The following is a 1,153,433-nucleotide window of genomic DNA, read 5'->3' as shown; positions in this document are numbered from 1 at the left end:
ACTATGACTGTCCCTGGGGTGTTTATTTTAAAATAAACAATCAGCTATTTAATATGAAGAATGCTATAAAGTGGTATGTTCATAATATTATAAAAGGGTTTATAATCAATTAACAATATTTATTAGTATACCTAGTCTGCCTTACTCTCTCTGAAGGAGATATACATGAGGGAAGAAATACATAAGTAGGAGTAATTGTGATTTTTTTTAATTGATAGGAGGGGAGACAAAGAGACAGACTCCCACATGAGTCCCAACTTGGATCTACCTGGCAAGCTGCCTACTAGCAATGCTCTGCCCATCTAAGACTGTTACTCAGCAACTGAGCTATTTTTAGCACCTGCGGCAAAAACTCCTCAGCCATCCTCAGCTCCCCGGGTCAACTTGCTCAAACCAATCAAGCCAGGGCTGTAGGAAGGAAAGAAAGAGAAAAAGCAAAGAAGAGAGGGGAGGGGGGAGAGCAGATGGTCACTTCTCTTGTGTGTCCTGACTGGGAATCAAACTTAGAACATCCACATGCCAAGCCAATGCTCTACCACTGAGCCAACTGGCCAGGGAAATTATGTTTTTTGATTTTAAGGATCTTACAATGTATGACCACTTGTGGTGGGTATCCTTTTCTATTGCAGGTATAAATTTTCTCAAAGAAGGCTCAGTATCTAAACCATGTCATATCATATTAGGTTTTCAAACTAGTATGGTAGGATTTGAAAAATACATATTTTATCCAAAAAAATAAATGAATATTGAGAGTTTGTCTTTACTTTGAAATCAACACAGAAAAAAACAACACTGTATTTATTGAAATACTGGGGATGGGGAGAAGTTAAAGAGATCATTGAAATTATATGTAGGGTAGCATTTGGAGGATGTAGTGCTTGAGTAAGAAAATGGAGGGTGAGAAAGAAAAGATCTACTATACTGGGAGATGTAGTAGAGGTCCAAGCCTCATATCTTCAAATTAAAACAGCCAACTCCTACTGAAGAAGTCAAGAACAAAGAAAATCTTTCTGTTTCGTCACATTCATGGCAATTTTTAATATCATTCCACATGATTTCAAGCTTTAAAGTTACTTTATGATTGAGTTATTTAAAATAAATTTTGTTTTGAGGACTAATAGGAATTTGCAATATAACCATCATCTAGATAACCATTGTAGAGAGAAAGAGTCTTTGCAGGAGAATCACAGGGCCTGGAAAATGTTTGATTTTATTTCCTGATAGAAAGTTAAAGATTTTGGCCTGACCAAGCAGTGGTGTAGTGGATAGAGCATCGGATTGGGATGCAGAGGACCCAGTTTCCAAACCCCAAGGTTGCCGGCTTGAGCACAGGCTTATCTGGCTTGAGCGTGGGCTCACTAGCTTGAGTGCAGGATCACTGATTTGAGCATGGGATCATAGACATGACCCCATGGTTGCTGGCTTGAGTCCAAAGTCACTAACTTGAGCAAGGGGTCACTGGCTCAGCTAGAGCCCCGCTCCAACCCTGGTCAAGGCACATATGAGAAAGCAATCAATGAACAACTAAGGAGCTTCAATGAAGAATTGATGCTTCTCATTTCTCTCCCTTCTTGTCTGTCTGTCCCTCTCACTGGCTCTGTCACCAAAAAAAAAAAAAAAGAAAAAGGAAATTTTGGCATTAAATGACGTTACTATTTAAAATACAGAATAGTTATGTTAAACCAAAAGGATGGGGTGGTGTTTTCAAATGCCCAGCCTGGTTCTTTTGCTGAAGAATCATTTTTGTTAAAAAAAAAACAAAAACCACTGTAGCTTTTTTATTAATACAAAAAGTAGGTCAAATAAGAGTTTGGCTGATAGTTACTATAACTGTGCAATTCAACAAGATATACACATGAATTCTAAATATTTACCTATTTCTTTCATCTTCATTTTCAGAAATCAAAGGCATTCAAGTTATAGTTTAGATCCAGATATATTTCAATGTGATTATTATAAGTTATTTTGCATGAGCTATAAATCTGAGTATAAAAGAAACATTTGATAAACCCCAGTAAAGAAAAGATTAGTGATGAGAGGTGAACATTTAGTGTTTTTTTTTTTTTTTTTTATCAAAGCTGTTAAAATCCTACACTGGATGACTGGATTGACATCTTTGAAAAAAATGACAGTGTAGACACATCTGTGCTTATTCAGTGCTGGGAAAGAAATTAGTCAAGGGGAATAAAATGCTAATATATGTAATTCTACCTTTATATAAATGCTAAACATAGTGCATATTTGGAAAATTCTATGGAACAATAGTAGATATTAATATCAAAGGTATAATTTAAATGGTATTTTGCCAAATATTGTTAACGATACGCTATATTTTAGCAGATTTTTGATTAATGCTATTATGGTATTACTCTGCCAATAAAACAATTACTTTCCTTAAAAACTGTCATTAAACTTTTGGAAAACTAAAGAAATAACTAATTTGGAAAATTTTCATATAGATATGTTTTCTAGCATTTTGTCCTTAATGCACACTGGTGGCCCCATGTTGGAGCAAATGACTCTTTATAATTTCTCTACAGTTGCATGTCTTAAAAATAAACCATGGGAAACACATTCTTTTTAAATTGGGTAAATGAAAAAAATTTTTTTTGAATCTGAAAATCCATGTGTAAGTTCACAATATCAAATTTGAATGGGAAATTTAGGACAAGAATTATCATTCTCTATGGTGGAATTCGTAGAAACCTTACCCTTCTTAAAAAACAGGGAAACAAGTTACAATTAAAAACATATGAAGCCTGGCCAGGTGGTGGTGCAGTGGAGAGAGTGTCAGCCTGGGATGCTGAGGACCTAGGTTCAAAACCCCAAGGTCTGTGGCTTGAATGTGGACTCACCAGCTTGAGCGCGTGGTCATTGGCTTGAGTGTGGGATCATAGACATGATCTCTAGCTTGAGGCCAAAGATTGCTGGCTTGAAGCCCAAGGTCACTACTTGAACCCAAAGTTGCTGGCTTAAGCAAGAATTCACTGGCTCTGCTGGAGCTCCCAGGTCAAGGCACATATGAGAAAGCAATCACTGAACAACTAAGGTGCCACAACTATGAGTTGATGCTTCTCATCTGTCTCCCTTCCTGTCTGCCTGTCTGTCTCTCTCTGTTCCACAAAAAAAAAAAAAGTATGAATATTTTAGTTGAAGCAGTAATTAATGAAATATTGGTCCAACAGTAGGCAAGTACTAAGTTTAGAACTCATCAACTCAACAGACTGCGTGGTTGAGGAAGCATGGGGTTGGGGGTGAGGGGTATCAGCTCTGTGTTTGTTTTCCCATTCACTGGATGAGAATGATGGCGGTACTTACATCATATGGTGTTATCAGAGATGAATGAGTCAGTAATGATGAAGCACTTACAGAGTGTCTCACACATAGTGAACTTCATACCTACACGTGTTCGTGAAACACAAAGATCCAGAGATCAGAGAATTAAAAACAGGATGGAAATCATCTCAGCATGCCCAGAGACCATGGTACCGCAAAGCACAGGCTCAACAATACATGATGGATGATGAGATGCCAATATGCAATCTTCTCTCAATATTAATAGCCAGATAAGCCTCCTAATTACGCCCAGCTAATTAAACTGGGGAGAGAAAATAGGAAAGAAAAGTGATGAAACAAAGTGAGTTGTAAGGATTAAATTGCCCAAGACTGATCCGGTAGCCTGGTCTCCCAGCGGAGAGAGTCGGCCTCCTGCAGAGCAGAACATTTCAGGAAATGAGACCGGCTCCGTGGAAAGCAGATCCGGCCCAGTGCTGACTGCAGTCCTTCCGGGGAGAGCGCTGAGGTAGCAGAACATGGCTGGGAGCCACGTCCTACAACCACCACTGCATGCCCTAGCCCCCCATCACCTGGAGAGAGGGTGAGGGCTCCAACGGAGGGCCAGAGGCCAAGGTTTCCCATGTCATACCCCGGACTGTGCTGACTGGGGAGGAGCTTGTGCTTCCCAATCAAGCAGATGAAAAGCTTCAAACTCATGAGCCAGCGGTCTCTTCCAAAACAGTGACACTCCGTCTTGCTAAATTCCCGGGTGTTATCTCAGGAGGCCACAGGCCATGAAGGAAGCATGTACCAGCAACAGCTCTTGCGTCTGTGGGTGTCCGCTCATGCGTTTGCTGTCTGATAATTCCCTTCTGTTTGCTTGACCAAGGTTTGAAGACCAACCAACGCTTACTCCACTGGCTTCCTTCACAGTTTCAGAAGCATTGATGAACTGTGTGGGGTTTAAGGCATCTCACTGTCTGGCAGAGCGGAGGGAGCAACACTGGCGACTACCCAACTCCATACTGTACCGCAGTACGGAAGATCACTCCCACGAAGGTAGCCTTAGCCACACTGACCAGAACATCACAGCAGTTTTAATTCCCATAATTAATTAATGGAAAAGAAGAAAGGAGCCTGACCAGTGGTGGCCCAGTGGATAGAGCATCAAGCTAGGACGCTGAGGTCCCAGGTTCAAAAACCCCAAGGTCACTCACTGGCTTGAGCGAGGGTTCATCAGCTTGAGCATGGGGTCACTGGCTTGAGCAGGGGATCATAGGATCCCATGGTAGCTGGCAGGAGTCCAAAAGTCACTGGCTTCAGTCCAAGATCTCTGGCTTGAGCAAGGGGTCACTGGCTTGACTGGCGCTCCCTGGTCAAGGCATGTTTGAGAAAGCAATCAATGAACAACTAAGGCACTGCAACTATGAGTTGATACTTCTTATCTCTCTCTCTCTTCCTGTTTCTTTCTCCTTCCTGTCTCTCTCTCTCTCTCTCAAAAAGAGAAAAAAGAAGAAGATAGCACAGAAGGGAGGAAGGGGGGAAGGAAAGAGGGAGGAGGCAGAGAGGAAGACAAGCTACTGATTTCCTGTGCGTAAGGGAGACTCCATTTAGGCAGGATTAGTGATGAAATTATATCCATGGTACACTTCCATCTTTCCTCTTTTATGTACGTTATGATAGAAGAGCAAGAAATTGCCATGCAAAAGGGCAATAAAACAACTTCAACTTGAGAATAAAATCGTGACCATCCACTCTCTAGCAGTTTATTCCTAGCCACTCATCTATTCATTCAACAGATACTTTTCTGAACACTTAAAAAATGTCCTGAGCGGTCAAATAGGTAGTGGTTAACAAAATTAAAGTCCCTGCCTTATATAAGGTTTAGCCTAGTGAGGACAGAAAAAATAATGCTTTTACTTATTTTTATCTTTATATATGTATACGCATGTGTCTCTACACATATCAACTGCGTAGCATCACACCAGACGACAGTAAGAGCTGAGCAGAAAACGAAAGCTGGATAAAGGGTAGAGCATGTCATGATATTTCAGTGTCAGATCCAGATCCTCTCAGGCGAGGAGTCTCCTCTGAAACTGTGAATTTTGACAAAGATTGGTAGAAAGAGAAGGAACTTCCGGTAATCATCTGATTTTTTTTTTTTTTTTTTTTTTTTTTTTACAGAGGCAGAGATAGACAGGGACAGACAGACAGGAACGGAGAGAGATGAGAAGCATCAATCATCCGTTTCTCGTTGCGCGTTGCGACTTCTTAGTTGTTCATTGATTGCTTTCTCACATGTGCCTTGACCGCGGGCCTTCAGCAGACCGAGTGACCCCTTGCTGGAGCCAGCGACCTTGTGTCTAAGCTGGTGAGCTCTTTGCTCAAGCCAGATGAGCCCGCGCTCAAGCTGGCGACTTTGGGGTCTCGAACCTGGGTCCTTCCGCATCCCAGTCCGACGCTCTATCCACTGCGCCACCACCTGGTCAGGCAATCATCTGATATCTTAGGGAGCAGTCCCTTAGGAAGGGGTAACAGGGGCAAGGTCTCTAAGAATAGAGTGTGAAAGTTACACTAAATTAAAAATAAGAAAACAGAGTGGAGGCAGGGAAGGTGGCTGGAGGGGCGGGTTAGCCAGGAGCAAGGTAATGTGAGAGCCGGTGTGCCAGGCTGCCGACATGTTCATAAATATTTAGAGATGAAATGTAAGGGGGTGACATTGATCAATAAGTACCTAGGCTTCAGGTGAACATCTCTATAGCATTTGAACTGTTGGCCGTGTTGAGTGCCTATCAGCCAAAATCAAATCATATTCTGTCACCGAATATTTGTCCTTCTTTACTCTCCTCCCCCCCACCAACCTCTCCCTGGTAACCGCTTCCCTTTTACCTGTGTCCCTGGGTCTCAGTTTTATATCCCACCTAGGTGGGATATATATTTGTCTGCGGACAGTTTTTCATTCTGAGTGAGAAGGGCACCACTGGAGGGTTTTAAGCACGGGGTTGATGTGACTGTAATCTTACTGGGATGTTTTTTTAAAGGATCATTCCATAGAAAACGCCTGAAAAAGACTGTTGAAATAGTCTGAGTAATGACGGCCTGAGCCACAAGGGGGAGCACTTTATGAGCAGCAGTTAATTCTGATGATGTCTTGAACGTACAGCTAACAGGACTTGCCACTCATTAATAGGATGGTGCTAAAACATTTGCAAACACTGCAAGAGTTTAGGGTTCCACTGTGCTGTGCTTCTATAAATGCGGGTGCAAATTAAACTATTAATATGACGATACAAACAGAGGCTTATTATTTATTTTTTAATAAGATATTACATATCAGATCAACTATCTGTGTGACAAGGGTGTTTAGTCCAAGTTTCAGAAATTCTCTAAAATGTCAATACTGTGAAATGCAAAAGGAAATACCAATACGCAATGCATTCCTTCCTACTCAGCATGTTATAATGTTTGTTCAAAGAAAGAAATGTATAAACACAATATATTTAAAAAAAAAAAACAATGCCGTAAGTAAAAAGCAAATAAATGAAACAACGCCCTGGGAAAAATTGGATTTCTATTGCCCTCACTCTTTTGGTGATAAATCAGTAAACCATTTTCAAGGTGAGATTATGAATTAGCAACAACTTTAGTAAAACCTTGTGAAGTGTAGGTTTTTACAGTGAATGTTTATGCCACGAAAGCTGACAGAGAAGTCTCTCCTAGCCTTCGATCATAGACAGACTGCTCCAGTAGACGGGTCGGATTTATGACTCTCCAGAAAACACCTGGCAGGTGCAGAACAGGGAGAAGGAGCGGAGACTCCCTTCCTCTGCAGGAAGGCTGAGCTGAAGACGGTCTGGTCTGTCGATTTATAGACTGGGAACCAAACACTGCACTCCATCGAGCAGGATATGTTCGGAAAATGAGCCAATAATTAAACGCTAATGTTCACACACAAATATTACTTTCTATACGACCAGCCTAGAAGTGGCACAATTTAGTGAGGTCCTGTTCACTGTATCAAGGCAACAAATATTATTTTGAGTGTTATCTACATAAGGTTGTAGAGGTAAGATAAGATTTCTGCGCAGGGGGAGCAAATAAGTCTTTATAATACAACATAAAAAATGCCACTGTGGTTGCGGTCATTGAAACTGTTCACATATTTTATATCTATTAGTCCTCACCTTGTAGCCACACTATAAGGGTTATACTTCCCCATTCCCTTTTAAATTAGCAGAGGCCGGCCCTGGCCAGTTGGCTCAGTGGTAGAGCATCAGCCCAGCATGTGGATGTCCCAGGTTCAATTCCTGGTCAGGGTACACAGAAGAAGTGACCACCTACTTCTCTACCCTTCCACCTTCTCTCTCTCTTTAATTCTGTCTCTTTAATTCCCCCTTCTATAGCCATGGCTCAATGGATTCGGGTACATTAGTCTGGGTGCTGTCTGTGGTGGAGACAGTGCTCAGGCACTAAAAATAGTGTAGTTGTGAGCATGGCCCCAGACAGGGGTTGCCAGGTGGATTCCAGTCGGGGCACATGCAGGTATCTATCTCCCCTCTTTTCATTTGGAAAAAAGAAAAATATAATTAACAGAGGCCATATGAGTAGCTTCAGTTAACAAAATAAAGTGGAAGTGATTTTGGCTATGTCTAATTAGAAGTTCTAGGAGCCAGGCGATGACCTGTCATGCCTCTTTCTTTCTGGCACTGTGATTGTAAGGGCACAGGTACAGCTGTCCTCTCTGTCACCTGGGTTCCTCTATACCTATTACGAGCAGAGGCCTCTTGCCAACCTCCACTGGCAAAGTGTTTATGACTCTTGTCTTAAGAACTAACACAGAAATAGAAACGGTGCTCAAGAAATCAGAACACAGTCGTTAATCAGATCCAGATTTTAAGGAAAAGATCCTAGAGTATAAGAACTCTGAGCTGAACTTTAACAAGTGAGTAGCAGGAAGGTTAGCAGAGGATGGTGGCCTTATGTTGGTCACACAGAAGAGAGAGAGAGAATGATATGCTCAGGGAACTACAGGGCTCATCATAACTGGAAAGTTAGCTCAATAGATGGTCATTAAATAATTCTAGAAAGATATGAGAGAATCAATTCATAATGGTCCTTTTTTTTTTTTTTCTGCAGAGACAGAGAGAGAGTCATAGACAGGGACAGACAGACAGGAACAGAGAGATGAGAAGCATCAATCATTAGTTTTTCGTTGAGCATTGCAACACCTTAGTTGTTCATTGATTGCTATCTCATATGTGCCTTGACCACGGGCCTTCAGCAGACCGAATAACCCCTTGCTTGAGCCAGCTACCTTGGGCTCAAGCCAGTGAGCTTTTTGCTCAAACCAGATGAGCCTGCGCTCAAGCTGGTGACCTCGGGGTCTCGAACCTGGGTCTTCCGCATCCCAGTCTGACGCTCTATCCACTGCGCCACCGCCTGGTCAGGCTGGTCCTTTTTTTTGACAGGCTTATTTTTAGTTATTTATTTTTCCACAGGCAATTCACATTTTTATGAACTACTTAGAGAATGCAAACAATACAATAAACACTACGTAACTGCCAACCAGCTTAAAAATTTAAAATATACTTAAAGTCCCATGTAGAAAATTCTTTATTCACCTCTTTCTCCCTCATCACTACAGGGAGCAATTATCCCAAATTTTGCAATGTAACTATGTAACTCTAAACACTATATTATATTATTTTTTGCCTCTTTTTAGATCCTGTGCAATGATATTATGTGCATATATTTTTAATTTCTGGTATTGCTTTATTTTTTTGGAAAGTAGTCTCTATTCTATAAATGCAAGACATTTATTGAAAATGTATATGTCCTTTAAATTACTTACCATTTTTTTATTGTTACAAAAACGTCATGCTGAACACTTCGTAACTGTCTCCTTGTAGATATACGCAAGAGTGTGCATATATACACTGGAGTGTGAAATTACTGGGTCTAAGTATTAATATAGGTAAGCCTTCCAAGTATATGTGAATCTTCACATCAGCTAGATGTTGCTAAACGAAGAGAGGCACTCAGGCTCATCCCAGAAGTTGGTGGAGACTCTTAAACGACACTGAAGCAAGGCATCATCATAATCAGATTCTGTTTTGAGAAACCTCTAGCAGCAATATGCAAACTTGTTTGGAGTAAGCAAAATCTTAGAAAGAACTGAACTAAGGCAGTGCCGCAATGAGACTGTCCACAGGAGAAAGAACGAGACTGTCCACAGGAGAAGGAACGAGACTGTCCACGGGAGAAGGACCAGCAGACACGGTGTAACTAAGGTGAGGGGAGAGAGATGGTGAATGTAGTTTATACGTTTATCAGTAGGCCTGGCCTCCTTCTCTGCCACTATCTCTGAGTTTCTTCATAAACTTAGGTACATTGGTGATCATTTCTCTTTCTTTACATATTTAGTTGAAGGCAGAGAACTACTGTGCACTGCAAACCACTCAAGTATAAAACATTTTTTAATTCCTTTATGAGAGCGTAGTACAACTTCAAGAGTTACTTTGAGTTGTATCGACTAAGTTTAAATCTCAGTGCCATCTCTTATGCGTAAATCTCTCTTTGCTTCTATTTCTTTTTTTCTGTAAAATATCAATAATAACAATACCAACCTCACTGGGTTCTCATGACTATTAGTAGAGATAATACATATAGCTCATTTAGAGAACATGAGTGGCTTATAGAAGTTACTGTTAAGTGTCTATTATTATTATTATTAATTATTTCAATTCCCAAATCAACTGGGAAATAGATGACACCATCCGCTGCTGAAGAAGCTGAGACGCAGAGAGTCTGATAACTTAGCTGGAAGCTCAGCTAGAAATCAGTGGATGGAGGGTTTGAAAACGATGCTCCTCCCTGTGCGCACGACCCATAATTCTGCCCCTACTTTTCAGGTTTCCCTCCTTTCCTTTCTTTTACTGTCAGAACGAAGTAGATTAAGGTCATAAGACAACTAATTTTTAATTTTTAAAAAAATATTTTAGAGAGAAAGGAAGGAAGGGAAGGAGGGAGAGAGAGAGAATCATCAATTTGTTGTTCTAGTCATTTATGCATTCATTGGTTAATTCTTACATATGCCCTGACTGGGTATCGAACCCACAACCTTGGCGTATCAAGCTGATGCTCTAACCAACTGAGCTGCCTGGCCACGGCAGTACTACTAATTTTTAAATTCATCAAAGCACTGCTCTCCTCTTCCCACCACTAATACTCTATAGTCCAGTTAATTATTTCAACTTCTTCCAGCTATAATCTATATTTTTCTACTTTTAAAGAAGGCAATTTAGATGTTATAAGCTTTTTATTTTTTCCAAATTAAGATTATAAAGTTCTGAGAACAGAGTCTAGGTGTGCACAAGCTCTCAGATTTTATCCCTTCCCCTGCCAGATAAAGAGAAAACGAGTTAGTACCTCTCAGTGTGCACGGAGAGGGGGTAGAGGAGACAGAGGACACACTCTGATCTCGATTCAGTCTTTATAGAGTTCCAATCGCATATGAAAAGATATAATATTCTTAGTTAACAAATGAGTTATGGATAAAGACGCATATTGTTAGCTCCTCTAGAAAGATAGTGAAGTTAATTGGGCCAGTGATTCAGATGAATAGATAAAAAATAGGGGTTAACTGAATACCATTACAGATGGGCATAAAGCAAAGATGTATTTCCATACATTCATGAGTTAGTTCTAGCTAATGTTACTTTAGGGAATCTCCTATAATCTTGTTTGCAACTGTTTACTTTGAAAACGTAATCATTAGCGTTGGAGCAACACATGGTGTGTGACTTCATTGGTGCAACTTTCAGGTTCAAGTAAAGAGATATCTTAATATTACCTTACTTTGGTGGCGATACTTGTCAATATCTGGAGACATTTTGGGTTGTCAAACTTTAGGTGAGTGCTACACATCCTACAATGCACAGGATACCTCTTCCAGCAAAGAATTATCAATGTCAAAATTTTAATAATACTGAGATTGAAAAAACCTATTTTGTATTAATATTTATGGCAGGTTGGAGTTCCATAGAGCCCTCACCTTTGATTGTGAAAGTGTTTATAATGTATAGGATTCCTTAGGTTTTCCATGTCAGTCCGGTCTCAATGCAGAAAGCATTAAATGAAAAGAGTTGTGGAAGCTGTCAAAATGCTGTTTAAAATAATAGTCATAAACAGGGCTATGAATGCTCAGTTACAATTATAACATCGATCAATACTGCATTGCTCATAATGATATAATAAATGGTCACATAGTTAATTATTTAACTAGAGCTTCAACATTGAAAATACAGTTTGGGAAGCAATTAATCTAAACTGGATTAGCATTTGGACAGGATTGTGACCAAAAAAAAAAGTAGAAAGAAGTCAACATCTTTGACGTAGAAATCTAACTGCTCCCAGCCCAGTTAGGCTCTCCAATAACTTATCTCAATATCCCGCATTCTTTATCTTCCTCACTTCTATTATTGTCATCAATATTACAAAGAGCATTGAGAGTTCAGACAAAACAAAACAAAACCTAATTTTCTCTGACCCGGCAGCGGAAATTGATTTTACTTATATTTCCAAAGTAATATTTTTCATGGCTCCTTATTAAAGAGCATAATGCCTGGATCAAAATATGTCGACATCATCTACATCTGTGGACTACAACTCATTTACACCCTACCATTTCTCACCATCACATTTGCATTTGGTCTGTCCTCCCTCCAACACATTCTCCTCCACATTCCTAATTTCCATAAATATAAACACAAAGCTCCAAGCGTGTTAGTCATATATATATTTAAACCATGAATTTTACTCCCCTGACCGCAGAATAAAGTGCTTAGTGGGTCACACAGAACTATTTGCTTTCTGGCACCAACCTAACTCTCCAATGTCATCTCCAATGAATTTTCGTTCCTATCTTCTCTGTTTTAACTATCCTCAAGAGTTGCAACGTACTTGAACAAGCCAGTTTATTGTTTATTAATTTATTTTTTAACACCCAGCTGAAATAGCATCTCTGATCTGAATCTCACCTTTACTTTCTTAGAAGAAGATTAGTCCTTCTCTTCTTTATGCTCCCAAAGTTCTGTGTAATAACATGTACTATGTATTGGTGTGTAATAACATGTACTGTATATTGGTGTGTAATAACATGTACTATGTATTGTGTAATAACATGTACTATGTATTGGTGTGTAATAACATGTACTATATATTGGTGTGTAATAACGTGTACTATGTATTGGTGTGTAATAACATGTACTATATATTGGTGTGTAATAACATGTACTATGTATTGTATAATAACATGTACTATGTGTTGGTGTGTAATAACATGTACTATGTATTGTGTAATAACATGTACTATGTATTGGTGTGTAATAACATGTACTATGTACTATGTATCAGAAACAATGGTTCTAACTACTGCTTTGTTTCTATTTCAGCTCTGTTAATCACTGTGATCTCCCCAAACATCACAACCACATCTCAGTCTCCTTTATACCCAGGCACTTAGTCATTTTGGTCATTATAATCAGTCTTCTAACAAAATTTCTGAATAATTTAAACACACCATATCCATTTATTTTATCTCTGTTCCCTTACTAACTTTCTCCCAAACATTTAACATTTGAAGAAAAAAAAAACCTGATTGTCAGCCTGTTTGTCTTTGTAGCAGTGGTGTGGTCATCAAAAGAATAGAGAGGAAGAAGACCCAAGGATTCAGATAACACAGGCCAGTTTACTGGCTGACCGGTGACTGGCTCACCGGGTGGATACCTTACGATAGAAATAATGTCCGATCTAAAAGTTGTCATTTTAATTTACGGAGCAGACTGTCACCTTATCCCTTTCTTTTCTTCTTAGCATATGTTGTACAGTAATTTTGACATATTAACATATTGCTTTTGATGAATCAGCAGCTCACTATAGGAGGAATTGTAAATGATTTTGAATGTGAGATAGTTCTTATTATTCCATAAGTGTTTTAGAAAGTATTAACATTAAATCAATGTTGATAGGAAGGGTATCTGCATTTTAGCCATTTAATATATTCAGAATACTAACTAGAAGTGGCGTAACATAAGCCATCGTTATTGAATAAATATTTTAACAACATACATTAAAAATTTTAAGGGACTGGCATACACTATGCATAAAACATGGTGCTGATTAGTCGTCTTAGACTGTTTCCTTTTTAAGAAGCCATTAATATTGTGATGACCTTAGGTATACTGTAATAGACTTTAGAGAGACTCATCCATTAAGCCATTCTAAATTTAACTAAGATAGAGTAAACTCCATAATTATAGATGCTTCTTCTCACACCAACATGGACTGAAGAGAACTTTTAGGGGGGGGGGTCCCCTGTAAAATAGATGGGGACCTGAAGGGGATGCTAAATAATATCCTTGAGTCCTTTCTCATCTCTTCTGCTTTACCACTCTATCATCTGCTCAGTATCTATGGTCATACCCTTTTCTTTTTCTCTTTTTTTCCCCTTCTTTTCCAAGTTAGAGGAGGGGAGATAGAGAGACAGACTCCCACCTGCACCCTGAACTGGGATCCACCTGGGAACCCCTGCCTAGGGCCATGTTCACAACCGAGCTATTTTTAGCACTTGTGGTGGAGCCTCCATGGAGCCATCCTTGGCACCCAAGGCCAATGTGCTCGATCAATCAAGCCATGGCTGTGGAAGAAAGAGAAAGAGAGAAAAGGGAAGGGGAAGGATAGAGGAAATGGTCACCTCTCTTATGTGTCCTAACCAGGAATCGAACCTGGGACTTCCACACGCTGGGTCAATGCTCTACCACTGAACAAACCAGTGAGGAACTAACCCTTTTTGAATTTTTTCCTTTGCCATGTCCTGGTCTAACTAAACAGGATGATCTCTCCCCCCCCCATGCTATTCAAGTCAACCTGATATAAATTCAGAATTCCAGCTCTCTCAAACCTCAGCAAATTACAAAACCTCATTAAACCCCTGTTCCCTCAACTACAACATGGAGATTCAACCGAAACTACTCTGAAAAAATTGCTGTCAGTATTGCAGTAACCATTGAACAAATAAATGGTTATCTTTTCTCTTTTTTGTTTTCTTTTTTTTTTTGTCCTCTACATCAAACCTCTAAGAAATTTTGTTTACAAACCAAACACAATTTTATGGTTGGATTCTCTCCCATGATATAACATGGATATAAACATTTTTTGTCCATTTGTACATAAGCTACAAATTGTTTAAGCAATAGGCTGCTCTATAGAGGTGCACTGTCTAATACGTTACCTCTGGGTACACTTTAGGTGACTGAGCACATGTGTATGATGTGTATCATACACATCAGGACACAACTGCGTTCTGCTTATTATGGTTGTTGTTAAATGTTTTAAGTATCTTTATGTTCCTTTGATTCTAGACCAGTTTCTCTTTCTTTCTTCTGTTTATATACTGACAAGCTGGGGGAGGGGATCTTAAAGAATGCTCTCCACTCTAGAATTGGATGCTTTCTTCCTTGTGGTAGCACTCACACCTGATCTTTGCTTTACTGTCCTCTGTGTGTCCTGAATGCAGAGAGTTAAACCCAAAGCATTTATTCTTTTTCTTTAGTCTGAATAGGCAACTGTTTACTCACACTCCATGACATCGGAGGTGTGCAATGTTTTATTGTCTCACTTTTCCTGATATAAAACTCAGCACAGTGTTTGGGTTTGGAGGGCCTAATCCCCTCCTTGTAAATTCCTGAATCACCTCTATATATTTTTCCTTTTATCATCTGGATCAATCAGGATTTAGTCTAAAATCTGAGCCATTCTTCTGTGAGACTAAAAGTTTATTATGGAAATTTGACACACACAAAAGAGGGAGGGACTGAAAGGCAAAATTCTGGAAAAGAAGTGTCAGGACCAAAAACATAGTCAGTAGCTAATCAGTCTGACACTGTATAACAAGGACATCAAAGAAGCCAAGTGGGCCCTGGCCGGTTAGCTCAGCGGTAGAGCGTCGGCCTGGCGTGCAGGGGGCCGGGGTTCAATTCCCGGCCAGGGCACATAGGAGAAGCGCCCATTTGCTTCTCCACCCCCCCCCCTTCCTCTCTGTCTCTCTCTTCCCCTCCCACAGTGGAGGCTCCATTGGAGCAAAGATGGCCCGGGCGCTGGGGATGGCTCCTTGGCCTCTGCCCCAGGCGCTAGAGTGGCTCTGGTCATGGCAGAGCGACGCCCCGGAGGGGCAGAGCATCGCCCCTGGTGGGCGTGCCGGGTGGATCCCGGTCGGGCGCATGCGGGAGGCTGTCTGACTGTCTCTCCCCGTTTCCAGCTTCAGAAAAATACAAAAAAAAAAAAAAGAAGAAGCCAAGTGTGGGCAGCCTATGACGTTGGGTAATACAGGGTCTTCAGAAGAGGTAGGTAGACTCTCTGGGAAAACACGTTTCTCTGTAGCATTCACACCTACGACCTGCAGCCCAACAGCTTTTGGTGAGCCTGGGGCCACTGTCGATTACCAGGCCAGCACTTAGGAAAATGGATATATAACAGAGGAGAATGAGAACACACCGGTGTGCAGTTGACATCTTGCAGCTGTCTGTTACCATGTCTGATCACAAGAACTCATTGAACTGTATAGTTTTTGCTTAACATTGAATAATAAATATTGAGCCAATTTATTTTTTATTAAATTATAATGCAGGCCCATACAAAGAAGGGAATTCTAGGACGTATAATTCTTGGCCTTAGCCATGTTGACACAACACAGCCTAGCACACCATCAATTAATGGTATGCAATTAAGGGCTGTAAAACTGATTTTCTAATTCTAGAATTCTACATTCTAATTCTATACTTCCTTGTGCATGCATTACCTAGAATCTCTTTTTAATAAGAAAATATTTCTCATTCACTGGACCTACTTGGTAACCCAGAAACATCAGAGAAGTAGAATAAATGCTAATCCTGTCAATTATAAATTTTCAGGGTCATGAGCTGTTGTCCTAGAAACTTTCAGTGGTTTCTGATGAGCGATGCTTCTTCTCTCTTTCATTTTATCCCCCTCCACCATTCCTTATCAGGAGAGCTGCTATGTTGATCTCCTGTCTTTCTTATATTTCCTTTTTCAGTCAATTGCAATCTTTGCTATAATGTTCAGGTGATGCCATATTTGTCCAGCACTTCTTCTTTGTCATTTTGTACTTAATCTGCGACTTGCGCTTCCTGCTTGTTTTCCTCAAATTTGTCTCCCCAGTTCTCCTCTCTGCATGTAGTTACCTCCTGTGGGGCTGATTTTGGCTGGCTTGCAGTACCATTTCTTCCTAACTTCCTTTTACCTTTTTTTTTTTTTGTATTTTTGTATTTTTCCGAAGTGGGAAAAGGGGAGGCAGTCAGACAGACTCCCGCATGCGCCCGACCGGGATCCACCCGGCACGCCCACCAGGGGGCGATGCTCTGCCCATCCGGTGCTTCGCTCTGCTGCAACCAGAGCCATTCTAGCACCTGAGGCAGAGGCCACAGAACCATCCTCAGCGCCCACGCAAACTTTTGCTCCAGTGGAGCCTTGGCTGCAGGAGGGGAAAAGAGAGACAGAGAGGAAGGAGAGGGGGAGGGGTGGAGAAGCAGATGGGTGCTTCTCCTGTGTGCCCTGGCCAGGAATCGAACCCAGTACTCCTGCACACCAGGCTGATGCTCTACCACTGAGCCAACCTGCCAGGGCCTTACTTCCTTTTATCTTGAACACTACCACTACATAGCTGCTGGTATTATGCAGAATGTTGCTTGGTGGCTGTCTTGGCCAAATGCATTTATGTCTGAGATTTCTAGCAATTTTTTTTTAATCTAATTGTGTTGAAAAATATCACTCATGTTTTTTTTTCTAATATTTTATTTGTCCTACCTGTTTTATGAGACTATTTTATTAAAAAACTATGTAACCATTGTGCTCTTCCTCTAGGAATTTTCCGTAACATCTTTGAAGAGCATCAACCATTAGGACTTTATTAAGTTTATAAGAAACCTATGCCCTTGAAGCTTTCACCTAAGGTTTCAGCCTTGATTCTCTACTTCTAAATCTTTAAGAAAATAAGTTTAATTTTTGCATAAGACATGTCTTTAAAAACCCAACCGAAATAATTACCATATCCCTACTGACTCTCTTTTCCAGTTTGGACATTCTTTCCTTTCCTTTAAACATTCTTTACATATTCAACAAAAGGGTTGTGAACTAATCTGCATGTCCAAATTAGAGATTTGCAATAACAAGGCTGACATGAAAAATGTATTATTCATTGAAAACTTTAATTACCACTGGAAGAAATGGAAATAAATGAACTAATGGTTATGCCCAGAAACATCCAAATAAACCAACTTAGAAAAAGGATGAAGGAGAGAATGGACAATACAATAAAACTGAGAGCTTAAGTGAGTACTCTGAGCAAAAAAAAAAACACTAATTTTCATTTAGGGTAAATATAATGATGAATGTTTTACATTCATTCATTTGGCAGTTAACAAGAAAGGTACCCTCCTAAACATCATAGGCATCAATCTGAGTACTGATTTAATTAACAAGGAAAATAATCTAAATCTGGTAGAGCTCTTCCCGTGTTCTTGGGAGCTTAGTCTATGTTTCTCAAAAGGGAAAAATGAAAATAGAAAGAACAAGATAATATTTTGAAAGCTTGAAAAGATATAATCAGTGATAAGAAATTTCTTTATGAAGATTGTTGATCAGCACTGTCGGGAACTAGCCAAGATAGATAAAGAAAAACTTACAACAAAGAATTCAGCAGAAATGGTAAGAATAGAAAAATATAGTCAGCATCAACATGATACTATTAGAGAAAGGATTGTTGAGTGGTTATCAGAGGGATGGCAGTATATCAATCAGTTCTGTGATCCTGCAAATTGCCAAGGCTGCTGAAGAAATTCATGATTCTTAGATCCCATCATTTTATTTGTAGAATTGAACACTATATTATAAATATAGTACTGGCATCCATGACCATTTATAGTTCCAGGCAAGCATTTTGATTTCCTCTCCATGGGTCTCTAGTTTTTCCTAACCCTCTTCACCTGAATGAACATAATAACGGTACTCAATACTGCAGGGGCAATCTGATGAGTGTCTGGTTAAATGGGACTTAAATCAAACGTTACTGATGAGCTGGTGAGTTCTTTGGGTGAATTTTGTTTTATTTCTTTTTCTTCAAGTTACTTCACTCTCTCCATGCCATGACACCATCGGTACTTCAAGGTATGAAAAAGAAAAGGCAGTTGTTCTATGGAGAGGCCCTGACTTAGGAACATAGAACAGGGACAGAGTTCAGGGCCCTGAGGCAAAAGCCACAGTGGCGTCACAAATGAAAAGTACTGAATACAGTACCATGCTGAACAAGGCACACAACAGGGATAGAATTAGCAATTCTGATTAATCAACAGGTGGGGTAGATATCTCAAAAGTGAGCTACTTCCCTCGCCCTTTTATATGCTCCTAAGAAGTTTCCCTTCCTGACTTTCTCATTCTCATCTATGCTTCGATTTGTGTGTATCAATAAATACCTGTATGGACTAGGGTCTGGACCATTCCATGAAACTCGTATAGGGGTCTGTGAGGCGGTCTCCCTAGGTCCCTCGGTGCCCTCCATCTGGTCTTCGAGTAGTCATCGTCTCTGCGACAGTTCTACATAAATTTTCAAATCTTGTCTATGGAACTGTGTGGCTCTGATTTTAAATAATACATGAGAAGCATTTTGGTAACTGATAATACATAGTATTTATAGATAAAATGTGGCCATTCCTACTCCTTAGATTTTTAGTGATAATTCTTGGCATTGTAGTTATTCTAAGATGAAATTTTGTTTTATAAAGTTTGATGGTACTATTGCTATTTGTTTGAGTAATAAAAAGATAATTGATTTAAAATTATTCAATGGGATTTTATTTAGTTATCCTCTTTAATTTTAAAATAATCATATTTTACACCTCTAAAATTTAGACATATTGAAAAAATTACATGTATGTATTTATATATAAATGGGTAATTAGTGAATTTACACAAAAGGCATTAAAGATAAGCAAAAGCCGATCCTCTTTTACTTACATAGTCAACATTCATTTATATTGAGAACAATGACATTTTATGTAAATTCAATACTCTAGTATCACTGGTCATCACTCATCACTTATGACAATGGTCATCATCAATATTACCTCTTTTAATCAGGATTTTACAAACTATGATCAACCAAAAATTATGTCTTGATGAGTATCAGTATCCTTCTCTATTCTACCCCCTATCATAAAGAGAAGTGGATTATAAATCTCAGGCAGTATAAGAGCTTTGGATGATTCAAAGATTTAAAAATGAAGAGATTAAATTTTAAAAATCAGCAATAATAATGAGAAAATACATTAAATATCAATAATTTCATGGCAGGTGAATACTGGGGAAGCAAAACCACCTTTTGTAATGAGCTCCTATACTTTTTTGCTCATTTCTTAAGTATGAAATATGTATTGATTGCTATAGAGATAAATATCAAACCCTATTAAATGAGTAGTTAAATATTGACAAATCTCAAGTGGAGACCAATACTCACTGCAGGGGACAGTAGTGATTGATCTTCACTGGGAATAGGGTTTATGTTTACTGGTATTATTTTCATCAAAATCACTGCAAGTCTCTCCTTGAACATTTTTAAGTTTTATAAAGTAAAACCTCATTTTATCCAGATTTATTTGTTTGGGAGACCAGAATCCAATTAAGTTTTTTTTTTTTTATTCTAGCCAAAACAAACAAATAAATATACAAATATTTAGATGTCATTATATAAATTATATTAAGTATGACTAAGTCTAAATGTCCTAGGCATTTAAGGCATCTCATTTTTATATATAATTGGTAAAGGTTTTAATCTCTTATGGAAATTTTGGTCTTCACAATTCATCATTTGAAAAATTTGGATAAGTAGATAAATAGAAGGGTACATACAAATTATTTGGCAATGCCCCTATTGTTGCTAGAGCAGCTCTCCTAAATCAAGCATGTTATTATTTCTGTAGCAAGAAGTCTGAATACTGACATTAAGCAAAATAAAGGATAACAAAATAAAGTTTTATTTTAGTTCAAAAAGGTTTGTGGCAAAATCAATTCTTGCTTAACTTAAGGGGGAAAAACGTCTTTATAGGGTACTAAATTTTTTAAATCTATTTAAAAAGTTAGTATAAAACTTTTGAATTATTAGTAGTTATATTATGTTCTAAAAATAGTAGGGGAGAAGAATACTTTGTGTTGGTCCTGGCCAGTTGGCTCAGTGGTAGAGCATCAGCCCAGTGTGTGGACATCCTGGGTTCGATTCTCAGCCATCTGCTTCTCCACCCTTCCCCCTAGCTCTTCTCTCTCTCTCTCTCTCTCTTCCCTTCCCATAGCAATGGCTCCACTGATTCAAACACATCGGCCCCCAGTGCTGAGTATGGCTCTGTGGCCTCTGCCTCAGGTACTAAAAATAGCCTAGGCAACAGAGCAACTTCCCCAGTTGGGCAGAGCATCCCTTAGTAGGGGAATTGCCAGGTGGATCCTGGCTGGTTCCCATGGGGGCGTCTGTCTATCTCCCCTACTCTGACTTGGAAAAGAAAAAGAAAAAAATAGTTTGTTGTTTTTCCTCATCCAATTAAATGTATATTTTCCATGGCGTCTTGTTAACATTATCTTACCTGCTAATTTATATCCCACAAAGGATCATTTATCAGGTGCTGCTCCTAAAGAGACCTTCAACGTAGAAAGCAGAAAAGGGAGTTCTCACTAAAAACACAGAAAACATAACCACGGTTGGCTCTCATGGCACCTCCTGTGTCCCCTGGGACTCATCACTTCTTTCTGATACCCATGACATCTACATCCTTGCTACTTCAAGTGTTGTCTGGAGACCATCAGCATTTGCTGCAACTGAGATCTTGTAAGAAACACAGAATCTCAGTTCCCCTTCTAGTTCAATGCACCAGTATCTACATTTTTATAGATTACAGAGACTTTAATAATATTTAGGCTAATCAGTAGTGATCTACCAAGTCATGGAGAAAGTCTCAAATGCTTCTAAACAGCCTCGCACCATTCTTTCTAAATTGTCATTCACTCACTTAATGTTTATACTTTAGGGAATCTTTCACTCAAATGATAAAATTTTCCCTGGATTAGAATAAAGCCTTACATCCTTAGCACCCATTTAAGATTAGGGGTGCATCTTCTGGGATATAGAGCTATATCTAGAGAGTGAACGCAGAGGGAGTGGTCTACATGGTCCATGACTTGGTTTGGGAGGAAAATTATAGGGAGTCGAACTACGTGGCTTTTTCTAAGAAAGTGCAGAGGAGTGCAGCAAATTGGTGGGTCTTGTCCTTAGGAGAATAGAATTGGCTAGAAGAAATCTGTGCATGTAAAGCTACTATCTCAGAAAAACCTCTGGATCTGAGATTCTTGATAATATAAGGTTTTTTTGTTTTGTTTTGTTTTGTTTTGTTTTGGTTTTGGTTTTGGTTTTGGTTTTTGTTTTTTGTTACAGAGAGAGACAGAGAAAGGGACAGGTAGGGACAGACAGGTAGGAAAAGAGAGAGATGAGAAGCATTAATTCTTCGTTGCAGCACCTTAGTTGTTCATTGATTGCTTTCTCATCTGTGCCTTGACGGGGGGTGGGGGGGGCTACAGCAGAGCAAATGACCCCGTGCTCAAACCAGCGACCCTGAGGTCAAGCTGGTGAGCCTTGCTCAAACCAGATGAGCCTGCGCTCAAGCTGGCGACCTCGGGGTTTCGAACCTGGGTCTTTCGTGTCCCAGTCCGATGCTCTATCCACTGCACCACCGCCTGGTCAGGCTACAAAGTTGTTTATTTTTTTAAATATTTCAATTGAATTTCTTGGAGTGGCATTGATTAGTAAAATTATATAGGTTTCAGGTGTACAATTGTATCATACATCATCTGTATATTATATTGTGTGCTCTTACCACCAAGTCAAGTCTCCCTCTGTCAACATTTCTCCCCCCTTCACCCTCTTATACCTTCTCCCACCCCCTTTCCTTCTTGTAATCGCCATGCTGTTGTCTGTGTCTCTGAGGTTTATTTTTGGTTTAATCCCTTCACCTTTTCACCAGCCCCCCAACTCCTATCCTCTCTGACAGCTGTCAGTCTGTTTACTGTCTCTATCAGTCTGTTTCTATTTTGTTTGTGAGTTAATTTTGTTCATTAGATTCCACATGTAAGTGAAATCATATGGTGCTTGTCTTTCCCTGTCTTGAAAACACTATAATTTTCTCTGGTTTGTTATTTTCACTGCTATTTCATGGGTTTATTCCCCACCTTCCCTCTCCTTCAGAAAACTCTGGGCTTGACTTCAGAAGTAATCAAGAAAGGAGGAGCTAAGGATACCACAGTTTGCTTCAGAGCCAGTGTTTGAAGAAACAGAATCACAAAAAACCATAGACTGAGAGGTAAACAATTAGAGTTCCTGCTGCCTGTAGCAAAAGAGAAAACAGACCTGATATAAATAGCCAGAAGGCTTAAAGATACAGGAGCTAATAATGTGTGAGTCCCTGAGGCATAACTTTGTCGCTAAGAAATTTTTAAATATTATTTTTTTGTAGCAGATGGTTGGTTAGATTGCTTGAAAGCCTAAATATATGTTGTTTACCAATTGCTTCAAGTGGAACGAGTAAGCAGGTAATGATGCAGCAATGTTGGGACGGAAAAGCAGCATAACTTAGCTACTCTATGATCAATTGAAGAGAAAATAAATGAAAGAGGTTCAGAGCCATGTTATAGTGACTTTTATCTCTTACAATCAGGATGAACTACAAAAACTTCTGACAATTTGGGGATTCAACTCACCTGAATCCTGATAAATTACAAATAAGGTGTCAAAGGTTTACACAATTTTTGGACTTAAAAGCCGACGTGAAACTAATAATTGTTGCTTTTAACAACAAAAAGCATTTTCATTGATAAATAAGTTTATGTTAAAGATGAGAAAAAGTCTGACATTTTTCTGCCGCTTCTGGAACATACAGGAATCATAGAAGCATCGACATTTGTTTCTGCACAGAAAGCCTGCAGAAGTCTCCTGCCTGACCTGTGGTGGCACAGTGGGTCAAGTGTCAACCTGGAAGGCTGGGGTCGCTGGTTCAAAACCCCAGGCTTGCCCGCTCAAGGCACACATGAGAAGCAAGTACTACAAGTTGATACTTCTTGCTCTTCCTCCTCCCTTCTCTCTCTCCTCTCTCTATAAATCAATAAGTAAAATCTTAAAAAAAAAAAAAAAAAGTCTCCCTAAAGCAAAAGAAAAAAAATGTTTAAGTGGTTTTTTTTTCACAGCTATAAAGCAATATAACTGATTATTGCAATTTACAATTAGTTGTCTTATTAGAGATTTGCTAATATAATAATGCTTTTAAAGAATTTAGTTTAACTTAATAACTTTGCATGTTTAAAAAGTATATAGAAATACTGGCAAGCCTTGTTATCAGAGAATGTTTTAATCATCTTATCTAAAGTTGATAAATGTTTTCAATCTTATCATGTTCCAGTTTGGATGAATATAACTACATCTTCCATGTGTCCCTGTCCACGAGAGGCTCTGTGCGCAATTTCACTGTAAAATACCGATGGGGAAGTTTGAAGCAGCTGAAAACTGCCTGGAAACATTGGTTCATCATTCATGTTCTCAAAGATGGACTTTCATTCACTTTAATGGATTTTTTTACTGAATTTCTACTGTCCCCAACACTGAGCTGTCTGTTTGGGTATCAGATGAGGGACCTCAAAGAAGTTCTCAGTTGAAAGCATTTGTGAGGTAGGGACAGGAAGAAGGGAGCTAACACTATCATCACAGCTGGCCATGGATAAATACCTGGCCACCGGAACTATTACCAGTAATAACAGTAGTGTGCCGCAGACAGCCAAGACTGCTAGGAATAATCACAACCAACTTTTGAAAGTTGAGCTAAATAGACATCATGCTCACTATTTTATACATTAGAACAGGGGTCCCCAAACTTTTTACACAGGGGGCCAGTTCACTGTCCCTCAGACCGTTGAAGGGCCAGATTATAAAAAAAAAATATGAACAAATCCCTATGCACACTGCACATATCTTAAAGTAAAAAAACAAAATGGGAACAAATACAATATTTAAAATAAAGAACAAGCCCTGACCGGTTGGCTCAGTGGTAGAGCGTCGGCCTGGCATGCAAAAGTCCCAGGTTCGATTCCCGGCCAGGGCACACAGGAGAAGCACCCATCTGCTTCTCCACCCCTCCCCCCTCCTTCCTCTCTGTCTCTCTCTTCCCCTCCCTCAGCCAAGGCTCCATTGGAGCAAAGATGGCCCAGGCTCTGGGGATGGCTCCTTGGCCTCTGCCCCAGGCGCTAGAGTGGCTCTGGGCCCAGCAGAGCGACGCCCTGGAGGGGCAGAGCATAGACGCCCTGGAGGGGCAGAGCATAGCCCCCTGGTGGGCAGAGCTTCGCCCTGGTGGGCGTGCCGGGTGGATCCCGGTCAGGCGCATGCGGGAGTCTGTCTGACTGTCTCTCCCCATTTCCAGCTTCAGAAAAATACAAAAAAAAAAAAAAAAGAATACTAAACAGTAAAATGTTCAAAACCAAACTTTTTACCTCTGAAGGAAAGGAGACGATAGTGAGACCCGAACCGTTGTAGGAACAAATCTCCTTTCAATATGCGTGTTGTTATATTGTTGATCCTCTTAGAATCTGGTCTATTTCTACATAACTTAGAAATAGAAATAACTTTTGAAAAACTACAAAATGCAGAAGTAAAATGAAGCAAATGAGCTCATTATAAATCAAGCTGATGTTGTCACTATAATAAGGAATAATTTCAAGTGACTAAAACAATGTAATTTGACTATATATTTCTAATGAGGTGTATCCCAAATGGCATATGATCAGAACAAAAATAAATGTAAAATATATTAAAACTTTTCAGTCATACTGTTGGCAGCGGTGTTATTCTTATTCTGAGACAATAGCCCAGATCTTGTGGGATAAAGAAAATGTGATTCTTTTAGCGCCTTTTAAGAACTGACTTTTGCCCTGGCTGGGCAGTTCAGCTGGTTGGAGCATTGTCCCAATAAGCCAAGGTTGCAAGTTTGATCCCCAGTTCTGGGTGTGTATCGGAGGCAACCAGAAAATGAACTAGGTGGGGTGGCAGGTCAATGTCTCTCTCTTTCTCTCTCTGCTTTCCTTTCTCTCTAAATATCAATAAACAAAGGTTAAAAAAAACCTGACTTTTGACACAGAAGAAAGAAAATACAGATGCAGATGGAAGAAGTTAAGTGATTACTCTGAAACCTAGAATTTGACTTGGAAGTATCAATATGAACTCATAAAGCACTACCTGAAAATAAAACGTGTATCTCCTAGCTCCGTCCATTGAGAAATCTTCTAAACAATGATGACCCAGTGGCAATAAATAACCACAGTACCCAGATTCTGTCTCCAGCTATTATCTGCCACTAGAAGGAACTAGGGCACCTTGCAAACGTGTAATTTTAGGTATAAAATAGGAAATGTACAAGATGAACATGGAACATCCTGTCATATAGATGACAAGCAGGGAACATTTCGAGTACTATTTTGGTCGAGTTAAATGGATTCAGAACTAACCAGAAGAAGCTCCCACTGGCTCAAGTTAGGACATTTAAATTGAAATCAGTGATTACTGCAGTGGATTTAAGCTTATAAACTGTGCTTAAATCCTTAAATTAGTAATAACATAAGTAAAAAACACCTAATTGGTTTATCACTGGAGGATTCAAGGAAAACAACTTATTTTGAAGTTCAGTAAATAAATGTAAAAATTGTCAAATATTTACCCTGATTCCCTATAGAAAATAAACTCAGGAATCCAAACTGTTGAACTGGGGAGATTGTCCTTAGAGAACTATTTCAACTAAGAGATGAGGAAGGTATGATCGTATTGGACAAACACTGTTTTTCAGGCTTCTAATAAAAAGGAGGAGCAGAGCAGTGGCCACCAATGGCTGCCTCCAAGGGCCAGGCATCATGTCCCTCCTGATAAAAATATTCTTACTCTTCCAAACAAAATAAAATAAAAATCAAATCGGAATGTGGTCAAACTTCGAGACCTAGCTACCAATTCCCAGGGAACATAGAGAACAAACGAAACCATTAATTGACACCACAGGGAAGCACTCAGTACGAGCCAATTTTGTCAACAAATTAACTGAAGAGCAGACAAGACATGGAGAAAACCTGTAAATGAAAATATAATCAAGAGACATCCCAACCAATCATAATCAACGAATCTTTCAAATCATGTTTTGAGTAAGAAGAATGGTCACGTGGAAGTGCAGGTGTGGTGGACGACATGTTCTTCCACGCGTGTGCATGTGAGCGTGTGGATAACAATTTGGAAAATTTTGATGCTGACTGGCTATTTGATGATGTTAAGAAGTTCTTGTGGTTTTGTTAGCCACAGCAACTATTACATTGTGTCAACACAATGTATATGTATTCCGTATCCATAAATACAGAAATATTTATGGATAAAGTGACATAATATCTGGAATTGCCTTAAATATCTTGGGTCAGAAATAGATGGAGATAAATATAAAAAAGATGGACCATGAATAAAAAATGAGTGATAAGTATAAGGGGCATTCAGCATAATAGTCCCTGAAGTTTCATATATATTTTTTAAAGTCTCCACAATAAAAAGTTAAAAATACATGCAGTTTCATTCTAAGTGCGGCTGTGTTTATTTATTTTTTATTTAATTTTATTTATTTATTTATTTTTTTAGAGAGGAGAGAGAGAGGGAGAGAGAGAGGAGAGAGAGACAGAGAGAGAGAAGGGGGGAGGAGCTGGAAGCATCAACTCCCATATGTGCCTTGACCAGGCAAGCCCAGGGTTTCGAACCGGCGACCTCAGCATTTCCAGGTCGACGCTTTATCCACTGCGCCACCACAGGTCAGGCAGCTGTGTTTAGATTATAAGTGGCTCTTATAGGAGGTGTATCTGACAGTATAGTCAAACACTTCTCTGTCAGATATCTTGCAAAGTTATAATGTATGTTTCTTGAGTTTCTTTTTATTTGCACAGACATTTGCAAATGAGAGCTGTCATTTGAAATGAGAGCTGTCACAACCATCCTTCAATTTAATTTTATGCACAGTGTCTTCCCGGCTCTATGATTATAGGACTATCAGATATGTTTTGTCTTATGTGGTCAGAGAACAATCCAGCCTAGATTTCAAGCGGTAGTCAATGTGGGTGACCATGACTTCAAATTAGAATGATATTCTGTTTTTCCATCATTAAAATATAATAATAATAGAATCACACCAATGTGAAAGTTTCATCCAAGTTATTTACGAGTCAGCCACGCTTTTCCTCTGTTAAGAAACTTGCAGCTGATTCTTTAGGATAAAGCTGTGAGTTACTAATAAGAACTAAATGAGTCAGCCCCATAAAAAATGTACTCTATCAGATTATCTGATAAACTCAAGACTCAAATGTGTCTTTGCTTACAGGAATTAAAGATGAGAGAGTTTGACATTTATTACTGGAATGATTGATTCTTGTGTGGGGATCTAAAAACACCATCTTTGCTCTGCTCTATTGATTCAGAAACCTAGAGAGCTTCTGATATGTTTGGCTTTTAATCCAACATTTAAATACATAAAAAGCTACATGTAAAGAGATAGAACCATTGTGGAAAATGAATTTCATATCAGGGAGTAGTCCTTTGTTGGTTCAGTATTTTTAATGTAGCCTGCTTTTAAGGGAAACTGAAAAGTATCTCCTACACCTTTTTAAATCATGCTGAGATTTTTTTTTTGCGTAACTAAATATATTAGAAATTTTCTTCTTTTTTGTGAGAGTGGGAGGTTGCCCTTATAACTTTTTCTTTTTAAATTATATTTATTGGGGAGACATTGGTTAATAAGATCATATAGGTTTCAAGTGTATACGTCTATGATGCATGATCTGTACCCAAAATTCTCCCTTCTTCCATATTCATACACCCAAATTTTTATGGCATTCATACAAAATCCGGAGTAAAGCAACTTACCAAAGCACTGTTGCTTGGCTAAATAGAAAGAGTAAGTTCAGATTTTAGGATGCAATGTTTCCTTACCAATTTTACCAAATTCCTATCCCAATCTCAATAATGATAATTAAAAATATGACACCCTTTTTCATAATTTAAAAAGAAATCCAAGTTTTACCTTGACCGTTCATTTCATTCATTTAGTGCTAACCTGTTTACATTTCTCCTATAGTTTTCATTATATTAACATTATATTAATTTAATTATATTACATGATACTATATTAATATTACTGGGATATATACAAAAATGAAGACAATGTATTTCTATCAATATATAATAAGAGTCAAATAGAGTGATCTACATCTATAAATTGAGGAATGTAAACTTGACTTTCAAAATATAAGTGAAGCTTATAACATCCGTGAGTTTAAAGTTGAAAATAGAAGGGAAAAAATCCTGCTATGACTGTCACCTTCAAAGTAATCACAAGTATGTGCATGTGTGGTTGCATGTGACTTGTATACATCTGACCTTACAGAGGTAATCCTGTAAAGTACCAAATGATAACTGCTCCCATTCTAGGAGTCCTATAAATTAGTTAAAACTAACAAAATTATTAATTCTGAATTGAGCAAATAAAGAGGCTGAAAAAAAGAAAGCCCATGAGGATTCATTTTGTCCTTTGCCACAGTCTTTCAAAATTGTCACCCGTAAGTTTTCAATGAAAGAATCTCACAAACGACACTCAAATCTGCAGAAAGAGAGATTTCAGTTTCAGCTAATAGCTATGCCACTCACTGACTGACAGGGAGCATATATCATTGATCCTGACCCATTACCACTCCCTGCGTCTCTGTCCCTTTCCATATCACTTCACCGTCCCTCCTCCTGAAGGCAGAGAACACACCCCTGCCCGTCAGTGTCTGATCAATATGGCGGGAGCAGAGGTGAGTGGGCCAGCATGGGTCCAAGCCTTAAAAGTCAGTGCAGTTTCAAACTCATTCCTCTTTTACTTCTGACGTTATCATCATAAGAACATGTCTTGAGTAATCCGTAGTGCCAAATGAATGAGAGACACGAAGCTCACATGAATTTGTCCTTGGCTTGGGGTCAGATTCAAGCAAATTCCACCATTTCAGTAAAACTACTGCCAAGCTGCAGCCACATGAGTGAAAATAATAATAATCATTATTATTATTACTGACTTTTGTTTTGTTTTGGATTTTTTGTTATGCAGCATTACCGTGGCAAATGTTGACTAAACCAGATATCGGTTACCGAACTAAGATACTGATTTAAGAAAAACTTGTAACATGTAACAGAGGTTGGGGCTAGCGCAGGAGAGGGTAGAATATGGGTATCTAATGCTAGAAGATATTAGTTATGTGTCTCAGTTTCCTGGATGGTAAAATTTGAAAAAGAAAATATAACTAATGTATAAAGACAATATAAACATTTCATTGCATAACATATGTCAACTGCTTAACTTGTGCTTGATACCTACTAATTATATTCAAATTTTTGTTATAGATATTTTAATAAAAATTATATTAAAAGCAATAGTTTACAATGTGCTAGTGAGAGTTGTGAAGTGTTCCAGGAATGACTTTGGATTTGCTAGAAGTCATGAAACAAAATAGTATAAGAGAATAAACAGAGTCGAGATCATCAACCTAACTTATTACATCAACTTACTGCCCAAATCTTCTCCCAATTCATTAATTTTCCTATGGCAAGGATACCAGAGGTTGTTTTTAGCTAGCACCTATTAAACATTTATCATGTGCCAGTAAATGCGCTGAGTTAAATATTTACCCCACAGCAAACCCATCAGGTAGCTACAATACATTATTTTTATTTTCCCCAGTTGATAGATGAGGAAACCAAGACAGAGCAAGCAAGATGACGTTCTTAACCACTCCTAGTTAAGTGAAAGGACTAAGATCCAAACCCAGGATCATCTGAATACACAGTCCCTGCTCTCGCCTGTTGTGTTCTGCTTACGCTTTCTGGAGAACAGAGGTTTTTAAACCCGGCTGCACATGGTAATCCACTGGGGCGCTTTAAAAATATACCCAGGCCCTGGCCTCATCTGCATAGATTCTTACTTCATCAGTCTGCATTGAGGCCAGAGAGTTGCAAAATATGCCCTGTGGTCCTACGTCATCGTTAAGATTGAAAACCCACAGCACCTCCAATGGAAAGAGACAGTACTGCATCATGGGCAAGACCCTACCTGCTGCATGCGGGCTGCACAGATTTGAATCCCAGCTCTGCTACACTGATGCTCTGTTCCTCACTTGTCTCATCTGTGAAATGGGGATTGTGATGGTAAGACCTCATAAGACTCTGATGGGGAGTGAAAGACTTAACATTTGAAAGTGCTTGGAAGAGTATCTGGATATAGTAACTGCTGCCCTGATGATAATTAACTAAAGAGAACAGAACTGGAAACAGAAATAGCTGTTGATTCAAATAGACAACTCTTGCTGTTGCTTGGTGACACTGAGGAGTCACTTCTATTTTTTTTTTTTTTAACAGAGACAGAGAGAGTCAGAGAGAGGGATACATAGGGACAAACAGACAGGAACAAAGAGAGATGAGAAGCATCAATCATCAGTTTTTCATTGCGACACCTTAGTTGTTCATTGATTGTTTTCTCATATGTGCCTTGACCGTGGGCCTTCAGCAGATCGAGTAACCCTTTGCTCAAGCCAGTGACCTTGGGTCCAAGCTGGTGAGCTTTGCTCAAAACAGATGAGCCCGTGCTCAAGCTGGTGACCTCATGGTCTCCAACCTGGGTCCTCCGCATCCCAGTCCGACACTTTATCCACTGCGCCACCTCCTGGTCAGGGGAGGAGTCACTTCTTTATGCCACTGATTTTCAACTGATGTGCCACAAGATTTTAAAACAGACAGTACCTGACTATTTAGTCAGGGGCACCAACCTCTTTTCCCTTAAATTGTCAAATTAAAAAAATGACAATAGCCAACACAACAATAGTCTTCAGGTGTGAATGCCTTGTCTTAAACCATAAATACATAGGTCATATAATAGAGTTGCTTCTTATTGGACATATCACATAATAAGTTTGCATCTGATTGGCTAATTCTTTTTTTTTTTTTTTTTTGTATTTTGTATTATTTTTTTTTTTCTGAAGCTGGAAACGGGGAGAGACAGTCAGACAGACTCACGCATGCGCCCGACCGGGATCCACCTGGCACGCCCACCAGGGGGCGACGCTCTGCCCACCAGAGGGCGATGCTCTGCCCCTCTGGGGCATCGCTCTGTTGCGACCAGAGCCACTCTAGCACCTGGGGCAGAGGAGAAGGAGCCATCCCCAGCGCCCGGGCCATCTTTGCTCCAATGGAGCCTCGCTGTGGGAAGGGAAGAGAGAGACAGAGAGGAAGGAGAGGGGAAGAGGTGGAGAAGCAGATGGGCGCTTCTCCTGTGTGCCCTGGCCGGGAATTGAACCCAGGACTCCTGCACGCGAGGCCGACGCTCTACCACTGAGCCAACCGGCCAGGGCCGATTGGCTAATTCTTGATACCAGAAATCCTTACATCCTAAGCATAGGCACATTATTATTTTAAAAAGTCACTTTGGAGCAAAAAGGGCAAGTTATTACTATTGTTATTTCTTTTGTAAATCAATCAAAATCATAACTTTTTTTGTTAGATCAGCAAAAAAAATGGTTGTTTTTTGTTTTGTTTTGTTTTGTTTATTTTGTTTGGTTTTGTTTTTCTTGGTGTGCTGCCGAATTTTAGTAATTAGTGTATGTGCCACAAGGTGAAAAAGGCTGAAAATCGCCGCTCTATGCCATTCGCTTCTCACCTAAAATGTGAGAATAATTGAGACTCTCTTTTCTCTCGACTGCTTTCTCCCCCTTTCCTGTCAATTGTATTTCATTTAAATTTAATTATTTTTAGAATAAAAATATTTAACCATGATAATATATATACCGTGTTCCATATTTGAAATACATTGGAAAATTTGAATACTGATCTTTGAAGGCTAAAGAGAAAAATCCTAAAAGTTTTAACACCTGGAGTCATTTCTAAGCAGCTACTGTAGCTCCACCATTCAAAACCATAGTTGGGGTTCAGGTCAAACTCTTTCTTTTCAGGTTAGGTAACTCAAAATTTACATGTTAAATACAGGATAGCCATGTTGAGGGGGTGTAGAATTTAGGATTTTTTGAATTTTAATCAACTCTTTTAGATAATAGCAACAGATTGTTGCTGAAATACAATAATTCAGTTCTTCAAGGAAGGTTTTTATTGAGTCATATTTTTTTTTTCTTATGAAAGAAAATACAGGATCTAATATTATTCAGGTCTGGGCAACCTCCCAGCAAAAGTTGCTGAGACAGGAAGATCTGTGATGGCTTTCATATTTGTGGAGGTGACATAATTTCAATTTGGAAGTATCTGAAAATATCGGGAGGGGCAAGTTAGTTCCAGGTCCAACTTGAAAGACTAAAAACTTCCTGACGCCATGTTCCATGCTTTCTCTGCCAAATCTATTTGGATTGGTCCAACTCAGACAAAGGTAATCTGAACCTGTGTTTTGCTATATGTGTTTCAAGAGGCATTATTTTCACAGGCTTTGTTTTGTTATGGGCCAATTTTCTATACCACATTTTCAGGTTTTATAACTATTTGTTCAGATTTTGTTTTCCTCATGAGACACAGTTGTCTCTTCTGGAGGTTGATGTCTGTGTCTTCCAGAATATAAACCCATGCAGATGTCGGTCTCTGTGCTCCATGGAGAGAAAACACTTTTATTTTCTCCAGAAAGCTAAATTATTGATATGCAAAGCCGGCAGGTTGCTGAGAAAGGGATGGGTAAAAAGTGTCATGAAGAAGTCAAGGAAAAGAAAGGCTACTAAAGCTTAGCTGTTTTACCACCCATTCTTTCTGAAGGATTTGGGTTTTTCCAACCAAGATTCATATGCAAGGCAGGCGTCTGGGATAAATATCACCACATGCCAGGGAAGAAACAAGCCTTCTGAGATAAATATTACCATATTCCTGGGAAGGCTGGGGCTGGCAGGCTAAGCCCTGCGTGGAGTTAGGTGGTTGTGGAGAATAATGATTTCAGAGTACTGCTTCGAGAAGGGAGCAGACGCAGACACTGGGCCCTCTCTTTCTGCAGCTGTCTAAATGCCCCGGGGGATGACTGCTTGAGTGACTATACAGAAATGTGATGCTGAAGAACATTCTGGAATGAACCACTCTTTACAGACCCAAGGTGACAGACCCCAGGAAGATGTCACCCTATCTCTACCCCTTGAGGAACTACAGTAGTGAGACAGATCACCCAAGGGCAGTGGGAACGAGGACGGGATCTGGTTCAACCAGGTAATGGGTGGCTCCCCACGTTTGTGATCTAGTGGGGGCTGACAGGATGAGCAGCAACAATGCTTTGGTGGGCAGGTTTTAGCTAGGACACCAGGGCTTGTACTAGAGGCAGTAAGGGCTGAGCTCCAACCATTTTTGAAGCAGTCAGGACATAGTAACAGCAGCAGGGCTAGTCAGAGCCTCATCTTCCAGGAACTGCCGTTTAGGATGCAAGGTTTCCCAACATGCATTGCAGCAAATACAAAAGAAGAGGTTTTTTTATTTGGTTTGAATGATTGATTGATTGTTTTTCAGGCTGCCCTGGTGTCCCTGTTGATACTGGGTTTCTTACTTTATCAGGAACAGCATCAGCATTGAAGGAATCTGTAGAAAACCTACCAGAAGATTAAAGTCAGCGAGTCCATGTATATCAAAGAATATATGTTTTCCAGATTTACCAGCAGGATAGCCAAGTAACACAGATAAGACTCAACAGAGGCATTGATTCTAAATGTTACAGCAAAGGGACCAGGCCTCAAGGGGGTCTGCCTAGGGCCAGCCTGTAGTGTGTGGATTCTTGACTTTGTGCAGAAGAGATTTCAGAACAGGAGTCCTGATGATTTTGAAAGTATCTTTATTTAAGCTGGGAACAGTGAAACAAGGAAGGGATTAAGATAGAAGAAGCAACAGGAAAAAGTCTTGGTGGGGCTGTTTTATCTCACTGGGAAGTCAGAGAAAAGGGGGGCTTGAAAACGGGTTCAGGGGGTGAGCCTGGGATGAGCTGCCGCCTCCCACTGCTCCCCTGGTTGCAAGACTCGTGGGGACCCTTAGAGTTTAGGAGATACACACCCATGGGGGAAGATAAGAAGGAAGGGAAAAGCATGGGTGTGCTTCTGGCAGGGCTTTTAAAACCTGGGAGTTTAGGGGTAGTCTTAGGGGAGGATCTCAACAGAAGACTCAACAGCTTTGTGCTGATGCACCAAAATGAGAGCGATTCTCTTAACTTCCTCTGTCCTTGCATGTGGTTGACACAAATGGCACTCATTGGATTTCTGCTGTTTATCTCCCTGAGCAGGGTGATTTAAGCTATTGACTCTCTGGTTGGGGAGGAGAAGTATAAATCATCTACCCTGAGGTGTCCTTGGTTACAGGAATTTTGCAGTTTACTAGATGGCTATAAACTGCTTGGTCATTTGAGTCTCTGTCTCAGTTTTCCTACTCCACCTACCAGCTTGTCTCACCCACACAGTAACGGCTCTGGAGAGGCAATAGAAGTTGGCTAGTTTACACAGGAAAATCTTTGACTTTGTTTGCTAGACTATACTTAGCTCCAATGACCCTCTCAGCCTGTGAACTGGACCAACACTCACAACATTGCAGGGCCACGCAGGACCCACTGACCGGGCCCAGTTGGCACCTCCACCCTAACGCTTGTTCCCCTTTCCCTGCCCCGTCAAAGCCTTAAGTGTATTGTCACAGGTTCCGTTATCTCCCCCAATGGTCCACTTGGACCTACATGCACTTCTGCCATCTTTTGATTCCCTACTTCTTTCTGATTCCCCTGAAAGATGATTGTCAAAGTCCATCTTTAATAAATATACCCAAAATAACTAGGTCATTGGAGGTAAATGTCACTTCATAACAAAATATAGATATTACATTTGTTAGTTCTATTTGTGGGTGAAATCTTCTCTAATTGTCCCAGAGAACTTAAGCAACATTTGCATAATTTTCTCTTTAATTCTCTGCTTGTATGTTCTGAAATTTACAGCATGATATCATACTTTAATGCATATTTATTTCATATTAGACTAGAAGTTCTTTAGGACTGGGAACTATGCCCCTCCTCATTTTAGCACTGATGCATTTAACACAGTGACAGATCTCCTGTGAGCTTTAATAAATAGCCATTGAATAAAAGCACATTATCTCAGGTTGGTGGATACTTTCAATCAACAATAATGAGTAGCAGGACTCTGAATATTGGTATGGGACCTCAGTTGCTATTTGACTGGCACATAAATAATGTGAGCGGTGCAGAGGAGATAACTGATAGTTCAGAAGGCTAGTCAATAAAATTTGTCTATCAGCCCTCTAATTCTACCACTACTTTAAATTCAATGATCCCCTAGATTACATAAGACTTGATTTGGAATAGACACAATTTTGAGGGGATGAAAAACTGGTAAAATTGAGGGAAGCCTCCTTAGGAAAAACAAAATGAATTGCAATGCAAGTATGGTGCAGGGACTTGAAAAAGCCCTGGGTATGTGAGGGGATTCATGGTAATTACGCCCTCTCTGCAGTGACTAAAATCACCTTTACAGAACAGGACGCAATACCTGTCCTCAAGTTTACATAGTTTGAATATAAGAAACAGTCGTATATAGAATTTAGGAGCATTTTTCTTTTTCTAGGGTAAGGAGGGATACAACTATTAAAAACACTACCTGTTATTTTTGTTCAAAATCCCTAGGTAAAGATCTACTAAAAAAATTATTTTCCCCTCAAAACCCAAACCAAAATACAGCCTGGTTTTAATTTATAAACTTGCCTGTTTCCTACTAATAAAGAATGAGGACTTCATGACACATCAAGTGTGTTCTTCGCTTTAGAAGCCAGGAAATGACATAAGTGATGGATTCAACTGCTGTAACTCTTCACGGCCTTGGTTTTCCAAATTCCTTCTCCTTCCTCCATTTTGATTACTTGCGCTTTTATCATTTTATTTTTTTTTAAGTTTTTCAATCTCACTGCTTTTATGTTTATGTATAAGTTACCTCAGATAACCTTGTATAAATAAACAAGTAAGGTCTGAATCATTCACCTAGGAACCTAGTAGTAGATCAAAAAGAATAGAGATGGTAAAGTTTGGAATCTTTGGAGAAAGTAAATTAGAACACTGTTCAATTTTCACACCTCCATTCTCCATCTCTAATCACTCAGCAAAAATCAGAAATACCTTTACTCTCCCTCTTGTAGTGGAGAGACCTGGGGTCAGTGTGAGAGGCAGGTGGTGAGGTGCGCCTTCTCGCTGCAATTCTTTGGAAGGTCAAGGCCAGCCACAAAATGTTAACTTTAACTGGAGATGTAGAAAAACTGAAATTCAGCATACAGAAAGCCAAGAGTCCAGCTGGGTTAGGTGAGGTTGGGAAGGTCACTTAGGCAGAGTCCCAAAGTCCCAAGACACAGGACAAATCAGAAACAGATGAGTGAGACCAAAGATGCCGGAGTAGGGAACCGGAAACAGAGAGAACAGGCATGGAGGAGAACAGGCAAGAGGAGGGACGGGCTGTAATCAATGACTGACTCAATTTTCCCTGTCTGTCCTGTGATGAACGGGCTGATTGGTTTTATTTAAAGAAGTCATGTAAGAAAAGATTTAGGTGACCAAGTCCAAGTCCACATGGTTTTCAGAGGACACCATAGTGTTATTCCTAAGAGAAGTCAATTCTGATATCTGTGATTGGAAAAGGCTTTCAGAAATGAGTTATCTTTTTAGGTTGTCTGACCAGCACTATGATCTCTAACACCATCTACTTCAGGAGGGTTCCCTGATGAATCCAACTGAACTTCCGGTGCCCCTCCGGAAGTTTCTGGGTTTCTTGCACACCAATGAAATTCTACATTTCCAATGATTTCACATCTACCCTGCTGCCATAATTATTTTTTAAGTATCTTGACAACGAAGACTGTGTCTGACAGCTATTGTAGTTTCTAATTGTTAGATAAAAATAATCTACACTCTCGACATTCCGTTTGTTTTACTTTTGAGGGTGTATTAGAAAAACACACTGGCATTTATTCTTACTCATTACACACATGAACTCTGAGACAGAGCGTTCACATCAGTCAGCATCTCCTCCCTTTCTTTGAAGATAAAAAGTCTGAGGCAGAGAGAAAGGTATTCAATTGTAATCACAGAGCCATAAATAGATCTAAGACAAGAACCCCAGTTATTTTATTCCACGTTGAAAGTTCTTTCTTTTATGACGCAGGAGTTTTAATCAGGTAGTTTTGACTGGAATACCTTAAAGTTCTGACCTTAGCCACCGTGAACAGCCAAAAGCTAGGGTGTGGTGGCATCACCCAGTATCTGTTCATTCAATTTATCAGTCAAAATCGGTTGAGCAGACTCTGTGTGGCAAGCAGAGAACTAGTTACTGAGAACTGGGGTTGAGCCCTGACCAGATAGCTCAGTTTTGAGCATCGTTCTCTACAGCAGAGAGGTTGCTGGTTTGATTCCTGGTCAAGGCACACACAGGAACAGATTGATGTTCTTGTCTCTCTCTCTCGCCCCTCCTCTCTTTCCAAAATCAATACATCAAAAACAAAAACAAAAAATACAAAACTGGGTTGAATACTAATTAGGTGGCAAGTCTGATATTAGAGTGTATTTCAGTGCCTTTAAATAATAACTGAAAGAGTCACCTCGAGCCCTGGCCGGTTGGCTCAGCGGTAGAGCATCGGCCTGGCGTGCGGGGGACCCGGGTTCGATTCCCGGCCAGGGCACATAGGAGAAGCGCCCATTTGCTTCTCCACCCCCCCCCCTTCCTCTCTGTCTCTCTCTTCCCCTCCCGCAGCCAAGGTTCCATTGGAGCAAAGATGGCCCGGGCACTGGGGATGGCTCCTTGGCCTCTGCCCCAGGCGCTAGAGTGGCTCTGGTCATGGCAGAGCGATGCCCCGGAGGGGCAGAGCATCGCCCCCTGGTGGGCAGAGCGTCGCCCCTGGTGGGCGTGCTGGGTGGATTCCGGTCGGGCGCATGCGGGAGTCTGTCTGACTGTCTCTCCCCATTTCCAGCTTCAAAAAAATACAAAAAAAAAAAAAAAAAAAAAAAGTCACCTCGAAAAGTCCAACCCTAGCATGCAGGATTCTACGTAAAAGCATAGCATATGGTGCGGTTCAGATGTCAAAGTCATAGTGATAACTCAGCACCAAGTGAACAAGGCTTGCATGTGCTTGGCCAGGTCTGGAATCACCCTGTTCCAGCAACAGGCAACAGAGAGTTGGCTCAGGGGCCGCAGGCATCTCCCCAGCATCCCTGTGGCTGCTGTCAGCCTACCAATCTGTCTATTTCTGCAGCCGCCCCTGCCGGCTCTGGCTCTAAGTGTTCATAGCTCTTACTTTTGGAGTGTGCTTAGTAACAAGGTAGAATTGAGGGAAAACCGAAAATTGGGTGGAGCAGATCTGAAGAATAAATAGCACATCTGACATTAATCAGCAAACTGTGCATAAAACACTGAAGAGGGTGGATGGTTTTCTTTTCTCTGCTGCAAGGGAGATTCCGTGCTTCAACGACAAGACTGTGGGCTGCGGAATATGGGAGGTTTGGGTCTACATACCCTGACTGTTATTTACTCTATGGCCTTGGGTCAAATTTTTGAAAGTTTTGATCTTCAATGTCCTCATTTGAGTAAATGAGAATAATTACACTTTCTCTCTAAGGCTGTATTAAAGATTAAATAAATGTGGATGTGAATGATGTATAATTAAGTGGAGGGGGAAAAAAGGCAAGTTGCTGATGAGTAAGTATAACAGTCTCCCATTTTGTTCTAGGTTAGAATATAAGGACACAGAGACAGAGATTAATGGGGTATGCTCTATCCGAAAGACATGAGAAAAAGCCTGGAAGAATCTAGTCTGCAGAGGGATGAGGTGGGGTGGAAGGGACCATGTGCAGAGTTTTATGCTTCACATATTGTAAGTATTTCAAATAGTGGCAAGATTGTGAGGGATTCTTACTTTGTGTGTGTGCTTGTATGGCTTATATAAAGACAAGTAAGAGATATGACACGGAAAGTATACATTAAGGTCCTGGGTCACCTATGAAATATATTTTTCATAGATATATTTCTTTTCCTTTAAGGATATTTAAATGCCAACATTCACATCCGTGGTTATTAGCATCTTCTAAAAGAGATGGCATAAAATCGCTGAATATCCGGGAAGTTGGTGGGGTAGAGGGTTTGAGGAAGCAGAACATACCCTTAGGAAGGAGAATGGAGTAGTCAGGGCTGTTTAAAATAATCAGGTGAATGGTTCACTTCGCTCCTGGCTGTGTACTGCGGAAGCCCATTGTGGTCCCAGAAAACCTCAAGAGCAAAACAGAAAGAGAGAATTATTTGGAATCAAAAGAGTTGTGTTCTAGCTTTGGCTGGAAAATTCACAAGTCACTGAAGCATGCATTCTAGTATTTCTAATCTACACAGTTGATTTGATAAAAGATAAGCTCCCTCTAAATGAGAAGTTAAAAATCTTTGTAATGAGGTGTTACAGTAAACATAAAATCAAATTAATATAAAATGGGAAAAGAAAACTAAGAGTGAGTTAGGTATAAGCAGTTACGCCCTTTTAGATAACTCTATCCGATTCAACTGCATGTGTGAATTAATGTGATTAACTATATTTTACGTAATAGAACACTATGTAAGGCCCGATTACCAAGGTGTAATGGATTTACTCTCTTTTCTGATAACCCTTGTCAACCTGATCAAGCTCCTGTGTGACTTAATGTTTAAAGTGTGATAATGTAACCCTATGATGTGATGAGTGGCCAAACCGGATAAAAGCAGCTAAGGTGACAATCAAGGCAGTTGCCTGAGACCCCAATGTAGACCTCACATTGCCCCCCGAGACCCCTTGGCAATGCTGCAAAGCACTCTGCCTCTCCAAGCAAGTTCGTTTGGGGCCCCACCAAAGCGAGGACCTAGACTTCGCTGGCAGCTCAACTGTGAGTGAATTCAAGTCTACGTTATTTAGCTTGCTATGATGTCTTTGCTTATTCAATTGATGCCTAATTACTTTCATTTTACGTTGGGAATTACCCAACAAACCCAGCTATAACTTAATTATAACCAGCTAAATAGTTTATCACGACATGAAGTCAAATAAGATGGTAATTTTGAAAGGGTTTCACCGATTGATTAATTCATTTACTTATTTATTTATTCAAAGTTGTTTAAGAATCTATTCAGGAGTGCCAAAGTAGCAGAGTTGAATGTGCAGCGGCTGGAAGAAGCCAACTTAAAATATGTTATAGTAAAAGTCACAGGTATTCCAGAGCCTCAGAGAGAATCCCCACCAGGAGAAATCCACTTCTGCTTTGCAAACTACAATATAAAGCATTTGATAAAACCTAGAGGTTGTTTACGATTTCTAATTGAGCCGAACTTGGCTTGTCTGTCTCCCAAAGAAAGGTCAAGCTATGAATTACCAACCGTACGTGTTTTACATTCAGTAAAGAAAAAGGAGAAATTTCGATGTTCATCCTGCAGATTTTCAACTGCTCTTTATTAGCAGTTCCACAGACACACGCTTTCCTCCCCTCTCGCTCCACTAACAGGCTTCTGTCCTCTTCCCGTCTTCACTCCTTTCTCTGACACATCCTTGTTCCTTCTAACTTGACCTATAATCATTTTCCAATTACTGGCGTGACTTGATATTTTTAAACAATAACTCTCTGGAAATCAAACATCTGCCAGCCATGCCAGCTCCACATAATTGGGATGATTACTTAACTGCTAGGGTTTTGCTACCACTTAGAATGGATTTACCACGCTGGGCATAAGCTGGGGCTTCCCTGTTAACACATCGCTTTCTGTTGGGCAAGGTCTGAGGCCAAACACATGATGGTGGCTGGCATTGTTAGTATACTTTTCTGTCTAGCCCTTGATCAGACTCACAGATTTTTAGACAGGCTCAAGAATCTTTCCCATTTCAAAACAGCAGCACTTGTAAAAGAAAAAAAATCGGAATCTTCCAAAAGAGTGTCCCAAGGCAGAGTTAGTTAATACTCCTTCAAGACACCTTGGAGAGTGAACTCCGGGCCCCTGATCTGAGAAGCTGCCCACCCGCTGGCTTCTAATTGCCCGATCTATCGTACTACTCCCTTGTAATTTAACAGGTTTTTTTAATCTGGAGAGAAGTTTCCCATCTCATTAATCACATCTGACAAAGCAAAGGGGAAGCCAACCTCTCCTCTAAGACACAGGCAGTAAAAACCCATTTCAGGTGGTTGGTTTTTTATGTAAACAATTTTTCTCTTCCTCTTTGAAATTTACAGCTGAAAATGACTTTCCAGATTTAAACATCTGGAGCTCAATGGGCATTGCTGTATGACTTTCCAGTAGCTTCTGCCAGAATCTTTTTTTTCCCTTCGAGCATGTGACTAAATTATCATTTTTTATGCACATGTGGAATAATTTGGAATGGATTTTAGACACTCAATTTCCAAGAAGTTGCTAAATTATTAGCATCATTATTTATAAAGAGCTCCATTGTTTGAATATAAAGTCATTAAGAAATAGGTATGTTTTTGTATCCCTAACATTTCTGGTTAAGTGATAAAATATAATTTAAAAACGTTTTTCTACCTCAGTCTTATGTTAAATGGGGAATGAGACTGACATAATCCTGTCCTGCTCTTCTCTTTACTTATTGAGGAAATGCCACCGTCAGGTACATAATTATTTAAGCCAAAATTCTGGACGTTTACAGCGACTTCTCATACTCCCTCCCTCTTCTCTCTACATCCAATCCTCGGCATCCTCAGGACAAGTCCATTTGCACAGCCTATTCTGAAAGCAACCACTCTGCCCCTCTCTACTACCAACCAAATTGTCCAGATCACCATGACCTCTCAGTGGAAGTGTTACCAGAGCCTCTGTTCCCTTGTCTCCCTCAAATTCATTCTCCAAAGCTGTTCAGCGAACCCTAGAACCTCAGTATGGTAAAGACTGACTCTGAATCAGCTGCAGCGTTACCCGGGAGCTTGTGCGAAATGCAGGGTCTCAGCCCCACCTCGGACCTCCTGGACCAGCATCTGCATTGCGGAAGGTCCCCAGGGGACTCATGTGCTCTCTAAGTTTGAGAAGCACTGATCTACAACATAAAACAGTTTTGCTGCCTTTTGAATTAAAAGTCTTCATAATCATAGTTTATGTAGAATAAACCCAATGAAGCCCAAACTCTTTAATATGCCTCATGACTCTTCATGTGTCCTGACCTTGGCTATACCCTTTGTTTCCAGTCTCCGCTATACCTATTAAGGTCCATTCCTCATCTTTGATTAGAAAAGAAATCTGCTGGACACCCCTACATGTCACTTGAACTATTTTTCTTTAACATCACTGTATTGTGTGAGTCAGGCTTCGGACTCTAACTCCTCAGCCTGTTGAAATTCCTCTCTCTTTTTAGCACCAGTTTTACAGATAGAGGGAGAACTGAGATAAGTTTCTTTTGGGAAGAGCTCACTTGGACACTTTATATAAAAACTAACAATGGAGCAAAGGCTTGCCTATAGAATTCCTTATCTTAAGTATTCTTGTTGACTAGAAGGGAAGAAAAGAAATCAATGGTTTATCTAAGCGAGGTGTTATTGACCAAGACAATGTTTCAGCATCCAGATCCTTCCCCCTGGTGAATAAAGTACTGTGAACACACCAGGGAAGTCTCTTAGGATAATGGCATTACATCACCACAGATGCTCTTGTAGGCTGCTTCCAGAAACAAATGGGTAATCAATTAAACAACCCTTTAATTTGTGAATGCGGTGCCAGGTCAGAGAGGAGAGAGTCAACAATTGACTAATAATTACTTTCATGGGCAAGTGCTAGAGGTTTCTTAGACTTGAAGCTCAGGATAGAAAGTAAGTACTTACATGTTCATTCTAACATCGACCACAGAATTACATTAGACGATGGTCTCCACTGCTCCACCAGTCTTCTGGCACAGAGAGCACGGCGTGAAGGAAACAGGGTTTAGAATGGGACAAAAAAAAAAATGTCTTGCATCTAAGCACCAATTCTGGGGAATTTTAAAAGTGTAAATTTAGACCACTGTCTCTGATGTTTTGTTTCTTTATTTGTATATAAGATGGAAAGGGGCAATCATTTCCCTGTGTATAAGGGGGTCGCAGGAGAGAGAATGAAAAAATGTGTGTCGGGCATGGAATAAGAACCAAAAACTCATTACTATTCTTTTTGTTAGGACTAAAGAAAATGAATTCAAATGAAGTGAGAACTATGGATAATTAATTGACAGAAAGGCAGTTTGTAATATATAAAAATAACCATTTGATTATGAATATCATTAAAATGTGGCTGTGCAAAATTTTGCTGTGTTTGCTATTTTCCTAGTAAAGGGGCAAAATCTTATTTTACCTAAATGGGTCAGAGGTCTCCCAGGGTTTATAAGGACTGAGTTAAAGATTAGCTATTATTGGCCCTGGCCGGTTGGCTCAGTGGTAGAGCATCGGCCTGGCACATGGATATTCCAGGTTCAATTCCTGGTCAGGGCACACAGGAAAAGCGACCATCTGTTTCTCCACTCTCCCCCTCTCCCTTCTGTCTATCTTTCTCTTCCTCTCCTGCAGCCATGGCTCCATTGGAGGGAGTTGGCCCGGGCACTGAGGACGGCTCCATGGCCTCCTCTTTGGGTGCTAGAATGGCTCCTATCGCAATGGAGCAATGGCTCAGATGGGCAAAGCATCGCTCCCTGGTGGGCATGCCGGGTGGATCTCAGTCGGGCATATGCGGAAGTCTGTCTGACTGCCTCCCCGCATCTCACTTAAGAAAAATGCAAAAATAAGAAAAGATTAGCCATTATTATTATATTGTTACCATTTCTCAACATTTTGATGCATTGCATGAGAGCATGTCTCATTAGACCCATCAAAACCCCACTTGCCACATTCTATGAATGCATTTTCCATCATCATTTCAAAGCACATGACCCATATTTTTCCTTTGTCTTTTTCTACTCTTTTTCCTTACTAATCATTAATCTACCCTCCTTCAAGTTTATAAAAATCACTCAAGGATGGCTATTTGCAACATTTTTGTGATTATTTCTTTTAGATATTAAAAAAAAATTTTAATGTGACATTCTTAAGAACTTTAAAAAAATTGATTTGAGAGAGAAAGAGAGAAGAGAGGAAAATATGGACTCCCAATTTCCTAGACTCTGTTATATGACACCACTGTGCCACCTGTTACCCCATTTCTGTAATTCCATATCCCCAGCTCTACTGAGAGCAACCACTCCCTGGGCCAGATTCGTCCAGCCTCTGCAGGCTCATGTCCTAATCTCTGATTTTTGTATTGATCTTTAAGATCACTTAAATATTCTCCACAAAACACAGTGGGAGTTGCCTGACCTGTGGTGGCGCAGTGGATAAAGCATCGACCTGGAAATGCTGAGGTCGCCTGTTCGAAACCCTGGGCTTGCCTGGTCAAGGCACATATGGGAGTTGATGCTTCCAGCTCCTCCTCCCTTCTCTCTCTCTGTTTCTCTCTCCTCTCTCTCCCTCTCTCTCTCTCTTTCTCTCTCTCTCCCTCTCTCTCTCCTCTCTAAAAATGAATAAATAAAATAAAAAAAAACTAAAAAAAACAACAACACAGTGGGAGTTACCCACTGGTCAAAGCTGAAAAAAATTATGATATAACTATTTTATAGATAATCTATTCATTGCATTTTACATAATAGGAACTAAATACTCCCTTCAAAATATTTACACAGATGAGCACATTAGAACTAGCAAAAACAAATCAAAAGAGCTTCTTCGTATTTTTCCCACTCTTTATTTTTCTTGCCTCCTGGTCTAGAGACAACAGTTAGCCGAAGGGAGAGGGGTGGAATAGAAGGAGAGGTGCATTGCGGACTCAGAGAACAGGCGAATCCGTTTTGTAGGCTAAAAACTGGCCAGACTAATGCTACTAAACGACTAACACTTTAACTACCAGTCAGTTTGACTCTATCTGCTATTTCAGAGATTATACATTTTACATTTAGCAAGCGCATAATTCTTTAGTTGTTCAGGCCAAAGAGTTTTGCTTTCAAACAATATCTTGGCAATAGACATAGTGTTAACTGTTACAGAACAACAGGCATTCCTAGCTGAGATTTCCTGAGATTATTCCACGAGAAACAAATTCCATAGAGTATGAATGCAATTTACAGAAAATCCAGGGTTACCCCACGACAAATCAGTAAGGGAATCATCCAAATGCTGTTGACAATGATTGCTGTTTATAAGCATAGCACATCACACGATATGTGCTACAGTAACCATCACTGCACATGTCTCTCTGTAGAGAGCGTTCTCCTTTAAGGCAGACACCAAGTTTATTTATCCCACTCCTATCTGCTTTTAACATGGTACTTAGCACACAATGGCTACTCAGTAAGCAATTGTGGACTACACAAATGATTCAAGGAACATGTTATACATGAGCGGATAGATGTAATGTCCTCTCAACAATTGCAAACGAAATGCACGTCCCTAGAACCAATACCCGGTACAAGCTCTGTCTCCTTCCCATATCAGCTCTGGGACATAGTGCATTTTTTCAACTTCATACCTGAGACGATAGTACTAACACATGGGATTGCTCTAAGAATTACATGAAACATTATATATATAGAAAATGTGTCTGGCACAGAGTGAATATACAATCATTTCTATTCAATGACATTAATAGTAAAAAATTAAATTAGTATCAAAATGTTACTTAGAAAGATATGATAAGAATCACATAGTGTTGTCCACCTTGATTATTTTTTTTTAAACAGCTCTAACTACATTCATTTAAAAGCTGCTCTGTGTAAGCGAAGATGTTCAAATGTTAGATGAGCTATAAAGCAAACTATTAAGGGTCTATAATACGGTACTTTGTCAAAATGCTTAATCTCAGCAATATTTATGGTAAGTAATATTAACAGATTCCTCCACGGAAGAATTTGCTGCTGACTTAGTAATGTTCAGTATTACTCACGGTGTTAAAAAGAACTATACTTAGACATGAGAAGTTTATTACACAACATGGTGGGAAGAACTTTGAAATGGAAAATTTAGGTTGGCTTCTGCAAGGTGTCTTTTTTTCTAACCCTTAGAATGTATAGAACATTTCCCACATGTGGTCTAGAATGAGGTCAGAGATTTGAAAGGAGTGCTTTGCACCCGAAAAGAAGCAGCTCTGGCTTAAGTCATTATATAAGTGCTCATCATTCCGCAGTGATCCGTTCAGTCCTCCTGTCATCAACTAAAATATGAGAAGAGTCAGCCTCCTGAGATCCCCCTTACAATTTAGGGCATCTATTTTCATGGTTCTTCTGGTAGCTATGAAAGGCACTTTAAAAGGTTTTCAACAAGTCAGCGCGACAAACAGAATTTGCGTTTAAAGGGATATTATAAAGAATGGTATGATGTCTGGCTTACCAGGGGCAGTGAGAAGTGGTTGAAGAATATGACACGAATGCCTTACGTGACTACAGAGCTCGTTTGCAAGATGTTGCCTTCTTTTATCCCTGGGAATTAAATTGGCCTGTGTACATGTGTCAAAGCTGGCATTTCTCAGTGCGCGTTTGCAGGAAAATTGAAACCAAATGCTGTGCAATCTTTCAGCTCACCTGGCTATCCGAGGAATCACAAAAATCTTTGAAGTAACCAATATAAAATCAGACAGACCTGAGTTTGCATCCTGGCTCTAACATTGTGTAGATGTGCAACCTGGGGCCTGCTACTTAACCACTTGTTAGCTCAGTTTCCCCATCAGTTCCAAAAGACTTGATTGTGAAGAGAACATAGGTGGGGTGTGGATTCCTCCGTGAGAATGCTGGTGTCCGAATCCCAGCTGCTCTACAAACTAACTGTGTAGCTATGCATACGCAAATTATCTGTGCTGCTGCGTAGTCACCTGTCATAATGGTTGGACAGGGCTGCCCTAACCGAATATCATGGGGTGTCTGGCGTAACCAACAGAAATTGACGTTCCCAGTTCTGGAGGTCGGAGAGCGAGCTCGCGGTATCCTCAGGTTTGGTATCTTCTGAAGCCTCTCTCCTTGGCATGGAGCTGGTCTCGCCCTCCCTGTGTCCTCACATGGGCCTTTCTCCGTGTGACTCTACCTCTGGTGTCTCTCTGTGTGTTCAAATTCCACCCTTTTACAAGGACATCGGGCAGATTGAATTAGGGTCCACCCAAAGGGCTGCATTTTAATTTCATCAACCCTTCAAAGGTCTTATCTCCAAATTCAGTCACATTCTAAGGTATTGGGGTTGAGGGTTTGAACATATACATGTTGGGTAGGTCACAGTTTGGCTCGTGACACTTGTAGACTGAGAAAAATATAGGCTGTACCTTACAGAGAGAAATAAATGAGTTGACATATCAATGGCTTAAAACCATGCCGATCACTTAATATGTACTCAACATATATTGGTCATTATTGTTAGTCTAGTTCACTTTGGACAAATAACCTAACCTTCTGTCTTGTTAAAATAGAGATAATAATAGTACCTGCTTATAACATGTTTGTATGGACTGAATATTATGAATGTAGAGAGCTTAGATCAGTGGCTGGTGTTTCTTAGGCTCTCAATGAAGGTTGGTCACTATTAGTATTATTGTTGTTGTTTTAAATTATTGTTTCATGTGCTAGATATTTGTACTTGTCATTTCACATTATTTCTAAAAACTACTTTTTTCCATATTATGCAAAACAAACCATCAGTGGTTAGTGCAAAGATTTTGTGCCTGAAATGTTGGATAGTCAGAAATGCTTTGAGGACCCAGCCAGCAGTGTGCGAGCTGCTTTGTACGCATTGAGTGAGTTGGGGTATAGTAGACTGGTGACTGATACAGGAAGAACAATGGTTTTGGTGAACTTGAATAACTCACACAATGAATTCTGGACTTTACAGATACAGATGATAAATTCATCTTTGTAATGGTGGCAACAGGAACATCTCTTTAAGAAGATTTAAGGACATTGCTTAGAGGACATTATTAACTCAAAATGCTCAACTTTTCACATAATCAGGATTGAGTTATTATTGTGGCTGCCTCTCTATTATTGGCTTTGTCCAAACTCCATAAATAGTGAAAGGGACCTCTCATCCTCGAGCAGTTTCAAAACCAAGGGCAGTAACAGCTCCCTATGGAGTTTTAGAAGACCAATTCTCCTTCCATCAGTGATGGAGTCCAATAATGAAAGTATAATGTTGCCTTTTTTTTTTTTTTACGGCATAAAGCCTATATTGCCACTCCAAACTAGCTGCAGAGCAACCTTTGGTATATTCTTGGTAGAAGGGGGAAAAGACTTGTTTATCTATTCAGTTTGGGCAGAAATAAAATTTTAGAATCCTTCCAAGATCTGATTCTCTTCTAGTTTGGAATTTTTCTTTAAGTTTGCACAAAACTCATAGGTGTGTTCCAATCATTATCTCTGCCTATAACATTTACCAAATTATCTCATCTTTACAAGTCTTAAAAAGAAAAGACTAAAGAATCTTATTCTCTCTATATAATCATTAAGAATAATATTTTTCATGAAGAAAAAAATTGATGAAAGTCCTACATACCCATATTTTTAAGAAAGCCCTACAATGTCTACTATACTGTGAAGAATTTGGCATAAGGAAAAATTATTACAGATCCAAAATTATTTAAATTTGCATCAAAAAATACTGGGGTCACATAGGCAAGCTCTGCAATAAGCAGGGTTTGACCATAAGAAAGCTAGACGCTTCCCTGCCAGTCCTCTCTCTGAGAGCCATATCTCTCACCCTGTTGTCACTGTACCTATATGATACGGACAGCATTCAAGTCACTCTACTGGGGGCTGGACTAGCACCTTCATAAATCTCTATTAAAATATGTACACAATACCTATTGCAGTTAAGGTAAAGATGTCCTTTATCACTGTTAATGGGAATTTCGTTTTATTACTTAATATGTTTATAATTGAGAATAATGCTAAATGTTGGCAAAGGATAAATAATTTTGATAGAGGAAAAATAATGGGAAAAATAAAATCTGGAGCCTGTTCTGTGTATACAGCAGAGTGGCAGGGGACAGAGACACCTGCTGGAGGAAGGGTCAGTGTGGGACTCACCTGGGAAAGAGAAAGAAGGCTCACAGGTACATGTGGGTAGCAAATAAACACTGTGTGCTTGGAAAATGTGTCTGGGCCTGTTTTGAGACCTCATAAGATAGCATATTAGGTATTTTCACAACATAGAATTTCAGCTTAGGACTCTGATGGGCTCCCAACTTAATAAGATACTAACACTGTTGTTCGAATATATGGTATCATCATGTTTACAAGGTAATATTCATTCCATTTAAGCAATTTATTTTCCCTGGATGTTTGGGCTTTCCAAGATGATATAATAAGAAAATAAACAGCTCAAATGGCTTTTCCTTCACACTTTTATCAGTTTAGAGAAACCAGATAAAATAAATGAAGAGCTATAGCATTTATAAAGGGTCTCACAAGGGGCTAAATATTACGTTAGGTACTTCATGTATATTATCTCATTACATCTTACACCGCTCCTTCAAGGTAAGTATAATTGTCTCCATCTTATAGATGAGAAAGTGGAAACTTGGAGATGTTAAGTAACTTGCTTGACGAAAGCCACATAGCTCAGAGGGTAAAAATAAAGACTCAAATCACAGACTGTCTCATTTCATGAACCTGCCCTTTATACGATGCTGTGTTTGAGGAATCATGAAATCATAGGGTTCTACGAAGTCATTGAGTTTTAATCCCTTTCTCTGACCAATTTTCTTAAACACTGGTAACTGTCAAATGACCCAGACTATATCCTTTTCACTCAAACAAATAATAAAACTGAACAAGTGGGTCCCACCCATACCATCACCTCCATCATTGAAAGTTTCAGAGCATGGCACTGCCAAAGCTTGGTCTCACTAATATGTTGCCTATGGTGACTCTACAAGAACATGAGGAAAACAGCTGGGCTGGCTTTCAGACTATTACAGAAAATCATCTCCACAGCCTCTCCCATCGGGCACAGATGCTTGGAAGAGGAACTGCCATCTATACTAGGTCAGACCGACTTGGCAGCCATGGAAACCCAAATTTGGCCATTACCCATTGTGCTCAGAGATGGAGAAAGCCATCAGAAGAGTTTCCTGTCTTGTGCCTAAAAATTCAAATAGCTTCCTATTCTGACTACTGTGTTACACAGACCTGGACTGGATCTAATTGCATAGCTCTTATGAAAACTTGTAATTCTTAAAATAGGGTCTGAGGATTGTATAAGCGATCGTATCACGGAAGTCTTCCTCAAAGTTTGATGTGGACAGGAATCACCTGGGTGTGATGATGAATTACAGATTATGACTCAGTAATCCTGGGCTTGATCCTGAGATTCGGATGTTTTTTAAGATTTTATTTATTGATTTGAGAGAGAGAGAAAGGAGGAGAAAGTATGAGAAGCATCAACTCATTTTCTTCCTGTTTGTGTCTTGACCAAGAAAGCCCAGGATTTCAAACCAGTGACCTCAGTGTTCCAGGTCAATGTTTTATTCACTGCACCACCACAAGTCAGGTGAGATTCTGCATTTCCAACAAGATCCAACGTAATGCCACCAAGGTTGCTGGCCCAGGGTTCTCATTTTGAGTATGAAAATCTAATATTATTATAAACACTTTGCTGTGATTTGTTGCTATAAAATATATTGTAAAGATCTTAAACAAAGCTAACACAGTTAACACCAATTTTAAAAAATAAAATAGCTTTTCCTGAAATTATCTTGAAAATACTCTTGCTCCTTCCTCAGCCACCTGGGTTTTGGTTCTTATGACCTAATTTAACTTCTTTGTATTTATTCACAGGCTCCTAAGGTTGAAACTTGTATTCATCGTGTGTCGCTATTCTTTTTTTTAATGAACCATCCACCTGACACATCATATCAATCCCAAGTTCACCTGACCCCAGTCTCTAATGGCTGCTGACAGACTTTCTCTGGAGAGGAACACATTCAGAAACGCACTTCCTTTATTTTTCCGATCCATAAAAAAGATCTCTCGCCCCGTTTCTCCATGAACAACAGAAGAGTTAACAGAGAACCAGCTGTGTCAAACAGTTCCAAGAATTTTGCATGAAGCCATTGAAAACGATGGACATCTGTCATAAGCAGAGTGAGCGTGGAAGTAGGTTGCTGAGCTTTTATTACAAAGTGTCCTGGACATGAAAGTGAGTCGTGTCAGTAATACCTGTCCATTTCTTCCATTAGACAATAAGCCACTTGAAAGGAGAAACTGCATCGACTTCATCTTAACATCCAGCACAGAGTCTGACAGGCAGGAGAACAGAGGTACTCAGTTTGCTTTTTCCTTTTTTTTTTTTTGAATGACTGAAAGACATAAATGACAACCTTGGCTTCAGTTTTCACTCAAAGTTCCCACTTACAGAAGGAGAGATGTTAGTTAATCTGCACAAGCGCAGTAGAGCTCTTACGTAGTGTATGTAAAGTAATAACCATTATACTACTTGAAACATTGGAAGCACCATGTAAATAGAAGCAAATTTTATTATATCTGTTATTAACTACATTACTAATGTTTCTCAAAAGATGGAAGGCTGGATATTAAAAATAGATACATTTTTTTTTAAGTTCAGCGACGACCTCCCTTGGTTGTCAAAATCCCATACATACTGCTTGCTATTTGAAATTCAATGATTAAAAATGATTATGTTTAATGTAAGCTTTTGCCTTATTAAACTTTTTTTTCTTTAAAGAAAAGCGCCTCGTTAGGTTTTACCAATAGCATGACCACATGTTCTAGTCTCCTGGTTAATGTCCCTGCAACCTCTTGTAGTGTCCCTATTAGTTACTGTCCCCATTTAATATCCAAAGGTTCCTCATGTGCATGACACATAGGCATCCTACTTATTAGACAGGTTCACAACTTGGTGTGAAAGATTTACTCGTGTCGTTTGCCTGAGTAGGCAAGCTCTGAACAGAGAGGCGGAAGCAGGGAAGAAAAGAATATACTGATGGGTTGAACATGACAAGGTAGCGAGTGGGAGGTTTGTATAACCCCTCCCCCCAAAATGGAGGGAATAGAAGAATAACAAAGGGAAAATGATTTTAGTGAGGGAGGTCTGGAATCAGTGAATACTCACATGGCCTTTGTTAATTCCTGGCTAAGAGACATTTGTTATTAAGTGTCTAGGGTGGAAGGTAGCTGTTTACCTGAGGTGGTTAAGGGGGTATTTATTTAGAAAGGTTGGGAAATCAATACGTCTCTGAGGTTTGCCATCAGAGTCATTCAATTACTAATACAGATAATTGCAGCATTAATCTGCTTCTGCAATTTGGAGAAGAGACTAAACACAGAATGATTGATTTTAAAGAAAAATAAAGTCAAAGGGATATGGCATTTATTCCATTTGTAAATAGAGCTCTAGAGTCAAAACCCAGAGCCAATTTCTTCCAAGGAAGGGTAATGAAATAACACAATCTGCACACTTATCTCTTTGACGATACTCCAGCTCCTAAAAGGAACGGAAGGCAGAAAATGCTACATCGTCACAATTCTTTCACTTTAATAGCGGGGACAAGACAAGCTGGAAATCAGAGTTTTTGCTGGCCTTGGCTGGTGGTGTCCAGATTTTGTACAGAAGCCTGGTAGCCAGCCCCATTTGTGTTACAATGGGCCACAGGGTATGTCACAAGAATTGATCAATGTTTCTGCCCTATGAGAACACTTTTCCTCTCATTTTTTTCAGTTTAATATTCATCACTGAATATTCTGTTTTGTCAAAGACTGGTTATTACAAAACTAGAATTAGATCATTCAAGACCACCAGCCTCTGGCAAATATCTGATTTAGAATTTAGACGCCTTGCCAAAAGTTACACATCAGATCATCTATGCTTATCTCTTCAGAGACTTTCTCTATCCAAACGTGTCACTGGCTCTTTAAGTCCAACTGCTGATTGTGACACTAGGCATGTGTTAAGATGCTCCCAGGAAATGATGATTCCTGATGGTGGACTTAACCAAAGGCCCCTCCCTTCAGGAGAAATCATCCGGAACACAGTAGAATATCCTTAGAATCAGAATGCCTCACTCCTAAGCTGTCCAGTTCTCAAAAGCAAGTCTATGAGAGCCCGGTGCGTGTGCCTGCACATGATACTTTAAAATTATAGAAAGATCTTATCTATATTTTTAAAAGAAAACTCTTAAAACAACCATAGCAGTATTGTCATATATGCTAACTTTTTTTTTAAAAAAAATTAAATCTATTAGGGTGATTCATTTAATTCATGGGGAATGTTTTAGTATATATAATGTGATAGGAATTCTGAAAACAACAATCAGATTACAATTATTATAGAAATGAATGGAAAAAAATCAAAAATGAAGAAAGATGCTCATTACAAGAAAAAGACTAAAAATTTGTCAATAGTTTTTTATCTATCAGTAACATTTCAATATATCTCAAAAAAAGAAAACTAATTGAAATAAATTTAGGTTTACAGAAGAGTTGTAAAGATAATATTTTGCATTATTAACCTTCATATAGCTTTCAAAATCTTTATGTCATACAAAACCATGTTACTTCTTGACACTAAGAAGTATTTGCTACTGGCACAATACTAATATATAAACAAAATATTTTCTTTGGATTTGTACTAGTTTTTGCACTAATGGTCTTTTTCTGTTCAGGATCTGATCTAGAATACTATATTACATTAGGTCATCATGTCTTCTCAGTCTGTGACAGTTTCTATCTTTCCTTGTCTTTCATGACCTTAAACATTTTCAGGGTACTGGTCAGTTATTTTGTAAAGTGACCCTCACTTTCAATTTGTTTAATGCTTTCTCAGTACTATACCTGCTGTATTGCTTTGGGGGAAGTGTATCACGGGGGTGAAGTGCCCATTTATCATACCATATTGGGAAATCTGCTATGAACATTACTAATAATGCTGAAATTGAGCACTTGGTTAAAGTGGTGTCAGTGAAGTTTCTCCACCGAAAAGTTAATAACTTTTATCCTTCCTATATTCCGTTTGTAACAAGTGAGTCACAAAGTACAGTTAATGCCTCAAAAAATGTTTTTTTGGCCTGACCAGGCAGTGGCACAGTGGATAGAGCATCAGACTGGGATGCAGAGGACCCAGGTTCGGAACCCCGAGGTCGCCAACTTGAATGCAGGCTCATCTGGTTTGAGCAAAAAGCTCACCAACTTGGATCCAAGGTCTCTGGCTCGAGCAAGGGGTTACTCAGACTGCTGTAGCCCCACGGTCAAGGCACATATGAGAAAGCAATCATTGAACAACTAAAGTGCCACAACTAAAAACTGATGATTGATGTTTCTCATCTCTCTCTGTTCCTGTCTGTCTGTCCCTATCTATCCCTCTCTCTGACTCTCTCTCTGTCTCTGTAAAAATAAAGTGTTTTTTGAACAAAAGACAGAGATCCCACCTTGAGTATTTTGTGGTCACTGATAATGCATGTCACAAGCTATGGGATAAAATAGAACTGACAGGAATCCCATTTCAAAGAAAAGTTAAGCAAATTTAATTTCTTTGACCCAGTCCCCAATGGAAAAGCATCTGGGTCATAGAAAAATGGGGAGATCTAGAAACAAAAATTTAATGGTAGTTTTCTACGAGCGTGTAAGACATTGGATCACGAGCAGCTCTGGTTTGCCATGACATCTTCTGTATTGAACAAAAAATCTGTGGGACAACCCAAGAGCACGATGCACCCACTGCAGCAACAGGAGCTGCCTTCCAAGGCCATTCCCTGACCACCGAGGGGCAGAAGAACACAGTGCGTGCACAGTAACGGGAAGATGTCTGCTCGCCAGGATCGTGATGGGATCTAAAGGGCCGTATGGAAAGGAAAGAGAAGGAGCCTATAGGGTTCATTCTGGGGAGGCCAAGGACTGAGAGCAAGAGGTTAATGACTTTGGGGGTGCCGTAGGATCTGCAGACCTCTCTTAACAGAAACCATCTAGATGCTTCCAGCAGTACTGTGAAGAAAGGTGTGAGGTGAACGGCAGTAGCTGAAGTTCTATGCCAATTAGAGGAAAGAAACTCTAAATAAATCAATTATCCAGTGAATGTGAAAAAATTTTATTTGAAATATATGTATATATAGCATTGTATATTTAGTAAAAATCAAGCTAATTATTCTGCCACACCTCATGTATTTTTAGCTTAGAAGATATTGACCTTCGAAGTAGGCATGTACGCATACACTCAAGAAACTTAGATTTTTTTTTCCCTGCAGTGAGTTTGTTTGCTGGAAGAATGCTAAAGCTCAAACACTGTTTTCACAGCAGCAGCTGAGTCTCGCAAGATGACAACGGGAAGTAATTCATTTGGAGACACATTTACTTAGACTAATCTTACTTTTCACTCAGTAAGTGCAATTGCTCTCCAGGTTTCAGAGGAATAATGTGGAAGACCCTGGCTAGCAGCTTTGGGTCTTCGTACAAGATGTGACATTAATGTCTTCAGTTACAACCCAAGGAGAGTAGAGGAGTCTTTCTATTGTATCAATAGCAATATTGCACTTAAACCATGGTTTTAAAATTTGGGTTTATCTAGAAACAGAAAGGGATAGTTCTGTGTCCTTCACAATTATATACTCTATATATTCACTACTGCTCATGACTAAATTACTTCTCTAAAACAAATATTTAGGTCAAGCTATGTGGCAGTCTATTCTCAGATGGCTCACCCAATCAACAGCACACACACACACACACACACACACACACACACACACACACACTCACTGCTTGATAACATTTAAAATGCACAGCCAAGTCAGATAAAAGAAAGACCAACACTCCCAGTGCTTGAAATAAAAAATAAAATCAGAATGGTAGGCAAGGCTGATAAAATAGGAATCTATGAATTGTGAAGAGAGTCTAAGGATCTCACTGTAAAAACAAGTTAAAAAACTAGAACTAACCTTTAAGCCCCAAAATACTACCTACCCATATGATCTAAAAAAAAAAAAATCATCCAATATTCCAGCAAAGAAACGTTACAAAAGCTTTTACTTTTTCTGGGATTTGGGTGGGAAAATATCTATAAACACCATAAGCATTCATATATGTAGGTACAGAATTTTAATTATAATACCTACAGTATAAGAATCACAAAATAAGAAATAAACAAAATCTGATAGAGCCATTGGAATTCCTAGGATCCCTAAGAGAAGCCACACAAAAAGCACTCTTTCTAAATGTGTGACAATTCAGGATATGTAGAAATTGCACTGTATATAAAACCCAAGGGGAGCATGTCCACGCATCATAATTACAGACCAGAAATAAGCTATCACAAGAAAGAGTGGACAGAAGAACTGAAAATAGCTAAATAATCTGAAAGTGACTATTACATAAGTATGTTGAAAATGTTGAAAAGTATAACGTATAGAAACCAAATCAAAAGAATAGGATACAACTGGCCTGGTTGTTTAACTCAGTGAAGTGTTGGACACGCATAAAGGTTGCTGTTTTGATTCCTGGTCAGGGCACATACAGGAACAGCTCATTGTTCCTGACTCTTTCTCTCTCTCTCTCTCTGTCCCCTTCCTCTCTCACTAAAATCAATAAATCTGGTGTGAATGAATTAAAATGAGATCTAACATCAGATTCTCAAAAATTTTTTTTAAAAAATGGGATACATACAATAAAATAAGATTTATTATATTTAACATAGATACACAATGAATTTCTAAATGTAAAAAATAATCATTTAAATAAAAGAAAGTTCATAGGCAGATAGATGAAACAGAGCTGATGCTCTAACTAGTAAAGTAGAAGATTAAAATGGCCTCACCAGGCAGTGGCGCGGTGGATAAAGCGGCAGCCCGGGATTCAGAAGACCCAGCTTTGAAACCCTGAGGTCACCGGCTGGAGTGCAGGCTCACTGGCTTGAGCACGTGGTCACTGGCTTGAGTGTGGGATCATAGACGTGACCTCATGGCCGCTGGCTTGAGCCCAAAAGTCGGTGGCTTGAAGCCCAAGGTCGCTGGCTTGAGTAAGGGGTCACTGACTCGACTGGAGCCCCCCAGTCAAGGCACATATGAGAAAGCAATCACTGAACAACTAAGGTGCCGCAACTACAAGCTGATGTTTCTTATCTCTCTCTGTTCCTGTCTGTCTGTCCCTATCTCTCTCTCTCTCTATCTCCCTCTGTCTCTCTTGCAAAAAAAAAAAAAAGAAGAAGAAGAAGATTAAAATAAAGAAATTAGGAGACTATAGAACAAAAAAATATGAAAACATGAAAAAGAGGTGAAGAAATCTGGAAGGAAGCGAATGATCCAACCTAATCTGAATTGAGCTTGATGAGAAAAAAAGGAGACAGTATTTTTTTGACAGAAGGAGTTGCTGTTTAAAGAGACACTGTCTGTGAAATTTCATTAACTCAAAAAAACAAGAGTTCTTGGATGAAAGAAAGACACCAATTTATAAGTAATTAAGATAAATCTAAACTCACACCTGGAAACTTTGTGTAATAATTGCATAATTCAACAGATAAAGAAAGCTTAATTAATTAGGAAAGTAAAAGGCAAAAGTATTTTTTAAACATGCTATATTAAAAAAGTAGCAAAATCTTACAAACTATCTGATCAAAACAAGTGATTAAGATTAAGAATGTCTGCTTTTAGTTTTAGAACAAAATAAAATTAAGTATTCCAATGACTCTTCCTTGATGAAAAAGATGTCTCCACTAAGGTAACACATTAGAGTCATTGCGTGAACTGTTCTCAGAATGTTAGTCCTAATTGCCTGAGTTGCCTCAGGACAAGGTGTTCAAAGGCCAATGAGGCAGGACTCCTCTCCCAAGCCCAGTTCAATTTAAGCGGGTATGTAGTAATCAGTCTTACCTATTGAGTTGCCCTGTAATTTTTCTTAGGAGAAAGGTCTATGTAGTTTTAGAAACAAAAGCCTGAATATTAATGTGGTATGTTGTTTCTTCAGGTAAAGGTTTTCTCCTCTCTTTAATTCTCAGTCTTCCTAGACAGCTCTGTGCTGGATTGATAAGAATAGAATATTACCAAGGATAACAGTGGAAACAGCTCCCAAGATTGACAATTTTTTTATTGATTGCTTACAACAGCTACAGAATATAAATTTTGTTTGGACAAATGGATTAGAAAAATGTGGTTCAGATTGCTTAGGTATCTTATACAATTCTCCCATCTGGTAAGAGCCAGAACCAGAATACAATATACCCAAGCACTGGGATGAGATACATTAGAGTGTGTGTATATTATGGCATTTGGCCTTTTAGAAACATTTTTTACTTTACAAAATTCCATTATTCACAAAAATACTCTTTCTAGACCATGAATATACCTGTTAGGTCAACTCTTCCTTCTCAATAAGTGATGATAACTTTCCAATCAATTATCTTATTGTGTTCTCTAATAAAAATTAGCTGACATATCTTTTAGCTATTTAGATTTATTATGGGTCTTTCCTTATATATTTTAAAGATTTTACTTATTGATTTTAAATAGAAGAGAGAGAGAGAAGCAGGGGGAGCAGGAAGCATCAACTCGTAGTTGATTTTTGTATGTGCCTTGACCGGGCAAGCCCAGGGCTTCGAACTGGCGAACTCAGCATTCCAGGTCTACACTTTATTCACTCTGTCACCACAGGTCAGGCTTCTTTCCTTATATTTAAGTGAAGAGCCTGTTATATACTGAAATGGTCTGGAGTCATAATAACCATGCCCTTTTTATCAGCATTATAGTCTGAAGGACTTGTAAAAGAATTTCCTTGAGATAGAATTCCAAGAAGAGTCCATATGCTACTGCTAAGGACTGGAAGCAGATTGGTTAATCAATCAATCAATCAAACAATCAACCAGTCATGGAGATTTTATGCAGGGGGTTATATCATAAACACCTCCCCTGGAGTATCATTATCATATACCGAATGCTAGCACTGTACAACACTCTTTTGGACACTTATTATATATATAATCACATTTAATATTATAGCAATTTGATATGTTATTAATTACAATAGCTACTTTTTTTCTCTACTTGTGCCACTTATAGACTTCATTGAAATGTTCCTGACTTTCCCTCTATCTCAAGGACTCATTCTCCCCAATGAACGGCTCTTTCCTCTGGATTCTAAAAGCACCATGCACGTGCCCCTGGCACTTGTTGAGGCACTTGTTAGACTGTAATGTACTCGATTGGGCAGTGTATATCGTCTGTCTTGTCCTTGTCCATATAATCACTCAAGGACACTATCACATTTGGTAGATGACACTGCTAGCACTAAGGGGACAAGAGGAAAGGCAATAGTCAATGTAACGTTTATTTGTTGTACTTATACAATGTTACTATGGGCACTTCATGCTCTCTTCTTTAATTCTGAGAAAATAAGTAAAAATAACTGCATTTTACTGATGAGAATGCTAAGTTCCAAGATATAAAACCACTTGTCCCACGTCCCTTACATATGCTATGTTTGAATTCATGTCTGACTGGTTCCTAAATACTTTCTCTCTCCACATTTTCTAGAACTTAATAAACATTTTTTAATGAGTTAAATTTTGATTCTCAAAGTTGTTGTGACTTTAAGTCCAGTGTGTCCTTTATTACATTCAGTCTCTTGGTAGATGTGTATTGATTATTTATAGTACCAGAACAGGATGTATTAAGCAACATTTGCTGCCTAAAGAGGTCCACTGAAATACAGGTTATTGGGCTAGACATCTTATTTGGTAGCTGTGGCAGCTTCAGTAATGATTCCAATTGATTTTGTAAATTATTCCAGATTCCCTAACTTTCTCTCACAAGCTCTGGCCAACAGTTGTGAATGGAAGTAATATATATCACTAGTGTGTCAAAGAATAGGAAAGTAATTTTAAAATTTTCATGTACGACCACCTTCTCTGCTTCAGCAGTCAGAACATCTGCCCTGGTGAAGTATCCATCTGCCGGGCCCCTGAGTGACTATATGGAGCAAATACTGAGCCAATATATATAGTAAGTTGGACACTTAGCGTGAATCAGAAATATACTTTATGTGTGAAGTCACTGATGTCTGGGGTAAATTTGTTACCACAACACAACTTAGACTATCATGGCTAAGACAGTAGCACTTGCAAAATAACTTGACTCCTTTCTAAAAGCAATGTATCGCCAAAGTATTACTATGTATGTATGTATGTATGTATGTATGTATATAAATATTATACACCTTTTCTCAAAGAATAGGAGATGACAGTCATCTACCTTTCTGCCTGTTTTGTGCAATGAGTCTTGGCTGTAACAGATCTTATTTTTCTTTCAGACATTCTAAAATAAAAGACCAAGTCAACTCATAGTGTTATTCATAATACGGATTAGAGAGGAGGACTATTATAGTTTTAAACCTGAAGCAAATTTGTACCAGGTTAGAAACTGTGGAAATCAGAACCTAAATTTTGACTACTGATTTCTTTAAGTAATAGGTATCTGGATCTCTCCATTATTTACATATCAAATATATATTTCAATAACCTTGGTAATATTGGAGAGTATTTCTATGTCCTGTGACACATTTGTGTTTTATTAGTTCAGTTCAATTCAATAAATATTAACTGAACTCCAACTCTATATTAGGAATATCACTATGGATAACATGATAATTTAATGATATTCTAAGAGTTATAATCTAGAAGGACAGTACGACACATTAAGAAATAATTTCAAAATATAATGATACATTTCACTATGCTAGGAAAGATTAGTAGGAATTGTAAAATCAGTCAAAGAAAAAAGGAAATTTAAATAAAGAGGCTAGCATAAGTTATAGCAGAAAGATTCAATGTAATATTCTGTTCTGGACTCTAAAGAATTCATTATCATTGGATTATAGCATGCAGGTATGAACTATCAGGAGACAGGGTTATAAAGGTCTTTTATTATTTTGTAATCATATGGAGCCACTAATTTATGTATTAGCTAGATTCTTGTGGTAATATGGAAGAAACTTTGGAAGGCATATTTATTAAGAAAAGAATCTGGAGAGAGAAAAATACATTACAAAACACTAACCAATGTGCATCGATTTATTTATACCACACTAAGGTTTCATGATTTATTGAAACCATGTGTTATTTTCAGAACAGATCCACTGGGTAGATATTATAATAATAATCAACCCAAATTATCTCAATTACTTTATAATACTTAATAATCTATAATGTGTTTTTCTATACATATGTGAGCATTTGATGAGCCAAAATTGACGAGGGAGTGAGACCATGTCAATATATGAAAAATGAAATAGCAACATCCTGTGAATCTGATCACTGTCAAAACCAAGCTGAATAATTCAGTCTTCTACCACAGTGCTTTCCTAGTCCTTTTTTAGGCTTGAATTATTAATCCTCGTCTGTTTTTCTAGCTAGATACCACCATATGGATACAAATACCAACATATAAAAATATTTCCTCAATAAATAACTCACAGAAAACAATACATTTCACAATGCAATCTTTAAAATAAAGCTTAGTGACTACTCTCCAGCCAAACTATATAAAACTGTATGAAAGGTTTACAGGAAGCAGAATGCAAATCCACTGAGTAATGTGCTCTTTATCTTTTAAAAAGAATTTAGAAAAAATATTGGGTTTATAAAGATAGCTCCCAAGTGCCAGGGACGTTGAGGTTTAAATGGGAATTGTGATGGATAGGATGGATGAGTTAAGACAACTAAGCACCCAGCCCGCTGCTTTTCACTGTGGTAGACACTGATGGGTTGTCCTCCAAACTCATTCCCCTTCTTCCTTGATATACACTGGATAACATCTGCCAGCTTCTCATGCAGTTTTGTGCCAACACGATGGTGGAGTTAATGTCTATCATTTTTGTTCTCGGTCCATTAAAAAGTAAATTAAAATCAAAAGCATCACACGGAGTTATTCATACTCTCATACCCCTTATCTTCTCAATAAATTGATGCAGGAGAAGTCACTGAAGCCCCTGGTGATATCAGAACCACCGTACAGAAGGAGGCAGTGTCAACTGTTAAATGCCCCGTGGATTGGACATAATCAAGAAATGAACTTCAGTTGGATTGAATTACTAATACCTGGGGAATTGTTTGTCAAATAGTTAGTGTCCTATGCCCTAAATTGTAGAGTCAGCACAACAAGAGTAGATGAATGAATCCATCTGTTTCTCAAGACTGTGTGTGTATTCATATACAGTTATCTACTTGTATATATTATTTATATGTATTCATATATATTGTTTGATATATACATATATATGCATATATATGTATACATAAAACAGCTCAAGAGGACTAATGTATAAATCAAACATCAATTAATAATGTATTGAGAGAACCCACAATAAATTATTCATTTATATGAAGACAAGAATGTTCTTGTATGATTACTGTGTTTTCTCCTTGAAAATAGACATATGTGGGAAGGTAAATTGTATTCAGACGTCTCTGTGGAGAATATGGATGAAGAAGGAGAGAAAAGTGAAAGCATTGCAGTAAAGGAGCAGGAAGACAGATAACCAGTGGTTTCAGGCTGTTAGGGAAGCATGATTACTGAGAGCATGCCAGAAAGATTTAGAGAAGGGGACTCTTGTTTCGAAATAAATTGTAATTAATCATATTTTGCTAAGCAACAATAGTAAAGACAGCCGAAATGTTGAACTATCAAAGTAGAGTAAGGAACACATAATCTTAAATTTGCAAAACCTTGTCAGCATGTGCGGTCTACACAAGGTAGTGAGGGCAAGAAGGCAAGGAACGAGCTGGGTATAAATGCTACAACTAAAGTCTCAGCATCATGTGTGTCACACCAAGATAGGTAGGAGTGTTCTTTACTTCAATTTTGTTATTTTTATGACTCTGTTGTGACTTTTGAAATGTCATAAAATTAATAAAGCTATGCTTAAGTTTATTTACATAGATAATTTTTACTTTTTTTCTCAGTTTTTTCATGTTTATAACAATAATAAGACTTTTTTTTTCACTAGGAGGTGAATATGACACATGTCCTTCTACCACTATGTCTCCCTGCACTGGTTTTGTTAGGATTGTCTGATGTTTAAAAGTTATTAAAAAGCAAAGCATTTTCAACAGGGAGGTAAAGAAGTAAACAGATTAGAGAAATCAGTTCTATCTAAAACAGTCAGAACTTGGTGATTGAGTGTATGTAGTCGATCGAGGAGAAAAGAGATTCAAGACTATGTCCAGAATGTTGATTTGTGTGTCTTGATGCTTAGAGGTTTTATTTATTGACTTAGCGATCAGAGGAAGAAGAAGAATTTGGTGAGGTAGCAGGTTTCACTTTTGGACACAATGACTTTCCATTGATTGTGAAATATCTTGGTGAAGGTGTCAAGAAAACAATTTGAAATGGATATAAAACTGAGAGCAGGAGAGTTTGAGCTAAAAATACGCATTTATAAGCCATAAAAATGTCAAATGGTAAATGTAGCAATGGGAGTGGATTTTATCGCCTATGAAAGATGTAGGGTCATTTTATAAAGTGACAAGTAAAAATACCAGCATCTGACACAATGGAAGACCAACCAGAGATTCACAAAGATTAAAAACTCAGAGAATACTAAGTGTTGGTAAGACTGCAGAACAATAGGTCAACAGGAACTCATATAATGCTGGTAGAAGAAAAAATTGGTATGACTAATGTAGAAAGTAATCTGGAATTCTTTTGTAAAGTTGAAAGTATATACCTAAATAAATCTTTATACATGTGTATCAGGTGACATGTATAGAAACATTTATAGCAGCATTGTTTATGAAAGAAAAATAAAAGGGGGGAAATAAAGGTCTTATCCACAAGAAAATTAATAATATATAGAATTTCAGTTAACACAAAAGAGTGAAAATTATTACAGTTTCAACTTGAATGAATCTCAAATTACAGAGTGTGGCAAAAGTAGGTTTGCAGTTGTGAATACATGAACAGTTTATTCTTGTATTATTATTTATTAATTATTCTGTTATTTTCCATATGAACAATTGTAAACCTACTTTTGCTCCACCCTGTATCTAGAATGGGGAAAAAAGACAGAGAAAAATACATATAGTATCTTGCCATCAATATAAAATTAGAGCATGATGCACAGATATATAGAAAAATTATAATTTAATTAAGGGTAATAATCACAAAATCAGATCTCCCTGGTAGGAAAGAGAAATATACTATACAAATGAAAAGCATATTCTTTCATGTGGATAAAACACTTAAAAGGAAAATTAAAAAAAATAAAACAGTTGTACCAATTTATATTCATACCAGTAGTGAATGAATGTTCTTTTTCCTCCATAACATCTTCAACACTTGTTATTATCTGTTTTGTTGATAATAGCAATTCTAACAGGTGTGAGGTGGTATCTCATTATAATTTAGACTTGCATTCCCCTAATAGCTAGTAAAGTTGGGCATCTTTTTTCTATATCTATGGCCATTTGTATGTCTTTTTGGGAAAAGTTTCTTAAAAAATCAAGAATTGGGTTACCAGGTGACCCAGCAACCACTCCTCTAGCTATCTACCCAGAAAAATTTAAAACATTTATTCACAAATATATATGCCTCCTTATGTTCACTGCAGCATTATTTACAGTGGCCAAAACATGGACACAACCAAAGTGTCCTTCAGTAGATGATTGATTATGAAAGATGCGGTACATATAGACAATGTAATGCTACTTAGTCATAAGAACAGATGAAATACTGCCATTTGGGACAACATAGATGCATCTCAAGAATATATACTAAATGAAATAAGTCAGAAAAATTCAAAAACCATATGATTTCACTCATATGTGGAATATAAAACTGAAACAGTAAATGAACAAACAAAACATACAGACATTCATGGACATAGACAATAGTATGGTGCTTACCAGAGGGACTGGTGGATGAGGGAGTTAATAAAGGGTTAAGGGGGTCAAATATATGGTGACAAAAGATTTGACTTTGGTTGATGGGCACATAATTTAATAGATAAGTTATCACAGAATTGTACACTTGAAACTTATATAATTTTATTAAGTGACGTCACCCCAATAAATTTAATTAAAAATTGATGTCAAGAAAATGAACAAGACCAAGAATCTAAAGTTGCCTCTTTGTGAAATGAAATTTTCAATTCAAAAACAATGAAGTGAGAAGATGAGTTAGAGCCTCCAAAAGCAACAGCAAAAGCACTTCCAGAGAAATAAGACCAAAGCTGGAGAACACTATTAGGGGAAGCAATGTTCAAAGAATGGCAATATTTTGAGATGAAGGAGTAGTTAATTGTCAAAAGCTGGTAAGAAAAATAAATGAGAAATCTATTCAGTGTCGAAGAGGCAATTGGCAATATTAACTAGAGCGAATTCAGAGGAGTGAGGGGATTGCAAGCCAGAATGGGTTTCTTTTAAGAATGAATGGGAGGTGAGGAAGTGGAAACAGGAGAGTCAAAGATCGATGTTGATATTGGTGGAATTAGGGAAGGATATATGTTTAAAACCTGAGCACCTGGAATCGCCTAAATCCTTATGAAAAGGCACATACAGAATGGGGAGGAGACACTTGAATACAGGTGAGTGCAGTGCATGGGATGGAGGAGGTGACAGGGTGACAGGCTCTAACTCAGGATTTTCTAAGAGCCCAGTTCACTGAGCAGTGGTTGAAAAACACTGAGATTATGTGTGAGACGGGTTAACTTCTGGTCTTGAAAGATAAGCCTATATTATCCTCACTTTTCAACTGAGAAGAGATCTGATAGCTAAAAATAAAGCAAAAATACTTAAAAACTTAAAAAAAGAAACCAAAAAAGCCAGGATTTGAGAGGGCTAAGATGGGCATTGACTGATTCCCAGTGTAAGGGACAGAGGTCAAGCAAAACTCAGCAGCAAAGGGCTTGCAGCCACCTCCCTGAGTTGAGGATGCAGAAGTGAGAGTTCAGACTTGCTAAGCCAAGATCCTGGAGTGAAGAGAAGTACCCAACATCTTCCATTTGAGGCATCTGACCAAGTATACCTACCCCACGCATGTTTGGGACAAGACCAAGCAGACAGAATTGGCTAAGTAGCTGAAGAGCAAAGATGTAATTTTCCAATTCTTGTCATAGGACACAAAGTTGGAGATCCAGGACAAACAGGGGTAGGAGAAACTTGATAATAACCCACATGGGCTTTCATTAGAAACATAGGGGTTCAAAACAGGCAAACCTTAGGAGTAAAAGCAAACCATCTGCCACACTTTATCCCCACAACATCTGCTTTCCAGATATTTTTTAAAGTTTTCTTTATAGAAAATGAAGTTGTTCTCAAGAGACATTGCTGGTAATCCAGAGAGTGATGGAAGAAATGTGTGCTATATAGTATCCACAAATAAATTGCTTCTAGAATATAAAATGATCTGTGTAACAACAAGCAAATGTTGAACAACCTCACAGTAAAATAGACTAGATATTTGAATACAAAAGAAGGATACAAATAGTCAATAAACATAAGTATTCAACCTCCCTAGGAAAAAGAGAATTACAAATTAAAATCACAATGAGATACCATTTCACATACATCAGAATGACTAAAATTAAGAGAACAATAAATAGCAGGTATTGGTAATGACGTGGACGAATGACACTATCTTGCAATTATGAAAGGAGTATAAATTTGCAGTTTTTTTGGAAAATCATTTTTTATTCTTGAATAAACTCCTACTATACTCATAGATATAATACTTTCATTATTCAATATCTACTTATCATAAAAACACATTTTTTGTGCATATAAATGAATAAAAAGTACTCAAAGGAGCACTGTTTATAATATCACCAAATTAGAAATAATATGCATAGCCCTCCACAGTATCATGTATATAAATTGTGTTATATTCATGTAACTAAAATGCTATAGAGCAATGCAAATGAACAGAGTGCATGGATTTTACAAACACCAGTAACAGAAGCCAGACACAGAAGAATGGTGCAGGATTTCATTTACATAAAACTTTAAAAACACACAGAACTGTATATTTAGAGATCCATGATTATGTGGTAAAACCAAACTAATGCAAGAAAATGATGATGATCTAGAGAAAAGGAAGGATCTAGTGATATAAAGGGTATGAGGGAGGTTTCTGGGTCCTAGAAGCCTTCTGTTTCTTAACCTACATGGTTGTAGACTTTGTGATAAATCACTGAACTGCACCAGTTAATGTGTGTAGATGATTTTTTCTGTAAATATGCTACATGTAAAAAGTAGTTAAGTTAATACAAATTTTAAAATAATAAAATTAGTTTATATGTGTTGGAATTACCTTATGAGTTACACAATCTATACACAGGCATACATTTTTCCTTTCACTAAGGTTATTAGTTTGAGGAAGCTTATGATCACCTACTAAACCCGTCATAATAATTTTTATGAGATAATCAAAGGGAAAGAACAGTCTAAGATGTAGGAATACAATGTTGTTCTTGGACCTTAAAACAGGTATGACCGAGGAGTATAAATTCTGACCAAGGCGTCACTGACGGTCCTTACTCCAGTTCTGCCGTGTTGGCTGTGTGGACCATTATGAAGTCAAAGCAAGCAACCTCTTTTATTTTTTCTCCACCTGTCCCATCAGCTTGTAGCATATATATAACTCACTCTGGGGAGGAATCAAAGAGTATACGATTTTTAACAATCCTTAAATATGTGGTAGCCATAGAGATAACAGCTGCATAAATCAGTGATGATTATAAGAATACTTTACAAAGGGATTACTGAAACCTACTCTGGGAGTTAAAAAGACATAAGCATACCCATTTAAAGAGGCAAACAGTAAGCTATGACATCACATGGCACAGGCTATAGTTCTTTCCAGCAGGCACTTGAAAAGAATTTTTTATTTGACTATCTCTGAGGGTGGCAGCAAAAAATTTGGTATTTCATGGTTTCTGAAATGAATACAAACCACCTTTTATTAACTGATCTACACTGACAATTATTTTATCTTACACTATAGGCCTCCCAAAATTTCCCCAAAAAAGATATATGAGGAAAGTTATAATAAAATATACACATAATATAAAACAAAGGTAAAAGGGAGTAACTATTCAGAAGACAGAAGAAAAAGTTTTCAGAGATCTGAAATAATAATTGCAATTAAATCTTCAATGCCCCATTGCCCTGCCTTGTGTTAATACTTTGCATGAACATTTGTTTCCAAAAGCTTTCATGTGATTGCTAACCACAGTGTCAAAACCCTTTGTCACCATGTATGTGAGAAGCTGGCTTACGTAAGTCAGAGGGCAAGGCTCAATGGGTCAGGCAGTAAGAACTGGCTCATATTCCAAGTTATGGCCCCTGATTAGTTCTGGATGACTTTTGTAATTCTGAGCAAATTAACATCTTCCTGACCTTCAGTATTCTCTGGTCAGATGTGGTTTTGTGGCAGCATAAACACCTAAATTCTTATCATCCTTAATAATCTATGAATTGATGAGTATGTATCAAGGATGAGCACACGTTTTTGTCAAGTTCCAGGGAGGCGATATTTTAGATCCACGTATCACAAAGACTCTGTGGCAACAACTCAACCTTGATGTTATAGAGTGAACGAAGCCATAGATAATACCTCAGCAAATAGGCTGTTCTCCAGAAACATGATATTGACAAAAACCGGCTAGAGGCTGGATTTGGCCCTTGGACATTAGTTAGCCAATTCCTGATGTATATTAACATATGGTAAGTATTGGGTCAAAATTGGATAGAGACGTAAACTTGAATAAAATGGCAACTGAAAATGAACTTGCAAACCATGATAAACTGAAGGCTTGTAAAGAACTGAAGTTTGCTTTACTTGCTCATTTATGCCAAAATAATCTATCAATCTGCTTGCTGATGGGATGATTTTAGCATTTATTTTGTTTTGCTGGGTTGAGATTCCAGCAGGGTATAGACAAGAGATGGCATAGAGAAACTGGCAGTGTGGTCTCTGTCTCGCTCCATACCTTCAGTGAGACACGATGCCTACCTCTAAGTATCCAGAGTTAAGTGGAAGTTGAATAATCACTTCTAACATAAGATCAAGGCACGAACAGGCTTCTCAAATAAGTTTTCTTCAAAAGCAAGTTCTGTTATGAGCGTTTAAAATGAATTATGGAAAGGGCTGGGGTAGTTCAATTTAAAAACAATATGTCATTTGGGGTTTCAGTTTCTTGTCTTTTCCATGCTAATTTCTTTCTGCCTTTTGCACATGGACTGTCGAAGAATTTTTATGACTAAGTGGTTTTGAAGTACTCTGTGGGACTTTTCCACACTGGGAACCTAGCAGAAGTGCCTGATGTTTCTGTCTAGAGTTTATCATTTGTCAGATATCAGAAGTAAATATAGAAAAAACAGAAATCCATATTTAATAGGCATAACTGGACACTGATCTATAATATTACTTCCTTTGAAATCCATTATTGAACTATAATTTTATCTATGTGTTTTTTTTGGTTATTCAAACAAACCACTGAAAAAAATGGTTCTAGGTAACAATTAGTCATCTTTGTTCAGTAGATTAGATCTAAGCATTAAAAGGCAAATGAGTAAGTGTAACAAAACTCAGTAAAGGTATTTCAAAGAGTAAATAAGACGTAAACTCTCATTAATACTCCTGTGGCATTTATCCAAGCTGCCTTATAACTTATAAACCAAATTCTGATTAAAGAGTGTATTACAGGTTTATATACCTAAGAACAATTTGATTACAAACCATTTTTTTTTAATTAGCAGATTTTCATATCTACCACCCATTGGCCATTGAAAACCCTTTCCCCAAATGTAAGATGATGATGTTGTAAGTATTATTTCTCTCAGGTAATGCAGCCCTACTTTAAAGATTCAAGATGTTTAGTCTTTATAGCATTTTGTAAGAAGGCCCATTAGTCTAGGTTCTTCTCTGCAGTACTCACTTATTCTATCGTACATAATTTATACTGTTGTTAAGTATTTATTGACTGATATTCCTTCTTGCTATTGAAGATTTATAGCACCAACACTCAGGAGTTCAGCATTTTTAGAGTAATAGTAAAAAATAAAGTTAATGCACCAGAAAATTTTAGAAGAAATATACATCACTCTGCACAATCAGTGTTTGGGGGATCCTGCTCTTAGGAAGTCCTGTCTTATAAAATTCTCTTTGAAGACTGTTTCATACACAAGCTCATTCCCAGAAGTTACCTTTTTGATATAAGATGAGACATTTTACATGTTAGTCATCTTTGCTCTCCTTTGATGATCTAGAGATTTGTATTTCCTTGTAGCTACTTTAATCCAAAGTATGTAATTATTCGCTCCTCAGTTGTGGCCCACAGGGTCTACAATTAACCTCCCCAAATAGCCTGCTGGAGTCCTTTTTTCAAAGGAATTTTGAAACAGGTGTAAAAGAAGTGTGCTTCAAAGCTGACCATTAAAACAGTGGTCACCATAAGCCAACTGTACATTGTATGATTTAGATAGATAATGAGAAGTTGACAAAATTTTAGGTGAGAGGCAGGGAGATAGTGAGGCAGATTCACCCTCATGCACTTCAACTGAGATCCACCCCAAAATCCCATCTTGGGCCGATGCTAAAGAATTGACCTATTTTTATCACCTAAGGCTGCTGCGCTCCAACTGAGCTATCCTCAGCATCTGAGGCAATTGTTGAACCAATCTAGCAACTGGCTGTGGGAGGGGAAGAGGGAGAGAGGAGGGAGAAGGAGGAGGGGAGAAGCAGATGGTCACTTCTCCTGTGTGCCTTGACTGGGAATGGAACCTGGAATGTCCATATGCCAGACTGACACTCTATCCACTGAGCCACCAGCGAAGGCCAGCAAAATATTGTAAGATGGAGTAGTTAGCACATTTGTCCAACCGGTGCTACTGTTTCAAATCAATACATGAATTAGTGACATGTAGATCAAATTAGGTCATATATTCAGCCAATGATGAATGCAAAAACCAAGGACATGGGTCATCCAAAGAAATGTAATGATTTCAATGATTATAGTAGTAATTATAAAAATAATGGTAATAGTAATAGTAATAGTAATAACTCTTACCATTTATTTCGGTTATTATGTGTCAGTCACCATACTAAATCTTTATTCATCAAATTTTATTGCATTCTTATTATAACCATGTGAAACAATCCAATATTATTAATCTTTTTTTATAAGTAGAAAAAATAGAGACTCAAGGAGAGTAAAAATATTTCCCAAGCTCACAGAGGTAGTAAACTGTAGAGATGGAGTTTGTCTCGGGACTTTTGTGTTACAAATTCTGTACTCCTTTTCCCAAGTTTTATTGTTTTTGAGATATAATTAATAAGTAAAAGTGTATACATTTAAAGTGCATGGAATGATTTGACATACACATATTGTCAAACTATTACCATGATTAAATTAATTAGCATCCATCACCTCACACAGTTACCATTTTGACTGTGTGTATATATGTGTGTGTGTAGTGAAAATTTCTATGACCTACTACTCTCTTACTAAATTTCAACCATACAGTACAATATTATTCCTTATAATCACTATGCTGTATATTTGATCTCCATAGCTTATCCAACTTATGACTGAAGGTGTGTCCCTTTTAACCAACACCTCCCTACTGCTAGCACCTGGCAACTGCAACTCTACTCTCCATTTCTATAAGTTTGACAAGTTTTTCTTAGATTTCACATATAAGTAAGATTATATAGTATTTGAAAACATTATGCTAAGTGAAATAAGCCAGAGATAAAGGAAAATGCTGTATTTTTAATTGAATTTATTGGGGTGACACTGACTAATTAAACTATATAGGTTTCAAGTCTGCTATTTATTTATTTTTTTTATTTAGGAAGGAGCAGGGGAGGCAGACTCCAGCATGTACTCTGACCAGGATCCGCCCAACAAGCCCAGTATGGGGCAATGCTCTGCCCATCTGGGACATTGCTCCATTGCTTGGCATACAAGCTATTTTTAGCACATGAGGCAGAGGCCATAGAGCCATCCTCAGTTCCCTGGGGCCAACTTGCTCAAATCAATTGAACCATAGCTGTGAGAGGGAGAGAGAGAGAAAGAAGGAGGAGTGGGTTCTGAAGCAGATGGTTGTTTCTCCTGTGTGCTCTGACTGGGAATTGAACCCAGGACATCCACACACCAAGTGATGCTCTAACACTGAGCCAACCAGCCAATGCCTCAAGTCTGCTATTTTTCATACATCATCTGTATATGCAGCCCTATGTTAATAGCAGCATTATTTGCAATAATACAGATTTGGAAGCAGCGCAAGTATCCATCAGTAGATGAGTGAAGAAAACAAGGTGTGGTTCATTTACACAATGAACTACTACTCAGCCATAAAAAAGGGGGGGACTTTACCCTTGTGACAGCCTGGATAGACTTAGAGAGTATGATGCTAAATTTTATATTCATTGCTAAGATTATGAACTAAAAATGAACAAAATGTCAAATTATAAAACTTTAGACTTTACAAGCTAGAAGCGTGACAAGATGCTAGTTTATGTATCGCAGTACTTCTGATTCAGGGCCTGGATTCTTTGTGCACTTTCTATGGGCACCCACTTTTATTCTTCAAAAGGTTCCAGCTTTGGCAATATACTACGTGGTCAGTCTAGCTAAATACATCCTTTGAGAGCATTTTGTGTCAGGTATCGATTTTACAAATAAAATTCAGCCTAAAAGGGAGGATAATTCCTTTGTGATCTCACAGGTTGTTTATTGGCAGCAAGCTCTGCAAACTCTGTCCACTCCACTTTCCAAAAATACTGCAAAAATTCAATTCAGCAACTCAGTGGATATTTGATAGCAACCTACATCAGACATGCCCGTGTGCCAGCCATTGAGAAGAACACAGAGAGGCAGACAAATTTTCCATGGCCTTTTGATAAGTGAGGATATTCCTGGGGAACCAAGATCTGTGTCCAAGACAACACGTGGAGAATCACCTCAGAGACGGATAACTGGGTGTCCAAGATGAAACAAGATGGTAAGCTAGAGATCATGTTACCAATCATAAGGCGAGCACGGCACTGGATTGGCATTAAATTAAGACAATGAAAGTTAAAATCCAATAGAGTTCTCGGGCATGAGGACTAGATCTAATCTTTGTAACCCCTGCATTGTCAGGCATTTAATCAATCCATTTCTCACTACCTCTGAAAATATTTGACCATATGCCAATCAAGAAAAAAGTATTGTCCCCTAATGACTTTTAAAATAGTTGTATGGATGTTCTTTCTCTACTAATTAGTAAACTCTTTGTGACTAATGACCACAGTCATTTCTACTTTTGGACCCATTAAGTTACTTACTGTGTGTGTGCACGCGCGCATGCACATGGTATAAAGCAGGAACCTAATTTGAAGAAGTGAAACATTTCCTGGAATGCTTCCCAGTGCTAGGATACCACTAGAGTATCATAATCCAGGAAGATACTGATGTCCAAATATGCTAATATCTAAGTCTAGGATATACAGATTGGCTTTTGTTCAATATTTCTGTGATTATTTTAATAGGATTATACCTGAACCATACCCAGCAATGCATAGCACAGTATTAAATAAGAAAAAACATGAAAACAGTCTGTCTAGGGGCAGTCTGGCAAGGAAATAAACTGATGGCAACTGAGTCAGGCTGATCATGGTTTGAATATCAAACTAACGCTCATCTCTCGCCACTTTCTTTCTCTGACATTAGGCAAATGAGGTAATTCTGTAAGCCTTGCTCATAGCATTCAGAGTTTTAAATGTAGATCTTAATGAGACATCTCTATAGGGCTGATGTGAAGACTGAATGAGGAAACAAAAGCCATCCGTTTTAGTCATTTCCAGCACATGAAAAAAATACATGGTGGTATTTTTTTAAAGGCCAGTCAGCCAGACCAGGGGCAAAGCTTTCTGAGGATGCAAAGTCAGGGTCTTACAGTAAAATAAACTAAAAAGTCAGCTGGGTACCTAGTAATTTGCTCGACAGCACCTCCATGTCCGGCAGTGGTAAGCAAGAAGGGAAAAAGCAGGCTTGAAGTTCATACTGAAATCTAGTGTCAGAGAGGAAAAAGGTGTATGATGAAGAAAAGCTTCGGAAAAAATAACAAAAGAAGATCGGTTAGCTTTGGGGTGCAGGGAGCACAAACAACACTCATTTGGGGCAGATTATGAAACCTTTATTATAATATATGGCCAGCGCTGCACAGAGCCTCAACATATCCCCAAATAATCACGAAGAGAAAAGGCTGCACTAACACATGCCATTGAAATCCTGGCCCAGGGTGTTCTGTGCATGTCCTTGCCTGTACGCTAGGGGAGAGGAGAGGTGTCCCGTTGACCTACTCTTTTCCAGCAGGGCCAAAAGCTAACAGCCTTTCGGTACAGCATGGGGAACCAGAGGGCAGAGCCGGAGTGAGTTTGAGGAGCAAGGACAATATGCATGTGTCTTCAGTCTATAGAGCTAATTGTGGAGTGACAGCTTCCCAGAAAGTGAAATAAAGGAGCTACAAATGAGCAAGCCAATGTGAGGGGTCCTGGAGAAATGGCACATTTGGCATGCTGACTTCCATTATGAAATTTATAAATTCCTCAGGCGAATCCGAATGGGCAAGCTCATTCTATTTATAGGAACAGGGATAAATCACTTTTAAGCTGCCTGCATGTCTGTTGTCTCATCTGTATCAGAGAAATAATATTAATGGCCTTGCCTACCCACACTGGACCTCAGAGATAATGGATTTGAAAGTGATTTCAATTGAAACCAAGGAAAAATTGATTTAGTGGTCTTCAAAGTGAGGTGAGAGTGATCCTGCAAACATTTTAAAGAAAAAATTGAAATATATACACATATATCTATATACAGACTTGGGCAAACGTAGGTTCACAGTTGTTCATATGGGAAATAATAAAATAATTAATAAATAATAATACAAGAATAAACTGTTTTGCAAACTCACAAACTGTAAACCTATGTTTGCTTAACCTGTATACTTCATTCTTTAGCATGTACAACATTTAAAAATACTCCTAATGTAATATTTTAATAGCATGTATATGTAATTTAGAAATATGTACATATATATGTTAGAGAGAACTGTTCAAAAAATTAATAATAACAGCCTAGAGATAGGCATGGCACATCTCTTTTTTGCATGGGGTTCTTCATTTACTGTGGTTCTTTATGAAAAAATTCTGATTAAAAAATATAAGAACACTATGTCTTCAGAAGTCTTTGAGACCACTGCCAAGGGTGTTATCCAATCCCAACACCAATCTGCCACCACAGTCACAAATACATTGATGAAATTAGAATGCTATATGTTATTTTACAAAGACTTAAAGATGTTTTACTGGGTCAGCACTATGCAGTTCTAAGAAAAGCGCCACATGCACTCTGGTGGTATACCTCAAACTGCCACCCAATGCACTCTGCCTTACAACCTGCGTGGTACCCATGATAAATTCTCTCCATGAGGCATCAGCTTACTCAGGCGGGTTCCATTCCTTCAATTTTATCAGCATTCTGCACCCACCTCTTATTGCCTTCTGTTTCTGCCCACACTCGCCCAGCTCTGCTTCTTCTCCGTCACTGACAGGAGCACAGTTGTAGACCTAGTCATGTGTTTCCACTGTTTCTTTCCTTTTTCCCCAATCTGTACTATATGTACACAATTATTCCTTCTCTCTCTCACTCTCTTTCTTTCTCTCTCTCTCTCTTTAACTTTGAGCTTCCTCTTATTCTACTTGTTATCAATACACTTTTTTTTTTTTAATTTAAATGAGAGGGAAGATAGAGAAAAACTCCCACATGTGCCCAAAACTAGGATTTACCCAGTGATCCCTATCTGGAGCTGATGCTCGCAACCAAGCTATTTTTAGCACCTGAGGCAGAGGCTCCAATTGAGCCGAGAGAGAGAGAGAGAGAGAGAGAGAGAGAGAGGGAAAGAATAGGAAGGGGAAGAGAGGAGAAGCAGATGGTCACTTCTCCTGTGTGCTCTGACCAGAAATTGAACCCAGGATTCCACATGCTAAGTCGATGCTCTACCATTGAGCCAACCTGCCAGGGCTACCAGTACACTTTAAGTGTTATTTATATGTGTCCATGATTCAGAGGACACGATTAACATTTAGTGGTTCCCAGTGATGCCCCCAGAGTCATATCACCTCTTAGCGGAGAAAGCAGTGATCCATGTCCAGGACAGTCTCAAAGAGTGCTGAAAAAAAAGTCAACTACAGAAGTACCATTGAAAAAGGAGAAAATTTAGACTCCCTCACTTCTGCTTGACCAGTGCTCCATTAACAGGCAGAGTGAAAAGGAACCGCTGGTGTGGATACACAGCAAAATCTGAAATTCCAAGCCTGTGGGGCTACATGCTGTGGCCTGGCTGTGACTGTGACTGACAGATCCTTGCTGGGACAGCAGTGCAGTCACCTCCCTTTCAAATGAAGACTATCCCCTGGGACTTCCTGTCAGCCCTGGCACTGTGACACTGCTGGCTGCCAGAGTGTGGGTCTGCTCAAGCAGCCAGGCCCCTCCTGAGTTAGGGGCACCGTGTACAGATTTTTGGGGTGAGGGGTGAAGGTGAGATCTTGCTCTAAATTAAGAGGGGCAGGGTCGTTCCCAGCTGCCCTTCCTCCCGAGTGGAAAAACATCATCCATTTCATTGAACCGATACCTTCCTGCGTTGGCTCTGACCAACCTAGAGATAGGCATGGCACATCTCTTTTTTGCATGGGGCTCTTCATTTACTGTGGTTCTTCATGAAAAAATTCTGATTAAAAAATATAAGAACACTAAAGATTATATTTCAATTTTAGTTTCAAAATAAGTGAATCCTTACAGCATTTCCATCAAGCATGTAGTATTAGGTTTACTGCTACTAAAAGTTTACTGAATAGTAGGTAAAAAGGAACACAGAGCTAATGAATTGCATAAACCCACACGCATACACACAACAAACACTGAATCATTGGAAGGATAAGTTGTTAGAAACAAACACAATTGTAAAATTTTCATTACTTATATTCTACCACTAAGTTCACACATAAAAGATATTGGAAGTGTTTGAATGGAGAAAAACACAAGTTGAGGATTTTCATGTGAAAGTAGCCATTGGCTGTCAAGAAATACTGTTAAGTTATGGTTACAGTAAAAAAAAAAAATAGGAGACGGGAACTGATTAATTAGTATAAGTTCATTCCAGTTAAATAGGCACTATAGTCTCAAGTCTTTTGTGATAATGTTTTTTATCTACTACACATAAGCTGTTCATGTAAGACTATTCCTAAATATCATAATCTTCTGATCAATTCATTAAAAGTATGCATTTTATTTTAGGATTTGGGCAAGAACCATTTTTAGACTACTGTGCATTTCACTCTATAAGCAAACTTGTTTTTAGAGTTATTAAATACGTTAAAAATTGTTGTGACAAAAATATACTGAACCCAAGTAATTTAAACTTGACTTTTCTGGCTTCTTAAAAGTTGTTTCAAGGTTTATAAATCAGAACAATCAATAATTGACATAAGCCATTCTATAAAAGTTTGATTCTGGTTTTTTTTGGTAATGCAGCAATTGCTGGGGGAGACAGAAAGCACACCACACAAGTAGCAAAGGAATCATTCAGCGATGCTGTCAGGTTGAGCATAAAATTTGTAAATCCTCTTGCCATTGGAGCTAAATTTGGAAAATGAAATTCTCTAGCTTTTTCTTCGCATGCGCTGATTTGGAAATAAAACACAGAATGCAGGCAATGTTGATAAGTGAGTCTCTGCTAGTTACTTTTTCTGATTTCATTATAAAATACTACTTATGAAAAATATAGAAAACACACTACAGAAAATGTGTCATCTGTCATCTGAGTTACTCTTCAGAGTGTTTGTTTCGAGCCCCGTTTTAAATGCTTCAAGTGTATTAACTCATTTAAAAAGACAATTAGTCTTCTGAGATAATCCCTTACTGTACAAAGTTGAGGAGACTGAGGAAAAGTAACATCATGTACCTTAGTTAATTAAGTTAAATATAGCATAAGACACAGATATCACATGCTGACCTACTTAGATTTCACTCTCTGTAGCACTGTTTGGTTTTCTACCATTCCAATCTCCAGATGGATGCCATGAATATGTCAACTTGCTGGTAATCTGAATCTGCATTTGCTAATTAAGAATTGTAATTGGGCCCTGGCCGGTTTGCTCAGTGGATAGAGCATCCACCCGATGTGTGGAAGTCCCAGGTTCAATTCCCAGTCAGGACACACAGGAGAAGCAGCCATCTGCTTTTCCACCCCTCCTCCTTCTCTCTCTCTCTCACTCTCTCTCTGTCTCATCTCCTCCCGCAGCCATGGCTCAATTGGTTTGAAAGAGTTGGCCTGGGGTTAAGAATGGTTTCCTGTTCTCTGCCTCAGGCACTAAAAAATTTGGCTTGGTTGCTGAGCAACAGAGCAACAGCAGCATCGCCCCCTAGTGGGCTTGCATAGTGGATCCCAGTCAGGGCACAAGAGGGAATCTGTCTCTCTGCCTCCCGTCCTCTCACTAAAAAATAAAAATACACAAAATAAAAAAGAATTATAATTTACTGTTACAATCCTTCTTAACATTATTTTATTAGCATTTTCAAAGTTATTACATGATCTTTGTAAAAATTTAAATGATTAGATTAATCTCAAATGATTGAATAAGCGAGTAAGTTTAACTGCCATAATCAGCAAAGAGTTGTTGTTGAATTATCACAATTTAAAAATAATGTTGCTACAATAAACATTTTTTGGCATAAAGATTTTTTTTTCATTGCAGTTTATTTCTTCAGGAAAGATTTCTGGACTGCAGATTGCCAGATCAAAGTATTAATACTGGTTTGAATCACATACAGCCAAAATATTTATTTCAAAGGCGCTATCTTAATTTACATTTTATATTATGTTGACATTGTCTTTAGTTATTATTTTTCAAGGAAAACATATTTTAAACTCTCCCGCAGAATCTCTTTAATGATTATTGGAGGTAACATTGATATAATAATATTTTTCTCCAACGAGTAGAGATAGCTAAGCCATCTAAATGAATATCTTTTGGAATTATTACCATACCTGAGTGATCCACACCATGTTAAATAATAGCCTTATAGCTCAAATGTCTTACCCTGAATTCTTCAAATATTCTTATTCCAAACTCTTCTACCATGCCTTTACTTAATGCAGAGTTATTTCAAAACATAAAACAGTATACACACTACTATTTAACAATCTTAACACTGTTGATCAACTGCTTTAAAAGCAAGTCTGAGTAGTCTTTACAGACCTGTGCTACTTTTTATATGGTCCAGTTGGGTTTTTTGGAACACTGTATAACACATACATTATTAACTCATTAATATTTTTCTAGTACTTGTTTATTAAACCAAAGCTAGTATTTGACAAAATAAATAAAATTGGTGAAACCCCAAAGACAGACTGATTGGAAAAACAAGAAAGAGTACAAGCTATCAATTGCAGGAATAAGGGAGGTGACATGATGGCAGATTTTACACACACTAAAAGGATAATAAGGGATTATTATGCTTTTACGGAGAACTTTAGGCAAATAATATGGACACTAACCTATTGCAATATTTTTCCACTTGTCTGGATATTTGTGTGTTCATATGTGTGTATTTATCAAAATAAAGGAGACTTGTTAAGATTTAAAGCAATGGAGAAAACCATGTAAAGACATAAAAAGGCAAATAAACAGCAAAAATAATTTGGGGGAGAAAATATTTGCAATATAATGACAATCTAAGGAGCGTTAGTCCTAGTATATAAATAGCTCTTGGAATGGATACAAAATAATGAACATTCCAATTAGGAAAAAAAAATTCAAAGGAGAAGTAAAAAATGTCCAATAAAAATGCATGTGTATATATATACACAAATAGAAATAATATTCAAGGTGACTGTTAAGTATATAAAGTATTAAGACATTAGATAGAAATGAATTAGACATTCAGCAGTCACCTTCTTCCAACAGTTCTTAAGGGAGATATAGGGTGCAGGTTAACATACTCCTGTATACGGGAGTCATTAGTTTAGTGGGTCATATTTAGAAGGGATCCTGTGTCCGCCAGCACGTGTCAGAATCTTCAAGAAAGTATTTAGACGTTTGACAGAGAATTCCTCTTCTAACAAAGAAGTAGGAAATTGTTTTTGTTACAGCATAACTTCATGAAATATTTGTCATCAAAGTGACTAGTAATAAAGGGTGGGTTAAATTGCATTAGACATATGATAAATTAATTGGCAAATATTAGAAATAATTCTATATAATATGTAATAAAAAAATTCTCAATGTATATGATTAATTTAAAAATAAAATACAGGCTCTCACTGGTTGACTCAGTGGTAGAACGTCGTCCTGGCATGTGGAAGTCCCGGGTTGGATTCCCGGTCAGGGCACACAGGGGAATCAACCATCTGCTTCTCCTCTCCTCTCTCTTTCTCTATTTCTCTCTCTCCCATCCCTTCCTGCAGCCATGGCTCAAATGGTTATAGCAATTTGGCCCTGGGCACTGAGAATGGCTCCCTGGCCTCACCTCAGGCTCTGAAATAGCTCAGTTGCTGAGAAAGGGAGCAGCGGCCCCAGAAGGGGAGAGCATCCTCCTATAGAGCAGGGGTCTCAAACTCAACTCAGCATGTGGGCCGCAGAGCAAGATCACAGCTGTTCGGCGGGCCGCACTAGGTCTACAAAAGGCAACTGTTACGCAACACTTTTCTCACTGCAGTTGAAAACAAAAAAAATCAGTACAACAAGCACAATCGTACATGCAGTTTACTCAGTGTCACAAAACGACCAGAAACTGTAGTTCGCATCACAACTGCTGTTAACTAAGCTAATATCTAGCTAGGATGCTAGAGAAATGAAAAATACAAGTAGGCCCCTAGGCTTACTTAATTTTATCCAAAATATTTTGAACTTCGTGGATTAGTCTGTGGGCCACACAAAATTGTTCGGGGGGGCCGCATGCGGCCCACGGGCCACGAGTTTGAGACCCCTCCTATAGAGGGATTGTCAGGTGAATCCTGGTCTGGGCAAATGCGGGAGTCTGTCTCTGCCTCCCTGCCTCTCACTTAATAATAAATAAATAAATAAATAAATAAATAAATAAAATATAGAAGCATATATCATATAATCTCAGGTTTTTGAAAAACGATTTGAAAAACAATAGAAAAGTTAAAAATAATGCTTATTTCTAGCTAATGTTTTAGGTGAGTTTCATGCAATTGTGCAGAGTTTCTTTATTATGCAAGTTTAAATAATAAACATTTATTAATCTTACGAACATTACAGAAACAATAGCAGCTATTTTCTTAATAAAAATATTTGCTTAGCATTCTTCTTGCTTGCTTATTCATTGTTTACTGGTTGGGCGATAGCAGATGATGTGTTTTTAATTTAATGTAATAAAATGTACATGCCGTGGGGCATTTCATTTTATGATTTTTCACCCATGGGGCCATTATTTCCTTGTTAAGTGTCTTCTCTTAGAAAGAGCAGTCAGCAAATACCCTGAGAAACGCCTTCCCTAAGTAAACAGAAGGAGAGCATGGGAAGTAGCTACTGGGCAGAAAGGCTCATTTAGGGAATTCTGCCCTCAGGTCTCTAGGTTCTCATTCAAAGATGTGGTGCAACACTTTTACAATTGGAATCCAAATAGAATAAACAACATTCTGTCTCCCCAAAGGAAACAGCACCACTTCTGTCACTGTCAAGGTGTGTATGGCATAGGAAAGGAGGAATTCGAAGAAGAATCTGTGATTGCTGCCTCTGACTGCTAGACTGTTGGCCAGGCTGATGAGCAACTCGGCCACAGCAGGCCAGCCAGTGGGACTCTCTGGACCTCAGTTTTCTCATCTGAAAACACATGAATACACTGGTTCTTTTTATTAATATTGTTGTTGTTATTATGTGAGAGGTGGGGAGGCAGAGAGACAGACTACTGCATGTGTCCCAACTGGGATCCACCAGGCAAGCCCCCTACAGGGGGAATCTCTGCCCATCTGGAGCCACTGTTTTGTTGCTTGGCAACTGAGCTACTTCAGTGCCTGAAGCAAGTGAGCCATCCTCAGCGTGCCTGGGGCCAACTTGTTCAAACCATTCGAGCCATGGCTCTGAGAGACAATGAAAAAGAGAGAGAGGATGAAAAAGAGAGAGCGAGAGAGATGAAGAAGGGGAGGAAGAGGGGTTGAGAAGCAGATGGTCACTTCTTCTGTGTGCCCTGACTGGGAATTGAACCCAGCACTTCCACATGCCGAGCCAACAGTCTACTACTAAGCCAACCTGCCAGGACTCACACTGGTTCTTCATTTGCAGAATTTTGTGAAGATTAAAATTAAAAAGGTAAAAGCACTGGGCTTTCTATTACATTTTATAGTGGTAGGTCTCACACTATAGCATTTTTCAGAAAGCCTGAAACAACGTAAAGCTATATGTTGTTTTTGACAACGCAGAGTAAGCTCTGGTGGTTCAGCTACCTACTACATCATATATGTACATCTGTGAGACTATTTTCCCCTTGTGCCTATGGAGAGACAGTCTTGTGACTTTAAAGCCATTTGTACATGGTGTTAACATAAGACTATGATTTTACTTTACAGTTCAATATATCTCCTGGGAGTCTTCTCAATTAGCCATTATGTTAGTAGTTTAGATGAGGCATTTCTTAAATACGTTTGCTAAACAAATTTTAGAGTGGCACATAATGGCATTGCCCCAGGCAAGGCCTTTGATTGATGTTTCCATTGCACTGACTTTCTCTTATTTAACTAAATAACTTTCTGTGTATATGGTGTTAGTTTTGTGATGAAAAATTAAATTTTAAAAATATGGTGACAAACCTGTCAGGAAAAATAAAATATACATACATACATGCATACATATATATACAAACACACACATATACATATATACATATGTACATAATACATATATATATGTGTGTTCATATGTGTGTGTATATATATATATACACAGTGTGCCCGTAAAGTCATGGTGCACTTTTGACTGGTCACAGGAAAGCAACAAAAGAAGATAGAAATGTGAAATCTGCACCAAATAAAAGGAAAACTCTCCCAGTTTCATACCTACTCAGTGCAGTTCGATGTGGGTTCACACACAGATTTTTTAGGGCTCCTTAGGTAGCTATCCCGTATAGCCTCTACAGACTCGTCACTGACTGATGGCTACCAGAACGGGGTTTCTCCACCAAACTGCCGGTTTCCTTCAACTGCTTATCCCACCAAGTAATGTAATTCCTATGTGGTGGCGCTTCGTTATAAATGCGCCGATATTCACGTTGCACTTTGGTCATGGATTCGAATTTAGCGAGCCACAGAACACACTGAACTTTCCTCTGTACCGTCCACATCTCGACTGGCATGGCCGTGGGCTGCTCCGCTGTATACATGGTGTTACGTCATCATCTGCACATGTGCACATGCTGCCACATCATCCTACAGAAACTGGGAGGGTTTCCTTTTATTTAGTGAAGATTTCACATTTCTATCGTCTTTTGTTACTTTCCTGTGACCGGTCAAAAGTGCACCATGACTTTACAGACACACTGTATATATACTTGTACATATTTAATCTGGTTTGATTCTCAGGATCATGATGCACTCTGAACACTTGAAGGAATAGACTTGGTGCAGCATCTCAACAGAACATACATTAGTGCTTCCACGTCCCATCTCTTGTCCGGAGTGGTCGGCACGGGCTGCAAAAGGGTAAAATGACTGGTTGACCATAAGCCATGAAATGCATTTCTCTTTGTGACGTTCATGAGGGTGAGTTTGTTGAATACGGTCATCTTGAAATGCTCATGCTGCCTTGCTTGCAGGGAGAATGCGCTTCAGAATGACAGCCAAGGAGGTTATGAAATTTGATAGGGAGAGTCGCACATCAGTGGTCTCCCCGGAAATGGAAAGTGAAATGTGTTTATATGTTATTGGGTGCAGAGTCATGAAGGGCAGACACCTGGATCCAAACATTCTTTAAGGATAACTTTCAGGTGTCCACTTATTTATTCAGTCCTTGGAAATGATTAGCACCTGCTAAATGCCAAATATAATATAGGGCTTTCACAGTGAGATAAAATAAAGAATTAATGATCCTTTCAAAGAGATTATTGTCTTTATTCACTTATACTTGTGCCTAATGACCCCAAATGTTTTAGGAGGTGGAATTCTGCTTACCCTAAATACAATTTTACCTGCTTAGGTGGACAGGAGGAAGACTAACAGTGAGCAGGCTAAAAGGAATATAAGAAGCACTTTCCTACAATTCTTCCACTAAGAATGTATACTAGATAGATAGATGATAGGTATTTGTATTAGTAAAGTTTTTTTCTACTCTTCATCAGCCAGCGGAGACTGAGCCTGTCTATATACAAAAAGATGCCTCAAGGAATAGTTTTTATAATCTAGGATGAAGATCCTGTTGCCAAGGAATTCCCTCAGACTCCTGGTGCTCCCCTTTCTGGTCTGAAGGACATCTGTTTCAGACCGAGCACACAAATCACAACTCTGTTAGGGAGGCTTTCAGAGTCACTAACATTGAAAACAAAAACGGTAAATAAATATGTGAGCAAGGCTACCTCTTCTTTCGAAAGAGAGGTGGTCATTTATTCTGCCTTAGAGGCATGAGTTGGGACCTCTATTTTGTGATACATAGGTTCAGCATGGGAAGGAAATGTTAACCCTTTGAGTAGGATGCACATTCATGTACATCTTTGTGCCTCCTGACCATCCAGAGTACAATCGAACATGTGCGTCTTTAAACTTTGAGCTGGAGAATTGCATGAGATAACAAAAATTTTTATTTTAAAAATGTGTAAGGCAACATTTAAAAAAGGCAAATGTACGTTCTTCTTGTTTCCATAAATTGGCTATCAAATAAACACGATTTTAAGTTAATTAAACTGTAGCTGGAACTAAATTCATTTTTTGGAAAAAAAAAAAGAAAAGAAAAACCTCACTCCCGGGGGTCAGCAGGCATGAGAAAAGCTCACTATTCAAAGGGTTAAAAAACAAGCCAATCCTATTATACCTTGCAAACCTAGAATTGCTTATTTTTTTGCTTTGTTTTATTTTTTTTTATTTTTACTTTTTCCCTTTTTTTTCAAGATTTTTATGGTAAAAACAGGAGACTCTGTTATGGATTCAGATACTAAGGGATGGAAAATAATGAACACAAGAAAAGAATCAAAAACTATCAAGGCTGCTGGCTTATACTCATACCACCTATAGAGAATCCACCCCAGTCCCTTGTAATTTTTCAAAGTATTGCATCATTTTAAGAGTCACGGTGTCTTGTAGTAGAAGAGGGTAACAGGTGGATGGATAAATGGTGACAGAAGGAGACTTGACTTTTGGTAGTGAATAAACAATACAGTATTCAGATGGTGTGTCATAGATTGTACACTTGAAATCTATATAATTGTATTAACCAATGTCACCTCAATAAATGAAATAAAAATATATTTAAAAAGAGTCACAGTGTTTCTAAATTTTAACTTCCATTGTGGTTTTGATGTGGGTAAAAGCAATTACTAAATCACATGCTTTTCTTTTTCCCATTCCTCACAATTTTAACAGCTAATATGAAATGCCAAACCACCACTAATTGAAAATTGATTTTTGGAATCAATTAAACAGCCAATCTAGTTCAGAAGAAGACATGGAGAAGTTTCATCAACTGCCTCTGTCCCTAGTGAAAGTCTGTTAAATTTCTCTAGCCAGTGCCTAAGTTATAATTCTCAGCTCTCTTGTAATCCAAAGAACAATTTGCAAATTTAGCTATAAAACATGGAGAAATAACTTTACTAGGCAGATTTTCATTCCAGAGTTACCCACACACAAAAAAAATTAATTACACTTTTGAAAGAATAATGCAAGTAAAATTAATTATAGCCAAAGAAAGTATTTAAGTATCTTATCCTTTCCATTCTGAACCCAATGAATTTTATGATTCATAGGTGTAAGACTCAATGTTCCGCATAACACTCCTAAAGCATGAGCTTTACCATTCCAATTTAACAGATGTGAAAAATTAGGAAAATAATGTGACTAGGGCTCACATCAAGAAAGGTTCGCCTCCTTCTGATACACCAGACTTCCAACTACAATATTTATCCTTTGTTGAGAATTACTGTTTCCATACTCTGTACTAAGTGTTTTATGTACATTATCTCATTGAATGTTCACATAAAGTCTGTGGTGTAGTTACAATTACTTCCCATTATTTTCTAGGTGATAAACCCGAAGCTTAGAGAAGGAAATTAATGTCCACAAGGTCGCATAGCTAGTGAAGGGTAGAGCAAGATCTTCTCCAGCCTCTGACTCTGCATCCATCCTTCTCATCCACTAGGCTGTGCCATTGCCACTGTTTTATCTGTGCTTGAAAATCAAGTTCATATAGATTGTTATTAATAATAGAATGGGCACGTGAACACTGAGAGGCAATAAAGGAGGCAAAGTAAATGACAGTATGTGAATACCACAGTTCATTCAGCCTTGAGAAAGATGTACAAAACTACAATCAGGCCCTGGCCAGTTGGCTCAGTGGTAGAGCATTGGCCTGGTGTGTGGAAGTCTGGGTTTGATTCCCTGGCCAAGGCACACTGGAGAAGTACCCATCTGCTTCTCCATCCTTCCTCCTCTCCTTTCTCTCTATCTCTCCCCTCCCTTCCCATAGCCAAGGCTCCATGGGAGAAAAGTTGGCCCAGGTGATGAGGATGGCTCTATGGCCTCCGCCTCAGGCATTTGAATGACTCTGGTTGCAAAGGAGCAACGCCCCAGATGTGAGTTCTGGGGCTCCTCTCTGTCTGTTAGAATGGAGGCCCATGTGGCTAAAGGGGTTGGCAGCACAAGGTTCTGAGTTTTCCAATGAGCTCTATTCTGCTTCTTCATGTTGTTTATGTGGGAGAAGTCATAGACAGAGGGCTGTGTAGGGAAGAGAGAAATTAGAACAGATCTTGCCTACTCACCTACTACCAGAACAAAAAAGAGATTCCCCTTTTGATCCAGCCTTATTAAGTATGTCAATGTAAGAAGAGCTCTTCCTATAAAAGCATCTTATATTTAATAATTTTATATGCACACATATATACAGACATATATGTTTATACACATTATTATATATACACTTGAATGTATATATGCATTATTATGTATGCATGTTATTTATATATATATCACATATTATATATTATATTATATTATATTATATTATATTATATTATATTATATTATATTATATTATATTATATTATATATATAATCTGTAATGCCAAACTTTTACATAAAAACACACAATAAATGAATAATGAGGATATATCCTGAATATTCAAGATCGCTCAATATGGGACCGAAGTTTCTGCTGCTCTCTCGAGTTGTGCTAATATAGAATTACAACATCCACTAACTGCAAAGTAGAAGGAAGAGAATTTATGAATGTACACATTGCCGCCAGATATGAAAGAAGGAAGGGGGGAGGAAAGGGAAGGACCCCTTGAAAAACAGCTCCCTGGGACATAGAAGTGACTCTGTTTCCAGGAAGATGCCTAGGTTGCAAGTACCTTCATTTCTAAAGATGTCTCCATGGCCTGGCTAGAGGATCACGTCATGTAAGCATACCCAATTGTTTAGAAATCTATTGAGCACAATCTATTCATGTGACTTCTGTTGGTCAAATAAGTTTGTAAAACATGATTTTTATGTTTGCTCGCTTATAGTTTGCATTGGGGGCTGGGCAGTGCCAGGTATATGTGGTCTGTGAAATTGCAAATTACCTTCCTGCTTGGGAAGGGTCATTGTTTTGCTGTTTGCAGAGGAGAAATGGAGAGAATGCAGAGTGCTGAAGAGGAAGCCATGTTGGCAGGAAAAGAGAAGGTGTGCAGATGGGGAACCAGAGCTGAGGGGCTTTGCTAGCTTTTCTAAGACTGGTGGGGCCTTTGATTCTAGGAGAAACTGGAAAAGATTCTTCTGGTTATAGAACCAGAGAATGCATAGTGGCTTTGGGAACCCTGTGTGTTTGCTCATCGGCTGGTGTGAGACTTTAATAAAGGAATGGCCCACCATATTTTGGCACCACTGTTTCTTTGCCATCTGCCCGAATCCAATGGGAACCTGCATGTCTATGGCCATGACAGCTGCGACTACTCACTCTACAACATCTTTTGTCAAGGTTTCTGACATACAACAGTAGCATGAGCTTACTTGTCTTTTGAAAGTGTCCATCTCTCTGGTGCTTCATCAGATGCAGTAGAGACAGGGACAATCTCATTTCCTAGAAGACTTTAATGTAAGGTAGGAAAGAAATGCCTGATATCCACTTATTCAAAAGTGACAGGGGTCAAATCTTCCTTCTCTCATCCTCACTCTCAAGATCCTGCCAATTTCTATTCAACTGAAACTGCCCATTCTTTTTACCCCATAATCCTGTGCTTACAAGAAAGTGGCATTCTTGAGTGCTTTGATCATTGTAAGGCCAGGAGCCACCACCAGCGTGCTCATGCACATGCAGGTTCTCATTGGATTTGGACAGATGGTAAAGAAACAGTGGAGCCAAAAAAATGGTGGGCCATTCCTTTGGTAGTCTTGCATTGGCAGACGAATAACACACAAGCTCCCAAAGCCACTGATGCATTCTCCGGTTCCACAACCAGGAGAATGTTCTCTGGTTCCTCCTAGAATCAAAGGCCACCAGTCTCAGTAGGGCTCCCAAAGCCCCTCAGCTCTGGTTCCCCATCTGCACACCTTCTCTTTCCCTGCCAACGTGGCTTCTTCTTCAGCACTCTGGATTCCCTCTGCTCTCAGCCTGCAAACATGGCTTCTTTTGCCCTCTCCTTCTGCTCTCTCTTTTCAAAACTTTCTGGCTCGAAAAACTTATCCTCCAGCAAACATTAGCAAACGAATGGCTCTTCCCAAGCAGGAAGGTAATTTGCAATTTCACAGACCACATATACCTGGCACTGCCCAGCCCCCCAATGCAAACTATAAATATAAGTGAGCAAACATAAAAATCATATTTTAAAAACTTAGTTGACCAACAATCACGGTCTTTGGAAAGTTAAATCCAAACACCAGCCCTGCCAACGATTCTACTTTGAGATATAAGGCCAGCCACATCATTGAGCCTCACTTTCCCAGACCGTGAAATGGACATAATCATCCCTGTTCCAAGGTTATTGTTAATGCATAAAATAGCATGGAGTGCAGGGTCCGGAACATAAGAAAAACCTCAGCCAATGTTATTTCCTCCTACTTTGCTCTAATTTTACGTGCTTTTGTGAAAGATTACACGTTTGTCAGTGCCTGTGGTGCTGTATTCCAACTGATTTGGTCATTGTAGATTTTCAAATTATACTCAAACCATTTCTCCCACTGTATTTCGGATCAGATAGAATACTTGGTGTTCTGGGATCAAAGGTGGGTGGGCTGTGTGGCGACAGACTTGAGGTTTCCCTCAAGTTGATCCGAACTTTAGAAGACAAGCTTCTTCCTGCCCTGAAGCCCCTGACCTTCCTTTGTTTTCAGGGCACTTCCTTTAGAAACTTCTAATTGCAGATCCCTTCTCTTCCCCTTGGAGATGTAAATCTTTTCAGAAAGTTGCTTGCCAGTTTTACAACCCAGGAAGGTCTTTCTCAAGGACCCGGGAACCATTTCTTTAAAATGTAATTATCAAGGAAGCTAGTGGCCCTGTCTCCCAGCTTCTGTGAGAGAGTCAGAGCCTAACTTACTCCCAGCTGCAAAACTACCTTCCGTCATGAAGATGTGAGAAAAATGAGAAATTTACTTTTCCTTGGAGTAAAGCTAATTAGCAAACACAGATGGTCTATGATCCCCTATGGAGCTAGGTATTAGGACTTGGTCTGTGTGCTCTCCCGATTTGTTAGCAATAGCATTAAAATGAAATAAACTATTGTCTACTGATTTTGCCTGGGATGAGTTTTTCTTTAACAATGGATACATAGTTTTTTTTTGCACCTTTGATGTTAGTTATGAAGGAATATGCTCCGATAATGATTTATTCATATCTGTGACTATAAACATAATATTGACGGAAGAGTACAAGGTGTACATAATCAATAACCATGCCATTGATTTAATGTATCAACATGTTGATAAATGAATCGAGAAATGTTAAATAAATGCAGAGATTTTGGAAATAGTAGCAGTCTTCTCATCATAAATCAACCTTCTTCCTTTCATTCTCCCTCTTTGTCAATCTCTCCTTTTATTCTCTTTCCAAGTGCTGGTTTTCAAAGTCATGTGTTGTTGGTCAAATAAATTTGTAAAGTATTTTTATGTTCCCTTGTGTAAAGCTAGAAGCCACAGACACTATCAAAGCAGCCCGGTCCATGCAGGTTCGCATTGGATTCGGACAGTCGGTAAAGAAACAACGGAGCCAATAACTGATGGGCTTTCATCTTTAATTCTAGCTTGCACCCGGCGGGCAAGTAAAAAATACACACTGGGCTCCAAAACCCACTCACATTCAGTGCTCACAAAGCTACTGACTTATCCGAGTTTCCTAGAATCAAAGGTTTCTAGCTCACAAGACTTATTCACCTCTGTTCCCCATCTCCTTCCTTCTCCCTGAACAAACTCTGTATAAACTGGCTTCTCACTCAACACTCCGCCATCTTGGCTACTTCTCCTGGCCTACTCCACGTGGCCTCCTTCTGCTCTCTGCTGTGATCTCTCTGCTCTCTCATGCTAATCATCCCAGGAACAAAGAGAGCAAACTCTCGTTCTGCCCCCATTTTATATTGTAGCTTCAAAACCTTTAATCCAATATACAAAACAGGGAAGTCTCTAATACAAAGTCACTTCTCTAAGGCATGATTGGATTGTACCGCCACATCAAAAAGGGTGGGAAAGGCTTAATCCCAAAACCAAGCCCCAGGCTACAAGGATTCTCAACACACATTAATATCACCTGGGCAATGGCCTCCACGTGGGCAGCGTCATCTTTAACAAAGTGAGCATAATACATTTTATCTGCCCAACACCTTGCTTATAGTTTGCATTGGGGGCTGGGCAGTGCCAGGTATATGTGGTTTTTGAAATTGTAAATTACCTTCCTGCTTGGGAGGGGTCATTGTTTTGCTAATGTTTGCTGGAGGAGAGGTTTTCACACCAGAGAGTTTTGAAAGAGAGAAGGAGAAGAGGCAGAAAGAAGCCATGTTTGCAGAGTCAGAGAGGAGAGAATGCAGACTGCTGAAGAAGAAGCTAGTTTTGTGCAGAGAGCAGGAGGAGGAGGAGAAGCCATGTTGGCAAAGAAAGAGAAGGTGCGCAGATGGGAAACTAGAACTGAGGGTGTTTGCGAGCTCCACTGAGACTTGGTGGGGCCTTTGATTCTAGGAGGAACTGGAGAAGATTCTCCTGGTTGTGGAACCGGAGCATGTGTCAGTGGCTTTGGGAACCTTGAGTGAGAAGGAAGTGTTTTCCCGGCCTGTTTGCTCGTCGGCCGGTGCGAGACTGTAATAAAGGAATGACCCACCATTCTTTGGCTTCACTGTTTCTTTACTGTCTTCCCGAATCCAATGAGAACCTGCATGGGCATGGCCATGACCGTGGCAGCCACAGGCCTTACACATGTGAAAGGTATTTTAACATAAACAAACAGGTATAGCACAACGACAAACAAGTCAAGTGAGACATATATTTCCAAGCAGATATGAGGAACATACTATTGAATATGCAGCTCACTCCATGCTCAGCAGCTGAAGCAGGATCTGTGCTATTGTTTCTGAACGTGGTGTAAAATTTCTTTCCTCTTCCTGTAACTTGTTTCCCATGGAAGTGCTGAGCTCCGCCCAGGAGAGGCCTTCGGTCCTGCTGACTGCGCATGGCGACCGCCAGCCACCTCTGACATGTCTGTGTGCCCAGGCGCCTTCAGCTCTCATACTGTCACAAAGAACCACCCTCCACACTGTCCTCCCTGGGAAGCCACGTATTAATAATTAGTGAGTTACACCTGCTCTATCTGTCACATCAGATTCATTATTTTCCTAACAGGAATCTGTCAACAGACTGTGCAGGAATCACAGTCTTTTTTATTTATTTATTATTATTTTTTTTTTTTTACGGTGACTCTCAGTGAAATCCTTTGCTAAGCAGGCTAGGCTCTATCTAAGATCTGTGTGATGCTGTTGCTTTTTTTAAAAAAAAAAATTTTTTTTTAAAGGAGATAGAAATCAATGCCTGTTTGTTCAATAACAGGGAGAAGAGAAGAGAACACGTTTGCAAACAGCAGGTGAGACTTTCAATTTGAAAAGCAATCAGAGTATCAATTGTCTGCCTTCAAGGGCAGAGCTCAGAGCCATCTACCAATGGAGGGGAGGAGATCGGAATGCCGCTCTTTTTATTTGGAGATTTATGCATTTACAGAGACAGTCCTGACACTCCTACTTATGTTCTGATTCTGTGCTTATTTGGTGAGGCTAGCTTTGATTCTTAGCAGTCCGCCTGGACTTGTTACTTGCCTCTTGATAGATCTAATTGCATTTCAAACATACTTTAAAATAAAGAAAAACAACTTTAAACCTATGGCATATATTGGCATTTAAAAAGGCTCTGAAATTCAACAGACATTTTATGGGGGTCCCTACTCTTTCCAGGGGCTGTACCAGGCATTATGGATGCAGGGGGTTTGCTCATAAGGAATGTCAACGGTGTATTTTTAGAAGGTGAACTTGAATGTGAATTAAGTCCAGAAAAATAGAATACTATACATAGCATCAGAGATTCCATACTTCCCAGTATATTAAAATGCAAGCTTATCTGCTGTTAAAAACAAGAAAACAGTCTCCAAATAGAGTTATATCACCAAACTGAGATGTAACTTCTTTACAGTTCGCGCTCTCCCAAAAATGAAATCTTACACCAATCGATCAGGAATTGCCCGACCAGCACTAGGTAGGCTGTCTGCCTGACAGACCTCCTAATAAAAAGTGACCGTACTGTAAACACCCTGTTTATTTGTGCCTAATGTAACTTCCTCATCCTCACTTCCTTCTGCCTGTCATTCTATACAACTCCTCAGAGCTTTTTACTACCTGCTAGATTGGATGCGGCCTGATTCGTATGCACTCTTGAAATGTTCACTAGGCCTCAGTTTGTCTTTTAAAAGCTCTGGTGTCAGAAGAGGAAACAAAAGGACCCCAAGGAACACTGCAGCAGCTGCATAGGGTCCCCGCCGAGCCCTGGAACTCTCTGCATTCTCGCTGCCTCTGAAGGTCACAGGGAAGACCCCCTGGGACCCCAGCCACACAGCTTCTGCGTTTTGAGATTTCACACTTTATTTGAGCCTATGTTTCTCCCTTAGATCGAATCTAAAAAACTGGCAGAACTCAAACTGGGCCTGACTTAGAAACCAAGCTGGATATAGGATCGGACTGGGTCAGACATAGAAACCAGGATGGGTCGATGGTCAAACAGGGGCTGAATTAGAATCTGAACCTGTTCTGGTGTCGAACTGCACCTGATTTAGAAACTGGACCAGTTCCAGCGTCAGATCAGATCTGACTTAGAAACCAGACTGAATCAGGGATGAAACAGGGTCTGACTTAGCAATTGAACTGAATCTGGGGTTAGACTGGGTCCAACTGAGACATTGGACCAGATCCGGGGTCATTAGATTTATTTGGCATGCTGAAATAGGTAGGAAGCATTATCAAATAAGAGACAATAAACCACTTAGGTTAGTTTGTGTCGGTGCATGCTATTAATATGTGTTCTAGTAATTGTAGGAAATTCCTAAAAATTTGATGTCCTGGTACAATATCATCAGTCATAATTCTAGTTATCTTAAAATATTGCAGGCCGTAGGGGGAAAAAAATCAAATTTTCTTGTCAATTTCAATATAATAAACTTTCCTCAGATCTTTAACCATGACACTTTTAAATCTTTTGTCATTTATGGGCAATTATTGTTTTATTTGCAAAAGTAAGATTTATGGAAAGGACCTTCCTAAGAACTTTGGACCATTGATACTACTGCCGATTTACAAGACGTCAAAACTTGAGTGCACATTTCATAACTGAAGAGGTTCGATCTGACATCTGGTCCTGTGCAAATGCATGGAACCCTTAAAATCAAATGGACTAGGACAAGAAATAGCTGACACTGAGGTAGACCGCTTCTTCCCAGTACACAGAGTCAAGAACAGTTCTTTTTATTCCCCCTTCTCCATCTCCATCTGACCAACCACCAAGCAATGATTTGCCTAAAAGAGAACGTAAAAAAAAAAAAAAAAGAAAGAAAGAAAGAAAGAAAGAAAGAAAGAAAGAAAAGGAAAAGAGAATGATCAACTTAATAAATATTAACCTGACATCATGATCTGTGAATGCCACACAGAGATTTAGCAAAACTACTAAGAACTTCAGAGTGGCCTTTATGCCCTCTTTATGTATTTATTTGTTTATTTACTTACTTACTTATTTTGCTATTTTAATCACAGCTCTCATTTAGGGTAAGAAGATGATCAAAACGAGAAAATTGTTAAAAACGTGACCACAGGCCCAACATGGAGTTTCTTATGCTAAGCTCTGAATCACCTGTAAGGCCGGTGGATAATGGGAAAGCTCAGACCCGCGAACTTTGGCTAGGACCACCCACAAACAAGCGCACCAAAAGAAACTTCCCAGGAGCCCGTGGGAAAAAAGCGACCGTCTGCCAGCCAGTGAGATTTCACCACGTCATATTAGCTCGACCACCCTAGGGACCCTTTAAATATCCCTCACACGGGTCCCTCCTTGCGACTTCCCTGGCCTCCATCTTTCCTCGGGGCCAGGGAACCTCATCGGGCGGGATGCGGGATGCGCTGTACTAAATAAAGCCTTTGCTATTCCACACTTTGTGGCTCCGGCCCCCTTCCTTCCTTCTCGGTGGGGAAAAATACCTTACATCACCAACCTGAGACTCAATTATACTAGTTTGAGTTCACCTAGAAATGACATCTTAAACCAGAGACTCAGGAAATCCCTGATCAGCAAGAGTCAGGTCATCTGCCTGACAGACCCGCTGCCATCCCTCAGGAAAAGAAACCTTGCCACAAGCAACCCCTATTTTTGCCTAGTTTAACTTCCTTGTTTCCACTCTCCCCTGCCTATAAAAGTCCTTCATTCTGGACAGCTTCTCAGAAGTCTTCTCTTTCTGCGAGGTTGGACGCTGCCCAGTTCAGCTTATGTTTTGTTTGAATAAACTCTTAACATTTTTAATTTGCCTCAATCTGTTAATATTGTTAAATGAATGTCTAGGAAAGCAAAGACCATCTCAACTGTGTTTCTCACAGGATTCATTTATCACTGGGGACACGCATCGTAAGCAGCGTGGAAGCCAGCAGTTAACTTGGGAAGTAGCTGGGCGAGGGGCTGCTGTGTTTTTGCAAGAACTACAGAACGCATCTGGCTGGGCTCAGGATAAAATGTGTGAATTGGACATTGATTTCCTTCCTGCCACAATGCGAGAACATTATTTTCAACTCTGCTTGCCAAAGGCAGCCTCTGGTTTCTTCTGTGAAGGAGAGGCAACCTTCCGGTTTCAAACCAGAAATTCTGACAGCGATGCCCATTGTTCCTGCCTATTGAACAGCGCTCTACCGCAGCATATCTGCGTGTGCGTGTCCAATAAACATTTATTACTGGCATTTATTCTGAAAACCACTCCCTTACTTCTTATTCGTACTTTCAGTTCTATACAGAGGGCGAGCACCTTTCTAGTATGAATGGGACATAAATAGTCTGTTTGCCATGTAAACAGAACGCAAAGGCACGCACGCTTCCTCTTAGAGAGACGGTGACGGAAACTAAACACCAAGAGCGCAGAAGGGAAGCTCAGATTTCAGGTCTTTGAGAGCTCCCATCTTGTATCTGTAGGGAAGTCCAACAGGAAACAGAAGGCGTGGTAGAATGGAGGTCACCAAAAAGCAGTCAATCAAAGCATTATTGATACAGATGTGGGCAGAGTTAGGAAAAAGCGACAGGAGTTGGGGCTAGCCATAGGGAGGAGAAAGGGGAGGAGAAAAGGAAGGATGGGGAATTACCACATGCAGACCCGAGGGGCCAGACGGAAGGATTACTAGGGCGTCTGACAGGAGTGGGGTTTCAGAAAAAAGACCCAACTAACATCTACCAGGGACAAAACAGGGGAGTTTAGGTCCTATCCTCACTCTCCTGCTTCCCTGGAGATTCTGTGGCTGCCTTCCACTGGCTGAAACTGATGTGGAGGCAGAGATAAGGGAGCCCATTGGTGCTGTCCGGGCAGATGAGCCCTCCGGGACCAGAGCAGGGTGGAGGAGATTGGTCTAGGGGAGGGGGGAGGAGTTAATAGAAAATGTGCAAAACAGTCTACCCCTTTGACCTTGAGCATCCACTCATATTTTTTGTTGAGATGAAGGTCCCTAAAGTCTCAAAACTTACTGTCATCACAAAATGGTGTCAATTCATACTTACAACTGAAACCAAAAACGTTTTTCATCATTAGCGCCTTTTAAAAAATTGAACAGGGTGGCCCTGGCCAGTTTGCTTAGTGAATAGAGCATCGGCCTGTCATGTGTACATCCTGGGTTCAATCCCCAGTCAGGGCACATAGGAGAAATGACCATCTGCTTCTCTCCCTCTCCTTCTTCTCCTTCACTCTCTCTTTCTTTCTCACAGCCAGTAGCTTGATAGATCTGAGCATTGGCCCTAGGCACTGAGGATAGCTTGGTTAATTTGAGCATTGGCTGGCCCAGACAGGGGTTGCTAGGAGGATCCTAGTCACGGTGCATGTGGGAGTCTATTTCTCTATCTCCCTTTTTCTCATTAAAAAAAAAAAAAAAGAATGAACATGGAAACAAAAGCATTCACCTAGAATATAACTAATAGTCTCTACTACCCTATCTGTCCCGTATGGGTTGCCATGGCTTACTTTGATAATACAGCTTCCTTCCCCAGTTATACTCATTTCATGTCTTCTCCTAACTCTCGGACAGCATCCCTGCTAAATGGGCTGATTACCTAGTGAGTTCTTTACCAAACTTTCAGTACTGATGTCTTAGTCTGTTCGGGCTGTTTAAACAAAAAATAGACTGAGTAGCTTATAAATAACAGAAATGTATTTCTCACAGTTCTGGAGTCTGGGAAGTCCAAGATTAAGGTGTTGACAGATTCTGTGTCTGCTGAAAACCCACTTCCTGGTTCACAGAGGGTGCCTTTCTGCTGTGTCCTCACATGGTGGGGGGACAAAGAACCTCTCTGCTATCTCTTTTATAAAGGCGTTAATACCATTCATGAGTGTTCTGCACTCTTGGCTTAATTATCTCCTCTTAATAACCCTATTCCAAATGCCATCATGTTGAGAATTAGGCTTCAACCTATGAATTGCAAGTCATAGCAAGTTTGGAGTCTAGGACCTTGGTTCTAGGAATCTAGATTACTCTACATTTCCACTAAAACAAGGGAGTAGGAGACAATTCAATGTTTGCCTAAGGTTTCAGACATCATCTTTGCTCTCATTTTATGATGGTAACCTAAAGTCTCCTAGGTAAATGAGTCACCTAATTCTAACATCTCTGTTGTTTAAAGAGCCCCAAATGGCTAGAAAACAGCCCAAAGGCCAGTTCTCAGTTCCTAATTTAGCAGAACTATGTGGTGAAGTGTAAGCATTTTTATCTGGAAACTAAGGTTTCTAACCCACCTAGACCAACTTTGTTGGGATAGAAAGCAACTTTGTTGGTTTATAGATATAGTGGTGATTGTGTGACTATCACCTACATCTGATGATTCCTAGACTAACATTCCAGTGTAAATGTTACCATATGATAACCAATGATTGGAAACCCACATCCCATCCCGTAGGCTAGCACTCAACCTTGTAGAGGATTGCCTCTGTGGTAGGACCCCAACTGATCGCTGAGCAGACCATTTTACTATTCTATGAAGCCAGTCCTTTTTGGATAATGAGGCATATGGAAATATCAGTGATTTTTATGTGCATGAATCTTTTGCTCCACTTCCTTTGCCATATAATGAGTGCCCTGGTGGTCAGCAATATTTTACTTCCATGAATAATGCATTCTGCGAATCCACAAATGATGATGTCGGCAGAACTGCTGTGAGCAGAGAAGGCAAATCTGTGCCTAGAGAGTCGGGGTCTGTCCCAATGAGGACAAATCACTGTCCTCCCCAAAATGAAAAGAGCAGTTCCAGTCTAGGGCTCAGCTTAGCCTTTTGCTTGTCATATGTTTAATGATGACTTCATCAAATCAGTCAGTAAATAGAGTGATTTTTTTTTCCATATCTTATTTTCCTTTGCCTTCCTTTGTCTTATTATTTCTTACTTTGGTGCTTTCTTTCTTTTCTCTTTTTTCACTTCTGTATTTATAAAATTATTTTGAAATGAGCATACATCATGTGTCTAGTGAAAATCACTAACATGACCAATATGCTTGTGAAATAGCTAAAACAACAATACACAAGCAACCATAGCTTCAACTAATCAGAATAAGAAACCAAAAGTTAAGAGACCATATTGACCTAGATGACACTTTTTCCTTTCATTTTCCCCCAGAAAAGTTCATCTCACCATGAGTTTTAACATAGTACAATCAAAAGGAACATGGACTTTTATTTTTAAATATATGGTCAGAATTTTCTTCAATGGCAGTTAAGTCCTTGGCAGTTCCCAGACAGGATTTAGCTAACACCTTAAAGATAATATCAGGCATTTTTCAAACCAGAAGGATGATATTTAGCAAGCTGAATTACTGAATTATTTTTAGTAACCTAATGCTTAAAAGAGTTATTGGATTTTTCCATGGTATTGAATTACTCTTCAGTAGGAAGTTAAGATAGAAGAAATTGATTCTCCATGTATACAAACATTGTGCTTGATATAGCTAATTGCTCATTGAGGCAAACTAAAGGTAACTCTCTTTTATGCTTCCCAAAAATCTATTTCTATTCATATGACACATATGTACATATATATAATTATATAAAATCATTTTAATCACCACACTACTGTTATGGGTTAAATTGGATTCCCCAAATATTCATATGTAGAAGTCCTAACTTTTAGTGACTTTATTTGAAAATAGGGCCATTCAGATCTAATTAGTTAAGATGACATCATAATAGAGTACACCTCTACTCCAATATGGGTGGGGGAGTGTGGGCCCTTAATCTAACATGACTGGTATCCTAATAAAAATAATGAATTTGTTTATTTTAAATTTTTATTTTTCTTTAAGATTTTATTTTATGATTTTTTTATAAAGAGAAGAGAGAGAGAAAAAGGGAGTAGGGAAGCAGAAAGCATCAACTTATAGTCATTGCTTTTCATATGGGCCTTGACCGGGTAAGCCTGGGGTTTCAAACCGGCGACTTCAGCATTCCAGGTTGATGCTCTATCCACTGCGCCACCACAGGTCAGGAATAAGGAAAAATTTAGACATGCACACACAGACAGAAAAACAGCTTGTAAAGATTAAAATTATACTATCACAGCAAAGGAGAGAGGCCCGAAACACATCTTGCCCTAGTGCCATCAAAGAAAACATGGTCCTGCTTACTTTTTGATCTCAGACTTCTAGACTCTAGAACCGTGAGGCAGAAAATTTCCATTGTGTAAGCTACACAGTTTGTGGCACTTTGTTACGGCAGCCCTAGCACACTCATTCAAGTATGAGAAGAGGCTGGCAATGATAAGCCAATACTTTGTGATAGCTATGCAATTGTACTACTATTACTCATGAGAAAATCACTTAAGGAAAAAGAATGTGAAGGAACAAAAATTTAAGCTAGTAAACTACCAATTTCCCTAAGAAGAGTCATAAAAAGGGTATTTTTACAGCCTTGTCAAGGTTTCCATTATAAAGTGAGCCCCCAAGGACTGATGACCATGGGAAAGAATGCCATGGAGAAGTCAGCAGGTAGAGTATGTCGGTAACCAAAATGCTACATTAAACTGCCAACCAGTAACCACAGTAAATCAGGTCCAAGACGTGGCCCTAACAAATAATATATACAACTCATATAAGAAATTCAAATAGTTAAACTTTAAAAATGTTTACCTCTGCATGTCTTACTGGAGTTCCCAAGAAATTATTTGTTTCTGTTGTTGGCCGTGGTGGGTCAGGGGGACTCTAATTCTGCATGGTTATCAAAATGATAATCAGTTTCCAAATAACATAAACCCACAAAGATTTCCATTGAACTTCATAAGTTATAGCAATAAAAACTAACATGAAAAGATAAACTCAATGGTGTTTCCAAATAACTACTATTTCCACATGTAAGTGATGTGACAAAATTAAAAATTAAAAAAGACAACATACATTTGAGAGAAAACAGTGCTTAGGGGTAAAGTTTTTTTGTCCCGTGATTTATGAACCTCCAGCATATTGTTTTGTATCTCTAAGAGTATTTGTATGTTAGCCTGACTAATGGTGGCACAGTGGATAGAGCATTTACCCAGAACACTGTTGTCCCCAGTTCAAACCCAGGGGTTGCCAGCTTGAGCATGGGGTCGCCAATTTGAATGCAAGGTTGCTGGCTTGAGCATGGGATCATCAAAATTATTCCAAAGTAGCTGAGCTGGCTTGAGCCCAAAGGTCACTGGCTTGAAACCAAGGTCACTGGCTTGAACCCAAGGTAGCTGGCTTGAGCAAGGGGCCACTGGCTTAGTTTAAGGTTCTCATCAAAGCAAAAATAAGAAGCAATTAATGAACAACTAAAGTAAAGCAACTATGAGTTGATGTTTCTTATCTCTCTTCTTCCTCTTTCTTCCTTCCCCTCTCCCTCTCTCTCACTCACTTTCTCTCTCAAAAGTCTATAGAAAAAAAGAGTAGTTGTATTTTATTTTGAAAATTAGGATTTCATTCATATTGTTATAGATAGTGTGAATATTATTCATGAATTAATGCCAATTATTAGAGATCAATACAGACTGTTTTTGGTGAATTACTCTTGGCATTGCGACTCTTCCCAACATTGAAGGACATTTCCAGAGAAAACTGCATAGACTGACTATTATTCCTGGCAGGAACAGAATGGTAAATCAAATGGGTTAATTGAAGAGAGCCTGGAGCAGGAATGATCGACAAAGGATAGCAGCATCACTGGAATGGGAGAATCAAGAAAAAGAACGATATTACCAGATCCATGAGAGGGCTGTGCCATGGGAGAGGGCCAGCCCAACAAGAGCTCTTGCTGAAAAAGAGAAACGTAACCACTGCTGAAGCCACAGGCCCTCCATCGTGGTCGTGGGAGCAGGGTGAATAAGCATCTTGACCTACTTCTCCTCTGCTCTCTGTCATTTGTTGATTTCTCTAGATCTCAAGAAAGACCTTGGGAGAGGGAACCCAAGGAGATTGGCCTCTAAAGGCACAGAACTGGCAAAACAGAGTGGACAGTGACTATCGGGAGCCCAACTGGTTACTCTCCTTAGTAAAAGGATGTGGTTGTAAATACTCCTCACTATAGGGTTTAGAGTATCATACGTCTAAGAGCCCCCCGGGAGAAATTTCCTGCAAGTCTCATTTCCAGAAATAACTCTGCTTATCTTGCATTTCTCCTTATCTAACAGTCACTGTGAATTAGTTATCTAATTATATTTCTTCTGCGCTTTGGTGTATAGGAAACTTAAAGCTAAATGGATGTCTTCTGTCTAACGTAATATGCAGGTCTGAGGGCATCAAAGAGCTTACAAGACTTGTCCTCGGTTTTGTTTTTCATGATCTAATCTTCAGTTTTCTCATAATTTGTCACTTGTTTAGATGTGTTGTGTATATCATGTAAAAAAAAAAGATAAGATAAATTTTTCATCAAAATGAAAAGGTCTGCACTTCTAAGGCCCATTTGGAAAATGAAAAGGCAAGCCAGAGACTTGGAGAAAAAAGTTACAATTCATATACCTAGGACAGAGTATATATTCAGGGTATGTGAAGACTTCATACACATCAATATTAAAGACAAACATCAAGAAAATAATTTAATAGGTACTTCACAAAAGAATATATGGGAAAGGCCAAATTCATATGAAATAAGATACACTGTTTATTAGTTATCAGTGAAATGCAAAGCAAAACCCTAGTGAGATATATCAAACCCACAAGAATGGTTGAAAAAAAAAAACATCTGACAATACCAAATAGTATTAGAGAAATAAGAGCAACTCACTCTCATTCACCGTTGCTAAGAGTGTAAAGTATTATACGCCTTTGAAATACTGTTGGACTGTTTTATTTTTCTTAGCATTACACATACACCTATACTGTGACTCAGCAATGCTATTCTCATGCACTTAGGCAGAAAAGATAATAATATATGTCCCCATAAAGATTTGTATTAGGAAAGTCGTAAGAAATTTATACAGCATAAAAAAAGCCTGGAAAAAACTGGAATGTTCATCACAGGGGAATTAATAAACACATTGCAGTACAATGTGATATAATAGAAATGACAGAAACAAATCATTAAAACATACAGCAGCATGAAGACATTTCAAATAGAGCACTGCCCTGGCCGGAGAGCTCAGCTGGTTAGAACATCATCGTGATGTTCAAAGGTTGTAGGTTTGATCCCCGGTCAGGGCATATACAGGAACAGATCAATGTTCCTGTCTCTCTCTCTCTCTCTCTCTCTCCCTCCCCCTTCTCTGTCTAAAATCAACAAGTAGATTTAAAAATATGTATAATGCTGCATCACGAAGTGTCTTAACATAAAATAGTGCAGGTTGTCTAATGGCATTTGTGAGAAATTTTAGAATAAGCAAGGCAGACCCATGATGGTAGACTCAGATCAGCCTGGGGGACGTGGGGGTGTGTGCTGAATAAGGAGCACAGGTGAAGTTTCTGCTACTATGGAACAATTGTCCTGATTGAGGCGATGGTTAGAGGGGGATGCCCAGGGTGGGCAAAAGCAGGGTTACAGTTGTTCATATGGGAAATATATGATAATTAGTAAACATAATAACAGAATAAACTCTGTTTCACATAATCACAACTCTCAACCTACTTTTGCCACGCCATGCATATTAATAAAAGATCAGTGAACTCTGTGCCTAAGGTTTGCACTTGTTATGTGTAAATCCAATAACACATACCTGGTTTCTTCGGCTTTTAATTTCTGTGTCAGATGTGCCAGCCAGATGTCGTTCTGTCAGCACCTCCTGACCCCGTCCCATCCACACCGACCTGCTCAGTTCCCCCACTCGGTTCACCTTCACGCTTTCTAACTAAAAGAATCACCTTGTGTGTTGTAATTCAATTGTTCAGAGAGAGAATCAATAGATCATATTCAGTGTCTTGAATAAATTCCTCTATTTAGATATCAGGGGGAAAAAAAGTATTGGGAATAAAATAGAGGAAAAAAAAGATAAAAAGACATGGAAATAACCTTTCATAAGGCTATTTACAGCTAAATATTTCAGCAAAATGCCAAGATCCTCAAATCTCTGCACTAAAGCAAACTTTAAGAAATTAAAGACTTAAATGTTAGACTCGAAACCATAAAAAAATCCCAGGCGGTCAAGTCCTTTTCATTTATTTCAACATTTTGGAGTTCTCACTCAAAAAGACGCTGAAGGATAGCAATAAAACAAAGATAAAATAAGATTCCCTCTCATCAAATAATTGTTTAATAGGGATTGAAAGACTCCAGAGATAAGTATTTCAAAGACAGTTTTAAACATATTAAAATGTTAACTAGAGCAGGTTACAAAGTCATAATCATTAGAACAGTCCTTGCATGAAGTATAGTGTCTGAGATTATTGTTCAGGAGGAATTTGTAAAATCAAGTGTTAAAGAGTACATATGATACCACTTCAAGGCAATTTAAGAAAAAAAAATGTGGGTAAACACTGAGCCTCTTACTCCTATTTGAGTCCTTCAGTACAGTGGTTTGTCCCCAATCTGGTGACTGTGATCTATGAGATCAATGCAAAGCAACAACAAATTAATTATCTTGAGGATTTTTTAGGGAGTCAGGGAGGAAGGGAGTTTTAAATTAATCAAGTAGATCCTGGAAAGAGGAATTCAATATTCTAGGTAACTTTGTAGTCCTATGGGAATTTATGTGGTTTTCCTCTGGTGGACTTTGATTTGTTACTTGGTTTGTGGAGAGCAAAGAGAAACATACACAAAACCTACAGAAAAGGGTAGCTGTTAAGAGGCTTGGAATCCTGGCTCTGTCACTTACCAATTCTGATCAAGTCATTTAGTTTCCTACTTTGATTTAGCTTCTCATCCGAAAATAGGAATCATTGCAGTGCCTACGTCATAGGGTGTTTCTGAGAACGTTGTGTGTTCTTCATATAAACCACATAGAAATTCCTCAGGGCATTAAGCACTCAATAAATGTTTATTATTACCATAAGAGTTTCAAAGCCCTCTATTTTTACTGCCTGGCACTTGGTGACAACTCAATACGCATTACTTATATTAATGTATTTTAATTGCATTTTAATAATGATTATTATTATTATTCTAACCCCCACACTGTCTATGATGCCCGGATACAATAAATTTGTATCCAATAAATTAGCAAAAACACATATCCAAAAAGGAATTGAAATTGCCAAATGGCTTGAGTGTTTTGTTTTTTTTTAAACAAACCAACACATTTCAAAATAAGCTCTGGGTATATAATTAAAGTTTCTGCAAATGACATAGAAAGAAAAGTGAAATAAAAACAAAGACATTCTGTGTGGCACTGGTATAGTAAAAATGGGGGTACCTTCTCATGCAAAATGGTCTAAACTGATCAGGAGGAATAGGGGAACAGAGTCTTTTCTTAAAGCAAAATTAATAGTCTGGTGGAAAAAGGGCTAGAGCTCATTTTCCTTATTTATGCAATTTTTGTTTATTTGTTTTAGAAGTCAAGTTTACTAAGGTGACATTGGCCCATAGGATCACGTAGGTGGCAGGTGAACATCTTCCTGGCACATGATGCTGTGTGCCCATCACCCAAAGACAAACTGATTCTCGACCTTACACGGACAGACACTTAGGCCCAGAACAGACAGCACAATACTGAAGGAGCACAGAGGTGGAGGACTGAGTCTACCCAATGTCAAGTCCTACCATAAAGCTACAATTATCAGGAAATGGGATATCGGTGAAAGAGGAAACAAATAGATCAATGGAACAGAATGCAGAGCCCAGAAATAGACACATCATAAATATAGTCAATTGATCTTTGACAAAGGAGCAAATGCCAAGGAGCCTCTTTTCATAATTGGTGCTAGAACATCCGGAGATCCACATGCAAAAAAAAAATAAGAAGAAGAAGAAGAAGAAGAATAAATTTAGTTATCGACCTCACATTCTTCACAAAAATTTAACTCAAAATGCATCATATACCTAGATGTAAAATATAAAACCATAAAACTCCTAGATGGTAACATAGGAAAAAAATATAGATGATCTTAGATATGGCAATGACTTTTTAGGTTCAACCTCAAAGGCATAACCCATGACATGAAAGAAAGAATTGAGAAGTTGGATTTCATTAAAATGGAAAATTTCTTCTCTGTAAAAGTTACTGTCGAGATAATGAAAAGGCAAATCACACACTGGGAGAACGTATTTGCAAAAGATACGTCTGATAAAAGACTGTATGTGTGTTCCAAGACACACAAAGCCATCTTAAAATTCAACCATAAGAAAACAAACAACCAGTTTAAAAAAAATGTGCCAAAGACCTTAACAGAGACCTTACAAGAAAAAGAAATAAGATATCCAAGAAGCATATGAAAAGATGTTTCACATTATTATCATCAGGTAAATGTGAATTAAAACAATAATGAGATACCACCACACTACTATGAGAATGGCCAAATCTCTGTCTGTACCTGATAACATCAAAAACTGGAAAGGACGTAAAGCAACAGAAAATTTTGTTCATTGCTGGTGGGAATGCAAAATGGTATCGTCACTTCAGAAGATGGTTTGTTGGTTTCTTACAACTAAACATACTCACTGTATGATCAGAAATCCAGAGATCACATTCCTTGTTATTTGCCCAAAGGAGTTGAAATCTTATATCCACACAAAAACCTGCATACTGATATAAATAGCAGCTTTATTCATAATCGCCAACTTTGGAAGCAACCAAGATATATTCCAAGAGGTGAATGTGGTACATTCAGATGATACAATATATTATTCAGTGATAAAATCATAGCCATGTAGTAATATTATGGAGGAAACTTAAATGCATATTAGTAAGTGAAAGAAAGAAATCTGAAAATGCTACAGAGTATACAAGTCCAAGTAGATGACATTCTGGAAAAGACAAATGTATAAAATTTTAAAAATCAGTAATTGCCAGGTGTTATGGGGAAAAGAGGGAGGAGTAGGTGTAAGTGTCAATGATTCTGAGGGCATGAACCCCCTCTAGGTGATACTGCAATGATGACCACATGTCATTATACTTTGGTCCAAATCCACAGCATGGACAACGTGGACAGGGGACCGTATGTAAACTCTCGGCTCTGAGTGATAATTTTGTGTCATTGTAGGTTGATCAGTTGTAACAAAGGCACCGCTCGGATGGAGGATGTGGATGACAGGGGAAGCTATGCACGTGTAGAGGTAGCAGTGATACGGGACACCTCTGTACTCTGTGCTTTATCTTGCTACGAACCTAAATTCTCTTGCAAATAGTCATTTAAAAAAAAAAAAGTAAGTAAGGTGAAGAGATCAAGAGAAACTTATTGTGATATTTGTATTATTCTGTACAAGTGGGCGGGAAGTCACTTTCCGCCTGATAAGAGAGGAACAGGCAGAGGTAAATGAGTCAAAGCTCATTAAAGAAGTAATTGCTGCTGGGGCTGTGCCCTAGGTAAGGAGGTAACTGTCTTGCAGGCTAAAAATGTCCGAGCTTAATAAAAATCAAGTTGTACAACTGAAAGGTAAGCAGAACAATAAAACGCCAAACGTATTTAAATGTACTCTGTTTATTAGAAAAATAAATTGTATTCTGGAGTTCAATAAAAATCTCATTAAGGTTGATTCTGGCTGGACGTCACTGCTGTTGCAAGTATTGGGTACTTATTAATTGTTCTCTAGGGTCCAGCCATCTCTTTATAGCCAGGGAGAGCTGAGGCCCTAAGTTTCCTAGAGTATAGTAATTGGATCTAGTTTTTAAAATGTCTGAAAATGTCCAAAATGCTAATGATAATTGCTCCTTTAGTCATGATCACACTGTACAGACTAATTAAAACATGGGGTCCCTTCACTTTGGGGTAGAATTATACCTTCCACTGTGGGAAAACTGGCTATCTCAGATATTGATGTTCTATGTTGTTGCTTAATAAAAAGGAAAAATCAATTAAGGATTCCCTGAACAATGCAGTTTGGCAGTTCAGATTTTTCTAACAATGAGATCTATTTATGAGTGAGGATAACAAATGGAAGATGAGAGAGACTATCTCAAACATTTTCTGAAAGCTTCTTATGCGAGTTCTCTGAAAACCCAGCTTCTCCCGGCTCCTTGCCAAATCTGCTTCTTCTCGCGCCATGCAGACTTTGTCTTGTACTGTATACACAAGTGAAACTTCAGTAAAGGACGATTAAATAGTGGGTAATTTTGATTAAGCAAATGTTATCAAAACAATAACTCCATTGTACAAGTAGACTTTTAGTTCTAAATTATTTGGACTGTTTTGATTGACTCATTTCAGTTCTCCAACAGTGTGCTGTCTGTAGGTCATGCCTGCTAGTACGATAAAGTTTATAAGAGCTAAAAAGACAGACTAGCAAACTAAAAGTTACCAAGCACAGTAATTGCTGGTCACTTCGTAACAAGTCGTTTAGAAGTTTTCACTGATTTTCTTTTAGCTATAACCCAGATAAAGTTCTTTTGTAGTCGCCCTCTCTACTTCCTCCAGAAACCGGGCACACTCACCATAAAAAAGGAACAAGGACAATCACAAAACAAAACAAAAACCCCATCATCGCACCACCAACAAAAATAAAATGAAAACCCTATCCTTAGCAAAAAACTTAAATTTATCAAAAAAAAGGGGGGTTGAAAGAAAACAAAATAAAACAATTATGTTATACCATGGACAACTAATTCTTACAGAAACAATTTCATAAAGTCCACAGTCCTTTCACAAACATCATGTTCTTGTTTGTTTCTTTGCAGTTGGTAGAGACCTTTTTTAATCTGACCTTGACATTCTCGCTGCTCTAAGAGGCATATCTGTCTGCCATGTTACTTCATCTGGCCTGTGACTCTTAATCATAATGTTCATTAACTGACAATTAAGATGATGAACGTTGATTCATCCTCTGTTACTTCATCAAGCTCACCATCCAGCCCACTGAGGTTTATTGTTCAGCATCTTGATATAGACCTAGAAAACTCCTGGTCTCCGACTTCAAGCCGAGCTCAGTAAGTCTCTCGCACACTTCCTTGTTCTAGCTGTTCTTTGACTGAGCCAGGAGACCTGATGATGTTCTTCTGTTTTTGCAACAAAATATCAACAACTGCTCATTGCAATCTTTTTTTTAAATTGAATTTATTGGGGTGACACTGGTTAATAAAATTATATAGGTTTCAGGTGCATAATTTTATAACACATCATCTGTATATTATATTGCGTGTTCACCATGCCAAGTCACGTGTTCTTCCATCACCACTTACTCCTCCTTCACCCCCTGCTACCTCCCCCACTCACTTTCCCTCTGGTAGTCATCATTTTGTTGTGTGTCTATGAGGGTGTCTTCCCTTAATCCCATCACCTTTTTACCCAGCCCCTCTCCCCTTCCCCTCTGACAGCTGTCAGTCTGTTCTCTGCCTCTGGGAGTCTGTTTCTATTTTGCTGATTTGTTTTGTTCATGAGATTCCACATATAAGTGAAATTATATGGTACTTGTCTTCCTCTGACTGGCTTATTTCACTTAGCACAATACTCTCTAGGTCCTCCATGCTGTCACAAAAGGTAAGGTTTCCTTCTTTTTTATGGCCAAGTATTATATACCATCGTGAAAATGTACCACATTTTCTCTTTAATTTGCAATAACTCCACCAAAAGGGAGGTGTTTTTCCCACTTCCTTTCATTTTCAACAGAGGACAACTTCCGTTTTGTTTAACGGCAGTCCTTTGCTGTGGGTTTCCTCAGTGACTCTGTGTCAAGGAAGAAAAGGCATTCGGAGCGTGCGTCACCTCAAAACTTACAGTTCAGTTTGAGGCTCAAAATATAATTTTTTACAGCAAGCACTAAATTGGAAAAACTCAACTCTGCCGTTGACAAAGTAAAGAATTCCAGATAATCCCCAATGAGAAGGAAACTGGGCCAGCCAGTGAGAAGTTAAGAAAATCACTACCTTTATCCTCTGGTTGCAAAAATCTCTTTTGTAGAAGTCTGTTACTAAAAGGAAGGGCTGATGTGGACTCCTTCATGATTCAGCTTTCTTACCGTGTAGTTATGAAAGTTTTCTTTTTTATTTAATATTTATGAAGTATGACTAATAAAGCTATGGCTATAGAGAAAATAAATGAAAACAGGATATCCCGGTCTTGGCTAGAAGAATCACCCACAAGGAAGTGGAGCATGAAATCCCATAGCTTTCTGTTTGTTTGTTTGCTTGCTTGCTTGTTTGTCTGTTTTAAAAGTTTAACTTTTTCCCTTGGTATTAAGATATAATTCACATACAACATTGTAAGTTGAAAGTGCATACTGTGATGATCTGATACACATCTGTCTTAAATAACGTTTACCATAATGAGGTTAGTTCACACTTTCTTTGCTTCACACAATTACCATTTGATGGTTGTTGTTGTTGTTACCCTAAGAACATTAAAGCTGTCCTCTCATACGAAATTTTCCATGGCTTTTTTTTTTAACAAAAGGGGAAAACACAAGGGCAAGGTCATTTTCAGGTTCTAGGATAAGATGGAACTCTCTCTATAGGCAGAACAATGGAAAAGGATACTCAAAGCCATTGGGAAACATGAATTCTACCAGGAATGCGAAGAAGAGGAGTAAAAAGAGAAAAGGGTAATGCAAAGGAGTGAAGACACAGGGGAAAGAGTGAGGATTTAATTCAGTCCACCCCAAATAGTGGATCTTGTCGGCCTCTTTAATGTTTTTCTCTGTGAAATAATAGAAGATCAGAGCCAAGCATATTATCTTTGGAATAAATGAGACTCACAGCTTCTCAAGTTTCACTAGAAAAAAATTCAGTTTCAATTTATTTTATATACTTAAAAAAATAGATTTGGTGGAACACTACAAGTTTTAGCAATTGCTTAATAAGTTCCCTAGCCTATTTCAAATTCAATATACAGTATTTCTAGAAAGTATCAAGTATGATAATTATACTGGTCATATATTCCCCTTTAATGTTTGCAATAACCAAAGAAAAATTAATGCGAAAGAAGAAATATAGACAATAATACTTTTCTCCTCAAGACATATCTCTCTAAGAGAGAGATTCTAGGAGTAAGCTATATATTACTGTACCCATTTAAAATGATATAAAAATCAAAACTAGTAGGCAGCGAATAGAGATCTGTGCCACACAGACTGCTCTGCAGAAATAAATAGCTCTTCACAATGGGGACATTCTCATTTAAGCAAAATAATTCCAAGTTATTACTTTTTTTTCTTTATTTGAAACAGCAATGTTGTCATGACCTTCATTCACACTGAGACTTTGGAAATATTTTCATTTATATCTTCTCTCCATGGGGATAAATGATTCAAACCTTGAAATCTCAGTTCTTATATGAAAAATATAAATACTTCAAACACTTACATTTGTAGCAACAAATGTTCCAATATGAATACAAAACAGCCTTCATTACAAACACAGCAAAACATAACTTGAACTCAGAATACAAGAATCCCTCTACACATGCGGCTCACTGCCGGTTCTCAGAAATAGTTTACCTATTCTTTAATAGCACTATGATTATATATATATTAATTATTGTGTTGTGCCTGACTTGAGGTTTTTATAGCTGTTTACAACCAACAGTAAGCAAGAGTTGATCCAGCTATAACTTTTAATATACTTATCATAAACATTAATGAAAATACTTTTAAAACCATCAAATTTTTACATTTATACTTATAGTTTACAAACATTTCTTGAATAACTATTATTTGCCAAACACTTTCCTAGACCCAGGAGAGAGAAAGATAAACTAAAGCTGTTATTCTCTGCCTTAAAAAAAACAACAACTCTCCTTTAAATAAGGAAAACCAACATGTAAAAACATTTTAATTTAAAACAAGTCTGCCATGAGAGCATGCTGTTAGGACTATAATATGTGCGTGTGCACATAATGTAAGTGCATTGTCTTAATTTGGGTTGACCCAAAAGCAGACACTAAGTAGGAATTTCGTTTTAAGAAATTTTTTCAGGATGCAATCACAAGAAATCTTCTGCAGGATTGGCTTGCGTGGAAACTATTATACCATTGCTGGCTTCTGTGATAGGACTAAAAGCGGTGGTTCTCAAGCTTCAGGGTAGCTCAGAATTGCCTGAAGGGTTTACTATAGCACAGATGGCTGGTTCCCCTACCTAGAGCTTCTCATTCAGTCAATCTAGGATTGAATTCAAGGTCTGGCATTTGTTTTTATTTTTTTTTCTTTGGATATCCTTTTTACTTTTTTATTATTTAAAAAAAATTTGGGCCCTGGCTGGTTGGCTCAGTGGTAGAATGAGGCCTGGCATGTGGATGTCTTGAGTTTGATTACCAGTCAGGTCACACAGGAGAAGCAGCCCTCTGTTTCTCCAACCCTCCTCCTCCCCTCTTTCTTTCTTCTCCCTCCCATAGCCATGGCTCAGTTGGCTTGAATGAGTTGGCCCCCAGGTGCTGAGGATGGTTCAAGGGCCTCAGGCCTCTGGTGCTAAAAATAGCTCAGTTACTAAGCAATGGAGCAATGTCCCAGATGGGCAGAGCATCACCCGTAGGGGGCTTGCCAGTGTATCCTGGTCAGGGCATATGTGGGAGTTTATCTCTCTGCCTCCCCTGCTGTCAATTAATTAAAAAATATTTTTGTTGAATTTATTGGGGTGACATGGGCTAATAAAATTATACAGGTTTCAGGTGTACATTTCTATAATACATCATCTGTATATTGCATTGTGGGTTCACCACCCCAAGTCAAGTCTCCCTCTATCATCATCCATCCCCCTCGACCCTCCTGCACCATGTGGATTTTCATAAATTCTTATTTGATGCTGAGACTGGGGTGGGGGGTTCAATACTGCAATTTAAGAATCGTTGACCTAGTAGGAGTGAGCAGGGCGCAATAGCATAAGCCACGGGCAAACGTATCCCAGTATTTTTGATGGCCTTACTCTCACCCAAACATCCCCATTTTTTCATGCTTCCAAACATTTATTTCATCAACAATTGATCTTGTGTCAGTTTTAGTCATGCAGGAATCTGGAAAGCCCTCGCCTTCTCTCATGTACTAGTTATTAACCATGTGACTAAATCCAGGTGGTTTACTAGAAAATATTTGACAGAAACACCACACTCATTTTATTTTAGTGTTTTTTTTTCTGGGGTACCGCCAGCTATAAACTAGATGTTCACCTTTGATTTGAAAGGAGCAAGATGCAAAGGTTACATTTCTTGCACGAAAATATCTTCTTGGATAATTCATGTGAAATAGCTTTCAGCTGCTTATCCACACCAGGACGTGTGAAAGAGTGAAAGTGTGCACGTGTATTAATGATGTGCATGTATAGCAGGGATAACTATTTTGTGCTTATAAATATTTGATAAAATTCTTCCAAGCATGAAATCAGAATTTCCTTAGCACCAAGCAAAGTGTTTCTGTGAGGTTCATGGAGCTGGAATAAAAACATAATTCTCATAAAAACAGTTTGGCAAAATAACTACATCTCTACTTCAGTGCATGTGCATAAAGGATGTTTTGTGGAGAAATCGTTATACCCTGGTTCTTGCCTGTGTCTATACCACAGGTAAAAGGGTGGAAAAGGGAGCCATTTTTGGAGAAACATTTTTAAAGTGAAATGAATGTACTCATGTGGGGAGATAGTGAGAGAGAAATGTATTTACCGACAAGATGCTATTTATTTCCACAGAACACACATGCAATTTTCTATGCTAAGTGCACATTTAAATCCATAGAAAAAGGACACTGAGCGGAATAATGCAAACTGACCGAAAGAGGTGAACTTTCCGACTGCATCTACACTTTTTGTTATTGAATTTATTGGGGTGACACTGGTTCACAAAACCATACAGGTTTCAAGTGCACAACTCAACACAACATCATCTGCCCACCACACCATTCACCTGTGCATATGCTCTTGAACCTTTAAAGGCGCCAGAATTAGAAAAGCTAAATAGATAATCCGTTACTTCTAATATACAACTTTAGATTGTAAGGATCTGAGATAATTATGCTAAAGTGTCTTCACTGAAAAATTATCTCAATAAAATGCCTATAGGAACAACATCTGATAAAATATATTTGAACAAGAATGACCTGAGTCAACAAATCAAGGTATTGTCCCTTTAATGTCTATAGACTACGAAATTAAAAATCACGTAATTTTTTTTCATCTTATTAGAGACATTTAAATATGGCATTCCAATCTAAGTATCTAGCCTGAAATAAATAATTAAATCTTTCTTCAGGTCAACACATACATATTAAACAAAACTTTCCTCCCAGCCCCAGCCAGTTGGCTCAGTGGTAGAGCATCGGCCCCACATGTGGAAGTCGGGGGTTTGATAGCTGGCCAGGGCACACAGGAGAAGCACTCATCTGCTTCTCCACCTTTCCCCCTTTCCTTTATCTTTATCTTTCTCTTCCCTTCCTGCAGCCAAGGCTCCATTGGAGCAAAGTTGGCACGAGCGCTGAGGATGACTCCATGGCTTCTGCCTCAGGCACTAAGAAGAGCTCAGTTGCTAAGCAACAGAGCAACATCCCAGATGAGCAGAGCATCAACCCCTAGTGAGCTTGCCAGGTGGAACCCCATTGGGCGCATGCGGGAGTATGTCTTTCTGCCTCCCCACTTCTCACTTTAGAAAAGTACAAAGAAAAAGAAAAGAAAACTTTCCTCCCCACATGTGTCTTACTATAAAATCTATTCCTTGCTTACATGACTGAATCTCTTTCTTGTGGCTGAGGCTCTGGGTATTCGGTGCTCTAATATCCAACCATTTGATGTATTCCAATTCAGCACCATGCTTTAAATTCAGTGTTCTTTAAGAGAAGCTATTGTGATTTTTCATTCCTTTTCTAGTGTCCCTGGGATTCAACTCAAGCTGGGTTTTTAAAACCTGGCTATATCGCCTGATCAGGCAGTGGCGCAGTGGATAGAGTATAGGACTGGGATGCAGAGGAGCCAGGTTCGAGACCCCGAGGTCGCCAGCTTGAGTGCAGGCTCATCTGGTTTGAGCAAAGCTTACCAGCTTGGACCCAAGGTCACTGGCTCGAGCAAGGGGTTACTCGGTCTGCTGAAGGCCCGCGGTCAAGGCACATATGAGAAAGCAATCAATGAACAACTAAGGTGTCACAATGTGCAACAAAAAACTAATAATTGATGCTTCTCATCTCTTTGTTCCTGTCTGTCTGTCCCTGTCTACCCCTCTCTCTGACTCTCTCTGTCTCTGTAAAAAAAAAAAAAAAATTGAATAAAAAACAAAACCTGGGTATATCAAGAAGTCCACTGATCCATCGTTGAATATTGAGAACTTACAGTCAGAAAAGAAGATGCAGTGGGGAAGAGGCAACACCTGTGAATCAACACAGATTCATTCAACAATCACCCTTCAACTCCTTGCTCTGTCTCATGGGCTAGAAATTGCCTGCAGGATGAATATTATATTAAGATATCACCACTCCTAGGTTGTTGTAATCAACCTAAGCAGTGCTTGAGCCTGAACTATGTGGGTCATGGTTTCAATCCAATTGTATGTTTATTCTCTTACTCAAATGTCCCATATTGGACATATGTCTGCACTCAGCCTCCATGCTACTGTGAATAGCAACTTCACAGCAGAACTAACAGATTTCCAAAACAGGCCTCTAAAAGAACAGAGTAATTGGTTATTGTTTTGTTTCCCAGACAAGTGAATCGCTTGTTAACACTTAAGAAAGGGTAAAATTTATTCTGACAGAAACTTGCCTATAAAGGGTGGGACAAAAGTAGGTTTACAGTTATTCATATAGAAAATAACAATTAATAAATAATAATACAAGAATGAATTCTGTGTTTTGCATATTCACAACTGTACCCCTCCTTTTGCCCCATCATGTATTAGTAGAATCCTTGGTAATCTAAAACTGAAAACTAATTAAAAGTATGGTATTACTGTGAGCATGTTCATTGGTTATGATATTTATGATTGATTTCACATAATTTGTACATAATCTATCATATGCATTCCTAGAAGAGAAAAATGGAAAGAGCTAATAGTGGCTATATCTTGTTCTAATTTCACATCTACCAAACATATTCCAAACTTAATTTCAATACATAAATATGCAATTAAGTGTTTGTGTTCTTTGATGAGGATCTATAGTCTAATGATTTTTTTTTAGTGAGAGAGAGAGAGAGAGAGAGAGAAAGAGAGGGATAAACAGGGTCAGACAGAAAAGAAAGGAGAGGCATGAGAGGCATCAACTTGTAGTTGTGGCACCTTAGTTCTTCATTGATTGCTTTCTTATATATGCCTTGACCAGAGGGCCTCAGCCAAGCCAGTGACCCCTTGCTCAAGCCAGCAAGCTTCAGCTCAAGCCAGCAACCTTGAGCTTCAAGCTAGTGACCTTTGGGTTTAAACCAGTGACCATGGGGTCATGTCTATTATCCCATTCTCAAGCCAGTGTCCGTGTACTCAAGCTGGTGAACCCACGCTCAAGCCGGAAATCTTGAGGTTTCAAAACAGGGTCCTCAACATCCCAGGCTGACACTCTATCCATTATGCCACCACCTGGTCAGGCAAAGTGCAGATTCTTTAGCCCTGGCCAGATAGCTCGGTTGGTTGGAGCATCATCCAGAAGCACAGAGGTTGTGGGTTCCATCCCCAGTCAGGACACATACAGGAACAGCTTGTTGTTCCTGTCTCTCTTTCCCTTCCATTCTTTAAAAAAAATTAAAATAGAAAAATAAATAAATAATATATTTAAAAATGCAGGTTCTGCTGCAGGGATCCTTGGGTTGAGTTTGAGATTCTCTGTTTTTAACACACTTCCAGTTGATGCATTTTGGATTAATTCCATAGCAAGGGGTAGGGACTCTTATCCTTAGCAACATTGACATTGTGGTCCTGATGGGGGTTGTCCCGTGCATTGTAGAATGATTAGTAGCATCCCTGGCACACTTCCTGACACATAACAGAAATCAGGTAAATATCTGTCTTTTTCTTCTCACCATATTTTCTGCTTTGATTTGGTAGTAGTGGTCAAGAAGGTTAGACTGATAGTCACCTCCAGGAGTGCCAAGTATCACCTAGAACAGGAGTCAGCAAACCACCACTCACAGGCCAAATTGCACCTATCTCCTCATTTAGTAAATAAAGTTTTATTGAAACACATCCACAGCCATTAGTTTACCAATTTCCTATGGATGCCTTTGCACTGACACAGCAGAATTGAGGAGTCCCGGCAGAAACTCTGCAGCCCACACACTTAAAAAGTTTTCCCACACGGTCCTTGACCGAAATAGTGTGCCACACCCTGATTTTCATCCATGAAAGTTCTGCACCTTTAGCTCTTTGAAGCTACAGAAGCAATTTCATAGCAGTCCTCTGGGTATAACGGCAAAGATGTTAATGCAAGAACATTTCCTTTGGGTTGGTCCCAAAGACAGTGGCTGAGTCCTTTCCATTTTCAACTCAGGTTTCATGCAACTTGTTTAGCAGTGGAAAGAATGCCAAAGCCCAGGTGCCAGAGAGCCCTGGCTAGGTTTTCTTTTTCAAAAGTCTTTATCCACGCAAGGAGAATGTACATGCCTAATTATAACTGATAAGAAGCAGTCACAGGAGCAAAACATCCCTCCCTTGGCTGCCAACTTGACGTAACCTGCTATGTTTGCGCTGATGACTGCTAATTTGCATTTGTGCCAGGTCTTGTAGGAGTCAAACTGTTCTTAAAAACAAACTCAGAGTGTTTTGAGTAGAAAGCACATAGGCAGCGGTTTTTCAGAATAGAGATGAGAAACACATTGTTTATGAAGAAGTTTTATGGAAATTGTATGGGTAGCTTGTGCTCAGTTGCCGCCTGTAGAAGGAATATGACTGTGTCGCTTCAAGTACAAGTTTATTTTGGCGTGACTGATCATCACAGGTGATCTCTGTTATAACTGCCTCACACCCCTTTACATTTACCTTGAGACCGTATCGTGCCTTAAAATAGGCTAGGTTAGTGTTTCTCGATCTCAGCAGTATTGGGACCTGATAATTCTTTGTTGGGGCCAGTATTGTGCACTGTGGGATGCTTCTCAGTATTCTTGCCTTTCCTTACCACATGGCGGTATGAATGCTGTCCCTCTCCCCTGTTGTGCACCATCAAAACTATCTCTAGATATTGCCAAATATGCTCTGGGGGTCATAATCCTTCCTTGTTGAGAATTACTGCGCTATATCATGCCACAGGAAGAAATAGCTCTACAAATTTAGTGGCTTAATATTCAAAATGTTTAGTTCTTAGTCACATAAATTCCACTGGGCAGCTTCCTAGGACAACTGGACGCTACGTGGTGGCTCAGTATTTTGCTTCTTTGATCTGATGATGTTTTTAATCAATATGCACTAGATCATCATGGAACGTAAAGGCAGGATGCAGAACTGAGTATAAGTTCTTAAATATTGATATTTAGGTCTAGAAGTAGCATATTCTACTTCCACTTGCATATCATTGATCAGAGCAATTCGTGTGGCCATTTTGACCTTCAAGAGTATAAGATATCCCTTCAAGGTTAGTGGGTGTCCTTTTTTTCTGTAAGCACAATTATTATCTATCAATCTCTGCCTTCTTCAGGGGACTTTTACAGCCACTGGGAGCCACAGTAGTGTCAAGGGTTGAGAGGCAGGATGGTATTTTACTTGAGAGTGTGGATTCGGGAACCAGAGTACTTGGACTGAACCTCAGATCTACAGCTGAGATCTTTGACCAGGTAGGTCGCCTCATTGTGCTGAGTTGCCTCATCTATAAAACAAGGGCTAATAAAAGTGTCTGGCTCAGAGGGAGCTTGTAAAAAATGGAACGTGTTAGCATTTGTAAGCCCCTTAGAAAAATGCCTGGAACATAATAAGCACTTTGTAAATATGTTTAAATAAAGAGATTAAATAATATACGTTTTTTATTTAAAAAAAAAGTATTGAGAGGGTGAAAAAAGATCCACAAAGCAGTGTGTTCAGACAACAGCACGGTGCTTACTACAGAGGATAGGGGGCGGAGCATAGAGAGAGTAAAGGGGGTCAAATAGGTAGAGACAGGAGACTGGACTTTGGGTGGTGAGCAGACAACACAGTATATAGGTGACATACTACAGAATTGTACACTTGACACTTGTGTAATGTTATCAACCAATGTCATCTCAATAAATTTAATTTTAAAATGTGGTGTGTATTTAGAGGAACTTATCAACTCTCAACTATGATACCTTCACGTCTATATATTAGAAACATATTGTAAAAACAAAAAATGTCCAGAAAGGCATGTTTTCTAATATAACTTGGAGCTGCTTACCAAATTCAGGAAAAGAAATCAATAAGGGTTACAAAATATTTTAAAAGTCCAAGCCAGGTAAAATGAGAACAATATACTTGCTCTCTATTCATCAAAGCCCCATTGAACTATTAAATGTTGACTATCGATGAAGGTGTGTCTTCTCTTGCTTGTCCTAACTTTATTAGAACCTTTCCCTTAAAAAATTATTCAATATCATTTTAAATACCCACCTAATTTAAACTATCATGAAAGTACTAAGTGCCTAATTGTCCAGTCTGCAGTAGCATTTATTCAGAATTACCTTTCAGCCAAACTCATTAATGTTCTATACCATTCAAAGGGAGCACCACCCTCAGCACAACTACCATTTACCACAGGCTGAGGGTGCCAGACCAGTATCTAAAGAAAAATAACTGAGATAGATACAGAGAATAGACAGCTGTCAGAGGAGAAAGGTTTTTTGGGAAAAGGTGAAGAATTAAGCAGAAAAGAAAAAAGCTCAGACACAGACAACAGGGTGGTGCTTACTGGAGGGAAAGGGTGGTGGGGGTTAGCATGCGAGGGTAAAGGGGGTACATGGTGATGAAAGGAGATTTGACTTGGGGGGACCACACAGTACAGTGTACAGATGATGTACTATGAAATGATACACCCAAAACCTATGTCATTTTATTAACCAATGTCACCCCAATATACTTTATTCAAAAAAATAACTGTGTTACAACAAACTTTTCTCTTGTGGAAGTTGTGTTTTCTTTAGAAAGCGCTTAAGGAATTATCTCCACCCTAATTGCATAAAAATAAATGCCCTTCTGTATCCATCGTATTTGTGACTTGATTTCCCGAATTTGCCAGATCTTCCTGCTTTACCTCTACCAGCCCATTCAACACACTTGGACATTGGCTTCCATCTTGTTTGTTATTTTGTCTCTATGTCAACCTGGTCGGCAGAGTTCTGCTTGAGTCTTTCTGAACTTGACATCTTCTTGCCACCTGCCTCTTAGATTGTTGTAATCACACAAAGCTTCAGGTGACCATATTCCCTATTACCACTCCAACTTCAAAGTGCCATTTTAATGCTAACATTGGTCTACTTGAGATTAGAAGAGTGAATTCCAAAAGAGAAAACAATTCATCTCATCAGATCATGTTTTTCAAAGTGTGTATCAAGGAATACTTGTTTTAGAACAATGTGATAAAGTTGTTCAAAATGTATGTTCCTAAGATTCAGCCCCTACCGGGTGAATCAGAACTTCTGTGATGAGGCTGAAAATCTTTATTATTAACAAACCCTCCAGATGATTCCTACATAGCCAACTTCCTTTAAGAATTTATAATAGGATTCTATTTTATATCTAAAATTCATTTGTAGAATATGGAAAAGTAAGCAAAATCAGTTGATTGAAGTATTTCTCATCATACATGGGAAAACATTATTATATTACCTTTGCAAAATTACATACCTATGTCTTTAAAATAATTAGTCAAAGTTTAGATCAAAATTTGACCTGCTCAATCAATTCAGTAGGTTGAAAACCATCAACGGAATATACTTAGAGAAAAGAATAACAATAACGTGTCTGTGGTTGTGTGCATGGATTTTTTAGTATATTTCCCCCTTCCCTGTGGCTTTCCCTTCACAAAAATTTCAGAAACATTTCTAAATAATAGATTACAGGCTCTTGGAAAGCAAAAGCAGCGCTTCCTTCCGTGTCTAAAATATCCTAGTGTGATGAAATGTCTTGAATTCTCTTTAAACATTAATGGTGATAAGCAAACTCTTCTAAACAGTCCGACTCCAGACCATTGTTACCAGAATTTCCTCTGGAGATAATCGCATACAATCTCTTTATACATTACTATAATTGACAAGGAATAAGACAGTCCTAATGTCAAACTTTGTATTTTATGTTGTGACTGATTCACTTCTCTTTTAATGGTTAAGGCTCCTGGTTTTGGTATAGTTATACATATTATCAACACAAAACTTTAGAATAGGAATAATCAATATTTTGAAAATCAGCTTAACCACGTAAATTTGTAAAAAGATATCAGGTTATAACCTTTCCCTAAATCACAGCTTTTTCCACAATCAATCTTCCATTATGTCAGCCTAATAATCACAACCCATAAGTAGTGACAACATTATTACACATAGAAAAATGAGACTAAATGAGACCTTTTCTCACAATTTGAACACATCTATCCTTGAACATCCTACTTTGATTTTATCTTTTACAAGTTCTGTCCCCTGTGGAATATAGTATCAGTCCATTGCTCTCAAAAACCCTGAGAAATGGAGATACCACTACCATCTTGACACCAAGGATTTCCCATAGACGATCACAGATATTTAATCAATATCCAGTATTAAGAGATGAAATGTATCCTAAAAATACATTAATCATATATCTCCAATAGGAAGAACTAAAGAATCAGACTTTCATGCGAGAAAATATGTAAATATTTCTAGGCACAATTAAATGTAGGTCTTATCAATGCATGAGAAAATATAGGGAATCAGAGATTTCTTTTTTGCTCCAAGAATCTTGATCTGAGTATTTCCTTAATAAATAGTGCTGGATTACTCCAACTCCCACCAAAGTTACTACTTTGTACAGCTACTAAAACATGCCATCAAGATTTATAACAGTGACGGTACATAATAAGAGCTCAATAAATGTTAGTTGGCTAGCACTATATTATTGTTATTATTGCCAAAGACTCTAACCTTTCCAAATAAAGAGAATCATGGCAATTTTGAAATGGAATTAACTTCAGACATATACCTTATAATCTGAGGATATAACAAAATTTACTCAATTTCTAATTATGCCATTTAAACACACATGCATGCGTGTGCACACGCACACATGCATGCACATAGCCTCATCCTTCCTAACCCATTTGCACGTGAACGTCCATTGATGTGTCCTGGTCAGTCACACCAAGCTTTTTGCTTTTTCATGTTTCTATACTATTTTTGGTATATTTTTCTATTACTGGAAAATTCTATTTTCTCTCATCTGTTTGTTGAATGTGACTTGTCATTTGCTACTCAAGGTGCACCATTTGGAAGCTTGTCCTCACTTAAGCAGGATGAATTAGATGTCCTTCCCCAGTAATCCTTTAGGGCCTGTACTCAGCCCTACACAGCATTTATCACATTATGTGGAAAGGCCCAGCAGCCTCCTCTCTGTGTGACTAGATCACCGGTTTTACAAAGGCGGGAATGAAGGCCGTTGTGTTGAAGTCTCCACCGCTTGTTAGCATAATGCTGCCCAATTAATCAAAACTCAGTGAATGCTTACCCAGTGAGAGAACATAAAAGTCTTAGATTCTTAGGGAAGGGAGATGGGGAGGGAGAGGGATGTTATAATGACACTGCTGAATTTGCAAAGGCAGTGTCCTGGACTTCTCCCCGGGGCGATTCAGACAGCCTGATCAATGTTTCCCGGGCTTGTGAAAGGACCCAGTCTCACACTTTGCGCCTGGCGGATCACGGCTCTTGCCTCTTGCGCCCCACATAAATTTGCAATCTACTTCTCTTTCCACACTTTCTTTTCTGTTTAAATAGTATGATAGCACCTAAAACCGTTAGAGCTGTCAGCTGTCCCTTTGTTTAACAATAATTATCAGAATAATTCAGATTAACTAACACCATACGATTCGTGTGTTAACCGTGCATTTCTGAATTTCTTTTTTCCTGTGGAATACCAGCTACAATGTTATCAGTATTACAGCTAAGGAAAAGAGTGTGGGATATGATGATCAAATATATGTATTTGAATAAGATTGATTTAAACACAGTTAAACATGCTACATTAGTACAGGTTCTTTGAAGTTACTGCTACGCAGCTGTGCCTTGTGAATGGACAAGAAAGTAAGAATGTAAATGGTAAACAGGGTTTTCCAAGTCGATTGAACCATGAATTTTTTGTTGTTGTCGTTAATTTGCTTTTCCCCAAGAGAGAACTCGGTTCTGGGGAAATGTGTGAGAACACACTAGATTAGTACTCTCTGGTATGAATAAGTGAGTAAGAAAGTAGAGAACCCAGTTCAACCAAACAAGCTCGATTCTAACAAAATATAACCTAACTGAAGCAATTCTATAACTACTGATGAAATTATAATAAGTTCTTTTATTTCATAAAATTTAAAATGTGCCATTGGGCAAGAGAAAGAAAGAAATATTTTACCGTGAAAGACTCAAATTGGTGCTTTATCTCCAATTTTTTGCTCTTTAGTTAATCCAGTTTGGCTTAAGTTATTCACTTGTTATGCTTTATTATTGAGGTTTTATGTTTGCTTGTTTATTTTTAATTTCCACAAAGAAAAGACATTGTAAACTAGCAGTTTATGTCTGGACTTTTTCCTCTCATTTTGTACTCTTCATAGAGGTTGAATCTCAGTTCTATTTATTTCTAATTTTATGGTATAGGCAACATATATATAAATCCTTTCTGAACATCAGTCTTGTTTTGGTGTTTAAGTGAATCAAGATATTACCAGGTTGAACAGGTTTTGGTAGGGGGATAACCCACGGCATGATATGATGAGGTAGCAATGTATCTAGTCAGGGCCTTGAATATTTTAGGCACTTCATAGTGACTTAACCCATCGGTGAGCCAGTCAATGACCCCCACTCAATAATGTGCAACTATAGCTCTTCCCAGAATCTTGTTTCCCCTTTCCCACCAGTTTTCAATCTCATTTGCATTAGGATGGACCCAGGGAGATACTGCTAACTCCAAATGTGTCTTCCTCCTTTAATGATCAGAATCCCTCTTAGTTATGGTTCAACAAGCATCGACTCTCACTTTCATCTTTCTTTTACGCCCTCATTTCTAATAATTACTTTTTCACCAAATACATTTGATGGGCAAACTCAATTCTATAACTTGGCTTTTTATAAGTTTTAAGTTTTACCATTTCTATAAACTTTGTATCCTGAGTATTTTCAAAATAAAAATGAAGATAAACCTGTATTTTAAAGAAAATCTCTCTTACCTTAAGTTCCTGTGTACTGTACTTTAGTTTTGTGAGTTTTTTTTTTTTTTTTCAGAGACAGAGAGAGTCAGGGAGAGGGATAGATAGGAACAGACAGACAGGAATGAAGAGAGATGAAGCATTAATCATCAGTTTTTCATTGCAACACCTTAGTTGTTCATTGATTGCTTTCTCATATGTGCCTTGACTGTGGGGCTACAGCAGACCGAGTAACCCCTTGCTCAAGCCAGCGACCTTGGATCCAAGCTGGTGAGCTTTGCTCAAACCAGATGAGCCCATGCTCAAGCTGGCAACCTCGAGGTCTCAAACCTGGGTCCTCCGCATCCCAGTCCAACGCTCTATCCACTGCGCCACCGCCTGGTCAGGCAAGTTCCTGTGTACTATACTTTAAATAGAAGAGAGCTAAATGTAACCATTGTTTACATGGCTGAGTGGTGTCTTCCACAAAGAGAAAGGATGCTGTAAGTGGTCAGGTAATAGCTATTTTTCTGAACACACTTTGCTATTGTGCAAGATATTTTGCATACAACACATTATTTGAATCCATCCAATTGCACTATGTAATTGGTGGCATCATCCCATTTATCAATAAAGATGCCCCATATATCTGAGGGTCCAAAGAATTTGCCAATATCACCCAGCTATTGAATGGCAGACCTGGCACCTAAACTCAGGACCATCTGACTCAGAATTCACTCTCATCGACACTCTACCATACTGCATCAAGAGGTCAACCGGAGCCACAATTTAGCCTTGTATGACTCTAACTGCATTTGATTCATTTGATTAGAAGAAACAGTTGAAATGTTTATGAAACAGTCATATTCAAGTTCAAATACACAGTCAAGAGGAGAAAGAATCAGGTAAATTGAGGCAAAATGATAAATTGCAGAAAAGAAAATAAGATAAATCTATTGAGAATCACAAAAGGACAAGTGAACTAGAATTCCCCAGAGAACACACTCAGGTGACTGGTTGGTTTTACTGAAAATGTTTCATTTCAACCCTCTGTATTTTCACATACTTGGAATGTGTAATATTCAATTCCTTGATCATTCTGTAAACCATACTACATCACGTACAGATTTTAAATTTATGCATCTTCTGTACAGTTGAATCAAGTTTTTAATACTTTGGCTTTAGTATAATTGTTTGAGTGGGCATATTAAAATATAGACTTATCAAAGATGATCACTTCATAGGCTGGTTAATATCTAAAATTCAATTTTACATCATATGGAATTTGGACAATATTTCAATTTAGAAAAGAATTCCTCAGCTTTCTCTGTTTGAATGACTAAACTGACTACCTGAGTTTTAAAATACTATTGCAGATTATTGTGTGAGGGGTTGTCTCAGGCACAATGAAAAATAAAGTAAGTGGTCCTTTATAAAATAAATCACAGCAACTTTCTTGCTATCAGCAAAAGAAACACTTAGGATAGCAGCTGGAAGAAATTTAGAATTGTAGGGAATTCATATGGCCTTGACTGTTACATAATACATTCTGAACTGTATTTCCATGGAAACAAGGTGAAGAGATAACAGGGAATTTGATGGAGTTGACAACAAGGATGGTAAAACAGGAAGCTTTCCTGTATGTCCTGCCTGAAGCCTGTAACAGGAGCCATCTGAGGCCAAAAGTCTAGTCTCACATACAACAAATCACAAACCTTTACATCTTGTACTGTCCCTACTACAAGAACTCATCAATACAACATTCACCAAGTTTTATGTCCCCCTGGACCAGAATTATTGCGAAAAATGCAAGCCTCTTTTGTTACCTCTTATATCCTAAACGTTCCCAATTCTCATCCCCATGCTACTTATATTGCTTGTATTAAACAAAACTTCCCCTCTCTAAGTTCTTCCATTGTGATCTTTGTAACCCATGATCATTACCTCCTTTGTATGCTCATCCTCTTCTTTGATGTTTCCTTTTACCTTCTTGAAGACACCCTTTTTATCCCATGAGGTTAAGTTGAAGTTTTTTTCTTATACCCCAAAAATAGTTTCTTTGAATAAGAAGCAGGTCTGAATAATGTGCACTTTCAGCCAAAATGTTGAAAATGTATGAGGTTGTGTTTGCCATAGAATGCGGACTCCACAGGGGCACAAGGGAAATATCTTGAAGAGAAGGGAACCTTACAAGCTCAGGTGAGAAGGAAGAAGCATAAAGCAATGTGAAAATTGTGAGGAAAAAATGGAGTTGGATGTGTAAAAAACGGTACAGTGTGGGACATGAAGAAGGAATAGAACCAGATGAACTGTGGAAAATAATTGGTCAGTTTGACCAATTAATAAGAATGATAAGATAGGCCCTGGCCGATCAGCCCAGTGGTACAGCATTGGCCCAGTGTGTGGATATCCCAGGTTTGACTCCCAGTCAGGGCACACAGGAGAAGCACTTATCTGCTTCTTTATCTCTCCCCTTCTTGCTTCTCTCTCTCTCTTGCCCTCCTATAGCCATGGCTCAATTAGAGTGAGTTGGCCCCAGGAACTGAGGATGGCTCCATGTCCTCTGCCTCAGGTGCTAAGAAAGGCTTAGTTGCTAAGCAAGGAAGCAATGCCCCAGATGGGCAGAGCACTGCCCAGGAGTGGATTTGCCAGGTGGATTCCTGAATCCTGGTTGGTGTGCATGTGAGAGTCTATCTCTCTGCTTCCCCTCCTCTCATTGAATTAAAAATAAAAAGTGATAAAATAATAAATAAATTTAATTCATAATATTAAAAAGATAATGATAAAACAGTAAAAATTACTCTTCAAAATCTTTGATGCCTGGCATGAATTAAAATATATTGTCTCTTTAAGTGTGTTTCTTACATTTCATTCTTATGGGATTTTGTTTTTATTCCTGACTCATTTTATCTCAGTATAATAACTGTCCTCATTTGACATATAGTCATCTTCAATTTTCAAATTATGTCTGCAGCACTAATTGCACTGTCTGAAATCAAACTGGTCGAAAATAAGCATTTCCAACTATCAGTACATATATCTGTAAAAGCTCTTATGAACCACAAGGGAAGTGTACAAGGATTTACTGGTTTTGACAATCAATTCATACACTTTCAAATTATTTGCTTTTATATCTTAAATCATTTTAGCTTGCAATGACTACTTTTTAGCTATGTTAATTTATTAAATCGTATAGTCATATTATATTTCAAATGCTTTGATAAAACTACTTTACACAAAAACCACAGATAAATTAAGAGAGAGATACCCCATTTTACAGATAAGAAGACCTGGTATCACAAAGACATGCTTTGACTTCAAATTAATCAGTGAATATATAACAACTGAGATAACAATCCTAGTGAAACTGTGTTTTGATAAAATTCAACAAGTTCATTCTAAATATATATATTCTTTGGAAGAAGGACAAGGAGAGATATAGATTATTAGGCATTAATAATTCAAAAAAAAGTAAATTAATAATAAAAAGGTCTCAGTATCTAAATAGATAAGAGCCTAATGAGAAATGAAAGAGAAAAGCAAATAAGATTAGTGGAAGCCTGCACAGATATGGGAATGAGTGCTTGATTATTCATACAGTTTTGATATATGATAAAAAATACAAAAACTTTCCAAGAAAGATTATGACTACATTGACAGTTAATATTTCTGTGTGACAAAGAACACTATAAATGGACACTCTGCTAGTAAAACTTGTAACAGGTGATTTGCAAATAAAACACAGAAGGGAACGCAAATCAGAAATGATACAGTAGAAAGAAACTGATTATACATGGAAATAGAGAATGTCTATAAAAGGAAAGAATGTTGAAATTTTAAGGAAGGAGTGAAAACACACCCAATGCTTTTCTTAGTCAGGAAAATGCAAACTAAGATAGCATTCTATCCTTTTATATTGACGGTACTGTTAAAAATGAATACATTTGATCACAAGAATTAGCCATGACAAGTGGAAATTGAGACTAGTATATAAATTGCTAATGGGGATATGAATTGGTACCACCACTTTGAAGAACAATTGGGCAATCTCTACAAACAGAATACATGCATATTCTAAGCTCAAGTAATCCGATTTCTTTCTGTTTTCCCTAGAGATGTTTGAGTGTGTGTCCAGGGATCTTTATTACAGTTCTGTTTCAAGCAAAGATGCTACAACTCTCTCAGCAAGGGAGTGGATAAACATACTATGATTTATTTATACTAGAGCACTTCTTTGCATTTAAAAAGTGTTAGCTATATGTAAAAAAAAAACCCAAATTTAGAAATATAAGTCTAGTGAAAAAGCAAATGGCACAATGACAATAATAGTATAATATTATTTCTATAAAGTTTTAAAATACACCTCAAGTGTACTATGTATGTGTACCCATATATGTGATAAAAGCACCAATATATACACTATATGATGATGTTTACTAGGAAGAACAGTAGTTATCTTCTGGAGAAAGACCAGGATACGATTGACAGAATATGAATTTGGCTTTACCTACAAAACATTGTTCCTTTAAATAAAATATATTTATATGATTTATAGATTAATTGTGTAAAATGACAGCTATTATCAGTGATGGGTAAATATGTATGTTACAGTATTTAAATGTGTGTCAATGGTTTGATAACAGAAAACGTGGCAGTAAGAACTCTGAAATTATAGTAAATGTACACCCCTCACCAAGCTAGGGCAGGCCTGACATAGCTAAATAAAAGAGTAAGTGCAATTAGTCCTTAAACATTTCTCCACACACCCGTATGGAAGAGAGATCAGGGAAGACAGTAAAATCGCATTGGTTAAAAGTCTCCACAGGAAATTTTGAAGGTGTATCTCATTCACTTTGAGCCATGCATTTATAAAGTTAGTATGATAATTAAATGAACTAATAACCGGCAAAGAACTTAAAACAATGCCTGTTATAGTAAACACTCAGTAAATGTTAGTTATTAGTATTATAACACAAGAGAGACTGCAGTAGTGCCCAGCTTTCAAAATTACTAAGAATAAGTCAAGAACAAAAGGCTGCAAAGAACTGAGGTTAGGACACCACTCAGGTGTAAGCATTCCATACATCCAAATCATTAGGTCTGCAAATCTCAGGCAAAGAACTTGGATGAACAAGCCCATGCCTTTATTATCTTGTAAATAACTGAAAGGCATAGGCACAAAGGCATTGGCATCAGCCAGATTCAGAACCAGCAGAATAGTGAATTTGACTTTTACAGTTACTGTGCGTGCATATTTCTTTCTGCCCTAGCAAAGTGCAAATATTGATCGCCTTAAAAAATAGAAAAAAAGTACTAACGCTGAAGCTGATCATGTCAGGGTTCAAAACAGGGAAGGTCTTTCTTTACTAGGAAGGTAATATTGAAAAAAAATTTAATCCATGCTTCAGAAAATTTATCTTATAATATATAATGCCACGACCAACTTCTCAGGACAGTTGTAAGGTTTTTAGTAGTATAAATATAAAGCCACAATCCCAGAGCCTGGCACTGATGTAGGTAATGTTAGTTCCCTGGGTTCAAATAGAATCGGCCTTCACAATATTTAGTGTCCCGTTGTTTAACATTTCTCATTATCACAACTCAGTCACTTCTGTAAGAATCACTTATCAATCACAGTCAACTTAAAATATATCCTTATAAATCAGTAGCTACAAACTTCCATGAGACTGTCTAGTAACTCTGCATGTATTATTAAACATTTATTATTACTAGGACCACCTTTTCTCATTCAAATCACTCAACACACACATACACACACATATACACACACAAGCAATTAAATTAACTGGGAGTTTTAAGAAAATGTAAGTTCATTGATGTAAGTACAGTCTATTCAAGCCTCCTAAAACCTGAGTGATCTCACTGAAGCAACCCCTAATTATTTATTTTCCTTACTGTGCATGGCAGCAAAGAGAGCCAATGCCCTCACTGTTACTCTCTCTTACTATCCCTTCCTAGACTTCCTGTCTGCGTTTTTTTTTTTCTTTTTTTTTTTTTTTTTGTATTTTTTCGAAGCTGGAAACGGGGAGAGACAGTCAGACAGACTCCCGCATGCGCCCGACCGGGATCCACCCGGCACGCCCACCAGGGGCGAAGCTCTGCCCACCAGGGGGCGATGCTCTGCCCCTCCGGGACATCGCTCTGTTGCGACCAGAGCCACTCCAGCGCCTGGGGCAGAGGCCAAGCAGCCATCCCCAGCGCCCGGGCCATCTTTGCTCCAATGGAGCCTCGCTGCGGGAGGGGAAGAGAGAGACAGAGAGGAAGGAGAGGGGGAGGGGTGGAGAAGCAGATGGGCGCTTCTCCTGTGTGCCCTGGCCGGGAATCGAACCCGGGACCCCTTGCACGCCAGGCCGACGCTCTACCACTGAGCCAACCGGCCAGGGCCTGTCTGCGTTTCTTTACTAGAAGCCAGTGAGGAATAGACAGGAGGACCTGTGCTAGTGATTTATGGCAACTTATGGTAAAATGTCATTGCTTCTCAATAGGCCATTAATTGAGAAAATGAGTATCTAGTCACCTAATGCAGTCATTTCTAAAGGAACAAAAAAAAAAAAAATGTAATAATGGCTGCGTAAGGGGAATGATCAGGATCTCACCTGGATGGTGAAGTAGGAGACCTCAGCCTTTGACCCCTGCTGACAAGATCAACAATTAGGTAACCCTCCACACAAAAACCTGCACAGTGGATAATTAGACAAAATCTCACACATGGTAAAATGTTGTTAAAAAAAAAACCGAATAGGGATGATAAATATCGACAAGGATGTGGAGAAAAGGGAGACCCTTGTGCACTGTTGGTGGGAATGTAAATTGGTACAGCCGCTAGATAAAACTATATAAAGCTTCCTCCAAAAAAAAAAAATGAAAGAGAACTAGCATATGACCCAGCAATCCCACTTTTGATCCTGTATCCAAAGAAAACAAAATTTCTGACTTAAAGAGGTATCTGCTCTCCCATGTTCATTGTAACATTGTTCACAATAGCCACACCATGGAAACAACATACCCTATTTTTTGCTCCATAAGATGCACTTTTTTTCCCCCGAAAGTGAAGGGAAATAAAAAAAGAATGATTATGCCTGACCAGGCTGTGGTGCAGTGAGTGGATGGAGCATTGACCTGGGATGCTGAGGCCCCAGGTTCAAAACTCCAAGGTTAGCGGCTTGAGTGCAGACTCACCAGCTTGAGGCCAAGGTCACTGGTTTGAGCAAGAGGTCACTGGCTCAGCTGGAGCCCCCCACCCACATCAAGGCACATAGGCAAAAGCAATCAATGAATTCAATGAACAACTAAGGTGAGGAAACTATGAATTGATGCTTCTCATCTCCCCCTTCCTGTCCGTCTGACTCTGACTCTGTGTGTTTCTCTCTCTCTCTCTCTCTCTCTCTCTCTCTCTCTCTTGCTTAAAAAAAGTTTTGAAGACTGGTAACTCAAGTGTTCTTGAGACTTGTGAATCGTTGCTTTTGTTCTAGGTGAGTCCCTGATTGAGAGCTCTTGGTGTCAGACCATTCCCTGAACCCTGATTATCTTTCTCCCCAATTCTCCTACCTTTGCAATGACTGTGCTCACTTTGTGAATGGCATGTGACTGTTAGCACTTTGGGACAAAAACCCAGACTCATTCCACGCCACCTGAGATCACAAATCTCTCGTAGACATCTCTGGCCTATAAAAGACAAACATTTTTAAAATACTTAAAATACTTTGATCAATTATTTTACCTGCTCAAGAGGTAGGGCCTGAAACTGGTCATGACATGGCGAGAGGCTGAGTGTGCAGAAGGACCCAGTTCAGCACTTCTCTGACCTGCAAGTATCGGGTCCCTCCCCACAGGTCATTTAGATGCTTTCTGGTCATTGTTTGTTTCTGATTGTGTTGCAAATCCAGAAAAAGTTCTTATCACTGAAGAGTACCCAAACATGTAATATGAAATGCAGAACCCCTGGTGATTGTACATACATCAATTCAGCCCAACCCCAAATTACTCTGTTCTCACTTTGATTGGTACCCAGAAAAATCAAATGTCCATATACAGGGTGTAGCAAAAGTAGATTGACAATTGTGAGTATGCAAAAAAGTTTATTCATGTATTATTATATATTAATTATTATATTGTTTCCATACCAACAACTGTAAGCCTACATAGGCCCCACCCTGTGTAAGTGACTTTTTATCATTGATAAGCTTAGCTAAGTACTGTAGGAAAAGTCCATGCCTCTTCTTCCATTTGGTCTATTTAATCCCAGCATTCTTCCCCTCTCCACTCTATCGTCTCTTATTCACAGAAGTCTTTCCTCAGCACTGTAACTAGGTCAAATTTACCTTTATTAGGCATTCATAGAAAAAAAAATTTTTAACAGAAGTGGCCCTAATTAGAATTGTACTTTCCTAATGAGTTATGTAATTATTCCACAATTTTTATCTCCCAGTAGACTCTAAGCGCCTTGAAGTCAGGAACCAGCCGAGGTCCTCACCCTGGAACGTACCGAATGAACACGGAGTGAATGGATGACCTTGTTACAGAGAACATAACTTGTACAGGAAGAAGAATCTGTAAGCAATTATAAAATGATGTGATTAAGTATGGTTAGGATTATTACACGTTTCTGTGGGAGCAGAGTAGCAGGAGAGACAAATTCTTCCTAGCATGAAAAAGAGATATTATTAACAGAGCAGGTATCCAAGGGAGGTGAGACTGGAACTGGTCACAACCTGGGACAGAAAGATCTCTGGAAGAAGGAGGGAGAAAAGTGTGCTTTAGGAGAAAATCAAGAAGGCAGTAGCTCTACACACTAATATCCAAGTTAAGTTTCATTAAGCACATTTTTTATATTTTGTACATAAAATGTGCATATGTTTGTGTGTGCTCATATATTTATGATATATATGTTATTGAGCCCAAAGAAATTTTGATTCATTTGCAATTTGTAATTGACATTAGAACTGTGATAATCACCTTTGAAGTGACTGCCATCCATTGTTGACCGATCCCATTAGCTAGAACTTCATTTTGGCGTTGAAATGAACAGATCAGCTGTACATTAATGATCATTGTTTCACTGTGGAAAAATTATGGGAAAAGACACTAAAAAATGGGCCTATTTGATGTCTACCTTTGTTCATAACTGTTGAGCATCTTTAAAAGTTATTTTCAATATGATTCAATAATTGGGTAAGGCCATTAGAGTATTTGGTGCAAATAAACAAAAAATAAATAAATAAGACCTTTTGGTATAATATTACCCTGTGTTTAATTTTCAAATTCACTAATGAAGCAAGAAAAAAAAACACTTATGTGTGTGCAATTCTTTCTTTAAGAGACTAATGTTCAGTCCTGGCGATCTTGAGTAGTTTTCTGACCAGAGTCAGAAACCCTGACGCTCAGTCATCTCGTTGCCTTGGTGACTGGTATTACAAGTATCAGCATGGACAGTTGACAAAGGAGTATGTCCTTGGGCAGAGAGTACAGAACTAATATGATTGCCTTGTCTGGGATCTGAACTAAAGACTGGGAGAGAAGAGATGGGTATAGGAAAAGGAAGGAGACCATGCTCTGTTGAACTCAGACTCTGTGTCTGGCACAAAGCACATTCTCTAATATAGCCTGCAGACCCTCCCACCTCTGCATGGTACAAGTTCATAGCTGAGGCCTATGACCATGGATGGTTCAGTGGTTTGACCATACAACCCATTATATTTTTTTTATCAAGGCATCCAAAATGCACCTGCAATATAAATAAAATCAGCAAATTTGTTATGAAAAACAGCTTAAGACTTAGTTTCTCCTTTCTACCCAATTGTTACTCTTTTTTAAAAAAATTTATTTATTCATTTGAGAGAGGAGAGGGAGGGAGGAAGAGAGAGAGAGAGAGAGAGAGAGAGAGAGAGAGAGGAGACACAAAGGGGGAGGAGCAGGAAGCATCAACTTCCATGTATGCCTTGACAGGGTAAGTCCAGGATTTTGAACCAGAGACCTCAGCTTTCCAGGTCAACGCTTTATCCACTGCACCACCACAGGTCAGACCCAACTGTTACTCTTATGAAAATTTTAGGGTTGGTCCTGCCTTGGCAAGGGAGAAAATGTTAGACATTTAAAGCAACATGCTAGAAAGTAGCAGAGCTGAGATTCAGACCCAGTATTTGCTCCAAAGACCATATCTTTGTCCATTGACTTGGGGATGTTGACCTTATCACCAGCTCATTTTACCACCCAAGTGTGATAATCATTTATCCTTTTGCTCACACAGACATTTGTCTAAGCCTGGAGGATTTGTTTGGACAACTAAGGGTGATTCCGTGGGTTCAAAAACTAGTATTACTAGCATGACATTTTAAAATATAGAACAAGACTGCTTATAGGAAACATTCCTTTTTACAGATTTATGATTCCTGCTGTGTCATGCAATTAAAAGTTCTAGAAAAGCATTCTCAGCATGTCAAATTCTTGAGGCTGATTTATAGGATTATAACTTTTCCCCTTTGTGATTCAATTAACGTATTTTACATTGGGCTATTACAGGGTTTATACTCTGATCATAATTTGAATGCTGAACTATTAGATTAGCATGTGACCTGATTATAAATAAACTAAATTTCTTATTTGCAAGAGGTCATAATTAAAGCTGTAGTCAAAATGGCATAGGAAGCAGTTAAGTAAAGACCTATATGATAGACTTTGATGATAAAGTAGGCAATACCAATAGATGATTGATTGCTGGGATCTATTAAAAAGTTAAATATAAAAATGGAAACCTGTGCATACATGCTTTGGATATTTATACAGTGTTCAATATTTTCAACTTTATTGAGGTATACTTAATTTACAAATTTTTTTCAAAAGATTTCTTGTATCTATTACAACCCCACAGCCAATGGATTGAATTATCGACCAGGTCTGTGATATGAGGGGAAAAAAAGCATTCTCTTTTATAAGGACTCGGAGATAAAGACCAAGAAAATGCTGGCTTCACATTTCCCGAGATCTGAGTCCAATCCAGCATCATTGGGAAAGTTCTATTTATTGTGTGCTCCACTAAAATCCCCCTTAAAGGTAACCATTTTTTTTCCCTGCAAATAGTCAGACAATAGTTTCAGGCACGTCAAAATAGAAAAAAAGGGAAGAGAACCAGGAACGTTACCATCTGAGCTTGGCTGGTGGTTATTTCAGGAAGAAATATGCTTTCTTTTGCCATGATTTTTAGTTTTATTTTTTTTATTTGATGGTGAGGAGAGTTAAACCTAAATTGAATGATGTCGACTGGGCATTAAAAAATAGCACCTACTCTTCAGGAGAGGAAGAGGGAGAAGGCAGTCAAGCATGAAGATCAAATAAATCTCTAAATGATGCAATAAAAGAATGATAACTTAGAGATGATGTGTTTGCCCTGGCCCATAGAGGTGTCAAACTTCCACCTGTGGAGATGAATAAGCATCTGCTTAATAGAGAAATATAATTTTGAAAGAACAGTGGCCCATACCACTTACAAAAGCAACAAATGAATGATCTGCAGAAAACATAAATTTGGCGCCCCTCTGTCTTCGAGGATGCTATTCAGCTGGGTGCGTTTCCATCAGGAGAGAGGATGGCCCCATTCCCGGCCTCATTTTCCCTCCCCTGGGCTAATATAATCATCCCCTAAATGATATTTCTGACTCCTTCTCTTATTACCTTCTCCAATCTTCTTCTTCTTTCTTTATTTTTTTACCAGCATAATCTTTCTAATACCCAAATCTTAAGCCATTTCCACTCTTGAAAACGCTTCATCAATTCATCTTTATCTATGAAATAAAATCCAGATGGATTACCACGGCGTAGAATGCTCTGTCGTCTGGGCCTCCATTAGCTCTCAGCCTCTACAGGCACCACCCCCTGCCTCATCAACTGCGCTCCAACCACACTAAGTTAGTTCTGATTCTCTTTTTTGGCCCATGCTGCTTTTCACCTCCATACCTTTCTTCATGAAGTCCCCTCAGTCTAATATAACCTTAAATATTTCTCAGGCATGGTCTCAGCTTGGCTTCTTGGATTCCCCATCCTGTTATTTGTAACTGATCCTTTACATTTTTTCTGGACTTCTTGAATCAGAAAACCTATACAACTTACTCGAATTCATTGGTTTACACACATATTGGTTCATTTCCCTATGTTGGGCTAGAATTCCATGAAGGTGGTATTATATCTTATTTACTTTGGATATCTAATAACTATCAAAGTTATAGGTGTACCGCGCAACTTTAAAAGCTTTAACTGGTAAAAGCTGTGCGCAATATTTGTTAACATACTTAGTTGAATCTAGCGAAGGGTGGGGAGTTGAAAACCTTCTGTACAGATTTAATTTTGCCCTGTAGCTAAGGAAACTTCATACTTACTTGAAATTTTTAATAACAATAATATTCATTCAATCCTCTGCTTCTAGTGAACAAAGCTACAGAGAGATGATAGGTGTGTGTGTGGGGAGGTGTTTTATATACTATAAAAGTGCTTATTCTGTCAATATTGGAAAGGTTACAGTGGTTAAGATTATACGACACAGTCATTAAAATGAATAGACTAGTTCTGTAGATAACACCATGGACAGAGCCAAAAACAAAATGTTGAATAAGAAATCAAGTTCCAGAGTTATAATAATATTATATAAAACATATATATATATATACACACACATATGATATGCATCTGTATCCATATATGTGTATATATAATGCATATGTGTATGTAGATGCATTATTTCCATTTACTCATTCTTTTAATGATTACAGACAATCCTATGCGTGCTAGGGAGAGAGACATAAACTAGACCAAATCGCTCCCATACTAATCTAATGGAAGACTATACAGAAGTAAACACATTTATTATTTAATTTCTCAAATTTATTTCAAAAACATTTAGTAGGCATCCAAGTATATACCAGGCTCTAAGTCCTGGGAACACATCCATAAGCAAAACAGACAAATAATACTTTTGAATGCTAAAGAGAATAAATAAAAAAAGTGAGCCAAATACATACACACACATACAATATCACTCTCTGATATATGGAAATAATTTTCAAAGTTGAGGAATAGAGAATGAAAATGCGGAATGAAAGAGAACATAGACATATGGCCCAAAAAGTACTCTAAAGCTGGACTGAGCCGGAAGTGTCTGAGGACAGAAAGAAGTTCACGTAGAAATGTCCAGAGTGAGAGTGAGAACATTCTGATATGAGACTGGAGGAGACAAGAGAGAGAAGCCAGATTAGCTAGGGACTTGGGAGCTTTAATAAGAGACTTGTATTTTAAGTTTAATGAAAAAAAAAACCATTAAGTAGTTTATAAGCAAGAAACTGGCATAACATAATTACGATTTAAAAAATAACAAACACAAAAAGCAACTCACACCGGAACAGGCGGTGGCACAGTGGGTAAAGCATGGGACTGTGATGTGGAGAGCCCAGGTTTGAAGCCCCAAGGTCACTGGCTTGAGTGCAGGCTTATCCAGCTTGAGTGGAGGCTCACCAGCTTGAGTGCAGGGTCGCTGGCTTGAGTGTGGGATTATAGACATGACCCTATGGTCACTGGCTTGAAGCCCAAGGTTTCTGGCTTGACCAAGGGGTCACTCACTCTTCTGTAGCCCCCTGGTCAAGGCACATATAAGAAAGCAATCAATAAACAACTAAGGTGACTAAGGAGCTGCTACAAAGAATTGATGCTTCTCTCTCCCTTCCTACCTGTTTGTCCCTATCTATCCCTCTCTCTATCTCTGTCACAAACAAAAAAAAAACCTCACTATTCGAGAATAGATCCTAAAGAGACAAGAGTGACAGCAGGACCAGTTAGAAGACTTGCAAATCCAGATGAGAGGTGACATTGGCTTGGGCTAGGAAGGTAACAGTAAAGATGACAACATTCTAGAGATACATTGGAGGAGAAATTCTACTTGCTAAAGGCCATGACCCTGATCCAAAGTCCTAGGGATTACCTTCTCTATTTCCTTTATTGGACTTGCTATGGATTTCATATTTTACTTTAGGGTACTGAAGACATTTCAAACATCATTGAGATATATGTGCAGAGTTAAAAAGCCATTTAGACTGCAACTGCAAACACCTAGAACAGTGTCTCTTGTTTTGAATCCTTAAAATTGACAGGTCAAATATATGGTGACAGAAGATTTGACTTTGGGTAGTCAACACACAATTCAATGTACAGATGATGTATCATAGAATCGTACACTTAAAATCTATGTAATTTTATTAACCAAAGTCACCCCAATAGGTTTAATTTAAAACGTTGACAGATGGGATCTGGATTACATATGTCTTATTAATGAACATATAGAAATATAAAAAAAATAAGGGAATTGATATCTATATCAACTCTATGTAACTTTTTTTTAGGTGAGAGGAAGGGAGATAGTATAGAGAAATTCCCATATGTGCCCTGACTGGGATTCACCCAACATTCCCACCAGGGGATGATGCTCAAGTACCAAGCTATTCATAGCACCTGAGGCAGATGCACTACAATGGAGCTATCCTCAGCACCTGGGGCCATGCTCAAACCAGTCAAGCCATTGGCTGTCAAAGGGAAGAGGGAGAGAAGGGGGAGAGGGTGGGGTGAGAAGCAGATGTCACTTCTCCTGTGTTCCCTTACTGGGAATCGAGCCCAGGACAACCGTATGCTGGGATGATGCTCTATCCACTGAGCCACTGGCCAAGGCCCATCTCACTCTTTTTAAAAAAAGAATCTGCCTGAAAATACATCACCTGTTGAGGCATCAATCTGGTCCTCTTTTCTCACCTTCCCCACCTTCCTATTCATGAGAGACACTCTTCATTATTCAAAGGCATACCCCTCACTCATCCTAAAGCTTACTATCATTCATTACTTGGGGGACACTAGAAAAAAAAAGAAACAATTTCAAGTATTACTATCTGGAAAATATTTTTTTTAATCAAGACACCAGGAACCTGTAGATGGTTTCCTTGAACTGATGTCATTCACATCCAAGGGCCGCATCATAAACAGGAGCTTGGTATTTTCTGAATTTATGTAAAGGGAGAAACAATTAACAGCAATGACTGCTTCTATTTAACAACCTCAAGTTTTCCCATCACAAGGTCAATAGTGACTCTTTTCCAGGGGAGTGTATTGTGACATAAAAACAGAGAAAGTGTTGGTAAGAAATATTAAAGCTTGCTTAATTCACCTGGAACCATCAAACTCTATTCCCTAACATCCTTCTTTGCCTTCTTCTCTTCCCTTCCCTTCTACTATGATTGTTCTTCTTCCTCTATCCCCCTTTCTGTCTTTTATTTTCCTCTTCCCCTCTTTCTTTCTCTTCTCTTCTCGCCCTCAGATTTAGAATTCTGAAGTGACATGCATTACCTACTAACGTATTAGTTTGAAGGATACTGATAGTGGGTAGCAGTTTTGATAATGAGGTTAAACAAGGGTAAATATATAGGACCCCTTAGGCAGCAACAGAAGGATTACTCAACTAGTAGAATGATGCCAGCCCATAGGTAAAACCTGTAAGAAGCAAATAAGTGTCTCTTTATGTGGACATTTTTCTCATATATTGGATAATCTAAAAATACATTTTCAAACTTTTGATGAAAATATATTTAATGCACTTGGTCATATAGAAACAGTTTATCAAAAAAATTATTGGAAAGTGCTTTGAAATTAATGACTTTGCAAATAACTTAATTTTTTCTGACTATACTGGGTTGAAGTAAGATGTCTCTAGGTGAAGGAGTTAAAGGTATAATCAATAGTCATTTTACTGTTTTGAGTTTTTCATATTTCTCTTAAAATTCAGCAAATGAGTTATTGTAATGACTGAGTTTTTAAAAATATCCTTTTCTAAGCAGTGGGGTTTCTAAGTCTTTGCTGTTAACAAAATGAAAAACATAATTGAGTTGCCTAATGATGTATAATTTAGAACAATTTTTGAGAGCATACCACTATTTGGTCTTTTTGTGTTTTGAGCTTATATTTCAGAAGGGTTTTTAAAAATTGACTAGTATTACAATAAGAAAATTCTTTCCGTTCTGATCTATGTGTCCATATGAATAATGTTTCTCTGTACAAGCATTTTATAAAACACACACAAAGGGAATAGAATTAATGTTGAGTCTGATCTCTGTTTTGGATTAGTGCTTGTTTTTTCTTTCAAAATACACCTAGATTCAATAGGAAAAAATGGCTTATTTATTTTATTTAGAGATTAATTTCTAATAAAATTATATATGTTTAATAATTTATCAAAGGCCATAATGTTTGTCAGTTTGTTCAATTGTTAATTATAATTGTTCTGATGGCTCAGTTAGAATCAATTGTTTGATGCTTAGACTTATAAACAAAGAAAATTTTGAAAAATTTACTGGCCTTGGATGGTGGCTCAGTGGATAGTGTCAGCCTGGTGTATGGACGTCCCGAGTTCAATTTCCAGTCAGGGCACACATAAGAAGGGCCATCTGCTTGTTCCCCCTCTCTTTCCCCCTTCTCTCCTTCTACCCCTCCCATAGCCAGTGGCTGAGGATAGCTCAGTTTGTCTATGCACATCAGCTTCAGGTGCTATAAGTAGCTAGGTACTTGAACATTGGCCCCAGATGGGGGTTGTCAGGTAGATACAAGCCAGGGCACATACAGGAGTCTGTCTCACTATCTTCCCTCCTCTCATTTAAAAAAAAATTAAAATATTCTTCTAGCAGAAAAGCATGAAAATGTAATAAATTAAACCATTCAGGAATAAAATAGAAGCAAATACAAATATAAATTTCAGGAGGATAAGAAAAGTAAAATGATGGCTGCCAAAGGAAAACCTTTTCATGAATTTTTATAAATTTTGGAGAGTGTGTATCAAGTTACTATGATATTTTGATACCATGGGCTATATTTTTTTAAAAAAAATCACATAACACATTTTTTTTGAAATGTCAATATTTATAATACACTAGAAATCATATCTTTTGTAAATATTTAAACTCATGATAAAATTATTTGCATTTATCAGGTTATGAGCAAAAAGAAATATATCTATATCTTTCTCTCTATACACATACACACAGACACACACACAGAAACAGAGAGAGGGATAGAGAGCCATTGGTCTCTGCTACTTCCAAAATCTAAACTTCTATGTAGGTACTCAACTCTCTTTTTAGTTAAAAAGAGTACAAGTTATAATACCTCTTAAAGGATATATTCTTCACTTTTGAATATGTATATAACATTTTTAAGAACACTGGATTTGTAGGAAATTCCATGAGGTAATTTTTTTTAAGGATATATATTTTAATTATATACATATATCTTTCCAAGACATGGAGGATATCTGCTACCTTTTGCTCTCTAGTTCATAACATAATATTTTTAATATAGCTGAGAGAAGGCCTATGTGAGTATGATAATATAGTCAGGGTCCCTACTGTCTAGATTGTGATGGAAAACAAAGATAATTAATAAATCCCTGAGTCATACATAAATAGTACCCTGTTGTTTTGCCTGGGTGAAAATTAACTCCAAAATTTAGGGGAAAATATATTTGCCAGAATAATATTTCCATATTAAGTTCTAGGAACTCTATTAATTTGCTCCATTAGGATGTTTATATATGGAACACTCATTTCAGTTGAAGTCACCACCTGATTAATTTTTCCACAATCCTATTATTCTGAAGAACTGTCCATCACATGCACTAGAATAGCTCAAGAAATAAATGAGGATATATTTGAAACTGTCACCTCTGTAACATTTAAATCTTCTAAGATGTACGTATATGCACATAAGTACCTAAATGTGCATATACACACACATGTTATCATGGGGCTATGTATAATCAGATTGCTTCAAATATTTTAAAATTAAGACCTTGCAGCAGACACATGCCCTTGGCCCTCTCTGTGTTCACCTGCATCTGTGGCCACTTTCCAACTCAAATACACATCTCTTCACTTCTAGTACCTGGGGTTTTCTCTAGCTCTCCAGGGGTTCACCAGACCAAATCATAGCAGCCTTAAAAATATTGAACTGAAAGCTGACCCCAAAGGCAACCATCGACCATTGTTGGTGAGTAAATACCCTACTTCCTTAGCTCCTGCTAGAACAATTCTGAAATGTGTTCTACCCGGTTCCTTAGCAGTCCCCCAGTGGGATGGAGCCTATCATGGTCATCTGCTCATTGCAAAACTCTTTCTTGTGTTCTCTTTCTTACTCAAACTAAGAATGGAAGTTGACTGTCATTCAAGACACAAAAGCAAATACAAATCTCTATAAAATTTACTGTGAAATGCTTGTTTTTAGTACGCTGAACCTTGACATGACAATGATCACAGCTGGTATCAATCACCGATTAAACTTTGTGTGAGGTTTTATCACATTGGCACATTAATCTGGAGAAGTGCCCATCCCTTCACATCCTTCGTTTCTTCCCTATGGTCAACTGAGCAGTCACTGATCTGTTGGCTTGCTCAACATGGGGGCCTAGGACCTTCTTGACCTGGGTCAGGAAGAGTCTGTAGTAAGGTTTACTGAAGGTGGCTCTGGTCCCTTAGGCTATAATTCTGTAATAGAGCTTTTTGGTGGAAGATGAGAGACAGGAGGCACAAAAGTCCTGATATGACAGAATTCCTCCCTGACATGATGAGGATACATTCAATATACTTAAGGGATATTGACAACTTTTCCTAGGAATCCCTCTGTTTGTCTGTTACCCAAACAGGACACATTGCACTTTGCATATTTATACTTTGGCAAGGTTCTGTCTAGTAAGGTCAAGTTAGTAAATCTTGAGTTTCCATAGAGTTAAATTCAACGTTTGTTGAGTGCCTGCACTGTGCATGGACACGTTCCCAAGCTACCACATTGAATTTGAATATGAACCAATTGATAGAAACACCACTATCCCATTATATGGATGAAGTTCCCAACATAGAAAAGTAAAGTTGCCCTAAGCCAACAATAGCAGTATCAGGAATTGAATGGAAACCCGGGGCTTTTCCTCACACCTCATGATCCCATAGATTTGAAGATGTGTAATCTTGGTGAAAAATCAATAGCCAACATAGTTGTTACATTTCTCCCAATATGGGCTCTTATAAAATAAAATTGTTTCTCTTCTTAATTATTCCCTTTATCTTCTGATGAAGATAATAACTCCTAAAATGGCATCTCACACAAAGCTTCTGCAGTAAAACAAATGATGCAATTTATTCTCTTGTGCTCTTAATGTAGAGCATAGTAGCATTGTATTTACAAATGTAAAACCTCTAATTTGGGATATCATAGATATAAAGAAACGCAGTCACAGACCCCAGCTGATGATTAGTCACAGAAAATGAGTGCTATTCAACCATAAGACATGAATATCAATTCCTAAAACACAATACAGATCTTCACCTAAATCACTGCAAACTTGTTCTTTCCCCTCCCTCTCTGCCTCCCAAATAGACTCAGGAGTTTGAAAAGAGATGAACTGTGTCCAAGTAGCCTAATCTACTAAGATTCATAATACATGCTAAATGATAGCCACATCAAAACTAAACATCCTGTTGGTAAAGAAAAGTGTAATGTGCTCTGTAGAATTTCATGACAACGGAACGCCTAACACAATGATACGTTATCCAGAAGGGCGCTGTATTTACGTTTGCGCAGCTATGCAGAATTTTGTAGAACTTGGATTTGATGTTTACTTTCCCATATTGTTTAGTTTGAAATATGCAAGGTCTCTGAGTCCCTTGGGTAAAATCCAATCTTGGAAGATCCTTTTCTTTACAGTTTCATTAATGTCAGAGTGGTGACTTAAAGCTTCCTGGAAATCTATTTTTAAAGTTCTCAATTCTTCTTTGCTTTACAGAAGCAGGTAGCAGATTGCTGCAGGATACCCAAATTAGAGGAGCTTTCTGGCTACTGGAAGAGCAAGAGACTCTTGCTAGCTTGTCTGGTTAACCCTTTCCCTCCACTAAAAATTAACAGACTGGAGGTAATTAAGGGAACTGGTTAATGAGTATAATTTTGTCAATAAATTAAGAAATTGCCAATTATCAGGCACATTTCTATCTGTGTTGCTGCATCCTTTTATGTTAGGATATTTCATTTGGCAAGTGGAAGAGCTAATCCACATTATGTATCTTTGTGGAAAGGGATTTGCTACCAAAAAGTATTGGTTCCAGATGGCTAAGCATTTTTGATACGTCCTTGAAGGCTCATACCCGTTGCTGTATTAAAAGAACACATTGGTTATTAGCATCTGAATTTTCAATAGATGGCTAAAGTAGGTTTGTGAGTGAGAAAGCCTAGTGATTCAAGAAGCATCATTTAAAATGTCAAAAAAATTTCTAGCACCAATAGGATATTTAGTTAACTCCAAATTTGCTGGACAAGCCAAAACCTTATGGATTCACAAACCTGATCTTAAGGTCGATTTCCAAAGTATCTCATCTCAGTTGAAATTTACAGGACCTTTCTAGGAACTTTAGTTTTATAAAAACAGTAACACAGTACAATAGAGAAAATCTTTGGTTCTACAATAGGCATGACCTGGGTCTTAGTTTTACCTCTTCATTTGTTAATGATGGGACCTAAACAGGATTTAATTTCCTTATCTATGAAATAGTGATCATTAAAGTGCCCTATTCATAGGGTGGTGGTGAGAATAAAATAAAATAATGGACATAACAGGCTTACCACACAGTCAACTCTCAATCTTCAATTCTGTTTTTGTTTGTTATTGTTATATATATATATATATTATCTCAATGGGAGGACAATGGAAGGGAGAATGCGAGAGCAAGGACCATGAGAACTGACTCCTTCCTAAGACTGCAAAAAATCCACATCTATGCAAATAAAAGGCATCACCTAGTATCGGGAAATATGCTAATATCTTTGTAGTAAAATAAAAAAACTAAAATAAAAGCAATTTGAGGGTGGGGTGCTAACTCAAACATAAAATGACTGAATGATATAAGTGAAATACCCAACTATTTACTTATGAGGTGGTATTTACCAATTGACCTACGTATCTGTGTTCTTATATATTAAATGGACTGAGCATGTCATATATGTTCATTTTAAACGTTGCTTACTTTCCATTTCATATTCATGTTCAGAGCCAGTGCCATTGACACCACTAGTGTTATTACTCTTGGAGTCAATAAAAGGGTTCCAGAGCACATATTCTTGAATGTTATATAGTTTTAGATAGCGCCATGTTTTAACCCACCTGTAGGGCTATCATGGAAAAAAATTTATCCCGAGCCATAAGAATGCATTTACATTTTATTAGGGCTTTTAGGTTTTCATTTGTCTAACAGGTTTATGTTTATAATCTCCATAATATAACCATTAGCTAAATTTCTTTCAAAGCAATCTGTTTTTAAAGTCTGTTTTAAAGTATTGAGTGAAGCATTTTCAGATAACTAGTTTAGTCCTGGAAGACAATAGAAGGCTTCTCCAAGTAGGTAGTTATAAATTGAGCAGCTAAATTGATGTAGATGCTTGTTGGAGGATAGTGGCCACAATGCCTGATGTGTCTTAATGACAGGAATACCAGCCAAGGTCTACTGCAGTAATTGAGGAGTGGAGTGTTGACATAAATGAACTAGGAACTGCGTGGAAAAGTCAAATCAAGTAGTCACATCCAAGAGCGATGCACATGGCTATCACCCAAGAGAAAGAAAATGCAGTGCCCAATTGAATGGAAGCAATAAAGAAGAGGTCAGAACAGGTACTCAAATCTTATTTATGAAATGAATGAGGAAAGGATCAAAAATAAGCGTAGGGTTTCAAGCCAGAAATTATACAGTTGGCAGACGGCAGTTGTTCAGTGTTCAAGAACTAGAAAATTGAGTGGGGCACTGGAAATATTGAACAAGGGAAGAAATGTGATGGATGGAGACTTAGATAGAGGAATCTCTAATATATCAAGACAGGTGCAAAAATGTGTAGTGCAACTGAGACTAAAAGGTGTCCATGCACTGAATGCTCCTTGTATTCTTGGTGCTTATGTTACACATAGGAAACAACAGTGGAATAGTGAGTGAAAGAAGCCCTGGACTTGAAGTCAAGAAGAACTGAATTCTCATCTCAGATTCATTACTTATTAGCTGTGTGATTTTCGGCAAGTTATTTAATCTCTCAGCAAGCGTGTTTTTCCTAAATTGTGAAAAACATCATTCTCACTGAGTGTGAGAATTAAATAAGATAACCTACACAGTCCATAGCAAACTGTCTGTCACATAGTAGGTACTCAGTTATTGTCTTTTTTAAGTTTAGACAATAAAGAAACTGACTATCTAGCTTTCCCCTGAAGTTCACGTGTGAAACTGCCAACCCAAGTTTACCTAACGGAAGTGACCCAGGAAAAGGGAAGCATCAAAGACAGGAGAATCATCAGTCTAACCAGAAAAGCCTCTATGAGTTTTGCCAGCAATTGTCATATGGCACCTAACATTATGATACCGTCATATTATCTCTACTACTTCCCTTTGCCTGGTTAACAATAAATCTTCCTTGCCTGTTAAGTGGGTACATGATTTATATTTGCTCAATACTAGACTTTCCTCAAGATTTTTATTTGTTTGTTTTTATAATTTTTATTGATAGATTTTAGAAAAAGAGAGGAATGTGGACAGGGAGGGAAGGAAAGTAGGGGAGAGAGAAAGAGAGAAATCAACTTGTTGGTTCACTTATCTATTCATTCATTGGTTGTTTATTTTTAAAAATTTTTATTAAACTTATTGGGGTGACATTGGTTAATAAAATTACACACAGTGCAATTTACAGATGATGCATTGGGTGTTTCTTGTATGTTCCCTGACAGGGGATTGAACCCACAACCTTGATATACCGGGATGATGCTCTAACCAACTGAGCTACTCAGCCAGGAAAGATTTTTGAAATGGAGTTAAATGAAAAGGCTCATTGCTGAACTGGAAACTGTAAGCCACGAGAGAAACAAAGTTTCTTTCCAAGATAAATTCAAAAGGTGTATTGCACCAAATGCCACATTAAAATGGATTAAAATAATACATGAACAAGTTTAAAACAAAATTTTCCATACCTTGACATTGATACTTACTTAACTGATCAAAAGTATAAAGCAGCATCCATTTGTCTTCAGGGAGCTCAGTTATAACAGATCCCAGCGTTTTCTCCTTTTTGAATCACCACTTAAATTTAAGCATCTTGCTTCCAAGATAGATGGTTCACCAAATTTCGATATTTAAAGATTAACATCCAGAGGGGGCAGCTTGGCGTGGGCAAGTATTATAATAAAAAAGTTTCTTATGTGTAAGGATACATTACCTTGGAGTATGCATGGCATTTGAGAAGCCTTGGAGATTTAAAAAGGAAAATGGGAAAGTTTGGCTGTATCTTGGTCACAGCACTTGCTGTGTGACACAGAGGCCATTAGCACAGGTAGCTCTAAATTGCTTTGGGTCAAGTCTAAGCCAAAAGAGGATGATAGTGTCCTACAAGACCTGACACCGTAGTCCAGGCTCATGTCTGTGTTCTCATCACTGGGCAGGCTCCTTGTGTTCTCATCACTGGGAAGGCTCCTTGCGTTCTCATCACTGGGCAGGCTCCTCGTGTTCTTATCACTGGGCAGGCTCCTTGTGTTCTCATCCCTGGGCAGGCTCCTTGTGTTCTCATCACTGGGGAGGCTCCTTGTGTTCTCATCACTGAGAAGGCTCCTTGTGTTCTCATCACTGGGCAGGCTCCTTGTGTTTTCATCACTGGGCAGGCTCCTCGTGTTTTCATCACTGGGCAGGCTCCTCGTGTTCTCATCACTGGGAAGGCTCCTCATGTTCTCATCACTGGGCAGGCTCCTTGTGTTCTCATCACTGAGAAGGCTCCTTGTGTTCTCATCACTGGGCAGGCTCCTCGTGTTCTTATCGCTGGGCAGGCTCCTCGTGTTTTCATCACTGGGCAGGCTCCTCGTGTTCTCATCACTGGGCAGGCTCCTTCGGCAAACCAGGCAGTGCACTAGCACCGGGAACTAGGTCCGGAGGGCCTGGTTTGCATATGATTAGTCCAGAAATAACCTTAAGGAGCAGAGCCACTCCATGAAAGATCTGCGTGTGCCTAAGCTGGCACTCCAGTGGCTCCACCTGGGAGGGTAGGGGAGAGAGAGGGCCTGGTGGGCACAGACCCAAACGTAACTCCTTGGAGGCCGCTCTCAGTGAGGAAAATGAAGGTAGAAAAGCTGGTCTTTGGGTCTCAGAACTTCCCCAGGATTCATCAGTGGCAACAGAGTGGGTTCCTGGCACACAGTCCGAGCCTCCTGGGGTGCCTGCTAAAGTCCAATTTATGGGGCCCCATCTTGGCCTGGGAACCTGCATTCCAACAAGTTCTGCAGGTAGGTCTCAGGCACCTAAAATTTTAGAACTCGTGTTCTATCATTTTAAGTGGAGGAAATAACTCTAGAGGTAATTGGCACGATGCATACAAGATCTCTTCTGGCTTCTTCAGAAAAGAGGCAGCGTGCGCTCTCATGAGACCCGCACTCAGACACAGGCTCTAAGAAGCACTTGCCCGTTACCCTTCATTACCTCTCACCAGTCCCCTCCCCCTCTGGGAACCAACAGGCTGTCGTCTGTGTCTATGAGGTTTGTTTGTCTGTCTTATTTGTTCATTTGTTGCTTTCAGTTTCATATCCCACATACGAGTGAAATCATACAGTTCTTCATATTTGCTGACCGTTTTATTTAGCATGATGTCCTCAGGATCCAGCCATGTTGTTGCAAATGGCAGTATTTTATCATTTTCTACAGCTGCGTTATATATAGTTATGTATATGTACATATATACACACACACACACACACACACACACACACATATAATGACAGAAGACTTGACTTTGGGTGGTGAACACACAATGCAATATATAGATGGTGCATTATAGAACTGTACACCTGAAACCCGTATAACTGTATTACCCAATGTCACCCCCATACATTTAATAATTTTTTTAAAAAATCAATAAAAAGCAAAAAAAAAATATTTCCTTGAGCATTGTGTTCTCCATAGAGGCACGAACCATCTGGGAAGTCTGAATTCTTGCTTTATTCCATGAAATAAAAGAGAAAAAAAAATTATTGTTCCTCATTCTGCCCCAACAGTAAAAGGCAACTCAGCCTTCTTTCTTACCTCTGCAGCTGAGTGGAAACAGAAAACCGTAACTTTCTCAGGATAGCCCGGCCTCTCGTCATTTATTTATGCCCAAGAGGCATTCATATATACTGGTCAACAGATGACCTTGGACTTTATCTGTTTACTCCCAGCAATCAAAGCCCTGCTTGTTCAGCACCTTTCTACTCTCTGTTTCCACTCAGACAGGCAGGAGGCTCTCCTTTACCTGCCATGTAGTATAGTCGCCGGGCTGAGTGACAAACACTTCGGTTCCTTATGCTTCCCATTCTGACAAGCTTTCATAAGTCCCCCCTGCTTTACACCTTTGCTAAAAGGGAATATATGTTGACACATCACATTTTGGTTTTTTTTGGACATCTCTCTAGCAGCTGTCAGGATGAACTTGTATTTTCTGCTTGTTGTACACATTATGTTATATAGCCCAGTGGAGTCCTTGCTTTCTGGGTATAATGCAATTCCCACACCTATTGTTTGCCTATTTCTTCTACATATGAGTAATCTGGTTACTGAAAGTGCCTCTACATTTATTTTAATGCAAGTTTAACTTGAAGACACTCAATGACTCCTTTACTGTTTAAAGAGATACACAATAAAGTAAGAATCAACCAGTTAAAGATTCCACGCTGTTTCTGGTCTTTGTATGTATGCTAACCAGTTCTTCATTTTGTCACTGTGTTATCTGAGCGGAACGTGCTTGCACTTGTATGACAGTGGACATACAGCCTCCTGTTGATTCAGATTTCCTACCAAGACACATAACTAAGGAACCTGGAATCATTTATACTTTGTTTAGTGTCAGAAGATGCCTGAAATGACACTAGATAGTTAATAGGGATTAATAAGCCTCTAAATATTAATCTAGAATTAATTTTGGCTACTACAGGCTAGGGATTAAAACTAGATTGCTTAAAAATATTGATAAAAATTTAAGTTTATTATTTAAATTAAAGATTGTTTGTGTGGAAAGGAGGAAAAGTGAGAGTTGGGAAAATAGGGAGGTGAGGGAAAAAAACACTGGGAAGAAGGGAAAAGGAGGAAAAGAAAGGGCCGAGTGTAATGGAAAGAATTCACTTTGGGTAGACATGAATGAGCATCAGACTAAATCCTGGCTGACCTACCACTTGTATACACTGACTGAGCACATCAATAGCATTGGTGAGCATTTTACCCGTGAGAGTCCTAGTTTCCTTATTCTTTTTTTTTTTTTTTTTTTTTTAAATTTTTCTGAAGCTGGAAATGGGGAGAGACAGTCAGACAGACTCCCGCATGCGCCCTACCGGGATCCACCCGGCACGCCCACCAGGGGGCGACGCTCTGCCCACCAGGGGGCAATGCTCTGCCCCTCCGGGGCCTCACTCTGCTGCGACCAGAGCCACTCCAGCGCCTGGGGCAGAGGCCAAGGAGCCATCCCCAGCGCCCGAGCCATCTTTGCTCCAATGGAGCCTTGGCTGCGTGAGGGGTAGAGAGAGACAGAGAGGAAGGAGGGGGTGGGGGTGGAGAAGCAAATGGGCGCTTCTCCTATGTGCCCTGGCTGGGAATCGAACCCGGGTCCCCCGCACGCCAGGCCAACGCTCTACCACTGAGCCAACCGGCCAGGGCCCCTAGTTTCCTTATTCTTAAAATAGAGGGGATAATTCCTATCAGACCAATCAAAGTTGCTGGTGACGGAAAACAAAAACTGACACCTTTGGCTAAGTTCTACCAGAGGTTAATATATTGGTGAGATATTAGAAAACTTCTATAAGCCTTAGGAGATGGGCAAAAAATGAGCAGGCACCACAAGAAGCCACACGCAGCCACGGTCCCACCACAGCAAGACTTCTGAGAGTGGTGGATGGGATGCTATTGCCGATTCTCTCTCACAGGCACTGAAAACAGTCCTTTTAGTAACATCGAGGTTCAAGTGTGTAGGGAGGTGGACAAACCCATGAACCATGGCTATGGCCTTCGCTTCCAAGGAGAGAAAGAAAGGTCTGATACCCCAACTCCTAGAGTTTGATAGTGACAGAGAACCCTGCCTCTCTTCTGTTTCTGTAATCTCCCAGATGAAGAAGAGTGTCCAGAGGACTCATATGACAAATTTCCATCCCACCATATTACAGATTATTAGCAAGAGTATACTATTGAAAGCAATGCATTGGGGAAAAGGACCCAATACCTGGCATCCTCTGCATTGTCCTTTCTCCTCTTCCCCCAGTCACATCTTCACAAATAGAATACACACTGCTCTTTGTACGTTAACGATGAGAAGACTGAGATAAACGCAGAGTTTTTGACCCAGGTCACATGGTGAATTGATGACAGAGTTAGGCAAGCGCTCAAGCTTGCCTATGTGGAGAACATATGGCAAGGAGAGAGTTAAAGCATCAAGGACCCTAGGGAAGAAACAGCCTTCTTTCCTAGTTGATTCAGATTCGGATGGAATTCTTTCATTGCAATGCCCAGTGTTGACTCAGTTGAGCCCCAGCTTTCTTGTAATGCATAGTGTAGTGGGACAGCAGGAAGCGAGGGTTAATATTCAGACATCTGTCCCTGACTGCTGTGTGAGACAGTTCCGGTTTAGAGACGTGCTTCTAAATCCCCCACTGTTATCCAGTTCCTTGATTCCCTCAGGTGTTTGGAGTTAGTGGATAAATCTCACTTCAACATATGATTATTGAAGAATATTTTATTATTTACTGGTATTTAAAAGGTCCAGATAGCTTAAAGGCAAAATATGGAGTCAAGGAGAAGGGAGAATTGCTTATTAACAGTTATTGATTTCTTATCAGTGCTTTATTGTACCTATAAATGGTGCATTGTACCCTTTGCAATTTAGTGTAATGTTACCCTAAATACATATATAAATATTAAATTATTGTGCCTATTTTAACCATACCAGGAGCCGTATATTAGAGTATTAAGGCATGCATTTAACCATATTTCTTCTCTGGTGAAAACTGAGATGTATTACCCAATTTTTTTCATACTAGTTATCACTGATAAATGGCCAGCATTTCTCTGTATAGTATCTCTTCACTTCCACTCTTTGCCCCGAGGTTACGTCTCTCTGTCCTAGATGCCCCTCCTGCTTGTCTTGTTTTCTGCCAGGCTCCGGGGCTTCCCCATCAGGTCCCTCCAAGGTTACTGCTGATGTGCCAGGACGGTCAGCCTTCTCGGGTGACCTACTGTTCCTAGGGTCACTGTTTTCTCTCACTAGATGCCACTGTTCCCCGTGGCCTCTCAAAGATAATAGCCATCCAGCTGTCTCAGTGCCAAAAGCACGCAATGCAACATACAGATGATGTGTTGTAGAATCGTGTACTTGAAACCTTTATAATTTTATTAACCAGTGTCATGCCAATAAATTTGATAATTTCAAAAAAAAAGTAAAGAAAAATAGCACATTGGAAAAAAAATAATCATTGCTTCCTTTAGTTTAGTTTTGTTCTAAGGAGCCCAGATATATGTGCCTTCTGCCATAGTGTTTCAAAAATTCTAGCTAAATATGTCCTCCATTTTTTTGTAACTGTCTCTCCCTTAAAGAACTTGAGTCTAGTGACCTCAGTACAATGAGTGTACAACAGAGGACCCCAAGTTGTTCTACTCTAATTTCTACTTCTTCCTACAGTCTTTCTTACTGTCCTTTTCCTAATTGAATCTTTGGTGCCTCAGGCAAACGCAGACATGGAGAGCCAATGGAATTCCAGTGATAAACATGGCTTACACTCACACCAGAACTCTCGTATACCATATCCCGTAGTCCAGTACACGAGCATCTAATGCACCTGTTTCATCATAAGAATGCTTAGGTTATTTGTTTCCATGACTTTCCATTCCAGCTCTGGGTGAAGAAGCATTGAGAAGGGGCCCTTGAAGCAATGCTGTCCACTAGAACTTTTTGCAATGATGAAGGAAATGTTTTTCATCTCTGCAGTTAAAATAGCCACCAGCTATGTGTTATTATTGAGCACTTGGTACATGGCCCAAATGACTGAGACACTCCCATTTTAATTCTGCTTATTTTAATAGCATTAAAGTATTTAAATAACTATACGTTGTGTGAGTAGTGCCTACCATATTGGAAAAGACAGCTAAAGGAAAAATTAAGAGCAGAAAATTCTTATTCTCAGTTCCATTAGTTGTAGGTTGTAACTTTTGAAAATATGTCTCTATTGAAGCATAAGAAGAATAAACAACAACCCCTTTAATTTAGGTAAGATGTTAATAGCAAATTACAAATAAAAATAGGAAAGAAAAGAGTAAACAATAAGATTGCCAGGAAGACTGTCAACAACCCATAATTCAAACCATACAACGTCGATAAAACCAAAGTAGCGACTATTTGCATTTAATATCACAGTGCAAAGCATGAAACAATTAAAAGAAACTGTTTTGAGAAATAAAATAATTTGGTCTGGAAGTTAATGGGTAGAAATAATTGCCTTGGCTGGGAGGCATCTATCTAATTTCCTGATTTTAATGTCTTAAATACAAGGCATGCAAGCACTAAAGCCAATTTTAAATAAACCCAGATTTTTTTTTTTCCTTTGAGTATCTGGCATATTTAGGACAGGGAGAAGGAAAAGAACGTGGTAAGCAAAGGTGACATGGATCACCCGGTGACAAGAAGACAAAGCCGGAGCACAATTAGGAACTATATAATCATAAAAAGAACCACTGCTTATCCTCTTGCAGTGAATTGCCAATTATTCCTTAAGATACCTGATTTCTTGGGATTATGCTAAACTTAAAGCTCCAGGTCACAGCACTTTGAAATCTTGAGAGAGCTACAAGCAATTTAAAAATCGAAAACAGAGTCTGTGGCATGAGCCTGGGACATGAGATTTCCTTCTGGTGACCAGCGAAGAGCTATGTTAATTTCTCTTTTGACGAATTCTGTCGTTGTCACCTTAACGGCTCTGCAACATATGAGGATTCAATGCTTTTGTGCCTGAAGCTCATTACGTCTTTACTAATTTTGAAGTGGCAGGGAGTTAGAGACGCTCTGCGTTGTCAAGTGTGGTGTGGAAAAGGTGTGGGCAGCGGGAACGGAGAAAGGGACAGATCCATCAAGACGGGTGGCTCTGCTTGCCTGTCACAGCTCTTGTTGACTTTGTCTCATTGCTTTTGGATCCCAAGGGACAATGAGAGCACAAAGGTCAGAGATAGACAAATACCATATGATCTCACTTATAGGTGGAATTTAATGAACAAAATAAGCTGATGAACAAAACAGAAACACAGGCATGGACCCACGGTACAGACTGACAGCTGTCAGAGGATGGGGGTTGGGGAGCTGGATAAAAGCAGGTGAGGGGCCCTGGCCGGTTGGCTCAGCGGTAGAGCGTGCGGGGGACCTGGGTTTGATTCCCGGCCAGGGCACATAGGAGAAGCACCCATTTGCTTCTCCACCCTCCCCCCCTCCTTCCTCTCTGTCTCTCTCTTCCCCTCCTGCAGCGAGGCTCCATTGGAGCAAAGATGGCCCGGGCGCTGGGGATGGCTTCTTGGCCTCTGCCCTAGGCGCTGGAGTGGCTCTGGTCGCGGCAGAGCGACGCCCCGGAGGGGCAGAGCATCACCCCCTGGTGGGGCAGAGCGTCGCCCCTGGTGGGCGTGCCGGGTGGATCCCGGTCGGGCACATGCGGGAGTCTGTCTGACTGTCTCTCCCATTTCCAGCTTCAGAAAAATACAAAAAAAAAAAAAAAAAAAGCAGGTGAGGGGAGTAGCCAAAAGACATATAGACAGGACACATAGACAAGGACAACAGTGTGGTGAGGGCCAGAGGGGAAGGCGGTGGAGGCCAGGCGAAGGCAGGCAGGGCGGCGGAAACTGGGAAAGAAAGCGATGTTGCTAGGGAAAGGGGGCACGCGATGCGGAAGGCAGATGGGGATTTGTGGAGTTGTGCACTTGACACCCATATGATCGGGTGAACCAATGTCATCCCGATAAATACAGTAAAGTAAAAAATAATTAATCAATTTAAAGAAAACAGTCACAGGGATGCAAAGTACAGCTTACGGACTACAGTCAATAACATCGTAATAATTATGGCTGGTGCCAGATGAGCACTAGACTTTTTGAGGGCATCACTTTGTAAGTTGTATAACTGTCTAGTCACTATGTTGTACAACTGAGATGAATATACTGTGGTATATCCACTATAAATTAAAAAATTAACAGAATAGGCCCTGGCCGGTTGGCTCAGTGGTAGAGCGTCGGCCTAGCGTGCGGAGGACCCGGGTTCAATTCCCGGCCAGGGCACATAGGAGAAGCGCCCATTTGCTTCTCCACCCCTCCGCCACGCTTTCCTCTCTGTCTCTCTCTTCCCCTCCCGCAGCCAAGGCTCCATTGGAGCAAAGATGGCCCAGGCGCTGGGCATGGCTCTGTGGCCTCTGCCTCAGGCGCTAGAGTGGCTCTGGTCGCAACATGGTGACGCCCAGGATGGGCAGAGCATCGCCCCCTGGTGGGCAAAGCGTCGCCCCTGGTGGGCGTGCCAGGTGGATCCTGGTCGGGCACATGTGGGAGTCTGTCTGACTGTCTCTCCCTGTTTCCAGCTTCAGAAAAATGAAAAAGAAAAAAAAAAAATTAACAGAATAAAAATATTTTAAAAGGTGGGAGGAATCCAATTCACAGGCCACACAGAGGTCTTCAGAGGGCAATTTATGAGAGACAGAAATGGGAAGGAAGTGCCTGACCTGTGGTGGCACAGTGGATAAAGCTTCAACCTGGAATGCTGAGGTTGTGGGTTCGAAACCCCTGGCTTACCCTGTCAAGGCACAAAGGAGAAGCAACTACTATAAGTTGATGCTTCCTGCTCCTTCCCACCTTCTCTCTCTTGCTCTCTCTCTCTCTCTCTCTCCTTACTATAACTAAATAAATAAATGGAAATGGGAAGGAAGCAAATACTTTAATCCTTGAAGAATAATGATAACCGATCCTATCTCTGCATACTGTGCTTCTGTTTAAAATTGAATGAAAATTTACAACAGTCACATGATGTACAAAAGCCTATGCAGCATGGTGGTGTGAAAACAGTTGCTTCAGAGCCGGGTAGACATGGAATTAGTTACTAGGGCAATCATTATTTCTGAGAAATCCTTACAGATTTAAATTATTTTAGCCTTTCGACTCTGCCATAAAGCAGGAACAAAATTTACCTTTCTTTAAGGCTTATTATGCATGCTAAGAGCATTAAAAGCATACCACTGACCCAGAGCAGGCAGTGAACCAAGGTAGCAGGATTTTGTTTGTTTATCTGTGCCCGGGCCTCTGTGCTCAAGCCCTAAGGAGAGCAAGGGGTTTGAGATAAAGACGTCATTCGTTTTTGTAGGTGGAGCAGTTGCCCCTAAGTCCTGCCCCTTTGCCTTCCCTGATGAATCACACCACAACACTGACTATCTGAAGGAGAGCCGAAGGTCTAATTTACCGCTCCCTTCTTCAGCCGAGAAGCTGGGACCAGCCCTGCGCAGCCGGCCCAGACTGGCTTTCCCCTGACCCCTTCAGCCCAATGCAGCCAAAAGTGGAAAGCAAAGCAGAAGGCATGGCTGGCCCTGAAAACAGTTACTCACATCTCCCCAAACAAAAAGTATTCAAAGGACATCTGCAAATTGTCATACAGACCCTCAATGCTTCCCACGAAGGTATCCTGCCGACTACGCCAAATGTAAGGCCAGGAGCCGCCATCGTGGCCATTCACATGCAGGTTCGCATAGGATTCGGACAGTCGGTAAAGAAACCATGGAGCCAAAAACTGGTGGGCCATAACCCTTAATCCTACCTTGCACCCGGCGGGCAAGTAAAAATACACACTGGGCTCCAAAACCCAGTCACACTCAGTGCTCACAAAGCCACTGACTTATCCAAGTTTCCTAGAATCAAAGGTTTCTAGCTCACCAGCCTTCTTCTCCTCAGTTCCCCATCTGCTTCCTTATCCCAGATACAAACTCTACACAAACCGGCATCTCACTCAGCACTCCGCCATCTTGGCTGCTTCTCCTGGCCTCCTCCACGTGGCCTCCTTTAGCTGCTGGCTCTCCTCTCTCCGCTCTCTCATGCTAACCTCAGGAACCAAGAGCCAAACTCCCGCTCCGTTCCCATTTTATAGTGTAGAAATCCAAACCCTTAATCCAATATACATAATAGGGAAGTCTCTTAATACAAAGTCACTTCTCTGAGGCATGATAGGATTGTACCACCTTACACCAAAAAGGGTAGGAAAGGCTTAATCCCAAAACCAAGCCCCAGGCTACAAGGATTCTGCCTGCCTTTAGCCCACCCCAACACACATTAATATCACCTGGGCAACGGCCTCTTTAACAAAGTGAGCATAATACATTTTATCTGCCCAACAGTCCCCATTGCATTCCTGGAGTGAAAACGACCTCTCTGTCTCCTCAAGAAAAGAAAATATGCGTCTCACTCTGTGCCAAGGTTCTGTGTGCTAGCAGCCCTACGTTCCTGACACCTTCCTTCCGCCACCGTGCTGCCCACGTGTCCGTGGGCGTGGCCGCCTCCGTGTTAGCAGTGAGAGCGATGACTAGACTATCACCAGCACCGACTGTGAGTGATTACAGGGGACTGGGATGGGTAACTTACATACTTGCAAAGCTCTCTAATATGTGGAATGTTCGTTTTATGACCATTTTACAGAGAGTAAAGCTGCAGCTCAAATCTCAGTGCAAAGGTCACGCCTAGGTCCTGATTACACCATCCTTTCTAGCCTTCCCCATCATTATTTTGGCTTCAGGAAACCAGATTTCATACTTGACGAGGTTGGAGTGAACAGTGCGGAAAGGGTACAGGTTCCACAGGAGCAAGATGCGGAGGTTATTATGAGACAGCGGAAAGCAGAAACGACTAAAAAGCTCTTCCCTGTCAATGCGGTCTTGAAAATGTCTCTTTCTTTGTTCTGAGTTCCTCTATCCTCGCCTATAAATACAGTTAACAATCTCTGCCCTGCATAGCATAGAAGTTTGTTGAAAGGATCTAGTAAGATGTTTTATGTGAAAACTCTCTGAAAACCATACAGCCTTGTGCAATATTGATGTTATGAAAATTAGACGTTATTAAATTTTACTGTCCCTGGGGGCCATGGGGCAGACTCTCCTCAGATCATTCACAGATCCATATGCAATAGAAGGGTCCTTTTTTTTTTTTCTCGTTCTATTTTCACTCATAAAAACTTTACTTTGGCCATGAACTTGGAGGCTATTATAAAAAGATCGCGGGCTGTGCAGTTTGAGAAACTTGAATTTGTATGCCAGCGCCGACAGTTCCTTGTGCTTCCCAGCTCTAATTATTTACATAAGCTACGTCTCATTTCCCATAGTTCTATAATGAGGCTCACACTACTCCCTCTTTCATAGACTTTCTGTGAGGATTAATGAGATAGCCAAGCAGAACACCTTGTTTTGTATTCTGAATACAACAGAGGCACTGGCTGGAGAGTCTTTTTCCAGCCTTAGTTACGTGACCCCAGAAGACAGTGCAAGAGCCGGAGGACTGCTCCAGCGTATTACAGATGTACCTTTCATTCTTTAAACTCCTGATTGCCATGCGGAAACCCATGCGGTGCTAATTGCACCAGCTACATGTGGGGGGTTTTATTAAAAACATGCCTGGGTCTTACTTGGGGATTCTGCTACTCTAAATCTAGGGTAGAGCACAGGAACATGGATTTTTAACAGGTGTCCAAAGCAATTCTTACCGGGTATCAGGCTTCAAAACCCTGGTTTTCAATGGTTAAAGACTGGTAATCTTTTTACACTGAAATGTTTGTAATTCTTAATAGATCTCATGCTGATTACACTTCAGAGAATAACAGGAGTGTGTCACTGTGTGGTTTATAAATCAATGAAGGCTTTTTGTTCCATTTCTTTAAGAAAAGACATTGGAATTTTGATGGGAATTGCATTAAATTTGTATATTGCTTTGGGTAATATGGCCATTTTAACTATATTTATTCTTCTTATCCACAAACAAGGAATATTTTTCCATTTCATTGTGTCTTTTTCAATTTCCTTTAATAATGCTTTGTAGGCCTGACCTATGGTGGCACAGTGGATAAAGCGTCGACCTGGAAATGCTGAGGTCACCGGTTCAAAACCCTGGGCTTGCCTGGTCAAGGCACATATGGGAATTGATGCTTCCAGCTCCTCCCCCCTTCTCTCTCTCTGTCTCTCCTCTCTCTCTCCCTCTCTGTCTCTCACTCTCCTCTCTAAAATGAGTAAATAAAAAATAAAAAAATTAAAAAAAATAATAATGCTTTGTAGTTTTCAGTATATAGGTCCTTTATAGTCTTTGTTATGTTTATTCTTAGGTATTTTATTTTTTGTTGTTGTTGCTACTGTAAAAAGGATTATTTTGGGGGTTCCTTTTATGAGGTTTCATTGTTAGTATATAAGAAAGCAATACTGAGACTCAGGGACATGAACAAGAGTGTGGTGGTTACCAGGGGTGGGGAGGGGAAGGGAGGGGGTGGAGAGAGAGGAGGGGCACAAAGAAAACCAGATAAAAGGTGATGGAAGACTATATGACTTTGGGTGATGGGTATGCAACATAATCAAATGTCAAAATAACCTGGAGATGTTTTCTCTGAACCTATGTACCCTGATTGATTAATGTCACCTCATTATAATTAAAAATAAAATAAAATAAAAATGAAAACTTGGGCTTTAAAAAGAGCAAGCAATAGACTTCTGTATATTAATTTTGTATATTGCGACCTTACTGTATCGGTTTATTGTTTCTAATAGCTTTTCTGTGGAGACTTTGGGGTTTTCTATATACAGGATCATGTCATCTGCAAAAAGTGAAACCTTTGTTGCTTCTTTCCCAATATGAATGCCTTTCATTTCTTTCTCTTGTCTGATTGCTCTGGCTAATCAAAACTACAATGAAATACCACCTCACACTTGATAGATTAGCTATTATCAACAAGACAGGTAATAACAACTGCTAGAGAGGCTGTGGAGAAAAAGGAACTCTCATTCACTGTTGGTGGGAATGTAAATTAGTACAACCATTATGAAAGAAAGTATGGTGGTTGCTCAAAAAATTAAGAATAGAATTACCATAGGACCCAGCAATCCCTCTACTGGGTATATACCCTCAAAACTTGAAAACATGGGTACATAAAGACACATGTACACCCATGTTCATCGCAGCATTGTTTACGGTGGCCAAGACATGGAGACAGCTGAAATGCCCTTCAATAGAGGATTGGATAAAGAAGATGTGGTACATGTATATAATAGAATACTACTCGGCCAAAGGAAATGATGACATAATATCATTTACGACAACATGGATGGACCTTGATAATATTATACTGAGTGAAATAAGTAAATCAGAAAAAGCTAAGAACTGTATGATTTCATACCTAGGTGGGACACAAAATTGACATTCATGGACATCAATTAAAGTGCAGTGGTTACAAGGGGGAAGGGAAAGGTGGAGAGGGAGGGTGGTGGGAAAGGGGAGGGGCTTGAAGAGAAACAAAATATAGGGTGACAGAAGATAATTTGACTTTGGGTGATGGGTATACAGCGTAATCGACTGTCCAAATGATGTGGAGATGTTTTCTCTAAATCTATGTACTCTGGTTGAGCAATATCACCCTGTTAAATTTAATTGTATAAATAAACAATAAATTTTAAAAAATCAATGAAGGAATATTTTGAACCTATTATGCAAATGCTAAGCTTTTAGAATCAGTGTGTGAGTCGACATGAGACTCACCTTGCTCCTTGAGGTCTAGGAGTCCTCTTCAGTCAATAACCCCCCTTCCATCTATTTGGTCTCATTGTGAAGCCAAAATTCCTTTAGACACAGTAGGGTCTTGTTACTGCTATCACCAACTCCTCACTTTTATGTGTGAGGTGAAGGTTGCTATGGAGACCATGACTGTTTTTGGTTGATTGACAGTTGCCACTTGCATAGCATCTTTGCTTTTGTGAGTTAAAACAATGAAAAATAGCATAAAGCAGTACTAAAGTTATCCATGTCTTGAAATGAAATGTCTCAGGCTGACATACTTAGCCGTTGAAGAGGAGACTCACTTCAATTCCCCTTTTCTTTGTCTTACCTGCATACCTTGTCTCCACTTTCTCTTTGCTGAATATCAGCATCGAATCAAAGACACGGGTCTGTATCTCTTCCACTGACATATTCCCCATGTGGTGCTTCTTACTACTCTCATATCCTTGAGGTTCTAAAAGATGGGCCTGGCAGGAGAATTTTCTCAGTGTGATCTTGTGTTCACCAAAATCTTTTTTTTTTTAAGTCAACAGAGAAACTTCCTCCTTTCCCTGGTTCTCAGGAAATTGGTAGGATGACAAAGCAAATATTAATTTCCTAGGGTTGTCATAACAAGCTTCCAGAAACAGGTGGCTTACAACCACAGAAATGTATTCCTTCACAGGATTGGAAGTCAGACTGCCAATTTTTATATGTTGATTCAGGCCCTGGCCAGTTGGTTCAGGCGTGTGAATGCCCGGCATGTGAATTTCCTGGGTTTGATTCCCAGTCAGGGTACACAGGAGAGGCAACCATCTACTTCTCCATCCTTTCTGCTCCCCCTTCTTTCTCTCACTCTCTTTTCCCCTCCCACAGCCATGGCTCAATTGGTTCAAGTGTATTTGCCCGGATGCTGAGGATGGCTCCATGGAGCCTTCATCTCAGGGGCTAAAAATAGCTCTGTTGTGAGCGTGACCCCAGATGGGCAGAGCATCAGCCTCTGACGGGAATGCTGGGGAGATCCCGGTCAGAGTGCATGCAGGAGTCTGTTTCTCTATCTCCCCTCCTCTCACCTGGAAAAGGAAAAAAAATAAAAAGGAAAGAAAGAAAAGAAAAATATATGTTGATCCAGAAAAGCTGCTAAGCTATGTTGTTAGCTGTTAATGTGTATACCTTTATTTTGGAGTTTTTATAAAGAAAATAATATTATCTGTACATAATGGCATTTTCATCTCTTTCAATCCTTATAGTTTTTATGTCTTTCCTTGTTTTTTGTTTTTGTTTTTTCCATTGGTTAGGACTTGCAATACAGTATTAAATATTAGGGGTGGAAGCAACCATCCTTGTCTTCCTCTTGACTTTAACCAGACTGTGCAGAGTGTCACAATTAGGTAGATATTTACTACTAGAGTTTTGCAGAAGTAGTGTTTCAAGTCACATGTCTTATTTAAGGTGATATTTGTTGCTCTAACCGCAGTCTCGATGCTACCGTGCAGCACAATCTGAGGTTTCCTTATATTTCACAGGAAGTATTGTTGACAGCAAGGACAAGGCTCTGTCTCCTGGCAGAGTTGTTTGGGACCTAAGTCAGTGAAGAATTTGCCACTTTTAATCTTCAGTTTGCAAGGTCACTCTGGGCAGTGACATCTAGCTGACAGGTGAAGGAAGAGAGCAAGTCATGAGTGAAAGGGTTTTCTAGATTGGACCTGGAAATGGTGTATATTTGACAGAACTCAGACACGTGGCCACATCTGAGCAATGGAGGCAGGGAAATACCATCAAACTGGATTCCCATGAAAAAGAGAAAATAGCAGAGTTCAGTCGAAACATGTCAAATCCATGTAAACAGATATAAAAGCCATCTAGTTCTTTTTGTTTGTTTCAGATAAGAGCAGTCATTTAAAAGAATGAATACAACATTATCTGGACTAGAAGCCCCAAACTTTTAAAAACTACTGTTGGTGGGAATGCAGAGTGGCGCAGCCATTGTGGAAGGCAGTATGGAGTTAGCTCAAAAAATTAAAAATGGAACTGCCTTATGACCCAGCAATTCTATTTCTGGGAATGTCTCTGAAGAAACCTGAAACACTCATTCAAAGGAATACACCACTGTGTTTACTGCAGCAGTATTTACAATAGCCAGGACATGAAGCAGCCTAAGAGTCCATCATTAGATAGGTGGGTTAAAAAAAGCGGAGGTACATTTACACAATGGAATACTACTCAGGTATAAAGAAGAAGAAGAAGAAGGCAATCTTACCTTTTGCAACAGAATCGATAGACCTAAAGAATATTATGCTAAGTGAAATAAGCCAGGCAGAGAAAAACAAGTACCATGTGATTTCTGTTGTAAACAAATGAACTAACTAACAAAACGAACTAATAAACAAAATGAACTAACAAACAAAATAGAGACAGACTCGCAGATACAGAGAACAGGCTGACAGCTGTCAGACAAGTAGGTGTTGGTGGGCTGGCTGAAAAGGGTGAGGGGATTAGGCAACGAAAAATACAGACACAGCCCACAGCGTAGGGATAGCAGGAGGGAACGAGGGTGGGGGAAGCGGAGGAGGGTAAAGAACAGGTGTGGATGGAGGGAGACTGACTTGGGGTGGGGAACACGCCACCAGGTGGTGAACAGTATCCAGATGAGGTACTGTAGAACTGTGTACCTGAAACTTGTATAATTTTATTAACCATTGTCACCCCAATAAATTCAATAAATATTGTAATTAAATTCAACATAATTTTGAAACCCAATATTTTGTATAACTGGACGCAAAAGTGCCTTGATTGACCTAAAAGCCAGAGGCTGAGTACAGCTCAGGCAGTCCTGTGGTCGCCCCTCAAGCACTTCTGAGGAGGTCTCAGGCTCCACCGAAGTAATGTTGGAAACATACCCTCGATCACATTCCGCTGAGATGGCCCCTCCACATTCCTGCCCGAGTGCTGTTTCTGAACTATAAATTATGCAGCACACCACTCTTTTTTAAACTTGGCGGACTTCTGAGCCCTTCAGGAATAATTTCAGAATTCTCAGCACAGGTTTCAAAGTCTCTTCTAGGCTGACCCTCTTCCAGCTTCGCAGTCATAAGCCCCTTCCATGAGCCTACCTGCGCCCCTTGACCCTGTCCGTCCTCACGGAAGTATTTGTGATTCTTGGAGCACGGAATAATCGTGTTTCTGTTACTTCAGTTGTTTTCTCTCTGCCTAGAAAACCATTCTCCACTTGCTCTACCCAAAGAACTTTTTCCAACTGGGAAAATGTTAAATTAAAAATAAAAACTTGCGTATGTTTATTCTCTGTTTCTGAAATAGATTTTGTGTTAGTTGCACAATAGTGCCGATTCTACATTTATAAATATTATTTCCATGTTATAGATTGTATAAATTCAAAATTCTTTTGTGTTCTGTAAATATGTATTACTAAATGATTTATTATTTATAAGCAGTCACAGCTGAAGGGTGCTATTATTGCTAAAATAAAGATAGCGTTTATTAGGTGGAGTCTGTTTTTGCCACTACTAGTTTTGTAAAACTAAGAAAGTCATATAACATCTTAAGGGTATTGCTTTAATTACTAATTGTGTAATAATATGGTGCTTGCTGAGGATAAGGATATCTATTTCTCCCTTCTCATATTTCCACTGAGGGAAGGAAATTTGATATTTACTATCAATGAGGGTAAATCACTGGAAAAGCACTTACAACCATTCCCTGCCTCCTGTGTATTTTTCCTTAGAAAGGAAAGTCTAATCTGATTACAAAATGTGGAGATGTAAATGAGCCTACCTACTTCCGTCTCCTTCTCTCTTCAGAATCATCATTTCTCCAGGAGCATACATTCTAGTCTGCCATCTGCTGTGTTGTAAACACAATGGCGAAGGCATTGCTACTTTGGGGGGAGTCTTCTCTGGGTCTTCCAGGAGCAAGGAGAAGTTTGCTTAAATAGAAGGGAAGCATGAGCTACTTCTTTTGGCTTCAAATGTAAAGTTATATTATCCAGTAATCTTCATCAATAATAAAAATGGTATTTTGGTTTCTATCTGCTCTAGTCCTGTGTGCTGTCAACTGATTCTGAACTTGGGCAGAGCAAAGTAATACTGTTGATTAATTCTCCCAAATAGTGCAGATTACATGGAAAGATGTAGTTAAGGTGCCTAGCACCAGGGAGGGTACATATTACGTGCTCAATTAATGCTAGCTTTCTATTGGATCTAATTGAGCCACACTCACTACGTATTTTATCAACAGCAGAATGCACGTCAGACATAATGGAGATCAGTGGACACATTATATTTATTTTAGCAATAATAACACCCTTTCAAGAAGGCATTGATTCCATTTTATGATGACAACCTGTATTTGGCACCAGACAGATTCCAGGAGCTTGATGTCATGTGGACAACATATTAGGACAGTAGACTCACGGGGTTATTGTATGTGAACAATGTGACCTCACGGAAGACAAACAATGCACAAGTCTCCACCTTTAAGATAAGGATGTAATAAGTACAGTTTCTTTCTACCTGAAATGCCTATCTCAGTATTTCTGCATCGGGACCTGCTTTTTTACAGTTGCCTTTGCATTTTCTTACCTCTTCATCTTTTTCTTCCATTTTCATTTTTTCCTGTTGTCCCAAACATGACCATATTTCGATCATTCAATACTATGAACATCGAGTGCCACTGGCACTTATCACATTGAAGCAGCCTTTCCTATAATCACCATCAGGAGCCGTAAACTCATAAAAGGTGTCAAAATGATGGATGACTCTCGGCAGTGACCTTTGATGTTCCAACATACTGGGCTGTGTGGAGACGGAAAATGAGGATTCACACGTAAAGCCATTTGGAACAAGCGTGATGTAGAGTCTTTCTGACCAAACACTGAAAAGCCTTTCTGTACAAAAAACAACCTCAATACACATCTATGTAAAAAGAAAGTGAGGATAAAACAGGTCATTTCTAAGTAAATACCATTTGGATGGTCCTTGATAGAAAAGGAGGCATTAGCCTCTGAGGCCAGGGTAATACAGAGCGGGAAAAGAAAGATGTAAATGAGCTGAGCCTCGTCCTTGGCATGTACTTTGTAAAAGGCACGATGCTTAGCCTGGACTCATCACACTCACCTTAGAACATCTATTAACCACACCCCCTTTTCTTTTTGATACACGGTGATGCTGAAGCACAGAAAAATTAAGCAACTTTCCCAAGGTCACTATTGTTTCTGGCAAATTAATAGCAGAAACAGAACTTAAAACCAAAGTATCTCCTTCCCAAGCTTGTTATGCAGATTGAATTTGTTAACGTTTGTAAAGACCTAAGACACTATCCAGAATATAGTCCGTGTTCGAGGTATAATTATTATCACTGTTCTATCATTGTCTGCAACATCTGATGGCGAATGTCTCAAATATAGAGATTTATTACCATGATGCTTAGCAAATATTTTAGGAGTATCTACCCTGTGCCAAAAAATTGGTATCTAAGACGAGTTCCCTCCCCTCATGAAGTTTACAATACAATAGGCAATGTGAATATTATACAAGAAATGAAACAATTCTTAATTACAAATTTGGATCAAATTTGGCTCAGGTCTTTATTATCATGCAGATAAACTCATGTTAACATTGATGCTATATAAAACTCTTACAGAGGACTCTAAGCCCCTGACAAAGACCGCCCCCCCCCCCATCTCTTTCTAATATCCCTGGGAATTTCTAAGGGATATTCATTAATATTCTTGAACAATAAGAATTTGCTTATTGCTGCTCCTTTCCTACCAGGTTTCCATTACTTCTCTACACATCCACTAGACATTATCTAAACCACCATGTTCCATCACCCAATTCATGGGATACACTCAGTCTCCCTGGCGCCTCTACAGCTGCACACCATTTTGTGACTAGAATAGCAGGATATTACTCTGGTCCTTACTGAGCCAGAAATGAATCTCTGTTCTCTTCAGATTTTGGGAACATGCATCTTTCTTCACTGACCCAGCCAGATCCCACAGATGTCTCCTCCTTCACATGTCCTTATTTATCTGTTATTCTGAAACTCTTGGTCCTTGGATGTCCAGCACCCACACATTGCCTAAGCCTGAGCTTGGTAAGCTTCACAGTAAATAGGTGGTGGGAAAACGTTGTGTGTTTAGGGGAAAAGTAGAAAATGAGAACAGAGACATGTTGGGAACAGCTACGGCTGTTCTTCAAATTCTTATAAAAGTCCAGTTGCAGTAGAGCAAAAGGTTGGTTGCCTATGGCTCTCTTGGAGACTTGCACAGTAAAAAGATTGGTCTGCACCATAAAAATGGAAATGTGAAGCTTCTTTATGGGTATATAACCCCTAAAGCTGTTGGAGTACCTGAGAGGTTGTGACCTGCAGTTGGAATTATGGTTGCCATCAACCTGTGAATAGGAGGCCAGGCACGAGTAAGACTACACAGCTGAAATGATTCGGAATTGACTTTTAGAAGATTGATTCAAAGGGAGGAAGTAGAATGCTAATTTTGAAAACTAAATATTTTTTTAAAAGATGAAGAAGTACCCAATATCAACATGGCTGGGTCATCTCGAAAATGATATCATGATGATCTTAATCACGTGGTGCTTAATGTTTTTTAACTCTAATAGTAGCACATCATTATAATCAACTTACCTTGAGCTTGAATCAGTGGGGAAGGGGGAGACTAAAACTAATGCTAAATTCTAAGCTATACATCAAGTTCCTTTCCCTGTCCTGCAAAGAGTATAGTGTGAAATGTAGAACTGCAAACCTCTCGGGTTACTTTATTAGCATAGTACTCATCTTCCAGTAGCTAACATTTTCTATTTTGTATTATATTTACTTCATCAGTCCTGTTTAACTATAAGCCACAGAGTTTGGTACAGAGGAGGGGAAAAAAAACAACAACAAGCCGCTCTGGGAGCTGGGAGCTGTACCACATGTATAAACTTGTACAAGTTAGTTATTCAGTTTGCTCATTGTTGACTAAGAAACATTATTATACCCCCTGAAAGTGCTGTGAGAGTTAAATGAACAAGTAATATACGTAAACATAAACATCATCCTTGGCTTGCAATAGGTAGTTTTCCAAATGTCTGTCCCCTTTATCTCATCCTCGTTCCATAGAGGGAAATATATGTATCTGATTCACGTTTATAGCTATCATCAACACCAGCCTTACGACTTGGAAGTGACTGCCACCCCATAATAGTTACAGATTCGAAAAAAAAGGAAAAAGAAGCAAACTACTTTCTAAAATCGAGCAAGGTTAAAGGCAGTGTTATTTTGAGAATTTGCTGAGATTAGAGGTGAGTTTAGAAGTCATAAAAGTTGAGTCGTTTTATAATTTTACATGAGAGCATTCTTTTTGAACTGCAGAGAAACGAGTGCACAACTTGTTAAAAAATTAAATGTTTCAAAGTTTTATATTTGGTAGTAATCCATTTCCATTGGTTTAATGGGGGGAAAAATCAGCAAAAGATAGCATTTTTTCCAATATTCTCTGAATTAGTTATGGTAATTTTTATCATAGAAAAATATATTTAACATTTGAATAATTTAAGTGGCCCAAACTATGCACCTGTAAAGCTCAAAGCAGCATAGTTTTCTGGAAATACAAAATTTATATCCACATAGAATGTTGGTCAATTATATAGAAGAAACAATCATTCAAGTCAACTTCCAATAGACACAGTTCAAATGTAACATTATCTGGAGACTTACTATAAGATATGAATTATTCAGTAGCAGCTATATGCATATTTTAAATTTTTTTGTAAGGGTCTTTACTGGCATTTTAAATGAATTTTAGTAATTTACAATTTTACTAACTGCAAGATAGCATATAACTTAAAATATTAAAAATGTGAGTACATGTGCTTCTAGTTTGCTTATTACTAGGAAGGCCATTGCATCCTAATACTACTTATTTCTATTAACAATACCAGTGTATAGTAACGGTAAATAGTCAAAATAATTGATTAGACTTCTATGTGAGTCGAGGGGGGGGGGGGGAGACAGGGAACTAGCCGTTGGCTCATTCTCTATACTTTTAGAGAAATATAGACTCCGGTTTCTTGTTTTGTACTGTAGAGACAGTTACAGGATGAGGACTGTGTACTGGTAATAGTCTCCAGATGGAAAGGCTGAGTGTTTAACAAAAGGGATAGAAAGTTTACAATGAGACTCATCTCCTGGTTCTATGCCCACTCTCTTCTGAGAACTCTTGAAATACCTGATTCCCATGGTCTTGTGCCTGACGGGCGTCCTCCTGCTTAGGCTCTGATACTTGAGAGCAGAGAAGCACGTTGAAAGGCACATTGTTCTCTCTCCTCTCCCTGACCAAGTCTATTCCATGTCATACTTACATTACCTAACTTTTAGCTGGCTCTATGGAAGAAACCTTTCTCTGGGATCACACAGTCAAGGGAGACAAAAGATAACCCTGCTTTTTCTCTGAGAGACACAGGACTCAGGGACCAATCACTGAATGAGAATCACTCAAAGGTTAAAAACTGGCTCACAGCATACAGGTCATTGAGAATGCCAGGAAATTGCCCCTTGATTTTGGCTACAGAAGCATCCTGATGAAAAAATAGAACAGACCTTTGAAAGGCAGACCTCCATTTTGCTAAATTTTTGTGGGCCTTTCAAGAGGGGGGGAAAAAAAAAAGAAGAAAGCAAAAAGAAAAACCCTTCAAGGCAGAGAATGGAACTGAAAAGAAGGTGAAAGGACATCCCCAATGAGTAGCCACCTGTTACAGTGAATCTCGTTTAGGATGTAGTGATTGGAACGGAAGTTGCTGTCTTACATGTTGGAGGGGAAGCTGGTGTAAGCGTGAGGACTTCCCAGTATAAGCACAGCTTTCTACGGGCTTTTGCACAGATCATTTTCAGCAAAGACTGCATCAATAAAGAGTAGCTTGTTAAAGCTAAATATTGAGTTTGGAGTTGTTAGGGTTATATTAGAGAAAAATAATTATAGAGAGTCTATTGTATCTGAAAATGAGGCAGTTATGTCAGTCATCGGTTTTGAGCTTGGAAAACAGGCAGCATTTAGCAGTAATCACTATACTCTGGAAAGCGTTCTGCATAAATCAAGAGGCTTATATTTCTGAAATCTTCCCGAACAGACATCCATACACACGGACAGCTAATATGCAAAGATTGACAGTTGTTGGGCCCTGCCTATGCACCAACCCTCGTTCTGAGTGTTCATGGAATAAACCATTTCAATCTCAATACAGTCCTCAGAAATAAGTTGTTATGAACTTCATCTAGTGAATGGTGGAAGCAGGAGTTTTATCTAGATGGGCTTGCTCTGGAATATACATAGACATAAATAAAAAGAATCTGTCATCTATCTATCTAGAAATACATGCAAACGCACATGCAACTGCAGACTGAATTCTCCAGAAGCAGATAGCGAAGGAGTCTTGGGTTCTAGATGATTATTATCAATAGGAATCAATAGCTGTAAGGTCTAGAAGGGGAAGTAGGATGGAGTAGAGGAAAAAGAATTGTGTCATGCCCAACAAGGCCTCATCCAGCTTGGCCACTTGGCCAGGAACTCTAGAGCATACTAATGTCCCACATCTGGCCAAGATGACGAGGACTACATACTGTCACCTTGCTCAGTCACTGGCTATGGGCTATTTCTGGAAGAGCATGACTTTAGGTGGGGTAGATCTCCACAGCTGAGGTAGATTTTAAAGATCCTAAAGGAATTGACTTCTGGAGGCTGTCTGTTGACTATACTCCCCATCACTGGGCAAAAAGTTCTTCCTTGTAGAGGGATCTTAGACACGTATCTGTATGAATACAACTCCTCCTTCGCACACACACCTACACACCTACTGCGAGTGCTTATGTATACACAGTGTGATATATTTCTATTTATAAACACATCAAACATTTGGTAGCTATATATATAATTTTAAGATAATCAGTAAAAAATAGAGAGAGAGATAATGCATTGGTAACTTTTTACAGTCTTACAAAGTTCTGGAACAAAGAAGATCTTTTGCCAAAGTTGCTTTATCTAAAAGCAGTGTGTGAAGACTAGGATTTGTCTACGAGAGGCCTTTTCAGCTCAGGTCAGCAACACAAGAATACTCTGGTTCAGATAAGCTAGTGATTTGTGCAAAAGCCTATTGCTGTTCCCTTTCTTTAAGCTGCTAAAAGCAAAGCAGGACAAAACATAGTGAGATATAAAATTCAGAGCCAGAAAGTGATGAAAGTTTGGAAAGATGAATGAACCATGACTTTCTCAACTATCCCACACACCGGAAAGTAAAGTATTAATCTCTCCTATCTTAAATGCTGTTCATTGTGAAGCAAACTTTGTTAGTTAGAAGTCAGAGTCCATTTGCTATTTCATTTCTGTTTATTGTTTAATTTGCCTGAAGACAGAGGCAAACACAAAAGGGTTTCATCTGAAGGCTTGGGGAGAAGGCTTGTTGGAACACCAAAGCCAATTGCCAAAGCTAGATACCTTTAATGTGGGGTATAGATTAAAAAAAAAAAAAAAAGGCCATCAAGATATCAAGATTTTGACTGTGTACTACTAGCTCAAAGGGTTCTCATTAAACAATTTGAATTTGACAGAAGACTATTGAAGCTTTGAGTGATTATTATTGTGAAAGAAATTCCAGGACTTTGCAGCTGCCCAAGACAATTTCTAAACTATATAACCATGACATCAAAAAGTGGTGAAGCCAAGTGAAGGTTAACCTTCCTATACTTCCTCTCAATTGTGATGATGTCTAATAAGAAATATGGAAGCTCATTCTAGCATGTGGTAACCTTGACTGTCAAACTGGATGATCAAGGAACTCACTCAAATGGTAAGCCAGAATAAGTAGACCAACAATCACTGTGCTTGATTTGCTTCTATTTTCTACATGGGAGTACTCGGGTATGTTAAAGAAAGTTAAATTTGTGATTTGGTTGAAGAATATGGTGATTCACGTTTGGATCTGATCAAACGAAGTTTACCCTGGATCCAGAGATTCTAAATATGGAACTAGAGGCAAAACTGTATATGACTGAATTATCCACATTATGGAAGATAAAGAGTACATTGGTTAAATTTCAATATATGAAGTGGAGGTATTTTGGAAATTATATGAATGGGATGAGAATGTCTAGATTTTTATAGCCAAAGGGTAGACTATCACGGAGATGTTCTATTTATTTCCTTTGAAGTAATAATCCTTTAAGGAACTCTATCCATTCTAGATAATTTTCTTAGGATAGTCAGTTGTGGTAGTCATCCCCTGGGGCCTCATGGTACATGATCCAAGCCTGATCAATATTAATATCCTATTTTCCTGATAATAATAATTGAGTTAAATTATAGAGAAATTAATCAAGTGGGGCCATGAGGACAGAATGAGGCACAGCATAAGTATAACCAAGAGATAGATAGTATGATGGTGCCTAATCCATGATTTTAAATACTTTACTCCTAAATGTTGTGATCTTACAGCCCATATACCACTAGACTTGCTGGTCATTTTTACGATTGTTCTATTGTTCCATTAGCTAGTTATAGTTGGGTTCCTTTCATTTGTAATTGAAAGACCACTAGCTAATATAGAGATATACATATCTACAGTTACATAAACATACAGTCAGCACATTCACATTCTAATATAGAACAGCGGAGGATGTACTTTACAGTCAGACTCCCCTGCGTTCTAATGCCGACTCTGTTCATAACAAAGTTCTTGCAACTTAGGAGGTAATTGATACATGTTACCTTGTATTACTAATGTTGTTGTCATTTGATTCCCATATATTTTATATACATGCTGAAATGTGCACCCATTTGTTGATTAATATTTACTTAATTAATTTTCAAAGAATATTAAAATCATTCCTCTTTTCAAAATGTGTCAGCATTTAAAGTCCCCGAACTTGGCATTGTAGGACTCCAAGTTTTAAGACTTTCCATTTCCTCACCACTCAAAAAGTCTAAGTCACTGTGATAAATGAGTTAAGTGGCTGCCACTTTCCTAGGGTACAATAAGTGGATGATTGCAGAGTAACTCACAGGAACAAATATCCATATTTCCACTGACAGCTTTGGGGATGTTTTACAACTGGACAGAATGAAGTTTTGTTTTTAAATCATATTTGATAATAAATAGTCTTCTGGGCTTAGATCCAAAAGTCTAGAAATCTAAACTTTAGCTCTGGCAAGCCCAGGCCGTATTACAGAATGGCTCTTAAACGTCACTCTGTCATTTATAAACTGGGTATAATCTCTGCATTGCAGATTGTTTCAAACCATTAAAATAAAAAATGAAATAGAAGTGATTTGTAGGATGTAAAAATGTTAAATAAATGCAAAGCATTGGGGATTATTGAAAACGCCCGATACAGTTTTAAAGCTAAAATGCAGTTTCAGGTCTTCCTTGTGTTTTGATCACTTTTAAATGTCAAATTGCAATTTTACTGCCTTTGTTTTCTTCTAGGATTTCTATGGTTTTATAACGTACATTTAAGTCTTTTATCTGTTCTGAATTTCTTCTTCTGTATGATGATTGGATGACAGACAGAAGGTAAAGGGATTGAGTAATATATATATATATATTTAGAAAGGGGGGGATGGGGACAGAAAGGGACTTTGCTTGGGGCAATGGGCACACGATGCAGTATGCAAATGATGTTTATTGAGTCGCACACCTGAAACCTGTACCTCAATAAATTCAATAAATAAAAGAATTCCTAAAAAAGCTTAAAAATAAAACATCGAATTGACCTGCTTCCTTGTCTTGAACCCACTTCCGCCTTTCCCTTCTTTATTCCAGCTGAGATGTCATTCTCTCCCCGCCCCCCATGACGACATGCGCAACAAGCTGGCTGAGAAGCTGAAGTTGAAGTAAGACAGGGTGCCAACCCCACCTGAGCTCCATGGTACCCCACCTGCATGTCACTATACGAGACAAGATGACGACAGCAACAGTAGCATGGTCACTTTTTGTTTTCAGCTTCCCTTGAGCCAGAGGTGACTGGTTGACTCAGTTTTGACTAAGGTGACGTAAGAGGATATTTAGTTAGAAATTATTGGAATTTATTCCTTCTGTGATAAAATGAAAGGACTTGAGAAAAGTATGTAAGGAAGTCTCTTTTCCTGTCCTCCTTGTTTTTCTCCTTTTTGGAATACTACCCATTAATAATGTTTGGGTTGAAGCTGCCAGTTAGTTATTGTGAGGAAAGACATGAAAATTACAGCAACGGTACAGTGTCCTATCAGCATGGAGCTTCTGAACCAATCTCCTGAAACTAGCTACCTTCTCACTTCTTGCTTGTGATGTAAGTCTGAGGTGGTATTAATAGATGTGTATATCACTGATGTCACTGTGTGTGGGGTGTTATGTTTCCTACAGCCAAATATATCCCAGAAGTATTCCTCCAGAAGTTTCCCAAAGTGAGAAAAGCTGATAAAACTAGAATCTAATATGTGAAAGAGATCAAGTGTCAGAGAGACTAGCTTCAAGTGCCAAAACTAGACAAAAGTGAGTGGGAAATAACCTGGCGTGGAATACTAACTAGGACAAGATGAAAACTTGACTAAATGTTGATGGGAACAAGGGAGAAAGCCTTGTAAAAACCACTGGGAATATTACTGACTATCAAGTTCTTGCATTTATGGGTCAATGCTTAAAATGACAAATTTGGAGTGAACAGCCTCCCACCAAATTGGCCAGTTCTTTGGGGAAGAAATTTAAATAGACATGTACCTAGATTTTTTAATACACAGTACCTAGCATATATTATATAGCAATTAAAACAAAGTATGAGTGAATTTCATTCATTTACCTGCAAGGAACACTGAATTAAAAATTTTTTTTAATTTAATCTATTGTGGTGACATTAGTTAATGAAATTATATAGGTTCAGGTGTACCATTCCATCACACATCATCTGTATATTGTACTGTGTGTTCACCACCCCAAGTCAGGTCTCCCTCCATCACCATTCGTCACCTGCACCCTTTATGTTCCTCTACCTCCTCCTACTTTCTTTTCTCTCTGGTGATCATCATACTGCATGTGTGTCTGTGAGGGGTTTTTGTTGTTGTTGTTTTACTGGGTCCCTTTACGTTTTTCATCCAGCACCCAACCCCCTTCCCTTCAGACAGCTGTCAGTCTCTTCCCTGTATCTTTGAGTCTGTTTCCATTTTGTTTGCAGGCTTACTTTGTTCATTAGATTTCACATATGAGTGAGATCCTACGGTCTTGTCTTTCTCTGCCTGGCTTACTTCACTGAGCATAATGCTCTCCAGCTCCATCTACACTGTCACAAAAGGTAAGATATCCTTCTTTTTTCAGACTGGGTATAATTCCATTGTGTAAATGTCCCAAGGCTTTTTTATCCCCTCATCGACTAATTGATTTAACTGGAGTATGGGCTTCTACTGAGGGGATACCTAATAAAGTTTGCAACAAGAGTTGGAGGAAAATGTAGATATAAATGAAAAGTTAAGAATAAATAACTAACATGCTAAGGCAGAATTTCTCAAACTTTAGTGTGCCTTAGAACCCTCTGGAAGGCTTGCTAAAGCAGAGTGCTAGACTCCACACTCAGAGTTTCCAGTTTGGATTGGTGAGGGGATAAAGAATTTGCATTTCAAAAAAAAACTACTTAGGCCCTGGCTTGTTGGCTCAGTGGTAGAGTGTCAGCCCAGTAGGTGGGTGTCTTGGGTTCGATTCTCAGGGCACACAGGAGAAGTGACAATCTACTTCTCCCTCTCCCCCTTCTCTCTCCCTCTTTCTTCCCCTCCTTCAGTCATGGCTCAATAAATTCGAGCACATCGGCCCTGGGTGCTTAGGATGGCTCTCTGGAGCCTCTGCCTTAGGTGCTAAGAATAGCTTGGTTGTGAGCATGGCCCCAGATGGGCAGAGCATCAGCCTCAGACAGGGGTTGCCAGGTGCATCCCAATCAGCAAGCATGCAGAAGTCTATCTCTCTATCTCACCTCTTCTCAGTTGGAAAATAAGGGGGAAAAAAAACTGCTTAGTTCAGGGGTCCCCAAACTACGGCCTGTGGGCTGCATGCGGCCCCCTGAGGCCATTTATCTGGCCCCCACCGCACTTCCAGAAGGGGCACCTCTTTCATTGGTGGTCAGTTTGAGGAGCATAGTTCCCATTGAAATACTGGTCAGTTTGTTGATTTAAATTTACTTGTTCTTTATTTTAAATATTGTATTTGTTCTCATTTTGTTTTTTTTACTTTAAAATAAGATATGTGCAGTGTGCATAGGGATTTGTTCATAGTTTTTTTTATAGTCTGGCCCTCCAACGGTCTGAGGGACAGTGAACTGGCCCCCTGTGTAAAAAGTTTGGGGACCCCTGGCTTAGTTGATGATGTTGATGATGGCCTGAGAACCACACTTGGAGAACCATTGCTTAAAAGCAGTACAAAGCAGTAGACATGAATTAACCAATGAGTAGTCAAGTTACCATGTGCCGCAGATTGGGCTCCACATGGCCTGGGGACTTCATTGATTCTGGAAACAATGAAACAATATTATTGGAAGCCAAAATGCTGCCCAGGGTATGAGGTAGAGTTCATTGGTAGCCAGTCTCTAACTAGAAGTGTACAGTGCATGTAAGAAAGCTGATATGTGCCCAGGAAAGCTCTCCCTTAAGATAATGTATGTGCTCTTGAAACAAAGAAACTTTGACACTGTAGAGGAGATTTATGTTTAATCTTTCGTTTTTTGTGACAATCCATCAAAAGGCCATCATACGGCGATACCCTGAGCTACGATTTTCATCACTTTTCCAAGCATCTCTTTCCTTCCTCCTCAGGTTGCAAGTCAGCTTCGAAGGGCTGTATTGGAATGGTTTCCGCATCTACCATCGAACCAGTTGGAGGCACTAACCTCCTTCTGCTTTTGTCATTTACTGTTGTAGCTCACTAGTATTACCTCCCCTCTACCCTCCATGAGAATATTCCTGCTGGCCTTCCGTGTTACCGAGGCTTGGTTAGAAACCTTCTATCTGACAGTGACCTATAAACTCTACAGGTTAGGGTGAAAAGATGACTAGGATCAGCACTTCTCCCTGAGTGCTCATGGCCAACTCCTGCCCACTGATACCCTCTCGTCTACAACGACTCTTCTGACCCTGCACAGAGCTCATCTAAACTAAGAAAGGAATGAAGTATCTAATCGTGTCCCCTTCTGTCAAAGTGCCTCACTGTTTACCTTTTGCTGGTGGGTATCCCTTTCCCCTTCTCCAGATTGACATCTAGAAATTGGTTGGTGAAATTGTAAGAAAGTGCGGTCCTTTCTTTAGTTATGAATGTGGATCGTAACAAGAAAAAGATTTTTAGTATGAATATGTTGTCTCTGAATATTTATTAATGTGACAGAAATCTATCAAGCAAAGACTCTATTTAAACATAATTAAAGGTGACCGCTTATTGTGGGCTATCCATACAATTTCAGATTCATTTATCAGAGGTAATTGTCAATGGATAATCATGCATGTTATGAACTAACTGAGAAAAAGTTGATCTGCTGGAATCCTTCGTCATTAACACTAACCTCAAATGACTCAATTTTTTCCAATTAGTTAAGGCAGCAGTTTTCAACCGGTGTGCTGCAAAAATTTTTGAAACATGCAATACCTGACTTTTTAGTCAGGGGCACTGACCTCTTTTCCCTTAGATTGTCAAATAAAGTAAATGACAACAGCCAGCACAATAAGAGCCATCTGGTGTGAATGATTCAGAATAATATCTAGTCTTTTTGTCATATCAGCAAAAAACACATTTTTTTTTTTTTTGGAGTGCCGCAGAATTTTAGTAATTTGTTTATCTGTGCCATGAAACAAGAAAAGGTTGAAAATTGCTGAGTTAAGGTGACAGAGAAGTGCTCTTCTCCTTAATTTTGTTATGGTAATTTATATATATATATTTAAATTATTATTTTATTTATTTCTAGCATGTCACACCAACAAAATGCTTGGAGCATTCTCAGAAAGTTATTTGTGATGTATCTTTAGGGAAATGGTTAAAATGTAGCACTCTCTTCATTATTATATAGCACAGGGTCATGTATTAGATGATATTTGGGTTGACTGACTCTTCGAAGCATGTTTTGGATAATGTCAGAGTTAACTGAACCTTTAAGGTATCCTCCTCATTACCCCATCATTGTGCCTGAACAAAGCCAGGGAGGAAAGGACCTGTGATTACCCCTTACATGATGTCCTATGTCTAATAAAGTGGGGCTAATAAGAGAGAACAATGACTCCTCAGACAATACCTGTTATGCTCCCAGAGTAGCTAATACATGAAGTGGTGTTTCTATTAGTCAGGGTACTTTCAGCTACTGGTAGTAGAAACCTAATCAACTTTGCTTAAACAATACAAGGTTTGATTAGTTTGTAGAGAAGACTGCATGGAGAGAGAGAGAGAGGACATCTTCAATCCAAAAAGCATCTGACCAACATCTTATACTTCATTAACAATATCAATGTTATAAGGCATTAAATTAATGCCTTTAAAGTTCTGAGGGAACTTATTATCAGCTTAAAATATTAAAGCATCCCATATTACCAATGTTCTTAGTACCCTTCATACAAAACCATGGGAGAAACATTTCTTTGATTTGTTTACACCCCACTACAAAGTATTTATACTGTTCTTGGGCATTGGGTCATATAACTGATGGGTTTCCTACTTGGTTTGTGTGCTAAGAAGTGCTAAATGATTTTATGAGCATTTCAGAATTGCAAAAGAGATGCTAGTAAATACTTGTTTGTCCTTATTTTCTCCAAAGTGATTTTGCAATTTCACCATTTTCTACTGCTTTGACTCTTCTCCAGTTTGCATTCTGTTCCATGATAACTATTTGTGTCCACAGCCACAAATCCATTCTTGAATAAAAAATGGACTTGTTCAAGTACTTTGATAATAAAAAAGGCATAAAGTAGTGCTTATAAAAAATAGTTAATAAATAGCATATTTTAGTACTGTATTTAACATCCTTATTAGTATAATGAGATCTTACTCCCTATAATATTTTTCTTTTCTCTCTTTTTTTTTTTAGGTGAGATGAGGACAGATAGTGAGGCAGACTCCCGCATGCGCCCTGAACAGGGGCCACTGGGCTTATCAGGGGCCGATGCTTGAATACCAAGCTGCTTTTAGTGCCTGAGCTGTCCTCAGCACCGAGTGATATGCTTGAACCAATTGAGCCACTGGCTGTAACAGGGGTAAGAGGAAGAGAAGGGGGAAAAGCAGGGGAGGAGAAGCAGATGGTCGCTTCTCCTGTGTGCCTTGACCGGAAATCAAATCTAGGACATCCATACACCAGGCTGATGCTCTATTCATTGAGTCAACAGCCAAGGCCACTTTCTATAAAATTTAAAATCACATAGTAACTGTGTACATGAGGATTAGACTCTAAATTAGCATGTGAAAATTTGAGTGTAATCAAAATTTATTAGTAAAAACTCCTAAGAAAGTTTGCCAACAAAGTCCCTATCTAGCATTAAAGAACTATATTGTATGAAAAATATGGCTTTTAATCTTGGGCTCATGTTAGTTCAAGAGACGCTTGCATCACAACTTCCTATAGAAACTGAAACTTATGGAAGAAGTATCTGACTCTCTGCTCTCATCTCAAGAGGATTTGAGGGAATATATAATACACACACATATCACTAAAGTGTACATTCCATGAAGGGAAGGATTTTGTTTTTATTTTAATCATTGATGTCTTCCACAATGCCTGTCACTTAGTGGGAATTCAAATGTCTATAAATCCATGAGTGCAGCTTTCCAGTATATACATAAAATTATGCAATACAGAGCTTAATAAATTATTTTCCAATCCTACTGCATAAAGAGAATTGAATAGCCTGATTTAAAATGTGTGCTTTAATGGTTTAAACATGTTCTGAACAAAAAGAGGAAAACTGGAATACATTAACCTGACTATATTAAAAGGGGCTCTCTTTCATCTAGTTCTAACTCCCTAATATACAGTCAGAGAAATCACCTAAATGATCTCATCCTTGTGGAGTTAGCCTTGCACTTTCAACAAATTTATAAAAAAAAAAAGAAGAAGAATCTTCATGACCTTGAGGTAGACAAAGAGTTCTTAGATATAAAACCAAAAACTTGACTGGAAAAGAAAAATACATATGATAAATGGGACTGAGAGAAAATATTTGCAAATCATTCATCCAGAAAAAGACATATCAAAAATATAAAAGAACTCTTGCCTGACCTGATCAGGTGGTGGCACAGTGAATAGAGCATTGGACTGGGAAGCAGAGGACACAGGTTTGAAATACCGAGGCCACCAGCTTGAGTGCGGGCTCATCTGGTTTGAGCAAGGTTCACCAACTTGAGCCCAAGGTCGCTGACTCAAGCAAGGGGTCACTCTGTCTGCTGTATCCCCCTGGTCAAGGCACATATAAGAAAGCAATCAATGAACAACTAAGGTGGGGCAGTGAAGAATTGATGTTTCTCATCTTTCTCCCTTCCTGTCTGTCTGTCCTTATCTGTTCCTCTCCCTGTCTCTTTCTGTCCCTATCACACACACACAAAACACACACACACACAAACAAAACAAAACAACAAATATATATATATATATATATATATATATATATATATATATATATATATGAACTCTCAAAATACAACCCAAAGAAAACAAAATTAAAAATAAATGGGCTGACACAATACTGAAGAAGAATAAAGTTGAAAGACTAACTCTATGTGATATCAAGGTATATTAAAAATTTACAGTAGTAAAGACAGTATGGGTATTAGTGAAAAAGAAAAGACAAACAGAGCAATGAAACAAGATGGAGAACCCAGAAATAGACCCACATAAATTGAATTAACTAGTCATTTATAAAAAGGAGCAAAGGCAATACAGTGAAGCAAAGGTAGTCTCTTCAACAAATGGTGCTGGAAAAAATCAAATATCCACATACAAAGAAATGAAAAGAAACAGACCTTACACACTTTGTAAAAATGAACTCAGATGGATCATAGACCTAAATGTAAACTACAAAATGATAAAAATCCAAGAAGACAACATAGAGAAAAGCTAGATGGCCTTTGTTGCGGCAATGACTTTTTATCCACAACACCAAAGCCATGATCCATCAAAGAAATAATTAATAAAACAACCTCATTAAAATTAAAAAGTTCTGTTCTGCGAAAGACAATATCAAGAGAATTAGAAGACAAGCCAGTCTGGAAGAAAATTTTTTTCAGAAGACACGTCTGTTAAAGGATTGTTATCCAAAATATACAGAGACCTACATATAAAAACTCAGTAAGAAAACAAAAATTGAATTTAAAAAGGGGTCAAAAACCTTAACAGATACCTCATGAAAGATGATATACAGGTGGCAAAGAAGAACATGAAAAGATACCCCATACCATATGTCACCAGGTAATTACAAATTAAAACAATAATAAGATACCATTGCATTCCTGTGAGAATAGCCAAGATCCAGAACACTGACAACATCAAATGCTTGAGAGGATGTGGAGCAACAGGAACTCTTCATTCATTGCTCGTTGGAACGCAAAATGCTACGCTCGCTTCGGAAAACAGCTTGGAGCTTTCTTTTGGCAAAAATCAAGCTGTCCTTCAATTAGTAACTGGGTAAATAAACTGTGGTACATGCATACAATGAAATATTACTCATCTCTAAAAAGAAATGAGCTATCAAACTATGCAAAGTCATATAGGAACCTTAAATGTGTATTAGTAAGTGAAAGAGGCCAATCTCCAAACTCTGAAAATGGTTTGATTTCAATGATATGAAGTTCTGGACAAGGCAAAATATGTATAAATAAAGAAAAGATCAGGGGTTAGGGGTGTTGGATGGGAAAATAAATGAATTTGGCAAAGCATAGAGGATTTTTAGGGCAGTGAAAATATTTCATGATATTAATAGGATGGATATATTTAATTATACTTTTGTAAAAAAATTAAAAACATAGCGTATATAACACCAAGAGTTAAGTTTAAAGGGTAGACTTTGGGGTAATTATGATATGTCAATGAAGGTTCATCCTGGCTGTGATGTTTATAATGGGAGAGACTATGCATTTCAGGGAGGTGGGGAGGGGAAGGCTTATGGGGAGTATTTGTACCTTCCTCTTGATTCTGTTCTAATCCTAAAACTACTCTTAAATAATCTTTTTAAAATATGGGCAAGAGCCTGACCAGGCAGTGGCGCAGTGGATAGAGCGTTGGACTGGGATGCGGAGGACCCAGGTTCAAAACCCCGAGGTCGCCAGCTTGAGTGCAGGCTCATCTAGTTTGAACAAGGCTCACCAGCTTGAGTCCAAGGTTGCTGGCTTGAGCAAGGGGTCACCTGGTCTGCTGTAGCCCCCTGGTCAAAGCACATACGAGAAAGCACTCAATGAACAACTAAAGTGCCGCAATGAAAAATTGATGCTTCTCATCTTTCTCCCTTCCTGTCTGTCTGTCCCTACCTGTTTGTCTCTCTGTCTCTCTGTGTATCTGTCACACACACGCACACACACACACACACACACACACACACAATAATAAAATAAAATATGAGCAAGAGGTTTGGCCACACACTTGAGGAAAGAAGCCATTAGGAAAATCTAAATTAAATCAAAACGAGATACAATGACAAACCTATAAAAATGATAAAAACCAAACAAGACAAAACAAAACTAACAAAACAAGGTGCTAGCAATGGTGCAGACACATATTATTGGTGATAAAACAAAATGGTACAGACACTTTTTGATGTTTGTTCTTAGTTCCAATGTGCTTGTGTGTGGGGTGGGTGGGGTTCTGACACCAACAAGCAAGTCTCTGACATCATCTGGGTGTCCTACACTTTAACTCAATTTTGATACTCTCTACCTGGAGATAGGTTCAGATCCCACAGGTTAAAAGGTCAGTCCTCCAAGACTGCCCTGCCTCCCCCGATTCAGGTAGCAGTCATAAATACAGGTTATCAGCTGTTCTTCTGATCAACTGGTTATAGATCAGAGAGTCCAACAGGTCCTCTCCTTGGGCTTCAATTACTTTGCTAGGTTAGCTCACAGAACTCAGAAAAACATTTTACTTACTAGATCTCCAGTTTACTATACAAAGACATAACCCCGCTTGACCAGGCAGTGGCACAGTGCATGGAGCATCAGACTGAGTCACGGAGGACCCAGGTTTAAAACCCCGAGGTTGCCGGCTTGAGTGCGGGCTCATGCAGCTTGAGCACAGGATAACCAGCTTGAGCGCGGTGTCACTGGCTTGAGCGTAGGATCATAGACCTGACCCCATGGTCACTGGCTTAAGATCAAATGTCACTCGCTTGAAGCCTAAGGTTGCTGGCTTGAGCCCAAGGTTGCTGACTTGAGCAAGGGATCACTTGGTCTGTTGTAGCCTATTCCCCCCCCCACCCCCACCCCGGGTCAAGGCACATATGAGAAAGCAATCAATGAACAACTAAAGATCTGCAATGAAGAATTGATGCTTCTCATCTCTCTCCCTTTCTGTCTGTCTATTCCTATCTGTCCCTCTCTCTGGCTCTCTGTCTGTGTCAAAAAAAAAAAAAAAAAAAGACCTAACCCAGGCAAAGATGCACGGGGCACGTTGTGGGGAAAGGGCACGGAGTGGCCGTGCACCTGCCTGTGTGCTCCTCTCCCAACACCTCAGTCTGGTCACCAGCCCGGGAGCTCTCCAAACCCTTTCCTCGTGGGTTTTCTTCTTCTCTTCGTTTTAATTTTCCACCCCATAGAGGCTCCATGACAGAGGTATGATTAGTTAAATGACCGCTGTTAGTGACTGACCTCAATCTCAGCCCCTCTGGGAGTGGAACCGGAAATCCCAGTTCTCCAGGCACAAGGTCGGCTCCACTGGCGAGCAGCCCCTGCCTCTAGCCGCTTTCTAAAAAGCCCTCTCTTTAACACCAACAGACACATTTACTGCTCTAACCAAGGACAAGGCAAATACGTATTTTTTATTATAAATCGTAATATCACAGCCCGTTCTGTCAGTTTACTTACAGACATGCACGTATCATAGGATCTAGCGATTGTATTCCTAGGTATTTATCAAATTGATGTTCACAAAGAAACTTAAATGAACTTCAAAATAGAAGCTAATCTCAAAAAGCCACATAGAGTACGAGTCCGTTTATGACACTCTGGAAAAGCAAAAAAAAATACAGTGTCAAGAGAGCAGACCAGCAGTGGTTAGGGGCTAGAGGCGGAAGAAGGCTGTGACCACGCAGTGGCAGCACGAGGGAGTAGTTAGGGGTGACAAAGGGCTCTGTGTTATGAGTGTCCCGCTGGATACACAGGTCTATAGACATGTTGAAATTCACAGCACAATAGACAAACAATAAGGTAAATTTCACTAATGTAGGATTTAAACAAATATGTTATATGAGCATCTTTGGGAAGCAGGCCTTCTCTTAGAGTTAAAACCTAAAAGAAAGTTTCCTCCATAAATTTGCATAAAAGGGAACAACATGCAAATACATTCTTCTGTCTCAAAGTTCACCAACCCAGGCATATAATGCAATCAAATTTATGTTAATGAACTTTGGTAGCTCCGGGTCTTCTGCTTCTATTGGAATTTCAGTCCCTGCAGATACGGAATTGTTTTCTCAAGTATTTCTAATCCTCCATCTTTTCATTTAGAAAGTTATTCTGGAGGGTGCTCAGATTTGACACGAGCTATATCAAGGCTCTGTCATGGGCTGCTGATGCTGTTCCAGTCAGTTTTCTGCTATCAAGGTAGCTGGATTATAGCAAACTTGATCAACAAGTGTCACCCTGAAACAATGAGGTTTTCATTGACTTCTTCCTTCCTTCAGGGGCTTCTTACCCTTCTGCAGTCTGGTGATCCCTTCCGCCCCTCAACTATAATTCCACCAGATAAGATCGCTTATGGGCAAACACCAATTCTGATTAGCGATCTCTTTCTTTTTCTTTCCTAAAGGGCTTCTCAGGCACAATGTACATCAGCGAATATAAATCATCGCTTTAAATGAAGGATGTCAGCTAATTCCACTACATACATAATAATAAATTGTATAGTGCTGCTTTTAATAACTTCCTGCAAACTGAGACTATACCTAACACTAAGACACAATTCAGAGCATTTGATCCAAACAGATAACTCTGATCACAGAGTTCCAAAAGGTACGATGAGCTTCAGGATATTGAGAAGAATGGATGAATGGTATATCTTTTTTTTTTTTTTTTTGCATTTTTCTGAAGCTGGAAACAGGGAGAGACAGTCAGACAGACTCCCGCATGCGCCCGACCGGGATCCACCCGGCACGCCCACCAGGGGCGACGCTCTGCCCACCAGGGGGCGATGCTCTGCCCACCAGGGGGCGATGCTCTGCCCATCCTGGGCGTCGCCATGTTGCGACCAGAGCCACTCTAGCGCCTGAGGCAGAGGCCACAGAGCCATCCCCAGTGCCCGGGCCATCTTTGCTCCAGTGGAGCCTTGGCTGCAGGAGGGGAAGAGAGAGACAGAGAGGAAGGCGCCGCAGAGGGGTGGAGAAGCAAATGGGCGCTTCTCCTATGTGCCCTGGCCGGGAATCGAACCCGGGTCCTCTGCACGCTAGGCCGACGCTCTACCGCTGAGCCAACCGGCCAGGGCGGTATATCTTTTAGGCTATTCTCCCGAACTACTTTCACCAGATTTGCAGTGAGGGTTGGGCGGCAGCAGTGGGGAACTAGGAATCAAATGTTCTGACAAGGATCTGGAGTGTAGGTGGACTGTCGAGCCAACTCCAGAAGCAGCCGTGTGCTCTGAGACATAAGCCAGCACCAAACTGTAGCCACCCTATCTCTGAGATGAATAAAAAAAGATGTGAAGGGCAGACTCGTGATTCTACTTAGAAATTAATCACTGAGCCTGGAAAGTTATATCGGAAGTAGCAAAAATTTCCAGAGAATCTTAGAGGTTAGTACAGCATAATGATTAAGAAATTAGGCTGTGGATTCAGTCAGACCTGAGTTGGAATTCAGTCCCAGATGCTTGTTAGCTAAATTAATGTGTTGTCTAGAATAGATTACATCGGCAATGGGTTAATTGCTTGATGTCTCACTTTCCCTCTGTATAAAGTGGCAATAATAATAGTAATTACTGCCTAGGTTGGTGAAGATTCACTTGAGACATGCACATAAAGTGTTTAGCATAACACATTAAGTAAAATAAATGCTAAATAAACATGAGCAAATACCAGCAGCATTCAACAAAAACACACATTCTGAGTTTTATGATCAAATTCATTTAAAAAGTATCGGGGTAAATGTTGGAAACCATGGGAGTTCAAAAAGACCAGAGTAACAGGCTTTATTGAAAGGAAGAAAGGAACCCTGCCAGGCACTTCTCCGGGGAGAAGGCACCGGTTACAGATTAGGGGCAAATTTTATAGGGTTTGGGAGAGCCTGAGGGAGTACTGAGTCTAAAGTTCTGGTATGTTCCCTTTTATGGTTTTAGGATTTCAGCTTTCTGGAATGCTCCTTCTTGGGTGGTTGATCAGCTTTTTGGAACTTTTCTGCCTCAGGGGCGATTATCTAGTAAGTAAGGGTGAGGTCAAGCAGCCAGGTGGGACAACAAAAGGGAAATTGGAAGTTCTGGTAAATTCATATATCTATCAGTAAATGAATTTAAGCAGGCTTCAAAAATATTTTTCTACTCTCTAAAAAACTAATTGCCATTATAAATTCACAAGAGGGTGTAACATTTCTCAAAATAATTTAAGCATAAGAAGCCCTATTTCTCAGAGCATCCCAGAAGAACTACTGTGTTATAAAACCTTCTTAGATACTGTTGGGCAGATAAAATGTATTATGCTCACTTTTTTAAAGAGGCCATTGCCCAGGTGATATTAATGTGTGTTGAGAATCCTTGTAGCCTGGGGCTTGGTTTTGGGATTAAGCCTTTCCTACCCATTTTGATGTGGGGTGGTACAATCCAATCATGCCTCAGAGAAGTGACTGTATTAGAGACTCTCCTATTTTTTATATTGGATTAAGGGTTTGGATTTCTACACTATAAAATAGGGACGGAGCGGGACCTTGTGCTTGGTTCCTGGGATGATTAGCATGAGAGAGTAGAGCCAGCAGTGGAAGGAGGCCACGTGGAGGAGGCCAGGAGAAGCAGCTAAGATGGCAGAGTGCTGAGTGAGATGCCAGTTTGTGTAGAGTTTGTATCTGGGACAAGGAAGGAGATGGGGAACTGAGGAGAATAAGGCTGGTGAGCTAGAAACCTTTGATTCTAGGAAACTCAGATAAATCAGTAGCTTTGTGAGCACTGAATGTGAGTGGGTTTTGGAGCCCAGTGTGTATTTTTACTTGCCCACCGGGTGCAAGCTAGGATTAAAGACTATGGCCCACCAGTTTGTGGCTCCATTGTTTCTTTACCGACTGTCCGAATCCAATGCGAACCTGCACGGGCCAGAAGGCTGCTGTGATGGTGGCCCTGGCCTTGGCTCCTGGCTTTACAGATACTTACTATATTTTATGCTCTAGGGCAGTGGTCTCCAACCTTTTTTGGGCCATGGACCGGTTTAATGTCAGAAAATATTTTCACGGACTGGCCTTTAGGGTGAGATGGATAAATATATCATGTGACCGAGACAAGCGTCAAAAGTGAGTCTTAGACAAATGTAACAGCGGGAATCTGGTCATTTTTAAAAAATAAAACATTGTTCAGACTTAAATATAAATAAAACAGAAATAATGTAAGTTATTTATTCTTTCTCTGAGGACTGGTACCAAATGGCCCACGGACCAGTACCAGTCCATGGCCCGGGGCCCGGGGGATGGGGACCACTGCTCTAGGGTGTGTCACAGATATTTTTTTCTTTACAGAGAGAGAGTCAGAGAGAGGGATAGACAGGGACAGACGGAAACAGAGAGAGATGAGAAGCATCAATCATTAGTTTTTCATTGTGTGTTGCAACACTGTAAAGCCAGCAGGCAGGGCCGGGGCCACTAACACAGCAGCCCGGCCCATGCAGGTTCGCATTTGATTCGGACAGTCGGTAAAGAAACCATGGAGCCAAAAACTGGTGGGCCATAGCCTTTAATCCTACCTTGCACCCGGCGGGCAAGTAAAAACATACACTGGGCTCCAAAACCCAGTCACACTCAGTGCTCACAAAGCCACTGACTTATCCAAGTTTCCTAGAATCAAAGGTTTCTAGCTCACCAGCCTTCTTCTCCTCAGTTCCCCATCTCCTGCCTTATCCCAGATACAAACTCTGTACAAACTGGCATCTCACTCAGCACTCCACCATCTTGGCTGCTTTTCCTGGCCTCCTCCACGTGGCCTCCTCCTGCTGCTGGCTCTACTCTCTCCTCTGCTGAAAATCTCAGGAACCAAGCGTCAAGTCCCGTTCTGCCCCCATTTTATAGTGTAGCTTCACAACCTTTAATCCAATATACATAACAGGGAAGTCTCTAATACAAAGTCACTTCTCTGAGGCATGATTGGATTGTACCACCCCACATCAAGACGGGTGGGAGAGGCTTAATCCCAAAACCAAGCCCCAGGCTACAATGATCCTGTCTGCCTCCAACACACATTAATATCACCTGGGCGATGGCATCTTTAACAAAGTGAGCATAATACATTTTATCTGCCCAACAAACACCTTAGTTGTTCATTGATTGCTTTTTTCTCATATGTGCCTTGACTGCAGGCTTTCAGTAGACTGAGTAATCCCTTGCTCAAGCCAGCGACCTTGGGTCTAAGCTGGTGAGCTTTTGATCAAACTAGATGAGCCTGCGCTCAAGCTGGTAACTTTGGGGTCTCGAACCTGGGTCCTCTGCATCTCAGTCTGACGTTCTATCCACTGCACCATCGCATGGTCAGGCTATCACAGATTTTTATGATCATCATTTTGATTTAGTTCTTTTATTGATATAGTTATTTTATGCAAAGAATATTTGTATGGCCAGCAGCTGCCATCGTGGCCATTCACATGCAGGTTCGCATTGGATTCGAACAGTCGGTAATGAAACAACGGAGGCAAGAACTGGTGGGCAATCACCTTTAATCCTAGCTTGTACCTGGTGGGCAAGTAAGAACACACACTGGGCTCTAAAACCCACTCATTCAGTGCTCACAAAGCTACTGACTTATCTGAGTTTCCTAGAATCAAAGGTTTCTAACTCACCAGACTTATTCACCTCTGTTCGCCATCTCCTTCCTTCTCCCTGCACAAACTCTGCACAAACTGGCTTCTCTTTCAGCACTCCACCATCTTGGCTGCTTCTCCTGGCCTCCTCTACATGGCCTTTTTCTGCTCTTGTGTCTAATGCTAATCTCAGGAACCGAGAGAGAGCAAGCTCCCAGTCAGCCCCACTTTATAGTGTAGAAACCAAAACCTTTAATCCAATATACAAACAAGGAAGTCTCTGCTACAAAGTCACTTATCTGAGGCATAATGAGAGTGCACCACCCCACATCAAAAAGGGTGGGAAAAGCTTAGTCCTAAAACTAAGCCCTAGGCTACAAGGATCCTACCTGCCCACAGCCCACCCCCAACACACATTAATATAATCACACCCAGTCCAAGCAAGAAGGGTAACTAATATCACCTGGGTGATGGGGTTCCACGTGGGCAGCACCATCTTTAACAAAGTGAGCATAATATATTTTATCTGCCCAACAATATTTTAATATAAAGTATTGACATATGTATATCGAATTGACTTTTTTCTTAATAACCAGATAATGTGCCAAGCTCATATCCCTGACCTTGAACCATTACAATGTCCACTTTCTACTCTATTCATTCCCATGCCATTTTAGAATTTTTATGAGACTGTGTTAATTTTACAAACCAGAAAATGTGTTGTCTATTTTTGATTGAATTATGTGATCTTGCTCATTTATCCTAAAGCCACCATTTTAAAGTTAATTTATCACATTGTATTTTATTGAAACAACTGAGAACAAAATTTAATTGAGAATTGACTATACAGATGACAGTTGGGTTCAAGGGTTCTTCATATGGACAAAAATTTTCTCTCCCCTCTCTACTTTAGGGCTTCATATAGATTCAAACAAAATTACCACAATTATCAAACTTATATAAAGCAGGTTAATTTGTCTTCTCTATTTCCAAAGAGAAAGCAAAATAAATTCTATTAGCATTCTGAAATTATTATTGGACAGTAAATATGTATGACCATCATAATGTTCATTAAGTAATTAGTGAACGTGAGAGGCAAATCACTCAGGATATCAGAGAATTGTTTTAAAAAATGCAAACACTCTGCTTAAAATGATGGAAGAGCTCTTCTAAATTAAGCTGATGTAGTACATATGCCTTTTTTCTTATACATAATTTGACTGGGTGGTGCCTAACGACTAAATCCTCCCTAACACTATCTCTGACCAAACCTCCTCCCTGACCCCCAACCTCAATTCTCTGAGACTCTTCATGGTGATCCTAAGCCTCACTACTCCTACCCCTAACCACCTGAGCCCACCCTTATCTTCAAGACTCTGCCATTGCCAGGAGGACCATTCAGCCACTGGATAGGGTTCAGGGATTGATGAAGATATCACCCTCATTTCCTAGTTTCTGACGCACCACATTTTCCTGTTGTTTTCTATATTTTTCTGATAACTACTTTTCAGATTTTTTTTCCAGCTCATCCCCCTTGACCTAATTTTCAATTGTTGGATTGTTTCTTTTCTTTCTTTCTTTCTTCCTTTCTTTCTTTCTTTCTTTCTTTCTTTCTTTCTTTCTTTTTTAAAAGGTCAGTTTAGGGTTCTAGATTTAAGGACACAGTGTGCACAAGGCATAAGAGAAGCAAGGAGAAGTTCATACTGCCACTGCCTACATGTAATCTAAGAGAAATCTAAGTGATGTGTGTATTCCTCACTCAAAAAAGAACAACGCACCTTCTCCAATTTATACTCTAATAGTCACATAATTTATGTGGCATTTTCCATGGAGTCTTGCTCATAGGCATCTATGTTTATAGATTTATTTATTTTAAGCCATTCTAGGAACACCAGGTAAATCCCCTTAAAAGCATGAGATAACGACTCTTCATTTAGTAAATACTACTGATATGCTTGCCAGGAAGTCTGTCATTAGCATATCTACAATGAGATTTGATCAGGTTACCTTACTTTTCTGAGGTGTTTCCAGGAAAGGGAAAGATGGCATGCCTGCTGCTAATCTTTCTGCTTATCTACTCAGTTCTGCTGTGATGCTTCAGCTGCCCATGCCTCAGTTTCCTCTTCTGCAAACTAGAGGTAATAATAATAGTTTCCCCAAGGGGCTGGTTGTGATGATGAAAAGATTAGTACATGGGAGGTTTTAGAAGAATGCCTGCATTGGATAAACGCCCTGTAGTAGATTTCTTGTATCTCTATTCTAAATCTCTCCTCTTGGGTTCAGTCCCACACATTCAGCAGCCTGCTCGACAACCTCACTTGGGTATTTCTTATGGGTTTCAAACTCAGATACAAAACTGAGTTCCTAATTTCTTTCCTCATCCTTCAAACCCACCACAGATTCTGCCTTTGAAACACTATTAGGTCCATTAGAGAGTAATGCAGCCAATTCATACACTAGCTCTTGAAAGAAACTTCACAATCCTCCAAATGCCTTCTTTTCCCATCTACCCTGATAACCAATTTCTATAGATGGCTACAGCTCAAATATGTCCACTTCTCTGATTTCTTTGCCAGCACCCAATTCAGGCTCTCTTCATCTACGACCTGGATGATTTTAAAAAGCCTTCTGTTGGGCAGATAAAATATATTATGCTCACTTTGTTAAAGATGACGCTGCCCATGAAGAGGCCATCGCCCAGGTGATATTAATGTGTGTTGGGGGCAGGCGGTAGGCAGGCAGGATCCTTGTAGCCTGGGGCTTGGTTTTGGGACTAAGCCTTTCCCACCCTTTTTGATGTGGGGCGGTACAATCCAATCATGCCTCAGAGAAGTGACTTTGTATCAGAGACTTCCCTATTTTGTATATTGGATTAAAGGTTTTGAATCTACACTATAAAATGGGGGCAGAATGAGAGCTTGCTCTCTTGGTTCCTGAGATTAGCATGAGAGAGCAGAGAGAGTAGAGCCAGCAGCGGAAGGAGGTCACGTGGAGGAGGCCAGGAAAAGCAGCCAAGATGGCGGAGTGCTGAGTGAGATGCCAGTTTGTGTAGAGTTTGTATCTGGGATAAGGAAGGAGATGGGGAACTGAGGAGAATAAGGCTGGTGAGCTAGAAACCTTTGATTCTAGGAAACTCGGATAAGTCAGTGGCTTTGTGAGCACTGAATGTGAGTGGGTTTTGGAGCCCAGTGTGTGTTTTTACTTGCCCGCTGGGTGCAAGCTAGGATTAAAGACTATGGCCCACCAGTTTGTGGCTCCGTTGTTTCTTTACCGACTGTCCGAATCCAATGCGAACCTGCATGGCCCTGGCCCTGGCTTCTGGCTTTACACCTTCTAATTGGCCTTTCTAAATTCATTAATATGCTCTTCCCTTTCCAACTTGAAAGTACCAATCCAATCATCTAACCTAAAGTGGTCAATGATTACCCATCACTTTTATTATGGAGACCAAATTCTCAGTGTAGACTCACTTCCCTGCAGCATCTAGACCTGCCTCCCTCCTGAGACTCATCTGTTTCCTGCTCCTTCCTGGCCTCAATGTTTTATTTCAATTCATTGAATGATCTATTTTTCTTCATGTCTCACTGTTCTCACACATTCCATTCCATATTTGGAATGCTCACTCCAATCCTTGACCCAGTTAAGTCCTCGTCATTCTTAGGAGCTCAGCATGAATATTGCTTCTTTAATAATGACCACGACACCCAGGAGAAACCAGGCATTCCTATTACGAACCTATAATTTCTCCTCATAGCCTGCATCACAATGAAAATTAAATAATTATGGAATTCTTAATAGCTGTGTTTTTCCATTAGAAGGTAAACTCTGTAGAGGAAAAGGCTGTGTTTGTCTTATTAAGAACTGTGTTCCATGCGTCTATTTCAGTTGTTGGCTCTTAGCAAGCTAGTGTCTTTTTTTTCTCCCCTTTATGAGGCCCCAAATAAAATGGCTTACTTTTAATCATAGTAAAATTGTGTGTGGTGAGCCACATCAAGGTGACTGCACCACAATGTCTTGACTCTAAATGTTTTTTATCAGAGAAATGTCACAATATTACATATAGAAAACATACAATAGTTACACAATCCAAACTCCTGGCAAAAAATTTATACAAGTTATATATACCTATATATCTATATATATCTATATATCTATATCTATCTATATATATATATAATAGAATTCAGCTGCCCCCAGAGATTATTTATATTTTAGAATGGTTTGTTTGAGCCAGTTTCTAAGTTGTATTAAAAAGGATGTTATCTATTATTGCTACTTGTAAATTAAGACAATAAAATTATTATTAGCTCAGAGGATAACACTTATTTTTCTGTTGGAGAATCAGTAGGCCTTGAATCTTGATCTAACAAATATGACTTCATGTCACTAGCATAAACAATTTTTTAGAAGAGGAAATGGGAAAAGAAACAGTGCCTTATATCACCTCGATATTCAATCTGCCCATCAAAAACTGTCCTGACCCTCATGGTTTTAGTAAGGTTTATATTCTGTACAACTCTTTGCCCAGGAGCTCATTTTGAGGTTAGACTGCTTATTTAATCATCCTTTGCCGACCAGAGTCAAAGGCCGAGTGAAATTCAACAAAGAAACCAATATAAACTAGCAACAATCTCACTTTTTCCTAAGAGTTTTTTTTTTCTTCCAATGCGGTACTAACAGTAATCAATACTGATCTATCAATCTGTTTAAATTCTGCCTCTTCCTCAGAAGTGTGCTGTCCTAAGAAACTTACTAAAGTAGCAATTTTTTTGGAAATGGCAACCAGAATAAAATGTAAAAGGTATGTTCAGAGAACTGCTGAATCTGTTATTTAGGAGAAATAGATGCTTCTTTCAAAAATAGCATCGTCTTAGTCTCTTCAAAAGTATTTTATCAGTAAAAATAACTTAATTGGTAATAGTTAGGCTCTTTAATCTGAACAGACACTGAACCATCTGGGTGACCAAATAATCTTCACTTAAAATTTTTTTAAAGTTCATATTTATAATTCAATTGTGTTGTTACTAATCAGACCATATAATAAAGAAGGTTGGGAACCAATTGAGTTCTGGCCACCTTTCCTTGACTATAAAACTGAAACACATACCCTTCCCGCTTTCCACAATTCACTGGAAACCAAGAGGCATATTTAGTATTTCATTCATCCTCTCTTTACAGCAAAGCAAATCCACAAATTCCACAGTTTGGGTTATCCTGCATAGTGGTTCTCTGATTTCCTTACAGAACTGCTTCTGAGTTATTCCAGATGAGTTTCTGATAAGAAAACAGACCAACTCAACAAAACAAAACAAAAACGTGTGTATTTGTTAGAAATGAGAAATGGCTGGACATAGTTAATTTACTATGTGCACAAAGCATATAATCTTCTATTGGACAAACTGTCTGTAAACTGAGGATATTCTGGGTTTCTTTTCTTGAGTAGATGAAGCTATTTTGTGGCAAGTGAAGAGACGTCTTGTCAGTAATCTCCACTTACAAACCCAAGTGGGCTCATTTTTCAGAGTCCTTGAATAGCATTTTCAGTGTTCTTGAACCAAGAATTTATCTATTTTTCAAAGCCTTCAATGTCATCCCCAGATTCACTATTTTTTTTTTAGCTTCTCCAAGAAGTTTGCAGTTTCCTCTCCTTCCAAAGTGATTTCCCCAGCTGGCCACTTTGCAAAGAAGAATTTTACCTGCCACTGTGAATTAAATTCAAGGAGGACAGTGAAATATACAACCAATTATTTATCAGACTGAAATAGCCCTGAATTGGCTAACTCAGTTCTCCAAAGAGCCCACATTCCACATGAATCCCAATGTCTGTGGGTATAAAACCAAAATGATCGATTAAATTCTCCATCAATTTTGCATATGTAGACAATCTTATGTTCTTATCTTCTGAGGGTAGGACTTTTCTTTTGTTTTCTTTTGTAACTAACTTGTATACTTCTTTATGAATAAAATACTTTTGAGGAAAAAAAAACCCATGAGTTTTGGAAGGTAGGGTTACTATTTTAAGGTATTCAAACTGTCATTTTCTGATATTGAATAGCCTCAGAAGATGACAACCAGTTCTTTTCACTAATTTTCTCTCAGTGTCAAAATTTAAAAAGATGTTGGTCTGTAGTCTATGAATGAATTTACTAATTTTATTGTTGAAAATGATAGCTAAAGATCTTTCAGAAATCAGTATTGGCTAGCATAGGTATAATCTAATTGTATGTTTTTTTTTATGTATTTATATAAATCACACAAAAAACGAAGGCCCCAAAATGTTACAATATACTAACCCCACATCTTTGGATCTAACTAGAATGAATAAATAAATCTCTCCGACTGCAGTATTGAGAGCTAAAAGGAAAGAGTAAAAGTTGCAAGAATGTAAGGCACTATGTATGAACACCCATCACTGTGGGTTTCTGCATGTGATGCAGGCGTCCCCAAACTACAGCCTGTGGGCCGCATGCGGCTCCCTGAGGCCACTTATCCGCCCCCCCCCCCCCCCGCACTTCCGAAAGGGGCGCCTCTTTCATTGGTGGTCAGTGAGAGAAGCACTGTATATGGCGGCCCTCCAACGGTCTGAGGGACAGTGAACTGGCCCCCTGTGTAAAAAGTTTGGGGACCCCTGTTAATTATAACTCATTCAAGCCATAACAGAATGCCTATTAGCAGGACAATTTTCTGAAACCTATGACTTCAGGGAGTCATGGAATAAATTCTCTTCTAAACCATGAAGAAGTGAATACTACTGTGGAAACACAAATGGGCTGAAGTTGCTGCCTCTTATATTATGGAAAGATTAACAACACTCTTAGTAAGATGAGGATAAGTTGGCACGACTTTGAGGATTTAACTTAGGCAACATGAGTAAGTCCTGTGTAATAGAATCCAACTGAGTACATGGTGAAGCGCACTTTGATAGTCTTCTAAAAATCCCTAGAGAGTCAAATTCTCTCCCAGGAAGTCCAAAAGTAGTGGATGACTTCAGTCTAATGCTCTTGCTGCTCCTCTGGACCAGTGTCTTACCTTCCACCTTATTTCCTACCTTAAAACTAAAATCGTGAAAGTTTAGACCAGGGAGAGCTCAAGAGCATTGTCTATTCTAAATATCTAAATCTCCCATCATTGTTTTCTCCAGTGCTGAATCTGAGAACACCAAGTTTTATTGACTTTTTCACAGCTTTTTTGATGTAGAAGAGTTATTACTTATTAGACCTTATGGCAAAACTATGGGCTCCATGATTGTAGGGTCTTTGTCTTATTCCAGGTCTGAATTCATAGAACTCATCACAACACCATACACATTGTAGACAGTTTTTTTAAAAAGTATGAACAAAATCTATTAATAATAACTTCGGTTACTTAAACAGCTTATATTTCTTTAACCAGTCATTCTTGAAATGTGGTCCTGGACCAGTAGCATCAGTAACACGTTGGAATGTCTTAGAAATGTCTATTCTTAGGCCTGTTTTAGCCCTCCAGAGCTGCCATAACAAAATACCATAGACTGGTTGGCTTAAAGAACATAATTTTATTTCCTCACAGTTCCAGAGGCTAGAAAGCCCAACATCAAGATGCTAGCCAATTCAGTTTCTGGGAAGAGCTTCCTTACTGGCTTGCTAACAGCTCTCTACTGGCTGTGTCCTTGGAAGGAAGAGAGAATAAGCGCTGGTGTCTATTTCTTTCATTATTAAGTCACCAAACCAGTTGGGTTGGGGCCCCATCCTTATAAACTCATTGAATCTTTACTATCTTCTCACAGGCCCTAGCACCAAATACAGTCACGTGGGGGTTATAGTTTCAACATATGAATTTCAAGGAGACACAAACATTTAGTTCATAATAGACCTCAAAACAAATGTTGTAAACCAGAAACTCTGGGTTTACTAAGCCCTCCAGTGATCGGAATGCACACTAAAACCTGAATGTGTTAAGGGAGTGGTGTTGACCCCAGTTATCCATTAGAACTACCTAAGGAATTTCTAAAACATGCTGGTACCTGAGGTTCACCCTACAAGAGTAAATTTAAAATGTTTGTGGGTTGATCTTGGGCACTGATATTTTTTAAAGCTTCAAGATAATTCTTACTTGTAGGAAATGCAGAAAACCACCATGCTTATCCCAAACTCTGTATGTGCATAAACATTTATATTTATATAGGAAGTATTATAATAAATATATAATAAACTATCATTTGGGGGGAGATCTATCTATATCTATCTACATATATCCCTCAATAATTAAGATATTAAAGTTGGGCAGATTAGAGGTCAAATTTTTTTCTGTTCTTGCTTTTGCTTTTCCATGTCACTTAATGTAGGTGAAGTGACTTCTCTGAGACTTTTTTCTTGTGTAGGCTGCTATGGAGTTTAAATAAGGTTACACGCATAAATTGCCTTTCAGAATGCTTGGTATATAATAGACAACAAAGAATTTTCATTTTCTTGCCTCTTTTCCCTGAAGGTATTCATACCTACAGTTAAGTAATTGTGTAAGTTGTTTTATCTAGATTTCTTACAGCTGATTCACAAAAGTAAAACTTGGAATACAGAATCAATATTTTTAATAGCATTTCTAATCATATTGTTTCATAAACTTCTGTCCTAAGGACTGATTCTTTTTTGTGTGTGTTATTTTACAGACTATTATTTTACAATTGTCTGAGGAGCAATGGAATAGTTAAGAACTAAAATAACATTGAACTCTACCTTGTTCATTTACTATTTCAGTTGTGAGCATTCCCATTATCATCTGTTATTTATTAGCAAGGAATTGTAAAAAGGCTTGACCTCCCTCCTTTACCAGAATAGTGTATTTAAATAAGTGCTGAAATTTGGAATGAGATGCTTCTCCCTTATATTTTACCAACAGTCTCTTGACTTCCTCAAGAGCTTACGTGCTCTGAAAGAAATAATTTTTACTCATGTGGATGTGCAGTACAGGTTGTCCTCAAGAATTTGTCATAAAAATAATTTTGCAGAAGAAAAAAAAACACTAGGAAAGACTATTTCCCATTATAAAGGTATAACAACCAGGGCTATAGATGAGAAAGTGATTTATATAAATGAAAGAACATACCTAGACCACAGAGAAAAATTCCTCTGGGGTGATTATCATGAGCTTGATTATGTCTGCCTGCTATTTCAGAGGAAATCAAAAACCCAACTGACCTTCCCTAACCCTCAGCAATATTTTAAGTAAATACCAGGAAGATCTACATCATATACTTTGAAAAAAAATAAAAGTATGGTCAACACATTGCAAATATCTCATTTTGATCACTGTTAGATTTAAGAAGATGTTGCAGTGGAAAGAAATTTAGACTGGGAATATAGAGACTTAGTTTTATTATTGTAAATAAATAATGAACACTAAAACTAAGTTTCTGTGTCTTGATAAAGTCATCTATAAAGTGAGAAAACTTTACTACATGACCTCAAACAACAGTTTCAAGCTCTAATGTTGCGGAATACAATAAGACTCATCAAAGCTTTGCTCATTTCCACAACTGTTAGTTTGCTTTGGAAATTCTTAACTCATTGATCATCATTCTGATATTTAAAAATGTGCCCAAGCTTACCTTCAAAGACATTCCTAGACCGCATATATGGCTTGAGAGTTATGAAAACATTCCAATGACAACAAGGTTATTTAAGTTAAAAGAAGCATGTGTTTGGATATTAACCAGGACATTCAAAAGGAAATGAGAGTAATGGTCCAGTGACTTGAATTCATCAGGTTCTGCCTGAGAAAGGATTTATTTATGCATCTTATGTGAAAGATGGGAGGAGAAATCAACCTCCTTTTTCCCTACTCTTCCTGAATGCCTAGCAAAATGCCACTGTTTAATGGTTAATGAATTCTTACAAGTAGATGGCAGAAGCCAAAATATTTATATAATTAGCAAGGCCAATATAGAAGGAAACCCAGGAGGGTCAGCAGACTATGTGGTACCACTTAGAAGGAACCAGAAGACTCAAATCTATCAAACCTACAGGGTTTGAATGCTGCTGTAGAATATTTCTCTTGAGATACTGGGAACATGGGGGTTCCTTATGGCCAGTTTCTTTTTTCTTTTCTTTTCTTTTTTTTTTCACTTAAAAATTAAGGGAAAAGTGCATTTGTTAGCTGCAAAAATTAAAAGAAGGGAATGATGTCTGTATATCACAAAGAGTTAGTAAATTGCAAAGACGTTTTGTCCAAGATAAAATCGAACTCATCTTCGCAGTTTTGCACCCAATTGAACTGAGAAGAGAATTTGAGGAAGAAGGCAGATTGCTCACAGAATTTCAATATTATCCTTAACAAATCTATAGTCATGCTTCTGTGTTAAGAACCCCTGAGGATTCCATGAGGAATATCCGAGCACTGGAAAATACTTGTCATTCCTATTCCAGGCCATATTCAGAGAGTGGAGTGAGTCAGAAAGAGAAACCTGTGTTGGGGAAGAGGATTGACTAATGTACAATGATGCAGACACTAATTATGTATGCCTGGGTTAATGAGGCTAAACAAAGATCACTTTGAAAAGATGTGGTATATTACTGAAAAATTAGCTAAACTACTTGAAATGCAATTAGCAGATATTTTGCCCCCATGACTAGATTTATTTCATTTTCTAAAACTTTTTGGGGTTTTTTGGAATAAGGTTAATATTTATAGAAGCATTAGTATATTAAAAATAGCATTGGAGACTTTTTATGCATTATTAATGACTTTTACCTTTTTTTTTTCAATTTCTTACTTATCTTTGTAACAGGCTAATGTAAATAATGACCCAGAAAGTTCAAAACACACTTATCATTTTTGCACCCACAAAATGAAATTAATGTTGTTTATAATGATTAAATGTTTGAAGCTTTATAATTTGTAAGCGATCTTTCACCATCTTCTGAATGTACCTAGGATATTTATTTTCCTCAAAAGAAGTACATAGGTACTATAAATAGTCTCTTTATCTTGACTGTGGTAATAGTTACACATTTCTATTTGTCAAAAATCATTGAACTGTATACTTAAGAAGTGGTTTTATAATGTGTGTATATTTTATCTTCATAAACATGACTTTTTTAAATGCCCAGAACTTTTAAAAAATGTATATAGTAAAAGAAAAGTGGCCCTGGTTGGTTGGCTCAGTGGTAGAGCATCAGCTGGGCATGTGAATGTTCCAGGTCCAATCCCCAGTCAGGGCACACAGGAGCAGCAACCATCTCCTTCTCCCCCTCCCCCTTCTCTCTCTCCTGCAGCCATGGCTCAATTGGTTCTAGCGATTTGGCCCCAGGTGCTGAGGATGGCTACGTGTAGCCTCCACCTCAGGCACTAAAAATACCTTGGTTGTGAGCATGGCTCCAAATGGGCAGAGCATTGGCCACAGATGGGGGTTGCCAGGTAGATCCCAGTCAGGGCACATGCGGGAGTCTCTCTATCTCCCTTTCTCTCACTTGGGATGAAGGAAAAAAAAGAGAAAAGGTAATGTCTGTAGAAGTTAACTAAATTGTTTCATAAATGAGTTTTAAACCCTGGCTGGTTGGGTCAGTGAATAAAACATCGGCCCAGCACACAGACACCCTGGGTTCGATTCCTAGTCAGAGCACATGTGAGAAGCTCCCATCTGCTTCTCCTCCTCTCCCTCTTCTCCTTCTCTCTCTCATCTCTTGCAGCCAGTGACTTGGTTGATTCAAATGTTGGCTCCATTCGGGGGTTGCCGGGTGGATCTGGGTACAGCCGGGAGTCTGTCTCATGACCTCCCCTCCTCTCACTTAAAAAAAAATCAGTTTTGAATAACTTATAGACATTCATGATGCAAAGTTCAAATGATGCAAAGGATATGTGATGAAATCTCTACTATAGCTTTTTTCTACCCACCCTATTTCTTTCCTGAGGACAACTACCCTTCTGGTCTCATGAATATATTCTTAGAGAAAATATCCTTTATATACACAACAAAAATATATAAATACTTCATACAGATACACAATAGGAGCACATTTCATACCTTGATTTTTTGTAGTTAACATATTTTGTACAGAATATATTCCATATAGAGCTGGCTCACTCTTTTTCATTGCAATTCCATTTAGACAATATACTATAAAAACATCTTCATCCATTCCCTTTTAGATCATCATTTAATATTGTTTCAGTCTACTGTTAATCTCTTTGGTAACTATAACAAAATGAATATACTTACAGATATGTGTAAATATGTAGAATAAAGTCTCAGGAGTAAAATGTTAGGTCAATGAGTATGGGTATTTTTAATTTTAATAGCTAGTACAAGTTTCCTTAATAAGCCTTATACTCCTATCTGCAATTTTGATCACTTGTTTATCTATATTCTTGCCAATAATAGAATGTCATCAAACTTTTTTCCCCACTAATTTGATAGGTAAAAATGGCATAGTATTCTGGTCATAATTTGTATTTCTCACAACATGAGTAAGAACAAGCAAATTTTCATATTTTTCAAAACTGAGTTTCTGGATGGTAATTAAATAAGAGGTTATTTTATAGTAATTCATTAAGCTGTACATTTATTCCTTAATCATTCATTTTTGTTTTTTCCTTTTTATTGAATTATGGGAGTGATACTGATTAACAAAATTATACAACTTTCAGGTGTCCAATTCTATAACACACCACTGAACCCTGTCTCGTTTGTTTCCTGTTAGTGTTTTTAACAATTTCATTTCCTAGCCTCACTTTCCTCTTAGCTTCTAGGTGAAATTTAGATTTGGCCAGACAAGTGCACTTGCACATGATTGCTTGAAGACAGAAATTAGTTAGAGGTCATATTTCTTTTATTTCTGCTGCTTCTGCTTTTTTATGTTACCAAATGTGGTTATGAAGGCAGTGGAATTTTCATAATAAATGATGATCTAAAAAGGAATGGATAAAGATGTTTTTATAGTATACTGTCAAGATGGAATAGCTATAAAGAAGAATGAGATGTAACCAGCCACATGCTTCAGATGCAGGAAACCAAGTCCCTGCTTGGCTGATGCCTCTTGTAGATGCAACGTAGCCCTGCAGCAAAGAAGGCTGGTGTCGCTGATCCCTTGATGATATGTTTTACACTTTTGTCTACTGAACACTGACTAATAGCGCATCCCTATCAATCTTAGGCTGATGTCTTTCCTATTTAAAAAAAAAAAAAGTTATGCATGAGGTGAGTTACCCCTGGACAAACTATCTCCCAAGGATCTTGTGTTAAAGAAACAAGATTTCAGGCTCTGAGGGATTTTCTCAAGTTCTGATTGAAGCCCCTTGAGGCACAGGGTTGTATATTATGTGTGTTATCTAGTTAGGTCTATTTCTCCCTAGCTGACAAAAAGCAATGCGTCTCCTTTGCCTTGCCTCACTGACAGACTGCTTCCTGCTGATATGGCATGCCTTCACGTTTCCTCCCGCAGTACCTCCTCCCTGCTATTCTTCGTTAGCCGTTGCAATCCGAAAGCAGTTCCACAGCCAGCTTATATGACTTAAATCTATTGTTACAAAGATGGGATTGCTCATGCTGACTCTTGGGATAGCTCAATTATGTCAGAGAGCTGTGCAAGGCTAGTTGGGGACCACAGCTGCATGAGAACCAGCAGCACTTACCTCTGCCATCTTATTGACCCCCATTTTATGAACTCTCAATAGTGTAAAGTGTTTGGCTCATAAGCACCTCAAAAAATAGAACTGCGTTTGTTTTATAAGAGTAGTTTGGATTAGAAAAGTGATTCCAGATATATTTATTTTTAGCAACAGAATTTGTCAAATATGACTATCACAAAACAGGAAGGGGATTAGTACTGCTGTGAACATTTCTTTAGTCTTTGTGTTTATTTTGTCAAATTGAACCTATTTTTTTACTTTTCATCAATGTTTCTTAGAGTTTAAAACACACAAAAATTCAGTGATAAAAATCATTGACTTATTGTCCCTCTTTGTTCCTTTGTCCCTTTTTAAATCCATCATTAGTTTCCAAACACCAGTTTAACTGCATAGAAATCCCTTATTAAAATTATAATCCCTGCTTGACCAGGCAGTGGCACAGTGGATAGATCATTGGACTGGGACGTGGAGATCCCAGGTTTGAAACCCCAAGGTCTCCGGCTTGAGCATGCGCTCATTCGGCTTCAGCACAGGCTCACCAGCTTGAGTGCGTAGTCACTGGCTTGAGTGTGGGATCATAGATGTGACCCCATGGTCACTGGTTTGAACACAAATGTTGCTGGCTTGAAGCCCAAGGTCGCTGGCTTGAGCCCAAGGTCGTTGGCTTGAGCAAAGGGTCACTTGCTCTGTTGTGGTCCCTCAGTAAAGGCACATATGAGAAATCAATCAATGAACAGCTAAGGTGCCACAACGAAGAATTGATGCTTCTCATTTCTTTCCCTTCCTGTCTGTCTGTCCTCCTCTCTGACTCTGTCTCTGTCTCTGTAAAAAAAAAAAAAAAAAAAAAAAAAAATATATATATATATATATATATATATATATATATATATTATATATTATATATATAATTCCTGAGTTTTATCCCAGAATGCATGAATAAGAATCTCCAGGAATGTGGCCCCAACAAGATATTTTAAAGATATTTTAGTAAGCTACTCAGGTGATTCTGATACCCAGCCAATCTGAGAACTGCCCTAGAATATGAAATAGAAAATCACCAAAAAATTCAAAGTCTGAGTTAAGAGTTTTTAAATTAATTTTATTTTTACACTATCAATAAGGCATAACAGCTAAACTTGAAGGTCAATAGCAATTGTGTGTCTCCAGACTCTCTACACATGACTATAATTAATAAGCTTACACTGGGGTTAATCTCTTTGGTAGTATATACTGTATGAGCAATTCAGCCCAACAAATTTAATTTTATCTGTTTTTAAAAGCATAAGCATTCAGGACATTGGCTAACATCTGCTTTTAGCAGAGTGACAAAATGAGAGGACTGAGTGTATCAAAAAAGATAAACTTGTTATTCATAAAGAAATGCAACATTTACTCATGAAACAAATGAAAAGAAATTATTCTGAGGAGAAGAGAAACTGGAAATGTCTACCATGAATTCAAGCATTTGGCAATTATTTTGACAGCATACAGAAGAGAAAACACAAAAATTTGCATTTGTCAGAGACTTTAAAAAAACATATTTGTTTGTTTTGTGATACACACTGTTTGCGCTCTGAAATCACAGAGAATATATCACTGGAAAGAGAGGACCCAGTGAGAGGGTTTGGGATCACATCAAGTAAACTAGCATTTGTGGTTGTTATGCACTGACATCTTTGTTGGCTGTTTTCTATACGTTATTTCACCCAACCCTTGCAAGAACTCTGTGTGTTAAGTATCATCTCTATTCTACAGATGAGGAAATGGAGAATTTGTGACATTAAGTTAACCAAAGACACACTGCCAGAAACTAGCAAAGGGTCACACTTGGAGTCCGTCTAAGTCAGGGGTCCCCAAACTACGGCCCGCGGGCCACATGCGGCCCCCTGAGGCCATTTATCCGGCCCCTGCCGCACTTCCGGAAGGGGCACCTCTTTCATTGGTGGTCAGTGAGAGGAGCATAGTTCCCATTGAAATACTGGTCAGTTTGTTGATTGAAATTTACTTGTTCTTTATTTTAAATATTGTATTTGTTCCCGGTTTTTTTTGTGTGTTTTTTTTTTTTTACTTTAAAATAAGATATGTGCAGTGTGCATAGGGATTTGTTCATAGGTTTTTTTTATAGTCCGGTCCTCCAACAGTCTGAGGGACAATGAACTGGCCCCCTGTGTAAAATGTTTGGGGACCCCTGGTCTAAGTATTTCAGTGCTTTTCCTGCTACTCCTAAATTGCCTATTTTGTGACATGTTTTGACCTCTCTTAGACTTTCCCCTCTTCTGCAATTTGGCCTTCATTTATTTTTCTGTCATCTCTAATCTCCTTATTCCTTCTTGGATACATCTTTTCATAAATGCTCATCCCCACTTCACCTCATTTCCAACCACCAAAAACACGCCACCCCTTTGGGGTCCTAACGTGATCTAAGTAGCACGTGAGGGTAGATGCCAGGCTGGTTAGCAGACTTTTAAGAAAATAGACCAGCTTTATGATGCCTGCTGAAATCATGAAAACAGGGAATGCGATGCTTATAGTCAGTTCAGAGAAGTAAACATACACACACTTTACATAAAGGTTAAGAGGTTAAGAGCCTCTTTCTCATTCCACAACAGAATCCAGGTTTATGTCTGCTTGTCTTCTAATTGTTGTGAAAACGAAACACCACAATGAAAATAGGATCTTTTCAGAAGAGAGAGGAAAAATGAGATTACAGATGAAAACATGGGTCTCCCGATGGAAAGCCTTGTCTTGGAGGGCCACACTCAGTGATCTCATTTAGTTGTTGTTTTTTTCTTACAAACTATTCATATTTTGTATGACAAAAAGCACAGGTGCATTAACACTGGGGGGAGGAAGAAGCCTTACCTAGATGCATTATTGAAATATAAGGCTCCACATGTTGGCCTCTCCATTGTCCAACAACCACGAAGAGAACATCAGCTCAGGGCTGACATTCACCCAGAAAATAAATCACAGACACATTAGGATTGTGTGCAACTAGCTTCTGGTCTGAGTGGTTGGTTGGTATAGGGGAGCTATATGGTTATTAAATATTTTGATTATAAACCCATAAGAATCCAAAGTTACCTAACCAAATGAAAAAAAGTAAGCAGGATAATAATACATTTCTTCATTAGTTCATCAACAAACAAAAATGCGATAGATATTAAGGTCAAAATGAGTATGAGATAGACACTGTAAAAATCTTTTTCTGTGCTGCTTATTGCAATTACATCTGTGTATCATTTTTTTAAGCTCGTTAACAATGCCAAGGAGAAATACGAAGCTGACTTTTAGATACAACACAATGAAAATCCGAAGTCTGTGATCTTGACAAGCAATATTTTAGATCTGTTTCCTCAAAGTAATGTTAGCCTTATTTTAATATCTGTATTATAAACTTATCTTATTTATTTTTTCTTATTTTATTAAGTGAGAAGCAGGGAGGCAGAGAGACAAACTCCCACATGTACCCTGACCAGGATCCACCCAGCAAGCCCGTTATGGGGAGATGCTCTGCCCATCTGGGGCTATTGTTCCATTGCTCAGCAACTGAGCTATTTTAGCACCCGAGGCAAGCCATGGAGCCATCCTAAGCACCTGGGAACAATTAGGCCATGGCTGCGAGAGAGGAAGAGAGAGAAAGAGAGACAGAAGGGAGAAGGGGAGGGTTGGAGAAGCAGATGGTCGTTTCTCCTGTGTACCCTGATCAGGAATCAACCATAGGACATTCATACACTGGGCCAATGCTCTACCACTGAGCCAACCAGCCAGGGCATAAACTTCTTATAAAGGCTGAATAAAATAAACCAGTATCCAGCTCATAGAGGCAAGAGCTATTGCCCTTCTTTAACTACACTTTGAGAAGATAAAAGGCATTAGAGGCTCATGCCCATCTCTATTTACAACAAAACCACATTGGACTTCTTGATTATGTTGTCCATAATCCAAAGAAACAGAGTACTCAATGGCAGTCAAATAAATAGCCCACTCCCTTCTCCACAAGGAAGCGAAGCACTAATCTGAACTTTCTTTTTTCCTTTGGTAATTAGAGGCCAAGAGTCAATAATTAAATCACACACGTCAGAAATAATCCATTGTTTACTTTTACCTTTTATGTGCCATTTGAAAGATGGAAACAGGCATTTTATACATTATCAAAGTGGTACCACATACTTGCTCACATTACTGATTTAAGAAACAGGAATTTCTGAAAGGAAATCAATTTCACACGTGCAGCCCTGCTAAATCTTGCCACACAACAACTAATCCTGGACTAGACATTTTGCAGATCGCCTGCTATGTCATTAATTTATGTCACACTGGATGCAGACATGTGACACCTGCATTTAGCACCAACCCCCCCCTCCCAGTAAGATTTTATTCAAGATGCAGTCCAAGAGCAAGAGTAATTTATGGAAATGTTCGAATACTTACAAGACTTATTTCCTAGAGATGCGATAGGAGGCTCTAAGCCCGTTAGTACCACAGAGATGTTAGAGTTGAGTCCCTTTCCACTACGTTGTTTCTGTTACCACCATAGAAATGACTCTACTGTTCCCACTGCATCCTGCAGTTGCTGTATCCATCCCCAACGAAACACTATCTTCATCGGCATCCTTATCACTCTCACTACTGTTTGTATTAGCATTACCATCTCCGCTGCCTAGCTCAATCACTTCCCTTTTCTCTTCTTCTTTTGGAATTCCTTTTTCTCTCACCTGCTGGACAAAATTAAATCATAACAATGGCACCCATCTCTTACAACCTCATGAATAGCTTCCTTAATTTCTGAATCCCAGAGTAGATTTTATTCACCATCCTCTCAAGCAACTTAGTGTATCTCTACCTAAGAAAAGATTTCACGATGGAGTTATTAGCATGGTGCACTATTATTTAAGAGTGGTCCAGGTTTTCATCCACTTTAAGTTTCAGCTGATGACCTACTTTAGCGTAAGGTTGGCAGAGGGAAGGAAAAGGCTTTTGCAACAATCAGGTTCTCCCTGGTTAGTAATCCGGGTGGTTCTTCTCTATTCTTTTACAGCTAATTAATGCATTGGGGGGAAAGTTTTATCTGTCATCCTCTACACAGAGAGATTATCCATGGCTGAAGTTTCAAGGAAAATATGAAAGTTCTCACCATCTGTGAAATGATTGGGTGAAATTGTAATAGATGTTCATGGTTCTTCCCTTGATTATATAGTCCTCTATTATAGCCATAAGGAACTATGTATTTCCAACTATTATGCATCCAAATATACTTTTCACTCACTGAATGGACTTCTCCTTTTAAGATATTTCCAACAATGTGATAACTTCAGGAATCCTATATTAGGATTTTAGCATGAGGAGGAGGTAGCTCCCAACAAAAGCCTAATGATTCTGTTGGAGTTTGGAGTGTCTTCATTTCTTCTCACTTCCAGTTTCTATCTAATGAAGACAGTATATAACAATAAACAAGGGGACTAAAGAAAGCTTTAGAAAACTGGTAAACCTGGGTTAGAGAGCATAGCTTGGATGTGCAGTCTCATTGTTGGCCTCCGTATGGTTGTGTTGAAGACAAAGATGCCCAGAACAAAGGGGTCATTTCAGTCACAGGTGGAAAAGAGCAGGACATGGCCACACTTAATCCCGTTTCTCTCATTTCAAAGACACCTTGTTGAGGGGGCCTGGCCTATGGGATTGGGACATCCTGTGTCTTTCATAGCGATTCTTGAGAGAAAACAATGTCACTAATCAAGAATATGGCTTAGCCTTACCAGGCAGTGGCACAGTGGCTAGAATGTCGAACTGGGATGCGGAGGACCCAGGTTCAAGACCCCAAGGTCGCCAGCTTGAGTGCGGGCTCATCTGGTTTGAGCAAAGCTCACCAGCTTGGACCCAAGGTTGCTGGCTCAAGCAAGGGGTTACTCAGTCTGCTGAAGGCCCACGGTCAAGGCACATATGAGAAATTAATCAATGAACAACTAAGGTGTTGCAATGAAAAACTAATGATTGATGCTTCTCATCTCTCTCTGTTCCTGTCTGTTTGTCCCTATCTATCCCTCTCTCTGACTCTCTCTCTGTCTCTGTAAAAAAAAAAAAAAAAAGAATATTGCTTAATTTGGACCTGGACAGTTGGCTTCGTGGATAGAGCATCGGCCTGCATACGGATGTCCTGGGTTCAATTCTCGGTCAGTGCACACAGGAGAAACGACCATCTGCTTCTCTCCACTCCACCCCTTCTCTCCTGCTTTTTATCCCACCACCAGTGGATTGATAGGTTTGAGTGACAGCCACAGGCACTGAGGATAGCTCGAGTGGTTCAAGCATCAGCTCCAGATAAGGTTGCCAGGTAGATCCCAGTCAGGGCACATGTGGGAGTCAGTCTTACTATCTCCCCTCCTCCCAACTAAAAAAAAAAGAAAAGAAATATGGCTTAATTAGATAGCAGAGAAAATAAGCTACAAGTTAGCACTCACTCTTAAAAAACATATACCCTTTGAGATAAGACCAGTACCCAATAGAATTCCTTGAGGGAATGTCTCTTTTTTGCAACATCTCCTTCCATGAATATGGAGAACAAAAGCACGCCCCACAGAAATCAAGGGCATACATTCCCTGTTAGCTCTTCACACTGTCCTGTGAGAAGACAGTAAAAATTGAGATGATGTTTACTATCTGTGAGTGACCTATCCTTCAAGGAAGGATTTTATTTATTTATTTATTTATTTATTTATTTATTTATGACAGAGACAGAGAGAGGGACAGATAAGGACAGACAGACAGGAAGGGAGAGAGATGAGAAGCATCAATTCTTTGTTGTGGCACCTTAGTAGTTCATTGATTGCTTTCTCATATGTGCCTTGACTGGGGGGCTACAGCAGACCGAGTGACCCCTTGCTCGAGCCAGCGACCTTGGGTCCAAGCTGGTGGGCTGTCCTCAAACCAGATGAGCCCGCACTCAAGCCAGCAACCTCAGGGTTTTTTGTACTTGGGTCCTCTGCATCTCAGTACGATGCTCTATCCACTGCACCACCATCTGGTCAGGCTCTTTTTTTTCCTTTCCTTCTTTTTTTTTTTTTTTTTTTTTTTTTACTCTTATTTAAATCAGGTTCTCTGGTACTTAATATGATCGGAAAACAAAACCTATCTTACTCTGGTTCTCTAAATTTCACCAATGCAAATATTCTAAGTAGATATTATTTCAATATAGTTAAAACCCTGGGAACTAGAGCCTGCTCTTCCTTCCTTAGCAGTATATGGTCCTCTTTTTTTTTTTTTTTTAATTTTTTTTCTGCTGCAACGTGTTTATTATGTGCCAAAAAAACTACACCACAGCTTACTCCACACATCTGTAGGAGAGTGCAGGCTTGCCCGCATATACTATAATGAGGTAGAGACTTCACACACAGCATCACAAAACCCACAGAGTAGCTGGGATATGCAACAATGCAAGGTCAGCTCAGCGGGGGTGAGGGATGACACTGGTTCTTTGGCACACAGCTTCCGAAGAGGGGTCTGGTCCTCTTTTATAACTAACAGGCATTCTGTGTATCCTCAAACTCTTTGAATCTTTACTCCTTTTCCCTCATGGAGAGAGTTTTTTTACTCCTCTATCTTTACTATATGGCTCCCTAGATTATCACAGAAGGAAGAATGAAAACTGTATATGTGAGAGGGTCTTATGGGGCAGACCTGAGCTTGGCACTTCTCACCTTATATTTTATTACCAAAGCTCGGTCACGTGGTTGTACAGAAGGCTCGGGAATGTAGCCTAGCTGAGTGTCAAGAAAAGAAGAACATGGGTATTCTTAGCGATATTCTGTCTCTGTTACAAGATGTCAAAAGCAGAGAGATAAGTCACAACTGACTTAGAAGACAGAAGGAATTAGATCCTAAGCCTGCCAGGAGGAAAGGAGAAGAATACACAGAGAAAAAACTAAAGTGAGATGAGCTGCAAAACTTCAGAAAGACTCCGAAAGTAGGAGCATTAAGAACCTCTGAAACACACATGAGGCAGGGCTGGAAAGAGAAGATTGCAGAAGATTTGCATTCATACAAATTAGACCCTCCAGATCCGGTAATCCATTCCACCTTCCCAGAAAAATAACAGTTTATTTTATGGAGATATTGTGCTTCTGAGAATAGGAAAGAGGTACCATGTGGAAAATAAGTTAATTGAAAGTCCATGTACATAATACTGTGGACTACCGAAGTCCCTTTGTTTTTATTAAGTTCAAAAACCACCAGCAACTAGGATTATACCATGCTTACCTCCAGGTAGCTAATATGAATATTACCCTTTGAGCACAAGCCCAAAATAAATGCCTAGTGATATTCAATTATGGGAATATTTTCTAATAAAAATGCTCATCCCTTGTTTAATAATTCTCTAGAGAAGACTTGTCCACATGACCAGTGTCCTCAACACTGTGTCCTTATTCTAAATTTCCTATCATCTGTCACATGATTTTTTCTGAAGCATGCAGCATCAGCCAAGGATCAACATACACTACAAAAGAAAATCCCATAATGTGAAAGAACAGATCAAAACTAACAGAACAAATGACTTGGGAAGAAAGACAAAACAGAGAAATAAAACCCCATTTTTAAAACACTCCATAATAGTCTAAAAAGAGATAAAATTGAGCCTACATTAAAAAGAACTCAATGTCCTCAGAGAGATAAAATATAGTATACATATAAAAAGGAACACTCAGACAATAGATAGGACTTTTAGAAAATTAAAACATTAATAACAAAAATAATATAATGATCGACATGGAGAAAGGACAGGTACAAAGCAAGCTGTCAGTAGCAAGTGCTAAGCATCGCTTCTTCACCCTGCTTTTAATGTCAAGCTTACATATCCAATCCACAGGCTTCTGTCTTGACTAAGTTACTGAAACATTTATTAGAGAATTAGATCATGGACCCAAGTGAGGCAACTAAAATTGGATTCTATTTCCTGCCCCTCTCTCAATTATTCATGTTAAGTAAATATCTATCTCCTTCCCTATATTGAATCTTCACATGCACATGTGTTGCAACGTGGTATAGTCCAAAGAACATGGGCTCAACATTTTAAAGTAAGAGGATGTGTTTTGTGATCTGACTTTTTGACCGGGCAAGCTTTGTCAATAACTTAAAGTCTTTAAACATCAGTTCTTCATCTTGAAGATGAGAAGAGGTGTCTCCAAGTCCAGTCAGAAAACCAAGGCCCAAAGGCCATGATTGGCCTGTTCTGTAAATGCTGTTTAACTGAACACAGCCATGTCCATTCTTCTATACTGCATTGCAGAGATGAACAGTTAAGTAAGTGATCTTATGGGGTTATTATGATAATTAAACCAGTTAAAATATTTACTATATTCACCTTTAGAGAAAGTTTGTCAACTCCTACTCTAAACCATTAGGGTTAGATAACCAAGTCCACTATGTTCTCCTTAAATTGCTTTCAAAACTGACTAGGAAGTACACAGAATCTTCTTTTCTCCCTTCCCCACTTTGCAATGTTTATTATAAACATCATGTTTTTCCCCATTCTGGAAGCTGATTGTTTATAAAGAAAAGACTTTAACAGCATGGCAACCATAGTTAATAATACTGAAATGCATGTTTGAAAGTTGCTAATAGAGATCTTAAAAGTTCTCATCACAAGAAAAAAAAATTATAACAGTATATGGGGACAGATGTTAATTAGATTTATTGTGATCATTTCACAACATAGACAACTATCGAATTATTACACTAGGAACTAATGTTAGATATCAATTATACCTCAATAAATTTTTTTTATCTTGAAAAGAATAAGAGAGCTGATAGTGGTGACTATTTCATACAGTGACTAGCATAAAATAAGAGACTCAACAATACAAGGGTTGCTATTTTTCTTTCTCCCTGAGAAGAATGTGTGAAATTCTGGGTCATAGTCCATTGAAAAGGAAACCCAGTGTCATCTCTATTACAACAAATAGTACTTGAAGGGAAACATTTGTTGAAAGAAAACATTGCTGTCATTTAACCAGTTTCTTGTCGTTAGAAAAAGTAAACAGGCTCAACTGAATATTTTACCAATTGAGGGGCTCCTTCTGTTGTCACTGTCTACATGTGATCTAAATTCATTAGTAGTGAAATAAATTCAGTCCCTCTTCCTTTTTGATTTTATGGTTCAAAATGCTAATAATGGCATAAAAGCCTCGATGATGTTTCAGAGAAGGTAAGAGATGATTCGATTTCCAAGGGCAAGTCCATGGTTGTCTCTATGCGTGTGTTAACTTCTCATGCAGTGTATCTCCCTGTTCTATACAGTGAGGACAAGACGAATTATACTCCTTTTATTTGCGAATAATATTGAATTAGTAATTATTATCTTTATGAATTCCATGTCTAACAAATAAAGCTCATTTGACCCTTCTCAGGGACAGAAGTATAGTCAGCCAGTGAACAAAATTGTTTTCCTGCTTTCATTGAGTTCTGTATTCATAGCATTTTGCCTTCTACACTTTTGTACAAATTGCTAGAATTTTGAAGAAAGCCAAAATGCAATTTTCTTACCATTTCTAAGGTGTGTTTGAGAAACTCGTTACAGAAGACTGGAAGGTCATGGACCCAAGCCCCACACATCACATGGGAAGAAGGCCCTGGTTACTCTAGACATCACTGGTCTTCCACACTCAATGATTACCTACTATCCAAGTTAAAAAAAGTGATTCTCTCTCTGTAGCTAAATATCCAGTCAGAAATCACACCTGGAAGGCAGGAACTGAGGTTTTTAGCCCAAACACAGAAATAACAGACAGATATGTGCTGACTCACCTTCTCCTCCCAACTGCCAAGGACTGGTCTGTCAGTGACCTGAGAGAGGGAGGGGATCTTAGACCTCAGCTTAAACATGACCACCACCCCAACTGTAAATAATAGGTCCAGCTGGCAAGAGGAAACATCCCACTTTAATTAGATTCTTTGCAGCTGAATGTCACTAGTGTGACATCGTTCAATGAATCACAATCATCTTGGGTTTTTGTTATTTTCCCATATCCTGGTGTGTGGGTTAAGCTTCTATAACATGTTTGATGGACAGGGAGCATGGATGGGGAAGGAAAATCAATCAGAGAAGTTCTTTTTTCTTTCTTCTTTTCTAAGTGAAAGGAAGGGAGATAGAGAGACAGCCTCCCACACGCACCTCAACTGGGATTCCCCCTGGCCCCCACCATCTAGGGCTGATGCTTTGCCCATCTGGGGCCATACTGACAACCAAGCTATTTTTAGCACCTGAGGCAGAAGTTCCACAAAGTCATCCTCAGGACCTGTGGCCAATGTACTCACATCAATAAAACTATGGCTGTGGGAGGGGAAGAGAGAGAGAGAAGAAGAGAAGGGAGGAGGGGTGGAGAAGCAGATGGTCATTTCTCCTGTGTGCCTTGACTGGGAATCAAACCCGGGACATCCACACTCTGGGTTGATGCTCTTCCACTGAGCCAACTGGCCAGGACCAACCAGAGAGGTTCTTTGCCAGTTCTACCATTGAGTTTAGGAACTTGATATATTCATCCTGAGATCCAGTTTCCTCTGTATGAAGTCATAAAACTAGACTTCACTCTACCCACGCTTCAGCAGAAAGTTGTGAACATGATTTTCTTCATCTCTATATTGGGGAATAGGTTCTTTGTTGAGAAGCATTTAAATTATTTAAGTTCCTGAAACTAGAATAGAATATCAATGATAAAATACTTTTTCAGGATGATTAGATTCTTTTTAAAACTTCTTTAGGCATTCATTCATTTAGTTGATGTGTATTTGTTGACATCTATACAGCTGACACTAAGGCAGGGCCTGGGTTTACGAATCCAGTTGATTGACATCTATACACCTGACACTAAGGCAGGGCCTGGGTTTACTACGAATCCAGTTGATTGTATGCTGCTTTCATGGAGCTCATCATTCGATTGGGAAGAGAGAAAGTAAACAGCAATTAAAGTTTCACACGTGCTATGACATGAGAGTTTAGGATGTCATGGCAGAACCTAGTTTGGAGAAAAAGGGTCTATAGCACAATGACGAAAAAAGAGAAGAAATTTTTAAAATTGTATGATTTAGCTATAAGTACTTATAGATAACTTTCATAAGAAAATTTCAATGGAGTAATATATGCTAAAACAATTTGAATTGTTTCATAAATGATTTAAAAGTGAGGAAATGGAAACAAAAATAAAGACAAATCTTTTAAGAGAGTCAGGTCTAAATGGAGAAAAAAGAAATGGTATGCTAGCTAAAGTGGAAAAAGAAAATATTTGAGCTTATCTCTTAAAAATACTTTTGAGGATGGAGAACAATAAAATGATTAAAAGTTTTCCAGTACTACACAAGGTGGTATTACATAGTGAATGTTCATGTTAGAGAATAGAAATGTGCAAAAAGAATTATTTGTAAATGTCATCTACAATTCTATCAATTAGATGTAAATAGTAGCAACATTTTGGTGTCTAAACTTGAAGATTTTAATACATATGTACATAAGTAAACACACATATTCATATGTGTAATTAATTTTTATTAATATGAGTTCATTTCATATATAGTGTTTTGTAAAATTTTTTAAATGAAAAATGTATTCTGCAAATCATTCCAGGCCAATAAATGTACCTGTTATTCTTAAATATTACATAATTATTTCTAATAGAGGTGTCACAACCTATCATTCTTCTATCATTAAACAAATAGGATACTTTCAATTGTTCAAAAATGTAAGCAATACAGCTATGGCATGCACAGTTGTGACTATTTCACTGAGATTATTATACACTTGTCCAATTATTTCTTCAGGATAAATTCCTACAAGTAGGTTAGTTCTTGCCCTAAAATTTTACACTGAGTTTGGACACTTACTCTAAGGTTGCCACAGGGATACATACTGGGAAAATCAATAACGAAGTGGCTAACCCCAGGACCGGACTGATTTAGAGCCAACCATGCCTGGGTAGGATAATGGAGCCCCAATGAACGCTGACTAGAAAACTACTTGGGCACTTGGGAGGTTACAGAAGTCCTAACCAATAGAGCTGCCATGACAGAGGGGAAACAGTTAAATAGCTAATTAAACAAGGTGCCGCAGAGAGAAGACCACAGGGGGAGAGATTAGAGAATCAAGCTAGCATTGACATTTGTGAAATGAACCTGCACAGTCTCCTGTGTGAGAAGGTTGATTTGACTGGGTTGTAGTTAAAAATTGTTTCTGAATTGGAAGACTCATTTATTGGCTACTGTTTATCAGGTTATATTTTAGGATTGCTGGCTTGGGAAATAGCTAAGCAATTGGCCAAACTGGTTAAGCTGACATCAAGAGGGGGAAAAGTCAAAACAAAACAGAGGGCTCTGAACTACCAGCAGTCTATTGATTATGGGTTTGCCTTTCCCTCCAAAGAACGTCATAACCAGCAGAGATGTTGTCTAGCAGTCATCATAGAATGCCGAAAGTGAGAGTGAAATTTATTCAGAACAACAATAAATGGGGAGGGAAAAGTTATTTTTATGTTTAATAGTATTCATTTATTAAATTTGTTATAACAATTAAAATATGTCAAAAATTGGCACTGGAGAGGTAGCTCAGTTGGTTAGAGTGTCATCCCAAGAGGCCAAGTTTGTGGGTTTGATCCCTGGTTGGGGTACGTATAAGATTCAACCAATGAATGCATAAATAAGCGGAACAGCATATCAGAGTGTTTCTCTCTCCCTTCCTCTCTCTCTAAAATTCATAAATAAATAAAATTTTAAAATATGTAAAGGATAAAGATGTATTGATGTCTTCCGAATGCATTTCTGAAGCACATTAATTCAGAATAGATGCAGAGGTAGCAATGTGCAATGTATTCTACAGCCAGTTTTCCAGAAGTCAGCATTCAGAGAATATATTAACAACACACAGAATGTCTAAATGGCTGTAAAATCTCAGAGAGTATAATCATTTATACACATAAATTATCACTCAATATGATACTGCCTTGTTTTTGTTTATAATCATTACCAAAATTTTACCTATGAAAACTGTACCCTTATGACATAGATTTTTATTTTAAATATGTAAACCTGAGATATGGTCAGAAAGTTTTGACTTCACAGTCTGAGGATTTTTCTCTGTATTTGGCAAATCCAAGCAAGTCAATATTTTGTACTCGTGGAATTTTTTTTAATTTACATTTATTTAATTTTTCCCACTATCAACACGGAAGACAAATACTAACATAGTATGATTACTTGGGTTTTTGTAAAAACCTAAGGATGATCTTTATTTTATTATCATCATCATGTAAATACTAGGAAGGACCCTAAATTGAGTTCCTTAACATTTTATTTGTTTAATAACTTGGCAAAGGTCATAGAAATGGTGTAACAATAGATTTAGTTTTATGTTTCTTATTATATAGCTGAGTCTTTTTTTCTATGACATCCTACAGTCACCTTCCAATTTTTTCCAGATCTTTTCAACAGATAATTAAAATTAGTTCTCATTAAATGGGGTTTCTTCCTTTTTTATTAAATATATTTTAGAAGGTAAGCCCTAGTAACTTCTCTTTCTTTTCTTTTTTTTTTCTTCTTTTGCCAAGTGAGAGAAGGGGAGATAGTGAGAGAGACTCCTGTATGCACCCCAACCAGGATCCACTCAGCAACCCATGTCTGGGGCCAATGCTCTGTCCATCTGGGGCCATGTTCACAACCACGCTATTTTTAGCACCTGAGGCAGAGGCTCCATGAAGCCATCCTCAGCATCCAGTACTAATGTACTTGAACCAACCAGGGGTCCCCAAACTTTTTACACAGGGGGCCAGTTCACTGTCCCTCAGACCATTGGAGGGCTCCCACATACAGTGCTCCTCTCACTGACCACCAATGAGAGAGTTGCCCCTTCTGGAAGTGTGGCGGGGGCTGGATAAATGGCCTTAGGGGGCCAAATTGCGGCCCGCGGGCTGTAGTTTGGGGACACCTGAATGGCTGTAGGAGAGGAAGAGGAAGAGAGAGAAAGGGAGGGGGAGGAGTGGAAAAGCAGATGGGTGCTTCTCCTGTGTGCCCTGACCAGGAATTGTACTCAGAACCTCCACATGCCGGGCTAATGCTTTACTATTGTACTAACTGGCCAGGTCATAATTAGTCAATACTCTTTTTTTTTTTTTTTTTTTTACTTTTTAAATATTTTTGACAGGTTTATTACAAATGAAATATGTACAAATTTAGCTTTTAAATTTATAATGAATTTGATACATGCATAATTGGTGCTTCTTTTTTTTAATACCACTTCAATTTTTTTTCAGTAATAACACTTAATATGAGGTCTGTCATCTGACTACGTTTTTAAGTATAAAATAAATTATTGTTTACTGTAAGTAAAATGGTGTACAGCAAATCCCTAGAGTTAATTCATCTTTTTTTAACTGAAACTTTATGCCTGTTGGTCATTAGCTCTCCATATTCCCCTAAGCCTGCCCTTGACAACCACCATTCTACTCATTCATCCTAGAAATTTGAGTATTCCAGATACCTCATGTCAAAGCCCACCTGCTCTGCAAGAGATGGTTTAGGTGGTGAGACGACCAAGGAGAAGAAAGCACGAGGAGCCTAAGGTAGATGAAACATGCCACGATGCTCTCTTTATGCTGTATTTCAAGCAGGGCGAACCCAGCAGTGCTGGTGTGGTAGGTATCATGCTTATGGACTATAGTGTTATGGAGCCAACATTACACAGTCAGGTGATGTCAGTTGCTGAGTCAGCAAGTCCAGAAAAGACGTGGGAGCCAGTGCTGAGTTCAGCAGCCCAGAAATGCAAGGGAGTTGAACTGTCTCTGCAGTCTATATGTTTAACCAAGGCTAACATAATGGGTCTTTCTGTCAGGCCCCGACACCTCATATAAATGGAAACATATATAGTATTTGTACTTCTGAAATTGGCTTATTCTATTTTACTTAGTATAGTGTCCTCAAGGTTCATCCGTTTTGTTGCATATTACAGAATTGGTTCTTTTTAAAGGCTAAATAGTATTCAATTGTATAGCTATACCACATTTTTTATCCATCTGTCACTTCGATTATCTCCACACCTTGACTATTGTGAACCGAGCAGCAATAAACATAGAAATAATATCTATTTCAGACCCCAATTTCTATTTTTTTTAGGTAAATACACAAAAATGAGATTATCAAATCATATGATAGTGCTGTTTTTAAAGTTTTGAGAAACTGTTTCTCATAGCAGTTGTACGATTCTGAATTCCCACCAAGAGTAGCCAGTGTTCAATTTCTCCTTATACCTGCCAACACTTGGTCTTTTCATTTCTCCCTTTGATAATAGTCATACTGAAACATGTGAGGTGATATCTTATTGTGTTTTTGATTTGAATTTCTCTAATAGTTAGTAATGTTTTGCATTTTTTCAAATATTTGTTTGCCATGGGTGTTTCTTCTTTAGAGAAATGTCGATTCAGATCCTTAGCCCATATTTTAATGGCTTTATTAGCTTTTTTTTACTACTGAGTTGTACAAGTTCCTATGTATTTTGGAGATTAACATCTTGTCAAATACATGGTTTGCAAATATTTTCTCCCATTTAGAATGGTTTTCTTACACTGTATTGATTGTTTCCTTTGTTTTGGAAAAACTTTTAGTTCCATGTGGAATCATTTGTTTATTCTTGTGATTTTCATTGGTACTTTTGGTATCATATCCATGAAATCATTGCCAACTCTAGCATCATAAAGTTTTCCCCCAATGTTTTCTTCTAATAGTTTCATGGTTTCAGGTCTTACATTTAAGTTTTTAATTCATTTTGTGTTAATTTTTGTATATGGTGTAAGATAGGGATCCAATTTCATTATTTTGCATGTGTCTATCCATTCACGTCCACTGTGTATTTCTTGGCACACTTGGTAAAGATCAGTTGACCATGTATGTGTGGATTTATTTCTGTGTTCTCTATTCTGTTCAACTGATCTATATGTCTGTCTTTAAGCCAATTTGTACTGTTTGGATTACTTTTGCTTTATAACATATTTTGATACCAAGAAATAACAATGCCTTCTGCTCTGTTTTTCTCTCTAAGAACAATAGCTCCATCCCTGGACAGTTGACTCAGTAGATAGAGTATCAGCCCGGCATATGGATGCCTTGGGTTCAATTTCTGGTCAGGGCACACAGGAGAAGCAACCATTTGCTTCCCTCCCACCCCACCCTCTCCCCCTTTTCTCCTTCTTATCCTCCCAAAGCCAGGGGCTTAGTTCAAACATTGGCCCCAGGCACTGAGATAGCCCTGTGGGTCTGAGTGTGTCAGCCACAGACACTAAATATAGCTCAGTTAATTCAAGCATTAGCCCCAGACGGGGGTTGCTTAGTGGATCCCAGTTGGAGAACATGCAGAGTCTGTCTCATTATCTCCCCTCCACTCACTTAAAAAAAAACCCACAATAACTCTTTGTGGTCTTTTGTGGTACCATGTGAATTGTAGAATTCTTTTCTATTCCTATAAATTTGTTTTTAAACGTCACCAGAATTTTGGTAGAGATAGCACTGAAACTGCAGATCACTTTGAGTAGAACAGATATTTAACAATATAAAATCTTCTAATTTGTGAACATAGGATATTATTTATTTGTTTGTCTTTTATTTTCATCATCAGGGTTTTGTAGTTTCCAGGATACAAATCTTCACCTTATATCTGCCTGGGGCAGAATATCCAGTGAGAAGGTGTCCCAAATCTCTCTTCTAGCTTTGGAGTGCCTGGTTTTATAGTCCCCTTGCGGGCACAAGCCTTTCCCTTAATTCCTGAGTTCTCACAAAGGGAATGTATATGTGAGTTATCGCAGAGTTGGTGTGCTTGTAGGCGGAAGGGGGGGGGGGGTTCGGGACTTCTTATTCCCACCATTTTGCTGAGGTGACTCCCTTTGAAATTTTAATTTACAATCTATAAATAAGTTTGGGAATTGCCATTAATTATACACTTATCTTTAAAAGTCACAATGCAAGCTTGTTTATTAAAAGATCTGCAAAGTCCTGCAATAACCAAGTCTACTAGGTGGTACTAGGCATTGTACTAGGTATTTTATAAATGTTTAATCTTAACTCCTTGCATAGTTTACATTATCTGTACTGTGCAGGGAAAAAAATATACAGGTAAAGCAATTTTCTAATTCACCTAAATAATAAACTTAAAGATACTGTGAATCATGTGTCTAACAGCAATGCTCGTGTTTTTTCCACAATGTACTCTCATACAAAAATTAAAGAATTCATAGTTTGATATGGATAATTATTTAAATAATTCTATGAACAATTCAAGTCATGTAATAAAACCAGACTTTATTTTCTAAGAATTAAGAAGTGACCCCCAAACTAGGATATGTGACTTGACTCTGTATACCTAGAGTGCATAGTGCCTGTGGCTTTATTAGCCTCTGTCATTCTTTTTTGCAATTAATTTATCTGTAAACTCATGAGTCTCCAGAATTAGATTAAGGTCAGGAGCCTCTTAAGGTCTAGGATGGTGTCTGGTTCATCAATGCACTCTACTTGCCAAATAATGAAGAGTCGGCGTTGAGTATGTCTTCAATAGTCATTGACTGAAGATGCGAATACTCAACTAAGTTAACCCTGAGAGCTGATATAGGAGGTCCCTCAGCTCTCACCCATAGCAGCACTGAAATAAAACTCAATACAGCACCCACAAACATGTACCTAGGTCTTCGGTTACTGACTGTTCCACTGGGGAGGTGGAGAGGATTTGTACAGAAAGCAAACACAATTCAAATCAGCATTACTCATTCTTGTTCTCTGCAAATTACTGCTGATGGTGCTTCCAAAATTGTCCCTCTAACTGTGACATTTCACTACCTTGCTGGCTCTGGCAGCCACTTCCTTACAATCCTATAAAATATAGCCTTATCTATAAAATATTCATACAGAGAAAGAAAACCTACACACACACCACACACACACACACACACACACACACACACACACACACACACCTGACTATATAAATATAAACTACAACTGAAGGAATAATTTTTACTGGTGTAGATTTTTTTATTATTCACTGGTTTCCAACTAACAAAATGAAATGAGAAAACTTCCTTTCTAATTTCAAGATTTTTTTTTAACTTTTTTCCCAAATTTTGAACACATCCTTTTTGCAACATATCATCTTTCTTTAAAAATATGGAACAGTTCATGAATTTGCATGTCATCCTTGCGCAGGGGCTGTGCTAATCTTCTCTGTATTGGTCCAATTTTAGTGCATGTGCTGCCGAAACAAGCATGCAACATACGAATGATCCTACAGAGGTTTTTTCATGTAATTGAAAATATTCTGTTTAAAAAAAAATTGTTTCTTTAAACCACAAATGAAAACTGTGTTCTTGAGACTATTTATCTCAGTTTGAATTAAAATGCATTTATTGCTATCTGTGACAATAAATATTTCAAGTTACTATTTCCCTTGCTCTGTATTCTACGGGAATGAACAGCATACATTTTCTATCAAGTAGTTGAGATATACACCATTTTGGACAATTTAACCCACCACATTTATAGAGCTATAAAGGGACGGCAGTGCATTTGAATATCCCATACTAGTACTTAAAGGGAATAAAAAAATGTAAACAGTAAGAAGATATTGCTTATTTTAAAAGTATTCTCTGGTCCTATGTCAGCACATTATGGCTTATAAAATGTGCTACTATTTTCAAGTTAGGGGATATACAGTATGAAAAATTATATTAATCATTAAAATAGGCCCATCATATTTCTTATAATCTTTATACTTTAGTCATCATGTTGGTATCCATAGACAGATTCTTTTAAAACCTCTGAGGTAAACTCTGTCTCATATCAGAGTATCTTTTGTTAACTTGCATTATTGGAGAAAAGGGCCCTGTGGCTTTTACAATCATATACCCAAGTCATTTTAGGCTCAATGATTTTATGATCATTGTCACCATTTTTTCCAATGGTTTATCTTCAACTACCAAAGCACTAATGGAATCGAAAAAGTGGAACATTTCTCTATTATGTTTCTTGCTACTGTTTAAGCAATCGTCTTCTTTAAAGCTATGAGAAATGTGATGAGAAAACCTCTTTGGGGTATATATTTACAGATCTGTCTATTTTATCTAATGACCACAAATCCATCTTCATTTTATATGCTCTAGGCCTGTAATTTTACCATAGTAACTAGACTTGATTTTCTATAACACTATATGTTTTATAGCTAAGGATCAATTTAATTCAATAAATATTTTAGTGATTTTTTTTTGCCACATATTTTCTTAAATTCAAGGAACAAAGAGACTTAAGTGATGGATAAAATGGTACAGCCAATTTCAAAGAGTTTGACGGTTCCTCAAAAAATTTTTAACCTTTTTTTTAACAGCACAACCTTATTATGCATCAATTTTACTCTTATCTATATACACGAAAGAACTAAAAATATCAGTCCAAAATAAATATGTACAAAAATGTGTACATAGTATATTCACCATTTCTAATAGCCAAAAATTGAAAAGAACTCAAATGTCCACCAGTGGATAAGTGCATAGACGAAATGTGCTATAGCCATCCAATGGGATATTGTTTACAATAAAAAGAAATGAAGCCTGACCAGGTGGTAGCAGAATGGATAGAGAATTGATCTGGGAGGCTGAGGGCCTGGATTTGAAGCCCCGAGGTCGCTGGCTTGAGCGCAGGCTCACCAGCTTGAGTGTGCAGTTGCTGGCTTGAGCATGAGATCATAGACATAACCCCATGGTGGCTGGCTTGAGTCCAAAGGTCGCTGGATTGAGCAAGGAGTCACTGGCCAGCTGGAGCCCTCCAGGTCAAAGCACATATGAGAAGTAATCAATGAACATCTAAAATGCCATAACTACAGGTTGATGCTTCTCATCTCCCTTCCTGTTTGTCTGTCCTGTCTTCTCCACACTCTCTTTCTTGCTATAAAAAAAAAAAAAAGTAATGATACAACATGGATGAATATTGAAAACATTATTTTAAAGTAAAGAAAGCAAGAAAGCAACACAAAGACAAAATATGATGATTCCTTTTATGTAAAATGTTCAGAATAGGTAAATTTTACAGAAAGAACTTAGACTAGTGATTGCCTAGGGCAGGGGGTGGAATTAAATTGAGGAGCAACTGCCCATGAGTACGGGTTTCTTTTTAGAGCAGTGAAAGTGTTCTAAACTTAGACTGTGGTGATTGTAAAACAAGTCAATAAATACACTAAAAATCACTGTTTTGTTCATTTTAAATGAGGGAATTTACAATCTTTGAGTACATCTCAATAAAGCTGATTAAAAAATCAAAAATGACTAAACTAGAGATTTGTTCATATAACATAATGTGATGTCTAGAATTTAAGTCAAAATACTTGAAGGGAGATGTAATTGATTAAGATTAGCCATGAGTTAATAATTGTTGAAGCTGGTTGAGAGTATCTGGGTGTTCATCATTTTATTTTGTCTATGGTCAACATTTTTAATAAAACCAATTTTAAACATAATTTTCCCAACCAGCATTTGAAGATCATGCCCATGTTCTTATAAAAATTGATTGTACACTAAGAGTGATCCTTATATCCTGGGAAATACCTACTTATTGGGTCAAATTAACAATTGGCAGAGATTAACCATATTTGATGTATTAAATGAAAGTCCTAGAGAAATAAAATGAGATGCTGTATCCCCTTGATAGCAGAACAGCTGTGGCCTCTGGAAATGAGTCACTCTCTTATTAAGAAGGAAGCATTGATGATTTGACCCTGGGTGGTAGACACACAATATTGTATACAGATCATGTACTTTAGAATGGTGTACTGGAAACCTAGGTAATTTTATTAACCAAGGTTACCCCAGTAATTTAATTTTTAATGTTTATTTTATTGATTTTAGAGAGAGAGGAAGGAAGAGAGAGAGACAGGAATGTGAATCTGCTCCTGTGTGTGCTCTGACCGGGGATCGAACCAGCAACCTCTGCACTTTGGGACAATGCTTCTAACCAACTGAGCTATCCAGCCGGGACACTCTAATAAATTTCATTTAAAAAAACAGAGAGGGACATTGAGACTTTCAATTTCAACTTTCGATCTATATTCTTTCCTATATATATAAAAAAAAGAGTGAATCTTTGTAACAAGTTGTAAAAAAGAAGAAGAAGAAATCTATTTTGTTCCTCCCTAAAGAATTCCTCCAATTTCCTCTGGAAGAAAACACACTTCTGAGGAGGGAACTTGAGCTCCAACTTTTTTTTTTTTTTTTTAAGTTCAGATAAAAGCAGGGAAGTCTTCCTTTTGTCACTTATGGTTTGCCAGCCTTGTTTGCCTGCAGAGAGCCAAGCCCAGAGCGGGCAAGCGTGGGCAGGCCAGGGATGGTACGTGCGTGGATCCGCGCTGCTACTCCCTCATGAAGTCTCGGGGCCGGCAAGGACAACTCATCTCAGAACTCCTCACTACTTGCCTCAGACGCCCTCTCAACCAAGTGACCGAGAGAAAAGAGCACAAGTCAGAATTTATGTCTGACTTATTTACTTCGCAGGTTTTGTATTGATGCTGATGTTAAGGATAAAGTTAAGAGAAGGTTAAGATTTACCTTCAGCATGAAAGTAAACATTAATCCTAGAGCAAAAGCTGTAGGCTTAGCACTTGTATTAGGGTTGTTTTCTTTTGTGTGTTTGTTTGCTTGCTTGATTCCTTTTTCTGTTATTAATTTTAATTTAATGTGTTGCTGTAGTAATATGATGTTATAGTAATTAAATATACAGAAATATAAAAATATGGAAGATACATAAAAGTAATTAAGATATAATGTTAAAATTAATTAAGGAAATTAAATAAAGTTATGCCGTCCGGATAGGAATTAATATAGTGTGTGCAGATGTGATAGACAGACTCTGACTTTGGAGCAGGGCCCAGTTAGTGTGTGTGTGAAGTTATACATAGATAAGAAGTGGCTTGGTGTCATAACTCTGTAAGTTAACATAAATAAGAGCATCTGAAAAAGTGGTTTGATGTAACATTTCAGTAGACTAACATAAAAGGGGTTCTCTGCAAGGAACTCCCAAAAAGGTAGTTTGAGGTGATAATCCTGTAAATTGACACCTGTTAGAAGGTGTTGGCCAGAAAAGGTACTAAAGCTGAGGGGCCCCCTGCTGCAGTAGTCGCCCAGACTCCAATGTGAACGTGGACTGTCTCCACGCCGCTCTGAACTCTGACCAAAGACAGCCGAGAGGAGCACGCTGACGGGGAACCCAGGCTCGCCAAAAGGATTTGTGAGTAACAAATTGCCTGTGTGATTCTTGCAACTAACTCTGTGTGTCAGTCTCGTGCTTTTCCTCCGGAGGCAGTTAGTGTTGGCACTGGTTAGTAGCATCCTCATAGCCGCCTCAAGATTAGTCTGGAAGAGGCTGCCAGCCCTGCCGATAAGCAGGAGTGTCCCACTGCACGGGGAAGTCGAATCAGGGACGCCTGATCGGCGTAGAGCTTGGGCTCTACTGGGACATGGACTCAAGTGTCCCACACAATATAACATCCTCACCCCCCAACCATGTGCCCCCGTATTAAGGTTTTAGCTAAGATTAGTAGTAGACTTAGGGTTCATTTTAGATAGCATAATTACAATTTTGTTGTAAAGTAATGTCTTAGGACTTCTTTTTTTAAATTTTTCTGAAGTGAGAAGCAAGGAGGCAGACAGACATATGCTCACGTGCACCCGACTGGGATCTGCCTGGCATTCCCACTAGGGGGCGATGCTCTGTCCATCTGAGGATTGCTTTGTTGCAACCGGAGCCATTCTAGCATCTGAGGCACCATTCTAGCATCTGAGGCAGAGGCCATGGAGCCATTCTCAGCATCTGGGGCCAACTTTGCTCCAATGGAGCCTTGGCTACGGGAAGGGAAGAGAGAGATAGAGAGAAAGGAAAGGGGGGAAGAGTGGAGAAGCAGATGGGCATTTCTCCTGTGTGCCTTGGCCAGTAATAGAACCCCGGACTTCCACATGCTGAGCCAATGCTCTACCGCTGAGCCAACCAGTGAGAGCCAGAACTTTTTTTTTTTAAGATTTTATTTATTCATTATAGGGAGGGGGGAGAGAGAGAGAGAGAGAGAGAGAGAGAGAGAGAGAGAAGGGGGGAGGAGCAGAAAGCATCAACTCCCATATGTGCCCTGACCAGGCAAGCCCAGGGTTTTGAACCAGCAACCTCAGCGTTTCCAGGTTGACACTTTATCCACTGCGCCACCACAGATCAGGCCAGAGCCAGAACTTTTTGCTTTGTATTAGAAATGATAAAGTTATAATGGAAAGTTTTTTACTATAATAGATAAAAACCTTTTTTTAAATTAAGTACTGCATTTATTTATTCAATAGTAGAAAAAAGAGCTAGCACATTTTTCTTCTTAGCCAATACTTATTATTTGTTTTATCTTCATTTTCAACATACTCTATTACAAACAGACTTACTTTATATATTTTTTCAATTAAATTTACTTTTAATACTATCTTGCATTGGTCTCAGGTGTACACAGAGGGGCCCCCTTGATATTTCTAGTCCCCACCCAGCACACAGACATAGTTTTTACCAACTACTTACTGTATTTACTATGCTGTACTTACAGCTCCATGACCATTTTGTAACAACCCATTTGTACTTCTTAACCCTTCTTCTCTTTCACCCTGACCCCAATCCTCCCCTCTGACAACCACTGGTCCACTCTTTGGATCTATGAAATTCCTTTTTATTTATTTTTTCTTCTTTTTCCAAGTGAGATGAAGGAAGATAGAGAGACAGACTCCCACATGCCCCCTGACCGGGATCCACCCAGAGACCCACTCTGGGCCAGATGCTCTGCCCATCTGGGTCCATGCTCACACCCAAGCTATTTTTAGCACCTGAGGTGGAGGTTCCACAGAGCCATCCTCAGCACCTGTGGCTGGTACGTTTGAACCAATCATGTCATGAGTGAAGGAGGGGAAGAGAGAGAGAGAGATGGGGTAGGGGTGGAGAAGCAGGTGGTCATTTCTCCTGTGTGCCCTGATGGGAATTGAACCCAGGATATCCACCAGCTTGGTGATGCTCTACCACTGAGCCAATTGGACAGAGCCTCTATGAGACTGTTTCAATTTTGTTTATTCTTTTTGTTCTTTAGAATCCACATGTAAATACAATAATATAGTATTTGTCTTTCTCTGACTTATTTCACTTAGTCTAATACCCTCTAGATCCATCCATGACTATCTGGGACATATTGCAAAACCTTCCAAAGCTCACACACATATTTCTTCCTTACTGCTTATCTTGAGCATGTATTTTGAAAGAATAATAATGAAAGGGATTTTAGAAATTCTTATACAATACCAATAACTGAGCTTTTAAGTTAGTTTTATTTTGTAGAGTATCCTATATGACTCACGTATGTTATGAGTTACTTTTAATATTTTCTTAATAACATTTGTGAGGCTACTTAACAAAGTCATTGCAAAATGTTTTCTGTATCTTTTCATCATCATTTCAAAAAATAAAACAAAAATCCAAATCAAGGCGATCAAAAGGCAGTAATGAAAAGTCAGACAAAGAGAACTGATTTGTGTATAGAGTGAAATAACAATAAGCCAAACAATGAACATATTCTTCATTAGAATACATGAGTTCGTTTCCACCGCAATGTAAAATTCACATCCTACAAACGTGACAGCTACACATCACATATGCCTGGCTGCTCGATTCCCCCAATCTTATCCAATTTATCATTCTTGTTTCAAAATAGGATGCAAGAAGTGCTTTATAGGTATTAGGAGCCATGCCAAACAGGATGAAATTTTAAATCCCTTTAAGAAATTGCTCATTTTAAACTGTAAAAACAAGAAACGGTCCCTGATTGACACAATGCCATGAAGTGCGGCTACCTCGCTTGTTTGCTAACTAGCTCTCTACCTCTTTTCCTCTGTTTCCCAAAAGGATTTAAATCAAGGCAAATAAATTTAATTAATTAAAAACAATACAAAAATTTTTTTAAAGGAGAGAGTAGAAAAATAAGGGTGAACTATGGCTGTCAAGATCAGAAGAATAAATCCAGTAAAGAATACATGTCATTGTGGGGTTTTGTTTTTTTTTTTGGACTTTATTCATTTTTTTTAGAGAGAGAGAGAGAGAGAGAGAGAGAGAGAAGGGAGGAGAAGGAAGCATCAACTCCCATATGTGCCTTGACCAGGCAAGCCCAGGGTTTCGAACCTGCGACCTCAGCATTCCAGGTCGGCGTTTTATCCACTGCGCCACCACAGGTCAGTCATTGCATTTTCTACATTTACCTAGGAAGAGCTTCACATTCATCTCAGGCTTCCATAATTACAAACAGAAAGAGAAAACAAGATGCTATGAGATTTGAAAAGTTACTAAATGAATCGATTAATCCATGAACAAACATTTAAAAGCTTTCTCATCTTGAAGCACTCTTTGCTTATACATGCTCCCAAACATGAAAAGATAAAATGGCACTATCATGTTATCTATAGAGCCCTTCAAAACACTCTCAGTCTCAAGGGCAAAGTTACAGTGTATTCATGCAGATTGCTTCAAGTAAGGTAAGGAGCTATGGCATAATACATCTATTTCTAGTCCTGCAAGCCTTCAAGATCATCTAAAATAGCATCGTTTCATCGGGGGCCAGGCTTCATGTCAAATAGTGTGTAAAATCTAATAACACTCAGCAGCTGATAGAGGCAATGCATGGGGAAAGTGAAGGCTACCTAAGTAGTCTGCCAGAGATGTGGATAGGTGACTGAACATTTCTGAAGTTCTGTCCAGACGATGTAACCACGGACAGGGAGAAAGGGAAGGAGCCACAATCAGGATGCCTTTGTGGCAAGCGCACTTTTCATTTCCCTTCGTATTTCCCCTGCATGTTTGTATACTTATTTTTTGGTTGGCATTTAATAGTCCCAGTGGAGACGGTCAATGGGAAAGAACACTTGCTGGGAGCCACAGAATCTGAGTTCTTGTTTCTGCTTTGCCTCCAACTAGTCTTTCTCTTCAACAGCTTGTTTCTCCCATCTTCCAATGAGAAGGTTTTGCTCTTTAACTTCATGCTCCAGATCTGTCTTCCAGTAATTATATGACTCGAAGCAAATTGCTTAACTTCTCCCATCCTTTAAGTTTTGTTTTTTAATCTGGAAATGGGTCCCAACCCTAAATCATACAGAACTTTGGTGAGGATTGAACAAACTCATGTAACTGGAAAGCTCACCAGAATACTAAACACAGAGTGTATGCTCAGTAAATGTTATGGTTTTTCTCTTTCCTATTGCCTTCTCCCCCTTTAAATTTTCCTCGAGCTCTAAACTGTGTTTATATTAAGAAACAATAGATGAACGCCAATGCCCCACCAGCATGGAACACACAAATGGGACCGCACTCATTTTAGCGTCCAGGTTAAATTATACCATGGCTCCATGAGACCGTCTATAGAAATTCTCTTTTTCCTTCCTTCGGCCGCCCTGGTCTGAAAGGTAAGTCCAGGAACCCCAGGGAGCGAAGCTGGTCCTGGTTCTTCAAACAAGAAAAGAAAGAGGAAAAAAGGAAAGGAAGATTTGATGCAGCAAATTCACCAAATCCTGTGTTCTTTGTTGCACAGGTATAACTGTAGCAGGGCAGCTGATACAGTGCTAGTTAGACGGGGCTGCTCAGGCCTGCCTTACTTTCTCTGGCCTGGCAAGAATCCCTTGATATGTGCTTCCATGTGTGTATGAGTGACAGTGGGGGGTGGGGTGGGGGAGAAAGGAAGTCCCTCCTCCCTAGTGCTGTGCTAAATAGTGTCCACTCTATACTACTCTATGTCTAGTCCTGGTGACCCCATCGTACTATTTTCAGTGTGCCTCCTTTATAAGTCTGCATTCACAGAGATATGCAAAGCCATTTTACTAAGATATGGGCTGGAGAAAAATCTGGCAATATGAATACACTGTTCCTGCAACTTCTCTTTCTCTAAGACAAGTGGTCACAGCTCTTCCTCACTGTTTGCTGGTGGGGGTGGGGGGTCTGGATCTCACGCACATGCCCCTGAGATGGAGCCCCATGCCCACTACCCAGACTAGCAGCAGTACAGGTGGTGGGGGGGGGTCTGGATCTCACGCACATGCCCCTGAGATTGGAGCCCCGCGCCCACTACCCAGACTAGCAGCAGTACAGGGTGAGGGGGGGGTCTGGATCTCACGCACATGCCCCTGAGATTGGAGCCCCACGCCCACTACCCAGACTAGCAGCAGTACAGGGTGGGGGTGGGGTGAGGGGCACAGTGCAAACTCCTTCCCACTCTTCTCCATATGCTGGTAACAACCCTCCCACACTCGCCTGGTCCTGGAGGCCAATCTTTCTCAGGTCTGTAGAGTCTACCTTAGCACAAACATGAGTGGGGCAATCCCCGTGTCTTGCCCTATGGTTCTCAAAAGATAATGACAAAACTTTAGTCTTACTTCGGTCTCTCCTCAAAGAGCTGGGCTATTAATTGTATCATTTCCTTCAACACGTAGGAAGAAATCTCACTATAGTCAAGCGGCTAACTCTCTCTTGATGGTCATAATAACCTGGATCAAAAGGGGACTCATTTCATATCCAAAGACACAATCCAAACAAACCTCTGTTTCTTGCATTCTCATCCCTCTGAATGCCTCCGGCCCCTCTGACTGTCAGATTCTACTTCAATGTTCCCATTTCAGCAATCCCCTTGGAAAAGGGGAACTCTTTCGGCTCTAATGAGTGTACCGAAATTGTTTTTCTGAGAATGATTAAGGCAGTCAGACTTTATATGGGTCGTGATAATTGCTCCCCACACTGCCTTAGCAAGGAACAGAGCTGGTGGGAACAGCAACTACCGCAATGTTATGTAAGGACTCATTAGTCTCTTGCTCCTCTGCTTGCTGGTTCCCAAGGCAGCGATGGGCTACGATGTGCACCTGTGAGGGAACCTTGATGCCATTTAAGGAGGTGCCACAAGACAGGCTGCAGTAAAGGAATAAGACATAGAAGTGGAGAGATGGAAAGAAAGGTAAAGCGAGAGTCATCATAGGATGCAGGTCTAGGTCCAAAGAAGTAGCTTCCAGTGCCCAAAACGACCGCCCCCTTCAAGGAGAAGACAAACTGTCAGCTGATGTATGCCCCTAAATCATTTCATTGTTACTACAAAATTCTCTCTACCACATCATCCCCAGCCCCTGGTCAGCAGTTGTTGTTTATTCTTCTTCCTTTAAAGATAGATAAGATGGAAAGTTTGGAAAGGGAAGCCTTTTTTTCTGAGATTTGGAAACAATGGGTTAGAGGCATCTACTCCAGCCAAGTGGGCTCACATAATGAAAATGGAGCACAAGGCTCTGTGATACGGTGTCATAGACTCATCAACAACAGGGAGAGGTGGCTCAGATGCTGGAGAATTACAAAGTCAAAGCACGAACATCTTCCAAGGAAAGAGAAGGAACTTAAATCCTGAGTTTTGTTGAAAGATTGGAACCACCATGGAGACTTAGGTTTAGAAGTTGGCCAAAGCAACACCTTAGTCTCTCACCTGCATTATTTAAAACACCAGTCAAACTTTAGAGTCAAATGAAGCATGATTTGGTGGGGAGGGGAGATATTTCCTGAGTATTCAGTGTGTGTTAGGCACTTTTGAACAGATTATCCAATCGACATACACAATAACCTTTTGAAATAACGTATGAGTCTCAGCATCCAATGAGAGATGAGGAACTGGAGGCTGGGAGGTTTGAGGAACTTGCACAAGATCCCAGAAGCATGAGCGAAGGTAAATCTGAAACCCTGTGCTGACTCCAGAGCCCAGGCCGCTCACGCCACACTTGCTGCCGCCCCCTGAACAGACCAGGCTTTAAGCAGGCAGAGCTTGCTTCCAACGGCGGCTTTTGACCTAGAGCTCACATCACCTGTGCTACTAATTTGGCACCTAGAACTCAAAGTGTGTATCCCGACTTGTTCTCCTAGGTGTCTGTCTTGTTTCCCATGGGGTGTCAGCTCAAGAATGGTTAAGTTCAGTGTCCACTTCTACCACTAAGCAACCATATGCTTTTCAGCTTGGTAAGGCTTAGTTTACTAATCTCTACAATGGAGAATAACAGCACCTACCTCCTGGGTGTTAATGAGTTAATATCACAAAGAACTAGTACAGTATTTGGTAAAGATTTAACTGGACATAAATTTAGCCAGCGAACAATTTTCACCTTAATCTTCAATCCCCAAGTAGCATGTGGAATTTAAAAGCTGCAAGTAATCATAATGTTTATAGGACTATTTCAGACAAGACTGCCCTTATTACTAAAAGTTTAATTTTCAAATCTAAATAAATGGTGATAATCATAATTCTCACCTTGTACATTTAATCATAAGGATTGTAGCAGTTAATGTCTCTGAAGAAAGCAATGCTGAGCAGGAAACTTGTATCTGGTTATAGCTCAAAATGATTTTGCTTGTACTTTCCTGTGATTTTTTTTAAAAAACTATTTTATACTTTATAAGGCACTCTGTTTGTTTTGGTTTATTCCCATAGTACCTTGCGATGCATCCATTTTACCACCTATCATGTAAGGCAATTATTTGTTTATGTCCGTCTGCCTCCTGAAACACAGTTCCTCCAGGGTAGAGGCTCTGCCGTATTTATCTTTGACTTACTGGTGTTTAGTATGGTGATGGCATATGGTAGGAATGAGGAATAAACAAGTAAAAAATGTATGAAGGTTTGTCAAACTTAGAGAAAGAAAGAGTCAGAGAAAGAGGGATTAGAAAGGGAAAGAGAGGAGTAATGAAAGAAGGAAGGAAAAAAGGAAGGAAGGAGGAAGGAAAGGAGGGAGGAAGAAAGGGAGGAAGGAAAGAAGTAAAGGAAAGAGGGAGGGAGGAAAGGAGTAGAGGAAGAGAGGGACAGAAGAGTGGGGAAAAGGGAGGGAGGGAGGAAAGAAGGAAAAATGGAAGATGGTTGTCTTTGATTTGTCTCTGTCCCCGACACAATGTTTATCTAAGGCTACTTACCTTTGCAGTGAATAAAGAAAAGATGAGGAAGTTAAAAGCAAAAGTGAAGTCTTGGATTTTTTTCCAATGGACTCAATTTGTGGTTACACAAAAATAGTTCTGAATTTAGATATCAGGAGGCACCAACCTACTGAATCGTGCCTGTTTTAATATATAATGAAATGTGTAAAGAAGAGAATATAGCTCATTCACAAACATTTATTGAGCACCTACTATGTTTTCACACATCCACACAGGCATACAGAAAAAACACCTGTCTTCTTCCTACCTTCAAGGGACCCACAAACTAAAATAGTTGCAGAAGTAAATAAATGATACCCAAGGACATATACAACGCTGAAAACTGCATGAGGTTTAAAGTTACCAAAGGAAGCTGTGTTAGATCGATGTTTCTCTCTCACCCTCCCTTCCTCTCTCTGTAAAAATATTATTAAAGAGAAAAAGATCCTGCATCTGTCTTCTCTTTCAAAACATTAACCCTGAAATTCATTCATCAAATCTCTTCATAAATTTCTCCCCTATGAAACGCAGCAATCCAAATTATCTGTTTGTTTCCTCAATCAAATGTATATGCACTCATACATCATCCAGCTGCTTCAAGTCCGGCTTACTGTCATTGCGGGGCTGAGGGTTTCTAGGTGGACTAGATTCTCTACTGAATAATATGCCACACCCTACTTGTTTTTTTATTCTTATTTTAATTTATTGTGTTTACATAGATTCTAGTGTCCCCCCGAATACATCCTCCCCTCCCCCTTGTTCCCCAGTTCATCCCCTCTTGTCCCCGTAACGCCCTCCCTCATTCCCTCCAGGATTTGCTTTTCTGCTCTCATCCTACTTGTTTTAACAACTTCCTTTAGGTGTTTTCTTCATGGTGAAGGATCTCAACTATTGCTAATCCTTAAAATTTCAGAATGTCCCAATGAAAAGTTTTTGGTCTTTTTGACCAATCACAATGACAGAAATATTGAAATGTGCTGATCTTCTATGCAGCAGAATAGCTCTCTGGAGGTAGTTAAATTAAAAAGTGAATATACTAACTGCGGGTCATTTTTGTAATAGGCACTGTGTAAGGCTATTCACCCATCTTAAGTGATTTACTTTTAGATCTAATCATCTCAGTTTCAGTTCTGATAAAAAAAATAGTGGTTAAGAAAAAGGTAAAATAATTCACTGAATTTCCATAGTAAGTGGTGATGGTGTGGATTTCTGGCCATGAAACCTGGGCTTTCTCTTCTACCAGTGCCTCATGAAAATGCTTCCTAGTTGGTCTGTTTCCATTAACCATAGTCTCTGGGCTGTTGGGTGGTGACTTTGACCAACTTTGAGCTTAACACCTCGCTCCAAGTGTGCATGTTGGAGAACTGGCAGAGAAAGGGCAGGCAACCCTCAGGGACAGTGCATCTGGAGGCACTATCCTCCTTGTGACATCAGGCTGCAATGCCTCAGGAATAAATAAATCTATAGGACGCATTCTTGCAGTCTACAATCACAATGCATGAAGATGGTTACTCAATGAAAAAATTGGTACAAAAATTTGCACTTTGTAGTACCCACATAAAAAGCACCCAAAGGAAATATGTTCCTCTCTTTGTTCTTCTTTGTGTATCAGTGATGGAGAGGAAGGGAGCAAAGATAGGACCCAAAGACAGAGAGGGCATTATGAGCATTCTTTATGTTCACTCTGTTAGTTCTATAATGGATGCAGGTGCCAATATAAAATTTTCATTTTATTCTCTTTCCCCACCTTGGTGCATTCTGAATACTAGTTGGTGTTTCCCAGTTAAGACTGTGATCAATGCTCTGACTCCCTGGTCTACTAACACATAGGATCTGTTTTGGAGAAACATAATAACCTCTGTAAATTCAAGAGCTTTACAGAAAAGTAGATGTTAATATAATGAGTACAATAATTCTGGAGGAGAAAAAATAAACTTGTATCTTCCAATTTAGAGTCATTTGGCACCTCTGGGTCTTTTCTGGAAAAGGTCGTCTAAATGAGACAATAAGAGGAAACCAATTTACAACTTGAAATAAGCAGAGTTCATGTTTTCATGTTGCTAAAAGGCAAGGTTAGACGAATACCGTACAGTTATAAAATTTTTATCAAGAAGTTGCAGTACCTTTAATAATTCACTATTTTCCCTTCTTGCAAAAATTCTTCTATATGCTTTTAAAATGTTTTTTTTTTTTTATTATCCTGGAAGAATTGGTTTTGGAGAGAAATCTTTCTCTAACAACATGGTGACAAATCTATTATCAAGGAGTCAGGACTACTATAAACTAATGCTAACTAATTCTATTTTTCCTCTTTGTACCTCTTTCTGTGGATTGCATTAACAAAGGCTTCCTCCTTCCTGCCTCCATCAACTTAATAGCATATTAAGAGAAATACAAAATTGCATATTCAAATCACCTGAGAGGTTTAAAGAAATGATAATGCGTCTGATGATGTTTCTTATGAAGACCTAATACTAACAGGCATCTGTGTCGCTTCACTAAATAGAGAATTCTCTCCAGCACCTTACGAAATGAAATTCTGTAGATTGCTAAATATATAATATAATCCACCAAGGATATGAAGATCGACCTCAGAAAGCATTTCATTTTAGAACGGTGAAAGTCACATGCTGTCCCATTGATTGGGCTCAGCCAGTTGCCCCAACTTCTGCATGCAACTCAATGGTCAGATGTGAATATGGTTGTCTGACCATTCTTGGCTAGAGAAGCCACTGGTTCTCTGTTAGATCAAATTTAATTGCACAACGCATCTACCTAGCTGTCATCCCCGTCTCGGGGCATCTTGTCAGATTATTCTCAGAGGCATTCGCTAGTGACTGAGTTCGTCGGTGTCAAAAAACAAAGATAAGACTCATAGTAGGGAGGAACAAAAGCTCAACAACTTATTAAATTAAAAAGATGTAAATAAAGCAGAAAGCTTGAATCTATAATAAAATGAGCTGGCCCGAGCTTCACATGCCCAAATTAACCAAATGTGTGTTTTGAAAATGTGGAGGAGGATTCCAGCCTCCGTGCCGTGGTTTGATCATTTCCAAGTTATGGATTTTAAAATTTAATTAACCCGGGAATAAGACAAAATAACTACAGAAACGGTTTCTGCAGCTTCCTCATTTGGTGATTCCCATAATTAGAAAATAAATGTTTATGAAAAACAAACATTTTTCTCCTCAGATGCTTTATGTGTCAAATACATTCTGAGTGTTATTTTTATAGGAATAAAATGTTTTTCATTTTCATTGAAAAACCATTAAGAACCAAGTGCTTCCAATTTTCCTATAAGAGCCTGGGCTCGTCAAAAGACATCATGTACAGGGGGGAGGTCTGACCCGCCCCCTCCACACAGAATGTCCAGCACGTCGAGGAAAATTCACGCCAAGGGACTGATGGAGAGGCGGGAAGTCACTTGACAGTTGTCCAAAGGGAACTTGTTTGTTTCAAATTGATGAGATTTTGATCTCAAGATAGAAACAAAAGTCCACTTTTGTTTTGTCCCTTCCTATCCTCCAGTTGGCCCTACACCCCTTAGCTTCTCGGTGAGGGGAGTGAGGGGACCGTGGGGACCAGGGGGCCTCTGCGTCGCAGCGCGGGAGTGAAGGCCTCTTTGAACACGCTTCTTTCGGGATCCTTCTCTCCCCCTTGACCCTGATCACGTTGGCCGAGGAATCGGAGGTATCAGAAATCAAGGCGCAAGCTGGGAAAATGCGTATGTGCTAGAAAGAGGGCTGGAAACGGAGAAGTAGATAACTTGATATTAAAACAAAATGTTTTAGGGCCTATATTCCTGCTGCTACATTTGGTAGATAGAGCCCTCTCTCTCTCTTTCTTTCTCCATATATATAAATATATATGTATGTGTGTGTGTATGTGTATATACATATATGTAATTTATAAAGAAAGCTATTATATGTAGTATATATACAGAGAGGTTTGGTTTACCAGTTAAAATTTTGTTTACTCATCTGTAAAATGAGGTTAATATCATATTAGAAGCTAACTCATAAGTTCTTGTGAAATATGAAATGAGATAAAATATTTAAGCCCGTATAGGCTTTTTAGCCTTTAGTAGATGCCCAACACATATTTCTTTTAGGGAGCCTCCAATTCTGCTACCAGCTGAAGCTTCTGTGCAGCAGTTCATTCATCCATTCATGCACGCATGCATCATTCAGAATCGAATATCTGCTGTGGGAAGACAAGCTGTGAACCAGACAAATACGTATGGTCTTAGTGTTCTTGGGTCCTCTAATGTGGTGATAACAAAGTACAGCTGATAAGTATCTGGCACACAGTATGTACTCGGTACCTAATTATATACCCAGAAAGGAGGTGTTACAAGAGTTTATAAAAAGATGTGAAGCTAGTGGCTCGGATAAGCATGGGAAGGTAGCAGAAATGGAGCAAAGCCAGTGGTAGCACTCAAGTCAACTAAACAATGTCAGATTAAAAACAGAGAGTCAAGGTGCTAGGTGATCAATCTGTTTAGAACAAGATCCTGGCCAGCCACTGAGGGACACCTGTCAGTGTCGGGGATGCCCTTGCCTGAAGGACTGGTGAGAATCTGCAGAGGTCCCAAAGAACTATAACGTGGCTGAGAGTCAGGACGCAAGGTTAGAGCCCTGATTTCCATGACGAACCAGAAAGCAGTGCACAATGCTCTTCTAAAAAGCTGGCTCCTCCCAGGGTTTTGTTTGTTTGTTTTTTTAACGGAGACCTTCTGGACAGGAGGGTGATCAAAGTGAATCCCAGGTCGGGCCAGATCCACATGCCTATGACTAAAGGGCGAGGGAATGAAGAAGAGAAGGTGCTCAGAGGCGCAACGAGCCTGTCTGGGTTCCGATCCTGACTCTGTCACTTACTCCGGGCATGCCCCAGTCTTCTCTATAAAATCCGGATGACGGGACCTGCTTCCTAGGTTATCACAGGACCGGACAAGCGGACGATTGAGAGTATAGCCTGGCACGTGTCAAGAGCAGAGTGAGTCAGTGTTGGATATTATTAATATTTTGACCCATCAGCTGATCTGGATTTGCTCTGCCTGAATTAGAATGAGCTTATGAGCTTAATGGAGCTGAGCTTGAAGGTGGACAATTATCTAGCCCTGAGGAGGGAGAGTCAAGCGACAGAGCTGAAAAGGAGTAGGAACAAAGAACCCAAGTTTAAGAGCTAAAAGAAGGGGTCAAAGTATGTTGCTTTCTATGTCTAGGCATTGTTTTTATTTGGGGAAGAAGGTAATAAGGGGTCAATCAGAGATAAGTCAGTGGTGTGGAGACTAGAAATAAGGAATAGATGATGAAGGGAAGTGGTCAGATGGTTGTTGCATTCTTTTGCATGAAAAATGAAATGACTTTGCATCTCTTGCAGAAATTGGTTATATTGCATCATGTTCCAAATTTCAAAACACTTTCCATCACCTTGCATTTTTGCCGACTAGAAAGCTCAACATCTCAAGCTCATTTTTAAAAGTACAGTTTTAATTCATTGTGAGAATGCAAAGGTGGTACATGTCAAGGGGGAAAATTAGAAGAGGAAAAATGATTTTAGAATAAGTTGCACAATTTTTACTGGAAAGAGGAAAATGAAAGGCTTTGATGAGCTATTCCCTGTCTAGAAAGAGAAACCCAAATTTTCTCTCCTTTTCCCAGAAGAGCGTTTTCCAGCTTGAAAATACTCGAAAATTTAGCATTTGATCTGTGGCTGGCATTGCAGCACTAAATAATGGTTATTATGGCTTGGCAGTGTTAATTAAAATGACAACATTTTCTACAAATCTCAGCAAGAAAGTTTTATATCTACCTTTTAGCTGCAGTTCGTCTTTTGCTTAAGATTCAGAGATAATATCTGGGTGGCATTAAGCTGGATCCATCAACACTCTTGTCATATTAGATGGCTCTGGGGGCTGGTAATGGGCCCCTGAGCCATCCACCTCAGGGTCACGAGTTCAGATGCGGCTCAGACTAAGAGTGAATGAGAATCATTCTCCCAGTGCTATGAAGAACTTTCTCTGGGATAAACCTGCAGTGTCTGGCCAAATGCTGGGAGAAAGGGAATCTAATGACAGTGCAGTACTGTATTAATTAGCTCTATTTTAAAACAATAATAACAGCCCTGGCCGGTTGGCTCAGCGGTAGAGCGTCGGCCTAGCGTGCGGAGGACTCGGGTTCGATTCCCGGCCAGGGCACACAGGAGAAGCGCCCATTTGCTTCTCCACCCCTCCGCCGCACTTTCCCTCTCTGTCTCTCTCTTCCCCTCCCGCAGCCAAGGCTCCATTGGAGCAAAGATGGCCTGGGCGCTGGGGATGGCTCTGTGGCCTCTGCCCCAGGCGCTAGAGTGGCTCTGGTCGCAACATGGCGACGCCCAGGATGGGCAGAGCATCGCCCCTGGTGGGCGTGCCGGGTGGATCCCGGTCGGGTGCATGCGGGAGTCTGTCTGACTGTCTCTCCCTGTTTCCAGCTTCAGAAAAATGAAAAGAAAAAAAAAAAACTAAAATAAAATAAAATAAAAAAACAATAATAACAGTTCTTTGCAAGTGATAACAAAGGACATACATACCCTTTTTTTTTTATTAAAGTAATGAAACCTAATCTCTTGACAGTTTTCAGGTTAGCATAAGGCAGAAAACCTGAGAGAAAAGAGGCACTGACCTTATTCTTAGAAAGCTACTTTATCTCCTCCCCTGCTTCAGACAATGCAGGAAATGACACACTGAAATAGGCTCAAGCAGTATTGGGTAAGAATCATTATTCCCCACCTGACCTGGAAAATCGTCTTGGATGGGATCACGGTGGAAAGAAATAAGTTATACCCTATACAACTACTGCAGGTCTTGGACATTTGCCTCACTCTGCTCATCTACAAAATGGGAATAATAATAATGGTACCAGCATTTGGCTCACTATGAGTATTAAATAAAATAATGCCTGCAAAATCCTAGCTTGGCTCAATAAATGACGATGAGAAGGAGGAGGAGAGAAGGAGGGGGTATTGGAGGAGGAGGGGAAGTAGGGGGAGAGGGGGAAGAGGGGGAAAAGGAGGACAACTGAGTGTATTTGAACTACTAGATTGGTTCATACATGTGTAGTAGAAAAATTAGCCAGACTAACTATATGGTTGGGGCAGATGTAGAACATTAGGCACTAAACAATTATGGATATTTTATAGGAAAGTATTTGACTCACAACTTGACCAACAGTCACTTGCAACCACACACTTCTGAATTTTCCAGTGAACAAGCTTCCTTGTCAGCAAACACACTTCGCTGTCCATTACATATGCACGCACAGGGCACAGGGTATGGCACAAACTTTGGAGTTCCGAGGTCAGCACATTAAAGGAAAGCAACACCAGGTTCGATTCCCAGCCAGGACACACAGGAGAGGTGCCCAACTGCTTCTCCACCCCTCCCCCTCTCCTTCCTCTCTGTCTCTCTCTTCCCCTCCCGCAGCCAAGGCTCCATTGGAGCAAAGTTGGCCCGGGTGCTGGGGATGGCTCTGTGGCCTCTGCCTCAGGCGCTAGAATGGCTCTGATTGCAGCAGAGCGACGCCCCAAGATGGGCAGAGCATCGCCCCCTGGTGGGCATGCCGGGTGGATCCCGGTAGGGCGCATGCGGGAATCTGTCTGACTGCCTCCCTGTTTCCAGCTTCGGAAAAATGCAAAAAATAAAAATAAAAAAAATACAGAAAAGAAAAAGTCAAACTTGAATTCCACTGTGCCACTAGTTCCAACCATTCGGAGGTACAATTATCTAATACTTAAGGATATGAATAGAGTTGTTAGTGAGTATTTACTATAAACCAGTGCAAATATGCTACATTATAAGATACCTTCCCTTTAAAACGCTGTCCTGTAAACCGCAAATGCAGTAGTCCACATTTCCACATTTAGAGATCAAAGAAGGGATCATGAAGGAATGAAGATAAGAAAATCAGTTATAATGAAAGTAGACTTTGGCATTTAGCATTCAGGGATAGTAATCAAAGACCTGAACTTTCTCCCAGTTGATTTCTCTAGAGTCTTAGACACAGCTCTCCCAGGAGCGGACGCTGAATCAAGGGTCCCAGAGCAGGTGTTCTGTGAAAGCCAATGAGCCTAGGAGAAGGCAATGAGAGCAGGGGGAGGGGCCAGGTGAAAAGGGAAGAGGCCAAGTCAGGGTGCGGTTTCGGAAGAAGTCTCAAACTCTGCCTATACCTACAGGGAGCTCCAGAGGAGCCTTGTCCAACAGAATTTTGTATGATGACAAAAATGTTCTACATCAGCACTTGTATGAGCCTTTGAAATGAGGCTAGTGCAATTGAGGAAGTGAATTTTTCATTCTTTCTAAAATTAATTTAAATAGCTGCAAGTGTTGGAAAGGTTTGTGTCTAGAGTATACATTACACCTCAGAGTTTTTTTATACGGCCTCAAGTTAAAGGAACTGATCTCTTGTGTGTCTGTACTAGTCAGTCATTGGCTATCACCCGGCATATAACACTAAGTCACTCCAGTTGTCCCTTTGGTAGGTGTTTCAAGTGTCCAAGGGCAATCTTCAGGGTGAAGCAATTAGCCACAAAACATGCAGAAACTGAAGGACGGTCACATAAGATTGAGAAAATGCACTCAAAGAGATCTGGGTAAGACAGTAGCAGAGTCTGCTTTACCTGGTGATCATTAAAATTCACCCTCTCGGCCAATTTAGCACCTCTGAATTCAATTGCTGATGACAGGATTCTCCCAAATGACTTAATTTTGGGCCACTGCCTCTTTAACAGACCTCTGGCTCTACAAATATAGTCCCACACTAACAAAGTTACTCTGCCAATTGAGTCCACTGATAACATTAAATGTTCATTAAATGGTGACAATAAATGTTCTGCCCAGATAATATCTAGGCCCTGACAATCAACCAGGATCTCAAGAGCGTACCTTGAGAAAAATGATCTAACTCTGCTAGGTAAAGTCACCTGCCTAACTTGAACTTCCTTTGAGAATTTATAGAGCCTTAGCCAATACAGACAATTTTCATTTCAGAAATCTGGGACATAACTATCAGTTCCGAAGTGTTATCTGGCATGGTGGAGGTGGGTATGCAGTTTGGTGCCCTTCTTCAGGACAGCACTATGTGATTCTGTTTCCTGGAGCAAAAAGCTGACTATGCTCATCATTAGACTCAAAGCCTATACTTGGTTGGTTGTGCTTTTCTTTTTCAAGAATTTTAGGGGGGAAAAACAATGAAAGTTTGAGTTCATAGCAAAATCCATGGCCATAATTGTGATACTAGCAAGAATCATGCTGGTAAAAAAAGCTCAAGTAAGCTCTAGTTACAAGAGGAAGGAAGGAAGGAAGGAAGGAAGGAAGGAAGGAAGGAAGGAAGGAAGGAAGGAAGGAAGGAAGGAAGGAAGGAAGGAAGGAAGGAAGGAAGGAAAGGAAGGATGGAAGGAAGGAAGAAACTAAACATTTAGAAGTTAAACTATTAATATTAAGCTACCAGTATTTGGAATGTGGCTCATTTGTTTTCTTAAGTCATCATTTTGTTGTGAACGTAGGTATTCGGAACTGATGCCAACTGTGCTTCTCTAGGCCTCAGAGGACAGGTTATCATGATGTGTCCAAACAAAATCTTACCCTGGGGGCTGGTGCCCACGTTGCCTTACTTATTGTTAGTCTTTACATCTCATCTGAAACATTCGTTTTAGAGAAAAAGAAATAAAAAGAAAACATTAAGTCCAACTTGGAAAAGAATCCAAACTCTTAAAACTTTTTACGTTGTGCTCACTCCCAAGCCTAAGCTCCCAATCAAGGACTCATAACCTAATGGTCTTTTGTCATCTGGCCTTTAGCTTCCTCCTCTGGAAAAGGAGAATGGATGTATGATCTCTTCCTCCGAGAAATTTCCATGTTATTTTGCACCGAACTGGGAGTCAAAGACCTCAATAATAGGCCTAACTCCATGCTCCTGTAGGATATACCTTAGGTGAGAACCCAGGTGGTCTACCTCCCTGCCCACTGCTCTCCCCACTGTATTACTCTGCAGAACACAAGAAGGGGTCAGTGCAGAGAGGACCAGGGAAATGAGCGTAGACTTCCACCTGCTCTGGATTTGTGATCAGAGAGATCTGGTTTCCAGGCCCAGTTCTTCTTTATACAAATCATGCGAATTAGGTTCCCTTCTATTTCAAGACAAAAAAAATTTAAATGCCATAAAGGCCATTCATTGGCTGATGCAACTGTAAAGCGTTGAGATAATTCCAATTTCAGACATAGCTGGATTTAGCAGCTCAAACAATGTCACCAGAACCTGGAAGCTCACCATTGTGAGGCCCTAACCTTTCTTTGTTTGGAGATTTACTTCTAAGTTCTCTATGGAGGCACCTTGTAGCTCCAGGCGCACTTCCCCATAAATAGACGTTCAGCAGAAAAGGCATTCTAATTCTGTTGGCCTCCACACAGATCCTGAGACTGTCCCACTGTGGGCCTGAACTAATCTGTACCCGGCAAAAGGCAACCTCTGATTGGCTGGGCCTAATTACAGGCTTTATTGCTAAAAGGAAATATAATTAATCAGTATAGGCCAGCAAGTAGTGACAAGTACTGTAGAATGTTTACAAGATTAGGCAAACTCTTTTTTAATCTGAAGAATAAGGATATTAATATTTCTCTCTAGAACATTAAGAGAGCAAACAAAATGATATTTATTAAGGGCCTCATATTCTGCTTGGAACACTAGAAAAACACAATAGTTACTAGTTTTCCACACATATAAACCAATCCTAGATCTTTAGGGTAGTTTCTCAAAATACCCATGAATTTCTTAGATTCCCAAAGCTCTTCCACCAATAAAGTAAAATAAAATAAAGTAGCATTAATACTATCTATGCATAAGAAATAAAATAAACATTAAATACTCAGAAAAAACTAGACTCCCTTGCCCACATTAGTTATTTATTTTTGCCTAATAAATAATCACAAGTGTTTAAAACAATATACATTTATTCTGTGGGTCAAAAGTCCAGGCATGACTTAGCTGATTTCTCTGCTTAGGGACTCACAAGATTAGAATCAAGGGTCAGACCAACCACGTTCTCATCTCATTGTTCAATTAGGAAAGAATCCACTTCTAAGCTCACTTAGGTTCTTGGCAGAATTCATTCCATTGTGGGCTATACGACTGAGGGCCCCAGTTCATACTGGCTGGAGGTCCTAGATATTGACCGCAGCTCCTGGCCCCATGGTCCTGACCATAGACAGTTCACAGTAGGGCTGTTGATTTCTTCTAACAGGAGAATCTCTCATGGTCTAGTTCAGCTAAGACAACCAATCCTGATCAAAGGAGTAATACCTTATCACCTTTACCTTTATTGGTTAGAAGCAAGTCAAGGGTTCTAGTCATGCTCAGGCTAAGGGGACCATTTGAGAGGGACCCTCTTGAAGGATACCCACAATACTTTCCCATTGAAACACTAGGTATTTTAAAAAGAATATCAAATACATTAACCTATTGGGTTCTCATAGAAAAGACTGTAAATTAGCTGAAATAGGAATTAACATCTGTATTCAAAAAAAGAAAGCTGAGGTTAAGCATGGTTAAACCACGTGTCCAAAATGCAGAGGTAATTAGTCACAAAGCAGAGCACCCACAACTTTTGAGTTTCTGTCCCTTCTTCTTTCTGCCTCATCATGTTATCCCACAGGGATTCCAGAATGTTAATCATCCGAGAACCACCATCACAAAATTTGACTACACGTTATATAGGTAATCATTTTGAAAATACATAGTTCATTTTCTTTATCTAAATACATGAATTTGAGTAACGCTGTATCGATACTGCAAATGGAAGGCCAGTATCCACCATGATAAATAGAAAAAAGCCAACAATGAATTTACAGATAAGAGACAGTAATACTAGCTGCGTCCCACCTAAATTCATACTGCACGTCACTAATGGACGTCACACAGGAGAGCGATCAATAACAGGCGTGTTGAAGATTACCACCATATGTACCCTTCCTCTTGTTCCTCATTAGAACACTCAAGGGGGAATTTGGGGTGTAAGGCAGTGTGTTCCTGCTTCCCCAGGGAGATATGTTCTCTGTAAGGTGACTAGGAGTCCAGGCAGTGCTCTGGACCCTCCCAGGGCAGCCTCAGAAAGCAACAGAGGTGTCTCTCCTTAGGCACTGCTGTGACTTCAGGCGAGAGAGAAGCAACAGGGAAGAAATGCAATTGGCAAATATAATTAGTTCCAACACATTTAAGTGTGACTCCTTGCCTTACTCTCTCTAAAGCTTTACAGAGCTCTGTGTATATTTTGCCTAGCAAGCAATGCATACATTTTGTGGTTTCCTCCTCCTCCCCGTTTCCTTCAACACCTTCCTCACGGTTCCTTCAAGGCTCCAGCCTTCACAAATGTGGAAACTGGCAGGGAGAAAGTGCATCCTTGTTCCGTTTCTTCCCACCCCCTTGCCACAGATGATTGATCTCCAGAGACGGCTCTATTTCTGTTGGAATTCTCTTTAAAGGGCTTCCATCATGCTCTTGCAGGCCGTCTGTTTTTAGTGCTGTTCTTTAATGCAGGTCCCCACACAACTGTATTTATGACTGAAATTTTATTCTGTCAGGCTCAGCCTGGACTCCTAGGAATATGTGTCTCTACATCAGCATACAGACTTTAAGTTCATATTTTGTCACAACAAATGGGACAGATGTGCTAATTCTATTCTCTTATCTTCCCTGACGGGAAGTAAGTTCATAAAAAATAAATAAGGTCTGCAGAAATAGGGACAGAACAAATATGCTGCTTATGTATAATAAGCACGTTTGAATAATTAACCAACCCCAGCTAGCTTGTGCATAATTCTCTTAACCACCGAAGAAACAATGAAAGAAACATTTGCCTGGGTTTAAAGAGAAAACTGAAACCCCCATAATATCAGGACTTTCTTTAACATCCAGAGGGGTCATTTAAATCAATCGTAACAATAACTGATAGTCGCATTGAAAAGTTCTTCTGAAACCCTGTTATGCTTGTATCTGACCCTTGGAATCACCCTGATATGTATTTGCTCAACCCGTGACTCCTGAAATAAATCAAATCCTCCATGGAAACCAGCCAGGACGATGGCTTCTGCATGATTGTTTGCCACTACTACAAATCTTTCTCTTTGCCTAGGGAACCTATTACTCTTCACCTATATCACCTTGGATTGCTAATCTTTGAATCTTGGGCCCTGATGTGTACTCTGAAGCATCTGTTTATTTCAATAACCCCATGTTGATTTTCTTTTCTGGTTTCCTGCACCACACCCTGTCCAAAATGCAACTCTGTACTCCCCTTTCGTTCTCATGCAGCCCAGCTCTGGGGAGAGTCACAGCCTGCACTAGCCTTAACTCGATGGAACTGTGAGACCAGATAAACTGCCCTAATTACCCCCTGGAAGCCTCAGAGCTTGTGGGCAGACATAAGCACGCTTGTGTGCTTTTAGAATCATGATTTGAGCATCGTTACTGTGGATGACGGGACCAAGCCTCGGTACAGGAGTTGGTGGTTGAGGTAGGGTAGGGACAAAGATCTTTAGAATTAAGGGAGTCCAGGGCTAGCTCCTAATGGAGTTGACAAATAATCCATTTAGATCTGGAAGTCACTGAACTTGGAAAGGAATTCGTGATAGAGAGGAAGATAGTGAGGCAAGTGCTAAACTTGTAAATGAATAAGGTTACTAGGTGAAAGCAGAGAGGGAGGCTAGCAAATGCTACATTGTAGTGGCAGGCACTTCCCAGAAACTGTGAGTTTTGATGGAGGAGAAAAAAATAAGTAGCCCCAAAAGAGCGGAAAGAAGACTCTACAGACCGCAGGGTATGCGGAGTTTGGAACAAAAGTCCCGCTTCAGCTCCTGGGTACTGCAGGAAACATCCATATATCTGTCAGGGTCATTCTGAGAGGACGTTGAGTATGTAAGGGAATTTGTTAACTTAGCTCAAATATTTAGGAATGCTTTAGAGCACTGAAAGACTAGGGAAGGTTATTCTGTTATAGGTTTTAAGACATAGGAACCAAGGGTCTTTGGCTTCTGGAGATGACTGGAGGTAAACTGGAGGAGGCAGAGCAAAACAGTCCCACTAGCAATTTAGGGCCTCGCCACAGGGTATGTGGTCCCTGGGCCACCAGCATCTGCACCGCCTGGGAGGTTGATGGAACGGCAGAACCTCAGGTGACACCCCAGAACTATTGAATCTGTGAGCAGACATCTCACTGTTAAAGAACAATCAACTAGGAGAATTTTTTTTGAAAAATGCATAATAGAAACATTGTATATATCCAGCATAAATAGAAAATAACTACCAATAAAAATTGAAGAAATCTCGATAAAAATAATAACAAATTAGTGAACATTTCACAACAGATTGTGAAAATGTAAATCACAGAAGCATCACAAATGGCCATACATATGTTGCGAAGTGGACAGTTAAATCCCAGCAATCTAGCTTTGCTCAACGCTCCCAGAATGCGCGCTCCAATCATGGGGAGTGTCAGAGCCTGGCAGGCGTCCCCAAACTATGGCCCGCAGGCTGCAATGCGGCCCCCTGAGGCCATTTATCCAGCCCCCACTGCACTTCTGGAAGGGGCACCTCTTTCATTGGTGGTCAGTGAGAGGACCACTGTATTTGGCAGCCCTCCAGTGGTCTGAGGGAGAGTGAACTGGACCCCTGTGTAAAAAGTTTGGAGACCCCTCCATTGGTTCTCAAACTTGCATGTTCGGCCATCACCTGGAGAGCTTATTGAAAGTCCAGAGTTCTGGACACGACCTCCAGAGTTTCTGATTTAAGGGTCCATGAGAAGACCTTGTCATTTCAACAAATCCTGTAGTTTCAACAAATTCCCCGACGCTGCTGGTTCTGGCCTCATGCTTTGAGATCCCCAATTGTGTAGTTAAAGGAAGAACAGTTGTGATGCATCTACTTTTCTCCTCTCTGTCAGGTGGGAGGCAGATTTATTTTTCCTTCAGGGTGGTTGAGTGCCCAGCCCCGATGTTTGAGCGTGCATTGTAGACTTTTAGAGATTACACAGAAATTGTTCTCTAGGGCCATCTCTCGGGGGTAGGAACAGAGTGTACAAAGATGTGAAGCAGGACACAGATTTTATAACCTCCTTGGGTTCCCTCAAATAATCCCGTACTTACTCTGAAGTCATCAGTGCACTAAGTCAGCTCTTTAAAAACCTCAGTAAACATACCTTTTAAGGTCTTCCTGCTCTGGCTTTCAGGGCCCAGGCTTCTTCTCTCCCTTACCTTAATGAAGTCAGCGTCCCGGACAGACATGACATTTAACCGAGACATTTCAAATGAGAGGACTTAAATGAAGGGACTGCTTATAGAATTGTGGGTAGAGTTAAAGGAGTGAAAAGGAATGATGAGACACCCCTAGCTGGGAGATGGCTGGAAGCCCTGCAGCGGAAGGGATACAGAGAGGAGACAGTTGCTATGGAGCCCCAGCTAAGAACGACATCTGGGGATTATAATCTCTGCGAGTTCCCGCTCCAGCCAGAGACACAGAGGGAAATAGGCTAAATTTACTCCCCTCCTGACCTTTGATATCCTACAGGTTACTTTTGTTCGTCAAACCCACATGAAAACTAGTCAGCGAGGGAGTATGGGGGATACATCCACCGGGGTCAGCCTCCCTTCTTGTGGAGGGTAAGACGTGTGTGTATTCCAGATATCTCTCTAGAACCTAAAGCCCACCCCTAGCTAGCTGGCCCTCTTAGTGGGTGGCAAGGGTGTCTTAGGGAAATGAACAGTTTTACAGCATCCTTACAAAATTTTTTGAATGCATTGTGTACTCAAGAGAAAAAAAAAAGTTAATGTATATGAGCAAGATCATTTTTTTTTTTTGCAATTTAAATTAAAAGAGAGAATGAGAATGCATTGTAGCTCTGCCTTACCTCATCTGTTATACTATCTGCAACTCCAAATTTTGTGAAATCATTCGTCTCACCGCAGGACAGAGACATCCAGACTTCCTGTACCCACACAAAATAAAGAAACATCAAAAGTAAAATCGAGCCTATTTTAGACTAAGGAAATCAAATATTAATTTTATTTTATTTAAGTTTGAAAGCATTAAGTAGGCAAAGTTCAGCGCTATCTCAGAACTCATCAGTAAAAGGTTAAAACAGGTCTTGTATTGATATTATACATTGTCTTCCAATAAAATCGGGGATATAAATATGTAGGGCTATTTCAAGGCTATTTTAATTTTATTCATTCAGCAAGCTTTAATTAAATAATAATCCACTTTTAGCATTTGTTATCAAGATAATAAGACATTTTCACTGCCCTCCAGTGAGGGATACCTATCATTATCATGGGTCAGAAAAATTAGGGCAGAACATAAGAGCAGTAATAGAAATGAAGGACTCATAGGATGATTGATTCTTTCCAGACCTTTGGGTTATAAACTCTATGAAGACCAAGATTAGTGTCCGTCCTTTTTTAAATGTAATGTTAGCACTTAGGACAGTATTCACTCACTGGGTCAAAATAAAAGGTCTAAATAATATAATAGGTGAAGAACTTGACCGAAAAATAAGACATATCTTTCATGAATAACACTTATAATGATCTCACCATAGCAGCTGTCTCAGAACATCACGTTTACCCAGTGATTATGAAAAGGTTTCATAAAACCTTAGGAAAAACTGCATTCAACTCAGTTTTCATATTATTCATTTTGTTATCTCTCCTTATAGAAATGAACATTGAAAGACTCTGTTCTTATTTAGTGTGCATTGAGGGATCAAAGAAGTCTAGCTTAGGTTGCTTCCAAACCTTCCTAAACAACACTAACAGATTCATATCCTAAACCTCCAAGTTTCATTCTTACAGTTCTGCTGACCTTCAAGGGCCCCTTTCAATTGACCCTACCCTACTATAGTAATGATAACAACCATATTGATCACCTTCATTACCATTATACTATTAATAAAGACTAACATTTATGGGTCATCTACCAGGCAATGGGATATATGTTTTATGGGCATTATTATTCCTCCTATCCAGCACTTGAAGTAGAGACAATCATTATTCCCATTTTATGGACAGGAAACTGAGGCTTAGAAATGTTCAGAGACTTGCCCAAAAGGAATGGATGGACTGGGATTTGAGCTTCAGCCCTCTGACACAGGACAGCTCACGCTTCTCTCATTGTTTGGTGCAGAGACTGACATATCCATAGCTGAGTCAGCTTTCAATCTGCTGCCTCTTTCTATTTGACCTGCTTGAAGTTTTGATTTGTTTGTTTGGTTGTTTGGTCAGTTGGTTGATTTTTTTCTTTTTTTTTCTTTCTACTTTGTTTTGTTGTAAAATTTGTTTTAAAGTGATGAGTTTTCAAGATCACCAGAATCTGACACCTCATACAACACTTTTATGACCAGATGCTTCAAACATTTGTGCTACCTGTTGAACCCCTGCTGAAATACAAGTTGAATTTATGATGGAAGCTCCCTGACTTCATGCGCACATTTCCCGTTTGTTAGGAATTATGTTCCAACATATCATCAGTAGTAGTCAGATCCAATTAGATTATGTGGCAGTAACAAATTAACACACAAAAATCAGTTACTTAACTCAACCAATTTTTATTTCTTTTTCACATTACATAGGTGATATGGTTACATGGTCATAGAAGCAGAAAACTGCGTCATGTGGTCATTCGAGGACATTAGCTGATGGAAATTTCTACCACTGGAAATGCCACTCATTACTTTTGCAAAGAAGAGAGTACTAAAAAGTCTTCTTTTTTTTTACAGAGACACAGAGAGAGTCAGAGAGAGGGATAGACAGGGACAGACAGACAGGAATGGAGAGATGAGAAGCATCAATCATTAGTTTTTCGTTGTGCATTGCAACACCTTAGTTGTTCATTGATTGCTTTCTCATATGTGCCATGACCGTGGGCCTTCAGCAAACCGAGTAACCCCTTGCTTGAGCCAGCGACCTTGGGTCCAAGCTGGTGAGCTTCTGCTCAAACCAAATGAGCCCACGCTCAAGCTGGCAACCTCAGGTCTCGAACCTGGCTCCTCGGCATCCCAGTTCAACGCTCTATCCACTGCGCCACTGCCTGGTCAGGCTAGAAAGTCTTAAACCTAGTATATTCCTTCGCACACAATTACTCATATGGTTCCTATATAGAAAGTATAGAGAACTGCCTAAACTATTTATATTATCCTCTCAGCTGCTATTTGTTTTTTTGGTAGGCCAAAAATCTCTACTTTTCCCCTCCCACACCTAGAACATACATCCTCCAATATAGAGACTCAAAAGTCCCCGGGTCTCTAGCAATACATAATAGCCTTTGTACCAAATTTAGCAGTAATTCTTTTTGGTTTAAATGTCTATTAGTCACATAGACAAGAAATCTTCACCAGTACAGCACCCAATATGGGATGCCAAATCACCACGATAAATGATTAAGGTTAGAGTCCTACAGCAGTCCTAGGTCTATGCTGAAATGCCACTGGGCAGACATTGTGACAACCAGCAACCCTGGGGTGGGGAAGAATGTTTGCTTTGCTCTGACTGTTTTCTGGGAGGAGAACTCTCATTTATTGTTCTCCATGTCCCCCGATTCACTGATCTGGGTGGTTTTTTCATGTCCCTTATCCTCCTTGCCACACACAAGAATGATTGCTGGGTTAACTCACTTCCTCTTCATTAGAACAATGTGGCCCAAGATGTGCTAAACCAAGCTCTTGGTTGTTTTGTTACGTGAAAAATTCAGTAGACTTAATATTTATTTGCTTCCAATCATTTCCAAATGCAGTTAACACCCCTCCCTCATAAATACAGTTCTTTTAGAAATTTGGTCCTTATATTTGTCATATTTCTTTGTCTTCTTGGCACCAAAACTTCTGTCTCCAGTTAATGGTGGGTACATTGGATTTAACTAAAATAGTAGCCAGAAAGGACTTTTTATTTTATTTTATTTTATTTTTGCATTTTTTTTTTTTTTTTGCATTTTTCTGAAGCTGGAAACAGGGAGAGACAGTCAGACAGACTCCCGCATGCACCCAACCGGGATCCACCTGGCACACCCACCAGGGGGCGACTCTCTGCCCACCAGGGGGCGATATTCTGCCCATCCTGGGCATCGCCATGTTGCGACCAGAGCCAATCTAGCGCCTGAGGCAGAGGCCACAGAGCCATCCCCAGCGCCCGGGCCATCTTTGCTCCAATGGAACCTTGGCTGCGGGAGGGGAAGAGAGAGACAGAGAGGAAGGCGTGGCGGAGGGGTGGAGAAGCAAATGGGCGCTTCTCCTGTGTGCCCTGGCCAGGAATCAAACCCAGGTCCTCCACACGCTAGGCCGACGCTCTACCGCTGAGCCAACCGGCCAGGGCAGAAAGGACTTTTTAAATATGACCTTTGCCCTAAAGTATTTAATCCATTGATAAGCTTTCCTGGGTATCATATCCTTAATCTGATATTTGTCCTGTGGTACAAATTAATCCATGGAAGAATTTTGACAACTGTTTTTAAGATCATGCCCTTAAACCAATTTTTTTCTAAAGATTGATATTATCTCTCAAATTTGGCTTTTTCAACATTGCCAGGTCATATATATCTAGAAGTTTTCTGTTCTTTTCCATTTCTACTTGCAACCAGCCAATTCTTTTGTGGATCTATCTCTTCTTTCTGTAATCCCAAACTAAATGCAGAAAATAGCCACAAACACACACTACTATCATTTTGTTTTTCATCCCCCTTTTTTCTCCAGAGCTCCTTGTTCATCAGATATGCCATCTTCCTTCCAAGAGACTGCAGAGGACACTTTCACCAAATACTTTCTCGTTGCATTACTACAACATCAGTCTGTTTTCTCAGTGTCCTTGCTCTCCATCATTTTCTCTTTTTCTTGTGACCACATCACACCACTGGTATCAATTTTGTTATCAATTAGAACAGACTAGATATACTGCATTACAAATTAACCTCTAAGTGCCAGCCCCTTCACACCGTGTTTCTTTCCTGAACATGCTGCAGGTCCAACCATGTTTGGCGGGAAGGCATGCTCCACGTGGTCCCTCAGGGATCCAGGCTGAGCGAAGTGGCACCATCTGCAATCCAACTTGTCACGGCTACAGTGACGGAGAAGTCTGAAGAGCCCACATTGTTGTTATGTGCTTTGCTCTGAAGCAGTACACATTGCTTTAGCTCAGAACAAATGATGTGTACCATCCTAACCACACAGGTACTGGGAAACATGGGAAACAAGTTACATATTTGGTGAGTATCTCTATTTCTGCCGCATGTGCCTTCTTCTAAAAACCCAGGTCTCTTACTTGAGGCTCTTGATTCATAGTTATTTTAGTGTCCACAGGGAAAGAATATCCATAGACAACTTCTTTTCCACTGCACCCTACAAATGGAGAATCTCAGGCATGCCACCCAAGTTTGCTTGGGGGGATATATTCCAACAGCTTAGATTTCTCTTACAGGGAGAGATGCCTCTGTGAGAACAACTGGTTGTGCCTATACTGTAACTATAGCTTAGATCCGTGATGGCGAGCCTTTTTATAAAACCGCCCACTTTTGCAGTGCTGGTCAACCTGGTCCCTCCCGCCCACTAGTGGGAGCATTCCAGCTTTCATGGTGGGCCAATCATGGCGCTGTTTGGTTACTCCGCTACTGCCCACCATGAAAGCTGAAACTCCCACTAGTGGGCGGGAGGAACCAGGTTGACCAGCACTGCAAAAGTGGGCGGTTTTTATAAAAAGGTTCGCCATCACGGGCTTAGATCCACTTGGCTAAAACTTGAGCACATCCTCTGACACTTTGTACAATGGCTTCCTCTTAAAGCTGCTAGATTTACTAACATTTCTCCCCCCCCCTGAGAATCTGGTTCGCCTGTTTATTGGAGCTACTTAAATGAAAGTTTGCCACCTGATTAATTTTAATAGTTTAGCCAGAAACCTGTGGATAATGTACATTGGCTGCCAAGCTTGAAGTAAATGCTGTTGGCTCTGCTGCAAAGATTCTGGCAGAAATAAAGTCTACCCTTTGCAAAAACAGCACAGAGGAGCTGGAGGGATAAAATTACAAAAAAAAGAGTGTGAAGCAAAAGACTGTTTTGTCTTTCTTTGTGATGTCCCACTGCTGCTGGGATCTGATACACCCATTCAGCCATACTTTCTTAGACCTCATATGTTTTATTTTAGCATTATAGTTACGGAACAAACGTAAACCTTTTACGTGTGTCTGGGCCCAAATTCAAAGCTACAAAGACTTCCCAGATGCCTTGGGGAGCCAGCTGTGGGTTGTTGTGATTTTTAAAAAGGTTTGGCAAATGAAACAGCATCTTAAGTCACCAGTTTGCCAGGGGAGATTGGTACTGAAAGCGACCTCACAGTTGGGCCCCCTATTCATACCTTATAGTTGTTTTTTTTTTTTAATGCTGGTTCTTCTTTAAGAACCAGTGCAAAATAAAAAGGCCGGTCTCTTGTTCAAAACCCAAGAAATAAAGCGTCATTAGAAGTATTCAAATATCAAGCTTCTTTCCTTTATGACCTCTCTCTCTCTCTCTCTCTCTCTCTCTCTCTCATTTTATCTGGACGTTTTTATTTTTCGATTTAATTCTTAGGAAGGAAAAATTAGAATTTTAGGTTGTTTGCATGGGTCTTACCATCCACCTTTATGTTGTACAGGGCTACTTTTAAAGGAAAGTGTTGCTGTACTTAACCTGTACACGGAATCACTTCTTAAAGTACATAATTCTTATTTGGTGGCTTATGCTCAGAGAGTGCCTGGAGCTGGCAGGAAGGCAAAACTCAAGCCAGATTCAGAGAGGCTGGAAGGAGGAATGGAGGAGGCTCCCAGGCATGGGGCAGCCCAGGGGAGCATCTTCAAGCACAGGAATACTGTGGGCTGAGCCAGACCCTCCCAGGCACCCAGGCTCTGCCAGGGAAATGCGCCCGGTGTACGCTTCCTCTGTCTAACGGCCGCCTGGACTGTCTACTGTGGGCTGGCCAGGACAGCATCTGGGAAAGCCAGGGCAGGCATCTTCCCTTCCCACATGCCTACCTCCCCAGTCTGCTGTGTAGGAGAAACCCCCAAGGGTGTTTGCAACCTGCAGGCTTGGATGCCCTGGGAAACTGCATTGGGGTCAGGTTAGAGCCTATCCACCCAGTCACTGCTGAGTTATCAGGCAGAGGCAGTAACAGCTAAGTCCTGCCACTGTCCCGAATGGCCACTGAGCATCTGTGCCTAACTCTAACACTTCCTCCATGTTCAGGAAGGTGGCAATGAGACCAGGGTAGAAAATGGGAAGCCAGGCAGACCAGGGCACCAGGATAAGGGCAGTGGGCAGCTGAGAATTTGTCCTGGACAGGCAGGTGGATGCAATAGGATGAGAGTTGAGACATGCTTCAGGATCCTGTTCTATTATATGAGTGGATTCTGCTCACAAAACACAAATTCAAGGGCCAAATTTTAAGAACTTCAAGAAAGCAGCTGCATAACATTAAACTCCACGCACAGGTGCTTCTGAGGTGGGGCTCTGTGCAACGCCATTAGCCACAGACCCACGCAGAAAGAAAGCCCTGTCTTTCTTCTTAGGAAATGACCAGTCGGACATCGTTCAGCGGTACAAGCGTGGTGGCCGACTACTGAGAGTGTGATATTGTGTATACTGGGAGTGAAAGAAAACCAGGTTGTGTTGAATAAATTGTCTTAAAGAAAATTCACTACAGAAAAGTTACAACTCTCTATATCTTCAGATAAAGGAGAGATGGCATAACTTTTCCAGCTTGTATGAAACTATATTTGTTCGATTCTACGTTGTATTGATCAGGATAAGCACATTTATGCTGCAGTTAAAAATTAACCCTGAAGCTCAGGGGCAAAGCATCAAAGGAGCGAGCAGGGGGTTCGTCTCCACATTGTTCTCAGGGATCCATGCTGGCAGAGGTCCCGTCTTTTCATAGCTGTGCCCTCTCGAGTCAGGGCCTCTGAAGTCACCATGGCGGAAGGAAGGAATGGAGGGCTATACACCCATGTGAGAATGACCCAACAACTTCTGTTCATGACACATTAGCTACACTTTGTTAGTATCATTCTAACTAAAAGAGGTCAGGAAAATGTAAAGCATCCAATGTGTGAACAGAAGTTGTCTCTGAGCCCTGGCCGGTTGGCTCAGTGGTAGAGCATCGGCCTGGCGTGCGGAAGTCCCGGGTTCGATTCCCGGCCAGGGCACACAGGAGAAGCTCCCATCTGCTTCTCCACCCCTCCCCCTCTCCTTCCTCTCTGTCTCTCTCTTCCTCTCCCGCAGCCGAGGCTCCATTGGAGCAAAGATGGCCCAGGTGCTGGGGATGGGTCCTTGGCCTCTGCCCCAGGCGCTAGAGTGGCTCTGGTTGCGACAAAGCGATGCCCCGGAGGGGCAGAGCATCGCCCCCTGGTGGGCAGAGCGTCGCCCCCTGGTGGGCGTGCCGGGTGGATCCTGGTCGGGCGCATGCAGGAGTCTGTCTGACTGTCTCTCCCCGTTTCTAGCTTCAGAAAAATACAAAAAAAAAAAAAAGTTGTCTCTGCTGCCCATGGTTTCCAACTCTTTCTCTTTCACTTCTCTCTCTCTCTCTCTCTCTCTCTCTCTCTCTCTCTCTTACCTCTCTACCTCTCTCTCATCTCTCTTCCCCTCATAATGTGACTAACTATTGGAAGATCTTTTAACTATTCTGAACCAGAGTTTCTGCCATGTGAACGGGGATCCTGAAGTCTAGCTCACAGGATTATTATAGGATGTCTCTGAAAGTCTTCTGTAAACCGTAACACACTATTCAAATAATGAAGTATTATCATACACCAGACTGACAAAAAACCAAAGAAATAACATTTATCTTGTTCTAAGCATCAATACTCTCAAAAGAATGTTCAATATATTACTTCTTCAATTCTCTAATGTTCCATTAATACACACTCTGAACTGAGTCCCAGAGGAGTCTTTGTTTGCATTACTGTCCTGGTCGCTACCATTACATGGCCATGGAGCACAGGAAAGGTATTTTAACGTTCCAGACCTGCAGCGTTTCATCCATAAAATAAAGGTGTTATATCAACACAAGACCCATCAGCCTAAATTGAGACTATTCACTTACTTATGAGATGTAACAAGAGAAAAGTAAAAAATTTTCTCTTCCCTTAAACTCTTCCTCCTACTGGCCCACTGGCCACAATGATAACATATTCCTTGTCACAAGAATATTGGAGATGACATAAAAACAAGTGGCTTATCTGAGAGTGGAAGTCATTATGCTACTTTTAGCTATTGCTATCATTGATTTATTTACTGTATTTTTCGCTCCATAAGACGCACGTTTTTTCCCCAAAAAAAGTGGAGGGGAAAATGCCCGTGAGTCTTATAGAGCAAAAAATTTGGTATTTTATTAAACATTTTAACACACCATTTGGTTCAGAATATTTTTTTCTTATTTTCCTCCTTAAAACCCTAGGTGTGTCTTATGGCCAGGTACGTCTTATGGAGTGAAAAATATGGTATTCTATCAGATTTATCCAGGAACCTACTTTTAGAATTTAGTTTTATCACCTCTGATGAGAAATCATTTTAGAAAGGGAAATTATTTTGTACAAAAAAATAAAGAAAAAGTTACAAATGAAGTGGGTTAAGAGTACTGAAACCTTAAGCAAAATCTTACGAACCAGTTATTTTTAGGCTCTCTACAGATAATACCTTTTTCTAAAATGTTTACTACAACAGAAAATGGCATGTAAGTTTGTCTAAGAGACCATGTTAAAATTAGTCTGCTCTACATACAGACCTACTGAAGTAGAAGAGGGATGTTACCCAGGCCAGTACTAATGCACATATTCAATACAGGCTGTCCCTGGGTTTCAAACAAGATAGGTCTGTAGGGTGTGGGGTTTTTTTGTGTGTGACAGAGACAGAGAGAGGGATAGATAGAAACAGATAAGAAGGGAGAGAGATGAGAAGCATCAATTATTCATTGAAGCACCTCCGTTGTTCATTGACTGCTTTCTCATATGTGCCTCGCCTGGGGGGGCTCCAGCAGAGTAAGTGACCCCTTGCTCAAGCCAGTGGCCTTTGGGCTCAAGCCAGTGACCATGGGGTCATGTCTATGATCCCATGCTCAAGCCAGCGAACTCAGGATTTTGAACCTGGGTCCTCTGTGTTCCAGTCTGATGCTCTATCCACCGCACCACCACCTGGTCAGGCTGTAGATTTGTTCTTAAATTGAATTTGTATGTAAGTTGGAACAGGTACATCTACTTATTAAATGCAACTCAGACAGATGTTTGTTTTAACATAGTGTTTATTTTTTCCTGTCTGTGCATATTTCAAACCTACAGAACTTATCGTGTTCATAACCCAGGGACTGACTATACTACATCTGAGGCCCTGGCCAGGTGGACAGTTGGTTAGAGTGTCCTTCTGATACACCAAGGTTGCAGGTTTGATTCCCAAGGTTAGGGCACACCCACAAAAATTATTAAATACATTTGAAAACATGGGCTGCAAAAAAAAATGGGGCCGTAATAACAAGCCAACAAATGTGTTTTTTTTTATATCAGTTTCATATATAATAATCATTTGTTTTTCTGGATAGTTTTTAAGGAAAGATTCTCTAAATGTGATTAAAGGAGCTGGTCATAAAGAGATTTATGGTACATTGGAGAAGGTCATCACACAAAAGCAAAAGTCTCTGTGGGTAGGAGCAGGGAATGAAACCAAGAGAACAACACGATGTGACTATACCTCCCTCATAAAGAGAGGTCAGCCAGCCAAGGAAAACGCAAAACGTTCCTTTCACCTAATAACACACTTCACATTCAAAAAATGTGCCTATTCTATATCGAGTGATGGAATTTCATTTCAAATTATGTGATAATCCTTTATAAAACTTAGAAGAAATATGAACCTGAAGCTCTCCAGTATAATGACCAGTAGGGACTGGATTGCTTTAAAAAAATATATACCCTGCTCATAACATCCTAGTTATACAACACTGCCAATCTAAGCAGTACAGCGCCATGGAGCACAGGGGAAGAATCAGGTTTCTCTAGAAAAACAGAAGTGATAGAAGCTAGAGACACGGACAGAGATAATATATATATATATATATATATATATATATATATATATATATATATATATATTACATATAAAATTTGTTAAGGGAATTGCCTTACAAGATTATAAAGGCCGAGAAGCTAGAGAACCTGGAAAGCCTGGGGTATAATTCGGTCCAAGTCCAAAGGCTTAAGAACGGGAAGCTCCAAGAACAGGTGATGGATGACCCAGCAAAGAGAGAGAGAGCAAACACACCCTTCCTCTACCTTCTTCTTCTATTCAGGCCCTCACAAGATTGGATGACACTCACCCACATGGGGGAGTGCATTTTTCCTTACTCAGTCTAATGATTCAAATGCTAATTTCTTGCAGAAATGCCCTCACAGACACACAGAAATAATGTGTAACTAGCTTGCTGGGCATCCCTTAGCCCAGTCAAGTTGATACATACAATTATCCATCACAGAATGTAATCAATTATGATGGCAGCAATGAAAGGATGAAATAGATCATTTATCCCAAGCACTACTAGATTTAAAGAAAGAAATGCAATATCCCTCAAGTGGCATAATTTTCATATCTCTATTTAGTACACCACATTAATAATACGAGAACTAAAAGGCCAGTGACATGAATATTGTGCCAGACATCATGTAAGGTACTTTATAAACACTCCTCATTTGTTTCTTATGATAATAATAATTTCATTCTTAGCCTATTTGTAAAGACCATTTCTAAATATAAGCTCAAATCCATGCAGTTAGTTTTAGATGCACTATTCAAACACTATTCTCTCTCTAAATTTAGTCCTAGTCTTCCTATTGTCTCGGATTCCTCTCTAAATTTAATTGTTTCAACATTTCCTTTATGACCCGTGTACTTTGAGCAGACATAATTTAATGCAGATGTATCATTTTCTATCCTGCTCTTCTCACTTAATACCATATCATTTCCTTATTTATTTCTATCAGGCCTTCATAATTGAGTTTGGGTAATGTTACCTTGAGTGGCTGCACCATAACATATTAACCATCCCACTGCTGATGACTAAATCTCTACATTCTCATGTTTACTGTAGCATGAGCACCTCTCTACATGCAATTTTCAACTTCACTTGAATTAGTCCTCTATGGTCTAGAGGACTTTTCAACCACCAATGATTATAGTTCTATACTCTTCATACAACATCAGGGTGATTAACTCTGTTGCAGACTGGTGTGAAATATCTGGGGGACCAGCACCAGTCTGCAGACCAGTGGTTGAAAAACACTGGTCTAGTTGATTAAATAATAATCAGTGGCATGAATATCTGTTAGATTATGAAAAAGGAAAAATTACTAAGGCAACATGTGTAATATTTATTGTAATTTTAGTTGTTACTGTCACAAGTCATTGTTGTTGCTCTGTTTTGGCTTCTCCCAGTCAAACTAAGACAATCAAGCTCTTCTATTGGGTGCATAAAGGGAGTGGTAAATTAAACATCATGTTAGTTATCAATACTACACTCCAATCATCCCCAAACTTAGTAGTTTAAACCAATAGAATTTACTATTTGACAGTTTCTGTGAGTCAGATATCCAGTCACAGCTTAGCTGTGTCCTCTAGGTCAATGTCTCTCACGAGGCTGCATGAAGATGCCAGGTAGCACTACAGTTCACTCCAGGTTCCACTGGGGAAAGATTTGTTTCCAAGATCATTTATGTGGATATTGGCTAGATTCAGCTCTTTCTAGGCTGTTGGACTGAGAGTGTCAATTCTTAGAGCAACTGGTATCATGGCAGTTTGTTTCATCAGAAAGAGTAAATGAGTAGGGAAGGAAGGAAGGAAGGAAAGAAGGAAGGAAGAAAAGAAGGAAGGAAGGAAGGAAGGAAGGAAGGAAGGAAGGAAGGAAGGAAGGAAGGAAGGAAGGAAGGAAGGAAGAAAGGAAGGAAGGAAAGATCAAGATAGAAGTCAGTATTTTATGACCTAGTCTCTGTGTGACACATCCCAATCCCTGTTGCTATTCTTTATAGCAGGGGTCGGGAACCTATGGCTCGCGAGCCAGATGTGGTTCTTTTGATGGCTGCATCTGGCTCGCAGACAAATCTTTAATAAAAAAATAATAACATTAAAAATATAAAACATTCTCATGTATTACAATCCATTCATTTCCTATGGCTCATGTTCATGGTTGCGGGTGGCTGGAGCCAATCATAGCTGTCCTCTGGGACAACACCAAATTATTATTGGATAATGCGTAACATACATGGGTCGTTGTATGGCTTTCACAAAATTACATTTTAAAGTATGTGATGTTCATGGCTCTCTCAGCCAAAAAGATTCCCGACCCCTGCTTTAGAGCAAGACTAGTCTACCCTACTCTACTCCATTCCATTCCATTATTTTCTGTTCTATTCTATTCTATGCATTCCATTCTATACTATACTATACTATACTATACTATACTATACTATACTATACTATACTATACCATACTATACTATATTATTGAAACAAGTCACTAGGTCCAGCCCATACTCAAGGGGTGAGAATTGCACCAGACAGTGAATACCAGGAGGCTAGAGTCCTTGGAAGCCATTTTAGAAGCTGTTTACCACAGATATTCTAGTCTGCCTTTACTATCTTTATAAATTTAGACAGGGCTTGGCCAGTTGGCTCAGTGAATAGACTGTTGGCTCAGCATATGGACATCCTGGGTTTGATTCCCGGCCACAGCACACAGGAGAAGTGACCATCTGCTTCTCTCTTCCTCTCTCTCTGCCTTCTCTCCCTCTTCTCCTCCCACAGCCAGTAGCTCAATTGTTTCAAGCATCAGCTGTGGGTGCTGAAAATAGCTCAATTGGTCTAAGCGTCAACTGCAGGTGCTAAAAATAGCTCAGTTGATTCAAGCACTGGCCCCAGACATGGGTTGCTGGGTGGATCCCGCCTGGGGCACATGCAGGAGTCTGCTCACTAGCTCCCCTCCTCTCACTTATAAGCATCCTTCTTCTCTAGCATCCTTCCATTGTCCTGGTAAGAGTACTGATCAACACAAGTTCAGCCATTATAACTTTCTCTTAACTGATGGGTGTTGATGGTTTCTATCCTCTCCTATCACTTTCACATATTTACTGTCATCTACCATGATCAGAAAAATCTTCCTAGTACCATACCTTTATTATTCTACTGAAAATCATAATATGTAAAGAGATATTCTACATGTATTTCAGAGCAATTCTCACATATTAGAGAATTTTCCACATCCATTTTCTTAGCAATTATCATTTTTTTCTTTGTTAACGTGTAATACAGCTAATATTTTTACAATTATCTCAATTTCATTTTGAGTGGAATAAGAATTATGAGTGGAATAAGAATTAATGAGCTTTCACTAGATCTACAAAAGGAGTTCATGGTTCTACAAAAATTTCTAGGCATGATTTCTTTTCTTCTATTTCCATCATTTTGTTAAAATTTAAAAAAAGAATTAAGACAAAACCAGATATTTGGTAGAGATCCTTTTCATTTTTTGTCTACATTAAAAAATGCTGATCTCCTCTGCCTTGCCTAAATACAGTGATTGGAGATATTAAGGTTTGAAACTACTTAGGGGTCTACATCTAATTTTCGGCAAGACCTTCTCATTTCCGCCACTCTGGTTCCTACCCTGGGTATCCATTGTCGGTCGGTCCTATGTAAATACCTTTATTTTATTTGTTCAAGTATGGCCCTGGCCGGTTGGCTCAGTGGTAGAGCGTCGGCCTGGCGTGCAGGGGACCCGGGTTCGATTCCCGGCCAGGGCACATAGGAGAAGCGTCCATTTGCTTCTCCACCCCTCCCCCTCCTTCCTCTCTGTCTCTCTCTTCCCCTTCCGCAGCCAAGGCTCCATTGGAGCAAGGATGGCCCAGGCACTGGGGATGGCTCCTTGGCCTCTGCCCCAGTCGCTAGAGTGGCTCTGGTCACGGCAGAGCGATGCCCCGGAGGGGCAGAGCATCGCCCCCTGGTGGGCAGAGCGTCGCCCCTGGTGGGCGTGCTGGGTGGATCCCGGTCGGGCGCATGCGGGAGTCTGTTTGACTGCCTCTCCCCGTTTCCAGCTTTGGAAAGATACAAAAAAAAACAAAAAAACTAAAAAAAAGTATGTGTTTCACTTCCATTCATTTAAGAATCTGTTTGGGGCAGGGATTTTAAGCAACTAGAAGAATTCCAGCATAACATTGGAATTTTAAAGGTACTTGTTGAGTGAACATTCAATGAATGAGAAAGTTTGGTGTTCATACTAAATAATCTCTATTCTGGACAGTAGGGCTGTGATGCTTAAAAAAAAAAAATTGAGTCTCCTGAGGTCCAATTGTTATTAATATCTGAAGAAATAAAGATTACACACATAGCTTTTGCCAATGAAACAGGGATTAGAAACGAGAGAAGGACCAAAAGCCACCACTCAAGTCAAATACAAAAACCTTCATGGAAAGAAAATACATCTTACAGATATGAATCAAGTCATTCATTTTTTAAGAGCTGGTTCTGAGCAGGGCTTTCCTCTAATTATCCAGAGAGTTAGATGCTACAAATATTATTTATTCAGGTACCTCCTCAGATCTAAACCCATGACCCAAGAGCAAAATATAGAATGCGGCCATATGCTTTGAAGACATAACAGCTTGCGATTTCTAGGGTAAGGGAAGGACTAGAGCATCCCAACTCACACCTCTAAGATGCAGGAAATAGCTTCACAATTTTCAAGGAGGACAAAAGTGAGAGGAAACTTTGAAAATGACAACTTCCTGGGGCTCTTTTGATGTCCTCTTATTTTTTTGACAGCTGAATTTTCTAAAAGTGCTTCTGTAGTTAGATTTCCATTTCACTTGTACTCGGCTCTTTATTTTGAGTGAATTGGTTCATGAAAGTCATATGCTGCTTTAAAAAAAAAACAATCTATTAAGCCAAATATATTCAAATCCTAAACATGGTCCAAGAAGAAAATTGAGATAGACCTTGGATCCCAGTCATTCAGGAAAAGGACAACAGGAGGGTAACAATTTATCTCCCAGGTGCCGCCTTGTATCCCATAATGCATAGAGCACACCTTGTGCCTAAATAGTCCATTTGTACAAATTGAAAGCCAACTAGTGGGCCCAAGGAATGACAGCATAATTTAACTGTGGTGGAATCAATAGAAAAAAACTAATTCAGGTCACATTTGGTTACATGCAAAAAACAGGGAGTTTTAGCATTCATCGATTTTCAGTATACTTGAAAGTAGGCATTAGCATATCTGCAACAATTGTGCATATTCCCATTAAACAAGATTTACAGGTGAGCTTGCATTGCATAGTATGGGCCAACAGTCTTATTTGGAGTTAAATACTTCATTATGGAAAGATTCAAATTCCCCCAAATTATACCTAGGTGAAAAGTAATTTAAATAGAAAATCTCTCTCGGTATCTTAATTTAAGGGTGTGCCAAGCGTATGCCACAGAAAAGTGAGCTGCTCACTGACAACAAACACAATATGTAAAATAGGCAGAGATGAAAGAATTAGTTACTGAGACTGGAAATAGCAGATTTAAGTAGTCTTCATTGATTCTTTCTCAAAGACAAAACATCTTTTCCTTTTCTTTCTCCTAGTAAATCAAGTAGTCTTTTATAACTGTCCTTCTCTTTTGTTTATGACATTTTAATGTTTGAATGTTAATTCAACAACCATTAAGCCCCAAGTCTACAGCAAACACAATACAACACATGAGCATACATGCATAAATACCATATGGCATCTGCCATAATGAAAACTATAAATGTTTAACTCACTGTGTTTACTTTTAGTCAATCCCATTCTGAATGTTCTCATCTATCATTATCAGAATCTTCAGCATCATTATCATGCTAGTCATTATTTATACTATGTGCTGGACATTCTATGAACTCTAGATATAATTATCTCTTAAAATTTCACAGAAATTTTTTGCAACGAGTATTAATATAATGTTTTTCTTCATTAACAAAACTTCCAGAATCAGGCTATTGCTGGCCCAATTCAACTACTCTGCACTGTCTTCAGGGATGCAGGCTCTCTCTACTATTCTCTGTTACATTTCCATCTGCAATAGTCAAAATGTGGTCCATGGGCCAGCAGCCTTAGCATCACCAGGAGGATGTTGGAAAGGTAAGTTTATGGGTACCACCCTAGCCTACTGAATGAGAACTACAGCTTCCCAGTTGTTTTGCTTAAGCGACTGAGAGTTGGAGAAGACCAGGTTTAGCTCGTGATTTTATCATCATGCTTGTTTCCTCATAGCAGCAAGACAGCTCCTATACTTTCAAATAGAGGAAGAATGACTTTGCTGAGATGGATTTGGTTTGGTTTGGTTTTTGTGGGATTGCATGTAGAAACATGTGTCTGGAAAACAGCAAAGACTTTAGATAAAATGGAAACTACTTGAATATTGCTATTGGACAAGGAAAATTGGAAAAAGATTGTGCTGGGCCTTGAATATCAGGACAAAGAGATTGAATGTTAATCACCAGAAGGCTGAGATGGGATCCAAATTGTATTCCTGGAAAATCAGTCTAATGGCATTTAAGAAAAACATCTATAAAACCCATTTGTCTCAGGTTGGCCAGGCAGTAAAACTTTCTATGTGGATGAAGTAGTTGATACTTGTAGGTCCTTCCTGTATCTCCAGTTCTCTTAACATTACTAATAATCACTACCATCAAGATTAGATGACACTGCCTGACCAGGCAGTGGCGCAGCGGATAGAGCATCTTCAAAACCCAGAGGTCACCAGCTTGAGCACAGGTTCATCTGGTTTGAGCAAGGCTCAACAACTTGAGTCCAATGTCGCTGGTGTGAGCTAGGGGTCACTCGGTCTGCTGCAGCTCCCCCCGCCCCCCGTCAAGGAACATATGAGAAAGCAATCAATGAACAACTAAGGTGCTGCAATGAAGAACTGATGCTTCTCATCTCTCTCCCTTCCTGTCTGTCCCTATCTGTCCTTCTCTCTGTTTCTCTGTCTCTGTCACACACACACACACTCACAAGATTAGATGACACTTTTTAATGTTACTTAGTTCAGTTTAAAAAACTTTTCAACAAGGCTTAAAACACATACTAGAGATTTGGAGTGGCAAAAAGAAAATAAACACAAAGAATATAAATTTAACCACATACTGTGATTCCAAAGATGTAGCCTACTGGCTGATTTATTGCTTGCTTAGGTAGAGGTACCTTTTAGATTTGCCCTCTATAGATTTCTTGAAAGAACTCCAAGATGCCTTGAAGTCTAAGAGATCCTCTTCCCACGTGATTAAGGCCCATGTGCAGAATTCAAGTGTCCTCTCCCCAGGCCACTTCATTGTTGTATAATAGATGGTGAGAAAGTCAAGAATAACAACAATAATTTTACTGTGATATTAATGCTTGATGGCCCAAATTATATTTACAAACAGCAGTCATGTTTTCATTTTAGAACAGATGTACTAAGGTATAATTGATATACAAAGAACTTTACATATTGAATGAGTACAATCTGATGAATTTGGGTATATGCAAATACCTTTGTTACCATACCCACAAAGGAAAGCGCATATCCAACACCTTTCAAAATTTCCTTGTCTGTGTGTGTATGTGTGTGTGTGTGGTAAGAACACTAAAAAGAAATCCACTCGCCTAACGAATTTTGAAGTGCTAATTCCAAGCAGTTAGTTGTATTATTCTGTCCAGCAGATATCTAGAACTTAACATCTAGCATAACTAAAACTTTGTATCTGTTGAATAACAGAGTCCCATTTCCTCCCTCCCTAGCTTCTGACAATCACTACTGTATTCTTTGCTCTATGAGTTTAACTATTTTAGATAACTCAAAATAGCCGAAATGCCGCAGCATCTCTCCTTTTGTCACCAGCTATTTTTTACTGAGTGTAAGGTCCTCCACATTTATCCATGTTGTCACAACTGCCGAAAATTCCTTCTTTTCTAAGGCTGAATAATATGACATTTGTACGTGCGTATCCTATTTTCTTTATCCATTCATCTGTCAATGGACACATAGTACAACCTTTGTCAGAAATTAAATTCCCACATATGTGTGCATGTGTGATAAGGAATAAATAATCTTCTATATTGTTATCTTTTTAAATATTATTATAAAATACTTCAAATGTATGGAAAGGTTTGGCACTTTAATAAATTATAATATTTTGTCATTTTTGTTTCAAATATTATTATTAATAATTAAAACAATACTATAGTTGCCTTTCTGTACTTTACCTATTCTATCTCAACTTTTCTTTGTTTTGTTTTGTTTTCTTCTTTTCCAAGTGAGAGGAAGGGAGATAGAAAGACAGATTCTCACATGTGCCCCAACTGGATCCACCTAGCAACCCCTGTCTGAGGCTGATGCTCTGCCCATCTGGGGCTATTCTCATAATCGAGCTATTTTTAGCACCTGAAGCAGAGGCTCCATGGAGCCATCCTCAGTGCTTGGGGTGGACACACTTGAACCAATTGAGCCATGGCTGCAGGAAGGGGGAGAGAAAGAGAGGAGGGGAGTGGGGAGGGGTGGAGAAGCAGATGGGTGCTTCTCCTGTGTGCCCTGACCAGAAATCAAACCCAGGATTGCCACACACTGGGCCAATGCTCTACCACCGAGCTTACTGGCCAGGCCACATCCTTTCTTGAAACTATCTTGTTACACAACTCCCATTCCCATTAGATTCTTTCTAAATACCATTCCCCAGGTTTCACTCACAGGGTATCAGCCACATAAATAGTGTCTCCCAGAGTTGTTCAAACCAGGAGAAGGTACTTATCTCCCATTCCTGTTTATACTTATACTTAAATTTATATTACTTAATTTAAAATCAATCTTAATGTTTGATCATTTGTAAACTTTAGTATCACACTGTTTTATCATTCATTGTATTCATTAGGGTAATATAGGCTGACTGTATTTTATTATTGATTTTAGCAAGACAGAAAGAGGAAGGGAGAAGGTGGGGGAGTGAGGGGAAAAGAAAGGGGGAGAGAGAGAGAAAGTATTCATTTGTTGTTCCACTTAGTTGTGCATTCATCTGTCACTTCCTGTATGTGCCCTAACTGGGGAATTGAACCCCCTACCTTGGTGTTTTAGAAGAACGCTCTAACCAACTGAACTAACCAGCCAGGAATGATTTTTTAAGCCAAATATTTCATTGGCTTAACAGTCAATCTTGAACAGCAATCATGCAAAGGTGTTCATGTCTACAGGCTGGCTCTCTTCCGTGGGTTTATTCAGACACCCTGCTTGGTCTTCTCTTACTGTATAACAAACTACCACAAACTCACTGGCTTAAAACCATGCTCATCAATTAGCTCATAATTATATAGGTCAGAAGTGCAGGCAGAGTATAACTGGGCTCTCTGCTCAGTGCCTTCGAATGAAAAATTCAAGACGTTGGCCAAGCTACACTCCTTGCTGGAAGCTCTGGGGCTTTGCTTCCAAGTTCATTCCGGTTGACGGCAGAATTCACTTTCAGGCTGAGTATCCGAGGTCCCAGTTTTCTTGCTGACTGTCAGCCCTGATTGCTCTCAACTCATAAAGCTCACTCTCACTTCTTGACTCTTAACTCTTCCATCTTTAAAGCCAGCAACAGAGATCATTCCTCAGGTGAAAATCCTTCTTAAATTTCAAATCTCCAGGAAGAACTCAGTCCCTTTTGACGTCTCCCCTCATTAAATCAGACCAACCAACGATAATCAACCAATCTTAAAGTTAATAGATTTGGGGGTCTTAATTACATTTGCAAAATCCCTTCCCAGCAGCCACTATATCAGTGTTTGATTGGGTCCCTGGGTTTACACCAGCACATAGGATAAATCTTGGGAGCTATCTGAATGAGAACTATGCCCACTGTACTTTCAATGTCTGGTTTCCAGAATTGTCCTAGGCATCAACATCTCAGTCAACGTGAGGGGGAGAAAGTGTAGAGAGTAATTCATAAGATTTGTTTGCAGACCAAAGCTGGAAGTAGCAGATTTCACTTCTGTTGACATTCTATTTGGAGAAAGATTGGCCATGCATTTCATTCTACCTATGAGGGAAGCTGTGACGTGTTTTCTGACCCTATATGCAAGACGGAAAAGTCGATTTTGGTGGATAGCTGGTGTTCTCAACATTCTTCATGAATCTGGGTTTCTCTCTCTTTCTCCCCTCTCTTTCTCCTCCTCTCTTTCTGAGCTTACTTTTCCAGATCCAGTGATTTTGTGGTTATGTCCACACACTCACAAAGCCAACTCTCACTACTATTTAGACGTAGATCTTGTATGTTACTCTGTGGGGCAGAAATTAAATAGAAAGCAACTTGTCACTTATCATTCAAATCCAAGCTATGAGAGATGTAATAGACCTCCAACCTAAGCTTGGTGGGTCCAGGACTCCAATTTCTACTCACAGCCTGGAAAGGCATCAAAAATACTGTATCAGCTTCTTATACTCTACTTACCTCATCTAAAGTCAACAGTTATCATTCCTTGGGGAAAAGTGGGCCGGAATGCAGGGCTCCCTTCTGTGAGTTTCTCCCTTAAATCCTAATTTGTCACTACCTTTTTGACTCTCTCATGTACTCAGGCCACATTTTTAAAATATATTTTCTCTAGTTTATTAGTAGATTTTAGCATAATAATCTCCAGTTCCATTCACATCATCACAAAAGGTAAGATTTTCTTCCTTTTCACAGCCGCATAGTATTCCATTGTGTAAATCTACCACAGCTCTCTAATCCACTCATCTACTGATGAAAACTTGAGCTGTTTCCATAGTTGAAGGATGATTGGTTAAAATTACTTGGTCCATCAATATTCCAGATACAATTTTAATATTTAAATATTCATTATTATGTATAAGGAACACTCCTGATATTAAAGTAACAATCTGGTAGGCTTTACATGTTGACATTTTATCCCTTGCTTCAAGGAATAAATACATTTATTATTATAGGAGCAAAGTATTTCCATAATGAATAAGATAGGAAAAGTTTTAAATTTTATGAATAAAAAGATTATAAAATTTTTAGATAATTCAAAATAAAAGAGAAATAGCCCTGCCCAGATCACTCAGTCGGTTAGAGCATCATCTCAAAATGCAAAGGTTATGGGTTAGATCCCTGGTGAGGACACATACAGGAACAGGTCCATGTTTCTGTCTCTCTCTCTCTTTCTCTTTCTCTCTCTCTCTTTCCCTTTCTCTCTCTTCTCTCTGTCACTTACTCACTCTCTAAAATCAATAAATAATTTTTAACAAATAAGAAAATTTATTAGATCACAGTATATAAGGAAAAACCTTATATATCATCTGGAACAACAGAAGTGTTTAAGGAATAATTAATATAAAAAAGGTATAAGAAATTATAGATATCCTCATTTTAATCAATACATAACTTCTGATGTATGTGCCTTTATAAAATTAAATTATACATGTGTGGATGTGTATAATATATATAATTGTTTAATTGAATTAAAACCATGATTTAAAGAAAAGTCCCTTTTGGGGAATTCTCAACATCTGGTGAGCATGAGTTAAAAGCACAATGTCAGATTTACCACCTTCAAGTTTCCAAAGGAGAAATCACATGCACAACTAAATCCTTTATAAATTATCTTTTATTCATATATACTAAAGAATATAAAGATGTGAAATAAAGAAGAATGTTGAAGCAAATTATCTACCCTAAAATAGTCGTTTCTTCAGCATCCAAGCTGAGAAGTGACCATCTATTTAGAATAAAAAACTTGCAGTTTAATGATTGTAAAGACAACCTAGCAGCTGCCATCTGAGAAATAATTATCTCTGTGCCCTAATACCAAACTTACAAAATTTGACCACTAAAACTTTAATATTTAAAGTTCAAGAACATTTAAATGTGTGGTAATAATTAAGGTTTGTTCTTATTTTGTAAAAGTTCATTCTATGATGGAAATATAGAGCTCAGCTGACTATTATTTTTAACATTTAGCCATCTGGCATTTAGCTTAAAAAGCACACTCAGTCGTATGTCAAAATATATTTTTATGTGTTAAGACCAATTTCTCTTTCATTTTCTATTGTATATGGTATGTGATAGTTTTTGCTTAACTTTAAATTTTAGTCCATAGCTTTTAAAATATTGATTAAGGATCATAAAAACCTAGAAGAATAGACATCCAAAAGTCTGGACTTAATCTAGGTACAGTAACTGTTATGACCTGAATGTCTGTGTACCCCTAAAATTTTTATGTTGAAATTCTAACTCCCAATATGATGATATTAGGCAGTAGGACCTTTGGGATTTAGTGATAAGGGTGAAGCCCTCATGAATGAGATCCGTGCCCTTATAAAGGTGACTACTCTCTCCTCTTCTAACATGTGATGACTAAGTAAGAAGACAACCATGAACAGGAAACAGCTCTCACCAGACAGTGAATCTGACAGTGCCTTCATCTCAGACTTTCTGAACTCCGAAACTGTGAGAAATAAATTTCTGTTGTTTATAAGGCTCCCAGGGTATGGTATTTTTGTTATAGGAGTCTGAAGGGTAAGACACAAACTAATGAGAGTCATCTGTTTTATAATATGAGGAAGTGATTGTGTACATGTGTATACATGTGCGTGTATACTTGTGTCTTAGTGTTTTGGGTGCAGTCTGATCACTTAGGGACAAATATAGTTTACTGTTTTCAGTACTGATAATAGCGGTATTAGTATTGTTACTATAGACAGTATACACATAATTTGAATAGGTAAATAATAATTCTGTGATATTCTAATGTCATTATCCTCTGTGTCCCTGGAGAAGCAGATTCTCATTGTGGAAGAGATGAGATAGAGATGTAATATAGAATAGGGTAATTTAAACAACATGTTGTACTACACTGTCAGTATGCAATCAGCCAAATTTAACTTTGGGAAGCCTCACAGGTCAAATGGACCCACACCTTCCACAAATAAATTTTAAGGAAAAAAAAGGGATAAAAGAAAGAACCTGTAAATTTAAAGAAACTTGAACATACACATATTTTAAAATGGGAACAAGATGCACATTTGGATGAAAACATTGTAAGGAAATGCAAGAAAATGAATAATATCAAAGTGAAGTAGTGATTACACTTGGGGAGGATGTAGGTTCAGAAACAGAGGGAAAGAGAAACATCAGAGGGGTTTCTAGGAATGGTCTTAAGGTATTTAGAAAGGTCTTTACCTTATCATAATTCAGTGTGCTGTACATTTTACATTTATTTTATGTCACTTTTTCTGTATTTCAATTTAAAACTAAATAAGATTTTCAAAGAAGTAAATAAGAAACTGGGGCCACGGGACTGAGAATCACCAAGTTAGTTAGAATGCCTTGATTTACTTTCTCCATAGAAACTTAATTGCTTTTTTTTCCCAAGCCTGGTATCTCAGATTAGGGGATAAATTCTTTGAACTATCTGATCTCCTTTCAATTAAATATGTATTTTAAAAAAGCTGGAAAATTTGGCCTCTAAAATTTCCCCTGGTGGATTTTGTTCATTGTACACTTACATTGTAATACATGTTTTTCTAGTCTCTGCATATGTATTTATATGTGTGTGCATGCATAAATACATATTTTTCTAGAACCTTCTTTCTGGTAAGTTTTTATTAATACAATTGCAAAACGACTGGTATGTCACTTAATGGCAGCCTTGTTTACCTCATCTATATAATTGGCTAATAATACCTCATAGGATTTCTTTCCAATTTTTTGTTGTTTTATTTTATTTCTTATTAAGTGTATTGGGTTGACACTGGTTAATAAAATTACATAGGTTTCAAGTGCACAATTCTATAATACATCATCTATATATTGCATTGTGCTTTGACCCCTAAGAGTTAAATCATCTACTGTCACCCTATATTTGACCCCTCTTTTGGCCAGGATAAAATTAGGCAATTAGGTAAATAATGTAGATATTCACAACACTCAGTTCTCAATAAATAACTGTTCATATTTTTGCTTTTCATGACTGACTTGGAATAACAGGAATGAATATTATGTGCAGTACCTCAAATCTAAGAGCCTGGGAAATTGATGGGGCTGTTGATTGCAACACAACACCTGATTTAGTTAGCGGACAAGTTGAACTAAATTTTGCTCATAAGAAACCCACCTTTTGACAACTGTTTAATGGTTGATCATCTTAAGAAAAGTCAAGCCACAAACAGAGTGTAGATTGCACTTGTTCTGGCATCACCCTTTTGTTGGTGTTACAATTTCGAATATCTCTCATGCAAGTGCTTATATCCAGTCCGGTCTCTCTTGTCAGCGCAACAAGGTGAATTAATTAAAGTGTTTTATGTGGGCTCGTTAACCCACCAATTAACCATAAAACTTTGATTTGGGTATTTTCTACTCCATAATTAGTCAAACATAACAGGAGAGAAGTGGACTGGAATTCAGCCAATGAGCAACCTTTTTCATTTGGACCAGTGTCAGTGACAATAGAAAGAATCAGTGATGGTTGGCCAATCAGGACTTCCTGCCTCCTCCTCTCCCATCCATCTCATCATGCAACAACTCAGTCAGTGCGTGAACATACAGGGTGGGCCAAAAACAGGTTTAAAGTGATTTGTATGGAAAATAATACAATAAATAATAATACAAGAATAAATTCTGTGTTTCGCCTACTCACAACTGTCAATCTCCTTTTGCCCCACCCTGTGTTCTGTTTGTCCATTTGTTATATGTGGGGCCATCTCCCCATCTGTTTTTAAAAACATTATTAACATTGTCATTGTTGTCTCCAAAGGTTGGCCTCTAGAAGACAGGCATTATAAATACATTATGCATACATTAATATATTCTACATATATTAACTGCCCATTACTAATCAGCTGAACCCACTTGTGGCCACTTTATATTTTACATATCCTGTCTTACAAATAACCATGCAGCCTCTTCTATGGCACATATTATCACTATCATCAACTACTCCTGAAAATCATGTAATTCGTGGCACTCTAACATAGATCATGAATAAGAGATGAGACGGGGATGGAAAGGGGGAATAAATGGTGATAAAAGACTTGACTTGGGGCGGTGAGCACACAATACAATATACAGATGATGTATTGTAGAACTGTACACCTGAAACCTATATAAATTTATTAACCAATGTCACCCCAATACATTCATGAAAATATATGTATAAAAAGACCTAGTAATTTGCCTACCTGTCCTTTAATATCAATCACAATCTAGGACATGGCAGAGCCTATTTCCACATTTGGGTAACTCTGAATTTCCCCATTTCTTTTTGCTCATTACTTTGTATTTTTGAAATATGTAATCATCTCTCCTATTATCTTAATATCTCCTAAGTATTAACTATATATCTTTTACTTATCTCCATACCTTCTCAGCCTTCCCTCTCCCTTCCATCTGGTCAGAATATATAATGCCCAAAAAAGTTTTTACTTAAATGTCTTTTCCTTCCTGGGCTAAGATATTCTCTCATTTTATTCTCTTATTTGCTACATATTAAAAATACAGAAATGTGGAAGTCCGTGATCAGTGACTTGGTTATTGGTCACAGGGAGAATAAAAGAATGAAACCTGGTCTCCAACCCAGAGTTCAGCACTATTCACATGACATCAGGATTCATGAATGGCCCAAAGTACACAGAGAGTTTGTAATGTGTCTTTCATTGTTAAGAAAAGGATCTGTACAAACGCAGTTTTAAGAGTCTATCCTCCCCCAGGGATATGAGGTCTCCCTCTTCTCCTTGTGATAAATGGATATCCTTGGGGAGTAGGATCAAACAGAGAACAGTCTTTTAAAAGTATAATGTCCTTTGTAATTTCACTTTCCATTCTTTCATTTCCTTGGGTTTATATTCATTTATTTTTCATTTAATAAGCACTTATTGAGAATTGACTGCATTTTGAGCTCAATGATAGATGATCGTTAATAGCAAATATGCATGCCAAGGCTCAGCTCAACATTTACTGAGATGTTTAAAAGAACATTTGAATAAATGTAATTAACACACAGCAAGGCCTTTGATGAGAATAGTTATTATTGTTAAGCTAATTTTCCCAAGACTTTTAGCATCCACGGAGTATCCTTCCCCGAGTCCATTATCATACTGGGGCATACAAAGTGGTGACTTTCTATGCTAGCATTCTTTCTACATGTCTGCATTACTAACCATGCCAAAATAGAATGGCTTAAAACAATTATTTTATTATCTGTCGTTATTCTGTGAATTGACTGGATAGTGTGTGGTTCTTTTCCTCCACATGATATTATCTTAGGTGGAGTCACGTCAAAATTTGACCCAGCGGGGCGAGCAAGATGGCTGACTCACCTGGCTGGTGGTTCTGCTGGGAGCTCAGCTGGGGCTGCTGACCAGTGTCCCACACAGCTTCTCATATAGGATTCTCAGAGCATGGTGATTGGGTCTAGAAAGGGAGCAGGACCATGCCAACAGCCACAGTTCTAAGAATAAGGAAGAAGTTTCCCATTCCTTTAGAGTCAAGACTTAGCTGACACTATATTCCTTCCACCACATGTTTCTGGTTAAACAGTCACATATCAAACCCAGATTCAATATCCTACCTCAAAATGAAAAAGGAAACAAAGAATTTAATCTCTAATCCATCACAACTGGAATTCTTCTACCAAAGAAAACCTCTCTGACATTTTTCCTCTTTTTTTGCAGGGGGGGCATACATTACTGTAGATTCACAGGTATGGTTTTTTTTTTTTGTTTGTTTGTTTGTTTTACAGGGACAGAGAGAGTCAGAGAGAGGGATAGATAGGGACAGACAGACAGGAACAGAGAGAGATGAGAAGCATCAATCATCAGTTTTTCGTCGTGACACCTTAGTTGTTCATTGATTGCTTTCTCATATGTGCCTTGACCACGGGCCTTCAGCAGACTGAGTAACCCCTTGCTTGAGCCAGCGACCTTGGGTCCCAGCTGGTGAACTTTTTTTTTTTTTTTTTTTTTTTTTTTTTTTGCTCAAGCCAGATTAGCCCACACTCAAGCTGGCGACCTCGGGGTCTCGAACCTGGGTCCTTGGCATCCCAGTCTGACACTCTATCCACTGTGCCACCACCTGGTCAGGCACAGGTATGTTTTTATTCATTCTTATAATCTATTGCCATAATGATTCATTTGAGACTCTAATTATCCCAGATGTGGGCAGCTAAGTCTCCTTCAAGCCAGATTCCGTGAGCACATATTCTTTTGACATGACATTATTAATATGTGAGCATTTTCTTGTTCCACTGCAAAAGGTTATTCTAGGTACAATGTGTACTTTTCCTAAAATTAGCAGTTTCTCCAAGGAATCCTATTAAAATGAGAAATGGCACTTAGAAAGCAACAACTAGAATATAAGGGTGCTAACTGGTAGTACAGTATCATTGCATAATAGATACTTTTTTTTCTGTTAATTATAAATTCCTACTAATACTTTAAATTCAAAACCTTCTGTTATCCTTATTTGTATTTTCTTAATAGTGAGAAAACAGGATCAAGAAAAACATTTCTATAAAATAATTAACACATTTCCTCATTTTTTTTTGTCCTACAAGAACCTACAATAAATACAAATACAGTTTAACTATTACAAAGACAAAATCACTAACAATAAAACCTGCAAAGTAAAGTTCAAAAAATTTCAGTAGTAATTTTTGTTCTTCAAATATTTCCACCAATGGAGTATAGTCAAAGAATTATGTTTCATACGTGTTTGAATACATCCTTTTATCTGTGTCATTACATTTACATTTTTAAAGGGCTGACATCGTCTTTCCTAATATGGTACAGTAGAAAGTACACATCATCAGTCTACGGCCATACCACCCTGAACGCGCCCGATCTCATCTGAAAGTACACATCATCTTTGTGGTATTATTGTTAGGTTTTTGGTTTTTTTTACTTTAATCTAATCATGGGGGGAAATAGAAAAATTCAGAATGTGAGAATATTCAGGTGGACTCCTCAAATTATTCCATCTCATGAGAAACTGAGGAAAGTGAGCGGAACTAATGGAATGAGGAGTGTAATACATAAAATTTGATTGGATCTTGGGTTTTTAAATCTAAGTTAATAAAATATACTTGGGGAATGATTAGAAGAATTTAGTGATGAATTATACCTTGAATGATAGTACTAAATAAATGTTGAGGCTTTGTGTGTGTGTGTGTGTGTGTGTGTGTGTGTGTGTGTGTGTGTGTGTGTGAAAATGATGTTTTATTTTGTAGGAAAATGAACTTGTTCTTGGGACCTAGAAAAAGAAGTGAAATCTCAAGGTATCTGTCACATTTCTGCATGGTCTAACCAAAGGTGTTTTAGTCTATATTTGATAGATAAATGGACAGATAGACAGCTAGCTTTGCAGTCTAGGAATAAAAATGATGGCTCTCAAACTAAAATATTATATAAAATATAGGCTCAACTGGAGAGTACAAGCTTAAGAAGTTTTCCACAGCTTTGTATGCTATAAATCAGTACATCACTAAACTGGGTCTATATACTCACTACCCACGGACTTACTCATGGGCTTGTGCTAAGCGTGGCTATCTGGAACCTATGCTAGAGCTACCAGAAACTATCTAACATAGGCCCTGGAACTCGTATTCTGTCCAATGGCCCAAGTGCTCGTCGTAAATACCAAAATTTCTAAGATAGTAATAAGAACAGATTGGCTATTTAATACATTATGATTGGATTAATTAAACTAAAGCTATAAATCAATTAAGGCATTCCTCAGCATTTTAATGGTTCTCTTGGAATAAAGGAAAGCACTCGAAGTTCTTGGCTTGACATTCAAGATCCTGTGTCAACAGTCCTCAGGTCTTTCAAACCCTGTCACCTGTCTCTGCTTGTGCCCTGCACACAGCTCCTCAGTACCCTGCTCCCAGCTAAGCACCTGACCCCTTTCTACTGACTACTATTCATTGCTACTATAGCATCTTTGGCATATATTTTTTCTTTCGTTACTTTGTTTCTATATTCACATCCGTATGCTGCCTGATTTGTGTGTGTGTTTATTTTTCCCAACAACAACTCCCACCATCTACCACAATCTCTAAAATGCACCCAAATTTCATAATTCTATTGAAACCCCAAACTCATCTTCCTATTCCTACCCCATACTCTGTTAACACTTGTACCTCTACTAAGGCATCTGTCACGGTCAGAGTTGTATGAGAAGCACTTCCGTCAGGTATCTGTATGAATATGTATCTCTATGAGTCCCCAGAGGATCAGTCCATGCCTTTTCATCCCCAGCTTGTTTAACGTGCTGTTTTATTTATGGCAAATGCTCAGTACTTACGTGTTGAATTGACTAGTAATAATTTTTTTTTCATCTTTTATGTACCATTCTACCTAGCCTTGTTTTTCACTCTACAAGTGTAAAGGCCTTCTTAAAGGATACCTATTGTTTTGATTTTTACAATAAGTGAATAACAAATTTGTGTCAGAAATAAAAGTTATGGCGACATAGCCATTACTTCTGCTGTAAGATACTAGGACCTTGGCTTTCCCTATAAATGAAATGGGGGCGCCATTGTAGGCTCTGGCATAGAAGAAGGACATTATCTGACTTGTATTCTCAGGAATCATTCTGGCTGTTCTTTAGAGCACAGACTATAGGGGAGCAAGGGCTGAAGTAGGTGGCCAGTTAGGAAGCCAGGGAAATAATCCAGGCTTAAGATGATAGACACGTGGAGCTGGGCTATCAGAGTGGAAGATGTAACAAATGTTCCGGTTCTGAATAAATTCTCAGTGTAACCAGTAGAATTACCTGGTGGACTAAATGTGGCACATATAAGAAAGAGAGAAGTCCATTTGGAGACTTTTGAACTGGACAATTAAGAGATAGACTTGCAGGCCTGACCTGTGGTGGCGCAGTGGATAAAGCGTCAACCTGGAAATGCTGAGGTCGCCGGTTCGAAACCCTGGGCTTGCCTGGTCAAGGCTCATATGGGAGTTGATGCTTCCAGCTCCTCCCCCCTTCTCTCTCTCTGTCTCTCCCTCTCCTCTCTAAAATGAATAAATAAAAAAAAAAAAGAGATAGACTTGCAATCAACTACAATGGGGAAGAATGTAGGTGGAGCAAGTTTGTGTTTGAGGCAGATTTCTTGATGTTCAGTTTTGATATGCTAAATTAATTGTTCAATTAAGGTTGACATTTATTATTATTCTGTATTATTTCCAGACATAGAGCATAGTGGCTAATCATGTACTTTACAGAGTGGTCTCCCCAGTGTTTCCTTTACCCACCTGACACCATACATAGTTATTATATTATTGACTACATTCCCTATGCTGTAATTTCCACCCCTGTGACTATTCTATAACTACCAGTTAGTGCTTCTTAGTCCCTCCCCCTTTTTCACCCGGTCCCCCAAAGCCCCTCCCAGCTGCCAACCATCCATCTGTTCTCTATCTCTATGAGTCTGCTTCGGTTTTGTTTGTTTATTTTGTTCTTTTAGATTCTACATATAAGTGAAATCATATGGTATTTGTTTTTCTTTGTCTGATTTTACTTAGCATAAAACATCCTCTAGGTTCATCCAGGCTCATAACCTGGTAAATCTAAGTAAGCAGTTAAAAATATGGGCCTCGAGTTTAAGAGAGGGGAGCTTGGCTGGAGGTAAACTTAGAAGTCATGGGAGGTGAAGAGGAAGAATTGGCAAAGGAGACCAAGAAGAAGCAATAATGGTTGATGCAGGAGGAGAGGCAGGAGAGGATGGCTCCTGGTAGCCGAGTGGGGACAGGACAGTGAAGAAGAAGGGGTCCACCATGACCAGAATATCTTCTGCTCACGAGACATGTAAAAGGAGAACTAAACCTGAGTGTAGGATTCAATCAATTGGTGGCTTAGGGAAGGAGCTTTGACCTAATACTGGAAATAAGAGCCTGATAGAAGTGTGTTTAAAAGAAATCAGGAACAGAAGAAGCAGAGACAGTGGCTAGAAATCATCCTTTGAAGAATTTCACAATGTAGCTGGACAAAGAAATAAGGTGGTAGGCGGCAAGGTAAGTACAATCAAGAGAAGCTTTTGTTTGAGTTTTTATTCGGAGTTTTTTTTGTTTTTTGTTTTGTTTTGTATTTTTCTGAAGCTGGAAACAGGGAGAGACAGTCAGACAGACTCCCGCATGCGCCCGACCAGGATCCACCCAGCACGCCCACCAGGGGCGACGCTCTGCCCACCAGGGGGCGATGCTCTGCCCCTCCAGAGCGTCACTCTGCCACGACCAGAGCCACTCTAGCGCCTGGGGCAGAGGCCAAGGAGCCATCCCCAGCGCCCGGGCCATCTTTGCTCCAATGGAGCCTCGGCTGCGGGAGGGAAAGAGAGAGACAGAGAGGAAGGAGGGGGGGGGTGGAGAAGCAAATGGGGGCTTCTCCTATGTGCCCTGGCCGGGAATCGAACTCGGGTCCCCTGCACGCCAGGCCGACGCTCTACCGCTGAGCCAACCGGCCAGGGCCCGGAGATTTTTTTTTTTTTTAAGGTGGGAAAATTAGTGGCATGTTTATATGCCAAAGGGAATGTTTTTTTCTAGAAGAGGGCAACATGGTAAGAGAAATGGAAAATTCTTAGACCCAAGTCCTTGAGACGGTGTCAAGGGCTGGGCTCTGGTGCACAGGCGGGAGAGGCATTGCTGTTCTTGGTTACCGGGTAGCACGATGGACTGAGTGTGTGTGCTCCCTAAAATTCATATGCGGAAGCCTTAAACACAAATGCAATAGTATTTGGAGGTGGGGCCCTTGGGATAAAATGGGTCATGAGTGTAGAAGACTCATGATGGAATTAGTACATTAATTAGAAGAGACAGAGGACAGATCATGCCTCTCTCTCTCTCTCTCTCTCTCTCTCTCTCTCTCTCTCTCTAGCTCTCTTTCTCCCATGTGAGGTGCTGGCTGGTTCACTAGGAACTGAATCAGCCAGCACCTTGATCCTGCATTTCCAGCCTCTAAAATGGTAAGAAATAAATTTTCATTTTTTAAGCTTCCAGTCTGTGGAATTTTGTTATACCAGCCCGAACAGACTCGGACAGGCAGGAAGACAGCAGTCACACAACCACCGGAAAACAGGTGAGAGTACAGTCCCCAGGGTTGGGGAGGCCACACCGAGGCCAGGCCATCCTAAGGGACTTAGTCAAGGGCATGAGTCAGTGTTGAGAAAATGTGTAAAACTGTTCCAGCGACTAAAGTTAAAGCTTCAGAGTTCTCTAAAGTCTTCACTCTGGAAAGGTCTATGGTTCCGTGGCTCTGACAGCTTCTAGATTGATTGTCTCTGCCACCTTAAACCGTAAAGCTACCCTCCCTCTTTTTAGAGTTTCAAAGGACATCTGTTGTGTCCACTCTGCATTTCCCATGAATATAAACACAGAACCAGGAAACCCTGGAGGGTTAGACACCAAGCTTCCGGATCTTCTTCCTCAACACTAGTTCCCACGGGTAGGAGTGGAGAGAGAACTTCATCTCCCTTTCCTCCAGTGGCTATAAGCCTCTGTCATCCCACCGATCGAAGTCTGTCTGCGCCACGGTAACAACATTCTTTCACCTCTGTAACACCAATGTTGATATCGGCAGCAAGATAAACAACGAATGAGAGCAAACCTTCAGAGAGGCACAGCCTGACCCCCAATAAGGGAGGCGGGCTCAGCAGAACTCAGCTGCACTATTTGAGATAATGAATGATCACAGAGCTTCTCTCTCTCTCTCTCTCTCTCTCTCTGATAAAGTATTGGACAAAGATTCAATTAAAAACTGGATTCCACAGAACAAATGGATAAATGATAGCATAGATTCGGAAAGAGCGAAAAGTAAGCAGTTTCTGGTGAGGCATGTATATGAGATTCAGCCAAAAGGCAGGTTCAACAAGTCAAAAAGATGTTTCGGGGCTTCCAGGGTGTCATTTGAAGTTCTTTAAGTTTACTGAGCTCAGCCGCATTAATTAAACTTAATTAAACTTAGCACATTAAAAATTAAATGCTTTGCCGTTTGAAGGGCATTTTTTTTTATAAAATTAAATTTCCCTATACGGGAATGATCTTCTACGATAACTTCATCTGAAGTGTTCCATCCCTGCAGTTACTGCTGAGCTAAATGCTGCAATATCATGCCCACTGAGAACCTGCGTGAATACACAACTGTCTTTAGGTCATATGAAGACATACTTGGCCAATTCAACCTGTTTAAACAAAAGAAAGAGGAAATAAATAAAATTGGGCCTAAAACCAGAGCTGAAATTCCTAGCTCTGAGATTTATTCAAGCTGTAATTTGGGATGAGTAATGTTATTTTTCATTTGTATATTATATTTATTGAATGTAGTGAGAGAGGAAGGAGGGAGAAAGAGAGACAGACAGACAGGAACATCCATCTGTTCCTGTATGTGCTCGGACATAGCAAGGAATTGAACCAGCATTGCCTGTGCTTTGGGATGACACTCTAACCAACCAAGCTATCGGCCAGGGCTGGGACGAGTCATTTTTCCAACTCACAGTTTCTTAGTTTCTGCTCTACTGGGACAATTCCTGCCCTTACATTGTTATTTTCAGGGCATAACAAAATAAAGTATATACATCACCTAACATCGTCTGGGTGGTTATAGATATCTAATAAAATACCAGTCGAACCTGAGTGTGAGAATGGCAGCATGAAAAGATCTCAATGGAAAAGCTGAGAGGTATACTATTATGTAGGAAATTGTCAAGCTGAAAGCGGGAAAGTGTTCTTGATGTTATACATTTAAATGTTTGAGCTCCTGGCTAGTTGCATCCATTTGAGAGCCTAGCTTTTTCTCAAGCTTGGGTGAAACCCAGCCTTTTCTAGTCCTCTGCCAAATTCCCCTCATTCAAAGCCACTCTCCATCATTAAGAGGGTGGGCACTTATGCAAACATGCTATTTGGAGGGTGGTTTGTTTAGGACCAGGAGTGAAGAAGCTGTGTGGGAGAGAAGGAACAGACAGCATTTTATGGTTCCGTGCCTGAATTTTTCTCAGCAGGAAAACCCTTCGCCAGGGTAATTGCAATGCCTATTAAGAAACAAGGTTGGCTGTTGCAATAGATTGTTGTTTCTGTTTTATGCCACAACAGACAAAGCCACATCATATCTGACAAACTAACAACTCGGACTCTGTCATCTGGAATAAAACTGGTAGTCAAAGAAAGAGGGCCACACGTTGACAGTGTTGTCACTCCGAGATGATTCAAGATGCATCCAACTGTGAAATCAAACCAGAGCCCACTCTGGGCTTGCTCCTCTCCCCCTGGGAATGTTGGCGGTGGTCACACAGACTTAGCATTCTGCAGGGTGCTTTGATTGATGGCTAAGTCAGACGGGACGTGGCAGGTGTGCAGCCTGGGACTGTCTGGCCCTTCCCAACTATGTGCTCAAATCCTCATTGTTCAAACTCACTGTAGGGATCAAGAACTTCCAGGAGAAATGGTAAAGTATGAATTCATTTTGGTTTATGCATAATGCCCTTGCATGTAGTCTGTGAGAATAGTAAAAGGTCAGCACCTCCGTGGCAGGAGCAAGGAATTAAAACATTTTTGAGAGAGAGAAAGAGATTTTCATTGAGACACCACATCGGTTTCCTAGGGCTCTATACAAATTACCATAAATTAACACAAATTTCTGCTGTCATGGTTGTGGTGGCCGGAAGTCCAAAGTGAAGATGCTGTTAGGGCCCCCTCTGAGGACCCCAAGGGAGACCCTTCCCTGCCTCTTCTACCTTCTGGTGAGTATAGTTGTTCCTTGGCTTTAGGATCATAACTTCAATCTCTGCCTCTGTCTTCATATGTCCTCCTCTTTCTTGTCTTCTGCAATCTCCTCTTCTGTCTTTTGTAAGGACACATCTCCCGTCCGGTTAATCCAGGATGATAGCATCTCAAGATCTTTAACAGGGTATTCACATTCGCAAAGACCCTATTTTCAAATAAGTCACATTCACGGTACCAGAGGTTAGGATGTGGACCTATCTTTGTGGAGCTACTACTCAACCCACTGCAGACATTAAAATGTTCCTTGACTGGGGTGCCACCATAAGTGAATTCAGTCACTGAAAAGAAGGATCTAAGAATAGATATCTTAGAATTAGGATGGCTCAAAACTAACCACCCCCTCCACCATCCACAAAGACAGTGGTTCCGCCAGAAACCGCCTCACTCCCTTTGAAAACGGCAAAATCTGGTAGCAGCTTATTAACAGCCTTGACACCTGTTTGTCCCTTTATCCTTTTCTCTACCATCTTCACCCCCAAACAATGTCTTTGACATTGATACACTCCTGTCGGCGAATCCAGGATGGCAGAGAAGGTGGGCACTGAGCCGCCCCCTCTCAAGAACACGCTGCATATAAACCTATATTTGGAGCATTTCCTCCTGAGAGACAGCTGTGAACCAGCTGAACAGCTTCCGCACAAGGAGCAAGAGAGAGGAGCCACACAGAGAATGTGGGGAAACCATGAGCGCTCTCTGGGAGCCGAGGGAACCCCCCAGGACCAGGGAGCGCTGCTGCTTATGCCCCCCCCCCCGAATAAGATAGCAGGCGGGAACTCCATTCATTCACATGTGCCATGGAATACTATGGAGCAACGAAAAGAAAATAAAGTCTTGCCACTTGCTACAACATGGATGGACCTAGAGGCTTATTCTAAGTGAACTAAGTCAGGCAAAGAAAGACACTGTATGGTTTCCCTTTTCTGTGGAATCTTTTAAGAAATAAGCAATCCCCCTACCCCCAAAAAACTGACTTTTTTTTTTATTTTTAAAGTTTATTTAGAAAATTAACTTTAACAGGGTGACATTGATCAATAAGAGTCAGTTGGTTTCAGGTGAACATTTCTATAGCATTTGAACTGTTGAGGTTGTATACCCATCACCCAGCGTCAAATCATTTTTTGTCACCTTATATTTGTCCCTCTTTACACCCTTCCCCCACCCCTCCCCATTTCCCATTCCCCCATGTCCCCTCCCCCCTCCCCCACGCTGTGTCCCCCTGGTAACCACTTCACTTTTAACCATGTCCGTAGTCTCAGGAAAACTAACTCTTAAAAACAGATACTAAAAGGGTGGTTCCCAGAACGGCGGGGTGGGGGTATGAGTGAAAAGGGTGAGAGAAATGTAATCAGTAACACAATAAAGTTTGCACGGCCTGACCTGCGGTGGCGCAGTGGGATAAAGCGTCAACACTGGAACACTGAGGTTGCCGGTTCGAAACCTTGCACTTGCCTGGTCAAGGCACATATGGGAGTTGATGCTTCCTGCTCCTCCCCCTTTCTCTCTCTCTCTCTCTCTCTCTCTCTCTCTCTCTCACTCCTCTTTCTCTAAAAATCAATAAATAAAATATTAAAAAAAATAAAAATAAAAAAAATAAAGTTTGCACGGTAACAGATGATTACCGGAATTAGTGCAGGGATCACATTGAAAGGTATAAAAATGTCAAATCACTATATTATACACCTGAAATGAATATAATTAACATAATAGTGTGTGTCAATAATATACTTAAATTAAAAACTAATAAATAGCCTGACCAGGCGGTGGCGCAGTGGATTGAGCGTCAGACTGGGATGCCGAGGACCCAGGTTCGAGACCCCGAGGTTCCAGCTTGAGTGCGGGCTCATCTGGTTTGAGCAAAGCTCACCAGCTTGGACCCAAGGTCACTGGCTTGAGCACTCGGTTTGCTGAAGGCTCACGGTCAAGGCACATATGAGAAAACAATCAATGAACAACTAAGGTGTCGCAACGAAAAACTGATGATTGATGCTTCTCATCTCTCTCCGTTCCTGTCTGTCTGTCCCTATCTATCCCTCTCTCTGACTCTCTCGCTGTCTCTGTAAAAAAATAAAAATAAAAATAAATAATAAATAAATAAATAAATAGGCCCTGGCACATTGGCTAAGTTGTAGAGCATCCAACTGGTTTGTGGATGTCCCAGGATCGATTCCCAGTCAGGGCACACAGAGGAAGTGACCATTTGCTTCTCCACCCCTCCCTTTTCTCTCTCTCTCTTCCTCTCTCACAGCCATGGCTTGATTGATTTAAGCGCATTACTTGGGCACTGAGGATGGCTCTGTAGAGCCTCTGCCTCAGGTGCTAAAAATAGTTCAGTTGTGATCATGGCCCCAGATGGGCAGAGCATTGGCCCCAGATGGCAGTTGCCAGGTGGATCCCAGTTGGTCAAATGCAGGAATCTGTCTATCTCCCCTCCTCTCACTTGGAAGTGAAAAAAAAATACATTAATAAAATAAAATAAAAATAAACTGATACATTCTCACTTGCTTCCTTAATTTCAAAATTGCATGAGTTATATATCCTCATTATTTTATCATATTGTTATACTTGCAGCACAACTTGAGTGAAATAATTTTTCCCCAAATTGCCACATAAATGCAAGCTCATTTTGAAACAAAATGCTGTATGTATCATGGAATACCTAACTGATAAATGTTATCACCTAAAATGAAATCAGAAGTAACCTCTTAAAAAATTGCTAGGAATTTTTTGGCTGAAATAAAGAGATAGCAAGGTATTTTTTAAAAGACCACAGACCTGAAGTCAGGCATTTCTAGATCTAAATTAATTGTTTCTCTACATAATAGCTATATAATCCTACTAGTTCACTTATTTTCTCATTTAAAACGTGGAGCTGTGAATACTTATTTTATAGTGTTGTAAGGGTTATAAAAACTCCACTGTCTGGCACACAGGAGGTATGTACAACTACAATTATTCTAAAGGCTTCTTCTGGAGAAGTTCTATGTAATAAGTGCCATGGGAATTATCATTTCTCTCTGAAAATCTAAATTGTATGCTGCTCTCAAAAAATCAATAGAAGCATCTGTGAAAGCCACTTTCTTTCTTCTCGTTCCTATAGCTTTGCTGATTCTGAGACACATATAGTAGAGATATACGCCTGCTATTGTCACTTGCTGGCATTGAATTCTTAGGCCACCACAAAGGATGTAATGAGGTAGGTCTCACAACAACATACTTTACAACATTCTGTAGTTTTTCTACAGAAGCAAATGATCTCAACTTTCTAGGCCTCAGTTTTCTCATCTGTAAAACAGAAAGGCAGAGCCAGCTCATCTCAGTTACACGCCGACACTGAATGGGTGTTCCTCCTTTCCAGCGGTGGCCCCCTCTGCCGCACAGACACCTCCTTTTCATTTCCGTGGCTCTAATCGGCAAGCGCCCGCCTCTCTTACCATGGGGAGCCCGACTTCAGAAGGAAGATTATTCCACGTGCATCCAGCTGAAGCCGGTTTCTGCAGTGAGCATCTGTTGCCACTCAGGTAAGAGGCGGTGAGGAATCTGCTCTCAGGGACGTGTGGGTCTGCATACCGTATGTGCCAAGCAGAGGAGAGAAGGGGAAAATCAACTGGAAAGATGGAAATGCTTGAAAAATCATTGAACACCCTCAGAAGCCTCCAGAAACAGACAAGGAGAAGGCAGACTCGAGTACTTGTCAATAGAGTAAGATGTGGACCTAATGAGACTGCTGAAACAGAGAAAAAAGCCCTCGTCTCTTCTTCTCCCCCAGCCCACCCTCAACGGGCTCAGCAGCTGGTGGAGGACTAGTCTGCACGGAGTTTGCACTGAGCTTTAGTGTGAAACCTGGATTTTGTAGAGAGGACAGTGACTTTGACAGGTCAACAGCAACATTCCCATGACTGACACTACTTTGTGGAACTTATGATTTTTTTTTTTTTTTTTTTTTTTATGAAGCTGGAAACGGGAAGAGAAAGTCAGACAGACTCCCGCATGCGCCGGACCGGGATCCACCCGGCACGCTCACCAGGGGCGACGCTCTGCCCACCAGGGGCGACGCTCTGCCCACCAGGGGGCGATGCTCTGCCCCTCCGGGGCGTCGCTCTGCCGCGACCAGAGCCACTCTAGCGCCTGGGGCAGAGGCCAAGGAGCCATCCCCAGCGCCCGGGCCATCTTTGCTCCAATGGAGCCTTGGCTGCGGGAGGGGAAGAGAGAGACAGAGAGGAAGGAGGGGGTGGGGGTGGAGAAGCAAATGGGCGCTTCTTCTATGTGCCCTGGCCGGGAATCAAACCGGGGTCCCCCGCACGCCAGGCTGACGCTCTACCACTGAGCCAACCGGCCAGGGCCGGAACTTATGATTTTAAAAGTACTCCAGCCTGACCTGTGGTGGCGCAGTGGATAAAGCGTCAACCTGGAAACACTGAGGTTACCGGTTCAAAACCCTGGCTTACCTGGTCAAGGCACATATGGGAGTTGATGCTTCCTGCTCCTCCCCCTTCTCTCTCTCTTTATCTCTCTCTCTCTCTCCCCCCTCCTCTCTAAAATAAATAAAAATAAATTAAAATTAAAAAAATTTAAAAAAAATTAAAAGTACTCCAGAAAACCAAGAGTTAAAAATAAAGATTTTTAGGGTACAAGTAAACATTGTAAAATTAAAAGTACTCCAGAAAACCAAGAGTTAAAAATAAAGATTTTTAGGGTACAAGTAAACATTGTTTTAGGACCTCAGAAGAACTAGTCAGGCTTGAGTAATCATTTGGCACCTGGAAAGCGGGGAGAAAAAGAGCCAAATGACCCTAAATTGTCCTAAGTATAGAAGGGATTAAAACTGTCTTAACAATAGTCAGTGGACTCAAGAGGTATAATCCATGGTTGGAGAAGAGGAATAAAAGAAAGATGTTGAAGATGACACAGACAACAACATGGGGGTTGTAGGAAGAAAGGGGGGTTGGGAGAGGGAAGAGGGAGAGCGGGTAGATGGTGATGGAGGGAGATGTGACTTGGGGTGGTGGACACACAGTGCAATATACAGATGATGTGTTGTGGAATTGTGCACCTGAAACCTGTATATATATATATATATTTTTTTTTTTTTTTTCTGAAGCTGGAAACGGGGAGAGACAGTCAGACAGACTCCCGCATGCGCCCGACCGGGATCCACCCGGCACGCCCACCAGGGGCGAAGCTCTGCCCACCAGGGGGCGATGCTCTGCCCCTCCGGGGCGTCGCTCTGCCGCGACCAGAGCCACTCTAGCACCTGGGGCAGAGGCCAAGGAGCCATCCCCAGCGCCTGAGCCATCTTTGCTCCAGTGGAGCCTTGGCTGTGGAAGGGGAAGAGAGAGACAGAGAGGAAGGAGGGGGGGGTGGAGAAGCAAATGGGCACTTCTCCTATGTGCCCTGGCTGAGAATTGAACCCGGGTCCCCCACACACCAGGCCGACACTCTACCGCTGAGCCAACCGGCCAGGGCCGAAACCTGTATATTTTTTTAAATTATTTTTCCCCCTCTTTTCCAAGTGAGAGGAGGGGAGATAGAGAGACAACCTCCTGCATGTGCCCTGACTGGGATCCACCGGGCATGCCCACTAAGGGGCAATGCTCTGCTCATCTGGGGCCATGCTGGCAACAGAGCTAATTTTAGTGCTTGAGGTGGAGGGTCCATGGAGGCATTCTCAGCGCCTGGGGCCAATGTGCTCGAACCAATCGAACCATAGCTGTGGGAGGGGAAGAGAGAGAGAGAGAGAGAGAGAGAGAGAGAGAGAGAGAGAGAGAGAGAAGAGAGGAGAGAGAGAGAGAGAGAGAGAAGAGAGGAAAAGAGGGAGCAAGAGAAGCAGATGGTCGCCTCTCCTGTGTGCCCTGACTGCGAATCGAACCCAGGACATCCACACACTGGGCCAATGCTCTACCACTGAACTAACCAGCCAGGGCCAAAACCTATATAATTTTATTAACCAATGTTACCCCAATACATTCAATAATAAAAAATAAATTAAAAACAACAAAGATGACTTGTGGATGTGTGGGGGCATGAGTAAAGGAAAGAAATCTACTGAGATATAAAGCCCAGGAAGATGATTAGTTAGGGAACTCAGAGTGCAAGAGGGGAAAATAGTGGGTTCCTTTCATGTGGGTGGACCCCTGAAATATCCAAAAATATCAGCCATGTAGACTACCAAGAGCTCACGGGGGATGTCTGACTTGCATACAGTGGCAAAGAAAATGTTAGGGCGGAGAGCATCATCTAGCAAGATAGCACCAAGTGAGAAGGAAGAGGGCCGAGGAGAGAAGCTCGGGGAATTCTATCATTTGATGGCCACACAGATGAGGATGAAGCTACAAAGGAGACGGGTCAGCAGCCGGAGAAGCAGAATCAAAACAGAGCAGGGTAGCATCGTGGAAGTCGAGGAAAAGAGTGCTTTAAGGGAGCGCCTAACCCAGCCAGAAACAACAGTGAGATCAAGTAATGCAGGGCCTGGAATAACAGGCGAAAGGAGTTTCATGGGACGGAGGTGGTGAGTGGCAGAGTGGGAGCTGCTTCTGGTGGAATGACGCGGGTCGGTTCAGACCTCAGTGGGCTGAGGGTTCAATCGGGTGAAGAAAGGGAATCATCATAAAATGCAGCATTACAATAAAGAGAAGGGGAGAGATGGGGTGGCAACTGAAGAGGAACAGACATTTGAGAGAAGGTTTAATTTTTATTATGACTATTCCTAGTAGTGTTAAGTGTGGGGCTTCAAGGGTATTTTTTTTAATTGAAATCTATTTTGCCATATAACCTTGAGTAAATATAAGGTGCATGACATGGTAACTTGGTACATATATGTTGTACTGTGATTGTCATTTCAGTGACCATTAGCACCTCTATCCCATTACATAATGATCCTTCCATTTCAGTGGTTGGAATCATTCAAGGCTGTTTAGAAGATGATGGAAAGATCCAGATTGCAGGGAGTGATTGGATATACACAAGAGAACAATTTAAGGGGTTTATTAGTATTTAAGAATTAAATCTTAAGTCCTGGCTCAGTGAATAAAGCGTCATCCGGTGCACAGAGGTCACAGTGTGATCCCCCATCAGGGCACAGTCAAGGGGCAGTCAGCGAGCGTACAACTCAGTGAAACACCTAAGTGGAACCAACGGACGCTTCTCTCTCTCTCCCTCCTTCCGCTCTCTCCCCATCTCTCTCACTCTTTTCCCTCTCTCTCTTTCTCTCTCTGACTTCCTTACTCCCTCTCTCCCTTCCTCTCCTTTTTTCAAATCAATGAAAATATATTTTAAAATTAAATGTTAAGCTGGTTTTGATCATAAAATGAGATATAAGCAGTAAAAATAAAAAAACAGCAAAAAAGGGAAGAAAAGTGATTAAAATAAGTTTGATGCCCCCCCTGGCTTCACAGCCAGTCCCGCCATCTGGGGCTGGCAGGGACATGTAGGGTGGTATTTATAGGCCTGATCTCTGGACCCAAACTGCTTGGTTTAAATCCCAGCCTGCCACTGACTGGCTGTGTGGTTCAAGCCAAGCTATCTTAACTCTCCATGCCAGGGTTACCTCACCAGTAAATTGAGGAGTTATTACAGCATGTGCTGTGTGTATGTGTGTATACACACACATATATATCCTATTCTATATATATATATATATATACCCACACCTTCTTTTACAGATATACATACATGTTTACCTTTAAAAAGCACACAGTAATACAATAAGAAGCCGTATAAATGAGTGTTAAAAATGATGAGGTGAGTAATATAACCCTGGAATTTTCAGTAGGACAGTTCTATGTGAATATTCCGGAAGTTAGTTATCTGATGTTTACTTCAGTCTCTGTTTTTGCCAATCAGGCTTTTCTTGCCCACAATTGGGAAATAGAGGCATCTATGAATACCATTCAGGTTCCACACATGAATGCCTCATTGAAGAATTTTAAGGAGACCTGCCGGGATCCCACGCAGCCCGCTGCAGCAATTAGTTTTATTTATTCGCTACATCTGTACAGCGCGTAGTCTCTGCCAGGCCTGGTAAAATACATAGGCAGATGACGCCGTCCTTATCCTGGAGTAGCTGAACAGGGGAGGCGCAAACATAAACAAATTGTGGGAAAATAAAATAATGGCTATTCTGTGGGACCACTGAGAGCTGAGGACCCCACATGAACAGAGGGTGACCCTCTATTGTTGTTTCTCTGCAGGACAAGTCAGGGCCACAGCCCGGCACTCAGATCCTGGGGGCAGCTGAGCGGGGTCCACGCTCTGCGTGCTGTGAGGTATGGAGCCAACACAGATCTGGAAGTGGCGTGGCGTCCAAGGGCGAAGCTGAGTTCAGGCCAAATAAACCCAAGCCAGACGTCTCAATCTTGACTGCACGCTGGAATTACCTGGAGAGCTTTTTTGTAAAAAGATAGATATCTGGGCCTTCTACCAGGATAATTAAATCAGCGTTTCGGAGCTGTGAGGTCTGACATGGGTACTTCTCATGCTCTCTAGGTGGAATTCACATACAGCCCAAGTCGAGAACCACCGCCCTGACCTGTCAAGTCAGAGAGAAGCAGAGAGGTGGAAAGGAGGCACAGACACACCCCGCTGTTCAAAGCCTGCTGGGTGAACTCAGTGTCAGCGTCACCTGTGAGCTCACAGAAACGCAGAATCTCAAGCTACACCCGTTAAAATCTGCAGGCTGACAAGTTTCCTTATGAGTCCTCTACACGTAGAAATCTGGGAGCTCTGCTGTAGATTTTTGGGTAACTACAACGCCTCCTAACTGAACTTCTTTCCCTTCCGCTCTTGCTCTCCCAGACCTTCTATTCTGAGACGTCACTGGTGAAGGCTTTAAGTACGGGCCAGATCGGAGCTTGCCAAATTCACCGCAAGAAATGATGAAACCATATTTCGATGAGGACAGGGTTCACAAACTGTTGGAAAGCCCCCAAGCAGCAGACCACGTGGAACTGGAAACTGGAGAAATAGCTACGCAGCCTCCCCTCCTAACACAGAGCTGCCAATGTTTGGCAGCCTAAGACCAGGAGGTACATCGCTTTTAAAACTAGGGCAGCAATCTTAGCAATAAGCACCTTTGTAAATAAAGCTCTCTCCTCTGCCCTTGCCTGCTAGGCTCTCTATCAAGATGACAAATTGTAACCCACACTAGGACAATTAGGGATGCGTCTGATATTTTTCTGACCCATTATCGGACTGGTGCTAAATCCCAATAATGTACGTGAGTGCAGAAGAAGATCTGTTGCAGGAGCAGAGCTTTAATCATTAGAGGACCCGAAGCTGAAATGAAAACCCTCGTGAAAAATCGGGTCCCTGTCAACCAACAGGAAAATGGCTTGAAAACCACTGTCGCTGGTATTGGCGTTTAACACTGATCAAATTTCTCTAACTTTAAGACCACAGCAAATCCATAATGTATTGAATATCAAATCAGGAGTCACACCGGCAGAAATGTCTATTTATTCTAAACCGTAGAATTCAATCCACTTCTTTCTATGTCAAAAATTGAAATAGGGAGTTCAGGGAAGTCTAGAATGTGTTGGCTAATGCTGAGTTATGCATCAAATAGGTACAGAGACATTATTCTAAGACACGTTTCCTTGTTCTCTAACTCAATCATCTATAAAACACTCCTAAATATATTTCTCATGGAATTCTTACTGTGAGCACAGAGTGTGTGAATTATTATCACACTTAGCCGTAGAAGAATCTGAGAATCACAAAGGACACGGGCTGCTGCCCAAAGTCACAGAACAGTTTTGATTATACTCATACCTTTGCCAAAGCCAAACCCTTTGACTCCAAAGCCCAAACGCATTTTACCCCATTAAGCTACCTCTCCTATGCTGTGATTGATCACATTTTTGATAATTTGGCCTTGTTTTGATTATTGGCCAAAGAGTTTGAAGTTTCCAGTTTCATTCTCCCATTTTCCTTAAGAAGCAGAAAAGAAATCTCTCCAAAGTATAATTCCAGTTCCGTTCAAAGGAAATTGTGTTTTGTTTGTTGCTTATTGAGAGACTCTCGGTGCTTGCTTAAATCAAATTGGTTCTAAAACAAATCAGAGTAGATTCTGTTGATCGTGATAAAAGCCGCGTGAAGAGGAAGTCTGCGTTGGTCCTGTGTTGGAAGGCAGGCAGTTAGTCACGCACAATCAGGATCCATGGTACTATTTGAGTCACAAGTGACAAGTATAGGTGTTCTGTTTCTCTTGTTGTTGTTTTTGTTTATTTGTTTGTTCTGGATTGAATTGAGTGCTGATTAGCATAGCAAAGTCAGCTCATAAAATGAATGTCAACATTTAAACAACAATTACGGAGGTGCAATTAAAACTTCATGTTGGGCAATCTCTGTACCCTACAGAAAAACATCTGTCCAGTAGCCAGGTGGGCACATGTGAGTGGCAGATGAAGATCACCTGCTGACTCAATCCTCATGAGAGAAATCTCCTTGCATGAAGGTGATACTAGAAGGTATTTTTGTCCTGAAAGGAGTGATTTAGGCAAGGGCTAAATAATGTGGATTTATTTTAATTTTGAATCCATACAAAGAACTAAAAGCTTTTCCTTATTAAAAAAAAAAAGCAGATTAACATAATTATTCCATTTCTATCCAATTAGAGAGCATCTGCTCTGTATTTGCATGTGAATTATTTCCCTAACTCTGGCCAAATCTTTAGAACTTACGGGAAGTATTCAGTCCTATTCTTGACCAGAACTTATTTTCCTTTCCTCTAATTTATTCCTTCCTTCCTTCCCTTCCCTTCCCTTCCCTTCCCTTCCCTTCCCTTCCCTTCCCTTCCCTTCCCTTCCCTTCCCTTCCCTTCCCTTCCCTTCCCTTCCCTTCCCTTCCCTTCCCTTCCCTTCCCTTCCCTTCCCTTCCCTTCCCTTCCCTTCCCTTCCCTTCCCTTCCCTTCCCTTCCCTTCCCTTCCCTTCCTTCCTTCCTTCCTTCCTTCCTTCCTTCCTTCCTTCCTTCCTTCCTTCCTTCCTTTGTGACAGAGACAAAGAGAGGGAGAGATAGAAACAGACAGACAGAAATAGAGAGAGATGAGCAGCATCAATTATCAGTTTTTCGTTGTAACACCTTAGTTGTTCATTGATTGCTTTCTCATATGTGCCTTGGCTGGGGGGGGGGGGGCTACAGCAGATCGAGTGACCCCTTGCTCGAGCCAGTGACCTTCGGTCGAAGCTGGTGAGCCTTGCTCAAACCAGATGAGCCCGCGCTCAAGCTGGCGACCTAGGGGTTTTGAACTTGGGTCCTCTGTGTCCCAGTCCGACCCTCTATCCACTGCACCACTACCTGGTCAGGCTAATTTCTGTTCTTAATTGTATAAACTCTTATTATGTATCTTTGCAAACTTCCCCAGATTCTTTTTGGAAGGAGGTAGAAAATCAATAAAGCAATCATCTAATCATTCTTTCCTTTAAAAAAAAAAAAAGGTTTCCTGTCACTGGTTGCCTGCCTTCTTCCTCTCTGTCCCCCTGATACAAGGTCCTAGTATAGTGTGGTACAGGGAACAATGAGGGCAACCTAAAAGAACCCCACTCAACTGAGTTGACAGAAATAACCTAACAAAGACACTCTTTACCCAAGACTGACTCTTACTTTGAACATTTGGGGACAGAAATTTTATCATGTTCATCTATACCAGGGTGAGGAAAAGTAGGTTGATAGTAATAATTATAACTAATACAATAACTAGTAAATAATAATACAAGAACAAACCCTGTGTTTCGCATATTCACAACAGTAAGCCTACTTGTGTCCCGCTCTGAACATGCCCACCAACTAGCACAGCATGTGGTTTACATGTAAACCAACAAAAAGATTTTGTTTTTGTTTTTGCTTTTTAATTGAATTGAGAAATTAAGGGCAAAATGGTAAAATGCCTATTGCCTGGGTACATGCTCACGGAATCTGTCCTCAGGACGAGTTCTATGAAACAGTGGTTTTTAGGTTCAATTTCTGAGCACAGTCAGATGACAAGAATAACCCACATCCTGAAACTCTAGCATTAGTATTAATCAAAAATGTGAGATGTCAAACTATTACTGAACTTCTAGTAATTTTTTTTAAGTGAGAGGAGGGGAGATAGAGAGATACATTTCCTCATATGCCCCAACCAGGATCCACCCAGCAACCCCTGCCAGGGGCCGATGCTTGAATTAACCAAATTATCCTCAGCAACTGAGGTTAACACTCGAACCAACTGAACCACTGGTTGTGAGAGGGGAACAGGGAGAGAAGGGGGAGGGGAGAGAAGCAGATGGTCACTTTTCATGTGTGCTCTGATTGGGAATCAAACCAGGACATCCGCAGGCTGGGCTGATGCTCTAGCCACTGAACCAGCCAACCAGGACCACCCCTAGTTATTTTAATAAGAATTCCAGACAGCACTAAGGAATAACAGCATTATCCTTAATCATTAGAGCTATTCCTCACTGAGCTGCACAAACGTCCTGGCTCCTTTCCTTGACAGCAATCATAAGCACAAGCTGGTGGACTCAGGTTTCAAACAAGGTTCTACCATTTACTAAAGATGTGACAATGGGCAAGAAATGGAAAATCCTAAGACATTTTCCTCACCTATAAATTGGAAGAAATAATGATACCTACAGTATAAGAGTGTAAGTTGTGGCGTAAGAGTGACGTGGAGAAGAGCTTCATGGAGTGCCTGTACATAGTATGTGTGCACTAAATATTAGCTGGTTATGGTCTTCAACTCAACATGGTTGCATACAAGTCTAACCAAGTTGTGCCACCATGAATTCATCTGATGGGTCTTTCCTTGCTCCCTGCCCATACTCTCTGGCAGTATCCTTTCCTCTTTTTTTGTTTTTGTTTTATTTTGTTTTGATTTTGTTTGTTTGTTTTGTTTCTTGTGGCAGAGACAGAGTCAGAGAGAGGGACAGATAGGGAAAGACAGACAGGAAGGGAGAGAGAGGAGAAACAGCAATTCTTTGTTGTGGCTCCTTCGTTGTTCATTGATTGATTTCTCATATGTGCCTTGACCGGGGGGCTACAGCAGACCGAGTGACCCCTTGCTTGAGCCAGCAACCTTGGGCTCAAGCCGGTGAGCTTTGCTCAAACCAGATGAGCCCGCACTCAAGCTGGTGACCTTGGGGTCTCAAACCTGGGTGCTCCACATCCCATTCCAACGCTCTATCCACTGCGCCACCACCTGGTCAGGCAATATCCTTTCCTCTTTCTGCTCGGTCACTCTCATTATCATACAGTCTGCAACAACTCTCATCTTAACCTCCAACCAGCACTCTATTACCTCTTCTAGCTACTGTCTCACTTCCCAGCTTCCCCACATGGTAAACTCCTAGACAAGGAATGAGTTATCACGGTGCTCACTTTGCTCACTTCTCTCTTTTTTTTTTTAACTCACTTCCATTTGGCCTCTATTCCCATCACTCTGTAAAAACTACATTTATCAAGGTCACTAATAGTTTCCCCTTCCCAAATCCACTGGTCAATACCAGTCCTCATTTTATTTGACCTTGAGACTGTGGGACATAGTTGATTATTTCGTCTCTCCTAAAAACCTTCAGTCGCTTGGCTCTTGGGAAACCACTTCCTTCTGTGATGTTTCTCCTTCCCATTACCTGCTTCTCAGTTTTCATTGCTAGAAACTCCTCTTCTTCCCCAAACGTAAATTTTGTAAAAGCTTGTCTTTCGCCCTCTTCTCTCTGTATACACTCATTCCCTAGAGGATTATATCTGATTCCCTAGCTTTACAAACTTTCATATGCTGATGCTTCCTACACTTTTACTCCTGTAATTGGCCTCTCCCATGATTCCTCCACTAATATCATGGAGCTCAGCACCTCTACCTAGGTTTTCAGTAGATACCTCACCCTTACCGTGTCTTGATTTACCCTGAGGTTTTACCCATGACTTTTTAGATAGCATCACTGTGTACAGAGTCACTCAGGAGGAGAAAACACAAAAACTAAACAAAAATGTAAACTTTTTTCTGTGTCCTCCTTCTTTTTCAGGTGTCATCTTATTCATTCAGTGCCACAGACATTGGCCATCTTATAAATCCTTAAGCGACAGTTTTGTCTCAGGGCCTTCATTTTTGAGAATCCTTTCTCTTTGATGGGCCTGCCACCTTGAAATGACCTTTTCTGACGCTTCATAAGTCTTGTCCCTTCACATCATTCAGGTATCTACTTAAATGTGACTTTCCCAAAAGGGTCTTTCCTGATCCCCTTATCCAATATAGACTCCCCATCATTTTCTGTCCCCTAACTTTCTATTAATCTGGCATATTATTTTATCACTGCTTATAATCGTATAATCCATTTTATTCATTTGCTTGTTGATTGACTTACCCACCAGAATTTAATAAGAGCAAGGGTTTTGTCTCTTCTTTTTTTCTCACTGTGTTCCCAGTTTCTGATTATAATAAACTCTCCAAAAGTTCATGGAATCAATGAACAGTAGAGATAAAACTTGATTAAGGAAGGTTCTGACTCCTTCTTGAGCCCTTGAGGGCTGTGTACAGAAAATATAGATTCTATTTACTAAAAAACTTGCCACGCTCATTTGTAGCCTCAGAGCTGTTAGCCATTGAAAGAGCACAGATTCTGAGAGCAGAAACACGGAAGTGGAAGCTCTGGCCCTGACAGTTACCATCTGAATCTCCCCCAAGGAAAGTCACTTGAACTAACAACTCAATTTTTCAAGTTGTAAAATGGAGATGATAACATCTTCCATAACTAACCCAGAGAATTGTCAGATGAGAAATCATCACATTGCCTGACTACTAGATACCAGGCATTGTACTCTCAGATATGTCTCTCACTATATCTCTCATTTGAATAATAACAATGGCTTGAACTTATTTTATTGACTTCACTCATGCAATCCATTTACGATGGTCCTAGAATAATCCTGAAAATATAACACTGATCCTAACACTACCCTAATGACCAGGACACTCTTCTGCATTCTTCTACTAACTAGATAACAAAGTCTAAAGTTCTTAAAGTTACAACGGCCATCTTTTAAGTGCTGGCCCCTCCCCCTTTCTCCTGCCTTATCCCCCCCCCCCATTCCACCATGTGCAGTTCTCAAAATATTCCCCACTCACTGCTCCTTAAATAAAACATGCTCTTTCTTGCCATTTGACTTTGCATTTTCTCCCTCTCTGTCTGCCTGTCATCCTCTCATTCATCCTATAAATTTCCATACCCACGTGATCACCTGCACGGAGCTTTTTACTTAGAACACTCCCAAGCCTCCAGAAGGGTTAGCCACCTGTATTTTTTCTGTACCTTTTACATACAATTATCATCCTTATTACATCACACAGAAATTCTTAAATTGTCATATATACTACAAATTCCTTGAGGACTGGAACCAATTCTTAATCATCTTTGTATCTACAGATAACAAAAGCATAGTAGATGCTTTGTAAGTGTTTGTTGAAATAATGAATCACTTCATATAATCTGATAAGTTTCACACCCCTTGCTCCCCAAGGAATACTATACAAATGTATTATCCCAACCCGGACATGTTAGAGCCTGAAAAGAGGCATTATTTCAAACTTTGCGGGGAAGACCAGCATAAATTGCAAGTGTTGAAAAAAACTAGGACTCAGAGTCCCTAACATGACCAAGCCCCCCTTTCCCCCCTCACTGCCGCCTAGCTCTTCCGGCCTCCTGCCTGCACCCGGAACACACCGTGCTTCCACCACAGAGCGCTGGCATTGCTGTTCCCTCTCCTGGCTCATCCACCTCTCTCTTAGATAGTTTCAGGCTTACTCCTTGCTTCCTTTGGGTCTCTTACTAAATGTCACTTTATCGTAGTGTCTCTCACCACCATCTCAACAGCATTACACACTCCACTCCATCCCTTTCTCCATCACCTAAACGAACTTCATTTTCTGCATAGCCCCGATCACCATTTAGCTTACCAGATTATTTGCATTGGTTTTTATTGTCTGTTGTAGGTGCTGGCAAGTAACCCAAGGTTCAGTTTTGTTGAGTGTGAGCAGACAGCCAGAGAAGGGATGTTGGTACTAGCATAATGAGAACTATAGAAGCTTGGTAGAAAGGTTGGAATACCAATTAGTTGAAAATGTGAAGCCTCTAAAAAGTTTTGACTACGCCAGTGAAATAAGGGAAACTGCACTTTGGGGAGATTAACCAGGCAAATGTACATGAGTGGGCCCTGGCCCCTGGGGAGCTGGGCTGGTCCCCTGTGATAGTATTCTCACTGCTTTGTAGTTGATCTCAAGTACTGTTTACACCCTCAGAATTATTCTGCCTTCTAGTTAGACATTCGGCATATCAAGATTAATCTTAATAAGCCTGAGTTCATCACATTCTATGGTCACATGGACGAGGACCATGAGACTCACTTTATAGTAATACCTAAGAGGAACCATGGGGTTTATAGGACATTTGCCAATAAAACCAGCCCAGTGGAACTAGGTCAGATGCTCAAACTCTGGCTCCACTCAGCACCCTCCCCTTCCTGCAATCTTCCATATTTCACAATAGAGTAGTCCCAGAATGCCTTGCATCAGAACCATCTTGAGTTAAACCAGAAAAAGAACTCGACCACATTTCAAAGTGAAAGTACAGGAAAAAAGAGACTCAAAAGTGACAAGTTTTCAACCCGGAGTGATGGAAAGAGAAAGAATTCTTTTTGCATTTGTGGGAGAAAACTAGAGAACCAGAGAAAAATTGTTCAAGTCAGTTTGAAATACACTAATTTTCAGTTGATTTTAAAGACACAGGAGAACTTTTAGGTAAAATATTTAGGCAATATCTTGAAATATAGGATTCAAACTTAGAAGAAAAATCTTCATCTAGGACTCAGATTTGGGGATCGTTTGCATCAATGTTGATACTAACGCTGAGAACGTGAGAGGAGAAAAAGGGAAACTGAGAAGGAAGAAATTAGTTCTAATGATATCAAGAACATCCAAACCTATAAAGAATTTTTGTAAAAATGTATTTGAGCCAAACAGAGGATACACCTAAAAGCAGGATATCAACAGAGTAGAATAAATGCTTCCAAGAATATCAGTTTGCAGTTGATTATATGCATTCGGATCTAAGGAGGGTTACATGGGGGTGGGAAAAAGCAAGGTGGGAATTAGATTGACAGATTATGCACTCTCTTGAGGCTTACTTCAGAGGTGCGTTAGCCTCGTTGCACAGAAACAAGGACAGGGCTTATTTAAGGCAAAGATAAAACTTTTACTAAAGAAATTATATATATAGCTAGGGGTATAACTACCCACCATGACCTGCCCAGTTAGGAATTTATAATCAAATCACCCAGTGAGATTACTTTTCATAGAATTTCTTTTTCCATCACACTGAGACATTAGAGCTAATTTAAGCAAGATGATGGCAAAAAAAATGAGTAAGGGAAGAAGTGTGAGTCAAGAAGGAAAGGCTTCATGGCATGTGAGTGGCAGATGGGTGGACACATTGCGGCGGAGTCTCTGGAAGAGCTACTCTAAGGAAGGTGAGTAGAATCACACAAGAATAACATGATTACCAAGCAGCCAAAAGGACCCCGTTGAAAGCAATCTTTGAGGAGCAGAGACGTCATGGTTTCATGACTTTGTGAAACTACCTAAAAGCAGGAAAAGACAAGGCCAATAGTGAGAGCTTCTCCAGGTGGATCTTTGACCCAATCAGTGCAGAATTGATCTGCTCTCCGGGGATTGCTGTAGTCGGCACAAGCTCTCAAAACTTAAGGAATCCTAGGGTATAAAGTGAGCCATCAGCTCCAATTGAAAAGTCCTGCCTTTTGGACAAGTGCTGGGGAAAAAAAAAAAAATCACCAAGGTCAATGAAAATTTAATTATAAAATCAGAGGAAGTAATAGAATCATAATGTATCCAAGCTGACCAAAAATTAATTCTGCTTCAACTCTGGATTTATTGAGAAAGTGATTGGATTATTGAATAATTCAACAGGCCTGGAGCACAGACAATGTTTCAGGCACCGTCCTCGACTCTGGGGAGGCAAGGATCTCGGATTAGGAGAGAGATAAGTCAGAGAGATCTGAAACCACTCGATGAAATTCGCACAAGAAATCAATCTCTGGCAAAACCTCCGGGGTCTTGGTCTATGTTTTTGCGCTCTGTGTGAAATTTCTTGCATGTCTTTCTAACAAAGTGCTAGCTTATTTTTATTTTTTTCCAAATCCAGACTGATTTCTTTGGGAGTCCTTGGGTCTTTGGGCATTTTCTAATTTGTTCTGATTTTATAGGTTGCTTTTTGCACCCACAACAGTGTTTCTCCAGTTACAACATGATGATATAACTGCAGCTTGCCCTTGCTTGGGCGTGATGATATAAGCCTAATGGAGATAAGGCCCGCAGTGTCCCCTGGAGAAAGGCACTGTGGAGACACGGGCAGATCTCCCACATTGCAAACCATCTCATTTTCCTACTATCAAACATTGACTTAAATTGCATAAAATAAAATGTGACTCTTACAAAATTCTATTTTAGAAAGAGACCCATGCCGGTCTAGATGTGTCATAACAGTAACAGTGGGAAACCCCATTCTTTGTACTTGGAAGAAACAGAAAATGGCTGGTTTTGTTTCCCGAAGAGGTCAGTCACTCGGGTTTGCTGTGTGAACAGCGCCGGAAGAAGGCCTCCTGTGGAAACGGGAGTGGAGTTCCGTTATCTACGATGGATTCTGTGGAAAGTAGGCGTGCCCTTCTCAATGCAATTTAATATACCTCGATCCTGGCTGTGCTGCACTGTTCTACAGCCGGCTTGGTTACACTGAGAACTGCGTTTCCCGGAACTCACTGCCCCGTAAGGTTCTGGATTAGAGCCAGACAAAGCTGCATGACTTGGAGGAGGGAGAAGTAAAGCAGCAGTGATGATCCCATTCTGAAGGTCGTTTCTGCTTGAAGGTCATGAGAGACAGAGGCAGATGTGCTGGCGGATTCCAGTTCGTCCCAGCTCTTCTCCATCCAATCCACTCTTTTCTCAACTGTGGGAGGCAGACTTCTGAGGAAACACCCAGGATTCTTGCTCGTTGCTGCGCTCTCCTTGCAGGACGCCCTCCTCTTGAGTGTGCTGGAAGCTGGGAGGGAAGGGGAGAATGCTCCCAGGGTCAGGTGACTGAGTTCATCAGAGGCACGCTTCTCTTGGTTGGGCCTGACAGAATGATCAGAGTCCTTATAGAGGAGAAGAGTCTATTTCTCTCTCTCTCTCTCTCTCTCTCTCTCTCTCTCTCTTTCTCTCTCCCTCTCCCCCCCCCCCTCTCTGTCCTCTTTTTCTCAATCCCTCTACCCTGGACACAGACAACAGTGTGGTGACTGTGGGGGGCATCGGGAGGTGAAAGAGAAGATAAGGGATTAGGGGAATAAATGGTGATAGACGAAGACTTGACTGGGGGGGAGAGATGTGAACACACAACATGCTCTAGAGATGTGTTGTAGAACTGGGCACCTGCAACCTGTATAATTTTGTTAACCGGTGTCACCCAATTACATACAACTTTAAAGATAAAATTAAAAAGGTGGTGGCATGTCAGGTTCATTTCTGCTGCATTGAAAATGCAGTTTCTATGAGTTCTACAGCTGCAATGAAATAAATGCAGCCAACAGTCGTGCCAGTTTGGAAGAGACCTCAAGCCTCGGATGAGGCCAGCCGTGGCTGACCCTGTGACTGCAGCCTCGGAGACCCTCGGAAGAGGACCAGGCTAACCTGCTCCCAGACCTGATCCGTGGACGCTGTGAAATAATCACTGTGTGTTGTTTCAAACTACTACCTTTGTGATCATTTGTTAGGTAACAGCATATAACTAATACACCTGCTCATCGGAAGGAACGCCAGGCCTACTATCTTGCTGCAAATTCACAGAGGCAGTAGTCTTGAGATCAAATAACATGCACAGCCTTCTTCACCAGCCTCTCTTGACAGTCTAACAGCTGGCTATGACATCTCTGTCACTCTCCAGCTCCTTCCACAATTGTGTAATTTCTAATTTGTATGATAACTCACCTTATAGTACTCATTAGGTTTTTGCTCCCCTGAAGGTACCTTGAATTATATCATTACTAGCTCCAGAAGTGATGTTGGGACTACCAGAATCTTTGGAGAGGGCATCTGGAACTGGTTGTATCATCGGATCAGACTTAGGATATTAACGAGACTGTCACTAGGGTTAAAAATCACATTAGTAGTGAAAGGAATTCAGTGACAGTGCAGATAATTAAACCACCACCCACAGGCATCTATATTCAAGCATCCATGGAAGGCAGTTCTCTGGGTGACCAGGCAGTTTCTGTCATAAATATTTTTAGTTAAAATAGAGCATACTGAGGTTCATTAGTAATTATAAATGAATGGAAGACTTGGAGGAATAAAATGATTATCCTGTAGCTTTAAATTCCCACTAAGAATTCCTGGTCCAGTAAGAAACCAGGAAACTTCTATAATGCCCTAAAAAAAAAAGCCTTATCTCATGTAACCACAGAAATAAGATTTCTGAAAATCAAACCCAAAGTCTAACCTGTTAAGTGACCCAAGTGCAATACAATTGAAATCCACAGCCTTGGAGAGCCTCTTAGGTTAAACCTAGGGTACTGGCTTGGAAGGAGCAAAATCTTGAAAAGTTGGATGGAAGGATATAGAGGCCCTGAATAGGAACATAGAACAGGGACAGAGTTTAGTGCCCTGAGGCAAAAGCCATTGTGGCGTCACTGTTGGAAGGTACTGAACACAGTACTATGCTGAACACAGTACAACAGGGATAGAATTAGCAATTCGGGTTAATCCACAGGTGGTGTAAATATCTCAAAAGTGAGCTACTTCCCTTGCCCTTTTGTCTGCTCTATAGAAGGCCCCCTTCTTGACTTCCTCATTCTCATCTCTGCTTCGATTTGTGTGTATCAGTAAATCCCTGTAAGGACTGGGGGTCGAGGCCATCTCATGAAACCTGGATAGGGGATTGTGAGGCGGTCTGCCTAGGTCCCTCGGGGCACTGCGTCTGGTCTCCGAGTAGTTACTGTTTCCATGACAGAGGGATGCAATGAGTAGATTGTAAGGAAGCTGAGGACGCAACACTGAAATTCTGCTCAGTTTCCTTTCCTAGTGGAAGCAGACCTTGCTTCCTTGTGGGTTAGTTTCCCTACGGCTGAAGAAGCTGCATGGGAGTCCCCTGAGGAAGTACCCTACAGGGACTGTTGGTCATCCTCAGGACCGACCACCTCTCATTGCTTCCAGGTTATTACCAGACCTGGCAGGACCCAGAGAGTCAGGTGCACAAAACCACTCGTGACAAGGATCCACTTACACTAAAAGAATAGCAAGATTTTCCCAATTTTTATTGAATGGTGAGCACCAAAGCAGCAATGAGGATAAATGCAACTATATAGACCTTTACTGTTGACTGATTGTTTTATCCTTGGGATTAAAATAGAAGGTAAGCAAATTAGAGTTTTGACTTGTATGAAAGAAAAAGTTCTGTCCATTTCTATCACAACAAGTTTCAACACGTAAGCACGTTTATTTGGCGCATGTGTGCCTCTCTATTTTTATCACTTACTGTATACATACTGACGTAGCAAATTAACTAAAACAAAGTTGATTCACATTAGTCTTATGTGTGAAGTGATAGTGTACCCATGGCTACTGATAAAGTTCATTTACGCCACTGTAATTTTTACGAATTTCAACAAGGAAGAAATGCCACAGACATTGTAGAAACTTATTGAAAGTGTTTGGTGAAGGTACAGTTTCTGATAGGACATGCAGAAGGTGGTTCGAAAAATTCAAAACAGGTGATTTCTGCCTTTCTGATAAGCCACGCTCTGGGCGACCATCTTTGATTGATGACGATGTTGTTAAGACCATGTTGGAGCAAGATCCTTTTCTGAAAACATTGGAGATCACAGAAAGGCTTAATTCAGCTCAGCAAACCATTTTGGACCATATTCGGAAGATAGGATTGGTGTGGAAATATTCAAGATGGGTGCCAGATGAATTAAGTCAGAAGAATTTGGATGATTGAGTCGTCATATGCACATCTCTGCTTGCTTGGAACAAAATCCAGCCCTTCTTGAACCGGATGATAACTGGGGATGAAAAGTGGATTACCTATGAAAACATTGTAAGGAAAAGGGCATATTGTGAACCCAGAAAACCTAGCCCTTCCACCTCTAAACCAAATTTGACTCTGAATAAGAGAATCTTGTGTATATGGTGGGACATTCGAGTATCAATACATTATGAGCTTTTAAAACCGAATGAAAAGCTCAATTCAGAGAAGTATTGTCAGCAACTGTATAATTTAAAGACAGCAGTCCAAGAAAAGAGGCCAGCGATGTTCAATAGGAAGAACATCATACTGCATCATGATAATGCCAGGTCACATCTGCTTTGGGGACTCGTCAAAAAATTGCAGAACTAGGCTGGGAAATTCTGTCACATCCACCATATTCCCCGGACTTAGCACCCTCCAACTATCACTTGTTTTTGTCCTTACAAAATTTTTTGAAGGGCAAAAAAATTCAAAAATGAAGAAGATATCAAACAAGCACTGGTTCAATTTTTCACATCAAAAGACAAAACATTTTTCAAAAATGGGATATACAAATTGCCCTCACGCTGGCAAGAAATCATTAATAATAATGGCAATTATATTATTTAATAAAGTTTATTGATGGTTAGAAAAATTTGTATTTTGTTTTATTTCAAAAATGGACAGAACTTTCTGGTAGACCATATATATTGTATTTCAAATCTTTCTCCTAGTCTTCTTCAGTGTGATCAATGCCTATTTATCAAGGTGACTTAGAAAGAAGTGGGAGGTAAGCTTATCCAGGACTTTCAATAATTATTAGACAATAACTTCGAATTGAAACTAATTTCTAGAGGTATGAAACATCAGTGGTCTAGTGGTCAGAATAGGGCTTCTGCAGGCCATGTATGATAATTATGAGGCTTTGGTTAAGATCTACATCATAGTGGGTACAGTGGCCCTCCAAGCTCTATCTGTGATTATCTTCTCTATTCCATAACACAGTTAGAATACATACTGTACTCAGAAACTGGCAGAGTCCCCAAGACCATCTCCTGAAACATAGGTGAGCGCTATTGTTGTAGAAAAAGTCACACAGAAGCCACAAGAATTTCCTTTAATCACCCAACTAGTAAACCAGAGCAATACCGTGTTCTTGAAGGAACTGAAAATATTAGCAATGTCATCCAGGCCTTAGAAAATACAGGAGTAGGGATTTTTACCACATTTTTATCTGGCCTGTGCAAAACACAGACGGATCTTTTTTAAAAAAATGGGAGAGAATTATTTTAAACAAATTTAGTGAGAACTGCAGTTGCAGCAAATGGAATTAACCAACACACCCACTGACACCTGGTAACCAGCTATTGTTTTTTCTGTGTACCTAAGCATGGCCACCAAAAGCAGTTTACTTTCAGCTGGCAAGTTCAATCTCATTCATTCTCCTACCTGAGGATTATAGTAACTCTTAATTGCTACGTCATAATCTAGTCTGTAGGGTTCACGACTGCTTCTCCTTTCCTTACACTGTTCCACTCTATCAATGATATCAGAACATTGCTTCTAACAGAGATCTGACCAGTGTAGCAATGGTCTCATGCTCGCAGAATTTACTGGTGTTACTATGTTTCTAACACCTAGAAATAGCTGAATTATAGAACCAACTTTTGAAGAATTGGTGTACTAGCTGGGTGGCAACACCTTGCAGGGCTGTGTTGATCCCCACAAAGATGTGGTAAGTAGTCTTTATCTGCAACCAGTATACCACACTAACTTTCCTTAGCCTGTGTTCGCAGATCAGGGATTCAAGGGGTGGAAATGGGAGCAGCTACACTCACTCTTACTCCTGGCGATCATCTAGCAAAAATTTTCCCCAACTATTAATGGACCCCTACTGATGATGAATGAAAAAAAAAAAAGATATATATATGATGGAATATTACTCAGCCTTAAAAGAGAATAAAGTCTTGTCATTTGTGACAACATGAATAGACCTAGAGGGTATTATGCTAAGTGAAATAAACGTCAGACAGAGAAAGACAAGCATGGATGAGTTCACTTATATGAGGAATCTAAAATACAAAACAAGTAAATAAAACAAAGCAAAAACCAACTTATAGGTACAGAGAACAAATTGATGGTTGCCAGAGGGGTTGGGGGGGGGGGTAAAGCGAGGGGTGGAAAAGGTGAAGGGAAGAGGTTCAAACTTCCAGTTATAAAGTAAGCCATGGGGTGTAACGCACAGCACAGGGAGTAAAGTCAATAACGTGATTAATTCTGTACGGTGACAGATGGTACTAGACATGGTGATCACATTGGAAGGTATATAAATGTCAAATCACTATGTTGTATACCTGAAACTAACATAATATTGTATGTCTACTATACTTTAATTTTTAAAAAATTGCCAACCTCATAACTTTGGGCTCTGCTTATTTTGGGGTCTTAGTTCCTAAAAGAAAAAGGCTTCCATCAAGGGACATAATCACTATGCCAATGAACTAAAACTTGAAACTGTCACCTGACCAATGCATGTGAGCCACTGAAACAATGGGCAAAGATAGTATAACTGTACTGTCTGGATGATGGATCCTGATTAGTGTTTTTTTTTTTTCTTGACAAGAAGAAACTAATTTCCTTCTATGCAACGGGATTAGGGAGAGGCATATCTAGCACCTACAGGTGCCCACTTAGTTGTCTGATGTCCTGTAGTTAAAGCTAATCAAAAACTACAACAACTCCATATAGAAATAAAGGGTTTGGGCACCCTTCATAGACAAGAAACCATGACCAATTGAAGTGCTTGCTAACAATAAAAGGAATACCAAACAGGTATTGGAAGAAAAAAGTTATAACTACCAGCTATAATCCTATGAACAATTGCAGGAAAACGAGGGTAGCTGCTAGGAGTGCTTCCTCCTTCTTTTGATGCATGAATATGGATATTCACTGATTATTCCCCCCCCTTCTCATTTCTCTCTTCCCATTCTATAAGTCAACCTTATAACTCTACTTAAGTAACAGGATGTCAAGGGGGAGTGTGACTAAGCTAGAAGAGAAATAAATATCACTCCCCAAAATGGTGTTAAGTATAAGTGTATTCTCCTTTGGAGAGAAGGTCATTGTGTTTGCATTCTGACAAAGGAATAGTTATATCATGTTAGAAAGAAGCTCATTTTGCTTTTGTCTTTATTTGAAAGTTTAATATAGGTTTGTTGTTGTTTTTTTAAAAAAGTGTTTATGAATGTCAATTTGTTAGAAGTAGGCTGTGGTGGATTGTTCTACTGTCAACTTGGTTACACTGAGAACTACATTTTTGGGGATCTCTTCTTGATGTAATCTTGGGTTAGAGTTTCTAAATAAAATAAGTTGTTTGACATTTGGGGGGTGGTAGGAGCAAGCATTATTCTGAGCTCAGAGATAGTGAGAGATCGGTACAGAGGCTCCAGCAGATTCCAGTCGGTCTAAGCTCTTTTCCACTCCACATCTAGCTCTGCTTCCCAGATGCTGGTCTCACCAACCCCAGGCCCCCACAAGAGGCTTTACTGCAAACTCACAGAGCCGTGAAGAACCTCAGCCTTCCACAGACATCTACACTGGCTCCCTCTCCAAACACGCCTAACCTTCACGTTGCCTTCTAAGCTCTAACTCAGGGGTCCCCAAACTTTTTACACAGAGGGCCAGTTCACTGTCCCTCAGACCGTTGGAGGGCCGAACTATAAAAAAAAAAAAACTATGAACAAATCCCTATGCACACTGCACATATCTTATTTTAAAGTAAAAAAAAACAAAACAGGAACAAATACAATATTTAAAACAAAGAACAAGTAAATTTAAATCAACAAACTGACCAGTATTTCAATGGGAACTATGCTCCTCTCACTGACCACCAATGAAAGAGGTGCCCCTTCCGGAAGTGCGGTGGGGGCCGGATAAATGGCCTCAGGGGGCCGCATGTGGCCCGCGGGCTGTAGTTTGGGGACCCCTGCTCTAACTCATTCACCTGTCCCTATGCTACATAGCAATCTCTCTCTTTCTGATCACTTACCTCCCTTTTTCAGACCTTTAGTTCTCTAGTTCCTTGCTCCACTATACAAGCTCTAAATCCTATAGTACATTCCTCATACCATAATACTCATAATAGAGCATTATCATAGAACTCTCACTGGCACACCAGTCTAAAAATAAAGAGTAATCACTTCTTTTGAAAATCAGCAATAATTCTGTAATGCAAAGAATATCCCTACTATCAGTGTCATTGCCGAAAATAGAACAGACTCTAAGGACAAACCCATCCCTCACTTCTATGAATTTGCTAACCTGCCCCACACAGAAAGGATCCTTCTCTGAAGCTATGTCTGTGTCTTCCTTTGATACTTCACCAGGAGACAGATGACATTTTTTCTTGGGGTAGTGGCTGTCTGGCCAACTCAGCCACAATGATCAATAGTATTGATTCTATCCAGGAGGTCAGAATGGAAGAGAAGTGGGATCTATTCCAGCTTATCTGAGTTCATCTCATGCCATATACAACTTCTCATTTGTTGCAAAAGAGGTCCAGGAGACAGTCCAATATTAAAGAACATAAGCATTGACTCCTAGGGGAAAATTCAAGAGGCATCAGCATGTCTATGAAATATGATAGAACTGATTTAACATAGAAATTATGAAAATTGCTTACCCTGGCATAGAACCTCTAAGTAGGTACCATGGCACAAGTGCTCACCACCCTCAAAGTCCAATGTCATGAACTCATACAGTCACTTCTCTTTGTCATTGTGTTTACCCATTTATTTAGTGAGGCATTATCTTCTCCTCTATAGAAAACTCAGGCATGCCTCCAGACATTCTTGATAATTCTTAAGTTATCAAATATTGTTTCAACTTAAGAATTGAAATGTCCAGTTCTCTATATATGGTCCAAATTTCAAATGTCCTTAAAATTAAGGCTTTCCTGTGTCTTCACCTTCCTCCAACACCACCCCCGCCCCCACATACACACACCTACACTGTCTTTTTCCTTTCATCCTTAAACTATTATTAGAAAAAGCGTAGGGAAGAAGGTAAGGTTGGCCTGTCTTCTTCCCCACCATGGTTCTATGCTTTCACCTCAACTTGTTAACTAATCTTTCTGACCTCTTTACATTGAAACATGAAGCATCAAGAGGGGAAAGGGGTTCAAGAAAGTCCTTACCTGAAAACAGGCTTGTCTCTGAACTTGGCAGATGTTTTGAACTCACCCTTGCTCCCATGGTGCTCTCGTGGAATTTTTGGAGCCATACTGGGGAGTTTTCACCTGCAGTTCCTTTGACCCCTAGTCTAGTTAGCCTGGTAACTTACTCTAGTTTCAGCCTCTGAAAATCAGGTGGTATCTTCAGTTTATCTCTGCCGATAGCTATCTGACTCTCTGGGCCATGCTCTGACTTTTTCCTAGCTTTATGTTACCCACCACTGGCCCATGAGAAACAGTCATGCATTCTCTCCCCGATGTATGTGAGGAGCACAGGACACTGAGTGTAGCCATTTCTATGTCTCGTTTGTCTACAGCTAGTCCTGATGCTATCCATAGCTCAAGCAGGAATCAGACACCTGTCCAGTGTGTATGCTGACTCTGAGTGGTCCCAGCGAAGCCCTTTTTATAGGTTACATGAGGGCAGGCACCACCTACCCTTTTATTAAAGATGGGTAGGAAAATTCAGTGTTTGCCAGCAGACTTTCCCCAAATCCTCTTTGTAGTTTCTCTTCTAGTTTTGATCCTCAGCTTATTTATACCTGCCCGATGCGAATGAGGAGGATAGAGTGTCTTACACCATCGAACCACTTTTCAGCCACGTCTTTCTGTGAATCCCCTCACTTTGGTGTTGATGTCTATTTCCTCATGTCCTAGAAGAAGATCCCATTGTAAATACAATCACTTAAAGTAATTCATTCTTTCAATTACTCAGCCATCCTCATCCTACACCTCAGTTCTTGATCTGTTCCCTCAATTTTCCTGGTTAGCAACTTCACTGCTTTAAGTATAATTATCTTCTTTTCTCAACCACTTCAAACAAGGGTGTGTTTCTTTCAGATAGTTCATGACATTATAACATGATTTCTACATCTTAGCTCCATTCATTCATTTAATTCATTCATGCAAAATATCTTTTTTTCACCAGGTCACACTGCATGTGAGGCACTATGGTCAATGTCAGGACATCAAGGATTATTAACCCATAACCCTGGCCCACAAAGATATCACACAATTGGAAGATAAGAACTATGAGAAGAGGATGTGATACTCTAGTCGCACAGAAGAAAGAGGTATTATCAGAGGGGAAGGGGCATAAGTAGAGTCTTCAAGAGAAACAGAAGTTGAGGAGGAGAGAGCCGCTGCAGAGAGACTGGGAGGAATATGTGTCAGAGTAGAGCAGCAGGAGAAGGGATGAAATACTGATTAGCCATAGAGATGGTTCAGTATGCAGGGAACACGCAGGGCACACAGCTGGCAATGATGATTGATGAGCTGAACAAGTGTGCAGAAGATACACACCTGAAAGGACTTTGCACGCTTGTTAAAGTTTGAAATTTATGTTGAAGGCCATTGGAAATGCTACATTTTAAGCAGGACTGTGCTCTCTTAAAATTTAAACTTTATAGAGATCATTCTGACTAAAGGGCTTGGAGTCGGGAAACATGTTGAGACAAAGCATTGACATTCTCTACAAATAAAAAGTCAAACACGGTAAAAGAGAAAGGAGAGGTGGTGAGCTAGTCAGTGAACAGATATTCATCTTAACAACAACAACAAAAAATCAAGAGGAAGGCGAATTAAAAATGAGGCACTACTTCTCACCCATAAGATAAAGAGCCTGTAGTGTCAATGATGATGAATGTTTGGGGAAATAATCTTTTACAGGGCTGTGGGGGTCCATATCAGGAGAGCCATTTTAGAAGGCACTTTGGCAGTATCTATTAAAATGGAAACGTGCATGCCCCTGGACTCGGCAGGTCTTCTCCTAAGTCCGTCCCCCCCCCCCATCACAAGTGCGCATGTGCGCGCAGGAAGGCTCACACCAGGATTTCAGAACTGCATCGTGTGAAGCCATAAAGACGCAAAAATTATTTTTAAAAGATGCCATGAGGTCCACAACGAGGCTTTTCCTTTTTTCCTAGAACTCAAGTACACAGCTGAGAATAAAACACATTCAGTGCCTCACATACTCTACGTATGGAGGAACTGCCCATGGAGGGGGCTCGCCATCTGCCCTGGAGCCTACAGGAGGCAATACTGCGGTAGAACAGACAATGATTGTGCCTCCTAGCCCCTAGTCCTAGCAGGAGGACCAGAAGGGTTTCAGGGGAGGAGTTCTTCCAGTTCCCATGCGCAGCAAAGGGAGGACCAGGCCATCCATTGGGAACAGTATGGAGATGTTGACAAGAAAGAAAGACTGACGTTTTAATCTCCAGGCAGATTTCTGCTTAGTCACCAAACAACATAACGGAGAGAAAGCACGGAGGGGTAGCCAGCTGCAGCCACTGAGAGTCCACTCACGTTCCCCACTCCCACTAGTCTTCCACAAAGTCGATCCCGCCGCATGCACTACACCCAGAGTCAGGGGCCACCGGAGGTAGGGAGCCTGAGCCCTGCTCTCTGGCTGGGGAAGCCGCGAAGCGAAGCCACAAGGCAGCTGCCTCTGAGCAGAGCTGCGAGCTGCTCTGTGGAAAGCCAACTCGCAGGCTCCCCTAGTGAAATCAGCAAGCTGGGAAAGTGCTTACAGCCAGCCCGAGATGATCCCCAGGGCTGGGCTCTTAAACAAAAGATGTGTTTTCTCCCTCCCCCTCATCTTGGCCAACACCAGGAGAAAGAAGGGAGGGAGGAAATGGGGACAAAAGGGGGGACGAGGATGCACCAGCAGTCAGCTCTGCCCCCATCCAGCCACATGCTGGTCTGGCTGCAGGGGTGAGAAAGAGAAAGGGGATAGATATTGCTTTGCATCGAATATGAGATTACAGTGATAAAAAAGGGACATTACTGAGTCTTAAAGAGCTGAAGTGGGACTGGTTTAATAACAAAAAGTAACTCCACTGACTCAAACGAGCTGTCATTAAGGGATCCCACCACCCAGAAGGAGGGGGCGGGAGGGAGTTGAATGAAGCACTGCTATTGTAGTTACTGAGAAAAATAAAACTTTCTCATATATCCTTAGAGAACTGGGACTCCTTTTTATCTAATTATACAAACTAAACGTCCAACAATAAGAGAAAAGAAAGATAAATCTGCGGTACACACACTGTCGAGCTGATAGCAGCGGCAGCCGTGGAAAGGAATCTAGTGGTTCGACCTTATCCATATGGATATTTAAGAACCATGTGGGCTGAAAATAAAGGGTTGAAGGAAAATGCAGACAGAAAACCAATACAAGACCGTATTGTATACTTTCCATGGGGGTGGGGGATAGATGATGATAGATAGATAGATAGATAGATAGATAGATAGATAGATGATTGATAGATAGATACATGATAGATTGATTTTTAAAAGAGGACTCAAATACATATTACTTCTTGCCTGACTAGGCAGTGACACAGTGGATAGAGCGTTGGACTGGAACCAGCTTTGAAACTCCAAGGTTACTGGCTTGAGCGAGGACTCATCTGGTTTGAGCACAACTCACGAGCTTGAACGCAAGGTCACTGGTTTGAGCAAGGGGTCACTAGGTCTGCTGTAGCCCCACGGTCAAGGCATATATGAGAAAGCAATCAATGAACAACTAAAGTACCACAATGAAGAATTGATGCTTCTCATCTCTCTCTCTTCTTGTCTGTTTGTTTCTATCTGTCCTTCTCTCTGTCTCTGTCTCTGTCACAAAAAAGTAAAGTACATATTAGTTATTTAAATGGGGAAAAGAGATAAAAACTGAAGGTGTCAAGCAATGTGGCTCTAGCTTCATGTACAATGTCCTTTTTAAAATTAAAATGTAACAATATATTCATACGCTACTGGTATAACATAAACAAATTATAAATAGATAAAAAAAAGAAATTGTACCAAAATAAAAATGACTAATTCTGTGTGATGGACTGTTATGTGACTGGTTTTTTTTTGTTTGTTTTTTTTTTTGCATTTTTATAGATTTAAAATATACTTAGCTCATTAAAAGAAGGGAATAAAAACCATGAAAATCAACTCACGAAAGAAGAAATTTAAAAATTGACAGGCAAAATGATAATCTTTTTAGAGTTACATGCATCCTAATAAAAAATATTGAGATAATATTTTCTAACATATTTACTTAATTACAAAACAGGAGTACATTGGTCATGTTCCTCTGGGCAGCATTTTGGCAAGATGTACAAAGAGACTTTTAAAAAGTTCCTGACACTGTATGCATAAACCATTTCCAAAAGATTTAGTAAAATATTAGTTGTATTAATCTCTGAGTCTTAAGATTAAGGTTAATATTTATCAGAATTAATAGTTTTATAGTAAGCATGTGTTATTGATATCATAAACATATGCACATATGTACACACATATTTAAATGTTCTACTCTTTTGCTTGGTAATTCTACAACTAGGAATATACTGGAAAGAAACACTAAGAAATTTGTTTAAGATCCACTACAGCAGTATCCATGGCAACATTATCCATAACAGCTAAAAAACTGGAAACAACCTTCATGCTTAACAATAAGAGAATGTTTAAATACATTACAGAATAACCATATGATGGAACAGAAAGTAGTCCTTTATAAAAAATGGTGTTTTCAGAACACATTGAATTGCATGGGGAAAACTTATGATAAGCTGTCGTGAGGAATAGAAGAGGAAGACAAATCAGGATGAATTTCCAGGTTGTTCCAGGGGCATAAACGGGCTTAGAGGCCGCATACCTGGTGGAAGCACCCATCAGCCTGGCTGCATGATTTCTCTCTCTCTCTCTGCAGGGACTCAGTACCCCCGTCACGTCACGGGAGCACAGAAGATGGGCCACCCCTAGAAAGCTACTCCAGTGCCAAATGCAATTAACTCTGTGTTTTCCAGGCTGTGAGTTGCAATTTACAATTGGCCTTTGCCCAGAGCACCATGTTCTCAAACGAGCACTCACCAGAGGGTCCAGAAGGCCCTCTCTGCCCCAGGAGATCCTCCAGCAAACTTGCAGTCCCGCTGTCATGTGCAAAGTGGCGAGCCTTCCGTGTCTACAACAGAAGTCCTGGAAGAACTCTGAGCTCTCTGACTCAACCCCTTGGGTCTGCTCGGCCGAGTTCCCAGAGCATGGCTCTATGTCCTTCACCTGCTCTGCCACACCCATGCTCTATGTCCTTCACCTGCTCCGCCACGCCCATGCTCTATGTCCTTCACCTGCTCCACCACGCCCAGGCTCTATGTCCTTCACTTGCTCTACCACGCCCAGGCTCTATGTCCTTCACCTGCTCCGCCACGCCCATGCTCTATGTCCTTCACCTGCTCCACCACGCCCATGCTCTATGTCCTTCACCTGCTCTGCCACGCCCAGGCTCTATGTCCTTCACCTGCTCTGCCACGCCCAGGCTCTATGTCCTTCACTTGCTCTGCCACGCCCAGGCTCCAGCCGCCGCCCAAGTCCCTGTAACCTCATGGCGTACTTGTTCTGTAGCTGCTGTTTTGCTGGCCCTGTATCTGGACTTACAACTCCATACTCATAGATGTGTGCGCTCAAGATATTTTCGGTTAAGCTGAGGACTTTCTGGATACCTATCTGAATTTCATGAATCAGGGGGTTTATGAAAACCATAAACTTTCAACACCAACCTCTTTCACTCCCTTTTAAGTGACTATGACACAGTAGTCACAATGACCAAACGGCAGTTTAAGCCAGGAACTCAAAAAGGTCTCCAGGGGAATCTTTTTAAAGCATATGGTTTCTATCCCACATATGAGTGACATTGTATAGCTCTTGACTTTTTTCCATCTGACTTATATCACTTAGCATAATCACCTCAAGATCCATCCATGCTGTTGTGGATGGCAGTATACAAAACTGAAAGCAACATATGAACAAACAGGATAGACACATGAAAACTCACAGACACAGACAATACTCTATATTATGGTTACTGGAGGGGAAGGGGGTGGGGGAGGTAGCAAAGAGTAAAGGGGATCAAATACATGGTGACAGAAAGAGGTTTGGCTTTGGGACAGATACAGACAATGTGTCATAAAATTGTACACTTGAAACCTATATAATTTTATTAACCAACGTCACTTCAATAAATTTAATTTAAAAAGTATGTTATGGCCTGGCTGGTAGGCTTAGTGGATAGACCATCGGCCCAGTGTGCAAACATTCCAGGTTGAACTCCCGGTCAGGGCACACAAGAGAAGTGACCATCTACTTCCCCCCCCCCTTTCTCTCACTCTCCCCCTCCCAGAGCCAGTGGCTCCACTGGTTCAAGCATCACCCAGGCAGGTGCTAAGGACAGACGGGGTTGTCAGGTGGATCCCAGTTGGGGTGCATGTGAAAGTCTGTCTCTTTATCTCCCCTCCTCTCACTAAAAAAACAATTATAAATAAAAATAAAAGCTGTTATGGTCAGACCTCACTCTCAAGGATTCTGATTTTAAATTCTGTGAGGCAAATGCTTGCGTTAGGGCAAATGCTTGTTTTAGGGCAATTGTGTTACTAATTGCTGATCTAGTCCCCTATTCCTTTCTCACAAAAAGAAGCAGAGCCATTTTCCAGAAGAAGGTCTTTTAACACATAATCTCACATCAAGGCTGCCAACTGGGTCCTAGTTTTGTGTATCCCACTTTAAGGAACTCTAAGTTTTGGTCTGCCTCTCCTACATATGGCTTACATGTAGTTTTAGCAGAATACTGCAGGTGCGCCTAAGGATACTGCATATGTCATAAGCTCTTCAACCCCTCCCTCCTGATAATAACCTGTTTCCGCCCTGGCCAACTCGCCACGTAAGTGACCATCACCATCAATAGTGCTCAGGGCTCTCTGAAGTCAATGCCCTACCCTGATTCTGTATTTTAGATGTCACAATTACTGAACACTCCGGAGCATATGCACCAGGCTCTATTTGCAAAGGGTATCCTAGCATATGCCATGAATCAGCACATGTAGTTTACCGAATACCCACGCCTCGTCCCCCCATCCTCCTGACTGCCCCCGTTGCCACGCTCCGAGCTGTCCCTATGGCAGGTCAGCTTAAGGCACAGTCCACTGTTACCCAGTTCACATCTTTGGCCCTATGGTTGTCACATTTAAGTTAGTCATTAACCTGAGTGTAATTATAGGCTAACATGGAGAAGCTAGTGGAGAAAGGGAGAATGCAGAATCAGAAAACAGAGGAAATACTGGTGAAGGTAGCTTCTTCTCCTTTTAGGAGGGGATTAGACCTCCTAACGAGTGGCCGTGGAACTGATATCAGACAGCGCTTGCAATAAAACACTGTGAGGAAGACTGTTTGAACACAAAATCTTATCCAAATTATGTTCTTGGATGTTGACTGAATACCAGCCCTTTGTTTAATAGCTCAAGGAAAATACAGAAATTTTCATCATTATTTTCATCAATATTTCCTCCACTTTCTGATTCTGTACTCTTTCTCCACAAGCTCCTTCACCGCAGCCAAAATTCACATTCAGTTTATTCATTATCTTAACAACCAACATCACGGCAAGGAAAAGATGTTACTTCACTAGAATGCAGGCAAATGCACTTATTTGATTGCTATGAGCGTTTGATTCAAAAGCCCAGCACCGTGACCTGTTTCTAGCCATGTAATAATTTTGCTCCGCTAAAGACATGCCTGCAGCCCTGATGTTAAATAGATGGAACCTCATTTGTCCCCATCTTTATAAACTCATCCCTGGATTCCAAGCCTCTGTAATGAAACTGTGATGAGGAGAAAGAGAGGTCCAAAGAGAACATGGAGCCAGGGAGAGACGGCACCAAGGCTCAGAGCAGACACGAGTCAGGTTTCATGCCATGGGATTTTGTAATTATAAGAGGCAACGTCCAATGCTTCTGAGCTCCCAGCTCTGTGGGGAAAATCCAGAGGGAGCAAAGAAAGGGCCCAGCAGAAAGAGAATCCAAGGGTTTCTGCCTGAGGAAGAAAGTCACACAGAGAAACAAAGAGCCTGAACCTGGATTTTTTTTTTTTGAAGGCCCTTAGGCACAAGAGATACAGATTTACTTGTATTCTTCCTGCTAAGTCACTATCCTTTAAGTATATAATAGTCCTGATGAGTTTCTAGGAACTGACAGGTTTGGAAAAGCACTATTGTAAGAGTTGTAAACTTCTATTAGTTGGCTGACAAGTGGATGTTAACCTTTTTCTTTGACGTAACAGAAAAAGAAATAAGTTGGGACGAGATTGCTGGTAAAGTTGAGGTCTTCCATACATAGTTCTTAAAGTGAGTTTGGAAAGATGTCTTCACTCTAAATGCTGTATTACTTGCAACGAAAGTTCACATTTCCAAATGACTTTTTATTTTGAGGTTTAAAGACATAATTTTCAATCACAAAACAAACAAACAAAAACACAACAACCTCGTTGAACACCAAAAAAATCACCCAATAAGATTATTTCGCAACTCTGGCCCTGGTCCCTGCCACGAGGGACACTGCTGCCAGGAAAGCCGGTGGCAGGTGCAATCTGTAGAATTCGAGGTCAAGCGCAGGGTAAGAACTAGGGCCAGGCAACCTCAGTCAGAGCAGCCCCTGGAGCCACACTGAGGGGCCTGGGCGATCGTTCCCACGTCCAGCCTGCTTTCAGGAACCCAGCAAAAAATAAAGTCAGTGGATTCCCCAAGTCCGTACACATCCCAGACAGGCCCCACAGATCCCCATCGCCCTCCACCTGCCATGTGGAAGCCGGCTTTCACCTGCAGAGCATTCCTTCATATAGCGTTCATGCGGTTCTTTGGCTGATGGCTTCTGCTTATGAGGAGGTTGGAGATTAGCGAGTCTTCTTATGATGAATTCTGAAGGTGGGCCCAAGAGCTTCCATTTCTTTCTTCTTTCCTGAGGTTGTGTTTTTAGCTTTTCTCATCTTCTAATCCACCTCATCCACTGCCGGGCCAGCCCTTAGGTTTCATTTCTTTACCCCTGACAGTAAGTCTGTTTCGGGCCTTGCCGCAGATGCCCAGCCACAAAGGAATGTCTGATGTCACAAGCCAAGAAGTCCTGGCAAGCTTCCATACAAGACCCTCCTTGGTCCAGCAGCCAGTGGGCTAACTGCCCCACGATCCTTCCTACTCCCCTCCCCAAAACCCTTAAAAAGCACGTCCCAGGCTGTGCCTGGCGCACGACTCTCCTTTAGGAGTCAGCCCGGCAGGGTTCCTTTCTTCCTTTCAATAAAGTCTGTTACACTGGTCTTTTCGGATTACCATGGATTCTAACACCAACCAAATCCTAGCCATTGGTGGGGGGGGAGGATGTTCAGTCCTCTACACTTTAGGCATTTTCATTCGCAAGATAACATGCAAAGATTCTATGTCTTTGGGGGAGTCACACTGCATCTCTGGCCCGCAGCCTCCTCATCGGACATCTGTCTCCTTTGTCCACCACTTCACATGCAAAAGATATATATATATTTTTTTAATTACAGCACCTTCAGGTTAGGCCCTGTAATAACACCTGTCTCATCCACTGACATTCTGATAGCTTTCTGGACTGGGAAAGCCAATGGTAAAATTAATGCAGTTTCTATGCATAGAGGAGGATTTCTTCTTATAAAACCAGTACTGGGTCTTCCCTGAACCTCAGCCCCACCCAAGGGAGTGGCTTGCGTGGGACTGAGACCATCATTTGTGTGTAGCTTGGTAGATAAATAAAATGCTGACCGGTCCCAACAGTCGGAAGTTTACAAATGAGAACCAGAGCTATGAAGTGGCTTACCGCATTTCAAGGAATAAATTAGGAGAAACATAGTTAGATTCTCATGTGCTCAAAGTGGAGCTATTTGTACTACACAAGGCTGTCCTCTGTGTAAAGAGCTAACCTGTCCATGAGAATGATGGAATTCAGCAAGCTGAAGGGCAGGGCGAGAGTAGCCTCTGCAAAGCTGGTTGAGATGAGGAGTTAGGGCCCTGCTTTGCTCCATGTCTTCCACACATACCCTGTAAAGAATGCTTGTCTCTTTCACCATAATGAACAGTATTTTTGGACTCTTAGAATCAGAGAACGTTTAATATGTATTCTGAGTAAGAAAGAGCTTGTAATGTTTGCTTTGAATCTGCCATTCATTTTAATTTGACAAAGCCACTCTTAACACACAATTCAGATAATACTGAAATGTCAACACAGTTCCCTATTCAGACAGCTCCTGAATGCGCAGTTCATTTATTCTCCGCATTACCATAAGAAAAGCCACTCAATTTACCAAAGGGATGACAACCAAATGATACTCCAGTCTTCCTACACGTGAGAAAATCATCAGCTTTAACCACCAAGTAATTATTGCCAATGCCTCTAGTGAGTAGCAAATGCCCCTTCCAAAAGCTATTATTAGTGCCCTTCTGATGTCAAAGGCGTGAAAATTGAGGGGTAAGGATGACATATTTCAATGTAACCTTTAAAAGCCCTGTTTGAAAGACTTTGTGTAAAATGAAAATCTCCAAAGACCTGAACTTTCACAACTCGGTAAACAGTCACCAGTGGTCCCCATTAAAGCTGTCCCTCAGGGAGGATTTAATGAGTGAGAAGAGGAGCATCTGTCAGGATTTCTTACTTGATCTTTTGATCGCCTAAGCAGGTTCATGGCAAACTTGTCTCCAAAGCAGAGTGCCGGAAAAGCCCTCTTACAGTTAGTGCTTACACAAAATTAAGCAGCCGTAATAACTATAATTTGTATTGCACTTTACAGCTTATGCCAACATTTAGATAAATGGTGTCCTACTAGTATTGACAAAACCCTGAGAATAAAGCTAGCACTATTCCTACCTGACTTGTGGTGGCACAGTGGTTCTAGTGTTGACCTGGAATGCTGAGGTTACCAGTTGAAACCCTGGACTTGCCCGGTCAAGGCCCATATAAGAAGCAACTACTATGAATTGATGCGTCCCGCTCCTCCCCTCATTTCTCTCTCTTCTCTCTAAAATCAATAAATAAAATCTGAAAAAAGAAAAAAGCTAGCACTATTGCTACTATCTAGAGATAATTAATCTTAATCTGAGAGATTGAGAATAAAAACAGGTATTGTATTATGGTTTTGTGCTAATTAGGTATCAAATTCTGTTTGCAATAATCTCTGGTATTGATGGACTTCTCTTGACCTGGAACAATATTTCATTATGACCTAAGACCCTACAAATATTTGTTCATGTATCTTATAAAATATTTTGAAACTAGGCAGCATATCATACCATTTTATATTTTCACCTAAAAGTTGCCAACACAAAATCAAATAATTGCAAAGAATATAATTTCTGACTTCTTTTAAATATTAGTATCTTTATATAAGAGAGAATTTTTTATTTTCAATACATTCAAAGAAGTCTAAATACCATTTTGGATCTAACACATGCCCTATCCATTTATAGATGACATGAAATACCTCTTCTTGAACATCTTACTTCACATAATCAAAGGATTATGTTCCTTTCCAAAATCAAAGGATTTTCCAGGTGTGATTAAAATAAGGCTCTCGCCATGGGGAAATTATTCTGGATTACCTCGGTGGATCCAGTGTGATCACAAGGGTTCTTATGATCAAACAAAAGCATCAGACTCAGAAAAAGAAGTTGCAATGACAGAAGCAGAAGTTGGAATTCTGACGATGAAGAGGCCATGACCGGAGCATACAGGTGGCCACAGGAACTAAAGATATCAAGGACACAGGTTCTTCTCCAGCCTTCCAAAAGAAGGTGGCCGTGAGGACACCTTGACTTGAGCCCTGGAAGAATCTCTGGACTTCTGACTTTCCAAAACAGTAAAATGTGGAATCTGTGCTGTTTTGAGCCAATAAGCTTGCATAGGAAACTAATATAGAGCTTTGTATAAATACGTGTCAATGTATTGTTGGAGGATTACGACTCACTACCGGAATGAGACAGCACTCAGTGTTAATTTTATACCTATGTTTTATTTTATATATGTAAGCATAAAGAAGCCTGTTATGAAAAATAGCAAGATTCATCATAGCAACGATAAACATTTCCTTGACCCCCTTCTGTGCGCTACCACAAAAACTACACAGTGATCGCGTGTCAAATATCATCTTTAACAGGACGGGGGTTACCAGAGGAGAAGAAGGATGGGGGGAGGATAAAAGGGCAAAAGTTAATGAAATATATGGTGATGGATGAAGACTAGACTTTGGGTGGGGAGCACACAATGCAATATGCAGATGATATACTCTAGAATCGTATACCTAAAACTTATATAACAGTATTAACCAATGTTACACCCAATAAATTCAATTTAAAAAACTGTCTTTAATGATCTATCAGCTATCTCAGTTGGGTAATGCCGGGGCCAGGATCACAGTGAGACACGCAAGGAGGCACTCCCTGTCAAGGTGATGAAGGTGTAGAAGGGGCAGGCGCATGACCCTGAGGGTGAGTGTGCTCTTAAATTAGGCTTCCTAGGTGCCTCACTCACTTCTCCCTGGTCCTGGCTTGGGTCCCATGGTATTTGTATAAAAAGCCAAAGAAAAGGAGCAGTCTAATGGCAAAAAGAAAAGAAAAACTTAACTTTTAATGTACATTATTAAAGAAATTCATTGCCTCAATTTCTGAGTATATAAAAGACTATTCATATTTGTTCATTATTCTGTCTACCTTTTTTTTATAGACATCTGTTCTATTAGATAGTTTCAGAACACTGGGGGGAAATAAAATTATGTTCATTTTAGTGTGTTTTTAAAAATTACATATTTAAGGTAACAAGCTTGTATCTCATTCTTTGCTTCAAATATATTTCTTTTCAAAATGTTGGAGCTGAACATATCATTGACTTTGATAATCAAAACAGTGACTAAACTAAGTTCATTGTATCTTATCAGGATGACTGACAAAAATCTAGACAGTATCCCCATGGAAATTTCTGGTCATTATGTGACCTCAAGCAATCTGAGAATTCAGTCATCAAATACCTTTATTAGAAATGGGGAATCTAAGGAACAAAGTGAACTGAGGAATGGAATAGAGACAGAGGTGGGGTCACAGGGAGCAGAGGGAAAGCTGACAGAGGGAAGGGGGATGAAGGGATGGGACCAGAGAAGGGGAAGGGATTAGTGAATTATATATACATAACACATAGATACAGATAACAGGACAGGAAATCCCAGAGGGAAGGGGCAGGTGCTAGAGGGTGGGGGTGGGGGGGTGGAATGGGGGACACAGGGGTGGGGGTGAGGGAGTTATAGTCAGTGGGACACCTGAATACATCTTAACACAAATAAATTTAAATTTATAAAAAAAATTTTAAAAATTAACCATAACATTGTGTAAAATAAATTATTATTCTTAAGATAAATTATTATTCTTAATGGTTTTTTCCTTTAAATCCTGGAAAGATCCAGGGTGAATTTTAGATAATAAAATCTATGATATTAATATTTGAAAAATTGTACTTTTTGGAATACTTTATATACTTAATACTTTATACAATTTAGTTAATTAGAATGAGATCCCACTTTTCAAAATCTAATTTGAAACATGTACTTAACTGATGTACATATTTATTTTAAGTTGAAATCCTACTGAATTTATGTACAATACGAGAAAGTATGCTATAGAGATGTTTACCTGAAACCTGTGTGCTCTTATTGGTCAACGTCACCCCATTAAATTTAATTCCTAAATTAAAAAATAAAGAAATAAATTTTAAAAAAGAAAATTACTTAAGGTTTAGCGAATTTATAAGTTTTATCATTTTGGGTTTCTATGAGTTATGTAAGTAGATGATGAGGCTTGTCAGTCAACAATTAGAGTATTTAAATTTTTAAGGTTCTGTATATCGACCTTTATAAATTTTAAAATGTTTGAAGATGTGTCATTAACTAAGGTTGTAAATGGAAGCAAACATTATGCAAAACCCTTGATAGGCAATTGCTAATTCTCTAGACTTATGAATAGAACCATGCTGTGAATAAGTTGAACTTAAAAGCATAAGAATAAGGGTATTAAATCTTTGCTTTAATAAATTAAACATTAACTTCTAAAACCAATTTAAACCTCTGAATACAGTATTCTGAACATAAAAATTGTCCAGAAAAGCACCAAGGAAAACCCTAACATTTAATACCACTTCATAGCAGTATGACTAGCCTAAGTGACTTACCCCCTAGGAATCTCTCTCCTCATCCATAGGAAGGGGGAAATGACCCAATATACTTCCACTTCTAGTCCTGTGTCTGGTATCTAGCATATATTTAACATATAGCAATGGTTTTCAAATGTTTTATACACAGTAAAAGTCCATGTGCACAGAACCTAACATCTGGAAACCTAGCCTAAAGATATACATCTGTGTACATGGAACTCTATGCACAATAATGGTAATGGAAGCATCATTTTCATAGTAAAAAACAGCAAGCAGCCTAGCATAGAACAATAGGGGAGGTGTCGTAAAATAAATCAAGGTTACATTCAGACTGTGAAATAAGATGTGAGTGTCAAAAAGAGTGCGTAGATCGGTATATATCTCCCCAAAAAGATTTCTCAAGATACGTTATGTAATAAAAAAATACACTGCAGAAAAAGAAATATTATCCCATTTCCATATAAACAATAAAATGGAATATACATGTAAATTTATAGCAAAAGAACTGGAAGGATTCATAGCAAAGTGTTAACAGTGACACAGTGGTTTTATCTGGCCGAGAGCAGCACAGGAATGGACTAAGAACAGGCGAGGACTTGTTTTCATCTGTATCCTCCTACAGTGGTGGGATTCAGCCGGTTCACACTAGTTCGACAGAACCAATACCTAATTTTTTGGTGGGTTCGGTGAACCAGTTGTTAAAATGACACTTGTCATGCCCTGGCCGGTTGGCTCAGCGGTAGAGCGTCGGCCTGGCGTGCGGGGAACCCGGGTTTGATTCCCGGCCAGGGCACATAGGAGAAGCGCCCATCTGCTTCTCCACCCCCCCCCCCTCCTTCCTCTCTCTCTCTCTCTTCCCCTCCCGCAGCCAAGGCTCCATTGGAGCAAAGATGGCCTGGGCCCTGGAGATGGCTCCTTGGCCTCTGCCCCAGGCGCTAGAGTGGCTCTGGTCATGGCAGAGCGACACCCCGGAAGGGCAGAGCATCGCCCCCTGGTGGGCGTGCCGGGTGGATCCCGGTCGGGCGCTTGAGGGAGTCTGTCTGACTTTCTCTCCCTGTTTCCAGCTTCAGAAAAATACAAAAAAAAAAAAAAATGACACTTGTCATGAGGGTTCTCTCTAAGGTGGGGGCCTGGGCAGGCACCCAATGTGGAAATCACAATTATACACTCCTTACTCTTTTTTAACGTTCATCTGCGCAACCGCATACTGTATCTAAGCGTCCACAGTCACGTTCATTCCATCCATAGGTGAAAAAGATTGCAAGTAAGGGTGCCAATCAAGAAGCGATATGGAAATATCTTAAAATAACAGTTTTACTGGATTTGTTTTCAGGTCTTATTTAATATTTTTCATTAATATTTTAAAACTCATAACATAATCTAGTTTTGTGTACCTTTTTTATTGTTATTTAAGTATAAAATGCAGGAAATAACAAACTACCTTTTGGTACATCTTTTTTTTATACATAAAACAGTCATTAGGGCAGAGAACCAGTTGTTAAATTATTTGAATTTTACCATTGTCCTTGTGTCCTTACATATAATGCAAACCACTTAATAGGTAATGATAAATGGTATACACACACACAAACACGCATATGTGTGTGTGTAATCAGAAAGTTTAATTAATGGTGTGATGAAGTCACTTTTATATAACAATACGTACATAAGGAATCTGACCCCCCCCCCCCCCCATACAGGACGCCTTATCGCTCCACTGCTCATGGACCTGGTGAAACACTTCTTTCGAAATCACCCCAAGCAGATCTGTCTTAGTGGGTTTGACAACTCTGGTGGTGTCAAACGGCTTGGCTTTCGCTCCTTCACGATTCATGCAACTAGAAGATCCGCGGTGGTGATAACAACACCAATAATAACACCAGCAGCGGTAATGAACTAACACTCTGACTGACAGGCACCGCTCTAAGAACTTTTATTAGCTGGCATCATCGTAATATTAACTCTATAGGGCAGATGCCGTTCTGACTGATGTATCTAGATCAGAAAATCAGAGCACAGAAAGGTTGGGTCATCTGCCATAACACCACATAGCTACTAAGTGACAGAGACAGAATTTGAACCCAGGTTTCTTAACTTCAGAGTGAGTGTCCATAACCACTGTCCCCTACTTCCTTTCTTAGTAGAGGGAGGATGACCCATAATATATGCATACCTTTTTAAGAATATGGCCAGGTAGCAAGTACTGCCATCCTCAAGTTCATGCTATTTAACACTACACATTTTTTTTTAAGTGAGAGGAGGGGAGATAGTGAGACAGATTCCCGCATGCGCCCCAACCAGGATCTACCACCAAGCCTTGTCTGGAGCTGATGTTCGAATCAATGAGCTACTTTTAGCATCTGAGGCTGGCGCTCAGACCAATGAGCTATCCTCAGCACCCCGGCAGATGCTGGAACCAATCAAGACACTAGCTGCAGGAGGGAAAGAAGGGTGACACATTCAGTGTAGAGGGGGAAAGAAACAGATGGTCCCTTCTCCTGTGTGCCCTCACCGGGAACTGAACCAGGGCCGATGCTCTATCCACTGAACTAACTTGCCAGGGCCCTACACATTTTTTTTTAGCCACAAGAAACTCAAATTAAAGAGAAATGAAGACCTAATGCACTTGAGTGAGATCAAACTCATTACGGTCAAGGGGAAAGTGGGTTGTTATAACTTGCCCACCAATGTCCCTACCACCTCACAGTCATAAAGAACAGAATTATGTTCATTCTTCTATCCTTGCTTTAAGGAGACTTGACCAATGTCATACAGATATTGAGAGGCAGAGCTGAGACAAGACCTCTGGCCAGGGGGTCTGTGCGCTCACTCAACCATTTCTGAGAAAGAATGAGTAGGGGATGCCTTACCCTCTGTCCTAACTCACTGCATCCTTGCTGGTGTGAGACAGTAGCAGGTACAGATGTAACAGCTCCCTGAACGCAGGAAGCTCAGGGCTTGATGTTCATATTAGAGGGCATCTGAGGCATCCTCAGAATTGGGAATTAGGTTTTAACATGTGACTGTTAGGGGAATACACACATTCAGTCCATAGCAGGTGGGGCACAGGGCAGTGTGTACCTTTCTATAAATGCAGTGAAAATGCCAGGAGACAGCGGCAGTTCAACACCAGAGGAATCTGAGCAGGCAGAATCACCAGCCCCAGGTCCATGCTATCAATTTAAGGACCCAGGTCAGGAAATAAAGATAGATTTTGATTCTTATGCCCATTCTGATTTATTTGAAATGGTGTCTTGGATTTCTGGGTTGAGCAAGATTCTGAGGCCCTGTTCAGGCTAAGCGGGAAATAGCGCCAGCACTGACTACTGGTAGCAGTCATGGACGGCCGCACGAGTGGCGTGGGCCAGACAGAGGGCAGAAACCAAAATGGGAACACACTGGACAGATCTGGGAACCGAGAAGGGAGCCTGAAGTGGGGATAGGTAGAACAGAAGATGGTGTCCAGCATTGCCAGAGGCAGAACACTGACATGTTGTAGCTTTATACAAAAGCCCGATACAGAGATGTCATTGCTTAGAAGAAGTGTGAAACTCCAGCACCCCTTGGCATGCCCCACCAGCCCTGCTTCTGAGACAAATGAAAGCCTAGTAAACGAGTCTGAGCCCATGCTGGGCTATGAGAATACTAAGCTGAATAAAATACTCCACCGCCCGGAGGGGCTGAGGGGCTGTTGGGTCGTCAGAGATGGGAAAATGCACTCAGCCCTCACGGGCACCAAAATCATAGAGAGACCTTTTTATCGATGTCCAGGCTCACCCACCTGAAATTCAGATACAACTGGCATAGGACAGAGGCAAGGACAGTGTTTCTTAAAATCACCCACTGGGAACTCTGCTGGCTGAGGGTTAAAGAGGAAGAGGGCCCTGGCAGGTTGACTCAGTAGTTGACCCTGCGTATGGAAGTCCTGGGTTTGATTCCTGGTCAGGGCACACAGGAGAAGCAACCAGCTGCTTTTCCTCCCCTCCCTTCCCCTTTCTCTCTCTCTCTTCCCCTCCTGCAGCCATGGCTCAAATGATTCCAGCATGCTGGTCCTGGGACCTGAGGATGGCTCTGTGGAGCCTCTGCCTCAGGTGCTAAAAATAGCTCGATTGAGAGCATGGCCTCAGGTGGGCAGAGCATCGGCCCCAAAAGGTGGATTCCGGTCAGGGTGCATGTGGGTGTCTGTCTCTCTCTGTCCCCTCTTCTCACTTAAATTAAGAAAAAAGAAAGAGAAAGAAGGGACTCTGTTGGATACAAAGCAGTCCAGGCAAACAGGACATGTGTGCAATGTGGTGGAGGCACAACATAGCCTAGGACCTGCACGTTTCGCTGTGTTTTGTTTTGTATTACAAACAAGTCCTCCGTGTTGTGGACCAGGGTGCATCTGCAAGCACAGGTGCTTGGGAGCTGAGCAAGGGCCAGGTAATAAAAAGCCTCCTGTGTAAAGATGAGCTGTTTGAACTTTTACCGTTTACCCAAAGGAAATGCTCTAAAAACTATAAAGCGCAAAACAAAAATGCAATGTTCTTTCTGCCATTACCAGGTAGCCGCGGTCTTCCGAGAGGTGTATGTTTTGACTCTCTCTCTCTCTTCTTCCTCCATTTCCCCTCCCTCTTCCTCCTCTCTCTTGCTTTTTCACTGAAATCTCAGGCAACATAAAGGAGAGATCAGCCTTAAGGAATTGGAAGGAGTATCACTTGAAGGAGATAAAAAAATAAACAGTAAACTTCAAAAGGATATCTGAGAAGCTACCATTTTAATTTAGCTCTACCCATTCTTTCATTCTCCGCCTCCACCCAGCACTGACGGAGTGCTCTGTGGTACAGAAAACAACAGTCACCACTGCCAAGTCTAATGGGTTTGGCTCTCACTTCAGCCCAATAAAAAAGTAGTAAAAAAAAAAAAAAAAAAAAGGTAGTTGTGTGTTTATATCGGAGCCTCAGCTTCTTCATCCGTAAAAGGAATTACTAATTACTACCCAGCTCTCCTAACACGATTTTGAGTGATTTAAATTAAACTAACATTTACTGAGCTTGTTAGTGCTTCTCATGTGAGATCATCTTTGGTAAAGTGCATTGTAAACTTTAAAGGGCCATAGAAACATTAAGAGGGAGCGGCTGCTAATAAAAACAGTGATTTGCACAAACTGTTCATCAGTGAGGTCAAATTACAAGGCAGCCAAATAATGGCTAAGCCTCTCGTTAAGGATGCTCCGGGTGACTTCCGGTTGTGAGTCTTCTTTGATTGCCACACGAAAGGGGATTAGGTCCGTTGAGCATTCTTTGCCTAGGGCCCTGATAGCACAGCTGTCTGCTCACAACCTTAAAAATTAGGTGTTCTTTCTGAGCTCTTAGTGAGTGAGCAAACCTGGTATTAGCAAACCATGCAGTGAGTCAGTGGCGAAGACAGGCTGTGAGGATCTGGAAATTCTGAGACTACCTCTTAGCACAGCAGGTCCATGTGCCTCCGGGGATCCCTGAAACTCTCTACACTGGGGAGGAAAAGAGACCACATACATCTGAGGCTTCACTGTGGTTGCAAAATAGGTAATGTGAAGACTTGCAGCTCAACCTCCATTCTCTGTAAGCCTCCCGTTGCATTTTTTTATGAATTGGGACATTATTTCAAAGCACTCATGGGACTCAGAATTGTTCACTCTGAAGAAAAGAGCTCCTCGTTTTGCCTCCATCCATGAGAAGGAAAGAGAATAAGCTTTCTTTATCATTGTTTTATTTACCATTTAGAAAAATGTGCATTTCTTTTAGATGGTTAAGGTCAACGTGACATACACATTGGCCCAGAATAAATGTCGCAAAGATACCGATAAAGAGCTAAATACAAACCTCTCTTCTGTTCTATGAGAGCAACTAGTTTCTAAAAGGGACATGATCTACAGGTCCCTAGTTCTAACCTTTTATTTTGCCCTCTGCCGAGCTGGGGTCGAATCTTGGGTTTGTGACTTCTGAGGCACCTCCCTCGCCTCTAAACCTTTCTTCTCTCATCTCTAAAATGGCAATGGTAACAGTGCCTTCTACACAGAGTTGTTTGGGGATTAAACAATCTCATACATGGGAAGTGTGTGGTGCATGCTAAGTGTCCCACACTCTCCATCTCAAATAGTCAATTAGAGACACAAAGCAGAGAAGATCTCTGTTACCTTTAGATAGTGTCAAATCCTATTTTAAAATTAAAGTGCAACAGAACACCAGCAGATGGCCTGACCTGTGGTGGTGCAGTGGATAAAGCCTGGGCTCACTTGGTCAAGGCACATATGGGAATTGGTGCTCCTTGCACCCTCCCCTTTCTCTCTGTCTCTCTCTCCTCTCTAAAATGAATAGATAAGTCTTAAAAATATATGACACTTGGAAATCTAGGGACGTGGGGTTTAGTCCCACCACTATCTTTGGCTGGTTAAGCATGCTAACTCAATTTTCAATCTTCCCATTCTTTCTTCAACATTCTCTCAGAAGTGGGAAATTTGCTGAAGTGAGCAACACAACCAGAGTGAGTGCATGGTTCGGAAGATGTGTCAGCCCCTTCTATCGGCTAAAGCAACTAATGATATTCACTTGTGACTGCAAAGCCACCCAGCTCTGCTCAGGAATTCTGCATCGTCCTCTTCTCACCAGTGTGGGGGAAGTTCAGTCTCCTGGAAGTCTCCTACCTCCTACGGAAACACCTTATTCACTGTTGAAAACACTCCCTGAATGAGGTCATGACATGACACTCTTTTTACATCTTGGCAATTTCCATATAGACTTAAGGACTATTTGGGATCCTGGTTAGAAGTTGAACGATTAAATCATGGTAATTAATTTGTTCTTTATGCTAAGAACTGCCTGCATTTGGGGTTCTTGGCTGGCTGTTAGCTGGAGTTACGGACTGAATGTTTGTGTTCCCCCCAAATTCCTAAGTTGTGACTCTAACTCCTACTGTGGCTTTATTGGGAGATGGAGCCTCTAAGGAAGTAATTAGGGTAAATGCTGTCATAAGGTTGAGGCACTCGCCCCATAAAAGTAGGTCTTTATAAAAGACAACATCGAGTTCATTCATTCTCTTTCTCTCTGTACACATGCCCAGAAAAAGCCACCTGAGCACTCCGCACAAGTAGCCATCTGTAGCCGAAGGTAATGTCTTCATCAGAACGACCCTCCTGGTACCTTGAACTGGGACTTCCAGTCTCCAGGACTGTGAGGAAATACATTTCTGTTGTGGAAACCACTCAGACTATGGTATTTTGTTATAACAGAGTGAGTTCACTAAGAACTGGCTTGGACTCTCTTGGTATTGGTAATCATCTGAACTCTGCCTGAGCCTGTGTTTCTATTAATACATGGTAAATGTCTGAATCCCCCATCCCTCTGAGGACCAAGCTAAGGGTGAATTAAAGTTAGACCTCCAAGTACCAATTTTACCTATGTCACTTTCCTAACTCATCTCAGCATCCCAGGTGATACGGTACATTGCTTCAGAAATTGTTTTGAAGCATGAGCTACCAAGTCAAGATCTGAAAGGAGTGTTGCGGATGCTTTACTAATTACTAATGCATATGCAGAATAAGCTTAATTATGGGATTTGGCAAACAGACTTGAATTTACTCCTCCAACTTAGTCAGGATGTATGAGTCATCTGTAAATAAGCATTTTGAAGAAGAGCGAACACTGGGAAATAGCCAACGTTATGTCTGTTTGCCTATTGAGCATATTAAATGTGACTGACTGGCAGACTATGATAAACAAGTTTGTTTGTCTTCCAAAAGGATTCCATGAAGAACGGTACACCCAAGGAAACTGTAGAAAATCTATAGTCTCTGGGAGAGCAGAGGCTGAAGGGTATAAGCCTTAAAGAGAGGATTTTCCCTCAAGATATATGACATTATATAATGTCTATCCTGGTTGGGCCCTCAGTGATATCTAGAAACTTCCACATGACCATGGTTGACTCCTTTTAATCTTAACCACGAGTCTTCTAAACCTTTTCCCATTCTATTCAGCCACCAACTCTCATTCCCATTAGAAGACCTTGCCTGTCCTACATCTTTGGGAAAGATAACTATAGAATTGGAGTTCCCAAATCATATTCCCTCTGACCTAAAATGCATGTATGTATTCTTTAAAATTTTCTTTTTGCCTCTCCAAAGAAGATATTGACGTTTTCTTTCTAAAGCTGATGCCCCTACCTCTGTTTGCAACTTTTTCTCCTCTAAAGCATTGCTCCATCAATTATTCTGTCTGTTGGATATTTCAAACTTCTGCCATTGGCTTCTTCCCTTGATCCTGCAGACACGTTCAAGCATCAACCATCCTTTAAAAATTCAAAGGAAAACCTTATCTCAACCCCGTTCTCCCTAAAGTCACTGTCTCTTTTTTTTTCCCTTCTTCTCCAGGTTTCTCGGAAGAGTCAAAACTTCAGGTTTTTATCGTTCTCCCCACTGTTTCCTTAAATCACAGCATTCTAACTTCTACTCCAACAACTTACCTGAAACGGCTTTTTCACAGGCTATTAAAAACCTCTAATTAAAAATCCCACTAGCTTGTCTTTTTCTTATCTGGATTTCCGTTTGCATTTTATGCTGTTGTATAAATCCTGCTGTGCGACGATCGCATCCCCTGGCTTTGGTGGCGTGGCTGCAGTCTAGTTCTCTTCCTACTTTTCTCACAGTTTTGCCCTTTTCTGACTCATTTTTCTGTGCTCAGTTGCTCAAATTAGAGTTTTTAAGGTATGCTTTCTCTTGGTCCTATACTCTATCCCTAGTCAAATAACCAATTTTTGTAATTTCACTTATCTCATTTTTATATGGCTACTTGTCAAAAATTTAATAATAATGCTACATGTTTCCAAGCTCCAGGTCTAGCCTCCTTTCTGATTTCCACACTAAAGCCATCTCACACTCAGTGTATACAAACTTCAACCTGCTATACTTCCCCCAAGCTTGCTTTCTTGGTAGTCTTCATCCAAATCAGAATCTAGATATGTCATTTGCCTACATGAAAACCTCCACCATCCTTAAATTTTTACATAGCCGGGGCAGAGACTTTCAACCTGGACACATGGCTCCACTATGTCTCCCTGTGTCCCTTTCGGGTGAAGACAGCCTTGCATTCTAGTTCTAGCCATAGAATATGGGTAGCAGTCTAGTGGCCTACATCCAATTCTGGCTTATGAAAACCTCCTCTACTGTCCGATCCTCGACTGTCTCTTTTCCTTTCCCTCTGCTAGGGAGACGTTGATATCCAGGGAGCTGCCAACGCAGAATCCGCTTCAGTCTGAGCCCAATAAATGTGCCTAGCGAAAGATCATCACCCACCGCTAAACAGGACAACTCCAGCTACTTGAATGTAACAATTCCAACAAAGAGACACCTGCCTCTTAACCTAGCAAGCTGCCAGGGTTTACCTGCAATCCCCTTTGACCAGAGCCCAAACTCGTGATGGATACAATCTATTCCTAATTTACTCTGCCCACCCAGTCTCCATGTCCTCACGTCACCTAATCTAGACTCAATTCCCACCATACTGCTTTCCTTCCCCCAATTACAGAATGCTCTTTTATATGTTCCATGCCTGCATATAGTATATATATTGCTGTAAAAGGGATATTGCTCTCATCTTCTTCCTGTCTTGCATATGCTCGTTCGTTTTTTCACACTCACTTCAAAGCTTTGCTCCTCTATGAATCTATCGCTAATGCTCTCAGTGAATTTCTATCTCCTTTATGTTCCCATAACTCTTTATCACATAGTTTTATTTATCACATGAATCGACGTTGTTTCTCTATCAGCGTCTCTACGAAATTCTGAGAACACTATAAGCAGGGAATTTATTCTTGTTTTCCTGGAACACAGCACACTCTCTGACATACACAGGTACTCATCTAAGTGAAATGATCTAAGTGACATTTTTTAGAAATCAAAAGTCCTGCAATTAAATAGTTTATATTGGCTTTGTAATATTTCTAGTAAAAATAAATAAATAAATAAAGGGTTTATATTTCTTAATCTATGAAATGGACATAAGATTAATGTACCATATGATTATTTTGAGATTAACTAACATTCGCACATGTACATAATCATTAAATGTTGTTTCTATGTTGTCTAAAGGACAACAGCTGTTTCTGGAATTAAGAAAACACATATTAATGACGTGACATAAGGTGACTCTAATCATAATATTAAAAAAAAAAAAAAGGCAATGTGAAAAAGAACACAGCCGTGCCCTTAAAAAAAGGAGACTAGTTATGTCACCCTTGTGGAAAAGAGGGATGCATATCCAAATATTCAGAAAATTTTATAAAAAAGCAGCAAGGAACGCTGTGAGGCCAAGATTCATGAGGTGAGCATTAACATCTTACTTCCTATTTCCCCAAAGTACACAGAAAATATTCCTGGGCCTCGAGTAGAAAAGAACAGAAGAGTCTTTGTGATAAAAATAAAAGTGAAGATAAATTTTGGGTGGCAGTGAAGGGAGAGAAATATAATGGCTAGTTTTAAGAAAATAGCACAATAGGAAAACAGCAGAAGGCAGGCCTCTTCTGCAGCAGGAAGGTGAGGGAAGATCCACTTTATAAAATCCAGCCTTGATTGTAGTTCTCAAAGAAAATATAGAAGGGGTTCTGGGCCAGTGGACAGAGTGTCAGCTCGGCATATGGACGTTCCGGGTTCCTTCCCCAGCTAGAGCACACAGAAGAAGAGACCATCTACTTCTCTTTCCCTCTCTCTCCTCCTTCTCTCTCTTCCCCTCTCACAGCCAATGGCTCGGTTGGTTTGAGCATAAGCCTCAGGTGCTAAAAATAGCTTGGTTGATTCAAGCATTGGCCCTAGACCGGGGGGTGGGGGGGACAGGGTGTTGCCAGGTGGATCCTGGTCGGGCACATGCAGAAGTCTATTTCTCTTTCTCTCAGTTAAAAAAAGAAAGAGAAAAGAAAATATAGAAGAAGGTGGGGCAATGAGCCTACCAGGGAAGATTAAAGATAATTTGAAGAGGAGGTCCATGTTTAAGGGACTTGAGTCTTAGACTAACAGGACCAGCAGGAACTGATAGATAGAAAAGGAACTAGAAAAATGTCAAAGGGAAGAAGTAAAGGGGCACCAAGGAAGCCAGATGGGTGGACTGAAATCGTGGAAAGACTCGTGAGGACTCATTCCCCAGCCAAGTCTAGCACAGGCAACGGGAAGACTATAGAAGTTGAGAGTTGTCATCCACAGAGCTCTGAGCAAGAGCACTGGGTATATAAAAATCAGTGGGAGTATTTTTTTGCTTTGTCATGTTTTCTCCTTTTTTCCATGATAGCATTAATTTGATGAGAGTTGCAATGGCCAATGAGAGAAGAAAAAGCACTACAGGTCAGTGTATTCTTTAAAACAGAATAGAAAACTGTGGATGAGGGAAGGGAACATCGGGATTAAACTATATTCAAAAGGAAAAGAGCATTTAAAGATGAAGTGCCTTCTCTGAATTTGGTAGAAACTTGAAAGGCCAGTGTTAGGAGGGAATTGTTCACTAAGTCCCTGGGAAAGGAAACGTGGGCCTTTGGAGGATAAGTAACGAGAGCTCTAGAAATTAGGTTCATCATGAAGGGACAGCACCAGACACACTGACAGCATGTGGGCTGTCTGCTGCAATACACAAAGGAAACGCTACTTCCGGGGAGGACAAAAAGCACAACAATTCCTTTGTAGCCAGGATATTTTGTTGCACTGTAAGAAGGATATGGTCACTGTTTTTACAATAAGAATGAATGCTGAAATTGCAAAGAAATGATGGAGGGGTGAGAATGAAAGCACTGTTCTCTTTTCAAGAAGCAAGAAAGGCTGGGTCACCTTGCTAACTGATATGAGTGTTTTTTAAAAAGGAGTAATGCCCAAAGATTAAATTAGGGTGAGTGTGATCGTCAGGGAAAATATATTTATGTTGAAGCCTGTACTAAGGAGCGGCCACCTGTAAAAGGTTTCAGAGATGAGCAGACCCAAATTGAAGGCTGGCTCTACCATCTTCCGGCTCTGAAAGTTTGGGGAGCCTAATTGAACTCCCACCAGAGCATAAGTTCCTTCCATGAAAACAGAAACTTGGACTTGGCTGGTACTACTCACTGCTCTTTCCCAGAATCATAGATGAGTGTCTGTCACATAGTGAATACTCGATGAATATGTAGGATATTGATAAATGTAATCTGGCTACTTAACTTTATTTTAAAAGTAGACAGTTGACAGACTTTATGTCTCTGCAGCGCGTAATCTGATATTCAACATCTCTGATAATTTGAAAACTGTCTTACCCAAGCCACCTTGGGAATGCCTTGAGTACCTGTTGTCTACCAGGGACTTTAGAGGCAGCAGTAATACAGTGAACAGGACAAAATGCTTCCTTTCAAGGCCTCACACTGTAGATGGGGAGACAGGTAAGTAAACAATCACAGTGCCAAATGAGAAGAATCTACCTAGTGAAATGGACATCAACAGGAGAATAGCCTCGACTCCCCTGCTTGAGGTGCGGGGAGCATCGGAAGAAGTCCCACAGAGCGGTTAAGACTCCAAATGATAAACTTGCTAGTTTATTTTTGGGTAGAATCTGAAAGCTCTGAGTCAACAGAAAGGATAACACATACGTGAATGATTGAGGGCACACTGCCACTTGAAGGAAATTGACTTCCACTAATCCAATGTATGTTAATTGTAAACTAGGGATCCTGTCACCAACCTCAAAAAGTTTGAGTTAAGTTTAAGTGGAAAAAATAAATTGTATATACACACACAGAGCAGGGCTTATAAATATTGAATAAATACTCATTTTTGTCTTCTTTCATTCATTGTATGACAGAATTTTTGCTTCTAACAGGGATACAATATGAGGGAAACAGACAAGTCATCTTCTTGTAGAAATTATAGAATAATAGCAGAGTAATCAGAGTCATAAATATTGACTAAGAGAAGGGTTATGCAAAAGGAAACAGAGGACATGCATAATAGACAGTAAGGTCTTCCCTGAGAAGGTAACATTGGAGACCAGAGCAGAAGGATGAGGAGTCATCTCCTGGATGAAGGATGCGTAGAAAACTTCCCTCCACCAGGCAGTGTACGAAGGTCCAAAGGGAGGGGACAGAATGAGAGATACTAGAATAATCTAGGGCCAGTGGGGCTGGAACACAGATAACAGTGGTAAGTAGTGAAATGAGGCTGAAGAGTTGGGCATGGGCCAGCCTTGCTGGTCAGTTTCTCGGGAATGCACGATCTCATCTTGATCAACCTTTCTGATGATCTCAGAACTGTCTTATACAGGTAATCCTACCTCTAACTACACTGAAAGAGGCTTGTTCTTCAAAATGCTGCGTTCTGTCCATACCTCCTGTCTTCCTAGATGCTATCTTCCACTTAAAATTATTTTGGCCACCCTCTTTTCTCCCCCAGTTTGATTGAGATATTATTGACCTAGAATGTATGTCAGGTTAGGGTGTTGAAAGGCTGCCTTTCTTATGCTAAAGCTACTTTGCTTTCCAAACTCAGTTCAGTGCCCCAGCTCATTCTAACACAAATCTTTCCCCACAAGACCCATGCATAATTTATCTGAAGATTACATCACATTGCACTGAGATTATAACTCTATTCCCCACCAGATTCCAAGTTCCGTTAAGGAGAACAAGCTCTCTATAACTGCTGTTCCCACAATACCTGGAACAAGATGGCATTCAGTAAAGGGAGGCTAGATCAATTTATAAATGGATGAATGCTGTGCTTTCTACTTCAACAACCTTATCCTGTGTTGAATAAAGAACATTGTAAATAGGTTCGTGGCAACTTTCAAATGAGGAGGGCAGCTTCCAATATCTGGCGAGAATGGTGCTATGGTGATTTTGTTCCCGTCTCCCAAGACAGAGAATAAAAATTACTTTGAAAATTTTCCATCATTTGAATAAGGCTGGAGTAATTACCAAACTCAATAAAATTGTGCAATGAATGCCGCCTCTTCCACCCCCACATTGCAGCCAAGGAACCGACACAGAAGCAGATTTTAAAACTTGTATCGAGCTTCTAGTTTCTTCTAAGTCAGCGTGTGTAAGAAGCTTGGACGTCGCTCCTACCCTCACAACAAGTAAAAAGCTAAACAAACTGGAAAAGCAACCACTCTTCTTAGATCTGCAAGAGAAACAAACCGCTTGCCCCCAAACTGGCTGGGCGAACAGGTGAGTACAGAGAATCACAACCCACCTGAGCAGAAACCTCCGTAGGAGCCGGGGCCGGGGCAGGAACACAGGAATTGTCATTGACGCATGGCTGGAGGCTCAGTGTGGGCAAGTCTGAGAGTTAAAAGCTCGAAGGGGACCCATTCATACGGAACCCTCCCACTGATGTGAGTTTCCCTTACGGAAGCTCCCCTAGGTTCTTACAGTGCATAGCAGAGGGAAAATGCCCTCCTGCGCGGGACTGGGAGGGAGGAAGGAACCACTTCTATGCCTGAGAGTCCAGGTTCTTCCTAACAAGCTCTGCCCTCTGGAGAAGCTGGTTAAGAAGAGCCTAATGCTGACATGCTGACGGGGGTGGGGGGGTGGGGGGGGGGGCGACAGGACTACCCAGGCCCCGCCCACTCTAGGCTTCCACCACAGGAAGGAAGGGAAGTATGCAGCTTCATTGCACTTGAGCCACCCTGTTGCATGAAAAAGAGAGGGGCGCCCCGCCGGTGGTTCAGCTGGTTAGAGTGTAATCCCAATACGCCAAGGTTGCCGGTTCTAGCCCCAGTCAGGGCTCATGCAAGGATCAATCAAAGAATGCATAAATAAATGGAACAACAAATCAGTGTTTCTCTTTTCCTCTCTCTCTCAAATCAATAAATAAATAATTTTAAAGAGAGAGAGAGAGAGAAAGAAATAACCAAGAAACACTTATGAAGTCCAGTCCAAAAGGGCAGGTTCACTAAAAAGACTGAGCCCTACCATAGAACTAGCGGATGCGTCCCCTCCCCACCCCCAACGCACTCTGTACTTCAGTAGATGGGAGGATAAGCCGTGCTGCATGCAGACAATGGAGTATTCTTCAGAGCAAAAAAATAAAATAAGAAGAGTTAGCAAGCCATGCAAAGACACGAAACTAAAACGGCTATTAGTGAAAGCAGCCAATCTGAAAAGGCTGCATATGATATGAGTCCAACTATATGACAGTCTGCAAAAGGTGAGACTATCAATACACAAAGTGAACCCTTTTGTAAACTTTGGACTTCAGTGATGGCAACGTGGGTCGATCCACTGTCACAGACGCGCCACCCTGGTGGGTGGGGATGCTCATCATGCCTGTGTCGGGTCTGAGAACCGAGACGGAAGCTCTGTACCTTCTCAGTGTTGCTCTGAATCTACAACAGCTCTACAGGAAAATAACACTTAGCTTTTCAAAAGTCACACTCAACTCAAGGACATTCCTTTTGCATCCTCTATCTGAAGAACTCAACTGTTGGCGCCAGGAAATTCCATTAGTTACCACGGATCCCCCCAGTCATTGAGAAACAGGTGTTTTCATAGTTAGGAGAATACACTTCGTGGGCTCACCTTCCACCTTCACACCTGTGCATCCAACCTCACACCACCTTATCTTGTTTTCAATTAGTTAAAGTATGCTTAGGGCTTTTTTTTCCTTTTTTTTTTTTCTCCTTTTCTTGAGAAAAATGCCTTTTGAAGTCTTAATTCCTACCTCATAAAAGTGCGGAAAAAACATGCTGGTTTCACACCTGGAATCACAAGAAAAGAAGTAAAATCAGAAAGTATATTTCATCCTTTGCTAGTTATAATTTCTTTTCTGAGGTTAAGGAATCCCAGTGTAATGCCCACGGTGGTCGGGGCCAAGCAGGTTCACATTGGATTCAGGCAGGCGGTAGAGGAACTGTGGAGCCAGAAAGCATTAGGCAATACCTGTTTAATAGATTCTCCCAAGGGCAAGGGAGCAGACAGGGAAACCTCTTCTCCTGGTGGCAGGCAAGCGGTCCGCACCAAGAGAAAGTACCTGTAGCCTTATGTAGGTTACAAACACGTGGCTCTACCACGTGCTCACGCACTAATCTCATGCAGAGTGCAAGCGGGCAAGCATAACACAGCGGTTTTCCCTAAACCCCGTGATGATCAAATTCTATGAGAGTAAAGTATCCTAATCAATATAACAAAATATATATTAAAAAACATGTTGGCCCTGGCCAGTTGGCTCAGTGGTAGAGCGGCGGCCTGGCGTGTGGATGGCCCAGGATCGACCCCGGGGTACTGAGGATGGCTCTGTAAAGCCTAAAGCTCAGACGATAAAAATAGTTGAGTTGTGAGCATGGCCCCAGATGGGCAGAACATCAGCCCCAGATGGGGGTTGCTGAGTGGATCCTGGTCAGGGCGCATGCGGGAATCTATCTAACTCCCCTACTCTCACTTAAATAAAAAAAAACAAAAGAGGAAAAGAAATAAAGAAACCATGTTAATATCTAACAAAGGGGAGAAAAGTAAATTGGATATGCCAATTAATGGATGTATTCATTGAAGATTATGGTTATGAGAAATTCCTATGATACAATAAACACTATGTGTGTGTGTGTGTGTGTGTGTGTGTGTGTGTATATATATATATATATATATAAATTTATTCACTTGGCAAATCCATACTAGGTACTGAGTACCCACTCTGTGCCCATGATAACTTATGGGAATCAGGGACAAATAAGAAGACCTGTCCCCTGCAGGCATGGTGCTGACAGTCAACCTCAATGGTTCTCAAAGTGTCTGTGAATCATCCGTGTCAGCATCACCTGGGGACTTGTGAGAAATGTAAAACTTTAACCCCAACCAAGACCTGCTCTTTCAGAAATTTGGAAGATGGGGCTCAGTAACCTGTGCTTTAGCAAGCCTCCCAAAGATTCTGATACAAGCTCAATTTGAGGAAGTTATTCATGGTAATTAAACCCAGTGTCATAAAAGACAAATGAGAAATGTTAAGGGTGAGGTACCAGAATAGGATGTAAGGTCTCCACCTCTTTGGGGATTCAGAAAAAGCTTTCCTAAAGAATTGATGGAGCCTGACCAGGCGGTGGTGCAGTGGATAGAGCGTCGGACTGGGATGCGGAAGACCCAGGTTCAAGACCCTGAGGTTGCCAGCTTAAGCGCAGCCTCATCTGGTTTGAGCAAAAGCTCACCGGCTTGACCCCAAGGTTGCTGGCTCGAGCAAGGGGTTACTCATTCTGCTGAAGGCCCACAGTCAAGGCATATATGAGAAAGCAATCAATGAACAACTAAGGTGTTGCAATGCGCAACGAAAAACTAATGATTGATGCTTCTCATCTCTCTGTTCCTGTCTGTCTGTCCCTGTCTATCCCTCTCTCTGACTCTCTCTCTGTCTCTGGGAAAAAAAAAAAAAGAATTGATGAAATAAAAATAGGCCACTGAATAGAAGAATAGATACTAGATAGATATGTGATTTTAAAAACAAGCATAATAAATAGTTGATCTAGAATCTTGGTGGTTGTTTATGGACATGTATTGCAAAATTCTTCAACTTTTGAACATTTTCATGATAAAATGTTGAAGAAAAGAGTGGACTTCCAGTAGAATTAGAGGTGCTAGAAGGATAAGTGAAGGCATTCTTTGTATAGAAATGACACGTTCCATGCTACTCAATTCTCATATATCTGGCAAGTTTTATGAGTCTTACAAGTAACTGAAAGAAGGACATTGTGTCAGGGAACATGACTAAGGGGGAGAGAAGGGCATGACAAGGTCATGACTAAAGGTAAACAGTTTTGACACTGTAGGGTCGTGTCAGAAAGGCTGTATTATTAGTTTGTACAATGTATCACTAGTTCATCTTTTTTACTGCCGAGTAGTATTGAATTACATAAACAGACCGATCTGTTCACTCAGTCTCCTGGTGACGGACACTTGGATTTTCTGGTCTTTGACTATTATTATCAAGCTGCTGTGGACAGTTGGGTGCAAGTCTTTAGTGGAGGTATGATTTCACTTCCCTTGGAGTGAAATTGTTGAATCATACAATAAATAGATGTCTTAAAAACTGCTGAACAGTTTATCCATTTTCGGAAGCAGTTGTACCATTCTACACTTCCACCAATAATGTTTAAGCTTATAGTTGCTGCACATACATGCCTAAGTTTTCATTTTAATCCCACTAGCGCATATATAGCAGCATCTCATTTGCTTTCATTTCCATTTCCCTGATGACTAATAATGTTCAACACTTCTTCCTTGATCCAAGGAATAGCTTCCTTTGTGAAGTGTCTCTTCGAGTCACTGGCTATTTTTTATTGGATTGCTTTTCTTATTAATAAGTTGTAAGACATGTTCATACATTCTGGATTTAAGTCTTTTGTCAAATAGATGTGTGTGGATATTTTCACCCAATGTTTGCCTTGTCTTGGTTTTCAAGATGCACAAAGATTTTTAGTTACAATGAAGTTCAATTTATTAATACATTCCTTTTAGTTCCTCTCTTTTCTATATGATTTCCAATGGGGGGGGGAATCTTGGGCTTTTTCAAAGTTGTGAAGATATTCTCCTATGTGTTATTTGAAAACCTGTATAGATTTGTCCTTTTTGCTTAGGGATATGTTATCACAAATAAATTGTATTATGCGGTGTTCAGCATGTGTTGAGTGTCATTTATCCCTTGTAGATACCGAGTTGCTCCAGAACCGTGTGTGAGGACACGTCCCATTACTCACTGAATTGCCATGACACCTTTATATTTTAACCATGTGTATGTGTGTGTGTTCATTTTTAAACCTTCTATTCTATTCCACTGATTTTATATGTGTATCATTTTGATAACATTGGGTTCTCTTGGCTACATTAGCTTTATAGTAAGTCTTAAAATCAACTAGCATAGTAATCCAAATTTTTCTTCATTTTCAAGATTTCTGAGAGGGGCTGTTATTCTAGGATCCTTTATATTCTCACCTAAAGTACAGGGGGGAAAATCTTCATAATTTTCTTTGTGGAAAGATCCTAGTTTTAATTCAGTCTCTTTAATCAATAGTAGCTATTTAGATTTTTTTTTCTTTAATTTCTTCTAAGGGAAGCTTTACTAAGTTGTGCACTTTAAATATTTTTTTCCATTTTATCTAAGTCGCTGAATTTATTAGCATGAAGTTTCTCTCCTAAGAACCCTTTCCCTTTTTATACTTTTAAAGTTTCTAGGACCTGTGCTGATGTCTTCCATTCCTGATATTGGCAATTTATGTTTTCTATCATTTTTTTCTTAATCAAATCTTGTGTTATGTTTTATCAATTTAGTACCAAACTGTCTAAAGAACCAATTTTTCTTGTTGATTTTTTCAATGGCTTATCCATTATCTGTTTTATTGATTTTCACACATTTTATTAAAGACTTCCCTGTACTTTAGATTTGATTAGCTCTTCTTTTTCTAGCTTTTTAAAGTGAAATCATAGACATGGATTTTATATTTTCTTGATTCCAATACAGTCATTTAATATTTACATTCTCCTGAGCTTTTTCCCACAAATTTTGATGTATTATGTTTTCATTTTTGTTTCTTCAAAATATTTTCTGTTTTTTAATCATTTCTTATGTGCCTCATGGGTAATTATCTAATTTCCAAATATTTGGATCCTTCTCAAATATCTTTTATTATTTATTCCAAATTCAATACCATTGTGGTGAGAGGACATTCTTAGTATGATTTCGTTCTTTTGAAAAACAGTGAAATGTTGTTTTATGGCTCACCATGTAGTATCTTAGCAAACATTTGATGTGCACTTAAGCAAGAAGATAAACTTCTCACTCATTTTCTCACTGGTTAAGGCTCTGTCATCCATCATTCTCACCCTGAGACCCAGGTTGGTGAGGCAGCCTCTATCTGTGGCACTGATGGTTCCATGTCACAGAAAGCAGGAGTATATCAAAGCATTCTCTGGCTCTTAAAAAGTCTGCCTCAAAGTGACACATATGACTTTGATTCACATTCTTTGGCTAAAGAAAAGAAACACGGCTATTCCTGATGTCACTCAGAAAGGGATATATAGTCCTACAACAAAAAGGAGCAATAAATATTTAAATACATATATAATCCATGCCAAAGACATTTTAGTCTTATATGACTTGTTGATACTGTCTCCGAGTACCTTCCAATCAATTTTTTCTCTGCATTCCCACTGCCCACACTATTATTGTTCAAACTACTCTCACAGCCCATCTGGATTGCTACAAGAAAGCTCTTAATAGATCTATCTGCCTTCACATTGGCTCCCGGACAGCAGTTAGACTAGTCAACAAAAATCTGAACATGCCACATACATTCTCTGCCCACCCAATCCATCAATTGCTATCCACCTGGCCCTCCATTAAAAACCCTAATGGCTTCGCATTGCACTTAAGTTAAAATGCAATTTTTTCATATGGTCCACAAGGCCTTGCATAACTTAGCCTCTGTCTACCATGTCAGGCTCACTTCTAATCACTCTGGGCCTCACTTACCAGCCTCATGGCTCTCTCAGTGGCTTGAACGCATCAACCCGTTCATAGCACTATGGACTCTGGGAAGGCTGTCCCCACGATCCGGAAGGTCCTTTCCTCTAGTCTTCTCCTGGCTCACTTTAACATCTGTCTTAGAGCCCCCCTGCTCCCCTGATCATTAAGCATACTGTTTTTTTGTTGTTGTTGTTTGGGGTTTTTTTGTATTTTTTGTATTTTTCTGAAGCTGGAAACGGGGAGAGACAGTCAGACAGACTCTCGCATGCGCCCAACCGGGATCCACCCAGCACGCCCACCAGGGGCGACGCTCTGCCCACCAGGGGGCGATGCTCTGCCCCTCTGGGGTGTCGCTCTGCTGCGACCAGAGCCACTCTAGCGCTTGGGGCAGAGGCCAAGGAGCCATCCCCAGCGTCGGGGCCATCTTTGCTCCAATGGAGCCTTGGCTGCGGGAGGGGAAGAGAGAGACAGAGAGGAAGGAAAGGGGGGTGGAGAAGCAAATGGGCGCTTCTCCTATGTGCCCTGGCCGGTAATCAAACCTGGGTCCCCCGCACGCCAGGCCGACGCTCTACCGCTGAGCCAACCAGCCAGGGCATGCCATATTTTTAATTCATACCCACTATCATGATTTCTAGTTATATATTTATTTGCAGGGTCCTTTTTTCCCCTTCATGAACTGTAGATTTGAGTTAATCGTGTCACTCTGTTCAGGAGTACAATTACGGATGGCCCATGCCAGACAATTCTTTTGTTTTACCTTTTCCCTTCATCACCTTTTTATCACTCCTTCCCCCTCTTTCTCAGTCCCTAACTCTGGTACTTTTAAAGGGCACCTCTCCAATCTTCACTACACGTTCTCATTCACACACACCCACGCACACCGCTTTGCGTGAATTCTGATTCTCGCACTCCTCAGTCCGTGTTAATGGTCTGAGCTTTGCCTGTGTTGCTCTTGACTGTCAGGGTCACTATTTCTGGCTCACCCTGGCAGTAAGTACCATTACCCCTTTACAGGAGAAGTAACCAAAGCAAAGCCGAGGAGTATGTTCGTTTGCACAGGAAGGGCTGGATGGAGGCCAGGTTTCTCTCACTGTAATGTCAGGATTTTGCAGTTCCCTTTCTATCAAATCATCTTTCCTGTCCCTTTATCCTTATTTGAGGTTCATAAATGATTCGGGAATGTGATACCAGAAAGGCCAGATGACTAAGTGGCAGAGCGAGATGTAGCACCCACTTCCCTCCTGTTCGCATGCAGCCCTGTGCAATGGGTTTGTGCTCCCTCAACACACTGACTGGAGTCGGGTTCCAATTTCCCACCCGGATTGTAGAATCTAGACTTTTCCTCCCTTCCTGAAGCCAGCTGCAGAAACTCCCAGCTCCACGCCCTAGGCCTGCACTCGCTCAGCTGAAAACCTTCCTGTTTGCCTGGCCTCACACCCGCTATTCAGAGCCCGCCAAGCCACTTCCTTTCAACCCTCTACTGTCAATAGATCAAGTGGAGACAGCGATAACACAGTGAAGCTCCAGGCAGCCGGCTGGTCAGGAGCGTCAACGTGATACATTTCTATACAGAACAAGATTTACTAATGGACCCTAAACAAACAGGAACTCCTGAGTTCAATCCAGAACAGATGTGAGTGTGGTCCACCCCTACACTTGCCCAGGCAGTAAAGAAGCTTTGCAAGCATCTATCTTGGCTAAAATAGCCTTTTGGACCTTGTAGGGTCCTAATGAGCATGGGGCATAATAGGCAGGAGAAAACAGCTTTCAGGGACTGGAGCTGAGATTCTCAAATGATGGGTGAGAGAAGGCACAACTCACACCCTCGGCAATTTTTTATTGAGTGGCTTCTATGTGGCAGGTTCTGTGTGAGAGACGACGCGTGTCCAGGATGGAATAAAGTCTGTGGGCTCAACAGAGAAATAGCCTATTGGGAGAAACCGGGAGAGCAAGTGAGGGAGGAAAAGCAGCCATGATGCAAGTCTAAGCTTACCTGACAAGGTAAACCTCACAGGGGGACAGAGAACGGCGTGGCTATGCGCGGGGGCTTTTTCTAGACAGGGTGGGCAAAAGTAGGTTTACAGCTGTTTGTATGGAGAATAATACAATAATTCCTAAAGAGTAATACAAGAACAAACTGTGTGTTTCGTGTACTCACCACTGTAAACCTGTACTTTTGTCCCGCCCTGTACATCGTGAGCACCCCCACAAGCCAAATACAGACAGATCGTAAAGCTGCAACAGGCACAGGACGGGTGGAATGGAGGTGCTGCCTGCATTAGGCATCTGGAAATGAACTCCCAAGGGACATTAGAAAACACACGAGAACTTTCTTTTCCTCGATTTTTTACTCTCTAAACTAAAATATTTGGGTTACTCCTTTTTTTGTAACTTAACAAGCTGCATGAGCTGACTCACCAAGGAGTATTATATAAGGCTCAGATTGTATTTATATATATTTCATTGCCATTCTGACACCTGGTGACTCTCAGATGTGATCTGAGTTTGTCTTCCCCCACCTCGGTCCTCTTTGCAAATACCGTGGAGTGACTCACAACTCCACCTCGGTTCCTGCTCTCTTTTTTCTGTTGGTTTTTAATGATTTACTCAATGGAGAAGGTGACATTTAAATATTATAGATACAATACGAGTCTTTACTAGATCAATGTCACGTGTTCATCCTAGCAACTTATGTTATAATAGAACACTGTGTTTTAGAAACATAATATAGCTTTCAGGCTTCAAGATTTATACACTTTTGGTTATTGCACTGTACTCACCATTCTTAGCCCCCTGAGAACACACAGTTACCTCTTCTAGAGGGAAATAAATTAAACACTCTCCTGTCTAAGCCAGGGCTGCTCTCTGTGGTTGCGCAGATTACTCCATGGGTTGCTAATCACATAGTCTAGGAAAAGGCATCTTCTAGTGCAGTACACAACTGGGGTAGCCGTGCATGAGAGAAATGTCTAGGCCTATTGATTTCAGTGAAACTCACCTATAAAATTAAAGCATTGACTGTAATGGTGGTATCTAATGTAGGGATAGACTATGAGGAGAGCTAAGATTTCTCCCCGTTCTAGTATCTGACTCTAGGAATTCCATGCACTTGAAAGAAACAGCTCAGGACTTTGTCTTGTGAACAGTGTGGACTCGGGGAGGCAGGACCAAAACCAAGGGCCCTGAGACTGAACTGACCATGAAATGCAGGGCCCGATGTAAGACGGGGCTTCCCCACTGCACACCTAGGAATAGAATTAAGTATTTAGTTCAGCCTGGATATCACAAGCCAGACAGGAGGTAATGCCAGTGGAATAGGGGCAGGGATTTGGTTTTGGCATTGAGAAAGGGAAGTTGCCTAAGCAGGATATCCCACTCCACAGAGGATTCACCAGCTGTCATTCCCATTGGATTACTCCTCTGTCTCTCTCACCGGATTGGCCACATTGTGAGCAGAATTTATTCCCCGCCCCGTCTAGATCTTCCCTCTAGAAGATGAACAAGAAGCAGAGCAGAGTAAGCATCTAAGAAGTCCTACATTGAATCAACTGATTTCATTCTGCTTTACATCACTATTTCCAAACGTGTAACGAGCACAGAATCACTTTTTCACCCAACGAGTGTGGCTGTCTCACAAACCCTCCAAAAGCGGGCACCGGACCTACTACTGGAAGTGTTCTTCTCCTCCCTGCCACCGCTGAGGTCACTTGCTACCACGAGGTCTCGTGGGTGATCAATGGGATTCACAGATGTAGCAATATAGCTGCTAGGATCCATGGCTTTTGTTTGGCTCGTGCACTAACACACCACGTCGCTGTTAGAACTCCTGCCGCAGTCCAAGGGCCTCAAGTCAAAGTTGCAAAGCATGGCTAGGAAAGCTCCATCCCCTGCTCATCCCATTCCGACTCAGGCTTCAGACCAAAGTCACCCCGCCCAGAGCTGCATTTATTCTAAGTAAGAACACACGAGAGTTCTGAGCTGTCCTCAGAAGGGTTAGAGGTGCACAGAAACAGGGAGACGGTCACACATTGCAATGTGTTTCCCTCCTCTGGGAACTATTACTAGCGCTTTAGTCATTTTTCCCCACCTGTTCTAGTTCCCCGGCCTGTTCTCCCGCCCCCACTTGCACTTGGTATGTAATGCTACTAGGCTTTCCAACGTTCATCCCTCAGGGTCCTGCTTCAGTCCCATTACCAAGCTGGTGCTTTTCTCCTCCTGGGCTAAAACAGTCTCTGCAAGCAAGGGCAGACATCATTATCTAGTCCCAGGCCTTTTCTGATGCTTTTCTACGCCTCCAGCCTCTCGCTGAAACCACCAATGTTTTTTTATGGAGTTGTGAGGAGCCCCCCCACCAATTCAAAGAAGCCAGAGAAAAATCAGAAAAGATGGCTTTCTGTGGGCCTCTTGTAGGCCAGCAGCCTTGTAGTTTCCTAAAGAAACAAAACCTGCTGTTATCAGTCTCTCCCTAAAGATTCTTCACAACTCTCTAGGTCATAAAGAGCTAGTAAGCTAGCACATTTGGGGGGGGGGGGAGACTCACATTGTATGAAGACCGGTAGCAGATGCTTTCATTCTAACCCTCAGAACAACTCTACAAAGTAAGTATCATTGTTAACCCCATTTGATAGGTGAAAAAAAGTGAGATTTAGGTTCTCCTACAGCTACATAACTGGTACCCTGATGGAGCCAGCATTCACACTCAGCAGTCTGACTTACTTTGGTCTGCTTGAAATACCAATTCCTTAGCTTGAAATATTAAGACCCTTTTAAGTGAGGTATCAAATTACCTTCCACATACTCTCTCATCACTGTTACTCACGCAGCCTACATTCGTTCATTCCCCAGACATTTACTGAGCACCTGCCATATGCCAGGAACGGAGCTAAATATCACACCGCAGCCACACCAGTCTGGTGATACACCATGGCTCTGATTTGATAGGTACAGTCTCTTCGGTCTGAAATGAGCTCTCCTTCTCCTTCTGGAAGTTTCTATAGACCCTTCAAGACCCAATTTAAATGTGATTTTCCTAATGAAGCCATCTGCAGCTGATCTAGTTACAGTGCCTCTTGGGCTACTGCAGTTTTTATTCCCTCCTAAGTGTCTGTCTGTCTGTCTACTTGTCTATCTATCTATCTATCTATCTATCATTTATATACCTACCTATCTATCTTCTGCTTTAGAATGTAGAGGACTTAAGCCATGCCTTGCTAATCACTCTACTTCCTTGCAGAATGTCTGAGATTTCACAAAGATCCCAGAATAAGAATCAGCCTGCTATTCTAATACCTGAGACAACCCGAAGGCTTGAATCAGCAAACATCCTCGAGCCCATATTTCTAACAGGCTTAGTCAACAGGAACCCACCTTCAAGGGTCTGCCAGTCTCGTGAGATACAGTCGTACAAAAATAAATGGTCAAAGAAGCAAACAAACTTTAGCTGCTACAATAGATAGCTATGGTGATAAAGGAGAACGGAGGAGGAAGTCACGAATGCCTCCTGGAAGAATCTGAAAATACTTCTTGTAGAAACGAAAATTGTGCTAAGACAGATGGTGAGTAGGTCTCTAAGTGGGTCAACAGCAGGGTGAGCACCTTTTAGGTACAACTATCCAGATACACATGTGAGCAAGGTTTATTCAGGGGGCCAGGAAGTTTACAATTATGGGAGTGGAGATGTGAAGAAGAGAGGAAAAAGAAAACGGGGCTAAAATGCTATTAAAAAAAATTATAAAGGGCCTGACACCCAGTGAAAAGGAGTTTTTATTTCTTTCTACCAAAGTAAAAGAATAGGGTTTGCTACCCTTTGCCAGTGTGTGTGTGCTTGGGGAGTAGGGGGTTCCCCACACCAACAAGCAATACTCTGGCACCAGCTGGGTGACCTACAACTCAACTCAATGCTGACACTGTCTACAGGAAGATGGCATCCGATGCCACAGGTGAAAAGCCCAGTAGGGCGAGACTGCCCCCACAGCGCACACACTTCAGACGCTAGTTGCGTGCGTAGGCAGTCACCAGGGCTTCTGGCCTCCTGACTACAAAGCGGAGGCTGCCACCGCCCCTTTCTCAGGTTCGATTTCGATTCACTTGTTAGAGAAGCTCGTGGAACTCAGAGAGATGTTTTACTGACCAGATGACCAGTTTATTATGAAAGGCTGTAAGTCAAGAAGAGCCAGAGGGAAGAAACGCCCGGGGCAAGGGGAGGGGACGGGAGGGATGCAGAGCTGGTGTGCTCTCTCCAGCCCCAGAGCTCTCCCAGCCGCTCCGCGTGCTCACCAGCCCCGAGCTCCTCAAACCTCGTCCTCTTGGGGGGATTTCATGGAGCTTTCATTACATGGGTATGGTTGATTAAATTATTGGCCACTGGTGATTGGTTCAATGTCCAAGCCTTCTCTCCCCTCCCTAGAGGTCCTGGGGGTTGGGCTGGAAGTTCCAACCCTCTAATTAAGTAATTGGTTCTCCTGGCTCCCCGCCCCAAACCTTGGGACAGTCCAGTAGTCACTACATTAACATAACAACAGACACTCTGGTGGCTCTTTTCAAGTAGGAAATCCCAAGCATTTAAGGAGCGCATAAAATATCACAAAAGGGAAACGGTGATAACATTTTATATTTAAGATGGAGTAATCAGATGTCTACTTCTAAAGATAACTCTGGCACCAGTCTAAAGGATAGAATTTGGGGAATAGATTGTGTTTAGCATCTAGGAGACTGTCAGTACCACCCCCCTCTATGCACTGACAGCTGATTTTTAAGAAGGTAGAGAAGCCCCTTGTGTGGAGAAGCACAAAGTCCCCGGCCCAGTCCCCTGGCCGGTGCTGATCCCAAGGGCTTGTTCCGGCCTGCTGTCCTCTCTGCTCTCGCGGGATCCTCATTCGCTTTGCTTTCCAAGGGGTTTGCGGTTTCCCTCTGCACACCCTCTATTTAAGGAAAACCTAATCATCCCTATCTGGGTCCCCGTAGATTTCTAAACCTTCCACGCTCGGAATACAAAAATATAAATCCCCTATTCTAAGACATTCTTTAACCACTAGGGTCAGGAGTATTTTGCTTACAAGTGAGGGAAACCCAACTTAAACGAGCTTATGTAAGAGGAGGTGGGGGAGGGGAGGGGCACAAAGAAAACTAGATAGAAGGTGACAAGGTGACAGAAGACAATTTGACTTTGGGTGAGGTGTATGCAGTATAATCAAATGTCAAAATAATCTGGAGATGTTTTCCCTCAACATATGTACCCTGATTTATCAATGCCACTGCATTAAATTTAATAATAATTAAAAAAAATGTTAAAAAAAACCAAACAAACTCAAATTTAAAAAAAAAAAACAAAGAAAAAACCCTGAATTCAGCTGCTTATGTAATTAGAAAGTCCCAGAGGGCTGGCTCTGGCCAGGTGAAACTGGAACCAAGCTCTCAAATGGTCAACAGGGCTCTTTGATAGCCATTCGTGCCTCATGTTCACATACGTTTTCTCTCCCTGCGGTAGCAAGGGTGGTCACCAGCAGCCCCAGGCTTGCGTATTCCTCATAACCTTAATCCAAACGGACAGCATCTGCACCCAGGCTCCACACTGCTGTGTACCAGGACTGTTTGGGCTCATGTAGATGATTCTGGATACCGACCTCTGTGTCCAGAGGGATCTAACATATCAGGATGCACCTATTGGCAGTGACTTGACAAAGTGAGCTTGTATCGCCTCAGCAAAGGCGATGTCTCCCTCCCCCAGCCACATTCATATTGGTAGTTTGAAGTCAGCCATGACAGAAGGTGAGAGATGCTACAACAACAAACACAACAAATCAGGACTCTTGGAAGTTAGGGAAAGTAGATTATCAGCTCACCATTGCCTGTGCGTGTCAAGCACATTGTGGAAGCTTAATAAATATAGGTCTTCAGATGTGTTATTTTTGTAGGCTTTGTTAGCTGGACCACACTAAGTTGGCCACTATGTAGACTAAGGTAACACTTCCCCCATAAGACATCTTGGAGCATCCTAGCTTTCAAAAAGTTATGAAAGTAGTGAAAAATTCATTCCTTTGATTGGAGCCCAGGAACTAGATGGAAAAGAAGGTGAAATTTATTTGTAATTACCATGATTTCTGATCAACTGTATCCTATTGATTTTTTCCCTCCGCCCCCGAGACGCCGGTGCTCAGAGAACACGCGAGCGCATGCGCATGCACGCACCATTACAAAGTAAGGAGGCTATCAGGGCAGGGCAGATTGCCTCCCTGCCCGTGTGACGTCAGGAGCCTATGCTGCCTCTCTGACCTACCCACCGTCCTCAGTGTTCATGCCCTGCGGGAAAAGGCTATCCCATGCAAACAGAACTATCCCAAAGATCACAAGCACCTTTGCTGTTTTACCCCTCAATGAAAAGTGAACAGAAATGGAAAAGTTCGGTGATATAGAGTGGCCTGAAATCATGACATATCCTGGGGACTGCTTGGGGATCAGCAGTCTAAGGAAGCCACCAGCAAAATCGCACTGAGCAAATGAGCAGAGGAGCCCCCAAACAGCAGGCAGCAAGACATTCCTATGTCCCATCCAACACTAGAAAGTGCAATAGAAAGACATGGCCTGCCCTGGCTAGATGGCTCGGTTGGTTAGACGCTCATCCTGATACCCAGAGGTTGCTGGTTTGATCCCTGGTCAGGGCACATACAGGAACAGATTGATGTTTCTGTCTCTCTTTCTCTCTCTCTCTCTCTCTCTCTCTCTCTCTCTCTCTCCCTCACTCTCTAAAATCAATACAATAAAATTTCAAAAAGAAAAGAAAAAGAGAGATATGGCTTTAGCTAATTTCCAAAATTAGGGAGAATATCTAAAAAAGTCTTCTGGATTCTCTAGAAGACTAACAGAGGGAATTATCTCGAAAATAAGGCTTCCCTGCTCGTCACTGTGCACAGATTCAGGATACAGAGACTTGCTTTCCTGTTGTAGAATGTGACCACAATTTTAATCACCAGGTGGTGAAGACAGAGATGTTTGAGTTAACTATAACTTAACAGGGTTTAAGGACAGTGAAAACAATAGTGTGGTTTATTATGTGATTCTCTGTTTCCCACAGAAAAGTTAATGCTACAAATTCTCCCAACTGATAATGCAACTCTCGTTAAAAACACCCCACTAGTTGCTTGTTTCCTGTAAGGCAAAGGCTTACCTCTGATTTGGCGTGATGTCCTTGTGGTCTGGCCTCTGCATCTCTCTCTAGCTGAATTTCTTTCTCTTTTCTCTTATGTATCCTGAAACATTGTCTTAGCAATCTGAATGTATGTCAAGGAACATACACTATCTATACCTTGTATGCATGTACATGCTTTTAAATAGGTCATTCCCTCAGCCTAGGATGCTACAAGCCCTTCCTTTATGTGGTATTTTATTTTATTCATTAAGAAACAACTCATTGATCTTTTTCTGACTTCATTTACCCCTAGTTCTCTCTTTTCTGCCTCAACCTGCCTGTAAGTGGTGCTAGTTCTAACCCCTCCTCTCTTCTCTAAGTAACTCTATGACAATATTTACCATGATTTGACATTTGAGTTCATTCACATCTTACTCTAGATCATGAGTTCCTGAGAGTAAGGGTTTCTATATACACCTTTTCTGCATTTCTGGAGTCCAGCATAGTGTTGGGTACCTAATAAGAATTTAATAAACACGTGATTAACCCAAATAGGTAACAATGTGATGTTCAAGCTCTGAAAATATCAGAAACTCTGTCAAGAAATATTTTTTAAGGTTTACTTTTAAAAATAATCATCTGTACCCAGACGTTTAATATTTCTGTTAAAATATTCCATTGTGGGCCCTGGCCGGTTGGCTCAGCGGTAGAGCGTCGGCCTAGCGTGCGGAGGACCCGGGTTCGATTCCTGGCCAGGGCACACAGGAGAAGTGCCCATTTGCTTCTCCACCCCTCCGCCGCGCTTTCTTCTCTGTCTCTCTCTTCCCCTCCCGCAGCCAAGGCTCCATTGGAGCAAAGATGGCCCGGGCGCTGGGGATGGCTCTGTGGCCTCTGCCTCAGGCGCTAGAGTGGCTCTGGTCGCAACATGGCGACGCCCAGGATGGGCAGAGCATCGCCCCCTGGTGGGCAGAGCGTCGCCCCTGGTGGGCGTGCTGGGTGGATCCCGGTCGGGCGCATGCGGGAGTCTGTCTGACTGTCTCTCCCTGTTTCCAGCTTCAGAAAAATGAAAAAATATATATATATTCCATTGTGTACATGGCCCTCTGTAAGTAGAAATTATAGAAAGACCTATAAACTGTTTCCTGTTTCTTTTACACCACTATTCATCAACCAGGGAGGGTGGCTCAAACTGGGTAAAACACATTACCAATGAATATACTGATTGATTCTAGATAAAGGAGACATATTGAATTGCTAATAATGAAGTTAATAAAAACAGAGCTATGGCCATTCAGCAGATAAATGAGTGGAAAACTCCATCTCTTCAATTACATGTGAAAAACATGACCAGAGAAATTTCAGCGGCACCTGCAATTAATCACAATAATTTGCAAATTATTTCAAATACCAAAAGTGTGATGATTATTCTCCCCCCCAAAGAATATAATTTTCATTGTGGAACACTTCTGTAACAAAGGTGACTATTAAGCAGAATTAATTTTTTTGAAGAAAAGTATATATATGTGTGTGTGTGTATAAATGTATATATATATGTATATGTATGTGTATATATGTGTGTAAATATATATTTTCATCTTATGAAGGATAGTGCAGAGATGTATTGATACTACTGACGTTTAAAGACCATAGTATTAATTATCAGAAGCAAGCCCCGCTAAAATCAGAGACCTTAAATATTTGTTTGCTGTTATTCTTGTCCATTAACTGTTACAACTAAATATTGAAAGACAGTACATAAATGGCAGGCTGAGATATTGTTGCTGAATATTTTATTGACGCTAACTCATCAGCGTCAAAAACAGGTGGAGACTCACTAGTCATTCCTCATGAATTCACGTATAGCCCCTCCTCAATTTGACCACTGTCAGGCTTCCTCACTGAATTAAAATTAAATGTTTACGAAGCTCCTAATATGAGCAAAGCATTGTGCCGGGAGTAAAGAGAAAACAAGACCTAGTTTTTGCCCAAGAGTTAAGTAATCCAAAAGAAGAGTTGAATACATTTACAAGTTCATTCCAATAAACATGCATTAAGCACCTATTGTTTCTAAGGCACCAGAACAGACTCAATACCAGACAGGTAAAAATGGCCTGATTACTGGCAATGTCACTCTAATTGCAAGGATAGTTAATTTCTAAAATATCCGCTTGTCCCCTTGGGTGACAACTTTTTTATTTATAATGGTCTTGTGGCTAAGAGAAGAATTTGCCTTAGCATTGGAAAGTAGAGTCATAGACGCCAGCACTCATCAAAGACATGGAGGAACCCAGATAAAAGAAGTAAGCTTTGGAGCCAGTGCTGCAGTCCACACGGGCCTGGGCAAGGAATGTGCTGAGTGGGCCAGTCAGAGGTGTCTCTGAGAGTGAAGGCTACTCAACCAGCAGCTAAAGAGCAACTGGAAAGATGCCTGGGGCTATGAAAGGCTGCTTTGGATCTAACTTGCAGCCACAGTAAGCACCTGGGCTGGTCAGGGCACATGCCTACAACCAGATATACCCTCTAAGGAACCTTCTAGAAGTTTCTCCTTTTTCTTTTATTCAGTTAGAAGAAGGGAGGCGGAGAGACAGACTCCCACATGCACCCTGACCAGGATCCACCTAGAAAGCCCACTAGGGGGTGGTGCTCTGCCCACCTGGAGCGTTGCTCCATTGCTCAGCAACTGAGCTCTTCTTAACACCTGAGGTGGAGGCTATGGAGCCATTCTCAGTGCCTAGGGCCAACTTGCTTCTACAGAGCCGTGGCTGCAAGGGGTGGGGGGAGTAAGAAAGAGAGAGGGGGAGGGGTAGAGAAGCAGATGGTTGCTTCTCCTGTGTGCCCTGACCAAGACTCAAACCCAGGACATCCACACACCAGGCCAACGCTCTATCACTGAGCCAAACAGCTAAGCTATTTCTTTCAGCTAAAAATAAAAAGGAAGACAGCATAAGAGGAAAACCCAAGGCTTACAGTTGAGGTGAAAATCGGATTTCTGATTAAACACAAAGTATATAGCAGGAAATAATAAGCTCCTCCCCTCAAAAAAATAGCTATACTGCCAAGTTATGCTTCTCAAAGTAGTCACAGGGATGCAAAGTACAGCACAGGAAATATAGTCAATAATATTATACTAACTATGTACAGTGCTAGGATGGACCACTTTGTAAAATATATGATTGCCTAACCACTATGATGTACACTTGAAACTAATACAGAATAATACTGAATGTAAACTGTTACCAAAAATATAAAAATAAATGAATGATTTAAAAGGTCACCAAAAATGTAGCTATAGATTACGTGAATATGCGAAAGTATGCCTATAAAGACATTTTAAGCTCTGCTTTAGGAAACCACTTTTGAAACTCCCCATGGTATATTCTCTGGCAATTTGGGGTCATTTAAAGATGGATTGGAACTTGGAAAACAATCACTTTGCCATAATGGAAATCTTATCGGCTTTGACATTGAACGATTCCGGGCGTGATATTGCAATGAGAAGCTTAGGGGAATGGCAGTAAGAACTGGCGATCATGCTCAGGGTGACTGTTCCCACCTTGAAAGTTGTTGGAAAACACAAAGCTCCAGAGACTTACCCTACTTAGTAAGTCCAATCTATTACTGATTTCATGAAAAAGTAATAATAGTAATTAAAAAAAAACCACCATGGTTGATAAAGTTGGGCACTGCAATTTGGCAGCCAAATGTAAGATGAGCCAGTGTTGGGTCTGTAATTGATCACTGCCTTGGGGACCACGGGAAAGGAAGAATCCTGTGTTTTACAGGGTGGGAAGGAGCACAGTGGGTGCATGCAACAACAGGAGTGAGTCCAGCCCCCTTCCCCCCCCCCCCACCGTAGCGGCTGTTTTGAAGGGTGCTGCTATTTTGGCGGCTTGAATGGTGGAACGTATTCCAAGAACAGGCTCTGTACTTGAGTCGCCCCAGGCTCCCAGATGCAGACTCAGGGGCTTCTGAGGAATCCCCTCTGAAAACCTTAGCGAACAGGGACAACCTGGTGGGCAGGATGTTCATGAGCACAAGACTCCAGATCCGCAAGCTTGGTTCTTCCCCCAGGTGTGAAAAATTTCTCTCCTTTCATTCCCTCTCCCAGGGACTCGGAAACAGATCTGCCTGTTGAGGGAGACTGCGCAAACCAGCCACGGAAAAGTGAGCCCACAACGTTGCTGTCACAGTGCAAGGCGGCATTCCCTCTCTCTCTCTCTCTTTTTTTAACTACATTATTGAAGTATGATTGACATGGAAAACCCTTGGCATGTTTAATACACATGACTTGATGAGTGTGGGACCACATACACACCTATGAAATAAATCATCACCACCATCAAAGCCATAGACGACATATCCTTCACCTCCTGATGTGTCTTCAGCCCCTATTATTATTATCAACATTATTATTTAGTGCTAAGAACACTTAACATAAGCTCTACCCTCTGTAAGTATACAATACCATACCGCTAGCTTATGCAAGTTTAGTCCTGGAGATCTACTGTATAGCACAGTGTCTATGGCTAACAATGCTATATCAAATGGCCTCCCTTGTTTCTGGTGTTCTGAGCAACCGAGGCCTCTCCCATGTGACACAAGACTGCTTCATCCAGGTGGTGTCCTGTGCCAACTGGGATGCTGCAGGTGAGAAGAATTAGAGAGCTGGGGAAGTAAGGCAGTGAATGACCTACATCATTTTTCAGAGAATGTACGATGTGGCAATAAACTTGGAGAAAATCTCAGTGCAGATCACCAGAGCAAGCATATAGGAAGGTAGAGTCCATTTTCACCTTTATGATTGGGACCGCCCGGGTAGCACTCTGAGACATGCAGGGGAAGGGACTGTCTGTAGTTGTTACAGATGAGAAATTAACCCCTTGTATAATGTAATAGTGCGGCGTGTAGACTTTTCCAGCCCATTATCTTCTGGGTCTTTTGTTCTCATCTCTCCCCACATCAGCAATGAATTAACCGAGCCCTGGAAAGGACTGGCAACTGTTTCAAGATAAATGTAACCAGAAAGTGTGAGAGCTGAGACACACACCCAAAGCTCTGGACGCCGAACTCTGGGTTTATTGTCCTCCTGCACCAGCTGCTGTCCACGCCGCAGCCGCTCGGCCACAGGTGCCACCTCCAAGCTGCTCCAAAGAGCTCCCTCGTAATAACAATGTTCCTAGCAATAACGGTAATATCCATCATGCACGACATGCTTCATGTGCACCTGTCTGTGCTCAGTACTGAACATAAATTATCCCACTTAATCCGTGAAACAATAAAGTAGGTGATCATTATCTCCATTTTTGGAATAACGTCGGAAGGAGGAGGTTAAGAATTTGCCCAAGATCACAGAACCAAGTTCCAAACCTGGTCTGTTTGATTTCGGGGCCCACGAATACAAATCTGACATTTCCACAGCCAGGAGACCCCTCAGCCTTCCTCCTGACCTGCCAGTCTAGGGGTCGCCAACACCTCAAAAAGGGTCAGCACCCCATCTTCAGAGCTTCCCCCTCGGGCTTCTGATTACCCACCGCTTCCACTTCTGGGGACTGAGCAGAAAATTAAGGAGCGGGCATAGATATACTATAAAGACCTGCGGCTTCCAGAGACTCCCCAAGAAAGACCTTTTTCTTTACTCTCTCTATTGTGTAGCAAATATTTTTTCTTTTTATTTCACCCTGTTGCTATATACCTGTCTGAGGGATCCATGGGCTCAATAAAATAACCCCAAAACAACATAAACAACACAGCCGGGCTCCAATGGAGCTGTAAGGAAACAACACCCCGCTGGCTGGAGGGACCCCGGAGCTGTTTTTCTTCCTGGGACCTTTAGCACTTACTCCCCTCTGTGACCCTTTGTTCCTGTGGCCAGCCCAAACAATGATCTTATTTCAGGGTTTCACTCATCGGTCCAGATGTTTTTAGGACTCTGACACCTTCACGAATTTCATCTCGTTGCATGGCTTTCCCCACACACTACTGGCTGTCAGGAAGTAAAGAGGCAGCGACCCAGGCTCTAAACGCCGATGGGTCACAGGAGGAGGCTCAGGAGGAGGCTCAGGAGGGAGCACACCTACAGGTCCACTGCAGCCAGCGAGGAGAAGGGCTGTTCCGCGGCTCTCAGCTCTTGCTTGGGAGCCCCTTAGTGGTTGAATCTGGCCCAGAGACTCCTGGGAAGCTGATATAGAGAAGAATTTTGGAAGAGATGCAGACGTTACTGACTGACATATTTGGTCTGGGTTTTGTGTGTGTGTGTTGTGTGTGTGGCACATTTATGCCAGGTACGTGGCTATCACATGGTGCCCATGTGGGAATCACATGGTTCTTCCATGGGAGTCCCGTGGGATACGGGGGTCCACACCAGAATCACATGGCATTCAAGTGAGATTCACGCTAAGTTCACAAGTGGGTCATGCTGCAGTCACATGAGTGTCACATTAGGGTCATGTGGTTGGTTGTCTCATGATGATCAGGTGAAGGTTTTCCAAGGGCCCAAGAGCTTGATGAACCTCTTTTTTCTTTTTCTGAAATAATGAGCAGGGAGGCAGAGAGACAGAATCCTGATTGGGATCCACCCGGGATGCCCACCAGGGGGCTATGCTTGACCCCTCTGGGGCGTTGCTCCATTGTAACTGGAGCTATTCTAGCGCCTGAGGCAGGGGCCATGGAGTCATCCTCAGCGCTGGGCCAACTTTTTCTTTAATGGATCCTTTGCTACAGGAGGGGAAGAGAGGGACAAAGAGAAAGGAGAGGAGGAAAGGTAGAGAAGCAGATGGTTGCTTCTCCTATGTGCCCTGACCAGGAATCAAACCCTGGACTTCCACACGCCAGACCGACACTCTACTGCTGAGCCAACTGGCCAGGGCTTGATGAACCTCTTTAAAGAAGCTCTTTCTTTGCAGACTTCTAGGACTTTTGAGGAGCCATCTGCTGCTTGAGCAACCGAGGTGAATGGAACATGTAGGAGTTACACCCTCTCTGGATAATTTCTTTGTAAGTATATGGAGATGACAATACCAGGGTGTTCTTGCATGAACTAAGTGCAGGTAAAAGCATATCTCTCAGAGATAAACTGCATAGCCCGAAGGAAGCCCTTAGTAATATCATGTGTTTTAATTCCTTCTCCTGAGTAATGAGTTGGCATTGGCCTTAAGGAAACATTTCAGTGGTTTTTTAAAAAAACTATCTGGTATGTGGAGACTCTATTCTCTGTGGAATCCCAAGAATACTATGGTTTTAGCCTTGTCTCAAAAAAGTTCAAGGACAAGCAAACATGGAGAAGGGTTGGTCCAGGAGATGGAGAAAGAGAGAGAAAGGTCCCTATGTAGCCTTTTCTAGTTTTCCTGTGTGGTCCTGACATTAGGAGCCTGGATTTTCACCTGGGTACAGTGGGTTTGAGACAAGATAGCCGAGGGGTAAGCAGATGAGCAGAGTGGTCTGGAAGTCAGAGGTTCTGGATTCTAATTCTTTCTGTATTATGGGAAGCTCATGTAGATGTTAGAATTTGATAAGGAGTCACTAGTATAGATGGGGTCTTTATTTATTTGGTTGTGTGAGAAGATGTGGAGAACAGGTTGGGGAAGAATACTACAAAGACAGATTTCACTCTTATGTTCCTACCCAACCCTTCCTTTCTTCTCCTTGATTTTCTTGTGGGCCTCCATTACTGACACAATAAGACTACCTAGGGGCCCTGGCCAGTTGGCTCAGCGGTAGACCAACTGCCCAGCGTGTGGAAGTCCTGGGTTCAATTCCCAGCCAGGGCACACAGGAGAAGCGCCCATCTGCTTCTCCACCCTTCCCCCTCTCCTTCCTCTCTGTCTCTCTCTTCCCCTCCCACAGCCAAGGCTCCATTGGAGCAAAGTTGCCTCTGGCACTGGGGATGGCTCCATGGCCTCCACCTCACATGCTAGAATGGCACATGTGGGAGTCTCTCTGCCTCCCTGCTTCTCACTTCAGGAAAAAAAGAAGACTACCTAGGGGTAGAAGGAGAGTAATCCAATCACAACACAACATCTGACAATGTAGGCAGAGGCTCAAGGATCCGTCCCTTCAAATGATGGGTACTCCCCCAGCAGTGTGGACAGAGGGTAAGCTTAGGGCATTGAACTGTCCTGTGGAATAACTTGTGATGGTGAAGACACAGCATTATGTTCTTGTCTAACCCAAGGAACTACACAACACAAAGGGTAAACTCTCATATAAACTATGGAAATCTAGCTAATAATTAGGTAGCAATGTCGATTTATCAGTTCTAACAGATGGATCACACTAACACAAGATGTTAATAACGGGAGAAACCGTGTAGAGGACAGAAAAGGAGTGTATGGAAACGCTGTACTTTCCACCCAATTTTTCTGTAAACCTAAATAAATATGCTCTAAAAAAATAAGTTTAAAAATAGAAGTCAGCTTGCCTGGTGGTGGCGCAGTGCACTGAGCACTGACTCGGAGCACCAACGTTGCCACTTTGAAACCCCAGTCAAAGCTCTGGATGGTTGGCTCAGTGGTAGAGCGTCGGCCTGGCGTGCAGAAGTCCCGGGTTCGATTCCTGGCCAGGGCACACAGGAGAAGCACCCATCTGCTTCTCCACCCCTCCCCCTCTCCTTCCTCTCTGTCTCTCTCTTCCCCTCCCGCAGCCAAGGCTCCATTGGAGCAAAGATGGCCCGGGCGCTGGGGATGGCTCCTCGGCCTCTGCCCCAGGCGCTAGAGTGGCTCTGGTCGCAACAGAGCGACGCCCGGAGGGGCAGAGCATCACCCTCTGGTGGGCAGAGCATCGCCCCCTGGTGGGCGTGCCGGGTGGATCCCGTTCAAGCGCATGCGGGAGTCTGTCTGACTGTCTCTCCCCGTTTCCGGCTTCAGAAAAATACAGAAAAAAAAAACAAAAAGAAAGAAACCCCAGTCAAGGCACATATGAGAAGCAATCAATGGATGCCCAACTGAAGTGGAACAATGAGTGAATGCTTCTTTCTCTCTCACACACACACTTTTTCTCCCCCTCCTCAAAAATAATCTTCATTATTAAAAAAATTATTATAAAAAAAATCAGAAGCAAAAGCAGGTCTGCCTGGTCTGAAGAGCTGCTCTAGGAAGACAGGAAAGGACAGTCAGAGGTGTAGGAAGACAGAAATAAGGCTCCCCCAGGTGGAAACAGTGCATGAGAAACAGTGAGTGGGTATATGTTTTTGTTTGTTTGTTTGTTGTAACAGAGACAGAGAGAGACAGAGGGGTACAGATAGGGACAGACAGGAAAGGAGAGAGATGAGAAGCATCAATTCTTCATTGCAGCTCCTTAGTTGTTCATTGATTGCTTTCTCATATGTGCCTTGACCAGGGGCTACAGCAGACCGAGTGACCCCTTGCTCGAGCCAGTGACCTTGGGTTCAAGCTGGTGAGCTTTTGCTCAAACCAGATGAGCCCGCACTCAAGCTGGCGACTTCCGGGTTTCGAACCTGGGTCCTCTGTATCCCAGTCTGATGTCTATCCACTGCTCCACCTCCTGATCAGGTGTGAGTGGTCGTATCTTACTCTCAGAGTTTCTTGCCTCGTGGAAAACAAATTCCCTCTAACGTAACAGTGATTGAACAGCCCTGGAATAGACCTCAAAGAAAGCAGTGCTCACAAGCCCTTCTATAAAATAGAAGAGGGAACAGTGTCCAACTCATTTTATGCGGACAGCATCACTCTGAAACCAAAAGCAAAGACATTATAAGATTTTATATGCATACACACACACACACACACACACACACACACACACACATATGTATACGTATTATGTATATGTATATATCTAAATTTAAAAGAGAAATCTTGTAATTAAGTGAATGTGACCTTTCCTATTTTTCCTTGCAAATGCTTAGCCCACAGCTCAGAAGTACTCTGAGTATTTAACTCGTGCATGAATTTCTAACAGAATAAATTCAATTACCAACAGAGAAGCCAGGAAAAACAACAGCACTGGCAGCACCAGTAAAAGCTGTTGTTAGTCCTCAATTTACGGAAACAGCAGAATGTGAATAACGTAAACCTCTTCTCCCCCAGACTGGAGGTCAGCATCTCTCCAACACAGAGGCCCCTGCCAGCCAGTCAGAAAGGACACTCGGTCACATTCTCTCCAGGGGAAGACTCTGTGTTTGCAGAAGGGTAAAGATATATCTGTGGTTTAGCTCAATGAACCCAATCAATCACTCTAACTCATGTTTATTCTTGGAGTTGGTGGCATTGTTCCTAGGGATTTTATCCTAATTCCAATTGTTTCTAGAGGAATTAAAGGGAAGTTGATGACAACTCTTTTTTTTTAATATCAAAAGGTTAACTGAAATAAATTATGAATAGTCAGCAACTACTTTCTATACTACTTCATTCAAAGAGAATGTTACCGTTAAGTTTTCACCCGGTTGAAGGCTTGGGTGGTAGCCTATCCGACTCCAGGCTTAAAGATCTCCCAAGCCTTTGGCTTGAACTCTGATCTTTGTCAAATGTCCCACAATCCTGACTTAACCAGAGTAACTTCTAGTGCTGCTTCCCAAAACAAGGCTTCTGGTCTCTCTGAAAATATGTTGCTGACCCTCTTGACCTTAAATTCATATTATTATTATTATTATTATTATTATTATTTAGCATATTAATTGTGTCAACCAAATGCTAGCCTATGTATGTAGTCCTGCCATCCACCATTATTTAATGCCTTTCCCACATACTTCACCCATGTCACTGATACAGTCCCCCTTTGTCCAAGGTCCTACAGGTGCAGACCCTGAAATTCTCCACTCGGGAAGGTAGATCAGAGTCAGCTGTGCTTTGTGTCCACTGTCGCTGTGGATAGCCCTCACATGGTCCCTACCCCTAAGGTCCATGGAGACTCCTCTAAGTCATCGGTGACTATTCAAAAGCTATATCCTAACGACTGCAGTCTCTATATTCTGTTGATCCCAGAGCTCACAGTAACAAGGCAGCCCTGGGCAAACATGCTGAGTTTGACTGTTGACTAGAATCTCCTTGCCCGTGTGAGCAGGAGATATATCTCTAAGTCTTTCAGAGACTCCCTACCTTTCAGCACCCTCCAGCACAATCTAAAGGGCCAATAGCCAGTACCATAGGGCCCAACCCTAGTGATGGTCCATCTATAGGGAAGGCCATGTTATGTGCCCCGGGGAGCCCTGGGTCCAAGGTGTCTCTGCACATAGCAGCGGACTAGTTCAAACAGCACAGTATTGCCCATAACAGCAATGGCATAATAGTGCCCTCTAGTGACAACTGAACTAACTGTCCCAGAGGCTGTGTTGTAAACTGGAGTCTGGAGAGCCTCTCTTCTTTCTCCATCGAAAATAAGATGATATAAATGATCTCATGCCTCTGGCCTATGGGACTGGTCAAGGAGGCGTGCTCTCTTACAGAGATGACCATTGACATCTTTCAGAGTTCATTAGGTCTGTCCACCCTGCTGATTTTTTTTAGCTTTACTGAGATAAAATTTACATACCATAAAAATATACCCACTTCCATTGAACTAGCCAGTATTTTTTAGTATATTTATAGAATTTTCCATGATCACTGCAATCTGATTTTAGTACAGTATCAGCACCCCTAAAATAAACCTCGCGCTCATTTACAGTTCCTCCTCATTCCCATCCCCAGACCTAGCAACCACTAATCTCTCTGTCTCTATAGTTTCGCTTATTATAGACACTTCATATAAGTAGAATCATAAGTAATGTGGTCTTTTTTGTCTGGCTTCTTTCACTTAGCACAGAGATTTCCAACTGTTATGCTGAAAAGAATTTTTAAAGCATGTCATACATGACTATTTCGTCAGGGGCACTGACCTCTTTTTCCCTTAGATTGTCAAATAAAAAAATGACAACAGCCAACACAACAGCAGACATTCAGTAATGAATGACCTGTCTTGAACCATAAACACATAGATCATATAATAGAGTTGCATCTTATTGGTCACATTGCATAATAAGGTTGGATCCAATTGGTTAATTCTTAGTAACAGAAATCCTTATATACAAGTATAGGCACCAGATATTTTAAAAAGTCTCTGTGGAGCAAAAAAGGGTAAGTAATTACTTTTTTCTTTTTCTTTTTTCTTTTTTTTGCAAATGCATCAAAATTATACCCGTTTTTTGTCAGATTGGCAAGACATGTATTTTTTTGGTGTGCTGCAGAATTTTAGAAATTAGTTTACGTGTGCCATGAGATGAAAAAGGTTGAAAATCACTGACTTAGCATAATGTTTTTGAGGTTCATTCATGTTGTACCATGAATCAGTGGTACTTGGTCCTCTGTGGCCAAACAGTGTTCTAGTATATGACTATAGCACATTTTATTTATTCTTTTATCTTTTGATGTTCTTTTGAAATGAAACTACTTATGAGCTGAGATTGCAATGCTTCACTACTGATGCCTGGCTCTTAAGTTGATTTTGCTCCAGAACTGGACTTTCAGGACATTGCAGATATCAATGATCTCCTTATGTGGGAAGGTCAATGAGGGTAGGAGAGCTTCTCAGAGGCACTTCTGCCAGAAGCCTGTGAGCTCTGTCTTCCCTGCAATATTCCTGTTGCCTGACAGTGCTGGACAGCCAGCACCTCTCATGCCCTGTGAGGTTCAACTTTGGAAAAACCTGGCACGGTTTCCTTCTTTTTTGTTGTTTTTTAATTTTATTTATTTATTTATTTATTTATTTATTTATTTATTATTTTTTATTTTAGTGAGAGGCAGGGAGGCAGAAAGACAGACTCCTGCATGTGCCCTGACTGGGATCCACCCAACAAGCCCCCTACTGGGCCATGCTCTGCCCATCTGGGGCCACTGCTCCTTTGCTCAGCATCTGAGATATTTTAACCCCTGAGGCAAAGCCATGGAGCCATCTTCAGCTCCCAGGGCCAATTACTCAAACTATTTGAGCCATAGTTGTGGGAGAGGAGAAAGAGAAACACAGAGACAGAGAGAAGAGGGAGGGGGAGGGGAATGGAGAAGCAGATGGTCACTTCTCCTGTGTGCCCTGACTGGGAATCAAACCCGAGACTTTCACACTCTGAGCAACGCTCTTCCACTATGCCAACTGGCCAAGGCCATACAGTTTCTAGACGTGGTATGTCATGTGTCCTTAGGTTTCTGCTTGACCATCTCCTGAGCATCACTCCCAGAGCAATGCTAACAAATGGGCATTAAAGATCTCTGATGTAGAGTTTCTGGGCATCTGAGCAGTGTCTCCCCCCATCTGAACAAGATGGCATCATTTATAGAAACACCCTGTCAGTTTAGGATTTCCTGCATTTTCTAACATATAACACAATCACTTCTGTTCATTTTTATATTTTATTTCCTCCAAAAGTCTTAAAACCTGGCATAACTGACCATTTTTTCAATATTTTATTTATTGATTTTACAGAGAAAGGAAGGGTGGGGGAATGAGAAGTATCAACTCATAGTTGCATCACTTGAGGTGTTCAGTGAATGCTTGTTGTATGTGCCTTGACCAGGCATGCCCAAAGTTTCAAAACAGCAATCTCAGCACTCCAGGTCAATGCTCTATCCACTGTGCCACCACAGGTCAGGTATAACTGACCCTTGACCCTTTATATCATCCCAGGAAGTTCCTAGAGCACTAAAATGGCTAAGATTTAGTTCTATCTGTGGCCTTATACTTGCATGTTCTGAGAAAGCCCCACCTCGCATATTTAAGACCAGCCTCTCATTCACCTTTATAAGCTTTTGTCTCAAAGCAAAACCCCAGTTTCCTTGAGACAGAATATCCATCCTTGTTCTTATCACTGTAGTCCCCTAACAATACTGACCGCTTTGGCTAGTAACCCTGAAATTGTCTGGCCGTGGTGGAAAAAAATACAATAGAGATGACCCCTCAGACATAATTCCACTAACAATAGTTATCCTAAGTGTTTCTGAAGCTTATATAAGCTAACTAATGACTATGATTTGTAAAAAACAATACTTATTGAAAGTTGAACTGGATAGTTCTTTCTTACTATCGTTGACACTTCAGTTTGGACCTGAAGCCAAAACATTAGACATCTGTACTTGTTTAATGGAATATTGAGAGTCTCTAGTGGCAAATGAGTCAAGGGGACTTTAGAAGATGATGTTTGAGTGGTTCATGCTTCAGCTTACCCATTTTCTAAAGAAATGTGTTAACGCAGGAGGCTGTCTTTCCCAAGCAAGGTCATCCGCAGCACCTGCGCTCACCAGCAAACCAGCTAACACTCTCTTCTACCGCGCAACGTGATATGGCAACACATCAAAAAGCACGTTCAGTAGCCTTAACTGAAAAGTGAGGAGGAAAATGCCTGTTTCTGTCACTTTTGCTAGAGCTGACGAGAAGAAAGATGGATGCCTACAGTTTTCAGATGGCAAGAGACAGGAGTTCCAGACACAGTTTTCCTCTCCAGTCAGACAAGACTCGGATAGATGACTTTGCCGAGACCCTCACCGTATCTCGACGAACAGCTTGGGCACTGTAATGGCAAGCTGCAGGGTAGCCCAGGTGGTGCAGAGTTTTCTTCGAAGGGCAATCGCTATGACGAAAAATCGAATAGCAATCAAAAGCGAGTCCCCAGGGGCCAATTCCCTTCCCTCAATGTTGCTGAACAATAGCAGCAGCACTTCGGATGCTTGAGTGTTGATGAATGACCAAGGGGGCCGCAGCGGCGTATAACTTTTCAAAGCCATTTCTGACATCGGAAGAATTGAGACGTGCTAAGCAAGACTAAAAATGGCCAAGGCCCTTAAAGAGACTCTAAGAAATAACGGGAGGCTGAGCAGCTGCAATCATAACGCTGAAAGAACAGGTGAGCCCCTCTCTCACCATCCAGTTTGCAAGTCTCCATAAAAATCTTAGCCCCACCCCCCTACCTCTGAAAAGCACAGCTGTCCCCGCTTCCCGTGGCCTCGGCCTCCAAAAGCAGAATGTTTGGTTGTGAGGGAGGTCAGCCTGCTCTCATAGATGGCCTTCAGCATCTTATTTGAGATACAGTTTCTGATTAAATAATGGATAATGATAAGTTTTCAAAAATAAGAACCATTACACACTAACAGGGTTGAAAGGTGATAGTTTTCAGCATTATCCTATTTCTCACCTTTTAACACTGTGATTTGGGGTATTATTACTGATATTATTTTACAAATGAGGACCTGGAGTTTCTTAATGACTAGGTAACTCGCCTGTTTTCCCATTAGTAAAAGACAGAATTGTAGCCTGACCAGGTGGTGGCACAGTGGATAGATCATCAGCCTGGGACACTGAGGACCCAAGTTTGAAACCCCAAGGTCACCAGCTTGAGCGCGGGGGTCTCTGATTTGAGCATGAGATTATAGACATGACCCCATGGCACTGACTTGAGCCCAAGGTTGCTGGCTTGAGTCCCAGGTCACTGGCTTGAGCCCAAGGTCGCTGACTTAAGCAAGGGGTCACTGATTCAGATGGAGCCCTCTGGTCAAGGCACTTAAGAGAAAGAAATCAATGAACAACTAAAGTTCTACAACTATGAGTACAACTATGAGATGCTTTTCATCTCTCTCCCTTCCTGTCTCTCTCTCTCACACACACTAAAAAAAAATAAAAAAAAAATAAAAATACAGATTTTTAATTTGACCCCAAGTGCTTTGACTCCATTGTTGCTGTTCACCGGCATCCCTTGGGTTTAAGTGAATTCTGCTGATAGGACACATTTGATACACAGGCCACATAATAGATCGTTCAATATATGTTCATTTTCTTTTCTGCCTGTTTGTTGAACCAAATCTTCCCCTTCTCACCCAGATCCCTATTAGAGTCCATGTTACTCTGGAGAGATTTCTTAAGGAATACAAACCAACGTTTGCCAAGCAAACCATGATTCACATCCATTGGGAGCAACGTTGACCAACTATGCCAAAGGTTTAGCATTGTTTTATCTTAAAGAAGTTTCCATATCAAAGAATGAGACCCTTGGTCTTTTAACCACGCAGTGTTAAGTAGGATTTGGGAAGTGTTCTCAGAGAAATGTCTTTGTTAGTGATTAAATTATTGAACCCTGGAACCTAGAGCTAGAGGAAGGCGGGGTGAAGTCTCTGGGGTTTGGAAGATGTTCATGACGACGTGGAACTCTACCATCTATACTTTCTCCAGACTTCAATAATACATGTGCCCAAACCAAACAGAAACAGACTCATAGATACGGAGAACAGGCTGACAGCTGTCAGACACAGTGGGGCTAGGTGGCTGGGTGAAGGAGGTGAAGGGATTTAACAAAGAAAAACCTGAGAGATACAGGGGATTGAAGGAGGGAGAGGGGGAGTGAGGGAGGCAAGGAAGGGAGGGGAGGGACAGAAGCTGATGGAGGGAGACTTGACTTAGGATGATGAACAGGCAATGCAGTACACAGATGGTGCATTATAGAATTCACCTGAAACTTAGATACTTTTATTAACCAATGTCACACCAATAAATTTAGCTTAAAAAGTTCCAAGCATAATAATATGCTCTTAAAATTTATTTTAAAAGAAAGAAGATTTTTTTTAAAGTTAAAGTTCATTCTCCATGGCCTTATATTTGAATTTTAGAAATAAGAGTCCTGAGTAAAAATGGCCTTGAGACATAATCAAAACTGTATTTGAAGGTTCAGCAAATGCCACGTCTAAAGGAAAATGGTATGCACATTCAGATGAAAAATGGATATGCTCAATGTTTAACCTCCTTCAGGACAAGATGAGGCTTACAGGAGTGGAGTGGAATAGAAGACTAACAGCTTCCACTGGGCAGGCCCCCTGTGGACGAGGGTCCTGAATGGCTTACTTGTAATCTAGCCCTAGGAAACCTGGCTCACACAATCAAACCCGCATGGGATCGATTGATATTAGAAAGCCACTTTAATAAATTATAAGGAGAAATCTTGACTGTCGGGATTCCAGTATCCACAGCGGCCGACCAGGGCACCTCCTTCCCCACGAGAAACTTGCCTGAGAGACCGTCTGCACCTCAGGCATTGGCTAGAGATCTCGGTCACACCTGGATGGCAAGCGAGCACCTGAGAAAGGGTTATTTAAGACAGACAATATTAAAGAAAGAGAATGTAATGGAATATATAAACGTTCTATTCTTCTGGATTTTCCAAGTTGTTAAATCATCAGAAAGCTAAGTGCTTGAACTATATTCGCTTCACAACCCCCATCATGGAGAATGTGCACTGATGCCCCTCGAGTCCCAGATCCCCACTCAGTGAAGGTTGTGATCAGATAGTCCTGGAGTGGAGTGATAAGACAGTGTGGGAAGGAGGAAGGAAAATGCTGCCTCTGCCTTTGACAAGTGCACATGACTTATTATAGTCATTTAGTCATTAGATGGTACGACAGATGTCATTAAGCTCCTACTAGGTATCAGGTACTCTGCAAGAAGCTGCAGTTACAAAGTTGAACGGGATATAGTCCATATCCTAGAGGAGTTCATAGTCTATGAGGAAGACACACACACAAAAACAGCTAGCATAGGCCCTGGCCGGTTGGCTCAGCGGTAGAGCGTCGGCCTGGCGTGCAGGGGACCCGGGTTCGATTCCCGGCCAGGGCACATAGGAGAAGCGCCCATTTGCTTCTCCACCCCCACTCCCTCCTTCCTCTCTGTCTCTCTCTTCCCCTCCCGCAGCCAAGGGTCCATTGGAGCAAAGATGGCCTGGGCGCTGGGGATGGCTCCTTGGCCTCTGCCCCAGGCGCTAGAGTGGTTCTGGTCGCGGCAGAGTGACGCCCCGGAGGGGCAGAGCATCGCCCCCTGGTGGGCAGAGCATCGCCCCTGGTGGGCATGCTGGGTGGATCCCGGTTGGGCGCATGCGGGAGTCTGACTGTCTCTCCCCGTTTCCAGCTTCAGAAAAATACAAAAACAAACAAACAAACAAAAAAAACCAGCTAGCATAACAGACATTGGAAGAATGTGTGGAAGGTGGAACCAATGGAAAAGAGGAAATGGTTCTGAAATGCTTAACCGAGGAATTTACAAATAATCTGGGATTTGTTCGATGCATTAGAAGGTATGGGCTTTCAGGGGTAAAGAAGACATCATCTGTGTGCTTGCTTGAAAGTAGGGTAGATGCCCAGTACAAACTAGCTTGGGGGAATGCTTATTGGCATATAAAACTAGAATACCCAGAGAGGTAGCCAACATTCACTATTCACTTTAGGAGTGACTGAAGCCAGGTGCTCACACTGTTACTGGTTTCTGTCTCTTTCTCTATCCTCCGCATCCATATCGCCTTCATCATCCAGGAGGATGTCTCCACATGATGGGAAAGAGAACAACCAGCTATTTTAGGCTTGCATGTCCCTTGATGCCTTGGCCCTAGAGAATATAAAAGGATATATTTTTCAACAAATGTCTGCAAAGGTACAGGAGAGGACTCTAGGTTTGCTTTGTACAGCCTGCCCATTCCTAAAACAATTACGGTACCCATTGTTGAGATGCTCTTAACTGGCCAGTGGGGTGATGCGGTCTGATGAGGGTTATTAAGACATCAGACTGGGGTTGTCCCTATAGGAAAGAAATAATAAATACTTCCTTTGTAAAGATAAATAATATGAGTCCACTACTCAATAAATGCCTAGAAACAGTGTTGTGGAACTTACAGTGTGGTAGAAATTATAGACACATTTCACCAAATAATAAAAAATTGGTCAGAAAAGTCAAATTGTTTCTAACGACACTTTCAAAAGAGTAATGCACCCAACACTATAATATGTAAATAGTTCATTAAAGGGATTGATGTTTATTTTAAACACCAGCAAGAACCAGTTACTACTTATAGCTAAAATATGTCTACTACCCTGTAAAGCACTTTCAAATACCTCAATACATGGAATCTCCATAAATTCCTACAAATTAGGTATTGTTATCTTCATTTGACGGATAGAGAAAAAGAAGCTTGGAGGTTAAGTGATCTGCCCAAGTTCACAGGATAGATAAGTAGCAGAGTCAGGATTCAAGTCCCGGCACAGTTCCAAGAACAGTATTCTTAATTCCTCCGCATGCACCTGGATAGCAATTTAGATGAGTGTGCCCCCATGCTGAAGGGTGACTTTGAAATGGCAGGTGCAAGAAAGGGAGGGTGGTCGTCGAGAAGAAAAACAGAGAGTTGAAGAATCCAGCACAGAACCAGGGGTCTTCCCTGTGACAATCTGAACACTGTGGCCAGATTACATTTAGTGGGAGGATGTGATGCTTTAAATTAAAAAACAGCAACAACAAAAACACCTCATTCCTTAAGGTCAGTCAATTCAACCCCTTCCTCTGATCTACCCCTAACAGGCCAGTGGTCCCTGCTGCGGGCTGTGCATTCTGGTGTTGGTAGTTTAACAAGCTCCGCAGGGGCAGCGATGCCCAGCCACATGTGGGGTACAGGCATAGCGGGTTTTATTGCACTTGGCTTTATTGTACTGCACAGATGTTGAGTTATTTTACAAAATGAAAGCAGGAACCTGTACCAACAAAAGATTACGACTTGCTTTATTGTGATACTCGCTTTATTGTAGCGACTTGGAACCGAACCAGCGATGCCGGTCCATCGTATCAACCATCGTTCACTTCTATTGTGTGATTGTCCCATTAGGTGCGTGTATTTTTATCCCAGGAGCAAAGGGTTGGAATGCTTAGTAAAAGTATCGGGTATTTTATACAACCCTTTGCTTAGGGCCGAGGGTAGTTGCCCTTACCTTCACAAGAATTTATAGTCTCTTGGTTCAAAATAAGCAAAGGTAATTCTCTTCACCAGGTATTTGTTTGAATATTCTAATCCCAAAGTTTATTTGGGAAGGTTTGTTTCCCAGACATCCTGGACACATTAGAAGGGGAGTCGATTCATTGCTGTTGCTTTAAATTTCCTTTGACCTTAGAAAGTGATTACCTCAACATCCTTCTCAAGCTTTTATTTTTCCTATCTGTTGAAAGAGATTTATTCCTTGTTTACCCTTCCTCGAATACATCAGATCTATTTCATTTTAAATCTTTTATGGTTACATTTGGAACCCACATTTATTTCCTGGTTCTGAGCTCTTCCAAAAACAATCATTCTTTGTGCTGTTGCGTGTGTGTTTTAAGCTTCACAAATTCTAACAGTAATGGCAGTAAAACACAAACCCCCTGGAATAAATCTATCAGGAACTGACACCTCCGTGGATGGGAGTCTATTCAGAACCTTCCCTAAAATCAGACAGAGAAGGGCAGAGATGAGGTGATTGGTGTGAGTACCAGATGGGGCCAGCTTAGAGGGGAAGGAGAAAAATACACAGAAAGGGAAGATTTGAGGAAGAGAAGAAACCCTACCTGTTCCATGGTTCCTTAGAATGGTTCCCTGGTGATTCTCAGGAAATGAAATATATCCTGTGGAGCAAACAGTTTGATTTCCCCACACGCACAGCTGTTTTCCAATAGCGGGCAAGCTCGAGAACATCCATTCACTATTTCCAAAGACCTCCCTGTTAAAACAAATGTAAGTGAACACTTTGGAGATCAAAATGTATAGAGAGTATTATTTATCATCTGTCTGTGAGTAAATGGAGAATCATCACATGCAAGAATAGATAGTAGTGTTTATTTCATTAATATCAAGTATTAGTGGCTATCATGTGAGTTTGGAGAAAGGTTAAGTGACTTCTCTATGTAGGAAAAGAAAGCAGATTTTCAGAACAGGAAGAAAGATCAAAGCTTAATTATCGTGCATTTTCTTAAAGTTAATTTTCCTTGCCTTTGTTCTCTATCAGACAGAGGATTTATGAGCATCTTATTTTAATTAGCAGTATGGAGGTAAATGTTCTGTGAGAAGCTGAGTGTCTGCGCTCACTTCACAAGGCTGGGACGGAAATACGTGGTGAAATATGTCACACAAGCTTACCAAGGCCGTACATTATATTATCAGTGTGTTTTAATGCTCAACGTGTGGTCCCTACCAGGGCGGGTTGACGATGAAGCCAATAGATCTCAAGTTTCAAGGTCCCTATCCTGCAAAGGCCCTCATCAAGGCCCTGGAATGGGCCTTCGCGGTAGCATATGGTCAATTATTTTATTTTATTTTTTGTAAGATTTGTTAAGATATATTAGATCTGATCATGAAGACCACTGTTTCTCTCCACCTCCACTCGCTTTTCTTCATGCTTTCCCCTGGTGCCAACTGATGGTAATACGGTCCTGGGATCCCATTAAGAAACAGAGTTAAGGATACATTTATTTTGCATTTAGTGATATGGAATTAAGTGGATTGGAGTCACTTCTGTGTATGGTTAAGTTATTGCCAATGATCCCAGTATAGCAATGGCTTCCGGAAGTACTCTTCCTGCCCACTGGGACAGTTCACCATGACACAGTGGGAAAACACAGGGGCAGAGGTGTGATCACCGTCTCAGGGTGGCCTTCAGGTCTTAGTAATGGTCATGTGTGAGCAATGGAAGAGACACAGAGTTTGAATTTTGTGGATTCAGAAGTTAGTCTCTGGAAATTTCTCCCAAATATCACAAGAGAGGATTTGTTTCTTAATGAAGTCTATTCAAAGCAGAAGCTTTCTTCTGTCATGAATATATTAATAATGCAGCTTATAAATGCACCCATAATTTTATGGAAATCATGTCAAATAAAATTCATTAGAATTCTGGTGTTTATAGGGGACAGACATGCAACAATAATCTAGAACAGAGAGGGTGTAAGAATGGAGATTTGCACATTTTATGAATACTCACTATCAATAACTTTGTTTTTAATGACAGAGTGAGAGAGAGACAGAGACAGACAGGAAGGGAGAGAGATGAAAATCATCAACTCACAGTTGTGACATGTTAGTTGTTTATTGATTGCTTTCTCATTTTTGCCTTGACTGGGGGGGGTGGGCAGCTGAGCCAATGACCCCTTGCTCAAGCTAGTGACCCTGGGCTCAAGTCAGAGACCATGGGTTCATGTCTATAATCCTATGCTCAAGTCAGTGACCGCAGGATTTCAAACCTGGGTGCTCAGTGTCTTAGATCCATGCTCTATCCACTGTGCCACCACCTGGTCAGGCTATTAATAACTTTTTAAAAACTAACTTTGGTTGTTCATGCTAGCGGAAAGACTAAATTATTTATTTAGAATCTACATAGAAAATATTTAAAAATCATCATCCCATAAAGAGATGGTTGTAAGAATATGTGCCTAAAGTTACCCGAAAGTGTGAACGTGGTGTAACATCAAGCAGTCGGTGGATAAAACTGTTAGCTTACTTTACTAGATTTTGTGATATCTATGATATTCATTAGCTTTTTAAATTTGTAATTTGTTATGACTTTTTTAAAATCTTAAATAAATTTTCACTTTTATAGCTGACTTGTATTCATAAATCTACATGTTTATCCTTTTTTAAAAAAAAATTTTATTGATTGATTTGAGAGAGTGGAAGGGAGAGAGAACAAGAGAGAGAGAGGAACATCAAGCTGTTCCGGTATGTGCCCTGGCTGGGGATCAAAGCAGCAACCGCTGCACTTTAGGACGGCGCTCTAACCACTGAGGATCCAGCCAGGGCTGCGTGTTTATCCTTATAGACTGACCCGAACACGCTTCAGGTCCCTGTCAACCTGGGTCTGCCTCTCTGCAGGCAACTTCCTCTAGGGACGCAATCTGTACGAATGCAACACATACTTTCATATGTGTTCTCTTTTCTAGAGAGTATGCAGTAGGGTCTGTTCCAGGACTGTGAGAATGGTTACATTTAGAAAAATCTGTTAATGTGATTGCTCTGTTCACTGACTAAAGATCATCACAATGGACAAGTGTGTGTGTGTGTGTGTGTGTGTGTGTGTGTGTGTGTGTGTGTGGAGAGAGAGAGAGAGAGAGAGAGAGAGAGAGCGCATAATATTTAATGCCATGACAGAGAAAACTCATAGCAAACACGGAAGGGATAATTGTTAACCTAATAGAAGTTACCTACAAAAAGGATATAGCAATGATTGCACTTAAGATAAAATATTAGAATTAATCACTTTAAGATCAGAAACAGAATGAAAAATCTTCACTTACAGCTAACCCAAGCAAAAAGACAACAAAAAAAGAAATAAGAGGTAAAGAATTGGAAAGAATTTTTTTTTCATAATCCACAGATTATATGATGGTCCTCTGAATTAGTAAATACTATCTCAAGGGAACTGCTAGCAAGAACAAGCAAGATTGGCATACTGAAGGCACAAAAATTAATTGCAATCCTGTGTACTAGAAACAACAATTAAGAAAATTTACCAATAGTTTTTAAAGACACTGTACACATTAGCAACAGAGCCTATCACATAGCCAGAAATAAATCTATCAAGAAAGGTCTAAGACCTATATGAAGAAAATGAATAATATCTTTACTGAAGGACATAAAACAGTTCTAAATAAATGGAGAGAGATACTTTTGGTCATGGATGAAAAGAATCAATTTCATAAAGGTGTCAATTCCCTCTAAATTAATCTATAAATTTAATGAATTCTTCTCATAATCCCATCACGGTTTTTTATAGACTGTGACATGCTGGTCTGAGAATGCATATCATATGGAAGAGGGTCTATAGCCAAGAATGGTTAAGTTCATTTCAAAGAAAGAATAAAGAGAAAGAATTTACCCTACAAGATAGCAAGACTGATAACGTTACAATAATTATGGGAATATTTATTTAGAGATAGAGAGATACATCTCTGAAACATAATAAAGTAGGACTCTGACCCTCACAAATACAAGGACTTTTTCTTTGACAAAAACAGCATTTTACAATTCAACAAGAAGATGCACTTCATCATCGGTAGTGCTGAGATGAATAAAATTCATACAGGAAAAGACACAATTATTTTTATAATTTATTTCAATTATCAAAGAATCACATGGGGAATGTGTGTGTGCATTTATATATTTACACCCATATGCCAACCCTCGATCTACTGAACCCGTGTCTAGGTATGAAGCCCAAGAATCTGTGTGGTTTTGCTTTTCTTCTCTTTCTCTTCCTTTCCTTCCCTTCCCTTCCCTTCTTCCCTTTCCTTCCCTTCCCTTTCCTTCCCTTCCCTTCCCTTCTTTCCTTCCTTCCTTCCTTCCTTCCTTCCTTCCTTCCTTCCTTCCTTCCTTCCTCCCTCCCTCCCTCCCTCCCTCCCTCTCTCCCTCCCTCCCTTCCTTCCTTCCTTCCTTTTATATTTTTTTCAATTTCAGTTGATTCTGATGACCAGCCAAGTTTTACCACTCATCATCTAGTAGGCTTTCAAATGTGTTCCAAGACACGTTGGGCATCTGACTAGCAGCAGGGTTATCTTAGGAATCATTTCTTAGACATTCTGGGGAAGCAGTGCTTTTGTCTCTTTTCTATAGAACGATTTTGTCTAAGCTATTCTTTGGAACAAAAAGTACTTGTTTTTATTATTGTTATTATTATTATTGATTTTAGAGAGAGGAAAGAGAGAGAGAAAGGGTGAGGGAAGAGCATGAGGCATCAACTCATAGTAGTTGCTTGTCGCATGTGCCTTGAGCAGACAAGCCCGGGGTTTCGAACTGGCGACCTCAGCAGCATTCCTGGTCAACGTTTTATCCCCTGCGCCACCACAGGACAGGCAAAAAAAAAGTACTCATTCTTTTTTTTTTTTTTTTTTTTTTTTGTATTTCTCCGAAGCTGGAAACAGGGAGGCAGTCAGACAGACTCCCACATGCGCCCGACCGGGATCCACCCGGCATGCCCACCAGGGGGCGATGCTCTGCCCATCTGGGGCGTTGCTCTGTTGCAACCAGGGCCATTCTAGTGCCTGAGGCAGAGGCCACGGAGCCATCCTCAGCGCCCGGGGAAACTTTGCTCCAATGGAGCCTTGGCTGCAGGAGGGGAAGAGAGAGACAGAGAGGAAGGAGATGGGGAGGAGTGGAGAAGCAGATGGGCGCTTCTCCTGTGTGCCCTGGCCAGGAATCGAACCCAGGACTCCTGCACGCCAGGCTGATGCTCTACCACTGAGCCAACCGGCCAGGGCCAGTACTCATTCTTTAAATAAGAGTTTGTCATTCCTTGATCTCCAGAAACTTTGCAAATTGAGTAACCATTAAACTGTGTGGTAGATGATGTGACAGACCACTGGCTCTTTGGGAAAGAGGGAATGTTCCTGCCTGCTGTTATGAGGGCTCCCAAAAGATGACCTTCGGTTGCCACTCATCCTTGAGGATTGCCTCAGGGGCAGAAAACTGCCAGGTCCCATCAGCCTCCGTCCAGGGAAAGCCCATACCCGAGGACTGATGTATCGAAGTGTGAAGCAGCCTGGCCCTCCTGCCTCCACTAAGAACGGCGTTGAAGAGCCACCCCGTGCCACCATGGGGTCAGTGGAGCTCTTTCATAGGACAGCATCACAGCCTCTTCTGCCCAGTCCTGCTCCTCTCCCCGTCCCATGGCCTCACCCTCAGAGCACCCCCTAAAAGAAGTGTCCTTTTCATACCCCTGCATCTCAGCCTCAGCTTTTGAGAAACCCAGCCTGTGACACCAAGTGAACCTGGAGCGTATAATTGTGTGGCGCACGATACAGTATCATTGCCCAACTGAGTGAACTGACTACACGATGGAGAGGGAGGGAAAATGGACCACAGGCTGCAATCAGAGCGCTCTTCATTCACAACGGATAAAAACTAATGCTCTGGACATTATAAGTGAATTAGCAAGATGGGACACTTGAAAGGCGAGCTGGCATGGTGTCCGGATGGATGCACGTGCAACCTGAGCAGGAACTTACACTTCTGCCCTCACCTGCACAGCCAGGTGCACTACTTTGAGAATACAATGACATGTAAATAATTAAATCAGTTAAGATGTATGTACATTAATATCTGGAAAAATGCATACCAAAGACTGGAGGTCAATGGGCCGGTGGCAAGGGTCCGCTGGGGTGAAGGAACCCCAGTCCGCAGCACTGTGAGTAAGAACACGAGGCCAGCAGTGGGAAGCGTTCACTCCCCAGTTCTCCGTTTTTGCCACATCTGAGGCTAGGCACTCTCTGAACTCTTGTGTTCCTGGAGATTTATAGTTGCAGCTGCTGTTTTACCCTTAAATAAATTCCTGTCTAGAGACACATCAGTTAATGTCACAAGGAAGCCTTCAGATGAAGAACCACCCGAAAAGGTGAAAGGATCACTGTCAACAGAGGAAAAAAGCCGGGTCACGGAGACGTTTGACAGCGTTGCCGAGATTGAAAGATGTGCGGGGTCTGGAGCGACTGAAGACGGAAGCGACTTTGAAAGCCCGAGTTCCTGCGGCAAAGAAGCCAGAGAATAGAAGGACTAATAGTTTTATCCTGTCGCTCCATTGATCGCCGTCTCTAACTTTGGTTGGAGTGTTTGTTTTGAGAATACAGAATTGTAGGCATTTATTTCCCCTAAAGTCTGTGTAGTTATTATTCCAACAAGTAAATGTGGAAAAGGCAAAACAGAAATCAACTTCAATGGAGCATTTTTTTCCACCTGCTGGAACATTGATTCCACCTAATACATATATTTTTTTATTTCTCAAGAGAATAAATATTTTGATTAGAGCATTTTCCTAGCTTTTTTGCACTTTTTTAAAAAAAATCCAACCAATGTGTAAGTAAAAAGACAAGCATAATAGCATACAAAACCTAGTCAGTTCTCTGAAATCCATCATACGTTAGTTACCGGAACTTTCCCCAATGTCAAAAACTTGGCTCAATACCAACAGATAAACAATATTGCTTTGAGTTTTTAAATATAATTAAAATCTTAAAAAAAAAACTCCAAACATGAATTAACTGATAGAGATAAGATGAAAATATGTTTCTATTTATAAGGACTCTTTATAATAACATCTTATTTATTAAAAGAGTATCAATTATTTAACAACTCACCATAAGATATATGAAACTTCTGTGTATTGGTAGTAAGACTGAGAAATATAATTAAAACTGTAAAATTAATCTCCACCTCACACAGCTGGGTAGTGCAGAATAAGACACATTGTCTAAGAATTTAATTAGACCAGAGTAATTTTAATGCTTACATTCACAAAAGGAGCCCCAAACTAAGCCAATGAACTACAAAGAGCTAACTTGCTCTGGATTAAAACACAGACAGTATTTGTTTTCATGTTTGAGGGGAAAAAAAAGAACAAAGGCAGAGAATAAAGGGTGAGAAGAGAGCTAAAGAGAGAAAGGAAGAGATGAGCTTAACAGACAGGGGCAGGAGCGGGATCTGTAGAATGCCTAAGGTACTTGACAACACAGAGGGTCTTACCGTAAGTAAGAATGTTTGTGCGACCCTGGCCAGTGGCGCAATGGACAGAACATCATCCCCGAGCGCCAGCCAAGGGTGCCAGCTCAACCTGTAGGTCATACAAATGATGCTTCTCTCCCTCTCCCTCTCTCTCTCCCTCTCAAAAAAAAAAAAAAAAGTTTGTGTGGTTGTAAACCTCTCCTTATTCCCAAACTTTCAGTAAAGTCAGTTATACTCACAAAAGCCTTCAGTGAGGGGAGGGATGTGTGAGTGGCATGTGTGTGTGTGTTTGTGTAATAAAGAAAAGGATCGAATTCTATAGTTTCTGGACCTGTAAGGAAAGGAGCATGCATAGGATGATGAACAGAAGCAGAAACTCAGATCAAAAGTGAACTTCAGAATGGAATTCCCCTGGGAATTTGCAGACTTCATGAGGACAGCCTCGGACGTTTCACAAATCATAGCATGGGGGATGGGTAGATGAGCTCATCTTACTTAAATGTGATAGATTCATCCCCAGCTGACATTTGGGATTCAAATCTGAGTGTGGCACATTTTACCATTTAAAATTCCTCATACCAGTTCTTATTAAATATAACTGGTATTCTCTAGGGACTTGGTTTAACTTCATCATGACTCTTTTCTTAAGGTCAGAAATCTTGTGAGTTATTCTTATTCAAACTTCAATTCAAACTGGTGAAAATAATCTCTTTTTTCACCCCTGCTTGTGGGTGGAGCACAGAGCGCATTCCTAGCAGCTGTGGCTGATGCAATGCTGTGAGAATACTCCAGCTCCCAGAAGTCTCATGGGCATCCCCAGGAAGGGAGCTCGCCTGCTATAAGGAAGTGACTTAGCACTAACCACAAAGCTCCCTGACCTTTTCAGCCATTGGCTATGAAGGACACGCTGTAACACCCTATAGGCTGAACCTATGTATATAAGCTAGCTTACTTCCTGAATAAAATGGATCTGCATCACTGAACCTGATCCTCAGAGCCGGGTCTCTGCGTCTCCATCGTCCTCACCCCCCGCAGGACTTGTCCACAGCTGCTCCCTACACTGTTTCAAGTGACAGATGCAAACTCCTCTAATTCCACTAGCTAGAACTATTTTTTTAGGTGAGAGGAGGGGAGATAGTGAGGCAGACTCCCACATGTGCCCCAACTGGTATCCACTTGGCAACCCCATATGGGGTCGATGCTCAAGTACCAAGCTATTTTTAGCACCTGAGGCTGATGACCTTGGACCAACTGAGCCATCTTCAGCACCTGAGGCCACAATTGAACCAATCCAGCCACTGGCTACAGGAGGGAAAGAGGGAGAGATGGGGGAGAGAGAAGGGGAGAGAAGTAGATGGTCACTTCTCTTGTATGTCCTGATCAGGAATCGAATACTGGACATTCATACACCAGGCCAATGCTCTCTTCACTGAGCCACCAGCCAGGGCACTAGCTAGAACTTAATTTAAGCTTTCTGCTCCACTTTGGAACCCTCAAATCCTGCCATCATTCCAATCTTCCTATTAGCAATGTCTGTTCCAATTCTCTACAAATCTCTCTCTTGTATGACAAACTCCTGTATTTAAGAAAAGCACACATTGTCACCAAAACAGTGTGATTCTCCTTAAATGCCCTCTCACCGAGCTGGGATCACGTTTGGAGACTTCCCCCATGTCTTGGACTCCTCCCGCCCTCTCTTCATCTTGGAGCAGTTATTGCTTATTGACTGTAAGTGCTCTCTGTAAACCCTCTTCAACTTTTTCTATTGCCAGGAACTGACTCTTTTCCTCCACTCACTGAAAATCAGTTTCTTTTTCAGAAAACTCTGTAGAACAGGGCTAACAGTTGTTTTATAACAACATCAGATTCTTGAAGCTGAGAAAATGAAGGTAATTTATCTTCTATTTCCCTACAACTCTCAAAAAAATGACTAAAAAGTAGTGACCAGAAAGCACCAAAATTAGGATTTTTTCCTAAGCTTTTAATTTATAATGAATTTCATTTCCGCATGTTTACTGCATAACACATATTATTTGGGACATACTTGTTGGTTCCTCCACATTAAAATAATTTCATTATTTTTTCTCCCATGCCTGATTTATAAATTATATAGTAATTTCACAGTTTAAATATAAATATAAATAATTTACAAAGTTTTTTAAAATCACACGTAACTAGCATATCTGTATTAGTGTTGTCCAATCTGGGACCTTTTTTTTCATGGTAAAAAGAGGTGTTAAGAATCACTTTGAGATAATAGACTATATCAGGTAAATCAACACATGTGGTCACCCTAATAACCTTCCAGAATATGCAAACTATAGAGTGCCTACCTAGTTAGAAAAATTAGATTATATTCTGCATCATTTTTAGGCTTCCCTTTTGAACATAAAATAGATATAGTTACTTCTTTGTCAATAAGTACAAAGCTACACAAAAATTTCAATGGCCATGGTTCTTTGCTCTTGTAAATGCTATAATGCTGTTAACTATTTGTATTACTTATTTACATTACATTCTTATTACAGTCTCATTTTGATAAATAAATCCGAATTTATTTTAAAAATACTTAACCCATTACTATTATTATTATTATTATTGCTATTATAAGCAATGTTAAATATTTTTGCACCTATAATTGTATGTATGCATTTCCCTAATTAAGATGCGGGTCTGGAAGAGGAATTTTGGAATTCAAAGTCAGAAACTTTACAGCTGGGGATACATTCACATGCTATTTTCTTATCACTACACCCACCCATTAGAAATGGATGAGAGTAGCCAAATTTCTATCACCCTGATAATGAATTTTCTCAATCGTTTTGATTTTTTCCAGTCTAATCAATAGAAATTGTACTATTCAGGGTGTTCCAGAGAAACAGAACCGATAGAATATAAATACATAAAGACAGTTTACCTTTGAAATACACAGGTTTGAACTACACAAGGATTTCTGTCTTCCAGTGAATTCAGTGGCCCTCATGTCCACGGGTCTTGCACCTGCAATCCTACCCCCCAGCCCACGCGAAGCTCCACACTGTTTTCACATTCCCAGCCGCAGATTCCCCACGCAGATGGAAAAATGCTGTTTCGAATCTATGGTTAGTTAATTCCACGGACACAACGGTTGACGGTAGCTGATATTCGGGGGGAGTCCAAGTAACTGTGGATATTGGACTGCATGGAGTGGCGGGGCCCCCAACCCCCACGTTGTTCGAGGGACAACTGTAGATGGAAAGAGGGTGGTGACAGGGAGGGGTTGGCTTGCAGGGCGGTGGAGACGGAGAGGTGCCCTGACTCACGTCTGCAAGCTGGAGGCCCAGGGAAGCGGGTGGTGCAGTTCCCAGTCCAAGTCCAAGGGCGGGACAACCAGGAGCACCAGCGTCCAAGGGCAGAAGACAGATAGCCCCGCCCAAGCAGAGAGCACGTGCGCTCCTCTTCCTCCGGCTGGGAGTTTCTGGGGTAGAACTGGAACCCGGCCCCCATACACACAGGACAAGGAGAGATGGAGAGACTCGCTGCTCCGGACTCGTAAGTGGAGGGTTTGATAAACAAGGGAACTTACGTAAAAGACTTATTTTGGGTGCCCCGAGATGTTTAGATCTCTGCATCCCCCTCTCCGGAATCCTAAAAGTTTATATAAAGGCTCTAATGGGGTGGCTTCAACAACACCTTCCTCCCGCAAAGCTCTCCTCTTTGTTAATTATCACGCCTCTTTGAAACAGGTAAGGCTCATATGGCCTTAGTCAGTCTATTGGCATATTAGCTAAGTAAAAGTCCTTTGTGCATTAAAGCCTTCCCTCCTTCCCAGGAAGGATGTATTGCTCTGCCTTGTGTATTTTTAACTGAGCCTGCATTGTTAAGATGTTTTGCTTTCATTTATTTCTCGGAATGTGTCTTTGAAATACATACCTCCTCCAGTGAAGCCAGCTACGATACAAGTAGCTGGATACTCCCTGAAATTCTAGGCTAGGGAGAACAGTGCAAGTGCTTTTTTGAACAATCAGAATCCAGAGTCTATTGTGGGCCAAAAACCCTGGTTCCTATTAGACCATGTAGCATTTTTCTCTCCTAGTATATGTGAATCAAGGATGTTCTGATTTCCTGTGGGGACAGTTTGGGGAACGGGTATAAAATACAAACCCAGTTTCCTGAGCTCAATGGTATAGAAGCGTCTGCCGATCTCTGTAGATATAAATGTTACTAGAGGAGTTGAATGCCTTTGTTGTATTAGAAGTTAGAGCAAAAATAACTCTACAGAAGCCAGAAAAGCCTTAGAATATGTATTTATTTGTTTATCAATAAGTTGTTCTCAAGTTTCTGCTTAGAACCTAGAGTTTAATAGTCCACGCATTATGACGCAGTATTTAGTAGGAAGGATTCCGATAAATTAGTATTTCAAAGAGAGAATAATCATCCAAAATACAATGTAAAAGCAGTATTTTAGAAAAAATTATTTTTAGTGCCTTTAATTTCTCACTTAAGGTTTAAGTAATATTGGTATAAACTGTTCAATTATAAACAGGGTGTTTTTTCTCCCCAGCTTTACTCCAAATGCAACTGAGATGAAATTCCGCCTGTCTATTAAAAAATAATGGGGAGATAGAAAGATCATTTTGAAAGATGCAGGTGGAAATTTAGAGTCAGCGGTTTTAAAATTTATGAACAGCAGCAGTAATTTCAACTTGTGATGGGAACAATTTTATTCCCATTCCCACGAATGCTAATGCTCACTTTCAGTTATTAAATTAATCTGACTCAATTATATTCTGTAGTCTGTGTTCAGCTGTACTGATTGATAACAGCAACAAACATTAAGTATGGTTTTGTGATCTGTGACGCTACACAGCTATTAACACCAGATAGAAAGGGGTTGACAGAGTGTCCTTTTGACCCAAAATGCAAGACCCATTAGGAATGAATGGTAATGATATTCTAAAGATAATGCCATTCATTTATTCTACAAATATTTACCGACTCTGTCCATAGAATCATGCTTAGGGAAGGGAAACTGAAATTATTGAGCACTTCCGGATATGCCAAGAATTGTGTTAGGCTTGCTAACCTTTTTCATATTTTTGTCTTCAAGGCAACTATACGAGAATAGGTACTACTATTACAGTTTTCAGATGAGAAAATATAAATTTATCAAGGCAGGTAACTCTCTCAAAGTCAAACAAAGGAAAAGCAGTAGCTCTGTAATTCACACCCGTATCGTCTGTAATCCATGATCTCAATTATTTTCATTGTACCATGTTCCTAGCTACTGGGTGGACTCCAAGAAGCATGACACATTCTTTGTTCCTACTGTCAAAAACTTACAGACTAATTGAAAAGACTAGATATGCAAATGGCCATTGATTCTACAAACATTTTTTTAAGCCTTTATGTTTTATAAAGGTGAAGAAAATTACAAGACACTAACAATGGCAATTTATATCCCTTGCATCAAGACATGAAGCCATTAGTCTCTTTTGTTCTCTTGTGGACAATTAATATTATTTATGTTTTGAAAAATTACTTCAAAAAAACTCTGTTTTTCAAAACTATTAGAAATAAGCTAAAGCATGAAGTTTTCCAGAATGTGACCATTTTCTGATACTTACAAACTTAATTAGAACCTTGGATTTAACTTGAAACACAGGAGCTGTCCATAGCATGAAAACCTAGTTCATGCATTTTCTCATCCTACCTTATGTATGTTTGTACAAATGTGTGATCATAGAATACATTGGCTCTTATACTAAAATAGCTCAAGTTCTTTTTCATACGCCACCTGGGAATCAATAGTGTATTCATTGTGTCCACAATGAAAGTCCCTGTCTATATCCCCAGACTTGTTTCCCTCCGAAGTTTTGCATCTTAAGGAGTGGCCCTGCCATCCCTTCAGTTGCTCAAGCCAAAAACCTAGAAGTCATCCCTGGTCCCTTCCTTTTTGAATCCATCATTCCATCACTTAGGCACTCCATCAGTACATCTTTCAGTTCTCCGCGTCCAGAACACGTGCCCCAAACACGTACATTTTCACTTCCTCCACGTACTCTACCCGCTACCACCAGACAGCTGATCTGTGGCAGTCACATCTGATTGAGGACTCTGCTCCTATTCCTGCCCCGCTCTCTTCACTGCAACCAAATCCATTTGTTCTTCTCTTATAAATATGATTCAGGTTCAGATCTCATCTTCTCTATTTTAACACTTCATACCATTCAATCCATTCATTGATTGATTGTTCCAGCAACAACGTCATCTCAAACCCCCCCTTTTTTGTTTAGTTTGATTGTTTTTTATGTTTTCAGTTTCTGTCCTTTTATAATGTTAGGAGCAGATATTCCTAGCTAAGTACGAACACCCCATGAAATCAGGTACCATTGCTCACATCTTACATTTCAACTCCACTGGGAGATGGTACTGAAGCAATAAGAAGGAACTTCTCCTTTGATTGTTTTGAGATAGATTCAGACTGCAACTCTATGATATTCTTTGCCAGTATTATATTTTTAGCTTGAATCCAAGCATTTTCTTAGCTCACCTTGGTTCCAGAGACTAACATATCCATCAACCCAGAGAGAGAAGGGGAGAAACACATATTTTAAGGCAAGATATACTCCTTAAGATGATTTTTTAAAGCCTATTTTATCACACCGAACCCTTTTGAGATGAGAGTTGCTTGATACCCGAGATCAAAATGTCAGATCATCTGAGGTTGGTGTGGATCTCATTCTAGAGGATCCCGATCTTCTTCCTGGAGAGCTTTACCCATAAGTCCAGTGCTACGTGAGTGGTCACATCTTAATAAACCTTAATAAGCCTTAACAGCAGTCCATCAGAATGCTAAAGAATAAATTCATTCAAAGATGAGTGACAGCCTGACCTGTGGTGGCGCAGTGGATAAAGCGTCGACCTGGAAATGCTGAGGTCACCGGTTCGAAACCCTGGGCTTGCCTGGTCAAGGCACATATGGGAGTTGATGCTTCCAGCTCCTCCCCCCTTCTCTGTCTCTCTCTCCTCTCTAAAAAAATGAATAAATAAAATTAAAAAAAAAAAAAAAAAAGATGAGTGACAAAAAAAAGGTGAGGTCAGTATATGTTGTGTATCCTTTTATTTTTCTCTTTTCTTTTTAAATTTTTATACTTTTCTTATTTTATGTATATTTATTTCTTTTCATTGATATTAGAGAGAGAGGAAAAAAGAGACAGAGAGAGAGAGAGAGAGATTGACTTGTTACTCACTTATCTACGCATTCATTAGTTGATTTCTGTATGTGCCTTGACCACGGAATGAATCCACTACCTTGGAATATCAAGAGGATGCTCTAACCATCTGAACTACCCAGCCAAGGCAAGGATCCTCTTTATACTAGGAAGCATTGACCCACAGAGAAAATGCAAACCCCATGATCTTCTCTTCATACCTGTAGAGGTAGAGAAACTGACTTGATAATACCACGTTTTCTGCCCAGAATCCACCAGTTTTGCAAACCTCTCATTAGTGAAAAGCAAATGATGTATCAATTTTATCATGGAAACTGAGTAAAGATTTCTATGTGGCATTTTCAATGCCACGTGAATTTTGATTAGTGAATGGCCCGATGGTTATTTTGAATCCTCAGGGAACACTCATCCAGAAGCCACAACAATGCTAGAAATTACGAAGGACGGAGAATTTTAACTAAAAGCATCAGGGTAGAAGCAAACAAGTGAGAGAAGGAATAATGTATAGTCACTTTTGTCTTTTTATTTGTTTATTTTCTTTGGTTATTCTGACTGCACACACAGAGGGTAAAAATAAACGTGAGATCAGAAGCCAAAACAAGAGTAGAATAATTAGAATATTTAAGCAACAAATTGATGTCTGTGCTTCCAAAACAAATTAGGGAAGGAGACTTTACGTAGCTCTTACATGAGTTTTATTATCTGATAAAGGAAAGCTTACCAGATTTAAAAAAAAAAGAATATAAAAGAGTTTTCCTACCACCATGGCTAGAAATAACATATCGCATGGATATTTTCTTTTTTAACAAATGTTATCAAGATGCGACAGTAAAGAACATAGACTTCATAACCTAGTCCTGACTTCAAAGCCTCAAGTCTTGCTTCGAGACTTAGTTTCTACATCTGTGAAACTAAAACAATATCCACATTACAGGACTTTGAGAAAAGTAAAAAGAAAATTCAGTAAAATCGATGTACCACTGAAAAAACTATAATATAAATGTAAAGAGCTTGGAATAGTTTTTGGCACATAATAACGTGCTATTATGTTGATGGTGATGATGATTATGATAAATCACCCCCTTCCCTTCACAGTTCTCTCCTGACCAGTCTACCTCCCAAGAGTTCCCGGTATTTAACTATGTCCAGGTTTAGCGCTTCTGGTTGTTAATTTCACAGTGCTAAATACCATTCTAACATTTCATTTGTCAGTTAACAAACCTTACTCTCACCTTCTCTTCCCTCATTCCTGGGTGGCTATTCTCATTCTCCCACTAAGCACCCCTGTACCTTCAAGGAGTACGTCTCTTGACATTTGTTGCTTATTCATTCAACCAGGGGGTATCTCTTGACCCCCTAGGTTAAGGATAATAAGTCATACTACAGAAATTTTCTCTCAGCATAGCTTTATAAAAGCTGAAAAAAAAACATAGGCTCTCCAGCACTTTTTTTATATTGACCTCACATAAAAAGCAATGACATATTATCAAATCACTTTTTCGTGTGGAATTTCTGCAGTACCTAAGCTATCATTATTAAAAATGCTTTGCTCTCCGGTAATGTAAGCGGATAGGAGAATTTTGTGAGAAGCCAGAGAAATAGGTGAGCTTGCTCAGTGTGACCATGCTTTCGACAGGAAACAGACCCCATGCAGTTTAAGATTAGAGTGCAGATATTATGTGATACTGACGGAAGGGAAATGCATGTGCTTGAACTGCCAAGCTTTCCCATGGAAGTCTCAACATTCTGCATTAACAAGGGAAAGGGCCTGGAGTGGACTGATGTTTGCAACGTGCTTTTTGAGATGCATGGAAAATAAGATGGATGGGCAGAAGGACAGCTAGGAGGATGGGTATGTGATAAAGCAACTGTAACAAAATATTAATGGCAGCATCCAGATGGCAGGTACATGGGTGTTCACTCCAGAATGTGTTCAATCTTTCTGCACGTTTTACACTTTTTATCATGCGGTGTTGGGGGGAAAACAAAGTCCTGATTTTCTTCTATCGGTCTTTTTAATGGGAGATAGTTTGTACACATAGCTCTGGATACAGAGCTACGTGTTCTTTTCTAGGAAAAAACATTTCACCTGCTCAAAATCTGAATGTACACTCCGAGGCCCTAAACAACTTCATCCTAAAGTTGGAATGAAAAACCTCTGTCCTGCACATATTTAAGGTAGATATTAACCATGAACAAATTTATTAGTTTAAAAAATATCCCAGTGTGGCTCCTATAGGCTACACAGTTTCCAACAATGTTGCCTTCTAGTAACTCCCCGGAATGAAAAGCTTGCATCAGAATTTTCCCCCTTGAAATGGCGTGTTATTGATCTGTGAGATAGATTTTCTTAATCTTGTCTCTTCAATGTTAGATGGTGTCAGAAAAGGTCAATAACTGGAGATTTGGCTTCATCTTGAGGTATGAATATCTCTCAATCCGGATTGAGAGAAGAGCATTCTGGGAAGAAAGCTTAAAGGAAGGCGCAATGTAGAAATATGAGGCTCTTTGAGTAACTCTGAGGGGGAAATTGAAAAAAAAAAAAAACAGGTCTGAGAAGGTGGGAAGGGTCTCCTTGAAAGTCAGAATCAGTAATTTCGACTCTGTTCCACAGGAAATGAGAAACCACGGAAAGGGTTTGGTTTTGTTGTTGATCAAAAGGACATGACTAGATTTGTGGCTGAGAAGAGTTACTCACCTGGATTCGTGGAGAATGGACTGGAGAAAACAGGAAATTAGAGCCAGAAGAACAGATCAGTTAGAAGTGGTTCTTCTCTATTCCCCTCTCTCTCTAACCTCTTACTATCTCACGCCCCATTTTCTCGGCTTCTTTACTTCTCTGGGTTTGGGCAAGGCACACGGACCTATTTGTGCAAATATAAATATGCATGTGTGCTCATGTGCGTACCAGGTTGTGTCTCAAAGATTGGTGTGTAAGAGTATCCCCTAAGGAGCTTGTTGGGAACGCAGGGCTAGGCTGTCAGAGGGGAGGAGGGAGGGGACTGAGTGAAAAAAGTGAAGGAATTAAAAAAAAACAACAACAAACCTCATAGACGACAACAGAATGGTGACTACAGAGGGAAAGGGGGGTCGAGGAGGTAGAGGAGGTAAAGGAGGGATAAATGGTGATGGAAGGAGAAGTGATTTGGGTGATGAATACACAATATAATATCCAGATGACATATTATAGAAACGCACCACTGCAACCTGTATAATTTTATTAACCAATGTAGCCCCAATAAATTCAATGAAAATATTTAAATAAAATCATACAGAAAAAAAATAATTTTAAATCAAGAAATAATACTTGAGAAATAGTTGGAGAAAAAAAAAAGGAAAGGAAAAAGCATCCCACTTCACACCTTAAAACTACTGAAACAGCTCATTAGTGAGACATTCTGAACGTACTAAGAAGCGTGTTCCACGAAATAATGTACCTATAAATGAACTTTTAGAGAGCAATCCACTGATCATTCCGTAAGGGCAACATCTGTCCTGCCTTTGGCTTGATGTTTCGTTGAATTTTTATGAAAAGTACAACTTGATGTCTGATTTGAGTTACCTCAGAAATTAGTGCTTTAAAGGGATTTTGCCTGAGGGGTTCTCAACGTAAGAATTAACAATGACTTCATTATCACCAGGAGCTGCCATTTAAAGTCTGATCAGAGGAGGGAAAACAAAGCCAGCTGCCATTTCTTGGGAGGGCATAGACTGAGCCCCTGAATGACTCTGTTTCCCCAGCAGGAAACTATGAAAGTCCAAGCCCCTTGAGGACAGGGTGCCGGTGTTGACCCAGACAGTCACCTTAGTACCTGAGGCTGTTAATTAATGCTGTTCTTGTTAGGAATGACAGATATGCATCCCTTCAATACTACCTATTCTCTTGTTCATTCATTTACTCATTCCTTTAGTCCGTCCATGCCCATGACATTTATTTATTTGTATCAGGAAGATGTAATGAGAACTGAAATTAGCAAGACATCATAACTCAGCTTGGGGCTTGCCGGGATGAGCCACATGCGTCTAACTTAGAAAATCATTCAGCTCCTTAAAGAAAATTGACTTACAACAACACAATGCAAGAATCCCCCCGTGCCAATCCCAACCCCAGGAAGTGGAAAGACCTTTTGCAGTTTTTGGAAATGAGACCTGGCTAGGTGACCATCAGGTCCCTAGTAATACGTGATTAAACCTCCTTCTTCATGAGACAAAGGACCTGGGATTAGAAATGGGGGAATTACGTCTCAAGGGTAAACACGCTTCAGTGATGACTCATCCACAGTGACTGAACACCTGAGCAGAGTGCAATGTAGTTTCCTGTGGCTACAAGGATCTCAAAAATATGCTGCGGCCATTTAAAGATCGCCTCAGATTCTTGGACACTCCTTCCACCTATGAGTGTAGACTACATCCCCTTCTCTTAAATCGGGGAAGAGCGTGGGTCGGCGTTGACATTAACCACCATCAGAAAGTGACACTCTGCCAGGTTTGGGGTCCAAGCCTTAGTCGCACCTGTCCCTGGGAACACGTTGGAGCCAGAAGCTCCCCCGCTGTGAGAAGGCCCGCAGTAGCCACATGCAGAGGTGTGGCCGTGGGAGGGATGGAGGGAGAGGGAGAGTAATGGCTGGGCGTCGGTTCTGCAGATTCAGAGATGAGCGATCTCAGCAGGGGCGAGTGCTGGGGTAGTTTGTTCCACGGCAGCAGATTGACAAGGGAAGCCTGAGGGTGGCCACGAAGGCACAGCCTCGGGAGACGGGTCACAGGGCTCCCACGGCTGGGCCCACAAAGGAGGGAAAAGCACTCCAGGGAGCCTCCCACCTGCAAGGAGGCCACTCAGGCCTGGACAAGGGGCGTCACCGTGGTGACCACTATGGTAAAAGACCACATCCCTTTCCCGACAGTTGTATAATCCAAGGAATAGGAATGCAGTCTTGAAAGATGACTGTCACCACATTGCCAGACCACGGGGTGGAGGGAGGCCTGAACTAGGTTAAATGCAAACAGAAATGTTACATCTCACACCTGAGCATGAAGTGACTCTCATTGGTTAGAAGTGGCCTGAGTGAGTCGTCTCCATCCCTGCCTTGAAAGAGGAACTTGGAAACACCATTGAGACCCTCAGTCTCTTCTTTTATAAAATGGAAACCCCTGCCTTCACTACTATGAGATCAATAATGAACATAAAATCACTTTTAACACTATAAATAAATGTAAGTACAGTAAATAACTAAAACTCTGATAACCACCTAATCACAGCACTATATGCTCAAATATGTTTTAAAACAAAGGAAAAGGTAAGCCCTTTGCCTGGATACATGTATATGAGTACACGCACACATACACACATGCATCAAGCTCTCCATGGACAACGTTATCCCTCAGCACAAGCTGCGTAATCCATAGATGATAGACCTACGTGCCAAAATGATCTCAGAACTAACAAGGACAAGGACAAGAAGTCACTTCTTCGTTAGCACCAGGCTGGGTGATTTTTATGCACTTATCTTATCAAAACATATGATCTAACTTACTGTATTTCCCCATGTATAAGAAGCACCTTAATTTGGGGACTCAAAATTTGAAAAAAAAAGTATTATATAAAGTTATTGAACTCAAGTTTTACTCATCATAAAATTTATACAACTCCTCATCACTGTCAAAACTCCCATCCATTAGCTTGTCCTCATCTGTGTCTGATGATGAATCACTGTCTTCAACAACGAATGTAAAAACAAGCGCGAAAAAGCAAGAAATATAAGTAATAAAATCGACAACCACTGTATAAGATGCACCTAGTTTTCAGACCCCAAATTTTTAGGAAAAGGGTGTGTCTTTTACATGGGGAAATATTATTATCACCTTCGTACAAATGTGGAAACTGAAGCATAGGTGAGTTACTTTGCCCAGAATATCACAGACTAGTCAATGGTAGAGCTGAGTGTAAATCCCGGTGTGTTTAATCCCCCAAATCTGTGCTCTTTCTCTTTCTACACTTTATTGATAAAATAATCATTAATACGAATTATACAAAATAATGAAGAGTTTTGCTTTCAGCCCAGAATATAGTTTTTTCCTAATATGTCCAAGTGCCGGTATCTCGGTGTCCCACAGTATCACCATGACAACCGATCCCACTCAAGGCTAGCTTCCCTTTAACGTGTCCGAGATCACCTCTGTCGCTGGGGTGCACCCGTGTTTGCTAGCCTTGTGAATTCAACAGTCAGATTGATGAGTAAACTAACTTCCACTAAACGTGTGGACTCACCAACTCTTGCTGGGCAGATCTGGACTTCTGGGTTGAGCCAAACGCAAGGAAAGCCTGACAAGGATTGAATGGAGGATTGTACAAGAAACGAGGGTTGAAAATAGAACAGAAGACTCAGCGTTCTGTTAGACGAGACTGGGGTTTGCTATTTTCCTGTCTGTTCCCCTCCCCGTCCTTCCTCCCAACACAGAAGCCCATCTGGGCATCCCAGTTGTGCTGTCCTGTGTGTAGTCTCGCGAAGTTCAACCCTTAACCTGCTAACCCACCCCTTCTGTCTACCCCAGGACACCACAAGGAACTCAGCCCTGTGATCCAAGGACAGCCTCTCTCCACCAACATTGCAGGGATTGTAGCGGCATGGAACAGAGAATGTGTTAAATCGGTCACAAAAAAAAAATGAGCTTCTAACTGTCATTTTAGGATGGTAGGTTAATGAAACAACCTATGTAGTTCTACTGAGTGACTCAAGTTCATTTTGTTTGGGTCAGTCTGAAGCTCAGTGCTGAAGAGAACTGAAGTGCTGTGCTTAATAAGAAGGAATTTTTGGGGGGAAATTGGGCAGAAGAGGAGAGAGGAAGTAACAGGAGACGATGCCAAGAGGTATGACATTAAGTTGTACACCTTACATATATACAGTTTCTATTCATCAATTATACCTCAATGAAACTGAAATAAATAAAAAAAAAAAACAAGAAAGAGAGAGGGAGGCTGGGGAGAGTAAAGAAAGAAAGGAAAAACAAAGATGAGAAGGAGGGGAAGAAGGAGCAGAGGAGGAAGGGAGAAAGAAAAACTATTTACACACAGGACCCAGAAGAACCCCAAGCCAAAAATTATTCAGAGGTAGAGAATATTCCTAGACCAATAATCTTACCTTATTTCAGAATTCCTTTAAGGGAAATTGTTACCTAATAACTAAGTTCTGTGGCATAGAGTTATCTAATAAGAATGACAGCTAGATAACAAAATATGAAAGGTAGCAATTCATGCTAAAAACAGGCTCTAGGATCAAATTTCCTGAGTTCAAATCCCCAATTCACTAATTCTTTCTTCACTTACTACTTACAAAATATTAAACATCGATATGCCTCAATTGCTTTATCTTTAAATAACCCTTACTGGGTTATTCTGAAGACTAGATAAGATGACACATGTAACTTCACACTGCCTTACACAATGTAAATGATCAGCCAATGTGAGCCCCGGTGACTCAGGAGGAATTGAACATCTACCATGTGCTCTGAGTTACATTATAGCTAATCCTTACAACAGGCCTAAAATTATTCTCCGATTATACTGAATATTGTCTTTTTCTCAGGATCATGCCGTAACTAAACAAACAAAACCTGCATGACTTCAACCACATCAGTGTCCCTAAAATAAGTCATTCCTAACGAAAGCAATTAGAGGAAAAGAATAACAAAAGCATGATGATGTTATAAAACCGATATGCCTGAGACAAAATAAATGAGCAGTCATTTGAGTACGCAGCTTTTCATGACTTTGTTTTCTACTACAACTAGATTTCAGAAGCGAAGCAGTGATTTGCATGGTTGTTCCCCAGGTTATAAGATATAATAAATGGGTGAAATATTTATTTTCTAAAAGTTTTCAGGAATCAGGAAATCAATGAGAAGGCACATAAAGCAAAAGAAGAGATCTGGGCCCTGGCCGGTTGGCTCAGCGGTAGAGCGTCGACCTGGCGTGCGGGGGACCCGGGTACGATTCCCGGCCAGGGCACATAGGAGAAGCGCCCATTTGCTTCTCCACCCCCACCCCCTCCTTCTTCTCTGTCTCTCTCTTCCCCTCCCGCAGCCAAGGCTCCATTGGAGCAAAGATGGCCCGGGTGCTGGGGATGGCTCCTTGGCCGCTGCCCCAGGCGCTGGAGTGGCTCTGGTTGCGGCAGAGCGACGCCCCAGAGGGGCAGAGCATCGCCCCCTGGTGGGCAGAGCGGCGCCCCTGGTGGGCATGCCGGGTGGATCCCGGTCGGGCGCATGCGGGAGTCTGTCTGACTGTCTCTCCCCGTTTCCAGCTTCAGAAAAAAAAAAAAAAGAAAAAAAAAAAAAAGAAGAGATCTGAGGGATCCTGACGAGGGGGTGACGCAGTGGATAGAGCGTCGACCTGGGATGCTGAGGACACAAGGTTCAAAACCTTGTGGCTGCCAGCTTGAGTGCAGGCTCACCAGCTTAGCGCAGGGTTGCCAGCTTGAGCATATGATCTGGTCGCTGGCTTGAGCCCAAAGGTCACTGGCTTGAAGCCCAAGGTCACTGGCTTGGGCAAGGGATCACTAGCTCAGCTGGAGCCCCCTGGTCAAGGCACATGTGAGAAAGCAATTGAGGAACAACTAAAATGCCATAACTACAAGTTGATACTGCTCATCTCTCTCCCTTCCTATCTGTCCCTGTCTGTCTGTCTCTCTTTCTCTCTCTCACTCTCTCCCTAGATGAAAATTAAAAAAAAAAAAAAAAGAAGAAGAGATGTGGGGAAAAAGAATCTAAGTATTTAGGAAAATAGAAACTTTTTTTAAGTCAAACAATTTCCAAGTCATGTAACCCAAAAGAAAAAAAATAGGCAATAATTATCAAATGTTTCCAAAACAGGATTTACAAAAACAATCTGCAGAAGTCAGATGTTAAGTCTGATGAAGAAGATGCTCGGAGCTGGATAAGGCAGCCACACTTCCCAGGGACTGCACAACGATTTCCAAGTGGGAACGCGTTTGCTGTAGAGCTCTGGACTGCGTTCGATGTTTGCTGAGTTTGTTATAATGAATGTCACTGCACTGAATGTCAAAGGAATTAATAATGATTAGCCTGTGATTATAAAGAGCTGCCTATCAGAGTTATTATGTTAACATTCAAAAACAACTTGCTTTATTAAAGCATTTGTTTTTGAATTGTCAACAACAATCTGTAAATCAATGAGTTGCATTTTGCAGGACCAGAGATCCCATCGAGGTCCTTGGTTTTCTCCTTGGCGCTGTGCTCCATAACTAGGTTATTCAGGCAGAGGATCAATTTGAAAAAGAGAAAAACTGAAATTCCTTAAATAAGATCTTGACATTGCCCATGATCGATTCTGTGTGGGATTATGTCTGCACTTACCTAAACCACTTTTCTTAATTAAAATGTAGAGCATATCACTAGTAATGGTCTAATCTAGAACAAAAGAACACAAAAATTTGCTTTTTATAAAAACTGACACCTTGGTCTTTGTTAAATACCATAATATTTGTCAAAATTTCCAAAACAGGTATCTATGAAACTTAACTAAAATCTCTGAAGTCTGTAATTCCCCCTTCTTTTTGTGAAAGAAGGGATTAGGAATGAGGGAATTACATCTCCAGGGTAAACACGCAAAGGGAACAATTTGAAATTTGTGAATAGCGTGCCTAACAAAATAGTTGAATTTTTGATGAGTTAAAATTTTCATTGATTTTATGAACCCGGACACCACTGATTCCACGAAGACAATGGAATATCTAAGTCAAAGGAAGGGTGGAGAATGTGGAATGCTCATCAAACTCCAGAGAACAAACACCTTTCGGAGTGTCAGGAAGACAATTAGGTTTAGACAGTATGTGAAAAGGAGGAAAACATCATTTCCCAGGTGCAAGCAGTCAGTTGGCCATCCAAAGACAACTTTCTGTTTCCTTTCAACAGAAAACAGTGTGTGTGAAATGTGCATCAGCTTTTGCCTGTACTGTAAACCCTTCAGTCATTATCAAGTTCTTGAGAGAAAGAACATACACAGAACTTTGAAGCTTCCGTACAATATGGATGAGATATGAAAGTGGCCCAACTACTAACGTGTGGCTCCGTGGAGCTGGCAGTGCAAAGAACTTTTCATACAATGAACAATGTAAGAGTACTATATACCTGCCTTAAAAAAAAGCAGTTACCTTTGTTATGTCACCCTTTCCTGTTTAAAAAAAAAAAAAAGATGCTTGCTATTTTGATTTCTACTCACATATCACACATGACACTTCCATTTTAACATTCTAGATTTTAAAATTTGCTTTAATTGGCAGATGGGAGTGTATAATAATAACGAAACATAATAGTGCTTCTCAAACTCATAGTCTCAAAACCCTTCCCATTCTTCAAATGCATTTAAAACACCAAGAACTTTGGTGTCGATGGGTTACGTCAATTGATTAAGTGGTATTAGAAATTTAAACCAAGAGGTTGTCAAAACAAGAAAAATAACACACATCTTATTAAAATGATGATGTCATCATATGGCACGCAGCCTCTGGGAAATTTCACTCTATGCTCAGGAGAGAATGAACATAAAAAAAGCAATGCATATCTTAGAATTATGATGAAAATAATTTGACTTCAAAGACATTCAGAAAAGGGTTTTAGGAATCCCTCAGGGTCCCAGACCATGCTTTGAAAATATCACAGCAGCAGGCAAATAAAGTGAATGGATTATAACTAATATTTTTATATCACTTTATAGTTTCCCAGTGCTCTTGCATGTATTATTTCACATGGTGGTCATAATGACTCAGGAAAGGAATAGAGCAAACAAGAACATCCAGGCTTGGGTTAAACAACTTACCAAAAGACACACAGTAAGCTTCAGAACCAAATTTGAAATGAAGGTTTAATTTTGAAATACTGTATATATTCAGTTTTACTTATTTCATCTTTTAGGTTATAACTCAATACTGTCATTATTTCTTTTTAGCATTTTCTTACTTTCTGACACTTTGAGACTCCTGGGTCATCCTGTATTTTCTGCACCATAGCATTAGTATCATTCATTCCTCTAAGGCACTTTGGCTTCTTTGATTGGAGAATAATGTTTAGAAACCAAAATCCAGGTGCTGAATGTGCTTGTTTCTACCGAGGTATCATTACTTCTCAGTGCCATCAACAGAGCTTGCAGACACACACACACACACACACACACACACACACACACACACACATACACACATATCTATACAAAATCTACCTATAGTTATTTATCTGTAAACATGAGTTCATAATGACATTTTGACTATTACCCAGTACCAAAGGTATTATTCTAGCCTTCTCCTCTCCCTCATGTGTAAAATCTTTATTTGTAGAGTCTGTGTTTTCGATCACTATACTATATCTTTTCAATTCATAAATAGGTGTATTCTAAAAGTTAACTTAGGAATTTGGGATGCAATTTCCCAGAAATAGAAACAATTATGAACATGGTGCTCTACTGAATATGGAAGTTTGGTTCCCAATCTTGCCTATAGAAATGTAATAAACCCTGGTACAAATCCCTGGTACAATAGTTTGAACTCACCTCCCTGTTTAAATGCTCAACTTACAGTTCTATCAAATTTCAGTGAGTTTTGTTACCATTAGTACTATGACTACCACATCTTACATTTGGATGAGACTTTTCAGTTTTAGAAAGTGCTTGCATATATATATCATCTTATTTAATGCTCATAAAAACCAGAAGAGCTGGGTTTTATTATTTGGATAATACCTGATTATGTTAGAAACTAAGAATTTGATAATTAGAGTGAAGAACTAATCATTAATGAAATACTTGTTTACTCTACATCCTAATTTTTTGTCAATATTTACTTAACATCTGTGTGTAAAATGAAAAAATAATGCAGTAATACTTTAGAACAGTGCTACCCATCCCTGGATGGTGGCTCAGTGGATAGAACCTCAGCTGGGCATATGGACATCCTAGGTTTGATTCCCAGTCAGGGCACACAGGGAAAGTGACCATAGGCTTCATTCTCCCTCTCCCTCCCCCTTCTCTCCCTCTTTTCCTCCCACAAGCCAGTGACTCAATTGGTTTGAGAATGGCTCCAAGCAATGAGCATGGCTCTTTTGATCTGAGCACATCAGCCTCTGGTGCTAAAAATAGCTCAGTACTCAATCATTGGCCCCAGATGGGGTTGCCAGGTGGATCCCAGTCGGGGTGCATGTGGGATTCTCCCTCACTATATCCCCTCCTCACACTTAAAAAAAAAAAAGTGTGCTCATCAGAACAGCTGCAACATCACCTGAGTACTTGTTGGAAATGCAAACAAATAGGCATCCCTGCCCTATCAAATCAGAAGGGCTGGACTTGGGGCCAGTAATCTATGTTTTAACAAATTCTCCGGGTGATTCTGATGCTCACTAAAGCTTGAGAACCATTGGTTTATAGGTAGATGAATTCACTAAGGGTCAGAAGTCAGGATTCATGAGGATGGGGCTTGAGTTGGGCTTTCTCTGGGTCCCAGACATGTTCTCCTATATTCTATTCAGTGTTCAGTTAGATCATTGTTGCTCTATTTTACTTTAGATGCTTTGAAAGATTTTGAAAAGCAAGTGGCAAGCTAATTGTTCCCTTTGCAGTCAGGCCCTGGTGGAAAGATGATTGAACACATTGCTGGTGGGTCGATGAACATGTGATTCATATTTGCAAAGCTAATCTATATCATGCTTGGCTTCTCTAAAAAAACAATAAAAGTAAAATAATGTTTTTGGTTCTTATCGTTAACCATGTTTATTCTGAAGAATGAACTATGGATCTGGACAAGAATTTTCTCGGGTCTGGAGCTCTGGCAAAGATTCCGGTAGTCATTGAAGCTCATCCTAGGAAATGTCTAAATCCCCCCATTAGTATTCACCATGCCTGAGAAGCAGCACTTCTGAGCACAGACTTTAAATCAAAAGCTCTACTCAAAATTCTCATCTGTTTGCAAATCACAATGAATATCAATGATAAGAAAAATTATAGCATCGAAGATTACAAATGGGGCCCCCAAATCGTCTGGTCCGAGGCTATGCCTTTACCAAGAGGAAGCTGCCGGGTAGAGAGGTCCGCTGACTTGTCCGTGGTCACTGGGAATCAGGGCACTGGTGGGAATAGATTCTGGGTTTCTGAGGCTATGCCTTTACCAAGAGGAACCTGCCGTGTAGAGAGGTCCGCTGACTTGTCCGTGGTCACTGGGAATCAGGGCACTGGTGGGCATGGATTCTGGGTTTCCTGCCCCCTTGGATAGCTGTGGATATTTAAATCAGATACTAAAAACAGGTCTTTCCTCAGGTGTTTCTTCTAGTTCATCATTCACAAATAGCAAGATTCTTATGGGAGAGACGTCTTCACATCACTGTGTGTCTGCTTGGAAAATATGCAGGACAATGCAGATGTAGGAGGCCAGAGGCCCTGGTGGATGAACAGGCACGGAACAAACTGAAACAGCACTGAAAGAAGATGTTTGTAAATAGCCTGAATCACTTTGTTGCCATTCAACTAAATCTATTTTTTTCTTTTTCTTTTTTTTTTTTGAACTTTGATTTAACTAATTCTAGGTGAGTGTACATCTAAGCCTAGACAAGGTATGTTTTCATAGTCAGATATTTATTAGGGAGTGAAATAAGAGTTATGGGACTTTTTATAAAAATGTACCAACACGGGGCTAGAGAGCCAAGAGCCAGCATATGTCTTAGAAAAACATATGGGCATAGAAAGTAGCTCTCCACAAACCCAAAGGGTTTAAAGGAAGAAAGAGATATTGCAACTGTCTACAAAGTGGATTTGATTCTTGCCACTCCCGCTGGGCGATATAGAATTCATGGACAGGGGAGCTGCGAGTTGAAGGGGAAAAAACATACAAGCAGCTTGAAATAATAGCATGACTCATCAAATTCTGAATGCTTATAACTGAGCTTGACCAAAGCACAAATACCCGGGAGATCCGCTGGATAGGTTCAGGAGAGATCTAAATCTTCAGGAAAACTTTAATGCACAAACTTCAAATTCTGCAAGTAGGTGATGAGAATTGATTTTGGAGACTAAAGTTGCCTAGAAATTGCCTATATCTCTATATAGCCTGCACATTTAATATTGAATAAAGGTATTATATAATATTTTGGGATTAATGTCTTAATATAGGTGTATGATAAGAGTAATTACACTATATTAAAGCTTTTTAGGAATCCTGTAAAAAGTTTATGTGCTACAAACAATGTTCCATGACAATAACCTGGTGGAGTTCATGAAAATATCCATGGAAAGTTGTACTACAGAAATGAACAGCTCTTCTTGGTGTCTTATGATGGCAATTTTCTGAATCGTGAAACTTTGTTATTTTATTTAGAACTCACTAGATACCCATCACTCTCCTAGAAGCTGTAAGAGGTTCAGAGAAAAACAAGGGCATACAAGTGAGCACATAGAGTTGAATTCTACAATCACAAGCAAACTCTGAGTCCTGAATTAAGTGCTTATATACTAATTAGGACAAAAATTCAACATGGAACAAAGGAAAACAGTAAAGTGCTAAACTGAGCTCAGGAAATGGAGGGATTGGCAAGGCCTGAAAGAGATAAAAAACGCTTCTTAGAAGAATTGGAGTACAAGTTGGATCTTGCCTGACCAGGCGGTGGTGCAGTGGATAGAGCATCAAACTGGGACGTGGGGTCATTCTCTGTGCTGTAGCCCCCTCCCCCATCAAGGCACAAATGAGAAAGCAATCACTGAACAACGAGCTACAACAAAGAATTGAAGAATCTCATCTCTCTCCCTTCCGGTCTGTCTGTCCCTATATGTCCCTCTCTCTAATTCTCTGTCCCTGTCAAAAGAAAGAAAGAAGGAAAGAAAGAAGAAAGGAAGGAAGGAAGGAAGGAAGGAAGGAAGGAAGGAAGGAAGGAAGGAAGGAAGGAAGGAAGAAAGAAAGAAAGAAAGAAAGAAAGAAAGAAAGAAAGAAAGAAAGAAAGAAAGAAAGAAAGAAAGAAAGAAGAGAAGAAAGACCCTAGTCAGTTGGCTCAGTGGTAGAGCATCAGCCAAGCATGTGGAAGTCTTGGGTTCGATTCCCAGCCAGGGCACACAGAGGAGGCACCCATCTGCTTTTCTACCCTTCCCCCTCTCCTTCCTCTCTATCTCTTTCTTCCCCCTTCCACAGCCAAGGCTCCACTGGAGCAAAGTTGATCCAGGCACTGAGGATGGCTCCATGGCATCCACCTCAGGTGCTATAATGGCTGGTTGCAACGAAGCAATGCCCCAGATGGGCAGAGTATCACCCCCTTGTGGGCTTGCTGGGTGGATCCTGGTCGGGCGCATGTGGGAGTCTGTCTCTCTGCCTCTCTGCTTCTCACTTCAGAAAAATACAAAAAGAAGAAAAAGAAGGAGCAGGAGGAGGAAAAGGAGGAGGAGGAGGAAAGAGAAAAAGTTGGATCTTAAAGGGTAAATAGGATTTGGATAGATGACTAGAAAAGTTGATGTAATTCAGGATTGGAAAAGGTGACTGGGGCATGTAATAGTGTGCCTATATGTATAAAAGGTGGGGGAGGTTGGTGGAGGAATACAAAGGAAAAGACCTGTTCAAATTATGGAGGAACATATGGGTGAGCAATTGTAGTGGTTAATTTTGTCAACTCAGCTGAGCCAAGAGATGCCCAGATAACTAATGAACATTGTATCTGGATAGGTCCATGAGGGTGTTCCTTGAAGAGGCTAGCATTGGACTCAGTGGACTGAGTAAAGCGGATGGCCCTGTATAATGGGAGTGGTCGTCGTCCAATTTGTGAAGAGCCTGAATAGAACAAAAAGGGCCAAGGCAAGTTCAGTTTACTCTCTGCCTGTGTGGGTCTACCCTCAGCACGCAGCACTCCTGCTTCTCAAACCTTCACACCCAGACTGGTGTCTAGCCCATCAGCTCCCTGACTCCCTAGCCTGCAAACCACATCACCGGCTTTCCTGGGTCTCCAGCTTGCAAATGGCAGATCATGGGGTTTCTCAGCCTGCATTGTAGTGTGAGCAAATGCAATATGATGAATCTCTTTCTAGATATAGATATTAGGTATAAGTCTAGATATAGGTATATTTTATTGGTTCTGTTTCTCTGGGAAAGCAAGACTAATATTGCAATGGGAGATCATTGTGAGGGGGGCATAGAACCAAATTATACACAGATATGAGATCAACAAGAGTTTGGACTTGATACTGAGAAAAACAGGAAGTCACTTAAAGCAGGAGGGAAACAGAGGAAATATTATTTTTGAGGAAGACATTTTCAGAAGGACAATAAAGCAAGGAGAGAAATTATATAATGAGATGTTATGAAGTTATACAAGCAGAACTTTATTACTAGTCTAAGAAAGCAATACTGAAAATGTATAACTGATGTTTTAAAAGAAGACATAATACATTTTGGTGTCAAATTTTATATAAGAAATAAAGTAGAATGACTGGTTAAAGATAATGGCTTTGATGTTTTTAAGCTTGAGATACTCAAGAAAAAGTACCGGATGACTATGAAAAATAGTTTGTTAGAGTTGGTTACCTGCAGTCTAGGGAGGAAGATGATGAATTAGGTTTGAGTTGGACTGAGCTTGAGTGAGAATATGGTTGTAGAGAAAATATTCTGTGTTTACAAATCCCATTGGATTTGTTTCCTCTCCTATTCACATGGAGACTACACTTATGAGTCTCCCTCCTGTTAAGCTGGGATCATGTGACTAGGTTCTAGACAACAGGATGGAGTTGGAAGGAAGGTATGCCATTTCCACATCTGGATCTGGTCTGGATGCCCCATGTTTTTGGAAATATCTGCATCCTCAAGTCACCGCCCCAACTGGGTATGACATGAGTAGCAATGGAACTTTTTTGTATTGTCTTCCAGACTTCTTTGTTTGTTGTTGAGCCTATCCTGTCCTAATTAGTATTAGTATAGATGGGCCATCTCTCTAAGTAACTGGATTTGTAGTTTGAAAGTTAGGTTTGGAACCCATATTCCTGGTAGTAGTAGTTGAAGAAACCAGAGTTAGATAAGCTTTCAGAGGGAGTGAGTAGACAGAAATTAAGGCAGGAAGGACGGAGCATGGATGGAAATGAACAGCTAAGGAATAAAAAGAGAGGAACTCAGAGAAGATGACAAAACAAAACTATTTCTGAGAGAAGAAGATCCAAAGAAGCTATGCATGATTAATATATAGTATCTGTGCTTCACAAATATTCAGAAGAGTGAATATTAGGAAACACATTGATTTTTCAAAGAGTGATTTCTCAGTGATGTTTGAGATAATAGTTCGGTAGAGTGATAGGGGTCTTAAGTCACACTGATGAGAACTGGTTGAAAAAAGGAGAAAGAGAATTTTTATATTTTGGGATATAAAAACATAAAAGTTTTGTCCACGTAAATCCTTCCAAAAGATACCTACCTGCCCAATTGGAACTATATATTTCTTAAAATGGCTGATCAGAAACAGCCTGCATATCAATGAATTCTAAGAGACAAACCTACACCAGGATGTTCCTTTAATCAGTTTGAGACTTCCCGGTTTGGATTTGCCCACACGGGGCCTTCCAACTACAGCTGTCTTCCTGTCAAAATTTTTTAGAGCACATACTACCTGAGAATGCCTTAGTTGCCTTCTAATCATTTCATTCTCTCTTCTATCCAAGAGCAGGTTGGTGATTTTCTTTTTCATCTCCAGTTGCATCAGTGTGGAAGACATCCATCCTATCTTACGCTGGCTGCAGCCAAACAAATCCATTCATTTTAATCCCAGGCTTTGCCACATCTAAGATGTCTTTGAGGGACTTGCTATAATCAAGTCTTTGTTCTTATCATTCCTGGGCAAATCACATTTCCGTAACTCTGGCCAGCTATTCAGCCCTGTCATATCCCCTACACCAAATTTCGATTCTCTTTCCTGCTTTGTTTTAGATAAGGTTTCTGTCCCTCACATCTGCGGGAAGGTTGGAAGCCTACTGTGTAGGTGGCAGTTTCAAACAGAACAGAAATCTGATGTCACCTGGAAACTTACTTGGTACTTTTATTGATATTTTATTGTTCAAGTTCAAGTCAATTTTAATGACTGCCTTGCAAATATATTAATGATGGTCTTTCATAAGCAACATCATTAAAATATGTTTGCATAATTTCAATGCCCTCTAAACAAAGACTCCCCGAGACTAAAAATTCATGAAATTCTCTCATCCTCTACACCTTTGTTTATAAATCTTCTTGCTATGACTTAATAGGCCTTGAGAAATGCACACAGAATAAAATAAAATCATAGCATTTCACTATTTTAGGCAACTTAAATTTCATTTCATTTAATTATTTAAGAATTAATCTCCACTACAAAAATGTTATCTAGATTGCTTTAAGAAGACAATGGAAGCACACAGTTAACTTGTTGAACCCTGAACCACTATAGTCAAGATGATTATTGGTCTTATGCATAAATGCTATGGTTATCATGCTCATACTCAATGGAAAAAAATTCTAACTTCAGTTGGGATTCAAATTGGGAAGTAATCATTGCCACCAAAGTTACTCCTTAGCACAACAGTAGAGATAGCACCATGGTACACCAGAGCTAGGGACAACTTGCATTTCACTTGGATAATAGAGATGGCGATCCTGTTACATAGAGAGAGGGCTTTTCCAGGTTAGTTAACGTAAGTGGGAACGTATTTTACAGAGAACCTTAGAGACTACAGAGTTCTATAGAAATCACTTTGTTACGGCTGTCCTAAACATGAGCCTTGTGTAAATTCACAAGTGGAAGTTGAGGATAAGGCCCTTGGTAATAATATAATAATAACGTTTATTGAACACCTACTAAGTACCAGGGTTTGTATTTAATATCTGCAGCACCTCTAAAGTGTGACAATATGAAGTAGGTCAAATGAAGAAATGGAGGAATTGTGATTTTAAAAGTTCACCAAAGTCACATTATCAATGAGTGTCAGAGCTGGGATATAAACCCGGGTCTGTCTGACCCATAACCACTGACTCTGACTCTTTGCCATAATGTCATTCCACTATGAAGGAAGTGACATCTCACAGCAGGTTTATGTAGAATAGCATGGGACACAGAAAAAGATCACTGAACAGGAAAGAAGACTCCAGACCAGACCAGAAAACAGGCTACATGTGGTAGACTAAGGTTGGCCACAATTCTTTGCCTCTATTTTCTTAAGAATTAGAATTATTTTCTCTTCCCTGCAGTCTGGGCTGATGATGTGTGACCAGCTTTGACTCAGAGCAGGTGGCAAAGGTGATGGTCTGGTACTTCCAGGCCCTGGTCTTGAGACAATGGGAAGCTTCCTCTTTCTCTCTTAGGGAAGCCAGCTGCCATACTTGACAATACTTGACTGGGTCAGATGAATAGTTCTCAATCAGGGACAACTTTGATAATCGGTCAGAACCAGGAGACTGCCTCTGGCATCTAGTGGGTAGAAGCCAGGGATGCTGTTAAATATTCCACAGAGCATAAACCCATGCCACAGCAATAAATAAATGAATCAAGCAAGCAAGCCTGCAATCATCCCATAAAGCCAATAGTGAAGAAATTGAGAAACTCTAGTTTTTATAAGTAATGAGAAAATGAACATATGGAAAAAAAGAGGCCATGTGTAGGACCACAGGAGAAACCAGATCTCTGAGTCCAAAACCTAGGTATTAGCTCAATGCAACAGGATGAGTGAACGATCTCAGCTGACACAACTTGGAGCAGAAGAACCACATAGCTGAACCCTGACCACATTCCTATACTATAGAAATGTGAAAAATAATACATCTAAGCCACTCGGTTTGGAGCTGATTTGTGGCGTACCAAGAGACAACCGAAACACTATCCTGTTAGTGCTGGGCTGTACTATATAATTGGTTTGTCAAATAGAGTTTATATTGAAATGCAATACATCCAAATGGTCACATATTAATATGCTTAAATCGGTAGCATTATTAGAGTCTTGAGTATTCTCGTGAATTTGGCTCATTCATTCCCATCAAAACATTTGTCTTCTGGATGAAGTCCCAAGCAACTTATAACCCTGATGACTTTCTTATTGATTAAGATTTTGCATTCTTTGTCAAAAGCCCTCTTTCTGACACCTGTCTTCTCCATTTTGAGAAGCTGCCTTTTTCAACTCAGGCTCAGGCCCTTAAATTTAGTCCCTTTAAATTCCATGTTGTTTTATTTATCTTATCATTCCAAACTGTCAATGTTTCCTCTCTGTTTCCTCTCATTGCATTTGAAAATATTTTCTGTGTATCTGAACCACTTGTCATTTGAAAATTTGATAAGCCTGCTTCAGTTTGGCATAAAAACCCTCAAGGGTGGGAACGTAGACAATACCCTGTGTGGATAATGCTCTTAAGAATGCCTGTTCCCTGGGTTGACATGTTGGAATACACTATGTGGCAGGTACACGCGCAGTGAAAAATTAGGACAAACTGTGAATTTTTCAGGGGCACGTGCAGCAGTGGGTAGAAATGAGGTGTCGTGGTCAAGTTTTAGGAAGATGTTGCCGTCTTGTAGATTGACCTACAATAAACAAATGAGTGTGAAGTCAATATGAGCATGCCTGAAGGATTGCATTGGTAAAACCACAGGTTTCTAGCCTAGTGTACTGTGTAGTTAATTACGTTTGTTCAGAGGTAACGAAATAATTTCATTGAAGGTTGAGTCACAGCATCGTCCCAATTAACTCATGTGAGTTCAGTGGTATTCGCTTGGTCTATACAGACAAAGGAGAGATAAACAGTGATTTTAAAGAGCACGTGATTCTCTCCGATATTCCATTCACTGACTTCACGCCCAGCAGCAACCTTGACACGGGAAGCAGAGGCGTTATCTTCACACAGCTTCCCCATGCTTCTAGTACCGGGGTCGGGAGCCTATGGCGCGCAAGCCAGATGTGGCTCTTTTGAAGGCTGCATCTGTCTCGCAGACAAATCTTTAATAAAAAAAAAATAATAGCGTTAAAAATATAAAACATTCTCATGTATTACAATCCATTCATTTCCTACCGCTCATGTTCATGATTGCAGGTGGCTGGAGCCAATCACAGCTGTCCTCTGGTACAACACCAAATTTTTATTAAATAATGCTTAACGTACATGGGTCGTTGTATGGCTCTCACGGAATTACGTTTTAAAATATGTGGCGTTCATGGCTCTCTCAGCCAAAAAAGTTCTCAACCCCTGTTCTAGTAGAATAGACTTCTTGCCTCCCTGAGGATGGTTATAACATTTAAGGGATCCATGTTTTTAGCATAACTTCACCCCTAAATACAGGACAACTGCTTTTTATACCTTTATATAATTTTTTTAACTGATAAAGAAAAGAGGTTCCAAGGCAGGAGGTAAGTAAGCTATGTTAAACCTCAGTGAGGCTGACTTCTCCCAATATGAATGTTTTCTGAGGATTTTCAAGGGCAATTTTCACTATCTTTTATAATTTTATCTCACTTTTTCGCCTGACACTTAAAGTTGTCACCCTACGAGATGGTGCATTTGTTGCTATTTTGGTTATTTAATTACCTTGAAAGCAATTTATTGATTCAGTCAATCAGTGAACCAGCATTTTTGAATATATGTTTGTTCGGGGGAATACAGCGTCAAGGAACTCAGAGTTTTATGACGTGGAATCCCGCGGTCTATGCCTGTATCATTGACCTAGAGTTTGAGAAGGAAGATTTGGATCCAATGCCGGGGAGACGAATAGGTCAGGGCTGACAAAGCATCCTTGCTTGTTTCTAGGCTGGATTGGACTGAGCGCTCTCGTGTTGCTGCTCTTGGACCATCCATCCTCTCCAGCTCCTCCTACCTTCTGCCTTCTTCTACTCACACGTCCATAGAGTTCTTCATTACAAATTTAAATAGGAAATACGTTAAGGACACAAACAAAGATGGGAATAACGTAAGGATATACATATACCCACTCTTTGATTGAACACTTTGTCATCTCTACAGAGGTCACCATCATCTCAAAATTGGCCAGTACCCATTGTGTGCATGATTTTAATATTAGGGACACATATGTGTGTGTCCCTAAATTATACAGAATTTTTTTAAACAAATACCAACATGGCATGACAGTGTTCAGTAATTCATTTCAGCTTTTGGGCACTCCACATTGTTTTGACATTTATCCTCCAGTACATGTTTGTTTTGTTAATCCATTTTTAACTGCTGCATGAAATTTAATTCACTACAAATGAAAATTTATAGATATGTCCTCCTGTTGACTTTTTGGGTTGTGGTCAAACCTTCAATATTACAGACAAGTCTTGTGAACATCTTTGTACAGCCCTCCTTGAGCAGGTGGGAAAGGGTTTCTCCAGGGTACATACTTTTGTCTTAGGGATGCACAGCTCCCACTTGAGACACTGTGTTCTTCCACATGGTGGTACCAGCTCACCATTTCATCAGCAATGGCTATCTTTGAACACACCCTCACCTTCAGTTGGTCTTAGTAGGTTCTATTTTTTTTTAAGGTTAGAGGAGTGGAGATAGAGAGACAGACTCCCAAATGTACCCCAACCGGGATCTACCTTGCAACCCCCATCTGGGGCCAATGCTCAGACCAGTCAAGTCATGGCTGTGGGAGAGGAAGAAGGAGAGAAAGGGAAGAGAAAGAAGGAAGAAGCAGATGGTTGCTTCTTCTGTGTGCCCTGACCAGGAATTAAACCCAGGACGTCTGCACACCACTTGACACTCTATCCACTGAGCCAACCGGCCAGGGTGAGTAGATTCTTTTTACTTGACACTCTATCCACTGAGCCAACCGGCCAGGGTGAGTAGATTCTTTTTACTTGACACTCTATCCACTGAGCCAACCGGCCAGGGTGAGTAGATTCTTTTTACTTGACACTCTATCCACTGAGCCAACCGGCCAGGGTGAGTAGATTCTTTTTTTTTTTTTTTTTTTTTTTTTATTTTTCCGAAGCTGGAAATGGGGAGAGACAGTCAGACAGACTCCCGCATGCGCCCGACCGGGATCCACCCGGCTCGCCCACCAGGGGCGATGCTCTGCCCACCAGGGGGCGATGCTCTGCCCCTCCGGGGCGTCACTCTGCCGCGACCAGAGCCACTCTAGCGCCTGGGGCAGAGGCCAAGGAGCCATCCCCAGTGCCCGGGCCATCTTTGCTCCAATGGAGCCTTGGCTGCGGGAGGGGAAGAGAGAGATAGAGAGGAAGGGGGGGAGGAGGGGAGAAGCAAATGGGCGCTTCTCCTGTGTGCCCTGGCCGGGAATCGAACCCGGGTCCCCCGCACGCCAGGCCAACGCTCTACCACTGAGCCAACCTGAGTAGATTCTTAATGTCTTTTTAAAAAGATTGTATTAATATTTATTGATTTTACAGAGGGTGGGGGAGAACAAGAAGTATAGTTACTTAACTTTAGTTGCTCATTGCTTGCCCCGACTGGGCAAACCCAGGGTCTTGACCCGGCAACCTCAGCGTTCCAAGTCATTGCTCCATCCACTGCACCACCATGGGCCCCAAGCTTAATGTTGTCTTATATGGTGATTGTGAAGCATTGTTTGGTTGTTACTTTGCATTTCCCTGATTACTAAAACTGTTGAGCATCCTCTCATATATATACTAATTAGCCCTTCTGTTTTTATTTTCTCCTCTGAATTTCCTGTTCCTTTTTAAATTCTTGCATTGATTCGGTAAGTGCTGTTCGTGTACTCTGGATATGAATTATATTAGTCATTGCTCTTACCTGCAAGCAGAGAACACTGTAGCCAGTTTAAGCAGAAAAGTTATGTGTTGAAAGGATGTTGGGCAATGAACGGATCCCGGGAAGGACCGGACAGCTGACTGGGAGGTCCTGTGGTTTGCCCAAATCACACTCCAGGATTGTCACAGCAAAGGCCTCTCAGCTGCACAGCTGGGCGCAAACACTGAGTGTGCCACTAAACAGCCTGGGGACTGAAGGTGGGCAACTGTCCACTGTCCCTTAAAGCTTTCTTTCCAATCAAAGTCTTGCCCTACTATATTTAGTCATGAATGCCTGGGTTCCCTGCCTATGCCCTCTCTTGTTTCTGCTTTGTGGGGTCCCTTGCCTACGCCCTCTATTATTTCTGCTTTGTGGGGTTCCCTGTGGGGTCTCCTGCCTATGCCCTCTCTTGTTTCTGCTTTGTGGGGTGCCCTGCCTAAGCCCTCTCTTGTTTCTGCTTTGTGGGAGCCGAAAATCACACTAGTGTAAATTTGCCAGATATTACGAAGAGTTAGCAAAGCACGCAGCCATGGTTAACATCTTTCGCAATAATCATTCGTAGCCTATGTGGGATGCGGATATTTATTTCTTGTCAGTGCCTCTTCTTCTAACTTTATTTTATGATGTGCTCCGTTGCATACACATTTTACCTTTTGATTCTGTCAGATTTATCTATCTTTTTCCTTATGTCTTATGCTTTGTGTGGTTTATTTATTAAAATCTCTCTCCATGCTAAAGGCATAATAATATTTCTCCACAGTGTCTTCAGAAAAAAAAACACTGAAGTTTTACAGATCAGATTTGTATTTTATGCTATCTAGATTTGACTTACATTCCCCAGGATTTCTCAGAGTTGTTCCATCACCATTGACTGACCGGCCCCTTATTCTCTCGCTGACTCACACTGCTGTCCGTCTCACCAACCTCCCTATCTATGCGGGGCTCTAATCGGAGTTTCCATTGTATTCCGTTAGTAGTCTTCGGTATTTTTGCACCACCACCACGTGATTTTTTTTTTTTTTTTTTGTATTTTTCTGAAGCTGGAAACGGGGATCCACCTGGCACGCCCACCAGGGGCGACGCTCTGCCCACCAGGGGGCGATGCTCTGCCCCTCTGGGGGGTCGCTCTGTCGCGACCAGAGCCACTCTAGCGTCTGGGGCAGAGGCCAAGGAGCCATCCCCAGCACCCGGGCCATCTTTGCTCCAATGGAGCCTTGGCTGCAGGAGGGGAAGAGAGAGACAGAGAGGAAGGAGGGGGGGTGTGGAGAAGCAAATGGGTGCTTCTCCTATGTGCCCTGGCCGGGAATCGAACCCGGGTCCCCCGCACGCCAGGCCGACGCTCTACCGCTGAGCCAACCAGCCAGGGCCACCACGTGATTTTAACTGCTAGAGCTTCATCATAGGTCAACGTCTTGCAGAGTAAATGCCACTTCCTGGTTACTCTTCTTGTTTTTGTTGTTCTTGCTCCTTCCATATGAATTTTCTTTTTCTTTTTCTTTTTTAACTTAGAAATTAAATTCAATGGGGTGACATCCATCAATGAGAGTATAGGTTTCAGGTAAGCATTTCTAGAACACTTGAATTGTTGATTGTGTTGTGTGCCCGTCATCCAAAGTCAAATGAATTTTCTTAATTTATCAGCCCATGATGTGATTTTGGTTGCAATTGTATTGAGTGCATTGATCTATAACAATTTTTTATTTTGTAAATGACATCTATTATAAAATTTTTAATGGATTTTTGTTTGTGCATCAGTAGGTCACTGATTTGGGCATTTTAAATTTGTATTAGATAAAGTTGCTGAATCTTTTATTAATTCATTCAACATTAGGTTCTTTTGGATGTTTCTGTAAATGCAATTATTTTTCTTCAAGTAAAATCTGTTTCATACTTTTTCCCACTTTTATATTATTGGTTTATATTGTCTTAATGAATTGGTCATGACCTCAAGGCTGGTATGAAATAGATGTAACAGTAGTGAATTGTAGGTATCCTTGCTTTGCTCCTTCAAGGATATGTGTCTAACATTTTCCAATAAAACACAATACTTTGTGGCCCTGGCCGGTTGGCTCAGTGATAGAGCATTGGCCTGGCGTGCAGGAGTCCTGGGTTCGATTCCCGGCCAAGGCACACAGGAGAAGCACCCATCTACTTCTCCACCCCTCCCCCTCTCCTTCCTCTCTGTCTCTCTCTTCCCCTCCCGCAGCCAAGGTTCCATTGGAGCAAAGTTGGCCCAGGTGCTGAGGATGGCTCTGTGGCCTCTGCCTCAGGTGCTAGAATGGCCCTGGTTGCAACAGAGCAACACCCCAGATGAGCAGAGCATCGTCCCCTGGTGGGCATGCCGGGTGGATCCAGGTCGGGCACATGCGGGAGTCTGTCTGACTGCCTCCCCATTTCCAACTTCAGAAATATACAAAAAAAAACCACAATACTTTGTGCCAGTTCTAGGTAGTTACTCTTTATTATTATTATTATTATTATTATTATTATTATTATTATAATGAGAGGAGAGGAGGCAGAGACAAACTCCTGCATGTGCACTGACCAGGATCTACCCGGCAAACCCATTAGGGGGCAATGCTCTGTCCATCTGGATGCCTTGCTCTGTTGCAACTAGAGCCATTTTAGCACCTGAGGTCAAGACCATGGAGCCATCCTCAGTGCCTGGGGCTAACTTGCTCTATGCAAGCCTTGGCTGCAGGAGATGAGGAGAAGAGAGAGAGAGAGAGAGAAAGTGAGAAGGGGTATGGTGGAGAAGCAGATGGGCACTTCTCCTGTGTGCCCTGACTGGGAATTGAACCTGAGACATCCACAGGCTGGGCTAATGCTCTACCCCTAAGCCAACCAGTCAATGCTAGGTAGTTACTCTTTATCAAATAGATTCTATTCTGTTTTCAAGAATAGACATGGAAATATATTCATTGCTTTTTTTCCCCTCTCTGTCTTGGGATGATCATATATTTTCTTTTTTGTATTACTGTGGTTATGTTAAATAGAGTCCAGTATTTTTAGGATAAACCTAAATTGCTCATGGTGTGTTGATATTGTGTGTACAGTCTTGTATTCATGTGTGTGTGAGGAGACAATCCAGGTTCCCCAGGACCTGAAACTTACACATTTTGGGGACTCTTTTTAAGAAAAAAAAGTTCCAAAATTAGGCAATATGACTAAGGAGGTGCTCTTGTAACTGAAAGACCCCGAGGCTTCAATTTCATTATCACCATGGTAAATCCACTTCTGTCTGTTTATGTACAACTAGATTTTGTTTGCTAAGTTATTATTTAGGGCTTCATTATTTATATGAGAAAATAAAATTGGCCTATAATTTGCTTCCTTTGCAACTATCATCATGAAACAAATCAGGTAGCTTTTCATCATTTTTTTTTTTCATCTTGAGAGTAATTTGAATAAGATTGGAGTTAGCAATTCCTTGAAGTTTTCAGTCTGGAGCTAGTGCTCTCATTAGTCCAATTTTGACAATAGGCTTGTACTTCAAAGAAGGGAGACAAGGGGACAGGACAGGGAGGCAAGAGTTTTGGAAACTCACTGTGTGACAACTAGGTCTTTCTTATTCTCTCCTTTGGCTTTAACAAGAAATAAAATTATTCATCTCTCCTTCTTCCTTATCCTTTTGTCTCTCTCAGTTGATTCATAACTAAGGAAGAAATACAATATAATGTATCAACACCTCACCCCCAGAACCCTATTACTTCAGTTACTAGTAGCATGACTCACATTCAGGAGCCAGAAATACAGGCATCCTTTGGGCAACCTCCATTCAATATGGGCACGTCCCCACTTCTACAAGTGGCCAGCCGTCTCAACATTCACTGAGTACCTACAAAGTATAAAAGAACACTCAAGATAGTCCCTATCCAGAGGATGCAGAGTTGAACCCAAGAATGAGGACTTCCTTCTGCCTCTGGTTTTATAATATTAGTATTATATAATGTTCATAACACCCCACTTAGCTTTCTTCATTGAGGAATAAGTTATGCCCCGTAGACGAGTAACCTACATAAGCATATATCTCCAAAATCAAAATGGTTTCATTTTAGGACTTTAATAGGAAAACTTAAAAATATTTGTTCCCTCGGCCCTGGCCGGTTGGCTCAGCGGTAGAGCGTCGGCCTGGCCTTCGGGGGACCCGGGTTCAATTCCCGGCCAGGGCACATAGGAGAAGCGCTCATTTGCTTCTCCACCCCCCCTCCTTCCTCTCTGTCTCTCTCTTCCCCTCCCGCAGCCAAGGCTCCATTGGAGCAAAGATGGCCCGGGCGCTGGGAATGGCTCCTTGGCCTCTGCCCCAGGTGCTAGAGTGGCTCTGGTCGCGGCAGAGCGATGCCCCAGAGGGGCAGAACATCGCCCCCTGGTGGGCAGAGCGTCGCCCCTGGTGGGTGTGCCGGGTGGATCCCGGTCGGGTGCATGCCGCATGCAGGAGTCTGTCTGACTGTCTCTCCCCGTTTCCAGCTTCAGAAAAATACAAAAATATATATATATTTGTTCCCTCTATTTTTTTTTTATTCTAGGCAATATACTGAGCACGAACCTTTTCTTCTGGGCTCTAAAGCCACATTTCAGATCCTTGTGAAGACCTTATACAGTAAGGGCCTAAGGAAACACCCTTATGAATAGACAACAGCCAATGACAGCATCTGCCTCCTGAGAGTTTAAGCTGAACCAGGCAGAGGCCATCTGTGTAAGACAATACCGGGCACTGGAACTGCAAGGTCACATAGACTTAGCGATGAAGTCAGGCTCATGACAAGCTACTGCCTGTGCAAGCCACAATTACAGGGGGAAGGGATTAGGAGACTCACTGAGAAAACCATTCTGAGACAAAGGAAATTGTGCCGTGTTCAAGAGGAGGCGGAGATGAAAATTGTTTATCATAGAGCCAGAAAAAGAGCAATAGAGAGAGGCTGCCTGCAGTCTTTCCAGTTTCACAATGTGAAGTTCTGTTTTCTGCAATTGATTCTACGAGCTCCCCAGATAGCCTTTTTATTGGGCATCATTGAGGGGATTCCATATCTTTGTGACCAAATAACTCTTAAATAAGAAACATTAATGTTCACTTGAAACATAATAATGAATATTATATTTATGTAAATTAATGTGATCAATATTTATTAAAAAATTATATTTTTTTTATCAGTTGCTGTTTTTTTAGTAAGTTGGTACCTACCAGACCCAAAGATGCACAACTGTTGTACTTGGCTGAGGTCCAGGGTATTTCTTGAGTTTTCATTCTGTCCCGAGCATAGAAAATACAGATAAAACCAAACAAGCGTGTTCCCTGAAATCATGGTTTTCATCATTGTGAAAGAGGCAGGATGTGTTTTAAATAATCACATGAAAAAGTAATAAATACCATGAAGACAAGGCCAATGTCACAATGCACAAGGAAAATGGGAACAGTGGATCTAAATATGAGGAGGGGGGCAAGTTTCTTACTGAGAAAGTTACACAACAGCTGAGACTGAGGTTGGAGGGTGACAAGTCATGGGGATGGAGTAAAAAAGACAGATCGCAGGTTCAGGGACAGCCCGTGCCAAAGCCCTTCAGTCCGGAAGACAGAAAGCCAGCGTGTATGTAGGAGGGAGAGAGATGGCAGACAAAACAGAGAAAGAAGAAAGAGCCAGATTACATAAAACCTTCCCGATGTCATTAAAGGGTTCAGAGGCTCCTCTGTTACAGGAGATTGCAAGCCACAGACTCAGTGCCCTTCCTTCCTGGATTGCTTTTTTATGAGCTTTGATCCCCAACAGGCTTTTAATATATGATTTTGCATATCCATAAAGTAGGAAAACATTGATTCTTTTCCATAATCTTTTCACTTTCCACAGACACCCAGCAAGTGAAATAGAAGCCGTGTGTAACTGAAAATTGTCTAGGATACATTATTGACCTCTTAGGGAATATCTATTTCATGTAAGTTTGACACATGGGTAAAATATCTCAATCTTCCAAGACCATTGCAGTATTTCTCTACTGTATGCCAGACTACCTTACCCTGATCCGGATTTGAGCGGGCGCTACAAAGAGCCATGTTAAAATGCACGGCACTGAACAAAAGGCCAAGTGATCATTAGACAGTAAGTTGACATCTTATAACAAATTGCAGTCTTGCAATCATGCAAGTAAATGTATAATGGAACCAATGATGATATCAAGCCTTTCTAACTAGCGTGGGCGACGTTGTGAGAACTGCTTTGCTTGTAATGTACCCGAGTGCTCTGGGGTAAACTTTGCTGAGTTGCAGGCTGCAGAGGCTTATAGTAAGAGCAAGAACAATGAATTCAGTTGGGGACAAAAAGTTTGATGGATTTCAAAACAAGTCAGAGAGCCGTAGGAGGAGGAAATGAAACTGACATGCTGTGACCATGTGGAGACCAACGCAAATTTAGTAAAATAGCTTTCACAGGCTAATTGGCCTCTGTTAGTGCTGCCGCTGCTGCTGTTGTTGCTGCCATATGGGATCAGACGAGGGACAAAAGTCATCATCCTCTGATGGACCAGTGTCCCAGGAACAGAGCCAGGCACTTCAATAGGCAGAGGCGGATTTAATGGCGGCCACCCCAGGCATGAACACTGGGCCCCAACTTCTGAAGGGCCCCACAAAACCCCAACTTTACATTTTTTTCTAATAATACCAAGTTTGGTTTCATATGTGCAATTTTAACATTATTAGTACATTTTTTATTTAAAAATATGGTTAATATGTATTTTTATTTTCCTTGTCTCTCTCTTTTTTTTTTTTTTTAAGGGGCCCAATATTTCCTTCTGTGCCCAGGGCCTCAACTGACCTAATCCACCTCTGTTAATAGGATTAATTTTGAAAGGTTTGGGGTGAATGAACGTATCAGAGGCCCCTCCATCACAAGCCTTCTGCTCTGCTCTTGGCGTATAAGTGTGGAAGAAGATAGATGTTACTGAACCATGTTAGAACTTGGAGGGACCATCAAAACACCTGTGCACATGTCTGATTTTACAGGCAGGGAAGGCCTGAGCAGGGGCGTGGCTTGCTGAGGGCGTACAGCAAGTGAGCTTCAGAGCCGGCATGAGAACCGAACTCTGACTCCCAGACCTGGCTGTAAGCACCTATTATGTTCATGTGTTTCTTTCTGCAGAGAGCCGATTTAACCACGTTCCACAGTTGATGGGACAGGACTCGCAGTCATCCGAGGAGGGTGCTGTCGGGAAGGTGGCTGGAGTTAGGCTGGCTCTCTCGTTTTCCGGCTGCAATCACTTGACGTAACAAGTGATGCAAGCACTTTTGTGTGCACGTAGCCTGTATAAGGCTATGGCGATTTTCCCCATGGACAATTTTCCCCTGGTCTCTCGCCCACCGCTGTAAGAAGTGGTTTTCCCTGCCTGTTCACTCGCCCGGTGCTGTGAGAATCCAATCAACGGGAATGGCCCAGTGCCATTCGGCTTTGCGGTTCTTCCGTGGTCTGCCCGAATCCACGGTGAACCTCCCTGGCTTCGACCAGCGACCGGCGGCATCCCAGGTGCTCTTCAGTTTATTGTTTCTCCACCCTCACCCCAGGTCCGAAGGCTCATCCCCACCTTACCAGTGTATCTTCCATGAAGCCCATCACTTTTCTTGTTATTATTCATTATTTATATGATCGGAATACTTGACTATCTCTTATGCAAATTACTCTATAAACAGAGTTGTCTTAGACAAAATTATGAGGCTATATTGGATAGAGGCCCTTTGGGGAAAAAGTCACAATCGGTAGGAGGTAATAATTTTCTCCCGTGAAGAGCTTCTGCTCATTTATCTCACACGACATCACAGATGTTAGAACGTGTCCCAATTCCATGTTTATCTCTCTGGTAGGATGATTTCTGAAATGCCCTCGGCTTTTGTTGGCTTGAGTTTACTCAAATGTAAAAAGCGCATTTGCGACAGATCACTAACTTGAGGATCTGTTGAATTTTTTCTTGTTAGTAGCATCACCATTTCTTTTAAACACAAAACACACTGAAGTGGGGAACTTTGCTACCCTTCAGGAAGCATAGAGCCCTGGTTTTCAACCTTTCTTTACACTTGGGGACCAGTGAAAGTAGGAGAATTATTTCGGGGACTGCCAAGGCAGAAATCATCCTGAGTATAAATAAGATCATGGGGTCTGTAACCTTCATGCCACATCAGGGTGGTTAACTCTTTGGCAGACCAGCATGAAATTTGTGGCGGACCAGTCCACAGATGGGCGGTTGAGAAACACTGGCATAGAGGACAGCTCAGAAAGACCCCAGGGACCCACCTAATATAACTTTAAAATTCTGACGTGGCTGATTCCTAGGAGCCTTTTCTGCTATATTACTTAATAGTGGCTAATTCCCAGTCTCTTGGGGGAAACCAAGACTCAGATCCAGGATGGAAAGAAAACACTTTAAAGTGTAATTTAACCACCTGATGAGGTAAGGGCCACACTGCCAATTTACCAACAGAATTAACTATGACTCAAAGAGGCCAGTCACTCCACTTCGGAGGGATTAAATGACTATCTGGTTCATGAAGTTAGGAAGTAGCTGAGCCAGAATTTGAACCAGAATTTGAACCCAGATTCATATTGGTAGAGCCCGGTATCTTTCTACCAATATGAATCTGAGCTATGACTTAAGAGGCTGGGCTCACTATTATGTAGAAATGCAGTACTTATTTTACCTATCCAGAGTTTCAGCTGCAGCAGCAGGAGGGCAGTGGGTCAACTTCTCTCCATTCGAAACATTTGAAATGGTGAACTACGTTCCTGAGTGTCCTTATCTCCTTACACGTGTTTGATGTCCTCCCTCCCCACTTCCAAATCAGCAGTTCTTTCCCTGCTCATGAAGGATGCAGAGATGCCCTGGCCAGATAGTTTGGTTGCTTGGAGAATCGTCTGATGTACAGAGGTTGCTGGTTCGATTCCTGGTCAGGGAACGTACGGAAACAAATTGATGTTTCTCTCTCTCTCCTTTCCCCTCTCTCTAAAAAATAAATGATCAAAAATAAATAAATAAAGGCACAGAGAAAACAAATGCTCCGTCAGTATATTCTTTTTTGTTTTGTTTTGTTTTTGAAAGAGAAAGGACGAGGCATTTTTTGAGCACTGTAGTGTTGGTGGTTGAATCCAGGCAGATGGTAGAGGAACTGTGCAGCCGGAAAGCTTCGGGCCATTCTTGTTTATTGGAGGCTCACGGAGATAGATGAGTGAATAAAAAAAGAAAACCTGCTTTTTACAGTGGAGGGTAAGGGATCAGGAAAACCGCCCCTCCCGGTGGTGGCTGAGGAAATCAGGGAACCCCACCTCCCAGTGTCAGTGTCAGTGTCAGGAGAGCGATCTGGGAGAATTGCCCCTGAGGGAAAGCACCCATAGCTTTTCATAGAGACACACACGTGGCTCTCTGTCATGTGCTCACGCACTAATCGTGCAAAGTGCTTGCAGCCGGGAAACCAGCGAGCCAGCCTAACACAGCCGTTCTCCCCACAAGCACCAACAGCATGTCAGTCTGAGCTTACGTATATATTATTTCACTGAATCGTCAACAACACCGCAGTGTAGAAGTTGATCTATATACTCTGCCGACCAAAGAAAAGGAGACTTGGCTTAGATGGCACTTCTGAAATCAGGAGGCGCTGGGACTCACACCGGGTCTCCCACTCCAAGCCTGATCCTCTTTTTATTCTTCCAAACTGCTTCCTAACGGTTCGCAGCCTGAACTGAATCACAATCCCGCTGCCCTTTCATCCTGCCCCTTTTAGGGTTTGGATGCTCAGCCGGATTTCAACGCAGTTACGATCATTGCCCGAGTTTTCAAAGAAACATGCATTCCCTTCTGACATCTTTGCTCTCTCATTACTTTTAAACGTTGGTCAATTAACGGCCAGTTGACTTTGAAATCCTCACATCACAAGAAAATGGTCACCGGCGAAGGGTTTAAACCCAGTAGCAAAGTAGAAAGATGAACGCATGGATGTTCGTTATACAGCGTGGAGGGTCCCAAGAGCTCTGCCGTGTCGCTGGGAAAAGATTGCTTCATTTTAAAAGATGGAGCTCTTTCAGGTGAGGACCGCACTACTCCCAGAAAGTTATTGCTGGGTGATACAGAGGCGACACAAACTTTGGCAGCTTGGATGATTGCCCAGGTGGGAGCTCCCAATTCCTGATCATTGGGGCTGATTGTGGCCAGGATCCAGTCTCTAGCTGAAACAGCCTTTACTTAAAGCATAGTCCATTAGTGTCAAGTGTTCTGATCTCATGTATGTGCCTCATCCATTCACCATTCATTGATAGTTTCTTCTTTGGACAAATACTGAATAGCCTGCTGTCTTTTAAGCACTGTGCTGGGCACTGGAGACATAATGATGCATAAGGTCTCTGCTCCCAGGAAATGCACTCTCTAGATGAGAGGACAGGTGTATACCTGACCATAATTCCATGCAGTGGGAACACCCTTAATAAACTTTAAAAGCACTACAGTTCACGCAGCTTAAGGAACGGCAGGTGTAGAAAAGGACCCAGCGAGGAAAGTGGACTGTGAAAAAAAGAGAATTAATCAGTCTTACAGGGGGAGAAAGGGGGCACAGAAAACAAACTATGCAGGAGATGGGAAGAACTTACAGCAATCTAGGAATAACAATGAGAATGATCTCAGATAACTGACACAGCGGTTTGGAGGCTGCAAGTGACGGAAGGTAAATCTAAGGAGTAGGTTGGGACGGGATTATGCGAGTCCTTGAACGCCCCGCTGAAGGCTGGAGACATCATTATAGAGACGTTAAGAGACCAGCTCGCTTTCGGATCCGCTGTCCCTGGGATCACCAGTGGGAGGAAGGCGAAGGTCGCGGGGACGCTGGACAGCTGTTTCCAGCTCGCCCCAATCATGCTGCTCCTGACCCAGCATCATATATTAGAAAAAAAAAAAAGAAGAAGAAGACGTGATGTTCTCTCCATTTCAATTTTCATTCGCCCTAAAATGGATGGCCTTTTTACACACTATCAATAATGCCTATGCTGGAGGAGCTTTTAATAGGACAAACATTCATCATGTTAAGGTTACTCTTTCCCCAAAAGCGGGAGAGCAATCTGTTGGCAAAATGGAAAAGCCTTGTGCACCAGGCTGCCCTGCTGTCTGTTTTCCAGGTGGTGCCCGTTGAGAGGAGGGAGGGGCAGCGACAGGGGACAGGAGTAATACGAATTTTCATTTTTCTGACATCTCTTCCTCTGAGGAATGGAACCTCCGCCATATAACAGAAAGGGCCAGGATAGACACAGTAGACCGAGGTTCTAACAGGACCTTTGATAACTGTATCATTCAGGTAAATGACTTCCCCTCCCCAAGCCTAAACCTTCTTTCTCTAAAGTAGGACATTGTCTCCCATAATTGTGAAATCTAATAGGATCCTGATACGAGATCAGATGATAGTTAAAAACAAACAAAAACAACAACCAAAAAAACCCCACAGCAACAGGAGCCCTGGCCAGTTTGCTCAGTGGATAGAGTACCAGGCCTGGCATATGGACATCCTGGGTTCAAATCCTGGTCAGGGCACACAGGAGAAGTGATGATGTGCTTCTCTCCACCTTCCTCTCCCCTCTCTTTTCTTTCCCTCCCACAGCCAGTGGCTCGATTGGTTCAAGCGTCAGCCCCAGGTGCTGAGGATAGCTCGGTGGATTTGAGCATCAGCCCCAGACGGGGGTTACCAGGTAGATCCCAGTCAGGGTGCATGTGGGAGTCTGTCTTATTATCTCTCCTCCTCTCATTAGAAAAAAAAAGGGGAAAAAGCAGCAATGGATTTTTCAAAGTTACTGGTACATATACAGTATATAGTTTTTCATATAAAATTTGCATAATCTATTATAATGCAGGGATTGGCAATTATAGGTTTACAGTTGTTTGTATGGAAAAATAATAAAATAATAATACAAGAATAAACTGGGTTTCTCATTCTCACAACAGTAAACCTACTTTTGCAAACCCTGTATATATATATATATATGTATTATAGTATAATATGTAATCTTATATAATAATCTAATATAGATGTATACACACACATATTTTTAATTCCTCCAATTTGCTTTCCCCTCTTTTCTTGTTTTGGTCTCTTCTGTGTTGGAAGCTTTCTCCGGTTGTCTCAGGTATCAGTGGATTGTGGTTTGTGTGCATATCATGAATAATGGGTAACTAAAAGTCTGATTGAAGCCCTGAGGGGGGTGTGAGTGATTTGAGCTCTAGTTTAGGATGATCTAGGTTGGCTCATTGTTGGGGAGCCCTTGATGTCAGTGTGGTGGACTGTTACACTGGTGACTTCCAAACGGGGGCAGATTAAGGTCGGTTGAGGACACGGGCACAGAAGAAAATATTGGGCCCCTTACATTAGAAAAAAGTGTCAAGTTGGGGTTTGCGGGGCCCTTCAGAAGTCAGGGTCCATGGCGCGCACTCAGTGCGCCCGCCGTTAGATCCGCCTCTGCTTCCAAAGAAGGATGCCTTTCAGAACTCACGAATGTCCCCACTGACTCTGGTGCTGGACCTAACGACCGGTTTAATCCACAGACTATGGTGGAAGGGATACTGTGCCGGCCCTCGAGTTAGCCCTTTCCTTACACGCGGCTCCCTAGTGAAGCCCCTTGGAAATCTGGCTTCAGGAAGTGAGGCAGCGCGGGCAGCCCCCTGGGGAGGCCCACGGGGCGGGGGACCGGCGCCTTTCGCTGACTGCCCCACTGAGCTCCCACTGGAGCCTGCCCGTCACTTCCTCCATCCTCGGGCCTCAGCCAGCCCCAGGAGGACTGAAGAGTTGCCCGCTCACCCATGGAATTGGGAGAGATAACAAGCTGTAATCCGAAGCCACCAAATTTTGCAGCGGGTTGGCTGTGCAGCTCTAGATAATTGAGACAATATTAGCCCCTTTTTGCTCCGGGCTTGCCAGGCGTCCAGGGGAGGAATCTTTCAAATGCTAATCCGGAACTCAGACTTTATCAGCCTCTATTCTGAGACCTCACGAGAGAGAAACACGGAGTGTCAGCATTCAGCATGGAGATAGTCACTTAACGCCCCTGTTTTTCAGATGGCAGCCATGTTACTCAACTGTGCCTATGGATCCTGATTGGCGTCAGCTTCACCGAAACCCAAATAGCCCTTCCTCTGCCAGGGAGGGGGCGGGCACTTGGTCAGAGGCATGGGAAGGGGGAAAAGATCTAGATTCCTAATTCTCAAAGATATTTAACCCAATAGAATGTATTTAGCTCCCTGCTTCACCCCTTCCGCCCTAATTCTAGAAGTTCCTAGAATTGTGTGTACATCTCTTAGGGGCTTTGCGGTGTTGATTGGGTTGTGTTCCGCTGTACTCTTGGCTCAGGATTTTATCTTTCCTTGGTAATGAAGCCCATTCTAACTGGCTCGTCTGTTTGCCGGGTGCCACAACCCCATTGAGCGCTGTACCCCTATGCTTCCAGATTTAAGTCCTTCCAGGGGAGGGGGTGATCTTTTCTGTAGTTTCCATGAGGATCTTGGAAGATAATGATTTAGAAATTAGGTATATATATTCAGTCTATCATCCCAACAAGGAATTCTTTATTGTTATTATTATAACTCCTTTTTTTTTCTTTTATTTGAAATAATTAAGAGATTCATAGGAAATTGAAGAAAAAATAAAGTACAGGGCGGTCTCATGTGCACTTTGGCCAGTTACCCTCGATGATAACACCTCTCGTAGCTAGAACAATATGAAAACCAGGTGTTTGACACGGGTACCACCTACGGAACTTACTGAGCCACAGTATTAAGTGCTCTGATTTGTATGTGTGTCTGTGCAGGTGTGTGTGTGGTTCCGTGCATCTGAATCCCTGGTGACCTGGTGAGGTAGAAGCGATCCATCCCCACGGGACTCCCTGGTGCCGCCCCTCTATACCACGCCCACCTCCCCCATCCCTAACCTCTGGCAACCACTTACTCTATCTCCATTTCTATGATTGAGTTACTTCAGAGTGTCATGTAAACTGAACTATGCTGTGTGAGTTTTGTTTTGTTTTGGGCGCTTTTTGCTCACCAGGATCCCTTGAGATCCTGACTGATTTTAAGTCTGGAATCCTCACGTAGCTGCAGACTTCATGAAAGAGAGAGAGAGAGAGACCAGGGTGGGATCACACACAGTAGGAACTAAGTCAACTGGACTTAGTGACCGAATATACCTGTCGTTTCTGATTTGCTTTATTAATTAGGATTATTTCGGTTCTAAGTACTAGCAAAATAACTGAAACTCTTACATAGCACAGGAATAATTTATCTCGTATATCAAGGAGTCTGGAAGCAGAGTAGTTCTAGCAGTAAGCTGACATTATTATTGAGTACTGAGGGTCCTTCCGGATATCTTCTGTGACGTTCCTAGGCTGGTCACCATGATTCCTGACATTGCGATACGGATGGTATAACACTGAACAAGAGATGTTGTTGGACTATTAATGATAAAATGAAGGTATTATTAAAAAGAATAGCAAAAGCATCATTTTCATCTCTGACTATTCTGACTATAATCTTTTTTGCGACACCTTAGTTGTTCATTGATTGCTTTCTCATATGTGCCTTGACCGTGGGGCTACAGCAGACTGAATAACCCCTTGCTCGAGCCAGCAACCTTGGGTCCAAGCTGGCGAGCTTTTGCTCAAACCAGATGAGCCCGCACTCAAGCTGGCGACCTCAGGGTCTTGAACCTGGGTCCTTCCTCATCCCAATCCGACGCTCTATCCACTGCGCCACAGCCTGGTCAGGCACTGACTATAATCTTGAAGTTTCAGTAAAACTTTTAACTCCCATAAATCCAGGATATGCATTTGTTTTGAAAATTAAATTGTTCTAAAAAAGTAAATGTTAAGCTGTGAAATAGCTAGTATTTGTGATTCCGCAAAAAAAAAAAAAAAAAAAAAAAAAAAAAGGGAACACTTCCTATCTTATTAAGTAAATATTACCCTTGCATTTTGCAGTACAAGTTCCAATTGTCCTCTCATTGATTACAGATAGCTCACTCTTCTCTTAAAATGGTGCTGCTGTATCCAAAAGGAATAACAAGACATTCAGGAAATGAGAGGACAGGGACTGGATGAAATACTGCTAATGGAAGTTCACCACAGATACACGAGCCAGTGTTGGCAATCCCAGAAGCTTCAGAGACTGCAGCTGGTTTTGCATTTTTACTTCTGAGATATGATTTTCTCCAGTATGGAAAGAATGATCGTTAAAGCAGTCTGCTCTGTTCATAATGTTCTTCATAGACCCTTCATTTCAGTTCAGTTGCATTAATTCAGTACTTAAATGTATTGCTCCAGAGTTTAATGTGTATTACTCCTGTCAGCATTAAATTTAATTTACTATAACTGGGCAAAGGGATTGCTGAAACCAGATTTTAATTCCCAAGCCATTAAGCCATGTTGGCCTTGATAAACAAGATCTTTATTATATACCAGTACAATGTGTTTGCCGAGCTATAGCTCTGCGGAATATGCTTCTTTGGGTAGCTATTTATTATTATTATTAAGTGAAAGGTGGAGAGGCAGAGAGACAGACTCCTGTTTGTGCCCTGATGGGGGATCCACCCAGAAAGCCCCATACTGGGGATGCTCTGCCCATTACTCTGTGACTTGGCAACCAAGCTATTTTAGTGCCTGAAGCGAAACAACAGAGCCATCCTCAGCACCCAGGGCCAACTTGCTCGAACCATTCAAGCCATGGCTGCAGGAGGAGAAGAGAGAGAGAGAGAGATGAGAAGGGAGAGGGTTGAAGAAGCAGATAGTTGCTTCTCCTGTGTACCTTGACCAGAAATTGAACCCAGGACTTCCATACACCAGGCTGACACTCTACTGATGAGCCAACTGGCCAGGGCTTCTTTTTTATTGAATATATTGGGGTAACATTGGTTAACACAATTATACAGGTTTCAGGTGTATAGTTCTACAATACCTCATCTGGATAGTTTGTTGGGTTTTTTTGTTTTTGTTTTTTGTGGCAGAGACAGAGAGATTCAGAGAGAGGGACAGATAGGGACAGACAGATAGAAAGGAAGAGAGATGAGAAATATCAATTCTTCGTGTGGTTCCTTAGTTGTTCATTGATTTCTCATATGTGCCTTGACCAGGGGGCTATAGCAGACTGAGTGACCCCTTGCTCAAGCCAGCTACCTTGGGCTTAAGCTGGTGAGCCATGCTCAAACCAGATGAGCCCGGACTCAAGCTGGCGACCTCGGGGTCTCGAACATGGATCCTCCACATCCCAGTCCAACGCTCTATCCACTGCGCCACCACCTGGTCAGGCTAGATAGCTTTTTCTTAATGATGTTTATTCTCTTTCTTCTGCATATATGAATGTTCCAGAAATGTCAGGCTATTGAAGGATTTTGTTCTATAATATTTTTTGGATGATGAAATAGGAACTCTAACCCCAGCTAAACACTACAGAATTCTGCTGTATTCCTGCTGAGAGCTTCTCACCAGTAGATTAGAGCCACAGACACAATGTTGACAATTTTTTTTTTCTTGGCAAGGGCAGAAACTAGAGGTGGCAGGGATTTCTTTATGTTCAAAATGAAAACAGAATTTAAATTTTTTTTTAAAGTTTTAAAGAACTTTTTATTGTTATAATATATACTTGCCAAGAATTCAAATGGTGTGAAATGTTATACACTGTCAGCATTTTATCATTTATTCTTTGAGATCTTCCCCATTTTTCTCCTCTCTCTTCTACCATCTCTTTATCTTTGTACATGTATGTGAGCATACATTTGCTTTATATAGATATATGCATATATGTCTGTACAGTTATATACACTCATATATGTATTGTATTATCTATATATTTAATAAACTATATTTTTATTTTTATTTATTGATTTTAGAGAGAGAAAGAGAGAGAAAGGGAAAGAAAGAGCAACAGGAACAGATGTTCTTGTATGTGCCCTGACTGGGGATGGAACTTGCAACCTTTGCATATCAGAGTGACGCTCTAACTAACCAAGCTATCTGGCCAGTGCTAAATTCACTATTTCTAGACATAGTACATAAAAACCATGTAATAAATATTTGTAGAATAGAATAAGGCTGCATAACATTTTGCTCAATAACTGACCACATATACAATAGTAGAATACCGCATAGCCTAGGTGTATAGTAGGCGATATTGTTTAAAAATATTCTATGATGTTAGTACAATAACAAAATCATTAAACGCATTTCTCAGAACACATTCCCATCATTAAGCAGCACATGGCTGTAACTGACTTGACTAATTTATTTTTATTATCTGTCATTTATTAACTGTGCAATTAAATGCATGATACTGTATATGAAAAGAAACCAAACAGAAGCAGCCTCAAGTTGACTGAGAAGCTGCACTAACTCATATGAAGAGGAAGCTCATTTGTAAAGTGGACTTGAGGGTTGACGTGTTTGAGCCCCTGTGATATTCTCAAGGACTGAAGTGACTCTGTGATCCCCAGTAGAATCTATATATTTAGACGGATCCCCTTCTGTCCAGAGCATTTAGAGTACCACGTGTTTTTATTCACAACTGGCATTGTTTGGCTCACTCAGAAACAGGAAAAAAATTTCTCAGAAGTCTGTGTTATGCCTATTTTTCCCCACACATTAGCCAGCATTGGTTCACATGACCATTCCTCAACCAGTCCCTAGAAAAGCAGGGGGTGGAGGGGAGTTCTATTTATCCATCAGGCTAAATAAGATATCTGAGCAAGATCTAGTTTCTAGTAAGAAGTTGGAAAGGCAGAATGTGTCTGGTTTTACCACCAACAATATTCACTATAGGGATGTTAAGTGTTTAAGGCTCTGAATGTTTTGAATTTTTCTTTAAATCCACTCATTGACCTCAGCATTTATTGAACAAGATTATTTCTTTCATTTTTTTAGTGTGTGTGTGGTTTGAAATGTTTGCTTCATAATCTCTGTTTCTTTTTTGCTATCTTTGGCCTTTTCCCCCTTTTGGCAACGTCAAAGCTTTGAATTAAAATTATAGCTATTGCACTGGTTATCTCTTAGTAATTTTTTTTTTTTTTTGTATTTTTCTGAAGTTGGAAACCAGGAGGCAGTCAGACAGACTTCTGCATGTGCCTGACTGGGATCCACCCAGCATGCCCACCAGGGGGCGATGCTCTACCCATCTGGGGCGTTGCTCTGTTGCATCCAGCCACTCTAGCACTTGAGGCAGAGGCCATGGAGCCATCCTCAGCTCCCGGACCAACTTTGCTCCAGTGGAGCCTTGGCTGCAGGAGGGGAAGAGAGAGACAAAGAGGAAGGAGAGGGAGAGGGGTGGAGAAGCAGATGGGCACTTCTCCTGTGTGCCCTGGCTGGGAATTGAACTCGGGACTCCTTGCACGCCAGGCCGACGCTCTACCACTGAGCCAACCGGCCAGGGCTATCTCTTAATAATTTATAACTTTAAAATGACACACCTGAATTCTGTTTACTTATTTAGCAACTTTGACAGGACCCATTGACACCTTGCTTTAAAAATATAAGAATATTAGTATATATAAAATGTCTCCTACTTGGTGTGTCTTCCTTTCCTTGCCTTTGATTAGTTATCACAGTATAATATTTCACATTGTCAGGTTTTATACCCTTTGCCTTATGTTCTATAAACCATTTAATATGGATTCTGAAGTCAATTTCTATAATTACATACATTCAATGACCTCTCCTATTTCTTTTATTGTCCAGCTTCCAAATTTCTAAATTACTCATTTTTATTTTCTTTCTCCTCCTTCTCTTTCTTCTGATTGGCTAGAATTCAGAAAGGTATTTTCCAATCAATCCGTTGGAGTGTGATTTTTCTCTAAGTTCTTAAACAACACACACGACTTTGCCATTTTACAAAAGAGCATAAGTTAGGAGGGTATGAAATTCTTGTATTCACTTTTTTCTTTCACAATTATGAAAATATTGTTCTCAGATATTCTTCTCTGAAACTGTTGCTGAGAAAGATTGTGAAGCCAATCTGGTTTTTTTTCCCCCTTTTTTTGATATTTTTGTTCTGCCTTGACTACAATAGCGTGCGTTGTTATATCCTGGAATTACAGTAACTTCATCAGGGTATGTTCCAGTAACTGTCATTCTTTTTTTTTTTTTTTTCCTTTTTTTTTTTATTATTAATTTTTTAGAGAGGAGAGAGAGTGAGAGAGAGAGAGAAGGGGGAGGGAGGAGCAGGAAGCATCAACTCCCATATGTGCTTTGACCAGGCAAGCCCAGGGTTTTGAACCAGCGACCTCAGTGTTCCAGGTCGACGCTTTATCCACTGCGCCACCACAGGTCAGGCTTAACTGTCATTCTTGAGCGTTTTTTTTTTCCCTTGGATCACATAGGATTCTTTCAACCTGCACATTCATGGCTTTATTCATTGTAGGAAAGCTCTCTTGTATTATATTCCAGAATATTTTTTTCCATATGTAATATGTGCTCTTTTCTCTCTTTTAGTAACAAGGGTGGTAATTATCCATATGTTGGATACATTTTATGTATCCTACAAATATTTTTGCCTCACTCTTATTGCCTTTATCTCTTCCCTCTGTTTTTTGTTAATAATCCAATTCGGCTGTGCCCCTGTGTTTTCTCAATATCTTTCCAAACTCCTACACTAAAATCTTATTTTTGTCTTTTCTGACATTTGGCAGCTCACTCTTCCTCTCCTCTATAGGCTCAATAACTTTTCTTCCATTGCTTATAATTTGTAAAATGCTTATGTTCCTTGGTTTGTTTAAAAGTATAAGACAGCGGTTATCTAAAATGTTCCTTTGTTTATTCTTTTTACAACACATATTTTCCATTTGCCTTGTAAGTTTTAGCTCTCCTTTTTCTTATATTAATTTTATTTGTGTCTTTGTTTTCCGAATGTGAGTAGTTTATTTATGACCTGATATTTTTCTTGGGAAGAAGAGGACACAGTAGGGTAGGGTAGGCAATCCCTCATTTCTGGCTTGTTTTCTTAGGTTACTCTTATGCAAGCTGCAACACACATTGTGGTGTGATTGTGCTCCCTCTTGGCATTCACAGTTCCCTCTTTTCTGGGTCATTGTATCAATCAGGAAGGGGATTTGCTTTACTCATGAACTCCTATGGCTCATAGTATGTCTTCATGCCTATTTAGCTCTGTTCAGCCACCACCATCAGCAGCTATCAATAGCATCACCATTTCCCCCACTTTTCCACCAAATTAAGAGCTGATCAAACAAATATGTCATTCTGGACAAGCCCTCTTTTATCTCTGCCTCTGCGACTATTCTGAAGGTGCATTTGGCCTCCTAAAATGTATTCCCCACCTAGGGTTATAACCGTAGGTTGTGAAGTCAGACTACCTCAGTCAAATCCGAGCTTCACCTGAGTCTGTTGTGCAATTTGCCACACCCCTCTGTGACTCACAGCTGGTACTTTGTCTGTAGTGGTACCTGCCTTGAGGAGCTGTAAGAAGATTGAATGAACTAGTATATGTAAAGCACTTAGAAAGTTATCTGGCACACAGTCAGGGGCTCCTTGAGTCACTACATTGTTACAACAAGCTGTTGACTCATTTGGCCTCCCAAGAAAGTTTAACTTTCAGAGTTATACGCAACTCATTTGAAATGTGAGGAGGTAGAAATGCACCTTTGCTATCCCTCTTAATTTGGGAGAAAAATCTCTGTACTGAGGTACTTTTGATAGCTTCGGGACCAAGGGTTCAGTGGCTTTCTGTTATGAGTTGATGAAGTTTTATTTCCTTTGTTATTTATCATTGATTTAGTATGGTTTCAAGGAGCTGTGGAATGGGGATGCTTTTTCTGTCCTGGAAGAGAATGATCTCATTTTTGATTCTTATTCTAGAAACATACATGTTCTTTGTTTTACTTTTTAAAAAATGCTGCAATAAATAAAAATACAAAGATCACTACAAATCTCACCAATCATAATTAGCAACCATCAACAGTTTGGAGAAAATCTTTTCAGGCACTTGTGTGTACATAAACACATGTTAACAGGCATGTGTGTGTGCACGCAAACACACACACATGCCTATTAACTACTCTTCTGTGTCCTTCTATAGCCTGTATTTTTCCTTCCACAATATTTTGAACTTCTTTCAATGTAAAGCAATACATAACTTTAAATTGTCACGTATAATTTCAGTGGATAAAAATAATTTCATCTCCTGATAGAAATTCACCTTGCTTCTGGAGTTTATGGGACCTTTTCTTCCTATGACAAATCGTATTTTAATGAGCACACCTGTCCAATGATCGCTTTAATGGGACAATGCAAATTATAGAATGAGCCGGCAGGTCGGTGCCTCTCCCCGTTTGGCCTGCTCTTTGAAAGTGCACCTTTTGGGAAAGAGCCTGATAGCGCTCTCTTTTTGTCTAAAAGAGAAGTCATGCCCTTTAAAAAAAAATGCAATATCAGACAGTACAAAGATGGACTGTGACTTAAACCTGGAATGAAACGTGCTTTCCCTTTTCAGGGGAATTCTGAAGTATTAAAAGGATAGCTGTCAGGTGCCGAAAGAACAATTAGACTCTGATTTTTTTTTTTTCCTAAACTGGCATCGCTACCAGAGGAAGCTCTAAATATGAAATCCACTTGTTCGACTAACGCCTGACTTTGTTCAGTCAAATCCAAGCTTGAGGGCTGTCGAGAACAGTGAGTCTCATCACCTGTCAAAAGCCCAGAGAAAAGACAGGGCTATAGAAACCAGCTGGAAAGGAGAGAAAGGGAATTCTCAGAGGTTTGCTATAGAAATCAAAACTCAGAAGAGTTTCAAAGTCTACCGCTTTCTTTTGTGTTGGTATAGATTTCTATTTCTGGGCATCGGTGGAAATGAATGTGGTAACCTGCAGTGTCTGTGTTAATGAGTATAGGGTACATAGCAGTGAATTGTCTCCTAGGGTTCCTTCTATCATGTAAATTCTTCTGGATGCTCCCTTCATAAGTATATATTCTGTTAGTAGGAATTCAGTAATATTTTTGATGTGGTTGCTCTTTCCTTCCTCTTTTCTCATGCAGAAATCTTCCCTTTCCAGGTAGATATTCATCAGGTAGATTGTGCCCACGGTGCAGAGAGAGATTACTCTGCTACTGTTTTTCTGCATGTGAAATAGATAGTGTTGAAAGAGGAACAATGGTCATGGAACGCTCTGGGGAAAGCACTAAGACAAAGATGGTAGGGGAGGTTTCAACTTCACTGTGAGTCTTCTCTCTTAACAGACATCATTGCACTCATGGGAAATATTTTAGCTGATCCCATCGCCACTCTAAGATTCCTCTTTTGCAACTCTTTTCCCCCCAAGATATGCTAAATTATTCAAGTCAAGAAGAATCAAATGTATTGGATTCATCTTATAACCAGTTTTGCTGCAACACGTGCCAGGAAAACATGAATTTATTCCAATATGGTAGATGTAATAAGGAACAATTTAAGTATACCTCAGATGTTCTATTTGCTTATACATGAGTTTATCTAGGGGAAACATTAGGTGAATGTAGAAAAACACCCTAGTTAAGCCAAGTTAAGAAGAAATACACAGAATCTGGGGTACCCACACACATGTGATAGAGTTCAGATATCTACAGTTGCTTCGGTCTGTTCTTGAGCCACACCCATTCACATCTGTTCTTCTCTCTCTCTGAATCTGTGTTTGTATAATGTATATCTATACGTATACATAGATAAGTAGATCAATATCCATAAAGATAAAGGTATATAGATAACAATTAAATATGGACATAGATATAGAAACATAGATATACCCATCCTGGTGGTTCTGTCCCTGTAGAGAACCCTAATACACTGCCTTTCTTTTCTAAACTAATGTTATTGCATAAGAATTCATACCCTATATTGACTGAAACTAAACTTATTCAGAAGATAGAAAACCAACGTTTTTAATGTGAAGTGCTTCATTTTTAAAATATGGACTCAAGTTTCAGTAAAACGTGGACAAACTGGACACATCCATGCGGCATATCCAGCCCTCAGGATGCCAGTTAATCGCCTCTCCTCTGTGGACCCCACAAGGAAAGCACGGCCAACCTTGGGGTGCCGCCACAGCTGGAGGGTCAGCGGGGACAGCGGCCGGCCTGGGCTCAGGCTGCACAGTGGCTCCAGTCTGAGCAATTGCCTGTTGTGTGTTTTCCCTATTAGTCTTCCACATAAGGTTTCCTTGGACAGAAATATTTCCATGCTGAATTTTTAAAAGGTAAAAACCTACTGATCTAAAGGATCGGCATTAATCCCTTTCTAGATGGCAACACATGATCACAGCAAAGTTCTGAGTCATTGTCTCGCTTGGCACCCAGGCCTGCAATGACTGCTTTTCATTCTGCCACTGTGCAATGCGGTGGTCCCACTGCAGAGTTATCTCCTGTCACACAAAAACAGCCTCTTTAAAGCCTTCAAAAACTCTCCCTCCTGGGAAGACGGGAGCCCTGGTGTTTGTATGTGCAGAGATGAAATGAAAAACAAAACTCAGGGACTATTCACTGGTAATCTCAAATGCGTAGTGATGTCCAGGGTATCTTTGCTCTTCTTCTTGTATTTTTCTTTGATTTGTTATCCACTGCTCTAGCCCTGTATCTAACTAGCCACTGCTTGGGTCCTTCCCAAATTCTTAACTTGTGTGGAAGGGCGATAAACAAGATTCTGGCTAGTCCAGGATCCAAGGAGTCTACTTGTTTATAGGAAAGGCTTTGGGGACACAAGCTAAGGAAGAGGAGGATGACAGAATGAGACTCTCAGAATCCTAAACGAGGTCAGTGCTGGAACATCATATCATGACAAAACTCCAGAGATGAAGGCTTCATCACAAATTTAAGGTCAAGCATTCTGATTGGTGCATCTTATTAATGATTTGCCCATATATGTCTGTCAGGACACCAGAAGACGTGCTGAGAGCATGGAATATAGAATTTAGCAATAAGGGAGACTTCCAACTGAGTATTAGAATTCCAACCAAGTATTTGGGATGGTAGAGTGGAAATCCCAGTTCTAGAATAAAATTGGAAATCTGCTGCAGGAAAGAGTGTCATCTATGGATGTAAAGAAATAAAGATGCAATCCATAGGACTAAACTGACCCAGGAGGCAGGGATTGCTACAGTGTGGGGCCACGTATCCATGACTTGTTCAACAGTAGAGTCTGGGTCATGTTGTCAGTGATAGATTCAGATAAAACATAAAACTATGGAAAGTCAAGTGGGGGCCCAGAGGTCATGGCTTGGCTATAACATCCAAAAAGTGGTCAATGTGACTTTATCCAAGCCCCCAACAAACAGCTTGTCTGATGGAGCCACCGAGGTAGGGTTGACTCTACCACTGAGTGCAACTCTGAGTGCAACAGAAGGGCAGAAAACAAATCAGGGGTTGAAAGTAGCCGCCAATGTCCCCTCTTTCCTATACTGCATTAGTCTCACACCTCTCCTTAGAGTAAGTGTCATTTCCCTTGGAAAATGGGAAACCCTTGAGGCAAAGACAGGCCATCTGCCTTTTCCATCACTAGTGCTTGTCACCATGACCCCCACATGGAGGCCTTCCACCCAATCTTTACCCCCCTTACTGGCATAAGCCTGTTATTTTTCTATTTAAAGATATATCATGGTTCTTACAAGTGCACAAAACAAGCACAGCATAGACAGCCTGCCTCCAAGCCAACTTCCCAGCCTCCCAGCCTCCCCTTCTGTTCTACACGTGGGCCGTGCAGACCACTCCGTTCCCCATGCGCGTCAATCCAGGAATAAGTATTGAACTGTACCTTGAAAACCCGTATGTGCAAGCAGTGTCTTTGTTCTGTGTTCTCTTTATGTCCAAGTAAATCTAACACTGTCCCCATTTCACCAGGTTGAATGTGAATTCCATCAGGGTCACTATGGCGCAGTCTCACCCATCACCTCCCTAATGCTCCTTGTGGTCTCGCCACCCATCACCTCCCTAATGCTCCTTGAAGTTTTATGAGCGGAGTATTCGGAGAGGCTCCTCTGTTGTCATCCACACTGGTCACTGGTGACAGGCCTACTGCCCAAACGCAGGAGGTCTGCAGATCTCTACTCTCCCCACTCCTCCTCCACAGGTACGCTAGCCCTGCCTCCCACTTGTGACCCCCCTGCCGGCATCACTCCCTGGGGAAGGAGGTTGCTTTCTCATAACATCATTAGCCCCCAAACACAAAAATCCCGATTATTTATTTGTTTACTTACTTTTCAATGGATTTGGCAGTTCTAGTAGAAACGGAAAAGGAAGTGTTGTGGAGGAGGAGTCAAAACATCCACACAATGTAATCCACACTTGGTAAATTTTGCTTCTGTTACTCCCGGTGGTCCCTCTTCGGAGGCAACACTCTCTCTTCTCCTTCTGGCAATTTCTCTCCCTCCTTCCAAGGCCGGCTCAAGTGTCACCTCCTCAGTGAAATCTTTCTCATTTTCTTCCCCTGCTCGGATTGATCACTTCCTCTTCTGGCCCCTGGCACTTTACACCAACTTTTCCTGTGGCACCGTCCACCTGAACGGCACTTTTAGAAACTAAGTGTCTGTCTTGTCCCACGTTCTGTCTCTTGAGGGCAGGAAGTGTGTGTGTGTGTGTGTGTGTGTGTGTGTGTGTGTGTGTGTGTGTGTGTATCTTCAGTCTTCAGTAGAGTGCCTAGAAAGTGACGAGTGTTCAATAAATGCTAGATGGAATGAATGAATGGAGTTAAAAATAAGTTTCTCGATACTTATTGGATTTGATCATGAATACATATATAGATGAATGTGAATAGATTTTCTCACCATCGACAAATGCAATCTAAATAAATAGGTGTAACATATTATTCCTGCCAATCTGGGTTGGATCTGGGTGCCATCTCGGAGACAGCTGAGAGAGACCCTCAAGGGCCGGTCCAGACCCAGCAGCAAGCAGCTTCCTCTAAAAGGGCACAACAGAGTCCAAGTGGCAAATATCTTTCATTGGGAAACCATTTTCTTTAATGCTTCCAACTAGGAGACCACCTTCAGTTGGAGCCCTGAAATCAGACCCTGAGATAAGGATTTGCGTGCAAGTAATTTATCAGGTAAATTTGAGGAAAAACCCAGTAAGTGAGTAGAAAAAAATCAAGGAAGAAATAAAAAAGAAAGAAACAGACTCATAGATACAAAAAACAGACTGATGGTTGCCACACGGGGGGCGGTGGGGGGGGAGGTCAGGAGACTAAGTGGAAAAAGTGAAGGGATTAAGAACTACAAATTGGCAATTAGTTACAAAATAGTCACAGGGCTGTAAAGTACAGCATAAGAAATATAGCCGATAACATTGTCATAACTATGTACAGTGCCAGGTGGGTAGTGGAAACATCAGGGGAAACACTTTGTAAAGCATGTCATTGTCTCACCACCATGCTGTACACCTGAAACTATACAAAATAATATTGGATGTAAACTGTAATTGAGGGCCTGGCTGGTTGCTCAGTGGTAGAGCATCGGCTCAGCATCCTGGGTTTGATTCCCAGTCAGGGCACACAGAGGAAGTGACCATCTGCTTCTTCTCCCTTCCCCTCACCCCTCCCTCATCTCTTCCCCTCCCACTGCCAGTGGCTCAATGGATTGGAGCGCACTGGCCCCAGGTGCTGAGGATGCTCTTCTCCTGGCACTAAAAATAGCTCAGTTGCTAGCATCAACTTCAGACAGGCAGAGCATTGACCTCAGATGGGGTCACCAGGTGGATCCCGGTCAGGGCTCATGTGGGAGTCTGTCTCTCTATGTACACTCCTCTCACTTAAATTTTTTTAAAAAACTGTAATTGAAAAAAATTTAAAAATAAATAAAATAAAGGGGAGAGGTGAAGCAGGTGCAGTTTCAGTCAGAGCTCACCATCAGCTCCTGACCCTCAGGGGCAGGAGCAGGCTAACAGTGCTAGATCAAAGTGAGGAGCAATGTGAGATGAGGTCACAGGAGTAATGGGAGGTCATGGGCTTAAAGCAATGGAGAAAGTGTCTTTCAGGTCAAAAGATCGCAGCACATCCAGTTTAGATAAAGTGTGAGGCATGGCCGGGAACATCAAGCTAATTTTTCCTGATGAATGGGTAACAGCTAGGGTAGTACGCCCATCTCAGGCCGTTTAAAGTCTCTTACACAAAAGCGTCTGACTCCCCTCTACTGCTCGCTGGGACACTGGCTGGCTGTCGGTTCTCTGCTAAATCTTTCCTTCTGTCTTGTGTCTTCAAGGGGACTGGCATCCTCAGCCTAGGAATCAAGCAGGTGTTGATCTTGCAAAAAAAGAAAAGGCCGGTGAGAGAAGTTCGATTGACAGTGTTGCTTGTGGCTTCCCCATCTTCGTGCAGCTTAAGATCTGCATTTTCAGAGAACGAGCATCCGCAGGAAGCAGACCGGCCCGCGTTGTTTTAGGCAGTGCCGTTATTTGTCATCCCTTAGCTTCCATCTGCCGATGCGTGTGACAGCTAAGTGGTAGTTTTGTGGGGGTGATGGCGATGCTGAGGAATGACTTAAAAGCAATGAGGGGACCATGGGCTTGGCTGTTAGCCTAGACTTATCACCAACATATGGTATCCACGGGTACCTGAGCCCCTTTATGGCACCTGGAAGAATTCTGTGGCGAAACATATCGGACTTTATTGGCACAAATGAATGATGCTAACTGGGCCAGTGGTATGTGAGTTACGGAAGTGAACTGGCCGGCAGACAGGAGGCCTGTAGTTACTTCCCAGACTGATTACTTTGGGAAACGTGGGTACGTTGTCCCCAGATTCCGTTTCAGGGGACTAGGTCCTCTTGTTCGTGAAAAAGAACAGCTGATAGAAGAAAAAGTGCATGTCAGCTGCCCTCTCATGCCCACCGTGGCTTTCTTGACCAAATTCGGCCACCAAATCAGACAGCCAGAACTAAAATAAGAAGGGTGAATTAAGAAAAGAGTCCCTCACTGCTTAGTGCTAGAAATTAGTAAATGAAAAATTATCTTTATCAGGATGTTATTTTGGCGTAAGGTTTTGCTCTACACTGTGTGTGTGTCTTTAAATTTTATTTTTAATCGTCTGATTATCACAGCAACCCAGCAGCGTATGTGTGGACTAGAAAGCATTAGCCATTTAGAGATTAAAGAACAAAACAAACATACAAACCAGCAGACAAAAACAAAACCTAAGGCCTAGTGACGCCATGTGACTTCCCAGAAAGTGAAGATTAGCAAAACCAAGTACTCTTATACTTACTCTTTTCCATCTATTTTACCTGATGCATTTTAATTCAGTATTGAGCACAGAATGTAACAGAGAGATTGTCTGGTATTGGCCTTCCTTATGTGTATGTATACATTATTGAAAAAAATTAAAGAAAAGACACATTAATAGAATGGCATTTTATATTCATGGACAGAAAGAATTAATATTGTTTAAATGTCCATACTACCCAAAAGGATCTGCAGATTCAATACAATTTCTATCAAAATTCCAGTGGCATTTTTCACAGAAACAGAAAAACAACCTTAAAACTCATAGGGAACAACAAAAGACCCCAAATAGCTAAAGTAATCTTGAGCAAGGAGAACGAAACTAGAGGCATCACACTTTCTGATTGCAAACTATATTATGAATCCAGGGTAATCAAAATAGTATGGTATTGGCACAAAAACAGACGTAGAGATCAGTGGAACAGAGCAGAAATCCCAGGAATAAACCAAGCAAGTGTGAAAAGAAAGCAATTAAAAATCATCACATGGGCCCTGGCCGGTTGGCTCAGTGGTAGAGCGTCGGCCTGGCGTGTAGAAGTCCCGGGTTCGATTCCCAGCCAGGGCACACAGGAGAAGCGCCCATCTGCTTCTCCACCCCTCCACCTCTCCTTCCTCTCTCTCTCTCTCTCTCTCTTCCCCTCCCGCAGCGAGGCTCCATTGGAGCAAAGATGGCCCGGGCGCTGGGGATGGCTCCTTGGCCTCTGCCCCAGGCGCTAGAGTGGCTCTGGTTGCGACAGAGTGATGCCCCGGAGGGGCAGAGCATCGCCCCCAGGTGGGCAGAGCGTCGCCCCCTGGTGGGCGTGCCAGATGGATCCCGGTTGTGCGCATGCAGGAGTCTATCTGACTATCTCTCCCCGTTTCCAGCTTCAGAAAAAAAAAAAAATCATCACATGGCTACGGTACAATGATAGACAAACTAATGGAAGAGAAGATGGAGTCTAGACGCAGAACCATTCATATAGGACAGCTGAGGACAATCACATCTCTGCAATTTATTGGGGAAAAGAGTGGTGCTTTCAGTAATTACTACTAGATCTCTTGGATATCTGTGAAGAAAATAATTTTGTCCCTACAAAAACATAATAATTTTATTTTTTTCAGCTTAATTAAAATGCCATTGTCATATATTATTGTGTAATATTAAGGTATATGATTTGATATATATATATATATATAGATATAGATATAGATACATTGTGAAATGATTACCACAATAAGCTAATACATATCCATTCCCTCACAAATGTACTTTTTTCATGGTAAGAATTTTTAAGATTTGCTTTTAGCAACTTTCAAGTATATAATGCAGTATTGTTAACTCTGATCTACATGCTGTGATTATATGACCAGAACGTAGTTAACTTAGAGCTGGAGCTTCTGAACCTTTGATTACCATCACCCATTTCTATCATTCCCTCTACCCTGGCCACCACTGGTCTGCTCTGTGTCTATGAGTTTGGTCTGAATAAGATTCCACATGTAGGTGAAGTGATAGAGTGTTTGTCTTTGTCTTTCTGGCTTATGTCCCTTAGCTTAATGCCCTCAAGAATCATCCAGCTTGTGCAAATAGCAAGATGGGGCTACAGGCTAGGTTTTGTAACTGGGTAGACCTTTGCTAATACTCAGCTGTTGGGCAAGTTTGCTGGTTGGTCTTTCTCATTGGCTGGGGCCTCCTGCTATACCCACAGTTGGGTGGAGCTGGACACTGTGTTCTGCACTTGGGCTGCACTTGGGCAGGCTATGTTCCCTGTTGGGCAGCATCTCTGGCTAGACTTCCTGCCTAGAGAAAGCAAGGCTGTGTTCAACAGTGGGGCAGGGCTTTATACTGGGCTCAGCTGTTGATAGTGGTCTTGACTCCATGGCTGGGTGGTACCACAGGCTGTGCTCCAAGGCTGCTGGAGGACTGAGACTGGCAGTTGTGCCCAGCAGCTGGGTAGGAGCACGTGCTTGCTCCCTGGCTGGTACAGCCCATTAGACGGGTATGCAAATCAGCAGCTGCATGTCCAACAGGAACTTTGAAAACAAATAACTTCTTTGTTAATTTTTTATCTCCTTCCCTAAAGAAAACAATTAAAAATTTAAAAATGATAATGAAACTACCCATTGCAATAAGTTTAAAGATAAATCACTGATAACGTTTTTGGGAAGAAGGAGAGAATGGAAGAAGCAATTAATTTTTTTTTTCTTTCATAGAACAATGCATAGGTAATAGCCCATTGTGTGTACAAATTACAGTTGAGCTGCAAAAATACGGTATAATTTTAACATTCTACTAACTTGTCCCGATCAATCTCACTGATGTTCTTTCCAAGTATAAAAAAAAAATGGAAGCTTGGCTTCTTCAACTTAAGGAAAATATAAGATCTCATTCTGTGCTTCTCAGTTTCTTCTTTATGATGCGTTAGTGCCACCGCTATAATTGATTTCTTTCTTTCTCCTTGAGTCGAATGCTCATTTTTGGTTCTGGAATGATAGAATCTGCTTCTGAAAAGCTGTGATGAATGAAGTAGATGTACTTCTCTAACTCTTTTGTTTATGCCCAAAAGATGTGCTGGGAGCAGGGAACTGCTGGTTGACAGAATTGGATACTCATCTTTCCACACTGGTGACATATTCCCTGACTCCCCTGGCACAACTAGAGAACAAGAGAGCAAGACAGGCATCATAAAACCATAAGGAAGTAGGCAAAAGTCCCTTGCAGGCTTGCCCAGAAAAATCCAAATCAAAATCTGGGAAATGCATCAATTGCAATGATACATGGATAAGCATTTTTTGAAACATTTATCTTCAAACACCTATTAGCCACCAAACTCCCAAGGAACCTATGAAACCTAGAATCCTCAGTAGATCCAAGCAATGTTGGGAATGCTAGAAAGCATTACATAAATTTTCACTAATTCTTACAATAGCTTAGGAAATAACTAACCTTAATTACCTTCCCAGATGAAAGCAAAGTGACTCCATCGCTTAACTGTCCGTCTCCAAGGTCACTGGGCTGGTAGGTGTTGCAGTTGAAATTTGGACCCTGAACCATCTGTGTTCAAAGTCCAGGCTCAACAAAACTGTCTTATTCAAAAGGACGCAGGGTCCCTGGCTGGGTTGCTCAGTGGATAAAGCGTCTTGGTGTACTGAAGTTGCAGTTTGATCCTTGGTCAGGACATGTATGAAAAGCAATCAATGAGTACACAGCTAAATAAAACAATGGAGTGGACAACAAGTTGATGTTTCTGTCTCTCTTTCTCCCTTCCTTTCTCTCTCTCTCTCTCTCGCAATCAATGGAAAAATTTTAAAAAAGAAGAAAAGGATGTGGGGATGATTCTAAGGTATAGGTTTTAACACTTGGCAGGGTCTCAAAGAATAATATCTACCTTCCCTTTGTATTGCCACAGGCACCAATCAAAAGACACACTACTTCCCATATGCCAATGGGAAAGAAAGTCAAAGACCATAAATAGTTATTTTTAATACTTTTTTGGGGACTACAAAATGATATCATTTGAGTGGATACGGTGACAGCCAATGAAACGTAGTTTAAAAGTATTTTGTTTTCTAGACTTGGAACTTGTGAGAGTTCATTTTCACCTATTTGCTGCTGATGTATTTCAGGTGCATGGCCGGCAAGCAGTGGAAGGGGACTGAACACCGGATACCACGGCAAAAATGCTCCCTTCCTCATTATACAAGGTGGCGGCTTTAACATCTAACTCTCCCCTGGAACAATGCTTTATCCTCCCAATCTCTTATGTTCATGTTGAATCTCATCAAAAATGAGTTTTGTTCCTTTTGCTCTGTCTCCTGGAACATGCCCTTTTCCTCTGTCAAGAGCCTCTGCGGTACCAGAAACATTGATGCTACCCTCACTCCTCACCAGGAGACAACACTTAGGTTTATTTTCTATGGCATGTCTAGGATTCTACAGCCAATAAGAGATGAACCAAATATTTAAGCCCAGATATTCTTTTATTTAAAAGTCCATGGATGTTCAACAACATTATGATGTATTTTTTACTGTCTGGCCTTGGCATCTTTCCTTTATTTGTTTCTCTCTATAACCAAGTGTAATTGAATCTGTTTTTGTTGTCCCCCTGGCCAAAGACACACCTTCACTCCAGTTCTTCCATCCCTTTTGTTTAATGTCCTTATTCTACCTGCACCTGACTAGACCGCCACCACCAGACTAGCTCTGTATTTTTAAAGCTCTATTATTCATTCAATTAAATCAATAATTCATCCATCCTTTCATTTAATAATTCAACAAATACAGACGGAGCATCTATTATGTGCCAGGCCCCTTAAGAATCACAAACATAAAGAAAAATGTAACATACCCTCAATCAAAGAGCTCCTGGTGAACCAAGACAAACATGCTACGCTGGAAAGCGTAACCAGTTCTGCGTATGCAATCTCAAGGGAAGCAGAAAGGCTGGGCATTCCATTTTATAGGACCAGGGAAGTTTCTCTACTCTAATACGTGTTTTTCCCCCAAAATGAAAACCGTCATTATTTATATAATTTGAATCCTAAGTAACTTTTAAAACTTCAACTTATCATGCAAAGTTTCTACTGAGATTTAATATGTTTGGAATATTATTTTAATGATATAATAATCAGTGCGTGGATTTGTTATAATTTATTTTTAAATTCCCTGTTGCTTATAGAGGTTGTTTCTATTTCTTTTCTCTATCAGACTAGTTGCAATGATTTATCCACATTTCTTATTATACTTATAAGATAGATGCCTAGAAGTGAATCACGTGATTCAAAGAAGAAACATTGCAAAGTGTCCTTGAGAGGTCATACTAATGTACTTTCCAAAAGGAGTTTCCAATGTGCATGCCTTCTGGTAGTCAATCTATAAAGGGGCCATCTCATGGAACTTGTGCCAGTATTAAATAATGTAAAATATTTTTAAACTCAATTATTTATTTTTATTTAGAAATTTAATTTAATGGGGGGATCAATAAGAGTACATAGGTTTCAGGTAAACATTTCTATAGTATTTGAACTGTTGATTGCATTATGTGCCCATCACGCCAAATCAAATCAATTCAATTTAATACATAAAAAAAATGCTTTACTGTTACATAAATTTGTATTTATTTGGTCATTGACAACTTTTAAAATAGTCTCACAGATTTATTGGTTATTTCATTTCTTCAGTTTATTTCTTTGCCCTTATAGTCTATTGATTCATTAGTGTTTTTATACTGACTTATTAAAAAATCTCTTTTGAAATGTTAATTTTTATTAGAGTTATTTTATCGTGTGGAATTTTATTTAAATGTTGTAGAGTATTTTTGCATTGAGGTAAATATTCATGCAATGCTTATTAAAGGACTACTGGTTCCAAATGATCAACTGAGCATATAGTGTTTTTCTCTCTCTCTGCTGAGTTCCAACTAAAATTATGATACAGTGATAAGGGAAAATAAAATCAGAAGAATGAAGAGAACACAAGGGGCGCATTAGCAGAGGAGAGATTTAAACAGATTTTTATACGTCAACATAAGTGGAAGTATATGACAGGTATATACCACAGGAAGTATGTGCAAACTCATCACCATGTATACATTGGATATGTGAAATTTTTGCATATCAATTATATCTCTATAAGGCTTAACAAAGTTAAAAATAGATGGAAGCATATTGATAATTAAAACAAATTGGAAGAAGCCACAGCCGAGAAAAGCGAGAGAGGAGTGTAATGAGAAGAGAAAGCCCGTGTGCTCGGGGGACCCGCTGGAAGGGTCCTGAGGAGAGGAAAGGCGGATGCAAAGGGAAGTCCCCTCTGCTCATGGAAATCTCTGCCGGTCATCCCTACCCCATCCCCACGCCGGTCTGCAGTAAGGGGCAGGGCAGGTGTTTATGCCAGGCGAACAGACAAACAAAGTCCAGAGGACGTGATGTGAAGTGAGACAAGCCACAGAAAGAAAAAATCTGCATGATCACACTTCTATGTAGGATCTAAAACAGTCAGAGTGATAGAAGCAGAGGGTAGAATGGTGGCTTCCAAGGACCAGGGACAGGAGAGAGAAGGAGGAAAGGAGGAGATGTTGGTCAAGGGGTACAACACTTTAATTATGCAACATGAGTGAGTTTTGAGATCCCATGCACAGCATGATATAACAATACTGTACTGTATACTTAAAATTCACTAAGAGGATAGATCTCAAATCTTCTGAACCACATGCACACGCACATGCGAAGGGTTGGCAACTCACTTGGATGTAAGCAACACCATGCTACTTCACCATGTGAGAAGTAAAGAAAATCGCTCTTGGTCTGAACAAAATAAACATGGTGTAGGTTACCATAAATACAATGTGGGGTAGAGGGTACCCCTGCAGGGAGCTGAACCCCAATCCTGAGAAGCAAGACAGCTCCTGGATGCCTCCTAACGGGAAATGGGGAAGCTCTCCACATGTTGTTTTACCCAGGCAAGACTAATTCAGGAATCGGTCGGTCAGCACTGAATCTGTGGCTCAAATCTCACCGAATCCTCCTGCTACAGGCAAAGGAAGCCGAGCTGTTCAAGTAGAAGGTTGATGTACTGGGGGAATGAGAGATAAGGCTGGAGGCTTCATGTCAATCCAGTTCGGTCTAAGAAACACTATCAGGGAATGAGGCCCTTCAGCCGACAGAGACCACTTTGGCATAAGTGGAAGCATGAGGAACGTGCCCTAGCTTGCTCTGCCTAGTGGAAATGTTGGCACACAAGTGAGTCACACCACTTGCCTTTAAGAGCAGGAAGCCTGGGACCAAACGCACCAGGAAAAACAAAAATCACGTCACCAATATGACAACCATTGAAATTCTCATTTTTTAAATGTAACAGTGCTGAGCTGGCCCCATAACTATGGGAATCAATAGCAGGAAGGTTTGGAAATAATGGCTGCCTGAAAATTGTGAGCACGTCCCTTTCTCTTTCAATCCCTAAATTTATCTTCAGAGCTAAAAAAGGAATTATTCAGGAACCGTGGTCTCTCCCTGCTTTCCTCAAACCACCTGACATCAGCTTGTATCTCTACAGGGAAGGAGTGACAGGTTTTGAACAAAAAAAAAAACAAAAAAAAAACAAGTTCTGGATCGTGGCCACTTACCTATTAAAGCGAAAGAAGAGAAAATCTTTGTGTGAGCTATGTCTGTGCTGATAGGCATCTGAGAAGGCATGCATCGCACAATGCCCTGCCACGCGGGCTCCATCCTGCCTGAGGAGGCGAAACATCTGCTAACAAGAGGCCCCGAGAAGCATTCTGCCTCAAACTACTTCAGTCTCTGCCAATCGATTTCCAACCCACAGAAAAGACCCAGAGCAGGGACTCATTTGTAAGAATAATTATGCTGTGAGATCTAAATCTGCTCTAAAAGAAACGGAAGGTCTTGAACCAAGCAAATTCACATCTTAAAAGCTTCACGCTGTAGAGCTGCACGCTTTAACTTAACTGTCTAATTTGTTTCCCCAAAACACTAATTTTTCCTTATCGAAATCATCACCACCACCCCTCTAATCACAGTCACCTTTAATAAATATGCAACATTTATAGCATGCCATTTTGCTAAGCATTTTCTATGATGCATCTCAATAAATACAAAAATGTTAAGAGGTAGGTACTATTTTTATTTTTCATTTAACAGATGGAGAAAAATGAGGCTCAGAATAACGAAGAACCTGACCAAGGCCCAACAGCTGGTCAATGGCAACATCACCATTTGAACCACAGGCTCTTGGAGGCCATAGCCTATGCTGTTAGTCATTCTACTCTACCTTTTCCCCCTGAGGACTAAGGAGAGACTTCCTAAAAGGTATGTTTACATGAGGGCCTAGTTCAAAGATTTGACTTATTATTTGTCAGCTTCTGTCTGTCCTGACTTTCTTTTACATGGCTTCAGATGTGCAGAAAGGCTGCAAGCTTATGCAAGTTTCTTGTCAGAATGATGCCTCCAGTGCACGTGGAGACGACCTGCACCTCCTCTAACTCAGATTCCTCCATTCTCATCTTCCCTGGCTCTCCACTTTGATGCCTGGCTGAGTCTTTTATTATTATTATTATTATTATTATTATTATTATTGATTTTTAGAGAGAGAGAAACAGAGAGAAAGGGACAGAAGAACATTGATTTGTTGTTCCCACATATTTATGCATTTGTTATTGGTACCCTGGCCGGGAATTGAACCCAAAACCTTAACGTATTAGGACGATGCTCGAACCAACTGAGCCACCCTGCCAGGGTGCTTGATTGATGTTTTCTTCAAGCGCTATGTGCCTCTGACACTCTGCTGTGCACTTTCCTCTCCAACTCAACACTAAAGTTTACCTTTGAACATGCCTAATACTTATCCTCCTCGTCGACAAATGGTACCCCTCCCTTCTTTACCCCAATCCTAGCCCCAAAGGAGTCAGACTACCTGGATGTACCCCAGCTGAACTTCCCCTTAAGAAAGAGGAAATTGGCAATGGGTAACCGGTTATGGGATTTCAGCTGATTTTACTCTAAATTCGGTACCTTTTCCTCCTGCTTCCATTACTGGCAATAACATATGGAGATCCCACACAGCAAATGTCAAAATCCAGGTAACTCTGCCAGCATTTCAGGTCACTCTTCAATCTACAGCCAGGGCAGGCAAAACAGACAACCAATTTGCAGTAAGCCAATTATAGGTCTCCTACTAAGGGCTGAGCCTGACCCAGGTTTGCGATCGCATGAGATGAAAGATTTAGTGAAAAATAAGAAAAACGGTTTGCTTTCTGTTTCATGGCTTTTCCTGACTCGAGACCCACTGCCTGATTCCACGTGCTTAAGAACTCTAAGGCGGGGCTTTCAATGGGCTGGTGACCGTTCCCCGGGGGACGTGCCACTGAGCGGGCTCAGGAGTCTGTTTGCCACTAATGAGGTCAGAGTATGAATGCCCAAACCCAGACAGAATAATAATATATGGCATCAGAGTGGGGGAATTAAATTCCCATAATTCACATCATTAAATAATAATCCTAAAGCACCAGCGCTCCCTGGTCTAATCACGTGTCAGATTCCTTAAAAAGAGGGGAAAGCAATACCTGGCAGTGAGTCCTTTGGTTCATACTACTAGGGATTCACGGTAGCTGGAGTTGTTACTAAATGCGTTGTCCAAAGCCCTGCCTGGGAGCTGAAGTCCTAATAAAGACAATCTATCTATTTGTTTAATTAAGCTAACATTTTTTTTAAACTCTGATTGCTAACTGATCTTCCCTGTTGTGTTAGTCCCTATGCACATTTTTTCTTCATATAAATATACACTTGCTGACCAGGCAGTGGTGCAGTATTTAGAACATCAGCCTGGGATGCAGAGGACCCAGGTTCAAAACCCCAACGTCTCTGGCTTGAGTGTGGGCTCATCCAGCTTGAGTGCAGGCTCAACGGCTTGAGCACAGGGTTGCCGGCTTGAGCGTGGGAAAATAGACATCACCACGTGGTCGCTGGCTTGAGCCCAAAGATCACTGTCTTGAAGCCCAAGGTCACTGGCTTGGGCCCAAGGTTGCTGGCTTGAGCAAGGGGTCACTGGCTTGGGTGGAGCCCCCCAATCCCTGTCAAGACACGTATGAGAAAGCAATCAATGAACAACTAAGGTGCCGCAACTATGAGTTGAAGTTTCTCATCTCTCTCCCTTCCTGTCTGATCCTGTCTGTCTGTCTGTCTCTCGCTAAAAAATAAATTAATAAATAAGCACTTGTATGTACATGCACACAACACACACACACAGCTGCTCACGTTTACAATACAGTAGCTCTTAGCACAATTAGGCTTTCTCTTAGCTGCTCCTGTTCACAATACAATAGCTCTTAGCACAATTAGGCTTTCTCTTGCACGCTTCTGTCCCTGGCGTGGCTGGCAGCACTGCCTGGAGACTTCTTCCTCTTTTCTGTCCTCATAGACTCTTCCTCATGCTCAGTAACCAAAGTGAATGTCACCCCTCTGGAAACTCTTCCTGGTGTCAGGTACAATGTACCATTTCAGATGTGACCAGACCACAGTAATACTCAGTTCCTCCCTTTCTTACTTTATGGGCAAATTTGTTCGAAGTCACATAGGATTGTGGTTCCCTTTGTCTTTCACTAGCCTTTAATTCTGTATGTGCTAAATTATTACCAACTGGTAATGTTTATTACCATTTCGTCAAAATCTATACTCTATTAACACTTCCAAAATTAGGAATGATCCACTAATGGAAAATGACATTTTTTCCCATAATCTACAATGATGGAGTTCAAAACCTCTTCACTATTTTAAAATTTATATTTATGTTGAGATGAATCAGGGCCTGTGTCTTCTCATCATACTGAAATAGGAGGCTAAATATCCTTCTATATTCTAAGCAAATACCCACAAAACAAACGGTCCTCGTTAAGTAGCCATTATTACTGATGTTTAGGTATATCATTGAAAATAAAACATTGCCTTTGCATAATATCCCTAACTCTTAGACAGCATGTATGGCTCAGTGGAACTCTGTTACCCCTGATGATGTTGGTGCTAGTCTGGAAATCGGGGTGCCCTCTAGAACAAGTTTCCACACATGAAGGAAAACTTCACATTCACATTATAGCCCATCCAGCATGATCAGCCAAACTCACATCAGGCTGAAAGACAGACATCCATGATTCAACCATATATTAACAATCAGGCTATCACTTCTCAGAACCTGCAATGCTCATTGCTTATTCTGGGAAGGAATCAGAATTTGGAGGCTATTCTCACTCTGGGAAAGCCCAGTGACAGGTCTGGTTTTGATATTCCAGATTATTTCCTTTGGACAGCCTTAATTTGGTCAGTATTCATTTTTCTTGATCCTGTTTTATTTTATTTTTTTCTGATGATATCCTCTGTGTCAGCCATCTGTGGTTGCGTAGCAACCATGCTAAGACTTAGTGGGTTAAAACAACAACCCTGTATGAAGGCTCACAAGTTTACTGGTCAACTGGGTGGTTCTGTTGATCTAGGTGAGGCTCAGCTGATCTTGACTGGTCTTGCTCTTACATCCATAGCAACTGGGAAGGGGTTGGCCTGTCTATAATGATCTCACTCACATGCCTTGAACAGTTGACTTGAAGCTGGGGTGATGCATGAAACTGGGTCACATGTTTCTCTTCCTTCAGCAAGCTAGCCTGGGCAGGGTTCCAAGAAAGTAAACAGAAGGTTAGGATAGGAAGTGGCATATCATGATGTCTAGGGGGTTCTGTTGGCCAAAGCAAGTCACAAGTTGAGTTTTCTTCAAGGACTCATATACAGTGTGTCCGTAAAGTCATGGTGCACTTTTGATTGGTCACAGGAAGCAACAAAAGATGATAGAAATGTAAAATCTGCACCAAATAAAAGGAAAACCCTCCCAGTTTCTGTAGGATGATGTGGCAGCATGTGCGCATGTGCTAATGATGATGTAACACCGTGTATACAGCGGAGCAGCCCACAGCCATGCCAGTTGAGATGTGGATGGTACAGAGGAAAGTTTAGTGTGTTCTGTGGCTCGCTAAATTCGAATCCATGACCAAAGTGCAACGTGAATATCGGCACGTTTATAACGAAGCGCCACCACATAGGAATAACATTACTTGGTGGGATAAGCAGTTGAAGGAAACCGGCAGTTTGGTGGAGAAACCCCGTTCTGGTAGGCCATCAGTCAGTGACGAGTCTGTGGAGGCTATACGGGATAGCTACCTAAGGAGCCCTAAGAAATCTGTGCATGAGCCCACATTGAACTGCACTGAATAGGTATGAAACTGGAAGAGTTTTCCTTTTATTTGGTGCAGATTTCACATTTCTATCGTCTTTTGTTGCTTTCCTGTGACCGGTCAAAAGTACACCATGACTTTACGGACACACTATATTGAAGAGGTGGTGCAAAGTTACACTGGGAAGGGCATGAATGTAGAAATGCTTCAACAATAGTGGGTATTTTTGCAACCTGTTACAACCTCTACCTCCTTGTTTGACATGTTCTTTCTTTAGATGTGTTAATATCGTTGAGTAAGCTATACTCAAATATCTGCCAGCTGGATTGGATGAGATTTTTTGTGTTTTTGTTTTGTCTTGTTTTTTTTTTTTTGCCAGAAACTTTTTAGCTCTAACTATTTCTATAAATTCAGGCTATATCTTGGCTATAGTCATTACCAAGCACATACTCTGATGGCTGACTCATAGCCCTTAATTCTTTGCTCCACTGAAATATTATTTCATATTTTTGTGGCCACAGTTAATGAATGGTGGAAGGTATCATTAGGAAAAGGGACTTTTTTCCCCAAAAAAGTGGAAAAGAGATTTGTATAAAAGTGAATTAGTTACTTCTTTTGATTCTTTAGTATTTGTGTGTGTGTGTGATGAATGTTACTTTCTGCTAAATTTCCTATTAAAACTATTGCAGCCTTGGTCTATTACATGTCTCTTTGGGATATTTTGTGGGGATTTTGAGTGGCATAGAATGCAGTGACTTCAGGCACAGTTTTTTAACGATGCAAAATGTAATTTTTGAGACCATAGTCTCAGCCGAGTTCTGGGACACATCTGAAATTTATTCCTGAAGAAAATCCAGGTTTCATAGCAGAAATCTCTGCACAGGCCTACGGGCCTCACATTCAGTCAAGAATACAAAGCACGTATTTTAATTTTTATGCTGTTATCTATTCCTCTGCTTTCCGACTTAATGGGTGTCTCATTAGTCAGTAGTTAAGGATGTGTTTCACCCAGAATCTCAATAGGCCATATATACATTTGAAAATTCTGTAATCTAGCACCTTTCAAAAATCTAAGGTATTCAAGATTCGTCTTGCAAGAATCCACTAGTGGGTAGTTTGGGAATATAAAATCCTTTAAAGTTACATCATCCAGCACTGACTAGCAGTGCAGAGTACTGGAGAGAGAAGAATTTGTGGAACACACTTCAGAATCACAATGCAATGGTGTAGAATTTTCCGCAGCTTGACCATCATAGGTATCAAACCCCACCCATCCCCAAAGTAGTTTCCCTTGGTAATTGGGACTGTATATACATAGGCAAAAATCTTTAGTTCAGAGAGATCAAGGGTAAGCTTGTGGGGAAGATGATAAGAATAATACACGAGTGGAAGAAAGGCACCCCTTGAATGTTTTATCTGCAGCTGCTTCTAATAATAGAGCAACAGAGAGCAACGAGTTGGGGGCGGGCGTGGTGCGGAGAATGAGAGGAGGAAATCAGAAGGCATCTCTTTTGAAAAATGCAGTTCTTCAGGGGCCAGGGCGGGGGTGGGGGGGGAGTCTTTCTGCTAAAGTCATTGTATATGCTATCCCCTGGTGGAGCTGCTCTATCCTGGATGTTTTGATAAAGAAGATATTTCAGACAGTGAGCACCAGGCTCTACTTTCAAGGGAGCGGCTTATAAATTTACCCCAGCCAGAAGCGTCAAGCTCAAAAAGATGCCACGCTGGCTGCCAAGATACCAGGAAAGCTCAAAGACCCGAGTCAGGGCTCAGCCTCGGGTCACAGAAGAATGGAGAAAATGAAGTCAGACGACTGGGCCATAATGATTACCCCAAAGAAATGAAGGCAAAATCCTGCATCCATAACAACACATCGGATTTGCATGGCACTTTTTAAAATAAAGGACCTTTTCTGCAGAGCTTGGATAACTTGTAGCTTATTTTACCCCCACGTCTTCCTCTGGAGACTGTTCAGAGCAAGTTGCATAAAATGCGCAGCACTTTGTAAAAGAGGAAGTGCAGGTGAAGAGAGGTGATATGATTGGTCCAATATCGATCAAATAATTGGGATCAAATTCAGGACTGGGACTCCTCCAGTTTGAGGTCACCATTCTTCCAGGAAGCTGCTGCTAAATTTGACCCACACATCTGGTCACAGCCCCCGCCCCTGCCCCAATCCAAAAGTGAATTCCTGAATGTGTCCTTCATTTCATTCTTAAAACTACTCTGAAATTCTTATTGTTTATTTCTCCATTCAATCTCGGTGGGCTTGGATCTGCTGTGGGCTTGGATCTGCTGTCTTTCCAACCACCCCTCCCTGAGGCCAGTTAGCTGACTGGGGGATCCGAGAGGGAGGAGCCTTTAGCATCTGCTTATTCTGTTGTGTTTTTTTTTTTTTTAACTCAGTGTAATTCTAAACTTAGGTTATGTTGACACTGAAAAGCAGAAAGGACCAATCAAGACTAGACTTGGTCGTTTGCTACAATTCCTAGGGCATGATAAGCCTGATGCTAATCAATGGAAAATGATCCTAATAGGCAAAGGTGGCCCAGGGGAGGTCAAGTCAAGGCTTGGAATCAGGCAGATCCCATTCAAATCTTAAACATACCCATGTGTTCATTCTGTGACCTTGAACAAGTTACTTAGCCTCTCTAAGCCTTGGTTTCTTCAACTAGAAAATGGGAATCATCACCCCATCTCACAGGATTCTTAGGAATATTGAATGATATAATATGTAAAATCCCCAAGCAGTCTAATTATTACTATTTCCTTTATGCAAAGACAGTTGCAAAATAATCTACAAGACACCACACTAATTCAAATAAAATAAAAGAGTTGTCTGAAATGTCTAACACAGTCATATTTTTATTATTTAAATATATTCAGAAACACAATATAAAATACTTCCAAACTAGAAGTCATACTATCTGTTTATACAAAATATGATATAATTTGAATATTGCATGGCAATATTAATAAAGATGATAAAATTCATTGAAAGAGACATTACTTCTTTTACTACGTTTTACACAGTTAATTTATTAATTAAACCTCTGTAGTGGTCCTTTGATGTGTCAACTTGGGTAGACTACAGTCACCAGTTATTCAACCAAGTACTAATGTTGGTGTTGCTGGGAAGGCACCAAGGTAGATGTGATCAAGTCTATATAATCAGTTCCCTTGAGGTAGGGAAGATTATTCTAAATAACCTGAGTGGGCTTGATGCAATCAATTGAAAATCCTTAAAAGAAAAGTTAAGGCTTTCCTAAAACAAAAGAAACTTTCCTAAAAACAAAACCAAAAAAAAGTTATTTCCTGAGGAAGGAGAAGCTCCATCTCTGGCATGTAGCTTTAACTCCCTATAGATTTCAGATGGGCCTAGGTGATTATAGATATAATCCTATACATACAAACAGGTGTGAAAACACTGTATATATTTTGGGTAAAAATATTTTTATATATATATATGCATACATCTATATGTGTATGTGAGCATGTGTATGTTATTGAACGTTATCACTTTGCTTTTTTGCTGGTCAAGAGATCTGCATGGAAAATAGTTCAGCTTTTATCATCCCTGTGTGTGCTACGGGGCCTGGCCTGCTTTACCTGACAAGTACTGGTAAACAGTGAGCACTCAGCGAGCCTCAGCGACTAACTGGGGTCCTGGCCCTTAACCCCCTCACAGTCAGCCTAACAAACTGGGAGCCTAAAAGAATTCTACAAACAAAGCCAGGCAATCCCTCTGTCCTGCTGTTCCCAAGAGCACAGGGGACTCCTGCTGGCTTTTGGGGAAGTGTTCAGCTGTTCTTCCCTCAATTCTTCCCACCTGGCACGTTCCCAGACCTCAATGTCATCTCAATTCATCCAAGCCTTCAGCAGAGTGTAGGAGCAAGGCTGAGGAGACGTGAAAAACTGAAACCGTCCAAACAGCCATTGCTTTGTGAACCCAACGCCTCGGAAACAGCAAAGTCCCGAGTAATAGGTCCTTGCTCCTCTCATTCCCAGACGACAGAATCAATACCTGCAGGTGGGAGGATGTAATCTTTCTTGCCCCTTCCAATGATCCAGGCACCCCCATTGTCCCCAGAATTATATCCAGCATAATACTGCAGTGAGGTCATGAGTTTGCTTTGAATTGAACCAAAACATCTCTCCTCTCAGACAAAGCCAGGAAACCTTGCTTTGTGCACTTTTCAGCCCGTGGGCAGCCTGCTATTGTGTGAGCAAACAGGCCACCATCCATCAGGTCGGGACGCTGCTCCACAGCTCCTGACGAACTAGCCCGGTCAATTAAGCACTGCATTGAATATCCATAGCCAACTAACCCCAGATAGATGCAGTAACACGCTCTCTTCCGTAGATGAGAATTACTGGGGAAGAGGGCTTTTGTGTTATTTTCCACCCCAAGGAAAGCAGTTGTCTGAATTCTCCAGACCAGTGTCTTCTTCTCTTAGGGACCTCTTGGCTAACTATGTACATTCAACTAACACTTATTAAATGTCTAATACCTGCCAGGAGCTAAAGCCAGTTTGATATCTGTAATGTCATTCGGTTATCACAATCATTACAGGATGTCAGGATCCCTTTGTGATGAAAATATTGGCGCTCAAACTTGCCCGGTCATGCAGCTAATACAATGGCTGGTGTGGGGTGCACAATCAGATTTCTTAACACCAACTGTGATGTTCTTTCCACCCATGTTAGAGTTTTTATGCATATTAGCACTTGCATTTAACAGATGAGTCATCTGTTAGAGTGGCTTCCCCAAAATGTCGTCTTCTATAGATACTGCTCCTCTCATTTCCTCTGCATACTTCCTTCCGCCCACTTCCATTGGAAGTCTACCCATGGATGTTGGAAATTAGAGACTGAGGGAAGAAACGTGAGTCTCGCCCTGGATAACTGATACTGAGGAAGCCTAACCTTGGGTGCTGTTAGTCGCTATGTCCCACCATGACCTGGAGAAACATATGCCTCAGCAAGAGGGAAGGTGGCACTTGGTTCCTCTAGGAGCGTGGCACCCCTCTCTTAAATCTGTGGCTGGTATCATCACACCTTTGCATATCCCAAAATGCCCCTGAATCCTTTTTTTTTTTTCTTTTACTTAAAGTAGACTGGCAGATTCTGTTCCTTGGAATCAAAAGAGCTCTGACACACCAGAGGAGTCACTGAACACACTTTGTCACTGGAAGCTAATAAAGGACTGTGCTTGGCTGTGTGTCAGGATCCTTCCTGAAGCATTGCTGGAGGAGGATAAGGCAAACGGCGTATGAGACAAAGGGAGTGTGGGCGTGGAATTGAGGTCAACCTAGGTGTTAGTCAAAGCCACAGGGGATAACTGCCGGAAGAGTATAAAGAATTCAAGAATTTATATCCACAGATAATGTCACATTAATAATACGAGAGGGATGAGATGGGCAAAGAAAAAGACAGAGGCGTCGTGGTTAGAGAAGCCAAAGCATAAAGAAGACTCAGCATAGTGCTGAGTCACAGAAACTAATGAGCGCACATCCGGACGGGAATAAACCTGCAGGAGCAACTAGCAGGTGAGAGGATGAGGTGACGGGAGCCGAGGAGGGAGGAATTAGAGGCCACTTCTCACTCATCAGAACACCTTTCCATAAAGGACATAGGCACAGAGATTGCAGCGGGTTAAAGAATAAATGGATGGTAGCAATGTCGGTGCATTGAGTGTGGGTTACTTTTTTATACACCTTTGGTGGTGAATGAAATGAAAAGAGAATAGTAGTTTGAAGAGATAGAAAAGTGCTATTTATGTGTTTTAGCACATGGGAAATTCAAGTCACCTATCAGTCGAGGAGAGAGCACATTCATTTCCTTATAGTAACAGTCTATCAACACATGATAGAGACATCATCTTCCCACAATACTCATTCTCCCTGCTTCCTCTGGTAATATGCTCCCTCTGCCATGCCGTGTGTTAGCAAAGCACATGTCTGACCAGCTATATCCTCGCATCCCAGTTTCCCATGCTGCAGTTCCACAGAACATTCACGCAACAGTTCTCATCAGTGCTGTAGAACTAATGTGTGCAACGTCCACATCCCTTCCTTAAGTAGAAACGTCTTGCCCTCTCTGAGCTCTTGCTCTTTTCTCATGAGCTGGAAAGTGTACTTGCTGATGAACCAGGTCAGCCAGCACTCTGAGGAGCAACAGAGCAGTAGGAGAGAAGGAACTTGGGCTGCTAATGGGGTGAAGCTACTGTTCCCCATCTGACAGCCCGTAGATTTCCGGTCTGCTATGAAAGAGAAGAGAGCGAGAGAGGAAGGAGTGGTGGAGGGAGAAAGAGAAAGAGACAGAGTATCAGAATACCATGTTTGAGTAACTCTATTTATTTCATTTTGAGGTTTACATTTCAGAAACTCATGTCCAAACACATACCCCTACCAAAGAGGAAAGCTGCAATTATCCTCTGAGTTTTAATAAGTCTGTTTTAGTAACAGCTAATATGATCAGTTACATGGGAAAAGTTGGGAAGACAGTCTTTCAGATCTCGACCAGTGATTTTCAATCAGTGTGTCACAACAGGTTTTAAAACATGCTGTCCCTGACTATTTAGTCAGAGACACTGACTCTTTTCCCTAAGATTGTCAAATGAAAAATTGACAACAGCCAACACAATAATAGATGTCCAATATGAATGAATCAAAATGATACCCATTTTTTTGTCAGATTGGCAAAAAAATAAATATTTTAGTGTGCCACAGAATTTAATCTTTATTATCTGTGTGCCCTGAGATGAAAATAAAGGTTAAAAATCACTGAGCTAGACCAAGCACTGTAAAAATATGGCTCTTTCTTAGACATGTAATAAGTCTTATTTGGATCAACTTCCTTCTGAGCAAGTAAACAATAGAATTCAAAGAAAAGTAAATGGGAAAATTAAAAAGATACACTGAATTGATTTATAAAACCTGGGTCTTGCAACTGACAGAAACAAACCTTGGTGAGCTTAGGTAACAATAGGGGCTCTTTTGACTTACACAACAGCAGAATGGTCAGGAACAAACCAACCTCCAAGAAAAAGGAGATTGAGATCAGCCTCTCTCTCTCTCTCTCTCTCTCTCTCCCTCTCTCTCTTTCTCTGTCTCTCTTACCTACTTCTCTTACAGGTCAGCTGCAATCAATAAAAGTTTTCTCCACAAAGTAGAGAATCCCAACACGACAGCTTCTAAACCTCTCATCACTCAACCTCACCTTCCCAGAGGACCAAGGATTAGCTCTTGTCTCCAAATTCACCTGGAGAAGGGCTCAGGCTGGCCTCGCTTGGCTGAGGATCTCTAATATAGTGATTCACATTTAATTATTCATTCAGTAATTTTACATTTGAAACCAAACACAGTACTTGCTCCAGAAAGCTGACGACAGCATTTTGGGAAGTTTAATACTGTTTCTTCTGCGTCTCAGAACCTATCTATCAACAAACATTCTTTCCATCTGGCAGTCAAGTTTAGGCTTTCTGAAAAGAAGCTTGCTTGGCTGTGGCTAAGTTCTAGGGCAAACCTACACCCTTCTCACCTTTTCTGCTGTTTTGGGGGGAAAGACAGAATGAATTTGTAGAACTCAGATGTTAATTCACCTGTTTGAATGTAGTTTATGATTATGAACCTACTATTAGGAAATAACCAAATCATAGCCGGATGAATATAGGACCTCAATGAGTTGAAATATGTAGAAACAATGGCCCACAGAAACATGGAGGGCGTTAAGAAGGACAATTGCTGGAAGTGTTTCAAGATCAAAGTCTCACCTGACACCAGCTCCTTTAGGGCCCTAATGACAGGACACAGGAGACCGCCGTGCTTACTGCCCATTTGACTCAGGCGGACAAGACCCCTTTCACGGCATCATGATCAGATCTGCTAAGCAGCTGCCTGATCAGACCTGACACTGACCACATCTTTCTCCTTCTCGTTTGCCACAGTGGAAGAATTCAAAGGCAGCCCCTCACCCCATAAAACAACCTCTGTTTGAAGCTAAACTCCAATATCCAGACCCCAGTCTCCCCGTTTTCTAGACCCCCATGGAGAGGGTGTTCTGCTGACCACTCACCTGCAGAGTTAAATAACCTAAGAGGCTGGAATCTTTGAGTCCAGATCATAAAACATAATTGGACGGATCTCCACAGACAGTATAAAATATCGCGCCCTGTCTCACCCAGAAGGGATTATTTAGCCTTCACACAACCTTCAGCTAACACGCCGTGCCCCTTTTAACCAATCCATAATTCAAAAAGGACATCCTTTAGCATCCAGAGGTCTTCATGATGCCTATATCTGTGGGCAGGCCAGGGTGAATGTTTTATTATGATAGTCCCAAATTGGCTTGGGCCATAATTTTATAAATCTCATTAACGATTATGGTTTCTTATTCCCAGGTATGATAAAATGCCAGTTTCACTTCGTACATGTATCTTAGCCAGGAGGAGGAATCCCCCGGCTTCGCCACCAGGCAGGGGAACAAAGGGATCCCTGGTATGGGGAGGCTGTGCCGGTGCCCATAAGAGCCCAGCTGAGCACGGGCTGTCCTTTGCTTACAAGCAGCGCCTTAATGAAAGGTTAGAGAGCAGAGCGGCCTCTCTCGGAGACTCCCAGGGAGAGAGAAGCGCAGGGTTCTGTGAATGTCACAGCGAAGGGCTTCCCTCTGCCTCTCCTGCTGATACCCCTGTACGGCTGAGGGTTACACACATTCGGAATAGAAATTCACCATAATCCCCAGCTGCACAGGTACCTGCAGACACTGGACTGGAGACTCTCAGGGAGGTTAAGTTGCAGCTGGAGAAACTCCTAATGGGAGATGGTGGCAGCCCCATCCATCAGTCCGCAAAGCAGCCGTGCCTCTGTGGCTGCAGATCTTAGAGGTCAGAGGCAATTAATATTCATTTGGAAATAATTTTCCAACACCAATTCCAGGCAAAACCCTGGCTTAGGGGATGGGGTGACAACAGTGAAAATATACTTTTCCTCCACTCAAGAAGTAGACAATGCCTGTTGGGGAGCCAGGAAGCATCCCTCCTACAGGGGGTGGGCGTGGTGAGACCATGGGCGTGGTGAGACCATGGGCGTGGTGAAGTGGTGGGCGTGGTGAGACAGTGTCCGTGGTGAGACAGTGGGCATGGTGAGGCAGTGGGCGTGGTGAGACCATGGGCGTGGTGAAGTGGTGGCTGTGGTGAGACAGTGGGCGTGGTGAGGCAGCATGCCCGGGTATCTCTCCAGAGCCGTGTCCAGGGCAGCCACGTGGTCTTGGGGGCCCATTAAAGAAATGCTGAAAAGGAAACCTGAGAAATGAATGGAAGAGGGCCCTGGTGGGAAAGAGGAGGCAGAAAATTTTAGATAGAAGAAACAGCAAGTGCAAAAACACTGGTATCAATCTACATGTCCAAGATTTGGGGTATGTTTTTATAATAGCACATAGTTATGATGATAATATAATATAAATAATATATCATTACCAACACTATATATAGTTACATCAGCTAGAAAATACTAAGCTATGAAAACAGACATAGCATTAATTGTATTGACTTGGGAAGTGTGTTCACAGGATACTTTAGATTTAAGCAAACTATGAAATAGTATATCTAATCTATTTTTAGAAACAAAAAAAGAATCAAATCAAAATCCTTTTAATAGGGGACACATAACTATACAAACAAGAATGTCAGATTTGGAATGAGAAAGAGAGAGACTATTCATTTTACTTTGGAAATTCCATGGTTCTTAAATGATTCAGTTAGCTTATTTTACTTACTTCAAATTGCTGAGAAATAGAATCAATTAAATACATCTTAAAAACATAATAAGACATAAAAAGAGAGGAAATATATCCACCCTCCTAGGGTCATAACTATCAGAAAATAACCCAGCATGACAAGAATGAGCATGGAAATCAAAGTGAGGATCAAGTAGAAGAAAGCACTGTGTCAGCCCAATTCTTAAATGAGGTTGGGTTGTAATTAGCAAAGAATGCGATCTAATATAACCACCTCCTTTTAATTAATATCTCTTCATTAGTATTGGGGTAGGACACATTTTCATATGGCCACGAGCCAATCATATTTCTTCTTCTTTGATTAATCTGCCTATATCTTTCCTATTTTTGCTCAAATATATCAACTTATAAGAACTCTAGGTATTTTAGGAATATAAAAACTTGGGGGAAAATTTAACTTCTCCAAGTTCCAGATTGTTATCTGTTAAATTATCATAATCAGCCTGACCAGGCGGTGGCGCAGAGGATAGAACATCGGACTGGGATGCAGAGGACCCAGGTTCGAGACCCAGAGGTCGCCAGCTTGAGCGCGGGCACATATGAGAAAGCAATCACTGAACAACTAAGGTGTCGCAATGCGCAACGAGAAACTAATGATTGATGCTTCTCATCTCTCCGTTCCTGTCTGTCTGTCCCTGTCTATCCCTCTCTCTGACTCTGTCTCTGTAAAAAAAAAAAAAAAAAAAAAAATTATCACAATCGCACCTACATCACAGGACACATTGTCCATTTTTTCAAAAAGAAAATAAAACTTAAGAGAGAAGGCAAAATTTGAGGTATGGCCACTGGCATATGGTGCTGATTTTTTAAATTAAATTTAATGGGGTGACATTGATCAATAAGTGTTCAATGTTTCAGGATAGCCTTTGATCTGTTGATTATGTTGTGAAGTTGTTGACTTTGAAAGCATATTCTGATTTCCTTCGATGTATTAGCCACTCTACCAAGCACTGGTAAGAAAAAGATGACTAAGATGAGTTTCTAACCCCAAGAAACTCATGGGTATAGTAACAGAGTGAAATAAGTTGACAGGTGTACTAGAGTCTAATAGGTGTTATAACAGAACACCAACACCTCCAATAAGGGGTCTGCTTTCCAAGCTTCATGCTCTCCAAGAATTCTGTGCTTACCATAATTGCAACTTCTTAATAATGGTTTGTCTTCCCCATGACTCTCTGACCACAAGGGCTATTAGTCACACCTAAAATGTAGTTACCATATAGTCAGCTTTCAGAATGTACTTGTTGACTGAATGAAAGAACGCGCTTGGTATAGTGGTAGAAGAAAAAAAAAAAGGTTCTTCTGAGGTGCTTAAGGAAAATCTGCATAGAAGGTGAGATCTTTTATTTTGTTTCCAGGTGTGAGATGAGATTCCCAGGAAGGACCAGAGCAGCAATGCCCGCATGTCCAATGAGACTAGCCAAGACAACGGCATGACAAGAGCATAGAAAGTAGAACTGGTGGAAAGTGGACTTAAAGACTTAAGCAGGAGTCAAATTCCAGAAAGGGTTGGCTAATGACTACAGCTTTTCCCATGGACAATGAAAAGGCACTGAAGAATTTTAAGCAAGGGAGTGACAAAACCATTTGTGTGCTTTCAGAAGATTATCGAGTGATGGCATTGGGACGGTCATCAAACCCTGAAAATTAGCCCTTTCCCTCTGGGCCTCCATTTCCCTATTTACATTTCAGGATGGTCTCTTGAGGGCCTGTCCAGCTGTAATATTCCAGGATTTACAAGAGAGGATACAACTAGCAATGCTCTAGAGATAATTAATGGATGAAATCCATAGTGATTAGGAGAAATAAAGAGGGATCAAAACTCCGTGCTGTGGGTTTTTAAATACCAAGACTTTCCTCGTCACCAGTCAGGTGCAAAACTTTGATGTAGAACTCTTGTCAGTTGTCCTAGATCACGATGTAGTTCCCTCTCCTATTGGAAACACGCCGCCTTTTACGATTTGAGTGAGATGTTAAAGCCACTTCTGCATTTTGTTCATTTTTAGTACAGTTAATGGAACGATGTCTACATTTTATCTGCAAGCCCTGTCAGGACGTGCCGATCTCCAGTGCTTTGTACATATATCCTTTGCCCTCCACACTTCCCAGCGTGCATGGCGTACCGGCCTTTCCGTACAGTACGTGAACGTGTGCGGGGAATAATGGGGGCTGGAGCAGGAAACGGGGCATCTAAGTAACACGCGGTGTGAGCCGCAGGGGAATCTGACCTTGTGTGTTTGAAACAAAAACCTTCATCTTTGCAGATGCGTCTCCAACTCTCTCCTTAACACACGTCCATTTCCAGGACGTGGTACTACACATCCCCAGCCGAGCTCGTGCCCTGCGGGAGAGCCAGGGGAAGCACAGCCCCAAAGACTTTTCTCTTTGTTTCAATGCAGTTGTTTTCTATCGTTCGTTTGTGTGTGTGTGTGTGTGTGTGTGTGTGTGTGTGTGTGTGTGTGTGTTTCCTTAATTTCACAGACACCCAGCAGGATCAATGCAAGTGCTCTCTCTGCATGTACTTTCTATTTCCAAAGCAAGAAAGAAGGCAGGCATGGGGGTGAATTTGTTCCACTTGAGTGTTCCTGCATTTGTCAGGGAACAGTTGCACTTTGTTAACTGTTCCGGTGTCTCTCGCCCGACCATTTTAGATTTCCGAAAATAAAAGTGAGGATTCCCCACCCCGCTCCTCTCCTGTCTCGCTCTCACCCATATGCCATGGTTTGTAAGGGTCACGTGTCAGGATTCCTCAGCAGTCTCTTTCGTTTCTTTCTTCTCTCGTTGTCTCTCTTTCTCATCTTCCTCACCAGCTGACCTGTAGTCTCAGCTGTTTCTCTGGACTCCCTCTAATGAAGATCCTGATTGCAATGTCTCTCTTTCCTCGTGCTTCCTCGGGTCCCTGGCTCTGAGCGCTGGAGGGGAAGTGGGTCTCTGTGTACCCATTCTGTTCTATTCTGTTTTGTTCTGGTGACTTGGACAAAGCATCCTGCTCCTTACTCATCCACCAGGGCAGTTGATATGAGAGATAGTCGGGGAGGGGGCATATCACATGGAATACCTAAAGAGAGAGAAACTGAAATGGTTTTTAGAGACAATTCAAAAAGGAGAGCTTTTAGCACAGACCCAAAATATCTTCAACCTGGACTCTTCCAGAAGTCTCCTGAAATGTTCCTTTGCCACAAGGCTTCCACCTCCCGAACCTTCACCCGCATCCTACCAGTCATCTCGCTAAATGTCAGAGCTGATTGGCAGCCGGCTATTTACATCTCTCTAAGGCACGGTAGTAAGAAGCCAGGAAAATCTCCTGGCAAGAGGAATGGGGAAACTGAGACAGCTGATTCCCACTGGCCCCATCCAGCGCCCTGAGCCACCTGCCCCCTCCTCCCCTGCAGGACCATGGCCTTAAGCATTCAGCCTGCAGGACAATGAGGTTCTGATCAGCATCAGTTAATCTTAGGAACAACGCCTTGGGTCTGTTGACCACAGAGACAGAGTTTTGATCAAATGAGAAATTATACCTAGGTCTCAGCTGTGACCCAGAAAAGCATAAAAACCAGACAAAATGACGCTATGGCTAACATCAGGACTGATTGAGCTGGTGAGCCCATACTCAAGCCGGTGACCTTGAGATTCAAACCTGGGTCCTCAGCATCCTAGGCCAATGCACTATCCACTCCACCACCACCTGGTCAGACCCCATGACTATTTTGTAACTATCGATTTGTACTTCTTGATCCCTTCACCTTTTTCACCAGTCCCCTAACCCCTCCCCCTTTTAGCCACCATCAGTCTCTCTGTATCGATGAGTCTGTTTCCATTCGGTTTGTTTGTTTATATTGTTCGTTAGATCCCATGTATAAGTGAAATCGTATGGTATTTGTCTCTCTGCCCAGAATACTCTTGACTCATGCAATACTTCTTTAGTTCTTAGAACTCAGTTCATGCTGTGAAGCCTGTTTCCTACCACTGTCTTCAAGAAAAATTAAAAACTCTTTAGAGTCACAGCTTTAGCTTAGATTGCTGTCTATCGATATGTGTCCAAGACTTCTTGGACTTAAGCAGTCTCTTCTCTTCCCCAGGAAGACTATAAGTTTCTTAAGAGCAAGGGCATATTTGTTATGTTTATTTCTGACTCTTCAAGGTCTAGTGCAGTGCCTGTCACATAACAGGTGCTCAGTAAATGCTAAAGAACTAAACAGATCAGCACATTATTCTCCTTCCTAAAAATCTACCTATAGGCACCGTGGCTGAAATCTAACCTGGAACCAATGTAGACTTTTACTCTTCTCCCCTGATTCTGTCCTGCGCTTTGCACCCTGCTCAGGAAATGGACCTCTCAGTCATTTTGAGCATTTCATTCAAAGACCATAGGACCCCAGGGGAAACACTAGGTCAACTGTGACATGTACTATGGTGTTTTGTTTTAATTATGCAAATAGCCATCTGTTCCGATACTATTTTGGATTTGTTTAATGTGTGCAGTTTAGAATAAAGGGGAAACCAGGAAAAGTGCATCTCACTTTGGACCCATAAAAATCTGAGTGATACCTGATTGATTTCACATTATAAAGGGTCTCAATTTTAATGGTACATTCTTTCTCTTTGGTCAGAATTCTAAATCTTTTTAATTGCAGTTTAAGCACCTGTAGTCAAATCTTAAATGTCTTTCTCATTTAAATTCTAAACATTAAAATTTCAAACACCTCAATTATGTAAATCATAAAAGGAAGGGACAGCCTGACCTGTGGTGGCGCAGTGGATAAACCGTCGACCTGGAAATGCTGAGGTCGCCGGTTCGAAACCCTGGGCTTGCCTGGTCAAGGCACATGTGGGAGTTGATGCTTCCAGCTCCTCTCCCCCTTCTCTCTCTCTGTCTCTCCTCTCTAAAATGAATAAATAAAATTAAAAAAAAAAAAAAAAAAAAAAAAAAAAAAAAAGGAAGGGACAGTTTATCTTTAAGTATATATTTTTTCCCATTACCTTTCACTGCTGCCAATTATAGTTATTCTTTATGCCCCCAACAAGGTGGCTAAGTCTCCCAGGTGACCCCAGAGGTTCATCTTTGGAATTGAACAGGAGGGCTAAATCCTGAAAGAGCGTTTTCAAGAGAGCAACAAAGTAAAAACAACTGCATTTGTACAGTACCTATTATTTATTTGCTGGTCACCATATGGGACCCTGGAGATTAATGTCTTATATATGTTTAAAGTTCACAATCATACAATTTCATGATCAAGCCCATTTCTCAGTTCTGGAAACTGAGGCTAAGGGACATAAGCCACTTGCCCTAGGCATTAAAGCTAGCGAGTGGTGAAGCTAGGATTCAGAGGAGATGAGTCTGCCTGCTCTCTTCACCACAGAGTTGCCCTCCCAAATGCCCGTCGAACTGTTCTCTGCCAGGTCATATTGCTGGAGATTTCCCAAAGAATTGCAATCATGATTAAATGAACAGAGTCATGGAGAAGTATGACTTAATCCAAAGGGAAGACAACATCCAGAAGAAATATCATTATAACCAACATTTGTTTTAAGCCGACCTGGCACGCAGGTGGGAAGGAGACACCATCAGGGAACTCCATCTCATGAAAGCCTAACAGAGCATCTCTTTCAGTTTGAGACCAGCTTCAGTGCATTCACTCAGCCCTGCCTCCCTGTGAGCCTACCTCCAGCCCTGCTTCACCTAATTCCTACAAGAAATGATCTTCATTATGGTTTAATGGTACAACTCTGTTCTGGGAGGTTTCTGATCCTTTTCCTATTAACCCATTTGTTTTCTCTAAACTCCAATATTGAAGTCTCTTCCCCCACTGCCTGTTAATCTGTCTCTGACAACTATCGACGGCTATAATCTGAGCATTCTTCACCCTGAGCTAGCATTTCTTTTTGCCCAGACAGAGCAGCTGTTTAGCAATGATCTGAATCCTTCTCCTCGTCAGACTGGGGCAGCATGATGGATTGGAAAGGATTCACAACAGACCAGTTGTATGAACTTGGGATAGTTAAGCTCTTTGGCTCTCAGTTTCTACATCTGTGAAATGGGGAGTCTGAAAAGCTATAGTCCATAAGTGAGTAAGATTATAAATATAATGTATCCAAGAAGGCTTGCGACACAACACAAGTGCTCTGTGAATCATATTCATTTCACAGAAGTAGCGAGAATGCTGGGTGTTGTCTCTTCTCAATGATTGGGACACATTCGGTGAACATAATGAAGTTCTGGGGCTCTATTCTAGATTGTTGAGTCAGATAATAAGCAACAGACAAATAAATAAAGTATGTTGCAGAGTGGTAAGTGCTGTGGATAAAAACAATGAGAGTCGGGTGTGAACAGGAGGCTCGGGAAGGCGGCTAAAGGCACAGGCGGCGGTGTAGGCTGGAGAATTAAGGAAGATGATGATTGAGAGGGTGAGAAAGCTAGCCCAGCAGATTTCTGGAAGAAGACCATCTGGCCAGAAGAAACAGCCACTGCCATTGGGATGTTCAGGGAACAAAAGAGGCTGAGATGTTAGAGCTGAGGAAAGAAGGTGCAGAGTGGTGGGAGGTGAGGTCAGAAAGGTGAGAGAGGTCAGGTATGCTGGCCAGGGGGCCACTATGAGAACCTGCACCTTGACTCTGAATGAGATATTAGTGAGATGTTGACGTAACTTCCTTTGGAGCCTGGTATGACTGTTGATTCTTCTTCTTTATTTTTAATGTGTTCTTGGCATTATGACTTCAATGCTAGCTACTCAAGGGTAAGACTTGTCTTACTGACCTTCATAGTGTCAGAGCCTAGCAAGGCACCCAGGACCTAGACCATATTCAATAAACATCTCCTAAATTGATGCATTTATTTTATCTGCTTATCCTGAGACTTTCTTTAGGTACCACAATGCTTTTACATGGTTAGAACATTCATGTCTCCTGATGCCACTAGGAAAGATAGTTTAATAATAGGTATAAAAGGTGTAGGCTTTTACACTCAGGACACCTAGGTTAAACAACTACCAGAAATACCCCTTATTAGTTATGTGGTCTTCAACAAATTATGTAATTTCTCAAAGCCTTTATGTCATATCATTCTAAAGGATATCCACAACATAGGATCAAATGAGGATCTGCAAGTATAATGTGTAGGAAAAACATTTTGGTAAACTGCATTGCAATATACAAGTGCTAAATATTGTAATGACAATTGAAGCACTAGTTGAATAATATTTGGCATAAAAATTAGAAATTTTCCCTAAACAATGATATATTTGATATATGTTCCTTCGCAGAAGAACCAGAGACAATAGCAAGAACCAGTTCAGCAAAGAAATGAACACTTGTTGCACTAATAGCTGGCCATACTGTTTAATTTCTCCCACTTTTCTGTAATGACTTCATCTGTATTAGAATGTTCTTAAATAATAACAATTTTCCCAATTAAGAGGCCAGTAAAGATATGAAAGATTTTGTTCCAGATCAGTAACATCAGCCCAAACCATGTGATCTGCATGAAAACTCAGTTTTCAGGTGATAGGTCCACTCAGCTCTTCAATCACATTCTATCGATTGGGCACTTCTCTGGGCCACTATAGTGGACCCAGAGGTGGCGGCTCCCCTATCCCACAGGAGTTTGCTGAGCTCAATACCCAACTGTTTGTTATGTTGGGAGCATTCCAGTGGCATTTGTATGGCAGCTGCCCAACCGATCTACAGGAGTCCCAGCTCCCAGCTTCAGCCAAATTCCTTCCAATGCTAAGTCTGTTTGTAGATTCACAGTATTGAGCATTTCCCTGCAGATGATTATATAACCCTACAAAGAAAATAGAGAGATGCATCCATTTTCCATGTCTGGATGGGAATAACATGTTCAGTTTTAATTGACTCTGGAGAATTCAAGTCAATTAGATGAAGTGTATAATAGGAATGAAAGCTGTATTATTTTACTAGCTTGATAATTTTTGGAAAATAGAAAGAAATAAATGTAAAATTTGAATAGTCCCACAGCATTGAGATGTGCCATCTATACTCAGCTGTTTTGAGCCATTAGGAGTTGATTTCTTTAAGTTATTTTTAAATGAGCTGTAAAGAGAATGTGGATGTTCAATAGTCTGGGTCTTATATTGGCCTATAAAACAACAGGTCACCCCTGGTCAAGTGAGCAAAGCTCTACCATATCAGCAAAGTATTATATCTTTATAGGAACAGAACCAAATGGCCATATGCACTTTGAAAGAATGAATTTAAGGTTAAGAATTCTAAGCAAAATGAGAAAGGAGCCATTTGACATTAATTAGGCACTTACTATGTTCCACACACAGACTTGGTTCAGGAAACTGAAGCACAAGTAAATTTCTTAAAGAGATTCTCAAACGCTAAAGACATACAGACAATCAAAGACATTTAATTTATTTGCTATGTCAACATGATTTGGGGGGACATTGAAGAGAAAGTTGTTAATTTTGTGAAAAGAGAGACCTGAATTATGGAAGTTTCTACAGAGGCACTGAAGTGAGTCTTGCAAGATTAATAAAATTCCAACAGACAGAGGTGAAGGAAATGCTATTCTGGGCAAGAACACCATCATATCGTACTGAAAGTACATGAAACACAAGGGATTGAGAACAGCTCTGGCTGGCTAGCTCATAAGGCACATATTAGGAGAGAAAAGTAGGAAACAGGAAAGACTGGGGGAATGGAAAGAGATAAGACTTGGTACGTTGATTGAAGCCATATTTTAAAAAGAATTGATCTGCAGATTTTGAACTTCGTACTGTAAAAAATGGAAAACTAAGAATCATAAAGAAAAGAAATGATATATCCAAGTTGGCAAAATAAAAAAGAAACTTAGTTTGATAAATAAAAAGGAAGAAGTGACAGAAACACATGTCCTGAAATACTAGGTTATCTACATTCTGTAGCAGACTGATCCTACTTTGCCTAGACCTTGCCATGATCACTGATTAGTCATTTACTCTTCATACTTAATCATGTTTTTATTCAACAAAAACTAATTAAAGTTCAAATTGTGCTAGATTTATGGGGCACAATGGTCCTCATGGAGCTTAAAATCTTTTGGGGAGAGAACTATTAGACATCTTAAAATACTTATAGATTGTGACAAGTCCTGCTACGATAATATGCTAAGTAGCCACAGAATCCACTGGTACTGAATTAAACATTTTTCAGATTGTGTCACCACCATTGTCCTCCCAAACATCTGTGGAAGTTACCGTATTTCCCCATGTATGAGGCACTCCCGTGTATATGATGCACCTTAATTTTGGGGCCCGAAATTTGAAAAAAAAATGTATTGCATAAAGTTATTGATCTCAAGTTTTATTCATCATTAAACAATGAGCACAAAGACAAGTGCAAAAAAGTGGAAAATGCAAGTAAAAAAAACCCACTGTATAAGATGCACCCAGTTATTAGACCCAAGATTTTTCAAAAGGGGGTGCGTCTTATACATAGGGAAATACGGTACCTTTTTTTTTTTTTTTTTTTTAAAGAACAGAACTACACGCTCCTTTTCATAGATTCTTCCTTTTTTATATATTCTCATGTCCTTGGTGAGTGTTGAGTAATGTAGCCTCAGCACAAACCATTGTAATATCTGCAAAACTTTTTTTGTGCTATTACAAACATTTATAAATTACTGGAAATTGTTACATTTTGCTGAAGAGAAAATAGTTGGGCTTTTCTCAGCTGGAGTCTTGGAAATGGATGGGTTCACTGGTGAAAGGGACAGATGGCTGAGCTAATGTTAGTAATTACAGAGAGATGAAGTCCACCGCTGACCTAAAAAAGCAACAGATTCTAGTCCTTCATAGCTTTGCAGTGACTGTTTAGCTCAAGTCCTAATTATCACAAAGTTGAGAAAAAGAATAGTTTAACATCAGAAAATTGCCCCGATAACCTAAGAAAACCAGGCCATATCTCTATATGCGACTGCTGGCCCATTTACTTAATGGCATACTTCATCTTATTTGGTCTGTGATACACTGAGAATTTAATTCAGTGTTCACATGTCACGCTCTGGGAATGAAGGTAAAGGTTAGCTTCAATGGAGAAGGCACTCAATGATCTAATGTAGATTCTTATGAGGTCATCTTGATTCTCTGACCACTTATATTTTAATTGAGTCATTTTTAAGTGTATAACCAGTGCCCTTTCGTGTTCTGCTAACATTGCATTAGTGTGCTAGAGCTGTTGTAAAAAAAAAAAAAAAAAAAAAAGGGACCACACAGTGGCTTCTGTAATAGAAATGTATTCTCAAAGTTCTGGAGGCTAGAAGGCCAAGAGTCAGGTGTCAGCAGGGCTGGTTCCTGTGAAGGCAGCGAGGGAGCATCTGCTCCAGGCCTCTCGTTGACCTGCTGGTGCTTTGCTGGCAATCGTTGGTGGCCCTTGGCCTGTAGATGCGTCACCCAGATTTCTGCCTTTGCCTTCACATGGCATTCTCTCTGTGTGCTGTGTCTGTCAACTGTCTCTGAATGTCCCTCTTTTATAAAGACACCAGTCATATTCAATTAGATCCCACCCTAATTACCTCTTTTTAAAGGGGTATCTTTGGAAAGACCTTAACTCCAAATAAAGTCATGTTCTAAAGTGCTGGGCATTAGGACTCCCACAGACGAATTTGGGGGAAGACACAATCCAACCCATAATTAACATCTTATGAGCTGAAGAACAAGTTATTTCTTTGGCAATAAAACCTTAGCATCTTTGCTGTAGAAGCACAAAATTGCTATAATGTTTCACCCCCAAATTGTGTGTGTGTGTATGTGTGTGTGTGTGAGTGTGTTTCCTTTCCCATGCAATCTGTACTTGAGTGTCTGCAAAGGTTTTAATTGTGAGAATGTTAGGAGATGATGTGGTCTATAACATACAATGTTGAGGGAGGCTGCCCAGCTCAAAACAAACACCTCTTCTCTGTGACCAATCCCCAGGTCACAGGGATGTGTCCCGGGAGCCTTGTCCAGCCTGTGATCCCACCCCACTGGCCATAAGAATTTAATTAAAATATAGACACCTAGCCTAAAATGATCCAATGAGATTTTGATATTTGGAATGCCAATATTCCGAAATGGAGAACACGCAGAACTGATTGTTTTGTAACCTCAAGGAAAAGGCCCAAAACATCCGCTGATAAGGTGTTCACACTGTCTTTGTTTCCTGCCTTGTGAGCCTCAGTTATTCATCACTTCCTTCAATTCTGTAAGAATCACATTATGACCACAATAAGAACATCTTCTATGTGTTTAATCCTCCCAGGGTTATTTTTGGTTGCATGCGACCAACAGAATCTTAGCACACAGAGGTGGCTCTGCACTGACCCATGCCCCATTTGTGCATGTCTGGTCCTTGAACCTATCTCGTGCCTTCTGGTTCATGATTGCAGATGATACACCTGTCAATAATGTCATGGATCATAATGGAAACTCAGAGAAAGAGTACAAGTTCAGGGAAGAAATTTAGCCCTACTTCTGGGAGAACAGTAAGAAGCGTGCATTTTATCTATGTTGGTTCTAAAATATAATCTTTGCATATCTAATTTTTAAAAATGATAGGATTGCCTGGCCTGTGGTGGTGCAGTGGATAAAGCATCGACCTGGAACACTGAGGTCACCAGTTCAAAACCCTGCACTTGCCTGGTCAGGGCACATATGGGAGTTGATGCTTCCTGCTCCTCCCCCCTTTCTCTCTCTCTCTCTCTCTCTCTCTCTCTCTCACTCTCCCTCATCTCTAAAATGAATAAATAATTTTTTAAAAAAGAATTCTTTTAAAAAATGATAAAATTAACTGCCAAGTTTATTTTCTAGTTTAAAAATAACTCAAAGTAGTAGCAAATGTCACAAGTACAAGTCTGAGGGTCAACACAGCAACCCTTTAGTAAGGAAAATAATTGCAATATAGATGCCTGGAAATGAATATTTAGAGTCCACGATTGCCATTCAGTGGTCTCCATCGAGCTTCTGCTTCCACCATTGACAGAGGCAAGAGCAATTGTTGTTCCCCGTGAGAAAGAACATACTAAATGTGGGCAGCGTGCCCAGCAGCCAAATCCCCGGCGTTCCACTCCTTCTCAGCCAAGTGCCCCTCCGTGCCCAAATATCGTACCCAAGACCAGGATAAGTCTCTGCTATCCTGTCTGTAAATCAAGGCCAAAATTAAAACTGGTTTTATTTTTATTATATCAAGTTTCTCTAAAAGAGTTCCTAGTCAGTTTCCTGCCATTTCAGACACTTGCAAATGTATCTGCGAGTCTGTTTGGTTGATGGAGTGAATGACAGAGGAGAAAGTTTGAGGTGCATAAACCTTGTCCAAGAACCGCAGCCCGACACAAGAAGGGAGGGCTGGTTCTCCGCTGTGGCTCTGTGTTGCCAGATGACTGCCCCCTCTGCCCAGCAGCATCCTGGGAGAGAAAGAGCTGTAGCACTAAAACTTCTCAGTACGTCTCTGAGAACGTATCGGGCAGTGTCAGTTACAGCTCGAGGAAAATGTAGTTTATATGAGAATAGTAATACCCTGCAGATCAGCTTCATTCATGATACCTACACAAACCTGATCTTTTACCTACAGATCTCCTCAGGACTGCATGGAGTAAGAAACTACGGGCTCATTAGTGGAAGAAAAGAAAGAAGCTGGCTTGGTATAGAATCTACGCAGATGCATTAACTAAAATGGAGAATGAGCCCCCGATGGTGGTGAATCAGTCCAATCACAACAGGCGGAAGGACGGAGTAACCTTGAGCTTGTCCTGGTCCTTTACTGTGTTTACAGTTCATCGAAGCCTTCCGGTTACAAATGGAATGTCCGCGTGGAGCAGGACCCCCAGGCAGCACCACAGACTGCAGGTGACAGGGCCCATCTCTGAAAGAGGTGATTGGTAAGGACTGGGCAAGATGTCAGGGTCTCAGCAAAGTGTCCCTGGCTCCCCTAGAGGAACCAACATGGAAATCAGGACACCAGGGTAGGAGTTCAGGTCCGACTCTGACACACTAGTGATGAGGGGAAATGTGGTAAAAGCACAGGGTGAGGCTCCCAAGCATATTGGCTAATACGTTGCAGGATGGAAGGAATATTTCTGGGCTCCATCACCTGATTTTGCAGCTTCCCCCCCCATCTTGCTCAGATTTGGCAAAGAGCTAGGTGAGGTGCACATATAGTTGAAGTAGCCTTCAGTGTCTGAGCTGACTCGCGTCAAAGGAGGCAGAAACTAAGATTTCTGAGCATGCTCTATTTACTGAGACCATTGCATTTGTCTGTTCACTTTACACAGACGCCTGCACAGCAGACATTTTCTCTATGTCCCTAAGATTCTGTAACCCTCACCATCATTTATACAAAAGTTAGCTTCTGTGTCACCTGATAAAAGCTGCTATTTAGGGGAGTAGTAGCTATTATATCCCAGGTACTGTGCTAGCTGTTTCTCATACAGTATTGCTAATTTTCACAACATTGCAAATTCAGCATCCTTATCCCCAGAAGAAAGAACCAACGTGTTCAAGGTCACAACACAGGGCTGAGGTGTAAACTCAGATCTGTCTGACACCCTAGCGTGTGTATCTTGCACTACATTCCACCGAGAAATGTTTAAAAAGGATGGTTCATTTTGATGTACTTTTCTTTTGTGAAGTTTTAAAGACAACCAATTAAACATTAGCTTTTTCCTTCAAAGTGGGTTGGGTTTGAATGCACATTTAATATTTTTTAAATACTTTTCATATGAAAATCAGTTTTAACAGAATAAAAAATGATCAGAAATGAGTTTTGAGATCCTGCAACCTTGGAAAGTATTTCACTTGCTTCGGAAATTTTCCTCACTTGTAAACAGGAAGTGAAGACTGGGACGTGGCGGCGAGGTTCAAACTCAAAAATGAAACTCGGAGAGTCTCTTCTGACTCTCCCATCTCTGAGGGTCTATCCAGTCCTTCAGAAGGTACTCTCTTCTGTATTTCAGCACTACCTTTTGCAAAGGAGCCATAATAAAGAATATACTTTCAATTTTACTTCTCAGGAAAAACTCTCCACCTGTCTGCATATCCCAACAAGTTAGTCAACTTCTTCCACTTGCATGCAGCTTGAGAGAAGAACAATTTTAATATTTGAAGCCGACAATGGAAATCCATGTGAAGCCTTGGTGACCAATGACTATAAGAAGTATACATAACAAATGGATCCAATACTTGTCTTCGACTAGAAACGAGTTTTCAACATGATTTCATTTAAGGAACTGGTGCCTTCATTTTAACCACAGAAATGGCATTAGATTACTTGAAAAAGAAAATGGAGACTAGTTTTTGTCATGTCCTTCCCAAAAGCCTTGTCAGCTACAACATTAGTAGAAGGCACTGCAGTAAAAACATCAACAGACCCTAAAATAAGAAGGTCATCGAAGGCTCCAGGCAGACAGCTGTTACAAAGTCACCTACCACACTGACTTTGTGACCTAAGTTGAGGATTATATAAAAGACAGAGAAGCGAAAAGAACAAGAGGGAGGGAATAGAAAGAACTGGAAAGAAATAACGTAATGAACCGTTTCCATTAGGTAATTTTTCACATGATGGTGGGCGCCGACAGTTAGAATAGTTCACCATGATTTTGCAGTCTGGTCTCAGATTTATTGCTGGAATTAATTCCTCCATTTCTATGAAGGGCATTACACATTCCATTCCTACCATTTTAAATAATAAATTAATTTTAATGCCTTTTCGCTCTAGCTTGAATGAGAAAGATGAAGAGCAATTGATAGGCTCGGGGGTTTTAGAACACCTTTCAACAAGATTAAAAGCAGAAGGCATTTCTAAAACCAGAAAGGAGCCAGTTGCTGGGGCTATAGCATTATGCTACTCTATAGTACTGCGTGGTTTAGTACTATAGACACAAACCAAGATACCCTCACTCCTTGACCAAACTGATCCTTGCACCGGGTCACAGCCCCGTGGGCTTAAGATGCTTAGTTAAGACGCCCTCTTTCTCTATTTTATGGAGCCAAGGAAAAGAAAGAGGCTACTTCCAGACCTGGATGGTCTGAATGCCTCCAGTGACTTGCTGGTGATCTTAGAGATTTCCTGGGTTTCATTCACTACAGTTCTATCCAGGGAACAGGTGGGCCTGGGGGTGGGGGTAAAGGCCAAGATCACCTCACTTTATACAAAATAAATGCTATGTTGAGACTTGAGAGAGAGGAAGAAAACTGTTTTAATTTTGTGTGTTCGTCTTACTTTGTCTTCGTCTTTTGGCTTTTGGCTTTCTTCCAGCCTCTCTTCCTTGTTCCTAAATCTCCGATCTATAGTCTCTATGTGTTTATTCTTCTGCACTCTACTGTATTGGAAACTGTGTTGCAAAGGTATTTCTCCGAGAGCCCCTTCTCCCCAAAGGTTCCTTATCAGCTCTTAACGAGTGAGTTTTCTGAAGGTGAAGGGTAGATCAAGCGTGACCTTCTCTCTCACCAAAGGCAGAGCGCTATATGATACTTACAGAAGGTTTATTGATATCTATCTGCAGGAAGACCACTCATCTGAGAAGATAAGCCAACTCTTAATCATCTCTAATGAGGGATCCTTCCTCATTGGAAACAGCGCTGAGAACATCACACTCTAACAACTGACTGAAAGCTGAGATGTTGAAGGAGAGATCTGTGCAAACACAGTTGGCTGGCGAACCTCACATCCATTCGCAAGCTCCTTCCTTCTTGCTCACCTCTATGCAGCGTGGCAGCGTGAATTCCAGGCAATGAGAAGGGAGCAGATGACAGATGGCGGTTTCTTTAAAAGCTTGCACTTTCCTAACAAAAAGAACAGGTAAAGCTTGTCCCCCCTCCCTCCCCTCCCTTCTTTCTGCTTTGGATACAGATGTGATGTCTGCAATTGCTACAGCCATCTTTGAGTCAACAAGCATAAGGACAAAACCAGTGTGCTAAAAATGATAGATTCAAACCAGAAGCAGATCCTGCGTCTCTGACGACTTTATTGAACCAGCTGAGCCAACAATTTACCTCCATATTTCTTATTGATGAGAAAAATGGACTTCGATTTCTTAAGCCACCATTTTTTTTTTGCTTTGTTTTCTGCAATTGAAGTCATTACAGGTGATGGAGAAATTGTGATTCTGACATCTGATAAACCATTTATCTAAAATATCTTGCAATTGTTTTTAGCATTTTCCAGTTCATACAGTTGTTCTGCCACATACGACCTCATTTAATCTGCAACAATAAGAATGGTAAGGCAGGAACTGTGATCCTCACTATAAAGGAGCAATTAAGCTCAAAGGATTTAAATAACTTGCCCTAGAATCACGGAAAGTGAATATGGTAGAATTCAGGACTCGAACCCTTAGCCTCTGACTCCAATTCCCAATTAACTCTACTTTGCTTATGTTGGAAGGCCAAGTTATTATCTTTACATAGTTAATACAATCTTAAGAATCCCTAAACAGCAGCTGTTACTCCGTCTTCAGAAGACAACAAATAGAGATCAAATAAAAATTGCTGAATTCATTGTCTGGAGTGAACTAAGGCACAGGGATAAACTTCATGAATTTAACCATGAATAGTATGAAATATCTTATTTTGAGAATTTCACAGACAACAAGGAAAGAAAAACATGAGCATCATGGACATAAGTTATTCTGAATATAATACAGAATGGGCCATAGTGGATGTCTGCTTATTGTAGTATAAAAATACTAGTTCTTAACTTTGGAGGAAGTGGGGCTGAGGAGTGGGTGAAGGAGAGTGACAAGAACCACAGTATGTCACCAAGCAGTCTGACATGGCCATGGACGTTTGGGGGAGTGGTGAATTTATGGGGCTTCAAAGCTAACCAAGTCTAGATCATAAAGGTTTTCTATAGGTCCTGAAGTTTTATATTTATGTGGGCGGTTAAGACTGATAGATTTCAAACATGGTCATATTACATATAAAATTATATTTTTGAATTCTCTTCTGGCATCAAGCAGTAAACTGGAAATAGACAAGATTGTAGACAGAAGGTGAGGGCACCGCGACAAGCTTTCTAGAAAGAGGTCATGAGATCAAAAGTCAAGTAATGTCTTTGGATTGGATAGGTAGAAGGAAGCCTTTAGAGAGATATTCAGACATTAGCATCTATAGGCATCGCAGACAATACATAAGGTTAGGAGGGTGGTTGGTGCGTGAGAAGGAAGGAAGTAGGATTATATGGAGGTTTCTGGCTTGGACCTCTAAGGAGGTGGCAGTGCCATTCACAATAAGAGATGATAAAGGAGATGCAGAGGAGGATAGAAAGGCATGACAAAACAAAGTCTACATTGCATACATTGAATTTGGTAGTCTTTTAGAACAGCAAGATGGAGATGTTCACAAAAGAAGCTGAAAATAAAAACCTGTAATTCGATGGATAATTCTAGCCTAGAGAAATGAATTCCTGCAGTTAGTTAGAGAAGTAAATGGAGTCTTGCTGGGACAAGTGCAGAGAAAAGAGGAGAATAAAACTCTGGAGGAGCACAAACATTCAGAAAGGGCGTCAAAGCATCATTAGACGCAGCAAAGAAAAACAGTAAGGGAAATCCAATGGGTCAGAGGAAGGCAGGCAAACAAACACAAGTTGCTTCCAGAAAGCCTTGAGCTAGGTCTCAAGAAACAAGAGCGTAGACAACAATAATCTTAGTAATAATAGATGACATTATTGAGCACTCACTATATACATGCAGTATTGCTTTTCAACTTCGTGTTATCAATTATTGTGAAGAGGTGAATTAATAACAGGGCTGAGCACCTTGGCAATCGAATTTTGCCACAAGCCGATCATTAGTGACCTTCAACTTTGGGAAGGAAAGAGTTTCAGTCGAGGAGTCAGAGTAGCAGCCAGATTGCTGGGGCTGAGGCGTGAGTGGAAGGTGAAGAATAGAAAACAGTGAGAGGAGTCTATTCTCTCTTAAGAGTATTGACTGGGATAGAAAGAAAACATCTCAAGGTCGCAGGGTCATTTGTATCACACAGTCAAGACATTAGCTAGGAGGAAGGAGTGGAGAGAGGGAACTCTCAGAATAAAAGGGAGAGTAAGGGGATGCTGCAAGGTCCCTAAAGTAAACAGGATGAGAGCACTGCACCCATGGAGGAAGGATGAGCCCTGAGTAGGGAGAAACGCCCGCCTTTCTCTGACAACAGTGGAGAGGCAATATGTCCAACTGCAGAATTAGATTGACACACATGCATATAAGGAATACACTGGAATTAGGACACATATAACCAGAGGGTGACTTACAATCACTCCAGTGGTTCTTGACCACTGGTCACTGGTCTCCATGGATGCTGGTCTTTTTCTGTGTTCAGTCTGAGAGAAAGCAATCTGTGGATTAGTGACTTTTTTATTTCAAGCCAACTTGTTCAGTGCAGAGAACTAGAATGTTCTCTTTCTGCAAGTGCTCAAAGCTCATACTTTAAGAAAGGATGTCTTACCTTGGATTCCCAGGGAAGCAGACCTTGAGATTGTCATTTCAGTGCAAGTATATTTAGGAGGTGATACCAAGAAGCACCAGGAGTAGGAAGTGAGATGGGATGACAAGGACGTGAGGGCAGGGTCAAGGAGTAAGCAGGTTCCTGCTATGGCAACTGAGGTGCAGTTTCCTGGGGGAAACATGTCCTTATCACCAAAGAAAGCTCCTCCAGGCAGAGTCACAGATGTCAGTACTGAGGAAGCTTAGGTAGAAGCTAGACAGTATCTACTCTAAGCTCCTCTTCATTAATTGAGTTTTTAATTGCTATTTGTGTGTATATCTTATACTTCACATGTATGTGAAAGTGCTGGAAACACGTCTGTATGTGTCTACAAGATCTGTCTGAGACTTTACCTTACACTGGGGCCGGTGATGACTGTGGACTCTCAGGACGGGAGCAGAGAGTGACAGTCAGTTAGAGTCCTCTCTGGTTTTCTGCCTGAAGGGTATGAGGTCCAGGCTGAAGTCTACAGAAAGCGTTTCCATTTGTTAGTGATTGAGTTGTCTTCACAAATGAAATGTAAGCAGCTTTGAAATCACAATGGACATACCAAAAAAAAAAAAAATGTGGCTGACTTATAGTTAGAAAAATGTAGATTCAAATCTTGGTGATGCTACTTACTGTGTAAACTTGAGCCAGTGGAAGCTTCAGTTTCCTTATCTGTAAACAAGGGTTGTATTTCCTGTTCTATCACATCTAGTCATGAAAATCTAATGAGATCAGACTTACCAAATAATTTAAGAACTCATAATGTCATAAAGATTACTTGTTACCGGTATTAGAAGAGGTAATATTTCACTTTCCTTCTTTCTTCATTTAAATAACATAAACCACTTTCTCATTTTCCTTCTCCTACTTTTTTCCCCACATTCTGCTCCCTTCATTCCTTCCCACACACGCGAACGCAGGATGAACACAAAATTGATTGCTCAAACTCAGAAACTTGAGAGCAAAAAGGTCCACTTTTTATTATGAAAGTAGGATAACAGGTGCAGACTGGGCCTGTCTGAGGTTATGCCCTCAAGATAAAACCAACAAGCAAATCACAGGATGAGGAAGGAAGGCCTGCAGAGCGGTGCCTATTAATTCTAGAAAGGAGAGAGAAAAACTTGGGGAACAAAGAGACAAATCAAAATAGAAACATAATCATTTTCATCCAACTCAGAAGTAGAAGAACACCTCCTCCAGCTTTTCTGACGGGAAGGAACCATGGAGTCGATCTGATGCAACCTCTCCGATCTATGCTTCTTCCCCTGGAAGCCGTACCTCCGCTCTCGTACTTGTATACTGTCTATTGTCCATCAGACATCTACCAGTTGTGTGAATAAGCATAAATCGATTCAAGGAATAGCTGCGGAGAGCTTACTATGTGCCAGGCACTATGCTAAATGCTGATAAACGCAGGAAGGAGTAAGATATAGCCTCTCCCTTGAAGAAATTAGAATAAAAGAGAAAGATGTAAACAAATTATATGTTCAATAAGTGCACCAAATAACAAGCCTATACAAGAGACAAAAATAATCTGGAGGAGGAAATGGTGAAATCAACAGAGCATAGTCATACAGAGCTCTCACAAGGTAATGATTAGTGACGTGGGGTTTGAAGTATGAATAGGACTTCCCCAGCCATGAGGGTAGGAGGAAGAGGTATTCCAGTCCAGGCATGGGAGGCACATGGAAGCCATGAAACAGCATGGCTGTGGGCAGATATAGGGAACAACCATGAACTCCACTGGAACTGCTTGGACTTGGCCATAGGTAGCCATAGATGTTTTAAGCAAGAGAGCAATATGATGGGTATATATTTTTGAAAGATCACTTTGACAACTACATGGAGAATAATTTGTATTGACTTTCAGCAAGAAAGGTGGAAACTACAAACAGGAAGACTAGTTAAGATGTTATATTAGCCTGACCAGGCTGAGGCACAGTGGATAGAGCATTGGCCTGGGAAGCAGAGGACCCAGGTTCAAAACCCCGAGGTCATTGGTTTGAGCATGGGCTTACCAGCTTGAGCACTGGGTCACAGGCTTGAGCATGGGATCGTAGACATGGCCCCATGGTTGCTGGCTTGAGACCAAAGGTCGCTGGCTTGAGTCCAAAGGTTGCTGACTTGAACCCCAAGTCACTGGCGTGAGCAAGAGGTCACTGGTTTGGCTTTAGCTCCCTGATCAAGGCACATGTGAGAAAGGAATCAATGAACAACTAAGGAGCCACAATAAAGAATTGATGCTTCTCATCTCTCTCCCTGTCTTTCTGTCCCTGTCTGTCCATTTCTGTGTATCTCTCTGTCTCTTTTGCTAAATTAAAAAAAAAAAAGATGTTATATTAAATTTTCCACTTCTGAGACTCAGTTAGCAGCCTCCTTTTGGATGAGGTGGTAAGGGCTGTGCAGGGATGAGAAAAGAGAGGGAGCATGGGATATTCAGGAAACCGCCTCAGGGTGGGTGGAGCAAGCCCCACAAGTGCTCCCGACAGCAGTGAGGATTCGGAATCCAGCTTACAGCTCAAGAAGATATTTTTGCAGAGGAACAGGATTACAAGCAGCCTTTGGGGTAAAATAAAGCCTGCACAGAATGCTTATAAATAAATACATAAGGCATCCAAACAGTCTTCCTGATTCAGCTCAAATTAAACACGGTTACTTCTGAAAGGTTAGCGAGCTTGTCTTTTGCTGAAGTGTTCCTTCCCACACTTTGGTTTAATATTGCGCTGACAGGCGGCCTGCCCTGTGAGGACCGAGCTCCCTTTGGACGTAGCTCACCAAATAGGAGTTGTAAAAGCCTTAACACTTCAAGGGCGTGATTAGTGGGAATGGGCAGAGCGGGGGCGGGGAGAGAGGGCTGTGCGCAATGCTGTTTCAGGGAAAGGAAGTATCAGAGTTAGCTCAACACATCTGCGACCCAGGCTTTCAGGAGTCCCCAGCCCTCCCTCTGATCAGCCCTCTGCTAGACCACAAACTGAAACTCCACACTTGTGACAAAGCGGGAGAATCACCGTCACACCACCCGGTGGTTCTCTCTCAGAGCTCGTTCAAGGGTGATCCTTTGAGAGCCACTTAGAACCTGCAGAGGGAACACTGCCTTTTTTCATTTAGCTCTGGGCTTCCGAGGATCTTGTCCTGGCAGCCACAAGGTCCTTGTCACCATGAAATGAGCAAAGTGACTTCTATGCAAATGAGGCAGACCCTCGGGGCAGTCAGACTCCTAGGAAAAAATAGGCTGCCCTATTTCAATTCCTGCTCTGTGAACTCCCCTGGCAACCGTGTCACCAAGATATTTCCGAACTGAGCAGCTGGTGCTGGCTTTTCCCATCCATTGAGAAGGGAGCCTGCAAAAAAGATCGGGTACAGGGAGGGCACAAAGGAAGGGCTGGGGAGGGATCCAGCAAGATGGCGGCAGGGTCAAGTCTTCCATCCATGTCATGGTGGTTCTTCCTTAGACGTGGGAGGGAGGGTGAGTTCAGTCCATTACCATGAATAAGAAGTTCTTTCAGGCGATCAATTCACACAGAGCAAAAGTAGAAGGGAATGCTGTTCTATCTTTCTCATCAAACCACCTATTAGTTCATATAAGGGGTCAGCTGGAGTCCCTTTAGACACTGGTCTCTTGTTCTTCCTCGTTCCCATCCCTCCCCTTCCTTACCCCTCTGTTGTCTCCCAAGAGTCAGAGTTTCATTTTGGAGAAGGCATAACAGACCTTTTTTCAGACTCTCGATAGTGACTATAGGTCATTCTGCTAAAGAGCAAATCTTATTGAGACAAACTCTTCTCTGTACTGTATTGCCTTCCCAGAACATAATGTGTTATTATACAAACACTGTCTCTGTTCCATCATTTTTTTTCTTACTGAACACCTGCAATAAGAAAGAGCAGAAAAGAATAAATGGAAAAGAAAAATATATCCTGCCACATTATTGTTGCTATTGTGGTTGTTGTCATTATTATTATTATTGCTATATCACTATTATACCTGCAGATAACAGCTTTTCACTCAGATCTAAACTCCAGAAATTGAAAAATGCCCATGTTTTTATGCAATAAACATACAGGTTCTCATTTTTTCCCCTGTAAATAATTCAAAAACTTACTTATGGTTGCAAAAGTTTAATTTTAGAAAATAACTTTGTTTTTGAATTAAAAAAAGAAACAAATATAAGAAGTATACCGTAGCCCAACAGCCAGTATCAGAAAAAAGAGGGCCCTGGCCGGTTGGCTCAGTGGTAGCGCGTCGGCCTGGCGTGCAGAGGTCCCGGGTTCGATTCCCGGCCAGGGCACACAGGAGAGGCACCCATCTGCTTCTCCACCCCTCCCCCTCTCCTTTCTCTCTGTCTCTCACTTCCCCTCCCGCAGCCAATGCTCCATTGGAGCAAAAAATGGCCCGGGTGCTGAGGATGGCTCCTTGGCCTCTGCCCCAGGCACTAGAGTGGTTCTGGTCACAACAGAGCAATGCCCCGGATGGGCAGAGCATCACTCCCTGGTGGGCGTGCTGGGTGGATCCCTGTCGGGAGCATGCGGGAGTCTGTCTGACTGCCTCCCTGTTTCCAGCTTCAGAAAAAAGAAAGAAAGAAAGAAAAAAGAGTGGCAACAATTTCAACAAGGTGAGGAGAATTGGTTTACAACACATTAAATCCAGACATTAAGAGAGAGGGGAAAAAAGAACAAATTAGGAACCAGATCATTGGGAAGCTGATTTCGAAGTTGGGTTAGAACTGGAAACGATACCTACTCAAAGCTGAGCCAAAAGATGAATGACACGGAGCTCTTTCTGCCACCCCCGCCTGGAACCAGGGTTGGTGTTGGAGCCCAGGGAGCACTGGGTCACAGGCTAGGATTAACAAGAAATAACTCCCCCATCGGAGGCTGCAGGGGGAGAGAAGCTGCTGTTTCCTCGTCTGTCGCTAAATATTTGTTATTTACATTAGATTTCCTGACGAAAACCTCTCAGAAACAATTAACAGTAAAACCTTTTGAATTCTGAATATTACAGTGTTTCTTGGGTGTAAATTATTATTTTATTCTCAATAATATTGATACTTTGAAATCTGCCCACCAAGCCCCAGCCTGATCCCAGAGAGGGACACATGTGAATTCTCAAATTAGAAAAGAAATCCTCGTTAAAAAAAAAAAAAATGTGTTTCTACTGTTTTCAGATCATAGCATAATATCTGTATATAATTAGAGCTAATATGATAGAGCAAACCTCCTAATTATATATTTGGACGTGCTGTATTTTTCTTCTTCACCTCCCAGAGAAGAGATAGTTACTGATGCATTATTTATCTCTGCTCAGATCACGGTGAAGCTTCATAGACATTTCTTTTCTCTCCCCCTTGCTTCACATCCAAGGTCAGAGGAAACAGGGACAGTGGGTGTGTCTGCACAGTGGCTTCTCGCCCGTGTTTTCTTCTCCATATGGCAGCCAAGGGGATTTTTTAAGACAGTATACCCTCTCTAAGAGACATCTGGCAATGTCTGGAGACATTTTGGATTGGCACAGTGAGTGGCCAGGATGCTCCTGGCATCTGACAGGTAGAAACCATGGACGCTGCTCAAATTCCTACACGGCCCAGGAGCAGGCCTCCCAACAAATGTTAGTAACGCCAGATGTTGAGAAACCCTGCTTCAAAATATGCGTAAGGTCCTGTCGCTCTTCTGCTTACCTCACTCCGACGGCTTTCCATAACACTCAGAAGGTAATTCCATTCTCTTTTGAAAGTACTTGTTTTTAAATAAATAAGCTAAATAAATAAAAAAAAGCAGCGAAATTCATTTGCCATCCTCCATAAGCTTGTTGGGGGGAAAAACTTGTATTAAGTTGAACCAAAAAGGACTATGGTATTAGCGTCGTGTGATTTAAAGAGAAAATTCAGATGTACAAGTTGCCGGGTATAATAAACATATTAGCGGTGGAGGAAGGGTATAGAGCAAGTAGCAACGAATGCCATCCAAGGAGCAAGGATGGAAAAACAGAGGATGGTGCAGGAGTAGATATTCTGGACAGGCAGTTCCAGATACAGGAGAGGATCCTAATAAGAAAGCATGGAACGTTGGTTGGATTTTACTACCGAGCATTTTTAAAGTCAGAATGAAGTTTTTAGTGATATGAAGCCATGAAAGATTTTCAGGCCAGGTAACAGGTTGAAATCTGTGTTTTAGGTAGGTTTTCCTGGCTGCATGGTACACCACCAATTCCAGAAGAATGACCAGAGATAGGAAATGTGAGGCTACAATCTGAGTGTGCTGTGCTTTGTACCTGGACAAGGGTGCCGGCAGGGAGACTAGACGGAAAGGCAGCAACGTCGTCATAATTTGTGAGGGTTCCAAAATTCATCCAGCAGCACTTATTAGGTGCCTAATAGTCCAGAAAAAAAAAAAAGAATAGGATGCTGAAAATACAGAAAAGAAACAATATTAGATTCCCCTCCCAAAAAACTCCTACCAAGTTCAGTGAACATCATTCATTCATTAATTCATTTATTCATCATTAAATATTCATTGACTGCCCATATGTGCCAGGCAATATTCTAGGTGTTTGTGATTCAGCAAAGAACAGAAGCAAATGTCCCCTTATGGAATGGATATTCTGGTGGGGGAGGTAGACAGTACACAAGTGTGTAATGAACTCATAGTAGAACACAGAAGTTTAGTTCCATGACTTCAGTGAGTTCTTACTGAGAGCCTAGTGTATACTCAGTACTCTCGGAGGAGGAACAAAAGCATATTTGAAACATAAGCTCCAAAGGCTTACAGTCTTTCTGGCAAGACAAGACTAATGCGCAAGATACATAGAACTACCTATGACGGCATAAGATGGTACCACACAGTTTAAGAAACTTAAGCCCTTAACTTAATTGCTCCTAACAACAACCACTTGAGGCAAGAAACTTGATGCAAGAATCTTGATGCTGTCCCTATTCATAGGAGAGGGAGCAGAACTCAGTGATTTACGAGTGCAGTAAAATCAGAACTAAAAAGCGGCAGGAGCAGAGCTTGCACCCGACTTGAAGCATCAAGCCATTGTCCTGTTCATACACCAGGAGCAGATTTATATTTATTACCCACTGTGACCTCCGGTGGCCAGACGTGTGCACTGATGAATGCGTCTTTGCTAATGCACTTTTCATCTCAACCAATAACTCAGGTGTGATCTAATGACAAGGGTCTTCCTGAATGCAGTACCTAATTTTGGATTCTGGTTCCCAGAATGCCAGGTTTCAAGGAGATAATCCATTACTGAGAACACGTTTTCCTGTTTGGAGAATGCTCCTCAGGGGTGCTTTTGTCATCATCCGTACCAGGTCCTCATAGAACCCAGCTCCAGACGAGTATTTCCATCAGTTTTTTTGCTATGAGCTCTTGCACATAAGGATGGTGTATGAATTCAAGCCTTATCCTCACAGGTGGTTCAGTATTTTGGATTCAGTTTCCCAAAGTTGACTCTCTTTATACTCATGACTTTGGGGTGGTTATTTAACTACCATGAAGCATCCTTGAGGTGATAAATTTTTCCAGAAAGAACCCTTTTTTGTCTCCTAAAGTTAAAAAGAAACCACAGTTCCTGTTCCAATTAAGTAAGGGGCCTGCGATTTCGACACCAGTCTCTAAGGTGTTTAGACACCAGCATTTAAGGTGTTTATCTTATGTGATTGTGTAACAAGCCATGAAGTTTCACATTCCTCTGGGATTAGGCTTTCCATTCAGATGGAATCATTTTTAAATATTTTTTTAAAATATTTAATTTGGCTGTATATTAAATTATGTTGTGATTGTTATAATCTCATCATTTCCATCAAACATTTCTGTGTCCATCTTAGCAGCAGATGCCCTCTTACTGTTTTGGAGGTGATATTTATATTGTTTTAATCATAATCCTAGATTCAGTAGACTCACTCTCTTAAGACATCAGAAGAACACACAAAGTTGATCTAAAATGCTACCATTTAAAATAGTAAGGTTTTAATATTTTAGTTTAAAGATTAGCTAAACTATCAGGAGCAAACCATCTCAATGGACTTCTTTGTGTGATGCTATAAATCGGAACTGTCACCAGCTCATTCACTTGAGAGACAGAACGAGAGAATGAGAACAGACACTCTCCTAGGAGCCACTCGATTCCTGGATGCCAGTAGTGGTCACAGAGAACAGAACTCCAGATTTGATCCTAACAAGAAACACATCAAATAAATTTTCATCCGCTTTCCTTAAAGGGCCAAGAAAATCAGTCTGAAATTATTTGCAAGTAGTTCAGTGCATACTTTTAAGACACATAGCAAGGAAAGAACAGTGTTTTTTGGTAAAAAACAAACAAACAAACAAACACTGGCATCCTGTAGGCTAAATTCTATAGCAGGCATTTCAGCTTGAATGATTTCTCCTCAAGGATTAGAAGCCAGTGAGCTTTGTTTTCATATAAGAACAACTAGAATACCCTTATAGATAACTAGCCTGCTCCCCAAATATTCCTGCTTCCACAACTGAGCCTTCGGCGCATGTCCCAGACTTCCACTTCTGGCAAAAATAATAGACTACATAACCAGGAAATGTCCTCATTAAACATACCAAGAAAGTCTAGACACATATATTGAATATCCATTAAACTCAGAGCTAAAATTCTGAGACAGTAAGGGAAATTCTCAGGGACCAAATACAAAGAGAATACTGAAAATTCAAATGTATGTAGGTGAGCAGAAGTTGCAACTGCCCTAGCAGGTACTGTCAGTCTCAATAATCGGTGTTTTACATTGTTATATTTCATCACTATGGTAGATGAAACCTCGGGCCAGCAGGACCCAGGGAAGTGGAACTAACTCCTGCATAGAGCGCGGACCCTTGAAAGTTGGATGAGTCAAATATATCAAAAAGACCGTGTCTGTGTCTGCATAGTATTTGAATGAATGAGAAAACAGGTTTCTCTTACAAATTCATAATTATGAAACTGTCACATGTATATTTTGGGTTGAATTTATACCACCTGCATGATATGTGGACCTTAAACAAAAAGAATGTTAAAATTGATAGCAATTTGTCGTATCTCCAAGCTTGAGGCAGAAGAAAATTTAAAACCACCTTCGAGAAATGCGTGTTAATCAGGTCATACAGGATTTTCATAGGGAAAGCTAGTCTAAAGAAGCCCTCACATTCTGAAACTTAAAATATATTGAAAATGCACCATGAGCAAGAAACAAAACACACACACACACACACACACACACACACACACACACACACACACACACATGCCATTCGGCTATCAAGAAAACCATATTGTAAAATAATTTAGAAGTGTAAGTTAGTGTGTTTGAGATGATTAATAATATAAAAGAAGGAATTGGGGCATAAAAGTAGTCTATGAAAAAAAGAGCAGATCTATTTGAGAAATAACCACATAATACTAAAAATTAAAAGGTGATCATTTAAATCAAAACTCAACAAATGATTAAAGAATAGATTAAACCCAATTGCAGAGCTGGAGAATACATAGAAGAAAATTATTCATCATGAGACACAGAAAACTTATAAGACAAGACATACAAAAGGGAAATTAGGAGGCATGGATGGTAGAGGGAAGATTGCTGTATATCTGCTGGGATTTTCTAGGAGATCTTCGTGACCTTGGATTTAGGGGATGGCTTCTCAGCTATGATACCAAAAGCATAGCAAAGAAAAAAAGAGGTAAACTGGATTTCACTAAAAGTAAAACTTTTATATGTCAAAGGACACAATCAAGAAAGTGATAAGAACTCACAAAACAAGAGACAATATTTGCAAATCATATATCTGATAAGGATTTATTATCCATACTATATAAATAATTCTCAACAATAAAAAGACAAATAACCCAATTATAAAATGGGCACAGAATTTAAGAACATATTTCTCCTGACTTGATGTACAAATGGGCAATAAGCACAAGAAAAACGCTCACCATCATTACTTATTGGGCAGATGCAAACCAAACCCACAGATGATACTTCACTTCTGCTAGAATAGCTATAATAAAAATATGGAGAATAACAAGTGTTGATGAAGGTATGGAGAAATTTTAATCCTCATACATTACTCGTGGGGATTTAAAATAATACCGTTACTTTAGGACATAGTTTGGAAATTCCACAAAAAGTTAAACATACAGTTACCTTATTAGTAGCAATTCTAGCTCTAAGTATATGCACAAAAGAATTCAAAACCTATGTCTATGCAAAAGCTTATTCAGTAGTTCTCCCCTTATCTATGGTTTCACTTTCCATGCTTTCAGTTACCCAAGGTCAACTGTGGTCAGAAAATATTCAAGTTCCCCAACCATGGACATCATCTGTTCTTAACATCCAACTGTGGACATTGTCATGGCTCAATGACCCAGTATCACCCAAAGCAGATGATTCTCCTTCTGACGTATCCTCATAAGGTCAATAGTAGCCTAATGGCACATCACAATGCCTGCATCATTTATCTCACTTCATCTCCTCATCTAGGCATTTTATCATCTCACTTCGTCAGAAGAATGAGGGTGAGTAAAACACAATAAGGGACCCTGTCCGGTTGGCTCAGTGGTGAAACATCGACTCGGCATATGGAAGTCCTGGGTTTGATTCCCAATCAGGGCACACAGGAGAAGTAATCATCTGCTTCTCATTCCCTCTCCCTCCCCTTCCCCCTTCTCTATCTCTCTCTCTCTTCCCCTCACACATCCATGGCTCAACTAATTCGAGTACATTGGCTCTGGGCTTTGAGGATGGATACGTGTATCCTCAGTCTCCAGCACTAAAAATAATCCAGTTGTGAGCATGGCCACAGATGGGCAGAACATTGTTGGTCCCAGACAGGGTCGCCAGATGGATCCCGGTCAGGATACATGTGGGAGTCTATCTATCTCTCCTCCTCTCACTTAAATTTAAAAAAAGAAGCAAGTAAGGTATGTTGAGAGCAAGACAGACCACATTCACATAACTTTTATTATAGCCTATGGTTAGAATTGCTCTCTTTTAGTATTAGTTATTGTTAATATCTAATTGTACCTAATAGATAAATTAAACTTTATCGTAGGTGTGTATATATAAGAAAAACACAGCATATGTAAAGGTCAGTACTGTCCAGGGTTTCAGACATCCACTAGGAGTCATATATATTAATTTCTAAAATAATAGAAAAGAAAAAGCGAATAAAGACTACTTAATTGAACCAAGCAGGTGAAAAAAGGGAGGGGGAATAAAAAGGTAAAAAAGAAGCCTGGGGCCCTGGCCGGTTGGCTCAGTGGTAGAGCGTCAGCCTGGCTTGCGGAAGTCCCGGGTTCGATTCCCGGCCAGGGCACACAGGAGAAACGCCCATCTGCTTCTCCACCCCTCCCCTTCTCCTTCCTCTCTGTCTCTCTCTTCCCCTCCCGCAAACAAGGCTCCACTGGAGCAAAGATGGCCCGGGCGCTGGAGATGGCCCCTCAGCCTCTGCCCCAGGCACTGGAGTGGCTCTGGTCACAACAGAGCAATGCCCCGGAGGGGCAGAGCATCGACCCCTGGTGGGCAGAGCGTTGCCCCCTGGTGGGCAGAGCCTCGCCCCTGGTGGGCGTGCCGGGTGGATCCCTGTCGGGCGCATGAGGGAGTCTGTCTGACTGTCTCTCCCCGTTTCCAGCTTCAGAAAAATACAAAAAAAAAAAGAAAAGAAGCCTGGGGAACAGCAAGCACAAAGTAAGGTGGCAGAAATACCCCCCAAATACATGAATCGTCACAATAAATATAAAATGCACCAAAGTCATCAATAATATATTTATATGTTATGCATAAAGGAGTGGAAAAGAGTTTGGGGTGTTTTTTTTTTATATACCTCACTGCTAATAGAATATCCACTCTCCACTCTTAAAGTCTGGCTCTAATGACAATAATGATTATATTAGTGTTTGAAAGCACTTTGTTTCAAACCAAGGACATTTCAGATTGAAGCTCCCTGCAGAATTCTCCCACATTCATGCTCATATCCACCCCACACCGTGGGTGGCAAATAGTAAAAGCCAACTTTTCTCAAGTGGAATAAATGATGAGCAGGCCCGCAGAAATTTGCAAGTGATTTCCCAAATGTCTGTTGGGGAATGCTGAAATATAAAATACATTGAATCTCCACGTGAAGATACAGTCAGGGTACAGCCTGTGACAAGGAGCCGATCAGGGTCCCTCCCTCCCCAACCGACTGTTTTGAACTGTCTGAAAGCAGAGTCCAACGTGGAAACCAGTGGAGGCACGGCTAGACAATACAGTAGGCAGAAAACAGTGTCTGAGGTCAATTGCTACAAACCACAATTCCCATATTAGATTCTGGACTCAGAGACTCTTTTGGTTTGAATGAAGCCAATAGACAAAAACCCTACTAAGCATTTAACAGAAATGTTTTGTGGAAAAATATCAAAACACAAGCTTGTCTGTTGTCTGTTATTGCTTTTATCCCTAAGAAAATCCTCATGTCCCTGAGCTCAAACTATGTCGTATAAGCTGCTAAAGAGATACAACCCATGTTTAGAATGTGAATTCTAGACAGTGGCCGTCTTAAAATATGGCCACAGCAGACAGTGAACAAGGAAGAACCTGTCACAGAACAGAACCTGGCGTTGCCAGGTTAACTGACCAAGAAATTCTCTGCTCTAGCAGAGATCGACGTCCTACTTTCTGACCTGCAGGGGATGGTCACTGCTATGGACCCAGGACCCCTGGGTGTTATTTACCAACATCTACTTCTCCAATGAGCAGTTTTACACCATCCACACTCCACAGTGTATTGGGTGAGTTAGGTGTGGACGGACGGACGTTTATAATTTAGACGTATATCGAAAACTAAGGAGAGGCTACACCCCAAAGTGGTCAAGATAATTACATCTCAGCTGAGGAAGAATCCAGAACTTGAACTCTGTCTTTTTCGGTGAGCTGTATGTAGGGAAGTCTAGCTATGTAGCCTATTTTGGACAGCAGAGGGTGATCTTTCTAGAGTGCCTGTTGTTTTCTGCCAGGTATCTATTTCCTCGCTTGGGAAAAAGACCAAGAATTCTGGGGGAGGGGGGGACTACCTCACCTCTTTTCTCAATTCTGTGAACTGAGTTGGATTGACCATATACCTACCTGCTCAATGAGCCCTAAATAGCTTAAGCTGACTAATGAATCCACATACCCACCCACTCCAAACCACACAAAGACACACACAGATACACACACACACACACACACACACACACACACACACACCATATAATGACGTTAACTATCATGACAGGAAAAGGCAATAACTTTTTTCTCCCTATGTCAAACATAACCAAGAGAGTACGTATCTATCTGTCCTCATGGAATTACTGGGTGGTTATTATATATTTTGTTCATTCCTGTTTGTTAGTTCTATAATTTAAAGGAATTATTTTGATCAAGTCCTACACAAAGATAAGGAAACACTGAAGTTAAGCTCCATGCATGGCTCTATCTGCTCCCCGGAAACCAGCAGCAGGTAATCGAAGGGTACCTAGCTCTAAAACACATGTCGGGGAGAGGAGCAATCATGACAGTGGGCAACAAGGAAAAAGACATAGTTAGGAAGGCAGATTTGCTCTGAATAAGTTTTCTTTCAGTTCTGAAAATCAATGAGTACGTGGAAGTCAAGTTTCTCAAATGAAGAGTTACATTAGTTTTCTTTTCTGCCATAACAAATAACCACAAATTGAAGGGCCTAACACTATACAGATTTGCTCTTACCATTCTATAGGTCAGAAGAGAGTCAGTTGTTTCACCGGGCTAAAATCCAGGTGCTGGCAGCACTGTGTTCCTTCTGGAAGCTCAAGGACAGATTCCATTTCCTTATTCATTCAAGTTGTTTGCACAAATCCCTTGTGTTTATAGAGCTGAAGTCCCCATGCCTTTGGTCTGTGTCAGCTGAGGGCCATTCCCAGCATCTAGAGGTTGCCCACATTCCTTGACTTGTGGCCCCTTCCTCCATTATTAAAATCACAACATCATCAGCAACATCAGTTGAGTCTATTTCGCACTTACAATGTCCTTTCTTCTTTCTTCCATTATATCTCTGACTCACGTGTCTGTCTTTCTCTACCACTTTTAAGGACTCGTGTTTAAACTGGCCCCATCTGATAATTTCCCCATCTCAAAGTCCATACTGTTAATCATACCTGCAAAGCCCCTTCTATCATGTAAAGTAATATAATATTCACACATTTCCCGATATTAAGGTAGCGACATCTTTGTACCAGAAGGGGACGTTATTTTGCCTGCCATAACCTTGCTACTGTAACTTTTAACAGGATTTCAATGGAATTTGTTTCATAAAAAGAAATCACAGTGGTGAACATTTATAATGAGCAATTCAATCCACTATATTTAAATCAACGAAGACAGCTCTCATTACCCAAGTTCACTGATGTGTGACAAGTACTAGATTTTCTTTGTGTGACACCTACCATGCATGGGATTACTGGTACAGGAGAGAGGTGCTAGGTCCTTTCTCCCCGTAACACAGGCAGTAGCTTAGCCCTAATAAAAAACTTTCACGTTGGTTCACAGAAATAGACAAACATGGGCCATTTCCCAGTCTAACAGATCATCGCGTCACCATCTCCAAATTCTATTTAGTGGAGTATGGCAGGCCCAGTATGGCTTTTTAAGAAACATAGGAATCATCATCGCCATATTAACACTTTTCCTACTTGTGTTTACTTGGTCTATATTAAAGCCAGATTTAATTTATTTCATTTAATTTCTTTCAATCCAAACCTGTCTACAAAGTAAATGAGAAAAGAGAATAGCACTGAGGACTGAGAGAACAGAGCTCTAGTCTCTAGTTTGTCTTGTGTCCTTGTACACGTCACTTCCCTCCATGGGTTCTCTGAGTCATAAAATGGAAGAGATTGCGGAAATAGTATCTTAGGTCATTTCCAATTCTGTAAGTCTATATTATTAACTGCATTATCAAATATATCAAATATTGAATCCAAAGAGTCTTTTGAAATCCCTCACTCTTTCTGAATTTGCCAATTTAATCAGGACCCTATAGAATCACTTTTAATATTTAAAAAGATTTTAAAAAATCAAATTTTAAAAATTAAAATATATATGTAATAATTTATGCTATGAGCTATTGAAAACTGCATGCTGGTTTTACAAGTCATCTTCCAAAAGACTATTTCTCTGAGCTTTTGAAGAGAAGAGAGGGCACATGGACTCTCCCCCAGAGAGGCGGAGGGGTCTGCCTGTCTGGGCAATGGGCCCTATCTACAGCAGACCACCTGGGGTCAATGTCCTGCCATTGACTTGGTAGCTGTATAACTGCGGAATGGTTACTTAACCTCCTTAGGCTTCAGTATCCTCATCCGTAAAATAAGGACAATAGTCACAGCGCTCTCACAAGTAAGTGGGAGAATTCTTACAAAGGTTTCAGTACAGAGCCTGACATGTAGCACATGTTCAATCAATGTGAGGCATTATTATTGCAAGACTCACAGGTTCATTTTTAGTAACTGAATGGTCTTTTTTTCTTTAATATTTACTTATTGACTTTAGAGAGAGAAGGGAGAACAAGACGGAGATAGGAACATTGATCTGTTCCTGTAAGTGCCCTGACCGGGGATCAAACCAGCAGCCTCTGAGCATCCAGACCATATTCTAACCACCTGAGCTATTCAGCCAAGGCTGCAGGTTCTAGCTTGAAACAGTAATAAGTCCCATTTCTTGCATTTGAACCTATTTCCAAATACTGGAGTTTCTTCAATCCGTGAAAAGTACTCGGCAGAAATAATAACAGAGAGGATGAGGACAGCATGAGCCAAGGGGTGCTCCTGCTAACTGTGGTAGGAAAACTTCACTGAACTTAAATTAGTTTGTTTTTTTCTTTTTGCATTTTAACCATATATGTGACTTGAAGCAAGACTTGGATCCGTGAGAACAGATTATCTAGTTCCAAAATGAATGCCTCTGATTCTATACTAGAAGAATGGGAAGAGGGTGGAGGTGAGGGTCATCGTAAGCAGGCTCTAAAATGAGCTCAGAGTCCTTAAACATGAGCTATTAGTGATACTCAGGTCCGGACTGCTGCTTTCACTGTAAGTGCTGGAGTTTCCCCGGAGCTGCTGCAAAGGCACCCTTTAGTTCACCTCCAAACATTCGACCTTTGCCCTGTCGCTAAGTCGGAGGGACGAGCAAGCTGACAATGTACCTCCGGTTCCCCTTCTTCAAGGGTCACTCTCAGTGCCCAGGCCCTGTCTGCAGAAACAGTACAGGAGCACAGGTACAATGTGTGGTAGTTTCGGGGAGCTCCCTCCCCCCCAAAAAAAGGAGTTTCCTATGAGAAACTCAGTAGTTATCCATCAAGATGAAGAAGATGATTATGAGGGTGGTGCTGATGTTTGTTTGTGTTACCCGGTACTGGCCCTGGAGACACACTGTATAACCCCATCACTCTATAGCTCTGTAAGGTGGAGGTGTCATGGCCATCTGGTGGAAGAAAAGCAAGGCACACCCAGGTTAAGCGACTGGCCCAAGGTCACAACATTATTTAAACCTGTGTCTGCGATCAGACCCTGATGTTGACCACTGTAATTTAGAGCCTCCGTAGAGACTGCAGAGAGAAGTACTCTCTACCCCACCTTACCTCACCTACTTGAGTTTGCCTCTCCCTGTCTCATTTTTTTTCTTTCTTTCTTTCTCCCTTCCTTCCTTCCTTCCTTCCTTCCTTCCTTCCTTCCTTCCTTCCTTCCTTCCTTCCTTCTTTTCTTTCTTTCATTTATTTTTTATTTATTGATTTTAGCATGAAAGGAAGGGAGAGAGAGAGAGAAACATCGATCTGTTCCTGTATGTGCCCTCACCGGGGATCAAACCCGCAACCTCTGGGCTTTCGGACAATGCTCTAACCAACTGAGCTATCTGGCCAGGGCTGTCTCATTTTTCCTTTAGCATACAGCTTCACATTCACTACTTGTGTTTACTGATGAAGGGCTTCGCTCCAGTGATTAAGGACCGAAAGCGGATAATTACCCTGTGATTTGCAAGCAGTGCACTGGCTGGTATTTCTCCAAGTTGTATTGCCAAATAAATATTACCTGCGTGCTGTGTCAGCTGATTGCCCACCTTGAGAGCAATCTCCCTGTTAGTTTTATGGCACATTAAGTGTCCTTGTGGAATGAATTGGGTTTGTATGAGCTGGATTGGTTACATCGGAATAAAAGAGTAAACAGTGGGGACGCTGGAAAGGGATGAAACAGAACCTTAGGGAAAAGGAACGGAGGGGGTAGGGGGAGGCGTTTGAAGGAGAGGTTTAACATGATAAAGGAATAAAAATGGGGTGACAGCCTGAGAAGATTATATTTAATGCAGGGAGTGTGACTGTTACAACAACGGTGAGTCAGAGGATGAAATAACAGCTCTACAGGAAGGAAATTATATGGGAGAGGGAGAAGGGAGGAAAGAAACGTTAATATTTTTAAAAAGTCTACTACGTGTTTCTCCCTTGTACTTTCAGCCAGCTGTATGGTCCAGCTGGACACCCCCTGAAGTCTCCTAATTTGCCTCCCACACCCTCCATGATCACCAGTGCCATCAAAGGGAACAGCCGAGGGAAGAGGTGGAGAGAGGCGCTTAAGCCATGCGCCCAGCACGTCCACACGCCATGCGCCCAGCACGTCCACACGCCATGCGCCCAGCACGTCCACACCATGTCAGTGTTCAGAGGGATGTTTTCTCTGCTGGCATTATTTTTTAAAGATTTGACCTTTATTTATGGTTTTTTGTTTGTTTGCGTTTGAGAGGAGACAGAGAGAGAGAGAGAGAGAGAGAGAGAGAGAGAGTTGGGAGGCAGGGAGGAGCCGGAAGCATCAACTCTAGTAGTTGCTTCTAGTATTTGCCTTGACCCTTGACCGGGCAAGCCCGGGCTTTCGAGCCAGGGACCTCAACATTCCAGGTCGACACTTTAACCACTGCACCACCACAGGTCAGGCCGTGTTGGCGTTTTAACTACAATATTTGAAGCCAGAAAGCATCTTGTGTATCTTGGTATACCCAGTACAGGCATGAAGCTCGCAATAAACAATTATTTATGCAAAAAATAAGTAAAAACAAAATGAACCTGAGGAGGAAAGTCCCTTTATCAACCCATAGAACTGGAATTCTTGGTATGAATTTCCGCGCAGGATCAAGCCATTTGTATGCAGTTTCATTCGCTGATGACGACCACTAGGGGCACAGAATTTGGTCCGAGTTCCCGGTTTAAAAAGTCTACTAGTTTTGAGATTGATGTGTGTTATATTGGTATGACATTACTTTATAGAACTCAGTACAAGAAATATAGTATTTCTTCTGTTTTCTGCTATGGAGGGCTTTCTATGATGCACCACTAAGTTTAAAAATGCAAAGTGGAGATGAATGTTTGAAAAGAGAGCACGCCAACACGTGTGGGCTGGGTTTGCATAGTCTTAAAATTAGATGATAGATGTTAAAAAATGGTCACCTATGGGAAGAAGGAAGAAAAGGGTTGTGGGAGACAAAGATTGAAGCTAGAAAAAGCTCTAAATATATCTTGTTTTATATGTTTGGTCTGGGGGTTATATATTTAACATAATTAGAAAATAAAAATGAAGTTTACAAAGCAGTTTCTGAGACTTGAAATCATGATGACACAAAGGAATCCAGCTGTGTACTGAGTTAGTAGCAGAGCCATACATAGAAGAATCATTTCCAGCAATTTAAAATATATTTACTATTCTGAATATCTCTTAATAAGATGCATCCCAAGGACAGTAAGAATGTATTTTTTAAATACCTTATTAACCATGCCTTCAAAGATTGCATTGGTATTGTTATTCTGAAACTATTATAAATTTTAGTATTTCAACAATGAGAACTTATGTTAGTGACATTGGGAACAAAGACTTGACATGAGGAAATGATGTATATAGATCTAGATCAGTGAGATTAAGTTAAAACTTGGTGGCCCTAAATTTTAATTAGAAGTATAAATTTATAATATGTTTTATTTTAAATACCTGTATAAATATGTAGGTAAATATGCATGTATATGTATATATAGACACATATATATATATATACATACATATATATATATTATATACACATACGCATATATTCCATCCTCATTAATTCTGTCCACTGAAAAGGTCTAGAAACAGTGACCAGCCCAGGAACAATGAGCACCCCACCACTCAGATTATGGTCTTAACTACCAGGCCTCCGAGAAATTGCTGATTCTAGATCATGGATAGCATTTGTACAAGATGAGCCTGTAATAGCTCATTATACTGAAAAGCAAGGATGTTACCAAAGAACTACATTGTTTTTTTACTTACTAGCATATTCTGCAAGAAAATAGAAATATTTTTTTATTAATCACTCTTTTGTGTTTATATAGTTTACCCCCCCCCATTAGAGTAACACACATACACACACTCTTCATGAATTTGTGGTGGATAAACATGATTACATTTGAAGGGAGAAAAAGAGTAAACCCATTAAAAGTCCATTTAGATAAATTAAAACTACCCTTTATGTCTAGCCACGGGTCTGCTGAAATCCACTCTCACTTGGAATTGCTGTTACATGGTATTGATTAACTTGAAGTCTTGATAAAAGGTTTATGCTGCCTTTAATAGAAATTAAATATAGAGGAAACTGGATAAAATCAGCTACCAGACCATTTCAGCTATACAATTTATAACTGTAGTAAAACCTCTCACAATTTCTAAATTTTTCCTTTTTTAAAAGTCACATGTCTATATATTTGATGTTTAATTAATTGGTGCCTAAATGTTTCCAACTGTTTGTTAGAGACTGTGCTTTTAGTACTACGAAGTAACCATCATTTATCCATTTAATGTCTCTTACCTTGAGTTCTACTGAGCTGGAAGAGAAGTTTTCACCTATGCCCTCATTTTCCTGGTGCATTTCTCTTAAGCAGCATAGCACTGAACTTCGCATTTTATCCAGTCAGCGAGTTCAATGTGAGGGATAGTTCTCCACCTATAGAATTTCAGCAGGGATAACTGCTCCTAAACCAGAAAAGTTATCCTTTTCAGCTCCACTGTGATACAATAAAGGGGTAAGACCCTGACGACATACACTGTCTGTAAATAAAAGTGTAGTCAAATGCGGTCTGCAGACCATTGCATCAGAATCACCGGGGATACTTGGTACAGAGGTAGCCTGGAGGACTTCACCTCAAACATGGAGTGTGACTCAATAGGGGAATGGAACCCTGCCATCTACATGGTCAGCAAGTCCCACAGGTGATTTCTATGGTCATTACAATTTGAGCATCACTTACCTGAAGCATGATGAAGAAGTATTACTCAAATAAATCACTTCTTATCTGTTTCGGATGATTTTTAAAAGAATGTTTCCAACTAAACATTTTCTCTGTATAGGAAGAGTTAATAAGAGGAATCTGACAACACTCACAAAATAATGTATTTTTCTATTCCCTTTCTCTAGCTCAGACTAACACAATAAAAGACAGTGGCCTGTTGCTCACATTGCCATTCCTCTTGTTCTAGATTTTTCTCTCACTCTGTCCAAATGTTTCCTATTTCTACCACCATTCTCTCTTTAGTTATTTTAGCTTCCCTATTTACATTTCACAATCCTGGCCTATAAGATCTTCTGTATAAACAAACCAAGACTTTTTCAGATTCTCTTTATTTTGGGGGGAGAGGAAAAAACACCTATTTGAAATGATAACAATGTGTTAACATCCTCTGATTACACAAAGTTTCCTCTTTTTTATTTCTATGCAACAGTTTCAATTTAACAGGCCAAATATCTCAGTATTTTTGCTGTCACTCAATGAAGCTATAATATATAATTCAATCATCATGCATTTCTTTCCTCACTGAACAAACATTTACTGACTTTTTAGATTAATCTTTTGGCCGAAAGGACCAGAAACATTGTCAAACACATAGTGGTGTGTAATAACTACACGGAGCCTCTTCCCTCTGCCCAAGGCATTAGTGAGGCAAATTTCTATTTATTCGACTCTGTTTTATTAGGTCAGGTCATCAAACTGGGACTCTGTGTAAGCTTTAAATGACATCTCAATTCATTGGTGGCATTTCTAACATAATTCTATATACTTTTTCCTCGGGAAATACTTTCTTTATAGGGCCCTATGAAAGCAGTCTCCAGCAATGTCACTAATGGGTTCAAAATATCTATTAACAAATAAAGGTTGTGTTTAATCCTTAGAGACATTGTACAAATGAAGTAAATGAACTTTTAGAAAACATCTAGTTAATCCTTTAATTTTTTTTTTTTTTACACATAGGAAACTGAGGTGCTCAGAGATGGGAAATTTCTTGCTCAAGGCTAAATTCTAAGGGACAAGGCTCAGAAAGATCTGAGTTCTTCGTCCCTCATCGTGTTGGCTGTGCCATGCGCCAGTGGGATGTGTCAGGATACCATTCTTCCCCCGTCAATGAAACTCTTGTAAATTTCTTAACTCCTCCCTTTCTCTCTATCTCTATAACCATCAACAAGTCCTGTAGACACTCCCTTGAAATAGACTCCTAATCAAACCACTCACCCTCATCCAACCACTCACATCTCTTGCTGTGATATTCTAATTTATAAGAAATATATATATATATATAGTATATATATGGTATCTATCACCATTTCTAGTACAAAGCTCCTAAAACCTTGGGAATGATCTTAAATGATAAAGTAAGTGTTATGTTAATGAGATGGCTTTTGGAAAGCCTGTGGGTAGCCACAAGATGAAAACTGGTTGCCAGGTTAACCAACAACACAGTTAAAGAGTTGGAATTTCAGTCCAATCCCCAACCTCAAAGAAGAGAAGGGCTATAGAATCAATCACCGAAGGCCAACAATTTTTTTTTTTTTTTGTATTTTTCTGAAGCTGGAAACGGGGAGGCAGTCAGACAGACTCCCGCATGCGCCCGACCGGGATCCACCCGGCATGCCCAGCAGGGGGTGATGCTCTGCCCATCCGGGGCATCGCTCTGTTGCGACCAGAGCCACTCCAGTGTCTGGGGCAGAGGCCAAGGAGCCATCCTCAGAGCCCGGGCCATCTTTGCTCCAATGGAGCCTCGGCTGTGGGAGGGGAAGAGAGAGACAGAGAGGAAGGAGAGGGGGAGGGATGGAGAAGCAGATGGGCGCCTCTCCTGTGTGCCCTGGCCGGGAATTGAACCAGGGACCTCCGCACGCCAGGCTGATGCTCTACCACTGAGCCAACCGCCAGGGCAGGCCAACAATTTAATCAATTATGTTCATGTATTGTAATAAAGCCTCCCTAAAAACCCAAAAAGATGAGATCTGGAGAGCTTCCAGATTATTGAACACGTGGCGATTCTGGGAGAGAGAGTGGCACTCCTGAAGAAAAGCATCAGAACTCTAGACGCTCTCCCTCTCCCTTATCCTCTGCAACCCTTCCATCTGGTTGTTCCTGATAATAAACTGGTGATCAGTTCTTAAACTACAGTAGAAAATTAATAGAATCCTAGGAGATGGTGAAGGAACCTGTGATCTATAGCCAACTGGTCCAAAGAACAGGTAACAACGTGGGCCATACCTGGCATCTGAACTGGGAAGGGGGTGTGGTCTTCTGGGACTCCACCCTCAACCTGTGGAATCTGATGCTGTCTCCAGACAGATAGTGTCAAGGTTGAGTTGAATTTTGTGGGACACCTAGTGGGTGTCCTGAGCATTGCTTTTGGTGTGAGGAAACACCCTCACAACACACAAACATGCACACGCACACGCACACACTCTGCAATCCGTCATCAGAACTCCTTTTTACTTATCTTGTCCACAGCTGTCTCTTCTCCCAGGTCATCTCCTTGCTTTTCCCCTGCATGATCTCCCCTCTGTGGTCACCCAGGACAATTCTTTACACTGGAGCCAAACACTCAAATGGATTTTCCATCCCTCTTGGACTAGGCTCTAAACTCGTGATCACGAAGGTTGGATAGCATCTGCTTTGTGCCTGCCTCCCTGACTGCACCTCTCACCACCCTTCCTCTTGCTCATCCGACCAGGTCTCTTACAGTTCCTCAAACATGCCAGACTTATTTGTTTCTGGACCTTTGCACTTGCTATTAGCTCCTCCAAAAATGCCCTTCTCTCAAATCCTGCCGGTTTATTTCCTTGCTTTGTTCCAGTGCCTGTTTAAATATCACATATTTAGCAAGGACTATCCTGATCGCCTGCTCATATCCCATCCTCATCTCCCTTACGATGGCATTCTCTGTTCCCTTACGATGCTTTAATCATCTCCTCGACATTTATCTATCTGTTATTTTATTATATATTTCTCCATGTATTAGTCATCAAATAGAATGTAAGCCTCATGAGAACAAGAAAGTTGTCTATTATATTCATCTTTGATGTCTCACTATCGAGAAGATTATCTGATATGTAGCAAAACCTTACTATTTACTGAATAAATAAATAAATAAACATCATTGTCTCTATCGCAGTCTGGTAAAAGCAAGAACATATATACACTCACTCACGTACCCTCATAACACACACACACACTCTCTCACACACATGCACAACCTGATCTGGTCAGACCACACTTGAAGCAATACATTTAATTCGGGGCACACTTTAATACATTGAAGAAGTCAGGCTATTTATTCTAAAAGAAATGATTTAGGAAGGGTACATGAAAAAAAAATACCATTGAAAACCTGAAAATATGCTACTTGAAAGAAACATAAATAGAGCATGGATAAATGGAAGCTTTGTAATACAAATTACAGAAAAACAGATTTTAGGTCCTTTATAAGAAAGGACGCCTAAAAGATATAAACAATGAAAGGCAAAATGAGCTATGGTGTGGAATAGTGAGTCCCCCATCATTTGAGGTGTGTAAGCATAGCCTGGATAACTACTGATAAGAACAGCTATAGAGGCCCTGGCCAGTTGGCTCAGTGGTAGAGCGTCAGCCTGGTGTGCAGGAGTCCCGGGTTCGATTCCCGGCCAGGGCACACAGGAGAGGCGCTCATCTGCTTCTCCACCCCTCCCCCTCTCCTTCCTCTCTGTCTCTCTCTTCCCCTCCCGCAGCCGCAGCTGAGGCTCCATTGGAGCAAGGATGGCCTCTGCCTCAGGCGCTAGAGTGGTTCTGGTTGCAGCAGAGCAATGCCCCCAGATGGGCGGAGCATCCCCTCCTGGTGTGCCGGGTGGATCAGGGCGCATGCGGGAGTCTGTCTGACTGCCTCCCCGTTTCCAACTTCAGAGAAGTGCAAAAAATAAAATAAAAAAAGAACAGCTATAGAAAGGATTTCAGCATTAAGCAGATAGCTAGGGGAAACGGTCTGAGCAGTCCCTTCCAGCCCCAAAGTGCCCTAATATGTGCCCCACCCATGTCATCACCACACAGAACACTTCTGAGTCCTTCTTAGAAATTCTTTTCAAAACCTGGGACTCGTTCCTCAGAATTTATTTATTAATGCCAAGTTCATATCCACTGAAAAAAATGAGGGATAAAACTTGTTGATACATTTTCTTTTTTTTTTAATAGGACTGTAATAGAGCCATTTTATTATGGTACAACTTCTTAAATCCATTTTCAAATAAGAATTCGCATACAATTTTGAAAAATGATAGAATTATTGAAAAATCCTTTTCAGAGGCTCTTCCTTTGAAGAACAAAATTATTTGAACATGCAATGTCTGCTCTGGGTGAATAAAAAAACAAAATGAAAGATCCTAAAATCATCAAATTACATTATAATCTCACCTCTTATGTAACGTTCATTAACTTCCGTAATAGATGCAGAGTGCTTTAATTAAATATTTCATTTTAACTCCATCATAACATATTTCACAACAGTAATATTATTAGTGCCTTCATTTCTCTGATGTGTAAATCGAAGATCATAGATGCTAAGTGGCGTTGCCCGTAGTTACATAGCAAATAAAGGAACGAGAATGCCGACCAAGTCCCAAACTATTTGATGCCAGGTTCACTGTCATATTTTTCAGCCACGCTCTTCTAGAGTGAAAACCTTCACCCACACTGCAGAATTCCAAGCCCGCCAAAGGTCCATAGAAGAAATAATTCTGAGTGGTTCTTATTTCCTTTCAAGCTGTACCAGCAGCCTCCCATTCAGCCTCCTTGTTGGATTGTTCCAGCTCTAAAGCACAGTAAAAATGTTGAAAATTATTCTCCTATCCCCTAATGGGGGCCCAGTGTGTGGAAGGTAATGATGGATTCTCCGTGCACTTTATGAATTGTCACACCCTTGTTATTTTGTTTTCCAAAAATCTATTTACATTCCACGGTTTTATGTTAAGCATGGTGCTAACTCACACACTTATTCTAAACTTAATTGAATTTTTATTACTCATGATGAAATTGGTGTTTTGCATTTTGCACGATATTTCTCTGCTGTGGGATTTCATAAGGTACAATTATACTTGAATCAGAGCCTGGGGCAATTAATTATTAACGAATAGAATAAAGATATTAATGTTCATCTGTAATAAACGGGAGGCTATATTTGCTTCCCTCGATTGTCACAGCACAGTCTGAACTTGGATGGCCTTCCTTTGCGTTAGTCAGTAAATTGCTATTGAGAGTTACACAGATAGATTATGTAAAAGACCTTCTAAATCAAGGTCTGTGTGTGTATGCATATGTGCATATATGTATATATACATATATAAACACATACATGCTTACATATATAAGATATGCATACATTCATATATATATGTGTGTGTCTGTTTGTATAGATATATATGTATGCACACATATATAAAGGGCTCTGCATGAATTATTTTTTTCATCAGACTCACTCCTCAGCAACCTTGTGAAGTAGGGAGACCCATTATGGTCTCTTAGTTTTAAAGATGAAGAAACCAAAACCTGGAGATTTTAAGTGACTTACTCATGACCTCATAGCAAGTGGCAAAGCCAGGATTCAAGTCCATGTCCTCAGCACCAAGCACTTTGCATGTATTAGCTCATTTATTTGTCAAAATAGCCAAATGAGGTAGGTTAATGCACCTCTTACAGTAAAAGGAAAAATAATTCCAGAGTCAAAAAACAAACCAAAATAAAAAACAACAGCTAAAACAAAAACTCAGACTGGGAAAAGTTAAGTCACTTGACCACATCATTTTTAATTGGCAGAACAGTGACTTCAACCCCTGTCTTCTGATTCCTGTTTCAGTTCTCAAATATCATCTTCATGATGGTATTTTCCTTCCTGATAAGAATAAGGAAAGAGGGTCTAGTTAGTGAATATCAAAGAAATATTGCTTTGAAAATATAAATATCTGCCTGTATAATTGTCTACCCCCTTTTAACTTCACCTTCCTTAGCGCCAACTCCATTCAGCCAATCAGAGATCATTGCCTTGGATATGAAGGAAGGAACATGAACAGCAAGCATGAGAACCATGACTTGGTATATATACACTAAGTGTCTGGTATATGATGTTTTAAAATTCCCGGTTGCATTAAACACATATTGGCATTTTCCAATTACAATTCATATCAATTTAGATTAATTAGTAATTATGACTCATAATATATTCAATGCTCTTATATGTGGTATTATATATAATTGTCTCAATAATTTTACATGGAAGATGTTTTTATTCTGCTTTTGCAAAAGAAATTCTGGCTGAAAGCGCTTGAATGCCTTTGGAAATCCCATAGCTGGTGAATGGCAGACTTCAGGTTCAAATACTGGCCTTCTGATTCAAAGACTAGCATCTCTTTGTCCACTGTATCTCTACAGTGTCTACAGTTAGCATACCTTTAAAGTTAGCGTGACTCAACTATTATGAATCATGCTAACTTTACCAAACAATATTGCCAAACTATAATGGCTCATTTTGGAAATTTCCTTTCTGGGTCCCTATAATGACCTCTATGTCTGTAGTGTAGGTCATCTGTATTTACCTGTCTAACTCAGATTAAGTCTAACTCAGGGTCAAGTCTCCAGACTGGAAGGCATCTCTTTTCTTTTTGCATTTGCATTGCTATTGGCCGGGTTCTCGGGATATGGAAATATGCCACCATCCTTGGTGCTGCTGGCTACTTCGAAGCTCTTCCCAGTTGTGATTATGAGAAAGGCTCAGCCTTTTTAATGAAGGTGAAGCCAACCAAGGCTCTGAGTGTGATGCCTAATCTAAGGTAGGAAGAAAGACTGTGGGGTAGGCTGCTTAGTCTCATAGGGCAGTGAAAGACTAGCATGAAAACAGGTTTGGGGAGATCCAATGTATAATATGTAAAGTTGTAGGAAAGATATTAGAACTGTGGAGATTCAGAGAGGAAAGTACGGCTCCGTCTCATCAAGCATCTAAGAAGCAACACTTCATTTTCAAAACCCTGGGCTATAACAACCAATGAAGCTCTCAACCTTAGAGGATAATTTCCCCCATTGAAATCCTGTCATTGCTGGAATTAAGGATTTGCTAACTTATCATCTTTAGTCCCAAATCCTTTCCTACTCTGTTCTGGGACACCATGGCTGCTCTTGATCTAACATGTTTCTCTTTGGTCAGGTTGTGCTCTGTTAGGTTTTTGCCCACAGAGAGTGCTAGAGAGACTAGAAGGCAAGTCGCAGGAGAAAGGACTTGATCCCTTCAGTTTTGTATGCCGTTGGTCTGTGTCTCCTCAGCAACAGCTCTTGCTTCAGCGAGCAGCAGTTGGTGCGCTTTCCAGTTTCTTCTAAGAACCTCAGAACCAGCCTTCACTGTGCTGCCTCAGAGATATCCGTGCCTCTGAACAGCACACCCTCCTCAGAGGAGTCTGAGTTACAGCCACTCCTCTGAGTGTGAATGGTACCAGCACCAATGGGAAGCACCTTCTCTTGAGAGATATGGTCCCAGCTGGTCAGGAATTCCTTCTCCAGGCTTCTATGCTCTGACAACCCCCAAATCTTTGCTTTGTCTCCCCGGTCATAATGGCGGTAGCTCCTTCTCGGTGTTAATTCAGTATTTCCCTCTGGCTTTTGAGTACTCTTATCCCTGTTTAACCAATTCTTAACATTAAACTGTCAAAATAATAACAACTGTTTTTGTGTTCCTGGTAAGACCCTGGCTAGTTCATTGGGAATGCAGTATATAATTTAGATTTCCAGTAGAGTTGTCAGAAATGTCTTCCCCTTCATGGGGAATAGTTAGTCTGAGGTCCTTAAGTTGCCTTCCCTCTTGTTATCTTCATTTTAAATTTGGAAGTTGCTTCGCCACAGGGATAAGCATATCCAGGCAGACCCAACGTTGCACCCCGCTGGTTTAAAGTAGATAGCTGGTGGCAGGTGATGAGAAGAGGTCTCCCCCATAGAGCTCAGTGGCCAAATGGTTTAGATTTAACATCAATTACTGAACCATTTTAGACCCTTCTTCCTTCCCTGTACCAATGGGCTTATCCAAGTTTTCCGTCATTTGATTTTTGTGACTCTATCAACCTGTACCTCCTTGAAAGTCATTGTAATTCATGTATGTTAAAAGTCAACGTTTTTTTGGAAAAATGATACAATACTTCTGAAGGTAAGTGAGAAATCTTTGGGAGTGGCTCTCACATGCTGCTGGATAAGGAGCCCTATTTGCTTTCATTGGTTTATGAGGGCCATTGAACAAACTAACTCAAGTAGTTATTGATTGAACTGAATCCAGGAGCCCAAAAATTATTAGGCTAACACCTTCACTATTACCACCACCTCCTTCTGAAATTCACAAATACAAGAGAAGAAAATAGAGCTAGTTCTGTCCGTTGTCTTCCTAACAAAAACCTGAAGTGAAGAGAGAATGATCTTAATCTGTTTTCCACTTTACGGGAAGGATAATAAGAAACAGCCACTAAGAACTCTCACTTTATTATGAGAGATGTTAGTTATTTGAAATAAAGAGAATGTTCCTTTTTTTTAAAATAGTTGATCCTTTCAAATATATTTAAGATGTTATTCACATCCATTTAGAAAACCATTTTTCTAAAGAAATAATAATTTATGGGAGATTAAAATAAACTATAGTTTCACCTGTAATATTAATGGTCTTTTCCCTTCCCAAGAGGAAACTCAGCATAAGGTAATAGCAGATCCTAAGGGTTTTAAAAATGCATTAAGAGACAATACTTGAACTAGTGAGATGAACACCATCACTTCATTATAAGTTTATGTGACATTTACCAAAACCTTGATATTTGGTAGTTCCATGGCAATAGCATGTTTATATTTTTGTGGCCAAGGGATCAGTCCCACAAACCCCTGTGGTCTCACCTGCCATCAACTTTGCCAAGGGGCTATGGCTACTCATACTCATCTCGATCTGTTTGGCGGTAGGTTCCTTGTGATTAACGCTTTTTCCTCTGTCTAGCAGCAATCTGAGAGCAGATTCAGAACTCTTTTTGGTTTCTTACCATGGCAACTCAACTCCTCCTGCTTTATTAAATCCACACAGTGCTATCAGGGAGAAAAATACCTGCTGTCGAGGTTGGATAAAAATTTGGAAATCCCATTTTCAGGAGAAGAAATTAAGCTAGGTGTAGAGACCTCTGTATCAGGGTCCCATCCTCTCTCTGTGTTCATTTAGAAATGGGATTCCTTTTAGTGCCTTTCAGTCACAATGTTACTTGCTTAATGAACCTCTCCAAAGCTTTGATAAAAAGATGTTATTTCACACAGCGTTTAATGTTTAATGCCACTATGTTGAGGGAGGGGACAGGTACTATTTGCCAAAGGGTAGACTGCAAAGCTGGTGACTGTGCACCTAAGATTGAGAGTATTGCCAAGAAGTTGCTCTTTAAATTAGTGTGTGTAGGGAAATCATGGGCTCAGGGCACTCGTATAAGCATGAACAACCCCCCATGAGACCTTGGGCCATGCTAGTCAGTGTCAAAAGTGGGGAGGAAATGAGGAAGGCCATTGGATTGGGGAAAGAATGCTTCATCAGATTTCTTGATCTGGGCCTCCAAATATTTGAAGTGGGTCTGTCTGCCACAATCATTATGTGAAGATTTTTCTAATAAATAAATGAAACATATGACTCTACAATCCAGCATGTAGAAAATGTTGAGTGGTCAACCTGAGTGTGGTTTTTTTTTTCAAGTGCAAACTGAAAAGCAAGACTTAATACTTGTCATTTTCATGGCAATCATTGGGGAGGCAATATGACAAAAAGAATTCGTGGCAAATAATTTAAAAACCTAATGCATTAGTGGCTAACTTCGAAAGTATACAGTCTGAGATGGGAGCAGACTGTTGTCCTAATTAAAGCCTTTCTTTAAACCAGAGAACCATTATGAAACTAAAATCCTGTATATTGATCTATAGCTGCTACCTGAAGGTACTGCAGCTGGTATAAGAGGAGAGGATACTTATTCATATAAAATTTCACTGAAAAATGTTTAATGTAGAAATACACCCCCCCACACACACACATACACACACACAAATGGCATGGCAAAAATAAAAGTGCATTGCATAGAAAGCAAAAAATCTGGGGAAAACATCTTCCACTAATTAGTATGGATTTAGATAATATATGTTCTGTTTTAGCTGCCTCAATGTATTTTTTGGTAGCAACAGAAAGAATGATGCAGCCCTGACTGGATATTTCAGTTGGTTAGAGTGTTCTCCTGATATGCCAAGGTTGCAGGTTCAATTCCCAGTCAAGGGACATACAAGAATCAACCAATGAATGCATGGATAAGTGGAACAACAAATCAATGTTTCTCTCTCTGTGTGTCTCCCTTCCTCCCTCTCTAAAATCAGTTTATAAAAAATGGACGAAAATAGGAGGTTGTTGGACAAGACAGTTCATCAAGAAGATGAGATAGCTGGTAGACCCGTGGGCAGGACCCAGGAAATCAGAGTCTCTTCAACCCCTCCATTGCCTCTGGAATGTAAGTTCTGCTCACCATTCCCACCCTAGGATTTAGTTCGAGGACACAGCCCTGAGAGAGAAAAGTGTTGAGACCACCTGGGTGGCATCCGTGACTGAACCCAGTTAAGGCCTTTATTGAATTTAAGATTCTGGCAGTCATATGTAGAGATCTCCTAGTCCTGTGGCCCCTCAAGGCAAGCTCATATGTATGTTCCTTGCTTAATAAAACTGCCACCTACCGCCCTGCTGGCTAGCTCAGCTGGCTCGAGTGCAGTACCGGTATGCAAAGGGAGACTGGCTCGATCCTACAGTCAGGGCACATGCGGAAACAGATGTTTCTCTCTCCATCTCTCTCTAAAATCAATAAATAAATTTTAAACCCCTGCCGTTTATGAACCTTGAGTGGTCTGCCTCTTTCCTAGGTCTCTTACTGCTTTCCACATACAGAAGCCAGTTGGGAAACCAGAATATTTTAAAATAAAAAATTAGGGCCTCGCCAGGCAGTGGTGCAGTGAATAGAACATCAACCTGGGATGCTGATCACCCAGGTTGGAAATTCTGAGGTCCCTGACTTGAGCACAGGTCCATTAGACTTGAGCACAGGCTCACTGGCTTGAACGTGGGGTCGCTGGCTTGAGGGTGGGATCATAGACATGACTCCATGGTCGCTGGCTTGAGCCCAAAGGTCGCTGGCTTGAGCCCAAAGGGCACTGAATTGAAGCCCAAGGTCTCTGGCTTGAGCAAGGGGTCACTGGCTCAGTTAGAGCCTCCTGGTCAAGGCACGTGTGAGAAGCAATCAATGAACAACTAAAGTGCCACAACTATGAGTTGATGCTTCTCATCTCTCTCTCTCTCTCTTCCTGTCTGCCTCTATCTCTGTCTCTCCTCTCTCTCTTGCAAATAAATAAATAAGTAAATAAATTGGGAATATTGAGGTCAAGTTCTGCCTCTGCCTCTACTTCTCTCTGTATTTGAATGTGGGCACATCATTTAACCTCACCTTAAACCTCTATCTCATCACCTGAAAATCAAGGAACTTAAACTAGATCAGAAATTATATTAATGTGCACTTGAAATATACTATGAAACATCTACCACATAGCCAAAAGTTTGTAGCTATCTAAATAAACAAGCAAATAAACCTATGTAATTTTTCAGCAATCATTTACTAAGTGCCTGCTATTTATTCATTGCAAATAAGTCTTCCATTTGTAAGATCTTGAGTTCAAGAGGAAGCTAAATATTTGAGAGAGAGATTAACTGTGATGAAAAGAAGAAAGGTCATAATGTTAGTATCATTTCCTAGTCATTAATCACTTGCAAAATTTAAACAACAAATGAGGGCATAGCATTTTACAAGTATAAAATATATGCTAGCCTCTTTACAAAATAAAATTTTCTATGTTGGTTACAGATTATAGTATAGATTAAAAAATCCTATTTCAAAAATATAGTGAGCACTGGTGGTAACTAATCTCTTATCTAGTCTAATGTCAAAGGGAGGAACATAACCTGTTCTCCTGCTGGTTCTGCTATTTTATCCTCCTCATATTCTGGGTCCAGAGAGGTGAACTGCATGTGCTTAAATACCTGAACAATGCCTCTTGATTTCACTCATTTATTAAGAACAAGTTCTCATACTGGTGCCTGAAAAAACCCACATGAACTCACTGTTGATAACATGAGGTATATTACTGAATAGTACTAAAGGGTCACAAACGTTTTTCTCTTACAATTACTTCACAAGAAAATTTTCTCTCTCTCTCTCTCTCTCTCTAGGAGAAAGGAGGAGAGACAGTGTAGCAGACTCTGCTTAGCCCTGATGAGGACCCACCCAGCAACCCCATCTGGGGCCAGTGCGACAGTACTGAGCTATTTTTAGCCTCCGAGGCAGATGTACTCCAGCAGAGATATCCTCAGTGCCCAGGGCCATGCTGGAACCAATCAAGCCACTGGCTGTGGGAGGGCATGAGGGAAAGAAGAGGGGAGGAGGGAGATGCAGATGGTCACTTCTCCTGTGTGTTCTGATCAGGAATCGAACCTGGGATGTCCATATGCCAGGCTGATGCTCTATCCACTGATCCACTGGCCAGGCCCAACAAAAAGTTTCATTGATCTTCATTTGGCATTTTTCATGTGATCCAAATATCGACCTGTTTGGAGCAGGCAGGATGAGTCCTCCTCAACACAAGCTGCCCCTACGCTAATTGCTGGAACCTATGAATGTGCTTCTTACGTGGCAATTGAGATTGTGCAGGTGCAACTAAATTGAGGATTTTGAGACGGGGGATTATCCTGGATTATTCAGGGGGTCCAATGTATGAGAAAGAAAGGGCATCAGGAAGATGTGGTGATAAAAGCAGAAATTGAAGCAAAGCCATTGCTGATATGGAGCCATGAGCAAAGGGAGTGTGGACAACTTCTAGAAGCTCAAAAAGGCAAGGAATGGATTTCCCTTGAGCCTCCAGGAAGAACGCAGCCCTGTAGACACAATGCCGTTGGCTCCACAAGACCTATTTCAGACTGCTGACCTCCAGAGGCACAAGATTAAAAGTTTGTGTTCTTTTAAGCCACTTTATAATACTTTGTCACAGCAGCAACAGGAAGCACATCCCTGAACTGATGACTGCAGCTTGCATGCTGGAGAGCAGAATCCTAGTCCCCTTTTGAAGTTCCTTACTCCAGCCAACTCGTGAGGTTCCCTGGGGGATGGCTCCTCTGTGCTCAGAATCCAAGACATCGCCATGGTCTTCATTGCCTCCTACGTCTTTCTTCCCTGTGGTTCAGTTCTGGCTATGGTCTGCCCTTTCTGTCACTGCCCTCCACACTCTGCAGTTTGGGGTACCCAGAGAACTTTCTCCTGCTGCTTCAACCATGTCCAGTTTGGAAACTGCTACAATCCCCCTTACCATTGGCACAGAAATTTGCGTTGGCACAGAAATTTGCCTACAGTATGTTACATTCTTTGTCAATACTCATCTGAACAGACAACAGAAAAGAAAAACAGTCAAACCCTGGCCAGTTGGCTCAGCGGTAGAGCATTGGCCTGGCGTGCGGGGGATCCAGGTTCTATTCCCCGCCAGGGCACATAGGAGAAGCGCCCATTTGCTTCTCCATCCCCACCCCCTCCTTCCTCTCTGTCTCTCTCTTCCCCTCCCGCAGCCAAGGCTCCATTGGAGCAAAGATGGCCCGGGCGCTGGGGATGGCTCCTTGGCCTCTGCCCCAGGCGCTAGAGTGGCTCTGGTCGCGGCAGAGCGACGCCCCGGAGGGGCAGAGCATCGCCCCCTGGTGGGCAGAGCATCGCCCCTGGTGGGCAGAGCGTTGCCCCTGGTGGGCGTGCCGGGTAGATCCCGGTCAGGCGCATGCGGGAGTCTGTCTGACTGTCTCTCCCCGTTTCCAGCTTCAGAAAAATACAAAAAAGAAAGAAAAAAAAGAAAAACAGTCAGAAATGAATTTTTAACTGGTTACTAGGCACGGTTAATCCCAGCTAATGAAATTACAGGCCAATCTTATTGGTTTCCCTTGGCGTAGGCTCCTGCCTTCCCGTGAGGGTTCCTCCCTGCCTAGCTCACAGCCCAAATCTCCGGGGCAGAATGTAGCTTTCTCCTCACCATGAAACGCGCTCCTCCATGGCTCCTTTGCCTCGCATCCTAACTTGGGGCAAAGGAAGTGGTTCTTCCTCAGCCTCCCTCTATGGCTCCTCTTCCAAGTCTTCACTTCTGTCGTGAGATCTCCCTCTCTCTGGGGATGACTGACCGGATATTTGCCACTACCTTCAAAGGAAATCCCCCCACTTCACAGGTAGGGGATCGTATCCCATGTTCCCAACAGAATAATTACAACCTAAGAGACCAACCTTTGTCAGGTGGATAATGATACAGATACAATGTCATAACTTCTTTACAAGACAGTTTCCACATTCCAGAAAGAACAATTGAGAAAGAGAAGGTAGATAAGGAGCCCAAATGATTTCCAACTTGTCCTCACCTGGGGAGTGGAACTGTCATCCCCTCCCTTCTATGGGACAATTGGAGTTGGCCCTCCCATTTGGTCTTCGCCAAGACATTCTGTTATATGTGTAACACATTCTGCACTGAGTTTGTAGAAACATAGAAATATAGACTAGAAAAGAGACAAAAGATGAAGGCAGATACAATGGAGAAAGATTCTTTGTAGTTAAGATACAGGTACAAGCTCATACAAATATGAAAAATGAAATGAAATATGAGAAAAGGGTGCTGAAAATAAATATTTTTTAGCTTCACAGATTTTTTTATAAATTTCTTTTGTGTGTTAAAAATATAAACAAAGAGTGAAGACAGATGGTTCCTATTTACTACATATTTTTACTGCGTTGTTTTCCGGATTAAGATAGAGATTTTCTTAGAAAACATGTAGATTAAGCCTAGAAATGACTCAAGAGAATATTGTAGTGGTTTTTTTTTTCTTCTAGAAAGTGCTAATATAGAAATTCAATGTTGAGGAACTGTTGTGTTCAGTGCTGTATTTCAAGAACAAAACTGGCATTTAACAGGCACTCAGATTTTCATTAGTAATGCCTTTGATTACTCCTCAGTCCCAGTGATTTTTTTCTTTCTCCCATTTGTACTGTAGTTAAACTCTAAACTGCATCTTCTACTGGTACATTTCATCCTGCCTTCAACTGAGGTATGGCTGCATCTTGCATGGACTTCTGCTCTACCTGAGTATCAAGTGACCTCCCCAAGATGATACTTTGTATTTTACAGAGCATGGTGTAGCATGGCCAATGAGTCAGAATGCCTCACTGTGATCTCTGCATACTAATTAGTAGCTGTAATACCTTGGCCAAATAGCCACTCTTGGCCTCTGTTTTGTCATCTGTAAAATGGAAATGATAATTTTTCTCTTATATGTATGTTATGATGATTAAATAAGATAGATTTCTTGTAAGGAACTTGACAATATCTGGCACATAGAAGCAATACATGTATGCCATTATGTTTCCTTAAACAAATACTCTCATAAGTTGATAGTTTTTATTTATTCTTGCATTTTTTTTAAGTTAAAAGTACTTGGGCCTGACCTGCGATGGCTCAGTGGGTAAAAGCATCAACTTGGAACACTGAGGTCTCCGGTTCAAAACCCCGGGCTTCTCTGGTCAAGGTACATATGGGAGTTGATGCTTTCTGCTCCTCCCTCCCTTCTTTCTCTCTCTCTCTCTCTCTCTCTCTCTCTCTCCTCTCTTTAAAATTAATAAATAAAATCTAAAAATAAATAAATAAAAATTAAAAAATTAAAAAAAAAAGTACTTGGTGGCAGAGAATAGATTAAATATTTTCGAGAAGGCCGAAGGTGAGCATACAGGCTGAACAGGGAAAAATTAAGTATTATTTTACTGGCTTTGTCACTGATGGCAAAATGCAGAGGGGAATGTGGTTTTTAAGCTTTTTAAAAACAAGGATTATGGATTTGCAATTACAAGCCTCCAGAGTCTTGCCACGCTGCTTGACGCATATAAGGCACGCATTTAATATTTGCATAATTCGTTAATAAATAAATGGGTCGTGGTATAAAAATCCAGGCACCCTGCTTCTGCTTCCAGAACGAGCTCTCCTGGTTGCCAAAAAGTCAGCTCGCAAATGCAGAAGGGAGGTCACTGTCCTTGGTTCCAAACCCTCCCTAGGATGGAGACTGTTTATCTTTGGCAAATTGTTTTCTTTTCTCTCCCTTCAAAAAAGTCGTTTTATGCGCAGAACTTTCAAGGCACGGAGACAATTCCCCCTGCCCCCGCCCCCCATCATGTCTCCCAAATAAGCTAATTCTCACTATTTCGGATTCCTTTAATGTTCTGAGGTTCAATATCTGTCCTGCTGAGCCTCAAGCTCTGGAAATAAAAATCCTGGTCTTTCTTCATCTGGGTCTGGATTTTTAGTGCGCTGACCACCTGGAGTCCTTGGCCGTCTGTCAGAGAACGGATCCCTCGGCCACACCTCCTTCTTAAAGAGTAGCTAAATCTGCTAGCGGTTCTTTTCTCAGATCTCTAGAGGCAGCGAGACTACGCAGCTGTGGCGCCCAAAGTCAGCCCAGCCTGGGGAGCTCCTGCTGTTTGGCTCTACTCCCTCCCACATGTCCTCCACCCCCACCCCACCCCCCGCTGCCCCGGCCTCTCTACAAAAGGACCCGCCAGACTCCTGGGCAGTTGGAGTCAGTTCAAGAATCCTGAGAACGCTGCAGTGTCACTCCTTTGGCTCCAACACCGCACCCTGAGATGCCACACAGCCTGGATGCCTAACTAAACTGATTCTGTGCGGATGAGCGATACCTTCTTCCCTGTCTCCCGCCCCCACGCCACTCATCCACCTTTTATGCAGTGATTAGACCGGGACTCACATTGCAATTGTTTCTAAACATGAAAACTAAAAATGTGCAAACAAAAAAATCCCCTGCGGGTTGTGTTTGTTGTGTGTGCCCATCCGCGCTTGTGCAAAATCTCCAAACGTCACAGTTTGTATTCGGACAAGCGCTCCGAGAAATCCGAGACCTTCCCAGGGATTCCCCTACCCTGACTCCTCTGCTTCAGTCTCCCCAAAGAGGTAGGTCTGGAGCTTTCTCAAACCTCTGCTGCAGCGATAGAGGCTGCACAAATCTCCTGCGATCCCTCCCCCCCCTTCTCTCGCTCCCAGCCCTCTTTCTCAGGCGAACGGTCCCGAGCGCAAGGTTTCCAATCCCCCCGCATCTACACTGCAGGCGGCAGAGCAGGTGCAAGAGCTTCCCTAGCCTCAGACAGCCTGCTCGTCGCGAGACCAGCGGACCCGCGGGCTCCAGCTTCGGCCTGGGCTGTGGGTGGTGCACCCGCCGCTCCCACCTTCCCCAGGGGCCTCGGAAAGCCGTGCGCTGGGCGTGTGTACGCGCGCGCGCGCGCGCGTTTGGTGGGGATATCTTCGCTGGAAGCAGAGTGTCAGGGGCAGAGAGAGAGTATTCTGGAGCCCAGCAAAAGCCTCCAAAGCACTTGTGCTTCCCCAAAGAAAAACGATCGAAAGACAAGAAGGGAAGCCGGTTTCCCAAAAGCCAGGGTTTCCAGTGGTCTTGGATCCTCCCGGAGCTGGGCAGCGACGCAGTTAACCGCGGCCCACACGCTTTTTGGACGGACGCTTTTTCTACTTTGGGGAGGAGGGAGGTGAGGGACTTGCAGGCAAGAGTCGCACCTGCTCTAGGAACCTACAGACAGAACTCTGGGGTAAGTAACGTTCTAGCAGCAGAGCGGAAAGGGGGGGGGGCGGAGAGGATGGGGCAGGAGAGGGGCGAGAGGAAGAGGGCAGGGAACGAATTATGCAAAAAGAAAAAAAAATCCCCAATATTCTGCAGCAGAGGGAAAGCGCAGCAGCACTCTCAGGACGAGTCCCGCCCGGGGCTTCCGCGCCGAACCCGCTGACGCCAAGTTCTTTTTAAGGAGAAGAGAAACTCCCCAAATCCCAGAGGGTGACAGAGGCGGGCGGGGCGGAGTCGGAGTCGGGCTAGGGCCCAGGCGGCAGTCACAGTGTCCCGCAGCTCCGACGCCCAGAGCTCCGGTCCTCCGTATGGCCGCGCGGAGCCGCACCATCCCGGGCCAGCCTCCCGTCTCCGCCCCCCGGGAGCGGGAGCGCGAGCGGGCGGCGGGGCTGTTGCCGGGTCTCCCCGCGGCGGCGGGGCCGCTCACCTGGCCCAGCCTGCCCTCCTCTCCCCACTCCTCCTCCCGACCCCACCTGCCCTCCTCCGCCCCTCCGGATCGGGCAGCGTCGGGATCCGTAGGCGAGGAAATAACGACCCCTGCAGTTGCATTGCGGAAAAGCTCGGCGGCGGCGGCGGCGGCGCTGGTTGCCGGCGATGGAAGCGAGGGTTCAGGGGAGCCCATAAAAATAGCCAAGGAGCAGAAAGAGCGCGCGCGGCGTGGGGAGCCCGCGGGCCCCCGTCGCGCCCGGGCCCCCCGATCCCCGCCGCTCCCGCGCGCCGCCCGGAGGCGCCGCCCGCGTCGGACTGGGAGGAGGCGGGCTGCGCGCGGGCTGCGCGCGGGCTGGGGCGCGGGCAGGGTCGCGGCGGCTGCGGCGGCCGGCGGGATCGGGCAGTAATCCCTCCTCTCTCTCTCTCTCTCTCTCTCTGTCCCTCCGCTGCTGCGGCTGCTCCTCCCCGCCCCCCGGAAGCAGGAGGAGAACGGCCCCGGAGCCGAGCAGCCGCCCTCCGACCATGCCGCGGTGAGGGGCGCGGACTTCGAGGGCAACTTGTCGCGGACCACCTGGGCGCAGCCAGCGAGCCGCGAGCGGCCGGGGGCCCGGAACGGCGCGGCGCGGCGCGGCCCGGCGGGGGGCTCTCGTCTATGTCTTCTTGGGGCGCCCGGCGGATCGGGGTCTCGTTTCTGCAGAAAGAGCCCAGTGCTGGTGGCTTCAGGTGGCTGCCGCCGCCTCGGCTAGCGCTGTCTCCGCCGCTCGGACTAGGAACGGAGACCGTTGAGCGGGGAGACCTCCGGGGCAGCGAGACATCGGACATGTGTCAGCACATCTGGGGCGCACATCCGTCGAGCCCGAGGGGAGATTTGCCAGAAGAATTCAAACTGCGATATTGATCTTGGGGGTGACTTCCCCTGGCCGGCTGTCGGGTGGGAGTGCGAGTGTGCGCTCGCTCGGAAGAGTGCGAGCGTGTGCATGTGTGTGTGTGCCGTGCCGGGCTTCCCCCCTGCCCCCCGTTTTCCCGTCGAGTGATGCACTTGGAATGAGAATCAGAGGATGGAAATAGTCTGGGAGGTGCTTTTTCTTCTTCAAGCCAATTTCATCGTCTGCATATCAGGTATGGGACGCGCCGGGGGGGCACTGGCGGATTTGTGTGTTATGTTGCTGTGTTTGGAATAGATGGGGTTTTATTGTGTGTAAGACGCTCAAGTGGCCTCGCGGGATGGGAGGGGAGGAGGGTGGTGGCAGAGACCCATTCAGCTCTGCGGGTTTGCTGCCTTGGAAATTAAAAATCTTATAAGCCTAACGGTGTGTGTGTGTGTGTGTGTGTGTGTGTGTGTGTGTGTGTGTGTGTGTGTGGCGGGGGTAGTATCTGTTTGGAGTTCTGGAACGTAGAGCGGTGGGGGCTGAAAAAGAAGAGACAGATGGGTGTTGATTTTCAACTGCTTTCTGGCTGAGAACTCTGGCGCCGAAATCTGAGCCTTGGCAACCCCCACCCCCATCCCTGGCTTTCAAAGTTCCTAAAGTCGGTGGTTCTGGCTGGCAAAATGGACGCAGAACCCTGCCCTGGTATCTAAGCACTTTCAAGAGACTGCGGGAGGATGCGGGACTGGAGAATACCGGCAGGGACTAGAGAGACGTGGAGGTCCTCCACGCTTTCCCCAAACCTGCCGGGCGGCTCTGAAACATCCTAGCCTGCCCGCCTCAACCCCGGATGGAAGCAAGCCCCACCTGAAACAATACAGCATCAAAAAGACCCCTTTAGATCACAGTCCTTAGAATTCCCAATGGCAGGGATGTGCTGGCTCAGACTCACTGACCTCAGGCTCATTGGGTCAGTCTTTGGTTTTAGCAGCTGACCGGAAGCCGGTGGAGGTGAAGGAGGTAGGGCTTGTGCCTACCTGCACCTCCCTGTCTGGGTGTTGGAAGGGATTCTAATTTCCGAACAATATCGTTGTTGGTGCAGGGAGTTGGGGGGGGGGGGCACTGTGAGAAAAAGCCTCAGGATCAGCAGTATTCACCAGCTCAGTTTAGTGCCTCCTCCCCTTGGCAGTGCCCACCCCATTTCCCTTCATTCGTGTCATTTAGGCACCCAGGGTAAGTCCCATTTGCAGTGCTCCCTTCTCCTGCATTCCCTCTGCAGAATTGGGGAGTCAGCCAACTTCCCAGGAAGTCACCAGAAAAGGAGAGCAGGAACCTTGCCCCTGTGAGCAGACAGTTGGAGCAGCACTGGGGGACAGGGACATGTTTCCTGCATCTGCCTTCAGCTCGGCCACTCCCCGCCCTCTAAGCCAGACCTGATTCTGGGTATTCAGAACCATTGTCTGCACCTTACTCTGTACCCAGATCCAGAGACCTCTAGTCAGTATCGGTATTCTTCTCGTAGGACAGGAACAGGAAATCTTTTATTCAAAATCCTTCTGTTTGGGACTTGGCCACCCTACTAAGAAATTAGAGCTATGCTGTGTGCCTGGCAGATAATAAAAAGTACCCTATAATCCTCCAGTGGGGCCTCTTTTACCCCATCCTACATCTAAGGAGAAATTCCCAGGTGACTTGCAAAGGTTTATAACAGTCATATATCCAGAAATAAACCGAGTAGCATATCACTAGGCCACATTTTGTATCTTTCTCTTCTACATGTCTATTTCAAACTTTCTTTTTCTTTCTTTCTCTCTCTCTCTCTCTCTCTTGTTCCATATTTCACTAGTTATAAAATAGCCTTTGATTACCTCTCTCCAGCATTGTAAATAATTTTTAAATGAGACAAGCCATCCGGGTTTGAAATTTGCAATGGGTTAATATCACCGAGGCTCTGCACCTCCCCACCCCACCCCCAGCCTTCTCTATTCCCTGCCTCTGAAAGTGGTCAGGCCATGACAAGGGGCCCAGCTGAGAATGGGTCTGTTCTTAGCCTCTTGGTGTGTCAACAACTAACTTATGTAAATAGAAGCATTAGGAGGGGGTTATTTCCAACCCCAAAAGGGTGCTATGGAATACATGGCCTTTCACATGTATTTACTAAATAATCATTATTGCTAAGTAATGAGAGGATAAAAGCGTAAGTGAAATTGCTAGCTATTAGCTAAACACAGAAAACTAGGTTAGCGTTGCAAATGCCTAGTTAGGCTCTGCATTAATTTGCACTTTATGAAGGCATTTAGACAGAGATACACCATTATATACTCTCTGTTTACACATCCATGAACTTAGCTTTAAAAGGCCATTCCTTCTCCAGGGCCGGGGTGGTCTCCGCCCTCCGTTCAGTGATGGCCATGTGTGTCACAATTCTGATTAGTAATATAATTATGACTCACAGTTTGGGGGACTTTTTTTTCCATCTGGCAGCCTGTAAAGGCTCAGGAATGCAATGCACTAAGGTGGACTGATTGTCTCAGGGAGAGTTTAGTAGCTCTTTCTTCTCTGTTTCCATGATTTGCAGCTTTAATTTACTCGTGACTGAGCTTTACCATAAGGACCATAACCCCTGATTATAGAACCTACTGAATCTTAAAAAAAAAATTTTTTTTAATGTTTTAGATATTAAAAGAAAACACATCTTTACCATTTTGGGCAGAACTGCCCCACCCAGGAAATGGGTACTAATTCTTACTGAGTTACCAGGCTTCAAAGATTGGTGCGTAGCTAGGATTGGCTTTATTACTGAGGAATACCAGAGTCGAAAGGCCAGCAAAAGTCTGCATTGTAAACACTTTGCAGAAGGAAAAATTGAGTAGTAGATCTGGCCTGCAGAAGGTATACTGACTGAATTTCAGTTGGTAACATTAGCTTTGTAGGAATACTATGGTGCTTTGTAGCTTCGTGTTTTGTTAACCAAAGGTGTCTACCTTCTCCCTACCTCATCCCTCCCAATTAAACTTGTATCTGAGGAGTTTCTCCCTGGGCCTGTGTAGATATGTTGCTTTAAATAGGGAGACATGTGCCTGGTAGGTTTGATGGCTCTGCACTGACCATTTGATTGTGATGAAGCTGTGTGATACTTCCCGAGGTTGCTGATCTTACAGGGTAATTGTAAGGAACAAAACATTCTTTATGAAATTCCTAGCATGGTTTCTAGAATGCAGTGACCACTGGCCGCAAATGGAACTGGGGGTCTTCTTGGCCAGGCTGGGGAGGGAGCACGTATGTCGTCCATTTGAGAGATCGAATCAATTTTGGCTGCTTAAGGGCAGCACAGCTAGGCTGAAGAGAGAATGCCATGCCTGGGAGTTCTTGGGGCTCTGCGTTTGACTCAGATCTTATTTTACTGAAATATAAGGCAGCCAAGATCTGCAGAGAGATGAGAGAGAGAGAGAGAGATGATGTTTCCCTGCACTAGCAAGATCACCATTCTGTTCTTACAAAAGCAGCTCAGATCTGCGAGAGTGAATGCTTAGCAGCACCAGGAGAGAATTTCCTGGTCCAGAAACAGCTGTCTGATTTAATCTATGCAGCAGAGCCTACTTCTCTATATGTAACTTTACTTCTGGGCTTATTCATAATAATAACAGCAATAAGCATTAGAGTTAGGTGGTGCTTTTTGCATATATTATATAACATTGCACATATTTTAACTCATGTATTCTTAGAATTGGTAGGGAAATTTTATAGAGAAGGCAACCAAAACCCACAGAGGTTGAGTCCGGAAGATTCACAGCTAGGTCTCACCCAGTCAAAATTCAGTTTATCATTAATGTTTTGAGTCAAGGTTTCTTTTAAATGTTATTTAGTATTTGCATTTGATTTTGATCTCTCCAATTGAAAGAATAAATTGTGTTAAAAGGATGTAAGTCTCAGATTGTTTGAAAGTGGAAGTTTGTGTGATGGAAGTCTAGAGCTAGAATTAAGGCAACGTTTGAGATGTATGTATGACTGTCAATCAAGCACCTGAGACTATTACTCAAGTTTTTCTCTCCTCAATATCTTATGATAAGCAATCCTCGCAGGAAAGGACTATTCCATACATTCTTTTCCTTACCTGAAAATTGAAATGGTTTGCCTTCAGCTTCTTTCCTTGTAGACAGAGGCCACAAATTTCTTACATGAATTAAATGAGATAATGTATTTAGTGATTTTCTCTTAACAGTGTCTGGGTCTTGCAACAGTAAGTTTGCAATAATGTAATTATATTTTTCTACAAATCTGATATTGCACAGGTTTGTGAGGCCACAGTAGAATAGAGGCTTTAGTGTCCGTCCATTTCACTGTTTAAAAGCAAAATCAGAATCATCAACAAGCGCGTTTTATAACATTGAGCATGACTCTAACTTTCAAGGAGGCCTTGGCTTCACAATTTGAACTTTTTCTTCATTTTGTTTCTCAGTGTCAGGCATTGGTGCACAGTCATGAGTGGCACCCACTTTATCCCTGTATGCCCAGTATGGAAGTGAAGCTTAGAAAGTTTAAGAAATCACTTGGGGGCAATGTAGTGCTTATTACCCAGGAGAGCAACAAAGCTTTCCTCTTTCTGCTTGTAAATTATGACTCGATATAAAACCCAACTTTCAAGTGCTTCCAAAATGGCCAACTGCAGATGCTGTCAATATGGCTGGAAATAGAATATTTCATTACATTAAAAAAAAAGAGAGAGAGAGAGCCACACCAAACAAAGAGCACTCATCTGATGATGTTATTAGCAATATGGCTCCCACGTGATGTCACATAACCCAGTCACCGACAGATGCTGTCATCATAAATAAGACACTCCTGACTATAAGACCAAAGTATTCCAGAGTAATAGGAAGTCCCTAGGGGAGAAGGGAATGAACTGCCACCTTAGGTCGTCAGTGCCCAACATTTCAACTTTTCACCTTAATTAAGCATTGCATATTTTGTCCTGGGGTTTAGATCAAGGAGAGATCCAGGCACCATAAAAGTATATATAGCAAGTCATTTTATAAACAGTATGGAAGTTAGAAGACCCAATTTTTTTCTTGAAGTCTTCCTCAATTTTGTAGATGACTTTGGGCCATTCTCTTAACCTCTTAGTGTCTCAGTTTCTGCATCGGTAAAATGTCAACTCATCTTTTCCTATTTCAAAGAATTGTTTATAATGTTATAGAATGATCCCTGCTTACGCTATAGTTCTTAAGTCAAAGCTGAGATAGGTACACACAATGTAGAGTGACATAAAATAATGAGAATAAGACTTAATTGTTAAGATGTTGTTATGAAAGCAAAGTTGTGATGCACAAAATGTGTCGTGAGATAAAACAATAAGAATAATGCCTAGGCCTTGGCCGGTTGGCTCAGCGGTAGAGCGTCGGCCTGGCGTGCGGGGGACCCGGGTTCGATTCCCGGCCAGGGCACATAGGAGAAGCACCCATTTGCTTCTCCACCCCCCCTTCCTCTCTGTCTCTCTCTTCCCCTCCCGCAGCCAAGGCTCCACTGGAGCAAAGATGGCCCGGGCGCTGGGGATGGCTCCTTGGCCTCTGCCCCAGGCGCTAGAGTGGCTCTGGTCGCGGCAGAGCGACGCCCCGGAGGGGCAGAGCATCGCCCCCTGGTGGGCAGAGCGTCGCCCCTGGTGGGCGTGCCGGGTGGATCCCGGTCGGGCGCATGTGGGAGTTTGTCTGACTGTCTCTCCCCGTTTCCAGCTTCAGAAAAATACACACACACACACACACACACACACACACACACACACAAAAGAATAATGCCTAATTGTTTGATCCAGGGAATGAATGCTATGCAACAGAGAAGTCCAGACATGAGGGAAATGGACAATTGTGGTAGGTGTTGGAGGTTGGGATAGAAAAGATGGAGGAGACTATCATATCGCAGGGAGGGGAATAGGAATGTGTCATATGTACTGTGAGGACTGTCCCAATTGGGATGAAAGGTCCACTTTGAGAGATATTGGAAAATTGAGATGAGCCCACTTGTTGAATTGAGATTACATGAAGTTTCCTGGCATATTTCATTTCTTGGTGGGTTTTATCTTTCTTTTTATGGATCTTTGCATTAACTCCATAGCCTGTACATGGTTAAAATTTGTGTAAGATTCTAACATTTCTTTAGATCTTAAATTTCTGGGGCATGTCTCCAATTACTGCTGTACTTCGCATAGTTCATAGCCTATTTGGGATTATATACAGTTGAGATTTGAGGAGGCTTCCGCTTTCTCCTCTGTCGACTGGAGATGATACTTCCCGAAGTTGTTGACCCTACGGGGTAATGGTAAAGAACAAAATGCCCAGCGTGGTATCTGGAATTGAGTAACCACTGGCCAAATTACACATATCAGATGAGAGTAAGCGTGGGCTCCAGAATTAAGATAGGCCAACATGGGACTCCTGCCTTCTACATGCACTCTCTGTGCGGGCCTGGAGAAGTTTTCAAGTTCTCTGAGCCTCTGTGAGATCTGTGAAATGAGGATTGGAGAAAAGGTACATGAGATCCTGCTGCAGTGCCTGGCTTGTAGCAGTCACTCAGTGAATTGGAACTCATCTCATGAAATCGTTATCGTCATTAACAGCGCTTGGTGTTGACACTTTGAACCTGTTCTTATAAATTTTAGTTAATTAGTCATTTATTCTGTGTTCAACAAAATAGTATTGCCAGCTAGCTATGTGCCAGATGGAAGAATCACAAAAGTGAACAAAACCTGGTCCTTAATATTTATAAGACAACGCGTGTCATGTCCTTTGTCCACTTAACCATTCAACCTCATTAAGTACTGAGGGTCCAGCAGGAATGAGTGAGACATTGCCCTTCCCTCCGGGAATTCCCAATCTAGTAAGAGACTGACTGAGAAAAATATTAATAGTTATGCCAGAACATGGCAGGTCTTGTAACGAAAAGAGGTAGAGTGTTTGAGTAGGACAGAGAAGGGACATCTGACTCATTCTGGAGGTGGGGGAAGTAGAGGAAGAGGAGTCAGTAGTAGTATTGGTTAGAAGGAGTTCAGGCTGCAACTTGGAGGATACTGAAGAGTTGGCTTGGGAGATTTTGGCTGATTGACCAGGAGGAGTGTGATCGGGAAAGGGTAATCACAAGGCAAAGCACTTGCAAAGACAGGGAGATAGGACGTGATGAATTCAGGGGACTGTCAAGAGGTCAGTATGGCAACAGCTAGAGTGGAGCATGATGGATGTGGTGGAGATACAAGAGCGTTTAGAAGCTGTGATCCCAATAAGAGTAACACCCTGCATCGCATCCGAGTCAGTAAAAACCGCCCTTGTGCCTCTCTGTGCAGAGAAGGCATCCCTTTAAGACTCAGTGGGGTAGGTCAGATGGATACTTTTTGTTAGAAACAGAACAGTCAGGGTTACAGCTTTTGGCTCTGGTCCAGCTGCGCTCCGGTTGGCCCAGTTCACTAGTTATTTTCCAGCGTCCTTTTCGTTTCTAGTTCCAGGTAGCTTCCCAGGAGCTTTGGAGATAACCCAGATACAGATGACAGAACTTACCTCTTAGTTTGTCTCCCGTATTTATACACAAGGAAAAGGAGTCAGGACCCTATTGGCTGACCCTGGGTTTTGCAATGTGGCAATTGTTATCTTAGTCTCCTGGATCATTGAATGTTTCCTACAAGTTTTTTGCAGTTTTCATCTCATGTAACCTTAAATAAAACTTGAAAGGACTCCCAGCATGCAGGGGGTGGGGTGGGGTGCTGTGCGTGGTAAGAAGTGGTCTGAGATTGCCTTTGTAACAAAGCCGGAATTGCTCCTTATTAGCAAGATCAGACTGGTGATGGGATAGCCCGTGTTCGGCTTGGGTTACCTCTGCACGAAGGTGCATGAAGGTGTCTCCAGGATGCCAGCAGAGAGATTATCAATGGTTGTGAAGGGGGCAGCCCACAAATGCTCTTCCTTCCTGATTGGGGAGAGGTGAGACCTTCGTCACAGCAATTGCAGAATTAATCTTTATCTCCGTCCACTACTTCATGCTCAGTGGCTGAAAGGGTTGGCACAGGAAATGTGGCCTGTGACTTCCAGGTGGGATTTTTCAGAGCCAAGTCCTGCTGGCTTCACTGCACAGTTGGCAGCAAAGCCAGAGCTGGAACGAACCCATTCACTGAAAAGTATGAGTCCACAGAGTCCCCTTCTGTTGTCCCCTCTTCTGCCACACACAGACTCACCTTTCACCCTGAAGGGAAACAATTTGATGGCAGCACTTATTGAGTAAGCAAAGGCCATTCCTCCCCCTCTGTGAAGTTGGAAGAAGAGTAAATGCTGCGCGGGAATCTTGAGCTAATAAAGGTGCATATGGACAGAACAGTTCTCTCCCACCCCTACATGGCTTCACGTGTTGGCTCCTTAATCCTCAAGATGCTATTAAATGCCTTCTGTGAGTGAGACACTGGGCTAGGGCGGAAGATAAAATGTAAGGAGCAAAATAGCCAGGATCTTTGCCTTTGTGGAAGGTATATTTAGTGATACACAAAGACTGGTTTCTATTCCCATTCCCCCAGCCTGACATTTAGTAGATGCTCAATAATGAATGATGGAATTAATATGTAAGTGAGTGATGAGTGATTCAGAATGGCTCTCCTGCCTTAGCAGGAGACTGGCAGACAAGATCGGAGGCGGCAGGGAGTGGAGAGGAAGACCCTGTGGCAGCTTCCCGCTTGCTTCTGCTGCGTGGAGTTCTTTGAGCACGCAACGAGTCAGAATTGGAAGCTTCCCAGGAAGCAACCTGCCGAATAGTGTTTGTTCTATTTCCTTCTCACACTTAGCTCATATCTGCATTTCGCCAACCAGTGTTCTTTGGGGGCACTTATGGTTGTTTTAAAATGCATTTCAGCAACTTGCTGTTCTAGAATACCCTACTAAATGCCTTGAACTAAGATGATTATAGACCAATGGATGTATTGTTGTTCCTTTCTCCATGGCATCTCTGTTCCTATTGGAGGCGATTGCTTAGGATAGGTGTTTTTTTATTGGAATCCAGCGTGGGAAAAACCAGGAGAAGAGAAAGCTCACTGCCCCTTAGTTAAGTATTGAACTAGACCAGAGGGTTTTAGGGGAAAGCCTACCCCATCTTCAGTATCGGTGCAGAGCAATATAGGAAATGGCTCTGGTTTCTAGTGTGTTTCAGACTTGTGTGTGAAAACCACTCCCCTCTGTACCTTTTTGTATCAGAACTGTGGTGTAGCTCCCTAGTTCGTACTGGGGAGGAGAGCCAGGCACCTAGAAATTGAAAGAACATAGTGGATCTGCAGTTCTTGGCTGTGCATTCTGTCTGTAATATCCTAGTTGATCTTAAGAGCTGTGAGGAAATAGTCATTTGGATCATTTGTTGTTTGTTTACTTGTTAATTTAATTACAGAAAGACTAAGGGGAGGTTACAGAACAAAGGCCTCTATTATTAGCCTCTTAGTAGGTATATGGAGATTACACTCATAGGTAAAAGTAGGGTATCTATGAGTAACACATTTCTATGATATGGCTGAGGTGTGACCAGCAATATGTCACTGTCTAAGTCCTATAATACACCATAATGACACCAGCTCTAAGTCACAGTGGCTCAAATCCCTGTAGAATGAGATATAAAGTAGTGAAGTCATTATTTTTTGTCTGTGACAAGTTCTGTCCTGTTTTTCCAGCGTGGCGAAGTTCTTTGTGGCCTTTTTGTTTGGGTTTTTGAAGTGCTGTGTTGTAGTGGACAAATGAGAGTCCTAAGCAGCCTTTTTTCTCTCCCTCCTACTTTAGAGCTGCTGAAATTAGAGCTTGACCAAGCCAGGAAAAGTCTTGTAATGTGCCCCATCTAAAGGCAAGATGAGTTGAACAAATTATGAACGAGAGATTTGTTTATGCATTCGCAGTTTAGGCTAATCATGTGTTCAAGGGAAATGTTCCTCCTTGATCAGAGCTTCTTGCAGGCCAGCGACTGTATTTGCAAGTGTTTAGTGTCATAAACATGAGTGATGATAGAAGTCGTCGAGTTAATTTCAATGCTTAAAATGCCACAACAACAGTATTAAAGATAATTTAGGAAAACAAACTGATTCCTCGTAGGCTAAATTTTTATGTATCATGGTTGCAGTTCTAACTTTTTCAACCTTAAATCTTTGTATTTTTTGTTTATTTTTATTTATTTTCATTTTGAAATGAAATTTATTGGGGTGACACTAACATTAAGTTAATAAATTAAATCCATAAGAGTACCATAGGCCTCAGGTAAACATCTCTTCAGCATTTGAACTGTTGATTGTGTTGTGTGCCCATCACTCGAAGTCAAATCATTCTCTGTCGCTGTATATTTGTCCCTCTTTACTCCCCTCCCCAGTACCCACTCCCCATGGCAGCCACTTCACTTTTATCTATGTCCATGAGTTTCAGTTTTATATTCTGTCTATGTAGGATATATAGTTGTAACTCTTTACTAAATCTTTGTACTTTTTAAAGAAAACTTTATAGTATTCTATCTTAAGTGTTTCCCATGCTGCTTCCTGGTTATATTTGTTCAAGAGATTCTGGACTCTGACAGATATAACTCATAATCTCAGTGATATAACACGATCGAAGCTTACTTCTTGTCCATACTGATTGTCCGTTGGTATCTCTGCATGTGCATGCATGTGTGTGCATGCGTGCGTGCGTGCGTGCATTTGTGTGTAAGGGGCTTGGTTAGGAGGAAGGAATAGAAGGGAAGGAGTCCTGTCTTTGTGATGACTTGGGCATCTCGAGGCTGGTGGGTACTCTGCTTATTTCAGGATATGGCTCCCAGTGTTGAACTGGGCATCAGCATCAAAAGATGGAGAAAAAGAATGTGGAGGAGGATCATGGGAGAGGTTTAGATGGGCCAAGCAGGAAAATTGTGACATCACTTCTGGTCAGTCACATGGCCACATCTTATTGCAAAAGAGCTTCGGCTAGCCTTATGCCCAGGAGCAAAGGGAAAATGGCTCAGTGAACAATGAGTATCTGCCCTTTTAATATTCTTGATTTTCTTTGTAATAGTTTCATGTAGTTTATTGATCTGAAATGGTATTATTTATTTTTACATTTTTTCCCTGTTTTTGAGCATCTGTATTTTTTATTTTGGCCATTTCTTTGGTACATGTTTTCATGACTATAGGTATTTATTTCTATTGAATTAATATTTTTAAAAATAATCCCAGCATTGTGATTACTGGGTAAAACAAAGTATCTATGGTTTTTACCGTATGACATCCATAAGTAATGTATAACCTGTTTATAAGTCTCCAGAAATATACCTGAATTCCTTGAGGAGGCAAACAAATATGTAGACTAGTGATTAAACTTTCAAAGATCTTTCAACAGAAACTATGAAAAACCCCCATCAATCATGGTGTTTAAGATGTTAGTTTGCTTAATAAGTTAGATCAGAGACAGGAAACCATGGTCAAGAACAAGCGAATACCTTTCCTAAATCCAGAATTCCAAGCCTTTTTTTTTTTTTTTTTTTTTTTTTAACACAGAGAGAGGGATAGACAGGGACAGACAGACAGGAACGGAGAGATGAGAAGCATCAATCATTAGTTTTTCGTTGCGTGTTGTAACACCTTAGTTGTTCATTGATTGCTTTCTCATATATGTTTTGACCGTGGGCCTTCAGCAGACCGAGTAACCCCTTGCTCGAGCCAGTGACTTCGGGCTCAAGCCGGTGAGCTTTTGCTCAAACCAGATGAGCCTGCGCTCAAGCTGGTGATTTCGGGGTCTCGAACCTGGGTCTTCCGCATCCCAGTTCAACACTCTATCCACTGCACCACCACCTGGTCAGGCTCAAGACTTCTTAAGTGTTGTTTCTAGAGTCTATTTCTATAAATTATAGGGAAGAACAAAAAAGTGGATGACAGAAAAGATTACTGGGATGCAAGTTACAACATGTTGAAGCTTGTGTTAGCTTTGCCACTACACAACTAGCTCATTGGGCTGGGGAATGTCAGTTCACTGGTCTAGTTCCTAGTTTCTCTTTTTAAACAGGGATATCGAACAAAGTAACTTCTAGGACCCTTTCCAACTTGGCCATTTTATAGTGTTAAAGACTTCTACAGAAAGTTATCCAGGTGTGCTGTTGATGCTTGGCTTCTCCGGTTTTTAAAATGTTAAGGCAGCAAGATTAAATTACAGGACAAACTTTCAAGACTGAGTGAGCAGAAAAGTGGCAAATGACTTTCGAAATGAGCACGTGCAAGATTAGGCATGATGAGAGATATCACCCAAACTGTTTGTAGAGTGATGGCCCATTCATAGCTCATAGGGGGTCATCATTGACCGCTCCGTAAAGCATTTAGGGAAAAGGCTCGGCGTCCATACATTAGAATCTTCTGATTTAATCTCAACTCTGCTGTTACTTGTTGTGCGACCTTGGGAAGTTACTTAAAATGTCTAATATTTAGTATTCTCTCTTCTAACATCTATCTTTGGAGTTAAGGGAGACTGAAATTTATAAAGGCAGCATCGTGCTTGGCACATGGAATGTGCTTGACACACGGTGGGTTTTGGATTCTTATGCCTGAAGCTAAAAGAACAAAAGATGTGTTTGGCAAAATTAAGAAGGAATTCGGCAATATCATGTAAAACCTGAGGATTAAGTGAGCCAACTGATGTGAATGTGTTCAGCACAATGCCTGCACGTAACACATAATCCACTGAGGTTGGTTGAATCTGATTCACTAGGTGAAGCTAGGATATCTGGGGATTATTTTAAAGGTAATGAGAAAGAAGATTGTCATGTCTTTTCCTAGAATGATCTTCAGAGTTCATTTACTGAGGCTGGCCCACATTTCTTTACATAAAACAGTTTTAATGCCACATATTTTCATTTTACAACTAGGGTTTAGACTTACCAAGGCTTCTAATGTAGGTGTGTGGTCTCATGAAACCCAGTAAATACTTGGCTTTGACCATGGTGGCATAAACGGAATTATGATTCATTGCTTTCCCTGCTTGATATACAGTAGTAAATGTTGGCTTAGGGTTCAATTCATTTATGGTAAAAGATATAATATTCACATGTTCTAAAATTGTCACTTGCATGTTTTTACCAGAATTTGGTTACTCTGTTTTCTTTTCATGCTTCAGTCTTGCCAGATTCCCCAAGCACTAATTTATGGTAGTGGTCATCTTTTTTTTTTTCCTTAATGTTTTTTTCTTAAGTGAGAAGCAGGGAGGCAGAGAGACAGACTCCCATATGCGCCCTGACTGAGATCCACCCAGCAAACCCCCTATGGGGTGATGCTCTGCCGATCCGGGGCCATTGCTCTGTTGCTCGGCCACTGAGCTATTTTAGCGCCTGAGGCGAGGCCATAGAGCCATCCTCAGCACCCGGAGCCACCTTGCTCCAACCGAGCCATGGCTGAGGGAGGGGAAGAGAGAGATAGAGAGAAAGAAGGGAGAGGAAGAGGGGTAGAGAAGCAAATGATCACTTCTCCTGTGTGTCCTGACCAGTAATTGGACCCAGGACATCCACAAGCTGGGTGGATGTTCTACTGCTGAGCCAACCAGCCAGGGCCACATGTGGTAATCTTAACCATGGTTTTCCAACAAATTTTAAACATGAAAAGGGAGTCTTGATTTATGTTTAACAGTCACTTGAGAGAATGATTTTTTTAAAGGATAATTAAACAATAGGCTATTTCTGGGGTTGCAACATGGTTCCTTTTCAAATGTATATAATCTGGGAACTTCAGCAAAAGGCATAGAGGAAAACCAACAAGAAATAGGACAGATGACAAAATGCTATATTGATGTTAAGTAAAGACAAGCAAACTATGACCTAAGCATGTTCGTCTCTAGGACTTTGGAGCTTTTTTTAGTGTTTTTTCTTTTCTTTCTTACCTTTGTTTTTGGTGGAATCTCCCCCCCCCCCCCCCAATTGCATTGGTAGAGGCTGGATTATAACTGAGAATGCAGAGATTAATGACCTGTTGTTACTAATCCACTAAACCCCTACTCCTGTTTCTCTTAAATTGATTGACTTTAGAGAAGCCAGAGAGAGACCCGCACCAGCTGATAACTAGATCCAGTGAATTAGTGAGACCTCACAGCTCTAAGTCCATGTAACCCAGAGCCATGGAGACTTTGTGGAACACCGTTGCTTTATGCAGTAGGGAATTCTTTTATGAGTTGTTCATTAGATTAGATCCCAATGTGTTGTTTCATAATCTTTTTTAAAAAGAGAACATTTTCACATGATTACATTTAAAAATTATCACATGAATATAACCCAATTTAAAGTAATTTAGAGAAAAAGAGAAAAGGAAACAGATCCCCTGTAATCACATAACCTGAATGCAGCTGTTCACGGTTCATTCCTCTCAAGGATTTTATTGATAAGCAGTGTTATTTATTTGAAATTGCATCTCACTCCTGTTTGAGCAAAAAGTCGTGGGATAGAACTGTGGTTTGTGTGCATGAAAGCAAGGCCCACCTAAAGTGTCGATCAGAACATTGTGAAAACAATTATAGACATAGATGGATAGATACAGCACTGATGAAAATCACAATTTGATGAGATATTAGTGAGATCCAATTGGATGAAACTGGAACAGAATTGAATTTTCTAAATCTTCAATTATGTATCTGCTGCTCTTGAAAGAAAAAATTAGTAGGGAGATAAGATGAGAGATGTAACCATAGTATTGGAGGGTTTTGAGTAAGACAGACACTGGAAGAAACAATTTAGAAATGAGAATTAAAAACGAAGTTTCATTTCACTATTAAAACAGAAATGTGTTTCAATGTACTGAGACACCATTAAAAACTTAAATGGGCAGGCGTGGGTTTAAGCCCGCACATGCTGCCTCTTCCAAGCTGAATGGTTTTGGGTAAGTCAAATTCTGTCTTGTTTTTCTAATCTGTAAAATGGGGATAAAAACAGCCACCTCAGTGATTTTTTTTATGTGTTTGATGACTTATGAAAGTAAGGCACTTAGTTGTTTTTTTTGTTGTTGTTGTTGTTGTTTTTAACTACTGAACAGATTTTTTTTTTTATATTCTGAAGTACTCTCAATAATAACCTGAATTAACAACTACCAAGCAAACATGGAGATTTAAGGAACATTCCAGAAGGAATTTTTGCAGCTGTGAGGGCGATCTGGCTGCGACATCTGCCACCCTGTTGATTGTCAGGGTTGATCCGGCTCATCCGGCTGGCTAGGCGGGTGCCCCCTTCCTCCTTCACTGTTCCATGTGCGTCCCTCCCAAAGCTGCTGCACTCTCGGTGGAAGATGATGACCTTCCCTGATAGAGAGGACCGTTCTTTGGTCAGGGGTGTATGATTAGCTGTGCTCCCCTGCTAGAACCTCCAAACAAGCTCTCAGAATGAATTTTTGCTATGAAATATAAGTTTGAAAGTTAGATTTAGTATGTTATGATCAGGCAGATTATAACGGCTTCAGAAATGTGACCCGTTAGTAATGCCGTACTCATAACAGGTAAGATGCGGCCAGCCACACTGTATTTGTAAAGGGGGAGGATGCTCTGAGTGGCCTTTGGAGGGAACATTATACCAGAAGCTCAGAAGCTTTCAATTTCTCCCCTTGGGTCTACCAAGAGTTCCCACTGTCAACACTGATGTTTAAAAGTCTTCTATGGTATCCTATACCCACCTTTCCAACTTTGCTCCAGTCTGCCAACTCGCTCTTCTGGGAACACACCTTGCACATACTTACCTGTGCCTCTGTTCATGTTGTGTCTCTTCACCTGGTTTTCACTCACCTGAATCATGTCCATCTCACAAGTTCAATTGCAGGGGCTCTTCTGTGAATGCTGTTGTCCCCAGTCTAGTTAGCAGAGGTCTCTGGTTCTCTCCACCCTGTGAGCTCCTACTGTCTCCAGGCCTGCTCATCGCAGACCTGTCTTGCTTCCTCCATCACTGGAAGACTCGCCGTGGTCAGGGTTGCTTTAGCCTGCCCTGTGCCAATGCCTAACACAACATGCTGATTGGTTGGGTTTGACTCTGCAATCTATGGTGATAATTACAAGATTATCTGCAGTTATTCCAAGTAGTATTTGTTCATTTAAGTTGTTATTTCCTCTCCTCCAACTGGCCTATTCCCTCTTAGAAATGCTACAGCTCAGGACGGGGCTCAGCAAGTAACAGCCTCGTGGCCCAGTCTGGGCTGCCGCCTAGTTTTATAAACAGAGCTTCCTTGGAACACAGCCATGCACGTTCATTTCTGTATTGTCTGCAGCTGCTTTGAAATCACAGCAACAGAGACTAAATTGCCTGAAATGCCTAAAATATTTACTGTCTGACCCTTTACAGAAAAAATTGCAATCCCTAATGCAAACGATTTATTTGAATGCTTCTCACAGATAGAAAATAAACCGGGTCCCTGGATCTTCTGTTTCTTCAATGGAAGATTGTCTATATTTAGGTGCAATATTCAAAAAGTGCTTTTAAGCCTTGAGATTTTAGGACCTTCAGAATGATCTTGATTTTTGTAGCTGTCTTGGCAATTTTTCTGACCACCGTGATGGGGGTTCCTTACACACCTACCGCTGTCAGAAACTGTAAAAGGAGATCTCAGTTTGGATTTGACAAGTTCCCTTCGCTGTTACGGGAGCTTGGCTGGGCTCCGGCCTTGCCCGGGCAACGTTCTGGGGGGAAGCTGCCCTCCGCAGGGATGGTTTGTGCTGGGGATTGCAGCTTGGCAGGGAAGGAGCAAGCTTTCTGAGAGTCCAGTTCTGCTGCCAGCCCTGTGAAAATATAACCGCTTTGGGGAGTAGGAAGGTCAGACCGCATTCAGAAATAAGAACGTCACCGGGAATGACAAGCAATCTTAGGGATGACAGCCTGAAAAATCAAACCTTTCCCCTGATCATTTGAGATAGGCCGGGCACAGAGCCTGAGCCATGACCAGCTTCTGCACTTGGATAGAGTGTTTCCTTCCCCATACCAAGCTGAGTAAGCTCTCTGGAGCTGTGGGAGAGGGTGGCCGGCATCCCCGGGCAGGTGAGAAAATTGAAGTCAAAAGGCAGAGGCTTAGCCTGGCCACAGCAGGTGTGGGGTCTGGCAAGGACCCCACAGGACCCCCAAGAGCTGCTTCCCAGCCCTCCTAGACACAGCATTTGCAGTGAGAAGCCCCAGAGCAGGTCTCAGAGGGCTGCTTGATGGAGCCCCTTCTGAACTCCAGAGCAGGGCTGGGCAAGCACGGCCCGCCGGCCACCTCCACTCGCTGCTTGTTTTTATAAGGCTGACAGCTAAGGATGATTTTTACTTTTTAAAATGGGGGTAGGGGGATTTCAAAAGAGGAAAATTTCATGACACATGAAAACAACAGGAAACCAAATTCTGGTCCATACATGAAATCTTATTGCAACACAGCTATGTCCACTCATTTATGTATTGTCTATTGACCGTGTTCATATGGTAACAGCAGAAGTCAGTGGTCTTAACAGAGCCTATGGTTGGCAAAGCCTAAATTATTTACTATCTGTCCCTTCACAGAAACACTCTTTGCCAACCCCTGCTCTAGAGTACATGTAATATAATCATGAAAATCAATTTATTCAAGTGTGATATATATTTTTTTTAAAAAAGCACTCATTTTTAAATCTACTGTTTGATGGAGTTTGGAAAAAGAATATAACCACATGACCAGCACCATCATCAAGATACAGAACATGTCCCTTACCCCCTTAATTTCCCTGTGCCCCTTCCTGGTCACTTGCTCTCCCACCTTTGAAGTCAGGCAACCACAGATCTGATCTCTGTCAACAGTAGCAGCTTTCACGTTTGTTTCCTGAGCGTTGTGGATCACTGGAGACCGTGTTAAAGAAGGGTAGGGGTGGGAGTGTGTGAAGATGTCATTTTGTTCTTTCATTTGATAATTCCTTAATTCACGCCAAAGAGCCCCTTAACGATTTGTCATATTAGTAACGAGTAGGCACTATGTAAAGAGCTCGCCATCTATGATCTCATTTCATCGTTAAACCTAGTAAGGGCGTTCTTGTCCCTCTCCCATGTTATTGAGAGGAGACAGAGACCCCCAGGCTAAACTGCCATTGGACAAAGGACTAATCAGATGGATGCTAAGGTTTGAACTCTGAGGATATGTCTGAGCTCAGAGTCTGAGCCTGGCCATCACACCACATACTCATTCAGTCTTCTCTACAAGCCTACTTGGGGAAGGAGCATCAACATTTTATCTCAGGTTCCTTCTTGGCTAAGGGACTGGTCCACAGCATACCACTACTAGTTGCCAAGCCAGTCCATGGCCATGGCAACCTGAACACGCCCAATCGCCTCTAATTGCCACAATCAGGATTTGAACTCCTAACCGCAAGCAGAAGGCACAGAACAAAGAGCAACTGAAAAACATTATTTTGAAAAATCACCTTGTCTTACCAAGAGCCATGGGTGAGCAAGCTGTGGATAATGCTAATGCAGGGGGTGTGGGGGGCCAGTGGGTGAAAAGCAGTCTTAATTAAGCCAGATGTACTTTTGCTTTCTAAACTAATGGATATTCGAAGACTATTTATTTAATGCAAACAACTAATGATGGTAAAGTGCTTTGAAGAACCTTGAGGGGTGCATCTTACTGACCAGCATCAATAATCAAAGTCTCTCCTTCCCATCTCTTCACGAACAATATTGTGAATCCACATTGGTCTGTTCAGGCCCAGAAGAAAGTCAAGGTCACAGAGGAGAGCTGCAGAAGGTGTTCTCCCCCCCCCCATACTTACACCTGCTGTTATAGAGGACAGGGCCCGCTCACCAGCCCCTGGTTTGAATGATTACACTGCAATTTATCAGGGCCTTTTTACTAAGCGCTTAGCACCTAAGAGGCACTCAGAAATACTGTTTGTTGTTCTGACTCTCTCGGAGCACTCCATCAGCCTCTCTGCAGGCTTTTCTTACAACCCTGTACAGAACACTCTTTCCACTGGGGTCCTTCGTCGTGTAGGACAGAATCCCTTCAGGACTAGTGTAAGCAGAAAATAAATTGACTGAAGCATGCGAGGTGCTCACTGCATCCATGGGTATGCCGAAAGCTCAGGACTGCAGGCTACATTTACAAGAATGGGCTTTGGGATTGTTCCAGAGGAGACCCCTGCCCTGCCACCACTGAGTGGAGACAGCCAAATCTTATCACTGATGTAGAATGGTCACTAGACACCATCGGTGTCCAGAAAGCTGGACAGTTCTCCCACACACCTTAACAGAAAACGGATTCCACATCAGACCTACTCCCTCAGCTTGTTCGCTTCAGAACTGGAGCCTCAGGGGTGTGATGTTGGCCAAATTTAGTCAAGCTCAGGGTTCTGCTGGGTGGGATTGAACACAGAAGGCAGGAAATACTCCAAACATAATGGTCTGGCTGAATGATGACCCCTAAAATGTCCACACACTAATCTTGGGAAACTATGAATATGTGACTTTACATAGTGAAAGGAATTTAGCAGGTATGATTAAATTAGGGGCCTTGAGATGGAGATTATCCTGGATTATCCAGGTGGGTCTTATGTAACCACAAAAGTCCTTATAAGGGGGAGGCAGGACGATCAGAGTCAGAAAAAGGAGATGACAGAGACCAAGGTCAGAGTGACGTGCTTTGACGGTGGAATAAGGGGTCTGTGAGCTAAGCAATGCAGAAGGTCTCTAGTAGCTAGAAAGGCAAGGGCACAGGTGTTCTCCCAGAGCCTCAGGAAGGAGCACAGGCCTGCTGACACCTTGAGCTTATCCCCCTAAGACTCGTTTTTGGACTTCTGGACTCCAGAATTATTAAGATAATCCATTTGCGTTGTTGAAAGCCAGTACCTTTGTGCTAATTTGTTATAGCAGCAACAGGAAACTAACACACATAAGAAGACATTCAGAATGTTGACGGGAAACTGGAAAGCATGGCCGATGTCCAGTCCAGCAACATCGAAGGGAAGCTAGAGAAATCGTTTCCCACACTCAGTTCATAGGGTTTTCTCTCCACCCTCTGAGAGCATTCTCATGTAGTCCTGGCGCTGGGCTGGGTGAACACGCTGGGTAAATTGCTTGTGATTATTCAGCGTGTTCGCCTACTTTATTCATTCCATGATTTATTCAACAAATGTTCTACTCATTAAATAAATATTTACTGGAGTGGAGTGCCAGGCACTGTGAAAGATCATGTGGTTATAAAAGGAAATCAGAGAACAAGACTTAGAGCTAAGAGTCAAGGAGTTCAGAGACACTGGGTTTGGATTTAACTGGTTTTCAGTTGTCTACGTATATGAGACCCCACCCAAAAATCCACGTTAGGGTGGTTTGTTTGGAAGATGGGAGTTAAGACATCCAAGTGATTCCAAACGAAGAGAGACCCAACCATTTATATATAAAGACATTATAACTGGAATAAATATATTCCAACTCAATATCTATTTCAGTGGTGGCTAACCCTGAATGAGTGCTTCTCTGTGTTAAAAGAAAAATGGTAAGTCTTTTATGTGCTTTATTTCCATATAATTGTCCTATCCACCCCATGAGATATGGGCAATTTTTATCCCCATTTTACACATAAGGAATCTGAGCCTTAGAAAACATGACCTAATTCACATTGCTAGGTAACACAGCTGGGATTTGAACATTAGGTCTTTGAATCCTGGGTCTGTGTTTTGGGGCCCCGCCTGCTTTCATGCCAAGCACTGGCTCAGGGGCTAGGGATTCACATCGAGAGCCCCAAATAAGTGAACCTCACAATTTAGTAGAGAAAACGAGTTGTGGGAATGCAGACAAAGAGGGCCATAGCTTTCCAAGCAGACTGGTTTAAAAAGGGAAGACTCATTGGTATCCACAATGTCTGGTCCTTTTGGTTAAAGATCAGATTAGTTTACAAATGAAGGAGAAGCAACCCTTATGTTGCTTTTACCAAATTAGGGACACCATACATTCTAGCTTAGTTCTATTTTAAAATCATATTACATAAGAAATATATACATAGTACTCGCGCCTTTTTCCTCCTCCCATTCACCCGTGGTTGTCAGCTCAGGTCAATGGTATTATTTACATTAGTGCCCCTCGAAGCCTCTTTCCAGAACGTGTAAGAGCCGGAGCTGCAGCCTGCCAGCGCCCTGTTCTAAGCTGGGTGACCCCTATACTGGGGCTCATCAAACACCTACAGAAAGGCTGAGTCTGGGCCGAGCTGCGAGCGAAGGCACGCAGATCCCCCCTACCACTCCCAGGTTGGATAGGTCGGGTGTGTAAGGTCTCTTGACCGCTGAGCTAGGAGCTATGTTTTATACAAGTGACACCGCGTGTTCTGTTTCCCGGTCTGTGAGCGGCGCTGTTCGCGGAGCTTCCGCTCAGTGGTCCCGTTGCCAGACAGTACGCCTCGCTCGTTAAGTCTGGGTCCTCTTCCCCCCGAGGGCCCCAGGCGTGTTGGGAACCAGACTCGGTGGTGTTCTCTAATGCTGAGTGGTCTGCAGCCGGAGAGAGTGAAGACAAATGTTCTGCTTCGCTGTGCGTCCTCTAGCGCAAGCCTCCCTGGGTCTGTTCCCTCCGCGTGGACAGGGCACATTTGGAAAAGTGGAAGGAAGTGCTTTTAGGCGCCCGGCTCCTCCACCCATCACCTTCTCCTGCACGTCACGAGCTCAGCCTTTTTCTCTGAGCCTGGTCTCCTCACAGTGCTTTGTATCAATTATGTAACATACGCTGAACCTAAACCAGTCCCTCCTCGTCCAGTGTCAGGGCTCACTTTGTTTTCTGAGGCAGTAGTATGCAAGGCTTATTTCTTTGAGCATTCGGTGGAGGAAAAGACAACAAACAGCCTACGCAAAGAGGAGACGTTGCTACAAACCAGGGTGGCGTCCACACGGCTAATAGGTTTGATTATAGAAACAACCATGTTAACAAGTTGTGTGTTTATCTTACGAGTGATGAGAAGCCATGATTGGGCCTTGAGCTGAGGAGGCAGTCAGGATTAAGATCACATTTAAGGTTTAAGAAGACCTCTTCAGCCGCAGAGTGGAGAATTGAGCGAGAGTGATGTAGGGTGAGGAAGACAGGTAAGCTGGTGAGGGGCACAGGGGACTCTGGTGGCAGTCTGCGTTGGAGACAGAGGTAAGCTGAGGAAGGTGGTGTTGGATGCGGAAAGCAGTGGGAAAAGCCGGGAGCTGTGTAGGACGTGGACCAGTGGAGTTTAATAAATTGCATGTGGTGGGAATGAGGGAGAATGGTGGGTCAGGACAAGACCAACGTTTTTGGCTCATGACCTGGGTAGATGGCAGAGTGGCATTCATGGATCTAGGTCAGTTGGAAGAGGAGAACCATCATGCATAGCATTCACTCTGCCTTGAGTCACAGAGAACTGCAAGACACCTTGACAAAAAGGAGTTGTGCAGAGTTGGGGAAGGAGAGAAAAGGCATTTCTAATTAAAGAAAGAACATGGTCTCTTCCACCAGAGTGTTTACCAGGGGCTAATAACAAACAACTCAACTATTGACTACTACTGTCTTTAACTAGAACTGGCAATACCACTGTTACTATTGAATGCTTAGTATATGCTTGAACCTTAAATAGCCTTCAATTCTTACAAAAACCATGTTGATAGGTATCTTTCATCGCCCCTGTATAGCTGAACAGACTAAGGCTCAGAGACACTCAGTGATGTAGTTGGAGTTAGAAAGCTAGCTAACGGCCGAGCAATGACTTGAACCCTAGTCCCTCTGGCTCTACAGAATATACTCATACCTCCTAAGGAAAACTGCCGCCCCCCGGGACAAATAAATGAGCGCAGGGTCAGGGTGACGTATGTTAAGAATAAAGTGCTGAGATAACAAAGAGCCTGATAGGAAATCATTTTAGGAATATTTCCCAGAGAAGTTGGGGTCCACTGGTTTCGAATGAGGCCGTGTGCACCAAATCTCTGCGTGCAAGGATGTTACTTTAAAGTAGGGAGGAGATAAATGAGAGTAATAACATGCAGGATGAAGAGGGCATTGAGATAGCTTTTTGAAACAACATTCTGCTTAATAACCTTTGATTACGCTACGTTTCTAGTGAGATAAAGGCTTAGCTTGGCCCACGTGACTCTCATGACAGGTAAGAAACTTGTAAAGATGCACTTCCTGCCTCCTCTGTGTGCTCTATCCTCCAGCGATGAAGGATCTTCCTCCCTCCCTCCTTCCTTTCTTTCTCTTTCCTTCCTTCCTTTTCCCCTTTATTCATTCCCTTTTTTCCCATTTATTTATTCAGTGTTCATAAATTGAGCACCTTGGGGACTGTACTAAGGTCTGGAGGGTCCTGGGGACATAAAGATGAACATCCTCAAGGAGATCTTGGGTGGTTATACTACGTTGAGTTCCTAGTTCATTGTGTTATACTTTGAAATACACTATTACACAGGTTGGGTCATAGGAAAAGAGACCAGAAGGGGGCGTGGCTTTGTCTAAAGGGGGTGGGCTTTGAACTAGGATTAAGGACAAGTGGAAATTTGTCTGATGTGCAGAAGAGTTGGGCTTTTCTGGCAAGGTCCATAGCATGTGCCTCAAAAGCAGCAGGTACTTGGAAAACAGTGTACCCCAAATGTCAGGTCCGAACCATTCCTGAGGTGTCGCTCTTATTTTTTTTCTCCTTGTTACCAGTCTTTACATTTCTCTTCCAAAATCCAAGACTTCTTCCACTGTCTTCCCTCCTGCTTCCTTTCAGCCCTTTGCTGACTGTCGATTAAACTCTCCATTGCGGGTCTCGGACAATATCTCTCCTGCTTCGCTAACCACTTTAAAAAAGAGAGATTTAAAAGCCTTCGATGGGTCTCCCGCTATGTTATGGCTCCCGTGCTGTGTGAATCGACACTCCCTGCCCAGAGGATGTGCGCCCCACCGCTGGGGCCCTGGAGGCCGAGGGCCTGGCGGAGAGGCGTGCACCGTGGGCTGTGCCCACTGACAGCTTGGTGTCCGCTCCCCGCGGTCAGTCACCTGCCGCGTGCCTGCCTTCAGCAAAGGGCAGGGCACCAGATTGCTCGCTCACCAGCAGGGCGAGGCCTGGACAGGGAGCGAGGCAGCTTCATGCAACGTGGATCAGGTCCAGCCTGACTCCCAAGCTTTCTTTTTTTTTTTTTAACTTGGATGTCACATAATCCTTACCTGCGTACTCAGCCTGCGCGTGGTTCTCGGGGCCACTCCTGAGCGGAGGTCGGCTGATTTAAGCCACCTAGCCCCCCATGCAGTGGGCTCTGCTCCAGGATGACCCTGCTGTTTTCTTGCTCTGCTGCTGCGCCTCAGCTGAGCCATGAGATGTCGCCAGCGTCTGGGGCCAGATCCCCAGTGTGTGGCTTGCTCCTGACAGAGGGCCCCCTCTCCCTGTACCTAAGTGCCTTTCTCTCTACAAGCATTGCACAGGGGCTTTGGAATTTCTAGGCTTCGGGATTACATTCTCCCTAACTTGGGTTCCACTTCCCATGGACTAAGTTCACTAGAGCCCACTGAACTCGGGTTGTGAGAGTACCAGGAAAAGACGCTAAATTCTGAATATCCACTGTGCCTTCGTTCCCTATTGCTGCACCCCACACACAAGTCAGAAGCCAGGGTGTCAGACATTGTTCTTCATTCTGATTATTATTATGAATGATATAGTGCTTCCCATATACCCACTCTGCCCGTGTCTGTGCTAGGGACTTGGTAATTCGCTCACATAAGTTCCGCAGCGGCCCCCTGAGAAAGGTGATCCGTGGCCGGGGACTCCAGCCCAGGTAGCCTTGCTCCAAAGCCCTATTTCTTCCCCACAAGGCACTTCACCATCTGCCTCGACTGGAGCCAGCCCTCTCGTCATCATGCTCAGTGCTTTTCCAGCCAGACCAGCTTTCAGCAGCACCGTCCTCCGGGTCTGCCCCTTCAATGCTTCCATAGGTCTTGTGGGCAAATCTTGTTCCAGTCTGATCCCTTCCTCCGTAATTGGACCGTGGCCAATTAAGTAATTGCACCATGGTCAGCTGAATCTCAAAATGATTGTAGAATGGACTTAAGGGTTCTGAAAAGACCATTAGTGTCAAATTGTATATGAAGCAGCCGATGAATATTTATCGTGTGCTGTTTCTGTGCTCAGCAGTTTCCGTACTCTAAAGGGATGACATGGGAGAGGAGGTCGCAGTGGTTAAACCCAGCGACCCTAGAACCAGACTGCACAGACTTGAACACGTGCTTCACCACATAGCACCCATGTGATCTCGTGCCAGGTACTTGTCCTCTATATATGCTCATCTGCAAAATGGGGATAATAATAATACCTACCTCATAGGGTTCCGATAAAGATTGAGTTAATTCGTGTAAAGCATAACTGCACACAGTAAGTACTATGGTCCCTGTTGCAAGAAGCAACAGACCTTAGATCACGTAAAACAGTATGAGGCCATGTATGCATGGGTTCATATAGTTCTTAGTTTTTTCTGATTAACTTATTTCACTCCGTATAATGTTATCAAGGTCCATCCATGTTATTGTAAATGATCCGATGTCATCATTTCTTATGGCTGAGTAGTATTCCATAGTATATATGTACCAAAGCTTTTTAATCCACTCGTCCTCTGACGGACACTTGGGCTGTTTCCAGATCTTCACTATTGTGAACAATGGTGCTATAATGAGACTCAGAGACATGGACAAGAATGTGATGGTAACAGGGAGTGGGGTGGAGGGGTGGGGAGGGGGCGAGGAAGGAGAGGGAAGGGGTGGGGGGAGGGTAGGGGCACAAAGAAAACCAGATAGAAGGGGACGGAGGATGATTTGACTTTGGGTGAGGGGTATGCAGCATAATCAAAGGTCAAAATAATCTGGAGATGTTTTCTCGGAACATATGTACCCTGATTTATCAATGTCACTGCATTAAAATTAATAAAAATAAGATAAAAAACAGTATGAGGCCATATATAATTAAATAGTAGTCTGGTGATGAATATCAGGAGTTTAAATAGGTCCTGAATAATTCTGGGGGAAAACTGGTAAAGGCAGCATGCAGTAGGGACTGGACGTTGGCTTTTGGGATGAGCAGGCTGAGGAGAGAGACAGAGGGGCAAGTGCTGGTCCAGTCTTCTTGACATGGAGGGCTGCTTCCTTTAGTAGAGTGCTGATGTCCTTGTTACAATGTTTGTTGTTACCTGGCAGCCAAATGCCCATCCAAAGAAACACAGGATTCTGGGTCTAAGCTGAAATCTGGGGGAGGGGCTTGCATTAGTCACGGGGTCGAGTGCGGTTTCTCCCTTGGGTAGCAGAGCATGGAATGGAAGGTGATTTAAGAGACAGTGTCCAGGGGAGGGGCTGGCCCGGAAGCTGGACAGTCAAATCAAGCTTCCGCTGAGCAGCTGAGTTGGAAGGCAAGATGAAAGCATCACCCCGAATATCAGAAACTGGTTATAAATACTATAGGAGGGCTTGGAATCAAAGAGCGACAACAGAGCACAGAGATGGGGAGCAGCAAGCAGCGAAGGGCTTCACTTAATAAATTAAGGCACATAAATTCTAATTAAGGCTTCAGATGAATTAACTGAAATTAAGGCATCAGATCCGGCATCAGTGGAGCCCTGGGGGAATTAGCCATACGGTAAATGGTTCCTAGTGGTAGAGACGGGATGAGAAGAGACCTCTGTCTAGAGGGTCAGATGTGGGAATCAGCCCCAGGACAGATGCCCCAGTAGGTGATCCCTGAAGGCCATGGTTGAATTCAGCTTCAGGGACACTTGGTGATCTTGGATAGTATGAAAAGAAATTTGGTGAGATTGAATGGTGAGCATGTCTTTCGTTCGACATATACCGCTCACAAGAATTAGAGGATATTTCCAAATGAATATGAAACTATAAAATATCCCCTAATTTTTGTGAACAGTATATATTTATTATGTGTCTACTGTGTTGGAGGTACTGTACGTTTTGAAACCATGGTGGAGATGGAGGTGAGTCAGCCTTGCATCTTTTGATTAAGAAGCTAACAGTCTAAAAGATGAGATAAACCCTAGTCCCGAATAACTAATACAAGGTAGAAGACAGCACCTGCTACAAAGGAAGCAGAGATAACAGCCTGAAAAGGCAGAGGAGGGAACGGTTGCATGCAATGGAGTCTGTTGGCTCACAGCCCCAGCACCGGCATTGGGATCACCTCTCCCGGTCTGGATTTCTGCTCCACCACTTGACAGCTGTTGTGACCCTGGGGCAGGTCCATGTAACCTATTTGATTATATTCTCATCTGTAAAATGTGGGAACCTATCTAAGGGAGCTATTTCTAGGATCGACTGAGATAGTGCAGGCAAAGTGTGTGTCACTTAATAAATAAGAGTTGCTATTAATTCCAGTGGACTATTTTATTAGGGTCAGATCCCAAAGAAATGTAGATCCTGAGGCTATCTGATATCAGAGATCAAGGGTCAGCTGAAAATGGAATAAAAGGGCTTAGTAGCACAAAGAAAGAATTAAGTTCAGTGTCACAGAAAAGAGACTTACTGCCAGGCTGAGCTCCTTCCGCTCTTTCAGGATTTAGCAGCCGTGTGTGTTCAGAACTCCCAGAGAGCCAGAAGGCACCAGCTTCTCCTTCCCCACCCACTTCCTCCCTGAGTAGCACGAAGCTCCCTCCTGATTGGAGCAGAGCTGGCTGGTGGAAGTGTACTCTGGGATTCCGTTATCGGGTGGCAAGTCTGCAGTATCTATTAAAATTTCAATAAAGAAACAATGTGAATGTCCCCGAAGGCACAATGACACCTCCCCAGTGTGTAGCCCGCAAAAATATGCACATATGGGCACTAAGAAGTATCTACCAGAATCTCAGGGAGGCATAGTTTGAGCATAAAGACACTGGAGATCTCCCAACTATCCATCCACAGCCATGGAGTAAACTAGGATAAACTAGGGTAAGCCATGGTGGACCCACACCATACAATGCCCCGAAACCATTTCCAAGTTTGGACATTACCAAGACTGTCCTGGTATGGTGGGCTCTCCAGAATGTAAGTTAAGAAATAAATTTGCTGGACTATATGTATAGTGTTCTAATTATATAAAAAATACATATCGGGCTCTGGCCTATTGGCTCAGTGGTAGAGCGTTGGCCTGGCGTGCAGGAGTCCCGGGTTCGATTCCCGGCCAGGGCACACAGGAGAAGCGCCCATCTGCTTCTCCATCCCCCCCTCCTTCCTCTCTGTCTCTCTCTTCCCCTCCCGCAGCCACGGCTTCATTGGAGCAAAGTTGGCCCGGGCGCTGAGGATGGCTCTATGGCCTCTGCCTCAGGCGCTAGAATGGCTCTGGTTGTGGCAGAGCAACACCCCAGATGGGCAGAGCATTGCCCTCTGGTGGGCATGCTGGGTGGATGTCAGTCGGGCGCATGCAGGAGTCCGTCTGACTGCCTCCCTGTTTCCAACTTCAGAAAAATACAAAAAAAAAAAAAATATCGACACGTGTGGTTACATATGAAGAAGTCGAGAAGAATACACACTAAATTGATCACCGTGATTCCCTCATGGGTAGAGTGCAGTAATGATGGGGGAGAGGTGTGGAGATAAGAGGAACCTGGGCCCCCCAGGTACTGTCAGAGTTACTGTGAGGATGTGTTCATATGTTATTGTATAACTGCAAATGCACAAGTACATAAGTAAAGTGAAAGAGCCGGAAGTGCTCACCCCAGTTGGGGATATCTTCATCTCGCCCCTAGGCATGTTTCAAAATGGTGGCTCCTAAGCTCTCTCCTTTAGCGAATGCAGTAGAGAGTTTATTTTCATGTACTAACCCTTTCAAAGCTAGATTTAAAAATAAAAGTATGTTGCCATTTAAAATAATTTTGCAAACAGTTGCAAAATTAAATTTGGTTCCTAAATTCCATGGGGAATGGTTTAGGGTTCTCCCACACATGCTGGCGTGTGCATAGATCCTAAATAAAAATGAGCTACCCAGAAATATAAATAACATTTGTGTGCGATGGACAGTCCTCTTTAGCTTGTTTTTCCAAATTGGCTTGAAAATACTCATTTTAAATTTATATGGAGACAGGAAAATTACCCTTATCACAATAGTGTAAGAAAAAGATAATCCTAGAGGTTGATGCTTTGAAGTGCACAGCAGAGAACCTTGTGACTCTCCCAGCCATGCAGATGTTAACCAAACATTCAGATGGAGGCCGAAGGCGACAGCCAGACATTTGCTCATTTGCAAATGTCTAACTGACTGATGGAGTTTTAAAAATTCACATATTGACTCTTGGAGAGAGTAAATAGAGACTGCAATGCATCAAAATGGAAATACTACTACTAATAATAACCTAGACTTCGTATGTATTCAAAAGAGCGTTCCTATTCCTGCATACCTGAACCTCGTAGAACCCGGCTAGTTATTTAGAGAAGATATTAACACCATTTTACAAACTGTGGCATTAAAGTCTCTGAGAGATTGAATAGGTTTGTCCAGGATAGCACAGGCAATATTACAGCCGCCGCTTATCCTCAGAGCTTGTATCACCAACGTGCATTACATTAGAGTCCAAGTGGGACAAATGCAAGAAGAATCTGTAGGACAGACCACTGTTTGTTAGCCGGTAGCTGTGAGTGAATAAAGATCTCCATAAAGTCTCTTAATGCTTGTTCCGGACAAGACGCCTCTTTTTAAAACAAAGGGCCCAAGGCTCTGCTCCAATGGGAGGCCTTATCAATCTTAAAGGCACACTTCTCCCATCCCGATGCCTTTTGAAGTACATTCACTTTTTAAAGCAATGGTGATAAAATGAGGCGCTCATTCATTCATTTATTCCATTAATATTTATTGATTCTGTCCCGGGAGGGCTCTCTGCAGTATACGGGGATGCAGAGACAGTTCCTGCAACCCGGGGAGCTCATATGCTAGCAGATAACCTTGAAAAGCATCTAGAAATGTCATCCTCTAATGAAATATATCAAACTTCAGTCAGTGGCCATTGGCCCCTTGGCCTGCTTACTGTATAATCATGAGCCGTTATAAACATGTTTACTCAGAAATTCATAGTTCTACCAATTCTCTTTCAGTCTTCCCCCACAGGATTCGTTTTCAATATAACCGTGGTTTCCACCTGGGAGGTCTCCAGGTCCCAGCAAGACTTAGCAGTGAGATCTGGGTTTTCTTTTTCAACTTTTTTTTCCCTTAAGTGAGAGGCAAACAGGCAGAGAGACAGACTCCCCCATGCGCCCTGACAGAGATCCAGCCGGCATGCCCCATATGGGGAGATGCTCTGCCCATCTGGGGTCGTTGCTCTATTGCTGGGCAATTGAGCTATTTAGTGCCTGAGCCATTCTCAGCACCCAGGGCCAACTTACTCCAATTGAGCCATGGCTGCAGGAGTGGAAGAGAGAGAGAGAGAAAGAGAAAGGAGGGAGAGATGGAGAGGCAGATGGTCACTTCTCCTGTGTGCCCTGACAGGGAATCGAACCCGGTACATCCACACGCCAGGTGGACACTCTACTGCTGAGCCAACTGGCCACAGCCCTTCGTCAACTTTTAAATGAAAACAGCACACACATATTTTTTAAGTTATCTATAATTCTGTTACTAGTTCACCAAACTATTTCAAAATATTTGACCAAAAGCCTGATACCCTTGATATAGCAGTACAGGCTAATTTGAAGTTCGTGTATCTCTGCCTTTGGTCACAATGGCATCGGCTCAGCCTGGCAATCCCAGATTGTCGTCCACTGAGCAGAATATGGGACTGGCAGAAATAAATATCTTGGCCTATTAAAGTGGGAGACAGAATTTATTCAGATATATATATATGAGTAAATGATGATCACAAACAAAACCCATTTTCTTCTAAATGAAGGGTCTGGTTAGAAGAAATGATGTCTTTAATAGTACACAGATGGGGAATTACTGATTAAAAAGGCCTTGGTTTTCAAAACAAGACCCATCATGCAATAGAAAGGGATAATGTTCATGTCAAATTTGGGGCTTTCCGATTGCAATCTCTCTTGAATAAAAGCCGTGGCATTTGAAACCCAACAGGGATATTTAACCTGTTTAATAATGCTTAATTAAAACCTGGCCTCCATTCCACTGTCCTAATTCTGGGGCTTATTTTTGTTCTTTAATAAAGTGAGTAGCAGTGTTCTAGAAGGCTCTGTCAGAAGCCAGTACTCTAGCTCTTTGTGGTGATGAGGGTTCTCAACTTGAGGAGGGACTAAGACAAGGAGGTGACAACTCAGAAATCAGATAAGTAATATTTTAATGAAATAGTTTTAGGAAATCCAAATTAGTGTGAGAAACACACATAAAAACAAAATATCTTAATTTTTAATAACGATAGGATCAGTAGTGCTGGTTTTTCTCCTTTTATCTTAGGTTCCGAAAAGGCTCCTCACAGCACTGTCAAGTGTTGTACCTGTTTAAAATTCTAATATTATGTTTCCAGTGGGTACTTTATAAACAAAATAGACTTGCACCCACTTTAATTTTTCTAAACGGTGCATTAAAAATATTAACCACCTCCTTTGCTGAATTTTGGGGTACACCTTAAAATTTGCCTCCCTCCTGTCACCTTAGTCCTAGTATATGTGGGTTCTTTGTGCCTATTTGACTCTGCAGCTCCCTTGTCTATTTAAAAATAAATAAATAGATAGATAGATAGATAGATAGATAGATAGATAGATAGATAGATAGATAAACTTTTCTCCCTTAATGTCTGTGTGGGTAGTAGGTAGTTTTGACTGACATGCCTGCAAAGGGCTGTTGGCCACAGAAGCAAAGGCAGTAAGAAGTGCATTTTCTGTGGAAGAGATTGTCATGTGCTGGTCTCAGTGCTAGGCTATGTGGGACGTTCTGAGAGACACACCGGCGGTGGGGAGGAACGAGTGGGTCAAGGCTCCTGATGACCAGCTTCTCGCAGACGGGTTCCTGGAGGTGGTTAGAGGGAGAGGCAGCACAGGTGCATGCAGAGGCAGGCGCGTTGTTTGGGAGACAGATCGGCTTGCTTTTTGTAACAAAACTTGTGCTGTGTGTTCCTACTTCCAAGTTGTTTTGATAGACCTGGTGCCTTCTTAACAGTGATTGGAAATTAATAACCAGCATTTTAGTTTGCGTGCCTGTGTGTGTGTAAGATAGAACAGAAATGCTCTCATTTTTCTCTCTCTGTTTATGTAATTGTTAGAGGATGTGTACTGAGAGGCTGTAATTCTTTTTTTTTTTTCTATGAAGGTCTCTTTCTAGTGAAGATTATGGGACAGGTTTGTGGCTCCCAAGCCTCAGCCATGGGAAGTGATTTACAGAAAAACCATGTGGCAGCTTTGTTCTGCGTCCACACCATGTGTTAGTTTGTGTGCTACACAGCAGTGGTATTTTTGGAAGCAATATGCCCTATTCCTTACACCTTCTCCCTATTTTAAGGCTAAGGGGCCGTTTTGCCAATAATGGCAGAATCAGAGAGGGGTTCTGAAGGTCTTCTTTGTCTTCCCATTTTGTTAAACCCACTGACCTAGAGGGGATACAGTGAAGGTACGTTCTTGGAGAATGCTGTGAGAAACTCTCCGTGCATTGGCCGCAGAGCCTTTTGAGACTACCTGCTCTAAGGGCAACGGAAAGTACTTGATGGGTAGACGCCAAGCCACAGATGCAAAAATGTAGAGGCCAGTCAGGCTCCTGGAGTCACAGAGGCAACCGGGGAAGATTTCCACAGGTCCATGGGGGATAGGCAGGTAGACATGCAGTCATCACCTACGCAGTCATATGCTAGACAGGCTCCCGCGATGGGGGCAGAGCTAGCTTGAGAGGGACCCAGGGGCAGGAGGGAGCCTGGAATGCAGACTGGATCTATAATAGATCTCAGAATGACTGACGTGGGTCAACACAACGGGGGCCCTAAGAGAAAAACTAGGGTACTTTGAAACCAGGACCTGATGAGTAGTAGGAGAAAGTTAGGATCGAGTGACTAAAACAAGCTCCTCTGGGAGGAACCACACTGGAGAAGATACACACAGAGCCAACAACACGTAAAGTAACGGCCTGGTTGTATCTTTCTTTGTAGGGCCGGTGTGGGTCCCAGAGAAGCAGGCAGGGCTGCCCCTAGAGTTGGCAGGTTGTGTGATAAAATATAAGGACAAGATGTGACAATTTACACTTACTAGGTGCTACGTACCAGGGATGATTTCAAATGCCTCCCATGTGCTAACTCATTTGGCCCTAATAGGACACTATGAATTCGGTATTCTCCCTTTTAGAATAAGTACCGTATTTCTCCATGTATAAGATGCTCCCGGCCTGAGGCCTGACCTGTGGTGGCACAGTGGATAAAGCGTCGACCTGGAAATGCTGAGGTCACCGGTTCGAAACCCTGGGCTTGCCTGGTCAAGGCACATATGGGAGTTGATGCTTTCAGCTCCTCCCCCCCTTCTCTCTCTCTCTCTCCTCTCTATCTCTCTCTCTCCCCCCCATCTCTCTCTCTCTCCTTTCCAAAATAAATAAATAAAAAAATAAAAAAATAAAAAATAAAGGCTGAGGTGGGTTTAAAAAAAAAAAAAAAAGACGCTCCCATGTGTAAGACACATCTTAATTTGGGGGCCTGAAATTTGAAAGAAAAAAAAAAGTATTACATAAAGTTATTGAACTCAAGTTTTATTTATCATAAAATTCATACAACTCCTCATCACTGTCAAAACTTCTACCATTAGTTTGTCCTCATCTGTGTCTGATGACAAATCACTGTCTTCATATATTGCCTTTTCCTCAGTTCCAACTATGGCGTTTGAAATGACACACTACTACAACCACTGTATAAGGCAGGGGTCCCCAAACTACGGCCCGCGGGCCACATGCGGCCCCCTGAGGCCATTTATCCGGCCCCCACCGCACTTCCGGAAAGGGCACCTCTTTCATTGGTGGTCAGTGAGAGGAGCATAGTTCCCATTGAAATACTGGTCAGTTTGTTGATTTAAATTTACTTGTTCTTTATTTTAAATGTTATATTTGTTCCCGTTTTTTTTTTTTACTTTAAAATAAGATATGTGCAGTGTGCATAGGGATTTGTTCATAGTTTTTTTTATAGTCCGGCCCTCCAGTGGTCTGAGGGACAGTGAACTGGCCCCCTGTGTAAAAAGTTTGGGGACCCCTGGTATAAGGTACACCCAGTTTTTAGACCCCAAATGTTTTGATAATGATGCGTCTTATACATGGGGAAATACAGTAACTTTCTCAAGACCGTAGAGGCAGAACTGGGATTTGAACTTGGGCAGCTGGGTTTGGATCCACTTTTTTCCCCACGATGCTGTGGAGTTTCTATAAGTAGATCATCACATCACCAAAATGAGAGCTTCAAGGGCCCCCAAGGAATAGAAATCGGGCTGTGTGGTTACACTGGAATTTGGTGGCATTTTGGGAGTAAAGCCCTCTCCTGAGCTCCTAGGAAATAAGGATGCCTACAGTGATGGGAATTGGGGAAGGAGATGGAGAAGCTTCACTCAGGTGACTCATTCGCAAGTGTTTCAGCTTGATCATTTTAGAACATTCTAGAATTCAGCCTTTCTGGTTTATTGCCACTGAGTCTGAGTTCTGCTGTGTTCCATCAACTTTTGGGTCCAATGTTGTTCAGGACCCCACCCTGTCCTCGTGTTTTGGCTGTGGTTGTTATCCTCTTACTCAAGGTTTCACCATACCATGTGTGTCCTGGTTTCTATCTGGATCTCTTGGTCCAGCCTACACTTTTCCCTCAAAAACATTTCAACTGAAGGTAGAAAACAACAGTCAGCGGCTGGTTAACAGCCACGGTTAGCCCGGGAAGCTATGTAGTTCATTCAGGTTCATCTTCTGCTTAAAACACCTGTAATCACTCACTTGAACTGTAAATGCATATTTAACTCTGACATTTATCTTCTTTTGGTGGGAGGAAGGAGGAGGGCCGTTTTCCCCGTTCTGGTTAACAAATTCACGTGTCATGTCATGTCACTCTCCTCCAAAATTTCTGCAATGCTAACTATCTGAAGAGAGCCTTTAGCAACTAATTACTGCACAGCGATATCTTTTCCATTGTTGTCTTGTAAAGTCATTGAACTCATTAATTGCTGTTTAACTTTTCATGGGCTTGTCTTGTATTCCCACGTGGATTATTAAATCCCTAGGACAGGAATTATACTTTACGGGTTTTAGCCCACGGTTCCCAGAGCTGTGCCTTGCACATATTGGCGATCAGCATAATTTTATTTACTAGTGACACTTAATTTTTATTATTGAACACTGCTAGAAAGAGAGGACAGGAGAGAGAGAGAGAGAGAGAGAGAGAGAGAAAGAGAGAGAGAGAGAGAGGGAGGGAGGGAGAGGGAGAGGTAACCTACTCTTTCATCTGTATTTTTTAGAGACTTGTCCTGTCTAACTCACATTCCTCCCTTACAGAGACTGGGGGCTCCGTGCATTTGGAGTAGCTAATCTGTACACACAAATAAGCCCTCTTAGGAATTCAGGGTTGGTGTTTTATACCACAGTCCTTGGATCATATAATCAGAGCCCCTAATTGATTTTAAAGGTGAGAAAGCACTGTTAGTTGGGAGAATAAACCTGCTATTTTGTTGTGAGGCTGGCCATAGAATATCTCAGTAGAAGTCAGAGGAAGGAGGTCTGAAGTCTCTGCATGAGTTCTGGACTGAAGTCCTCTTCCAGGAATCAAGTGAGGAAAGGGAAAAAAATGGTTTCCCCTCTGCATAGCGCTATGGCATACCTAGGAAGTGATCTGTCTGCAGTCTGAGGACATTCCCAGTTTGTGGATGGGAAAGGCAGAATGGAATCTAGGGGTCCTATCTCCTGTTGGCAGAGGGGCCAAAGACGTGTGTGGGGAGAGGGAGGAGGTTTGCTCTTGAGCTTTATAATAATAGTGGCTAAGGGTTCAGTGATTCAGCAACATATTCTACACACTGTTTTCAGTGCTTTGAATATTATAACTCATTTGATCATCTCATCAGCCCTATTCGGTAGATCGTATTAGTATCCTCATGATACTGATACTGAAGAACTTTCTCAAGGTAACAGAACTGATAAGTGATAGAGCCGGTGTTTAATCCCAAGGAGTTTGACTATAGAGCAGAGATCAGCAAACATTTTCCGTCAAGGGCCAGAGAGCAAATATTTTTGACCTTGTGGGCCAAGATGGTCTCTGTCTCACCTGCTCAACTCTGCTATTGTAGCATAAAAGCAATCACAGAGGATCTGTAAATGATATGTAAATGATGAGCATTGCCGTGTTCCCATAAAACCTATTTAGAAAAGAACAGACAAAGGACCAGATTTGGCCCATACTTTGCCAGTCCCAATTGTACAGCTCAACTACTTGCTCTCCCGAAATGAGAGTCTGACCCTCTTCTGTCTCATTATTATGAATATACGGGTGAGAGGCCGATTATTTTGTGGATTATCCATACCAAAGAGTGGGTATTGTTATTTATTTAGTTTGCCTTCCTTTCTCAAATATCTCCTGGTCCTGATAGAACTAAAATGAAATCTGGCCTGACCTGTGGTGGCGCAGTGGATAAAGTGTCGACCTGGAAATGCTGAGGTTGCCGGTTTGAAACCTTGGGCTTGCCTGGTCAAGGCACATATGGGAGTTGATGCTTCCAGCTCCTCCCCACCTTCTCTGTCTGTCTCTCTGTCCTCTCTCTCTCCCTCTTGGTCTCTCTCTCTCTCCCTTTCTTTCTCCTCTCTAAAAAGAATAAATAAAATTTTAAAAAAATGAAATCTGATGAATTAGGGCAATCGATCAGTTTGTTTCATATACACATATCTTTCCGAAGAAAACTTGTCGTTGGACATTGATTTCCTGGACCTCACGCTGGTGGTGCTGGTGTCCAGAAACCCTGTTCCCTTTTCATCTGATGCCAGAGGCCACTCGCTCTTAAGGTTCTCTTAGTACCTGCTGGGAGCCATTTTCTGAATTCAATTTGGTCCCTGCCGATAGAGTTCCAGATAAAAATGCGAGGAAAGAGCTGGTCACTCAACCTGGTTGGGCTCCTCTGTATTTGTCTCCAGTGGCCAGAACAGAAGCAGAATTTCTGAAAGAGGCTGATTACAATAATTTGGAAGGAAATGTGAGTGCCAGGGGATCTGGAGAGCCTTGAACATAAGGTCGATGCTAGAAGAACTCGTATTAATACTGATAATTGACCTCTGTGATGCCACCTTACAATTTACAAAATGCTTTCCTCGGCTCCTGTTAATGACCAGCACGGCTCTCCCTCCCTCGCCCCTCCCCGGGGTGCTTGGGGATTTGTCTTAATGGTGTTTCAAAGTGTAAGTCTGCTGATACAATATAATGTGAGCAGATCCTGGGACCTGAGCACATTACTTATTCATGCATTTGCTGATGGAGATGGAAATCCAAGCATGACATCAGTAGATCCGGAAGGTGATGCCTTTGCATCTTCTATCTCTTTAAATCTGGGTCCCTTGCATGTCAAGGAGGAGAAAAAGTACATCATTTAAAAGTGCATCTGTCACGTACGTGCTTGGAAACATGCCACAGTGAGTGGTGAAACATTATTAATTCTTTCTGCCTTCGAGGAATAATTCACGCACTTACAAGTGTAATCTGCATCACAATGAAATATTTGGATGGAAGCGTAGGTGTAATTAACACCAGAAAGTCTCTGAAACAAGGGAAGCAAGGAAATTCACAGTTAGGTTGGCCCCAGACATAATCGGTGTGCCACGGAATTGAGGGACATGCCCCAGCCTTGTGTCGTCTGAGTGATTATGAGGGCCGGCGGAGGGGAGAGATGTGAGCGCTGCCTCCAGACCTTGGACCTGTGGCTGAGACTTGCGCTAATCACGCCGGTTTTGTATCCTCTCCATAATTGGGATCCTTTCATTTAATTCAGTGTAATAACTATTTATTGAGTCCCTGTCATATCAAATGCCCAGATCTAGACATGGGATTTGCAAATACAATAATAATGGTGGAGTGGGTGCCCTTGGTGTCCTGCCCAGATCTCCGTTGCTATGAATCTTGGCCGCTGTCAGCTCACAGCTGCCCTCTTCTTCAGATAATTGCCCTTAGTTAAATGGGAACCACTTGGCCGTGGAGGATAAGTCTTTTGCTGCCACCCAGGAGGGCAGCCTGTAGCAGTAATTGACTGATGTGGAGGGCTTGGGTGGGGGAGGGGAGGTACAACAGGCTGGATCCATTCTAAGACAAAACCAACTCTTTGGTGCAATTTATACTCCAAAGCTCCCCTGTGGGATCAGATGAAGGTAGGTTGCAATTTAGCTCCACTTCCTGCCCTGTCTCACTTCCCTTGTTCCTTATCCCTGAGACTTCCTCAGTTAAATCATGGCCTTCCAGTCCTTATCTCAGATCTTACCTCTGGACAGCCCAATTTAAGACACAGCGCTGCATCACTTACTATATCAATTACTAGGGGCAAGGCATGGGCCAAGCAGTTTACATGTATGATCTCATTTGATCTGTACAGTAACTGTTTCACCGTTGAAATGGAGGCTCAGAGAGGTTAATTAAAGAGTCAAAGTCCCATAGTGAGTAGAGCTAGCTTTGCAGGACAGGTTTGTCAACACTCCCTGGGTCTCCTTCTACCCAGCTGCCTGAGCTGAGTAAGACACAGGACCACACGTGCTCCCCACCCACAGGGGCTAACAGTGCAGTCGGTGGAGAAAGCAAATGCAAAACTATTATCAGAGAGATGCAAGAAAGGTTACGGGCACTGCGAGGAGGGAGAGCTCATAGGCAGGTGAAAAGCATGACTGTAGAGATTTTATTTTATCTCATGCTTACACAGACACCATGCTGAGCTCTCAATTTTTCCAGCTGGACTCACACCGGTGTCTAGTCTGGCATATTTTAGGCTTTGTACTTGCAGAATGGTCACCTGGGTGAGATGGAGGAGGTATGAGCACACATTGTTCATGTCTCGTGAGCTCCTTCATAAGCCTGTTGCAGATGAAACTTGGGAGCGTGGTACCAAGTGGGACATGGGATGCATTGCCTCCTGACTCCAGGGACAACAGGAAGAGGGTCTCAAATTCCTCAATAGTCACCTAGGTGGAGGACCACTCTTTGATGTGCCCTTCTCTGAAATTAGCTGCCTGAAAGTCAGGGAATGCACCTTCAGTGAACCTTTTAGATGGCTAGTCTAGTGTGGTGAGAGCAGCGATAGAGGATGATGAGATATGGGACATACTTCGAACTAAAGCTGATATATTTTTTTAGAGACTTGCTCCTGAGATCAAATGTGACCTGCATTAAGCTTTCTCTCCACTATTTTCTAACCCCTAGGAACTCACAGAGGCCATTTTATCCACAGGCCTCATTGAGAACAGAACTGAATCTGCATTCATCTGCATAGCTCTCTCCAACTATGGCTGCCTGGGATGTTTCCCATACAGTGCATTTTAGGTGCCCAGTTGACCATCTGGGTGATTCTCACATTGGATAGAATCTTTGTTTGGGAGAAGTCAGGGCCGAATCAAACTCAAAGGTTTCTTTTTCCAGCTCTGATCCTCTGGTTTGCTCCTGGTAACCCCTGGTTTATTTCTCTTTTGCTATCCCCAGGAAAGAAGATCCATACATAGATACAACCCTAAGATAGTTAGAAGGATTTGCATGTTTTTCTCAGAAACTCCATTAAAGCACGATGTTATATATCTGGGAACAGTATTTATTACCTGTGTGATGTGGTCTTTAAAGGCAAGGTACGTAATTTCTTTAGCTGCATCTCCAAAATGGACCTGATGATGTTCCTATCAACCCCCTTCCCCAGTGTCATTTTGAGAAACAAATGAAAGTATGCATTTGAAAGTGCCTGGGTCAAATACATGGCTAATCCCGTGTAAGGAAGTTACTATTTTTGTTGTTAATTCTTGTAGCATGGTGAATTTTCACCAGGCCAGCTCATTGCGAGGTCAGTCCATTTTATGGTGGTTTACGTGGCATTTTCTGTTGCCCTCCTGGTAACAAGCATTCTGCTCAGCACTGCCTTGCTCTGACTTTCCTGAATGCTCTCAGCATTCATTTTGAGGATGAAAGATCGCCCCGTGCTCACCTTGCCTGAGCTAATGTCTCCTTTGATCTGTGACCAGGGGAGAGGGGAGTCCGGCACTCACTGATGGAAGCAAAAGGTTTGCTGATGACATTGCCGTTGTGTTTGGAGAGGGAAGCTGTCCAGCTTTTTTCTAAGCATTTCAGTGTGGGCTCTCAGAGGCCACTGTCCTTCCTTGGATGTGAAGGGCCTCATGACTTCATTTTTTCAAATTATAAGTATTCACCTCTAGAGTCTAGTGTTGGATATTTTTTTCTCTCTCCTATTTTCTAGGCAATAAAAAACATTTGGGTTTATTTAAACTGTTTGTGTGGAGGCAATAGGTTTAGTAACTAGTATGAGTAGCCATGTGAGGGAATTATCTAGAGAATTTTCCAGGGGAGGAGGGGGGGGGAATAAAATGTAAAGGATTTTAACTGGAATTATCCTTCCAAGAACTTTCCTCCCTGCCATTTATTTCTATAGCCGTTGAGGCTCAGTATGACTTAGGTTAGAACTTGTCAGAATTCAAAGGAACCCTAGAAATTTCATCTTCTCTTTTGTTAACTTTATAGCCAGAGTAAAAGAATAAGGACTACTCGATCTCGGGACACGGGGCTCCTAACCTGGGGTACAGGATCTACACACAACAGTTAGAGAGACTGGGGAGGATCCTGGGGCCTGCCTTACTCAGCCACCTCCTCTCAAAGGTGAGAACACAGGCCCATGCGCACTCGTGTCTCCTGTCTCCTGGCGTGTTTCTTTCTAAATCACCAAATAGATGAAATCAGATGATCTCCTATCAGGAAACAGAATATACAAAAAATGAGGCAGACAGTTGGGGATTTGGTCTCTACTATACTCATAATTGATCTAGAGAAAGTAGTTTGGAGTTGAAAAGCCCCGTAACTTTCCAAAAAAATAACCTTAGTAGGACATGTCAAACCCAGGTATGTACTCCATCTTGTGGCCAGTAGAGGGCGATCATGTTAATACAATCTTTTGAGCTTGAGCTGTTGGGCTTTCCGTTAATGTATGGATATGAAAAAATAACACAAGAAACCAACTTAGCCTACATGCTTTAAAACAAGCCCTTTCATCAATATCCACTAAATGGGGGAGACGCATTTTGCTTTATATACTGCAGTCATTCACCATTCACTGGACTATTAGAGTCATAGCATAGCCCGTAACAGTTCAGTAATTAAGCCCCTGAAATCCGGGCACCTTGCTCCTCCATCACTGTCAGGGCGCTGGCGGCCATCAGGTAGGAGACACGAACATGAGACTTGCCATGTGTTTTTGTAGAATTGGTAGAATTTTTCATATTAACAACAGCAGGCTATGTGCTCCACCAGAGTGAAAGGACCTCATATCGGATGTGATGGGGAGTAGCTCTTTATTCATTCTTCATACCTCCCTCCCCCTCCCTATTCAATTTTCAAGGACTCAGCAATACACACATCCGCGGTGGAGGACTCCACCTCCCTGGCCCGCTCCGCGGACAGCATAAATCAGGGCTGCTCTTGATTAGAGCTGCGGGCAAGTTGGCAGCATTTGGAAAGAGAATGAATGGCCCCGTGGTCAGCGAGGTTTTCACAATCTTGAGACGTGGGCAAAATCAATGTGAGCGTCAAGGCACATACAACAAAGTCCTGGTTAATTCATTCATTCACAAACTGGGGACACATTTGTGGAACCCCGGATGTATGCCAGTCACAGTACTGAATGCTGGAGAAACAGGTACCTTCAAGTAAGACATTTGGCCAAGTTGGACCATTTTCTTGGATAGTAATTGTATTAAAAATTCTAAAGAAATATTCCTCTTTATTGACATTCTGTTATGGGTAGTTATAACATCTGACATTTGTCGAACATTTTCTATGTACCTGGTCTCTGCTAAACACTTTACAGGTAATAATTTATTGAATCCTCGTGAGATACTTAGTCCGTTGATGCTATTTAGAATCTCCTGATGCACCTTGGCCTAAGACTATGTGATTTATGTATATGAATGTAAAATGCTGGTCCACAAGAAGGGACAAATGAAGGTTTAAAATGCTAATGATAATAGCTATTTCATAGACTTGCTATATGCTGCCTGTTATGCTGAATGACTTGAATCTTATTGAATCCCCATAAACACTTCTGCAGTAGGTACTGTTGTTTTTGTGACTTCATGGGTGAGGAAGTGGTTAAGTACCTTACTCAAGATAAAAACGGTAGCAAGGGCCAGAGTAAGGCTATGAACCTGAGTCTGACGCCAGAGCCTGCGAACTCCCAGGAAACCAGTAGGGAGTGTGGATTCTAGTTTTTAGTGAAATGCTATGCATCCCCAAATCTCATACTTTCCCATGACTCTGTCACTACCAAGAGAAAAGAACAGGGGGGAGGGAGAGAGAAAAAGAGGGAGGGAGGTAAAGAGAGAGGGAGGAAGACAGAGAGAGAGAGAGAGAGGAGAAGGGGGAGGAATTTATTAACTTGAGTGTCTATAATTCACTTCAGAACATCCCTGTTTTAACTCTATGCTATATACGTTTAATTGTATCCATACCTTGGGAACAGCTACCATTTGAAATGTCCTAGAAAGGAATACACACTTCTGAGGGTAGCATTGGAGAGCCACTGATGAGAACTCAACAGTTCAAAGACAGTCATGACCAGGAATCAGATTTCCAGATCGAAATCGACACCTAGAGACTTTGTGGATTAGCCCAAGAGATGGTGGAAGTAATTTTTTATTGGTGCAAAGATGGTACTCAAGGCATGTGGCTGGCTGGAAGTATCATACGAGCACCGGTGCCAATGAGTGAATGAGCTGTGAGTATCTAGCCAGCCTCCAAGCCTTACACCGCTCTCCAGCAGTGCCCTCAGCTTAGGGCTCCAGTCAAGTTCCACCTCCAGCCACTTACCAGAGGATCTGGCTACCTGATCCCAGGTAAATTGACTGGATTCTGCTGCCAACATAATGTCATGTTTTGGCTCAAGTAACCTTTTCATACAAGGATTCTTCAAGTTCCAAAAAGAACAGAGAAATGGTGCTTTACCAGCTAACAAGAAAAAAAAATGAACTTTTGTGTTCGTGCTCATGCATGAAGGTCTGTTTGCGTTGTAGACATGAGTGGAAGACATGTTTACAGTGTAACATGCCATGTAGTGGCCAGGGGATAGGGGAAGGCATTCCGTCTGTATCTCATAACGGGAGTACATGGATATGTACCCAAAAGACCCTGCCAGCTGGGAATGGTGGCGCTGGCTCAGCCCATTCTCAGGTTTGCCTGGTAGCCCTTTTAATATCCTTAGGTAAACAGAAGTTCTTGATTTTAATGAAACTCAATTTATCAATCTTTTTTTTTTTTCCTCAGTGATTAGGGCTATAGGTGTCCTGGTAAAGAAGTCTTAGCCTTTCCTGAAGATATGGTCATAGCTTTTCTTTTAGAGGCTGTATTGTTTAGTGTGGCATAATTTTAAGCACACGAATTTCCTAGTTGACTCTTGGTTCGAGTCTCAGCTTCCCTACTTATCAGATGCATAACCCTGATTAAGTCATTCCCAGCTTCAGTTTCCTCCTGAGTAAAAGAGATAAAACCTCCTTAATGAATTCATTGTGAGAATCAAACAAGACACGCGGGGAAGGCGTCTAGTACGCAGAAGCAGCTCAGAAAACTCACTTATCGCCCCTTCCCCATTCTGCCACCTAAAAGTTAGTCATACTTAGGAGCATTTGTCGGTTGCACTCAAAATATTAATGAATGAAATGTGTATTGAGGATGTGCTGTCAGAGGAGCAGAGTCAAGACACGAAGAAAGGCTAAGGCTCCCTCGTTTGAAGAGACAAAGGCAAGGGAAACATGAAATACGGAAGTTAAGTAATAATTACAGCACTTATTAAAGATTATTCACAGAAGAGGACAGGGTAAATCACCAATTAGACAGAAATTGCTTCAAATGTTCAGAGAGAAGTAGTTGTTTCAGTCTGCAGAAGGCTCTCCCTGCGTTAGTGGTAATTGAGCCAGGATGTGAACAGCGTTGGTAAGGGGCTGCCATTATCTCCGATGGGGTCTGTGATGTGAGCACATGGCATGGGTAGGAGGTGCTCTTCTAGTGGGCTGAGGGCAAGATTTGCTGAGATGAGGACTAGGAAATAATACTACAAGTTGGTTCATTAGTTAAATCAACAGATATTTATTGAGCATCTACATTATGCTGAGCTCTATGATACTTGGTTTTCTCAACTATGTGCTCTCAGTTAATTTCCTGTTATGTTTGTATGTATTATATATATATATATATATATGCATATCCTTAAAAGAGGAAAAGAAAGAATAACACATATACATATATAATGCATATATGTGTGTATAAATGTATATACATTTACTATTCTCTACATGTATGTTTATATACTTTTACCTTTCTGAAAAGAGGATAAACAGAAAGTGGTTGAGTACAGTATTACGGAAGCTACGGACAAAGCGAGTTAAGAAGAGAGTGCAAGTACAGTAAAGACAAAGTTATGGTCGTTTGGTTTTGGATAGTAGAAGACTCTTGGGAGGATGAGGTTAGATTATTTTAGGAGCAAAATTCAGTTTGGAAGAAGTTTAAAAAGAGTTGGAAAAGAGTTGGTAGAAAGCCGTTGAGGTGGGAGGGAGAGGGGAGGGGTGGCTTTGCTGCCTTTCTCTTGCCCTTGGGGAGGGCAGCTCACATCTTGGGTCATGGATTCCCCAGCCTGTGGATCAGGAAGACTAGCTGGCCCCTCCATCACAGAGGATGTGCCTACTCCAAGTGCATCCACGGACCGAGGACAGTGTCACTGCAAAGAGCGGCCCCACAGGCTCTCTACTCAATAGCCGTCTGCATCCTCTGTGAGGAGACAGGCCAGACAGACGGGGGTTCAAACCCCATCTTACCTGTGATTTGGACGGCATCCTTCTCTGAGCCCATTTCCTCTTCTTAGGGTTGTTGAGTGACTTGAATGAAATGACATATATAAAGTAACAAACATGGTGCCAGGCAAAGCAGGTGCTATAATTAGTCCCCCATCCCAAGTGTTTGGGCTTAAACTCCATGAACAAGAAAAGAAAATGCTGTGCAGAGAAAGAGACAAAGCAGACATTCAAGGAAAACGTAGAGACAGAAAGAGACACACATAACCTGGCCTGTGGTGGCACAGCGGATAGAATGTCAACCCAGAATGCTGAGGTCCCTGGTTCAAAACCCTGAGGTCACCAGCTTGAGCACAGGTTCATCAACATGGTCCCAAGGTCACTTGCTTGTAGCCCAAGGTTGCTGGCTTGAGCAAGAGGTCATTGGCTCGGCTGGAGCCCCTGGTTCAAGGCACATATGAGAAACAATCTATGAACAACTGAAGTGAAGCAAGCTTCTCATCTCTCTGCCTTCCTGTCTCTCAAACCCATAAAAAAAGAGAGTCAGACACCGAGACATAGAATCAAAGATACAGAAACACAGAGAGTGACAGAATCAGGAGAGAGAGAGAGAGAGAGAGATTGATTGATTTAATTCATCCCTGCTCTAGAGAGAGAGGTCAGCATGTTGAGGTTGGTTTGTGTAGGGAGTTAGAAGCACCGGAACGTGAAGAGTCAGACAGCATTTGCCTTGCACAGTTCATGTTTCTCCCACCCCCCACCCAGCTCTCTGTTTGCACCTGTTACTCAGGAAGCATCCTGAAACTCCATTAGCTGCGCAGAGCGCAGGGCCTGCCTTTCAGGGCACAGCTCACCATGCCGCTGCGGTCCTATTAGGAAGACCCCGCGTCAGAAAGACAGTCTTTGGGTTTGTTAACTGTAGTTAAGATTTTCTGGTAAATTGAATGCTGGCATAAACAGTGAGGCCCCCCACAGTGCAGTTCCCTGTCATTTACAGGAGCTAAGTGAAATTGAGTTCAAATGTTATCATGTTTTCTGAGCATAAGGCTCAGAAATAACACTCCAGGCTACCTGGGTTAATAATGGCCCTTAGAGAGGTTTCTCTGATTTAACAGGTATCTTTTTATTCATGAGTCAACATGAGTAACTAAGAAGGGGGGGGGGGGAGCTGTTTAGCCAGCAGCGTGGTAGCCAACGTGTGAGAGTGAGAAATTGTGCTCAGGAATGATTATCCTTCGGGTTTTCTCGTTCCCGCCTGTGGGTCTGAAAATGAACTATTACTGTTGGGGAGACTCTTTAGCTTGAGGAAGAGCAGTTGTTAGGGTCCTTCCAGAAATCCGAGTCACTGATTCCGGGAAGCTCAGCACGCAGTGGCAGCTTTTGCCTTTTAAATTTTTAATAACTTTTTTTTTTTATCCTCATCATAAAAAATAAATACATGTTGCAAGATGGTTGCAACATGAAAATAATGGAAAAGACCGAAAAGTAAGAAGTAGGCCCTGGTCCGGTATCTCAGTTGGTTAGAGCACTGTCCCAGTACGCCAAGGGCGCAGGATGGGTCCCTGGTCAGGGCACATGCAAGAATCAACCAGTGAGTGCACAAATAAGTGGAACAATTAATGAATGTTTCTCTCTCTCTCTCAAAATCAATCAATAAAAAATTTTTTAAAAAAAAGAAAAGTAAGAGTTAGAAAATTAAGTTCATTTTATTATCTCTTCACCTGGAATAACCTCACTTAACATTTGGTTGCATCTTTTTCCAGATTTCATTGTCCCTTCTCAAAATTGGGATCATTTTTTATATTTCCCCTGCCCTCATCTTCTTTTTTTCACATAGTATTTTTTGGTGAGAAGTTTTGCCTTCAAATGATCTTTAAAAAACATGGGCCCTGGCCGGTTGGCTCAGTGGTAGAGCGTCGGCCTGGCGTGCAGAAGTCCCGGGTTCGATTCCCGGCCAGGGCACACAGGAGAAGCGGCCATCTGCTTCTCCACCCCTCCCCCCCTCCTTCCTCTCTGTCTCTCTCTTCCCCTCCCGCAGCCAAGGCTCCATTGGAGCAAAGATGGCCCGGGCGCTGGGGATGGCTCCTTGGCCTCTGTCCCAGGCGCTAGAGTGGCTCTGGTCGCAACAGAGCAACGCCCCGGAGGGGCAGAGCGTCGCCCCCTGGTGGGCGTGCCGGGTGGATCCCAGTCGGGTGCATGCGAGAGTCTGTCTGACTGTCTCTCCGTTTCCAGCTTCAGAAAAATACAAAAAACAAACAAACAAAAAAAAACAAAAAAACCCACCATGATTTAAAAAACAAAAACATGATTTAATACTACATTGTATGAGTGTTCGATGATATAGTTACCTAATGTTCTACCGTTCAACATTAAGTTATTTGTAAGATTATTAATAAGGTTATAGGCAGAGCCACTTTTTTTTAGATAAATCTTTGTCTTCATTGGCTCATGGTAATCTTCCCTAAGGGGCTCCTCTATCTTTCCTTCAAGAAACCCCACACCATCATAAGTCTACACAAGTTTGTACTTCAGTTTTAACCCAAGTCACAATGCATCACCCCCAAGGGCGGAATCAACACTTGTTTTCATTTCCTTGAATGGTCTATGTCAGTTAGACTGCTGGTCTACCTAGAATGCATGAACAACTTTTAGGTTTAGAGGAAGAAGATGGCCTACATTAACTTAAAGTTGCTTTATTTTTGACCCAGAAAATAGTATTTTAAAATGTTCTTACTTAGTTTGTTACATTTTGTTTTACCTTTAACTTTTTAATCCATCAAGAATTTATATTGTGACAAACATTTCCTTACATTTTTTTTTGCTAGTTAGTCAATTTTCTTAGAAAATGACCCACTCCATTGTCCTAGATTTTGATATTTTCATTATTATACCTATTAACAAATCCACTAGGGAATATTTCAGCACCATCACTGTTATTTCATTGATCTATCTGCCAGTTACTTATCAATAGCTCATCATAGTATTGTAGCTTTATAAAGTTTGATATCTGAACATGTAAACATCTAACAATATTTTTAAACACTTACTTGTTTATTCTTTATATAAATTTTGAGAACAGTTTAAGTTACTAGATTATTGAATTAGATTATCAGTAAAATGATACGTTCATTCAAGAAGAATTGCCATCAATTCAGTCTACGACTTTTGAAACAAGAAAGGAGATTACTGTTCTCTGTTACTGACTTGCCTTCCTTCCTCCTCTCCTCTCAGATTGTTTATTTCCCAGCTGACTTTCTAAAACAGGTGTTTAAGTTTATCTAATAACATGCTTATTTATAGCCATACTTATTTCTTCTTACCTATTTTTAAATTGTGGATTTTTAAAGCATACCAGAAAACTATACAGAATATGTCAAATACTCCCCACCACTTTGAAATCGCAGATATTAACATTTTGCCGTATTTGCTTCAGATATTTTAAATAAAATATATAGTAATCTGTGTACTCCTTTCTAACTCTATTCCCCACTTTCTCCCATCCTCTCAAGATATAATCACTTTCTTGAAGTTAGCATGTATTCATTTTTGGATAACTTCTCTGTGTAAGCATGTGTGCATAAAATTTATAGTTTTACTTTGTGATATATATAATATATTTGTGTTATATGGTTATATATATAAGAAATGCATATTATAATTATCCTACATATAATTATATACCATATATACATTTCAGATTATCAGTATGTTTTGCAAATTGCTCTTTTGCTTAATATAATTTTTAGTCTCTCTTGTTACTTACAGACTGAATTCCTTTGTTTTAACTACAGTACAGCCTTCCTGCAGATGAACATGATTATTCATTTACCTGTTCCGATACTGATGAATATTTAAATCGTTTTTATTATTTACTTTCAATCTTTTGGTATCATTTTATTTTAGACATCATACTAGAATATAGACTATTTAATTTTTTAAAAGTCCAGTACGTAAGTCTGTTTCTTATATTATACTAGTTGAATTTAAACCATTTACATTTATAATGATGAATAATATATTTGATTTCTTTCCCCATTATATTTTTCTATGTCTATGATTTTCCTTATTACTTCTACCTTCCCTCTTTCTGTTCTGTGTGTGTGACTCTTTCTACCTCTTTCTTTTCTCCATTCTTGACTCTACTGTTTTCGCCATTGCTTTTTTTGTTCTTTTCTTAGTTGATTTAGAAGTTATATGTTTTATTTGACAGATAGGATGCACAAATAATTTTTCCTGCCTTCTCTTCAGTAGTTATAGTTGTTCTTCCCAGCCCCCCTCACCATTGATTGTTCTGAGTTTCCAGGCAGTGTAGAGAGTAAAGCACATGAGACAGTAAGGCATTAACATCCAACAGACTTCATTTAAACTCTGCATTTGCCCCTTATAGCTTATGACCATGGACAAGTGATGTAATGTTTTTGACTCAATCTTCACCATGTTTTCTCTCTGATAGATTTGTTTTGATGGAGGGAAACAGTATGTCTGAGGTGCCTGGAAGGGTATCCGGCACACAGAAATCACTGAAAAATGGCAGCTGTTACCTCTTCACCGTCATTTTAATCATCCTTGTCTTATCTCTAATGCGAATGACAATGCCATTGATTTATTTCTCCCTTTTGACTCAAATTATTCCATTTCTACATGCAATAAAGCTTTATTTTACAAGAATACCTTTACAGTTTCCTGAATAGTTGAGACAGAATATTGTGGGTGGAGAACAGTGGCAGTGGAGGGGTGGTCTGGTCTTTTCTCCAGGTGCTCCCATCTGAAACTGTCTTTGCAACGAGGAATTTTTAGACATGGTCTCAGCTGTCTGCTGGAGTCCTCCTTCTTCCCACCTGCCCCCTTTCTAACAGTTTCTCCAGTCTTGGGGACCTCTTAGCTCTATTGCCATCTCTAGTTCTGTTTTATCCCATTGGCATTTGATGGCCTTTTTCTTCTTTTTTTTTTTTTTTTAAATTACAGTTCTCTAAAGAAAAACCTTGTATTTGTCCTCCAACTTTTGAGAAGAAATAGAGGTAGTTAGTGATTAAGAGCACAGGCCCTGGCCAGTTGGTAGAACTGGCCCTCAGCGGTAGAGCATTGGCCTGGCGTGCGGAGGACCCGGGTTCGATTCCCGGCCAGGGCACATAGGAGAAGCGCCCATTTGCTTCTCCACCCCCCCCCTCCTTCCTCTCTGTCTCTCTCTTCCCCTCCCGCAGCCAAGGCTCCATTGGAGCAAAGATGGCCCGGGCACTGGGGATGGCTCCTTGGCCTCTGCCCCAGACGCTAGAGTGGCTCTGGTCACGGCAGAGCTATGCCCCGGAGGGGCAGAGCATCGCCTCCTGGTGGGCAGAGCGGTGGCCCCTGGTGGGCGTGCCAGGTGGATCCCGGTCGGGCGCATGCGGGAGTCTGTCTGACTGTCTCTCCCCATTTCCAGCTTCAGAAAAATACAAAAAAAAAAAAAAAAAAAAAAAAAAAGAGCACAGACTAGGGAGGCAGGCTGCCTAGGTGGAAGTCTCAGAGGCAACACTCACCACCAGGGAGACCTTGGGTACATTACTTAAAGCCCCTGGTTTGGGTTTCTTCACCTATAAAATGGGAACTATAAAGTTAACATCAAAGAGGGACTTTGTGAGCCTTGTGAGTCACTCTACGTAGAGCGCTTAGCGGTGTCTATGTATAATGGCTATGGAAATGTTAATTATTATTGATTACTTCCTCCCTTGGCTGACTCTGGGCTGCTAAGAACACCTTTGGATTCAACTCAAGCCCAAAACCTAACGTCAGCCTGGCCCGTCCCCTGTGGTCACACCCTTCGCGTTGTACCCTCACCAAGGCCAATATCTCTTCATCTAGCAGCCAGGTGTGAGCACACTAGTGACACCAAAGCATGTACACGTGCGACAAAACAGTTCAGCTAAGGTTGGTGTGGGTAGACTTCGTGCAGACTCCTCACTCTTCCCATCCTGTCTTTATGGCCTTGACAATTAGAGCAGAGTGCTGGCTTCAGCAGCACACAGGCTATTCCTGCGTCTGGTTGTGCCACCTTTTGAAATTCATGACTGCACAACCCCAGACGTTCCAAAGGAATGAAACTTGTAGCATTGGAGGGCATTAACCTAATGAGGAAAGAGCTTTTGCGTACTCGCTAAATAAATTACGGTCGGGGGAAATCGAGGCAGGATGACGAAAGCATTTTATTGACCGAGCTCTATACAATCCTTACTGTATTTTTCTAGTTTTGTGCTTAATGAAAAAAAATTTTTTTTCTGAAAGTCAAAGTGCTGTGGCTCTCAGGAATGGCATCTGTCTTGGTTGGATGATTTAAAAAAAAATGTTTGTAAGGGCTTTTTCTTTCTTCTCATTTCTTGGTTTTGTTATTATATCCCTGTGTGTCACATTTGTAACAGAGATAGGATGTTCTTGGAATTCCCAGAAATTTGAGAAAACCTATTGTTTGAGGAAAAAAATAGTCCTTTTAAAGTGCATTTGCCTTTGTTGCTTTAGAAATTAATTTTTGAAGAGGAGCTCAGAGAAAGCAGGCTCTCCCATTGGCGCACTGCCTTCATTCATGACCATACATGTCCGATTTACAAGCGAGCGAACCTGGAGAGGACATCACACAGAGTGCTAGGGACGGATGGTTAAAGAACAGAAGAGGCTCTCCGGAACTTACACCTCTGGCATTTGTCGAACTCTGTTCTTTCACTGGGTTTCCCTGGGCAGAGAGGGCACATTCAGTCCCAGAATCCCTTTCTACAGGCCAACAGGACAAAAATCTCATCCGTGAAGGTTTCTTTGGTAGAATGAGTGCACATGTTACTAAGAAACCTGGACTTTGCTGACTAGTGAACGAGTAATCCTGAATAACTGAATAACTGAAGTTGGGTGTTCTGTTTAATGACAGCGGCTCTTTCCCTTTAGCACTCATTTAAAAACTCTTTTATGTGTAGTTGAAAGAGTAGCCATTTGATCACCAGAGGCCTTCAGTCACAGTAACTTTTCTGATGGCTTTCGCTCCTCCGGGTCTCAGTTTCTCCATTTGATAAGCGAGGCAGCAGAAAATAGGATTTTACGAGTCCCTTGCACATCTATAATTCTGTCATATTTTCTTTTTTTTGGGGGGGGGACAGGATAGCCCATATTGAGGGGAACATGAAATGTGATTAGGTAATTTGTTTATAAGATAATTATAATTGATCCTATTCCACATCTTATACTACAAGTCATTCCAGTGGCCATTCTGACTGTATGTATATACAGAAGCTGAAGAAAGCACCGGCGGGCATGCTGGGTATTTACAGATACAGATCGAGAAAGGTCACTCCCAGAAGGGGGATCCTCCCCCCTTTAGTAATTGGGTTGCTAATAATTGGGTCTTTTCTCTGGCCATATGAATTGGTTTTGTTTGACTTATCAGCTGACAAATGGTGATGAGGATAGCAGGAGGGAGAGGGAGAGGGTATAGGAAGGGAAGGGGGTTAAATAACACATATGATGAAACTGTCATTAATATGTGGATGTTCTGACATCCATCTAAATGTCCTGGAGGTAAGTTCTTCAAAATGGCTATAGTTCTACATGGCCAAGACTGCTGTGTGTACAGATGACCATGTAACTTATCATTTCAACTGGACACCTTTAGAGCAAAAGAGAGTCCTATTTATGATTATCCTGGGACAACAAGGGTAAACTATAAAATCCCAGGCAAGTCCGAAGCTTCAGGCACCCTAGCTATGTATCTTCCAATATATTTCTTCCTCTTCTTGGTTCATCCGAGGCAAATGGGAAGCTTTAACTTTTCTTCAGTATCACTGTGGGACGTGGGAGATGCTGCACGACTTACCTTCAGTCTGACCAAACACCATTGTGTAGTCCGCAGCTGAGCATTTCCCCGGCCTCAGTTACATTTAGGTCAGTTCAGGAGAATACGTTCTAGTCCATGAAATGTGGGCAGATGTAATGAGTATGCTTTCTAGGCTTCATGCCGCGAAAACAACTTCTGAGAGAGTATCCATGCTGTTTTGCTGTCTGGCTTGATGAACTCAGCATGGGGTTTAAATTTATACATTGCGGCTAGCAGAGCCACAAGACAGAAGGAACCTGGGTCCTGAAATGGACAGCTGTGCAACAAGCAAGAGAACCATTCTGGGGTTTGCATGTGTGAGAAGTAAACCTGTAGTATGTCCCTGAGATTTTAGCATTTATATTTAACTGCAGCTGAGCTAGTGCTGTCATTACTAGCATTATCTGAACTAATACAGGGTATAAACATCAGCCCCCAATATATGAAAGACATTTCCTTCTTTCTCATTGAACTGTGAGCCTCTCCAAGATAGAAATCCAGAATAGGTATTCAACTACAGTGAGTAAATGCTACATATTATTTGGATTGGATTGAATCGTATTGAATCAGATTGAAATGAAATAAAATGTACATAAAATGGTAAGAAACTGGTCACATGTTCACATACAGCTACAAGGGAGGTAGGGAGATGTAATTGTTATTCTGAGAAGTCGTGTGCCTTACTAAAAGCCAGGAATTCTCTTGATACAAAGAAAAATGAATATTAGAAGTTATTTTTTATATATATTTTAAATTTTTTCATTGGTTTCAGAGAGGAGGTAGGAGAAAAAGAGAGAGAGAAATATTGACTTACCACTCCACTCACTATGCATGCACTGGCTGACTCCTGTATGTGCTCTGACTCGAAATCAAACCCACAACCTTAGTGTATCAGGGTGTCACTCTAACCAACTGAGCTACACAGCCAGGGCTTGGGAAATTATTATTACTTTTTTCTTATTTAGAGATTGAGAGAGACAGACAGACAGGAAGGGAGAGAGATGAGAAGCATCAACTTGTTGATGCGCCTTAGTTGTTCATTGATTGCTTCTCATATGTGCCTTGACTGGGGGGCTCCAGCTGAGCCAGTGACCCCATGCTCAAGCCAGCAACCTTGGGCTTCAAGCCAGTGAGCTATGGGCTCAAACCAGTCACCATGGGGTCATATATATGATCCCATGCTCAAGCCGGTGACTGTGTGCTCAAGCCAGCAACCTTAGGGTTTCTAACCTGGCTCCTCAGTGCCCCGAGTTGATGCTCTATCCACTGCACCACCACCTGGTTCAGGCAGTTTAGGAGATTATTAACACTATCTTTGGCACAGGGGCAAAAGACAATTACAGTGATCACCAGGGCCTAGAAAATAGTGACACCTGATTTAGTGGGCTCTGGAAAGTTTAGATGGAGCCCGAATGACAAGTTCAGGTAAAGAATATGAATTTTTGAGTCATTCCCATTGACAGAGTGGCTGAGATGGGTAGAATGATCAAGTCCTTCCACTTACCCTTCTCTCAATAACTCCGGTTCCAAACTTGACTTTCATCTTTGTTATTTAAATGCTGGGACTCTAGTCTGGCTTGTCTGGACAGCCCAGGTATGCTCATAATTCACTGGCTCCATCACTTGTAAATTATGACAGCACCTGTCATGTCGTGCCTGCTCAGCAAATCCTGAGTCCATCAGAATCTGAAAGGACAAAAAGGGGAAAAACACATTTGTCAAACCGCCTGGCCTTTGCCTAAGGTTAGCATCTGGCCTATGGCCCACCATGGCTAATTGATCCCAGTGGGTCATTTTGTCGCTTTCCTGTGCCCCAGTGGGCCCTGGGCTTTATTTAGCCTTTGTCCTAACAAACAGCAGCGGATCCCGGCATGAGTAGCAGGAGTCATTTGTCTTCTGTTTCCACAAGTTCCTCAGTGACTGTACTTTGACTTGCAAATATCAGGAGCATCCTCAGGGGCTCCTGCACTCTCCCTCCCTGAAGCAGGGCTATCTTTTTCTTCCCTAAGTCGGCTCAGAATTTATGGGAGAGAGTATGTAGATTAATACTTTTTTAAGGCCATAAATTTTTTTTTTAATTTCTTATTAAAAATTTTTTTTCTTCTTTTCCAAGTAACAGAAGAGAAGATAAAGAGACAGACTCCTCCATGCTCACAGACCAGGATAACCTGGCAACCCCCATCTGGAGCCAATGCTCTGCTCATCTGGGAACATGCTTATAAATTGAGCTATTTTTAGGGCCTGAGGCTGAGGCTCCAGGGAGCCATCCTCAGCACTGGGGCTGATGTGCTTGAACCAATTGAGCCATGGCTGTGGGAGGGAGAGAGAGAGAGAGAAAAAGAGAGAGAGAGAGAGAGAGAGAGAGAGAGAGAGGAGATTGAGAGGGGTGGAGAAGCAGATGGTCACTTCTCCTGTGTGCCCTGACTGGGATTCAAACCTGGGACTTCCACAAACTAGACCAATGCTCAACAACTGAGCCAACCAGCCATAGCCTTTTTTTTTTTTTTAAATTTCAATCAAATTTAAGTAAAATTATGCCATAGCTTCTGGTTCCTTTGACTGGGCAACTTTATCTACTTTTTTTCCTTTTGCCAGATTTTCTTTCTGCCTCTTCTATCACCTCCCCCATCCTCCAACATCACAAGCACTAACATCAAATAATAAAAGTAACGATGTCATTTACTGACGCACAAAGTATTGTCTTATATACAATAGTTTATTTGGTCCTTGTGACAGTCCTTTAAGGTCTTTATTTCCAATTTTCAGATGAGGACACTGAGGTTTGTGTTTTTATTTTCTTTTTTTTTTTTTAACTGAGCATTTAAAAGATGAAAAAATTTCCCAAAGTAACACAAAATTTACTAATACATTTGGGATTCCACTCCAGGTTGCTGTGTATTTTCCATTATTTCACGCTGTCTCTCAACAGATACTGACGATTCTGTTTCTTTCTTGCTTTTCATTTCACTCAGCCTTGCTGAATTCGAATTGAAGAGAGATAGGAGATTTTAGTCTCATTCAAAGCTGCTAGTTGTGATTGAAAGCTTTGTGTGGAATGAGATTAATCTCACAATTGACTAACTCATTGATTTGAGGAATTATCATTAGTTTATCAACTGTAGTTTAAAACTGGCTTGTTGTATCAATGCCCTTTTAGTATTCTGAATACAACGCACACATACATTCTCCTTATCGCGATGATTTATGGGAGGCTGCGTGAACCTGGGCATGGACTTGAATTGTTGGAGTCTGAAGTTTTATCTATTTGTTTTAAAACATGAGTAGAATTTACCATGAAATTGATCTATCATATTCATAGACAATATATTGATACCTGATTCCACGATGATAAATAATAATAATAATAAACATGAAATACAAAATGTGTCCTGACTTTGACGCCATATCCATCTCGTGAATTTGTGACAAAAGAGAATCATTCTTTAGACAGAATTACAATGCTTCTTGTTGCCCATTTCTTAGCTGTCAAATTAATTTAAATGGATTAGCATTATTCTGCCATTATTTATCTGTCTTGAGGTTATCCCGAACATTTTCCTTAAAAAAACAATCACAATAAAATGACAATGCACATTGATCAATTTTTTTTACGAAGTAACTTAAACATACATATGCCTTATCCTTCCACACTGATTTTGGTTTGCTTTCCTACAAGAGAGATTTTAAAAGAGGGGGAGTAGAGAAAGTTCTGGGCTTGATAAAGTTAATTTCGATATTCAAACAACCAGGTGGCCACTAGGAAGGGAATCATTGGGAAATTGTGACATGTCTATTAAAAGGGCTATTATGTGCACATTAAAAATATCGCTGAAGAAAACAACTCAGGAAGTAATGTTTAATAAAAGAAGCAGAAAACAAAATTTTAGCTACACTCCTACAATTACATAAATTAGAGTTAATCTTCTTATACCTTTTGTGTTCTGTTGTTATTATTTAAGTTACATGTTGCTTAATATTTAGGGACTATGAATAAACTATTTCAGGGAAAAAGTAGAAAGAAGTCTAAAGGTGCATATTCTTATAAAACTTGTAAATAGCATTTCTAAAGAAAGCTTATGTCTTTCTCCCCTTCCTAGATTTATTAAATATTTATTAAACACTATGCTTCATGCCCCTGTTATATGTGTTGCCTGCCAGTAGACAAGACACCGTATCTACCCTTGAGATAGTTTTAATTTATTTAGGAAGACAGAGCTGTGGGAAAATACAAATTAAATGTATAGGAAGAAATTGTTGCAGCCATGAGAAGACTAAAGAGATGCGACATCTAACTAACTGTAATGTGGCATCCTGGATGGGATCTTGGAACAGAAATAAAACATTAGGTTAAAAGCAGGAGATCCGAATGAAGTTGACATCCCAGAGCTCTTTCTTGTGTCACTTTTGGTCTCTCTACACATGTTCACACAATTCTTGGTAACCTCCTGTCAACTCTTGGTTTTAAATGTCACTGATATGTCAACAAATCATAAACATGTATCTCATCTTGACCTTTCCTCATTGTATATCCAACTGCCTACTTGACATCTCCCCACAAAGCTTGTGAGCCATCTCAAACAGAACTCTTGACTTCATTCACCTCATGCTCCAAAGCTGCTCCTCCCCGTCTCCCTGGTCACCTCAAGGACTGTCAACATACTCACTCAGGCCAAACCAGGTGGGAGCTACTCTTCATCCATGGTCTTTAACTCTCCTCATGCAGTCCATCACCATGTCTCAATCACTCTTCCTCTGAGAAATAGAGGGTCCAGCCACTTCTGTGGCCACCAACGCTATCCTAGTTGAAGCCACTGTCATCCTTCTCCTGAAACACTACCCATCTCGTCCAGCCTCATCTGGAACCCCTCTCCCCTCACATGTCCTGTGGTCACTTTTATTGCCTCGAAAAAGCCAAACTCTTTCCTGCCTTCTTAAGATTTTTGAATCCATCTGAAATACTATCACTGTTGACCTTTAAGAGGCCAGATCTTTTTTAAAATCTCAGATCAAGTGTCCCAATCTCAAAGGTCATCACTGTCACACAATCTGATGTGTCCTTCCAGTCACTCGCTGCCTCAGCTCTTAAATGAAGCTGCAGAGTACTTTCCCCTATCTAATATTCTCCTTGTAGTTTCATTCAGTTGTTTGCTTTTTTCCCTGTGCCCAGTAGAATGTAAGTTCTTACAAAACAGGAACTTCGTAATCTTTAAAAAAAAAAAAAAAAGATAACTTAAAAAATGTTTTTCCATTGATTTGAGAGGGGGCAAGGGGAACGGAAGGGAGAGACAGAGAGAGAGAGAGAGAGAGAGAGAGAGAGAGAGAGAAGTATCAACTTGTTGTTCTACTTAGTTGTTTCATTTAGTTGTGGTTACTTTTCACATGTGCTGTGACCAGGAATTGAAGCCACCACCTTGTGGCAAGCCCACTAGAGACAATACTCTGCCCATCTGGGATGTTGCTCCATTGCTGGGCAATCAAGCTCTTCTTAGCACGTGAGGTGGGGGCCATGGAGAAATCCTCCGTGATCAGGGCTAACTCACTCCAATCGAGCCATGGCTACAGTAGAATAAGAGAGAGAGAGAAGCAAGAAGGGGAGGGGTGGAGAAGCAAATGGGAGCTTCTCCTAAGTGCCCTGATCAGGAATTGAACCCAGAACATCCACATATCAGGCTGATGTGCTACCATTGAACCAACTAGCCAGGGCCAAACTTTATATTCTTGATGCATAGAATACTTCATGGCAACCATAGGTGCTGAATAGTTATTGATTTAATGCAAATGTTAAATGAGAAACAGACACTAAAGTTCTGAAATTTACAGAGATGAGGGATTACAGTGGGGCTGGAATGACCAGAAGTTTCTTGCAAAATGTAGGAATTGCTAAGGCTTTGAGAATGAGTAAGACTTGTCAAGAAAAAGTAGATGAAGAGGGAATTCCAGGGGAAAAACTGGCTGAGCAAAGGTGTGAAGAGAGTAATAAACATGGTATACTGGGAGACGGCAGGGAAAATAGAAACTTTGTAAAGATTATGACAAATGAGAGCAGAGGAGTGACGGATCCAAACTGCAGAGGATCTAGAATACCAGGCTGAACACGAGCCGTGTTGGAGATTTCCTCCTGCTGACTTTCAGCCCCGGCTCTCGTGAGCCTCTTCGCCATCATCTCCTGCTAAGCCTTTCAGGAGAAAGTGATAGAGGCTGATCCACCACCACTTATTTATTTTCTTATCTTCCAACATAGATAATTCATATGTCAGCTTGCTTAGGTCTGGTCCAATGGGTAAAGTGGTTCTAACTTATATCCATCTTCAGTACTTGGGATAGTCACCTGGTCACTCAGTTAACCACTGTAAGTCTTAATGATCTGTGCGTTCTGTCTACTGTTTATGGTACGTTGGGGTCATAAAGGTTTATGGGTTTCATCCTTGGCTCACAACTTCAGAAAAGGTAAAGAAGAATAGGGATGTAAATGTTCTCAGGCATGGCATTTCTTCCTCCTAACCCTTCATGCTGTTAAATGAAATATGTTAAGCTAAATAAAAGAGTTGGCTATGGCTTTGATTGCCACAGGCAGGGCATCAGCTCCTGGTGCTCTTCCAACTCCGTGTTGAGCGAGGGCCTGTCACCCAAACTGACAACACTTTGTCCACACTCCCACGGACTACAAGTATAGGCATCCCACCAACAAGGCGTTGGTTGTAGACTAAAGTGTACCGTGTGTGACCCCACGACAGCATTTTTCATGCATTTATCCAACTCTTGTGGGGTAGCTCTTTATGTACCAAGTGTAGACTAAAGAATGGGATTTCCAGAGAAGACACCTTCCCTGAGCTCAAGAGAGTTCCAGCATAGTGTGAAAGAAGGACATGGAAACAGTTAAGTCTGCAGCACTATCTAAATCCTAAACCAGGGGTTCATGGGGGCGTGAAAGTCAAGAACTTAGAGAACAGTCATCCCTGGCAAGTCCCAGGGGTACCATGCAGTGCACTCAGGAGGTCATTTACATTCCCTCTGGTGAGCCATGCTCTTCACGGTGTTCCTGCTCCCCATGCAGGGGGCAGAACTGGCCAGTAAAGGGGAGAACCTGAAGTCCTTCAGTAAGGGGATATGACCCTTTGCAGCCTGCCTCCCCTGTAAGCAGGACCTTGCAGTATTGGTGCCCTGTTGCTCCAATGGGCTCAGGATCCCCTTCTTTGAGTTACCTCCTCAGGTGAGAAAAGCAGTTTCATAGGGACATTAGCTGTTCAGGCCTCCTACTGCCTCGTTGAAACCAAGTAACCACAGTGGGACACATGCCCTAACTGCCTCGCCCCGGTATTTGACTCCTTCTTTCCTTCTTGTACACCACCTGGCACAAGTGTAATTGTACTGCCCCAGGGCTCGGTAGCTTCTTTTGCAACATGGTGGAGTTTTATGAAGCGATCTCCCTTACCCAACTGGTTCCCTTTGTGAGGGCTCGTCCGTTCGTTCCCTCTTGAACCGTCTCCGCCCCTGCCACACCAGGGCACGCTCAGTCATTGCTCTTGAATTTTGTTTTCTCCCAGATCAGGAGACCCCTGCCATTTCCACATGCAGATGTTTCCCAGTTGTGTTTTTTCTGAACCTAAGTTAGTTAAGTTGCTTTGTTTTGCAGCTTACAATAGGGATTGAAATATATAGAGGGAAGAGAGTTGTAAAAGTTTATCTCAAAGAGATGTAAAAGAATTAGCCGGTGAAAATATAATTACTTTTTAGAAACCTGTGAGATTCCCGAGAGTCATCCAGGAATGTGCTTTATAGAATTGTGGGAGAGCTACAAGAGTTCCCAGCAATAGGTCAGGTCTCTAAGGACTGGTTTGAAAAACCCAGGGTGGAGTTGTGGGAAGTATTTATATGCAGGCCCCTCCAACTTGGGTGGTCTGGCTCAGTGGAAATGGAGGGGGAGGGACTCCTGTTGAATTTTATATACATTCTAGTGACTAATTTCAGGAAGTCTGGAAAATTTTTATCTTACACAGAATTTCTACAATGCTTGTTGATCAGACACCATTTACATTCCATTGGAAATTCATGTATTTTCAAATTCTGACCTTCTCTTTAAAATAGCTCACTTCTAAAAAATTTAATAAGAAGCAGCATTAGATGACAAAACCCTTTCTTGCTCTAAGACGGGAGTCAGCAAATTGTGTTTGTAAACAAAGGACTATCAGCACTCAACCATGTATCTGTGTGTCGTTCATAGCTGCTTTTGCGCTGTAATGGTAGAGTTAAGTAGTTGGACAGGGACAGTACAGCCTTCCTACAATCTATAACTATCTGGCTGTTTACAGTAAAAGCTTGCTGCCCCCTGTTCTAAGACCCTGTACCTTTTAAGTGGCATCCCTTCTCTGTGCCTCAGTTTCCTCATCATTACAGGAAGAGATTAGAGCAACGAACTTGGTGTCTCTTTCAAAATCCTGAGAGTTCCCTTTGAAAGCTCAGAAGCCCTCCAATTGCCTCAATGAGAAAAAGGGGTGGGGAGAGATGGCAATAGGTTCTTTCCTGTCAGGAGAGGGGCCCTTGCTATGCGTCTCTCCTCATCTGGCAGTGATGACAACGTTTACTGTCAGCTTCATTGTTTTGATTCAACACCCGGATGTTCTCAAGGGGCTGGCTGCTTGTTAAGTACAGAAGTCCCCATCCATAAGCCAAGAGGAGCGGAGAGCAGAGCGGAGAGCAGAGCGGAGAGCAGACTGCTTCCGGCTCACCTGTTTGCTCGGCGGAATTCTCAAACAGCTCTCCACTCGCTGCAGATCAGCTGCCAACACCAGGGCGGCTGTTAGGATGCGGCCAGGAGTTAAACTGGAAATCTAGGATTGTTTTTGTGGTTCTGTCTCCAGCAAGCTGCTCCTGGGGCTGTAGCAGAGCCTGCCGTGAGGACGCGCGGGACAGTACGGACACCAGGCTGGCCGGCCAAGGGCATGCGAACACATATTACATACAACGCCGTTATTTTCTTCAGTTTTAGCCTGCAGTGAGCATAGTTTTGGAATTGATAACATCCACTGGGCCCTGCTCAGACTGACTGATTTTGAGGGGGGATGATTTGGGTCCTTGACAACACATCTCAAAGGAAGCTAACGAAAACGGCAGTTCTGCTATTCTAACACACGATCCAGGTGATCCGTGCGTCTTGCTGCCTGCTAGATCCGACGTAAGCCCGTGTCTGAGCGGTGGCTGAAGACGCAGTGGTTGGAGATTAAGAGAGCAAAGGGTTTTGCAACTTTCTGGACAGAACAGAGGTTTTCACGGATGCTTTTGTTGCTTTCAGTCCTCTTAATTATTCCAAGGGGGGGGGGGCTTCATATTCTTTGTTTTATTTATTTGTGTGTGTGTGTGTTTTAAATGTTAATTGTATTGATTTTAGTGAAAGAGGAAGGGAGAGACGAAGAGAGAGACAGGAACATCTATCTGTTCCTGTGTGTGCCCTGACGGGGGTCAAGCCAGCAACCTCTGTGCTTCAGGACGATGCGCTAACCAACTGAGCTATCCGGCCAGGGCTCATTTTCTTTCTTTTAAATGATGTTTCTTTTTGTTTTGTTTGTTTTTTCATTTTTCCGAAGCTGGAAACGGGGAAGCAGTCAGACAGACTCCCACATGCGCCCGACCGGGATCCACCCGGCATGCCCACCGGGGGGTGATGCTCTGCCCATCTGGGGCGTCGCTCTGTTGCATCCAGAGCCATTCTAGTGTCTAAGGCAGAGGCCACGGAGCCATCCTCAGCGCCCAGGCCAACTTTGCTGCAATGGAGCCTTGGCTGCGGGAGGGGAAGAGAGAGACAGAGAGGAAGGAGAGGGGAAGGGGTGGAGAAGCAGATGGGTGCCTCTCCTGTGTGCCCTGGCCGGGAATCGAACCCGGGACTCCTGCACGCCAGGCCAATGCTCTACCACTGAGCCAACTGGCCAGGGCCTAAATGATGTTTCTTAATGGATGCTTTAGCAGACTGATAGGTCATCCTTATAGGTAGGGGTGTGTGTGTGTGTGTGTGTGTGTGTGTGTGTGTGTGTGTGTAAGTGCGCACACATATATCAGGAGAGAATATTAATGTATCTGAAAATTTAGTCATCTTAGTTGCATTAGAATTAGTTTTCCCCCATTAAAATTAATTTAAAGAAAGAGTTTTCCCTTTTATGCCATCTTAAGAGCAATCATCTTTTTATTTTTTTAATTTATTCGATTTATTTTTATTGACTGTATTGGGATGACATTGATTAATAGAGTTATACAGGTTTCAGGAGTACAGTTCTATAATACATCATCTGAGTATTGCATTGTGTGTTCACCCCCAAATCAAGTCTCCCTTCATCACCATCTCTCCTCCCTTACCCTTCTCCTTGCATTTCCTTTTTTCCTCACTGCTTTAGCTTTCGGTAGAAATGACAGCTTCTTGAGGATATGGTCAAATGGCAGGAAGTAGTAGGAAAACAATATTTGAATATGTAATGAGGTAGCACGCGGCATTATATTGATAATTCAGATAAATAGGGAAAGATGTACCTTTTATCTATTTAGTTAAAGTATTATCCTCTGATTAGTGTCGTGGTGGCGATCCTTTTTATAAAAACCGTCCACTTTAACAGTGCTGGTTAACCTGGTATCTCCCACCCATTAATGGGCATTCTAGCTTTCATGGTGGGTGGTAGTGGAGCAACCAAACCATGCTGCGATTGGCCCACCATGAAAGCTGGGACGCCCACTAGTGGGCGGGAGGGACCAGGTTGACCAGCACTGTTAAAGTGGGCGGTTTTTATAAAAAGGTAAGCCATCCCGGGATTAGTGTTTAGCATACATTTTGCTCTGTCTCATTTAGCATAGATAGATAGTGGTATAAATAGTCGCTTTAGGTCAGCCACTGTCAAGAAGTGTACCACTGTTCCTGAAGGGTCATTTGGAAATGGATGAAGCAACTTGAGATTGTTTTAATGAAAAAGGATCCAAGTAGCTCTCACTGAGTGGACACAGAAAATGCAGTCTGCAGTACATTAGACAGTTCTACACAATGATAAAGTGTCCGTTGTCCCAGCAGATGTTCAAGTGAGTGAAATCTGCTTTATTTACCTGAGCCTATAACACAAAGCATCACTTACCTAGTTTTAATATACCCAGTTCTCCAGCGTTGCAAATACTGTATATATCAAAGGGAGGTGGTACTTCATTTTGTTCTAAAATTGCCAAGAGTTGTTCACTATTTTGGGAGATCATACCACTGAAAGCAATGCTACTTATAGATTCTGGAATCTCCAGTAAAATACAACTGTATTATTTGTACTTGTTTCAATCAAACACCCAACTATTTCTTCTAGTGCATCATACCCACATATTTATAAATTAAAATATATATTTTACTATAAATTATGGTTTTTGCATTTCTCCTTTATATTAAAGCTAAAGCATTACATTGATTATGTATTTTTTGAACTTGTGTGTATAAGTTAAGAGTCAGCAAACTTTTTCAGTAAAGAACCACATGGGAAACATTTTGGGCTTCATGAACCAAATGGTCTCTGTTGCAACTATTCAGCTCTGCTATTGTAGCAAGAAAGCAGCCATAGACAATATATAAATAAATGGGCATGGCTGTTTCAATAGAATTTGACTGTTGGCCCTTACCTGGTAGCTCAGGTGGTTTGAGTGTTGTCCCAGTATGCCAAAGTTAAGAATCCAATCTCCAGTCAGGGCACATGCAAGAATCAACCAACAAATGCATAAATAAGTGAAACAACAAATCAATGTTTCCCTCTTTCTCTCTCTCTCTCTCTCTCTCTCAAAATCAATAAGTTAAAACATTTTTTTTTAATTTTTATAAATGGCCACTGTGTTTGAGTGTATTAGGTGACATCTGATCTCACAGATGGCTAAGCCTGTGAGATTCCCCTCTTGCTCCTATGAGGACCCTGCAGTGAGTTGGGAAGGAAGATGAAGGTGGATTATTTAGAGTCAAGGTCAGCGGGAGAATCAGAATCATTCTAAACTCTAAAGAAATTGCTTTTGTTCACCTACTTGGTGAACTTCAGAAGCATATTACTGAGGCCTAAAGGTCATTGATTTCACATCTCCCTTCTTTCTCTGGTGCTGCTAATACCTGAAGTCTCTGTTGATTCTTCCACTTGGCTGGACAGAACCCCTCCAGCCTCTGCTTTGAGGTCACTCTTCCTTCTGTCTGCTGCCCCAGAACAGATGCACTGGCTTCCAGTTCAGCTGCCTTCAGGATCCTGCTCAAAGGCTATGGGAACAGCTGGGCTCTGTAATATAATATACAGTTCTATAATATACATCATATTATATATAATGACATGGGAAGTCAGAGTATGCGGAAATTTACTCTACTAATGCACCTTGAAATACGATATATCTTTCCAGAGCCTTAAGGGGATTCCTTGTCCCTCTTCTCTTTGTTTCTAAAGTCCCCCAAGCCCACTGTGAGCTCCAGGAAAAGTAGGGTTTTTTTTCTTGTCCTGTCATAGACCCTCCTGAATTACAGAGCTGCTAGCCTCAGGAGTCTTACCATCATAGGCAGAGAAAATCTCTTCTTTGTACTATGGGAAGGCGCTTGGAACAAAGCAATGGCAGCTCATACAGAAGTGAAAGGGGCTGAGCAAATCTTCTCTCTCACCAAAGCATTGCTCTCACCCAGTGTCTCGCAGCATTCTCTCTAACCCAGAACGATGAGTCAGGAGAAGGAAACTGGAAAAAGAACAAGATTTAAAGAATGAAAACTCAAATAAAGGTTTATCATTTACTATACACTGGCCATAGTACAAGCATGGTTGACATGACATTACTTTCCTCCAGTGTGCCTGGAAGCTGAAAAGTGAATGCAGTTTCATTAGGAAAGGGATCAGCACGAGTGTACGTACCACCGTACTTTGGGGTGCATGGCTGCATGTAATGGAGTTGCCCCGATTCCCCCATCAACTGTCATAAATGTCAAAGATTGTTTTACAGGTTGTGTCACTGGGATCTCACTGATCCTCATGATATGTTCTGGTTTCTGAGGACGTCTACCCTTTTCTCCCTACGATGTCAAGAGCTCTCACCAGGATTATTTATAGTCTTGTTTTAATTTTCCTGGGGCCTGGGGAAAGCTGGCTGATGGCACTCTTCCCTCTTCTCGGTCAGCCCTCCCAGCAGACTCCCTGCCTCGCCATTGCTAAGAGCTCTGGGCACACACAGGGTTTGCGCCTGGATCTTCTCACTTCCAGCGGGTGTGTGAGTGTGTGTGCGCAAGTGCGTGTGTGATGTGTCTGCATCTAGGGCGTGAGTGAGGAAAAGAGGTGAGTCAGAGGTAGAGACAAATGACAGGGGAATTCAAATACGCCTAAAAACATAAATACGGTCTAGTTCTCTTCGGTAGAAATTTCCTGAGTGCTTTTCATAAAACTCTATGACAATATATTTACAGGATAATAATCTACTTGAATCTATGTTGCTATTGAACTTTTTAGGAGGATTTTGCGGTAGAAAATTGTTATTTTATGTATATGTATGCTTCTTGCTTAGATAAGCAGGACACAGAACTTCTCTGCTATTATCTTATTCTATCTTTCTTGTTTTGACTTTAGCTCAACAGAATTCACCAAAAATCCATGAAGGCTGGTGGGCATACAAGGAGGTGGTCCAGGGAAGCTTTGTTCCAGGTAAGACACATTTATTCTTATTTTTAAGAGAAGAATTTGAATGAAATGGTTTTTTTGTTTGTTTGTTTTTTTTCAGAATTTTGCATTGGCTCCATGGCATGGAGTGTATTATTAAAAGCAGCATAGGTTGATTGTATGTGGGATAAATACTCCGTCAAGAGAAGGTTTATTGAGTGAGTGGCAGTTTAACCAAGAGCTTATTTTTCCATCTGAGTCTATGTCACCAGGTCCTCCCACCTGCAGGTGGCGCTATCAAGGAGAGGACGGTGGAGGATTGAGGGTTGAAGGTCTGTCTGCTGGAATGTGGTTAAGTGAGAAAGAGCTATTTTTAAACATTAATGAAACAGGAAGTCATGGAGGTGAGGCTTGCTGGGATGCACACTGTCACTGATGTCACTTAAGTAGCATCCATGATCGGGACTTAATAGAACAGGGCAAGCACCAGCTAAAATTAACAGGCAAAGAAGAGCTTTCCATAGGCAGGGAGAGAACTGAAGACAGGTTGGAGCCAGAAACATACCATGCAATTAGTTTAGAAGCAAGGTGGAGGGTCCTTGTCTTTTCCCACTACTCTTGTCCTAGTCGTGGTCCTCGTCCTTCTGCTGTGTTAATTGAGACTTCAGTGGGGAGAGAAGCAAGGGAAAGAGCCAGAATGCTGAAGAGAAGGATGCAAAGGAAGGCAGGTGAGATATGTGGGGCCAATGTAGGGCCCTCGCTCATGCACTGAGAACAGAGGACCCCGAGTGTCAGTTGATATCTTTGTAATTGGTGGAAAGAGCAGTACCCCACATTACCTGGTTCATATTGACTGTGATATCTTGTTCTCCTGTTCTTCTGTGGAGCTCATTACATTAGCTGTGCAGACCTAAGCAAGTTACCAAACTCCTCTGAGCATCCCTTTTAGCACTTGTGTTGTGTGACAATATACGTGCTCTGGGTACTTTCCAGTGGAGGGAAAGCAAGCATGCTGAGGGAGAGTGGTTGACTCGAGAAAAGGCAGCTGGCTGCCCAAGAGCCTTGTGAACTGATATTAACTTCATAAATTCACTACAGTACATTTACTTCTTAGCTCAGTGGGACAGAAGCTGGACTTGATTAATTCACCCGGAAATGATCAGGTTTCTAATAACCTTATAGCCACTTAATTGACACAAGCTATATTCGTATGGCATGTATGGATACATGATATTTTATACTTACAACTGGGAACGTCCCTTTCCAATATATATTATATATACACATATACAGACACACATATATATATATATATGGTATATGTGGTATATATATATATGGTATATGTGGTATATATATGGTATATGTGGTATATATATATATGGTATATGTGGTATATATATATATGGTATATATATATATTATTTTTTTTTCCTGAGTCATGTGCTTCTTAGAGTCAAGGTATCCTGGAAATTACATTTATAATTATATTTTTGTGCTTTGGGATTATGGTGTTATAGCAACAAAGAACATTCTTCCAGGTTATAATAAGTCTTGCTAAACTAAACTAGTCTTATTATAACATCCTTTGTAGTGATTAAAATGCTCCTGGATATTACTGGATAAGCACAACAGAATTTTGCTTTTCTGACCCACATTTTTTTTTTTATGATTTCCCTTCTGTTGATAATTTGTTTCCATGTACTCAAGGTTACCTTTTGAGTTTGTTGTGGCTTCTAAAATAACCACAGGAAAGAAATTTCATTTTTCCTTTAGCCGTTGATTTAAGAGTTGCATTTTCCCTCATTTCCAGTTTTAAACGAGCTAATACCTATAAAGCCCACTCTATGGGATGTGGAGTTCTGCGCATGGACCCTGGGGTCAGACCCTGAGTTTAGTCCGGGTTTCTATGGCTTCCTGCTGGTGCACCTGTCAGCACATTGTCCACCCACTCTCAGCCCCCGAGCCTTTATCTGTTAAAATGAACATAAGGACCAAATCAGCTTCATGAGGTTTTTGTGACAATGAACTTATACAGTGCAGGTAAAGTGCTAATGGTAATGTCTGGTGTATGGTGTGCATCAGTGCATGTCCGTTTCCTTGGTATCACCAGCATTTTTTTTTATCAGTTACACCTAACTGGATATTTGTTACTTCTCTGCTTGAGCAAAGGCAGAGAGCTGAAATTTGGACAATAAAATATGCAAATGAGGGGGCTTAATAAATGTTCCTTGAATTCCTCTACACTGTGGCCAGTTGAGAACTGATTTTATCATCCTCCGAATTTACCATTCCTGATGACCTTTGGCTTCCTGGTAAAGAAGACTGGTATCTGATTATTTCACTTCCCAAACTTTGGAAACTTCACCTCTGTTGAAAAGAAAAAAATAAGGATAAGAGTCATGAGAATTTTGAATTAAGCAATTGGACCTGAGGCTCTAATATCTAACGGACTCCGAATGACCCCCTTTGTCTGAACTGGTGCTTTAGGGAAAACAATGGACGCTTTATTTCTTATTACTGACATGAGCTTGAGAGGGGGTTTTACTTTGCCACTGGGATTTTCTTTCAGGCTATGGATGTGTGAAAGAGGAGAGAACTTGGTATGACTAGACGACTTGGACAAGTTTGATTGTCCCATACGTTCTCTTTACAAAAGTATGTAGAAGTAATAATGGTCAGTTGGAATAACAGTGCTGAATCTGTGACTTCAACCAAGCTTGTGGTGGATAGAGTATATGATTTCTGTAGCAACAGCAACCACAAGGCGGATTTAGCACAAGAATAGCCAACTTCGGTCAACTCAATAGCATTTATGGATTACTCAGCTGATGCTGAGCACCTTGCAAGGGGCTATAAATAGGTAAGTGATACATGGTTCTTACTCAAGGGTTAACTCGCCATCTGAGCAGGAAGATAAATGATAAGCCCAGGACTCAGTATAACAAGGGCTCTAATGGGGTTGGTAGAACATGCAAAAGCCATAAAGTTTTGGGATTTTGCCTGCTTGTTGTTCAATAGACTTCATCATTTACCCACTTAAATCCAAACTTTCATCCAACCCCACCCGTAGCCACAGTCTGCCTTGAGGGCCGAGCCCTGATTCTGTTTGACTGTCCGCCCTCCCCATAGCCATGTGCTCAGGGGAGGAGCTCCTCTTCGACCCCAGAAAGGTGATTCTGCTATTAAGCTACAACAATCACGGTGATTCCAGCCTCTTGCTTGACAGTGACTGATTCAGACATCACAATGGCTAGTTTTATGTGTCCCCGTGGCTAGTCCACAGTACCCAGATATTTTCTCAAACATTATCCTAGATGTTTCTGCAAAGATAGTCTTTATATGAGATTAATATTTACATCAGTAGACTTTGAGTAAAATAGATTCCCTTTCATACTGTTGGTGGGCCTCTCCCAATCAGTTGAAGACCTTACAAGAAAAAGACTGAGGTCTCCGAAGGAAGAGGGCGTAGTGCTCCCAGAAGCCTTTGGCTCTCAAGCTGCAATATCAATATTTGTCTGTGTCACTGGCCTGCCAGCTTGCGGTGCAAATTCCAGATTTGTCCATTTCCACAATCACACAAGCCAGTTCCTTAAAATAAATCTCTCTCTGCACACACACACACACACACACACACACACACACACACCCATGCATGCATTCTACAGGTCCTGTTTCTCTGGAGAGCCCTAATATAGTGACACAGACACAAACATATGGCAAACAGCCGACCCACCTGTTGTGAGGGAAACCCTTCTGGACAAACTAGGGAGCAGAAGCCACACTGCAGACGGCAGAACAGAACCCCGGAAGGAGCCTGCATCTCTGTGGCCCATTGAGCGTTGAATGAACCACGGAATCGCCGCGGCATTGATTTTCTTAAGTGAGAAAACAAACCTCTTACGGTCGGAGCCACTTTGCATCAGGCTTTCTGTCACTTGCCGCCCAGTAGTTTTCTCAGCACAAGGCAGAAGGAAGGAAGCGGGAACTGGGTCCTGACAATGTTCGGGATTGTTTCCAGTGAAGAAGAAGGAGGAGGAGAGAGAGGGTGGGGAATAGCGGCGTCGACAGCGCCGGCAAAGAAGGTTGAAACTGCACCATAGGCTTGGAGGACTGAAGGGAGGTCTGAGTGTCGCCCGAGCAGGCAGGGCACACAGTGCAGCCTAATGAATGAGAGGGCCAACAAGGTCCTTAGGGGCAGGGCCATGAAACGCTTCCAGAGCTCAGACGCGGTCCCTTTAATAATAGAGGAACTGGAAAACACTCCTCCACTATGGAGAGTCACAATCAAATGTGTGTTTTAAAAAGCCAGCTGTGGATACAGTTACGGGGGTATACTCTATTTCAGTGATGGTATCAGAGGCACAAAGACCCATGAGGTGTTTTCTTTTTTCTTTTCTTTTCTTTTTTTTATCATCCAGGCAACAGATGGTAAGCACCTACTAAGACTGTGAAAATAAAATGAAAAAAAAATTGGATTAATCATGGGGCTTGTTTAGTAACATTCGAAGTGTATCTCTCTCACACGCACATAACACATTTATGATTTAGTGTAAATATATACACATGTGTAACACATTTCAGAAAAAAATTGTGCCAAATACTGCCTGTTCACATTTTATTTATCCAAAACAGTAGAGAAGTTGGGCGTTCTCTCTAGAGGAGGCACCGGGCTAGGAGCTGGGATTTCAAAAAGAGACGGCCTTGAACTCCTTGGAGCCTACAGCCTAGTGGGAGAGACAGTCCCTGGAAGTACTAGCAGCCTCTCACCCCCAGCACCTGCTCCACGTGGCAGGGTTGGTCTATTTGGGAATAGCCTTCTCCCTTTCCAGACCGGGACATCAGAATCTGGGGCTGGTTTCCTTTGTTAAGCTTTGAATCATGACACTCAAAGTATATATTTTTCCAATGTTTATGAAACCCTAGAGCAGGACGCTCCTGGGTTCCTCCACGTCAAGGATCGCTCCAGGTCACTAATCCCGAGTTCTTCAGCTCTCTCACCCAGAAGTCTCTTTTGAGTGCCTGCCCTCACCATGGCCAGCCGTGGTCCTGGCCAGACGTGATCCTTGGTGGGTCAAGACACAAGGAAGTTCCACTGTGGCCTCTCTTCCACTGAGTGCCATGGAAGAGAGACAGGTAGATGTCTATCATCTTTCAGTGTTTCCCAGATTGCCACGGACGGTGTTTGGGGCTACAGAGTCAGAAAGCACGGGGCTTCCCAGCAGAGGCAATGCCTACGCTAAGTCCCCAGTACCATGTATGTATATGATTCTGCTGGGGACGAAGGTGTTTCAGAGAGGGGAGCAAGGTAGCAAGAGGCGTGGAGGCTGGGAAGAGAGAGAGTCCCTGCAGTAAGATGAGATCAAGGGACTAAGGACTGAAGTAGGCAGCTGGCACTCCATCATGGAAGGCCACACCAGCGCGAGTTTGGATTCACCATGGGGCAGCGGGGCACCATGGGAGGGATTGCGCCTGATGAAGAGTTCAGGATGAGGCATGAAGGAGATGCGAGCTAAGATAAGACTGGGGTCTCTGGGGAGGGTCAAGTTTCTAGGGACAGGAACTTTGTCTCATTCTACCCCCTACCCCAGCAGCAGGTTATTGTGCAAATGTTGCATACAGTAGGGGTTGAATATTTGCTAAATGAACTTGGATCAGAACAGAGGAATCCTTGCCCTTGAGACCAGGTGTAAATCATCATCACCATCACTACCACCATCACCATCACCACCACCATCACCATCACCACCACCATCACCATCACCACCACCATCACCATCATCACCACCACCATCACCATCACCACCACCATCACTATCACTACCACCATCATCATCACCACCATCATCACCATCATCACCACCACCATCACCACCATCACCACCATCATCACTATCACCACCACCATCACCATCACTACCACCATCATCATCACCACCACCATCACCATCACCACCACCACCATCACCACCATCACCATCACCACCATCACCACCACCATCACCATCACTACCACCAACACCATCACCACCACCATCACCATCACCACCACTACCATCACCACCACCATCACCATCATCACCACCACCATCACCATCACCACCACCATCACTATCACCACCACCATCATCATCACCACCATCATCACCACCACCACCATCACCACCATCACCACCATCATCACTATCACCACCACCATCACCATCACTACCACCATCATCATCACCACCACCATCACCATCACCACCACCACCATCACCATCATTACCACCATCATCATCACCACCATCATCACTATCACCACCACCATCACCATCACTACCACCATCATCACCACCACCATCACCATCACCACCACCACCATCACCACCACCACCATCACCACCACCATCACCATCACTACCACCATCATCATCACCACCATCATCACCACCACCATCACCATCACTACCACCACCATCACCACCACCATCACCATCACCACCACCACCATCACCACCACCATCACCATCACTACCACCATCATCATCACCACCATCATCACTATCACCACCACCATCACCATCACTACCACCACCATCACCACCACCATCACCACCACCATCACCACCACCATCACCATCACTACCACCACCATCACCACCATCATCACCATCATCACCATCACCACCACCATCACCATCACCACCATCATCACCATCATCACCATCACCATCACCATCATCACCATCACCACCACCATCACCATCACTACCACCATCATCATCACCACCACCATCACCATCACCACCACCATCATCATCAAAATAAGGACATCACTACAAACTGCAATACATTCTTTTAAGGATTTTGAGAAGTCCAGCAAGAATAACAGTTCAGAGATCAGGGAGGACCTTCCTGCAGAAGCTGCGACCGGAAGTTCCAGAAGGACAGGGCCAGTGAAGAGTGGACCTTGGGGGCTGTTCCAGGCAGCGCAGCGAGTCGCAGTAAAGGCCCAGAGGCACGCATGGGCACAGCAGGAATAAGACAGAGCAGACTGCACTGTGCCCGAAGTGTAGGGTGGCAGAGGCAAGGAGGTTTGAGTTGGAGGTGGCCAGGGGCCAGATCACACCCAGTGTGAGCCACACTGACAGTGTCTGTGAGGAGAGCCCAGGAATAACAGGAGGACAGTAAACAGGTAAGGCAATGCACGCTTCCTTGGAGATCTGGTACACGCCACGGGGTCATGAAACTGAGTCTCTAACCGTCTGAATGACCAAGAGGAGCTCATAGCTTCATTTCTGAACAGGATGGGAATAGAAGGGTGTTTTTGACTTACTGCACCCTCTGGAGTGTTCTTTAAAGTCGAGGAGAAATGGTTCGGCCAGGCCCGTCAACTCTTTCAACATGCAATTTCCAACCCTTCCTCTTTGGGTAGTTTTAAAACCTTAAGATTGTTAGACAATGAGGATAATTACACCTGTTGGCAGCCACCTGTGTTTTTGCCCTGATGCCTAATTACCTGTGTGGTTCAAATGGCCAGTTTTCTGTGCCTTAGGAAGGCTCTTATTGGACACTGGTAAGACAAACAGGAGCTCTCTTCCCCCCAGGCCATCCTCCTAGGAAGCAGGCTGGCTGGTCGGGCTGCTCGCTTGGCCAGCCTGGGGTCACGCATGCCTCTCATTCCTCCATTTAGTAAAGGGTGCCTATTAGTTAGAAAACAAAACAATTACTTTTCTGTTGCTGTGTAACAAATGAACCACACATTTAACAGCTAAACGCAACACACATTGACTGCCTCACACAGTTTCCCGGGGCCGGGGAGTCCAAGTATGGCTTAGCCGGGTCCTCTGCCTAGGGTCTCATCATGCTGCAAAAGGGGTCAGTCCAGCTGGCTTCTGCCCGGGGGCCGAGCTTTGGCAGGTCCTTAACGGAACCCAGTTCTTTCCAGTGATAGGACGGAGGCCCTAGACTCATGAAGGTTGTCCCTTCTCCACCAGATTCCTTCTTCAGGGTCAATTAGGAGAGTGTCTTGCTTCTAATCTTTCCCTTCCCCTCTGGGAAGGTCTTGACTCTCTTTTTCAAGTTATGTTTACACAGGAGAATCTTCCTTTTGATCAAGTCAAAGTCACCTCATTTACATCTCCAGAATTTCTTCACCTTTTGGCATAAAATGTAACCTAATCACAGGGAAGACATTTCAGCATTTCCTGAACCGCGCCCCCTGCTGGGACGGGGCTATTGACCAGGGTGCGCACACCACTGTGACATCTGAGTAAGAAGTAGGCATTGCTGTAGCTTAACATGCACACGTGGAGAAGTGGGAAATAATATTCTCTGGGTCGGATATTGCTTTTGTTGCCTTGAGAAGCAGAGCTAGCTTCCCCCACCCTGCCTCAGATTCCCCGGCCCGTGTCCCCAGACTTACAGCAGGTGTAAACGGTGAGGGAGAGGGAGGGACTTACAGGACTCCCAGGTTTCTGGCTCGGGTGGCCCTGTGTCCCTCGTGGAGATGGAGATGTAAGAAAGAAGCAGAGGGGTGGGAGGGACAAGGCATATAGAGACTCCTGTGGACAGCCCCGCCCAGATGCCACCCAAATCACTCTTCCAACCGTCTCCCTCCTGCCCCCTCTCCCGGGCTCCCTCACCCTCTGCTCCCAGACGGGGCTTCTCATGCCTCTCCCTGCTCAGGCACATGCCCTTGTGTTCAGTGCCCTTGTCTTTGGGCCTCTGCCTCTGGCTCTGGGTTTGCTTTCTGCCTTGCTCCCGACTTCCTACTCCACCTTCGACCAACAGGTTCTGCCAACCCTGGTGTCAAGTGTAGCTCAGGACACAGGCTTTGTCCCCTCAGGTATTCACTGCGTGGTCACCCCAACTCCCATTCACTCTCCCTTTGAAGGATAGAGGATCCCATAGGCCCTAAGCTTACCTGCCCTCCTGCACCCTTCAATATCCCCCAGCTGAGTACTATAGGAAGTCATTGTATTCGTTTCCTATGGTTGCTGTATAAATTACCACCAGCAGGGGCTCCAGATGACACAAATTCATTGTCTTGTACCTATAGATATATAAATTTATATGTCTATAATTTCTTTTTTTTTTTTTTTGTATTTTTCCAAAGTGAGAAGCAGGGGCGAGGGGAGGGGGGAGAGGCAGACAGACAGACTCCTGCATGCACCCTACTGGGATCCACCTGGCATGCCCACCAGGGAGTGATGCTCTGCCCATTTGGGGCATTGCTCCGCTGCAATCAGAGCCATTCTAGCACCTGAGGCAGAGGCCATGGAGCCATCCTCAGCACCTGGGCCAACTTTGCTCCAATGGAGCCTTGGCTGCAGGAGGGGAAGAGAGAGATAGAGAGGAAGGAGAGGGGGAGGGGTGGCGAAGCAGATGGGCGCTTCTCCTGTGTACCCTGGCCAGGAATTGAACCTGAAATTTCCACGAGCTGGGCTGATGCTCTACCGCTGAGCCAACCAGCAGGGCCTCTATAATTCCTGATGTTCTCAAATCAAGCCCCTCCAGATGCCCCACTTTATGACATCAATTTCTCTGCCACAAAAGTGTTCGCAAACTTTTTGTTGAATATTGCATTTCATTGTAATTTCTCTAACAGAAGAAACTTGCATTTTACAGAGCCCTGTGGCACATTGTTTGAACTAGGGAATAACCCTCTGGTAATAGAGGCTGTCAGTTCTTCCTGTGTAGGGTATTGTTTTATCAGTTATATTTTCTCAAGCAGGGAGTCAGCAGGGGAGCACACCAGTCCTCTGTTCCTGGACTTTGCTTTCGACATCACTAATCTTTTTTGTTTGGCTCATGGAAGCAGCAAGAATATTGTCACATGTTCAATGGTTTGACTGTCCCATGAAATCTGAAGCAAGTCCCTTATTATCCCAGTGTCTTGATTTTCTCCATCAAAAAAGAATCAAGATGTTGAATAACATGGTTCTCCTTTTTAATTTTTCTTAAGTGATAAGTGAGGAGGCAGACAGACAGACTCCCACATGCACCCTAACTGGGATCTACCCATCAAACCCACTAGGGGGGTGATCCTCTGCCCATTTGGAACCGTTGCTCCATTGATCAGCAACCAAGCTATTTAAGCTCCTGAAGTGAAGCCATGGAGACATCCTCAGTGCCTGGGGCCAACTTGCTCTAACTGAGCCATGGCTGCAAGAGGCAAGAGAGAGAGAGAGAGAAAGAGAGAGAGACAGATGGGAGAGGGGAAGCAGATGGCCACTTCTCCTGTGTGCCCTGATGGAGAATTGAACCTGGGACATCCACACACTGGACTGATTCTCTACTACTGAGTCAACCAGCCAGGGCCAACAATATGGTTCTCAAAACCCATTCTGGCCCCAGTATTCTCTGAAAGTTTGTAAAATGTGACATATCATTTGGGAGATACCTTTAGCAGTATTAAGAAATAGAATATTGATTTTATTTGCAGGATAATTTTATTGTGTCTGGAAATGGAGTCAGTGATGTAAGTCTGTCTCTCTAGATTTCTGGTCTCTTATCTCAAAGAGAAAATAAATAGAACTTAATGGGAGATAGTCTTCTCAGTAGAGGGGGGTGATGTTACACTGACTCACCACCCTCAGCTGTACATGTCTTAGTTATATTATTTCCCAGAAATTGGCATGGATAGAAATTGAAATTTACTCCAAGCCTGATAAGGTGCCAGACACACTACTAGACTCTGGGGATGCAAATAGGAATAAATTCGTGCTCCTGGTTTTAAGGAGTGCATAAGCAAGTTTAAAGACAGACATGCAAATCGGGATTACAATATAGCCTGGTCAGGGATGTGAGGCTGGAGTAGGGAGGCAGGAGAAAGCCACTAGCTCTGCCTTTGAGATCAGAGAAGGCTTTGCAGATGACAGCTTCTCTTGAGACAGGCCTTGAGAGATATGAAAATCTATTCCAGGCGGACAAGATGGAAAAGGACCTACCTGGTGTATCAAACACAGGGGAATCTGACCTACTACTGAATAACAGATTGTAAACCTCTTGTAAGCGGTGAAACTCCTATTCATCATCTCATCTACGACAGTGTCTACCATGACCAGACACTAAAGCTGTACAGTGGAGAATGCGCTGGAGTCGGACAATCATGCTTACTTGTTCCACCCTATCGATTACTGTATGTTGTTGGCAAATCATCTACCTTCTCAAAGCCTCCGTGTACTCATTTGTATAATAAGAACAGTAAAACCTATGTTGGAAGTATTTTTGTAGGAATAAAAGTATATACTAGACCTGCATGTGCTTTATAGACTCTGAAAATACACAATGCTATTGTTGTTACCATGATTTTGCATTAGGCTATTTAAGGTTGCAAGGAAGAGACCTGCTCAGTTATACTACTACTCTGAGTTCCTAATTCCTCCTTCTAATCCAGGGAGGCCCTGAAAACCTTTTAAAAATATGTTAACAATAGCACATTGCACACAAAGATACAACTTGAGCACAAGTACACATAAAACCTCAGATACTTCACTACGTAAAGGGTTTGTTTGGGTCAGGTTGCAGCCATCCAATAGGGAGCACTCCTGTTGGGTAATGTTGACAGAAAGCTCCAAAAGTCTAAATTCGGGGCCAGTTCTGAAGAACTGACACGTAGCCTTATTCAAACTCGTAAGAGATTTACTAGAAGAAACATGTACAGTGGCAAAGCAGCTACTCCCAGTGGTGGTGGGCTAGGAAAAATCTACCCCCCAAGACAGAGTCTTCTTTTAAAGAGAGTTAATGACACAAGGGGGGGTTAATAGCACAATCATATGGTGGGTAGTCACATAGACCACCAGAAAGAACAATGCAAGTTAAGAGATGACATCAAGCAGTTATTATACTTTATACATTTATTGACCTCCCTCTTGGGACATGATGTCTGTCATTGGGTGGCATTCTGACTTTCCACCCAGTCAGCCAAGCATATGGTCAAGGAGAGTCACAGAGAGCAGCCCTTCCCAGATGCCTTTGTGAGTTCCCCTGCTTTTGCACCAGACCTGCTCAGAGGTGCATGGCTCTCCTGGTCCAATCAACACAGGGGGTTCTAGCTAGTCAACCACTTGGGGAACACCTCTGGACCTATCCCGTCAGAGATGTACCAAGGGAGGCTCATTGGCAGTGGTCTACGGGTGCCGGCAGTAAGGAACACATCGTAGAGAATTTCATGACAATAGTGAAACCCACCGAATGCTGGATCTGCTTTTTATTATCCCCATGAGCTAGATATTCTAAAAATGCCAGTGATGGAATAACTGCTCCCTGAAAGAAATATTTTGTTGGTCTGAGCTCTAAACAATTCCCGTGGTTGCTGTTGTGTTATAATAATACAACGTGTAATCTTTAAATGAACACATTTTTGTTACTTATCCTTTAATAAGCACTGTGTTCTACAAAGAAGTTAATTGGGGCGGAGGATTCTCAGTTCAATTAGCTTCTAACACACAGGGACTCGTCTACATGTGTTTGTTCCCAGAGGATGTTCCTAATGGCCCAGAATTGGTGGTGTTCACTGTCTCCAATCCCTACAGTCCTACAGATTCCTGAATTTAGACAGTTGATTCAACATCAATAATGATAGCGCTGCGATTGTAAACACAAAGCAACAAAACTTGAATTACTTCAATTATGTCATTCTGCTTGACTATTTGGAGTGCTTATTTGTACTTAAAATTTAAAACACCATCCTTTTTGGCTCTATCCTTCCCCCTCCCACACTTCCCCCCTTCCCCAACATCTGTCAGTCTGCTCTCTGTGGATGAGTCTGTCTCTATGGGGAAGTAGGGGAGTGTTGGGCAGACAACATATGTTATACTCACTTTGTTAAAGATGGCGCTGCCCACGTGGAAGCCCATCGACCAGGTGATGGTATTGGTTGCCCTTCTTGCTTGGGATGGGCATGATTATATTAATGTGTGTTGGGGGTGGGCTGTGGGCAGGCAGGATCCTTGTAGCCTGGGGCTTGGTTTGGAGACTAAGCCTTTCCCACCCTTTTTGATGTGGGGTGGTACACTCTCATGAGGAATCCTATTATGCCTCAGATAAGTAACTTTGTATCAGAGACTTCCTTGTCTGTATATTGGATTAAAGGTTTTGATTTCTACACTATAAAGTGGGGCAGACCGGGAGCTTGCTCTCTCTCGGTTCCTGAGATTAGTATTAGAGAGGAGAGCAGAGAAAGGCCACGTGGAGGAGGCCAGGAGAAGCAGCCAAGATGGTGGAATGTTGAAAGAGAAGCCAGTTTGTGCAGAGTTTGTGCAGAGAGGAGATGGAGAACAGAGGTGAATAAGGCTAGTGAGGTTAGAAACCTTTGATTCTAGGAAACTCAGATAAGTCAGTGGCTTTGGGAGCCCTGAATGGAAAGGGAAGTGTTTTCCCACTGTGTGTATTTCTTGCCCACCAGGTGCAAGCTAGGATTAAAGCTAATGGCCCACCAGTTCTTGGCTCCGTTGTTTCATTACCGTCTGTCCAAATCTAATGCGAACTTGCATGGGCCAGGCGGCTCTGATGGTGGCCGTGGCTACTGGCTTTACAGGGAGGGATGGGGAGATAAATGGTGATGGACAAAGCTTTGACCCCTGGGTGATGGACACACAATACGGTGTACAGAAATGTGCTATAAAATTGGGGACCTGAAACCTGAAACTTGTATATGTAATTATGTTAACCAGTGACACCCGCGGGCCGCAATGCGGCCCCCTGAGGCCATTTATCCAGCCCCCACTGCACTTCTGGAAGGGGCACCTCTTTCATTGGTGGTCAGTGAGAGGACCACTGTATTTGGCAGCCCTCCAATGGTCTGAGGGACAGTGAACTGGACGCCTGTGTAAAAAGTTTGGAGACCCCTGCATAGGTTCAATTAAAACAACAACAACAACAAAAAAAAAAACATGAAACCCGACACAGAACGTGAACTTTAAGGCGTAATATTTTTGTTTAGTTAAGGGCAATTTTCAACTTATACCTGAGAGATTTTATTGAATCTGAAAAATGCCTTTATCATGGACATTTTTAAATTGAGGTTTGTTTTCAAATGAGAGAAAAATGGTTGTTACTGACTGTTGTGTAGCTATTATTGAAAATAATTGGGGGTTTTTTTAGAGCGGGGGTGTAAAGCCAGTATCCACGGCCACCATCACAGCCGTCTGACCCATGCAGGTTTGCATTGGATTTGGACAGACGGTAATGAAACAATGGAGCCAAGAACTGGTGGGCCATTAGCTTTAATCCTAGCTTGCACCTGGCTGGCAAGTAAAAGCACACACTGGGCTCCAAAACCCACTCACATTCAGTGCTCACAAAGTTACTGACTTATCTGAGTTTCCTAGAATCAAAGGTTTCTAACCTCACCAGCCTTATTCACCTCTGTTCCTCATCTCCTCCCCTTCACAAACTCTGCACAAACTGGCTTCTCCTTCAACACTCTGCCACCTTGGCTGCTTCTCCTGGCCTCCTCCACGTGGCCTTTCTCTGCTCTCCTCTCTGTTCTATCCTCTAATGCTAATCTCAGGAACTGAGAGAGCAAGCTCCCAGTCTGCCCCACTTTATAGTGCAGAAACCAAAACCTTTAATCCAATATACAAAATAGAAAAGTCTCTAATACAAAGTCATTTATCTGAGGCATGATGGGATTGTACCACCCCACATCAAAAAGGGTGGGAAAGGCTTAGTCCCAAAACCAAGCCCCAGTCTACAAGGATTCTGCCTGCCCACAGCCTGCCCCTAACACACATTAATATCACCTGGGCAACGACCTCCATGTGGGCAGTGCCATCTTTAACAAAGTGAGCATAATACATTTTATCTGCCCAACAGTAAGCATAATATATTTTATCTTCCCAACAGGGGGTATTAAAAATGTGATCAAATGCTTTAGGTGTGCCACTGTATATCCAGCCTTAGATGTAGTGACTACAATCACTGCAAAACCATTCAAGGGCTGGGAACCCGGAAGGAGGGTTCATGGCTGCCCTCTGGCCGGGAGTCATGTGGTTTCTTTGAGAGATGCTGACTGGATTAACATCTGTGGCCTTGGCCTCCTTATCTCCTGGCTTCCTAGCTAGCTTAGAATTCATTCTTTCCTCCTTTCAGCAGAGCCTCTCATTTGAAACACATGCCTTGTTTACCTTCACAGGCCACCAATAGGGCTTTATTGGGAAGCAGCTTGGCGAGCCACTAGGAGGTACCTTGCCCGGGTAAATACTGCTCAGCGAGTTGTTGTGTGATAATAGGATGTTTACAGAAGAGCAGGCAGGGTGCTTAGCCCTCAGGCGATGCGTTTTTCATAGGGTGGAAGGGTGGAAGATAATCAAAAGGCAGCAAGACTATAACCTCCAACCAAGAATTCAAATTCTTATACTTGCAAAAAGATGACAAGGTGCCCGTGGACTTGGTTAAGGAATGTAATGCTCTATAACATTTCCCAAAGGACAGACTAGATAAGATAGCAAAAGCTCTATGCAGCAAGTATCAGCATGGGATGCTTTTAACTTTGAAGATTTGGCAATAAGAGAAAGCCAGTTAGTTCCCTTCCTTCTACCCCAGACTGGGCTGCAGGGTCCCAGTGTGATGATGAGGATGGGAAGGCTGGCCTCCTTTCTCCCCACCCCACCCCACTCCATGCTACCTTATGACTGGACCGCACGACAGTTGAGATGTTTTTCTTTGCATTTCTACTCCAAATTGCCCTTCCACCTGTCCTCTCCCCTTACAGAACAGGATTGGGTCACTCCGATCGCCCATGGTTCTCCTCTTAAGACACGTCCTTTCCCTTTCTGGAAGAGTGCGCATTTCTAGGTCAAACGTTTCTAGGTATTAGGGCTCCTTGGCAGCCTCGTGTGCCTACTCTCCCTGATGTCACCTCCATGGTTGGTGTCCCAGAGCCTCTTCCATTGCCTGCTCAACTGTTCTCTCAGCCTCCTTTATAGAGACAACTCCAGCCCGGGTTTTAGCTTTTCCCGGTTATGTCCTTACTTTCCAAGCTTTTGCATAGCTCAGTCTTTCCCCATCTTTTGAGCACTGGAGAGTCACAGGGTGTAGTTAATATCAGTGATAAACCCTATTACGCCTTAGTTTGGGATATCTGCCTTACTCCCTGGAGATTTGACTGCTTTATCTCTCCAGAGTGATCTTTCTAATGCTGTAGCAATTGCCCAGAATCATGCCTCATTTTAGAGTGCTTTATATTTAGATGATGCCTTTCTTGCATTGATTTTTTTTTTCCTGTGAAAATATTACCCTGGTTAATCAGGAAAAAAATGATACAGTCATCTCATCAGTATGAAAATATAGAAGTAACATGTCACAATATTATTATACATTATATATTATATCATTCTGCAATAGATCAGTATCACAATATGCTTATCCTGCCTGATTTTTAATTATGCCTTTGTTATGGCCGCTCCTTTTTCTCTCATATTCTATTCTACTGCGGACTGATAGCTCTCTAAAATTATTACTCAGTTATCACTCACCTCCTGTGTTGTTTCTCCTCTTTCTCATATATTGTGTGATGGTCTTGAATTCACTTTTTGGGCCCTGGCCAGTAGCTCAGTGGATAGAGCATCAGCCCTTGATATGGATATCCCAGGTTCAATACCCTGTCAGGGGACACAGGAGAAATAACCATCTGCTTTTGCTCCCCTACTGCCCCCCCCTTCTCTCCCTCTTTTCCTCTTGTAGACAGTGGCTTGATTGGTTCGAATGTGGCCCCAAGCACTAAGGATAGCTCAGTTGGTCCCAGTGGGTCAATCTCAGGCACTAAAAATAGCTCAATATTTAAACATCATCCCCAGATGAGGATTGCTGGGTGGATCCTGGCTAGGGTGTCTGTGGGAGTCTATCTCCCCTCCTCTCACTTAAAAAAATAATAATAATTTATTTTGTGATTTTCTGAACTCCAGATTTCAGTTTTGCTTTTTTGGGTTTCTTTTTACAGAAAGGATGGGGATGATTTATTTCTCCCTGTGTTATTATTATTATTATTATTATTTTTTGGTAAGTTCTAGATTTCCTTTACTTATCCTCCATGTTTCTACTTTGGACTTCAGTAGTGTCAATTTATACGGGACTTCTATTAACTTATAAAATAGGCAAGCATAGTTTAATTTCTAAAGAAACTATTTTTGGTTTTTGATTTATCTTTTCTTTTTTGTGAATGGTTTCTTGTTTTAGAGATGCATTCTCTTCCCAAATCCCGACAAGGATACTAACTAGAGTTTTAAAAGTTTTCTTTGTCTTCTATATCAGTGGTCCCCAACCTTTTTTGGGCCACAGACCGGTTTAATGTCAGAAAATATTTTCAGGGACCGGCCTTTAGGGTGGGACAGATAAATGTATCATGTGACCGAGACAAGCGTCAAGAGTGAGTCTTAGATGGATGTAACAGAGGGAATCTGGTCATTTTTAAAAAATAAAACATCGTTCATACTTAAATATAAATAAAACGGAAATAATGTAAGTTATTTATTCTTTCTCTGTGGACCGGTACCAAATGGCACATGGACCAGTACCGGTCCACGGCCCAGGGGTTGGGGACCACTGTTCTATATTATCTCTCTTTATTAATCTTGGTTCTTCTCTCTCTCTTTTTTTTTTTTTTTTTTTTTGTATTTTTCTGAAGCTGGAAACGGGGAGAGACAGTCAGACAGACTCCCGCATGCGCCCGACCGGGATCCACCCGGCATGCCCACCAGGGGCGACGCTCTGCCCACCAGGGAGCGATGCTCTGCCCCTCCGGGGCGTCGCTCTGCTGCGACCAGAGCCACTCTAGCGCCTGGGGCAGAGGCCAAGGAGCCATCCCCAGCGCCCGGGCCATCTTTGCTCCAATGGAGCCTTGGCTGCGGGAGGGGAAGAGAGCGACAGAGAGGAAGGAGGGGGGTGTGGAGAAGCAAATGGGCGCTTCTCCTATGTGCCCTGGCTGGTAATCAAACCCGGGTCCTCCGCACGCCAGGCCGACGCTCTACCGCTGAGCCAACCGGCCAGGGCCTGGTTCTTCTCTTTTATGCTGTTGATTTCCTTCATGTCTGGTTATCCTTGGCTGTCTGCTCATGAGATTTTTTGTTGTTGTTGTTATTTGTTTTTAATTGAATTTATTAGGGTGACACTGATTAACAAAATTATACAGGTTTCAGGTGCACAACTCTACAACATGTCTCTGTGCACTGTATTGTGTGCTTACCATCCAAGTCAAGTCTGTCCATCACTATTTATCTCCCCTGTAGCTGTTTTAAACAAAGATTCGGTCACTGAGTAGCGTTGTTAACTGGTGTGGTTTCCTCAGCAGTTACACTCATGACTTTCTATGATAAGTCTCTTCCTTGAATGAGAGAGTTAAAAATGGAGTATGGAGATGGGCCATCTTCTCTTCAAGGTGTACGAATGGAAGATGAAAGGCAAGCTGGTCAATCTCAGTCTCCAAAGGAAGGACGTCTTTATTTAGGTAGTGTTATATGTGGTTGTATTACCCTCCTCTGCAGAATTGCCCGTTTTATTTTTAAATTTCACATCAGCCTGTGATTCAGAAGCTACGTGACGTTTGGCCAGCTCTCTCTGGCCCCAGGCACATACTAAGAGTGACCCCCCCCCCACATACACACACATATATAGTTGAGTTGTACTTCAGTGGGGGACCTTCTCATGGCTTCAGCGTGGGAGCAAATACCATATCCACCGTTAGCATAAATATGCAAAGCAGGAGAAGGGAAACAGCTCAGTGCTTCTATAGGCTAAACTCTAACCATTACTCCATGTTTGACTTGTTTCTGTTTCTTATACTTTTGCCTGCAGGTTTGACCTTTCTCTAGGGAGCTAGTGAAGAGTTAGGAATGAAGACTGTTGCCGCTGTAAGAAACTTATTCTCTCTCCTAGTTATTTATTCATTCTCTTTTTAAACCTGATCCCCTCTGCTTGATATCTTCTGAAAACTCCTCAAAAATTCCTGGCAATTCTTTCCTTCCTCCCTTCTTCCCTCCCTCCCTCCCTCTCTCCTTCCCTTCCTTTCTTTCTCCCCCCCCCCCTTTTTTTTTCTTAGGGTCAAAAAATACAATTTGATCCAGGTATTGGAGAGGGACTGGGTGTAGAGTGGTGAACACACATGGCCTTACCCTCTCAAAGTTTACAGTCTAATGGAGAAGGCAAATATCAACCAGATAAACACACAATTAAAATTTGTGTTTACAGAGAATAGTATGGTCCCCAAAGGAAAGAAGGGTAGGATGGCCTTAATGGTCAAAATGTCATTTGAAGGGAGCTCTGAAGAGTAAGTTGAATTTGGCTGGCAGACCAGCAAGGTAAGAAGATTTCAACAAGATGGAACGTGAACTTTGGAAGCTGTTGAGGTAGGAAAGGGCTTGGAATGTTAGAGGGTGGTAGAGAAATCCAGGGGGGGGGGGGTTCAGGCGCTGAGCATTGTGAGAAGAAGAGTGGGAGGAAGGGACCTGGTAAGTAAGGAATTGAGGTGACCTCTTTATTTAGTAGTATGCCATTAGAACTAATAACCAGAGGAGTTGCATGCGTGATCTATGTTTTCTCCCAGTGATCATTTTGGCTTTTGTGCGGAGAATAGGCTAGGAAAGGGGCACGGGTGGACTTAGGGGGAATAGTCAGAAAGCTATTACAGAGGCAGTTCTTTCTAACTCTTCTTGAAATCAATCTATTGCTTAAACCTATAGCTTTGAACTAATTAACAAATTCCTTCTGCTACCATTTTATTATATTCCTTTTCTGCTACCATGTGAATTTCAGACCTTCAGAACATTAGGATAAACTCCCAAGTCACTTTTACTGTTCCCCTACGCCAACCATGTTTCCAATTGCAACCAGAGTAAACAAAACGGGCACATCTTGTATCTACTAGAGAAGAAAACCTTCGTGACCTCATATTCCTTACAGAGTAATGCCTGCACTCCTCTCCTGATATCCAAACCACCTGTAACTTGGCCTCAACTTCCAAGCTCTTTAGTCTCAATTCCCAGGGTACAGCTCCTGCTGTCAGCCTGGACTAAGTGCTAACTCCCTGCGTGTGTCCTCGGCATTGCCAGCTCCGCGGTTTTGTCATGCCTCTCAGCGCATTTAGAATCCCCTTCTACTCTACCCTCACCCCCAAAGGTTTCTATCCCACTTATTGGACTCTGACCCATCTCACATAACCCAGCATTAGGGACCTTCTTGATTTTCAACTGGAATTGAGCAATTTATCTTCTGAACATTTTTTTTAAATGAGAGGAGGGGAGATAGACAGACTCCTGCATGTGTCCCGACCGGGATCCACTCAGCAACCCCAGTCTGTGGCTATTTTTAGTGCCTGAGGCACAGGCTTCACAGAACCATCCTCAGCTCCCAGGGCCAACATGCCCGAAGCAATGGAGCCATGACTGCAGGAGGAAAAAAAAGTGAAAGAAGAGGGAGGGGGAGGGGAGCGGAAGCAGATGGTTGCTTCTCCTGTGTACCTTGACTGGGAATCAAATCCAGGTCGATGCTCTACCACTGAGTCAACTGGCTGGGTCCTCTTCTGAACTCTTAAGCTTTTTTTATACTCTTTACAATAGTTATCGCATTCAGAATGGTAAAGGAATTTGTGTGTGCCAACTATCAACTCCTAGAAGGCAAGTCACATGAATCTTTCTACCCTGCTCTAATACCTACGCTGTGCTTGGCTAACAGCTGCTGCTTAGAGTATTTACATGTGCCTCAAACAGATGTAGGCGCGCCCTCTTAGCTGCGTTTTCCTGTCTCATTATTAGTGCCTGCAGAGCACTGCCCTTTTTCTTGATTTCCAGTGGAATGGTTCTGCTTCCTAAATGCATTGATATTATTGAGTGATGTGTGACATCTGTTGCCCAAAAATACTAAGTGGTTTGACTCCCCAGGTAAGTTATTTGCACATAAGATGAACTCTAGACATTTTTTCCAGCAGTTTGGCTTTGAGCAAAGTGCCTTTCAGATGCTCTAGGAAAAGAAATAAAAATTTTAAAAACATGTGTTATTTTGGGGATGAGGAAGGGGGTGTAGGTTTATGGATGGGAATCAAGTCCAAAAGACATATTTATTTTCATTTAAATAAGAACATATGTGCCCTGACCAGTTGGCTCAGCAGTAGATTATTGGCCTGGCATGTGGAAGTCTCAGGTTTGATTTCTGGTCAGGGCACACAGGAGAAGCAACCATCTGCTTCTCCACCCTTCCCCTTTCCCTTCCTCCTTCTCTCTTTCTCTCTCTCTCTCTTCTCTTGCAGCCATGGCTCATATGAGCAAGTTGGCCCTAGGAACTGAGGATTGCTCCAAGTCCTCGCTTCAGGTGCTAAAATAGCTCAGTTGCTGAACAACAGAGCAGCGACCCCAGATGGGCAGAACATCAGCTCCAGATGGAGCTTGCTGGGTGGATCCCGGTCAGGGCGTGTGCCAGTCTGTCTCTCCACCTCCTTGCTTCTCATTTGATTTTAAAAAATAGAACTTTTTCCGGGTTTTCTTTTACTAATATAATTTTTTTTACCATGAAACATTATTTTACTACGAATTTATTTTTAAATTGGAGAAAGTGAGTTATTTTATAATACTTATAATTAAGGTATTTAAGGTTTTTTGATCAGGAAAATAAACCCAATATATTGTTTTAAATTTATACCTTTAGTGATAAAAGCAAGATATTAAAGCAAATATATAGTATGAGTCAGTTTTTTTGTGTCCTCTCATAACTATGTAAGAAAAACCCTGGAGAAAAGAAAACAGCAAAATGAAAATAGTATTTATCTCTGGGTCATAGGGATGTTTTCCTTTTTATACATTTCCGTATTTTCTAATTTTTAAAATAATTAACAGATATTACTTTTATGTTAAAACTTTATTAAAAAACAGCTTTTTTTTCTAAAAGAAGAATTGGAAAAAGGGGCAAGGACACTGAGAGTTTTTATAGATCCTATATGAAATTTAGGAATTGTGAAAACATCAGTCTTTAAAATGTTTTATTGAGGTATCATCTATGTAAAATTCTCCAATTTTAAATTTATAATGCTGTGTATTTTGACAGATGTATACAGTCCTGTAACTAACATCACAGTCATGATATGAAAGATTTTTATCATCTGAAGAAGTTCCCCTGTGCCCCTTTATAGTTCATTGATCAATTCCCCTTCCCCTTGGTCCCTGGCAAACACCCACCAGTCCTCTTTCTAGCAATATAATTTTACATTTTCTAGAACTGTAGACTATATATCTGTAGTCTTTTGTGCACGGTGTCTTTCCTTTATTATAAGTCTTGTCTATGTTGTTGATTGTATCAGAACTTCATTCCTTTATATTGCTGAATAATGATCTGTTCTGTACATACACCACATTCATAATCGGACATTTGAGTTGTTTTCAGATTATGCCTATTTGGGATAAAGCTGGCATGAACATTTATGTAGAAGTTCATACATGAACATAGGTTTTCATATGCTGTGATTTAATTTTCATGTAATTCAAATGACTTTGTAATTTCTCTGTTATTTATTTATATTTTTTATCCATTGGTTGTTTGAGTTTCAAATACTTTGGGGTTTCCCCAGGTACATTTCTATTATTGATTTCTTGTTCATTTCTGTTGTAATCAGAAATATAGCTCTGTATATTTCCAAATGTCTTTTTTTTTTTAACTTGTTTTATGTCTCACAATATGGTTTACTTGGAAAACAGTCCACATGCATTCTGTTATTTGGTGAAGTGTTTTATAAATGTCATTTTGATCCCATTCAGTTTTTAATATATTAACTGATTTTCTCATTAATTGTTATATCAATTATTGAAAAAAAGAATAATTGAATCTTCAGTAATAAATGTGGATTTCTGTGTTTCTTCTTTTAGTCCTTTCAGTTTTTCTTTGTGTGTGTTGACACCCTCTTCTTAGCATGTAACAAACTTACAACAGTGTACGTTCATTTCTCTTCTGGTTTTGTACTATTGATATCATGCATTTTTTCATACATATATTCTAGGCTTGATATTACATTGTTATTTTTGCTGTGAAATGTTTCTTTTCAAGAGATTAAAAATGAGAAAAAAAAATCTTTCCTATTTAACATTCCTGATGTTCTTTATTCCTTTGTGTAGATCCGAATTTCTATCCACTATCATTTTCCCTTGCATCAAAGAACTTCCTTTGATATTTCTTTTAGTGCATATCTCCTGGCAATAAATACATCAATATTTTGTCTTTCTAAAAAGTAACTTCTGTAACCTTTATTTACAGAATGCAATTTACCAGGTAACACCTTCAAGTTTGCAGGTTTATTTGTTTATATTTTCCTTTTCGTATTTGATGCTGCTCTACTGACTTTTGGCTTGCATAGTTTTAAATAAATTCACTGTTGTTCTTACCTTTGTTTTTCTGTATATAACGTATCTTTTTATCATCTGGTTGCTTTTAAGATGTTTCTCTTTATCACTAGTCGTCATCATACAGTTATGATGCTTCTTATCTTTGTTCTCTTTGGTCAACTGCTCATGGTTCATTAAGCTTCTTGGACTTGTAGGTCTTCGTAAAATTTGAGAAGTTTTTGGCCATATTTCTTCATATTTTTCACCACCACTTTTCACCTCCATAACTCCTTCTTGGATTCAAGTTACTTGTGTTTCAGAGGGCTTGCTATTATTCACAAGTCTTTAAGGTCTGTTCAACTTCTTAAGTTTCATTTTTCTGTCTGCTTAATGTTTCATAGTTTCCAATGCTCCTTCTTCAAATCCGTGGCTCCTCTCTTCTGCAGTGTTTAATATGTCTGCTGGTAACTCTCCTGAAGTGCATTACTCATTTCAGATATTTTATTTATCTCTGGAAGGTCCCTTTGTGCACTTATTAAAGTGGTCACTTCTCATCGTGCTCTCACTTTCCTCTATGCCCTCGAACATATAGAAAGTCATTACAATAGCTGTTTTAATGTTTTTATCAGCAAATTCCATATTTGTGTATTTCTGCCTCTGACTCCATTAATTGATTTTTCTGCAGGGTAGAGGTTATCTTCTCCTGATGTTTTGTCTGACTTTCCATTTTGAATTGATAGCAGATAGTGTAAATTTTTGAAATTGTGTGACTGGCCTTGGTTATATTACCTTCCTGGTTTTGAATTTTGTTACCACATGCAGTTAAGTTACTTCGAATCTTTTGGTTCCTTTGAAGTCTGCCAGAGGATCTTTTATTCTGAGCTAATTTAGTGCCACTACTAAGACTTTACCCTTTTATTGGTTCTGCTTGATGCTCTGTGTATTACACACATCTGCATGTCTACTTTGGATGTTGGGAGTACAAACTACCCCCATCCCTGGGAGAGCTTTAGTCATTATACTGACTATTTCTTTAATGTGTTTTTCCCTGGCTTTGGGAGTTAGCTTCTTTTCATGCATGCTGAGATTAATACTCAGCCAGGGACATAAGGGATGCCTCTGCACATCTCTGGAACTCCCTCTGGGTATAGTTTTCTCATCTAAGTAAACTGCTCTACAATTTCTAGCCACCAGAACTACTCCAAGCTCTGAATTCTGTCCTCTCAACTCAGCGACCCACCCAGGTTCTATTTGGGTTCCCTTGCCTTCACGCTAAGCTTTAAAGTGGCAATAATGTTTGGTTGGTGATTAGGAGCACTTACTTGACTTATCTTGTTCGTTTTCCTTCTTTCATGGATCGCTATCCAGCACAGCTTATTGTCCAATGTCTGACATTTATTTTTTTATATATTGCTTCCATTTTTCTTATCATTTAAGGCAGGAGGGTTGTCTGGTCCCTGCCATTTCATCCTGGCCAGAAACGAAAAGTTCTTCATCCATTCTGTGGTCAGAGATCTACATTCAACATCTTTAAAACTAAGAGAAGATTTTAAAGACAAATCAAGAAGCAAATGACTCTGATGGAAGAGGATCTGAGAGTCAAGTACCCCTAATATGAAAAACATCATTAGTGCAAAACAAGAATGAGCACTCACAAATAGACCACTGTCAATACCTGACATTGACTTGAAATTAGAGTTCCATGGTTACAATGAGCAATGAAAGCCATGCTTTCTCTCCAACAGAGGTGGCCATTTTTCTAAGCTATTGATTTTGAAGGTCACTCGAGAATAACTCAAAAGGTGTGCACATGTGTGTGTGAGTGTGTGTGTGTGAATCTTAATGCTATAAGAAATCTTTGTTGTTTCCCAACTACATTGTCTCTGATTGGTGACCATCCACACTCTGTCACACCCAGGTTGTGTGTAGTCAGGGCCAACTCCCGGAGGACCTGTTCTAATATAGGCGTGCCTGATTATTTAGAACCTTCTCTGTGCCATTCAGCCAAAGAGTTCTTTATTTACCTTGCTTTTATTTATCTGCTCTGTCCCCCTGAACAGCATAGAATATTTGTGTTAAGTAATTGACAGCTATTATGAGGTCTTCTTTATGTCTTTTTTAATGTCTTTTTTATCTGAATTAAAATCCTTTGGGTTTTTTGTTGTTGTTGTTTTTATAAAACATGGCTTTCAGACCTCCTCACCATACTAGTCATTAGACTTTAGACAAATTTTATTTTTATTTATTCATTTCAGAGAAGAGAGAGAGAGAGAGAGAGAGAGAGAGAGAAGAGAGGAGGAGCAGGAAGCATCAACTCCCATATGTGCCTTGACCAGGCAAGCCCAGGGTTTCAAACCAGCGACCTCAGCATTCCAGGTCAAGGCCTTATCCACTGTGCCACCACAGGTCAGGCAGTCTTTAGACAAATTTTAAAGTGTTACTTTTACACTTACTTTGTGGTTGCTAGAAATAAATATTCTAATTTAAATATAGAGGGGATAGATCAGGTGTTTCCTCTGGCAAGGGAACTAGACTTCTATTAAATGCAGCGTAAGCTGCTATTCATTGTTTTCAAATGTAGAGAGATTTAATTTCTAGGTCTAGCTGAAGCCATAGGTAATGTAAAACACACCTCTTTTTCACCCCATGGATGTATGGGTTGCAGAAGTGATCACAGAAAGTCATGATTCCTTCATCTGTCTGAACATAGGGTGAAAGATTGTACTGGTTTCAGATTTTTTAAAAATCAATGTAATTTTCATCCCCTCAATTCGAACAAGTGCCTGCTGTTTAAGATGATCACTTCTCCTCTAAAGTTTCTATCAGCCACCAGCTGACCAAAGGTGCTATAAGGAATAGGAGTATTTTTAAAATCCCTATTAACAATGAGTGTGTAGAGTCAATCTAATATTTAGAGGGCAAAATTCCTCATCCTGGGCTTTAATGCTGTAATAAGGGTACTTACAGACAGAGAAGAGTGTTTAGTATGCATGTTCATGCTCAGAGTCATCTCAGGGGCAAGAAAATGAAGATTTCTCCAGAATCCTTCTCTTTTTTTGGCGGGAGGAGGAGAGACAGTGAGGCAGATTCCCACATGCTCCCCAACAAGGATTCACCTGGCAACCCCCATCTGGAGCTGTTGCTCCAGTACCAAGCTATCTTTAGTGCCTGAGGCTGATGTGCTCCAATGAGCTTCCCTCAGTCTCTGGGCCAAGCTCGAACCAATCAAGCCACTGGCTGTGGGAGGAGGAGAGGGAGAGAAGAAGGAGAGGGAGCAAGGGACAAGCAAATAGCCGCTTTTCATGTGTGCCCTGACTGGGAGTCAAACCTGGGACATCCATACACTAGATGGACACTCTATCCACTGAGCCATTGGTCAGAGCTTCTATGGATTTTTAAGAACCAAGTTGGAAAGAAGGGGGGTGATTAAATCACACTTTACACATCAGATTTATTACTGAAGAGTAATCATGAAATGCTAGAGTTAGGAGAGCTTTTAGAAACATTTAATCTAACTCATTTTACAGGTAAAGAAAGTCAGACTGAGAGGAGTGAAGTTATTTTCATGTAATCACATAATCTGTGGCTCAGCAGGCATTCTGACCCCATCCCCACCCCACCCCCCTAACCCCAGCCGAAATTTCATTCCAGTATTGTGTTTGGAATGATTCTTGAAAGAGATCATCATTTTAAAATTAATTCTAAATAGGGCTCAGAGGAACACTGTGGGCTTAATCGTAATGACATTAGTATGATTAAGACAAAAAGAAAAGAATAAGAGAAAATTGGTGAGAGAAATGTTTCAAAGAGTATAGGGCAGGAAGGAAGTCAGGGGTTTAGAATTAATTACTCCTTAGTTTGAGGAGCTTGTTTCAGTTTTCAGAATGCTTGAAAATTATGTCGAATCATTTACTCTTTGAGGTAAGTCATCAACAGGACAGATCTGATTTCTTTCCCTTACGAGGACCCAAAGGTTCAAAGAGGGTGAGTGAGTTGAACAAGGTAACTAGGCTATCAGTTGGCAGAGTCATGATCAAAGTCTAGGTTATTCATTCTTGCTCAGGGTTGTTTTCACAGCACAATTTTCTCCACACAATGATTAATTATGATACATCCTTCTAATGACAAGTTTACCTGCTCTTGTATTGGCAGTTCTATTGCTATACTAGATCAGTTAATGAAGACCAAGTCTTTATTTACATCTGGTTTAAATGATTTCTTTAGGTGAGAGGGAGATACTGAGGCAGACTCCTGCATGCATCCTGACTGGGATCCACCCAACAACCTCATCTGAGGCCCCAGTATCTCCAACAGAGTCATCCTCAGTGCCCAGGGCCACGCTCTAGCCAATCGAGCCATTGGCTGTGGGAGAGGAGGAGGGAGAGAAGAGGAGAAGGAAAGGGGGAGAAGCAGATGATCGCTTCTCCTGTGTGCCCTGACTGGGGATTGAACTCAGAACGTCCATATGCCAGACCAATGCTCTATCCACTGAGCCACCAACCAGGGCATGGTTTAAATTTAATTTGCCTACTCTTGTGTGTGGAAATTCATGAAAGCAACATGGCACCACGCAGTGCCATGGAATTGCAGAAGCAGACTCACTATAGTGCCGCCACTTACTAGCTGTGTGATCGAGCAACAAATTAATAGCCTCTCCAAGCTTCTGTGGGCTCATTCATGAATGGGGAATAATAACACCTACTGTATAATGTTTGTGCAGAGGTGAAGTGGTGCAGTGACTGAAGAGGGAGGTGTCTAGTAGGCACCTGGTGACTTCCCTCCCCTTGATAAGCTACCCCATCTCTCACTTGCTCTCTCTGCTCCTCCAGTTCTGTTTAACACCTTCAGCTCTCCAGTATAACATATCCATTATGAGCTTTTTTTATACGTGTCTAAATTACCTAAAAATGCTTTTTTAAGCATCATACATCTTTCTCTTTGTCCACTCACTGTTTATTGAATGCCTTCTATATACCAAGAACTTGGTGCAATAGGTGCCCCTGAATAGAACGCAGGCCAAGACAGGTGTGGTCCTTCACCTTGGGATGCTTGCATTCCAGAGAAGAGACAGGGGCCTTCAAGGGGTCAATAAATGAAGGACAGTTTGTGAAAAAGTGCCCTGAAGGGAATAAACAGTGTTGGAACGGAGGATAATGGTAGGTGAGCGAGGAGAGAGAGTCTGGCATGGCCCAGAAATCACGCTTCAAGTATGATCACTTTTCATGGAGCTGGGGGAAATAAGGTCTAGACCAGGGGTCCCCAAACTTTTTACACAGGGGGCCAGTTCACTGTCCCTCAGACCGTTGGAGGGCCAGACTATAAAAAAAAAACTACGAACAAATCCCTATGCATACTGCACATACCTTATTTTAAAGTAAAAAAACAAAACGGGAACAAATACAATATTTAAAATAAAGAACAAGTAAATTTAAATCAACAAACTGACTAGTATTTCAATGGAAACTAAAAATAAGACAGTCCCAGTCTTTTGGGGGTAAAATGAATATAAGACAGGGTCTTATAATAGGGGAAACATGTGGGGGGAGACTTTTGGGCAAAGGGAGGTTATAGGGGCCACTATGTTGTTGTACATTTGGGGGTGTATGGGGGCCATTGTACTGTGTAGTAATGGCTATAGTGCTTTGCCTTTCTTCCTACTTCTGCTGTTATTTCACACTGCTTCTGGTGATGTGGGGTGCCGCAGCCCGCAGACCAGATGTGGGTCATATGACACGCTTCTGGAGCTGTGACGCATGTGTCCTGCATCACCAGAAGTAGTACTATACATGAGCAACACTGCGCTTTGCAGCGCCACCACATACAGTACTCTCACTGACCACCAGTGAAAGAGGTGCCCCTCCCGGAAGTGCAGTGGGGGCCGGATAAATGGCCTCAGGGGGCCGCATGCAGTCTGCGGGGCTGTAGTTTGGGGACCCCTGGGCTAGACTGAGAAAAATGAATGCAAAAGCACAGGGGCTTGACAGGTCATGGTTTACATGGAGGAAATACAGACTATCAGCATGGCTGGGACAATCGTCTTGGATGTCTGGGGAGGCCAGCCTGGACTAGCGTCACCTATGGCCAGATCACTCAGGGCAGGTCCTTGGGCCTGAAATGAGAGTAAAGTGTTCAAATCACTATTCTTCAGGTTTTCAGGAGAAGAGTTTTCTGTTTGTTTGTTTTTGGAAAAACATATTGGTTCTTTGATGACTACTTCTCACCTTTTCCTTCCTATATGCAAATCAGTCATGCTTTATGAAATGTCTGATACAGTCCAGTTAGTATAAAGCAGATGTTAAAATTGCATCTGCTGGTTCTAAATCCAGTTGCCACTCAATGACCAATGTCTTGCTGGATCTCTGGAGCTATTGACTGTATCTCCTTCTTGAAAGCCTTCTCTCTGAATCAATCGGGTCATGTGTCATGAGTCTTCTCTCCCATGTCTCAATGCTGATGGTCTAAGCACTGGTGTGCACCATCTTCTCTCCACGTAATATCACTGGGTCTTTTGATTCCCTTCTACGGATTCAGCTGCCAACTGGGGGATCCCAGATTTGCCCAGCCGACACCTTTCTTGAGCTCTGGACAGTTCCACTTAGATAACCTACTTACTTCCAAAACTCACCTCATTCCTTTTTATTTTTTTTTTTTCCAAAATCTGCCCCCTCTTCTCGGTTTACCTCATCACCCATGGATAACATTCTCCTGTCCTCCGTGGTAACGCAGACATTAGCGTGTCACTCTTCTTCACCAGCTGTCCATGCCTTCATGTAAAAAGAGGCTGTTGCGGACGGTCCTTCGCCGTCTGGCCTTGCCTGTCTTGGTCCTTTCAGCTGCACCTCATAGTCCAGTCTGTTCATGATGAAGGACGTATGGTGCCCTGATGCACTGCTCTACTATGGTGCCCGTGCCAGTAACAACTGCTCGTGATCACTGAAGGCTCGTTGCGCCTCAGACGCTTTGCCGAAGCACTTGAAATTCACGATCTTATCCAATCTACACCTCGGCCCTATGCAGCAGGCTCTTTTAGTGCCCCTGTTTTTGGAAAAGGACACTGGGCTTTGGAGGTTAAATAATTTACCTAGGCTTGCCCGTAATGAGAGAGCCAGAGCCAGCACACGGACCGCTGGGCAGGACGCCATGCTGCCTCTCACACGCCCTGCACAAGCTCTTCCACCTGCCTGGCATTTCCTCTTCCCGCCTGCTTACCTTGACTGGTTGACTACTCTTTATGCTTTCAGATGCCTCAGGTGTTATCTCCTTCAAGAAGTCAGGTGCTTCTTCTCTGTGGTCCCTCAGGAGTCATATCAGCAGCCTGTATCAACAATTATCTAATTTTCTACCACCAGACGTCACCTCCATCTTTTTCTACCCACAAACTAGCACAGCAGCCAGGATATAGTCAGGACTTCCTACACAATTTTAGGATAAAGAAGGTTTTGATTGAAGCCCCAAAGCCCCTCACTTACTGGCTATGTGATCTCGTGTAGGAAACTGAGTCAGTGTCTTCAGCATTTTTCTCCTCAGGTATAAAATAAAGAAGGTGGGTCAGAGCAGTGGTTCCCCAAGTGTCTATCAGCATCAGGGTCACCAGGGAACCTTCTGGAAATGCAGATTCTCCAGCTCTGTCCCAGATCTGCTGAATCAGAATCTCTGGGGTGGGGCCCAGAAACCTCTGCTGGCAGCAAACCCTCCATGCGACTCAATACGCACGGCAGTGTTGGAGAACCCCCAGGCTAAGGGCTGGAACGGTGGCCTGAGGGTCAGGTTCCACCTAAGGCCTGTTTTGCACAGAAGTCTTGCCAATCTCTGCACTAAATCATGGGATCACCAGGGCCCTCCTAGTTCTGTGATTCCTGGCAATGAGTGCGGAGTAACAGCCCCGATGGACAAAGGACTGCCCGTCAGGAGACTTGGGTTCTGGACCTACCTTCTGTAACGTGACTGATTTCTACCCTCCAAAGCTCGGTTTTCTCATCCTGAAAAATGACTTTGGGATAAGAAGGTGGCTACGTCAGTCAGGGTCCAATTAGGGAAAAAAACAGATGATGCCAGGCATCTCAAACAAGGGGGGTTTAATACAGGAAACTGGGGTGCACAGGTGTTTGAAGAGCGGAGGCACAGAAAGGGAGCGCCAAGGCAGGTTGGCATGAAGAAGACCAGACAGCAGCTCCGAACACAGAATCTGGGAGCGAAAAGGAAGAGGCCACGGGGCAGAATCTAAGAATTGGGACGTGGGTCCTGAAGGACTCTCACCCAAAAAGGAGACAGCACGACAAGCTGCCACTCATCCCCTAGGAAAGCAGTGCCCTGTGCCCGGCACTTGGCTGGCCAAGTGGGGTGCCACCTCTGGTTTTTGGACTAACAGAAAGCTGTGGTCCTTTGAGTGCTTGGACCATCACAGAAGCTGCGGTGCAGCAGGTACTAGGATGCCCTGGGGAATGCGGTCCCAGGGCTGACGTCTGCCACAGGGTGGTGTCCCCCTGAGTGGGTGAGCCCTGCACTGCTCGTCCTGGGATCGCTGGGGAGAGCTGAAGAGTGGAGGCGTGCTGTTTGTTGCTGTTTTTGTTGCTGCCGCTGCTGCAGGAAGTTGACAAGAAAGGACTGAAGCTGGAAAGGGTCCTCCTGCTTCCTCCTCCCACTTCCAGTTCCCCACGGGTGCCTTTCATTGGCAGACCCTAACATGAAGCCAGAGCAGAGGATGGAAATGGGAAGGAGAGTCTCGGAACTGAGACAGGAAACTAACCAGCAGTCGTTTCGATGGCCTTCCAGGTCCATTTCCACCTGGAGAACGGCATTATAGAAATATGTCTTAATACCTAGACTAGCCCTGGGTACACGCTGCCTTCTTCACCCATCTCACACATCATAGGACATGGCCACCTTTTAAGCTTGGTGTCAGTCGTGACCCCTGATGAAAGGGTTCTAAGGAGGCCTGTTTTACTTCTGTAATATTTTAGACTGAGACAAGAATAAAGCAACAGAATGGTTCTTTTTGGGCCCTGGCCGGTTGGCTCAGTGGTAGAGCATCGGCCTGGCGTGCGGGGGACCCGGGTTCGATTCCCGGCCAGGGCACACAGGAGAAGCGCCCATTTGCTTCTCCACCCCCCCCCCTTCCTCTCTGTCTCTCTCTTCCCCTCCCGCAGCCAAGGCTCCATTGGAGCAAAAGATGGCCCGGGCGCTGGGGATGGCTCCTTGGCCTCTGCCCCAGGCACTAGAGTGGCTCTGGTTGCGGCAGAGCGACGCCCCGGAGGGGCAGAGCATCGCCCCCTGGTGGGTAGAGCATCGCCCCTGGGGGGCGTGCCGGGTGGATCCCGGTCGGGCGCATGCGGGAGTCTGTCTGACTGTCTCTCCCCGTTTCCAGCTTCAGAAAAAAAAAAAAAAAACAAAAAAAAAAAAAGAATGGTTCTTTTTGTTTTTGTTTTGTTTGTTTTTGAGCAACAGTTATATCTTAGGCACTCTTGTTTTCCAATACAGTGTGCACCATTAGACTGACTTTCCGTCCTACCAAGAATGTTCTGAGTACAGACTCTCCTTTTGTCGTCTGTATTCACCCCAACTCACCGTGACTTCAAGGGACGTCCCCAAGCTTCTAAAGCCTTTTGCTGCTCCCCTGAGTACCTCTGCAGCCCCCTCGCACCTCTCCTGTTCTCCGCTGCTCTGAGCTGTGCACTGGACTAATTGCTTCCATTTAGCAAGATACAGTTCTGACTTTGTGCCAAAGAGCCTTTCAAACACTAATCACTCGGCCCTCATAGGAACCCCACCATGTGGACGCTGGTATCAGCCACATGTTACAGGTGAGACGTGGAGACTTGGCAAGGGAACGTCATTTTCCTGAGGATGCGCACTGATGGAATGGGCGAGGCAGGATTGGATTGGACTCAGACAGTGGCTTCTGACCTCGCTGGTCACCATGTAAAATATGATCGATGTGCAGTGAACCTTTTTCTGTATTTCTTCTTGGGCGCACAGGTAGGTTTATACCAGGAATGTAATGGCTGGGTTATCGGGGATACACATCTTCAGTTTTGCTAGCTTTCCACATTTGTCATCTCCACATGGGAGGTGTTAATCCACATTCTTCTCAAGACGGGGTATTATCGGGCCTTGGCATTTTCTCAGAGCTATGGGGCTGAAATGGAGGCCCCCTGGTTGTTTTCTGAGCCACACAATGCCATTCTGCTGCTTCGCCCGTTGGCCCTTCCCATTTCGTTTCTCCTGGCACGTTTTCCTGCTTCTCCACTCAGCAACATCTGTTTCCCTCCTTTATGACTCAAATCAAAAACCCCTCTGAAACCCCTGGCGGCCCACCTTCCTCCAAATGCATTTTGCTGCTCTCTCTCTCTTCTTGCTCCACGGCACTTCTGTCCTAAGCAGGGTGATGTTTCTGTCAGTCGCCTTGAATAATTATTGAGTGCTCCTGTCGTCCTCGGAAGTGACCCAGTTTGGACAGTGAATCGGTGGTGGCCTTCACGTTAACTCTATAGGGACGGGCCTTTACTGCAGTGCATTGACATCCCGTGTTTGCCTGGTTTTCTTTCTCCTCCTTGCAAAGCTGAGATCTCCTAGACCGCTGATGTCGCCATCCAAAGTGCCAGACTTCCAGCAGCTGCTCAGTACATGTTCCTTCCGGCCGACTACTCCTTCGTCATCCAGAAGGACGGTTGGAAGTCACTTGTGTTTTATTCTCTTTGAACGGGGCCTGACTTGGCCCAAACCCACCCTCTTCTTGACAGGGAGCAGCGTGAAGTCCCCTTCTCTGCAGCAGGCTTATCCCTTCCTTATTAGCGCTCTGCCAAGGGGAAGGCGCCGTGCAGTCAGTAACCGAAGTGCAAGGAGGCTGCTTGATGTTTTTACTCCGGGTTGTATTTAGGAGTTGAGTTTCACGAGATAATTAGAATAAGCCATTGTGTTCCCAGCGTGGGAGACGATGTGAAAGCTCCTGGATTCGAATTATTTGCAGAGCCGTCAGGTAAACCCCTGCAGAACAGGAATCTCCCTTCAAAGGTGCCCTGGAAGGTGAAAACAGTAATAATAAAGTGGTTTCGATAGCCTTTGGTTGCCATGGAAATACTAGTTCACCTGCTTCCTGTTAGGTGTTGTGGTTCATTTTGCTATATTAGGTTTAATAGAAAATCACATACCCAGCTATATTTTTTTAACCAGATCTGGGATTTAAAACATTCCCTGGACTGTCGTAGTTGTGAGTGTGCATAGAATTATGCATTTGAGTTTGTGCATTCATGGGATGGGACCTCCCTGTTGGGTTTAGAAGGCAAAATAGTCAATGCTTTTAACTTAATCCGTGTGTATTTGTGTGCAGGAGATTAGACATGTTAGCTGTGCCCATGGAGGCCCCTATGTTTTTCAGACTGCTTCCAATTTTAAACCCCTGACCCTCTGTTAAAATTCTGTATTGCACTGAAAATGTGTACCTGGCAATAACATCACAAAGGTTCCCAGGGAGTCAGACATTCTCAATTTCTAATTTTTATCAACTTTATCAGTTTTATTTCCCACCATTCAATTTGTGGATTGAGCCAGTTAGTGCCAAGGGGAAAGTTGGGATTTGGGGACACATACTAGCTTGTATTGAACCCGTGCTGTGACCAGAGAACTGTGCACAGAACTTCACAATTATGATTGTCTTCAATCTGTAAAAGGTGAGAAACCTTTGATTTTTTTATATTGTGAAACTCAGTACTAGAGATGGGAGGTGATTTGCATACAAAACTTTATATGATTAGTGACAGAATCCAGTCCAATACCCTATATACGGTGGTGAATTGGTGAACGTTATGTATTTTTCAAAAGTATATAGAAACATGTTATCAGGTGCAGTTAAGTAAGTGTGTTTGTGCTTTATATGTCCAAGAGTTGAAGTCATTGTGAGCAACCACAATATAGCCCAAGTATTTATTATTATTCTCGGTTCATGCCTTGATATATACCCAAGGCCTCCGTACATGGAGCAGAGACAAGAATAGAATTCATTCTTCACTTCCATGTGGCTCCTCAGGTCCTGTAGGACGAAAGCAAGTTTCCTTTGCCAGCCTGAACATTTTCTCTCACCTCTTCCCCTCCACAGGGACCGCTTCTGAGTACACACTCTGTCTCACTTCATTCCATTAATGTTATCCAACAGTTTTGCAACTCATCATTAAGACAGAAAGGTCAACAGGCCCTACTGCATGATCTTTAAAAGGCTGATAATGTCAAGATAAATGCATTCTCTTAAATCTGTTTTTAAAGGCCAGAATCATTCATGCATTTCTGGGAGAGGATAATGACATCAAAATTATTACCAGCAGCCAGTCCTTGAAATCATCAGGGCCAGCTAGGATTTACTGCCTCAGCTGGACAGAAGCTTCTGTCCCCAAAAACCTGTTTCAGTCATCAGTGGACTCAATTTTAGGGTACAAGGAGCAAGTCATTCATTACTCTGCAACAGAGCAATACACCCTCTGTTCAAATGGGCCAATGCATTTACCAGCCATAACAGTCTTGACTTTGAAAAGAAGTCTTTCTTTATAAGAGTCTGCATATAAAATGTATGAGATAAATACACATATAATATTGTGCTACCATAAATTATAGAATAAATCCACTTTTTAGTTTGGCCACATGACTTTTTTATACTTGGCTATGAAATGGAATCTATGGCTAAGGAGTCATAAGAGTTTTGGAAATATTTGTGATCTGGGTTCAATGGCCCATACTTCACAATTCCTTCATTTCCTGTCGGCCAGGCACCATGCCAGATGAGTTGTATCTCATTAATCTCCCACGAGAATGATAATATCACTTATACAACAGGATAGGAACGGTTGGTATTTTACATATGAGAACCAGATGAAGGGTGTTGTGACATCGGTCTCAGAACTGCCCGGTCCTATGCTCTATTATTGTGCCACTGCTTTAATCTCAATGGAATTATAATCAAGGTAAGACAACACGATACCCTAAGTCAGTGTTGCTCATTCTAACAGCAGAAACAGCACCCAAAAGGTGTTCGAACATGGTTGGATTTGCTGACCGAAGGGTGTTTTGAGATCATCTCTTGAGAACTTAAACTTGAAATGATAATTGTTCATCTCCTATGGTGGACATACCTAAATTAGACGAGACGGGGGGTCCCGGAAGGCTAAGAGGGTCCTTTCTGTTTCCTGGGATGTTATAGAGGAAACTTGAAAGCCAATTCCACAATGAATCAACATAAAAGGGCTCTGGTAAGTTACTTGATTAAGTTATCATCTAAAACTGAAGATGTTCAATATTTACCGGTGGAAAAAAAACCTTAGCTGCTGACATGTTTGAACTATTGTAGCACCCTTAAAAGGAATTATCTAGTACTTCTAAAGAATAGAGTGGAACAGAGTTGGTGGTGTAAAACTAGAAAAATATGTTCTCCAGGGTCCCAGCTGGGAAGAGTTTTAGTGACAACTATGTGAGGAGAAAGATAAAAATTGAAATGTACACATTAGCCGTAGCTTCTCCGTGACCCTATAAGTCATGTCATCAGAACAGGAGTTTCATGGGTATCCAGAGAGCTGGAATCTTGTGGATGCACATTAGAGAAATGGACAGTCTATCTAATTCCAAGATCATGGCTACCGTCCTGTCTTGACCAGCAACTGCTCCTTTACAATACAGTGGCTCACAGCACAAGTATAGTTGCCTCTAAAACCCAAGTATTAATCTTAGTTTTCTTAATGAGTTTTCCAAAGACAGCCCATGGCAACAGCTGCCAATATTTACAAGTGAAGGAATTGGTTGGTAGAATCTTATCCTGGGAAAGACACACTGCAGAAATCTCGAAGGGTAACTTCAGTCGTACCTTGTTTTATGCAAAGGTGTGCCCTTGAAATGTTTGTGTGTGTCATTGCTGTATAATTCCGGGTTTCCTGAAATGCTACCAAGCGTGAATCACATCAAACAAGTGTCTTTTTAATAAAGTTCAGAATAATTCTGTGGAAGGTATATCTAGATCGAAACAATTACCTATTGATGTACTTTTTCTATCAATTGGACCTGCATATAATGAGTTTATTTGAAAGTGAGAGTAGGCGGGTTATCAGTTTTATTATGAAACAATGCTAATTCCACATCTGTGTTTCCTTTCTAAAAACATAGGGCGTGTAAGATTTTTCTGGCCCTGGCCAATTGGCTCAGTGGTAGAGCGTCAACCCGGGGTGTGGAAGTCCCAGGTTCAATTCTGGGTCATGGCACACAGGAGAAGCACCAATCTGCTTCTCCACCCCTCCAGCTTCTCTTCTCTCTCTCTCTCCCTCCCTCCCTCCTGCAGCCATGGCTTGGTTGGAGCAGGTTGGCCCACAGGTGCTGAGGATGGCTCCATGGCCTCGTCATATGCACTAAAAGAGCTCAGTTGCTGAGCAACAGAGCAGTGGCCCCAGATGGGCAGAGCATTGCGCAGTAAGGAGCTTGCCAGTGGATCCCAGTCGGTCAGGTCACATGCAGGAGTCTGTCTCTGCCTCCCCTCCTCTCACTTAATAAAAATAAAAAATAAAAAATTTTGCCAAATATAATTCTGCAGCCCCTGCATTGAGTTGATAATGCCAGGATACCCTGTCAGGTTTTAGCACTGCTATTAAGAGCTCATCCAGTTCTCGCCTTTTATTATTACCTCATTTATCTTCCCATCCCTGGGAGGCGTGGAGTCAGATATTATTACTTGCATTTACAGAGAGGAAATTCTGAAAGGTCAGCCAACATAAAACGATGGTCAGCAAGAGGACTGCAGGGAGAACACAGGCGGGTCCACATGGGTCCAGCCCATCAGCGTTTGTTGGGATGTCTGACCTTAGAGGCTGCGGCACAGGGGCCCAAGGGAAGTGAGGCTCTCCCGTTTAAGTACTAACCAGGTCTGAGCCTGCTCAGCGTCTGAGATCAGGTGCCCTCAGCGTAGTATGGCTGCAGATAAGTCTGTCCACCCATGGCCTTGTCCTGTGTTGCTACTTATTAGAGACACAATGTGGCCTTGGGCGAATGACTCAGCTTCTCTGAGTCCCAGCTCTTTCATCAGAAAAGTAAGGAGGCCTGACCTGTGGTGGCGCAGGGGATAAAAGCGTCGACCTGGAAATGCTGAGGTCGCCGGTTCAAAACCCTGGGCTTGCCTGGTCAAGGCACATATGGGAGTTGATGCTTCCAGCTCCTCCCCCTTCTCTCTCTGTCTCTCCTCTCTCTCTCTCTGTCTCTCCCTCTCCTCTCTAAAATGAATAAATAAAAAAATTTAAAAAAAAAAAAAAAAAAAGAAAAGTAAGGAGAATCATGTCTGCTCCCATTCCAAGAAGAGATCCTTCTCTAAGTAAGATTAGCTCTGGTTCTCAGCTGGAATGAGGGAAAGAAAGGGGTATGCGGTCTGGGTCTGGCTCTTTCTAGAACATCCAAGGTCACTTCTTCACTCCCTTGGGCTTCTTTCCTGCCTACATAGATTTTTCTTCTAACTCTCATCTGAGTGTCTTCACACCCTAATTCTATTGTGAATTCCAACTTTCTCATTACCCCATCCTAGCACTTAAAGCAATAGGACTCTGAAAATGTATGCTGGCAGGAGATGTTTGGAACGATTGTTATTCTTTGTCCTTAAAAATGGGAAGTGCCTCCTGACCAGCCGGTGGCACAGTGGATAAAGCGTTGGACTGGGACACAGAGGACCCAGATTCGAGACCCTGAGGTCGCCAGCTTGAGCGTGGGCTCATCTGGTTTGAGCAAAAGCTCACCAGCTTGGACCCAAGGTTGCTGGCTCGAGCAAGGAGTCACTCGGTCTGCTGTAGCCCCCTGGTCAAGGCACATATGAGAAATCAGTCAATGAACAACTAAGGTGCCACAATGAAGAATTGATGTTTCTCATCTCTCTCCCTTCCTGTCAGTCTGTCCCTTTCTGTCTCTCTCTCTCTGACTCTCTCTGTCTTTGCCACAAAAAAAAAAAAAAAAAAAAAAAAAAAAACCCACAAAAGTGGGAAGTGCCAGAGAAAACATGGATCCTAGACTCCCAGAGCGCCCCTCTGGGAGAGACGACGAGGATTATAGTTCCAGCTCCTTCTACAGGTAGAAAAAACCCAGAGATCCAGGGAGGGGATACCAAGCAGAAAGCCAGTTAGTTGCATTTTCTCTCCTTAGGGAGGTTTTCTCCTGTCACCTGCCTTTATTTGTGAAAATAAGGTCACTTGGAGAATAAGCTAGAAAAAAAGGGACCGGTAGGTGCCATTGGGTAGAGGACTATGGAGTTGTCTCAGAGAGGATGGTGACGTTGCCCGAGTTTGGATTGACAGTGATGGTTTGGGGAGGCTCAGAGATGACTGAGTTTGATTTCATCACACGGTGATTGCTCTCCCCACTTTGGGAAGCAGGATTCTCACCTCCAGGTGGCCCTGTAATTTGCACTACTGGGCTTTACTCCTGTAGAAAACCCTCTCTATTTCCAAGACTGCTTTAGTTTATTCATGAACGGGAGCCCATAGCTGCCAGAATCTTAACCTCGAACAAATTGGTAAAAGACTTGTTTTTTAGGAGATATTTTACATATATGTTTATCTATAATACTTAAAACATTTCCTTTAAATAGTATGTATATTTTTGTTATCTGTTTCTTCACCACTATAGTACTCCAGCCCGCTGGGAACTACCAGTGTCATGTGGAAAAACCTACTCTAGATATAACTTATGTCAAGAGGAAGAGGGGGAGGCCTGCCCAGGGAGGCAAAGAGAGACCTCCTGAACTTCCTTCTCCCTCAGCTTTTATTATCCGAAGCAGAGCAGGGGTAACAGGATCACAAGGGAGGAAGGCCAGGTGACAAGGGGAAAGAATGACTAATGGCCGCTTGCCGACATGGAGAAAGGGCTAATTTGGGTCAGTACATTATTTTATTTTGCTAATTAACAAGCACAAAGGAAGGGGCAATCTAGAACCTCTAGGCTAATTTTCTAAAGCCCGTTCACGTGCGTTTCTTTGTGTCTGCACAAAGGTCACCCACTCACACTTTCTTGGTGTTTGCATCCAAGAGACATTCACTCAGTGCTTCTAACCGAAGTTCCCCCATCCAAGTCATAGAGGGTTCAAGGTTAGATGGGTGATTCTGGGCGTCTGTCTCCCTTCTCTGTTGTCACTGTCCCCTTCTTCACCCAAAGCTTGAAAAGCAACCATCAAATTCATTTTTCTCGACAGATTCGCCTATCACATTTCGAAAGGCTCTTTTATCCATGTTTCACTTCTCTGCAATCAAAAACATTTTAAGATAAATGAGGACAGGAAAGGTGTTCATGAATAGAAATGTCAGTGTCCCGATTTTATCTATTTCCATCTAAGTGCCTTATTCGTTTTGTTTAAGTGGCAGTTAGATTTTTTTTTGTCACTATCCCCCTTTAAAAGTCCAATGTATTCAAAGCAAAAAAAACAACAAAAACCATCTAGACCGCAGTGAATGAACCATAGGATGTTGCTTCCTATTATCAGTACTTTTCAGCAAGAAGCACGATGAGCAATGTGTCCATTCTGAGGGATGCGCTGATTCTCCTTGGAGACTGGGGAACTCTGAGCCACGTCCACCACCGGCGTTGAGTCCTTCGAGCTCCATGACCATAAGTGAGTTAGCTTTATTCCCTCCCTTTTACTATTTGTTACGAGGACAACAGGGCGGGGCCATGGTCGTTCATGCCATGAGTCTGTTTGGGGGATTGGTCTTCCCCGCAGTGTGGACCTGAGCCTCTTCCATCAGATGGAGCCTGAGGAGCAATGTGGCTTTAAGGTAGAACCAATGTTTTTAAAGCAGTAAATACTAGCCTTCCCTTTTCATCTTAAACAAACACACACAAAGTCGGTTGTAACACGTACAGACTGCATACTCTGGCATCCTCAGACTCCTTTCTGATAATGTGGATAATCATTTCCATTTTGTGATTATCATCACAATCATCCATATCTCCAGCCCAATCGTCCTCATTATCGCCATCACCATCATCGTAGCGCTGACTTATTAAGCTGACTTATGAACGAACGAGACACTATTCCGAGCACTCTGCATATTTATTATTTCCAATCACTTCAAGCCTGCAAAATAATTATGCATGATTTTCATCATTTTAAGAAACCTGAAACTTAGACACAGGAAGTTGTCTGCTTTTAGAGGGAGGCCTGATCGTTATCTATGGAGGAGGAAGTGGCTTGTAATGGCCCCAGAGAGATTTTGGGTATCTTCCGATAACCTCACTCTGCGGCTCTGTGACCTGGGTGACTTCCTCTCCATCTCTTCGGTTTGGGATTTCGGGCAATGGCTTTGCCACATCTGACCTCAGCTTGTGAATTGGCAGCCCCTCCAATACCCATGGGTGCACAGTGAGGGTCGCACTGTCCTGGTCCCGTGGGCAGGAGCCCAAGAGCAAATGGAGATTAGTATGGCAGAAGACCTAACTTCATTTCATAGGCTTGAAATTGTTGCTTTCTTGATGCCATGCATTTGGCTCCCATCTCACATGTGTGACTCTGTGAGTAAGACCAAGAGACCGTGTGTTTCGTCTATGGCGGGGACTAGCACAGCACAAGAAGTATCACCTCGAAAGGGCATGTTTGCAGGCTATTGAGGATTAGCTCATATCAGATGAATCCTTTTCTGAGAATTAGATAAAATGCAAAAACGATTTTTAAAATATATCAGAAGGAATCATAGAGTGACCAAGGTTGCCAAGCCTTAAGAAGCCAAGAGACTTAAGGAGCCAGAAAGAGAACATTTCAAAGAATTTTATTGATTTGTCAGTGTTCTGGATACTAATATTAGGTCAGTTACGTGCCCAGCAAATATCTTCTCTCAGTCTAAGACTTTTTATTTTGTTTATAGAGAGAATTTAAAATTTTAATATGTTCCATTTATCCATTCATCATACTTTTCCTTTATAGCTTGTATATTTTGTGTCTCAGTTTATTAATCCTCTCCTATTCTAAGGTTATAAAAATACTCTATGCTTCTCTCCAGGTTTTATAATTTTGCTTTTCACAGTTCGGTATTTTATCTATATGGTATGAGAGAGAAATTCAATTTTTTCCACAGTCAGTTGACTCACTATTATTTATTTACCAAGTAGTCAATCCTTTACTCTGTGCTGAGTTGTAATGCCCCTTTGATCATATTCCAGCTCCCAATATATATGTGCATGTGGTTGTGACCTTTTCCTTGGTCTAGTTGTCTACAGCTTAGACTTGTATTAAGTCCCAGTATCTGACATAATGAGTCATCATTCTTTATACTTCTCAGCTTGTTTTAGTCCATATAAATTTAGGAGTTGTTATTTCATTAATTTAAAAATGTATAATGTTGCTTTTTTAAAAAAATTAGAATCTTATACTTTTTTATAACATAGAAATTTAATTCCCTCTTCATTTATTATGTGGTCACATATGTGGTAAAACTTCTTCTACCTTTTATCATATTTTTGTTTATCATGATTTATCTTGGCTTCCTCTAATTTCCTAGAACTCAGTTGATCCTCTGTTCTACCATGCACACATGAATTAACCAAACCTAAATTTAATCCGTAGTATAGTCTACTTCTCGATAGTTAAGTGCCCTAGATATTACAAAAGTAAAAGTGGAAGTCAGTAAAATACCATCATCAAAGACATAAGAGAAAAATAACACACAACAAGTATATCCCCAAATAAGTTATTGTCTATTTTTTTTTTTTTTTTTTTGTATTTTTCTGAAGCTGGAAACAGGGAGAGACAATCAGACAGACTCCTGCATGCGCCCGACTGGTATCCACCCGGCATGCCCACCAGGGGGCGTCGCTCTGCCCACCAGGGGGTGATGCTCTGCTCCTCCGGGGCGTCACTCTGTTGTGACCAGAGCCATGCTAACGCCTGGGGCAGAGGCCAAGGAGCCATCTCCAGCGCCTGGGCCATCTTTGCTCCAATGGAGCCTTGTTGCAGGAGGGGAAGAGAGAGACAGAGAGGAAGGAGAGGGGGAGGGGTGGAGAAGCAGATGGACGCTTCTCCTGTGTGCCCTGGCCGGGAATCAAACCCAGGACCTGGCATGGTAGAGCATGCCAGGCCGACGCTCTACCACTGAGCCAACCTGCCAGGGCCAAGTTATTGTCTATTAGAAGATAATCTGTGTCTTTCTATTCTCTTTGTTTCTTACTATGTCTTTTAAATTTTTTCTATATTTATGTGTGCTGCATTCTATGTGACTTCTCATCTATTTTTCAATTCTGCAATTCTTTCTTCAGCTGAATCATTGTTTAATGCATCCATTTAGTTTTTATTTTATTCTTAAATTTTAGAATTTTTATCAGTTTATTGTGGTTTATTTTAAACCTGGTTTTTCTTTACTCCACATGGGGTTCTATTCATTACAATCTCTATCTCTTCTCTTGCTTCACTTTTTTTTTGCAAGTATACTATATTATCTCTTTCATAGTCTTTATTATTTCTAGATCTTGAAGCATATTCTCAGTTTCATTTTAGTCTCTGACTCTTTCCCCTCTTGATTCATTGTCTCATGTTGTTCCGTTTAGATTAGGAATTTTATGTTCTTTGGGTGTCCTTTTTTCTGTGGGAGTTCTTTGTGAGGATGGTTATAAAAGTGCTTCTACAGAATGATTTTGTATTTGTTTCTCTCAGTCCCCGAGGGTTTGTGTTACTTTCTTAGTTTAGGGTCTTCTTATCATGCTTGGTGTAAGATTTAAGTAAAACTTCTCAGGTGGCACTGATTCTACCCACATTCCTGGCTAGCTAGCAAATTACATTGATGTTTTTCCAGACAAAAAGACACAGTTTTCCTAATTATCTGTCTGTGTCAGAGAAAGCCCCGTTTGCACCAGCCCAGAGCATAAAAAATACTAATGACGACTAAACTTTAAAACAGGACACTTTGATAATTAATACCTTCCCATATTCTCTTTTATAGTCAAATTTGCCAGTATTCAACCTCCTATTTTTATGAAGAAGATTCATTTGATATCGAGACACGATTAGACTATTAATCAAAAAACATTTGGTGTCATGAAACTTCACATGTGGTTAGGACAAAATAGACTTCTGTGTGACTCCTATCTGTCCCTTTATCAAATGCTTATTAAACATCCTGAGCACAATTTAATGTTTAGTCGTTCACTTCTCTTGGAGTATTTCCCTATTAAATAAGTAGAATAAGTATAAAGTAAGTACATTGTAATAAAGATATCAAAGGTATTTTTTGTCTTTAAAAGTCTATAAAATTTGGGCCCTGGCCGGTTGGCTCAGTGGTAGAGCATCAGCCTGGCATGCTGGAGTCCCGGGTTTGATTCCCGGCCAGGGCACACAGGAGAAGCGCCCATCTACTTCTCCACCCCTCCCCCTCTCTTTCCTCTCTGTCTTTCTCTTCCCCTCCCACAGCCAAGGCTCCATTGGAGCAAAGTTGGTCTGAGCACTGAGGATGGCTCTGTGGCCTCTGCCTCAGGCGCTAGAATGGCTCTGGTTGCAACAGAGCGATGCCCCAGATGGGCAGAGCATCGCACCCTGGTGGGCATGCCAGGTGGATCCCGGTCAGGTGCATGCGGGAGTCTGTCTGACTGCCTCCCGGTTTCCAGCTTCAGAAAAATACAAAAAAAAAAAAAAGTCTATAAAACTTGGACCTGACATAGCATCTACCCTTTAGAAACTCCTGTTATCAGAGGAAGCAAATGGTACCCAAGTCCTCATTCACGTGTCTCTGATTCTGTGCTTGTACAGTCCTGTATTCAGATTTTGCTTCTTCTATCAGCAATGTGGCCACTGTTAAGTTCCTTAGTCCCTCTGAACTTCAGATTTGAAAAAAAAAATCTGTAAGATTCGTAATGCCGAACTAGTAGGGTGGTTGTAAGAATTTAAGATAATGAGAGAATTGGGGCCAGTTACTTAACCTCTCTGCTTCTCGGTTTTCTTATCTGTAAAATTAAGATAATCATCACAGAGTTGGAAGAATTTTGTAAGAATGGTGAGAGAAATTGTAGTAAGTTGCTTAGTACAATGTTTCATACAGGATACCCTACCGTTCCTATCGCAGTTCATGTCATATGGGGCAGAAAAATGGCAGGTCCTCCTGGCCCGGCTTCTTCCTCACCCCAGGCACCTGTTCCCTGGCTCATTCCGGATGTGGGCTCACCTTGGTCCTGTCTGTCCTCTGAGGCAGTTCTGCCTGTTTGGCCATGACTGACGTTAAATCACCACCATACCCTGAGGCTGGTTGCCTGAGGAACAATGCTTGTTCCTTTCTGAGTTTCCACTTAGCTCTTCCAGGAGGAAGCTGAAGACATGTCCCCATCAGCATGTACTTCTGGCTGAAGACATGTCCCCATGACATGTAGTTCTGGTCTGTTTCCTTGGAGACTTTCTCTCCCCCACAAATCCACAGTCCCTTCCCTGCATGCTAATTCCTGTAGATTTTCTTGGGTCATGTCACTTACATTATATGTAGTTCTTGTGATATTACATGTTTATTTCACATGCATTTTCACTATAAAGTGTGAAACCAGCTATTTTATGTTACAGACCATTGATATAAGGTGGAGAAGAGGAGGAGGAAGAAGAAGGAAAGGGAGAAGGGCAGGAGGAGCAGAGAAATATATCTAAATGTACTTTTGCAAAGTAGACATTTTTTTCTCATTTGCTTTAATAAAGTGTCTCATGTTTTATATATTGGTTAATATAACTGAATAAAAATTTTTAGCATTATCTTCCTGTTATGAAGAACCATTCCACATGATCACAGTCAGCTATAAAAGATAAATGCCTAAGCTATTGTGAATGTAATTTTTTATATTGCTCTCCGTCTATGCACCAGAGCATTCTGTCATGCTCACAACCCTGAGGACAAACTACTTATTTTTACCTGATCGAAGCAGAAACTCAAATCTAAATTTATAGGTCTGATTCTATGGCCTTTAAGCCCAGCAGCCATTGCTGACTTCATGAAAACCTCTCGCCAACATCATTGTGATGATCACCATCATCATCATCATCACGTGTATCATGATAAATGGTCACGGTAAATGACCACAAATTATACCATAGATGATAGGAGCCCATTACAGTCTTAGGAGCCTTCCATACGTTTCTGTAACCCTCACAAACATTCTGCAGGGTCTAAATTACAATTCCCAATTTTCAGACACAGAAAGCAAGGCTCGCAGGGGCCCGGTGACCTTCCCAGCTTGGACAGCAAACTTGATCTTCTTGACGCCGTTGCTTGTCCATGAGCAGTCCAGTCTGCCTGCTGCTGCTTGTCATTTCCTACAGCGAATTTACTGAGACCGGACTTTATTCTCTGATCACAGCATTTAAGCTTTAATTACATATCTGATGCCAGGATGGATTTAACATGTCAATTCGGTGACGCATCTGGTTGGCTAAATCTAACGGAAATAAGACAAAATGCATTTTTCAGAAGTGAAAATATCAATAAATATCTCTTGGATAACTATAAAAAATTCATATAAGTGGCTTAACATTTTGGTTTAAAATGCAAATTGTGAATCCGAAGTGTTTCGTGTCCCTCTAAAATGAAACATCTCGGAATTGTGAACTCAGAAGAAATCCTGCTGCAGATTACAGTGGATCATTCCTCAGAGACCCTCTGTGAGGAGTCAATTCTGGTTTGAAGAAAAGGAAAACAGTTTTTTTATTTTTTTGAATTTTTTAATTGAATTTATTAGGGTGATACTAGTTACCGTAATTATACCAGTTTCGGGTGCCCGATTCTGCAACATGTCTCTGTAGAATCACACACACGCTGTATTGTGTGTTCACACACACACAGCCCCCCCCCCCCCCAGTCATCTTTGTCCATCACCGTTTATGTCTCCTCTACCCTCCTCTCCTGTTCCCCTCCCGGAATCACCACGCTGTTGTCCATGTTCCTGAAGTCTTTTCCTTTTGTCCTATTTTGCTCTATCCCTTTACCTCCCTTGCCCAGGCCCCGCCCCCCAATAGCTGTCAGCCTGCTCTCGACGTTTGAGTCCGTTTCTATTTTGCTTGTAAGCGCATTTCGTTCATTAGATTTCACGTGGGTGAAATCATATGGTGCTTGTCTTTCTCTGACTGGTTATTTCACTTCGCATAATGCTCTTCAGGTCCACTTAAGCTGTCGCAAACGGTAAGATTTCCTTCTTTTTTTATGGCCGTGTATTAATTCATTGTATAAATGTATCATAGCTTTTTTATCTGCTCATCTACCTATGGGCACTTGAGCTGTTTTCAGATCTTGGCTATTGTAAATAATGCTTCAGTGAACACAGAGGGGTGATATTCTTCGGAATTAAGGTTTCAGGCTTTTTAATATGTGTTCCCAGAAATGGGATTGCTGGGTCAAAAGGCAGTTCCACTTTTAATATTTTGAGATAACTCCATACAGCTTTCCACAGTGGCTGCTCTAGTCTGCATTCCCAGCCACAGTGCACGAAGGTTCGCTTTTCTGCACATCCTGGCCAGCACTTGTTTGTTGATTTATCGATGATAACCATTCTGACAGGTGTAAGGTGACATTATATTGTGGTTTTATTTTGCATAGCTCTGATGATTACTGACATTGAGCATCTTATCATATGTCTATTGGCCATCTGTATGTCTTCTTTAGATTAGTTTCTATTCAGATCCTTTGCCCATTTTTATTGAATTGTTTGGGCGTTTTTTAGTGTTAAGTTTTATCAGTTCTTTATAAATTTTGAGTATTAATTCTTTATCAGATGTATTGGCGAATATGTTCTCCCATTCGGTGGTTTATCTTTTCATTTTGTTGATGGTTTCTTTTGCTGTGCAAAAGCATTTTAGTTTGCTGTAATCCCATTTGTTTATCTTTTCTCTTGTTTCCCTTGCCCGAGGAGATATATCAGAAGAAAATATTACTATGAGAAACATCCGAGATTTTATTGCCTCTGTTTTCTTTTAGGATTTTTATAGTTTTGTGTCTAATATTTACCTAGAATCCATTTTAAGTTTATTTTTTTATGGTATCAGAAGATGGTCTAGTTTCTTTTCTTCTTCTTTTTTGCATGTAGCTATCCAGTTCTCCCAAACCATTTATTGAAGAGACTGCCTTTACCTCGTGTATGTTCTTGCCTCCTTTGTCAAATATTAACTGACCATATAAGCGTGGGATCTCTAGTCTGTTCCATTGATCTATATGTCTATTTTTATACCGGTACCATGTTGTTTTGGTTAGTGTGGCTTTATAGTATAGTTTGATGTCAGGAATGTGATTCCTCCAACTTTGTCCTTCTTTCTCAAGATTGCTGTGACTATTCAGGGTCTATGTGGGCATATCTTCCTGGCTCTGGCACTTTAGGCTGGAGAGCCCAGACTTGGATTTAGGCCCCTCTCTTCTCAGAGGGAATACCCCTGCAGCTGAGATGGCTCTCCGGAATATTAGCCATGACTCGTGGGAATCGGGTTACCCCTTTCACTCTCTGCTCTTCATACCAGTCTTAGTGTAGCTTCTTCTGTGAATCTTGTTTATAACATTCCTCTTCATTTAGTCTTGAGTTGGTTTTTCAGGATGATTATTCTATTTTTTTTTTTTAGACAATTAAATTTAACTGAATGATTATTCTTAAATTTAGATGTAACTCCAGTTTGGTCCTGGGAGGAAGTGAGCATAACAACTACCTACTCCACCACCATCTTGGATCTCCCCAGGAAAAAGACATTTAATGCCCAGAGGACATGTCTTCAAGTGGTGTATCAAAACCATAGTGCAGAAATATTCATGAAGATCTGGTAAACATAGTGACTAAACAGTGAATAAGTGGAAAATCAAAATTGGTCTTTATGTTTTAAACTATTTAAACAAATATTCAGTCAATACTTATAATCTGCTTTGCTATGTATATGTAATACACAAATTAGATTCTCGTCTAAGAGAGGTTTATAGTCTTATATAAAAAGAGACTCTGTGTCCATAAATTACTCTCCTATAACATAGAAAATAGTAAGTGAAATCAATCTCTTATAACATAGAAAATAATATGGATATGTTAAACAACCTTCCAAATTAAAAGAGAATAATAAAAAATAGATTTTCAGTTGGGAGTAGAGTGAAAGGTTTTTGATTCTTTTTTTTTTTTTTTTTTTTTTTATTTTTCTGAAGCTGGAAACGGGGAGAGATAGTCAGACAGACTCCCGCATGCGCCCGACCGGGATCCACCCGGCACGCCCACCAGGGGCGACGCTCTGCCCACCAGGGGGCGATGCTCTGCCCCTCTGGGGCGTCGCTCTGCCGCGACCAGAGCCACTCTAGCGCCTGGGGCAGAGGCCAAGGAGCCATCCCCAGCGCCCGGGCCATCTTTGCTCCAATGGAGCCTTGGCTGCGGGAGGGGAAGAGAGAGACGGAGAGGAAGGAGGGGGGGGTGGAGAAGCAAATGGGCACTTCTCCTATGTGCCCTGGCCGGGAATCGAACCCGGGTCCCTGGCACGCCAGGCTGACGCTCTACCACTGAGCCAACCGGCCAGGGCCCAGAGGGCTGATTCTTGAAGGAGTAAGAGTTAAACTTTTACCATTTTTATGGCCTAGCGTCCATATTCTTAGAGATGAGGTAAAGGGATATGAATAGCAAAATGAAATATTTTAATCTATCCAAGAAACATTCCTTGAGTTCTCTTGTGCCAGGCTCTGTACCTGGTGCTGAATTCAAAAACATACAGAAACACTTCCTGTTTCCAGGATCCCTTAGTTTGATCCTAGGTGGAGGGCTGAGGGAAAGGCGACAGACTGTGGACAAAAGCCAGAGGAGGCACCAACCAGTCTTTAGAGAAGAGAAGGCTGTGCCAAAGCAGGAGTAACAAATGAGCTCCGGGAGGAAGGCCACGATATTCTTGTTTAGTCAGTTCTTTTTCTTCAGTATAAAAAGTTAAAAGATATATAGAGAGAGATATAAATTCTATATATATATATATAAATTCTATACATATATATCTATATAGATATATTGTATATCTATATACCTATATATATAAATTCTGTAACTATCTATATATAGTATATAAACTCTATATCTCTCTATATATAAATTCTAATGACACTTGGAACTGAGAATGACTTTCAAAATTTCTTTAAGAGGGAGGTACTAGAAGATTAGAAACTTTTTTTTTCTTTTCTAGGTGAGAAGAGAAGAGATAGAGACAGACTTCCACATGCACCCCAACTGGGATCCACCCAGGAACCCCCATCTGAGGGCAAAGCCCTGCCCATCTGGGCCAAGCTTACAACCAAGCTATTTTTAGTGCCTGAGGCAGAGGTTCCAGGGAGCCATCCTCAGCACCCAGGGCCAATGTGCTTAAACCAATAGAGCCATGACTGCAGGAGGAGACAAGATTGAGAGAAAAGGGGAGTGGTAGAGAAGCAGAGAGCAGCTTCTCCTTTTTGCCCTGACCAGGAATTGAAATCAGAACATCCACACTCCAGGCCAATGTGCTACCACTGAGCAAACCAGCTAGGGCCTGGAAACTTCTGATGATGCCTGCTACTGATGTCTACTTAAAACACAAGGCAGTAACACAAGAAAACTAAAAGAGGCATTAGAAAGGCTTAGACAGTGTTCTTCCTTAAATTTTTAACGTACTTAACCAAAGTGTAGATTATTTAGTTTCTCTACTATGTTCCCTCCAAAGTGCATTAGACACTTTTTGCACTCCCAGCTTCCAAGTAATTTTTGTCTACAGCCTCATCTTTTCAATAGAAGAAAAAAAGTTCGTATGATGTTTTACCTAGTCAAGGATTCTGAACACTTTCATCTTAAATTTATTTTTAATTTCCTCTATTATTTTCATCCCATCTGCAATGTATTCACATCTTACTTGTTGATTTTATTGGATTCCTTTGCAATTGCTTTCCTCTAGGGTTTTAGAACTTTGTTTGCAAAGGAATCCTCTAGAAAGAAGGTATAATGAAATAGGAACCAAACAAATCACAGATAATCAACAAAATCAAAACTGGCCCTTTGAATAATAAACAAACCAAATCGCATTACAAAGTCAGGAAGCAGATTGATTGAGAAATAAGAAAGGCTGCACAAATAAATTCTATAAGTAATAAAAAAAGTAATATAACTATAGAAACAGTGGAGCAATCAAAGAAGCTTAATATTATTTAGATCAGTTATTTAAATTTTTAGGCGATAGATAATTTTCTAGAAACACACATAATTGAATATGCTTGAAAAAAAACATGCCTGACATTGTGGTGACGCAGTGGGCAAAGCGTTGACCTGGAACGTTGAGGTCACCAGTTCAAAACCCTGGGCTTGCCAGGTCAAGGCACATGTAGGAAGCAACGATGAATGGATGCTTCCCACTCCTCCCCTCCATGTTCTCTTTCTCGCTTTCTCTCTCTCTCTCTCTGTCCTCTCTCTAAACTGAATAAGTAAAAACAAACCAGTAATCACTATGAAAATGTTTTACATAAAAAACTACCGATGTTAATAGATTTATGAGTAATAATTCCATATCATATAAACCATATCAGAGAATAAAAAGGAAAGCTGCCCAACTCATTATCTGAGACTAATATAATATTAACTCCAAAATCAGATAAAAACAGAAAAAAGGAATAGCTATTCTCATGTATGATCACATATACAAAAAAAAAATATATATATATATATATAAATAAAACACTAGCAAGTTAAATCCAACAAAATATTAAAAATTCTCTGTTTTCTTAATTTTTTTCCAGGAAAGTAACAATGGATTCTTACAATAAAAATTTATTATTATTGGCCCTGGCCGATTGGCTCAGTGGTAGAGCGTCAGCCTGGAGTGTAGAAGTCCCGCGTTCAATTCCCGGCCAGGGCACACAGGAGAGGCGCCCATCTGCTTCTCCACCCCTCCCCCTCTCCTTCCTCTCTGTCTCTCTCTTCCCCTCCAGTAGCCAAAGCTCCATTGGAGCAAGGATGGCCCCGGGCGCTGGGGATGGCTCCATGGCCTCTGCCCCAGGCGCTAGAGTGGCTCTGGTCGCGACAGAGCGACGTCCCAGAGGGGCAGAGCATCGCCCCCTGGTGGGCAGAGCGTCGCCCCTGGTGGGCGTGCCGGGTGGATCCCGGTTGGGCGCATGCGGGAGTCTGTCTGACTGTCTATCCCCGTTTCCAGCTTCAGAAAAATACAAAAAAAAAAAAAAAAATGATAATAGATCTTCCCCTGTATTTACATGTTGTTGTTTTTTTCCATAAAGGGGAGTACATGGCATTTTTACATTCTCTGTATTTTCTTCAATATTTGATTGCAATGATTCATAATTTTGGGCACCACTATGTCCGTGCCATTTTGGGATTCATTTTGGGTTGGGATTTAAGGGTCAGAGAATAGAGTAAGTTGTACATCATGAGGTCATCTTTTCTCTTATAAAGAACTGCTTGGTTTAATACAGTAGCATTCAAGCTATGTCAGCATAGAATTTTAGGTTTAGGAGGAAGCAGAAGTGGTATGAGGAGCTATTTCTTCCAGAGAGACGAAGACCAGGCTCTGATCATCTTGCTGTGGGTCCGGGATTTGGGCACTCCCCACACCTTTGCGCTCTGGGTCTCTGTCTGCATCAGATGATGGAAGTTGCGATCTGGCGTTACCTCTAAGACCCATGGAGGCTCAATGTGGGATGAAAAAGTTTATACTTAAGGGCACTTTTTTTATCCTCTTTTCACCTTGACCCTTAATTTAGCTCCCTCCCATCTTTCCTATCCTTTCATTTGTCACTCTTCTCCTTCTGTGTCCAGATGTTGAAGGTAAATCTGGTGTACGGACCTACCATTTTACAGCCCCTGGTGGTTTTTCATATGGCTAGTTAGTATGGCTCAGTAGAGACAAGAGAGCAATATATTTTAAAGAAAGTTCTCTGAAACCAAGAACTTTTGAGGGCATTATTATATCAGTCTCACAGATCAAATACCCACCACTAAATTCTGGTAAAGAGCTTCCATTCATAAAATGGCTTTGACCAGCTGCTCTCCAAATCAGTGCAATAGAGCTCTCCCCGACCAGATGGAACACTCATCATGTCTACTATTAGCAAAGTGCTCTAAAGAACCATAATGTTTTGTGAATATATTGCCAAAGACACATGGGCTGGAAACAGTGTGTGGCTGGTAGTGAAGCCAATCACTTGGCTTGGGGCGTGGCCAGGTGGACTGCTCACCCTTTTCACTTCAATGAACTTTGTAAGTTACCTATTACTCATTGCTTCAAGAATACCTCTCAAGAGGTAGATACCTAATGGAGATTAAGATTTTTTTTTAAGATTCCGGTAAGCTCATAATTAATATTATGACAGTAGCGCAGAAGCATAATGATGTGTAGAGTTTATTTTGGAAGCAGAATTTGTTTTTATGGCTTTATAAATGATTTTATTAGTGCATTTGCAGAATCATTAAGGTTCCAAAGGGTCAACTAATTTATTATGTTATACATTACTACATTTTATAGGGGGAATGATGTCTTATAGGGTTATTCACAACTTTGGGGATTTATAAATGTCCAGGTTTTAATGTTTCTTAGTTATTTACTTCAGAACAAATTGCTAATATATCAGTAAAGTTCAAAAGCATTAAGTATTTGAGTCTAAAGACTTTTATTTTTTTAGACAGGTATAAGATTTGAATAAGAAAACTAAGAGCCTTGTGTTTGACCTGGCTTTGAGATGTTTGAGAACAATTAGCAAATTCAAGAATAGAAGAACCATCGTGCCACCAAAAATTATTATTTAAAATTAAATTTATTGGGATGACACTGGATAACATAATTATATAGGTCTTGGGTGCCCAATTCTCTAACACATCTCTGTACACCATATTGTGTGTTCACTGCCCCCATGTAAAGTCTTGGTTCATCACCATTTATCACCTCTGTACCCCCCAACAATCACCACACTCTTGTTCATGTCCATGAATCTTTTATTGTTTTGTCCTTTTTGCTCAATCTCTCCTCCCCCCCGCACCCAGCCCCACCTGAACTGTTGTCAGACAGCTCCCCATGTATGAGTCTGTCTCTGTTTTGCTTGCTGGGATGTTTTGTTCATTAGGTTTCACATGTGAGTGAAATCATATGATACTTATAATTCTATGACTGGCTTATTTCACTTAGCATAATGCTCTCTAGGTCCATCCATGCTGCTGAAAAAAGGTAAGATTTTCTTCTTCTTTATGCCCACACAGTATTTCATTATGTAAATGAGTCACAGCTTTTTATCCATTCATCTACTGATGGAGACTTGGGCTGTTTCCAGATCTTGGCTATTATAAAGAACTCTTCAATGAATATAAGGGTACACATATTCTTTGGAATTAGGGTTTCAGGATCCTTAGAGTGTATTTCCAGAAGTGGGATTGCTGGGTCAAAAGGCAGTTCCATTTTTAATCTTTTGAGGTTAATCCATATTTCTTTCCATGGTGGCTGCACCAATCTGCATTCCCACCCACAGTGCACAAGGGTTCCTTTTCTCCACATCCTCACCAACACTTGTTGTTTGTTGATTTATTGATGATAACCATTTTGACAGGTGTGTGTGAGGTGATATCTTGTTGTGATTTTAATTTGCATTTCTCTGATTAGTGACATTAAACATCTTTTCAAACGTCTGTTGGCCATCTGTATGTCCTCTCTAGAAAAGCTTCTATTCAGGTCCTTTGCCCATTTTTTAATTGGATTCTTTATTAATTTTGGTGTTGAGTTTTATATGTTCTTTATAAATCTTAGATATAAATTTCTTATCAGATGTATTGGTGAATATGTTCTCCCATTCAGTGGTTTGTCTTTTCATTTTATTGATGGTTTCCTTTGCTGTGCAAAAACATTTTAGTTTACTGTAGTCCCATATGTTTATTTTTTCTCTTATTTCCCTTGCCCAAAGCAATATATCAGAAAAATATATTGCTACAAGAAATGTTTGAGATTTTACTGCCTAAGTTTTCTTCCATGGTTTTTATGGTTTCAAGTGTAATATTTAAGTCTTAATCCATTTTTAGTTTATTCTTGTGTATGGTGTAAGAAAGTATTCTAGTTTCATTTTTTTTTTTTTTGCAAATATCTGTTCAATTCTCCCAACACAATTTGTTGAATAGACTATCTTTACCCCATAGTATGTTCTTGCCTCCTTTGTCAAATACTAATTGACCATATAGATGCATGTTGATTTCTGGGTTCTTTATTCTGTTCTATTGATATATACGTATGTCTATTTTTATACCAGTACCATGTTGTTTCGGTTACTGTGGCCTTGTATAGTTTGATATTAGGTAGCATGATTCTCCAACTTTGTTTTTCTTCTTCTAGATTGCTGTGGATACTCAGGGTCTTTTGTGGTTTCATATAAATTCTTGGAATATTTTTTCTACTTCTATGAAATACATCATTGGTGTCTTGATAAGAATTGCATTGAATCTGTAGGTTGCTTTGGGTAATATGGACATTTTAATGATATTAATTCTTTCTATTCATGAACGCATATATGCTTCCACTTATTTTTGTCTTCTTCAGTTTCTCTCTTCAGTGTCTTATGTATAATTTTTAAGTACAGATCTTTTATATCCTTGGTTAAATTTATTCCTTGATATTTTATTCCTTTTGAAGTAATTGTGAATAGTATTATTTTCTTGCTTTCTCTTTCGGATAGATCATTATTGTTATATAAAAATGCAACTGATTTCTAGATATTTTTTAAAATTTTTTATTTATTCATTTTAGAGAGAGAGAGAGAAAGAAGGGGGGAGGAGCAGTAAGTATAACTTCCACATGTGCCTTAACCAGGCAAGCTCAGGGTTTCAAACCAGCAACCTCAGTGTCCCAGGTCAACACTTTATCCACCGTTTTGTATCATGAAACTTGGCTAAATTTATTTATCAGTTCTAGTAGTTTTTTGGTGGAATCTTTTGGGTTCTCTATATACAAAAGCATGTCATCTACAAATAATGGTGGTTTTGTTTCTTTCTTTCCAATCTAGATGCCTTTTATTTCTTCTGCTTGTCTGATTGCTGTGACTAGGACTTCCAGTACTTTATTGAGTAAGAGTGGTAACAGTGGACACCCCTGTCCACAAAAGAATATTTACTGACTAAGAAACAGAGACCAGAAGAGAGAATGTGATTTCCTAGAACTGCTCACATTAAGGGTCAGAGTTTGATCAAAAAGAGGCTAAAAATACGTTGGTATTTTGATAATTTTATACTAGAAATAGAATTTGTTTATTACTTAGAGATGTGATTTATGTGTCACTTTGTAAAACAAGAACTAGACTGGGTGAGAATAAATGCTATCTGTCATTACTTCATTCTTGGTGGGGTTTTTTTTTTTTTGTTGTTGTTGTTGTTTTTTTGAGGTTATCTCTGAAGTTTTCCATGCCTCAATTTCTCGAAAAATTTTGAAAAATTGTTACTATTTATGAAAATACTTGGATTTCTTTGAAGAAATAGTGTAAAAGTAAGGTAACATTGTGCCATGTCAATTAATGCAAAATTGAGAACTTTATTTAAACTAGGTCTTGGCTCTTATCTCCTTTCAAAAGCTATAACTCTCTTTTTAATGTTTAAGGCACAGAATTGCTGGAGTAAAAATGTCTACTGTTGACTTCTAAGAAAGCACATACATGTGTCTTTTCCATAGTGTTGGTTATAAACCACAGACTTGTTGAAATCAGTAAGATATTACACTTACTCCAAAAATACACAGCTGGGTTTTTTTTGTTAACTGGACAATGTCATTGCTCTGACTCCTGAACAGGTTAAATACTTCTCTTTGTACCTTTTGGTTTAAGAAATTATGATATGAGAAATTTGTTTCATTAACTCTTAAAAAGCATGTGCATATATAACATACATAGTTTGCAATCAACTTCTAAAGCATAACATAGGGAAATTATATACTTATCATGAGGATTTATTCTGGTGCTGAAAACGAAGATATTAAATTATACCTTAAGAAAAAGCATAATTCAATGAATGTTTATGATCTGTAGAGATGGGTAAATTGCATTGCAAATGATAAATGAGTTTTCCACATGGAAATCTAGGAATAAATCATTATAAGTAGATACAGTATTCTGATTTATTATTATAACTAAGAAGCAGCCTCTTGAGATGTACATGTTATTTTTAGTGGTTGTCCTGGTAAGAGACAGTTAACTTATTTATGTGTTGTTATTATTTTCTTTTCCTCTAAGTATCTACTCTGCATAATTTTAGAAAAGAGATTATTCCCTTAGAATAAAGGTTCTTTGCACATGAAAGTAAGGAATAGATGCTAATTTTATTGGCTTAGTACCAACACACAGTTCAAAGCTGATAAAATTCAACGGTGTGCTTGGAAGGTTTCTTTCTCTGCCTTTCCTTAAAGAAAGTCATTGCATCCAAATGTGCCCATTTCCCTTATGTGTAAACTGTGTGTATTTTATATTCTACCCAAGTTGCAAAGTTCCATATCAAACCTTCTGTTTTGAACTTCTCTTACTCCTGTATCACTGGAAAAATAATGAACATTCATGTGTGTGTTGTTCATCAGCTACTCTCCAAAACTATAGCCTAAAAATTATTAAACAGGATAACAAAAGGTTTCATCTATACTCATTGTTTAACAGACATGCACATGACTTGTAGGTCAGGGGCTATACGAGAGTCTGAGGCAACAGAATGAACAAACTGCAGCCTTGCCTTCAAGGAGATTACAGTGATGTGAGAGAAACAACTATCTAAACTGGCAGTCACCATGTAGTGTCGGTGTGCTTGGTAGAGAGAGGACAAGGTACCATGGGAACCCACAGGACAGACATGTAAACTGGAGTGCATCTTTGGGGAGCCAGGATGCTTGCCACCGTAAAAAAAAAGGTGGTGAGAAAAGACTTCCAGGAGGTGAAGACGCTCAAGGTGAATCTTGAAAAGTATAAAGAACAGGTTATGATATCCCTATGGCAGGACTGGCAGGTGCAATGGTCCACGGGTTAAAGGGAGTATATTCAGGGACCAAAAAGGAGCCACACAGGTTTTGTTGCGTGTTCTAACTTGCTTTTTTATTTTTTTGCAACCCTTTAAAATGGTAAAAAAAAAAAAAAACATTCTTAAGGGTTATACAGAAACAGGAAGGCTCAATCTGGATTTGGGCAGGGGACAGTTCCCTAATTTCTGGTATAAACAATAAAAGCGCCAGCATTACACTGAGACTGAGTGTGGCCTAGTGGAGGGGACAGCTAACCAAAAGGGACGTCCCAGACATGCCAAGTATGGGATAAGCATCTTATTTAATATTAGCTTGTTCCGTCTTTGGAGCCATATGATAAGTCAGGTATGATAGAGGTTCACTCTTAAGAATCATGCCCACCACATCCACAGCCCCTTGGTCATCTACTCTCTGGGATTGAGTACCCGTTTACCTGCTATGCAACATGAAGCAGATAGTTGAACCTCTCTTGATCTTTAAACCTCGGTTTCCTAATCTCTAAACGAGGGATATTGTTATTGCCTTTATGGGGGTTTTTCTTGTTGCTGAATGAAGATTAAATAAGCTAATATGTGTAGACAGTGTCTAACACATCACATATACTCCATACATATCAACGTTGTCATTATTGGTCTTTCTTCTGTCACTTGCTGTTGGTCCTTGTCAGCACTTGGTAGCCACATGACCTCTACCGAGCCATTTATATACTTTGTGCTTATTTCTTCTTGAGCAAAGTGGTAATAATAGCATTTCAAGATCACCCCAACTGAGGACCCAGTGAAGGGAGCTAGCAAAAGTCAAATAATCACACCAATTTAAGAAAGAAAAATTGCCGTTTATTTACTCTTACGTGCCCAGCTTCAATCTGAGGTCTCCACACCTATTATCAATATTTTCTCATGGCAACTGCTATAACGTGGGCATTTTGACAAGTGTGGGCCCAAACTGTGAAAACACTTGAAGGAAGTGAGGAGTTGCCCGCACGTGTGTGTGGGTTTGTTGCTTTCACTGAACATACACCCGGCGGAGACACTCAGCAGCCACGAGTTCGCTCTCAACCTTCATCGTCTTCCGACACTTCCCACAGGTGGCTCCGGGCTTGAGCACGCCCTTGAACTACTGTTCACTCATGAAGTTTAAGATCTTACTCCTAACGATGACTCTTATCTTCACAACATTATCTTTTTATTTAGCTCATGACTATCCATATGCAAATGACCTATTTGGTAATTTACCTGTGAACAAAAAGCAACATCCCTTAGCACAATTCTGGGTCACCCTCACATTCACCGTAGAACCACAAAGGATTATTTACAGGTTAAGAGACAGTGATCTGAAGAGAGAAGGTGATTTCCTAGGATCGCTCACATTATGGATCAGTTTGAGCAAAGAAGAAGAGCTAATAGGAGCCATAGAGGACAGGGGGTTATGACGAGGATTGAACCCTGTGCAGTAGTGGGGGCTGAGTAGACAGTCTCTGGGCCTGGGTCTGGGGCCTCAAGTCTACCTCCAAAGCAGCGGACAAGGAAACATGGATATGAAAAAGGATGAAACAAGGACAAAATGAACCAGCTAGAACTCAAGAGAACAGCCAGAAGCCATATTAGTCTCTCACTACTCCCCAGCCTTCGACTTTGAGGATGAGATTATCTGAAGGAAAAGCCAGCACCCTTTCTTCACAGAGCTAAACGTACATTGAAGGTGCAGCAGGAAGGGAAGGTGCCGCAGGTCTGGCCACTGTCCGTGCTAACAACACGAGTCCTTAGGTAAGCAGCAAAGTGTCTGAGCTGCAACAGTGCCTCATAACCCTCACTAACGTTGGCCGCAACCAAAGGACACGGCTACTGCTCCACCCTTGCCTTCCACATCCTATGCGGAATGTGCCTTGTGGCCCATGACAACTGAGAACTTTGCAGCAAAAGGAATTTTGGGAAATGCAATTCCAGTGTAGCTAAATTGACACAACACATATCCTCCAATCTCAGTAAGGATATGGTGACCCAGAACTTGAATTTGTTTTCCATCTTTGCCCAGAGATTTTCCCACAATGCTCTGCTGCTTCTGAAGTTTTTCCTCTACACACTGGAAGTAATAATGCCTTATTCATAGAGTGATTGCCCAAAACAATGTTTTTTAAGTACCTCAAACTATGCTTGGTGTTCTAAAAAGTGCTATTTCTTTCTCTCCCCCCCCCCATGTCTATTTAGGGACCAAGAAAACATAATTAATTAGCAAGGTAAAGCTTTTGAAGGAGAAAAACATATTGTATTCTTCAAGACAAGTATGACTGAATTGGAACCAACCATTAGTTTAGATTATCCAGGCCATTGATTCCCATTACTAGTAGGGCTAATGGAGAGTAAGTGACAATTTCACCAGACCAATTTAGAACCTGGCTTCAGCTCCAGTTTATGTAGAGTAGAAAAAAAAATGTGTGATTCCATATGGAAGAGAGAGAAAAGGGGAGGAGAGACTCATTTGATTACTCTCAGCTCGTGGCCTACCTGACCCCACTGGGTGATTACCGAGAACCATTCTGTGACCAAAATTAAGTTGATTAAAACCAGAGGCCTGCCACTGAAGTGAAATTAAACCATGCAGTGTGATTTTAATACCAGGGTCTGTCCCTGCGGTGTGTTGCATAATAGAAACCAATTGAAAAATATCCATTAGGACAAATAAATATAAATAAATTGATGAGCTGTAGAGAAATTGGGCCTGGGGGAGCCCACAGTGAAAGAAAGTACTTTCAGAGTTGAAAGCAGCATCTTTTAATTGATAAAAAGGAAACGGGATGGAAGAGAAATACATCAGAGGGAGGGTGGGATGGTGCTATGATTTTGTGAGGTCGGTGTTTTATGGGATAAGGAATTCCCAGGGACAGGCTTAAAAGAATGTAAAGTTAAATTTATCCAGGTCTGACTCCCTCCCTGATGGATTGCAGGAGGGCAATATTTGTATCCCATCCTTTTCTAGATGTTCTTTCTCTTGTCTCTAAATATCTGTAGCTCCCGGAGTCTCTACATGTAATTGAGCATAAAGTTATTTCACTACTTTTATTGTTTCCTTTTTTATCTCACCTGTTAACCCTTCTTCTCTAAGATACAGCCATGTGGTGTGAATGAACCAAAAACAGGGGCAGCCGTGGCCTCTGTAAATGCAGAACATAGTCTCTGACCTGGGTCCCCACTGAGAGGGATAACTGAGCCCCTCTCTGTAAATCCTTCGGCCTTCTGCCCCAGGCTGGGTGACCTGTCTTTCCCCTTGGTAACATGCTGCTCTCCAGGTTTGCCATGTGGTGGCCATAGTTTCCAGATTCTTCTTTCCTTGTGGTTTCCACTAGGAAGGTGACCTTGGGTTTGCCATTGGAGGCTGACATGGTTACAGCTGCTTCTACTGACTCCTTTCTGTTTCTCCGAGTGCTTCGCTCACAGGGAGTGAGGGGAGGCGATGTCCTTGCTGCTGTCAGTGTTGTTTGATGATCCCTGGAGTACAAGGAGTTTCTTAGAGCATGCTCTTTTAAATACGAGAGAATTTCTCCCAGGTTGAGTCAGATATTGTTTAATTGTCTCCATATCGTTACATATAAAAACATTCCTTCCTCACCAAAAATCAGTGTTTTATGAAAAAAGTCTGGAGCTTCTACCTCCAGATGAATTTTTTGTCCTTCAGAGAGTTTGGGGAGAATTTTGCTGAGCTTGATTGGAAATTGGCAAGTTTTTTTGTTTTTTTGTTTTTTGCCCCTCTTTCGGGATTTCCATGTGGGTCTTCCTACAGACAAAACTCTTGGAAACCTCTTAGTGACACATATGTGTAGATCCTCACCAATAATTGATTTTTTCCAGCAAGCAGACCCTAATTCCAATGGACATGTTATCTACTGGGTTTTTTTTAATGCTTTTATGTCATCTGGTATGAGGCAACGTAGAATTGTACTCATTCAACACATTTATTGAGACCCACTCTGTGCCAGGCTAGTGCTGGGTAGGTCTGGATGAATAAAACAAAGGCGTCCCTATCATTATGGACTTTATAAAATTGTGCAGAAAAAGACAAGAGACATGATAAATATGTAGTGATAATTTAAGGTGCTAGAGGGGGAAAGGACCAGAATTCTATGAGAAGGATGACAGCAGGGATTCACCTAGGAAAGACATCTAGAAAGATTTCTTGAAGAGTTTGAACATAAGCCAAAATTTTGAAGGATAAGCAGAAACCATACAGAGAGATTGAAAGTCAGGAAATTTAGAGTATAATTCAGTCTCTGTCACATAGACTCTCTGTACCCCAGGATGCACTTGTTGGCTATGAAAATGTTAGATATTTTGAGAAATGAATTAACATCTTTAAATCCATAGAAAATACCATATTTTTTTGCTCCATAAGACGTACCTTTTTCCCCCAAAAGTGGAGGGGAAAATGCTTGTACGTCTTATAGAGCAAAAAATATGGTATTTTATTAAATACTTTAACACACCATTTGGTTCAGAATATTTTTTTTCTTATTTTCCTCCTTAAAACCCTAGGTGTGTCCATGGTCAGGTGCGTCTTACGGAGCAAAAGATACGGTAATTGAGCACAGTATAGGAGCTCTGGCAGAGACATTTTTACTACGTGTGAATGTTTTGTGCTTGGCTGAAGTATGGTCCCCAGCTGTTATTGGAAAGTCAAGTTCTTGCCCTCATATGAGATGACCTACAATTGTTGGTGAGTGGCCATCTAGTAGACTGTTGCAAGGTGGGTGCTAAAAAGGCCAAGTTTGATTTACTGGTTAAGAATTTTTCCCAGGAAGTCGGAGTCAGGAAGAAAGGTATGGCAAACAGAGAAAAGGTATACTCAGATTTGCAGGCAAGTGAAAGAACATGGCTCGTTGAGAGAATCGAGAAAAGTTTGGTGAGAATAATGTGGGATGTGAGTCTGAAGAACTGTGTGAAGACCAGACTGGAAAGTATATGGGTCATGTTAAAGACATTGAACTTGATCTTGTGGACAAGTCAAAGCCAATGACAACTTTTGAATCTGTGCTGCTTGTGATAATGAGTAAGGACTTTTCGAAGGGAAGAAAGTATTGGCAAAGAGGTTATTGTAATTGTTCAGGTCATTGACAACAGGAAGAGATGTCCAAGATATTTTTGAAGTAGTAATGAGCATTTGATGTGAAAAAGTAAAAGAAGAGATGGGTATGACGTTTAGTGCTGGAACATGATAAATGATTGCACTATGAATGCTCTTAAGGTACGTATCTCCCTCTGCAATGAACATCTGCTGATGTTTGCCTCTCTTGGTTGACTGGGAGCTATTCAAGGGCTAAAAAGCTTAATTTATCACTGAATCCTCAACGTGGCTATCAAAGCATATTTGAGGAATTCAGTAAATAATAACCACTATGGTTAAGCTTTTAATAGTTGCATTTTAGTGAATGCAAAGGTGACTCATTTTTGACCTTATAATGGTGAGTTCTGAAGGCTCCAGAGAGATGGGAAGCTGATCATTCTCTTTGACTCTTTAGGTGAATTTATTTCAAGGAGGAGAAAAGTGATCGCTCCTAGGGAGGAAGAAATGTAATATGTGAGGGGACACAATAGCTGACCAAGTTTGGTTCCACTGCTAAAAGGCAGCCATGCGAAAGATTTGAAAGCAAGAATGAGACAGGAAATGAGTTCTGAAAATCCAGCCATCTCAGTTGGATCAAACTTAGTGCTGGATAGAGACAGACAGAGAACCTCAGCACAAAGAACACGTAACTTTCTCAGATATTAAAGAAATTTTGGTATTAGCCTCAGCTCCACTTCTCTCCATTTATATACTCTTTGTTAGACCCAGTTCCCTTAGTTAGGGAATGTCACTGATGTAGGGGTTGAATATAACTTTAATGGACATCTTCCTTTGGCCTTCTGAGGATTTTTAATTTTTTAAATGGTTGAACAATATCTTCTCTTAATGATGTCTTCTTCAATTAGTTGGTTAACCCATTATTTACATAAGGGTGTTTTTTGTTTGTTTGTTTTTTGTGTTTTTAAGAAATGCTGGGGCACATAAACAATTCTTAGTTGAAAATCCAGCAATTGTGTTTCAGGCATTTTATTTCCCAAATGTATTTAATTATTTGCAATAAGTGAAGCACAGCATAAAAGCAATTAACAATTATAATTAAATAATGACTTTTTTCTAATAATCCGAATGCTGAGTGTTGGGCTTTATTTACTTCTCTTGGTTGCTTTGTTTGCATTAAGTATTTTATGAACTTGAAATTTGAAACATAAAATGTATGTCATCTTACTCCTCTGAGATAGCTTTGCATATCAGTTGTGAACTTGACATTAGCTTTATTTCATTTCTTTTAATGTGACTATACCTGTTGTTTATTTCTGGGTTGCTATCACATTCAATTCCATTTAAGTATCTTCTGTAGGTCTAATGTTTGGCAAACCATGAGAAGGTAATTGACTATATGTCTTACAGTTCTAAAGTTGGAATGTCTAAGTGGGTAAGTGCTAACAAGGAACTTCTAAGAATTTACTTAGCTATATGAGAAATAAGATTGTCCTTTTCAACCTCAAGTATCAAATCAACACGTGCACTGTCTTAAGGAGAAGGAATGCAACATAAAGTAATGGAGACTTTATTGAAGAATCAATAGTTGTAAACAATACACATTTACTGAGATCTATAGGAAAAACATCGTTGAGTAATGAGAGTTTAGAAGAAAAATTCTGGGAGGTGAAAGTTGGCAGTGTCTCTAACACTGTTTTCAGAAAGGAATTCCTGGCCCCACCTACTAGAGAACAGTTCCCCTTGACAGACAGAATCCTACTACGGAAATGGATGCATTCAGACAGGTGTTTCAGGATCAGATGTAATAAAATATTTAAAGCACTCAATTCCCTTTGCTTTGAGTCCATGCTTAAGTAATCTTTGATTAAAATATATCTCTTTTATATACATTTTCCATAAGAAAACTTCATGGTAGGCTACCAATCTCATGAATGTAGTCTGTAAATTAGTTATTCAAGTCCAGATCTCTGTAGCACTGATAAGAGAAAGTTTCTGGACTTGCCAAGTAAGAAGCTAGACCATGATTTATAGTAAATTCACCAAAGCAGCCTTCCAGCCTATCTCTCCTGGAGAGAGACCAACCTTATTTCTCACAATTGATCAGAATTTCTACAAACTCAGTAGAATGTGTCTTGAACAAACTCCTTACATGAGAGTTAAATAAATTAAATCCCAGGCTAGGGCAGTGACTTGACAAGGATCACTACGAATTTGGTCCTTTGCCAGATATATATTCCTTCCATTACACCCTGTGCCCTTGTAATACAGCATCATCCTTAAGGAAGTAAGGAAACAATTCAACAAATCGTATCTAAATCATAAGGGAAAACAAAACTCCTGGTTATGTGTTAGTCGAATTCTTACTCTAGTACTTCGGTGGATGTTGGGTCTCTATGCCATTTAATTCAACCTGTGCTCTTTCTCTTCCTGCCGATGGAGTCAGGACGTGGAAAACTCCCCACCTCACCTTTCAAGATTCATCCCATCTGTTACTTCCGATTTCAAATCTCTCTCCACTTCTCCAGTTAGAGTTAGTCACTCCCTTTCCGGCCCATTCATTTCTCTAATTCATACTTATCACATGATATTAAGTGTCTATATATGTATTTTATTGCCTGTGAAGACATGAGCTCATCTAAAAAGTAACCAGGTTTTGATTACCTCTGCATACCAGTACCCATGGTGGTGTCTGGCACTTAGCAATTTCACATAATAGAAAGGATGGATCAACAGACAGGGAAGGAAAGGAGGGCAGGAGAGAGGAAGGAAACTTGAGTGAATTGTCTGCAGCAAGAGGCTGCTGTTTTCTCAACAGAGCAGTTATTAGAATTCCAGGAGAAGATGCAGGTGCAGAAAATATTGGCAGAACCACATACACGGCTCGAAACACACTAATTTTCTAGGCTGATATGGACGACCCTGAGTTACATTCTCTCCCTATTACCTTATGCAGAATACAATGATAAATTATTAGACTTTTTTTTCTTTTTTTTTTACTTTCCACAGTGGATTTAAATAATATTCTTAGAGTGGTGGAGGCTTTGGGAAGATTTTGCCCTTGGTTACGCAGATGCTAATCAAGAACTCTTGGTTCTCCAAAGTGACCTCAATGTCAAATCTGAAGGGTAAGTCAGTTCCAGTGATAACTGCGATGCTACATCGCTTGAACAGATGGGAAGGAATCAAAGTGTATGCTTGAGAAGAGGTCCTTATGACATTCAGTGTCAGAGACAACAGTGGGTGCTAATCCAGCAGAGCTAATTCTGTAGCAGAGAGTGAAATATTATTTAATCAGCAGTGTTTCATACATAATTCAATTAACTGCCTTCACTCATCAGTATTAATGAGAACGGGAGCCTGGATTAATGTGCAAGAGTCTCATAAAGGAGCTCCCAGCCTACCTAAGTGCTGCCAGAACTCAATAAAGTCCTGCCAATCAAAGTGTGGTGCCTGGACCCAGCGCCTCAGTGCACTGGTGTTACAAATTATCCTGAGCGCTTCTTATTGTTTCCCAATCCTTTAGTTATGCTGATCTCTGCACTAAAAGGTTTAATTAGTGTATGGGGGAAACAGGTAAGGTTGCCTGCCGCTTCCTTGACAATGGGTATTTAGCATCCAGTAAATAAAGTGGAGTTTTTTGTAAATAATTTTAAGTGGCAAGTTCCGTTTTTTCGTATCTGTAAATCTCCGTGATTGAGTAGGAGACAAGCAGTGGGGTTATAACAAACTAAAAGGCTGCTTTTATCTCGAGAGGCTAGTGAGGGTGCCGGAGGACCTGGTGCACATCTATCCACTACCTGGCCATCTTTCAGCTCAGCTTATGAACTTCAAGATCCCTCATTTTGTCCCATTCTCCTCTGGAGTCAAATATTGGAGAACAAGTGATCCTGATGGACAGGTAATCAGGGCCACTTGAAAGAACTAATACATCATCATTACTGTAGGCTTCTCAAGATGAATGAATACTGCCTGTGTATTATGGTCAATTTCCTAGTTTAGAAAGTGTGTAGAGGACTCATGCCTCATGTGGTTTAACACTATGCCTGAAATTAGAGAATGGACTGCAGTCACTCCAGCCTTTATAGCATTCATTTAACTTACAAGTTCAATGCTGATGTGTATCAGGACTGGGCTAAGCTGTCCATATAGAGAGGGAAGACAGTCACCCATCTCAAAAAAGCAAAACTCTATTGCAGGAGACAGATAAATGTGCAAGGAAGAAAATAATGATGATGATGATGGAAACGATGGTGATGATGAGAGCCAACTATTAAATATTTAACTCCCTGTCGGCCACATGATATATTTAATAATTTAATTGGCATAATCCTTGTAAGAGAGATATAGTAACTCCATTTTTATAGAAAGTAAAAATGAAATTTATTGACATCATGAGACAGTGGTTGCCTCCACAGAAGAGGGAAGAGAATAGAATTGAAAAGTTCACAACTGTATTGGAAACATTTCCATGTCGTCAAAGACCAGAAACTTGAATAGGATGACAAAAGGTCAACATTCATGGAATCTGAGCGGTAGAAGCATGGGTCTTTTACATCTCTGTATGTTTTGAAGTGTTTTATAATAACAACACTCGACTGTCAAAAAGTGACATGAGGCACGGTCTGCGATAGAGGGTCCCAGGGGAAGATGAGATGGAGTAGTGACCAAACCGTGGGATTCATCAAAAATTTTCCATAGACATTGGAGAAATGTGTCATCAACAAAAGACATTGTATAAGATGCCCAAGAAGGAAGACAAAAGTGACCCAAACCCTGGTCTAGAGATATTCATGGTATAATTGTTAGGAAATAAAGTAGAGCAATGTTTACAAATATTATTTGGTTATGACATGCATCTGAAGGGTAGATGTGTCTTGGAAGGGAATGACATGGAAACGTTGCAGTTGACCATTGGGAGGTCTAAGATCCTGATACTATCAAGTTGAAGCCTCCAAACTCCTGTGGTTAAGTAGGAAAAGGATTGCAGGAGAATGGTAACATGATATTATTCATTAAGTGCCAGGCTCTGCACTATTTTTTTTTTTTTCATCTCTTTTATTCTCAGTTAATGCTATCAGAAACCCTAGGAGGTAAGAAAAAATTGGCACATTATTATAGATAAGTCCTGAGACCCATTAGGATTAAGGATCTTGCTCACATTTACACAGTTAAAAAAAAAAGTAAGGTTCAGAGATTCTGAGCAACTTTTGTCCAAGGCACAGAGCTTTTAAGTAATAGGAAGTGTTTCACACCATAGTCACCTCTACACTCTTTCAAAGCGGAGCAGACTCCTCTCCCTGTCTGTGTTGTTAGGGCAGGTACTGGAGCCAGTCACGAGGCAGGTGGTTTTCTGACTTAGCAGGGTCTCCTCAGAAAGGCAGCTGGACATTGACGGCCAGCTTGACCATCTAGCAAAGGGCACAAGGTGCTTCCTTACCCACAATTCCACGGCCTTGAGAGCATTTCAGCCACTTCCATACGGTCAAGCGAGAAACAGAATCAAAAGTGCCAAGGGAAGAAAAATTGAACCCTTTCCAAAAGGCAGGCACGTTAACTGAGGAAATACAAGTGGAATTAGATTGCTTAGATTAGAACAAAGGACACGAGAACCCAAAAAGAGCATCAATGATGTGTGTGTGATAGAAGTTACCACCGGATATCAAGAAGGCGGTTGTTTGAACTTGGCATTATCCAAGCATCTTACTTTCTCCCTTAAACCTCCCATTTATTTTATGGTCATTTCAGTAGTTTTCACAATTTTCACTTGTAGGATTTGGACCTGTTAGATGATCAGTTAGATAAAATTTCTCTTTTAATTATTTAGGAAGAAGCATTTTCTAAGCAAAAATTTGCTTGGATCGTATCCATGACTTTTATAAATACTTGTGTTGTATTACTGTGAAATTATAGAGACAAGGCTGGTACATAGGAGGTGCTTTGACCACAGCTTGCCGGACTGTGAAAATGACTGTGAAAATGTTTGCTAGCACCCAGGAAATGGGGGTCATGAATAATGGAAACCGGGCATTCGGCCCTGGCAGGACAGAGCTAGGAGAACAGAAAGGAGTCCCCCCTTGTATGCTTTCATCTGGTGTGTTGGACAGATGTTATGGGACAGGGATGTGTTAGAGATGGTATATGCCCTTGAAGAACTGGGTGTATCTCAAGTAGGAGAGACAGGTATTTGATGGTTCAGACTCAAGACCCTGGAGGTAGGCTAGTTGGTTTCAAATCTTAGCTCCACCAATTACTTAGTGATCATGGGCACCTGGGTCTTGGGCTGGGTGATCTTGGGCACATTATATAACTTTTCAGTGCATCTGTTTTCTGCTCTGTAAAATGGGCATGATAGGACTTGTAAAGTACTAGTGCACAGTAACCATCACATAAGCGCTGTCTGGAAATAATAGAGATGGAGAGAGAGAGAGAGAGAGAGAGAGAGAGAGAGACAGACAGACACTAGTGTAAGGAAACAGGTTAGGGAAGCCCTGTAGAAACTCTAGCAGGGGTCGTCAAACTTTTTATAAAAACCGCCCACTTTTGCAGTGCTGGTCAACCTGGTCCCTACCGCCCACTAGTGGGTGTTCCAGCTTTCATAGTGTGCGGCACCTTGAAAGCTGGACCACCCACTAGTGCAAGGGAGGGACCAGGTTGACCAGCACTGCAGAAGTGGGCGATTTTTTATAAAAAGGTTCGACATCAAGGCTAGAGGAAGATTGAGTTGGACAGGGCAGTGCTGCTACTTAGCATGTGGTCTGTGAACCAGCATCATTTGACAACTTGTCGATTCCGATTCAGTAGGTCCAGGGTGTGGATTGAGACTGTGCATCTCTTACAAGTTCCTCGGTGATGCTAAGAGCCGCTGATCTGTTCCAAATAGAACTTCACTGTGCAACCTGGAAGCCACGAGCCACACATGGCTGTTGAGCACTTGAAACGCCTATGAGTTGAGATGTGCTGTGAGTGTGAAATACACACCAGACTTCAAAGTTTTAGGGGACAAAAAAAGATAAGACCAGGCAATTCAAAATGATATATGCAGCTCCCGTAGTATTTCTTTCGGACCGTGCTGCCCCAGAATATTTACCAACAGGGTACACGATAACATGTACATCTCCTTAAGTCTATTTACTTAGGAATGGACACAGGCAGAAAGTTTGATATAACGAATGTATACTCTTGAGTAAGAGTCAGGGGGAACCCGATATTTTAAAAAATAATTTTCATTGTTTTATTTTCTATTGCCACTGTATTGCATATTTATCACAGAACAGTGTTGAAACATAGACACAGAAAATCCAAAATTAAATCACCCACAAACCCATTTCATTAAAACAACCACTCTTAGCATTCTGCTTAATATGTATTCAATATTTGCATGCATTTTAAAATATAGTTTTTAATCTTCTTTTATGAGACTGTTTTCTCACTGGTATTCTAAAAACAATCCTCTCTTGGGTTTTCTCCTCGTTCATTGTTACTACTTCTCATTCATTTTCTTCCTTCATTTCTCATCATCTTCCCCACCTACTACACTTACATGTTTAAAGTTTCCCCGATTTAAACCCAACTCTTGATTCTCGATTTCTGGCTCTTACCCAGGTTTGTTTTTGTTTTTGTTTTATTCACTTTTTTAAGTGGTTGTCCCTAGAGTTTTTAAAATCCATTTAGAACTAATCCAAGTCCACTTTCAAACAACAAACACCGCACCTACCACTTCCCGGGCAAGGCGAGTACTCAGAGCATGCCCAGTTCCGCTCCCCCAATCCTTACCATGTTGCTGTTGCCCATTTTAGTTATAATCACCGAATACATCCTCGCTATTATTATTTCAACCCAATGGTTATCTGTAAAGTAAAAAAAATAAATAAATAAGAAAAATAAAAGACTATTTCTTTTAGATTTTATTTATTCATTTTTAGACAGAGGGGAGGGAGAGCGAGAAGGAGGGGAGGTGCAGGAAACATGAACTCCCATGTAAGCCTTGAGACCAGGCAAGCCCAGGGTTTTGAACCGGTGACCTCAGCGTTTCAAGTTGATGCTTTATCCACTGTGCCACCACAGGTCAAGAACAGATTCTATATAACGTTCATCCTCTTCAGTGCTCTTTTTTTCTTTACGTAGATCTGAGTTTCTGACCTGTGTCATTTCACTTCTTCTAAAGAACCTTTTTAGTACTTCTTGGAAGGTAGATCTGCTGTTGACAGATTCCCTCAATTTTCATTTTTCTTTTGAATTTCAATTTTTAGGTCTTTGTGCTTTACTTCTCTTTTTAAATTAGCTTGGTGAACACCATCGATTCCTGTGTTTTTATTATTGCTGTTATTCTTTGTCCTGTTAAAACAAAGTATCAGATGTAGTCTAAACATGAGCCTTTTTTTTGTCTTGTTTTATTATTTTTTACTTTTATCTGGTACATTGAAGATTCTGAATACACATTTGTTAAGTGGATTTTTAAGTGAATCCTCATGCTATTTTTTTGTTCTTTTTGTGTGTTCTTAGGTTATGATTTATTAATATTTAACAAATAAGTAGATTTATTAAAAAGTAAGTGGATATAAACTATATTTTATAGGTGAAATAGGTAATATTTCAGTTATTTTATGGATAATCTTTAATTACAGTTTGGTTTCCTTTTTGGCACACTATTAATGGAGGGTTTTAATTTTCAATAGCTTGTTCTTGTTTCTATTTTAGCCAGTCCTGCATTTTTAGTTATTTATTGAAAGTGTTTGTGGTTTAAAAATATATGGTATATTTTCACAAATGTTCCATAGATACTCCAAAACTATTTCAAGGGAATTATTCACTCACAGAGAATCACACACCCACATCACTCACAAACATATACACATATTAGACTAACTATTAAGATTACATTCTTTAGAGCCTCCATTTTCTTCCTTTGCTTTGTCTTTTTAATCAGTCAGCAACTGAGAAAGAAATATGACCTTCTCTTCTACCACACTGTTTCCTGAACTTTCTCCCTAAAACTTCCCTGTATTCACTGTCATTTTGCTTTATGTATTTCAATGCCATAATATTCAGTCATGGTTCTAATTTTTTTTTTACCCATGAAATTATCTTCTCTTTGCAGTTTAATGCTTTTTGCCTTAACTCCAACTTCGTTTGCTTTTCATATTGTGACATTGACTTTCTTTTTGTTTACGTTTTGCTCTGTGTATTTTCTGTTCATCATGTTATTCCCTGAAATTGTATACACAGCCGTAGATGGGTAGATGTTTATTTTTTGGTAAAAGGTGCACTGTTTTTTATTAAGTTAGCTGCCTAATGGATTCAGAATCCATTTAAGGTTGAGAAGTATTAGAGTAAGAATAATATGGGGAAAACTAACTGAAAGGCAACTGCTGTGATATTTACTAATCACGGTCAACTCTTACATAGAGACTTAATGTCAGGACTATTTGCCAAAGAGAACAGAAGTCAAGGAAAATCTCTTCTTTCCTTGTGATCTCCTAGGCTTAAATATTGGGCTATTTCTGCTTTTGATCTACTAAATTCCTCTACACCTTCTCCATCAGTCTCGTTTCTTTCTATCGGTGATATTTTGCTTCCCCTCTGTATATCCACCCTCCTTTCCTTAATCATTCTTTGCCATATTCCAACCACAAGGCTCTTATAATCACAATGATGAAGGAAGCATGTGACAAACACATCTGGTACTCCAGAGGAACATGGCAGCACATATGCCCTAAAAATGGTCTTGCAAACACTCTTTTGACCTTACACAAGGACAAGCCACGAGACAATAATCCTACTGTTAAGTGTTCTGTGTTTGTTGGCACAGCTTAAAAATCTGTATCTATGTACATGCATGTTTACATGTATATAGATATTGATATAGATTTTTGATTATGAGGGTATGAGTGAATAACAAATAGTCATTGATGTCTGATTCCATTGTTGAGCAATTAGAGTTTCTTGTTGCTATAGCTGTTTTTGCTAAAATTTTATTTAATTATAATATTCTTTACATGCTTTATGTATAGCTACAGGCAGTGTCTTAGTTTGTTTTTCTTTTACATAAGATATTTTTTATTGATTAATTTTAGAGAGAGAGGAAGGGGGAGAAAGAGAGAAGGGGAAACATCCACTTGTTTTTCCACTTATTTACGCATTCATTGGTTGATTCTTTTTTTTTTTCTTTTTTATAAAAGAGAGAGAAAGATAGGGACAGACAGACAGGAACGGAGAGAGTTGAGAAGCATCAATCATCAGTTCCTCGTTGCGACAACTTAGTTGTTCATTGATTGCTTTCTCATATGTGCCTTGACTGCGGGCCTTCAGCAGACCGAGTAATGCCTTGCTCGATCCAGCAACTTTGCTGGTGAGCCTTTTGCTCAAGCCAGATGAGCCCGCGCTCAAGCTGGAGACCTCAGAGTCTCGAACCTGGGTCCTCCGCCTCCCAGTCTGATGCTGTATCCACTGCGCCACCGCCTAGTCAGGCCATTGGTTGATTGTTGTGTGTGCCCTGACAGGAGATCAAACCCATAACCTTGGCATATTGAGAGGATGCCCTAACCAACTGAGCTACCTGGCCAGGGTCTTTTACATAATATTTTAAATTTAAAAAAGTAAACAAATAAAAAATGAATACATATGCAGTCATCTCACACACACACACAAAAAAAAACAACCTAGAGAAGCTAGGATCCATGAAAAGAAATAGGCCTGCCATCGTTTTCGGAGTTATTTAAGCAGAGTTTATTATTGCCAATTCAAGTCACTCTAGGTGCAGGTAATTCATTGAGATTTCCATGGTACTTTTAATATTGCACAGTACAGTGGAAGAAATCAATCAAACAAATTAGAAAGCCTGATGTGAGAGAGGTTCTGTAAATTAATCTCCAATTTGTTTTTAGGAGAGAAAGAAAAGTTATTTGCGATGACAGGAAGCCCTCTCTATTATGAGTGTCCTAGACGAGCTCTTGAAAAGTCGCTCGGGTTTCCTGATGCCCAGAAAGCTGACGGGGAGCATTACACATGGAGGCATCGGGACAGTTCATTTCACGGTGGATAAGTAGCATGCGCTGTAAAGGGGGGCCACGTATAAAGCACGAAAGAGTTTGGAATCAAGAAAATAGAAAATACGTATATATATTACTTCCTCTGGCACAAATGAAAGCCCGTTCACAGATGTGAAACCAGGTTAGGCTGGAGATAAAAAGCAATATTGCTGCAGGACTCAAGTAAAAAAAAAAAATCCAAAATGACAATAGCTTGAGCTGAAATTATCATCATAAAGTTGACACCTAAACAAATGATAGAGGTGATGGTGTTCCAGAATCTCTGCTTCATCTAGTTCATTTAATGGCCCTTCATCAAACATTTCTTTAGCACCTACTGTGTGCTAGAGCACAAGGACATAAAGATTAATATTACAAGGACCCCTCCCCCACTCTATAGAAAAAATAGCGATGTGAATAAATACATTTAAAATATCTCGAAGAAAGGCTGTGGTGTTTGCACAGCCTTGAGTGACACTGGAACTTTAACCAGCAGGGAAAGGGGGGGGGGGGGGAGAACATTCCAAATAGAAGGAAAGAGCTAAAAGAGCCCAGTGAGTCTTGAGCACATGCATAGCTTGGAATAGCCTTGGCAGTTATCAATCAGTTCAAACCAAGGTTGAGCTTATGAAACTAGAGTCTCCTTTAGTATTTTTTTTTCTTTCTTAATGCTTTATTCATGAAAGCTAGAATGAATCAGGGCATTAAATTTCCTTCCCTGGACACCTTTAACTTATAGATGCAAAATGCTTCATAACATTGGACCAAATATAGCTGAATATACGGATAGACCCCGATTGCGCAATTTAAGTCAGCCAAGAAACTGAGCAAGTCATTATGGAGCATGGTGATCAGGATCTTTTCTACTTACTCACCTCCAAAGCCACCCCAAGGGAGCTGTGTATACAATGGACACGCTGGCAAATGTTAAACACCAGGAAAAACAATCGCTGAAAGACGCAATGCCTGTGCTATTTATGCATGATCTTTTCCTGATGTTTACCTAGCCACCCCTATAATAGTTCTAAGTATTGCAGGAAAGAGAGAGGAAAAGTTCAAAGGAATTTTTTATAGCCTGTCAGTGAAATTTTAAGTTAAAATTCATAAATATGACGCTAGCTCTATATCTGGTATTTGTTTAATTTCTTGTAAAGCTGAATAGCACTTTTCCAAGCATGCCACAAGTTCTTAATACCTTTACATATTATGGTCTGCTTACCTGTAGGATATCATAGGAAAAAGAGGCAATAGAATAATTCAGTTGATTTTTGGAATTCAGCCTGCTCCTTCGTAAACATTCAAATTAGTCCTTTTGTCTTACGAGATATATCCCCAATGGTAAGACCATTTTCAATATTGTCAAAATCTGCTGTTTTATTATTATTATCATTTGATGTGTATCTCAGCCACAGAAAAAAAAGGGAAGGAAACTAAATGCTGATTTGAGGAAGGCAGAAACAAATAGCAGTTTCTATGACTAATCACATGTGTAGCCCTTTAAAAAATTGAGATATCTATATACAAGCAAAATGCATCTGCATTAACGCTAAAGTTCAGCAAATTGTGACAAGTATAAACACCTAAGTAACATACCCCTATCAAGATAGAGAACATTTTCATTACCCTAAAAAGTTACACTGTGTACCTTCACAATCAATCACACCTCCTGAAGACGGGACCAGAGTTCTGATTCCTTTCACCATAGATTCGTTTTGCCTCTTCTAGAGCCCCATGTATTTGAGTCATTTACTATAACCTCTTTTTCTGTTTGACTCTAATGTCTTTGAACTTCATCTATGTTGTTGCATGTATTAGTAGTTCTTTGCCTTTTATACCTGGACAATAACAATATTCCATTGTATGACTACATCACAGTTCATCAATTCTCCTGTTGATGGTTATTTGGGGAATTTTTAGTTTGAAATTATGATGAATATTTGACTTTGGATGATGGGTATACAACATAATCAAATGTCAAAATAACCTGGAGATGTTTTCTCTGAACCTATGTACCCTAATTAATCAATGTCACCCCATTAAAATTAATAAAAAAATTATGATGAATAAGATGGCTATGAACGTTTGTTGATGAATGTTTTTGTGGTCACGGATGTTCATTTTTCTTGGGTAAATACCTAATATTGCAAACTCTACATCATATAGCGAGTATATGTTTAACGTTTTAAGAAACTGCCAGAATGTCTTCCAAAGTGATTGCAACATTTTATCCTGACATCAGCAATGAATGGGGTTAGACTTGTTCCACCTCCTCACCAGCCTTCGGTGTTGCCAGCATTTTTAATTGTATTTATTCTATCAGATATGTAGTAGTAAACCACTGTTTCTTATTTGCATTTGCCTGCTCATGAACGATGTTGAATACTTTCATATATTTATTGTCCATTGGTATATCACTGTTTTTTGAAGTGACAGTTCAAGACTTTTGCACATTTTAAGAAATTGGGCTATTTTTGTATAAATGAGTTATTTACTTATTCTGAATACGTGAATCAAATTACATTAATATAATTTTATATATTTAACCAGCCTTGAATTCCTGGGTGAATTGCTATATACTCCATTGACTTTAACCCTAAATATCTTATGCTTTAGATGATAATGTAAATGGCATTACTGTTTTTATTTTTCCAAATGCGTACTGCCATTAAATAGGAACCCAATTGCTTTTTCTATATTGGTTTTATCTGGGTTACTGATAATTTGTTTTTCAGTCTGTCAGAACTAAATCTTTTGTCAGGATATATGTTTTGCAAATATTTTTCCCATCCTTACTTGCCTATTCACGTTAATACCAAGGCCTTATAAGGAGCAGAAATTCTTTTGTTTATACTGCTCACAAAAATTAGAGGATATTTTATCACTTCATATTTATTTTGAAGTATCCCCTAATTTTTGTGAGCAGTATAGATGAAATATAATTTATTAATTTTTTCTTTAATGTTTAGTAATTAATGTATATGAAGAAATATTTGCCTACTTCATGTTCAAAAAAAATTCCCTTACATTTTCTTCTCTTATTTTTATGGTTTTAGCTAGCCTACGATCCAACTAAAATTAATTCTTGTTTATGATATGAAGTAGAAACTGAGGTTTACTTATTTTTTTTCCCAGATTGATATTCAGTTGTATCAGCACCATTTGTTGAAAAGTTTCTTTTTTCTATTGTATTGCATTGGTGCCTTGCAAAAAAAAAAAAAAAAAAAATCAACAGAACATATAAATTTGGATCTATTTCTGGAATCTAAATTCTGTTCTATTCATCTACTTATCTATAAATACATTTATATCAAAAGTTTATTTTTTTATTATTGTGGCTTTATACCAAGTTTTCTTAAGATTGTTCTGGTTATTCCAGATATTTGCATTTCTATGTAAATTTTAGAATGAACTTGTTTGTTTCTATTAAAAATACAAGACTGCTGGGACTTGGCTTAGAAGTGCATCAAATTTTTAGATCTATTTGGAGACAGAGGACTTTTTAAATAACACTGAGCCTCCCAATTCCAAAACAAGGTATACTTTTCCATTTCTTTATGCCTTCTTCAATTTTTCTCAGCAGTGTCTCAGGTGTCAGCATAGAGCTCTTGTACAGCTTTAACTATATTTAATTACATTTAACTTTAAAGATTACACTCTGTGTGGTATTGTAAAAGCACTTAAAAATGTTTCAATGTTTATTGCTGGTATATGAGAGCCCAGTTACTTTTACTCTAATAATTACTTCCATTGTATCGATAAATTTACTTTTTAGCTTGTCAAGTTTTCTGTTGCTGTAGGTTTCTTTGGATTGTATGTATACACAAGTATGACATCTGCAGATAAGGATGGCTTTCCTTTTTCCTTTACAATCTATGCAGTGTTATTTGTTTTTATTGCACTATCTATTCTAGGGTCTCTAGTAAAATCTTAAATACAGTGTGTCTGTAAAGTCATGGTGCACTTTTAACCGGTCACAGGAAAGCAACAAAAGATGATAGAAATGTAAAATCTGCACCAAATAAAAGGAAAACCCTCCCAGTTTCTGTAGGATGAGTGGCAGCATGTGCACATGCACAGATGATGACATAACACTGTATACAGCGGAGCAGCCCACGGCCATGCCAGTCGAATTGTGGACGGTACAGAGGAAAATTCAGTGTGTTCTGTGGCTTGCTAAATTCGAATCCGTGACCAAAGTGCAACATGAATATCAGCATGTTTATAACGAAGTGCCACCACATAGGAATAACATTAGTCGGTGGGATAAGCATTTGAAGGAAACCGGCAGTTTGGTGGAGAAACCCCGTCAATGACGTGTCTGTAGAGGCTCTACGGGATAGCTACCTAAGGAGCCCTAAAAAATCTGTGCGTGAGCCCACATCGAACTGCACTGAATAGGTATGAAACTGGGAGAGTTTTCCTTTTATTTGGTGCAGATTTCACATTTCTATTGTCTTTTGTTGCTTTCCTGTGACCGGTCAAAAGTGCACCATGACTTTACGGACACACTGTAGAAGTACTATCAATGGAGCTCTGTGCCTGTTTCTAGTTCTTTGGAGGAAAAGGTTTAATATTTCATAATTAAGTATAATATTAGTAGAAGTTTTTAGTGGATGAATTTTATTAGGTTGACTATATACTTTTATATTTCTATTTTGCTGAGAATTTTTCTATGATTGAGTGTTAAATATGATAAAGAATAGCTGTTTTGTGGCAACTGAAATGGTCATATGCCTTTTCTCTTTTAATCTTTGTGCTAAATGCCAATAATTGAATTTTGTATATATTAACCAGCCTTAAATCAGTCTGGACTAAATAATGCTTATTATATATAGCCTTTAAAATTATATTAGTATTACACACACACACACACACACACACACACATATATATATATATATACACACACACTAATATTTTGTTAAATATTTTTGTGTCTAAGTTCATGAAAGGTATTGGTCCTGTTTGTGATGCTGTTGTTCTGTTCTTCTTATAATGTGCTTGTCTGGATTCAGTATCAAATATATGCTAACTTCATAAAATGAATTGAAAACTGGTCCCATCTCTCTTATTTCTCTGAATAGGTGGATATAAAATTAATATCATATATGCCTTAACTATTTGATAGTGTTCATCAGTGAAGGCCTGTGAGGGAATTTTTTAAATTATATTAATTAATTTATTCTGTTGCTATTATTTCAAGTGTACAACTCAGTATAACACCATCTATAAATCACATCATGCCTCCATCTGTGCCCCATACACAATTTTTAATTGAAATTAAATTTCTTTAATGAATACCAGATTGATCACACTTTCTATTTCTTATTGTATCAGTTTCGCTAAGTTGTCTTTTCTGGAATTTGTCTGTCTTATCTAGGTATAGAATTCATTAGCATAAAATTGTATATAATTTTTCTTTCTGATCTTTTTAACGTCTCTAAAAATTTTCTCTCATTTCTGATAATGATGGTTTGTTTTCTCTTCTTTTATTAATTAATCTTACTCGTTAATTTTATTAACCTTTTTAAACAATGAGAAGTATTAACTCGTAGTTGCTTCACTCTAGTTGTTCATTCATTGTTTGTTGTATGTGCCTTGGCCAAGCAAGACCAGGGTTTCGAACGGCAGCCTCAGCATTTTGGGTCGATGCTCTGTGCCCTGTGCCAACACAGGCCAGGCTCCCATTGATGTTTTCATATGACGTGTCATATTTTCCAGCTTCACCTCCTAGTAATCTTCTCAAAAAATTCTATGTCGTATATTGTGGTTGACTCATACTTAGAGTCCATTTATTATTATCTTTTGTTAACAGAATTGGCTCTTTTTTTTTCTGGGACTTAGTTAATATAGTGGATAATCAGATTTATGCTTGAAACGTTATCTGAGACTTTGTAAAGATACAGCTAAAGGAGACTTTAGGGCCAGTGCATCTGTATTCTGTTTGTGCTTTTTATGAAATTGTAATTGAATGCTTGGTGCATTTAGCGAGAGGTCTTCCAACTGTGAATGACAGTAATTCCAATGTTATCTGACATTATGCAACCTTCAGAGACTATTAAGCTCACAATTCCCCAGAACTTACTCTCTAACAGACCCCATCAAGTCCAGCCTTGCCTGTGTCTAGGGGACTCCAAGGCAGATTGCTGGAACCCGTGATCTGTGGAGCGGAGCTCCCTCTTCTCCTGCACCTTGCCCCGGAGACTCCAGCCTTCTCACCAGCCCTGCAGCCCATTCTGTGTTTCCATCGCCCGGTTCAGAATGCCGTTCTCTACCTGCACTCCATTGCTGTATGTCAGGGCTTGGAACAGACCTTCTCACAGGACTTCAGGGTAAAGAGAGAGCTCACTTTGTGTGTTTTTCTTCTCTCAAAGGTGACAGCCTTGTGCTTTGCCTTGTCAACGTGTGAAAATCATTGCTTACAGTTGGATTGTAGTTGTTTATGGGAGGAAAGTTAGTCTGATCATTCTTTCTCTGATATGTTCGGCACAGAAAATCCTTATGCCTTATTAGGTGCAGACCCTGTAGAAGGCAACCTCATCAACTGGTCAATTTTGCAGCATTTTCTAACCTATTTGAACAGACAGTGGAGAGCCACATAAGTCTGAGTAGGTGAATGGAAGTCTCTCTTTATGATCCTTTACTGTTATTCTTGCAGTGTGTCCTCATTTTTGTTTAAGTGGCATTTGGATGGTCCCTTGATTTAAAGCAATCACATGCCATAGATGATGTCACACTACCGATCAAGCTAGTAGTCATATTTTGATGCTTTTGTCACTGCTTAATATGGTTTTGTTATTGTGAGTTATTTTTGTTTTCTTTTTGTCACTTCTTGACTTTTCTTATTTAATATTTCCCATTGTCTACAGAGGTGAAAAGAGTAACACTCCATGTTAGATAATATTTCATGTTTTGGCCACCTGTTTTTTGTTGTTTTTTTGTGTGCTTTTTTTTTTTTTTTTTGGTGGCAGAGACAGGGAGAGTCAAAGAGAGGGACAGATAAGGACAGGCAGACAGGAAGAAGACAGATGAGAAACATCAATTCTTCGTTGCAGTTCCTTAGTTGTTCATTGATTGATTTCTCATATGTGCCTTGTCCAGGGGGCTCCAGCAGAGCAAGTGACCCCTTGCTTGAGCCAGTGACCTTGGGCTCAAGCTAGTGAGCCTTGCTCAAACCAGATGAGCCCGTGCTCAAGCTGGTGACCTCAGGGTCTCGAACCTGGGTCTTCTGCATCCCAGTCCAATACTCTATCCACTGCGCCACCGCCTGGTCAGGCTGGCCACCTGTTTTAAGATACAGTTTTTAGGAATGCATGGTAGTTTCAAACAACATTTTTTCCTCCTCTAGGACCTTGTTCTCTTAGTGCAGTATGTTAAATTAGTATTTGGTAATGAGTCTGTTTCTTTTAAATATGATCCTCTTCAAGGCAGGAGTCTTGTTTTAAGGTATTTTTATTTTTTTTAAGACTTTTTTCATTTTAAAGGGAAGAAAGGGAGAGAGCAGGGAAAAGGAGCAGAAAGCATCAACTCCCATATGTACCTTAACCAGGCAAGCCCAGGGTTTCAAACCATTGACCTCAGCATTCCAGGTCGACACTTTATCCACTGCGCCACCACAGGTCAGGTGCAGGACTCTTGTTTTATTAATCTCTGTATCGATAGCACTACTGTTGTCCTTCAGATGTGTTAGATGTTCAGCAAAGTGTATGATATGAACTTAATTCAGAATACCATTTGTAATTTTGATTCGTCAGTTACAGAAATTAAAGATTGAGGATTCATGAGTATCAGTGAGCATACAGACTGCAAAGCAAATTATGATCACAGTGTTGTTTTCTAGTTGGTCTCCACAAAGTTTTATAGTCTGCAGTATGAACCGTTCCAGACCAGAGAAAATAAGGGGATCCAAAGTAAACTTTGTTTTTTTCTTATTTCCCAAATAGCATTCTTCCCTACGTAACTCTAATAGCACATTTTCTGTAATTTCTGATTCTACTTGGTGTTATCATTACATATGCTTGTATCTTCTTTTTTCAAAACTGTAAGGTATTTGAGATAAATAATAGTACTTAGACTGTTGCTTTTTTTAAATGCTCTCTACTTTGATCAAATACATAGTCTGAAAAAATCAATGGAAAATTTAAATCTTACTTGTACAATAAGGGAATAATTTGTATTAGCTGAAAGTTTTAATTAATAGAAAATCTCAATTAAAAAGCATTTTTATAATTTCTAAAAAATATAAATTATTTTAATATACTGTATATAATAGCTTATGATGATAAAATATATCCAGAATGGCTTTATTCTACATATAAACAAGTAACTAACTTTTTATTAACATAAGATACTATATAAAGTATAAGTTCTTAAAATGGCAAAAGTGGAAAACTTAAAAATATACCAGTAAATATTTATCAACAATTTTAGTATCTTGTTAAAATTTTCTGTGTTTACTACTGAAGAAAGTTAGCTAGATAAGGGTAATCTGTCCCTCCTGAGTGTTATCTGAAATATCACAAGTTTTAATAAATAAATGTTAATTTTCTTTTTTAGTTGCTGTCAGGATTGATCATCCCAAATAATGTGGACTAAGCTTTCTCCTGAAACAAGAAAAGGCTAGACTGTCTAAAGATTCCTCTGAGCCCTAGCAGGATAGCCCAGTTGGTTAGGGCATCATTCTGAAGGAGAAAGGTTGTTGGTTTGATCCCTGGTCAAGGCACATACAGGAACAGATCAATGTTTCTCTCTCTCTTTCTCTCTCCCCCTTCCTCTCTCTAAAATCAACAAAATAAACATTAAAAAAGATTCCTCTGTTATAAGTGATTCATATCAACCACACACATACATTTCTCATTTGTCATGCCCAAGAACAGATGTAAACACAATCTCACTAAGTATTTTGCGCTTCCTTAGGGAAAAAATTGTTTGGTTGAAGTAGATGTTGTTTCCGCTCCTAAGCTTATGCAGATAATAAGCATGGTGTTGCTATTCATGAATAAGAAACTGTAAGCTCACAGACGCCTATAAAAATGCACATTACATTCTAGGTTTCCTTTTAGACTCTTCATTATTAGTCTAAGACTCTCCAACATTATTGGGCTGAGAGTAATGAACAGCTCTAGGTCCCTAGCTACTAAATCATGGGTGACGGTTTCCCAGTCGAGTCAAAATTCTGATCGAGAATATTTTTATAGTGTATTTTGACATCCATATTTAGATCACCTCCCATTAATAAATTAACTCTGATTACCACATAATATTTATTCCAATGTAGAAGTTTTAGAGCGATAGTTCCCATGCAGGTCCATGAGGCAGTCAAGTAGATTTTCATCACTTGTCCATTTGCTGGCTGCTTCTTGATTCCTTTCTATTTTTATGTCATTCCTGGAATGTAGGTGTTTTTACCTTCCAATGCAAATATTGCTTGATTTTGAAATGGATCTATTAGTAGAGCAAGTAAAACTTATCTGTGACCTTTGATAAGCAGGATAGACAAAACAATGGCTATTCTTAGAATAAAATTGTAAAGAATCTTTGAAGACTGTGCCTTAGTCCCTTTGGAAAGGCTGATGAATTAGATCATGAGGGATTAATGCTTATTATGCTTTTCCTGTGGGAGCTAATACTTCAAATAATTCTGAATAAGCATTTGGGCAACAGCATATCTCTGCTTTCTCTACAAAAACTATGTAGGGTATTAGAAAAATCACCTTCCCTTTGTTAAAGTCACATTGCATAAAATAAAAAGTATTTGGCGGTGGTAAGCTTTTAATTTAAATTTTAGACTACCCATTCTCTATACCTTATTTATAAGGGGGGGGGAGCAGAATTAAAATAGAAGATTTCTTTTATTTTGTGAAAGGTGTCTTTCCCCACAAGGAAATGGCTTTCTTTGGGCAATTCCCTTTGTTTTTCATATGCATTTTTTATCTCCACTCTCATTAAAAATTAAATTGAAGAATTAGAATTTCTGGATATCGTAAAAAGGCTATTTGAGAAGATTGTAGTTTAGCAGGATTTAAATGAAGTGAAGACTGGGCCTGGGTAGCCCGCAATTGGTAAGTGTTTGCCCAGCCTTTCACAGTATTTTTGAAATTAAAGACGTTATAAAATTTTTACTGGGAGTGCACAGCCGGCGCTGCTGGAGATGTGGGTCCCATCTCTCCCTTTCCCACCCCCTGGGTGAGCTAGCTAGTCGGCGCACTTCTGTGGCTCTGCCAGCAGCCCACCCAACTGTTCCTGGTGCTTTGATGGCCTCACTGCAGGGACACCCGATGCCCAGCTCTCAGACACCTGCAGAAAGAAGCAAAGAGCATTCAAGGCGCAGAAAGGTGGTTTCTCAGACCATAATTTTTTTTACTTTCCTTAACTAAAATTATTTTCAATTACAGTTTACATTCATTATTTGGTATTGGTTTCAGGTGTACGGTCTAGTGGTTAGACAATCATATACTTTACAAAGTGTTCCCCCGATATGTCCACCACCCACCTGGCCCCACACCTAGTTATGACAATATTATGGACTGTATTCCCTCTGCTGTACTTTATTTTGTAACCACCAATCTGTAGGTCTCAGACCACAATTTTTCTTAGTCTAGTTTCATTTCTTTTTCTATACCCTTTCTGTCTGTCTGGAATGGACTTTCTCTGCTCATTCCCTACTTATTCTCTAAGAGCCACATAAAAGTTTATTAACGATTCATTCGTTCATTTATTCTAATTTTTTTGGTCTAATCTTTATTACTTAACACAGTAACTGACACACCGAGCCACTCAGTAAAAATCCATCTGGGTGGAAGAATCATATAGTTGACTTCAGAAAAGAACTGGACTATTTCTTACGGCTCAGATCTATTTTCCCTATTCAGTATACTCACAGCAGTTCAGAGAAGATATTTTAGAGGGACGCTGTTCTAAAATATCTTTATTTTTAGCCTTTTGACTAATTATCTTCCTGAGCAAAAGTAAAATGACAATGGATTTTAATAATATTGACTTCACAGCAGCACCCTAGATTCATTTTTAATTAAATGACAAGCACAATAGCCAAGTTAAGTTAACCACATAAAAGTGACCATCTCATGTGTTATTATCATTTTTGTTTAGTTCAAAATGTTCTCTAATACTCCTCAAGACTTCCTCTTCGATTAATATATTATTTAGAAGTGTTACTTAATTTTAAAATATTTTGGGTTTTTTAACTTTTTTCTGTTATTGATTTCTAACTTAATTTTACTATGGTCGGAGAACAAACTTTATATTATTTCAGTCACTTAAAGTTTCTTAAGGTCTGTTTCATGACCTAAGATATTGTCTGTCTTGGGGGATGTTGCATATACACTTGAAAAGGATGTATATTCTGCTGTTGTGTTGAATGTTCTCTGTACGTCAAGTTGGCTGAGTCTTGTTCAGAGCTTCTGTATGCTTGCCAACTTTGTATTTACTTGTCCTTTTAATTACAGTGAAGAATGTTTATAATCTAAGCATAATATTTAATTTGTTTATTTCTCCCATCTTCATCAGTTTTTCCTTTGTACATTTTAAAGCTCTGTTGTTTGGTGCAACGCATATAAGTTTGTTATGTCTTCTTGGTGAATTGACCCTTTTATCATTAAGTTATGCCTTCTTTATCCCTGGTAGGTTTCCTTGTTTTAAAGTATACTTTGATATTAATATAACCATTTGTTTTCTTTTGACTAGTGGTTGCATAGTATGGCTTCTTTTCTGTTTTTACTTTTACCCTATTTCATTATATTTAAAGTGGTTTTCTTATAGATAGCATAGAGCTAAATCTTAATTTTTTTTCAAACCTGATTACCTTTTAAAAAAATTTTTACTAGAACATTTGCATTTAATGTAATTATTGATATAGATTTAAGGCTATAATTTTCTTGTTTTTCTGTTTGCTCACCCTTTTTTTATTCTTATGTTACCCCCTTTTACCTTTGCTTATTTGAATATTTTTAACATTGTATTTAAATTGACCTATTTACTTTTTGGCTAACGTATCTATAGTTTTCAGTAGTTGCTCAAATGATTAAAATGTACATGCCTATTTTTCACAGTCTACATAGAGTTCACATTTTACCACATAAAGAAAAATATAGAAACATTGCCACCATATAGACTCTTTTCTGCTCCCTCCTGTATGCTATAATTATCAAATGTACTGCATCTCTAAAAAATTAGAAACTGCATCAGACCTTGTTATAACTTCTACCTTCAACAGTCACTCATATTTGAAAGAACTTAATGGAGAAAAAATGGCTATTTTAATTACCCAGGTAGTTGCCATTTTTGTTGCTCTTCTTTCATTCCTAGTATTCCAAGTTTCCCTGTAGTATCACTGCTATTCTGCTTAAAGAACTTCTTTTATTATTTCTTTTAGAGTAGGACTGTTTCTGAGTTCTGTGAGCTGTTTGTTTGCTATGGTTTGGTTTGGTTTGGTTTCTTTTAGCCAAGAATGTCTTTGTTTCACCTTTTTTTACAGAAGAATATTTTTGGTGGCTAGAGAATTCTGAATTAACAGCTCTTTGCTTGCACCACTTTAAATAGGTTATCACACTGTCTTCCGGCTTCCCTGATTTCCATTGAAATACACAATCATGTGAATCATTTTCCTATATGTGCGGTGTTGGAGTTTTTGTATGCTACTTTCAAGATATTTTGTTTATCTTTGAACTTCAGCCATTTGATTACGACGTCTCTGCATGTCCCTTTTGGGGATTCTCTCAGACTCTTATACCCGTATATTTATGGTTTTCACCAAATTTGAGGAATTTTCAGCTACATAGTTTTTGCACCAGGTTCCTTTTCCTCTCGTTCTGGAATTCCAGTGACATGAATGCCAGGCCTGTCCCACAGCTGACTGAGATTCTGCTCTTGGCTTTTCAGTTTTATTTTTGTCTCTCTTGTTCAGAAAGAATCATTTCTATTGATTGATTTTCAAGTTCAATGCCTGCTTTCTGCCCTCTCCTCTCTGCTATTGAGTTCATTCAGTAACGTTTTCAGTCAGATGTTTCACTTGTAAAACTTTTTGTTTGGTTCATCTTCATATTTTCTATTTCTTGCTTTAGAACTTCTATCCATTTATTTCAAAAGATTTTTTTCTTACCTCATGGAGTATAGTTATTATAACTACTCTAAAAAGCTTTGCCCAATAATGTCACTATATGAGTCATCCAGGATTTGATGTCAATTGATTATCTTTTCTTTGGAGAATTGATGATGTTTTCCTGGTTCTTTGGAATATTATAATTTTGGATTGAATCATGAACATTTTGAGAATTATGTTTGCGACTTTGGTCCTGTTACAATCCTATTGAAAATGTTGTCCTTTTTTGTTTGTTTGTTTGTTTTATTTCTGTATTAGCAGGTATCCAAACTGGTATGGTTTTTGCCACCCCTGCCTCCTGTTAGCCATGGTTTCTGTGTCAGCTCAGTTTTCAAAGCATTTGTTGTGCTATTCTTTCTGTTTATAAGGGGAAACCCTTTTGTTTCACCATAGTTCTTGAAGTGCTCATTATGCTATCTCTGGTCATTTTAATGCACATGCAACTCAGTGGTGAGTCTGGGAATTTATCCACAGATTTGGGGGCTTTTTTCTTTCTGTCCCCTTTCTCTCCATAACTTCTTTTTCTCTCCAGTCCCCAGCATTGCTTGCCCAGGTCTTCTGCCTTAGAAGTCAGACACACACACACACCACTTTCTCTCTCTCTCTCTCTCTCTCTCTCTTTCAGAACCATAGGAACCCAGTGTCCTAGTTCTTCTGCTCAAAGAGAAAGTTTGGGCCCTGGCCAGTTGGCTCAGTGGTAGAGTATCAGTCCAGTGTGTGGAAGTCCTGGGTTCCATTCCTTACCAGGACACACAGGAGAAGCACCCATCTGCTTTCTCTCTGTCTCTCTTCCCCTCCCACAGCCAAGGCTCCATTGGAGCAAAGTTGGCTCAGGTGCTGAGGACAGCTCCATGACCTCTGCCTCAGGCGCTAGAATGGCTCTGGTTGCAATGGAGCTACGCCCCAGATGGGCAGAGCATTGCCCCCTAGTGGGTTTGCCAGGTGGATCTTGGTCGGGTGAATGCGGGAGTCTGTCTCTCTGCCTCCCTGCTTCTCACTTCAGAAAAATACAAAAAGAGAGAGAGAGAGAGAGTTTGTCTTGGAGTTTTAAGTACATGCATGACCGCTGTGTTCACTACTGTGACTGCTACTTGTTTGCGACAGAGCCGGGTGAGCTACACAAAAGCACATGTAGGAAGGGATTTTCCTCTACAGACTCCACCTCACCTACTCCTCCTTCCTAGTCCTCTGGAAAGAAAAATAAGGAGTAAATTTTTCTTGGAGTTTTTGCTATTTGTGCCTGATATGTCATTCTGGGATCTGGGCGGCCCTGGAGCTCAGGGAATAGAAATGTGGATGACTAGGGAGAACTGGGGGAATTCATTCCAATTATCAATTTTTTTATTAATTCACAGTTATTTTTTATGTTTTAATTTGAGTTTACTGGGATGGCATGGTTTGCAAAACCATACAGGTTTCAAGTGTACAACTCAATATAACCACATCTGCACACCGCATCACGCACACTCTGCCCAAGCAAAGTCTCTTTCTGTCCCCATCCCCACCCCTTTGCCTACCTCCACCTACCCCCACTCCCCTCTTCCTCTGGATATTGCCATCCCGTTGTTGTTTGTATCTGTGTGTTATGTATATACATTTTTTGGTGTATCCCTTTGCTGTCTTTAATCTAGTCTCTTTACCCCCTTTCCCTCTGATAGCTGTCTGTCTCTTCCATGTGTCCATACCTCTGTTTCTATTTTGTTCATTAGTTTATTTTATTCATTGAATCTCACATATAAGTGAGACCATATGGTATTTACCTTTCTCTGACTGGCTTATTTCTCTTAGCATAACAGTCTCCAGGCCCATTATGTATATGTACCAGAGCTTTTTTATTCACTCATCCACTGATGGGCACCTGGGCTGTTTCCAGATCTTGGCTATTATAAATAGCACTGCAGTTAACATGGGTGTGCCTATATTCCTTCAAATTAGCGTATAAGGGTTCTTAGGATATATTCCCAGGTGTGGGATCACTGGGTCAAAAGGCAGATTTATTTTTAATTATTTGAGGAAACTCTGTGCTGTTTTCACAGTGACTGCACAAGTTTGCATTTCCACCAACAGTGCACAAGGGTTCCCTTTTTCCACATCCATGCCAACACTTGTTTGTTGACTTGTTGATAATAGCCATTCCAGCAGGTGTGAGGTGATATCTCATTGTGGTTTTAATTTGCATCTCTGATGATTAGTGACATTGAACATTTTTTTCATATGCTTATTAACCATCTATCTGTATGTCCTCTTTGAAGAAGTATCTATTCAGGTCCTTTGCCCATTTTTAATTGAGTTGTTTGTGTTTTTGGTGTTAAGTTTTATAATCTCTTTGTACATTTTGGACTCCCATTTAGTGGGTTGTCTTTTTATTTTATTGATGGGGTTTTGTTTGTTTTTTCTGCTCTGTAAAACCTTTTTGATTTGATATAGTCCTGTTTGTTTAGTTTTTCCTTTGTTTCCCTTGCCTGACAAGATATATTAGCAAAAATATTGCTACGAGAAGTATCTGAGATTTTACTGCCTATGTTTTCTTCTAGGATTTTTGTGAAAACCAACATTATTTTTGCAGGAATCATATCCACATGAAGTTTGAGGCAGTTGTACTTTTGGAATCCATTGGTTACTCCCATTTCAATGCTAAGTTTCCTTTTCGGCTAAGCAAGTAATTTACAGACTTCATGTCAAATATTTACTACGTGCTGGCACTATACCAGATACCAAGGGGCCCACAGGTAAGGTAGATGAAGCCTTGTCTTCTAAGAGCAGAGGACACAGAGACACCCACAAGTTATAGCTGCAGACAAGATTGTGCTGAACTTCACGGAGGCAGGTGCAGCCTTCTCTGGGAGCCCACAGGGTCATGCACCCCTCCGCAGAGGGGCGAGCAAGGTTTCTTAGAGAGATGATGCTCAAGATGAGCTTAAGGATGCATGAGACTACAGGGGAGTAGAGCACACAGAGAATGTCGTACAAAGTAAGGGTGTAACAAAGGCATGGAGGCTGGAAAATGTATGGCGATCTTAGGGCATAGACAATGTATATGGTGCCCCCGAACTTGTTTTTATTCTCTTGACCTGAGTTGTGTTATTTCTCTTACGTTGTGGTTGGGTAATAGTGAAGTTGACCAAACCGGAAACCAGGGCTTAGATTCCATGTAGCTATTGCAGGTGGTCCTTGGAGGCAGCGATAACCTGTTACTACTCCGTGCTTTTGCTTATGTGCTGCCTCCATGTGGAATGTACCTCCTACCCTAGATTTTAGCACTCCTACCCTATCTCCTGTGTCCCCCAGAGGCCATGCCATCTCTCTCTCTCTTCCCTCCCTTTTTCTCTCTCCCTCTCCATTTTAATTATGTTTTCATATATTCAGGGAGTGGCTAGTAGCTTTTAAGAGCAGACGCTATCATATTGATCCCGGCATCCCCATCCGATCACCATGGCTATGAGATTGATACTCTCATAATCAGCAGAGAGAAAAGGGAAATAAGTGCCAATGACCCTGTGGAACCAGAGGGAGCTCTGAGTTGATACCAGTCATCCAATTCGCTGCCTAACCACCTTGTAATCACATTTCTCACATTCCTTGCAATTTTTATAAAATCATTAAGAAATAAAATCCACCTGTGCTTTAATTAACTCACAAAGTAGTTGAGCTGGTCTAGTCCCCTGTTTTCTGTCTAGTTATTTATTGGCATATTTCAAAACTGGGGAAAAAAACAATCATATCTTGCATAGCCTGAGTTATTCTCTGAGTTTATTCTTTTGAGAGATAACTAAACCAATCTGGGCCAGTGCTGGATCCAAGAAACTAGAATCTAGACAGAGAAGACACCCGGCACACTTTGGACTTAATTCAACTGTTTTGTAGAATAGCACAAATTACATCTTCTATCACCATTCATGAAGTTTGGAAGAGCTTGGCAGAGGCTAATGGGGCTTCTACTATAGATATGTGTATTTCCCTAAAAAGCACTAGAAGACTTCCCCCACCCTCTTTTTTATGTATCTAAGGAGAAAAAGATTTCTGCTGAACCAAAAAGAATGAAAAAACCTCTCACCACTGACAAAAATATTGATATTTTGATGTCCGTAACTTTTTTTCTCCCATGAAAGGATAGGAAAGTTTAAGAATTCATGGATCCCCTGGCCAGCTGGCTCAGTGGATAGAATACTGACCCGTGGAACCAGAGGGAGCATATGGACATCCCAGGTTCAATCCCCAGTCAGGGCACACATGAGAAGCAACCATCTGCTTCTTCCCCCTTCCTCTCCCCCTTTTCTTTCTCTTCCCATCCCACAGCCAGTAGCTCGATTGGTTCGAGCATGGACCCGGGTGCTGAGGATAGCTTAGTTGGTCCGAGTGTATCAGCATCAGGTACTAAAAATACCTTGGTTGATTCGAACATTGGCCCCAGACGGGGTGGATCCCAGTTGGGGTGCATGGGGAAGTCTGTCTCATCATCTCTCCTCCTCTCACTTAAAGAAAAAAAAAAAGGAATTCATGGATCAGTCCAGATCCACTTCTAGTTTTGCTAATAAAGCCAGGGCTGCAGTATTCATTCTTGTCGGTTCCTCTTTGACAACACAAAGAATAAATGAATAACTGAAATGTCAGGCAATCGAATAGAATAAATGGTTGTGCATACATATAATAAAATACTGCACAGAAGATTAAGTGAATAAATGAGAGATAGAAAATCATAAACACACGAAAAACAAAATATGAGCAACTGCTTGATCTATACCAGTGTTGCTGTATGTATAAAGCTTGACAACATACAAAGCAATCGTGTGGAACTTCTGGGACACATACATACATAGCACACATATTAAAAACATGGCAATGAATTAGAAACAACAATAAGGAGCATTATTAATTCTGAGAAAGATTGAAGACTTTCAATCTTTTGAAGAAAAAGGACTTCATAAAGAACAGTGTGGTTTATGTCTTTAAAAAAATCTGGAGAAAAATGTTCAGATTTGGTAAAGATGGGTGGTTAGGATATAATGTCATTCTTTATTATATGTTTCTATAAAATATTTCATGATACTTAAAGTTATAAGGTGGGAGCTCTCTGTCTTATCTATGCATTGTTTCCCTAAATCTCAAATTAGTCCAAAACAAAGTTTAAACATTTGCTTGGTTCTGCCATCAGTTTACAAATGACTTTGTTTTTTCTGTTGTTGTTGTTTTGTCTAATCTAAAGAATCAAAGCTTAAAACAGGAGGCTCTGAGCCGAGCCCCAGAGAAAGAACTGCAGTGGGGGAATGATTTATTATTCTGAGCAGAAAATTTCTCAGGAAAGGGAGCATCTGAGCTGAGCCTCGATTCTCAGGGAGAATTTTGATTAAGGAAGGAAAGAAGAAAGGGCATGCGCAAGGCAGCAGTGACCAGGGACATGTCTGAGGAGTGGCAGGTGGTCCACTGTGGCTGAGACGGGAGTCACCTAGAACAGCGGAGCAGCAAATGGGGTGACCGGGACCTGGGCATTCGAGCTGAGCCAGGTGGACTTGAGAATGTGGCGACAACAAAGGTTTCCATGGCGACCACAAAACCCAACCCACTGTGCAGTATGGACAGCGGCTGAGAGGACGGGAGACCCTCCAGAGAACCCCTCAGAGGTGATGAGATGACCCCTTTGAGGTCTAGAAAGATCCAGGAGCAGCCATACCAGCTCCTGGCCTTCTTTGCCTCTTCCTTTCCCTCTTTCCTTTGCATTCTTTATTCCTTTCACGACTTCTGCAGAAACTTTCCATTTCTTTCTGAAGACCATCAAAGACTTCACTTAGAAGGGAGGCTCTTTTTAAAAATGATTTGCAGCATATTCTGTGGGAAGGTCATCAGCAAGAGAGCCTCAAACTTCCTATCTCTTTGGTGAATCTTGACAGCCAGAAAAGAAACATACATTATCTTTTCACGCAGACTCCCTGGAAGGAAGGAATTCACGTTCTTTGCTCTGGAGCTGTCGGGGGTCTCCACAGAAGGAAGCTCCATCCTGCGGCACGAGACCTCTTTCCGCTCTCGTACAGCGGAGCTGCTGTGTCTGGAAGGGACTCTGGCCACCAGTTTCATAACTTTGACTATCACTGTTGCACCGTATTGAGTTTTGCTCTCACTCCCATGCATCCTTAAAGACCTTTGTTGCCTTCAGAGAAAGTGGGATGAGCAGTCTGATCAGGACTTTCTTCAGCCGGTATTCTCACTGGAAAGGAGGCACATCCGGCCCTAGCCGGTTGGCTCAGCGGTAGAGCGTCGGCCTGGCATGCGGAAGTCCCGGGTTCGATTCCCAGCCAGGGCACACAGGAGAGGCGCCCATCTGCTTCTCCACCCCTCCCCCTCTCCTTCCTCTCTGTCTCTCTCTTCCCTTCCCGCAGCCAAGGCTCCATTGGAGCAAAGGTGGCCTGGGCGCTGGGGATGGCTCCTTGGCCTCTGCCCCAGGCGCTAGAGTGGCTCTGGTCGCAACAGAGCAACGCCCCGGAGGGGCAGAGCATCGCCCCCTGGTGGGCGTGCCGGGTGGATCCCGGTCGGGCTCATGCGGGAGTCTGTCTGACTGCCTCCCCGTTTCCAGCTTCAGAAAAATACAAAAAAAAAAAAAAAAAAAGAAAGAAAAGAAAAGAAAGGAGGCACATCCTGTAATCACGGGAGCCCTGGGATATGGGAGGCAGGGTACCGGGTCTGTAACCTGCTCTAGAACCTCAGGCCTTCCCTTCCTCGTGTGTCTAACAGAGGCCACTATTTAGAAACCTCTAGGCCCATCCAATTCCTGGGCGTCTGAGACTCTGTGACTCCCTGAGGTCTGAGGATAGATCATCATCACTGACCCATATCTTAGGACCTTCTGCGGCGTGCAAAGCAGTGGATGCCTCACTTACAGAAATTATTAGAGAGAGGTGGTTGACCTGTGGACAGCTCTCTCAAATTTATATTTCTAGGAAGAAGTAGAAAAAAAATTGAAGTTCAATGCTAAGACATTTATGTACTTAAATTCTTTTTAATTTAGCTTTGCTCAGAACAATAAAAATTTAGTGAAGAGAGTATACAAATTTGCATTCAAACTTGAGATAACGTGCAAGCTTTATCAAGCCAGTCTGTAACACTTTAGTTAAAAGAAATCACTTTTCTTTGAATGTGAGTTTCTCTTTCTGTCACATAGAAGTGCTCGACTCAGATTTGCCGGGAACACAGGAGATAATGGATTGAAAAACACTATACCATCAGAGGGCTAAATGATCGTCAGTACTTCTTTTCACTACTAAAATCAGTCTACCTGATTAATTCACACTTTCATGGAGGGCAGAGCAAAAGCCAGGTACTGTGTCTGGCATTCAGTTGGATCTATTTTTCAGCATTCACCCCTAGCTTTCCCTCCCTTAATCCACCAACCATGGCTCAGCCTCCCAAAGCTAGCGGGTGACATACCGCATCAGTGCGGGCACATTTTCCAGATAGGACAGGTCACCCCCGCTGCATCCCTCTCTACAAACGCAGCACGCGCCTCGTCTCGGCTACAGGAGGAACCCTGAAGGCATGCCCCGTGCTCAGGAAGAACCTGAGCCAGAAGCTCCAGGCTGTGGGTCTCTCTGTGTCACCAATTCTGCTGGGAAGCCCTGGACGAGTCACTTTATCTTCCTCACTAAAAAATAAAGGGATTGAACAAATTGATCTCTTAGCATCTTCCTGAGACCCAGTTTTTTGTTGGTTTGTTTTTTGTGGGTTTTGTTTTGTGTTGTTTTCTTGTTTTCTGAGTGAGGAGAAGGGAGACAGAGAGACAGACTCCCGCATTCGCCTTAACCAGGATCCTCCAGCAATCCTGTCTAGGGCCAATGCTCTGCCCATCTGGAGCCATCCTCAGTACTGCGGCCAATGCGCTCCAACCAACTGAGCCATGGCTGTGGAGGGGAAGAAAGAGAAAAAGAGTAAGAGAGAGAGAGAGAGAGAGAGAAGAGGGAGGGGAGAGAGAGAGAGAGAAGAGGGAGGGGTGGAGAAGCAGATGGTCGCTTCTCCTGTGTGCCCTGACTGGGAACCAAAGCTGGGACATCCACGTGTCAGGCCAATGCTCTACTGCTGAGCCAACCAGCCAGGGCCTTGTTTGTTTTTATCACTTGTTTGGGGTTATATTGTGTACCCCCCCCCCACACACACACACAGAAGTAACTCATGTTGATATCCTAACCTCAGAATGTAACCTTATTTGGAAATGGAATCATTGCACATAGAATTAGTTAAGAGGAGGTCATACTGGAGTAGTGTGGCCTCTAATCTAATATGACTGGTGTCCTCATGAAAAGAGGAACTTTGGACACAGACACACACACTAGGAAAACACCATGTGGAGATAAGAGCAATGCTAGGGGTGATTATGGAACACCATGTTGCCAGAGAACTACCAGAATCTAGGGCAGCAATGTGGACCAAATGCTCCTTCACAGCCTCAGAAGGAGCCAGCTCTGCCGACACCTTGATCACGGGCTTCCAGCCTCCAGAACTGTGAGCCCATGCATTCTGTTGTTTAAGTCCCCTAGTCTGTGGTACTTGTTCAAGGCATCCCCTAGCAAACGAGTACAGCATTAGAGAGTCAGACCACTGCTAACAGAGGGACAATAATCAATGTTGTTCAAGTGGCGGAAGAAATGTTTATCTTTCTTTGAGCATCGCTATTTGTGCAAGCCAATCCATTTTGGATGGAACGGCAGAGTTCCATTTTAATAACGTTGACAGTTAATTTCCTCTTCTTCCCCAAGACTGTTTGAACATCACAATGTTTTGACTTGCAGCTCAAGCAACTGAAAGCCACATGAGAGAACTCTTACTCACACCCACTATATATAGCCCGAGATGTGCACAGCATTTAAAAACAGAGCCACGTGCGTGTGGAAGTTACTGTGTTTACGAAACGTTTCCTCCTGGAGGGAGGACTCAGCAGTTTCTCGCCACTGCTGTTCTTTCTCCCAAAGCAACCTCAGCAGGTTCCAGGACGCTGTGTCGAAGATCAGGTTCTATTCGGTGCAATAGTGACCCTTGACACCCAGCTGCATTTAGCAATTAATGCAGAGAGAGAAAAAGAAAGAAAGAAAGAAGAAAAAAAACACAGGCATGTGGAAAGTGATCTGGTTGACCTAGAAGTGAAGTACTGGGCATGTTTGATAGGCATAACGTAATTCAGTAAGACGCAATCACCCACATTAGTACGCTGAAGGACAACTAAAGGGATCTTTGTTTTACATGTGTTTCTGATCTTAAGAAACTTCATTTGCTGTTCAATTAGCTATTCAGCTGTAAGGGATGTTGTTACTAAACACAATGAAGTTATAAGTTAAATAATGGAGTGTTGTACCCAAATTAAGTAAGTTGGGGAACAGGATGCTGAGGGACTTTCTCCAGTTATGAACAGGCAAAGTGGTCAGCCAGGTCTTTACTGTTGCTGTTTTTTTTTTTATCTTCCTTATTGGAAGAAAGGATCTTAAAGCAGAAATCAGGATGGAGAAGGGCAAGACAGCACAGAAAGGTGAACTAACAGTCTTTCCAGTGATTGGTTTAGTGTCTGCTGGGGCCCTTATTACAGGAATCTTGTGAGGAATATCTTCGAGGAAGGTTTGATACTAAATTACATGTCTTTTGATTTAAAAATAATCAGAGCTCTGTGTTAGATGGGGTTTAGGCTAAATTAGTCTTAAGAGTTAGTAAAATCAGGCAAAAAAAAAAAAAAAGGTATAGTTTTACTTTAAGGTAATAATTTCCAAATGGAATGTGCAAGACAACACATAGAGATTCCGGAGGAAAATATTATCCATCTACTTACCTGGCAACCCCTGGAGTGCTTCCAGTGCGCTGGGAACTGAGGCCATAGCAGTGAACAGCAACGACGAAACAGGCACAACATCTCTGCCCTCGGGAAGTCCTCATTGTCATGAGACAGACTACCGATATATATAAATATAGGGTATATTTAATGGGGATGAGTGTTGTATCGGACAAGGTCCTGGAAAGAAACAGTTGGCACACTCAAAGTAAGTAATTAGAAAAGTTTAAGGAAGAGCTATTTACAACGGGCTAGGCAGGGTCGAAGAGAAACCCTCGAGGAATGGTGAAACATCCCAGGGCTACCAATGGAGAGCTAGTGGGAGCTATCTCCCCCAGGGGAGGCAGCCAGGACCCAAATCAAGAGAGAGCAGATGTAAGAGAAGAACACCCAATAGGAGATGGGAGAGCAGAGCAGCCGTATCCAATCAGAGGCACCACAGAGATGGTTGCCAAACCTCCTTTTTCCTCTCGCCCTCCTGTCCCTTCCTGATGCCTCCCATTGGGAAGCCAGTGCACAAAGGAACCCAGTTAAGCTAATCCATGCAGGACAGCCACCAAGGGCACAGAACATGGTGGAGAAGGGGGAAGAGGGACTCCCAGACAGAAGAACACCCAGCCCACAAGCTCTGGAAATAAATAATGCTAGAAGGGGGAGAGGGCGGGTAAGGGGCAGCACAGGGAAGGACTTAATTTAGTAGTAGTTGTAATAGCAGTATTTTTTACCTTCAAATGGTCTTTATTTTATCATTAGGCAACTTGATTACACATATGTATGGGGTCATATCTCTTGGCTGAGTCAATTAGATCTCAACGTATAATAGGTTCATGTAGAACCGCAATCTAACAGGGCTGGGAGAACTTAGGAATCGTCTGGTCCACTTCTACCCTCACTTGACAGTAAAAGAAAACAAAACTGGACAATATTTAAGTCACTTAAAGTTACCCAGCTAGTAAAAGACAAGGTAGAGATGCACATCTAAGTTCTCCCGTTCCAAGTTCAATGTTCATCCCATATACTCACTGAGTATATTATACTGTAGTCAGCTTTCATAAAACCTTGACCATTGCCTCTGGTTTCCTCTCTTTTTTTTTTTCCCTGATTGGTGTTTATTGGTCAGTGTTTATTGTATATGCTTTTGTATGAAGTTCCTTATCAAGTTGTTTGCCTCTTTTAAAAAATTGGGCTGATTTATTTTCTTACTGATTTGTAGAAGTTTTAAAAAATTTAAATATGGCTGCCCAGGAAAGCCTTCTGACAAAGTAACATTTAAGCAAAGACTTGAAGTAGGTGGGAGCGTGAACCAACAGGTGAGCTGAAGGAGAGCCGTCAAAGGCAGAGGCCGGGAAGCAGGAACAGGCTCGGCAAGGTCAGGGGTCCATAAGGAGGTCAGTGTGGCTGCAAGTGAAAGGGAGAGGACGCCGGCTGACATGGGCAAGGCACCAACACTAGTAAGAATTAAGACAACAGCATACACATCTATTTGATGAATAAAAATGTGTTTATGGGAGTAGCATATTAAACTCCCCCCCCCCCCCGCCCCCGCTAGGGTTATCCCCTCCAAAATTTTGGCAACCACTGCCTTAGACTGAGTTGCTTTAAGATGTTGCAGGAAAGTGATCTTACAATAAGGGCGGGCTGCATAGAGACAACGAAACTCTACGAGCCCAAGGCCGCATCACAGATTAGCGTTAGCCCTAGGTCACTCCACAGAACAGGGCCCTGAACTCAAGTCTCTTAAAGTTCCCGTTCAAGCCTTGCTTCCCTGCTTCAGGCTCCCCTCCTGCTTTATTTATCCCATGTTGAAGGTCAACTGTCTTAATAAGGACTTGGGGTTTGACTTACTCCAGAGAAAGTTCAATCTTGGCCACGTTCGGAGACCAGCCTTGTTGCCTCTGCCTGGGAGCCTCGCCCACACCGCTCTCGGTAGAGATTTTTGACAAAGGAATCGAGGTGTAGGCATTTCTAACACACGCGCAGGTATTCAAACGCTGTCATTTTCTGACAGGTACTTGCAGCTTGATTGAAGGCAGAGGCCCAGAGTTAAAATTAATTCATGACTGGGCTTGAAAATAAAAGTGGAAATGAGACCCCCTCATTAAACTCTTTGCTAATTCTTCTTCCCAGCTGTGGACTTTAGTGCAAGTTGGTGTTAGCTATATTTAGCTAAAACGTTAAATTTTAGAAAGAGTAACATGTATGCCTTTGAATTGCACATATTATATAAATGTTTTTGGCTTCAAGTTGTGGAAAAAGCACCCAAAAATGCATCTTAATTGTTTTATAGTTATTGCAATCCTGGCTAAATATGGGCAAAGAAACACAGCACGCTGTCCTGATTCCATATGTTAAAGATATTTTAAGAGTTATGTTAACGGAATAAAGAAGTAGTCTCTAAGAGATCACAGAATCCTGTTGTTTTCTACTTCTTAACCATTTCCTTGGTTTTTCTCTAATTATAAAACACACGCTTGCCACTTGTATAAATGTATAAAAACATTTGCTTTTATTACTATATCAGGGATATATTTTAAGGAAATAATATTGACTTACCTTTTTTTTTAACAAATGCAGTTTATCCATACATTTCTACATTTTTAGCAAATGAATACCTTCCAAAATATAAATATAACATATCAACAATATTGTAAAAGTCTGTAGCCTCATTACAAGTAGTAAATTATATCAAATAAGGCCCAGTCAAGAAAACAGAAGCCTTGTAACTAATCTCTGTTGTAATTCAACAGAGATAATTTAATATAAAATGATTGTTTAATGAAAGGATTGGAAGGGAAGAGAAAGGGACCCTGGTGCCTCATAGGAGTCATAATGAAAGAAAGTAGCTACCACTGCAGCGCGGGGAGAACGAGAAGAACCCTGGGGGAGGAGGCCCCGAGGCTGGGGGCTCAGAGCACGGCCTGGTGTCGAGGGCTCTGGAGTCAGAGGGGGGGCCCCCTGAAAATGGACACACAGACCTCTGGGGAGTACAGCCAGCTGGCCGGTGTTGGAATCTCAAAGGGGTGTGATGAAGCAGGTTTAGGGGGGAGCATAGGAGTCAACACCTGCAAAGTGGAACCAAATGCCAGAGTGAAGCTCCATGCCCACAGGAGCAAGAGGCAAACAGCAGGGGCGGGTCCTTCCAGGGTCTCTACATCCTCTGTGGGCGGAGTCTGCAGAAGTGAGCTGATTAACCCCACATGTGGCTGTTGAGGCCCAGGGGCAGCACCATCACAGGCAAAGCCTGGGAGGGCGGAGTGCAGATCGGAAGCCGGGAGAAACTCACATGGGTGTTGTTGTTCCTATGCTGAGTCCCAGCAATGTTGAGATTGTTACTAAATCCAGCATTGAAAGACATTTCATGGTGTCTAAACTCAGGTGTAGCTGAGTTCCCTGGGCCCTTTGTACTTGAAGTTCAGAAGGAGAATTACCCCTGGTAACCAGTAGCAGACTGATAGATCTGTTCATTGTGGGCCAAAGCCCCCAGGAATGAATCTAGATATGTCTGTTTGGTCTAACCCCGCCCACCCTTTTATTTTTCCTTGAATTTCCTAAGCCTTCCTAGTGTCTTTGGAAAAGGCGCATCTCATATTTTTATGGGAGCAGACTCTTAGAGTTGGAAATAAGTCATGCTATGTTATTCTGTAGGGATTTGCAAACGGAAGTATTTAAAAATTCTCAGGAGGCTGATAAATGTCATCATAGACACCTCTTGCGTCTTCTCGCGATTACCCAGGTCTGCTAGTTGAGCCGCGGCCTCTGCCCATGACATTGCCAACAGGGACTTGAATGAAGGGGCAGAAAATTTTGAGTCAGAAAGAGGTGATGACTTAATCCGCTCTACAAAGTGCCCCATTGTTCAAATGTGGCACACACTATTTCATTCTAACTCAAGAAAGGGACCCTTGTCTCACATTAAGAATTCCAACTAGAGCGCCATATTAAGTGAAGTTAAACATCTGTCTGTTTGCTGGGAGAATAATTTCCCTGAGTATAATGTGCCTTTACAATTGGGTAGGAGTATTTGCACAGCATTAATATAGTCTGCAAAGAGACCCACAAGGTCATGTCTACACCAGCGAGAACATATGCTCTGTTTACACCTCAGGGAGGTGGACCTCCACGGGACTTCATGAGGCCCTCCATTTCCCACTGCGGAAATGTTGGCTGCTGCTTCTAGTCTTCTACCTCCACCCAGGTGCAGGTGGCTCAGAAGTTGGGACGAAGTCTTGCTCTATTTTGTGCCATGGGACGATCGATTCATCCTAAGATCAAGGTTTTGCACTATAAAAAGTACCCAAAGGCCTCTGTGGAACTCAGTGGAGTCTACATACAGAAATTTATGAATAATTACTTTCTAAAGGCTATGCGGGGAAAAAAAAATCTGTCTTATTTAAGAGAATAGAAGCATTGATCATTACTTTTTACTCTTATTTTCCCGTTTAGTGCTCTTTTGTTTTTCAATTAATATAATCTGAGTTGTTCTCACTGACAGAAATGTGTATGTGTTGTGTGTATGTGTGCCTATGAGCGTGAGAGGAAGTGAGCAAGAGGAGAGAGAGAGAGCCATCCGTGTGGTGTGGTGGCACTCACTCAGTTTGGGGTTGAAGTCCTCGTTCACTCAGCACACAGTTGATTCACCATTATCACACTATATGCTACAAGGCTTAAAAATGTGCCGTCTGTCACTATTAGAACAGAGATGATAAGAGGCAGCATAAGAGAGACATTGGCTACAACAGGATTTCAGAGGAGGAAGAGAGTCCATACTACTTGATGAGGCAGAAAGGGGCATTGTGGGAAACTCCCAAAGGAAATGATCCTTGAGTCCAGCCTCAAGTAGGATTTTAATGAGTAGTCATATCAGCAAAGAACACGGTAGGAGGAAGAGAGGAGAGCCGCGGGACACGCGGGGAATGACGGAGAGCCGCGGGACCTCGGGGAATGACAGTTACTGACTCCTTGTTCTGCAGTGGCCAGAGTGCAGGAGGTAGAGCAGGTAGGGGGTAAGCCCCCCAAGCTGGTTGCTGTCAAACAGTGAAGGGTCTTGAAAGCGACACTACGGGAGGCCCCAATATATTAGTCGCAATGAGGAGCCACTGAAAGTTCATGACCCCCTAAAATGCTACAAGTGTCAGAGCAGGAGGTAGAAGTGATTAGAACCAATGCAGAGCTTTGAAGGGAAGGCAGGACAAACCGGAAACTGTAAGACCTCTTACAACAATCATCTTAGCGGATGATTATTTTGGGTTAGACAGAAGGTCAGAGACGGATAAAGGGAATGGAAAGGGAGAACCGTGGGAGAGACTTTGCTCCTCATAGTTTTGTAAATGCTGGCTTCTTCCCCCTGCGGTCCTCAGAGACCTTTCTTCTGCTGTTCAGGGCCAGTGACTGGGCCCTGGGACCTTTGTCCGCAGCTCTTGGGGGTCAGTGTTGGTGGTATATTAGCTCCATTCACCAGATGCTCTCTCTTTTCTTATTTCTTTTCCCTTGCTATTTTCTTTTATACATTCCCCGCCTTCCTTTTTAGGCTAGTCCTCACTTTCAGATCTAGCACTGCGTTCCAGCATTCTGCCACCCGCCTAAGAGTGTTTGCCTGTGTCTGATCACAAGCAGGGAGCTGCAGTTCAGGCTGCACAAGTGTGGGACACGTGGTACCTGTTGTCATGTTGTCAGGAGCAGGGGTTTGAGCGAAAGGCAGTGAGGGAGGGAGCACAGACTAGGTGGGAAGGGAACAGGCGGGAAGGAGGCTTAAAAGGCAAGTGAAAAGATGTGGAAACCCAATTTAGCTGACCTCAAATTTTTGCAGAAGCCGAGCTCCACTAAGTGGTTTGATTCTGAGCCTTTGATGACAGTCCCGGGAAATGAGCCTGCTAATCCCTGTGTTAAATGGCAGAACTAATTGGTGTGGGAAAAGAATGAGCAAACTCAGCTTACACGGGTTTCGTGTGTAACTTCCAGAAGGCCCTGGAACCCATGTGGGTACAGGAGCCACAGCCCCAACAAAGCTTCGGTTCCTAGCCCAGAAGGAGCCTGCTTTTGCTTACGCTGAATTCGGTATTAAATGACAAAAATCAAATGTATGCCATCCGTTTCCATTTTTCTTCAAAGAGATGGAAGACCTGTTGGCTCCCAGCAGGGCCACTCACCCGATGGAGACTTCTCTCTCTGGGGAGCTAATGCTCCGAGGAGCCTCAGGACCAGGACCTCCTGACACTGAAAATACAGACTCTTTGAAACATCAGTCAGAGGCTAAATCCTCCTGTTATTTGTTTCGTCCTCCTTGGTTTTCCTTGAGATTAAAATAGATTCCTTAGCCAATTAGAATGAAAACCAGCCAATTAACAACATCCCTATTAACTTCTCATGTCCGAGGGCAGGGATGAAAGGGACTAATTCCTGCTCAGTATCTGTGAGTGTTTTCACGTGTCCTGTTTGGCAGTGGCGAAGTGTGACCCCAGCTTCTCTCCTTTCTTATGAGGGAGGGAAAGGCCTGTCACCTGCATTTTATCCCCGGGGGTGCCCACCTCATCTCAGTCAGCCCAGAAATTTGGAAAGTGGGTGCGGGGAGGCTGCCATTTCCTTTGATCAATCCCCACACTGAAAACAGGCGGATAAGAAAATTAATCTCAGGGTAACAGAATACAATGTTCGGAAAGGCTAAAATTTGGCTTAAATAAGCAATTATTTTTGCTTGTTTTCTTTTTCATTGTGAAAGTACTGCCTGCTCATTGTAGAGAAAGCTTAGAGCTGGAGAACCCAGTTGCATGTGCCTTAATATTCGCCTCTGACTCCCCTATCCAGAGATGCCTTATATCTACATTTTGATTAATTTTGTTTCTCTAGTACAGTCGTTTTTATATGTTTGAAACTATATTCTCTATGAAAAATTTGCTGGGTAGTTAAAATTTATGACCGTACAAGCATCTTGTACGTGGATGTACCTAATTTACTAAATCATTCTATTATTGTTGCACACTTAAATGGGTTTCAGTGCTTCATTATTATAAATTATGTTCTCGTGAGCATCTTTACACACAAACCATTTTGTGTTTTCAAATGCAGTTTATGGTTTGTAAAGTAATGATGAGTGTGGACTGTCTTCTGATGCGGTGGGGACTTTGGGGGCGGGGGCACAGAAGACACAAGCCTTTGGGAGGTGTGGTCTGGTTGCTGGCAGTGCCTGTCCGAGGCCACATGCTGGTCAGAACCTGTGGCCCGTTGTCTGATGGGCTGATTCACAAACCCAGAAACGGGATATTCGAGGTATACCCACAGATGGTCAGGCCTTTGGAGCTGGTTGGTGCTCATTCTTACAGCGTAGGATGATGAATTGCGCATCATGACAAGTTGCTTTATGATGGGGACATGGAGGGAGGGGGACATCTCTCCCAACCATAGCAGAATTATTTTGGTCTATCATCTGAAACAACTTTTTTTCTTTCTTGAGATTAAAATACTCGAGGATGTTTATCTGAGTGTTTCTTGGTGAACAAGGCATTAGAACAAAAGAAGGTAGATCCAGTTGAGGGCGATGTCACATCCCGGAGGATGACTACTACCCCCGCCAAAGAACAACTTTCTGAGACTCTCTCCCGTGGCAGGGCCGGAAGCAAAAAGTGGCTGATTACTTCTCCGTTGTATTATCTCTTATTGAATAGTTTGTATGTTCTTCTCCTTAAGGCTGTCATTGTTCAGGTCACATTGTGGACCTTGTGAATCTCAGACACCTACTTCCTGCCGATATCTGTTCATTGTACCAGCTGGTATTCTCCATTATTTTGGTTCACAAGCAGCCTGCCCTGGAAACACCTATGCTGCTTGTCAATAATGCAGATGTCTGGATCCCACAACAGATTTATTTAATAAGCATCGCTGGTCCCTAACCAGCTCTTTAGAGAAGCTCCCCAGTTGGCTGTTGTATAATCTTAAAGATCAAGAATCAAGATAAGTAAGATCACCTGGTGCTTAAGGCATAGTGGCTCCAGAGCCAGACGTCCTGGCCTTGAATCTTGGCCTGACTACTTACGATCTGCGAAACTTAATTACCCTCTGCCTCCCTTGCTTCCCTTGTTACATGGAGACGTAGCTGTATCCACGTGATAGGATGTTGTAAGGCTTAAAGGAATGAACACTTATATAACCCTAGAACCCGGGTCAGCCAACTGCGGCTCACAAGCCACATGCGGCTCTTTGGCCCCTTGAGTGTGGCTCTTCCACAAAATACCACGTGCGGGCGCTACCGCGATAAGGAATGTACCTAACTATATATATAGCTTAAGTTTAAAAAATTTGGTTCTCAAAAGAAATTTCAGTTGTTATACTGTTGATATTTGGCTCTGTTGACTAACGAGTTTGCCAACCACTGCCTAGAACAAGGCCTAGAATGGAGTTAGCTCTTAATAAAGGTTAATTATCCAACCACAGCATTAGGGCCAGCTCTCCATTTGTAGCATCCTACAAAGACCGTTGACTAACCATCTTTTTCTGTTTCCTTTTTATATCAAACATTAATGTACTCCTTATTTCCTCACTGAACCGATAGTAACTGAGTGTCTCCTATGCTCATAGCATCTTGCTCTGCCCGACATTAATGCTTCATCTCTCCACTAAGTCTCCATTCTTGTATGTTTGTAACAATCAGTAATCCACCATCCCTGATTGCTTCCAGTCTTGGATGTTGCTCTCTGCTTTCCAGAAGATCAAAGAAAAATTTAAAGAGTCACTTCCTTCTGATAGAAGAGAGTATGCATTCTCATGTTTGGTGACCCATTCTTTTGCACAAGAGTTTTTTTTGTTTGGTTGAACTGCCAAATTGTTTTTTGTAGTTGTTGTTTGTATTTTTCTGAAGTGAGAAGCAGGGGGGCAAAGAGACAGACTCCTACATGTGCCTGACCGGGATCCACCCGGCAAGCCCACTAGGGGGCAATGCTCTGCCCAACTGGGGCGTTGCTCTGTTGCAACTAGAGCCATTCTAGTGCCTGAGGCAGAGGCCATGGAGCCATCCTCAGCGTCTGGGCCAACTTTGCTCCAGTGGAGCCTTGGCAGTGAGAGGGGAACAGAGAGACAGAGAGAAAGGAGAAGGGGAAGGATGGAGAAGCAGATGGATGTTTCTCCTGTGTGCTCTGGCCTGGAATCAAACCCAGGACATCCACACACCAGGATGATGTTCTACCACTGAGCTAACTGGCCAGGGCCTGAACTGCCAGATTGTTGAAGAAATCATCTACAGCTATAGCAGGGAGTTGTGGGGAAGCAAGATTTGAGAACTTGCTTCATACATTTTCAAGAGTTGCAAAAGTGAGGGCTTCACTGATCTTTCTGATTTGTGTATGCATAGACAAAGGCAGAAAGGCAGGAGGGGGCAACCTTATGGTGGACCGGCATCTGGGGCTCAGGACACTGACAGGGAAAGTTCTAAGGGTATGTTCACTGCTGATTAAATTTCTGAGCAGTCTTTGCTGACTCTCCTGAGTATCGGGTCCTTTACAACTCAAATGCTCTTTTAATCTCTTGTCACCACGAACTGGTGTTTCCTCAGGGCACTTCGAATTCTTCTCAGCTAAGACCAGAGAGTCGCCAACTATAATGAGGATGCTGCAGATTCTCGCTATTTCAAACAGAAGATGTCAAACGTTAATATCCCAAGCCATTGATTTGAGAGCATCTTCTAAGCTGGATCAGTCTCTAAAAGAAAGCGTCATGTGGTCAGCATGAACTCCTTTTGCTGCGCTGCCACAGTTCTCCTGGGGAAGCTACAAGTTGAAGTACGATTTGTTAATCATCTTACTTTTTCCCTAAGAAACAGCACTAAGGAGAAAAAGCAAACAGCCATGCTGCCCAGTTGAGCAAGCATTATAGCAAAGATCTATCACTTGTATTTAGTACATGAACTTGAATTGTTTTGCAAGGAGAGCAAAATGGTACTGAAATGCTGAGACCCAGCTGACCTAGAGTATACTGGTCATTTGCAAGCAGGTTGTAATGTAAACACGAATAATTAAAAATGGGTAACAGTTTACGAGGCACTTTTACATTCATTCATCACTGAGTCTTCATACAGGACTGCAGGGGAATGAGAAATTGGGTGATGGGTATGCAACATAATTAAATGTCAAAATAACCTGAAGATGTTTTCTATGAACATATGTACCCTGATTTATTATGTCACCCCATTAAAATTAATAATAATAAAAAAGGGGGAGCGTAAATACCAGCATGGGTAGCATTCTTTAACGTTCTGAAGCTGCATTGATCAATGTCAGGATCTCCTGTGCTCGCTTCGGCAGCACATATACTAAAATGTCAGGATCTCCTGTAATGGTACCATTTTATTTATTTTTTTTCAATCTCATTATTTAATGCAGCCTTCTATCTATCTTTCATGCTTAGCACAAGGATGGATCAAATGTCTTCTTCAAGGCTATACTTTTGAAAGCTGAAAGCATACCATATTCATGGACATAGAAATAAATAAAATGCTTCTCTGTCTCCTTGCTGCTCGACTCATGAAATTCCTAGATCCACTTCCTATAGCCCACTGCAAACCTTTGCAGGCAGCCACTTTTTTCCTTTGATTTTTGCATCTTGAATTATCCTTTTTTTCTTTATCCCATTTGATAACCCAACTTTGAGTTTTTGCTTTGGCAAGAATGCTATCAAAGCCCCACTGTCTCTGGTGTTCATGCTTCACAATCTGGATAAATAAGATCATGTCCCTGGAATCAGGCCTCATCTCCCACTTCATCTCAGGAGAGTCATCAGACATTTAATAGACATCCTGAGTAAATCCCTAACACTGGGACTGTCGCAAAGTAGATGCTCAGTAAAATGATGGGGTTCACACACACACACACACACACACACACACACACACACACACTCCTCTCACCTTTTGCCTCTTCCTCCATTAGTACACATCAGATCTTGACTTCATATTATCCCTTTTTAAATTCAAACAACATTGCCTATGATTTTACTACCTACTGTGCTGAACAATGATGATTTAAAGACAGAAGTCTGTTTTCAGGAGATGTCCATTGTAGTTGGGGAGATAGGAATGTACAAAATAACAAAATGTGAGTGTTAGCATAGAGGTGTGCCCAAGGTGTATAGGGGTGGGGCATGTGGCTCCATCAGAAAGAGTGGAGAATAGAGGGAGTAGCAGATGAGGAAGGCTTCTTAGAGGGGTCTCTTAACCCGCATCCTGAAGGATAAGGATGTGCTGCTGTCTGCATGGGAAGTTGGCAAAAGCATTCTAAGTGGTGAACCACAGCAGGCGAGGCATGTTAGCGGAAATGCAAGGGGCTTCTTAGGGCTGGGCACGTGTGCGGCCCCGGGTGGTCAGGAGTGCCATCACTCACTCCATTTCACCGCCAGTGTCTTTTCAAATACAAATGCTTTCCTTTCAAAGCCCCTTCGAGAGGTTTAATCTCGGTCAATCACTTCATGAATCATCTTGTGTACCAACCCTCAGCCCGAGAATCAGGTGCTGTGCTGTGTTCGAGTTTCTGAGCTTGAGGTGCTCGCTTCCTTTAGGAAATGATACTAATGCATTTGCAAGGCACTGAGCAAGGAAGCCATCATAATGAAGTATGAAACCGTCTGGCATCTAACCAGCCTCTCTGGAAATAGTGGAAGGTCACCTAACGGATGGATTGGAATTTAGGTTAGGAGTTGTAGGGTGTGGAGGATCTGACTAGGGCATGGTCAAGAGAGAAAATGAGAAAATGTATGGGGAATCTAAAAATTCAAACTCACAGACCCAGACTGTAGGAGGTGGTTGCCATGGGCCGGGCACTGGGGAGATAGGGACACATCAGTCAAAGGGACACACACACTTCCAGTTGTGATGTGTTCTGGGGGGTCTAATATACAGTTCGGTGATTACAGTTAATAATACTGTGTAATATGCTTGAAATTTGCTAAGAAAGTATATTTTTAGCATATATACCACAAAACAAAAAAGGTATTATGCAGTATTATGTGGACATGTTGATTAATGATAATTAACAGTTGTGGTAATCATTTTACAATGTATATGTATAGTAAATCATCACATTGTATAACTTTAAAAAATCACATCATGCAACCTGAATATATATAATTTTTGCTTGTTAGTTATATCTTAATGAAGCTTGCCTGGGAGGTGGGGGGTGGGGTGGGGAAGAAGCTCAGGAGTAAGAATGAGTGCACTGTGTTGTTGAGGGTATGGAAACGAAACAGAATTAGATACATCCATTCACCCCACAAATTATATTGAAAGACTGGGATATGACAAGCCCTGCGAGAAAATGGTATGCAAAGCAGACAGCATGGTCTTGCTCTCCCTAATACATCCATCCATTTATCCATTTGTCTATTGGATAAATAGTTGCCGATGCCTACTCTGTTCCACGCACTGGAATGGGAACCGGGGCTATAGTGGTGGCATCAAATCAGAACTCCTAAGGCTGCAAGGAAACACAGGTCTCGAGTGCCCTAATCCTGACCTTGCCGTGCACTAAATTCTGCTGTGGACCATGGATCCAGCCCAGCTTCCCCTCCTGACTCTTCCTTGTCCGCCAAGCTCTCGTGTCATCTGTGATGTGGAACTGACCCTGCAGCTGGGGAACTTATCTAAGGAATTGTTGCAAAAATGAAGTTGTGTGGGAGTGGGAACCTGGATTAGGCTAGTGGTAACTAGATGGAACAGAAGCATTTCTAAGCAAAGAACTCATCCAGATTTGATTGGTATAAGACTTTAGGAAGATGGATCTACAGTGAGTAAGATGTCTGTATGTTTTTCTCCCCTGCTAATAGGAAGCATGTGGATGCAAAGCTCAAATAGGAAAGTTAAGAGAAGTTCCGAGTCTTGGTAAAGTCACTATATTATAGAAGATAAATCTAGTAACTCAATAAAAAACACCCTGCAGTATTATTGGACAATCATCCTAGCACCAAATCAGGAAAAGACCAACAGATCATACACGTGTTTTTCTTCTCTGTTTAGTGTGTTTGGGCTGATTTTGTTGTGTTTGGGCCCCAAGACTCAGAAATAATCTGTGAAGATTATTTCTCCTAATGTATCATGAAGATAACTGAGCCCTGTTATTGCTGCAAATGATAAAGCAAATGCCCTAAATACTTGTCAGGCTTAAAATGGACTGGAACAGCTGGAGGTTTCCGTAGGATTATACAAGTGTGAACACAATGAGAAGTGGCAAAAGGCTGAGGTACCCACCACTGGGACTGGACACGAAGCCAGTCTCAGCTGATGCCCACACGCATCTGGGTAGCAGAGCTTTCATCATTTGCCTCCTTTTGACATTTGTTTAAGGGGATAATTTTGTGCACACAAAGAGAGAGTTAGAATTAGGGGGAGAGAGAGAGAGTATTTACATACTCAAATCGATAAAGGACAGTGTGTTTCAGGGTATCCAGATGTTCTGCAGGATTTTAAAATGTTTCGCCAGATGTTTGAATTTGCAGGAAGCCATTGCCTGGGACTGTGTGGTGAATTTTTCAAGCTGTCCGGAGGCTGCAGCACATCACCTGCATTCAGTAGCTGTCTGCTCTGTACCCGGCGTGTGACTCTCGTGCCCCAGCTGTTCCAGCATCACTGCTATGTGCTTCTTGAAACCGGGAGGATGCAGCTTTTGTATAAACTTCAAGCTGGTCCTGTGATTGTCCAGAGGCTGAGTCAGCCTTGTCCTCTTTTTCAAAGTTGAGTGGGTAGAAATAATTAATGGCTTGGTTTATTGACATGCCTTGAGACAGTCTTCCCTTTGTGGTTTCAATTACCAGCCTCAATAAACTAATTTCAGATTTCATCTGAAACACCAGTAATTACACGGGGCAAGAAACATGCCCACCCGAATACAATTAGATAATGCTTGACATCGTTGTGAGGCTAAAATTTAAAACCGAAAACAGACACACACACACAGGGCTCGATGCCTAACATAAAGCAGTCTGTGTTTTATGACTTGCTATGCTCACAAAAATGAGTCATTTTGATTCACTGGCTAATGAATTCTGAGAAAGCAAAATAGTGAAGAGAAAACATTTGAGTTCAGCTCGGTTCCGTGCTGGATGTGAGGAACCAATGGGCAGGATGAGCGTGGGAGTCAGACCGGGTTCACGTCAGCAGCCCAGCCGTGTACAGCAGTGGTCACAGGAGCCAACAACAAGGACTGGCTGAAAGCCGAACAGTTCAAGATGGAGGGAAAATTGACCAGAGAACAACCGCAAAGTTCGTTATACCATCATTGTAATAAACACTGGCACCACAAGTAGAAGGGGGGCCAAGGGGACGAACGCCATGACACTTCCAGAACAGACTGTATTAGACACAAGACCCGAACCCCAAACCCCAGCCAGAGGGCAGAGTCAGAACTTGGCCCCATAAAGTTCAGAAACTACCTTCCCTTGGAAACATATAAAATCCCGAGAACTGACTAACCCAGCACACAACTCACTCACGAGATCACCTAAGTCCACTTGGACGAGTGCTTTCGCTTCTCTCATAGCCGCATGCCCTAGCCTCTTTCTCTACCTGAGTAAAACTTGCTTTGAGCCCTGGCCAGGCAGCTCAGTTGAATAGAGCATCAACCCAGGACACCAGAGTTGCAGGTCCGATCCTGGGTCAGGGCACATACAAGAATCAACCAGTAAGTGCATAAATAAATGGAACAACAAATCAATGATTCTCTCTCTCTCTAAAATCAATTAGGAAAAAAAAAAAAACAACTTTTGCTTTTGCTCACACTCCAAGTCTTCCTATTCATTCTTGAATTCTGTTCTACGCAAGTCAATAGCCGGGAGGTCCCAGACCCTATGCTGGGGCAGGGTCAGCCCCTGCCATTGGACTACTGGCTCATGACCATACCATATATAAATCTCTGATTGATGTAAAAAATCAAATTTTAAAAGGTATGATGATAAAACTGTTTAGACATTTAAGAAAATATTTATATAATCTGTGTTTGGACATGCAATCTTAAACAACAGAGGGCACCCAGAAACCTGATAAAGAAAAAGATCAATAAATCCAATCTTATAAAAATGTTTAAATTCCTTTGTCGCAAGATACGAAAAATGAGCTTAAAAGCTAGATAATAAGCTAAGAGAAAATGTTTATAGCACATGACAATGGATTAATATTTCTACAATTTAAATGACAGCTAAAATTTATATAAAAAACGCTAATAACCCAGAGGAAAAAATATGTGAAGAATAGGATCAGAAGAGAAATGCAAATTAGTTAATGAGCATAGAAGAAGATACTCGACCTCAGCAGTAATTTGGAAATGCAAATTAAATCAATGAAATCCCATTTTTCCTGGTAGGTTGTTACAAGTAAATAATGTCCACAGCTATGGAAATTAAGAGCAAATGGATATACCACACATAGCTGATAGGAGCATAAATACTGCTGGTGTCTTTCAAAATAATCGGGCAGAATCTAGTCAAATACAGCATGTGTATACCTGGACTGAGCAATATTACCTTTAGGAGTCTTTCCTCCTAGAATGAAAGCACTAGTACAAAAAACAAATATGTTTGAGGCTGTTTATTTCAGAGTTTATTTTCATGGTCCAATAACATGAAAGTAACTTCAACGTCTTTTATTTAGGGAATGGTTGAGAACGTAAAGTGCTTTCAAATTATGGCTCATCTGTAGCCTTACAAATGAATAAGTAGCTCTATGAAGACCTGGCACACGAGGACATTCCACACATACAAGTACTTTTACTAGCAGAACCTTTCTAAACATATGTACATGCATTTGGGCAGATGAGCGTAATGTGAGCTGTGGTTGAATGATACCCAATAAATTGCTCACACTGGAAGGAAAATGATTACCTCCTGCTTTGCACATTGTTTTTTTTTTTTTTTTTTGTCTTTTTTTTCTAGTTATGAATAAATTTTTATTTTAATGGGGTGACATCAATAAATCAGGGTACATATATTCAAAGAAAACATTTCCAGGTTATCTTGTCATTTAGTTCTGTTGCATACCCATCACCCAAAGAGAGATCATCCTCCGTCACCCTCTATCCAGTTTTCCCTGTACCCCTCCCCCTCCCCCTCTCCCTCTTTCCCTCCCCCCACCCCCCGTAACCACCCCACTCCTGTCCATGTCTCTTAGTCTCATTTTTATGTCCCACCAATGTATGGAATCCTGCAGTTCTTGTTTTTTTCTGATTCACTTATTTCACTCCACATAATGTTATCAAGATTCCACCATTCTGCTGTAAGTGATCCGATGTCATCATCTCTTCTAGCTGAATAATATACCATGGTGTATATGTGTCCCAACTTCTTTATCCAGTCTTCTATTTTTTTTACAGTGGTTAAAAGCCTTTAAGCAAACTCTTGGCTAATACAGCAAGAAACCATAAAAGAACAGTGTCCTTAACATGTTCACTGAGTCCAAATTGGCCCCATCACCATGCCAAATCCCTGAAAAATGCAACCCAACCCCAGTTCAGTCTGTTAGGAGCTGTCACAGGGAGCAGGAGTCCAGGAAAAGTCCACATCCAGGAAAAGTCCACATGGCACTGGAATTGTTGTCACCATTCTATACTTTGCAGCTCATGTCTAAGTCCCAATGACCGCTGCTTCTAGCTGGGAATGGTCCAGGTAGACTAGAAAAGCCATTTGCAGCATGCGTGGATATGGAACTTCTGTTCTCCTCTGCCTGAAGAGTTGAGACCAGGTTGCTTTTCCCTGGAGCTCTGCGACTATGGTATCCCTTAGAACCTTGGGATACACTAAGCTGGGTGGCAAAGGTAGATTCATAAAAAAGTTGGCAAAAGGGGGAAAGAGAGCTCTAAATTAGGAGTAGGTCCTGGCCTGAAATATGAGTGAGGCATTGAGGTAGGAGGGATAAAGGAAACACTATATATTAAGCAAAGCAGCAGCAAATAGGACTATTAACACCCACAACAGAGATCTTTGAGGGAAGAATAAAAAATCTGACTATTCAGGCAAAACATAGTTAAGAGGCCCTTGTGCAAATGAGATCAGTTTACCTGCTTCTTGGAAGAAATACCCTAGGCTCATCCACAGTGTCGTAGATGGGGCCAACGGCCCTGGGCACCTTCAGCCTTCAGTGGCAAACTCCAGCTTTCTGGACAAGGTTAGGTCATAGGTGGCTGGAGCAGGGCTGGAAGAGACTGAACCCTCCCTTAGAGGAGTGAGGGGGAAGCCTACCTTCCAGTGTCCCTGTTTCCTCACAGTAGAGGCATGTAATCCTGGCAGGCTTTAGCTCAATGACCTTCCTTTCCACTATTGAAGCAGGACCCAGATGGCATCCTATGAGACCCCTTTGGGGCATTGGAGCCTTTAAGGGTGTATCCTAAAAGCTGGTAGTTCCCCTGATCTCTATTGGGCTTTTTCTGCCTCTAGGTATCTTAAAAGCCATGCTCAGAAGATCTTGCTGAAGGGTTTGAGGATCCCCATCCGTTTATATAAATCTTTTCCATATATCTGGAGCTATTTGGGAAAAGACAAAACAGTGTTATTAGCTGGATCTAATAAAGAAGGTAGTAGTTTGCAGGCGAAAAAGATTTGGTGTCTCCTGTTCATCAGCATTCCAAAGAAATGTAAAATTTTTTTTAAGTAAAAAACATGATATGGTAGACCCGTAGGAGTTCCAGGATATGACTAGCCCCTCTTGAATTTTTTTTTTAAATTGACCTTAAAATATTTGCTGAGTACACTTTAATAATGCCTTAACTTTAAAGATTGTAAGCATGACAAAATATAGTAAATGCTTTTGCTCCATATGCAGGAGAATTTTCAGTTTAGCCAGTTTAGGAAATCCAATAATAGAACAATGCATACAGACAATGAGCTATAACATGCTTAGCAGCCTCTCCTGTTCTGACAGAGGTTACTATAGATCCGGAATATGTATCCACTGTAATGTGGACATACGACTGTTTGCTAAATGAAGGTATATGAGTAACATCCATTTGCCAAAGTTGTCCTGGTAGGGGTCCTTGAGGGTTAACTCCAAATGAAGGGGCAGTATAGGACCCCTTGGACAGGATTTCCCAATCTGCCGTGCTGCTTCCCGAGAAAGTTGAAACTGTTTACACTGGGCTGCAGCGTTCTGGTGATGAATAGTATGAGACTGACTTGCTCGGTCTGTCATGGTTGCTCCATATAATTTTCTTTTGGGTAGCTTGATCAACAAGGGCATTCCTAGGCCCTAGCCGGTTGGCTCAGTGGTAGAGCATTGGCCTGGTGTGCAGGATTCCCGGGTTCGATTCCCAGTCAGAGCACACAGAAGAAGCGCCCATCTACTTCTCCACCCCTCCCCCTCTCCTTCCTCTCTGTCTCTCTCTTCCCCTCCCGCAGCCAAGGCTCCACCGGAGCAAAGCCACCCCGGGCACTAAGAATGGCCCCATGGCCTCTGCCTCAGGTGCTAGAATGGCTCTGTTTGCAACAGAGCAACATCCCAGATGGGCAGAGCATTCCCCCCTGGTAGGCATGCCAGGTGGATCCTGGTCAGGCGCATGCGGGAGTCTGTCTGACTGCCTCCCCATTTCCATCTTCAGAAAAATACAAAAATAAGTAAATAAAAGAAAAAATACAACCAAAAAAAAAAAAAAAAGAAAGAAAGAAAAGAAAAGAGAGAGAGAGAGAAAAAAAAGGGCATTCCCTTGTGCTAAAGCTCCAGGGAGCATGGAGTGAGCTTGAGTATGTCCTATGAAACATGGAGCTCTATGTTGACATATAAGTCTTTGAAGAAGGAGGAACTGCTGAAATAGTTCATCAGCATTTGTCCCTAAGACAGCCGTCTTTATAGTGGAAACACCATAAGTAAATATTTGCTGTCTGTCTATAGATTAAAGGGGGAATATGGCAAATGCTGAAAAGGCATGATCTTTGTGCCCCTCCCCTCCCCCAACCCCCTCCCTCTCCTCCCCCCACCCTGTAACCCCAACACTGTTGTCCATGTCTCTGAGTCTCATCTTTATGTCCCACTTATGTATGGAATCATACAGTTCTTAGTTTTTTCTGAATTACTTCTTTTGCTCAGTATAATGTTATCAAGGCCCATCCATGTTGTTGTAAAAGATCCTATGTCATCATTTCTTATGGCTGAGTAGTATTCCATAGTATATATGTACCAGAGCTTTTTAATCCACTCGTCCACTGATGGACACTTGGGCTCTTTCCAGATCTTCGCTATTGTGAACAATGCTGCCATAAACATGGGGGTGCATTTCTTTTTTTCAAACAGTGCTATGGTGTTCTTGGGCTATATTCCTAACAGTGGTATACCTGGGTCAAAAGGCAGTTCAATTTTTAATTTCTTGAGGAATCTCCATACTGTTTTCCACAGTGGCTGCACCAGTCTGCATTCCCACCAGCAGTGCAGGAGGGTTCCCTTTTCTCCACATCCTCGCCAGCACTTATTCTGTGTTGTTTTATTGATGAGCACCATTCTGACTGGTGTGAGGTGATATCTCATTGTGGTTTTAATTTGCATTTCTCTAATCATTAATGATGTTGAACATTTTTTCATATACCTATTCGCCATCTGTGTGTCTTCTTTGGAGAAGTGTCTATTCATAGCTTTGCGCATTGTTTAACATGTTCACACATGTGCATTACTTTGTTTTAAAGAGAGGAACTGACCTCAAATTCAAATTCTTTAACTTACTGGCCACGCAACCTTGAAACATCACATAATCTCATTTAGTCTTGTTCTTCTCTGTACAATAAGGATAATATGATTTGACAGAATTGGGGGGAGGTTATGCAACATTAAGACGTGTCAGGTTCCTAGCACAGAGCTCATTAAATGATGGGTGATCAGCAAAGGAACACTTCCCCTTCCTTCCTTTCTCTTTCCCTCAGTTGATGTGTTTTTAGGGCTACAAGCCATTCACCACATTGGCACCACGCAAACCAGGAGGATGAAGCTGCCATCTAAACATAGAATCCAACAACTTCCAGAATCTAAATGGAAATGATTTTCATTGGAGTCAAAACCATCATGGAGCTAAAACCCATATCACTGCTCTTTCCTTCCATTCATCCAGACGTTGAGAGTTATAGATCCAAAAAATAATTGCACATGGCTCATTAAAAGTATGAAATTAAGTGGCCAATCCTATGACCTAGACTGCTCCCTGCTCCGAACCCAGGTTGTATGAGCATCCGAAAGCTGCTCTCCTCCCCCTCCTGCCTGGATCCTTGACCCATTTCATCTCTGGAATGCTATGGTGATGAAATCACAGTGTTGGTGGCCACATCATTCGCCAACATTCTCCTCACTCAACTCCTTCCCCAACATTTGTTTGTTATAGAAACAACATTGGGCCAGAGCTTTTATAAACATATACTCACTTAATCTTCCCAACAAGATCATCTTCCCAATCTGGCCATCTCCATTTTATAGATGGAGAAACAAGGTTATAGAAGTTTAACCACCTGCTCAAGGTGAAAATATGGTAGCTCATGGTCTTTATCCTGCACTGTGATCACTCTCCAAGGTGGAGACGTCCGAAGACCCAGTGGCTTAAATTCCTCCTACATAACAGTTACTCAGCGATGATTGGCTAGAAACTGCATGTCTGTCCACATGAGGAGGCACTTTAGTCTTTAACTGGTTATAAGACTTTTATGTCTTGCAGCCTGGGGTCAAGCTTTCAAGCTGAACTCAACTGTCTCCTCTACTAGGAAGGCTTAACCCTAGCACTGGAGAAAAGGATCAGGGTCCCCCCTCTGTGTGTAATTCTTAAGATGCACACACGTTCATTAAAACACGTATCATGTTTTGTCATAACTATTTGTTAGCTTGCCCATCTTCCCAATATACAGGGTGTCCACGAGAGTGTGGCCATTTTTATATGGTTTATTTGAGATGTTCTTTTAAATTTTTTTAGAAAAATGTACAAATTAACGATTGTGTGTTAAATAGGATATCTGCACCCCCTTCAATGTCCCAAGTGAGAGAATGGGAGCCCTAGTTAGCAGCGGGAGAAGAATTCAGCAGTAATGGAGTTATTCCGAGCCAAGTCCCCCTATGAAATAAATCCGAAATCCGCAAGGGGTCAAAAGCCTGCAGCAGTGGGTATTTTAAACATGTTCATTAATAATGACTCAAAGTGGGGATTTATTACAGTTGAGAAAAAGGAAAGAGACAGTAAATCAGCATTGGTGAGGAAAAGAGGAAGGGAAAGATATGAGCTCTAACTCAAAATGTATTCATGTGCTTTATAACTCTAAAGGAGAGATTGCTAGATTGAAGTGGAAGACTTTATTTGTGAGATTAAATTCACTGCGGATATGGTTTATGCCAGTGTTCATTTTCCCAACTTTCATTTGCTTTCCTTTGGCCAAAGTTGGGGACTTAGTTTATTGCCTGAAAGCCAGAATAGATTGCCTTAGCTGTCTCTTCACGAAAATAGTCCTTGCTTCAGACGATGACTTACAAAGCACTACTAGTTGGATCCTAGGAACCTGCTATTTTATTGGCACATATGTTGAAGAGAATAGTTTTTAAAATATTCAATTAGTTCTGCCTCTGAGACAGAATTTAAACAAACCCAAAGCAATAGGATTAAATTTACATAAAAATCCAACCGTTGCCCAGGAACCAATTCTTTTCCCACTCAGACTAACTCCAGGGATAATCAAGCTCTTTCCTGGCTGCCTGCCAGCCCAAGCAGATACATGCTTTTAATTCATAAATCAGGCCAACGTAGTTCCTTGCCTAAAACTCTCAACCCTTTCTAATCCATCAGAGTATAATGCAAACGGCTCCCTGTGGTCCGCAGAGCTCTGCACACCTGTCTTCGGTTTACCTGGCCAACCTCATCTCCTCCCACTTTTCTTCTCATCTGGTTGGTTCATCAGGTTCAAGGTAACTGGCTTCTTCTCGGTTCCTTCGAACACGTCAAGCTCTTCTCTTCCAAGAACCACTCCTCAGTGCTGCCCTGGACATCTCTTACCCTGCCACTATTCAAGCAAGACGCCTCTCAGTCCTTTTTAGGGTGGCCTAGATGTCACTTCCAGAGAAATTATCCTTGACCATTCTACCTGGGTTATCTCCCCCATCCATGCTTTATTCTGTCATTTATTACATTCTTCATTGTCTCTTCAGCATGCTTACTGGGAGTCCTAATTACATAGATATACACGGGTAAACTTGGAGATAAACAATACCTCCCGTATTCCCCGCTAGACTACAAAACCCATGAGAGCGGGAACCATGTGTGTTCCATTCAGGAAATATTTGCTGAGTGAATTATCAGTGTCAAGCCTGGTGCATCACAGACTGTGTCACTGAACACTTTTTAATTGAATCTGTCTTGTCTCCATAGAATTTAGCACGTGCATAAAAGCTACATAAATTAATTCCAGGGAGTGCTGAACTCCCTGTCCTCAACAGCGTGGTCTATGCAAATTTTGCCAAAATGACAAATGACAACAGCACATGAATAAGAAGGGTGCCTGAAAGCCTCAGCTGACTTTGGGGCATCTTCTCTAGGATAAAAAATGTCATCAAGGCAAATTTTAGCTCTGAGGATCAAACTGGAGTCCTCTGGTACCTTGCTCTCCCGACCAATTTCTGAGTTGGAGGAGGACTGTTTTGTTTTTGTCTGGGGTTGCCATGATGTGTTAATAAACTGAACTTGAGCTGCTTTGTTCGGCTTTGAACAAGTGGCTGATAGGTTTGGCTTCGGGTTTTCCAAAGCTCATGTTTTAAGCAGCTGAAATCACAGTCCCTGAGCCTCTTTCATAGTTCAGTGGACCCAGAGCCAAAGGGACCATGTGGGATTTATGGTTTAGGGAAGCTCTGACAACATTGTCATGGGAAAATGTTTTGGCAAGACAGCTGTGCTGCAGCCGTTCAGTGCCATTGTTTAGACTCTGTGAAAATTAATTTGCAAAAAAGATCCAAGTCTGTTCTGTTCTGGTTTGCATGTAAAATAGAAGACTGTGTGAAGAGGACGCCGGGGGTGATCCCTTGCAAACATTTTCAGACCAGTTGTCCATTCGCTAGTCAGGTTCTCACTCGGTTTTACTTTATTTACATTGACATTTTTTTTCCTCAACAATAAGTTGTATCAGTCAAGACAGAAATGGGCATGGCATTAGCGAATTAGACACGATAGGTGTTGCTTTTTTTTTTTTTTTTTTTGTATTTTTCTGAAGCTGGAAACGGGGAGAGACAGTCAGACAGATTCCCGCATGTGCCCGACCGGGATCCACCTGGCACGCCCACCAGGGGCTACGCTCTGCTCACCAGGGGGCGATGCTCTGCCCCTCCGGGGCTTCGCTCTGCCACGACCAGAGCCACTCCAGCGCCTGGGGCAGAGGCCAAGGAGCCATCCCCAGCGCCCGGGGCCATCTTTGCTCCAATGGAGCCTTGGCTGAGGGAGGGGAAGAGAGAGACAGAGAGGAAGGAGGGGGGGTGGGGGGTGGAGAAGCAAATGGGCGCTTCTCCTATGTGCCCTGGCCGGGAATCGAACCCTGGTCCCCCGCACACCAGGCCGACGCTCTACCGCTGAGCCAACCGGCCAGGGCAGGTGTTGCTTTTTTAAAAATGACAAGAAGTTGAAAATTTTGACTTACTGGGATATCCAGCAAAACTAAGAAAAAAATAATTCGACAACAATTGTCTAAATCTGGAAGTAGAAGCAGTGCCTTAGCTTTCTGTAACGGCATCTCTGTCCCCTGGAGGGGATGGAGGGTGTTGGGAAACCGGAAGGCTCGATCATAAGTGTCAGGATCCTGGGGATAAGCGGGAATTCTGCACAAACTCAGAGAGAGTGTTTCTTGCTCTAAATCTTGAAGCCTCGGTTCACATGTTCAGCCTCGCTCCACACGTAAAGCCTGCTGGCTCTCTCCCATGCCCTCCTGTGCTCACAGCCTTCTTCCCGCAACACTTCCCGAGAACCTAGGCTACACCCCATCTGCAGACCTATTCCTGGTCCACTTGGCACCTGAGGTCCCTAGACAACCTTTACATCTTACGTATTGTCCTGACCCTTCGCACTGACTCTGAGAGCACTGACCTCTCTCGTCTGGGCTAGAACCTTGTCCATTACCGCTGACCCCAGCACACGGCCCCTGGCTCAGCCCGCTGGGGGCCGCCATTCCCAGCAGATCGCCACGGGGACCTCCTCCTGCAGATGAGACCCGGACACATCCTCCCTGGCCTGAGTGAAAAAGCCTTGTTCCTATCCAGCCCAAGTTCTATAGCTTTTTTAAACAAACTTAACTTGTATTCGGGATAGTTGACATTTAAAGCAGTTTGGTTTGAATTTTTACACTTGGAATTCATTTTAAGTAGAAAATAGGCACGAATGCTACTTACCCTTGATTTGCCCAAAGAAAAAAATGGTAGTAAAAGTCTTCCAGTGACCGTAGCAATAATCTGAAACTCTGTGCCAATAATGATCTGCTCTTGTGTGGAGCCTGCTGGGGAGGGAAGGATTTAGAGCAGGGGGGTGTGGTGGACACTAGGAAGCTTGAGGCCTGTGCCTTACTCTGGCCTTCCCTGACCCCACCTGGCTGGGCGGTCTTAGGTGGAGGACTCTATCCTCAGCCTTTCCAGCCCCAGTGTCATGTTTTCATTCAGATCAGGTGATCTCTAAGGTGGCTCCTAATATATTTCTGAAACAGACTATTCATTTCTGGCTGATGGCATAGTCAGCGATCCAGTAGAAAATGAATTTCGATCACCTCTTTAAGGGTGGAACTGATGAGGGACACAGCTGAGCAGGGGCGAGTGTTTCTCAGTCATTCCTGAAGTGGCTGACCAGGTGCCTCGAACCAGACTCGTCGGCCTTGACCATGAAGTGGGGATGTAAAACCCGGACACTGTTTGTCATAAAGAGTGCCGTGCCCAGTAAAAGCCAAGGCAGATGTTCACATAAAGTTCTTGCATAAAGTTTGTGTTTTAGTGGGGGTACTTGGGGGGGGGTGAAGTTTCCTAAAGAGGCGTGGCAGTGTCTGCCTACCCACGCTGCCATATAACAGCAGTCTCGCAATCTGTTTACGGGGTTGGAATTATTTTTGTTAATGGTTTTCATGGGAGTAGATGAAATGCAATGCACACCAGATGTAGCTTGGTTCATCACGCAGCTGCTCTCTCAGAAAGGCCCCCCCAGACATCGTAGATGGCCTGATTGCCAATGAGATTATTGTCTTGCAGAGTTTTAAAGATAAAGGGGGTTGTATTTATTCTTATTCTGGCGATAGCAAATATTCACAATTTAGCAGCTTAAAACAACACAGATGTATTGTCCCACAGTTCTGGAGGTGAGATGTCCAAAATGAGTCGCATGGGGTTAAAATCAGAGTGTTGGCCAGTGTTCCTTCTGGAAGCTCCAGGGAAGAAGCTGTTGCTTTGCCCACGGCAGCTTCCAGAAGCCACCTGTATTTCGTGGCTCCTGTCCCCTTCCTTCATCTCCAAATCCAGTGTCTTTGGTCCTCTCTGATCTCTCTCTTCATCCTTAAATCTTTCTTCCCTATCTCTGACCTCCCTCACCTGTCTCTTAAAAAAAAAAAAAAAAAAATACTTTTGTGATGATATTGGACCCACCCAAATAATACAAGATAATCTGTTCATCTCAGGATCCCTAGCCTAATCATTTCTGCAAAGTACCTTTTACTACTAAGGTAACGTTCACAGGTTCTGGAGTTAGGATGTTGGCAACTTTGAGGGGGGATGCTATTATTCTATCTACCGCAAAGGCTATAGAGAGCCGACAGGGCCTCAGAGACCAATGACTTATCTAAAGTCTTACAGCTGATTTGTGGCAGTGCCATGACTGTATTGTCCCTGACACCCTCTCATTTGTCATCATTATGTGTATCACTGACATGCCCAAATGGATGCTTTATTTTCATAATAAACTCCAAATGATTGAGGAAGAAATATAATATTAAGTCAATGATTTTAATAGAGCACCTTAGAAAAGACAGAAGTTATAAATATTTTGCTTTTTTGTTTTGTTTTGTTTTGTTTTTGTTTTTGTTTTTTAGTGAGATGAGGAGAGATAGTGAGGCAGACTTCCACATGTGCCCTGACCAGGATCAACCCAGAAACCCCCATCTAAGGCCAATGCTCAAATCAACCAAGCTATTTTTAGTGCCTGAGGCTGCCACTTGGACACACGAGCTATCCTCAGTGACCCTGGCCTATGCTCAAACCAATCAAGCCAATGGCTGTAGGAGGAGAAGAAGGATAGAAGGGGAAGAAGGAAGGAGAGAGAAGCCAATGGTCACTTCTCCTGTGGGTCCTGACCAGAAATTTAACCCAGTACATCCATGTACCAGGCCGACACTCTATCCACTGAATCAACCACCCAGGGCCTAGAAGTTATATATTTTTAAAAATAATTTCTAATGCAAATGTTTTCCTAATTATGATTATTTTTCTTATTATGTGGTGCTTCTAAAGATGTTAATTGACTTGCAATGATAATGTAGTTAAGAGATGATTGGTAATGAGAGTTCCAAGGTCACACGTGTGTATGTTCTCTCTACTCTTCCTCCCACTCCTCTTTGTCCCTCTGTAACTGACCATTGCCGCCATTTTGAAAATCAGCTATGACTGGAAAGCCAGTTCAAACTCTTTTTTTTTTAATTATTATTTATTGATTGATTTGAGAGAGAGAGAGAGAGAAGTAGTCACATATTGTTCCTCCAGTTGTGCATTCATTGACTGCTTCCCATATATGCCCTGACCAAGGATCAAACCCTCAACCTTGGAGTCTCCAGACGACGCTCCAACTGACTGAGCAAACCCACCAGGGCTGCCAATACAAACTCTTAACTAAAAGGAGTAAAGTCACCAGAGGCATACTGGGACGGGTTAAACCAAATCGGGTGTTTGCCACTTTTCACAATGAAGCCCATATTTTGGTGCAGAAATGTTCTCCTAAGAATCCAAGGAACTCATTTTTAACTTCCCTCGTCTGCCCAACAGTGGCCTGTAACATACAAAAGGTCCATAGAATTTTTTATTTAGATGGGATTAGACATACCAATTCTTTTTGTGGCTTACAGGTCTCTTACACAGTATTGTTAGCAGGTGTTTACAGACTCCTCTTTTAGTTTCCACATTTTTGTGGGATTTTTTTCCTCTTTTTTGCAGTTGAATTCTAGTTTCAAGGCTTTATGATCAGAAAATATGCTTGGTACAACTTCAATTTTTCTGAATTTGCTGATGTTGTTTTTGTGGCCCAACATATGGTCAATTCTTGAGAATGATCCATGTACACTGGAGAAAAATGTATACTCAGTCACTTTGGGATGAAATGTCCTGTAGATGTCTATCATATCCAGGTGCTCTAGTGTTTTGTTTAAGGCCACTATGTCTTTGTTGATTCTCTGTTTGGATGACCGATCTAGAGCCGTCAGCGGTGTATTGAGGTCTCCAAGTATGATTGTATTTTTGTCAGTTTTTGTTTTAAGATCAATAAGTAGCTGTCTTATATATTTTGGTGCTCCTTGGTTTGGTGCATATATATTAAGAATTGTTATGTCTTCTTGATTCAGTGTCCCCTTAGCCATTATGAAATGGCCATTTTTGTCTCTGAGTACTTTTCCTGTCTTGTAGTCAGCATTATCCGATATGAGTATTGCTACACCTGCTTTTTTTTGGATGTTATTTGCTTGGAGTATTGTTTTCCAGCCTTTCACTTTGAATTTGTTTTTATCCTTGTTACTTAGATGAGTTTCCTGTAGGCAGCATACAGTTGGATTTTCTTTTTTAATCCATTCTGCTACTCTGTGCCTTTTTATTGGTGAGTTTAATCCGTTTACATTTAGTGTAATTATTGATACTTGTGAGTTCCCTATTGCCATTTTATATCTTGCTTTCTGTTAGTTTTGTGTCTTGTTTGATCCTTCTCTTTTGTTTTTCTATCTTTTGTTTTTATTTGGTTGTATTCCATACATCTTTCCACTGTTGCTATCTTTTTTATCTCATGTGCTTCTGTGGTGGTTTTTTCAATGGTGGTTACCTTTGAATAATGAAAAGGGTCCCTACCCTGTTCATTGTAGCGAACTATTTTGTGAGTACTTTTGCACTCCATCGTTCTTTGCTACTGTTAATCTCCATCTTCTCCCCCTCTTTCTTTTTGTTGTTGTCACAGTTTAAATTTGGTTTTATTGTGTTCTTCTTGGAGCTTTTACTTGTGGCTCTGTTTTTTTTTTTGTTTTGTTTTGTTCTTTGTATCTGATTGGAGAACCCCCTTTAGTAATTCCTGGAGTGGGGATTTTCTGATGATAAATTCCCTCATCTTTTCTGTATCTGTGAATGTTTTTATTTCTCCTTCATATTTGAAGGATAGCTTTGATGGGTATAGTATTCGTGGCTGAAAGTTCCTCTCTTTCAGGACTTTAAACATTGGGGTCCACTCTCTTCTAGCTTGTAGAGTTTCTGCTGAGAAATCTGATGATAATCTAATGGGCCTTCCTTTATATGTTGTATTCTTCTTTTCCCTGGCTGCCTTGAGAATTTTTTCTTTGCTGTTGGTTTGTGTCAATTTCATTATGATATGCCTTGGAGTAGGTTTGTTGGGGTTAAGAAAACTTGGAGTTCTGTTTGCTTCTTGAACTTGAGGCTTTAGTTCTTTCCACAGGCTTGGGAAGTTCTCATCTATTATTTGTTTGAGTATGTTCTCCATTCCATTTTCTCTCTCTTCTCCCTCTGATATACCTATTATTCTTATGTTATTCTTTTTGATGGAGTCAGATAATTCTTGTAGGGCTATCTCATTTTTTTTAATTTTTGAGTCTCTTTCTTCTTCTCTCTGTTGTGCCTCAAGTTGCTTGTCTTCTATTTCACTAATCCTCTCTTCTATCTGACCTGTTCTATTAGCTAAGCTTGTTACTTCGTTTTTCAGCTCGTGAATTGAGTTTTTCATCTCTGTTTGATTTGTTTTTATAGTTTCAATTTCCTTGGACATATATTCTTTGTGTTCATTGAGTTGTTTTCTGAGCTCCCTAAATTGCCTTTCTGTGTTTTCTTGTATATCTCGGAGGATTTTTAGGATTTCTATCTTGAATTCTCTGTCATTTAGCTCCAAGGTTTCCAATATATTAAATTTTTTCTCCATAGATTTTTCCTCATCTAGCTGTGTTACCTCTCTTTCTTTTGTATCCATGATATTCGATTTTCTCTTCCTTAATGGCATCTGAGGGTGGTTTTGTTGATAGTATTAATGAGATTTAATAAAGAATAAAAAGTTTAAAAAAATAATAAAAAAAAATCGAAAAGAGTTGTTTTTTTAAAAAAAATTAATAATGAAATAAAGAAAAATAAAATAAAATTAAAATTAAAAAAAAAAAAAAAAAAAAGGAAATTATTCCCCCCCTCCTTTTTTCCTCTCCTCTCCTCTCCCCTCTTTCTTGATAAAATCTTGTGGTGGACTGTGAATTATAACAAACAATGCCTGTGATGGAGGGCCTGAATTGGGGAAAAGTAATAAAGGGGCAAAAAAAAAAAAAAAAAAAAAAGAAAGAAAAAAGAAAAAAAAAAAGAGCATATGGATCCACAAAAAGCAAATAAGGAAAAAATTTGGGTCAAGAATAAAATGATTTGCTTTTAGGTGTTGGTTGTCTAAGAGTTATGATGAGAGGATTAAGAGGAAAACGGAAAAATGGGGGGACAAATTAAAAAATTACTATTGTATTTAGTGGAACAAGAACTAGATAATATGGAGAGCCAGGGATGGGAGCACTGCTAGTGAGTTAAAAAGGTGAAGTAAAAACCCCCCAAAATGCCACAAACATAAGTTTGAGTCCCAGATAAGATAATTTGTTTGTTATTGAGGTTTGAATGAGAGGAGATGTAAAGGAAAAAGGAAGAAACTAATATAGAGGGAAAAAAGAAAGAGAGAGAGAGAGAAAAAAAGAGGGAACCACTAAAAGAAGAAAAAAGAAAGGAGAGAGAGAGAGAGAGAGAGAGTTAAGGGTTTTGGAGTGCAACCCTCATAGAGAGAAAGGAAGAGAAGAGAAAAGATAATGGGAGATGTAACACTTATGGGTAGTGTAGTTCAAGGAGAGGAGAGAGTAAGACCGGTAGAGAGTTAATCGGCCAAATTGGAGGAGGAAAAAAAAAAGTATCAAGAATGAAGATAAGAGAAACAAACGAACAAATATAATAAAATGGGATAGGTTATAAAGTCTGCAGATTATTCTTGATTTTGAGAGGTTATCTTCTTGCTTTTTCTTTTCTCTCCCTCTTCCTGGTCGGTGACTCTGTACCCCGGGTTTTGCCCCTTTGCCACGCTCAGGTGGAGGTTTGCAGTTGATAAGTCTCTATGGCAATGTCATGTATTGTGCTTTAGTCTCGTTGGCAGTCGAGGCTATTAGCATTTATAGGCTCCGACAGTGAGAGAGTCCGTGTTCCTGGAGCCTTTCTCCTAGTCTTTCCTTCCTCAGTTAGTAGCCTGATAATCCAGCCATGGGGTTGCTGCTGCCTCTGCCTCTGCCTGGATAGTAAGAGGCTCAAAGAGCTGGCAACTCCCCACTCTATTTCCACTCAGCACAGGGCTCTGGGTAAGGCTCAGTCAGTCAGAGCTGCTAGCATAATCAGGCGGGCTTTCCGGCCATTCAAAGACCTCTGGCTCTGCCACTCTGTCCGGTAACACAAGCGGGCGCCCACTTCCGGGGCGGTTCGAGGAAACTCTCGCTCACTTTCTGCGTGCACAGACCAGGATATCCGGCCAGCAGTCTCACGCTCTGAGTGAAACCCCCAACCGCAGGGAAAAGTTGCAGCGTTGGAATTGAGTCTCGCTCCGTCCCCGTGCGCGGCTTTTGCAAGGCGCTGGGGCGGCCCAAGATTCCGCTTTGGCCCACACAAAGGCCCCTGACTCTGCCCCTCTGTGCGATAACATGGGCGCGCACTGCCGAGGCACTCGGAGGAATCTCTCATTCACTATCTGCGCGCAAACCAGGATATGAGGCCGGCCGCGTTTCCCTCTGAGTGAAACACCCTCCAGTACGGAAAATCTCCACCATTGGAATTAGTTCTCACTCCCTCCCGTGCGTGGCTTTCCCAGGGCGCTGGGGCTGCCCAGAGACTCTGCCCTCGGCCCACAGAAAGGCCTCTGACCCTGCCTCTCCGTGGGGCAACACAGGCACCCACTTCCAGGGCTTAGGAAGAAATCTCTCGCCCACTAACTGTGCACCAACTAGGAGACCGGGTAAAATGTCCGCGCCGCTTGTCTTTCTTTGTTTGGGTTTGGCGCGAGTGTTAGCTTGTATTGCCCGGGTTGCCACAGGATCAGATTTTCCTTGGCTTGGATCTCCGTGCCACAGCCTGGTTCGGCCGTTTGTGTCGCGGCCTGGATGTATTCACCCCCTTTGCCCACCTCAGTTTCTATATTCACAGTTACCAGAGAAAGCCGCCCTGTTTAGGTTAGTGAGGAAGGCGGAGCATTTCTTACTCCCTATTTCCTTCGGGGTTTGGTTATATATTTAGCCAATTTTTCACTCAATCATACCTTTGGGTGTATTGCGAAGCATCTGGAAGCTCCAAGTATAGGTTTTTCTGTTTCTGGTTGAAGATCTTGTTGAGTTTTGGGGGAGATTTATCGGTATCGCTTCCTATCCCGCCATTACTCTGACGTCATCCCAGACTCCTCTTTTGCCTTAGTTTCTCCATCCATGACATAGCAGCAAAGATAGGTGCTGTAACTTAAAGGTCGTATTCAATTTGAGGTCCTGAGAGGGGCAGGCACATTTGAGAGGTTTTGGATTGATCTTTTGACTCATCCTCTGGAGGAATCACTCCCTGGCCCCATTTTCACTGCTTCAGGGTCTGGTTCCCCCATCTAGAGTTTCATAAAACATGCCACTTACCCTCACACCCCGCCTCCCAGTGTGGTCCTTGTTCTTCTGTGTCCTGCCTTCCGGACAATTCAGCATAACCCAGGGCTGGACACGCAACACGAGTTCACTGTGCTGCTGATGGATACTGTGGATGGATGAGTGGATGACAGTTAAATAATCTCAAGGCATGTGGAGAAAACATGGACCCACAACCTCTAGGAAGATGCTGAGCAGGGCTGGAAAAGGCTGAAGAGATAGTCTCTGATCTTCATGAGCATAAAATTAGTAGGTTGGCTTACCCTTGCTCTGCTAACTTTCTGTGTGTGTGTGTGTGTGTGTGTGTGTGTGTGTGTGTGTGTGTGTTTCTGAAGCTGGAAACGGGGAGACAGTCAGACAGACTCCCACATGCGCCTGACCAGGATCCACCCGGCATGCCCACCAGGGGGCGATGCTCTGCCCATCTGGGGTGTCACTCTGTTGCACCCAGAGCCATTCTAGCTCCTGAGGCAGAGACCACAGAGCCATCCTCAGCGCCTGGGCCAACTTTGCTCCAGGAGAGCCTTGGCTGCAGGAGGGGAAGAGAGAGACAGAGAGGAAGGAGAGGGGGAGGGGTGGAGAAGCAGATGGGCGCTTCTCCTGTGTGCCCTGGCTGGGAATAGAACCCGGGACTCCTGCACGCCAGGCCAACACTCTACCACTGAGCCAACCGGAAATTGACATTGAAATTTATTTTAATAGATGTCTTAATGTGACACTGAAGATGAGCAGAGTTTCCCTTTGGAGAGTTTCACTCAGCACTCACGTCATTGTTTTTTCTGCCTATCCAATGATCAGACTCTTCAGCCACTGATCCATTAGGTTAATGACATAGTGCTGACTAACCAAAGTCAAGTTGCCAAAATCTTGTCTAGCATTGATTGAGGGTCGTTACAACGATTCATTCTCTCAGCTTGATCTTGAAAACCCCCAGGTTACCACCTTGTATATGTTGAATGCCACTTTCTGCTCTATAGGACAAGGTTGATTTTTCACATTGTTCCTACCAAATGGGCTAGCAGAGCATCAACTCAAGAATTGCTAAATATTCAGTGTTCCTCAGACATGTTGCAAGTATGCTGTGGTTGAACTACGTTCCCTTCCCACTGAGGCATTAATGCTAACTGTACTCATCAAAGGGGCCATAGGATGAGCAGGTCTGAAATAAGAAAATCTGATATTAATGGTTATGAAGGTAGGATTTAGAGAAATTGACAGAGTCAGGCCAGGAAAGTACCATAGATGGCAACATGGGTGGCCATCTCCGTGAATGGGCAACATTGGGTGACTCTGATTTGACCGCTTTTGCACCATAGCTCTTTCTGTGTTGTTCCCCAACCTTCCCCCCAAGCCTGACTCTATCATTTCCTTTTGTCTCTTAGTTCCTTCTTTCTGGGGATTGGTGAACTCGGCTTGGAACCTTTGCTCTGTGGGGAAACGGCAGTCGCCAGTCAACATAGAGACCAGTCACATGATCTTCGACCCCTTTCTGACGCCCCTTCGCATCAACACTGGGGGCAGGAAGGTAAGCAGCCACTTCTTTCCCTGGTGACACCGAGGAGGGGGCGGGGGGACGCTGATTCTGAAAGCCAGTCCTCCGAGCCTCCGCCTCCGTCTCCGTGATGCGTCTCTCCGTGATGCGTCTCTCCGTGATGCGTCTCCGTGATGCGTTTGTCTTCTCACTAGGAATGCTACCGCCGACCTCAGGCCGACTGCCAACAAACATTGTCATATCTGAATTGTGCTTTTCCTCCCTAGCTGGTCAAACCCTCCTGTTTCTAATTACTTTGTAACCCCTGCAGGTTGCCTGAGGGTCTATCCCTTGATACCCCATGAAGGTCAGAACTCAGGGTTGCCTCCTCTGTATATCATACTGGGAAAGTCTGGTTTTTCCGAGAAACGCCTTGACTGGGGCTTCCTTTAATCTAAACAAAATAAAATAAAATTGTTAACAAAAGCAAAATCAGACGTTTATCATCCTAGAAGGAAAAACAAAAATCATCCTAGATGATTTATATAAAAATCAATCACTCAGCCTCCTCGAAGCATCTTGCTGGCTAAGAAGCCTCCCTCTGCACAGAAATGCTGAGCTGTGCTGTGTGGCTCTCACACAGACATCCCTCTTCTTCGCCCCCTCCCCCAGGCTGGGCTCCTCCTTAGTTTGCAGAAGGCCATTACATCCATGGGGTCTTCTCGTTGCTGGAATCTCGCATTGCTTTGGCTGGTTCGTTTCTGTTTGGAAAACTTTTGCTGTTGAGTAGAGTGTTTAAGGTGGAAAGAAAACAGCACACACAGAGAAAATTGTGTTTGAAGGTGATTTAGCTGTTGGGAACTCAAGAGGAATGGAAAATCATTTGTGAGCAAGAAATTGAGGTTCTGATTGTAGACTTTTGTTACCACCGGCAGCTGGTTTTTCAGGGCTTGGGGTCCTTGGGCTCTGCTCTCTCCTCCATTCACGCAGTCCCTGTCATGTTGCTTAGCACAATGTTTGTAAGTCCCTTTTCCCTTCTGATACGTTGGAGGATATATATCTATATATAAATCTAATGACTAATCAAAGTGTTGCTAGTGACTTTGACTCAGGTCACAAGGCAGGTTATAACAGAGCTTGTGTGTGACTAAAAACTACTTAGCTATGTTGTATTTGCGTGCTGTTTTAAATATGACTTGGGAGGCGTTTCTAGAGTGATGTCCTGTGTGTATGTAGCTGATGTGGTGTGTTGCTCTAATTCCACAGAAAACTAACCTAGCCTAACTGTTGCATTTTCAGTTTTATTTTCACCAACCCTGGAAGGCAGTTGATGTGGGTTCTGCATACACCTCCATCTACAAAAGGGGATCATTCAAATTAAGTCACGAGGACGGATAAGGTCACTGACCAGTATTTAAGAAGCGCAGGTTGCAGCCTTAACGAAATACTCAATTATTCCTTCTTTCTTAGAGAGGGTGATGGAGGGAATAATTGTATCCCAGGCAAAGGGAGAAGCCCGAAGCAGAATGCGGGCTGGTGACTAACGTCCAGAAATCGTTGGAAAGATGTGCGACAAGGCTGAGACGCAGAGGCCAAAAGGAGGTGGTGGGACCTGTGGATGGAAGAGGAAGGCAAAGACCATATCGTGAGGGCGTGGTGAGGAACGGGGTCTTTTTCCTAGGAGTTATGGCACGCATTTAAAGTATTGTTAGGTGAAAGGGATAATGAGAGTGTGATGGGAAAGGTAGCAAGCTAACACACATAATGGATATATAATTTTCACTTTCCAATAGGCCATCACAGAGGAAAATGTTAATGTGAAAGAAAAAATGAAAAACCTAATATCAAGACAGCTTCTCCCTAACGTTTATTGGGAAAGAAGGGACTGAGAGACAGCCTGGTGTTAAAAATCACTCTTGTTTTGTTTTGATATCTTTTGTTGTTGACAAGTGATTTTTTTTTTTTTTAATTCTCGATTCCGTAAAGAGTCCCCGATCCAAGTCAATTTTCAAACGCACTGGAGTTTGGAATTTTGGAAACATTTACTTTTGACCGTGTAAATGTTTATATCTGGCATGATTTGTGTTGTCAGCTGTTTGAAAAGCTGAGGACTTGTCTGATGGGTCCCTTTGCATCTGTGAAAGGTAGAAAAGGAAACACCAAGGGCAGTCGAAGAAAATAACTGGTAATGAAATGTCTCAGCTTGATAGACAGTAGCGAAAACACTGTGAGGAACTAAAGTCCTCCCTGCAACACAGGGAGGCTTCGTAGACTTCGGCAAGGTGCCACCTTCTGAAGTCTGAGGTCAGGTGGGTATCAGCATGCTCCCTGCATCCGAGTCATTCTGTGTTTTACGTCGCATTTTTATGCATGAGCATTATCCCTGCCTCTGTGTAAATGCTTCTTAATCGCAGACCCATGCAGCAGCTCTGCCGCCGTCCCTGACCGGTGTCACCGAGTTTGTTTCAACGTGTCTGACCCGGCATAGGCTCGGATGATGAATTAAGGGCTTTTCTTAGCATGATCGAGGGCTGAATTCAACCTGAACACAAGAATGCAAAGAATAATAATAGATGAGAATCAAAAGATGTCGTGTCATGCTTATAATAGAGGATATTCATTTTACTCGAGCACTGAGATTTGTTTTTTACCTTTTAAGTTGCTTGTTTTCAGTGGTAGATTTTAAGCAGCGTTGGGGATTTTTTTTTAAAGGAAAGTATTTTTTATCCAGTTTATATCTTACAGAGCCTTCCAGAGTCCCCTGTGTCAGATGTGAACTGGATATAAAATACAAAATAATTGTAATTTGCAAACGGCTCTCCCTTTGGTTGGTTTGCACGTGAGTTAAGAATTCTACCTTCGTACCAGTCTCCTATCCTTGACACCATTAAACTTAACTTCTAGTAGTCTACATATATTTTTTTAATCTTGGGTCTAATTAATCTATTCTAGATAAAGCTATTAAATCAACTCAGAAATCAAAAGAGAGCAGGTAAAGATAATTCTTCCTTCATGGTCTCAGTTCATTTAAAGTTTCTCTATACGTGAAATTAGATTGCGACGTAACTGCTGCTTTAAGCTCACTTTAAGCAGGACTGTTTTAAAGATAGAGGCTCTTGTTAGTGATTGCACTTGTACAGATATCCACCTGTTTTGATCTTCCTTGTCTTTTTCCTCAAGGGGAGTGGCTATGGTATGTTTGAGCATTGATTTTCATGTGCCAGTCATAGGCTTCTTGTTGATTTGAAAATATAAGATAGGATGAGACTATTTTCCCCCAGTAAAATAAATGAATAGCCTCCCTTGATGATTTTGGGGTACACTAACTCCTGACACAAGAGGGTGCAGGAGCGTTGTGGGTTAAGAGGCGAGTGTAGCTCTCATGGAGGAGATGTGGTCCATAGATAACCTCTCTGCTGATCTAAAATATCTAAAAGAAGAAAAAAACATAGTAAGACTGAATCTAAAATCACTTGCTGGTTCTACCATTTTAACAAAAAATTGGTTTGGCATCCATCCTTGTCTTTTGGCTCTTTTAATAAAATGAACATCTGAATATTTAATGACATAGGAATTGCTGATGGTATGTTAAATGTAACAGTAGCATCGAAAATCAGCCACTTACTATTTACAACACTATGGATGGTCCTAGGGGTACGACCATGAAATAAGTCAGACAGAGAAAGACAAGACAAACACCATATAATTTCCCTTATCGGTGGAATCTAAAGAACAAAATAAACGAACAAACAAAATAGAAAGAAGCTCACAGAGACAGAGAGCAGACTGATGGTTGCCAGAGGGAGGGGTTGAGAGGCTGGATGAAAAAGTGAAGGGATGAACAAGTACAAATAGGCAGTTACAGAACAGTCATGGGATGTAAGTACAGCACAGGGAATAGAGCCGATAATAGTGTAGTAACCATGTGTGGTGCCCTGTGGGTACTGGAAATATTGGGGGACCTTTGTGGAGCACACAATTGCCTAACCACTATGTCGTACACCTGAAACTAATGTTGACTGTAAACTGTAATAGAAAAATAAAATTAAAAAAAATAAAAATTAACTCATCCACTTAATGATCCCAATTTTGTTTAAAAAGTGATATGCAGCCTGACCTGTGGTGGCGCAGTGGATAAAGCGTCAACCTGGAAATGCTGAGGTCGCCGGTTCGAAACCCTGGGCTTGCCTGGTCAAGGCACATATGAGAGTTGATGCTTCCAGCTCCTCCCCCCTTCTCTCTCTCTCTCCTCTCTCTCACTCTCTGTCTCTCTTTCTCCCTCTCTTTGTCCTCTCTAAAAATGAATAAATAAAATAAATTTTAAAAATAAAATAAAATAAATTTTTTAAAAATAAAATAAAATAAAAAGTGATATGCATAGAAAAGAGACCAGGATTAGGGTACTCTTTTTTCTTTCTACTTTTCTAAAGTTTCTAGATTTCTACAGCAACCTTGCATTAATTTAATAATCTGAAAAGCACTTATTGTGTCTTAAGTTCTGTCTATATCTTAGGCAAAAATATACTTAGAGCTGGTAAATACGGTAGGTAGAATAATGCCCCCTCCTAAAGACATCCACATCCTGATCCCCAGGCTCTGTAACATTGCAAGAGGGTCAGAGTCAGAATGGTGGCCGTGCCACAAGCCAAGGAATGCAAGCAACCCCTAGAAGGTGCTGATAACAACACAGCGGATTCTTCCCTCCGGCCTCCAGGAGCACAGCTCCGCCGAAACCTCGACTTGATCTCAGCAAAACTGATATCTGACTTCTGACTTCCAGACTGTTAAAATGACACCTTCAGTGAAGGAAGTAGTCCGCTCAGTGCAACCCACTGGGATGGAGCTGGGGAATGAAGACCCCAACTGCCGTTGCTTCCTTCTTCTGCCGGGCTGACTTTGGAGAGAAGTCAGAGACCAAGCAAGCCTGTAGATTGAGTTCGTGTAAACCAGCCTCCAGGCCACAGAGCAAGGTGAAGGTGGTCCCGAGGGGGCAAACAGGAGACACCCAGCACAAGGCTGTAGCTCTTATCGACATGACAATTTCCACATTTCCCATGAACTGAGTTAAAGGCAATGAAACACATCATCGCCTATTGAATTAGGTACAAGTAGTTAGTTAGCTGACCATCAAAACTCTTTCCATATGGCCCCCAACCTCCTTTCCAGAGTCTTACTCCCCTCACACTTTATGCAAACCTTTTTCTTCCTTCAAATTAGATGTCTATCACCTTTGGCAGTGACCTATGCTTTGGCCACAAGCATACTCACCACCTGACGTGCCCCCTTATTACTAGTCAGTCATTACGCTGCCAATGCTACCTACCTTGTGAAACCCCCACTGATCTTTTTAGAGATGGTGAAACCTCTCTTTGCTTGACTTCTTAAGTACCTTGTTTATATTACTTTTAGGACCTGGAACTGTAGTTTTATTCACCTCCTCTTCCCCTGACTTAGATTAAGAGCTCCTCAAGATAAATGTCCTTTTATATTTTTATTCTATATCCCTGGAGTTATCTATGGTTGTGCTGGTTGATTTGAATTGAACCAAGATTAGCCTTGGTTACCAAGGAAAGGGTTATTGTGCAATTAGTCAAAAGTTGCATTGAGTTAAGGTGGGAAAAATATAAGCTGGTCCCATGATGAGAAAAGTAACCTTGCTATCAACAGAATCTGTCACCAGAAACTAATTTGCAGGCGTTGTAGTGCTTTTCCTAAAACACGGTTGAAATACTAAGCTGGGAGAAAAATAAGGAATGTGAATTGGTTTGTGGTTTAAAATGTTATCACTTCTCTATGTTCAAATTTCCCCAAGAACCTGATAGCACAATAAATCATTGCAATTCATGGCATGTGTACATTGTTATGTTTGGAAACCTTTTATGAGCGAGGCATTTATGTTATATTAAGGGAAAAAGAATAGAGATACAAATGTTAGGTGGCAAGAACCGATTTAGATAACTATTTGAGATTATAGTAGACTAGATACAAAGGAAGCAGTGAAATGATTAATTAGCAAATCAATTGATTTGGCATTCATTTTCCTGCGGGTAAGGAGTTGGGTTGGTCGACCAGGCTTTATGGAGGGTGTGGAATATGAGCTGCCATGGGAAGGCAGGTAGAACGAAATCCCGTTTGCAGGAGAGACTTTTCATGTTAGCTGTTCTGGCTCTACAGCTGCGATGGAAGCAAATGGCAAAGATAGATCTCGTTTGTCATCTAAACATGTTGCTATGAGGCTGGTTTTTATTGGGTTGCCAATACTAAACTTCCACAGGAAGTATTCTTTTTTTTTTTTTTTTTTATTCATTTTAGAAAGGAGAGAGAGAGAGAGGGAGAGAGAGAAGGGGGGGAGGAGCTGGAAGCATCAACTCCCATATATGCCTTGATCAGGCAAGCCCAGGGTTTCGAACCAGCGACCTCAGCATTCCAGGTCGACGCTTTATCCACTGCGCCACCACAGGTCAGGCATCACAGGAAGTATTCTTGCCCATTGGGAACTCATTAGCGTTCTTTAAGTACCAGGCACGGGTCTTTTTACATGAAAACTTGGGAATGGAAATGGTACATAGAATCATATGTGTGTTTTTGGGACCAAGTAGATCTTTAACAGCTGGTGAAGAAGTGAATGCAACTCTTATTTATCTGTATTTTGTGGCTTGATAAACGTCTTGACTCACCATATTGCTAATATCCTTTCTCAAAAGAACGCAGGACAGAGTCTTTCATTCGGATGTAATTCTAACCAACAAGGAGGAGCCGGCGAGGGATGTGGACAGGACCATGTAACTCCGGCAGGTAGCCTGACCTGTGGTGGCGCAGTGAATAAAGCGTTGACCCGGAATGCTCAGGTCACCTGTTCAAAATCCTGGGCTGGCCTGGTCAAGGCACATATAGGAGTTGTTGCTTCCTGCTCTTTCCCCCTTTCTCTCTCTCTCTCTCTCTCTCTCTCATTCTCTCTCCTCTCTAAAATGAATAAATAAATAAAAATTAAAAAAAAAACAACTCTGGCAGATATTAGAGGTGTCACCTTAGAAAATGCGGTAGCCAAGGTTAAAAAAACAAAGAAGTGTCAGACACGGCTCCTACGCCTTCAAAAGGCAGATGTTTGAAACATCGTAGTTAAACTAGAGACGGTCTCATTGCCTCGTTGAAGGGAACTCTAGAGGCCAGGGAAGCTCTTTAAAGTGAAATGATGGTAATACAATTACAAATGAGGTACCAGAAAAAGGAACTGGTAGAGGCTACAGATACGTCTGTGGTTGCCCAGGGAGCTTTCCGAGTGATAATATTTTTAAATGGCAAGGAAGAGACCTGAGCAAAAGGGCCTGTAGCCAACGGACAGGACGAAAGGGGGAGTCATCGGTAAAGGTGGCTGCAGAGAAAACAAGGCTGAGAATGAGTGGAGACTTCGCTGTGACAAGGTCCTTTAAAGTTATGATTAGAGAAGTAGGGAGATTAAGACCACGTCGGCCTCCATTTGAGGGAGCAGAGGTGTCCATAGATGTTCTGCTTTGGGCTCAAATTTTAGCTCTGCCACTGAACACCTGGCAACAAGGGGCCTAACCTCTCTGAGCTTCGGTTTCCTCCTGTGTGGAGGGAGATCCTAGTCGCGCCCCCCTCACAGGGCTGTGGTGGAGGGAATGAGATGAAATAATGCACTTACTTGCCAGGCTGGAAAGCAATAGGCCAGTGATTGGCCGAGAAGGAAATGCTCCTCCGTGATTGGCTACTATCTTAGTCCACCCGGGCTGCTGAAACAAACTAGCACAAAAGAGGCAGCTTATCAAGAAGGGAAGTATTTTTCTCACAGTTTTGGAGGCTGAGAAGTCTAAAACTGAGGCACCAGCCTACCCGCATTCGGGTGAGGGCCACTTCCGGTTCACAGCTAAAGACTTCTCATTCTCCGCCCACGGTGGAAGGGTCCAGGGAGCTCCGTGGGGGCTGCGTCTATAAGGGTCCTGATCACGAAGGCCCTCCCCAAAGCCCCATCTGCTGATGCTGCCACCTTGGGGATTAGCATTTGAACACATGTATTTGGGGGAGACACAAACGTGTACCACCAGGGACGTTGTTGCCGTTAGCAAGAAAACACAGCTCCCCCCTGAGTTTCTCTGTCGAAGAGACTGATCCTCACGTTGGAGTCAGTAACATATGTGCTGAGAGATGAGGTGGTTGCAATTCTTTGGATGACAGAATTAGAATTCAGAACCACTGTGCTAGTATCCCAGTCCGAAAGGCTGAAATTCAGTAGGCCTAAAGGTAAAGCTTTGCTCCCAGGTATAAATTTATAAAAAGCTGCACAGATTCAGCCGGGCTAGATGTCCTGTATAATCACTACATGTGTGAAAGCTGAGGGATTTCATGGTTAATGTGCTTGGGATGAGTACATAGCACAGGCAAGATGCCAAGAGAGGAACCCGGCCTGATTTCCTAGTACAACATAAGGTCCTGAGTCCGTAATCCGTGAGGTCGTTGTCTGCAGTGACCTGCACGGAGAAGACAGGGTCTGAGATGCTACAGTCATATCCTCGGTGCCTATGGTCAGACTCACTAATGAGAAAGCCACACAGACAGTGAAATACACAGGAAGAGAAACAAGGTAGTGTTGAAAAGAACTAACTGTTCTGTATTCTGTCTGAAAGGGAAATATTGTAAGGTGCAATTACAGGTGCCTGGGCTGCCTCAGACTCAGGACTAGCCCTGGTGTCTGCAAATGGCTTGTCTCAGACTTCATTTCAAAGTAAGAACTGGGGCTCTGTGAGAGGTGGGTGTTGTCCATGTGTTTTTCGTTGAGAACCCCTCCAGGAAAAGAGTTCTCTGGCAGTCACTAAAGGCCACGCGAGACTAAGAACAAGCTTGAGCATCAGGCGCGAGCCTCTATGTGACCTGGGAATCCCTTTCCAAACTAGAGACTCCCTGATGCTCTATGAGCGGTGGTTACACAGGACACGAGGAATATATTTGTTTGAGGCTGACCCGGCAATGCAAATTTAACTAGCATATAAACCTTCCTAAGGAAAGCTCCCTTTTTCTTTTATTCAGTTTATTGGGGTGACACTGGTTAACATATAATTATATAGGTTTCAGGTGCCCAATTATATACCATATCTCTGTACACTATCCTCTGTGTTTACTCTCCCAAGTCAAGTCTTTGTCCATCAGCATTTATTACCCCATACCCTCCCCCACCTTCCCCTCCCCCACAATCACCCCACTGTTGTCTGTGTCCATGAAGAGTATTTTTTTGTATTTTTTGCTCAGTCCCTCTACACCCCCTTACCTCCCCCATGCTTCCTGACAGCTGTCAGCCCAAGTGCCCATCAGAAGATGAATAGATAAAAAGCTGGGGTAAGCCCTGGCCAGTTGGCTCAGCGGTAGAGCATCAGCCTGGCGTGTGGAAGTCCTAGGTTTGATTCCCGGCCAGGGCACACAGGAGAAGCGCCCATCTGCATCTCCACCCCTCCCCCTCTCCTTCCTCTCTGTCTCTCTCTTCCCCTCCCACAGCTAAGGCTCCATTGGAGCAAAGTTGACCCCCGGGCACTGAGGACAGCTCCATGGCCTCTGACTCAGGCGCTAGAATGGCTCTGGTGGTGAAGGAGTGGTGACCCAGATGGGTAGAGCATCGCCCCCTGGTGGGCTTCCCGGGATCCCTGTCAGGTGCATGCGGGAGTCTGTCTGACTGCCTCGTGGCTTCTAACTTCGGAAAAATACCAAAAAAAAAAAAAGCTGTGGTAGATTTACACAGTGGAATACTACATGGCCAAAAAATGAAGGAAACCTTGCCTTTTCCAACAGTAATGGATGGACCTGGAGAGCATTGTGCTAAGTGAAATAAGCCAGTCAGAGAAAAACAAGCACTAAATGATTTCACCCATATGTGGAATCTAATGAACAGAATGAACTAACAAGCAAAATAGAGACAGGAAAAGTCCTTTAACCCTGAGCATGGGTTTGGAAGAAACTTTTCTCCTCCTTCTCATCCTCTGTTCAAGTTATTCCTCAAAGTTTCACATCCAGGCTTCTTTCTCCGTTAGGATATTTGTTTCTGAGTGGCTAGAATGGAAGACTCAGGGCAAAATGAATGTTACAAGAAAGGACTTAGATTAAAGATAAAAAATGAGGCCAAGGTAATTGTGTTTGTGCTCAGAGCAGAGCTTTTTACAGACACTGGAAGGTTTCAGTGCCTAGCGTTGGAAAGTGATGAATAACTAACAAAAGGCGAAAGAGTTAAAGATGCCGTTTCCTAAGCTGGGAGAGAGCTTCAGAACAGAGGCGTTCCGCTGTTGGCATTAGGTCTTCGTGCACCATTGCCTAGCTCAGCTCTGGGTTGAGGATTACTCACTGTCTTGGCGCAGCTCCTTGTGATGTGTACCCCTTGACATCACCCAGAAAAAAAATCAATGCAGAGTCATTAGCCGAGTCTCCCAAGGAAATACCTGGATGTTGCCTTTTAGTATTTTATAAATGTATCTGGTTCTTTCTCATTTGTTCCTCCTCTGGTGAGTATTAGAAAGTCTTTGCTTTCTTTTCCTACTTCTTGGTCCTTTACTCTCTCTCTCTCTCTCTCCATCTCTGTATTTTCCTTCCACTTCTCCATCTCTCTGGCTTTCCTCCCTTTTCCAATCTTTCTCTGTCCCTCTTCTCTCTCCATTTTCCCTTTCCCTTTCCCTCTTTTCTCCTTCACCCTCTCCCCTGCCTATCCCCTGGTCCTGAGTCACACAACTGACGAACCTGTGTCCTCTCTCTTCTGCATCATGGTGGGATGGGTTCTCCCCTCCTGTATGCTTTAGAAAGACTAATAATTGTGTGGTTTGGGTAACAATACAAAGTGAGAGAAAATTCAGGTTATTGCAAGCCCAGTTTGTATAAGAGAATACGGGGAGAATGAACTCGTGTCGCTTGATGAATGTATAAGCAGATGAACACCTGGAAGGAAGAGTTTCTTTCAGGAATCTTGTGAAGTGAGTATCTGTCACGTGGTAGCCCCTTCGTTTCCTGGCTACATGATTCCGCAAATGAAACTAACGGGCATTTTACAAATGTATTGCACTGTAGGAAATAGACAGAAAACATCTTATTCACAGACCCTTCTTGCATCCATCTACATCTAGGGGAGAAAAGGGAAAGATGTGGTCTAGCTTTTACAGACGTCTTCCCAGCGAGCCTTTTCCTCAGGCATTCCGGCACAAATGTCCCCATCGCAATCAAGGTGATAAAACTGGTGGAGCATCCTAGGTGATGTAGCAACAAGTACACACCCAGAGAAATTCTGAACCAACAAAGCCAGAACTCCAGAGGCTCTGATTTCTATCATTGCTAGAAACCGGGTTGCTTTGGTCTAAAAATAAAAATAAAAATAAACGATAATTTTCTCATCACCCCAGGGGGAAAAAATGAAGGAGCTTCTGTTTGCAGGCCTTAAGAACATGCTAATTTGCTTCTAATTTCTGTCTTTCTGAGACAAAAGAGCCAGATTAAAACTGAAAAACTGGAATCAATACTACAATTTGGGGGGAGTCTCTGCATCATACACAGTTGAGCATCTGGACAACCCCAAACTTCTCATTTATTCTCATGAAAATTAAATGCCATATCGATACAGCTTTATTAATATTGTATGAAAGCGCCTGACCAAGCAGTGGCGCAGTGGATAGAGTGTCGAACTGGGATGCAGAGGACCCAGGTTTGAGACCCCGAGGTCATCAGCTTGAGCGCGGGCTCAGCTGATTTGAGCAAAGCTCACCAACTTGGACCCAAGGTCGCTGGCTCGAGCAAGGGGTTACTCAGTCTGCTGAAGGCCCACGGTCAAGGCACATATGAGAAAGCAATCAATGAATAACCAAGGTGTTGCAACAAAAAACTGATGATTGATGCTTCTCATCTCTCTCTGTTCCTGTCTATCCCTCTGTCTGACTCTGTCTCTGTAAAAAAAAAAAAAAAAAAAAAAATTGTATGAAAGACTAAGAATACCTAAAATAATCAATCCATGTCTTTCCAGTATCTCCAATTTTCACCCTTTTAGGATGTAGGTGTCCTAACTCTTTCTTCTGTAGCATACTAGGGCCGGATCCAGACTGTAAGTAATGTCCAGATTAGTCCGTTCATCTCCCCATTTCCCTCCCCTCCCCGCCTCTAAGTTGCAGCTACGTAGGATTGAATAAGTCCAGGGATCTAATGTACCGCATGGTGCTTATCGTTAATAAAATCGTACTGAATGCTGGAAACTTGCTCAGAGAGTAGATTTCAGGCGCTCTCACCGTTACTACCACCAACAAAATAACAGGAGCTGTGCGAGGAGGTGGCTTTTGTTAATTAGCTTGACTGCAGTCGTCCTTTTACTATGGATTTATATGGGTGTGCACGTCAGATCATCCCGTTGTAGACTTTAAATGCATGCAGCACTTATTAAAATTTTAAATAAATAGATACAAATGTGAAAGGTTGCCTGGTTCAGCCTGACAGCCGTCTTTCTCATGCAGTAAACGCTGCCCGTTCAGTCAGCTGTTGCCATCGGTTTCGGTTGGCATTGCCCACGTCATGTTCCGAAGAGACTCTTCTGTTTTTACCAGATCTGCACCAGATGTGACACCTACTATGACATTTGTCAGTTCTGGCCCTTCGTCCTGAAACACACATATTCTGACCATCAACAAAACGTATTTCGATGTGATGTCATACGATGGAGGTGCACGATCTCGGTTTCACCAACACGTGAAAACACACACTCCCACTCGGTGTGATGCGCCGTGCTCGGCAGAAACCTATCAGATTAGCAGTGTTTCACCTGCTGAAAATATTTTTTCTCCCGCCTTTGTACATAAACACATTTCACAGCACGTCTAAAAAGCAGAGATTTTTTTCCTTAATTAGCATTCCCATCCGAAACATTCAGAACATATTTCTTTATTTTTTTTAATTGGGAAAAAGCCACTCTTCTTTTAATTTCTTAGCCAAATAGCTCTTTCCACTAATTTCTCAATATGAGCCACATGCCTTACTTGTGCTTTGGTGAAGAGAGGAAACACGCATGTGGACCATGTTGCTATTGGATGCTCATTTGCTAGCTGGTCTTGAATATAGAAATCAACTCAGCGTTTGGTGACTTCCCTAGTATGATACTTATTCTGAGCTTGACAAACTCGGAAAGAATAAGATTTTGGCACAATGATCAGATCAAAATAAGTGTTGCATCCCCCTTTTAGGGTCTGATGCTCTCCAAGCCCAGGTTCAGAGCCTGAGGCAGGAGGACTTGTGTCAAGGATTTGCTGAGGAGGTGTGGTCAAGAGAAAGCCTCAGAGGGACGGGACGCACAGGGCAGGGGGAGAAGTCCAGCAAAGATGTGGTTCACGGGGAGTTCAGCTGGAGGCCCATTCCACAGAGAACTCTAGAGCACGGTGAGCAGCTGCAACCAGCCCACCCTCCGCCCCTAGAGGCCGGGGAGGCATCCTCGGAGGGCTGTGAGCTCCCTGGCATTCCCGGGCAGGGCCCCTCTTGTGCAGTGATGTACAGAGAAGCTGCTCCCTCTGCCTTTCAAGAGCCCATGTGTGTATCTCTTCCCGAGATCTCTGCATTCATTAACGTCTAGCTGATAACTTGAAATCCACCTGGGTAGGAGTGTTCCACCACAGAAATCTGCAAATGTACACCCCGGGGTTTCTTTTCCTGGAGAGTTGTTTGATGAGCATTTATTTACAAGCACAGCACAGTTTTTGCAGGCCCAGAGCCATTCCCAGGAGGAGGGTGAGTTGGTTGCCCGACAGAGGCTTGGACACCTGTCCACTGGCCCAGAAAAGGGGGTCCGGGTAGACTCCCAGCAGCCTCTGGGATAGCTGGTGTTGAAGACCAAGTCCGAGTTTTGTTACAAGTTTTCCTACGGAAATGACTCCCGTGCATGGTTTGGTCTCCTAAAGTCTCCTTCAGACAGAACTGACTGTGCCCTGTGTCCTGAGCCCCACCCCACTCCCAGCCCAGTTGCCACTGACTGAGGAGGAGGGGAAGCACAGAAGTGATTCTGTGGGGACTCAGACTTCCCTTACCATCACCCTAATGCTTCTACTGCATCCTCTTCTTGACTTGCTTGCCTCTCGTAAGCCTAGATTCCTCCTAATCACATATTTGCAAAGGCAAGGTTGGCGTCTGGGTACAGCTTTTGCCCAATGCCTTAGCCGTCACAAAGCAACATTTTCAACATCTTTTCCCACTGATGCCATCACTGCTCCAGAACCGGGGACGCCCTTGTCTCCTTCACAACCCCCAGCCCCTGCACCAGCTCCTGTCCATGGCGCTGTGTTTGCAGCAGCGTAGCGTACAACGCTAAACAGGCACCATAAGTACGATTCAAGTCCAAAGGGAGGAGCTTTTAGGTTTTTCCCAGTAAGTGATCATTCTTCAACACATTGCCTTTTAAGGATTATATTGAAGTTTCTGAATCCAAAAGGTAAAGAGTCAGGGGGGAAAAAAATCTAAATCGGAATGAGGAGAAAGCCCCGTGCTCGACAGTCTCGCGTCCACGCTGCTCCATCAATTCGAAGTCTTACTAGCATTTTTCTCAGGAGTGTAATATACGACAACCGCCAAGCTTTCCTTTTGCGATTACAAAAAGGACAGATACTGGAGTGAGCCATATTTCAGCTCTGCGGAGATATAAAAAATGAACTGCTCAAAATGGCCCAGGAGGAATGAATAGCAATAAGACATCAATGTCATCTGTATACTGATTTGTGATGAATTTCCAAAGGGCTTAATGGTGTGATGCTATGATCTATAGAGGCTTCCTGAAAGTTAATAACTGTAAGTTACCCACTAGGTAGAAGGTATCGGGGAGACTTAAGCAATCACATATAGTATACAAATAAGTAATTTTGCTCATACTGCGTAGTCAACAGTTCCCTGTGTCCCGTATTGAGACCTTCTATGATTAGAAATATAAAATTAGAAGGATTGTAAAGATGCGAGAACATCAAATGTTACACAAACACCCATAATGATACATTTGGGAAGGCCTTTCATTTTCCTTCTACTTGGGACCCATATAGCTAAAGGGAGAAGTATGTGCGTTGATCACCTTTTAGAGGTGAGTGAACGACACCCACAGTCCTTTGATGCAGATTCAAGTGGGAGACACGAAATCAATTTACATGGACATATCGTCTTTGCCAGTAACCACGTGGTCTTATATGTCCCCCATCGATGCTGTACTTAAAGCATCGGCAGATAGAAGGCACAGGATCTTGAATAATGGTGGCCCCTTTCCACCCGCTGTCTGTGTTCCTTCAGAAAGATTCTGCTTTAGCAGCAAAGTGCATGGCATACAGAAAGTCCTCGATAAATGTTTACTGAATGAAATGATAAATAGATGAGTGGGGGGGGGGGGGGACAAGCCCCAGATCCTGGAATCACAAGTAGATGGCAAAGAAGAGAAAGGAACTAAATATATTGAGGACCTCTATTTACACATACATCTTTAATCTCATTTAATTTCCCAAACGACCTGAGATGGTCAGCGGTGTGGCAGCCCAGGAAGCTGAAAAGTACAGGCATTAAACAATGCACCTGGGGTTACAGGCATGAGAAGCGAATGCGCGGAGTGTTATCCATCTTAGGTTATCCGACCGCAGCGCTGTGTGCCTTTCCAGAAGGTTGCTCTGAAGCTGAAGACGGAAGAAGTCTTTTCCATCTGTATCAAGGATTTAGGAAGAAGAGGGCACAGGATCGGAAGAGCCCCGACCTTCTGTTTTCTTTTCTTTGGCATAATTTGAAAGCCTGAGGGAAGAGGGTGCCCTCTGCCGGGTTTGCCTCTCCGCAGTCTGTTTGTTTGGCTCAGCACTATGCATCTTGTGTCCTTCGAGGCGGGGCTATAAGCTAGTTCTCTGCTCTGTTCTCTGCCTGCCTCCACTGTCTTCCCTGGCAAGGTGGCAAAGCACACACCCCATGTTGTTTCTGAATGGGCAGTTAATTTTCCTGCATCTTCCATTTAAAAAATACCACATAAAATGCCCGAGACAGTTATTGGCCTCACACACCCGGTCTGGCAGCTGTAGAGTCCGGGGACAGACACACAGTTTTCATTTCTAGGACACACATGTGGGTGCTTTCTCTCTGGAGAGAGGGTGGCAGTGCAGTCTCTGTCGCCCATGTGCTCCTTCTTTCTGCTGGCTCTCTCTTAATTTGTGATGAGGACACATCTTGGGGTCTCTGCATCCGGGCCATTGCCCCAGAGAGCGTGAATTGCACAGCGGAAACTGTGATAGACACATTTCCATGTTCCCCTGGGCTCAGAGAGAATCGAGAACAAACTTCCCAAGTCATGAGCCTCCAAGGACTGGCCGGCGTCAATGGCCTGTCCCTGTTTCTCCTAGGCAGTCATCCTTTAAGTCATTTCATAGGATGTGCATAATTTAACAGGGACGGAGCTGCCACATCCCTGCCATTCATTTCTCAGTCTGCCCTTACTTCTCTGGGGACAGTAATGGTAATGGATGGAAATTTTAAGTTTGTTCTTCTGCACATCCAGTATTAAGACGCCAAGGGATTCAGAGGTGACCTTCAGTTCTCAAGTCACAGCGAGAATAGGACAATCAAATCGGAGGCTTGCCATTGCCATGGCATCTAGCTCAGTGTCCCCACTCAAGACAGTGGCTGGGAGCCTACCCCCTGCTGTGTGGTCTTGGGTGACAGACGCATGCTTCCTGGGAGGCTGATGTCGGTGGAGCCGGTGTCTCTCCGGCCTCTCCCACCAGCAGGACTCCACCCTGCTCTCGCGAGCACTGCAGAGACGGGGCAGTGTGGCTCCCATCCCGGCCCTGGTGTTCCTCCACAGCCATCAAAGCCTCTTCCCCACGCCCGAATGGTCTGTCTGACCTTGAAGGGACTTCAGCCTTCTTTTGCATTTCCCAGGAGATAGCATGGCTCTTCCAGTTTCCTGGGAGCCTCAGACAAAAAGTTCACAAGACCCCCCGCCGACTGGTCTGGAAGCCATCACAGTGACCATCCCTGATGAGAACCAGAAGCCTGCGCTCAGTCACCAGCAAAGGGCCGCCTCGCCCGGGATGGGTGTCTTTAGAACTCTCTCCGACCTCAGAGTAAGTCAGCCAGCCTTGCAGTCCCCCAACTTCCAAAAGATTGGGACATTTCCTCGCCCTGTGCTTCTTGAGATTCTAAGAAAAAAGAGATTCTTAAGATTGAGAATCACTGTCAGTTCCAAAGTCCCTTTAACTGTTTCCTGAGAGTGTACCCTGAAACCTTTATGTAAATGGGCTCTTAGAGGCTAGAATTTACACCCTTGTCATTCTAGAGAGGAACATGCAAATTAAACTAAGCCTGTGCTTGACTCGCCCGTGCATAAGCAATTTGTCCCCCACCTCCTGTTCACTGGGAGGAAGTTTTTCTAAATGGACGTCCCTCCTGTGCCCCTCTCCTGGCTGCCACCTGTCCCCTGCTAGAAAGGGCAGGCCAAGCCACAGGGCCGGGCTTTTCCTCTGGCAACTGAAGGGCAGTCATTCCTAACACAGACAGGTGAGCGCAGGAGCCCTGCGGATTTTCTTTAATGTTATTAACGCAAACGCTGCATTATTGAGGATGTACTTTGCATTTTAGGCGGATATTTGATCCTTTTGTTACCAAGGCTTTCCGAGGGATAAAATATACATTTTCCCCGCATGGAGTATATGAACGTTCAGTAAAATATGATAATGTCACCTCACAGGCTGTTCTCTTGGGTATGCTATCCAGTAAATGTTTTCCTCTGACAGCCCCTTATAATGGATGAAAATATTCCCTCTCATTGCACACACAGTGCAGGGTTTGATGCGTATTATTGGAGTCAGGTAATCTGCCTCTGAAATACTGGTATTTGAAAAGCAAATTTAAGGCTTAGGACGCGTGCGCGTCACGATCATTGACACTGATGTTAGTAAACTCTTTCTCTAGCTATGAAGAAGAGAAATGGCAGGCAAGCTGTTTTTTTCCCCCCAATTGCCATTGGCTTTGCAGTGACTGCACCATATGGAGCACAGGACATGAACAAGGACGGGAGCAGGACGCAGAGGAAAAAGGAACATGCTTGGACTCCCCAGCCCTTAAACAAATTACTTGATCTCCTTGAGCCTGCTTCCTGCTCTAAAAAGTGCAGTTAACATTAAGGAATCTGTGGTGAGAATCAGTTCATTGGAATGCTCACATGACTGTGCCTAGCACACTGTGTTCCCACAGTTTAATTTTAACTTAGCAGAGAAACGGATGGCCCTAAAATATATGGTGATGGACTAGATTTTGAGTGGTAAGCACACCATGCAATAGATAGATGATGTATTATAGAATTGTACACCTGATGTTTATGTAGTGTTATTAAACAGTTACCCCTCAAAATTTTACTTTTAAAAACAGAGTAAAAGAAATAGATGATCAGCCCTGGCCAGTTTGCTCAGTGGTAAGAGAGTCCGCCTGGCGTGTGGATGTCGTAGGTTCAATTCCCAGTCAGGGCATACAGGAGAAGTGCCTGTCTACTTCTCCACGCATCCCCCTCTTACTTCTCTCTCTCTCCCTCCCTCCTTCTCTCTCTCCCTCCCTCCTTCTCTCTCTCTCTCTCTCTCTTCCCCTCCTCTCCCACAGCCATGGCTTGATTGGAGTGAGTTGACCTCAGGTGCTGAGGATGGCTCCATGGCCTCTGCCTCAGGCACTAATAAGAGCTCAGTTGCTGAGCAATGGAGGAATGCCCCAGATAGGGAGAACATTGCTCTCTCATGGGATTGCTGGGTGGATCCTGGTTGGGGCACATGCAGGAGTCTGTCTCTGCCTCCCCTCTTCTCACTAAAAATAAAAAAAATAATAATAATTTTAAAAAAAAAGAAATAAGTGACCCTGGAAATTATGTCAACAGAAGTAACTCATGTAATAAGTTCATGATCTAAACTCAGTGTTGTTTTTGTGTGTGTGTGACACAGACAGAGAGAGAGACAGAGAGAGGAACAGATAAAGACAGACAGACAAGAAGGAGAGAGATGAGAAGCATCAATTCTTCATTGTGCCTCTTTAGTCTCTTTAGTTGTTCATTGATTGCTTTCTCACATTTGCCTTGACCGGGGGGCTACAGCAGAGCGAGTGACCCCATGCTCAAGCCAGTGACCTTTGGCTCAAGCCAGAGACTTTGGGCTTCAAGCCATTGACCTTTGAGCTCAAGCCAGCAACCCTGTGCTCAAGCTGGTGAGCCCGCACTCAAGCCAGCGACCTCTGGGTTTCAAACCTGGGTCTTTCGTGTCGCAGGCTCAACTCAGTGTTTTTATGCCATGAGTGGTACTGTACTTTTTAGCCAACAAAAAGGTCAAAGGTGCTACATGTAGCATGTATAGTTGATTATAAGCTCTGTGATGTAAAGGAGGAGAAACAGTTGTCTTTTTTTCCTTCTACCCTCCCAGATTCTCCAGCTATGGCCCTGTAAGTTAGATTGACAAAAGACAGATTAACAAGGGACAAACCAACAGAAGTGGATTAACATGTGCACTGAGCCTGTTACCACATGGGAGTCCCCGGAGATGAGTAACTCGAAGGGGTGGTTAGAATTGAGGTCTGTATGACTCACTTAGAGGGGAGTAGGAGCGGAAAGGACACTCATAGAAAGGCAGATAACTTTTTGAAAGATAAACGGGCCCTTTGGAGAATAGCTGGGAGGTACTGTTTGTGACCACATCTGCCTGAGTTTGGTGTTGTCCCGGAAGAGAAGAAGAGAGTCACTCCAGGGGGATGGCTTTATGATCACTGAGTTCTTTGGGGGACTCTGCTTTTAGGCAGATAAGAGAATTCAGGAACTCAAATGCATTCAGCTCAAAAATAATTCTTGTGCCAAAGGGACATGTTTTGGGGTGGCGTGTCCTGGTCCCCGTTGGTGATACCAATACTTCTTAGTCTTCATAAAGGCAGTCTCCGTGTGTTTCAGAATCTGGTGTCTTTAACCATGTAGGGTGGTCTGCTTGCTTATCTGTCAAGCACAGATTCTTTGGCTCATCGTAGGTGCCCGGTGAGTGTGCACTGAAATTTTTGGTAGGCGCTTAATAAATGTTTATTGTATTTCACTTGAGCTGGGATTACCAAAATAGGCCCAATAAGAGTATTCAGACATGCAGATGTTATCTTTGTAACCCCTGTGGCTACCTCTGGGAAAAGGACAAGTGGATAATTTAGGATTTTACTGATTGAACAAAGTAGTGCTGATCGTATCAAATAGTTAATGCTTCACGGTAGACCAGCAGGCTTCTGCTTGAGTTTCTGAATTCCTGGTGGTAGCTTATGACAATTCTGTTCCGGCCCTTTCAGCTTCTTCTGGATTGTCTCTTTGCGTCACGTCAGGCAGTAATCCCAGCTCAGCCCCCCATTCCGTGCACGATGGGCCAGACACACACGGGGCCTGTTGCAATATACAAGGGTCCGTATCAGTTGTCCACAAATGGATCTGTTAATGCTAGGCTGAATGGACCACCTTCTCTACAATCCACTTGCTCCCAACTCTTTGCCATCCTTTCCGGGGTCTCTGAGAGTCCCAGGATCAGTTCATTTGCCAGCAAGCAGCAGGCAGGTTTACTGAAAACTCTGTAAGCCATATATTGGAATAAACATCAAAGAAGTGAGCCATTAGCAATCACTTGTTAAATTTGAACGTGCAGATAAGATCCCTGATCTTTCTCTCACTTAAATCTCACAAGTCTGCAAAGTAGTCAGGCAGGGTACAGGGAAACTATTGCCCGACAGTGCTGTTTAGACAATAAGTACAAAACCTCAGTGGTAGCAAACATAAGCATGTATTTCTTGCTCATGGGCCTTCAGGTCTGCTGGAGCAGGTGTCATTCAAGCTTCAAGTCAAGGTCAAGTCTGTTCTGTGGCCCAAACTGAAGGTGGCAGCAACTACCTAAAGCATGTATTTTGGCTGAGATCAGAAGCTCCCAGAAAGGCAAGCGGAAACCTGTAATCCCACATTAGCTTTAGGTACAAAGTTGGCCCACTGTCACATCCGTCCATATACTGTTGGTCAAGTAGCATGGCCATCTGTGGCTTCCACCACGTTCTCTTCATGGGGGCAGGGGGGGGGGAGGGGGAACACATCAATTGTGCAGAAGAAGCAAGATTTTTCCTAGCACTTAGAAAGTCTTATGTTCAAGAAATTTCTTATGCAGGTCTTCCTTCAGGGACATCCAATGACACAATGTCCTTTACAAAATGCCAGCAGTAATTTGAAGGGTAGATACCACCCCCTACCCCCACCCCCCGATGGCTCATAAACTTGAGTTTTGTAAAAAGCAAAATGAATCTTACAGGTATTCGAATTAGAGAGCGAGAACATATTTTGGCCTGTAAGTTTTCACCTTTTAATTGATCACTTTGTTAACTCTGGATTGTTTTATGTGACATTTTCTCAAAGGCTGAGAACAGTGTGGCTATTTTCTCCATTTTCCTTTGAGCAGCAAGACCTCCAGAGCCAAATGTTCACCTGTTAGATACGTTATAACCCACTGGGTGACTCTCTGAATCCTGCCATTTTATGCTTACTTGTCTTTAAACCGCTTTGATTTTTCTCGTTGTTGTCGTTATACATAATGTTATACAGAATGTTTTTTTACGGGAAGCCATATTAAGTGTTTTGTGGAGTGAGGCAGGTTGGAAGGGAGAACAAAACAAATAATTAAACGAAATGGCGCTCTGTCAGTGGTTCCTAATTAAGGAGAGAGAAATCAGCTGGTCTGCTTCTCCGACTTTCCCCGTTTTATTAATTACTGTTGGTAGAAAGACATTTTGCTTATAATCAAAATGAAACTAAATCTTTGGAGATTAAGTTTTCTAAAGAGCTTAGGGGCAGGATCAAAAGGGATTTAATGCATTGTCTCTAAGGTCCCCTTCTGACACCCCCCCTACCAAGCCTCTCCTCTCCCCGGTCTAAACCCACCAAAGGACATGGGCTTCCCCATCTGCTCATTTTCATTTTTATTAAATTTATTGGTGACATTGGTTAACAGGATCATATAGGTATCAAGTGTATATTTCTATAGTACGTGATTTGTATATCGAATAGTGTGCCCACCACCCTAAGCCAAATCATCTTCCATCACCATATATATTTGACCCCCTTTTCTCTCTCTCTCTCTCTCTCTCTTATCTCTCTTTCTCTTTTGTAACAGAGACAGAGAGAGTCAGAAGGAAAGATAGGGACAGACAGACAGGAAGGGAAAGAGATGAGAAGCATCAATTCTTTGTTGCGGCACCTTAGTTGTTCATTGATTGCTTTCTCATATGTGCCTTGACCGGGGGGCTACAGCAGAGTGAGTGACCCCTTGTTCAAGCCAGCAACCTTGGACTCAAGCTGGTGAGCCTTGCTCAAACCAGATGAGCCTGCAGTCAAGCTGGCGACCTCGGGGTCTTGAACCTGGGTCCTCCACATCCCAGTTCGATGCTCTATCCATTGCACCATCACTTGGTCAGGGTAGCCCCCTTTTCTCTACTAACCCCTGTGCCTCCTTCCCTCTGTTGACCACCATTCTGTTGTCTGTGTAAATCATATAGTTCTTAGCTTTGCTGACTGATTTCGCCTGGCATAATATTCTCAAGGTCCATCCACATTGTGACAAATGGCAGTATTTCATCTTTTGTTATGACTATGAAATATTCCATAGTATGTATCTACCACATCTTCTTTATCCAATCTTCTATCAGAGGACACTTTGGCTGTCTTCATGTCTTGGCCACCATGAATAATGCTGCATATGTCTTTGTGAATAAATATTTTCAAACTTTTCTGTTAGATACCCAGAAAAGGGATTGCTAGGTCATATGAATAAGTCTATTCTTAATTTTTTGAGAAAACACTGTACCATTTTCCATAGTGGCTGCACCAGTTTACATTCCCACCAGCAGTGCATGAGGGTTCCCTTTTCTCCACAGCCTCTCCAACCCTTATCACCGGTCTGTCTGCTCATAAGTCCTGTCACCCTGCTTCCGAGTAGCCAGTCTGGTTTCAGTGGCTTCAGTCGCCAGGATTTGAAAAGAAAGGACAACAGATATAAGCAGCAGCAGATGAATTAAGAAAAACAATACCTAGAAGCAATTTATTTCATGTCTACAACTTTAAAAATTGAAGTGGAACATACTCTGATTGCATACAATGGAGGAAAAACTTGCAAAGACCCGATGCAGTGAAAACAGAGGGAGGGGCTGGGCATTGGGCGGCAGGCGGTTCAGGAAAGGGGTCTTTCTCCACACTCTTGTTATTTTCTGTGGTTAATTAACATCGTCGAGGTGAGCACATTGTGCAAGAGTACATTCTGCAGATCGCAGAGGTACTAAATAGTCTCCTAAGAGAAGAGAATGCTTTTTCTGGGAAACCAAATTATTAAAAGCTGAGCCTCCAGTTGACCATTAAAGAAAGAGCTATCAAAAGAACATCTGTAGATGATTCCCTGAAATGGCTTCTTTGTCCGCTGAATGGGTGACTGGAGATTGACAGGTTCATTCTTATGTCCACATTGTAATTTTGCTATTAGAGACGGGCTGCTTTTCATTTCTAATATTGTCCGTGTTTCTGCCGCGTCTTCCTCATCTCGAAATAATAGAAGGAGTAGAGAACACCATGTTTCCCTCTTTCGAACCGCTAGTGTTTACCTCTGAAGTTTACCTGCCTCGCGCGGCTTTGATTTCCTGAAATCATGATAGGAAGCTCCGTGCTCGGTCTGCCGATAACAGTGAATTATTCCGCCGGCCTGACCTCCAGTTCTAGAGACGTCTGAACTCCCCTTCGCTGTCATTGCGCAGAAACAGAGATGCCATCTAGTCTCACTCGGTATTGCTTTAAGGGGGAAAATGGATTTTTATCTATCACAGAGGCCAGGGAAGTGCTATCTCGGTATCCCTTTCACCTTCTGTCTCACCTGTGACGAGGCAGTGGCAGCACAGTCACACTGACTGCGGGGCAGGCAGCCGGCCGCTCCGAGACATTGTGTGTGCTTGTGCGCGTCCATGTGCGTCACGGCCACACCTGCCGCATAAAGGCCGCTGTGTCGCTGGCTTTTGCAAAGAACCGGACGAAATGGAGAAATCGGTAATGCAAGCCAAGGACAATTTATTCGGTGAGAGTAACCTATCTCACTGATGTTCTTGCATCGCTATCAGATTAGCGTAATAGGTGTTTGACTCACTCTGCATTTGGACAGATGTCATGGCAGACAGTGTTCCTAGTGACTTGGTAAAGTAAGGTGGTAGACACATCGCCGGAATAGGAGCTGTCACGCTATTACATTTTAATCCAGGGGCTACGACAGGAATCATCGGGAAGACACAGTATCATTCCTCAACCGAAATGCCTTCTTACTTAGTAACTGAATGTGTGTTTCCCCAATGGTCGGAACTGAAAGTGGCCAGCATGCTCAACTGTTTCTAGTGGCGGCCTCCTGTTTTATTTTGGTGTAGAGCTAGCTAATACCCAAATCGTCTCAAGCAGAAGTCAAGACTAGGAAGATACAGAGTTGAATGTTCTCAGAGGAAAACTCGGCTTTCTAACAAAATCTAATCTACCAGCCAGGAGCTGTCAACATGATGAATATTCTAGTCTTTAATATCGGTTTACATAGCGGGGCAGGGGAAAAGGAGAAATTATTCACAGGCTTACAATTTGCGAAAATGATGTTGTCTGACTTCAAGTGACAGAAGTCCAAGGAAATTCAAAGTTGAGATGGAAACTTCTCAGGCTGAGCCTGGTTCTGGGCTCTCTGGGGGCCTTCAGATGTGTCAGTGCCACCAAAGTAATTACACTGCCACGCATGAGCTCTCCCAGGTTCACCATTTGTGAGAATGAGTTCTTTCAATTAATCTGACTGCAAGTTTCATCTGGTACCAGACTCATTTCAAATTGAACGGGACCTCAGAGTTATAAATTGGAAATGCTTCCATGGTAGTGTTTGTGGGGCAGTGAGCACTAGCTCTGAAATCTTGCAGAATTGGATCTTATACTAGCTCTGCCTCTTTAGGCATTTATTTACCAACTATTTATTGAACACCTACTATGTGCCAGCTCCTCTTCGAGGCTCTGGGAATGTATAGCTGAAAACCAGGCAGCTATAGTCCCGGCATTGGTGGAGCTTACATTTTTCTTCTCCTTCCCAAGTGAGAGGAGGGAAGATAGAGAGACAGACTCCCACAAGCACCCCAAAAGGGATCCATCCGGCAACCTCCATCTGAGGCTGATGCTCTGCCCACCTGGGGCCATGGTCACAATCGAGCTGTTCTTAGTGCCTGAGGCAGAGGCTCCACAGAGCCATCCTCAGTGCCCAGGGTTAATGTGCTCAAATTAATCGAGCCATGGCTGCAGGAGGAGAAGAGACAGAGAGAGAAAGAGAGAGAGAGAGAAAGAAGGGGGAGGGGAGGGGGGGGGGTTGGAGAAGCAGATGGTCACTTTTTCTGTGTGGCCTGACCTGATTAAACCTGGGACATCTACACTCCAGAATGATGCTCTACTGCTGAGCAAACTGGCCAAGGCCTAAAGCTTACATTTTAATGGAACTATTACAGGTCAGTTTCTCCAGAAAAAGGCTCTGTGTGCCTTTGTGTGTACTATGTTTGTTGGAGAGGACTTAACTCCCATAGCAGAAGGGAAAAAAGAAAAACTGAGCAGAGAAAAAGGTTGTCTGTGAGGCAGTTTCAGCAGCGTCTACAGGTGTCTCCATAGTGAGCTCTGAAGTTGGGACAGCATTTTAGAATGTCCCCCACTGGGGCGAGGGTCCTCACCTTTAGACTGGTACATAGGCCAGTCACTGACTGTGGCCTATCTGGGAAGGGGACATGATCTTAGCAGGAGGCTCTTACCAGCTAAAAGCAATTCTGGGAGAGGGTTGGCAACTAAGGACCCCCAGTTGCTGTATTCATGGCAGTTGGGGGTCTAAGTCCTGTAGCTTTGAATGGGACCTGGTCAGGAACTGATAATAAACATATATATGCATATACACATATATAAGTAGTAATTAGAGAAGAATGGGAGTAAAAATAAGGTATGTGGGGGGTTTTTTTTCAGATGGGAGATATTAAGACGTATTTGTACACTAATGGGAATAATCCAACTCACTGGTAACTCTAAGGAAAGACAAATTACCCGTAGGTGCCAAGGCCTCCCTTAGGCATGAGAAGATGGGGTTCAGTACAAAAAGGTGCTGGCCATAGGTAGGTGAAGGGACAGCTCACCCCCAGAACTGGAGGGATGAGGAGGTTTGGTATGGGCGGGGCCAGGGAAGTGGGCTCGGTTATGGGAAGGTGAAGCAGCCTATGTGTGATTGCGTTAGGTTCTCAAACGATCAAGGTCATCAACTGGGAGGGAAGGTTGGGAACGGACAATTTGAGGATGGGGAGAAGGTTTCAAATAGGTATCCCCCCAAATGAGATTGTGACTTGACTAGAGCAATGTGGTAGAATTGCTCCAGAGTACAGAGGATGCCCTTCAGGGTTATGGTTACAAATAAAAATATACAGTAGTTGTATGTTTTTATCTAAATTTATTCTGTAGTCAGGGGAAAGAACAAGGCGGGCAGACAACTGCCTCCGACGAGCTATATGGGCTGTGGCTGTTGAGTTTGATGAGAGGTGCTGAGTTGTTGAGGAGCAGACTGACCGTGGTGATGAACCGCGGGTTCTAAGCAGATAAGCAGGGAAGCAGGGGGATCGTAGAAATGCTGCTTACTAGCCATGTGACCCTTTGATTCCTTTGCCAGAAGGGTAAGGAAGTTTGCCCAACTTAACCAACAGTGAGAGCTCACTCTGTGCCCCATGCTTTTAGATTCATTCTCAATTAATTCTTACAAGTCGGTGAGGTCAGGAGGGACTACCCCACCCGAGACTTGCTGGATACAATCGCTCACACATTTTTAACTCCATGTCTAAGCCCCATTTTCCAATTCTACAGTCGTCTCAGTGTCACAGGGAGAGTCAAGTGCAATTTCCGGGGCACTGATGGATAACCCTTTTGATTTCCGGTCTGGGGGCAAATCTTTGACCTCTCACTTGCCTTGATGAAGAAAGTAAAGAGAACTTGCCTGCATCATTCTTTGACTGTTGGGATTCTTGCATGTCTCATAATTACCTATCACGCCAAGCATGGGAGCAAGCTAAGCAGGTTGGGACCATGTAAATATAGTGGTGGAACATGTAAATATCACTTTTTAATGTGTTTTTTATGTCTCTGTGACAATATAATGAGTAAACTGGGATTTAGAAGGATCAAATAATTCATCCAAGCATATTCAACTAACAAGTGCCAGAGCCAGGATCTGAAACCAGCAGTGAGCAGGGAACGCCAACATCCATGTGGTTTCTATTGCCTTCACTGCCTCCTCTGGCCATGAGAAGTGGGAGGAGCCTGGGGTAGAAGCCTCTTCATCCAGCCTGCACATCTCAGAAGCAAAGCGGGGGATTGGCGACGGGTTGGAGGTGGGATTGCATCTCTCAGGCATGCAATTAGTAAAGACGGAAACTGAGGCAGAACTTCCTCCATGCACATACTAGAGAATTCCAGGAGTATATTTTTCTTGTGAGATTTCTGTGACCTTTTTCTCACTTTGAAAGTTTATCTCATTTTTTTTTCCTGTTTCTTGGTGAAAAATCCCTGGGACAAATGAAAGGAGCTGCCTGAGGGCCTCGTTACATGCTGCGTGAACGAGTGAGTGTGTCCAGCCCTAAAGCAGTGAGGGTGACAGCTAAGGGGCGAGGAGCTGGGCCGGAGAAGAAGAGGACAATGAGAGAGGAGAAAGGGATTTGGATGGATGAGCCAGTTTAGGAACAGGAAAGATCTCTGATGTTCCTGTGCACAGTCAGCCTGATTCCTTCACATCGATTGAAGGAGAGAGCAGAGGAAACAGCCCTGTCTTGTTCAACTTGACCTTCTCAGTGTAGAATAAAAGGTTTTCTTTGTAACCCTAGTTTGCATGCATTGTAGGTGATGAATACATCTCAGTTTTTCTGGGGCTTTCTCAATGTTTGCATTGAGATCTCCGTCTCCCAGACAGCCTCTCATCCCAGGCACCGCAGGGTGGCTGGTCACCCAGTGACGCATTTCATACAGATAGGAAATGCACTGCTTTCACATATGTTCACCACAGGTCCCCTTATAAGTACACATATACACGTCAGGCCGTGGGCTTTCCATTTTTATATAGAAGCTAGGCCAACCTACTGCCTACAGGGAACCCAGACATTTTCTCCTGCTTCTGCTTATCCAACAAAGAATGAAGGCCTTGCTAACATAAAAGAGCTTATTGCATTATTCTCTTTCCTTTGAGTTCTAAGAATTCTCTTCCTGCCAGAATATTTCGAGCGCTTTCCTCTTGCTCTTGGAAACAGAGTTTCCAGCATCGTGCGGAAGGCATAAAAGTGTTTGCGAGTTACGCTCTGACACATCACCGTATTCTGCGAGGTGGCTGCAGCGTGCCTCGTGGAGGAGGGGAGGAAATTAGAAAGAGTATAATCAGGTTTTCATTTCTTCTAACATGGGCGTCCCGATGCCATCTGTTTCCGCTCAGTGGAGGAGGCTGCAGCTCAGGGGCTCATGCTTTACCATGAATAATGTGGGTATGATTGCCGTTTTCTCTCCAGGAGTGTGTGCCTGGCTGGTTGGGAAGAGAAAAATAGCCCAACTTTACACTCCATCCATAAACTGAGGGCGAGAGGATAAGCATTTGCTACATACCGTCCTAGGAGGGGGAGAATGAGACAGCAGTGTGATAAGAAACAGTGAGTCTGTGACATTATTTTAAAAATGTATAAGCCCTTCTGAGTAAGCTGCGTCTGATCGGCACCCGAAAACTATCCTGAGGATGTCCACGCCTTTGAGAAAATACAGAGTGTCTCAGTTTCTAGCAGAGGGTGGCAAAGAAACTCTCCCTTGAATTGAAAGTGTAGAGCCTATGCTTTTGCAGCACTAATTGTCCTTTGGTGCATTCTTCCATTTCTGATTTAATTTAGGTCTGTGTCATCACTGGATTCATTCTGTCTTCCCCATTAGCCACTAATCCTCGAGCGTAAAGACCACACATTCTTGACTGTGGACCCAGAGCCCAGCACAAAGTGCGGCAACGGGAAGGCACTCGATGGTTATCTGTGGAGTGGATCAGGAGCAGCACACCATGGCCCTGTCCCGAGAGCCAGCGACACCTTGTCACGTCTCCTTCACACGACTCGCCGCACTGTAGCGTACTCCTAGATTTCACTGGGTGCCTCCTCACTTTCAGCTCCCTGCAGGCCGGGCGCTCACCGTGCTGGGTGGGCAAAAGTGAGCGGTCGGACGAATGGCGGCATAAAAAGGTGTGAGTGAGTTGGCATTACTTTGATTTTGCTTAGAATTGTCTTATATTGCGTGTGTAGCAGGCACTACACAGAAGCTTCATCCACCAACATTTCAGAGAGCCGAGAGCCAGGTACGCCTGTCCTTCCTGCCCAGAGCGGTCAGGACTCTGTTGTTATTGACGAGAACACTGGAGGGAGAGCTGAGATCAGGTTCCCTTCTTGGATTTTTACCAGCTCCTTGCTAGGCGTCGGCAGGTAACCCCTCTCGTTGTCTTTTATTTTCTGTGCCGTGGACATTAACAATGCCTGGTGTCATCGCATAGGGCTCTTGCGAGGAACACGTGAAGAAAAGATAAAGATGAAGTTACTGAGAAAAGTATAAAACACCATTGACAACCGAGGTGACTGATTTCCTTTCTTTCTGGTTCACCCAGAGGCATCTTTGCCTTTCTGACAAGTCTATTACTATGTTTCCCTTTTGTTGAATTCTGAACTCACACATCCAAGAAAGAATGGTGGGAAATGCTTTTTTACTTGATGAACAGAATCAGACCGAAGCTTCCCGGAGGCCCCAAGAGGCCTTTTGAGAACAAATATCACCCAATTATTCATCTCCAGAAGAGAAACTCCATATTGCTTATTTGTTTTAAATAAAGTTTGCATGTTTTCTGATTGTAAAAGCTCGTAAGAGACGAACAGGAAATAAAAAAAAAGAAAAAAAATACACATTGTCCCACCTTTGAGAATCAACCAGTGTTAATATTACACTGTATTTCTCTCCAGTACTTTTTCAATAAGTCATTTTTCTCCTGCAAAAGATAAAACTTTATATCTTACTTTTTATTTGGCCAGTTTATTATAAACACCCAAGAACATCATCTTATACCGACTAAAGAACTCAGCCTCACAAGAGGTGAAGATGAAAGGAGAAAGTGAATCTATTTCAGTAAGTTTCTAATAAGGACTCAATAAATGTTAGCTGCTGCTGTTATCAATAATGACACTGCCGTCGTCATCATTATCATTATTACTATTGCCATAGTTTACTTAATATTCTCTTATGTTGAACATGTAGATAGAGCATTTCCGAATATTTGGATATTGGGAATAAGTTATACACTGCTAATTCTTTCCTTGATAAACTTCTCCAAAATGCCAAGGAATAATCATGGTTATTTAAAACCTCCCCAAAAACAAGGAACATAAATTTTTTTAAAAGAAATAACATGTTACGTAATAATTCCTTTTCCCCTTTAGTCTTTCTGTACAGGTAATGTGCACGAGTCTTAAGCTGGGATCCCAAGAAGCCTGTGAGGATGTACCAAGTTCTTGGTGCTCATAGTCATGCCTGCTGACATTTGTAGCTTAGAGCGTTTATCCTTTTAGTAGGCCTTTGTCTTCTTGCAACACCAAATAGAAGCTGATTCTGGAGTGGGCGTTCACTGCATGGACATATGCAACTGCACCTGGACAGTTCCTTCCTACCTGGGTCCTGCGGGACCAGTGGGCCCCCAAGAAGAGGTTTTAGGGGCCAGTCTAAAGCAGAAAGGTATACATATAGGTAGCATGCCAGGGGTTCAGCACGTGGGCTCTGGGTTCACATGGGATCCCAGTTCTACAGCCTTTTAAAGCTGTATGGCCTTGAGTATGCGACTTAACCTTTCTAAACCTCATGTGCTGATTCTATGGTGGGGTTAAGAGCAGAAGTTTCCTCCTAGGGTAGTGAGGATTTGTAGCTATAAAATATATGGAGCTCTCAGGGAAGAGCCCAGTGCAGAGACATGCCCCTGCTGTTAGCATCCTCACTCTCGTTCCTCCTCCCTCTTCCAACTCCTCTAAGTGACCTGAGACAGCATTTATGAGACTGAGCATCAGTTATAATCAAGGAGAGGCACTGAGATTGTAGCCTGGAAAGTGGTGCCCGGAGTGCAATCCGAAGGGTGAGGTAAGGTGAATAATAAAAACAGAAGTCATTCTGGAGGGATAACGAGTAGCTCAGGTAATGGGACGAAGTCTAAGATCAAGTTTATGAAAAGTGTGAGAACTTTCCATTGAAGATCTGTTTTTATTTAGCTCCTGACAAAGGCTGTACTGGCCAAAAGGTACAATCTTCACTGGAGATTGTCCATTTGTGACTTGAAAAAAAATGAGAAAGAGAGATAGTCAGAGAAAAGGAGAGAGAGAGAGAGAAAGAGAGAGAGAATGAGAGAGGACTCTTAATCAACAAACTATGTTAGCTAAACATAACTAGTCAGTGAGACCTTTATATGACTCAGGTAGGTTAGACCTAATTTTGCCTTAGATTTGTAGTAATGGTATAAATAATAATTCTGTTGTTCTTTAATGTGTGATCCAGCCAGCTGTGGCATATATTGATACATTGTGTGGTATAGGTATAGATATGTGGGAGCTATCTGAGGGAGACATCTGATATTAGGGGCTTTGTTCCAGATTAGCTGAGGTAAAGAACAGTATGTGCACCACCCCAAGTGCCAGAAACGTGGAGGACAAGCCGTCAATCTCTCTCCCACTCTGTCTCTGGATGAGGAGCAGAAACCGTGGGTTGAGTTTCTCTCTGGATGTCAGACAGAACTCTAGAGCCCACACCTCCCTCAACCAGAAAGTAAGGCAATTTGAAAAGAATAGTTTTTGCTGCTTCATTATTAACTCGAGTCAATTAGAAAAAAATTCACATAAAAATGTCACACTGTGGCTCTGGCCAGGTAGCTCAGTTGGTTGGAGTATCATCCCTACATGGAGGTTGCAGGTTCCACCCCCGGTCAGGACACATACAAGAGTCAACCAATGATGGCATGAAAAAGTGGACCAACAAATCAATATGTGTGTGTGTGTCTGTCTGTCTCTCTCTTTCTCCCTCCCTCTCTCTCTAAAAATCAATTTTTAAAAAGTCACATTGCATCCCACTAGGCACAGATTTTTATTACTAAGCAGGTTCAAAATCAATCAAGATTCAAATAAATGGGTGAAGTCCTCATGGCAGTGAGAAGAAAGAAAATCACTTTTTGGTGAGAACACAGATGAGGCTTGACGGCATTAGCATGATTTGCCTTATGTGATTGTCGGTATCGCCCTCCACACCTTTCTAGAATCCACCCATTTCTCTATATACTTCCAACTCCAGCCAAATCCGGACCCCAGTCTCTTTCCAGGACGATTTAATCATCTTCTAATCGGTATGTCCCACCCCTGCCTTACCTTCCAGTTCACCCTCCATGCTCTCTACCCAAAAGCTTTGAAATTAGAATTCCCCCGCCTCCCCCACTAGCTGTTTAAAACCTTTCCGAAGATTTCCATAGTGTTTAGGATAAAGACAGAATTTCTCAGCACGCCACGTTAGAGCCTCTCATTGACCCTCTTAGCATTCTTTTGTAGCAACGATGACAGTTGTGATTTTACCTTCCTAAATGCAATTACTTAAGTGACACTTGCCTTCCCCACTATAAATTCCCTTGGGGCGGGAGCCACATCATCTTACACAACACACTACTTAGCAAATCGCAGCCAACAAAAAGAAAATGTGTCGAATCAATGAATGTCACCTAATTCTGGAGTTGAGTCTTTTAGGGATGACTTTTTACCTCCACTTGCCATGGGCACTACACCACGGTAGCCAGAGTAAATTCTTTCTAATCAGAGAACTGGTTCCCAGTTTTTGAACTCTTGATTTTATCAATACATCCATGAGAAAATACAAGGTCACGAACTTGGTGTTCTCTGTGACTCCTTCCTGATAGTGTGAGAGGGCACAAAGAAAATGGACTGTACTGACCTGTGGTGGCGCAGTGGATAAAGCATCGACCTGGAAATGCTGAGGTCGCCGGTTCAAAACCCTGGGCTTGCCTGGTCAGGCACATATGGGAGTTGATGCTTCCAGCTCCTCCCCCCTGTCTCTCTCTCCTCTCTCTCTCTCTCTTCTCTCTAAAATGAATAAATAAAATAAAAAAAGAAAAAAGAAAAAAAAGAAAATGGACTGTAGAGTCAGACAGAGCTAGGTTTAAATCTCAACTGAGCCACTCATTAGATCAGTGAGCTTGGGGAAATTTTCAAACCTCTAAAAGCCTCAGTTTGGTCATCCCTACCTACCTCATAGGATGGCTGTGAGGATTAAATAACGCTAATAAGATAGCAAAATGCCTGAACAAATAACACTCATTAAAGGAGAGCTCTTATTTCTGCTATTAGCGTTGCCATAATTGCAATCAGATTCCTGTCACTATTGTTTATTACTAGTAGTATTAGCATTAGTATTAGTATCTAGTATTTACTCTGTGAATTGATTCCCTGATCTCTCCAAGGGATCTTATGGTGACTGAAAGTATAGGTTCTTACCAGACAGCACCCCTGTCCAAGTGGATGACTTAATAAGTGTTATTTTAACACAATAACAATGATATCATTACCATCTGATCCATCTAAGGATCCAGCAAATGTCTGGGGCACTGGGATTCCAATGAGTAGCTCTTGGGCTGTTCTTACTTTCCTAGATTTGAGAGTATTTATCATGGTATTGCTCTTCCTTTCTGTGGTGTGAGCAAAGGGGGCTGTTCTTTGTGGCTAGACGGTGACAAGGGTGGGAGCCAGCACCTCCTGATCCAGATGATAATTGCTCACAGCTCATTCAATAATATCATTGAATTTGTATTGAAAAGGTAATTTCATGCTTCACAAAGTAGCAAATTTGATTTATACGCTAGGAAGGTAAAGGAACAAATGTGGTATTGACAGTAAGAATTATATCCCACCCTAAAAGCAGGTAAGGTAAACGGTTCACATCACTTTGGCATGAAGCACGCTCTCTCTTACCACCTTTTTAATAGTCTGTCTAAGGACAGGGCGTCATGAGATAACAGAAGTCTCTTTGAAGGAATTCATCGGTGGGATTTTTTCCCCCAGGTAGTAAATTATTGCCTTGTGTTTGTTCTGCTCAGGAACAATGTGTCACTTGCTACTATAAATGAATGAAGTCCCCATATTTACTTATAGGAATGCTAGAAACATTCTCCGTGCCTCCAGGATGTCATTGTACTCTTATCTAGCCCTAGTGGAGACTTTGATTTAAGAGGACTCCAGTCCTTGAAGAAGGAGTTCGTGGGAGTGCAGGCTTGCTTCAGCTGAATGTCTCTCCGGCCATAATTCCTTTATTCTTCTCCTTGTACAGTAGGGAGTAATTTTTTTATTTCAGTGATGCTGCTGCTATGAGTGTTTCTGTCTGAAGAACTAGGACTCAGTAATGTTTTCTCAGAACAGAAGGACTTTGCTCCTCCTTGGGACTAATCTAATGATTGACCGTGTTGTCAGTTTTAGGAGCAAATTAATCATGGAATTTATTGTGAGTAGGGTTTTTTTATGTCATTTGCATTGACGCTTTATATGAAACCCCATCAAAAAATTTCTGTTAAACCCAAGTACCTAGGGAAATGGTACCTCTCAAGAATATGACCACTATTTTGCATAGTTATTACGGTTCTGGGACCACTGTATTGGTTATGATTTCCTCTTGCTTTGACCACTGGGATGCTCTATGTTGGATTGGTGGCCCACCGAGCCCTTGGAGACGGCCTGGATTTATGTGAACTCACCTGCCTCCAATGTCCTCTTGCTACTACAATCTCATCTTGCTTCCATCTTGATTTATGTATCTATATTTATTTCTTTTATTTCAAACATCATATTACAGGTTTAAAAGTTGTATAAAATTTGTATAAAGTTAAGCCCCCAAGCTTCACCCTCTAAAGAAAGGAAGGCATTGTTGACAGTTCAGCAGTATGTATCATTTTAGATATTTTTGTAGAGCTGGTCCAATGTAGTCAAACAGAAGTAAAATCTGTACATAGATACATGCACATGCATGTGCGTGTGCGCACGTGCACGCTCTTGTGCCTATATGTGCTTTGTTTTGCTCCACAACATATAGACATTCTTCCGTGACAATTCATAAAGATCTACTGCATTATCTTTAAGAAATATTTAGTATTCCATGATATAGCCGGGCCACACGTTAGCCATTCCCTGGTCAGTATTGAAATTATCTTCAATTTTTCTCCAAGTAATCAGACACCGGGTCTCTTTGCAGGATAGATTCCTAAAAGCAATCTTGCTGTTTCAAAGGACCCATGCTTTAAGGTTTTTGATAAGTACTTCTAAATTGTCCTCCAAAAATGTGAACCACTTTACTTATTCACTTTTATGTTTTTACCTTTTTTATTTTATTTTTGATATTTATTTTACCTAATTTTTTAAAATTCCTATTCCTCCCCACCCCCCTCCCTTTGGCAACCAGTTGAACCAGTTTGAACACTAGCCAAAAAATATAAAAATGCTTATTTCCCCACATTCTAACCAAACTGGTTATTAGTTGACTTGGAAATATTTTCCGAACTAACAGACAACTGTGTCTTGTTTCAACCTGCATTCCCCTCATCACCAGCGTGAACATCTGTGGCCATGTTTATGGCCCATCTCTGTTTCTTTCTAGGTGAGTTTCCCGCTTATAGTCTTTAACCATTTCTCTGCTGGCCTGTTTGTTCTTTACCTTTAATTTATAGGTTCTCTTTGTATGTTAGGGGAGCAAAACCTTTATTAAATAGACTGCAAGTGTTTTTCTCCTCCATTTTGAAACAATCGGTGACTTTGGCTATGTGAAAGGTTGTTACCAAACTTGACGTGCTTTGTGACTTCTATTTCTCAGGTTTCGTGTAAGTGTTCTCATTTTTTCTCATTTCTAAGGAGTTCGCAAGGTCAATTCTAACTTTCTCTTCACACAAAATGTAGATGACCATCTTTCAAATGCCCAAGGGTTTTGATTTTCTTTTGTTTATTTTTGTTATATCTTTGATTTTAATATCCATGTTCATTACACTGTATTCAGAGACTGTAACTTGGAGGCCTTGAGTTTTTTGTATTTTTACTGAGAGTCTCTAGAGGGCCTAGTATATAATCAATTTTTGTAGATAGTTCATAGTCAAATAAAAATAATGTATCGTCTGGATTCTTTTCTGTAACAAAAATTAATTTTCCCCTTTTTTTTCTTTAACCTTCTTCCCTCCTTCCTCTGTTCCTTATTTCTAGTTCTTCCCTCTCTCTTCTTCCTGGTCCTCTAGAATGTTAACTCTGTTATTCTCATCCCTTGTATCCTAACTTCTGTGTCTACTTAATTTAACTCAAAAATTTTCCAGTGAGATATTTTTTAATGAAAGTTTCCTTTCACCGTTTTTTGACATCTTTGTCCTGAGTATTAAGATTCACAGCTATTATAAAATGTTATTACAACATGCAATTTTTATTAATATAAATTATACCCTTTATTTCTTTTTGGCCTTGAATTCTACTCTGTTGATAATGCCCAGCATGTTGTTGTACTGACATTGGTTTGATAAATCTTTGTGCATTCCTTTGCTTTCAACTTTTTTATGCGGTTTTCTTTTGGTTATTTCTCCTAAAACAAATCTAGCGGTATTGTTTTGTTTCCCCCACTCCAAAATGAGAGTCCTTTAAGTAAAAGAAAAAAAACAACAACAAATGGTCATTCACTATAATGTCTGATATGCTCATTTTTATATCATGTGTTTCAGACTTTCTTATATTTTCTTGGTTATTTTTCTTTAAATTTTACATTTCCTATCTTAGTTTAAAAGTCCTGCTTTATATTTTTGTTCTTGTAGTGGTTATCCTTAATAACCAAATTATTTTGTTTTAATTTTTTTAATTTCCAATAATTTGAAAGAGAGAGATAGAAAAAGGGGCAGAGGAAGGGAGAGAAAGAGAGAAGCATCAGCTCATTGTTCCACTTAATTGTTCCATTTAGTTGTGCCCCGACCCGATCGAATATCAAACCCACAACCTCGGCGTGTTGGAACAATACTCTATCCACTGAGCAACCCCACCAGGGCTGCAAATTATTTTCCTTTTTCCATAAAAAATGAAGTCGCACCTGTCGCCACCTCACTTGAACAAAACCGGAGTTGTCTCATCAGGTATTTTATATCTTCCCTTTATTTCTTCCTTCTACCTCCTCTGTACTATTAAAATTACCTTGAATTTTGGATCCAGATTGTTAATTTTTTACTTTGTGCCTCTTCTATTTTACGAGCACGTACTTAACAATTCCATGAAATTTCACTGCCGTGTTTTCAACAATTACTTAGTGTTAACTGTACATTTTACTGATGCCGTTACTCCTTTTATTGGTGTGCTATGTCTTTCTGTTTCTCAGCTTAATTTTTCTGAAGTACACCCAGAAATGTTATCCTTTTTGATGTTTTGTTTCCCGAAAAGGTTACGCGGCCAGGAAACTTCCTGAATTTTTGTAAATCTGAAAACTGTCATTTCCCTCAGCCCCACGCTTGAATGGCAGGACTGGAGCTTCCAAATGTTCTTTCGTTAGCTCTTCAGAGACATCGGTCCACCGTCATTTGCTGTCTGGTTGTACGAGCTCTGTCACCACGAGCAATGAAGGTCATGGGCTTCAGAAATAGGCAACCCAAGTTTTAATTCCATTTTGACCACTTACTATCCGTATGACTGCTTACCTTTAGTGGGACTCTCTTTCCCCACCGGACAATAAGAACCCTTGTGTGGCCAAGATTAAAGTAAAATACTTAGCACAAATAAATAATGGACTCAGTAAGGAGAATGATAACAGTTTCTTGATACCACCAACCTCATGTATTTTTTGTTCTCTCTGGAAGCGTGTAGGAGTTTTCTTTATCCGTGAGGACCCAGCTTTTTTACAGTTTTGCCATGAAGGACTCAATTGGAGTCCTTTGAGGTGTCTTTGGAAACTCAAGTCCCTTTTTAGCTCAGAGACATTCCTTCTGTTATTTATTTGGTTACATCCTACCCTCCGTCCACATGTCTTTCTTTCCTTCTGAACTCTCTTTCTTCACAGCTGTTGGGTTGGTAGAATCTGTTCTCCATGTATATTCATTCCTTTAAAGCTGCTATAAAAAATTATCCCAAACTTAGTGGCTTAAAAGAAAACAAATATTTATAGTTCTGAAGGTCTGAATCTGAAATAGGCTTCACTGGACTAAATCATGATGTGAGTAGGGCAACAATCATTATGAAGCTTCTAGGGGACTAACCTGTTTTTTATCTTCTTCACCTTCCCGAAGCCACCTGCATTCCTTGGCTCGCGGCCCCTTCCTTTATCCTCAGAGTTAACAGCACAGCAACTTTAAATCTCTGACTTTGTTGCTCCTGCCATCCTCTTTCACTTATAAGGGCCCTTGTGATTGCATTGGGCCCACCTGAATAATCCAGAACACTGTTCCCATCTCCAGATCCTTAATTGAATCACATCTGCAAAGTCTCTTTAGCCATGTAAGGTAACACAGTCACCATTTTTAAGGATCAGGCATGGGCATCTTTGGAAGGGTTATTTTTCTTTCTGCCATCCCAGGATCTCTGCTTTCTTTATAAAGTTCATGTCTTTGGCTTTTTACTCTGTTTCCTGACAGAGTTTGTCTTTTCTAGATCTCAGAGATATGCATATATTTTTTTTGCACAGTAATACATATTTTCAATTTTTAAGAATTCTGACTTTTGTTTTGGGGGGTTGTTTGTTTGTTTGTTCTTTGTTTTTGTAAACTGGGAGGAAAATCACCATTATCTCTGAAGGTGCTAATTTTACTTGCTTTAAAGTTTATTCTGTTTTCAGCATTAACTCTTTTTACTAAGACATGTGTCTGTTTATTCAACATATGAGTCACGTTCAGGCTATTAATTTCCATTTAATATTAATGACTAGGTTACTTGTTCATACTGATAAGTCAGGATCTAAATCAGTGGTAGTCAACCTGGTCCCTACCGCCCACTAGTGGGCATTTCAGCTTTCATGGTGGGCGGTAGCAGAGCAACCAAAGTATAAATAAAAAGATTTAACTATAGTAAGTTGTTTTATAAAGATTTATTCTGCCAAACTTAGCGAAAATCCAACATAAAGTACTTGGTAAGTAATTATTATTATATGTTTTAACTTGCTGTAACTCCTGCTTTATAAATTTTATAAAGTAAAGTTACTTCCCTACTTTATAAATCACCATTACTGTGGAACCGGTGGGTGGTTAGAAAATTTTACTACTAACAGAGATACAAAAGCGGGCGGTAGGTATAAAAAGGTTGACTATCCCTGATCTAAATAAACAGAATTGGTGTATTGAGTTTGACATTCTCATTACAACAAAAATCCTTGTTTCTCCAACAATGGGTGTGGATTCTGGTGACAGAATTGCTTCTTTCTTTCAGGAGGTGGGGACTAGTGGCTGGGGAGTCTTTTTAAAATTTTTTAGGAGGTGTAGACTCTACCTTTTCGTGGCCCACGATGGTGACCAAAGTTACTTGTGAGCACAACACTGTGTCTTTCTGGACCTTAGTGCCCACTCTGGGAGCCCCTCGTGGATCGTTCACCCTATTAAGGGTGCCATTCTTTCAACCTTCTTTGGTGGTGGGCAAGTGCTGCATTGACCTTGTGAATGGTCCAGCTCTTAGAGGGCTATTTTGTCAGTTACCCATCACCCTTTCCCTGCTCCGTGATCTTGAGGACCCTCTAGAGCAGGGGTCTCAAACTCGCGGCCCGCAGGCCGCATGCAGCCCGCAGAACAATTTTGTGCGGCCTGCAGACTAATCCACGAAGTTCAAAATATTTTGGATAAAATTAAGTAAGCCTAGGGGCCTACTTGTATTTTTCATTTCTCTAGCATCCTAGCTAGATATTAGCTTAGTTAACAGCAGTTGTGATGCGAACTACAGTTTCTGGTCGTTTTGTGACACTGAGTAAACTGCATGTACGATTGTGCTTGTTGTACTGATTTTTTTTTGTTTTCAACTGCAGTGAGAAAAGTGTTGCGTAACAGTTGCCTTTTGTAGACCTAGTGCGGCCTGCCGAACGGCTGTGATCTTGCTCTGCGGCCCACATGCTGAGTTGAGTTTGAGACCCCTGCTCTACAGTTTTGCTGGGAAAACTCATATTTTGTCAGGGCCTTCTTTTCCGCATTTTGTGTTGTGGGCTGTTTTGCTTGTTAAGAGTCTTAGTCAGTGATATGCTACCATCTGTCTTACACCTTTCAGAAATTCCTGAATATTTTGATCTGCCAATGGAGAGTTCCATATACTTTCCCAGCAATGTTATAATTTTGTCCTTATCTGTATGCACATTGTATCATTTGGCATGTGAGGCCGGAAACGTATATAGTCAACTGAAAGGCAATCTTCTTTTATCAATTGTTTAGCCTATTGTTGTATACCTGTTTCTGCAAATTGTAACAAATATTTTATGAAAACATGTAAATGAATAACACCAATGGAGATAGATGGTAAAAAGAGTGGTAGAAATTTTGATCTATTGACTTCATGAACATAGAACCGCTGGTTTTGTCTGCAGGACCCTGTACAACTTCTTTGATCATTTGCTGATTTAGCAAACATGCACTGGAGTTTTGTTGTTGTGGTTGTTGTTTCTAATAGCCTTTCTGTTCTTGGTATCTGTCTGTTGTTCATAGGATTTAATTTTGCGCTTTAGATTCATGCAAATCAGAGCATTTAACATACTTTGTAGATTCAGACTTTACCTCATTCAGTAGTTAGCTAAAGAATACTGAAAGTTAGAAAATTCATTTCCATGGACCTTGGCTTTCCTGATTTCTGAATTCCTTACCAGAAACCACACCCTCCTTTTGCAACTTTGATTTTGCTCTATCCCCATGAACATTAAATTGAATTCAGAGCTGCAGAATCTCTCTTCCAGAGTAGGAACGCTAATTTGGTTGAAATCTCTCAGAACTCTCCAGGAGAAAAGCTTCTCTCCCTCCCTCCCCTCCATGTCTGTGTGCTCCATTTCTGCATCTGGTTAAAGAATCCCTTACCGTAATCCTGGATTTGGGTTTATAGCCTAGATTGTCCCAACATCTGTACAGTCAATTTCTAGCTCTACAGAACCACATGGTTTTCTGTTACTCTCAGCCCTGCATAGTGACTTTGTTTCTGTCTCTTCGTGGGGGATATTGCCTCTTTGTCCCTGTATATTGATTGTGGTCTTCTCGTCCATAAGTTAACGTGTAGCTGAATGTTATCTACCTCCCACAATAATAATAATATTTATGATGACAGCAATAATACTAAGCAGCATTTATTGGGTGTCAACTAGGCACAAAATGCCTTTTTATACTGTATCAATTTTAAGGGCTTTTAACTGAAAGTAATAGAAAATCAAACCATAGTATCTTAAGTAGTTTATTTCTGTGACATCATGAGAGGTCAGGGGGTTGACAGTCGCTAGTGCTGGTCTGCTTGTTCATTTCTACCCACAACAAAGCCGCTGGTGTTCTCATGGTCTTCTCCATATTGTAGTAGGATCATGGCATCAACTCCCGCCGTGATACCCACCATCAGGATGAAAGGAGAAAAGGCAGGAATTTGTGTCAAAAAACTGAAAGCACTCCTAAAAATACAGCCAACTTTACTGCATCTGATTGGCCCAGATGGTAACACACAGCCACTCTGGCTAGAATTGGTGAGGAGAAGAAATTTGAGAATGCAGGTGGGGTCAACTAACCCATGTTAATCATATGTTTGCCATACTACAGTCATCTTATTTGGCACACCTGTCATTGTTCTCCCCCTTCCATGTTGACATATAAAGATATTGAAGGTCAAAGGATTTGTGTGGCTCACCGAAACTCCTACCGTTGTGAAGGAATACCTGGGGTCAGAAGCCATCTTCACCTGTCTCTGAACTCCCTTCCTCTCCACTTTGTTACACTCTCTCCAGGGACTAAGCAGCACTGAAGGAATAGATGAGTGGTTGGCTTCCTAGCTTTGGTGTTTATGCACATGACTCTATGTAAGAGATAGTTCTGGTCAGCGCCCTACAGGCTCCAAATGATGAGGTTTAGATGTTACAGTCAGCTTTGAGAGATGGGTGTAAAGAGCTTGGGAGCCACGAGTCTGGGTTCAACTCCCAACTCCACCACTGACTAGTATATGACTATGAATCAATCAGTTGATCTCTCTGTGCCCTAGAGTTCTCTCTCTCTCTCTCTCTCTCTCTTTTTTGTACTTTACCATCATTTTCTCCAAGTAAGTTATGGATCAAAGCCGAATTAACTGTCAAGAAACAGAGCCTCAAGTCTATGATTCCTCTGCTCCAAAACCCTCAATGTAGTGGACACCGTGAGCCAGCAGAGGCAAGCATGTGCAGTACTCAGTTTCTCAGCCTCCCTGCAGTCAGGGATGGCGAGACGGATTTCTAGTGAGGTGTACGTGAAAACCTTAGGAGGGGCTTAACCAGCATAATGCTTTCCTTCTCAAGATTCCTTCCTGCCTATAGCATAGACCTGAGGCTAGAGATGGAGTAGCCATATAATGGCGACAAGGTGGCAAACAGAAGGACAAAAAGAACCTGTACAGAATGATAGGGCAATGAAAATGGCAAGAGCCTGGGTCTCCCATGGCAACGCTGAGCTACCATGCCGACTCTGGACTGCCTTCTCCCTGGCTTCTCTTTGTAGGGAACAAACAGACCCCCTTCTCATTTACACCACTGTCTGGTATGCTTTTCTGTCATTGGCCGTTAGACACGGTCTCATCTGATACAATTCCCTACCGGGTAATATTGGTCAATATTGAAAATGCTCTAGCGTGTGACTTCAACCTTCTTTCTGTAAAGACTTTTCTTCTCCTGCTTCCATTCCCAAACTCGATGATTCACCAAAACCAAATCACTTACGGTTGCCGCCTGTACTTCAAGGTCAAGCGGAAGTGTGACCTCTCCTTCCAGCATGTCATGTTACCTGACTGCTGAGGGATTTCTCATGCCTCAGAACTTTGAGCTTCTACAATCCTTAGCACTTTCTCTCTTGAATTATAGTTATTTAGGTATCTATCTCATCTCCTCTTCTGTGAGTTCCTAAAAACCTTGTGTTGTTCATCCACCTCCTGCGCGCGCGCGCGCACGCATGCACACACACACACACACACACACACACACACACACCCCACCTCAATCCCCACAGAGCATCTGACCCTGGGGGTCCCGCAGTCCTCTGTGATAATGGATGGGGTTAGTACACATGGGTAGGTGGGGTCCTTTCCTTTTGAGTTAGCTACTAAAGACAGTAACTGGCATCTCTGCTTCGTCTCCACTGCTCTTTGGGTCTTGGTCCACTTAGTTTACTGATGGAGAAGTACGTCTTCCCTGAACTGTTCTCGGCCTACTTATGGAAACCTGGACAGGAGGAGACGTGACCTTGTGCGCAGTGCTTGGCGCGCAGGGCTCCTCCGAACCATGCGCTGTGCACTGAGCAGAAGCAAGCTTTCACTTCTCGGCCTGGCAGGCGGATTGATCTGTGTCGCGGGCAGGACTGTCAGCCAGCTCCAAATTCGGCAATCTCCGCATAAGTAGACTGAAAGAAGCTTTGTATACAGGGACCAAATATGAATCTTGTCCTCTACAGAACCTAAATGCTGGTGACCCGATAAATATTTTTGATTGGTTTGAAACTGTGGTTTGAGTCTAGATTTTCAAAAAGCGTTGCTTCGCTTTGAAATACTGTTCATTCGTTTATTATTTATGTGCATTATTCATACCCTGACTGCTTCTCCAACAGATTTGCAGTAACTAAAAGGTCCGGGCAAACCGTAACCATTAAGTCATTCAAGGGAAGGTAAAAAGACGAAAAACAAACAAACAACAATACTGGCCCCGTGATAGAAAGACCTAGGGCAGGACCTTAAAGCTCAGCTCATTTACTTCTCCCGACTGAATGATGGGTTGAGTGGTTTTTGCAAATAAGAAAGCCAGTGATCAAAAAAGTTGAGCAAATGGGGACAGGTCTCACCCTGCTGAATTTCATAGCCCGCAGTTCAAACCCAGCATCTGGCTGACTCCTTGGTCTGCATTCTACAATGCTTCACAGTGGGATAGAACAAGGATTCCAGTCAATCAGCCTCTTCTATGCTCATGAATGAACCAGAGAGAGAGAGAGAGAGAGAGAGAGAGAAAGAGAGAGAGAGAGACAGTTTAGAAAAATGCATTACAACAACACTCAACGAAAATGTTCTATTCTGTGAAGTTCACCGCAAAATCTTAAGCCACTAACATATTAATGTCAGGAGAGAAGAGAGCCTAAAAATTATCTATGTTGCTCCTTCCTCTTTTCCAAACTAGGGGAAGTGAGTTGCCCGAGATAATCAACGTAAACGGTCTATCTGTGCCAGCTTTTTCCCACAGGACAGTTTAGCAGCTGGGAGATTTCCACTCCCTTTCCATCCGGGGTTTGGAATCAGAAATGCTCAAAGGATGGATGTTCCCAGTAAGGCCCCATCTAGGCAAAGGGCTTTTGCAGAAGCTTTATTTAGGAAACAGTGAGTGGGCATGCGTTTTGTTACCTTTGATGGTAACCTTGTTTTCATACATGCAGGTAAACTTCCGTTTGGAACTCATAGTTAAATGGTAAGTGACCCCAGTAATGATCTTAGGAAGGTAGAAATGTTCCTGTAGCGAGGTCATTTAACTAGAAGGTTAGTAGGTGTGACAGCCAGTCACCAAAGATGGCCCCCAGCAAGCCATGCTTCCCTCTCTCTCCTTTGTACTCAGGTACTGATGGTCTTGGTTCTTCACTGGCCGCATGTCCCCAGTAGAATGCAGTAGAAGTGACATTGCGTAACTTCCCAGGTGAGGTTATAAGAAGTCTTGCAGCGTCCCCCCCCCCCCCCCCGGTTGTCTGGGAGCTTTCCTTCTCAGAATTCAGCCACCATGCCCAAGATGCCAAAGCCACCGGAGAGGCCAAGTGTAGGTACTCTGGACGACAGTCCCCGCCGGCTCTCAAATCGACTCCCAGTCCTGGGAGTTGACCTATCTTCACGCCCAGCCCCCAAGCCTTCAGAGGATGATAGTCCCAAACTGTAACTACACGAAGGACCCGAGGCGAGAGCTGTCCAGCTGAGCCTAGTCGATCCGTGGTGATAACAATAAATTATCATTTTAAGGCACTGACTTTTGAGATGATTTCTTATGTAGCAATAGACAATGGAGTGGGAGCAATAGGAAACATCAAAAGATGATTTTTCTCTCCAGTTTCCACAAAACTCAGTGGTAAGACATAATCAATATCTACCAAAGTCTAGAAGATGGTCAAGTTCAAAATTTCCTTCAACTCCCCTCCCATCACACATCAGATTGTGCTGTTTTCCTACTAAGTTATGTCTTCCATTCCTAAGTGAGACAGCAGGATAGAAGGATTTTGAAAGAAAGAAAAAAGAAGAAGAATGCAATTTTAAAATATCTGTTGAAACAGATATTTTGACATTTGAAGGAAGAAAAAACAATTTAGGATGCTTTAAAAGCTTTCCAATGTTTACTTTCATATTATCTCACTCTGAGCTACAGAAAATAGTCCTCATTCTACTGTCTAGCTATTTGAAACAATCTGCAATGATGGCATGATGTATCCTTTAAAGATTATAATTGAAATGTGCAGTGAAATTTTGTTTACAGGCATGGAACTTCTATCTGCCAAACTGGACCAAGCTAATTTTTTTTTCTTTTAGTAGTTTTTTTTTTTCTTTCCTTTTCCTTTCTCTTTCTCTGTTTTACTTTTCATCTATTTCTCTTCCCTTTCTTTATTCCTATCTTTTTTCTTTCTTCCTTTCTCCTTTTTATTCTCCTCCTCTTCTTCTTCCTTCTCCTCTTTCTTCTAAATCAAAGCCAACTTCTGTTTATCTCTTACTCGGACAAGTGGAGTGAATCTAGAACAAGTCTTATTTCAGGGGCCTGTAGGTGTCATGCCAGGTGACCTCAGACACTTTCTTTCATTTCATCTTCACAACAGGCCAGCCAAGTGGTGATGTTCTTCCCATTATGCAGATGAAGAAACTGAGGCTGAGATACACTTAACAACTTACTCAAATGTATTTAGCCAGAAATCACTGGCAAGACAGGAATTAATGCCCTGTTCTATTCTTATACAAAAGGTCTTCGGTTTTCACTATACAAGCTTGCATCTGAAATCTCTATCTAGTTCCATGAGCTGCTAAAAGGTATATGAGATGACTCCTGGTCAAAACGGAATCTGGGTCTGTTTGGAGTGTAATTAATTGCTAACAAGCTCCTAAGAACTGCTGTCCTTTCCATTTCGTGTCCCAGCCCCATAGGCCTGCTGGCCTCAGTCATAGGCCTCTTCCTGAGTGCCTGCCCTCTAACAATAGCTCTCTTTGGAAGGAGGGGAGTATTCGGGTAAACCCCAAGTTCATCCAAAGCCTTTCTATCGGATTCACTCTTTTCTCTCTCCAGCTTTTCAAGAATAGAGTTGGCATGATAGCTCGGAGGGATGGATTTAGAAGGTGGGTGCCTTCAAGATAGGAATCCTTAAACTGTTGCATGCATCATATTTTCCTGGGGGACTCATTAACAATGCCATTGCTAGAGTCCAGTCCAAAGATCTGATTCAGGGGATCTTAGATGAGATGTAGGAATTATATTTTTTTAAAAAACACTCAAGTGACTCAAACAAGTGGTTCCAAACTTTGTGGAATACAGCCTAATGATGAGACAGATCAGTTGCACTTTTGAGTTAACTTTTGGGGACGGGATTGTTTCTCTAGGAAGTTTCCGTAGTTGGCAGCTGCAGTTTTTATAGCCACTCCTGCTCATCTGTGTCTAAGGCCACGCTGCTAAATTCACCTGCAAGGCTCGAGATATCTCTGGAATGGCTCTATGGGATGGGCTGTGAGAGACAATGCAGGGAGCTGGGGAGACCTCACCCCCTAACCCACGTACTAGACTGACCAGAGCTGACAGACGGTTTGAAAAGACAAAGCCCCCCCTTTTTTTGGCCTCCTGCACAGTCTATTTGGAGTGTCCCCGATCTGATCTCTGCGCTCTCTGCCCATAACTAAGGACCCTCCTGAAAGGCACTTAGAGACTAAAAAATAACCCGGGAAACCGCATCTTTCCCACCCGAATCAGTGCCGACTCTCTAGTGCAGATGCTCTGGGACCCAGCGCCCAATGTTACATCTGCTGTTACTTCAAAGCCCAAGATGGCAAATCTGTTTCACTTCTTGCATTCTGCCCACTGGTAGTTAGCACGCAGCAATTACAGCCCAAGCGCTGGGTGGATTGGGGAGTTTGATGTGCAAGAAAGATGGAAAGATATGGAAGACATTGTCCTCTTCTTGAAGGATTTCCCAGTTTAATGGGAAGGTCAAGGTTGTCATGATAACACATCAGTACATTCACATGACGGTAAGATTTCTAATGGGAAAATCAGAACAACTGGGGGTGCCTGGGTGACTCTTGTACTTCCTACATGTTCCACTAGGGGGACCCAAAGAAAGAGGCTGTTAACTGCATATGGGCTCTGGGCAGGGGTCAAGGAGGAGAAAACTGAGCTGATCTTCAGAAGATGGATAAGACGTTAACAGAGTCGTGTGTGCTGTGAAGTAGAGAAAGAGCACATTTTAGGAGAGGGGGACAGAGGAGCAAATATGGGGAGTGGTAGAAGTGATCATCTGGGGGAGAGTCAGGAGCTGACTTGGGGAGAAATGTGGAGCATTGAGGGTGGTGATGAGAGCTGAGAAGGAAAATTTAAGTAAGGGGTGGATTGTCAGGGAAAGTGGATGAGCAGTGAAGAAATAGGGTGACCACTCAAGAGGGAAGAGTGGTCAAGAGGGTTATTTTTTCAAGTTGAGAGGCGTAACAGCATGTGTATAAGCTGAAAGGAATGACCTAGTATAAACACACACACACACGCATGCGCGCGCGCGCACACACACACACACACACACACACACACACACACCCAAGGTCATTAATCCTCCCCAAATAAAATCAAACCAACTTTAGGTCACTCAAATGACTGCGAAGTAGAAATGACAGTGCTTCTTTAACTTCCGCTCCTCCACTCCGCACCGGCCTCCAGGCCATGACCCACTATGAACAGTTAGGTGTGAATCTTCCCCCCAAACCTGAACTATGGACATAAAATCTATCCTAACAGGAACATGTCCGCCAGGACCTTAACTAAGCTGGGCCTCAGCAGAATTGTATTTGTTAGGAGCACAGCCTCTCTGTTTGAGAAGAAGTGCCAAACTATTTCTCTGTTCTGGAAAAGGAGGATAAATAATGACTTCTGAGGTTTTTGCCTGGAGCTCTTGGTGGATTCCCTAGAGAGGGACCAGGGTGGCAATGTTGAGTATCTGGAGCTGATGGCGTCGTGACTTAGCGCTCTCTGTCTCTCTCTCTCTGGCAGGGGCCCTAGAAGCCGGGTGCCTAGGGACTGAGAGTTGAGCATGAAAAGCCATACTCTCAGCTGAGCTGAGCTCAAAAGACATGGTAGCATCTCCTTCAAGTACCAGGTACAGATGTCTAGGTCAGTGGGGCATCATCACAGCCAAGTATCACCATCATAGACCGCTGTGCGAGGCCAGGCTCCAATGGGAAGTCTTGTGAAAGCCGACCCCACTCAGTGGCATCTTTTGGGTCTGGAGGCTGGATTCATATCCTCTCCCAACACACACTCACACGCACGCGCATACACGCACACATAAATACACTCTTCACCATTGACATTCATGAGGCTCTAAGGTTTTTGGACAGTTTGGGAAGTTGGCAACCCTATTACAAATCCTGGACTTCCAGGCATATAGAAGCTCAAATGATCCACTGAGAAAAATGAAAAGGGATAAGATGATATAATATTAGGAATTTATGAAACAGCTTCTATCAGTTACTTCATTTTTAATTATACGTACATATACATATATACACGCCTTTATATATAAATATGTCTATCTACTTACATATGTATATATTACTTGGCAACTTTCATTCTGTGTTTTTCTTCCTTTTTAACCAATATAAGACAGGTATCTATTTTAAAGTCAGCCCACCGCGGTCTGTTCTTTCTCAGCCGCTGCGCTAGTTTCCCACAGTACTCAACCACCCCTAATAGACGAGCCTTCAGAAGGCCCCCACTTCTGTACTGGTACAAACAGTACTGCACCTAACATTTTGCACACTTGCCTCTAAGCACTCGAGCAAACATTACAATGGATTGGTTCCTAGAAGTGAAATTGCCAGGCCGAGAATTTATAAACCTGTAATTGTAATGGTCTCTACTGAATTGTGGCCCCCTGAGCAGTCTCCCCCGTGCCAAGTGTAAGACGCTCCTCTTCCCCTTGTCTTCGCCAACTTTCCACAGTGCCAGTCTTTAAAATGTTTGCCGATGATCTGACGTTTGAAAACTGCTTTCTCATTGTGGATTTAATTTGCATTTCCCTGATTGCGAAATGGGGTTCATCACTTTTTCATATGTTTATTTGCCTTTTGTATTTTTAGGTAAATAGACTGTTCATATCCCTTGCTCTCTTTTTTTCTTTTAGACTGGCTGTCTTTTTCATATTGATTTCTATGAGTTTGTTCTATATTATGAATATTAATCATCTTTTTCTGTTTTATGTGATGCAGATATTTTTTCTGTTTGTCTTTTAAATTTGTTTGCAGTGACTTTTGCTGCTGGGCAGGAACTTCCATTTTTAAGGTGTAAATTCTGTAAATCTTTTTTCCTTTGTGGTTTCTGGGTTTTTGTCCTTGCTTGGGAAAGCCTCCTTTAAGCATAAGATTATAAAAGCATTATCCTATTAATTCAATTACTATGGGATTTTTAAAATTATTTTTATTTATTCATAAATAAATAAAAGAGAAGAGAGAGAGAGAGAAAGAAAGAGAGAGAGAGAGAAGGAGGAGCAGGAAGCGTCAACTCCCATATGTGCCTTGACCAGGCAAGCCCAGGGTTTTGAACCGGCAACCTCAGCATTCCAGGTAACGCTTGATCCACTGCGTCACCACAGGTCAGGCTCAATTACTATGGGATTTTTAACAATATATTTATGTCTAGAATCCATCCCAAAATTATTTTAGTCTATTCTTTTTTTTGAGAGAGAGAGAGAGGTAGAGAGAGAGGAGGGAGAGACAGGAATGGAAAGAGACAGAGAGAGGGAGATGAGAAGCATCAACTCCTAGTCGTGGCAACTTAGTTGTTCATTGATTACTTCTCATATGTGCCTTGATTGGGGAAGGAGGCTCCAGCTGTGCCCGTGACCATTGGCTCAAGCAAGTGGCCTTGGCTCAAGCCAGGGACCTTGGGCTTCAAGCCAGGGACCTCTGGCCTCAAGTCAGTGGCCATGGGTTCATGTCGATGATCTTGCACTTGGGCCAGGGACCCCGCATTCAAGCCAGCAACCTCAGGGTTTTGAACCCAGGACTTCAGCATCCCAGCCTGATGCTCTATCCACTGCACTACCACCAGTCAGCCTATTTTAGTCTATTTTTGAATAAGAGATCTATATAATGTTTTCTATTTATTCAATTTCTTGATTAAATTATTCATTACCACAAAGTTGAAATGTGCCTAAGTTCCTACGTGTATGAGTCTGTTTCATTTTTTTTTTTTTTTCTTATTTCTCTCTTCAACTCTTCATGCACCAATGCCACAGGGCTTAATTGTTGCCATCTTATCATTCTATATGTTTTCACACCTGACAGTTTTTTAAATCATGTTTCTTGATAGGGCTTTTATCTACTTATTATTATTATTATTATTATTATTATTATTATTACTACTGAAACCTATTGGCTATCTGCCAGTAAGCAAAGTTTCTATGGAAGACTGGGCAGGGAGTTGGCAGTCAGTTTGGGAACACCGGGAGTACCACACCCAGCAAGGAAGACTCCTGTCCTAAAATACTGTGTATTAACAGGTTTCATGAGGTGCAGTAAGACTGTCCATCGGGACATGATTGCCTTTGAAAAGATAGTTTGGTTCCCAAGGGGAGGAGGCAGACCACATCATGAGGTCCACAGAGGGAGGCACCAGGGTCTACAGAGAGAGAGGAGGAGGAGGAAACTGTAGCGAGAGCCTTCATTATGGTTTCCATGGAAAAGAACAGGGAGGTAGGGTAAGCCGATTTGGGATTAGCTAGTTTGCATCATTTCAGCAGGCTCTGGGATTTAGGAGTGTCCCCAGTTGTCCGATGCCTGCCTGGCCTTGGGTAATTAGGACAGAGGGAGAGTGGCCCAGAGTATGAGAGCCTGGTAAAAGGAATGTCACAGGTGTGGACTCTGGATGGGTTGGTTTGCACACGAAAAACACACTCACAGGCATTGGCTAACCTTGGGGGGTCATTTATCCCAGATCAGATGTCCAAGCTTCTGAATACAAAAAATAAAAGACAAAATTAATCCACCTTTATTCGAGGAGTGCCACCTGTCAGTGAATTTCACTCTTGAACATGTTTTACTGCCTTTCTTTTATAAAAGAATCCCCTTCTCGCCTATGGATCTGGGGAGATTCTTTGCATTCCACACCTGTTCCTCATCCAGCATCCTTGTGAAATTCTGCAGGATTCTGTTGGGAGCAGTTGGTGTTCCTCTCTGCAGGGAGTCTGTCTTTGACAGGCATTGGTCTCTCTGTTCTGTAATCTTCACTTCCTGCCAAATCTATCTCTTTTCTTCTGTTACTCAAAAATTTCTTAAAGTTACCACTCATTCCTATTTTCCCCCAAGCTTTAATTGATTTAACTCTTCGCTTTATACCCTTCTGCTCATTTTAATAAAGTTGGGGGGTTGAGGGAAGGTAAGAAGTGTGCTGAGTACTGCCATCTTGAACAGGGATCCCATCATAAGTTTAGTCAAGTGGAAGAGAGGTCTTGGCCGTAGTATGGAAGATAAATAGAGGAGAGAATGGAGACAGGAAGGTCACTCAGAAGGCTTGTGTAACTATTTGTAGTGTTTGATTCCCCAGGAATTCCAATTTTTCTGGTTTATCCTAAAGAAGTAAGGAGAGCTACCTGTAAGAATATATGTACAAAGAATATTAATCATAGTGTGATATTTAAATGGAAAATTATTGCAATCTACCTAAAATGTCTAACAGTAGTCTAACAGTAATAATAATGGCAACATAACCTTGATAACTATCCAATACAATACTAAGCAGGTGCTTAAAGTTCCATTTTTAATAATATTAAAATCATGAGAAAATTCTCATGTTATCATAAAAAAAATTAAAGTTCTAGAGATATGTAAGGTTTATTTTATTTTAAAAATAAAAAAAAATAAATATTAGCTCAGTTGGTTAGAGAATCATCTTGTAACACCAAGGTTGTGGGTTCAATCCTGGTCAGGGCACATACAAGTAATAACCAATGAATACAGAAATAAGTGAAACAACAAATTGATGCTTTTTTTCTCTCTTCTCTCCTCTCTCTAAAATTCAATCAACAAATTTAAAAATTTTTAAAAAAAATAAAATGTCAATAGTGGATTTTTTGGATGTTGGAACTATGAAATTTTATTATTATTCATATTTGCTCATAATGGCCTATATAATGATCATATATTATATTTAAATGATTAAAATATCATTTTAAAAACAAAAACTTGAACTGATGAGGTCTTAACTCAAGCACAACACCTGATTATCAGTGAATGGACAGTTATGAATTTGAAAAACATATATTTCTTAGTTCTATATTATATGCATGAAATTTTGGCAAAAGCAGAGGGCCCTTGACTCGTGCAACAATCTAGTTAGATACTCAACAGAAGTGTTTATTTATGGAGAATAGTGGACCAATGCCTTTTGTGGGTCTCACACATTTTGCCAATGCGGACCCTGTTGCTCGGGAGAGCGAAGTCTTCTGCTGAAAGGTCTCTGCTGAGTTGAGGATGAGTCAGGGATGCATTTCAATATTGGGCAATAACCTGAAAAAAAGTCCTGTGGCAGCTTGTAGTTCTGCCAAGTGAGCGGTGTGGCCCATGAGCATTTCTAACTGCTGGGGTGATGTATTTCCCTTGTTCTGAGTCTTACCAGGATCTCAAGGTCACACGTCCTGCCCTTGGTAACTAATGTAGTGACTCCCAAAGTTGTCTACTGGTCAGAATTATGTAGGAAACTTTTTTAAAAAATGCATGTTAAGGCCTAAGTCTCACCCTGGATCGATTGCTTTAGAATTTCAGTAGGATTAGGCCTTTGAATCAGAATTTTCCAATTTCTGCAGGTAGTTCTGATGCAACATCCACTTTGGGAACCATTGTGACTTTATACCTCTTTACCTCTCTTCATATTTTGGAGAAATGGGTAAGAAGACAGAAAATGTGAAAAGCTTACCTGCGTAACTAATAAAAGATGTTCAAAACCTACAATGACCTATAGAAGACAGGTTTGAAGGTGACTTGATTTTGTTCGTTGGCGTTCTAAAGAATGTACTTGTGGCATTACAGGGATGCTTCGCCCTTGAACCCTGGATGATGGACCAGAGTCCTGGAGGGGCAGATCGCCAATGAGATGCACGCTTGCTTCAGTCTGTCTGTGTTTTTGAGACCAGCCTGTTCTCAGGGTATCTTGGTGGAACTAAAGTATCTCTGTGAATGCATCACAGAGAATAAAGGCTGAGAGTTTATAAACAGAAGAATCACCCAGGGCAGGATGGCCAGGGAGGAGTAAATGGTTATAATAGCAGCCCTTCACTGAGCATTTATTTTGAGCCAAGCATAGTGCTGAATGCATTCGTCCCATTTATTTCATACGTGGTCTCAGGGCACCTGTCACATTGGAATTTGTTTTAGCCTAGAGAGACTAGCTATGATAACATAGCAAATGATCCCAAGATATCAGTGGCTTAAAATGACAAAGGTTTATTTCTTGCTCATACCTTATGTCCATTTAAGGTTTGGCAGAGGACTCTTCCTCGTGTCGTTCTCACCCAAGGACACTAGCTGAGGAAGTGCCCGCCATCTGGAATGTCACTGATTGCCGAAGCTGGGAGAAGGGAAGGCTGAGTAGGGTCCATCAGCTCTTCTGTGTGTCCACCCTGAGGTGACCCTCCTCACATCCACCTTTGGCCAAGCTGGTTCATATAATCAAGTGCGACTTAATGGGGTCAGGAAATGAGGTTTTGTAAAGTGATAAGAGAGTCACAGAACTGGAAATATTGATGAGCTGCACTAATATCTGCCACAGTATTGCATTATGATCCCTAGGCCCTGGCTGGGTAGCTCAGTTGGTTAGAGCATCATCTCAAACACCAAGGTTGCGGGTTCGATGCCCGGTCACAGCTCATGCAAGAATTAACCAAGGAATGCATGAATAGGTGGAAGAACAAATCAGTATTTCTCTCTCTTTGTCTCTCTCTACTTCTCCCTCTCTCTTCCCTTCCCCCTTGCTCTCTAAAATCAATAAATAAAAAATATTAAATAAAAATAAATAAAGTAAAGGAACTACCCTACTGTTAGAATGGCTAAAATCTAGGAAACCTGTGAATAGCAAATGCTGACAAAAATGTGCAGCAATCTGGGCTCTCAGTCACTGGTGGTAGGAATGCAGAATGGTGCATCTTGGAAAATAACTCAGTGGTTTGTTTAACGTTAAGTATATACTTAGTATATGGACTAGCAATCCCTCTTCAGGGTTTTTACTTACCTGGAGCAGTAATTCTCAACTGAGAGTGATTTTGCTCCCGAGGGGACATTTGACAATGTAAGGACACATATTTGGGTGTCCTGTGGGTCAGAGGACGCTGCTGGTATCTAATGGGTAGATGCAGCAATGCCATTAAATATCCTGCAATGCACAGGACAACCTCTTACATCAAAGAATTATTCCACTTAAAATACTGCTTAATAGGTAATAATATGATGGTTGAAAAATTCTACACTAGAGAAGTGAAAACTTATATTCCCTTGAAAACCTGTACATGGATGTTTATATGAGCTATATCCATAATAACTTCAAGCAACCTAATGCCTTTCAAGGGGTATGTAAATAAAAATAAAATAAAATGTGGTATACCTATACAGTGGGATACTACTCAGCAATGAAAAAGAAAGAGCTATTGATGCATGCAACACCATGGATGAAGTTCTAATGCACTATACTTAGCAAAATAAACCAGTCTTGAAAAGTTATTGTATGATTTCATCTACACGACACTCTGGAAAAGACAGACAATAAGGATAGAGCCCAGATCAGTGGTTTCCAGGGGTAAAGCGAGGCAGAGAGTGGAGAAGGAGAGTCTGAGATAAAGAGGCTAAATGAGAGGAATGTTGGAGATGATGGAATTGTTTTGTATTCTGATTTTTGTGATGTTTCCATGAACCCACACATGTGCTAAAACTCATTGAACTATACTCTCCCCCACGAAAGTAAATTTTGTCCCATGTAAAGGATTGTTTATTTTTCATTGAATTGTTGGGGGTGACATTGCTTAATAAAACTATATAGGTTTCGGGTGTCCAAGTCTATGATACATCATCTATGTACTGTACTGCGTGTTCACCACCCCAGTCAAGTCTCCTTCCGTCACCATTTATCCCCCTCTACCCTCCTCTACCTCGCCCACCCCCATTCCCCTCCTGTAATCTCCATACTGTTGTCTGTGTCTATGAGGGGTGGGGGTGGTTGGCTTAATCCCTTTATCTTTTTCATCAGCCCCATAACCCCCCTTACCTCTGATAACTGTCAGTCTGTTCTCTGTATCTATGGGTATGTTTCTATTTTGTTTGTCAGTTTATTTTGTTCATTAGATTCCACATTTGAGTGAAATCACGAGGCACTTGTCTTTCTCTGATTGGCTTATTTCACTGAGCGAAATGCTCTCCAGACCCATTCCTGCTGTTGCAAAAAGCCAAACTTTCTTCTTTTTAATGACCAAGTAGTATTCCATTTTGTAAATGTACCACAGCTTTTTTTTTTATTAATTTATCTATGAAGGGCACTTGGACTGCTTCCAGATTTTGGCTATGTAAAGCATTTTTAAAGTTGAAAAAAAAATAAGTAAAAAAATACTAAGGAATAGGGCCAGAGAAAACGTATCTGTGACACAGAGCTTGAAGTAGCAGGCTAAGGAGTAGGACCCAGATCCTTAGGACTAAGCTGTCTGCAGAGAAGAGGACCATGAGCTAGGAGCAGAGCGTAAATGACTTCAAGAGTCAAAGGTATATGTTATTCAGTCACGTTGATTTTTGAAAGCATTAAGTTTCCTCATGGCGATTTGCATTCCCTTGTAATGCACTATGTCTTTCTGCTCGTCCATGAACACAAATGCAGACACTGATTAAAACCACTCTTCCCACATCGACCAGCCCATCTCCTGCTGGATGCCCGAGGGGAGGTGTCCTTAGAGCAGACATTCTCTCGGAGTGCTAGGAGCAGGAGCCGGGTCTCTCGTTAGAGGGTTATTTCAACTCACATCTCCACTTCATTTTCCCAGGCCCTCGTTCTGTAACACCCTGGCAGTTTTTTGCTCTAACCGTGAGCAGTTGCCCCAGGTCCCAGGAACAAAAGCGGAAAGAGCTGAGTGTCAATGTTCTCAGCACATTTTACATTTGGATCAAGGTTAATATAATCAACCATGTTAATAATGTGGTCATAGCCAAGCATTTAGTACACTCCCTCCCTCCCTCCCTCTATTTCTCTCTCTCTCTCTATCTCTCTCTCTCTCTATCTCGGCTTTTTTGGTTCATGTGGTCAGAGGAGGCTTTTCCAATTATGTCTGCCCACCTCCTGACATTTTAATCACTGTTAAAATGATTAAATTTTAATCATTACTGTTGCTTAGGAAACAACTTGGAATAGACTTGAGTGAAAGAGCAGAGAAAAAATTGAGTTTGTGGGTTTTTAAAAAAATAATTACTCCAAGAATAAATGCTCAGGTGGCAATTTTAAAAAACTGAAACCATTAAGGTATACTGGGAGTTAGACACTACCTCCACTAGGAATGGTCATAAAGGAACCCAGCACTGATTCTTGGATCTCATGGAAAACTCTTCCAAGCAATTCCAGCGTCCCTCAGTTCCTGAAAGAAATGGCTTTCTCCAGTGGTGGGACTCAGCTGGTTCACATTGGGTCAGCAGAACCAATACCTAATTTTTTGTTGAGTTTGCTGAACCAGTTGTTAAAATGTTCCTTGTAATCAGGGTGGTTCTCTCTAAGGTGGGGGCCTGGGCAGCCACCCAATGTGGAAATGACAAATTTCCATTCCTTACTCTTTTTTGACGTTCATCTGCGCAACAGCAGATGAACCAGAGCCATTCTAGCGCCTGAGGCAGAGGCCATAGAGCCCTTCTCAGTGCCTGGGCCAACTTTGCTCCAATGGAGCCTTGGCTGCAGGAGGGGAAGAGAGAGAGAGAGAGGAAGGAGAGGGGGAGGGGAGGAGAAGCAGATGGGCGCTTCTCCTGTGTGTCCTGGCCGGGAATCTACCCCGGGACTCCTGCATGCCAGGCCAACGCTCTACCACTGAGCCAACCGGCCAGGGCAGCATATCGCTTTTTTATACTAAGATGGTCATTAGGGCAGAAAAACGGTTGTTAAATTATTTGAGCCTGACCAGGCGGTGGTGCAGTGGATAGAGCATCGGACTGGGATGCAGAGGACCCAGATTCAAGACCCCGAGGTAGCCAGCTTGAGCGCGGGCTCATCTGGTTTGAGAAAAGCTCACCAGTTGGACCCAAGGTCACTGGCTTGAGCAAGGGGTTACTCAGCCTGCTGTAGCCCCACAGTCAAGGCACATATGAGAAAGCAATCAATGAACAACTAAGGTGTCGCAATGCACAACAAAAAACTAATGATTGGCCTGACCTGTGGTTGCGCAGTGGATAAAGCGTCGACCTGGAAATGCTGAGGTCGCCGGTTCGAAACCCTGGGCTTGCCCAGTCAAGGCACATATGGGAGTTGATGCTTCCAGCTCCTCCCCCCTTCTCTCTCTCTGTCTCTCTCTCCTCTCTCTCCCTCTCTGTCTCTCTCCTCTCTAAAAATGAATAAATAAAATTTAAAAAAAATTTTAAAAAACCCAAAAATCAAAATTATTTGAATCCCACCTCTGGTCTTATCTCCAAATTCAGCAACTTTCCTAGAGTTCTGTTCATAAAGGCCACAGTCTTATAGCATTGTTTATCATACTTTGAGGATACCCATTCATAAAAATGAAGTTGGAGCAGTGGTCTGGCTTTCCAGGGAATGAATACACATTTCCCCCGCATTCTGCAAAGAAAGGTCACAAGATAAATTGTGCTGATTACAAGCCATGGTAACCTAGGTTTTTTTCTTTCATAAAGAAGGATTGATGAGGATGGAAAGAAAAGGGGACTCACATTTATTAAGAACCTGTATGTGCTAGGCACAGTACTAGGTGTTTTAGGATCATTGTCCAATATGCCTATGAAATCCTCCCTAAATCCTATTTATCCATCAGGGTTCGGTTGCAGGACATATACACCTCTTTGGTCACTTCGAGTTATTTAACACAGCTTGAATCGTCATTGGAATGGCCAGAAGAGGGCCAGAAGTAGCCAGCCCCAAGAATGACTGCCAAGATGACACTGTAGAAACCATGTCAGCTGTTCCCACTGCCAATGCCTGTGCCTTAAAGAGCAGTTGCTTCTCAACACCCATAGCCAGTCATGAACACTGGAATTCCACTGGAAAAGACCAGTGCCTCTGCAACCATGCTTGCCAACAACAAAAGCCAAGAAACAAAAAATTGGTCTCTGTCTTGCACCTGCATTTCAAATCCCCACGCAAATGCATCTGATTGGCAGGCCCTGATTCGCTGCTGAATGCTAGCTGCAAGGGAGTTGGGAAATGTAGTTTTTAGCCTTCCAGCCCTGCAATACTGAGAAGACCAGAAGGATGCCCAGTTCCAATGACTTAATTCATGGCATCCTGTGAAGTTGCCAGCATTATTCTTTATATGAAGAAATAAAAGCCCAGAGAAGTTAGATAACTTAATAAGGTTGTAGAAGCTGGAAATTAGTCATACCTGCATTTGAACCTATTATCATCTGTCTCCACTGTTATTGATTGGTTGCTTACTGTGTTCTGTACATTGTTGTAAGTGCTTTCAAATGTCCTCTTATTTAATCTGTACTGTAAATGTGTTACAAAGTATTAGGATCCTCATTTTTCAGATGAAATAAAAAAGTACGGAGACTTAAATAACTTGCCCCAAATTGCATCAAACTAACAGTCTTCCATACTGAACTCCCACAGCCTCCTCCTTCCCCTGCAGCACACCGCAGTCTTGACAGCTGGTGTGTGGCCCGCACCTTTACCGATGTCCTCCTCTCAATAGTCCTTGTGACATCATCATTCCATTGGCTTGTGGAGTAAGGCAATAAACCTCTGAAAGCCATTTGTGTGCTCTTAGCTAACAGCTGGGGAATATTTGAAGACATTTATGAGCCAAATATGCTGTATAGTACTAGTAAAAATCTAACAACTGATTCTATAAAAATAATAGTCCTGGTTTATAGACTCTGCCAGTTTCCATGGTATAAATACTCTCACCACGGTCAATTTTCTGCTACCAATTTGATATCAACCAGCTCACAGATTTCCTGAAAATTTATCAATTGACTTTGGCAAGCCAGAATGTGCCAGCTCCTGACAGAACCACAAATGTTGCTAATCGTTCAGGACTCAGGTTACCCTTGCAAGGGAACTTAAACCTGTTTTCCATTTGGAGTTCTGATATTTACTGTGATGTCTAACTAACTACGTGACATCTCCTAACAGAAGGCAGATTGCAGAGAGAGATGGAGATCTCTGAGGGGAGGATGGACTGGTTAATATCTTTGAGAACAATGATCTGGGTGCTATTCTTGAATTCCCCTGGTCTCTGGCCTCCGAGTTAACTATGAAAAAGAGAAAACTGAATTTGTAGACATTCACGACACTCTGTAGGGGAGTTCCCCATTGTAGGTGAGTGATGCAGTTTAAAAAAAAAACACAAAACCTTTTGACTAAGGTCTTAAGGCACTCTGTGCAATAGCCCCTAACCTTTTTGCTAGAAGAAGGAGAAGGTGTTTCCATTTCAGCCGGAAGGCCACGTGAGCACCAGAGTGCAGTGATGCTCCACAGAGGAGTCTGAGCACAAACACGCTGTTCCTTCGCCGGACATGCCGTTCCTCCTTCCCTGCTGATGAAACCCTGTTTCTCAATCAAAGTCCAAATGCGTCTTGGATGAGACGCTCAATCTCTACAGTCATTCTCTTCCTTTATTCTCTTGTAAGTACTTCGTTCTTATCGGCATTATCATGAATGGCCTAGGCATGATTATCTGATCGTGGATGGTGAACAGTGAGGATCAGGACAGAACCTCACCGATGTCTGTAACTCTGCTCCGCTCTGGCCCCTAGCAAGGACCGCCACAGGCAGGTGTGCCCTAAGGAATGCTGGCATTGCTGATGCAGTGTGCAGAGCAGCAACCAGTGTTCGAGTGTGCTTTCCAGAAATTACGAGGGAGGGAATTGGAGGGGAAGGAGGAAAGAAGGAAGAGAAGATAGGAAGGAGGGAGGGAGGGGGGGGGTCCCTACCTCCCTATTCATTCATTGTTCTTCCTTAAGGTTTGGGGGTACATTTTACCCATGATCTGAATTTAAAAAAACAACAACAGCAAAGAATCCCTTTAGAACATCTTAAAGCTACCTCCCTGGGAACCTTGTTTTGTGGCATACGTGTACTCTCCCTATTTTTAGTGTAGTATTTTCTGTGTATGTTCCAACCTTTCTAGGGCTACCCATGCTCTTGAGGAGAGGTATTCACCAGAGAGATTGTCCTTGGCAAAGCCACTGATCAGAGACTAAAGCGTTGCTTCAATGTGCCATTGCCTTCATGACAGCTAATGCTTCTAGGAGGCAGGCACCTTAATCATGTTGTTTCCCCAAGTGTTTCAATAACTGCTGATACATAATATATGTGTGCTTACAGAATGGATAATATATATGGACACATGTGATGTTCGGTATGCCATGCCTGAAAGAACTGCTGATTTATTTTGTAGCTTTTACGGACTGTTTTATAAATCTCAGCAGCATCACACCCGTTCTCGTCATGTGCATACTTTATAGCATCTTGATGGACTTACTTGATTTGACCCGGTGTTTTGATGACAGCATGGCCGTAGGAAGTGTATGTTAACTTACACAAATCATTTATTGCCTCAAGTCATGTCAGAATGTGAGCCTTCCCTCAAGTGATTTGTGGACGGCCAGCCCTTTCGTGATGAGAAAAATAACAGAGCAATCCCTACAACACCATGGCCCAAGATAGGCTACCGGCGATTCTGGGAGCAGTGGGATAGTCACCTAGGAGGGGCTGCCAACTGTGTTAAGGGTAATTGGTCACTGCCAGATTGTATCATTGGCTTCAATTCCATGTGATTCTTTCCTTCTGGCTTATCACTTTCTCAGAAGGAGACTGTTAAGACAGAGCATAGTGACCGTAGGTCAGATTCTTGAATCCTGGAGGACCGTGCAGCAGTGGATTGGTCTTAATATTGATAAATACTAATTAAAGAATGCTTTGGGCAGGAAGGTCTGAGGCTTGAGTTTGGATAACTCCTGACCTCCTCTTCTTTCTCCGTCTTGGAGATACCAGACCTAAACTCTAGTGTTTACAAAATCTTCCTCTTTTTGGTGCCTGGCTAAAGGGAACCCCCCTTGTGCCCCAGGACAAATAATACTTATTGGTAGTGGTGATACCTCTCATCCTTCACACCATGGCATCACCTCAGATGATCTCAGCTGGCTTCATTTAAAAACTTCTCTGGTACAGCGGTCATCTCTGGAAGTTTGCCTGGTGTCCAAAGTAACTTGCACAGTTAAGACAGGTCATTGTGGCCCTGGCCGGTTGGCTCAGCGGTAGAGCGTCGGCCTGGCGTGCGGGGGACCCGGGTTCGATTCCCGGCCAGGGCACATAGGAGAAGCGCCCATTTGCTTCTCCACCCCCGCCCCCCCCTTCCTCTCTGTCTCTCTCTTCCCCTCCCACAGCGAGGCTCCATTGGAGCAAAGATGGCCCGGGCGCTGGGGATGGCTCCTTGGCCTCTGCCCCAGGCGCTAGAGTGGCTCTGGTCGCGGCAGAGCGATGCCCCGGAGGGGCAGAGCATCGCCCCCTGGTGGGCAGAGCGTTGCCCCTGGTGGGCGTGCCGGGTGGATCCCGGTCGGGCGCATGCGGGAGTCTGTCTGACTGTCTCTCCCCATTTCCAGCTTCAGAAAGAAAAAAAAAAAAAAAAAAAAGACAGGTCATTGTTTGTACTGAACTGCAGGATCTGAAATACATTCATTTATTCGGCACATGCATTCTTTTTACAGGCTTTCTTGGCAGTCTGCTGGGTGTCAGGCACTTAGTAAGACCTGAGCTTTGCCCTTAAAATCTCTCCAACCCAAGTGCCTGGCAGAATCACCAGCTGGGCTCTGAAAAATACATGTTCCTGGACACAGGAATTTTTAGATAGAGGGCTCAGGTGAGCACTGCACTTCAAAGAGCCCTGCTTTAAGAAGCTTAGGGTCTTGCCAAGGATGTTAACATGGTTCTAAATAGACATCTCTGTGAAGTGCTAGGTGAGCCCAAAGAGTGCAGTGACCAAGTCCTCCTGGGGTCGTTGAGGCCAGGCTTCCCCCAAGCTTTGCCATCTTCTTACTCATCCCCTGAATTCTTCTACTCTGCCAGATAAGCTGCCTTCTCTCCTTCCCTAATCAGAATGGCTCTGTCCAGGGTTCTGAAACCTGCCTTATACATCAGTGGTCCCCAACCTTTTTTGGGCCACGGACCAGTTTAATGTCAGAAAATATTTTCACGGACCGGCCTTTAGGGTGGGACGGATAAATGTATCATGTGACCGAGACAAGCATCAAGAGTGAGTCTTAGACGGATGTAACAGAGGGAATCTGTTCATTTTTTAAAAATAAAACATCATTCAGACTTAATTATAAATAAAACAGAAATAATGTAAGTTACTTATTCTTTCTCTGTGGACCAGTACCAAATGGCCCACAGACCGGTACCGGCCCATGGCCCAGGGGTTGGGGACCACTCTTCTACATGATCTTCTCATGAAATACTAGCAAGGATCTGAAAGAGTCCCCTTTCAAGTTCCAGATGAGTTTTGCATTGTTTCTTTTTAAAGAAATTCTTTTTTTTTAAGTTTATTGTATTGATTTTAGAGAAGGAGAGAGGGAGAGAGATAGAAACATCTCTCTGCTCCAGTATGTGCCCTGACTGAGGATCAAGCCAGCAACCTCTGCACTTTGAGACGATGCTCTAATCCAGTGGTAGTCAACCTGGTCCCTACCGCCCACTAGTGGGCATTCCAGCTTTCATGGTGGGCGGTAGCGGATCAACCAAAGTATAAATAAAAAGATAGATTTAACTATGGTAAGTTGTTTTATAAAGATTTATTCTGCCAAACTTAGCAAAAATCCGACATAAAGTACTTGGTAAGTAATTACTATTATATGCTTTAACTTGCTTAACTTTGCTTTATAAATTTTATAAAGTAAAGTTACTTCCCTGCTTTATAAATCACCATTACTGTGGAACCGGTGGGCAGTTAGAAAATTTTACTACTAACAGAGATACAAAAGCGGGCGGTAGGTATAAAAAGGTTGACTACCCCTGCTAACCAATGGAGCTATCCAGCCTGGAATCCATTGTTTCTTGTATTACCTGAACCCAAGAACCACACAAGTAAATTTACACATCAGGAAACTGAGGCCCAGTGAGGCCTAGTAACTCAGCTTAGATTACAAAGTGAGTCTGGTAGAAACTGACCTACGGTTTGGAAGGCACTGGCTTTAAGACCCCTCTTGAAGCATGACCATGGGTTCCCTGTGATCTCCTCCCTGAGTCTTTGAAGGTTTCTGCGGTGCATTTGAAGTGCTGAGTGGTTGGGTTTGTGGTGATCAGAGGATAGAACTCAATGTTCAAGACCAAAATTTATCACAATTTAACTTGAATGGAGATAACTTTTTTAACTTAAGATTATATTATTTGGTGTCAACCCTTAATAACAGACAATAGTTGTATTTTGGGGGTTATAGTTAGGATTTCTTTATGACATTTCCTCCTTTGATGTTATGATTAGAAACTATTATAAGCATCAAAATTATCCTATGTCACCATATTTTGAATGTCTTTAGAGGTGCATAAATCCTTTTTAAAGTAAAATGTTCCTATTAAAAGTGTTTAACGTAACTCAAACAGTATTTTGACTTTTAATTTTTTTACACACATGTGTATGTATGGAACTTCTCATAAAATGTTTTATAAAAGGGTTTCTAGGCTTCATAACTAAGTTAGCAATTTTTTTTTGCTATAAGATTTCTTTGAGAATGAGCTTAAGTGTCCAGCAACAACCCCTCTTAGACAGGAACCAGGTAGGGCGAGTGACTATATAGACACTTTGCCATGTTTAAAAGAGTTGCTCATGGGTATGATTTGTAAAAGTGTGTCTTAAGGCCAAGCAGGAGACGTCAAACTACCAGAAGGTCAGTGTGAGCAGTGCTGGGCCAGGGAGGAGTATAGGAAATAAACCTTTCAGTTGGGAATTAAAGAAGCAGCTGAACCAAAGCCACAACTCTGTGGGATTTACTCAACGCCAGGCCAGAGGATCAGGGGACTTGTCAACAGAAGTCAGAGACTGAGCAAGGTCCGCCAGGTGGAACCAGGCTGGTTCAGGCTATGTCTGGTCATCTCAGCCACCGAGCGCCTTTCGCTGGGGGCGTGGCACCCACCAACGGGGCGGGGCAGGAGACCGCATGCTTAAAGCAGCGGGCGCCTTCCAAACCGTAGGTCGGTTTCTACCAGAAGCAGTGTCCCAGGCACGCATTTGCAACCCACGGCAGTAAAAATAATTTGAGCATTATGAGCAAAAGTAGAAGAGATTCTAGTGCTTTGAGTAAAAACCTTTAAATTCCCATTTCATTAAAAATTCCTCTCTGCAGCTGGTAGCAGAGATTACCATGGTTCACCATCTGTGCGGATTAATGTTTATGGAGGAAAAAAAGAGAGAGAGGGAGAGAGCAGCCGATGAGATGAATGGCTTCCCAGAGACAACCGAACGCCAGAGCAGAGGACCTCCAGATGACTTTGCCTTTTGTTTTGCCTCTGACACCTGCTGTCGTTGAATCTTGATAGAATTGTTGAAGGAAAGCCCCGGTGTCTGTATTTTTTTTTAAAGACTGAGTCATGTCGAAACCGTGCCTCACCGTTCTGCTGTGTAGATTTACATTAAGGCAAACTTTGCCTTGAAAGGCTTTTCGAATCTGTTGGAAATAATTAGGCACCTTTGGCATTTCCCGTTTACAGTTCCCGTTCTGGGAAGACTTCCCCTGTTACTTGTAGGGGCTTCGGTTCAGGAGGCAGAGCCTCAGAGCCCGCCCCGGGGGGCCACAGATTGCCGGTTGCCTCTAGGTCTGAATCTAATCACTGACTAAAGTGCGTCTCCTATGTAGGCTGACTTAGATCACTCATGGTCTTCCAGTAACTGGGATTTCTGGTGAACTAATAAAACAACATAGGTCACCTCTTTTTCTTTTTTTTTTATTCCTTTTTTTAGTTCTGCTGTGTGAGAGACACAGACTTTGCTTTATTTGGCCTGTCTCTTTTAATCTTCACAATCACCTGCAGAAGTAAACATAAATTAGCATCCTCATTTTATAAAAAGGACCCTGAGACTTAGCTTAAAGAACTTGCTGCACACGTCAAAAAAAAACACAAATGCCTGTTAAAGTTGAGCTTTGAAGTCAGAGCTGTCTTTCTCTAGAGCCCATGTTCTTCTCCATTACACCCTACTGTCTCATTCAATAGTGAGGCTACTTCCAATTCGACTCGGGCGCTTAGAGACCCAGTCTTAATAGTGGGCATCTCATTCCCTTGCAAATTATGCTTTTTCCTCTCCATATGCCACGAGTAATCATTACCAGGAGCAGAGAGCATCTTACTTACTGCAATTACACTTGCTAATCAATTCTGCATCACTGCCTAGTGTTATAAATGTCTAGTTACCTATATTCTATTGACATGTGGCCTCATTTCTTACTGAAATGGACCATAGTCTCCATTTTTGGAGGCTCTCTTTCTGAGAACACCAGGGAGCCAAGGAAATATGTCAATCTTATTGCCAAGCAGACAAATAAACCAGTGGACTCATTTCTCATAAAGGGGATTTATCAGGTGAGCACAATCCAGGTAACATCTGAGTTTTCGCTTCTCAATTCAGGGGACGACTTCCAAGGAGCCTGGGCTGTCATTTTCAAATTCTCTCTTTAATTTTTCTATTAATCGTTGTCTAGCTTGTGTTTAAATTAGCTTCAGTATTTCTTCGTGGGGATTAAAAGGCATTAAATAGGGCTACATTTCCACTAAGCTTTCAGAAGTGAACGTCATAGCCAGGGGACTGTTAGATGACGTCCTGGGATGCTGGGATTTCATGGCTGTGTGGCTGGCCATCCTGAAGGTGGGATGAGAGGGGCTGGGGAGTAAATGAGCCGACAAGGGTGCCCTCCTGGTTTTGCCTCGAAAGGAGGACTCCTAAGGTCCAGGGAGCATCCTGAGTGCCAGCCCAGTCGGGGCTGGCAGTGATTTTCCGGGTGCAGAAGGATCAGGGACTCTCAGGAAGCGTCACTCAGTTGCTTCTGCTCTAGGTTCATGGACACCTGGTGGCTGGGACGATGCTGGAAGTGTGGTTTAACCTTCAGGAAAGACCGATAAGAGCCAGATGAGGAGGACACAGGGAAGAAATGGAGTGAAAATGAGCTGCCATGAGGAATTTTCCCACGGTGGTGGGAGGGAGAGGGAAGAGGGTTACAGGGAAAGGCTGTTGTATGAGCTTCCGTTGACCTTTAATCAAGGCACACAGGCAGTACAGGAACTTCCGAGCCCTCTCCCTGCCAGAGGGGAGGTTCGGGTGCCTCACTGGGGCTCTGCGGGTTCAGATCTAGAGACGTGGGTGTCTTTAACCAGGCGGACTCAGGTTCAGAGTAAGAACAGTAGTGCTGGGCAGACTGGAGCAGTCAAGAACAAATTTGTTTAAATGTGGCCTTTTGTTTATTAGGTCATTGCCTATTTTTTCCTCCCCAGTTATCCTCCTTCGATCTTTCTTGACAGTAAGTCTCCAGGGGCACAGTCAACAAGGAGATGATGAGGGAAGCCAATGGCTTATTCACTGAGTCATTTTTATGTCCACCTTGTCCAGCCCTTGGTGAATGGCGCAAAGGGATGCATGGTTCCAGCACCTATTATATTCCGGCCGTAGATTTAGGAACTGGAGATACAGCCATGAATGAAAATAGACACCAACCCTTGCCCTCCTGGAGCTTACACTCTAGAGGGAGGAAGAAGTTAACCAACAGACAGGTTATGTAGTGTGTCAGATGGTGGGAAATGTCTTGGAGAAACATAAATCAGGGAGGCGAGCTGAGGAGTCCCGGACAGAGTGACAGAGTACCCGGAGAATAACTGGGACCTTAAATATGCCGGCCACACCTAGAAGATGACATAGGGACCCTGAGGAATTTCTATTAGGTGAAAAAAAAAAAGCTCAGAAGGAAAATACATGCTTCCCATCCCCCATCTCATGGTCCCCTGGACCCCAGGTCCCTCAAGACAGGACACTGTGCCTCCTCGGAACTGGTGTCCTCAGCACAACATTTGACACATCCTGAGCACTTAGTAATTGTTTTTTGAACAAAACCGCACTCCTCAGACCTCTTTCAGAAGCCAGTGTGCCCCCCCCTACACACACACCTGAAATATCCGTGAGCATTAACAGCACCACCTGCATCTTGAGTTTGACAGGCAGCATGCACCAAGCCCGCAGGGTTCCTTATTGATTTGACTAATAATAAGTAATGGAGTGGCAACTGAAGTGACGTTAATATAACATGGGGAGGCATGAACACCAGGATTGAAATGCTCTCATGCATTCACGGCACCTCTCGTACCGAGAGAGGAATACGATTTTCTGAGGCAGGGTTTCCGGTCTCACTTCCCCAGCTCTCCGCTCTGTGAAATCCCATTGTAAAGGTGTGAAAGGCAAAGGCAGAGCCGTGGGGAGGAACTCCGAGTCTGTTTCGCTGGAGTGAGAAATGACGATAGTGGGAAGGACTCACCGAACATAGGAGAAAGTAGAGGAGGAAACAGAATAAGGGTTGTGAGGGCTTCAAATGCCAGAAATAAATATACCCATCCAAAAATAAGGGTAATTGGCCAACTCTCTCTTTCCATGCCTCTCTTTCCAAACCTTGTTTTGACTTGGATTACTCATTCCGTTATTTATTCAGCAAATATTTACTGACCACCTATCATGTCCTCTACTAAGCACTCAGGACCTGTACTCTCTGTGTAATAAACAATTTGGCTGGCCTTTTGGTCCTGGTTCCTGGGCAGTAACCACTAAACCCTTGGAACTTCCTGGTGATTGGAGTGTCTTGTTATTCATAGTGGATCCCTTGAATCACACACTCGCCCCTGACAATTTATGCTAATGAGGTGACTCAGGATGGAGCTGGCCATGCTAGAAAAACCAACCAGGTGACTAGCGGGTTGGGGCTTTGACCCACCAACTATCAGCCCAGTCTGGGGAGGGATAAGGGGCTGGAGTTTGAATACAACCAGAAAGCCAATGATTCAGACAATCCTGAAGGCATTATGAAGCCACAATAAAAACTCTGAACACCACAGCTCAGGCGAGCTCCTTGGTTGACTGGGCTCTGTGTATCGCCTCACATTCACATGCCGTGGGGGTGATGTGTCCCTGAGGAGGACGGGAGCTTCTCGTTTGGAGCCCCCCCAGACTTTTGCTCTATGCACCTCTTCTTTGGTTCGTTTCTGATCTGTATTTTAATCATAAGTGGTACTGTTCTGAGTTCTCTGAGTAGTTCTGGTGAACGATCAAGCCTGAGGGAGTCTACGGGGACCCCTGAATTTGTAGCCAATCGGAAGTGAGGGTGGCTCAGGGGACCTGGAACTTGTGGCTCGTGTCTGAAGTCTTGTAAAAGACTGTGCCCTTCACTGTGGCATTCGGCTCGCTCCGGGTAGCCCCTCAAGTAACCCAGAATCTAGCTGGTGTGGTGAAAAGTCACCTTCACAGTGCAGTGAGAAAGCAGTTCGCTACATAAGCTTAGTCATGGGAAGGCAAGGCAGGTGCCGTGTCACTCACTGGGGATAATCAGAGGTGGCCTCATGGACAAAGTGGAGTTTGAGCCGAATTCAAGCACAAACAGTAATAAACAAAGCAAGGCAGGACAGGGAGAGCTGCGTATGGTACAACTTCCAGAATATCTTTGTACCACCTGACTTAATGATAATACTAATAACAACAGCAGTTGTGGCAACTAAGATCTCTTGCTCTATTTTTATGTGAAAGGTGCTTTATGTTTATTGATTCATTGAATCCCCACAACTTCCTGTTGCTAAGGTGTTGTTAAGGTTTGTTTTCAGTGAAATAGCTGAGATTGAGGCATACAATTCGACCATTGTCACAACTAGTAAGTTGGCATGCCTTGGCTTCACACTTTGGTTTCTGTTATAGACCGAATGTTTTTTGTTCCCCCGAAATGCATATGTTGTACCCTAACCCCCGATGCAACAGTATTGGGAGATGGGGCTTTCGGTAGGTTAGGTTAGGGTGAGACAAGGCAGGGGGTGGAGCCCTCATGATGTGATTAGTGCTCTAATAAGAAGGACAACAGAGAACTTGTGCTAGCTCTCTCTCTCTCTCTCTGCTCATATATTGAGTAAAAGCCACGTGAGCACAGGGGGAAAGCCCACACCAAACCACATTCATGCCGGCACCCTGATCTCAGACTTCTAGCCTCCAGGACTCTGGGAAAATAAATGCATATTGTTTAAGTCACCCAGTCTGTGGTATTGTGTTACGGCAGCCTAAGCCAACTAAGTCAGTTTCCGAACCCAGAACTCCTGTACAGAATTCTTGTACTGAATTCATTTGGAAACAGCACGTTAGCTTCTGAAAATTATGATTAGCATACAGCATTCTGTCTCCTTTAGAGTGAAATAGCACACCTGGAGGTGGGGAGATGTGTTAGAGTTTAAGCCAAATAATACAAAGTTCTGTTAAGTGCTAGTTCTATCTAAAATCTTACCTGAATGAATAGATCTATAAATATCTATTGTAATATGTTCTTGCTTACCAAACTAGTCACCAAGTAATCCTAAGGATCTCAGTGCAAGAAGGGATCTCCCCATCTAATTCTAGATTCAGGCGGTCCATGAACTTACGCTGGACTACCTTCCCTAGTAGGTGATGTTTCCTTCATACAGAACTGATCATCTGGAAATTTCTTCCGGTAGTTAAAATTCACCTCTGTGTGCTTTGCACTCATTGATCCTGGCTTTGTCTGTGAGAATTAAGGAAGAACCGTAACAGGAGGGTAATAGTTGTAGATGGCGGACCATACAAGAAGACTTGCATTCTGTTTTGGCCCTTTCCTAGCCTTGCAGGGTCCATTCCAGCTTCTTTTAAGAAAGTCATGGTGCCGGCTCTTTTCCGATAGAGCTTCAAAGGATCCATCTTTAACCGTGAACCTTTGAAGGGCCTAGTCATATACATAAGTAATCTTTCATTCCACTCTTATTTTCTGCATATGTGCTCATTGTTCACATTAGACTCCTTTTATGTAAATCCAGTCTTTTATGAAGAAACAAAGCAAAGCCGGGTTAATTGGCTAATTTTCAAAGGCTTAGTCTACATTGATTATAATTTTTTTTCTATGAATTTTTTATTATGTTCTCTCTTTGCTATGCTAAGAGTCACCTTTAAAACAACAGCAAGTAAACTGGGTGTATAGAAAGTTGACCTAAATCATCTAATTTTTAAAAAAAACCATACATATCGTGACCTATTTCTCATTTTTTTCAGCTCAGCAGTTTAAGTATAATAAAGAGGTAGGGAAAGGCAGTTTTTTCACAGGTATAATTTTTCCTAATGGCTTCTCATCTTATACTTTAGTCTCGCCAACTTCTTTTCTCTCTCACATCCTCATTATTTTCCACCGTTGCAATTTTAACCTGTGAATTAGGAAACTTAGACAAAAATCAGAGGCTTAAATAGCCTTGGGCTGGAAAAGAACTTTAACAATCAATCACCTCCCTCTCTGCTCAAAACCACTCTCCTTTAGGCCAGCAGATATGTGCCTCTGGTTGATCACATCGTCTGATGGGGAACTCACTACTTCCTAGACTGTAAGCCTCGGGGTATGCCTCACTATTATAAACTTCCTGTTTATCTCAAGCAAAAATTATCCTTTTCCCTCTGTCAGCTCTTGTTTGACCTCTTGGGCCACATAAAACATGCCTCATTTCTTCCTTTCTGCTTCAGATCTCTGAAGATAATTCAGAGACTTAAATTATTCCCCAAAAGTCCTTTTCAGGCCTCTGTGCTCTGGACTACAAGGAATGTCAGTAGTCTCCTTTTTATTTCTGCTGATTTTGTATAGCAAAAAACAGGGACAGGATTCAGCTTCTAATTTTGTTTTCCTCTATCTCCAAATTCAATGGTCTCCCTTTATCCCTTTCTGGAACAACTTTGCAAGAAACAGCACAATCACTTGTTCTGCTTTTTTAAAAAAAATACTTACACACACACACATGATTACTCAGTATTTTTTGAGCACTTGCAACCTGCTAGGTGGCTAGGTGCTTTCTTTGGCTATCTCAGTTCATAGTCCCCGGAGCTCTAGAAGACAGTCATGTCCCTCCACGATCCCAGCATGTAGCTTTCAGGTGATTTGGCTCAATAAAATATGTAGAATTTTCAGTTACCATGGTTCCTAGATTTTCTCTCTCAAATATCAGCTGTCTCTTACAGGGCTTTCAACAGACAACCCACGGAGCATGCACTTGTGTCTTTTTGATTAAAGAAAAAAATCCTTCCAGTTCCCACTGCCGGGCTCGTCCAATAGCAATAGTGATGCATCTGTCAGCGCCCCAGCCGGCGGCAGAAACCACACCAAGTACTTTCACTGAGAGAATTTAGTTAGTATGAAGGGTGGTTAACTAGGCATGAAATGTTTGAAAACGCAAAGGTATCACGGTAACCATTGCAGGGAGCCGATATCACTTCTAGGGCAGAAGAGACTAAAGGAACAGTAAAACCTGCAAGCATTGGCTGGACCTCAGACCTCTGAGGGGTGGGTGTTGTTTGGGGAGGACCCAAACCCCTGGGGAGCCCCAGATGGCGCTGGTGTCTCTGAGGAGTCGCCCTGAGGCTGGTTCTGCAATGTTAGGAAAACTGCAAACAGGTTTAAATTGCTGTTACAAAAAGGAGCTGCTGCTGCTGCTGCTGCTGGAGTGAAAAAAGCAAACGAGACCAGCAACATGTTGCCAAGAACACAAAGTGTGAACCTGAAGGGTATCCATCTCTCCTCTCTCTCTCTCTCTCTCTCTCTCTCTCTCTCTCTCTCTCTCTCTCCTCGCAGTCTCCTCTAGCGCCCCCTACTGGCGGAACTTGACATAGCTCCAGCTGGCAAAGCAGAAATGAATAGTTTGCAGACCCAGGATCAGGAAACAGAGTATGGGAAGCAGGATCTGATGCTCAGGGGCAATAGCTTCATAAGCGACATGAGAGAAGTTTTATGTTAAAATTTCAAAGTATCTAATCTTGGCTTAATAGGAGATCAGTGCAATACAGCTCATAAGCCATGGAGAGTGGGGAAGAGGAGTAAGTCTAGTACTTACTGCAATACCTCCTACTCCCGTTCTCAGTCTCTTTCCTCTTCTTTCCAATCTCAGCCCACCAGGATGGCTGTGGCCAGTGCTCATATTTTGAATACCCCTCAATGATATTTTAATATGGGAGAGAAATCAACAGCTTCTATGCTGTCGTTGGCATAGCTTTGTTAATGTTCATAGCGTGTTTCTGCAGCCTGGATGAGAGTTAGGAGGCAGAGGAAACCTACTTCCTGCTGGTCATTCAAAGTCAGGGTCTCTGGCATCTACTGAGGACAGCTAACGCTGGGGGAAGCATGCATCCTCTGGATTCTCTTGGAGCCGTAAGTGTGGACCGTGGCCGGTTCTCCCCACCAGTCTGTCCTTCCCTTCAGGAACTTATCCATGCAGATCTGCAGAATGAAACTGCGGGTTCATGTCCTTCCTGGCATCAAAACATGTATCGCATATTTGGGCCACTCTCCTCACCGTTGCTTGTAGTCAAACCTCCATCCTCTCAGTCTTCCAGGTGTTTGGGGGGAAGAAAACATGAGAAAGCTGCAAAGGAGGTCTTCAGGACGGGGAGGAGGCCACGAGGAGGGCAGACCGCTGTGCCCAAGCCTCTTCGTAACGGCGCGGTTCTAAACAGGAATGGATTATTTCCTGGGGTCGGTGCGGGGCCCCTTAAGAGCATCTACCATTTAAAAATTAATGCTTGAGGAGTGCTAATTCCCAAGAGTCTCAGAGTCCAGGGGAGAAAGGGTTTCCAGGAATGGGATTTGGAAAGAGCATAAGCATGAGTTGGGATACGTCTGTGAGGAACGAAGCAAAATGTGAAGTTGAATTCTAATCAGTGAGCAGTCGGTCACCCTTGCTGTCCCCTGCCTTACTTCCCTTCCGACAGATGGGCAGCCCAGTGTGGCCCTGCACAGCGCCCCCTTGCCTGTCATCACTGTACCCTGTCTTTATTCAACCCCACTGCTTCTGACCTTTGAGTAAGAAACACAACATTTATTTTTATGGAATTAGTGGCAATCTTTAGCCACAGAAACCCTCAGAATTCTTAATATTAAAGAACCAATAACACAGTGATGGTCCTGCTCATGAAAAGTCATGACAAGTAGCATTTATGTCATTCCTTATAGTTTGTAATGCTCTTTTGTTTTATGTCCTTTAGTCTTCATGAAATTTTTTTTTCTATTTTTTGGATGAGGAAACTGAGACTCAGAGGGTTTATGTAACATGTCCAAGCTCACGTCATCCATAGGGAGTGGAGCCAAGACTTGAACCCAGCTCTTCCAACTCCAATACTGACAGCTTCTCAAGCAGTCTGTGAGAAACGTGACACAAAGAATCGTGTTCTGCCTGACCAGGCGGTGGCGCAGTGGATAGAGCGTCGGACTGGGATGCGAAAGACCCAGGTTCAAGACCTCGAGGTCGCCAGCTTGAGCAAGGGCTCATCTGGTTTGAGCAAAAGCTTACCAGCTTGAGCCCAAGGTCGCTGGCTCGAGCAAGGGGTTACTTAGTCTGCTGAAGGCCCATGGTCAAGGCACGTATGAGAAGGCAATCAATGAACAATTAAGGTGTTGCAAAGTGCAACAAAAAACTGATGGTTGATGCTTCTCATCTCTCCGTTCCTGTCTGTCTGTCCCTCTCCCTGACTCTCTCTCTGTCTCTGTAAAAAAAAAAAAAAAAAAGAATCATGTTCCTCACTGAGTGGGCACGTCCCCCAAGGTTATTTGCAGACCCAGCCAAGAGAATAATCTCAGACACCCTTCTAGGCCAAGTCATTCCAGTGTGCGGGAAGAAGGTAACAAACATGGCGGCCGGGCAGGTGCTGACATTGCAGTGCAGGATGGTGCCGTGGTGTACCAGGCCTTTATGCATCCACAGATGGGGCAGGCTAGCATTGTCAGTCTTGCCATAGCCTGAAACCCTTTGGTGAGGGAAGAAAATGATGGATGGAGTTTATCTTTGTTCACCTTTAGTTCTCTTAAGAAAGTGAATACCGACATTATGGAAAATAGTCTGGAAGTTCCTCAGAATATTTAAAATAGAACTACCATATGATCCAGCAATCCCACTTCTGGAGATATATATATATATATGAAATCTGGATCTCAAAGAGATATCTGCACCCCCATGGTCATTGCCGCATTATTCACAATAGCTAAGGTATGGGAACAACCGAAGTGTCTGTTTATGGACTAATGGATACAGAAAATGTGTCACACACACACACACGCACATGCACACACATACTATAATATTATTTAAATTTAAAATAAAAGGGAACCCTCCCATTTGGAGCAAAAAGGGTGAACCTAGAGAGTACTGTTGAGTGAAATAAGCCATCCACAGGAAGACAAACACTGTGTGAACTCACTTATATGCAGAATCTAAAATTGTCAAACTAATAAAAGCAGAGAGTAGAATGATGGTTTCCAGGGGCCAAGGAGAGGAGAGAGGAGCAGAATAGGAGGAGGTATAGGTCAAAGGGTACAAAGTTTCAGTTATGCAACACGAGTGCTTTCTGGGACCCAATGTACAGCATGGAGACCATAGTCAATGACACTATATAATACACTTAGAATATCCTAAGAGGATACATCTTCAATCTTCTCAAACCACACATAATGCACATAATAAATAACTATGTAGAGATGATGGATAAGTTATTTAGCTTGATTATGGTGATCTTTTCTCAATGCATGTATCAAAACATCAAGTTGTAGAACTTAAACATATACAATTTTTACCAGTCAAAGATGTCTCAACAAAGTTGCTAAAAAATAAGCAAGTGATTACAACAGGGTGATAAGGTCGTGAAACTTGGTTCTGCCACAGATTCCAGAGTCCTGCTCCGATGCAGAGCTAATGCTAATAATTCAACAGCAATCACGACGCCTAATTTTTATTGGGCAGTTACTACGTACTTTCCATGTCTCATTAATTCCCACCACATCCTCTGGGAGGTACCACCATCACTCCCATTTTGCAGATGGGAACACTGAGATTCAGAGGCTAAGTGAACACATCCCACAAGGGTTCAAAAGGCAGCTCTAGCGTTGAAGCTTACCCTGACTCCAGTCCCCGGGCTCTCCATCGCTACATCTCACGGTCTAGATGTGCAGTCTGTCGTTAACTTCCCCTCACTAGCCACAGAAATTATTTCAATATGATGTTTCTCTTCATGGGTTTGCACAAATGTTCTGGCCATCACAATTTATAGCATTCCAGCAGAGGCAGGGACCAAGACACATTAGAGCCAAGTGTTTTAATGACTTCCTGTGCTGGCAGTTATAAAAATGGAATTGGTTGCTGCAGGTTCAAAGAATTAAAATATGGTGAGGTGGTCGGAGCTCTTACAGCCAGATTTCCAAAGCACAGCTTTGCCCTTGTAAACAACTCTTACGTACCCCTTTCGGAGTGTGTATGATGAAATGACTGACATTTTCATCTGGAACCAGAGCTATTACCAGCCGCTGAGTGTTGGGTAGCTGGCACTCAGGCCAGAAATATCGGTGGAAGCGGTAGCTGGGGGGACTCCCCGTCTGTGCACGGGGCACATTGTGCCGGTCCTCGCAGAGAACGACCCGCACAGAGCAGAACAAGGTGAAGGCCCCAGGTGAACCGCCCCTTGCCTTCTCGCGAGAAAATGAGGCTCTTGTCCGCACGTTGGACTTCTGCTTCTAATGCCTACGTCCCTTCGCTCTTGCTCACTGCGGTGGAACGACAGATGGTTTTCTCTCTGCCTACCTGCCTTCCAGAAACTTCTCTGATTTACATTTCCAATGGAGATTCCCAGAGAAATTTTTGATGACTCATTTCTTTCCTCCTCTGTTTTCTGATTTACATATATTATTAGTTAGAGTTTCAGGTCAGTGTTATGAATATTCGGGTAAGGACAATATGAGGTTACTGAGCCTCCCCCTCCCCCACCGGAATTCCAGGAGGTGAGCCTCATGCAAGTTGAGTGATGGGAGCTAAGGAGGAAAGCCCGGGAGTTTCTCATGCAATCGCAACCCTAACTGTGCTAACAACGAATATTTTCAAAGGGGAGACACTGTCCCAGAAGCAGAGCGATCGTTATTATGCTTGCTCCCGCGGACTACACCAGAAATCATAAAATTATGGAAGTGGAATATTGTGTCTAGGTCACCTGCTGTCTCTTATATGGTTCCAATCACAAAGACAGAAGACTCCATTGTACTTCCAGCCCTTTCAAATGGAAACAGCTATGGCAACAGAACCTGGGGACGTTGCTCTTCTCCCAAATCCAGCTGTAGTTTGTTGCCAGAATAGAAGAAAAATGAAGTCATGTGTGGCTCAGCCATAGTGTGACAGGTAAATTAGGCAAGTATTGTTACCTGGACCCCTTTGATGTATAGTGCCTTATGGTATGGCACTTGGGGTTTCCAAGAGTGAATCTTGAAGAGTTTATCCTAATGATGGTGCTTCACATCTAACTAAGGCTCTTTCTGTTAAAAGGCAGGATCACTTTCTTTTTGTCTGATAAAATCAGTAGCACATGGCAAAAGGTGTATACTGCAGGTGGGAAAAGCAGCCTTTAGAATCTGAGAGCCCGCCTGACTGGGCAGTGGTGCAGTGGATAGGGCGTCGGACTGGGATGTGGAGGACACAGGTTAGAGACCCCGAGGTCTCCAGCTTGGGCGTGGGCTCATCTGGTTTGAGCAAGGCTCACCAGCTTGAGCCCAAGGTCGCTGGCTTCAGCAAGGGGTCACTCAGTCTGCTGTAGCCCCTCAGTCAAGGCACATATGAGAAATCAATCAATGAACAACTAAGGAGCCGCAGTGAAGAATTGATGTTTTTCATCTATCTCCCGTCCTGTCTGTCTGTCCCTATCTGTCCCTCTCTCTGACTCTTTCTGTCTCTATCACAAAAAAAAAAGAATCTGAAAGCCTTTTCTTTAGTCCTCGCTCTGCTGTGATGTGCAGATTACGTTCCTTCTCAAAACTTCACTGCCCTCATCTGTAAAATGGGCACAATAGTACATATTTTAAAAGGTTGTGGTGGGAATAAATGGGATCACAGTTGTAAAATGTTTGGTGATGGTACATGCTCAGTAAATGGTACTTATTATTATTGTCATGAAATATATGGCCTAATACAGAGAACATTGTTTTTTATTTTTAATTACATTTACATTCAGTATTATTAGTTGCAGGTATATGGCATAGTGGTTAGACAATCATATATTTTACAAAGCATTCCCCCCCCCCAATATTTCTAGCACCTACCTGGCATCATGTATAGTTATTACAATATTATTGATTTTGTTTCCTATGCTGTTCTTTACATCCCGGTGGCTATGTTATAACTACTAACTCGTACTTCTTCATCCTTCACCTTTGCCACCCAGTCCCCCAAGCCCCCGCCTATGTGGCAGCCGTCAGTCTGTCCTCTGCTTCTGCTTTGTTTGTTTTGTGCTTTAGATTCCACACACAAGTGAAATCATATGGCCTTTGTCTTTCTCTGACTGATTTATTTTTACTTAGCACAATGTTTGCTAGGTCCTTCCATAATATCCCTAATGGTAAGATTCCAAATGTTTTTATGGCCAAGTAATGTTCTGTTGTCTATGTGTAGCACAATTTTTTTATCTTCAGTGGTTTTGATTCATTTGGAAAATATTTTTGAAATCCTTGATTTAACTGTCATGTCACTTCCTTCCTCAGAACAAATGGATTACTCTGCACTGCCTATAAGAAAATACAAATCTATCTACCTCTGTCTCTTCTGACACACATAGACATAGGACTTGGCACCTAGAATGCCAAGTCCTCCTGTCTCTACCCATTGAACTATTTTATCAACCAGCTCCATTCCATCTACCATCCACCATCTTTTCACAAACCCTCCAGTTGAAGTTAGGGTTCCCCCTTTCTCTGGGCTCCCTGTTGCTGGGTGCCTCTACCCCAGCACTCTGCACGGGCCGCTTTGTGGTGAGGGGATCTGGATGCTTCCTCTCTGTCCTCTGAGAATACAAGAACCCTTGGGGCACAGGAACCGTGGCATATCCACTTTTGTATTCCTCCCAGTGGTGGACCAAGTAAACGGATGCTGATTTGAGCTGAAGTTTAGTGTTTCTCCTGCTCCGACTGCTGTTCTGAACGTGCCCCTTGTTTATTTTCATGCTCCTTGGTGGCCACTTGACGCCGATTCATCCTTTTGTGCTAAGCATTTCTAGACTCTCTGTGGTCTTGCGGTAAGCATTCGGGGCTTTGGGAGTTGTCATTGTTGTTGTTTTGCCGAAAAGTCTGTCTCATCTGCTTTTTGTGCGGGTGAGCCCTTGAATAACCAGAGTCGACACTGGAAAACGAGCTAAAACAGGAGTTTAGAATGCAGCGTCTCATCCCCTGCTGCTCCAGGGGACTGAGGGAAAACCTCGACTGCGTTAGAACCGGATCTGCTTCGGGAAGACAGTTCTGTTCAGCATGCTCCTCCCTTTCCAGGGAGAAAGCTCGCGCAGCAAAGGGCCAGGGTCATCCAGGGGACAGGTTGGAAAGGCTCGAAGCATCGGAAAGTCCCATTTCCTCATACTATCTGCAGTATAATCCTGCACACTTGCCCGAGGTATAGAGACATCCTGACTGAGGGCTAGAAAAAGCCCCATCATGTCCTCCTGCAGCCCCTCATTGGTCGCCAAGGCGACTGAGGTCCAGAGGTAAAGCAAGCAGCCCTTGTCCTGTAGCTAATTAAGCGGGAAAGCCGGGGCCAGGACAAGAGTCTCCGGGCTCTACGTTCACCGCATTTTCCTCGTCTCTGCCCTGTCGTCTCTTTCCATTCATGGCTTACTCACTTTGTCCCAATTTTGACATTGTAAGGGCCCAGTGAAGGAATTGATCACACCCCTTTGTCACCATTTCTTCTTACTTGGGAGGTAGAGTCAGATTAAGCTGTTTTCTAAACTCAGCAGCTCAAATGATGAAGAGACTCGCCAGGCCTAGTGGTCTCCACGCACAGCCGAGCTGCAGAAAGCCCACCCTGGTGAACATCTCCTCGGTTCTGGGGTCTGGGCCCCGCACTCCTCGTAACTGCTATGCTCTGTCCTCGTCCCGTTGCATTTTGTCCGTGCTACCATGGGGGCTGAGGGGAGGGGGCCCTCGATTCTTTTTAGGTGGTTTGTACCCAGGTACAGGACAGGGTATTTAACATTTTAGCATCCCTGACATGGTGATGTGTTTTACAGTCAATGGTGTGTGAGAGTTTTATTGTCACCATTTTTTCTTTTCTTAACCGTTGGTGCATATTACAATCCTGCCATTGTGGATCTAAGAAGTATGTGATAGTTCAAGTTGTACGAAGTGCTTTCCCCGTAATAGTAAGAGCTATAACGTATGCACAATGCCCACAGCGGGCTCATTGGGTGGGCCACACTAATTATGTTATCCCCTCCTCATAATACTACTTCAGAACGGCGTCTCCCCCACTTCATAGAGGAGGAAAGTAAGACGATGTGATTCTGTGACGGTCGCAAAGCAGCGGGGTTCAGAGCCCGGCCACGCCCGGGGCGGTGTTCACCCAAAGGGCTGCCCTTTCCTCCACACTTCCTCTCCGGCGTGGCTCTGTCTCCCACGGAGCCGGACGGGGGACAGGATAGGCAGTGGAAGAGCGTAATGACACAGACCCTCAGGTGACCTTGGGCAAGTTCCTCAACCTTTCTGTGCCTCAGTTTCCTCATCTGTAAAATGGGATGAAACTAGCCCCTCCCCATACGCAGCTGTGAGGGTCAGGCGAGGTGAGCGTACAAAGCGTTTGGAACCCTGACCCAGCACACCCGTGGGCTCAGTAAATGTGAGGGGACATGTCATTCCCTGATTTGCTCACTCCCCTGTGGGCATTGTCTGAAGCTTAGAAGTGGCTTCCACTCCTGTCAGGTCATAAGCCAGGTGCCCAGAAGCCTCTGGGATGGCCCATACCATGTACCCTCTCCTAAGACAGCAGGAGGCGGACCAGGGACCCAGTGTCTCCGCCTTCCAGGACCTCCTTCTCCAGTCCTGGAAAGATGGCCTGAGCAGAGCTGGCCTTCCTGCAATGCCACTGTCACTAGGAAGTGATTTTCAGGTAGCTTTTTGGTGCATCCAAATTCCCCAGCTAAATGAGGGGGGTTCTTAAAAACCAACAGCCCTGGAAACAAAACACGCTGGACAAATACACGCAAGAGGTTTATAGCCTACTCTCTATTGCTAAACTGCCCAGAAATGCATATTACTCTCCCCCGAGGAACAAGTTCCAGCCATGACGCCTATCCCTGTCTGCTGCCCGGTCCTAACCCTGTGTCTCCTGAGTGGCCAGAGATAATCTGACCCCACTGAAAATGACCAGTGCCCAGCCGGGTGAAGCGGCTGCCACCCTGCACCTGAGCTCATTAACCTGGGCCTCGGTTTCCCATTCTGGAATGTGTGTGTGGTGGTGGCGGGTGGTCAAACTGACTTCCGTAGGGCAGATGACAAAAGGGAAGTCCCACTGAGCAAGCAGAACGTTCCCTCTGAACCCTGGTGGGGAACAGGTACCTGTCATCCACGGTCAAGTGCACGGACCGGAGGGGACATATCTGCAGTGTGCCCGAGGACGGGTGCAGACACTGAGTCGGAAAACATCTGTATAACAGATCACCGAAGCCGGGGAAGCCTGACCTGGAGACAGAGCGAGCAGGAGTGAACCTAGGGACGGAGAGTGGAGAGGAGCGCTGGGTGGAGGACTGTGCCGGTGGTGACCTGGGCTAGGGAGAGTCATGAGCGAGGCTCCCCGGCAGGGTCTGCGGGCTGTCCCTGCCTAGAGAGCAGGCCCATCTGCATAAAGGGCTCAGTGGGACAGACACGGCGAGCAGCAGCACTCAGGCACGGGGAGTGGGGCTCCTGAGCAATGCAGGGACAGCAGCGAGCCCCCAGACACGCCCCCGACTCACCAGCCTCTCGCAGAACAACAGCCCGAGGAGCCCCAGCCCTGCGGGGCGACCCCGTGGCTTCCAGCGTTATTAGATTGCGGCAGCATGTCATCGCCCCGCGCTCTCTCTAGCAGTTTCTGTGGGTTTTATTAGAGTTAAATATCATCGGGACCTTTTTAATATTCTCTTTTTTATTAAACAACTAATATATTAGTATTCGGGCTACTGTCTTGCAGTAGACTCCAGCTCTATTAAGCTATCTGTCTACTTATCCCCTTTCGATTCTTCCAAGGATGTCTGATAAAGCCCTCCTTTTTCTAAACGGGATACTGTCTTATTTAAATAAAACAGGTGAAGCAGATTAGAGTTCCTAGATTAAAAATTTGCAATGCCATTTATTACTCTCTTGAAAAATGAGAGCAGTGGGGAACATCTGAATTATGTAAAGGGCATGATGTAGGAGTAGTAAATTTAAAAAGGAGTAATAAGTAACTGAACTTGGGGAAACACCTTACTTTGTGGCCAACTTTGTGCAAGTGAGTCAGGTGTCTTATCTCAGCCTTCCCAACAACTCTGCCAGATGACCACAGCTGTTCATCTCCTTTCGCATGAGATGGGGCCGAGACCTAGAAAGGTTTCATAGTTTCTCTGAAACCACATAACTCATCAGAGACAGACCTAAAATTTAAATCTAGATCCTTCCAATTCCAGAGCCCAAATGCTTAACCCTGCACACAGTATTTACATTCAAACCTGCATCTGAATTTCAGCTGTGTGACTTTGGGCAACTTACTTAACCTCTCTGAGTCTCTAATCTGGAAGTTCATTATCCCTACTTTAATTTCCTTGATGATTTATTAAATAAAATAAAAGCAAATGCCCCTATACTCTAATAGTACTCTAACTGGTACATACTACTTAAAAATCGTTACCCAGATTTCTCAATAATTGTGAAAATCAAAAGGGTTTTTGTATCTGAAACTTCTTGGGCAATCAGTGGACAGACCAAGGACAAACCGGATCTCCACCCCACTGATCAGTGAAGCTGGGTTTGCGAAGCTGGGTTTGCTAGCGGCGCTGGCCTGAGGGCCCGCCCAGCCCCATGCTCTTGCAGACACGGACAGACATGTCGCTCCACATCCCTGATTCTAACTCTGACCCTGGATGGTTTGAAGGGTCCTGGGCAGACAGTGTAGCCTATATATTTCTTCTACTTAATTGTATGACCCAAAGAAGCACAGCAATTAAAAAGTCCTCTCAAATAGGAGACTCGCTTATGTGTGGGTTTGTGGCTTACAGAAGGAGAGAAAGCTCTTCGTTCATTTCTTTTCAAATAAAAGGATGTTTGTTGGCGCTCAGGGTGGGGAAAGAAGGGTTAGTGAAATCTGAAGTTTACTGAAATCTAAACCTTTTAACGAAGACAAAGAGGTATTTGGCTCGATGTTTCCAATCTGGTAAGCAGAAGAGGACACTTGATGATGAGATGTGGTCAAAGAGACTCGGAATTTTATTTATCTACTGCCAGCTCAATTTAGTTCAACAAAGATTCATCAAGAGCCCAGTGTTGGCCCCACACAGGGAGAACGGTGGACGCAATCCCTGCCTTCTAGAAGCTTCTGATCTAGTAAGTAAAACTGACCCTAAAATAGGTTAGTTTAATACAGAATAAAAAAATAAAAGTCAAATGCTAAAATAATTACAAAAAATCTTTCTCAAGCGCTTACTGCGTGCCTTCCAAGGGTTTGCATGCATTGATTCATGTCGCCCTCAGAACAAGCCTGTGAGGTACATGGTCCTTTTGTTCCCATTTACAGCTGAAGAAACATGAGATCGCATAGCCTGCAAGTGGCAGAGCCGATTCCCACCTGGGTGTTTCTGGCTCCGGCTGTGGCTCCTTCCTCCTGCGCTTCCTCCAGGAGCAGGGCTGCTCTGTCCCCCAACCCCAGGGCCACCCCTCAGCTTGGAGGTGCCAGGGTGTGCACTTGCGCAGTACACAGCCTGTGCAGCTGTGTCCAGCCTGGAAGATAATCAACGTGGGTGTTCCCATACTATTTTCGGAGGCAAGGGATTGAGGTTCGGAGGCTTTAGGTCGCGTCTCTAGTAGGTGGCAAGGCTGAAGCTCGGAACTGGTGCCTCTGATCACGTGGTTCTTCTAGAGCCCGCGCTGCCTCCACTTCGCTCCTCTGGGCTGCTACAGGAGCACAAAGTAGGGGCGCCTACTAGAGCCTCGCCTCGAGAAACGCTCTGGGCTAAAGAGGCAGCGTGCTCCTAGCTCTGCGGGATCCCCCGAGAGGTCTCCATAACCTGCCCCGCCCCCCAAGGCTGCTGCTGGCGCTGCACCCATGGATCCTCTGCGGGGGCAGGGCGGGGTGCTGCTCCATTCATTCCCCTGCGGGAGGGATGCCCGACATACAGTCAGCTGAACCTGGGTTTTCCACCTCCACTCACTTGCTCAACAAATATTTATTGAGCACTTACTGTGTATCAGGCACTCCTGCAAGAGCTGAGCGTTCAGTGGTGAACAAGACCCTTGCGTGCATGAGGCTTCGTTCTGGTGCCCTGTCGGCTGCCTCTGCGTCCTTGCTTGTGTAACTCAACCTCTGGCAGCCAGTTCTCCCATCTGTGAAATGCGGACATGGTATCTGTCTCGTAGAATTAAAGGGGTGGGGGAGGCTGAAGTGAGATAATGGATGTAATATGCTTAACAGAGACGTAGTCCGAAATCTTAGTCTGCCCCCCACCGCCTGCCACGCTATAAAATGACTCCAACCAGACCTGTCGTTGCCACTCGGATCCTTCTGAGATGGTGATTGTACTTCTTTGAAGCTATGTAACTTTGATGGATTACACCAAGTCCATTTGATCACCATGGGTTTAAGCAATGAGCTGATTCTCCGTGTTCCTCTGTTTTATATACATTATAACTTTGTATGTGGAACCATAAAATTCAGGGCAGATTTATACATACACTGTACTGCATATTTTTGTGGAAATGTTTTGCCAGGCACCTGTAATGCATTGATATATGCGGGCAGTTTCCTAAAGTTTATTTCTCATAGATCTCTGTTAAATTGCATAGGAAGTGACATTTTATGATTTCACTTTTGTTTTCACGACACCGCCCCCATTTGCGTGTCTGCTGCGGCACGCGGGGCTTCCCCGGTCACAGCACGGGTTTCTCCTGTCCCTGAAGCATGTCTCTAGGCCCACATTTTCTCAGAGCCCAGTGTGGCATCTCTCCTGAAAAAGCCGATCTATTTGTGACTGTCTTGTGGAGAGGAGCTTGAATTATTCAGAACCCATAACCAACTTGCTTATAAGGTATGGACACAAAGAAACAGACTGGTTCCCTTCTTTACGTGGTCAGAGCCCCCGGCACGAAAGCCGCTGTGAAATCTCATCGCTCGCTTCCCAGATGGCTTGCTCTGCCTGGGGTCGGCTCGGGCTTTGTGACCTGCGCTTCCATCAAGTTCCAAAACAAAGTGGAAAGGAAAGCAATGAGCATCTACTGAGTCTCCGCTATGAGCCAGACTGGCGACGCTTTGCAGGTGCCTGACCTCACTCAAGACCTGCAAGTTTGGGGCTATTAACCTTATTCGAGGAGATAGTTGCAGAAAGGTCAAGCAAATTGACCGAAGTCGCACAGATAACGAGTGGTGGAGCCAGGTGTCAAGTTCAGATCTGTCAACTGCCAAGTCTGATTCTTCCATTGCACCCAGCCCGGCATCCAGGGCAAACACGGGGATTCCAGGTGGGCACAGTATAAGCTCATCCTCTCTGTCTTTTCACAAACATTTATTTACTGAGTGTGTCCTAAGTGGTAGGCACCGTGCTAGGCGCTGCATTTGAAGTAGCCACGGCAATTTTGAAATTCCTGAAAAACTTCTCACTACCTCTTCCAGGCAGGCCACTGCAGGGACATCCTGACCCACAGGAAAGGGACTGTCTTCTTCCTGAGCTCCCTGTGGTGCCTGGTACGTACTGTGTGCCTGGCACGGACAGAGGTGGTGCTCACTGAACATTGTGCAGTGAGTCAGTGAATGGAAGCACTCACAACACCTCTAAGGACTATATAGAGCGTGTGTCTCTCTGTGTGCCCGTGTTCTCCGCAGCCCAGTGCTGTGTCTCGTCACTGCCCCCCCAGAGCCGGGCACAGCACCTGGCACAGATGGGGGCGGGCTGAGTGCATGTGGGTGCGAGAGGAGAGTCACCATCGGGCACCAATTGTTAGAAACAATCAGTCTAGCGCCAGATATGTCACCAGAGTCAGGACCAGGGTGAAGAAAGGAAGGCACTAGCCTCGGGTACAGAATTGAAGGGGGCACCAAAACCCCTGATAGATAATCAAGATAGATAATATTTTAATGCAATTATTTTTAAAAATCAAGACAGGATCTCACAGGGCAGAGATGAAGGTAAGGCAGTAAGGTATGCCATCCAGGTGAAAAGCCAGCTAGCTCTTGTCTCAGTTTAAAATGTTTATTTCTGTCATCCTGGTTTTTTTTGTTTTTGTTTTTGTTTTTTTTACTAATTTTGACTTCTTCAAAATAGCACATGAAAATTTTATCTTGATCACCAAAATTTTGATGCCCCGTAAGTTTGGTGACCAAGATAAATGCCTCATTCACCTCCGTCCCTGTAAAACCCAGAGCAGTGACTAAGAACTTTTGACATCATATTGTAGGGATGGTGCTTTATGGCCATGAACTCACAGGCAGCCCGCAAACACCTCTCATCAGGTGCTATTATTACTCTGTCTTACAGACAAGGTGACTGAGACTTGAGGAGGCAACACCGCCTTCCTAGAGTGTCACAAATGAATCACAGGTGTGACCGGAATACAGGAGCCCCCCGACTGGCTGCCTCCAGCCAAGCGACCTCATGCCTGTACCCTTGCGTGCTTCACAGACACCATATTTCACTGACCCTCAAGATCTCAGCCCTTATAAGAAGCACATGAATTTATACAGCATGTCACTGCTGCCATCAACATGGCAGCAACTAGAAGGTGCTAACAATTAGAAAACACATACCAGCTTCAGAGATTTTATAAGGCAAACACACACACACACACACACACACATACACACACACACACACACAAATGGTGCCTCTTAGAATGAGATCAAAATACATTATTATCATATCCCATGTGACTGTGGCACTGAAAAAAAGTTGGGAAGACTCTACGCAAGGCTGCACCGTAATGACAGACAAAAAGATTTTGGCGTTCCATGTGTCTCTGAATACCCAGAAGTCCATTCACCACCCTCAACTCATTGTGCCACTCGTCCCATAAGACAGACTTTCAACTCACAGAAAAGCAGAGGGTCCCTAAGAAGAAGAGAGCTTCCGGCCCTGGCCGGTTGGCTCAGTGGTAGAGCGTCGGCCTGGCGTGCAGGAGTCCCGGGTTCAGTTCCCGACCAGAGCACACAGGAGAAGTACCCATCTGTGCGCCTCCCCCTCTCCTTCCTCTCTGTCTCTCTCTTCTCCTCCTGCAGCCGAGGCTCCATTGGAGCAAAGATGGCCCGGGTGCTGAGGATGGCTCCATGGCCTCTACCTCAGGTGCTAGAATGGCTCTGGTCGCTGCAGAGCTACGCCCCAGATGGGCAGAGCATTGCCCCCTGGTGGGCGTGCCAGGTGGATCCTGGTTGGGCGCATGCGGGAGTCTGTCTGACTGCCTCCCCGTTTCCAACTTCAGAAAAATACAAAAAAAAAAAAAGAAGGCAGCTTCCTCTGCACACTGGAGAGATTTCCCCGAGGGAGCAAAGACTACACAATGAGTTGTCTGACTCTGTCATCGTGGAATGGGTTAAGAATTTTATTAACTTACAAAATTATGTGGCACCCCAGATGAAGGAGGAAGGGCTGGTCCTGTACAGCTGATGTGAGACTCAGAATCTCCTTTCTTAGCAGCTTGCGTTTCAGGTGCATCTGTGATGAGCTGCGCAGACTCGCTCGGTGACGCCCAAAGTCTCACAGAATGGTCCCAGGCTTATTATATAACACTAAACAGTCCACGCTATTTCACACACAACTGATCCGCCGACCCCACCGGGCAATGGTGAGCACACTCAATTAATTGCATTTCAAAATATTATGGTAAAATTTATTTCGACTTCAAATATACGTAGTGATGCATGGAGCCGCGTCAGCCATCGGCTTCCTGTGCATTTTAGGGGGCAGTCAAAAGTACAGAACAGCGGAGTCTGCAAACCCCTCATTTCCCTGCTCTTAACAAATCAGACTTAGATTGTCGTAGCGAGTTCACCAGCATTAGAACTGTATGCCTTGCTTCAAAGGCTTCAAATTCTACCTCATGCCATTATTGGACAAGATTCTGAATCAGCTGTATGTCGTAAAATGTCAACAAGCTATTTGCTGCTGTTCGGGACAGTTGAGAGATCCATACGTATGGAGAGGCACAGTCTGGGGTTTGAATCTAGCTCTGCCTCCTTGTGTGCCTCAGTGTCTTTATTTGTAGAACGGGGATAACAGTACCTGCCTGCCTCTTCAGGTTGTCATGGGGACTTACATGAGCTGATATTTGCAAAGCACTTGGAATGTTGCGCACACCTGGCACACACAGACTGGTTGGCATACCTGAGCAGAGACAGCTCCCCTGCAGGCTTTGCACACACAGGTGTTCATCAGAGTGTGTTCATTCACCCCAGGGGCCTGACCCTGCAGCACTGAGCCCGAGACCTGAGTGGGTCAGTTTCTCCTTGTCCTTGAATGTTGAATCGTGGCAGTTACCACCTTGAAGGTGGTTCCTGCTCAAATCCCAACGGCAAACAAACCCACAGGCAAACGGCTTGCAGAATTTAAAAAAAAGAAGAAGAAACATTTGGCAAGCTCACCTCCTCCCCTCTTGGTGCCTGCTGAACATGGTACATACTTCCATTGTTGCCCTTACCAAACGGCATGGCACGAACTTTCTCTGGGTCCGTCTAGCTGATGGGTAGTGATGGGCCCTTCCCTCATTCTTCTTCCTCTGCCCTGGATCTCATATCCTGTGCCCAGGGCCCAAGCAGGTACTGGATAAAGCTGTTAAATCAGACAGTGACCAAGGCTAACTGTGTCACATCCGTGTGGTGGTGGTTTTCTGTGTGCTCCACTCTCGGGGCCCCTCCCTCCTCTGTCTGTCACTGGTAAAGCTGCCGGAGCAGCTGGGCTGTCTTCAGGGGTCTTTCCCAGGAGCCGGGGAGCCCAGAGGCCAGACCAGCTGTTTTCCACCTGCGAGCACCCTTTGAACCCTCTCTGCACCTTACTGGACAGGATGCCAGCAGTGGGATCTGTACCCAAGGGCATTTTCCAAGGGGCTAGGAGGAGCTCCAGATCATTTTTGAAATATCTAAGGTAATAAAACTAATAAATCTCACTTATGGAAATGGCCACCACCCTTTTAAGTAGAATCTCGGAGACGACAGAGCTTTGCGACTGAGAAAGTTCAGCGGAAGAAAAGAGGCTCCCTCTTAAATTGATCAGAAATGGGAGGTGGAGACACGGTGGCAAGGAAGTTACGGAGAATTTTAATAGCCTCGGATGAAGAAATCTCCGGCCCATTCTAAATGCGTTTCCATGGTGGTGGCATCTCCGGGAACATTGGAGGTGGCAAAATTAGATCAGAGGTATTCACTGTTTGTTGCTGCAGAAAAAAATCACGCCAAGGCTCAGTGGCTTAAAACAGTGAACGTTTATTATGATCATACGGTTTCTGTGGGTCAGAAGTTCCGAAGCCGCTTCTTTGGGGTTTCGCTTGAGGGTTTCTCAGGGAGGTGCAGCCAGGTGGTGGGCTGGAGCTGGAGTCTGCAAAGGCTTGCCTGATTCACTCCCACGGCCATCTCGCAGGAGGCCTCGGTCATCTCCGCGGGGGCCTCTCCGCAGGCTGCTCGACTGTCTCCACGGCATGGCAGCCAGCTCCCCTTGCAGCGAGAGAGTCAAGAGAGAATGAGCAAAGAGGAAGCTGCGGTGCCTGTTGTAACATAGTCTCAAAAGTCATCGCTATATGGTCCCCGAGAGCTGCCATCGTAGCGTGCCTGAAACTAGAGAAAAGTAATCTCTGACGCTGCTGGAGGCAAGAAGTTCAAAGCCAAGATGTCAGCGGGCCTTGTTCTCTCGGAAGACGCTGGGGGAGAACTCCTTCTTTGCCTCTAGCTTCTGGTAGCGGCCAGCAACCCTTGGCATTTCTTCGCTTACAGGTGTACCACTCCGGTCTGTCCCTCCGTCTGAACACAGCTGTCTCCCCTCTGTTTTCTTATAAGGACACCAGTCACTGGATTAAGACGCCCCCCCCTCCTCCCGCAACCTCACTGACCTTATCTTAACTAATGATATCTGCAAAGTTTGTTTCCAAATAAGCTCACATTCTGAGGTTCCAGGTGGACATGGGTTTTTTTCTGGGGAGAGACGTAGTCAACTCAGTACACCCCTCATCACTTCTGCTTTATTCTATTTGTAGAAGCAAGTCAGTAACCAGCCCACACTCAAGAAGAGAGAAATTAGACTCTGCCTTTATTTTTTTTTTTTTTTTATTTTTTTTTTTTACAGAGACAGAGTCAGAGAGAGGGATAGATAGGGACAGACAGACAGGAATGGAGAGAGATGAGAAGCATCAATTGTCAGTTTTTCGTTGCGACACCTTGTTCATTGATTGTTTTCCCACATGTGCCTTGACCGTGGGCCTTCAGCAGACCGAGGAACCCCTTGTTTGAGCCGTCGACCTTGGGTCCAAGCTGGTGAGCTTTTTTTTTTTTTTTTTGCTCAAGCCAAATGAGCCCGCGCTCAAACTGGCGACTTCGGAGTCTCGAACCTGGGTCCTCTGCATCCCAATTCGTCACTCTATCCAGTGCGCCACCGCCTGGTCAGGCTAGACCCTGCCTTTTGAAGACAGACGTATTCAAAAATTTGTGGACATACGTTAAATCCACCCCAAGGACAAGGTTGTGATGTCACACCAGACCTGCTCTCTGCTGGGCCCTTCGAGTCTCGTGTGAGGTCATGTGGCCCAGTGAAGAGAACAGTCGCAGAAGTTTCGTCTTATTTAACATAATGAGCACCTGAAAAGGGCCATTTACAGTGAATTCTCTTAAAACGGGAACCAAAGTTTCTTTCTAATTATTTTGGCTTAGATTTTATAATGAAAATAAGTAGATTATACTTAAATTTGAAAAAAAAAAACATTGTTTATAAATATAATTGCACTGAGTCTTAAAATAAAGAATGAATTATATTGGGTTTCCCCCTCTGGTTTAATTTTTCCAACAAAATTACATAGCCTTCACCTTCTGACTTTCTCAGCATAATCATGGAGAGGGTTATTTTTGCAAAATTCGTGGACTTTGTCAAGATTCCCCAATACCTTGGGTATGCGTGGCGTTCTCCGTCGTAACACGTAGGCTGTATTCAGGGTTTCTTCTTCCTCAAATAGTGCCGACTTCTATTTCTGCCACGTGGTCACTTGTCAATAACGTTGTGTGTGCTTCAGTCGTTCTTCAACAGCTCTTTTTTAACTTCATAAAATCTTCCATTTGGGGGAAAAAATTGAAAATTTACTTTATAATCAACTTACAAAGTCTATTTATAAGACTGTGTTTAACAGGAACCAGTGAGAGACTTGTAATGATGTTGACGAAGATCGAAGATGCCAGTGTTAAATAGGGACTGATTTTGAATGAGGACTGATTTTTCTAAGTGGTCAATTCAGTCACGACTCCGTTCGTGTGATTGTGAATTTATTTCTAAAACCTGGCAATTCTGTGGAGACTCCAATCATGAAAACCCAGATGACAAGGGCTCCCTGAGTTGTTTTTCTTACGACCTCACCCCCATCCCACTCAAGATACCATTGAGATCTTTTCCTCTTCTTTAAACCAATAATGTAAAAAAATAAGTAACAATAGAATCGCCTTGGTATATTGTTGTAGGGAAAGGATAATGTGGACAACTGGAGAATGTTTTCATGGCTGAGTTGCATCAGGAACTTTTTTACTGAAGATGGGCCGACAGCATTCAGATAAGGAGAAAGGATGTTGCTTTGGCTCCAAAGAGCCTTCATGTGGGGGGAAAAGAAAAGTCACCCAGAACTGCATGATTCTCGTTTAACCTTCACTAGAGCAGAGATCAGAAATTTGTCCTTTAAAAGCCCCTTCCAGGTGACGTCTTGAACCAGTGTTGAAGGCAATTAGAGTGACAAAATAGCCTGTCTCACCCTGGCCGGTTGGCTCAGTGGTAGAGTGTTGGCCTGGTGTGCGGAAGTCCCGGGTTCGATTCCCGGCCAGGGCATACAGGAGAGGCGCCCATCTGCTTCTCCACCCCTCCCCCTCTCCTTCCTCTCTGTCTCTCTCTTCCCCTCCCGCAGTCAAGGCTCCATTGGAGCAAAAGATGGCCCGGGCGCTGGGGATGGCTCCATGGCCTTTGCCTCAGGCGCTAGAATGGCTCTGGTTGCAACAGAGCAACGCCCCAGATGGGCAGAGCATCGCCCCCTGGTGGGCATGCCGGGTGGATCCTGGTCGGGCGCATGTGGGAGTCTGTCTGACTGCCTCCCCGTTTCCAGCTTCAGAAAGATACAAAAATAAATAAATAAATAAAATAGCCTGTCTCGTGTAGCATGGGTTCTTCAAAGGCTGTGTGATTAGAGAGTTATGAGATAGAGAAGTTCTCTGAGCCCAGTGTTCAGGACCCACTCCATACCACGTCCTGTCTACTTCTCTTTAAGAAAATGACTCCTTCCCACTGACACTCACTCCAGCCCCAGTCTACCCACTAGGACTCTGCAGATAACTTGGGGTTTTCTCAGTGACTTCAGGGAACAGACTGCTGCTACAGAGGTCCCCATGGGTCATTTCTTCTGCAGCTGGCGTTACACCTTCACTTTAGCTTGTCTCTGGGTGAACTTGCCTGCACACTTCAGTCCTTCCATCAGTTCTCAGCTTCAGTGCGGAAGTGATGGGCTTGCAGCACCGGACGCCGCCGCAGCCCTTACCGTGCGCAGGTAACTCAGCAAAGCTGGGTAGGAGCGTCCCTCTGGCTTCATCTCGGGAACTCACCCTTTTGCAGCCCTCACTCTGCTCATCCTTTCTGCAATGGAAATGAGCCTTTGTTTGTCTCTCCTGGGTGTGCCTACAGAAAATGGAAAGCCAGACAAAGACAGGGAGTTGGGTTACAGGGTTTCATATACTAATATTCTTCTCAGACTGATTGCTTAGATTTTAATTACTTATTGATTTATCAATGTGATTTCTACTGAAAGCAAAAATGGTTCAATATGCATGAAACAATAAGTGATTAGCTCTCTTTGTTTGGGCACATGGGAGAGAGCGTTTCGTGCCAGTGATATCTTTTACAGGAATATGTTTGCAACAAGTAAATCCAGTAGCTGCCAACCCTTTAAAACTACACAAAGTACAGAGCATAGTGACTGTCACCTCTAACGCTGCACACGTCCAAGAGTAAACCTAGACTTATGATGTGGCAGGGCTCAGTCACACTAGTCAGGTCTAATGCCAATATGGGAGAGATGTTGACATTTCTGCCGCTCTTTGCCCACTGGCAGCCAGTTCATTAAATCTCCAGGTTTTCTTTATAACTGCATCACTGTCTATAACCTAAATCCCTTGCCCAGAACCAGTCATCTTCCTGAGCTTGGTTTTATGCTAACAGCATGCTTTGTTTTCATTTATGTACTTTCTCTTTTAAAATTAAAAGTATTACATGCATAGAGTGGCTGTCATAGACCCCATTGGCTGCACACTTAAAATCTGTTCTCGGCCCTGGCTGCTTGGCTCAGCGGTAGAGCATCAGCCTGGTGTGTTGATGTCCCGGTCAGGGCACACAGGAAAAGCAACCACCTGCTTCTCCACCCCTCCCCTCCCCGCTTCTCTCTCTCTCTCTCTCTCTCTCTCTCTCTCTCTCTCTGTCTCTTCCTCTCCCACAGCCATGGCTCTGTTGGTTCAAGTGTTTCAGCCCTGGGCACTGAGGATGGCTTCATGGAGCCTCTGCCTCAGGCACTAAAAATAGTTCAGTTGTGAGCATGGCCCCAGATGGGCAGAGCATCTACCCAAGATGGGGATTGCTGGGTAAGTCCCAGTCAGGGCACATGCAGGAGTCTGTCTATCTCCCCTCCTCTCACTTGGAAAAGAAGAAAAACGAAAAAATCTGTTCTCTTGCTCTTCGTTGCCAGAGTACTGATTTTGTTCACGGGGCCACTCTCAGAAACATGATTACTCGGGGACAAATCCCAAGGAGTGTAAGACCATCGTGGTCATCTCATTCCCCTTAAAGGTGACTGGCATAGAGGCAGGCACATGACCCAATTCAGGCCATTGAGACGAGACATGATCAAGGCATTTAAGGGAAATGTTCTCTTGCTACTGAAAAGGGGCACAAAAAGGAGACTGTCCCTTCTCTTCCCCTAGCCCCTGGCATGCCTGCCTGTCATGTCTGGAACTTCTGTTACAGCAGATCTCACCAAGGAAGACAGGGCGACAGTGAAGTAGGGTCAGAGCCCTGAGGGACCCGGCCTGGAGCCCTGCCTGCCGATGGACAGCTTGCGCTGTGAGATAATAAATCTCCTTAAATTTAAGCTGGTCGAATCCAGGTTTGTTACTGCTTGCTGCCAGCGTGTTTTGACGTAGTAGCCAAAATAATAAATCAACCCACGCTGTGTCCTCTGCTTGGAGGGCGCCTCTGCCCTGGTTCACCTGGTGATTCTGAAGACCGGCCAAGCCGCCTACTCTTCACAGTGGAGAGAACCACTCCCTCATCCAATTTCCCATGAATCCTTGTGTCCACGTCCTGCTGTTTATCCTCTTTACCTGGACTTCCTGTGTGGATTTGTCTTCTCACACTCACACTGGAAGTTCCCCTACAGAAAAGCCAGGTCTGCAAGCAGAAAGAGTACCAGGGACGCCATCCAATCAAATGCATGCCAGCAAAGGAGATGCATTCTTTTTTGCACATTGGTTTGCTGGGAAATATGCAGCCAGAGTTAGAGACAGTATCAGCAGCATGGATAGGTACCGAGGCCATGAAACCAGAAAGGGGGCCATGAAATCCATCGGTGTACACATGCAGATAACGGTCACGTGGGTGGCAAATATAAATGACACATGGCTGAAGACATAATGTTGGCATGGGAGGGTGGATCCTTGACTTCAGCTGTTGCAGGAAAAGGAGGGGGAGGAACCAAGAGTGCATGTCCTTGCTGAGAGTAGGCAAAGGGGACTGTGTCGCACAGGAATCCGGTCCTCCTCGGGAAAGCAAGGGCCTGTCTTGCTGCTGCAGCTGAAGGTCGTTATCATCTGTCTCGACTGCTATCACTGAGTCCTTCAGAATATTAATCGAACTCCACTTCCAGGCAACCACATGGATCTCATGAATTGGGCCCAGCTCTGTTTTGCATTCTGTTCCTTGACTGATACAGCATGAGTTTATTCTCCCCAAGGTCTGCCTCTGCTGCTGCTTTGGTTTCGGTGCGAGCTGTTTTGTTTAAGGTGTCTGGAGGAACGGCCACACATTTCTGAACTGTGGTTCTGATGTTTTGCCTCCATGCTCAAAGCCTCCTGCCTGCTCCCACGTGCAGTCAGTTCGGGCTGACAATGCCTCAATGATGTCTCTCCCGTTTGTACTTTCCTCGGTACTTGTATCATCCACGAGAACTCGGGCACAACACGTTCAGAACTAAAGTCACCCTTCCTGCCTTCAGCTTTAGAATCACTCTCCAAAGTCAAAAGCATGGGAAAGAGCTCTGATTTGTTCCTCCATTTATCTATCATTCACTAGCTTTTTATTAACCTTTATTATTATAGCATACAAGGAACTATTTTATTTATATTTATGTAAATACAGGGTGGGGCAAAAGTCAGTCTATAATTGTTCATATGGAAAATAATGAAAGAATAAATAATACTACTAGACTTTTGTGTTTTGCGTACTCACAACTGTAAACTTAATTTTGCCCCACCCTGTATAAATATATAAATATATAAACATAGAGCTGTAGAGATAGAGAGATAGGATTTGGTTCAGAGTTCAGGCTGGGACAGAAATGGCCAAATAATGTGATCAGAAAAGTTGCATTATGCCTCTTGGCCTATATCAGGTGTCTAATGAATGTGAACTCGCCCAGGCTGCCCAGAAAGGCAGCAAGCATGTCAGCTCTCGAGTGAAGCGGTGGGTCCTGAGGGCAGGAAATGGTCGACAGTTGGCGGGTTCTCTCTTGAGCACTGCGCTAATCAGTTAAGTACCAGCCTCAGCAGGGAGGTGTGCCTGCTGTCATTCGCCCCAATTACAGGTGACAATCCTGAGGCTGGTAAGGCTTTATCCAAGGTCACACAGTTAAGTAATGGACCCAGCATTCAGTTCTGCCGAATGCCGGAGCAGGAGTTCATCCCCTCTATCCCACGTTTTAATCGGCACCAGGAGTCCAGAGCTTACTTTCTAGGGTTCATGGAGGAAAGAAGTGACCCGGTAGAGGCGAGTTGCCTCCCACACTGTCTGACACTTCATGATGCTTCATCTAAGTGTTAGGGACCCGTGGCTCATTGACTGTTTGTGTGTTGCTAGTTCCCAGAAGGGGTTTTCAGGTGGATTCCTCTACCAGAGCTGTATTTGCAGGTATTTTTTGAAGTTTTCCAATTTTCAGTTTCTGTCTTCCTTTCTAAATAGACCCTTGGTTTACTTTAAATACTGGATAATAAGTCACCTCTTCCTACCAAGCTTCTAAGCTCCTCCAGGACCCCTGTCATTCCTTTTTATACCTACTCATCTGCTAATGCCTGGATCAGAGTGAGAATTTAACCATAGTTAGCGTATAATTCAGTGATTTTTTTTTTTTTTTCATCAGTTACATGCGTACTTAGCTCGGCTATAAGGTAAAGCTGTTTAACCATAGCGTTCTGTGCAGGGTAGGAAAGCACTGGACAGATTTAAAGCCCGGGCTTGTTACTTCTCTTACGCAACAATGAATGCCGCACTTGCGTTCTGTGCGCCCCGCCCCTCCCTGGCCAGCCACCTCGGTAGCTCCTTCCAGGCGGTCGCCACTAGCTCCAGCTCCCACCAAGCGTTTATTTGGATGCGTGGCGGGGGTTCTGAATAGTGGGGTGTCGCTGAGCGTTCCCGGGAACCAAGAGGCGAGTGAGGAGGGTCCTCCCTTGGGGGCGTAGGAAGCGGAGTGTCCTCACACCCAACATCCAGGAGGGGCTTTCCAGAAACTTCGGCGAGAGCATCCGCACCTGAACTCAAACCCCCATTGGCCAGAGGCCGGGAGCCTCACCTGGCCAACATGGCAGAGCCGATCCTGGCACGGCCGGGTGGCCCACAGCGGTGCCCAGCGCTCCTCGCTCTGCTGGCGTCGCTGCTCTTCCTTGGAACGTCCGGCAGAGGACATGACGTCCACAAATTCTGCCAAGCCCGGATGGTTGTGGGGAGATGCCGGGCTCTCATCCCCAGGTGGTGGTACAATGTCACAGGCCGATCCTGCCAGCAGTTTATATATGGAGGCTGTGAGGGGAACAACAATAACTACCAGACCAAGGAGGAGTGTCTTGATAAATGTGCTGACGTCACAGAGAACACCCCTTATAAGCTGGATGCCCCCAAGAGCGGAGCAGATGCCTCGGTCTCCAGTGGCCTCCTAAGGCTGGTTTTAGGTGGCCCCATTCGCGACATTTTCAGCTACAGAAAACATTGCACTGCCAAGGTGGTCCCCGGGCCTTGCAGCGCGTCCTTCCCACGCTGGTACTTCGACGCCGAGAGGAACTCCTGTGATAACTTTACCTATGGAGGCTGCCAGGGCAATGAGAACAACTACCTGTCCAAGGAGGCGTGCCTGAGCCGCTGCTCCGGCGTGTGGTGGTCGCCCGTGGGGTCCCGCAACATTGAAGTCATGGAGTGGCTATTCGTGGCGGGTCTCACCCTCTCTCTGGAGGTCTCCATGGTCTACCTGATCTCCAAGGCCGCGCGCATGAGCCAGAAAGGCGGCCTGGACCCCTGGTGCTAGGGCAGCAGTAAGAACCCCCCAGCGATGAAGAGGACCTGGAGAGGGGGAGGGGAGACGACTGCGGAATGCCCATGTGTTTTTGAAAATACAGTAGAGTGATTGACTTGTGTCGTTGTGATCTTTTGGCCTTTTGGTCTGCTTGTTGTTTCAGAAGTGAAGAGGGCTGCTTTTTGGTCCCCTCCCCCTTCACCCCCTCCCTGTCCTAACCCCCAGGCAGGTTCGCTCTGGACACCTTCTCAGAGAAGGGCTGTGGTCCAAGTTCAGATGACCTGGCCCCAGACCAGAGTCAATTCCTCCTCCATTTCATTACTCCAGGGATGGTTTTCTTTATGCTGAAACTTGTTGCCTCCTTTCCTGCCCAACAGTGATGTTTTTATTGTTCCCTTCATTTGATTTGTGGGAAGTATTTTTAAGGAAGCAGAAACAAAAACTTGGGTTTTTTAATTAGTATTCTGAAAGGAAGAAAATAAAATGTACAGCATTAGTAAAAAAAAAAAGGGGGGGGGGGAGGCGGGTCTTCCCTTTTTAAAAGGAAAAAATGTTTGAGTAATTGACCAAGGACTGTGAATTCCTGAGTTCATGCATGGTTGTCTTCCTACAACAGTTTTTGAATGCCTGTTTTGTGCCCAGGCACTGTGTTGGGCATCAAGGTTACAAATGTTAATAAAATAAGATCTGTGCCATTAAGAAGCACACAATTTAATTGGGGGAAAGAAAAGACACGAAAACAAGAGAGCCATTATTCAGAGAGGTCTGTACAGGGCACAGTGGTGGTGGACAGGAAGGAGCGATCGATCTCTAATGGGGAAAGCGCTAGAGCAGAATTGTGTATTTTCCCACCATCTTCTGTCTGAGAAGTACAGGGTGTGTAGGTAAAAATATTTTCTATGTAAAGAGAGGGGGCACTTGCTCTGTGATGGAATGTCTCATTGAATTTCTATGGAAGTCTTGATAATGCATCAAGTCATTCGAGAGAGTAATGGTCGATCTTCAAAGAAAATAAAAAACAAGTAATAAATGCGTCTAGCTCCTCGCAGCAATTAAGCAGTCCCATCCCCTGTAGCTGAGTTTGTACACAAGCCACTTCGTGGCATTTCTTAGGATTTCTGAAGCTACAGCACTACTAACAGCCATATTTCCATGGGGGTTTGGAAGCAAGTGGGAGTCGATTTTGAAGGTACTGGTTCTATCGAGATCATTACTGCAATAGAATAAAACAGCTAAGACATCAAGAATGTTTACCCAAAAGACTTAGACTGGATTCAAGACTCTGGCAAGACAATTTAGTGAGAAATGACCCCAATACAGAACCCAGAGCCAGTATCCCTATTCTAGCCTGCCGTTAGCTTAGAAAACCTAAGAGGTACATCAGCTATCATTCTGGAGCTTAGATTTTTTTTTAATCTGTTAATATATTTGTAAAATGAGTGAATTATTGGATAGGTGCAAGATGAAGATGGTAGCACCTGCACCACCGACTTCCTGAGAGTTTTAAACAAGGTAATTAATTATACATTGAAAAGATAAAATGCTTCAAGACACTCGCGTTCCGATTTTTAAATCAATGGGGATAAACATCCCTTTAAGAGTTTCCAAGTCTGAGAGTATACAGATTCTGTTATCATCCAAATTTGTCCTTGAGTAGAAGAGAAGAAATAATAACTTGAAGAGCAGGTGTTATATTGCACTTCTGTTAGATAATTAGCTGGCTAGGACCTCCAAAAATCTAGCCTCCCATGGACTAGGCTTAAAAAAGATACTGGGAGATATAAATGATAGAAAGTCTTCAATAATGCTGAAATAATGATCATCTTAATCCTTCACATGAATCTATTTCACATACTTAAAATATCTGTATTTTCACATTTGATTATGTACACATGGAAGGCACTATTGGTTAAAGTAATGGTGTTGACTAATGCTGTCGGGGCGGTATTACGTCGTGGACAAAACACACACATTGGAACAAAAGAGGCCTGACTTGTATCACCTGTGTGATGTTAGACTATTTAGTTTAAAAATCCAAGTCACAATTTCTAGTCAACAGTGAAATAGAGCTAGCCCTTCACACTCAACGTTATAGGCTGTCATAAGAAATAGTACAAAGTTACATGTGTATAGCCTGTGCCGAAGGGCAGACCCTCAGAAATGCTCCTGTTCCTGTCCTCGTGCCCAGTGTACTTCGGAGAGAAGCATCCCTCAGCGCCATGAGAATGCTAAAAGAGGGTTCTCGTATTTTCTGGAAACTCATCTTGCAAAGGAAAGTTCTACCGGGGTCTTCTAACCCAATTCTGCTGTCCACGCTCTTCCTTGAAGAATTTGCCTGAAGGCTTGGACCTCATGCAGCACTAACCTGAATCCTTTCACTGACTTTCTCCCTAAATTTGTGTGTGTGTGTGTGTGAGTGTGTGTGTGTGTGCGCGCGCGAGCGCGCGCACGTGTGATCTGACCTCAAGCCAATGTGTATGTTGCACTTCCTATGACATCACAAATGTTCACACCATGTTTCACTTCCCAGCTCTTCTCCCCAGCCTCCCATTCCCCTTCCCTACTTCATCGCCTCTCTACCCTTTGTCGGTGTTTTACTTACTGTGTAAAACCCTCTGATGAAAGGAACTAAAGATATCCAATGAGAATTGAAACGTAAGGCAGGCTCCTCCTTCTCTTTCACAGTCCAGTATGTTCACCTCTGGGGAGGACTTCCTGCACCTGTATGTACTCTCCCAGTCCATCCTCACCCCAGGCATCGCACGTCTCTGGGCCACCACAGTTGTATACCATTTGGCACACGTAATATACTATTGTTTTTTACAAGTCTGTTTTTCCTCATAGCCTGGGAGATCCTCAAGCATGGTGCCCCCCCACAGACTGCAAAGACGTTTTGCTGCCAGCGAACGCATGAACTGAACCGATGTCTTTTTCTCCGCTCCACGTGTTTCACTACCTAGCGGGAATGGGTGCTGGCGGGGTACTATGAGGAGCATCCTGCAGCTAGTGGGGAGGAGACCTGGGTCAGTGACACCTGTGCCATGTGCCCTGTCCTTGCACTGCCCCATCTCTGCCCTTCAACCCCCTGCCCATCTCTGTCTCCCTCCTGTGACCTCTGACTGCCAAGAAGAAACCCAACTTCTTTACGGCGTCAACTCTGGGTGCTGGGTCCTGGTACCGTTATTAAAGAGTTTTTACGTAGAGCATCTCACTGGATTTCCAAAGGGGTAATAGGATCTTGGGAGGGAAGAAAGAGAGATATTTTTCCTTTATGATATGTTTATGTCGGCCAGCAAGAATGGCAGGAGAAGGAGAGTGTGCCTGCAGACTAGCGAAAGGATGCCTTGCTTTTTGGCAAAGCCTGGAGTGGTTCTATTTGTGTTTGCTTCCCGCATTCCCTTCTAAGTCGATGAGTGAACAGTCTGTGTTGAAAACCTGCATGAGAGGTGTGTTGATGGTGGCTGGGGATTGAAGCCTCTTACATCTTATTTCACTGTTTTCCTTTCTACTTCTCTCATTCCTCTTCCGCCTTAGGTTTGATCGCCATCTTCATCAGCATCATGGCTTTGTGCTCTTCCTTCCAACCCTCTTCTACCCGGCTAATCCTTACTCACCCTTCTAGCTCAACGGTCCCCTCCTACCTTCCTCACAACCCTTCTCTGTGCTCCGGTAGCATTCTGGTTATTATGCCCATATGGCACTTAAAGCTAGCACTGCCCATTTCAGTTGGTTAAGTGGCTGATTCCCCACCTAACTCAAGGGCAGGTGTTATACGTTAGATATATTTTTTATATAAAACACATACAGTGAGTACTGCCTGCAGGCAGTAAAACTCAATAACTATTAAGAGTTAGTGTTGTTGGTAACCCCCTCCCGCTCTGACATTCCCCGGCATCTCGGAGATACCAAGTGAATGCTTATTTTATTGAATTGCAAGATAACAACAAAAACACCTTTCTTCGAAACCTAATTACATCTTGCCTTCTGCTAGTTTGACTTCAGTGCCACTGCTGGGCTCAGAAGAGGAGAGCCCAAGCACAGATTGGGAGGAGCAGCCACAGCTGGCTAGGACATTTAAGTACAGGCACATTGTCAGCGGACCACGGTGCCACTTCTGAGGGGCCCCGAGGTAAATCTTGACTCACAAAATAGATGGATCAAGGGGAAGTGGCCTCTTTCTCAATCATATAGTTTAAGGTACAGCCTCAACTCACTTCCAGCCTTACCACCTTCTCTTCAAAGTACCTGTTACTCTGGATGATTGACAGTTTCTCTGGATTGATAGTCTCTTAGATTGACAGTCTAAGTAGGAGGGGCTTAGACTGCCCACAGGTTGGAACTGACATCATCCCAGGAATAAGCACCCCTCCAAAGAGCTAGTGTCCAGCTGCATGCTGTTTATCTACAACTCTCGTGAGCAACTGAGGCACAAGACCAAACCACTTTTGCCAGGCTTTTGAGAACTCCTTCACATTTTACCTGTAAGAGTGTGGAGTAGCAGGGGATGGGCCCCACTCCCAGAGCACAACCTCCCACTGTGCCCAGCCAATGTGGTCCCTGGACACGGCTCTGTGGCAGAGGAGAGAATGGGGCACTTGTCTCGCTAGTAAATTCTGCTTGTAAATCTCCCCAATAAAGTCTGCTTTTGCATGACACTGAGAATCAAGGTGTCATTACCTTCCATCCCCATCAATGTCTACCTTTAATTTACTCAAGAACCATATGAGATAAGTTTCATCGACCCCTTTTAGCAGTTGAGGAATTTGGGGATCATCTAGTTTAAGTAACTGGCTCAAGGACTCGCATTATGTGGAGAAGCAAGGATTCGAGGCCAAGCTTGTCTGACATCAAAGACTTCGTGCTTGGCTGCCTGCCTCCTATGCAGCTGACCCTCCCCATGAAGATGGGAGACGATGTGTTGCTGGACGGAAGGGTCCTGCTCACAGCTCCTTACTAACCCAGATACATAGCTTCTGCAGTGGCCCAACTTTCTGCTGATCATTTGGACAGCAATCAATTTCCATTTCTTCTAAATAATTGTTGTTATTCAGATGAGGCTTTTCAGGGGCAAGAACACAGCATCCAGGGAACAGGGAAGCCCCATGAAGAGTCTATTCTCTTCCTGTTCCTCCATGAAATCCTGGGAAGCGCGACTTGCAATCCCACTGTATGAAGCTGAAGTCTGGGATGATCTCTAAATCATTCTCATGCATCATACACTGTGTTTCGAAGGGAAAAGAATATTCATTAAAAAGATTTGTTCAATCTTAAACCCGCCTCTGAGCATCCAGGATCAATGTAGGGGCTGATTAAGCTGTGCTCTATAGATTTCTGCAGTCAAGTTCATCAAGGCACCCATTTCTCTTCCTCTAATGATGCTGAACCCCAAGCTCTTCTCTGAAGTACTTTAATTTTCACTTGGTCACTGCGAGAAGACAGTGACTTAATGAACTGCAAACAGGAAAAGAAAGTTTCATCCATCATCTTCGTCTCCTCTTCTGCGGTCCTGCCATGGCCGTTCTTTCATCGTGACGGTGCCTCCAGTGGCTGCGCTGTCCTCGGCAGTGGAAATTAAATTACACGCCGCATTTTCAGCTATGGAGCACACCAATAAAAGCATGAAGTCATTAGGATAAATAACAAAGATAAATTAATGTTAACATGGCACAATATTCTTTTACCTGGTATTACAGTAACTTTTCCCCAGCTGATTCTTGTTAGATCTTTTATTATTATTTGGTTCTTGTTAGATATTTTAGGAAACAGTTGTCTTCTATTATATATTTCAGGACCACTGTCTACCAGGGCAGATTTTACAAAGTCAACTTTGCAAAAGAGACGACTACACAGCACCCTTTTTTTTTTTCACTCCCTGGCAGACAGTCCTGCCTTTGAAAATGATAAGATAATGAGTCTGAGATTTCGACGTAGCTCTATGTCTTGAAGGTAGCATTGAAAATTAAAGTGATGTATTAATTAAAGATTAATCAAAAGTGCTAGACCTCTGGTAAATCCAGTGCTTTCTGCTTCATTCAGAGTGGCCCAGTTGGAAAGAGTATTTCAACTTAACTGGAATTTTAATCAGCAGGCTGGAAGTTGGGAGAACAAAAGAGAGAGGGAGAAAAAGAAATAATCCTGCAGGTAAATGACTAAAAACGCATCAAAGGCTATTGAAAAAGAAGCTCTTAATCTGTGTCATGGTGGAGAGAGAGAATGCTGATAGGAGGACAGAGTGCATTGGTTCCTGACTTTTAGGGCCGGGATGGCAAACCTTTTCATAAAAAAAATGCCCACTTTTGTAGTGCTGGTCAACCTGGTCCCTCCCACCCACTAGTGGGCGTTCCAGCTTTCATGGTGGGCCAATCACGGCACCATTTGGTTGCTCCGCTACCTGCCCACCACTAGTGGGAGGGAGGGACCAGGTTGACCAGCACTGCAAAAGTGGGCGGTTTTTATAAAAAGGTTTGCCATCACGGCTCTAGGGGGTGTCCTTACTGAGATCCACCAGTGAGAATGGGCAACCTGCTTTCCAGGCGAACAAGCCACTCCTGTTAATGCCCAAGGGGGATGCCTGAAACCCAAAGGACTTCACAGGCATCTCCCTGTAGAGGCACTAGAGGAAGGGCAAAGGAATCAAACCAGATGGCCTAAGTTCAGCAAGTCTCCCCGATGGAAGGGTAGATTTTATCCACCCCAGAAGCTCCCAGGAGGCCGGTGTTGCTCTGCCCTGATCTCTCACAAAATCTTGGCTCTCAGAACTGAAAAGGTCCTCAGAATCATCCAACCTTACTTCCTTGCCTTCACCCAATGCACGAATTATCTGCACAGGAGACCCATGCTGCCTGATTACCACTAGTGACAGGAAACTCACTTCTCACCAACGCCATTCATTTTGCTGTTGCTCAGCTCATACTACATATTTTCCCCTCAATTTTTCAAAATTTCTCTCCAGTAAAATGGTTCTTGTTTTCCATCTCAGAGGCCAAAAAGTGTAAGTGAAATGTAAAGTTGGTGGTCTCATGGTCATTGTCAAGACAATGTAGATTTTACAAATATCACTGGAAATGGAACCAAAATCTGCTAAGAAATACTGCCCCTTTCACAAGCCAGTCCTGCTGATATTAGAAACTGCAGGCATAATGTTTCTGAGTTCTCCCCAGATTCATCCTCAATGGATATCTACAATATTTCCTTCAATGTCGCACAGAAAGACATCTTCACCTTTGAAGCTTCAGTCCGGGATTATTTGAAGACTATCCACTAGGCAGTGCTGTGTACTCAGTGCGTGTTCTGAATGGGCTTCACTTTTCTCTGACTTTGTATCGCAGCTGATCATACTGCCGACCCTCCTGGTCAGCTTCAGGGTGCCGAGAGAGAGTGCAGAATGCATATGGAGACCTAAAGGAGTTATTCTGCCCCTGCCAATTACCAAATGTACCCTCAGTGCCATCACCAGCATTTTTTTAAGCCTTAGCTTCTTCAGCGGTAAAAAGAAATTGTGTCAAGATTAAACAGGATGTCGCCTGTAACATTTTCTTACAACTTGTAAACACATTTGGCAAACATCTCACCTTGCAACTGGTATCAAACTCTCTCTGTTCTAAAATCACCAGCTTGTATGTGAGTCATCACGTCACCCACCCTAGAAGGATTGTGCGTCAGCACATTCCACACTAGTATGCCTCTTCCTTCTGAAATAGTCATCGTTTATCAGGTGCCAGGAACGCAGGCAGCACTGCTGTCATCCTCATCTGACAGGTGAAGAAAACGAGGTGAGCAAGTCCCTGCCCTGGTCACACGAGGCATAGGACAGAGCCAGGATTCAAACCCACACCTCTCTGCCACTGGGTCCAATTGAAAGTTGGCCTGGGTGAAATGGAAACCAGAATGTGCTAGAATCTCGTAGAAAGCAGATTCCCATTGCCAGTGTTATCAAGGGCAGAGCAGATGTGACCTGTGATTGGAATAGACATCAGATGCCTACCCAGCAGCCAGCCTCTCTCCCTTCTTTCTTGATAACGGAATTATGATTTTCCATCCGTTGGTCCTAAATCACAGTTACATTTGTCTTTGTTAGATGTTTCCTTTGCAACTAATGGTGGTCTCATAACCATCCAGTCAGTAGAAAATAAGGTGGAGCATAGAGGTACTTCTAGAAAAATATTTCATCTTTGATTTAAAAAAAAAGAAAGGAAGGGGGGGAGGGAGGGAAGGAGGAAGGAAGCTCCTTTTCTGCTCGTTTATTTATTTTTTTTAGTTGGAGCAACAAAGTGTGATGATGTGATGTCAGAAGCCATTGGCAGCCATCTTGGTCATTGACAATGACCTTGAGACAATCAACCTGAAGATTAAAAATAAACACATGAAACTTGGGGGGACAGAGGCTAAATCCTTACTGATACTTTGAGCTACTTCACTAACCCTGGGGTTACCTTCACCCTCGTCATTTGACAGCACTGGTCAAGGCCTTGCATTGCAAATAACAATATCCACTATGGCTGGTTCAGGTAAAAACAGTAATTTTCAAAGGATGTCAGGTGACTCACAGACTCTCCAGGAGGACCAGAGGGCCAAGCTTTGAAACGACAGAGATAAGAACAATGTCCAACTACACCATGGGAACTATTTTAATGAAAACTTTGCGATCATAGCCATTGCCCCTCAACCCCAATGCTGCTCATGCCCAGAAGCTACAAACTCTGAAAAAGTAGAAGCCTCCACCACAGTGATCACCAGACTACTGAGTGCCTCGTACCTGACCACCTCCTCACATTGCCTACTTTTGAATCCAAGTCTTACATGGGGTACAGTCAGTTGGTAGAAACCAAATCTCAGGCCTGTGCTGTGGCTGCAAGGGAGTCTGGGAACATGAGTTTCTTGGTCTACATTTTTGGGAAGGGAGGATGTATAATAGGAGATACAACCAAAATATAAGGAGAGTCTGGGGCAACCACGAGTGACAAATATCCATTAGACTGAGACAATTACATACCGTAGTTTCTCAAGCCAATGTCTATCAAGTATTCTCTTTCTTGGCTTCCTCCCCTCCATCAGGTGTGGAGCAAGCAGAGCGGTTGCACGCTGACCTCCTCACTGAAGCATAGTGTCAGCTTTCTATGCTTAGCATACCTGGGCCCAACCCTGTAAGCTCAGGGCTGTGCAAAAGCCATACGATGAGGCAAAGTCCTGGGGTTTTCAAGAATTTCAGTTTATTGGCATCGGCCGGTCATAACCCTTTCAGAAATAGGGATGCCAGGAGTGACAAAGCATAGGAGCATAGAAGCATAGAATTGTAAGGCTGGACTGGATCTCAGCCTTGAGTCAGGGACTGCTCTGAGACCCCAGCCCACTCCCCCCGCTCCTGGCCACCTCTGTGTCCTCCCTCGACTTCTTTGTGTCTCCATCAACCCTTTCTTGGGTCATGGTCACTCCTGAACTGCATAATGAAAGTTTCAATCACCTTCTGTTCTAGGAACAAACAAAAGCTTGACAATCAATCCAACCTGGACTCCAGTTCTAGCTGAGCAAGGCCTTGCCAAAGCCACTTGCTTCTCTTAAAGCAGAGCATCCTGGCTTGTACAGTTGGAGTGACGATTGCAGTGACTTCACCCGGCCGCTGTAGAATGCTAACCTGCTCATGAAAGCATCTAGCACCATGCCTGGCACATTGTAGGCACCTAAGCAGATGCTAGTTCCCTTCTCCTCCCGTTCCCTTCGTGGTCCTGCCTTCGCTGGTTTGCAACTGCAAGGATCTCCCTTGTGACTCCTTTTCCTAAGTATTAGCATGGAACGTTTAAATGGCGCTCCTTGCTACTGCCTTTATCTGCGTGGAGCTGACTTTGCAAGGTGTCCCAGGAAAACTCCCTCGCACCCCCACTGAATACCACCTCAGCACCGCGCTGCGCCCCACAACCCAGCCCCTGACGGTCAGCTCCACACAGGTGCGGCTGGAGTTTCTTGGGGGCAGGAACTGAGGCTCCAGCCGTCGTGTATATAATGAATGTTTACAGTCACTGAAGCTATAAACTCGGTGAAGAGTTCAAAAGCTTTAAAAATTAAAGAGCCAACTGCAGGGAGGCTGAAGTGGGCCGTTCAGAGGATCCGGAACACATCCGTGGGGGGAAGTCTTTGAATAACACGAATGTCTCCTGCCTACAATCTTCATTGCTATAGAATCCCTTAGACCCTCGCGCAGGGCTCCGTGTGTCAGGAGGATCCGGAAGCCCCTGGAAGGGCTGGAGAGCAGTTCTTGAAAGGGAGCTTGGTAGACCCTGTTATAGGCTCCCGGTAGCCCTCCTGGGTCCTGTAACATCTACCATGGGGGCTGCGGCCGTCTCCGACGGCCCCCCACGGGAACGTGGGGAAGGTTCCGTGGGCGGACTGTGTGTGTAGGCGTGTGCGGGGTGTAGAGAAACCACAGCGAGGGTGCAGCGCTCAGCCCGGGCTGTCCCTGCCCCTGACCTGAAGGGAAAATGCAGGAGAAAGCCCGGTGCAGAGGGCTGCCCCAAGGGAAGCAGTGGCCCCCACTGAGGGACACAGGCAGTCCACGTGGCTCTGAAAGCAGGAGCAGGAAAGGAGGGTAGATGCCCTGGCTCAGGCCTCCTCCTTGCCCTGGTCCCCTGCAGGGCCCCTGGCTGGTGAAACCCAACCGGAAAGCAGGTCAGGGAAGCGGATGATGACCACAGGGTCAGCCTCGTGGAGCAGAGACAGGCGGAGAGGATGGGGGCGGGACCCAGGGGGAAAGCAGAGAGGCCAACACAGGCAGGGGTTTGAGGGGTGTGGGACTGTGGATGGAGCATGAGGAACCCACCAGGGAAAACACACTTTCTTCTCCTCAGAGCCATAGACCTTATGAGGCCTTTTCCTATCTTCCATTTGCTGTCACGACAATCCCATGAGTAATTATCTATATTTTACCCTTGAAGCTGCCTTCCCCACATCCAAGCTTCAAGGGTCTGGTTGAGACCTGAAGGTGGAATTTTCTGGAACTAACTTAGCGCTAATTCCACCATGTGAATGACACGCCTTGCTGACAGTGTCCCGGAATGGTTGTTGCCGCAGAAGGACGTTCTCACCAGTCCTGTGCTGCCATCCTCTGCAGTAGTCCGTGCCCCTGACTTCCTCCACATTCGTATAGCACTTGTGCTGCTTCCTATCCACTGTACGGAAAGGCTGTGGACCATCCACAGACTGCTCAGGCCTCCCGGGAGCTGGGCGGCCACTTCTCCCGGGCAGGTCCCACCCCTCTGTTCCCTCTTCAGCATGTGCTTATTGCTGTGTCTTTCACAGTGTGATGATGGAAACCACACAGTCAATTAAGAGAGCTCACACCTGTTCGATAATGCACTTCTGGGGATGGAGGAATGAATGCTCCGGGGTGTTCCAGGAGGGACAGAGCGCTTGTAGCATGTCAGGGAGGGCAACGTGGAAAGGTGGCTTTTCCTCGGAGCCTCGGGAAAGGCTGAGATTGGGGCCAACAAAACAGGCGAGAGGCCCACGGGCAAGGCACTGCTTCTGGATGGGACGCTTATGGAATTAAGAACAAAAATTAATACATGTGTGCAAATGTAAAATGTATGAAGTCTAATAGACCACTGGTATATGCAAAGCTGGGATTCTGGAGTCAGACTGTCTGGGTTCAAATCCTGTCCCTGATGCTCACTAGCTAATCCTGTGAGCAAGTTACTTAGCTTCTCTGTGCCTCAGTTTCCTCATCTGTAACAGACAGGACAGGTGATATAAATACTTACCTCCTAAAGTTGTTCAGAGGATTTTATATGAGTTATAAATGTAAAGAGCCGGGTGCAGAGTACATTGTAGATTAATCATTGCGATGATATTACAAGGTTGTTCCCAGAAATAAAACAAATTTTTTTAATTAGAAAACAAATTCAAGAAGCATCAAAACCTGATTAAACTTCACCTTTTAAAACATCCTTCAAAACATTCTTGATAGTATATCTTTTATTTAAAGTGAGAGGATGGGAGATAGATAGACTCCCGCATGTGCCCCGACCAGGATCCACCCAGCAACCCCTGACTGGGGCTAATGCTTGAATCAGCCAAGCTATACTCAGCACCTGAGGCTGACACTCAGCCCAAATGAGGCACTGGCTGCAGGAAGGGAAGAGAGGAAGAAGGGAGAGAAAGAGGGGAAGAGAAGCAGATAATCACTTCTCATGTGTGCCCGGACCAAGAATTGCACCCAGGATGTTCACATGCTGGGCCAACGCTCTCTCCACTGAGCCAACCGGCCAAGGCCGATAATTTATCTTTAACATTTTTTACACATTCTTTAATCCTGTTCTTTTTGTCCGTGTGTGGACACACTGTCGGCAAGAACGTGCAGCCAGCCTGTGATCGAGGCCCAGGCAGCACGGCTCTTGGCAAGGTAATGGTTTCCACATTTGATATAACTAGGTTTGATGATAAGACTTGCACGTCTAGACCCGGCTCTCTCATATTCCTGTTTTCCACTGACATTCACAAAATAAGGGAAGGGAAAGGCAACGAAACCGCCCAGTGACTAAAGCATATGGCGGTGCAGAGGGTGGTTCTGACGCACGGCACTGGTGGTTGGTGAGTGAGGCCCGCACCCGCTGCCCAGTGGCCGTGGGTCAGCGAGGTGGGGAAGTCGGAATCTGTGGAGTCAGAACAGCAGAGCAGCGACGCATGTGAGATGTCACACGATGGAATGTGACCAATCTACCATGGCTTACAGAGACCTGAAAAACACACAGAGGTGTAAATGTTTCAAGTGACAAATACCCATATGATCAGGTAGCACGTGACCTAAAGTCCAGAGGGAAGACGTGCCTGAAAAATAAGAGATTGAACACATCCCTGTGACTAGAGCACTGGGTGGGTCAACATTTTTGTTTTGTTTTGTTTTTTGACAGAGACGGAGAGAGTCAGAGAGAGGGACAGATAGGGACAGACAGACAGGAATGGAGAGAGATGAGGAGCATCAATTCTTTGTTGCAGCACTTTAGTTGTTCACTGATTGCTTTCTCATATGTGCCTTGACCAGGGGGCTACAACAGACCGAGTGACCCCTTGTTCAAGCCAGTGACCTTGGGCTCAAGCTGGTGAACCTTGCTCAAACCAGATGAGCCCGCGCTCAAGTTGGCAACCTCAGGGTTTTGAACCTGGGTCCTCTGTGTCCCAGTCCGACGTTCCATCCACTGCGCCACCGCCTGGTCAGGCCGAGTCAACATTTTAAAATAAAGACGGGTTAGTGCTGGGCTGGATCACATTGGAGCCTGAGGCTACAAGAAAAGATCAGTAATACTGATCCCTTCTTCATTTTTAAGTTTGGATTTTTGTTCACCATGGTTTCTCTCAGCATTAAATTTCTTTATTTTTTCAAGTAGTGCATTCAGGTACCATTTATTTTGATTACTGGGGTTTGGGGTTCCCGCCCCGTAAATTTTGCCGACCCGGGTGCCGCACTTGCCTCGCCCTCATCCTGGCCCTGCTGGAGCGTAGGTGCTGTGAGGGAAGGCATTAACGGGGGTGTTTGTGGGGTCCCTGAGCCTGGGGGCAACTCCTGGCTCAGGGTGACCCCCAGCCTCATCCAGACTAGGTTTCCTTGAGTAATTCTCTTTCCCCTGACATGCTTGGTTTCTTCCCAAGCAAAAGGGCAATAAACCATGACTCGTGAATTTGTTTGTTTATTCACCAACAGATATTTATTGAGCAACTATTATATGCTTGAGGTGTAGGAGGGATAGCAGTTTTGAAAACAAAAGTTTCTGCTCTTAGGACATTTTGTTTTGCTTTCAGAGGGTCATGTCCAATAAAAGTAAGTACATAGTATCACGGAGCATAGTGGTGGTGAGTACTTAGAGGAAAGTAAAGCAGGTTGGGGTGCCCGAGAGTGATGGTAGTAGGGAGGGAGAAGAAAGAGATGAGACTGGTTGAAGGAGGGGTTATGGAGGAGAATGAAAGAGACAATTGCCCTGGCCAGATAGCCCGGTTGGTACATCATCCAGAAGCACGGAGGTTGCCAGTTCGATCCCCAGTCAGGGCACATACAGGATGGATCAATGTTTCTGTCTTTCTCTCACTCTCTCCCTTCCTCTCTATCTAAAGTTAATAAATTTTTTTTTAAAGAGAGACAGTTACCTCTAAAGTGTTGCATACTGCTTAACACATCTTACTGCCTTAATCAATGATCGTTGTTTATCTGACTGGAACAGAACAGGCTAAGTTTGGAAAGGCAGGCTGAGCCAGGTCATGGCTGTACTGCCACCTTTGAAGCTGAGACACCAGGATTTGCTACGTGCATAGACCTAGCATTAAAGTTTTAACAGCTGTCTTTATCGTCCGGTTCAGCTCTGGGACCATGGAGGTCTCTGGCCCTGAGGCTCAGAAGGTGCGATTATTGAAAAGAGTTTCACCCTCCTCTCCCTCCATAAGTAGCACACTGGGGCTTCACCCTTTTCTTGACAGAAAGAACAGAAGAGAAAGACCAGACACGCCACAGGAGCAAAAAGGGTGAGCCGACCAGAAACAGCCCCTCAGGCCCTGGGGGACCAAAGTGAACAGGACCCTGTCTGCACAGCGTCCAGTCATGGGCGGAAAACATCAGCCAAGCCGTTGTCGTGGGCTGGGGCTGGAGGATCCCCTCCTGGGCCGGGACTACATTCACCCACGGCTTCCGGTGGGTCGGCTGGGGCTGGAGGATGCCCTCCTGGGCCGGGACTACATTCACCCACGGCTTCCGGTGGGTCGGCTGGGGCTGGAGGATGCCCTCCTGGGCCGGGACTACATTCACCCACGGCTTCCGGTGGGTCGGCTGGGCTGGAGGATCCCCTCCTGGGCGGGGACTACATTCACCCACGGCTTCCGGTGGGTCGGCTGGGCTGGAGGATCCCCTCCTGGGCCGGGACTACATTCACCCACGGCTTCCGGTGGGTCGGCTGGGCTGGAGGATCCCCTCCTGGGCCGGGACTACATTCACCCACGGCTTCCGGTGGGTCGGCTGGGCTGGAGGATCCCCTCCTGGGCCGGGACTACATTCACCCACAGCTTCCGGTGGGTCGGCTGATCTGGCCTGTCCCACAGCACCCTTTGCCAACACTCTGGATGCCACCATCCTGGTATTTCACCAGCTCATTTCATGGTGTGTGGGTTCCAGCAAAGCAGCATGCAAAGAAAGAAATGGACGTTTTCTTTTCTTCATCTGGACTTTTAATGCCTATTTAAAAAAAAAAAAAAGAAAAAAAGAAAGAAACAAAAGTAAAGAAAATAAAGTGCTGCCCAGGTTGGAAAGAGCAGGGCCCAGGAAGAGGTTTTTCTAGAAATCTCTCAGTTAATAAAACCCGTATCGAACTGCTGGGGAACGGAAGAAGGTGGGGCGGGGGAGGAGGGGGAAATGGGACAGGGGCCGGACTTCCTCCTCAGACCTTAGAGAAGGATCCGAGAACCTTTCCGTCTAGAACCACTTAAAGCTGCCCAAACGCATCATGGTCTTTCATTCCTTTGGTTCTTTGCGTGTAATTTTTGGACCACCCCAGCGAATGCCTTCTCCCTCGCTTTTTCTATCTGGGAATGATGGCGGTGACCACTTTATAAGATTTTTTTTTTAGTGATTGAATGAGAAGGTGCCTATGAGAACTTAGCACAGAGTAAATTGTCAACCGAGGACAGAGTGAGACAGACAGACAGACAGCGCATTGCTTTCGGTAAGGAGCAGGATTTGATGTGAGTTCTAGAGGTTGGATCTGGACGCAGAAAGGAGAGACTGGGGGGGACTCTGCTGGGCAGACCTCTGGATCTAAAGGAAAAGAAAGGACAGTGGGGCACCAGACCACCCACAGCTCCGGCCCCGGCTCAGCTGGGGAGGAAGACCTCCTTGCCCTGCTTCCTCCTAGAGGGGCTTCGGCATCTTGGATAACTTCTGTAAGTTTCTGTATTATTAGGTTGTAGATCGGCTAAGTAACTTTAGGGGGATGACTACATTTTAGTGCCATTAGGTCATTAGCAGTTTCTTGGTGAGGCTAATTAATTAGCCCCATACAGCTCCCACCTCCACTGGGCTCTGCTGAGAGTTTGGTCGCCTGGGAACCAGCGAGCCTGTGACCTCCTTCAGCGGCTATAAGGTCTGGTTTCTGGACATCAAGCTTATCAAAGCTTAATTCTTAAAGACATTTCAAAGTTGGTAAGGGTTTGTGGTGGCCCTGGATCCAAAGCCACCAAAGTGCTGGAGACCAGCCCTGCGGTCAGAAGGCAGCTGCCACCGTGGGCGTGGAAAGTGTCCCACATGCAAATTAAATCAAGGACGCAGGGTCAACTTGGCTGGAAAGCCAATGCCCGCAAGAGATTTGCCTCAGGCGGTTTAAGTTGCTTATGGGCGATTACCTCAGGACTCATACTCACTGACACCTGAACACAAAATAAATATATATTCAAACTCCCATTTAGTGATATCAGGTAAGAGGCCTAAACGGGCAGGGATTTTCTAGAATGCAATTATTTTCAATCATAAAACTGGGCGGATAACCATGGCTACAGATGCCCTATTTTTCCGCCTCCTTTTTATGGACCTCAGGATGACACATGACCACCTCCTTCCCGCCCCGCGAGAAGCCAGAGCTAGGAGGTGCCTGATGTGGGGTCTTTGCCCGCAGCTGCTAGAACTACAGCTGTAAACGAGTTCGCATAGATCAGGCCTTACTGTAGGCCAAGGACTTGATCATACATGCCTGATCTGCATCATCTCACTGAACCTCTCAATACCCCCCGTGAGGCAGGTACTATTGTATCCCTGTTTTACAAGCAAGGGAACAGTGTCTGCAAGAGAGGTAAGGAAGAAGCCCAGGCCTCTTCGCTTGTCCGTGACAGAGGCCCCATTCAAACCCAGATCTTCTTCCAGTCAGAGCTGTTGGGTTTAGCATCGCACACTTTCCCCCCAGTGAAAGGAACACCTCGATTGTGATGTCCGTGCTTCCATATCCATCATCAAGAAATCGGGCACTCTGAGCAGGTCCCTGCTGCAAGAGGCAGCCAAGTAACGTGGAGAACACAGGTCCTAGGACCCAATGACCAGAGCTGCAACCACAACTCACGCTTCCCGGTGACTCAACGCAAATCACTCTGTCTCCTGGGACCCCTGTTTGCTCAGCCACTGTCAGAAGGGCTGGTTTAAAAAGATCTCTTAAACTGCCTTTTAGCTCTGGCGTTATAGCATTCTGCGATGTGCCCAGGAAACGGAATCCAGTAAGACATATTTAAATAAAGGGAAAAGAGCCAGCCGCTAATTTTGGCAGCTGTCAGTTTTGTGAGTCTTTCAAAGAAGCAAACTAATTTTCAGAGCTTGGAGGACTAAAAGAAAAAAAACCTACCCAATTCATTTATTTGCTTTCTTCTTTAAATGAAAGCAAGGTTACCCAGTGAGGTAGGATAAAGATTATCGTTTTGTTTTGTTTTTTTGTTTGTTTGTTTTATTTATTCATTTTAGAGAGGAGAGGGAGAGACAGAGAGAGAGAGAGAAGTGGGGGAGGAGCTGAAAGCATCAACTCCCATATGTGCCTTGACCAGGCAAGCCCAGGGTTTCGAACTGGTGACCTCAGCATTTCCAGGTTGACGCTTTATCCACTGCGCCACCATAGGTCAGGCCTATCATTCTGTTTTTGACAGTTGAAGGAACTGAGGCTCAGAGAGGTTAAGAGACTTACTTAGGATCACAGAGCAATTCAATGGCAGGTGATAAACAAGAGTTGACCTGGTATCATTTGGGACAGCATTCTGGACCGGACAAGGCAGAAGCCTTGTTCTCAGTAGTCACATGCATGGCACGAGGGCTCTTCGATGATAATGTTTCTGAAATGATGAAATGATGGCAGTGGAAATGATGCCAGAAAGTAGCATTGGCCCCAGGCACTGAGGATGGCTCCATAGCTCCTGCCTCAGGCCCTAAGAAGAGCTCTGTTGCTGAGCAATGGAGTAGTGGCCCCAGATGGGCAGAGCATTGTCCCATAGTGGACTTGCCTCTAGGTGGATCCCGGTTGGGGTGCATGTGAGAGTCTGTCTCTCTGTCTCCCCTCCTCTCACTGAAAGAGAAAGAGAAAGAGAGAGAGAGAGAGAAGAAAAAAAGAAAGAAAGAAAGAAAGAGAAAGAAAGAAAGAAAGAAAGAAAGAAAGAAAGAAAGAAAGAAAGAAAGAAAGAAAGAAAGAAAGAAAGAAAGAAGGGAGGGAGGGAGGGAGGGAGGGAGGGAGGGAGGAAAGGAAGGAAGGAAGGAAGGAAGGAAGGAAGGAAGGAAGGAAGGAAGGAAGGAAGGAAGGAAGGAAGGAAGGAAAGAAGGAAGGAAGGAAGGAAGGAAGGAGGGAGGGAGGGAGGGAGGGAGGGAGGGAGGGAGGGAGGGAGGGAGGGAGGGAGGGAGGGAAGGAAGGAAGGAAGGAAGGAAGGAAGGAAGAAAGAAAGTGTTGGGCCGTATAAACTGTTTTGGGCATGGAACCAACCTGGATTCAAATCTCAGCCCTGGTAGTCAACACACAATGCAATAAATACACAGACGATGTTTTATAGAATGGTACACTTGAAACCAAAATAATTTTATTAACCAATATCATCCCAACAACCAACAAATTTAATATATATATTTTTTTAACCCCAGCCCTGCCACTTCCTAATTATATCATCTTAGGCAAATCCTGTGACTCCTCTCCCCCTCAATAACCTGCTTCTTCATAGTAGTTTGTGGGGGTTTTTTGAGAGGAGGGGAGATAGAGAGACAGACTCCCACATGCGCCCCAACTGGGATACTCCCAGCAACCCTCTTCTGGGGCTGATGCTCGAATCAACCAAGCTTTCCTCAGCGCTTAAGGCCGATGCTGGACCAACCAAGCCACTGGCTGCAAGAGGGAGAGAGAGAAAGAGAAAGGGGAGAGGGAGGGGAAGAGAAGCAGATGGTCACTTCTCATGTGTGCCCTGACCCATGAGGAGATCGAACCTGGGACATCTGCACACCGGGCTGACACCCTATCCAAGGAGCCAACCAGCCAAGGCCATAGTAGGGCTTTAAGGATGAGCGCATGATGGTGGAAGGCACTTGTCTGTTACATGGTAGCTCCCTTCCCATGCCTTCTTAGCCTCTCATGACTCTGTTTCCTCATCTGTAAACTGGCTGGGATCATATCTTCACTGCTACGTTCGGTTTAGGTAAAAAGCTATACCCCAGAAAGGATATGGCACAAACTGCCCTTGGCTGCCTGCGCCATGCCTGTGTGCCCGCTACGAGGGTGTCTGCGCACCCGGGCAAAGGAAACAACCGCGTGCATGCTTCAGTATACTGAACCAGAACTAGCAAGTGCCAAAGGAGCTGCCAGTTCTAGCTTGGCATCCATTCAGCGCCCTTCGATGGCGGCCCATGCTGTGCGTACCCAAAGTACCTCCCCAACCTCCTAATGGATCTAAAGAGGATAGCATCTCCTCAGGCTGTTTATCCTAACAAAGAGCCTACAACTTTTCCCTCCCCACCACCACCTAAATGGGAAAACAGGGCCCAGGGCAGGGGCTGGCAAACTTTTTTCTTAAAGAGCCAGATACTATGTTAGGTTTGTAAGCTATAGGTCTCAAATATTCACCTCTTCCATGAAAGCAGCCACAGCTAATACATAAACAAGCAGGTGGACCTGCATTCCATAAAACATTACTTACAAACACAGATGGGTCATTGTTTGCTGACCCGTCTTAAAGAAAAGTAGTGTCACTTGGTGATTTTTTTTAAGTGAGAGGAGGGGAGATAGTGAGACAGACTCCCACATGCACCCTAACTGGGATCAACCGAACAACCCCCATCTGGGGCCAATGCTCGAATCAACAGAACTATTCTCAGCACCTGAGGCTGATGCTCCAACCAACTGAGCCATCCTCAGTGCCCAGGGCCAACGCTGAAACCAATCAAGCCACTAGCTGAGAGGGGAAGAGAGAGAGAGAAGAGGGAGGGGGAGGAGAAGAGAAGCAGATGGTTGCTTCTCATGTGTGCCCTGACCGGGAATCGAACTCTAGTTCCTATGCCGGGCCAACACTCTATCCACTGAGCCAACCAGCCAGGGCCGTCACTTGGTGATTCATAATAAGCCCTCCATCTGTGGCACATGCCACACACTTTCTCCCCTCCACTCCTCCCAGCCCAACTGTGAGTAGAAAGAATTCTTACCAAGAAGTTTGGAAGCCAGACTTAGAGCGGTTGAAAGGCTTGGCAGGGTTAGTCAGTGTGGGTCAGTATAGCTAACAGCTGTAACAAACATCCCCATGTCCCAGCAGTTTAACACAAGAAAGGTTGATTCCTTGCTCAGTGCAGGTTGGCAGGGCCCCCAGTGCGAGGGAGGAGTCTAATCTATCCAGAGCACAGTGGCTCTGAGTCTTTTTGTGCCATAACCCCTTTGGCAGTGTGGTGCAGCCTATGGACCCATCTGCGAAGAATATTTGTAAATGAATAAAATGCAATAGATAGGACTTAAGAGGAAACTAATTTTGCAACAGTTATCAAAATATGAAAATAAAATATTATAGTGATGGGTGTGCTGTTTTATTGGCGTATTATTAAATGTACTATCTAGCAGCCACTCTGGTAACTAGTATAATTACAAAGTAGTGATGAGCACAATGCGTTTTGGAGATACTGACATAATGACTGCAATGTGATATGAAAATATATCTGACTTCTCGGAAAAGGAGTCACAGGTACCAGTAATGCTACAATGCTTTGGTGCTTGCCCTCATAATTGAAAAAAGAAAAAAACATTATCAATTAGAGATTAGTGGAAATAAAAAGGGCACATTTCTCCTCCCAAGTTCTAGCACCATCGACCTCTCAGACATCCACGGACCTGAGTTTTAGACTCCCAGATCTATCGTCTAGATTGGAGCTCAGGATCTCCCACTGGATCTCTGCCTTCAGGTTCCGGTGATGGGATGGAGGAGAGGGGCTCATGGACGGCTGAGGGGCCAGGCCCAGAGGGGGTCACGTCACTTCACCTGCACTCCGGCACCAGGGACCAGGTCCCAGGCCTGGCCGTTCTGTGGTAAGGGCAGGGCGGGGCTCAGTGTGGACTTCATCTGTGTGCTCAGAAGGAAAGGAGCAGTACAAGGCAGTGAGCCCCAGACACTGCTCTCACACTGGGGTGTCCAGATTTGAACCCTGGCTCTCAGGCAAACTATCTCTGTTCTTTCCACTACCCTGCACGACCTCAGGAATTTGGCACACACCCAAACCACCGTCCTGTAGTGCCGGGTTTCTCTGTGTCAGCACTATTGACATTTTGGGCAGGATAATTCTTTGTTGTCGGGAGGCTGACATGTGTGCCATAGGATATATAATAGCGTCTCTGGTTTTTAACCTCTAGAGCAGGGGTAGTCAACCTTTTTATACCTACCGCCCACTTTTGTATCTCTGTTAGTAGTAAAATTTTCTAACTGCCCACCGGTTCCACAGTCATGGTGATTTATAAAGTAGGGAAGTAACTTTACTTTATAAAATTTATAAAGCAGAGTTACAGCAAGTTAAAGCATATAATAATAATTACTTACCAAGTACTTTATGTCGGATTTTCACTAAGTTTGGCAGAATAAATCTTTATAAAACAACTTACTATAGTTAAATCTATCTTTTTATTTATACTTTGGTTACTCCGCTACCGCCCACCATGAAAGCTGGAAGGCCCACTAGTGGGCGGTAGGGACCAGGTTGACTACCACTGCTCTAGAGGCCAGTAGCGCCCCCTAGTGGTGCTTCCCTGATCCTTGACACTTGGTATCTGGAGTACTGTTTCTTGAATATTCAGAACAACTCAGGAAAAAAAGAACCAACAAGCCCCCAAAGTTATGTTCATACAGGGGTGGGCAAAAGTAGGTGTACAGCTGTTTGTATGGAAAATAATACAATAATTATAATAATAAATAATACAAGAATAAACTCAGTGTTTCACGTACTCACAACTGTAAACCTATTTTGCCCACCCCTGTATTACGTGATCCTTTTCAAAAAGACTGGGACAGAGAAGCCTCAGTACACCTTCCCCAGTCTCCTACCCCTGTACCTTTGGCCGAATGTTTGAGGAGGAATACACAGCACTCCCAGAGGACAGGAGAGAAGCCTGGGCTCGCCCCACAGCAATGTGAGGTTAGCTTGGTACCAGATTTCATTGGCAACAATGATATTCTCTTGCCAAAGCAGACAGGAAACTGATCAGTAAAAGTAGTTAAAATTATTATAAATAGAGAGCCCTCGTATGTTTCTGCCAATGACCACATCAACTGCGTCTTGACTCAAAGGCAGAAGATCAGCTCCACCAGTTGCACAACCTGAATTAAATCGCTTAGCCCAGGTAATCCAAAGGTCAAATCCACAGAACACCAGCTCCATGGAAACATAGTGTTGCAAAAGACTAAGACGTATTTAAGAAGGGAGATTATCTTTCATGGTTATATGAGTTCTAGCAGATAGACTTTAAACAAAATTGAGCGTATTTGACTTCAACACAGGGGACTTAGCACGCCGAATTTCCCACTCATCTTTTTTTTCATAGAGTATTGCCTGGGACTAATACGCTCTCCCAGAATGCACTTTATAAAATGTTTCTGGAGTCTCACTAAGTCTCCGGGTCTTGACCCTCACATTGGGGCAATATCATCGGCCTCACCCACCTCACAGAACCATGTGGAGGAGAAGTGAGAAAAGGCTTGAGAAAGTGCTTTGTAAACTCTGAAGAGTGATAAAAGTTTAAGAGGTCATTATTAATGCATATTTATTAATAATTTACTCATGATAAAATCTTGCCTGCTTCACTTAGAGGTTGAGCTGATGAATGTGATCATTGAAGTAACAGAGGCCCCAAGAGGTTAAGGTCTTGCCCAAGGTGGAGCGGCTAGAAAGAAAGTCACAGCACAGATGAATCAAGATGACAAATACAGACACGCTCTGAGCTCAGGCAAGCACGCTGCACAAGGCCAGGTGCTTCTGTTGTTGGGATGCTTCTTGTTTTGACTGCCGTCCTGTCGGAAGTCGGTGGCATGAGCCACAACAGTGTGGAAGGAATGGGGAAAGCGCTAGACTGAGTAGGAACCAGGCTTGTTCTTTTCTGCCATCTGCCTGACCTTGCTGGACCTTTGCTCTCCTATCTACAAGGCGGGGGTCTTGTGGAACACCTGCCTTGCAGAGCAGGTGGAAGAATTGGAGTATTCCCTGGGGAATCGGGGTTGGTGGGGCAGGACCATAGTGGGGGCGCGGAGGCCAGTGAGAGGAGAAGGCTTCCGTTCCCACCACACAATCGCACCCAGCTTTACAGAGAATCCTCTAGGCCAGGGGTCCCCAAACTACGACCCGCGGGCTGCATGCGGCCCTCTGAGGCCATTTATCCGGCCCCCACCGCACTTCCAGAAGAGCACTTCTTTCATTGGTGGTCAGTGAGAGGAGCATAGTTCCCATTGAAATACTGGTCAGTTTGTTGATTTAAATTTACTTGTTCTTTATTTTAAATATTGTATTTGTTCCCGTTTTGTTTTTTTACTTTAAAATAAGATATGTGCAGTGTGCATAGGGATTTTTTCATAGTTTTTTTTATAGTCCGGCCCTCCAACAGTCTGAGGGACAGTGAACTGGCCCCCTGTGTAAAAAGTTTGGGGACCCCTGCTCTAGGCTACAGTTCTGTGATGGGCCGGCATATGCAGGGGCAACAGGAACAAGGGGCCCCATCCTGGCTGGACCTCCAGGTGAAACAAGGAAAGGACCGTGCAGGACAACATTGACCTGAGGGTGGCCCGCAGGGTAGAGCGCAGGGATTCTGAGAAGAGCCTGGTGATCTTTAGGGGCTCCGGGCTGGAGGTGGGACTTGGACGGACGGCCTCCCACTTCCCCTGTAAGCATAGGCCTCCCCTCTCACACATCTCGGGCCCTCTCCTGGGCAGCCTGGGCGAGCCATCTGGGTGTAGGGCAGGCCACGCCTGATAGAAGCCAATGGATTTAAGTCAAGACCTGTGCCGCTAACATCTCTGATTTAAGCATCCCCATTGTGAGCATGCGTCATGAAGCTCCCCACCCTGATAGAATGGCACAATTCTGTCTCAGCAGTGACACAGTGCTTTCTGCTTTTGAAGTGTTTTTATGACCATTAGTTACCTGGACACGAAGGTGCCAGACAGCCTCCTTGGAGGAAGCCCCCTCCTTCGGTGCACAGTGTTCTTGGTTCTCCAACGGTGCTGTAATTTTTAATGTTATATATGACTCTCCTTTTAATCTTTTCTAACTGCCCTGTCCTATGCTTTTCTATTACCTGATGTAGTCTAAGTGAACCAGTGCCGACTGAAAACGTTAAAAGTAAATAAACTTTCTGCATCTTTACTTCTAACCCATCCCTGAAATAAGTTTAAAATACACGTTGTACTTATTATTAATCGAGAACAGAGAGCTACTTGGGAGATGGCGCAGCAGGGTCCCTGTGTCCTGGTGATGGCTGTTACCAGTGCCCTGAAGCCAGCAGGACTCCCCAGAACTATTTCCTGCCTTTCTTGGTACCCAAGCCAAAGGCTGGAAATCAGCCTGGGGGCCTGGGGGACCCAGGACGGTGTAAGGAGAATCAGGAAGGGATATCTTGTGCCTAAAGGCAGGCCTTCTCAGGCAAAGGAAACCCAAAGCTTTTACTTTACATACTGGAGGGTGGGAGAAGAATTCAGATAAGCAATTTCTTTCTCTGTCCGCTTTCTCGTCATCTGCATAGTTCTTGAATCTCATGATTGAACAGCTTTGTAAAGGAAATGGGTTCCTAATCAGATAATGAGGCTAAAATATGGGACAGGCCATCTGTTCCTTCAGATTTCAGCCTCAGAGTGTCACATCCATATAAGGCCCAATCTGAAGTAGCCATTCAGCCATTTCCCACTGCTCTCCTGCCTGCTGTTAAGCCTCAGTGCCTGGCCTCAGGACTTATGAATTAGGGTAACAGTGGTGTGCTGACTTACCAACCAGCTTGAGGGAGCAAAGAAGCCTTGATTTGTAGTTTGCCAATTTCCATGGTGTAAATTACTTCCACTCTGGCAAATTTCGAGCTCACAACAGGACATCACTAAACATGGAGATGGGAAGAGATGTATGGCAGCACATCATTTTTTACTATTTTCACCATACAGATAAAGTAGATGCTAATCATCGCCAAAGCAGGGTGTCGGTCAAATAAGTTTGTAAATATATATATATATATGTTTGCTCGCTTATAGTTTACGTTGGGTGTAGGGCACAGGCTATAAACAAGCAGGGTCCTTATAGCCTAAGGCTTAGTTTTAAGACTAAGCTTTTCCACACACCCTTGACTGTTGCATGATAGGGGGTGATGCACTCTCATGAGGAATCCCATTTATGCCTCAGATAAGTGGCTTTGTATCAGAGACTTCCTCGTTTGTATATTAGATTAAAGGGTTTGATTTCTACACTATAAAATGGGGCAGAGGAGCCCATGCTGGGAAAGAGCAGAGAAAGACCATGTGGAGGAGAGGAGAAGCAGCCAAGATGGCTGAGTGCTGAAGGAGAAGCCAGTTTTTGCAGAGTTTGTGCAGAGAGAAGGAGATGGGGAACAGAGGTGAATAAGGCTGGTGAGGTACGAACCTTTGATTCTAAGAAACTAAGGTAAGTCAGTGGCTTTGGGAGCCCTGAATGGAAAGGGAAATGTTTTCCCACTGCATGTATTTCTTGCCCGCCAGGTGCAAGCTAGGATTACAGGTAATGGCCTGCCAGTTCTTGGCTCTGTTGTTTCATTACCATCTGTCTGAATTCAATGGGAACCTGCACGGGCCAGGCGGCTGTGATGGTGGCCGTGGCTACTGGCTTTACACAGGGATAATAGAAAAATGTAAGAAAAGAATTAGAAAGGTAGTAAGTTTGGGGGATACATTCATGTTATTTCAATATAATTACATTTATTTAATTGAAAATTTATATAATGTAATTATTAATCATGACGTATTTAACAACAGGCTTGCAAAGTTCATAAACATTTAACAATAGACTCTCACAAGTGGGTTCTCAGGGGTCCCCAGCACATTATTGATTGTTACAGCCTTTTAATAGTGTCATTGCCTTCTAGCCAGAGACCACCAGGAACACGTCTGCAGCTGAACAAGTTGGGTTCTTGCTCCTGCCTGAGGGAGAGTGGATGTCATGGGATATCATAGGCACCTCAGTAAGCAGGACTCGGAAGGGTTTATAGGAGCCCGACTGGCGTTAGGAGCTTTGGAGGAAGCTCAAGGAAGTAGGGTTTGGCTCTGAACTGTGTTTTGTCGGGACACAGGGGTGATCCTGACTATCTCTGTAAATCTTATCTCTAACGCTGGAAGAATGAAGCACCGTTAGGACTGTAATTGGTCAAGCAGCCTCAGCCACTGGCCAGAGCCAAGAAAGGCGGGTGTTTGGTCACTTCTGTAGTTTGGACAATGTCTGTGCTTTTTGTCTGTGTTCAGACAGGATTACGGAGTGGTCTCGTCTTGGACTCATCACAGTCACAGAGTGGCCTTCTCCACTGTGGTTAAAGAAAGTCTTTATCTTCATCAGAAGCACACCAAGGCCGGGCTGATAGCGCCAGCCATCCAAATGCGACTTTCTATACTGCTATTCTTTTGAAGCATAGATCAGAGCATGTCACATCCCCACTTAAAACTCTTCCATTAATCTCTGTTGTCCTCCAAATAAAATGGAAGCTTCCAAGTCCTGCAGGAGTCTGGCCCCTGCCTCATGCTGAGCCTCCTCTTTAGGCATGCCTGTGTCCCACTGTCCAGCTCTGTGACTCTTCTTCTCCACCATGTCTTGCCTGTGCTGTCCCTGTGCTCTGCAATGTCTTCTCACCTTCCTTCAGCCTCCACCCCCCCCCCCCCCACTCCTACTCTGACTTTGGAGAGAACCTACTCATCTTTCAAGGCCCATCTCAATGGCCACCTCCTGCAGGAAGCCTTCCCTGATCCTTCTCCCATTCTTGTCCAGGTTCGGAAGCCTCCTTGGTGCTCCCATAAAACCAGTTCATGCAACAAATATTTAGTGAATGTTTTCTTTTCCAGGCTCTGTTTCAGGCTTTAAGAAACCAGCTAGGAATAAGACAGACATGGTCCCTGTTTTCTTGAACTTTACATTCTAATGAAAAGAAATAAGCACATGACTTTTTTTTTTTTTCAGAGTCAGAGAGAGGGACAGATAGGGACAGACAGAAAGGAAGAGAGAGAGATGAGAAATATCAATTCTTCGTTGCAGTTCCCTAGTTGTTCATTGATTGATTTCTCATATGTGCCTTGACCGGGGGGCTACAGCAGACCGAGTGACCCCTTGCTTGAGCCAGCGACCTTGGGCTCAAGCTGGTGAGCCTTGCTCAAACCAGATGAGCCCGCACTCAAGCTGGCGACCTCAGGGTCTCAAACCTGAGTCCTCCACATCCCAGTCCAACGCTCTATCCACTGCGCCACCGCCTGGTCAGGCAGCACATGACCTTTTAAAGCTACAAAACAAGACATGTAAGAAGACTGATGGTCTTGTATAGATTTGAGATGAGGTTCTATGTGGACCTTTCTGCAGAGGTGACCATCTGAGGCCGAAATCTGAATGAACGAATAATAGCCTGGCCCATAAATTAGCCTTATTATCTGGTTAGGGGCCATTTCCTGTATAGAAACTATAAGATCATGGGATCATCGCCCAGCCTTTTTGAGCTGCTGGAATATCTTCCTTGTCATCTCCATGTGTCCAAATCTTACTCACTGTGAGGCCCAGTGAGGCGGTCCCTCGTCCGGGAGACTGCGCCAGCTCCCGAAGTGTTTGTCCATCCTGTAGCGTCTGTACCTTCTATCATATGCTGGTCATCAATACCAGGATGTCACAGGAGCAACTTAAATCCTGACTCCAGTGCTGTCTTTCTGTGAGACATTGAACAAGCCGTCTAACTTTTCTGAACGGTCTCCGTATCGGTCCAGCGGGCAAGCTCCCTTGAGATAAGTGCTGTCCTTTCTCCCGTCGCTGTAAGTTACATACAGCCCGAAGGCTGCATCTTCTCTGTCTGTGTAGCCTGAGCATTGAACACAGTGCCTGGCACACAGTAGGTGTTCATCAATGTTTGTGGAATGATCATATCGCCTGCATCAAGGAGTATTGGAGGGATAATGGACTTCAGGTAGCTCATAGGAAGTAGGTCAAAATAAACTCTTAGTTTTCATTCTGACATTAACCTCTGCTTTTGCCCTATTGCTTTTGTCCTTATTATATTTTTATTTTATCTTACCTAGTGCGATGAGAAGCCTTGGACACAAAATCAGGGCTTAATTTAAACTTCGAGATTCTGTTTTGTGGTGTTATTAGTAATATGAGGCACACACCTCTGGGAAAATAAAGGACATTTAAAACTGTGACAGTGACAGAAAATTATTTGACTTTGGGTGATGGGCACACCCAATCAACAGTTCAAATACTATAGAAACGTGTACCTGAAACCTATATACTCTTTTTGATCAATGTCACCCTGATTCATTTTAATTTTCTAAATAAAAAAGACAAAAAATAATTTGTTTGTTTGTTGTTGAGTTTTATGAGTTCTTTGTAAATTTTGGATATTAGGCCCTTATCTGAGCTATTGTTTGAAAATATCAGTTCCCATTTAGTTGACTGTCTATTTATTTTGATATCAGTTTCTCTTGCTGAGCAAAAACTTTTTAGTCTGATGTAGTCCCATTCATTTATCTTTGCCTTCACTTCTCTTGCCATTGGAGTCAAGTTCATAAAATGTTCTTTAAAACCCAGGTCCATGAGTTTAGTACCTATGTCTTCTTCTATGTACTTTATTGTTTCAGATCTTATATTTAGGTCTTTGATCCATTTTGAATTAATTTTAGTACACGGGGACAGGCTGTAGTCGAGTTTCATTCTTTTGCATGTGGCTTTCCAGTTTTCCCAACACCATTTGTTGAAGAGGCTTTCTTTTCTCCATTTTGTGTTGTTGGCCCCCTTATCAAAGATTATTTGACCATATATATGTGGTTTTATTTCTGGGCTTTCTATTCTGTTCCATTGGTCTGAGTGTCTATTTTTCTGCCAATACCATACAGTTTTGATTATTGTGGCCCTATATAGGAAGAGGACATGAACAGACACTGCTCCCAGGAAGAAATACAAATGGCCAACAGATATATGAAAAGATGCTCAGCTTCATTAGTTATTAGAGAAATGCAAATCAAAACTACAATGAGATACCACCTCACCCCTGTTAGATTAGCTATTATCAACAAGACGGGTAATAGCAAATGTTGGAGAGGCTGTGGAGAAAAAGGAACCCTCATACACTGTTGGTGGGAACGTAAAGTAGTATAACCATTATGGAGGAAAGTATGGTGGTTCCTCAAAAAACTGCAAATAGAACTACCTTATGACCCAGCAATCCCTCTACTGGGTATATACCCCAAAACCTCAGAATCATTGATACGTAAAGACACATGTAGCCCCATGTTCATTGCAGCACTGTTCACAGTGGCCAAGACATGGAAACAACCAAAAAACCCTTCAATAGAAGACTGGATAAAGAAGATGTGGCACATATACACTATGGAATACTACTCAGCCATAAGAAATGATGACATCAGATCATTTACAGCAAAATGGTGGGATCTTGATAACATTATACGGAGTGAAATAAGTAAATCAGAAAAAAACAAGAACTACATGATTCCATACATTGGTGGAACATAAAAATGAGACTAAGAGACATGGACAAGAGAGTGGTGGTTACCAGGGGTGGGGGGAGGGAGGACGCAGGAGGGAGGGAGGGAGAGAGTTAGGGGGAGGGGGAGGGGCACAGAGAAAACTAGACAGAGGGTGACGGAGGACAATCTGACTCTGGGTGAGGGGTATGCAACATAATTTAATGACAAGATAACCTAGACAGACATGTTTTCTTTGAATATATGTACCCTGAATTATTAATGTCATCCCATTAACATTAATAAAAATTTATAAAAAAATAATAATAATAATAATTTGTTTTATCATCAAAAAATTATAAATATAGTGCATACACATTAAGGAAAATATAGAAAAACAAAACGCCCTGGTTTTCCTATGTAAACATAATCACTATTGACATGTGAGTATATATCCGTTTACACATGTGATTTTATACCTGGAACACGCTGTATGTACGATTTTGTTTGCCTTCCCCCCTCACTCTCCAGAAGCTCTTTCCAAGCTGTTGCCTAGTTTTAATGGCTGCGTTATACTCCATCTAGCAGGTGCACCAATAGCTCAGTCATTCCCTTTCATTGAACATTTATTTGTTTCCATTCATTTCTATGAGAAATTAGGCTGTAGTAAGTGTTTGTGTGCATAAAAATTCTTCCTCAAAAATGAAGAAATTTTCAAGAAACAGAGATGTAGAAATAAATCTGAAATTTTTTCTAGAACTCTGCCGGTAAAGCAAACTATACATAGTACTTTAAAAAAAAACAAAAATCTCCCAGATCCAAATCCCTTTGGGTTCATTGGTGCAGGTTGAAAGTCAGAGATAAAGGATTTCAGAAGTTAACTGGAACATGACAAGCAAGTTGAATAAACTGCCTAATCTAAGCCCATTGGAGAAGCATTTATGACAACACAAAATCTTTTTTTTTTTTTTTTTACAGAGAGAGAGAGTCAGAGAGAGGGATAGGTAGGAACAGACAGGAACAGAGAGAGATGAGAAGCATCAATCATTAGTTTTTCATTGCGACACCTTAGTTGTTCATTGATTGCTTTCTCATATGTGCCTTGACCACGGGCCTTCAGCAGACCGAGTAACCCCTTGCTCAAACCAGCGACCTTGGATCCAAGCTGGTGAGCTTTGCTCAAACCAGATGAGCCTGCACTCAAGCTGGTGACCTCGGGGTCTCGAAACCGGGTCCTCCGCATCCCAGTCCTATGGTCTATCCACTGCGCCACCACCTGGTCAGGAGATAGCACAAAATCTTGATGACTATAATTAATTCATTCATAAACTCTGAAGAGAGTGAAACTCTGAGAAACGTGAAACATCTCTGTTGACTGAAGACTTGAAATCAACAGCTTTTTCAAGAGGAACTATGGCAGGGCTGCCATGTGCCCTGGGCTAACCAGACAATTCCCTCAGCCTTAATAACCCTTACTGCTAGGCCTGGCCTTACCTCTTATAACTGTTGTGAGAGGAATGGGAGATGACAATTGGACATTTTTTTATTATTATTATTCATCAAACCTATTAAGATATAATTTGCATTTGGCAACATTCACAGACCTTAAGAGGACAACTTGGGAATTTTTTATACATGTTCATACCCATGTTACCTCCACTCAGATCAAGGCACAGAATATTTCCAGCACCCTGGAAGGCTTCCTTGTGTCCCCTCTCAGCCAGCAGCCCCCTAGTGTAATTACTAATAAGTCCTCTATCACTATTTTGCCTTAGATTTCATAAGTGAAATGATAGAATATGGACTCTTTTCCCATCACTGTATCTGTTAAGGTTTGCCCATGTTGTTTGTGAAGCAGTAGCTCATTCTTTTTCATTGCTGTATAGTATTCCATAATGTGCCTACCACTGATGGACATATTTGTTATTTCTACTTTTTGGCTACCATGACTCAAGGTGCTACGGATGTTTTTTGTGAACACAGATATAGGCTTTCAGGTGTTTTACAAGTTAGTAGTGAGAACAGTGAACTGAGAGCTAAAAGACCTGAGTTCTTCTTGAAGCTCGATCATTTCCGAGTTGTGAAACTTTATGCAAATCATTTCATATGTCTGGCACTAAGTCCTCTCAATAAGAAAATGAATGAGGACTTGTCACTCTCAGAGTTCATGGCTTTTGGACTAAATACCTGTGTAACCTAAAAGAATCATCTCATTACTCTGGACCTCTGTTTCCTTACATGTAAAATAAATCAGTTGAACCAGATGCACCCTAAGTTCCTCCTGGGTGTAAATTCCATGTGTCAGAAGAGTCCAACCTGGTCTGCACCTCAGAGAGAATCACTGCTTTCCATAAGGAAACGCCCACGTGTCCTGGATGTGGCCATTCTTCCCAACAGCCACTATTCAGCAAAGGGACTTGGGGAAGATGACACAGGCTTGAATCTCAATTGATGTGGTAGATATGCACCTCCATCTGCTTTGGTTTCCTCATCTGTAAAATGGGGATAATGAGATTTGACTGCCTCCCAGCCCAACCTGTTGTATGGTACCATGATTCTCAGTTTCCACCAGGAAGGCCACAGCTCCAGGCAAGGAGACCCCTTCCTGTCTTCTCCAGCCTAGGACCACCCACCAACATGCAGCACAGTGCCTGGTGCACAGTACATGCTCAGCAACTAATTTTTATATGAATGAGGGTACTTTGAAAACTACCTATTATACAAACGTTAGCGTTCATTACTATCACACGTTATATTCCATGTGTTGACAGACTCAAAGCTCAAGGTTGGTTTATTTATGCCATGTGAAATTATACATTGCCTATCTTATGCACTAAATCATGCTGCTTGCTGAAGGGATTCAAAATGTGAGGCACCATCCTGGGCCCTTGAAGAATGTATCATTCAATTTAACCAACATTTCCTTCCCGAACACCTGTTACTGCAGCAGGCAATGTGCCAGCTGCTAGGAATAGAAGGATAAATAACACATAATTCTTTTTTCTCATTGTTCTTTGTTTGTTCTATTTTATTAATTGATTTGGTGAGATTTCTTCCCCCATGAGATCCACCAAAAGCATTCACAGCCTGTAGGGAAGCAGACAAGTAAACATATTAATAATCCCTTGTAATCAGTTTTCCACGGGAGTGTGAAGGAAGCGTGATGAGAGTAAGAGGGAGGTCACAGAGAGCCTCCCAGACCAGGTCACGTTTCAGGCTTTAAAGGGTGAGCGGAAGCGGCCTCCTAACCACCTGCTCCCCTCTTTGCCCCTCTCTGATCCAGTCTCTGTACAGGTACTGGCAATCTTTCAAAGGGGAATCACAGCACGTCACACCCCCACCTAAAACCCCCGGTGATCTCCCACTGCTCTCAGATGGAAACTCCAGCTCCTCGCCATGCCGCAAAGCCCTAGTGTTCTGAGTCCTAGCTCCTTCTCCGCTGTCGTTGTCGTCGTCGTCGTCATCATCATCATCATCATCATCATCATCATCATCATCATCATCATCATCGCTCATTCTGCACATGCGCAGTGGCCCTCCTTTCTGCTCCTGCGCCAAGCCAAGCTCCTTCCCTACTCGGAGCCTTTGCCTCTGCTGTTCCTGCTGAGAGGCGTGCCGTTCTCCGCACTCCCTGCAGGGTTGATTTAGTCTCATCCTTTGGATCTAGTTTGGCCACTCACTCCCCTCGTTTGCTGAGTTTTAGCGTTTCTCAATCCAGCCTGCCTTCTAAAACTATCTGGTGAATGACACGTCTCAAAACGGCACATCTATGGAAAACAGAGCAGTGTCCGCCTAGGGCTGGGGGCGGGAATGGTGAGTTACTCGTGGGCAGGAGCGGCCTTCGCCGGTGATGGAAATGTTCTCAACTGCCGCGGAAGGTTGGTTGCCCAAGCCCGCAGTTTACTAAAAATCATTGAACCGTACATTTACAAGGGGTGAATTTATGGTATGTAAATTATACTTTAATAAAGCTGTTTTTAAACATTCCCTGGGGAGCTTTTTTTAAACACTGGTATTTGGACCCCTTTCCCAGAAATGGGGATTTAATTGACCTGGGGGTAGGGGGCTAAGCGCCCATAAATATTTAAAGCTCCCCAGGCAATGCTGATGGACAGCCGAGACTGAGAACTCCGCTGCTACGTTCCTACCCTGTTACCGCCTCCTCCGGAGCACTGTGAGCTGTGATTATCTTATTTCCTCAGAGCTTCCTCAGTTGTCCTAGTCACACGGAATAAAAGCTCCTGTAAGGGACAGCCTTGTGCTGCATCACCTTTGAATCTCCAGCAGCTAGTACAGGGTAGCTGCTTACTGTATGTTTATTAAGTAAGTTAATAGAAAAGTGGTGGATATAGGGAGCCCTTGCCAAGGCACAGAAACCCAAAAGAACATGGTGTATTGACACGGCAGGTTGCCAAAGAGCTGCCCAGAATTGCCGATGGGTGGCTGGAAGCAAGATGGGCTGTGAGAATGATTTGGTCAGTGCTGAGAGGGACCCCTGAGACCAGGGGTCGGATGAGATGGTCAATACCCATGCAAAATAATGTGGAAATACCCCCAAACACAGGAAATAGAGGTGTTCTGTTAAGAAATACAGATTGGAGAGTTCAGGAAAAGTTACCGCTCCTCCCCTTCCTAACTCTGCAACTTTGGAATAAGAAATTTTGCTGTTGAGGTTCTTACAACCTTATGTCACTATCTCAAAAAGATATCTCCGCCCCCACATTCTTTGCAGCATTATTAATACTAGCCAAGACATGGAAAACAGCCTAAGTGTCCATCGATGGATGAACGGATAGAGAAAATGTGGGCTACGTACACAAAAGAATATTATTGGGCCATCAATAATGGAATGGTGGAAACCCTGCCATTTAGGACAGCCTGTATGAGCCTGGAGGGTATGATGCTAAGTGAACTAAGTCAGGCAGATACCACACGATCTCACTTATGTGTGGAATCTAAAACAAAAACCAAATTCGTAGAAATGAAGAACACATTGGTGGTTGCCAACAGCAGGGGGTGAGAGATGGGGGAAATGGGTGAAGGCTTTCAAAAGATACAGAGTTTTAGATATGAGTTAAAAAAGTTAGGCCTGGCCTGTGGTGGCACAGTGGATGGAGCGTTGACCTGGAATGCTGAGGTCGCTGGTTCGAAACCCTGTGCTTGCCTGGTCAAGGCACATATGGGAGTTGATGCTTCCTGCTCCTCTCCTCCCCCTTCTCTTTCTCTCTCTCTCTCTCTCTCTCTCTCTCTCTCTCTCTCTTTCTCTCTCTCCTGCTAATGAATAAATAAAGTCTTTTTAAAAAGTTAAAAAAAAAAAGATAAAAAAGTTCTGGTGGCGTAAGGTACACTATGGCGACTATATAGTACAGTTAACAGTAGTGTATTGTATATTTGAAAATTGTTTAAAAAGTAAATTTTTAAAGTTCCCACCACACACACTCAAAATTGTAACTATGAAGTGATGGATGTGTTAACTAACCTTATTATTGTTACTATTTTGCAATTCATATGTAAAACCACTATATTTTACACCTTAAACTTATCTATTAATTATATCTCAATCAAGCTGGAGAAAGGGAAAAAGACATTTGGCAAAGAAAACAAATTTTAAAAAGTGCTCTCACCTATAAACCTATGCAAGGCCTTATAGATTTCTTTTTTGCATTCACTGAGATTAAACAACAGACTACCAAACAATAAAATATAAAATATAAATGACATAGCATACATATTTAATTAGTAAAAATGGGCTAGAAGGTTTTCAGGCTCCCCCTCCTCCACGTCCAGTTAGATACAGTATGTGGAACTTCATTTTGCACCATTGCCGACAGTCTCCTGGGAAAGCAGATTCAGTTTTTCTCCTTGGAGTTCCATCCAAGTTGGAAGATGGGAGCTCAGGCCAAGTCTTGGTGAAGACTGAGAGGGCGGGTGGAGACTGACAGAGGATTGTTGCAATAAGGAGAAGACACAGTGTCCAACCTGAGATCAGAAGTTCACCATGGACAGGCGACAGGGCGGGACTCAAGGGAGTGGACCCAGTTGACGGAAGGGAGAGTCTAGGGCTGGAGAGCTGTTGGGGAAATGGCACACGGTACAGGTACAGAAGACGGGAGAGAACTTGTCCGGGGTCTGCAAGGGGACAGCTGCTGCCTTTCTTTCCTGCACGTGCGATTCCCATTTGGTACTCCTTGTCCCAACGTCCTGCCTTTAAAAAGTTCTTTCTGCTAGTTCATGTCACTTGGGCTGACAATTCAGAAGAAACGCATGAAAGATAGCCAACATCAACGTGATCTATTGGACAAGAGTTAACGAAAGCAATCCAGTTCTGTTTGGGAGGATATCTGTGACCAGTAGGAATTTTAACTTTGGGGATAGTTGATAGTCAGGCAATCATCTGTGTGAAGATTTATGTCGCAAAACCATTGACGACTTTCAGCAGCTCCTAGTTGGTGACATCATAGAACATGATGCTTCTAATTTCTATGCCTGAGGTGTGTGCATGCAGATAATTGTAAATCTCTGGAAGCTCATGAATATGTAAGCTAAGAAGAAAGGGTTGCCCAGTATAGCCCTATGTTACTAAATTCAATTATCTGATTTCTCAAAAGAGTATGCACGCTGACCTCAGGTCTCCTAATAAAATTGCGATGCAGATTTTGTCTGTAACTAAGAATCTGCAGCTTAAACCCAGGTTAGAGGCCGAGAAGAGGTCAGGGAAAGTGCAAAGATTTTGGTGGGTTTTTTTTTTCAAATTTTCCACCAAAAATAAATGTAAGCTGTCAATAGAAGATTAACTTTGCCTAGATAAAAGCTTATTTGCTCCTCAAGAAAAATATGAGCATGAGAGACCCTAGCCTGTAGTTTAAGAAAGAAACAAATTAAGTTTTTATGTTGTGTATATCCAAGTTTTATGGGTTTGTGATATCTATGCAATTTTTCAAAAGAAGTAAAAAGATACTTTTGTAGAAAATGAGTAGATTATATGCCAAATCCATTCAGATGTGATCATGCCATGGCATTTATGAGGGTAAACAGGTTGGCAAGGGTCAAGTCTGCTAGTCAGAAATGACTCAAATTCTTCCGGAGGTCAGGAAGTCTTTATCTGTTATTAGATTATGCAAATAATTTGTCTCTTAATTAGATTGTGGTAAATGGATTACCAAGCAAGCAGCACACTTACACCCGCTGCTGGGAGGAGACCTCCCGGGGCGTGGCTGAGAAGGAAGCCAGCAATGTAGCCTGGGACTCTGCTAAGGCCCTGCCCAGAGCAAGGTGGCCAGGACCTTGATTAACTCAGTTTCCTCTACCTCCTGCCAACTTCACTTTCCTCCACGTTTTGAAACATATGAAAGAAACTGGTCGCCTGACCAGGCGGTGGCGCAGTGGATAGAGCGTCGGACTGGGATGTGGAGGACCCAGGTTCGAGACCCCGAGGTTGCTAGCTTGAGCACAGGCTCATCTGGCTTTAGCAAAAAGCTCACCAGCTTGGACCCAAGGTTGCTGGCTCGAGCAAGCGGTTACTCAGTCTGCTGAAGGCCCGTGGTCAAGGCACATGTGAGAAAGCAATCAATGAACAACTAAGGTGTCACAACAAAAAACTGATGATTGATGCTTCTCATCTCTCTTCATTCCTGTCTGTCTGTCCCTATTGTAAGGTATTTTTCCCCGCTGAGAAGAAAGGAAGGGGCTGTAGCCAAGAAGTGTGGAATAATAAAAGGCTATATTGAGTACAGAGCACATCCAGCCCGACGAGGTCCTCTGGTCCCGGGGGACAGAGGCCAGAGGAGTCGCACGGATTAAACTGCGTGAGGGATATTTAAAGGGGTCCTCTAGGGTGGGAGAGCTAATATGACATGGTGAAATCTCACTGGCTGACGGACAGTCGCTCTTTTCCCAAGGACCTCTGGGAAGTTTCTTTTGGCACGCTTGGTTGTGGGCGGCCCTAGCCAAAATTCCCGGGTCTGTGCTCCTGACGTGGCCTTCCCCCATTATCCACCGATCTTACACCTATCTATCCCTCTCTCTGATTCTCTCTCTGTCCCTGTAAAAAAAAAAAAAAAAATTAAAATTAAAAAAATTTTTAAAAAAAAGAAAGAAACTGGTCTATTGTAGAAGTATCTCAAACACTTTAGATATTTAGTGACCTCAGTAACTGTTCCCAAGAAGGTCCTTACCTGACCCAAATCAGGACACGAACCAGCAACTTTCGTCATTGTAAGACTTCAGTTGTCCAAATTTATGAAGGGGTCAAGAGAGAAACATCGGAAGCAGAAGTGGACAGTGATAGGTCACAGATTAAGAAAAAGAACCAGCCGGTCCTGCGTGGCAGATACTGTCATCAACGAGTTCAGGTTCTTGTTCTATTTCTCCAGATCCAGTTCTAGAAACTGGTGTTTGAGGGATAGTCTTGACATTGGTGGAGAAAGTTCAGAAAGCATAAGGATTGTTTAAAATCATCATAGATAATACCAATTTAGCATTTCATATATGCCAGGCCACAGTCTAAAAATTCTGTAAACACTAACTTATTTATTCCTCGTGACAACACTACGAGACAGGTATTGATTAATACAGAGACACTGGAGCACAGAGAAGCTTAATAACTTGGTCAAGGTCACACAGCCAGTAAGTGTCCAAGTCAAGCTTTGAACCGGAGAGCCCAACTCCTAGGCTTCCATGCTTAGCTGCTATACCATTAATATAAAATGCAATGTAGAGAGAAAGTCCTTTTTATTATTATTGCTGCTTTGCCGTGTATTCACTAATGAAAGAAAAGATGCTACGTTCATGCAGCCCAGTAACTTACGGCTCCATCGTGGTGAGAGTTTAAAAACAGGCAGAAGTCAATTTAATTAGTTCACTGGCAAGTATTGTCTGACTCAATTACACTTTAACACTTAATATACCCATCACTACTTAATTAGCAAACCGAGTTATAGAGAGTAGCCTTACACTTCTAAACTGACTACAACTAGCACCTAAAAATATAAGAACTGGATTAATTTCTACATTTCCTAAAGTGGTGGTGTTTCCTGGCTTATTCCTTCACACCACCCTTTCCCTCAACATCGCAAATAAATAAATAAATAAATAAGTAAGTAAGTAAATAAATAAATAAATAAATAAGGAAAAGCAAAGGAGAAATGCATCAAACATTTTCCATGATTTCAAAAACTCCGGAACTTTTTTATTGTTGGATGAGCTGGTACAAGGGCAAAAGAGAGGAAGTCTGGAGAGCAGAGGCGGTGGAGAGAGGAGGTGAGGTCCCCAGCCCCGGCCTGGAGGACAGGGACAGGGGGGCACAGAGCAGGAGGAAGCTGCCCAGTCCCAGCAGCAGGATGGATCCGACCCTCATCAGCCTCAGGGCCATACCTCAACCCACCTAATGCCCCATCCTCCACCTGACGCCCTTCCAGCTAGACTGTCTCTGTGCCTACAGATTGGAGATCTGAGCGCTCTTCATTTCGTGGTCGGGTTTCTGGTGAAGTTGCTGAGGTCCGGGAAGTCAGGGCCTGCAGTGAGGTAGGCTGACTCTCCATTGCAGCTGGGAGGCGTGTTAATGTTTTCACCGGAAGGGTGTCTGGGCGTGACAGGCAGGGTCCTAAGATAGAGGATAAGAGTCTTGCTGTCTGCTCTCTGCACTTAATGCCAATAAGATGGCTGTTTTATTGTCCTTGGTGAAGAAATAGGGCACTTAAATATGGGCAGATTCAGCCAACCTGGGAGCAGCTACAACTTGGTTACGTGGAAGCGGTCACACATCGCACAGCTGTGCACTGGCCGCTGTTGTGTCCTGATGGGCGTGAAGTGGATAGGGGTGGCCAGGTTCTTCCTTACCACAGCTTCTAGTGTCATCCGCATGTTAACAGGAGGTGGGGACACTGGATGCCCCTCGCCACCTGCGCCTCAGGCTGAATCCAGACTCAGCAACCCCTTCTCACTGGACACTTAACCCTCAGCTGCTCTTTGGCTCAAATGTAGAAAGTACATTTAGTATGTAGGCTTCAGGCCCAAGTCCTCTCTCCAAGCAGGGCTGCCTGAGGCTGGGGCCAAAGTCACTGGCCCCCTGAGAAGGAAGAATATTCCTACCCAGAAAGCGCCTTCCCTATTCATGGCCAAGCATTGCTGGTGCTAGGAGCTTGTGAGGACCAATGAGTTCAAATGTGCAAAGCCCATGGTACCAAGTGAGCAAGACACAAGAGACCACAATTGTTATTGTCACTCCCATTTGCAAATGAGAAGATGGAGCTTCAGGGAGGTTAAATAAGTTGTCCCCTTGTCATATGACTGAAAGCAAAACCGGGATTGGAAGTAGGGGCTGATTCCAAATCTTTCCCTCTGAAGATGCTGTCTCGCCAGGGACACTAACAAGAAGCGTTATAAGAGACAGGCCCAGCCACACCTCCTGCCCCCACTAAAAGCACAGACAGGTGTGATCAATAATACCACATTTTTTTCCATTTGAAATTCTGAAACAGTCTCCCATGGCCAAGCAGCCGCTGCCCATCTCTTGGAATCAGCTTGAAAAATGAAGCTCTTAGCCATCTCTGCATTGTCATACCCAACTGTTAGGCATCCGGACCCCGTGGACCGCACCCTACACTCCTCCCCCTACCCCACCCCTCATGAAGCTTCATTGATTGTGGTCTGCATGGATGGCTCTCTGAGCAGCAGGGCTGCAGTGAAGACTTGAGAACCACAGGCTCATGCCCTGCTCTGCGAACTACACACCTCCAACCCCAGAGTCAAAGATGTCGTGGTGTCCCAGGGCCACTTGTCGTAAAACATGGGTCGCCTCGCACGAGAATGCCTTCTGCTTGTCTCACTGTAATGTGTGTGACGTTATACTCCACAGCTGGAATCATTCAGAACCAAATGACAACCCAGAAGAGCTGTCAGAGTAGACAAGGCACCCTCCGTGCTTGTCACTGGTCTCTTTCTAGAGCTCATCATCTCTGAAGCAGGCTGCTTCTGATCGCTGTTTTTCCTGGTTGCCTTTCCGCACGAGAACATTCTGTAGCTCACTCAAGGTTCCGGTATATGGAAGAGGTCTGAAGAGTTTGTTTCTTGCCCCTCTCTGGTGTGACAGTTGTATTCATGTGGTTAAGAAAGTGCCTGCAAACCTGCCAGTGGTGAAGCTGTTCATCCCCCTGTCCCAGAGGAGACTGGTAAATTGCAAGAGGGAGAAAAGAATTCTCCCCAGTTCCCAAGGGGGACTGCAGATTTACTGACAACCAGAAGATAGATGGGCTGTGCTTTCATTCATTCTATTGTCCGTCAGTCAACAGCCCCGCTGCTCATGGCCCAAACAAAAGTGAACACGTGTGTGGTTTTCGCTCTGTCCTCAGTGGAAGCTGCTGAGGGAGACCAGGTGTCTCTGGCCGCAACAAAACCCGCTCTCCTTGTTTATCCCAGTCATATCCCATCACAGAGGAAAGAAAAGATGCCTGCAGGGCTTCGAAGGCAGAAAGACCTCGAGGCCCCGGGGGAAATGTAAACTCATTCCATGCCCAGCCTTCCCTCCCTGCAAAGAGATGAGAGATGAGAGATCCTCCGGCAGACCAGGGACTTCCAGGTCAGGGCTGCGTCGGAGATGACAGGTCAGGTTGGACCAATAAGAGAGGGGAGGCACTTCACCTGGACACACCTGCTGAATGTGAGGGAGACTGGGAGTCAAGAATGGGTACTCCAAAACCCCATCAATCTAGGAAGAGAGTGTGAGCCTAAAACTTGAAACTGAAGATCTTTCTGTTGACTAGATTTAATTTCAGATGCTACTAACATTTCTTCAACATGGGCAATATTTCATTGGCTCAAAGACACATATTTTTCTACATTTGAAAAATCTCTAAAATTAGAATATATCTTATAATTGATCTGTCACAGTTTACTTGGCAGGATTTTTTTTTTTTCTGTCTCGGTGGTTCATAAAAGAAAGCTGTATCTTACGATCTACAGCATAATTGATTTCCTAAAGTATGATTAACATAACCAAACACAATGCCAGGTACTTTTTTAGGAGTTATCTCAGTTTATTTTTTGTAGACGCTTTCTCAAGATGCCATACAATGTAAAGTGTAAAATTCAGTGTGTTGTGGGTTTTTTTGTATATACACAGACTTATGCAACCATCACCACAATTAATTTTAGAACATTTTTATCATCCCGTAAAGAGAACCTGTACCCAATAGATGTCACCCCCATTTTATTCCAATCCATCCAGCCCTAGGCAATTGCTAATCTGCTTCCTAGTCCTATAGATTGGCCTATTCTGGACATCTTATTTATATGGAATTATATTATGTGTGGTCCTTTGTGTCTGGATTCTTTCATTTAGCGTAATACTTTTAAGGTTCATCCATGGTGTGATGTAATACCAGTCCTCCGCTCCTCTTTACAGATGAGTTATTCCGTTGTACGGGTATACTACGTCTTACTTGTCCATTCAGCGATTGGCGGACATTTAGATCGTCTCTGCCCTTTAGCTCTTACGAATAACGATAATATGAACATTTACGTAACAGCCTTTTGGCGGGCATGTCTTTACTTCTCTTGCGTACATACCCAGAAATGAAATTGCTGTGTCAAACCGTAACTCCAGGTTTAACTCTTTGAGGAGCTGCAGGCTATTTTCCAAAGTGGCTGCACCAGCTTGTATTTCTGCAAGCAGCGTGTAAGGGTTCCATTTTCTCCACATCCTTGCCAACTTGTAATTCTCTGGCTTTTTGGTGCTGGCTGTCCTAGTGGGTCTGAAGTGACGTCTCATTGTGGTTTTGATGTGCAGTTCCCTGATGACTAATGATATTGGACACCTTTTCATTCTGCTTATTGGCCATTTAGATATCTTCTTGGGAGAATGTTCACTTTATTTTTTGCCACAAACTTTCATTGAGCCTTTACCGTAGTCTGGGCAGGCGGGAGGCTGATTGCATTAATGGCCCCAACTCTTCTCTCCTCTCTGTATCCATATCCTTTGCCAAGTAATTTGGTAGTGCCCTCTCACTCAGGGTTGGAACCTAGCCACATGATTTGCTTTGTCCATTGAGATGTGAGGAGCTCACGCCTACGCTGGCCTGCTGGGGGATGAGCTAAGTGGTGCAGGGCTGAGCTGCCCCATCGTTCCAACCAAGACCATCCTAGATCGGCCACTAGCCAGGAAACTCCCAACATGTGAGCAGACCCAGCAAGTTTCGCAGGGCTGTCTGATGCCTTGCAGCTCACCATAGAGCAAATCCAACCCAGATCACCAGAACCCCAAAGATTCATGGGCCAAATAAACATTTATTATCTGCCACTGAGGAGTTGTGGGGGTTTGTTTTGCAGCTTTAGTATGGGACTAGATAACTGACCCTAGACAGTATCTTGCGTACTAATAATAAAAAGATGAAAGACACAGTCGCTGTGCTCGGAGGACCGTGTTGAATTAGGGAAAGCAGAAAAGTACCAGAGAGTAATAATACCGTTCCATCTGTGCTGTGGAAGACATTTGGATGCTCTTTTCACCTGTCGCTCTCACTGCCTATGTTGCAGAAGGAGGTGCCGAGAGCTTGAATGACCGAGCCTCCTAGCTCTTCCCACGGCTTTCCCAGCCTGGTGCGTTTCCGACTGGCTCCCTGGATGTTCACTGCAGAAGGAGGTGCCGAGAGCTTGAATGACCGAGCCTCCTAGCTCTTCCCACCGCTTTCCCAACCTGGTGCGTTTCTCACTGGCTCCCTGGATGTTCACTGCAACGTATCGTGTACCCACGTCGTGTTCCTCCTGGAGCCATTAAAGATGTTTGGGGGGGGGGGGGGTGCAGAGTTGGCATAACATGTTAATTATGAATCTTGGTTGCCCAAATTAGTGTACCAGCATAACTTTAATTAAGAGCCACTGCTTCCTGTTCCTCGCAAGTCCTGCCCTGATAAAATGGCTTACTGACCTTCCAAGTCTGTGCCGTAAGCCTTCTCTGGCTTCTCTTGCATTTCCTTGAGGCGGTTTTTGGTTCAGCCATGCTTTGGCTTCCCGTTAGTGACAGTGTAGCTTTAAGCCGACTTAAAAAAATAAAAATTTCTCTGGTTGCATTAGCTTTTGTGATCACGTCGTCCATACTGACACTTTATCAAACACTCTCACGATACTGAGCACAGGGAGGTGTGCGAGAAACCAGAACATTAAACTGGATCTGTAAAGTAATCTGTTTTTTTCTCTTTTCTTTCTCTTTCTTTCTTTCTTTCTTTTTTAAGTTCTAAGCCCTCTCCTTCAAAATGATAGGCCAACAACCTCTTACTGGAGAGATTATAAACCAGAGAGGTTTTAGGCATTTTAAGGGTATAGACAGATGCCTTTGAAAATCCGATGAAAGCTATGAACCCGCTTCCGAAGAAAGGCAGCACAGATGGATGGATATGGCAGTATTCACACATTTTCAGAGGCTCATCGCCAAAGCCTCAGGGTCTCTCGAAAGCCTTTAGGACCTGTCCTAAATGACTCACGTAGGGAGAGTGTGCGCTTCCAAAGGGTGGCACAGCTTGTTCCATACCTTTGGTCAGTAAGTGTGGTTGCCTACAAGCGTGTTGTACATGTGAATATGAGAGAAAGAGGGAGGCAGCTTTCACCATTAATAAGGGCCAGGGGAGTGTGCACTGTGGGGAGAAGAAAGACCTAAAAAAAAACTAGAGGATTTGCTTCCAGTCCATTCTCTGTCAGGGTGTCGCCATGGGCTCAAAGCAGTCACGCCCTCTTCCGAGCTACTGTGTCCTCTTCAATAAAAATGGCAGAGGTGGAGAAAGTGTATTGAAGCTACAATCAATGGCTACCCAAATGCTCGTCTGTGGAAGCATGCTGGGGTAGCGACATCCAAATCATTTGGAACGGTTGTTCAAATGTAGATTTTTTTTATTATTTTTTTTAATTTACTTATAGATACTGTGATTCACTAGGTTAGGGGATAGGTGAGACACAGGAATTTGTGACTTCTGAAGGCTCTCAGGTGGTTCCTATGGTCCGTAGGCGTGGTCAGGTATAGGAACCACCTGATTAAATGATCACTTCCAGTGCCACCCCCCCACACACACACAAGCCAGTGTTGGTGTGTGCGCATGCGTGTGTGTGCACGCTATGAATTAGGAAAGAGTGGGGTTTGCAGCCCTGAGCCTGGGAAATCCACTGAAACGGCTGCACTTTGCACAGTGTGGACAAATGCGGGCTTATTTTTATGCTGCCTGAATGCCCTCAGTAGCTATTCCGTGCCCAAGATGGTTGTGTCAGCCGCCACCAGCTGGGGCTGTTCCTGACGTGCTCGCCCGCCTCCCTGACGCTGGAGGCGCACTCCAGGGCAGGGCATGGGGCTGTTCGTGACGTGCTTGCCCGCCTCCCTGACGCTGGAGGCGCACTCCAGGGCAGGGCATGGGGCTGTTCCTGACGTGCACGCCCGCCTCCCTGACGCTGGAGGCGCACTCCAGGGCAGGGCAGAGACTCTCCGGGTCCATCTTCCCCTGATGGGCAGCTGTTGTCGCAGACACAGTCGGCAGATGGTCTGTGGTTAGGAACCTGTGTACGTGGGATGCTTCTGGGAGGGGGGATGTCTTTAAAGAGGAGGATAATGACTGAATACTTGTTAGTGAGGCTACTCTCCTCTTCTTTAGGGACACTCATTCTGTTTTATAGAGAAAAAAAAAAACACCAAGGTCTCTGACAGCCGAGGAGCTGGCTTTTCAGTGACCTTCTCAAGCCTTGGTGGCTTCGGGGAAGGCAGCAATGCTCTTGGCCCAGATGCTGGAGGCCTTGGCAATGGACAGAACTTCCGGGAGTTGGAGCAGAAGGAGACGCAATGCCACACTGTAATTAGGGGAAGGCCTCCCTGATCAGAAGGGAGGGAAAGCCCAGACCAACACGGTTTTATGACTATTGTGAATTTAGCTAGCTCTAACCCCAGGCTAGCGTGGTCCAGGATTCATGAGTTTTACCTGAATTATCTGAAAAGAGTTAAACCAAAGGATAATAGGTCTTCTCATCAATTCTGTCAGTTCAACACCTTTCCTGTCTCCTTCACCCCAAAAGCTACAGGTGCTCTAGATTGTCCTCAGGGCAGTGCAGACATGGCACTTGAACCTGCAGTTCCTGGGAGCAATGGACTTCTTTAAAGTCTGGCCATCCACAGCCTCTGATACTGAAGGAGAAATGGCGTTAGTCCGGTCATAGAGGAGGAATCTCTCACTAATTTCCATGAGCGCCTGGCCAAGGCGCTTTCCCTTTCTGGGCTCCAGTCTCCTCTTCCATAAAAGAACAGAGTTAGAACCAGAAGCTTATGGGATACCTTCTTCTGTAACACCCAACTCCATGTTAGTGGTCCATGGGTGGCCCTAGGAAAGAAGGCCAAGAACCAGGTCATCAGCGAGGTGAGGGAAGAACCTGGATGGAAACATGAGCAGTCCTGGGTTTCGGTTCCACTGCTGCACTTGACAAGAAACCTCTGTCCCTTTCTATACTTCAGTTCCCCGTCCTATAATATAACATTTCCAGATCAATCTCTCTAACTTCTAGGACTTGTGGGAGGGGGGCAGTTTTACATTCACAGCAACATTGAGAGGAAGGAGCAGAATCCCCATAGGCCCCCTGCTCCCACACATTCAGAGACTCCCCCATTATCCACAGGCCCCGCCAGAGTGGAACATTCGTTACAGCTGCTGAACCTACAGTGACGCCCTATTATCACCCAGAGTCCCTGGTTTACATTAAGATTCACTCTAATGCTTGGTGTTTGGACAAATGTATAATGCCATGTATCCATCACTGTAATAGCACGCGGACTATTTCACTGCCCTAAAGAGTCTGCGCTCCGCCTGTCCCTCTCTTCCGCCACCGCGCCGCCCCCCGGCAACCACTGACCTTCTTACTGTCTCCATAAATTTACCTTTCCCGGGATGTCATACAGTTGGAATCATCTAGTATGTAGCCTTTTCAATCTGGCTTCTTTCTAGGGCTTTTTTATGCCGTGATTTTCTTGTGCACTGAATTTCCCCGCCCCCCGCCCTCCAAACTCCAGTTTGGGAAGCTTGGGGGTGTTTGATAACACCCAGAAGCACTAGCATATATGCTCACCTGTTCCTTCCTGCAACGAGCGGCACAGCCCTGGCCCTATGGCCACCACGGGTGTGAGCGAGGGCAATGCGGAGGACACCTTGTGCCTCTCCAGCGTCAGCCCTGAGCTCTGTCAGCACTGGTCAGATCCAGGAGAGGCTATTTTTAGTGAGGGCACGCAGGTCCTTTACCTCCTGGAGGAAGCTGATGCCAAGAGGCAGAGCTGCATCCAAAGGCACCTTTGTTAGGTTAATAGAAAACAAAACCTCAATCTCCCACACTCCTTGTAGCAGCCATGTTCTAGTGAGTTGAATCATGCCGGTTGACTTTCCAATGGTTAAAAAGTCAGCTTTGCGTCCTTTTCGACGGCTAAAACTTTTTCCAAAACACGTGATCCCAGTTTGCCTCCTTTGGCGAGTGGCATTATGGTTCATGAACATGGAGCCCGTTGGTGGCAGCCGTGGCTGCGGCGGCTCCCCCCACCCTACCCCCTCGCGGGGACCCCGTCGCATCATTCTGAATGTTGGTCCTCACTGTTCCATCATATGAGGATGGTGCCAGACGCAGCCCCGACTAGGGATCAGACCCAGGGAAGTCCAGTGGAAGTGCGGTTTTAGGAATCAGGAAGAAGGCGGACAGTCGCTGAGCAGACGCGGTGCGCAGACTCCGGGCTGAGTCCTCTGCATACATTATACCCCCCCACCCGCACAGCGAGACGGTTCGCAGGAGAGGACACAGAGCAGAGCGGCAGAAAAGTTAAGGCTTCTGGGGGAGCCGGGTTGGAACCCTGACCCTCCCCAGATGCCCTGCTGCCTGATGCGCCCGATATCCTTTGTGGTTGGTCTGTTTATCCCGACACAGGACCAGCAATCAAGGTCTGAGTAGCTGAGTGTCCCAAAGCAGTCCCTTCTAGTTAACCGAGTTTTCACCATAAATGCCACCTAAAGTGAGGATTTTTAGATGAGTTGTTTTTGTGGGTTTTTTTTTTTTTTATCTCAAATAGCTTGGCTAATTATTCCTGGATATATCCTTGATTTTGCAGGAATGAATCCATTGCCTGGGTTATACTCTCCTTTTTTCTCCTCCAACTTTTCACTGTATTATAGATTTCTTACATTTGTCTTTAAAACTTGACTATCTCTATTCCAGTGTTTGCCCAAAGGTTCTAGTTAAATGTTGGTTGAAAAAATGAGAAAATGTATGACACTGTGTTTTATACTTAATATATAAGGTCTACCGGAAAGTTCTGTCCGTTTCTATCACAAATTTCAACACGTAAGCACATGTTTATTTGGCGCATGTGTGCCTATTTTTATCATTTAATGTATACATACTGACGTAGCAAATTAACTAAAACAAAGTTGATTCTCGTTAGTCTTATGTGTGAAGCAATAGTGTACCCATGGCTACTGATAAAGTTCATTTACGCCAATGTAATTTTTACGAATTTCAACAAGGAAGAAATGCTACAGAAGCATGTAGAAATTTATTGAAAGTGTTTGGTGAAGGAATAATACCGACTATCACTTGTTTTTTTGTCCTTACTAAATTTTTTGAAGGGCAAAAAATTCAAAAATGAAGAAGATATCAAACAAGCACTGGTTCAACTTTTGCATCAAAAGATAAAACATTTTTCAAAAATGGGATATACAAATTGCCCTCACGCTGGCAAGAAATCATTAATAATAATGGCAATTATATTATTTAATAAAGTTTATTGATGGTAAGAAAAATTTGTATTTTGTTTTATTCCGAAAACTTTCCGGTAGACCTTGTGTGTGTGTGTGTGTGTGTGTGTGTGTAATATACACCCTCAAATAATACATGATACTCATGATACTTGGTTTTATTTGTTTGGTATCAATTTTTAAGTATCATAAAATTGAATTTAAAATAGAAAAAAGAATCCTGCCTGAATAGGAGAGAATTCTAGAAATTAAAATTAATACAATACAGCAGGCCGACCCCTGCCGACCCAGGGGTACAATGACCTAAGCTCCACTTCACCTCTGCCACCAATTAGCTCTCTAACCTTAAGCCAGGCACGTTACCTCTCTGACCCGTTTCTGCAGGTGACGGGAGAAGGGGCCCATGCAGCCAGCAGCTGTTTCTCCAGCTCCCGCACCTATCCCCACACCTGCAGGCCCAGACAGCACGATGCCCCGTTCACACGCTCACTTAGGCTATCAGCGAAACCAGAAACCAACTAAAATTACCCCTTCTCCTTCTTGCGATCCTCAAGAAATTCAAGGTGACTGGTGTAATTAACTTCCCTCCTTGTGCCTTTCCAAACCCAACAAAGACCCTGGCGGAAAAGCGGTTGTTTTCATTTGCAAATGTTCCATTCAGCCTCCTTCCAAACAGCCACCCAGCATCTGTAGACTCTGCGGGGGAGGGGGGGGGGTCCGCACCTCCACCGTTTGCTATTGGATGACTTTCGTACAAAGGGAAGAGGGCTCCACAAAGCAATTCCCCCGGCCTATGGCATCCGATGTCCTGAGTCTGAGCCTGCGCAGACATCCGAAGGCAGGTGGAGGCGGCAGGTGGACACGTGACAACCCCACATGGAATGGACAGTTGGCGCAGAAAGGTCAGGAGTGAGATGGTAAGGAAAGAAAGCACGCGGAGCACCGAGCACCGTCCAGACGGCAGGAGGGGAAAATAAAGTGTCTTCCTCCGCAGGCACCACGTGGGCTGTGCCCTCATTTACCCATCGGCAGCTGTTGGCACTCCACTGTCCGTTGTGCAAGAGACAAGTTGATTACCAACTCACAGCAAATTTCTCTGAGCCCAACCTCTAGTTACAAACTATTTGTTTTCACCTCGCAGCTAGGCCAACAGTTTCAACTCAGGGCAAAACCTGGCATCATTGGGAGAACCAGCCTTGCCAGGGATATTGCAATAAACTTATACCAGAGTAGAGATTATCAAGAATTATGGTTACAAATTTGGCCCATGTTTCAGTTTTGTGGCAATCTGTACTTTTTTTCTTTTCTTTTCTTTTTTCAACCAGCAATGACTTGTGGACTTTAATATGTGTGTGTCAAGTGTCTAACCAGTGGGGGTAGGCATAAAATCTTTGATTCACCTTCATCATATGAAGCCACAATCAACTCCATAGCAGACATCTTGGGTTTTGTTTCTTTGAATTCCCCCTGCCACACATACACTACCACCACCACCACCTAAATGGCCACTGATCCAAAGGAAGTTATTAGAAAATCCAAGCTCTGTAAGAAGTTCATGGTCCAGAATTCTCTCCGCCCTCCCCTCTACCCCAAGTTTATCTTAAACCATGACGTAGCATTTCCTGTTGCTTCAACACAGGTGGGCTCAGATATAAGGCATGCCAGGTCCTCAGGAGGAAGAGGGAACAGCATAGACTAGGAATAAAGTGACTAGAGGAGTCGATTTCTCTCTGGGGACCTCACTAGGTACACCAAAACCCTTGGAAGTAAGAAAAGCAGTTCCTTGAAGGTTTGCATTTCTCTTTTTCACTATTTTATTGGTTGTCCAAGGACAACCTTGGACAATATGCTCAAACCCCTGAACTGCTTCCTCACCTGTGAAATAGGGATGATAATACATACCATATAGTGTTGCTTTGAGGATTAAAATTGATGAGGGGTTTAAGATTATGTTTAAACTACAAAGAGCGGCATAAACATAAGATATCGTTATCATTGGAATCATAGCAGTTGGGCGAGACGTTGATCATCCCTAAAGTTCACTGGCACATGATTTAGGGCTCCTCTCTGCATAATACAGACCAGCCTCGCATTCGATCTGTTGACCCTGGTGCTTATATTCCTATTTTTTTTTCTTTTCCAGATGCATAAAAACATAATTAATAGATACCAGTCAATTTACTTTTGATGTGATCGTAATTAACAGCGAGCCAAAACCATGGCCTTGCTTAATCCTTGGGAGGCTCAGCTTTTAGGCTAAGTGTCATTCATTAATTCAATCATTGCTTTCTATTTAAATAAATTGGTTTTTCATAATGTAGTTATGCCAACAAACATATGGTTACCCGTTTTCTCCTGCTCAAGTATTTTGAAGCTATTAAGCAGAATTTGATTATATTTAACTGTGATCACATACCCTCTGTGTTATTGGGCTCGTCAGGTCGCAGTTTAATAATTACCGAGCCTCTGTTATGTGCAAAGCATTTGGAGGGACCTGGTCAAGGGGAAGAACAGCCTTTGAAACTAAATAGAATCGGGCTCTATTTCCAACTCTTCTGTTTCCTATTTTCATCATTTGGAGAAAGTTGCTTTATCTTTCTGGGCCTGTTTTCTCTTTGGTAAAATCGAGGATGTAATACCTGTCTCTCAGATGAGAATTACCCATGATAATATCTATAATGCATCTGGCATAAGACCTGAGAGTAGGTTTGCTAGAGCACCTTCTCATTTAGTTCTATTTCTCTCTCCCCCCTTCCCAGCCCCACACGTCAAGCACGCTGTTTCTCCCTGTAGAGACGATTGTTTCTTTTCAAGAACTTACCATCTAACAGAAAAGAGAAATATACACAAGCAATTTCAATGCAAAGCAAGACTAAATTGGTTCTAAAATAAAGGTTCAAACAAAGTTTCACAGCATCACAGAGGAAGTGGATTAATTCCCCCCAAATGGAAAGGCTTTGTCGTGTCTTCAAAGGCTAGCGGGATCCCCACAGGCGGACAAGAAGGAATATTTACTTAGGTAGTGATCACAGAAGAGATGATTCCACCGTAGCGCCATGAAGATTTCATTTGCGTCTGGTCGTCTGAGTGGGTGGCACCGTAGCGATGACGATTTTCAGGCAGCGCCCTGCATCTTCTTAGGGATCCTGGATGAATGTCCTTAGGGTTTTGATCACCAACAGTTGCCTCTTGTGAGCTGGAGAGAATGAGGTTGATCAAGCAATCCAAAAAGTCATGTCAGTATCCTCCTAGTTAGAAAGTCTGGCACAGGCAAGGTGAGGAGCAAAGAATCCACAAGGCATTTTATTTTCAATTACAGTTGACATTCAGTATTATTTTGTATTAGTTTCAGGTGTATAGCATAGTCGTTAGACAATCATATACAGTATTTACAAAGCGTTCCCCCTGATCTTTCAAGTACAGAACTGGCCCCGCACATGATTATTAAAATATTAGTGACTATATTCCCTCTGCTGTGTTTCACATCCCTGTGACTATTGTGTAACTACCAATTTATAGTTCTTAATGTCTTCACCTTTTACACCCAGGCCCCAACCCCCCCCCCCCTTCCCTCTCATCCCCATCAGTCTGTTCTCTGTATCTTTGAGTCTGTTTCTATTGTGTTTGTTCATTTTACTCTTTAGGTTCCACATATAAGTGAAATTACATGATATTTGTCTTTCTCCGTCTGACATATTATTTCACTTCGCACAATACCCTGTAAGTCCATCCATGTCGTCGTAAATGGTAAGATTTTGTTTTTTATGGTTGAGTAATATTCCATTGTATATATGTACCACAGCTTTTTTTATCCACTCGTCTATTGATGGGCACTTGGGTTGCTTCCATATCTTGGCCATTGTAAATAATGCTGCAATGAGCATATGGGTGCTTATATTCTTTTGAATTAGTGCTTTGGGTGTCTTTAGCAGACTCTCTGGGTCATAAAGCAGCACCATCTTTTATTTTCTGAGGAACTTCCACACTTTCCTGCAGTGGCTGCGCCAATCTGCACAGGCTATTCCATTTAACAAATACTAGTTGAACACCTATTGTGTGCTGACCACCGTATATCTCAATCAAATGAATGTAAAGAGGGGATATTAAGAGGACCCAAAATGGAAGACTGTTAGGCAACATTAGACAAGCGCAGTGGACAAGTCATGAATGGAGTGCCTAGCTCTTTGTCTACTTCTTCAGGTACTGGGTGTGTGACAGCGATACTGTTACTGTTACTGTGCACAGAGGACAAACTATGCTGTGGGTACTTACGTGATCTCACTCACTCATTCTAAAGCTCTTAGATCTCATTCTATCGATGCAGAAACTGTAAGGAGTCAGGTAACTTGCCCAGTGACATTGGTGACATACATGGGAGAGCTTCGCCTTTAATCTCTGTCTGTTTTACTCCAAGATGTGTCCCCTTGAGCAATGCGCAGTGCTGCTTTCATGCGTGTTGACTCTTGGATAACTTTCCTTGTCCCAAAAGTGGAGATGACGTATCTGAAGGTGGTGATGGTTTGGAAACTACTGTGTATGTGAGTCATTGCTGCAAGCAGCCTTTAGTGCATTGTTTAAAACCATAGTAATGTTTGACCATATGACCAGGATGCAACCTAAACATTGTAGAATTAAAACTGATCCACCTACTCCTCTAACCATTTTATGAAAATAGTGAATTTAAGGTCAAGTTTATCTGTACACACATTTCAGGCAACAAATACTTAAGCTCAGTATGTTCTCTGAGTACAAACCGCGTCCCTGCTCTTAAGTCCTCACAGCCTAACAAGGAAGACGCACTTGCAAGCAAATACGTTGCAGTTCATTTTGGTGAATTCAGAAAGAGATCTGAGTTCAAGGCAGTGGATTAGCAGTGAGGAAAGAATGCTCGCAGAGGAAGGTGACCGGGAAGGAAAGCAATCATGGGTTTGCCAAATGCAAGAAGTACGATCCCAGTCACCTGTCACTTAAGCCAGAGATTTATCACTTGCAGCTTAGGGACCGCTGTTACGCCAGCAGCACTGTCCTCCTGCAAACAGGAGTCGGCCCAGGGGCAGGCTCATCGGACCGTCATGTCCTCGCTGAGCTCCCCTCTCTTCTTGTCACGGTGGCACAATCATCGGAGCTCCAGCTAAGCGAGGGAAATCGGAGGCCAGGACTCCTGTGGAGCAGTACGCGAGCCAGGGTCCCAGGCCACCACCCAGCATAAGCCCAGGTTTCTCCCGGATGGAGCCATTCAAGCATGGGGCGCACCGGGCCCCTTCCACGGCCAGCAGGCAGGGAGGCAACAGAGAAGTCGGCCGCTGTCGGGGCGCCGTTGGGGCTGGCTGCACTGGGCAGGCTGTGGTCTCGGCAAAGGGCCCGGAAGGTGATGTGAAGGTGAGAATACGTGCCTCATGCCGAGAAGCGTTGAGTCTGGGGGCACCGCCAATCTTCATCCATCGGTGAGCCATTTCCCCGCTATCCTCCAAGGTGAAGACCCAGAGTCACCTTCCGGGATTCACAGGTCAAGGGTGCGTGGACCTACTAGGCTAGATATTTACAATGGAAAATGCAACTCTGTGTGTGAGTTTGGGGCTGCTTGGGCGTGAGGGCTCAGCACGGGGAAACAGGCACCGGGAGCCAGTCCAGGCTGGGGGTCAGGCGAGACTTTCCCATGGCAACGTAGGGAAACAGCCAGGTGGAGCGGGGGGTGAGGGCGGGAGTGGGCGGACAGCTGGTCTCGGAGCAGAGGAAGAGCCACCCGCAGGCTCTCAGAGGCAGAGCGCGGTGGGCTCGGGAGCTGTAAACCCAGCAACGTGGCCTGGAATGTTCCACGCAAGGGCGGAATCCCAGGGGAAGTTGCATGCCCAGGCCTGTCTGCAGAACGCTGAAGAAGCTAATGACAAGCATACCGAACTTGTTCCTTTAAATGGGGGGGGTTATAGTCCGTTAGCATAAAGTGAATTACAAATAGACATAGCACTATGGTGGAAGTCTTCCATGAGAAAACACTGTGGCTGAGAACTAAATTATATGACAAATGCTAAATGCCATTGAATTTCAGAAGAAAGGGGAAAAGAAGCTGGGAAACTAAATTTAGTTAGTTATTCTGCTGTCGTATAATCTGTCTAGAGGTAGATAGAGTACGCGAGGTAGGCTTTTCATCCCTGGGGTTAGCAAGTTCAGGAAGGTAAAGTAACTCGCCCAGAATCACACAGATTATTAGCAGCAGAGACAGGGCTTGAACCTGGGTCTGTTCACTACTAAGCCCTGTTGAAGTGATCCGAGCAAGCTTCCTGGAGGAGGAGAAATGGGGTTCTATGGAAACGCTCCATAGTAAGTTCTGTCGTGTTCCCATGGAGAATGGAGAACTAAAAAGAGCAAGCACGGCCTTTTGTCGTCAGAGAAGAATGGACTAATGCCTGATACCACCTACCCTTGTTAAAAGGAAGATTGCAGTCCAAGGGGCCCTGGTTTCCATTTAACAAAGGAAGTCTTTTCTCCAGCCCTGTGCAGAGAGAACGCACTTCCGAGCTGTCCTGTCACAGGTGATTACAACACCCAGGTGCTTACGTGACGGATGGCAGGCCTGCATTTTCAGGCAGCTGTTAAAATGCTGCTTAGCATATAAACAGAGAAAGGATATTTCCATTCTTGCCATATGTCAAAGGAGCGGTAATTCCCAAAGGCCAGAACGAGTTAGTAGCGCATTCTTTGGAACAATCCAGCTGACCATGGGACAAAGGTCTTTGCAAGTTAAGCCTCCACGTATTTAATAAATGTCAGCTTTTCCACATTAGATTGGGCATCGAAAGAAGAAAAAAATCAAGAGCCTAATCTGGTTGGGGAAAGAAACTGACTTACATGGAGTCACTTGGCACGTCAGAAGACAGCACCAGAACACCACGTGTCATTTCATGGCACAGCCTCAGGCTTCGGGGTCAGACAGCCCTGGTTCAAATCCCAGTCCTGCCACTTACTAGCTGTAAAATTTGGAGCAAGTACTCTGAGCACTGGTTTTCTCATTTATAAAGTAGGACTAGTAATAATAACTACTTCACTGTTACATAATAGTGTTATATTATACCTACTCATATTATACAAGATATGAAATGATGCACAGATATTGTTAAGGATAAGGACTGGCACTTAGTAAGAATTCAAAAAATATTGCACATCATATTCTTATAATAAGAGCAAAAGTCTATATGTGGTAGGCATAGCATGGGGCTTAAAGAAAAAGAAGATGCCACACGCAGAAAGAATGACAGACACAGAGTCATCGTCATCCAACATTAAATTCTACTGTGTGCCAGGTATGAGAGGGGTGGTCCACTTGTAAAGAGCCTCCCAGTCCCGTGGAGGAAGTTAACAAATAGCTTTTTGTTAGGATTAATATAATAAGGTCAGATAAGAGACCATTTGCGCCCTGGCCGGTTGGCTCAGTGGTAGAGCGTCAGCCTGGAGTGTAGAAGTCTCGGGTTCGATTTCCGGCCAGGGCACATAGGAGAAGCACCCATCTGCTTCTCCACCCCTCCCCCTCTCCTTCCTCTCTGTCTCTCTCTTCCCCTCCCGCAGCCGAGGCTCCATTGGAGCAAGAAAGATGGCCCGGACGCTGGGGATGGCTCCTTGGCCTCTGCCCCAGGCGCTAGAGTGGCTCTGGTCGCAACAGAGCGACGCCCTGGAGGGGCAGAGCATCGCCCCCTGGTGGGCAGAGCGTCGCCCCCTGGTGGGCGTGCCGGGTGGATCCCAGTCAGGCGCATGCAGGAGTCTGTCTGACTGTCTCTCCCCGTTTCCAGCTTCAGAAAAATACAAAAAAAAAAAAAAAAATAGACCATTTGCCCTATACCCTTCAGGGAGAGATCCCACTGAATACTTCTCTGGACTCAGGGTCAAACAGCATCTCTCCTCATTAACCTGCCCGGGGAAACAAGGCACCCTGCTCGCTGAGTGTATTCTCAACCCATGCCAGGTCCACCTCCCCATCTCTAAATGTCTCCTATTTAGGAAGCCCTAGCAGCTGACTTTTTATAACATCCGTGACATGCCAGGAATTGTGTAGGTTTATTTTAGATGATATCCATAAGGGTTCTTCTGGGGAGTTCCTTTTACTTCCACGTCACAGATGAGGAAACTGAGGCTCAGGGGAGATAAGTAACTCACACACATCCCTTTTCGACCTGGTCTATACCAAGCTGACCAGATTCATCTTTTACCACATTTCCTTCCCAGTTCCTCCTCCCCAGACTCTATGCTTTAACCACTTTCAACTACTTTGGAGCAGGCTCAGCCAACGGCAGCCCATTGGCCGAATCAGCTACAAGAGGCGAGCGGCTGCGACGGAAACGCGGGACCCGCAGCCTAGACTACTGACCTCCTTGGTCTTCACCGACCACGTTTGCTGACACCTGCTTTAGAGCTTTCACACCTCCACTCCCCTGCCCGTCACTTCTTTCCACCAGGTGTGCCATTTCTTTCATCAGGATGTGATGACCTTTGGCTATTGACTCAAAACCCTCTGAGGACACTTCCCTAATTACTCAAGGAGTTCGTGGCTTCCTCTCTTGGGTCCCCACTGTTCTGTGCACACTTCTTCTTGGCATTTGTCACATTATATTTCAGTTTTAAGGGACAGGGACCTTATTTTATGCATCTTTATATCTTATCACGCCACCCAATTTCTTGAACATACTGGGTTCTCACTTAATATTCCCTGAAAGTTGTTCCTGCCTTCCCTGCTTCCAGCAGAGTGTGGCCATATGATGAGAGGACCCCAGAGGCAGGGAGGGGTGCCCGAAGGAAGTGCCCGCGGCCAGAAGCCACAGTTCAAGAGAAGCGGTGTTGCTCCTCCCATCCTTGTGTCTGTCGTCTCATCACCTGAGTGCCCTGGGGCAAGTCCCTTCGCCTGTCTGAGCCTGCATGTCTTCATCCACACTGAGAAGGGGGTGGACTAAATTATAGGAGTCCTCCTTATTCATGGGGGGATACCTTCCAACACCCCCCAGTGGATTCTTGGAACCACGGATAAGACCCAACCCTGTATATCTACTGCTCACAAAAATTAGGGGATATTTTATAGCTTTATATTCATTTTGAAATATCCCCTAATTTTTGAGAAGTATATGTTCCTTCCTATATGTACACAACTGAGGCACAGCCAGAGATTAACAAAAATAACTAAAAACAGTTACAACGGCATGCTATAACAACAGTTATGTTGTTATATCTCTCGTGATATCTCATTGTACTGTTCTCCTGCTTCTCGTGAGGATGTGACGAGTTAGAGCCAGGAAGCACTGCAAGATCAGGACAGGCGATCTGATGGCAGAGACGGCATTTGGTGACTGACGGGGGGAGGGGGCAGCGTGTACAGTGTGGACACACCGGCCAGAGGCATCCTTCCCAACACACACGTGTGTGATTTAAAACATATGAATTGTTTATTCCTGGAATTTAACATGTAATATTTTCAGACTGAGGTTGGTCTCATGAGTGAGCTGGAACCATGGAAGGCAAAGCCCTGGGTGGGGAAAGACTGTGTAGGTTGTGTGTCTTTTCTGCCCTAAGACGTCGATGTGACTGTGATGTGACCGAGGGGGCCGCAGTGAGAAATACAGTTAGCCAGGGAGGCACCTGAGTCCCAGCCTCTCCTCCTTCTTGTCAAGAGAGGTTTTGTTTGCAAGAACCTTAAGAATGTTCCAGAAGAACAAGGTTAGGTGTCCATGACTACACTCCCAAAGCTATTTATTTTCTCTATCTTTTTTTTTAAGAATATTAATTAGCAAATCGCAAAGCTCTCTTCTTGTTTTCATGCTTATTGAACTAAACCACCATCACGCGGCCTCCCCAGGGAGATACGGCCTTTGGGATGTGACGTATGGCAAACAGGGACCAAAAAGGGGCGGTCACATCCCTACCATCCATTCCCACAATCAGATCTCACAGCCCCAGTCAGCCCCAGCCTCGCCTGGAGCGTGCTCCCCAAACCCAGTCAGCTCCAGCCTCGCCTGGAGCGTGCTCCCCAAACCCAGTCAGCCCAGCCTCGCCTGGAGCGTGCTCCCCAAACCCAGTCAGCCCCAGCCCTCACGGGGAGCATGCTCCCCAAACCCAGTCAGCCCCAGCCCTCACGGGGAGCATGCTCCCCAAACCCAGTCAGCCCAGCCTCGCCTGGAGCGTGCTCCCCAAACCCAGTCAGCCCCAGCCTCGCCTGGAGCGTGCTCCCCAAACCCAGTCAGCCCCAGCCCTCGCCTGGAGTGTGCTCCCCAAACCCAGTCAGCCCTAGCCTTGCCTGGAGCGTGCTCCCCAAACCCACTCAGCCCTAGCCTCGCCTGGAGCATGCTCCCCAAACCCAGTCAGCCCTAGCCTCGCCTGGAGCGTGCTCCCCAAACCCAGTCAGCCCCAGCCCTCGCCTGGAGCATGCTCCCCAAACCCAGTCAGCCCAGCCTCGCCTGGAGCGTGCTCCCCAAACCCAGTCAGCCCAGCCTCGCCTGGAGCGTGCTCCCCAAACCCAGTCAGCCCAGCCTCGCCTGGAGTGTGCTCCCCAAACCCAGTCAGCCCCAGCCCTCACGGGGAGCGTGCTCCCCAAACCCAGTCAGCCCCAGCCTCGCCTGGAACATGCTCCCCAAACCCAGTCAGCCCCAGCCTCGCCTGGAGCGTGCTCCCCAAACCCAGTCAGCCCCAGCCTCGCCTGGAGCGTGCTCCCCAAACCCAGTCAGCCCAGCCTCGCCTGGAGCGTGCTCCCCAAACCCAGTCAGCCCCAGCCTCGCCTGGAGCATGCTCCCCAAACCCAGTCAGCCCCAGCCCTCACGGGGAGCGTGCTCCCCAAACCCAGTCAGCCCCAGCCTCGCCTGGAGCGTGCTCCCCAAACCCAGTCAGCCCAGCCTCGCCTGGAGCGTGCTCCCCAAACCCAGTCAGCCCCAGCCTCGCCTGGAGCATGCTCCCCAAACCCAGTCAGCCCAGCCTCGCCTGGAGCATGCTCCCCAAACCCAGTCAGCCCCAGCCTCGCCTGGAGCGTGCTCCCCAAACCCAGTCAGCCCCAGTCCTCACGGGGAGCATGCTCCCCAAACCCAGTCAGCCCCAGCCCTCACGGGGAGCATGCTCCCCAAACCCAGTCAGCCCCAGCCCTCACGGGGAGCGTGCTCCCCAAACCCAGTCAGCCCCAGCCTCACCTGGAGCGTGCTCCCCAAACCCAGTCAGCCCAGCCTCGCCTGGAGCGTGCTCCCCAAACCCAGTCAGCCCAGCCTCGCCTGGAGCGTGCTCCCCAAACCCAGTCAGCCCAGCCTCGCCTGGAGCATGCTCCCCAAACCCAGTCAGCCCAGCCTCGCCTGGAGTGTGCTCCCCAAACCCAGTCAGCCCAGCCTCGCCTGGAGCGTGCTCCCCAAACCCAGTCAGCCCAGCCTCGCCTGGAGTGTGCTCCCCAAACCCAGTCAGCCCCAGCCCTCACGGGGAGCGTGCTCCCCAAACCCAGTCAGCCCCAGCCTCGCCTGGAGCATGCTCCCCAAACCCAGTCAGCCCCAGCCTCGCCTGGAGCATGCTCCCCAAACCCAGTCAGCCCAGCCTCGCCTGGAGCATGCTCCCCAAACCCAGTCAGCCCCAGCCTCGCCTGGAGCATGCTCCCCAAACCCAGTCAGCCCAGCCTCGCCTGGAGCGTGCTCCCCAAACCCAGTCAGCCCCAGCCTCGCCTGGAGTGTGCTCCCCAAACCCAGTCAGCCCCAGCCCTCACGGGGAGCGTGCTCCCCAAACCCAGTCAGCCCCAGCCCTCACGGGGAGCATGCTCCCCAAACCCAGTCAGCCCAGCCTCGCCTGGAGTGTGCTCCCCAAACCCAGTCAGCCCCAGCCCTCACGGGGAGCATGCTCCCCAAACCCAGTCAGCCCCAGCCTCGCCTGGAGCATGCTCCCCAAACCCAGTCAGCCCCAGTCCTCACGGGGAGCATGCTCCCCAAACCCAGTCAGCCCCAGCCCTCACGGGGAGCATGCTCCCCAAACCCAGTCAGCCCCAGCCCTCGCCTGGAGCATGCTCCCCAAACCCAGTCAGCCCCAGCCCTCGCCTGGAGCATGCTCCCCAAACCTGTCTCATGACAAGTGTCACAATGAGTCATGTTTTGGGGTTTTTTTTAAAGATTTTATGTATTGAATTTAGAGGAAGGAGAGGGAGATAGAGAAAGGGGAGAAGGGAGGAGCGGGAAGCATCAACTTGTTGTAGTAGTTGCTTCTCATATGTGCCTTGACCTGTCAAGCCTGGGGATTCAAACCAGCAACCTCAGCACTCCAGGCCGACACTTTATCGACTGTGCCGCCACAGGTCCCCCGACTTGGTGTCCCCGGGAATGGGGCTGAGGAATCTCCGTGTTCACAAGCAGTGATTCAACAGGCGAGTTCGGGAACCTGACTCAGGAGTCTGACTCAGTGTGAAGGTCGACTGGCCCCTAAGCCACAGAGGCCCATCATCACCGTCGGTCACAATAGCAGCTCCATTTGTCCCCCAGACAAAGGGTGACAGAAGGAGAGCCCTTGCTGGAAGGGAGGCCTTTTTCAAGCCTTGCTGAGGTGCCTTCGGGTCGGGCTCATGTGCACACCTGCATGTTTCCCCCAATTCCCCAGCATAACCCTCGGTGAATAATTGCAGTTTGGCTAATTGAATCTGAGAGCACCTGTTTCTTAATCAACATTAATGCATCTCATAGACAAAGAATTTCTAATGAAGCATTCTAAGGGGGGGAAATGATTTAAAATTTTTAAAGCAATTATCTGCAGGCCAGAATCCTGTCTAGGGAGGTGGGGGGAAGAACAGGATTTCTAGATAGGCAGGGAGCCCCGACATGCCAAGCCCACCCTTCGAGGCACAGCTCTACCCACTCATCTTTCCCTCGTGTTTGGAAAAAGAAAAATAGTGCCTGTAACCTGCCGGCCCCCAGACGCCTGTGCCCTGGCTTCCACAGAAGCCCCTCCCTGGCACTGACCGCTTAGTGGCTTTCCGTTTCCCTCAACTCCAGGTCCTGCCCTTTCCACCACAGACTCTCTCTTGATCTTACTGTGGATCAAATAATGTCCAGTCATGCCCTGGCCAGATGGCTCAGTTGGTTAGAGCATCGTCCTGAAGCACAGAGGTTGCTGGTTCAATCCCAGGTCAAGGCACGTACAGAAAAAGATAGTTCTGTCTCTCTCTCTCTCACCCTTTCTCTTGCTAAAATCAATAAAAATAAACATTATATATATATACACATACATATATATATACATATATATACATACATATATATACATATATGTATATATACATATATATGTATGTATATAATATATATATATATGTTTAGTCCAGAAGGGTTGGACTAAACCTTATGGCAGAGACCTCCAGGGGGCAAGAAACTGGGTTCTGTGACATTAGCAGAGAACACGGGTCTCAGGGCTCCTGCTCCGTCAACAGCTTCAGTTCGGGGGCTTCTTTCCCCAGGAAAACTTCCCCATCTCTCCTCCCTGCCCCACCTGAGCTAGACGGCCTCATTTCTGTGATCTCCTCCACCATACCTTCTAGCACGTTCTACCCCGGTTGTCTGTTTATTGACTCTCCCTCCTGAGCGGGAGCAGAGACAGCACCCTGCGCTGGGTCCCCTCCTGGCAGAAACCCTCCGAAAATGTCAGCACTTGACAACTTTGAGTTGAACAAATGGCTGTGCCCAGGGTTATTTCCTCCGTGTAAAGGTGTTCGATGCGATTTTACAGCTCTCAGGGCTATTAGCATCCTGGTCAAGGCATGTGTTCTGCAATCTCATCTAAACCGATGGAACAAAGCCTCCTAACAAGGTGTGAAATCTGTAAGACCGCGTCATCCGGATCCGCTCCAGCGGCCCTGTCTGCACGGCACCTGTGCGATGATCACGGCCCCGAACCAGCCAAAAGGCAGCAAGCCGGCCAGCCAGGCTTCACTTCCAAGACGTGCTGCGTCTGAAGGACTTGCAGCCTCCGACAGTGGTCCTCCTTTGATCCATCCATTCAGTCTTGGGAGAGCCACCTGTGTGCCTAGTACTGGGTTTGCCCCATGGACCAGGACACTCGGAGTTAATGAGTCCTAGGGAGCTGGCCCAAGGCAAACAAATAGCCAGAAGGCTGTGTCAATCTGAAGCCTGCTGTTATCATTTAGAACAGGGTTGCTCTTTCCATGGGCTCTGTCTTTTATCCAAGTCAGCTTCTGTCCACTATCATTTGCCAAGAAGAGGTGCTCACGGAGCCTCAACTCAGACCAAAGGGGAATAGACATTTATTTTTGACAGAGACAAAGAGAGGGACAGATGAGGACAGACAGACAGACAGGAAGAGAGAGACATGAGAAGCATCAATTCTTCATTGCAGCTTCTTAGTTGTTCATTGACTACTTTCTCATATGTGCCTTGACCGGGGAGAGAAGGGCTACAGCAGAGCAAGTGACCTCTTGCTCAAGCCAGAGACTTTGAGCTTCAAGCCAGTGACCTTTGGGCTCAAGCCAGCGACCATGGGGTCATGTTTATAATCCCACACCCAAGCCAGTGACGCCACGCTCAAGCCGGATGAGCCCACACTCAAGCCAGCAACCTCAGGGTTTTGAACCTGGATCCTCCGCGTCCCAGTTTGACACTCTATTCACTATGTCACTGCCTGGTCAGGCAGGAAATAAATTTTCTTATATATATTTTTTCATATATTTATATTTTCTGCCCACGCTAAGAGGAGCTGTAGGAACCAATCCTGCCCCCACGAAAGGTGAGACCTCATTGATGGCCACATTCTAAAAATGTTAACATCTGCAGTCTGGTCACTGTTCCATCTTGTGCTCAGCCCGGGAGCTATTTATAATATTTAAGGTGACTTTGCATATATCTGATCATTCCCATTATATGCTATTTTTATTACTCAAGTGCTAAACTACCGTTCACTGTTCTCTCATCTTTCTTGATCTCTCGGCCAATTTATCCCAAAGCCACCTCCGACGCCTCCACTTGGATATTTCACAGGCACTTCAAACACAAATGTTTGAAATGAAATTGATGGTTTTAGTCCCAAACCAAGGCCTCCTCTTATCTTCCCTATCTCAATAAATGCCTCTACTCTCCACACAATTGTAAGCTAGGAACTACAAATCACATTTGATTCCCCCCTCTCTCTCTCTGTCTCATTTTGCACAGCCTGTACACTGCTTCCAACGCCAGTCCTTCTGTAGTGGACGTACCCTCGCCCTCATCTGTTTCGACTGGGCATCAAGATGCAGTGACCACCCGGCTACCAGCTACCTGGGCTTCCTCTGGTGGCCAGAGTTGCCCAAGCCAGGGCAGGTCTGGGGCACCAGGAGCACTCCTCATCCAGTGATTGCATGTGGGTGCTGTACAGATATCCCAGCTCCCCTGCCTCACCCTCAGGGGGATATTCCAAGGCCTGGCTGGCTGTCCAGGGAAGCAGCCAATAGCCACAGAGGGCTTCTGAGCACGTGTGCAGAAGCTAGAGCAGGGGTCGGGAACCTATGGCTCGCGAGCCAGATGGGGTTCTTTTGATGGCTGCATCTGGCTCACAGACAAATCTTTAATTTAAAAAAATGTTAAAAATATAAAATGTTCTCATGCATTACAATCCATTCATTTCCTACTGCTCATGTTCATGGTTGCGGGTGGCTGGAGCCAATCACAGCTGTCCTCCGGGACAACACCAAATTTTTATTGGCTAATGTTTAACATACACGGGTCGTTGTATGGCTCTCACGGAATTAAATTTTAAAATATGTGGCGTTCATGGCTGTCTCAGCCAAAAAGTTTTCTGACCCCCGAGCTAGAGCAACCGAGAAACAAATTTCCATTTTATTTCACTTTAATTTATTTAAATTAAAACCTGCCGCTCAAGTCAGCTATTGGGAAACTCTTAAGTACTTTAATACAACTGAGGTTATATGCATCTACCTTTTCAACTCTCACTTTCATGAAATCTAACCACAGATCGAGCATTTCCAAAGATAATTCGGTGTTCAAACACAGATGTGCTGTGTGCCATGCATGCTGAATTCTGAAGATTTAGTACAAAAAAAAATGCATGTAAATAGGTCATCAATAATTTTTATTCTGACTTGATGTTGAAATGATCATCTTTGGGATACATTAGACTAAACAATATATTTTCTTAAAATGAATTTGACCTGTGGTAGGGTGATTTTTGTTTTGTTGCCTTTTTTTAACGTGGTGACTATAAAATTTTAAATTACACATATGGCCTGTACTGTATTTCTGCTGGACGGTGCTGCTCCAAAGCTCTCTACTGGCGAGATCTGGCTTCAGGCACCCGGAGTAGCCGGATTCCTCACTGCCCTTGGACTCCTGCCCTTCCCTGACTCATATCCCCTTCCCATGCTGCTGTTTCCCGACATCCCCTCCCAAACAAATGACTGTGTCGGGCTTGTTCGCTTTGAAGCGATGCAGACCAAGACACCTAGACCACCTCCATGGCAAAAGGATGAGTCCTTCGCGCTCTTCGGGCCTCCTCACTGGGTTCCTGGCTTCTGTTCTTCTCTACTTTCTTGCCTTCTTTACAAATCTCAGCATATCACACTCTCATTCAAAAACTTTTCAGTGCCTTTCCACTGATCTAAGATAAACAAACAAACAAACTAAAACCTAGGCTGTCCTAGCTCTGACCCCCAAGGTCCCGCACAGGTGGCCGGCCACCTTGCCAACTCCGTCCGGTCACATGCCCCCCCCACCCCACCCCCCCCCCCCCCCCCCCCCCGTCTTTCAGTTTTCTGGTTCAGCCACACCTGTTGCCTTTCAGGGTCCTGGGGCCACGTGTTGGGATCATCCTTCACCTCCCTCCACATAAATCCTTGTGGCCAGCCTCCTCCTGGGCACCCCTCCGAGCCCACTGTATGCCCCTTGCTCAAAGGAAATGCCCTTCCGCTTCTAGACAAGAGCGTGCCAGGCCCCCACCGCGCGCCCTCTGCTTCCTCGCTTAGCCCTGATGACCATGTAACCGCGTACGTAATTGCCAAGTGCCTTTCTCCACCGTGGAAACGGAGGCTTGACGAGGACTCTTCATTTTAAAACCCATGTCCTGGCACACGGTAGACCCTCCGGAAATGTGTGTGGAATAAATGAAAAACGGAGCCTCACTGTTAACTATTTATTCTTGGATTTGATTCTTCATATTTGTGTCTCGGGGGGGGGGGCTAGTAAATAATCTTCCCTACCCCCCTCCCCTTTTATCCTGCCTGGTTTAAATTAAGTAAGAGATAAACTCAGGAGTCAGCCAGTTGGAGAACAAAATGTCAGCTTTCTTAATGGTGAAACTGTACTGGAGGATGTGGTTAAGGTGTGTTATAAAGTGAGTTTAAGAACATACTCCCCCCCCCTCAATTGCCCTATATTGAACTTAACCTTCTGACCCATAAGCCTGACCGTAGAGGGGACAGGTTTTATCATAGAAGTCCCCGTGTGGCCAAGACAACCAACCAGAGCACCCCTCAGTGAGTGGGTTGTTCTAAGCAGAGACTAAGGCACTGAACTTTGAGGGCCCACTTTTCTCTCTTAAACTCACCAATCAGAAAAGTCTGCCCTCTCTTCTTTGGAGAGGAGAGAGAAGGGGACAGAGGGACCAGAAGTGTTTGATCTGGGCAGGGTCTCTTCCCATGAGTCTGAGCATGGGAAACAAGGGTGTCCCCTGAGAACCTAGAACTTGCTTACGTACCGGTAGGAGCATGAAAGTGAACACCACTGCTAGGAGGGTCAGGTGAGTCAGGGTATGTGGACGTGCACTGGAAAGTGCTATGAGATTAGAAGCTATTATTAAGAACCCTCCCATACACCTAGGCTAACTGGCATCTTATTTTCTTTCTTCACCTTTCTCAAAAAAAAAAAAAAAAGACAAAAGTATTTATTGTCTGAGCAGCCTGGTCTCTGGCCCGTGGCCTTGAACCTAGAAGTGAGTCTTGAGTGAAGAAGCCTTCCTCCGCCCCTCCCCCCGGCCCAGTTCCAGGGCCACCTCACTCAACAGAACCCCATAGCCACACAGACTGATTTGCAAGTCGGAGGGAATAAAACAACAACTCCAATTAAAAATGTGCTAACGTCCTTTGAAAATTCATAAGGAACGACTGAAGGCTGGAGTGTGGTGCTTACATTCTGACAGTCTGTGACAGCTTCATCGGTTGACGCTTTTGAAAAAGTAACTTTAAAACTTGCATAACTCACACCTTTTGTATTTTAAGTCACACAGGCATGACATGATTATTCATGACTTTGGAGAGTGTTCTTGACAGCAAGAGGACATGAATATCCTCAGCCCTGTACCAAATTAATCAGACACCCCAAGAATCAAAGAGAACAAACGATCAGGGCCCCTTCTGCCCGGGACGAAAGGAAGGGCTATGCTTTGAACGGTGCCGGGGCCTGGTGTCGCTGAGGGAGGGACAGGTGTGGGTCTCTGGCTAGTGGCTGAGGAATCTGCTCAGGCAGCGGCTGCGAAGAGACAGGCCTCTGCTGGCAACCGGGAGGGCTGTGATTTGCTGTGTGTTGCAAGTAGCAACTGGGCTTCTGGGCTTTCTGAAATGAGGAAGAAAACGTATCCAAGACGCCAGTAACAGACATACAGATGGGAAACCCAGAAGAATAAAATGGAGGTGCAGCCTTGAAATGATAGCTACAGCCCTGGATGGTGGCTCAGTGGATAGAGCATCAGCCCAGCATGTAGATGTCCTGGATTTGATATCCGGTCAGGGCACACAGGAGAAGTGACCATCTGCTTCTCTCTCCCTCCCTCTCCCCCTTCGCTCTCTCTTCTTCTCCTGCAGCCAGTGGCTCCATTGGTTTGAGTGTCACCCCAGGCACTGAGAATAGCTCGGTTGATTCGAGCATCAGCTCCAGATGGGGGTTGCCTGGTGGATCCCAGTTGGGAAGCATATGGCAGTCTGTCTCACTATTTCCTCTCCTCTCACTTAAAAAAAAGAAAAGAAAAAAATGATAGCTATGATTGAAAGAGGGTGCCTTATCTGTTCGACACTGAGCAGAAGCAGGCGGTGTGGGATCCTAAAGAAGGTACTATCATCTTCAAATGATAGAAGGGGAAAACTGAGGCATGGGAAGACTTAAATAGTGTTCACACAGTTTCACTGACTATAAGATTCAGAACCAGGATATATTTTTTAAATAAAATGTATTGGGGTGACATTGATTAATAGTATCTTATAGGTTTCCTGTATACATTTCTATGATGCATGTTGCCTTGTGTGCCTACCACCCAAAGTCAGGATTTAGACCCAAGCAGTCTGGCTCCAAAGTCCCAGTGGGCTCCTCCCATGATGCACCACTCTGCAGAAATCTAGTTACCAGGCTGTGAGGATGTCTTCTCTCTGAATGTCTGCTTTATTCTTCTTCCTGCTTCTCTGGCAGATGATCAGCCCACAGTTTCTGAGTTTATGTCCCTTTATCTAAAAGGCCAGCCCAGATTGCATCGCCTAGCCCTAGTCCCAAAGTTGTAAGGAAGGCATCTGAGCCTCCCGGCTTCACTGAGGGATCGGACTTGATCTGATCACCAGTGTCCCGGAGAATTTGTAGCTCAGATGTGGCTTCCAGGGGGGCTGCACACACCAAGGATGTCCCCAGGGACTCTGGCTTTATACTTTGGTACAGGGGTAGCCTTTGCTTAGGGAAGTCTTTGCCTCCTCCCTGGTCTTGCACATCGCAGAATCGCTCCGCTCCACCAGGTCATTCAACAGATACTTACTGTGTTTGACCGGTGGTGGCACAATGGGTGGAGCATTGATCTGGAAGGGATTCCTGATTCGAAATTCCGAGGCCACCAGTTTGAGTTCAGGGTCCCTGGCTTGAGCACAGGATCATGAACATGAGCCCAAAGTTGCTGGCTTGAACCCAAAGATCGCTGACTTGAGCCCAAGATCACCGGGTTCAGTAAGGGGTCACTGACTTAGCTTGAGTGCCCCCCGGACAAGGCACGTATGAAAAAGCAATCAATGAACAACTACAGTGACACAACTACAAATTGATGCTTCTCATCTCTCTCCTCATTCTCTCTCCTTTCCTGTCCCCCCCCCCCCTCTCATCAATTACAAAATAGACAGTTCCTATGTACAAGGTCATAGGTTAAGTACTGGCCCTGCCCTCAAGGAACTTAACAACCTCATTGCAAGGATCATTTAGGTGTGCAAATAACAGGATGCATGCTATGTGAGAGTGCTGTGTGTGCGCACGTGAGTGTGTAAACTAGTTACTACGTGCTCTAAGAGTTCAGAGAGAGGGGAACTCACAAGCCACTCCCCCCCGAGACTCCCCAGATTACGACGTTACTGTTGGGGAGGCAGGAAAAGCGTGGGCTCTGGAGGAAAATCCCTGTGTTAACATCCTGTTCCATTCTGTGACCTAGACAAGTTACTTAGCCTGCGTGAGGCTCAATGGCCTCACTGGAAAAATAGGGGTACTACCTATAATCTCCCATGGCAGTGATTAGAATTAAATTGCGTTGTTAGTGGGTCCCATAGAAGGAAATTACTTCTCTCTTTGCCCTCACCTCCTCTGCCCTGCTCCTAGGACAATTTGAAGCCCTCACCTCATTTTAACCTGCTCACCTGTCTGACTGTGTCTGCCTCCTCATCTTCCCCATTTGGGGATTTCCTAAGGATTTAGTCCATATCACAATCCCCCTTGTGGCCTTCATTACTAAAGCATGAACCGTTAAAACTGTGTATCAAAAAATACAGCTGTGGGAAACTTGTATTTCATATGACATTTTTACCCCCATGTCACTAAACACTTTCTCATAAGCAAGTGCTTATGTTCATGTGTATATATTTGCGTATTTTATGCGTGTTTTTTATTTGTTGTGTGAGCATCATAGTAGTAGCAGTAATGGAACCTGTTAGTTAATAGAAACTAACTATTAGTAGAACTAACCACAAGTACCTGATGTTTGTTAAGTAATTGCTACATCAAGCACTCTGTGAAGTATTTTTACACGCATCACCTGATTTAGTCTTGACAATAAACCAAGAGCTATTGTTCTTCCCGTTTTACAGATGAAGTAGGTGAGGCACAGAAGAGCATGAGAACGAGAAAGAGGCAAAGAAGCAAGAGGGAGGCAGAGCTGAAGCAGCAATGCAGACAGAGCCCTCCGCGTGGCATCGCGTGGAGGGGGTCAGACCCTGATTCTGCAAGGGCTCTGGGCATTGACGAGTCGCTTGAACTCTGTGAGAGGCTTGGCCCTCAGCTGTGAGGCGGGCTGCCTGCTGCCACTTCAGAGCGTTCTTCCTGGGAACCCTGGCAGAACGGGCAAGTGAGCATGGTCTACAAGCAGGAAGGAGCCACAGTGACGTGTGTGAGCTCAGTGTGGGTCAGGTCTCACCTCGCTGGTGTTGCCTCCTGCTCCCCCGCTCCCCCACCCTCCCAGGGCCTGGGAAACATTGGCACACAGCGCATGCTCAATCCGTGCTTGCTGAATGAACCGGCAAAGAGCCAGGACTGGCCGGCATTCATTTTCTTGAATATAGGAAGAAGAAGTGACAAGGCTGGGGCGTGGTAGAACAGCCACCCATGAAAAAAAGGGGAAAGATAGATCTTCAAAGAATGGGAAGTGTGTGGCTATTGAGTTTCATATAAAGTCAGAGGGTCCCCAGAAGCCATAATTATAAAGAACAGGCACTGCCCAGTGTGGCCCCAGGGAAGCTCCCTTGATTCAACCTCTAGGAGGTGCTATAATAATAAAGAGAACGCTTTGCAGTGGACAAGCCTGAGTGGGTGACCTAGTGTCATTACCTTCTTCTAGCTGTGTGATCTTGAGCAGGGCAGTTATTCCCTCTGGGCCTCAGTTTTCATTTCTAAAGTAAATAGAGTGTTAGTCCCAGCTCGTAGGATTGCTGTGACGAGTCAATGTGTCAGCGCAGGGTCTGGCCCACAGGAAGGATTCGGCACAGTTTAGCAAATACTGGTGTTAATGTTAGTACTAGTGTTTATACTAGATTAGGATCAATATTAGTATTAATGTTCATATGATTTTGTGACCCTCCTAGCTCTTGGAGGTTTGGTATCGTATCGGCGTTGGTTGGTTGAGGATTCTTTGCTCCTCAGTAGACAATGTGGGATGTTGTAGCCACATGTAACCACAGGTAACTATGACTTAGAGCACATGGAAGTCAGCCCAGAGAGCTCTTTGCTTTGGGATGGGGGGGAGGAGGGGTTCATCTCTACAATGTGCAGCTACTATGAATTTCTGTGCATTAAAAACAGATAGATATCCATCCCCAAATAGCTTTGGGTGGGGGGGGGGACACTACCAGGGCTTTTAAAAAAGGGTTTACTCTTGGCCCTGGCTGGTTGGCTCAGTGGTAGAGCATCGGCCTGGCATGCAGAAGTCCCAGGTTCGATTCCCGGCCAGGGCACACAGGAGAAGCGCCCATCTGCTTCTCCACCCCTCCCCCTCTCCTTCCTCTCTGTCTCTCTCTTCCCCTCCCGCAGCCGAAGCTCCACTGGAGCAAAGATGGCCCGGGCGCTGGGGATGGCTCCTCGGCCTCTGCCCCAGGCGCTAGAGTGGCTCTGGTCGCAACAGAGCTACGCCCCAGAGGGGCAGAGCATCGCCCCCTGGTGGGCAGAGCGTCGCCCCCTGGTGGGCGTGCCGGGTGGATCCCGGTTGGGCGTATGCGGGAGTCTGTCTGACTGTCTCTCCCCGTTTCCGGCTTCAGAAAAATACAGGAAAAAAAAGGGGGGGGTTTACTCTTGATCCTTTAAGACAGTGGTCCCCAACCCCCGGGCCAGGGACCGGTACCAGTCTGTGGGCCATTTGGTACCGGTCTGCAGAGAAAGAATAAATAACTTACATTATTTCTGTTTTATTTATATTTAAGTCTGAACGATGTTTCATTTTTAAAAAATGACCAGATTTCCTGTTACATCCATCTAAGACTCACTCTTGACGCTTGTCTCGGTCACGTGATACATTTATCCGTCCCACCCTTAAGGCCAATCCCTAAAAATATTTTCTGACATTAAACCGGTCCGTGGCCCAAAAAAGGTTGAGGACCACTGCTTTAAGAGAACAGTGGAAATAGAGACCTTTAGATTTGGGAGGAAAGCCCTCCAAATCTCCTGTCTAGCCCCTTCTGCATCAGATCCTTAGTAATTGACCTAAAAAAAACCTCCAAAGTAGCTATTTCATGGCATCAGACTAACATAGGATAGAGCTGCTCCTTAGACACGAGTGGACCCCCGTTTTCTACACACTGCGATTTCACTGTTGCCTGAGGGGGAACTCTGCTGTCATCTCTAGTACCCCCGTTCCCCTGGCCTGGCTGAGCAATCAGTTTTTTTTTTTTTTTTTTTTTTTTTGCATTTTTCTGAAGCTGGACAGGGAGAGACAGTCAGACAGACTCCCGCATGCGCCCGACCGGGATCCACCCGGCACACCCACCAGGGGCGACGCTCTGCCCACCAGGCAGGATGCTCTGCCCATCCTGGGCATCGCCATGTTGCGACCAGAGCCACTCTAGCGCCTGAGGCAGAGGCCACAGAGCCATCCCCAGCGCCCGGGCCATCCCCGCTCCAATGGAGCCCTGGCTGCGGGAGGGGAAGAGAGAGACAGAGAGGAAGGAGAGGGGGAGGGGTGGAGAAGCAAATGGGCGCTTCTCCTGTGTGCCCTGGCCGGGAATCGAACCCGGGTCCTCCGCACGCTAGGCCGATGCTCTACCGCTGAGCCAACCGGCCAGGGCACAATCAGTTCTTGTTGATCGGCTGTCTTAGGAGGCATCGCTGTGTGCCCAGGAAATCACGTTTAAGTTCCCAGCTATAGTGAGCGCTCTGGCTCTCTGGTCCAGATAAAACAGAGGGAAACAAAATGTGTACCCTTGATGGGTCCTGTTGATCTCACAGGACTCGTCTGAGTCTGCACGCACCCCTCCTTCCGTGTCGCTGTGGTCCGTCTACCAGTTCTGCTAGACATGGAGCAGCCTCAGTCTCCTTCAGGGAAACCTTCCCCCCACACCCCCTCCCGGACACACACACAAGGTCTGTGTAAGGTCGGTGGATAATGGGGGATGGTCACGTGGGGAACGCAGACCCGCGAACTTTGGCTAGGACCGCCCACAACCAAGCGCGCCAAAAGAGGCTTCACAGGAACAGTTTGGGAAAAAAGCGACCGTCGGCCAGCCAGTGAGATTTCACCACATCATATTAGCTTGACTTCCCTAGAGGGACCCCTTTAAATATCTCCCAGGCGGTTTAATCCTTGCGACTTCCCTGGCCTCCATCTCCTCCATCTTTCTTTCCTCGGGGCCAAGGAACCTCGCCGGGCGGGATGCGCTCTGTACTCAATAAAGCCTTTTGCTACTCCACACTTTGCGGCTCCGGGCCCGTTCCTTCCTTCTCGGCGGGGAAAAATACCTTACAGTCTGGGTCACAGGCCCCCTTCTATTCCGTCGGATAGCAGCACCCTTTGCAAACCTCCGACATGGCACTCAGCATTTTGTATATCATTACAGGTTACTGTTCAGTCCCCTGCAGCCTAGGGGAGCCTCTCTCTCTCTCTCTCTCTCTCTCTCTCGTTTATATCTCTGGGCCTAGCACACTGCCTGGCACATGGTAGTTGCTTGGGAAATGTTGGCTGAATGGCCCAGCTGGCCTGATGGTGGCGCTGCCCGCCTCCAGCTGCCCAGTGGTCGCACTAGCTCGCCATAGCTCCTGCGCGATTATCTCAAGGGACGCCATTCGCCCATTGAAAAAAGCCTACGAACAGGCTAAATATTAGTCTTCCAAATACTGTTTTGTTTTTTTTCCTTGAGTTGCCTTACCAAATGGCAAGAACAGATGGCACTCAAGGCATGTTGTCATTAGAAAAGGAGAAAGATTTTATTTGCATTTTTTTAAAAATGTTTAAAAGGAGCCCACACACGGATGCAGACTAGCTCCAGAGCAGCCCGGGGAGACCGCGGTGGGGGGTGGGGGTGGCGGACGGACGCTACGCTTTGACTTTCCCCTTTGCGGTCTGGCCATCTCATCTGTTTTCATCAGTGGTCCTTTCCTTTCTGTAAACATGAGAAACCCTGAAAATTGGGTTCTGAGATGAATTTGATCTTAGGTTGCAGGAGGAAAGGGACCATTAGCAGAAATTACGCTTCCCCGGGCCGAGCGCTAACCACAGTGTGGCGCCGCGGGCTCCCCTGCATGCTCTTTAATAAGCGTTCACGAAGTTTTGCTCTCAAGTCAAGGCAGCAGCCACGGAGAGAAGGTCACTATGATCACTTTGGTGCCAGGAACTGAAATTTAGAGTCAGGGACACTGACCTCATCAACGTCCCCATGCATGCAAGCACGTGCCACCCTCCTTTGCAGAAAAGCCCCAGCCGGCAATACCGGCCGGCTTGCCTTTCTTGCAAGCCGAGTGCTAAGATCAATAGAGCAATATTTTATGAAATTCACTTTATCAAGAAGATCTGACGCCTCAAAGATGATGGAAAGTCTTCTGTACTGGCAAAGGTGGAAACTTCAGGAGTGGTCTGCGCCGTGAATGCTAAAGCCCAGAGTTGATTTGAAACTTCCCCGTCCTTGGAAGATGACAGTGATGGAGAGTAGCTCTGGAAAGCTGAACCTCAGTCCCAGACCTACGCGGCCCGTGGGGCGAGCCAGCCAGGGTTCCCAGCCGTCATGGAAGTGCCATCTGCAATGAGCTGTAAGCACGGCTTCTGCCGAACGCGCAATCAAAAACAAACAAACAGAAAACAACCCGAGTCTGTCCTGATGTGTGTGTACAGCCCACAGAATGTTAGCCTTTAAATGTTATCCCTATGGCAACCTTCTCCCAAATGAACTGAGATCTCTAAATGTGGTGTGTTCGCCTGAACGGGACCCTGGACCGGAAGAAGGACACAAGTGAAAAAACTAGTGAAATCCAAATCAGGTCAGTAGTTCCATCGCTAGCAATGTGCCGATGTTCATTTCTGAGTCGTGACCAACGTGAGTGGTCATATAGGACGTTAACCGAGCCAGGGGTTCCCCAAACTTTTTACACAAGGGGCCAGTTCACTGTCCCTCAGACTGTTGGAGGGCCGCCACATACAGTGCTCTTCTCAGTGACCACCAATGAAAGAGGTGGCCCTTCTGGAAGTGCGGCGGGGGCCGGGTAAATGGCCTCAGGGGGCCACCTGCGGCTGGTGTGCCGTAGTTTGGGGATGCCTGCGAGAAAGCTGGCTGAGGGCTATACAGGAACTCCCCGGGCTGTCTTTGCAACTTTTCTGTAAACTTGAAATTATTCCGAAGTATAAAGTTTGTCTTAAAAATTTCAGAGGATCAGATCCATCAGTCACTGCAGATGAGACACGAAGTATGAAAAACAATGGGAGCCCTGGCCAAGTAGCTGGAGCGTCGTCGCCATTCGCAAAGGTTGCAGGGTTCAATCCCCGGTCAGGGCACATACGAGAATCAACCAAGGAATGAATAAATAAATGGAATAACAAATCAATGTTTCTCTCTCTCTCTCTCTCTTCCTTTCTCTCTAAAGTCAATCAATCAATACAATTATTTTTAAATAAATAAAATTAAGAATGGGAAGCAAACATTCTCCAAAAATAAATAAATAACTCTGAGGTGGGATCCTTTCACAGTATGAGCATAGATTAAATCATCTTCTTGTATATTTTAATTATCTTACAATTTTAGCTGTCAATTATACCTCCATCATGCTGGGGAAAAAAATAAAATAAAAAAGAATGTGAGACAAGTAATCTATCCAATGGCAAAGTATGGACGCTTGTCTGGTATTCGCCACCGCTGTGACTAAGTTCTCAACCTGCTTGAACCTTGGTCTTCTCATCTATGAAAACTTGCCCAATTAAACCCTCTGCATGCAAGTACAGTGATGAGCAAATGACAGAAAATAGGAAATGAATTTGTGGGCAGTAAATGTTCAGTGCACATTAGTCAAATTTAGTCAAAGGTCAAGACAAGTTCAATGTCAAAACCAAAGAAGAGATTTTTTTTTTTTTTTAAATAGTGGAAAATTCTTGTCAATTCACCTCCTGCAACTTCTGGACAACCAGGAGCTCATTTCAAGGACAGGTCAAGCAGACAAGCGTTGCCAATCATTGCCCATCGGGGACCTCTGGCGAGAGTTTGCATAAGTTTGACCCTGGCATCATCCATTTCCTCACCTTAAGTAAGCACTCGCTAATTAATGTATTACTGTCTCAGCCCTCTGACTCATGGGAGAATCCTCATTTCACAAATTTATTTCCAAGCTTCTAGAATGAACAGAACCTTACTTTTGTAGTTAAGTCCCATTATAGATAAGAATTGCTTTAAGGGAGAGAATCCTGATTCGGTTTGTAACTTATTTCTCTTATCTCTGGTATTAGAGAAATAAAAATAAAAAAAGCCAACTGACATATTTATTTTTCTCCCCATCTCCCTTAAAGTAGATAGATTGCCAGGCAAATTCAATGCCAGTTAAGCTCGGAGAAGTTAGGCAAGCTGCCCAGTACCACCCAGCTAAGAGCAGAGGGGTCAAAACTTGAACCTGACTTCCAGGAGCTATCCCTCTCTCCTGCTGAGTCACACTGCTGCACTGGAGTCCAGCTGGAGAATGCTAGACGGAACTCGTCTTTCTGGTTTGGTTCTTCATTACAAAGCCGAGCTTCCCGGCATGACTGAGTAGCATGTTGGAGGATCACCTGCTCCGGCACGAACACTCGTAAAATTCATTTCATCTACTTCTACCCTTAAAAACAAAAGGTACCTTTCCGTCTTGGCTGCAGATTACAGAATCACCTCATTCCAACAAGCCTGACTATGCAGCCCTTGATCCGAAGGGAGCTGTCTCAAGGTGGCTAGCCTCTGAAAGAGACACCCATCACCATGGTGGGCAGGCTGCCTTTGGCCCCATCTCCATGAAGTGCCTGGTGTCTCCTACACCACATGGGCAACCCTGAATCAGCATGAATTCCCACCTCCCTTTCTTGCTTCTGAGACCCTTTTGCTGCCCAGTACTGTTGTTTTTCGACCGAGTCCCGCCTGCTTTACTAAAGGACCCCGTGCCTTTGCAGTCTGCGTTTCCACTTGGTCCTGCTTCCCCAGGAGGCAGCTCAGCTTCTCTCTTCAGCTACGATTCCTGGGGTCTCAGACTCTCTGCTCCTGATTTTGCCACATATCCCTGTGCCTGGCTGGCCTGAGCCATCTCAGCCCTCCGGACCCTACCCCAGTGGCCTCCCGGGCTCCTGACTGTCCTGCTGGATTGCCTGAGCCTCAGACACACCACGTGCACGCGCACGCGCACGCGCACGCGCACGCGCACGCGCACGCGCACGCGCACTGGTAGCTGCCTGACTTGCACGCGCTCATTAGCATTAAATGCCAAGTTTCAGGAATAGCCAGCCTTCTTGGTTACAAGTAAATCGGAGATCGCTGCATTAATGCAGTAATGGAAATATAATGAAGGAATTTATTGTCCCTGAAAGACACTCTCTGCCACACAAACCCCGCGGGGTAGCGCCGGACAGTAAATACAGCTCCACACCGCAAATTCCTCTGGCCCGTGATGATCTCCAGAGGACCGTGACCCTGCAGTTCTCCCTATTAAAAGTATACTTCCTTACAAAATGAACTGTGCTTTATTGAATGGCATCATTTTGATCGCCGAAAATTGACATATTGGGCTCATTAGCCAGGAAGTTGGATAGTTAATTTATGAGGTTTTTCTCTGAGCCTGTCCCAGACCACTCATATAAGGAACTAAACAGCCCACGAGGAGATGGGAGAAAGTTACCCCGGCGGTGTTGCGTTCGTTTGCTCTCATTACAGGGATAATGAACAGAAAACTTCCCTGGTGCCATTACTGCTCCCCGCCCCGGCCCCGCCCCCACCTCGAAATGATTGGGCTTGATTGCAACCCGCTGCCGTTTGATGGGTAAACAGCCTTATTCTGCTCATTAGCACCGTTTTTCGCTTAAAATGCTTCAACTGCCGAGATGAAAAGACGATCTGAGGCTTTTGCCTTTATCTTTAATATTTAAAACTGTTCGCACAACCTTTTAAAAATCAAATATTGATGCCACTACCTGTTGTTCTTCAAAGTGGAACAATTATACTGCAGGCCCTTCACGGCAAGCCTGTCTTTATCAGAAATGAGGATGTTCGGGAGACATTTCTGGCCCTCGGATGGCCTCCCCCTTCTGCCCAGGATGGAAAGCTGGGAAGAGTGTTTGGCTCTTATTGAAGAAATGTGCTGAGGCTGCCACCCAAAAAGTACCTTGGGGAGGTGGGAGATGGCAAGGGATACTGAGCGACAAGAAGCATCCTCAAAACAGATTCTGCAGAATGGCACAGCGCCCTTGGAGCTATATAGCCTCCTAGGCTCTCAGCCAGTTTGCCCACAGGAGGCCGGCTTCCTTCAGGCGCTGCAACCTAGATTCCTGGGGAACAGCAGGTCTGGGCAACGGCATGGTTCCACACTGCCCTCTAGTGGTTGTGCTCAGAAGCTATGAGCATCATGCAGTCTTCAGGTGCATTCAGTGGTATCTCATTGAGGACCTGCTAGAGGCCAGGGACGGGGATACTGAGGTGAAAGGGACACACACACAGCCTGTCCTCAAGTTCCTCATAGCCCTGGGAGGGGAAAATGCACGGGCAGAGGATTGTAAAGTAATACGTGTGTGTTATTCCATGTGAGGAAGTTCAGAATGCCCTGGGAGCACAGGGAAGCATCATCACCACACCTGTGGGGTCTCAAAGGACTTTGAGGTGGTCTGCGAGGATGAGAAGGGGTTTTTCAAGCAGCAGAAAAGGAGCTGTAGGTCAGGGCTCGATCGCAAAGGGCCCGCCGTGCCACTACAAGATTATAGGCGTGAACAGTTAAGAGGCGACTTCAAGGTTTAGTTGAGATGCTGTGTATCATCAGGTTTTAATATGCATACTTTGGCCCCGGCCGGTGGCTCAGTGGATAGAGCATCATCCCAGCTTATGGACATCCCGGGTTTGTGCCCAGTCAGGGCACACAGGAGAAGTGACCACCTGCTTCTCTCCCCCTCCCTCTCCCCTCTTCTCTCTCTTCCCCTCCCACAGCCCGTGGCTCAGTTGGTCTGAGCATCGGCCCTGGGCACTGAGGGATAGCTCGGCTGGTCCAAACTTCTGGCCCAGACAGGGTTGCCAGGTGGATCCTGGTTGGGACACATGCAGGAGTCTGCCTCACTATCTCCCCTCCTTTCACCTAAATAAAAAGCACATTTTTTAAACATTTTAACATCTCTTTGGGATGCCTCCGACAAACAATGATGTGTCATCACTTTACTTGTAGCGTTTTCTCCCTCCGTGGTGGGGCAAAATCATGGTGCATCTGACAGTCTCTGGCATCTGGGATTTGAGGGAATAGAGTAAAATAAAGAGGTAAATTAGGCAGTAGCTGAGAAATGAAGAGGAGAGGACAGCATAAAATAAAAAGGTGGAATAAGATGATGAAGTGGCTATGGGGACAGAGAGAGGGAGACAGATCATAGAAGCTCTTAGGTGGTGGCATATTTTTTATATTGGTTGAATGAATCTATGTCGAAGACAAAGAGTTTCTGTGTGTGTGTGTGGTGCGCGCGTACGCACACACGTGCGTAAAGAGAGAGAAAGAAGAAACAACTAGAAGAAAGTAGTCAAACCAGGTTTTGCTATATTTAAGTTCTTTGACCATAAAAGAGGTGGGGGGGGGGAGGTTACATAACTGAAAGGCACCATGAGATCACTTCATTGAATAAAAACCTGCCCAGGTTTTCAATGAACTAGACTAATGGAAATGGGACAGGACTGGAATGTGTAAAAAGATTCAATGCCTTTCCCCCCCTCTGGGTTTGAGATTGTCTTCTGCTTATCAGAAACAGGAGCACAACATTGCATTTCATTTGCTCCACTTTATCTGACACATACACTCGCCTATTATCAGCTGAGTCAATTGTGCAAATAACTCTGGGTCCATCGATACTTTTTTCATGGATGGAAGGGGAGAATGTCATTTGCTGCCTCATGCTGGACACCCAGAAAGCCGAGTTTTAGGAGCTGCAGCTTACAATCCCCACCCTACAGCTCATGGGCCCACGGGCTCCACCGCCTTCCCTCAGCAGGCATTGAACTATATTAAGGACATAAACTGGCTGATGTAACTATTGCTTTGGATCCATGAAATGGAATATCAGTTGCATAAAACCGAGCCACGTATTTCTGAGATTTGGGTTATTGTGGTTTTCATCTTCTCATCCCCAAGGTGAGTTCTAGTTGGTGCTGTCAGCTACTTCATCGTAGTGTTGGGCTTTTCTTGGTTGCTGATTTTTAGATTCAGTCCCCATTAGTCAAAGATGGGAAGGAGAAGGGTTGACACGGGCGGCGATGGTGGCGGTGGCAGTGTTAAGCAGGAAGAGGAGGCTCCAGCGTGGAGGCCGGCCCTGATACTGAATGGCGGCAAATGGGGAGAGTCCACGTAGCAGGACAGAGCGTGGCGGCAGGAAGTTATTGGCAGGAGGGTGGGGAGAACTAGAGCCCCTTTCTAACATGATCTCACGTTGTCGTGGGAAGAGTGGGACAGGTGTGCGCTCAACGCCTCCCTCCTCTGCTTGCTGTCGGTGTGACCGAGGCAGGTTCCTTAGCCTCTCAGAGCCGCGCGCTCTCTGTCTGTAACACAGACAGTACTGCGCCCGTGTCTCAGCTGCTGCTGAAAGGGAAGTCAGATGAGCTAGTAAAGCACCGGCAGGGAGTCTGTCTCACGCCGCGCACGTGTGGGACCTGCCGCCTCGGTCACCTGTGCCACCCCCGCTCGGCTGCTCCTGCCAGAACCGCTCCAGGAAGACTGCCTAGTGGCTCACGCCACTTTCTGTGCATGCCTTGCATGCTCCCATCCCCGGGTCTTCGCCGATGCTGCTCCCTGACCTGGGCAGCTCTGCATGTCTCCATCCCACTGTCCCCAAGGCCCAGTTCCAACGCCAGCTCCTCCGGCAAACCCGCTGGCGCCCCCGAACCGCAGTCGTCCGCCTCCTCCGAGCCAGTGTAGCAGCTCGGTGTGCAGTCCGCACAGGCTCTTTCGTGTGTGACCTCGTTACCCTCGCTGAGCCTCGGTTTCTTCATCCAAATCGTGGCAGTAAAACTCGCTGCTTCCGGGCAGCGACCAGGATCGCGTTGCTGACGCACCACCATGGCAGACACCCAGAGCTCGTAGACGCTGGTGATGCCACGGGGTAGCCGTGGCAGTGCATCTGGATGTGACCTCTAGTCAGAAAATGCAATTGCCTCGGTCCTTTGCTCCTAGAAAGGATGCACGCTGCTTCCAGAAATCAGTGTCTTTTTTCACGTGTCACTTGTCAAGGGCTGCAGTAGTGGATAGCCAGGGTGGGGCCCTGGATGGGTCTGGATTAGGAATGATAGTTATCAGTTACGACCCTAAGTGTCCCTCCCAGGGCACAGGAGATGGGCATTACACTGGAGGGCCGCTGAGAAAAGCGCAGGGTGAAGACTGGACAGCCGTACGAAACCGCACATGCACGGCCATTGGGCGCGTCACCGAATCTGCTGTGTGCCATCAGTCACCTTGTCTGGAAAATGTGAAGATCACACCTACCCTGCAGATTTTGCTTAGGGGTTTAAAACGTTCATAAAGTGCCTAAGATGACACACAAGGCACATCCTTAAAAATTACATAAATAGGTCTGACCTGTGGTGGCGCAGTGGATAAAGCATAGACCTGGAACACTGAGGTCACCAGTTTGAAACTCGGCCTTGCCTGGTCAGGGCACATATGGGAGTTGGTGCTTCCTGCTCCATTCCACTTGTCCGAATATGATCTTTCGCTTTCTTCAAAAGCTGCATCACAAAAATGCCTCCTCCTGGTGTTCGCATCCTTTACCTGCGTCTCACTCCTCACCATCTAATCCCGTCCGTTCCTAGTCATTGCTCTGAAATTCTCATAGTATAAAACATCTAGGCAAGTGCAGAGAAGAGCCCTGAACCCAAGTGAATGACGTCATGTAAATGCGATGTCCAGATGTCAGGCTGATTTTTTTTTTCCATTTTTCTATGGGTTATGGCAGGGGTCTCAAACTCAACTCAGCATGTGGGCCGCAGAGCAAGATCACAGCCGTTCGGCGGGCCGCACTAGGTCTACAAAAGGCAACTGTTATGCAACACCTTTCTCACTGCAGTTGAAAACAAAAAAAAATCAGTACAACAAGCACAGTCGTACATGCAGTTTATTCAGTGTCACAAAACGACCAGAAACTGTAGTTCGCATCACAACTGCTGTTAACTAAGCTAGGATGCTAGAGAAATGAAAAATACAAGTAGGCCCCTAGGCTTACTTAATTTTATCCAAAATATTTTGAACTTCGTGGATTAGTCTGCGGGCCGCACAAAATTGTTCGGCGGGCTGCGAGTTTGAGACCCCTGGGTTATGGTATTAACCCTTAATACCATATGCTCCCATAGTACCCGAGCATTTCTTACTCCAGAGTCAGTATGCTGTGTACCCTCAATATATCATAATTAAAAGGAAAAACAAAAGAATAAGAGGAAGGGGAGGCCCTGGCCAGTTTTCTCAGTGGTAGAGCGTCGGCCCAGTGTACAGACATCCCAGGTTCAATTCCCAGTCAGGGCACACAGGAAAAGCTACCATCTGCTTCTCTTTCCCTCCCTTCTTCCCCTTCTCTCTGTCTTCCCCTCTCATGGCCAGTGGCTCAGTTGGTTCCAGTGTCAGCCGCGGGTGCTGAGGATGGCTTGGTTGATCCAAGTGTTGGCCTTAGGCACTGAGGATAGCTCGGTTGATTCAGGCATTGGCCCCAGACAGGAGTTGCCAGGTGGATCCCATTTGAGATGCATGCAGGAATCTATATCTTCCCTCCTCTCAATTAGAAGAAGAAGAAGAAGAAGAAGAAGAAGAAGAAGAAGAAGAAGAAGAAGAAGAAGAAGAGGAGGAGGAGGAGGAGGAGGAGGAGGAGGAAGAGGAGGAGGAGGAGGAGGAAGAAGAAGAAGAAGAAGAAGAAGAAGAAGAAGAAGAAGAAGAAGAAGAAGAAGAAGAAGAAGAAGAAGAAGAAGAGATATGCTTCACAGAGCAAGGAATCAGGTTGATTTCTAGCCTTGGGTCTGCCACTCACTTGTTGTACAATCCTGGACAAGTCTCTCAACCTCTCTGTATCTCAGTTTCCTGGTTTATTGAGTAAGAGATATCTGGCTTGATAATATCTGACATTATTTTTGCTCTAGAATCCACACTGCCCTATTATTTCCAAACCACGCGTATGCTACAGCGCAGTGAGACCAGTGACTGGACCCCAGTTGCTTCCCCTTGCAGGGATGCCCCTGGAATACCCGTGGAAGCAGGCAGCGCCCTGGCTTCCGGCATTCAGCCTTTACACATCACCCCTTTGACATCTTGAGCTACTCTACAGGAAGCCAGACTAAGTGGGGTTCTTAAATCTCTCAGGCTCGCTAATTACATTCAAAGAAGACATATTACACACCTCAGCAGAGCAGTCAGAGACACATAATAGGAAATCTCAGTTGCAAAGAAGGGACACCTGATTTATATTACATGGTTATTGGACCTTCTTCACTGACTCTTCTAGGCACTGAGCCAATATTATGAGCTCGGCCGCCCAGTTGCTAAGCCAACACCGGGCTAGGCAGGGATGAGCCATCTCTCAACTCCCAGCAAATAGGGACTGGGATTTCTCCTGCTGTCCTGGGTCTTGAAACCCCCAAAAGTATTGAGGCCAGGTCTGGCCCAATTCAACTCGATGGGGTACATCTGCGGGAATACCCTATGTGGGCTTTCCAAGTTTAACCCCAATCCCAGAAGTTACTTATAAACTCTATGATTTCCCTAACACTTCCTGCTTACTTCTGACTTCTCTTTCAAGCGCTGTAGAATTTGGGATCAAACAGGCCTGGGCTGGCATCCTGGCTCTGCCGACTCCTACCTGGAGCTTTAGGTAGTCGTTAAAGCTCCCTGAGCCTCCGCCTGCTCCCTCTGGAATATGGATAATACCCCAGTGCAAGGGTTAAAGTAAGCTGCTCAGCACACGGCCGGGAAGACACCATAATCACTGCTGCTGTTGTGAGTGTCAGGGTTGCGTCCATCAACCCAACGTGTCCCCTCAGATTACAGTAAACAACCATTTGCCAAATAAGACTGTATCCTAAAGGCGAGAATGCCAGCACCCCTGTGTTACACGTCCACAGTGCCCGCGCAAACTCCATACAGAAAAATCAATATAAAGACCATCATTAAATGTCTAAGTTTCCAAGGTCACTGAGGAATGGAGTGCAGCCTCTCTATGGTGGCTTTGAAGTTGCTCTCTGAGGTAATGGAAAGACCATGAGCTTTGGGTCAAAAAGACATCTTTTGAGTTTCGATCCAATCACCTGCTCCCACTGTACCTTTGAGTCAAGTTCTTAGCCTCCCCGTACCTAGTTTTCTGATCCACACAGGGGCAATGCCTTCTCACACATCGGAGTCCTCAGAGTCCGTGGGTGCCCTCCACTCTGCCTTCCCTAACCCGCTGTGCTGAGAGTGCAGGTAGCTCATGGACAACAGGATGGGGGTTGCAGGAGGTAAAGGAGGGTGGGGGGAGTGGAGGAAGGTAGACAGAGGATGGATGCGGATAGAGGGAGACTTGACTTCGGGTGCTGGACACACAGTGCCGTATATAAATGATGTATTGTGGAATTGTGCACCTGAAACCTCTACAACTGTATTAATCAATGTCACCCCAATAAATTCAATACAAAATTTTAAATAACATAAAAGAGAATGCAGGTATCTCTTGTGTGAGTCAGACGGCCATCTCTTCCTTTTACACAGCTGAGATTCTATCTCCTCTCTGCTGCTCTATGTGCAGTGCTCCGTTTCCATTTAAGCTGTGGGGGATTACTTGTGAGTTTATTTGAGGAGATTTGGGTCAGACTGCTTTGAGAGAGAATATACTGGAAACCTCACACAAGCTTTGTATCACACCAGGCAAGTAACTACTTACTGAATCTTTTGGAATTTCTGAAGGTGAGGTTTACTCGTGCTTAGCTATCTGCAGTAAATATCAACCCTACAAAGTGATATCTCCATTAAACCAAAAAATCTTTAATACGTTTATTTTGTGAATTGGGTATTTGGAGGGGAAATGTACCTCCTCTTTTTTTTCCATCTGGAAACAGGAAGTTAGAAAGCATGAGAGGCCTGACCTGTGGTGGCGCAGTGAATAAAGCGTCGACCTGGAACACTGAGGTCACCAGTTCAAAACCTCGGGCTTGCCTGGTCAAGACACATGTGAGAGTTGGTGCTTCCTGCTCCTCCCCCCTTCTCTGTCTCTCTCTCTCAAATGAGTAAAGTCTTAAAAGTAAAAAAATAAATAAAAATTAAAAAAAGAAAGCATGAGGGACTTACACTAGAATCGTCTCTGTGATTCCATGCAGACTCAAGAATAAATCTACCCTGCTGTGCACATAGCTTTTGACAGAAAAAGTTAAACTGTTTCTCAACAATTGTGCTATAATTCAGATGCACCTTATTTCAAACTCACTCTCTTTCTGTATGACTGAGGTTTGAAGAACTAATTTAGCTGACTTTTTGAATTATGAAATATTATTTATGTATTCTATATAATTCGCCTGTATCAACCTGTTATGTGCAGTATCAGCACAACTGTTTAGTAAGAGCTGTTTAAATAAGATGTAGCGAAGAAAGGAGATGGGATTTGAAGATAAGCATGATGGGTAGTTTTATATGTTAACTTGGCTGGGCCATAGTTCCCCAGTATTTATCCGGACATTATTCTGGATGTTTCCATGAGGCTGTTTTTGGATGAGATAAACATTTAAGCCAGTGGATTTTGCATAAAGCAGATTGCCCTTCCTATTGTGGGTGGGCCTCGTCCAATCAGTCGAAAGCCTGAATAGAAGAGGAAGACTGTCGTCCCTGGAGGAAGAAGGAGCTCTGCAGCAGGCGGCCTTCGGACTCGGCTGCAGCACTGGCTCTGCTCTACCCTCCAGCCTGCCAGCCCACCCTACAGACTTAGGACTTGCCAGCCTCCATGCTCACACGAGCCACTTGCTTACAGTAAATCTCTTTCTCTATGTATGTACACATCCTGTTGATTCTGTTTCTCTAAAGAACCTTGACTAGTGCAATAAATTATCCCAAATACTCTCAACTCTGAACCACTATGGGGGTCCCGATACTATCAACCCATATTTAAAGAAAACCTGTGCTACTGCATTGTTAGGAAATCAGCTGTGTAATCTAATCATTTCCAGTGGTTAAAAGCACAGACCTTTAGAGCCAGAGAGATATGTAGGCTCAAGTTCTGGCTTCCCCACTGAGGGGCTAATTGCTGCTCGGCGGGAAAGCACCATAGAGATCCAGGAGGACAGATAGGCCCTGTGGGAGGCCTCCACTCCAGGTGTGGGGTTAGCCCAGTATCTCCCCACCCGAGGGGAAGCCAGTGGCATGGGTCTAAGTATCATACTGTGTTTGGTGCTAGGTTTGGTGAAGGAGAAATTGTAAAAAATTAATTAATTTCTGGTTGAGAACCTAGCACCACATCCAATACAAAGTAAGGATTCATACCACGATGGCAATTATTATGAACAGGATTGTTGCTGATTTTTTAAGAATGGAAATCATCCTTACCTTAAAAATACACCAAGCAAATTTTTTTCCCTCTAATACGGCAGTGTCACTAGAACGAAAGAGGGGATGACACCTTTAATACGAGGTCCCGCCGCCGCTGAGATGTTTATACTCAGTGTCCCTTTAGGGGTTCTAAAAAGAATTGCTCAGACTTTTATAGGATATGTTTTCACTGTGAGAAATATTTTTCAAACCTGGCACTTCCTTCTTTTTAACTATTGAAAAACCTATTGTTTTTCACTAATTATAGCTGGTTACTGAAATTTCTTGGAAAATATTAATGTAATGCCCCCCATTTCAACTCTACCATGTTGATGTAATGATTTCCCTATATTTGTACATTTATATTTTTTTCAAACCTTCTATGAGAAATAATACTACAAGCCTTGGCATGGTAGCTAAGTTAGTTAGAGCATTGTCCCGAGATGCCATGGCTGCGGGTTCGATCCCCGATCAGGGCGCGTGCAAAAATCAACTAAAGAAGGCGTAAATAAAATGGATCAGAGGATTGATGTTTCTCTCTCTCTCTCTCTCTCTCTCTCTTTCACTCTCTCTCTCTCTCCCTCTCTATCTCTCTCCCTTTGTCTCTCTCTAAAATCAATAAACTTAAAAAATCATTTTAAAAAATAATGCTACAATGAGAAAAAAAGATAATATTGACTGACATGCAAGCTCATCAGGCATATCTGTGGGCCATCTGCCACCTTTCCGCCTCGTGCAGACAGTCCCACCCAGTCTCAAGCCAGTGCAGTTGTCTGCGGGTCCGGACATGGAGGCACCTCCCTGACCTGCAGGTTTCGCGGGGCCTCTTCCTGGGATGAACTTCACCCGCCCAGTGATCGTTCATTCCACTCCTCCGCGTTCCTGGGCGGGCGGGGGGGGGGGGGGGACGCGGGGGGGGGGGACCCCCGCTGCCTTTGCCCCTGCCCTGATCTGAATCTCCAAACTGGAGAAGTGAACGTCCCTGACACAGTGTCCATCTGAAACGAGCCGAGATACTTGGCATTTGCTCACATCAGGGTCGTTAGACTTAGACTCAGAAGACCTTGGGTGTGCCCCGTCACCATCACCGTCACTGTCACCGCCAGCTGTGCCATCCTGGGGGAGTCACTGCGCGTTCACCAGCCGCACTTACTTCCCTCCTCTGTGAAATGGGCGTCATTTCTCGTCTCAATCTGCGGTGGGTTAAAATAGAACAAGAGGACGAGGAGGCAGCCACAGGCACCCGGGAGAGCCCCTGCCGCACCAGCTAGCTTCTCCATTCCGCTCTGTCTCCTGGTCTGCATCCTACAACTTTTTCAGCGCGCTGTGCACCAAAGTAGCTCATTGGAAACACAGTAATTAGCATCGCAGATGAAATGACACTGCTGCAATGTTAATTACTACAGTGCAGATGTACCGTTAGATATCATACATAATGTTGTCAAGCCTTTATTTTTAAATTAAAGTGCAACAAACCATACCCTGTCTACACAGCTTTTTGTGATTAATACAAATTAATGTTATTTCGGTGTCTAGGGAAAGGGTGGGGAGAAGGAGGTGTTGCATCTCATTGTGAGGACACGTAGGCAAATGGGAGAATTTCAGATAGATTCCCCAACATTCCTTCCCCCACTCTGCTCTCGACTAAACGGAGAGTGTGAGCTCCGTGAAGGCAGGGATCGTGCCTGGTTTTACTCCACATATTTAGCATATAGTCACATACATTGAATATTTTATTAAATACTGACAAAATAATGAATCAATCAATTAATCAATATAGAATCATGTAAGCAGAGGGGGTCTAAAAGTGGAGTGGAGAACTAGAAGGCTCAATGGATTTATTCTTCCTGACTACCCTGGTTTCGTGTTTGCTCCGTGGCCTTCAAAATGATCTTGAGCCCTGGCCGGTTGGCTCAGCGGTAGAGCGTCGGCCTGGCGTGCGGGGGACCTGGGTTCGATTCCCGGCCAGGGCACATAGGAGAAGCGCCCATTTGCTTCTCCACCCCGGCCCCTCCTTCCTCTCTGTCTCTCTCTTCCCCTCCCGCAGCTAAGGCTCCATTGGAGCAAAGATGGCCCGGGCGCTGGGGATGGCTCCTTGGCCTCTGCCCCAGGCGCTAGAGTGGCTCTGGTCGCAGCACAGCGACGCCCCGGAGGGGCAGAGCATCGCCCCCTGGTGGGCAGAGCGTTGCCCCTGGTGGGCGTGCCGGGTGGATCCCGGTGGGGCGCATGCGGGAGTCTGTCTGACTGTCTCTCCCCGTTTCTAGCTTCAGAAAAAAATACAAAAATAAATAAATAAATAAATAAATAAATAAATAAATAAATAAATAAATAAATAAATAAATAAAATGATCTTGAATGCATCTCATGCCTGGAGCTTTAAGATCTGAAATGGGAGACAAGTGACTCATGACAATGCAGAAGTCAATTAAAGTTCTCCGTTGTGATATTTAACAAGCAGCACGATATCCCAGCATGCTCGGGGAGGTATGGAAGAGCACCATGGGTCCTTCCGCATCAGCTAGGCACCCGTGCAATGAGTCAAAAGGAAGGGAAGGAAGGGAATAAAAATGACGTGTTTTATTTACTTACTTCTCATCATAACCTCATTGGGGACATTTTTTGTCTCAATTTTTTGTTGTGACAAAATATACATATAAAATTTTCCACCCGAACGGTTTCTACGTGTACATAGTACATGCACTTTGTCACACAACCATCCCTCTCCAGGATTCTTTGCATCCTGCAAAACTGGATATGGAAGCCCACTAAGCAGTAACTCCCCCTTCCTCCTGGCCCTGGGCACCGCCATCCTGCTGTCTATCTCGGTGATTGTGACTCCTCTAGGCACCTCCTGTAAGTGGAGTCACTCACATTTAGAGTAATTTCCAATAAGGAGAGATTTACTTCACTCGTTCTGGTATTTGTTTTCTATACGCCTCATAACTTTTTTATCCGTCATTTTCATAGGGGAAGTTGTCTTATCTCTACCTTGCAGTTAAGGAAAGTGAGGCTTCAAGAAATTAACTGAACTGCCCAAGGTCACCAAGAGGCAGATTGGGAATCTTTTGACTCAGGAGTTCTTGAGTCTTCCCTCGGCTGTGTGCCAGTGTGTTTTCTAAGTGTTGCGAAAATGCAGACGAGCATTGTCACTGTCTTGATTCAGTGGGTAACAATTTTCTTAGGAACATTAAACAGATGCAGATGAAAGGACTTCCAGAAGCACAGAGAAGCCCAAGATAACCCGCCCAGTGGGGCAGAGCAGGTGTCCTATAGGGATTCAGAGCAACTCCTCTTGTCCTGCCTTGCGTAGCTGAGGTGCCCATGGATGTCACAGGTTGAGTCTCATGGCTTGTTATTCCTGCCGTTTGAAAAGAGTTGGGGAGATCCAGCCCTGCTCTGCGGGATCAACTCTCCAGCGCGGATGGGTTTGGCACTGGAGAGGAAGCACTGTAATAATGAGCACAACATTACATCCCGACTTTGCCTAAAGAAATATCCCTGTTGTCTAAAACTGTTATCTCTAAGGATGCTGATTGTTTTCTTTTTGTACGATAGTGAGAAAGTGGAGGGGGTGTAAGGTTTCAACAATAAGTCATCTATTTTTATGGTGGACTATTATACAACCATTTCAAAGTAATATTGCAGAACAGTTAATAACCTGGAAGTATTCATTAATAAAAATTATATATTATATGTTTGTTATATTTTTTATATTACATTAATATGTTACATATGATTATTTGCATGTATATATAAAATCATACATGTGAAAAATGATTTCTTTATTTATATACATATATAAAATGATCTCATTAAAATATGGATATATATAATTATAAGTGTGAAGAGGACATATACAAAAATTTGAGTGGCGATTATTGGTTGAGTGATTGCGGGTGATTTTTATTTTCGTCAGCTATTCTATATCTTCTTAACCATAAGGCTTGTATATTATCTTAATAATAGGAAAAATACATTTTATTTAAAGATGAATGCAATGTCAAACAGATATGTCACTAATCTTTTTACTGCAAAGGAATTTGTAATTGGGATGTGGCAAAGACAAGTTCTCATGATCTCACTGACTACATATATATCTATTGGAGATGGGAGAACAGGGATCATTTGGTAACAAGGAATAGATAACTTAAGAAAGAAATGAATTTATTGGTAAAGTGTCTGAGAAGGTACAGCTCAGGTCCCATGAAGGAGCCGGGTAAGGAGGTACACAGGGCTCCTGAGGGTCAAGTACCTAGCTGTTCTCTCCAGTTCCCTCTCTCCCTCTGCGTGGTTCCCTCGTTCGCTGTTGGCACATCTGCCTTTTTATTTCTTTATTGAATTTCCTGGGATGACACCAGTGCACCAAACCATACAGGTTTCAAGTGCACAACTCAACAAACCACCATCTGTCTGCCGCATCATACACCCCTGCCCCAAGCAACGTCTTTCTGTCCCCATTTTCCCCACTAGGCCTCACCCCCCTTCCCTCTAGCCACCGGCACACTGTTGACTGTGTCTGTGTGTTATGCATGTCTGTTTTTTGGCTACTCCCTTCACCATCTTTCACCCAGTCCCCGCATTCCTCCTCTCACAGCACACCTGCTTTTCTTCTCTTTCTCTCTCTCTCTCTCTCTCTCTCTCTCTCTCTCTCTCTCTCTGACTCTCTCCCAGGTCTAACTCCAGCTGCCTAGCAGATTGTTGGGGCCCCAATGTGACTTTCCAGTTCAGACACTCAGCAAAGACTGTGCAGCGTTTCTACTGATAGTTCTAGACTCACAGGAGAGAGAAGAAGATTGGTTTAGTGTGTATCAGTTAGCTTTTGCTACATAACAAGTGACCCCAAAATTTAGGGACTTTCAACAACCCATTATTTCACTCCCAAGCCTATAGGTCTGTGGGCCGCTCTTCTGGTCTGGGCCCAGCTGAGCAGATTCTGGCTGGGCCAGTCAGCTGGTGGGTGACGTGGGGAATGGCCAGCCTGGAATGGCTTCTCCTAGGATAACTCCACTCACTATGGTGTCATCCTGCAGCAAGCTATCTCAGGCTTGTTTGCATGGTGATCTCCAGGTTCCAAGAAAGAGGGAGAAAGCATGTCAGGCTTCTAGAGGTCCATTCTCAGAACTAGCATGTGACATCCACTCCATGCTATTGGCCAAAGCAAGTGACAGCACCAGCCCAGATTCAAGGAGTGAAAAAATAGACCCCTATCTTTTTCTTTTTTTTTTTTTGTATTTTTCTGAAGCTGGAAACAGGGAGAGACAGTCAGACAGACTCCTGCATGCACCCAACCGGGATCCACCCAGCACGCCCACCAGGGGCGACGCTCTGCCCACCAGGGGGAGATGCTCCGCCCCTCCAGGGCATCGCTGCGCTGCGACCAGAGCCACTCTAGCGCCTGGGGCAGAGGCCAAGGAGCCATCCCCAGCACCCGGGCCATCTTTGCTCCAGTGGAGCCTTGGCTGCGGGAGGAGAAGAGAGAGACAGAGAGGAAGGAGAGGGGGAGGGGTGGAGAAGCAGATGGGCGCTTCTCCTGTGTGCCCTAGCCGGGAATCGAACCCAGGACTTCCGCACGCCAGGCCGATGCTCCACCACTGAGCCAACCAGCCAGGGCCAATAGACCCCTATCTTAATGGGAGCAGGTACGAAGTCACATTGTGAGGAGTGAAATCAAGGGAGGAGAATAATTCTGGCCATGTTTGCAATCTGCATATAACCTGCCAGAGACCCAGGCTGACACAAGCTCCATCTTATAGCTGCACCACATTTACATATTTCTACATCACCTGCTTGGTTGAGGTAGCAAGGGAAGAGGGAGACTGGAGACTTGTGTGTAAAGTTTTCATTGTCTCAGCCTGGAAGTGACACTTGTCATGTCCCTTCATAGACCATGACCAACACCCATCACATGGGCTCCACTTTATGTCAAGATGGTGGAATGATGAGTCAATGGAGTATGGCGAGCATGACTGTCTCTGCCACAGTGAGCATTCTATTGTACAAGACTAAACTAACCAACTGTTTGCAAGACTAGTGTCAGGAAGGTGGAGGGGCAGGTAAGGCTAGTGCGAAAAAGGTATCAGAAGTTATAGGAAGCCCTTAAGGAATCCATAGAGCAGAAGGTTGAGCCCAAACGAGTCAGAGTAAGCAGGAAGAAAATGCAAGGAACTCTGCATCCAGTAGCCCAGGAGCATTCTACCCAGACCCCAAGCTCTTCCTTCAGCTTTAGATCGGCTCCTAGACCTAAGTCAGCCCAGACGACTGAGGCAGCAGAAGTCACAGGGAGGAAGCAGTGTTCTAGAATCAGGTGTTGAGAAGTGCTGAGGTAATAGGAAAATGAAGCTGCACATCAAGTTCTAAGAAGAAAGAAGGAAAAGGAACACCAAGCAGTAAGTTAGCCTCTTGCAGGAGCTGAAGCAAGATGGACTCAGGAGGCCCTGGCCGGTTGGCTCAGCGGTAGAGCATCAGCCTGGCGTGCGGGGGACCCGGGTTCGATTCCCGGCCAGGGCACATAGGAGAAGTGCCCATTTGCTTCTCCACCCCCCCTCCTTCCTCTCTGTCTCTCTCTTCCCCTCCCACAGCTGAGGCTCCACTGGAGCAAATGATGGCCTGGGTGCTGGGGATGGCTCCTCGGCCTCTGCCCCAGGAGCTGGAGTGGCTCTGGTCGTGGCAGAGCGATGCCCCAGAGGGGCAGAGCATCGCCCCCTGGTGGGCAGAGCTTCACCCCTGGTGGGCAGAGCTTCGCCCCTGGTGGGCGTGCCGGGTGGATCCCGGTCGGGCGCATGCGGGAGTCTGTCTGACTGTCTCTCCCCGTTTCCAGCTTCAGAAAAATACAAAAAAAAAAAAAAAAAAAAAAAGATGGACTCAGGAGGGAGGAGTCAGTCTGGGAAGCTGGTGTGAATTTCTCTAGCTTAGCACTGAGGCCAGCAGCTGTGAGGAGGGGTCAGAGCTCTCAGTCTCTGCAGCATCTGGTTGCAAAGGTGAGAGAGGGTCCTAACCAAGACACACTGGACTGGACACTTGAGACGGCAGACCTAAGCCTTCAGGCTCCCACCAGGGTTTGCTCCTGTTCATCCGTTTGTTTTCCTTGCATCTCAGTTGAGCTTTGTAGCATCTCACCCCTACTTACTGCTTTCTCCAATTTCTCACACCTGAGATTTGAACTGTTGCAGTATCTCTACATCCCAAATATTTATGGTAAGAAGACAAGTTCATTTTTTTTATAAGATGCTGTGTCAAAAATATTAGACCCAGTTGATGAGGTCTCCTTTGAGTTTCTTCCTCAAATTCCTAAATGATGATGTGGTTTGTGCTGTACAGAAGGTATCATAGAATCCAGGTAAGGCAGGAATGCCCTCTGGAGAGGCTGCTGCTCCCTATTCCATCATGGATCCAATCTAACGTCCTCCCATCAAGAGGAAGCCAAAGGCCTGGGTCTCGGCACCATACCTGGTTTGGTGAGAAATGCAAGGCGGAGAGCGTTGATTGACCTGTTGCCCATTGCCTTACAGGTCAGTGGGACCATGTACAACACTGGAAGACACGTGTCCCTGCGCCTGGACAAGGAACACTTGGTCAATATATCAGGAGGGCCCATGACATACAGCCACCGGCTGGAGGAGATCCGGCTACACTTTGGGAGTGAGGATAGCCAAGGGTCAGAGCACCTCCTCAATGGACAAGCCTTCTCTGGGGAGGTAGGTCCAATCGTTGAAGTCCTAAGGTCCAATGCTATTTAATGAGATGTAGTGTCTCTTTCATGGTGGGATAACAGATGGAAAGATTTCTCTGCAATCTATGAAGCAAGAAGGTCTGTACCTTCTTTCTCCATCTTTCTTTTGCAAGTTGACATGGAAGTCTATAACGAGCTTCCAGTGTTGACCAGGGAAGGACGGCCCCGAGTGCAAGTGGATATATCCTTGTGAAACATTGGTGCACCTCTCTTGTGGCTCATGCCCTGCATTATCTCCAGTGCATCATTTCAACCCCAACCCCTTCCCTTTCAGGTACATCTTCACTTACTTCTATCTGGGCAATCAACCTCTCATATGTCACATAAGATAGCAGAGATTGCACAATTCTCCCTTCAGGTAGAATGGGTCTTATTTGCACTAAACTCTAACTTACTGTGAAATAAATGTCAGAAAACTAAATAGTCACCATAATTGGTGAGTGTCACTCTATGCCACCATCAACCCAGACAGAGCTTAAGCCAAAGCAGTGAGCCAACCTACAGTGTCCATTATAGGATGAGAGCTACAGTTGAAACAGATGACATCTGGGTCATGACACTTGAGAAGCAGGGTGTGTTTTTATTTGACCTCTTTTCCCTCTCATACTTGAGGGTGGTTACCAACTAGGGACCAAGGGTACTAAATCTCCTATAACTAGGCTTCTGTTTAAGAAGCCTCAGTAACTAACATCAAGACAGCTTTGAAATAACAGAAGTGTGTATCTCAATATCAGCTTGGTCTTTTTAAGTTTTTGAATCAAGATCATGTTTAAACCTGGCATTGTTTCTAATATGGTAAGGCTGAGAAAGAGATGCAAAACCTTAATGAGTCCAGTAGCCAGATTTTGATAATTGCTCAAAATGTATCAACTGAGAACCTTCCTAGGCATTCTGCTAGTTACCAGGAATACAGATATTAAAACAAACAAGCAACAACAACAAAATAAAACACAGAGCCCCTATGGTGGAGGAGCTTGACTAGTCCTATGTCCAATCATTCAAGTATATGTAATCATCCTGTAATGAAGACATACAGAGGCCCTGGACCACTCAAAAGAAAAATTGACAATTTTGACTTGAAGAGGTCAGGAGAAGCTTCACCTTTGAACAGGCTGAGAAGAGAAGCAATGTAGAACAATTTTAAAAGCATCAGGTTTAAAGTCAAAAAGACCCTGAGTCTGTACCTCCTGTTTTGAAACATACTTAACTGTGTGATCTTGAAATGGCTACTTGGTCTTTCTAAGGCTGAGTTAGACAGCTTTCCAGGTTAATTTTGAAAATGAACTAGGAGTCCAGATGTAAGGAGCACGGGTACTGGATAGCTGATAGACAACAAAGATAAAGCAGGAAATGAGGGACAACAAGGGCACCAAAGCGAGTCAGGGCACTGTGTACTGGGGAAGCCGCCCATGGATGGCATCTGTGATCAATTAGTAATGGCTGTGCAGAGGACCGGGTTGAGCGGGAATATGGGTCTCCTTCCTGAATCTGTAGCAGAAATTCTACAATTGATTAGAGACGTTTGCCAAAGGCACTGTAACAGGAAAACCTCAAGAGTTACAGATCCTAAACTAGAATAGGGCAACAACTTATGAATGGAGAGTGACTAGAGACTGCCCGTTCAAATTAGAGAATATTCAAAATTAGATAAACTTATCCTTTGAAAAACCCACGTCATGTTAAGAGTTGTGATGGTCTTATTTGTTGACTTGCTTGCTCATGTATTTGTGTGCTGCTTTTTCATGGTTTTTCTTCCCCACTGTACTCTTCTATTCCAGTGCCTATCACAAGATATAGCCTTGGAGTAAAAATTAACTTATGAAAGAATTTATTCAACTAGTAAATGAAAACATATAGATGGTTATTTGGCTCAAATCTTTATATTGTAGAATTCCTTAGAGTTGCTTGTTTCTTCAGTATGTAATAAGGGGGCTCTGTAATGTATGGATGAACAATTTTAAAGTAAATGAGAGCTTCCAAAATCCTTAAGGGAAGCATATAGCAATTTGGTCTGTCAATGTGTTAGTTTTCCTAGACCTACTGCAGAAACCAGGTATCAGACACTCCAAGGAACCAGATTTTAAAGCTCCCAAGAGAGTCTGATCATGAGATTTGTGAAGGGCGGCCTCAATAGTACATCATTAGTGTTTTCAGTGAAGAAAGCATTTGCAAATCAGAATTAACTGGGAAATCATTGTCAAAATATTTACATTTGAGTCTTTCTCCCAAAACAACTGAATCCAAGTCTCCAGGGTGGGGCCCAGGTATGTGCATTTGTAAAAATTGCTCCGAGAGATTTTTGTTAGTGACCACTGTGCCAATTTCAGCTCAGTTTCTACCTGAATTATCCCAGTTTATTTTAAGCAATGAGGACTTAACAAAGGCATACAGCACCAAAATTAATTATAAATGAATTGCCCTCTGAAATGGCAAAGCTGTGTGCTTCCTAGACGGATGGGATTTGGAGAACAGCTTCCAAAGCAGGGTGGCCCCACACACACACACACACACACACACACACACCCACACACACACCCATCCATTGCTCCAAGGCAAACGAGCATTAGCCCCAGCCTACGCACAGTTAGACCTTGTCCTGGGTAGACCACGTCAGCTGTATCACATTTCTTTCCAATTCAGCGGTCTTAGTATGGCTGGTCTATAGGCTGTAGGTTTAGGTGCAAGAAATCAGAATGTCGGAAGCACCGAAACAATGGCATATGGGAAAGCAGTTGGATAGGCATGTGGCCTTTGCCATGTTTAAAGGGCTCTAGTGAGCACTAGAAGTTTGGCATCTTTTTTGTTGTATTAGGGAAAAGATCTAGTTAGAATCCATGGATGGAAGTTTCAGAAAAGTGGAGCTCAGCTAAATATATGTTCTGTTCTAACTATGAAAGCTGTCAATCAACGGAATGAGTTTGCCTCTGAAAATAGCAAATTCCCATCACTGGGAATATTAAGCACGGAATGGAATTTGAGGACTTCATAAGTGACTCACATCACTTTAGCTTTAAGGCAACCTTCTCATGCTGAAATTCCACACAATCCATGGTTTCCTTATAGAAAATGCCCTCCTACTGGATTCCGCTGAAGGTTAACCCCAGTCAAGGTTAAATAGATCCCATCCTGTAAGTTAACATTTTATTTCTATTTTGTGCTGTCTTCATTGCCACCTTTTGTTTTTGCCTATCCACTGAGAGGACCCAAGTAGACACTTCAAGCAACAAAGCATGTGTTTATTTTGTTGACAATGAATAATCGCGTCGCCATCTGCCCCATCTCTCACTGTTGATCATGATAAGTCAATTAATGCCAGGCATTTTCCTGGGCACCGTGCAACCGTCGTTATCTGAAGAGCTGTAGATTAATTGCCGTCTTGTCTAGTGAGGTTATTGTAATTGATGGGAATCATTTGCTTTGTTTTATAAAGCGGCATGGATGTACGACGCAGTCAGCAACTGCGTTTTCATAAAAATTATTCATGTCCTACACCACGAACCCCTGGATGCCTCGTTGGGGTTGCAGATAAATGAGGGTATTCAGGGATTCAAATGTCTCGATTTCTTTTTTAAGAAGAGAAAATTAACCGTTTTTAATAAGGAAGACCCTTAGCTTGCTAATCATGTCTAAGGGGTTAGATTAATATCCAGTAGAAAGTAGGGTGTTTGTGAAAGGAAACAAATACGTGAACCAGGCAAAAGATAATCTTCGGAAAGAATTGTGCCTCTGGATTAAGTTCTTCTAGTGAGGCTGACATGAAGAATCTTTCTTATTTGGAGGAAACTGGAAATACTCATTTTAAAAACCTTAAGTTCTTCTTTTCAAAGGGGTGTTGGAGGGACACTGACCATCGCACCAGCCACATCAAGGGGCACCTGTGGCCAGAGCGCCCTGTTTATTTCATCCGCTCTTCACGTGGCCACTGGGCTTCCGCCTCGCGCTGAGCTCCGCAGCCCGCCTCCTGTCGGAGAAGCACAGCTGTGCAGGAAGTACACAGCCTGGCCCCTGTTTACATGCTTTGCAACTTACTTTCGTTCGTTTATTCGTTCAGTTAACAGATTTTGGTTGAGTGCCTAGCACGTGAATAAAATAAAGAAAATCCTGCCTGGAAGGTGCTTACAGTCTCGCGAGGGTAGACAAGTAATAGATATAATAAATGAGTAAATTTACATGGTAAGTTAGAATATGATCAATGCAATGGGAAAAGAAATATATAGATCGGAGAAAGGAGTATCAGAGGATGAAGAGTGGAAGTATATGAATAGGGTGATCAGTGTTAGTTCATTGAAGGGATGGCATGTGTGAGGTTGCCATGGGGATGTCTAGGGCAGCAACAGCCAGTGCCGTGGCGCATTGGAGTGAAGAAAGCTGTAAGCCTACTAGAAAGAGCAGGGGGCCCTGGCCGGTTGGCTCAGCGGTAGAGCGTCGGCCTGGCATGCAGGGGACTCGGGTTCGATTCCTGGCCAGGGCACACAGGAGAAGCGCCCATTTGCTTCTCCACCCCCTCCCCCTCTCCTTCCTCTCTGTCTCTCTCTTCCCCTCCCGCAGCCAAGGCTCCATTGGAGCAAAGATGGCCCGGGCGCTGGGGATGGCTCCTTGGCCTCTGCCCCAGGCGCTGGAGTGGCTCTGGTCGCGGCAGAGCGATGCCCCGGAGGGGCAGAGCATCACCCCCTGGTGGGCAGAGCGTCGCCCCTGGTGGGCGTGCCAGGTGGATCCTGGTCGGGCGCATGCGGGAGTCTGTCTGACTGTCTCTCCCTGGTTCCAGCTTCAGAAAAGTACAAAAAAAAAAAATTAAAAAAAAAAAAGGAAGAGCAGGGGCAGCAAGGTAACAGGTTGGCAGGGCTGAGAGACGCACTGGGGCCAGGGGCTGCTGCAGCGCGTGTCCTCTCTGCGTGGGCTGTGCGTGGGCTTGGCTTTTACCCTGAATGAACTCTGAAGCACAGTGACATCTGTTCTCCCAGGGAATCAGTATACACTAGCTGAGGGAGGTTGCCCTTAGAATTATTTCCTCCTTAACTGGGGAAACAGAGGCCCAACACCATCCAGACAATAAATGCTTGAGGTTGGGCTTAGCTCAGGTCTTCCAATTCACAACTTTGCTTAATATAGACCAAGTTTTACCCACAGACTCCTTAATAATGACTGTTCACCTACTCTGGGCCCTAGCCCAGTGGGGAAATTCACAGACCTATAGGCCTTGGGGCCTGCCTTTAAGGAGTCAACAATCTAGTAAAGGCTTCTGTCTCCTCAGACTAGAATTCCCTGTAGTCACAGAGTGGGTTCTGCTTTTTAATACTTTTCTATGCATATTTGGGCATATTGTTGAACAAAGAGATTGAATGAGTGAAGGAAGAGAGTTTTGAAAGACTGTAGCTTTCAGAGTGCCTAAATTATGCCTAGCGTATCATTAGTTAAATTCTGTTGTCATAATGGCAAACCTAATAAAGTTAATGTCGATGGTAACAGAAGTTCTAGGCATTTTGTTAAATTATTTACAGATACAGGGTAAGTAAATTCTTCAGGGTACCTGGGAAGAATAATGGAACAATTGATAGCTGCTGTGATAGAAAAAGTCATTTAGATTCCTCATTTCAGCCCTGGAATTACTCCCAGGATCAAACCAGGGAACTTGTCTTTGCCAATGCTAGGAGCCAAAGTTCTTGATTCCGGGAGCCAGTCCCACCCAGAGTAGGCAAACTGGCCTTCAAGAAGCAAAGCAAACAGGTCAGAAGCCCAGATGGTGGTAGGACAGCTTATGACAATACCTAAGCAGATGATGATTCTGATCTAAGGATAGGAAGTTCTCCCTTTGGACATTTTTATAGTTATTTCTGGGGAAAAGCCCAGTCAAGTCAGCAGCTTCCAGCATTGCCAGTTTCAGATGGACACCATAGGGCAGCCTAAGAGAGAAGGCTGCCTGCTGAGCTCAGCTCATTATCCCATTGACTTCACCCTAACCTGATTCAGACTGCTGACCTGGTCCCACCAGGATGACATTATGACAGGCACCATCTTCCTCCGCTTGACCCTGATCTCCCCCCTAGTGTTCATCTAAAACAGGGAAGGAGGAATATCACAGACAGTATTAAAGGAATATTACAGATAGTATTATAAAGAAGCAATAACTGGGACTTGATCAAGGTTCATCCATGAACCTAATGGTTACCATGGAGACCATCACTGTTACGGCTTTTTACAAGTGTTGAATGGGTCTTCCTTTATTTAGTAACCAGTGACACGGCAGTGAGATACTGCTTCTAATCCTTCTATGAACTAGCCTTACTTTGTCAATTCATTTCCAAAGCCACAGGAATAAAATAAGTGGAAAAAGAAGGTGTGAATTGAGAATGATCTATTCACTAGTGCGCTGACCAATGTCAACAGGTCAGTAAAATTTGTAGCGGTGCCACCAAAGGCATAGACCTGCTATTGGAAAGCACAGGTCTGCCGGAAGCTTTCATCTGAAGTGTCAGTGTTCCAGGCCCCATAGAGCTCAGCTCTTCTGACCCACTTACTGGACAAAGGAAGAAGTCAGGTGCCGGAGAGGACAAGAGACCTGCCCAAAGCCATCAAGGTTCAGTGGCAGGATGAGGACCAGAACCCAAGTTAACCTGACTCTTGGTTTGGAATTTTTAATTTTTCAAGTAGAATTTTAAATCCTATCAAATTCCAAGAATCAAAAGGCCCTTCTGGGTCATCTGTTTTAGTTTTCCAGTAAAGCAGGTGTAGCCTGACATTCAGATTTCTGGCCTTAATGAGCAGAGCGCCATCACGAGGCTGATTGTACAGCCTCCAAAAGCTAAGGACATTGACATACTACTTTACAAACATGGGCCCTGGTGAGCGTCCTTGGGGAAGTAGATGTAGAAGTCACCCAGTCACCCTCAGTGAAAAATACCACCCGTGTAAGAACCACAGTAGTGCTGATTGTGAGCAGTGTGCCAGTTGATGGCTGGAAGACCGGGGTAGGAAATGAAATGTCTTACAGATCCATCGTTTGCTCTCAGTATGAAAGGCCATCATACTCTTGTATTAAGAACCTAAGGACATGAGCAGCTGTTCTGTTGTTTGAGTCCCCCTCCCTGCCCAGTCTCCCCAATAACTGTGTAGAACAGCTCAGTAATATGAAATATAAGTAATCTAGATAATAATATTGCAAAATTCTGTCATTAGATGTCTAGCCGTTCCGTGGATGTGCTGCTCTACAATTCAAAATAAAGCCGTTCAAAACCCCCAGATTCATTTGCTCTGACATATCGATAAACTTTTGCTGAAACAAAGCTAATCATCTCAATGGTGCTGACTTAATTGCTAGCCAGTTGACGGATAATAAACAGACCTGAGGATTAAAATATGAACTAATTACTGCGTTCAATTCCATTTACTTGATTTTATGTTCCATTAAATTTATTTTTTTGCGTCATTTCTGGTGGGAGCCTTAGATTAGTGGTCACCCCAAATGAATTACGCCATTTAGTCACCTGTGGCACGCCCGTGTTCAGAATTGGTTGGACAGGGCAGAATTCTGGGCAGTAAATACTTAGCTGAAGCAGCCTAGGATCCAGTGAGTGAAGGAATTATCCGTTCCCAAATACCAGGCAGAGTCAGCCTCTGTGAATCTGTACCCATGGCAGCAGTGAAAGGGCAGCCCTGGGCTCGTTCTCATGATTATTCATGGCGTCAGCTTGGGAGAGGCAGTCTCCAGGGACAGGAGTAGCATCCGCCGGAAGAGGGCTGCAGGGAGGAGACAAACACACCGTGGGGACCGGCCATCGGCCTAGGAGTCAACCACTTGGGCCACTGGATAGAGGACAACATTTTGACTTAGAAGATCTGACTTCAAGACCCCATTCTGGCCCTGGCCAGTTGGCTCAGTGGTAGAGCTTTGGCCTGGCATGTGGATGTTCTGGGTTTGATTCCTGGTCAGGGCACACAGAAGAAGTGACCATCTGTTTCTCCAACCCTCCCCCTCCCCCTTCTCTCTCTCTGTCTCTCTCTCTTCCCCTCCCACAGTCATGGCTTGATTGGTTCGAGCGCATAGGCCCCGGGTACTGAGGATGGCTCTGTGGAACCTCTGCCTCTGGCACTAAAAATAGCTTGGTTGTGAACATGGACCCAGATGGGGGATGCTGGGTGGATCCCAGTCGAGGTGCATGCGACAGTCTGTCTCTGTATCTCCCCTCCTCTCACCTGGAATAGAAGGATGAGAAGAAAAGACCCCATTCTGTCACTTGCTGGCTGTGTGATCTTAGTAAGGACAGAATAGGGCAAGCTACTCACCCCTCCTTAACCTTTTATACAGTGATATGGCCGCTGAAACTAATAATGCCATCCTATATACATGATGGGGCGACTGTGCAGCGCAAGGAAAACCCTCCTGTGGTTGAGCTTTTTAGGCTATAAATTGCTATACAGATCGGTTTTTGGAACTCATCTAGTCCCAAGTCCTTACAGATAAGACGTATAAAGATAATCACAATGTACTGATATGATTACCACCATCAGCTTTCATTTACTGAGCACGTACTATGTCTCAGGCATTGTGCTCAATGCCTTATCACACCCAGTCTCCACAAAAACAAAAAACAAAAAAAAAACCTGTGAGCTAACACTACTTAGCACCATTTTACATGTGAGGAAAAGAAACTTAGAGAGGTTAAAGAACAAGCCTCTGGTTACATGGTTGGTATGGGGAAGAGCTAGGATTTGAACCCAGGTCTCTGACTCCAGCTGTGTGCTGAGTGAACTTAGACCAGTCTCCTGACCTCTCTGGTTCTGCCTCTAAGTATCTGCATAGATAGACTAGTCCAGTCTTTCTAACCGCCAGTGCCGTCAGTTGCCCGAGATGACTTCACAGGCCCTCCTACTTCTGCATGAACCTTACAAACAGCCTGGATTTTGGGGGGGCTTTCCATTGAGATAGGAGCTCATTTCTTTGAGAGGCACAGTCGAATGTGAACTGTGACACAGCACCACTCCCTGCGCCTGCCGAGGGCCGGGACGCGGCACCACTCCGTGTGCCGGCCGAGGACCATGGCTTCACTCCCCTCCTCTCAGATGGAAGTTACGTTCAGATGCCCAGTTGTTTCTTCTGTCTCTTCTTTGAAATGCCATAAGCAAGGCACGGTAGAGCTGTACCTTTGTGTAGAACCACACCTGTCCCCTCGGTAGAGTATGACAAGCCACGCTCCCGAGCTCCGAAGTAACTAGGCGAACGCGTTCCCTTTCTTTGAATCTATTTGCTGAGCTAGAAATGTCTGGATTGCACCTTGACGAATGAATCCTGCAGGAGCAAAAGGAGCTTAGCCCGGAGGTTGTAAATCACACTCCCAGCCAGAGAAAAGGGAGAAGGTCCAGAGATCACCAGATCCCTGTGTCAAGACTCAGTGCCTTGCACCATTTTCTTTTTCAAAGCAAATCACTGTGTCTGCTTCAGGAAAGACTCATCACGGTGCACCCAGGGGGCCAACGCAGAACAGCTGCTGTGCCCTGAGGTCTTTGGTGGGGACCACGCATGTCCTGCCCGTGGCAGGGGCACGGCCTCTGTCAGGCAGATTCGTTTCCTGCCCAGACAGGGAGCCGCGACCCTGCAGCGTGAGCAGCGGTTAGCTAACTGTAGAGGTTAAGATTGCTAGCTATTTACTCCTGTGTTTGCCTCCTGGCTCTGTCACTTGTCGCTGTGACCTTGGGCAAGTTACTCGGCCTCCTTGTGCCTCGGTATCTTGGTTAACAGGATGAGGCTAACAGGGATAGCCATGCTCTAGGCCAGTGGTTCTCAACCTGTGGGTCGCGACCCCGGCGGGGGTCGAACGACCGAAACACAGGGGTCGCCTAAAATATGTATTTTCCGATGGCTTTAGGCGACCCCTGTGTTTTGGTCGTTCAACCCCCGCCGGGGTCGCGACCCACAGGTTGAGAACCGCTGCTCTAGGCTGTTCCCCCTGCTTTACTGGGGAATAGTTTCTATACAGTACAACTCGGCAACTTGCAATGTTTTCACAAACACACAGCCACGTGGCCACTGCTAGAACTATGACCTACGACACGTTCATCACCCTGAAAAGCGCCCCATGTCCCTCAGCAGTCAGTCTCCCTCCACCTGACCCCTAGCCATCACAGATCTGCCCTCACTAGAGTTTGGTTTTTCTCAGATTTCAACCAATGAACTCATACATTATGTAGTCCTTTTTTAAAAAAAACTTTACCTCTTAAATTATCATACATTATAACCTTTTTTTCCTTTGGCATATAGTTCTCCGAGCATAATAACAGGTGTGTAGATTTGCATAACTATTGTTGCAACCGGGATACAGAATGGTTCCTCCTGGTAGGGCTGTTTTGAGGATTAAGAGGAGCGGTTCACGTGCAGTGCTCGGGACAGAGCCTGGCACAACGAGTGCACACGACCTGGCAGCTTGTCCCAGCAGCTGCCTGCTTCTCCGAGCCCCCTCTGCCAGGATCCACACTTCTCTCCTCTATGCACGTGGAGCAGGAATCCAGAGTGTGTCGGGGCAGAAGACGGGGGGGGGGGGGGGTCTTATCAATCCCACCAACTGCTGTGAGTTGGTCCCAAATGCTTTTGCTCTAAGAAGACGATTGTCGTTTTCTGATCAATCAATGCTCCCTGGAGTAGGGCTGCCTGGAGGAGGTCTCCTTTTTTCTTTGCAAAAGGCACCATCCATTGGTCAGAGAGTTTGTCCTCTTCAGAATGGCACCTTTTTCTAACATTCACACGGTACTGGACAGACCAGGCAAGCCCCTGCTTAACAGCAGCTTAAAATTGTGGAGAAATTCGTCTGCTTGAGCACAGACAGGGAAGTTCACTCCCCATCCCGGCCTCCTGGGGGCGCCCTTCCGGTCCCCAGATAACAACTCATTCTTGCAGAGGGCACCAGCAAATAGAGAGTTTTCTCATTCCCCATGAGTCTGGGCAAAACCTTGAGCTGTCTGGATAGTGTGATCACATGCTCCACTTTGCCTGGGACAGTCCAGGCTGAGACTATTTGGTCCTGGTGTCATTATAATAGCCCCCCCCCCCTTTTACTCTCAAAAGTGTCCTCATTCTCACAGTGAATCATAGGGGGTCACCCTAGGTCTAGACGACCTTAAGCAAGTGACTTAAGCTCTTTGGATCTCCTTCCCCTCACCTAAAAAACGAAAGGATTGGAGTAACTTCACCAGGCCCCTTTTAGCACCAAGAGATCCACAGAAGTAAAACCTTCCTGCATAATTTTATCATCGCATAGAAACACTGACATCACAAACAAACACTGTGCTGTCTGAAAAGTCAGAAACATTGATCTACAAGAAACTCTTTTTGTTATCTTGGCGAGGGGGGCCCAACAATGAGCGATATAGATATAAACAATCCCCATCCTATCTCCTTCAAGATAAAAAGCTTGGGAAATGAAGTCCTTGGATGTGACACCAAGAATGAAAGCTCAGTGTTCCGCTCACGTGGGCATGCCACTCGGACCTGTCAGGACGCTTCCTGCACGTGCCCCGGCCACCACCGTGCCACACCCACACACACACGCACACCCACACCCACACCCACACACACGCACGTCCCCAGTCAGCATCACTCCTTCAGCTGCTCCCCAGGTAAAAGGCTGCTGTGCTTAATGCGGAATTTTACTAGAAACTGTGGGTTCCCCGCGAACCTTTTTTTTTTTTGCTTTGTATATTTTAACTAGCATTTCAGTGATTTCTCTCCACTGAGCAGCCCTGGGAAGAAGCCCCAGGAATTCTCATCATTACGCACTTAGGCTTAGTTTCAGTTCTGGTCTTTAGAGAACCGAAAAGACAGAATGCCCCTGTCACCATGAACCCCTCTGTAAACCCCTCTCGGGGCGGCGCTTAGCCTCCTTCACCACCAAACTAAGGGAGAGGGGCTTCGCTCCACCAAGCAGTTGCCGGCTCTGCGCCGAGGACCTCGGGGACATCCACGCAGTCCCAGGAAGCTCGAGTGCCACTTCTGGAGTATCCATTTACCTTGATTTACATTGTTTTAATTTTCTTAGGGGTGTTTTTTACTAGCTGGAGGGTGGTTTTTCCCTTAATTAAAGAGCAAGTCGATTCCGAGGCTCACAGAACAAAGCAAGCCCCTCTCGTCCCCTGTTGCGCCTGTCACTTCCTCCGCCTAGCCTCCCCCCTCCCGAGTGCCTGTCAGCTTTTCGCCACACCTGCCTCGTCAGCCTGGAAATGAGGTGGGGTGACAGCGAGGCACACGGCCTGTCTTTCAATCGAATCAACCAGCCTTTGGTTTTCATTCATTCAGTTTCCTGAAGCATAAGACGATTGGGGGGCGGGGGAGGGCTGGGGGGGGGGGGCGGGGGAGGGCAGGTTGTGGAGTGTTCTGATAGAAAAGGCTGTATTCAGTCGGTATAATTTGGCAAAAATTGACGAAGTTGAGCCAAGAACTGGGGAGCTGAGGGTGTCAACAGATGAATAGACACCCGGCCAAGGACCCCGTGGAGTTCGAGTTCTTCAGGGCATCTTAGGTGATGTTGGTGGTGGGGTGCAAATACCAGAAACTCACTCCAGGTGGGTTCAGCTCCAAGGGTAATTTACTGGAAGGCCTCTGGGATATGTCACAGGAGTGAGTCAGGGGTACTGGAAGCCAGAACTGAAACAGGGTCATGACCCCAGGAAGTACTTCTGCATGGCGGCTGCTTTATTCTCATTCTCTCCATAAACTGGCTTTCTGATTCCCTGTGCACGTGGGGGGCATACAGAGGCCCCTCTTAAGCTCTCAACTTTGGGTCCATTTGGATCAAGGTCACTCTGGACTGATTGGCTGACAAGCTCTTTATCCCAATTGCAAATTCTTCCAAAAAAGAGATTTGACTTTTCTAACCTAGATCTGATGTTTGCTCTCTGGCCCAATCAACTGTGCGTGTGGGGTGCGGGTGTGTAGAGAAATGGGTCTTGGGGGACCTGTTCCTATGGCGGGAAGAGCAGTCATAGGGAGAAGGCAGGCCCTGTGTCTGCAAACCCTCCAAACACATCTGCTACGGCGGGGAAGATGAATAGTTCCTCTCGGTTCAGCCTGATGAAATCCACAAGCTGAAGTGCTGCAGGCACTTTGGGCGCAATGTTGGAGAAGGCTTTCTGACATGAGCAGGATCTGGAAAAAATATATATATGAACACGGTGAAAATAGGATAAGAGCATCCCAGACAAGTAGGACTACCGCTTCGTAACAGAAAGCGTAACTGCAGCCAATCCCTCATGTGCACTCAAAGAATTTAGCATCTTGTGGTTGAGTGCCACGACAATCTTACTCATCACGGGATCACGGGAACATCACTGGCACATCACAACCTTGGCATTCGTCTTCCTGGCTGCTGGCACTGCTCCCGCCCTCCTTCCTTTCTGCCAACGCATAAACCACAGGGTAGGCTCAGATTAGTTGCTTAGGGGTTGGCATTGAGCAAATACATTCAAGTGCCAGCACCACCACTTATTGTGCGCCTTCTGACAAGTTATATAGACTCTTCCCAAATGAGAAAAATGGCAATAGCAACGTCAACCTCAGAGGGCTGTCGTTCAGATAAAATGAGAGAGTCGGAGGTTAAGAACTCTAGCACGGTGTCTGGCAGAGTGGATGTTAAGAATCTGTTTTCTCCTCGGGTGAGATGATGGATTTAAAAAAAGAATATGGACTTGGAGGTAGATGTGGTATAACATGGGGATACAAGAGTTAAAAAAGGACTTCTCCCTAGAAAAAGGGGAAGATTTATAACATAAAAATGGGCCTTTAGATGTGTCCTCACCTCTTGTCTCACTGCCAGTTGCTAGAATTCAGAGCACAAAACAAAAAGAATTGTTTCTATTGCTCACAATCACTCACCGGCTGGGCACCATTTGGCCTTTCTCGGTATCAAGCCTGTTGGTGTGAACCATCCTGTGTGGCGGATCCCTCTAGCGCCCTGATGTCACTCGGAGACCACCTTGTATAAGCACAGGTGTTAGTCTGTGACAACTATGCCTAGTATCCATCTCATCCAAGCCGCTGCAACAAGCCAAGGACCTATTCTGTCCCTCGGGTTGGCTTAACTTTTTAAAAATTTAGATGTAGGACACTCTTCCAAAAGCCTTTCAAATATCAAAGTCTAGGATGTTCCCATTGGGATAGTTCTCATTATTAATGTTCTGAAAATGCCAAGAGTTTAGAAACACACAGCTTTCTGGGGCAGAGGCTGAGCCTGATCAACACTGTGGTTTATATTATTTAATTTTGGCGCTCGTTTTAATTATAAGTGAAGTTCAGTAGCAGTGGACCTGGACTATCAAAGATGCATTTTGTCCATACTGGTATGTATTCACTTTCTGTTTTTTAAAAGGCGAAAGAATGTTTGCTTGAGATAAGAGCTGGGGATCAGGGTTAAATTTGCAAAACCAACTACTTCCTTTAGTTATAATAAGATTGGCTTCGCTGCAGATACACGTTAATCCCCTAACTTTGCACAAGTCCCTGTTGATTTTCTGGGCAGAGTTACAAAACATTTCTACTAAGAAATAACGGCCAACAAGATCAGAAAGAGAATCTGACTCAGGAGAACCTATCCTCACATCGGAAGGCTTGACAACGTCAACCCAGTGTATCTAATAACTTTCTTATCCAGGACACAGAAGAATGACTAATTCAAAATAATGAATAATTTCCAGACTCCGTTTCATGAATTATATGTATTCCTCACAGATCCATATTTGAGTCCTTGTGGTGTGAACTGCTTTGAAAAAAGGTTCCAATGTGAGTAATGCGCAGTCTGTGTCCTCGGGGGGCTTCTGTTTTGGTAGGGAGATGCATCTCTCTTGCCGAGTTCTGTGATAGAGGAAGGCATTGCCCTACAGGGGGACACAGAGGCAAGCCTGTCATTCTCTGCACTAACATTGCTGACATGGAGTCATGAGCACATCCAGACTGCATGAACTGAACTCTTGGCTCTCCTGCTGGTACTAGCCTTGGGCAAGTTATTTACCAACCTCCATCTCAGTTTCCTCACCCGTCACGTGGAACAATAACGGTACCAATTTATGCCTTGCTGACATGTCTTCTTTGCTGATTCATTGGCCATTTGAGAGACATGTCTATTCAAGGTTTATTTCTCCTTGAAATGGTTTTCTGGAAAGAAGCTGGCACTCCATATCTACATCATTAGAGAAAACAGACGTTTATGAGATTTAGCAGAGGTGACATGATACAGGACAACACATGCCAGGTGCAGCTGTCCGTCCTTTCTGGGTTTTTCCAGGCGTTCCTTCTCTACCGTCATTATGCAGCGACCCACAGCTCGTGTCTGTCTATCCCACTGGGATGCCCAGAGAGGGCTGCAGGGGGCCGGATGTTTGGGAGGGGTGGGCAAAAGGTGGCCTGAAACATTGACTGTAAAGGGAGCTTTAGAGATCCTGGGTTATATTTCATGTAGAAATACTGGAAACTTCCACCCACAATGTCAGTTTCTCCTCCAAACAGTTTTCTCAGGCATAGGCTGGTGGGCACGTGACGCGAACGCCTCTTCTGTCACCAACAAATGAGGAGAGAGCGGGAGAATTTACACTCGCCTGAACTGTAGACAGTGTCTGAAGCGAGGAAAGATGGTTGATTGCTTGTGAACTTGGGAGTGATAACTGTCAGGAAAAAAAAAAACAAAATGGCAGAAAGGAGGTGGAGATTAAAGAGTCATGGTTGCCAATTGGTTGTCATGCAGGCCTAGTTATCTAAAGAAAGTGCCCAAGACACGATTATGTAGTAGGGACTTCCCTCTACCCTGGGTGTTGATGTTCCTGTTGATGAGGGCACCTGTTCACTCACTGGGTCTGGGGTGTGTGTGTGTATGTGTGTGTGAGTGTGTGTGTGTGTGTGTGTGTGTGTGGCTAGTTTAAAGTAATGCAGAAAAAGAAAGCAGGTAAAGCAACTTGAAGGTACCACCAGCAGTGAGGGCATGCTGCTATTTTTAATAAGAAGGTCAAGGTCAGCATCACTGAAAAGATGGCATTTGAGCCAAACCTAAAGAAGGTGAGGCCTGGGCCTGAAGGTAGGTGGAAGAGAATCTCCCCAGAAGGAACAGTCAGTGTTAAGGCCGGAGTCTGAAGTTTGCCCGCCCGGGGCATTTGTGGGACCTGGAGGTAGTCAGGGGGGTGGAGCAGAAGAGGCGTGAGGTCAGAGGCAGGGGTGGGGCATGGCAGATTGTGCCGGTTTTGTGGATCAGTGTGAGGACATTGGCTTTCCCTCTGGAGGGGAAGAGGGCCCCTGGAGGGGAGTGACATGGTATGATAATGCCAAGCTTGTTCCTGCATTGGGAGCTGTCCTCTCTTCCCCTGGGCCTTTCATGCCTGACTCCTTACTACCTGGATCACAGCTGAAATTGTCTCTGACCACTCAGTCACTCGCAGTCACATCACCCTGGTTTAATTCTCTGCTCAACATTTATCACCCGCTGATCATTTTTCTTGTTTATCCATTAACCTGAATATTTTCTTTGTTTTTTTCATTAAAAAAAAACAATTCCATTAATTCCCCTTCTTTTGAGAGTAGGCAGGACTTAGTGACTTGCTTCCAAAGAAGAGAGGAGGGAAAAGGAAAAATAATAATTCCAGAAAGGAGAAACCTAAACCAGGTGATCAAGGGTAAGACCACCAGGGATGTCATGTGGATAGCAGCTTCCCTGACAGGATGATGTGATGAGGAGGGTCCTTTACCTTCTAATATGCGCTCAAGAATCCATAACCCGGGCCTGACCTGTGGTGGAGCAGTGGATAAAGCGTCGACCTGGAATGCTGAGGTCGCCGGTTCGAAACCCTGGGCTTGCCTGGTCAAGGCACATATAGGAGTTGATGCTTCCAGCTCCTCCCCTCTTCTCTCTCTCTCTCTCTGTCTCTCTCTCCTCTCTAAAATGAATAAATAAAATAAAATAATTAAAAGAAAAAGAATCCATAATCCTTCTATTGTGAGAACATCAGACAAACCCACATGCAGGAATATTGTACAAAATATCTGATTAGCACCCTTCAAAAGTGTTAAGATCATGAAAAAACAAGAAATAGACACTAGAGAAGATCGATAAAACTAAGAGTTGGTTCTTTGAAAGGATAAACAAAACTGACAAGACTTTACCTAAAAATAAAAGGAAAAAGGACTTGAGTAAAATCAGAAATGAGAGAGATGTTACAACTGATATCACAGAAATACAAAGGTTCATAAGAGACCACAATGAATAATCATACTCAAATAAGTTGAATGATCTAGAATAAATGAATAAATTTTTAGAAGCATACAACCTGCCAGGACTGAATCATGATGAAATAGAAAATACAAACAGAACAAGTAAGCATATTGAATCAGTAATCAAAAACCTCTTGACAAAAGTCCAGCTTCATTGGTGAGTTCTTTGAAGCAGTCAATGAAGAGTTAATACCAATCCTTCTCAAACTCCTCTAGAAAAATAGAAGAGGAGAAAACTCTTCCAAAATCATTTTATGAGGTCAGCATTACCCTAAAACCAAAACCAGAGAAGGATGCCACGAGATAATAAAATGGCAAACCAATATTCCCAATCAACATAGATGTACAACCTCAATAAAATATCAGCAACTAAATTCAACAATATAATAAAAGAATCATACAGCATGATCAAGGAAGATGTATCCCTGGGATGCAAGAATGATTCAATATATATAAATTAATAAATGCAATACATCATATTAACAAAATGAAGGATAAAAGTCATATGATCATCCCAGTAGATGCAAAAAAAGCACTTGATAAAATTGAACATTTATTTATGATAAAAACTCTCAACGAAATGGTTATAGAGGGAATGTACCTCAACATAATAAAGGCCATACATGGCAAATTCACACTAACATCATACTCTATGCTGAAAAACTGCATTTCTTCTAAAATCAGGAATAAGACAAGGATGCCCACTCTCATCATTCCTATTAAACATAGTGTCAGAAGTCCTAGTCAGAGCAATTAGGCATGAAAATCAACAAAAAAATCAAAGACATCCAAACTAGAAAGGAAGAAGTAAAACTATCACTATTTGCAGATGACATGATAATTATATATAGAAAACCCTAAAGTGTCCATCCCCCCAAAAAACCTGTTAGAACTAATAAATTCAAGAAAACTGTAGAATACTAAAATTTGTTGTATTTTTATACACTAATAATGAACTATCAGAAAGAGGAATAAAGAAAACAATCCCATTTACAATTGCATTGAGAATAATAAAATATTTAGGAATAAATTTAACAAAGGAGGTGAAAGACCTCTTTATTAAAAACTACAAGGCAGTAATGAGAGAAATTGAAGAAAACATAAATAAGTAGAATAATATTTTGTGCTCATGAGTGAATGATTTAATATTGTTAAAATGTCCATTCTACCAAAAGCAATCTACAGATTCAAAGCAATCCCTATCAAAATTCCAATAGCATTTTTTAAATAAGTAGAACAAATGATTCTAAAATTTGTATGGAACCACAAAATAATTTTTTAATAACCAAAACAATCTTGAGAAAGAAGAACAAAGCTGGGGATGTCACGCTCTCTGATTTCAAGCTATAATAATTGAAAAAGTATATCAGCATAAAAACAAACACTTAGATCAATGGAACACAATAGAGAGCTCAGAAATACAAGCCACACATAAATGGCCAATTAATTTATGACAGATGAGCCAAGAATATACAATGGAGAAAGAACAGTCTCTTCAATAAATAGTGTTGGGAAAACTGGACAGCCACATGGAAAACGATGAAACTAGACCACTATCTTCCACAAACATTAACTCACAATGGGTTAAAGACTTGAAAGTCAGACATGAAAACATAAAACTCCTAGAAAACACAGCAATAACCTCTTTGACATGGATTTTGGTGATGATATTTTGGATCTGAAATCCACAAGCAAAAAGAAATAAGTGGGACCACATTATACTAAAATGTTTCTGCACAGCAAAGAAAACTAGCAACAAAATGAAAAGGCAGCCTACCAAATGAGACAAAATATCTACACTAATAGTATATCTGACAAAGGTCTAATACACAAAAACACAAACAAGTCAATAAAAAAATGGGCCGATGATGTGAATATACATTTTTTCAAAGAAGACAGACAGATGGCCAACAGGTGAATAAAAAGCTGCTTAACATCATTAATCACCAGGGAAATGCAAATCAAAACCTCAATGAGATATCACCTTACACCTATTAGAATGGTTATTATCAAAAAAATAAAAAATAACCAGTGTTGGTGAAGACGTGGAGAAAAAGGGAACTTGCATACTATTGGTAGGAATGTAAATTGGTACAACCACGGTGGAAAACAGTATGGAATTTCCTCAAAAAAATAAAAATAAAAGCAGAGGTACCATGGTGTCCAGCAATTCCACTTTTGGGTATTTATCTGAAGAAAATGAAAACCCTAATTTGAAAAATGATTGCACACCCACAGTCATTGCAGCATTATTTACAACAGCCAAGATATGGAAAGAGAAGTGTCCATCAAGTGGCTGAATGGATTAAAAAAATGCGCTCTATCTACCATGAAATATTATTCAACCATTAAAAAATGATGAAATCTTGCTATTTGAGACAACATTGATGAAACTTGAAGGCATTATAAGTGAAATAAGTCAGACAGAGAAAGATAAATACTGTTGTGCCTCTTATAGGTGGAATTTTAATACACACACAACAACAACACAAAAAACCAAGTTCATAGAGAAGAAATTGGTAGTTGCCCCTCATAGGGGTTGGGGGGTACGAGAAATGGGTGAAGGGGCTATACATTTATTTTAAATTGTTTAAAAATGTGCATTAAGTTGCAAATGCTTTTTATTGATTAGAAAATTAACCACAAATTAACATGCACACCAGGGATCAAGAATTTAAGATTTGTGAATAATTATACATTTACTATTTTAAAAGTATTTATTGACATGCATGGTTAGGACAGGAGTTACTGCTAAAAGTCAAAAAGCAGCTCTCAGTTTGTCAGAATTTTCTCTGAAGGAAAAACGATCATGAAAAACATAGAAAGACTGAAGAACTATCACAGATTGGAGGAGACCAAGAAGAGAAGACAGCTAAATGAGTGCGGGTAGTACCTTGGTCCCGGGACGGAGAGAGGTCCCCAGCAGAAAGTGTGGTGGAATCTCAGTGTAGTCACTCATTTAGTTCATCACACTGTGCTAATGTTGATTTTTTTTTTTAGTTTTGATAAAAGTACCATATTTATATAAGATGTTAACACTAAGGCAGATGGATGAAAAGTGTATATTAACACCCTGTATTATCTTTGCAACTCTTCCATAAATCTGAAATGATTACACAATTAAAAAATAATTTTTGACAAAGGCAACCTCTGCAATATCAAGGACATTGTGTGGTGTTTTTTTCTCTGCTATGCCTCTAATATTTAGAATGGCAATAGGCACTCAATAAATAGTCAATAAATAAATTAGATGGACACTTAGTCAACTCAATAAAGACAGCTTAAAAATAAACATAAAGAGGCAAGTGATTGCCAAGTGCAACATGCTTTGCAAGTAGCTCTATACAAATCTAAGAGAATATCATTATTATCCCATTTTGATTTTTAAAATGGGGAAAGACTGTCTACTTCTGAGGCACAACTGTACAAAGTCACCGCTTAGAAACCACTGTATGTGACTGGGCCATTCCCAGGCGTCACCTGCAGCCAGCCATATTCAGAAAAATTTTCCAGCTCAAAGGCTATGAGACAGGAAAAACTTCATTTAAAAAAAAAATTTTTTAATCATTATCATTGTGACATTTCATTAATCTGAGTTCATTAAAAATGTGTGAGATACCCCTTCTACACCACAGCTGATTACTACTCTGCAAACACTGGCCAGCGACAAGGGGCAGAGCTGTCTTGCTGAAGAATTGGAAGTGAAAGCAGGAGATTATGTCCCCTCCTACCCCAATGCCAGCTGCTCTGTGACAGGTGTCCTTAGAAGGCTCTGGAGGAAGAGAGTCCATTGAAGATGAGTCACAGCTTCTGGAAATGCAAACTCACCTCCCCAAAAGGGTGTGGGGCACCAGGAAGGGTGAAGAGGCCGAGCCAATGGCGGAAGAGGGGGTGACATTGCGACAAGGCCGCAGTTGGCACTCACACGCCCATGACATCCATCCATCCATCTGTCCATCTGTTCATCCATGTATTCAACAAACAGCCAAGCAGCTGGTGCGCCCGACAGACCCCTCACTGCCTGAGAATCAGGAGACCTGGGTTCTGATCCCACCAAACGGTTTCGTAAATGTGGGTGATTCCTTTCCTCTTTCTGGGCCTCTCTTTTGTCAGAGGAGGGCAGTTCTCTGGAAAAATCTGTAAGTCTTTTTCCGGGTCATTCCTGGTACGTACTAAATATTTCTCGGTAATCTGTGCTATGCTTGTCATCATAGGGCAACAAAATGTATATAGGATACGCTCCATGCTTTCCAAGAGCTACCAGTATATTAAAAAAAAAAAAAAAAAATAGGCATACATTGGAATGTTAAGTAGTACCACAAGGTAGTAGATGTTTATATGTAGAAAAATAAGTCTATAGAATTATTTTAAAGAAGGCCAGCACATTCCCTGGAGTAGTCTAGGACAGCCTCTCACATAACGTGGGACTTGTACTAGACCTTAAAGGATGCATCAGATTTATATAAACAGAAGCCCACAGAGTAGCTTTCCTCTGCAGAATTGTTCCTTTGCATGTTTGGGCCTCTGCACAGCAGTTCCCTCGAATCCCCCTGGCCTGCTGTGTGCCTGTCCAATCCTGCTCATCCTTCAAGACTCATTCCCAACACTGCCGTCACCCCTGAAGACCTCTCTGTGCCCCCCGCCCCACCAGCATAGCCGCTTGCACTCCCAGACATGGTTGATGGCTCCTGGGGGCTCCCACGGAATGTGTAAGTGGGTCCTTCCTGTGCACCACATTTCTTGTTCACTCTGAAGTCTTTCCATCCCCAAGATGGCTCAAGGTCCCTGTCTTTCTCATCTATCCCCAGCAAAGGACACAATGCCCAGCAAAAGGTGGGCCCCCTGTAAATAATCAATGAAGGAAAGAACGAACGAATGAACAAAACACACGAGGAAGGACTATAGAAACAAGCGCTGCACCAGATACAGCTGACCATCCGCATCTTCCTTCAACTCACAAGCAAAAGCCGCTCCCCACAGAACAGGGCTTTTGGAGTCCAGGAAGTCCAGAATCAAGTTGCGTTCCTGACACTAACTCAGTGGCCTTAGCTAAGGGCATCACCTGTTGGAGTCTCAGCCTGACCATTTGTAAAATCAAATGTAACTGCTTCCTGCTGACTTGTCATGAGGACCAGAGATGGGGACTAAAGCCGCTGCCACCGGTGCTGGTTCCTGGTAGACACTCAACAGCGGAAATGGTTGTCATGATCACTAGCTATTCTATGCCCTTCATTTTCAGATAGTATTTACTGAGGGATCAGTAGACTTACGAGGAGCTGGGCACCGAGGAGGCAGAGATGTTTAACAGGAATTTCCTGGAGGAGATGGGACTTTCTCTGGGTCTTCAGGGATAAGCATGACTTACTTTTATTCTCAAATGAAGCAGAGACATGCAGAGTAGGGCGAAAGTAGGTTTAGCGTTCTTCTTTGTATGGAAAATAATACAAGAATAAACTCTGTGTTTTACATAATCACAATGGTAAGCCTACTTTTGCCCCACCCTGTATTCCCACTGACATGGTCCTTTCAATGGCAAAACATCATTCTTTGAGAGAGCAGGTAGCTGTTTTTCTGTATTACACAGACGTCATAATAATAGTCTGAAAAAACCAAAGGAAGAAAAAATTTACCCACAATCCTTCACCCCAATGCTGCAAACTGGTTTTGGTTTCCCAGGTTCAGAGAGAGGGAAACTTCACTACGCACAGACAGAGTGGGAAATGGTGTTCAATGCAGACACAATTGGGCTTTCCTACGTTATCCAAACAATGGAGATTTTAGCCCATCCTACATTTTTGTTGTCAGCGGCCATTGTTGACAGAGTAAAACCTCATTCCTCATGTTCATGTTATTTAAAACAGCATACACCAGGCCCTGGCCGGCTGGCTCAGCGGTAGAGCGTCAGCCTGGCGTGCGGGGGACCCGGGTTCGATTCCCGGCCAGGGCACATAGGAGAAGCGCCCATTTGCTTCTCCACCCCCCCCCCTCCTTCCTCTCTGTCTCTCTCTTCCCCTCCCGCAGTGAGGCTCCATTGGAGCAAAGATGGCCCGGGCGCTGGGGATGACTCCTTGGCCTCTGCCCCAGGTGCTAGAGTGGCTCTGGTCGCGGCAGAGCGACGCCCTGGAGGGGCAGAGCATCGCCCCCTGGTGGGCGTGCCGGGTGGATCCTGGTCGGGCGCATGCGGGAGTCTGTCTGACTGTCTCTCCTGGTTTCCAGCTTCAGAAAAATACAAAATAAATAAATAAATAAATAAATAAATAAATAAATAAATAAATAAAAATAAAACAGCATACACCTCAGCAGGTTGGAGCATCGTCCTGATGCACCAATTGCAGGTTCGATCCCAGTTCAGGGCACATACAGGAGTCAACCAATGATGCATAAGTAAGTGAAACAACAAATTGTTCTCTCTCTCTCACCCTTCCTCTCTCTCTAAAATCAATCAATAAGTAAAATTTAAAAAACAGTACTGTATAAAAGGGCATACCTCAACTGGACCATCCTGAGCATATCTTTGGAAAACAGATTACTGAAGTCTAAAGTAAGTAGGCAGGCCCAGATAATCTCACCACGTCTCCCACCCTAGGGATGGCCTTGACTATGGCAGTATCCTTATCATAGTATGTCAATTACAGAATGCGTAGGAGTGGGTGTTCCTGCCACTCAGCAAGGACAGCAGCGTAAACCCCACTTACTAGAACTGTTTCTTTCATTTGGAGTGGCTGTTTACAGAATCTCTCACCCTTCCTTTTGAATTCTTCCCACCACAGCCTCATTCCTCTCCGGCCCCCTCAAATTTCCACACCCCCAGGCCACCGCCTACTCCTGGTAGCCCCAGGCCTGTCCATCCAGCAGCTGTGCCCCAGGCCCACGCAGCCCCGGAGCACTGTCGGGAGCCAGGATTCAAGGCAGAGGATGTGGGGGCCGTTGGCTTCTCAGCAGGTGCCCAGGGCAATGCAGCGCTCCCTGTAGGCACCCAGTAAACTCTGGCTGGCTGGCTGCAGTGGCGCCCCGCTAACGAGTGCCAGGCTTTTTATCTGGACTCAGAAACGTGAAGACAGATGGGAGCAGGGGACAGAGGGGACAAACAGGCTCACCACCGAAGCCCAAACAGCATTGCACCAGCACACTCACCAGACATAAAAGATTCTGATTCCAACAAAAGATAAAAGGGTCAGGAAGCACCCCGTATGAATGGCAAGTAGGCTAAGGAAAAAAATTTTTTAGTCTGATTTTGCTTTTCTCACATCAAAGGGAAGACGAACCGACTGAGTTTCAAAGAACTTCTCCAGAGACCTAACAGGGGTGGGCACAAGGAGGTTTACAGTTGTGAGTGCACAAAACAGTCTTCAGTTTTGTATTGTTACTTATAAATTATTGTATTATTTTCCATACGAGCAACTGTAAACCTCTTTTTACCCCACCCTGTATGTTTATATGTAGTGATTTGAAATTATGACCAGTTACTTCTCTAAAATGTGTCTTTCCCATTGATGACACCCACAGAATTGCTCAGGTGACATGTTCAGTCCTGCATGGTCCCACCAGGCAACCTTCTTGTCCCCACACTCAGACTGAATACATCTTGCTCTTGGATTTCTTGGCTTCAACATCATGGTTCATCTTCCGATTTCATCCTTAGCTTCACCCTTGGACTTGACACTCGGTATTAATTTTTCAGCTATAATCGATCCTCCTTGTCACAATGACATGCTCTGGAATAGTCTGAATAAGTCCGTGTTCAGCTGTGACTCATCCCTGGCATTCTCCTTCCACCAGGCTGTCCAACGAGCAGCTTTCTCAGGTGACCTAGTCCTATAAGGAGCAACTGGACATCATCTCTTTTTTATTATTATTCAGTGAGAGGTGGGTAGGCAGAGACAGACTCCCATATGCTCCGCTACCAGGATCCACCCAGCAAGCCAACTAGAAGGTGATGCTCAGCAACAGAGCTCTTCTCAGCACCTGAGGCAGAGGCCATGGAGCCATCCTCAGCACCCAGGGCCAACTTGCTCCAATTGAGCCATGGCTGCAGGAGAAGAAGAGAGGAAGAGAGAGAGAAATGAGAGGAGGAGATGTGGAGAAGCAGATGGGCACCTCTCCTGTGTGCCCTGACCAGGAAATGAACCTAGGACATCCACATGCCAGACCAACACTCTACCACTGAGCCAAATGGCCAGGGCCAGGGTATCATCTTGAAAACCTCATTGATAAAGCTGAGTTATTATTACTGATCTAATTATATATTATTTTCAATCAACTAGTCACTCTTTGTCTCAATAGGAGGGAAACTAAGTTTATGAAAAGCCTATATTTCATAGATGGTGGTATTAAGCAGCATGGGTTGAGTATAAGCAATTTTCTATCAAGAAAATCTACATTTGATACCTAACTGATGTAACCAAGAGGGAAAGCATCAAACTAAGAATTAAGACAAATACTGTAGGTTTCAATGACCGAGCTCTACCAATGACCATGTAGCCTTGGACAAGTCACTTCCCGATCCAAGCTTCATTTTCCAACCATAAAATAAAGTATGCCACATGATCACCAAGATGCCCTCCAGGTTTAATATGCTTTGACTTTGTTTTATTACAAGTCTGTCTTTCTGAGATTCCATTTTGTCATTTGAAAAATAGTGATAATATGTCTAGTCTAAACTTCCTCCCAGGGCTATTCTGAGTGTCAAATAAGAAAATGTATGACATTTCATGGTATACTGTTAATCTTTGTAAGGAGACGGGGGTGGGGTCAGGAAGCTCTGAAGCCAACCCACAGCCTCTGGTTTAGTAGAGTTACTTATATGAATTGTGACTGTGAATGTATGTCCCTTTTCCTCATTTCTTCAATTAAACTTTTAAACTATACAAAATAGGTCTAGATGATAAGAACACCCAACTATGTCCATTTGAAAAGATGCTTGTTAGGGGTAAATATTGGGGTGGACTTTGATATTAGTGCAAAATTTGGGGCTAGTGGAATCAGGCCAAACCACTGAAGGGCTTGGGGAGGGAAAGAGTGAGAACAAATGTTTGCAGAATATCTATTGCATTCTGGGCTCTCTGGATGCATTATTATTAGTTCAGCCTTTGAAATAAGGCTACAAAGGTATAATTGATTATAATAATTATTTTATTATAAACATTAGCATAATTATAATCACCTCAATGATGGAAAACCAGGGCTCAGAGGTCACATGACTATTATATTCTAAAGCTGAGAATTAAACTCCAGACTGTCTGGTTTCAAAGCCTACTTCATTGCCTCTTTATTTATTTATTTTATAAATTTTTATTAATTTTAATGGGGTGACATCAATAAATCAGGGTACATATGTTCAAAGAAAATATGTCCAGTTTATCTTGTCATTCAATTATGTTGCATACCCATCACCCAAAGTCAGATTGTCCTCCATCACCTTCTATCTAGTTTCCTTTGTGCCCCTCCCCTTCCCTCCTCTCTCCCTCCCTCTCCTCCCCACCCCCCATAACCACCACACTCTTGTCCATGTCTCTTAGTCTTGTTTTTATGTCCCATCTATGTATGGAATCATGCAATTCTTAGGTTTTTTTTATTTACTTATTTCACTCCATATAATGTTATCAAGATCCAACCATTTTGTTATAAATGATCCGATGTCATCATTTCTTATGGCTGAGTAGTATTCCATAGTGTATATGTGCCACATCTTCTTTATCCAATCATCTATTGAAGGGCTTTTTGGTTGTTTCCATGTCTTGGCCACTATGAACAATGATGCAATGAACATAGGGCTACATGTGTCTTTATGTATCAATGTCTCTGAGTTTTGAGGGTATATACCAGTAGAGGGATTGCTGGGTTATAAGGTAGTTCTATTTTCAGTTTTTTGAGGAACTACCATACTTTTTTCCATAATGGTTGTACTACTTTACATTCCCACCAACAGTGATTGAGGGTTCCTTTTTCTCCACAGCCTCTCCAACACTTGCTATTACCTGTCTTGTTGATAATAGCTAATCTAACAGGTGTGAGGTGGTATCTCATCATAGTTTTGATTTGCATTTCTCTAATAACTAATGAAGATGAGCATCTTTTCATATATCTGTTGGCAATTTGTATTTCTTCCTGGGAGAAGTGTCTGTTCATGTCCTCTTCCCATTTTTTTATTGGATTGTTTGTTTGTTTGTTGTTGAGTTTTATGAGTTCTTTGTATATTTTGGATATTAAGCCCTTATCTGAGCTGTTGTTTGAAAATATCATTTCCCATTTAGTTGGCTGTCTGTTTATTTTGTTGTCAGTTTCTCTTGCTGAGCAAAAACTTCTTAGTCTGATGTAGTCCCATTCATTTATCTTTGCCTTCACTTCTCTTGCCTTTGGAGTCAAATTCATAAAATGCTCTTTAAAACCAAGGTCCATGAGTTTAATACCTATGTTTTCTTCTATGTACTTTATTGTTTCAGGTCTTATATTTAGGTTCTTTGATCCATTTTTAATTAATTTTAGTATAAGGGGACAAACTGTAGCTGAGTTTTATTCTTTTGCATGTGGCTTTCCAGTTTTCCCAGCACCATTTATTGAAGAGGCTTTCTTTTCTCCATTGTGTGTTGTTGGCCCCTTTATCAAAAATTATTTGACCATATATATGTGGTTTTATTTCTGGACTTTCTATTCTGTTCCATTGGTCTGAGTGTCTATTTTTCTGCCAATACCATGCTGTTTGATTGTCGTGGCCCTATAATATAGTTTGAAGTCAGGTATTGTAATGCCCCCAGTTTCATTCTGTTTCCTTAGGATTGCTTTGGCTATTCAGGGTTTTTATAGTTCCATAGAAATCTGATGATTTTTTTTCCATTTCTTTAAAAAATGTCATTGGAATTTTGATGGGAATTGCATTAAATTTGTATATTGCTTTGGGTAATATGGCCATTTTGATTATATTTATTCTTCCTATCCAAGGACAAGGAATATTTTTCCATTTCATTGTATCTTTATTGATTTCCCTTAACAATGCTTTGTAGTTTTCATTATATAGGTCCTTTACATTCTTTGTTATGTTTATTCCTAGGTATTTTTTTGTTGTTGTTATTGCAATCGTGAAGGGGATTATTTTTTTTAGTTCGTTTTCTAATGTTTTATTGTTGGCATATAGAAAGGCTATGGACTTTTGTATGTTAATTTTGTATCCTGTGACCTTACTGTATTGGCTTATTGTTTCTAGTAGTCTTTTTGTGGAGTCTTTGGGGTTTTTGATGTATAGGATCATATCATCTGCAAAAAGTGATACCTTTACTTCTTCTTTTCCGATATGGATGACTTTTATTTCTTTATCTGTCTGATTGCTCTGGCTAGAACCTCTAGCACCACATTAAATAAGAGTGGAGAGAGTGGACAACCCTGTCTTGTTCCTGATTTAAAGGGGGAAGTCCTCAGTTTTATGCCATTTAATAAGATGTTAGCTGATGGTTTATCATATATGGCTTTTATCATGTTGAGATATTTTCCTTCTATGCCCATTTTGTTGACTGTCTTAAACATAAAGTTGTGTTGTATTTTATCGAATGCCTTTTCTGCATCTATTGATAAGATCATGCGGGTTTTGTTCTTGTTTTGTTGATATGGTGTATTATGTTAACCGTTTTACGTATGTTGAACCATCCTAGAGCAGACTAGAGTCAAGCTCAACAGGGTCTTCTTTCCCCGCTGATTCCACCAAGCCCATTCCCTTGTCTGTGGTTTCACTGTATAGTAGGTAGGGACAGTGGCAATCTCGTTCATCCATTCATGCGTGTCACTAATTAGATGACGAGGCATTTGGCTACCTTAAGAGAGTCATAGTTACTCCCACCATTTACCCGCGCATCATTGAATTTCTTCATTTTGACATTCAGAGCACTGGGCAGAAATCACATTGCGTCAACACCCGCTGTGGGCCTTCGCAATTCATTGCCTCTTTAAAATACTGGGAGGCCCTGGCTGGTTGGCTCACTGGTAGAACATCAGCCCGGCGTGTAGAAGTCCTGGGCTCGATTCCCGGTCAGGGCACAAAGGAGATGTGTCCATCTGCTTCTCCACCCCTCCCCCTCTCCTTCCTCTCTGTCTCTCTCTTCCCCTCTCGTAGCCAAGGCTCCATTGGAGCAAAGTTGGCCCGGGCGCTGAGGATGGCTCCATGGCCTCCGAGGCAGGCGCTAGAAGGGCTCCGGCTGCAATGGTGCAATGCCCTAGAGGGGCCAAGCATTGCCCCCTGGTGGGCATGCCAGGTGGATCTCGGTCAGATGCATGCAGGAGTCTGTCTGACTGCCTCCCCGCTTCTAACTTCATAAAAATAAAAATAAATAAAGAAATAAGAAAGAAAAAAAAATATTGGGAAAGTTCATCTCCATCTGCACATATTCAGCCCCTTAAATCATGAAGGAAAGATGCCTACTGATGAGTCTGAAGCTCTCTTAGAAACATGCAAAGAATACCTACTGTGTCCCAACCCTGTATTATAGGTGCTAGGGCTACAGGGATAAACATAACACAGACCTTGCCTTCCAACCCCCAGTGATGCAACTTGCAAGCCTACTTTTCAGCAACAAGCTGAGTTCAGGTGTCTCAGCTTCAGTGGTGAGTGATGGAACTATTGCACAAGCTTCGTGAGGACCAGCTAAGAAGAAACAGATGAGGAGCCATCTGGGAGTTTCCAATTTCTTGCATCCATGCCTCGATGTGCAGGCAATGTCATGCATCATTTATGTGGGGGCTTTGGTGGCATTTATTTTATCCAAAGCCCATTTATCCTGAACTTCTTCCAGTGCCATGTGAGATGTTATGAGTCATCAAATCCCTTTTCTCCACAATGTTGTTTTGTACACATGCTGACTTGTGCTATGCTCAGATGAGCTCTCAGAAGGGAATGAGAGACTGGAAAAAGGTGTGACAGTTTTGGGGGAAGCGCCCACTGTTTTTGTTTACAATGCCACAGAATAGAAAGGGGTGCAGAAGACTTTCTCATTGAAATCATTTTCCTAAGAGGACAGCAACCTAGTCCATAGATCACTCAAGTAACGCCGTAACCCATCTCTCCCTGCCTACATCCTATTTAAGATCTCCTTGCCTGGAAAGAGCATAAACTGATGAGCAAATAAATGCTGAGCCCAGCAGGCACCTAGTGAACCTTGGGCTTTCTGTCAAATGCACAACCAGTTCTTTAGCAGCAGGCTTTAAGGCTGCATAAGGAAAAGGATTTTATATTAAATTCAACATTTACTGAGGCCGACAATTCAGTGGGGGAGACAAGCATCTGCTTCAATAACTCCCCTACAGATGGGATAATGTGGAGGAAACTGTACTAAGAGAGGCAAAATGAGGTTCCCACGTTCATTTAGTAAGTAGTGAGATCCTGTGTAAACCACGGTACTGATTCACCTGAGGGGGCAGCCCTGCTGTTTGCTCCAATCAGAGCTCAATACAGGGCTGAGGCAGAAAGTAGGAGGGGACAGAGGAAGGAGCCAAGCGATGGGCATCTTGACATTTTTATTCTTTCTTTTTTCCCCTGAATGAAAGTTACTTTTTGAGACCAACAAAAGGGCAGAGGGACGGACTGTGAATATTTCAAACATCGTTTTCTTTTTGGTATAGTTTCTTATCCCTGGTACGTTTCTTCTTCCCAAAATACACTAATCCATTGCCTCAATCTAGTCACCTCCACACCAGGGACTCCCCCCACCCCAACCAGGTTCCCCTGAGAATGTGTCACTCGGTGTCTTGCTGAATCCAGTCTAGAGGGAGAACCTCTGAGTGTGGTGACCAAGGGAACTTTGCCCAGGTGGGGAACAGGAGAAAGAAATGGTAGCCATGTTTACAATGTTTTGTAGAGTATTTACTGACTCAGGACAACAACCACAAAATTCTTAATAAAATTACTTGCAAACTGCCAAAAAAAAAAAACCACCTGAATTAACTCTTCCCCCAATACTGTATTCTTTTCTCTACAGTAAACTCAGAATGTGAGAATTTAAAAATAGAGAACTCTGATTATTGAGAAGCTACAACTCTTATAAAAGAGCGATCATTTCAGAGGAGGGCTCCTATGTTGACAGGCTGTGCTGTTGCATTCTCTGGATAACGAGAACCTACTGAGCTGGGATCACAAATATGGGGAGGGACCCATGAATTCTCCTTTCTTCTTGCCCACTGCCTTCAGGCCACTAATTGAATCTGTCCCACATAGATATAGATGAAAATCTGCTTTCTGTAGATGTCTTCCACCTGTTGACTCCTTCTCTCTCCATTGAGCACACTCTTGCTAATGTCTAAACTAATCTTCTCACATCACCATTAAATATGTGGTCTACCGGAAAGTTCTGTCCGTTTCTATCACAACAAGTTTCGACACATAAGCACATGTTTATTTGGCGCATGTGTGCCTCTCTATTTTTACCACTTAATGTATACATACTGAGGTAGCAAATTAACTAAAACAAAGTTGATTCACATTAGTCTTATGTGTGAAGCGATAGTGTACCCATGGTTACTGATAAAGTTCATTTACACCACTGTATTGTATATGAATTTCAACAAGAAAGAAATGCTACAGAAGCATGTAGAAATTTATTGAAAGTATTGGTGAAGGTACAGTTTCTGATAGGACATGCAGAAGATGGTTCGAAAAATTCGAAACAGGTGATTTCGACCTTTCTGATAAGCCACGTTCTGGGTGACCATCTTTGATCAATGACGATGTTGTTAAGACCATGTTGGAGCAAGATCCTTTCCTGACAACATCAGAGATTGCAGAAAGGCTTAATTCAGCTCAGCAAACCATTTCGGACCATATTCGGAAGATAGGATTGGTGTGGAAATATATTATTTAATAAAGTTTATTGATGGTAAGAAAAATTTGTATTTGGTTTTATTCCAAAAACAGACAGAACTTTCCGGTAGACCTTATATGTTTCTTAACAAGGGTATGCATCACCTTTTCAATTATATCTTCTATCTTTGAAGCAACAGAAAATCTCTACTCATCCACCTCAGTCTCTAGTCATCTCATCAAGTATCCTGAGGAAGTCCAACATTGTAAAATAACCATGATGGTGCAGATCCCACCCACCTCCCAGAAAGCCCCAAAGGGAGGACGGGAATTATTTGTTCTAGTGAAAGTCACAATACCTGTTCCTTTAACCTGCTTTGTGTAACTCTCACACAACCCTGTGAGAAGATAGCTGTTGTCGCCCCCATTTTATTAATATTTGTGAGGAAAATAAAAGGATACGGGGACTTGCTCAAAATTACACAAATTGCAAATGATGGGGAGTCAAACCCATTCTTTTTTGATTGCAAAGAAAAATCTGTGCTCACTCAACTGTGGGACTCTGCCTGTGAGACAGAGACGGTGGTCACACACATGTCGCACCCCAGCACCACGCAGTCTAACAAGAGGCCTGAAGTAAACTCTGGGGAGGCCTACGAGACTGTTGCCAAGGCTCACACCAGCCTATACACACACGTGCAGGGAGGGCGCGAGGAAGACTGGCAGGCCTCTCCTTAGGAGCACCATGGCGCTCTCTACTGGAACACTTGGTGTTTCTTGGTTATAAGCAGCAGAAAGTCGGTCTGGCTAATTTAAGGATCAAAACTAATTTTTTGAAAAGATACTAAGTAACTCATAGAATCAAAAGCCACAAGAAAGTCAGGAATATCACCCAGTCAGCACCAAAGATCTCTGACTTACTCTTTTTCAGTACGGCCAGCATATTGACTCGTCTTCTGTCATCTCCCATTCATATTTGTCTGCACTTATAATTCATATTCCTGGGAGACAGAATCTGGCCTAACTTACGAGGTCATGGACCCACTCTGGAGCGAGGTACCAGGATTGTCCTCTACCCAGTGGCCAGATAGAATGAGGTCAATGCAGTTCTCCAGAGGGAAGGGAGGATGTTGTTATCAAGAGAAAGAGGAATGGATAGATTCTGGGCAGGATAACAACAAATACTTCCTACCCACACTGTCCTTTGCTATAGTCTAAGTCAGCCTAGTGGTCAGGGAATCTAGTGTTTGGTCCTAGGCTTAACTGACAGTTAGGGAGCTAGCTTCAGCAAAAGATACAGAACTGAAATTTATATTTTTCAGACCCTACTCTTCTCATATGACTAACATACTCAGGCGTTCCCCCCATTCCTGTCTTTGATAGCTTCCTCTTTGATGCGTTCAGTCAATACGGATTCTAATTGTCTGTTAGACTTCTATTCCCTCACTTTGTTCATGACCAAGTCGAGAAGCAGCCAAGGGTAGGTTCTTTTTTTTTTTTTTTTTTTTTTTCATTTTTCCAAAGCTAGAAACGGGGAGGCAGTCAGACAGACTCCCGCATGCGCCCGACCGGGATCCACCCGGCATGCCCACCAGGGGGCGATGTTCTGCCCCTCTGGGGCGTCACTCTGTTGCATCCAGAGCCATTCTAGTGCCTGAGGCAGAGGCCACAGAGCCATCCCCAGCACCCGGGCCATCCTTGCTCCAATGGAGCCTCGGCTGCGGGAGGGGAAGAGAGAGACAGAGAGGAAGGAGAGGGGGAGGGGTGGAGAAGCAGATGGGCGCTTCTCCTGTGTGCCCTGGCCGGGAATCGAACCCGGGACTCCTGCACACCAGGCCAACGCTCTACTGCTGAGCCAACCGGCCAGGGCTGGGTAGGTTCTTTCTGACCATGCCTGAAGTCCCACCATTAGTCTAGTCCTTTAGTCAACAAGAGCAATGTTCAGACCATTCAATGAGTATGAGAAGGTCATTTTTAGAGGCAGTTCCCAATTGTTTAGCAACTCTAAAATAGGAAAACACTTTCTTAAGAAGTTGCCCAATTGAGAAGTGTTGTTTCTGTGTTTTCAAATCATTAAAAACCGTACCTCCGGTTTATTGTTTGGCTGACTCCGGCAACAACTTCCTGTTCTGAACTCATGAACACCTGCCCAGCAGGGACGGGAAAGGAGAGTCTGTGGAGGTCAAGGTGGATCACCAGACAGCTGGAACACCGGAGTGCCTGCCGTACTATGTCCTATCCTAACGAGAACATTCCTTTTCCCTTTGCTTTCTTGGCAGGTGGAAGGTAGTGTTTGTTTTTTGGCAAATCTCAAAAAGGAGAAGTCAACCCACATTGTCTGAGAGAGAGTTGCAAGTGTTGTGTATAGAGACCTTGTAAATGGCCCTCCCGTGGGAAATGCGCGTTTTGCTCACACCTCACACCTTCTCTTGTTAAGAGTTCGGAGCCTGAGCCGCAAACTCTGGTGGGAGATAAAACAAGGAGGTGCTCGCTCTAGATCCGCCTCGCTCTGTGTAGTAGCCTCATTCCTTGAAGTCTGTTTTATAGATCAGTGTCGATCCAAGCTGCCTATTGACTTACAGCATGGCCCCAGTATCACTTTATCTTCACAAGTATATTTTTATTACTAGAGGCTTCTAATCTCTTGGCTTTAAGTATCTCTATTCCTGGTCTCCAGCCTCTCCGCCAAATGAACACATTTTCATATGCCATTTCTCTGAATCCTCACCAGAGCCTTGTGAGGTTGTTGTCTTCCTATTTTAAAGATTGGACAACAAGGTTCAAAGCCACATACTCGACTGATAAGCTGTACTAAGGTTCCAACCCATGTGTCCTGATGAAACTGAAACTCAAGTAGCATATAATTGTTTTATCTCCAGTGGATGTTCCTGAAATGTTAGGAAAGGGCATGAAAACAGCTCCATCTCCAGATGATACAAGCGATCTGTTCACCATTCATTTAACAGACTTGTTGACCGAGTCATTAATACGTTCAGAGGTCAATAAGACGGTGTCTGAAGCGAAGAGTAGCTCACAGTTCAGAATGGGCTTGTTCCTCAAAGGTAACGTTCAGCCTGCCCCTTACCTAAGATCATCCAACGATCTCTATGAGGCAGAAGTTTTTGGTCCAATAGAGTAGACAGCCTGCCCAGAGCCCACCTCATAGCTGCTGTCCCCATTCCCCAGTGGCTGTGTCTTTGTCATTGCACATCTGCCAGCTGCCCTTTTCCCTGGGGAACTGCCTCCAGCTCTGCCCCAGGAGACCACACCCCATACACTCACCCATGGCCAGCAGAAGCCCACAGCCAGTGACCCACAGGTACAGGGTGGGGGTGCGGAATGGACTCACCTCCTTGCCCCAAGTGGGACTGACTTTGTTGTGTAATCTGTACTCCCGCGCTTCCCTAAGCGTTCAAACTGGAGCTCTCTGCACGGAGTCAACATCCTTGCTCCGATACGCACTCCCCTCTGTCCTGCTTCCCTCTCGCCTTTCTGGGGAGCACATCCTCAGTAAATCACTTAACCTAGCCTTTCCAGCTCAGGCCAACTGAAGACATCTGGTTTGACTTTATTTTGTAGCAGAATAGTTACAAAATAGCCATCCTTGTACAGAATCTGGATAGCTTTTTTTACTCCTTCAGATGGAGGAGGGGTTCTAAAATTAAACAAAATCAGCACATTTGCATGGTTTTATTTATATTGAGGGTAAAAAACAATGGTCTCATAATATTCAGGACTATTTACAAAAAAAGCACATAGTCATCGCCAATTTCCCAATAGCCTATCTCTAAACCAGTTCTTGACGAGCATATCACATTCACGGACAGGTGTCGTGAGTTTTTGCTTTTGAGTAATGGTGTTAAGTGTGAGCTGCATTGGAAATTAACACACTGCCTGCTCGTTTCCACAGAGCCTTTGGTGAGGTTGATGTTGAGCTTGTTGGATAATTATCTGTTGTTTTTTTGTGTGGTGTTGTTTTTTTTTTTTATAATCTAAGCATCCTTTTATACATTGCGATTTCTGTTTATGAATTTAGCTTCAAGTTTACTGAACCGTTTAATTAACTTAAGTGTTTAAACTTCTAGAGGTGTTGATTGATTCTACTCAGTATTTTCTGCTACCCTAATTGAAGGCTTTCTCTCATGGACCATTGTCAGTGAAGCAAAAAATAAAAAATAAACCAAAATATTGTTTCGACTTCGGCATAATCTAACACAAATTCAGTTCGGTCCATAATTACACGAACTTGGGGAGGACAGAATGGAACCAATTTCTGCTTCCTCTGAAGCGCGCACGCCAGCCCAGGAAGGGAGGCGCCCGCTGCAGCCCGCATGGGGGTGGGGCAGTTTCCCACGACCTCTCACCAGGACTTAGACTTCCAGCCAAAGCACCTTGAGGTTTGGCAGATTTCACTCTTCAGGAAAACTCAGTAGGGGAATGTTTTGCAGGGACACTCGCCACCTAGGGAAAGCAATTTTCTCTTTTTAACAGCTCTTCCTTTCCCAGAAAAGTAAAGATTCACCCCCAACCTCCCAATTCCTGTAGTAACACCCCAGGCAAAAGCAAATCTAAGTAAGGCCTAGGACAGAAGCTGCCCAACATTGAAGGGGGTCTGTCTGCCGGTAGGAAAGGTGGAAGCTGGACTTCTAAATCCCAGGTGTTCAGACACCCGGGGAGGGGGGAGTTGTGTTCACCTGCCCTTTAGAGCGCCCCCTGATGGAGCGAGGGAGGACAGACATGTCAGGACAGCTCTGGGGAGCGCCTCAGACCTGTGGGTACCTGAAACGTGGCCGCAAGATCACTCCGCAACTTTGGTGTTTGAAGACAACAGGTTCCTGTTGTCTTCAAAAAAGATTTTCTGGCGAGCTGCCCGGGTCTCTCCGGAGACAATTCTGTTCTGGTTGACTTGTGTTCGGCACAAAATAATGTATTATGGATAGTGCATTTTTCTGCTAAGAAAATGTCGGCTGCTAAACTAGATCAAACCGCCCTCCAGTTCTTCCGTGCTGGCTCATTTTAATTATTGAACTTCTTCTCTCCCTAGAAAGTACGCTCTGTGCTGTTTGCCGAGAAACCGGCGGTTTTAACACAGTTTGGAAACTTTTCATAGATTGATCACCCCAGGAAAACAGGCAGCTGATCACCAGAGAAATTCTGCAGCTAAGATTAGTTTGCTATTTGATGACAGTGAAGAAGTGGAAGTGTGGGGTTCCCTCCCTACCATCTTCCCTGCCTCCATGGCTTCCTCTGCATGTAGCCAAGAATGCTTTTATCCTATGTCCCTCAGGGGCCCAGTTCTAGAACTGTGGCAAGCTTACCAGTTTATCTTGGCCAATTTAATCCCCACCTCCTTCACCAATTCTGTGTCTTACCTTCCTCTGTTTCAGTCACTCCCTTTAGCCTTACCCACCGTCTTTATACTTTGGGAACACTTTAAGCTTTCCCCTAGCTCAGGGCCTTTGCATGTGCTCTCTGATAATTTTTCTAGTCTAGGTATGTAATTTGCATCCTTGGCTACACATTAAAATAACCTTAACTTCATCTCTAGATCCCATAAATTAGAACCTCTCAAGATGGGATTCACCATCAGTATTTCTTAAAAGCTCCCCGTAAACCATCACCTTATGTCTTCAGGGGACTGGGTCCTCTCCATAGTTTAGGTCTCAGCGCTAACATCCTTGCTTAGAAAAGAATTCCCTGACCAGCCCAGCTAAAGCAGCCTGAACAATAACCTCTGGAACTCTGCATCACTCACTGATTGTATTGCCTTTATAATATTCAGCATAGCTGAAGGTATCTTTTCTATTTTTTGTTTATTACCGGTAATTTATCGTCAGTCTCTCCCACTATAATTCAAGCTCTAAGAAGGCAGGAATCTTGTTCATCTTGTTGACCTCTGTATCAGCAGGACATACGCTTAATATATAGTAGGTACCCAAAATGTATTTGCTGGGTGAGTCAACTACTGAATGAATGGATTGAATGAATGAATAAACAAGCCACTTTCTGGGTGAGTGAAAGAATGAGCTTCCATCCTTAGTTCCACCTTACTTCTTTTATAGCATACTTCACTTGATCAGAAACCCCCACGGAGTCTGTCTGGGGAAAATGTACTTACTCTACACATGGCCAGCACTTTCTGCTTTGAGGTCTTCTGAACATGAGGATGCAGAAAGTCTTGGTGAACAACAACATGTATATAACCACAATACCACGAGCTGCATAGCAGTAGTAGTTCTATGACACGCTAGGTTTTCAATGTCCTCTCCTTCTGTGTGTTCCCCAGGCTGTGCCTGGGCAGCCCAGGTCCCTGAGAAAAGCTGATAAGCCCACTCCATTGTTTGAGATGGCAAGTGGCCCAGGATCACTTAGGTCACTGCACTGACTCTCTATTCCTCCTGGAGGGGAACCTGGCTTGCCAACTGTCCAAACTGCATTTTAAAAACTTTAATTAGGTCACTGTAAAGATTTGTCTCTTTGAATGGCAGAAAGCCTGGTTTTGTAAGTGTCTCCTCTGGGGTTCATTTTTTTTCACCCCACTGCTCCTGCTGGGCCCGCACCCCGTGAAGGGAAGACTGGGTTCAATGCTGCGGAAGCACTATCTCAAATGGCAGTAAGCGTGGGGATGCTCAGAACATGGCTCCACGCTGTTGCCAAAACACATCCTTGACAGGATTCCTCTCGTTAATCTTCACAAAAATACTGGATACTTGTCTCAATTATACAGCTGAGGAGAGTAAGACCATGGGGTCTAATAGGCTTGCCCACCACAGGGCCAGTATTCGGCCTCAGGTCTGCTAGGGCAGGGGTCGGGAATCTATGGCTCGCGAGCCAGATGTGGCTCTTTTTATGGCTGCATCTGGCTCACAGACAAATCTTTAATAAAAATAATAATAACGTTAAAAATATAAAACATTCTCATGTATTACAATCCATTCATTTCCTACCGTTCATGTTCATGGTTGCAGGTAGCTGGAGCCAATCACAGCTGTCCTCCGGGACAACACCACATTTTATTGGATAATGCGTAAAGTACACTGGTCGTTGTATGGCTCTCACGGAATAACATTTTAAAATATGTGGCATTCATGGCTCTCTCAGCCAAAAAGATTCCCAACCCCTGTGCTAGGGGCATTCCCAGTTTTCTTTCTATGAAAACGCTGTTTCAAATGGGCTGAGTTTCTACTTGTAGCTACTTAGAATGTGATCGCTGTAACTAATGAATGAAGATAATTTACTTGTCATCAGCCAACATTTATTGATCACCTACTGTATGCAGGGTATCTCGCCAGAGGCTTATCTCAGGCCAGTTGGATATTCCTCGCTGCCTTCGGAGTGCTGCACTCAGGACCTTGACCCAGCCCTGAGCCAGCCACTTTCTGCGCCACCTAAGACCCAAGAAAGACATTTAAGCCTCGGTCTCCTCCTCCACCAGATGGGCACCGCCATCTGTATATAACAGATCCCAGCAGGACACATATGGCACATTCTCATTGGAAACATTGAGGAAAGTGTGTACAAAGGGGGTCTGTTCACAATGGCATGAGTGTGAGGAAGCCATCGGGGATGATGCACTACCCCACGGATGGAGCATTCCGTGTGTTTGTACCCCGGGGTCCAAAGGGACAAAGGCAGGGAGAAGTTACCAGAAGCTGGAGTGAGAGATGCTTGCAGGCTGGCAACCTGGAAAGGGGCAGTGACCTTTGAGACACAGCTAGCCTAAGACAGGCTCCCAGGGCAGGAAGTAGGAGCACGAGAGTCCGATCTCCCTGGGCTCCTCCCGCCGATGTCCTTCCAGGGATAACAGGGAGCACAGGGAGCCAATCAAGACAGGCACGCAGGTAGCCTCCCCAGCCGAGGGGAGAAGGCAGAGCAGGAGGCAGGGGCCGAATGGAAACCACCGGCACACAGCACCTGCCCTCCCGGCACCAAAGAGGCCTTCTGAAATGAGCCCGTGGAGGGCAGGGTGCTGTGTGAAACACAGAATGCCAACTAGTGGAAAAGGTATTTGCCAACCTGGAATAAGAGCTGCCACCAGCCCTCTGTCATTTAGCGTGCGACCAAGAAGGGGCTGGGGGTGACTGCGGAGAAGAAGCAGAGGAGGATCTGCTTTTCTCCTCTTAGACCGAACGGGGCGGAGCTCGGTTTCAAGGCAGTGACACTCACAGGGCTTCGGACTCAAGCTCCTGGCTTGAATCGGGATCTGCCTCCACCAACTAAGTCACCACGGCGAGTCCCTTCGCTTGGTCTGCCTCTGTGTCTTCATCTGGAGTGCAGGGACCGTAGTGGCCTTCTTACGTAGTGGCTGTGAGGTTTAAAGAGGATAGAAAGGGGAAATAATGCCTGGCGCTTAGTAGGTGCTCAAGAATCATACTCCAGAGGGAATGAATGAGTGAATGATTTCCAGGATCCCTTCTGGCTCTCAGGAGATAGGGCTCTGATTCTCTAGACTGCTTGGCAGGTTCTGAGTAAGAGCTCGTGACATCTGGGCAAGATACCAAACTGAGGGCAAGAACTGGGGCAAGACAAGTGCTTGGAGGTGGGGATGCTGACTGCAAGGTCCGCAGGAAGAACAGGTTCTGAGCGGGGACAAGACACGCAAGAAGCCCATCTCCAGTCTGCAGGCTGCAGCAGCCTCTGTGAATGGCGCTTGGATATAAGCTGGAAACCTTGAGAGAACATCCAATTTGTCAAATAGGAGTCTTCTGGCAATATATTAGAAATGACTGTGAAAATTACTTTCTTGGCCACTTCCCAAGTATGGGTGGATAATTGAGAATTAGCTATGATGAGCCTTTCATTTGGGGATATAAATAATATTAAAAGGCTGCAGAACTCGGAGGAAGGAAGCTAACATTTGCTCAGTGTCTTGGGGTCCAACCAGTCTTCACAGAGATCGTCTAGCAGAGGGACACCCGCTAAACAAGAGATATCATCATAAAAATAAATTACAGAGTGTTGTGGGTTGTATTAGGTCCTCCAAAAAGAGACGTTCAAGTCCCAACCCCCAATACCTGTGAATGTGACTTTATTTGGAAATAAGGTCTTTGCCCATGTAATTGATCAAGTTAAGATGCGATCACTAGGGTGGGCCCCAGGCCAATGTCTGGGATCCTTATAGGAACAGGACAAATTTAGGCACAGATGCAGACAGAAGAGGCCATGGGAAGACAGAGGCAGAGATGGGAGTTATGCTGCCACAAACCAAGGGAACATCAAAGGCCACTGGTGGCCCCCCAGAAGCCGGGAGGGAGGCACGGGACAGAGTCTCCCTCAGAATCCCCAGAAGGAGCTAACCCCGCCCACACCTTCATTTCAGACTTCCAGCCTCCGCAACCATGAAGGAATATATCTGTGTTGTCTGAGGCTGCTAGTTCGTGGGAACTTGTATAGCAGCACCAAAGAACTAATGCACTTGTTAATATCAGAAAATAATAAGTGCTGCAGAGAAAAGAAATACATAGAACAGGGAGAGAAGGGTAAGGAAGGAAGAAGGAGGGTGGGCGGGCAAGGGAGATCTGGAGGAATTGTGGCAGGCATCACCGAGGTGAGGTGAGGTGAGGTGAGGTGAGGTGAGGTGAGGTGAGGTGAGGTGAGGTGAGGTGAGGTGAGGTGAGGTGAGGTGAGGTGAGGTGAGGTGAGGTGAGGTGAGGTGAGGTGAGGTGAGGTGAGGTGAGGTGAGGTGAGGTGAGGTGAGGTGAGGTGAGGTGAGGTGAGGTGAGGTGAGGTGAGGTGAGGTGAGGTGAGGTGGCCTGAGCCAGGCAGAGACAGTGGAGGAACGCACAGGCAGAGGAAGCAGGGGCGTGGCTGCCCATGTGGAGGGTGTGCAGTTGGAGGAAGGCCAAGAAGGCCCGTGTGGCAGGAACGTGAGCAAGCAGGGGGGAGGCGGGCGGTGAGGTGAGCAGGGCCAGACCCCGGGCGCCTTGTCAGCCATGGCCGGGACTCCAACTCTGTCTGCCGGTCGGACAGGGAGCTGGGGGAGGGTTCTGGATGGCGCGGCACGTGGTCGCAAATAGGACTTAAACAGCTCGCTGTGGCTGCGGCACTGAGAACCGAGGGGAGCAGGACAACGGCAGACCCAGGGAGCCCTGTCTGGGGGCCACAGCTGTAACCCAGCTAAGAGCGCTTCCTTCAGGACCCCTGTGGGGGAGGAGGGGCGGGGCAGAGCTGGGATTCACCGTCTGGGTCTCTCTGCCCCATGGCCGGTCCTGCAGACCCTCCGCCCACACACAGCCCACAGCCGTGCTGCGAACTCCTCTGAGACCTTGCAAAGGGGGAAGGGAAGGACCTTGCATGCCCTCCTGGGCTTCATTGTCCTCGGTTCTCATGTCAACCTCATAGAGACGCCGCAAGCATGGAATGAACAGCTGTGGAAGCGTTTCGGCAAAAAGCATCAAGCATGAGATAAATGCAGGTGATTGTAATTAATACTAATACCAGTCACCCCTCTTCACCCTGCAACCATTAGCTTATAAATACCACCAAAACAACATCTCCATGAAGGGATGATTCCCCACGAGGGGACGGGACTGGGGAGCACATCTGCTGGGCAGCGCTCTTCACGTAATGGATTTCGTTCTAACAAGACCAGCGATGCCCCATTACTGAGAGCCATCTGTTCAGATGAGAATTAAGTAGCCTCATCACCGGACTTTTGGAGGGAACAGCATTCAACCAACACAACCACTGAAGGCGCTGGGTTCTTCTCTAACGCTGCCTTTCATAGTTTCTTCTAACCGTGACTGGTTTGGGTTTTGATGCTCAGGAAGTTGCCTTGACCAAAGCAGAGCTTGGGCGTGGGGTGCAAGGACACCTGCTGGCAGACCAGCATGCACGTGAGTCGAGAGGCAGGGGGCTGGGCTTGTCTCCAGCTGTGGGAAGAGGGAGAAGGCTGGGTCAGGGCAAGCTCGGAGCAGAGACCAGAGGGAAGGCCAGACAGAGGAGACCAGGTGGGTGTCTTCATCAGGAGCTGGCCCGAAGTAAACACTGAAAGGGATCCCAGGGGGACCACTTGGTAAAGTATATGATTGTGTCTAACCACCACGCTACACACCTGAAACTAACACAAAATAATATTGAATGTAACTATCACTGGAAAATAAAAAAATATATATTTCAAAGAAAAGGAAAGGAATTGTTTGGCCGGGCAACCTTGACAGACTTGGAGGGGCGGCAGCTGTTGTGCTTCAGGGTGCAGGTGGGCCATCGCAGCAGGGGGCGGGGCAGGGGGGCACAGCGACAGCGGGCAGAGCTGACGGTGGAGCGGGAGCAGCCTCTGGGGGTGACACGGGCAGTGGCAGGCAGAAGCAGGCCGGCAGGGCGGAGCGGGGCAGAGGGCAGGGAGGCAGGGCCCCACGGAGGGCTCAGGCTGCGGCGGAGGAGGGGTCACATTCACGTGACGTCAGGGATCTGATGCCACCGCAAGTCTGGAGCCCGAGAACAGAAGGAGACATCACCCAGGGCCCTGCAGGGTCTTAGGCCTGGCTGCAGAAGGCCTGGGGTGGCAGGGAAGAGAGGGTCAGATGCTGCAGCAGAGCAGGGGTGGCAAGAAGTGCCAGTGGGGCACTAGCATTATTCAGAACCCCAGGATGAAGACGGCTGGAGTACTCCAGATTATGATCGTAGGTAACGTTATTGGATGCCAGGCACTACGCTGAGAGATCTCATTCATGTTTCCATCCTTTCAGTAGCTATTTGCAGTGTGGCCATCATGTGCCAGCCTCTTTTCTGGTTGCCAGGGGCACAGCACTGTGTAACACACAGAGATCCTAGCCCTCATGTGGCTTATCGTCTAGTAGAAGGTAGATAATAAATAAATACAGACAGTCCCTGACTTATGTTGGATTGATTTAGGATTTTTAACTTAACAATGGTGCAAAAGCAATATGCATTCACTATAAACCATTCTTTGAATTTTGATCTTTTCTGGGGTTAGCGCTATGTGGTACGACACTCCCTCCAACTCTCCCTGGTGATGCGAGGCAAAGGCAGCAGCAAAGTGCAGCACACGGCCACGTGTGAGCACCTCGCTCTCTGCAGTGTATGCGTGTGTTCGGGGCATGCACTTCCAGGTACAAGCTAATGTTTGTGTTCTGGGCATGTTTAAGGTAGGCTGGGCTGAGCTATGATATTCGGTAAGTAAGGCACATTAAATACATGTTCAACAGACTATGTTTTCTTTTCTATTATCTTTATTGTTCAGTTATAGTTGGTGTACACTATTATATTACTTTCAGGTGTGCAACACAGTGATGACATATAATATTTTCAACTAATGACAAAACCCCATTGTAAGTCAAGGAACATCGGTACATGATTTCGCTTGTAAGAAGATGGTTAATGGCTATGGGAAGAAAAGAAAGCAAAGCAGGGGGGTCTTGGAAATGACTAGAGGATGCATTCTATGCAGAACTAACTGGGGCAGTCAGGATAGACCTCATGCAGCAAGGGGCATGCCAGCCCAGACTGGAAGGCATGGGCCATTTGGTATCTGAAGGGAAAATAGTTGAGTAAAGGGAAGAGGTGATGCAAAGGCCCTGAGGTGGGCACTGGCCTGATGAATTTGAGGAATATCCAGGAAGTCAAAGCAGCTCTGGAGAGGAGTGTGCAATGGAGAGTCTCATAGAACATGGAATATAAGCTCAGAGAAGGATGGGAGATCCAGATCAAGTAGGACTTTATTCATGTTTAATCCTCACGATGAAATGGAAATATTTGACAAATGAGAAAAGGGGTCCAGAGAATGGAAGTAATTTTCCCACATGCATATAGCACAGAGGTGGTGGGTAGTCCATCGCTCATGTGATGCTTTTGTCATGACTTTTCATTATCATCTCTTAAGAGGCTCTTGTTGGATATCTACCCATATGCGTAGATTAAAATCAAGATCATGTGGTTTACTGAACTCTGTTCTCTAGTCAACACACATCGACACAGACTCACACGCTTTTAGATCAAGTTTTGACAGCCATGCTTTATTTTTAAGCATTTGTATTGGCTGGGATTTTTTTTTCTCAGCTGAAAGTGACTGGGGCCAATATGAAAGCAAGGGCATATTCTCAGCACCATGAGGCATATGGAGGGCGGAGACAGCTCAGAATGCATCCGATGTTGCCTGTAGAATGGAAATTGTCCTTGGCAATCAGCAGGTCACATAAAATAGAAAGTTGTCTAGTACAAAGCCAAAATTCTACTTTCTGTGATATCACTTCCTGTATCTAAATAACCTCATTATTGCCTCAAATTGCATTTATCTCAAAGGTGGAAATAGGTGCACACAGATGAGCCACTTTTGCTGTTTATATGACAAATGGTATTCCACTATGTATTCATTCATTCATCCAAAGATTATCGAGTGTGCTCTGATGTCAAGCAAAGAGAGTGGCCTTTGGAATTGGGCAGCCCAAAGCTCCAATCCTGGCTGCTCCTGCCACCAGGGGAGACCTTACAGGAAGTCATTCAGCCTCCCTAAGCCTTAGGTTTCTCATTTTTAAAAGGGAGTTTAATAAAAGTCCCTGTTTCGTCAAGTCCCCAGCATAGTAGCTTGCTGTGTACTCTTATTTTGATTGCATGCTTCCTGCGTCCCGAAACCTCAGATGGGTACTGGGCAGGCCAGCAGAAGGGACACGGTGTCCCTGTTTGCGAGGGGCTCACTCTACCTAAAAGGGAGATGATGGTCTAGTTAAAAACCCAGTGTCAGGAGCTGAATTTGGGGTTTGAATTAGGGCTCTGCCACACTCTTAACCTCTCTATGCCTCAGTTTCCTCATTTAGACAATAGAGCTGATAATAACAGCCCTTGTCTCATAGAGTTATTGTGAGGATTACATAAACCAATGTATAGGAAGGTGTTAGGACAGTACCCGGGGCAGAGTAAGGGCCAAATAACCGTTTGCTATGATTGTACCCGGTAGAGAAAATGAGTATGAAATTATAATACAAACTAAGTGCCGTAGTAGAGATGCTAATAAAGGGACAAAGGAGCAAGGGATCAGCTGTTCTAGGATTCCCAGGGAAAGCGACACAGAGGACAGAATACTTGCACAGGGTCTGGAAGGAGTATTTCTGCAGGTGGAAGGAGGAGGGGATGGAGTTGAGGCAGAGAAAGCGGTACTGAAAACTCATGAAGGCAATGAAACAGCCCATAAAAATCATGATAATAAATATCACATATCACTACTAATATTAGCTGTCACTTAATCTTCACAGCAACCTGAGAAGTAGTGGTGAATATTATTCCCATTTCTCGGACAGGAAAGTAGAAGTTAGAGAGGTTCAGTGCTAAAACTGGTCAGTGGCACAAACCGTGGTTTATAACCAGTCTGGAGCGATGCAAGGATCTCCAGACCTTTGGATTTTATGAATCAATGTGTCAGTCATCCAGTGCGGCATAACAAATTACCCCAAAGTGTAATGGCTTAAAACAATAAACATGTATGTCACCTGGTTCCCGTGGGTTAGGAATCTGGGAGTGGCTTCGCTGGGTGGTTCTGGATTGAGGTCTCCGAGGAGCTGCAGTCAAGGTCAGGCAGGGCTGCAGTCGTCTGAAGGCTTGACGGGGGTGGAGGATCCAGTTCCGAGATGGTGCCCTCATCTGGACAGTGAGCTGGTGCTAGCCAATGGCGGGAAGCCTCAGTTGCTCTCCACACCCACCCTCCCTAGGGCTGCTTGAGTGTCCTCACAACATTGTAGCTTTTTCCCCAGAGTGAAGGACTTAGGAGTGACCTAAGGGGAAGCTGTGGTATTTTATCTTGTAGACTAGGAAGGCACACACTGTCTTGACTCAATATCCTGTTGGTTTCACCGTTCAACCCTAGTCAATGAAAGAACAGGGCTTCGGAAGTCGGCATAATTAGCTTGGATTTTATTCCACATAGGATAGGAGCCACCAGAGGCTCCTATGTGAGGCTCCTAAGCAGGGATGTGACGTAGCCTGATTTTAATTTTAAGGTAACTTTGGCTACCAGAGGGAGAGTGGATTAGAGAGAAGCCAAAGGTAAGCAAAGATTTGCAATGGACCAGGTTAGACTTGACGGTAGGATGATGTTGAATGTTTTCAAGTTAGTCTCGAAGAATTTGCTGCAGATTAGATGTAGCAAAGGTACTGAGATAAGGGTAAAACTGGAATAAAGCTTAGATGCGGGGCTTGAGCGGATGGGGAAGACTGGGGAGGGCCCAGTAGGGAGTGGGGGTAATAATCAAGTTTGTTTGGCCTGGCTTGTGGTGGCACAGTGGATAAAGTGTACATCTGGAACTCTGAGGTTGCCTGTTCGAGACCCTGGGCTTGCCTGGTCAAGGCACATACGAGAAGCAACTACTATGAGTTGATGCTTCCCACTCCTCTCCCCCTTTCTCTCTCTCTCTCTCTCCTCTCTCTAAAATCAATCAATAAATAAATAAATTTTTAAGTGCTTAGCCATCCTAAATTTGAGACACCAATTACACATCCAGGGCAGAAGTTAAGAAGGAAATTGAGCCTGACCAGGGGGTGGCACAGTGGATAGAGCATTGGACTGGGATGCGGAGGACCCAGATTCAAGACCCCAAGGTCAGCAGCTTGAGCATGGGCTCATCTGGTTTGAGCAAAGCTCACCAGCTTGGACCCAAGGTCGCTGGCTCGAGCAAGGGGTTACTCGGTCTGCTATAGCCCATGGTCAAGGCACATATGAGAAGGCAATCAATGAACAACTAAGGTGTCGCAACGAAGAATTGATGTTTCTCATCTCTCTCTCTTCCTGTCTGTCTGTCCCTATCTGTCCCTCTGTCTGACTCTGTCTGTCTCTCTCTGTCTCTCCCACAAGAAAAAAGAAGGAAATTGAGTAAAGAAGTCTAGAGGAGTGGCTCTCCACCTTGGCTGCATATTGGAACCACCTGGCGATAAAATTGTGTCTGGGCCCCACCCCCAGAGAGTGTAACTGAGTGGTCTAGGGTGTGGTCTGGAGACCAGTCATCCAGTGATTTTTTACATCCTACAGATAATTCTGATGTGTAGGAAACCCGGAGATGCGCTGACCCAGATTTCTGTGGGGAGCCAATTGAAGATTTCACTTCAGTGTCATCAGGGTATTGATGGTACTTAGAGCCAAGGGACTGATGGAGATTCTCTGGAGAGTCAGTGAAACTGGTGACGTGAAGGCCAAGGTTCAAGACCTGCAGCTCCCCCAAACGCTGCACCCCCATTTTCGGAGGTTGAGCGGAGTTGCTGGAAAGAGTCCGAGAAGCAGCAGCCAGCTCCTAACTCACAGAACGGAAGTCAGGCCAGCTCCTCCCTCTGACTTCCCGGGCTCCTTTCTCAGCAGGAAACCAGCCTTTCCCGGGTCTCTGTCAACTCTCTGGCTCCGGCTCAGGGCTCTTCCCACCCCCCTGGTCACTGCAATGCAATCCAATTCATTTAGCAGCTGTTCCTCCTTCTGATTGTTTGTTCCAAGACATATTATTCCACATTTGTCCGTGTTAAAGTGCGTTTTATCACCCATTATCCCAAGTCCTTCAATGATCTGGGCCCCTCCGCCCGTTTTGATTGCAACGCGCAGTGATTTGTGGTGCCTGCACAGGCTGTCGTTTGCAGATTTGAAATCCTTCTTGCAGGACCGTTAGGTGGGGTATTAGCATCAATAACCGGGCTTTGCAGAGGCAGGAAGAGGCAGGAGGGACCAGGGTGTGGGGGGAGGGTGTTTGTTTCTCTGCCTAGAAGACACAGTGACCCTAGCTCTCCCCCTTCCCCTCCCCCTCCCCCTTCCCCTCGCCCTCCCCACCTCCCACGCAGGGCTCCCCCTTCTGTCCTGACCTAGACGTCAGGAGCATCCCCAGTGATCTGCAGATTCCAGCTCTGGCTTACCCCCCCCCATCATCCTCCCTGGCATCTGTAGCCTCCAGAAAGCTCAATAATTTAATAAACCGCTCACACCAGCATGCCTCTGGCTATCTCCAATCAAGCCGGCTGCGTGTTCCAGCCATCCCTGGCCTAATTGTAAGGGACATTCCTGGAGATCAAACACAGATTTGCATTTCCAGCCTGCGAGTCTCCACGCGGCCCTGTCTGGTGAACAACTTGTTGTGCCTGCCACCCTCCTCTGGTTCCCCTTGGACCTGCACGGGAGACCTAAAAGAATGTTTCCGTGGGTGTTGCCCGTCCAACTTTCGCAGTCAGGAATTCGAGGCCAAAGGTGGTGTTCAGAAACAGGACCCCAACCTCCTCACCCCCTATCACCCCCATCCCTGGTGGCTGGACATCTTTGTCTCTGCTCCTCTCCATGTGATTTTATTTCATTATTTTCGGTATACTCTTTTTAATATATATATATATATATATATATATATATATATATATATATATATATATATATATATTTGTATTTTTCTGAAGCTGGAAACGGGAAGAGATAGTCAGACAGACTCCCGCATGCGCCCAACCAGGATCCACCCAGCACGCCCGCCGGGGCGACGCTCTGCCCACCAGGGGGCGATGCTCTGCCCCTCCGGGGCGTCACTCTGCCACGACCAGAGCCACTCTAGCACCTGGGGCAGAGGCCAAGGAGCCATCCCCAGCACCCGGGCCATCTTTGCTCCAATGGAGCCTTGGCTGCGGGAGGGGAAGAGAGAGACAGAGAGGAAGGAGGGGGGGGGGTGGAGAAGCAAATGGGTGCTTCTCCTATGTGCCCTGGCCGGGAATCGAACCTGGGTCCCCCACACGCCAGGCCGATGCTCTACCGCTGAGCCAACCAGCCAGGGCCTCTTTTTAATATTTTTAAGGCATCATAAACCCTTCTTGGAGGTCTGAAAAATAATTAGTCAAAGAGCCCATTTACTTTTCCTCACAAACACTGAGAGAGCACCTGCTCTGGGCCAGGTGGTGAGACCCGGTGTGCAGGGAACGCCTAGGGTGGGCTTCCAGGCTGGTAGGGAGCCAGTAACACTAATGAGGACTGTTGAGCTGTCAATGTAGCTTTTACATTCTGTTTTTCTGAAGCCTGCTCCCCCGTGTTCCTTTCCTCCCAGATGCCTGGGCCATAGAAGCTGTTCTGTTCAACTCGGGAAACACCACCACCTGCCCACCCAGGGCCTTTGGGAAAGAGTGGGCTTGTTCTGGGTGGTCACAATGACTTGGGAAGGAGGCTGGCATTTCGTACCTGCAGGAAGCCCCGCCATGCCCAGGACCAGCCTACACAAACATGTCCACAGTGCCCCACTGATAATCAGAAGGGGGGCATTCCTTTCCCATTGCTGCTCTAGTACCACAAACTCAGCGGCCTAAAGCAACACTAATCTATCATCTTACAGTTCTAGTGGTCAGACGCCCAGTGTGGATCTCGCCGGGCTGGAACGGAAGGCCAGGCAGGGCTATGCTCCTGCAGGCTCTCGGGAAGGAGCCGCCTGCAAAGCCAGCAATGGCCTGTTGAGTTTGCTCACACAGGACCCCTCCAGCCTCTGCCTCCCACATCGCACCTGCTTCTCTGTTCTCTTCCCTCCTCCTTCATTTCCAAGAACCCTGCGATTCAGTGAAGTTCACCCAGATAATCCAAGTTAATGTGCTTATCTCAAGATCCTTAACTTGGCCCTGGCTGGTTGGCTCAGTGGTAGAGCGTCCGCCCGGTGTGCAGGAGTCCCGGGTTTGATTCCCGGCCAGGGCACACAGGAGAAGCGCCCATCTGCTTCTCCACCCCTCTCCCTCTCCTTCCTCTCTGTCTCTCTCTTCCCCTCCCGCAGCCAAGGCTCCATTGGAGAAAAGTTTGCCTGGGTGCTGAGGATGGCTCTGTGGCCTCTGCCTCAGGCACTAGAATGACTGTGATTGTGGCAGAGCGGTGCCCCAAGATGGTCAGAGCATCGCCCCCTGGTGGGCATGCCGGGTGGATCCCAGTCAGGCGCATATGGGAGTTGTCTGACTGCCTCCCTGTTTCCAACTTCAGAAAAAAAATATATAATAAAATAAAATTTAAAAAGACCTTTAACTAATCACATCTGCAGAATCCCTTTCTATGAGGTAACATATTTGCAGATTCCGGGGATCAGAACACAGACATCTTTGGGAGCCATTCCTGTATTCTGCCTGGGGTGGTAGTGGACAAACGTTTATGTGTCTAAAGGTACATGGACAGCCTCAGCCACAAAAGTGTGACCTCATGTGATGCAAGCAACAATTATCTGCTAAAGCAGTGGTCTGGTTAATATTCAGTTCTCCGAATTAATCCTGCAGAGCGTTTGCTGTCCTCTCAGGCGTCTCAGCACACACGTATAGACCTTGCACTGAGTAGCAGCCTTGGGTAGGGCGCCCTGTTCATGCTTGAAGTCATCTGTCAGTAAGTGTGAATTTTTTGTTCTCACATTGACAGCACACAATGGGAAGTGACCCAAAGGTGAGAAGGGACATTCAGACCTTGATTAAAGGATTCAAACTTGCCCTGGTCAGTTTGCTCAGTGGTGGAGCACCGGCCTGGCATGTGGAAGTCCCAGGCTTGATTCCCAGTCAGGGCATACAGGAGAAGTGCTCATCTGCTTCTCCACCCCTCCGTCTTTCTTCTCTCTCTCTCTCTCTCTCTCTCTTTCTTCTCCTCCCCTCCTGTAGCCATCACTTGATTGGAGAGAGTTGGCCTTGAGTGCTGAGGATGGCTCCATGGCCTCTACCTCAGGCATTAAGAAGAGCTCAGTTGCTGAGCAACGAAGCAACACTCCAGATAGGCAGAGTATCTCCCTCTAGTGGACTTGCCAGGTGGATCCCAGTTGGGGCACATGCAGGAGTCTGTCTCTGCCTCCCCTCCTTTCACTGAATTAAAAATAAAGAAAGAAAGAAAGATCCACACGAAATAGGAACTAGTGGCACAGATAATCGGGTGTTGACTTCATTAGGACTCCATAAGAATAACAGCCCAGAGACGGCTTTCCCATCTGCCCAGCGTGTTCACATCCACCATCTCATTTGATCTACATGATGAATCCAGAGGCCATCAGAGCAAATATTATTTTTTATCACCATTTCACAAATGAGAAGACTGTGACCAGGAGAGCTTTAGTAACTCGCCCAGAGTCACAGCGCTAATAAACTCCAGAGCGGTCACCGGAGTCCTTGGGCTCCAGTCCCAGGTTTTGTCCTGTCTGCCACACTGACTCTCAAAGCTCGACGGAGCTGCTCTGCAAAGCAGAGACGAATATTAAGCCCATCTCATCTGAATCTTGATTGGACCTGTCGTTTCTAAGGAGGCGGCAGGAAGCCATGAAAGGGGTTTAGAATTAGGGGTCCAGCAAAACCCAGTTCCCACATCGGCAACTTAGGGAGGAAAAATCAACGTTCACTGCAGTGTTTTCCAAATAGCCCGTGTTTTTTTGTTTGTTTGTTTTCTTTTGTTTTTAGAAACCCTTGAGGTGATGCTTTAAAAAAAATCTAGATTTTCCTGTTTTTCCAGAGAATTGTAGAAGATCTGAGGGTAGGACTCCAGTCTCTGTATTTGTCATAAGCATGCCTGGTGGTTCTTACAAGCAGGCGGGTTTGGACATCATGGTCCCACTGGACCAGGTATGAATTAAATGAGAGGATGGATGGATGGATGGATGGATGGATGGAGCACCTTGGACATCATTGTCCCCCAAGGCCAGGTGTGAATTAAATGAGAGGATGGATGGATGGATGGAGCACCTTGGACATCATTGTCCCCTAGGACCAGGTGTGAATTAAATGAGGATGGATGGATGGATGATGGATGGATGGATGGATGGAGCACCTTGGACATCATTGTCCCACAGGACCAGGTGTGAATTAAATGAGAGGATGGATGGATGGATGGATGGATGGATGGATGGATGGATCAAGCACCTTGGCCATCATTGTCCCTCAGGACCAGGTGTGAATTAAATGAGAGGATGGATGGATGGATGGATGGATGGATGGATGGATGGATGGATGGATGAAGCACCTTGGCCATCATTGTCTCACAGGACCAGGTATGAATTAAATGAGAGGATGGATGGATGGATGGATGGAGCACCTTGGCCATCATTGTCCCTCAGGACCAGGTGTGAATTAAATGAGAGGATGGATGGATGGATGGATGGATGGATGAAGCACCTTGGCCATCATTGTCCCTCAGGACCAGGTGTGAATTAAATGAGAGGATGGATGGATGGATGGATGGATGGATGGATGGATGGATGGATGGATCAAGCACCTTGGACATCATTTTCCCACCCGACCAGGTGTGAATTAAATGAGAGGATGGATGGATGGATGGATGGATGGATGGATGGATGGATGGATGGATGGATGGATCAAGCACCTTGGACATCATTGTCCCACCCGACCAGGTGTGAATTAAATGAGAGGATGGATGGATGGATGGATGATGGATGGATGGATGGATGGGTCAAGCACCTTGGACATCATTGTCCCCAAGACCAGGTGTGAATTAAATGAGGATGGATGGATGGATGGATGATGGATGGATGGATGGATGGGTCAAGCACCTTGGACATCATTGTCCTTCAGGACCAGGTGTGAATTAAATGAGAGGATGGATGGATGGGTCAAGCACCTGGCCCAGAGCAACCCTTATAAACACTGAGTTTCCTCGCTTCTCCACCCCCCCTCCCACCCCTTCATCGGGGCGTGTTCTGTCTTTTCATTTTTTTTACTTTTGCTTATTGGTGCAAAGAAGACAAGCTCCTGTTTCCAATGACAGAGTTTGAGAGCTTTCTCTTCGAGAATATGGCCTTGCGTGGGTGGAGGCAGGGGCGGCCTAGCCTTTGGGTGGTGGCAGTCACTGATCATTTAAGGAAGAGTCCACTAAAAGTGGATTGAATTCCCTTGAATAACTGTATTCCACCACCCACTTCCAGCTTTATCCCGGGAGTGGGAATCATAGCCCCGTGCACGTATTTTACTCACCTGCAGATTTACAAAGCCCACCTTCCGCCTTGAGCTCTGCGCACATTACACATGTGTAAACGCTGCCCCCACATCGTCAGTCCTGTCACCGAGGCACTTCCCCTGGGGTGAAGCCGCTTCCCCACTGTGACCAGGGGAGCGCCTGTGTGCCCAGCAGGGTCACCTGGGCCTCTGCTGAGCCCAGGATGAGCACCCGCGTAAGTCCACCCAGCCTCTGACCTGACCAGCTCAGCTTTCCCACACAGCTTTCCTAGCGACCCGAGGGCAGGCCTTGCCCCGAAAATGAACGGCCGTGTGGTGGCCAGAGTTTGAAGAACCTTCTTCCCCAGATGGGACTCCACAGAACAGGTAGTCCACGCCTGGAGAACAGGGACATGCCTTGTTCCTGTCTGTCCCCAGAACCCAGTGCTGGGCATTGAGTCCAAACATGCTATGTTCTAGTATTCACAGGCCATAGAGGTGGGAGGTGTATGATTAGAATTTTCGCAGAGGCAAAAAAAAAAAAAAAAAAAATCCCACTTGTTTCCCTTCATCCAAAACAGCCACCACTTATTCTTCTCTCCCCTGATCCAGTGGTTCTCAGCCAAGGGCAATTTTACCTCCTGAGGGACCTTTGGCAATGGCCGGAGGCAGTTCTGGTTGTCATGGCCAGGGAGTACTACTGGCACGGAGGATGTCGATGTCACGGAGGCTGCTAAGCGTCCTCCAATGCAGGGGACAGCCCACAGCGGAGAATGACCCGGCCCCGAGTGTCAGCACGGCCTTCTACCAGTAGATGGGTCCCCCTCTCATTGCCAGCTGGCGGTAACAGTAGCACTGCTGGCGGCAGAAATCAGTTTGTGCTCGCCAAAGCAAAGAGAAGGAGACACACATGCAGGTGCCATGGTGGGCCCCAATACTGTGCTAAGCACAGGTTATCTTTCCTTTTTTAATTGATTGATTTTAGAGAGACAGAGAGAGGAACGGAGAAGGAGAGAGAGAGAAAAAAAAGCATTTGTTTATTGTTCCCCTTAGCTGTGCATCCATCCATTGGTTGCTTCCTCTCTGTGCCCTCTCCGGGGATCGAACCGCAACCCTGCCATTTCAAGACAAGGCTTTAACCAGCTGAGCTAACTGGCCGGGGACACGGATTATCTGAACGCTTGCAAAAATCCTTCACCGTACCCATTTTACAGGTCAGGAAACTAAGGTTAAGAAATTATAAAGAACTTGCCAGAGCCCTGGCCGGTTGGCTCAGTGGTAGAGCGTTGGCCTGGTGTGCGGGGGACCCGGGTTCGATTCCCAGCCGGGGCACATAGGGGAAGCGCCCATTTGCTTCTCTACCCCCACCCCCTCCTTCCTCTCTGTCTCTCTCTTCCCCTCCCGCAGCCAAGGCTCCATTGGAGCAAGGATGGCCCGGGCGCTGGGGATGGCTCCTTGGCCTCTGCCCCAGGCGCTAGAGTAGCTCTGGTCGCGACAGAGCGACGCCCCGGAGGGGCAGAGCATCGCCCCCTAGTGGGCGGAGTGTTGCCCCTGGTGGGCGTGCCGGGTGGATCCCGGTGGGGCGCATGCGGGAGTCTGTCTGACTGTCTCTCCCCATTTCCAGCTTCAGAAAAATACAAAAAAAAAAAGAACTTGCCAGGAGGAGACAAAGCTGAAACCATACCCAGCCCTTCCCGACCCCAGAACCTGCCAGCTTGCCATCGTGCAGATTAAGGCTGAAGAGCGGCCGGGAGTACAGGGTAGTGACAGGCCCTCATCACCGCCCCCATCGGACCTTCCATCAGCACTGCAGATCGCTCCCGAAACACAGATTCTCTTTGGGTTTGTATGTGAGCCTGGCATGCTGGCTCCCCTGGAATCTAGGGGGGAAACAGAAGCCTTCCGGTCTAACTGCCCTGCGTTAGCATCAGTACGCCCTCCTGCCCAGACTCCACCCACCAGTGTCTAAGCGGGTTGCATTCCCTTCATCCAGCCTTTTCTTCCCCGGCCCGCGGTCTCTCTGTACCAGAGAAGAGGCCCCGGCCTGACTTGGACGGGGCTGCCACGGCATTCAGGAGAAACCATTGGACGTTGCCCAGAACTACAGTCCTCTGCTTCTCGCTGCAAAGCCTTTTAACACCCTGACCCCCGAATAGCAAATCTCACTAGATAGTCCCCGTTTATATCGTGACAACCCAGCCTGACACGTTTCCAAACATTCGCTGGGGGACAGTGTCACTCCCCAACGGTGAGAACCGGTGGGTCCCAAATCCTCACTCCCGTTTAATAATGTTATGCCTGGGCTCCGTTGTTGCTCACACACACACACGTAGTTCTCCATACACTTGCTCAGGTGGTTCCATCCAGACTTGGGCATGGGGTGTGTGTGTGTGTGTGTGTGTGTGTGTGTGTGTGTGTGTGTGTGTGTGTTGGCCCATTTCTCCTTCCCATCCAGCGGGAAGCTTTAAGGAGGCTTCCGTGTTGACATTCTGGACATTGGCCCGGTTTATGTTCACGCTTTAACACTGAGACCTGCAGTCACAGCCCGTGTTGTTCCCACTTCCAGGACTTTGTACCTGTTGGGTTTCCTTTTTCCCCAATGGCTGCTATTCGGGTCCTACCGACCCACTGGTCCAGATACTCAGATGCCCTTCCTCTGTGCAGTCCCCCCTGATTAACCCTGCAGGAAGTGGTCTCTCTCCCACGCCTGAAATCCCTTATTATTTTATACCGGGGTAGACAAAGGTCTCCTGTACTGGGAGAGAGAATAAATATTTTAGGCTTTGCAGGATATCTGGTAGTGGTTGTAACAACTCAGCTCCGCTTTTTGTAGTGAGAAACCGCCAGACACTATGAAAGGAATGGGTTTATCTGTGTTCCAATGAAACATTATTTATGGTCACTAGATTTTGAATTTTATGTAATTCTCAGGTGTCGTAAATAGCATGCTGTGCCAGGTGAGATCCTCAGACCACCAGCGTGGATCTCACCTCGGTCCTTTGAGAGACACAGAGTCTCAGGGCCTGCCCCAGACATAACGAGTCCAAGTCTATGTTAACAAGATCCCCAGGTGACTCGTGTGCACAAGAGTCCAACGTGCTCTGCTGTGGCTTGTGTCATCATTGTTTGGGGCCGTGTCTCCCCCTCGCCCTCATTAGATAGTAAACTCTTTCAGGGTGGAGAATGGATGTGTCATATAAGTCTTTGATCCTCACAGTACACGAAAGAAAGGGAATGTGATTGCTTTTGAGAGTGAATGAATGAGTGGATTGGGAAAGCTTAATTCATCCACCAACCCAGTCTTTTCCCTCTTTCCCTTCACTCTTTGTTATCAGTCTTTCCCAAAAGCTTAGTTTTCTATTTTCTGGCTAATCAATCCATTAAGGAAGGAGAAGTCTTCCTGTAGCTAAGACTTTGCTTTGCTAATTAAGATAAAGAGAGAGACAGGAACTTGGAGGAGACTTCAGATCATCTCAAATTGTTCGAACTGCCCATTTAAGCCCTGGCTCTGCCTCTCAGGAGGCTTGTCTATATCCTTGTCCTGAGTATTTTTCCTCTTGACTGTATTAAACCTTTCCCGTGGCCCTGTCTTAGATGTCTGCCTGTCTCAGATGCAGCTGAGTTGTTAACAACTTCCATAGTTCCCGATTTTTACCTGAAACCCCTGGACCAGCAAGGCTAACCATGTGACCATGGAGACATGCTGGAGGGCCATTCATCCTTCACCCAAATTCCCCGTGTGGACTGAGGGCTTTTTAGTTATAGCGAGAAGCAGCAGAAAGAGATATTTTTAAATGGCTGTGCTTTCGAGAATACCTGAATTAATCCTTTGGGCTTAAACTTTCATCTTTTATGGTTCTCTAAATATATACATATAATTTAAATTTTTCATTTTTTAATTTTATTAGCACCCAATTGACCTTTTTTTTTTTCTTTTCTTCTGAAGCTGGAAACGGGGAGAGACAGTCAGACAGACTCCCACATACGCCCGACCGGGATCCACCCGGCACGCCCACCAGGGGCGATGCTCTGCCCACCAGGGGGCGATGCTCTGCCCCTCCGGGGGGTCACTCTGCCGTGACCAGAGCCACTCTAGCGCCTGGGGCAGAGGCCAAGGAGCCATCCCCAGCGCCCGGGCCATCTTTGCTCCAATGGAGCCCCGGCTGCGGGAGGGGAAGAGAGAGACAGAGAGGAAGGAGGGGGGGGTAGAGAAGCAAATGGGCGCTTCTCCTATGTGCCCTGGCCGGGAATCGAACCCAGGTCCCCCGCATGCCAGGCCGATGCTCTACTGCTGAGCCAACCAGCCAGGGCCCAATTGACCATTTTTAAGTGAACAATTTTGTGGCTCATTTTCATCACTGCACCTCCCCCCCCCCAAAAAAAAGCTCCAAAACTATTAAATAGTTCCTCCCCATTCTTCCCTTCCCCTGGCTACCACCAATCTGCTTTCTGTCTATGGATTTAGCTACTCTTGATATTTTCTATAAAAGGAATCATACAATATGTGACCCTCTGTGTCTGGCTTCTTTCACTTCCAATAATGTTTTTGAGGTTCACCCCTGTTGTAACATGCATCAGTATTTCATTCCTTTTTATGACCGACTGAGATCCCACGGTATGGGTCTACCCCAGTTTGTTCGTCCATCCATTGATGGATATGGAATTGTTTCCACCTTTTGTCTGTTGTGATAGGGTGGCTACAGATATGCACGTACAGGGTTTTGTTTGGGCAGCTATTTGTAACCTGTTTGGATCTATACCTAAGAGTGGCATTGCTGAGCTGCATGATAATTACCATATTTTTCACTCCATAAGACACACTTAGAGTTTTAAGGAGAAAAATAAGAAAAAAAATATTCTGAAGCAAACGGTATGTTAAAATATTTAATAAAATAACCGTATTTTTCACTCCATAAGATGCACGGGCATTTTCCCCTCCACGTTTGGGAGGGGGGTGCATCTTATGGAGTGAAAAATACAGTACATGCTTACCTTCTTGAGGAACTGCCAACATAGTTTTCTATATTCTTAAATTGAGCATTTACCATGTACGAGGCACTGAGTTTAAGAGTTCACAAGAGCGTGCACTTGAACAAGAAAACATCTGGAGGGGACCAGAGGGTTGAAGTACTCCAAGAAGTCTTTCGGAATCCATGACACTAGTCTCTCTCTCATGCTCACTACCCCACCTTAGCAACTGTTTACCGCTTTTCATGCTCTTTCTCTTCTTATTATTAAAGGGGAGGACAAGCAGCATGGACAGTTCCCACATGCATCATCAGCAAGAATTAGTAACAGTATTAACCACTATTTATTGGACAAGTACTATTCCATATATTATTAATTCATTTTTCAGGCAAGGGATTGAAGATTCAGAGCATTAAGAGACATATACAAATACAAGTTCAAGTAGCAGAACTAGGGCTTGAACCCTGTTCTGACAACAAGTGTGATCTTTCAACACATGACTGCATCGCCATTTCTTGACCAGCAGAAATGTAAGGGGTTGAACACAAGCACTAAATATCATATGTTAAAGATGCCCTTGGCCATCAGAAAGGCACACAGGACTAATCCGAGGCAGTTGACTCACCTGTAGACCAATCAACACACATGCCAGTTGGCGTGGCGCTGAGGAAGAGCACAGTCTCGGGAATTATAAGTGAGGCCCTGGCGTATTTCTTCAGGGACCAGCTGAGAACCCCTGGCAGGGGGTTGAGGTGACTCTCCATGCCCAGAATGGTTATTATAAGTGAAATGGGGTGCACACAATTGCTCAGAGTGAAGAGTGTTGCATAGGATTTCTTTTATATGAATTTTATATACATCAGAACAGACTCAAAGCTATCCCTAATGCAGTAACACCCAAGTGCTCTGTTCTGTGAACTCGTGAACTTAGTGCTGAGCACGAGTAAATGCCCAGTTTAATATTGTAGGAAAGCAACTCGGCAGTTCCCTCTAAAGGTTAAACAAACAACTACCATGTGACCCAGCAGTTCCGCTCCTGGATATATATATATACCATATATCCAAAAGAATTGAAAATAGCTACTCAAACAAACACTTGTACACCCATGTTCATAAACCCCATCTTAACAGCGCTGGTCAATTTTACTCATGCTGAAATGCCCAATAACTAGCCGTTACTAACTGACCATTACTGCATAGGGCAGCTACAAATGATCACAGTGCTTTATGTCCCTGCAAGACATCTGTGGGTCTTTCTCAAAAGCAGAGCATCCCCACAGGAGCGTGTATCACGTGCAAATGTCATAAAAGAAAATTTTAGAACCAGAGATGCAGACGACTGGGAGATTTAAAGGGTGATAGATCCTACTCACTGTGCTGGGCCTCACAGGAATCAGGACAATTATGCTAATTACTCCTGCAAACCCCATGGAGGGGAGAGAGGTCAGAGGGCTTGTGCTTACACCAGAAAAGTAAGTGGGCATTACCTCCATAGCAGTGACCTCTGGAAGCCATGTTTCTTACCTCCTTGCCTCTCCAGAGCTCCTCTTTTAGCAAGGAACGCACAGCCTCCTGGAGACGGCTCTCTGCTTATTTAAGACAACTGAGGGCCAAAGGGCTGTGAGCTGAAGATGAAAGGCAGCCCTGTTAATTCCATGTTAATGACAGCAGAGCAATTTTCTTACAGGAAATAACTAGTTACCTTAATCATTTTAAGTAGTTATTAGCGGCAGCCTAAAGAGGACGGTTCTGCTTATCACAATACACGCACAAAGGAAATGAAGACATGAATAACGAGACCTTAAGCAGATTTCTGGCATCTTCCTTCTGGGTAGTATTAAATGGTATTAATCTTTTTAACTGACTTCCAGCCTGAGACCAGAGCCGTGTGAGAAAATGTTAAGCGAACTGCTGGAAATAGAGGCGGCCCCACCGGATTGATTGTGCCAATTTACTAACAGCAGAAGTGTGCGCCACCGCTGTGAGGGAGCCCATAGAAGAGAGGAATGACAGGTAGATGTATGGATTAATTAATAAAATGCAGATAATAGCATCTTTCCCGATATTAATACTTCTTCGGAGGCTGCTCTATCTATGTCTCTGGGAAAGAAAAAAAGCTACAATTATAGTGTTTGCTGTTTCTTCCAACCCCCCCCCCCCCAAGATAATGACCGAAGTTTGGAAAAATGAATAAAACTCAGGCAACTTCTATGAACTACAACCACACAACAAGAAATAAAAATTAAAAAAAAACCACTGCAAGATGAGAATAAAGTGCTTATTCAAGGATTTTATAGTATCAAGACAGTGGCAAGTAATTTCTTTCTTAAGTAAGAGGATGCTTTTTCTTCCCTGTGTTAAGAACCAGTTTGATCAATTCTGGAAAGTCATCTACTTCAACAAAGTGTATCTAGTGCCTATGATGCAACAAGGGCTGTGCTAGATCCTGGAAACAACTTCTATGAACCCCAGGCCTGCCTTCCAGGGGCTCATTCTATGGGGGTGATGCTCCTATGAATAATTGTAACATGGACCAGTAAAGGTCTTAGAGGGGTATGTTGTAGATGTGCTGGTGGCACGGAGGAACACTTGAGCATTCCCACCTGGTGGGTAAAGGCTGCATAGGGTTTTGAAGGATGAGTAAGAGTTCGCCAGCTGGACACGACATTCCAGGTAGAGGGAAAGGAATAAATAGTCAAAGGTACAAATGTGCTAACAGTCAGGTCTGTGCAGGAGGCTGCAGTGGCTTGGCAGGACTGGCATTGTGGTTTGGTGGGAAAAGGGAAGGGGAGGTGTTGCAGGGCTTATCAGGTGATGAAAAAGACTGTGGCCATTTCCCAAAGGAGAGTGAGGTGCCCCAGAAGTGGTCCCTAAGTAACCTAAAAATAAAAGGCCTTTCAAAGTGAGGCACAACGAGCACTTATCGAGATCAATAAGAACAGCTATTCAAGAATCATTAATTCAGGCAGAAGCCCAAATAATGTTTCTATTAGGAGACAAAGGCAATGGCTATTTATGAACAACCCCATCAATAGGAGGAAGGTGTTTTTATTAGAGCAGATAACATAACATGGTGATGTTGATTCCCAAAAATGCTTTTAATTTTCAGTCCGGCGGTCATGTGTTTGGTAGTTACCTTTGCAAATGGTTCTTTGGGAACAAGGTTGCTTAGGCTATTTTGCCTTTTTTTTTTTTTAACACTCCAGGGTTTGAAGTATATGACCTGCGAGGCAGCTCCCTGGCACAGCCCCTCTGGTTCCATTTTCGATTGGCTCTGTGTGTGTGACCGTTTACAAAACGTAGAGTCATGGCAGTGACCAGCGTGCGGAGCTGGACTGGAGGGGCGTGAAGTTTTAAGCAGCACGGCCTGTTAGGAAGGGATGGAATAATCCAGGCAGGGTCAGGAGCAGCCCTGAACTGAGGTGGGGGCACCAGGGAGGAAGAGGGCGGGGACAGTGGCTGGAACTCACAGAAATATTACTGAAATCCACAGGACTTAGGGACTCGTGGACTCCCGGGAATAAGGAAGACACAAGAGCCTTCCTAGGTGCCCATTTATTTATTTATTTGTATTTTTCTGAAGCTGGAAACGGGGAGAGACAGTCAGACAGACTCCCGCATGCGCCCAACCGGGATCCACCCGGCACGCCCACCAGGGGCCACGCTCTGTCCACCAGGGGGCGATGCTCTGCCCCTCTGGGCCGTCGCTCTGCCACGACCAGAGCCACTCTAGCGCCTGGGGCAGAGGCCAAGGAGCCATCCCCAGCGCCCAGGCCATCTTTGCTCCAGTGGAGCCTTGGCTGCGGGAGGGGAAGAGAGAGACAGAGAGGAAGGACGGGGGTAGAGAAGCAAATGGGCGCTTCTCCTATGTGCCCTGGCCGGGAATCGAACCCGGGTCCCCCACATGCCAGGCCGATGCTCTACTGCTGAGCCAACCGGCCAGGGCATAGGTGCCCATTTATGATTGCAGTGCTTGGTGGAGGATGGCATTGTCAGGGCGGATGCAGAAGAAACCGGGCTGGAGGGACGCTAAGGTACTGGGGTCACGAGTGAGGCTGGGGCGAGGCTGAGCTTCGGCAGACAGAACTCCCAGGGAGAGCGCGTCTCCCTCGCCTGGACACGGTGAAGCGCCTGGACACGGTGAAGCGCCACAGCCAGGGGGCCAGCTCTGCAGGATGGCCCTGGGGCAGCCCTGTGTCTCTGCCGTCTGGGACTTGTGGCGTCCTGCTTTCCAAACGCCCAGGAAGGAGGATGAGGAGGAGAGGCTCCAGAGTGCGGACTGGGCGGCTGCCTTGGCCCCTCCCTGCTCTGCCCAGCTCTCCATCTGGGGGCCTAGAAAGCAAACAATGGCCCCTTCTGCACCCGTCCAATTCGAGAGGCCTTACCTTGCTCATCTCAGAATGACCAGCAAGACAGGTGAGTGTTCTGTGTCCACCACGACGGAACTAAGCACCTCTGTCCCTTTGGCGGCCCGGGTCCGTGACTCAGGACAACCTGGGAGGTTGGGATTCCCCTTCCAAAGAGCTCGCTGGAAGTCCCCTCACCCTGGGAAAGAGCCCGCCCTCGGGGAACGTGGTTTAACTGTTGAGGGACAAGGTGGGAGAGCGAGGGGTCTGGCCTGGTGGAAATCATTTCTGTTCACGTCAGCTCCACTGGGCAGAGCTGGCTGGGCAAATAGCCCTGGCGTGGGCATCGGGACACGAGCTGCTTCTGAATTCCTACAGGATTTGGGGGGTCCACTTTCATTTTGGCTTCTAATGAAGAGCTAGGCTCTGGAATCAGGCTTGCGAGTTCAAATTCTAGCTGTTTAACTCATTCTCAGAGTGAGATACTGGAAGCTACTTTACTTCTCTCAGGCTTTTGCTCCCTGGCCCCTCTAGAAAATGGGGGGGAATGTTATTACCTGACCTCATAAAGCATTCTTTGGGAGGACCAAACACCATGATGCGTGTAAAACACCAAGCACGTCATGCAGCGTGTAGTAGGAAACCAATAAAATGGTAGCTATGTTACCTTACTGAGACCAGCTGCTCCCCAACCCAGGTGTTAGTTACCCCTCTGTAGAACGATGACTTAAACAATGGACTGCTAATGAACTTGACATGCCATGATCCCACAAACACTAGGCATTGAGCCATCTTCTTTGGGTCAATGGTGCTGGTGGTGCTGGTAGTGTGTGTGTGTTTGTATGTGTGTGTAATATGTGTGCGTTTGGGATAAAGGTGGTAAAAGTAGGGTGGGAGGGTAAACTAAGATGCCTAAGTACCCAGTACAGGTACGGGTATTTTACACGCATGAGTTTATACAATCCTTTGCTAGTAAGTTGAACAAGTGGAGAAATAAGCAGTATCACCCCATCTTAAAGATGAAGACGCTCAAGTTCAGAGAGGGGCACTCGCTGGCCCTAAGTCAGAGAGTCGGTGCCAGAGTTCGCACCAGATTTCTAACCCTTTCCACTGCTCAGAGGCTGTGGGGGAATTGCTACAAGCACACAAAGGTTCTCATTCAAAACAGAGTGAAAATTTAATGCTGTGAGAATTCAAGAGAAGGGAGAAAATAAACTCAGACCGGGAAATCCAAAAAGCCAGCATGGAGGAGATGGCAAGTAGGAGGAGCTTTCCGTTGGCAGAAATGGTAGCTAACCACAATGGCCGTGCCAGGTGGAGACAACACACAGGCAAAGGCCAGACTGTGAGACTATAAGGCAGGTGCAGGGAGCAGCAAGGAGCCCCTCCGATGGCAGGTGGTGTGTTGCGGAGAAGTGGGCAAGACAGGCTGGAAAGTCGAGGTCAGGGGCTGGAGGGCACTGGCGTCCACCCAGGGGCTGAAGGAGGAGACAGTGTTAGCAGCTGGGAAATGCCAAAAGGCTGGCCCCTGACTGGAACTTGCAGGGAAGGGCTTGCAGGGGTCCCCAAACTTTTTACACAGGGATCCAGTTCACTGACCCTCAGACCATTGGAGGGTCACCACATACAGTGCTCCTCTCACTGACCACCAATGAAAGAGGTGCTCCTTCCGGAAGTGCTGCAGGGGGCCGGATAAATGGCCTCAGGCGGCTACATGCGGCCCGCGGGCCGTAGTTTGGGGATGCCTGATATCTAAAGTAGATCCCACCCTGCCTGACCTGTGGCGGCACAGTGGATAGAACGTCGAGCTGGAATGCTGAGGTCACCAGTTTAAAACCAAAGCTTGCCTGGTCAAGGCTCATATGACAAGCAACTAGCAAGCAATGGACAACTAATGTGAAGCAACTATGAGTCAATACTTCTTGCACCCCACCCCACCCCATTAAATCAATAAAAAATAAAGTCTTTAGAGTAGCGCCTACCCAGAAGAGACAGAACCCGAGACACACAGCTGACCAATGCGGAGTTCGCTCCTTCCGATTTTAGAGGCCAGGGCCCCCAGCACTCGGAGCTGAGGCTGGGAGGAGGCAGGAGTGTGGTGGAGAACGGACCCCTGGGCCTTTTGCTCTCTCTGCTAAGCAGAACGCTCCATCAGAGGCCTTCATTCCACGGGGATGCATTGCTGTAGTCGGTCCCGCAAGCCGCACTGGCCATCCCGAGTTTGACATCCACTGGGGGGCCTTGGAGCTTGGCCACCAGACTGTCTCTGGCCTCAGGCACCAGCCCCTGTTCTTTCCATTAATCCCTGTGACCTGGACGCACTCCTTAGCATCGCTCTGCCTTGGTTTCTTTACCTGTAAACTGGAGGTGACTGAGAGGGCTCCCTGCACGAGGTCCTCGTGGGGACTGTGAGGTCATGCATGGGGACTGGCTCTCGTCGCCCTGGCTCACGCTGCAGGCTCAATGATGCTCCTTCTCCGGCGTTGCGGTCCTTGGTTTTGCTCATTTGGACATAAGAGATAAAGACATGTAAACTTAAGATAATACAGACAGTTCCGATAGAGCCAGAAGAGGCAGAGCTGGAAGGGGGCTGCGAAATCATTCAACCCCTCAGGCAGGGCCCACGAAGGGAGGGGCCTTCCCCAGGTTCACACGTGATTTGGTGTTGGAAGTTCAAGGAAGAAAAAGGAATGTGGACAGATGGGGAGGATCAGGGAGGCACTAGCCAGGTGGGTGGGAGGAGCAATGCTGCTCACCCTGGGGTAGCAGGGACTCACGCTCCACCCTTCACCAGCTGCTCACTCCGCCTCTCTGACCTCAGCTTCCGTATCTGCTAACTGGGGGCAATGCCTGCTTCCGTATCTGCTAACTGGGGGCAGTGCCTGCCGGCCCTTCGGTAACAGGAATTGAATGAGATGAGTCTGTAGGCATTCGGGAGCCCACTGGCCTGCGGGAAGCTCTCGGTACGTGGTAGCTCCTTTGATTTTTCTTCAAATTGAAGATCAGACAAGACAGGATGGATGGATGGATGGATGGATGGATGGATGGATGGATGGATAAAAGTAGAGAGGGCCTGCCAGACGAAAGCAACAGCTTGAACAAGAGTCTAGAGATGGGAAATAGACAGTTTGGAAAAGAAGGGACCTCGATTCAAGTCTCGGATCTTCTGCTTAGCAGCTCAGTGGCTTTGGGTCCTCAGTTTCTCCGGCCTGAGAGTGGGTCTCAAGGTTTCCTGGCCCGATTCAGGGCAGAGCGCCTGTGTGGGCTCCATGAGGAGACGGACCAGAAGAGGCAGCGTGAATTACGAAGCTCTCCGAGGGTGAGCTGGTCTTCTCTCTCTCTGCACTTGGAATGCCTGAGGTCAAGACTGGGTGCCCATCTTGGAATCGCCACCCCCCGGCACCGTTCCTGGCACTGAGTGGACGCTGCCTCTCTGTGGATGGAACCCACACTGTCCCCACTCACCCTTGGCAATGCCCCACCCTCTGGCTTATATGAGGGGCTAAGACCTTCCGCTCAGACTGACCCAGCTCTGTCGGAAACCGGGTTTTTCCTGAGGTGCCAGACGGAGCCGTGTTCTTGGGCTGAACCCTCTGCTGAAGGCTGGGCCTGGCACGCAGTGTTTGGGAAAGAGAGAATGGAAATGTGCCCCGGCCCAGAGCAACGAGGCCCAGTGGGTTCCGAGGAAGGCCCCGGCACTCTCACACGCACAGACACACGTGAAAGGGATGCTGCAGTCTTAACACAGCTGCCGACATGCCTGGCCCCGAGTGCTGTCGGCACCGTGCTGTCTCTGCTTCCCTCCCAGAGTCTATTTCGGGAGCATGGGACAAGGGCACCCTCTGGGCTCCCCTGTCGTACAGTGAGGGGCGTTCAGCTTTCCCGTCTCTGTCTCCTTTTTCCCACTGTCAGCCCAGACACACACACACACACCCACAGTCACCTGATTGAAGGATCCTTCTATAAAAGCCAAGCCCTTAGGAAAAGAAGGCGCTAGCTGCATCCTGCAAAGAATTGGCAATGAATGGCAGTCAGACCACACCTGGGCACTGTGGGAAGGGCGTTGCCACCCAAGGTCACTTTCACCTGACCCCGAGACACTGCAGGCTTCATGAAGATGTATAGCACAGATGGGTAGCATGAGAACCCCGCCATCACCTCCAGTTTACAGATAAGGAAACTGACGTTCCAGCCATGCCCCTCGGTCTCAGAGTACCCCCAATCCATGCCCCCCACACACACACCCCAGGAGGGGCGGTTGTCTAAACATGTATAGGAATCCTTTAGGATAGTCACCATTATAAGGGGGTGTTACAAGCACTTAGTGGGAGGGGCACGATGGTTTTGAAGACCCTACAATGCATGGGACAGTCACACACAATGAAGACTAGTCCAGACCCAACTGTCCACAGCTCCTTAAGTAACAGACACTGGCTGGATAGCAGAGAGGGGGCTGGATTCTGAGACTGCGCTAACTTACCCAATAAGCCCATTCATCGGCATTCGTAACCCCCTCCTGCTTTTTCAGAGGGTGTATCTTTATGGCTTTCTCTCTCCTGTGTGGCATGTAAGAACCAGATCCTGTTGTCCTCTGGCAATTAGCTTCAGTTTAAATTGCAGTAATAGGGCAGAATCAACATGGCCATTCCTGGGTCACTCAAATTAGTTCTTTTTTTTTTTTAATTTTTTTTTATTTATTCATATTTTTTTAGAGAGAGGAGAGGGAAAGATAGAGAGAGAGAGAGAGAGAGAGAGAGAGAGAGAGAGAGGAGAGACAGAGAGAGAGAAGGGGTGAGGAGCTGGAAGCATCAACTCCCATATGTGCCTTGACCAGGCAAGCCAGGGTTTCGAACCGGCAACCTCAGCATTTCCAGGTCGACGCTTTATCCACTGCGCCACCACAGGTCAGGCTCAAATTAGTTCTTGAATCATTGCCTTTGTACTTTCCCACATAAGTATTAGGACTTTCTTGGCATTTTTAGCACTTTACATCCCAATAATTGGGCGACCTGTATCTAATTTCTTGGAATAAGTTCATGTTTTTCTGTGTTAGCCAAAAGTTCTTTTATGCTTTATACTCATCTTTCCAAAGACTTTTCCTGATTTTTCGGAAGCCTGTTTGAGAGCTTCCCAATCCCTGTGATCTGAATTGATATGTCATTTTCTTATTCTCTTTTTTTTTTAAAGAAACAAAATAACTGAATAACTTGCAGTGCCTTTTATGATGAAAATGTGTAAGCAGGTATTCAAATTACTTATCAAGCAGCATGGCATGAAGTGTGTTACTGAACTTGGGTGTTCTGGTCCCCGGGTTTGCAATGCGTGGCTCCCTGAGAACCAGGGTAGTTTCTGGAAGAGCAAGACTAGGAGGAGGTTGGCAATGCAAGTCCTGGAAGAGTCAGACACTCTAGTGAGAACATGTGCTGTAGTGAAGACTCTCCATCGTTTTTGATTGATCCATGCCAAATGCAAATCTGATGTTATCGCCATCCGTACCCTCCAACACACACCCTCTCTTTCATCTTAAAATTTGTGATGACTATGATTGTTCTTAGGGTCAAGGCATTATTCTTACCAGGGTCTCCAAGACTGCAGATGGCTTGGGTCCCTACTTATTTTTCTCCTAGGTCATCTTATTTTCATCTCCTAACTTTCTGGGCTCCAGCTTTTTCTTCTGACACATGCCCACATGACGCCTCAGGGCCTTTGCACATGTGCTTCCTTCTGCCTCTAAGATCTTCCTTCTTTTCTTCACCTCAAGCCTATTGCAGTGCCTGGTGCATGGGATGCACAAATAAGTGTTTATTGAAAAGAATAAATGAATAAAGGCATGGGAGTCAACTCTCAGGTTTGGAATATTAGTTTTTTTTGCATTTGACTTGGTTTGCCCCAAACACTATCAAATGGAGAAAACAGAGGTCTCAAACTGGCAGCCAGAGGGCCAGAAACTGAACAACACACGTGTATTCTTTGGCTGTGACCCTGCCTAGCCACCTACTCTCATCTGTACAACCTGCCTGGTCCCCATGGCCATTCCACTTGCAGCCCCAGGCTTCCACATCCTGTCCGCCGAAACTTGCGTTTAAATTTTTAGTTTCAATTCAGTGTAATTTAATTGACTCTGATGGAAAGTCAGGAGGCAACACCCCCACCCATGTGCGTTCATTTTTTAGAAGAATCATATAACCCTGTCCTTGAAACTTCACGCTTTCCAGATAAAGGCTTCAAGGTCAAAAAGGGAGTAGGCACTCGCTCAACTTTGTGGCAGAACTGTCCTTTAAAACCCAGTCCCTTTGACTGCCAGCGTGGGGCCCTTTCTACACCTCCCCAGAGCCAGGCCACCGTGGATGCTGTTTGTGTCTACTGAGTTGCTTTGAAAGTGAGTATTTCTAGTCATTAACTACCATATTTTATGCAATTAATGCATGCAAAATCAAGCCTAGTTTTATGAACATTTTATCCAAATTGCTCTGCAGCTTTATTTGCAAGAGGACAGAAAGCCCTATGTTTATATTTCCATTAATGTGACAGTTAGAAGAGTACTCATCAAGAGTGACCCTTCTGAATTACCAACAATTGAATACAGGGGCTTTAGCAAGCGGTGTGTGGGGAGTTCATCATTCCTTCTCCAATGATGGGTGTTTAGGGTCTCTGCAGAAAGCAGATGTGACTGAATAATACGTGATAAAAGTCATAATAGAGTTACTTGCTTAAAGAATTGCAGTCTAAGAAAAACGAGGGCTGTTACTCTGGGTCCAGTGGTTCCTCTGTTCTGGCCTAAGAGCCTGGAGTAACAGGTCCTGCCTCTGTAGATTACCTAACTTAAACCTCTCTTGTTGCCTCCAAAGGAGCCTCATTATTCTTTAGATGAGTTGGGGGTTTTTCTTCTACAGGGGTCATCCAAGTAGCCCCCCATTTCAGCTACTCCCACCAGAATACCTGTAGGAATCCCCAAAAGGTTGAGTATTGAGTACTACGATATTTTTAAAAATAAACATATGTTATACATATATATATATATTTCTTTATACATATACATACATACATATAAAATCATACATATGTAGCATTACAGTTTATAAAGGATTTTTATACATGCCTTTGTTCATTCAAGTATTTAATTACTTGGAATATGCCAGGCATTGAGCCACATGCTGCAAATACAGCTGGATGGATACCCATTGTCAAATCCTTCCCAGAGCCTGGCAGGCACAAGTGTCTGGCCTCGTGCTACGATCAGGAAACTGGAAGGTGTTAGGGGATCGCCTGAGTTCACAACGCACAGAGGGAACAGAGCTTGCACTCAGTACGAGGACCTGAGATTCTAAGGCCCTCCAACGATTCAGGACCACACAGCTGCTTCTTATTAAAAGAAGAGTTCGGTTCCTACTCTGTCCCTCTGTGATTTGAACGTGGCTATTATGGGATCAACTGTGAAGTGTCACTAAGAAATGCTTTCTCGGTCAGCTTCCATCAGGGGCAGGGCACCTATTAATGGTTGTCACCCCTGGATATTTGACAAATCATGTTGCAGCTTAGTTGTAATATATAAAGTAGTGAGGCTATAAACATTTACAAATAACTATAAGGGGATAAAAATCTTACGTTGTGGTCCCCTGAACTGTCATTCACATTGTGCTCTGGGTTCCATGTGGCACTGTGGGTGCCAGCCCCTAGCGATGGAGAATGAAGCTTCCAGAGCCTTTCTCAGTGTCTCCTGGATGTGCTTTGGTCCAGATTATCACGTGATCACTCAGAGGCTGCCTTCCGTGTTCACTGGCGTAGATCAGACCTCAGTCGCCGGCGTTCCAGGCACCAGGTGGAGGCACTGGATGTTTTCCCTTTAAGTACAATTCAAAACTGAAGTCACTTTAACCTGGATAATAAAACAGAAGTAACTTACTACCATTTCTAATGAGTCTAAGAAGTAGCACAAGAAATAGCCATCCCATCAATTAAGTCAGAAGAGCCAACTGTTAAAGCCATGTTCTCCAGCTAAAGTAAGAGGTAATTTCTGCTCAAATGGGTGTTAACGTGGTATAGATGTAACTTAAATGTGGACAGTCCCTACTGAGATGTTCGTGGTTCTTTTTCCCACTTCTTTCAATTAAATTACATTGGAAGATTTTTTTTCCCTCAATGTTGACTTATTATTCTTGATTCCTGATATGAACCTTACTGGATTGTAATAAAATAATAAAATAAAAAACAAAATATATAAAATAAAAATATAAAGTAAAAGTAATAAAAATAACGTTTAATATTAATCATGTTGTTTTCCATTAGCTAACATTCATTTAGGCTTCTTGGATATGTGATTTAAGAGACATTGGCCTATCTTCCCCTTGTAAGTCTTATAAACCCATCTTGACCAAGCTTTTTTGTGGGTGGCAGAAGTACGCAAAGGACTCTTACCTTAGCCAAAGGAACTGTGTAACATTACATGTCTACAATAGAACAAAGTGGGCCTTCGTTAATACTATTTAGGTGGGCTCTGGAATTACTTATTCAGTAAACATTTAACCAAAGTGACCTGAACATACCCGAACAGTGATTCTTGCCCAGTGGGATGACCATGAGACTAGGGAGACATAATACATAGTTTGAGACAATTATGTTCCGTTCATCCACTATTTTCATAATATGAACCACAGAGAGAAAATCCTAGAAAAATCTTTTGGGCAATGAGATGATGATAAAATAAAGTAAGATACAAAAAAATGAGTGATGGATTCTGTCCTTGAGAAATACGGTCTAAGCATTGCTGGCCGGCTCTGTTGTTAGCCGTGGAACTGAACAAGTCACTCACCATCGAGGAGCCCCTCCCTTCCTTGATCTGAGCCCCAGCAGCCATATGTTTCTGGTATAATATTCAAACTCTTCTGTTTACTGAGCGCTTGCTTTGTACCAGGAGCTGCGTCTGAATCCTGCTTCACCTCCGATGTGCACCGTAGCTCGCTTACCTGTTTTAGCTCTTTCAAGCATTCCAACAAAGCTCTGGGTGGTTATGTTGGAGTCACAGTTTTGCATGTGGAAAAACAGAGGCTCGAAGAGACTAAGTAACTCAGGATGTCTGTCTTCAGGGTCAATGAATGATCTTCCTCTGCTCCCTTTGCTGGGATGAGTTTGAGGTAATGGGGGTGTAAATCGGAAACAGGTGAGTTGGGAGAACATGGACAGGAGCCAACAACACCTGGGCTGCAGGATACCAGTGAGGCAGAGAATTAATTAAAATCAGCCAAGGTTGCTTGACCAGGCGGTAGAGCAATGGCTAGAGCATTGGCCTGGGATGCTGAGGACCCAGGTTCAAAACCCCAAGGTTGCTGGCTTGAGCCCAAGGTCGCCAGCTTGAGTGCAGGATCATAGATATGACCCCATGGTCACTGACTTGATCCCAAGGTCGCTGCCTTGGGCTGGAGTCCCCGGTCAAGGCACATGTAGGAAAGCAATCAATGAACAACAACTAAAGGGTCACAACTACGAATTGATGCTTCTTATCTCTCTCCCTTCCTGTCTATCTCTCCCTGTCTCTCTTTCTCTTTCTCTTTTTCTCTCTAAAGATTAAGTAAAATCAGGCAAGGTTCAAAAAGTGCCCACAGATCTACCCTTTAAGCCCTGGCAATTAGCAGCCACAGCTTAGAAGGAAGTCACTTACGGGGGGATAGGGACCTCATTCCAGAAGACACCTCCTGCTCTGGTTTTCAGCAGAATCATAGGAGAAAAGTTTGACTTCTAGAAGCAGCTATTTCAGAATGTTCCAGAAAACAGGCAAACAAACAAGAACACCAGGGACACCGTAACTCAGCAGTTCTTGGTAAAGCTGTGAAAACGTGTTTCTCGGAGGAAAGCACTCTCTCAACGATTCTTGGCATGTGGTTTGCTTTGTGACAACCATTTTTCAAGTCCAGAAACCTATAAGGAGGAAATATGTTTGATCTTTGCATCATAAAAGGAAAAATCCAGAACATCTGGTGGCTGCCTTTTGTATATATGGTCCTGCCATCCCGTTTATTTCGCTTGCTTGACTGCACCCTTCCTGGTTCCTGAAAGGCTGCGTGATGGATTATTCATTCTTTCCCACGACGTCCTTAGCTCCATCCCCATATCACAGATGAAGAGACAAAGGCACAGAGGGGCTGAGCAACACTTTCGGGGTTACTTGGATGGAAGAGACTAGGCTCAGAGCCTTGCCATTTCCAGGCACACCCAGCGCCCAGACCTACCACTCCACACCCGTGCAAACTGCCGTGAGACTCGGTGGACCACCCCAGGCTTTAAAACCCAAGTTTTGTTATCGTCTGGGAGTGGGGAGGGGAATTCTATATTTCACTCCGGTTTTATAGGTTGTTGTGATAGCTGGACCGCATTTGGAGAGCTCCAGTCAATGAGATTATAGGCACGTCTTTATTTTTAGCGATAATTGCTTTCTATGTCTCGAAATGCAGGAAATCACCAGTCACCGGGCAGACCAGCGATAATTGCCAAACCTTAGGGTGAGAATGCGGCGGCTGGTAGAGATCAAACCGTGGTCTTCTCTACAGACTGTGTGTGCTCTTACACTTAAAGACAAACTTGTTAATGACTTTCTATAAATAAGTTCTAGCTTATAATTGTTGTTCCAGCAACAGCTGCTGAAATGTGAGCTCCCCTCAAACATAAAGCATTTTTTCTTTTCTCATGACTTTCTTGTGGAAAGAAACCATTTGTATGCACGGAAGCAAAGTGGGCTGGGCTCGCTGTTCGGCTGTGTGATCTTGGAAGAGTTGCTTAACCTCTCTGTGCCTTCCTTTCACCCTCTGCCTATTTCAGGAACAATTGGGATAGTACAGGTGAGCTCCACAAGGATATGGAATATGTAGCATTTATCTCTGGCCTCCTGGGGTGTAGCATATATGATAGACATTTTGGGACGTGTGTGTTGACCAGAATTGAACTCACTTGAGTTGACTCTGCTTTAAAGCATTTAAAGGGCTAGAAGTGTGACATGGTAGTCACGATCATTTAAACCAAAGGGGGAGATTAATACTTAGCTTCTGTCTGTCAATATGCATTTCTTCCTCTCTCTTTAGAATACGTTCCGGGAAATGAATGCTCCTGAAGATCTTATTCATCCCTCAAGTTTAAACTAGCAGTGTTGGCGAACTACAGACGGCCACCTGCTTTTGTAAATAAAGTTTTATTGGAACCCAGCCATACCCATTCTGTTCTATTTTGTCTACGGCTGCTTTCACACAAAAGCGGAAGTGAATAGCTGTGACAGAGACCGTCCATAGGGCCCACACATCTGAAAATACTTACTATCTGATTCTTTCCAGAAAAGTCTGCTGCCCTCTGGATTATAGTATGACCCACTGAGAATGTGTTTCTCCCTAAAAGCTCTGGCCTCGTCCAGTGTCTAGACCAGGGGTCCCCAAACTTTTTACACAGGGGGCCAGTTCACTGTCCCTCAGACCGTTGGAGGGCCAGACTATAAAAACTATGAATAAATTCATACGCACACTGCACATATCTATTTTAAAGTAAAAAAACAAAACAGGAACAAATACAATATTTAAAATAAAGAACAAGTAAATTTAAATCAACAAACTGACCAGTATTTCAATGGGAACTAAGGGCCTGCTTTTGGCTAATGAGATGGTCAATGTCCGGTTCCATATTTGTCACTGCTAGCCGTAACAAGTGATATGACGCACTTCCGGAGCTGTGACGCGTGCATCCCACGTCACCGGAAGTAGTACTGTATGTGAGTGACGCTGCACTTTGACCGGCCCCCACTGGAAGTGCAGCGGGGGTGGATAAATGGCCTCAGGGGGCTGCATGTGGCCCGCGGGCCGTAGTTTGGGGACCCCTGGTCTAGACCATACCTGTCTGGACAGGACAAGATAAATTGGAAAATTATCCAGGTTATGAATAGGTAACACCTTCCTCAAGTCTCTTTAGGAGAACAGACTCAAAGTGAGGACCTAGAAAGGGGGGGGGGGGTATATACCTAATCCATATTCCTGTAGTCACTGAAGGCTCTCTTCTCTACTGCTAATGTAATAATTATGACAACAAAAACAGTAATAGCTAATTATTGAAGTGGCTACTACATGCCAGTCTAGGGGCTAAATGCCTTATTTATTCTGTCTCATAAAATCACCCCAACGCGTCTATGAAGTAGTTAGCGTTATTATTCCTGTTTATAGAGGCGAAGCCCGTCTCATCGAATGGTGAAGCCAGGCTTTGCAGTCCACGTAGCTCAGGGTGACATTTAGTTTCTAGGTTCCCGTTAGAGATACCTTTTAGGATTCCAGCTCAACCAAGCACCTGGCTCTCCCCAACGCTCAGGACATTGCATTTTATTTTATTATGGACAACCTGTATAGCTTCGTTCATTTCTTTAACAACTATTTCTACCTTACTATTGCTAATATGTGCCAGGTACTGTGCTGGGTGACGGGGACATCTCGGGGACCAGTCAGAAACAGCTTTTGCCTGGATGACGCTTAAGGTCTAGTGAAAGCGATGGGCATTAATCATTCCCACAATAATACCTGAAATAAAACTATGGTATAGGTTTCAAAGAGGGAAAGCACGGATGCCCTGAGGGTGGGCTATGGGGATCTCTCTCGAGAGCAGACCCTTGAGCTTAGATCTAAAGGAGTTCATAAAAAAGAGGCACAGAGGGGAGGGGAGGGGCCCATTAGTCACTAGTGACTGTCCGTTGCGCTTGGAATAAAATCAAAGCTGCTCGCCGTGGTCTAGAAAGCCCTGCAGGAGCAGATCCCATCTTAGCCCCCGCCACCCTTCCCCAACCATACCCATCTGTCCCCACCTCAGACTCTGCACTGGCCAAGGTCTCTGCCAGCCAGACCTCCCTTCGATCTTCCCGTGCCTGTCTCCTCTTCATCAGGAGAACACAGCTCAGACGTCACCTCTGCGTGGAGGCTTCACCAACTGCACTCCCTGCTCTTGTTCCCACCCCCACTCCCCAGCCCATTCTTACCACTGCTGCCATTCACTCTGCAAGCCAGAATCTTCTTTGCTTCCTTCAAAGCTCTTGCCGTGCCCTGGCTGGTTGGCTCAGCGGTAGAGCGTCGGCCTGGCATGCGGGGGACCCGGGTTCGATTCCCGGCCAGGGCACATAGGAGAAGCACCCATTTGCTTCTCCACCCCCACCCCCTCCTTCCTCTCTGTCTCTCTCTTCCCCTCCCGCAGCCAAGGCTCCATTGGAGCAAAGATGGCCTGGGCGCTGGGGATGGCTCCTTGGCCTCTGCCCCAGGCGCTAGAGTGGCTCTGGTCTCGGCAGAGCGATGCCCCGGAGGGGCAGAGCATCGCCCCCTGGTGGGCAGAGCGTCGCCCCTGGTGGGCGTGCTGGGTGGATCTCAGTCGGGCGTATGTGGGAGTCTGTCTGACTGTCTCTCCCCGTTTCCAGCTTCAGAAAAATACAAAAAAAAAAAAAAACACAAACAAACAAAACAAAGCTCTTGCCGTTATCTGAAATTATCTCTAGGAGGGCAAGGACTTCATCAAGTCTTGTCCAGCTGGCCTTGGCACAGAGTTGGTTCTCAAAGATATTTGTGAACAAACAAATCCCAGCTCCTTGTAAAGGGCTGAGGTGAGGCATTGGGTTTTGGGACAAGAACACAAGGTTTGAGTTAGTGCCACACAACGGAGAGTCACATCGGGTCACGGAGAACTTTGACACAGAGAAGGCTCTGGATCGTGGCGTCCGCCGTGTCTGAGCATCGCAAAAAGACCAACAATATCATCTTTCTTCCTCTGAGACAGCCATTTCTCAGTCTTGCATTACCAGAAAGCTTCTCTTGGAGGAAACCTGTCTAAATTAATAAAGAATCAAGATTATAAAATAATTTTTAGTAATCCCGATTTAGCTCTTTTACATGGTAATTCAGACTAGACTAAGAGAAGCCCCATGGGTGTCTCTAATGAAGGGCTAAACTTGGTGTTTAATTACCATGTCATCATAAACCCCCCAAAGAGTTTGCTCCCGTTAGTGTTTCCACATCGTCCCTGCAGTCTTAGCTGCCTCACGCACTTGCTCAGAAGGTCAGACATTCACAGCTTGATCCCCTATTTCACATCAAACACTCTGATTGCCTTGAGTAAGCTCCCCAAATTGGGGGTCAGTTAAACTACAGCTTACTGCTTATCTGAAGTATTCAAGACTCATCACTCATACATGCATAAACACTGTGAAGTCCTACAGCCAACACTGAAATGACACGCTCCCTGCCCCCCGTCGGTCCCTGCTCTGATCTCCCCCTGGCACTCCATGGCGACGCTCTCCTCCCCTACTCCAATCCCTCCCATAGCTTATGGCTCCTCTCCCAGGACTCCAACCATCTGGACTCAGCCTGTCTTCCAACATACACCTCTTACCCGGGACAAACCGAACTGGAAGAGAGGTGAACAGTCTCTGATAACTGTTTTGCTGGTTAAACAGGGCTCTGCTAACCAGCCTACAGTAACTGCTAAGACAATCATTCTCCATGACTACTGACGTGCGTTCAAATCACTGGGACTTGGTTATAATGCAGATTTGATTCGGAAGGTCTAGGGTCGGGCTCAGGATTCTGCATTTCCAACACGCTCCCAGCTGCATGGCTGTTGCTGGTCCCTGCACTACACGTTGAGTAGCAAAGCACCAGGTCATCCTTGTAACATCGAATTTGTATGTGTGTGGGCGGGGGTTGGCGGGGAGATTGCTATAGTCAGAATGACATTTATAAGATGACGTTAACTCTATAGAGTCGCCATTTCTATAGATCAAAAAGTCAATTTCATAGGCTTCAACCTAAACAAGAGGCAGTCCATCAACCAATTCATAACAGATACCAAAGTTTATGACATCAGAATCCCAGCCAACTTGTCTTGGAACAAAGGGGAAGCAAAACGTTTCTTTTTTTTTTTTTTTTGTATTTTTCTGAAGCTGGAAACGGGGAGGCAGTCAGACAGACTCCCGCATGCGCCCGACCGGGATCCACCCGGTACGCCCACCAGGGGGCGATGCTCTGCCCATCTGGGGCGTCGCTCTGTTGAGACCAGAGCCATTCTAGCGCCTGAGGCAGAGGCCACAGAGCCATCCCCAGCGTCTGGGCCATCTTTTACTCCAATGGAACCTTGGCTGCGGGAGGGGAAGAGAGAGACAGAGAGGAAGGAGAGGGGGAGGGGTGGAGAAGCAGATGGGTGCTTCTCCTGTGTGCCCTGGCCAGGAATCGAACCCGGGACTCCTGCACGCCAGGCCGACGCTCTACCACTGAGCCAACCGGCCAGGGCCGAAGCAAGACGTTCGAACGTGGGCTTAGTTAGAGCAGAGCGTACCTCACCCTGTACTTGCCAGCCCGTCTCTCACAGACCCTGGCTCCGCAGACTCCCGCTCTCTGGGGCACCAGGAGACTTCTTTCTGCCGTGTTCAGTCTTGTAAGTCAGAGAGAAGGACCGCTCCATGGCACCGCCGTGCGCCATGGCATTGCCCTCCAAGGCGTGGGTCTCTGAACCTGCTGAACTGTCCAGGCACGCCCGGAGGCACTGGCACAGCCCCAGGCGGCTTTGCAGATCTCAGCGGATGGCAGGATGTGTTCTGATTCTCACTGAGAAGCTTACACCACACTGAGGGGAGCTGTAGCAGGTCCCCCACAGCGCCCGGGTCTTTCACATGGCCACACTCCAGCTGCGGAGGGTCCTGGCTGTGTGCGTGGGCGGGAGGACAGGACGTCATTGCTGAGCGGAGGTCTGCTGCACCTGCCCGGCTGAGTCCTGCACAAGCAGAGCGTCGTCCCCAGCCCCGCCCTGAGGTTGCCCCGCTGATGGCAGAGTAGCTGCTGTATAACCGTCTGCCACCATTGGCAAAACTCACAAGAAGTGAACAAGCGATAAGCACATGAGGTATTTCCAAAGCCGCTGTAGCATGTGCTCCTTGTGTGAGCAGCTCTGCTGACTCAAGATGTCCAGGGTAGTCTCACATACAAGGGACTGATCTAAGAGGGCACTGGTGGGGTGTTGATGCTCACTGATCATGCTGCACTGGTTGTCCACTGCACCTGTCTTCTAGCCGGAGGGCTTTGAACTAATACCAAGTCTATTAAATCTGAATTGTGGGGGTCAGGCATAGGTAGATTTTAAAAGCACCCAGGTGATCTGCATGCACAGTGAAGGTTACAAACCACTGTGTTAGAAGTAGGTTGTTTTTTTCAGAGATCAAGGAAAAGCACTTTTGTTGATCATTGACTCTTCTCAATTTCTAGAACTTCACCTTTTTTTAATGCAATACAGAATATTGTTAATAACAAACATTCTCTTATACTTTCTGAGTCACAAATCATTTGTACATGCACTGTCTTATTAGATTCTCAAGTCAGCCTGTGGAAAATGCTAACACCATTACAGAAAGATATAGTGTTTACAAGAGACAAAAAGAAAATGGAAACAAGCTGTAAGCTCGTGAGAGAATGGTTAGATATGTCTCAGGCTTTGGTGCACTGGAGAACTGCACACCTATTAGAAAGGCTTAGTAACGCTGGAACACATTGACTTAGAAAGATAGCCACAGACGATTTTTAAATTTTAAAAAGCCAAATTCAGAATCAAGATTATAAATGATTGCATTTTATTGGGTTTTTTTTTTCCTCGCTGTTTTATTTTTAACAACTTTACTGAGATATCTTTGCCATGTAAAAAATGTGATGTGTTGGTATGTGTATATATTGTGGAAAAATATAGCCATATCAAGATAAATGATAAATCCATTGCCTCTACATAGTTATCATTTGCATGTGTGTTTTAAGAAGATTTAAGATTTATCCTCTTAACAACTTTCAAGTACACGATACAGCATTATTGAGTATGGTCACCGTGCTGTGCATTAGATCCCCAGAAGGCATTCATCTTGCATAACTGAAACTTAGTCTCTTTCGACCAACGTCCCATTTCTACCTCCCCTCAGCTCCTGACAACCATCATTTTATTCCCTGCTTCTATCAGTTCGACTGTTTTCTACTGTAAGCAAGATCATACATATCAGCCTTTCTGTGCCGGGCTTATTTCACACAGCACGGTGTTCTTCTGGTGCCCCCATGCTGTTGCAAATGTCAGGATCTCCTTTTCTGAGCTCAATAACATTCTGTCGTATATCTTCTTTATCCACTCACCCGTCAGGGGACACTTAGGTCGTGTCCATGTCTTGCCTATCACGTGTAATTCCGTAGTGAACATGGAAGTTCAGACATCTCTTTCAGATCCAGATTCTCTATCCTTTGGACATATACCCAGGAGTGAGAATTCTGGACCATATGGTAGTTCCAGATTTAACATTCTGAGGACTCATCATACTGTTTTCCATAATGGCTGTACCAGTTTACATTCCCACCACCAGAATAAGGGGTTTTCTTCTCTCCACATCTTCATCAATACTTGTTATCTATTGTCTTTTTGATGATGGCCATTCTAACAGGTATGAGGTAACCTCTCATGGTGGTTTTGATTTGCATTTCCCTGACGACTAGTGGTATTGAGCACTTATTCATGTGATTTATAAGCACAAAAAAAATTCTGAAAAAATAAATTCTAAACTGTTAATAATTACATTGTTTGGGCTAATATTAGACAGAGGCGGGGAGGAGAACTATCATTTTTTCCCTTCTCTGTTTTTTATTTTGCTACAAAAATTATACTCCCATGCTATTTAAAAACCTATTTTAAAACTACAGTCCTAGGATAAATCCAAGGAAGTATAATCCTATCCATTTTTTAGAGAAAATGATTGAGCTCCACTGAGATGGGGTACTGGTATTGGTGGGGCATTCATGTGAGTATATATGTATGCTGTGTTTCACAATTTTTAAAAAAACAGTCTTTTAAAAATTAGGTAACAGATTCTGGTTGGTGGCTCCATGGATAGACCATTGGCCCAGCATATGGACATCCTGGGTTTGATTTCCAGTCAGGGCACACGTGAGAAGTGATCCTCTGCTTCTCTTCTCCTCCCTCTCCCCCTTCTCTCCTTCTTCTATTCCCACAGCGTGTGGCTCAGTTAGTTCAAACATGGCCCCAGGCACTGAGGATAGCTCAATTGGTCTAAGTGTGTCAGCCTCAGGCAATAAAAATAGCTTGGTATTCAAGCATCGGCTCTAGATAGAGTCGCAGAGTGGATGTCAGTCAGGGTGCATACCTCACTATCTCCCCTCCTCTCACCTAAAAAAAGAAATTAGGCAACTGAGGGTTATCCTGTTTTCCTGGGTCACAGTTCCAGGACCCGTCTTGCTCCCCATTCTGCCTGTTGCACAAGGTCTCCACGGCACATTGCTGACCACTGAACAAAGATGAAGTTGAGTCCTGCACAGTCAGATGACCTGGGCAGGCTGGCCCATCGGGAGCCTATGCCATAGGCTGTCTCTCCATCAGGTCCTGACAACTCCCTGCTCACCCAGAGGCTGTGAGGAGATTCACCCGCTGCCAGAGCAGCTGTTGGTGCAGCGCATGGGCCCCCGCAGGGAAGTTCCGCTCCTAATAAGAGAAATTCACTTCGCACACACACTAGGAGAAATGTCCTGAGATAGAATGAGAGCCAGATGGGCACTGAGCTTATGAAAGCCATGATTGTTACCAGAAAACATTTGCAAATATGTATGGGCATTTTTGTAGATGTGGGTGTATGCATGCATTTTACACACACGCACATCTCTCCTTGAAATCCTTTGGATTATAAAATTGTCTTCCCGGTTGTTGCACAGAGTACTTTACAGTCCACCCTTATGCAGGGCGGATGCGCAGGGCCTCCCACATTTTCACGCCAGGTGGTTGTTCTCATTATTGTTTCCCCCTCCCTGCAGGTGCAGCTCATCCACTACAACCACGAGTTATACACAAATGTCACAGAAGCTGCGAAGAGCCCGAATGGATTGGTGGTAGTTTCTATATTTATCAAAGTAAGTGTCTTGCATTCCTTCATTCCTCTCCTCCGGCCATTCTCGGCCCAATCAGAGTGTCTGTTTACAGTCCCGTTGCACCTGAGAACTGGCACAAGGGGCGGTGTGTGTGCCCAGGAGAAGCTGCAGGGAGGTCACTTCACACCCGTGAGGCTTACGAAGAACGAGGTCCCTCTCCGAGAGGCGGAGATGATGGGTTTCATTGCAGAGCATCGTGGCCTGAGGAACCGGGCAGCTTCTGTCCTGGAGAGAGAAAAAAAAAAAAACAATGGTGCTGGACCCAGGGGCACACTTCAGGTCCCACTGCACGCAGAAAAGTCAGAAAGATGGAATACAAGGGAAGACCTGGCTCACGGGCCCCCCGCAGGGTTACAGCCCTGCCCACCCCTGGGAAAAAGAGATACAGGGGAAATGGGAGATCCCCCCGCCCCAGGGCTGCACTGAACAGCTTCTCCACAGTGGCCCTGAGTGCCATCTCCCCCCCACACCCCCCTGGGAAAAATTAAGCAAAGACCGACTTTCTGACACACTAGGGAGACTCCACATCTTCCTAACAGTCAACAGCAACAACTAATCTCCAACCCAGCCCAGTGTCATCTGTCAAAAGGTAATCACTGTTAATATTTTTGGCAGATGGAGAGTGACACAGGTATGCTGATTTAAAGGAAGAAAGAAAAAAAAAAAAGAATTGTCTTTTCAATTGGGGGGGGGAGGGAATAAAGCATTGTGAGACATTGCCAAAACTTGGCGATCGCTGTGCTAACCCCTGGGGGAATTTCGGCCAGACCATTAGAGGGGGTGCTCCAGTCTGAACTTGGAATCTGATGAGGATGGTCAGTGGGAATCCAGCGTTTGCCACTGTGGGGCAAACAGAGTTCTGGTGATGACATCATCGTTGCTCAGAAGAGGCATGGGGGTGCCTTGGGGACCCCTCCCTCGCCCTCCCTGAGAGCATCCCCCTTCGTGACAGGCGCGTCACCTGCCTGGTGTCCCTCTGAAGGCTCCACACCCCCTCCTAATGCCGCTCCCTCGCTCAGGCCAGGCCAGACCTCTCTGTGGTCCAGGCAGAGCTGTACATTGGGCAGGGGCATTTGTGACATGTTGCTGCCCCTGGCCACCAACCCCAGACTCTCCCAGCTCATCATTAGCAAAGACAGGAAGGGGCTTTTGTCCTCATGATACCTGAATGTGATATCCCAAAGAGACCGGGCCCGCTGGCCTCTGCTCCCCGCCTCCTGGCATCAACACGGACCCGGTAGATTCCTGAATGCCAGGAACGCAGGTATGTACTTGGCACATATTTTGATGATTTAACCCTGATAAATCTGCAGGGTGGGCACTGGTGTCCTTACCCTGCGGATGATGGAAACGGTTCAGAGACTCTGGTATTTCACCCAAGTTCACGTAGTTCTAACAGCCCGTCTAGGGAAGGAGCTCAGGTCTCGCCTGACTGTAATACTGACGACCTCGTTCACACTGTACGCCGCCCCCAGAGAGCTGCAGATAAGCAACTGAGGTGAGCAAGAGAGAAAATGACATTTAGAAAGATCTTCCCCAACCCCCGCTGCCCCGAGCGCAGGGCAAGCTTCCACATCCCTCAGGCGGCCCCAGTTACAGATGACATTGGTAACCAGCTGGTGAGTCCAGCTCGGGCCACACTCAAGTTGTCAGTCCTGCAGCGATGCCACCATATTGGTCACACACGTCCAGGCGCCCGTCTCCCCCGTGGCTTTCCCAATGGCGGGCCTTCTAAGAGTGACTCCCACGGCCAGTGGAGGCGTTCCAGCAACTCTTATGCTTTGGTGGGTGCCTCAGCTCCCTCCCCTGACTGGCCTCACTTTTCTCAAGGCTCCTGGGTCAGAGAACATCAGAATGTCACCCTGGAAGTGCAGGCCCATCACAGCTGACAGGGTGATTGACATGCCAGGAAGTTGGCCTCCTCAACAGCAAGCTACTGGCGTGTCTCACAAGCTCTGGCAGAAGCGCTCGCCCCTCCAAGGTTACCAGGTTACCGACGCAGGTCCTGGCTGCCCCGCCCCCTGCCCCGTGGGTTGTTGGGAGGAACTTATGCCCCACCTCCCCCCCACCCCACCCCCACTCCCTCACCTCCCCCCCCCCACCCACCCCGGCGCCGAGGTCAGGGCAAGGGCGGTGCCTAGCTCAGCATCTTCTCCGGCCAGTTTGGTCCTCGGAGGGGCTTCCATCCTTCCCCTGAGAAAACCTGAAGCTTTCTGGCTAGATCTCAAAATAAACCACAGCATTTCTATCTTTGTCCAATGTGATCAACTTCCAGATGTTCCATGGTGAGTTATCCCAGCTGTGACTTGTCATTCACCCGCCCCAAAACCCTGACCGAGGATGGGACGCAGGCGGCACTGGATCCTAGAAATGAGATGAACAAAGCCCTTGGTCCCCAGGGCGCACAGCCTCTGGTCGCCTCCCCTCCGCTGGTCCCCCTCCCCTTCCCTGCTCGCTGCAGAGGAGGCAGGGAGAGAAAACGAGAGGCCCCACATCTCGATCAGCTGAGTCTTAGAGATTTCACCTTGGCCAAAAGCCGAGCCTGAGAAGGGTTGGAGCCGTTAGCTAAAAATAAGAGCCTTGTTTATCTGTGGGTTATACTTATCTACGTCCCCTCCTCACCCCCTACCCTTCCCATGACCGCGAGGAGCCGAGATTCGGCTGTAATTGCTACTCAATCACATGCCATTAACTTCCCACTTAAGTGCACTTCCACCCAGGACACGTTTTATCCTCTCACCCACGCGGCCAACACACTGGAGCCCGCAAATCATCCGTGTGCAGCTTGGAAATGTTTCAGTTATTTTTATTCGGCTCAGAAGTGGCCAGTGCCGGCGTTAGCACTGCCCAGACTCACCGGCCACCAGGAGCCCGAGGCCCCCGATTAGGGGCCATTGGCGATTCCTCACCTGCCACGACATTCTGTTGTGGCTCTCCTCCTCTCACAGGTGCATTGGCACACACAGGTGGCTTCGGGCTGTCTTTTAAGTGGCCGAAGGGGATGGCAAAGTAGGATTTGGGTTTGGCACTGCTGGGGCGCAGCAGCGTTTGATTTGGGACTTTTCTCCGTTAGTGGGTGGGCTTTCACCAACCCCACGGAGCACTGTCACTCACCAAGCTCCCCTCGGTGTGTGTCTCAACACAACACACCCAGGAAACGGTGGGAAAGGAGAGACAGATGGTGGGAAAATAAACAGTCTGTGCTATTTCCAAACGAAAAATCACCTGTTGCTTTATCTAATAATTATAATCATCGGCTGCGGTTTTTCCAACCCTCGGAATAAATCATATTTTAAATGTTGGTGTGTCACAACATTCGATTAGTAGCTGTGGCATAAATGACAGAGCAGAGCTGAGCCGAGCGAGGTGGGAGAGAAATGACTAGGCTGAACAATGGTGCCACGGAGAGAGCCGAGTAAAAAGAGGGCTGCTAGGAAAGCAGTCCACGGTTATGTGGGGGCACATCACAGTCTCCAGTTGGTGGTCCCTGGGATTGAGCTCTATGAACCATGGCTTTTTCTCCCAAAGAAGAAATTGTACTCTTAAAGGCATGGGCATAAAATGGGAACTGATCCCTGAACATGTGATACAATATTTGGCCCATAATGGGTACTTGGTAAATATTTATTGAATGCATGGATGCATGCATGGATGGATGGGTGGATGGATGGATGGATGGATGCATGGATGGATGAATGGATGATGGATGGGTTCATGCATGAATGGATGCATGGATGCATAGACGCATGGACAGATGGACGGATTGATGGGTGGATGGATGGATACATTCATGCATGCATGCATGGATGATTAAATGGCATGGTGTATGATATATTTGATTATGTAAAAAAGAGCAGTTCTATAATAAGGTTCTCTGTTCCTCTTAAAGATTTGTTTTTATCTCCTATTCTCTGTATTCTTTCTCACTCTCTATCTAGATTACTACCCCCATTGCTAACATGTCACTCCCAGCCGTCTGCATAAAACCCTTTGATGGCTCCCCATCCCTACAGAAGAAAGTTTAAATGTCCAAACATAACTCAGAACCTGACATGAGCTCGCCCCTGCCACCCCCCTAGCCACACCTCCCACCCTTCCCTCGTACTCTCTCAGCTCCACCTGCATGGAAGTATGTGCCTGAGCATAGAGAGTTCTCCCAGGTCCACGTATGAACAAGTCCTCTGTACACGATGTTGTTCCTTACCCTTCCTTGCTTCCACACTCTACCGCCAGAGCGCTCTGTTAACTGCCGCCCATCCTTCAAGACTCAGTTCAGGCCTTAGCTCCCCAGATTGCCCACGTGGATGGTCCTCCTCTAACATCATCGCACCTGTGACACACTACCTTCGCACTATTCGTACAGTATTAGAACCATTTATTTACTTCCATCTTCTTTCTCTGGAGAGAGGTGTCTGGAGAATAGAGTCTGTGTATTTTATCTCTGAATTTTCAGCCATTGTAGTGTTTGGCATATGGTAGAAACATGAATGAACAAGTGAATTCATGGGGGCAATGTTTACCCTGGGATACTATTGTTGATTAGTGATTAAAATTTTTTTCTCCCTTAGGTTTCTGATTCATCAAACCCATTTCTTAATCGAATGCTCAACAGAGATACTATCACAAGAATAACATATAAAAGTAAGTTTGGTTCCATTTCTTATACAACAAGTATTCTATAAAGGTTAGTTAGTTCTGTCTGAAGGCAAAAAGCCAGAACTGATGATCTCCAAGGGGGCCTTTCAGCTTCCTGACTCTTTAATTCTGCAGAAAGTCACTTTGGAGAGTCAGGGTTGGAAAAGAAGCAGTTCATTTCAAACAGGGGTCCCTGGGGTGTCTTTGTCATCCACGCCTGTCTAAGGCTATAATGATTATTATGAAGATGGTCATCGTTATCCCATGGATCGGTAATGAGCTGGGGTCCTCTATTAGCTGACAAACTCCACCATGGCAGCCAGCCATCTTCGGGGCTTTGCCGGCAACGTGATGGAAAAGCATTCACCAGGTGGTTGACATCCAACCTCAGCACTTATGGAGCCCCTCAGCTGGGACAAGCCTCCTGATCTGTGTCACAGGGTCTCCCTTTCAGTTGGAGGCCAGTTGGTCATCTTTCTTCATCCTCATGCATGACCTGCTGATCTAGAGGACCCTGTCCAGTTTCCTTGGGCTTCCAGGGTGTTTTATCCCTACAATCCTTAAGCAGAAAAGAGAGAACGGTAAAAATAAATTTGAAGGAAGGGAGAAGAGGGAAAAGGGGCTACTGTCATCCACAGAAATCCCAGAAGTTGCGGAGTTTGGGAAAACTTATGTGAAACAGTGCGTACCGGGAGTTGAAAGAAATCAGTAGCAAAATAATTTTTTTTACCTGAAGTGGGATTTAAGTGCTGACTTTGGCCTTAAGGAAGGAACTTCCTCATTTGGATCCTGTTTCCTCATCTTAAAGTAAAGAAGTTGAGTTTCAGGTGCATGAGGCCCTTCTCAGACTCTAAATCAAGCCCTAGGCGCACAATGATTCCACAAAACTTAAAAGCAGCACGCAAATGTTCCAAGACGCCACTTCTCCTGGGCACGTCCTCCGCCAAGCAAAGGGCTCGGCCCTGCCTGCTGCCCCTGCCTCCCGTGGTCATGTGGCAAAGACAGAGTGGACGTTTCAGGTCTCATCTTCCACTGCAGGAGGGAGAGTACAGGGAACCCTTTGCTCGCTCATTCATTCAGCAAACATTTCCGGCACACCTGCCCCGCGACAGACACCAGGCGAGGCTCCCAGAAGAGAAGCCGGGCCAGGGACCAGCCCTCCCCACAGGAGCTCACCAACACGTCACTTCCGTGTGAAGAAGAAGGGGTGGGGGCAGGGGGGTTGATGAACGAACCTGGAGAATTACTCTCCACCTCGACGGACGGACGTCACCGAGAAGAATGAATTAAGCTGTCTCCAGAGCTGTCCCGCCGTATGGAGTCCTCGCTAAGATTCCTCAGCTAAGGAAGACATTTCTGCCTCGTGTGCAAAGAGCACATTCGATAACTGCCCATAAATGATTACTACTAGTCTTTTAACTTTTTGATTTAAAAAAGCATGAAAATTAAATAAAATGTTTTCAAATCATCTTGAACTTGCAGTTCAGAGAGCATGAAAGGCCGTGAAATCGCACGTTAAGCCCCCACACACAATCGGGCAGATTGTCAGCTGCAGAGTTGGTCATTAGTGGGACTCCCCGCCCCGCCCTGCCCCTGGCACTGGTCTGATTAACGTCACGCGATGTGGCTGCTCTGGAAGGAGAGAGCATCCACGTGGGTCTGCGCGGTGGGAATGTGTCCTCGGGGACAGGTATCGATTCTGGTGCAGACAGGGGCTGGGAGAGCCAAGGTGGCGAGTCTTGTTGGGACCACTGGTGAATGACGGTTTCATGGCTAAGGGAAACTTCAACTTCATCTACTTCAAATGAAGTGTCACTGCTGGCTGCCACCCCCATCGGGTCTGCCAGGTCTGAGAAGGACGTACTTTGGCAATAGCTGAAGTGGACAGCAACGTTAAAACCCGAGACCGTCGTTCACTGTTCGCTCACTCACTCCACACGTATTTACAGAGTTCCTCCTGGGTGCCAGGGCGTAGGGAGGCCAATGGAGGGAATGTGTGTCCTCCCACGAGGTCCTCACTCTAGGTGGGGAGACAGACACAGTGCATTCTAAAGATTTGTGTAACAAGTTCGGTGTTAAAAAAATGTGACAAGAATTCTTCTGGATCACAGATCTGCTTAGAATTACATGGCAAGGTTGCACAAAGCAGATGCCATTCAATAAGGGCTGGATAGATAAAGAGCTATTTGCTGGGGAAAGAAAAAAGAGAGAAGGAAAGAGAGGGAAGAAAGGAGGGGAAGACAGGGGAGGAAAAGGGAATAAGAGGGAAGGAGAGAAGATGAGAGGAAAAGGGGGAGGGAAAGAAGGAAAGAAGGGAGGGAGGGAAGGATGAAGGAAGAGAAGAAGGAAAGAAGGAAGGAAAGAAGGGAAGAAGGAAGGAAGAGACAAAGAGGGATGGAAGAAGGGGAACATTCTCTGCCCAGAGAGCAGCACCCACAGCAAGGAGAGCATTACAGTGACGCCGAGGAGCTCAGAGGGAGGGACTCGGTCTTCATTTGCTCTCCGTCTGACAGTATACACTACAAACACTGGTGACAGCCTCAATTAATAGAGGAGTGAATGGCGCCCTGCGGTAGCTGTGACAGGGACAGAGGGCGTGAATGGCAGGGAAGATGGTCCGGAATCGCTTTTGGCTGGTCTTGATGCCATGCTGAGGAGTGTATGCAGAAGATGGATTTGCAGAAACACCCTCAGCACCTCTCCAGACACCCTTCTAGAAATGCAAATAGGAAAGAGCAGGAGCACACCCCCTCCCCCCCCTCCCCGTTCTGTTCCTCACAATCTATCTGTCAGGGCCAGGGGGAAAGAGAGGAGAACTAAAGGAAGATAAGGAGACCCCCATGGGGACAGGTAACTGCGCAAGGCCCCCTAATCACAGGTATTTTGTGCTCTTACACCCGTTGGGAGATCACGGAGGTGTTCCCAGCAGCACATTTATCACACATCTAAAGGAGAGACACCACAGGGATAACGATGGCCCCTCCGCGTGGGAGTGAGCTGGACACACTGTGCCCAGAACGCGGTGGCTGCAGGGATTCATTTGCTCGGCCGGAAAGCCCAGCCCTCTTCCCTCCAGCTAAGCCCCCTGAGGCAGCCCTCCTGCAGAAGGACGGAAGGACCGCAGGTGGCGAGCGGGGAGGGTCTGAAGCAGAAGCCATTCCCTAGGACCCAGTGGTGGGTGGGAAACAGCAGCCTGAAAGTCCCTCCACAGGCTCGGCAAGAGGTCAGCCCGTGAACTCCGGTCAGGACGAGGAGAAGGCCACCTGCTCTGCTTCCATACTGCTAAGATAGAAATAAATCAATTCCTCCGCTGCCACCCAACCGCATGCCAGGGACACCTGCCCTCCGCCCTACCCACTCTCCCCACCAGCCCGTTCTGCGGCTGCAGCCAGAGTTACAGCCCAGTCTAGCTCCCGCCTGCCCCATCACTTAGGCGTGGTACCCGCTCTGCAACATGCTGAGCATCAGGATGAGGCTAACTGAGCACTCGCCGCTCTGCCGGCCGGCCGTGGGGCCAAGGGCTTTGTCTGCAGCACGACACCCAGTGCTCACAGACGACCCACCTTCCAGACAGACAGAGTTGCCGTCCCAGTTTACAGAGGAGGAAACTACGGCTCCACGAAGTGAAGTCGTTTGAGGGGACACACGTCTAGGACGTGGCTATTGACAAACGCGTGTTCTGCATAACCAAAAGCATTCCGCGATACACGCTGACATCTCGCTGCTGCGTCTGTGGGCGAGGGGCGGGGCGGGTGGCCGGGCTTCCACTGCGGGTCTGTGGGCGAGGGGCGGGTGTCTGTGCTTCCACTGCGGGTCTGTGGGCGAGGGGCGGGTGTCTGTGCTTCCACTGCGGGTCTGTGGGCGAGGGGCGTGGCGGGTGTCTGTGCTTCCACTGTGGGTCTGTGGGCGAGGGGCGGGGCGGGTGTCTGCGCTTCCACTGCGGGTCTGTGGGCGAGGGGCGGGTGTCTGGGCTTCCACTGCGGGTCTGTGGGCGAGGGGCAGGGCGGGTGTCTGTGCTTCCACTGCGGGTCTGTGGGCGAGGGGCGGGTGTCTGTGCTTCCACTGCGGGTCTGTGGGCGAGGGGCGGGTGTCTGCGCTTCCACTGCGGGTCTGTGGGCGAGGGGCGGGTGTCTGTGCTTCCACTGCGGGTCTGTGGGCGAGGGGCGGGTGTCTGTGCTTCCACTGCGGGTCTGTGGGCGAGGGGCGGGTGTCTGCGCTTCCACTGCGGGTCTGTGGGCGAGGGGCGGGTGTCTGCGCTTCCACTGCGGGTCTGTGGGCGAGGGGCGGGGCGGGTGGCTGCGCTTCCACTGCGGGTCCGTGGGCGAGGGGCGGGGCGGGTGGCTGCGCTTCCACTGCGGGTCCGTGGGCGGGGTGGGTGGCCGTGCTTCCACTGCGGGTCTGTGGGCGAGGGGCGGGGGGGGGGGGGGGCTGCGCTTCCACTGCGGGTCTGTGGGCGAGGGGCGGGTGTCTGTGCTTCCACTGCGGGTCTGTGGGCGAGGGGCGGGTGTCTGCGCTTCCACTGCGGGTCTGTGGGCGAGGGGCGGGGCGGGTGTCTGTGCTTCCACTGCGGGTCTGTGGGCGAGGGGCGGGGCGGGTGTCTGTGCTTCCACTGCGGGTCTGTGGGCGAGGGGCGGGGCAGGTGGCCGGGCTTCCACTGCGGGTCTGTGGGCGAGGGGCGGGGCGGGTGTCTGTGCTTCCACTGCGGGTCTGTGGGCGAGGGGCGGGTGTCTGCGCTTCCACTGCGGGTCTGTGGGCGAGGGGCGGGGCGGGTGGCCGGGCTTCCACTGCGGGTCTGTGGGCGAGGGGCGGGTGTCTGCGCTTCCACTGCGGGTCTGTGGGCGGGGGCGGGGCGGGTGTCTGCGCTTCCACTGCGGGTCTGTGGGCGAGGGGCGGGGCGGGTGTCTGCGCTTCCACTGCGGGTCTGTGGGCGGGGGCGGGTGTCTGTGCTTCCACTGCGGGTCTGTGGGCGGGGGCGGGGCGGGTGGCCGTGCTTCTTCCACTGCGGGTCTGTGGGCGAGGGACGGGTGGCCGTGCTTCCACTGCGGGTCTGTGGGCGAGGGGCGGGTGGCTGCGCTTCCACTGCGGGTCTGTGGGCGAGGGACGGGTGGCCGTGCTTCCACTGCGGGTCTGTGGGCGAGGGGCGGGTGGCTGCGCTTCCACTGCGGGTCTGTGGGCGAGGGGCGGGGCGGGTGGCTGCGCTTCCACTGCGGGTCTGTGGGCGAGGGGCGGGGCGGGTGGCTGCGCTTCCACTGCGGGTCTCGGGTCAGCTGGGGACACGTGGCCCCACAGGGCTCTCGTCTTTCCGGGATCCAGCAGCTCACCCAGGACAGTACTGGCGCTTCTGAGGGTGGAGGGCTGAAATCTGTGACGTTACTTAGGCCCAGGCTTGAAACTCACACACTGTCACCTCTGTCCACTTTCCTCTGTCCAAAGCAAGCCACATGGACCAAACGCAACCTCAGAGTCTTCCCACGGACGTGGGGGTGGGGAGAGAGGGAGTGACCGTTTCCTGAACAGTGAGCTGCTGCTCCACCGCAGGAGAGCAAGGGTTCAAACCCAGGAGCAAGGAAGGCCTACCTCTGAGCTCTCACAACCAGCTGTGATGCCAATCCTTTCACATCACATGAAACTAGTCAGCATGTTTTTCTCTTAATTCCAACTTCGGTTCAGTTTGAAGAGCCATCTCTTTGCTTCTCGCGCTTGTTGCCACTTGAAAGGGACGTAACTAACCACTGGACTTGAGGGAACTTTGAAAGTTCAGGCTCGTCCATCCTAAGCTGTCTGCAGCTCCTGCCTGTGCCCTGGCATGGAACCACCAGCGGAAATCAGGGGTCTACAGAGGGACCCGGCGGCACTGCCGTTCTAGGCACACGAAGTACCAGGAGAGTCATGGGGTCAGTCTTCCCTCATCGGCCCTTCCCTTGGAGGCATTCATAAGAAGAAGTTGATCTAAGACTCAGTGACATGATCTACTGCCATAAGGATCACTCTCTTTGCTTGGCTGAGAACATTCTAGAGAAGGGCAAGGAGAAATGTTGGGAGATGACTGCGGAGATCCAGATGACGGGACAGTGTGGGTCGTGACCAGGCTAACGTGGGGAGGTGGAGAGGAATGATTGGGGGTATTTTAAAGGAAGAGCCAAAACATCTCCTAATAGATCAGATGTGTGATATGAACAAGAAGAGTCACGGATGACTAAGGTTTTTAGCCTGAGCAACGGGAAGGAAGACATTTCCGTCAACAGAAATGGGAAGACTGTGGATAAACCATGTGAGTGGGTAGGAAGGGAATTGGAAGTTTCAAACATGTTAAGTTGGGATGTCTACAGTGTATCCAATAAGAGATATGGAGTAGGCAGGTGGCTGTCTGAATCTGGATTTCAGGAGACAGAACTAAAGATATAAATGTGAAAAATCACTGGGCTGCAGATGGCATTTAAACCTGGGCGAAATCATGGGAGTGAGAATAAATAGAGGAGAGAGGCGGACCTGTCCTCTCTTTTGAAAGAGCAGCTCGAATCCTCATGACTTGGGACTGCAAATCATTTCTAAAGATAGCTGTTTAATTCCAACCTTGGACGAGGCTTTTTGTGTGTTTGTCTCATCAGCTCACTGAGGAGGCGTGAGGAGGCGAGAGCAAAGTGGAAGCATGGGGTGAAATCACCACAAAATGGCGGCCAGTGGGGACACAGTCTGTTTGTTTGATTTGATCATAGATTAAATGGTGGGGTAGGGAATGAATTGTGTGAAGTCATCCTGTTGAGCCAGTTAAGAAAATCAGTGCTAGGAAACCCATAAAAGGAGGAAAGAAGGAGACTCTTGCCAAAGAACTGGGAATTTTGCAAGCCAGATATTAAACTGGTAAAAGTCACTATACTTTTTTTTTTATTATTCAGTGAGAGGAGGGGAGGCAGAGAGATAGTCTCCCGCATGTGCCTGACTGGGACCCACCCAGCAAGCCCACTAGAGCAGGGGTCTCAAACTCGTGGCCCATGGGCCGCATGCGGCCCGCCGAACAATTTTGTGCGGCCCACAGACTAATCCACGAAGTTCAAAATATTTTGGATAAAATTAAGTAAGCCTAGGGGCCTACTTGTATTTTTCATTTCTCTAGCATCCTAGCTAGATATTAGCTTAGTTAACAGCAGTTGTGATGCGAACTACAGTTTCTGGTCGTTTTGTGACACTGAAAAGTGTTGCATAACAGTTGCCTTTTGTAGACCTAGTGCGGCTCGCCGAACAGCTGTGATCTTGCTCTGCGGCCCACATGCTGAGTTGAGTTTGAGACCCCTGCACTAGAGGGTGATGCTCTGCCAATCTGGGGCATTGCTCCATTGCTCAGCAACTGAGCTCTTCTTAGTGCCTAAAGCAGAGGCCATGGAGCTATCCTTAGCGCCCAGAGCCAACTCACTCCAATCAAGCTATGGCTGCAGGAGAGGAAAAGAGAAAAAGAAGCAAGGTGGGGAAGGTATAGAGAATTAGATGGGCACTTCTTCTTTGTGCCCAGACTGGAAATCAAAAACAGGACATCCATACGCCAGGCTGACGTTCTACCACTGAGCCAACCGGCCAGGGCCAAAGTCACCATACTTATGGGAAACAGTGTGTTCTAGTGAAGAGAGATGGACCTAGCAGACTCGGGCTTCTGGCTCTACCACCTCCTTTGTTGTGTGGCTTCAGGCAAGTTTCTTAACATCTCTGATAACCATTTCACCATCAGTAAAATGAGGATATTCATACTGATATTGAGAGGGTTGGAGTGAGGACTAAGCAAGGTCATGAGTCAAGTGCCTGGACAACAACTGGTATAAACTAGGCACATACTTTTGTGTGTTTCTAAATTGGCCTAAACTACGTGGTCATTAAAGCCAGCTTCCTGTAGAATGAGAGGTAGGTCACTCTGATGCCAAATAAAAAGTATGTTCAAGGTAAACACAGTACTGGGCACATAGCCAACAGTTTGCTTAGTTTAAATGAAGTTAAAAGTTCACAGTGCCTGTGTGTGAACCCATACAGTGGATGGGAATGACCTAGTGAGGGTTCACTACTTTCCTTTGAAGTTTGGGTTTCATATGTTGAGCATATCTTATAAAACACTCTCACTAACCCGCACCACAATGGGAAAGACCAGCCTGAATTAATTTCAGGCTGAATTTAGAAAGTCTGCTCAAGAAAATCCATTTTATTAAAGTTAACTTCCCCTTCAACAGCTTGGGGAGGGGGAGGAGTCACGTCACGACTGAAATCATGACACTGTACAATGGATACTCTGCATGGGTTTTCTGGAGGAGACACTGGCAATTTACTCGAAGTGTTATAATTTTTTGAATGCAGTGTTTTGGAATAATGCCCAGGTCCCTCCATTTGCTCTGTGTTAATTAATTAACAAGCACAGAGCCCTGATTATATAAAAGGTAACATTCCTATCATTTTAGTACCCACGTGACTGCATCGAGCTAGCATTATTTTTTCTAATTTCATGATATTTTAAAGTGGTGAAATTAGTGACTAGTGGAGTGCGGAAAGCCTTCTTAAATGGGTGAGAGGGCGTTGTTGTTAGGACATTCCGTTTAATGAGCTCTTTCTCCCAATGCCCTCGGACAGTGTGTCACTGTCCTAGCTTCCTTCTCATTCAGTTTCATGGCTTCCGTTCATTTCATACATAGCAAATATGATGGTGAACTTCAGTCCAAGAAGAATCCAATAGGTCACTGATTCCGAATTTTAAAGGGTCTGGCTGTTGCCTTCATATATTTCCTCCACGGAAATAAAGGCAGGGCTGAAGGCATTGGGAGGAGAGATTTTAAGCGTGGTGTTTTGACACTCCGTGCGAGTCCCTTAAAACATCTTTTTCGGTCTTGCCTATTTATACCTCTGCTTGAACCCCACGGCCCATGCCCACTCCCACTAAAAGATGGATGTGTAGGCAAGGGCAGACCAACGCCTAACTGCCTTACAGCTCAGTTCCTGGGGAAGGATTTTGTGAGCCCGCTCCTCAGAGAGACACAATGTTAAATGTGATGAAATATCACCGGGGAATTTAAGCATATTGTTCCCGGTGCCTTTCTCTATGCTAAATTGAACTTGTACTTTCATTTCAAAGAACAGCTTCGGCAATGTTTTCGCAGAACGCAGCACACCCATTCCCGCGTCGCCAGCTAGTAGTAACTCACGTCGGCGAGGCATGGAGAAGAGGCAGCTTACCTCCGCGAATCCAATTCTGGGAGGCTCTCTTTCTTTTCATTTATTGTTTGTGGAAAACAAACAGTCGTATTACTTTATGCTTCCGTAATTGCCTTTTTTCATTTCAGTTGTATGTGCCTCCGATTACAAGAGGAAATGTCATTGCGTATAAGAAAATTGCCAAATAGTTCCATATTGATCAGAGGCAAGTCCAGTATCGATCCCTGCACCTGCCAAGTCTTTTTTCATTGGCGTCGTTCTCTTTGAATGGGAACTTCATAAGCAGGAAGCCAGGCAGTGTTAAATCTCATCAGTGGTCCACATAAGGAAACACAATGCCCTTAACAGAGGCTGCACTGGAGCTCAGACTAAGGCAAAAGTCCCTCACTGTGCAATTCTAGGTATTTCATCAGCATGCTTCTCTCAGACAAAGAAAAGCAACTTGGGAATTGTGATGACTAAGACTCATCATGAGCATATCATAAAATCAAGAGCACAGTTGTGAACTTCACAGTCATTTGGAAGAATAAAATTGGGACATAGATTAGGCATAAATAGTCTACACATATTGATTATACTAGGGGTCTTCTTGTACTGCAACAATATAGCTGATACTAAATATAACCTACTTTAGATAAATCTGTCAATGTAAACTTGTTTCTGTTGAATGGAATTTTGAGGTCTATAGAATTATTTTTTACTTGAAGATGACTTTAGTAATATCCACAATGGTCTTGTGCCCCCAAGTAAGAGTGTTAGCCATGAAGGAAAAGTAAGTTACTAGCAAAGCCGCAGTTGAAACTTAAACTTGAATTAAGATTCCTGCTTGAAGTCCAGGGCTTTGTTCTGAATAACCTATATTCCCCTAAGATAGATGATGATGACAGATGATGATAGATAGATAGGTAGATAGATAGATAGATAGACAGACAGGCAGAATAGAAAACCTCTCTATGAAACTACCCTGAAAATTTGTTTGAACTTCTGCCATCACTTGTTCCCAGTAAATACCCTCGAAGCAAGCAGAGGCACACAGGAGCACCCCGCTGGCCGCAGAGCCACACTCCATATTTGTGCTTCTCTGCTCAGAAACAAACCTGACCTCTAGGTCTTGGCCACTCTTCCTAATGAATAGAGCCGTGGGAGTTTGAGGACCAGAATCCACTTTCCAGTGCCTTTGTTCTCAGGCATTTCGTACGCAATGCCCCGAGGGTAACACAGACAGGCACAGACCGATGTTTTCTGCCGGCTGCTACACGAATGAGGGAGTCGGTGGGTGACAACAACTAGTTCCAGTCCTGATCAGCTGTGGAAGACACCTCCTTGACACGAGGGCTGAAAACTGCTGGGTTTGCTCACAGCCTTTTCCTGAGTTTCACAGCCTGTGTCCTGCCGAATGTGCAAAGCAAGTCTCTGTGGGGAGAAGAGAGGAGGCAAAGGGGTAGCCTGTAGTTCTCAAGTTCCAATTCCTAAAAGAGAAAACACTGATTAAATGGCAGCCTTTGAGACAAAGTGGCAAGCCCAATGGAAAAGTGTTACACGTTAAATGCACATCCATTTCAGCAACATAAATGCAAGGGTTCAGGCACGTTAGGTGTAGAAATGTGGTAATGCCACGTGGAGAAAGGCAACAGTCTCATCTCAACCTGTTATCTTGGGATGTGATATATATGGGAGAGGAGGCTGCGCAGCATATATTTAAGTTAATGGTACAGACAGGAGCCTCAGAGAATTTTTCCCATCATCTGACCGATGATGTTGCTTCTTCCTCCTTTAGTTCGTGCTCATCATAAACAGCACCACCAGTAGGTGGTGCTGCTGAGCAGAAATTATTTCATTCATTTGTTCATTTAACCACTGTTGATTGAGCATCCACCACACTGAGGCTGGGAGATTGGAGATAAAAGATGAAAGCCATTCTCCAGAGGCTCACAGCTTAGGGGGGACATTCAAAACAACAATGATTAACAAGCTAATTCAGTAAATATGGTAAAAACGGAAGGTGAGGAGAACCAGGGGGGACTTGGGAAGGTCAAGCAATGGTTGTCCTAGAGAAGCTGGGTGCGGACAGCCCAGAAAGGAAGGAGCGACATCATCGCTACCCAGCATCACTGAGTACTTACCACAGACTGGGCCCCATGCCAACTACTTGAAAAGCTTGATCTCATGTGTTCATTGGAAAACTCTGTGAGGCAAGGACTTTGTCTTCATCCGGGTGCTGTAACAAAGTACCATATAAACAACAGAAATTAATTCTCACTATTCCAGAGGCTGAAAGTCCAAGATCAGGGTACCAGCATGGTTGGGTTCTGGTGAGAACCCTCTTCTGGGTTGCAGAATTCCTGTTGTACCCTCACGTGTCAGAAAGAAAGTGAGAGCGCTCTCTGGAATTGCTTTTATAAGGGCACTAATCCCATTCATTGGAGCTCCATCCTCATGATTGAATTACCTCCCAAAGGCCCTACCTCCAAATACCATCACAATGGGGATTAGGACTTCAACATATATTTGGAGGATGGGAACACTAATATTCAGTCCACTGCCTACTCCAGCCAATCTACATACTACAGATGTATAAACTGAGGCTCAGTCTGTTACCTACATGTCCATGGTCACCTGGGTGATGAGAAGTCATGCCGTCCCTCACACTCAAGTCTGAGTCCAGAGCTCACGCTCTTCACACTGGGTCTTTTCAAGTTCTGTAGTATGAATAAATTACTAGGGCAAAAGTTGAAGTAAGAATATTAGCGGGCCTGACCAGGCGGTGGCGCAGTGGATGGAGCATTGGACTGGGATGCAGAGGACCCAGGTTCGAGACCCCGAGGTCGCCAGCTTGAGCGTGGGTTCATCTGGTTTGAGCAAAAGCTCGCCAGCTTGAACCCAAGGTTGCTGGCTCGAGCAAGGGGTTACTTGGTCTGCTGAAGGCCCGCGGTCAGGGCACATATGAGAAAGCAATCAATGAACAACTAAGGTGTTACAACGCGCAATGAAAAATTAATGATTGATGCTTCTCATCTCTCTCCATTCCTGTCTGTCTGTCCCTGTCTGTCCCTCTCTCTGACTCACTCTCTGTATCTAAAAAAAAAAAAAAGAATATTAGCGGGACTCATGGAAAGAACAAAGTCAGCGAAGGAGGATCGTGGGAGGGCAGACTGTGTGTCTCTCGAAGGGGGTGTGGACAGAAAGGCATCTCCCTGTGGGACCGAAGTACCGTCAGCACACCAGTGTTTGGGAAGCATGTTGCTAGCTTGCTGTGTGTGTTAAACCCGTGACCACGCCTCTTTCATCTCTTGCCCTAACCTGCCGCCACATCCACACACACTAACCCCTTCCTCAAATGCAGATGCAACACAGAGGCTGGTGATAGTTTCTGAGAGACATAAATGTCCTTTTTCTTTCCTCCCATTGTGCCTGGAATGCCCCTCATTCTGCCGCCTCCATCCCTCCCTCCTGCCCACCACCCCGAATGAAATAAAACACAATAATGGCAGCATGCTAGAGTATGCAATATGCTCTGTGTGCAAGCTTGGTTAAACAAACCACATTGACCTTTAATAACCATGTGCCAAGTGCTTCCTTCTCTCATTCAATATGTTAATTTTCAGGCCAAAGCACCATCAGAGCAAGCATCATTAAGAGCAAATCTGATCACGCTACTCTCCTGCCTAAAACCCTTCTGTGGCTATGCATTGCCTACAGGATGAAGCCCACACTCCCAGAAGCACGGAGAAGGCCCTTCTGGGAGTGGCGCCTGCTGACCCTCCAGCCTCATTTCTTACAACACCCGTCCCCTTGCATCTCGCCCACACTCTGGCTGTCCCCAGGCATGCACCACTCTCTGTGTCCTTAGCTCTTTCTCTAGCGTGACTGTCTACAGTGCCCTTGACAGCCATCCCCCTGCCAGCCACACACTGATTAGCTCCTGTCATTCAGGATGCAGGGGAGGGTCAGCTCCTCAGTTAATCCTCTCCTGAGCCCCTTCCCGGGGCGGAACTGGCAGCTTCTCAGGGTACTCGGTACAGATGACTGTCACTGTCTCTGCTGCTCCTTGGTACCTGCACTTAATTCCGTCCTGCTCTCCGATACCTGGCTTTGTGCTTGACACCCGCGAGGGGCTGAAGAAACAGAGCCAAATGATGGGCACTCCACATGAGCTTGTTGTGTCGGTACCTCACCCAGCAGCTGCCCAGGTCCGTCTCATTAGTGTGTGCTCTGGCATCGTGTCTTGGTCACGGAAGCATCTGAGCACATGGGCCAGAGTGCAGACCCTTCCCAGCCGTGTTCGTCACTGTGTCTCTCCTGAATTTGTCCTGATTCTCTGGTGTTTTGATGGAAAGGCAGAAACGTTTAAATGGAAAGAGAAAGGAAGTCCTTTCTCCAAGAGTTGGTCTCCAAACCCAGCTTGACCAATCTCTCTCTCTCTCATCTCTCTCACACATGGGCATTTGGACAGAGCCTTAGAGAGGGTCGGTCACCCCATCAAGGTAGTCAGAGCCCAGGAAAATGGATTAATGGATTAGTAGCCTCAATGCTCAGGATCAGGAGGTAGATACAGGCCAGGCCAAGGCGCTCTTATCACCACCTGGTATTAGAGTCTACATATATTCGTTTTGCCATTTGTAGTCTGTCTCTTCAACTAGAACGAGGGCAGACACTGCACCTGTCTTGTTTACTGCTGTATCCCCGGAGCCTAACCTCGTGCCCAGCACTGACAGGTCCTTCGTGAACATTTGCTGAACGGACGACTTGGGTCTGGAGGTCAAAGATCTGGGTTTCTTTCACCTCTGCAAGTTAGCAGCTAGCTCTGTGGCCTTGGGCAGATTACTTTGCCTTTCTGATCTTCAGTCTCTCGTCAAGGAGGATATTACTATCTGCCTGAACAATCTCACTAGGTCAGGATGAGGTTCTCGCTGTATGTGAAAGCCCTTTCTTATCATTAGATGTGCACCATACTACACCTAAGAGATTATATCATCCTCGAAGAGTTAGTCCTTCCACGTGGGAGTTGAACATGTAAATGAGAGACAATACATGAATCGAGGGAGACTAGAAGAGCCATTCTCACCCCTCGGCCAGGCAGGCTTTGGGTCCCTGCCATGTGTTCTCCAGACCTCCTGGATGGGCTGTAGTGGTCGACCCTCATGGCAAACTGGGGGAATGTAGGGGTCTTGGAACTACTGGCGTACAGTGGGCTATGAAGACCATTCTGGCAATGTACACAGGCTACCCTATGAGAAGCATACAGAGTAAGAAAAATTAAGGAGCCTGGACTGCTCCTTATGAAATGCCAACATTGAGAAAAACAGGTAGGAAGTCAGGAGCCAGCAACAGAACCCAACACAGAATGGCCAGAAAAATAGGAATACTAACGGTGCTTTAGAAGCCAGGAGAAGACAGCAAGAGTGTGCCAAAAAGGACGGTAGGGAGAAGAGGGTGGAGTGGGAGAGGTTCATTGCAATTTATTGAGATTTGAAAACTCAAATACATTACGATCTTTTTCAACTGCAGCCAGTGCATTGAATTTAAAAAGCAGAAGGAAATACAAAAATGTTCATGGCAGTTGTTTTAGATAATCAGGGTCGTAATTTTTTTCTCTTTCTTCCATAGTCTGATGCATACTTATGTTACTTTTATAATTAAAAAACTATCGTTAATGATAAAACATTTATGAGTGTGAATACTCCACCTTGGGGTCAGAGGAAAGGCTGGGTCTGCCTGGGCCTGACAGAGAAGAGATCCACAAACATGCAGTCAGCTGTTGAACTTCACCTTTGAGTCTCATGATAGGATTGGCCTGATTGCTTTTCTTTCTAAAAGCATTTCTTAATGCTCTTTTTAATTAAGCAATGTTTATAAATAAGAATGGTGACCAGGTAACGTTTTCACAGGTCCTGAAGACTTCAATTGTGCATTTCCTTATGACTAGAGTACTATGGTCCCAGGTCTGAAGAACCATAACCGAATATTTGGCTCTTCCTTGTGTCCTTGTCATAGACCACACTTCTGTTCACCAATATTCAGTGTCCCATACTGCAGGAAGAACATATTTCCTCACATCTCTGATGCCAACCTTGGGCATGTGACTTTTTTTGGCTACTAGAATGTGCATAGGGGTGACATGTGCCACTTCTGGGATGGGAGCTTCTCTCCCAATCATTGCAACTCACAAGTCTAGATAGGAGCTATTCTAAGAGCCTGGGTCCCAGAATTTGAACAATAATGACGTGGAGGAAGCCTTAAGTAAACCTAGAATGGACATGTACGTAAGCAAGAAATAAACCTTCATTGTTTAAAATGATTGAGATTTGCGGGACTGTTTGTTACTGCAGTCTATCCTGACAGATACAATCTTCTGGAATCATTAAAAAAAAAAAAATCAGCAATGCCAGCACTTTCTCAAGAAACCTAATTCTTAAGTCTTTCTTCTTTCCTTCTCCAGATGATGCATATTTACTACAGGGACTTAATATAGAGGAACTATATCCAGAGACCTCTAGTTTCATTACTTACGATGGGTCGATGACTATCCCACCCTGCTATGAGACGGCAAGTTGGATCATAATGAACAAACCTGTCTATATAACAAGGATGCAGGTGAGCTTCTCTGGGGTCTTTTAGTGGATGGGGAAGACAGTGTGGAACCTGGCTGTGTTTGTGAAATACCTACTGTGTTAGTTTTCCAGGACTGCTTTAATAAAGTACCACAGAGTTGGTGGCTTAAATAGCAGACATGTAGTGTCTCAGAGCTCTAGAGCCTATAAATCCAAGGTCGAGGTGTCAGCAGAGTTGATTCCTTCTGAGGGAGTGGGGAAGAATCTGTTCCATGCCTTTCTCCTGGTTTCTGCTGGTTTCTGGCAACCTTTGGTGTTCTTTGCCTTAGAGAAGTATCACTGCCCTCTGCCTTCAGCTTCACATGACGTTCTCCCTACAGCTGTGTCTCTTTGTCCAAATCCCCCTTTGTATAAGGACACCAGTCACATTGGAGTAGGGCCCCCCCCCCCCCAGTAACCTAATCTTAGCTAATTACATCATAATGACTACATCATTCGACAAATCAGGTCGAATTCTAAGGTACTGGAAGTTAGGACTTTAACTTAGGAATTTTGGGGGTGCACAATTCAACTCACCACACCTACACTTAAAGAATCAGCATCTTCAAGCAAGTTCAAGACTCAGCATGAACTACGTGTAGAAGCCTCCAACCTGTCTGACAGAAAGAACAGCAGGGTTAGTTCCCAAAGTGTGTCTGCAGCGATAGTGAGCAGACAGCAAGTGAGCAAAATGGATGAAATGGTCAAACATGTCTGAAAAAGGCTAGATTAAAGAAGAATTAAATAGATCTCATTGTTGGGAGACTTCCCAGGCCTTTGAAATGATAATAATTATGTCAGTCTCCAAGAGGAAGCAGTATGCTATGTAGCCTCTCACAAACATAATCGAACGGGGAAGTTTTTTTAGAGCATCTCCCAGCGTTCCTCGTAAAGCTGGCTCGGATTCCTCGGACCTGGATGGGAACCAGGAGATCCGGCCTCAAAGGCCAGCTTTGGGGAACGGTTCATTACATGCTCCCAGAGCTGCCACCGCCCTTCTGTGAAATAAATGCAGCTCATTATGATGGGGGGTAAATCACACCAACCTGTTCCAGCTCTGACATGCTGAGATGCGATAAACACTCAGAGGGGAGATGAGTGATGGACGCCGAACCTGTTCCCCTGTACGGGACAGTGCAGGTGACCCTTGAACACCTCGGGTTCGAACTGCGGAGGGCTGGCTGTATGCATTGCTTTATACAGGGACTTGGGGCATTTGAGGATTTTGGTATCCACAAAGGGCGTCCTATCACCAATTCCCAACGGATACCAAGGGACCACTCAGTTTTGGGGAAAGAGTCAAAAATTATACGTAGATCTTGACCTGCACAGGTCGGTGCCCCCAGACCCCCACATTGCTCAAGGGGCCGCCGTACTTACGACCCAACAACAAGGAGAACAATTTGAAGACTCTGATCCTCTCTGTATTGGTTAGGACTCTTGGTGATCAGCAACCGCCTACCTCCCAGATAACTTAAACCTAGGAAAAGGGTTTGTTCAAGAGAAACTGGGCAACTGAGAAACAAGGAACTGAAGATGTGAAATTGACGTCAGCAATTCGCGGGGATCAGAACCCCAGACGCCCTGTATCCCTGCCCTGCTGTGCTTCCTACTGCGCATGCGCCTCATGCATCTCTCCTGCCACGACTCCTCCCTTGTTTCTCAGTCCCGGGGCGGAGCTTGGCTGCAGCTCCTGGCTCTGATTTCACAGAAAAAGAACCAAACTAATCCAGCTTAGTTTCGCTCTGACCCCTGGACCAATGACTACAGTGTGGATAATACCCGTGTCAGGGAATAATTCTCTGAGTTGTTGGGAATTACTGAACCATGGGGAGTAAGAGAAAGAGGCCCTGGAGGACACCTAGTTGGATTTCCTCCTTTGACAGATGGTGTGACTGGGGATTAAACAGAGTAGTTGACTTCTTCCGTGGCATCCATGAGCTATTGAGCTCGAAGCAAGGCTCACCCCGCATTTGGCAGCCTCAGTGAGCCCCCAGCACAACCGAGTCCACAGAACAAGGGTCTCTGCGGGGCTCGCGTGCCCTTCCACAGACAGTCTGGCTTGGCCAGTCTCTGCGGGGTCTCACTTCTTTCCCTAGTGCCTTTCAGAGGAGGGGTGGGTCTCACAGCTGTTTCTCTCTCCTCAGATGCACTCCTTACGCCTGCTCAGCCAGAATCAGCCATCTCAGATCTTTCTGAGCATGAGTGACAACTTCAGGCCTGTCCAGCCACTCAACAACCGCTGTATCCGCACCAACATCAACTTCAATTTACAGGGGAAGGACTGTCCAAACAACCGGGCCCAGAAGCTTCAGTATAGAGGTGAGTCCTTGGCTCAGAGGGCAGCGGGCCCATGCCGGAATTCAGACCTCTTGCTTAGACCAGTTCTTTTTTTTTTTTTTTTTTTTTTTACAGAGAGAGGGATAGATAGGGACAGACAGACAGAAATGGAGGGAGATGAGGAGCATCAATCATTAGTTTTTCGTTGCGACACCTTAGTTGCTCATTGATTGCCTTCTCATATGTGCCTTGACCGCAGGCCTTCAGCAGATCAAGCAACCTCTTGCTTGAGCCAGCGACCTTGAGTCCAAGCTGCTGAGCTATCTCAAACCAGATGAGCCCGTGCTCAAGCTGGCGACCTCAGGGTCTCGAACTCAGGTCCTCCACATCCCAGTCTGACGCTCTATCCACTGCGCCACCGCCTGGTCAGGTTTAGACCAGTTCTTGAAGGCCTGGTGTTATCTCCCGTTATGGGGGATCGTGATTATAAGTAATAACTAAGACCACCACCTTCCACACACATGGTGCTTTTCTGTTGGTAAAGCCTATATATAGTAGAGATAGCGATCAAACTTCAGATCCCTTCTGGTCCAGACAAAACAGCCTTTTTATTGCCATTGTATTGAAGAGTCCAGAGAGGCTGATTTCTTTTCAAGGTTACGTGTTGGAGCAGGACAGCTAGAAGCATGAGAGCTTTAGATATAATGGACCCCTTCCCCCTAGAAGGTGAGCAAATACCCATATGCTAGGCCACTGGGCCACAAGGAGGAATGTGTGTGAGTGCATCCTTTTCCAGGGCTATGCCCCTAGAAGTGACAATCATTCCTACTGTAGAGGATATTCAAAATGACTCCTGCCTCCTGTAACCTTCTGGTCTGCACCCAACCCTCTCTCTTCCCTTCTACACACTAAGTATGTGTTGATCACTGTGGTCAACCCTCAACATGGAAAGGAAGACAGAGTTGTCATAAACATGCCCTCTACTCATGACTAGAGTCATGACACCCAAGCTCTGGGCCTGTTTCTGTTGCAAACAAACCATGCAAACTCAGCCAAGGCATTTACCCCCATGGACCTTGCTTTTTTCATGACTGTTCCTAGATCATCGACTTCACAACTTGTTGTGAGGAATGAATGAGAGCCGGGATGGTGAAGCCCTTTGTAGCAATGACGTACTGCTCCACCATGGGGGCTGGGAGTGTTACCCGGCGGCTTTGAGCAGCAGCTACCACCCCTGCCCCTTGGTCCCCCGCTTCATCTCTCCTACTTCCCCCACATTTCTATCTTTCCTTTTGCTCTCTCAGACACACACAGAGAGCCAAAACTATAATTTTCTGTTCCCTTTCAGCCAGAAAACAAATACTCAACTCATTGATTGAGCCTTCTCTTTGTTCAACACCTATTTATTGTGCATCTGCTAAGAGCCAGGTACCTAGCTTGGTGATGAGGATACAAGGTGATGTAGACAGCTGTGACCCCACCAATAAAGCGCTTATAGTCTAGAGCAGGTGTCAATAAACTTCTTCCATAAAGAGCCAGATGGTAAATATTTTAGGTTTTATGAATCATACAGCCTCTGCAACACTCTGATGTTATAGTGTGAAAGAGGCCATAGATAATATGCAAATGAATGGAGTGGCTGTGTTCCAATAAAACTTTATTTACAAAAACTTATCATAGGCTGGATCTGGCCAGTAGACTATCTTTTCCCACCCCTGGTCTAGAGCAAAACTCTCTGTGATGATAACAGTGTTCTGTATTGACATTGTCCAATATGGTAGCTACTAGCCACATGTGGCTATTGAACATTTGGAGTGTGGCTAGTACAATAAGGCAACTGAATTTTTTTTTTTCTGTATTTTTCTGAAGCCAGAAACGGGGAGAGACAGTCAGACAGACTCCCGCATGCGCCCGACCGGGATCCACCCGGCACGCCCACCAGGGGGTGACGCTCTGCCCACCAGGGGGTGATGCTCTGCCCCTCCGGGGCATCGCTCTATCGCGACCAGTGCCACTCCAGCACCTGAGGCAGAGGCCGAGGAGCCATCCCCAGTGCCAGGGCCATCTTTGCTCCAGTGGAGCCTCGGCTGCGGGAGGGGAAGAGAGAGACAGAGAGGAAGGAGAGGGGGAGGGGTGGAGAAGCAGATGGGTGCCTCTTCTGTGTGCCCCGGCTGGGAATCAAACCCAGGACTTCTGCACGCCAGGCCGACTCTCTACCACTGAGCCAACCAGCCAGGGCCTGAATTTTTTATTCAATTTTAATTCATTCACATCTGTGGTAGCCCCATGTGACTGCTGACAACAAAATTGAACACCTCAGGCCTAGAGGTTCACAAGGAAGTGGAGGGGTTATTGGATACAGACAAGTAAGGAGGCATTTACAGAACTGATTCTTCCCCTTTGAAGTGAATCCCCCACACTCTGTGCAAATTCATTCAATTATGTCTTGTTTTATGTTGTGTGTTTTTCTTTCTGTCTCTTTCCAGTAAATGAATGGCTCCTCAAGTAGGAAAGTAGTCCAAGAAGAATTCCATCTCAGAGAAATGCTACAACTGTGAATTGATGTAACCTGGGATGTTCCCTTCTTTCTTCTCTCTCCTTCTCCTCCTCCAGCCTCATTAACTCTTTGGATTGGCCCTGTCTTCATGAAAAGTATCTGAGAAACCATGACAGAGGACATACACACACACTCACACTCACACAAAAACATATCGACACACATATACACTCACACAGCCTCCAAGATGGGAAGTCAAGTTTTCAGGAACAAAAGGCTCATTCATAAGAGGTCATAGAAGAAAATAACCAGTTAACCTGATTACAATTTTGATACTGTTTTCCTGAACTAAGAAATCTACCCAGTGAAACTTTTCAGCCTTTGTACATACAAAATTCTTCCAAAAGAGAGAGGAGAAAACATGGCTTCGGCAACATCAAGCAGACTTTGTCCTTTGCATCAAATCTCAGATAGTGTCCTAGGATCCTTTGAGGGTGCGGGCAGCAGGTGAACCAGGACAAAGTCAGCCAAGGACACTTATTTCTAGATTATGATTCTTCTGTTTACTCAACAATTTAAAAAAGGAAAAAAAAAAAAAGAACAGACATTGAAGAGATACACATTGTATATATATATCACCGCAGACTATAAAGAAATTGAATTATTTCCCCTTTGTCACATATCTGTAGTAGGATTTGCCAAGATCAGAATCGATCCATTTGCTGTCTCTTGTTTTCCAAAGGTCATACATTGTGTTTGGTTATTGTTAACAGCTCAATAAATGTGTTTAACGAGTTAATTTTATTTTTCTGGCTTTGGTCGGTTCTCCTCCCGTCCAGGCTAAGCCTTGGCTCCACGCAACTGCATTCTCTGGTTTCCTTCGTTCCTTCACCTCCATGTTCTGTTCATTTGCAGCCCATTTTTACTGAGTTTGTGGCAATCAGGAATGCATTTGCTAAGCAAGTATACCTTTAATTCCACTCCATGGCTCGATCATTCATACGAGGTGAGCTTTAGCCTGAGACAGCAGGCGACAGAAATCCTTGCGTTTTAAAACTGCCATCCCCCCCTCCCTGTGATGCGCCCTTGAAGGAATGCACTTTGCCTTGTAAATTCCTGGGAAAGGGGTGTTTTTTCTCTCCAGCTGCAGCTGGGTCTCACAGAGTACAAACGAATGCCTTTCTTTTCTTGTTTATAATGGTCACTCACTGTGTTTGGTTACTGTCAAGAAATCAATAAATGTGTTTAACAAGTTCCCCAGTCCCCACGTCTGAGTTTATTGAGGGGAGGGACGCTCCCGGCCTGAGTCCAGTACGGCCTGTCTGGTCATCCCCAGAGCCAGGTCATTAACACCCTGTTGAGAAAACATATCGGCTGAGCTGCTGGAAGGGGAGACATGGATGTTCATTCAATGGCCACATTAAAAATAACTTTCCCCTCTCCTTCTCATCACGAGAGGGAAAGCACCAGCATGCAGGGTCTGTGCAGATGGCGACGTTTGCGAGCATACAGAAAACTTCAGCCGAGTGACTCAGGTATATTCATGATGGAAAAAAGTAATCAAACAGCCAGACAGTCCATATATGAAATAATACACTGAGCTGGATTTTGGTTTTTGGGGGTTTTTGTTTACTTTTTGCACTATGTTAGATGGTGAGCTTAGCACGATGACATGTGTGCCTATTTCTGAACGATCGTATTTTTCAGAAAATCCAAATCCGTTGGCAAAGGTTTAGGGTGGGCAGGTGACAGTCTTTCTTTGTGTGGCTTACTGCTTGCTCTCTGAGTCAGAATCTTCCTTAGCCTGCAAGGGTAGGCAGCCATATAATATAATGGCTGAAGGACATGGACGGTAAATCAACCAGGCCTGGCTTCGGATCTTGACTCTGCCACCTGCCTGCTCGCCGTGTTGTCCTAGGCAAGTTGCTTTACTTCTCTGATCTGCATTGTGGATGTTATTAATAGTAACTGCCCGCGTGAGTTGTCAGGCCTGAATGCTATGTACAATAGTTACTTAGAGCAGCTAGCACCAGACCTGCAGTGAATGTTCTATAAAAGGTGCCCAGAGGGCATGTGTTATCTGGACCGTGCCATACCTTCCTCTGCAGGGAGGGGTTAGCACCCATCACAACAGGGGAATCAAATTAATATCACATGAGAACAACAGCGTGCCGGCAGACAGCACACAGGGAGATGCCTGCACGTGTCGGGTAGGGAGGAAGGCACACCCGAGCAGGGAGCTGGGTTTCTAGGCTCTGTTCTTTCACCAGCACCCTCTGTGACAAGGGACAGTATCCTTACTTAGAAACGGCTTGGACAGGACCTCCCATGGCCTTTTTACTCTGTCGTTCCCTAACTCCATCTCTCATTCAGTTCTTAGTCCAGGAAAACCCAGGCTTCCCCCCCCCCGCCCCGGGCTCCCTGGCAATGCGCAGAATTTCACCCTGGCCAAACAGAACTTGAAAAGGAGCAAACTGGCCCATTTCCCACCTGCTGGACCAATCCCCAATGTCCCTTCTCCCCACTCCCTAGATTTCCCAAACTATGATGTAGATATGGGGCACTTTGCCCTCAAACCACATGGAAGTAAAAAGATTAGATAGGTGTGTACTACTCTAAAAAAGAAGTTTTAGGAGCATCTAAAAGCCCATGAGAGTTGGTGAAGCCATCAGGGAACACAAGCACATTTGTAAATTTCAAGCCCTGGGCCCTCTGGGGTCGGAGGTGTGGGCAGGCCGGCTGGTTTTGCCTGGATAGTCTCAGGTTTATGTGGGCATCCTTTCCCCAGGGAAGGACAATTAGTGCAGAGACACACATACTGGGCCTCAGTTCCCTCCCCAGCAAAATGGGGGAGGGAGGCAACCACACACAGAAGAGATTTCTGGGCAAACTGCATGAGAAAAAGGCAGTGTGTGCAGATGCACAGGTTCCAACCCCCCACCCCCAAAGATACATTTTGTGGTTTCCAGGGCGATTTTGGGCCTGTTCCCACCTCCCTGGGTAGCAGTTTGGTTTCCAAGGAGACATCAGGACAACCAGAACTGAGCGCACTGAACGTGTCTGGAATGTGAGCGTAACACGGAGCTTGGGCAGGAGAGCACACTCAGTCACAGCCACAGCCACCCACTCTGGGGACGAGTGTCTGACTGACGATTGTCAGTTAACAAATGCCAACATCCCCAGGCTGGGCCCTTAACCTGCTGGACCCCGGAGCTCTTATAGTTTCCGAACATATCCACTTCCTGTTCCAGAAAGCCTACAAGGAGGATCTCCAGGAGCAGAAAGTCACCCTAACATCGACCACCAACTACACGATGTAACATAAGACAGACCGCCGAGACCCCAGCTGAGGAAACGTACTAACAGGGCCCACCGAGGGTGGCGCGTTCCCCTCTGGGTCCAGCCCTGTGCTGAGCGACGCGCAGGTACGTCTCCTTCCACCCACACCCCGACCCGGGAGATAGTCCCCATCGCTGCCCCGTGTTATGAACGCAGACACTGGACTTCTAGAGGTTGGGGGACGTGCTTGGGGTCACGAGCTCAGAGGCTATAAAGCCTGACCCGGCTCTGAAAGCCGAGGCTTCTCGAGGTGTGGCCCTGAGTGTCGGGGTCCCGGGGAAACTGGGGAGACATGCGCACTCGTGGACTGCAACGCCAGCGTTCTGACGCACCCGGGGTGGGGTCCAGCCCTCGGCGTTCTGACAAGTCCTCCAAGTGATTCTGAGTATTCTCAAGTGTGAAAACTACTGTAAATCAAATACCTGTTGGGTTCCTAAACTTTGCCCGGGACTCGGGCTCTATTGCACCCAACTGAAGTCAGAATGGCGGGTGGCAGCCAGGTGTCAGTGTTTTATAAAAATGCCCCATGATTCCCACGTGCAACAAAGCTGGGAACCACATCCTCGTCTGAAAGGCCTTCTGTGAGAAGGGCTCACCGGTAAGATGGGACCCTGGAGCCATCTGGCCAGCATCGTCCACCACGTGCTGCCGATTCAGAAACCACATCCAATCTCTGTGCACAGTAACTGTTTTGGGTGGTCTCAGAACGTTCCCCAGCCTCCTTCTCCTTCCCCAGATCTTCAGTTAGCAGGTCCAGAGTTGGAATAACGAATCTTGCTCTTTTCAAACAAAAGAAGCATTCATGTTTGAAATAATGACTTGGCACCAACCTTCCGAAGCCCACCTCAGGTCATCATTCCTAATTACTCAGATTGCAATGTTTCCAAGGCTTCAGATCATTATGAACAAATGAAAAAAAAAAAAGCTATGCGTTAGGAGACCAGAAGTTCGGAAAGATAAGCTCGGTTCATAATTAAAAGTTATGGGCAAATTATAGCCCTGTCAGCTCTAACTTCATGGTGTCTCTTCCAAGCCGTGCTCCTTCCCCCAATCCAACAGCCTGTGACAGCCCTGTGACAAGCCCTGTGACAAGCCCTGTGACAGCCCCAGTGCCCTACTTCATCACCCCTGGCCTGCACTATAGCAGTAGCCATCCAACAGGTCCTCTGACCTCCACCCTCCAGGTCAGTGAGAGACGCCAAGGGTACGGAAATACTCAACCTCCGCTCTCAGATAAAAGCGATTTGATCCCACCCTTAGAAGAGGTTGGAGGAATTTCAGGCTAGACTGGGGAGTGGGTGAAGATAATCTGAGACATTTTCCAGGGCAGAGACCAAAGCGCAAAGCTACACAGATCATCCGATGGGGCAGGCCTCCAAATCGAGATGGCAGAGAAACAGACTCCGGGCACAGTGCGGGACAGAGCCTGTGTGCCACACCCGGAATGGAGATTAGGGAACAGGGCATTTCCTGAGCTGTTCTCCACAGGATCTCTGAGGCCTTGACCAGGGGCCAGGGTGGAGAGGAAGACAGGGAGAGTCAGGTGACCCAGACATTTCCAACCCATTCCCATCCCGTCTTTAGGATCAGTGAACCAAAACCTCCAGCTGGGGACCATGTCCCAAGACTCAAAACTCCCGATGGTCCCCAGCTGTTCTCAGATTAAAGGTTCAAATTCCTTAGCAGAGCAGGCGAAGGCGTCCTTCCTAGGTTCGCAACAGGGTCCTGCAGACTCGTGTCTCAGCCTCGCAGCCTCAGCCCACGTGATCCCTCTGTTCTTTCCCGTTCCTCCTCGCCCGTGGAAACCCAGCACACCTTCACAGAAAACCCAGGCTGCCCTGCCCACCCCAGGCTGCCCTGCCCACCCCAGGCTGCCCTGTCCACCCCGGGCTGCCCTGCCCACCCCAGGCTGCCCTGCCCACCCCAGGCTGCCCTGTCCACCCCAGACTGCCCTGTCCACCCCGGGCTGCCCTGTCCACCCCAGACTGCCCTGCCCACCCCGGGCTGCCCTGTCCACCCCAGACTGCCCTGCCCACCCCGGGCTGCCCTGCCCACCCCGGGCTTCCCTGCCCACCCCGGGCTTCCCTGCCCACCCCGGGCTGCCCTGCCCACCCCGGGCTTCCCTGCCCACCCCGGGCTGCCCTGTCCACCCCGGGCTGCCCTGCCCACCCCGGGCTGCCCTGCCCACCCCGGGCTGCCCTGTCCACCCCGGGCTGCCCTGCCCACCCCGGGCTGCCCTGTCCACCCCAGGCTGCCCTGTCCACCCCAGGCTGCCCTGCCCACCCCAGGCTGCCCTGTCCACCCCAGACTGCCCTGCCCACCCCGGGAAGATGCTCTCTGAGCATGTTGATTTTTATCTCTGATGAACATTGACTCCATTCGGGTGGGTCTACATTAGAAACACAGACAAGCATAGAAATACATGTGTTATATACATCGAGCTGTATTCTGTTCTCTATTTTCCTGTCTGTACGTGCCAATTTGAAATTCCCTGAAGACAGAGATTATCTCTGCATTTGTCTTTGTTTTGTTTTTGCATTTATCTTTGTATCTCTCCCTAGAATGCATAGAAAGAAAAAACAGAGAGTCATCATATCAGAATGCTTTTCAAATAGTGGTACTCAAAAATGTTTGTTGATAACATAGAATTTTCCTATGGATAGGGGTGGATTTGATTATTTTCAGTTCTGAGTTATTGAGCTCCTTCTGTGTCCCAAGTGTATATCAGGCAGAGTGCTGGATTCTTTAATGTATATATATATATATTTCATACATTGTTTTTAATTTGGTGCTCAGCAGTTCTACCAAGTAGTTCTTGGCTTAATTTCATAGATAAAAGATGTTAATCAAAGAGGTGAATATACTTACCCAAGATCACGCAGCTGTTGAATATCAGCCAGAATTACAGGAAAGGCTGACACTAGAGAAGGCTCAGGTGAATGTGCTCTCGGCCGCTGTGAGAACGACAGGGCTCCTCCCACTGAGGCTGAGCTCATTTAGTCCTATTCTCTCTAGCAGACCCGGTGCAAGAGGCCTGCCAGGGGGTCCCAGCCCCGGGGCCAATTCAGTCCGAGTCCCCGACCATAAGCCCAGGCCACCGGTAGACTTTTTTAAGGCCCAGGTCATTCTATTGTGCCATCAGCGATGAGAACCATTCTCAACTTTTTGCTGCCCATGGAGTTACTCGGGGAGCTAATAAAGGTGCTGAGCGGCGCTAGCTCCAAAAGTTCCCACGTGAATCTAATGTCAGCCAAGGCAGACTCACTATTCTATCCAAGGATATTTGCCAAACTACATAGAGGCTACTTTGTAGGGTACCTGCCCCTGGCAAAGATACTCAGACAGAATGGTGGAATGGAGAGTCAATGACAGAAAAAACTGATACCTTTACAGGCCCAGAATGCTGGGTTCTGCCACATGAATCCAGAGATTTGTGCTCCTAGGATTTCAGGGTTGACAAGGATACTCATACATCACACCCAGGTGGCCCCTGGACCGCAGTGCTCACACTTGGTGGGAATTCAGGATAATGAGTGGTTGGCTTCAGGCAGGATTCAAGAAGATAAAACCAGAGCCAAACTGTCAGCATGCCCAAAGGTCCACAGAGCTCAGGACACCCAAGTGAGTGGCAGCTGTGTCCCTGTCACCAATGAGATAAGATGTCTGCCTCCTGGACCTAGGTGCCTTCTGAGTGAAATGGATATTATCATTTCTTTTCTCAGACCCTAGATGTGAAAACAGAACCAGAGAAGAGGCGAGAAAAGCTGGGGGTGGGGGGGCAGAGTGTTAAACAAAGCCTGTCAACACTAATAGAATGGGATGCAAACGCTTCCGCTGAGACCAATAACAACGCGCTCCCGAAAGACGTGGGCAGCGGGGACCCTGGTGGACACTGATTCCACAGCCACTGAGTGCGTGAGGGTCTGCTGTGTGCCGGGCACAAGCCCTGTCCTCAGAGAGCCTAGTCTAAGGGGCGATGAGGCCCAGGATATGGCAGGACACAGCTCCCTGATGCAAACAGGGTTTAAGGTAAAAACTTGGGCTGCATCTTCAATACCTGCTTGAGTCAGGGATGGTGGGTTAGAAGGGAAGGACCACCTAGAACAGCATAGGAGGGAGACCCTGATTCCAATAGAGGCTTCAGGTAAAGAAAGCTTCCCTGAAGAAATGGCATTTGAGGTGACAAAGCACAAAGTGTGGTTGAGGGACTAGGGACAGAGCTGGCATTCTGGAGGAGAAACAGCCTGAGGGAACAGGGCTGCTGGGTGGGTTCCAAACTCCGCGAACTAGAATGGGACAGAGCCCCAAGGTCACCTGCGGATATCAAATCTTCATTAGCTGGATGCTGAGGTCTCAGCATGAACTACAAGGCCGGCTCAGGGCCAAGAACAGTGGGGGAAAGTGAGGGACATATTGTGGTTCCTGGGCTCCAGGCGCTTAAAACCTAATTGGGGGAAACAATGAATGAACATGGAACTCTTTTTTTTTTTTTTTTTAAGTGAGAGGAGGAGAGATAGAGAGACAGACTCCTGCATGTGCCCCGACTGGGATTCACCCAGCAACCCCTATCAGGGGCCAATGCTTGAATCAACTGAGCTATTTTTAGCACCTGAGGCTGATGCACTCAGACCAGCTGAGCCATCCTCAGCACCAGGGCCAATGATCAAACCAATCGAGCCACTGGCTGCAAAAGGGGAAGAGGGGGAGAAGGGGGAGAGTGAGGAAAATAGAAGCAAGTGGTTGCTTCCCCTGTGTGCCCTGACGGGGGAGCGAACCTGGGATGTCTGCACACTGGGCCGATGCTCTATCCACTGAGCCAACCAGACAGGGTTGAACATGGAACTCTTGCAATCTATGTGACTTCAGGATGTTTTACACTCAGAAGACTTTGTGAAACTATCACCAGCAAGTTGGCCAAGTACCATTGTACAGTCCACACGCTGCACAGCTGAGAGGGTGAGTGGGGATGTGTTTTTCCAATCTGTCTGCCTGGAGGAAATGAATGCCTCCCTGCAATTCACACAAAGACAATGCTTCTGCTAGCTGAGGCCCGAAGACAGCGCCGTGAAGAATGATAGAGATTCAGAAATGAAGTTCCACATCTTGATTGAAAAGCTCAGTGGGGAGCTTTAGCGAAGGAAGAAGGGTTGAATTAGGCCTGCCAGGTGGCAGGATTGGGAGGTGGGAGGCAGCACAGTATTCCAGGTAAGAACAGCTGGGGCTGAGGTCTGGGCCTAGAGCAGCCTGGCAGGTGCTGTAGACATGATGAGGCTTCACACAGATCAGATGAAAATTGGGGAAGGAAAAACCAGCTGGGTTTGGTAGCAGGAGGCCCAAGGGGGTGGCAATGTCCAAACCAGGATAGGAAAGTGCTGTGGGGCTGGCTAGCGCAGTCAAATCTGAGCTCTGTGATGTACTCGCTGGTGACACACCTGAGTCTACGATTCCTCATCCATAAGTAGTAGAAGAAGTTCCCTTCTGCCTACTTCAGAGGGTTGCAGAGGGATTGTCTTAGTGTAATAGGCCATAGGGAGCCCTTGTAAGTCTTGAGCAGGAACATGACAAGAAAAGAAGATATGTATGAGTCGACTAGCAGCTTTGAGCAAGGGCAGCGCCCCCAGAGAGAAGCTAGTCCTATAGGCTCTAGGAATATGCCTGGACCACAGACCCAGGGGTCCGAGGGACAGAGGAAGAAGGCAGCTTCAGTTCCTATTGGTCAGGCAGGAATGAGCTCAAAGCCCTGCTCCTCTAAAGCATCTTCCTATCTCGTTGACCTGGGTCCCCCAGGGTTCCAAACCTGCCGGTGTTAAAGGTAGAGCTCAGGAGCTCCGCCACCTGGCTCAGGAAGAAACTTCAGCCACTGGCTGCTCCAGGAAATAGACAAGAGACCCTGAAACTAACAGGACATGAAAAGGAGCTTCCGGGAAGGAAATACTGGAGGGAGAGAGTCACGGTGATTGCTGATGTTCACTAAGCACCAAGTGTCTGTTTACAGGTACCAGTCCATTTCATCATCACAATTCTGTAAGGTAGAAACTGTTGCTATGGATGCCATTTTACAGAAGGGAAAACAGGTGCAGAGGGGTCAAGTCCTTCCTTTGCCCAACAGGGCTTAACCAGCACAAGAACCCTCGTGCCTCCCCTCTGTATTGTGGTGGCTTGCACACACCATACCAGGAAGAAACACACAGCAGAGCTGAATTAAAATAACCAACCTATACCCAAAAGAACTGAAAACAGACTTAAACATGTACACACATATTCATAGCAGCACTATTCACAATAGCCAAACGGTGGATACAGTCCAATTGCCCACCAAAGGATAAATGGATAAATAAAATGTGGTATAGCCATACCGTGGAATAATGGAATGGTACGTATCCGTAAAAAATGTAGTACTGATAACATGCTACTACATAGAGGAACTTCAAAAACATTATGCTAAATGGAACAGCCTAAATACAAAAGACTACACATTGTATGATTTCACTGATCAGAAGTGTCCGGAACAAGTAGACCCATAGAGACAGAACACAGATTGGTGGTTACCAGGGCTGGGGATGGAGGGATAGAGAGCAACTGCTTAACAGGTATAGAGTTTTCATCCGAGGTAATCAAAAGGTTTTGGAACCAGAGAGGTGGGGGTTGTACATCCTGGATGTACCAAATGCCACTGAACTGTTCACTTCAGAATGGTTACTTTTGGGTTATGCCAATTTCACTTCACTTTGAAAATAATAGTAAGTAATTGAAGCTCAGAATAGGCAAGGGTAGGAATGGGGGCACCTGCCTGAGCAGGGAGGAAATTATAGAGAGGTCTAGAATACATAATTAGCTTCGGACTTCTACCTTTGGTCAGTTGTAAAACATGGTGAATAGCAATGTCTGCTAGTCATCGAAAACTTCCCATGTGCCAGGCATCGTGCTCAGCACCTTGCTGGCACTATTTGATCCAATACTTCTGTGATAAAAACACGTATTGTCCCCCAAGCACAGTCTGCCAGACAGAGCTTGGAATGTTTAAGCAACTTGCTCCAAAGCCTACTTCAAGTAAGTGGTAGAGTCAGGATTCAAACCCAGGGTCCTCAGACTATTCAACACTACACCTTATTTTTTTTTCTTTGCATTTTTCCGAAGCTGGAAACGGGGAGAGACAGTCAGATAGACTCCCGCATGTGCCCCACCAGGGGCGGGGCTCTGCCCACCAGGGGGCGATGCTCTGCCCCTCCAGGGCGTTGCTCTTTTGCGACCAGAGCCACTCTAGCGCCTGGGGCAGAGGCCAAGGAGCCATCCCCAGCGCCAGGGCCATCTTTGCTCCAATGGAGCCTCGGCTGTGGGAGGGGAAGAGAGAGAGAGAGAGGAAGGGGGGGGGGGTTGAGAAGCAAATGGGCGCCTCTCCTATGTGCCCTGGCCGGGAATCAAACCCGGGTCCCCCGCACGCCAGGCCGACGCTCTACCGCTGAGCCAACCGGCCAAGGCAACACTACACCTTATGATACTCCATCCTCTGTCCCCGGAGCTTCAGAATCCCCCTGCACACCTGGCTTACTCTGGGACTGAACAGATCACTACTGTAGACATCCAGCCATACTTCCTCCCCAGCCGGCCCCCACCCTTCAGAGGGTGGGAGGATGAGCTCACCACCAGAGAGAAGTGAGTTTATTTTCTCACCAGCCGTGTGGACTAGAGCCTCCTCTCCGAAAGCAGCTTGAACTAGGAATGCGCAGCTCGGCCGTGCCATTTCTAATTTTCTTTCCCAATCAGATATGGACCGAAGCCATTGGAGCCCAGAGCAATTGTTCTGTTTCCAGTGAATTAAAAAAAACTAAACTAAACTGTCAAGCCATTGAGGCCATTTTCTGCACTCTTGCTACTGAGTTATTCAGAAGAAGAGTTTGTGTGACAAAGATGCAAAACACTTACAGACGGAAGGCTGGCACCGGACAGAACCGACCCCTTCCCGCGGTGCCCGGGAGTGTGGCGATAACTGAGGAGCTTTCAAACACCCAAGCCGAAGCAGAGGAGGAAAAGTGGATGACAGATCTGTTCAAGGGGAAACTGGGCACTAACGAGGAGAAAGTGGTAGAAACAGCCTGATTCCAGGAACTGGGACAACTTAACTTCCACTCAAGTAAACAACCCAGGCTTCCCAGAAAATCCAGCGTTGGGGAACATTGATGACACTAAGGAAAGATAGAAGATAGTTGAATTTAATGGAAAGGAGGAGAAATCTGGTGACTCTGGGCACCAGAAACCTCAAGAAATAACTAGTACTATGCTCCCCACCCCCCCAAAAAAACACATTTCCTTCCGTATTTGATATCAAAGAAAGACCTGTGGCTCGCTGGACTCCCCTTGGGCACAGTCTACATCAACAATTGATAACTTTGGGGAAAATAAGAATTAAGGTTATAGGTTGATATTGATAGTTCTTTATAATGAATAATATTAGCAGAAGATATGCCAAGGTAAGACTGAATTTGGGTGAAGAAATTTGTCAAAATTGGGAGCTTTTAATGTACCAGTTCCCCACCTTCCAGAGTTGCAGACCCACCTCCCAAACTTGATTCATCTAATGTTGAAATGCGGCTCCCTTGTGGGTTATTTCGAAAACCGAGCAGGAATGATTCCAGAAGTTCTGACTAGAGACTGACCACTTTCTAAGGGGACTTTAGTTACCAGCAGAAGAAAAAGAATGTGGGTGCTTCCCCTCTGTGAGCTTCAGTCTTATCACCTAAGAAAATAGAGTATCCCAAAACACTAAATCAAAGGAGTACATGCACCCCTATGTCCAATGCAGCATTACTTACAACGGTCAGCATATGGAAGCAACTCAAATGCCCATCAGTACATGAGTGAATAAAAAGTTGTGGTATGTTTACACAATGGAATATTACTCAGCCATTAAAAAATGAAGGAGCTTGACCAGGCGGTGGCGCAGTGGATAGAGCGTCGGACTGGGATGCAGAGGACCCAGGTTCGAGACCCCGTGGTCGCCAGATGACTGGTTTGAGCAAAAGCCCACCAGCTTGAACCCAAGGTCGCTGGCTTCAGCAAGGGGTTACTCAGTCTGCTGAAGGCCCGCTGTCAAGGCACATATGAGAAAGCAATCAATGAACAACTAAGGTGTTGCAACACGCAATGAAAAACTAATGATTGATGCTTCTCATCTCTCCGTTCCTGTCTGTCTGTCCCTGTCTATCCCTCTCTCTGATTCACTCTCTGTCTCTGTAAAAATAAATAAATAAATAAATAAAATTTTAAAAAAAAAAATGAAGGAAATCTTACCATTTGCCACAGCATGGATGAACCTAGAGGGTACCATGCTAAGTGAAATTAGGCAGTCAAAGACAAACAGCATATAATTTCACTTACATACAGAATCTAAAGAACAAAATAAATAAACAAACAAAAATCGAAACAGACCCGTAGACACGAGAGCAGACTGGTGCTTGTCGGAAAGGAGCAGAGTTGGGGGACTGGGTGAAAAAGGTGAAGGGCGTAAGAACTCCAGGTTGGTAGTCGCACACAGGGTCATGGGAGTCTAAAGTACAGCACAGGGAACAGACAACACTGTGTATGGAGTCAGGTAGGTACCGGAAATATCAGGGGAACACTCTGTAACTATACAAGTCTCTAACCACTATCTCGTACATCTGAAACTAATACAAAACAATATTGAACGTAAACGGTCATGTAAAATTTAAAAAAAAAAAATTTAAAGAAAGCAGGTTATCATCTTTATTCTCAAAAAACATTTTTTTTTTTTCTTCACTAAGGACACACGCGTTCTACATGACGCTTGGTGAGGCTTTCTGAATTCTCACAGCTCATTGACTCAGGGTCCCCTCTGCATTAACAGATAATGCCTTTCTTTACATTACCTTGTTCTTCTTCATATGCATTCGGAAAATCTTATGTTGTTCCACCTGAGGGTCACCTCTCTCCTCCAGATTTTTAGTAACCGGATGGCTCCCCAGCTGTGCAATGCTGGGAGTTATTTCATTTCTTTGAGCCACAGTGTCTACTTATGTGAATCAGGGATAATGAATACTAAATAATCCCTAACTACCATGATTTTGAGAGGATTAAGTGAATTAGCATGTGTGGAAATGCCTAGAATATGAAAAGCATAGCTATAAAAGATGCTGTTTTCATCTTTTCCTAAGAATAGAACCCCAAAATAGAAGTGATATCTCCTCCCATGCACTAGCAGATATTTTTCCCCTGAATATCTCCATTACAGGGCATATTGGGCCACCAATCTGAGTCATCCTCAGTAGGTGTAGATGAGGGGGTTATGACTAGGAGGAGTGAGGTTAATTAAAACCAGCTGCTATAATACTCAACCCCCAAATTTTAGGGGCTAAACTTAATAAAAATTTATGTCTCTCTTGCATCGCAGTGCAATGCCATCATCGACCCTCGTCGGCAGGGGATGGTTCGGGGATTCAGTTTCCTTTCACTCTGGCCAGGCCTGGAAGTGTCATACATCATTTCTCTGCACATTCTATTGGCCAGAACGCAGCCACATGGCCCACTCTAGCTGGAAAGGAAACTGGGAAACACAATCTTCCTGTGTGACCAGAGGAACACGGAAGCCATTAGATAAGCATGTGGCATTCCTCCTAACACAGTCGGGAAGGAATCCCAGGGAGGAGTGCTAGCTCACTCTACCTGTGCCTTAAGAAACATCAGCAGCTCCAGCTCCTGTGACGTGAGCCCAGGCAGGACCCACCCTGCCTTTGAGAAACATTGCCTACTCTTGGTCTGACGGGACCTGTCCTGGGAGAAAGCCAGGCCTCCTGGGCAGGAGGCGAGAACTTCGCTCAGTTCCAGGTTGACCTAGCCTTCCATTGTGCGAGCCCTGGAGTGGGTAGACTAGGCTCACCTCACAAGGGGCGGGGCACAAACAAAAGCGGATGTCTCTGCAGGAACACAGACACGGGCCAGGAACACCCTTTCCAGAAAGTATTTATTTAAACTATTCAAGATCTGTTTCCTATTTTGGCAAACCCACTTTCTTCCTGACAGGATGGCCCTTGGAAAAAAGAGGAGGGCAGAATCAATTCAAGAAAGGGAAAGATGGTGGGTAGGGAAAGTTATTGTCCAACAGCAACAAAGGCGATCCTCCCAACGGGGACCCAGAAGTGGCCATGACAGGACAGGACTTCAGACAAAGGTGTCCTGGCCCTTCTTCATGCACAGGTCCCAGGACAGAAGTTCCTCTCTTCCTCAGGGTAATATGGAGTCTCTTATGCTCTTTCAGACCCGACCTCCACTTACGAGGTTAACTTTTTCACTTCCATTTAGATCCCGCAATAGGTCCTTTCCCAAGCAGGAGACCAGAGGATGTAAGGACAGCGGCCGCGGGGTGAGGGGTTTATTCCTACAGCTCTGTCCTGGACAGTGGTGATGGCGTCCGATTCTCTGTAGCTCCAGGCTTCAGAGAGCAGCGCCTCCCCCCTTCCCCCAGGTACCCTGTATCCAGGATGCAAGCAGCCTCCACCCCGCTCCTCTGGCTGAGGTGTTTACACTGTGCATGCTGTGTCCATCTTGCTGGGGACCAGTGGCCTCCCTGAATAGAGCAGCTATGTCCCCTCAAAGCCCCAGAAGCTGAAGAAATTGGATCTGGACCCCAAGGTTGAGAGACTCAATGCTACAGGGGCCCTCCCTGCAGCCTCAGCCCAGGAGCCCGGAGTCCTTGATCCATTTGGGTCAATAATTTGTTTCCCAACTGTGGGCAGGTTCCCTGGCCTCTCTGAGCCTCTTTGTCCTTGTCTGTGAAAGAAGGGGATACGATCACTGTCATGAGGACGCGGGGAGCAATGTAGGTAGAGTATAGAGCCTTTGAGAGATGGCAACTTCCTCCTTCTCTTCCTCTCTCCCTCCCTCCCCCTTAAATCCCATACCTATAAAATAAAGGAGGGCTTTCTTTTTAATCAGATTTGAAACAAGGACCTTAAGTAAGCATCCACCATGTGCAAGAAACTCTCCCGCGTGCTGTGGCAGACACAGGCTCCCGGAGGCCCCATGCCTACTTCCGGGAGGTCAGGGTTCTGACCAGGGAGACACACAGAGATTCCCAGAACCCGCCACCCAAGCAGGTGGTGGTCAGCTGAGGGCTGAGCAGACGCTGCGGATGCCCAGTGGAGACAGCAATGGCCGAGACACGGGAAATGGAAAAACATCTCCTGCCGGGGTCGTGTCCTGACGTCCCACGGGAAACAGTTGGGACCAGTAATTGCCTGTTCACACCAAGTGCCTCGTTTCAAACAGCAACCTGTCACTGTACAGCAGGCTGCGCCTGGCATCCAACTCTGCCCCGGGCCAAACACTCTTCAGAGTGTAAATGACATTTTCTTATGGTTTTGTCCAAAAAAAAAAAAAAGAAGAATGCAAAAAGGGGGTGGGGGGGAAGGGAAGAAAAACAACAGCCCCACGCACTCTGGGCTCTGACCGCAGGGGGGCGGAGCTGGCTAGTTGATTGTCTCGAGGAGGCTGCCCTGCTGCCCTGGCCAGTGTGACCTGCATGACCCCTCCCCTGGCTCGCTACTCCCTGCTTCCACCCTTCAAGGTTCTCAGTTGCCCTCAGAATTAAGATGAAATTCAAGCCACAGAGCCTGGTTCATGAGGCTGGTCATTATCTGACCCTGCCTACCTCCCCAACCTGGGACACTGGACCTTGTCCCCTCCATCCCATGCTCCAGTCACACAAGTCACTTGTAAGGCCTGGAGCAAATGACAGTGATTCAGGCTGTGGTATATGCTCTCCCCTCTGCTTGGAACATTCTTCCCTAACTTGTCTACCTCTCACTTATTTATTCAAACCAATTGTAAGTGCTACTTCCTCCCGGAAGCCCCCCTGACTTTATCACCTGAGCCACCTGCCCTTCTCTATGTGTCTGTCTGTGTGACAGACGCTTTAGTGCAGGACTAAAATTATTGGCTTTTTGTCATCCACTTGATGAGCAGCTCCTTCGAGGCAAGGAAACACATCTTATTTGTAATCTGAGCACCAAGCATAATGCCTGGCACATCATAGATGCCCAATTAATGTAGAATGAATGAATGAATGAATGCATAAATGAATGAATGGGTGGATGGATGGATGGATGGATGGATGGATGGATGGAACAGCAAATGAGTGAATGCTAAGAAGCAATTCAAACATCGAGCCAGACGCATTTATTCATTCATACAACAAAATGGCGTGTAAACTCTGAGGCTGAGATGAGCATTTGGGGTTGTAGACAATCTTAGGCATATAAAGGGGATACCACTCTGGAAAGAGAGGAAATAGAGAAGCCGCCAGCAGTCCCTGAAATCAAGCCGTTCCTTAGATGGAAGAAATAGCCATAGTTAATCCTCACTTCAGTCCTGTATCCTAAGTCCAGTTACAGTCTCGACCAGCACTTGCTTGCTCAGGGTCCCACAGCTGCGGGGTGGGAGCCAGGATTTACAGCCAGGCCCCCTGACCTCCGAGGGAAGTGCTCAGCCCTTACACAGTAGCCTTCCAATACTGCCATCGGCTCCTCATCACTCCCAGGTCCCTAAAGCCCTGGCTGGGTCCCTAGCCTTGCCCTGAGTTACATGATGCTACCTGAGCTTCTGCAGTCAGTGCCCTGCACCTGGCCTGCAAGCCCGTGCTTCCTGTGACCCAGAGAGCCAGACGTGCTACCTGAGCTTCTGTAGTCAGTGCCCTGCACCTGGCCTGCAAGCCCGTGCCTCCTGGGACCCAGAGAGCCAGACGAGACGTCCTCTGATAGAGGCCCAGAGAAAGAATGCCTAAGGGAAGCAGGGGCCAGAGCGGCATGTGGAGGGGACTCGGTGGTCCCGCTGAGGGCAGGGAGGGGCCGAGAGGGAAGAGGCACTACAGTCACCTACAGTTCAGGCTGTCTGGAAAACCAGAGGCCAGGGCCCGTAGGGGCGTTTGAGAAAGCCAAGTTTCCCAACCCACTTGGAAAACGATCTCCAAAGCTTCTCTTTATCTTTCCGTGTGGTATAAGTCCCCATAAGAAATCTGCTAGGAGGCCCTGGCTGGTTGACTCAGCGGTAGAGCGTCGGCCTGGCGTGCAGGGGACCCGGGTTCGATTCCCAGCCAGGGCACATAGGAGAAGTGCCCATTTGTTTCTCCACCCCCCTCCCCTCCTTCCTCTCTGTCTCTCTCTTCCCCTCCCGCAGCCGAGGCTCCATTGGAGCAAAGATGGCCCGGGCGCTGGGGATGGCTCCTTGGCCTCTGCCCCAGGCGCTAGAGTGGCTCTGGTAGCGGCAGAGCGACGCCCCGGAGGGGCAGAGCATCGCCCCATGGTGGGCAGAGCGTTGCCCCTGGTGGGCGTGCCGGGTGGATCCCGGTCGGGCGCATGCAGGAGTCTGACTGTCTCTCCCCGTTTCCAGCTTCAGAAAAATAAAAAAAAAAAAAAAAAAAAAAAATGCCAGCTTATGTTTCCGGAAAGCCTGAGCTAAAAATACCAACAGAACTCATAGACTCTCAGACCCCTGGAATATTAGAGCTAGAATAACGAAAATAATAATAGAAGCTGCAGTTATCATATACAGCAGGTCCTGGGATGAGTACACAATATATATGCATCTAATCCTCACACAACCATCCCCTCAAAGTAAGTAACATCGTCCCGATTTTTATGGCTGAACAACCTCAGGATTGGAAAGATGAATGAACTTGCCTGCGGCCAGCCAGTTGGTGTCCAAGCTGGGGGTCAAACCCATGTGGGCTGAGGCCCCTTCATCTAAGCCTGCTGCCAATGTTTGTAAGTAGTGTCATTGGAAGACAACCGTGCTGGCTGGTTCTGGGCCTGCGAATGGTGCCACAAGGCCAACTTGAGCAGTCGCCACGGAGACCATCTGCCCTGCAAAGCCGAAAATATTCGTACTCTCTGGGTGTTTACAGGAAAAGTTTACCAATTCCTGCCTTAGACTTTGCTGCTTTGGGGAGTTGATCACTCAACCTTTATTTATTAAGATCATCAGAGTGATATCCAGATACGCGAAACGATGTATCTGTGGCCACCCACCTGCCCCCTCTTACTGTTTTCATTCAATAAAAATTTACTTCCCTCGCCGCGCTGTTCAGTCTGGGGACTGGTTCCACCCCCGAGGAACTGAAAATATAGTTGTGAAAGCAGATGTACACACTAGAAAAAAGTCTGTGATTGCATGTTCATATACCTGACACACCGCCCCATACATCTCTCCAGGCCACCTCCGCCCACTCTCCGTGGCCCTTGCTGCCTTCCTTCTGTTCCCCAGCAGGTGGTTAAAGATTGACCAGGAGCCGGAAAGTAAACCCTGGCATTAGGAGTCAGGAAACCAAGACAACCGGGTACAGGTAGGAAAGCCAGTGTGAGCGGGTCTGGCGAGCGGTTCAGATGGAGGCTGTGAACCATGTCGGGGGGTCAGAAGCACAGGACAGAAGCAGGCATCCCAAGTCACGGATCTGACAGGTGTGCTGCCCTCGTTATATAGATGATGCTTTAGTTCCACTGTTTACAGGACACTTCGGCTGCTTTATTCAGGAACAAGGCGAGAGAGAACTCGACACACACAACGTTTTCTTGCTTGGTGACAATTTCCAAGGGCCTTATCAGATGCAAAAGGTCTGTCTGGGTCCCACCCCACAGAGAGCTACGGAATTTGTATGAGAATGAGTTGGGTGGTTACATTATCCCATCCTGTTAGCTACTTCTTGGTCGCTGCAGCAAGCAAGATACAAAGGCATTAGAGACAGAGGACGTTGTTTCCCCGTTGTTTCCCTCGGAGGGGTTGTAATCCAATAGGGAAGAAAGGACATGTACAAAGAAGCCACCAGAGTGTTAGAACATGCTGGGTGGCACCAGCCACAGATCTGTCCTTCAGGTCAGCCCCTCACGGGCGCTGAGGACCCTAACAGCTGAAGGGAACTTGCATCCCCATCACCAACCTGGAAAGAATCTCACCTGTGACCTCGGATTAAAGATTACACGATTATCATCAGTATTAAAGGTTACTAACTAGCATTTGTTTAGCACTTGCAAATAACAAATCACTTTGCATTTAGTGTTTTAATAAACAGGAAAAGTGTTGTTGTGAGAATTAAATCTTTGTGGAAACACTTACCTCATGCTCCTTTTAAATGCAAAGGCCTCTACAAAACTGACTTCCCATGAGTCCCCTTTTGATTCTAAGGGTCTGGTGCCCAGAAGTTGATAAACTTGGTTTATTGTCAGAGGCCCATTCTCCTGGAGGGTCATTATGACCACAGGCATGCTGTCTTGAGCAGGATTCAGAGCAAGTTACTTCTTTTCTGAATTACAGTTTTCTCACCCATAAAATATGTCTATTACCATTGAGGTTATTGTACTACAAGAAAATGTTCTTAGGCCCTGACCAGTTTGCTCAGTGGTAGAGCATCAGCCTGACGTGTGGGTGTCCTAGGTTAGATTCCTGGTCAGGGCACACAGGAGAAGCATCCATCCACTTCTCCACCCTTCCCCTTCTCGCTTCTCTCTCTCTCTCTCTCTCTCTCTCTCTCTCTTCCCCTCCTGCAGCCATGGCTCAACTGAAGTGAGTTGGCCCTGGGTGCTGAGGATGGCTCCATGGCCTCCTCCTCAGGCACTAAGCAGAGCTTGGTTGCTGAGCAACAGAGCAACACCCCAAATGGGCAGAGCATCACCCCCTAGTGGGCTTGCTGGGTGGATCTCGGTCGGAGAGCATGCGGGAGTCTGTTTCTGCCTCCCCTCCTCTCACTGAATTAAAAAAAGAAAAAGAAAAAAAAAAGTTTCTGAATTGAAGTAGAGGAGAGATATTGGAGAGAAGTAAGCTAATAATAAATACCTCTTAACCAAAGGCCAGCCATTTCCTGAGTTAGATCAGAAGTCATGGTGTTTGTTTTCACCAATGATGGAGTTAAGGACCAAGGCTGGGCTAGGTCAACCCTTACCACCTTCCCGACAGCTGACTATTAAACACGCAGGAATTTTACAAGCCAGTTGTTAAACGCTTGATGGTAGCTTGAAATTGACCGTGGGGAAAGTGTTCCCACCATGGAAATCAGCAAACACGGCGTCAGGGTTTGTTTGTGAACACTCACCTGCGGTTGTGTCTCCATCCTCCAACTGGGGGCCATCAAAAACGCACACCTGGCGCCGTTTCTTCTCAAACTCTCAGTTGCCCACAGAATGAACGTAAACTTGAGCCTGACACGCGTAGTTCTCAGTCTGGCCCCAGCACGTCTCCAACAGCCCCTTTGTCATTTCTGGAATGAAACCTGGGCCCTCACCACTCTGACTTTTTCTTAGAAAACAACTAAAGAACATGCTCTCATGCTTAAAATTTTAAACAATAAAAAATATATGGAGTTAAAAAAAAAAAGTTCCTCTTAATCCTTCACCTCTGATGCCCAGTTTCACTCCATTCTTTAAGGTAACCACATAACAATTCAGGTACTGTTTTTAGAATCATTTATTTAAATTACATTTACATACATATACAATGAACATATGAATATATTGTTTTGATTTTTAAAATTATATGAGGTAAAACTATATGTATTATATGAAAATAACATTTTTTACTTTACATCTTAGAGATCTTCCCATATCTGTACATATGTATATTTATCTCATTCTTTTAAAGAGCTAAATGTATTCCCATATTACCAATATATTCAATTTTTTCTTTTTTTCTTTTTTCTTTTGAAAAAGAGAGAGAGAGAGGAAGGAAGAGACATGAGAAGCATCAACTCGTAGTTGTGTCACTTTAGTTGTTCATTGACTGCTTCTCATATGTGCCTTGCCAGGGGAGGGGGGACTCAAGCCACACCAGTGACCCCTTGCTCAAGCCAGCAACCTTGGGCTCAAGCCAGTGAGCTTTGGGCTCAAGCCACGGATCTTGGGATCATGTACATGATCCTGTGCTCAAGTTAGCAACACCATGCTCAAGCTGGATGAGCCCACGCTCAAGCCAGCAACCTTGGGGTTTTGAACCTGGGCCCTTGGCATCCCAGGTCAATGCTCTATCCATTGTGCCACCACTGGTCAGTCTCAGTATATTAAATTCTTTAATTTCCTTGATGGCCATTTAGTTTGTTTATTATTTTTCACAAATTGTGAACATCTGCAAGGACTATCCTTGTACATATTTGTGCACATGTATAAGTATTTCTCTAGGAAAAATTTTAGAATTGGAATTTCTGATTTAAAATACATGGTTGAGTGATGTCATAGAAATGGCTCCGTGAGGAGCACGACCGAAAAATCTCCCCAAAATTTCAACAAGTTCATTAACCAGAGACAGAAAAATCTATCCTTGGAGCATCCGAGAGTTCCACACCCTGAAGACGAAGGTAGGGTCGAGCGAAAAATTGACTAAATATATGATCAACCCTGAAGGAAATAAGTCAGACAAAGAAACTCTCTGCCTTCCTCACTAACCTGAGCAAAGGCTGCTTTCACTTGGAACTGAGAGTCGGAAGGAGCTAGGGGTGTGGAGGAAGCTAGGCTGCGGCGCGGGTGTTCGTTCAAGCCGAGGAAAGAGTGTGCCTGTAGTGGGTCAGCCCACGCAAGCAAACGCCCCTGCGATGCGCTGCCCGTGCCACGTGGGGAGCATCCCGCCCACCCGCCCATGCCGCGAGCTACCGCCCGCGTGCGGGCACACATGCCGGGAGCAGCCCGCCGTGTCTTGAGCAGCCCAGTTCAGCGATCCAAGAAAAGAGGCGTGATATTTTTTAGTGCCTCTTGCTAAAGGGGTGGGGGCAACTTCTGATTGGCAGAGCTTTCATACTCAGGGATATATACTAACAAGAGGGACTTGGCAGTGTTAAGACCTCCTGTACTGCAGGCAGCGACTAGGGCATCTTCTTCCCAGCCAAAATAGGCTACAAAGTGCGAAAAGCCTGGGGACAGTGGTCCCACAGAGTGCTAGGTGTGCTGAACAGGCCTGGAAGCTCAGAGAAAGTCACCTTGAGAGCAATTGGCTCCCAGCCCCGCCTGATTACGCTGGCGGCTCTGACTGCCAGAGCCTTGCCCAGAGCCCTGCATTGAGTGGGGATAGAGTGGGGATTTGCCAGCTCTCTGAGCCTCTTACTCCCCAGGCAGAGGCAGTGGCAGCCTCATAGCTGTATCATCAAGCTGCTAATTCAGGAAGGAGAGACTAGGAGAGAGGCTCCAGGAAAACAGACTCTCTCATTGTTGGAGCCTGCAAACGCTAACAAGCCTTGAATACCAACAAGACTGAAGCCAAATATATGACATTGCCGTAGAGTCTCATCAACTGCAAATCCCTACCTAAGCATGCCACAAGGACAGAGCCTGGGGTACAGAGTCACTGACCAGGAAGAGGGAGAAGAAAGAAAAGGGAAGAAGAAGTTAACCTCTCAAATTCAAGAAAAATTCACAGACTTTATCATTTGTTCCACTATTTTTTTGTTTGTTTGTTTCTTTCATCTTCTTGCCTTTATTAGTATTATTTCTATTTCCTCCACCTTGGTCCTTTTATTCTCTGCCCATTTTACTCTTTCCTTTTCTTGAACTACACTACCCATAAGTGTGTCATTTTATTTCTTTTCTTCTTCCTTACTCTCCATGAGGCTTACATTCCAAAACCCTTAACTCTCTCTCTCTCTCTTTTTGTTTTTTTCTTTTTTCTTCCTTTCCTTTTCCCCTTTTTCTTGTTTCTCCCTTTCTATTAGTTTCTTCTTTTCTCCTTTTAATTTTCCTCTCATTCAATCCTCAGTCACGAACAAATTATTTAATTTGGGACTCAAGTATTTGGGGGGGGGGTTGTGGCATTTTGGGTGCTTTTTACTTCGCTTTTTAACTCATTAGCATTCCTCCCAACCCAGGATCTCCATTTTATTCAGTCTTTGCTCCACTTAATACAATAGTTTGTTTATTTTTCCCCCTTTTTCTGGTTTCTCTCTTATTCCTCTCATTATATCTCTTAGTTGACCATCACTTACAAGCAAATCATTTTATACTTTACCCAAATTTTTCCTTTTTTGCATTTTGTGGGTCCCTACTTCCTTTTTTGTCCCTTGAACAGTTCCCCCCAACTCAGGCCCTTCGTTATAGGCAGTTTTTGTTCCATTTAGCATAATATAATTCACAGTTTATCATGATATTTTCCTACAGAGGAGGGAAAAGGAAGGGAAGAGAATAAAAAAAAGGGGAGGGGAATAATAAATTATTATTGGGGTTTTGTGTGTTTTTTTTCCAATTTTTTTTCTTTTTTTTTTTTTACTTTTTCTTTTACTTTTTATTCTTTATTAATTCTCATTAGTGCTATCAACAAGGCCACCCTCAGATGCCATTAAGAAAAAGGAAATGAAATATCATGGATACAAAAGAAAGAGAAGTAACACAGATAGATGTGGAAAAATCTATGGAGAAAAAATTTAATATATTGGAAACCTTGGCACTAAATGACAGAGATTTTAAAATAGAAATCCTAAAAATACTCAGAGATATACAAGAAAACACAGAAAGGCAATTTAGGGAGCTCAGAAAACAACTCAATGAACACAAAGAATATATTACCAAGGAAATTGAAACTATAAAAACAAATCAAACAGAGATGAAAAACTCAACTCATTAACTGAAAAATGAGGTAACAAGCTTAGCTAGTAGAATAGGCCAGATAGAAGGTAGGATTAGTGACATAGAAGACAAGCAACTTGAGGCACAACAGAGAGAACAGAGACACTCAAAAACTTAAAAAAATGAGAAACCCTACAGGAATTGTCTGACTCTATCAAAAAGAATAACATAAGAATAATAGGTATATCAGAGGGAGAAGAGAGAGAAAATGGAATGGAGAATTTATTCAAACAAATAATAGACGAGACCTTCCCAAGCCTGTGGAAAGAACTAAGAGCCTCAAATTCAAGAAGCAAACAGAACACCGAGTTTTCTTAACCACAACAAACCTACTCCAAGGCACATCATAATGAAAATGGCACAAACCAATGACAAAGAAAAAATTCTCAAGGCAGCCAGGGAAAAGAAGAATACAACATATAAAGGAAGGCCTATTAGATTATCATCAGATTTTTCAGTAGAAACTCTACAAGCTAGAAGAGAGTGGACCCCAATATTTAAAGCCCTGAAAGAGAGGAACTTTCAGCCAAGAATACTATACCCATCAAACTTATCCTTCAAGTTCGAAGGAGAAATAAAAACATTCACAAATACAGAAAAGATGAGGGAATTTATCATCAGAAAACCCCCACTCCAGGAAATACTAAAGGGGGTTTTCCAACCAGATCCAAAGAACAAAACAAAACAAAACCACAAGTAAAAGCTCTATCAAGAACACAATAAAACCAAATTTAAACTGTGACAACAAAAGCAAAAAAAAAAGGGGGGAGAGGACAGAGATTAACAGTAGCAAAGGACGATGAAGTATAGAAATACTCACAAGATAGGGTACTACAATGAATATGGTAGGTACCCTTTTCATTACTTAATGGTAACCACCCTTGAAAAAACCACCACAGAAGCACATGACTTAAAAAAGATAGCAACAGAGGAAAGAAGTATGGAATACAAACAAACAAAAACAAATGATAGAAAAACAAAAGGGAAGAATCAAACAAGACACAAAACTAACAGAAAGCAATTTATAAAATGGCAATAGGGAATCCACAAGTGTCAATAATTACACTAAACGTAAATGGATTAAACTCACCAATAAAAAGACACAGAGTAGCAGAATGGATTAAAAAAGAAAATCCAACTGTATGCTGCCTACAAGAAACACATCTAAGCAACAAGGATAAAAACAAATTCAAAGTGAAAGGCTGGAAAACAATACTCCAAGCAAATAACATCCAAAAAAAAAGCAGGCGTAGCAATACTCATATCTAATAATGCTGACTACAAGATAGCAAAAGTATTCAGAGACAAAAATGGTCATTTCATAATGATTAAGGGGATGCTGAATCAAGAAGACATAACAATCCTTAATATATATGCACCAAACCAAGGAGCACCAAAATATATAAGACAGCTACTTATTGACCTAAAAACAAAAACTGACAAAAATACAATCATACTTGGAGATGTCAATACACCGTTGACGGCTCTAGATCGGTCATCCAAACAGAGAATCAATAAAGATATATTGGCCTTAAACGAAACACTAGAGCACCTGGATATGATAGACATCTACAGGACACTTCATCCCAAAGCGACAGAGTATACATTTTTCTCTAGTGTACATGGAACATTCTCAAGAATTGACCATATGTTGGGCCACAAAAATAACATCAGCAAATTCAGAAAAATTGAAATTGTACCAAGCATATTTTCTGATCATAAAGCCTTGAAACTAGAATTCAACTGCAAAAAAGAGGGAAAAAAAAACTCAAATATGTGGAAACTAAACAACATACTTTTAAAAAATGAATGGGTCAAAGAAGAAATAAGTGCAGAGATCAAAAGATATATACAGACAAATGAAAATGACAATACGACATATCAGAATCTCTGGGATGCAGCAAAAGCAGTAATAAGAGGGAAGTTCATATCACTTCAGGCCAACATGGACAAACAAGAGAGAGCCCAAGTGAACCACTTAACTTCACACCTTAAGGAACTAGAAAAGGAAGAACAAATACAACCCAAAACCAGCTGAAGAAAGGAAATAATAAAAATCAGAGCAGAAATAAATGAAATAGAGAACAGAAAAACTATAGAAAAAATTAATAAAACAAGGAACTGGTTCTTTTAAAAGATCAACAAAATTGACAAACCCTTGGCAAGACTCACCAAGGAAAAAAGAGAAAGGACTTATATAAACAAAATCCAAATGAAAGAGGAGAAATCACCACAGACATCATAGATATAGAAAGAATTATTGTAGAATACTACAAAAAACTATATGCCACCAAATTCAACAATCTAGAAGAAATGGATAAATTCCTAGAACAATACAACCTTCCTAGACTGAGTCATAAAGAAGCAGAAAGCCTAAACAGACCGATTAGCAGGGAGGAAATAGAAAAAGTTATTAAAAACCTCCCCAAAAATAAAAGTCCAGGCCCAGACAGTTATACTAGTGAATTCTATCAAACATTCAAAGAAGACTTGGTTCCTATTCTACTCAAAGTCTTCCAAAAAATTGAAGAAGAAGCAATACTTCCAAACACATTTTATGAGGCCAACATAACCCTCATACTGAAACCAGGCAAGGATGGCACAAAAAAAGAAAACTACAGACCAATATCTCTAATGAATACAGATGCTAAAATACTAAACAAAATACTGGCAAATCAAATACAACAACATATTAAAAAAATAATACATCATGATCAAGTGGGATTCATCCCAGAATCTCAAGGATGGTTCAACATACATAAAACGGTTAACATAATACACCATATCAACAAAACAAAGAACAAAATCCACATGATCTTATCAATAGACACAGAAAAGGCATTCGATAAAATACAACACAACTTTATGTTTAAGACTCTCAACAAAATGGGTATAGAAGGAAAATATCTCAATATGATAAAGGCCATATATGATAAACCATCAGCTAACATCATATTAAATGGCATAAAACTGAGGACTTTCCACCTTAAATCAGGAACAAGACAGGGTTGTCCACTCTCTCCACTCTTATTTAACGTGGTGCTAGAAGTTCTGGCCAGAGCAATCAGACAAGAGAAAGAAATAAAAGTCATCCATATCGGAAAAGAAGAAGTAAAGGTATCACTTTTTGCAGATAATATGATTCTATACATCGAAAACCCCAAAGACTCCACAAAAAGATTACTAGAAACAATAAACCAATACAGTAAGGTCACAGGATACAAAATTAACATACAAAAGTCCATAGCCTTTCTATATGCCAACAAAGAAATATTAGAAAACGAACTTAAAAAAATAATGCCCTTCACGATTGCAACAAAAAAAATAAAATACTTAGGAATAAACATAACAAAGAATGTAAAGGACCTATATAATGAAAACTACAAAGCATTGTTAAGGGAAATCGAAAAAGATACAATGAGATGGAAAAATATTCTTCATTCGTGGATAGGAAGAATAAATATAATTAAAATGGCCATATTACCCAAAGCAATATATAAATTTAATGCAATTCCCAGCAAAATTCCTATGATGTTCTTTAAAGAAATGGAACAAAAAATCATCAGATTTATATGGAACTATAAAAAACCCCGATTAGCCAAAGCAATCCTAAGGAAAAAGAATGAATCTGGGGGCAGTACAATACCTGACTTCAAACTATATTATAGGGCCACGACAATCAAAACAGCATAGTATTGGCAGAAATATAGACACTCAGACCAATGGAACAGAATAGAAAGTCCAGAAATAAAACCACATATATATGGTCAAATAATTTTTGATAAAGGGGCCAACAACACACAATGGAGAAAAGAAAGCCTCTTCAACAAATGGTGCTGGGAAAACTGGAAAGCCACATGCAAAAGAAAGAAACTCGACTATAGCTTGTCCCCTTGTACAAAAATTAATTAAAAATGGATCAAAGACCTAAATATAAGACCTGAAACAATAAAGTACATAGAAGAAGACATAGGTACTAAACTCATGGACCTGGGTTTTAAAGAGCATTTTATGAATTTGACTCCAAAGGCAAGAGAAGTGAAGGCAAAGATAAATGAATGGGACTACATCAGACTAAAAAGTTTTTGCTCAGCAAGAGAAACTGACAACAAAATAAACAGACAGCCAACTAAATGGGAAATGATATTTTCAAACAACAGCTCAGATAAGGGCCTAATATCCAAAATTTACAAAGAACTCATAAAACTCAACAACAAACAAACAAACAATCCAATAAAAAAATGGGAAGAGGACATGAACAGACACTTCTCCCAGGAAGAAATACAAATGGCCAACAGATATATGAAAAGATGCTCATCTTCTTTAGTTATTAGAGAAATGCAAATCAAAACTACGATGAGATACCACCTTACACCTGTTAGATTAGCTATTATCAACAAAACAGGTAATAGCAAATGCTGGAGAGGCTGTGGAGAAAAAGGAACCCTCATTCACTGTTGGTGGGACTGTAAAGTAGTACAACCATTATGGAAGAAAGTATGGTGGTTCCTCAAAAAATTGAAAATAGAACTACCTTATGACCCAGCAATCCCTCTACTGGGTATATACCCCAAAAACTCAGAAACATTGATACGTAAACACCCATGTAGCCCCATGTTCATTATAGCATTGTTCACAGTGGCCAAGACATGGAAACAACCAAAAAGCCCTTCAATAGAATACTGGATAAAGAAGATGTGGCACATATACACTATGGAATACTACTCAGCCATAAGAAATGATGACATCGGATCATTTACAACAAAATGGTGGGATCTTGATAACATTAAACGAAGTGAAATTAGTAAATCAGAAAAAAACAAGAACTACATGATTCCATACATTGGTGGGACATAAAAATGAGACTAAGAGACATGGACAAGAGTGTGGTGGTTACCGGGGGTGGGGGGGAGGGGGGCACGGAAGGGAAGGAGGAGAGGGGGAGGGGGAGGGGGAGGGGCACAAAGAAAACTAGATAGAAGGTGACGGAGGACAATCTGACTTTGGGTGATGGGTATGCAACATAATTGAATGACAAGATAATCTGGACATGTTTTCTTTGAATATATGTACCCTGATTTATTGATGTCACCCCATTAACATTAATAAAAATTTATCTATAAAAAAATACATGGTCATTTAATATTATAATAGTACTGTCTAAGTACCTTCTATGAAGCTATACTAATTTATACTTCTGGCTATAGAGTCTTGTGTCTATTTCTTCACAATCCCATCTAATCCTGGACTTCATCACTTTTTAAATTTTTTAGATCTGATAGGCCTTTTATTTTTTTTTTAATTTTATTTTTTTAATGGGGCAACATCAATAAATCAGGATACATATATTCAAAGATAACAAGTCCAGGTTATCTTGTCTTTCAATTTGTTGCATATCCATCACCCAAAGTCAGATTGTCCTCTGTCACCTTCTATCTAGTTTTCTTTGTGCCCCTCCCCCTCCCCCTTTCTCTCCCCCTTTCCCCCCTCCCCCCCCCCCCGTAACCACCACACTCTTATCAATGTCTCTTAGTTTCACTTTTATGTCCCACCTACGTATGGAATAATGCAGTTCCTGTTTTTTTCTGATTTACTTATTTCACTTTGTATAATGTTATCAAGATCCCACCATTTTGCTGTAAATGATCCGATGTCATCATTCTTATGGCTGAGTAGTATTCCATAGTGTATATGTATATACATATATTCCATAGTGTATATGTATATTCTTTATCCAGTCATCTATTGAAGGGCTTTTTGGTTGTTTCCATGTCTTGGCCACTGTGAACAGTGCTGCAATGAACATGGGGCTGCATGTGTCTTTACGTATCAATGTTTCTGAGTTTTTGGGGTATATACCCATTAGAGGAATATCTCATTCATTGTCATTTAAATTTTTGTTTTCCTGGTTATTAGAGAGAGTATGCAATTTTTCAAATATTTATTGGCAATTTTTTTCCTGTGAATTATCTGTTTGTACACTGTATATTTTTCTATTGGGTAGCCTTTCTTACAGATTTGTAAGAGTTCTTTATATATTAAAAAGAGTAACCCTTTGTCTATTAGATATATTTGTTCATCAACCCCTTTGCTTTTCAAGCGAAGAGTTTAAATGGGCTAAGCATCTATGGTACAGCATTATTTTTAGTAACATATAAAGAATCTCCACAAACATTTCTATATCCATATTGATCATCTTTTAATAGGTCAACCATTGCCTCTCCCTGTACCTGTGATAGCCACCAAATAATCATGGGCTTCCATGCCACTGAGCCTGCACATAGCCCTTGAATCTGTGTCAATGCAATGTTCCAGTAGCAAATCCAAACTGACCAAAATTGGCCTGAGAGAGTAACCTGTTTGCCACAACAGCTGTAAAAAGCATGTGGTAGGTGTTTAAGAATGGTCCTGTCCAAGGAAGCCCCGCCCCTCAGTCCTTGATTTCTGGGTGAATATGCCGGAGCTCCTCCTAGGTGCAGATACCAAGAGAACAGCCCCAGTCTTAGAGTTGGTCCTATGCTTCCAATATAAAGCGGATCACAGAACAAAGTTTCTTGCTCAATCCTCACTCTTTAGATGAGGGTCAAGAGGACCCCTTTAGGTGTGGCTGCACAGGTATTACGTTCCAGCTCTGATGTTTGGCTTGTCTCAGTATCCCTCCTGGACCAAGGGGGTCAGTTCATCTTTGGTTGTCAAACAAAAGCAATGGCTTCTCTCTCCTTTTCAAATAGAAATGGGGTTTATCCAAGGGCATCTCTTTTATGCAAATATTAATGCTCTATGCATGTAACTACTTGTTCTGATTCTCCTCCAACTGTCCTGCAGCATGTCTCTCCTGGGTGCCAGAAATCATCTGTCTCAGGAAAAACAAGAATTCCATGGGGGGGCCTCCATTTCCCAGTTGAGCTACAGACCTCTTTCTCGGCTGAACAGCTCCAAAGGGCCCTTCATATAGCTCTATTATAATAGTTCCTTTCCAATGAACACTGTCCTGTCAGATCAGTCCATGGCCCATTGACTGTTCGGGCTGGCCCCGGGATCATCAGGCTGAGTCTCTCTTTGCCCTGAACAATGTCCATAGCAGATAAGGATTTAACAGATGGAGGATGCATTCTCTAAGTCACAGAGCAAGCACACAGGGGACATACTCAGCAAGCTGACACTGGCTTTTGTTTCCCAGGGAAAAGAAGAAGTAAAGTCATGCACTCAGCGGCATGATAACTGTGTCCTTGACAACAACAGCCACCCCGTCAGCCTGTGCACCATCCCCTTCCGGACCCTTGGTCCCACATGCATTTCTCACATTACAGCATCTGTCTCCTCATTCTGCAACCGTGTGTTCTCTTATCTGTGAGCTTCCTGAGGGTAAGAATGAGTCCATATTCTCATTTCTTTGCCTGAGCATTTGTCAAAGTGAACAAAACTCTCTAGCTATTCAGTGAATATTATTGCACTAATGAATGAATTATTGTACCTACCCTTGACTGCATCACTGTTCTGTCAGACCCCGTGCTAAAATCTTTACATACATCATATACTTTAATCCTCACAACAACACCATGAAGTTGAAGTAGTTATGCATATTTACTGCTCATGACACTAGGAATAAATGAACTTTAAAAATACCGTAAAGTTATATGGCTTGTAAGTGGCAGATTCAGAAATAATGACAAGGTCTGCCTAAATCTAAAGCCGACCACTCTGACCCATTACTGGGTATCACTCATTACCCATTATTCACCCTGCTCCCAGCAAAGTCAGGTCTACAGCTAGCCGGGTTATGAAATGTCATGTGATTGTCTATCTAGTAAAAAGCATGACTACACATTCAGTAAGAATATACTGTATCTGAAAACAGAATGTTGGGAATTTAAACAGACTCAAAGACACAGAGAGCAAACCAGGGGTTGCCAAAGGGGAGGGGGGTTGCAGGACTTGGTGAGAGGAGTGAAGGGATTAGGAAGTACAAATTGGTAGTGACAAAATAGTCACGGGGCCTGACCAGGCTGTGGCGCAGTGGGTAGAGCGTCAGACTGGAATGTGGAAGACCCAGGTTCGAGACCCCAAGATCGTCAGCTTGAGCACGGGCTCATCTGGTTTGAGCAAGGCTCACCAGCTTGAGCCCGGGGTCGCTGGCTTTAGCAAGGGGTCACTCGGTCTGCTGTAGCCCCCCCCCCCATCAAGGCACATATGAGAAAGCAATCAATGAACAACTACGGTGCTGCAACAAAGAATTGATGTTTCTTATCTCTCTCCCTTCTATCTGTCTGTCCCTATCTGTCCCTCTCTCTATCTCTGTCACACACACAAAAGGTCAGGGGGATGTAAGTAAAACAGAGGGAATATAGTCAATAATATTGTGGTGACTATGTATGGTGCCAGTTGGGCACTGGGAATATCAGAGGAAACACTTTGTAAAGCATATTTTTCACTCCGTAAGACGCAGTTTTTTCCCCCAAAAAAGTGGAGGGGAAAATGCCTATGCATCTTATGGAGAGAAAAATACAGTATTTTATTAAATATTTAAACACACCATCTGGTTCAGAATTTTTTTTCTTATTTTTCTCCTTAAAACCCTAGGTGTGTCTTATGGTCAGGTGCATCTTATGGAGTGAAAAATACGGTATATGATTGTCTAACCACTAGGCAGTACACCTGAAACCAATATAAAATAATATTGAAAGTAAAAATAAATAAATAATAACTATAGGATGTTTCTAGTGTTACAAATGATGCTAAGATTACTATTCATTGATAAGAAGCGTAGTATAATATGTAAAAAATAGCCATTTTAAAAGCAATATACCCCATTATATATGTATAATTATGACAGTAGAATCTAGAGGACAATTTACACTGAAGTATTATAATAATTGTTATGGGTCTTGTGAATTTTCCTCTCTTTGAGTTTATCTGAATTGTCAATGTAGCTGGGAATGAACCAGCCTGACAGTTAGGGTACAGATATTTTTTACAGCTCATCACACAAATGTTCCCACATTAGCAGTATGGCCATTTTCTCATTCCTGAGCCTGACCCTCCTGAATGGTCCAAGAATCATCAGACCTACACGGTCCTGTTTCCAACCATGAGGTAAAGAGAGAAGGAGAGAAACCCCTGCTGAGCCCTGGTCTGTTTGCGGTGCCCCTGCTGCTGTTACAGTTCAGCTTGATGCTTCTCTGTTGCTGCTCCTGCTGACCCAGATCTTTGCCCAAGCCAAGGATGTCCTTTGAGGAGGGACCAGCCCCTCCCACCATTGTACTTTAGCTGGGGTATTCCATGTGGGGGCGCCCAGAGTTCCGAGTCATTAGTTCACTTTTTGTTTTCTTAAGTGAGAAGCAGGGAGGCAGAGAGACAGACTCCTGCATGCGCCCTGACCGGGATCCACCCAGCAATCCCCATGTAGGGTGATGCTCTGCCCATCTAGGGTCATTGCTCTGTTGCTCTGCAACTGAGCTATTTTAGCACCTGAGGCAAGAACATGGAGCCATCTTCAGTGCCTGGGGCCAACTTGTTTCAACTGAGCCATGGCTGCAGGAGGGGAAGAGAGAGACAGAGAGAGAGAAGGAAGGGGGGAAGGACTGGAAAAGCAGATGGTTGCTTCTCCTGTGTGTCCTGACCAGGAATTGAAACTGGGACATCCACAACATTTTCAAGCTGAGTCTTTGTTCTAGGCTCAGTCATTAATCAGACTCCTGCCTCTCATGAGTGCCTTTTGGAGGCCTGACCCTTCTTTCTAATCAGCACATCTCCCTGGGGACCATTGAAATGCAACGAATGGGGTTGTGCACTAACTTTGATCCTCAAAGGGGAGCACCTGCGGCCTCGGTGTCTTTCCTCCCAGTGGCTTCTTGGTCCCTGTGCAAACCAGCACACCTCCTCCAAAGCATGTCAGAGGATATCCCCAAGGAGCAGCTTCTTCAGGTGACAAAAGGCCCTCTGACAAGGACGGAAAGTAGCCACCAAGTCCTCCACTTGTGTAGCCATCAAAGCCACTTATGTAACTTCCCTGTAAAAAGATCTGCCCGAGTCTGCTTGTCTGTCCGCCTACTATTAGTAAACAGCCACTTCTTAAAGGTCTGTCACCCCGATCCAGTTAGAAAAAGGTCTACTTTTTATTAAAATATAGTCTTGATTGCCTCATAATTTATTTGCGAGGATTATTATTGCCAAAAAGACAATTCAAAAACCAAAAGTTATTTTAAAAAATCATTTGCCTACATTTCTCAAAAAGCATATGTGAGATCCAAATATATAATCCAAATGACTTTTTAAAAATAAAGAACTTTCTTTCTACACCTAGCTACCACCTGGCCCAACAACACTTAGCCTAGCACTGATCTCTCTCTCTCTCTCTCTCTCTCTCTCTCTCTCTCTCTCTTCTTTCTCCCCACCCTAAATTCTGTTTTCTTGACTCTCCAACCAGAAAAAAAAAAATTAAAAATTGAGCAGAAAGTGTAGGATTTACTTTGATGGTCTGGGGAAAGCTGAAAACATTCTTGTATTATGTAGATATATAATACATGCCCCCCCAAATAATATTTTATAAATATATATATATATATAACTTTATATATATATGTATTTGGCAGGGTTGTGTTATCTAACTCAGGAAAGTCACCCACACAATGTTGTGCAAAATTGGACAGCAACACCAGAGCCGCTGCTGCAGGGAGTAGGGGAGGCGGGCTCTTCGATGGGAACTCATGGGAAGGATAACATGACCCAGTTCTTGTCATACGCATGCAGCACAAGATCCCAGTCAGCACGGGTCTTTACCCGTTCGAGATGACGCAAACCCTCTTCCTTTTGCACAGTATGGGAACTGTTGCTACCAACCTGAGCATTCTAGTGAAAAAGCGTCGGAGTGAGAGAAATATGAGAATTTCCCACTGATAGGAACACAGAGAGCCGACATTTCATGCTTATTGGATTACAGTAGAAGAAAGGATTACCTTCCATAGAAATCAATAAAAAAATTACTAAGTCTTTAAAATTTCTCTTTGAGCATGTGGGATTCGTTCTTAGAGCCTAGAGTAAGAGTCAACTTGGGAAACGTAGCTGATCCTGAAAACCCTAAGGTCCATCCTAGGCCAAAACTTACAGTTATCACCAGACCCCTCCTCTATAGAAGGGCTATAGGACAGTATCCGCAAGTGTGTGTCTGTCCCATTCCGCTCTGACAAGTGTGTATGGGAGATGATTCCTATTCCAGAGTGAGGCTCCAGCCCTTCTCCACAAATCCTCCCGCTGCGTTACTGTCTCAGCATTCCCCATACATTTGCTTTAGAGCCACTGTGTGTCTCACCAGCTGGTGTCTGTTCTAATTGGTCAGGATTGATGACCGACCCACCCTTAGTTTAGTTTTGGGGGGTTTTTTTTGTTTTTAAATATTACTCCTCCTATGGATACTGGGATCAGTCAATATTATAGTAAAGAAAACAAAGGGAAGTAAGGTCACTTATAGAATTCCTTCTTAATGAAACGTATCATACCCTAGTTCCTCAGTTATGTAAACTCACCTGTGTCATTTTCAGAAGAAATGTCAAAAGTAAGATAGACATGCTGTGCCACAGTGGGGTTGGGGTCGCCTATTGCTCAGATTAGACCATTATATAAATCTGTGTGTGGCAGTTATTGCTATTGACCTTCTTAACATCCATTTCCCCCCTTATTCTATATAGTTTTGAGAGCAGTAATGTGCCAAGTTCAAACACTGCATTTTCTACAAGATGGGGGTGGTTAGTGGCACATAAATGGAAGTCATTTGGTGGATTTTCCAGGGAAATTATTTAAAGGACTTCATTTTTGCCTTTGCCCCTTCCTCTAGTCTGGTGCTCAGAATGTGAATGTGATGGCTGGAGCTACCATGGCCAGATTGACATCATGAAAAGATTCTGAGAATAAAAGCCATATAGTAAGACTGGTGGGACAGAAAGACAGCAAAATCCTGAGTCCCTGTTAACATTATGAAGCTACCGTATCAGCCCTGGACAACTGATTGAGGGCAAAATAACACCTATATCATAATCCTTATACCTGGATTTTTGTTACATGAAGACTTCATTGTTATTCATATACTACATTACCTTTGAGACATTAATAACAAGTCCCTTAAATTAGAAATCCTGTACCAGCTGGGAAAATACCAATCAGAAATGTGCAATAGATAATATAGAATATTAAATTTAAGAATATTTACAACAACCCCATTTTGCATATCAGAACATTGAAATTCAAAGACATGAAGGGACTGACCCACATTCACCAATCTCCTAAGCCAGAGCTAAACCTACAGTCTCCCAGTTCGGGTTACTTGCAACCTACAAGGCCAACTTCTTCCAGCAAGCCGGAATGAGGGGCCCTCTGTCAAGGCCCAAACCAGCACAAATCACGTGAAACAAATACAAAATAATATGGAATGTAAACTGTACTTGAAAAAACTAAAAACCAGCACATATCTCCTTGCACCCAGCTCCCAGGTCCCTGCCACTCTCTCCTTCACATGGTGACATCTGAGAGGATTCCAAGATAGAATGTGTACTTCCTTCTGAAAGAAGCACTTTTAAGTAAACAACAAATACACAAGCATGTAAAGAGAAGTAAGAAGCTAGAAGGCAAAATTACTCTAAGACAATGGTTCACAAACCCAGATCCTCGGGCTCCGTCTGGCCCACTGCCTGTTTTTTATAAATAAAGTTTTATTGGAGCACATTCCTGCCTGCTGCTCTCTGGGTTGTCATTGGCTGTTTTGGCACTAGAACAGCAGAGGTAAGTAGTTGTCAGAGACTACATACGGCTTAAGAAGCTAAAAATTTTACTATGTGGTTGTTTATAGGAAAAGTTTGCTGACCCTTGATATAAAACTCGAAGATTACGTCTCCCCATGGTGTCACTCATCCACAATGGCCATCAGCCCGTCGGAGAACCCCCATGAGCTTCCGAGGTGGCCACTGAAGGTCACCAGTCGCCACAGTCCGCCCCTCCAGCCCCAGCAGGCACAACAGGCGCAGGAGAGACACACACACATCCAGAGTCTCTCTGACGGTAACGTTCAGACAACGGCTGCACGTTTAATGTTGTAGTTTTCTTCTTTTGTTCTTTTGTTCTAATAGGAGAAAAACACACGCCACTAAACTATAAGTAAAGGTCAATGAGACAGTGAAACGATGGTGATGGGTCAAGTTATAAGAGAAGTGCTGTCAGAGCGACCGGCAGGATTCCGACCAATCGGACGGTGCGGAGAAGGAGCAATGGGACGTCTGAAGAGCCGGGAAAGGTCAGGGGAGACGAGGTGGATGATATTAAAAAGGAAATCAGGGCGATTGGAAAAGGCAGCGTATTCATAAGCGGGACAGGAGAGATAGATGGACTGTCACAGAGGGTAAATTGCTCTAAGAGAGGATGAGGAATGTGCCCAGAGCCGAGAGAAATCAAATCCTGGACCCACCACGTGAGGTGGGGAAGGAATAATAAAGACAAGTCTGCAAGCAAAATGCTGTACAAATGGTATTTTTCTCCCCCAGAAATAGACTAATAAAATGCAGATGAAACCCATCAAATTGAAAAATGCATTTCATCACTTGAAATGCTGCCGAAGCCACTTAGAGAGGGCTTTGAATTCTGGCTCCATTGCTTACCAGAACACCCATAGCAAAATAAATTTTGCTAAGAAGTACTATCACTGATCATGCTTGCCTAGCTTGGCTCGCTAGAAGCCCCAGAATCTTGACTGACCCTGGTGTTTATATCAGGGGTGATATTAAAAAATATCTACTAAATGGGATGGGCTGGGTTCCAGTCAATCAGGGCAGACACTGACTGGGAAGCCATATTGGTGTCCATACCAGTTGAGTATGAACCCCAACACACACAGAGATGCCCGGGGTGGATTTGTGAAGAATGACCCGAGTCTCGCTCTAAAATAAGAACTACTTACTATGCATACATGTATCAAGTGAAATCGAAAGAGACATGAATTTGGTACCTGTCCATGCTTCCTTCTCAGGAAGGGCTGGCGATGGCTGGCAGCACTGGTCTGGGATGCAACTTCCTTTCTTTCTTCCTTCCTTCCTTCCTTCACGTTCTGAGGATCTTTTCCGTCATTTCCCAACTTGGCTTCTTACTACAAGCCCTAATAACTCATCCCACCTGCTCAAAGAGCAGTCTCTGAGGATTTAGTTATTTTTAATCAATTTCTGTGGAAGACCAGCCTTTCTCCTAATGTAATCTGACAAGCACAAAATGTGGGCTGTCTGTGTTCCTGTCAGTGAGAAATCTTCGTCTTTTTCTGACTTTTTTCGACAGTCCCCACACAGTGACAAAAGAAGAGGGTTTTCATTGTCTTAAATGAGAAGAAGCGTTTGCTGGCTGAGATCTGGGGTGACAATGGCTAGGTGTGTCACTTAGCTGTTCGGAGCCTCAGTTTCCTCACCTGTTCGGGCGGGAGCCCGAACTTCCTGGATGAGAAATGTTCTTCACCACCTCCACCAAAGAATGCCGGCATCTCTCACTTCATCCGTGAGAAAAACAATCCGACAGAACAAGTGCTAGGTCAATGGAGCAGGGTGAAAACCAGAAACAGTGTGAAAACCACCAGAGGCCCAGGCTTCAGTCTTCCTTCTGCTGTTAACTGGCCGCGTGCACTCGAGCTGACTCTCCTCCCTCTCTGGGCAGCAGTTTTCCCGTCTGTCAAATGGAAAGTTCACATCTAAACAATGTGTTCTCTGGGGCTCCAAGGAGATGCTGCAGAGGCCACTGAGAATGAGGCTCAACATTGGGGATCCGGTCCTCGCCCTATCGGCAATCCACCTAAACAATTTGCCACCCTCTTTTATATAGTAGTACTCGGTCACATCACATTTCAGTGGATAAAAGGGACCCATCAATTAAGAAGATAAAAAGTTGTAAAAATCCTTCCATTAATATTCTATGCTTCTGTAACTTGAGAGGTATTTTTAATCATTTTTCTTTTTTATTTTTTCAGATAAAATCATAATACTGGCCTGACCAGGTAGTGGCACAGTGGATAAAGCTTCGACCTGGGATGCTGAGGACTTGGGTTCAAAACTCCAAGGTCCCCATCTTGAGCGCGGGCTCAACAGCTTGAGTGCGGAGTCACCAGCTTGAATGTGGGATCATAGACATGATCCCAGGGTTGCTGGCTTGAGCCCAAAGGTTACTGGCTTGAAGCCCAAGGTCACTGGCTTGAGCCCAAGGTCACTGGCTTGAGCAAACAGTCACTGGCTCAGGTGGAGCCTTCTGGTCAAGGTACATATGAGAAGTAATCAATGAACAACTAAGGAACCGTCACTACTAGTTGATGCTTCTCATCTCTTGCCCTTTCTGTCTATGTCTATCTGTCCCTGCCTGTCCCTATCTCTCTCTCTCTCTCTCTCTCTCTCACTAAAACAAACAAACAGAAAAAAAAACTAGAGGTTAAAATCAAAAGAAAACAGTAAGGAAAATATGAACAATAATGGTAGGGTACTTAACACCAATACCAAAATATGATATTTAATGAAGAATAATGAAAACTAATCAAAGTTTTCTCTTCAGAATAAGAGCAAATAGCTGGGGGTCATTGGGCTGATACTATTTGTAATAAATTGCCTGTGTACCATGTCTTTTTAGAAACATTTATTCTGAACTCCATGTTATCTTGTTTTCCTATCTATGACTCTGGGTGGGTCCACCAGGAAGCAAATAGCTTGCCTGAAAAGGCAGAGTATTCATTTTCTGCTCTAACAAGTTACCCCCAATTCAGTGGTTTGAAAGAACGCAGATTTATTACCTTGTTGTCTTGGAAGTCAGAAGTCTGAAAAGGGTCTCATCCAGTTAATATCAAGATTTTTTTTCTGAAGGCTTTTGAGGAGAATCTATCCTTTTACCCTTTCTGGCTTCTAGAAGCTGCCTGCATTCCTTGGTTCACAGCCCCTTCCATCTTCAAAGCTAAAACTGGCCATTCAAGTCTCTTTTACATACGTCACTCTTACCTTACTCTCTTGCCTTCCTTTTTCCTTTATATCAGTGGTCCTCAACCCCTGGGCTCTGGACCAGTACAGGTCCGTGGGCCATTTGGTACCAGTCCACAAAGAAAGAATAAATAACCTACATTATTTCCGTTTTATTTATATTTAAGTCTGAACAATGTTTTATTTTTAAAAAATGACCAGATTCCCTCTGTTACATCCATCTAAGACTCACTCTTGACGCTTGTCTCGGTCACATGATACATTTATTCGTCCCACCCTAAAGGCCGATCCGTGAAAATATTTTCTGACATTAAACCGGTCCGTGGGCCTAAAAAGGTTGGGGACCACTGCTTTATATGAACACTGTGATTACATTGGGTTCAGATAATCCAGGATAAATTCCTAATCCAAGGTCAGCTGGTTGGCAACCTTAATTCCATTTGCAATCTTAATTCCCCCTAACCATGGGACAGGACATACTCACAGGTTCTGGAAATTAGAACATGAACATCTTCAGGGATGGGTAGGAAGACGTGTAAAGCCAGTAGCCGCGGCCACCATCACAGCCGCCTGGCCCGTGCAGGTTCACATTTGATTTGGACAGACAGTAATGAAGCAACAGAGCTAAGAACTGGTGGGTCATCCTTTATTCCTGCTCACAACCGGCGGGCAAGAAAATACGCACAGTGGGAAAACACTTCCCTTTCCATTTAGGGCTCCCAAAGCCACTGACTTTTTCTGGTTTTTCCTAGAATCAAAGGCCTCACCAGCCCCACTCACTCCCCTCTGCATGCCTCCATTTTGGCTGCCTCGTCTCCTCCAACCATGTGGCCTCTCTCCTCTGGAACAACGTGGCCTCCTCCTCCAAAATGGCCTCCAAGCTCCTCCTTTTAAAAATTTTCAGCAGGAGGCCTGACCTGTGGTGGCGCAGTGGATAAAGCATCGACCTGGAAATGCTGAGGTCGCTGGTTCAAAACCCTGGGCTTGCCTGGTCAAGGCACATATGGGAGTTGATGCTTCCGGCTCCTCCCCCCCTTCTCTCTCTCTGTCTCTCCTCTCTCTCGGTCTCTCTCTCTCCTCTCTAAAAATGAATAAATAAAAAAATGCAAAAAAAAAAGATGTGATTTTATAAAAAAAAAAAAAAAAAAAAAAAAAAAAAAACAAAACTTTTCAGCAGGACAACCCCCTCCTCCAGCACACATTAGCACAACCAAGCCCCTTCCCAAGCAGGAAGGCAATCAGCCTCCCCACGTGGGCAGCGCCATTTTCAATAAAAACGAGCAAAACCAAATAACACAAATTCTACAAACTTATTTGCCCAACAACATGCTTCTGCCTGCCACAGGTAGTTTACGTGGAAGGAGGTCTCCGGACCTGCCGCAGCAGGAGGTGGGTGCGGTGTGATGGAAGCAGGGAGAGTCATTCACAGGACATTTGCAAGCATTAATGTCAGGGGAGAAGGATGGACTGAAATTCAAGTTTTAGGAGACTGAGGCAAATGGTGAGTGCTCTGATCCAGCAGGCTGGTGTCAGACTGGAAGCATTTAGCAGAGGTAAAAAAGAAAAGGTACCTTTTCAAGGTCAGCACTAAGGAGCCAGCCAGAGTTAAGAGAGGTGTGGCCAGCAAATCAGGATGATGCAGGACTGGGGTTGAGAAACCTGAGTTTCATAAACACCAATAATGTGCCCCGGCTGGGTTGCTCATTTGGTTAAACCATCGTTCTGAGGCACAGAGGTTGCCGGTTCAATCCCTCCCCAGTCAAGGCACATACAGGAACAGCTTGATGTTCCTCTCTCTCTCTCTCTCTCCATTCCTCTCTCTCTCAAATCAATATAATAAACATTTTTTGAAAACCAACAATGATCACCATGACTGCCTTTTACTGAGTGTTATGTGCCAAATATAATAGTGACCGCTTTCTAATCACTCTGATTCAATTCTTATCCCAACCCTAAAAGATTAGTGTTGACTCCACTTTAAGGATGGGAAATTAAAGCTTAGAGAGAGGCAGTGAGCTGCCCCAGGACACTCCGTCCTGGGGGCTGGGATTCAAAGCCAATCTGTCTGACCCCAAAGTGCACTAAAGCCCTCTAGCCCTCATCGCACATGGCTTTTACCACCAAACTGACACATTTGCCAGACTGGAGAAAGGTCTCACAACAACTTGGCTACTCAGTAACTTCACATTTTTAATCTGAAATGAGTTGGTGGAATCAAAAATAAATGCAAAATAATTTTAAAACATTCTCAACTTGTAACGTTTAAGGATTTTTAATCACACTTTCTAATATTAGTAACTGAAAAACAACGTGCACATTCCCTCAGGCTCTGTGTTTGGACTACGTTTTCTTCACTGGCAAGAATTTTACAAATGTCAGTTACATTCCCACTTTAAAAGCTCTGCTCCGGGACTGTGGTGCTTGGCATTGGAATCTGGTATGGGTTTTATCCCTTTTCTCTGCTCTCTTCTCCTTCGCCCCAGAAGCTGTCCATTCTTCCCTCCAGGTGTCTGAACACGAGGCACAATATTCAGCTCACTTCTGTTGCTAGGGGAAAGAGGGCCAACAATTTAATTTTGTTTTCCAGAGTGTTTACTAGATGAATTCAAATTGGCATTGATTCACATCCAGTAGAAAATTCACCTACAGAATGCTTTGACATTTGAGGCAAAGGCAGCCTTCCTCCTAATCTCAAAAGCAATAAAAATAAAAAATAAAAACACCTTTCAAGCCTGAGTTACTGGGCCCTCCTCTCACAAAGCCCCATTTGGGCTCCGACATTATCTGTCCTTGATGTATCGCCTTCCACACATGGGCACTGGGTAAGCCTGGTGAGACCCCTGGTCTACCAAGAGAAGACAAGGTGCTCTCCCAAATGATGGTCCTCACATAGCTGGCCAATAGTCACTAGTCTGGTCATAAGAATTAGTGAAAATACGCAAGTATAGCGTTTTCCAAAATGAAGCCAAATCATATCACTTCTCTTCGATTCTACAATTGATGTTCCATTACCTATGGGGTTCTTTCCAAACTATTTAGCAGAGAACAAAAGGCTCTTCGTAACCTGGCCACTGCTGACCTTGCCAGCCTCATTTCCAGGCTTTGTGTAACCCACGGACGGACCCCACACTCTGGTCTTAACACACTGCTCACAGTTTCAAGAGCACCAGATCTGCAGGGATTAACACATGCTGTTTCTTATGCCTGGAAAGCAAATTCTTCATCTCAATTTCCACTCTGTTGACTGAGCTAAGCCTTATAAAGCCTCTAAGGCCCTGATCAGCTGTGACCCCATCCTTCTATCTGTTCACCCATTTGCCTATTGTTGTTATAATAGTTGTGTCCTCTATGCATCTTCACACAAAGGTGTAACAACCCAGGTGAGAGAAGGCAGAGAGAAGGCATTGCTTCTCTTAACAGCTCTCAGCTTCCCTTGGTCATCCCTAACCCAGCAACCGGGGTTGACTTTCTCCCATAGGAATATAAACATCTGCAGAGGCCAGTCTCGGCGTTCCGATGAGAGGAACTACATTAACCAGGTTAAAATCCTGGTTACTTAACTATTCTAATTCTCAGTTGTTCTCTACTGTAGAATAGGGGTATTAATACCTACGTTATAGATACTTTGTAGAAATTGAGATAACTTACATAAAATACTTAGCAGGACCCAGCCTATAGAAAGTGACCAGCAAATGGCATTAGATGTTCCAAATATATGTATACAGCAACTTAAATAACAGTTTTAAAGGAAAAAAAGAATCTATATACATCATGTTTCAAAATTAGTTTCTTGAAGAAGTGCAGCTAAAAGTGTTGAAGACATTTACGTTCCGTAGGTCTGTTCTTAATTTGTATGGAGGTTGGAACAGGTACATTTACCTGTGAAATGCAACTTAGACATTTGTCATAACATAGTATTTCTTTCTTACCTTTCTGTGCATATAAACACTTAGACATTTTCAAATTCAACCTTAAACAATCTTGGATGGTACAGGAGATGACGGGCTTGTTGGAGAGGATGGGACAGGAGTTAGAGAGTTGGGGTTTGATTCTGCTGCTGGAGTCAGTTTCTTGGAGGTTTGTACAGAGCTTTTCCTTTTCTCAGCACAAATGGCTCTTTAGTATCTCGGGCCTTTGGTAACTGTACAGTAAACTTTGGGGCACCTCTCTGGATCAAGACCATGCTCCTCTAACGTTGCCATTCCTGCTTTAATAAGACGAAAAGCATCAGCTAACTCTTTTGTAGAAAACTGTTTCAGTTCTGGAGTTTCTAAGTCCCAGTTTTCTTCTCTAAATGCTATCATCTGCTGCTCTAGTTCCTTCTATAAAGTCTTTGTTCGTTAGTTCTTTGCCGCGGAGTCTAGTGACTCTATGAGATCATTTTCAACGATGTCCAACTGCAGTTGATTACCAATAGCCCTTATGGTGCTCCATTCATAAGTACAAGTTGTACATAAGTCAGATGTTTGTAACTCGGAGACTTACTGTAATGAACAGAAGTTCGGTGCCTCAAATTGGTTTTGAAAGCAGGTGGGGTATAAATAATACATAAAATAAATAAATATTAATACTTTTCTCCTCAAACAGAGATTATCTGAAGCTGATGACCCCAAAGACAAGGAAAGGCCCCTGGAAATGAGAGGGAGGTGTTAGCCTACCTTCTATCTTAACAGGGGGAAATGTTCAGATGATAAAGGACGGTCATAGTAAAATAACCTTCAAAGAAAGAGTGTAGAGACCAAATATACCTTATTTACAAGCAGAAACTAGAAATTAGTGTCCTCTTTCTGAAAAATAGGAAGAAAGGCTTTCAGAGAACAGCATGGGTGAGAGTGAAAAAAAGTCCATTTATTCTAAGTTCCTGCAAACAGAAAGTTCCCCAAAGTGTCGACATTATTTCTAAGAGGACCTATGTTTCCACCTGCGGCTGGCATTTCACCCCTTAGATCATGTTCCTGGTGAAACATTCATTTATTCAGCAAATATTTATTGAGCACCTATGAAATATTAAGCACAGTTTGTCTAGCCACTAGGAATATACTAGCAAATGAAATTAAATAAGGTTTTGATGAAGAAGGAAAACGGAGAGTCAACCATTAATCAAATAAGCAAGATAATTTTTAGTGACAGGTGCTACATGAAAAATAAAATAGGGTGATGAGGAGGAAGACAGATCTATCTACCAAGGCGACCTCTGCACTGAATGACAAAGGATTAAGCAAGTGAAAATCTGAGGATAAGTGTCTAGACAGCAGGAAACACAAGTTGAAGGTTTTAAGGAACGGGCCAAGGTGTTGTTCACAGAACAGAAGGATATCACATGTGGCTGGAGAAGAAACAGCAAAAGGGAGAATACAAAGAGAAGAGGTCAGGATGGTAGAGAGAAAACAGATGAGGTTGGGTCCGGACCGCCAGAAAAAAGGAGTTTCAATTTCATTGCACATGCAACAGGAAGTTATTTGAAGGTGGAAGCATGGAAGTGAAATAACCTGACTTAACATTTTCAGTTTCAAGTTTTAAAATCTGCAGTTGAATGGCAATCAATCTCTAAGACACATGTTCTTGGAGAAAGAGCCTGATGCCACTAAGAAGCAGATTTCACTCATATGTCAAATCTAAAGAACAAAATAAATGAACAAACAAAATAGAAACAGAGGCAGAGATACAGAGAACAGACTGATGGTTGCCGTAGGGGAGGGGCTTGTGCAGCTGAGTGAAAAAGGTGGAGGGATTAAGAAGCACAAATTGGTAATTACGAACTGTCACAGAGATGTAATGCACAGCACAGGAAATACGGTCAATAATATTGTAATAAGCACGTGCGGGTACCGGAAATATCGGGGGATCACTTTGTACAGTACACGATTGTCTGGCCACTGTGCTGTACACCTGAAAGCAATACAAAACAATAGGATTGTAAACTGTGATTGAAGAAATAAAATTTGAAAATAAAAAAAGAGGCCTGACCTGTGGTGGCGCAGTGGATCAAGCATCAACCTGGAATGGTGAGGTCGCCTGTTCAAAACCCTGGGCTTGCCTGGTCAAGGCACATATGGGAGTTGATGCTTCCTGCTCCTCCCCTCCTTCTCTCTCTCTCTCTCTCTCTCTCTCTCCTCTAAAAAAAAGAAAAAAGGATAAATAAAAAAATAATAATTTTTAATCACTATTTTAAAAAGAAAGAAAGAATTATTAACTAGTAAAAGGTAGTTAACTACTGAAGCATTAAAAGAGAACTCTAAAAAATATAAAAATAGAAAATGTAAAAAGTAGCTGCCACCCATAGGGCTGAGGCAGTCCCCCAACTTGGAACAAGCTTGGAAGGGGTAGGGGCTCTCCCACCGAGCCTGAGATCAAGCCCTCTGGTTACCCTGGGACTTAGATATACGCCGGCCTGGGAAATCGTAGGGTTCACTGAGAGCCCACTTGAGATTCATGGTCATGAAGTGCAAGTAAGACAGTCCGTAGAGTCGCCATTTTCCTTATGCTCCATCCAGCTCCTTGGGTGTGAAGACAGTGCGGAAGGAGAGATTTCACCTGAGACGGCGTGTTTCTGGTTGTGTAGGACAGATGGAAATTGGAATAAGAAAGCTAGGTAGCCCTGGCCGGTTGGCTCAGTGGTAGAGCGTCAGCCTGGCGTGCGGAAACCCCGGGTTTGATTTCTGGCCAGGGCACACAGGAGAAGCGTCCATCTGCTTCTCCACCCCTCCCCCTCTCCTTCCTCTCTGTCTCTCTCTTCCCCTCCCACAGCCAGGGCTTCACTGGAGCAAAGATGGCCCGGGCGCTAGGGATGGCTCTGTGGCCTCTGCCTCAGGCGCTAGACTGGCTCTGGTTGCAACAGAGCGACGCCCCAGATGGGCAGAGCATCGCCCCCTGGTGGGCGTGCCTGGTGGATCCTGGTCGGGCACATGCAGGAGTCTGTCTGACTGCCTCCCCGTTTCCAGCTTCAGAAAAATACAAAAAAAAAAAAAAAAGAAAGGTAGGTATTTATGCTAGGGGTTGAAATGATAGACCATGAATTTTCAGTTGGGTAAGAGAGAGAGTGAGGGTATGAAGAAGATAATGAACAGTAACAAGTGCTCAGGACAATGCACTGAAGTTCCTGGTAAAGTCAAAGAATTATTCAAATCGGGTCCTCGAGGGAGTGAGCTGCAGTTATGTAAGTCTAGAATTATAATGCTTGAAACCGACATGAGTTGTGCAGCACTATTCTACAGGACTTCTTGCAATGATAAAAATGTTCTGTATCTGTGTAGCCCAACAGGCTAGCTTCAAGCCACACATGGCTATTGGACTCTTATGTGGTTAGCTACCAAAGGGATATTTTACTTTATTTAATTAAATTCAAATTAAAATAACCACCTGTGTCTGCGAGCTACCATTTTGGACAGTGCAGATCTTGTATATGACCATGGAGATTGTGCCTGTGTGTAGTGAAGGGAGAAATTATTGACCGGGGCGGTGGTCAAGGAAGTGGAAAGCCAAGAAGTTAAATGAATCATCCATGTAGGCTTTGAAAATACCAAGAATGGTAGCAGGACTAGGGATGGAAAGAAAGATGCAAAACAAGGTCCTTTGATTTTAGGTGAAGGAGTTTACCTGTAAGAACTGAAGGTGAATGCAATAAAGAGGGTAGTGGGTGGTATGGTGGGAAGGAGCTGGCTTCCTTAGGGCTGAGGAAGGAACGGTGATCTGGGTGTTGGGGAGCAGAAAGGCCCCCTCTCCGCTGGTGGAAGGGAAGTGATAGAAAGAAACAGCCACCACACTAAAGCAATAGAGGAGTCGGTGGGCTCTGGGGAGAGTCGGTGTTCAGCTAGAGCAACAAGAAGAAGGAATGTTCCAAAGACAGCCTAAGAGCACTGGGAATTTGGTTAATGCAGACCCAAGAGTTTCCAGTGGCCTCGTGGACAGGTCTGAGGTGTCAGGAGGGGGCGTATATTGGGTGAGATGGGGGTGTACAGACCCATATGGGAATGAGAGCACAGGTGACAAGGATCACCTGAAAGGCTTTAATGTCTGTGGTAACTGGGGTGAACACAAATAAAGGTATGATGTCATGTGCTTCGTGGTCACATAGAGCAGTGGCTTTCAATCATTTTGACAAACTCACAATAAGAGATTCCTCATATAAGAAATATTAGACTCCCTGACCAGGCGGTGGCACAGTGGATAGAGCATCAGACTGGGATGTGGAGGACCCAGGTTCGATACCCTGAGGTCGCCAGCTTGAGTGTGGGCTCATCTGGTTTGAGCAAGGCTCACCAGCTTGGACCCAAGGTCGCTGACTCGAGCAAGGGGTCATTTGGTCTGCTGTAGCCCCTTGGTCAAGGCACATATGAGAAAGCAATCAATGAACAACTAAGGTGCCACACAAAGAACTGATGTTTCTCATCTTTCTCCCTTCCTGTCTGTCCCTGTCTATCCCTCTCTCTGACTCTCTCTGTCTCTGTCACCAAAAAAGGGAATATTAGACTATAATAGAAGAAATTCTACACTCGTATACAAGTGGTGAAACAAAGGCTTTAATAAATCTGCCCTTCCTGTCTGCCACACACTCTGTTTATTTCCTTGTCTATTCTTTTTTATTAAAAACACAATATACTAGTCATAATCCATTAAATTGATTTCATGACTCTTTAAGTTGAAAAACACTGGCTTATGGGCAGGTGGATAATCAGATCTAAATACATCCTTCTTCTTGGAAATGGTCTCTTGGGCAATTTGGAAGGATGAGGCAGAGAGCTCGTTTATGGGGTGTAGGGGGGCTAGAGAGGACATGGTCCCAATGGGTGCTTAGAGAGTTCTGTGGTTCCTCCCCATCTTAAGTCCTGTAAAGACTGCTATTGAAGCCAGAAGAGGAAAAAGTGTACCATGATGTGATGTATTCAAAGAACACAGGTCAGCCTGACCTGTGGTGGTGCAGTGGATAAAGCATCGACCTAGAACACTGAGGTCACTGGTTTGAAACCCCAGGCTTGCCTGATCAAGGCACATATGGGAATTGATGCTTCCTGCTCCTCCCCCTTTTCTCTCTCTCTCTTTCTCTCTCTCTCTCCCTCTCTCTCTCTCTCTCTCCTCTCTAAAACAAACAAACAAATAAATAAATAAATAAAGCAAGCAAGCAAGCACAGGTCAGCAACCAAAAGTAATTCTAATCTCCTACATGCATCTCTTGGGGGGGGGGGTGGACTAAAACCCAATTGATAAACAACACTACCTCTTAACACTTCTTAAGATCTGCTTTTTCCTAAAATCTGCTTTTCTCCTAATCATCTGGATTTCCAATTCTCTCACAAGCCAAAGCTACCCTGGAACCTTCCTTCTTTCCAGCCTCTCACTCGACGTCAGTGGTTCTCAACTCTGGCTGTTCAGCTGAGTCGCCAAGGCAGTTTCATGGAAACGCCACAGCCTAGACCAGTTAAATGAGGGGCCTGTGCCTTGGCATTTTACAGAAGCTCCCAAGAGGGTTCTAACAAATGTGTGGGTGGGAATCCCTGCCTACCTCAACTCCACCTGTGCTCCTCCCTGTCCTTCTTCTCCTCTCCTGCCATCCTTCCTCTCACACGTAAACGTTGTCTAGGAGCTGGTGGGGGAAGCCTGGCAGAGAAAGAGAGGAAACAGTCAAACACACAACACGAGATAAGGTGGAAAAGAGTCTACGAATACTAACAGATGCGTAACTTTTTGCCTGTTACCTATAAAATTAAAGGAGGAAGAAATAGAATTTGAGTGGATTAATAGGCAAAAATTATTCCCAGGTGACCCTCCTCTTGGTTCAGTATAGAGGATGGGAGGACTAACGCATCTACATTTCTATTTCCTGTGAGCTTCCTTGTACCTTAGAGTCCTTGGATAGAAACCTGGCCCTCGAACCATCGGGCTGCCTGGGACCAAGCAGAAGGACCAGACCACACAGAGCCATCAGGAGCAGCCAATCGCACACACATTGAAAGCAAGAGGACTACTAGCAATGCGGAGTTCTCTTCAATTGAAGTTTAGTGCTAGCAGATAAATGCACTTGTACTCTTGAAGTCTGGGGACTCGGCCGTATTTAGAGAAGCTGCACTGTGTATATAAACTGATCAATAGTTAGATGGTTCCCAAAGTAGCTTGGCAACCAACTGACTGCCTTATGAAACAAAGACTTGTCTCTCTCTCTCTCTCTCTCTCTCTCTCTCTCTCTCTCTCACACACACACACACACACACACACAAAGAGAGAGCGAGAGAGAGGGAAAAGGCATGATTCTCATCAGAAATTAACATTTTTCTCTGACATTTTCTACCCTCGGGAGACAAGTGAAGAAAACAGAGTGGGAAGGAGGGCAGGAGATCTGAAATGAAGCACTCACAGGGCTTCCTAACACCCCTCTGCAAAGGAAGATAAATGTTCAGAAAAGCGAGGGAGCTGTCCTAAAACGTGCTCTTCTACCCGAAGCTCCAATATAAACAGCTAGTGGTGGACAACAAAGGAAGGAAAGGGAGAAGGAGAAATGTCAAAGAAACCTTTCTTTAAACTTCCTCAAAGCAAAAAATATTTCAGGTGGAAATCACTACCTCTACTTGGAGACTGGTGCATTTTGGCTTATTTCTGATGGATATTCCTTCTTGAATTGAGAAGAAAAAGTTGTATTTTCTTCTCAGTTAAGATAAAGTGTTTCCCATGACTTTTTTTTTTTTTTTTGGTATTTCTCTGAAGCTGGAAACGGGGAGAGATAGTCAGACAGACTCCCGCATGCGCCCGACCGGGATCTACCCGGCACGCCCACCAGGGGGCGATGCTCTGCCCACCAGGGGGCGATGCTCTGTCCCTCCGGGGCGTCGCTCTGTCACGACCAGAGCCACTCTAGCGCCTGGGGCAGAGGCCAAGGAGCCATCCCCAGCGCCCGGGCCATCTTTGCTCCAATGGAGCCTCGGCTGCGGGAGGGGAAGAGAGAGACAGAGAGGAAGAAGAGGGGGAGGGGTGAAGAAGTAGATGGGCACTTCTCCTGTGTGCCCTGGCCGGGAATCGAACCCGGGACTTTTTCACGCCAGGCCGATGCTCTACCACTGAGCCAACCGGCCAGGGCCTCCCATGACTTTTAATGTGAAAAGGCAAAGGGCAGAAGCACAACATCAGTGTTGTGACCGACTTCCCCCCACTCTGAGTTTTACAAGGAGACGCCAAGATTTACAAATTCGTGCAAAATACCAAGCCCTGCTCAGGGTCTTCCATCATCCATAATCGTTCACTTTATGTAACACGTCTTTCAGTTTGGTGGTAGGTTTAACCTCAGGCTGAAATAGAACAGGCCCGGTACTCTCCATTGTAAATAAGTCCTAAGCAGCCTCCGTTCTAGCCTCATGAGTCTCTTGGACAGGAAGGGACTGAGTTTGGACTCAGAAGGTAAAGTTGGCAGGGGCTGAGGCAGAGTCTTCAACCTTTGTATTGGTGCCATCTTCGTTTCCCTGGTTCGGCATCAAGAGGCCATGGAAACAGAAACCCAGCAAAACTAAGAACTATGTGAAGATATTGTTGTATTTTCCTCCCACCATTCTGTGGCTTGGCAGTTTGGTGTAGGGTTCAACAGGAAAGACTTGTCCCTGTTCCACATGCTGTCAGCTGGGCTCACTCCTCTGTTTGCGGTCAGTCGGCAGGTTGCCTGGTGGCTGGCTGGCCAGATGGCTTCACTCACACCCCTGGCAGTTGCCCGGGGTTGTCAGCCAGGGTTCCATGACTCTCCTTCGCTTGGCCTCCCTTCTTCTAGTAATTAGACCTGGCCTTTTACACAACGGCAGATGATGACACAAGGATGACAGTGGCAGCTGCCAAGCTCCTTAAGTCCAGGCCTCAGGAGTCTCAAAATGTCACTCTGTAGCATTCTATTAGTGAGAATAAGTCACAAGGCCAGTGCGGATTCAGAGAAGATGGAGAAATGGACTCCGTCTCTGGATGAGAGGAGCAACAGAATCACATTGCAAAGGGAAGAGGTAGGAGGTGTGAATCATTGGGGACCTTTATGTTCATAAACTACGACAGTCTTCCCTCAGGCCCCATGATTTGCACAAAGTACATTAAATATGCCCCTTCCCAAGATTCTCGATGTCTCATTTAGTCCCAGCATCCAGCTCAGCGTCCGTGATCTCGTGATCTGCGTCAGGTGCCAAAGTGGTCAAGTCCGTGTTAAGTGCGGCTCCTCTTGATCCAGAGATCATCCCGTGGGCTGGCAGTCGGGGCCAGGCTCAAGGGGGATGGCTCCTCACCACCCCCTGTGGTGTCAGCTGAGTTTACTCATGTTTCTGTGATCAAGTGGCAGGTCAGCTGAGGGTCAGATAGTCCCAGATGGCCACACACACACACACATCTGGCAGTTAAAAGCAATTGTTGACTACGATGTTTACTTTCTCTTTCATGTGGCTTTTTATCCTCCATTGGTTAGACCAGGCTTCTTTCCATGATGATAAAAACAGTCAAAGCTGGATTTTGTCCTTCGATGAGTATCTTAAACCATCATTATTGTTGTAGCTAAAAAATTATCACAGTAGCGTACTTGTGTAGACTCGTCTGAAGCCAGGTTCTCCAGAAACAGACCCTGAGACAAGTATTTGAGTGCAAGTAATTTATCTGGAATGTGGTCCCAGGAAGCACTGGTTAGGAACATGGAAAAATGAGATAGAGAAGGTACGAAAGCCAATAAAGGGTGCATTACCAAACAGGCTCCCACAGTGACTCTCCAAAGCTTACTCCAGCTGAGGGGCCCGAGAGGCAAAGTAGAACCCGCCTCAGAGCTACCCCGTGAGGAAGGGAGGGAGCAGGGGTATTTGTCCTCTGATTTCCCAGATCTCATTCACCAACAGATACCCTTATGGCCATTAAGCCCCCAGCTCCTGCAGCCTGCCCCAGTGTCGGGCTGAGAAAACCTCCCTGGGGCGAGCTCTAAGAGCTGGCAATAGGCTGCATCCGGGTGCGCTAGAACAATGAGCACCAAAGGGGCAGAGGGGTGGCAAGAACAACATTTATTTCACAACATCTACACCAGCAAGCTTCAACTCAGAGATGTGTTGTGGGTCTCAGAAGTTTATGTGCACATTCGGTTGTTTGGAACTTAGAATTTACTTCTTCTTAAAATAAGTTTTTTTAATTAAAAATATATCTTGCCCGGCTTGTGGTGGTGCACTGGATAGAGTGTCAACCTGGAACACTGAGGTCACCAATTTGAAACCCTGGGCTTGCCTGGTCAAGGCACACACAACAGGCAAGTAATGAACAACTGAGTGAAGCAGCTATGAGTTAATACTTCTTGCCCCACCCCCTCCTCTCTCTGTAAAATCAATAAATAAAATTTTTAAAATAAAATAAAATAAATTTTTAAAGAATACAGGATTGGGAAATCCTAGGTTTACAGTTGTTTGTATAGAAAATAATACAATAATTAATAAATAAAAATACAAGAATAAACTTTCACATACTCACAACTGTCAACCTACTTTTGCCCCACACTATATATAAATACGTTCAATATGCTTAGGAAATAGTCTTAAGTTTAGATTCATCTCTGGACTCCCAACTATTCGTAAGGCCCCCTGGAGCTTTAGGTAAAATGTTGGGTACACAGTTTTCTGCAAAGGACTTCAACAGTTATATAAAATGCTCAAGCTTGGTGACCTTTCTTTAACATCTGCTGGATCTCTGCACTCTCTGGGGGCACAACTTGGGTTCTTCTCTTGGCATAATCAGCCCATGCCCTTCGCCATCTGGTATCCATCCATGGGTTAGGCTGAGCTGTCCATAAGGTAATCAACAGTATCATTGTTCTAGGCTTTTGCCAAACAGGTGGCTTATTATTCTCAGTGCAATGTTTGCATGAAAACTGCACACCAAAGGGGGGACTTCTGAAAGCACACCAGGGAACAGAGCCAGCATTGGACACAGCGCTCTATAAGGTGAAGGCTTCAAGTAGAAGAGAAACTTGACAAGAGAAAAGGCTGATACCAGGAATGTCATAAGTTGGAGGAAGGTACAGATGGAGCAGCTTATGTCTTATTCTTAGATATCTGAAAGCATTTTCTAGGTCTGGTTAACCCTTTAAAAATATCAGGCCAACCGCATCCTTGCTTGGAATCAAACATCTTCACTAACAGACCAATCCTTGTATTTATCTTTTCTAAAGTAACTCTGACTGTCAATCAGCATGATATAAGGGATGTGAACTCACAACTAGGAGAAATTTAATTTTTTTCCTCTGGTTTTTATTTATTTTTTTTTACCACAGAGATGTTAGGCAAGTTTCTTCTCATTTTTCCAAGGATTTTCTCATCAAGAGGCAGCAAGCAGAGTCCTGCTGTCAGGATGGTCGGCTCCGTGGAACTCAATCATCTCCGCTAGTGGAAGAAACACAGCAACAAGGTGGGTTGCTTAATTCTGGGATTTTTTTTTATTTTGTTTCTCACATCTTTACTCAAATAAGAAACAATCTGGCCCTGGCTGGTTGGCTCAGCACATACAGCATCAATCTGGCTTGCAGACATCCTAGGTTCAATCCCCAGTCAGGGCACACATGAGAAGCAACCATCTGCTTCTCTTCTCCTCCCTCTCCCCCTTCTCTCTCTCTTCCCCTCTCACAGCCAGTAAGCTCGATTGATTCAAGCATCAGTCCAGGCCCTGAGGATAGCTCAGTTGGTCTGAGCATCCGTCCCAGAGGGAGTTGCTGGATAAATCCTGGTCAGGGCACATGTGGGAGTCTGTCTTACTATCTCCCCTCTTCTCACTGAAAGACAAAAAGGAAGGAAGGAAGGAAGGAAGGAAGGAAGGAAGGAAGGAAGGAAGGAAGGAAGGAAGGAAGGAAGGAAGGAAGGAAGGAAGGAAGGAAGGAAGGAAGGAAGGAAGGAAGGAAGGAAGGAAGGAAGGAAGGAAGGAAGGAAGGAAGGAAGGAACCTCAGAGAGGTTGGTTTGGTTCTCTTCTCACTGAAAGACAAAAAGGAAGGAAGGAAGGAAGGAAGGAAGGAAGGAAGGAAGGAAGGAAGGAAGGAAGGAAGGAAGGAAGGAAGGAAGGAAGGAAGGAAGGAAGGAAGGAAGGAAGGAAGGAAGGAAGGAAGGAAGGAAGGAAGGAAGGAAGGAAGGAAGGAAGGAAGGAAGGAAGGAAGGAAGGAAGGAAGGAACCTCAGAGAGGTTGGTTTGGTTCCAGAAATTAAGTATAACATATAAATATAAAACCTCCTCCTTTAGTGCAAATGGAAACCAAAGCATGACAGCACACCTTTGGCCTGCCCATGATGGCGAAGGGAGTGCAGGTCTGAAGTCAAATAAGATGTTACTGTCTGTATGTACAATTGATTAAGAATGTGTGCATATGAGGAAGGCACAGGACTCTATGGTGTGGAAAGCAGACAACCCCTTGACTGGATAGTTAAAACCCATGGCATCTATGGGGTGCAGATGGACTTTGTGTGCCTCCAGATGTGACACTCTGAGAGGGACATAGTATCACTCAGATAGTGTTTAAGCCAGGATGCATAATCTAACCCTGAGGAGACATCAGAAAGAAACCAAAATTAGGAACTTCCCATTAAACACAAGAACAGAATTGTACCTTCAAAAATGTCATAAATGACAAAGAAAGGCTGAAAAATGTTTCAGATAAAAGGTGACTAAGGAGATGTGACAAGTAAATAAAATACTTGATTCTACATTTCTTCCTGTACTGGAGGAAAGAATGGAAATTCTATAAAGAACATTATTGAGTCAATTGACAAAGTTGGGATATGCATAATGGTAGATTAAATATGTATTGATGTCAATTTACTGAAGTTGACATGTAAGAGAATAGTCCTATTCTTTTTTTTATTAATTTTAATGTGATGACATTGATAAATCAGGGTACATATGTTCAGAGAAAATATCTCCAGGTCATTTTGACATTTGATTATGTTGCATACCCCTCACCCAAAGTCAAATTGTCTTCTGTCACCTTCTATCTGGTTTTCTTTGTGCCCCTCCCCTCCTCCCATCCCCTCCCTCTCTTTCCTCCCCTCCCCCCCATAACCATCACACTCTTGACCATGTCTCTGAGTATCATTTTTATGTCCCACCTACGTATGGAATCATATAGTTCTTAGTTTTTTTTTCTGATTTACTTATTTCACTCAGTATAATGTTATCAAGTTCCATCCATGTTGTTGTAAATGATCTGATGTCATCATTTCTTATGGCTGAGTAGTATTCCATAGTGTATATGTATCAAAGCTTTTTAGTCCACTGAATAGTCCTCTTCTTAAGAGATGAGCACTGAAGCCTCTAAGGGGGGCATGATGTGTGCAAACTAATGCCAAGTGGTTAAGAAAAAAATGTGTATGTTAAGGGGACAGGGAGAGAGAGATAATTCACAAATTATAAAGAAAATAGGGTTGCCAGATAGAAGGGGGTTTGGGGGATGGGTAGAAAAAGTGAAAGGATTAAGAAGTACAAATGGGTTGTTACAAACTAGCCATGGGGATATAAAGTACAGCATAGAAAATATAGTCAATAATACTATCATAACTATGTATGGTGTCCGGTGGGTGCTAGACTCATCAGGGGATCACCTTGTAAATTATATAAATGTCCAACCATTATGTTGTACACCTGAAACTAATATAATATTGAATGTCAACTATAACTAAAAAATAAAATAATAATTAAAAAAATTAAAAGTAATAAAGCAAATGGGATAAAAGGTTAATAGTAAGTAATCTAGACAAAGTGTATATTGGCCAACTTTGTACTAGTCCATTTCTTGCTGCTTTTCTGGAAGTCTATGTCTAAAGAAAATGAGGAGTTTTTGTTGTTCTTTTCATGAGTGCTTATAGAGCGTGTTGCTTCATTTACCCTGAATTTCACTTACAAGAGTTTTGGAAATATTCTCTTTTTAAGATGACCAAAGCAGTGATAGCCCAGGATAAGCAGGCATTAGTGAAAGTTAATAAACATCATCAGAGAAAACAGCAAAAACCATATTCTTTTCTGCCTCCCTTGTCAACTAAGTTTCTTTATTAACCCAAACATCCAAGCACACACGTGTGGATCAAGATGTCACCCTGGCCTCAGAGACTTTTTTTACTCATCCATTTCTCTATCCGTGACCTCCCCAAGATATCTGAAAACCCTGAATTTCCTCATTCGAGCACCACTTAGAGGGTGACCTATCATCCTGATTTATCAGGGGCTAAAAGGGACTTTCTGGGACATGGACTTCCAGTGCTAAAACCAGTACAGTCTCTGATAGTCACCGTCCATCTGGTTCTGAGTACTGACACCAGGGGAAAACCTGGTTTCGTTTCGGTCACCTATAGCATCTCTTTTTTCTCTCCCTCTCACTGATGTAGATCTGGAACTTGGCCCTTTTCTGTGGGGACACCCGCCATCCACCCCAACATGAAAACTCCCTTCTCAAGTCAAGTGAGGCAGAAGAAACGTGTTCAAGGCAGTGAGGGGTTCCGTCACCAGGCTGTCCAGCCCCCCCCCTCTCCCCTGGCCCGTAGTGTCCTTCTGTCTGCACTCCCTTCCTTCTCTGCATCCTTCTGATGCTCAGCTCTTCCCACTTTACAGTGCAAAGAGTTTGCTTCTAGAACCTGTTCTTTTTTTGCACCATCTCTAAGATATTTTAATGTGTATCACTAGGTAGGAGGTCAACTCCAGACTTTTCACTTTAGAGGACAGGACCTTGGACAGCGGCTCCGAAGACTTTCTTTGACACCATCTCTCCATGACACTGAAAAACGTTCCATATCGTGAAAGAAAATAAAATCCATTGTGTATGATTTGAAATTTATGTGCACTTTATTTTATTCTAATTCTCTCAAACTGGCAGTTCATGGCTGGTATATGTGATGATACAGCATCTTCAAAATGCATATTTCAATATGTAGCTTTCAAAGCACTCTTACCTACATCATCTCCTCTGATTCTTTATCATCACTGATGAACAGCACAAGGCAGGAGTATGATACCCATTTAGCTGATTCAAAACCTGATGCTTGGATGATTGATGTGACTCATGAAAAGAAACAGAACTCTGTCTTTTGACTCTAAACCCAGGACTCCACTACCCTTCTCCTGTTAATTCTTTATTAACCAAAGGGTCTAATTATCAAAAAGGTTGATTCCTCAGCCTGCTGTACATCCGAGTTTACCTAAGAAGATGATAGAGCATATCTAGGGAAGAGATATATTTCCTTTTGGAACTGCTGGTCTTCTAGGCACAGATAAATGCTACCTTACAAGAGCCTTCACCTTTTCACCAGGGGTCCCCAAACTTTTTACACAGGGGGCCAGTTCACTGTCCCTCAGACCGTTGGAGGGCCGGACTATAAAAAAAACTATGAACAAATCCCTATACACACTGCACATATCTTATTTTAAAGTAAAAAAAACAAAACGGGAACAAATACAATATTTAAAATAAAGAACAAGTAAATTTAAATCAACACACTGACCAGTATTTCAATGGGAACTATGCTCCTCTCACTGACCACCAATGAAAGAGGTGCCCCTTCCGGAAGTGCAGCGGGGGCTGGATAAATGGCCTCAGGGGGCCACATGCTGCCTGTGGGCCATAGTTTGGGGACCCCTGCCCTTCACCTTTTTCATCTCCTGGCACACATAAACTAATTACTAAAATACTGTGGCACACCAAAAAGTGTATTTTTTGCTAGTCTCACACACAAAAAAAATTGGTATAATTTTTATTTGTTCACACCAGATGGCTACTGTTGTATTGGTTGTTGTCATATTTTTTCTTTGATAATCTAAGGGAAAAGGGGTCAGTGTCCGGGTGTTGCGTGTTTTAAAAACTCTTACAGCCCACGAGGGCGCCTCTTGCGGCACACCAGTGTCCCGCAGCACACCAGTGAGAAATTGTTGCTACAGACTGAACTACACTGCTCACAAAAATCAGGGGATCAAGGATACCCTAGTACTTTCAGCCTTTTGTGTAATGCATGTTCACCAATGAAATAAAAGTTGGTTTTGCATCTAATTTACATAATCAAACAACTTTCTTTGACCTGTCATTTGCTTGTTTGATGTTCTTGTGTAATAAATTTTAAAAAAAATCAAATGCTTCTTTTTGTATTGCTTCATATGCACTTGGAAATATCCCCTAATTTTTGTGAGCAGTGTAAGGAGTCCTGGACAGCCCATGACTATTCTCTGATACCCTGGAAGAGGGAGAGGGTTAAGGGCAGTCCAGCGTAGCCTTTGTCTTCATTTCAAAGCCCTCTTGCCTCTGCAGGCCCATCTGTCACCTCTGCTCTCGTGGTCTCTCTGATCTACCCTCAGCCCCACCTCCCACTTTCTGTGCAATGTCATCGCTTGAGCAATGTCACCACTTAATTTTGCCTCCTATAAAGCCACCTAAAGTGGTTTCTTTACATGCTATTTTGTATCAATTACCCTGTATTTTTCAGCTTTGCAGCCACTCTCCCACCTCCAGTTCTTTCTCATAATGGGCCTCCTACTTTTCCCTGACACAGACAAGATCCTATTTCACCTCTGTCACTTAAACAGAACTACCGTATGCGTCATCCTTAATAGCTTCTGTCTTAGCCTCTGTCTCCCCGGGCTTGCTTGGAAAACAAGACAACATTGCTCTGGCATGCTTCATTCCTATCTGAGTCTTTTTTAAGATTGAGGTTAGTGGGAACAATACCAAACAGCGTAGAGTTCTGGGGTCAGGGCTACATTTAGTAGGCTCCCTCAGAATCAGAAGCTATTGGAGAACAGCGGATGAGTGTAAGCGAAGAGACAGCCAAGGATTTAAATCAAAATGATGCAATTGGTTGCTAGGCCTAAGGCAGAGCTTCCGAATCCAACCTTGGTGACACCTTGGATTAAATGATTATTGTTGGGGGCGGGGTGGATTTTGTGCACTGGAGGGTGTTTATCAACAACTCTGTCTTCTGCTCACTAGATGCCAGTAGCACTCCCTCCAAATTGTGACAACCAAAGATGTCCCCAGACATTGCCGAAGGTCTCCCAGGTGGGGAGAAGCGAAATCATTCCCCACTGAGAACCACTGACTCAGGCTGTGATGACAGGGTGCAAAAAGAGAGACAAAGTCATAGGTTAGGCCTGACCAGGTGGTGGTACAGTGGATAGAGCGTCAGATTGGGACACAGAGGACCCAGGTTTGAGAACCCGAGGTCACCAGCTTGAGCACGGGCTCATCGGGTTTGAGCAAAGCTCACCAGCCTGAGCCCAAGATCGTTGGTTCGAGTAAGGGGTCACTCGGTCTGCTGTAGCCCCCCGTCAAGGCACCTATGAGAAATCAATCAATGAACAACTAAGGAGCTGCAATGAAGAATTGATGTTTCTCATCTCTCTCCCTTCCTGTCCGTCTTTCCCTATCTGTCCTTCTCTCTGACTCTGTCTCTGCCACACACACAAAAAAAGTCATAGGTTAGGATCGAGTAGATGGAGAACAGAGAAGAAAGCAAGTTATAAAGTTGGGTCAAGAAAGAGTAAGAATTTGTGCCACCATTAAAGAAAGAACGCCTCATATTCACGCTGCCTGGGAGCTGGGCATGAGTTACATATATATATATGGTTTAAGGGAACAGATTCTAGGTGACCTCATATTTGCCTAAGATGTCCTCATTGTAGCCTAGGGGACCCTGTAATCAATTGGCAATGTGTTAGGCGTGCTCGTCAGGAAGCAACCTGCAGGTTGGGCAGCTGCCTGACATGCTGAATGTAAGAAAAACCTGATATGAGTGGTTTAATCCAAGAGAGTTGATTTGTTTCCAAGTAACCAGAGACCAGAGGAGGGTGTCCAGGACTGGGCAGTTAATGAAGAAAGTCAACAAGGACAGCTCCTTCTAGCTTCTCCTTTCACGGTACATTACTTGACATTGGGCTTTCCTTCTTGAGGGTGACAATTTGGCTATATTTATCTTATATTTTCTTTTATTGAAACAATTTCGTTATTTTTTTAAAGTAAACAGTACAGAGAAGTATACAGAAGGAAGCGTTAAAATAACTTCTGATCCAACCACTATTGTTATTTGGTGACTATCATTTCCAATAATGACCACACTCTACAGGTAAAGTGATGGATGGATAGGCAGACAGACAGACAGAATAGATAAATAGGCAACACGAATGAAGCTATGATATACATGCTATTTGTAGCTAAAATAAATAAACTTTAAAAAGGACTAGAGGGAGTCTGTATCATCTAAATTCTTGCAGGCTCTGCAGTGTTTGTCTGTGGCCTTTTGTCTCTGACCTTTACGACTGAAAGAAATCTTGGATGAAAGTAAAATCCTGGGCTCACCCATGCTTCCCCTCTGATCTCTATAGACGCTTCTCCATCTTCTGGCATTAAGTGTAGCTGTGGCTAAATCTAACCTCAGGGCTCCCATCAAATGATGAGAGAAGTGTCTCTCAAACTCTGATTCTTACTTTTAAGGATGTTTGTTCCCTACTTCAGACTTGAGGGAAAATGTGAGATCACAGCATCTCCCTCACTTTGGCCCAGACTGGCCAGTTTAAGACGTGCGTGGGTTGCGGCCATTGCTTTGTTTCGGCAAAGATGGAGTTTTGTCACGTTTGTTTGTTTATTTGTTTGTTCTTCCTCAAATATGGGGGAGAGAAATTGGAATAAAAAATTACTTTACTTTATCATCTCCAATCACAAATTTCCCCTTATCTTTTTGGTGAGTTAAGGAATCATGAGTAGAAAAAGATCACATTGTAGATTCACCTTTTTTTATTGTTTGATTGGTTGGTTTCAATGATAATTGTGTGTTTCTTTTACAGTAAAAAAAAAAGTTATCAAGTTTTCTTACAGAAAGAAGGGTTCTGGTGATGGTGGGCTACAAGATAAGAAAGGGACCCTTTGTGGAGGTTTTTCGGGGAGGCAGAGCCCCCCTCCCGTCAGCTGTCACTGTCCTGTGCTCCCTTTGGAGGCGCCACAATCAAGCTCGGAAACAGATGTTTCTATTCCACCCCCACATTCTGCTCCCTAAGCGACATCCTCCACACGTGTGATAGCAGATGGCCACCCCCGTCACGATGGCAGCGTTGCCGTCTGTCAGTCTTCTGCAACAATTTGTGATCCTTGGAAACTGGTGTTTTCAACATTTGTGCTTGTTTTCTGGCAAATCTCAGCCGACACCAAAGCGAAACACCAAGATGGCAACAGCGAGAACGCAAGCCCCAAGCAGAACAGCTCACTTAGTAGTCACATGCGTCAGCTCGATGTGAGCCTGGTGACTGAGACAGAACGACATCCTGTCCAGGCTGGGGTTACTCGTGGTAGCAGGTTGTGGGGACAGAGTCAAAAGCAGAGCAACGGGCACTCGGGTAAGTTTAGAACACAAGAGAAGGTACGGGAATGTGAGACTGATTCCGGATAGGCTCCAGGGGCCGATGGTGCGGACAGAAGGAAGGTCCAAAGTCAGGAGAATGTGCTGGAGAAGGATTGGCAGGCTTTTCCTGTAAAAGGCTGAACAGTAAATATTTTAGGCTCCGTGGGCCACGTGGTCTCTGTTACCACAACTCAACTCTGCTGTTGCCACACGAAAGCCGCCACACACATGTAAATGAGGAAGTGTGGCTGCATCCCAATGATGCTTTATTTAGGGACACTTAAATTTGAATCTCATGTTCTTTTCATAAGATATTATTCTTCTTGTGATTTTTTTCAATGATTTAAAATATAAAACCCATTCTTAGCTCATGAACCATAAAAAATCGAGCCGGAGACCAGATCTGGCGCATGCGCAGTTTGCCAGCCTCCCGTCTAGAGCAGCACCATCCAGTAGAAATAAAATGTGAACCACAGACCTGAGGCGCGTGTGTGATTTTAAATTTTCTAGTCGTCACATTTTAAAAAGTCAAAAGAAACTGAAGATGAAGGAGTTATCATAAACTCTTTGAGCCTCCGTTTCCTTAACTGTAAAAGAAGGTTAACAATAGTAAGTCACAGGATTGTTGTAAAGGTTAAATGACTCAAACCCTATGACGTGTCTAGAACAGTGGCCAGCATGCAGTAAGTCCCCAATAAACTTAGTTTTCTTGTTGCCATTTCAAGAAAAAAAAAAGGAACAGGTAAAACGTTAGTTTTAATAATATATTTTATCTAATGTGATACATTCAAAATAGCACTTCAATGTGTAATCAATGTAAGAAAATTATTGGGATATTATGCATTCATCTTTTCATAGCAAGTCTTTGAAACTCACTGTGTACATTCCTCTGACATCACATTTCAAGTGCTCAGTATCTAGTGGCTACACATAAGATAGCCCAGATCCAGAGCAAAGGTGAAGCCATGTATCGAAAAGTCAAAGTCAGGCAATAGAGCAGATCCAAGTAGACCAGGAAGAGGCAGAATAAATCACACAGAAAAGGTCAAGTCCAAGGTCAGGAAAGAAGGTACGTTATAAGCACCTGGGCCAGTACCAGAGCAGGTCATGGTCCAGGATTCAGGAGAACACCTGGGACACAGAGATAAGCTTTGGTACAAACACTTCTTTAGGACCTCCCGGGCCAGGCACCATAGAAAGCATTTAAAACTTATTCTCTCATGTAATCTTCGCAATGGACTTGTGAGGACAGTATTCTCACCCTCATGTTAGGAGTGAGATTCAGCAGAAAATAAAGCCGTTTGCTCAAAATCATAAAGCTGGTGGGAAGCAGAGGTAGGATTTGGACCCATGTCTGCCTGGCTCCCACACCCACTAAGCCTCTTCATTACACTGTGTCGTGGTAGCCAAGGCAAGGAGGGCACATAAAAGGCCAGAATGACGTCTCTTAAACCCATTCCCTCCCCTCCGTCCTCACTGCCCGGCTCCAGCTCCTTCTCTCTTCCCTCTTGCCTGACTTGAGCAGTGGCGTCAACATTGGTCTCCCCATCCCCAGTCTCTCTGGCTCCAATTTTTCCAGCATTCACTTGACAAAATAATTTTCTTAAAGCCCAGTTCCAGACATATCAGTTTCTGGCTCAAAAGTCTCCCCTGGCTCCTCTTGCTACAGAATGAAACCCCAAGTTCAGGAAACATGGGTCTTGGGCCGCCTACCTTATTCTTATCAGCTCTGATTTCTAAGCATGACGTTCCAGACCTTCCATGTTCTATCATGCTGCCTCCATAGTCCTTGATCTCCCCTTCTGTATTTCAGGCAGATGTTCTGGCATCCCCTCAATGAGCCATGGACTCCTGACAATGACTTTTCCCTGAACCCAAACTAGGATTTTTATAGCAGTGCCCTGAGTCATACCGTCCCTTCAACTTCAAATGACTCTTTCTTCTACTTGTCCTTTCCAACCCCTCTTGCACAGACCCTAACTGTCTCAGTTATATTTCTTCATGAGCTGGTTGTTTCCTGATCCCTCTTCTGGACTCTCCCAGCACCATATTCATGCTGCTGTTATCATTCTTATTACATCCTATTTTGTCTTGTAGACACAGAGCTGTGTCTATCCCTTCTTCCCCTTTGACACTGTGAGTTACTTAAGGAAAGGATCTCTATCCTCCTCTCTCCCACAGCGTATGCCATAATGTTTCGTGCTGACAGGTCAGGTGCTCAGGCAGCATATTTAACCAAAAAGTAAATCAATGTTGCTTGAATTGAACTGACGTATCATGATGCTTAAAATTTTTGCCATTCAATTTTTTTTTTTTTCAGAATGTCCAGGAAGAAGAGGTGAGAACAACGCCTGGACCAGCCAAAGCCCACACTGCTGCATCCCTGCATCCTGCCACCATCAACACCGTGCTCAAGAGAAAGGCTGAAAGGGATGCTAAAGGAGATGAGTCCAAGGTCAAAGGTGAACCACAGAGAAGATCCGCCAGGCTATCGTTAAACCTGCTCCTCCAAATCCAGAGCCCAAGCGTAAAAAGGCCCCTGCAAAGATGGGAGAGGGGATACCCAGAGGGGAAAGCTGGCGCTGGCAAGGATGGGAGTGCCCTGCAGTGAGTAGAGATGCCGAAACGAACCAGGCACAGAAAGCTGAAGGTGTTGGAGACATCCAGTGAAGTGTGTGCATTTGTGATAACTGTGTATTTCTGGTGACCACACAGTTTGCAATACTATTTTTTATCAAGTTTTATAAACATGCAGAATTTTCTCTAAGTCTGTTTCTGTTCTGCTTCTTCATTTTTTGTTTTTGTTGTTTTTTAGATCCAAGTGCTGATATATATGTATTTATTGCCATTTTATTGTTCATATTTTATCTTTTTTCTCTCCTTCTTAAAGAAGACCCTTTAACATTTTCTGTAATACTGGTTTAGTGATGATGAATTCCCTTAGCTCTTCTTGCTTGAGAAGCTCTTTATCTGTCCTTCAGTTCTGTGTAATAACTTTGCTGGGTAGAATAAGTTTAGTTGTAGTACTTGCTTTTCACCACTCTGAATATTTCTTGGCAGTCCCTCCTGGTCTGCAAAGTTTCTGTTGAGAAATCAACTGACAGTCTTATGGGAGCTCCCTTGTAAATAGATAGCTAACTACTTTTCTCTTGCTGCTTTTAAGATTCTCTCTTTGTCTTTAACCTTTAGCATTTTAATTATAACGTGTATTGGTGTGGGCCTCTTTGGGTTCATCTTGTTCGGGACTCTCTACACTCCCTGGACTTGTATGTCTGTTTGCTCACCACGTTAGGAAAGTTTTCGGTCTTTATTTTTCCATATAAGTTTTAATTCCTTGCTCTCTCTCTTCTCCTTCTGGCAATCCCATCATGTGAATATTGATATGCTTGAAATTATCCCAGCAGCTCCTTCCACTATCCTCATTTTTCAGATTTTTTTTTCTTTTTTGCTGTTCCAATTGTGTGTTTTTTATATTCCAAATATTATATTTGATTCTCTGTTTTATCTACTCCATTGTTGATTCCCTGTAAATTATTCTTCATTTCAGTTAGTGTATCCTTCATTTCTGACTGATTCTTTTTTACAGTGATGAAGTTCTCACTCAGTTCATTGAGCATCCTTATAACCAATGCTTTGAACTCTGTATCTAGTAGGTTGCTTGTCTCCATTACACTTCAGATCATGGAGCATATAGGCTTTGCCGGCTCCTCAGACAAAGGGCTTTGCTGCAGAGCTGAAAGGTCAAGAGTGCTGTTCCTTGTCACCTGATGACCAGGCCAGGTTGGCAGCCAAGAGCTCCAATCTGGACAATTACGATGCTAAATACACAGGGTCCCTCGGGCCTGTCTGACCTGGCTTGACATTTCCTCTTCAATAGCCAAACTTTGCTTTCCACCTCTCTTTCAGGAGCTGACTCATCTTTTCAAGCTATTCAGCTGACATTTAGGAGTTCCCTGGATTCTCATACACACTGAGCGTTTTCTCAAACAGAGTGTAACAGGAAAAAGTTCAGGCCTAAATCAGTTACATTTAACATTTCCTTTTAATTTCTTTCTGTGTGCAAGCAGCTGTGCAGGCATTGGGGTGGACCCAGAGTTCCCTATCCAAAGAGTAGGCAGAAATGTACATAATTAACAATGATACCAAACTTGCTTCAGAAATCTCTAGATACCACAGTTGAGGGAGAAACAAAAGAGCTATCCAGTAGGCCCTCACCTTATACCCTCACCTGCTAAATCTTTTCATCAAGCAGGTTCTGGGAAGATAGTATCCCCTCTTGACCACTAAGATCTTTGGCCCTGTGGTATGGCTCCCTCTGTTCTACTGATGATGACATTTACACAGGGATATCCTTGGTCTGTCCAGATTGTTGACCCAACATTTATATGTTTTCACAGAAATGGGAGAGGGAGAAACTTCTATCCATTAGGATTAAGACAACTTTATTCCCAAGAAGGGGACCTCATTGTGTCTGCCCTTCACTAAGGAACCCAAGACAAGTTTTCCTCTGAGGCTGGCTTACAGGCCATTTGAGTGTCACCACCTATGCCACATCCAACATCTCCCTGCTTGTTAATAATAATTTATCTCAAGACAGGAGGAGACTCAGCTTTAAGGAGAAATTCTAACCAATTTCAAGAACTTCCCGTCAGGGTGGATAATATAGTTTGTCTCCCTCTCTTTGCTGGAGAAACTTGATTTGGGTTTCCCAAGCTTCAGCCATCATGTTCAAAGGATGCTTCTCAATACCCAGAGGTCTGTGAAACTCCCAGGCACACATGACTCCTGGCAGCATGCTCCACTGGAGCCAAAGCTCCCACTTGAGCAGATGGATTGGGCCTCTCTCTCAGAACCACAGTGCACCGACAGTGATACACACAAAAGAAAATGTTATGATTTACAGTTCTTTAGTAAGGATTAAATAGAGAAAAGTCTAAAGGACTGGGTCCAAAAGCAGTGAGAAGCAATTTCTGAGTTAAATCTAGCCACGAGGCAACAGCCAGGTCAGAGGCCAAGAGGATGGCAGCAAGTAGTTATGAGATGTGTTGTCACCAGGGGTCCAGGAGCATGGCCATTAATGGTGGGAAGGTGCTAGAAAATGCACATTTACATGAAGCTGACTGTAACCTAGGGCAGGTCCTGCCACTTAAAGGGTCAGGACAGAGCCAGACAGGGTAGCCAGGGAGATACTGGCCAGCTGGTCTCCCGGCAGCCATTGTCAAGATAGTGAAGAGTTTCTAGCTCCACATCAAACTGAATCAAGAGCCGCTTCTTTTTCATGCCTGTGCTTACCCAGAGCTTTGTTTCAGAACTGCCCTGAGAGAGGGGAGGCTCGGGAGGGCATTGGGACAGGGGCGCTTCAGATGAAGAGGCAGCTCCTAGAGTTTGCCTTGACTGATGCTGACGGAATTCTAATTGGAACCATCCATCCAGGCCCCAAGTGCCCCTGATAGGAACTTCAATATCTGCTACCCACGCACCAGCGAGTCTGCAAGCATCTCTCTCGTTGCACGATCTACCAAGTATATCATTTGTCTATTAAACCTTGATACACCTGTGGAGAACCCATGGACTGCCCACTAAAGACAAAAAGAGCACAGCCTCTATTTGGGGCTGCCCTACAAAACTGGGTTTTGACCTAATAAGACTGTTACAGTTCATTTACCATGATTGCCATGCACCATGCTAATTAGGACTTGGGGACTCTTATAATCACTGAATTATGCAGTGTTTCATCCCAAGTGTTTCTGCATTGTGGTCCAAATCCTTATGAAATTTATATTCAATGAATTAAGAGAGGTAAGCAAAAGCACTGAGAGTCAAATGAGTAAGTTGGAGGTGAGTAGGAATATTACATTGCATCATAGGGCACACAAGCTCCTGAATAGCCTTTGTTCATTCGTGCTACAAATAGCTATTGAGCCCCTACTATGTGCAAGGTGTTAATTAATTATTCCATAACCTGGGGACAACAGCCTCACAAAAATACCTATTTTAACAGAGGGAGACAAATACCAAACAAGTGAAAATGAGTAAATAAAGTACTACTCTTAAACATTCAATTCAATGAAGAAAACAAAATAAGGCAATAAGGTAAGTTGGGAAAAGAGAGGATTAGGCAGTGTTGATGGAAATGGCCCCTTTAAGGTGGTGACATTTGGGTTAACAGCCAACGGATGGGAAAGGGATCTGTGGAAAGATCTGAGGGAAGATTATTCTAGGAGAGGCACAGCAGATCTAAACAAACGAAGGCAGGAAAGAACTTGGCATGTTTGAGGGTCAGAAAGAAAGCCACTGCGAATGAACAAGGACAAAATAGAGACAGGTAAGACTGGAGAGGTCAGCAGAAGCCAGCTTTACAGATCACGGGACAGAATGCATGTGTGTGTGTGTGTGTGTGTGTGTGTGTGTGTGTGTGTGTGTGCACGTGCACACATGTGTGGGCTTGAACCAAGTCTCTCACTGCCTAAACAATCCTAAACAAACCTAAAAACTCACGCTCCAGAGAATCTGTCCTGTATTCCCTTTCCAGCCCAGCTTCTCGGTAAACAAGCTCTACATCACTTGGTAAAGGCAAGGAGATACGATTTACTTGGCAGGCGAATCATTGGGATTAAAGATGAAATAGGCAAGAGGTTGACACCCAGGTGCTCGTTATTACTCTATTGTTATTGTTATTATCCTTATTACTCTGGCCTTTATCACTGTTAGGGTTAGTAGCACGGCACCAACCTCTAAAGGCTTCCTCAGACATGGTTTTATTCCTCCTGCTCCCTTAACCCTAAGACACATGGACCACAAAAAAAAAAGAAAGAAAAAAGAAAACAATGCAGATACGCCCATTGGTACACAAGTAACCAGCTCCTTGCTGTATAGCCTGCAATCATGCAAAGCTCATTCATAATGCAAAGGTACAACGAATTCCAGCCACATCACAGCCTTCCATTTTCCCTAGCTCATTGCTCGGAGTCACACACTATAAATTGCCTTTTATGTTATCTCTCTATCCCAGGACACCCTTCCTCTAATCCTTTTACCCTGCCAGCGTCGTGCTCCGGGGCCGTCTGCAGTGGCTCACCCGCGACTGGCTGCTCTCCGTAAAGCTATCGATCCCTATAAACCACTTTATTAGTGGTCATTTTTACTCTATTTCTAATCACCGTTTTAATTAAGGTTTTATCGTCCACATGAAAAAGGGTATATGACTTTAAATAGGCCCGATGGTTCTCCCTCAGCCCTAAAGCATCCCCATGAAATCGGCCAACAGGCTCCTGGTTTCAAAGGCTTTCTGAAGCCCATCTCCGTCCAGGACGCAGGCGTGTGTGTGTCTACGAGTGAGAATGGGGGCGTGATGCTTGGGCTAAGTCCCCTCCGAGGCACCCCCCTTGTCTTTCTGACTCAGGAACTCTCGGGCAGGAAATGCCAGACTCGGTGGCCTCAGAGTCGGAACTATCTATTCACCATCCTGGAGGGACCCACCTCACTTGAATGGTCTATAAATTCAAAGGGGCTATTAACAGAGACTCCAAAATTTCCTCCAAGTCCACATTTCTTGTAATACTCACTTTAGCTAAACGTTCTCCCCTTACAGGAGCTACTCACCCATTCAAGAACCAAAAGAGTAAACGGAAGCGAGTGCTTCTCTGGCTGAACCTAGATTCACTTGCTGGTGAACCCGCCCCCTCACTAAACTGAGTTCTTTGAGGGGAGGGGCGTGTCTTGGTTGATTTTGTTTCTGCAACACCAAACCCAGTGCCTACAACACAACCTTCAAAGGGCCTGAGGTGAGGTTGCTGGCTCCATCCAGGAAGCCAAGCCTGCAATGAAGAGTACAATAGAACCCACACAGGTACAGTCCCACGGGGACCTGTTTCCTTCTCCCTTCTCCGAGAGTGGGTGGGAGAGTTTGTTCGAAGCTTATTATTCACAGTCACCAAAAGGATAAAGCAACCCAAATGTCCATCGAGGGACGAATGGATGAGCAAAGTGTGATGTACACAAACAGTGAGTGTTTTGCTCAGCTTTACAAAGGAAGAGCATTCTGACACATGCTTCAACAAGGATAAACTTTATGCTAAGTAAAGTCAGCCAGTCACAAGAGGGCAAATACTGCATGATTCCACATACATGAGGCACCTAGAATAATCTAATTCATAGAGATGGGCAGTAGCGCGGTGGTGACCAGGGCCAGGGAGCAGAGAGTGAGGAACTGTCCAGTGAGTGCAGAGTGTCACCTGGGGAAGATGAGAAATCCCTGACGATGGATGGTGGTGATGCCTGCGTGATGATGGGAACGTACCTGACGCCACAGGGACTTCACACTTAAAAATGGTTACAATGCTGAATTTTACATTATGTATATTTCACCAGGGCAAACCAAAGAGTGTGAGAGTGGTTTTTGTATTTCAGGGACTGGAGGATATAATGTTTTTGCAGTTAGCCAGATCTTTTCCAAATCTCCTCCTGGGGGACCAAGAAGCCGACCCAACCGCACAGTATGTACCCCAAAGCGCACTCATTCTTGCACTCAGTGGACGCTGAAGGCCTACTATGTGTTAAAAACTACAACTGCAAAGATAAACTGCACACTTTGCGAGGGGTATGCTGCAAGGAGGCTCCACTCCCTCAGCCCCCAACCCCTCCGGACGCACATGTTGTGTTCCCCTCAGTTCCTACCCCACAGAGTCACACAGGGTCCATCCAGCTCGGGGACGCAGGATCCTCGCCAAAGCCGTGTCACTGGGCCTGAAGCTGCTCTGCTTCCCAAATCCCACAAGATCCTGGTAAAAATAAATAAATAAATAAACACAATAGTAACAGTCCCTTCACCCTGAGCCGATAGCTCCTCTCACTCCAGAGGCTAACAACAGGTCCAGGCGGCCACCTGGATAACACACACCGTCTATCGCACCCTCGGGGCTGGGATGGGCCTTGGACAGGAACTTTAAGGGGACACAAAAAAACTCAGAGATCAAGATGACCGTTTTGGTGCAGTACTTTTTAAAATCAAAATTAATGCAAAAAAAAAAATACCAAGATGAACAAAATTTTAAACAAAGACCAGATCCTAACAGTGCCTCACAAGCCACCTGACAGCCTGAGGCAAAAGACAAATGGGAATACTGGTCCAGTCTTAATTTTGGTTAATTTTGATATTTTTGTTTGTCATGACTTTTTGCATTGATTTTTTTTATGTATTTAAATATTGCATTACAATGTTCTTTGTCTCGATTACTGAGGTTTGGGGCACCCCTTTCGATTTAACTTCAGGGTACCTAGAACAGGGCGGGGTCTCAAGCAGCGCTGTCCAACTCAGCTGAATCCCTCTAAGAGCTCAGGGGGTTACACAAACAAGTACATCAACTGGCCCGTTCCCTCCCATTTGCCTCCTGGTAAGTTTCACAGCAGCTTAATCATTTTTTTTCTTTTTCTTTTTTTTTTTTTTTTCTTCAATTCAGGCTTCGTCTAGAGGTTAAGCTGCTTTTTAATCAAATGCATTTCCCTTGCAAGCAGCGCCTCACATCTCCTCTGTCGAACAGGTCACAGACTCCCGCCTGTAATTACCCCTTCTGAGTGGAGTTCTTCTCCCGTAGGGAATTCTCAGCTATTCTGTGAGCTCAAACCAATCCCCGCCCCACCCTCCGACAGCCTCTCATAAGCACTCCACCGTTCACTATTTTATTTCTCTAATTGGATTTTAATTTGTCTCACTAAACCCAGATTTACTCGAAAATTCCTTATCCCACGTTGAAACGGCAAATTGAAATGGCACACACTGGGCGGGAGCGAGGAGCCGGGACTCGGGTCAGGAAAAGGACGGAGGGCAGAACCGGGACCAGAAAAAAGAAAGAGGGTCAGAGACGACCCCCTATGCAATTCTGCACAATTCTTGCACTAGGAGCATGATTCAGAAAGCCCACCTCGCCTACCAGTAATAACCAAAGGGGCCCCTGGGTGTCCCTTGGCTGGCTCCGGTGCAATCACCAGATAATACTCCCGTTGAACATTGTCCTAATGAGAACATACCTTCCCTTACAGGGGCGGGGAAAGTGGAAATTAGAGGAAGGTGGTCAAAAGGTACAAACTTCCAGTTATAAGTTAAATTATTACTAGGGATGTAAAGTATAACATGATGCTTATAATTAACCCTGAGGCATGATAATAGAAAAGTTAAGAATGTAAATTTTAAAAGTTCTCATCACAAGGAAAAAAAACACTCCTTTTTTTATAGCTGTATCCGTTGATTCCTTTTTAACTAAACTGGTTGTGGTCATAATTTCACAACAGATGTAAGTCGAATCATTATGCTGTATACCTTAAACTTATCCATGGCACTGTGTCGATTACATCTTAATAAAACCAGAAGAGAGAAACAAGGGAACGCCTTCCCCTACCTACAAAATAGCCTTGATCACCAGGTGCTACCATTACTGTGCTGGGAAGCAGACATCCGCCATGATCAGCTCTCTCAAAAAGTGAGCCCAGCCTGACCAGGCAGTGGTGCAGTGGGTAAAGCGTCGGACTGGGATGCGGAAGACCCAGGTTCGAGACCCTGAGGTCGCCAGCTTGAGCGCGGGCTCATCTGGTTTGAGCAAAAAGCTCACCAGCTTGAGCCCAAGGTCGCTGGCTCCAGCGGGGGGTTACTCGGTCTGCTGAAGGCCCGCGGTCAAGGAACATATGAGAAAGTAATCAATGAACAACTAAGGTGTTGCAATGCGCAACGAAAAACTAATGATTATGCTTCTCATCTCTCTGTTCCTGTCTGTCTGTCCCTGTCTATTCCTCTCTCTGACTCTCTCTCTCTCTCTATCTCTGTAAAAGGGAAAAAAATAATAATAATAATAATAAAAAGTGAGCCCAGGGCGCACATCCTGCGACCGCAGTACGGCCCGGTCTGACCCAGTCAGTGCGTCACAGGGGAGCCCCCCAGAGGCAGCGCTTAGCTTTTCCGTATTCCTTCTGGACCTCACCATCTAGGAATTGCTACTGGGGCCTCCAAGTTCCTTTCACTCTGTTAAGTAGAGCGTTGAGGTTTTCTCCTGCTCCTAACAACTGACTCTGCTCCAGACTGACTTTTCAGTAGCCAACCCCGAGGAGCTCAACAGGATGGAAGGCCCAGCTGCACTTTTCAGTTGCAGTTTTAAACAGTATCTGTGTCTTCATTACTCAGGCCAAACCTAACGATGTTGATATTAGTGAAGATGAATTTTTAACAGCACGAGACTGAAGTGATGGAACTGCTAAATAAAGAATGAGGTCAGAGTGACTGCGCTGCTCGAAGAGTGTCGGCTGGGATGGATCTAAGGGCACACTGCTGATGAGGGGCTCGGGAACATAGAGCAGAAGCGTCTGGGAGGGAAAATAAGTGCTACGAGCTACAGTCCTACGTGCGCATTTAGCTACAATCAACGGTGTAATTTAGTCCGAAAGCCACTGCTTAGGACTTGGAGTTGGGGGGGAGGTTTTTTTTTTTTGGGGGGGGGGGCAGACCTTCGGGAGAGATACGTAGAGAGGGAGAAACTGAGACAGAAAAGCTGTCACCAAGTAGCTGCCTCTGGAATGAGCCACTCAAACCCAAAGGAAATGAATTTTGACTCATTGCATTCCGCGACTTATAAGGCGAAAAATAATTGTAAAAAATAAAGTGTAGAGTTTATTTAAAAAGAAGACATAGAGGAATCCCTTAGAGTGCACAGAAGTGGGGGTCCCCTGTGGTAGCAATTAGCATTTATCGATCATCCCAACTCTGCACCAGGAACTGCTGTAAACTGGAAGGAGCCCCGACTTCCTTTGACAGGAGGACGGGCAGACAAGCCCCGTGCGCCCGCACCCTGGGACCTTACCCAGCAGCAGAACAGGTGAACTGTCGGGACCCGGCAGCAGAACAGGTGAACTGTCGGGACCCGGCAGCAGAAGAGGTGAACTGTCGGGACCCGGCAGCAGAAGAGGTGAACTGTCGGGACCCGGCAGCAGAACAGGTGAACTGTCGGGACCCGGCAGCAGAACAGGTGAACTGTCGGGACCCGGCAGCAGAACAGGTGAACTGTCGGGACCCGGCAACTCGGGCGACTCTCACGAGCATTGTGCTGAGCAAAAGGGGCCGGTCCCAGAGGATCAGATGTTATACGACGCCATCTATTTGACATTCTCAGAAAGCTGGAATTGTGGCGAAGAGAACAGAACTGTGACCAGCCGGGGTTAGGATGGGGGAGGGGTGACGATAGAGACAACTGAGGAAACTGGTCTGTATTTCCTTTGTGGTTGGGCACAAATCTATACACTTATTAAAACTTATAGAATGGTATGCCCTCAAAGGGTCAATCTTACTGTATATTAATTTTTTAAATATTTTTTAAGTTATCAACATAAAAATTCAAATACACACACACAATGTGTGTGTGCTGTGATTCGACCTGCTGTTTCTCCTGTCCCTGTCCCAGGGGTCCGTGGGAAGGTCCCAGGGGTCCGTGGGAAGGTCCCAGGGCTGGAGTAGAGATGTGGGGAGGCCCGGCACACAGAGCTTCTCAGGCCCCTCCGACGAGAATGCGCCACCTGTTTTTCATATTTAGGTTTATCTCATTAAAAAAAAAATCTTGAACCATTGATGTAATAAAACCTAATAACTGTTAACATTTATCAAGAGCTCACTCTGTGCCAAGCGCAGTGCAAAGTGCTTTTTTACCTGCATCATCTCACTCGCGCCTCCCTGTAATCCCATGAGATGTGAGTTAAGGTACCTGACTTTAGAGACGGGGAAGGACGAGGCTTAGAGAAATTACATCCTTGCCCGTCCTCGCCCGTTGTCGGCCAGACGCTGAGCGAGGGGAGCACAGGGCTGTGAGCCGCGACAGGAACCTCTCAGACCCCTGCCCCCCCCCATGGAACTGACCACCAGCTGGGATGCTGCACTCGGAAATCTGTCACCACTGGTGCACAGAGTCACACGGGCCACTGGGTCCTCTAGTCAGTGACTGAGTGTGACATGCCTGGTCCTGGGAGAGGGGGACACTTCTCAGGGCAGCTTTGCCTTGAGATTTTCCATCAGCCTGGCTGCAACATTATTAGAACTATACCGCATCCTTCTTTATCCTTCCTTCCTTCCTTCCTTCCTTCCTCCTTTCTTCCTTCCTCCTTTCTTCCTTCTTCCTTCCTTCCTTTCTTCCTTCCTCCTTTCTTCCTTCTTCCTTCCTTCCTTCCTTCCTTCCTTCCACCCTCTGTCCCTCTTCCCTCCCCCATACCTTCCTTTCTTCCTTCTTCCTTCCTTCCTTCCTTCCTTTTCTTCCTTCCTCCTTTCTTCCTTCTTCCTTCCTTCCTTCCTTTCTTCCTTCCTCCTTTCTTCCTTCTTCCTTCCTTCCTTACTTCCTTCCTTCCTTCCTTCCTCCTTTCTTCCTTCCTTCTTTCCTTCCTCCCTCCTTTCCTTCCCCCTCCTTTTCTTTCCTTCCTTCCTTCCACCTTCTGTCCCTCTTTCCTCCATCCCTTCCTCCTTTCCTTCCTTTCTTCCTTCCTTTCTGTTCTCCCTCACAGTGATCAGAACTACACCACAGTCCGATGGCTCTCCCAGCCTTTGCTGGCTCCCTTCCCATCTTCCCTCATCACCGTTTCTCCCAGCGAATCTTCTCATGTCTAACTCATCTCGGTGTCTACTTCCTGAAGGACCCAGACTGACACATTTTTCTCCAGAAGCAAAGTTCTTACACACTTTGCAACAAGGCAGCAATCTGGGCCTTAGAGATGAACAAACCCAATGTACAGAGTGGTTTTAGGAACCACCCTCCCTGGTATACACCCATCACCAGCAGACACCCTCACCTGGCTTACACCAGATACTCAGTTTTATCGGGTGAATTAAATGAAACAGAGTTTATACAGCCATTAAGTAGGAGGAACTCGAGGCTTGCTGCCTGCTGTCACTTAGGGAACAGAGAGGGAACTGAAAGCAGATTTCCTCCAGGCACCTGGCAGTCCCCACCTGAGTGTCCACACCACCCCCAGCCTCTTCCTCCCTCCAAACCCAGCTGGACCCAGACAGGCCTGGCTGCCTCTCCCCCCCCCCCCATCAGCTTCGTATCCAAAGAAGAGTTTTCACGCTGACTTCCCAGATGGCCCCCCGAGCCCGTGAAAGTCACTTCCACGGGCTGAGAAACTTCTCTGAAAGAATTACTCTCGTCAAGTGCGGTGAATTAGTGGCTGACCTGGAGCCAAACAGAGGAATTTTTCAATACCCACCATTCTATATAAAATTTGTAACCTTTCTCTTCTCATTGAAACTAGGTGTATTGATTGAGCAGAAAATTCAGGGGCTTAATAGGGGTGAGCTCGTGGTAAGCGCGGCTACCCACAGTTCAATTAAGATTCCTAAGCAAAAGGAGAAAATAAAATCACAGTCAATACTTCCACCGGCACGCGGTTAAAGACATCTGCGGTGATTTGAGCACAGCCTCCTTCCGCCACAGGCTGCTTCGATTCCCACCACGGGCCTGTCTCTTCAACATTTGTCAATCGGAGGACAAGGAAAGGAGGAACGAAGCGGGATGAGATGGAGGGTGATTCTAGCAGAGAGATAAGAACGCCAACCCAGCAGCGGCAAGAAAAAAGAGGGCGGGACTAAGAACCAGCCAGAGCGCAAAGCAAACTAAACGTCTCCGTATCAGAGAGCGCTGGGTCTTCCCTGTCTATGGTGGGCAAGGGTCCTCGTCTCCAAAACTTGTGGGGAAATGAAAAAATGTCAGGTCTGGAAGGGTCCAAAAGGATCTTGGTTTGCAAATAAAACTGAGGCTGAGAGAGACAAAGCAACCTGCCCATGATCTTGAAGAAACAGATGGAGACAGGACTGAAGTCCAGTTCGTTATTTTATACCAGGACAGACAGGCCATCTTTCTGCTTAGGCTAAACAGTCTCACTTCTTGTAGGTTTCCCTCTTCCCTACCCCTACGGTTATTCAGAGGACCCTACTTTCAACGTCCTTAAGTCTTCCAAGGCCCAGGAGCCCAAGGGTCTGTCCAGCTTTCACTTCCACTGTGTAGTCTAACTTATGGGTTGGCGCATGAAGCATCACAGAAAAATCCTGCAGGCAGTGCCTGACCGGTAAACATCATCATGGCGCACAGTGGAACTTGGTGTAAAGGGGCCCTCTTTCTTAGGTTGACCCAAGAAGTTGGGCCCAGCTCCAATCAGAGCTTCCATGTTGCACCTTGAGTGACCCTCTCCCCTGGCCCATGGTACCCTCCTTCAATAACACATAACTACAAATCTTAAGGAACTGAGATCTCCTCCCATCTGTCCTGTTCGGATTACGCACAGCCTTGTGCAGAGGCAGGGGGCTGCATGAGTTCGTCCTTAGCTAATCAAAAGAAACCAATTCTTCAGAACAACATTGTCTTCCCCCACCCATGAGTCCCTTTTTCAGTCCCATTTCTGGATCATCGGGAGCATCTAGCATGCAGCGCAAAGCTTATTCTTGTAGGAGGCACTCGGGGTGCAGGATGCATACACAAATGGATGAACAGACTAGCAGAGGAACGAACGCTACTCAAGCAGTGTCTTCAAAGACAGGGGCTCGCCACGATGAAAGGAGGTAGAGTCTGGAAATTCTTAGGGCTGCTTTCAAAAGCAATCGCACTTTACAAAAATAAAAGGCATGGACTTGGGAGCTAGCGAAACCTCAGCTGAGCCAATTTCACAACAACCAGCCATGTGACCGAAGTTAAATTACTTACCTCTCTGAGCTCCAAGATATCTACTCTAAGACGAAAATAACAGTACATGCTTCGCACAGTTGCCCTGTACTGAATGTGTGAGCGCAAGTAATTAAATGGGGGAGGGTGCGATATTGAAAACCATTTAAATCAATGAGGTCTTAATGTGGAGAGGCGACTCCGTGTGCCGGCAAAAGGCCAAGTGCAGAGCGATCTGGCTTAGCCACCAACCTCGTTATGGTGACCAAGAGAGATAAAAAGAGGAAAACCTAATAGTCAAGTTTAGGAGGCCTGTGCTTATGTGACAGAACTCTCTCCTCATTCCTCAGCCTTCACGGACGTCCCCCGCCCTCTGCACTGAGGGAAAGGAAGAGACCACGGGGAGCGTTGTACCCCATCGAGGCTGGTGTGGTGCCTACTGAGAACCAAGATGACCCAAGCCAACAGTTTTTTCAGCAGAAAGATCAGCTCACAACCAGAGCAGATGGTGAAAACCTAAGCCCACAAGAAATTTGCATAAGTTTGGGGTAGGGCTTAGGACTTCCCGTAGTTCTTGGAATGGTGTTCTGGATCAATCTTATCTAGATTTTAAATGAGCTAGGAGAGTCAGCTGACTCGAGCTACATGTAAAATAACCTGCCATTATAAACCTTTAATAAAAGTACTTACTTTCCCCTTATTTTTAAGAGACTGATAATGGATTGTGTCTCTTGAATGTCTCTTGTTCCACTCTAACCCCCAGCAATTTGGAATAAAGGGAAAACAAAGAAGTAAGTGAACAATTACCAAAGAAAAGCACTGTCTGTTCCATTTGGCTGCACGTGTCCAGTGAATGAAAGCACACAATGGTCTGCCCATCAATTTCCGGTGACACAATATTTTTAAAAGGCTCTGTGAAACCCTGATGGCTTTCAACTAGCTGAGCTTAAAGCCTCGTATCTATCCTTTTGCAATAACTGCTTAAAAACAAGTAAAATTCATATTTATCTAAAGACAGGGGAGGGAATACCCTTTAAAACTAGAAAGTACTCATTTCTTGAAGGAAAATCCATGAGAGAAAAGCTACTCTCATGAAACTCAAATTACACAAATCATGTGGGGATGTGAAGACCAGTCATGCACTCCGTGGGGACACGTGGTTTGTGAGGAACCCTTGCAATCACGTCTGTTGTGAGGAGGTCCCTATACAACTTTCTGTGCCCCTAGATGCCACTAGTGAGAGCTGGCTCCTCCCTAGAGATGGAAGTGAGAAAAGGTTTCTTGGTAGTCCACTTCATCTTCCTCCTGCCCCCCCACCAACAACAGCCCTGCCTTTCCAGCTGACGGGGAGACCGTCAACAACAGAGAGGGTTTCCCTCTCTCTCCGTGTGAGATGGACAGGATATCTTGCTCCTAACAGAGTCTCCAGGCCAACCTTTCTCTTCTCATGACCCCATCCTTTTCACATCCCATTCATCAATTCTACAAACATTGATTGATTGAGTACCTTCTATGTTCCAGGAACTGTACTGGTATGGAGGGATATGATGGCAATTATAAATAGTAAGATACTGTCTCTCCTGTCATGGAACATAAAAGAGAGAGAAGTTGAAGACTTCTTGATGTGGGAGAGCCCCACTGAGCTATGAACTGGGATTCATTTTACTAGTTGTATCATTGCTGGGAAGACATGTCCGTTACTTTGTACATAGGTCTTTCCACATTGGACCACTACTTTGCAGAGCCTTTGTGGAAATGTTTTATTCCCACTGACCTGGAAGGCAGCACATAGATGATAGGCTCTTCTTTCATGGAAGTCATGGCTCCATACGCAAGCAATGCCAACAGTTCGTGGGTCTGAGTAGGCACATCCATGGAAGGTGTTTGTCTTTTCTCAAGGCCCACAATGTACCTGGCACAGAAATGGGTGAATACATAAATAACTATACTGAATGTTCACAACAGCACTGTGAGGTAGTACTAGGATCACATTTGAAAGATGAGTAAATTCATGTTATAATATAGGTGTAAACCTGCTGAACATCACACAGAAAATAATTAGTAGTGGTGGCTCAAAGAGAAACTAAGAAAACAATCTCATTATAATTGCATCAAAATAAATAAAATACCTAAGAATACATTTAACCAAAGAGGTGAAAAACCTATACACTGAAAACTTAAGACATTGACAAAGACACAATATATGGAAAAATATTTTATGTTCAAGGATTGGAAGAATTAATATTGTTAAAGCATTCATATAACCCAAATCAGTATACAGATTCAATAAAATCCTTATCAAAATTCCAATAACATTTTTCAGAGAAATAGAACAAGCCTAAAATTTATATAGAACACAAATGACCCTGAATAGCCAAAATAATCTTGAGAAAGAAGAACAAAGCTGGAGGCATCAAAGCTGATTCCAAACTGTACTGCAAAGCTACGGTAATCAAAACAGCATAGTATTGGTTTAAAAATACACATAGACCAACAGGATAGAATAGACACATTCAAATATAGTCAATTAAGTTACCACAAAGAAGCCAAGAATATATACAACAGGGAAAGGACAGTTTCTTCACTAAACGGTGTTGAAAAACTGGACAGCCACATGCAAAAGAATGAAACTGGACCCACTGTCTTACACCATAAACAAAAATTAACTCAAAGTAGATTAAACACTTGAATGTAAGATCTGAAACCATAAAACTCCAAAAGAAAAATAGGTGGTAAACTCTTTCATATCGGTCTTAGTGATGATTTTTTTTGGTTCTGACTCCAAAAATGAAGGCAACAAAAGAAAAAATAAGTGAGACTGTATTAAACTAAAAAGCTTTGCACAACAGAGGAAACCATCAGCAAAATGAAAAGTCGACCTACTGAATGAGAGAAAATATTTGCAAATGACATATCTGATAAGGATTAGTATCCAAGACGTATAAGGAACTTATACGACTCAATAGCAAAACACAAACAATCCCATTAAAAATGGTCGGAACAAAATAAACAAACACACAAAACAGATACAGAGAATGAACTGAGGGCTGCCAGATGAGAAGGTCGTCGAGGGCGCTGGGTGAAAAAGGTGAAGGAATTAAAAAGTAAAAATTGGTAGTTACAAAACTGCCACAAGGATGTAAAAAGTACAGCACAGGGAATATAGTAAATATTGTAATAACAGTGTATGGTGCCAGGTGTGTACTAGAATTATCAAGAGGATCACTTCATAAATTATTGTCAAACCACAGTGCTCTACACCTGGAAACTAATATAAAATCACACTGCATATCACCTGTAATTAAAATTTTTCTTAAATAAATGCACTGTTACATTAACTATTTAGTCTTTACAGCAAAAAAATAAAAAATGGTCAGAAGATCTGAACAGACATTTTTCCAAAGAAGATATACAGATGGCCAACAGAGACATAAAACAGTGGTCAATATAATCATCAGAGAAATGCAAATCGAAACCGCAATGAGATGTCACCTCACTCCTGTTAAAATAGGTATGATCAAAAAGACAAGAAATAACAAGTGTTGGCGAGGAGATGGAGAAAGGGAAACCCTTGTGCACTGTTTGTGGGAATGTAAGTTGGGGCAGCCACTAAAACAATATGGTGATTCTTAAAAAATTAAAAATAGACCTACCATATGAGTCATTAATCCCACTTCTGGATATTTATGAAAGGAAATGAAAATACTAACGCAAAAAGATATATGTACTCCTATGTTTATTGCAGCATTATTTACAAAGCCAAGACATGGAATAGAAGCAACCTAAGTGTCCATCAGTGGATGAATGGATAAAGAAATGCAGTACATATATACAATGAAATGTCATTCAGTCACAAGAAAAAAGAAAATCCTGCCATTTGTGACAACAAGGATGGACCTCGTGGGTGTGATGCCAAGTGAAATAAGTCAGACAGAGAAAGGCAAATACCACTTGACTTCACTTATACATGGAATCTTTAAAAAAAAAGGCGAGGGGAGGGGGCAATGAAAGGGTAAGGGATGCAAACTGCTATTACTTATTAGGCTGTTGGCAATAAATCTTGGTCCAAGCTATTAAAATATTGCTGTAACAGTGTGGGAAGGCTTCTGCTGCTATTGTCTTGGGAAGGGATTTGAAGAAGGGGTAAAGGAATTTGGGTGAAATGAAAAGCTGCTATATTGGCCCAGACATAGATAGAGCATCGGCCCAATGTATGGACTTCTCAAGTTCAATTCCTGGTCAAGACACACAGGAAAAGCAACCATCTGCTTCTCTCCCCCTTCTCTCCCTCTTCCCCTCCTGCAGCCAGTGGCTCGATTGGTTCTAGCATAGCCCTGAGTACTGAGGATAGCTCAATTGGTCAGAGTGCATCAGCCTCAGGCACTAAAAATAGCTCAATACTCAAGCAGTGACCCAAGACGGAGTTGCCAGGTAGATACCAGATGGGGCACATGTGGGAGTCTGCCTCACTATCTCCCCTCCTCTCACCTAAAATTAAAAAAAAAATTTTTTTTAAAGAAAAGCTGCTATACCAACTCTATTCACTATTATTGATGTTAGTTGAAAGGCACCAATGGGAGAGAAAAGATATCTCCAACCCAAGGTGAAGCCAGTTGGATCACAACTATTCTTGGGTACCTGCTACGTGCTGGGCACTCTATTTAGGTGTTGTCCTTAATCATCACAATATCTGTGAAAGTTAGATAACATCTCTATATTTAAATAAACTTTTAATTTTAAAATAGTTTTAGATCTACAGAAAAGTTCCAAAAATAGTACAGAGATTCCAATATAGTCTTCACCGAGTTTTCCCCATTGTCAACCTTTTACATCACCAGGGTGCATTTGTCAAAACGAAGCAACGGACATTGGTAGGTTTTTATTAAACAAATTTCAGACTTTACCTGGATTTCACCAGTTTTTTCATTAATGTCCTCAACTTAGCCCATTCAGGCTGCTATAACAAAACTATTATAGTCCATGGGACTTAAACAACAGAAATTTATTTCTCACAGTTCTGGAGGTTGGGAAGTTCAAGACGAAGGTGTGGGCAGATTCATTGTCTGGTGAGGGCTCACTTTCCAGTTCAAGGACAACTGTCTTCTCACTGTGTCCTCAACATGTCAGAACGGGCAAAGGGAGCTCTCTGGAGCCTGTTTCACAGGGGCACACAAACACACACAAAAACCCACGAGGGAATGGAAGTGTTAACTATCCCTACTAGGGTAATCATTCTGTGGTGATCAAGTACACGTGTATCTAATCATCACATTGTACACCTTAAACTTACACGTGTTATATGTCATTAATATTGCAATAAAGCTGAAAAAATTAAAAATAAATAAAATGAAACTTCTCCCCTGATTAATGGCTTATTGATCATTTCTACTTCTTGAGCCAGTTATAGTCATTTATATGCTCTCAGAAAATCATATATTTCTTAGAATTTCAAATTTTTTGCTATGTAGTAGAATTTTATATCCCCCTTTAATATGTGTTATTATATATCTTCTTTCTAATTTTTCATTTTGTGCACTTAGGTTTTCTCCTTCATTTGAGCGGCTAGCTACTTGTCTATTATATTACAAAAATTTTTAAGTTCTGCTATAAATTTTCTTTGCTCTATATTAGGTATATTTTGTTTTCCTAATTATTGACCCTGATATTTGTGTGCAGTTTCTTCCTAGTTTAAAAGCAGCGTATTTAAGGCTATGCATTTTCTCTGAATACAATTCTAGTCACATCCTATAAGTTTTGATATCTTGTGTCCTCAGTGTCATTATTGACTAATTGGACTCTAATTGCACTTCTTATATCCTCCTTGACCTAAGAATTCTTTAGCTAAATGTTTTGTATTTGTTTCATCTTGCTTTTAATTTTCAAGGGTTTGAATTGTTTTTTAATGTTTATTGTATTGGTTTTAGAGAGAGAGAAACAGAGAGAGGGAGAAAGAGAGACAGGAACATTGATCTGCTCCTTCGCATGCCCTGACCGGGGATCGAACCAACAACCTCTGAGCCTTGGGACAATGCCCCAACCAACTGAGCCATCCGGCCAGGGCTCAAGTGGTTGAATTTTTAATTTATTCATAGTATTGGACTTGGAAAATACAACCTGAGAAATTTCCTTACTTTGAGATTTGAGAGAGTTTTATGGCCCAGTGGTTAGCCAGACCTTTCAGCCCTGATGAAGGGAAGGGAGGTCAGTTTAAATTTACTGCAGAAATCCAGAGATCTAGCAGGCGGCGCAGGCAAAGGAGGAGGAGGGCTGGCGCTGTAAGATTCCACAGCAGAAGTTCCCTTTCTGTGTTTCCGCTTTTCTCTGCAGTCCTGGAGTGGCCGCCAAGAGGTGGCTGGGGAGTGTCCCCGTGTGTTGCCTGACAGGGACATCTGTGCCAAGTGTAATCTGTGATTAGGCACTGCCTGGCACGGGACACCTCATGAGCTTCTCCCTGCAAGACCCAGCTGACTCTCCAACTGCCTGCGGCTCACCCTTGCCTCTGGCTGGCGAGCATCCCTCAGAATGAAACGGGGTCACTGAATTCTGGTGATATCTCTTCTACTCACCTCCCAGACAAGACGGTTTTAAGCATAAAGGGAGTCATTAATCTAATCAGTCTTCCTTTTGATCCCTGTGTAGCGGAAAGTCTATGGTTTCCCTCATATACACGAGGGAATGGCAATAAGCATTCCTAGTGTCTGAGGCAAGTTTCCCTTTCTTTCTGTCCCCTTTGCCATTTCCATGAGACTCTCCAACGGCGGGAGCTAGATCCAGAGCTCTAGTCACTAGTCACTGACTTGCTTAGAACTCCCCCTTGCCTGCTTGCTTGCTTGCTCTTTTTCTTCCTTTCTCTGTTCTTTCTTTCCCTCTTTTGTTCTTTCTTTCTTTCTCTTTTCTGCCACTCTGAACAATAATCTAATTGCAAAGTATTCATTAAGGTATATGTTAATATTTCCTCTTCAGACAGATCCTCTCAAAATAAAGACGTGAAACTGAAGGCACTGAAAACAACATTACAGCATGTGCTTTGCCTAAGAGCCTGATCTTAGCTGAGCTCCCAGATCGCCCTCCACTCTGACCAGACAGCAGACGTCCCCTAGTTACCAGCGCTCAGTGTCAGTAAGATCTTACATCTGAAAACAACCAGCGTGAGGCAGCTGACCACATCTGTGCCTCTGAAACTATAGCAACAGAAAGTCCTTCTACCGCTGTGTGCCAATTAAAAGTGTACTGTTGGCTGTAATTGGGGTGTTTGGTCACCAAGAACTAATACATCAAAGCGATCATGTGAGCCTCAAATGTTACCATCACACAAATTGATATTTCCCACGCAGGCGGCTAATGAGGGGCCATACCAAAGAGCACGTGTGATTGCGGTTTTGGAGAACAATTGGATAAATTCACTTTCGGATCCTTTTCTCCATGGCCACCCCATCCATCCATTCAAGGTTTGACAGCCTATTGAAGTAGGGGGAGAAAAAGATGATAGAGATGTGAAGTCTGGGTATCCAGAAGGATAGAGGGGCTTCTAATGGAAACAAGGAGGAACTACTTTGAAGAGCAAGTTTCATGGAAAGATTGGACACACCACGAGAAATCCCTCACATTTGAGTTTCCTGCCTGGTTAAAAAAAAAAAAGAATTAACTAGTAATACAAGTGCCTGTTTTGATCAGTATTCTTTCAGAGTTCTTTTATCTTTGTTTCTGATTGATTCTTAGTCAGCAATATCGTGGAAGAGCTCTCCTCTGTTAAGTAAGAAATGATCTATCAACAAACACTTAAAAAGACACAATTGAAAGAGATCCTCTGATCCTTTCATAATGTGAAAACTCCTCTGGTAACGTGAACAATTTCACCCTCTGATAATCTGTTTGCTGTCATAGTCAACGCTGTCTAATAATGTAAAAGGCTATTCTCTGGGGAATTAGCATCTATAAATGTACTGATTCCTTTTTTGGATAATGTTAGAGGACTGTGTCTGCAAATGACAGAAAGGTTGGTCTATAATGACCTAATCGAGTCGTGAAGTAGGTGGCTGCTGACTAACTCAGCAGCTCCAGTGTGTCAAAGCCAAGGTCCAAGCACCTCTCTAGGCCTGATGGTCGTCTCGCGGTGATGAGAAGACTATTCTACCTCTAATGTGTCATCTCAGTGCTGGACAAAGGAGGAGAGTGACGGGGGAAATGCCACGTTAGCTGGGTCTTCCCTGCTGTAAGGCTCCACCCAGTGACTCTCATTCGCAGCTCATTAGCCAGAACCCCACCACGTGCCACCCCATCTGCAAAGTAACCTGGAAAACGTGGCCTTTTAATGGACGTACCGCCACCCTTTCACTGGAGCTCTACAGATCATGAAGACAGAATGGATATTGGGTAAGCAAATCTCATCTCCGCTCCCCACTCAACACACTCAGAAGGTCTGGCGTTTCTATGGCAATCAGCAGGCAGCTTTCAGTCTGGGGAGCCAAGAGGCTCGTCATGCATGATCTCTCGTTAGAGCAAATGAACTCAAGTCGAAAGACCTGGGGTCGAGTTCTGGCTCGGCCACTAGCTCTGTGACCTTGGGCAACTGATTTTCTTTTCTTCTGTCTCTGATCAGGAAAATGAGAGAGCTTAAACCAATCATTGCAAAGGTCCTGAGAAATATAGACTTCCACTTTGTTCAGCCTTACCTGGTATATACACCAAAGTGACAGGCTGCTGATCTCCGGGAACGCTCTGTTCTGGGCAGGCAGGGGTGCATGGCTGTGCTGGGCTTTCAACCAGGACCCATGAGCAGCATTGCTTCAGGAATCACATTGCTTTGGAGAAATAAAAACAGCCCCTTTCATCTCCTATAAAGAAAAGGTGGGAAGGGCCGGGTGGTTCTAAAATGGCAACTGACCCACTACGGCAAGTGCATGACCAGCACGCCCGTGTCTAAGGTGAGAGGTCTCCCCTGGAAGTCAGACATGACATCGTCTCCAACAGAAGCAAGAAAGATAGAAGCAACTTCTGCCACCACCGCTGCGCACAGGCTGCCGGGAAAACCTCCAAAAGAGACGTGGAGGAAAGAGAAGTGAGGAGAAAGAAAGCGTAAGAAAAGCTTCAGGAAACGTGTGTAGTCTCGCTCAGATGTACAACACCATGGGGTCCGACTCCCTCCGCCCAGAAACCTCATCCTCACTTAGCTGAAGCTGCTTCCCAGTGAGCTGCGAAAAGGAGGAGTGCTCTACTCATGATGTGCAGGAGGGATCAATTACCCTCGGCACCGAGGACTGTTTACTAGCTACGCCACTGTGGGCAAGCCCTGTTCAATCCAGGGAAACTTCACCCTCCACCTCTCTCCATCAGCTCCGCCTGCGCCCTTCCCCCATCCCTGCATCGGATTTACTGGCAAAGAGAGGCTTTCGGTAGCTGCCTCTAGCTAACTCATAAACTGGGCTCTGAAACGCATCTATGACTTTAGATGCCCACTCAATTTTTTAGATATTTAATAATAGAAAAACCTGGCCTCTGTTGGAAAGAACTCTCAAAGGAGTACAGCAAATAAAAAATAAATAAATAAAGCATGCCCCTGACCCCTATAAATGGCCCAGGCTAGACCCAGATCTACTGAGGAGTACAAGAGAACTCTGCTGTTTCTGAACAGGGAAAGATTGCTCAGACCTTCTCGGGGGTCATTCGAGAAGGAGAAATAATGGAAACTTCATCTGGATATAAAGTGCTTCTTCACTCTTTTCCGGACCCGTAGTTCACATCTCACACCAAAATGCAACTGCAAAAGTTTTATAAGTATCTATGTGAGAAAATAAGAATAGCCCAAAGCCTGGGAATTTTCACTTTCCATTGTACCTGCATAAAAATGTTTCTAAATCCTTGAGACATTCATCAAGTTAAAAGACAAAGTAAAAACTGGCAGAAAATTGCAAATTATAGTCCAGATAAAGGCATAATTCCTTTCATATGTAAAGAGTGCCTACAAAATCAATAAGAAAAAGACCAACAATCCAATAGAAATTTTAAAAGTTGGCAAAGAATAAGAGCATGAATGTTCACTAAATAGGTAGTACTAAATGGCTAGCAAACACATGAAAGTGCTCAGATATAACAACTCAGTTGTGCTGGGGAGGAACAGAGAGACAAGGATACTTTCCTAAGTCCAATTTTGCCTTTCAAGAGTAAATTTTGACATGCAGAGTCACTTTGTAGAAATTTACCACCCTACATTCCCTCCCCCAAATCACATGTGAAAAATACGAGCTAGAAATTGAACAGGAAAGGTAATTACCTATTTGGTATGATTTCAGGGTTATTAAAAAGGCTCAGTAAAATGATTTCCATGTTGCTCATCAATGTCTGGAACTCCCACCATAAGAGAGCTATTCATCTCGCTTATAGACTTCACTGTTGAAAGCAAAGAGACATGAGGAAAATAGCCCCTGAGCTTTCTAATTATTCCTTGGCATGAACAGCAGTAGCAACAACATCATAGTCTTGTATTGTGCTTTGCCATTTCCAATATACTATCACAACAGGATCTATTTCATCTTGTCAATAACTCTGCAGAGTAAGAAGGAGGAATTTCATTACAATTATATAGATTCCTCTTCAGTGACAGAGCCACAGCTCAAGCCCAGGTTTTCTGATTCCAAATCTTCAACATCTGCCAGGACCTTATGCTGCAAGTATGTAGATCTGCAAGGTCCTTTCCTGAGACGGCTTCCTGGCTGGAGGAGTGGAGTGAGAGCAGGAGGCCGTGTACTCCTCGGGTTGCTGGGAATACAGGGACAGGAACGGGGTAGTGCCACCATGGAGAAGACGGAACTAGAACAGTGGTCGGCCACACTGAAGACATTAAATTTGACTCACAACGTCATTTGCTGATCTGAAAACAGACGCGGACATGCCTTACCCTTCTTCACCTCCCAACTATACTGTGAAAAGAAAATAAATACCTCAATGTATTTCCCAAAGTGGGATCAATGGACATTTCTAAGCATCTACTGATTGCAAGCATTTGCATTCACTCAAATTCTCACCATTGTGGCCAAGTCACTCTTTACTTTGCCTGCTTGAGTTTTAATTTAAACAATTGCATTTTCCATTTCTGCAAGTTCTCTTTGGTTATTCTGTTTCATTCTTTCCATATAGTCTCACTTCTTTCTATTATAACTTTGAGGGTTTTTTAGTATATTTATTTATTCATTTTATGGTCTTTATCTACTACCTCTGTAATTGAAAGCTTGTGGGCCTCCAAGCCTGCTGTATGCTTTGCTTGATGACTCATTGATGGCGGATGGTTTCCTTGTGCATTTTGTCATTTGGTTTTTGAGCTCAGTTTTGGTGGAGCTTGTCTGTGGCAATACCAAGTGGCCTGAGTTGAAGGTCTATCCAGCTTTCTAAGGGAGCTTTGTGGGGGCTTCTCTAGTTGTTCCCAGTATAACACCTGCCAGGAACCTGGGGTATGTTCAGTTTTCAGCTAAGTAACTCCAAAAACCATCCAGGTAATACGACTTACAACCCCAAACTTGTACAAGGCGTTTGTATAAAGGGATATTGTTATGAATTCTCAAGAGGAAATTGACCCCCTACTCAGAACTCAAAAAGGAACAAATATCACCACAGTATCTCTGCTAGTGAGTGGACTTTTTCTAACCATTTCTCCAAGAGCAGGGTCTTCTGAGTACCCCAGGTGTTTTCCGTGTCCTCCGTTCAAACTCCCTGCTGCACTAGGACCCAAGACCTCATCTCCCATCTGTATGGGAGCTTTTACATCCCAACCCTTTGTTTACCAGAAAAAGTTAACTCCCGCCTCCCCAAGGTTGTTGGGCCCTCATCCCCTGTCTTCAGCTCCCTCTATGAGGAGCTCTTGAGCACTTCTCTTTACTTTATAAATATTTAAAAGGATGTTTGCCATATTCTATTTAGCAGTTCTAGGTATTTTCTAGTGGGAAGGTGTTCGGACTACTTAGACTATTATATTACCAGAAATGGAACCATATTAGATGTATACTTCACTGCAATCTTCATCCCATTCTAGCAAGATAAGTCATCCTAGTTCCAGTCCACAAATGAGGAAACTGACACTCATGGATGTTAAATAACCTTCTCAAGATCATACCTGTTCTTTCCCCTATATCCTCTCTGAAAAGCTAACTGATTTTCTCTACTGTGTCTGAAAGGAGTCCAGAGTTTGTGAAGAGTTTGTACTGACTTTATGAAGAGTTTAATCTCCTTGGAAAAGCATTCTCTTAAAAAAAAAAGTTTCTGGCCAAGTTCCATTATTAATTATAAGGATGAATGATAAGCCAAAGAATTGAAGCCTGAATGTGGCTTGACATCACCTTTGGGGAAAACATCAAGAGTCACTGAATTAGCTACTGTCTGAGCATCCTGTGAGTGTGCGAGAGGCAGACCTTCTCTCCCCAGGCGGCCAGCCTCATCTTAACCAACCGTGGATCAGCAGAAGGTCTGGAGAACTGGCTCTGCCCAAAATCCGTAGGAGAAAGTGGATACAGCAGAGGTTAAAGTCCACGCTGTGGAATCATAGACCCAATGAAAACCTGGATCATTGGGTTAGAAACTGGCTCAAGGCCAAACTCAGAATATAGTCATAATTGGAGCCTTCCCAAGTAGGAGAAGGTTATTAGTGGAGTCACATTAATCACCATGATTAATGCTGAAAACCAAGCTTTTTATTATGTAAAAGGCTCAGAAGAGTATATTGACAGGGGAATAAAAGGATTTCAATTTTGCAGAAAATAGTGAATCAAAAGAGGGACAGTAAATACCCAGGATGGGATTTGAAAACCAGAAACCTGGGTGAGTCACACAAATCATGCTGAAAAGCTGCTTACGCAAAGATGTTTGCCAAAAACTAAATGTGCCTACAGATGGCCCATCAGGAGACAGTTGGGGAGCCCCTGCATGCTGCAAGGGCAGCCAGACCAAGGGACAGGATGTGGGGGAGGAGGGACGAGCATGAGCCCAGGACGAGGACTTTGCCATCCACCTAAGTCCACCTGCTAGAGGCTGTGCCCAGGACCGGTCACTTAGGAACTCCAGAGCCTTTAAAATCTCCTACCCCAAATAAATAAAAACAGAGGGCGGTGCTGACCAGATGCAAAGTGTGGGTTTAAGAAGAAATTGCAAGAAATCGTGCAGAAACCAAATGAAAGTGTACAGACCAAAGCCTTGCCCCTGAGTCCAAACCAAGCTGGATGAGAGGTTGGTCATGATGGAGATGCAGAGGAACGAGGTCACTTGAGAAGGAGGAAGAAAGTTGACCCTAGAGAAAAATCTCTAAACCAGAATTAGAAGCTCAGATGACTTCTGATAGTCTGAACATTACCACATATGGCCCAAAACTGGTGGGCTTCCCACTGAGAACAGACCATTAAATAACTTTTCCTTACCTTATAGAAAAAAAAATCTTGAAGAAGAGACACAGGTTGTGCGGGATAATTTTTTTTTTCTTTCTTTTTTTTTTTTTTTTTTTTAGCGAGAGAGATAAAGAGAGACTGGTTGGGGGAGAGGGAGAGAAATGAGAAGCATCAACTCGTAGTTGTGTCACCTTATTTCTTCTTTGGTTCTCATACGTGCCTTGACTTGGGGTCTAAAGCTGAGCCAGTGACCCCTTGTTCAAGCCAGCAACCTTTTGGGCTCAAGCCAGTCACCATGGGGTCATGTCTGTGATCCCATGCTCAAGCCAGTGACCCCACGCTCAAGGTGGCGACCCTGCACACAAGCCAGAAACCCCCAGGGTTTCAAACCTGGGTCCTCAGCATCCCAGGTCAACGCTCTATCCATTGCACCACCACCAGTCAGGCTGTATGTCTTTTTAAATTAATTTATAACATGACTATTTCCAAAAGGGTTTAAGGTAAGTCACAATATTAAAGCACACACACAAGGCAGTTAAGTGAAGATGGTTGGCCAAATCTGGCTCCCTCTTCATCAAACCCATTTTCTTTTCTTCTAGGCATAAACTAGTCACAGTTCCCAGCCTTTTTTGCAATTAAGTACAGCATCCTGTGCAAATAGAAATACCTAAGTTCTCGCCAGTAAAACGTGAGCAGAAGTATATCTGCTACTTCCAGGACTGGCTCGTGAACACCTCCCAGGCATGACCATCCACACTCTCTCTTCATCTTCTGGGTAAACACAGAGGACTCTGAAGCCCCAAAGTGGTATGACTGTAGATTCATGACATCCATTTGTGTGAGAACCCCCTAATGGTCGGAATATTTATTTGAATACCCACTGTACATGAGAGAGAAAGAAATTCTTATTGCATGGGCCACTGAGATTTGACAGCTTCTTTGTTAGAGCAGCCAGCATTTACTCTACTTGATACAGAAGTTGGTAACTCGAAGCCTGACCAGGTGGTGGCATAGTGGAGAGATGCTGAGGACCCAGGTTCAAAACCCTGAGGTCGCAGCTTGGGAGCAGGCTCACTGGCTTGAGTACGGGGACACCGGCTTGAGCATGAAATCATAGACATGACCCCATGGTCGCTGGCTGGAGCCCAATGTGGCTTGAGCAAGGGGTCACTAGCTCTGCTGGAGCCCCCTGGTCAAGGCACTTATGAGAAAGCAATCAATGAACAATTGAAGTGCTGCAACTATGAGTTGATGCTTCTCATTTCCCTTCCTCTCTCTCTCTCTCTCTCTCTCTCTCTCTCTCTCTCACTGAAAAAGAAGAAGGAGGAGGAGGAGGAGGAGAAGAAGAAGAAGTTGGTAACTTGAAGAACAATACTGACATAAGAAAATGCTCAGTATTGTCTCAGCAATCAAATGGTAGGCTAAGAAGACTCTGTGAGTCCATAATATTCCATAGCAAAACATTGGAACTGTTACCTGCTAAACTTGGAAGGCAGATCATTTCCAGCTGCGCCTGCAGCTCTAGACAGGTGGTTGAGAAAAAAAACCAGATTTTTTTTTTTTCTGCTTTAAAGGAGGAGAGAGGAGAGAGTAGAGACAAAGAGATCAAATTTGAGGCCTCTAGAAATTGAAAAAAGCCTACTATTTTGAGACAGTAATGGATAAGAATGAAGAAAATTTGAAAGGAATATGACCCGGCAAGACTCTGCCCTGGAACAAAGATCAGATGGGAAGTGGCCTTCCCACCAACGCTTACTGTTATAAATGGCATCAAATTGGCCCAAGGATGCAAATAAATGAACCGGATTTGAGCACTGAGGCTAGGAAAGGATTCGGGAACGTGAGTCCGGTACTCGGGACTACCTGCAATGTGAGTCATCAGAACAGAACTGAGTTTGGGGCTCAAAGGACCCTGCTACTGCCCAGATTTGTGTGTCCAGATGCCAAGCTCTTCAGCTCCTGAGATGAGGCCCCCTCTCAAAGCCCACTTCAGAGGGCAGTGGAGGAAAGGGGGCAAGGGAGACACTCACAGAGGGCAGAGTAGGGTCATGGAGCACAACGAATACAGAAAGTCTTCACCCAAAGCAGAGCCAGGTCAGTTCAAGGAACTCCCCCACTCCCAGGACATGGGGTCCTCCCCCCACCTTCATGATAAGATCTCCTATTGTTCACACCAACCAGGTGTGGTTCCATACTTCCCTTTATAGTTTGAAATGGGACTTGTGTGCATTGTCTGGACCTTGCTGTGCAATTGCATTTGGGAGTTGGAAGGGGGTCATGATCATCGTCTTTTCAGTTCATCATTGCAGGGTCCCAGGAGCCGTCTCCAGACCTGAGAGAAGTGACCATCCTCAGTCAGAGGTCCTGCACCTGCAGCCAGAGGAGGTGATGGGATGAGGTTTTGGGTAGCCTCCCTTGAAGAAAGGACTGTCAATGTGTGGGAAGAACAAAATGGTACCTGATAAGCCAAAGGGTGTATATAATCAGTGTCTTGGTCAGTTCAAGCTGCTGTAACAAAATATTAAAAACTGGGTGGCTGACACAACAGAAAATTCTTTCTCACAGTTCTGAATTAACTGGCAAGGCCAAGATCAAGGTGCAGTCTGATTTGCTTCTGGTTCCTTGTTGAAAGCTCTCTTCCTGGCTTGCAGAGATCCGTCTTCCTGCTGTGTCCTCACATGGTGGAAAGGCGGGGAGACAGAGAGAGAGAGAGAGAGAGAGAGAAGACAGCAAGCAAGCAAGCTCTGGTCTCTTCTTACAAGAACACAAATCTCATCTTAGGGACCCTACTTTCATGACTTCTTGTAAACCTAATTACCTCCCAAATGTTTCTCCTCCTAATAATATCACATTGGGATGGGGGGTAAGGCTTCAACATATGAATTTTGGGGAGAAACACAAAGATTCTGTCTATAACAGCAAATATTGCCTTGCTTATCACCAAATAACTTTCCTTTTCTTCCCAGCATACCATTTGTCTATATTTCCTAGCTTCCCTGTTGTTAAGTGGAGGTAAAATAGGCCATTGAATTCTATCCAATGGAATGTGAGCCACTTCCTGGTCTAGCCCATACACTATCCTCCGTGTCTCTCCCCATCTGCCACTAGAATTCAGAGTATTTCTAGGCCAAGATGAGGATGGAATCTCAAAATGGAAGAATCCTGGGCTCCTAAATCACTGTTTAAAAGAATTTGAAACCAGGAATACCTTTGAATTTTATGTGAGAAAGAAAGACATTTCCACTGTGTTTAAGCCCCTGATATTTAGGGGTTTATTTTGTAACAGCTACCATTACCCCCTAATAGAGATGTAAAAGAAAAATTTGAGACTACTTGGAATTAGGAAAAATATAAATGTACAAAAGAAAGAAATAAGTCATTATAACAATTTAGCATTTGGCTCTATGCTTCATGGCAGCCAAAACACATAAACAAACCAAAACAAACAAAACCACCAGACAATAGAGTTCCTGGTGCCTAAGTTAGAAAGCATGTAAATGTCGTAAGAGAGACAAACTTCTTGGCACTAAATTTTGGGAACATCTGTCACACGGATTCATATCACTGGGAAACTACAAAATGGACTTCTTTAACTACATGTTGGTAAGTTGTGCAGGGCAGGTCTTGAGAAAAATTCCAATAAAAGTCAGGAGCATAAAATAAAATATTGCCTGGTTGAAGGGAACCAAATGATCTAATGACCATATATTTTTACAAATTTACTTTATAGTGTTTCCATTTCCCCGTCCCGTGCAAGGTTTCCACGTCTCTCTAGTGCCTCCAAGGTGGCCAGTTGTCCCTTACCTTCCTCTTCAATCTGGTCTCCCTTCCTCCACAGGCACCTGCCGCTGCTATCACACTGTCCTGTGTTCTGTTCACCCCATACTCAACTCTCATTCTGTCTTCACGTTCTCTCCCTTGCCCGGATGAAATTTACTCTCCTCTTCTCCCAACTTTGCTAAGCTCTGTCTTTCCTCAAAACACCTCAAGTCAGCAGTACAAGCATGGCTGCATTCACTCACAGAGGCCCAGGCCTAAAACCCTAAGCTGTATTCATTGTGACCAGCTGTCTTAAATTATCCAACAACAACAACAACAACAAAAGACAAAGAGATGGACATTAAGAAAGGAAAGATAAGAAAAGTAGAGGCTCAATTCAAGAACCCTAATATCTGCCTAATAGGAATCCCCAAAAAAGAGAACAGAAAAAAAAAATGATGGGAAAGAAATTTTCATAGTAGTACTACAAGTAAATGTCCTAGGTCTAAAGGACACAAGTAGTTATCTTGAAAGAACTCACCAAGCTTACAACAGTTAGTGAATAAAAGCACATCATTTGTGAAATTTCAGACAACTGTAGATAAAAGGAAGACCTCAAAAGATCTTAAAAGCTTTCAAAGAGAGAGAGAGAAAAAAAAGTCACATCCAAAAAATCAGTAATGAGAATGGCATCAAATTTTTCAATAGCAATACTAGAAGCTAGAAGAAAAGAGAGCAATACCATATAAATGAGTGCCATGGTTTTCACATAAACTTCTATACCCATTTAAACTATCAATCAATTTTAGAAAGTAGAATAAGACAGACAGAACCTCAGACAATTTATCTCTCATGCTTACTTTTCTCAGAATACGACAGGAGAAAGTGCTCTAGCAAAATGATAAAGTTAACCAAGAAAAATGAGTATATGGGATCCAGAAAATAGGAGAGTCAACAAGGAGAAAAGCAAAGGGAATATTCAGGGTGGGGGGACCATCCAGAGAACCAACAGTTATGACTAAAACAAAGGAAAGAGAGTTCTAGGAGAGCACACTCCAAGGAAGGTTAAACGTTAATGGATATATTACCTGACAGGTGTGTGTAGAAAATTGAACTGAGTGAAATTTCATAGGGGAGATTTTGCCAGAAATTCCAGAAAGTCAAGGAAATAAAAATAAATGAGATAATTATTCATTCTAGGAAAAATATCTTGTTCAAGTAGAAAATATAATAGTCACTCAGTTCAGGAGTGGGCAATATCAAATAGTTTTTTTTAAAAAATTAAATAATGACTTTACTACCATTATATATTCCTCTAATTATATTGTAAGTGTAAAGAAAGAGAAAGCAGCAGTAGAGATTTTAAATTCTCATTTTCCCATAATAGGAAGGCAATAAATAATGCCAAAAGGTAATTAATCAACAGGAAGCAGTGTATCCATATTATTTGGAAATAGGAAGGCAAATGTCAGGATAAAAAAAAAGATTAGAGGCCCTGGCAGGTTGGCTCAGCGGTAGAGCGTCGGCCTGGCGTGTGGGGGACCCGGGTTCAATTCCCGGCCAGGGCACATAGGAGAAGTGCCCATTTGCTTCTCCACCCCCACCCCCTCCTTCCTCTCTGTCTCTCTCTTCCCCTCCTGCAGCCAAGGCTCCATTGGAGCAAAGATGGCCCGGGCGCTGGGGATGGCTCCTTGGCCTCTGCCCCAGGCGCTAGAGTGGCTCTGGTCGCAACAGAGCGACGCCCCGGAGGGGCAGAGCATCGCCCCCTGGTGGGCGTGCCGGGTGGATCCCGGTCAGGCGCATGCGAGAGTCTGTCTGACTGTCTCTCCCCGTTTCCAGCTTCAGAAAAGTACAAAAAAAAAAAAAAAATTAGAAGTTGACAAGGGACAACTGGGTCTTTTTTAAGTAAGTCTTTTGGCACTACTTGACCTTTTAACATTATGGACATGTACCTTTTTAACAAAAATAAAAATGCTTTGTTAAAAAGTAGGACTTCTTTATAGGCTCTTTTTCTCCCATCTAGTAATTTTTAAATAATAAGTTATGTGAAATAAGGGGAACCCATAGCACGAATGAGGAGTGGACAGCATTATCGCCATGTCAAAGTCATTGCTGAAGCACAGAACAGACCTAATAGCCTGAATGGTCAGTACCAAGGATAAAGTTTGTAATTTCTGGTGCCCAGTACTGTTTGAATAGTGACTCTGAGTTTAGGGAAGTTTCCAACTTAGAACTTCCACTTCCCCAAGAGGGAAGTGTGACCCTTGTTCTCCCAGCTTTCCTTGCAGCCCGGGCACAGGCATGACAATTCAGGGTGGGACAAAGTCTATCTCCAGTCTGGGAAAGAAAGCTCCAGCATATGACCTCACTAAGAGGTAGCAATGATCCTAACATTTGAAGAGGTGACTTCACACCCAGCCTTAATTACAACTAACAGCCAAATATGTGACTGAGGTGAGAATGGGCATCCACCCCGGGGCAGAATTCCATTTGCCTCTTCATTTCCATCGGCATCCCTCTTTAGAAGTGAGAGTAAAGGAAGTGTTGCCAGGGACCTGGTCAGTGCCCCTGAGATTTCATGTAAGCAGCTGCTCTGTCACCCCCCTCAACTGCACGCTCATGAGTGGTCTTGTGTCCACTTGGGGAAGTGCCGATGCAATTGGAACCCACAAACATCTGGATGGTCATCTAGAGGTTAGGGTATCTAATCTCCTTCCTGGACAAATGGGGCCCCCGGCCAGGCTGGGATTGTGGAAGCACGCTGATGAGTTGGGGGGCAAGGGGGATGCACGTAGTGAAGGACATGCGGAACAAAGGGGGAGAGGGAAGCCTGCCAAGGACACTTGGAGGCATAGGATCTTTTGAAGCAGCAGCTCTGAGAATGCAGGCAAAAGAGGCCAGAACAGAATCAAGGCTACGAGATCTCTGCCCAGACACAGGCCAGATGCAGCGGGCAGGCTTGTAGGCCTGCCAAGAGGAGTCCCCTGGGCACCAGGGCACGGAGGAGGAAAACCTTTACAGTGCCCCTGAGAGATCTTACTCTTGAACAGGCAGAGGGTCATTGAGGGTACTGAGTCACACAGGGGAATAGAGTCGCTGAAGAGGCAGCTGGCATCCTTGTCATCACGAATTGATTGAGTGGCGAAGCCCATTTGGCCCACAGTGAAGTAGGAGGCGCCAGCCTGTGAGCCGGGGTGAGACAGGGCACTGAATCAACACGGGCCGGACCCAACATGCAAGGTTTCCCGCTGAACAGGTGTTGCGAAATTGATTTTTGGTCAGCCAAAGTTTTGTTAAGTATATTGAGTGATGGTTTTTGTTTTTGTTTTTGTTTTGTTTTGTTTTGTTTTGGAACATTTTGTTTTGTTTTGGAACAATAATTTTTAAAGGAACCTCTTGTCATGTAATAATCTTTGAATTGTGTGTAACTTTCGACCTCTGGATATTTGACTTTCCATGTGCACACATAGAAAAGACAGCAACAGGTGTTTGTCCGCCATCATTGGGAGGACGTAGGTAAGAGAAGAGCTAGGCCTCCCAGACACGGAAGATTAAAAAAGAAAAAACCTCACTGAAGAACTCTGCAAGGAGAAGACTGTCTACTAATCTGGTCCTTATGGGGATGAGGGTCTTGGCAACTCCCTGAGACCCCGCCCCACCACAAAGGTCTGCAGATACCCAGTGGGTGACAGCCAGACTTGCTAAGCCCTGGGACACTTGCTGAGTGTCCTCAGACCCAGCACTGGCACTGAGTTTGAACCTGCATCAATCTGGTGAACACCACTCACCCTACCTGGTGACTCCCTGTGAACCTACCTCATGCCACGTGAGTGCAGCCAGAGGCCCTTTCAGTGACTGAGCCTAACAGGCAGCCGGCAAGCAGAGGCAGGCGGAGGCAGGCCTGGGTGCCTTGGGGCTTTTGCTGACCTGCCCCCGGGCCCGGTGCTGCTAAAAGCAGGCGTTGGTGCACAGTTTGGTCCTCCCCATACACACCCAGGCCCAGCAGAGGTGGCCACAAATTGTGAATGGCTTTGTAGCTCCAACCAGGTTCCCCAGGGCCAGTCATGAGCAGTATCCAACCTTGGTCTGCACCAGAGCCTTTCCCAAGAGACCAGAACCAACACCCAGTGGCCAACTTCAGACAGCATCAGAGCAGGATCCAATAAACTTCACAAGCAGTATATCCAAAAGGCAACCTCAGAAGGCACCAACCTCTGCTAAGGCAAATTCCACTCGCTGTGTTCAGTATCTGCATGGCAGCTCACACACCATGGCTGGGGCTGAGCCTCACAGTCAGCCAGCCTGAATGAAGGTTGATCCCACTCATGAACAGGCCAATAGCAATCGAGACTCAATTACAGCCTGACCAGCCAGTGGCGCAGTGGATAGAGTGTCAAACTGGGACGCGGAGGACCCAGGTTCAAGGCCCTGAGGTTGCTAGCTTGAGTACAGGCTCATCTGGTTTGAGCAAGGCTCACCACCTTGAGCTCAAGGTCGCTGGTTTGAGCAAGAGGTCACTTGCTCTACTGTGGCTCCCTGGTCAAAGCACATGTGAGAGAGCAATCAATGAACAACTAACTAATTGAGGCTTCTCATCTCTTTCCCTTCCTGTCTGTCTATCCCTATCTGTCCCTCTCTCTGTCTCTGTTTAAAAAAAGAAAAAAAAAAAGACTCAATTACAACAGGAGGCCCACAAAATTCACACAGGAGACATTCCTGAAGCACCCAGCTCAGGTGATCAATGAGACTGCACTGCTAGACCCCACAGAATGCCTACTACATAAAGCCAGCCACAGAGACAGGGAAACACAGCAGATCCATCTAATACACAGAAACAAACACAAAGGGGCAGCCAAAATGGGGAGACAAGGAAACACGTCCTGAATAAAAGAACACGAGAAATCTCTAGCAAAGGAGCTAAATGAAATGGAGGCAAGCAATTTATCAGCTATAGAGTTCAAAGTAATGGTTATAACAATGTTCAACAGCATGAAAAAAGACATAGAAACCATAAAAAAGGACCAGTCAGAAATGAAGAATAGAGAGCCCAGAAATAAACCCACACCTTTATAGTAAATTAATATTTGACAAAGGAGGCAAAAACATACAATACGGTAAAGATAGTCTATTCAATAAAGGGTGTTGGGAAAATTGGACAGATAATGTGCAAAAAAAATGAAACTAGACCGCTTTCTTGTTCCATACACAAGAATAAACTCAAAATGGATTAAATACTTAAATGTTAGACTCGAAACCATAAAAATCCTAGAAGAAAACATAGGTACATAGGTAGTAAAATCTTAGACATTTCTCATAGCAATATTTTTTCTGATATATCGCCTCAGGCAAGGGAAACAAAAGAAAAAATAAACAAATGGGACCATATCAAACTAAAAATTTTTTGCACAGCAAAGGAAAGCATCAACAAAATGAAATGACAACCCCCACTGAATGGGAGAACAGGGGTTAATATCCAAACTTTACAAAGAACTTATAAAACTCAACACCAAAAATAAATAATCAAACTTAAAAAACGGCATGGGCCCTGGCCGGTTGGCTCAGTGGTAGAGCGTCGGCCTGGTGTGCAGGAGTCCCGGGTTCGATTCCCGGCCAGGGCACACAGGAGAAGCGCCCATCTGCTTCTCCACCCCTCCCCCTCTCCTTCCTCTCTGTCTCTCTTTTCCCCTCCAGCAGCCAAGGCTCCATTGGAGCAAAGTTGGCCCGGGCGCTGAGGATGGCTCCATGGCCTCTGCCTCAGGCACTAGAATGGCTCTGGTTGCAGCAGAGCAATGCCCCAGATGGGCAGAGCATCGCCCCCTGGTGGGTGTGCCGGGTGGATCCCGGTCAGGTGCATGCGGGAGTCCGTCTGTCTCCCCATTTCTGATTTTGGAAAGATACCAAAAAACAAAAACAAAAAAACGGCATGGGACCTAAATAGACACTTCTCCAAAGAGGACAGGCAAATGAGCAATAAACATATGAAGAGATGCTTAATGTCACTAAGCATCAGAGAAATGAAAATTAAAACCACAGTTAGAAAGCCCCTCACAACTGTCAGAATGGCTACTATCAATAACTCTACAAACAAGTGCTGGCGAGGATGTGGAGAGAAGGGAACTCTCCTGTACTGTGAGTGGGAATGCAGACTGGTGCAGCCACTGGGGGAAGCAGTTTGGAGTTACTTCAAAAAAATTAAAAATGGAACTGTCTTATGACCCAGTTATTTCACTTCTTATAATATATCCAAAGGAACCCGAAACCCTAATTCAAAAGAATATATGCACCCCTAGGTTTATTGCAGTGTTATTTACAGTAGCCAAGATTTGAAAGCTGCCTAAGTGTCCATCATAGATGAGTAGATAAAAAAAAAAAAGCTGTGGTCCATTTACACAATGGAATACTACTCAGCTGTAAAAAAGAAGGAAATCTTACCCTTGCAACAGCACGCATGCCCCTAAAGATCCTGATGCTCAGTGACATAAGCCAGGCAGAGAAAGACAAGACCGTGTGACTTCACTCCTATGTGGAATCTAATGAGCAAAATAAACTAACAAACAAAATAGAAACAGACTCACAGATAGAGAACAGATTGACAGCTGTCAGAGAAGGGGGAGCGAGTTGCAGGGCTGGGTGAAAAAAAGTAAAGGGATTAAGTAAAAACAAAATACAAAACTCACAGACACAGACAACAGTGTGGGCGTTGCCAGAGAGAAGGGGGCTGGAGGGAGGTGGAGGAGGGCATGCCGGGATACAGGAGGTGGAGGGAGACTTGACCTGGGGTGGGGGGGGACATGCGGGGGGGGGGGGGGGGGGGGGGGGACGGACACGACACGACACAGCACAACATACAGATGATGCTGTGGGATTGTACACCTAAAATTTATATAAGTTTTATTAACCAATATCTCCCCCATAAATTCAATTAAAAATTATAATTCTTTTTTTAAAAAAAAAAAACAATTAAATTAGAACCCTTGGGGTATGTCCAGGTGTAGGCTTTTTGTTTGCTTGTTTACTTGTTTTAAATACTAAAGTACAGGAAAGGCTTATTTAGAAACTGTTTTTTAAAATAAACTGCTTTGTGCACAGCTTCTAAAACTGAACATTAATTGATGCAAATGTGCAGGCATACATTTTAATGTTTTTATTTCCAAATTCACTTAACAAATGCTGGCCTTCTTACTTTATTTTTCAGAAAAGATGTTTTCTTCGTGCCTCTGTTAATTTTCTTATTATTTTAATTGCTAGATTATCTGACAGCCCGCTCAGGGTAAGACTAAGTAACAGCGTCCCGCTGGCTACGCCGCAGGATAGGCCGAGCGGCAGGCAGCTCCTCGGGTTTACGCACACACAGTCCTGGGACATCAAGTGTCATAAATCCTTGTCCAGACTGGCGGCAGCCTCAGCCTTTCCCAGACCCTCCCTGTCGAGTCTAACATCAAGTCCAACGTCTCTGCCTTGGCTCCAGGCATTGGCGTGTGCTGGGGGAAGCCCTAGGTTCCTGCATTCACCCGAGCTCCCGGCTTTTCCCTTCTATCTCCCCATCTCAGCGGCAGCCCTCACTCAAGCCCACCAACCCTGGCTGGGGCTCCGACATCCGCTGGCGTTTACAAGGCCTCCACCCCTGGAAGCTAAACCCTCTTCTCTGTGCCCCTCTTCGCTGGCTGAGCATTGCTAAGAAGGGAGGTAGACACGGCACCTTTCTCTCTTGCATATCATGTGGTCGTCTTCTGTTTACACACCCACTATCAAAGCCCAGGTAAGGCTTTCGGAATTCCAGCACCTGCTAGAACAAGTTCAAATAGTTTATAGCCACTTCAGCAGTGGGTGTGGGATCTGTCAGCCACCCTTACTGAGTCTATTCTCTGTGCTTTAGTCAATGCCCTTGACCTCTGTCTCCCCTCCCTTTTTACCCAGTTTTATTAAGACATATTTGAATATAACATTGTGTAACTTTAAGGTATACAACATGATGACGATTTGATATACATATATAATGCAAAATGATTACCATCATAAGGTTAGTTAACTCATCTGTCACCTCACATAGTTTCCTTTTTTGTGCGTGGTGAGAAGATTTAGATCCAGTCTTTTAACTACTTTCAAATATAAAATATTGTGGTATTAATTTCGATCACTGTGCTATACATTACACCTCCAGAACTTATCCTTTTTTTTATTCATTGAGAGGAGGGGAGGCAGAGAGACATACTCCCACATGCTCCTAACCGGGATCCATCCCGCAAGCCCACTAGGGGGCAATGCTCTGCCCATCTGGGGTGCTGCTCCATTGCTCAGCAACCAAGCTCTTCTTAGCACCTGAAGCGGAGGCCATGGAGCCATCCTCAGCATCCAGAGCCAACTCACTCCAATCAAGCCATGGCTGCAGGAGGGGAAGAGAGAGAGAGAAGGAGAGAGTGAGCAGTGTAGAGCAGATGGGTGTTTCTCCTGTGTGCCCTGACTGGGAATTGAACTTGGGACATCCCCACACCAGGCCAACGCCCTACCACTGAGCCAACCGGTCAGGGCCAGAACTTATCTTAAAACTAGAAGATTGTACCCTTTGACCACCATCACCATTTTTTTCACACCCGTCACTAGTCCCTGGCAATCACCAATCTACTCTGTTTCTATGAGTTTGGGTGTTTTTTAGATTTCACATATAATTGAAATCACACCATTTTTGTCTTTCTCTGTCAGACTTAGTTCACCTAGCATAATGTCCATCTCTGTTATCTCTGTTACTGCAGTGGCAGGACTGCCTTCTCTTTTATGGCTGAATAATATTCGTGTGTGTGTGTGTATGCGCGCATGTGTGTGTGTTGTTACTTTTTTTTTTCTATTTATCCATCAACAGACACTTAGGTTTTTCCGTGTCTTGGTTATTGTAAATAGTGCTACACGAGCATGAGGTGCAGCTCTCTCCTTAAGATCGTGATTTTACTTCCTTTGGATAAGTACCCAGAAGTGGAATTGCTGGATCGTATGATAGTCCTAGGTCTCACTTTGGAGGAAGCCCCATATTGTTCTCCACAGCGGCTGCCCCAATTTACATCCCCACGAACAGTGCACGAGAGTTCCCTTCTCTCCACATCCTCGCCAACACTTACTTATCTCGTCTTTCTGATAATAGCCATCCTAACGGGTGTGAGGTGCTATGTCACTGAAATTTTTCTACGTCAAAAATATCAAGTGTTTGGTAAACTAAAGGGCTGGTCTGCAGATTGGTATCTACTTGACAGTAAAACCTGAGAGCCGATGAGTAGGAGCTCTGACCAAACGGCCATCAGAGAGAAATTAGGCTAAAATCTAAGCTCAGAGACGGCCGTGTAAACAATGGTGAAATAACACCTCGCTTATGAGAATTCCATTTACTCTGAGCCTCTAAGAACCATGGCACCCGAGGGAATAAATATATGCTCCAATCGCAAGGGAGAAAAAGAGACATGATACTGTATTTTTAGGTCTTCAGAAGATGTAAAAGTGATTCTTTTTGGTATGCATGACTTATGAAGTTACATATTAATTTTAAATAAGAAGAAAATAAAGAGTCTAAAGCATGAATACTTCTTGAGACAGCCGTTTTGCAGGGGTTGGTGGATAAGCCAGAAGTGACGTGAAAAGATTTAATGCACCCATCTCCTAAGAGAAGGAACCTCTCAGGGACTTCGCTAATTTGTGACTGAGGTGTAATGAGATGCCAAGATCAATAGGAATTAAGGGAGGCCATCCAGGGACTGGGACTTGGCGGGTGTCCATTTCTAGGAAGGAGTGAGAGGAAAGAGCAAAGGAGGGAACACTGTCCCTGAAGACTTAATAGCAGACGCCCTAATGGGCTCTGAGCTCTGCTGGGCTGGCCCTGGCCATGGACCCCTGGCCGGTGAGGTAAGAATTCTCAGGGCAGGGGCAAAGTGACAAGAGGTCTTCCTCCACTGCTGAGGAAAGATGGTCGGCTGCCTGTAGACTTGCTGTCTTTCTGGCTGATTCGGTGGCATGCCAGTGATCTGGGGTCCTGCAGCCCTGTGCTGATTCAGATAACAGAGTCCCACACATGCCCCCCAGGGAGAGCACAGAACCAGCGGCCTGCCCCTGGTCAAGTTCCTACACACCATCACCTTTTGTGTCCTCAACACGATCTATAGTTACAACATCCCAGAAGACTGAAGATCCCCAAGAACAAATGAGCAGAGGGCTCTCCTTCCATTGCCGCAAGAGCAGCAAATTAATATTTTTTTCATGATCCAAATACAACGTTACACCAATAAACTTCAGGCATTGAAACTGAGTCGTGATTTCCGTGTACACAAAGCTCACTGATGTTTTTTAATCTAGTGGGTTTTTTTGTTTTGTTTTGTTTTTTATAATTTTATTTTTTTAATGGGGTGACATCAATAAATCAGGATACATATATTCAAAGATAACCTGTCCAGGTTATCTTGTCGTTCAATTATGTTGCATACCCATCACCCTAAGTCAGATTGTCCTCTGTCACCTTCTATCTAGTTTTCTTTGTGCCCCTCTCCTTCCCCCTTTCCCTCTCCTTCTCCCCCCTCCCCCCGTAACCACCACACTCTTATCAATGTCTCTTAGTCTCACTTTTATGTCCCACCTACATATGGAATAATGCAATTCCTGGTTTTTTCTGATTTACTTATTTCACTTTGTATAATGTTATCAAGATCCCACCATTTTGCTGTAAATGATCCGATGTCATCATTTCTTATGGCTGAGTAGTATTCCATAGTGTATATGTGCCACATCTTCTTTATCCAGTCATCTATTGATGGGCTTTTTGGTTGTTTCCATGTCCTGGCCACTGTGAACAATGCTGCAATGAACATGGGGCTGCATGTGTCTTTACGTATCAATGTTTCTGAGTTTTGGGGATATATACCCAGTAGAGGGATTGCTGGGTCATAAGGTAGTTCTATTTTCAGTTTTTTGAGGAACCACCATACTTTCTTCCATAATGGTTGTACTACTTTACATTCCCACCAACAGTGTATGAGGGTTCCTTTTTCTCCAGAGCCTCTCCAACATTTGCTATAACCTGTCTTGTTAATAATAGCTAATCTAACAAATCTAGTGTTTTTAATAAAAGAAGGCAAAGCAAAATTATATCAATAATTCTTACAGACTGGAACTATATATCTATGTCAAGTAACTGCCTTTGGTAATTTTTTTTAACTGCGTAATTGCAAACCTATGAAACTCGTGGTGTATAATGAAGTCGCCGGTGTAACCTTACCTGGCACTGTGCTAATGGGTGTCTCTCTCGTTCGGCAAATGATAAGCTGCAAAATGATGACATGCCTGAAAAGCAGTGATGGGGACTCATGTAGCTGAGCACCAAGAGTCAGAAAACACCCCTACGAAGCCATCGCTGGCAGATTTATAATGCCATTAGGCAATGCACGTATGACATTAATTATACCCGTTGTTTTTTGCTAGATTGCAGCCCCAAGAGCGTGACGGGCAGGAACACCCCATCCACCATGTCTCTCAGACACTTAGCAGTGACATCTTGACATCTTTGTTGAACACAGCCTGCACACTAGAGTCCCAGGCCCAGGCCTGGGGGACAAAGACTCTAAATGTCCTATCCTGCCTCTATCTGGGGGCAGCCTGGAGATACTAAGCTAATGAAGAAAAAGCAGAACCTATCCCCTCCCCAAAAAAGACCCCTCAAGATTGAAGAAGAAATCACAGAATGACTGGGAAGCTGGGAGCAGAACTAGAGAAGGCAAAAGAAGGGCTTTGAATTTTTTTAGCTAAGGGGAGAGAGGGCTACAGATGGGAGCAAAGAAAGAGGTGGTGGAGAGGGCGTTAATGTCTGCCTTTATATTTTGAATTACTGATCTTCTTGACTATAAGGGACCTAAGTCCTCCTTTATCCTTAAACCACAATTTAACATTCCACCAAAAGATCATTCAACCTACTTGCACAACCCCAACCACAAAAACTCGCTACCTCTCAAGGCAAGCCCATTTTGTCTTTGGACAGTTTTGATGATTAGTTCATCTTCCTTTGAAGCCAGAACCTATTGCCCTGTAACTGACAGTTGTTAGAGAAAACATGGCCTGAGTCTGCCCCTCCTTCAAGTGACAGCCCTTCAAATGTTTTTTTTTATTATTTTTATTTTATTTATTCATATTTAGAGAGGAGAGGGAGAGAGACAGAGAGGGATAGAGAGGAGAGACACAGAGAGAGAGAAGGGGGAAGGAGCTGGAAGCATCAACTCCCATATGTGCCTTGACCAGGCAAGCCCAGGGTTTTGAACCAGCGACCTCAGCATTCCAAGTCAACGTTTTATCCACTGCGCCACCACAGGTCAGGTCCCTTCGAGTGTTTTATTAAAGCTTATGGTGTCCCACAGACTGCCCTTCTTCAATTTGGCATAGATCTGTCTGTCTCTCACCCACTGGGACATTATCATCCAAAGCAGAGAAGAAAAAAATTGTAAATAAAGCTGTGTATAAAATAAACATGCAGAAGGACTCATTGATAATAAGAAACTGTTAATCATTTTCCTCCTCCCCAAAAATGTATAAGCATGACTCTCCTGCAGCTATAAAATAAACACACATCAAAGATTTTATTTAACTCGTTATCGAATGAGGCAACTCGGGCCCAGTAGGATGTTACATCCAGTTCGAAGGACAAACCAAAGCACAAAGACATTTAAAGATGAAAAATATTAAAATGAATGTGCAACTAGGAACAAAACGGGCTTTTTCCACAGTAGGGAGAGGGAACCAATTAAACCTCTATGTGGACAGAACAAAATTTGCATGTCCATAGGCAAGAATTCTTTTTGCATTGTTATCAATTATCTACAATTCGCAGAGTTTAAAAGATCTCAGATGTCGTGAAAGATATATTAGGTTTTTAGGGTTGCCTTAACCAAGTACCATAGCCTGGGTGGCTTGAACAACAGAAACTTATTTTCTCACAGTTCTGGAGGTTAGAAGTCCAAGGTCAAGGTGTCGGCACAGCTGGATCCTTCTGGGGCTGTGAGGGAGACTCTCTCCATGCCTCCTGCCCAGCTTCTGGGGGTCTGCTAGCCGTATTTGGTGCCCCTTGGCTCAAGGATGCATCCCCCTGACCTCTGTCATCATGTTTACACGGTGTTCTCCCTGTGAGTGTCTTTGTCCAAATTTCCCTTTCCATCAAGATGTCAATCATTTTGGACCAGGGGCCCACCCTCCTCTAGTATAATGTCATCTTAGCTAATTATATCTGGTGTAATTCTATTCCTGAACAAGGTCACATTCAACCTATGAATTGGGGGAGAGTGTATACAATTCAACCCATAACAGGTTCAAAGCCCCCACGGAATCAGAATAAAACATTCTGAAAGGGTATGCTCTAAACAATCCATACTTTTCCACAGAAGCCCAGATTTCTTTCTTACAGAGACACATAGAGACCTTCCATAAAACAATTTCTGGAAATATTGGAAAAGGGACACCTGGAGGCCTGCATATTTAAAACTTGCCCTCTGGTCCTTTGTAGAATTTGTCAAGAGAGTGTAAATGCTGCTCTGCCGCTATTCTAAAGGCTTCATGGGAAGAAACAGTCGCGACTCAGAAAGGCTAAGAAAGTTGCCTACTGCTACAAATGTACTCATTTGCCTAACAATCCTGTCTATATAATTGATTTTTAATGGAAGCTGATTAAATTAAGTTTTTTTAAAAAAAAGAATCTGTTATGATAACTATAATTTATTGATATAGTGCTTTCATCATGTAATTCTCACCAGCTTTTGAGGTAAGTAGTTTAGTTCCCATTTTCTGAATGAGGGAGCTGAGGTTCAGAGGATTTAAGTGAACCCCCTACGGCCAGAGAGCTGTACACAGGATGCATTGCAAGCATCCTTACTCGGTTTCATTTTCTTATCATCTGGTCCTCTTTTCCCCTCTGTCCAAATTTCCATATCAATTATTTACGCCATTGATTAGTATTTGTCTCTCCTGCCATGCCTGAGTGCTTTGTTGAAATGAGCAAAGAATGAATAAGTTAGAAGTCATACAACCAGAACTGAGTGCGGCACTCGTGCCTACATCAGCACAGATCCTAAGGTGATGAGTCCTGGCCCTCAGCCGCCACCACCGCCCCGGTTCGTCTCTCAGGGGGCCTGGTGACCAGTGCTGGTGGGCAAAACTGGTGCTCGGAACTCGGAAAAGACTGACAAGCGCTACAGATAGTCGCTTTAGGTAGTTGGACTTTGGCCAGATACATAAAAAAGAATTACAGCCCCCGGTAGCATCTTCATGTCACCCAAATCAGCAAAAATGAGATGTGTGGGGTCTCAGAACTACAGAGTACCTGGATACGCCATGTGACAGGGACTGGCACCTAGCAGGTGTCACATACGTGGGAATTTAGTTAATTTCCTCCTCTCCCTCGTTGGGTAAAACCAAACCCCTGTGGCACACTTAACTCATCCCCTTCAGAACGTATTTTTCTTGCCTTTTCCAGGGATCAAAACTAGAAGGGATGTACGTAGAGAGTTTCAGTTTTATAAGATGAGAAAGTTCCAGGGATCTGTCACACAACCATGGGAATATAGTTTAACACAACTGTACGGCACACTGAAAATGGTTAAGATGGTATATTTTATGTTACAGGTTTTGTACCAAAAAATTTTTTATATATGATACATTAGAATCCTGGCCAGTGGCTCAGTGGACATCATCCTGAATTGCTGTGGTCACCAGCTCAGTCCCGAGGTCGCCAGTTCAATCCTGGGTCAGGGCATGTATGAGAAGCAATCAATGGGTGCACAACCAAGTGGAACAATGAGTTGATGCTTCTCTCTCCCTTTATTCAAAAATTCAATTAATCAGCTCCTGTTAAGTTCTAGGCTCTGCACTTGCCCACGGGTGCTCAGCCTTCACTACACATTCGAAGTGCTTGGGGCGTGTATTAGTCAGCTCAGGCTGCATAACAAAGTAACAGACTGGTGGCTTAAACAACAAAGTTATTTTCACACAACTCTGGACCCTAGAAGTCTGAAATCAAGGTGTTAAAAGTGTGGTTCCTTATGAGGACTCTCTCCTTGGCTTGTAAATGGCCTTCTTCTGGAATCTTCATGTAGTCTTGATGGTCTGTGGCCCATGACTTAATCTCCTCTTTTTAGAAGGACATCATGGGTCATGTTAGGTCAGGGCCCACACTTATGGCCTCATTTTCACTTCATTACCTTTTTAAAGGCCCATCTTCCTTCCAAATCTGGTCACATGCTTTGGTACTGAGGTTTAGAACTTCAACATATAAATTTTGAGGGGATACACTTCAGCCCATAACAGGGAGCTTTGAAAAAAAAATTATCAATGCTGGAGGCCCAACAAAAATCTGATTTAGTTGGTCTGGGTGACCTGACATTAGTATGTTTTTTGTTTTGTTTTGTTTTTTTTCTTGTATTTTTCTGAAGCTGGAAATGGGGAGAGACAGTCAGACAGACTCCCGCATGCGCCTGACCGGGATCCACCCAGCACGCCCACCAGGGGGCGACGCTCTGCCCACCAGGGGGCGATGCTCTGCCCCTCCGGGACGTCGCTCTGTTGCGACCAGAGCCACTCTAGCGCCTGGGGCAGAGGCCAAGGAGCCATCCCCAGCGCCCGGGCCATCTTTGCTCCAATGGAGCCTCGGCTGCGGGAGGGGAAGAGAGAGACAGAGAGGAAGGAGGGGGGTGTGGAGAAGCAGATGGGCACTTCTCCTGTGTGCCCTGGCCGGGATCGAACCCAGGACTTCTGCACGCCAGGCTGACGCTCTACCACTGAGCCAACCGGCCAGGGCATGACATTAGTATATTTTTAAAGGTCCCAGGTGATTCTCATGGGTGCCCAGCATTATGAACCACTAATTAGGCCCTTAGTGAAGGAGATGCCAGCCCAGGCTAAAAAAAAAAAAAAAAAAAATGTGGAGCATAATTTTCCCAGCTATAGAACAAACCAGCCAAACAAAATAATCTTAAAGTCCCTTTTCAGCATTGACATTTCATAGCCTAATTCTTCTTTCCATCCAAAATGCTGGTAACTTTCAGAGCATCTGGGGTTCAAGATTAAATGTAAAGAAACTCAGAAAAGTTACAGGAGGACCAACTTCTAGCCAATGAGATGCTCCCCAGTAATACAGTTCGTCAGGATGCTCATGGCATTCTGCCCCAGTGCCTTTGCAGTCAAAGCTATTGGGAAAACACAAGGGGCCCTTTCATTAGTGTCTCCACACGGCTGCAATGGGACCCCTCTCAGAGCAAATTTGCACAAAGAGGGTAGTGTGCTAATTAAAATGGAACTCTGGGTGGACATTTCCCTTGTGGGTTAGTTTGATGTAATTAGCACCTGGGGCAGAAAAGGTGCTGTGTAAAGAAGTGGAGCGGGTAGTGTTCTGGGTGGGATGGGAGAGTTAGGCTTTGGCTAGAGTGTTTATGGGAGCTAACTGTGCATCTCCTTTGGGGGTTCCACCACCAGGAGATGAGATCCCCAAAAGGAGACTGGGAGAATCCAGAACGCTAGGCTGCACGACAGATTTGCTAGGTCTTAAGTTTATGCCATCCTTCCTTCTACTCCCTGTCTTGCTCGCCACCATCAGAAGCATAATACAATAAAAGCAGATTGATATATGGAATATTCATTTGTGCCAACTGGTAATTTGAGACAACAAATAGCATGTTTCTAGAAACCCTACAAAGAACCTTCCTTTAAAAAGGGTCAGGGGCAAGTCCCAAGGGGCTAGGTCCAGTGGACAGAGGGCCAGGTGAGACAAATCATTGAATACCATGTGTGCATTAGGAGGACTTAGTGTTCTTCCCAAGTTACAGAGACCTGGAAATGAAAGACAAGAGTTAGAGACAGTAGTGGCTGAAGGTCCTCCAGTTGTGAGAGGAAAATGGGGGAAGGAAAGAAAAATGAGAGGATGCCCCAGGAGTTTGGGTGTATCTGCAATTGGGTGGACTACTGTGCTCTTTCTTGGCTGACATTAGAAATCAAGAATCCCGTTGATGCCACACATAGCACAGGACATGGCACGACAGTAGAGAGATGGCAAAGGGCGCTCCAGACCAGAAATGGCAGAGAATACCTTCTAGCTCCTTATAGATTGTACCACGCATGGAGGAGATCCAGAAGGTGCCCTTTGTCCAGTGGAGGGGAGAGGAGAGCGTCACAGAAGCTGAGCCTGGGTTCGCACGGTTGACCAGGGATCTGCACAGCAAGCAGCAAGATGGTCCTGGAGAAGAAGGCTTGAAGGACAGTCTGTTCTGATGCCAGAACCCCCAATTCCAGCCAGAACAGAGTCTGAAGTTCCCTAAAGAGCATGCTAGTGTATCAGGCAGGGTCTATCAGGAGAAACGAACCACACCAGTTACTTGCACAAGAGAGAATTTGCCGTAAAGTTAACTAGGGAACTGGAAATGCCAGTAGGGAATTCTAAGATATCATGGAAGTAGCAACTTCACGAAGAGCCCCAACCCTCTATAGCTGAGAGAACAGGAAATAAATTGAGGCAACTTGGGTGGGTGCGACCACACATCCAGACTAACAAGTCTCTCCACCGATGAGCTGGTGCCATCCTCTCCCACCTGTCAGTTATTCCATCATCTCAGGACCTACTCTGTCTCTCTGTCTCTCTGTCTCTCTCTCTGCCTTTCTTCACACCTACATTTAAATATTCTCACGTCTATTTCCTCTTTAAAAATCTTCCCTTCTCCTACTATGCCCCTCCAAAGGCACCCTTCCATCTCTCCTCTCATCTTCTCCCTCAATCCTTTTCAAAGAGTTGCCTACTGGTCTCACCTCTTGAAATCCTCAACGCACTCAATAGTCTCACCGTTCATCTAACACGGCTCCTGCAAAGTCTCTCCTCCTAGGAGACTTCCCTCCTCTCAACAGTCATAGCATTTTGTACCCTCCCAGAGCTACACTTATTGCCTGTTTTTCTCCATTAGATTGTAGGCTTTCTGAGGGCAGGGATGGTTTGTCTCACCCACATCAGACCTAACAGTGCCTGACCTATAGTGGATGCTCAATGACTGATTGTTGGGGGAAAAAAATGCCGACAGTTTTCTTCTTTCTTTTTTTGTAGAGATTTTTAAAAATCATGACTCACCCCTTGATGAAAAGTCATTAAAGTTTACTTGACCCCCTTGAAGTTTTATTCTCATTTATATTTTCATCAGTGTGTATATCTGATTAATTTGAATATATCAACATTTTTGGCCATTTTTCATCTTCCTAAATGTCATAGATCTTAGCCCTGAATGATTCCGCTAAGATTAAGTTTAATAAACACAGTCTGCAGATTGGTAAGGGCCACTTGTATGAAATTGTATATTTGGTCACTAATTGTGTCTTATACGGATATAACTATGGCATTCAAATAAAGAGTTCTCAACCCCCTGACTTTTCGAGAACTTCAATTAAACCTGTTTCCAGGCTGGTTCCCTTGAGAAACCTCAAGGATGGCACAGAGAGGGGAGTTGGTGTGATCGACACAGAGGTGTCATTCTCAATCAAGGCAGAGGCCAAGGACCGGATCTTAACATGTACAGAGCGAACCTGGTTCCCTCTAAGACCATAATCTTTTTGACCATGCTTGACAAAGAGTTCAGTGTCCCTTCCCCCTCCTTGAATTTCATGCAAACATAAACGGGAAGTGGTGAGTTCATGTAGAGCTGTGATCTTTGTCATAAATCACAAGCATGAGCAGCAGCCTTGGTCTCACAATTTTAAGGTTTATTATGTTCTGACTCCTGTAGTCAAGAATCACATCTGCATAGTCTGTCTTGATGTATAAGGGGATGACAACCTTGACTGATGCCCACCGTTAGCTTCCCATTTCTGAAAGCCTAAATATGCCTTCTCTCTTTCCAGATGCAGTAAATTCACATTAGCATGGGAGACACCATCACAAGTACTTTCTCAAAGGGTCTTTCTCTTTCCGACACTGGATGTTACCAATGGCTCAGCTGACTGCCCAGCCTATGCAGAGTTATTCAGTGTTAACTGAGGCTAAGATCAATCCCCTTTTCAGTATTTGTGGCTCTTTTGGTCTAGGGTAGCTTAAAAGTAGACAGAAACCAATCTGGCTGCCACCCACAACAGAGGTTTTGTCTTCTTCATGAAGCCAAAGGGTCCAAAAAGAAAGTTAACACAGTCCCCAGACTTCTCTCAAAAGTTCTCATTTGTTGATCAAGACTGTAGTATCTGAACTCAAAGATGGTGGCCACCATCAATTCTTGCCTCCCTGTACATACATGCCACCATCCTATCAAGAGTTGGAGCCTATCTCAGGGTACAGGAATAAATAGAAAATGTTTCCCTGGGCATTAGCTCATAGGCAAAGCTTTCCTGAGTCGTTCAGGCTGATGTGAGCTCCTTCTACCCACGGCACCTGTACATTCCTCCATGACAGCCCTTACCTTATTTTATGTACCTGTTCTGTGCCCGTCACATTGCAAGGCCCCCAAGCATTCCCAGCACAAGGTCTGGCAGGTAACGGGCAGCAGAGCACAATGATTAACTCCAAGGGTTTTAAAAACACCTAATACCAGCCTGACCAGGCAGTGGCACAGCGAATAGAGCATCAAACTGGGATGCGGAGGACCCAGGTTCAAGACCCCGAGGTTGCCAGCTTGAGTGCGGGCTCATCTGGCTTGAGCAAAAAAAAAAAAAAGCTCACCAGCTTGGACCCAAGGTTACTGGCTTGAGCAAGGGGTTACTTGGTCTGCTGAAGGCCCGCAGTCAAGGCACATATGAGAAAGCAATCAATGAACAACTAAGGTGTCGCAATGAAAAACTGATAATTGATGCTTCTCATCTCTCTCTGTTCTTATCTGTCTGTCCCTATCTATCCCTCTCTCTTACTCTCTCTCTATCCCTGTAAAAAAATAAAAATAAAAATAAATAAATGACAATAAAAGTTATCTTTTTATATATATACATAGATACATTCTGAGTAAGATTTAGTAAATTCAGCAGGTCCCAGTGCAAATGTGTTAAGTTTTTTTCATTCTTGTGTTTATAAGAAACATGAGCCTGATGTGTCCTAGCAATTTCTTCAATGTTTGGGCATCTATTTGAAAAGCAAACTCTCATTTCCTCGTCAATACATTGAAGAATTCTTCTCTTTTTACTCTTAATTGTGTTGAGTGCAGAAAAACCCCACCATACATATCATCTTAACTTTACACCAAACAAAGGATAGAAGAAACTTGCCTCCAGTCTTTCCCGGGAACATGGCGGGTAGTATAAACAATCTAGCACCACAGCTTAACAGCCTTTTGCAACCTACTCAGGCAAGTAAGGTGGGGGGTTAGGCCGACTGTCAGCTTACAGCCAATTCCCCACACCTCTATCCCCCAAAAATCTAAACTGAAAAAACCCTGTTAGTATTTTGGTCCCCAACAGGCATATATTTCTCTGGAATACCATAGGGCATACCTGGAAATCTTCTAGGGCGCACCAGTGCACCCTGGCGCACACTTTGAGAACCACTGCCCTAAACAGAGACACTTCTCAAGGACCCACCATTTGTCCCTGCTCTTCCTGGTCTGCACGTTTTCCCTGTGGGACCCATCTCCACTCGCTGCTTCACAGCCGTCCCCTCGGCTGGTGACTCACAGGACTCTCCTTCAGACCTCTCTTCTCTCCCACACTCCAAATGTACATTTCCTTCTGCTCCCTGGCCCTTTCATCGGGATATCTCACAAAGCTGTGAATCAGCAAATCCCAAACGGAAGTCTCCTGTCTTAGTGCCCCACCCTCCATCTGCCCTCCGCCCCACCCCGGGGTTTCCCATCTCAGGTGAAGGCAGCTTCCCTGAAAGTCACAAACCCATGTTTCCCCCTTACTTTCTCTCCTTCCAGCCCCACAAAAATCTGGTCTACCCTTCAGAATGCTCTAAGTGCACTTCAAGCTCCTCAGTTTCATCTTCACGTTGTCTTTGCACCATCCCCAACTTGATGCTCCAATCGCTTCTGCCCTGAATCAACCCCGGGCGCTGCCAGCTCAGACCCCCGCAGTGACCTCCCGCCCTGGTCCGTCCAGCCTCTCATGAATCCTTCTGCACTTCCCACGAGATAGTCCTGAAACACAGCTCTGGTCAAGTCATTTCTCTGCTTTGAAATGTAACGGCTTCCCACTGACTTCAGTCCCTTCTTGCCTGGGCTCAGAGCTTCCCAGGATTTGAAATCAGCTACCTTTCCTCATCTCCCATTGAACCATCTGCAGCTTGCTGGCCAGCCACACTGTTTACCGGTCCCTACCTACATCACACAGCCTGCTCTCTGGCCTTGTGACCTTTGCTCAAGCTGGAGTTTCTCTCTCTCTCTCTCTTCTCTTTCCCATTTTCTCCTCCTTCTCTTTCTTCAGTCTCTAACTTCCCGTCTTCTTTAGAACCTATGCACAACTCAAGCCTCCAAAGAGTTCTATCTTCATACTTACTTGGCAGGAGAGATGCCATGATCACGAAGGTGGTTTTCCCAGGGTGAGCACATTGCACTCCGAGTGTGCTGACCCCTGCGATTTCCCCAAATGCGGGAAACTCGCCTGCATAATTTGTGGTAGTGGGGGACTGCGTTCGCGCTCTCCCCTGGAAAGAAACAAAAAAGGAGTTCTATCTTCCTGTTTCAGCCATAAAGCCTTCAGCTAGCTTACCCATCCCTGGGTCTCCTCCAATGATAGTCTTTTAATGGAAAATTCCAGGAAAAAAAAAATTAAAAGAACAACTCATGATCCTCGCTCCTCTGTTCTATTCTTAACTGTCCAGACTGGGTCCACTGAGCCCGTTGAGGCCCTTTGCATCCCCAGCCCTATGGCAATGAGCTTGGGCAGCCGGAAGCCCGTCTCCCCCCAGCTTCCGTGACTGAGTGTGGGTTTCCGAATCCACTGGCTGGTTGACTGTCTCAGCGCTGAGAGGTTTATTACTGAGAGGTTTATTACAGAGTTCAGAACCCAGATTCTGGAGCCGGGGTCTTTCTTAGATTCAATTCCTGGCTTTGCCACTTAGCACAAAGTACGATTTTGAGCAAGTGACTTAACTTCTCTGCTGTGGCTTCTTCCTTTGTGAGATGGGAACGATGATAATACTCACTTGCAGGGTTGTCATGAGGATTAAATGACTCAATATTTTAAGGTCCTTAGAAAACTATCTGGCACATGGCAAGCATTGTGTAAGTGCCTGTTAAATAAATCGAGGACCTCAGTGTGTGTTAACAAGCCATCTAATAAAATGTAAACACCCTCAGGGCAAATGTAATGTCTCTGTCTACTCTAGAGTAAGTGCTCAGAATACATGTGAGCACCTAGCTGGCAGACGTGGGCTGGTCCGTTCTGGAGGACTACTGGGTGACATGTCAGAGCATCTTTAACACGCGATTCCATTTCTCGGAATGTTTTCTACGGGCATCATTTTGAAATGTGAAAAGATGCATCGAAATAGATAGCCAATGCAGAGCTGTGTATAGCAGAAAAAAACAGAAACAATCTCAGTGTCTTAATGTCAGTTTCATCCACTATGGGCCACATACAGTGAAAATCATGAATCTACTAAAATATGGTGCACATCTACATTTTGAAGACATGAAAAAAAGCCTAAGATTTACTAAGTTTCAGAAGTGATCCACACAACAAGAACAGTGTGATCCCATTTCTTACGCACACACATATATGTGTTGACATATGACTAGAATCACATCAGGAAGAATATACACCAAATGTTAAAAGTTATCCCACTGGGCAGTGATATTAATGGGTAATTTGTACCTTTCTTAGCTTTTAAGTTATAAAATGGTACATTTTTAATGCATATTTTTAATTGAAAAAATGCTGAAGTCAATGTAGAGAAAAAAGTGAAGGCTCCCTCAACTTCCTCATCTCTCCTGTAAAGTAACGCTCCCCGGGGGTAGCCGAGCAGCTTGCTGTGGTCTCGCTGACCTGTTTCTTACCTGTGTGCAGCCAAGCACACTCAGACATGAGAAGAGGTTTTTCTAAGCTCTAGGGTTTAAATAAAATTGGCTCCAGTGCCTACACTCACATTCTACGGAAGTCTAATGGCCTCCCTAAGATTTCTATGACTCCCAAAGATGGATGTCCTCATGACCCCGGCTGACTTTCAATCCTTCCTTCTTACAAAATTCTCTGCCTCATTTAGGAATTGCCTTCCCCACCTCTTCTTTCCTCCACCCTCACAAATGCTAATGGGCAACAGAGTCCTTTATCCTGACCTTGCCCAAAGCCGTACCCTCAAGCCATGTGTCTAGAAGAATTTATGGGTTTGGCGCCAACAGGTGGGGATTTATTTCAGACAAAATAGCTTGTAGTAATTCAATATGAAAAATCCTCATTCTTTAAAATCCTCATTTTTCCCCCTGTATCCCCCAACTGACCCTCATGAGTGAGGTCTTCCTATCACATGCCTGGGGTTCTAAAAATTATTCTACATAGAAGGTGAATTTCTAATTCATTGTATGGGGATATCCTTCTTGTTTAACTGACAAAACATGTTACTTCCACTGCACAGAAGCCCTGGGTCAATCAACTGATTCAAGGGACCCCAAATTTAGCTTCAGACCATGGATGGTCAGAAGGTGTAACTCTACCCTCAAGGGCATCGCCTGCCCCACTTTCGAGCTCACTGTCCTCCCCCACGTCCCCTTTATTGTGTCAGTTTGGAATACCCTCCTAGGACCCTCTCCCAAAAGCCGGAAGTTATGGAACTCCTTTGAGATCAACCTGACAATGTGGGGGTGAGTGCAGATGACCTGACAGAGAGATAGGCAGGCATAGTATGAGGCCTAGAAATTTCCCTCAGGTAAAAGCAGGCAGAGGAGGTCCTGGAAGTGGGTGGTAAAAACCCACGTCTGTAGACATCAGAGTTCTTAAAAGTTGAAGTCTTTTCTGGAAGATGTGCTTGGACTGATCAAAAAATCTCCAACTGCCAAGGCACAAGTCTGAGGAGACCAGCCGGCACCAGGCAGAAAGAAAGGTAAGGACACAACAAACCCCCAGGTAGAAGCCACGTGCTACAGGCACGGGGGACATTGGGGAAAGACAGGTGTGCAGAGGATCATTGTGACACGTGGTTAGTTAGACACGGTCTGCAGGCGTTGTTACAATACTGACAGGGCCCCAGAGCAGAAGGGTGCAGCTGAGGGTGAGTCTCCAAGTCCTCGCTTCAAAGCCGGCTGCTGCCTTAAAGCTTCAATGCCTCGGTCCCCGGGGCTGACCGCCTAACATTCCAACAGGTAGCTGGACACGCAGTGGAAAGAGGGAAGCCAGACACTAATTTTTTGACTATGTACCAACAGAAAAGAGAAAAAGATCTCTTTATAGGTGAGTGCAAAGAACAGCTGCTGGGGACAGTGTGAAAATCTGGAGCTGGCTCCAGGAAGGAGCTCACCCTAGACTGCATCAGGCGGTGTGACTCGCCCTTGGGGTTCTGCTCCTGATGGTCAAGGTCGGGGAGCGAGACCAAGCCTCATCTCTGTCAGAGGGCTCTAGTCAGGGTCCGTCTTTGGCCACCAAGGGAAAGGGCTACAAGCGAGTTATTTATGATCAATAATCAAATCAGCTCCTATTGTTGAGCAAAGAGAATGTGGCAGAGCTGGAAAGGACAAAGAGTGTTAGCAATCCAGGCCCTGGGGACTCAGGGTCTCTGAACCGTCCATGGGCTGGCTGTGGACACCTGTATCCGTGAAGCTTGGTACACTGGAGCTCAGAGTTAAGAACGCCTTGCACGTCACATGGTAACAGGAGAGTTGCACAGGTTCGGGCCGGGGTACAGGGAAGTCAGTAAACAAAAGCTTTGAACATGAATCTAAGACTTAGTCCCTGTCCTTTGACCACAGCAGACTCACCTCTGTCATGCTTCCGCAACAATTTTTACCTTGTTTTGGAAGGTAGTAAAGGCACTTGTTAGCATGTCGACAGGTGACTTTGCTTCCTACCATACACAGTATCGTCAGTTGAGTAACCAGTGAAATCCATACGCTTACAATGCTGACTCCTGAATCGTTCAACTCAACCAACAGTTTGTTGAGGTCTAAGTAGCACTGATGCATGTGCTAGAGAGGAACGGGGTCACCACCCCAAATATATAATCACTGAAAGAGCAGCTGCACTTATTGATGTCACCCTATGTGTCGCGCACGGGGACGGTACAGAGTGCTTTACCTAGATAGTCTTCACAGCAGCCCCATAAGGCAGCTGTTGTCTTTATCCCCATTTTCCAAATGAGAATCTGAAGCTCAGAGAGATTAATTAATTTTCCCAAAGTCACACAGCAAATATGTTAAGGAACTGGGACTCCAGAAGCCACGCTTTTAACCATTCCTCTGCATTGCCCCAGAGGGGGAACGGAAAAGAACAGGCCTGCACTGAGCCACTACTGTGTGCCAAGCACTCTTCTAAGGGCTGGGGAGACAGAAGTGAAAAGTTCTCTACTCTTGAAGAAGCGTAACACGTCCTGGGGAGAGTTACATAATGCACATTACAAAGCAGTAGGATGAGATCAGGGATTTCTGGGCCTGAGTTAGGGGCTCACACACCCCTGCTATGGTACCCTCTGCTTACAGTCCAACCATTGCCTGTCTCTGTCTCTGTCTCCCCTACCGGTCTCCGAGCATGTAAGACGGGACCATGGCTCAGTTAACACTGTGTCCCTGCTATGTGACACTGCCTGACAAATGCAGATGACACTCGCTGAAAAGAGTCATTATTAAAATGGGAATCAGACGCTACACACAATGCATTAATTGGAGTGCAAAACTGGAGACACTCCTACCCTCGAGGAGAAAGAGGAGGGAAGAAGGAGAGGCAAGAACCTCACAGCGTTCAAAAGCTCCCCTCTCCTACGGGAGCTGTGACACCAAAGCCAGAGCACACCAGGCTTGGGGCAGAGGCCGGGGTTCCGGTCCAGCTGTCCCTGGCGAGATGTGTGGTCCATGGGTTTACCTCCTGAGCCCTACGGCCATTGTCTCTAAAATGGGAACACTCACACCCACTCTGCCTTCTTCGTGAAGCTGCAGCAGGACCCACTGAACCAAAAAAGAGACAGGATGCTAAAAAGTGCTTTCTAAACCATCAGAGTTCATCGGGAGCCGGGGCTGCAGCGGCTCCCATGTTTCTCAATGGACAGACAGGAGGTAGGTCATGGCGGGCCAGCAGGGGAAGTGGCATCCCAGGGCTGGGGGAGAAGAGAGCCCTGCCCGGCCGCTCTCAGCAGGCCTAGCTCATGCTGACTCCAGAGACTTCTACCAGCACCCTATTCCTCCCCTGGGTCTGGGTGGGAGGTCGCTCCTTCCCCTGGGTCTGGGTGGGAGGTCGCTCCTTCCCCTGGGTCTGGGTGGGAGGTCGCTCCTTCCCCAATCCCTAAGTGTGTCGAAGGAGAGGAACTCGGGGAAGGGGCTCCCTCCCACTCTCTGACCAGAATCCTCGTTCAAAGCTGAGTTGCCATCCCACATGGCTTTGGTCCATCTCTCTTGGCCATGCCAGCCCGTGACCAGGGCACTCCAGTCTTCCCCCCCCGCCCCCTGTCTCAGCAGCAGAGGTCTGGTCCCTGAGCCAGCTCCCCAACAGAAGAGCCAACCCTCACCTTCCAAGCTGCAACAAGGACAAAACAATAAAGCCCATCTTCACACTCTTTTTTTTTTTTCTTAAGTGAGAAGCAGGGAAGCAGAGAGACAGACTCCTGCATGCGCCCCAACTGGGATCCATCCAGCAAGCCCCCTATGGAGCAATGCTCTGCCCATCTGGGGCTGTTGCTCCACTGCTCGGCAACTAAGCTATTTTAGCACCTGAGGCCATGGAGCCATCCTCAGCACTCGGGGCCAACTCGCTTGACCCATTCAAGCCATGGCTGCAGGAGGGTGAGAGAGTGAGTTAGAGAGAGAGAAGGGAGAGGAAAAAGGGTGGAGAAGCAGATGGTGGCTTCTCCTATGTGCCCTGACTGGGATTTGAACCTGGGACATCCACATGCCGGGCTGACGCTCTACCACAGAGCCAACCAGCCAAGGCCCATCTTCACATCCTCTCCACACATCCAGACTGAGCGGGAAAAGCCGCTGGGGAATTCAGTGCTTGCTGAAGACAGAGTCTCATTTTAGCCCTGCTTCACCATCCTCCCTGTTCACCACCCACAGTCCTCGAAGTTCAGTGACTTAACGGGAAGGAGTCAAGCCAACAGGAAACGGAGCAGCCGATTTGCAAGAAATGCAATGAAATCTCACTTCAAGAACAAATCCGGGAGCACAGGCTACAAGTCACACCTGCTGATGAAGCTCCTCCCTCCCTGACTGCAGTGATGAAGGCTTCCCAGAGACCAGGATGCAGAGAGAGCACAAATTCTGCCGTGCGTGGGTGATGCTGGGCCGTCTGTCTAGCCGGAAGTCATCAGCCTTGGGGGTGTTATTTAACTGCTCTGTGCCTCGACTCCTCATTTGTACAGTGAAGGGAACAATAGTATCCTGCCATGGAAGGTGGTTGTGAGGATTAAATGAGTTCATTCATACAGTGCTGAGGACAGCAGCTGGATCACAGTAGGTGCTCTGTAAGCACGCACTGTTTTTATTATTATTATCATCTTCGGTTTCTATTCCTAGTTATTGGGGGCCCAAGAGACCAGTGAGATCCAACCACGCTATGTGGCTGGTGTTATTAATTACAGTAGTCTCCCCTGGTCTGCAGAGGATACATTCCAAGACCACAATGGATGCCTGAAGCCCCAGAGACAGTTTATGGAGAAGCTCATGTGGTACAGAACTCTTAAAGACTACATTGTGTCCCCCAAAACTCACGCGTTGAAGCTCTAACCCCCAAATAAAGGCCCTGGATTTGGACATAGGGCTTTTTCAAAGAGCTCATGAAGGTTCACTGAGGACTGAGGGTGAAGCCTTAACCCTCTATGACTGTTGTCCTTATACAAAGACATGGGGACACCACTGATGCACAGACAAAGGCCACGTGAAGACACAGAGAGAAGGCTGCCATCTGCAGGCCGAGGAGAGAGGCCTCAAAGGAAACCAGGCCTGCCGGCACCGTCATGCTGGGCTTCCGGTCTGCAGAACAGAGCGAATGCTCATTTCCGTTGTCTGAGCCACCCAGCCGGTGGTGTCCTGTCATGGCAGCCTTAGCAAACTAAGATGGGAACCAAGGACACAGGAGTGACCTTGAGAGTAGACTCTCCAGCCCCCGCTGAGCCCTGAGATGACTGCAGCTGGGCCCACAGCTCGATGACAACCTCATGAGAGACCCAAGGCCAGAGGCACCCCACTAAGCCGGGTGATAACAGGATGACTTTGGGAAAATAAATTAACAGAAACCCAGAGATAATAAATGTGTGTTGTTTTAAGCCACAAAGCTTTGCTATAATTTGCTACTGCAGAAATAGGTAAACTAATACAATGAATGAACAGTTCTTTGAGTTAGATGAAGACAGTATTGTCACTGTCCCCATTTATGGGTGAGGAAGTTAAGGCCCAAAGAAGCCAGCCCCTTGCCTACGGTCAAACAGCCCTACAGACCTCCTCTCAACAGGGAATAGAGGCAGCCAAGGATGACCTTGGTCCCCACACAAGTTTTGCCTTGGGTTATCCTGCCAGGCCTGTCCAGTGAGGGGGGCCAGTATACAGAGAACATTCCTGAAAAGACCACAGTGTCACCTTAATGGTCTCCCTGGACATTTTGTTGCCAAACTGAGTTAAAAGAGAACTGGTATTTTGACAAAGTCCGCCTTGGTAACCTTTCCCCACATGGTAATGAGGCCCCTTGGACGTGGTCTGAGAGAACTGCCTCCCTCTCACCAAACTGTGTGCTTTTGAAGGTCCCGTTGGAAAGCACTCTAATTTGTGGGAGCTTATCAGAAATATGTAATAGCAAAAACTTAAAGAACATTTGCCGTCTTCTAAGCAGTTCTAAACCTTTTATTATATCCACTTAATTCTCTGCTACAACTCTGCTATTACCCCATTTTACAGAGGAGAAAACAGAGACACCAAAGACTTGAGCCATTTACCACATGTCACACAGCTTCAAACAATAATAGAACCACGCTTGAAAACCAGGCATTCTAGCTATAGAGTTAAGACTTTGACCTATTTTTCTCTAAGTCTTTACATTTTTCAAAATCCACATGTACTAGTCCCTTGTTGGCAAGTCTCTTTATCTCATAGTTTTCCTAGTTGTAAAAGAGCAAAGTAAAAAATAATTACAGCACATGAAGGATCTCTTGTGCCCTGTGGAAAACCTTTTGGGGGCTCCCTGCTGCCCTGGGTGAGACTTAGAGGCCCTCGGGTCTCTGACTCCTGCCTGAGCCCACGTCTCCTTCCTCCACTCGTACAGCTACGTGTCCTGTTTGGTGCATCCCAGGCAGCCAGCCCCCCAGTGCCCCTGCCTTTGCACAGGCCCTGCAGAGGAAACCGCCCACCCCCACCCTTCGTCCGGCTAAACACACCTTCACCTCTTTCCAGAGGCGTCGCTGTCACCTTCATGCCAGTCAGGAGCCCTAGCCCCGCCCCGCTGCCCCGTGAATGCCCTGGCCCAGCACTCCTGCTTCACCTCTTCTCGCCCTGTGCCCCCCGGACCAGGATTTCTGCAGGAGCACAAATAGTGTATCTGTCCTTGTGTTCCCAGCAATTAGCACAGCACCTGGACCGGCGAAGTACCAGTTCGTTGAATGAACACAAACCCTAACAAGAACCTAGCAGCATGTTTAATTATTCACTCTAACTGTCTACACTAGACAGTTCTGGAGCAGACCATACGAAATCATACTGGTAGGGCCCCAGCAGACCTGGTTTAGCTAATACCTTCCATACGCAGGTGGGGGGAAATGCATTCCAACAAGTCAAGGAGCAGCAACGAGCGTGGCAGGGTTAAGTTTCCAGCTGTCTGAGCTCCCCTATACCCCCTATCTCAAAGCATTTGTATTAGCTTCTTATTGCTACTGTGACAAATGATCATAAACGTGGTAACTTAAAAACAACATGTGGATATATTACAGCTGTGGAGATGAGAAGGCAAGAGTGAATCTCACTGGGCTGCAATCAAGGTGTCAGGAGCAGGGGGGTTCCTTCTGGGGGCTCTAGGGAAGGACTGTTTCCCTTGGCTCTTTCATCTCCTAGACACCACCGCATCCCTTGACTTGCAACCTATTCCTTCTTCAGGACCAGGATTGTAGCATCTTCAAGATTCTCTCCTCCCTGTCTCTGCTTCTGTCCTCTCCTCCCCTGCCTCCCGCTGTCCCTTACAAGGACCTGCGTGGAAATCCAACATAACTGCCTCAGCTCAAAATCCTTGACTTAATCATATCTGCGAAATCCCTTTTGCCATGTTAAAAAAATATATACATGTTCACAGATTCTGGGGATTAGGACATGGACACCTTTAAGGACCCACTATTCTGTCTGCCACACCATCCCAATGTTTCTGATGTAAAACAGATTTATGATCTGACAGCATCTTCTGTGAGCAGAATGGCAAGAGAGAAAGAAGAAAAAGAAAGAAAGAATGAAAGAAAGAAAGAGAGAGAGAGAGAGAGAGAGAGAGAGAAAGAAAGAAAGAGAGAGAGAGAGAGGGAGAGAAAGAAAGAAAGAGAAAGGCAGGAAGGGAGGGAAGGAGGGAGGGAGGAAAAGAGGGAGGGAGGGAAGAAAGAAGGAAGGAAGGAGGGAGAGAGGGAGGGAGGGAGGGAGGGAAGGAGGGAGGGAGGGAGAGGGGAGGGGAAGGGAGGGGAGGGGAGAGGAGGGGAGAGGAAGGGAGGGGAAAGAAAGAAGAAAAAAGAAATCTTCCACCACTATTCAAATATATTTTGTTCTTTTTCCATTTCTAAAAGTCTGGTTTTGAAGAATTGGTGGGAGAACTGGTTTCCAATAGACTTATATAAAATATAGTATTATGTATAAATAACTACAGCCTACTCTATATTTTCTAATATTTAAATCCATACAGAATCAAGAATACCTAATTTGCAAGGAGAAGGAGTGAGTGGAAGTGATGGTTAGTGAGTATCAGTCTTGTTTAATTTAAACCTCACAATAGCCTTCTGAGCTTGGCTCTAGTATTATCTTATGGTTCATAGATCAAGAAACTGACTCAGAGAGATGAGATAATTTATGTAACTCCCAGAACCAGTAAGGGGCAAAATGGGTCTGAAATCCATATTTATTTGGCTTTAAAATTCATGCTCTTTTCACTAGGTCTTATGACTTCCTCAAAAAGCTCAACTTTCCTTTAGTTGCCAGGTCGATTAACTAATGAGGAGAAACAGAGAAAGTGGGGGAGGAGAAACAGAGAGAGACAGCAAGCGACCATCAGAATGGATAAATTTGACTGGAAATTTCCATAAGCCAGCAGCTTTAGGGGAACCCTTCTGGAGGCAGTAGAGATGTCCTCCACCAAAATCTGCAGTGAGGTCCAGGAGACTGCTGGTTGCTAGGTAACTCCATACCAATCTAATTAGCAGATGTCACCTGAATTTCAAGAATTGCTAAGTAACTCTCCACAGGGGGCTTTCCCCCTCTCCACTAGCCAATACTGATCCCAAAGGAAAAATAGAGGTGTTTGTAAAAAATTCACTGAAGATATTTTTATATATATTGTAAAGTACTTTTCCCCACCGAGAAGGAAGGAACAGAGCTCGGAGCCACGAAGTGTGGAATAACAATAGGCTTTATTCAGTAGAGAGCATTCCTCCGACGAGATTCACTGGCCTGGAAGATGGAGGTCAGGAAAATTGCGCACTGAGAGATCACGTGGGTAAATTTAAAAAGGGGTCCCTCTAGGGAAGTCGGGCTAATATGACGTAGAGAAATCTCACTGGCTGACAGTCAGTTGCTTTTTTCCCAAGGACTCCTAGGAAGTTTCTTTTGGCGCGCTTGGCTGTGGGCGGTCCTGGCCAAAGTCCCGGGCCTAGGTTCCCCACGTGACCATCCCTCATTATCCACCAACCTTACATTCCGATCTTTTTGTGTTAATAAGGGGCGCCGCTTATTCGTCTGGCTACTTCCTGCTGAATAGGGGCGTCGTGGGGAGGGGGAGATCGGAAGGTGGTTTTGAGGGGTGTCCGGAGGAACATCCGTTTGGCCATGAGTTGAGAAACTTCACTGGTGCGGTTTGAACAGCATTGCTCCCTGCTTCAGCTCACTCTGGTGGCAGGTTCCTGGGGGGAGGGACAGGAGCAACAGGAGGGTCTGCAGGGCCCAATTTTTTGGTGAGCCGCAGACGAGTAAGGCCCAGTGGTTCTGACTCCCAGCAATCCTGTATGGGAGCAAGTTTGAGGTGAGAGACATGATACCAAGGTGTTTGCCCTAGGAGCTTAGCTGCAGTAGGAGTAGTCAGTATTACCGTATGGGGTCCCGTCCATCTGGGCTGCAGGGAGCCAGGCTGGAGCTCCCTTAGAAGAACGCTGTCTCCTGGTTGGAGGGGGACCGCTGGCTGTGTTTCATCTGGACCCCCTATGGGAGGAAGGGTCTGGTCCGCGTGTTCCGAGAAGATGGTGAAGTAAAGACAGAAAGGGAGGTACGTGGCAAGAAGAGGGGGGTTGACAGGTAAGCTGTGATTGATTAGGAATGGTCTACCGTAAACCAGCTCAAAGGGGCTGAGTCCAGTGGGGTTTCGCGGGGTTGCTCTGATTCTGGTGAGTGCCAGGGGGAGGAGGTTTGGCCAGGAGAGCCTGGTCTCGATGGACAGTTTAGTTAGCTGACTCTTCAGGATGCCATGGGCCCTTTCCACCTTACCCAACGATTGAGAGTGACAGGGTATGTGGAGCTTCCAGGTGATGTTGAGAGAAGTGGCAACCTGCTGGACTATTTGGGCAGTGAAGGCCGGGCCGTTGTCTGACTGGATGGTAGTCGGCAGTCCAAACCGCGGGATGATGTTTTCAATGAGAATGGAGGCAACGGTGTCTGCTGTCTCTCGAGAACTTGGAAAGGCCTCTATCCATCCTGAAAAGGTGTCAGCAAAGGTTAAGAGATAACGGAGTTTTTTGTGAGGGGGCATATGAGTGAAGTCAATCTGCCAATCCTGGCCTGGCACGTGCCCCCTCAGGGAAGCGGGGGTGGAGTCCCCCTTGTGTAGAGGTTTTGGAACAGAGAGCACATGCTGTGTGTACCTTTTCGATAGTCTGCTGGAGGCCTGTTTGTTCCATCTGGTAATTCCAGTTGGGGTCCGTGTCAGGGACCGCCTCTGGGCCCACCGGCATTTGAGGGTTTGAGGCGTGGACCTTATCTGTATGAGCTCGCGCCGCCATCCGGATTTGGTCCCGTTCATCGGGGTTAAGGGTAGAAGACATAATAACATAGAGATCATGCCAAGTGAGGTCATGTGCCTGAGTGAGATATTGGGATTCCTTGGTATAGTTGGTAGGATTAGAAGAGTAGGAGCCCAAGCGCTTTTCAATTGCAGACAGATCAGAGAGGGAGAAAGGCACATGAACCCAAACAACTCCTTCTGCTCCGGCCACCTCGCGGAGAGGGCATAGGAGGTTGGCTTCCTCTTGTGGCCTGGAGTGAGATCGGGTGTGAGCGCTGACTGGAGAGGAGAGAGAGAGAGCAGCATTTGCAGGTGGGGAAACAGGATCTAGCGAAGAGGGGGGGGGAGTCCGATGGGACCGAGGGAGCCGAGGGAGTCTTGCAGGAGGGGAAGAGAGTTCCTTGGGGGAGTTGGAAAGGAGGAGAGATCTGGAGGGGAGGGTTTAGCTGAGGTTTCTCTGGCCAAGAGGATGTGCAGTGTAGAGCAACTGGCACAGAGTTTAGAACGAGAACGCAGATGCCAAAACCCCTGAATATAAGGGATTTCTGACCACTTTCCAGCCTCCTGACAATAATTCCGTAAATCAGTAAGGATGTTAAAATCAAAAGTCCCTTCCTGAGGCCACCTGGTCTGGTTATCCAGCGGGTATTGTGGCCAGGCTACGCTACAGAAGAAGATTAGTTTCTTCTTTTTCAGAGAACGATCAATGTTTGAGAGATTCCGGATTAGGCACCCCAGGGGTGTTTTAGAGTCAGGTTTGGATCCCTTTGCCCCTATGGTCACCCTTAGTTCTCGGAGTGGTCAGATTTGAGTATTAGCATCCTAAATCTCAAGGTCTGGCCATGGACAGTAAAGGTAAAGTGGAAATGCTCCGGACGTCTCCAAAAGCAAATGCACTCTGTCGGAAAAGAAGTCCCTGACGCAGCTGCGGTTTCGGACAGGGATTCTCGGAGGAAAGAACTGAGGAGGGGGGGGAGGCTGGAGGTGGGGAACTTACCACACCATGCGCCAAAGTGGGTGGAAGGTCGGAGATCCTGGTTCTTTCTCAGAGGGAAGGGGAGAAGAGTGGTCCTTGCAGACTTCTGACTCCTCCCGGGTTTTGGCACCAAAATGTAAGGTATTTTTCCCCGCCAAGAAGGAAGGAACAGGGCTCGGAGCCACGAAGTGTGGAATAACAATAGGCTTTATTCAGTACAGAGTGTTCCTCGGACGAGATTCACTGGCCTGGAAGATGGAGGTCAGGAAAATCGCGCACTGAGAGACCGCGTGGGTAAATTTAAAAAGGGGTTCCTCTAGGGAAGTCGGGCTAATATGACGTAGAGAAATCTCACTGGCTGACAGTCAGTTGCTTTTTTTCCAAGGACTCCTAGGAAGTTTCTTTTGGCGCGCTTGGCTGTGGGCGGTCCTGGCCAAAGGTCGCGGGCCTGGGTTCCCCACGTGACCATCCCTCATTATCCACCAACCTTACATATATAATTTCCCTTATGGTTCCACTATATCCACCAGAAATAAGCAAACCCAAGAAATATAATTCAATGACATTGATATTGTGAAAAGAAGGCCCATGAGCTGGTGAACTGATTCTTCAGGAACAAGAAACTTATGGAACCAGAAAAGGCCAGAACCCAAGCCAGTCTTTGGGAACCACTTCAGACAAGAACTCCTATTGGGCATTCTGAAGCAGCTGAAAAAGAGCTGATGCTTTCACAAACACCTCATTTAATCTCTTGTAAAATTCTGGTGAGATCGGTAGCTGTTACCATCTACATTTTAGCAATGAGAAATTGCAGTTCAGAAATAGTAAGTGATTTGGTCCTGATCTTTGCCCAAAAGAACTGGAAGTTAAAGATAGGGCATTCTAACTAAATTCCATGCATGATCTGTCCACTATTCCCTGCATGGGGCTATTTCCACAGGATGACAAGTATTATCATTCGTTCAGTATAACCTTAGCATAAAAGCAGACTACAGGAAACAAAAAAAATACAAGCTAGAAAACATGAACTCCCTTCCCCTCCTCATCTCTGGGAATTTAACACAAACTTAAGGCAGCGATTCTCAAGTTTTTTGGTCCCAGGACCCCTTTACAGTTTTAAAAAATTAGTGAGGACTCCAAAGAGCTTTTGTTTATGTAGGTTGTATCTATTCATACTTACCATCTTAGAAATTAAAACTATGAAATGTTTTGTTTTGTTTTTTTCTAGACTGAAGCTGGAAATGGGGAGAGACAGTCAGACAGACTCCCGCATGTGCCCGACCGGGATCCACCCGGCACGCCCACCAGAGGGCAACGCTCTGCCCACCAGGGGGCAATGCTCTGCCCCTCCAGGACATCGCTCTGCCGCGACCAGAGCCACTCTAGCGCCTGGGGCAGAGGCCAAGGAGCCATCCCCAGCGCCCGGGCCATCTTTGCTCCAATGGAGCCTCGGCTGCAGGAGGGGAAGAGAGAGACAGAGAGGAAGGAGGGGGGGGATGGAGAAGCAAATGGGCGCTTCTCCTATGTGTCCTGGCCGGGAATCGAACCCGGGTCCCCCCGCACGCCAGGCCGACACTCTACCGCTGAGCCAACCGGCCAGGGCCACTAGGAAATGTTTTAAATAGTTATATATCAGTTTCCAAAATCACAATAAACTTGCATGGTCAACATAAATGATTTGCTGTGATGTGAAATAACTACTTTCAAAAACAAAATATAGAGTGAGAACTACAGCGCGGCACTGTGCTACAGCTCTGCAGACCTCTCTGATGTCTGGCTGCATAGAAGAGCTGGGTTCTCACGCCTGCTTCTGCATTCGGTCTGTAGCATTATCACATGCCAAACCCACGCATCCTCGGGAGAGAATGAGCATGAACTAAACAAATACCATCCTGTATGATCATGAATATAGTTTTGACCTTGAGGACCCTCTGAAAGAATCTCAGAGTCCTCCAGGAATCCCGGACCACACAGTTAAGAAACACTGCCTTAAGGCCTAGTCATTTGAATGCCCAGAATGCATTCAGAGTTTGAACGGGTTCCTTCAGTTTTTCCAGCCAATTGTTTAAGAATCCTGCACATCTTTCTTGCCTGTAGCCTTTTATGGCCCCTTAGAACCCCAGACTACCCTTCTGGTGTGCAATCTTTACAATGCTACCGAATGAAAAATAAGATACAGACACTGGCTCCAGACCGCCTGATACGGTTAGAAATATCAGAATTCGCACTTTCTGTCTTCCCAGGAGCCCTTCCCCCACCTCTTCTGGCAACTGGTGCAGAAAGAAGCGTGAGACTTCTGTGATTGGTAGAAGGGATGGACATCAGAACCAGACAGGCCATTCAGAACCCTCCCTGGCTTGCAATTTTTTTTTTCTCCTGAGCTATTAGCATATTATACTGGATCCTCAACTTGATGCTGGTACTTCAGATTCATCCATCCTGCCCTCCCACCCCAACCCCACATTTACAATTTCTCGTGTTGGGGATTCTGCCAGGTGATTTCTATTGGCTCTTCTGACACTGAGGTTCAGCTCCAGTTTTTCTCACTGAACCCCTGAGGGCCCCTGTGAAATCCCACCCTGGCTGTACGGCCCATCAGAGTCCACGGTGCTGAATTGTTCCCGTACCCTGGAACACGGAGGCCCTTCTCTCGCCCTCCCAAACACTCGCCCAGATTCCTCCTCGGGGAGCTGAGTCCTCTCTGCCTTCACAGCAGGGGTGAAGGGGAAGCAGCCAGGATGTCCTCTCACCTTGCGAGGAAGCGCACCCGTTCCAGCAGCCATGTTTACCGACATTGACAGGGAAGCCCGAACGTTAGAAACTTGGCTTCAGTAATAGTAACTCTTAGTTGTAATGAATAGGAGCTATGTAAGGGTTAGGAAATAGTTCATCTGCTTACTATTCTCTCTTAAGGGCTCCCTGGCCTTTACTTTGAAATGTAGCAAAATCTTACCTTTGTAGGAATATCGGGGAAAAGCTTACACTGGGGAGGGACTTGACAATTAGGGGAGTTTAAACCACAGTAGTTGTTTACAAAAGCCTATCCACAGGATTTGCAATGAAAAGTCAAGGTCTATAAATTAGTTAGAAACTGAGTTCACAAATCTTTCGTCTTTACTCTGTATCCCGAGAAAACAGGGTGTATTTTCACAGACAATTCCCAGAGGCAAATGGTCCCAGATGTGTCAGGTCCCGGCTGTTCCCGGGAAACACCTGCCCCCGCTGCTTTGAAGGTTTACCAAGGACACCAGATGGGACCATGCTGATGAGGGCTGTGCTACGTCAGAACTTGCAGAGGAGACATTCCTGCACGCCGGACTCCCCCTCTCGCATGCTGCTAGGTGACTAACTACATGGACTCTTTTTCTCTTTTGCTCCTTACACCATCACTAACAGCCCCTGAACCCTATAAAAACCACCAGCACCAGAGGAATGTTAAAGCAGTTCTTCTGGACAGGAGTCACCTGCCTTCTCAAGTTGCTGCAGTTTGACATTGAAGACACACCTTATACCTACTTGGTCCTCGTCTCTCTTCATTGGCATTCAGGTCGGTGGGTGATCCTGAGTCCAGCTTTGTTTTCCGGTTACGACATCACAGTCGGCCATGGGACGGGAGCTGAGTACTTTTGTCTTTGCGTGAGCTATTTTCCCTCTGTCTGGGATTCCGCTCAATTTACTTCAGCAAGCATTTACTGAGCATCTACTTGTGCCAGACACTTGAGATTTCAGTATAAAGGACTGTCCCCATCCTCAAAGAGTTCACATCTAGTAAGTAAGATGACACATAGCCAGTATTGCCAATAACAGCTAGCTAGTGAGACTGTCACAGGGTAAATGATAAAACAGCCACCCCAAACTGCCTAAGCCAAAAGGACGATTATTCACTCTCCTAACTGATGGATCTAATAGGACATCAAGAGCAGCTCTGTGCTGGTTTTCTCCATTTTTCTCCCCCACCCCAGACTCATTCTCTACCCTAGTCTGCATGTGGGAGTCTGACCTCTGATTCTGTCTGCAGCCAACGCAGGTGCCAGCAGAAGACTGGAAGGCTTGAGGAGGGGGCAGTCAGAATATTCACTCCCCAACACACACACACACACACACACACACACACACCTGCCCATCGCCACTCCCCCTCTGCCTTGTCCGTCTGGCAGGGCTACCGTCCTCCTCCGTGGGTCCAGCTATCATCTGTCTCTGCTACCACCGTTCCCTCCCTCCACCCCTGCGAGACGAAGGGCACCAGCAGCTTCCCACTGCTGCTAGTTCCTGGGTGCTTCCCTGTGGTTTCTCAGTTCCCTAATCCTCCCCCATGCCTCTGTAAATAGTCCTGACCTTAACTTCTCTTCCTGCAAGCCCTTTTGAGTATTCCATATCCCCTCGCAGGGGCCAGGTGGCTACTGGAGTGTAGGGTCCCATCCTCCCATCATTAAGGTCCAAGACAGCAGAGAATTGCCTCTTATCCTTGCAGTGCCCGCTACGTCCAGGTCCTGTGCCCACCCCTGAACCAGTCGCTGTGGCCAGAAGAAGTCAGTGTTCTTTTTTTTTTTTTTTTTTGTATTTTTCTGAAGCTGGAAACGGGGAGAGACAGTCAGACAGACTCCCGCATGCGCCCGACCGGGATCCACCCGGCACGCCCACCAGGGGGCGACGCTCTGCCCACCAGGGGGCGATGCTCTGCCCCTCCGGGGCGTCGCTCTGCCGCAACCAGAGCCACTCTAGCGCCTGGGGCAGAGGCCAAGGAGCCATCCCCAGTGCCCGGGCCATCTTTGCTCCAATGGAGCCCTGGCTGCGGGAGGGGAAGAAAGAGACAGAGAGGAAGAAGGGGGGGGGGGTGGAGAAGCAAATGGGCTCTTCTCCTATGTGCCCTGGCCGGGAATCAAACCCGGGTCCCCCACACGCCAGGCTGACGCTCTACCGCTGAGCCAATCGGCCAGGGCAGAAGTCAGTGTTCTGATTGGCCAGGTGTAGTCCCAGGACCCACCCCCAAAGCCAGCAACGGAGCCACCTCATCCTTCATCCAATGTTGTGGCCAGAGAGCGAGGGGGGAGAGGTCGCCCCCAAAAAAATTCTGGCGCCCTTACCAAAACCCAAGAATGGGCCTGGGTGACCCCAAAACAAGACATTTCCACTTCAACATGTCACCAGAGAGAGAGATGCGGCAGGTCGCCGGTGCCAGGGATTGTCCCTCCGTTAACTACCTGTATCAAGAAGTTCTTGCCACCCTTTTACTTCAAAGGTAATTTTCAGCTGTGTCCTGCTTCCTGCCTCTCCACACAGGGAGCCAGCCTTAGCATGTTCCCAACTGTCCTCTGGACTGTAGACTTGTCCTGGTACAGTCACAGCAACATACCTGCTGCCATTTTGTTCCAAGATAATAAGTTATGTCAAAAGCTGAAGTCGAGGTGTGTGCCAAACCTCATCTGAGTCGGTGACTTCTTTGGAAATCACCATAATGTGCATAGACCTGGGTGACCTTCCCAGTAACCACATGTAACAGAGATCCCTCGATTCAGTTTTAACGCAGCAGATGCACTGCATGCTGACGGGGAAGCGTTTTGGACATTGAAAAGCACCACATAAATATCAGGCATAATGAAGGCCAGGTGTTAGGGATGGCCCTGGGCTCTGTCCACTGCTCAGCCCTTTAAGGGACAGTCCCAGTCCCCTTGTCATGCAGCCAGTGTCATCCAGGGCAGACCCTTCAGAGCTACTGTCCATGCATAACTGTAGACCTTCCTGATTCACCCACACCACATCTCAACCTGCCCCAAAGCCCAAGCTCTTTTTCTCCTAACCCTTTCGGACTTGAAACCTTCCTGGATACATCCTTCCTTCTACCCCTGCTCCGTGAAGGTCCCCCAGTCCACAGGACACAGGCCACCCTCTGGTCCAGAATGGTCAAACACGCCTTTCAAGATGCTGTGAGCTCTCGCAACCTCCTGTGAGCTCTCGCAACCTCCTGATCCTTACAAAAGAAGGTAGACCATTCTGAAGGATGCTGAGACATGACCATTCTGAAGGATGCTGAGACATGGCCTCAGAGAAGCATCCACTCCCAGGGTGCTCACGACGTCAAGCAGTGCGAGGAGACAATAGAACACTTTGAGGCCCTAGAAAGAGCTTTTTGACAGTAAAACTTTGGCACACCCATCCATCAGTGCACTCAGAGTCTAAAACAACGGCTAATCATCCTGTCGTCAATCAACTCTGATCTCTCCCTGGCCAATTTGTTTCCCTTTTATTCTTCCTTTTCCCTGAATTTGGGTCTCTGTGTCTGTGGTCATGTAGCATAGACATTAAAAGCAAAAGTTATAGAATCACATGACTTATTTTCAAATTTGAGCCCTGTCCCTTACCAGCTGTGTGATTGCAGGCAATTCACTTAACCTCTCTGAGCCTCAACAGTAAAATGGGAATAACAATTCTGCCCTGCCTGCCTGGCAGGTATCTGAGAATTGAGACAGTTAAAAAATGTGAATGTGTTTTTTCCCCCTTTGGTTGTTTGATGTGCAGTATGTTTTCATAGGCAGGCTGTAAATAAACTTTGATTTTCAAAAAAAAAAAAAAAAATGAATGTGGCCAAAACCATGTGAATGTGAGCTATTATTATTATTATTTTATTATTATCATTTCCATTAATAAAATTCAAGGGGAAAAAATTTCTGTTTTCCTTCCCTTCCCATCACCACCCAGCCTCTCTCAAGTGACCCTTGAAATGCAGCCACCTACTCCATCCAAACCAAGTCCCTCCCTGACCACCAGGGAACTATTTTCCTCATATGTCCCTCTTTAAAAGGATCACCACTCAGAGCTCATCTCTCCATGGAAACCCAGAGAATAAATAGAAGCAGCAGGTTTTCAGTGGTTTCCACTCCGACTGCTCTAATTAAACAAAGCCTACACAACTCCTCCATTAGCAGGTGGGTGGAGAAGCCAGAGATGTCTCCATGACCTCGTTTCGTGGTTCGCTTAGACCTTCCGATTATTCTTAGCCAAGATCGCGTCTCCTTGGCTGGTATCGTTCCTAGGAACCTGTGCCGACGTCTGCGTGGAGAGATGCGGTTAGGACAAGTGGGCTGTAACCTTCACGTCCCTCTCAAGGGCTGAAATTATAAATACGTTTTTTTCTAAATCTTGAAATCCTTTATCAAGGACTTTTCTTCTTTCTCCCAGTGGGCTCTCTCTCCAACAAACGGCATTTCTATGTTAGCAGATCCTTGGACTTATAAAAAAAGTAAGTGGTAAAGAAATAGAAATAGGAACACTCGGTTCAGATGAGAATGGACCAGATGCAGTGTGCACACTCAGAGTCCCAGGGCCGTGCGAGCACGTCTCTCATCAGTGTGCCGTGTATACAGTAGGATTCCCCAACCTTTCTCCATGGAAGCTTGCTTCAAAAACA

At 43.1% G+C, this 1,153,433-nt stretch overlaps 1 protein-coding gene, 3 non-coding genes and 2 pseudogenes across 5 annotated transcripts; 4 read left to right on the top strand and 2 right to left on the bottom strand.

Annotated features, from left to right (window-relative positions):
• Positions 1 to 31,793: 31,793 nt before the first annotated feature.
• TRNAA-CGC (transfer RNA alanine (anticodon CGC)) lies at positions 31,794 to 31,869 on the bottom strand. The gene has a single exon. It is a non-coding gene; the product is annotated as a tRNA-Ala (tRNA).
• Positions 31,870 to 221,972: 190,103 nt separating this feature from the next.
• On the bottom strand, positions 221,973 to 222,079 carry LOC136396469 (U6 spliceosomal RNA). Its single transcript, XR_010749755.1, has one exon. It is a non-coding gene; the product is annotated as a U6 spliceosomal RNA (small nuclear RNA).
• Positions 222,080 to 519,254: 297,175 nt separating this feature from the next.
• Positions 519,255 to 1,018,035, top strand: CA10 (carbonic anhydrase 10). 2 transcript variants are annotated; one of them, XM_066364602.1, is made up of 10 exons: positions 519,255 to 519,270; positions 520,858 to 521,494; positions 587,492 to 587,566; positions 717,956 to 718,098; positions 909,277 to 909,462; positions 991,482 to 991,577; positions 996,164 to 996,236; positions 1,011,853 to 1,012,007; positions 1,014,151 to 1,014,325; positions 1,016,770 to 1,018,035. In XM_066364602.1, the coding sequence occupies exons 2-10, from the start codon at positions 521,434 to 521,436 to the stop codon at positions 1,016,790 to 1,016,792; spliced, it is 987 nt and encodes a 328-aa protein (XP_066220699.1). In that variant the 5' UTR covers positions 519,255 to 519,270; positions 520,858 to 521,433; the 3' UTR covers positions 1,016,793 to 1,018,035. The 2 variants fall into 2 exon arrangements, with proteins under 2 accessions (XP_066220699.1, XP_066220698.1); XM_066364601.1 differs by lacking the exon at positions 519,255 to 519,270 and adding an exon at positions 519,511 to 519,914.
• On the top strand, positions 815,056 to 815,772 carry LOC136394458 (kunitz-type protease inhibitor 2 pseudogene; annotated as a pseudogene).
• A 58,611-nt stretch (positions 1,018,036 to 1,076,646) lies between the features above and the next one.
• LOC136392359 (non-histone chromosomal protein HMG-17 pseudogene) lies at positions 1,076,647 to 1,081,679 on the top strand (annotated as a pseudogene).
• A 51,566-nt stretch (positions 1,081,680 to 1,133,245) lies between these two features.
• Positions 1,133,246 to 1,133,404, top strand: LOC136396235 (U1 spliceosomal RNA). The gene has a single exon (XR_010749628.1). It is a non-coding gene; the product is annotated as a U1 spliceosomal RNA (small nuclear RNA).
• The last annotated feature ends 20,029 nt before the right edge of the window (positions 1,133,405 to 1,153,433 follow it).

The sequence above is a fragment of the Saccopteryx leptura genome, chromosome 2 (genome assembly GCF_036850995.1).
Source record: "Saccopteryx leptura isolate mSacLep1 chromosome 2, mSacLep1_pri_phased_curated, whole genome shotgun sequence".
Lineage (NCBI taxonomy): Eukaryota > Metazoa > Chordata > Mammalia > Chiroptera > Emballonuridae > Saccopteryx > Saccopteryx leptura.
Note: the sequence above shows the minus strand (reverse complement) of the source record. Positions and strands in the feature narration are given on the sequence as shown.

Coding starts and splice junctions, on each gene's coding strand:
- CA10 (XM_066364602.1), top strand. CDS start 521,434: ATGGAAATAGTCTGGGAGGTGCTTTTTCTTCTTCAAGCCAATTTCATC. Junction 718,099..909,276: donor TCAACACTGGGGGCAGGAAG/GTAAGCAGCCAC, acceptor ATTGCCTTACAG/GTCAGTGGGACCATGTACAA. Junction 1,014,326..1,016,769: donor CCAGAAGCTTCAGTATAGAG/GTGAGTCCTTGG, acceptor GTCTCTTTCCAG/TAAATGAATGGCTCCTCAAG.